At 45.4% G+C, this 1,153,433-nt stretch overlaps 3 protein-coding genes across 3 annotated transcripts in view; 1 reads left to right on the top strand and 2 right to left on the bottom strand.

Moving 5' to 3' along the window:
- SERAC1 (serine active site containing 1) overlaps positions 1-276,118 on the top strand; it is a 293,263-nt gene extending 17,145 nt beyond the window's left edge. Inside the window, exons 2-15 of the mRNA XM_086927320.1 lie at positions 4,357-4,493; positions 8,224-8,313; positions 25,402-25,533; positions 42,760-42,881; positions 84,659-84,787; positions 118,110-118,223; positions 119,335-119,497; positions 142,562-142,712; positions 158,710-158,851; positions 192,224-192,324; positions 210,281-210,378; positions 232,618-232,800; positions 262,286-262,429; positions 275,589-276,118. Coding sequence (XP_086783446.1) covers positions 4,385-4,493; positions 8,224-8,313; positions 25,402-25,533; positions 42,760-42,881; positions 84,659-84,787; positions 118,110-118,223; positions 119,335-119,497; positions 142,562-142,712; positions 158,710-158,851; positions 192,224-192,324; positions 210,281-210,378; positions 232,618-232,800; positions 262,286-262,429; positions 275,589-275,710 — 1,800 coding nt within the window. The 5' untranslated portion in view covers positions 4,357-4,384 and the 3' untranslated portion in view covers positions 275,711-276,118. The remainder of the gene's footprint in view (positions 1-4,356; positions 4,494-8,223; positions 8,314-25,401; positions 25,534-42,759; positions 42,882-84,658; positions 84,788-118,109; positions 118,224-119,334; positions 119,498-142,561; positions 142,713-158,709; positions 158,852-192,223; positions 192,325-210,280; positions 210,379-232,617; positions 232,801-262,285; positions 262,430-275,588) is intronic.
- Positions 276,119-292,453: 16,335 nt separating this feature from the next.
- Positions 292,454-1,037,988, bottom strand: SYNJ2 (synaptojanin 2). Its single transcript, XM_086927319.1, has 27 exons — positions 1,037,260-1,037,988; positions 915,411-915,497; positions 806,836-807,106; positions 755,851-756,076; positions 688,386-688,469; positions 663,685-663,746; positions 658,960-659,056; positions 648,604-648,776; positions 645,127-645,208; positions 625,445-625,597; positions 625,186-625,351; positions 621,233-621,424; positions 556,554-556,638; positions 510,564-510,704; positions 507,381-507,573; positions 502,199-502,357; positions 471,195-471,351; positions 406,360-406,477; positions 396,012-396,230; positions 395,224-395,302; positions 394,586-394,754; positions 377,513-377,686; positions 356,173-356,316; positions 330,547-330,659; positions 327,960-328,068; positions 304,529-304,743; positions 292,454-293,434 (listed from the first exon to the last, which is right to left on the bottom strand). Exons 1-27 carry the CDS (start codon positions 1,037,381-1,037,383, stop codon positions 292,724-292,726), a joined length of 4,503 nt encoding a protein of 1,500 aa, XP_086783445.1. The 5' UTR covers positions 1,037,384-1,037,988; the 3' UTR covers positions 292,454-292,723.
- LOC147708661 (uncharacterized) lies at positions 518,266-519,515 on the bottom strand. Its single transcript, XM_086925131.1, has 2 exons — positions 518,668-519,515; positions 518,266-518,629 (listed from the first exon to the last, which is right to left on the bottom strand). Exons 1-2 carry the CDS (start codon positions 519,513-519,515, stop codon positions 518,266-518,268), a joined length of 1,212 nt encoding a protein of 403 aa, XP_086781257.1.
- Positions 1,037,989-1,153,433: the final 115,445 nt, after the last annotated feature.

The raw sequence follows: 1,153,433 nt of genomic DNA, 5'->3' as shown, positions 1-1,153,433 counted from the left end.
ACCCCAAGGACCTCAAGAACTTCCGGCCCATCTCCCTCCTCCCATTCCCGACGAAAGTCCTCGAGAAGATTTTCAACAGGCAACTGACCTCTCTTCGAAAAGAACAACATCCTGGACCCGTTCCAGTCTAGATTCCGCAGCAACCACAGAACCGAAACCGCCCTCATCGCCCGCAACACCGATGACATCAGGGCCATGCTAGACAACGGAGAAACCATGGCCCTCATCCTTCTGGACCTCTCGGCTGCCTTCGACACCGTCTGCCACCACACCCTCACATTGCCGCACACGCCTCCACAACACAGGGATCCGCGACAAAGTACTGGACTGGACCACCTTCTTCCTCACTGGCAGAACCCAGAGTTGTCCGCCTCCCCCCATTCCGCTCTAAAGACACCAAGATCATCTGCGGCGTACCCCAAGGATCGTACCTCAGCCCGACACTCTTCAATGTTTACATGGCACCGCTCGCCAACATCGTTCGACCGCTCGACCACAACATCATCTCATACGCTGACGACACCCAGCTGATCCTCTCCCTCACCAAGGCCCCCACCACCGCGAAATCCAACCTCCACGAAGGGATGAAGGCCATCACCGAATGGATGATGAATAGCTGCCTGAAACTGATCTCGGACAAGACGGAGGTCCTTATCATCGGATCCACCCCCTCCGCCTGGGACGACTCATGGTGGTCCGCCACACTGGAAGCAGCACCGCGCCCACTGACCACGCACGCAACCTGGTATTCATCCTGGAATCTGCATTGTCAATGACCCAGCAAGTAAACGCCGTCTCCTCCTCCTGCTTCAACACCCTCTGCATGCTCTGCAAGATCTACAGATGGATCCCCACCTGAACCAGAAGGACGGTCACCCAGTACCTCAGCAGCAGACTGGACTGCGGCAACGCTCTCTACACAGGGACCTCAGCCAAACTCCAGAAATGACTACAACGCATACAGAACGCCTCTGCAAGCCTCATCCTCGACATCCCCCGCCGCAGCCACATCACAGCCCACCTGAAAGACCTGCACTGGCTCCGCGTCAACAAGAGGATCACCTTCAAGCTCCTCACCCACGCTCAAAAAGCACTCCATAACACCGGACCAGCGTACCTCAGCGGACGGCGTACCTTCTACACCTCTAACCGCCAGCTTCGCTCCGCTGACCTCGCCACCGTCCCCCGCATCCGACGAGCGACCGCCGGCGGCAGATCGTTCTCCCACCTCGGTGCAAAAACCTGGAACACCCTCCCCATCCGCCTATGACAGACCCAGGACTTGCTGGCCTTCAGGAGACTCCCCTAGACCTGGCTGTTCGAGCAGTAGCAGCACCCCCGCCCTCCCCCCAGTGCCTTGCGACCCTCAGGGGTAAGTAGTGCGCTCTACAAATGAACTGATTTATTGGTTGATTGAATGATTGACCCTCAACATCTGAGATTCCTCCAACAACTCACCCGCTTCTGCTAATGATATGAATGTGTTATTTAGATATAAGTCACCTGCGTTCTGGTAGTTTCCTGCTATCCAGGGGGCTACACTAGTGGAGTCTCTCTGACATAAAAAGGGCATGAGCTAGTGGGAGCATTTTTGCGTATGGTGCCCGTTTTAGAACATGCAGCTCTGTCTTTTCCCAGGCCTGAGCTACCCCATCAGGAGCTTTGGGAGATCGGTCGAAAATAACATCCCGCTAGTAGCTGTTTTCCCAATTTAGGTCTTTCTCATTCAATAGTTCAGCACAATGAAGTAGCTCCGCAAGGTAGTACATTTGAAGATCGGGTAGACCCAGACCTCCCTGCTCCTGATCCAATTTCAGGGTGTCAAATGTTACCCTGTTGCGCTTATTGGCCCAGACCAGACACACCAGGAGTCCATCAAGTCGCCGAAACAGTGCCATTGGTAAAGCACAAAAGGAGTTCTGCATAACATATAGGCATCTTGGTAACAGAATCATTTTGCCCAAGACCACCCATCTCCTGACTGACCACGGCAGAGTCTTCCAAAACTCCACAGAACGAGTGAGATCCTGAACTGTGCAGCCATATTCAGATTTTATTGTATGGGATCGTCATGCGTCACCTGGATTCCCAGGTATAGAAAATGGCTTGGTTCTCATAGAAGGCCCACTGCTGGGAGATCTGTCACCAGGCATAAGGCTAATGCTGCCATAGGAAACAGGACCGTCTTTTGGCAGATAACCCTGAGACCTGTCCGAAGTGCATGAGTTGCAGTAGTTTCGAAACAGTATGGACAGGATCAGGCACATAAAGGAGAGTGTTGTCTGCATACATTGATACTATATGAGTGGTGTCTTCAGCTTTTATCCCTTGTCACCAAGTTTATCCCTCAGATAACTTGCCAGGGGCTCCATGGCAAGGGCAAGAAGGAGCGGCGATGGGCACCCTTGTCCAGTGCCTCTCCCAATATCGAAGGCTTCTGGTACTACCTGGCCTATGCGCACTCGTGCCCTGGGTGCTGTAAATAACAGGCAGATCCAAGTCCAGTACCGTGAGCCAAAACCCATTCTCCAGAGCAATTCCAGAGGTATGTCCAGGAGAAGGGTGTCAAAGGCCTTTTCTATGACTAAAGCCACCAATACAGCCTCAACCCTTGCTTTTTTGGTTGCATGTAGGACATGAGAAAGTCTCCTGAGGTTCATGTGTGTGTCCTTACCTGCCATGAGCCCACACAGATCAGTAGGGATCTGCCTGGTGACCACCTGATGCAGCTATATTGCCAGGACCTTCGCCAACAACTTGACAAAAACATTTAGTACAGACAAGGGTCTATATGATCCCGGATCACTGGGGTTTCTACCGGGTTTTAGCAAAATGATTATAAGTGCCTCCCGCATATGATCAGGCAAATGCCCTACCGTTTTTGCTTCTTGAAGTGTGTCTAGGAGCTTGGAAAGGAGGTAAGCAGAGTATACCTGATAAAACTCTACTGAGAGTCTATCAGGGCACGGGACTTCCCTCTGCCATATATCAGAGACGCCCTCAGCTCATCAAGCTGTATATCTCCCTCTAAGTCCTCTCTATCCTCCACTCTCAAGCAGGAGATTTCAATTCCCTCTAGAAACACTTGCATATCCTGCGATCTGTTGTTGAGTGGATCCATGTAGTACCTCTGCCAGATGGTCTCACAGTGTCCGGTTGACTGCAGCCTGACCCACCTCAACCTGTGCATCTACCCTCGTCAAGGAGAGTATCAGCGGAGCACTCCTGCTGCATTAGCCAGTCTAGCATTGGACCCAATCGGTGACCTTCTCTGTGTAGTCTCTGCCAATAGTCCATTATCACGTGTCGGTCTAGCCTGTCCCAGATTGCTGCCATTTGACTGTGTGAGCCCATCAGCTCTTTCCCACCCCTCGCCTGCTGTTGCTGTTGGGTCAGTTGGGCCTCACCTTCTAGCAGTTCCCTCTCAAACTTGCTCCAAGTGCTATATATTTTCCCTCACTACACCACTGGATTCAAGCTAGCCTGGCTGATGAAAGGCGATGCCCTGAAACCAGTCCCAGTATGATTGTTTCTGGTCAGGGGAGGTCCTTGCTTGGCAATTCGAGCTGATTTGCATATGGCTGGGTCCAAACTGGGGTGGGGTGGTGTGGTGAGAAAAGAATGATGGATTTAACCCTGATCCTTGTGACGGGTGGTGAATTTTTGCATTGTCCAGCAATCCGTCCATCAATTGTTTCTTTTGCATATATTTTCCCACGGCATTACCCTCAATTCACTACCTTGCATGTGCCCCATTCGATAGTTCTGGTTGCCACAGAGGTCCAGTTAAATAGATTCAACTAGATAACCGTAAATCTAGTGTCTGGTTAGTATAAATAAAATAACATTGTATTAAATAGGTATCCTTGGCCCTAATCTTAACTTTATGTACACTAAATAAAATGTCATTAAAATAGTTTACCCTAACCTTAATTCAAGTTAAAGTAAGATATTTAAAAAGTACTCTATATCCTGTCTAACTGAAAGTAAATGCAATTAAATTAACCCTTAACCAAATTAAAATACCTCTAATTGTATTTACATGTTATTATAAACTTGGCTAAGATGATTTAGTGCCACTCTCTTTTATGATAATACCCATGCGGTAGTGTTCATGTGGTTTGCTGTGAGGGCAGTAGCCTCATTATACTGGGAGTTTACTGTTAAATTTAGGACATTCTTATATTAACTTATGATTTTCACTGTAAATAGATTATTTCATTGATATTTATGATTGATAAAAAAAGTGCCCCTTTCAAAGATGTGTAAGTTAAAAAGTGGTTGATTTTATTGTGCTCTCTATATTCTTCCACAGATGTTTCTTTAATATCCTATTATTTCTTCTGACTGTTACAGGGGTTGCTTATTTATTACATATGAAGTTATGTCTCTGAAGAAACGCTTGACCCTGGATACTAGAGTTGTTGAACAAGAGAAGATGAAGTCCTATATTTATGTTCAGACTGTTTTTCCAGAGCAGAGTGAGTTGCAAGGTAATTCATTTCAAGTGGAAAGATACCCTCAAATATGGGGAGCTTTTAACATGAGCAAGTTGTACTATTGCCATCAGTCTAAGTATCTTGTACAGAACATGTTTGAAACTGCAGCTTATTTAAAATTACTTACATGCTCATCACATAAGTTTAATTGACAGATAGAGGGTTCAATTAGATTTAGTCGAAAGCCTAGTCATTGCAGTGGAGAAGTATAGACGTAAATTGAAGACCACAAAAACAATGCAAGCTAAGCAAAATGCCTCATGAAAGAGACCATGTAAATTACCCTCACTTACCCTTCTCTTCTAATCTAACACTGGCACTTCTTTTGGTGCTGCTTTACAGATTGGTCCAACTCCTTTAATCGATTATAATCTGTTAGAAACAGGACCCCTGGCTGGCCAGGGCTCGCGCCAAAGTCAGTCAGAGATCACCATTCCCAAGTCAGGGCAAGGGAGTTACACACCAAGATAACTCCTGCTCACCCTCTAGGTAACGTGACGCGAGCAGCAAGGCTAATCTCGGAGGCGATGTGTAAAACGTTTGCGCGCACACCCAGCAACAACACCCAAGGCCCACCACAAAGGAAACTCCACACAAGGTTATATAAAAAATAACCTTTGTATTATAGTAGAACACATTAGATAAAAACACACACTTTATAATGTGCCAACAGGCACGGGCAGAATTTACAGGGGATTTTGTACAGGACAGGGCCACCTGGACCACTGTCAGGGGTATGCACTTTTAGAACTAGCACTTGTTGTAATTAGCACTTTGTAGGAATAATCATACTTGTAGGTATAACACTTAGCACATAGAACCTATAATAACTGTAGCATCAAAATAGTATATGTAGCACACAACCAGTAGTTACTGGTAAAGGTAAATGCCTCCTACGCAACCCTAACCACCTTAGGAAAATCACGCAGGGAACTAGGACTTTATTAGCAGGACCTATAGAAGGAAAAAACAATCACGTAAGCAAATAACACATAGCAAAGGGAAGAAGCAAAACACATGATGCTTAAAACATTCAGAGGTGTAAGAAGAACAAATGCGCAGGAATCACATTGGCAAGTAAATCATAAATTGCGCAAGGTACACATAGGCACAACACTAGAACTGTCTCTCAGGCCAACTGGCCTCGCAAGGGCTGAAATGCCCTTAATCCAAAATGTCAGGGCAGGCTGCGCAGGCAGCCAAGAACAAACCTAAACGTGGCAACTGCCCACTAAGTGCTGGGCAGCTGAAGACACTGATGGGGCCAACGTTGGAGCCTCGTGGGCTCAAGAACAATGATGAGTGGGCCAACACAGCGTGGGAGCCTCGGGGCTCTGACCGACTAACTGGTGTCCCCCAAGAGCCTCTCTGGGCTCTAAAACAAATCTGGCACCTCGAGCCTCTCTCAGGGCTCTAGATAAATGTGGGCTGGTGAGTGGGAGCGGCAAGTGGACTGCTGGGGCCACTCTACCACGCAAGGAACATCTGTGGCGCCTTGAGTCTCTTGGGGCCCTAAATACACAAAATGCAGGCCTGGAGCCTCGTGGGCTCGAAAACAGAAATGCCCCTGAGCCCCGCAGACTCTGAACCAATGGGGCCCACAACGTTGGAGTCCCTCGCGGACTCGAAGCAACTATGCCCCGTGAGCCTCTCGGGGCTCGACAAACAAATGGGACGCCTTGAGCCTCTCGGGGATCTAAATCAATTGCGGGGCCAAACAGCGGTGGAGCCTATCAGGCTCGAAATAATAATGCCCCTGGATCCCTCGTGGCTCCAAACAAGAATGCCCCTCGTTGGAGTCCCGCTCGGGAGACTCGCGGCCTCAAAACAACAATGCCCCAGGTCGGAGAAAGCTCATGGGGGGCGTGGCACCGGCAATGTGCCCCGACACCCCCTCTGCCACAACAACACCGGGCTCCTCTTACTGGCTCCTGGGACTGGGACGGCTCCTCCTCTGAAGCTGCTTCCCGGGGCGACGCTTCTCCTGGGCTGTGGGGCTCTCCCTCGTGGGAGCCTTGCTGAGGATCCAATCCGCAGGTTCCTCCTCGCTCCGCGGCTGCGGGCGGGACTTCCGGACAGGCAGCATTGCAATTGGCCGGCCGGTCAACCACTTCCGGGTGGTCGCAGGCAGCGCGGCAGCTCGGCGGCTCTTTGCACACTCCTGGGCTGCGGCGGTGAATGCGGGGAGACACTCGAGGGGTAGGCTCCCTCAAATTAAATAAATTATTATGCCGGCAAGGTCCCTGGCGGGATGGGCACCCGTCAGGGGTCAACAGAGGGCAGCCACACGGCAAAATGCTGCGTGGGCAGCCGTGAAAGGAAAATAAAGTGCTCCCAAGCGCTATGGAGAAAATAAAGTGCTCCCCAGCGCTAGGTCACAAATAAAGCGCTCACAGCGCTGTGGGCCAAAAGTTAAGCTCCAGCAAGGTCTGGAGGCAGGCAGGGGGGGCAAGGCTTGGCCCAGAGCCAACTCACTGGGCCTCCAGGCCGGGAGGCAATCCAAGTGACGGTCCTCCTGGCGCCCAACAGCAACAGCCCCCCTCAGCAAAAGGGATCCTTGAAGAGAACAAATTGCAAGGGGACACAGCCCCTTTTTATACATTAAAATCCTTTGTCTGGCTTCAGGGTGAGGGGAAAAAACCAGTCGCAGGTGGTTTGTGAGCACCCTTGATGTGCTCAGCCCCTCACTCTATTCACTGGCAGGGCTAGGGTCATTAGACGCATCACAGGGGGCGGAGACAGCATTGTGTGGGGAATGCCCAGCCCTATTCAGGACCCAGGTGCACTCCTCCCCAGCCATCAGCATGCTAATCTCAACACTCACCACCGGGCAGACCCATCCAAACTCCTGGAGCCAGGCTCACCAGCCAGCTCCAGCCAATCACACGGCAGGACCCTTACTGCACACACACACCAATGTCTAGAAGTGGCACTTCCAAACTAGACATACATCGCCACATACATCATTGCGCAGCATTCAATCTCACGAGTCCGCACATACCAAACTCGAGCCTGCACTCCCCACACATCAGGAATTAACATGGACACACACATTCCCCATGCATTCCTATGGGAGGGCAGGCCAGCCTCACTACACGCACGCACTTTACTCTGCGACACAGGGAAAAAGTGCGCAGGGACCAAAAATCCTTAACACAGATCACATATTAAAAGCAAAAAGATTAGGGGTGAACCTGCCAGAAGGGCCAAGTCCAACACAATCTCACCCACAACTCCCACTCATCTTCTCAGTAGTAGGTCCATCCACAGCCCAGCCTACTTTCTCCCTGTTCATCAGAGCTATTTGTGACCCACGCAAACCTTAGCCTACCTTCTCACATATTTCTTTATGCAAACTTACTTCTCCACCTCCTCTTGCATTTGCGGAGTGCATACTCCTGAAACTGGTGGCTGAACGCACATACAGTCGAAAGTGAGGATTTGGGTATGCTGTTGGTTGTTATTTCCAAAATTAAATTCCTCTACATGGACTACAAAAATCTAGTACATGGACCACAAGAGTGAGGAAAAGGAAATGAAGACAGTGATATGTAGCAAGATAGACTCTATGGTTGAGTGAAAATTGTTCATAAACAATTTGGAGTAGCAAAGAAGGAGAGAGGTGTGACAAGATTGCTTTCCTGCTACTTGTGGAGGTTTTTGTATTTGTGTTTGCGTGTGCTTAAAGATATATATACATAGATGCTGTGTTTTATTTCTACAGGGATCACCAACAAGGCAAGAAATGAGTTGCATCAAGCAGTGAGAAGAGCAATAGCCGCTTCAGCTAAACTTTTCAAAACACCAGTTGATGGTTTGTATGAAATACTTCGCATTGTGGTGTTTTCTCTATCAATGTATCTTTCTTCCTTCCATTGCTATGTCAAATACAAAGATTAGTCATTATTTATCTACATACTAAACTGGTGTTGCTTGCTGAGCATTATTGAAACTCTTACGTTCAGTTAGCACAGATATCCAGGAGTACTCCTGTTATTGTTTCAACGAGGGGAGAGACCTGACCTCTATTCTACCTCCTGTCCTTTCCGCAAAAATCTTTATCATCTGTTTCCAAACTTCCACTTTAAACCTGACCCTTCTTCTCGTAGTAAGTCATTTATGTTGCGATTTTACTAAGCAACATCCCAGGCTGGTACAGGTGTTCACAGATAACACCACCGCCATGTGGTATTGTACAAAACAGGGTGTGGAGGGTCATTGACCCTGTATCAGGAGGCCCTGCGCGTCTCGACATGGCAGGCACGTTAGGACATCTTCCTGGTTGTGCAACCTCTGGTCGGGATCTGTGAATGCCAGGGCAGACAAACTTTGCTGTTGATGCCTTCCTGACCACAAATAGCGTCTGCATCTGGAGGTGGCACAAGATCTCTTTCGAAAATTGGGCATCCTTGGCTTGATCTGTTTGGCACAACCATGAACGCGCAATGTCAGCACTTCTGCGCATTGGAGTTTCCAAAACGGCTCTCGCTTGGATACACGTTCCATTTAGAATAAAACCTGGTACTCCTGTTCGAAACCTGGGACTCCTGTTCGCCTTTCCGCCAACACCTCTACTGCCCAGAGTTTTCAAGAGCTCACTGAGCATGATCATCTGTCCTTCCGTCAGTCTTCTCCTTCGAGGGGATCTTCTGTCACATTAACAGGGCATGGTCTTCCACCCAAAACTGCAGACTTTCCATCTCCATGCTTGGAGATTGACCAGTGAAAGTTGAGTGTCTTCGTTCTTCCGAGATCTCCGATGTCATTCTGGCAGTCATATGTCCCTCAACAAAAACTGCATAGACCTGCCATTAGGACAAGTTTGAGGCTTGGTGCTCCTCACGACAAGTTGACCCAATTTCTGCTGCTCTGTCAGAGGTGCTGTTGTTAGCCCAGCATTGCCTTGCTCTGGCCACTGTTACAGCTTACTTTTGTGCCATTTCGGCTTTTTTTGTGGTTGCTGTATCTGTCCTTTCTGTTCAAGTCACCAGTTGTGACATGTTCCCTCAAAAGCTTACATCATTTGTTTTCTCCTAACTCTTTTGTTAAGCCCCAATAGGTTCTTTATTTAGTTTTAAACTATCTCGTGTTCTCCATTTGAACATTTGCAAGGCTGAACTCCAAGACTTCTGACTACTAAGACAGTATTCTTAGTGGGCATTAAACCAGCCAGGAGGGTCATGAGCTTCAAGCTCTTTTGGTTAACCCTCCATATTCAAGCTTGTTTCCCAAATTGGTTCTTCAGACTCGTTCATCCTTTCTGCTGAAGGTGGTGACTCCCTTCCATGTCGGCCAAAACTTCCCCATGCTGATTTTTCGCGCCACCTCATCCTTCCAAGGAAGAGGAGAGACTCCCATCGCCTGGACCCAAAAGGAGCCCTGTCCTTTTTCATTGATTGCACCAAGGAACAGAGTGCACGATCAGCTTATTTTGGGGTTCGCTGAAGCAAAAGTAGGCAAGGCGGTTACAAACAAACCATCTCTTGATGGATTGTACTTTTCAATAAAGTCTGCTACACACTGGCTAAGAAGGAGCCTCCTGAGGACTTGCGGGCCCTTTCCACTAGTGCCAAGGCTGCTGCTACTACGTTAGCACATGGAGTGCCTTTTCTGGTCACGTGCCAAGCTGCTATGAGGGCATCACTCCACACGTTTACAACACCCTGCCTGGGCAGTCGGGTCCATCAAGACAGGCATTTTGTCCATTCGTTTATCCGTGATTTTTTGGTTGAGGCATTTCATAGACCCACCTCTGGGGAGGTATTGCTTTGATTTATTATGAGGTGAGGAATGTGTGTTGAGAAAAAGAACAAGTTACTTACCTTTGGTAATGCCTTTTCTGGTAGAGACATTATCAAACTGCTGATCCCTCTTCGATCATCCCCATTCTGTGAACTGAGCTCTTCACCTGAAATATCCCACTAGACTTTGGACGCAGGCAAAACTTCCTTATGACGTGGCTCTGTGTTCTTGGCGTGGAAATAATCACAAGAGAAACTGAATTACGCGCACCGGGGTTGTGCTTATATAGGCACTGCGCATGTCGCATCTGGAGCTGACAATGTTAATGCAGCGCTGTCGAAGCCATCTAGCGGCACACAAAGGTACTGCTCAAAAATTTTCTGATCCAGTCTGACACATGGGGAATATTTTGAGATGAGGAATCTGCGGTTTGATAGTCTCTCTACCAGAAAAGTGTTCCTAACGGTAAGTAACGTATTTGATAAGTACTCCTGACTATCGTTAAATTTGGTGGTGAGAGCAACCAGAGAGAGGAGAGGCAAACAATGACACTGGGTTTCTATCTTCTAAAACACTGACCTATTTATCTGCACAGTAATACTTCCGAATAATACTATTTAAATAATATGGGGACAAAAGGCCACAGGGAGGTGGAACTCTTTAACTTTGCTTGTACATATAGAATTAATTTTAAACTTCAGAATAGTGAGCAACTACCTTTTCTAAGGTGAAAATGGCAAAAGTTATGTCTTCTTTTTGTCTGAAGTAGCAAAGAAGCCATATTCGTTTTAATTGGGATATGAATTTGACTTTATTTCCCTCTGCATTATATGACTGCCAGTCAAGTCTGAAGATGAATAGTCACTTTTGAAAAATTGTTGACCTCAAAGGAGCCCATTTTTGTTTTGCTACTCTCTAAACTATTGCTTATCAGTGTTTAATCATAAGATGTCATTTTCCAATCACGCTCTTGACACTCACAGAATAAAAAAAACTCTAATAATTCCTGATACATAAACAGGTAGTAGTCTCTTTCTTGATGTTGCTACTAATAGGGAAAGTAAACCAATTTGAAGTGGTTTGATCCAAAACAGTTTGGACAAGCCTCAAAAATTAACTCAGAAAGCAGCTCTAAATGACATGTAATAATAGATAGTATAGGAGACAAAGTGGATTCATCATTTGACCTTTCCTTATTAAAACTCTCAAGTTGTTCTAAATGTCTTTCATTATGTCAAGTTACAGATTTTTGGGAGCCATTGAAAAACCAGTAAAGAAGAAATTAAAGGTGAAATAAACACATGCAGCTATCTCAGTTTTGGTGTTTGCTACAATGACTGTCAATCTAAAGTGAATCACATTTTCACCAAATGTAACAAAAATACAGAGAACGGCATTGACAGTTCCTGATCCAGTAGCCACAATAAACTACTTGACATCGTGGGCGCTTTTACAGGTTTCTTGAACATGGATGGTTAACCTAAAATGATGACACTCCTATCCAGTAGAGTTGTATATACAGGCACAGAAAGTACTGTGCTTTATGGTAGATGCCAAAGCACTATTATCCCAGTATTGAAGAAAGTGATTACTTTTAAACATAGATTAATTATTAGGGGACTGGGCACAATCAGAAGCCCTGTCCTACAACCCATGGCCTACATTTCTGTGGCCATTTCCTTAAAGAACTGCCCAAATATGCAACTAACTTCACTATAATAGGCAAGGCTTAATCCTCACTATAAAACTATCCACAACAATTTGGCAGTAGGGAACAAGTGCGCAAAATAGTATCGAGTTATTTACTTTTTATATATCTCAATAGTATATGCTCCAAGGGAGAGATACAATCCCTACCATAGGTTGTAATAATAGACAGAAGAAATTCTATCTCAAATTATAAATGCAAATTCTCAACCTGAGCAACACTAATAAGTAATAGATTGTCCAAATCAATAACAGTCTTTTCCAAATATTGCGGAGTCCATATAGCGTTCGTTATCCATCCTGGGCATAATTCTATCCCGAGATGAGAAAGTGTCAATCAACTTTATTGATTGTTGTTGCCACTGACATATGCGCTGAAATAACATCATTAAGTAAGTCCTAATCTTTGAAGCAGTTTTCTTTCTACTTGCGGAACTAACTCCGGAGACAGAAGGTGTTTCACGACCTTTTAATTAAAAAGCTCAAACACAGCATCGGAAACGCGACTTTCACAGTGCGCGGCAAATAAGCAAAAAAATAACAAAATGGCAACAAAAAGAAGAGATAAACGGGCTCAGGTGGCAGATGAAATGTTTGAGCAATGCCACAAAACTAATATTAGCGTAACCAGTACAGGAGAGGTTACGACAACTAATAAATCAGCGAAAAGGATTCTCTGGGATAAATTGTGGAAGGCACTAAAGGGAGAACAAAATAAGTGGTGGGAATCCACTACACTGCAAAAGTATATCGATGTGGCTAGGATCCCCAGGGGACTGTGGATTTTTGTCACTCCGACCTTCCAAAATCCGGACCCAGAATTAATAACAGAATGGGCTGAGAATAACCATCGATGTTCGATGAATATGCTTCGCATGCTAGTAAAATTTGCTTCAAAGGACGTTGAAAGACTAAATCAAGAAATTGATGAATATACTGAAGAATTAAAAAAGCTATGCAGCGAAGAGGAATTTAAGAGTGAAAGGAGCAAATGGAAGTCAATCTGAACAAAATCGAAGATGACATCAAAAGCAGAAAACAAAGGAAATTTCAAAGAGACTTAATAGACTATCAGAGGGGACAAATATTAACATTTTCCCAAAAATATGACAATCTGCGAGCTGCAATGCAACCAACACCAAAGACCTCAGCTCAAGTAGGAGGTTTGAACAACACAAACGAAAATCAGCCAGATGATGAAGTACAATCCGGACTGAGCATAACTAGTGGCAGTGACATTTCAACCGATTTGCATCTTTCTGGGGTAAAAACCAGCGTTTTAGCAGAATTCAATATGGTCATGAAGGACAAGCAAGGGAACAACAGACAAGGCTATCAAAGGCGAGGAAGAGGAAACAGAGGCGGCAAAAGCAGAAACACCTCAACCCTAGGAGGAATAGGGAGCCCCGTGGGAAATCGCACAAGGGGCCAACTGAAAACGAAATGGCAGACAAACAGACAGTCATCAATCTATCCGAAAGAGAACTTTTGGCTTGTGAGGTAGATTTACTTTCTATGGGATTGACTTTTTGTCCTTCAAATGTTTTTAACTATACCCAGAGTAAAATTGATTTGTTCTTCTTTACCAGAAAACTTTGAATAAGAAAATGGTACGCCACTAGAGTTTGTGATAAAAGTATGCCAATAGCTGACGAACCTAATGAATTGAGTATTGCTGATGTAGAACTCGAACACTCTCTGAATGTTTTGGCGGAGGAGGTAGATGCTAATAGTGATCCCTATGCTAGTCTCCTAACTGATAACAACATCTCACTTGGATTAAGCACTAACAGTGGCTTTAAGCCTAAGTCTGTATTTTTACCACCGATCAAAAACGATGTTATTGATGTGTTTGAAAAAGTATGAACAAGGAACTACAACATATATCTAATGACAAAAAACACAACAGCTGGAACAACATTACACATTCAAAAAGAAAAGCACTAGAAAGTTTAAAGGATGATCCAACTATTGTCATCAAAAAATCCGATAAGGGTGGCAATGTAGTAGTTCAATCAAGAACAAAATATATAGAAGAAGGTTTAAGACCACTTTCTGACATCACCACCTATTGTAGAAGCAACCGTATGGAGTATGAGAATTCTGTAAAAGCTTATAACATTCTGTTGTCACAATGGAAAGATAAAGGTGTGATTGAGGCTGAAGAATTTAAGTTTCTACATTGTAAATTCCCAAAATTACCTGCTTTGTATCTTCTGCCAAAGATACATAAAAATCGAGATAATCCACCCGGTAGGCCAATTGTTTCATCTAATGGCAGCTGCCTTGAAAACATTTCTAGATACGTGGATTATTTTTTACAGAACTCAGTCCAAAAGCTCCCATCCTATGTAAAGGATTCAGGTGACTTTTTAAGACAAATAAAAACGATTGAATGAGAAGAGAGTTTTTCTCTCTTGTCACTCGATGTGATAAGCTTGTACACATGCATCCCGCACCAGCTCGGTCTGGATGCTTGTATGCATTTTTTGTCTAAAAGATCTGTTTCATACTTACACAATATTCAAATGTTGATTCAAATGATGCACACATGTCTTACGCAAACATTTTTTCTGTTTGATAACAAGATTTTCGCCAAACTCTCGGTACTTCCATGGGGACTTGTTTTGCTCCCTGCTTTGCGGGTCTCTTCATGGGATACTGGGAGGAGGAAGTCACTTACAGATCGTCTATGTATAAAGAACACGCAGTCAAATGGATGCGTTACATAGACGACATTTTCGTGATATGGAATGGAACAGAAAAAGAAGCCACAACATTTGTACAGCCACTCAATGACAATGTTTTTAAACTGAAATTTACCAGTCATTGGTCAAAAGATGAATTGGAGTTTCTAGATCTGAAACTCAAAGTTGAAAAGAATAAACTTGAGAGCAAAATATTTAGGAAAACAACTGCAGGAAACAGCCTCTTGCTTGCCCGGAGCTGCCACCTGAATTCCCTCATTCAAAGTATTCCGGTAGGAGAGCTGCTTAGAGCCAAGCGCAATTGCAGCACCAACAAGAGTTTTCAGGCTGGTGAAAAAAGTAATAATTGAGAGATTTGCAGCTACAGGTTACGCTTCTAAAACAATTACAAATTCTCAAAAAACAGTAGCTGTAAGAACTAGAGAATCACTACTAATACAACAATCCAATACTGCACACGAAGTGGAAAAAGATGAAAAAACTCGGTTCATCACCACTCACAGCAGTAAAGCATTTTTGTTAAGGAAGAGTTTGAACAAATTCTGGCCCATGTTACAGACTGACCCTGAACTTGTGTAGAAACATCACCTCAAGTCACTTTTAGGAGGGCAAGATCCTTAAAAGACTATCTTTGTAAGGCAGTTGAACCTAGCTAAATCATAATGTTGAGTGTACAAGGATTTTATACCTGCAGGAGTTGCAAAGCCTGTAAAAACTGCCACAATAAGAAAGCGGTTATTTTATCTTCAGCAGCTCAGCCATTTGTAATTAAAGAACATACATCTTGTAACACTGAGTATGCGATTTACGCATTGTTCTGCCCATTTAAAAAAACATACATTGGCAGCACAATTAAGAAGACAAAATTACGAATCCTTGAACATCTGAGAGCGATTAAAAATGTTGATAAAACCTACCCAATCGCTAGACACTTCCAAAGCCACCACAATCAAAATTCAAATTTTTAAGTTTTTGCGTCCTTGATACGATCAAACACAATGAAAAGGGTGGCAACAGAATACAGGCCTTGCGCAGATTAGAGTCTAAATTTATAATACAATATAGGACAATGATCCCCCTAGGACGCAACAGTGACGAGGAATTGGAAGTGCACTTGGGCTAGATATCCATTGTATGTACACTTCACATAGAACTGAATTTGATTTCTTACCTTTGGAACCGCCACAGTCTTTTCCAGTTAGAGAATTAACTTTTTTCGTTAACATACATGTGCCCGTATATAGTCTCCTTTTAACTCTTAATATTTATCAGGTTGTGTGTTTAATGTTCATGTTAATTTTTGTACATAAATTTTGATTTAAGAGTATTATTTGTTTTATTTCAGGAAATGTGTTTTTGCCAATAGACTGCAGTACTGTCCTACTAAACTTTGAACACCTTGAGGAAAAACATCTGGAAGTTATGCCCACATTGGCTTAATTGTGTGCTGTTTCCTTGTTTTAAGGTTTTGATGCTGATTATGAACTATTGGCCAATATACAACACAATATATAGATTTAATGCGATATGTTTTGAAATGTGAAGAATTGAATTGACACAAGTAGTTGTAAGCGCTTTAGCCCACTTGAGCAGAATTTTGTTGCACATAATATGTTCACAAAACTGTGAATTGAATGAACTTTAATGTTATAACTAGCCACAAGCGTTCGTTATCCATCCTGGGCGTAATTCTATCCCGAGATGAGAAAGTGTCAATCAACTTTGATTGTTGTGGCCACTGACATATGCGCTGAAATAACATCATTCAAAAGAATCGATAGCACAGTTATTTATTGTTTGGTAGCTTGCCTCGAGAATTGAGTATTCTGTTTATGTAATATAAGTTAGCAGAACAAGGAAAGATACACATTTCTGCTTGTTAGCAAATGTAAACACTAGCGAAAGTCTTTTGTTTATGTTCATTTTTAGTTATGATCACATGCTTGTTTATTTATACCAATTGAATCACACACAGCTTGACTTGTGACTAAGGAAAGGCTTTCCCGAAACGCGTCGAGTTGTTACTTTGTGGCCTATGGATTTTGCGCAATAAATCTACTTTGATGCAAGTTGGTGTTCGTGCTTTCATACTAACCTTGAGAAGCAAGGAACTTGTAGTGTGAATTTGAGTTGGATATATATATATATATATATATATATATATATATATATATATATATATTCTCAAAATTGCTCGCTTCAGCTACCAACTCCCATAGGGTCAGAAAGAAAAACGAGGCAGACCCTTCTTGGTGCTTTTTTCAGTTTATTTCAAACACCAGTCCTCACGACGCGTTTCGGCAGATCCCTGCCTTGATCACATGACAACACGTCAGTGAAGCACATCCCTTTTTAAAGTGCTAGTGCTCATTAATAGACATAAAAGAGGTGTTAACATATATACATGACGGTAATCCGTCTTTCTGCACTTCGTTTTCATAAATGCAAACATTTTCCGTTTTTTGTGATTATATGTATAATACATTTGTGCATTATGAGAATTATATGGATATTTATGTCCACCATACAGTATAGCTTTTCACCATTGTCACCAATAATACTTGTAAAATACAGATTTCACTCTTCACATATACTCCAATATTCTGTATAAATACATATTATAAACTTTTATATTGGAATGACATAATTACGTGAATGTATATTTTCTCATTTCTCATTAGAATTTTCTTATGCTTATGTTTTCGATACCTCTCTTATTCAAATCATACTATTGTGCTTCCCCTGGAACATCCCCTAGTTAGCCTTTTTAGTGTTTCACATCAAAAAAGTGCTATTCAAGTGCATATAAATAATAAAGTGCTGGTATACTGCATTAATTTCATATGTGCGGTATATATCTATTCTGTTATACTGTTTTTTGTAAGTCGGCACTTTTCACGCCAAGCAGGATGCAGGTTAAATGGATTTTCATTCAGCTGGGTTTATAAAACATGATTCCCACAATTAATTTGCAATAAATATACCAATAAAATCCATTAAAAATCAATTTCATGTTTAAATAGCTAAAATTTCCAATCCATCTAAGATCATAAAACCAACATATAAACACATTTTGTAGAAAAAATATATATATGTATATGGTTTCAACAGTTAATTTTCACAGTAAGTTAAAATACTTATCAAAAATTCATAAAATTAACGTATTTGCAGATCTACTTTATACAACGAGTCCTGTTGTTCTTTCTGACTTGACCCTTAATGCTCTTATGTTCAGTATGCTTTTCTCATCTCCTGAGTTATTCTAGTGGCTATATGGATATTTTAGTTTCATTTTAATCCAAGTAAGTGTACATATCTTCTCCCATATTTAATCCATTAGGTTGTTTGCTATCTAATAGCAGAATGTAATGGGTTTCCAGGCGACGTAATGCCCCTTCCCTGTTACCTCCCCTTCTTTGCACTGGGACGTTGTCTATGAGGTAATATTGCAGATCTTTGGGTTTTCCACCATGATGTTCTTTGAAGTGGCGGGCTACTGGATAGCTAGGGTCATTATTAGTTATCGCCCTGAGGTGTTGTAATATTCTCTGGTACCCTGGGAGTTTTGTACTTCCTACGTACCTAAGACCACATCCACACTCTAGAACGTACACTACATAATCATTTCTACAGGTTAGATGTTGCCTGATCATATATGGTTTGGGACTGAAGGCTGTCATGTATGACGTTGTATTTTTTCCATGTGTACAAGCTTTACAGCTGATACACTTGAAAAATCCTTTTCTAGCGCTGAGCCAGTCCGTGGTATTCTCACATTCCGGACTACTCTTTACTAGGGTATCTGCCATTGAAGTTGATTTTCTAAACGTTATAGTCGGCTGTTCTGACAATGTTTTCCCAATAATTGGATCGTCTTTAACTATGTGCCAATTGTTTTTAAATATTTGGCGCAGGGACTTGTGCTGACGATTATACGTTAGTATCAATCTTGGATTTCCCTCCATTTCTGCTGTGTTGGATTTGACGCTTTCCAAATCCTTCTTACTGTGTAGCAACAAGTCCTCTCTTGGTCTAATTCTAGATTTCTTAATTGCATTCTTGATACATTTGGCACTATAGCCCCTTTCTAAAAACCTCATTTTGCTTGCTTGCTGATTCTTAGACAATTCTACCTCATTGCTACATATCCTACGTAGTCTAAGCATTTCCCCATAGGGGATGCTTTGAATGAGATGAACAGGATGTGCACTTGTTGCGTGCAAAAGTGAATTTCCAGATGTTTCTTTCCTGTATAATGTAGTACTTATTGTCTGATTTTCTATCTTAATCAGGACGTCTAGGAATGGTATTTGTTCCTTACTTATGTGTGAGGTAAAATTAAGGTTAATCTCATTGTCATTCAACTCTTCAATGAACTTTTCTGCTTCTTCCTTTGTCCCATTCCATATGATCATTAAATCATCAATATATTGTAGCCACGATATAACTTTATCTTTATAGGTGTTGTTATGTTTTCTCATTAGGACCAGCTCCTCCCTCCAACCCATAAACAAACAGGCATATGTGGGGGAGAAGCTGGCCCCCATTGCTACACCTTGCACTTGTCTGAACATCTGTTTTTTAAAAAGAAAGAAATTATGCTCTAGACAAAAGATTAGAAGATCCATCAGCATTTTGTTATGACTAGTATATTCAATGGGTCTCCTTGCCAAGAAATATTCTACTGCCTTTATGCCATCGATGTTACGTATGCAAGTATATAATGATGTTACGTCTAAAGTAATAAGCATGTAGTCTTCTTCCCATTTGACTTTTCCTAGTTTTCCCAAAAAATCTCCTGTGTCTCTCACATAGGAGTTTAACCCTTGTACATGTTCTTGGAGGAAAAAGTCAATATATCTTGATACATTTTCAAGAGGTCCATCACAGACGGCAATGATTGGGCGTCCCGGTGGGTGATCTTTACTCTTGTGTATTTTCGGGATGAAATAAATTACCGGAGTTTTTGGAAAGTCTTTCTTTAAGAATTTGAATTCTTCCAAACTCAGTAAACCTTTACTCTTCCATGCTAGTAACTTGCTCCAGAGTTCATCTTGCATCTGCTTATATTTCAGGGGCGTGCTGTGATGGTAACACTGTATGTCATTTAATTGTCTCTCTACTTCAGACAAATATTCTTTGAGGGGCCACAGCACTATATTCCCCCCCTTGTCTGAATTCCGTATCACAATGTCTTTGCGCTTTTTTAATTTCTCCATTAATGCCCCATAGTTTCTTTCCTGAGTGGTAAGTTTCCTTTTTGTATTTGTTATTTTCATATTCAATTTTTTTATTTGTGAAACAACCACATCACTGAAAACATCGATGGCATCTTTTGTCATTATCGGTACAAATTTAGATTTCTTTTTAAACGGGGTTTCAGGCTTTTTGTTTCCAATATTGTCTATATCTTGGGTGTTCAAAATTGGAAATCCCCCCTGGCTTACTTGGCTTCCTTGAGGGGTACTTTGTGTTTGATTGTCTGGTATGATATTTACTATGGATTGAACATCCCTTAATAATTCGAAGTCACCAGCTGATAAGTTAGGCATGGCCGCTGTGTCCAACGATGAATTGTTAGGTCTCGTTTTAGTGCTCGCCTGTTTATGATATTTGCACAGTTTTAATTTTCTTATAAATTGGTACACATCAGCCCTAGTTTTCGTGTACTGGAAATTGGATTCCGGGCAATATGAAAGACCCAGCGATAAGAGTTGTTCTTCTGCTGTTGTTAAATCTATTCCTGCCAGATTGATAATGGTGTTAGCATTGCCAGAGTTGATTACAGGTTCCGTTATTTTGTTTTCTTGTTTGTCCACGACCCCCTGCCTCTGCCTCCTCTCTTTGTTGCGTTGTTTGTTTGCGGTCCTCCTCGCCCTCCTCCTCCTTGTACGCCGTTTTTTGCCGATTGTATGGTGCTTGAACGTAGAGTTTGTCGCCGGCTTTGCCTTACGTATTCCAGTTCCTCAGCCGGAGTTAATTTGTCAATATCATCCAGGCCCTCTGAGTCAGAATTGTTTTCCACTATCCCGCTGCCATCCGACAGCGATGAGACTTCGGGTTCTGATTCATCCACATGTGCCGGTGGTTTGTTGCCATTTTGCATACCTTTTTGAACTTTCTTTGCGGCTGTTTTTCGCATCACATCAAATTTTCTTGCAAAGGTAAAGATTTTACCATCCTCACAGTCTTGTTTGTCTCGTCTAAATTTGTACTGTTTTCTTGCTTTGATTTTTTCCTCCTCTTTTTCAAGTCTTTGTTCCATTTCCTCGTTGTACTTAGTTTTCTGGTCTTGTGGGTCACTCATGGCTTCTATTTCCTTTCTTAAACTCTCAATCTGTGGCACTAGTTCCTCTCTGTCGCTTTCTGCGTATTTTACTAGTAACTCCACCAGTTTTCGTGAGGAATCTAAATTACATTGTGCCCATTCTGCCATTAATCGCGGGTTTGGTGTGTCATAACTAGGGGCAATCATTATTCTTAATCCCCTCGGTATACGGTTCACATCCAAGTATCTTCTGAGTGATGTAGACTCCCACCATTTTGCTGTTTCCCTGCGAATGAGTTTCTCCAGCTGCTTGTATTTATCTTTCAATCCTGCTCCCACATTAGCGTTACTTGTGCCGGCAGATTTATTACTTCTCGCCGATTGCGGTGTCTCATCCGAGAACACGTCAGCCGCCGCACTCTCCCTGTTCCTTAGTGTTGTCGCGGACATGGTGTTAGTTTGTTTATGTGTTACTGCTCGCCCACTACTGCTGATAAACGCACAGTGTTCTATATATATCTATATTCTTCAGTGTATATATATATATATACACTGAAGAATGACAAGTACAGTATTTAGCTGCAGTTCAATTGCTTGATTTCCAAAATGCAAGTCATGTCCTTGAGAACCAAATCACTTTCCCTAGTTTGCTACGGCTGCTCGTTGCTGAACTGCTAAATGTGTTCTGGAGAGGTTGAACTGGTTAGCCTTTCTCTCATCCGAGACGTGAGATTTCTGAATTCTGTTCTTGTGCAGGTTCATGTTGTTGCTTTGTGGATTATTTTGCAGCTGTGTTAAATTGTGGTAATAGAAACCTTGACCACCTACAAGAAAAAGAACAAGATGTTACTGGTTTATTGACTTACAATTGATAGGTTGATGATGCATAGCAGGCTCCTCTTATTGGTTAATGGACTCTTTGTAGTTCCGCCCTCGAAACAGGCCTCAACAGACATTTTTAGACAATTTTAAACCAGGTGCCTTTTTCAGATATTGAGTTGTATTCTCATACAGTCTACCTAATTACTCTGAGTGTATTCCTCTTTAGAGGAAATGCTTTTCACCACGTTACACATTTTCCAAAGGGTCCGTTGGAGAAACAGTTTATGCTGCAATTTGTTTCTAATTCTGCTATTTCTCAAGGTCTCCTTCTTTTAATATGTGTGATTGGCAAGTCATAGGATGTATCAGGCATAGTGGTTACAAAGCAGGAAGTTATCAAAGATAGACCCTTAGAAAAATCTATTGAGGCTTCTGTGAGTTGTATTGTATTTGAGGTCTCATATGGTTTTGGAAGTGGAGCATATTGCCATCCCCTCTTTTCTGTACCATGGCTGATTAGCACGACTCGCGATTAAAGGTAGACAATCCTGATGACTGATGGTCAGGCCATGTATATACATATAATTAAAACTTCCATAACCAGCTCAGGCAAGAGCATATAGTTATGCCCGATTCACTGCGAGATCAAGCAGGGTGTTAATCAGTATTTACTGAGAGGTAGATGTGCTAATGATGAGCTAGGTAATGTGTTGTGTCTGGAATGAATTAGACTTTTATTGGTACAGACTCAGTTTTACTGGGGCTAGGTTCATAAGCACTGCAGAAGCTGGACAAGAGCAGCTGTGGGAATTATGTTTGTTCTGTAGATTGGTTTTGCGTACAAAATTTCAGACACATTCCAAGACAGTGTGTATCCACCAGGATCTTTTGAGTGCCTTCCATTATGCAGATGCATTTTGTTATGTTTATCTGCAGTAGGGCAGGCTCCCAGTTCTGACTCTCTACCCATGTTAAAGAAGTCATGTGAATGCATACACGGCTTATACGTAGTGGGATGTCTCTGGTTAGTGAGCAAGCATTGAGTAGTATATTACTAGTTCTTTAGGGTAATTTCTTGAGCTTTAAATAATGACAAATGTAGTTAATCAGGGTGTAGTACTAATTGCCATGGACTTGATTCACAACAGAGCATTCTTTTGAGTGCATCAGGACATTCCTGTGGCAATCTCATATTTACTCTACCCACCCTGCACTGTGGCTAATCCAGACAATGAATCCTCGATCTTCTTCAAGATGTATGGCAAAATGGTAAAGAAATCCTTTATTTAACTAGTTTTGTAATCCCTTATTTCCGAAGGATCAAAATGGAAAAGAAAAGGACAAGGGGTTTGCTATGGGACAAGTTACAGAATATAATGGTTGTTTCGCAAGGGGTCTCCAACCAGTATCTCGTGAACTACTGTAGCTCTCCAGCTACCTCTGAGAATCTCACCTGTGTGCAGCTTAGTTTATTAAATTAGAAAGATTTTGCGAGGTTGAATTAATATACATATAAGAACATTGAGATTATACAACACTAATAATATTAGTAGCTTTCAAGCTGTTTGTTGAACATACGTAGCTGTCAGTACAGTAAAGGGTGGAGACCCCAATGACTTACAGATGCCTATACATTTCTAGACAATTGCTGTAGAAAACCACTGTAGGAGAGAAATCCAACATCAACAATACAAATCTGATATAGAGCGCAGATTTTCCTGACATCAGTTGTTCTGAGACTCAGTGTGGTAGTCTGTTCCATAAGAAGGTTAAACATAATCCCTTGCAATTGGAAACATCTTGATTTCTTTTCACTGAGCTCACTCTTGCCAGAGATTTGAAAGGGAACCCAAGCTTGGTTACTCTTCATGAGGTTGTTGCATACCAAGTCCGTGTAATGTTTCGTTGCACTTTGATGCAACAGCTTGGGTTTTCACAATTGTAGTGAGGGAGAATCTGGTGATGTTCACATCTGTCGTTGAAGGGCATAATTGTTGCTAGACAACTTAGTTAAGACAGAAAAGTGAACTCCCCTTCGCCTGTACTTCTAAATAGGATGACTATGGAATCTAGAAGGCTATCTGAGCTTACTGTTTCAGTTACATGTGTAGCACATTATTCAAGATAGTCTTTATTTTAGGCCACCTTTATCAGCATTTGTCAGAACCTTTATGCATAGATTTTAGGCATTCTGGTGTCATGTACTATTGCATTAAAATCTTATATGTATTTACTTTGAATCGCGCACATATACAGGTTTTGGACGCTCGTGTCCATATGATATATCAAGTGTCTTTGAGGGTAGATGGGCCTAATTCCTCTTTTTACTTTGCCTGGCCCTGATGCTTCTATGAAACTAAACCCCTTAAATAATAAGGATGTTCTTCTGTTGTACCTGTTTTAAAAACCCAATAAAACAGTTCTGGGAAAGGTCTTCCGAAATAGTTAGAACACTAGAACTCTACTTTATATTGGCTAGAAGCAATAATCAGTGCTTTAATTGAAGTAATTGATATGTGTTTCTGGGCATTAGATAGAATATGTTAATGTAGGATTTGCGGTCTCTCGCCTTACACTTATCTTATGAATTCCATAGTAATAGAGGACCATCTCCATTCCAAGTTTTAAAACTATCAGCTATTAAGTGAAGAAAGATATGTAGTAAAGCCTTTAGTTCTGAAAACAATATGCCGATAATTCAATCAAGTAGTGGTCATTTTTAAGAGCCCCCAGATGCCTCTAGTATTTCTTGTGTAGACGTAAACCATAGGAGAAGACTGTTAGATTATTCTTCTGCTAGTAGGAGCTGTTTAAGTATTTCTTTAGCACGTGAGCATCTCAAGAGTCATTCAGGCAGTTGCACATTATCATCAGTTCAAACAATCAGGCATTTTTGTGAATTGGACAGCATGGGCCACAAAGTTATTGACTTATGTAAACTTAGCTTTCATGAGCAAATGGACTTTTTCATGGGTGCAGATCTACTTTTACAGTTCACAAAAGGTGATTTTTACAATTGTACAAAGGTTTACTCACAAAAATAATTTTGTGTGAGTTAATCTACTCCCCATGGTGTGCGAGAGACAAGAATGCATGAAAGTTTGTGCTCACCACAGTCAGATATATACTTCTGAAAAGGGCAGGAGTACATACCTTTCCATGGTGGGAATAAACATGGAGTATGCAAAAAATATCTAAAAAAATTAAATGCTATTGCACTCTGTGAAGGCATTTCTACTTGTGCAGGACTAGACTACATACAATTAAACTGTGGAAAACATTTGCATGGTTGAGTGTATCGTAAACCTTTCTGAATTCTTAACGCGTATATCTTTGCACCTATTAAAGGAAGTATGTCTGGTTTATAAAATTATTTCTGAATCAGTCTAGTACAGGAATCTTTTTTGGAACGCATGACACCGTAACATATGTAAACATAGTGCAGGTTTTTTTTTGTTTCTCCTGAATGCACATTTTTGTTTTAACCCTTGGCGGACATCTCTAGCATCTCTGACTACTTACGCACAATTGTGATGTCATGTAACATCTATAACTTTTTTTCACTCCTATTCACTCCAATGAAGTTCATTGTGATTTTGTTTCACATAGGTTTAACTTGTAGTAACACTGTCATATTTGCATTTTTGTTTTGCAGAAACAATCAGCAAGCTGAATGTGGATGTTCATGAATGTGCCCTGTGGTTGCTCCTGAAGAAGACTCAATCTAACGATAAGACGGTTCGCTTGAAGGCCATTCAGGACTTGGCTAAAAATCATCACTGGCATGGTAATGTACATCAGATCTCTGTTCTAGCTTATTGTAGTGGTACTAATTGTTATTAATCTCTTAGCACTTGTTATAGCTTTGTAATGGTGGCTGGTGAAGAAATATGGGCCATTCATTTCTTAGTGCTGCACATGGTCAATCCCTTATTTTCATTCTCCTTCATTTTCTGTCTGACGCTTCACATACAACTTCACAAAATGTACAACTGGGAATGGCATTTTCTTTTAGATTTGCAGTGTAAAAACGTATTTTTGTTGGCAAATTGTCCTTATACATTTTGCCCTTGCATGTTGCTGCATCAACTACCTCTCTCTAAGAGGGTGGTTGCTATAGATTATTTGCCATGATGATTGGCCAGTTGACCAGACTATGCACTTACTGTTTTCTTGTGCAGGTCTAATAAATAAGAATACTCAGCCTAGCCAACCCTTAGTGCCACAAGATTTAATGTTCCAACCAAATGCTGCTTCAATATGTTGCTGGCATACCAGTGTTTTGATCTTAGGACAGAGGCTTTCCATAACTCTCTAGGTTTGTGTCCTCCTTCCGTTAAGCATACTACTTTACTCCTCATGTTTTTCATATTTGTTTGTCTTCTTAAAAGAACCAGGCAAAAAGAGGTTAACTTAATCTATATCACCATGCTAGTGGGTTGCAGTACATTCTTCAGATCCACTAAAAGATGGCACTACGTATGATTAAAAGCAGCAGAAAAGCAATCTGTTTAGGAGCCATACAAACAAAGCGAATATATATTACTTGTGTGATCTGATTTATTCCCATTATGAATCTGTCATCTAGTGGTGTGACTGGAAATTGCTTTAAAAGCTGTTAGTTAGAGCTTTATGGGCTGGTATTGTACATGTATGCTTCTGTTATGCACAGCACACCCCCATCCATGGATGCAAAAGTGCCCCTACTGGGTCTTTTTTTAATGCCAAATGTCTTGGCTTATTGCAAAATGACGTGGCTGGGATCTTGCTTCTCTCATGCTCAGCTATTTTCCGCATGGGGCTCTATTGAGTCTTATTTTGCTGTTTTCCTCACCATCTTCCCTTTTTCATCCCTTCAGCTGAAAACGCTTATTCCACAGCATTCTACTTTTACCCAGTGTACTTTGTGTTATTGACTGCAGTAGCTGACCAGCATATCCTTTGTGTCGCTTGTATAAATGGTAGTCACAAAGTGCTGTCCTTGTTCATTTAATCATTACAGTAGCACTCAAACTTTCTGGCTTGCAGACAGAGGAAGGGTGTACTTGTCCCACAGGAGATACTGTTTTTCATCAATGAGATGAAGGGTCAAACGCCTCTGCTATTGGGCACCGTCCTGAATATCACTCTTTTCAGTGAGATGATGAGACTCTTTTTTTAAGGGATCCTTTCCCTCATTTCTGTGTGTCACCATCATTGGCCCCACACAAGTGATGCAATTAACTCCAGTGATTTCCCATTATCAAATACTAGCAGCCCGTCCCGACGTTGTCCGGGTATGAATTTCTACCAGCCAGTAGTATATTGTTTTGTAGGGTTTCGTTTTGATAGCATTTCTTATCTGTGACAGGCCTGTAAAACGCTCCGATTCACAGTGCACTGCTGATGCACTTAAGAGCGCGCGTTCAGTAGTGTGTGAACTCGAGTTTCCCTACTTTATTTTTCTTTGCAATAATATATAGCACGAACACGGCAACATGGCATGAGCAAAATTTACATTAAAGAAGAACACATTCATTTGTGGTAGGCACGGGGAGACAAAGCGATTTGCCTGGAATCACAGGATGTTGAGCTAGTGTTGAGATTCGAACGTAGCTCCCCAGCTCTGAAGTTCACAATTCTCTAACTTGTGGCGGGAGGTGTGTCTAAAAGTGTATGTCGGTGTTGCCCATCAATGAGAGAGACCTGTGCATTTTTCAAATCGGTGGTGAAAAAATATGAGTATGTTGCTGGAGATGTGGGCCGCCATGCCACCAATGTACTTACCGGGGGAGGGTAACCACCCATTATTCCGCAACTTTCTTTCCGCATACCATCACTCCGCATACTTTCATTACAAAAGTACCATGACTCCGCAATGCCAATATAACGCATGGCATTACATTTTATTTGCTTTTACCACGCATACATTTACAACGAAATTCGTTGTAAATGCATGAATGGTAAAAGCATGTTTTTTAAAATGTTTGGATAAGGTAAGTATGGGTATAGGGGTACATGTTTTGGGGTACTGAGGTATATGTTTTGGGGTGTTTGGGTATTTTAAGGGTTCAGATATAGTTTTGGGTTATGGGGTACAGGGGTATTTTTAGGGTTCAGGGCTAGGTTTGGGTTTTGGGGTATAGGGGTATTTTTAGGGTTCAGGGGTAGGTTTGGGTTTTGGGGTACAGGGGTATTTTAGGGGTTCAGGGCTAGGTTTGGGTTTTGGGGTTCAGGGGTATTTTTAGGGTTCAGGGGTAGGTTTGGGTTTTGGGGTACAGGGGTATTTTTAGGGTTCATGACTAGGTTTGGGTTTTGGGGTACAGGGGTATTTTTAGGGTTCAGGGGTGGGTTTGGGTTTTGAGGTACAGGGGTATTTATAGGGTTCAGGGCTAGGTTTGGGTTTTGGGGTACAGGGGTATTTTTAGGATTTAGGGATAGGTTTGCGTTTTGCGGTACAGGGTATATTTATAGGTTTAAGATTGGTTAGTGTTTAAGGGTGCTGGGGTATTTTAAGGAGTAAGGGTGGGTTATGATTATGGGGTGCAGGGGTATTTAAAGGGAGCAGGGTGGCCACCCAGAGCTGGAATATACAGAACTTGGGAAGAAAAAACAATGAAATATTGGGCACAACCCACACTTTTTTCCGTAAACCCGCGCCCCGCACTCGCCCCCAGCACACGCCCACAGCACATGATATGAGACATGGTATGAAGGGCGGAACGTACCACACGCCCTCAGCGTTTGTCACGCCCCCAGCACACGCCCACAGCACAACGCAGACATGCCCACAAGGGACTACTTTGTTGGCACGGTTCTTTTACTTTTTATATGTATATGGTGGGCATCTGCATAGCCTATGTCCTTCTGCTGCAACTGCCATTTCCAACGCTGTATTGGGTGTTGTGATTGGTACTGTGGTTCCTGAGATTACCCGCCTCAAAGGTTTGGGCTCTCTCTTTATTATATTAGTATAGAGTATAGATGTGTTGGCTATATCTGGTTGTAAGGTGACCTTTGTCTTCTGGGACAACACCCTCTTCTGTTACATTGTCATTACATGATATCAAATAGTGTGTTTGTACAGCACACATACACCGCAAGGTGTATTTTGCTGTTGAATAACAGTTGTTTATTCTTATCAAACGCAGTGGTACTCGGTCCTTTTGGTCGCAGCTGTCTTTGTGGGCCGTTAATCTTTAAGCCGCTGTTGTACTAAGGAACTCAGCCTGTCCCTTGTTTGGGGTGGGATGCTGGAGTTTTGTTGTAGTGAGAGGTTGAGCAAGCCAAATATGCCGAGCCTGGGTAAGGTGATCAAGTCTCAGTTCGCTACGGTAACTCTGAAGGCTTGCACAGGGAATTAGAGCATAGCTCCTCCTGTGCATTTTCTCTCTTGCTGGACCATCTCCTTACTCATCGACCATCCTTGTTCAGTCCTTCACCAGCGCCTTAAAGGTGACTGGTGAGAGGGTTCCGGTCATCTGACATGTGAGAGCAGAACCTCACTGCAGGAAGAAGCAAAGGAGACTTGCTTTTCCCAGTATTGACTGGCACCACTTACCTTTAATTAAGTAACTGGGGACCATGTGGCATATGTTCATCGTCACTGTAGAAGGCTCCCCTTGGTGTCATGCTCTCATGGTAAGTGGACTCCATTGCAGCTATAATTGTGTTCCCTCACCTCTCCAAACTTTCCTTGGATCCAACTGCAGATTTGCTTCCTTGCTGTTCTTCATCTGTAATTCAGAGTCCTTCTTGCAAGATCTTAGCTTAAAGGCCAGGTAGACTGCTCCAATCTGTCCCCTCCGCTTTGAGCACACCTGGTTCATCTTCCTGTACCCGTGCACCAGCATTTCTCTGTCTTGCAGCACTGCTAGTCTAACCCCAGCTGTCTATCACACCCTCTTACAACTGCTCATGCAAAGTCACCATGTTTGAACTACACTCCCATGAATCTATTCCTCATACTTCCTCTGCCCAAGACGCTGTGCTCGGATGAGCCCATCACAAACTCGGACATTGTTTAGATGATAGTACAAGAGACATCAATGATTGGCTCCCAGCTGGGCATCGCCACTTTTCAATTGCCAATGTTGTGGAGGCTCTGTTAATGTGGGAATCTTTGCTTTGGTGACATCCACAGTCTCCCTCTATAACCTGCTAAGTTCATCAAGCCTCAAGTCTTCTATCAGCCCCAGGAGATTTGAAGCAGACAATCTTAAAAAATCTCTGGGCACAGCAAGTATTATGCTTCTTAAAATAGTACCAACCTTTTCTCTTGGATCCCTCATCTCAGTCTTTGGTGTTGATGGCTGGTTCACTGAAGGACAAAGTTTCATCCACATGCAAAAAGAGGTGAACCGGCTCCAAATATTTAGCAAAACAATCTCCCGTTCTGCTAGTTTGTTCCCCAGGAAGGCCATACCATTATGGCATGTTACCGGATGCATTTGTGGCACATCTTTGGTCATTATGCCCAGGAAGAATATACATGAACTCCATTCTGTTACACTTGGTGTTCTCGAAAATGTTTCAGTTTATCAAGGCAGATATAGGTGGGGAGGTCATTGCTGGGAACCCTTTGACAGAGCCCTGTGTCACATGGATCCGATATTTCCCACCACACAATTTGCTGGGACAAAGCAAGTCTTCCTTGTACAGAAAACAGTTTTTCAGGTAGAAGACCCAGATTGTTGCTGATGTCCACAGACAACACTACAGCCATTTTTATTTTGACAAAGCAAGGAGTGAGAAAGCAAAGAGGTTACATCCACCACCCCCTTAGATGGAACCTCCAGTCCGTTGAAGAAGGGAGAGGTGTGAAACCCCGTCCTGCCATCACCATACTTGAGTGCATTTTCCCTCTGGAGCTCATTTGCACCAACCACTGCCTTTCCATAGAGAACCTGGACATCTGGGCAATAGAGTTCAATTGCTTATTGGATATTGTTAGACCTGGCATCTTTTGGCATGGCTTCCCCTGTATTTTTGCTTCTGACCTCCTGTTTTTGACTGTATGCTGAACTTAGTTTTTGCTGCTTTTAGGACTCTGGGCACTTCCTCACAGCTAACCAGTGCTAAAGTGCATGTGCTTTGTGTCTAAAATGTAATGGCATTTGCTGCCTCCATGATTGTCATATTTGATTTACTGGTAATTCCCTAGTACAGTACACTACACATGCACTGGACCTGTTAAGTAAATGCTACAAGTAGGCCTGCAGCCATGATTGTGTCACCCAAGAGTAGCCCTACAAACCTGTCCCAGGCCTGCCACTGCAGTTTTAAATTTCATTGTCGACCTGGCAAGTTCACCTACTTGCCAGCCCCAAGCCTTCCCTTTTATTACATGTTAGACACCCCTAAGGTAAACCCTATGGTAGCCAGGGTGCAGTGTATTTAAAAGGTAGGAAATGTGCTATTGAGTTTTACATGTCCTAGTAGTGAAAAACCTCTAAATTAGTTTTTCATTACAGCAAGGCCTATCTCTCCGTTAGGTTTGCATTGGAGCTGCATTGTAAGACTTTACAAGAGTAACTTCCAATTGGGAGCAAATAGAAAATGTGAGGTTGGTGTCTCTGGATTCCATTGAGAAACACATCTTTTAGTGAAGTTGGATTTTAAATTGCAGGTATGAAAATGCCACTTTTAGACACTTGTTATTTTCTTGCTTAAACCATTCTCTGTCTCTTCCTATCCCTATCCCTAGAATAACAGCTTGGCTTTGTGAATTTCATCTAGACAGTCACACTCAAAGGGAGATGAGGTGTGGCCTGCATATCCTTATGTCCCATCACCAAGCTGATGGGTCTTCCTGAGCTAGAGTGGTAGAAGGAGCTGATACTTGTGCCTCAGGAGGGCTGTGCCTGTCCCCATACAAAGAGCTGCATACCCCCCTGTAGCGTGTCTGGAGCCAGGACCAGGAAGGGCAGAGTTTTGTACAACGCATAGACCTTTCCTTGACTCCCTACTTTAAGGACTAAAACGGGAATGAGTACTGGCCCTCCAACGCCAAATACTCAGGACAGTTCTGGACGGAGGACATTCTGCCAGAAAGAAGAGCTGTTGTGCTGCTAGGAGGGACTGCCACTTCCACTGGACTGCCACTTCTACTTTGCTTTGCAGTGTTGGCCTGCTGCTTCTTGCCTGGGAGTGAGAGGACTGGACATTACTCTTTGCATCTTGCATCTAAAGATTCTCCATGGGCTAGCTTGGGCTTGCCTCCTGTTGCTGAAGTCTCAGGGACAGCAAAGACTTCACCTGCATCTTGAAATGAAATGAAATTGTTATTTATAAATCGCAGTACTACTCGTGGGTGTCTATGCGCTAGAACCTTCTGTCAGAAGAAAAGAGTAAAGTCGATAGTTTAACCAAACATATGAGTGAAAGGAGCCGGTGAAAACAGACATGGAAAAAAGAACCCAAATAATTGTTGAACAACCATGTTTTGAGAGCCTTGTGAAAGGTAAGTACATTTTAGCTTGAGGGGCATTGAGTTACAAAGTTTGGCAGTAGCCTCTGCAAAATTCCTGCCTTCCCAAGAGGCTTTCTAAACTTTTGGTGCAACCACATTAGCCAGAGAGGATGATCTTAATGTTTTGGTTGGGGTGTACCATTGAAAAAGCTGGCAAAGAGATTCAGGTCACTGGATATGAAGGGCCTTTAAGGCTATACAGAGTAATTTGAAAATCACCTGCATTTCCACCGGAAGCCAGTGGAGGGAAGACAAAGATTGGGAGACCGACAGATGTTTTGTTATCCCAAGAAGTAGTCTAGCTGCAGCATTTTGGACCATGTGGAGCTTATACAGTGCTTTCTTGTGGGCGGTAAGAAACATCTAATTGTAATAATCAATTTTTTTTAAAACAAGACCAGTGATCACTGCTTTACGAAGATCTAGTGGGATGAAGGGAAAGACTTTCCTTAGCCACTTGAACATGTTTTTCATGGAGGAGGTGATAGCATTAGCATGTCCCACAAATGAAAGTTTCTCGTCAAATTGGACTCCCAGGTTTTTCACTTTAGGGACAGGAACCGGGAGACCACCCATTTCCAGCGGCTACCATTTGGGAGACCAGAAAGATGGCATATTGCCAAAGAAAGAACCTCGGTTTTGTCTGAATTTAACTTTAGACAGTTGTTAGCCATCCAGCTCTCGATCTGTCGCGTGCAATCATGGAAGCAGTTGGCAGTCCTATCTAAGTCTTCGGTAAACGAAACCACAATCTGGGTGTCATCAGCATATGAGACAACAGAGAACCCAAAACATTTAATCAGCAAGGCTAAAGATGTAACGTATAGATTAGATAGTTGGACTCCGTGCCGAGCCTTGCGGAACACCGCAGGATAGTGTAAAGTATGGCGAGCTGTAACCATTTAATTCCACAAATTGAACTCTGTGTGAGAAATGATTGCAGCGGCTCTAACACCTAACTGATGTAAACGATTGATGAGAAATCCATGGTCAAAGGTGTGAAACGTGGCTGAGAGATCCAACAAAATCAAGGCAGCGTTACCTACCTTGTCCAAGGTTTTTCAAACATTTTCAGAAGCTGTGATCAGAGCAGACTCCGTACTATGTTGGCTTCTAAAGCCAAAATGGGAGGGATCCAGCAGCTTTATTTCCTGGATGAATAGAGAAAGCTCTGAGTTTATGGCTTTCTCTATCATCTTAGCAGGAAAAGGAAGCCTGGCTATTGGTCTGAAATTACTGGGGTTGTCTGCATCTAAGTTTTTTTTTTAAGTGGGAGAATAGATGCTACTTTCCATTTTATAGGAAAATATCATGATAGGAACATCTGATTGAAGATCAGTAGTAGATAACTAGAGACAATAGCAGAAGCTAAGTGAAAGATTCTAGATGGGCAAGGGTAAAAAGGTGAGCCTGATTTGATTTGGTTGAACCGGTCTGTCACCCGACCAACTGTAAGGGGTTGAAAGTGGAAAAAAATGGCACTCAAGGGGTCAGATGGTTCAGATGATTCGCTGACAAAGTTGGTCCTCTCCCTAGTGCTAATCGCTGTTTAGGGGGGCATCAGATATCTCCGTCTCTGGGTTGTTATTTCTGCAAACCTCACCTGGGCTTTGGTTTGCAGAAAAGAGGTTAAAAATAGTCTCTACTTTATCTTTAAAAAAGACAGCAAGTTTATTGCTGAAAGAAGTATGTATATTGGAGTTTGTGGGATGGGGAGATTGCTCAGTTTGACCACAGTGGAGAAAAGCTCTTTGGGGGTGTTAAATGAATGGCTGAGTTAATTTTTTTCATGAAATTGTTGGACTTGGCTTTGTACAGGAGTTTTTTGTGTAATTGCATTGCTACTTTATAAGTGGCTTTGTCCTCCACATTGTAGTTGACCATCCATTTCCTCTCTAATCTCCTGCATGATTGTTTAGAGAGTCTAAGTTCTTTGTCAAACCAAGGTTCAGATGATGTAGGACATATTTTGTTTCCACGTTTAGCAGGAGCAAGACAGTTGATGGATGAACTAATCCAGCGATTGTAAACTTCTGAAGCTGTATCTAGATCAGATGATTCTGGTAATTTTGATCTTGTTAAGGAATCAACAAACTGGTCTGCCGATATTTTATGCTAGGGTTGATAACTGGAGATGAGCGAAGCCTCATGCTTTTCAGGGATATGATTCAATATACTAAGTTGGAACATCACTGCCTTGTGGTCTGACCACATGAGTGGTAAAGAAGAAATGATCTGGATAGAAGGGCAATCTGAGAAAATACCATTGAGTGTATGTCCCCCGATGTATGTTGGGTCCTGAACTAGTTGCAACACACCTGAATAAGGTAGTAAGGGGATAAGGTTGAGGGTATCGGAGTCCTCTCTATTCTCCAAGTGGAAGTTAAAATCCCCAAGAATGGTGAAATCAGATGAATTTGCTTTGATATTCATTTTTAGGAAAACATTTCTGGGGCTGGGAGGTCTGTAAATAAGAGTACCATTAAAGGACTAGTGGTTTGAAATGGCTATTTTAACCCCTTCGATGCTGATGACGAGCTCAGCTCGTCATCAGCCACAGTGGTCGTGTGCTGATGACGAGCTGAGCTCGTCATGAATATATGGCATCAAGGATTTTCCAGCACAGGGGAAAAATAACCACAGCAGCCAAGGTGTTAAAAACCAAGGCTTCATAAGCTGGATTAGTCAGGGGATCGAGCCTTACTTTATACTGGTCCTTTAAAGCAATCGCAAGCCCACCGCCTTTCTTGCCTATCCGATCTTACCTAATTATGGAATAGCGAGGAGGGGTAGCAATTACAAGATCCGGGCCAGAGGCAGCATCTCTGTAATGAAGGCAAGGTCAATATAAAAATGTACTAAGAGGTCGACTAACTTTTTTACAAGCGAGCGAGCATTAAGAAGAGTGCACTTTACTATCTTCTGCAGATACTGCCGTGTGCTAGACGGTTTATTTCTAGTAGAATCTGTCTTGTGACAAGCCAGCGTGAGGGAACAGATTGGACACATTTTGTTGGTTGATTCCTCGAGTGGGGATAACGTGGGGCCAGAGCACAAGCACTTGGGCTACTCAACTGTGAGTCCTGCTCTGCCAAGTGGTACCAAATCCAGTCCTGGGCCCTTGGAAGTGAGTTTTTGTGCTGCAACACAAGAAGTTGACACCAACTCCAAAGCTCCATTTTGGAGCCAGCGCATCCCTGCGAAATTGTCGCGTCCCCGCTAACTGCACCTAGGCCGTGGCCACCTGCTCGCTGAGTGCCCAATGTATCAACTTACAACACAGCTCTGACTTTGCCGATGCATCGCCACTGCCTGCACCGAAGCTGTGGTCACTGCTCATAGAGTGGGTGATGCAACGACCTGAACTTACAACTCAGCCTTAACTTTTCTGGAACTCCACAGAAGAACCGCTGCTGTGTGAGTCTCAGACACCACATATCCGATGTCTATGGTACACCGTCCCGACTCCCACAGATTCCCAGCCCTGTGTGGCTTCCAACCGATGTATCGCCTTCAATCCAGGGGTTCGACATCGACTCCACGGAACTGACGCACCGCACTCTTGTTATTAACGCAGCGCCACCTTCAGGAACCGAGGCTTCGCACCAGCAAACAACCCTTTACCTCCGTTATGCACCGCATCATCCCGATCGCCAACTAATTTGCACCGCCTTAGGGAACCAACACATCCCCTCCTTTGTGCACAGCATCGTCTACGATTTCCGATGCATCCAATGTACTGTTAGAGGGTCTACGTTATTCCTATATCTGGCCCGTGTTCCATAGTGGTTGGATTGAACTTATGGATTTGTCCTGGTCAAGCTCAACCATATAGCCCCAGTTGGAGCTATTGACGTCTAAGCAATGCATTTTTATTTGATCTTGTAAAATTCATATCTCGACTTTTGTATGTTAGACTATTGTCATTTTGGTCTTCATTTACTATGCTAAATATTGGCTATTTTTCTAAACTAATGTGGAGCACTTTTGTGGTGTTTTTACTGTGTGTGTGTGCACAAATACTTAAAAAAATTGCCTTTTTAGTTAAACCTGACTGCTCTGTGACAAGCTACCAGAGGGTGAGCACAGGTAAATTTCTAGTGTGTACTACACTTTACCCTGGTTAGAGTGGTGGTCCCTACTTGGAAGGTGTACATACCTCTGCCAACTAGAGACCCCATTTCTAACAGATACAATGCAATTTTCTCATCATCTGGCTGAATTCAATTTGGAAGTAGACAGAAACTCAAACTATTTTTTAAAAGGATAGTGAATTCATTCTCCACTGCCAATGAAGACATAAGCTAACATCGAACGAGCCAAACATCCATGTTTCCTGTGATCAAAGGCCCTATAGTTTTCTTGGACCTCAGCCTAGTTCTAGATATACTAATGTATAAACCTTTGGGCCTGTGGCCAAATATGAGTTGATGCTTCTTTTGTGAAAGACTTCTGTCTTGGTGGCTATTTTAAGAGCTTTTCTCATAAGTGAGCTGCAGGTGCAATGTGCTTCAGAACGATACACTGTATTCCCATGAGGCAAGATGGTACTAAGGATTCTTTACCCTCAGATTCTCAAGACATTTCATTTGAACATAGATATTGCTCTCCCCCTTTTCTTCCTGCAACCGCATGCCTTCTGGGCTGTGGTGACATTTCACAGCCTGGATATCTGACATGCCTTGTGCATTTATCTAAATAGACCCAGAGCTCCCCATTCTACTGGTCAACCTTTGTGACTTTTGAAAGCAGGGAGGACCACTGTCAGGTGGATTTACTCCTGTACCACCCAATACAACAATCTACAGAGCCTGAACCTCCGCACAGGGTCAGTTAGTTACACAAAAAGAAGGGCACTGCAGGTGGTATGCATGTACTCGGGATGGGTTTTTGTCCCTTACGACACAAACATGCATAAGAGATAGAAGTATGCAGGGATCTGAGCTAACAGCTTTTGAAGTAGTTTCCTGTCCTACCACTAAGAGATACAGTACCCACACAATGACAATGAAAATGAGCCTAGGGACTAATAGTAAATGAATCAACATGAAGGTAACTTTATTAATTTTTCTTCAACTTTCCTTTTTTTTATTGTTCTTTTTATTAAAACAAATGAGCACATAAAATAGCACATTACAGACAATATCATGTACCATGCTGCAATCTGCAACCCTCCACATAAAAGGTGTATCCCCCGCCGGGGTAGAAGATATCACAGGACATCAGACAGGTAAGCATTACTCATGGTCCAAAATTGGTAGGTCTCACAGATATCCCTCCTGTAAGTGTTCCATTTTTGCCATACTTGCGACCATTTGTTAGGGCAGCCTCGTGAAATATATACATTTTTCTCTGTGAACATACACTGGTCCATATCATTTTCCCAAAGCCTCAGGGACGGTTTTTCTCTTACTCCCACAGCTTTGCAATATTGCGTTTGGTGACCATCATTCCCAATGACACCCATATCTTATCCTTGACATTTAGGTCTGTAGGGCCCCAGATGTTTAAAAGACATAACTTAATATTGCAATCAGTGGTTACCCCCATGACTTCTGTCATACAGTTTGTGACCCTTTCCCAGTACCTCTGAATTAGTGGACACTCCCAAAGTGTATGTATGAATGTACCATCCAGCCCACAGCCCCTGATATAAACTGCGTCTTCCCTAAAACCCATCTTCATCAATGTTAATCCCGAATAATATACCCTATGTAATATTTTGAGTTGAACAAGCCTCAGTCTGGAGGAGACTGCAGTTTCTTTGGGGGATGCAAGCGCTTCTAGCCATTCCCTATCATGCAACCCTGCAACTTCGTGGTCCCAGTGAGCACGGAGTCGGAGAAGGGTATCCGGGAAATTGTTTATTAGTTTTTTATATATCATGGAGATTGCTTTCTCCAGAAGATGACCATCTAGTATTCTGTCCTCTAGCGGTGAGGGCTCTGGTGGATTATCACCCCTGGGTATCACCGCTTGCAGCGCATGTTTGACCTGAAGGTATCTATAGTGTTCTGCTGCAGCTAGGTCATATTAGTCTCTCAACTGGTCAAAAGAGAGTATTCCACCATCCCTCCACAGGTCTCCCAATAAAGATAAACCAATTAGGTTCCATCTGTCAAACCCTTTGGTGACCCTCAAGTTCCCTAACTGGGCTGAGTCCCAGAGTGGGGTAGCCAATGTGATTGTGCCCTTCCACCCCAAACTCAGTGTGGTGTCCCTCCATACCTTTACCGATTGATTGGTGGGCCCTGTTGGTTTTACTCTAGAAAGATTGGCATATAGCGCTCCCCTGTAACTTCCTCCGGGTAATAGCTATCTATCCATGTTGAAGCCGGGGTCATTCTGTGGTCCAAATGTACAATGATTAATGGCAGTGAGATGAGCTGCCCAGTAGTTTCGTCTGATATCGGGGAGTGCGATGCCTCCATCATACCACCCCTTATGAGCTTAGAAAGAGATATTCGTGGAAGTTTCCCCTCCCAGAGGAGCTCCCTCAATACTGAATTGATTGATTTAAAATATGCGTGTGTTACCGGGAGCGGCCATTCTGAAGTGCATAAAGCACACAAGGAAGTGACATAATTTTAAACAAGGCAGCCCTCCATAGTAGGGATAGAGGGAGCGATTTCCAGTGTGTGACATTAATTTTTTTTAAACTTTGTTTATTGGTTGAAATCACAGCCATACATTACATGATTGGACAACATAGTGCACATTTTCAGCAAAATAATCTAGCAAAACATTAATATTGGTTACACTTTACATATCTCCTAATAGTCTCGCCTTTCTATGCATCTCCATTTCAACAGTAGGCGACACATAGAGATCTTCCCCATGCTTATTCCACTGTGACCACTTCCTATCCCATTTCTTGGGGCATCCCCGAGCATTGTAGACCTCAGTCTCCGCCAGCATACATCTATCCATTTCTTTGACCCATAGGATGACACAAGGCGGGTTTATACCCCCCAACCCTTAGCCAATTCTCTCTTTACCAGCGTGTATCCCAGTGTTGTGAATTGCTGTTCGACTTCCGTTATGTCAGTAGCATCCCAGATGTTTAATATTCCCAGTTGTGGGGTTAGTACTGTAGCTTTTCCCAGGGCTGTGCACATGTGGTTCGTGGCTTCTTCCCAAAGTGGGTGTAGCATGGGGCAAGACCACAGTGTATGGTAAAATGTGGCCTTCTGACCACATCCCTTTACACACCTGTCATCGGGTTTAGACCCTATGCTAGCCAAAACTGTCCCTGTGATGTATGATCGGTGGAGTACTCTAACCTGAATTAGTCGAAATCTCTGAATGATAGCTGCAGCACGTGGGGACATTGGTACCAACTGCCAGTCTTCGTCCTCTATAGGGCCTATGTCATCTTGCCACCGCTCTCTGAGCTTCAGGAAGGTGTCTGGCAGGTTGTTATTCAGCTTCTTGTAAGTTAAAGATATTGCCTTCGAGTTGAGAGGCCCATCAAGCAGGCGATCTTCCAGAGGTGACGACTCCGGTATGTCTTTAGGAGACGGAAACGCTGCCTGCAGCGCGTGTCTGATTTGTAAGTATCTGTACATTTCTCCCTGTGCCAACTGATATGGTTTCTGGAGCTCACTAAAGGTCAGTATTGCTCCCTTCTTAACCAGATCCCTCACTGTTGATACACCAATGAGGTCCCATTTATCAAATCCGGGCTGATAGCCCAGCATTCCCAGCTTTTGAGTGAACCACAATGGCGTGGCTAGTGAGAAAATGCCTATCCAACCTAGCCAAAAAGTAACTATACGCCAGATTTCCAGTGTGTGTTTGGTCGGTCCGAAGAACTTCCCCTTATTTTTCCTATCAGTGGTGTATAGAGCCCCCAGATATCCAGATCGGTCAGTTTGGTATCTATCGAGGGCATACGCTGGGTCATCTGGGGGGTGATATATCCAGTGATTGACGGTCACCAGTTGCACCGCCCAGTGGTACCGCTGTAGGTCAGGGAGAGCGATGCCCCCATCGTACCAACTTTTTGTCGATTTCTGCCTTGCAATTCTAGGGGCCCTACCATCCCACATCCGCGTGCGAACCTCTCCCTCAACAGCTCTGAAGTATGAGTCTGGGACTCTGTGGGGACAATTATGCAAACTGTAAAGAAAGCGAGGAAGGGCCAGCATCTTGAAGAGTGCTTTCCTCCCCACCAGTGTTAGGGGCAGGGACCCCCAATGCTTTACATCCGCTCGCCGGCTGGCCAAAGGTGGGGCCAAATTAGAGCTATAAAAACAGGCTGGGTCTGAGGTGACAAAAATCCCCGAGTATCAAACGCCTTCCGTCGTAACCGTTATCGCACATTCTGTCGGTAGGTGAGGTACATCGCCTTTCACCATAAACAATACTGACTTGTGCCAATTAATTGCATACCCCGAATATTTACCAAAATTTGTGAATATATCCAACACCACACTGATCGATCTATACGGGGATGCTAGATAGAGCAGAATGTCATTTGCATAGAGCTATATGCGGTATGTTTTTCCTCCGAGCACTCAAATTAATAAAACACAGTCTTTGTAGAGTCTTCTCTGCTCGATTTTTAATGTCCAAATCCAATTCAAATGTATCTCATCCAAGATCCACCATATAATAAGACGCATCCTTATTATGGGTTAATTACTATTGTGGCACGTGGTTGGCGCTCCCATTGCGTATATTCCATCCAGACCGGGGAGTGGTCCGAAATCCCTCTGGGCAGGACTCTATATTGAGCGAAGTTACCTATTGAGGACAGATGCCTAAGGAAATAGTCAATACGTGATAAACTACGGTGGGCACTGGAGAAGAAGTGGGATGAAGTGCCTGACCCACATCTGCCAGACCCAGTGCTTTTGCAAAGTCGGCCATGAGGTCGTTAAACTTTTCTTTTGGCTTTGGTGGGTGGCGGTAAACAGTATCATCTATGGTCATATTGTAGTCTCCCCCCATAGTCAGTATGCCCTCCTGGATTCCTGTAAACGTATTACCTAGGTCTTCCAGTGCCGCCTTGCCCAGAGCGGGCGGTAGATAGACTGAGAGTATATTAATATCCTTCCCATCCAATTGGGCCTCAACCCCCACAAAATTACCCCAGTGTCCGCCCATGTCTTGTGAACTATAAGGGGTGATTTTTTTCGCTAATATAGCTGTGCCCCTTGAGCCCGTAGTGTAGTCTGCATGTACCAAAAGTTTGTTACCCCCACCTAGTGAGGGCCTTGGATTTCTGACCTACTAGATGTGTTTCTTGCAGCAAGACCAAATCCGGCGAGTGTCTCTTCAGGTACTGTTGCACTATTCCCCTCTTAATCTTATCTCCCATCCCATTTACTTTTCAGGACATTATAGACAGGGATCGTTCGATATCCTGCCCCATAGCTGTGTATCTCCCCCAGTTCCCGAATTCGGATCATGTCTGTGTAGGAAAGAACATAAACCTGTTCAATCAGCAATTGTCGTCCAATGTTCGATATGGCTACATTACATTTTTGATTCACTATGTCGCGTTGCATATTAATAAGCTTCTCTATGCTTAATTCCCTCGTAGGGATCATTGACCCAATCGTCATACCAATAAAACTATCAACCTTGAAACACCCCCCATCCCCCCTCCTCGACCTCCTCCCCACCTCCCTGCCCCCCTGCCCGTGGATTCAGAGCTACCCACCCCCAAACTTGGCAAAGTGCTTCTCTCCCCCCCAAAATGCTTAAAATACACGGGGTAGAGTGACCCCCCCCTTCCCGCTGGTTCACATGATAATAGCTGGAATTGTAGCTATCCACACTTAACCATTTGAGTCCCTTCCAAATCACATCTGTGAAACCCATCAGTTTGTATTATATCCTTAGGAACCTCCTGTCAGCAAATCTCGTAATGATGGGTATTGCCACCCCTCCCCCCAGTTCCACTACTTGCGCTTTTAGCCGAGCGCGGGCATTCCAGTCCTATCGCCCATGTCCATCAGTCCTTTTCCTCCCGCGGACTATTGTTCTCCGTTGAGCCATTATGAACCTCCTCCACTCGGACTTCTCTGTACTGGCATGGTTTACCCATTCGATCCCTCCTCCGGTTCCCCACCGTGGTCCAGCCATCCATCCACTCCCAGACAGCCTTCGGAGAGTCAAAAAACCAGGACTTGCCATCAGATTCGACTCTGACGCGCAGGAAAGAGCTTCGCGTACTTGACCTCCCTGTCTCTCAGTTCCTTCTTCACCACCTGGTAGCTGTGATGTTGAGCTTGAACCTTGGCCGTGAAATCGTAAACAATTTTTTTTGCCTGCTTTGGCGTTTATAACGTAAAAAAAAAAAAAATTCTCTCCCCTTGCATCTTTCCTGCACCCCTATTTTGTGGGAAACATTTCAGAAATACCTTGTGTCTGATAAAAAGCTGGCATTTATTTGTTTCTTGTCATTAGAAATAGGACTGAATAATATTAGTAAAATGCATACTGTGTGCCTAGATCTGGGTTTGTTACACTGCAGATGCCACGTAAAATATTTCTGAAATCTGGAGTATGTTTTTCAGTTATTATTCCATTAACTTCAAATTTCTTCTGCAGATTATCAGTACAGGACAGTAGCACAGGCCTGTGATATGAGAACAACCATTGGATTGGCTCGGACTGAAGATGTTGACCCGCGCTTTTTCCTACCACCACCTCAGCTGCCAAAAGTTGATGATGTAAGTAAATACATAAACAGTTGGGCTGTATAGGTCTCTACAGAGGATGTTCAAGCAACATGGGGGAGCCTATGTCCCACTGCTGCTTCCATATTTTCTTGCTCATTTCCCATAGCTCCTCTTCCTCCTCCCAGGTGTTTAGGGAAGCCACAGGATATTTGGCCCTCTGTCTCCTGCTGAACCTTCCAATGGCTTGAATGGTGGCAGGGATGCCAGCAAGGATTGGGTGCCTCACATCTCCTTAACCTTTTTCTCATCATTCTGTGACATGCAGTGAGCCTGTGCCTAACTTTGTGGCTCTCCCTAGTTTGGAGGCTATCCTGTAGGCTAGGTAGTCTGGGGAAAGACTGTAAGTTCAGAGGGGCTGGTGCTGATTTTATTTTCCACTATGTCCGGCTTCAGCCTCTGTGTCCTCCAAGCGTTGGCTGAGAAGCTTACCGATTAGAAAACCAAGGTTACTGACTAGTGGCGAAGGTTGGGAAGCCATCACTTAATTGCTTTCTGGTTCTAGACATACCAGGAATGTGGTAGTGAGGGTTCTGTGCTCCACTATACTGGCTGGGAAAAAAGGACCACCACCACAACCTCCGGTTGGACACCATGGTTCAGCCCAAGCATTGGTCTGCACCCTTCCAGCACTACATACAGGAGAGAGTCTCCACCATAGGTCTAGTGCACTTCTGGTCATCTTCCAATTTGGTGAACCAGCTGACTATCATGGTTGCTTCTTAAGTGGTTTATTTTATTTTAAATACTTAGTAAAGTGCAAACCAAGACAAGAAAAGGCAACCAGAGTGATGTACAACACAAATGCAATTCATCCGTAATATACAAATGTAATAAAGTATCTTTAATAATACCAAGTACTTTACGAAAACCAAATGTCAATGAAAAAGCAAAATTTCATAAAACTACATGTAAAAATAAACAGACTCCCCAAAATATTTACGGAAAAATATATTTTTTCATTCATGCATCCACATAAAAATCAAATTGATCCTTGTGCTCCTTCAGAGAAATAACCCAGACAAATCTGTAGAATACCATTGCCAAGACAAGACCTTCACCTCATGTTTGGAAACACACCCCTTCCTCTCTATGTAGAGAGATCAGTTGGTTTGTTATACTCTATTTTGAATCTGACGAGCACTTCACCAGCTTAATGAACAGTCATTCAATACCTAAAATAGCTATAGGTACACCATTGCATTGTTAAAGTTAGTAGGTCTGGGTTGCATTTTGATTCCTGACTAAAACATGAAAGAAAAAACTCCTGCATAAAAAAAAGAGATTGCTTTCTTTATATGGTGCCCCTGTAGTGCTGTGTACTTTTGTGATATAAAATACCCCTTTGTGCATTTACAACACTCAATATGAAAGGATATGATATTCCAACTTGCCAATAGCACAAGATGAGAGAGGAATACTCCTCTATGTAAAAAAAGGTCTTTCAGGTAAGGCACACCCAATGTGTTATGAACAATATAAGTGGCAGTGCCCTGTGGAAAACATAACAAACATGTCAGAAACGTATTTTTCCACTTTTTTTTTCGACGGTCCTCATGGGTGGCATATCCCCAGATCTCACTACCGTACACCACCTGAGATACGCACCTAGATCTGTATATCTGCAATAGGGCGCCAATAGGTTTTTTACTCAGACGGGAAGCAAAATTAAAAATAGTTGCATTAGCGTGTAGGAGCCCCCCCTGTTTACTTTTTTTCAAAGAGCTCCAATTTAGCTTGGTATCCAACATAATTTCTAAATAGGAGATGGCATTAGTCTTAGGGATAGGGATGCTCCCTACCTTAAAATTCAAGGATTTACATGACCCGTGACCTATCTGCATCACGTATGACTTAGAGTTATTACCTTGCAGGTCCCGGTCTTCATAAAGGACACGAAGGAGTTAAGTAATGTTTGCAACCCCCTCGTGGTCTGGGGCATAAGGACTGCATCATCCGCATACAGTAATACAGGCATGCCATGGCAGGTCACCTGGGGAACAGCCACATGTGTGGCCATCAGATCCTTCTCTAGATTGTTAATATACAAGTTAAATAAAAAAGGAGCCAATATACACCCCTGTCGAACCCCTCTCTGGATCAGGAACTGGCTGGTTACTTTACCGTCATTTGAATAACGAACCACCTCTTTGGTATCCCTGTGGAGCTCCTCTAAAAAGAGGACAGTATTAATTTCTACTCCTATGCACCGAAGTGTTACCCATACGGGTGAACTTCTGTTCACCCGGTCAAATGCTGATGATCAGTCTATGAAGGCCAATTAAATCATACCAGAATGCGCAACTGTATATTTGTTTAAAATCATATACAGGTTAAGGCATTGGACCTCCCGATGCAGAAGCCATTTTGAATATCTACCAGTATATTTTTTTCATCCGCCCATGTGGTTAACCTCTCCAATAAAATGTGTTCCACCACCTTTACCATTGAGTCCAACAGAGATATGGGCCTATAACAAAGAGTGCTATCCTTGTTTCCTTTCTTAAAGATAGGAATAAAAGTCGAAATGGCCAAAGAGGGAGGTGGGGCAACTCTAATAGCTGCGTTAATCATAGAAGTAAGTATTGGCACCCACAGCTGAGAATTAGATCAAAAGAGGTCGGTATGCCGTCGGGACCAGGGGCCTTGTTCCTGGACAGACACTCAACATCTTTTTTAACCTCTTTGGCATTAATAACAAGAGCTGACTTTCCTACCCCCAAACATCCCACTGGCCAGTCATCAAGTTTGACTAGAAAATATTTCCCGGAAGTGTTCAACCCATTCCTCCTCGGTTATATGACCATCCATGGCCTGTCCAGCATCTCCTGCCAGAAAGTAGTTCTCCCTGCTTCGTATGCTCTACATGCCTTCTCGCCCAACGCGGACATCCTATATTAGGAGAGTATAACTCAGCTGGGTCCCCGGATAGATGAAGATTAAAATCCCCTGTGATATTAAGAATACCATTTTGATGAAACTTTGTTTTCATACTGTTAAGACACACATAGCCTAGAAATATTACAAACATCTAGGACAGTAACAGCATTCTAAAAGTTCAGTAACACCAGCTTGTCTGTACCCTGTGAAAAAACGAAGCCTGCACAGAGGGACACCTTCATACAGCAATTGACGGCCAGGGAAACAAAGATAATTAGACCGCCCTTATGTCTTCCCGCCTTGAATGGAGTTGCGAGCACCAAGAAGGTCTTATATCCCTCTAGGAAAATACTGTTAGTGATGACCCATGTCTCCTGGAGAAATATTTCATCAAAACCGTTTATAAAAGCACACCAGTTAGGATCACTCAGCTTACTTATTATCTCAGCATTATTCCACAACACAATTATACATGCCTTTCCTTCTCTGGTACCAATAGGGGCTGGAGTAGTCAGGGGTTAAACGATGGAGTTGACTGTACTCGAACTTTCTTAATAATTATTTAATCACAAGAATCCAAGGTAGCCAGGGGGGGCAAATCGATTGAAGGAGGGGTTGTATCTTGAATCGTTGGCTGTCTGAAGGGCAGTCATCGCAGGGGAAGAGCCCTTCCCCAAGTGGTCTTATTCTACTCCCAGAACTATAAAAGTGATCCAGAGGGAGGGCTACTGTAGATGATACAGGGCCATGACAATTATTCTGACTGACTGCATGCAAAACCGTGTCTACCAGGTGAGGCCTATTAAAGCGGATTACCATGCAGTCTGCTTCCATATATTTACTGGATTTCCCAACCCAGGAAACTCTTCGAACCATGTTGATAAAGCCCTCCATTCTTAGACCCAAAGTTGTGTTCTGAGACAACCAGTGTTGGACTTTGTTCTTAAGTTTGTTAAAAGCTTCAATGCCACCCTGCGATAGAAGCGGGAACTTTCCAAGAACCATTACATATGGGATTGATACCGGGGGTAGGTCTTAAACTGATAACCTCTTCATCTGTCTTGACTCAGATTGCAGTGCTGTCCGTGTCTCCTGACAAACCCCCTCCCCCCTCAACAGTTCTCCATGTTTGGTGTTTGTTAACCTAGGACAGGTCTGGTCTTTGAGTTGGGATTTTTCTGATTCCGCTATTACAGCTACAAAATAAGCCTTCAAGGGATTCAAGTCCGTTGGTGGCCGGGAGGTACTGGGTTCTCTTCCATTGTTGTCACTCACAGAAGTTACCGATGATATAGACCCCTGCCCATTGGGCCCATGATGAAGTACACTGGCAATGTCTGTTCGCGAGCCAGACGCTCCCCTCGGCCTACTCAAAGTAGCTTCAACATCCACTGGCCTGACCATGCAGGACTTTTGGAGCTCTAATTCTATGGCTGCTAAACGTTGCACAATAGGGTCTAATTTAAGATCCATCCTTGCGAGAAGTGCCTCCATCCAGCCCTCCATCATTACCACCAAGTCAACCTTAGTTACAGTGGGCTCAGTGTTTACCGTTTGCGCCAGCCCCTTTGCCCTCGGGCATTTCACTTTGCTCGTGGACAAGGGGCCTTTCCTTTTAACTCCCTTGCCTAATCCAGTTCCAGGCCTGCTCCTTGGCATAGGGTTGAGCTCCGCACACTTTTTACAGATGTTCCGAGTGGCTGCGCAAGATACTAAGTCCAGCCCTGTGATTAGTAATGCCTCCCTGCCCGGGTGCTACGTCTACCTGTGGTCCACAGATACTAGAGCTGGGAAGCAGAGAACCCGAACTAATTCTACCTGGGGTTCCGGCTGATCTAAACCGACCCTTGAGGTGCCAGGTAGGCTGGGGTGATGACCAGAGACTGGTGAGCGGGACAACCGACCAGCTCAATCTCCTTGTCAATGATCCCCACTGCTCTTACAAGAAAAGTGTCCATGAAGTACCTTGTGGCACCGATTTGCCTACCTCCTACCTATTTTGTTTTCCCATAACCACCAGGTGGAGGGAAATACCAACAAGGGTTCAATCCTCTGGAATCATGCAGGTTTTCCCAATAAATTACTATGAGTTGTCACAATGGCATGCACAACCATGCATATCCCAGCCGGCACTCCTCATCCTCCTACCTGCTCGAGTGGCGATGAAAGAATCCACAAGGCTGTTAGACAAAGCGCTACCGCTTAACAACAGCTGCTAACATAGGCTGCTGCCCCGCGGCACTCACAACGCCCTGGATCCCACCTCAGAACGGGGCTTTCCAAACCAAAGAAAGAGGGCGCAGCCATCCTTGTCTGGGCTCTATCGGGTGCCGCGGAAGTCCATGTGGGCTCTATTAGGTGTGGGGCCCCTCCTCCTGCCTATGGCCTTCTGGGGGTTGAAGTTCCTCCCAGGAACCAAATGGCAACAGCACAACGATCAGCTGGCGGCAATCCGGCAGCGTGTCCCAATTGGCGAAAACAGGTTATATAATCAGATCTTGGCATAGTTATGCGATGGGTCGTTGCGCTTCTGTATTCAACCCTGGTTCACCTGCATCAAGATTCGGTCCCCTTGGTCCTGCCCTCTCTGCTACCTCATTTGTCTCTCACATCATAGAACATCCAGCTAAATCGGTGAATATCAGCTTCCACAGAGTCAGGGATCACTCAGTGACTCATGGGTCAGTCCCCCCAGCTGTGCCGCAGTTCAGTTGGGATTTCTCACAGTGCAAGGTGACCCCACTCATTCAGCAGTCTGAATCTGTCAAATGCCCCAAGGCGGAGGCCCTGAAGAAGTCCCCTATTGATGTAGCCTGTCTTTCAAGACCTCTCCGTTTCCAATCCAGGGCAATCTGTCGCACTCATGTCACCTCAGGGTGCCGTCCCCCTGTTGGGCCTGTGCATGCAATACCGTGGCACCTCACTCAGTCTCCCCTTTACCAGCAGAGGCACAGGGCCCTCAAGGTCCCTCAAGCCTCTTACATTAGTACAAAGGCCCTCCCGGCCGCGCATTCGCTCTGTGTCAGAATCAGTTTAACAGGATAAGCTTTCCCTTTGCAAATCTGTTACCTCCTCTGTTGAGGAGTCATTAATACTTCAGTAGCTTAAATCTCATTCTAATTCAATATTAGGAGATGGTGACCCTCTCACTCCCCCTTCCTAATTACGTTTTAGAATGAGTTGCAGAACCGCATTTGCAATTTGGAAAGCCTTTTCAGAATTTCAAAATAGGTTTAAATTTGCAGTCACAAACACTGTGATTTTGAGAATCGCAGGATTTGCACCCCAAAACAGTTTGCTACATCTGGCCCCTGGTCATTATAATAAACGATAATTACTATCAGTGTGATTTAGCCGGAGCTATAAGTTATCTATCAAACCACAGATAGTGCAGGTTACTGTTGATTTTTTCTTTGCAAATCATAGAGTGTATTTACACCTGACTGACTGCCCCGGCCTTCTCTGCCAGTCAACTTACGGACTCACCAGCGCAGCAACCTCTAGTGTCTGCCTACTTCTCCTCAGCTGCCTGCACCAGCCTCTTCACCTCCACACCAAACCCATACAAATTCCATCAACTCCAATGGATATGGGTAAGCAGAGCTTAGTAGAAAGTGAGGATGAAATCCAGAACAGGGAGGCTGGACCAGAAGAGAAGACCAACTTAGATGCCAAGATGACAGCAACATTCCGGAGCAGACAACCATTAGGAGCCCCTATGTTGGTGCCTACAAAAACAATATTTCAAGGGTTCCCCTTCTATTGGAAATTGCGGCAATGAAATTTAGCCTTCCCTTGACAATGGCGGGGCAGCAGTGTTTCATCTATAATTCTAAGGAACAGTGCACAAAGTTCCACCCTATTCCTATTCTGAACTGCATCTGGCAAGAGGAAAGTAAACTAAGGAAAGTAAACTAAGGAAGATAATGGCCATAATCCATATACGAAAGGAGCAAAGTCTTACCAGGTTTCGAAAAGAGATAAAGACCTGGTTGTTTGACCAGTGTTTTTGAACAACCACTGCTGTATTTCTTATCATTTGCCTGTGTTCTTAGACGCCGGGAAACCCTTTCTGGGTAGCTGTTTGCGCCATATAAGTTCAAAAAATAAATAAAATGGCCACAGTATCTGCTCTAGTCTCATGTATAGAAAAGAAATGCTGACTCTGGGCCATCCTGTCTCACTGGTCACCTGCGCCTGGATTTGATTGTCGGTGTGACAGCTGAATACAGGTCATGCAATTCAGTCATGCCTCCCACTACAATCCCTGGCTCGGATGGCAGGCATATAGGTGCTCAAGTTAAGAGTAAGTTCCAGTACAACAACATCTATTAAGGCATGTAATGCGCTTGTTAATCTAGGCTGTCACGATGGACACATCTGAAGTGACATCACACAGTACCTGGAACTCCTGCCAGCAGACAAAAGAGGCAGTGAAAGTGGTCATGCAGGAAGGAGCCAATTGGTTGGCTGCTGTTAAAGATGCTGCTGTAGATGTTTCCAATTTAGACTTACGTCAGCTCTCAGGAGTGGAATTTTTTTAAAGAAACTTAAGAACACTGGCTTTTGACTGGTAGCTCATGGGAAAGCCCGTGATATCTCTATTTATGGGCTAATATTTTTGGGCAAACGTGGATGAGACACTGAAGCAGCTCCCTCTCTTAGAGCACCACAGTTTTGAAAAGTTTCTGGATTTTGTGGCTCCAGAATAATACAGATCTTCAGAGGAAACTCCTTGCTCTACGGATCCCAGCAGAGGAAGTGTGGCCATTACTGCCATTTATACAACAACCAAGTATGTTCTAGAAACCAGGAACAGGATCACAAAAAGCCTTTGCAGAAATTACAAAATTCTTTATGTTCCATTGGTGGAGACACACACAAGAGAATCTGGCTTTTTAGTAGTATGGTTCCTTCTAGTCTTCACCATTTGGGGTTTGGGGAGGAAGGTAGAATATCAGATTGTTCCTCCATGGAATGATGTTCACTCTGAACTATCCAAAGTGTCTGAGTCTCAACACAGGAGAGCCTAGCAGGCCGCCTTCCTGTAGGTGTGCAACGAACTAGGCCTCTGGGCACTGTTACCATTTCCATAGTTCTGCTGGCAGCATCTCATGACAGGTCTATTCACCACAGACTGTCTCTAGATGATGACTCAACCCTCCAGAGGGTCTTACACCGACGAGTTTGGGGACACCCCACTAGTCATTCATAGCCCAGAACTCAACCAAGGCCCGCCTCAGGATTACCCTGCAATGCTGCTCCATCTGGGTATAATAAATGGGAAATTAGCAGTGGTCACAAGCTAGCTCTATAACAGTGTGGGTCTATAAAGTTGATGGGCTCTGTGATCTCGCATAAATGCAAGATAACGCTGCAGCGAGTAGAGCCTCACTAAAGTGCAGCTGTCTTGCACCTCTGCACTCTTGCTTAATTTAGTTACTCAAACAGAATCAGACACAGGTAAGATATTGAAAAATAGTTTTATTTCTTTATTTGTACATGAGGCTCATCAACCAGCCTGTTCATGACATCTCTTTCCAACTGTAAGCAATATAGTCTAAACCTTCTAATGGTATGCAGTTCAAGGATGGGAACAATAATTTGACATTCTTGCTGCATTGAGAGCTAGATTCCCCACCAGTATGCCACTCCACTCTAATCTATCTAAGGGCATACTTTGACAGTGCTCAAGGGAAAACATTCATTTCTCCAGGGCCAATGGGGAAATTGTAAACACAACAATATTCAACTGTAGTGCCATTTCAGACAGTTCTGGTCAGTGCTAGGACTAATGTCTTCGTGAACCTCACTGATCCTTCATTGTAGGTCTTTGAATGTGGCCATCCAGTAGGAGCCAAATCCTCAATGCGACAGGTCGAGGATACATAGTTGGTCCAAGTAAGTGTTACTCAGTGGTCTAAACTGGCATTGCTGTAGGGGGAAATGCTGCTGAATCTTTAGAAAGATCTTTTGTTTCAGCATCCTCGGCTTATTGACAAAAGACAATTGCTTGGAAACTGAGAAGAATCTCCATATCAACATCTTGGAGCTTGGTGCTATTCTTTAATGTCTACGGGATTCCCCTACATGCCTGTGCAACTCTTCAGTCCTGATTCCAATGAGCATTACAATATTAATGCATTACATTGTCAAAAACGGCAGATTGAAGTCACACATCCTGTCAAAGGAAGCTCAACATCTGTGGAACTGGGCGATGGCCCACAACATCCAACTGATATTGGACAGCTGCTAGGACTTCATAGCAATTAGATGACCTTAGTCAGTGGATTTCAGAATGTCACGGGTGGGAACTCCACACGTTCAGCAACTCTTACATAAATGAGGTCAGGCCCAGCTAGATCTGTCTTTTTTTCATTTGGAGAACAGAATATGCCATACCTTAGCCAGCAAGCATTACTAGCAGGGACTCACAGGGAAACATTTTCAATGAGCTGTTCCAAAGTCTAAGCGTATGCTTTTCCTCCAGTCCCCCTGGTCCTCCTGGTCCTTAACAAAGTGAAGAGTGATTGTAGTCAGCCCTGCATGACAAGACATATTGGTGCACTAAAATATTATGGCTGTTGAGTGCACTAATGTTCTCCCTTAGAGTACATCTAGATTCTAGAACGTCTTTCAAGGCAGAAGGGGAAGGCTCTTCATCACGATCTGCAGGTCTTCAAGCGCAAAGTCTGGCTCCTGATCACTTACAATCTGGATAGTCCAACAGACTGCAGGGTTTTCTTGGCACAGTCATGCCTGCATCTACTTTCAAGACACCCAATGCTAAATGGAAGCAATTCTACATCTAGTCAGCGAATGAAGGCCTACATCCAGTGTCTGTGCCTTCTCATCAGATTCTGCCATACCTGCTAAATCTAGCCAGATCCTGCCTCAAGCACGCCTCAGTGAAGGTGCTACTGGTTGCTCTCTTGAGGCCAGACACTTCACTGATGACATCTCAAATGACATCACTGATGACATCTCATTTGACATTACTCATCACATCACTGATGATATCATTCATGTGATAATACAATGAACCTCTTCAGATTCTAATATAACCTTAGATACAATCAGTGTAAACAGACACTCACAGACTGTCACTCATCCATGGAGTTACTCACACACCTAGTCACTCATGCAGAAAATCAATCACACCTCCATTTCCTCAACTATACAGTTATACACACCTTACTTATTCAAACATATACTAACACATATTTACTCTCTTATACAATCCCTGATACAAGTTTACAATGATCCATACAGCCACTCACACATTCACTGGCTCTTATGCACAGTAATTTATATATGACAACTCTCACATGTACTGTGTTTTACATATGTACTTACTTTGACATGTAGCACTGAAATATCCATTCACTCACCAATACACCCATGCTCACAGTCAAGAACCCATACAGTTGTTTCCACATGCAGTTTTGAATCCATACATCTAGTGAATCAACTGTTGACACATCTATGCACAGAGTCACACACCTCCCAGCCACCCACACACACACACACTCTCCCATACAATTACTTGGGCAACCAATCAATAACCCATATAGTTACTCATATAGTTACTGATCAACACATGCAGTAGTTTACAGAACAACAGATATAATGATGCACAAATTAAGACAGTTTAGTCACTAACCCATGCACTCAGTGAGACTCATTTAATCACTCTCTCATACAGTCAGTCATGCACCTACTAAATGCTTCATCCAGACACTTATACATCTACTCATTCTTTAATATGTAAGACATATTTTAACTTTACAGAAACATACAGTCACTGGATAATGTCATCAGTGATGTCATCAGTGATGTCACTGACCATGTCATGAATGATGTAATATGTGACATCATCAGCAGTGGATTGCAGGTGCGCGATATATAGTTAGTGCAACTAACTATATATGGGAATTTCAATGGTTTTGTGCGAGTAAAATAAGGTTTTGTAAATGCTAATCCCTAACTATATATGGTCTATAACTTATGGTTTTTTCAGTGAATTTTCAAGGTTTTGTAAATGCTAATCCCTAACTATATATGGTCTATAACCTATGGTTTTTTCAGCGAATTTCAATGGTTTTTTAATAGCAAATATCAAAAGCTGTAAAATGTATTCTTCTTTTAAATGACACTTTTTCCCCAAACTGCCTTGGTATATTCCAATATATGTCAAAGACAAAAATGTAAGTGGTCCAATCAATTTTTTCCACAATTTGAGGAAGCACAGAAACATGTGAATAAATCTGTTTCTGCTTACATGAGAGACTATGGAATGGGTTTAATATACAACAATAACTTGCGTTCCAACATTCAACACATCTACAGAAGAGATGGTGTGCACTTCTCTGATGAAGGGAATAGAATATTCGTCCTTTATTTAAAAGTGTGCATTGGAACTTACTTGTAGGTACCTAAATTAGCCACAGAACACAATAGCTCTTTTCAGAGCTACCCTACCTCTGATCATTCAAAACGTTTATCTTTTTCTATTTTTTTTTCTTCACCAAAGTACGCTCCCCGGTTTGCTTACCGGTGCGCGTACCGGGCGCTTCCCCCGCGAAATTTTCAAAAATTTAATTTTTGTATTTTTCCATATATCAGCGTCCTAATCCTACCTCAGAAAACCTAGAGGGTCATAAACTGTCTACCGTGCCCCCTTCTACCCATTCTGTACATTGTTTGTCCTCCATCTTATGTATCAATTCTACCGATACACAAAATGGAGGACTCCCGTAACGCTGCCGGTTCGCGTACCGGGGAGCGCACCGGTAAGCGCTCGATAAAAAAAGGTGGGAAAGTAATTTACAGAAAAACTACTACAGACACTCACCAAATTTGGAATAGTCCCTACTACATACCAGTCCCTACCATTTTCCGAAATTTGATGGAATTCCATAGAGCCATTCAAGTTGTAGCCCTGTCTAAATAACCTGAGGTAAATTACATGGCAAAAACAAATTAAAAAGAGTTGATATTTTCAACCAATGATAACATTACTTTCAAGTTTTATTTTTATGTGCTGACATTTGATTGGTTTGTTACATGAATATATATGAAAAATAAGAGGGAAAGACAGCCATTTTGACCGGAACTCCCTGAGGCACATTTACAGAGCATTTCCTGAGAAACCTAAGACACTTTTCCAAATGTAAGTTAATAGTTTTGAAGGAGAAATATGTTGTGCACCTAAAGTTATTTTTATAAAAACGTTTCCTGTTAGATATTTACTGTCCCTCAGTTATAGTTATAGATTGAGTAAGGCTTCTCTGTTGTAGTCATAGATTGAGTTAGACTTGATCACATACAGTACTTTATATTTCTACTTCCTGCCTTGTAGAATACACTGCCCAAACATAAATTCACTCTTAAAAACTCAGAACTATGTTGTACACGTTAAGTTAAAAATAAAAATGTTGAAGTTTCTTACTTAAACTCTATTTGTCTCTCTCTTTTTATTCTACCTTAACAGCAATCTATACTACTATTATAAAGAGAGAACTGTGTCCTTTGAGCCAGGTAAACTCGAAAAGTACACCACCAATCAAAACACCCAATACATCTTTGAAAACGTCAGGGCAAGCAGAAGGACATAGGCTATATAAAAACAAAATATATATGTTAGAAGGGAAACTTAATTTTTAAGGGAAAGTAGTCCCTTAGAAGTAGCGCCAGCTAACGACGTGCGTGCTGATGCGTGCTGACATCACGGGGGAGGGCGGAAGCTGGAAGCAACACGCTGTGAGGAGCGCACAGGAGAAAGGAAGCGACACCCTCCAAGGTCCGGAGTGCGTAGAGGAGCGTTGACATGCCCAGGGGAGCGCAGAGTAAGAACGGACAGGAGAGTCGGCAGAAGCGGCCAGGACCAAGAAAACGAGCGCGGAGAAACAGCGGAAGCGACACCCTCCAAGGTCCGGAGCGAGTAGAGGAGCGTCGACATGCCCAGGGGAGCGCGGAGTAAGAGTGGACAGGAGAGTCAGCAGAAGTGGCCAGGACCAAGAAAACGAGCGCTGAGAATCAGCGGACACGAGCGTGGGCAGAAGCGGCCAGGACCAACAAAACGTGAGCAAGGAAACACTGTAAGTACGCTCTGCTGCTCCCGGCCGCTCTGCTGCGCCTCTGCCCCCAGTCCCCTTCTGCCCCGGGCAACGCCGGGGCGGGCTGCTAGTTATGGATAAAGAAGCACAGGAACCCAAAGTACAACCTGAAATACAGGACAATAATGATGTGACAGTAGACGAACAACTGTTGGAATTTATGGACAATTTTGATAAACAAGAGACAATTTATGAAAAAAAAGATCATGAAATTTCAGATGAAGTACTACTTGAAATGTCCACAGATTTTTAACATTAATATCAATAAAATTGTATTTATAAATTAAAAATTGTTTAAGACATTATTCATTTTTTTTCTAAATTTAAGATATAATAGTAGAGTAATTATAAAAAAAGTCAGACTAATGGTAAAGAGTACAACATTTTTATATTACTATGTGCTTAGGGAATGCTCAAAGGATCTGTTTCTACTTTCCCATGAATCTAGGAGAATAATTTACTTACTTGATGTGTTTTAAAAATGTGTTTTTTGACTTAAAATGGCTCAAAGGCTTTGTAAATATGCCCCATGCTGACTATGAATCTCTAGCAGTATATATCAAGAAAACTAAATGACTTCAATAAACGTTTTTAAACACATCAAGTAAGCAAATTATTCTCCCCCATTCATGGGGAATTTACTTAAAATGCCCTCACACATGAGGGCGTATTTACAAGGCCCTTGCACCACTTTTGCATCACTTTTAACATGGGAAAAATAACTTGAAAGTGTCTTAAAGGCCTTGTAAATATGCCCCATGCTGGCTATAAAACTCTAGCAACATATCAAGAAACCTAAATGACTTCATGAAACGTTTTTATACACATCAAGTAAGCAAATTATTCTCCCTGAATCATGGGGCAAGTGAAATATTTGTTTAAAGAAGCAGACACCATATTTTCCTTCTCTGGGGTAGGTCTGGAAATGCTTTTTAAAGGACACCTTTGAGCAATTGATGGCACTTTTTCCTCAAACTGCCTTGGTATATTCCAAAATATGCCAGACAGAAATGGAAGTGGTCCAATCAATTTTATCCACAAATTGAGAAAGCGGGGAGGCATGTAAATAAGTCTGTTTCAGCTTACATAACAAACCATGGAATGGGCTCCATCTACAACAATAACTTGCGTTACTACATGCAAGATATCTACAGAGGAGATGGTGTGCACTTCTCAGATGAGGGAAACAGAGTTTTCATAAAAAATTTAAGACAGTGTATTGATACCTACTTACAACTTACACAGAACCCAAAAGCTCTTTTCAGAGCTACCTTAACTATAATTACTCTTTTAAAATTTTGAATGTACCTTTTCTCACTAATTTTCACTTATGTTCGCTTCCCGGTTCACTACCCGGTTCGCATACCGGCAGCTAACCACGCGAAAAAAATCTAAATTAATTTTTCTTACGACATATATGAGCCTCCTCAGCTACCCTCAGAAAACCTAGGGGGTCAAGATACTTCTCCCATGCCCCCTTACACCCATTTCCCACATTGTTATTCCTCCATCTTGTGATAAAATTTGTCCAAAACACAAAATGGCGAACTCCCGTTACGCTGTCGGTAAGCTACCCGGTTCGCGTACCGGGACCCGCCTCTACGGCGAAAAATCGCAAAAAAATTTTTATTTCATTTTTTGCCCCGTGGGGCACTTTAATTTCCCCCTCATCAATCTTAGGGGGTCAGAAGGGGTCTACCTTGCCCCCTTTCATTAAATTCCCCCTTCGTTTTTCTCCACCTCTTGTCTCTCAATCCTACCGAGAGAAAAGATGGCGGCCGGTCGGGACTGTTTAGAATGTTGACAGACACCGTAGAGCCAATCAGCTTCGCTTTGAAAAGTTCCGTTACGCGAAAAGTACGCGAACCGGAGCGCTACCCGGGACGCTGTCACAGATGTATCTGTTTTTTAAAACGTTAATTTCTCAAAATCCACTGGAGCACATATATTGAGACCTAGCAAAGGCACATCGGGCTAACAGTCCCTACAATTTTGCCAAGTTTCGTGCAAATCCATTCAGCCGTTCGAGCTAAAAGTGAGGCCAACCGCCCTATGGAAAACTCAATGTTAAAAATGCGTTTTGGGACCCACCTTTTTTTTCGGCCCCCCCTTGACGAAACCCCCCCAAATTTTCAGGGGCTGCTCAGAAACAAAATGTGCCATTTTCCTGAAAATTTCAGCCAATTCCGTCCACAAACGCCAAAGTTATTAGACATAGAATTTTCAAAAATCCCATAGGAATAAAATCCTAACTATATATACCTACTGGCGACCGCCAGTAGGTAATATATATATATAAACATGTATATATAAAAACATGTAATAGCAGCCAAATAACATCAGAGCTGAAATATGCTGTGAAGAATTTCCACCATACATTAATAATAAGCATTAGAAACATAAAAAACAACACCAAAGATTGTTTAGAAACTGTTTTAATGCTCAGAAAGCAGTAGAAATTCTCATAACTCACTGGAAGCATAGAAAGCTCCCAGGCTGCATTGCAAACACACAGTCTAAAAAGACTGAAAATCTAAACTGTAGCTGCATAGCAATAAACTGACACCGTGCCTTTAAGGCACCCCTGACCCCCTGTATCCCATCATGCCTCAGGGGTGACAGTTAGGTCAGTTGTTCTTTCCGGCTCCTTCAGGAAGGATCCTGGTTACACAGCTCCACTAATTTCTGTTTTCTGACAGAAAATTACTTCCCTTTGAACAACTTTTTCACTTACTTTGACATTTTTCATCTAGTCAAGTAAGGAACTGCCTTTTTAAGTCAGTTTACTGGGCATTTTCAGCTGAAAATGCCTTCACTTTTTGATAAGTGTCCTTCTTGTGGCAACAAGAAAGCAAAATCAGACAACCACGATGTTTGTATCCTGTGTCTGCCTGAAGAACATGATCCAGGCACCTGTCCTCACTGCGAGCACCTGTCAGGAAGAACTCTGAAAGACAGGGAGAGAATTCGCATCTATGGCCTGGCTCATAGGTCATCCAGAGGAAGGTCTCCGGGGAAGAAGGGTTCCACGAAGACTAAAACATCTTCAAAAGACATGTCTTCCATCCCTTCAGCCTCAGCGTCAGGCTTGGCGCTGAGGAAAGAACCTCCGGTGGATCGTTTGGCTTCAAAAATGCCGTCGACGGCGGGCTCGCCGTCGAAAAGAAGAACAGGTACGTCGACGACGTCGAAGGATCCAATTCCTTCGTCGAGATCCCCTCCGCCGTCGTCAACCGGGCGACGATCGGCGTCGAGAGATGTGACTCTGCCGCCATCAACCGGGCGACGGTCGGCGTCGAGATCAAAGGCCCCTCCGCCGTCGTCAACCAGGCGGCGATCGGCGTCGAGAGAGGCCACTCCTCTGCCGTCGTCATCCAGACGACGACCGGCGTCGAGAAGTGTGAGCCCTCCGCCGTCGTCCGAGAAGCACCGTTCGGCGTCGAGGACCAAGACTCCTCCGCCATCGACAGTAACACGTCGATCGGCGTCGAGGACGCAGTCTCCGTCAGTGTCTCGTCAACGCTCGGCGTCGAGGGTGTCCAATACCCCTCGCACAGGCACTCAACGTCAAGGCAGAAGGCTCCGTCGATGGCTGGTCATCTCCGTTCGACGTCGAGACAGAGAACTCCGTCGACGGCCGGTCATCGGCGTTCGACGTCGAGACAGAGAGCTCCGTCGACGACTGGACATAGTCGTTTGACATCCAGAGAGAGGCCTCCGTCGATGACTGGACATCTTCGTTCGACGTCGAGACAGAGGACTCCGTCGACGGCTGGTCATCGCCGTTCGGCGTCGAGACAGAGGACTCCGTCGACGGCTGGTCATCGCCGCTCGACGTCGAGAGGCCATAGATCCACACATCGATCGCCGTCGAGGCATTCGAAGTCGAGATTGTTTGACCCGCCAACCCCCCAAACGCATTCGGCGGCGAGAGAAGAACGCTCGACGTCGAGGCATTCAGAAAGAAACTCTGTGATCATGGTAACGGAGTCAGCTTCTCGTCATTCCACTTCACGGTCGTCTGGCTCCTCAACTGCATCTTCAAGGTCCAGAAGTTCTGTGCGCAGATCTCCTGTGCGTCGGCCAGATCCTTCGGCTGAGCAAGTCAGACTGTCACCTAGATGGTACGTACAAGTCTTTGGACCATTGGCGAGATTCTGGGGCTGCCAAACGTATGCAAGATATGTCAGCCCAAAACACAGGTCTCCTCTTCAGAGTCTGGTAGAGGAGATGGACAAGCGTAGTCCTCCCAGGCGCAAATCACCTGTGAGAACAACAACCAGATCTCCCAGAAGATCCCAATCTCCCAGAAGAGAAAAGCCGGTCAGGCCTCGCTCAGAAGATCGGGTCAGATCTCGCTCTCCTAGAAGGGATGAGCGTTCAAAAAGATCGAGGGAGAGGAGGCACAGTGCTCACCGTAGGCGTCAACGAACTCAGTCTACTTCATCTACCTCTTCTACCAGGTCTTTCAAGAGGGATTGCTCCCCTACATTGACGGACAGTCCTACGTCCAGATCCTCCCCAGTGGATGACATTGGCACTTATCTGGATGTCCTGCAAAGAGGAGCTCCGAAGCTGAGCATTGAAATGACTGTCCCTCAGGTTACAACTACAGTAATTTTTGAAACTTTACACAAAAAAGCTATCTCTCGTCCACTGCTGCCTTTAGTCCCGGGGATTATGGATCTTGTCAAAGAGGTTTTCCTAACTCCAGCGGCTATCAGAGCGGTGCCAGCCCGCATTCAGAAGAAATACAAACCGGCCTCTCCTGACCCAGTTTTTGTAAAATCTGACCCTCCAGCCGACTCTGTAATTGTGGCAGCGGCGAGGAAGATGCACGCAGTTGCCGGTTCCTCTTCAGTCCCACCAGACAAGGACAGAAAATCTCAGGACTCCTGGGGTCGCAAGGTTTACAATTCAGCTGCCTCCACTCTGAAGGTTTCCAGTGCGGCTGCACTTCTGGGTCGATACGACAGAGCCTTATGGGAGTCCATGGAAAGGTTCAAATCAAAACTGACAAAGGAAGACCAACAGGATTTTGAAGAGACTGTGACAGAAGGATGTCTGGTGGCGAATCAGATGATAAGCACAGCTGCGGATGGTGCAGTGCTTGCGGCGCATTCCTACTCGCATAGGGTTTGTGCCACCAGGGTCGGCTTGGTTGCGCCTTACAGGCCTGAAGCCGGATGCTCAGCATCGCATCCTTAATCTTCTCTTTTCTGGTTCCTCTCGCTTCGGGGAACATGCTGACGAAGAGATGACCCGTATGAAGACGGAACTAGATACAGTGAAAGCGGTGGGTTTGGAAAAGAAAAAAGAATTCAAACGCCGCTTCAAGACCAACAGGGGGAGAGGGGCTCAACAAAGGGTTCAAACCCCTCAGTGGTCCCAAAGTAAGAACCAGGGTAAATCCCAGTTTCGAGGCAAAGCCAACAGAGGTAGAGGAGGTCACCAACAGTCCTCTAACACCACAAGAGGTGGAAAGGCCTGAGCAGTGGCTTCCTCTGGCGCCGTTGCCCACTCCAGTGGGAGGAAGTGCTTCACAACACCTGGCAGAGTGGGTCAGCATCACAAAGGATCAGTGGGTGCTGAATATACTGCACAATGGATACAGGCTACGTTTCCATGCGCCTCCGAAGAGCATTCCTCCAAAGAACTCTTGCCCTCACCAGCTAAGCTTGCTCCGAAGAGAGGTGAAAGTTCTACTACAAAAAAGAGCTATAGAGGAAGTTCCTCCCTCTCAAAGAGGAAAGGGAGTTTACTCCAGATACTTTCTTGTCCCCAAAAAAGATCAGGAGGACAAGTTCAGACCAATACTCGATCTGCGACTATTAAACAAAGTCATCGTCAAAGAAAAGTTACGCATGTTAGCGCTTCACCAAATATGCCCACATCTTCAAGCCGGAGATTGGATGTGTTCGGTGGATCTGCAAGATGCGTACTTTCATATCCCAATTGCTCAACAACATCGCAAGTACTTGAGGTTTGTCGTAGGGAACAAGCACTACCAGTACAAGGTGCTACCCTTCGGTCTCAAGTCCGCACCACGAGTCTTCACCAAATGCATGGCAGTGGTGGCGGCTTTTCTTCACAAAAAGGTACTCTTCATCTACCCATACCTGGACGACTGACTCCTAAAAGGCCCATCTCCGATACAGGTAACGCACGATCTACAACTTTGCCTGCACCAGTTGCACAGGCTCGGCCTCCATGTGAACCTGGAGAAGTCAGTCCAGTGGCCTACACAGTCCAACCACTACCTAGGCTCCGTTCTGGACACAAGATTGGGAAAAGCGTTTCCTTCAGAGGAGAGACTTTTTTCCATGAGTCAGAAATGTGGGATTCTGCTGGAGTCTCAGATTCCAACAGCCCGACAAGTAGCATCCCTGCTGGGTTCCATGGCGTCCTGCATTTTCTCATCCCAAACGTCAGGCTGAGAATGCGTCCTCTGCAGCAGGCTCTAGAGGACCAGTGGGACCAAGCGACAGGGCATTGGGAAGATCGTATCACTCTTTCCCAAGCGACGAAGGATGCCATCAAATGGTGGACTCGGAGAAGGAATGTGCTGGTGGGAGTACCGTTTCACTAACTTCTTCCATCCCAGTCTATAGTGACGGATGCCTCTCTGCAAGGCTGGGGAGCGCACACGGGTCTGCTTCAAATTCAAGGCCAGTGGTCTTCGCAGGAGCAGACATACCACATCAACATGCTGGAACTCAGAGCGGTATTCCTGGCTCTCAAAGCTTTCTTTCCAGCGATAGTGTCCAACTCAGTCCTAGTTCAGACGGACAATACGACCACCATGTTCTATCTGAAAAAACAAGGAGGCACACGATCTCGCCCACTCTCTCGAGAGACTCAGACAATCTGGCATTGGCTTCTCTCTCGAGGCCTCACAGTAGTGGCAGTGCACCTTCCAGGCGAGTTGAACATAAAAGCAGACGCACTCAGCAGGCACTTCGAAGATCAGCCAGATTGGGTGCTAAACGACAAAGTGGTAGAAGAGCTTTTTCGTTGCTGGGGTCATCCAACCATAGACTTGTTTGCAGACGACGAAAATGCCACACCTTCGCATCCAGGTTCCACCGGCCAGGAACGCAGGGGAATGCTCTCCTGATGGATTGGTCAGGAACATTCGCTTATGCGTTTCCTTCCTTGGCTCTGATTCCGAAAGTAGTATCCAAGCTCCTCAGGTCGGACATGGAAATTATCCTGATAGCTCCGGATTGGCTACGGCAGTGGTGGTACCCGGACCTTCTACATCTGTCTGTGTGTCCACACAGACGACTCCCTTGCAGGCCGGACCTGTTGAGCAAGATGAACGGGAGGATACTGCATCCCAACCTCCCATCACTGAACCTAACAGCATGGCTCCTGAGGTCCTGCAATATGGACATTTGAATTTGCCTCCCGAATGCATGAACATTTTAAAGGGAGGCTAAGAGGCCTTCCACGAGAGCGTCCTATGCGTTCAAGTGGAAAAGGTTCTACTTATGGTGTACGGATCATCACTTAGATTCGACTAAAGGGCAGGAGGACGTCGTCTTGCCATACCTCCTTTCCCTGGCAACTGCTGGTTTGAAGTATACTTCTATTAGGGTGCATTTGTCAGCCATAGTAGCATACAGAAAATCACCTGATCAGATTTCTTTCTTTCAGGTTCCAGTGGTTAAGGACTTCCTCCAGGGGTTGAAAAAAGTCTATCCCCCTGTGCGAAACCCTTCTCCTCCATGGGAATTGAACCTGGTTCTATCCAGATTAATGTCACCTCCTTTCGAGCCCATCCATAAGGCCTCTTTGCAACATCTCTCTTGGAAGGCGGCCTTTTTGGTGGCGATTACCTCTGCGCGCAGAGTAAGCGAGATACAAGCGCTCTGTGCGAAGGAGCCATATACTGTTTTCCACCACAATAGAGTAGTCCGAAGGGCTCATCCATCTTTCTTGCCTAAAGTCATTTCTGATTTTCATATAAATCAGTCCATTTGCCCCCCTTCATTTTTTCCAAATCCTACGACCCCAGCCGAGCGGTCACTTTACTCCTTAGATCTTCAGAGAGTGCTCAAGTTCTATTTGGAAAGGACTAAAGGGATTAGGAAAACGAATCAACTGTTTGTGAACTATGGTTCAATGCGGACAGGTTTTCCAGCGGCTAAGAGGTCCATCTCCAGATGGATTGTCTCTTGCATTAAATTGGCCTATCAGCTTGCAGGCAAGCCTTTGTTGGGGTCACTTGAGGGAAAGCCGCCACAGTAGCTTTCTTGCATGACATTCCAATGTCAGAAATATGCAAGGCTGCGACCTGGAAATCGGTTCATACCTTTACGAGACATTACTGTCTCGAAACTGATTCCAGGGCCGATACTCAAGTAGGTGAAGCCTCCTTGAGGAATCTGTTTGGGTAGTCTATAGCCTACTCAGACTTGTTGATGAGATTACTGTCTTATCATTCCTTTGCCCGCAGGGAAGAGGAGAGGCTCGCTATTCTATTCTAATGCTTATGACTATTGATGAGGATCCCTGGAAGAGAAGGATTAGTTACTTACCTGTAATCCTAGCTTCTTCCAGGGGTATCCTCATCAAAGTCATAAGCAACCCTCCCGCCTCCCCGGGCAAAGAATACTCTTTAATAAGGAGATATTGTTAACCTATCTGTTACTGGGTTTGTTTTCAGTCTCCGAAAAGAACAACTGACCTAAGTGTCACCCCTGAGGCATGATGGGAAACAGGTGGTCAGGGGTGCCTTAAAGGCACGGTATCAGTTTATTGCTATGCTGCTACAAGTTAGCTTTTCAGTCTTTTTGGACTGTGTGTTTGCAATGCAGCCTGGGAGCTTTCTATGCTTCCCGTGAGTTATGAGAATTTCTACTGCTTTCTGACCATTAAAACAGTTTCTAAACAATCTTTGGTGTTGTTTCTCATGTTTCTTATGCTTATTATTCATGTATGGTGGAAATTCTTCACAGCATATTTCAGCTCTGATGTTATTTGGCTGCTATTGCATGTTTTTATATATATATGTTTATATATATATATATATATATATATATATATATATATATATATATATATGTGGTGCACATATAATATAGTGTTTCCGGGGTCCCGCGCATGGGCGGGAATATTCTAATGCTTATGACTTTGAGGAGGATACCCCTGGAAGAGAACTAGGATTACAAGTAAGTAACTAATCCTGGCTTACAACCTGCCCATTGCTCACCATTGGTTGGCTTTCTTTAAACTCTCCTTTGCTTGCTTCTTATTCAGTGCCTTTTTTTGTCCCGGATTGTCCATCTTGTGATTGTCTCTTTCTTGGAGCATAGCCTCTTTAAGATATCTTTGCTTGGCTTACTTTTAGGGGACTTTCTTTTCCTTTTTGTTTACGCATCCTATGCAAGTGAATGTGTTTTCCAGCTATCTCACGCTTGTGCTCTCCCCCAATGCCCTGTACTTCATGTTGCTCACACTTGTTCTGTTTTCTATAGTGTGCTTCTCCCCCACGCTCTGATTTGGTCTACTCGCTTTTGATTGTACTTCTCCCGCTGCTGTGTTGCTGTCTCCGTAGTGTGCTGCTTATGCCCTCCTCTGCCCTACCCGCTTCACTCCATTACCACCCAGCCTCCAAGGTCCTTTTTTGTTATTTAATTTTGTGCTTCCAAGGTATAAACATTATAATTTTTTTATTTACTGTTCCAAGATCAGTAAATAAAAGAAAAACCTATATGGCGCCTGTATCATTCCACTGACACTCATGCATTGTGCTGCATGCACGCATACGTCATCACGCATGGATGCCCCAGTGTAATGACACAACCACTTTCACCCCTTTTAAAAAAATCTTTTTGCAGATGCTGCACATCATCTGGAAAAAGCTTTTTGCCTTCCCCCTGATGCTGTAGAGCATTGCCAAAAGACCTTAGGAAAGTCAGTAGGTCCTATTGGCTTTGACTATGCTTCTTTCCAGAGTGAGTGATCAGGCAGTTTATGAAAGTTCAGTTTCATACCTTTTCTAAACTGAGCCGTCAGTCTGTTCACTGAGGGCTAAACCCGGTCCTGATATGTCTTATTGCTCCTCCGTTTAAGCTAATCTACAAGGCAGAGTTCACGTTCCTTTCCTTGGAAAAAGCACATTGTTTCATGTATTTTCATCCTATAGAAGACTAGGTGTAGTGCAAGCCTTGATGATCAAAAAGCCATTTCTACAATGCTGAAAAGATAAGGTGCTCCTACAATGAAACCCAAAGATTATACCTAAAGTGTTATCAGACTGCCTTCTTGATGAGTCAGTTGTTCTCCATTCCTTCTTTGAAAACCTTACTACAACTACAGAAAGATACTTGCGTTCTCTAGATGTATGTAGGTGCCTTAAGTTTAACCTGTAGAAGATTAAAGACATTAGAAGATCTTTAGGGTCTTTGAACATCCTGGCAGAGGTCATCTTCTCTCTGGCCTGTCATAATGGCTGACTGCATGCATTGCATTTTGTCTCAATAAGATGAATCAAACTCTGCGACGAAAAGCTATGGCACTTTTTACCAGAAGCATGTCCTCAATGGCATCCCTCTACACTGGTGTTCCTATTTGGAACTTATACTGTGCGGTGACATGGGAGAGCGGTAACTACTCCCTTAAAGTAGATGCAGCAGAAGATTCTTTAGTGGTGCAAGTAGCTCTGTGCAATCTCTCTTGTTAAGGTCATCCTGATTCCCACTGTTAGTATATGGTGTACTGCTAATTATTATGATTCAAGCATGTGAACCAGTGAAAGATCCAATGATGGAGAAGAAACAAGTTACTTTTGTGCAATATAGTACGTTTTATAGACTCTCATATGACCCACCCTCCTTCCTGTCAAAGGCTCACTTGTTATTGCCTTTCATAGAGTGAGGGTACTGGGTGCTTTCACCTGATTGGCTCAAGTTTGGATGCTTTTTAGTGAGGTAAATGTGCTGCGGTTCGGGGGCCAGTAGCCATTTTAGCAACGCTTACTGCTATACTAATAGTGATTGCTAGTCTGGTGAATGAAAATAATTTTTAGCCATGTAAATTTTTGAAAGACACCAACTCTAAACCATGTTGCAGATTATTTACTTGTTTTTAAATTCCCCAAGGAATATAAGGGATCTCATGATTTATTATTTATATTAGGTAGCTTTAGTAAATTATATCTGCCATTGCGCTACCCATAGTAAGGAAAAGAAATGTAATATTGCAATCGGAATGGTCTGAGCGGCAACATGAAAATGCAAGTATATTGTGAAAATCTGCCATTTGGCTTCCATATCGGTTAGGTCAGTCATTCAGAATTTTAGTCCCACTACAACCTTTCCCCATGTAATATGACAAGCATTATTGCTACTTCTCTATTAAAAATTTATATTTTTGTCATACACATGCTGTTGCAATGTGCTGAGCAAACCATTAGAGTTTTTGTTCTGGCATTCATGTTTTCTTCATGTATTGCATTTTAGACCTTATAGAGGCTTCTAGCTGCAGATTTCTTTCCTTTGAATTTCTCAGGCGTAAGACTGGATCATGAAACATTTGCATGATCAGTACCCCAGTGCACTGTCAGTGTAGCAGGGTTTCCGTTCTCCCACAGAACTGTGCACAGAGATCTAGAACCTGGGTGAGTCAGGGTGACCCAGAACTCACCTTTGTTTCAGAAATCCCCTTACCTAGCTAGCTACAGTGTCTCATCGGTAGTAAATACTTCCCAATGACTTAGACAATCCAGAACATGAACTTAGGGTACCTCAGGTATCGTGGAACACATGAACACTCTTTCGTTATATAATCATTACAAACCGAAACTGGGAGGCAAAGAACACACGTGCAAGTTTGAAATGTTTATTTTTCAATGCAGCATTCTCAAACGCAGTATCTTGTATAATATCAACATACATATTATAAAAATCAGAGTTAGCAGCATAGTCACTAATCCATAATAAGCAAAAGGTGATAGCATGTTATGATGCAAAAATCTATAGAATTCTGTATCACCTATATTTCGCGCACCCTAATTAGCATATTATATTATATCTAAAAGGTCTCGTTTGGGTTCTTAGCAGGGCGGCCCCATACCTCTAATTCTCAGTAGGAGGAGATCACGTCAACCGCTACCAGCTCTCTGCATGCCAAGCATCAAGTCTGTTGTTTCATTCCCTGTAACTCTATTTTAAACCCACGTAGAGCCCAATGTTGGCAGTGACATTATTTGTGTTATGTCTAACGTGGTGCGAGGATCAGGCCTTCAGCAACCTTGTGTTAGGTTATTCTTAGAGTGTGCAGTTCTCGGTGTGCAGACAGTTGTACCAAGTGTACCAAGCACGACTGATACCAGGGCAATAACATATTATTCTCAAATAAATCACATCTTTCGTCTAGGTTGAAAGCTACAATAACAATTAGGTGTCGTGTGCAAACTGAAGCAGAAAGAAAATATGGCGTTTAAACATTTAATAAGCACATGCTAACTTAACACAATATATAGAAACGTAGTAACCATATGACACCCCCCCAATGATCCGAGGACGGTTAAAAAAGAAAAAATATAAGCCAATACTCTATGAGAGGCAAAACATGAAAGCAGAGTTCAATGATATTGAGCCAAGCTAAATGTATGCAAATGTAAGTAAAATTTAAAAACAAAAGTTAAGTATGAATGCCTATAGTGGCCATATAAAATATATAAAAGTCGAACTTAAGGCCTATTCTCAGTGCATAGGCCCAGAACATATGAAAAATCGAATGTTCGTGTTAAAAAAGGCACCATTCAGAATTACTAAAAAGTCACGTGCCATAATAATGAAAGTCTTCAAAGTCACTCATGGGTTGAATGAATATGCAAAATAGGTAGCTACAGCTTCCAACATGAAATCACTGTCATCATCCGAAAACAGTTCAGCCATCCAATTAAGCAATGGGAAAGAACATACGTGCTCCTCCAACACCGATTCCTCTAGCAACATCAGAGGACAACTCAGTGGGTTCTCGAGAACACTATGTGCCAGAAAGTTATGCGCCGCTGCGAATATGTCCCACTGACCCATTAGTCCATGCATCGCTGCCACAGCCATAACCCTTTCGCCAGAACAGACCAACTCGTGAGCCACTACGGGGTTCATTTGCTGATCAAAATCGACGTCAGGAGAAGTCGGTAAACAGAGACACAAATCAACGGCCCAGTCGAAATCACAGCTCAGGCAATGAAACACGGGCTGGACACATGTGAAATAGGAGAATCTGAACGATAATCCAAAAGCCGTGCTTAAAGTCACAAGCGGCAAGGAGCCATAGTAATCAAGCATCCGGTTGCGAAACTGCATCAGTAGGGGCTGAGCGTTTCCTTGCGCAGGATGGGCATCCATATTTTAAAAAGTAAAATATCACCAGAACGCCTGCAGCCAAAGCCAGCAAAACAGGGAATCCGCCAAACAAGCTTGCGAATATAGAATGAAAAAACGCAGGGATAATACCAAATACTTTTTCAAATGTAGTCACGAGACCACTGCTAACCATTTTAAAAAAATGAGCCAGCCCGGTCGTGGAGGAGGCATTGAAGATTTGATGAACCAGCTCGGAGAAATGAAACGGCAAATCAGTACTTAAAAGTGCCTGCACTTCTGTGCGTGTGTTTGCTATGTGAAGGACATAAGTTTCGCGGGCAGAACTCAGGGCCACCTGCTTTTGAGACAATAGTGCTCTTATACGGCCTAAACCATTGAACTCAGCTTTCAAGGTTGGTATTCTTGGCCAAATTAAAATACCTGAACTCCCATGCGTGGGTGGATATAACACATTCTTGCAGCAAACCACCCTCTCTGATACGGTTACCACATAGGCGATACCAGCCTGTAACCCACAACACAGATCGTTATTCAAAAGTAAATAACTACCGTTGGACAATAAAGTGAACGTGGGAACTATTGCAGGAACTGGGGTCTCTTTCAAAACGCAGGCCAAATTAGGTTTGTCCTGATTACAAGAACCATGCAACTGGATGTGTCTGCATATTAGCGAGCGGTCAGGCGACTGTGTACATTCTTCACCATTCAGATTCACCTCATTTCCCTCTTTTAGGCATCTATAAGTGTATGGTAAAGACCATGTCTCATGGAGGAAAGCACTGCCTAATGGTTCATATCGCCCAATGGCTATATATTTCATACAATTTGTAAATTTATACAAAGCAAAAGGTAAGGTAATAACACCATGGATAAGCCATGTAGCAGCAGTCACCTCAGCCACAGAAAAGGGCAAGGATTCTAATTTTTCAATGTGTAACATAGAAAACGTTGCATCTCTCATTGACAGCATTCGCTGTTTTTCAGTCAAATTAAATGGGGCAAATAGTGATGAGACATTCATAAAATTCCAAGGCACTCGACCAGACTTAAGAGTCTGTAGTGTCCAAGCAAACTGCATCACAGAACGCAATTGATTTTGACCATGATATAACACGGACACTTCATCATGTACAATGTCCACAACAGAAGACACAATATTATTCAACGTGTAAATTCTGGAAGAAAGCGTGTTAATACTGTTATCAACTACTGCAAGGACCTTTTCTAAATTTGCTTGATCAATAGCTCTCAGGCGTTTAGCAGCCTCAACTTGGGAAACTTTCCAAATTTCATTGTAAATCGCATAAAGCCACCGTTTAGATCTACCTTTAGCTGGGCCTTTTATAAAATCATTTAAATCCACATTATCATTCAATTGAGACAGATGTAGTTTAACCGCAGCTAATGTGGAATGTTGCAACCAATTCTGACACATCTTCCCCACAGAATAAGTTGTGACAGTATAATCTTCTACAAAACGGGGGTCGGGTCTGACTTCTGTGAACCCTTCAGCCAAACCTAGAAAACGACGTTGGCAAGAATCAGCACTCCTATGCCACATCAACCAACCCTTGGAATCCAAACTGGAAATGTTAAAGGACGAATTGTGTAAAAGAGTTTGCAACTCGGGAATTGATAAATCAGTAAAGTTATCCCAACCTGAATATTCTTCTAAATCTGGGATGGTTGGTGTATTTAACTTTTTAGAAGTAGCCAATCCAAAGCATGTTGTTTGGAAAATGGTTGAATTTAAAAACAACATGTGATTCGGGATAAGACATGCACGGTGCAAAGCCTCAGTGCCTTGTACCTGCCAATCTTTGGTACCCCAAACCGATTTAAGGTCAATTTTTCCTTTCCAAAACTCGTAGCCTTCTACAGCCAACTTGTCTAGGAAGGACGTCGAATACCTCATTTTTGTATCGGTAAGTTTAACTTTGGACATGGGCTTTTTTTGTCACTTTAAAGTAAAATGACTCGGGATTAGATTGATTAAAGTCTGTAAAATAGGTGTATTTTTTCAGAAACGTATTGGAGCTGCCACCGAATGGAGCAGGGCAATGTTCCCATTGTGTATAATTTACAGCAACCCTTCTGGAACTCGTTTTATGTAAAAAATGATTACCATAGTGTTGAAAACAAAACAAATCGCCATAATTAATAGAATCTGTATACAGATCCTCAGCATCGAAGGCAGCATAATACTTCAAATCAGAGAATAATGCTTCCACGGCCTGAATATCCCAATCATCAGAACGTATATTTTGTTTAATCACATCTCCCATGTTTACTCTAAGCACATTTGGAACATTAATCACTTCAGTGGGCCCATGTATCTGAAACCTAATCGCATCCCACACAATCCCATCAAGGACAGGCCAAGCAGTAATGTTAACTGTATTTAAGTTTCGTTTCAGTCTGTGCGCTGAATGTGAAGAGGAAAGAGGGGCCAATGTTCCATTAAGGTACCGAATTCCTGTTCTTTCTTTAACGTAGTGACCATCAATCGGACGGAAAAAATAAAACACAAAACCAATTGACATAAAAAGATAAAATGAAAATAGGATCAACCAAATGTATGTCCAAGGGGGAATTAAAAAATGTTTTTTAAACAACGTGGCATATCTTGCAATGTTTGAGGGTTTCTTTAAAGGTTCCGAATCAGAGTCAAAAGAGAATCTGGACTGGTTGGCCAAACGGGTCTGTAAATCAGGCATTGATAAATCAGCAGGATAGGTGTAGGTCAGCTCATCAATGTTAGTAACAGGAACTGTATTTAATAAAGGACTGGATATGGCAGGCATCTCGAGGGACACCTCCTGTTCTGCACCAGATGTAATAGCCAGCACAGAGTGCCTCACCATGGAAGGACAGGATACAGCCGGTGTCATGCTATGAAGAATCGGCCACCCTGTGTGTCTTGACATTGTCAATAGAAATAAATCTGTTTTCCTTACGACCTGGAAGTGGTGGTAAAATGACTGTTCTTGTGCCCTTCACTCCAAGAACTCGAACCGGTGCTCGATATGAGGGACCAAACTCTTTCTTGTTATCGATCTTCTCTCGAACCAGTTCTCCAACTTGGGGTAGCCAGCCAACTACCGGGATCTGCAGCGCATCATCCGATGTGGAGGGCAAATGTTCCTTTGCAAGACTGTCTCTGGTCTTTTGTAGATTCTGTAAAACATTGCAATGTTCATCTACGTCAAAGGCCGTGGCCTGGGCCTTGCAGTCCAGCCCATCGAGGTCAGGGACATACATCTTGATACCAAAGAGCATTTCGTATGGGGTCCGCCCACCCAGAGACCTTCTAGGGAGATTATTAAGCGCACGCTGCACGCCTATGAGGTGGGCTAACCAGTTTCTGCCAGTGCCTATAACTCGAGCTGTCAAAGATTGCTTTAAGTCGCGGTTCATTCGTTCAACTACACTGTTACCCTCAGGTCTGTAGGGACTCGAAAACTTGACTTGGACCCCCATCGAAACCATAGCATCCTTATACGCCTTAGAGGCGAAAGCCGGACCCTGATCCGAATGGAAAGTACCACAGGCAAAAATTCCCACAAAGACACGCAAATCCTTAATGACAGTACGTGAATCAGCGCTCCGATGTGGCCATACCCACACAAAGCGTGTGCATGAATCTACTGCTACTAAGATGTACTTGTATGCAGTATCAGAAGAAAAAGGACCACAGTGATCCAAATAAACGCATCCAAGCGGTTTATTCGAGATATACAACCGTGTCTGAGGCGGACGCGCAGCAGTTGAAGGCTTAATCTGCTGGCAAATGTCACATTGAAGAACATAATCGCGCGTCTGTTTGTACAGTCCCCGCCACCAGAATCTTTGTTGTAGCTGAGTTACAGTGGCTGAGACGCCCGCATGCTAAGACGCCACACCTTCATGAGCCGCTGCAATCAAAGCAGCCCTGCGATCCGAGTTGGGAACTAGACGTTCGCCAACATCAGGGATTTTCACATAAGGAACCTTATCGGGACTTAAGTGGTATGTGTATTTAGAAGGGAACCCCGCAGGATATTTACTTCCCTTCTCCGTTGCAGCAACTGCCGCCAAGATGTCATCATCTATTTTGCTTTTGGACCTCGTGACTGCTGCAACTAAGTATTTCGATACTGCTGACTTTGCTGCCTCATCAGCAAGCGAATTGCCAACAGCGTGGACCCTCACGCGCTGATGACCGAGAGTATGAATCACAAACACAAGTGGCAGCTTCTCTTTAAGTTCCGCCACTCGGACCCAGATCGTTTTATGTTTTATTGTGCTACCTTTGGAGTCATGAAATTCATTCTGAATCCAAAAGAACAAGTTTTCATTGTAAGACTGGACACAGTAGTAAGAGTCACTTACGATCAAAGTCGTCACACTAGGATCTGCGTACTCCAATGCAAGCATCAGAGCACGAAGCTCTGCTAATTGTGCGGTGCAGTCCCCAAGCGTCTGCGTGTGCACGACACTGGACTTGAACTCATCGTTCACCATGGCACCGACCACAATGGCGCAAGCGGAAACGTAGGCATGTTTAGAGCCATGCGCAACCTGCGCCGAACCATCAGTGTAAATGATGCAATGGAAATCCTCCAACGGCCGCATTGCTAATGGAGCAGGATGAACAAATTCATACTGTAAATACTCCTGCGACCGTAAAGTGGCGTCAAAAATAAACGTGACATCTTGGGACGTCAAGGATGCAGCCCATTGAATCCACCGAGGGTGCAAAGCTTTGGAATTAGGTACACTGGCTTTCGTAACCGCCTCTAAGGCTGGACACGGGGTAACAACCAACATGCGTTTTCCTTGTGACAGGGCACGTTCCTTAAGAATCGCCATCTGCACAGCCGTTAAAACTTTTTCAACAGTGGAAAATCGCAGCTCAGCCGAAGTGTACAAGTGTGACTTGTAAGCAATAGGTACTGTATCTCCTTCATTAAAAGTCAGGTACGTGAAACCTACCGCCCCAGGGATAATCCGTATCACCAGGTTGCTCTGGTTATCACGAGTCTGTAAGTATTCAGAAGCGAGCGAATCTGCCTGCAATGACTGCAGAATGGCCGAATGCTCAGGCATGATTTGGAAAAAGATGGTTGTATCAAAGTATACAAAGGCTTGATACGCTGGGCATATTCCGGAATGTAAGTCCTCCCGAAATTCAAAAAGCCCAGCAGAGATTGTAATTTTTTCAGTGTTGTCGGAGAACGCAACTGTGCGCATTTCTCCAGGAAGTGGGGTGCTAAACCCTTCTCTTCGTTGTTAAGCTTGTAACCTAGAAACAACACTGTGTACTCTGCAATGTGCGACTTTGCAAAGTTAAACTTGTAACCGATGTCTGCAAAGTTACAAATTATGCTATTTACTCGACACAGATGCTCCCAAAGGTCGTCGTCTGTGAGATAAATGTCATCCACATACGAACAAGCAACTGGGTCGAAGCTCTCCAATAGAGAGACTATGCGGGCGGAGAATACTCCAGGACTGTTCTTATAGCCCATTGGAAGACGTCGAAACATTTTTTGCACACCGCCGCATGTAAAACTGGTCCATTGGGAACTTAGACCGTCTATTCTATGGGCATAAAAACCATTGGAAATGTCAAGCGTGGTTTTGAACCGTTTACGCTCAAGACTATTCACTAACGCAGAGCCATGAGTATTCTGTACTGCGCAGTTACGGCAATGCGAGTTCAAATGCCTATAATCCAAAACCAAACGATATGAGCCGTCCGGCTTGTTTACAGTAAAAAGTGGGTTATTCATCGGTGACACACACGTTTCAATTACACCTTGATATTCCAATTGTTCAAGGATAGCCGCGACTGAAGCTTTGGCTTCACGCCGTATGGGATATTGAGGTTGAGGCTGCGGTTGAGACCGCAAAGGAATCTCGTGGCTTGGTGACAATTTATCCCAGCCACACTGATTGCGGTACACAGCCGGCGCTAGCGCCAGAGCCCACTCTTCTGCAAAATGCAGCGCTTCCACTCTCGGTACAGTGTGCGCGAAACTGGGCAGGATTACCTCCTCCCCTCGCGGAGCTGCGAGAACAAAAGGCGGGGGCCAGTCAGCCTCCGAAAGCAAAATGTCATACGTGGACGAGAGATTTTCCCAAAATACCCCTTTTACAGTTTGCTGCATGTCACCTTCAATTAACAGGACAATTTCAAAAAGACGTTCAGGGGGAGCAACATGCTTATCAGCAGTTTCAATCACAACATAAGTTTCAGTCGCTGTCACCTTCAACAGTGGACGGAGGGCCTCTCTCACTATGGTAATCTCCGCCGCGCTGTCTAGCAAGGTCAGAGCCCACGTCAGATTCCGAAGCCGCGTTCTCACTATCTGGGGCATATCGATGCGCTGTCAGGGCGGCGACTTTCTTCGTGGCAAACTGTGGTCTCCTGGGCGTAGAGCCTTCCTGCTGATCTCCACCGGTACGTGGGCGGGGCTGACCACGTCCTTGCTGGCCACCCCGGCCCCTGCTGCCCCCTCCTCCACCGGTTGACGGAGCCGATGAGTCCTGAAAGGAACGAGGAGAGCGTTGGTCAGAAGCCTGAAACCTATCAGGCGATTTAATAATCGCGCGGTCGCGCAAATCATAAACACGATCCGACTGCGCAGGCAACGGAGACGCAGGAGCAGAAACCTGTGTTTGTTGTTGTTGTTGCTTACCCTGATTCTGCTTTTTAGGCCAATTTTGTTTCTTGGACTTTTGTTGACCACCAGTTTCCGATGACTGACCCTGGGGCTGCTTTTTCTCTTTATCAGGAAAAGCCTTAAGCCCCTTCGCATTGCGGCCAACCGTTTTATAAGCGGCCACAATGATCCTTGCCAACCTACGGGGTCTCTCGGCCTCGGGAATTAACGCCAAAGCGTTAGCCACCTGAAAGTTCACTGCATCTCCCTTGACATTTGCAAGGATCAGATCGCAAACTACATCAAAGGAGCCACACAGGCGCATACCCAACTCGACCGCCGACTCCGGTCCGTGTTCATCTTGAACACGTTTAAGGACCGCACCCAGATTGGTCACAGACGTGGTACCGTAGCACCTCGAATAGACCGCTGCAAAAGTCTTACCCCAGGTCTCACAGTCAACAAGCTCAGGTGCCAAATCTTTCGGTAAACTTAGTGTAAGAATCCGGTGTTTATCACCGGGACTCGTATTAGGAAACCCAGCTTCAAGCTGGCCGAATTTCTCTGCAAGCCAGAACGGAAAATCATCCTTGTCCTGTGGCTTTTTGCCCATCACGGAATTCACCATGACCGGATTGATTTTCAAACCAGCATGTTCTGCACGAAGCTGTGCCCCCCTAGGGGCTGCGTCCTGAACATTACGGCTAGTGTAATGAACAAGCGCTCTAATCACTTCCACCGCGACTTCATGAAGCCGCCGCAGATCAGCTATGCCACAAGTGGCGCGTTGAGGGTGAGGAGTGAATCCAGCCAAAGCGGGCCACGGAGTGCCCGGAATGGACAAAGGACCCAACCTCGGAGCGGTTAAAGCGTGTGGTAGGGCGCCACCAAACCAAACTCCATGCTGCCAAGCGTCAATAGGTACCTCCAGTGCCCTGTACGGAGCATACGCAACCGGTACAGCCGTAGCAGTGTACGAATGAAAAACGCCAGAATTAGCGTTCACCGGCGGAAATGTCACCCACGAATAAAATAGTTCGTACGGGTAAGCATGTTCCGCACTCACTACTAACACAACAGCCAAGCCTTCCATAGGGACATCATAAGCCCGCAAATGGTCACGCACCGCAATGCGACTATGCTGCGGGATGTCCACGGCTTGTGCCATGTCAGCACAGGAATGTGAAAAAACAAAGATTACTTCGTAGCACAACTGGGTAGTAAATCAATGAAACCGTTTTAGATAGATTCAAGCTTGAAAAAGGACCTATTTCACAAATAGGTAGGTCTTTCCGACACTGCCGTTTTCCGGAAACGGGAATGAAGGGGTTAAGGTTTGAATGATATACTACTCGAGTGTCATGATATAAGGCCAATCAACGTATGGGCGCCATGTAGCAGGGTTTCCGTTCTCCCACAGAACTGTGCACAGAGATCTAGAACCTGGGTGAGTCAGGGTGACCCAGAACTCACCTTTGTTTCAGAAATCCCCTTACCTAGCTAGCTACAGTGTCTCATCGGTAGTAAATACTTCCCAATGACTTAGACAATCCAGAACATGAACTTAGGGTACCTCAGGTATCGTGGAACACATGAACACTCTTTCGTTATATAATCATTACAAACCGAAACTGAGAGGCAAAGAACACACGTGCAAGTTTGAAATGTTTATTTTTCAATGCAGCATTCTCAAACGCAGTATCTTGTATAATATCAACATACATATTATAAAAATCAGAGTTAGCAGCATAGTCACTAATCCATAATAAGCAAAAGGTGATAGCATGTTATGATGCAAAAATCTATAGAATTCTGCATCACCTATATTTCGCGCACCCTAATTAGCATATTATATTATATCTAAGAAGGTCTTGTTTGGGTTCTTAGCAGGGCGGCCCCATACCTCTAATTCTCAGTAGGAGGAGATCACATCAACCGCTACCAGCTCTCTGCATGCCAAGCATCAAGTCAGTTGTTTCATTCCCTGTAACTCTATCTTAAACCCACGTAGAGCCCAATGTTGGCAGCGACATTATTTGTGTTATGTCTAACGTGGTGCGAGGATCAGGCCTTCAGCAACCTTGTGTTAGGTTATTCTTAGAGTGTGCAGTTCTCGGTGTGCAGACAGTTGTACCAAGTGTACCAAGCACGACTGATACCAGGGCAATAACATATTATTCTCAAATAAATCACATCTTTCGTCTAGGTTGAAAGCTACAATAACAATTAGGTGTCGTGTGCAAACTGAAGCAGAAAGAAAATATGGCGTTTAAACATTTAATAAGCACATGCTAACTTAACACAATATATAGAAACGTAGTAACCATATGACATCAGGTGACCCTATTAGGTTCCGTGCAGTAGTTTTGGCACCAGATGTAACGTCGCGGTCCCCTATATAGGTGAAACCAAGGCGTGCGGATGTCGGTTCTTTTTTTTCCGGACCAGTTAGCGCAGGTCTGGAGAAGAGCTACCCCTCCGTCTTTTGACAGACATTTTTATACATTTTGTTGAAGATTTTTTCTTGTGCGTTGTGGGAATGTCCTCTATAGATGTAGAGTGTTCAAGCTGTGTGGCTCCCGTCACTGCAATATGTCGGTTACCGACCTGCACCTTGTGTGCTTTTGATGTCTCGAGCATGACCACGACTCAAAGTGGTGCTCTGACTGTCGGGCCATGGTGCCGAATACTTTAAGGGAGCAGTCCCTAAAGCTGCTTGCGACCTGTCAATCGACTCTATCTAGCCCGACTCTCATGAGCTCTTGGTCATGGTCGAGGAAAAGAAGGTCATGGGAGTGCGGTAGGATCCCCAAGTCTTCTTTGACACACTCGAGGGCCTCGGACACTTTGGGAAGAAGCACAAAAATTAGAAAAAGTCTAGACTGACTTCGACATCACCTCGTCCGTCGGCTGGCTAGATGAGTGAGGATTATCAACATTCCAGACATTGTTCTTAGGAGCCTTTGCCAGGATTGACTCTGCGCCTCACCCGGTTTCTGGAAGCTAAAGTGACCCCCGCTCAAATGAAGGAGTTTTACAAAGCCTTGTGCTGAGTATTTAATCATGCGACCCCTCTAGAGCGCCTTTGGGGCCCGCCTGGTCCGTGAATCACGCATTCAGTTCCGCACTGACAGCTCCGGCCTCGGTTCAGGTGGGGCCTCATGGATCCGATCTCGGGTCCGGATCAACGTTGATCATGCTAATGCGACCTTCTCCGGCACCAGTCCCGATGTTGATGGTCCTGGCGCTGCTGAAGTCCACCTGCGGTGCCAGCCCCATTCTCACCCTGACAATTCGGAGTCAGAATGGCATCATTTGACGCCGATTTCAGCACCGTCAAGGCCCACTGGTCTTAGATCATTGCCTGAGCCTTTTGTGGGCGCTGTAAAAATGTGAAATGGGGAAGGGTGGTTTTGCACACGGCTTGCCGTTAAGTTAAAGGTGTGGCAACAGCGTGAGAGGAGATATATGCGTGATACTCAGCTGAGGCAGAGGCAGACATGAAGGGAGCAATGAGAGGCTTTCATGTGGGAAGGAAACGGAGGGGGTTTCAACTGTTTGAAAAGCGGTAAAGATATAAAAAATAGAATTTAAATACAAGCATATTATTTAACTCGCCTGGCATTAAGCAGATAGCGTGACAGACCTAGATGTTGAGTAAAATGTAACAAATGTTTTTAAAGGCACCGTGTAATATGGAGATCAATTGGGACAGAATTAAGCAATGTATTTTAAATGTGGAGAATATAAATTGTGACTGTGGTTATCTGTTATTTGTTTACAGTGACCCCCGAAGAAGGGCGTTCAGCCCGAAATGCATAGGGTTTTTTAATAAACGCTGCCTGAAATGGATTATTGCTTCAGTCCTGTTCATTTTTAAAGTCCGGATGGACATGGGGTGAACAGTAAAAATTCGGAAATAGCAAGCACACTTTAGCGCGCAGGCTCGGATGAAAATGGAACATAAAGAATGACAAATGTGGAATAAACATAGAAGAATAAGGATGAACATGCAATAAGAAAATATAAGGAAACATGAAGGCTGTAGGCACATTCAGCTGTGCGATTGTTCGGGGCGTGATGGCGCCCCCACTACAGTGAAGTTCATAACCCTGTTGCCATTGGGGCATGGCAATAACCTCAATCGGCACGCATTCTAGTGAAAAAAGAGACAAGCATGAAAAAGACGACCACAGACAGGAGTGCATCCTGACCCCCCTTTTACAGTGCCTTTTGAAGAGCAGACATGCTTGGGGGAAGAGTGTGAGGGGTCACTCGAACCTTTAGAACACCAGGTATACACTCTTGGTGAGAATTTGGACTGATATGAGGAACTAGAAGAGGCCAGTGGACTCCAGATTCTGGTTTGCTCTTTCCACCTACTGTGGCTACGGAGGAGGGAGCATCTTATGCATTAGTGGTGAAGAGATTAGCAGAGGTCCTTGACATCTAATTTCCCTCTGTGGCGGTCTAGACTCACCTCTTGACCAAAGTGCTTCAGCCTGGGTCTTCCTTATCTGAACCCCTATTGCTCTTCAACGAAACACTGATGGATGTCCTTCTAGGAACATGGTCCAAGCTAAGCACAGGTGCTCCTGTGAACAGGACTGTTGCTCACCGCCATCACCCTCCCCTGGGTGATCCTTGTCTCCTCAGCCAATACCCTATCCCTAGTGAGCTTAGTAGTCCACGCCTTGACTAAACTTGGCACGGTCCCGGACTCTCCCCTGGAGGGAAATCCAAGAGGCTGGAAACACTGGGGAAGAAGATGTTTTCTTCCGCCAACCTAGCATTCTAGCATTGTGGTTGGTAAACACTGCATGCCTTTTGAGCCGTTACTCCCATACACTATGGGAAACAGTTGTGCATTTGCTGCTACAGATCCCGGAAGAGGCCCAGGCCATCCTCTCCCAAGCAGTGAAAGATGGTAGAGATGCAGCAAAGTTCACCATTAGGTGTGATCTGGATACAACTGACTCTCTGAGCAGAGCAGTTTTGTCGATGGTGGTATTACGGTGCCATGCCTGGCTGAGAAAATCTGGCTTTTTGGGAGATGTCCAGGTCAACCTTTTATACATTTTGTGACTATGAAGCCGGCTTTCAATCATGCCAGCCACCGTCCTGCACAAGCTTTCCAAGTTCTGCAAGGGTGTGGACGCAATGCATTCCGATCATGTGGGAATGGTAGCCAGAAGTCATCAGTCACCAACTCCTAGGCAGCTGTGGCCTCAAAGCTTTCCTAGTTTGGTTCTGCCAGACCATGGGTGCCCAGTTCGAGGGAGAATCCAACATCATCTCCTCCACTGGTAGTCCATAATATCAGAGAAATGGGTCTTGCAGATCATTCAGATGGGTTACTCCCTTCCTTTCCAACTTTCCCTCCCCCTTTACCAGCATCTCAAGAATGGCTGACAGAGAATCATCTTATCTTGCTCCGAAAAGAAGTTACAGCTCTCCTGGCCAAGGGGGCTATAAAAAAAATTCTGATATTAGAAGTAGGCAGTGGTTGTTATTTCTGCTACTTTCTGATACCCAAAAATAATAAGGGTCTTCGTCCTATTCTAGACCTCAAAACCGTTAATCTCTTCCTCAAAAAGGAGAAATTCAATATGCTCACTTTGGCTCACGTCTTGTCTGCCCTAGACCAAGGAGACTGGCTGGTAGTGTTAGACTTGCAGAATGCCTATTTTCACATCCCCTTCTTGCTTGCCTTCAAGCGTTACCTGGGATTCAAGGTAGGCCACGAGCATTTTCAGTTCACTGTGCTTCCCTTTGGCCATACCAGCACCCCTCAGGTGCTTATCAAGGTGATGGCGGTGGTAGCAGCTCATCTAGGCAGGTTGGGGGTTCAGTCTTCCCCTACAGCGACGACTGGCTGTTGAAGGTGGCCTCGCCCCAGACTGTCCTTTCCTATCTCCAGACTACGGTGGACCTTCTGCATTTGCTGGGGTTCACTATAAGCTTTCCGAAGTGACACCTGACTCCTCAGACTCTCCCTTTCATCAGAGCTGTTCTGGACGTAGTGCAGTTTCGGGCGTATCCTCCCGAACTACAAGTCCAGGATATTCAGGGTATGATACCGATGTTTCCGCCGATATCCTGGATTTCAGTGAGAATAACTCAGAGGCTGCTGGGTCTCATGGCCTGCTGCAACCTGTTGGAAATCATGCCAGATGGCATATGTGGGCTCTGCAGTGGTTCCAGTAGACGCAGCGTCATGGGAATCTGTACGGAGGGAACTGCAAAGGACCTGCAGTGGTGGCTAACGAACCGCGATTGGGTCAGAGGCAGATCCCTATCCCTTCCCCCAACTAGTTCTCACAGTAGTGACAGATGTGTTACTCCTGGGACAGTGCGGCCATCTGGGAGAGGTGGAGATCAGAGGTCTCCGGGGAATCCGGACTCCACATCAACCTGTTGGAGCTCAGAGCGATCTGACGATCGCTGAAAGCATTTTCTTTCTCTTGGTCAAGGGGAAATTGGTGCAAGTGTTCATAGACAACACCACCGCCATGTGGTACTACAACAAGCAGGGCGAGGTAGGGTGGGGATGCTTTGTCAAGAGGCCCTGCATCTTTGGATATGGCTGGAAAAGCAGGGCATAAGCCTGGTGTTTCAACACCTGGCAGATTCTCTGAATTCCAGGACAGACAAACTCAGTCACTTATGCCTAGCGAATCACGAATGGCATCTCCACGCAGAGGTGGCCCAAAGTCTTAGCAATGGGGAGAGCCTTGGTTAGATCTGGTGGCCTCCAAAGAAAATGCACAATGTCAGCAGTTTTGCACGTTGGAGTTTCCCAGGCGGCTATCGCTTGGTGAAGCTTTTCATCACAAGTGGAAGTCAGGCCTCCTGTAGGCCTTTCCGCCCATACAACTTCTACCCAGAGTACTCAAGAAGATCAGATATGACTGGGTCCAAATCATTCTAGTGGCTCCGAACTGGGTGCAGAGAGTTTGGTATCCCGAGCTTCTGAACATGAGCGTTGATCGTCCGAGCTGTCTGCCTCCTCGGGTAGATCTTCTGTCGCAGCATTAGGGGAGGGTACTCCCCCCCCCGCCCCCCGAACCTGGTAACTCTCCACCTCCATGCGTGTATATTGAGTTGCGACAGTCGATAGCTTTTGATCTTCCTCCCAAAGTTTGCACTTTATCTTGGTAGTTAGGTGTCCCTCCACCAAAGTGGTATATGCCTTCAGTTGGCGAAATTTTTCAAAATATTGTTCAGAAAAGTCTATTGATCCTCTCTCTACCTCTCTTTTTGATATTCTCCTCTTTATTCTTACACTTACCCAGCAGGGCTCCACTCTGAGGACTCTCAAGGGTTAGCTTTCGGCTCTGTCTGCTTTCTTGTGGCTGCCTGACCAACCCTCCTTATTTAAGTCCCCTATGGTAAATAGGTTTCTTAAAGGTCTTGTACATATGTGTCCCCCTTCGCCCTTCATAATGCCTAAGTCGGATCTCAAACTGGTTCTATCTTATCTGATGTGTGCTCCCTTTGAGCCGCTTCATAATTGACCCCTCCGGGTTCTAACCATCAAGACAGCCTTTTGAGTGGCAATAACATCTGCCAGGAGGGAGAGTGAGCTGTGGGCTTTATCATCCAAGCCTCCCTCCCTATCTGATGGTATTCCCGGATAAGGTGGAGCTTCTCACCAAAGTTTATTTCCTGCATAAAGTGGTGTCCCAATTCCATTTGGGACAATATTTCACCTTGCCCACCTTTTATGCTCTTCTACATCCCTCTAAATAGGAGGAATGGCTCCACTGTCTGCTCCCAAAAAATAGCGTAGAAACGGGTTTGTGGTGGACAACCAACTCTTCGTGGGCTATGTAGGAGCTAAAAAAGGCCAAGCAGTTCAGAAGCAAACCATTTTACGCTGGGTCATTCTCTGTTCTCTGTATCAAGATCTACTACACCCTGGCTAACAAGCAGCCTCTTGCTGGCTTACAGGCCCATTCCACCAGAGGAAAAGCTGTGACCACGGTACTGACTCATGGTGTTCCAGTCCTTGACATCTGCTAGGCAGCAACGTGGGCGTCCCTGTACATGCTTGGCAAGCACTACTGCATGGACAGTCAGGGCCGCAGGGGCAAGCATTTTTCCCGTTTAGTCCTGCAGGACTTCTTAGTTTAGTTAGTTTGTCCATAGCCCACCGCCTGTGTGCTATGTCTTGGGTATCTATTCAAAGTTAATGAATCCGCAGCTAGAAGTCTCTCAGATAAACAAGCTATTTCCCTTCAGTAACACATTATCTGGTAGAGACAATATCTAGCTGCAGATTACTTACAGACACGCCATGCCTCCCTACTCACACACTAGTCCGTTCACTATATGGCTCTGTGCTTCTGGCGTGGAAAGTCATGAAACATAACTGACGTCCGCCTGTATAGGTGACAGCGACGTCCCATCCGACTCCAATGATCTGGACGCGCGGAAACGAAAGGAGCCACCTGACGGTGTGCAGGGCTACTGCTCACACAAAAGTTTCCGGCTCCAGTCTGACTCCTGGGAAATTCAAAGGAAAGGAATCTGCAGCTAGATAGTGTCTCTTCCTGATAATGTGTTACAGAAGGTAAGTAACTTGGGCAGCACTGTCCAATTAAAAGCACATTATGCCCTGATTTTCAATAGCTCATAATCTGATAAATATTTTCCGAAGTTGTCAAATGTACAACTGTGTGTTTGAATTTGATGGTAAATATAACTGTGCTATTTTTGCCCCTAATATAAATTTTCCACCAAGAAGCCTAGTCAGTGATGTACTGTTTCTGTTACAGAAATATTCTACAGAAGATGAGCTCCGTCATTTGCTAGCTTCCATGCCACAGACGGAAATGGACAAATGTGTTCAGTATTTTACATCCTTGGCTTTGAGAGAAAGCAGCCATTCCCTAGCAGCACAAAGGGTGAGTCGATTATCTGACAGCATCCACCGTACATTTATGTGCAGGTTAACATTGTCTCCAAAAAAGTGACTCTTCAAATTCTGTTCTCTGTCTACATCAAGGAATTGTTTGCATTCATATTGCATGAAGAAAATGTGGTCTAATGGCTAGAGCTGTCAACTTTCACACCTTGGACCGAGGTTTGTGCAATTCCCACTTGATATGCAAAATCTTGAATAGCCTAATAAACCCCTCCCCCCTGAAATGTACAGCATTGTGTTGCTCCTCAGCTAGGTCCGAGTTACACAACATAAAATATTTACATACATGTCTACAAAGCAACAGCGATAGCTAGCAAAGAACCCCTTTGCCACACATTTTGGGACCACCTTATACTAAGTAAAAGCAAATGCACATGAGGCATTTTAAAAATATACCACATTTTTAAGTCAGACCAGAGTGGATTACTACTGCTGTACTCAATGCAGAAACTCAAAAAACCTAGAGGAAGGCATATTTTAGAGACATGGTTGAGTATTTACCACAATATATGCAGATTACTCCACCAGTACACATTCTCTGTGATGAAGCCGGGACCAACCTGTACAAATGTCTTATCTTCTTTAAAAAAAAAAAATCCTGATACATAATACTGTACAATTCTCATACTTAATACTTGATAAGGGCAATATGAGTATCACCATACTTTGCATGGAAAACAAATATATCTCTACATTTCATTGCATCGTTTGCAAAGCATAAATACCTTTAAAAATAAATAAATGCAAATCCATTGCAATATTAGCTGTTTATTTTTTAAAGGTTATTGGTGCAAAGATTTGAGTACATTGGCCTAAGAATTACAAATTTGTATTTATTGTTTTCTAAAACATGTTATTGCCATTCTGTTCATAAAATGGGGGCTTGTTATATGACCATGATCATTCAGTCCCATTTTAATCAGAATTAAAATATGCAAATAAATCATAGGATATTATCTGAAAATGTTCTCACTATAGACCCCAGATCTTGGAGTGTTCATGCAGGCACCTCCTTGCCCTACATCAGCTCTTCCTTCAAGTAACACACGTCCATAACTATTAACCATTCCTTGCTGAACAATGCTGTAGCTGAATGCTAGTATTTGATAAAATCCATTTCTGGCAAGTAGAAATCCTGGGCCTTTATAATATACATTCCTCTCATGTAGCTGTCCTCCAAAATACCCAATATTGCAATTAGGGGTGGCAGTTCAATCTGCCTCCCAAGTACAGTGGCTAGTGTACACTAAATCTCCATCCAATAATGCTGGATAACAGTGCATACCCAAATTACATGAAAGAAATCTCCATTCTATGTATGATATACTCCAAAAGATGGTGTGTTGAGTAGTACACCCGTTAAAATATTTAAACTCAGTCAGGCGTAATTTAGTTCAGATGGCCAACTCGTAGTACATCTTCATTGAAGGAATTGATTGATAGCAAGGTAATGAAATCATCTGTAGAGAGGAGGATGCTACTGATAAGTTTTTTTCATAATCAGATCACTCAAACTCTTCTAAAGAAGACTGCCAGGACCAAGACTGGGCAGATGAAGAGAGTGATATGAGCAGCCTACACTGGGAGGAAGGTAGTGATAGGTCTTTGTTCAATCCTGGTCCTGCTAAGAAACTTCCCTCCCTCCCCACTCCAGGTAAAAGGGCTGAGGGGGCCATTGGCAGTATGATTTGGGGTTATTCTTACTCGCCAAACCTGAGTGAGACAGTCAATGGGGGAAAGGTTGAGCCTCTGACTGATCCAAGTATTACGCCCGCCTGCAACGAGGAGATCACGCTCTCAACGATCTATCAAGTGATTATGGCTCATCGAGAGGAAACAAGGGCAGAGAGCTCCCGGACACAAGGTGCATACAGAAAATTACAAAATTCTATTCGCAGAATTGCTAAGACTTGTGCGGACTTTTCCACCAGAATTGGGGAGGCAGAAACTAGGATATCCCAATTGGAGGATGAGCTAAGCTCGCAGAAGAGGAAGACAGATTTAATGCAGTCCCTTAGAGATGATGCTTGTTGAAATTGACTGATCTAGAAATTCGCGCTAGGCGTAACAATTTGAGAATTTTGGGCATTCTGGAGGGAAAGGAAGGGTCCCACATTCGTCAGTTTGTGATTGTTTTGTTCGGAGAGGCCTTTCTAGACCTGCCTCAATGGGACTGGAAGACTCAACATGCTCATCACTTTCCTTTTAATCAGAGGAGAGCAGGAGGACAATCGATAACCGCCCACGTGCTATCTTAATCTCCCTGAACAATTTTTTTGCCAGGGAACCTTAATATGATCTTGCTAGACCAGATCGGAAAAGGGCAGGGAGGGGCTGTGATGATTTTTGTCAAAAAACAGTCGAAAAGCATTGGCTCCTCCGTCAATTAATTCGTGATTTTAAAGCAAAAAGGGCTCAAGCTTTTCTCTTAAATCCTGCAAATATGATGGTGGTCTCTCCGGGCCGTACTCAATATTTTCAATCAGAAATCCAGGCCAAAGAACTACTAATGTCATTGAATTCAACTTGATTGTTTTTTGGCCAGACCATCTTGTGTTTTTTTTAAATGCCTTAAGTGTGTTATTTGTTAGGGTTCTTCTGCAAAGTCTATTCCATTTTCTCTCTCTTTTCTTTTTTTACTTGTGGGTGTTACCAATTGCTTTTTTTTGTCTTGAATTTATTAGTATACACAGTTAAGGAGCACAGGTCTAGGCTCATGGAGGGGTGGGTGTGCTGGCTCAGCATCACCAGGGACAGTTGGTCCCCATTCCTTATGTGGTGGGGGGAGGGCACACTTAGAGGGTGGCTACGGAATGGGGGCCAAGGGGGGTGAGGATGGGGGGCTCACAAGTATTTACTTATTCTCACAGCTATGACAAATTCAGCAGTTAAGATAATATTCAATACTCAGCTAGACTTCCTTTTCATTCAGGTTTTTCAGTAAAGAAGATGCTAAAAATCTCATGTTATATCAGTCGGAATTGGTAGATATGGCGGATAGGACCAAATCTATTAGAGTTTGCTCATTAAATTGCTGTGGAATGAATGACCGGAAAAAGAGGGGGATACTTGCAAAACTTATTAGACATATTCGGATCGATATATTATGCCTTCAGGAAACTCACATTTGCTGGAATAATCGTAGCTGGCTAAAAGATCTGGTCCTTGATCTCCTGGCATGTACCCGGCAAGCAACTGATACCCGAGGGGTAGCAATAATGGCACGGCATGGCACCGTAACCTGTAATCGAGTTAAGGAAGATACATATAGGAGGTGGGTAATTTTAGAAGCAGGCATCAGGGGAACAGTTTATACGTTTTGCTCCCTTTATGGGCCTAATCTAGATGACCCTATGAGCTTTGACTTTTTAAACATTGATCTAGCTTTGTGGCCTCCCTCGATAGTGTTCTGTGGTGACTTCAATATTAATTTAGACGCTACCTTTGATCTTCACAGCAATACTCCCTATTCTGGTAGGAAGGTTAAGTCCTTTAAGGCCTGACAGGGGCTGTGCCAAGAGCATGGGTTGGTCGACATCTGGCAAAGTCAAAGTCAAGCCGGGTTAGGTTATACGTATTTCTCTGCCCCCCATAAAAAATGTGTATGTTTAGACAATTTTTTCCTGTCTAATTTAATAACAGGAACATCTAGGTGTGAGCTTTTTCCCAGACTGATATCAGATCATAATCCATTAGTGATTCAAATCCCAGTAGGGAACTTGTCTCAAAAAGGGGCAACCCGGACGTTTGACAGGAAATTATTACTTGATCCAGAATATGTCACTTATATTGCAAAATGGATTGTGGAGTTTTTGGGGAGGAACAAGGGCACTGCATCTGAATTAAAAGTGTGGGACGCCTTCAAGGCTGCAGTGAGGGGGGAGACCCTTAGGAAGATAAAAGAGACGATCAATGATTGGGTAGGCCAGCTACGTGAGGTAGAAGAAGAACTTATTCGGGTAATTGGGGATCAGCAGAAAGGAGAGGAATGTCAGAGAAAGATTGCAGCCGCAAGAACTAAAATTCATCAATATTATGGGGAGGAGTTAGCTATTAAATACCAGCAACATTGGGCCGATCTTTACGAATTCGGGGAGAATACCTGTAGATTATTAGCTAAGCAGTGTGAACAAATTGGCAGATTATCAACATAAAGCAAGGGAGAGATGTAAGGAAGACACCAAACTAAGTAATTAAAAAAGTATAAAGTCTCATTTAAATAATGAACAAATGTTCATGGTTAAAAACAATCAATAAAATACATAAATTATACACAATGAACCTGTTACAAAAACAACCAAATAGTACAAAACACAATATATCCCATAAAAAATTCCTACAACATAGCATGTATTCGTGGCAAACAGAACAATACCATCTGTTTGCCACGAATACATGCTATGTTGTAGGAATTTTTTATGGGATATATTGTGTTTTGTACTATTTGGTTGTTTTTGTAACAGGTTCATTGTGTATAATTTATGTATTTTATTGATTGTTTTTAACCATGAACATTTGTTCATTAATTAAATGAGACTTTTTACTTTTTTAATTACTTAGTTTGGTGTCTTCCTTATATTTCTCCCTTGCTTTATGTTGATAATCTGCCAATTTGTTCACACTGTTTATTTCCCTGTACCGTGAATTAAGTTTCTGAACAGGGGGTCCTTGTTATTTACATGATTATTAGCTAAGGGCATACAGCAAAGAGCTGTCTCAAATAGAATCTGCCGAATTAAAGATCAAAGGTGCCAGATTCAGGATCTCCCAGCTAAGGTCTTGGAAGTTTTTCAAGAATTCTATATGGGGCTTTACTCTACCGAGAAAGATGGTCCAATTACTTCAGGAGAGGATTTTCTCAGTGATTATGTAACCTCCCAGATTACTAAGGAGCAGAGAGACATGCTGTCCGCCCCTATCTCGTGTGAGGAAATTGAACTGGCCATAACTTCGCTAGCGGCAGGCAAGACCGCTGGCCCGAATTCAATACCTTTAGAATGTTTTCGTACATTCAGGGAGAGTATTATTGAAGAGCTCGAATCTTTATTTTTAAGAGCATAGAAGGGCCAGACTCCTGACTCATGCCATAAAACGACTATCGTAGTCTTAAAAAAAAAAGGACAAGCCAGAACTTAATCCTTCATCTTACTGCCCCATCTCTCTGATCTGTGCAGACAGCGAGATATACTCAAAGATAGCAGCTTTGAGGCTAGGAAAGGATATTGCTCCTTTGTTGTCTATCCGTCAGCACAGCTTTATCCTGGGCTGAGACACATCTGATCACTTTAGATGGGTAATAGCCTTGTTTGACTGGGCTCAGGCCTCCAAATCACCCCTGGGGATGATCCTGTTGGATGCAGAGAAAGTATTCAACAGGGTCTCCTTTTGATAAATTCTCAGGCGACAGATTATTTGCCCGCATGCTGTCTGTGCACTCACCGGTAATGTTGGCAATGACCCTGCCCAGTATTGCACGTCCACATAGATTATGGCGGGGGTCAGCGGATGCACTGCTCGATGCTGCATTAAAGAGCGAAGTGCAAGAGGCGATTGTAGAATACCACAAGATTAACACGGGCTCAGTGTCCCAATATGCTACTTTATGGAAAGCCTTTAAAGTATACGTTTGAGGCAACTGTATCACCAAACAGGCGAGAGTTCTACGTGTTATATGTTGGTACCTAGATGTAATGGAGAGGGCACTGAAGAAACTCGATGCTTGGACGGCCTCGGGGGGGGGGGGGGGTTGCTGCCTTCGCTGCACTAGCACGCAAAGCTTCTGGAGGTGTTCCAGGAGCTCACCACTCGTGAAACGGATTATATAGGAAAATACACCAGTGTCCGGGTGTATGGGGAGGGAGAGAGACTGGGGCAGCCTCTAGCTAGATTGCTCAAATCCCAGCAACTGCAATTGGATGATGGCACCCAGATCACTCAGGGTGAGGACATATGCACTGCTTTGCTCTCCTACTATACCCGACTGTGCCCTGACGAGTGCCCTGCTGTTCGACCATTCCCTCTCCGGCCACTTGGAGGAAATCGCTATGGTGTAGATTGATGGTGGTGATCAGCAATTTCTAGCTTCTACTATTAGCGAGGATGAGATATCACAGCCATAGATGACCTTGCTCGGTTATGTGCCCCTGGTACAGACGGGCTCACAGGCGTATTCTATTAGACTTCTAAAACATGGCTAGTTTCCCATCTACTGGAGGTTTACACTGAGGCTCTAGAGGTGGGAATGCTCTCCCCACTATGCGTGAGGCCATTGTGACTTTGCTATTCAAGACGGGTAAACCACCTGATAGATGCACCTTCTGTAAGTCCCTATCCCTGTTAAATCAAGATGATAAAATCCTGGCAAAAGTGCTTGCGAAGCGTATATTGCTCCTAATCAATCGTATAATTTCCCTGCTTCAAACGGGATTTATCCCCAACAGATCGCCCGCAGTTAATTTGTGAGCTATATTTGCAGTCATCAACCAGATTAACCCAGAACTCCCAGCCACAAGGATATTGCTAGCTGCCGAAAAGGCTTTTTATTCCCTGGAGTGGCCCTTTTTGTATGCAACACACAACACACTGAGTTTTCCTGGCAATATCAGTGCCCTGGTCCACCTACTCCTACTGTATACCCACCCAGTGGTGCGCTCTGTCTCAATGGAAAACTCACAGAATGGTTCCCTCTCTTGTAGGGTAATAGGCAGGGATGCCCTCTCTCACCACTTTTATTTTTGCCATGGATTCTCTAGTGAGGCACCCACAGGAGCGCCATCTCCAGGGGGAATTAGATTTCATCAAGGTCCCCTCCTGGGCTCGTTATATGCAGATGACATTATGCTTTTTGTGCATGACCCTGTTGTTAATCTTTCTCCAATGATATGTGAGGTGGTCCGTTTTGGAGCCTTCTCCAGACTTGTAATTAATTGGGCCAAATCCCTCCCAAATATCTCGGTATTCTGCTGCATCGCACGACTTCTGAAGTGACCCGTATTAATTACGCCCCTGCCATGAACCGCTTATGCACACAGATCGATCGTTCGATTACACTTCCGTTGTTGGTTGCTGGCAGGATAGCCATTTTCAAGATGGTTCAATTTTTAAATATTCCCATTCCTCTTACCACTATGATTTTGGCAACACTTAAAAGCATGTTGACTCTGCTGCTTTGGACTGGGGGGTGGGCCCAGGTGGTGTGGCAGTCACTTACAATGCCCTTTTTGCGGGCGGTTTTGGAGTACTCTATTTTTACCTATATCATCTCTTAGTGTAGTTACACTATGCTTATTTTTGGTACCACGCCGATGTGCAATTGAAGTATTTTAAGCCTGGGCACTCACCGGCTTGCCCCTGCCCCCTCTCTGCTATTTTACCAAAGGGCCTCACAAGGACTCCAACAGAAATCCACACATCACAAATCACTTGCTGGGCCTGGGAGAGACTCCGTCAATATTTGAAGGCTGCCCGCCTGTATTCCTAGCACATGCCATTACCAAACAATCCGTGGATAGCCTCGAACACTTGAAAGCCTAGCGCAGCATGCACTTGCACGCTGCCAAATTCAGGTGGTTGGAGAAGCGTTTAAGGAGAGTCAGGTGCGGTCGGTTGCGGACATGGTTGAGAACCGCAACATATCCATACTGGGAAATTTCTAATACACAGGACAAGGGCCTCCCTACTTGCTTTAATGCGCCCCTCTGTACTGGAACCGCAGGGTTTTCCTCCCTTATCCACAATAGTTACATCGTCCAATGGCATACACTTGATCTCCCGGCTGTACCATCTTGCCCAGACTCTTCGCCTTGGGGTGGGTGTGGGCGGCTTGGGAGGCAGATCTGGGGCATCCGCTGACAGACAAAATATGGACTTTTTGCTGTGAGCAAACTCACAATATTTTCAACAACTACAGGCATAAGTTTCTCCACTTTAAATACATATTTAGGGCCTGTATCACCCCCAAGCTTCTGGCTAAAATAGATCCCACTAGGCCGGACAACTGTAGCAGGTGAGTGGCACCTCAGGCTGACTTCATCCATTAAGCGTGGAACTGCCCCCAAGTCCTGGCGTTCTGGGAATCAATCTTTGATCAGCTATCGCTGATGATTGCATCTCTCACGGTTATGCAGATAGGGCATCGCCCATCCATGTATAACAGACTTGAAGGTCTCTCAGAGCAGGGGGTTATCCAAGATTCAGTTGGATTTAGACCTCAGCCTTTTCAATAAGATGCGTCAAAAAGACGTTGTTGGTCAAGCATTTCGGTGACAAATGCCATGCTTCACATCTAAACAGGACCTAGTGTAGAGTTCCAGTGTTGCATGATCACATATCCCTTGAGGTGAAATACATGCTCTTGACACTTAGGACTAATCAGAGGTAGGCATGAAAAATAATGAAGGCAGAGAACTGGTGGGGTGCCGAGAAGTAGGTCTGTTCCCTAGATTGAAAGTTCTAGGAGTGCCATATGCCACTAAAACCTCGAGCAGTTGTCCAGTCAGTGGGTGGGGAGGGCTGGTGCAGCTCAGTTTCCCACCTCTTACACACGTCTAGCTCATGATTAATTACTGCATTTAAATTGCCTTCAATCACAAGTGCACTTTATTCATTTAATGTGGCACCTAAGGGGAAGGCAAAAGCAAAGGAAATCTCATGACCAGCCTCTTTGCATAACTTCTACCATCATGTACCAGGTTTCTTTATCTGAATACGTTTTAGTGACCACATGGAAAGTGCGCTTGGTATCCCACAGGTAAGTCACTTGTAACATAAGAATAGCAGAAGAGTGTCTCTTGGTAAATTGTAGGCAAGCCCCTCTCTTCAACCAATCGTTAACCCTGTTGACTTCCAAAGACAGCACCTAAAATCTGTGAAGATCATTAGTAGCCTCCATTCTAGTCATTCAGCTACACAGAAGAAAGGTTCATGACTGAGCCGACTTAAAGGCTGTACATGGAAATCAGTGCAAACAACCAAAGAACTGGGCTAGAACTGCAGATTCTCTTTCTCCTTCCTCCGAAGTATCTGTCACTCAAACTGCAGTCCATCACAAGGGCCAACAAGAATTTAAAAATAAAGGTAAATCAATGTTCTTATATACTCTCCATCATGAATTGTAAATGCAACAAGCACACCGTCTCACTAGCATTTATAGAAGTGTCTAGAAACCTTTCATCATTCTATCCCACTTTAATCTGATTAATCATTCTTTGATATCATACGTGGGAGCAATGATGAGGAAGAATAGTGGTGTAGAGCAAACTTATATGAAAAGAAGGGAATCCAGGTGCTCTAGCCAAAAGAAAAAGAAACTACCCAAGCTCAACAAAATTTTCAGGTTTTCAAGGCCTTACAAAAGCAGAGGTGTATAGGCACATAGATTTAGAAAATAATTCATTTTTCCACTGGGATCTAGTGTAGAGTTTTAAGATTATCAGAAATAGAAGAATGTGGTGGACGCTGTAACAGACATCTGAGACTAAGGTTCGGAATTAATTGAATGTGCTGAATCAGAAATGTTGAAAGATCTAAGTACAGAAAATTACTGTAATCAATCCTCAAAAGAATGATTGCCTGACCCACAGATGTATGGTTATCTAGCAACAGTAGTGAAACAATTTTGTGGAGCATACACAGGATGAAGGTAGAGCATGTGATTGAGAGGAAGCTAACTTGCTTGGCCTGCCATAAGGAGCAGCATTGCAGAGGAGAAAAGGATAGCAGAGAGACAATAATCAATTTAAATTTTTATCCAGGATAGGACTAACCTACCAGATTAAGGTCAACAAAAGTTGCTAACTACCCAATCTCCCCTCCCACCCTCCTTGGTCCCCATCTTGCCTCGACCAATGACAATGATAATATTTCCAGAGCCATCTCTCAACATCTAGCACTCGACTGCATGAGGCAAATGTAAAAAAAAAGGGTGTCGGTGGTAGGAGAATCTCCTTACCCAGAGAATAGGGGTCCTAATGGCCCAAGGTCAGCAGAAAGACAAAGACCAAACAAATCCATTTGTTGTGCATAGACTCTTCTTGTAAAGCTCGGATCTTGGCACTGTCATCTGCTTCAACGCACGGAGGATGGTCCTGGTCTGACATGTCCCCATTACCCTCAGGGTCCATTGTTACCTGCTGGTTGTCATCGTGACCAACTGACGAAGTCCCTTTGGCACATTGGTAGTGTTATCTTAGTGGCAAGTACCCCAGGTGGTGGGACCCAGCCCTTCCATCCAGGATGCCTGAGAGTTCCTTTCTTTTTTTTCACCTAGCAACCGTGACGTCAAGTGTTTCAAAGAAGTATGCTTTATGTTAAAATTCATATTTAGCTCGGTTGGACACAGCAGAGGTTTGTTTGCTTGCATAGCACAAAATTCTGTTTATTAACAAAGGCTTATGCTGCTGTTGTACCATCTATGTGTATTTTGAAAGAACATCACCTTCAATGAGTCATAAAACAACTCCCTTTGTAATGTGCTACATGCAGTACAGACAGAGGCCGCAGCTGAAGTGCTCAGCACGCACACTTGTTAAAGTAGTACTTGAAGAAATTTTCAGGTGGTATCCATGTCGTAAGCCATTTGGACAGAACTGTTCTGCTCCCCTCTCTCAGGGATCACCACAATCTGTAAATTGTTGCGGCTTGTCCTCTATATGTTTAGTAGAGTGCACCAGGCCTGCCACTGTATATTGAATGGCATGGATCACGTCGGTGACAGAGATGTAGTTCTCCCCTTTCCATGACAAGATCCACAACATTGCAGAGATTGTCAGAGAAGGGAGACATCCAGCTTCACCTCATCAATTATCCCCTCAAACCAAGTGCTGGTGTGTCTTCCATTGCCTGAAGGATAACATCAGTGAGGGATGTCACAGCCCCAGCCCTGTCGCTATTTAAGTTCCCAGGAGAGCCAGGTTGCAGATCTGTTCCTGGTGCTACATTAATATATTTGTTCCTTTTGCTCTGGTGTAGTGGTGTAGTGGTGTAGTGGCGTGCCCTTATCTTTTTCCATGTTTCATGTGCATAACAGAGCTCGGGATGCCCGCACATTGTCTGAGACAAAAAGGGACCACGCCGCTTGATTGCGAGTGCTGTTACTAACTATACCGACTAGTTAGTCAGATCCACCCCCCCACATCAAGGGCTGCATTCAAGGCCCTAGGCATGTGGGTAGTAACAGAGTCACCGGTCTGTGCAGTATTCCCCAATGCATAAGAGCAGATGTGATGTCAATGGGACGGCCACTGCTGGATCATCCATGGGTATAAAAAGGGGAAGAAGAGCAGTCCTCCACCTTCTCTTTCTTTAGCATATAGTTGATCAGAGGGAGAAGTAGATAGAAGATGGCACTTGTGGCGGGCCAACAAGTATAGTGTTTTGCTAGCATATCTATCTTGGTGAAGCACCCCGATTATTAGAGGTTATACATTCCTCAAGTGCCATTAAAATTGTCATATTTAAAAACCCCTGCAGAGCACTGAGGATGAAGGCAGAAGGCAGAGCCTATATATTCTGTGGGGGCACTCCTCTGTCTCAGGAATCATCACAATTCAAAACACAATTGTAGAGAGCTCTAGTAAGAAGAGGCAGGACATTAGAGGCACATACAGCACACCCCAGTGATCCTTCATAATAAATAATTGCACAATCACCACTGATGGTGCAATTACTTATTATGAAGGATCAAGGAGAAGAAGGCAAGCCAGTTTATTCTCATTCAAATGGTCCTTTCAGAGGACCTGCATCTTTAGCTCCCCAAACTTGCCAATTAGACATGTAGACCACTATGGCCTGGCTGGGAAAAGGAGGTAGAGAAGTAAATTGCACTGTCACAAGCTTTCCCCAAGCTGTTGGTGAGCTGCAGCTCCAACCAAGCCATGAGAATCATAGACTGGGTACTGCTGGCATGGGGTGGCGGTCTTGGGTCCTCCTCCGCTGCCGACATTCAAACTGAATCACCAGCCACAGGTACAACAGAGCTGATCTTGACACTCAGGCCACCACCAGCCCTACTAGCTATAGGGCTGTGGCCCTCGTGCAGACCGTCTAGTTCATGCATGTGGTACCCACAGGGTATTCAGGTAGAGGAGAAGTGGACCTTAGTGCAGCTGTCCCAGGAAAAGAGTACACTCGACCCACGGTGCAGACCTCTGCTAGGTGAGGGGGAATGGAGATTGCCCCAGTATTAGAACTTTCATAGATTCCCATGCTTTGTATTATTCCCTGTCGTCGAAATGGGAGCCTCGTTAAATAAAAAATACCATAGTAATAGGTACAAAAGAGAAAACTAGGCCTAGGCCTCATCTCATTTTGTAGCTTATCAACCTCTTTTTGTAAAAGAGACCAAACTTTCTGCCAAGAACCAATCAGAAGAGCCTCACCCCTTGGAACCTTCCTGAGAAAGCCTCAGATTTTCTACCCCACGTGAGGGAGTCTCCACTGGGCTTTGCTCAGTTTTTTCTTCTACAACTTTAAGACAACCTTTTCTCTTGGAAAATGTCTGATAAGGAAAAGAAAGCTTTGTTCAAGGCTTGTGCTACTTGCTCTAAAAAGTGTCTGTATGTAGATGACAAGCATACAGATTGGATGTATTGCTTGTACCCAGACCATAAGGCTACAGAGTGTAAAATCTGCAGGACCTTCTCTACTAAAACTTTGAGAGACAGGGAAGGACGTCTTTTGACCTGGCTCAAATAGATTAAATCAAGTAAGGAGGTTGTTTCCAGTGATGATGAGGATTCTTCTTCGGCTTCCTCTTCAAGGAGATCAATAAAAAGGGGTAGGTCATCCCCTTCAACCTCTACTGAGCCTCCTTCTGAATCCACTCCAAAGATCTCTGATAGGTCTGGTGGTTCTGATCCCCTAAAATCTCCTCACCGAGGTGTAAAGGAGAAAGTGGGATTGAGTGCTGAGGTGATTTCTACTCAGAAAGGTCTCCAGGAGCCTTCGGTGGCCTCTCTGCCTTCAGAGAAACCAAATGGTTTTAAAAAACCTGAGGGGGCGTGGCTTGGACGCCGATGGCGATGGTCGCCTGAGAGCTCGGCTCCGGGACTGAGCCCACTTTGATCCTGCAAATCGGAGTCCGCGGGGCACCCCGGCCCCCGCAAACCGAAGATCGGACCAGTGGGGACCTGCTGGGTCGCCCGGTGATACTCGAAAACCGGTTGTTCCGACGAAAAACCGAAGTTAAGGGGACCGCGGAGCGGGACCCAAGATGGCGCCCGGACCTTCTCGATTGCTTTGTCGAGACCCTAGACCCTTAGGAGCATAGCAGGGCTCAGCGCATTTCTCTACATCCTATCTCTCCGAGACACGTTAGTCTGGTTGACGATTTGGAAGGATCCGGGCACGGTGGCCGTCCCCAGACGAACTGCTAGCCGAATTTTCGTCGAAATCAGAACACGGACGACCGAAGGCCCTGTGTGGAAAGACGGTCCCACGAGCCGCACCCGACTGCCCCCCACCGAGTGGCTGAACTCGCTGAGACGCCGTGCACTTCATGGGCAGCACAGCGACCTGGCGCCACAGAGTCTCCGGCGGTACTGGTGACTCTCGTTCCAGATCCTCATCGGCCAGGCGGGCCTACCCGACCTGGCGCCGATCGTCCCCGCCTCCCCCTCATTGGCCTCCGACGACATGAAGGTGGCACGGCCCGAGGTTTCGGAGGAGCAGTGGGCCCTGGCGACGACGATCGACGGCCCTCTGCACAACGACTGCGTGCCAGGAGCTCCATAGTCGACGTCCGCACTCGGTGGTGCCTCTGACGAACTTTCCTCCACGGGACTCAACCGCCATGGGGAAGCCGAGGGGGCCCAAAGGGACCACCCCAGCCGCCTCGGATACAGAGGCGCCGGATAAGGATGAACGAGGAGACCCGGAGAGCTCTGGTGGTCCCCACTTACAACAACAATTTGACCGGGTCCTGGAGGCGATCGCAACCACGCGCTCGGCCCTACAACAAGACATCGCCCAGGTTGCGACGAGCTTGGGCCTCCTCAGGGCGGACCACGGCAAGCTCTCGGACAGGGTTAAGGAGGTGGAAAGCTCAGTGAAGGTCCTGGAGCCGGCACAGAAGACTCTGGCCGCGACAATGAAGGATGCCCTGTCCCGAATCGAGGCCTTGGAGAGACGGGCGGAGGATGCTGAAGGACGCAATAGGCGGAACAATATTCGAGTGGTGGGCCTGCCGGAAAAGATCGAAGATGGCGACATGGTGGCCTACTTGGAAGCTTGGCTCCGGGACACAGTAGCCCCGGAGGGTCTGTCCTCCTTCTACACCCTGGAACGGGCACACAGAGTGCCGGCGAGTCCGCCGCAGCAGGGCCGCGCCCCGCGACCGGTGGTGGCGCGTTTGCTGCACTTTTGGGACAGAGACCCCATCCTCAATGCCGCCAGGCATAACGGCCCTTATCAGGTGGAGAATAGCCAGGTGAACATTTTCCCGGACTACACATATGAGACCCAGCGCAAACGGGCTTCTTTCCTGGCGATCAAGCGCGAGCTCCGGAGCGAGGGCATCCAGTATTCGCTCCTTTTCCCTGCAAGGCTCCGCATTATCATTGACGACAAAACCCAGTTCTTTGATTCCCCGGAGGAAGTCTGCAACTGGCTCGAACTTTATAGGGCTGGCAAAGATGGTTTCGGCTCGTTGTCTCAGCTGGCTGTGGAACCTGGGCAACAACGTCGTTCCAAAAGACTTTGCAGCTGCCGCGGCAATCCAGGCAGGCCTTCGACTGTGGAGACAATGGCGGAGCGGCGAGGAGTGCTGGAGATGGTGTCTACTCTGTCTGGTTCACAAGGTGGCCCCATTGTCGAGGAATCGGAACCCGGAGGCGAAGGGGCACAAACAGACACGGAGGAATCAGAGACCGATAGTGTCCACTTGCCGGTGGTTACTCCAGACTCGGCTGAGGGCATGCTGGATGGACAGGGATGACTGGGTGAGCTACTTCCATTTGGGTGGGGGTTTGAGACGGATGTGGTAGGGGAGGCGATTGATTGCAGACTCCGGTGGGGGGGGGGGGCCCGATCGAGCTGTAGCTTTTTGTTTTGGGCTCAAATTAGTCTCGGCAGTCCGAGAATCGAGGGCCCATTACTGGCGCCCATCCCCCACCTAGCCCTTAAGGCCTCCCTGCGGTGGCGACCGCAGGATTAGTCTGGGATTGTGGGATTGTTGGGGATATGGTTTGGATGGGAACTAGATGGCACTATTTGGGTCCTGTTCTGGGGAGGGTGGGTAGGGGTTTGGTTCAGACGGGAGTTGTTTTTTTGTTGGGGAAAATGGCCGCCATCAGTGTTGACTTGACTGTCGCTCGTTCTTTGTTGGGACCTTGGTGGGGAAACCCGGAACGGACAATATGGGACAATGGTTGATATTGCTAATGTGAAATGCATCACTTGGAATGTACGGGGGTTTCACACTATGTCTAGACGACACAAAGTCCACGCTTATCTAGTGCGTAGAGGGGTGCAGATAGCGTTGCTGCAGGAGTCTCATCTCAACAAGGCGGAAGGGGCGGCGCTACAGCGGAGATGGAGAGGGCAGGTCTTCTATACCTCGTACTCAGCGTATGCAAGGGGGGCGCTAATATGGATCAGGGCTGGGGTTCCCTTTCAGGTTACGAAATCAGTGGTGGATCCGGAGGGTCGCTACGTGGCTCTCTCAGGCACGCTGGGGGGTAGGGACTTGAACATTTGCTGCATTTATGCACCTAATGTGGACCAGCTTGCCTTCCTCTCCGGGTTATCGGGTTCGTTGGCCCACTTCTTCTCGGGAACCCTCCTACTCGTGGTGATTTTAATTCAGTAGTGGACGTAGAGGCCGACCGCTCGCACCCCCCCTCCCAGACTCCCCAGTTCGCTGGGTGGCAAAAGGGAGGAAGGAATGGCAGACGCACTGGGGGCTCACGGATATCTGGAGGGCACAGCACCCCGACACTAGAGACTACTCCTATTTCTCTGGCCTACATGAGTTGCACGTGCGACTAGATGGGTTTCTGGGATCGGTGGAGTTGGTATCCGCAGCGGTCCGCTCTGAATATTTGACTAGGACCATCTCGGACCACAACCCCCTCCTGATGGACTTTCGTTGGTTTCCCGGGGTTCCTAATGTGCCCACCTGGAAAATGCGCCCGGAGATCTTAGAGGACATAGTCTTTAAGGCGGACCTGGAGGACAAAATCTCGGAGTATTTTGCGTCCAATGGGGGTACTGCGGGATCGAGAGCGTTAGAGTGGGACGCCTTTAAGGTGGTGATCAGGGGCTACTGCATTTCTGACTAACTGCGCAGAGTACTGCTGCGTTTCGGTCTGGGAGAGGGCTTTGTCAGGTGGACCACGGTATTATATGCCTCGGCGTCGGCCAGGGTAAGGGCAGGCCCGCTGATTTCCTCACAATATCCGGTGGAGAGAGGCACGAGGCATGGTTGCTCACTATCCCCGCTACTCTTCGCGCTAGCGGTGGAGCCACTGGCGCTGTTGATCCAGTCCGGTGTCTCCTTTAACGGTTTGCAGACGCCATCTGGCCCGCATCATATCTCGCTTTACGCTGATGACCTGTTGCTCTTCCTTGAGGACCCGATTGCTGCCTTGAATGGGGCTGCGTCGGCGCTAACGGCTTTTGGGGAGGTCTCGGGCCTTCGGGTAAATTGGGCCAAGACTTGTCTGTTCCCGGTTCGCAGGGGAACGCCCAGACCTGACATCAGTGGGGGAATTAGGTGGGAACCTAACTGTTTCAAGTACCTGGGGGTATACATATACCACGACCCAACTGACCTCCTGGATGGGAACATAGCCCGCTGTACTCGCGCGTTGCGTGGTAGCATGGACTTTTGGGCTACCTTGCCGCTCTCGGTGGCAGGGCGGATCGCTCTGTTGAAAATGGTGGCACTCCCCCGGTTGCTCTACTACTTTCGAGCGCTGCCGATTTGGATCCCGCCGGCCATCTTTCGGCTATTACGATCCATGGTGGTGGGATTCCTTTGGGGTTCGGGCCGCCGGAGAGTGGCCCTCAAGACCCTGATGAGGCCGAAATCTGAGGGTGGCCTTGCGGTGCCGGATTTTGAGAAATATTATTTGGCCGCGCAACTACAGACCTTCACCCAGGAGGTCGCGAGGGAGTTTCGTGGCCCGGAGACCGGGAGGGGCACGGGGATGCCTAGACATGTTATCTCCTTCATCACATTGCGACAACGTTTGGCCTTGCAGGACCTGACGCTCGAAGAAAAGACCATTCGATTATGTTGGAATCGCGCCCACGCCCGGGGACAGTTGAGGTTTCCATATGCACCTGAAATACCACTAGGAATGCTGACGGCCCTACCTCACGGGGGAGATTGGCCACGCCTGGGGCACTGGGAGGACGCGGGACTGCAGCTGGTAAGGGACCTTTATGAGGACGGGGCGTTATTGCCCTTTCAAGAGATCATAGACCGCTTCGACGTTCCTCGAGGCGATTTCCTTTTGCACACGGCTCTGGTCCGAGCGATTCAGGCGCACTGGAAAAGCGGGATGGAGGAACCGCCTACGTCCCCAGTGTGCCAGTATGTTATGATGTCCGCGGGGACGGTCAAAACGGTCACGTGCCTGTATAGCAGATTGGTTACCGAGGGGTTGGCCCCCCTCACCACTTTACGAACCCGCTGGGAGGCAGACATAGGGAAGGAGATACCGGAGACGACCTGGTCACAACTCATGCGACGGGCCTGGAAGGGCGCACGCCATGCCCGCTTCCAACTGGTCCACTTCTACATACTCCACAGAGCCTATTTGACCCCGGCGAAGATCCAGCAGTACTTTGCCACGGATTCTGCAGAGTGCCCCAGGTGCCGAGCGCCTGAGGCGGACCTCCTCCATATGTTGTGGTCTTGCCCGGCGCTGTCCTCCTATTGGCTTGGAGTAGGAGACACCCTGAATAGGGTAACGGGGAGGTCCTTATCGGTCGACGCGGCGGTGGGGCTCCTACACTGGTTCCCGCATACCCCCAAAAATAAAATTTCAAGTAAATTTATTGATCTGGGGCTTCTCCTCGCTAAACAGGAGGTGACCAGGAATTGGAAGGCAAGAGTTGGTCCAACAGGGGTTTGGTGGCACAGCGAACTTTTGAAATGGGCGGCGGGGGAGAGCACTCTGCGATACCAATTGGCTAGGCGGCAGCATAACGAGAGAGCGCTGGAATCAGCACTGGAATGGGAGACGTTAGTGCAGGCCCTCCGAGATTATTGCGCTTCCAGCGATTCAGAGAGTGAAGATGCGGCACATCCCGAGTCCCGATAGTCAATTATACTTCAGATATCTATAGAATCATCTGGGGCTTTTCCCATAGGCTTTCCTACACGCACTACAACACACACTGATGGCGGGGCTGGGGGGGGAATTAGTTGAATCATTGGGTTGTTGGGGGGGGTTTCTTTTGCCCTTTTTGTAGGATGATTTAGAAAAGCAGATGAAGACCATTGGATCATCCGGACCAGCTTCGACCTTCTATCAGATCCCCTCTGGTGTTTGCCGCCCGACCCTCGGGTTGTGGGCTGAATGGCTGTGCACACATGTCGTTTTCCAAAGGGGGGTGGGATGTGTTCAATTTTTTCTGATTATGCCTGTATTGCTGGTCCGATATGTAATTTTGGCTAATTCCTGCAATAAAAATATATTTAAAAAAAAAAATGGTTTTAAAAAACCTGCTTCTCTGCCTCAGGACTGGAAATCTGTGAAGAAAACCCGCTCATCAACGATGACATCGTCAGGTACGTCGATGACGACGTCGAAAATCCTTGATACTGCCAGTTCTGCCCCGTCGACAGGACCGTCGACGGTGGCGTCGATGAGGGCGTTGACGACGGCAGCTTCAACGTCGACGATTGGACTATCTTCCTCGTTGACGAGATTGGTATCCTCGACGTCGACGAGGATGATGCCAACGATGGCTATGACGAGGATGACGTTGAGGACGACGATGGCTATGATGACGGCAGCCTTCATATTGACGACGAGCTCGTCGACGGTGCCGTCGACACTTACACCTTCGTCGACGATGACTAGTTCACCGTTGACGGTGCTCTCATCCACGACGGTTCTGTCGACGGTGTCCGCGTCGACGGTGGAAAAAGTACGGATTGTGATAAAAAGGCGGCAAATTACGCCTGAGATGACGTCCCTACCGCCTGCTTTACTTTTTGATGAGGATAATTCAGAGGAGGATGAGGATGAAGACAATGATGGTCCTTATGGAGATGCTTACAGTCCTTCACAGCTCCAGGTGAAATATCAGGACTCGGATTCTGATGGCTATTATGAGGAGGTGTGTCAACCTCCTCCCGGAGAGAGACTGCAGGGACAATCCCAGCAAGGTATGGTGGCAATGCCTTCTTCGCTTCGCTTATATCAGACCTGCAGATGATGCTCATGGACTACAGGAAGCGGTTTCCTTCACAACCTCCTGAAACCATTCACATGCCTCCTCCTACTGTACCACCTCCCACTACAACGGAGGTTCCGCCACGGAACCCAGAACCTGAGGAGGTTCATCAACCATCGGTTCAGGTGCATACAGTTCAGGATGATGATGATTCCTCGGACGACTGTGGGGATGTGACGGAGGGCCCTGATCCGAATAGAGAATGGGCGAGCTACCAGGTCCATCTTCTCCTTCACCTGATCCAGTGGATTCACCACCTGCAGACATAGGTGGTTTCCATAACCTTATGGAGCGGGCTGCCAAACGGTTTGGTTTGCCAGTTACTACAGTTCAAACGGAATGTTTTCTATATGATTTCAAAGAGCCATACAAAAGATTCCTCTGCTCTATTCCCATCATAGACCATGTGTGGTCTGAAGGAGTGAAAGCTATGCAATCACCAGCAACCGTCATACCCGTCTTACCGCGACTAGAAAAGCAGTACAGGGTACCTGATGGTAGTCCTGCGTGTCTGGTTGGCCAGCCAAGGCCGGACTCCGTGATCTCCCAGGTGGCCCAAAGGAAGTCGAAGGACCCGGCGGCTCCTCTGACCTCTCCACCTGACAAGGAGGGTAGACGCCTGGACAATGTGGGGAAGAGGATTTCCTCTATTTCAAGTCTCCTAGTTCGTGCCTCCAATGGAAAGGTTTTTATTCCAGGTTCATCCTGGTTCGCAAAACGGAAGAGAAATGGCATCCAATATTAGATCTACGGGAGCTCAACACATATCTCATAAAACTCTCCTTTAGGATGGTCACCCTGCAAGATATTCTGCGTCTTCTGCACAAAGGGGACTACATGGCGACACTGGATCTGGAAGACGCATACTTCCATGTTCCGAGCCATCCAGCTCACAGGCAATACCTACACTTCACGGTAGGCAACAGACATTTTCAATTCAAGGTGCTTCCGTTTGGTCTCAGGTCGGCGCCACAGATATTTACCAAAGTACTTGCTCCAGTAGCAGCGTTTCTCAGAAAGCAATCTCTAGAAGTATTTCCCTACCTAAACGATTGGTTTATAAAAGCTCTGACCTTTCAAGCAGCTACCAGGGCAGCCTCAATTTGCATCCAACTTTTCAGCCACCTGGGCCTGCAACTCAACAAGGAAAAATCGATCCTTTGCCCATCCAGATCAGCAAAGTTTCTAGGATCTATCCTGGATAAGGATCAATGCAAAGCTTTTCAGACGGAAGAACGTCGGAACAAACTTGTACTGTCAGCTCGTCTCTTGCAAAAGAGGAAATCGCTGTCTGTCCGTCTTTACAAGACCCTGCTAGGATCGATATAATCCTGCATACCATTGATTCCACACTGCAGACTTTGAATGCGCCCGCTGCAGGAACAGCTGGACAAGCAGTGGTACCAAGCGGAGGACTCGTTCGACGACAGGATAACGGTGACACCAGCAATGAAAAAGGCATGCAGCTGGTGGCTGGTAAAGGACAACATCTCAAAGGGTTTGACCTTCACGCTTCCTCCGTCTCCCATGGTTCTCACCACGGACGCCTCATAAGAAGGTTGGGGAGCTGTTCTGCAGGAGCTACATGTGAGTGGTCATTGTGATCCAGATCAGCGCAGGTTCCACATCAACCTATTGGAACTCAAGGCTATTCGCTTGGCCCTACAGGCCTTTCTGCCACGGATTCAGAATCGTGCAGTGCTGGTCCACACGGACAACACGACGGCCATGCACTCTGTAAACAAGCAAGGCGGGACGAGATCCCAAACACTTTCCAAGGAAGCTCAGGAGATTTGGGACTGGGCGATTCTCCACAACATTGCTCTTACAGCAGAGCACCCCTCGCGGGGCTGCTCAATACAACAGCGGATGCGTCGAGTCGCCAAAGATCGATCAGTCACAAATGAGAATTGAACCAAGCCATTCTCGACGAGGTCTTCGCATGCTGGGGAACCCTAATCATAGACCTGTTTGCGACTCCAGAGAACGCCAAATGCCAGCTCTACGCAAGCAGGGATCACCATCGGGGATCCTTGGGGAATGCACTTTCGAATGCCTGGTGCGGTGCATTTCTCTTTGCCTTTCCACCAATACCCCTGATGCCGAGACTAATCAGGAAGATCAAAGCGGAACCGTAACGAATTATTTTGATTGCACCAGCGTGGCCCCGACAGTTCTGGTACACAGAACTCCTTCTACTTCCTCGGGATCTGCCAATTCATCTGCAGCCGGTTTCGTCCCTCTTGACGATGTCTCGAGGTCAGGTGCTCCATACAAATCCGAGCTCACTCCACTTGACAGCGTGGCTCCTGAGTACAGAGAATTTCAGGACCTGAACCTCACCAAGGAGTGTAAGGATATTCTGTCTCAGGCCAGATCCCCAAGTACGAATAAGACCTATCGGGCTAAGTGGAAAAGGTTCTGTCTCTGGTGTCAGGGACAGAGTCTTCACCAATACACTTCAGCTCCGCATCAGATTTTGCCATATATTCTTTCTCTGGCTAAATCGGGTTTGGCTCATTCTTCGATCAAAGTACATCTGGCAGCCATCTCAAGATATAGACGGACATCTTCAGGTCCTTCGCTTTGGTCTGCGAGGATTGTGAAACAGTTCCTGAAGGGCCTTTTCAGGGTTTTTCCTTCGGTCCGGCCTCCTCCACCAGTATGGCAGCTTAATTTGGTATTGGCTCATCTGATGAGAACCCCTTTTAAGCCCATACATAGGGCAGACCTTAAATTTCTATCATGGAAGCTGGCTCTTCTCTTAGCTTTGACATCAGCTAGAAGGATAAGTGAGCTCCAAGCGTTTACAATTGAAGAACCTTTTCTACAGTTTAAGAAGGACGTTCTGATTCTGAGAACAAATCCAAAATTCATCCCGAATGTTCCATCTGAATTTCATCTGAATGAGCCGGTAATTTTAAAATCTTTTTTCCCACGACCTTCTACACCAGCTGAGAGGTCTTTACATTCTTTGGACGTTCAGAGATGTCTGAAATTTTATCTGGAACGCACAAAACCTTTCAGGAAGTCTCCTCAACTGTGTGTCTCCTATAGTGCACGTCGGAAGGGACTTCCGCTGTCAAGACACAGTATCTCTCGTTGGATTTCCAATGCTATCCAATTTTGCCATCAAGAAGTGGGTAAGCTGCTGCAAAGACAAGTTCGTGCTCATTCAACGAGGTCTATGGCATCGTCAGTGGCTCTATTTTCAGGAGTCCCTATCAAGGACATCTGTAGGGCAGCTACGTGGAGCAGTACCCACACCTTCACTAAGCACTACTGCCTGGATTCTTCTATGAAGAAAGATGTAGCTGTTAGACAGGCTGTCCTGAGAAATCTTTTTCAATGAGAGGTGAGCTTTCCCTACAATCCCTCCTTCCTGTAGTGCACATTTTGTATCACTTGTTGTATTCCTAGCTATGGTAACATTTATGGTTTGTTTCCAGTGAGGATAACAATGTTACATGTAATGCTATTCATGCAACAAAATGTGCTTTTATGGCTTACTGCTAGCTATTCTGATACAAAGCATGGGAATCTATGAAAGTTCCAATACTGGAGCAAGAAAACAAGTTACTTACCTGTAACTTTGGTTCCCTAGTATTGGTAACTTTCATAGTATTGGTAACTTTCATAGATTCCCATGCGCCCACCCTCCTCCCCTGGGAAAGCTTGGCCTCTTTTCATGTTATGATTGCTGTTACACAACAGCTACGAATATCTGAGGCTCTGAGGCTCTCTCAGGAAGGTTCCAAGGGGTGAGGCTCTTCTGATTGGTTGTTGCAGAAAGTTTGGTCTATTTTACAAAAAGAGGTTGATAAGCTACAAAATGAGATGAGGCTTAGGCCTAGTTTTCTCTTTTGTACCTATTACTATGGTTTTTTTTATTTACTGAGGCTCCCATTCCGACGACGGGGAATGATACAAAGCATGGGAATCTATGAAAGTTACCAATACTGGGGAACCAAAGTTACAGGTAAGTAACTTGTTTTCGTCCCTGCCAGGTCCCCAGCAGACATCCACAAGTGGATGTCTAGTGACAGACGCATCTAGAATCACTTCCACCTTGAGGAGAATATCAGATCACCAACTGTGTGCTTATGTTGCAGCAGGATGTTGCAGTATACTTGGGGAGCGATCCAGGAACTCAAGCAAATTGTTTCCACCCTGCTCAGGCAGTGTGCTGTGTTCACCCAGGCACCAGGACATACACCCCCTGATTAGTGGTACTCATTTCAAATTATTCCAGAGTGAAGTGTAGGAGCAAAATAATTGAGTAATACATTTCCTCTGTAGTTGGGCTATAAGAAACTGCCAATATATGCATTGTCACTGTATTCTGGAGGTGCTGCTGCCATGCTGGAAGTGACCTTCCTATCCTGCAAAATTAAAGACTCTGGAATTTCTAGCGCCTATAGCGCAGTTAAGTCTTGTTACAAATGAGAACATCCTAGGTTCAAGCTTTCTGTATAGGATGTGTTTTTTTCTTCAGTTTTTTAAACAGCTGTGTGTTCGCTCCAGAAGTAGAGCTTGGATATTTTCAGCTGACACACCTCGCTGTAGCTGGACTTTCCATAGACCTTTTTCATTTTAAAAGAATGCAACAATATATGGAGAACATGTATAATTTTGCCAACATAGGAAAACCCATGGTAATACTTCAGTGAATGTTTTTGTAGACACATATGAAAAAAGAGTTGACCAAGTAAAATAATATAATTACCACAAAGTATAGTATTGACAAAGAGCCAGGATATTGTTTTTGGACTTAGGAACAACTTGGTTTCAAAATTAACGGGATTATGGCTTTTCAGAGGAACACATCAGTTTTACTAGGACACCAATATATATTTTATTAGTTTGAGCCAAATGAAAAATATATCCTTGCCTAAATAATAACTTGATTAAGAGTTTGATTCAGTGTAACTGCTAAAGTCATGCCTGCTAGACAGTCAAAGTTTGGAGAGAGGAATACCAAAATAATAAAAAAATGCTAACAAATTGTCACTCTCCGACTTATTTAAATGAAACAGAGGGGAGAGCCCTTTTGTTTGAGGTAACCCCCACACCCAGAGGGTACCTGAGCAATTTTACAAAGTTCAATTTTTTTTTTTTTTTTAGGAACAGTTGTCCATATACATTAAAACATAATTCTTCTCCTTTTCCCTACATAGGAGCAACAAACCAAGCTCAGAATTAATGATCTTCGTCGGAGGCTCCTTTGCCAGATCATAAATTAATTAAAATAACTGACCGCCCCAATCAGAGTCCCTTTCCAAAGCAATACTGTGATTAGCTGCTTATTAACACATAACTGAATATTAGGATCATTACATTGTAAACTAACCATTTTGATGAATTTCTCACTAAATGTCAGCGCCTCCAGAACTAACCAAATGTAGTCCATGTAAACCGAATCATAGGTTTTCGTGAACTCTATCATGGGTAAAGCTTAATTTTCCACAATATGCTTCCCTTCATGGTAAATGTGTCCTTTGAATATCTTTAGGAGTGCTTCTGGTTAGCATAATCCCAATTTGGTGGTTTTTAACAAATGTAGGGATTTGGGCTCCCATGCACTAAGCTTGGATCACAAAGCAGGTCAAAGGTTTTGCAAGCCACCTACTTTTTTACTGCGACCCAACCTTAATTTTGCACTGTGATAGCTATACTTCTTCATCCCAGCACAAATCGACCGTTTGGAGGAGGAATCTTGTCCCACCAACAATAATAAAACAGTATTATTTTAGCACTACCACCGAATGTGCTACAATTGCTCAGATGGAAACCTAAAAGGTACATGAGACCTCCATCCCAGCACCTGGGAATGCTTCCTCTTTTTTAATCCAACGTCTGTCTTTTATAGGAGTAGAACCTGCAATAAACAAGCATTTGCAATGCAATAGGTCTCACATTAGGAAAGTTTGAGCTATTGGTATTGTAAATGACACATTTTTTGTTTAGGTGTTGTTTTTGAAAATAGCGAAATTAATACCTTTGGCATTTACAATGCCAATAGTTTTAACTTTTGCAAATGCGACACCTATAGCATTTGAAATGTAAATTGTGTTGTATTTACGTGACTTAGATATATTGATATTACAAATAACAATGGCTTTTATTTTTTTTTAAATAATTAATACTTAAATAAAAGATATTGTAATTTATAATCGCAATAGCTTAAACTTTTGTAAATAACTTTTTAGGTCTCGCGACCTATCGATGCGCGCAAGCGCATCGAGCGTAGCGAGAATTCATGTGGCGAAAACATCTTCAAACCAAAGGGCTTTCAGCCCCGCGGTTTTCATGCAGTGCCCGTGTACATGCACGCGCATCGCATCCAAGCCCAGCCCAGTCCTCCCCTAGCAGCACTCCTCCCACGCCAGCAACTCCCCCCTCCCACACCAGCACCTCCCCTCTCTCGCATTCGCGCCATCCGGCTTCTCCTCCCCTAGCAGCACTCCTCCCACAACAGCATCTCCCCCCTCCCACACCAGCACCTCCCCTCTCTCGCATTCACGCCCACCCACCAGGCTCTCCCGCCCCCATCAGGCTTCCCTCCCAATCCGCCTGCCTCCCCTCGCGCATTCACGCTCCCCCTCCAGGCTCTCCCGCCCCCATCCGGCTTCTCGCATCGCACTCTCTCCTCCCCCCTCCCTTCTCGTATTTTCTTGTTTTCATTCCTGTTCGCCAATGCTACTTTGAATCCATTCTAAACAGGCAAAAGCACTTGTGTGTGTTTTAAAAGCATGCCATGGCTTCAATGTGCGATGGCATTGCACAGGCTTATAGCCACAAGTTGAACGTGTCACTTTACCTATCCCGGTACATTCAGTTTCTGAATTTAAGGGCAAATAAGTTACATGTTCTGGTTGTGGCTCCACACTAGTGTTAACATTCTTGACTGCCTGCCTCCCCTCGCTCGCATTCCCGACCCAGGCTCTCCCGGCAGCTTTCGTTTTCCGCTTGATTGCCTTCCCTGCTGCTGCTCGCATCGCACTCTCTCCTCCCCCCTCCCTTCTCGTATTTTCTTGTTTTCATTCCTGTTTGCCAATGCTACTTTGAATCCATCCTAAACAGGCAAAAGCACTTGTGTGTGTTTTAAAAGCATGCCATGGCTTCAATGTGCGATGGCATTGCACAGGCTTATAGCCACAAGTTGAACGTGTCACTTTACCTATCCCGGTACATTCAGTTTCTGAATTTAAGGGCAAATAAGTTACATGTTCTGGTTGTGGCTCCACACTAGTGTTAACATTCTTGACTTCAGACATGCAGTTAGTGGGAGACGGGTCCACAGCGCAAAAGTGATAATCTGTTCGTCTTTTTCATCATTGCTCAAGCAGTAAAGATGCTGACATAGGCTTTGATTACAGGCAGAGTTCTTAAGATTACTCAGCAAGAAAGGGGCCACGAGACACACCTGATCACCTGCGTTCATGTGCTCTTGGAAGACTCTCAGCGGCTCTGTCTCTCGTGCACACACGCACTTATCTCACAAGCACATTCCATTCTCTCTCTCTCTCGCTCCTCCTCCTCCATGGGGCCTCCTCCCATCCACTCCCTTTCTCTCTACTGTACTCCTCTTCGCACGCACTCACTACCCTCTCCCCTCCTCCGAAATCCGCTGCCAACTTCTACTCCACACAGCCTATTCTATTCCTTTCACCCCCTGCTCCCTTTCTTGGCACCGACATCCGCTGCGGGGTACCTCCCTTCGTCCACACTATCACAGAATGTACTTCTCTTGAAGGGCAGCTCTTGACGCCTCTTGAACTCCGATGCCCAAAAAAGAAAAAAACATGTTTTTTAAACAATCCCAAAAGTTTGTCTGCCCTCTTTTTACTGTGTCCCTCACTGACTTTCAATTCTCACCATCCTCCATTCTCTGCATGCTCCATTCTCGCCATACTCCAATCTCGCCATACTCCAGCTCCTATAAAATCAGGCCAGGGTGAAATTCTGATCACACCACTTAAGTTAGCCAAATTCCCATTACTTGATTTGGTCTACTTTTTTAAGTAACGCAGCACCTCATATGGATAGATTGAAACCCTTAGGATGGTATTACTTGACATATTTGTCCACAGGCTCGTTTGCTTAAAAAATATCCCCTTAGATACTGTTAAGCAGAATGTTGCAATGTAGTCCGGGCCATTACTACAGTTTCTGTGTTAAATATTAAGGGACACCACCACAGCACTCAGGGACACCATCACACCACTCAACAACACAACCACACCACTCAGGGACATCACCACACCACTCAGGGACACCACCACAACACTCAGGGACACCACCACAACACTCAGGGACACCACCACATCACTCAGGGACACCACCACATCATCAGTCAGGGACACCACCACACTACTCAGGGACACCACCAAACTACTCAGGGACACCACCACATCACTCAGGGACACCACCACACCACTCAGGGATACCAACACAGCACTCAGGGACACCACCGCAGACCTTAGGGACACCAACACAGCACTCAGGGAGACCACCACATCACTAATGTACACCACAAAATCAATGAAGGACACCACCACATCACTCAGGGACACCACCACACCACTCAGGGACACCACCACACCACTCAGGGACACCACCACATCACTCTGGGACACCACCACATCACTCATGGACACCACCACATCACTCTGGGACACCACCACATCACTCTGGGACACCACCACATCACTCTGGGACACCACCACATCACTCTGGGACTCCACCACATCACTCTAATACACCACCACATCACTCAGCACCATAACAGCATCACTCAGCACCACAACAGCACTGTCCTTGCTGGCTAACAACAAGCATTCCCATAGCCAATAGGACTCGCATTAGGAAAGTGTAAGCTATTGGCTTTGTAAATAACAATGCTATTCATTTATATATTTTCAATGCCAACACATATTAAAAAAATAATCGTCATTTACAATACCAATAGCTCACACTTTCCTAATGCGAGATTGGCAACGCCAGTGCTTGTTATTTATGCAGCATAATATCCTTTGTGCAACTATATCAACTGTTGCGTGGCTAAACACTTATAAGGTCCCAAATGCAAAGCCTATTGGCTATGCCAATGCTTGGTGTGGTTGTGTGTGTTGTTGGGTAAGTGTGGTTGTGTGTGGGTGTGGTTGTGGGTAGGTTTGGGTGTGTGTGTGGATGTGTTTTTGGGTGTGCTTGGGTGTGGGTGTGGGTGTGGTTGTGGGTGTAGGTGTGGGTGTGTATGTGGATATGTTTTTGGGTGTGCTTGGGTGTGGTTGTGTGTGTGTGTGTGTGTGTGTGTGGTTGTGTGTGTGGTTTTGTGTGTGGTTGTGTTTTGTGTGTTTGTGTGGTTGTGTGTGTGGTCGTGGTTGTGTGTGTTTGTGTATGGCTGTGTGTGTGATTGTGTGTGCTTGTGTGGGGCTGTGTGTGTGTGTGGTTGTGTGTGTGTGGTTGTGTGTGTGTGTTTGTGTGCATGGTTGTGTTTGTGTGTGTGGTTGTGTGTGTTTGTTGTGTGGGTGGTTGTGTGTGTGGTTGTGGTTGTGTATCTGTGTGGTTGTGTGCGTGGTTGTGTGTGATTGTGGTTGTGTGTGAAATTATTTATTAACATTGCGCTATTTTATTTGTATGTGCCCACAACAGTAAACGCTACATAAATGTGTGCTTATTTAAAGCTGTGTTAGGGGAAGGAGGGCTAACATGGCGGACAGGCTGAGGGGTGAGCACATGTAGCAGGAGTTTTACTATAAGTCTGAGGGTGGCACTGAGCCCTGTTTACACACACGATGGCAAGGTGTTTATTAAATAACCGCTATAATTGTTCAGAAGACCCTACATAAACACACAATGTTTTGTAAAAGCAAAAAAGTTGCATAAAAAAGTAGACGCAAAATAATTCTGTAGTTACTTAAAGACAGAATAGGGGTAGAACGCCTAACATGGCGGCTAATAAAGATAACATGGCTACCAGGCTGATAAATGAGCACATTTATAAAAATTTATTTAAGGGTGTCACAGAGCCCTGTTTACACAAACTAGGTCGAGGTGTTTTGTAAATAACTTTAATGCTTCATAAGACCCTACATTAACATACAATAGTCCTGCATTAACACGAGTTCCCTTTATTGTACTTCTGTCCTTTATTTAAAAGCACATTATATGGATAAAAAATGTGTCCGCAAACAATACAAACTAATATTGTATCTTTTAAAAAGTACAGACTTTTGTTTAATCCAAAACATTAGAATTTGGCGTAAAATAATTAATCTTAGAGGACAAACTTTAATTTAAGCAGATGTCTGTGTGTGGCTTTTTTTCTCTCTTGTGCCTTGGGTTTGTTTCCTTTAAACACGTGAATTCCCCTAAACATTCATTAAGCAGGGTGGCTCTGTCTAGATTGCCCCTGTGGCGCCAGCTGTCTGTTTCCAGCGGAGCAGAAGGAGCTGAAGAAGCAGGATGCACGTGCTGTTTCTGAAAATGAGGTGTTGCTGAAAGAGGATGGCTCTGTTGGCCTGTTGGTACAGTGGCGCCTGTTGCCTGTTCTCAGCTAACAGTTGCTAATTAAGCATTGTAGCTGTGGAACTGAAACACTGACACCGAAATGTGCATTAAAAGAGTGTAAAACACCATTTATTTAAAAAAGTTAGCCTAAACACACAATTTCTTTAACCTTAGTTTGACAAACAATTAAACTGCTACAACTAATCACGCGCGAAAGTTCAATTAAATTCCAGAACAAATGCCTGAACAGAAGGAGGACACGTAGCTGTTTAATTTTTTTGCAAAGTATGTTTAATCTTCAGCCTTTGCTAATTGGCTGACGTTTTCACTCTCCTCCCTCTGATCCGGCTTTTATTACCCACATAATTGTGTAGCGTATCCTTTTTTTTATTCCATTATTGTGCTTAAACAAAATACATGATGCAATGTCCATGACATAACAGCGGTTGTGTGCAAATAAAGAAAGTGACATTAAATGCGAGGGTGAGAGGACACAACTACAAGCTGACAACAAGAAAGAGAGACGGGTTAGGAAAGGGAGAGTTATAGTAAAAAAAAATTAACATTTACATCCACATTAAAAAAAATATTTGTTTTCCACCTTTAAAAATGGAACACTTGACATTGCTCAATCGGATGCAGCAAATGTGAGGGCGCAAAGTAAACATGGCCAGTGGGCGGGTGGAAGCGTGCTCTGTGTGGAGGGCAGGTAGAAGGCAGATACAAGTAAGGACGGGACGAACAGTGATTCATTTAACAGTTGTTATAGACATTGCATCAGGGCACAAATTAGTGGTGATGCTGCATGTAAATACATTACAACAAAGCGCTTAACTGCGGTCCTAATCTGTGCGTGCGTTTGTATATTAACCGTTTGAGTTGATTCGGTGAATGAATAAAGGTGTGAAGAGGGGTATATCATAAGAGCTGTTTTGTATTTGTTTTGTGTGACAGGAGCATTTTTATAAAAGAAAAAGTTGACCTCTATAACAGGTAAGTGTAGGACGAGTGTTATTAAAAGCTATATAATAATCGAAAAAAGAAAAGGAAACACTACACAATTATGTGGTTATTAAAAGCTTGGTCAGAGGGAGGGGAGTGAAAATGGTAGCCACTTTGCAAACGCAATAATAGAAAGTTAAATTAAATGCGAGGTGAGAAAAAAAGAGAGTTAAGACAGCGGCCAGGCAAACGGGGGTGTGAAGGGGAAACGAGTTAAGACAGCGGCCGTGTTTGCAAAAAAGTAAAATAGTTGTGCAAATAAAGAAAGTGACATTAAATGCGAGGGTGAGAGGACACAACTACAAGCTGACTACAACAAAGAGGGGCGGGTTAGGAAAGGGAGAGTTATAGTAAGAAATGTTAACAAGCAATGTCCTGAGCAAATAGTGGGGGCCTGAAGCAGTGGAGTGGGAGAGGTGAGGGGGGGAGTCATGGGGAGATTAAGGGACAGAAGACAAGCAGCCGTGAAGTGCAGGTGGGGGGCAGGGAGCAGAGCCTTTGAAGAGCCAGAGTGAGTGAAGTGAATAATTAAGGGAGGAGGCGGGGGCGGGGAGCAGAGCCTTTGAAGAGCCAGAGTGAGTGAAGTGAATAATTAGGGGAGGAGAACTGGCAGGCTGATAGGCAGAAGGCTCAGGCAAGCTCGTGCACGAGGCGTGCACTTCCCAAAATCCGCTGGAGAGCACTTGCCTTAAGTATGGTTTGGCTGCATTAGGGCTCTTTTCCTATTCCTGCGGAATAGGAAAGGGGCGAGCCCTAAAAAGGCATTCTGTGGATAACATTGGGGAAGGCATGTAACAGGCTCGTGACCTGCTGTCTACTCTCCGTTCCGACAGCCAATGTTGACAAACTCGAAGCTGTCCAGCTTTACCCGGGGTGCTGGTATCCACCCAATGGTATGTTGCCACAATTGTACACCACTAATATGTGGCATTGTTATTCAGAAGGACGTTGGGACACCCCTTTCGCATCTTCTCCTCCATCTAAATCATGAGTTGCAAAGTGCACATCGCAAGTCTGAAAGTCGTTTCTGACCTAGAGTGTGATCTTGGGACATAGTAGTTTGAATTTACAAAGCCGGTGATTTTGCAAATCGCAGGCTTTGCAACTTCAAAAACCATTCATTGATCAGGCTCTTGATCCTCAGTTATGTTTACTAGAACCTGTCTCAATATTTTAGTATCACAATTTAAAAGGCTGAGCCACATGAGTGGATGTGTTTTTTTGTTACTTTAAAATGATTTCTGTTTGTTACATGCCAAAGCGTAACATTACTGTTCGAACACATTCCTGATGTATCTGCAGAAGTGGCACAATTGTGTCTTAAAATTAAACAGATATAATTAGTTTAAATTTTTCCTAGACCAGGAGGCTTAAGTTGTTGTAAGCAATCAATTTCCTGATAAATCTCTTTAAGTATTATATAATAATCTAAATTGTCGTTGGTGCTATTCTTTTTCTTCAAAAGTAACCATCATATTATCCGTAAGCAACTACTAATTGATGTAGGTTCCTGTGACTGTCCTCTTTGAAAATTCTTCATACAACTTGCATATCCGCAGTGGGTCAGTGATAATAAGAGTTAAAAAAAATATTTGTTGCCCAAAGACTTTGATGCTGCAACTTTTGCTAGAAAAATCTCTCTTATGTCAGCAATTATTAAGGAACACTATCACTGTGTAAATCTCGAATTATTTAATTGAGTATATATTTGATATTATTAATTTATCCAATGTACATGTATTTATATATGTACATGTATTTATATAGCGCAAATCACTGACCGAGGTCGGTATCTAAGCGCTTGCTTAGGGAACCCGTCCTGGTATTCCCCTGTGAGATAACCCCGGCAGGGTATCCACAAGGTGAAAGCCAGGCATCCCGCCGCGAGGGGCCGTTGTGGAGATTAAGCAAGCTATTGCCCAGAGTCGCAGAGTGTGAACCCGTGAGTCGAGAAGGCACCGGAGCGAGAATTATCGAGTCCGTGGAATTTTTGAGCCCTAGACCCGCCGAGGCGGGGAATTGAACCCTGGTACAGGTCCGATCTCAGCTTCCGGGTCTGCCGCCTCTAACCCCTGAGCCACACTTCTCCACTGGTATGTTTTCTCCTAAGAAAGCAATGTTATTGCGCCACATTCACTGCTCATCCACCCCAGATAAATTGGATTCAGCGTCTACCAAAAAGAACACGAGACCCACTAGTAGATTTATTTTCACCCAAGAATAATTGGGACCTTCTAAGCGAATTTAAAAATAAGGTCTCATCAAAAAATCTAATTGTTGTTCTGCATGTAGAGGTTGTCAGTACTTTGTGAAATTACATGTCTGTGAATAATTCCTTTTCTGTTTTTGTAAAGTAACTGTTAACATTTCCGTCACAGGGAGGTCTTTGGTGCTTTGGTGGAAATGGACTTCCTTATGCAGAAAGTTTGAGCTTAGTTCCTTTGGAGAAAGTGGAGATATTCTGCCTGCAGGCCCTAGTAAAGCATTCCAAGGTAATCCATGTACATTTGATATACTCAATAGACTGGGTAGTTAACTTATCTTTTTATGATTTGCAGAGAGATTGCCTTAAAATGTGTTTAGGTTGTCAGATAAATTGTACACCTCTGTTTCACCAGCCAGTGAACACATTTCCGAATTGTTAAACCGTCAAGATTGGCTCTTCTGTTCTCCTGGTAACCCTCTTTTTAAATATTTTGATAGTAGGAATAATACCAAGTACCACTCAAGCCTGTATCCAAGCAAAAAGCCAGAATCTTTTATTTTAAATGGTAGGATACAGATTAGCATCAAAGAAATCTGATGCAAAAAGTACTTCCAAGAATGGCAGGTGGAAGAACACATGGCTCCCAATTTCCCGGCCGCATTTTCAAGCATTACAACAGTGGTCTCATTTAGGCAGTGTCATGCCTCTTCTGGATACCTGGTCTGGCCAATCTTGATTCCATCACTAGTGTCTTGTAACTTCCCTTTAGCACCTTGGGGGGGAGCTAAGCTGCAGGTTAAGCTAGGAGTCGGCCGTAGCAACATTGTTGGATGAACAGTTTAATCTTCAGTGACCTACTGTTAATGCACCCACACCTATGTAAATAATATCACAGTGGATGTTAAAGTTGCTTTTTTTTTTTTACAGAAGATAGATTATTAGAAGAGGAATAAATATGCTCTAGATCTTTAGACATTCTGGAAATACACATTTGTTCTTAACTTCTAGAGAGTCAAGTTGTCAATTTGGGAATAAAGATCACAACCCTTCAAATTAAGTTTCTCACATTTGCACCACCTCCCCTATCAACTAACTAGTTATCTGCCTGGTCACTGGGCACAACTACAGGAGAGTCAAGGTTATTGACGCTGGTGGTCAAGTGATACAGTGCACTGTGCTGATGGATTCATATTATATTGTGTCACCTAGGAGACAGCTAAATAATGTGGCTCTGGGGTGGCTGTTTATAAGATAGAATATAACTTTTTTGACCTGTAAACAATGGCATACTTGTAAAATATCTTCTTATTATGATTTTAATTGCTGTAAGCAACACATGTAGGTTTCTGATTTTTTTATTCTGCTGTACCAACGCTATTCATTTTAATATTTGCAAGGTTGTCACTCACTGTGAAAAAATTGTAGCAAATGGAGGCCTTCAATTATTACAGAGGATCTACCAGCTTCGCCCGGATTCTCCCAAAATACGGCGAAATATAGTTCGCATAATAGGAAATTTATCTTTACATGAACGACTTCATCCGGCTATCGTACGTTCAGGTAAAAATTAATATTACTAAAGTCAGTGCTTCTGTTTTCCATTAATATGCCTCACTCATGTCTATATTGTGAACCACCTTTGCAGACTTTAGGAGTTTTTTTCACCTTTGAGAAAAAAGGAAATTTAACCCGGTGTGGTGCACTTTCTGTTTACCTAATCCTGCTTCTTTTAACCTATTTTGCTAAAATATCAGCTTCTGACCAGTACATTTTCTACTGTCGCTTTAGTAGGGATTAGGCATCATCCATGATGCCAGGAGCTGACAGAAAGATCTTTTTTTAACACAAATGTTATTTCATAATGGCATAGACATTACAGCATAATGATGTTTAAGCATCGTAGGACATATAAACATGAATTGTACTCAACACATCTACATATTAGGTACTGTTATGCATAGTTGAAAATGTGTCGAGTAATATATCAGTGATAATCATAAACAAAGGACCAATTATTAGTATACCAAATCCCAAACCACCCATATCCCTACCCAAAACGTATAACCGCTATGTGTCACTTGAGGACCAACCATATAAAAAGAAGGGGAGGAGGAGATAAAGATAACCTCTTACCAGGCGTTTCTCAGTTGCCAGTTCAGTTATACCACTTTTTCATTTTTTTTTTGTTTTAACATTTTGACACAATGTTTGAAATGGGAATGTATAAGAGCAGATACTCAATATCCCAGAGTACCTGTTTGCGACTGAGAAGTGCAGATCCTCTCCCGTTATAAGTATTGTAAAGTGCAAGTACTCTCTTTTTCTAAGTAAAGAAGTACAGGCACTCAGTTCCTGACGGTAGCTGCACTTTATAGCATTGGTTTGGCAATAAATTTCATTTGGTACTGTGCCTCCTCAAACCATTCATGTATCTGGCTCCAGCAGCTCAGAAAGGAGAGACCCAAGTCGCCATTGAGGTCAGTTTGCTCCCCGCGAACCAAAAAATAGGGGGTGAACCCTCCCTCCGCTAGCGCTTTGATTTAGTATGTAGCCCTGACTCAGGAGTCAGTGTGTGATGAACCTTCGACCTTTTTAAATAAAAACAGACTAGTTGGTATCAGTGTTGTTTCTTCTTTTCTTCTGAATTATTCCCGGCACACAGTTCCCACCAGCAAGTTATGGTCAAGTAATATGAATCAGAAGTGGCATTTTGTTGCCACAATATTAAACTGCAAGTTGCAATTTGTTGGTATCCTGACGTTTGAGCTACTCAATTTGTCAGGAATAGGGCGGCAGGGGGGGGAGGTCCCGGTCCCCGAAGTACCCCCGGTAAACCCGGCCATTCCAGTCGACGCCCCGGTACCAATCCCGGACGCGGGTCAGCCGATTCCGGTTGTTGTTACGCCCGCCAACGAGGAGGACATGCCTCCGGAATTAGCCGCCCAGTTGGCCGCATGGCTCGGCAGAAAAACAGGGGGTGCTACGGCACCTGAAGACACGGCCGAAGAGGCCAAGTTACTAATGGAGCAGTTGCGGCAGTCGCGAGCTGCCGCAAAGGCGAATCTCCCTCTTGTCCCCCCACAGGTGACCTTGGAAGGAACGGCAGCTGGCGTTGAGAAAACAGCGGGAACGACAACGGAGCCGGGTAAGCAGGCATTGCCAATGGCGAGGGAGGGCTCTTTGCCCTCAAGACGGGAGAGGGTGGTCCAACATATACCGTTGGCCACAAAAGAATTGATATGGGCTGATAAGTATGTAAATATGTTTTCTCTGCTGACTGACCATCGTGAGATGGAGTATGCTAAAACGCAGAAAGATTTGTGGCACCCGAGTGTATGGCGAGCAAAAATGGCGGGATTCAGGGTTGATGAGACAATCACAAATTGGGCCAAGGCCTTTGCGATGTTTACTGCAATTATTGGAGAACGTAAGCCCGAGGTTTTGCCCGAATTGTCTTGCTATCAGGCACGAAAAATGGATTTTTATGAAACGTATGAGGGCAATGAGTGGATGGGTTACGATATGAAGTTCCGTAAGGCCAAGGAGTACGATTCATCTCTGACGTGGGATTGTCTCGACTCGATTTCTTGGCAGAAGCAGCTCCTGCCGGGCGCGACGAAGTCGTCCTCGCTAGGCAGGAATGGGTCGGGGCCTTCCCGCCAACAGCCCGCGGTGCCCTTTCGAGCGGGCCCCGGTGGCGACCACCAAGCAAGGACTGGTGGGAACGGGGGTAAGAGAGGGGTCTGTTGGAATTTTAACAGGGGCAATTGCACCAGGCCTCAAGGGACATGTAAGTTCAGACATGCGTGTGCAGGTTGCGGGAATTCCTCGCACCCCGAGAGTTCGTGCAGATCCAAGAATAGTGGGTCGGGTGGTAGAGGAGGGTCCAAACAAGACTGAGGGGGACCACTGTGTACCGCTACCTACCCCTGTTGATATCATGGCAATGATCCCCTGGCTAAACGAATACCCTGATCATGTCTCCGCCGGGGTGTTGAGGAATGGATTCTTATATGGTTTCCACATCCCGGCGGGGGATTTTCGTGGGGAGCCACTTTGTAGAAACCAACTGTCGGCTCAGCATAATCCAGCGGTGGTGGAGAGGAAGATTGCAAAAGAGGTTGCCCTTGGCCGGGTTGCTGGCCCATATAGGCAACCGCCAGCAACTGATTTCATCTGTTCCCCGTTAGGAGTGGTTCCCAAGAAAGACCCGGGGGAATTTAGGCTGATCCACAACTTGTCGGCTCCGAGGGGTCTCTCGGTGAACGATGCGATTGACCCGGGAGTTTGTTCGGTGCGGTACGCATCTTTCGATGATGCCGTCACCATGTTGAATCGCCTGGGGCCCGAGCGCTGATGGCGAAGTCAGATATCGAGTCGGCGTTCCGGTTGCTCCTGGTACACCCACGGGATCAGCGTCTGTTAGGCTTTGTGTTCCAGGGACGTTACTACATGGATAGATGTATGCCAATGGGTTGCTCCATCTCTTGTGCTTATTTTGAGAAATTCAGCTGTTTTTTGGCAGGGCATTCACCGAAGCCACTGGCCATAGCCATGTTATGCATTACTTAGATGATTTTCTGTTCTTGGGGGCAGCCGGCGACACGAAATGTGCGCAGGCGCTACAGGAGTTTTGCATCCTCATGAAGGAATTCGGAGTGCCATTGGCACCAGGTAAGACGGTGGGACCATCTACTTCACTGGAGTTTCTGGGAATTGAACTCGATTCTGTGGAGGGATGTTTCCGTTTGCCAGTAGGGAAAGTAGCGAAATTCAGGGCTTCCCTGGAACTGTGCCTTAGTAAGGAGAAAGTTACCCTCCATCAGTTACAACAAGCAGTGGGTCAGCTTAACTTTGCCCTAAGAGTGATACCAATGGCTCGCCCCTTTTCCCGCTCTATTGCACAAGCTATGGTCGGTCTCAAGGAAGGACACCACCGCACGAGACTGTCTGCAGAGGTTCGCCAGGACATGCGCATATGGTTGGCATTTCTGGCGGACTTCAACGGTCGAGTGGTATGGAACAAGCCACCAGCGTCTTCGGACGAGCTAGGTTTGTGGACCGATTCGGCGGGGAGCGTGGGATTTGGCGCAATCTTTGATAATCGATGGTCGGCGCAAACATGGCCTACGTGGTGGCACACCAGCGGTCTCACCAATAACATTGGGTTCCTCGAGCTATTCCCCATGTTTGTGGCTCTGATGGCATGGCCGGACGAGTTCAGAGATCGCTCTGTGGTATTTTGGTCCGACAATATGACTGTTGTTGAATGTATAAATAATCAGGCAGCACGCTGCAAGTGGATATTGAGATTGTTGAAGGAAATTGTACTACTTTGCATGAGACTGAATATGCAATTCAGGGCGAAACATGTGCCTGGTGTACTGAATCAGGCTGCTGACGCACTGTCTCGTTCACATATGCAGGCTTTCAGGGGTTATCTACCTTCTGCGGACCTAGCGGCGGCACCATTTCCCGAAGCACTCTGGCTACTCGGTGCCCCGGATTACAAGACCTCGTGGCAGCAAGCTTAGCCCCCAGGACGAGGAAGGCATACGAAGGAGCGTTTCGTTCCTATTGTGCATTTTTGGGTCCGGCAGGGGAGGAGAAATGGGGTCAGGAGGATTGCTTCCTAAAGTTTCTGGTGGCATTACACAGGGAAGGCCGATCAGTAGCAACGGCCAATAGGCACCGGGCTGCCATTTCATTCATGGCGCAGGCGCATGGCATCAAGGACCCGACATCGTCCTTTTTGGTAAAGAAAACCCTCCGTGGCTGGCAACGCCTGGAAGGTCGTAGAGTAGACGAGAGGCGCCCGATTGGGTTAGAAAGGTTGTCCCTGCTTATGTGGACACTACCCACGACATGTTCCTCCCATTTCGAAGCAGTACTGTTCCGGGCTGCTTTCGCAATAGCGTTCCATGGGGCTATGCGGGTAAGCGAACTGGTCGCAAAGAATAAGAAAGATGTGGAGGGAGGTCTGTGACGGGATCACATCCTGATATGGGGTGATTCAATGGTGGTCACAATAGCCAAGTCCAAGACTGACCAGAGAGCTATGGGAGACAGTATCGTTGTCCAGCGCATGCGAGGGTCCCCCATGTGCCCGGTAAAGTGCGTTTAGGAATATTTGGCGCAAAGGGCGGATACATGGGGGGGGAGCCTGCTGAGACACATTGATGCCACCCCACTGACGAGGTTTCAGTTTCAGAGGGTGCTAACAATGGCAATCGCAGCGGCGGGCTTGGACCCGTGCGATTTTGGGACCCACTTCTTTAGGATAGGGGCTGCTACTGAGGCTACAGCCAGGGGTCAGAGTGTTGAGGAGGTGAAACAGTTGGGACGATGGTCCTCGAATTGTTTTAAAAGGTATGTGCGATTGCACATGTTGTGAAGTCAAGTTACATGCACTCACGCTTCTTGTCTTCTGTTTAATTTACAGTTTCGCGAGCATGTTATGCGGGGCGGAATTTGCAGTCGACCCAGCACCAGGGGACCAGCGGTCAGAGATCACCAGCTGAGGAGAGAGTGGTGTGGGTCGTGGGCCACTCTTACGTGAGGCGGGCCGGGGACGTATACAAAGCAGGTGACGTGACTCGCGCAGCTGGGGAATACGGGTACAGAGTGACCTTCCACAGAAGGGGCGGGCTCTGTATTGACCAGTTTGAATCTTTTGTCGAGGAACTCTTAGGGCGGCAGAGGTCACAGCCATCTGTAATCATAGTACACCTGGGGGGCAATGACATGGTGACACTCGGCAGGCGAGTACTACTCGAGCGAGTTTTGTCTACCGTTAGCTGGCTGGCGAGAAGGATCCCGGGGTGCACGATGGCATGGTCCCACATGATTCCCAGGAAGGTGTGGCGGGGGGGCCTCTCGGTGTCAGCACTGAACCATTCAGTGAAAAAGGTCAACAACAAAATTGGTAGGTTGTTTCGCTTGGCGCAGTTGTAAATGTATGTATAGGCATTTATATAGCGCACTACTTACCCGGAGGGTCCCAAGGCGCTTCGACCGCTGCGAAACCCTTCCTGGCTTCCCTGAGAGATGGTCCCTTAATGGGTATCTCCAGGGTGAGACCAGGCATCCCCGGCGGTCTGGTGGGGCCGTTAGTGAAGATGAGTCAAGCTAATGCCCAGAGTTGCCCGGTGTGAACGCTGATCAGAGTGGGCACCAAGGCGAGAGAATTATCGAGTCCGCTGACCCTGGTCCAGAAACCTGCCGCGCCGGGAATCGAACCCTGGTCCCGGGCCGTCCTCTGCTCTCGGGTCTGCCGCCTCTAACCAGTGAGTATTCCGCATGGGTGTATTCGGGGGGATCACATGTATCTCGATGATGGGGTTCACTTGTCCCGGGAGGGGAATGTCTTACTCATAGGAGACTTCATAGCATGGCTAAGGGGTTTAAGAAAACATGACCTTTAGGAGGAGTTTGTGGGGGGGCCGGATAGCCGGTCAACTATCCGGCCTGTGGCGGTAAGGTCATGATCGGTGAGCAGTAATTTCAAGGTCCCTAGAGGGGGGCGCCACCCACTATGGATGGGAGCGCCCGGGGGGAGGCGGCCATTGGCCCCTCCCACGGGGAGGCGGCACCCACTAAGTATGGGTCGCCTAGGGGAAGACGGCCATAGGCCCCTTCCAGGGGAGGAGGCGGCTATATGCCCCTCCTACGAATTTCCCGGGGCCCGGATATCCGCGACGGCGGATGTGATAGACAGTGTGGGGTGGGAGGGGGAGTCCACGCTGCCTTCTTACAGACACCTCACACGGGTCCTCGGACGACCTTTAAGATGGCGTCGAGTTAAAATGGGGGGCCCCCAACAAGACAAGGGAAATTGGAGTTGGCACAGAGGGTACAGTCCTCTGCGCGGCCGCCACTCACACCGTGAGGGCGAGAGTTTTGGTAGTAGGGATCTGACACCGGTTGCGACCTTGCCGTTGGCCCGTAATGCTAGGATGTACAATTTTAATTTAGAAAGTATGCATTTGCAGGATGTTAGACTCGGCTAGGAAAACCTTTGTACTAGAGATTTGTTAAGGTTAGCCAATGAACATGTCTTCATCGAAATGTAATAAATGAAAATTGTACATGATATGAAACTTTTATTTTAATGTTTTAATTTTGTTTCATATTTTAATAAATACGGCCGGGCGGGTAACTCCCTCCCGCCTTCCAAAAGTTCAGAACTGCGTCCGTCTTCCCATCCTTGGGGATTGTGTTGGAAGGGGGTGACAGGCATCCCGGCCATATGGAAAGGGGCGACCACTCGGTCCCCCCGAACGTATGGTTGGGGGTCCGGATCCTCCCGGGAAACCATTTTGGGCGGGGGGCGTGTCACGGCTGGTATGCCCGAAGCGGCGTAGCCAGGGCGCGCCTTTTTCCCGCCCACGAGGGGTTGTCCTAGACACCTACACCGATGGCCACGCCCAGTAGGCGTACCGGCGGAGGGTTCACGCCCTCCCGAAGAGGAATAAAGAGAGCGGGAATCCGAAGAAGCATCCTCTTGTTCCTGTGCTTGAAAGCTGCACCCACTCGTTGCACGTGAGCCCTCGACGGAACAAGGAGCAATTCCCCCCCCCTGCCGCCCTATTCCTGACCCGTTTACCCCTACCCGTGGGGACAACTCCCGGCAATGCCGGGCCTATTACCTTCTTTGGTTTACCCGTATCATTCATTGCAGCCATCTGCTTCTTCATGTTTGCCATATCTCGGCCAAGCGCCGGGACCATACCGACGTTTCGTTCGATCTTCGCCATTCTGCTCACCAGCATGCGAAGCATCTGGTCCTTCCCGGACTTCTTTCCTGCCTTCTTGCCAGACATCGCTTTCCGAATGTTCGATCCCAGTTGATCAACACCGTCCTGGAACGTAGCCTCGAAGTCGCTGAAAGAGAAACACAAGAATTACAAGTTCTCAAAATTGCTCCTTGTTCCGTCGAGGGCTCACGTGCAACGAGTGGGTGCAGCTTCCAAGCACAGGAACAAGAGGATGCTTCTTCGGATTCCCGCTCTCTTTATTCCTCTTCGGGAGGGCGTGAACCCTCCGCCGGTACGCCTACTGGGCGTGGCCATCGGTGTAGGTGTCTAGGACAACCCCTCGTGGGCGGGAAAAAGGCGCGCCCCGGCTACGCCGCTTCGGGCATACCAGCCGTGACACGCCCCCCGCCCAAAATGGTTTCCCGGGAGGATCCGGACCCCCAACCATATGTTCGGGGGGACCGAGTGGTCGCCCCTTTCCAAATCTGTTTAAGCAGACCACTTGGAATCAAAAAACTATTCGAGTGATCTGGCAAATTCACTTTTTCTGGTGATATGGGTGTTTGATATTATGTGTTTGCTATTATGCAGGACGTGGTGTCTTTACACATAGTTTAAAGCACTCTGTTTAATCCTGTTGGCGGGGGATACACCATTACAGTCTAGCATGTATTTTATATATTTTTTCTGTTATTATCCAAGTGCGTCCTAATCTACTATAAATAAATTAAAACTGTTACTGTTAATTTTATAGTGTATAAACTAGCAGATGGCAGACTTTCTTATAAGAAAAAGTCAAAGAAAACATACTGTATTGTCATACTAGAGACACAGAAAATTGTAGTTCTTTTGCAATGTTTTTAGATGAATGAAATATCTCCTGCAGCTAGACTTGCCTCAAAATAGGAGTGTTACTTTCTTGTTTGTTTAGCTTGTGATCAGTATACAAGAGACAGAAGCGGGCACTGTAATCTGATAGAGGAGTGCTCCAAATCGGTGAAATCATTAATCTGTGCCGGTAGCATTGAAAAAATACCAATGCTTTAGATAAAATATCCTGCTTTTCCATTTTAATATAATTTTATATAAGTTTACACAATATGAGTTGACCGGTATTTTATATTACTTTGCCTTATGGGAAGCAGCCACAGTGCAAAAGATCTGTTGGCTGGTTTAATTGTTGTAAACATACTTCAAGATGTCCCTTTCAGTAGCTGTAAACATATCCCAACGGTGATCTACAGGATCTGTAAATGTTGTTTATCTTATGCAATATCTGGTACAGAGTCAAAAGACTGTTTGAATTTAGCTTAATGTTTATGCAGTTAGGCAGTGATTATGAGAGGCTACGTATTTTTCTACCCTTGGGCAAATCCTGTTAACATAGGATTTAAAATATAGGATTTGAAATTCCAGAGTTGGGTAGTATTTACCGCACCCAGTAATTACTGGGTGCATTAAATAACTCACCCTTTCTTAACTTTCAGCAGGTCAAACCAGCTGGAATTTAAGAGTTGCAACAGTATGGTGTTTACTGTGACAAGCGGGTTTAGATTCATTAAGCAGCAACATCTGAATGTTATTTCCTCAAAACTTGAAATGACTGCTGTTTGTTAGGGGTCTGCTTTAAATCCTGCTCTGCTGACAGAGTTGGCCACTCTGCACATGCGTAATGCAGAATTTTGGCCAAATTCCACAAACTCCCGCGTGGCAGAGTTTCTTCTTACCATTGTGAGCGGTCGTGAATGCGCTAAGAAAGCTGCTGCTCGCTTTGAAAATCTACTAGAGCGGCATCAAAGAAGCAGCACCCTCTGGTGTGCCACGTAGTGTCGTTCACACTGACTTTTCAGCACGGAACAACCTCTCTTGATTTGCCAATTTCCGCTCATTAGCAGAATCTCACAGTTTTCATCTAACTCCATGAAAATTCCGTGGAGTTTCACCTAGCCATACTATTTATCACACACAGTAAATGACAAATCCCACAGTATCAGATTTTTTCAGGTCCTTCACCACCCTTGGATTCAGGGCCTTGAAGGTAATTTTATCAACATTCGATTTTTTTGGGCCTTGCCTTTCCTTCAGTGGGCTATTATATCCCAATCAACTTATTTTCTCTTGGGGTGCTGCTTATGCCGTAAGTCAGGAGTTTCATGGGATATGGATCTTGTATCTTGCGTGGATCCCATTTCCTTGCATCTGACCCTCATATGGTCTTTGTTCACTGCTAGGCTTACATCAATATTACCTGATTGCAGATTCTTTCCAGGAAACTCCTCTTCGAAATGACTGATAATAACTATTCTATTTTCTAAACCATAATGACACAGTGAAATAAATGACTGTCCTCACTGATTCACTAGTTTTGTCAATACACACAATCGGTAATATTGCACCCCTGTCATATAACCTTGTACCTCATCATAATGGAACCAAAGTAATGGGAAGAGATGCGAATGATTAAATGTTAAGGACTTATCTCATTTTCCTGCATCTCTCATAGAGAAGTTTGTCCTGCATGGGAATGCTTGTTGCTTCCTGTTGTCTTGTCAATGCAAACTAATTAGGCATGCATAATCTCTTACATCATTATGAAATATTTACAGCAGTTAGTCTTTCCTGATTTTTTCTGTACTAGCTCGCTGACTGTCAAATGTGTTACCAGTCTATGGCTCGAGTTACCTCACATTTTCGTTCTACAATGTAACCAATTCAGGGTAGCGTGGTGTGAAATGATGCACTCTGGATGCCATTTCTGCCAAAGACAAAGGAGGTGACTGTTAACAATGCAATTCCTTCCACCCCTAGGCCGCACAGATGTAAAGCATTGTCTTCCGCCTCATGGAAACCAGCATTGTAAAAGCCAGTAGCTCTGTTTTATAACTGGAAGTCCATGCCATACGTATTGGCTTTGCCAGTTTTTGTTAACTTTGTCACCTCTTTGGTCCCCAAAGATATGTGTGTCCTGAAGAGGATATGTTGTCTGATAGGTTGTCTGATTTTTATGGCTCTGGCTGGCACAGCGCCCGACTTTATCACCTCTAGGATCAGTGCCTATATGCCTAATAGAAATTTACGTTCCTCCACTCTTTGCCTCCTTAGCGTCCCCCGCTTTAGGAGGAAAAAATTCCGCGGTATGAGGTTTTCTACCCTTGCCCCTCCCTTTTGGAATGCCCTTCCCTTGGCCATCAGGACCATTCCTACTTACACAGTCTTCCGCAAAGTTCTTAAGACTCGCCTGTTTTCCCTTGCATTTTCATTGCAATAACTCCCCACTCCCCTTCAGTGCGAATCCGTCTCCAGCGCCAAGAAACCGCATGGTGAATGTGCGCTTTATAAATCCTTTTTCAACTTCAACTTCAACTTCAACTTCATGTTCTGCCTTCCCATTCCTGTATATTAGACACACATTAACCCGTTTGTTGCCTAGAACGTTCTGCGCCAGTGCTGAACGTTCGAAGAAACGGGTGGGGCCGCGTCGGCCGACGGACGTGCGCAACACTGGCAAGGTAGTGCTTGCGGCGACCGTTGGCCGACGACAGCACTAAAGGGGTTAAAGGCACCATTCGATGGAAACCTTGGAGAATTGGTGTGCCCTCATGTCAGAAATAAACAAAAGCCAAAGAGAAAGATGAAGCATCTTAACAGACAAGAGGCCAAAGAAAGGCAAAAAGTAGGAAAAAAAATATTTAAAAAAAACTCCCTCTTAATGAAACACAGTCTGCTCAGTGAGAACGTTAGACACAGAATCTGGGCATTGTGCGATTCATACTGCATGTTGCATGTGTTTACTCACGCTTAAGTCATGCAGCTCTGTGGAAACTCCTGTTACTGGCATTTCTGAACATTTTATTCCGAGCAAGACTATAAATTGCAGCAACTTTTTATGTGAGCAACTCTTAGCACTTTAAAGTGAAACTAGCATTTAAAACAGCATGAGAAATGTATGCTTTGATGAGCAGAGCAGGAAAAACTATAACAGTTGACTTAAGTGAAGAAGGTTCCTAAACTAGGTAATCTAACGATGACATAAAATCGGAAATTTCTTACAACTCTGAGTTAGAAAACAAATTATACATACCTCAGACTACTATACAGTTTAGTCACCATCTTCTAAAGTAAAACAGGTTTTTAAATAGTGCGCATTTCCTGGTGGCAAATTGGTGTAAACTGGGAATTGCAAGATGGAACATCTACTTAAGCTGAAACTTTAATGTCAGCCATGTGTACTCAATGTTCAGTACATCATTCGTGAAAGGTGCAGTGTTTAATAATGTGTGCTGTTAACAAATGCCATTTCAGTTGGTGGCCAAAGGTTCTAGATAAATACAAAAAACTCCCACTGGACCTCTATTTCTTTATTATATATTGGCTGCGACTCTACGGGACTATTCGCTATGACAACATAGCAACCTTGCAATTTCAGTCTCATGTTATTTTTTATAGATTTAATTTTTCGTACTTTAAAGTTATTCAAAATCATTATTTCATTATTTATTTCAAAAGAGAGTAAAAATCATTGATTTTTTTTTATATAAAACTAATTCTTTTTTACATTAAACTAATTCTTTTTTACATTTCCTTTCTAAGCATATCCGATAATTTTATCTAATGCAGGAAATCAACATGTACATAATTCTTTGCAATGGACAATATTATCTATTTTATTTCCTTACGTATGTGTAACCCCTATTGATTGACCATACTGTCATACTAGCCTCTCATACCAACAATCATACTTTTTCATCCAACACTCCATATCACACCCTGCCAAGATAACATCCCCTACATAGGTCCCCAAAAAGACAGATGTACAAAAGTCACAGTGACAGTGTTGTGGGTTGGGAGTCAAACATCCAGGTCAACACATGTTTCGGTGGTTATCGCTGTAAGACCACGTTCTTGAGGACCACAAATTCAATAACTATCATCGAGGGAGGTGGTAGGTGTATAGCTGTCGATATGGGAGACTAATATCTTGGCACATCCAAGAAGAGCCTGTCCACGCTTCCAGTGTTCTATAGTTCTTGTGTTGTTCAAATCATGAAAATATTGCTCGTTTATGTATGGTTGTTTGGCCTCTTGTCAGTAAGATGGACTAGTAGGAGAGTCCTAGTAATTAATTGTGTTGGACACTTCCATATATCCATTGCACCTCAGCTGAATCTCTGCTCCTAGATTCATTTTTACGACATTCCACTGGGAAAATCACTATTATAGGGGTTTGTGCTGCCTATTAGAATTCGTGAAGATAAGACCGCTTATTCCCGAAGTACGAGCAGTTCCTAGAACACACCGTCTGATGCTTGTATTCTTATGCTTATATTCGGATGCCTAGGGATATCCTAGGCATCTGAATATAAGTCCCCAAAGCGGCAGAATGTTATCTCCTAAAAAGCAGTAGATGTGTTAAAAATTTGATTGAACATATAAGGTTGAAAATGCGGCCAATCTTTGGTTGAAACGAAGCATAGTCTCACTTCACAGCAGGCCCATGTATTGAATATGTGTTGTTCCTTCGCATACCATTAGTGCGCATACCATTAGTGCACGATTTTTAGTTAGCATATGACATTAATACGCATTTTTCTACTTCGCATGCTTTTACTTGGCATCTGCTTCGAATTCAATTTAAAATGCAATTACTTCGCAAGAACTTACTTCGCATATCACTACATCGCGAATTAAGTTATTTAAATATTTAAACTTATCTTAGTTTATTTAACTTATTTAAATTTATGAAGTCCATGTTCACCTCTATATTACGATATGTGGGTGCTCATTATTTTTTTTATACTTATACAACATGCAAGTCTCAAAATATTGCCTATTAAATGTTCGTCATGTTATGCTCAATATATTGAATGAAACAATTTCCTCTTACCTGTACATTCTTCGCTACCAAAGCGTGTTGTTCGGTAAAATGACGTTCATACGTTATTACGTTTACTTTCTTATATTTCCTAAAAATAGATAACGGACTATGACACTATGTATCATTTGCCAACCACAATAATTTCCCAACCACAAAATAAACGTGAACCCCATTCTGACGTTATCACGTCTACTTTATTTTATTTAATAAGAATATAAAACGGATTACGACGCTATGTACCGTTTGCCAACCAAGATAATTTCCCAACCACAAAATACACGTTAACCCTGTTCTAACATTATCATGTCTACTTTATTGTATTTCGTAAGAATTGAAAACGGACTAAGATACTATCATTTGCTAACCACGATAATTTTTCAAACAAGAAATACGTGTGAACATATTGACACCACAAGGTGAGTTTTTAATAGATTACAAAGTAGTAACATGTGAAATAAAACCTTATGAGTAATAATAGCATGCCTACTAAAACCATGCTAAGTAAAAGTTAATACGAAGTAATAAATTTGAAGTAACGGTACATTGAAGAAGTCCCCTTGAAGTATTGGCAGATCACCCATGTATTAGTTTTGCAGCGTGAATCTTTCTGGATTCACTATGCTGTGCATTATTCCGCGGTCTGGTGGTTGGGTCCGGAATTGTAATTTTTTTTTTCTTTTTCGTAGCCCAAGTGGGCGTCGACGTCCCACCTTTTGGTGTATTTCCGGTAACGTTGGTACGCTTCCTGCGGAACCTCCCACTCTTGGGCACCATCTTCAGATTCTTTTTTCCGCTTTGGTCTGGATCGTTCCCAAAATGAGTATTCTTCTTCTTTCTCCAAAAATGTTTACACATTTTGGACGAAAAGATATTGGAAAGACTACAGGAGATTACATCATCGAAGAGGACGACGAAGGAGAAGAAGAACTTCAAGAACTTCGACGTCCATCGGAGAATGCACGCTCAGGGGGCCCCCTGAAAGCAAGAGATGGACAACACTCCTTTCAAATTCTGCCGTAACTGCCACCACAAGTACGCGCAGAAGGACCAGCACCCGGTTTGCAACCTTTCCCTACCGGTCGACCACGAGAGCAAGGACTGCAACGCCTGCTCCGCCTTCACGCCGAAGACTCTTCGAGTTCGAGCGAGGCAGAAGATAGCCAACGCCAGCATGCAGGGCAAGGGCCAGCCACGTCCCTTCGATGACCTGGGGCTCTCATCAGACGAAGAGGACAACGTCGCCAGCGAAGACGACGGCTACACGGTCGTAGAGACTGATAACACGAGGACTCCTAAGAAGGTAGGAGACTCAGTGCAACACATCATCCTGAACACCCCGTTCAACAGAGAGACATTGTTCGGGGCTCCAGTGGATGAGAAGCTCAGCCAACTGAAGAAGGATATCGAGACTGCAAGATCCATGGGGGCATTGCAGTTCAGAGGTACTAAGAGAGGCACCCCGTCACGGAGGCCTAACGGAAGGGGAGGAAACCAGCCAGGGACATCGCACCAGGCGTTCCAACAAGCCCACCAGGCCGACACCCAGACACAGCAGGGGCAACAAAAGCAGTCCTGGCAGTACCAGTCAAGAGGCCAGTCCTTTCGCGGGATAAGGAATGGACGTGGTCAGAATAAGAGAGGGGGACAACAACCCCCTTCTAAGTGACTTAAGCAAGCTCCATGTGCCCACCCAAGCAAAGACTCCCAGGGTGGAGCACAAATACAACAGACGGGAGTTACGCGAAGTAAACACCTGCGAGCATGTAAGACCAGTGGGAGGAAGACTAAAGCACTTATTCCAGGAGTGAAAGAGAATAGAAAGCCAAAAAGAAGGGCGCTAGCACGGAAGGAGCTAGAGCTCCTCCAAGAGAAAGCAAAAGAGCTCCTGCAAAAGCAGGCCATAGAATCAGTGCCTTACAGAGAAAGGAACAGGGGCGTGTACTCAACATACTTCCTGGTACCAAAGGTAGACGAAACAATGAGACCCATCCTGGACCTAAGGTTCTTAAACAAATTCATAAGAACGCAAAAGTTCAAAATGACCTCCCTGCAAGAGGTACTTCCCCAATTGCAAGGCGGGGACTTCATGGTCACCATAGACCTCAAGGATGCCTACCTGCGCATCCCAATGAACAGAGGGCACAAGCATATGCTCAGATTCGTCATTGACAAAGACCACTACCAGTTCACAACCCTGGCGTTCGGCCTCAAATCGGCACAAAGGGTATTCACAAAGTGCCTCGCTACAGTCGGAGCACATCTACAAAGGGAAGGAGTACAATATATACCCTTAACGGGACGACTGGCTAATAATAGCAAGCTCATACAGAACATGCAAACAGCACGCACAGAGAGTGACAAGCACGTTGATGAACCTGGGATTCTCCATCCACTGGGGGAGATCCTCAATGGAACCAGAACAAATAAAAATTTTCCTGGGAGCACTGATCGACACCTTACAAAGCAAGGTGTTCCCCAGCGAGAAGAGAGTGATAGCGCTGGTGAAGGAGACGCAGCTCTACCAGAAGGGGCAAGTTTGGACAGTGAGGACGGCGAGCAAAATCATGGGCATGATGGCATCATGCATACACCTAGTGCCAAATGTACGGCTACACATGAGACCTTTAAAGGAATGGCTACAAGAGCAATGGTCACAAGCTACAGGTCGTTGGGAGGATCTAATGGTTGTAACGCACTCAGTGCAGAAAGAGATTGCATGGTGGAACATGGGGAATATAACAAGGGGGAAGCCTCTGACGCCACCAACGCCAACAGTGACCATCACCACAGATGCATCCCAGAAGGGTTGGGGCGCTCACATGGATAAAATCAGAGTGAGGGGTCTGTGGGCACCAGCAGATGCTGTCAAACACATCAATTACCTGGAGTTGAAGACCGTTTTCCTCGCGATAAAAGCCTTCCAGATGAAACTATACAACCAGAGAGTGTTGATCCAGACAGAGAACACAACAGCGATGTTCTACATCAACAAGCAGGGTGGGACACAATCAGCCCCGCTTTCGAAGCTAGGGCAGGAAATATGGAGATGGGCGATCCCACTCAAGATAGACCTGCTAGCCATACATCTACCAGGGAAGGACAATGTAGAAGCAGTTTGGCTCAGCAGACAGACATCGGCATCCCACGAGTGGGAGCTCATGCACAAGAGACAAGGAGGATGTTCGACAGGAGGGGGGACACAGTCAGTGGACCTATTTGCAACACGCCAGAATGCAAAATTCCAAAACTTCGCATCCAGGCAGCCCGGGGAGGGCTCCCTGGGGAATGCCCTATGGATAGACTGGTCCAAGACATTTGCTTACACTTTTCCCCCGATACCACTGATGCACGGGTACTCAGCAAATGCAGAACAAGCAACATGACCCTGATACTGGTCGCACCGCAGTGGGCATGGTACTCACAGATCATGGAGATGACACAGAGTGCACCTCACAGATTCGGGAGAAGGAAAGACCTACTCTCCATGCAAAACGGAGAGGTGCTGCACCCGGAGCCAGAGAGCCTGAGCCTAGTAGCGTGGCTCCTGAGGACATAGAGTTTGCACATCTGAGACTGCCAGAAAGCACCCTGAGGGTTCTTCGGGAGGCACAAAAGCCCAGTACACGGAAGTGCTACGTATTAAAATGGAAGAGATTCACACTGTGGTGCAGGAGGGAGAAGCTGCACAATAAGATGCAGAAGGACTCAACGTTGCTAAAGTACCTCACGCACCTGCTCGACAAGAATCTGAGCTCATCCTCATTAAGAGTTCACTTAGCAGCGATAGTCGCTTACACAAGAGGAGAAACATGCAAGAGTTTCTTCACGTCACAGGTCGTTAAGAGGTTCCTTGAGGGAGCAAAGATGATCGCACCACCTAACGGAACTCATGAAAGAGCCATTCGAGCCAATCCACAGGGCCTCCCTACAAATGCGGACCATGAAAACAGCTTTCCTAGTGGCAATCACCTCACTGCGCAGAGTGAGCGAACTACAGGCGCTAACGCTACAAGAACCCTACATCCAGATACACAATGATAGGGTGGTGATGAGGACGGACCCATACTTCATGCCAAAGGTGGTGTCTAGGTTCCACATGAACCAGACTATACAAATACCACGTTTCTCCCAGAAACCAGCCCCAAGCGCTGAAAGTGCACTGCACACCCTAAACGCCAGAATGGCAGTCATGCACTACATAGCGAGAACGAAGGAACACAGGAAAACAAAGCAGTTCTTTGTGTCCTTCGCTAACAGTTTTATGGGGAAACCAGTAACTAAAGGAACAATTCCGCGATGGGTCGCCCAAACAATACAGTTCTGCCACGAACGGTCAGGACAGGAACTAGCAGAGGGGACACGTTCCCACTCTACCAGGAAAAAGGGAGCGACAATAGCTTTCCTAGCTAACACACCCATTCATGACATATGCTCCAGTCCTTTGTACCATTGGGAGATCATGGGCAGACGGGAATTTTTCCACTTAGTGGCAATGTCCCTCTGCCACCATACTGACCGTCCCTAAGAAGGCCTTGTCTGTTCTTGTTCCTCCCATGCCCTCCATCACCCCTTGGATTAAGGTCCGGGCCTAAGTGGAACCTCCCACCCCAGTACCTCAGTCAGTTCCTCAACCACACACCTCCAGTATATGGCTACTACCCTGCATGACCATGTCATATGATTAAAGTCTGCGGGCATGTTTGTGCATCGTGGGCAGTCGGGACTCTGTAGGCGCCCGCTCAGTGAAGTCTACTCGGAGTAAGATAGGCACATATTATGAGCATTCTTATCCATTTCTTTAAGATCAGTAACCAAAATCATTGAGACCAGCTTTTATCATCCCAACAGTATCTGATGTTTCTTATCCTGAACAAAATTGTGTTCATCGTTTGCAGGAACACAGACACTTTGGAGACTAAAGCAAAAGGTAGCCCTGTGAATCTAAATAAATCCTTCCATTGTTAAACAAGCATTGGCATAGCCAATAGGTCTCGCTTTTGGGACCTTATAAGTATTTAATAAGTATTTAGTTATGCAGCACAATATCCTTGGTGCAACAACATCAACTGTTGCATGGTTGAGCACTTATAAGGTCCGAAAGGCGAGACATATTGGCTATACCAATGCTTGTTTGGATTACCATGGTCACGTAGACCGCTAAAATGTTGTTCTCGGAGTCCTCCATGTCGCTAATGCTAGGTGAGAATGTTCTGCTTGGTATGTTGATCTCCTAGAGTAAATTCTCTCCTCTTACCAGCAAATGCAGGGTGGGCCCGGTCAAGCTTCCACCACCTGCTCCCCCTCCCGCCCCAAAAAAGCATGAGTAGAACATAGCAGGAACAGTAGTAGGCATGGTCCTCCGTCCATACCAGTAGCACACATCACAGAATTCACCACAGGAAACGTCCAGGTAAACAGTGTGCGGTTATTGGCTGTGTGATTCTTATTTTGAAAAGGCTACATGTGCGCCCACACTGTATGTCTCTCACATCAACTCTGCAACCAGTTCAAACTGCTGAGAGCTGCTAGTGGATTTAAACTTTCCTCAGCCGAGCCTTATTTGTATTATTCATCGCAGATATTGGAAATTTGAGGGGTTGTGACTGCTAAGTAAACATCGCAGTAAATACACACAGCGATACTTATTTATTAAATGGAGGTCATACAAAGACACCCCCCCCCCTTCAACCCTTTAACTATATTTTGGGAAATTCTTAGTACTTGAAACTTTGAGGTGAATTGAGTGAAAAAAACTCACTCCTGCATAGTGCAATGCCAGAAAAATCATCCTATTGTTAATTCCATTTCTTCAGAATACTCCACAGAGCAGCTGTTTGTTTCCACTCTCAAAGTTCTTAATTTGCCTCTAATTGCAGAGGAGAGCAGTTTCGATCAGATTATGCTCTGCAATTACAATATCTCTCAGAAGGCTGCAGTAGGTCTGTGGAGATAACGCATGATCTATGTATATCTTGTAATATCTTTATCAGACTTATCTTTGACCCCTCTAAATATTGGCTTAAAGGAAATGAGGAGGAAGGCCTGCACGCGAGTTGGCACTTACACAAAACATGATCTGATTGATAGTTGTTGTACTTTAATCAGACACGATGGAACATCACGGTAAACTTCAGATTTAATTAAAAATTGATTTTGCATTCTCCCATTAATATACTGTAAAAGGCCATAACTGAGCATCTAATAATGATAAAACGATTATAATGACATCCTCTGCAATGAAAGGGGAAATGATTCCCTTCTATTAAGGAGAAATATTACAACACAATTTCTATAAAACACACTTTTTCCCTTCATGCAGCTACTTCATTAACATACATTGTACCCTGTACAGTGATCACCTGTCTTGTGTAATTTACACACCTAAGGCCAGTCAACTTCTTTGCAATAACACAATGAATGGCATATACATAAGGCACATTTCTTTTCAGGCCTTTAACACAAAAAAGTGATAGGCGATTACCTATAATCCGTACATGATATATAAAATGCCCTTCTTTTTGCATTGTATAGGTAGCAAGAGATAATATAATTATTTTAGTTTAATCCAAAACAGTGGTGCCATGTAGAAAAATGAGCCTGCATTTTGTATTTTACAAAAGAAAGATTATGTTTCCTCCCTTTTTAGTCAAGGAGATAATTCCACAGATGGACTCTGTTGAGAACAATGGCGGAAGAGGAGAGGTGGGAAGAAGGGGAGCGACCCAAGGTTCAAAGTGCATTATTAACACAAGTGCGGCTAAAGCGTCTTTTTTACCGCAGAACAAATTGCTGTATGGTGCTCTGTAAAACACGTTAGCGCCACCTGGTGTATTTCCTGCAGTACGATCCCATGTAGAAAAATGAGCCTGCATTTTGTATTTTACAAAAGAAATATTATGTTTCCTCCCTTTTCAGTCAAGGAGATGATTCCACAGATGGACTTTGTTGAGAATAATGGCGGAAGAGGAGAGGTGGGAAGAAGGGGGTGGCCCGAGGTTAAGTGCATCGTTCGAAGTGGATTATTACCACAAGTGCGGTTAAAGCTTCTTTGTTTAAAACAGAACAAAATGCTGTATGGTGCTCCGTAAAACATGTTAGCGCCACCTGGTGTATTTCGTGCAGTACGGCCCCAGAAATGCTCTGCCAAATGCAATGTATCTCCGTCACATAAACAAAGGCAACAAAAACAAACATTTAAGGGTGCCCGCGAGCGATGCGCTTAATGAGGAAGAGATAGGAAGCCAGATGGCGGCTGTGCTTATAACCGCAAGCTTTAGGGCACAAGCAAAAGCGTGTGGTCGGATTTTGAAAGCCCACTAACTAAATGTCTCGCCAACACGGCGCATGCGCTGGCTCAGGCGAGACCTGAAAAGCCATGTGTGCTTTGGAATTAAGACAGAATCTTATCTTATGAAATGCTGATTTCAAATCCAATTTTGCTCCGAATTACAAAGCTTATATCCATCTGTCCCTGTGACTTGCTCATGACAATTCATGAGCCAGTCCAGCCTATGTTCAGAAAAAGCATTTTACTGTGTTAGAACTATTTCATTTCTATCAGTGAGTAGTAAACACTCGTTATATTTATTTGAATTCTTGGTGTCCAGAGAGAATCTTAAACAACGGCACCATTTCTTTATAAATTCTGCCGGGGAGAACCACTCAGATGATTCCCCTGGTTTTGTCAAAAACTTCAACCACTTTGTCCAGAACTCCTCTTTCTTACTGCTTCTGAGTCACTGGGACTCTCCTCAGCTTGTGCTTGTATGAAACATATTATTCAGCAATTCTTTCCATGTCCCCACTTCCTCTCTGAGAACATTTGCAAAGTGACTCAACACAAATAAAAAAAATGTAAACCTCCACCACCTCCTATGGTTCTAGAACACCATAAATATCATGTTGGTGTACCCATCTCAACACTGTTGCGTTCATTTAGCATTTTATCATTATACGACTTACCTTCAATCATTAATTTCTTGTGCTTGTTTATTGCCCTTTAAGATCCCAAAATATTAACCTCCCGTTCTGCATAATCTCAGCAGATAAAATCTCAAGACTAAAGTTATCGCTCTGGCCACTTCTCTTTTAACATTTCAGAAGTAAAAATCTTGTGGTCTGCTATTATTTTAGTTTCCACCCCATATGTGCGAAAAAAGACCTTTAGGGCTTTACTCGACACTAAAGTTCCACCTTCACCCTTTGACTTTATCCCTTTATAAAGAAAATGTACACTAGTTCCCCCACCAAGTAGCACAAACACACATATCTGCTCACCCATTATCTTTTACCTATTCCAACCTCTTCAACTTCTAAAACTATTTGCATCCATACCCCACTTGTTTTTCTTCTTCTTAATTTCCAGCATGCAAATCAGAGGGTCCACAACTGCTTTGTCAGTATTGGAGGTGTGCTGCAGTGTTCAGTCTTTACCTCACCTGGATATGCTTGTTGTCATACTGTAGAAGACATGTTCCCTTACTACTTAAATAGGTGCTGCCCTTTCAATTTGAAGGTGGTTACCATTAAGCTCATACTGACTGCTCTGTGTTTAAGACTATTAAAGGTCTCTAAAGATGTCACAGATGATAAACCTCTCCAAGGCTACTTCTGATTACCATGGCCCCTTTAAGCAGAATGCCGAATAGTAACTGACTTTGCGACCTGATAAATGACTCTCAGTTATGGAAAAGCCACGATAATCAAAGACTCCTGACACATTGATGCAACAATTTACTATTACTTTAAATGCTCATGAATTATATTTTCACATTAAGTGGTCCAAATAAGGGCTATCATTTTAAGAGCTTCTTTTTGATGTAGAGTTTGCACCCATCTCTGCCCACTCAGGTTATTTCTAAGTGAATTTATTTATAAACTAGGTGTTATGTTAATATTAATGAGTGAATTTCACTTTCATTTCTATTTCAGGCACTTAATAAGCAACCTTTGAGGTTCGTTTTAGTCCAGGAAATCACTATTAATCTCTTCATCTTTTTCATGTAGACATGTAACAATTTTCATTAAAATAAATAATTCAAGTTTCTTGTTTTTAGCTAGACATGCAAGGCAGCTGACATCTGTGCGAATACGTGGTTGGGATTGTAGCATTGGACATTAGATTGTTCACAGAAACCTCTGTGGGGTTAACAAATGGTCTAAATAGTTCACATTTTTCGCACCGGCATCCACTTCATATATATTGCCCATATGATTTCAACATTTGAGATATTTTCTCTGTTTTCCGACTGTCCTGAATGTTTATGTATTTTTAAGGTAATATTCCAAACAGAAACCGATTATAATGCAGGTTATGGATTTCATAACACTGGAAACTTGATTATACATCCCCTATGCCAGTTTACTTCACTGGAGAAGATCTGTTGAAAGGAGGTTTGCTAACCTTGGGTGAAATGACATTTTGCCAAAGTTCTCCCCGTCAATGAGGATGTATTTGGAAATCGTAAGTGTAGGCTGTTCTCATATTGTCTTAAGGTAGCACCTCTCGTCTCTGAAGCAACTCATGTCTTTAGTAAACAGAGTCTGAGATACAGATCAATCCAGATTGTCTCATTGAGGTTGATTGGATCATCTAGCCTAGGGCTGATAGGTGTGTGGTGGTCATTATTTGAGTACAGAAATTAGCTTTGTATGTCCAAGGTGTGTGTTTCATAATTGCCAGAACATCTCGCTGAGGGTTTTTGAAGACCATAACATTCTATCTTGTCACTCACAATTTCAGTAACATTTGAAAACACAATTTGTTTTTCCTGATCTCATTGCTCCCCATGTATAGCTCCTAAACAAACTGTATTGAATTGAGTGCTTAAATAGTATAGTGTTGAATCCTCAAAGGATTAATAAAATTGACAAGTCTTTCTGCAAAATACATTCACAGCAAGTCTTAATTTATATAGGTCCTTTGATGAAGTTCAGAATTCTATAAAGATCATGTGAATACATAGAAAGTAATTCATAACATTGTTTTCATAGGTTGGGTTTCATTATTGACTGAAGAAATGAAGTCACCTCATATTATTCAGTGCTCTCATGCTGCTCGAGCCCTTGCTAATTTGGATCGAGATACAGTGAAAGAGCGCTATCCTGATGGTGTGTACGTGCTACATCCGCAATACCGAACTAGGTGAGAAGGGGGCATAAGAGGGGTTCTAGTATGATTAGGGAGGTTAAAAATAATAATAAACAATCAATAATGTTTTTTTTTAATTGAACTCCCTTCACTCGCATTATTTTTAATTATTTTCAGCCTGATTCTCGAACTGTACGTTTTATAGTACTACAAAACATACTACAAAATGTACGTTTTGCCGATACTTATGTGCATGGAATTTTCCGCCCCCATTCCAAGGTCTGTACATGTAAGTATAGGTTTTAGTAGTAAATGTGGGAGGGACACAGGGGAGTGGGTGGATCAAAGGGGCAGACTTCATACTAGAGGGGATTGGATTAGGGAGGAGTACGAGGGGCTTAGGGAGGGCCAGGATGGGTTTAGGGAGGGATATCAGCCTCCCACACAAGAGTAAGCCAATTGTTTTACACTGGGGGTGGAGACATGTAGCTTACATTTTTGTAGTAAGTTGACACACAGAGTTTGTGAATACTGAAAACACAATACTTACTACAAAGTGTAAGCTTACTCAAAAGTGTAACTTAAATTTGTGAATCAGGCCCCAAGTGTTTAAACAATGCCTATTCATCATGGTTGTTTTTTTAATTCAATGCTATCAGGCATATCTATATACAAACAAGAAGAATTCTTAGATCATCATGTAGAAATTGTTTGTCCTAACCTGTATTATTTATTTTTATTTTTTGTTTCCAACATTAAAAAATGATGTGTCATAATTTTCATAAAACACATGTCCCTTATGATTAGATCTCCGCCCCATATGTGTGAAATACCAAGGCTTGTATTAAGAATATGTTTGTCTACACCTGGTTTGAACCTTCTTGATACTATGTAATGATTTTGAATGATAGATCACTAGAAACAAAACTACCATTTTAAAACTGTTTGGTCCATTTATTGGAAAAACACACAAAGCAACCTGCACTCCAATCCTTTCGGAAATTCCATTGTAATAAAAGACAGCTTATGTATTCAAGGAACGCGTTTCAGCTGTATTCACAGGCTTTGTCAACAGATTCATTTGTTATGGAAGAAAACTGCCAATAGAGAAGACACATGGCAAATTTTATTAGTAAAATTTTTATTTCATGTTGTGCCTACGTATTCAGTCATTCAGGACCCCTTCATTCTCATTGCTTGGTATGACTTTACTGCATCCAGCTTCCTAGCTTACAAGTACTATGGGACAATATTTTTCCTCCTGAACACTAATATTGTGGTTTCCTATGTATTTACTTACATGTTTTTACATTGCAGCCTTCCAAAGCGTACAATCAATGCAGGCTCACTGTGGTTAATCATAAACACTATGGCTTCTGCACAGTTTAAGTAATGAAGCACATTCCCTGCTAGTTTCATGGGAACAGATCTCCAATATGGATCTCTTTGACAATATTGGAAGAATCCAGACTGAAAAGAGGGGTGCCAGTACTCTCACATGTTTGAGTCCCCCTTTAGTGTAAATCCTTTTCAATATGTGCTCTCCATTACCAATTTGTAGTTCTTCCTGGTTCAGTGTGAATAGATTGGATTGCTTCCAGTAGTGCTGTGAAACTTGTTACAGAGTTATCTTATTGCATAGAATTTCCATGTTTACACAATCCAAAACATGTTAATAGTCTAGAAAACAAGTTTACAATACCCCTGCTTGCTTTCGTCTAGCCATCTGTTTCATCATTGACATTGCGCCCAAGCAGCATTCTGAAACCTGTTTACTTCATTGGTTAGATGTTACTGTCTCTTGCCATTTCTGTAAATCCTCTACTACAAACCTAGTGTACAGTTTCCCTTCCAAATCTAGTAGAGCTATCTTTTCGGTGAGGTGGTCTTAAAGCAGTGATGGCAGACGTGATTCAGTAAGATTCTGACCGCCTCGAGATGCCCGATACAATAATTGACATCAATGTGGACAAAGTAAGCAATCTTTAAAGGACAGTAATACCTGAGCCAACTTATTGCCTCTCTATTGGAATCCAAATTGCCTCACAGAAGAGAAGAAATGTGTTTGAAAATGTCGGCATGCTGTGCGGCTTAATTGGTGAGGCCAAAATTAGAAGCAGTCAGTGACCATGCCCCAGATTGCAGTGAGCAGAGTCCAGGAAGTGGTAAGGAGACAGACTAGTGCTGTCGCTTCCCAAAAACAAAAGTTGTTTAAAAAACGATTTTCCCCTTCTGTGATTACTGTCTTTGCCTGTGGTTGTTACAGTTTAAAATTATAGTTTTAACTTGCCTGTGATTGCATATTTATCAGCTGTTTTGTGTTTTAAACTTGTGGTTTTCCCTGCCCATGATTACTTCCATTTAACATGTTGAATTGTGGGATTTGCAGTCCAACCTCTGTAATTTATCCCTCTCATTCCTAGTGACAATTCCGTTTTCCCTCCAAATTTCTCCTTTGCTCTGTGCTAAGACCTGTATGTTAAAACCGTGCACCCCCAGCCACCATTTTGTGTTAACAAGCCAGTGAAACCAGCCCCCCTGCCTCCCCCGCAACAGGGATATTCTACATCAGAGGGTGCTTCTGTGAGCTGTCTAAACTGTGTTTACTAGGGCCTGTGCACTTCGTTTTTTGGCCAGCAGAGGAGGTAAAGTTTTATTCAAACAGTATTGTTAGATTTCAAGTTAGCGAGGCCTTTACCTGTAGAAGTCCAAAGTGTGGATTGAGCCTGTCTGTCTCCTATGTGATTCTGAACAGGAGAAGCAGTTCCCTAGCCCCCACCCCCAGGCCAGCAGAACACTGGCTATTCAGTTACCAGGCAACTCTGAGCCCTCCTCTCACACCTGCCTAGGCCCCTTAAGACCTTGCTGGGTGCACCCCAAGTCATTCTCCTCCATCTTGTGAGTTGCAGCCTACCTGTGCCCCAGATTGCAGTGAGCAGAGTCCAGGAAGTGGTAAGGAGATAGACTAGTGCTGTCTCTTCCCAAAAACAAAAGTTGTTTAAAAAACGATTTTCCCCTTCTGTGATTACTGTCTTTGCCTGTGATTGTTACAGTTTAAAATTGTAGTTTTAACTTGCCTATGATTGCATATTTATCAGCTGTTTTGTGTTTTAAACTTGTGGTTTTCCCTGCCCATGATTACTTCCATTTAACGTGTTGAATTGTGGGATTTGCAGTCCAACCTCTGTAATTTATCCCTCTCATTCCTAGTGACAATTCTGTTTTCCCTCCAAATTTCTCATTTGCTCTGTGCTAAGACCTGTATATTAAAACAGTGCACCCCCAGCCACCATTTTGTGTTAACAAGCCAGTGAAACCAGCCCCCCTGCCTCCCCCGCAACAGGGATATTCTACATCAGAGGGTGCTTCTGTGAGCTTTTTAAACTGTGTTTACTAGGGCCTGTGCACTTCGTTTTTTTTGGCCAGCAGAGGGAGTAAAGCTTTATTCAAACAGTATTGTTAGATTTCAAGTTAGCGAGGCCTTTACCTGCAGAAGTCCAAAGTATGGATTGAGCCTGTCTGTCTCATATGAGATTCTGAACAGGAGAAGCCTGCAAACCTTGTCTGAGGTCGCGGGGACCTTATATGGTCTGCTAGTGATTCGTACATGTGTACACTGATTGGTGGTTGTATCTGGTGTTTCTATTGGATTAGGGTTATTGTCCTCATTGGTTGGGTATTTGAGGGTTCTTATTGGTTTCTGGGTCTGTGATTCAATCATTGTAGGGTTGGGACTAGTGCTAGAGTTAGGATTTCTGTTGCAAGTAGGGACTAGGGCTTCCTATACTATTCGTTGTTGGGAGTAGGGTGGGATTAGGGCTAGGGTTATACCTTTAATTGGAAGTAGTGATTAGTGCTTCTGGTGTGAATGGTTGCTGGACTAGTTATGGGACTAAGAGTAGGGTTAGGCTATCTATTGTAAGTAGGGGCTAGTGCTACCTGTGCCATTGGTTGCTTGGACTTGGGTTGGGACTACTGGTAGGGCTAGGGCCTTTATTAGACGTATAGATCAGGGTTTTTGAACTGATTGGGTGCTTGACTAGGGCTAAGATTGGCTGTAAGGTCTGGTCTCCTATTGGTTCTAGATCTTAGTGCTAGTGTTGTGATTGGATAGCGTTAGGGCTAGGGTTCCCATTGGCTGAAGGGTTTACCTGATTACTAGGGCTGTAAAAGGCCATGGTTAGGGCGTCTCAGCCCGGTTGGAGAGGCTAAGGGCGGAGAGGACAAGGGCAGTTGCCTGTTAGAGCCTGTTAAGGGCGGAGAGGACAAGTGCAGTTGCCTGTTTGAGCCAGTTCGAGACTGGCCAGGGCCAGAAATGCTGCCCAATATACATACATCCATTATGCATCTATATACTTTCAATGTACTTATGGATCTATATATTTATCACTTTCTTCTAATTTAGCATTTCCAATGCACTTCCCTATTTCTCAGCCTATAGTTCGCTCAATTTATTCTCTACATCCACTCTCTCATTTAACCCCAACGCCATACCACTACTATGATCCCCAAAATAACGCTTTCTAGACTCTCTCCTACTCTACCCCTCCTTGCATCATCTTACACCGCTTTTACTATACCGATCCCCCAAAATAAACCTTTCTAAACCCTTCCTCATTTCTAACCCGCCCCAACCCTTCTCAATCCAAATAACTGACTAACATATCCACCACTAAAATTACTTTCATGTTTCACCATACTAATTCAACACTAATCCTGATGGGTTCCAGAGTAGCGTGCTACTTGCGCTTCAAAACCCCATCAGGGGTATCAAGCCCTATAGAAATACAAACCTCTTTCCCTTCACTATCCCTCACCTACCCTTCTCTACCCAAATAACTGAATAACATACCCACTACTCAAATTACTTCATATTTTACTATATTATTTTCAACACTACTCCTTTATGAGTTCCGGAGTGGCCTGCTACTCGCCAGAAAAGCGCTTCAACATCCATTAGGGGTAACAAGTGCTATATGAATGCAAACCTTTCTTCCCCTTTTATCCCTCCGCTATCCTTCTCACTCCAAATAACTGACTAATATCCACCACTGAAATTACTTTCATATTTCACCATATTAATTCACCAGTAGTCTTTATGGGCTTCCTGAATAGCATGTTTCAACACCCCATCAGGGGTAACAAGCGCTATATAAATACAAACCTTTTTTTCCTCCTCTATCCTTCTGCTATCCTTCCAAATCCAGATAACTGACTAACCTTTCCACCACTTAAAATGTACTTGCATGTTTCACTATACTAATTCAACACTAATCCTCTATGGGTCCCGGAGTACCATGCTACCCGCTGAAAAAGTGCTTCGACGCCTCGTCAGGGGTAGTAAGCGCTATATAAATGCAATTACAATACAATACAATACAATGGAGGATCAGAGGCAGAGTGGCAGCTCCGAAGCAGAGACAGATAGCAAGCCTGGTTAATTAGAGCGGGGGGGCAGGGGTAGTGCTGATGCCCAAATCCTGAACTAAGAGGCATGGGCAACAGTCACTGGAGCTGCCTCCCTGCCACTTGGAAGCTGTCATCCATGTCTCCTGGAGACCCCTAACTAGGGGGTCTTGAGTGCTGAATTCCCATATGCTGGTCTGGTGACCGCTTGAATTGGCACAGGGCCCTATACGAGACATACGAGATTGCGAGACCCAGTATTCCCAGGTGAATTTGGAGATAACAGATTGAACTAAAACTGGGAAAAGCCGCATACAGTAATGAGTATTCACAAGCCCAAACACAACAGAGTATTTGAACCTAATTAAGACTGTGCCTTATCCCAGCCCACATAATAAGACTTCCAAGTATCTGTGGTGGGAAAACTATAAAAGAAGAGAAGCTCAGGAGTTGACTGGATGTTGGTAATGCACACTAAAGTAATGATGGACGCAGGAAGGTACGTCCAAATTCTTTTATTCAGTAGCTATGAAGCAACACCTTCAACTTGCCAGTACAGCAGTCACCTGTCTGTCAGAATACAGCATTCTAAATTGCCTCCCTCTGAGCGTTCTATGGGAGAGCCTAAGAGGAACAAGGGAGAGGGAGGAGCAAGGGAGAGACCATAGGGAAAGATCATAACACATCTCCCTCCGGAAAGGGAAAAGAAAGTAAAGGAGATAAACCAGAAGAAGCACGAGGAAAGAGGGTAGTCAAAGGGAGGAAAGATAAAAAGGAAAGGGTGTAAATATACAGTGCATTAAATATAAGCTACAACATTTTGTAATCTTTGTGCCAGGAAGGAGGATGTGTGAGTCTCCCCCCTCCTTTTACTGTGATCTGAACCAACAAGAGTTTTACTGATATCCTTCTCCCTTACTTCACAAGATATCAAGTTAGAGGGACACATGGTAATTCTATCCATGCCACTCATTTTTCCATTTACAAGAATACAATTTTTCTTTACATCTTTAATTCTTTCAGGTGCATACAATTTGTCACCTTTGCTGCTTGTCGTCACATATGGCTTCCTGATGAGAACCCACTGCCCCTATTCCCAGTTCTTGTCTCTAGTACCCCATTTTTTTTACATAAAAGTCTTTGTACGCTTTTTGTTGTCTCCTCACCCTTACTCCTACCTCAACGGGGTCAATGGTAAAAGCCTTGTTCTGGAAGAGCCAACTGGGGGACAATTTGGAGACTGCTTTTCTCTCCTTCAACATTTCAAATGGAGGAAGACCTGTGGTGACATTGGGTGTGGTATGGTATGACCATAACATATCTCTTACAGTGGTTTTTATGGGTTTCCCAGAGGCTATGGCTAATTGAATGGACTCTTTTAGCATTCTGTTTGCTCTTTCCATTTTGCCATTAGCTTTGGGACAGTATAATTTTTATTTTATTTTTATTTATTTTATATTCTTCTATAGCGCAAGAATAGACCCCCGAAGGGGTATCTCCGCGCTTTGCCAGTAAGTAAATCCTCAGATGTTAAATGAAGAGGAGAATGGAGCATTTAGAGAGAGAGATTATTTCAGTTAATGGGAAATAGATGTGTTTTCAAGACCCCGCGAAAGGTCAGATGATTGGTCAGTGTCCTTATCTCAAAAGGCAGAGAGTTCCAGAGCTTTGGTCCAAGGTGGGCTAGGGCTCGCCCCCCTTGTCTGGCCTTCTTTATTCTGGGCACCTGCAGAAGTTGTTGGTTCACAGAGCGCAGGGTTCGCCCAGGGGCATAAGGCAGGAAGATGTTGGCCAGATATTTAGGGCCTTTGCCTATCACACTTTTGTGAATTGTGCATAGGGTCTTAAATTGCACTCGTTTCCTCACTGGTAACCAATGAAGTTTGGTCAGCAGGGGAAGGGAGGGAGTCCTGGGGGGGGCATTGAGGACTATCCTAGCTGCCGTATTTTGGATTACTTGCAGTTTTTTGATCTGCCCTTCATTTGCTCCCAAAAGAAGGCCGTTGCAGTAATCCACTCTGCTGATGATTAATGCCTGCACTAGTGTTTTTCTATGGCAGTCTGGCAGGTAGGGAAACACTCTCCTTAGCATACCGATGGCTCGGAAACAGGTGCTTGCCACCTGGTTTACGTGGTCCTTGTAGGTAAGTGTTTGATCTATTAACACTCCTAGATTTCTCACTGTGTTTTTAGGGCTAGGGACGGGGCCTAATTCCAGGGGCCACCAGTCCGGTGTCCAGTGTGTTGTTGCTTGCCCAAACAACATGACCTCCGTTTTTCCTATATTGCATTGGAGGCAGTTTGCTGACATCCAAGCAGATATTGCTCTCATTCCCTCTGCGAAGGATTTTTTTATCGCAGGTGTCAGATCTTTAAAGGGAAAGAGGAGTTGGGTGTCGTCAGCGTACGACACTGGTGTAAACCCAAATGATCTTGCTAGGTTGGCTAGGGGAGCCACATACACATTGAAAAGTGTAGGGCTTAAGCAGGAGCCCTGTGGCACTCCCTTATTGAGCTCCCTGTGGATGGATTTGTGGGAGCCCAGCCTAACCTCTTGAGAGCGTCCTGACAGAAAGCTTTCCATCCATGCCAATGCCGTGCCCTCCAAACCTACGTCTTTTAGTCGCTCAAGAAGCACTTTGTGAGACACCGTATCGAAAGCGGCGGAGAGATCCAACAGCACCAGAATCATAGAATTGCCCCCATCCAGTGCCATTCTGATGTTATTGGTCACTGTTTGGAGGGCAGATTCGGTGCTGTGGTTTGGCCTGAACCCAGATTGGGAATAGTCCAGGCCCTCCGTCGCTTCAAGATGTTGTGACAGATAGGTGTTCACATGCTTCTCAGCTATCTTACTGATGTATGGTAAGAGTGAAATAGGATGCAGGTTGGAAAGGTCGGTCCATGGGGAAGCAGCTTTCTTGCGTATTGGGTTTACTACCGCCCTCTTCCAGTCTGCTGGGACTTGTCCTTTCGTAAGAGATGTATTGATGGCGTTCGAACATGTGAGATGGACAGGTCTACTAAAAATTTCTTAATTTCTTCGAAAACAAACTGGACCCCATTATCTGTGATAAGTAGCTGGAATACCCTCCTTGGAAAATACATCAATCAAAAAACTTGTGAGAGTCTTGGTCTTGACCATGTTGACAAATGACTGTGTGATCCAGTTAGAATAATAGTCAATGAGGACAATTAGTATTTTTCCAGTGGCCCCATGGCCTGTTTGGGACCCGCAATATCAAGTCCCAATCTGTTCCACGGAACAGTAGGTACTTCAACCGGAATGAGGGGGCAACCCCTTAGACTTTTAGTTTTAACACCAAGGCTACAGGCCTGGCAATCACGGACCTTCTCCACTATATGAAGATGATCCATGTAGGGGAACCAGTAATCAGATCTTAACTTAGCCTTACTGAGACTTCTCTCCAAAGTTCTTTAATGTGCAAGGTTTAAAATATGGTCACGTAAGCTTTCTGGAGGTACTATCTTTCCAGATTTAAGTATGATATCCCTATCTAAGGATAACTGCTCCCTTACATTCCAAAGAGACTGTACTTCTTCTGGTAAGTTTTTGCATCTGTTAGGCCAACCATTAATAATGAACTTTTTTGCATCTTTGAGGTCTTGATCTTGCTCCATATGGAATTCCCACTGTTTTTGCAAAACCGCAGGAACGGTGACTTCCACAATTGCATCATTGTGACATACTTTACCTCCCTCCCTTTCTACAGGGGCCCTGGATAGGAAATCAGCAACACATTTCTTTGAACCCTGTACCATAAACCATTTTTTAATTAAAAACCCAGTACCCATTTGGCTATGCTGGGCATGGTGTTCTCCATCTCTTTTTTTTATTAAATAAGGAAAGTAAAGGCTTGTGATCAGTGCGCAGTTCAAAAGGTAAGCCCCACACGTAAAATTTGAAAATGCTTAATGGCGCAGTGAACAGCCAGTGCCTCCTTCTCCACCATGGAATAATTGACCTCTGCCCCCGTTAGAGTCCTGGAGGCAAACGCTACAGTTTTCTCCTTGTTATTCTTTTGGATGGAGTAACACCAATACCTTTGCTGCTTGCATCAGTGGTTACAATGGTTTTTCTTTCTACAATAAAATTTCCAATATGTGGTGCATTGACAATGGCATTTTTTATTTCCTCAAACGCTGTGTCATGCTCCCCTTCCCACTCAAATGTGGTCCCTTTCTTGAGCAAGTTTCTTAAGGGTTGTGTCAAGATAGAGAAATTCTTTATATATTTGGCCATATACTCTACCAAACCCCAAAAAGACTTTATCTCCTCTTTAGTTGTGGGTGTGGGAGCTTTGCGCACAAATTCTACTAAATACATTTTTGGGTTTGATGCCTTCCTCTGAATTTGTGTGTCCTAGATAGTCTACGGAAATGACTCCTAATTTACATTTACATTCCTTAGTTGTAAAACCTGCATCTTTAAGTATGCATAAAACATTTTTACTTTGCAATTGTGTTCACTTTCACTGGCACCGTATATTAGTATATCATCTTGGAAACACAAAGTCTTAACACATTCCCTGAGAATGTGTTGCATTATTCTTTGAAATGCAGAGGCTAGCCCAAAAGGCTTTCTAAGAAATTTGAAATTACCAAAAGGAGTAGTGAATGCAGTCAACATTTGGGAATCGGAATTCAATGTGACCTGGTGGAATGCTGATGATAAATCGAGAACACTGAAATACTTTGCATTTTGAATAGTGCTTAACATCTCATGTATCCTTGGTAGAGGATATCTGTCTACCAAGATGTTAGCGTTGAGATCCCTTAAGTTAACACATAGACAAATGTTCTTACCATTGTCCTTGGTCGTGAGAACGATAGGTGCTAACCATTCTGAGCTTTTAATTTCCTTTATCACACCTTGACTTACAAGTTTTTCCAGCTCTATCTTTAATGGTTCCCTCATTAAGAGTGGTACAGAACGTGTTTTATGTACTACTGGGAGTGCTCCATCTTTAAGTATAATTTTGTGCATGTATTTTCTTAACTTTCCAAGTTGTGCTGTGAATACCTCAGGAAACTCTTTTATGAGATTCCCACCTACCTCACGTGTTCCAACTAACAACAATTGGTCAACATTGTTGGGATCAAGGGTGATGCCCAATTCCTTTTGGTGTTTCCAACCTAATAAGCTTGACCTCTTTTTTGTGATGTAAACTTTCCCCACGGTGTGCCTGTCCTTAAAAGATATATGCATTCTCACCATCCCCTCTAAGGGAATGGGTTCTTTGTTGTATCCACCTGGTTGAATATCAGCTGTTTCTAAAACTAGATTATGTTTTGCAAACTTTTCATCAAACAATTATTTCTGAATAAGAGTGTAAGGTGAACATGAGTCAGCATAAACCTCAACGTTTTCTCCATCTAGGCTTATTTTGCAAGTAGGGTATTGTACAGTTTCATCAACCTCCACTTGTTCTATTTGAAAGATGTAATCTTTGCTCTCCTCAGCTTTATCATCTGACCCATAATCATGTGTACCTTCTTACTAGCTGCTTTGCACACTTTTGCAAAATGGCCTCTCTTGTTGCATTTCCTGCAAACAACATTTCTCGCGGGGCATTTCAAATTATTGGCTATATGGTTTGGATTACCGCATCTAAAACAGAGAATATTATCTGATTTATTATGGGAAACATCACTAATCTTACACACCACCTCTTCATTGACTAGGGTCTTAGCTTCTTCTTTCTCTTTGTGAAACCCAGTGACATTTTCTATCTCCTTTATGCATAATGCAGTATGCTATATTCCTCTAGCTATGTTGATGGCTTCTGGTAGATCAGGGTTTCTAGTGAGCAGCTTCTCCTGTATTTTCTGATCATTGGTGCATCTAACTAACTGGTCGCTAATGAGGGAATCTGTAAGTGTGCCAAACTCACACATTGCTGGCATCCCTCTTAAAACTGCCACATAAGCAGAAACCTTTCTTCCTTCCTTTGAACTCTTTTGAAAAATGTGTGTCTTTCTAAAACTACATACATTTTTCCCTGAAGTGAGCCTCTAATAACGCACACATCCATAGAAAAAAGAGAAATCGAGATTTGTGCCTATAGAAACATCAGAGAGCACACCCAAAAGCAGTCACCCCAGTGAGCTGAGATGGGTTACCTTCGGGTCGCAAAGACTGGAAATGCGACAGCAGATAAAGGAAACATGAGTGGCTAACAATACAGATATGAAACAAACAGAACAGGCAGATAAGCTTGATGACGTACTGAGAGTAATTACATTGGCAATCTATTTGGCCTAAACCCCCCAAAAGTTTTGAAGTTCTTATTATAACTGCCAGTCGACCTTCAATAAAGTAAATAGATGGAGGGGGGGGGGGCCCTGTAGACTGATGGGACTTTTACGTGCGCTTCCAGACATCAAATCACTTTCTGATGCTAAAGTCCTAACAATCTTTTTTAGCCCACAAAAACTCTACATTGGGCCTAACAGTTTTACCTATATTGTGTGTTATATGTGCTCTCAAAATGTATTAGTTAGAAGTTATGATCACTTTCTAATTTACATTTCATTTGAAATTTAACCAGAATTGAAACAAATGAATCAAGACAAGAATGTAATCCATGCAAAAAGGTGTGTATTTGATTTGGAAGTCAGAACTCTTTCTGCCATTTCTAGATCTTGAAACAATTCTTGCCATGTCTGATTTAAGGTATCAGGAGCAGGAAAACTCCATATGATCATGAACTATACGCTATTAATCAAAAGCTTCAACAATCAAATTAAGGGTAAAATCCCAGGTTACCAAAGTATCACAAAAGCATTTTCAGACTTACGAATTGTATTTTAGAGCAATTTTACCTCTGTTTTCTCAAGATTTCCATGGGGGTAGAATATAAATCTTATATAACAGCACACCCCTGTTGTTATTTGGAAACCTGATTTATGCTCAAACAACCAATATATTCAGCAAATTGTACTACTTTTGATTGATTGCTAAATTTATTTTGATGCATATTCATGTTAAGCGTCCCCCACTGAGTTTTTAAACTCCTAAGAGGTCCACATAAAACACGAAAAAAACAAAAGATACAAAAATAGGCCGTTTAGATGTTAACACTTTTAGCAGTATGATTTTCAAACACATTAATGCCCTGCACTGTAAAATGCACTCAACCCATTGGCCTGAGATTGTACCTTACTGACACTATTGGATATGTGTTTTGAGTCATTTAATGTGCTACACAAAATTTTCCCTAAGAATGTATAAGATTTATTTCTAGTTGTTGCATGCCAAGGTGCCAAGAATAGTTTGAATGGTTATGCATTCTTTTACCATGGAAGCAACAAACTTTACTTTTCGAGGAGTTGATTTTCAAAAAGTGTAATCCAGTGAACTGCTGTTACGCACTAAGACAGCTATTAAAACCTTAGGAGTTAAATCAAGGATTACAATGTCATCTGCATATAATAAGCAGGTCACTAGGTGGCCCCAAATACCTGAAGGGAAGCCTAACCCTTTACAAAGGAAACTAGGTAGATCAAATATATAAAGATAAAGCAACAACGGTGCAAGTAGACACCCCTGGACCAGGTTCAAGCCATTTTTGTAGGAATACCCACAGATAGTCCCCGATCTCCACCTAACAGTACCTGGCACCAGGTGCAGGAATGTAGGGCAATTATTAAATACAAAAGAGCTGCAGGCAAGCTGATATTAGATACTTTTTTCCGCAGAGTTGGGTGATCAACTTTATCAAAGGCTGTGAAAAGTTGATGATCACAGCATATACTGGGGAGCCCCTGATAGACACATAATTTGGAGAGCTGCAATATTATGTAGAGTACCATGATTTTTTCTAAAGCTGAATTATTCTAGTGGAATAATCATGTTATCCTCAAACCTGGTGTTAAGTTGCTCCAATAAGCGCCTAGCAAACATCTTACCTATAGCATCTAACAGCCCAAGTTGTTGGTAGTTAATAGACAAAGTACAGTCACCCTTTTTATATAATGGGACAATGGTGCTTCTGGTCCAAGAAGTCTTCAAAGATCAGGGATGGTATTGCTCAAAAGTTTGGCTTCCCCTTCTATGACCGAGGTCGGGACTTCGTCTGGGCCCATTGCGTCAGAAGTCTGCATCCTGTGGATCGAAGCACCGATCTCGCCCACAGAAGGTGGTCCATAACTAGCAGGTACCAACTCAGAAAATACGGGGAGATTTCCAGTCCCACCTTCAACTCCTGGAGTATCTGCATATAATTCCATGATAAATCTGACCCATATGTCCTCACTGATGGGAGAGGGACGGGAGAGATCTCACCCTTGACCCACAACAGTATGCAATAATTTCTCTAAATATTCTTGCATTCTTCCTGAATGCTGCTTCTCCTAAATCAATCCATTTACATTCTGAATTGCATACATTTTGCCTGTGGGGTTTGGAGGGAAGCATCTGCCCCCAGGCACAATGATTTACCAGCTTGTGCCCCTCAGTCGTTAGACCCAAACTTTGCCCAAGGTTTGTGGATGAGGACCTCTGCTCCTAAATTGGGCAAGTTTCTTTCTTCCTTCCTTCTCATTGATCGCCAATTGCATAACCTGATTTAGAGGGTTCTCATCTCCCTTTGCACCCCCCATAGCTTTAAGTATCGTAAACAATGTATTTTGGATGCGGTCTGCGTTCTTTTCTGTTTTTTTAAAGGGCTAAGATGGATGATGACATTCTTTCTCAACACTTAAGGGATTCAGACACTTTAACATATTGATCTGGGAGGTTACAAGTCAGATTCCATAGTAACTCCAAGTCAGTCGTGGCATACGTTTCTAAGATAGCAGATGATAGCTCCGTAGGTGTACTGCTAAAGAGATTCAATCCTATTGTCTGTGGTTGGCCAGGAGGAGTTTTAGGGGGGCTTGACTCATTAGACAAATGATTTCTCAGCTCAATGTCAACAACCGCTTGAGCAAATCCTTCCCAGACACTTAATTAGTGGTATTCATAACATCAGGGGAGGAAGAGAGACAGGCATTGTACTGTTTTACAGCTCATTGCGGACAGAGGACGCCCCCAACTTTGGAATAATATCACCATATTCAACGTTCTCTTTCTGAAAAAAGGAAAACATAGGGTTTGAACCCTTGGTTAGATTTAAAAGTGCATTTAAAAGTGCAGCCTTGTTCCAGGGGGGATTAGATGTGGTATTTTTACCAGCCATAAGTGAATTAGTCTGCTAGAACGGAGCTGCTGTGCTGTCATATTGCTATTTACTCAGAAAGTAACCTGGGCTTAGACAAGGCTTGTAGGATCAAAGTTGCCTTTGACAGCGGACAGCTGGCAGGGTCTAATTATTGTCTAAACCTCACAAACGTACCAGCCTTATAGTGGGCCCAATGCGAGCTCCAATAGAAGTTGAAGAGGCACTGGGAAAGAGGTTAGAAGTCCAGCCAACGGACCGACCTCTAGGCAGAACCAGCACCTTCAGCTAAACTGGGGAGAACAAGTGCAAGGCTCGTGGAGAGCTGACCCAAACAGAAAAATGAGGGGGAGGGGCTTAGTTTAAATCACCGCTCGAATTGGTAGGGGCATTACAGACCTGTATGGTCTCCAACAATCACCAGCAGTACACTCAGGTGGGCACCTCAGCGTGAACAAGCCGCACCAGCCAAATGCTGGCCCCCTCTGATCACCACAGAAAGCCTAGTACACTTACCACCTGCGCCGATCCTCAGTTTTAAAGGAGCTCTCCTCTCACCGAATATTCCACTGGGTCCTCTGCTGCAGGCTCCGACCCTCGGTTTTCACTACATAGTCTGAACTCGTCTCAGTTCATGGCTATCGCCACTGGTGCCCCTGCCCTGCTTGTTGCCTGCTGGGCCATGGCATGCAACTTGACGGTTTTCAGCCTGCAGTGAATTTCTGTATGCTGCCCGGACTACTGTGCCACACAGCACGTCTGCTGCCGCAGAATCTCAAGTGGCGCTTGGCTTGTAGCAGCTCCTGAGGCACAGCCTGCTCGACTGCTCGTTGACAGCTTTGTCTTCCTCGAGAAATTGCCTGTACTGTTTGTAGCAATACAAAACAGGATCTGTTGAAGATAAACATTGAAGTCTCTCAGTTGTATACTAACCTGGACCCATGGATCTGTCTACTCCTATCAGGTCTACAGGACTTTGCCAAGGCTGTTCAGGAACCAAGTACAGTGGAAAAGATACGTAGTTGGGTTCTTTTTCTAAATAGAAAACCATCCAGCTCAGTGCGGTTGGCCATGTCTCCTATTACTGAGGTGTGGCACGTATGGGAGCAAGTTACCACCCTGTGGTTGGTTCATCTTTGTTGTGTGATATTTTTATGAGATATAATAGTTTTGACACATCATCAACATATTTTCAAGTTGTTAATCGTGTAGTGGAAATTAATTGGGATTAGATTCTCATTCACAGAAAGTAAATTATCATATTTTTTTTTCTGTTTCTCCATGAAATAAATGTCAGCATTATCAAAATATTGCCCATTTCTTTTTCATATCTTGAATCTTGTAATAATGTACAGATGTATCAATACTAGTTAGAAATCAGTATCTTTAAAACAAAGCAGCAAACAATATGACAATAATGTACGCTGAACTTTTTCTGCATATCTTTATTTTTTTTAACTCAGTCAACCGATTAAGGCAGATATCCTGTTTGTTCATGGCCTTTTGGGAGCAGCGTTCAAAACCTGGCGTCAGCAAGATAAAGAGCATCCACTTGACAAGAAGTGTACCCGTGATGTGGATGATTATACCGAGTGCTGGCCAAAGGTAAGCAGAAAAATCCCTAAAATTGCAATGGTGCTTTCAAATAGGATTTGGTAGCTGACTTCAAGTTCTTAAGTTATTGTGGGGCTAGTGTGCCTAGGGTCCGGGTTAAGGAGTAGTGTAATGTCTTGAGGAGCTCTTTGAGGTTTGCCCTCTGTGGTAGTTCATTTGAAAAAGAAGAAGATTCCCATAAGCTGGAGGAAGAAGCCGTCCATTTGTGGTTACATGGGATGGGGTCCACTAGCCTGTCTCTTGGCAAACTGTGATGATAGCTGTCCAAATGGACACAGTCAGCAGGATTTACTCAAATTAGACTCTGGCTTGAACAACTAGAATTATTAGACCATGTTATATGGGTATGTCCATTAAGTGATGAAATATGATTGCATGTACAAAGACTATTTATTAAACCTTGTCAAAAGCAAACATTCTTGACTAATTGCTATCTTTTTTTTGTTATAACTATGTAACAAAGAAATCTGCAGTTAGAAATTTCATTAGGCATGTTTTGAAATTTAAATTTAAAAAAGTAGTGTGTAGGTAGAAGTATGGATGCATTTCTGTTGAGTGCCTTATATATTTGATATTCTGATGTGTGTATGTATAATGGAATGATGACATTGACTTTTAAAGAATGACCTGTTAAAATGTTCTAATGGAACTACACACACATTAATTAAAAGACTAAATATATTTAAATTTTATAAGTGCTTGACACTGAGGGGTCACTCAAAAACGAGGTGCTCCATCCAAAGAAAATTCAGGAGGGGGCATGATGTGCATACAATATAAATATAGAAACAGAGGAGCCAGAAGAAATACTTCCCATATTTCGTAAGATTAAAGATGAAAGGCTGCAATAGTGAGATTAAATGCTGGACTTCCCGCGTGAATATAATTTTACCATTTGAAAAATATCCTGCTTGTGGGATAATTTTTAAGCCTTTTCGTAGCTTCTGTTGCATGCTACTAATTTAATATTTCTCTGCTAATTTAATGTTTTGCTGCGGACGACTCTATCCTTTTTCTTACTGTTAGACACTCTGTAGTCTTCTTTGCTTGAAAATTGTATTCTTCCAGTTGTATTTATCTGTTTTTTTGCACTGTCTTGTACTGTTACGGGATCTTATGAAGAACTGTGCCACCATGAAACGTTCTCTTGGTGCTGATATGTGTAACTTCCTCCATTATTAAACAGAAAGCCTCTTTCAGGATCGAATTCATTTTACCATATCTTCTGAAGAGCTTGATGTTTTTTTTTATTTAAATTTGTTTTTATTGTTGCAGTAAAAAATTTTAGTACAGCGTAAACAGTCCGCTGACGTGGCCTCAACATTCAGCCACGAACAGCTTATGTGTGCAACATTTTCTAGCTATATAGAGCTGGTACACGTAAACATGATATCGGTGAATCAGTGCAGTATGATCATGTAAAGGCTCCTGCAGGCTGAGAGGTGATGGGGCGGTATCGCCACAGGGGCAATGAATAAGATCAGATGGGCACTCTCATGCCGTGGCCGTGCCGGATCCAGATCAGCACTGTGCGCATAACAGTGTTACCAGTGAACAGGGGGGTAACAGAACTGTGGGAGGGAAGCATGTGGGCGCGAGCAGGGTCTAAGTAGGGGGATGATGGCGGCGGGTGTCGAGGGGTGGGGGGGGGGGGGGGGGGGAGAAGCCCATGGATGGCCGGGCATGCGAGGAATTGCCTAGGGCGTAAGGGGTCATCGGGGCCCGCCTCTGGGGTGGCTCACTTCAGGTGAAGGCTACCGGCTTTCTTGGGTGGGGGGAGGGGACGGGTCAGGTGGGTCTCCAGCCTGCGTGGACTGGCGGAAGCTGTGAAGGAGCATGGCCCATTCCATGGAGATGGGAAGTTTGCGCGCGCCCTTGGCTTCTTCTTCCCTTAAAGCGTCTTCCTCCGCTGCCGCCCATTTGCTAACCGCCCCCTTCCACTGTGCTATGGGGGGACCCTCTGGGGATCGCCAGCGCATGGTTATACATCTATTGGCTAGTAGGAGCGCTAAGGACACGAAGCGCCTATGCACCGGTTCACGTTTAGATATGTGGAGGATGCCTAATGCACTGGACTCCCAGGTGTCTAGTGTGGTGAGACCCGTGAGTTCCCGCAGTGTGTTATGTACGTCCTGCCAGAAGGGTTGAAGATTGGGACAGTCCCAGAACATGTGACGGAAGTTCGCAGTTGGGGAACAGCATCTGGGGCACAGGAATGGCGTGGAGGGGTAGAACTTCTGCAACCGCGCTGGAGTGAGATATGCCCTGTGTAATGTATAATATTGAATATTTTTGAAGCGGGCGTTCCTAGAGACGCGTTTAGGGGCCTCGAGAGCTTTAGTCCACTCCGAGTCATGCAAAACCCGGCCTATGTCCTCTTCCCAGGTGGCTCGAAGGGTCGCCAGGGGGGTGTATGAGAGTTCCCGGATGGATTTGTATAGCCACGTGACCAGGTGGCGACCCACCCCCATATGTAAAATGGTATGTATTACTGGATGCGTGTCCGGCTCGCCATTTTGGAGATTGAAATGGGGTCGGTATCCGTCGAGTAGTTGCCTATACCTGAGGAATTGGCCTGGGGAGAGCCCGTATTCTGCGATCAGGCGGTCCAACGGTTTCAGTTGGCCCTCCTCGAGGAGTGACTCCAGTTCTGTGATACCACAGCGGGACCAGTCGGCGAGTAGTGGGGCCGTAAAGTAGGAATCCTGCCTGGGGCCGCCTATTAACGGCAGCAACGGGGAGTATGGGGGTCTAGCGGGGGACAGCCGGTGTATCCGTAGCATACATCGGCGCGCAATCGTCACTTGGAGGGGGTAAGTGCGCCGTGGCTTGGTGCCCGGGAGGAGCAGACGGGTGAGCTCCGGAGTTGTGATTCTGCCCGTAGGGGTAACCGTTTCCTGAGGGTAACGGTCCGCTGTCCAGTAGGACAGCCACTGGAGCTGTGCTGCGAGGAAATATGCCTCGAAGGACGGTGCTCCGAGTCCCCCCTGTGTTGTAGGGAGTTGAAGAGTTTTCAGGGCGACTCTGTGGCGGCCCGCTCCCCAAATGAGAGTTCCTAAGAGGGAATCAACGTCGCGGAAGAAGGACCTGGGTGGTATCACCGGTAGGTTTGTGAAATGGTAGAGGAGCCGGGGGAGCATCACCATCTTAGCAAGGGCTATCCGTCCAATCGGGGCCAGTGGTAGTGTGCTCCAGAAGGCGACCGTCGGGCGCAGACTCTCGAGTACCGTGCGGTGATTGCCTTCAAGGATGGCCGCCGGAGAATGGTATAAGCGGACGCTAAGGTAGCGGGGAGCTTCCGTGGACCATGAAAGGCTATGCGGTCCGAGGTCGATGTTTCGGGGGGGCAGGTCCGGGTGTAGGGGGTAAACCACGGACTTGTCCCAGTTGACCTGTAGACCCGAGGCAGTGGCAAAGTCCGCCAATGCGGCCCCTATGGGGGTCAGGTCCATTTCAATGTCTCGGACATATAGGAGGAGATCATCCGCGTACATGGACACGCAATGGGTCCCGTCTGCAAGCGGTATTCCCCAGGCCACGCCCTCCCGACGCAGTCGAACCGCCAGCGGCTCGACCGCTAGCGCAAACAAGAGGGGCGACAAGGGGCAACCTTGTCTCGTGCCGCGTCGGACTGCAAACGCCGGCGAGATACGCTTCCCAATACGAACTCGAGTAGTGAGGTCGGTGTATAGGAGGCGGGTATATGCCATGAGCGTCGGGCCGAGATTAAGGCGTCGCAGGACCGAAAACAGGTAGGGCCAGGTGAGGGTGTCAAACGCCTTCTCTAGGTCCATAATGAGGCAGGCAGCGCGGGGAAATCCGTCGCGTACCTGATCTTGGATATGGAAGATTCGGCGAAGGTTCTGGGAGGTGTTCCTCCCGGGGACGAAGCCGCATTGGTCGGGGTGGACCAGCGGGCGTATGATCTGCGCATAACGATCAGCTAGGATCTTCCCCAGTATCTTACAGTCAGCCGACAGGAGAGTGATAGGTCGGTATGACCCCATGTGAAGCGGATCCCTGTGGGGCTTAAGAAAGGTGACAATCACGGATTCCCGTAGCGACTGGGGTAGTTTCCCCAGGTGGAGTGACGCCCCAAACATCCGAGACAGACGGGGAACCACCAGGGGAGAGAACGTAGCGTAGTATTCCAGTGGAAAGCCGTCCAGCCCCGGTGCCTTATTTCGGGACATGGCGCGTATCGCTCGGGTGATGTCAGAGGGGATTATCTTGGCGTCTAGCGTGCGTTTGTCGGAATCCGATATCGTGGGCAGTGTCAGAGGGTCTAAAAACTGATCTGCGGTAAACAGGGTACAACATGCCGGGGCTTCGTACACTCGTGCATAGTGGCGGTGGAATGCTAGGAGAATCTCCGCTTGTGATTGCACCAGTACACCCTCCGGGTTGAGAATGTCCGTGATCGGCTTGATTTCGGTGTCCTGCTTCGCCATCCAGGCCAGGAGCGCCCCGGTTTTGTCTCTGTCTTTGTGTACCCGCGAGGCGCTGAACAGCTTGATGTTTGCTATGAAATAAAGATAAATGGATAGTTGGAAGCAAGTTTGAACACTGAAATTCTACTTCCATGAGACTCCCAACATGACTTGGTGATGGGAGGAATTCCATAGTAGACCTGCGATTACAAGTGGAGGTTTACACAGCTGATTTGGATTGAGGGAAGTGGGAGCTTTGGTCATGGGTGGCTTTCAGAGACATTAATTTTAATTCAATTTCCTTTCTTGACCTTTTATTAGGTATTCACTTCAAGTTACCGAATAGACTAGATCCTCTTTACTGGATGCAGGGCAGAGTCATGTGTTGTGTCCTAAAGAGCTTTAATTTACTATGGCAACATTGTTGCTGCTTCATTAATAATAACGCCTTTTTTCATTATAAATAATTTCTTTGCAGGCCTTTCACTTAAGTATGTTATGCTTTAAAAAGAAAAATGTTTATAATTAATATTTAAACAAGAATGGTGACTTGTTTGTGGTAGGACGAATCAACTTGTAAATTGTGGTATCTCTGGAATTTTGCATTTCATCTTAAGGCTCCTGTTTTCAGTTTCTGCAACTTTTTGGAAAACTCTCATGTGTATGTTTTTAATGTTCCTGTGACACTAACTTTTTAGAAAGATTGAACAGCAGGTGTCCGCCAGTTACGCAACCAGCACTGATTTTGCAAACTTGTAGGTGCTTCATTTATTATTATCAACAAATCAGAATGTGAGGATGCTTTCTTAGAGGGCAATTTTTTTCTTTGTATCGTTGAACACTGACTCCCTGTAAAGAGAAATCTACTCAATAGGCAAAACAAGGTTCCGCTGCATTTGAACAGCAGTGTAAGGAGTGTAAGGAAGCAGTAAATGATTTTAGACTTAATTCCAGATTGAAATCTAGAGAGAAGTTCCATTCCAGAATTAGCAGCAATACTTCACAAACAAATCAAATACCTACAAGATCATGAATCTCCCTACTCTGGTCTTATAGAGATTCACATCTTTCAAGGTCACACTGTAGAATTACATTATAGATAAACTATCTACCTTCACTCATCTGAGGAATAGAGATGCCATCAAGTTCATCATGCCTACATCTGTGCCACAGTAGGTATTTCTGAAACTAAGCAACCCATCGAGATCTCCTGTCTACTCATTCCTTTAGTACCAGGCAATATGGAGACAACTATGCACAGCTTTCTTACTTTTCAGCGAGCAGGGCGCAGTCACAAGAGACAAAATAGGAAATGCAAGGCTTCATATCAAGCCTCTCGTTTTGAGAAACAAGCCACTACCAAATTCAGTAATAATTTTGCGTTTGTAAAAAAGGTTCCCGTGGTCTTTATCCGCCAGAGAATGTGGTATTCTTATGGAATGTAGGTGATCTGGAATGGATAATGTTGTAAGATGTTTAGGAGATGCAATGTGCAGTGGACTGGTAGATCTGTGAAGCAGACACTGACGGATGAGGTGCTTAAGAGAATAAACCAACTTTGAGACATCTCTTTTTTGTGTATCATCTTCTACATACACTGGCAATGAGTGAAAAGTTGAAGACTCTAGTACCTCAATGTTATGTGACATGTCAGAGGTATGCTTTTTTTTAAATAAAAGAAAGGTGTATGCAATGCAGATAAGCAATTTATGACCTTCATGAAAGTCTTTTTTATCAGGGAACTCACAGAGATCAAACTTACTTATAAGCAAGACTCGAACTGTCTATCATATGTTGATTTTCAGTGATTTTGAATTATCAGTTTAACACTGCTTTCCAAAAGTCTTTATTTAGCATGTGAAAAGGCACTAATTTAAAAAAGACTGTGTTAAAAAATTAACATTTATTGTGTCACAGGATTGTGCACTGCAATTTCAGTAAGTTTGCCAATTCACAGATGTTCTTGCTTTTTCACAAAGACTACCTGCTAACAAGTGTGCATTGTTCAAATCAAGTGTTGTTATCGACACTAGCATTCTCTTGCCTGACATATCTGCTAGTATGAACATTTGGTTCCTTCTGAGCAGGTGAAGTCCATGCTCAACAGGATCCCTAAGCAATTCCAAACGCAAATACATGCAGAGCAGGATTATGTGTGAGGCACTTGATATCCTCAACTCAAAATTGCTAGATAGCTTATGAGGTGAACACAACAGCGAAACTTCAGACTGAGCAGGAAGTACAAGATTACATGTCAGACATTTTGCCAGGTGTGTGATGTCAACATGCCACTGAATCTTTAATCAGTAACTATCTCCATACTTCACAATGTAAAAATATATTGGAACAAAGACAATAGTGTTATTCTGAAAAATTAGTAGCGATAGATACTTCTGGCCACTTAGAATATAAAACAACAAGAACTAACAATCATTCTAACCATTGTTTTTTCTCTTGCTTTATGAACTTTGTTCACTGCAACAGCTTCCTAGACATACTGTTATTTTCTTTCCAATGTCCTTGCCTAATCCAAGCCACCAATATACCATACAAGTTCTCGTTTTTCTAAAATGCTCAAGTGGCCATCATGCAACAAATTGATAATTTTTTCTTTTAGTCTTGTACCTCTCCTCAGGAACATTGGAAAAGTATTTCCTTGGAAAAGTGTTTCCTTGGAACAGTATTTTGAGTTGTAATTATCGGGAGTCGGAAATATTGAAAATGAAATATTGTGATCGAAGAATTTCGTTGACAAGAAAATCACTTTTTGGGGCAATATTGTTTTAAATAATATCGATGTTTTTAATATCGTTTTCAGTAATATAGTGATTAAAAATATAATTTTAAAAATGATTTTGTGTTTTAATTGATATATTCATTTTACATGATACTATAGTTAATATTAATGTTTTTAAAGTATAGCATGTAAGTGATTTATTTCATTTTTAATAGTAACTTACAGTGTCATAGTGGGTTGTTGTTTTTATAGGGGGATTGGGGGGAATTTAAGTAGGTAATAATTATGAATAATGAAATTAATTTTTATTTAGTTATTTGATTGATATTTATAATGTAAATTATATAATACTGATTTATTTTAATTGTGTTATTTACAGACTGTTAGGTGTGTAGGGGTATAGGATGGTAAGTTAAGTAATAATTAGCAATTCATTATAGGGGACCGCTAGTGAGCCCGAAGCAAGATGGCCGCACATTAGTGCAGCTCTGCTGGTCGGGGCCACAATCCGCACATTATCCTTTACTTCTCCCAGTCATCTGTATTGCTGAAACAGCTTATTGGACTCTAGATTGCCTGCTGCGTCGGATGCAGTGTTTTCTGCAGCTGATGCCTCTGCGGAACCCTGGTATGCAGCCTCTGGTGCCCGGCGCATTAAATGGCGGCAGTTGACAGCTGAGGCGGGCGCCGAGAAGGACTGACGGTGCGGGGGCCGCTCCTACCTGTGGATGTGTGACTTGCAGTGCGGTAATTGTCGGCGGCATCGGGGGGAGTGCGGTGTTGCTACAGCGCTGCATGGAGTGAACCTGTATCTTAAAAAACAGGGATGTCCCCACGAGAGAACAGTCTTCGACTGAATTTCACACCTGGTTCTTAAGTTCTAGGGTGAATATTTCATTCTAGAAGAAAGACATTTATGAGGCATGCCATTAATATGGCGGGAGAGGTAAAGTTACAATGATTTATACTCTACTTCTATCAGTGTATGGTAAGACCAATTACTTGCTTATATCCCTAAAGATGCCAAATTCCTAAGGAGATAACTATTATACACCCTTGTTCGAACTGTAGTTATTTAGTACTTCCCACCATGAACACAATATTTGATTTTTGCACAAAAAAGCATAAACATGACACAATGCCAACACGGCAGAAGATCAAAATAAAATTAAAATTAAAGATTTATCCACACCATGAGTTACTCTGTCAAACATTTATTGTATATATACATTGTTAAAATTTCATTATTGCATAGTATAAAAATTTTTCAAAAGAACATCATTAAATACATTTGGATCAACACAGTTAAAAACAAAGAATCACAGGTCGACGCGGCGTTTCGGTTTCTTGAATTAGTACCTTCTTCAGGACAGATTCTACATAAAATTTAAAAATTCAAAAAAACAACAGAGTTACTCTAAGTTGCATTGGTGCAGTCTCTTAAGTTTACACAAATTTATGATTAATCATACTTATGGTTACTACAGTTAATCTTTGGGCATCTCTAGTACAAAAAACAAACATTTATTTTCACACAGGGTTTTACGTTTACACCCTCAACATGTCTAAAGTTTTATTTAAACATTATTCACTCTTTTGAGACATTGAGTTATATAGACATATTAACCATTATTCTTTCTACTCATACCCTTTAAACAAAACTAATAGTGTTTACCTCTCCCATGGACTTGTGTAGTCCAATGCTTATGGAGCTTAGATGAAACAACTCCTGTTCATGCACTAAAGGTATCTCTAAATTTATTGCGTACCTTAAAACCAGTGGAATAAATTCCCCACCGGACAACGTTTTCTGTTCAGAGTCTTGTTGCCGTCTTACTTATAGGCTAAAAGACAGTTTCTGTTTTGATATTTCACCTTGGATAAAAAGTAGATATAGGAAAAGGATGTTAACCCCTCAGTTGCTACATGAGGTGTCCACGTATACAAATGTCACAAAACACGTGTTTGTAGATAAGGGTCTAAAGGAATCCCCAACCCCAAATATTGTGTGTGAATATTAAAAGTTCATATATACCTTTCATTTACACTTGACATGCTTTGTCTTTGACTACCAGGAGGAGCCACCGTATTTTTCGTATTTGGGTTTCTTCAATGACCCTGGGAAATATTTAATTATTTTAATATTCCTTTATACCATTTATTGCCAATACTGGATATAGCCTCAAAAAGTTGCTTATTTTTGGCTAATTTGAAACTCACCAAAGAAGTGTTTCTGCTTATTACAGTTCCTTGTGCGTTCTGATTCTCTGTCCCTTTTGTGGATATCAGAGTTCGTGGCTGTGTTAAAGAATAAAAGCTTTTCTAGTATTTTAGTGAATTTTGACATGTTTTTCATATAGTTATTCACATCTAGGAACCTATCTTTATACAGGCTATCCATTTTTAGTTGTAAATACAGGCACTTGTTTAGGAAAAACTATTTCTGTGTCTTCCTAAATTATGGCAGGTTTTTCACCTTAATTATTACCATCTAGGAATCTATTATTAATTAAAGTATCCATCTTTTGGAATTATTGCTACCATTTTATTGTCATTTCTATTTCTATTTTAAAGGGTTTAAAAGTCGCCTTCCCTATTGGTGATCCTTACCTTTTAGTTGGCAATCGGCCTCCCTGCTCCTTCGTCCTGGCAGTCTGTTCTGGTATCTCTACATCGGTCTGCTCCGATCCGGTAAAAAGAACTGAATGTTTGTTTCAGCGCGATGTTCTTTTATTAGACGCGCTGTGATTGGGTTACTATGTCGCCAATGATGATTGGTTCCCTATCGACCAATCAGAGTCAAGTTGCCTAGGCAACCGAAATGCTATTCGCCGTGATCCGGAATCGGCATTTGTATTATCATTGTATTGTATTATTGCCTTCTCTAACCTGGTTGCAGGATTACTAGGTAAACTAACGCGTTTATCTCGCATCACCGTTTTGGCTTATGTGATTTATATTGCGGATTATGGCGTTTGCTAAGAGTGCTTCTGTATGGAAACATTCACATGCTGATTGGTTCTCTGCCGGCCAATCAGAGCGCGGTTGCCTCGACAACCGAATGTTTGCCGCTTTCAATGCGGAATCGGTAGTTTGTTTGCTATTCGCTTTATTTACTGTTGCTACTGATGGGATGATAAGGTTGCTTGCGCGTCTTTCGTCACCTCATCGTAATGGCTTTTAAGATTTCCATGAGGGAATCTGTTTATTACTTAGAATCCTACCACTTGGGATAACTGTAAATATTTCATAGGCGGGACTTGAACGGCAAAGCCTTCCGGCCAAAGGAATTGGCGTGTGGAATGACTACAAGTGTTACATGAACCGTGCCTGATCGGAATGCCTAACCGATTGCATGAGACATATCATGACATTCTTTAAGATTGAACATATCTCTTCTAACTCCAGGTCCTACGTTTATTCCTGCTACATCTATCTATCATTACTCCTGTTTTAATCTCATACCAACCTGGGACCCTTCCTAGTATGTATGTATCTCTAATCTAGAGGTAAATAAGTCCTTCTTTATCGATAACAGACTCACATGGCCATATGGGAAAGTACCTTAAAATGACACTATTGTCTTGCCTCATGGACTGTTTACTAGCCCCTTTCATATTAATACACTTATTATATGGAGAGAAGTAGATGGTACAATCATGGGTACACAGGTTTTGTTCAGATCCTGTGTCTCTATTCAGTATTATCCTTGGATAATTCTCTCCCAATCCTCCTTGGAGTTTAGGCCACACCTGACACTATTCAGGGTTGACATAAAAAATTGTTCCCTTCTTTTTCTTTTGCTATTCTGATTGCCACCTCTGATATTCTCACTTATCTTTTCTAGACCACACCATCTTAAATCCTCAATTTTGTGGCCAGCTTCCCTCCAGTGTTCCGTCAGGGGGGCTCCAATTTTGTTAGTCCTAATGGCTGAGCGGTGCTCATTAAGACGGAGCCTGAGTTCCCTAGACGTTTCTCCTACATATGGTCTATTGCAGGGGCATCGAATGAGGTAGATTGCATTCGTAGTTCTACAATTAATAAAACTCCTAATATTAATTGTTTTGTCATTCACTGTAATTGTGCTGCCTTTAATTATATTACCACAATTGACACAACCTGCACATGGGTGGGTTCCTGTTGGTAAGGGCTTGCCATCTATGGTGGTTTGCACATTCCTGTGGGGTTCCTTGTAGGTATGTACAAGTGAGTTCCTGATAGTTCTATTTCTCCTATATGAGATCATGGGTTTAGGGATGGGTTCCTGTGCCTTATCTGAAATTAGGTGCCAATTCCTGTTTATTATGTTTTTTACTTTAAAACTCACTTGGGAGAAGTTCGTCACAAACATGATGGGCTGTTCTTTCTGTTGATTGTTTTGTTCCTCATTAAAAAGGTTTTCTCTGTTGAAATATTTTGTTCTTTTGTAAGCATGTTTAATCATTCTCCTTGGATAGCCCCTTTCCAAGAATTTCTCTTTCAATCTGTTAGCAGGGATTTCATAATCTGCCATTGAGGTACAATTCCTTCTTAAACGAAGGAACTGACCAAAGGGAATGTTGTTTTTCTGTGATGGTGGGTGATTGTTTTTGTAATGGAGCATACTATTCCTATCCGCTGGTTTAGTATATAGTTCTACTGTTAGTCTCCCTTCTTGATGTTTAATCAGGATATCCAGAAATTCTACTTGGGTCCTGCTGATGTGGGATGTGAATTTTAAGTTTGCATCTCCCAGGTTTAACCATATCAAAAATTCATTCAAGGTATCCATTTCACCTGTCCATATGAAGAAAATGTCATCAATGTAGCGCCCCCACTCAGAGATGTTTTCATAGAATGGGGCAGCTACATTGTAGACATGCTTCTCCTCAAATTTGGAAACATAAAGACATGCCAGGCTGGGGGCACAGGTGGCCCCCATGCTGGTCCCCTTAATCTGTCTAAAGAGACTGTCCCTGTATAGAAAGATGTTGTTCTTGAGAATAATCGTAATGCACTCAATTATGAAGGTTTGATGATCTGTTAGATCCTGTTCGCCCTCTCCTAATATTTCCTCCATAATATTAATTGTGCTGTCTTGAGGGATATTGGTGTATAAGGCTTCAATATCCAGAGTCACCAATACCTGTGACTCTGGATTGAAGCTTAAGTTCTCCACTCTCTTAATCATTGAGGTGGTGTCCTTTATATATGCTTTCTGTTGTTGCACACGAGGTTGCAGGAATATTTCGACGTACTTACTCAAAGGCTCAGTCAAGGACCCTATGCATGACACTATAGGTCTCATAGGAGGATCACTAATGTTCTTGTGCACCTTGGGGAGGCCATACAGTGCTGGAATTAGGGGGTCCTTATTAAACATGAATGCGAATTCTTCTTCACATATGATGTCCTCTTCTCTCGCTAGCCTTAACATCCTCTCTATTTCTATCTTAAGGGTTTGCCATTCTTCTCTATTGGATTTCTTATAATGGTCACTATTATTTAATAGCATAGTTATTAAATAATAGTGACCATTATAAGAAATCCAATAGAGAAGAATGGCAAACCCTTAAGATAGAAATAGAGAGGATGTTAAGGCTAGCGAGAGAAGAGGACATCATATGTGAAGAAGAATTCGCATTCATGTTTAATAAGGACCCCCTAATTCCAGCACTGTATGGCCTCCCCAAGGTGCACAAGAACATTAGTGATCCTCCTATGAGACCTATAGTGTCATGCATAGGGTCCTTGACTGAGCCTTTGAGTAAGTACGTCGAAATATTCCTGCAACCTCGTGTGCAACAACAGAAAGCATATATAAAGGACACCACCTCAATGATTAAGAGAGTGGAGAACTTAAGCTTCAATCCAGAGTCACAGGTATTGGTGACTCTGGATATTGAAGCCTTATACACCAATATCCCTCAAGACAGCACAATTAATATTATGGAGGAAATATTAGGAGAGGGCGAACAGGATCTAACAGATCATCAAACCTTCATAATTGAGTGCATTACGATTATTCTCAAGAACAACATCTTTCTATACAGGGACAGTCTCTTTAGACAGATTAAGGGGACCAGCATGGGGGCCACCTGTGCCCCCAGCCTGGCATGTCTTTATGTTTCCAAATTTGAGGAGAAGCATGTCTACAATGTAGCTGCCCCATTCTATGAAAACATCTCTGAGTGGGGGCGCTACATTGATGACATTTTCTTCATATGGACAGGTGAAATGGATACCTTGAATGAATTTTTGATATGGTTAAACCTGGGAGATGCAAACTTAAAATTCACATCCCACATCAGCAGGACCCAAGTAGAATTTCTGGATATCCTGATTAAACATCAAGAAGGGAGACTAACAGTAGAACTATATACTAAACCAGCGGATAGGAATAGTATGCTCCATTACAAAAGCAATCACCCACCATCACAGAAAAACAACATTCCCTTTGGTCAGTTCCTTCGTTTAAGAAGGAATTGTACCTCAATGGCAGATTATGAAATCCATGCTAACAGATTGAAAGAGAAATTCTTGGAAAGGGGCTATCCAAGGAGAATGATTAAACATGCTTACAAAAGAGCAACATATTTCAACAGAGAAAACCTTTTTAATGAGGAACAAAACAATCAACAGAAAGAACAGCCCATCATGTTTGTGACGAACTTCTCCCAAGTGAGTTTTAAAGTAAAAAACATAATAAACAGGAATTGGCACCTAATTTCAGATAAGGCACAGGAACCCATCCCTAAACCCATGATCTCATATAGGAGAAATAGAACTATCAGGAACTCACTTGTACATACCTACAAGGAACCCCACAGGAATGTGCAAACCACCATAGATGGCAAGCCCTTACCAACAGGAACCCACCCATGTGCAGGTTGTGTCAATTGTGGTAATATAATTAAAGGCAGCACAATTACAGTGAATGACAAAACAATTAATATTAGGAGTTTTATTAATTGTAGAACTACGAATGCAATCTACCTCATTCGATGCCCCTGCAATAGACCATATGTAGGAGAAACGTCTAGGGAACTCAGGCTCCGTCTTAATGAGCACCGCTCAGCCATTAGGACTAACAAAATTGGAGCCCCCCTGACGGAACACTGGAGGGAAGCTGGCCACAAAATTGAGGATTTAAGATGGTGTGGTCTAGAAAAGATAAGTGAGAATATCAGAGGTGGCAATCAGAATAGCAAAAGAAAAAGAAGGGAACAATTTTTTATGTCAACCCTGAATAGTGTCAGGTGTGGCCTAAACTCCAAGGAGGATTGGGAGAGAATTATCCAAGGATAATACTGAATAGAGACACAGGATCTGAACAAAACCTGTGTACCCATGATTGTACCATCTACTTCTCTCCATATAATAAGTGTATTAATATGAAAGGGGCTAGTAAACAGTCCATGAGGCAAGACAATAGTGTCATTTTAAGGTACTTTCCCATATGGCCATGTGAGTCTGTTATCGATAAAGAAGGACTTATTTACCTCTAGATTAGAGATACATACATACTAGGAAGGGTCCCAGGTTGGTATGAGATTAAAACAGGAGTAATGATAGATAGATGTAGCAGGAATAAACGTAGGACCTGGAGTTAGAAGAGATATGTTCAATCTTAAAGAATGTCATGATATGTCTCATGCAATCGGTTAGGCATTCCGATCAGGCACGGTTCATGTAACACTTGTAGTCATTCCACACGCCAATTCCTTTGGCCGGAAGGCTTTGCCGTTCAAGTCCCGCCTATGAAATATTTACAGTTATCCCAAGTGGTAGGATTCTAAGTAATAAACAGATTCCCTCATGGAAATCTTAATAGCCATTACGATGAGGTGACGAAAGACGCGCAAGCAACCTTATCATCCCATCAGTAGCAACAGTAAATAAAGCGAATAGCAAACAAACTACCGATTCCGCATTGAAAGCGGCAAACATTCGGTTGTCGAGGCAACCGCGCTCTGATTGGCCGGCAGAGAACCAATCAGCATGTGAATGTTTCCATACAGAAGCACTCTTAGCAAACGCCATAATCCGCAATATAAATCACATAAGCCAAAACGGTGATGCGAGATAAACGCGTTAGTTTACCTAGTAATCCTGCAACCAGGTTAGAGAAGGCAATAATACAATACAATGATAATACAAATGCCGATTCCGGATCACGGCGAATAGCATTTCGGTTGCCTAGGCAACTTGACTCTGATTGGTCGATAGGGAACCAATCATCATTGGCGACATAGTAACCCAATCACAGCGCGTCTAATAAAAGAACATCGCGCTGAAACAAACATTCAGTTCTTTTTACCGGATCGGACCGGACCGATGTAGAGATACCAGAACAGACTGCCAGGACGAAGGAGCAGGGAGGCCGATTGCCAACTAAAAGGTAAGGATCACCAATAGGGAAGGCGACTTTTAAACCCTTTAAAATAGAAATAGAAATGACAATAAAATGGTAGCAATAATTCCAAAAGATGGATACTTTAATTAATAATAGATTCCTAGATGGTAATAATTAAGGTGAAAAACCTGCCATAATTTAGGAAGACACAGAAATAGTTTTTCCTAAACAAGTGCCTGTATTTACAACTAAAAATGGATAGCCTGTATAAAGATAGGTTCCTAGATGTGAATAACTATATGAAAAACATGTCAAAATTCACTAAAATACTAGAAAAGCTTTTATTCTTTAACACAGCCACGAACTCTGATATCCACAAAAGGGACAGAGAATCAGAACGCACAAGGAACTGTAATAAGCAGAAACACTTCTTTGGTGAGTTTCAAATTAGCCAAAAATAAGCAACTTTTTGAGGCTATATCCAGTATTGGCAATAAATGGTATAAAGGAATATTAAAATAATTAAATATTTCCCAGGGTCATTGAAGAAACCCAAATACGAAAAATACGGTGGCTCCTCCTGGTAGTCAAAGACAAAGCATGTCAAGTGTAAATGAAAGGTATATATGAACTTTTAATATTCACACACAATATTTGGGGTTGGGGATTCCTTTAGACCCTTATCTACAAACACGTGTTTTGTGACATTTGTATACGTGGACACCTCATGTAGCAATTGAGGGGTTAACATCCTTTTCCTATATCTACTTTTTATCCAAGGTGAAATATCAAAACAGAAACTGTCTTTTAGCCTATAAGTAAGACGGCAACAAGACTCTGAACAGAAAACGTTGTCCGGTGGGGAATTTATTCCACTGGTTTTAAGGTACGCAATAAATTTAGAGATACCTTTAGTGCATGAACAGGAGTTGTTTCATCTAAGCTCCATAAGCATTGGACTACACAAGTCCATGGGAGAGGTAAACACTATTAGTTTTGTTTAAAGGGTATGAGTAGAAAGAATAATGGTTAATATGTCTATATAACTCAATGTCTCAAAAGAGTGAATAATGTTTAAATAAAACTTTAGACATGTTGAGGGTGTAAACGTAAAACCCTGTGTGAAAATAAATGTTTGTTTTTTGTACTAGAGATGCCCAAAGATTAACTGTAGTAACCATAAGTATGATTAATCATAAATTTGTGTAAACTTAAGAGACTGCACCAATGCAACTTAGAGTAACTCTGTTGTTTTTTTGAATTTTTAAATTTTATGTAGAATCTGTCCTGAAGAAGGTACTAATTCAAGAAACCGAAACGCCGCGTCGACCTGTGATTTTTTGTTTTTAACTGTGTTGATCCAAATGTATTTAATGATGTTCTTTTGAAAAATTTTTATACTATGCAATAATGAAATTTTAACAATGTATATATACAATAAATGTTTGACAGAGTAACTCATGGTGTGGATAAATCTTTAATTTTAATTTTATTTTGATCTTCTGCCGTGTTGGCATTGTGTCATGTTTATGCTTTTTTGTGCAAAAATCAAATATTGTGTTCATGGTGGGAAGTACTAAATAACTACAGTTCGAACAAGGGTGTATAATAGTTATCTCCTTAGGAATTTGGCATCTTTAGGGATATAAGCAAGTAATTGGTCTTACCATACACTGATAGAAGTAGAGTATAAATCATTGTAACTTTACCTCTCCCGCCATATTAATGGCATGCCTCATAAATGTCTTTCTTCTAGAATGAAATATTCACCCTAGAACTTAAGAACCAGGTGTGAAATTCAGTCGAAGACTGTTCTCTCGTGGGGACATCCCTGTTTTTTAAGATACAATATCCCCCCAGTCCCCTATCAGCCTGCGTGGGGTCCTCCTTTACTTTCTAACTGGAGTGAACCTGTGCCAGGTGAGCGCCGAAGACTGTGGAGGACTGAGCGCGGGCTGAAGGCTGACAGCGGGAGGGCGTGTTGAGGCTGATCGGGCCGTTGCGGCGCGGCCTTGCCGCTCATGCAGTGAGCACCGGTGCCGGAGTGAAGCAGGCGTTGCGGGCTGTGGAGACTGACCGGTGAGAGCGGCTGCAGCTGAGGAGCCGTGAGCAAGTGCGGTGCATTCTCGGCCAGGTGCCGTGCGGCGGCCAGACGGATTGGTGCGGCCTCGCCGCTACTATAGTGTGCCCCGGAGCCAAGAATAATCTGGATGCCCTGTTGCAATTGTGGGCACTGGAGGCGGCTCTGACTGGGGCTGGTGCTCGGATCTGGGGCCCTGGCTAGAATTGAGCACACTATCAGCTGTATTATAGTGAGTGAACTGCTGGTGCTGATGAAAGCTGGTTTACAGATTTAGGCCTTTTTAACACAAAGGGCTATATGACGTACATGTTCTGACCCGGGGGGCTCCTCAATTGCATCCGGCCTGTGGATTGTGTTGCCTGAGACAACGTGAGCTGTGTGGTAGAGCTACTGTGCACTCTTGCTGATAATGAAGCTGGCAAGCACCTTCCCTCACTGGTGTTAATGGTGGTGCCTGCTGTGTTAGAGTGGTTGCGGAGCCTATATTGAACTATCAGCTCCCCGATTTAACAACACTGTGTTGATTGTTGGTGCCTGATAACGCGGTGGGTGTCTGGTTCGTGGTGCACCTTTGCTGCTGGAGGAAGCGGCTGGCGTGGCAGTCACTCCTGAGGAGACTTGGGCCTAGTCGCTAGGAGTGAGCCCTGCCTGGGAATCTCTCTGTGGAACTGTTGTGGCGCCGCGTGGTGGGCTACCGACTCTGCCACTATATCTACACTGTCTTGGTGTTGTGTACAACTCAGGAGAGGATCTGGGGAACACTACTGCGCCTGTGCTGTGCTGGAGCTGTGACGGTTCTGTTTCTGGATTGCTCTTCACGGCTGGTTCGGAGATTGGTCCAAAAAGTGTGCCTCCCTGTGCTAACTGCGATTGACCCTGGGGGCACGGGGCCCTGACTGAGTGTGGCGGAACGGTGTAACCTGTGCAACAGTTGGTGGGTGTAGTGCACAGTATATTGATTGTCTGTTCGGGTGGCGAGATGGGAAAGCCGGACAAGCACCTTCAGTGTACAAACTCCTTTGAGTCCAAGCGCCCGAAGAAAATGCAAAAACAGGCAACGTCCGACACAGAAACGGATATGGAATCTGGGAGTAGCTCCAAACTGGAAAAGGTTCTGCTGGCAATACAGCAGAGTCTTCAAACTGTTGATGGCAAGATAGATAGCTTAAATTTGCGTATGGACTCTATGTCAGCATAATTAGACAAACGGTGTGCGTCTGACGGAGGAGGAACAACGGGTCTCCACGGTGGAGGACAAGGTGGAACGCGTCACAAAGTCTTGCTCTGAGATGGACAAGCTACTAGAGGTCTTAAGGGCCAAGAATGAGGATTTGGAGGCGAGATTGCGCCGAAACAATTTGCGCATCACAGGAGTGCCTGAATCCACCTACACGGGCAAGTTGGAACTCTATGTGGAGGACCTGCTCAAAACAATGCTGGGGGTGGAGCATTTCTCCAATGTACTGGTGGTGGAGAGAGCGCACTGGTCTCTGGCACCGTGTCCGATAATTGCAAGACCTCTAAATTATTGTGACAGAGATGTGGATCTTCGACGTGCCAGAGAACTGGGCACCACTAGCTATCAAGGGCTGGAGGTGGCACTGTTTCCGGACTTTACAGTTGTGGTACAGCAGGCCCGGCAGGAGTTTCAGCAAGTCAAAAAAAAGTTGCAGGATATGGAAATATTGTATGCCATGTTGTATCCCGCTCGGCTCAAGATCATGCATGGGAACAAGCCTTGGAACTGTACAACCCCGAAAGATGCTATGCAGTATATTAAACAGTTGGAGACTAGCAGGGTGGTGCAGGTCGTATGCTGCTCCTGTACAATATAGATGTTTATAATTGCAAGATTGATAATTGCTGTTAATGTGACTTCTCTTCACAGTCAATATAATGCTCCATTAGGACGTTGGTTGAGGGTTGGACTATGATTTGTTATAACCTAAAGCATAAACTCTGAGTTGAGCGGTGCTCGGATCACTGGAGCTTTTGGAATGCAACTGAATATGCAACGTTCAGTTGATATTTTACTCATGATGACGATGATGATGATGTTGGTGGTGCTATTATGTATAAGTACAGTGGACCTGGTATGGCATTGGATATGGTTGGGGGAGGTGGGACACTCAGTTTTACTTTAATGTGCTGGATTATTTGCGACATGTCCTCATCTCTCTGGCTCCTAGTGCACATGGGAGGGACTGCTGAAGGATATGTTCTGCTGTTTATTTGTGGAGGTAGGATTATATGCACTTGACTGCGCGTCAGATGCTGTCACTGTTTAGAATATTATTGTTGGTATGATGGCTGTGGGATGTACTGGGGAAGGAACGTAGACTTGCCCTGACCCCCCTAGGTACCACCATGGGGTCGGTGGGTGGCTGGTGTCCCCCAGGAGGTAATAACCCACGTATATTTTTCTTTCGAAATGAGGGTAGACTGTGAGAGGACTAGCTTCTCACGAAGGGTAGGGAGGGGGTTTTGTTTCTGAATTTCTTGGTATCGGGGTGCCTTAGCATGATTGGGATGCTTAAGTGGGTGGGGGGAGTGTTGGGGATTTGATTCATGATTGTTTTTTACGGAGCAGAGTGCTGAGGCTGGTAGGTAATATTATGTGCGATACAGGTGCAAAGGGTGCGGCTATTACGATTTTGAACATCACAGATGCCGTTGGTGGGTGGAAAGGTGACATGCTTAACATGGAATGTCAGGGGATTGAACAATCCAAAAAAAAACAGACAGGTGCTTGCATTTTTGGATCGGCACATTGTGCAAGTGACACTGTTGCAGGAAACTCGCTTAAACAAACAAGCAGCTAACAAAGTTGCCACTAGATGGGCGGGTACTAAATTTGTGTCGGCATATTCCTCATATGCAAGGGGGGTTAGTCAAGTCAAGTCAAGTCTGAAGATTTATATAGCGCGCTACATACCCGGAGGGTCTCAAGGCGCTTGAAGAAGGGTGGGGAATTATTTGTCGAATATCCAAGTTTTAAGTTGCTTTCTGAATGCTAGATGGTTCTGAGTGAGACGAAGGTGAGTGGGAAGTGAGTTCCAGGTTTTAGCTGCGAGGTAGGAAACGGATCTACCTCCCATGGTGGTTTTATTGATGCGAGGTACGGTAGCAAGGGCTTGGTTGGAGGATCGTAGCTAACGGGAGGGGGTGTAGAAGGAAAGACGTGTGTTGAGGCATTCGGGTCCAATTTCATAAAGAGCTTTGTGTGCGTGGGTTAGGAGTCGGAACGTAATCCTCTTATTGACGGGGAGCCAGTGGAGGTTTTTCAGGTGACTAGAGATGTGGTCTTTACGCGGGATGTCTAGTATGAGTCTGGCTGATGCGTTCTGGATGCGTTGGAGTTTATTCTGGAGTTTTGCGGTGATACCGGCGTATAGGGTGTTTCCGTAGTCCAGGCGGCTTGTAACCAGTGCATGGGTGACCGTTTTTCTGGTTTCAGTGGGGATCCAGCGAAATGTTTTTTTGAGCATGCGAAGAGTGTTGAAGCAAGATGATGAAACGGCGTTTACTTGTCTGTTCATAGAGAGTGAGGAGTCCAGGATGACGCCCAGGTTCCGTGCGTGGTCCGTCGGGATGGGTGCTTTTCCAAGGTCCTCTGGCCACCAGGAATCGTCCCAGGCGGAGGGGGAGGTACCTAAGATAAGGACTTCTGTTTTGTCTGAGTTCAGTTTCAGACGGCTGTGTTTCATCCACTCGGCTACTTCTTTCATTCCTTCGTGTAGGTTAGTTTTGGCGGTGCTAGGGTCTTTGGTGAGTGATAGGATCAGTTGAGTGTCATCCGCGTAGGAGATGATGTTGAGGTTGTGTTGGCGTGCGATGGCCGCGAGGGGGCTCATGTATACGTTGAAGAGGGTGGGACTGAGTGAGGACCCTTGGGGTACGCCGCAGATGACTTCAGTGGCCTCTGAGTTGAATGGTGGGAGGCGGACTCTCTGGGTTCTTCCGGTGAGGAACGAGGTGATCCATTCCAGTGCTTTTCCTTGTATTCCGATGTTTCTGAGGCGCTGTAGAAGGGTGCTATGGCAGACTGTGTCGAAGGCTGCGGAGAGGTCAAGGAGGATGAGGGCGACTGTGTCTCCATTGTCCAGGAGAGTTCGAATGTCGTCTGTTGCTGCGATGAGGGCGGTCTCCGTGCTGTGTTTGGCTCGGAAGCCGGACTGTGAGGAGTCGAGGGATTTGTTTGTTTCGAGGAAGGCGGCAAGCTGTTAGTTGACAGCTTTCTCGATGACTTTGCCCGGGAATGGAAGGAGCGAGATGGGGCGGTAGTTTTTTAGTTCGGTGGGGTCCGCTGTGGGTTTTTTCAGAAGGGCGCTAAGTTCTGCGTGTTTCCAGCTTTCCGGGAAGGTGGCGGAGTTGAGGGAGCAGTTGATGACGTCTCGAAGGTGTGGTGCTATGATGGAGTCTGCTTTGTTGAAGATGTGGTGAGGGCAGGGGTCTGTGGGGGATCCTGAGTGGATGGAGTTCATCAGACGGATGGTGTCTTCAGTGGAGATTGGGTTCCAGTCATTTAGGATGTTCAAGGGGGGTGAAGGTCCTGCAGAAGGTTGGGTGGGTTGGTCTCCGGGTCGGTTGTCGAAGCTGTTGTGGATGTCTGCGATTTTGTTGTGGAAGAACGAAGCTAGGGAGTCGCAGAGGGCTTGAGAGGGGGTGATGTCGTTGGAGTTGGCTGAGGGGTTGGTAAATTCTTTGATGATGTTGAATAATTCCTTGCTGTTATGATTTTGATTAAAAAAAATGTTGTCTTTGAAACATCGCATGTGGAAGCTGATACTGATGGTCGGTACCTCATAGTGCAGGGGAAATTTTGTGGAATGATGGTCACCATTATTAATGTTTACGGCCATAATATAGGTGACCCTGCCTATTATGATGTATTGTGGAACACAGTTTACAGGCTACAACCGACCGATATCTAAATCTGACCCAGCTGTTAAGAAGGCTGTGCAGGCGGTTCTGACTGGGATGCACAATTTGTCCCTTATAGGTATTTGTAGATTGAGGCATCCTGGAGCAAGAGAGGGGACCTGCCACTCTTATGCGCGTCAGTCCTGGCCCACTGGACTATTGGTTGACCACTAGTGACATAAACTCACAGGTTACGCACGTTACCCATTTACCTAGGACGCTTTCCGGTCATTCTCCATCGTTATTCACTATGACAATACCTTGGTATATGCCACTGCTGTTTCAGTGGCGATTGCAATCCTCAGCTCTGCAGGATCAGGTGTTCTGTGAGGGTGTCAGGGAGGCTATATCCCAGTACTTTGAGCATAACGCAGGCACGGTGGAGGGTTTAGACACTTTGTGGGAGGCATTCAAGGTGACGATCCGCGGAGTATATATAGGTCTCCAGGCTGGGGTACTTAAGTCGCTTCGTGGATCAATGAAGGCCCTTGAATCGGAGCTCTTTGAGCTTGAGAGACAGTATGACAGTGAGCTGGATGTTGCTTTACTAGCAACCATTCGATCTAAAATCATGGAACATAATATGTTGGCGGACCTGGAAGTGAAGCAAATGATAAGACAGTGGTCGGCTAGATATTATGGGGAAGGAGGACGGCCTGGTAGAGTGCTGGCAGCAAAAATAACTGCACGCTGGGCTAAAAACTCTTCAGTCACCTCAATTTGTGTGGATGGAATCAGGCACTGTCACAGTGAGAGCATCCTCTCCTCTTTTTTGCCTGTATTATGAGGGTATGTACCATTGCCGGTAAACTGCTGAGGAGTCTGAGATAGCAGAATATCTGGCTGACATACCCCTGGTGTGGGTATCGAAGGGGCAGCAGGATTTTTTAATGCATCCGTTGACCTTGGATGAGATACGTGATGCCGTCAGCGCACAACCTAATGGCAAAGTAACGGGCACAGATGGACTCCCTGCGGAGTTCTACAAGGAATATCTGGATATCTTGGCGCCTCATCTTCAAGCCATGCTTGGCGAGGCATACGAACAACAGAGGTTGCCGGCCACGCTCTGTGAAGCGCTAATTGTGACTCTGCACAAAGCAGGGAACGACCTTGTTATCTAATACAGATGTTAAAATACTTGCAAAAGTACTTGCTACTAGATTGCAATTGCTACTGCCTGTGATGGTCTTGCCGGACCAGTTGGGCTTTGTCCCAACCCGTTCCACGGCGCACAATTTACGGACTCTGTTTGCAGTAATGCACTTGTTGAAACCCACACTGCCTGCTGCGGCAGTCCTGCTGGATGCCGCGAAAGCATTTGATTCTATTTCCTGGTGGTGTATGTTAGCAGCTCTACATCGTATGGGGGTGCCCTTTATATTCACAAATTGGATCAGGCTCTTGTGCACGGCGCCGGTGGCTCGTGTCTGTGTAAATGGTAGAACCTCTGATACATTCTCGATTGGGCGCAGGACGAGGCAGGGTTGTCCTTTATCACCGCTCCTTTTCGCCCTTGTGTTGGAACCCCTGGCTTGCATTTTGCGCCAACAGCATGCACAGGCGGCGCTCCATTTTCAGAAGCGGCTTTTGGCGGTGTCAATGTACGCCAACGATATGGTTCTATATGTTCGTGAGCCTAAGGTGCACTTAGAGAAAATGATACGGGAATACATCAGATTTGAATGGTACTCTGGGTTGGGAATAAATTGGGACAAGTCAGTGGTTTTTGCTTTAACGGATTGTACGAAGAGTGCAATTAGAATATCCAGTGATATGAAGTGGTGAGCCTGTCAGATACCTGGGTGTTTGGGTGCACAAGGATCCACAGACTGTTGTGTTCGACAACTTGGGACTGCTATAGTTAAACTTGAAGATTGCGTTGCTAGGTGGATACGGCTCCCTTTGACGTTTGAAGACACGGTGGCCCTGGTAAAAATGGTGATCCTCCCGAAATTTCTGTACTTATTTGTTAGCATACCCATTATTTTATGGGAGCACTTTTTCAATCTGTTGCGCGGGATATTGATCACTTTGGTCTGGGGAGGGAAAAAGCCATGTATCAAGTGGGAAGTTCATACGCTGCCGTACGAAAAGGGTGGTTTCTGTGTACCAGACATGGAACTGTATTATCTGTGTGCGCAAGCGCAATATGCGCTGCCTTTTACACCCCACGTTGCGGTTGAAGCGGGATCTGTACACCCGATACCGTTGAAAGCATTGGTGGTCAATGACACCACGTCACCGAAGGTACACTGCACAAGACAAGCGTGGAGGGAGCTTGGAAAACGTGCTGGGAGGTTGCCCTTGTGTGCGCTGGCTATGCCTCTATTTCACCACGGACAGATCTCTGTGACATGTGAGGCAGGGGCGTTAAACATTTTTCAGAAGGTGAAGAAGTGCACCATGGAAGATGTGTTTCCAGGTGGGGAGTTCATTGGATTGAAGGCCTTCTTGGGCGATGGGGTAGGCTTGGCTATGGATACCTTTGTATATAGTAGACTACGGGCTGCAATTAAAGCCTTATATCCTGGATATCCTGCTGAACCCCCACTCTTGCGGCACTAAAGCATATTTATGTTGCGCAATCCAGGGCGAAAATAATCACCCGTCTGTATAATGCCTCGCAAGCTGACGAAGTGGATGGGAGTATAGGCCGTTTGGCTAAATGGAATGCTATCCTGCCACAAAAGCGCTGGCTGAAGATGAATGAGGCACATTTTGTAAATTGACTGGACAGTTCACCACTTATGGGAATTTGTGCCAGACTCACTATAAATATGTTCACCAAATATATTATACGCCCGTGCAACTTTTTAAATATGGGCTGAGGGATCCGGACATTTGTAGACGCTGCGGGGCAGAAGCAGCCTCTTTTCATCATCAGGCATGGAGTAGTGGTGTGGTGGCGGAGTTCTGGGGCAAAGTCACTGAAGCATTAACAACTATGGTGGGGGAACCTGTGATTTGTACCAATCATGTCTGCCTTTTAGGCATTGTTCTATATCTTAAACTGTGTAATCGCCGGCTAGTGGCCTTGGCGCTACTGTTGGCCAGGCGCAGGGTCTCGCTGCATTGGGATGGAAGGCCTGCACCCAGATTTCTACAATGGCTGAAAGATGTTGCCTTTTGTCTGGATTCGCTTTTGTGTTATTGGGAATAACTGCCTCCAGACCTGTGGATATCTGGGGACCGTTTACGGAGTATGTCGTAGCCCAATCACCTGACTGATGGTATCCTATATGCTGGTTAAGGATGAAATTATAATATGTCTGATGTTCTCTGCCAACTAACTATGTCTGTAAAAAGAATGTGCCTCTTTGTAGATTAACCGATATGTATGTCTTCCCTCTGTACTCTGCACTGTACTGTTGCTGAATATGTCTCTTGACTTTGTTTTAAATTAAAAAAACCTAAAAAAACCCAATTAATTATTGTTAATTATTTAATTGATTTTTAATTACGTAATTTATGGACTACTTATTTTACTTATATTTTAGTTTACAAGCTGCAAGATTTGTAGGGTTCTAGAGTGGGAAGTTAATTAAGTAATAAAGAATGATTTATTATTGTAAATGATATAATTAATTTTTAATTATGTAAAATATTGAATATTGATTTATTGACTAATATTTCCGTTGTGGGATGTTAGGTTTGCTGGGGTATAGGGTAGGAAGTTAATTCAGTAAAAAGTTACTATTAATTATTATTTGTAAATCAATTTAATTGAATTTTAAATATGTAAATTATGGAATACTTATTTATTTTAATTATATTTTAGTTGTAGGCTACCAAGTTTGTAGGGGTCTAGGGTGATAAGTTAATTAAGTAATAATTATTTAACATTAATTATTATTTGGTAATTATTTTATGTTTCTTAAGATGTAATCATGGAATACCTATTTAATATTTAATACTTATATTTTAGGTGTAGCTGCTAGGCTTTTAGGGGTATACAGTGGAAAGTTAATAATGGAGTATCAATTATTTACTAGTTGATATTTATTGAATAGTAATTATGTACATTGAATATTTTTTATACATATATTTCATGTTAATTAATTTTTATATTGAGTTTATTTTTTTTCTTCATTCATGGGCTTACTCATATATGTAATATGTTTGAAGTGAAGTCCTTTCCCTACTCTTGGCTAGAGTGCAATAGGAATAGTAAAGTTTATCCCTCCAAAGTCCAACACTTTCCCAACTGTTGCGTTGTTTGGAGTGGGAATGCGAAATGTATCCCATCCGAAGTTCAGCACTTCCCCTACTGTTGCACAGGCTGTAATGGAAATAATAAATGTTACCCCTGCCAAGTTCAACACTTTCCCTACTGTTGCGCTGTTTGAAGTGGGAATAATAAATGTAACCCCTCCGAAGTCAATCGCTACCTACTGTTACATATACTGGAGTGGGAATGGTACATTTGACTCCTCCTAAGTCCAAATCTTTCCCTACTGTTGCGCTGTTTCGAGTGTGAATAGTAAATGTAATCCCTCCGAAGTCCAACACCTTCCCTACTTTTGCATGAACTAGAGTGGGAATAGTATATTTAATATTCTTAGCCTCCGATAGTTTCCATAATATTGGTTTAACAGATTTTATAGCCATAATTAAAAAATATATATTTCATGTTATGTATGTTTATTTTTAAATCTATTTTGATGTTTATATTTACATGAAAAATAACAATATTTTTGTGTATTTTTGGACGATGTTAGTGTCAATGATATTATTTTCTCAATATTTGGGCATTTACCATTTTAAGTAAAGTAGCACAATATTGTGGTAATTTATATTTATGACACAATATTTTTGTCAACAATGTTTTTTACCATGACACTGTGTCAGTGAACCTACCTCCTTCATAGAAGAGGCTTGTATCTAGCAGAAATACCAGTGTCTTTAATACAAGGTTTGATCAACAGCCAGGCTCACCGCTTTTCTTATGGGATCCTGGCCGTCCTGCGTTTTCATAATGTTTATGTGAGGCTGCACATGCGATGACTTCTGGAATGTCATCAGGGCAGTGGTGAAAGATGTCAAGGAGTAGGGTCATCAAGCTACTTCCATCTGTCTGCTAGTGTTTCCAGAAAAACACATGATTTAGGAAGTTTAGCTGAAAATAGCAGAGATGGGTGCTTCCATGATGGGAGGATATGTAGATCTCTTGGAAATTCATGGAGCTTAGTTAGAATATCTAGCCTTTTTTCTGCCGTTAATAGTACCAAACAGTGCTGCTGTAAAAAAGCAATTTAGAAACTATATGTTCTCTTACCAGCCAATAAGGAAAAATATCTAGTGCTCTCTTGGTGGAAGCACGAGCAGTCTGCACTAATTGGTGACTAGAATCGAATCCGTATTCCTCACAGGTGTGGGAAATGTGACAGCATACATTGCAAATGAATGAATGTTTGAGTAAACGTTGTTTTCATATTTTTCTTACAGTAATAATTTGTGTTATTAAATACGCTGTGTTTTCTTCATAATGTAAGACAAAAGATTCTTTCAGAAACTAATGTTTTTCTACGTTTTCCAACTTCTACTCATGTATTAACCCCTTCACAAACTTTCAAATACACAGAGGTCTTGAATTTTGTCTGAATTTCTTGAAGAAAAAGTTCAGACAATATATAATTTCCTGGCAGGCATGCATACTGTCATCGCCTCAATAATGTATTCATTGTACTTAGTTTGTATTGTTTTTCTTTTTATCAGAAGCTTAGTTCAGACTTGTCTGTCAGTCAGTCACACAGGATTTGTAAGGCTAATCACCCATGAGGGTCTCCAGGCGCTGTGAACCTTGGTGGGGTGGGGGTTTCAGTTGAATATCCAGGTGTTCAGTCCTTTCCTGAATTCCAGCAGGGATGGTGAGGTTCAGAGGTGAGGGGAATGGTCGTTTCAAGACTTCGCCGTGAGGTAGAAGAAAGAACAACCTCCATTGTTGCTTCAACGGATGCAGTTGTGTATGCGATGGAGAGTGAGGTGGAGTATAGGTGTCTGGAGAGTTGGTAGAAATTCAAGCGGTGATTGATGTCCTTGGTTGTACAGGGCTTTGTGGGTGTGGCTCAGCATCTTGAATTTGTATAAATTCTGAATGGGCAGCCAGTGTAGCTTCCTGAGGTAGGGGGTGATGTGAGTTTGCCTAGGGAGGTCGAGGAAGAGTCTGGCTGCTGAATTCTGAATGGGTTGCAGTCTTTTCAGGAGGTGTGCAGTGATACCTATGTATAGTGTGTTGCTGTAACCGAGCTGACTGGTAACTAGAGATTGCGTGACGTTTTTTCTGGTTTTGACAGGGGGCCATAATGAAGATTTTACAGAGCTTGCGATGGATGAGGAAGCAGGCTTAGAAGACCGCGTTGTTCTGGTTTTTCATGGTGAGCTTGCTGTCAAGGCTGATTTCAAGGTAGCGGATGTGGTCAGTCAGAGTCAGAGAGAGTCCAAAGTTCAGACAGCCACCAGGAGTCGTTCCAAGACGAGGCGTTGTTCCTGAAGACCAGCACTTCTGTTTTGTCTGTGTTGAGTTAGAACAACTGGACTGTTCCCATTGGGCGCAGGGTCAAGACTGATTTGCATATGGCTGAGTTCAAACTGGAAAGGCAAGGGGAGAAAAAAAAACTGATGGATTTAGGCCCAGATATCTGTACTGGGGTGAATGTATGACATTGTTCTGCATTCTGTCCATCAATTGTTCTTTTTGCTTGTGTTGAGTTTGAAGCAGTTGTCCTTCATCCACTCAGTGACTCAATTCATGCAGCTGTGGTAGTTGGCCCTGGTGGACAAGGGGGTTTTCAGATGGTGAGACCATGAGCCGGGTGTATTCGACATAGGATATGATCCATGGGTTCTGACGATGTTGGCCAAGGGGGTCTTGTAGGCGTTGAACAGAGTGGGACAGAGCGACGAGCCTTGACAGACACCAGAGAGGGTATTCTTGGGTTCTGAGGTGAAAGGGGGTAGACTGACTCTCTGAGTTCTTCCTGTGAGGAAGAAGGCAATCCACTTGAGGGCGTTTCCTTGGATGTCAATGTGGTGGAGTTTCCTGATGAGGGTGCTTGTGGGAAACAGTGTCAAATACAGCTGAGAGGTCAAGGAGGAGCAGGACCTCAGTTTTCCCTAGTCCAGGAAGTTCCTAATGTCGCTGGTTGCAGTGATCAGGGTGTTTTCAGTGCTGTGGTTGGTGTAGAATCTGGATTGGGTGGCGTCCAAAAGGCTGGTATTCTCTAGGTGTTCCATGAATTGATGGTCTTTTTGAGGACTTTTGCTACGATGGGGAGCACAGAGATGGGACCAGAGTTCTTGAGGGCGTTGGGGTTGGCGGACAGTTTTTTGAGTAGGGGGTTGACTTCTGCATACTTCCATTCATTTGGGAATATGGCTGTGGAGATGGATGCGTTGAAGATGGTGGTGAGCTCCTTGCTGATTATCATGCTTCCAAGGTTGAAGATGTGGCGGGGACAGGAGCCCGATGGTGCTTCAGATTGGATGGAGTTATGATGACAGTGGTGTCTTGAGTAGTGAGCTGGTCCCTGGTGGTGAGCAGGTGGGTAGGGGTATGACTGGAGGAGGCAAGGTGGTTGAAGGCGGCGGGGGTTAGGGTTCCAATATTTTGTAGATGGTGGCGATTTTATTGTGAAAGAAGGTTGCCAAGTTGTCGCAGAGTTTCTGGGAGGGTGTGATGGTGTATCCGGTGGATGAGGGGTTGTAGAACTCTCTGATGATATTGAAGAGTTCTTTGCTGTGGTTGGAGATGGCGATAGTGTGGGCGGTTCACTTTGTCTCTTTCATGAGATGGTGGTAATGGTTGAGGGATGTCTTGAAGGTGGCTCGGTCTGTGGATTCTTTGGTGGTGCACCATTTTCTTTAAAGTAATTTGCAAGTGTGTTTGGTGGTTCTTAATTCTGCAGTTCACCAGCTGAGTAGTTTGGAGGGTTTCTTGAGTTTGGTGGACCTGACAGGGGCGATTTAGTTGGTGCAGTGGGTGATCCAAGTGGAGAGGTTCTTGATTGCTTCTTCTAGATTTGCAGAGGTGTCCGGGTGGGAGGCAGCGAGGAAGTCATTCCACTGAGTCTAAGAAACTTTTTTCCAGAAGCGGTAATGTGTACTGGATGGCTTGGTGGTAGCGCCGGGGGGACCATAGATGGTGAAGTGGACGATGGTGTGGTCTGTCCATGTGAGCTTGGAGACATGGTGACATTTAACTCTGTCTCTGGCTGTAAAGATGGGGTTGAGTGTGTGCCCTGCAATGTGTGTGGGGTCAGTGACAATCTGGGTGAAGCCGATGTTGCTCATGCTTTCCAGGAAGTGCGCGGTGTTGGTGTCATTGGGATCAATGAGGTGAAAGTTGAGGTCTCCGAGAAAGATGTAGAGCTTGGAGCCCGTTCTTAATTCTGCAGTGTACCAGCTGACTAGTTTGGAGGGTTTCTTTGATTTGGTGGAACTGACAGGGGCGTTTTAGTTGGTGCAGTGGGTGATCCAAGTGGAGAGGTTCTTGATTGCTTCTTCTAGATTTGCAGAGGTGTCCGGGTGGGAGGCAGCGAGGACGTCATTCCACTGAGTCTAAGAAACTTTTTTCCAGAAGCAGTAATGTGTACTGGATAGCTTGGTGGTAGTGCCGGGGGGACCATAGATGGTGAAGTGGACGATGGTGTGGTCTGTCCAGGTGAGCTTGGAGACATGGTAATATTTAACTCTGTCTCTGGCTGTGAAGATGGGGTTGAGTGTGTGCCTTGCTATGTGTGTGGGGTCAGTGACAATCTTGGTGAAGCCGATGTTGCTCATGCTTTCCAGGAAGTGCGCGGTGTTGGTGTCATTGGGATCAATGAGGTGAAAGTTGAGGTCTCCGAGAAAGATGTAGAGCTTGGAGTCAATGGCAAACAGGGCGATGAGTTTGGGAATGTCATAGTAGAAGCCCACCACAGTGCTGGGGTCTGCAGGCGAGGGTGCCTCTGGTGGTTTTGCTGTCAGTTTGGAGCTGCAAGTTGAGGTGTTCCATGACCTGGGCGGCATTGTCTCTGGTGGTGTTGCACAGAATGGCTTCCTTGTGGATGATGGCGATCTCACCTCTGTGTTTCTTGATGCAGTTTGGTGTGTGATCTCGTAGCCACCCGTTGTTGCTGCGGCGATGTCAGGCATGGAAGTGGGGTTGAGCCAGGTCTCAGTAGGGAATATGACGTCAGGGGTAAGTGAGGTGATGGTATCCCAGATCTCTCTGCTGTGTTTGCAGAGTGATTGTACATTGAGGAGGAGGCAGTAGAGTTGGTTCGGCATAGCAGAGAATCGGTGTTGCAGGAGAAGATGCGGTGCTGGTAGGTGAACGGTCCGGTTGTGGATAGAGGTAAGGTGCTGCAGCAGTTGTTGTTGCGGGGTCCAGGGCTCTGAGCTCGATTGCGGTATATCTTCAGGTGGTGGAGGGCCAGGGATTTTGGAGCTGGGCGCGGTCCAGGAGCAGACGGCGCGCCGGCAAGGCTGCCGCACTACGACATCCATTAAGTAGGTTGGGAGGCGGCAGGGGTGCTGAGGCGGTGGGCAGGGCGGTGGGAAGCAGCAGGAAAAAAACAGCAGGAATGCAGTGTATGGCGGAAATGCAGCAATGAAACAATTAATAGAGGAGTACAGCCATTAAATATAAGGAGACAGTATTTAGATAAAGTAAATGACAACAAAATATGTGGCTGACGGAGGAGTACAAAAAGTAAAGAGACAGTAAAGTAAATAACAACAACAGAAAAATAAATTACTGTTAACAGTCACTAGGCTAATCAGAGAAAAGCAGCTAAAAAAAGGAAAACAAGCAAACAAGCAAAACACAGGAAGGTTGTAGGAGAGTTATTGCAGAAAGCCTGCTCACTGGTGTTGCGCTGAGGCCTTTATTAAGAAGGTTAGGAAGAGGGAGGGCCGCTGAGGCAGTGGGCGGGGCGCCGGAAAAAAAAAATGCAGGAATGTGCCGTAGGGAGAACAGGCAGCAATGAAACAATGTAACAGTGGAGTACAGTTATTAAAAGTAAGGAGCCAGTATTGAATTTAAGTAAATGGCAACACCATATGTGGGTGAAAGAGGAGTACAAAACGGTATATGTTAAAGTAAACAACAGCGGGTAAAAAATGTAATAACCAGAAATTCACAATAGGTGCCCTCTATTTAACTATGTATTGGCATGGCCCTTAGTCATGCAAAAGATGCCAAATCTGGATCCCATCATCTAGCACATTACAACTCTCCTTCTGTCATGAAATTTAGCCAGTCAAAAAGAAAATCTTTGATCTATAGTTAACAGTCAAACACACAATGAGCATACTAGTGTTGATATCAAAATATTCTCATCAACAGTTTAACACACTAATCCAGAAATACCCCGTCCAACATCTGGAACAGTCGCCTGATAAAGATGGGTTTTATTCTATATAATCTGCAGGAAATGTAAGTCACGAAGTATGTGATTTAAGTGTGTTGAATTTTGCCAATTATTGATAGAAACTTGTTTTGTGATACAGCACATCCCCCCCCCCCACTGATTTAACCCCTCCTTAATCGCAGTCCTCCATTTCACCCTAATAGAGCTCAAATTAGTCACACTCTTGCTTTGCACTAGTTCAACTAGCAATGGCCAGTATATGAATGTGTGTGTACCTGAGTATGGAGCAGTTTGTTAATTGCTACCTGCTGTGTTAAATGCGCTTTTTAAAATGCCTGCTCAAACAAGTTTGTGTTGGTAGTAATTTATGTAATAGTTACAACCTCTTTGTGTGCTTACATGTCTGTTTTAAGATGTCTAGCTTCCGGATGAAATACTTTTTCCGCACATCGATAGATACAGCATCTTTTGTTTCAGTTGCTTTGTCTTTTCTCCAGGAGTGGTTAGCTGCCGACATCCCTTCTTTGAGGATTGTCTCCGTGGAATATGACACTCATCTCAGTGATTGGAAAAAAAGGTGCCCAGATGAAAATTATAGGTACGTAAATATTAGAACACATTTGAAAGGAAAGAAATAATTTGTAAAATGGTTTGTAATCTTGCTTGGTTGGTTGTATGGAGAACACAAGTGGCCAATTGTTTTTCCTAAGTAGTGAAATGTACATGTTTTTAGAAAAGCAAAGTCCTGCCATACCTTCAGCCAGTTGGCATTTTCCAGTACTTTTTTTTTCTTTTAGTTTTTTCTTTGCAATTTAATTTAAGCATGGTAAGTTTGAGTGACTTGTTTTACTAACATGTATTTGAAAAACTTTAAAGTTCTGGGGGTGAGGGAAGAAAAAAAAGAGACTAATTCAACTTAATAGGCATCTTCTCACCGTGTGTCTATTAAAAAGGCCTAGGAGCCACATCAGTTTAATAATCTGCTACCAACTGCTTAGAGGTGTAATACAGACCCCTGCAGCCCTAGCTGCGCAGAGGGGGCCCCAACCCTCAAGGGTGCTCCAATCATTCAAGAGGGGACACTGTTCAGCTGAAGGCCAATTAATATCTCTAAGACATATGAGACTTTGAGTCCCTGATCACATTCTGCAGGGGGGGCTCCTCATTTTGTGTTACACCACTCAAACTGCTAGGTGTGTCACAGCCTGGAAACAGGGACATTAGTCACCTATATTAAAAAATGCACCAATATGGATGCACTCCATCTCCAGCAAAGTCAAGTACTCTGCTTGCAGATTGCTTACTAAAAAAAATTATGTAAAGCTCATGTCAATGGATTCAGGATATGGTTGCAGGAAACGTGTCCAGTACACCAGGAAATGATGGCATGAGGAATAGGATTGCACAGTGCTGCTCCAACATGGGATTTTGACTCACTTTGCATGGAGGTACACCCAGCGCTCAAATCCTTTCTTCCCTCAATACCTCTGGAGACAATAATGGTGCAAATAGACAATCCATCCCACAACTACTATTTCAGCAATTAGGGAGGAGCAAGATCCAGGACCCTCTCAAGAAAAAGCAGATGCTTTTTTCAGATTTCCACCAGAAGATGAAAATTAGTCACAAACCAAGTGCTTTAAATACATTTCTCTCAGAAGATAGCAAATAGGTCATAAACCATAATGTCCTCCACTGTTGTTCAGGAGAGTACTCTAAAGTCAGCTATTTTGCAATAAATAACTAAATGCAGTTACACCCTTATACAACTCAAAGGCCACATATGTTTTGATTGACTGATCAGGTATTTTTCTCAACAAGGCTCTCACTAGTAGTATTCGGTCACTTCTCATTCTTGAGTTGAAAGAATCCAAAAATGAGGGTGATCCTAATCATAATAAGGTGCCACTGCCACTCCAGGTTGCTGGACCATGTTCTCTATGCCATATAAGAGATGGCTGTGCATACCAGATCCCCTGTTCAGGACTGGGTTGAGTATTCTGGAAGACAGCCTTTCTTCTCTACACTTCTGTGCCTGGCTCCAGCGTAACTACAGGATGTCAATCTGAATCTGCTTCTGGACTTTATGAACATTCTACATGACACCAAAGGATCTTTATGTAGATGGTTTTGTGCATTGATTTGGAAGAGTTTGGGCAAGATGGCTGCTCTTTGCAAGGCTGGATTAGTTTGTAGTTCCTTACCAGGTTAGGCCTGGTTTACTGTTTTCTATTACAGCTATATGGGTATATATTCTCAGACATCAGTTTTCACTATCACTGTATTTAAGTCATTCCATGACTATATGACATTTGACCAACCCCCTCCGTACAGAAGATGTCCCTCACCTCTGAGCACTGGATGTAGTCCTTTTATGTCTTTTGGCTCTTTATTTTAACATACGTATATGTCTGACCTTGACCATCTTTTATGTACAGAAGCATTTATGCTTTTACATCAGTCAGAATTAAATCAGGTGTTATGGCTTCTCTACGTCTGAAGGTTAGCCAGTTTCCATGCACACTGAAAGGCTTGTCCTACATTTGGGTTTGGTAATTAATCTTCTCTGGCAGATACATTACTTCAGCCCATGGTTGTGGAGAAAGCTCTTCTATTGTAACTAATCAGTGTCAAGGACATTCGGAAATATAAGGAACTCTTTTTCAATTATAGTTCTTTTTATACAAACAGACAATTTTTAAATAATCCATAATCAGATGGTTAGTCGCTTGAATCTTCACATGTTATTAGAAAGCTATGGCTTTCTTTGTTTAAGTCAAAAGTCTAATGAGCTGGAGGACAAAAAAGGAGCTGCTGCTCAACTCATTAAAAAAAAAAAAAAGGCTGGTAATTACATCGTCAGTATGGCCACATGATGAGTCGTTTACCATTTACAAACATTTGTTTCTAGACTCTGATTTAGATCAGACACTGACGTTGGTGAATCCTTTCTCTAGAACCTGTTTGGGGCATGTATAGATCTTTCTATAAACTTTCCCACCACTTGGTGTTGTCGGATGAGCATTCAGTTAAATTCGAGTGTTTATAAGCGCTAATTAGGAACCCATGATGGAGACAGAAAAGTTACTTTTAATCCTTTTTCTCTGCGATGGAGATCTTCATTTAATTCTTGCGCAAACCATCCACCTCCGTTTTAAAGCCAGGAGAGCATAAACAAGAGGGGAGCAGAACAGTTGTAACTAAGACCTAGCTGGCGCTTTAGATCATTATGAGCCTTACATTTTGTACATCGTTTTACTGAAGCTTCCTGACCCTTTTTACAGTGTTTACCTTTCCACAGTAATATTGCAGATTTGAAAACAAGGCCACACATATTTTCTGGTCTATTCTTGCTACTAAAAACGAATAAAAGGTGCAATTTCAATAGATAAGGTTATTTGTTTTTGGAAAGAGAAATATATCTTTATTAAAAATGACACCAATCCCACACATAAGTGAACGTATACTTGCTTTAAGAATGTAATGATGATCTCCTTGATGGAAACTAGAAATACTAGTAAGTTACTTAACCTTATTTGTTCTATTGGTTCTTACCACGTTGTTTTGTGAGCCATTGAGAGAACTACCATAAACCAGATGTGAAGACTTTTTCACTTGTACGTCTTCTGTCAGTACGTGTAAGAGTTTGGTGGACAGAAGGCCGTACACGGTCTTGAGTTGCTTGTGTTCTGGTTCAGAGATGGTCTGTCTTGGCTGACTGGACTGTTCCTGTTGCTGTAGGGCTGAACTGTTCCTGCTAGAGCAGGGCTAAAGCTGATTGGCATATGGCTGAGTCTAATCCGCGGTATCATAGGAGGCAAAAAAAATGATGTACTGGGATGTGGCCTGATTAATTACCAGTCGCTAAGATAAATGTGAGCATTTCATCTATCACTTTATTTATATTCATCGTGCCGCCCAAGGAGCAAAGGCTATGCACATATCTGGGTCCTGTCCTCACTGTGCCACTAAAAGCAAGTTGCACTTGTTTGAAGAGTTCCAGCTAGGCAGGATTATAGATTAATTTGAGCATTGCATCCATCACTTTTTTGTCTTGTTGTGGACAGAAGATAGTCATCTGTTTGCATTGGTAATGATGTGCCGAACCGCTAATCTGGTGCCTCCATAAAGTCTGAGGAGTAATTCTCTGATTCTAATGGAGAGTTGAAAGAGTCCCGGATGTTTTTATATTAGTGGAAAGGCTTTCTGGAAAAAGTCTTTAGGTCCATCGCGTGGGAATTTTAGTTCTGTTCATACCAGAGAGCAGGGTTCCAGACATTCCAAAAATGGGGGCTTGTGATTGGATGATTTATATCTGTTTGATAATCTGAATTTGGCCTTAGAAATGGAGAAAAAGCAGCATAATCTGAGGTTCTTTCTAGTAACGTGGTCTCTCGTTTCACAACTGTTTATTTGTTGGGTGAAAGCAAGATCCTAATTGAAGATAAACTCAAGGCTTCTATTTCTTCATACTGATTTGGGTGTCCTATAAACTGGGGTGAAGCAACTAGTAACATGCTACTGCATACTCCACTTCAATTGTTTATCAATTTAAAGAGCTCTTCTGCATACTCTGCTGACTGTGGCTCTGGTAAATTGTTAAACTACCTCAGTTGTCTAATTTTCCAACTACAACCATAATCTCAAAATAGATCAGAGATTTTCTGCATACGTCTAGCTTTGAATGTGATCAATAACTTGGGTTAGGCTTGCATGTTACGAGGATCACTTGTAAATACTGAACAGTCATAGGGCAGCTCTCTGGCTAAACCCAGGTTATTCTTTTTGGAGATGAAAGTTCATATAGATCCATACATGTTGGATTTGGTCTCTTCTGTTTCTGAGTAAGGATTATTTTCATTCTAGAATATATGATGGTTCTCTCACCTGACCCGTCAAATAACACTCCATGAAAAGACTTTCTTCATAGTACTCAACAATTTGTCCAGACTTCTGAAGATAGCAGCCTATTTTCCTAACTCTGTGAGGAAGTTATCGCCAAATAAAAGATCTTGCGCTTTTGGACTATCCTCCTCTATAGCCATATCCACCATCTTGGGAGCACTTCTAATCAGAATATTTTTTCTCTCAACTGTGATAGCAGAATTCACATTTCCAAATAAGGAAACTGTTCATAGGCCACCAATATCTTCATCTGTGATGATGAATTTCCCTAGTCTAAAACATACAACCCAAAGGATCCCTAATAACCCCCTGTGCCTGCCTCAGTATCCATCATGCTTTCTACAAATAAATCCATATATAAATCTTTTGTGTCCTGCAAAACAAACACACATTGCAGAGAGTCATCATCCACATTTCTAGGAGACATTGTCTTCATTACTTTTTTCATTAGATCCAGAAGGTGACTTCCATTGTTATCCTTCCTTGCCCACAGGCAGATTTAATATTATACAGCAAGCCGCGTTTAGCAGAAATATCTTTTCCTTATCAAGTAATACTTTCTAGCAAACGTTTGAATTGCTGGATTCCGAGATGTTGATGGACTCTTTTCACTTCACCTACATTTCTTTCCCATATTGCCACTCTCTTGTTCTGAGCCTGATAACGAAACCTATTTTTCCACCTCACAACTATCCACATTATTCATCCTCTTTTACTTCTTAATCTTTGACTCCATATTTTTGGAAAACTTACCTCTTCAGCTATCACCTGCCTGATATCATTCGCAATCAACTCCTTAAATCATCAGAAGTCAACCTGCTAGTTAAAGGAAGAGGGTCCATCTCAAATGTACAATCCCTCTAAATTCTCTCACTATGGGCAGTTTCCTAACCTAAGTAAGACCTGTGAACCTCTCGGCCTGAAAAAAATTAGAAGAAAACTGTAAACTGCCTTTTAACCCTCTCTAAAATGGCCCACCGGTAGATAGCTGGTTACTCACAAAAGCCCTATTTCTATCTTTAGGACATTAACTGACTCCTCTTGCCCACGGTAGGAGCCCACAACACTCCTTCTTCTTCTGTGCACGCCCTAGGCAGTGATGGGACAAGAGGTGAAAGAGGAGTGGCGCAGCGGTCAGGGCGGCTAACTCGTGAGCACAGGGCTCCCGGTTCGATCCCCGGCTCCAGCAGCAGCTCAGCCCAGCACCATGTGACTCTGGGAAATAGCTTGCTTAATCTTCCCAACGGCCCACAGCGCCTTGAGAGCCCTTAAGGGGGTGATTACTTTGCCCTTTACAAATACTGTGGTATTACAAATACCAGGTTAGGGTCTTAGCTTCCCCAAAATGACCCTAAGTTAATGGCGGCTTCTTCACAAAATTCCAGTTCTGTTTGTAAGACCTTAACAGACTACTCTTGCATGCATCAGGAGCCCACAGCACTCATCCTTCAGTGCACTCACTAGGCAGAGATAGAACAGGCTCCGCTCATTGCTATGAAGAAGTGTCCCAGCGTTGAGTACAAATGACCTTGCGTGCTGTTTAAAACGTCGACAGCAGCTCTACTGCTAGCGAGATGGCTTAACCTCAGTCTAATCACTGTCCATTTCTGTAAATTGCAGCGGCTTTGACTTACAAACCAAAAAAGCTAATTTCCTAATGCGTCTGAAGAGACTTTACACTCTCGATCATTTAAATCTCTCATACAAGATTGAAACAAAAACAAACCGATTATGCTCGTTCACAAAATAAACAAGTATTTACATAGAGCATGCTTAACTGCCCTAAAGACCTTTCTCCAAATTTCTCACAAACTGGGCCACAATTTGATCAAATAGACCATTAGAAAAAGAAAAAAAAAAAAGAGGAGCTTATGGGAAGCAGCATTAAAATCAATCAGTTAACATTTGTAGAACGCGCTACTCACCCGTGACTGTCTCTAGGTGCAGAGGGAGGGGGAGCAGCTACAGGTCTAACAGACAGGTCTTGAGATGTCTCATGAAGGTCGGCAGGTCCTGGGTCTGACGCAGATGGATGGGGAGGGTGTTCCATGTTTTGCGAGGTGGGAGAATGATCTTCCGTCGGTGGTCGTTCGGCGGATGCGTTGGACGGTGGCGAGTGTGAGGTTGGAGTAACATAGCCTGCAGTTCGGGGTGTAGAAGAATAGTCGTTCGTTGAGGTATGCTGGTCCAGTGTTGTGAAGAGCTTTGTGAGCTTGGGTGAGGAGCTGGAAGGTGATCCTCTTGTAGACTGGGAGCCAGTGCAGATCTCTCAGGTGGGTGGTGATGTGGTTGTGGCAAGGGAGTCCAAGGATGAGGCGCGCAGAGACGTTTTGTATGCGTTGGAGTCTCTTCTGGAGTGTGGTCATGGTTCCTGCGTAGAGGGCATTGCCTTAGTCCAGCCTGCTGCTGACGAGTGCTTGGGTGACCGTTCTTCTGGTTTTTGTGGGGATCTATCTGTAGATCTTGCGGAGTGTGTTGAAGCTGGAGGAGGAGACCGTGTTGACTTGCTGGGTCATAGAGAGCGTTGAGTCCAGGATGAAGCCCAGGTTGCGTGCCTGGTCGGTAGGTGTCGGGCGGCACCCAGCGTGGTCGGCCACCAGGAGTCATCCCATGAGGAGGGGGTGGAGCCAAGGATGAGGACCTCCGTCTTGTCCGAGTTCAGTTTCAGCCGGCTATTCTTCATCCACTCTGCGACGGCCTTCCTTCCCTCGTGGAGGTTGGATTTGGCGGTGGCCGGGTCCTTGGTGAGGGAGAGGATAAGCTAGGTGTCGTTGGCTTATGAGACAATGTTGAGGTGGTGTGCTCGGACGATGTTGCGAGCGGTGCTATGTAGATGTTAAAAAGTCGCGCTGAGGGATGAACCTTGGGGTAAGCCGCAGGCGATTGTAGTGACTTCGGACCTGAAGGGGGGAGGCGGGCTCTCTGCGTTCTGCCGGTGAGGAAGGGGGTGATCCAGTCCAGGGCTTTGTCTTGGATCCCTGCGTCATGGAGGCGTGTGCGCAGGGTGTTGTGGCAGACGGTGTCAAAGGCGGCCGAGAGGTCCAGGAGTATGAGGGCAGCAGTTTTGCCATTGTCCAATATGGTTCTGGTGGCAGCGATGAGGGCGGTTTCGGTGCTGTGATTTCTGCGGAAGTCGGATTGAGAGGAGTCCAGGACATTGTTTTCCTCCAGGAAGTGGGTCAGTTGCCTGTTGGCGGCGTTCTCAATGACTTTCGCCGGGAACGGGAGCAGGAAGATGGGTCGGACGTTCTTGAGGTCCTTTGGGTCCGCCTTGTTTTTTTTTTGAGAAGGGCGTTGATCTCAGCGTGTTTCCAGCTTTCTGGGAAGGTGGCGGTCTCAAAGGAGCTGTTGATGATCTTCCTGAGTTGGGGTGCGATGATTGAGCTTGTTGAAGATGTGGTGGGGGCATGGGTCGGAGGGTGAGCCGGAGTAGATGGTATTCATGATTTTGATGGTGTCTTCGTCGTTGACGTTGTCCCAGGAGAGTAGAGGGTTGATGTGCTTGGTGGGTGTGGAGTTGGAGTAATGGCGTTTGTTTTCGCTATCTGGGTGTTGAAACTGTTGTGGATGTCTGCGATCTTGCGGTGGAAGAAGGTAGCCAGGGAGTCGCAGAGTTCTTGTGATGGCGGTATGTCATTGGATCAGGAGCTGGGGGTGGCGAGTTCTTTCACAATGTTGAAGAGCTCTTTGCTGTTGTGTGCATTGTTGTCAATGCGTTCTTTGGTGGAGTTTTTTGGTGGATCGGATGAGTTGGTGGTGTTTGCGTCTGGCTTTTATGATGGCTTCATGGTTGTCTAGTGTCTGGTCATTGCGCCAATGTTTCTCAAGTCTTCTGCAGGTGTGCTTGGAGTTTTGGAGGTCGGAGTTTAACCAAATGGCTCTTATGTCTGTGCGCCTGTTGGAGGGTTTCCTTTTCGGGGCGAGGGTGTTGGTGCAGTCGTCGATCCATTGTCTGAAGTGATTTTTTTTCAGCTGCGGTGTGGGATACATTGTGGTTGGTTGTGTGTGCTGTGTTTCTCAAAGGAGAAATGGATGCAGTGGTGGTTGGTCGAGTGGAGCTTGGTGGTGTGACTGAAGCTGACGTGGTCGCTGGCGGAAAAGATGGGGCTGAGCGTGTGGCCGGCGGAATGGGTGGGTGTTGTGACTGGTTGTTTGAGTCTAAGGTTGGCGAGGTTGTCGATCAGCGTTGTGGAGTTGCTGTCGCTTGCGTTCTCGAGGTGGAAGTTCAGGTCTACGAGGAGGATGTAGTCTGTGGAGGCGAGGGCGTGCGTGCTGATGAGGGCAGCAATGGATTCACTGAACTGTGGTCGGGGTCCCAGAGGCCTGTAGACAAGTGTTCCTCTGAGGGTGGTGTTGTGATCGACGTGGATCTTGAAGTGTAGGTGTTCGGCCATGTTGAGGGAGTCTTCGGTGTTGGTTGAGATGCTGATGGTGTTCCTGTGGACGATGGCGATTCCTCCTCCTGGTCTGTTGTTGTTCCGATCCCTGCAGGTGATCTTGTAGCCGTCCGAGATGGCTATGGCTATGGCTATGTCGGGGGCTGTGGAGTTGTTCATCCAGGTCTCTGTTCGGAAGGCGACTGCCGTGGAAGGAGGAGTTGAGCAGGTCCCAGAGTTCGACGGGGTGCTTGTGGACTGAGCAGGTGTTGAGTAGTACACAGCTGAGGTGGTTGTGGCTGGCAGTGTTGAGATAGACAGGGCGTGCGCTTGCTGGTGTAGCTGCAGTTTCAGCAGGTGAAGGGTCCGTTGGTGAGTTTCGGGGTGGCCTGGAAGCAGGTGTTGGATCGGCTGGTGTTGAGCGCATGGAGGGTTGTGGCATCGTAGCGGTGTTGTGGTGCTCGCGGGAGCCAGGGGGTCTGCCGCTGGGCGCGGTCCATGCGCGGACGGATGCAGGCGGGCTTGCCTTAGGTGCGCCTGCTGCATGTGGCCGCCATAAGAAGGGAAGGGGGCGGGAGCAGAGGTAGGGGGCGGGAGCGGGCTCGATCGGTGGGCGACGGCAGCAGCGCGGGAAAAAAAACAACACTCAGCACTCACGGATACAAAATAAAGCAGGGGCAACTAAAAATACAGTCACACAAATACAGGGGGAAGACCACGAAAAAGACAATCACCCAGGCAGATATAGAACAGTGCGGGGATACGGAGGCGCGGTGGGGACAGCGGTAGGAATAAAAAGCGGCGGGGCTGCGTGCGGGATGCAGGCACGAACCCTGCTTAGAGGAGGCACAGAGGATGGAGCGACGAGGTGTAGAGGCGGCGCTGCTGGGGAGAGTGCTGGCCTGGACCGGAGAGCGGCTGCATTCCAACAGCTATATAATATTATGGCGTTTCATGTTCTGTTACTATGTTATTGTGCTGCTGTGGAAGTGACATTAAAGGAGACTGATCATAATCAGAGCCTCAAGTCTTGACAAAAAATTAAGTGGTATCTTGTTGTCCCACAAGTTGTAGGTCACAGAAGGATCCACTGATATCAGAATTGCAGGGCTAACGTCAGCATACTAGATAACTTTTGCAAAGTTAATTAGCATTCATCTGGTCTCGCTCGCTGTTCGGAAGCCTACTAGCTGGTCGAGGTAAATTTAATGGATTTCCCTGTAGCCTCTAATTCCAGAATCTTTCTCTGTTGAAAAAAGATTTTGTTTGATAAGTCCTTATATCTGAATTAAGTTTCTTTATCTGTTAGGTACCTGTACTATGATATTCATAGGTGTGTAGCCCTGACCACCATTTCCATGACATCGTAGCGCATTCTTAAGTACGTTGAACTCTGAATCATGAAGAGTCACATTGAGCTGGATCATTATAAATGAGTGACATTGAAGGCCTCAATCTTTATTTGGGTTTTGGCCATTTTTCTGTTTCATCTTCATGACTCATTGGTTTTCTTTATTGCTTCTATCGTTTGAGTGATAGACAGTTTTTACGTCTGTCACTGCTCTCTGACAGCCCAACAGGGGGATCTTACTATGACTTTTGTCCTCTCTTCTTTCAGTTTTACACCAGCACCTTTCCAGTTTCTCACCATAGCCTTTTCACATTAGCAAGGTTGATGTTGAAGCTAGGTTTGAATTTTTTGTTTTTCAGAAATGTAATTTGTCTCTAGAGTACATTGATAATGTTGAATTATAGCAGGAAAACTACTGCTTATAATATTTATGGCCAGATGTTTATCTTTCACAATTCCTCCATCCTTTCACAGAAGGCAATCAATCACCTTGTTGGCTTTCTATGCACTGCCTTATCACTCCAAGGAGGATGGATGGCCTCATTGCCTTGACCCTAAATGTGCACTTTGTTTCTGTGTGGATCGAGCGAGACACTACCGACAGGATCCCTAACTTTTCATCTCTTTCTCTGGTATTAGAGAAGGGAAACCAGTGCATCAGAGGGTCATCTCAAGATAGATTGTGCTATGCATCAAGGCCTGATATGGGATAAACAAAAAAACAGCCCCCAGAAGGCGTGCATGCTAATTTCACCAGAATGATGGCTACTACCACTACTGCATGATTTTCAAGTCCCGGACATTTTCCAGGCTGCGCCATAGAATTCTCTTCAAACCATTATTGCCTGGATAGCCAAATCTGGCGGAAAGGGCCCTTCACTCAATTTGTCCTGTAGGATTTCTTGGTTTGAGCCATTTGACAAACCCACCACCGTAGGCGGTGTACTACTTTGGTATGTATTCACAAGGTGAGCAATCTGAACCAAAAAAACAAATGACTTTCCTTTGGTAATGCCTTTTCTGGTAGAGACTCTATTTAACTGCAGATTCCTCACTGACCCACCCTCCTTCCATTTCTGTGTTATCAACTCACTAAGTCTTTTTAATAAGATGCCAAACCTAAAAAGATCATCACGCTGTTCAATCTGATTTCCATAGATAAAGATCAGAAAGTGACATCAGCACACGGACGTGGCGCACATATAGGGGACCTGATATCACATCTGAGGTGGGAGGGAACCACACAATGCCACATTACGAAGGTCGAGAGAATCGCTTAAAAATGTCCTGATCTAATCTGGCGCCAGGGGAACATTCACATGAGAAATCTGCAGTTAAAGCTTGTACTAGAAATGGAATTATCAAAGGTAAGTAACTTTTTCGTTAGGAAGTAGGTAGTGGTCCAGGGGACCACTGCCAATTCTCAAATAAGATTTTTTTAAAACCGAAACCTTTTAAAAAAAATATATATATTTTTATTATAAACAAAGCACCATTTACTTTAAGGAAACCAGACAGAATTAAAAAAAAAAAAAAAAAAAGGAAAAGTAAATTTTAATTAAAGGCAATCACAGACAATATGGTCTTCTGATCCTAGCTAGCTGCCAACCCTTTAATGGCAGTCAGAGTGAGTTTGTTTTGCAACCTACCTCATGAATGTTTATAAAAATATTTTTTTATTGGCATTTCAGTAATACACATTTCCAAATAATGCTCAGAACCTGTGCACAGCATGATTTAATCCAATGATACTTGGTTTAAATTTTACCCTCACACCGTGCTCTGCTCATTTCATATTGTCACAGTTCAGAAGTCTCAAGGTGTTATAGAGTAGCCACCTTAGTACTTCCCTCAGCCTGTTTACTCCTCTCGGCTACCTCATGAATGTTAATGAGGTTTGTGAGATTGCCATCTACTCCTATTCTTTATTTTGTGCATGTACATAGATCTGATTGCTAAATAAGGTTGTGGTCGCAAACCCGTTGATATGGAAATTGCGCCCGCTTTATGCAACTATGTTTTTGCTACATCTGGTCCTAGGTTTCTTGCACATTGATTCTGCCATGGTCTTGACTTTAATGGTAGATTACTGTGTTAAGGCTCCTACATATACAAATTAATCTTTAGAGTAATTGCATTCTCAATGAGCTCTCATCGTTTTTGGAGAGTGCTTTTGAAGAAATCTGAATATCTGATAGAGACTGCTAACCACAGATTCCTTAACGTAGAATTATCCCCAGGCGTGAGACTGGATCCGGAAATCTTTTTGCCACAGCATCCCTGCGCGCCGGGGGGACAGCATCACGTGACTCCACCCAGGCGTCGTCCGCATACGTGACGTCAACGAAGTCACATAAATTCCACCCCGGCGTGCCTACATCAGTTTTTTCCTTTTCCGCGTTCCGATTCGTGCTCCGGGCCTGTTCAGGCCTTTTCCTTTCGCTTTTGCGTGTGTTTGTGGGAACAGTGTGCGGATCCCTTCGGGCTTTAAGACGTGCTCGTCTTGTGGACGCCTTATGTCGACAACAGGCCCTCACCTCATTTACATTTGGTGCTTGGGGCAAGAGCACGGCTCCACTGATTGCAAGGCGTGCCAACAGTTGAAGCCGAAGTTGCGGTGGGAGCGAAAGGTGAAACTTCTCTCAGCTCGCATGTCCAGATAGGCTTTGTCTCCTTGATCAGCTTCTGTGGAAGGTTTTTGAAGCCCCCGTCGTCATCCTCATCCTTCTCCTAAGCCGCAAGAGCATTGCTCACCTGTCGGTAAGTGTCGCAGTTTGTCCCCGAGGGCTGGTTTCCGGCCTGTTGGGGGCGTGGGCTCTCTGCGGGTGATGCTGCCCCTGTATCATCCCCCCTATCCACCTTTTCCCGGTGAGGGGGCGTCGAGAGCCCAGATGGAGACCTATGCGGCGGCTTTGCAGGCATCACTGGCTTCTCCTCCTCCTCCTTCCCCTCCTGGGATGTCAATGGATCCCTTGCAGTGTGCGGGGCCCTCCGTGACGTCGACGGTGGCTCCGGCCGGCTTGGATCCAGGCTTGGAGTATGTGGTGCCATTGGGGTGCGGCCCTTCGAGGTTCCCTCCTTCGGACCACGGCACCTCTGCTTCGCCGCAAACTCCCGCAGGAGTCCCTGTGGTGTCGTAGGAGGTCGCCGGGGCTCGGGTCACATCCCGAGCCCCTCTCGGCCCTATGGACAGGCAGCGATCTTGACTGGGGCCGAGGTGATGCCGCTACATCGCCGGCAGCTGCTGGCCCTGGCGGCGCCACAGGGGTCGACGGACACCCGTCCCATCATGGGTCGAGGCTGGCGGAGGTCCCCTCGTCCCTCCCCGGCCCCCTCTCGTCCCTCCGCGCAGGCGGCTGCCTCGTCGGAGGTAGAGTCGGCCTTGGCGACGCCACAGGGGTCAGCGGGCCCCTCTCGTCCCCTCTCGGGTCGAGGCTGGTGGGGGACTCCTTGTCACTCCCCGGGTCCCTTTCGTCCCTCCGCGCAGGCGGCTGCCTCGTCGGAGGTCAAGTCGGCGCCGTTCCGGAACTGTCCCTTAGCCGCCTCGGCTCTGACCCAGCTCCGGTCTCCTGTGCCGTGTGGTGTGAATGAGGCCTGTGCGGTGTCCCCTTTGGCGCTGGACGACCATAACGTCCTGCCTCAGGTTGTGTACTCTATGGCACTGGGCAGGCGTCGGGCGCAGACTCGTCTTCGGACGCCTCCTCTTCCCCGGAGGTTGGGCGCCTGCTGGTGTCGTCCTCGCCGGAGACGGGCTGCCGCGTCATGGCTTTTCCCCAACGTCATTAAGGACGGCTCCTCACCATTGCCGCGGCCGCGGTTTTCACTAGAGGAGCCACAGGACCCCCACTCCTCTGCCCCTCTTCCTCCTTTCCGGGCCTGGCCCGTTCCCACTCCGATTGGCTTAGGGGATGGCCGCCTTAGCTTGCAGCCGTCGCCTACGGAGGAGCTGTTTTTCCCACCATGGGGTCCTACGGACTCGGGTGCGGCCTGTTTCCACGGTTGTGGGTATTTTGTGCATGGGAGATCCGGCTGCCCATTTCCCCACGGATCATCTTCGGGAAGTTCTCCACTAGGGCTCTGGTGGTAGAGAGCTGCTGCTTCCCTTTGAGGGGTCGCTCCATTCTTCTCTGATGGGGACTTGGGGGCGTCCCGCCATGGGGGATCCGGTGCCCCAATACCTTCTGCACCGCCACCTTTCAGCACCACGGGACCCCATGTGTCTTTCCCTCCACCCCTCTGCCAGAAACCCCCTTTTGCTGACTGCCTTTCCCTCCCTGCTGCCTCTGTTGTCCCCACCATCATGGGAGGCCAGCTGGCTGGACTCCTTGGGGTGCAATATGTTCGTTTCGACCAGTGCGGCTCTGTGGGCCCTTAACACTCTATTTGTGTTGGCTAAGGCCACTTCTTGCTTGTGGGACTCGGCGGAGTCCCTTGGGTCTGCCGCTTCTCAGGAGGGTGCTGGTGTTGATTTGCGGCACCATGTGTTGGATGGCCGAGAGCTGGCGGCGTTTATTCTTCGCTCCGGACATCTCGGAGGTGCTTGGTCGTGCCATGACTTCTTCGGTTGCCCTTCGCCGCCAAGCTTGGCTTCGGGACAGTGTGTTCCCGGAAAACGTTCGGGAACGACTGGTGGATCTTCCCTTCGATGGCAGTCTTTTGTTCCACGCCCCTGCAGACTCTGCCATCCAGAGGTTCTTGGCGGGGATTCGGCCTCCTCCTCCACCTTCCTCTCCCCCTCAGTGACCTGTGAGTTGACCTGATTTTTGGGAGTTGTTCTTTCGTTGGGGGCGAGCCGCCCCAGTTGTGTGATCTGTGTGCTTCATGTGCATTTGTTCAACACTCAGTCCATCATCCCCTTTGGTATTGCTTTGTTCGCCCTAAGTTGGCAGGGTATGCGCAGACATGGGTCCCTTGCTCACTTTGCCACTGGATTCAAGCTAGCCTGGCTGATGACAGCGGTCCAGGATGCTTGTTTCCGGTCCAGGGAAGACATGTCTTGGCAGTTCGGGCTGGACTGTTCCCATGAGGCACAGGGTCAGACTGATTTGCATATTTCCATGTCTGAACTGGGGTGGCGGAGTGAGCTAAGAATGATGATAGATTAAACCCAGAGCAGTTGACTGGGGTGAGTGCTTGCATTGTTCAACACTCCGTCCATCATCCCCTTTGGTATTGCTCATGTGCATTTGAGTCCTCTTGTCGGGGCTGTGGTTCTGTTGGCTGCTGGCCGTCCCTTCTTGACTGTGCGTTTTGCTCTGGGTTATCTACACCAGGTTGACCCTGAGATTAGGCCTTCTGTTTTTTTCTCTTTGGCTGCTTGACAAGTCTTCTGCGGGGGGTTGTCCTCTGCTGCGAAAGTTTCTTCCTAGGAGGGTTCTCATGTCTTGGGACTTAACATACCCTATTTGGAGTAGTGATAGCTGTTACATAGCTTGTTCTGTGCTTGGGAGCTGTGGTCACCTTCGGGCCTCTGCTCTCCATGGCGTTACAGTACGTTGCAGGTGCAATTCTTTTATTGTGGGCGACTCCTCCCTGAGGCATGTCCGGGCCCTTCTTTGCCTTCCTGCTCTCTGTCTTCGGCTGGGGTCCGGCTTGCCCTGAGTGCATTGTCCTGTGGGTTCTCTGCCTCTGGCTGTGCTTGCCGGCGTATTGTTTTTCTGCTTCAATGTGCCTTCTGGGCACTCTGGTGAGTCGGCCATTCTTGCCTTGTCCACTTCTTTCATCGAGCCCTGCACTCGGTTCTGCCTCTCCTCCCTGAGGGCTGTGAGGGATTTTGTGTTCCTCCCTCTTTCAGGAGCAGCCTGCCGGTTCTTCCTGGGTGACCCCGGTTTACATTTCTGCTTCCACCTGCTTTAATGCTGTCGGCGTCATTCTGTCTGGTCTATTGACTTCTGGCTGTGGTAGGCTCAGCTGCCCTCTTCACGGGGTGTGTTCACGGTGGAAGGGCTTGTCTTCGTTCTACCTCGTCTCCTTGGAGTCTCGAGGTTGTTCTTCTTCCTCTGTCCTTTTCTTCCTTGCCTAGTCCTTGGGTGGAGGTTCTGTTGACTTGTATGGGCGTGGGATGCTTTGGCCTCCTCTTGCCTGGCCCTTGTTTTCTCTGCGAAGTGTGAATGGGCTGCCTCTTCTTTTATTCTTCCCGCATCCCCTTTGGCTTTGGTGGTCCTCTGATTGTAGGGGTTCCCCTTGCCTAGGGGACAGGGCTCCTTGCCCCGTCCATTGGACTCATCCCCTGTGGGACCCTCTGTTATGTCCAGGCTGTGGGGTCCTCTCGCAGACCCTCCTTACCCGTGGGTATGGCTAGGGTATCTATTCTACGTTAAGGAATCCACGGCTAGTTGACTCTATTAGATGTACGAGTTACTTACCTTCGGTAACAATGTATCTGGTAGAGACGATTCTAGCCACAGATTCCTTCACGGACCGCCCTTCCTCCCCGTACTGCTAGGACCTTTGGTTTGGTCTTCTGCACTTGCCTCCCGGTGGGTGGCTATGTCTTCTGTGAGTGCTTCTTTTTCTCTTTCTGACAGGATGATTTGTCCTGTTTCTTTGTTCCTTTCCTCTTCTTTTGGCACTTTGGAGGATGGGTTTATAGGTACTTCTGCGCCCTTCTGCTCTGTTTGCTCCAGGCTGGGGTCTACCTTTCTCTCGCCCCTCCCCTTTATTACTAAGGGTTCTGGCCCCTCTGCTATCTTCTAGTTTGGGGTATTTTGGCTGTGCCTCTCCCCTTTGTTCCTTAGGGGGGTAGTCACACCCTGTGATGGGGCTGTCTTTGTGGTTTGTCGTCCCTTTTTTGTCTCGTACTGGTTCCCCTTCATTGTTATTGGTGTGGGTTGTAGTCCTGCTACATGTTGTCATGACATTTTTCCATATGTTCCTTGTCTCCAAGGGGGGCTGTCTCCGTACTGGCAGGGTTTCTTCTCAGGACTGCTCTCTGTTCTTTTTTCTTTTCCCTGCCTTTGGGTACTACATTGTTTAGCACTTCTCCTTATGGTGTTGTTCATCACCATTCCTTTTTCCAATTTTTCAGCTTTTTCGCACTCTGTTCCCATACTCCCACAGTATTGTCTGATGGCTTCACGTTGTAGCGCCGAAAAGTTCTTCGAAGAAAACTGACATAGGCGCGCCGGGGTGGGACTTATGTGACCTCGCTAAAGTCACGTACGCTTACGACACCTGGGCGGAGTTGCGTGATGCCTTCTCCCCGGCGCGCAGGGATGCTGTGGCAAAAAGTTTTCCGAATCCAGTCTCACGCCTGGGGATAATTCTACGTTAAGGAATCTGCGGCTAGAATCGTCTCTACCAGATACATTGTTACGGAAGGTAAGCAACTCGTACTACAGGGCTATGGTATGACATTGGCATTAGTTAGGGTCTCTTAAAATCACACCATTTTGAATCTTGAATTAGTTTAATGGTAAGTTACAGCACTGGTCTAGTATTGTTTAGTACTCAGATATAGCCATCTAACTTGTTTCTTTTTCCCAAACTCCTCGCTGTAAGCATTTGAAGGAATGTACGTTCTCATATGTTAAGATAATATCTGATGACGTTCTCGAGTGTCAATGTTTCTGTTAAATAGCTATTTGTGCTCATGTATCCTCAGTTATTTTGTACTCTAATTCCACCTCTTAATTTAATATCCTCATGGTAACACTTGTGAGAGCTGCCACAACTTAGCTTCATCTGAGTGCATCATTGTAAAATAACCATGCTTCTATTTGTTTACAGCATTTAGGAGCTGTGATGTACCTACTAGGCATAATATTTGACAGTTAGATTTGGTGAGGCAAAAGTACTCCTTGGCACTTTGTGTTCAAAGGGGTCACCCTCATTGAGATTGACTGTATTTTTCTTATTTTGGTATTTTTGAATGTGTGTCATTAACAATCTGTCTTAAGTAGCACCTTCCTTCCTTTTTCTAGAAAATCCATCCCTAACAGAAGCAATGAACTTCTAAACAAATTAAAAGCAGCAGGCGTTGGTGAAAGGCCGGTAATATGGGTATCGCACAGTATGGGTGGTAAGACATTTACACAACATTTATTTATTTCTGTTTCTTTGTTGGACTTTTGCTGTACCTTAGCACTGGGAATGTTTTATTTTTTGTTGCAGTTTTATATAGCACAAACTCGACCCAAATGTATCAGAGCACTTACATGACCACCAGTTGCATTACAGACAGACCAATTCATTTTGGGCACAGAGATTTAGTGATTTGCCCAGAATCACTCCCGCCATACTCGAACCTGGTTCCCCAGCGTCAAAGTTGGCCGCTAAAGTTGTTAGGCCACATCCTCTCCACAGAAGGACAGTTGATGTACATATTAACACTAAATGGTGATATCTGATTTAGAATGATTGTGCATGGCATCTTTTTACATACACACAGTTGTATATTGGCACAAAACAATCAATCAAGGCATGAAGATCATCCAGACTTTAGAAACAGCAGTGGGAATGGCATATGTATTTTTGTCTGCTTCCTAAATTAAGAAATTTAGAGTTTGTCGATATTACCCCTCTCTTGTGTCCTAAGTACTGCTTCCGCCATCATTTTTCTAGACCTCCCAGCTGCATTCAACAAACTGGGCAAGAATGTTCTCAAAAGATGACAAACTCTGCATACTTCGGCAGAACAGTGTTGAAATGGTTTTTCTTCCTGCAAAGTTGCACATCCTAAGTCAAACTGTCCCCCTATTTTCCATAACCATCAACATCACATGTGGGGTCAGCAGGGTCTTCTCAGGTATCCATACGCGTCAACTGCTATAAAGCTCCATTGACCTATCTATTTGACATTCGAAAATAAGTCACCACATATACATGCATGAAACTCAGATTTACCTAAAATTATAAAACCAATCTGAGAATCCTCAGAATGCATCACATTGCATAAATAGACCTTTTCTGATAGACGACAAACCTGAAATGTTGGTCATTGCCCCTGTAAATTAATTCCGTCCCCTATACAAGGCCAGAATCCCTGGATACTTCATTGTTCCCTGTGGACAGGGTTCCATAGGATAACATTGCCTTTTGGTGTTTGATACTCATGAGCTGTGGGCTCTCTCCCTTTATCCAAATTCTACCACCACCTGCTCATCAATTAGCGAAACAAAACTGAGATTGGCTCCTTTTTTGTTTTAGTACGGTAACTTTTAATAGTGCATACGCCTTCAAGGGAGCCCTCATGTGGCATAATCCACCTGTTATATACTGTAATCACACAGCTGTTACTCTGTTCTAGTCCTGCCGCTTGGTGGAATGGTACCCAGAGGAGGATGATAGGACTGTGCCTGTCTGTAATAGAGTCACTGTGAAGGTCATTTTGCCCTTAAATGGGTTCTTCATCTTTAGAGCCAGATGTATGACCATTTTTAGCAGTGGCAAACGGAAAGTAGGGCCGTTTGCCACCTCTAAAAAGAGTTGTTACATGTACAAACCCTATTTTATGATTCATAACCTATTGTAGCAGGGTTTCCGTTCTCCCACAGAACTGTGCACAGAGATCTAGAACCTGGGTGAGTTAGGGTGACCCAAAACTCACCTTTGTTTCAGAAATCCCCTTACCAAGCTAGCTACAGTGTCTCATCGGTAGTAATAATTTACCAATGACTTAGACAATCCAGAACATGAACTTAGAATACCTCAGGTATCGTGGAACACATGAACACTCTTTCGTTATATAATCATTACAAACCGAAACTGGGAGGCAAAGAACACACGTGCAAGTTTGAAATGTTTATTTTTCAATGCAACATTCTCAAACGCAGTATCTTGTATAATATCAACATACATATTATAAAAATCAGAGTTATCAGCATAGTCACTAATCCATAATAAGCAAAAGGTGATAGCATGTTATGATGCAAAAATCTGTAGAATTCTGTATCACCTATATTTCGCGCACCCTGATTAGCATATTATATTATTTCTAAGAAGGTCTCATCTGGGTTCTAGCAGGGCGGACCCATACCTCTAATTCTCAGTAGGAGGAGATCACATCAACAGCTACCAGCTCTCTGCATGCGAAGCATCAAGTGTGTTGATTCATTCCTTGTAACTGTATCTTAAACCCGCGTAGAGCCCAATGTTGGCAGCAACATTATTTGTGTTATGTCTAACGTGGTGCGAGGATCAGGCCTTCAGCAACCTTGTGTTAGGTTATTCTTAGAGTGTGCAGTTCTCGGTGTACAGACAGTTGTACCAAGTGTACCAAGCACGACTGATACCAGAGCAATAACATATTATTCTCCAATAAACCACATCTTTCGTCTAGGTTGAAAGCTACAATAACAATTAGGTGTCGTGTGCAAACTCAAGCTGAAAGAAAATATTGTGTTTAAATATTTAATAAGCTCATGCTACTTAACACAATATATAGAAACGTAGTAACCATATGACACCCCCCCAATGATCCGAGGACGGTTTAAAAAGGAGAAAACACAAGCTAATACCATATGAAAGGTAAAACATGAAACCAGAGTTCAATGATATTGAGCCAAGCTAAATGTATGCAAATGTATGTAAAATTTAAAAACAAAAATATGTATGAATGCCTATAGTGGCCACACAAAATATAAAAGTCGAACTTAAGGCATACTCTCAGTTCATAGGCCCAGAACATATGAAAATCGAATGTTCGTATTGAAAAAGGCACCATTCAGAATGACTAAAAAGTCACGTGCCATAATAATGAAAGTCTTCAAAGTCACTCATGGGTTGAATGAATATGCAAAATAGGTAGCTACAGCTTCCAACATGAAATCACTGTCATCATCCGAAAACAGTTCAGCCATCCAATTAAGCAATGGGAAAGAACATACGTGCTCCTCCAACATCGATTCCTCTAGCAACATCAGAGGACAACTCCGTGGGTTCTCGAGAACACTATGTGCCAGAAAGTCATGCGCCGCTGCGAATATGTCCCACTGACCCATTAGTCCATGCATCGCTGTCACAGCCATAACCCTTTCGCCAGAACAGACCAACTCGTGAGCCACTACGGGGTTCATCAGCTGATCAAAATCGACATCAGGAGAAGTCGGTAAACAGAGACACAAATCAATGGCCCAGTCGAAATCACAGCTCAGGCAATGAAACACGGGCTGGACACATGTGAAATAGGAAAATCTGAACGATAATCCAAAAGCCGTGCTTAAAGTCGCAAGCGGCAAGGAGCCATAGTAATCAAGCATCCGGTTGCGAAACTGCATCAGTAGGGGCTGAGCGTTATCTTGCGCAGGATGGGCATCCATGTTTTATAAAGTAAAATATCACCAGAACGCCTGCAGCCAAAGCCAGAAAAACAGGAAATCCGCCAAACAGGCTAGCGAATATAGAATGAAAGAATGCATGGATAATACCAAATACTTTTTCAAATGTAGTCACGAGACCACTGCTAACCATTTTAAAAAAATGAGCCAGGCCGATCGTGGAGGAGGCATTGAAGATTTGATGAACCAGCTCGGAGAAATGAAACGGCAAATCAGTACTTAAAAGTGCCTGCACCTCTGTGCGTGTGTTTGCTATGTGAAGGACATAAGTTTCGCGGGCAGAGCTCAGGGCCACCTGCTTTTGAGACAATAGGGCTCTTATACGGCTTAAACCATTGAACTCAGCTTTCAAGGTTGGTATTCGTGGCCAAATTGAAACATCTGAATTCCCATGCGTGGGTGGATATAACACATTCTTGCAGCAAACCACCCTCTCTGAAACGGTTACCACATAAGCGATACCGGCCTGTAACCCACAACACAGTTCGTTATTCAAAAGTAAATAACTACCGTTGGACAATAAAGTGAACGTGGGAACTATTGCAGGAACTGGTGTCCCTTTCAAAACACAGGCCAAATTAGGCTTGTCCTGATTACAAGAACCATGCAACTGGATGTGTCTGCATATTAGTGAGCGGTCAGGCGACTGTGTACATTCTTCACCATTCAGATTCACTTCATTTCCCTCTTTTAGGCATCTGTAAGTGTATGGCAAAGACCATGTCTCGACCTAACCTCGAAGCCGATAATGAGTGTGGTAGGGCGCCACCAAACCAAACTCCATGCTGCCAAGCATCAATAGGAACCTCCAGTGCTCTGTTCGGAGCATACGCAGCCGGTACAGCTGAAGCAGTGTATGAATGGAACACTCCAGAATTAGCGTCCACTGGCGGAAACGTCACCCACGAATAAAACAGTTCGTACGGGTAAGCATGTTCCGCACTCACTACCAGAACGACAGCCAAGCCTTCCATAGGAACATCATAAATCCGCAAATGGTCACGCACCGCAATGCGAATATGCTGCGGGATGTCTACGGCTTGTGCCATGTCAGCACAGGAATGTGAAAAAACAAAGATTACTTTGTAGCACAACTGGGTAGTAATTCAAAGAAACCGTTTACAGATAGATTCAAGCTTGAAAATGACCTATTTCAAAAAAAGGTGGGTTTTTCCGACACTGCCGTTTTCCGGAAACGGGAATGAAGGCGTTAAGGTTTGAATGATATACTACTCGAATGTCATGATATAAGGCCAATCAACGTATGGGCGCCATGTAGCAGGGTTTCCGTTCTCCCACAGAACTGTGCACAGAGATCTAGAACCTGGGTGAGTTAGGGTGACCCAAAACTCACCTTTGTTTCAGAAATCCCCTTACCAAGCTAGCTACAGTGTCTCATCGGTAGTAATAACTTACCAATGACTTAGACAATCCAGAACATGAACTTAGAATACCTCAGGTATCGTGGAACACATGAACACTCTTTCGTTATATAATCATTACAAACCGAAACTGGGAGGCAAAGAACACACGTGCAAGTTTGAAATGTTTATTTTTCAATGCAACATTCTCAAACGCAGTATCTTGTATAATATCAACATACATATTATAAAAATCAGAGTTATCAGCATAGTCACTAATCCATAATAAGCAAAAGGTGATAGCATGTTATGATGCAAAAATCTGTAGAATTCTGTATCACCTATATTTCGCGCACCCTAATTAGCATATTATATTATTTCTAAGAAGGTCTCATCTGGGTTCTAGCAGGGCGGACCCATACCTCTAATTCTCAGTAGGAGGAGATCACATCAACAGCTACCAGCTCTCTGCATGCGAAGCATCAAGTGTGTTGATTCATTCCCTGTAACTGTATCTTAAACCCGCGTAGAGCCCAATGTTGGCAGCAACATTATTTGTGTTATGTCTAACGTGGTGCGAGGATCAGGCCTTCAGCAACCTTGTGTTAGGTTATTCTTAGAGTGTGCAGTTCTCGGTGTACAGACAGTTGTACCAAGTGTACCAAGCACGACTGATACCAGAGCAATAACATATTATTCTCCAATAAACCACATCTTTCGTCTAGGTTGAAAGCTACAATAACAATTAGGTGTCGTGTGCAAACTCAAGCTGAAAGAAAATATTGCGTTTAAACATTTAATAAGCTCATGCTAACTTAACACAATATATAGAAACGTAGTAACCATATGACACTATTACCAACTCTCAGAATGGGGGTTTGCGAGTCGCTATTAGGAAGGGGGGGCCAAGGGCATCCCTTCGTCATAGAGTCTCGCAGGGGGATGTACGATTATTTTGTGGTCGTAAAACAATCACAGTTGGTGGTAAGCTGTTTTGGTTAGTCCTTCCTTTCTTCCCCTTACCCTCCCTAGCGCGTGCCTTTCCTTGCGCGTCATTGGTCAGCTGCCAGCTGGAATGTTGACAGCTGAGCTGAGTTTGACAGTTGACAGATTTTACGGGCTTTGCTCACTGCCGTGCAGACCTGCCTATGGTGTGTTGTCTTTACGAATAAAGTATTTTATGAGCAGCTTCTGTCCAGAAGCTAACTTTACAAATTGGCGACGAGGAGACAACACACCAGAGAACCAACGCGAAATAAGTGCAAAAAAGGAAATATGATACGGTGAGACAAGAAAACCGGAAAACTTGAAAGAAAAACGGCTTGTCACGAAGTGAATAAAAATACGGTAGGAGACAGAAAGATAAAGCGGAACAAATTAAAACGAAGGTAATAAAGAGGTTTCGGTGTACAAGAAGACGTGAGCGGTTCCGTGGACAATAATTTGAAGTGAATCAAACTCGGTTCGGCATAAAGAAAAGAAGCAAGTAACATGAGAAAAGGCGCAACTAAGAATATTTGAGGGAAGTGAATAGGACACTTTCGAACCGTAACAGAACTGAACACATAACCAACACAAGCCTGTTGCCTGCCGATCCGTGGTAAAAAGCAAAAAAAAAGTAAGTGGAACGAACTTAGCGTAAAATGACATTTAAACAAACAATTTATGCGTAAAATACGCGTAGAAAATGAGATAAGGCTGAACACTCACTTCGTGTGTAACCATCGTGTGAGTAAGTACGCGAGGGGAGCTGTGTGAGGTGACTGAGAAGTGCGCATTGGCGCATTTGACGTCATTGCGTTGGGCGCCATCTTAGGTGTGTTAACTAAGCTATATAATATAACACGGAAAAAAAAAACATTGGCGCAACGCGATTTTGCAGTAGAAAAACGGCGAACCCTACAAGAGAAAAACAAAGCAAACAGTATCCTTTTGAAAGTTAACACGGAAACGAGTAAAAGTAAATGAAATAGACGGTAATAAATCAAAGAAAAGTTCTTTATGCAATAAAGAAAAAAAAACAGCAAGCACAAATTAACATGGCAAACAGCAACATATACAACTTGCAGCCACCAGAGCCATTTTTAAAAGGAGACGGTTCTCCTACAATAAAATGGGAAGAGTGAAAAGAATATGTTTGCAATTATATATCCACATTTGACACAGAGGATGAACCATTAAAACCTGAGGAAAAGAAAAAAATATTATTGCACTGTTTAGGAGCAGGTGGTCTTAAGGTGTACAATAATGCTGCTAAGAAGAGCCATGAGGCGGCAGACAGAAATGTGTATGAGGACGCTATGGAGGATTTGGATTGTTATTATAAGTCAGTGGTGTGTGTCGCAGTACACAGGTACAAATTCTACAGGAGGAAACAGGGTAAAGAGGAGAGCGTTGATGAGTATGTGGCAGCTTTAAAAAACATAGCACTCACATGCAAATTCGGAAATTTACACGACGACCTTATAAGGGACCAAATAGTTATGTGTACCGCGAATCATAATATACAGGATGCTTTGTGGGCCAAAAGCGAGAAGCCCTTACAACAGGTAATAGACATTTTAAAATAAGCTGAACTCACTGGGAGATGCGCAAAGGAAGTGATCAATGAGAAAAGGATAACAAAGAAGAACCGAATGTGGTGGCAAAAGTTAATGCAACAAGGAGAAAAATTACAAATTATAGTAGCAGGGTTAAGGATAGTACAGGAACCAACAGTAAAGAAAATACATATGGCGACCTAAGATGTTATCGCTGTAATAGTAACAGGCACCTAGCTAATGATTGGATCTGCCCGGCGAGGAACACCAAATGCAGCAAGTGTGGATTGGTGGGACATTTCCAAAAAGCATGCAAGAGAAGTGGAAAAATGAAAGTAAAATATGTTCAAGAGGAAGAGGAGGATGAGGAAAACTCATCGGAAGAGTCGGAATATGATTTCTGCGTATTAAATGTGTCAGAGACATCAGATAACAAAGGTGACAACAAAGACAATAAGAAGAAACCAGTTTGAAATAGGAGGTGTAGAGCTTGAAATAATTGCAGACTCAGGTTCACCATGCACCATTGTCAACCACGAAGTGTGGGAAGGAAATTTTAAACGTGTCTTGGGAAAAAGATTGGAGAAGCCTGACATAACGTTGAAAACATTTACTGGGGTACCAATAAAGCTTCTGGGGTACAGAGAGGTACCTTTCTTCTTCAAGGAGAGAGAAATGTGCAGCAAATTGTATGTGGCGGCTACAGGCCCGTCAGTATTAGGATGGAAAGACCAGGGGATGCTTTGCATTACACTTAACCCAAACAGCTCGGAGCCAGTCTTAGAAATAGAAAGAGTGGTAAGAGACTGTGTAGATTGTGAAAATTCAGACAAATCACAAACAATTCTCCGGCCTACATTGAAACCTTTGACGTGCTATAACATGCCGTGGGAGAGGGTCGGAGTGGACATAACAGGACCCAGAAGATGGCAGGATGAACAGGTGTACATAATAGTAATGCTGGACCATCTGTCCAAATGGCCAGAAATGAAGGTGTGCAAGAAGGCGGACACATGCGACATATTAACATTCATGGACGATGTGTTCACCAGGGAAGGTATTCCGAAAACTATTGTTAGCGACAATAGCAGCCAATTCACTTTGGAGGCTTTAAAAAAGTTCATTGCTAGGAACGGCATCATCCACAAAACAACTTCAGTATTTCATCCGGCGGGAAATGGCGCCATGGAAAGATTTAAGCGGGTGATAAAAGGGATCATCCAGTTGTCTAACAAAAGTGGAAAATGTTGGAGAAAGGAAGTAAAGGAGATGATATGGGGGTACAGGATTACTCCAGGTGAAAAAACATTAGTGAGCCCATTCGAAGTAATGAGGGGGAGAACACCCATTTCCAAAGACAACATCGGGTGGCTCAAGTCAGCGAGAACAACCAAATGGGCCGTGGAAACCATTAGGGAAAGGATCAAGAACACACAAGCAATTTACAAAGAAAAGCATGATGAGCAAGAACTACAAAGAAGTGTGCGTCAAGGTAGGGGACAAGGTGAGGATTAAAAAAAGTGGACATGTAGTCAACGGGTAGAATAGATATTCCTCACCCTTAGAGGTGGTTGAAGTTTTTTGCAACTCTGCATTACTTAGTGATGGAAAAGTATGGCATGCTTCAATGATGGCAATGTGTCACGGATCAGAGGTAAAAGAACTAATGGAAAAGAAACGTAGTGACGAGCAGAGCGGACACAAGCTGGAATGTACGGATAATGAGGAAGATGTAGAAGACAGTCAATTCGGTGCAGCAATGGAGAGTACAGATATCAGAACGAGGCAAAACCAAGAATGCATTGAATCTATTGGAATGGACAGAACTCTAAGCTCGGACCAGTCTGTGGAGCCACAGGAAAGTGTGGAGACAAGTTGTACAGACTCAGAACAGGAGACTTCTGGTGATGGGGAAGTGGAGTATGATGTCAACTCAAAAGAAACAGGTGACACCGTGAGTGGGGTGGACACATCTACTGAGGACACAGGTAGTAGGCCCACGGAAGGTGTCGGAGAAGCCAGCACAAGCACCAGCAGCTATGGCCGCATTCTGAGCAAACCAAGCAAATATAAAGACTTTGTATTTGACTGACAATCTTGAATATGTTACAGCTTAAGACGGTAGCAAGTTTCTAGCCTTCCTTTGTTTCATAGGGAAGGAGATGTGTTGTGGTTAGTCCTTCCGTTCTTTCTTCCCCTTACCCTCCCTAGCTCGTGCCTTTCCTTGCGCGTCATTGGTCAGCTGCCCCCTGGAATGTTGACAGCTGAGCTGAGTTTGACAGGCGACAGATTTTACGGGCTTTGCTCACTGCCGTGCAGACCTGCCTATGGTGTGTTGTCTATACGAATAAAGTATTTTATGAGCAGCTTGTGTCCAGAAGCTAACTTTACATAAGCCAGTCACGAACAGGAAGGGGTCTTTCCCCCTTGTGTTTGACAGCAAAAATATTTTTAACAGCAGGCAGTGGTCCCACGGACCACTGCCTGCCCTTAAAAAATTAAAAGAAAACTTAATTTTTTTTTCTGTTAAAAACATCCCATTTTCTTTTAAGGAAAACGGGCTGCCTATGAAAAAAAACATTGCTTTATTTAAAACGCAAGCACAGACATGGTAGTCTTCTGTCCCCAGCAGGCCACCATCCATATGATTGTAGCCCATTCCCAGTGGATCGCAAATTACGACCTGCCTCGTGAATATTGAAGAGGCAGTTTATTTACGACCCCATTGGGAATCCCTAAATGTGTCAGAGACACAGTCGTACGCTCCATTTTGCGAGTCGCACTTTTGAACCCGCAAATGGAATGGTCATACATCTGGCCCCTAGTCTGTTACCAGGGGGCCCTGTCCTGTTTGTCATTTAAAGGATGTTTTATCATTATTGGCTCGGATGCAAATTGTGATTAGCTCAAATGTGATTTGATATGTAATAGGTTTGCTCATATCTGTTTTGCCACACTCTGATTTATTTTCTTGTTTGTGAATAGCTATGATATTAATTTTAAACTTATTGTAAACCATAAGTAGGGCTCCCGGTTTTATGGTATTTTTTTTTGTCATTTCCATCTGTATTTATCCATATTTATTTTTTGCTAATTTTAATCTTATTTATCCATATTTATTTGGGGTTTTGCGAAAAAATGAAGCTGAAATTAGCATATTTCCACATTGATTTAATCGACAAATATGCACTCATGCTTATATTCCTGCAGGTTTCAATGCTGCGAAGACCCACTGAAGATAAATCAATGCACTTGTATGAAAATATGCAAACTTCAGTATCAACCTTGTGTATATTTATCGACCGCTGTTAACCACTTAACCGCGGCAGCAATTCCACCGTGGGGCGGCGGTTTAGCGGAGTGGGCGGGGTCGCGGCGGCCAACGGACGTGCGCAGCGCTACGGAGGTAGTGCTTGCGACGGCCGTTAGCCGACAAATGCACGAAAGGGGTTAAAGCCTGTTATTAAAATCCCTTCCTTTTTTAACCCCCCTTACCTATCGATCCACATAGATATTGGCTTGGCAGTCATGGCTGACAGTATTCAGAATTACTCAAAAAGAAACCGAATTTCCGTTTTTATCCGCATATAAAAACAAATACAGACACGAAAATAAATGTTTTCTGTCTGTATTTATATGTAAAAATCTGTAAAAACAGAGAGCCTTAATCATAAGCAAGGAAGGTAAACGAGTAGCAAGATCTTTTCTTTGAGAAACCCCATGCACTTTTCATTAGGGATAAAGGAGATAATTTGGACCTCCTGTCCTATTTATACATTTCCACCATTTGGGTGGGGATTATTTTGCCGAAAGGGCATTGAGGTCATGGGGGGGGCAGGCTGGCAGTGTTTGTGCTCCGCAGCAACAAATCTCCAAAGTGGGTATTTATTTCTGCAAAACAAAATGTGAATGGCCATGTCGCAAGAGCTTTCTTTCTGCACTGGGTGGCAATTGCTGATTTTCTTTCCTGCCAGTCCCTGCGTGGCAGAGCCAAGTAGAAGGACCCCATTGCGATGCGTGCTCTTCTTACGCAGTAAAGGTAGTGGACCTTTTTTTAATCAACCAGTGGTTAGTTGGTGGTTCCTCACCAAAATAAGGTTGAAGAACTATCACTAGATGGCTGATCTCCCACACTGCCAATCCTGAAATGACCCGCTGTGAGGTTCGTGAAAAGTACGCCTCCTCTTTTTAAAAACATTAATAAAATGAAAATGCTGTTGGATTTTCATATGAATCAGGAAATCATTTGTCCATGTTTCTTCCTGGGTGTTTCTGCGAAGGTAGTGCAGATGTTCCCAAACCCACGTTTATACATAGAACAGATATTCTATAATCCATTTTTTAGGAGGAGCTCAGGGTTTATCTGGATGAAAACATATATGTCAAAATTTCTGTTAGTCTTTTTGTCCCAAGGGTTCTGTTTGTGCTTGGTTCTCTCTTGTATTTTGGACTGTTGCACAGTGGGATAGTCCTTACCAACATCTTATTTATGCACATACATTCAATGTAAAAACCTTATAGGTGGCTTATTGGTAGCATGTTCCATTGGTTTTGAGTTACAAGTCTTATTTTTTGTGAACACTAAGTTCCTGATTTATAGTTTGGAGACGCAGGATCTCCTCCATAAATGTGAAGGGGTTACACTTGCCCAATCTTAGGACTTTTCTGTCAAATTTAGTTGTGTGGAACTGCTAGGTTTTTGCTGATGGAGCCTTTGCCAACTCAGACGGTGGAATCATGTGTCCTGGCAGCCGGTCTGCCACTGGGCAGCGGAGTTATAATGGCACAAGCCCCGCCCTTGTTAGGGTGGGCATCCGTCACTGATAATTCTTATCCAGAAACAACATTAAGAATACGACCATCCTAGGCAGGAAAACAGACACAGGTAAAAGGCTGGTACTCACAGAGAGAAAACCCATTGCCCGTCAGGGCCATTTATTGTTCTGCAGAGAAAACTCCTGGGTTGCAACAACAATGCATCTCACTTGGCATTCATCTTCACTGTATTTTGAGCGAAGAGATACTCACTGTGTCAGAAGGTATCTTTAATTATGGTGTAGAATATCTTACCGGAGTTGGTTGATTGGTATTGATGAATAATGATATGGCCCTAAGAAGAATGCAGCACTCTTGTTGAAGACATGGCCTACGAACAAGCAGGTTTGTGCCAATGGCGGGGTCTCTACGTTGCTTTCATTCTGTTTTTGTGCAAAAGTGCTTTAGCACCCTGCATATGTAGAGTACAAGAATCTCTTTAACGAGTAACTTGTAACTCCTCTGTAATGTGGGTGAGCCAAAAGGCCTAATTCTTACTGACAGGACTGTACCAAATTTCTGTGCTTCTGCAATTCCCTTACTTTCAGTTGCATATGAAGGCTGCATTTTAACATTATTTTTATGACTGTTTTAGGATCACCGAGTCTGATTTTGCTTTAATGTTGGCACATTTTCCATTATCTTATCAAGGGGCTCTGGTTTGTTGATTGATAGAGCTATTTAAGAACAGATATGGGGCAGTGGCTACTAGTCACCACCTCTGCAAACTGTTCCTGGGAGGCGCTTATGTATCCGGCAAGAAGACTGGCACAAAGCTCCATTAGGGGCATCCAGAATAGACGTAATTTCATTCTTAATTGGTGTGAGTGATTTTGCCACAGATAGTCTGTGTCGTAAGCTACTGGAAGGGCTTTCTTAACTAGTGCATCAGCCAATGAGCTAAGGTGCATAAGGTGGGGGATAGTTGTTGAGTTTGTGAAGTGTGAGGTGAGTCAGTGTGTTACTGGCATACTTCATTTAGCTCGTCTGAATGCCAGCATTATGTTTGGGTCTGTCGTATGAGGTTTCCTGGTCAATGAAATTAGTGATACGGAAACAGGAGGTTGTAAGGACAATTGTGGGGATAACTGATGACAGAAAACAAGGGAAAGAGGCAGAAGAGGGCTGTAGATTAAACAGTGCTTATTTAGGCTTCTAAAGGTTCCTGGAGTCCAGGCTCTGCTCAGGAGTAGGCCGATTAAGGAACTGGATTCAAAGAAGTTGTGTCATCCCTCTGAACCATTTGTAAGTATTGATCAGGGATCAAGCTCCAACACTTTCCTGGAATACCATTAAGAGACTGCTGGTTAAAGCGGGGAACAGATTGGTGTGCTGGACAGTGTTTTGTCTGGGCCTGGATGGAGGCCTTTCTCACACTGGATAAGAGCACCCTTCACGTACATGGTAAGACCAGGGTGTTGAGCAGCATGAAAAGCACATTTACATTTTATCCTCTAACATAGGGTTCTTAATGTTGGTGCTGGAGCTGAGTATTAGGCGTCAAGCCTACTCGAAGATGATTACTGTTAGACACCTGTAATATACTGCATAATAGACTATTGCATTTCAAAAAGGTAGTTATTGTTTGCTTAGTGAAAGAAGTTTTTAACCCTTTCGATGCTGATGACGAGCTCAGCTCGTCATCACCCACGGGTGGCATGTGCTGATGACGAGCTGAACTCGTCATGTAACGCGGTTATTTTAAAAAAGCCGCACAGCGCAAAAATCGCCGCAGCAGCGATGCGGTCAAAGAGATCATACTAGTTATTTCGGATTTTAAAAAAAAACATAGAAATGCTTCTCTTTTTCAAAGCTGACATTTTTAGCTAGAAAGTTATACAAACCATTAACAAGTTTAAAACATGTTTTTGTAAGTGTATGAGTAACATTCTAGGTTTCAATCTTTTTAAGTGTAACTTCATCTAAAGGCAAGCAAGTACTGTTGTATGGTTCCCTTCATCTGATTCACTCTTGCAGCTTCTTAGTCCTCCATCGTTTTTGGAAAGATTATATATGCCCTCTGAACTATAACCCAGCAGGTAAACACCACAGGGAAGAACATATGAAAGAATCTTTTAGGGCATAACCAGGAAAGGCTAAAGTGGGGCATGCAGGAAGAGAAAGAAGAACACTCTCAGCCAAATCACTACCTCTGCAAAACAAATGTCACCTATTCTTTCTGAAAACCATGCTATATCCAGTTGTGACTTCTAAGGAGTATCAAGAGGTGCAACCCAAAGATGGAGCTTGCAAAAGCTCCATGCAGAAATCAGGTAGCGGACTAAAGCCCATACTGAAAAGATTGCACACTTCCCACTTTGAAAAGACAAAAACTTTTTTTTTAATTTTATTTTTTTTAAATGTATTTTTATTGGCATTTCAAATACAACCTAAGACGTCTAGCGTCTAAACACGAGGCTTTCGTAACTCTTACAACTCTGCTGCATTATAACACTCTTTGTCCAATAGATCACATTACACACATGTCACATCATAGCCATATACATTACGTCTCAAACATGTTACAACTGTCCAGTCAAATAATCCACTAAAAATTGCCAGTAGTCTTTTGGTCTTGCTCGTAGCGGTAGTTCTTTCTCATACAGTTTCAACGTGTCTTTACAATACACCATGTCACTGATCCATTGTTTGATTAGCAGTGTCTCTTTACCCCCTAACAAATCGCTATTCTTCCTTTCGCCATAAGGAGGGCTATTACACAAAACGTACGTTTTCTTGCCCTAATAGTCGGCAGGAGACCCAGTAAGCACGCTCGTATAGTACACTCAATCTTGCGGTCCACCATCTTGCCCAATATATCTGTTACAGTCAACCAAAATTGCGCCACTTCCCTACAGTACCATGCCATGTGTATAAAATCAGCGTTATCTGTTCCACATCTTAGGCATCTGGCGTCTGCGCGCAGTCCATATTTGTGCAGTCTGAGCGGCGTGTGATATGTGTGATGTAAATATTTAATGTGTATTAATCGTAGATTTCTGTTTGGGGTTAGTAATTCAGTGATCGTGCCCGCCACCCTCCATTCATCTTCAGTGATCGGTGTATCCAAGCAAGTATTCCACTTCTGGATTGCTTTTTGCGCTGTATCGCCTATTTCAGCCTGCAGTGATGCATATAATCTGGACACTAGGTGTTTGGGGTCTGGTGTCGTCAGTAGCATTTGTAGAGTCAAAAATACATCGGGTTCTGCCGGGTAGTTCGGGTAATGCGTTTTAAGTGCTCTTTGCAGCCTATAGTATGTGAACCGAAACAGTGTTGATTGGTTTTGGATATAATCTAGGTCTTCTAATGTCTTAACCCTACCTTCATGGTATAAGTCTCCTATTGTGTTCATTCCCACCCGTTTAAGGAGCTCCATCCCCACCTTCTCTTGTGTGACCGATAACGCCGGATGATGATGCAACGGCAGCTCCGGAGAATATAGTGGCTGCTTGTTCACCTTCTTGGCCATTAGTCGCCACGCTCCAGCTGTTGCATCTATTGTATTTATATCTTGCTTGTGCAACGGGGGTCTGCTATGTGTCAATATGGCATCCAGCGGTACAGGTAGGGCGTCCCCCTCCCCGACCGCTACGTGTGTAAGAAATGGGACCGTGTGGTACCAAAAGTGGGCATATTGAGCCTGTGCGCACATATAGTACAGTAGAAAGTCTGGTACTTTGATTCCCCCTATCGCGAACGTCGACGTCAATGTGTGAAGATCTATTCGAGCCGTTTTACCTGCCCATATCAGCTTTAGTGTTGCAGATTTTATCGCCTGGAATACTGGTGCAGGTGGTTTGATCTGGATATTATTAAATAAGTAGAGTAACTTTGGTAGCATTACCATTTTTACTATCGCTATTCTATCCGCCAGGGATAGTGGCAGCTGAATCCATTGTTCAATTTTTTTATCTAGCCCTGCAATCACTCTACCATAGTTTGCGCGTATTACAACTTCTGGGTCTCTATGGAACCACACCCCCAAGTATCGTACCGGGTCTGTCTGCCAGTCCAAGGGGTAGTCCATGGGGAATGGAAGAGTGCTGTCGGTGAGCAGTATTATCGTGGATTTAGCCCAGTTAATACCGAGCCCAGAGTGGTACCCAAATTTAACAAATTCCCGCAGCAGCTGATGCAGATTGTCCTTCGGGTCTCGCACATATAGCTGCACATCATCCGCATATAGCGATATATGGAGCGGTCTTTGGGGAAACTGCAATGCCGAGTAGTGATGTGCCTGCCGAATTTTGCAAGCTAGGGGCTCTATTGCTGTAGCAAATAGTAGAGGGGAGAGTGGGCAGCCCTGTCTGGTGCCCCTCTCTATGGCAAAGGGCTCCGAGACATATTTGTTAATCCGAATGCGAGCAATGGGCGCTGTGTATAAGAGGTTCACCCATTTCAGAAACATTTGTGGAAATCCCATTCTGGACAAGATAGTGTGCAGGTATGTCCACGCTATGGTGTCAAACGCTTTGGCGGTGTCCAGTAAGACCGCCGCAGCCTTTGTATCAGGTGTCAAATAATAGGATAGTGCAAACAAGGTTCTGGTGTTGTTGGACGAAGCCTGCCTGGTCAGGGAGCATTAGTCGGGTCATCAGGCATTGTAGTCTAGTCGCCGGGATTTTTGTATTTTTGTATCAACATTTATAAGCGAGAGCGGCCTGTAGGAATCGCACGCCATTGGGTCTTTGTCGGGTTTCAACAGTGCTAGTACCATGGCCTCTTTTAGTGAAGGTGGCAGTGTCCCTTTCTCGTGAGCATCTCCCAGCATAGCCACAATATGAGGAGCCAGCATGTCTACGAATGCCTTATAAAATTCCCCCGTGTATCCATCCGGCCCAGGCGCTTTACCTGCCGGCAGTGAATGTATGATCTCTGTGACCTCTTCCACCGTCACTGGTAGAGACAAGTATTGTCTCTGGGCATCTGACAGCCAGGCCAGCGCCACGTCGTCACAATATTGTGCTATTTCGTCTGTTGGAGCCGTAGTGTCTGCCATGTACAACTTCCCAATCGTATTCCTAAAGACTTCCAGTATTCCCTTTGCATCATGTCGAATCACCCCATTTGCATTTCGCACCTCTTCCACCACTGGTGGCGGCCTCTGCGCACTTATTTTTGCAGCTAGTGTAGCTCCGGGTCTCCCAGCCTCCCCATACGGTCGAGCGACCCTCCTATTATACACATATTTTAATTCTGCTTCTGCACTCTTTTGGTATTCACAGATTTCAACTCGGATTTTACCTAGTGTGCACTGATCCTGTGTCTTTGCAAATTCCACCTCAAGTTCTCTTATTTTAGCTTCTCTACTTGTCAACTGCTGTCGCAAGTCTTTCAGTATGCCAGCATTCGTGCGAATACAAACTCCCCTGATTGTGGCCTTGAATGCCTCCCATAGTAGCCCCGGGTCATCTGTTGTGGGTGCATTGAGTTCAAAGTATTCCGCTATGGCCTTACCTATTGTGTCTTTATATAGAGGGTCAAGCAGGGCTTTCCCATTGAATCTCCAATTAAACGGTGGGGGCACATAATTAGGTACGTTTAGTGTTAATAACACTGGGTTGTGGTCCGACTGTGATCGTGGAAGATGAGTTATGTCTGCCATCCAGTGTAGTACTTCCGGGGAGCCTATCCAGTAGTCTATTCTCGACCAGCTGCCATAGGCCGCCGTTGTGTGTGTAGCCTCCAGTACGTTTGGGTGTTTTGCTCACCAGAGGTCTGTTAGGTGTCTATCCGTTAATATGTCCTGTAGCATTTTCAGTGCTTGTCTGTGGGACTCAGTCGACAACCCTGACATGTCAACTTTCTCATTTAGGGGAACATTAAAGTCCCCACCCCACACCAGCGGGACATCCGGAAGTTCCGTTATTTTCATCCAGATATTATTGTAAAACATGGGGTCATCAACGTTTGGGGCATATATATTCAATAGATTCATTCTGTGTCCCCTGAGGGATCCTGTGACAGCCACATATCTCCCCTCACTGTCCGTGTGCACGCCCTCTACTTTGAAGTTCAACCCTCTTCTGATCAGTATTTGGACCCATCTCGAATACGAGGAGTAGGCCGCCCCAAATGTCGCTTCCGCCCATCTGTGCCCAATCTGTGAATGTGTATTAGGAGCAATGTGTGTCTCCTGGAGAAAAGCTATATCTACACGCAACCGTGTGAGGTAAGCCAGTATTTGCCTGATCTTTTTAGGATTGTTTAACCCTCTCACATTCCATGTGATCAGTTTTATTCCGGTTTCTATCTGATTGTCACCCATTTTCTGTTTCTATTTCTATATCTCCTGGGTTGTAGCTTCTAGGCCCCTCTGTGTATTGATTCCTTTGCAGTCTTTGCATTGCATTAGCAGTGACTCTCATTCCCTGATTACCTGCAGTGTTACTCAAAAGCAGCATTTTGAACTGAACATTCCCAACGACCCCCCTCCTCCCCCCCACCCACTTCAGCACCCCAAATATGCCAAAGACGCACCCTTGCATTAACAAATAACGTATCTAAACTAATGTAGGGGGTCACCCTGTTAGGGGGTCCACCCGGGTCACACATCTTCATCCAACATAGTGGATGTGGCCAGGGACTTATGTGAGATGATAATACTTCTCCGTTCGTGGCATTTTCACGTATAGTAGTATGGGACACTGCTCTCCCCATTGACTATCTATGCTCAACTTCATATTTACCCTACGGTCAGTGAGAGTCTATCCCAACCACCCCCGCTGTTGCATAATCGGCTAGTGCCGGTTTGTCCAGATGCCTCTCAGTCTACGTTCTATTGCAACCACAAGGTTCCCATCAAGTACGACCTTGTCTGGTCTCTGTGCAATCATGTATAATACAATACCACGCTTCTCCTAGTCTTCTACCTGATGCCCAGCAAGTCACCACACGTCCAGAGAGACCAATTCCACCCTTTACCATTGGGGGAGGAACATGTAGCCATGGTCACTCTGCTAGTGACTCTCTGCTCCCCTTTGCGGTATAGCACCATTATGTTAGCATGGCACTCGCAGCACGTCGTAGCCGGGTGTGCAATATGTCTGTCTCCTTATCTGCAAGGTCCCGTGCTTCACTCCGAGTCTCGGTTCTGCTCTTGTCTGCGTTGTTCACGGCGCCTCTGCCCCAATTTCTTCACAAACTCATTGGCTTCCTTGGGAGTTTGGCAAATTGTTGTCTTTCCATCTTTGGCTATTTTCAATCTGGCCGGGTAAAGCATTGCATATGCAATACCCAGCTCTCTTAACTTCTGCTTTACTGTCGCAAATTCTTTACGTGCCATTTGCACGTTGATCGTGAAGTCTGGGTAAAATTGCAGCTTGTTTCCTTGGTGTTCAATCGTCTGTTTCTCCCTCGCCATTCTCAACACTGCGTCTCTATCTCTATAATTGAGAAGGCGCGCCACTATCGGGCGCAGAGGAGCACCCGATTTTGGCCTCAGTGCTAGAGTTCTATGCGCTCTTTCCACAATTAGTACCGCCGACAGCTGCTCAGTCCCAAAAATTTGTTTTCAGGAGGTCTTCCACATAGGTCTCCATCTTCCCGGTGTTTGTCGATTCAGGGACCCCTGCTATGCGGACGTTGTTGCGGCGAGACCTCGCTTCCAACTCCTCAGACTTGTTTATTATGACTTCTAGCACCCTGTCCATCTCTGAACATTTCTGTGTTGTTGTTTGGGACTCATCTTCCAGCGCAGATATGCGCGTTTCAGCTTCTTCCAGTCTTTCACCATGCTTGTCAAGTTTTGAGGCCATGTTGTCCACTCTTTGTGTGATGGAATCCAATTTCCCGTGTACATCTTACAGACTCTTGTGTATAGCTTTCAGTGTTTGCGCCAATCCGTTTTACGATTCAGCTTCATTATCCATTTCTGAGTCAGAGGGGGCCCCTGCTCCTTTCGTAGCCTTCCTGGAATCGAATGCCAGCTTGGACTGTACTTTCTCCGGCTTCCCCATCCTTGCCTGCCCCCTTGCTGTCAGTTTGCGTTGTGTTTCTCCTCCGGTGCGTGCTCGCAGGCGAGAGGATTTAGCTATTACTTCTCCCACTATATATCTATTCTTAGCAATTTTTTTTTCCTTTTATGCGCGTCCGCTCGCTCAGTCCTGCCCGCTGTTACCTACAGCGTGTGTCACACCATGCAGTGACCCTTTTGAGCCGATGCTTTCCCCTCCACAGCCCAGTGTCTTTGCCAATTTGTGCCCACGCTGTCAAACAATAGACCGCTTTTCTCAGTGCTATTACTCACATTTCTCGTTGTTCCGTGTGCATCACCAGTGTCGTTTTCGGCTAGCTGCGCAATCTTCCTGCTCAGCGCTGTCACCGCTCAGCAGACCCTTCCGATACCCCTCTCCACTCCTCGCTGCTGTCCGTTATGTCCATAGTTTCTGGGGTATTAAGTATTCTCGGCCGGATCCGCTACAGGGCTTCTCTAGTGCTTTTCCCGGTACACCCGCCGCACTAGTACTTGCCGCTCTCTTGGCGTAGCTGCTGGTTGTCTTCTGCACCTGTCTGCCGTTAATGTCTTGACACGCTGCACCTTCGCTCTTTACCCTCCCATGGGCGCCGCCATCATGTATCCTCGGTCCCCGTGCACCACACATCAGCGGTATGTTGAGGGGGGGGGGGAGCAGGTGCCACATCAGCCGGCTCTATGGAGGTGACTTGGATATTCCGTTCTGTCGGGGTCCGGAGCTATGTAGGCCAGCGAGCATTCTGGCGTGGGCTTCCTTCACTCACTTTCGCGCCGCCATCTTGCACCCCAGAACGTTTCCGTCATTAGCGTTCAGGAACTTCCACTGCTGTGCCCGCGCAGCGCAAAACAGGTACCCCAATTTCTTGGCTCTGCGTTCACTTCCTCACCTCCCCAACGCCGTTCACTCTGTCCTCCGTTACCTCCAGCGTGGATAGTCCGCTTGAGCGCGGGACCCTGCTGGTTCACGGGGCCGCCATCTTAGATCAACGCGGGCATCTGCACTTCCAAACTTTGAAGCCGTGTGTCTGGTTCGCCGTGATCCGCCTCGTTTGTCACACTTTGCATCGTCTTTCCTGATACCTTCCGATTTCGTTTTTTGTTATTTTCGTTATTGGCAATACTAATTTAGCGTCATAAAGTCCCGTTGTTTGACCCTGGCCAGCGTAGCTGTCTCAAGAGGCAGCCATTCCGCCGTGCGCTCTCTAGCGCCCCCCCCCCGCAAAAGACAAAAACTTGATTATTGTGCAGCACCTTACATTTTGCTGGTTTACATTCTGCTGTCGTAATATCCAGGGGTAGACACCTGATGTTGTTGCCACTAGCGTTGTGTTTGCTCATAGTAGGCTAGAAAAATATATTCATCTATCCTCCGCCTGTAGCCACCCTGCCTCAAAGCTGCTCTATCAACGATAGTTTTCAGGAGATCCAGGTCTCAAAGTACAACCCCAGTGGTCCCTCTGTCTAATGTCACAGCTTCATTTGAAGCTTTAGTCACTGTGTCCACTCTATCTCGTCATAAGGGGCCAGTTGCTCAAAGAAAAATGAGTACATCACCAGGTGTATCTGGGTTAAGCATGTGGGATGGCCAAAATAAAGATGTTGGCAGCCTTCCATCCATTTCCAGCCTCCTACTTGTCTGATATTACCATTGCCCCCAGCATCATGTCTCTAAACTTCTCATGCTACTTCACCTGCTGCACAACACCTCCAGACTTACTTCTAGACAACATCCTTGGCATCAAGCAATTTTGCCGCTAATTCCACCTCTGTGAACTTGGATTTTATTTTTTCTCAGCCATTCCTCCACATCAGAGGTTTTTTTTTTTTTTTTTACTTTCTCTGATTATTTATTGTTAAGCCCAGGGCACCCATCATTTCTTTCTAGTGTATGACCAGGTCTCTCACTAACATGCCTTCACTCTGTTAATCTGCATATTGTAGTTTTTGTACAGGTAGAAGCAGTCCTGGTCAGTCTTCCTTCACACTGTAACCACCATCAGTCCAGTGCGCGCTGCCTTGCATCTTTCATTGAGCGACAGGGATACTAGAGTTTCTGCTGGTTATTGCAGAATTTCTCCTAACCCAAGCTATTCCCTGAGCAAGAAAGCACCCAAACAGACTGTCTCTTGAAATAGAATTTTTCTTCTGGGGATTGCGATAGCATATTAAGCACCAGCTGTTTCAGCTGAAAAGCTCATAAGATATTAAAAAGATAATCTGCTTCCATCTTTGGAAAACCAAACTTCGAATGTGCCTGCCCATTTTTCTACTATATATGTTTGTTTGCAGGTCTCCTGGTAAAAAAGATGCTGTTAGATGCTTCGCGGAACCCAGAAATGAAAGATCTTTCTAAGAACACCAGAGGAGTCCTTTTTTACAGCGTGCCTCATCATGGGTCCAGGCTTGCCGAGTACTCGGTCAGTGCCAGATATCTCCTATTTCCATCCGTAGAAGTCAAAGAACTAAGCAAAGGTATGCCCTCCATGTAACTTATTTACATCTAATTACTGTCTTTTCAGTGCTGCCTTGGTGCTCCTTAAAAAGTGACATTTAAAGTATATGAGAATAGTGGCTGTATTTAGAAATGAATTATTGTGTTTCTAGCTCACGTCGCACAAGACAAATTCTGATGAAAACAATTTGCCTTCCCATAGTAGTAACCTTTTCTACACAAATCAATTTAGTTATTAGGTTTATTTGGTCATGTCATCGAAAATAGTACCTCATTTACCAGAAGTATTGACAAAATAACAGACTTCAAAGGATCTAGTTTTTTTTTGTACCTGACATTTCAGGATTGGGCAATGTGTATTCTGCTGCTCGTGTAGTGGCAGAGCTCTTTGGTATAGTTGACAAATTGTGATTAGGCCTTTGCCTGTTGTGTAGGTAAATGTTATCCTGAAATGTCATGTTGCTTAGCAACAAGGGTCGTCCTTTGAGAGGTCATTCTCTCTCTTTCCCAAAACGATGGCCGTAGCTGGTTTGGAGGGGCTACTTTGAAGAGTCGATCCCGCCAATATTCAAGCGCTTGTCGTCCTAATACAAGTACATTACTCTTTATTCGGGCTAGAAGTGTTGCAGTGTTAGGTGCTTTATTCCAAGATGGCAGAACCTCTACCAGTCACCAAACAAAAATGGAACAAAGGTCATCAAGATGTTTGATGGTTTATGTGTGTGTTTTTGACTGCTCATTCCTTCTAGACTTATCAGTTTACATGTAAAGAAAAATCGTGTATTATGGAACACTGCAATGATGGTACATGAATACTGTTCAACTACTAGAAGCCAAGACGTTTACGTTAGATTGTGTGCTGTTGATAATTTTATATTATTTTCCTTTGATAACCATTTTTTTAAGTGGGTAAAGATTTAACTGAATTGTGCTTACCTTTGTACAGGGTGAAAGTGGTAGTATTACAAAGACCAGAAGTATGTACAGACAGGGTAAAGTCCATGGATAGATGTCAAGGATAGCTGGCAAGGGCATGTGATGAAGAAGAAGAGGGGAGAGAAGACTGACATTCAGCAGTGTAGAGAACACTCATCCAGGTGATCAAGTTTTAGACAAGCTGAGAGCAGCAGACATTGGGCACACAGGTTAGGAAATGGAAGAGGGTAAGTCATTGGACATATTGTAGAGTAGTATGCAGTGAAGTAAGTCAAATGAACCATCAGGCATGCTGAAGCAACAGAGAGGTACACGCATTTGTCATGCTCAACAGAGAACAGACACTAGAGACACCGCAATATGAAGCATTACATTTCTGATATGTGAAGACTCAGGTAGAAGTAGTTGCGTGGGAATCTCAAAGTAGTCAAGAGAGAAACTATCAGACTCACTGATGGGGCGAGTAGGGCGAGGCTTTAAATGTGTGAGAGGCCTTCATACTGCGTATGTGCAAGAGAAGCAGGGATCAATGATCTGGGAAGGTTGGGGTCTTCAGAGATACTACTATGACAGGGAAACTAGTCTTTAGACACACAGGGAGATAGAGAAAAAGAGGATAAGAAGTTGTATGACGATCTGATAGCGTATTGGGCATGTACAGGTAGATAAGGTATTAGAATCGGATGCATGAGCAAAGGCGGTATCAGAAATGTGAACGTGCCAGTAGCAGACAAACACTGCGAGAAGGAGAAGATTGTACTTGCATATGTTGATTTGTGGGGAAAAATACATGTTGATGAAAGTGGGGTGGAGCAATAATTCAAACATTGTTGGTTCTTGAAGCATTTGTAACTAGGAGAAGTGAGACGGAGATCTCTAGCACACAAGCTGATTGGGAGATGCATACTTCACTCATATCAAAAGACTTAGGACGGGTGAAGTTAGTTCAGATAGCATGGAGCAAAAAGGTATTAGACATTTTTCCTAATGAAGGTGGAAGAGAATTGTACTTTCAGTGGTTTAAGTCTTGTACATCTGAAAAGCAGGGATGGGCATTTGGAGAGAAGTTGTGGTACTTGGTAAATAAATTGCTGAGAGAGAGGGGTCCCAGTAAACACACAGAAAATTATTAATAAACCATCACAAGAAGTCAATCATAGAGACAAAAGGTAATTCTGCTGACATTGTTTTTATTTACAATGTAGCTGCCGCGGGTTAGAGGGTTAGAGGTGATTTCGCCGCCATTCTCGCCCAGGTCAAGGCCACGCCCACAGACGCAGGCCACGCCCACCCCCACTCTATAATGCAGAACCCGCAGACGCGGAACGGATGCGCGCAGCGGGCGCGCCGCCGGCGCGCCGAAGGCGCGCCAAAGGCAAGCCCGTCTGCGCCTCGCCCGTGCCCAGTGCTACCCCCCATGTTCAAAAACGTATATACACTAGAGAAGCCCTACTGACGCTAAAACCAGGCCCTTCGTCCTGCTCTCAACCACTTGACATGACAACATGGATAGGATCCTGGAGTTGTAGACTCTGCGGGCATTGCCTTGGCCCCAACAACCAACCTAAAAATCTGCCACAAATACAGGCAAGAAGTATACGTTGTGGACTGATTAACGTTAGGTCCTTGGGAAAGCACGCTGCACATGTCTTTGATTTAATAATGGAAAAGAACCTAGACTGCCTCTTTATGACGGAAACCTGGCTGACTCCTAATAGTAATCCCAATATAACAAACTCCCTCCCACCAGGATACCTAATATCCAGAGAGGATAGACCAATCCAGAGGGGTGGAGGTATTGCTATTGCCTATCGTGATACCCTTAACTGCCTAATTACACCAATACCAGGTCTCAAAGGGGCAGAAAATGTTGGTTTTGCGCTAAAAATACATGACTCTTTTACTTTCTCAGGGCCATTAATATACCGACCACCTGGTACTCACACAGACTTCACAAACAGCATTGGTGAAGCCATAGGAAACCTGGCCCTCAAATCAGCCAATTTTACCATCTTGGGAGATACCAACATACATCTTGACGCCCACTCAGATCAGGCCACAATCTCCTTCACTGATAATATGAATGTCCTTGGCCTAAACATTTTTACCACCTCTGCCACACACAAGGCCGGACATATACTGGATTGTATCTGTTCCAATATTGAAACTCTTAAGGTAGACACTCCACAACCATTAACATAGACAGACCATAGCTATATCCCGTTCGAATTCCCAGTGATTTTCAACACCCGTACCAAAAAAGATAACAATATCCCAGAATCTTCTATGGTAGGACCCTGTTGGAAAGATCTGATCGGGCAACCGGACTTCCTGTCAAGAGCAGCCACATCCAGACCGACTCCGTCAGGAGTTCCTGACAAAGACAGCCAGGCCTTTGGGAAATGGATCAACAAACTCATAAAGGACCAGGAGTCTGTCTCGCCATGCTTAAAAACTAGGAGAAAACAAAGATCCACCGCCCCCTGGTTCTCTCCCACCCTAAAAGAGGAACAAAAGAAGGTTAGGGCGATCGAACGGTGGTGGCGGCTTAATTATGCAGATCCTGACCAAGACATGTATAAAATCGCCCGTCGCCAATATCAAGCTCTAATAAAGACAGCTAAAAGAGAATACTATACCGAAGCTATTAATAAAAGCAATAACAAACAAAAAGAAATTTTCAACATTGTAAACACCTTTATCAACCCCAAAACCATGCAAAAAGACATTCCCCCCTCTCAGACCCTCTGCAATACTATTGCAGATTTCTTTCAGAATAAAATCCTAACGTTGACTAAAGACTTTCCGCAACCCCACAACTATGAGGAGAATACGGCTAACATTCCCAGCGTAAAATCACCTACCCTGACCTCTGTCAGTCAAGAGGAATCTCAGAGAGAAGTCCTCAAATTTAAATCAGGCTCCCCTTTTGATCCATGCCCACCGCTGGTTCTTCACACACTTATAGAGACTGCCAACCCATTCATTAACAATATCATTAATTCTTCACTTAACCATGGTCTAGTCCCCGATGAATGGAAACTCGCAGCAGTTAAACCTTTGCAAAAAAAATCACAACCAGACCCCACTATCCTTACAAATCTCCGTCCCATCTCCCTACTTCCAGCCTTCTGCAAACTTACAGAGAAGGCTGTCAATAAACAACTTACCGCTTTTTTGGAAGCCAACAACATCTGGCATCCCAATCAAGCAGGCTTCAGACCCCAACATTCGACCGAATCGGCCCTGATTTTCTCCTCTGAAACCCTTCGTGCAGCATTAGATCAGGGAAAGAAAGCAGTACTGGTTCTATTAGATATGTCTGCGGCGTTTGACACGGTGTCCCATACCATTCTGTTGGACCGTCTAGCCGCGGCAGGAATTGCCGGAACTGTACTGAGCTGGATAAAAAGCTTCCTTGCAAATAGGAGACAAGTGGTGGTCTTAGGACAATACAGGTCGGAAGAAAAGTTAGTGGGCTCAGGAGTCCCCCAGGGCTCATGTTTGAGCCCAACACTCTTCAATGTATATATGGCCCCACTAATCACCCTTATTTCATCTTTTGGGATAGATACCATTGCATACGCAGATGATACACAGCTCATTCTAGTTTTGGAGAATGACACCTGTGATGCCGAAACAAAGCTGCAAAACTGCCTTACGGCCACATTCAAATGGATGTACTTAAACCATCTCAAGTGCAATACTGGGAAAACGGAAATTTTACCCTACGGCAAAGGAAATACCTTTAACCCCACTCTTGGTGGCCAGAGGACGCCATTGCCCCACCAAGTATTGCCTCCTCAGTCCGCAACCTAGGGATCAAATTTGATCCCTCCCTGAGTTTTAAACAACAAGCCACAGCCGTAGCAGGGACCTGTTTCGGACTAATAAAAGGGCTCAGGAAATTTTTCGACCTAATCCCCATCTCCGCAAGGAAAACGGTCACAGTAGCCCTCATCACCTCCCGCATCGACTACTGTAATAGTCTATACGCAGGGACCAATAGAGAAGTCTGCCACAAATTACAGATGGTACAGCACGCTGCAGCAAGATTAGTGTTAGGATGGAAAAAGAGAACCTCAGCCACAGCAGCAATGAACACCCTACACTGGCTGCCCATCTACAAAAGGATCCTCTTTAAAATCCTACTGATCACCTTCAGGGCTTTCAATGGAAAGGGACCTAACTACATACTAAAAATGTTCACACTACAGCCCTACACGATGCCTCCGATCTCAAGGGTCCAATCTTCTCACTATTCCCAAATTCAGACTCAAGACTAAAGGAGGAAAATCCCTTGCGGTACTAGGGTCCAAAGCCTGGAACTCCCTCCCCCTTCATCTCCATCAAATCCCCACAGAAGCAACTTTCAGAAAAGCCCTCAAGACCTGGATTTTCACTCTGCCTGAAGAACAGGGTAAAAACCTAGTCTAGGTCCTCCCCCCCTTTCCCCACCTTATTCACCTGGAATATCTTGAATCTCTTCCATAGCGCAAAGATGCTCCATGGAGTGTAGCCTGCGCTTTATAAAATCCCTATCATATCATATCATATATCATACCATATCATAGCTAAGCCACTTAATAAGGCAACCATTATAGACAAAACATTTACAGTTTTTAGGAAAGTGCCCTGGATACGGGGAAGAGGAAGTGTAAGGTGAGTGTAGGAAGGGGTAAGTGACATAAAAACAAAAGCCAAGACGGCTACAATCAATCAAGGACTCTTGGACTGATTTAAATTGACAAAGACCAAAGTTCAATGTTAATATTACAAAATAACATGCTTCATAAACGTGCTTATAGCGTGATTGTTGGAATGAAGCTGAAAAACATAGAAAAACAGTCGACGTTTCGACCCCTATTGTAATGGCAGGCTGAAATTGATCCCTTGCGTTGGGGTCTTCATCAGGACAGAAGACAGGGATACAAACCTATGTAGTACAAAAAAGGGGGTTTTAACACCATTAGGGACAAATCCACAATATTACGATTAAAAATTCAAAATTTAGCACATCAAAGTAGGAAACAACAAGACATACCAGGGATGCTTGTTATCGGGGGCAGAGAGGGAGCTGGTACTCCCACACGGCAAGGTAGATAAGGCCAAGGCTAGAGGACCGCGCTCTGGTGTCAGGTACAACAGGAGATTAGTAGGGGAGTCATTCTAAAAGGGAGGAAAACAATGAAAAAACTGAGCTAATGCCAGGCGATTTGTATATACGCCACATGTAGTAGAGTGGATAAACTTACAGTAGGCTCCACTGTAGTTAAGAGTGGATGCAGTAGCGTCGGTAAAGTCGACGACTATGTAATTCGGACGAAGCCACAGGATTGTATCTCTAGGGAAAGAAAGGGTTTATTCAATAGATGTACCAAATATCGAGAGGGCTTCAGTGGACCAATCTGGCTTGTCAGTAACAAATAATCGAGCTAACACGATCCCCTAAAACGAGTTCACACCAATATGGCTTGTAGAAAACAGTCAAGTTGACACGGTCGTATGTGGCAAGTTCCAACATACCTAATTGGACATCCCGGCTTGTGACATAAGACACGATCAGTGGTCTCCAAAGAATTAATATAGAGATAGTCTAGGCAATATGGGGACCTTTTAAATCAGCACTTGAAGATCTCTGGGAAAAGAGAGTGGGGAGACCATCACTAAATGTTCCGTTGTTCAAAAGAGTCACAAGAAAAAGTATATGCAAATTACATCGGGCATACCGTTACAAAGTTGCACGAAGGAAACACCGAGCCAGTTTGGGGTCACTTAGCTTGATGTACGTGACGGCATCTGTCGGTTACAGAAAAATATAGAGGACTTCATTAGAACGTAACCGAACATTGGGGGCCAAAAGTAGATCACAAAAGGTAAGATGAATGTGTACCTGCACGAAAAGGAGCTAATCCATGAGTCGCCAGACGCTGCGTAACCGAGTACGTAACAGAGTCAAACTCACAATTGCAAGTTAAAGTTCCGATCACGTGGTAGGGATCGTTGTAGACATAGAGAAGGGCGGAATATGTAGTGAATAGAGATGGTTATACAGGCGGCCATAGTGGAGTGACTAATGTAGTCTCAATATAAGATGAAAAACAACTCGGACATCACAGCACAGGTGTGTGCAAGAATCAAAAAAGACAACAAATACACACACGAACAATCACAAAAGGAGAATATCGCCAGTGACTGCTAATAAATTCCCTCATGGCCTACATACTTTATAAATTGAAACATAGTTCATTTCATTATCCAAGACCTCCAAAACATAGCAAAAACAATTTCTTTGGTTTTATTTTATTTTTTTTATTTTTTTTGTTGAACCTTTATTTGTGATATATGCAGTTACAAGTATGGGCCTACAACCATCCCGGCCGGCCGCTAAACAGAGCTAGAATACTGCAAGCAATATGCATAGTTATAGCAGTTCGAGACCCGGGGTAATAAAATAACAGTACTAAGCTTGTAATCAGACACAACAGCTGGAAATCAGGATTTGGGAGGTTCATTTTCAATTAAGGAACTAATGAAAGGTGTCGCACAGTCGTACACAGTCCCGCAATAGTGTGCGAGTCAGGATATCTGCAAACAGTAGTAATACGGAGGAAATATCGGGGGATAAGATATACAAAGCAGGCGAAATGCAGGCACGACCCCAGCGTATAGCAAATCTAACCCCCGCCCCTCAACACCAAACATACCGCAAAGAGCGTGAGCGACGACGACACTAAAAAGGGAAGAAAGACTAAAGGGCCATAGAAACAAATACCGATCAAACACCCATCCCGCAACCCCCCAGCCTGCACACCCGCAGAAGTATGGCCTACCCCCCCCAGCAGCGTGCCTGTCGCCCTAATAGAGACCCGAAATATAGAAAGGGGAAAGAGGAAAAGAAACTAAGCGGAGGAGGGCCCTCATCGTGCCGCCCGGCCCGCCTCTCACCCCTACACCTCGGAAAGCCCAGAAAGGAAGTAATACTATAATGAAGAATAACAAATCCCGAGCACAATAACAATGAAATATCAATCAAACATACCCACTGCACCGTCTGCCAATAATAAAGCCAATAGACCCTGAACCACATCATCCCTGACCCCGTCTGGCAGTAGTACCGCCAGAAGTCCTCTCGTTAATCAATTTAAAGCACAGTTCTGAGGGTCCAAACAATATGGGTGGGTCCGGTTGGGAGCACGACAGTCCAGATCCATCTAAGTATAGACAGCAAAGATCCGGCAATATCAACGCCGGTCCCGGGAACCTCCCAAAGCTCACAGACAATAACACCATCCAGGAGAGGAAAGTCACACAGTCCGGCCACCGCCGCAGCACAACCAGGCCAGTCCAAGAGGGAAAACAGCGCTCCATCCCCAGCCGCCGGTTGGACATGTGTCCCAAGGAGACATCCATACGAGCAAACGAGTCGGCCCGCGAAGGGACGGGAGCCCGGTCCTCAAGCGGCTCCCGGTGCCCACGCGGAGCCGAAACTTCCTCCACGGCCTCAGCAGCAAGTTCATCGGAGGTCCCCTGGAATCGGACCGTGGCCGCCAGTAACGGCGAGACAGCAATGGCGTCCATTCTTTCACCCAGGTCTCGGGCATGGCAACTCATGGTCTCGTGCAAAACTGTTAAGGCAGCCAACACGTCCCAGGATGTGAACTCCTTCGTATGCTGCGAGCATCCCGGCCCCATCCGAGCAGCAGCCGTCTGACTTGGACGTGGGCCGTAAAGGAGGGCACCAGCCGCCATCTTGATCCAGTCGGCCCCGTCCCTCTTCACCAAATTCAGGGACCAGGCCTCACCGTGAGGGCGCCACGGGGTGCGTCCCCAGGGCAAACAAACTGTGGGGCAGGCTCCAGAAAGGAGAGCCAACAAAAGGCTAAAGTCCCGCCAGGCCCCGGGAGTTGCCCGCCTATGTCGGGGGCAGTCCTTGGCTATGCCCGGGTAACGAAGTTTGGGGAGGTGGCAGGAGTCATGCGCCCCCTCCGATCCTGTGCCACCACACTGCCTCTCAAGGGTCACCGACAAGCGGACCGGGTCTTCACCGCCAGCAGCGGTCCTTCATGTCAACGGCACCCACCAGAAGGCCCCTTACCGCCATCAACGGCCGTTGGTGCTCCAGCTGCGGCCGGAGGCCCCACCGAATCAATGCCCCGGTCTCATCACCGCATGGGCCGCGAAGCAGTCGGGGACAGTTCCCAGGATCTGCTGCACGCAGGAGCTTCGGGAGCAAACGGTAGGTGCTCGTTTTCTTTCTCCTATTAAAGTATGCCTTCATGGATCAGGATAGACGTCAGGATAGACGTGTGGGGCAAAAGGCTCGCGGAGCCGAGCGACTATGCGGCCATTTCGAATGCCTGCTTGTCTTTGGTTTTATTTTTAATTATTTATTTCTTTTTTGTGAGTACTTTTCATCTTTTACTTTTTGAACTCATTGTTATTCTTTTTATAATTTTTTTAGCAAATGTCACATTTAAAAAATACATTATTTAAATACATAAATTATCAACATTTCATACAGTACACCACTCTTTATATAATACAAATGGTATCTTTTTTAAAACAACCAAAGAAAGGGAAAAAAAGGGGGATGTCCTGGTTTCACATCACTAATCACACAAACATACTGCTCTCTCACAAAATCATACACTTTCACACCAACCACTTCCAATCATATCTGTATATGACACGGTATACTATCCAGCAGAGAAAAATTCTGCCTAGAAAAGAACCACAGAGTGTTTTGTAGGGTTCCACACCAGGTCGACGCGCGTTTTGGTGGGTTTTTGCCACCTTCCTCAGGACCTAAACAGATATACACTCCTCTTTCATATGAACCAGGGCATCTGTAATTACAAATAAAATGTATTGCACATTTCCCATATTGCTACAAACGAAGGTCAATACACTATACATTTAAATTCATTTTGATTTTGTCAGTGCCCATGTACACACATCTACCACACTAACATGGGAACATCCAACTAATGTGAGGTCCTGTACAAAAAACCTTGAAAGACAATCTAGAGAATATTCGTGAACAAAGAATCAGTCTATAACCACTCATACATTCCCAAAGAAATCAACCATCACCAAAAGTCGAAAAAAACAAAAAGAGTGATGAAAGGAAGACTTTATTTTCAAAAAACATTTTTTTTACCAGGAAAGCGAAAAAGAAATTGTTTATGCAGATATCATCATTTACGTACACACTAAAAAGGACGATTTTAGTAAGTCCAAGTGTAGACTTAACTTGTTGAATTGTATCAATAAAGTCATCCAAAAAAGTATTAAGTTCCGCTGTTGTCCTAGGGGTATAAAGAGATGTCTCACAGAAAGTACCTCCAAGGAGATCTCAAATAAAAGACAAAAGGACTAAAGGCTCATCCTTACCTCAATTTTATAAAACTAATGTGAGGTTACTTTGGCGAATATCATCATCACGGGCAGGTAAAGATTCATATTATCAGGCTCTAAAAAAACAAATATAGGCCAATAAACATTTATAATCTGAGACATTTCTAAATAATGTGAGATCCTAAGTAATATGAACCAAAACTGACCTTCAATTTGATATTTCAAGTTTTATACATCATTTCCACTGGCGAAATTCATTTCGGCATCAGGTACCAATGCGGGAATTAGTTTGTGGTTCCAACGGAATATACAAAAAAAAATTAAAATGTTTTACCTATTCCTATAACCTCCGACTCAAAGAATAGTAAGCCTCTCCCACATTTGTAAATAGAATCTCTTTTCCGGATGTCTAGATCATTTGGATCTATCGTAAGGTGCTGTTCCCTATGTTTGACGAAAAAAAACGCAAATTAATTAATTAGGGAAATGACGAACACGCTGATGCTACACCGCATGAAAGATGTATATATTCGCGGTAGCAGATGACTAAACTAAAACCGGTTATATAGAACTATCATTTAAGAGTGACATATCGCAGTAATCTACCCAATAAGTACCAAAAGGCAGAGTTTGTTCAGACTGATATTAATACGGCATAGTAAATGCAATTGTAACTCTGCGTGTTGAAATAAGAGTATAATACACATAGGTACACCCATTCTAACCAAGACCTGGCGTGCTTGTACTTATGAGTACTGAGATATATATATCCTTACTGACAAAACTCAATATCTCACAGGATGAAGAAGAGGCGGGGGGGGGGGGACCCCAAGCATAATGCCGTGCTCACCTCTGTCATTGAGAACAGTAAGTTCCTCCGATACAATCTGCCCGATGATGTACACAGCGAGAACCGGTCTAAGTGGACCAGGATCTATATAGATAGCGTGGCGCGAAATGCGATCACGTGATACATCAGGTGCAAGGAAACACCTATCGACACAATCGAAGTAAATCCTCAAGGCTACATACAAAAAAGCCTTGAATACAATGGGCGCTATGTTAGAATACATAGAGTAACCTAAAGCCCGTAGTGAATTAACAAATTACATGGGTTAAGGGCAAAATATTAATCTTTGCTGACCGATATATTAAACATTTTAGATTATATGATGGAATTAGGAAAAAACCAAAAGACTAAGAAAATTTCAGATATCTGATGTTTAATCTGTACACACAGTCAAACGATCATGCAATGCCGTGTTAATCACAAGTTGCCAAATAAGGAGTTCCAACGTGGTCTATTTGCTGAGAAGAAGCTTTGTTTACTCACCGGTCCTCAATCTTAGACCAGCAAAATTTGTCATAGAGACAGACAAAGGGTAACACCCTTATAGAAAATCAGACACCATTTTTAAAGTCCAAAGATCTTATAAGGTATACTTAAAGCATATATTATAGAAAAACTAAATATTCATTGCAAGAACACCAGAATTAACTGGACTGACTCGATCTGTCCAGATCAAGTAATACTACAATCTTATAGCATTACCAAATGAATTGCAAAATATAAGTCCTCGGCAATCCATATGTATCTGTATATAGTCATAACATTTCTTTTTTTATTATTTATATCTCAGAAAATTAACGCATATATTTGGTAATGTCCACGCATAGTGATATTGTGGACTGCTATGTCCATAAGTATTAACTCCACCATATATGCACCATAGTATCCGCAATTGTGTCAATTTGGCCAACTATCTCCATTTAGGAATTATACAAAGTTTCCAAATATCTCCCTTTGGGAGACTCACTATAGGTTTTCAATGCAATATTGTTGTCCAATTCAGGGTGTAAATGATAATAATAGGCCATATCAATTGAATTTAGTATGCTGGAGTAGTTCAGAATGTTTTAGTTACATACCAGGATATATCCTCAGTCAGTCCTTTACGTATGCAATCAAGATGGAAAATCCAAAAGCTCTCTCACTTCTTGCGAATTGTTTCAACTAATTGGCCCATTTTGGTCTGAACCTTTTCTAGTATACACCACTTCAAATCAGAATCCCTAAGGGGAACGTCTAAGAAATATTGTACCAATGGAGCAGAAATTCTTCTATTCTTATGGCGGAATTGTGTTTGCTAAAGCGGAGTCGAAACTCACGGCCTGTCTCTCCGATGTATGCTAAGCAACACGGGCACAGGAGTACATATATGATATTACTGCTTCTACAGTTAGTGAGAGATCTTAGCTTCACATTGACATTATTATAACAGAAATGATCTGTCACCATAGCTGCATCACATGCGTGGCATGAGCCACATTTATGATTTCCCAGAATCATTGGGAGACCAGTAATAGATGTTTGAGTTTCAGATAACCTAGGTTTGGATCTAGTATGAACCAACAGATCCAGGAGGTTCTTATTTCTCCTATAAGCTATCAATGGTTTAGGAAACTGTGTATCTTCATCATCTATGTTTAGGATACTCCAATTTTTGTTGATCACACTTTTGATTTTATAGTTCAACGCTGAATGATTAATCACACACGTGATTTTACCATGTGGTTCACGTTTGTTACCTATAAGAAGAGCATTTCTATCATAATATTTGGCTCTTTTAAAAGCCTGCCGTACAAGGCGGTGTGGATATCCTCGACTTACGAGCCTTGTCTTGAGTGCCTCCCCATGTATATGAAAATCATCCATATTAGTGCAATTCCGTCTAATGCAGAGAAATTCCCCGAAGGGAATGGAGTCTTTTTGACAGTTGGGATGAAAACTCCCAAATTGTAGTATAGTATTCTTTGCAGTCGGTTTTTTGAGGTTTTTATCACTTGCATTCAACCACAATATATATTCTTCTAACTAAATCACATCGCCCTTCCAAACAAAAAAAATATCATCAATAAATCGCCTCCATAAAAAAACATTCTCAAAAAATGGGGCTGTCTCGTTAAAAACATTCTTTAGTTCCCACTCCCCCATGTATGTGTTCGCCACAATGGGGGCACAGGAAGCCCCCATGCTAGTCCCCTTTATCTGTTTATAGAGGGACCCGTTGAAGTCAAAAAAGTTGTTTAAAACAACGACTTCCAAGCATTGTAGTATGAAGCCGTCTGGTCTACCACTGGGATATCTCTGGAGAAGGGATTGCCACTGGTAGTAAAGATTGACATTGAGGTATGTTAGTATATAACGCCTCAATGCCAAGCGTTACCAAGATGTCTGTAGTTGGATTATTAGGGACACCCTCTATTTTAGCAATCATGTCTCCTGTATCTCCAATGAATGATTCATATTTCTGTGAAGGCGGACACAAAAATGAGTCCACATATTTTGAGAGTGGTTCGGTACGTGAGCCTATCGTGGAAATTATTGGTCGCATAGGAGGATGGCATTTATTTTAGTGTGTCTTTGGAAGTCCATACATGGATGGAACAACAGAACATGTTTTATTAAGGAATGTGTATTTATCATCACAAATTTAGCCATCCCTCAAGGCTTCTGTTGTTATTTCTCTAATGGATGTACTAAGTCTAGTAAGCTCCCTAGACTGTGCTGGTCTATAGCGCTCCGTTATTGCCAACATTTCTCTGTCATATTCCATTTTGTTAAAAATCGTTATCCCTCCATCCTTATCACAGGGTTTAATCACTAAGTTTGCATTTGTTTCAATTTTTCTCAAGGCTATATTTTCATTTTTTGACAAATTAAACCGTGGTTTCCTAGAGCCTTTCAACAACCGAGCATTATCTTTGTAATACTTTTTGTTCAAAATGTGGACTTCGGGCCCTACCATATCCAGGGTGGGGGTAAAGGTAGAAGGAGGTTTACATTTGGATAAGTTGTCACTTTCTTGTTCTGCTGGTCTATCCAAAAAGAATTTTCTTAATCTAACCTTCCTAAAGAAGGCAAATAAATCCTCATGGAGTATGAATTTGTTAAGTTGGGTGCATGGAACAAATGATAAGCCACGACTCAATAGGGAGGATTCTTCTTTATTGAGAGATGTTGCGGACAAATTATAGATTGGTAATACATCTTCACATCTTTCAAGATTGTTATTATATGCATTCTCTACCACCAATATTGCTGATTTCGTGTTTTGACATATAGCTATTGAGGTTGCGGGCTCATCAATTGATGCCCCCCCTATGTCTTGTTGCCAATGCACATTCCTTCCTCTGTATTGGCCCCTCGATAAAAAACCTAGGCCATGGGAGTTTTGCTGTGTCTGCCTGCCTCTAAATGGTCTGGGGTTATAATGTGCTCCCCCTGATTCTTGGAAAATGTCATTATCAGATTCTGAAGAGCCAGTATCAGAGAAATTAGTGAACTGCCTCCTGTGACTGTTATTATAGTTAGGGGCATAGTTCCCCTGATTTCCTCCCTGCTAGTATGTGGGGTTCAAATATGAGTAGATCTTTTCTCTAGTAAACCACCGCATATCTTTTTTTACTTTTTCCGATTTTTTTTATTGGTCAAGTAGGCTTCAAAATCGTTCATATCAGCTTGGATTTTCTCTAATTTGTTTTTTGCTTCTTCAACTGCATTAGAGGATTGTAATTTGTCTTCCAAGACTAAGATTTCTTGACTTAGAGTTACCATTAGTTCTTTTGCGGTCTCAATAATTAGCATCATCCAGCCCCTGGAGCAGCGGTTTGAAATCAGTGACCACCGCTCCAGGAACTTACGGATTTCAATGAATAATGTTGGTGCATTACGGACTTTTAGTCCAGATGGGATCACTCCCACTTTTAAGTACTCAAGCTTGTAGAAGGCATGTGATTCAATACGTTTAAGTTTTTTCCTAAGATTTAACACATTTTACCACTCACTATTATCACCTTGAAGGGCAGAAGTCGCGCTTGCACTATCCATGACCTGACCTATTAGTGAGGAAAATTCTTCGTCGGAAAAACCAAAAGTTTGTAGCCCTTCCATTTTGGGAAAGAGCAATAAGGATATAATCCTAATATCCAAATGTCTATTATTAAGGAAAAATTGATTTATGCTCAATATAGATTAACAAATCTTAGAGAGAGAGAAAACAGAAAGGTTAGATAGACATGAAGCATCCACACACACAGTCAGAAAAAAGATGTCTGCCAAAGGTAATAAATATGTACACACCTACAACCAACTAATCAAAGTTTTTGTAAAGGCAAGCCTCTATACCAGCAGATCCCACAGTTAAAAAAACGTGAATGCAATACCATGAATAAGGGGACCCCCTCTCAAGATACTTAAAGCCGGGGAAAGTTTAAACACAACACTAATAAATTCCCTCATGGCCTACATGCTTTATAAATTGAAACATAGTTCATTTCATTATCTAAGACCTCCAAAACATAGCAAAAACAATTTTTTTGGTTTTATTTTCAAGTATTTCTTTCTTTTTTGTAAGTACTTTTCATCTTTTACTTTTTGAACTCATTCTTATTCTTTTTATCATTTTTTAGCAAATGTCACATATAAAAAATACATTATTTAAATACATAAATTATCACCATTTCATACAGTACACCACTCTTTATATAATACAAATGGTATTATCTTTTTTGAAACAACCAAAGAAAGGAAAAAAAGGGGGATGTCCTGGTTCTGTAGTAGGGAATCTCTGTGTATAGTCATAATCGAGTGAATAGTCCCGCCCATGTGCGTGGACCCCGGAGCAATCAAAAATAATCTCTTATGGTGTCGAAAAATGCAGAACTGCACAGACACTTAAGAGAGAATTAAAGACAGATAAGGCAGCCTATATAACAGGCTACACTGTCCAGTACTTCACCTAGGAATTCCACCAAAAATCCACAAACGGCAAAGTCTGTCTAGATTTACCTTGCTTCAGCAGCAAAAACCCTCTGGAATGATAGAGAGGAAGACAAGGACAGACAAGCCCCATAGGCTGCCATTATGTGGCTCAGAACAGGATACTGTGCCTTTAAGAGAACTTTCCAGAACTTCACAGTATCCCAGAATGCACTGCAGGTCCCTTTTACTTTCAGTTCTTTTTTCCGGCTCCTGCAAGCAGGACCCTGGAGCATTGAGCTCTCCCTTTTCAAGGGTTTATTGGTGATTTTTCACTTTTTGTTCAAGTTTGAGTGCTTTTCTAAAGTACTTTGGTGCTTTCTTCTTGTTTAAGCTTTTGGTGCACTCTTTTATTGCCAAATATGCCTGCATTATTTGATAAATGTCCAGAGTGCTACAGGAAGAAGGTCAAATCGGACCCTCATGAGGTGTGTATCCCCTGCCTTCCCTCTTCCCATGTCCCAGAGGAGTGTGTGATTTGTCAAGGCTTCTCTGGCAAGACCCTGAAGGATAGAAAGAAGATCAGGCTTCAGGGCCTTGAGGAAAGAAGGCTGAAGGCGCAAGGTGGGTCTGGAGGGGCTTCCTCTGCTCGTATGGAGGCCTCTGGGGGGCTCCCCAGGGGCAGGAAGACCAGCAAGCGTCCCCATCCTCCGTCTGGGTCGATTGCACCGACTACGGCGTCGAGAGGGATGACTACAGTCTGTTCCCCGTCTCCCCAGGGCTCTGGGTCGAAGCGGCGTCGATGCTCGACGTCAAAGGAACTGAACAGACCGCCGTCGAGGTCTCCTGTGACGATTTCGTCGTCGTCCTCGTCGGAGTCGTCGTCGAGTGATCGACGTCGACAGGCCCTGCATCGGCGCTCGTCTGCGAGGCGACACCGCCGTTCGCCGTCGGCGAAGAGGAGAAGATCGTCGTCGAGGGGATCCTCGGCGTCGAAGAGGAGATCGCCGTCGAGGCGAAGGGGGTCGCTTTCGAGGCGAAGGAGGTCGCTGTCGAGGCGAACGAGGTCGCCGTCGAGGCGAAGACGTTCTGCGTCGAGGGTGAGGCGGTCGACGTCGAGGGACCGAGGCTCGCCATCCGGTTGCCGTTCTTCGATGCCGAAGAGACGTGGAAGGAGGTCTGGTGCCATGGGAGGCTCGCCAACATCCGAGGCTGGAAAGGAAGGCGGATCACCAGGCTCGGTGTATTCCGTGGTGTATACCCCGCCTCAGAAGACGGTCACACCCCTGCCACCGTTACCGAGGGGGCTCCCTCCGAGGGCTCCTACTCCTCCTCCTCTACCACCACTTCCTCATTCTCTACCTCAACCTCAGCTGCCAGCAGACAAGCTGCCTCCGGTCCCTCCGAGGTCGGTCTCACTGCCCCGATTTCCGACTCCTCCCAAGGGTACCCCTCAGCCGAGGGCCCCGGCCAAACCAAAGTCGCCCGCTCCGGTGGAACCGGCGGATCGGCCGAAGCCAAGGAGGTCAAGATCACGCTCCGGACGGAGGGGTAGATCTAGGAGTCAGCGTAGATCCTCCACCAGATCAAGATGGCGCCATAGGAGGCGTGGATCGCGGTCCCGCACGGACTCCTCCAGGTCCAGGACCAGGACCTATTCACCGACCTTGTCGGAATCCCCGGGGACAAGTGTGTCTCCGGTGGACGACATCAGCACGTTCCAGGATGTGCTCCTGAGGGGGCAGCGAAATTGGGAATCACGGTGACGGCTCCAACACCCACGACGTCCGTGATATTTGAGACGCTTCACAAAAAGCATTTGTCTCGCCCTTTGCTGCCGCTAGTGCCTGGGTTGGTAGAGCCCGCGGAGGAGCTGTTCCTCACGCCGGCAGTGGCGAAGGGCACTCCCTCCCGACTTCTGAAGAAGTACAGGGCCCCGGATTCGGACCCGGCTTTTCTAGGGATGGACCCGGTTCCGGACTCTGTTGTAGTGACGGCGGCTAGGAAACTACATTCTACCTCCCCGTCTTCAACCACACCACCTGACAAAGAAAGCCGATGGATCGACTCAGCTGGCAGGAAGGCAAGTGGGACGGCGTCCACGGCCATGAAGGCCTCCAGCGATGCGGCTTTGCTAGGGTGGTATGACCGTGCCCTGTGGGAATCCCTGCAACAGTTCACGGAACTCCTGCCCTGAGATAAGAGGGAGGACTTCCAGGAGATCCTCAAGGAGGGGATGCTGGTTTCGAACCAGGTCATCAGCGCGGCTGTGGATGTCTCTTTTGGCTGCCCATGGGTATTGTCATGGGATCAATCAGCGGCGCCATGCTTGGCTCAGGCTCACATCACTCAAGCCGGAGGCCCAGCAGCGGGTGGCCAACCTGCCCTTCTCCGGGGAAACACTTTTCGGCAAGCATGCCGACAATGAGATGGCCCGCATGAAGGCGGAGGCAGAGACCCTACGGCTGTGGGCTTGGAGAAGCCCAAAGAGAAGAAGGCTTACCGACCGTTCCAGAGACGGTTCGGTGCACAGGGCAGAGGGACAGCAGCAGCAACAACAGCAGCAGTTCCGGAGACCCTTCCAAAAACGACAGAACGGTAGAGGGGCCAAGCAGTCCTCCACAGCGAACAAGGGCCCGGCTGGGTCTCGACCCTGAGCGGTTACTTCCCCTACATCCGTTACCCGCTCCGGTGGGGGGAAGCGTTCAATTTTTTCTGGCAGAGTGGAGAAAAATTACTCAGGACAAGTCGGTGCCGAATATTGTTTGCAATGGATACAGTCTTCGGTTCACCAGCCCGCCTCCATCAATTCCTCCTGTCAGCTCGCAGTTTCAACTGCACGAGCTCCAGGCGGAGGCCGATATCCTGTTAAGGAAAAGGGCGATAGAAGACGTACCTCTGTCTCAAAGAGGAAGAGGTCTGTACTCCCGGTTCTTCCTGGTTCGCAAGAAGGACAAGAACGAGTTCAGGCCCATTCTGGACTTGCGACAGGCAAACAAGTGGATTCGCAGAGAGAAGTTTTGCATGCTGTCGTTACATCAGATTTTTCCTCAGTTGCAACAGGGAGACTGGCTATGTGCTATAGATCTACAGGATGCATACTTCCATGTGCCCATTGCACACAAACACAGGAAGTTCCTGCGATTCCAAGTCGGCGCCAACCATTATCAGTACACAGCACTGCCATTCGGACTGAAGTCTGCGCCCAGAACATTCTCGAAGTGCATGGCAGTGGTAGCAGCGCACCTAAGAAAGAACAAGGTGTTTGTCTACCCGTACCTGGACGATTGGTTGATCAAGGCCCCCTCCTTCTCGGAAGCTCAAGCACACTTCCAGAAGACGTGCGTTCTCTTGAACAAGCTGGGGTTGCACATCAACATGTCCAAGTCTGTCCCGACTCCGGTCCAGTGCATTCAGTACTTGGGAGCCACCATCAATACGCTGTCGGCAAGCTTGTCTCCTTCGGAGGAGCGACGACGATCGATCCTTCGGAAGGCTCAGGCTCTTATGACCGCTCCATCTACAACAGTGAGGACGGTGTCTTCTCTACTGGGGTCGATAGCCTCTTGTATCTTCCTGATACATCACTGACTTCATCAGCCCACACGTCCTCCCCTCCGAGGACTACATTCTACTGGGAGACCTCAACTTCCACCTGGAAAAGAACAACGACAGCAACACCACCACCCTTCTGGACAACCTCGCCAATCTCGACTCAAACAACTTGTTGACACCCCCACCCACTATGCCGGGCACACGCTCGACCCAATCTTCACCTCCAGCAAGCACATCTCCTTCAATCACACCACAGCTCTCCATTGGACGGACCACAGCTGCGTTCACTTCAACTACAAAAAGACTACGACCCACAACCACTTCCCCGTAGAAACTGGAACAAAATTACCACCGACCAGCTCTTCACAGCGCTCCACCAAAACCCTCCTGCCAAATCATCAGACCCAAACCAAGCAGCCACCAACCTCACACAATGGATCACGCACAGCGCTGACGAATTAGCACCCCTGAAAAACCATCAAATCAAGCAAGGTAACAAAAAAGCCCCCTGGTTCAATGATGACCTTAAGAAATCCAAGAAGATCTGTCGCACCCTCGAGAAAGCCTGACGAAAAAACCCAACCACTGACAACCTGGCCACCTTCAAGAACGCCACCCGCAAACACCACCAGCTGATCCGATCCACCAAGAAATCAGCATTCAAGGATCGACTCGACAACAACGCCCACATCAGCAAGGAACTATTCAACATCGTCAAAGAGTTTACCAACCCCACCGCCGGCACCAACGACATCACTCCCTCCCAAGACCTCTGCGACTCTCCAGCCTCGTTCTTCCACAACAAAATCATTGACATACAGAACAGCTTTGGAGACCAGTCCACCCCACCCACCTCCGAACTTAAACCCCCCTCCCAGCAACCTTTGCGCCTGGAACCCAATCACCACTGAAGACACCATCCGCCTGATGAACTCCATCCACTCAGGATCGCCAACCGACCCATGTGCCCACCACATTTTCAACAAAGCAGACTCCATTATCGCACCCCATCTCAGAGACGCCATCAACTGCTCCCTCAGCTCCGCTACCTTCCCGGAAAGCTGGAAACATGCCGAACTCAGCGCCCTCCTGAAGAAACCCACAGCAGACCCCACTGAACTTAAGAACTACAGCCCCATTTCGCTCCTCCCATTCCCTGCCAAAGTCATTGAGAAAGCCGTCAACAGGCAGCTCACCGCCTTCCTCGAATCCAACAAATCCTGCGACCCTTCACAGTCCGGCTTCCGAGCCAAACACAGCACCGAGACCGCCCTCATCGCAGCAACAGTCGACATTCGAACTCTACTGGACAACGGAGAAACAGCTGCCCTCATCCTACTTGACCTCTCCGCAGCCTTCGACACAGTCTGTCATAGCACCCTTATACAACGCCTCAGCAACGTCGGAATACAAGGAATAGCACTAGACTGGATCATCTCGTTCCTCGCCGGAAGAACCCAGAGAGTCCGCCTCCCCCCTTTCAGATCAGAGGACACCGAAGTCATCTGCGGCGTACCGCAAGGATCATCACTCAGTCCCACCCACTTCAATGTATACATGAGTCCCATCGCGCGCCAACACAACCTCAACATCATCTCCTACGCAGACGACACCCAGCTGATCCTCTCCCTCACCAAAGACCCAAACACCGCCAAAACCAACCTACACGAAGGGATGAAAGAAGTAGCCGAGTGGATGAAGAACAGCCGTTTAAAACTGAACTCGGACAAAACGGAAGTCCTCATCTTAGAATCATCTCCCTCCGCCTGGGACGACTCATGGTGGCCACCGGCCCTGGAAATCGCACCCAGACCAACAGACCACGCACGTAACCTGCGCTTCATCCTGGACTCCTCCCTCTCGATGACAAGGCAAGTCAACACCGTCTCATCATCATGCTTCAACATCCTACGTATGCTCAAAAAATCTTCTGTTGGATCCCCACCGAAACAAGAAAGACGGTCACCCATGCACTGGTCACAAGCGGACTGGACTACGGAAACACCCTTTGCGCCGGCACCACAGCCAAACTACAGAAAAAACTCCAACACATCCAAAACGCCCCAGCCAGACTCATCCTAGACATACCCCGCCAAGCTCACATTTTCGGTCATCTGAAAGACCTCCACTGGCTCCCCGTCAACAAGAGAATAACGTTCCGTCTCCTCACCCACGCACACAAAGCCCTCTACGACCTAGGACCCGAATACCTCAACACGCGCCTGTCCTTTTACACCCCCACCCGCCAACTACGATCGTCCAATCAAGCCCTCGCCGCAATTCCACACATCCAACGATCCACCATGGGGGAAAGATCCTTCTCCTACTTAGCGGCCGAGACCTGGAATTCTCTCCCCACCCACCTCCGCCTTACACAGAACCACCTCTCCTTCAGAAAACAACTAAAAACGTGGATATTCGATAAGTAATGTACCCCCCCCACCTCAAGCGCCTTGAGACCCTCTGGGTGAGTAGTGCGCTATACAAATTTTAAACTTGAACTTGAACTCCTCTCGCACGGCGGCACATAAGACGTCTGCAGGAGTGCTTGGAGGAAGAGTGGGATCAGAGGAAAGGATCTTGGGACGACAAGATACCACTGTCTCTGCATGCTCTTTAGTCTCTGAAGTGGTGGTGTTCAACGGAGAATCTCCTCAGAGGGGTTTCCTTCCACAAGGACATTCCCACTCAGACTGTCGTGCCGGATGCTTCTCTCCACGGCTGGGGAGCGCATTCCGGAGACTTACAGATTTAAAGAACGTGGTCCCCGATGGAGTCCACGTACCACATCAACTTCCTGGAACTCAGAGCTGTTCACTTGGCACTGAAGGCCTTTCATCTGTCCTTCCAGACCAACTCTCTGCTTGTACAGACGGACAATACGACCACAATGTATTACCTCAACAAGCAGGGGGGCTCGAGATCACGCACTCTGTCGCAGGAGGCTCAGGCGATCTGGCACTGGCTTTTGGCCAGAGGACTGACGATAACGGCTACCCATCTACCAGGTGTGCAGAATGTTCAGGCAGACGCACTGAGCAGACTGATTCAGGAAAACCATGAATGGGTCATAAATGACGAAGTACTAGAAGAAGTCTTCGCAAGGTGGGGGACTCCAGACGTAGATCTGTTCGCCACCGCCGAAAACAGCAAATGCAGAGACTTCGCCTCCAGGTACTACCAGCAGAGGACGCTGGGGAATGCGCTATGGATCAACTGGTCGAACAGCTTTCTGTACGCTTTTCCACCCATTCTCCTGAATCCAACGGTACTAATCAAGCTGTCCCAGTCCAGGGCACGGATGATCCTGATTGCCCCGGAATGGCCCAGGCAGTGGTGGTTCACGGACCTGCTTCATCGGTCTCTCCTTCCTCACATACGGCTGCCGTGCAAACCGGACCTTCTCACGAAGTTCGGGGGCAGATGTTGCACCCCAACCTCTCGCCTTTGAGTTTGGCGGCATGGCTCCTGAGATAGTGCAATATGGCCATTTGAATCTACCCGAAGATTGCATGGACATACTGAAGGAGGCTAAGCGACCTTCCACTCGGACTTCCTATGCTTACAAGTGGAAGTGGTTTTGCATCTGGTGCAAGTCCAAGAACTATGACCCGACGACGTGTAAGGAAGATGTCATCCTTCATTATCTTCTACATTTGGCGCAGTCTGGCCTTATTGTTCATTCCATTAAGGTTCCTCTCGCTGCATTGACTGCCTACAGGAAATGCCCTTCACAGGCTTCCTTCTTCCAGATCCCTGTGATCAAAGATTTTTTGGAAGGCTTGAAGAAAGTATTCCCTCCTGTCCGGCTTCCTTCGCCTTCATGGGAATTGAATGTGGTGCTGTCCAGATTGACAAAGCAGCCTTTTGAACCTATTCATAAGGCTTCGTTGCAGCACCTGTCCTGGAAGGCGGCATTCCTCGTGGCCATTACATCGGCCCGCAGGGTGAGTGAAATTCAGGCGTTGTGTTGCCAAGAACCTTATACTGTATTTCATGCTGCTAAGGTTGTTATGCGCACTCACCCTAAATTTCTTCCCAAGGTTATTTCTGATTTTCATGTCAACCAGACTATAACTTTGCCTACGTTTTTTCAGAATCCTTCATCTCCAGCGGAAAGGACTTTACATTCCCTGGATGTTAGGAGGGTGTTGAAATTTTATCTGGATAAGACCAAAGATATTCGTAGGTCAGACCAATTGTTTATCAATTATGGATCAGTCAGGACATGTCTTGCTACCTCTAAACAGTCCATATCTAGGTGGATTGTGTCCTGCATACAACTGTGTTACCAAAAGGCTAATAAGACCTTAGGGGATAAACATAAGGCTCACTCAAAGAGAACTGAAAGTAAAAGGGACCTGCAGTGCATTCTGGGATACTGTGAAGTTCTGGAAAGTTCTCTTAAAGGCACAGTATCCTGTTCTGAGCCACATAATGGCAGCCTATGGGGCTTGTCTGTCCATGTCTTCCTCTCTATCATTCCAGAGGGTTTTTGCTGCTGAAGCAAGGGAAATCTGGACAGACTTTGCTGTTTGTCAATTTTTGGTGGAATTTCTAGTTGAAGTACTGGACAGTGTAGCCTGTTATATAGGCTGCATTATCTGTCTGTAATTCTTTCTTAAGTGTCTGTGCAGTTCTGCATTTTTCGACACCTTAAGAGATTATTTTTGATTGCTCCGCGGTCCACGCACATGGGCGGGACTATTCACTAGATTATGACTATAACCGAGATACCCCTACTACAGAACTGGAGTTACAGGACAGAAACTACTCCTTTCACATCACTAATCACACAAACATACTGCTCTCTCACAAAATCATACACTTTCACACCAATCAGTTCCAATCATATCTGTATATGACACGGTATACTATACAGCAGAGAAAAATTCTGCCTAGATAAGAACCACAGAGTGTTTTGTAGGGTTCCATGCCAGGTCGACTCACGTTTCGGTGGGTTTTTGCCACCTTCCTCAGGACCTAAACAATATACACTCCTCTTTCATATGAACCAGGGCATCTGTAATTACAAATAAAATGTATTGCACATTTCCCATATTGCTACAAACAAAGGTCAATACACTAAAATTATTTTTTCTTTATTCGTAACGTTGATTTCGTCGGTGCGATGTACACACATCTACCACACTAACAAGGGAACATCCAACTAATGTGATGTCCAGTATAAAAAACCTTGAAAGACAATCTAGAGAATATTCGTGAACAAAGAAACAGTCTATAACCACTCATACATCCCAAAGAAATTAACCATCACCAATAGTCGAAAAAACTAAAAAGAGTGATGAAAGGAAGACTTTATTTTCAAAAAACATTTTTTACCAGGAAAGCGAAAAAGAAATTAGTTGAAATTGTTTATGAAGATATATCATCATTTACTTACACACTAAAAAGGACGATTTTAGTATGTCCAAGTGCAGACTTAAATTGTTGAATTGTATCGATAAAGTCATCCAAAAAAGTATCAAGTTCCGCTGTTGTCCTAGGGGTATAAAGAGATGTCTCACAGAAAGTACCTCCAAGGAGAGCTCAAATAAAAGACAAAAGGACTAAAGGCTCATCCTTCCCTCAATTTTATAAAACGAATGTGAGGTTACTTTGGCGAATATCATCATCACGGGCAGGTAAAGATTCATATTATCAGGCTCTATAAAAACAAATATAGACCAATAAACATTTATAATCTGGGACATCTCTAAAAATGCGAGATCCTAAGTAATATGAACCAAAACTGACCTTCAATTTGATATTTCAAGTTTTATACATCATTTCCACTGGCGAAATTCATTTTGGCATCAGGTACCAATGCAGGAATTCATTTGTGGTTCCTAAGGAATATACAAAAAAAATTCAAATGTTTTACCTATTCCTATAACCTCCTACTCAAAGAATAGTAAGCATCTCCCACATTTGTAAATAGAATCTCTTTTCCTGATGTCTATATCATTTGGACCTATCGTAAGGTGCTGTTCCCTATATTTGACGAAAAAAACCGCAAATGAATTAATTAGGGAAATGACGAACACGCTGATGCTACACCGCATGAAAGATGTATATATTCGCGGTAGCAGATGACGAAACTAAAACCGGTTATATAGAACTGTCATTTAAGAGTGGCATATCGCAGTAACCTACCCAATAAGTACCAAAAGGCAGAGTTTATTCAGACTAATAATAATACGGCTTAGTAAATGCAATTGTAACTCTGCGCGTTGAAATAAGAGTATAATACACGTAGGTACACCCGTTCTAACCAAGACCTGGTGTGCTCGTACTTATGAGTACTGAGATATATATTCAATCAACGAGAGAGAAAGGGTCAGAAAGGCACTCTTGTACCCCTTACAAACGATATATATACCAATCAACGTAAGAGTGTCAACAAAAATAAGGAACAAAAGCAAAGATAAAAGACAAGAAGGGTTCGAGGTGTCATAAATTTACTAGCACCAGAATGGATACCCAATTAGTAAGGAGGTGAGATACACGTGCTCAGTGTGAACTAAAAGGACCCTCAGGCCCCAACTGAAAGTTGGTAGCCAGTTGTCTTCATTGGGTCCCAGATAGTAGAAAGGAAATCCGAATTGGTGATTAGGGTGAATTAAAAAGAGTATGGACTACTCCTCAAACTGAAACAATTCTTTTTAATGAGAGGGTAGTTCTAACTCCATTAAAACCAGTGAAACAAAGCGGACTGATAAGTGGTTGTGTTAATTTGAACCATAAAGTCCTAATAATAGAGAAAAATGGTCAACATGTTTCTGCTAACAAGCCAAAGGTCAGCTTAGCATTCGTCAGGACCAAAAAAATAGTTCTCACTCCATGGTGGGCACACGCTAAGGTGTCCGAACCTATGGTGTGGGAAAATAAACTATTACAACCTTATCTGTAAAAGTTCATATAGGGAATTTTTCCTGTGGCCTCTCCGCATTATGGGAAACCAGGAAATCTGAAATGTAGAAATCAAAACAGACATATGTAACTTATGAGCCCTCATTACGGATGTTTAAACATTATGTAGTTATAAACACTTCTAGACACGTGTATACATACTGTATAACCTCACAATTTTATCTTCTGTAATTACAAAACTGTCCATTAACAAATAAATGAATGCTACAGACTGTAGCAATATTCATGGCATCATATTCAAGGCCCACTCTTGTCTGCTTTTAACTAACGTGTAATAAAATTCTGTACACATTATTTGGCAGCCAAGTACATCCTTGTGCAGAAAGTGCTCATTAGGGATTAATAACAATTAAAAACACCTTTGGGTTAACGGAAGGATCAGAACCCATTGATATGACTCTATTCCCGATACTGACGTTTATGTACTTGTAACATTGACGAACACACAAGTAAATAGAGAGGCCCCTTTAAGATTCCTAAGTGAAGACGTCAGTCACGTGACCGCAAGCCACGTTGATTACGTTTTCTAACTTATTAACCACGTCCGCTGCGGCCCGCTTGTAGCTCCGGGCGGCGGATGTGGACACCGTAGGTCTGACGGCGGGCAGTTGCCCAGATACAAGTAGGTTGTTTGTGGTCCGATAGGGTCTTTAACCGTAATGAATTTAATAATTGCTGTAACAAACACCCTGAGCCAGGTACAGGAATAAAATCACCGTTTCCTTTGTGTTTACATTCAGATTGCCTGGGCGTGAAGAAATCCCCCTGCCGCAAGCCCATGGGGCGCTCTCACAATTAATTAACTGTGAGTGCTTCTTTCTCTAAGTACGATCGGTTTTTCTGATCCTTCCGTTAACCCAAAGGTGTTTTTAATTGTTATTAATCCCTAACGAGCACTTTCTGCACTAGGATGTACTTGGCTGCCAAATAACGTGTACAGAATTTTATTACACGTTAGTTAAAAGCAGACAAGAGTGGGCCTTGAATATGATGCCATGAATATTGCTACAGTCTGTAGCATTCATTTATTTGTTAATGGACAGTTTTGTAATTACAGAAGATAAAATTGTGAGGTTATACAGTATGTATACACGTGTCTAGAAGTGTTTATAACTACATAATGTTTAAACATCCGTAATGAGGGCTCATAAGTTACATATGTCTGTTTTGATTTCTACATTTCAGATTTCCTGGTTTCCCATAATGCGGAGAGGCCACAGGAAAAATTCCCTACATGAACTTTTACAGATAAGGTTGTAATAGTTTATTTTCCCACACCATAGGTTCGGACACCTTAGCGTGTGCCCACCATGGAGTGAGAACTATTTTTTTGGTCCTGACGAATGCTAAGCTGACCTTTGGCTTGTTAGCAGAAACATGTTGACCATTTTTCTCTATTATTAGGACTTTATGGTTCAAATTAACACAACCACTTATCAGTCCGCTTTGTTTCACTGGTTTTAATGGAGTTAGAACTACCCTCTCATTAAAAAGAATTGTTTCAGTTTGAGGAGTAGTCCATACTCTTTTTAATTCACCCTAATCGCCAATTCGGATTTCCTTTCTACTATCTGGGACCCAATGAAGACAACTGGCTACCAACTTTCAGTTGGGGCCTGAGGGTCCTTTTAGTTCACACTGAGCACGTGTATCTCACCTCCTTACTAATTGGGTATCCATTCTGGTGCTAGTAAATTTATGACACCTCGAACCCTTCTTGTCTTTTATCTTTGCTTTTGTTCCTTATTTTTGTTGACACTCTTACGTTGATTGGTATATACTGAGATATATATCCTTACTGACAAAACTCAATATCTCACAAGATGAAGGGGAGGGGGGAAAAACCCCAAGCATAATGCCGTGCTCACCTCTGTCATTGAGAACCGTCAGTTCCTCCGATACAATCTGCCCGATGATGTACACAGCAAGAACCGGTCTAAGTGGACCAGGATCTATATAGATAGCGTGGCGCGAAATGCGATCACGTGATACATCACTGATTAGTTTCTCTCATTGATTAGTTTCTCCAGCCAGAAGGCTCAAACAGCAAAACTAGTGCCTGTCAGAACGATTTGCTTTGAATCTATCATTATAGTAGTAACCAATTTCGTCTTATCCTTGCTTTGCTGATAATTGTCCATGATTTATGGTTTGGACTGCGCTACTTTGATTTCACCTAACTCAGGTTTTTTCATGGATTTTGGACATTGACTCCACTTGAGTCGGCCTCTTCATTTTTATCTTTCCTGCATAGTCTCGTATTTTGCTTGAATTTATTTTCTCAAACCTCTGTCCTTCTTTAAACTGATTATCTCTTGATAACTCTGCCCAAGGCTAACAGTAGGTGAAGCTGCTCAAGCCAATACTTTAACTCTTAAAATGTTTAAATTACAATTGTTGCTCTGATGTTTTCATAAATATTGCAGTTTGATAATTACATTTGTGTGTCTTATAATCTAGTGATTCTATTGGTAGACACATTACATGTTGATTTTTAATTTTATTGAATTTGATTTAGACCTCACCGGAGGTCAACAAATACGTGATTAGAAAATGATAAAACAGTTGTATTATTCAATAATAAAACAATAAAAAAAAACGTTTTAAAAACATCACATCACATGTTTATATAAGCCTCATTGCATTTGACTGTGGTTAATGCCTTTGGGCATTGGCGCTTCTCACAAAGTAGTGCTAAGAGATGAATTGTAAAGCGAAATCGTAATGAATTTTTCTGCGATGTTACATCTCATATCCTGTATTCCTGATGCCAAATTCAAACACTTACCATTTATTGTGTCATTAGGAGCCTCCAAAAGAAAATGGAATTCATATGCACTTAATGTTTGAAGTCTTAGCTTATTGCAAGCAGTTTTCACCACTTGAAATTGTGTAAATAGGTGAAGTTGCTCTTTGTGTATAATATTGTTTTCATCTTTTTCACCCTTCGTTTCTTTAAGATTCTCCTGCACTCAAGGATTTAAATGAAGACTTTGTAGAGTTTGCCAGGGAAAACAATTATAAAGTATTGAGCTTTGCAGAGACTGTACCAACAAGGATAGGCAGAATGGTGAAACTGCACGTTGTCCCTGTGGAATCAGCAGGTAAATACAGTGCATATTTCCCGCCTCCATTTCTGTTACAAATTTATAATGAGGCAGTAATCCTTTATGCTTGTACAGTCAGTAATTTCCACCCAAGCAGTAAAGAGTACTTGAATATCTCCTATTCGAAAACAGCTGTACGCTACCAAAAAGCTGCATTCTCATTGTCTCCTAGCTGGTTATTATCTACCCAGGCATATCATGGCTTGTATCTGAGACAACCATCATTACAGTATCATCCCAGATTAAAATACTAAAAAGACCCTGTCTTCACCTAACAACTGTGTGGGAAGAGCACACACAGTTTCCATTTAGAACAAAGGTGTTTACTTTGCTCACAAAATATGCCTACACTGAGAGACATGCTGCTTAAATTCCAGTGCAGAAGGCTGAATATGTGCAGGAAAACGGCATTTCTCTGCTGCTCCTAGTTCCTGAAAAACATTTCTTTCAATGTGTTAGTTTGATAAGTTTAAAATGGTGCCTGTCTGTGAGCATTTAGAGAGTTACTTATTTTGAAATATTATTTTTATTATGTTTTATTTATACAGCTATGAATGTTGTTGTTCATATGGTTTTTACAGATAGACGTTTTTATGGACATTACATACGTTTTTAAACAGGAATCAGCATTTCCTTCTATTTCCCAAAAAATGACTTCTGATGGATACTTATAACCGCAGATTCCTTACCTTGTGAATAACCCAGGTGCCAGACTGGATACAGAAATTTTTCTCAATAATTCCTTCGCATGCTGGTAGGTGGCGCTGTGCGGCTCCACTTTAGGTTCATCCCACCCTGAAACTGACGTCAAAGCCACAGCTTAATTTCCTTTCTTTTTGCGCATTTCAACGCAGATCCAGTACTCACTCTCTAGATTTCTGTCTCCTGGTACGTTCTTTTTTAACATTTCTCCTATGTTTCTATTCTGCGAGAGACATGTTTTAAACCCTGAAAGAATTGTCATGAACTAGTATCAGTAACAGACCCTCAAGAGCTCTGTCTCTGGGCTCCTCACATGACTCGAAATTGTGTTGTGACATTGCTCGGATGAACTCAAGTCTACCTGGGACCGCAAGTCCCTGCTCTATGCTTTCTAGTTCCCGGACGGCTACAAGATCATCCGTAAGGACCGCACCATCCAAACAGGAGGAGGCATCGCCATCGTCCACAAGAACACCATCCGCGTCTCAACCAGCTCAGAAGACAACCTCGCTATCGCCGAACACCTTCACTTCCAGATCCACACCGACCCCAAGACCACACTTAGAGGCACCCTCCTCTACAGGCCACCAGGACCCCGCACTAGATTCAGCGAAGACATCACTGACTTCATCAACCCACACGCCCTCCCCTCGGAAGAATACATTCTACTGGGAGACCTCAATTTCCACCTGGAAAAGAGCAATGACAGTAACACTACCACCCTCCTGGACAACCTCACCAATCTCGGACTCAAACAACTTGTTAACACCCCCACACACTATGCAGGACACACACTCAACCCTATCTTCACTTCCAGCAAGCATATCTCCTTCACGCACACCACACCCCTCCACTGGACGGACCACAGTTGCATCCACTTCATTTACAATAAGACCACGATCCACAATCACCCTCAACCAACTCTGCGAAGAAATTGGAACAAAATCACTGTCGACCAGATCTCCGCATCACTGCTTCAAAAACCCCCGGCCTACTAAACGAACCCTAACCAAGCCGCCATCAACCTCACACAATGGTTAACCCAAACCGCCGACAAACTAGCTCCCTTGAAAAAACATCAAATCAAACAAGGCAGCAAGAACGCCCCCTGGTTCAACGATGACATCAAAAAATCCAAGAAGCTCTGTCGTTCCCTTGAGAAAACGTGGAAAAAAGACCCAAACACTACCACCCAAGCCGCCTTCAAAAACGCCACCCGCAAACACCACCAACTAATCCGGTCAGCCAAGAAATCAGCACTCAGACCGACTAGACAACAACGCCCACAACAGCAAGGAACTTTTCAACATCATCAAAGAATTCACCAACCCCACAGCCAGCTCAAACGACATCACCCCCTCTCAAGTCCTCTGCGACTCCCTCGCCTCATTCTTCCATGACAAAATCGCCGACTTTCATAACAGCTTCGACAACCAACCCGTAAACCAGTCAACCTCACTTACCTCCGAACCTGTAACTCCTCTGAATAACCTTTTCGACTGGAACCCAATCACCACAGAAGACACCATTCGCCTAATGAACTCCATCCACTCAGGATCCCCTACAGACCCATGCCCCCATCACATCTTCATTAAAGCAAACTCCATTATCGCACCCCATCTCCGAGACGTCATCAACTGCTCCCTCAACTCCGCCACATTCCCAGAAAGCTGGAAACACGCGGAACTCAGCGCCCTTCTGAAGAAGCCCACAGCTGACCCCACCGAACTCAAAAATTACCGCCCCATCTCGCTCCTCCCATTCCCTGCCAAAGTCATTGAGAAATCCGTCAACAATCAGCTCGCCGCCTTCCTCGAAACCAACAAATCACTTGACTCCTCACAGTCTGGATTCTGCGCCAAACACAGCACCGAGACCGCCCTCATCGCAGCAACAGACGACATTCGAACACTACAGGACAACGGAGACACAGTCGGCCTCATCCTCCTTGACCTCTCTGCAGCCTTCGACACAGTCTGCCATAGCACCCTGATACAACGCCTCAGAAACATCGGAATTCAATGAAAAGCATTAGACTGGATCATCTCGTTCCTCGCTGGAAAAACTCAGAGAGTCCGCCTCCCCCCTTTTAAGTCAGAGGCCACCGAAGTCATCTGCGGCGTCCCGCAAGGATCATCACTCAGCCCAACCCTCTTCAACGTCTACATGAGCCCCCTCGCAACCATTGCACGTCAACCCAACCTCAACATCATCTCCTACGCTGATGACACTCAGCTGATCCTCTCACTCACCAAAGACCCAATCTCCGCCAAAACCAATCTACATGATGGGATGAAAGAAGTAGCCGAGTGGATGAAGCAAAGCCGTCTAAAACTGAACTCGGACAAAACGGAAGTCCTTATCTTAGACTCACCCCCCTCCGCCTGGGACGACTCTTGGTGGCCAACGGCACCAGGAAAAGCCCCCATACCGACGGACCACGCACGGAACCTGGGCATCATCCTTGACTCCTCACTCTCAATGACCAGACAAGTCAACGCCGTCTCTTCTTCATGCTTCAACATCCTACGCATGCTCAAAAAAACATTTCGCTGGATCTCCACCGAAACAAGAAAAACGGTCACCCACGCACTGGTTACTAGCCGTCTGGACTACGGAAACACCCTCTACGCCGGTACTACCGCAAAACTGCAGAAAAAACTCCAACGCATCCAAAATGCTTCAGCCAGACTCATACTTGACATCCCCCGCACAGACCACATTTCCATTCACCTGAAAGACCTTCACTGGCTCCCCGTCAACAAGAGGATAACGTTTCGTCTCCTCACCCACGCACACAAAGCCCTATACGAACTTGGACCTGATTGTCTCAACACGCGCCTTTCCTTTTACACCCCCACCCGCCAGTTACGTTCGTCCAACCAAGCCCTCGCCGCTGTGCCGGGCATCCACAAAGCCACCATGGGGGGGAAGATCCTTCTCCTACTTAGTGGCCAAAACCTGGAATTCCCTTTCCACCCACCTTGGCCTTACTCAAAACCACCTAGCCTTCAGAAAACAGCTTAAAACCTGGATATTCGATAAGTAAACCTCCCCCCCTTCCTCAAGGGCCTTGAGACCCGCTGGGTAAGTAGTGCGCTATATAAATCCCGACTTGACTTGACAAGGCCACTATAGAGAAATGTTATCATGCTCCAAGTCCTCAGGTAAGTCGAAGACAAAAAACACAAAAAGTGGCTCCCTTATTCCTGCCACTCTTCACAAGATTAATTGAGCAGACTCCAGGGGACCTCGAAGTCACAGTCTTAGTCTCCCACCTCATAACCGATCCCAGTGCTAATTCTGGTCAAAGTCAAGTGTTTGGGTCCATCGGCGAATCCACAGCAGATCCAGGCCTTCAAAGAGGCCATGCTGCAGATCTTCAGTACCTTACTGGATCCCTCTGATATTGTGGTGCTGTCTATCAACCATTGCACTAGCCTTCCCTTGATGGAGGGTAGAAAGGCTTTCAGTGCCAGTCAGATGACATGGAGCTCCAGCATGGTGATGTGGATTCTGGACTCCGCCAGAGACCAGAGTCCTCGGATTTCCACCTATGCCAGATGATGGCTCCATCCCAGGAGTGACCCATCTGGTTGGGGAAGGGAGAGGAGTCTGCAGCCAATCACAGTTTGTCAGCCACCACTGCAGGTCTCGTATAGTTCCCGCTGAGAACTGGACCATGTAGGCGAGATTACTCTGATGCTGCCCCCACTGGAAATTCTGATCCCACTGCAGAGCCCGCATAGGCTATCTGGCATGCATCACCAGCAGGATGCAGCTACCTCAGAGTCTTTCTCACAGAAATCCAAAATAGAAGCGGAAACATCAGAATCATAGCCTGAATATCCTGGAATCGCTGCTCTGGAGGATAAGCCCGAAACTGCACAGTGGCTAAAACAGCTCTGAAGAAAGGGAGCGTCTGAGAGAGAATCAGGTCTGACTTCGGCACGTTGACAGTGAACCCCAGCGAATGTATGAAGGTTCGTCATAGTCTGGAGGTGGAAGATGACAGCTTGGAATGAGCCTGCCTTCAACAGCCAGTCGTCGAGATTGGGGAAGAGTGACACCCCTGATTTGCGCATATGAGCTGCGATCACAACCATTACCTTAGTAAACACCTGAGGGTTACTGGTCAGGCCAAAAGGGAGCACAGTGAACTGGAAATGCTGGCCTACCATAAAACCCCAGGTAGCACCGATGGGCCGGCAGGACAGGATTGTGGAAATAGGCATCTTGCAAGTCAAATGCTACCATCCAGTCTCTTGGGACCAGGGTAGACAGGACTTGAACTCGTTGGAGCATCTTGAATTTTTCCTTTTTGAGGAAGTAGTTGAGGGCTTGCAGGTCTAAGATAGGGAAAATGCCCTTGTCTGTTTTCAGGACTAGAAATAGCAACCACAGCCTACTTCTTGTGCCCGACCCTCTCTATGGCTCCCTTGACAAAGAGAATCATATACACAAAACCTTGCTTTATTCCTGGAATAAAATTAAATGATCCTCCTTCAACCGGTCGTAGGATGGAGGCATGATCTCGAAGGGGACTATCTGGAGGACCACACTGTCCAGAGGTGGAGGTGATGGCAGATCCTGCCATCAACTGGACGACAATGGTCTTTAAGGGAAAGACTAGGAGGTTTGGAGGCTGAATCTGCCAGGGGGTGGAGGTCTGACCCAACCTCTAGCTGGCTGACCCACTTGATTGAAACAAACTGCAGCCACTTTGGGGTTGCTGAACTTGTGTGGCTCAGTGGCTTGGGTATGGCTGTCGTGGCTGAAAGCCCCTTCTGTAGGCATGAAAGAGGTAAAGGTTTTTGAAAGGCCTAAGGACTTGGGCATTGCCTGTGAGCCCTTAAAGCGCTCCAGCGTTGTGTCTGCCTGGTCTCCAAAGAGACGGGTGCCATCAAAAGGCATGTCCATGAGCGAGGCCTGGATATCCCCCGAAAAGCCAGATGTTCTCAGCCAGGCATGGTGTTGGACAACCACTGTCGATTAAATCACTTTGCCCAGCGATTTGGTCGTGTCTAGACCACATCGAATGGCATACTTTACTGTATCGCTCCCATCTGACACTGCTTGGGAAAGGACAGCCTATGCCTTCTCCAGGACTTGCTACAGCACTTGCGCAACAGTTTCCTATAGAATGTGGGAATAACAGCCAGAAAAGCATGCTGTGTTTATTAACCACAATGCAAGGCTGGTTGTAGAAAACATTTTCTTGCCCCAACTATCTAGCCTCGGGGTTTTCTATTCACAGGAGCCGCTGGGCTTGTAACAACACCAGGTGGCACATGTGGACTCTGAAGTTTTTTTTTTTAAACAGATTTTATTTGTCAAAATAGAACATATGACGCAGATCTCTGAACCCCAGAGACAACTGCTGCATGAAAGATACAAAAATTGCCTTTGACCATTTTACATATTTTAAAGACAGGAGAATATGAAAGGCAATACAAATAAAATCAAACCCTCCAAACAACCACCCTCTCCCACCCTCCCCACTCACCAGTGCACCGTCCCCCTATTCCGGAGAAACATATCACTAATTCGAACTGCCATTGGTCAACACAAGAGCCCATCTTCCACAACACAATTTCCTGCTGAGGAATTGCAGCCAACACACAAAGGAATGCAAAGAGCGGGGGAGACCCGCAACAAGGGTCTCAGGCGTCACACGGGGTTCGGTTTCGGTCCCCCCGAGGGATCTGAAGTTTTAGTGGCTCAGTGAACTCTGCAACAAGAGAACCTCAAATTCTATCTAGTTGTCAGAGGCGACAGCTAAATATCTGAAGTTGGGCTGGTGGCAAACCCCTTTCCCTACCCCACCTATGGCTAATCGTTCTGAATGATGCATCATTTCTGGTTTGAGGAGGGGAGACCAGATGACTAGTCTCCTTCGGATACCCCCATCCACATTGGCAGTTTGCTTTGAACTAAAAGCCTTACTTCCGTCCATCAGTGGAGAATGGATACGGAACCGACAGATCAACACCATCACCTCCTGCTGCTTCAACATCCTCTGCATCACCTTAAATGGATCGCCCCAGAGTCAAGGAAGATAGTTACCCACGCACTCACCAGCAGACTGGACTACGGGAACACACTATACACCAGCATAAACAAGTCCCTACTCTGAAAACTCCAGACCATACAGAATACTGCCACCTGACTCATTCTCGGCATCCCCCGGCACGAACACATCAGCCAACACCTACGAAGGCACCCCGTGGAGAAAAGAGTCACCTTCAAAATCCTTACCCACGCCTACAAATGCCTACACAACAGCGGACTTAAATACCTAAATGACAGAATCAACCTCCACGTACCCAAATAAACCTTCGATCTTCAAACCTCAGATTGGTTGAAACCCAGCACATCTGCATAGCCAGAGCAGGTGGAAGGTCCTTCTCTCACATCGCGGCCATACCCCCGGCAGACATCAGACTCGCCCCCACCCTGAACACCTTCAGGAAAGCTCTAAAGACCTGGCTGTTCAGCTAAACGGATCTGCAACCCCACTCCCCCCCAGGCCTTGAGACCGATACGGATGAGTAGCACACTCAAGAACCCCTGATTGATACAGGTTGTCACAGACAACACTACTGTGTTACTGCAACAGGCACGGTTGAGTGGGGTCATGGGTCCTGTGCCGAGATGGTACAAGGCGTCTTTCACCAATGGTGAGATGCCTGGCTTGATCTTTTCACCACTGCTGAGAGCGCACAGTGTCCAAACGTTTGTGTGTTTGGGTTCCCCGGGCAGTACATGCCTTTCAATTACACTGAAGTTCATGACTCAACTACCTGCCGCTACTTTAAGTTCTGAAGAAGATTAGAAATGGACCAAGTTATGTTGTTATATGATGTTGATTTGTAGAGTGCGATAATCACCCATGAGGGTATACAAGTGCTGGAGCAGGAGTAAAGGAGAGAAGCCCTCACAAGGTTTTTGGAACAACCAGATCTAAAGTTTCTTGTGGAACTCAAAAAGTGAGGAGGAGGTTCCGATGTGCTGAGGGAGTTAATTCCTAGTTTTGTGTGCAATGTGGTGCTTTTGGGAGTGAAAGTGAGGCTGAGCGCAGGTGTCTGTCTGGTGGAACTGTATTCGTCTCTTCTGGTATGCTTGTGCGAGGCTTCTTGTATGTGTGCATGTGAACTGGCTGCGTTTGTGAATGGGGAGCCAGTGAAGCTCTCTGAGGTGAGATGAGGGTCCGGTGTGGAAGGTTGAGGATGAGTCTTGTGTCTGCGTTCTGGATGGACTGGAGTCTTTGTGTGAGCTGCTTGGGGATTTCGGTGTAGACTGTTTTGCCATATTAGAGTCTGCTTGTGATGAGTGCCTGTGAGACAGTTTGTCTGGTGCTCTTTGGCAGCCATTTGAAGATCTTTTGGAGCATCCGTAGGATGTGGAACAGGCAGTGCTCACTGCATTGACTTGTGCTGTCATGTTGAACTTCTTGTCCAGGTTGATTACCAGGTTTCTGGTGTGGTCGTTTGGTGTTGGTCCTAGCTCAGTTGACCACCACGTTGTGTCCCGCTTAGAAGGTCTTGTTTCTAAAGACCAATATTTCCTGTATTGTCAGAGTTAAGCTTCAGGTACTTGGTTTTCATACATTTTGCTACCACGATCATGTAGTTGATGAAGTCGGTAATGGTGGTTTTCATGTTGTCCGACAGGAAGCGGATTAGATGTGTCTCATCAGCCTTGGAGATAATGCTGATGCCTTGGGGTCTGAAGGTGTTGGTGAGTGCTGACATATAGACATTGAAGTGTATAGGGCTGAGGGGCGATCCCTGGGAGACTCCTCAGATCAGGTTCTTTGATTCCAATGTGAAGAGTGGCAGTCTGACTTTTTGTGTTCTTACCATGATGAAGGTGCAGATTCATTTGAATACATATCCTTGGATGCCGATCTTGTGGAGTCTTCTGATGAGTCTGTTGTGGGCGCCTGTTTCGAAAGCTGCAGAGAGGTCGAGCAGGATGAGGGCCGCTGATGACTCCTCACAGTCTAGGATGGTCTGGATGTCATCAGTGCCTCTATGAGGGCGGTTTCAATGCTGTGTTTTTTTCGGAATCCTAGTGACTCCAGATTGGGCCAGCAGAACTTTTGCCGTCAACAGCTGTCCTCTGATTCAGCTGCCTCTTTAGGAAGAGCTTCTATCACAACAGCAGGGATTGGTCCTTGACCAGAGCTTGCACAACTTGCACATCCATGCTTAGAGATTGAGCGGTGACAGTTGAAAGCCTTCAGTCACACTTCCAAAGTAGTGAATGTGATTTTGAGAGCCAGACTTCCCTCTAGTAAGACCAGCTATGGAGGATGCTGGGAGAAGTTTTTCCCCCCAGCACATCTAACTCTACAGGCCCATTTATCGGATGATGATCTTTCCTCCTGGTCTCTAGACCAGCCAGGCCTTTCTGTAGCAACAGTTAAAGGTTATTTGTCGGGACTCTCACGGTCTCCATTTGCCCAAAGGGGACTGGTACCCTTGGTATGGTCCTGTGCGGCTCCGGTCAGTCCTGGTGTCCTCCCACTTGGTAGGTGGACAGATCTGACCTCAGAGGCGCAGGGTCCTTTTCCTGGGAAGCTGCTGCGTCGGGCTGGCAGGGGAGCAGCAACTCAGTAGACTCGGCCATGCGTTTCATGCCTGCAGGCGAGTAGCTCCTCAACTTCAAGAGAGATTGCCTGGCGATTTGTGAAGGCTGGCAGTCTCCCAGGGTTTTTGAAAGTTGGTCAGCTGCAGGAAGAGTCACTGGGTCACGATTGTCAACACTTAGTGTGGCAGACAGGGTTTGGTGCTGAAATTCTCGCTTTTTCTTGTGGTTCTCAGTGTCCTCCTCCTCTTGATCTATCACATCTGAGTTCCTGGTGTCAGGGATGCCACCTAAATACTTAATTTAAGGATGTTATGGGGAGTGACAGGTAGTAGCCAATGGGCTACTTACCTTTAGTGCATCTACACCCTCTTGATCACCACTCCCTATGGGAAGTGGGTGTAACCCTTGCCTAAAGAGCCTAATTCTGCCAAAATGTCGAAAGTCTTGCTCATATCAGATGACCCCCCTTAGGTGTGGTACTAGCCGTAGAGGGGGACACACCTCTTGACTAGCTAATTTTCCTACCTGTCTTGGTGCCAAATAGGCCTTGGACAGGCGGTGGCATTTCCCATGTCTAGAGAAGCCTTAGGTAGCATATCAAAAGACAGCAGAGGCCTTTGAAACCTTCTGCCTTGATATGCTGATTACTTAGCCATCCTGCTCCGAGGAGGTGACAACACCTTCGACCGGAGCAGGTCTTGTTTCTACCCTCAAAGAGCACAGGCTCTTTCTCCTGCAGGGGTCAGAAATGTGTTTGTGGTGGCAGGCTGGTCTACACCAGTCAGCCAGAGCACTAGTAGTAGGTAGATTGTCGGGGGAGCTCTTAAGTTGCCCTCTAGTTGTGTGTATTAGTATATCCATCACTGGAATCAGTGTGGGTTTATTAATACGAGATGCTTGATACCAAACATCTCTAATTTCAGGGAAGCCCTCACGTAGATGGGGAACTTTTAATTAAGAGTGTCCAGCATAAGTACTTAAAATGGCTTCCCTGTCCACTTGTAATATCTAAGAATCCACTTAGACATCACAGGGGCATATCTGCTCATGCAGATATGTCCATACAGGTGCCCCCTGCCTTAGAGCTGGAAGGCCTGCTGTAGGGGTGACTTACCTGTACTGCATGCAGTGTCGGTAGGCATGGCACACAGGAGGTGTGCCAAGTCACATCTTCACCTTTCTCTGCCCCATGGCATGCAGCTTGAAATGGTAGTTTGCCTATTGGTGGTGAGGGGTCCCTTAGGGTGACATAATATATGCTTCAGCTCCTAGGGACCCTCTTTAGCCCTTCTTGCCCTGGGCACCATTTACTAGGGACTTACTGAGGGTGCTGAATGTAATGCCAATTGGGGAACAAGTTCCAGTTTTAGAAAAAAAGATATGGCACTTATGACCTGAATTGCAGGAACCCAGGGCACTTCTGTCAAATTTTCATCAGATACCAGGCTAAAAGTGGGGGTGACCATGTCAACCAGAGGCACTTTCCTATGCCACTGAAATTCAAAGTCACAGTTTAGATTTCGGATGATTCCAGTGTTCCTTTGAGGACAGTCCAGTCCCATGGAAAACAGCATAGTATAATATGCACAGACAAATTGTTTCCATGGTAATGACAGACATCCTTAATATCTACCAGGCTACTGTGGCTCTTCCAGATACAGCTCTTCTTGCCAGAGCTGTGCTTAAGGTGCATGGGATAGGCAGGCAGCCCATTTGATTTGTTGGGGAATTGGATAGTACCCATGCACTTGCAGCAGTTCAGATGTTCGATCTCAAACTGTAACCCTCCTTTCTAGAACTGGCCTGATTCATGTAAGGTAAACCAAAACTAGGGTTCCTGATCCATTGCCGTTTACACCAATTCAGAACCATGTAGACAAAGCCTTGCTTGTTTGTTAAAATACATACAGGGTGGCCCTGCTTATTATGTACAGAAACACTTCCCACAGACACCTGTGCAGGGACCCTGTCAAACCAAACTATATTGCTCTACCAGGGAGAGCCAGCAGTCAGCCTCCTCAATTTGGTGTGCAGATAAAAAGGCCTGTGTGCAACACATATCCAGCAGCCGCCAACACACATCTGCCATATCATAGATTGGATATGGTGATGCTGGTCACTAGTGTTAAAGGAAGTTGCTCTTTGTATGGGGCTCGTGGAGTCTACTAGAGCCTATATCTTTGCCAGAAATAAACAACAAAAATATGTGGAACACCTGCCATGTGACAGAGGTCACTTTTGCAGGAAAACATACTGGGTTTTTGTTCAAACGAGTAACAGGACAGGACATGCCCACTGTGAAGGGAATTTCAATTCCCTTGTTTCTATCAAGATTTTACGTCAAAAGTACAGTTGTGCTGTATATAGCAGCACAGATTGTTACATTTAGGGACAAAATAAAGGGAATTTGGAACCACTACAGCAATATTTGTAACATGTCTTTGGCATGTTTTATTGTTTTCCCTCTACCTATAACTAGACCTATGGCTACCTAATAGCCTGTGACAACAGAACCCCAATTATCCAATTCAGGGAACCTTTTGATGATTAGTGAGTGTCTAAATATCCAATAAAACCCCATTCCTTTTTATCTTGCCACCACCAAAGCAGGGCCTCAGACAAGGCATGCTGACAATGCTCCACCCTATAAAAGACATGATGCATGCATCCTGCCAGCATCACCACCTCAAAATACACTGCTACGCTTGGCATCATTTGTTTCCCCTACCCGGAAAATAGGCCCGTTCTGCCATCTTGCCATGAACAACTCATAAAACAGGCCCCTATGCCACACGTCCTCTGTCACCTAACCCATAAAACAGACATCTGTATCTGGCATCCAGCCACTCCATTAAAATCAACCACATAACTGATTTCCTACCATCTCTCCCGGAAATACTCCTATACCTTTTGTTATTAATCTCTCTCTGGCACTCCTCCAAAATAGGCTACTAAACCTGGCATCCTGCCACACCAACCTTCACAACATACTCCAAATAAAGGTCTGTTGCCAAATCCCACCCCATCAGAACATACTCCTGGTGTTCAGCCATTCCAACAGGCCGTCATACCTTGCACTGGGCACCCTCTGCCACATCAGAAAGTAACTTCTTTACTTGGCATCATGCCATTCATTTCTAAACAATACCATCATTACTGGAATCCTGCAAAATACAACCCCATAACTGGTGCCCTCATCCAACCCGCTATCAGACACCTCGCACCCTACCTTACATTTCTAAAGTGGATCACATATCTGATGTTCTGTTCTCCGAAACCGAGCCTGCCACCCTCAGATATCTACAGCCTTCCCCGCCCGAGTGACTTTTTCAGTATTCCTGGGACAGACATATCATGGGGCTACAGCACAGCGTGATTGAGGTAAGAAAGCAACAAGATTCAGAGGAGATAGGGAGACCATGCTTACCACACATACCTGGCCAGTCCAGCGTGCCCGGTGAGGGGTGTGTGGATCCTTACTCCACCACAGTGCCCTTCCTTCCTAATGGGGGTATCCTGCAGCAGAGTACTGAGGTGGTGAAATGGAACCCTGTCCTCTCTTGGCACCTAATCAAAGGGCTACCTTATTGCAAAACTGTCAGTTGAAAAAAATATGTATTTAAGGGAGTTGCAAAATTGGATAAGGTCTATGGACTCACTAGTGCTGCAAACGTGACGACCGCATTACTTGAGAGTCAAAGAAAGAATGGCCAGTGTACTGATTGCCTTAGATGCTCTAATCTGAAACCCATGTCCTACCAGTTAATTATGCCCGTGTCACTCATAAATGGCTTTACTTGTATAAAATTATCTTCTAAACAATAACCAGCTTTGTTGACTCTCCTTTTCTTTTATTAAGACCTGGGAGTAGGAGAACTGATTCCTGTGGACGTTAACCACCTGAACATCTGCAAACCGAAAAAGAAGGATTCCTTCCTATACAAACGAACATTACAGTTCATCCAAGAGGCTTTGGCGTAGGACTTGGGAAGTACTGTACTTGATATTGTAATTTTTATCTACTCACGAAAACTATGACGTGTGCCTGTGTACTTCTGACCTAACCAGATGGAAGTGAGGACCTTAGAAAACCTGAATATTCTATGCTAGAGTACACTGTTCTCATGTCAACAACGCAACATTTGAACCTAAAGGATGGAGCAAGCGTTTCAAAGAGATAATTGGACTGGAGTTAACATTTTACTTCTTGAGAAGGCCATCTGGCTCTGAATTCCAAATAATTACCACAATCATAATATTTTCTCTCTATGTAAATATCAGAAATAGGTACCATTCCACATTGCAGTATTTATTTTCAACAACAGTAACTTGTTTGAAATAATATCGGCTTTCAGCGGCATAATGGGAAGAAATAAAAAATTAAGTATAGCTGCTTGATCATTTTTTACATTATCTCACTATAAATGTTTCATGTCCCTTCGCTGTTTTTGGGGTGGGTTGGAGGGTGAAAACATTTAGTAATCCTTGAGACGAAAGGTATAGATGTCTGAAGGTGAATACTGCCCATGGGTAGTGGCAGAGAGTAATTCTGTCTGGCACTTCCTGACAAAGGAAGATTCTAAGGTGGTGAATCATTTTGACTACATGTGAAATAGGTCCAAAATGCCCTCCATTTTTTCCAGTTCGCCAATGAGATAGACCTGGGACAGAAAAAATACCTAAAGGGTGCATTCTTATTAGAATGTGACAAAACCACTTGTGTTTTGCATTGTGCACCACCTTGAACTGTAAAACAGACCAGGAAGGTAGGTGTGCCCTTGGCTGCCCTTTGTTTTCTACACTAACACTACCCCTCCTCGGGGATTTTTCTCTAATGCATGCTGTTGATACGGGCTATCCTTCTCCCTGAGCTCGCACTCAGGAGGAAGAACTCAGCTGTGCATAAGAATACCCCGTAATCACAGCTTGCCCTTTAAGGTTCACCCATGGACGAACCAGAGTGAATATGACAGAAGAGGGCAATGACGCTGGTGGAGTGAAGGCCAGAATCTCTACCTCACCAAATGTCCCTCTAAGTCTAAGATATCCAAAGGCTTCAGTGGCTCGAAGTTTTGCTTTTTCGTGGCCTACCTAAATGTTTCACCACCTTAAGCAGTCCTCATAGGAATGCCATCTGCCTCCTACCAACCCTGACTCCACCAGCTGCTATAGACAGCTCTCATTTTTCCAGGTAGATGGTTGTCAAGGTGCTCTAACTAGGCGGAAGAGTGGTTGGTTGTGGCTGCAGGTTTTGGTACAGGTGAGCTGGAGGGTTCCAGTGTTTGTATGGGCATGGTGGGGCTGTCAGTAGTGGGTCAGGTTTGTGTTTTGGTCGTCCACGAATTGGGCCTCCAGCAGTTTTGTACCTGGTAATTTTGGTACCCGCAGAGGATGTAGAATACCACCACCACCAGTCAGTCTTGGTACATGCAGAAGCAGATCAGTGGAATTTGCAGATTTGTACTGAGGTTCACTTCTCTCCTGGCTGGAAATTTGTTTCCGGCTCTAGTCATTAATACCATTAAGAATGAAGGGAATTTAAACTGAACCAAAAATGATGGAAATTGTGCAACTAGGATCTCCTGGTCATTTCACCTATGAGAATAAGCATCTGCGAGACCGGATTGAAGTACTATGATAGTGATTTGCCGATGCAATTCTATGGAGCAGCAATGCTGTATGCCCGCTGGCAATTTAAGAATCGTCAGAGGCCAGGCTGTCCCTGTGGCAACTATTTATGCTCGCTGTACCATTCCAGTAACATGAAGGTTGAGTGAGATAGATATTTAAAGCTTGACTTGAACTAACAGACAAATGCGTTTGTGAGTAAGGCATCTCAAATGACTAACCCACATTTGACTCTTTTAGGGAAGAATATGTATATGGGTAAGGATAGAAAGAAAGGACTGAGCCGAATGAAAAGTGTGTGATGAGAATGAAAAGCATTGAGAGGAATGGGGTAAACAGTGGGAAAAGACATCTCAGAGGGTCAGCTTTGAGCCTGACTGAACAGCACATTGGGGCCTATTCAGAAAGGTAATTATGCACATGTATATTAACGACTACACCTAACCGTTCCAAGTTTAGTTCACATCAAAGTGTAGACTTCCATGTCTTTAAATCAGGGGTAGACCCTCCTAAAACAGGATTTACAAGTATAACGTTATTAGTAGTAACTTTTCACCACTAGATGGAGATCTCCGTCACCGAGGCAGAGATCCTGCTACAGGGAAGTGTAGGGTGAATTTTAAAGTTTATTAATCTTTCTAAAATAAAATATCTTTAAAAGATGAATGAAAATTAATTCTTAAAATGAATTGTTACAGCACATTAACTCAAATTAAATGTGTTGTAATTAATTAATGTAAATATATTAATTTATAAATATTTATTTTTAAACATTAAATAAAATTAATCCCACCCTCACTAACATGTTATTTTGATTTATTATGTGGTAAATTCTGTTTAATTATGTGTAGCTAATTTAAAATCAACTTTAAAAAAATTGTGTTTATATATCTGAATGTTGATGAAGGCGTTTGCCGAAACCCATCTGTTGTACCAGTAACCCGTACAATAAAGTTGGGTTATTTTCCTCCCCGTGGGTGCTCTCTCTTCTTTGGAAGTATTCGAGCTACATATTTATCGCAGTCCCACCACCACATATCTAGACAGGCACCCACTCCCGAGTGCTAAGTGTTTTAGTGGACTTGAAGTGTGTATATCGTCTGAGCATCTTTGTTGGACTGTGTATGCAGTAACGTTTGGTACCCACCGCGAAACCTGGAGGAAAATGGCGGTCGGGAGATATTGTTTCTCCTGTTTGGGCGACTGGGATTCGACCAGAAGGAGAACTGGACGTTGGTGGTGCCTCGCCTCCCAGCAGGTTTGTGCTCTGCGCCTGTCACCCAGTGCCAAATCCAGCGTGGTTACCCGGAATGTGCATCCCTAATCCCGCGATGCACCACATTGAGGCATTGTGGGCCCTGTAGTCCTCCCACACAGGACTACATAGGTGTGCCTATTGGGGGCGGAGCAAGGCACATAAATCATCATGGAGACAGGACTACATTCGTCATAGCACTTACGATTGGAGAGGGGCGCCGAAGAAGGCCCACAAGCCGAAATGCATCCGCCCGAGACTTCACCAAAATAAAGTGCTCCTTTTGAATCTCACCTGGGGTCACTACTCTTTCTTTCGGAGGAGATTATTGCTATGCAATTTTGCGTCATGCCAGAACGCAACTTCAGTGTACCCTCGCTACACAAGTGGTCCGAACGGCCTGGCAAGCTCGTCTGAGCATCTTTGTTGGACTGTGTATGCAGTAACGTTTGGTACCCACCGCGACGTCTGGAGGAAAACGGCGGTCAGGAGATATTGTTTCTCCTGTTTGGGCGACTGGGATTCCTGTGCCTGCCCCCGCTAAAGGACTCTTTGCAGAGCGGTTGTAGCGACGGAAGGGGAGACCCGAGGGAGAACTGGACGTTGGTGGTGCCTCACCTCCCAGCAGGTTCGTGCTCTGCACCTGTCACCCAGTGCCAAATCCAGCGTTGTTACCCGGAATGTGCATCCCTGATCCCGCAATGCACCACATTGAGGCATTGTGGGTCCTGTAGTCCTCCCACACAGGACTACATGGGTGTGCCTATTGGGGGCGGAGCAAGGAACATAAATCATCATGGAGACAGGACTACATTCGTCATAGCACTTACAATTGAAGGGGGGCGCCGAAGAAGGCCCACAAGCCGAAATGCATCCGCCCGAGACTTCACCAAAATAAAGTGCTCCTTTTGAATCTCCCCTGGGGTCACTACTCTTTCTTTCGGAGGATATTATTGATATATATTACCTACTGGCGGTCGCCAGTAGGTATATATAGTTAGGATTTTTTCTCTATGGGATTTTTGGAAATTCTATGTCTAATAACTTTGGCGTTTGTGGACGGAATTGGCTGAAATTGTCAGGAAAATGGAACATTTTGTTTCTGAGCAGCCCCTGGCAATTTGGGGGGGTTTCATCAAGGGGGGGGCCGAGAAAAAAGGGGGGTCCCAAAACGCATTTTTCCCATGTTAATTTCCATAGGGCGGTTGGCCTCACTTTTAGCTCGAACGGCTGAATGGATTTGCACGAAACTTGGCAAAATTGTAGGGACTGTTAGCCCGATGTGCCTTTGCTAGGTCTCAATATATGTGCTCCAGTGGATTTTGAGTAATTTAGGTTCAAAAAAAGATATATATCTGGGCGGAGCCTAACCACACATCTGATCTGATTGGCTGTCAGCACTTCATCCAAGAAGTGTTGGCAGCCATCTTGGGACCAATATACATGATAGCACCTCATTAAAAAGCATTGTAGTTAATAGAGGGTTTTAGGACTTTAGTTACATTATAAATCATTTGTTGATGGTACCATACTCGTTTTAGGAATTGTGGTGGGTTCTAAGGTGATTTTACCATGTGAAAAAACCTTCTGCTGTGATATCATGAATATTGTCTGAAAGAAAACTAAATCTCATGATTTTCCCACAGTGGTTTGGAAGGGGATCTATAAGCTAAAATGAAAGCATATTTTCTGTAAATTCACATTATCTTTCTCAGTCATGTGAAAATGAAGTCTGACATTCTCAGTAAAACATAAACATCCAACAAGGACAGAGACTGTCAGTTGATTCCTTTGTGTTCTACTGCAGCCTCCTATAGTGTTCTAAAGAACAACTAGAGCGCTAACAGTCCTACTTATTACAAAGGTATGGCACACCTGAAGCCATCTTGATTGGAATAAAGTGGTAACTCTTAAAACATTTAATTTAAAAAGAAACAACATGAGGGGGTATATTTTGCCATAGAAAGTATGATTAGTGCTGCAGAATGAAAAATTAGGGCACATTTTGAGTGACTTCTCAAATCCTTTTCTATTTCATTAAAACATTCTGACATGCAGTCTCCCAAAATGGCCACCAGAGACAAAAGAGCCCAAATGTAGCCCAAATATCACCCAGATGTAGCCCAAGTATAGCCCAATGACAGAATGTCCCAGAGTGTTCTAAAGAACAACTAGAGCGCTAACAGTCCTACTTATTACAAAGGTATGGCACACCTGAAGCCATCTTGATTGGAATAAAGTGGTAACTCTTAAAACATTTAATTTAAAAAGAAACAACATGAGGGGGTATATTTTGCCATAGAAAGTAGGATTAGTGCTGCAGAATGAAAAATTAGGGCACATTTTGAGTGACTTCTCAAATCCTTTTCTATTTCATTAAAACATTCTGACATGCAGTCTCCCAAAATGGCCACCAGAGACAAAAGAGCTCAAATGTAGCCCAAATATCACCCAGATGTAGCCCAAGTATAGCCCAATGACAGAATGTCCCAGAGTGTTCTAAAGAACAACTAGAGCGCTAACAGTCCTACTTATTACAAAGGTATAGCACACCTGGAGCCATCGTGATGGGAATAAAGTGGTAACTCTTAAAACATTTAATTTAAAAAGGAACAAAATGAGGGGGTATATTATGCAATAGAAGGTATTATTAGTGCTGCAGAAAGAAAAATTAGGGCACATTTTGAGTGACTTTTCAAATCCTCTTCTATTTCATGAAAAAATTCTGACATGCAGTCTCCCAAAATGGCCACCAGAGACAAAAGAGCCCAAATATCACCCAGATGTAGCCCAAGTATAGCCCAATGACAGAATGTCCCAGAGTGTTCTAAAGAACAACTAGAGCGCTAACAGTCCTACTTATTACAAAGGTATGGCACACCTGAAGCCATCTTGATTGGAATAAAGTGGTAACTCTTAAAACATTTAATTTAAAAAGGAACAAAATGAGGGGGTATATTTTGCCATATGAATTATGATTAGTGCTGCAGAAAGAAAAATTAGGGTACATTTTGAGTGACTTCTCAAACCCTCTTCAATTTCATTAAAACAATTCTGACATACAGTCTCCCAAGATGGCCACCGGAGACAAAAGAGCCTAAATGTAGCCCAAATATCACCCAGATGTACCCCAAGTATAGCCCAATGACAGAATGTCCCAGAGTGTTCTAAAGAACAACTAGAGCGCTAACAGTCTTACTTATGACAAAAGTATGGCACACCAGAAGCCATCTTGATTGGAATGAAGTGGTAAGTCTGAAAACACTCAATTTAAAAAGGAACAACATGAGGGGGTTAATTTTGCCATAGAAAGTATGATTAGTGCTCCAGAAAGAAAAATTAGGGATCATTTTGAGTGACTTCTCAAATCCTCTTCTATTTCATTAAAAAAACTCTGACATGCAGACTGAAACATGCACTTTGAATACCAGCAGCAGACGTCCCTGGTGAGCAGTAGCTTTACTACAGTGATCTAATGTGCAACTAGAGTGCTAACATTCAGAATTTATGGCAAATGTGTGACACATCTGAATGCCTTCTTGATGGAACCAAAGTAAACAAGCATTGAAAATGCAATAGATCTCGCCCTCGTTTAAGTTAAAGCCATTCTGTTTGTAATGAGGTGGCTTTTTAGCTTTGCTTTTATTAGTGTTTTTTCAACTTTCATGTAAATAACATGCATCTGTATGCATATAAGTATATGTATGCATGCATTTATGTTTGTATTTATATAGATATACAGATGATATATGTTTATATATGTATGTATATATATATTCACTGAAAAAACCATAGGCTATAGACCATATATAGTTAGGAATTAGCATTTACAAAACCTTGAAAATTCACTGAAAAAACCATAGGTTATAGACCATATATAGTTAGGAATTAGCATTTACAAAACCTTGAAAATTCACTGAAAAAAACCATAGGTTATAGACCATATATAGTTAGGAATTCGCATTTACAAAACCTTATTTTACTCACACAAAACCATTGAAATTCCATATATAGTTAGTTGCACTAACTATATATCGCGCACCCGCAATCCACTGCTGATGATGTCACATATTACATCATTCATGACATGGTCAGTGACATCACTGATGACATCTCAAATGACATCACTGATGACATCTCATTTGACATTACTGATCACATCACTGATGATATCATTCATGTGATAATACGATGAACCTCTTCAGACTCTAATATAACCTTAGATACAATCAGTGTAAACAGACACTCACAGACTGTCACTCATCCATGGAGTTACTCACACACCTAGTCAGTCATGCAAAGAATCAATCACACCTCCATTTCCTCAACTATACAGTTATACATACTTTACTTATTCAAACATATACTAACACATATTTACTCTCTTATACAATCCCTGATACAAGTTCACAATGATCCATACAGCCACTCACACATTCACTGGCTCTTATGCACAGTTATTTATATATGTCAACTCTCACATGCACTGTGTTTTACATATGTACTTACTTTGACATGTAGCACTGAGATATCCATTCACTCACCAATACACTCATGCACACAGTCAACCGCCCATACAGCTGTTTCCACATGCACTTTTGAAACCATACATCTAGTGAATCAACTGCTCACACATCTATGCACAGAGTCATACACCTCCCAGCCACCCACCCACACACTCAGTCTCCCATACAAATACTTGGGCAACCAATCAATAACCCATATAGTTACTCATATAGCTACTTATCAACAAATGCAACAGTTTACAGAACAACAGACATAATTATGCACAAATTAAGACAGTTTAGTCACTAACCCATGCACTCAGTGAGACACATTTAATCACTCACTCATACAGTCAGTCATGCACCTACTAAATCCTTCATCCAGACACTTATACATCCACTCATTCTTCAATATGTAAGACATATTTTAACTTTACAGAAACATACAGTCACTGGATGTTGTCATCAATGATGTCATCAGTGATGTCATTTGAGATGTCATCAGTGATGTCATCAGTGATGTCACTGACCATGTCATGAATGATGTAATATGTGACATCATCAGCAGTGGATTGCGGGTGCGCGATATATAGTTAGTGCAACTAACTATATATGGAATTTCAATGGTTTTGTGTGAGTAAAATAAGGTTTTGTAAATGCGAATTCCTAACTATATATGGTCTATAACCTATGGTTTTTTCAGTGAATATATATATATATATATATATATATACACACACACACACATATATATATTGCAAAATCTATCTCTCGATATAATGTGGTCCAAAGAGCAGCCCACTCTACAGGTGGTGCCAGTATGGGGGTTCGACAGGTGCCCCAAATTTGTAAAACAAGTATATGCTTTACTCCAGGAACTTCAATTCAAGGTTTTATTGCACAAGACAATCATACTAGCGCGTTTCGAATCAACTGATTTTTGTCACGGTTAGTGAATCCTTCAAACATCTGGTTTAATGCCAAGAGATGATTGAAATAAACTATGGGATTGACATGATACCCTTTCATGAGCGTAGTGGCTACCATACATTACCTTGCGACCATTGGAATCCAAATACTTTACCTGGAAGAGGACCAAATCTCCTTTTGGACTCAATAATGATGAGGAACATTTTGTGCACTTATAATATTACACAAACAGTATCATGTACAACTTAGTACTGGACTCAACCAAAATGCTATACAGTGTTTATTGGTGGGTGTTACTCTTCCATACAACATGGGAAGTATAACTATTGAAGGACGTTCAACATAATTGAATTCTCAACTATGAGGGTTATACGTTATGGTACTAGACATAAATTGCCGATTAATCCACACAATGGCACCCTCCTCATAGCACAAATTTCATCAGAACATCATTTTAATGGCACATATGACTGATAACTCATTTCACATCATACGCCCGTACTGCGACTGCCTCAAAGTGAAATTCCAATGTGCCAACAATTATATTGTTGCTAAGACAGCAAATGCTGTATATTACAACATATATATTACTAAGTACACAGGCGAACTTGTAGCACACATATTAAATAGCAACTTAGTTGTTTTTAGTTTCATTGTTTATTTGTCTTAATATTGTTAAATTACATATCCCAGAATGCCTCATTGTGGGCAAGATGGGTGTCTACTATATAAATGGAAACAAATGAAGGACTCACCAACCATGACAAAGACCAGTTGGGTTGAAACACGGTGCGATTTTCCTGTGAAATAAAAGCTTGAATTGAAGTTCCTGGAGTGCAGCATATGCCTGCTTTATGTATGTGTGTGTATGTATATATATATATATATATATATATATACACACAATTCATATTGTGTTGTCTGTCAAGGTTTTGAGAAATATGAGTTTTTGTTCTTGGATAATTTACTAACATTTAAAATGTATTTTATGCAATAAAGTGTACAATAGGTTAAAGATTAAATGCAAAGTGGGTTGTAGAAAACTTTAAAACTTACTCTAAAAGGTGCATTTCTTTTGTAGTATATTGACACTATAGAGTGGGTTTAACAACATATAAATAAAGACAAAAAATAAAGTGGGACAGTGCAATGTTTTGTTGAGAGGGTTCTGAACTTGCAATGTTTATTTTGATGCATGGGTAACGAGCCATTGGTAGATGCTTGCATCGAGGGTGGGCCTACTAAGGTGAGCTCATCAAGTGTGCTGTTTAATGCTCTGAGAGCTGCACTGTCATTGTGAAAGGATTTCCATTTTTTTTACACCAACACCGGGGGAAAAAGGAAAACATGCTTTGTTAGCCATCCATTTCTTCTTTTTTTGTAAGCAAAATAATTCTGCAAATTAAATCAGCACTGTAAATTCTAGGAAATAGTTTACTGTTAAGATCTCTTTAATGTGAAATACTAGCTTTGAAATCACTGCCAAACGTCTAATAAGAAGTCTTACACATGTAATATTTATACACCTAATTTTAATGTCAAAATAATTTCATTTATTAAAAATTAGTTCCTGTACAGTGTTATTTTAATTACCTTCCTCTATTTTTTACATGGGATTGTTACAGTACCTGTGAGTGGCCACGTTTGAGACTTAAATAACTTCAATCATAAAAGTGTTGTTTATGAATAGCAATGGGCTTTGTGGTTGTGTTTGTATTAGCATGTCCCTCTTTAAAACCACTCCTTAATTTTCCCTAAACCCCTCAGATTTAGTTGCAAGGAATCTGTATTTTCCAGCTATTAATTTATCTCGCCCACATTTAATATAGAACATGTATTTACATATGTAGAGGTCACCAACACCATGGTGGAGCTCTCTGCTTGGAGAGGCAGATATCCACTCTCCCTCAGCCATTGTTTGGGAAAATCATTTTCAGTCTACAAGTAGTACCACAAAATGCAGTTTGTGAAATGGCTTCATTGTGTTTAATTGCAAGTTATTTGCAAGTGATTTGAAATGTACAAGGCACTTCCCAACATAGTCTTAACCTACCTCTTTTCAGCTACATGCCAGTTAAGGTAGCAGCAGATTAACTAATGGACCCAACACAGACCCTGAAACTGGTCTCTTCCCGTGCACTGAACAGGGTCCAAAGACCATTGCCATGCTGCTCCCACTATACACAGTTGAGTAAAATTCCACTGTCAGGAATGTTAATAATGATTCACGGAGAAAGAGAGAAGGGACAACGTAAGCTGTTGCTCTATATCTCACTGTCTTTATCACTATTATGACGATCGAATGGAAAATAGAGCTATAGCTTGCAAGAGATGACTTTTTATACATCACCAAGAGGCATGTTAGTAGTCTGGGGCGAGGTGGTCAGGGGATGATACTTATGCCCCCTTTTGGCTATTTTCACATTATTTTCAAGGACTTGGGAACTGAGTTCTGAAGTCTGGTAAAAACACACATTTTGTTTTCTTTTGTGACTAGCCAATTAGAGAACTATGGATCCATGGCACTGGATTTGCAGACCGGAAACGACTATGTAGAGACACGGCTGCCTCGTCCAATAAGAGTTGAATATTTTTATGAATTTTGGAACTTCACAGTTCAACCTTTCAATAACCTCTTTATGCCCAGATGGAAAAATGTAAATGCTAATTTCTTGAAAACTACTGAAAGGATTTTCACAATAACTTCCTTGTCTGACAAGTTTGGTGTAATTTTATTCAGCACTTTTTTTTTATTGAGGTGGAAAGAATCTTATAGGAATTAAAATGGGAAATGGCACTTTTTTGATTCCCTCTTTTTTAGGGCCCACTACGTGAAGGATCTGCATGAAAGTTCCCATAACAAACTCAAAGTGAAGAACCGTTTTACTGGAAAACGCTATGTAGATTTATCAAACGACGCCAAAGTTATTGAGAAAACAAAAAATGCCTTTTCAGTGGAAACTCTGACCTAACCATAACTACACATTCACTTGGGGGAGGGATAGGGAGCGGGAGGTGGGTATGTTTATTTGTTGGCTTGTTTGTGTACAGTTTTTACTACCAAAGTCGAGGTGAGGTCAATTAAAAAGTACTATTGACACAGAAGTTCTGCTGGATTCTATTGAATTAAAACCCCCCCAAGCAGCGGTAACATCCCATGTTGTACAAATATGTAATCAGTTCGATGGTAATCAAGTACACGGTATCCATGGTATTATGCTGATCTGGAAAGGTTTTGTGGTTTCACGAATGTCAATAAAAAAGATATTTTAAAAAAACTACACAGCCACTTACCACCTGTGTTCAAAACAAAATGTTCATGTTAGCAGTGCTATGCGCAAAGTTCATTTAAGTCCCCAGCAGGCCCAACCCAATGTGGAGGACACATGACACATTGTGGTCTTTCTCGGATGATGCTCCAGGCCTCCCCAGTCTTTGGGCAGCCTACAGTGGTGTCAGTTGTCATCTCTCGGCTCCTGTTACAAACAGTAAGTGTTCTTCACATCATCCTTGGCACCACAATTGAAGAAGTGGCCCTGATTTATCCGTCACCCCCCACCTGGCACACAGGGGCCGCTAACTTAGACTCACACACTGCTCACTGTCTTATCTTCATGGTGGGCCCCTTCTTTGTCACACAGGGGTCGCTGACTTCAGCTTCACATGGGTGATGGCCTTATCTTTACCGTGGATCCCCTGCCTGGAAGATGGGTGGTCGCAGACTTTAGCTTGCGCACAGGCACTGGCCCAAGCTTCATGGTGACCCCTTCTGGACCACAGTGGTTTCCAATCTCAGCTTTCACAAGATTGATAGCCCTCGGGCTCACAAGAGCAGGTGGATGGTCTGCACGCTTGCAATGGTCACCACCAGACTGGACATCTCACACTTCACTCACTTACTGGAATGATCTCATTGGGATCCCTGCTGAGCCCAACTCCACATGACTTACATTTTTTTTTTATGGACATAAGCTTGGCAGCGGACCAGGAAAAGCTAACCTCATTAGTTGGATACTTAGCAGCAGAGTAAATAAAGCAGCAGAAATCAAAGTGCCAGGGTGTGCAAGGGAAATTGCAGGAATTACATTTTAGCCTCTGCAGACATTATGATTTGTCATAAGCGTTCCACCTAATATTCATTTTTAATCAACAGAAAAAAAGTGCTAGGTGCAAGACAGCAGGGGTTAACCCACTGTTGCATCGGATGTTGGTCCTAAACCATCAAGCTATCTTCCTTTATTTGAGTGCATAGTTAATACATCATGTCTCGAAGAGACCGAGCAAGTGCTACCTAGGCGTGACCTAATAAGGCCTGTTCACATACTAAACACAAAACGGGTATTCTGCCACCAACGTGCTTCTGTCCCTTAATTCTAGGTAAGGTCAATAACCTGCAATTTTGAGAGCACTTGTTGCACCCTTTCTGGTCTATCAAGACTGCTTTACCATGAGACAGGCCTATGCATGATCCGTGTTTGCCAATGATAAAAATCAATACCTGGGGCCAGATGTCAATGCAGCTGGGCCACTCGGGGCAGGAGTGCATGTCTGTCACCACGAAGGGTACTTTTCCATCCCAGCAGGAGAGGAAAAGAACGTTCATTATTTGATCCAACTCTCCCAACATAAGCTGACATAAAACAAGACAACAGTCTCCATCAGTTAACCTGAAGACTCATGACAGACCACATTAATTTCCTAAACGATATAAAATTGCCACTAATATTCTCCTCTTCACTTCTGACCAATGTACCTCCCTGCTGGGCTTCTAGCTGGCAATGCAGGTACAGGGCTGGGAGCTTGCATGATTAGTCGCCAAGGCTGATGAACTTATTTATTTACACAATATGACTTATGTTAGTTACATTGCTGGTAGAATGTGGAAGAAATTGGAGGAAATTATTAAAAGAAAGTTTATCTAAACACAGACGCCTCTTTTTACTAAAATTACTTCCCCCCCCCCGTACTAAACTAAAAAATGTCATCCTGAGAATGTGCAATGATTTACTTCAGATACAGGAGTCCAAAATCCACAATTGATCTGGTCCTTTGATCTTTCTGGTGTTTATTCCATATGTATAAGCATGCCCTGTATATGCCCATGGGAAATCTGTGCATGCCAGACCATTTGGCTACTTGCAACCAATTACACCTGAATTTTACCTACTATCTCCAGTTAGAGTAGTCACTTCTTCAAAGGTCGCACACGTCTTACAGTTCAAGACAATTCAATGAGCCTCAGCTACGTCTCAATGATTTGCTACAGACGTATTTAGCTTAAATGGCTTGGCTAAGACCATAATCTTCAAAATGTAGAAAGCAGTTAGTGGATTTTTAGGCATGAACAAGGTCTCTCTTCCGGAGATTTCGCTCAATCCAACAGTGAGACTGAAAAGACTAATTATACTCTTGAGCAATATTTGCAATGGTACAGTAATGCAACCCCAAGATTATTGATGTTCGCATGTAGCATTGGCAGAATTCTGCTGGCAAAATTTTCCTTTTTGTTTTGAGGAATATAATCTTAGAGTATTTACAGATGCAACTTGAATAACACCATTGGTACCAACTACTGCAGATTTGTTTAGTTCATCTCAAACAGTAAAGACACCTGGCACTACAAGCCAAGAAGGTTCTGAATAATTTGCTGAGAGGTATAGAAGACCAATTCCAGAACCACATAAAAAGAAATACGGTTCGACTATCTTCTTGATTCATACCAAGTTATATAGGACCGACTAAGTTAAGAAATCCTTACTTTGTATCCATTGCAATCATACCAGATTTAAATTCTGTTGAATTCCGACTTGTTTCCCACCTACAAGGCAGGTACACCCTACTTTTTATGCTTATCAGTTAAAACCAGTCAAGGATCATCTTTTTGATCACATTCCTACTTATCCTCCACCAAGCTTGAGAGACAGCCTGAATCTGAAGTACAATACATCTAGGATTCTCGCTTCTACAGTGGAAGTCTTCAGATTGGAAGGCCTTCTTCTCCTGGTGGCCGTCCATATTTCAAAGCTTCAATGTTCACTATCCAATCCTGGTGATATGCTTTTCCGTTCCTTTTAGGCTAATCCTGGAGCTCCAGTAGTAGTGGAATACAGTCAGGGTTTTAACTAATAACACAAGGGTACTACACAGTGCTCTCTGTAAATGTCCATCTGGGAGAGTTATTTGTTTATGCTCACCTCCTAGAGTGCCGCGAGTCCAAGGCCCTTGTTGGTATCATTGGCTGTGCAGGCCTTCGCATCCATTCCGGTGGCACCGCTCATCGCAGCTGGGGGAATGGTTTCTTCTAGCTGGAAGGTGAGTGTTAGGACACTAGTGCAAGTCGACCAATGTTCAGAGATGGTGCCGATAGTGGGCATTTGGAAGAAGACTGCCACGTTAAGGAGTGTTCCACTCTTCAGAACAAGAGGGGGTACAAAGATAAAAGGAAGTCAAATTGCTTTCTGTGAGGGGTATACTCACCCTGAAGATTTTTTTTTCTATTTCTCCTAGTCTGCCATCTATTCATTCCATCTCAATGAGCAGCATTTTCCTGCGAGTTTATCACTCCATGATTTGTAGTTTTTGTCCCCTATTGTTCATCCAGGTGGATTAATTATTTTCTCTGTCAAAAATCTGTGCCTCTTCAGCTCCAGGTTTTTGTCAGATGCTATTCAGCTTTCCTGGGTTACCCAGTACCTGGGTTGTTCAGTACCTTGTTTTCACTGGTTATCTGCCTTGAATTATACATTCCTTGCCAGGTATTTGTTTTGCCTTAGGGCTTTTTCCTCTGTGTTTCACTCATTCTCTCTTGTCATATTCACATATACTTCTATGTGAAGATACAATGTGGCTACTGTGGCGAGTTACCCTTACCTCTGGCACAAAGGCAAGATCTTACCGTTGGTTCTGGCATTCCGCCATTGTCACTTGTCTGTTCGTCCCACAATCAGAACTCTAGTTGACTGCAAAAGGAGCATCCTGTCACCAACTGAGACACACCATTGTGAGCATAAAGCACTATAAAAACATGATCACCCAAGCAAACCATAAAGCTAGGCAGTTTTTGACTTAAAGTAGCTCAGTTTTAAAGTCCCCACCCTAGCTTCCAGTATCAAGCCACACAGCATTATCCTATGGGAGTTAATGAAATCATAGCGAATGGCAGTCAGTAGTCTGATGGTGCCTATCGCTCTAGATAAGGATCATCAGCAATCCTCTGTTCCAGTGCGCCATCTACAACCATCATTGATGAAAATCTTCAAAATTGTTTGCAAGCCCGGATATATATTTATGGGGGTCTTCCTTCTTGCTCAGGCTCCCCACCTCGGAGTTCAGCTCTTCTGCTTACTTTAGCTCTGTACCATCATTAATTGAAGGCCAAACTGTGTGCCACTCATAGGGTGATGTGCGGAATACTTCCTTGCAGGTGCACCTCATGAAGGAGGACAGAGACATTTATACCTCTATGATACGCCTCTATCTTGATGCCCAACCTGTCTTGATCTACTAATGACCAAATGCATAATTTTGTGGTCCAAAAGAAACCATATGTCTATAAACTGAAGCATGAATATTTTTGGATAGCGCTCTAGAGAGGGAAGACTGACCTCTACAGAACTCCCTCCCAGTTAAAGAGAGGCTAAAAGGCACCCCCACCACCCAGCTCTGTTCGGTGTTGGCTGTAAGTACATTGCATTCAGCCTAGCTTTCTGAATATCAGGTAGATCTTTTGTCTATTTCACTAAAGTGTGGACTTGGAGTGATCAGTCCATCGTGCTCAACTGTTCTCTACGTGTTCTTCCGCAACCATTGAGGCCTTCTATAATCCTGCCCCATAACATCTGCAGTGGAATCAGCCTCACTGGAGGATACACAAGTCATTAAATGTTTTTCATATTTGATTTCAATAACTGATTATAAGAGACTAGTATTCGTGGCAATCAATTACATGCACTCCTTGGAAAAACTTACATTTGAAGCAAATATGCATTGCATTCTGACATATCGGGCACTCGATCTACTGGTGTGAAATGAATTTCGCACAAAACATTCTATGTATGCTAATTATATTTAAAAAAATTAATACAAAGGTTTGAAGTCGGGCACAATAATGCGTGGAATCATTTGTACAGGAGCTGGTTTTGTAGGGAGAAAGGTCACTCTGCACAAAATCGCAGTTATTCTAACTACACTTTCCAACTTCCAACTATATGTTATTTGTAGCATACATTTCTTGAGCTTCCATGGTCGGTGCATGCCTAGCAAAGAGCAAGCAACTACTTTGGAAATTTATTTTTAAATTGTGATCCTTATTTTTATTTGTATTGTTCAAATATTACAACTGTAGTGTGCTTGTAGTAACTGCTTCCCAAACAACGTTCTACGACACAAGAAAATAAGAAACATGTCAACAAGTGAAATTAAATCATTTTATTACGACACAGATAAAAAAATATGATTTTATTAAGAACAGGAACAGCTTAGAAAAATGCACTTTTCTTGGAATGGCCTTCTAACATTTTCGCCCCGCCAAGCTGTTCCTGTTCATATAAAGATTCTAGTAAAATAGTTACTTTGTAAAGTCTAAGCTCCTCTGGAAGTGCAAGTAAAACATGAGTTCCTGTCGATAAATAGTAAAAAAAAAAATATACATATAACAATATTGGTAAAATGTACTTGCTAACCGAAGTTTGTGCCTGTAAGAGTATTACTGTCCCTCTCATGACAAGTCATTTCACTGCCTTCCTTTGACAATGAATCATTGCTTTTCTCTTCACTGAAACTGACCCATTCACAGAAATGGTGCTCGACGGAAGGTTGTACGACGGAAGGTTGTACGTTGGACGGTTGCACTAGAGACAACTTGGAATCAAACTCTAAGAGGTCTATGTCATCGGCAAACCACCGGCTCTCAAATGCAATCGCCTGGTTGGCGGCTGGTATTGGTGCCAGAGTGTGAAGTAGAACATCACACCCGTCTGTCACTGAGCTGCTAGTGCTGGTGTCCACAAGGATCTCTCCATTATTGTTGTTGTTATTGTTATACCGGTTGGAGTTCAATGATGCATCTCCAAGCAACAGGCCCCGTTGGCTCTGTAGCACCTGAAGGTGGAAAGCAGCGGGTGCAGACTTTTTCCTGCGGGGTGGTACCTTCGGGGTCGAGGCTGTGTTATCCCTTGCTGTGAAGTCCTCATGGATGCTGGTCTGTGCAGTCTGCATGTCATCGTTGAATTTTCTTACAGATTCTACTTTAACTTTTGGAGGAGGCAGCAATGTTCTAGGTTTAGGGACGGGAGCCACTTTTGGAGAGTTTACCTCTTCAGACTCTTTAGCACGAAGCTCTGCGGCAGCCTCCACAACAGCATCCTGTTGCTGTTCCATAGGCAGAGACTGAGGAAAAGAAACAAGGCGTAAGGTTCAATGAGCACAATAAAAAGTAATTGCGAGAACTATTTTTTGGACAGTGAATAGTAGCATGCTGTAATGCACCACATCCATCGCACAAAAGAAAATACTGGAAGAAGCGGGCATTTAAAAATAAACACATTTCTTAACTAATAAACAAACATTAAAATAAAACTGTAGGATTTAAATCGAAGGTACCCATCATTAGTGCACGAGGAGCCGACCTATGCCAGAGTTTCAGGATATTGACATGAAATTTATTTTGTGTGTGATGAATATAAAATTTATAAATTGAAATCATTTACATAATAACTATTTAGAAAATGTGGCTTGAAATGACCCTTTGTGGACCAACAGAGACAAACTATATGTGGTTGAGTTAAGCAATAATGATACTCGGACGACGGTAAGTGCAATGTATCTTTAGTAGATGGTAGGTACTGATTTATCCATTTAATACACAGAATCAAAGCTTTGCATTCAGGCTGATTTCCTCGATCTGAAATCCTTTCCAAGCCACTAAAAAGGAGTGGGACTCCTTACTGTGACCACATTGATGATGTAGCAGTAACTGAACAAGACTCATCCCTAATTGAAAATGTTACTTTTGGTGAAAGTAGTGTTCTCAGTGGTGAGAAAAGAGAGGGATTGCAAAGGGAACCACTGGTTGAGTTGAGGAAGGAAGTCAGTACTGTCTTTGAGGATAAAGGGGAACAGGGTGATCCCTGAACCTCCAAAACATAAATACCCTTGCATGTAAGAGGTGGTACACTATAAACCAGTCCTGCCACCTGATCCTGTTCTAGAATGTTTAATCCTGGATTGCCCTCTGGAACAGCAAAAGCACCTTTCTAACGCATCCACACATTTATTTAATATGGGAGAAATCATTCGGTTCCAGGTTATTTCAGTCATAAGCACCTGACCTCCGAAGGTTGTTGGCTTGGTATGGTGTTTTATTGTTTTACTCTAAATAACTAGTTTTGCAAGGAACCATAGAATATAATAAGCACATGTATGATGTATAACCAATAACCAAAAGCAATAGAACTGATTGCTTTGAAAACCAGTAAACAAAATATAGTAAAAAAATATTTTTCAGTCAGGATATCTTTATTAGACTTATTACAAGTCATACAAAGAAACAAAAGACAATAAAACATGACATAGAATACATACATAGCCCAGCGTTATTCTAAAAACACATCAAATTGCGTACGCATTTAAAAATACTATATACAAAATTAAGAAAATACAAATACAATTCATTTAAAAAAAAAAAAACAATATGATAACCCTTAAAAATTGCTAAGGCGAAATTTGACCTGCAGCTTTCACCCTGGCTGCAGCCACTAAAAAATTAGCAATGCAGAAGGTTGTGTGAGGATTTGTCAGAAGCTGTAAATGAAGCAACGCCGGGCGTACCTGTGTAAAACCCGCTTGTTTTAGGATAGGGAGCAAGTATTTTTTCCTCTGCTCGTGAAAGAAGCTACAAAACATTACAAAGTGCATTGTGTCCTGCACCGAAAAATCATCACAACTGCAAGGTGGGGCTAGGTCTGGCTTCTGCCAACCCTTGAAAGAGCCTAAGTGGTAATGAATCAGGTTGAACCTAAACTTGGTTAATAGGAACCTATGATAAGGGAAAGTAACAAAACTAAGATAAGGTGCGAGGGAGGGCACACTAACCAAAAGGTTATGTGACCTAACTGATGGCTTCAGTAATTCAACATCCTCGCGCCGCGCTTCCTTCCTTTCCCTAAATGCCTTTTTTATGTAACCTATGTCCAAAGCCCTGATTTTATCTGGGCATGAAAAAAGTTCTGGGCGACCCAAATCGGTGAATGATTTGGTTAAATAGGCCATCCATGGAATACTGCTATATTTATCTAAAGATAGAACGTCTTTCAGTATTTTATGATTCAGTGGGAGGTCTTCATTCAACCACATTTTCAGCCATAGGATCAGGGGCGCTAGGCTCAGTAAATCTGACAAATACGGTAAACCCACCTCTTGGTGAATCGAATAGGTTGGGGTTGACTGAGGTACAGAGAGAAGAGATCTAATAAATCTATTTTCCGCTCTCTGGATAGGGTCAAGATTAACATAGCCCCACAAAGGTGAACCATATAGTGCAATGGCCACTGACTTGCACTTATAGATCTTTAGAAGGGCTTCCATGGGCCTGGCTCCCAGCTTGCCCGCAAAACCCAGGATCGCTGAAGAAGATCTAATTACCGCCAGTTTTTTAGCTCTTATCTGTGGCCCCCATGTTCCCTTTTGGTCAAACAGTACACCCAAATAGGGGAATGTGGTTACCTTTGAAACGGGGACCCCTCTGCAAAAAAATGATTTATGACTTTTTTTGGTACACTCACGCCCCATTACCATCGTGTGAGATCTGGAGACATTTACCTTCAAATCCAATTTATCCATAAAAGAGCCAAAGGCATCCAAAAGAAGCTGAAGTCCAACACCAGTGCGGGCGATCAACACGGCATCGTCCGCGTACAGGAGTGCCGGAATTTGTACATCTCCTGCGCGTGGAACGTCCGCGTCCTGACCACGCAGGTGTTCCCCCAGGCCATTAATATAGATAGTGAACAGCGAGGGGGCTAAGATGCAGCCTTGCCGTACCCCCTTTAAGGATTTAAACAGTGGAGTACATCTACCATTGTTTGACACTCGAACGGCTGCGAACAACTCCTGATGCATAGTGGCCATAAACGTGACCAAGGCCTCATCGATGCCCATCTCCAGCAAAATTGCCCACAGTTTTGACCTATTAACAAGGTTGAATGCCGAAGAAAGGTCCATAAATGCAAGGAACACAGAACCCTCCTTGGCCACCGTATACTTAGAGATGAGTAAGTGCAGATTAATACATTGTTCAATTGTTCCTTTTCTCTCTCTAAAACCATATTGCAGTTCAGATAGCCCGCCACACACCTCAATATTCTCCCTCAGTCTGGCTAAGAGAACTCTGCCCAATATTTTTATGGTCGAGTCCAGGAGGGATATGGGCCTGTAAAATGCGGGATCGTCCCGCCGTCCTTTATTTTTGAAAATTGGAACGATCGTGGATATGGCCCATGAGGCGGGGGCTGAATTGCTGTTGACTGCATTAAACACATTTGACATAACCTCGGCCCATAGTTTAGGTGAAAACATGAAAAAGTCAGCGGGGACTCCGTCTGGACCAGGTGCCTTCTGTTTAGTGGTTGCCAGGAGTGCTTTTTCCACTTCTTGAGAATTAAAGATGATAGGATGTACGTGTTTGTTGGGCGGTTGACCCCTTTTAGATCCTTCATAGTCATCAGCGCCCCCATATACGTTTTTGAAAAAGGACAACCAAGTATCGTCAGTAATCACGCAATCCATGGGTGCATTACTATCTTCCGAAAAAAGGGGCTGTTTGATGATCTCCCAAAATCTCCTACTGTCCTTCAGTACTGCCGCTGAAAGGAGATTGTCCCATGTTTCACGTTTAATTATGTCTTTACGTTTTTTTATGGCCGTTCTATAAATCTTCCTTTTTCTTGAGATGTCATCTTTGGCCCTAGGAACAGATTTTAGAGCCGCCAGCAATTCTCTGTGTGCTTTCGAGCATGCAGGGTCAAACCAACGCTTATTACCTTGGGCTCCCAGGGTGGGTTTGGCCAGGAGATCCTTGGAGACCTGATCGCATATTGCCTCGTAAGCTGCTACTATGGTATGCCCTTGAGTGCCCGGGTTTCTACACAGCTCAACCAGGGCTTCAATTTTAGGGAAGCATTTTTTATAGAAGTTTTCCGGGATCACTTTAGCCCACTTTACTCGTCTATCTTGATCAGAGGTCCTCAGGGGATGTGCCACTTTTCCGATTACTGGTGGTGCCCCCATATAAGCTCCCCAGGCCACTTCGAGAAGTACTGGGTTATGGTCACTGAAGTGTGTCGATACAGTGCGGTAGGCCATAGACCGGCTTAAAATGCCTGATGAGACAAAAATGTAATCAATCACTGTGCCATGTTGGGCGCCAGTAAAAGTTGGGTTTCTCAGGCCGCAATCAGGTTCATTTAAGTCATAGTTGGCCAGTAGTTCCTCAAGCTCTTGCCCCTCTGCAGAATGTTCGAAGTGAGGTCCCTGTAGGGATGCGTCGTCGACCTCATTTACATCTCTACCCTTGCAAGCTAATTCACATAAATGAATATTAAAATCGCCTAATAAAATCAACTCAAAAACTAAGTTAATATCCTGTAATACTGTGTTTAAAATATTATCCAGGCTAGCGATATTGCGGCCATTATATTCGCTATTCCCAGAATTATAAAAATTGACATATAGTGTCCTGCAGTCTTTGCTGATCACCCTTTCGACCATTAGAATATTATCAGAATCAGAACTGATCTGCCTATAACTGCCTTTTAGAGCCAAAGAAAACAAAATCACCAAGCCCCCTTTAGCTCTGCCCGCTCTGCTAGGGATTGCAGGTTTAGTAAAACTGGTGAACCCGTCCCACCAGAGGTTGTTAGAAGTGTCCCAGGTTTCTTGCAGGGCAATGATATGATATTTAGAAATGAAGCTTAGCCAAGCTTGGTCCTGACGTTTGGCGTTTAGACCCGCCACATTCCAACTTATGATCTTGCAGGAGTCAGTGGGTGGCCTTATCTCATCATTTACACCATCAACTACACCTTCAGCTGTTGGTTGCGATGCCATGCCTTCATTTATTGGTAATGTATCGTTCGGCTCCTCCCGTTCTTGGTCTACTCCTGGTTCAAGTCAGTCGCAAGTGTTTAGATCAGACAAGGGAGCAAACCTATTGCCAGTGCCAAATCCCCACTCAAAGAGACCCTGACCCTGACCATATGGAGCTAAGTTCCACATGGGTTGTGGGGTTTTTGGATGTGCCAGAAACTGATCGTTTCTCAACCATTGTGTTGGCCTAAAGCCCCGGGCGCTATAATCATAACCCCGCAATTCAGAACCCCAAACGTTTCCTCTTTGCTCTTGTGCCAAGGTAGGCCTGGTGTTTAACTCGTTTGGGCGATGAAGTCTTCCTGGCTCCCGGTATGCTATGGGCTGAGACCAGTCGTTATAATGTCGAAATCTGGGGCCCCCTCCCCATCTACTAGTATTAGTGTGTCTTTTGTAACTGGGGGATTTGGGTAAGGTGGCAAACTTGTTTTCGTCAAAGAAGAACTTAAGGGTGAGAGGGATTATGGAGCCACTGCGACGTTGGGGTGGGAAAATGTTATTTAGAATGTCTGGAAGAACCTCAGCATTAGCAAAGTTGAGAATAACGCAATCCCCTTGGAACTTTTTGGGCTTGCTGCCGATCCAAGGTACCCTCCTTGACATAACGATATCCCCTGCCAGCTTATCAAATCCTTGTTCTGTCATATGCATATTATTGGTGAGCCAATGTAACGCTTTGTCTTTTAGATCCTGGTTGGACTCTACTTTGTCTTGTGTTAGAGCAGGGACGTTTGCCAACACCAGAACTACCGGAGAGGCTTCCAGGATAAATTGGGCTGAAACGTCCTATTGAAGTGTTCCCGCTGTGGCGGCGGTTGTACTAATGCAGGGATCTACAGCGTCTACGTCCTGACCCACTACAGGTAATGATAGTGAAAGAGGCACGGGTGGCGGCCCTTGCTGGATGGGTTGCGAGATACTTTCAGTCGGAGTAACCTCCACGTTTGTGGGAATTAGATTTGTAACGAGGGAAGATAAATTTTCGACCTCGTCTGCCAGCTTGCTATGTGCCACACCCAACTTTTTTACCTCTGATGTTAGCTTGTCCAGTTTCCCTATCATGGGTTTAATTATAGTCCTGATTTTGATGTCAATCATATCTTGGATCCTGTTAAAAAGGTCCTCATCAATAATACTTCTTGACTCAGTATCAATATCGGGAGCAACGTATTTCCCTACCCGACTAGGGGGTGGGGTAGTGGCCTTTTTCCTACCTGGATGTTTTCCCCCCCGTTTTGCTGCAGATTTTCGACAAGCTCTAACAGCCCGTGTAGCAGGCTGCGGGGATTGTAGGGCTACGTCCGTAACAGCTATCTGTTGATTTGGATCATTGATGGTATTATCTGATAGATCTATTAAATCTGGTCTGTCTATTCGAGGGTCAGAATCAACTTCATCCACGGATCCCAGATCTTGAGAGTTCAAATTTACTGAGGTTGCTGGAGGGTTTTCTGGCGATGGTTCTAATGTCTCAGTACTTAAAGCGCTTGTCGAGGGACTTGCAGGCGGCAAGATGGGTGATTGGCTCAACCCTAGAGATTGCCTTCGCTTGTTGTTAATATCATTGACCACTTGTACAAGGTATGAGTCTAAAGTGTTCACAGGCTCAGCCGGGACAGGAACCCGTTTTTTCACCATTATTGGGGCTGTAGCTGTAGGCAACCTACGAAACAGCTCAACTCAGATGAGTTTAAATAGAGATGCACTGCAGGTGGTGATATAACTGGGAGTAAGTGACGGTACAGTGGCGGACAAATAACAACAATGCAGTATGTTGAACAAAGTATCAAAAGAGGGAAGAGTACCTTTATTTTCGGCCGATGGATGTCAAGGGGATGGCCTAGCCTGGCCTATTCGTGCCTCTGAGGGCCACAGAGGGCCCGCCCTTTGCCCGGGCTTCGCCCCGGGCGTCCCGCTCGCGTCCCGCGTAGCTGAGGGCTTTGCGATTATATACGCCCCTCCTGTCGCCGTTGTTCAGGCGTCAGGGAACGCGCCTCCGCCGCAGTGACTGCCGGGACCTGTAGTCCCAGAGCGGCGGTGGCGTGCCTGGTGCTCGCGGTCTCCGGTCTCTTCTTCCTCTCAGCGGTGAAAGCGGGTGGCGTGGAACAGGTAGAATCCCCTGTTATCTTTGGCACTTGCAGCACTCCGCAAGGTGTGTGTCAGCAGACCTCCCCCGCTACACCGAGGGCTTTGCGATTATATACGCCCCTCATGTCGCCGTTGTTCAGGCGTCAGGGAACGCGCCTCCGCCGCAGTGACTGCCGGGACCTGTAGTCCCAGAGCGGCGGTGGCGTGCCTGGTGCTCGCGGTCTCCGGTCTCTTCTTCCTCTCAGCGGTGAAAGCGGGTGGCGTGGAACAGGTAGAATCCCCTGTTATCTTTGGCACTTGCAGCGCTCCGCAGGGTGTGTGTCAGCAGAGCTCCCCCCCTACACCGAGGGCTTTGCGATTATATACGCCCCTCCTGTCGCCGTTGTTCAGGCGTCAGGGAACGCGCCTCCGCCGCAGTGACTGCCGGGACCTGTAGTCCCAGAGCGGCGGTGGCGTGCCTGGTGCTCGCGGTCTCCGGTCTCTTCTTCCTCTCAGCGGTGAAAGCGGGTGGCGTGGAACAGGTAGAATCCCCTGTTATCTTTGGCACTTGCAGTGCTCCGCAGGGTGTGTGTCAGCAGAGCTCCCCCGCTACACCGAGGGCTTTGCGATTATATACGCCCCTCCTGTCGCCGTTGTTCGGGCGTCAGGGAACGCGCCTCCGCCGCAGTGACTGCCGGGACCTGTAGTCCCAGAGCGGCGGTGGCGTGCCTGGTGCTCGCGGTCTCCGGTCTCTTCTTCCTCTCAGCGGTGAAAGCGGGTGGCATGGAACAGGTAGAATCCCCTGTTATCTTTGGCACTTGCAGCGCTCCGCAAGGTGTGTGTCAGCAGAGCTCTTGGGTGGTTTCGACAATAGCATTTTCTTTGGAACCCATCAGCAAAAATATGTCAAGAAATGAGACGAGAAATCAGGGTCTCTGGGGAGGGGACCAGATCACTGTTCATGACTGCTCCTTTTCCAGACTCTGTCCTGATCACCTCCTTTGTTCCTGAGGCAGGAGGCAAGTTGTGACCACCACTTACCTCCCCCACCCCAACAAACAAAAAGAGGGGAAGGTAAGGCTGAACGAGAATGTTCCAGGGTGGAGAGCAAAAGATAACAGGAGAAAGACCTTAGATTGAAGTCACAGAGATTAGAGACATCGAAGATTTACAGAGTGAGGCAGATCAGGAGCACACAGGTGGGTGAAGTGATGCTCAAAGGTTAAAAAAATAGGTGGTTGATCAAAAGTCGAAATGTGAAAGCGATCAAAGGCACAAAAATAGACTGGATAAAGTGCACAGTAGTTGTAGAAGAGGAAGCTGAAGGCAACAAGCATTTACAATGCAACAGTCTCGCCTATACAAAATGTATTTATGTGTGGGTTTTGGAAATAGATAAATAAATGGCATAGCGTAATATCCCGCGTAATATCTGAGCATACCCATCCCAAATGCAGTTCAAGCTGGACTGTTCCCATGAGGCACAGGGTCAAGGCTGATTTGCATATGGCCATGTCTGAACTGGGGTGGTGTGGAGTACAAAAAAACGATGGATTTAGGCCCAGATCTCTGTACTGGGGTGAATGTATGACATTGTTCTGCATTCTGTCCATCAACTGTTGTCTTTGCATTCCTCCACCATTACAGACACCTGAGATGTACACCTCTAAAAGCACAGACTTGAGAGCAAAGAGGTGAGTGATGCACCACAAAGCTATTGAAAAGACAGGGAAAGGTGGAGACAAATGGATACAGACCACGGTGATGTAGAGGAGAGAGATCAGAAGCATGGTGACAAAAGTGGTGCGAGTGATAGAGTGAGGCCTCAATAACAGATGAAAAAGCAGGTCACGTATTGAGGACAGAGCAGGAAACTGCACCCGCACAACAAAGAAAATTACTCGTCATATATGTGCTCATGGTTAACCCTCCTATAAACCATAAGAATCAAGACAAACCTTTACAAAAATGTGTGGGGAGTCATATACAAAATGCCAATCAACCTATAACACCCATAACATGCTTACTCCGATTCCACTGCAAAACTACTATGTTTGTGAGACAGTATGTGATTTGTATGTGTTTAATGCAAACACCAACTACTATTACGCACAGCCACATACAAAAGTTTTACCACCAGAAAATACAGTGTTACTTACACTGTAAAATCCTGGAAGGGCACCTACACTTCGGGAGAAGGGGAAAGCGTATTATTGTTTCGTTGTTGACAGCAACAGGAGTGAGTGTTTACTGCACCCTGTTTAACAGATAAATAAGTCAAATGGTGAATGAGGTTGCCTGCTCGGTCCAGGTGTGCTAAGTTAAGGATAATGAATGGAAAATTACGTGTTTGCTGGTTTGAGAGGTTTCCGGGAACACCAAGTTAAAATGAATTCCCTTTGACCATGTCCACCGCACTTACCTTACACCACTTAAGCTAAACAAAAAAATATAGGAACCGATCAGCTGCATGCATTTGATGCGGGCAGGGAAGAGCTACCTTCTTGCATATGGCGTGGCAATGCAACCTGGTGAAGGCGTATTGACGGGAGGTGGTGGAACGGCTCTGAGCTGTGACAGGGCTCCTTCTTGGCCCCTCTCCTAGGCAGTGTCTGCTAGGCATGTTGAGGTGTCCCAGACAGGGAAAGATGCAATAGAAATTCCCACAGTATGCAATTCTATTGGCAAAACAATGAATTGCCATGGGATGGCTGGGTACTCAGGGGCAGTGGGTGAAAGACATAATGGAATGTCTATGGCAGTGGACACACACATTGGGTTCTCCAGTAGAAACAACCAGTTCACTGAAGACCTTGAGGTGTGGGGAGAGATACTGACGCCTTCGAGGAGGCAAGGGCACAGAGGGGGATCAGAAGCCTTTGAGAAGCTCAACTGGCGACGCCTCAGGTGTCCAGGATGCTCACCGGCTTGGAGTCCCAGGGTATGTAGAACTGCGAGAGGGAGGGAGCATATGGCATATCCACAGATCCAGGACAGGATGTAACAAGGAATTAATGGTAATCATGGGTGTTGGGAAGAGATGGTGCAAAACACTATTGAAATAAAGGCATTCACAGGAGGGACAGATCATTAAAATGTACGCATATTACTGGAACTAGAGTAGAAATGTCAGTCATTTCTTTACTATGTTCCTTTGCATGCATTACTGTTATAATGTAAATGCATAAATATTGCTGATAAAAAAAAAGGGACAAGTAACAATGATCTGCTTTTGGGAAAGAGGCATATAACCCTCTCCAACAATTACATTTTTTCAAGGCAACAATGGGTAAGGACGTCCTAGAAAGGGGAATCTATATGGATTCAGAAGGGGCACAGGGCTCTGGAAGAGGTTCAGGGCCCTATGTGGGAAAGTTCATATCTTTTTGTGTCATCTGTTTTAACACGTGCAAACTATCATAAGGCAGGTGGATCACGAGACCTGTGCTGTGGAGCAGCAGGACTCACTTGAGGGCTAGTATTATTGCTCAGCCACCTTGCTGTGGAGTCAGCCTTCACCACTCAGAAGACTGGAAGAAGTTCTGATTCTAGTTTGTGGATCCCACAACATGCTGCTCTCCAGTCCAGATGGGTAGTTTGTCAGTAGGCTGACTGCTGACACAGCTGTTTGTAGCTAACAGGACCTGTCATGAATGGACATCTAACTTATCACATAGCGTAGCACAGTAGAGGACAAGCAATGCAGTTGTCCTTTAAATGATGGTGGAAAACGTCTTTCTCTCCATTCGTGTAGACAGTAACATTGCTTTTGCCATTTTCGACAGACAGCCACCTGGGTTAGGTCCTCAGTACTCGAGCCAGAGCCATACTATGAACCTTTGGTCCTTTATTCATTTTTCTAATGGAAAGGGCTGTTAAACCATGCGGCCAATGGAAACAAGTCTTAGGGAAAATATTGGCAGTTGTTTCCCTGCTCATTTACTTTGATAGCAGCTGTAGTATGAGGTACACAAGGGGTGGGAGAAGGCATAGGAGCAATGTGGTGGTGTAACATGAGAAGCCAGGAAACCTTTATGTATTTACTTTGTCACACTTTGTGTTCCCAGTGACTCAAACAAGAGGCAATTCTGGGTTTGGAGGCTCTAAAGAAAAGACAAAACAGCACTATTGTTCACCCTGGAGTCCTAAGTGACTAAAGCCAACTGGCCTTCTTTCAGCATTCCTAAAGTAAAAGCCATCCAAATTCAATAGATTTTTTAATTGATGGGTATGCAGATCAAGAGACCAAAACAAAATACTTCATTGTCTTACATTTTCACATTTGATTCCAGTCCTTTGCGCGGCCGCTGGTTTCTTCAGACTGGGAATTTGTGGCGGAGGTCTGTGCGGAACCAGCGCCGGCGCTGGACGAGCAGCATTAGATAAGGGGGGCTTTGTATCAATAGCCACATTTTCCAGTTTTGCAGAAGCTTGAGCCTTTATTGTTGAAGGCACTACCACATCTTTGGTTGCATCAGTGGCTTTTTCTGAAATTGAACAGATAATTCAAAGAACATTAGTAAAAGCCTGTTCAACCATTATCTGAACTACAAAAATTATCTTTCAAGCATAATAATCAAGGTATCATTCAATACAGTTATAATTGAATAGTCTTAATCGAAGCTCATGCAATTTTCCAACATCATAAATTCATCTATCACAAATACGAATTCAATTTTATTAAATATGTTTTGGAACTCCGTAGAGATCCACATATTATACAATTACAAACACAGTATAAAATTTAGACCGTATATAACAACTCCTGCAGGCAGTAATTATACAAAAGCAATATACCATTCTACTAATAAAGTTCTAAGAAACATTTAAAAAAGTTAAAAATTTTGTTACAAAAAATTCCATTTGGGGGACTGAAGATAGCATCCAACAAGGCTGTTACGGAAGAAATACCAAACTGGATACAAGCCGGTTTTATCCAGAGGCGACGGTAAGTCAATAATGCGGGACAAACTAGCAGGACATGTTTGGAATCTTGAATTGCAAGGTTACAGTAATTACATACATTAGATATGCCATACCATTTGGCCAACAACTTATTCAGGGGGAGCAAGTCCTGCCTGAGGAGTAGCCAAAAGCGGCGTAAGCCGTGGGGGATGTTCCATGACAGGTAGGGTTGTATTTGTCTAATTGTATAGGAATCAACAACTTGTATGGCCCCCTTTTTTTGTATTATTAAATTCCGATCCCTCTCGTAACTTAGCTTCCATGTAGCTTGTTTTAGTTGTAATTTTAATTGGTTCATGGAAAGCTCTAGGATGGATGCTTCTTCCAAATCCAAGAGAGTGATGGCTCTCCTATAGTTCTTTATTAGGATCGAGTATTCATTTAGTGGGCCCATCAACTCTTTTGTAATAAGAGATCTGAGAGTAGTTGGCTTTCCTTTGATCAGACAAATAACCCAGCGAATCACTCCTGCAAGTCCCTGAGCCCAGCTACTCCTAAGGCCGAGTTCTAAACGTAGGGTTGCAGCACTACAACTGTTATTAACCGAGGATAAATTTCTCAATAGGGAGCCCTCCACTGTATCTAGGAAGCCCCATTCCGCTAGGTCAATTAATTCGACCCCATAAAGCAGAGTCGGGGGGACTTTTGCCCGAAAGGCCTCCAACAAGTGAACAAAGTGTCTCTGGCCTGTTGATTTATACAGTGCTCTTAGGCCTTTACCCTGTGACTTTGCTTTTCGGGAGCTGCTTTCAATATGTGATTTGTTGCCCAAACTACTAGTGACTACCATACCTAGAAAGACATACGATTTTACTCTTTCTAATTTCTGGCCTCCCAATTCCCAACTAATGTGGTCCAACTTTAGTTTATTTCGTCCTTCCAAGCACATTATCTTAATTTTAGAAATGTTTATTTTCAGAAAGTGCTCTTCGGAGAAGGAGTATAGTGCATGTAGACGATTATTAAGACCCTTAGGGGTGAGGTCTAGAATTAAAATGTCGTCCGCATACATTAGGCAGGGGATGTGTCTTTCGCCTAAGCGTGGTGCAATTCCTACACATGTCGATAAAGTGAGGGGGAGGTCTCTAACATAAAGGGAAAATAAGAGGGGAGCTAATAGGCAGCCCTGTTTGAGGCCATTTGCAGATGGAATGAGCCGGGAGAGACCTCTTTCTCCTCCCAACAGTACCTTACACCATGTGTTGTCATGCAGATCCTGGACCAAGCGTAAGAGACTATGTGGCATTCCTAAGTTGTGTAGCTTTCTCCACAATACCTGACGGTCGACCTTATCAAAGGCCGTGGAGAAATCTATGAAGGCCACATAGACTCTCCCTTTCCTTGCTCTTATGTACTTGTCAACTATTACCTGGAGGGCAGTTAGATTATCCATGGTCCCGTGGTTTTTTCTAAAGCCTGTCTGTTCGAGTGGAAGGATATTTGCAGATTCCACCCATGCATTTATCCGTTTAAGCAGGCATCTGGTAAAAACTTTGCCGATTGCATCCAACAATGCAATCTGGCGATAGTTCTGGGGGAGGAGACGATCACCCTTTTTGAACAATGGGACCAGGATGCTTCCCTTCCAGGAAGGTAGAACCTTTCCGCTTAATAGGCAGGAATTAAAGTTTGGACACAAGAGCTTGCTCCATTTGACCCTGTTCTGCTTTAACACATTGATGGGAACTTCATCGGGGCCCATAGCCCCTGAACGTCTCATTTCCCCAATGGCGAGATCTATGTCTTTTTCTGAAAAAGACTCTAACGGCGGGCTTGTGTCTATTAACCGTACCTGGGGTGAAACTGTGTGGTTACTGGCATAGAGGTTTGAGACAAAATCCCTCCATATATGTTCCTCGATAGGGATGGGAAGCGGACTGGTTCTCGTTCCGCACCCTTCCCCTATGAGGGACCAAAATTGTCTCATTTCCCCATTAGTTGCTGCTTCCCTTATTTTTACCCAGATGGTGTCCTCTTTTTCTTTGCGAAGAGTATATAAGAGTAGTCTCCTTCTCCTTTTTAGTGTTGTTATTTGTCGGGATATAGCGTCAGTTCTATTTAAATATTGGGCCCTTATAAGTTTATTCAGATCTACGTTGAGCAGTTTCAGGGGACAGGGGTTTGTTTTGATGGACTTTTTCTTATTCTGTTTTTGAGCCCCTGTTATTATCGAGTTCAAAAATAGGGAAAAAAGCTCGTTTTCGCGGCCATACCATGAGGGGAGCTCAGAAATTGCTATATCTAGCATATCCTCCAGGTAACGATGAGCCCTTGCGTTCCAATAGCATCTTCCAGAACTGTTACCAAAATTTATTTGGTTACTGTTCAAAGTCAATTGGTCACATTTAGGAGGGTGTACGTTCATCGAGATGGAAAGGATTTTATGATCGCTGAATATGGTTTCAATTACAGCGATATCCTTTAGTAACTCAAATGAATGAGACCCTATTATAACATAATCAAGAATCGATTCCCCTTGATACGATTTGTGAGTAAAATTTGCTGGGGAGTCCGAAGGAAGACCCCCGTTTGCGATTGCGATTATCACAAATACGAAAGGACAGAGGGGCCTAAGGAATATAAATTCAAGTGCTTAAAATTAGAATAAACATTTTTCCATCAGTTGATGATTTGGACAGAACGCATTCAGAAAAATTGGGAAAACATCTTTTGGAAAGTTAAAGAGAAATGAAGCAACCACTGACTGATCAAGCCAACAACCAACCCGAGAAAACTTTGGAAGACGGAGAGGACACCGATTACAGATGTAGCCCTAGAAGAGGCATCACAGAAAATCACAAAATCCCATATGAAGAATTATATAGGTTTCAGGATTATCAGGTCAAGAATAAGTCAGAAGTTCAAAAGAGACATTAAAGGTCACGAGACAGGAAGAGTTTATTAATGTTTATTAACGTCATTTAGAGTAAAGCTACAGGAAGCAGATCTAGCAGTGAAGATTCGGGACAAAGACTAGAAAGGACAATGTATTATTTGGCTCTAGTAACAAGTGTATTGTTAGTTCAATATCAGAAATTGAGATGAGTGTTCTAAATAAAAGTATATTATGTTCACTGACTTCTTATAAAATAGGTTGGACCTCACGATAGATGCATAAAAGTGTGAGCAAATTAAAAATAAACAAATCTTATGCAACCAAGACAATGACAAAGAGAACAAATACAACTTGGCGTGCTCAGTAAATAGATCCATTACAATTTAATTTTTTTAACGTTATTTTATGAACAACATACATAGGTTTGTGATGCTTGAATTTGCAGATACTAGTAACACATTTCAAGATAAGAAAATACAGGCATAAAAATGACAGCTATGTAAAAGTAAACACATTTCCTCATCTGATGTGAAGAATGAATTTATTGGATTGCGTTCCATGTTTACCCTACTTGCCCGTTCCCGCCTCCCTTTTGCCCGTCTAGCGCCTACGTGAGCTCTTGCACTCAACCATGATTATTGTAAACTTGCTGCGTCACCCCGTTGTCTCCACATTCTGGCTTGTTCCCAGTCCCTCTTGGCTAGCCGGTGTGCCCAATGTGTCTTGTAGTCGGAATGTATTTCCTAAGGGGCTGTCAAATGTCCTTGGGTAGCGATGTGGGTGGTTGCAGTTCTGCATATAGTTCGCTCGTGGTATCGTAATATGTCATGCTCTTGAGCCAGTTCTGAATAGTAGGTTCCTGCCTGGTGTGCCAGCGAAGAACTATTTCCGTATCACCAGTAACATTGCTATTGCTACGAATCTGCACGTGTTTTAGGCAATGGCTCCACATAACCCATCAATGCGATTAAGGGGGTTGCTTGTGTTGGTATCCCCACCATCATTTGTATTAGGCCGTATATTTCCTACCAATAAGTCTATAGTAAACTTCAAGACCAAGTCATGTGGAGGAAGGAAGTGGCCTGCAAGTTACATTTGGGACAGTGTGTAAAAGTGGTGCTTTTAATCCGGGTCATCTGATACAGTGTGACGTAGGCTCTTCCGAGTACCTTAAATTGTAATAATGTGTGTCTGTGGTTGCATGCAACTAGTTTGATTTGTTTGCAGCACCCTTTCCAAATTTCGTCTGTAAGCGGTTGTTCTATCTCGGCAGCCCAGGTGTCTCTGACCTTAATGTCTCGCTGTGGCATCAACGAAAGGCATGTTTTGTGTGGTCTGGAAGTGATGTGCTACCCGCTATTGTCTGTTATTACCAACGTGAGTGAGCTAAATTCTGCCAGTTCTAGTGGGTAAGTGGGAATCGCGCCTCTAAGTGCGCCCTGTAATCGGGTCAGTACGAAATTGTCCATAAATGTAGCAGCCGTGAAACGTGGGTTTTCAGTCCGAGTAAAGGCGTGTCCTCCCGGGAATAAATCCCCTATAGTTTCTAGTCCCAGTCGGGAAAGAGTACACTTGGTCCCAGCTTCTACCGTGGGGAAGATCCAGGGATTCGTAGGGAGTGGCAGTACTGGACAGTACAACATTGACTCTCCTGTTTTTATGAGTAACTTAGTCCATGCCAAACATGGATGTTGTGTGGATCCTGTGGGATCCCTACAAGCAGTATTGCATTAAGTGGTTTAGGATCGGCCAAATCTCTCTGGCTTGGCGTACAGTATGCGTGCTTCAGGGTGATACCAGTGATAGGCATACCCGTACTGCGCTACTAAAAAATAAAGCTGCATATCCGGGACTCCGAATCCCCCTCTGTCATATGGGAGCGTTAAAGTGTCCCAGCTGAAGTTGGGCTGTTTCCCCCCCCCTATATCAGCCTTATGAGGTGTGTGCGAAGTTGCATACAAAATAGATTAGTCAATGGGATGGGAATGTTAGTGAATAGATCGAGGAAGTGGGGCAGTATCACCATTTTTATAATGGCAATACGCCCTGCCATTGATAACAGTAGTTTTATCCACTGTTCCACTTGAGTCTGTGAGCGGTTGAGTGCAGGACTGTAATTTAAACGTAATACCTGTTCACGGTCTCAGTGTAAATGTATACCCAAATATTTGGTTACCGCTTCGTACCATTGTACCGGATACTCCCCGCACTCCCAATTCTGAACGTCAGTTAGGGGAAATGATTCTGATTTGCCCTAATTGATTTTGAGACCAGACAGAGCGCTGAAGTGCTCTATTTCTCTTAATATCGGTTGCAGATTCTCTTCGGGCTTCCTAACGTATAAAGCCACGTCGTCGCGGTAAAGCGTCACTAGCACCGGGCCATGCTTGAATTGGAGCGCTGTATGTAGGAGGTCCCTCTGTAGATAGCCTATTAGAGGGTCCATCGCTATTACTAAAAGTAAGGGGGCAGGGGGCATCCCTGACTGGTGTCTTAAGTCACTTTGAATGGTTTCGTTAGTGTGCCATTGAAGCGAATATGGGCTGATGGGTCTGCATACAGTAATTTCATTAAGTCTCTAAAGCTCTTTGGTATCCCCATCTTAGCCAGTAGGGCACGCAGGAAAGGTCATTCCACTGAGTCAAACGCCGTCTCTGCATCCAGAAATGCAGCGATCGCAGGAGTGGCAGAGTTAATTCTGTTGACAACCGAAAAGAACGTCTGGAGGTTAAGCTCTGTGGATCTGTGTTGCAAAAAGCCAGATCGGGCAAGTGCTAGGATCTGCTCCATTAAAAGTGATAATCTGGTTGCCATAATTTTGGCCAGGATTTTATAATCATAGTCTAGGAGTGATAATGGGTGGAACGATCTGCACTTCCCAGGGTCTTTACCAGGCTTGGGGATTAGCACCAATACCGTCTCCCTAAATGAGGGTGGGAGAGTGCCAGATTCCACCGCTTCTGCATAAACTTCCAGAAGGTGTGGGGAAAGGAGTGTTTTGTACATTTTGTAGAATACCCTGGGGAACCCGTCTAATCCAGGAGCTTTAGAGCCATCCATTGCTTCAATGGCTTGTTCAATTTCTTCAACTGAGTAAGGTTCACTCAGGAATTTCCTGTGCACGTCGGGCAGCCAAACCATGGCAATCTCATCAAGAAATGTCTTAATGTCAGCCATGGTGGTTTTTGAGCTAGTGGTATAGAGGTCTGTGTAGTATGTTAGGAGTGTGCACCCAATGTCGGTATTCCCAGCTGTGATCCGTCCTTCTTTGTCACAGAGCTTGGTAATGTAATCCTGGGTTTGAGTAGCCTCGCCAGTGTACGGCCTGGTCTCTCTCCTTCCCCGAACCTGCGAGCTGCAGCGCACTTTCCTAAGTATAACGCTTCTCTACTAGCGTCCTCTGTTTTTTCTGCCAATAATTCCATCCTGCGGTGCAAGTATTCCGCGTCTTCTAGTCTGGCCAGACGTTTCCTTAAGTCTCCCAATACTCCTGTATGTGTGGGGATGCATACCCCCCCTCATGCATACTTTGAAGGCCTCCCATAAAACTGCCTGCGTTGTGACTGACCCGGAGAAGTAGTCCACTACTGCTATGCGTAACTCGTCTAGGAATACTGGATCTTTTAATGCCATGGAGGGGAACTGCTACTGCTTCTAGAGACCCCCCTCAGTAGGAAAGTGTAGTGAAAGAGACACAGGGGAGCAGTCAGATAATGTGCGGGGGAGGTGTCTCACATTATGGACCCATGCCATTGTTGATCTGGTAAGTAGACAATAATCCAGCCTCGTCCATGGGTTATGTTGTTGTGCATAGTGGGTGTATTCTGAGGCAGAAGGATTCAGATATCTCAATTTGTCTACCCAATCATGTTCCTGACACATGCCTTGAAGGACCATATTGACTCTGGGCCTGTTTGTTGGGGACTTTGCAGTGCTGTCCAGAAGTGGTTCTAGCAAAATATTTAAGTCTCCTCCCAGCACTAAATTGTCTGCTGATAGCCTTTCTATGTGTGACTGCAAATGTTAAAAAAAGGCGCAATCATCAGTGCTTGGGGCATACACATTAACAAGTGTAATTTTGTGGCCTGCTATTGTTCCTAAACCGGTCCTAGGATGCTTGTTTCCGGTCCAGGGAGGACCTGGCTTGGCAGTTCGGGCTGGACTGTTCCCATGAGGCACAGGGTCAAGACTGATTTGCATATGGCCAGGTCTAAACTGGGGTGGCACGGTGAGCAAAAGAATGATGGATTTAACCCAGATCTCTTGACTGGGGGTGAATGTTTTGAATTGTTCTGTATTCCGTCCATTAATTGTGTGTCCTCTGCTATTGTTCCTGCCACTACCAAATACAGTACGCCTGGATCAGTTATCGTGTCTATGTGTGTGAACTGAACTTTTCGACTAATCAGAATGGCTACTCCCCTAGCATATGAGCTATAAAGTACCAATGAGCTCACCAGGTAGACGCAAATTTCGAAGAGGATAATGGTGACAGATGCGTTTATTGGAGGTATACTATATCTACCGTGTGTTGACGTATGTACTGGAGCACAAATCTGCATTTCTTAGGGCTATGCAATCCGTGGATATTCCAGGTCAGTAGGGTAATGTTAGCACTGCGCTGTGTCTCTACCTTGTGGGCCATATCGGACTTCTATGTATGTGAGTTGTGCCTGACTCATTGAAACGAAATAACTAACTAACAAGTGTATACGTGAAACTGTATCAAATATATGTTCAAAGAATTCTGTACCTCTCCCCCTCGGTGGCTGTCCACCATGCCAACATGGCAATTCCGCAGTTCAGTATCATTGTGGTCCCACAGGGGGTGGAGACCCCACATGGGACCCCAAGCTCCCCGGCAATGAATTATTGTTTTCCCCCTCCTCAACAGAAATCTACTTGCATGAACAGATGTTCGCAGTGTAACTCAGTCTCTGTGCCCATGCTGTTACCATCTAGGATTATCTGGCAGTAAAGCATTGCTGCATGGTTATTCATCTTTCCAGTTATTACTTCTAGCAGGTTGTGAATAAATCCGCACTTGTCCCCGACAATGCTTTCTGAGAGGCTCCCCCAGGGGAAGATCGGCCACCTGCGCCGCTGGCTCCCGGGTAGTGCTTGCAAAAGTTTTGGACATCTTCTGGATTATCAAAAAAATGTATTTGGCCATTCACATCTATTCTGAGCCGGGCCAGGTACAGCACTTCATATCAGAGTCCCAATTTCTGGACCGCTGTCTTGGCTCCCCCAAATTTACACCTGGCTTCTTGCACCAGGGCTGCAAAGTCTGGGTAAAATGAAACGTTGGAGCCCTGCCATGTCAGTGTTCTTGCTTCTCTGGCCAGTCGAGGTATTGTGTCTCGATCTTTTAAATTGAGCAGTCTCCCCATGATTGGTCTGGGCGACAGGCCTGGATTGGGGCGGGGGCCGAGCGTTCCATGGGCTCGTTCTATGGTAAAGGTGTTTGAAAATTGTACTGGCCTAAACAAGTCAGTCAGTAGTCATTCCATGAATTGGTCTAACTTTCCTGCTTCTCGCTTCCAAGTCCTCATTCTTTGCAGAGACTTTTTTTAGTAAACGCTCAAGTCTTTCAACTTGCTTAGTAGTTTGAGCTGCCCTATCTTCCAGGTCTGATGTGCGGCCTTCCACGGTGTCCAGTCTGGCAACGTGGCGATCGATCCGTTCTCCCATTCCGTCCAGGCGTCGGTAAAGTGAGTCAAATCTGGTGTCAAGCGCCTTGAATCCTGAGCGTAGTTCTAGCAGCAGGGCCGAATTATCTGGGGGTGCAATTGCCTGCGGTTGCTTCTGCAGCCATTGCTGTGGGTTGCCGATTGGCAGTCTTTGGGAGGGCTTCAAAATTCAACTATTTAGGATCCTTACGCATCATTCCCGACTGGTAACAGGAGATCTAGTCAGCCCGACTGCTTGTTGTGAAGTTAACGTTGAAGCATGTCGCTGTGCACTGTCCCTCAATCCTCCACAAAAGAACATGCAGAAGATTAAAGACTGGGGGGGGGGGGGGGGGGAGCTTGGTGGTCGTTATCCAGAGGGGAGTGCGAGCCAGCCAGCAATCTGTCTCCCACGTGACTTATTGTGGTCTTCCTGGGCTCCAGATAGTCTTACAACGTGCTCTGCCCCTCCACCTACTAAAAATCCGTAGGGTCCTCGCTTGTGTGACTCTCTCTTGTGCCCGGGGAGAGGGAGGGGGACCTACTCACCAAGTCTCTGTGTCAGTGCGTCCCATACATGTGGCTGTGTGTTATTCCCCGGCCAGGCTCCCCCGCAGGCTCTATTTCTCCAAGTAGTGAAGAGGAGTTGTGTCGCTGTGGGGGGGAATAGTGTTATTACAGCCTGCCAGCTGGCTGTAAGTCCCAGGTTATTATTGCTCCCAGCTACGCACTGCAATGATTCGAGGCCCCGGAGGAACATTCTTCGTGCTCCCAGCTCCGGCGGTGCCGTGTTTATGTGGCTTGAGGATTACGACGTGTCGTCTTTTATCCCCAGTAATACGCTGCCCCTCGGCGTTCATATGGGGCTCGGCGGGTGTCCGTGGAGGCAGCTTAGGTTTCGCAGATGCCGTCACCAGTTCAGGGCTTCGCCGCAGCCGCTGTGTCATGCGCACTGACTGTCTCGCCACCCGCAGATCTTCAGCCTATGTCCAGCGCCGGAGTCACTCAAGATTACGCAGGTACGAGGGGGGCCTCCAGATGTTAAATTCTCATGGAGCACGTCAGAGTTCCACTCTGGTCAATCATGCTGGGGTCCGGTCCCGCTCAGAAGTGGTTCAGTGAGGTATTGTTGCGTTCGGTACCAGTTGCATCGAGCCAGCGGTCCGTAGGCGCCATCTTTCTTCCCGGGTCACAAAATGTTCAGCAGTTGATTTGGGGGTCAGTTGTCGATTTTGCTGAACAGTTTTTGGCTCCGCTGCTGCTGCAACTATTCAGATCCAGGAATTGCCATTTCAGGAGGGGTTTGAAGTTGCTTACATGCCGTTCTGCGCCATGGCGTGCAGGGTCCACACGGAGCTTCAGCTCCAAGCGGCCATTTCGGTCGCCGATCCACCCACACCCTCATTTACTGACAAAGAATTTACAAACTTTTATGAGTAGCCAAGATGATGAGAGGCCCAATATTGAAAATATAGCAATGGCCTTAAATATAGATACTCATGGTGCTCCAACTGACAAACTGAAACCTAAGTTAAGTTTTTTCAGTTGTAGCTAATGGTGTTATTGACACATTTCTGGATGTATAACACTTGACAATGACACTATGAAAATGAATTTTAGATGTTTAGATTTAAATAAAGTGGAAAGATTAGCACTTAAAACACTGTGGGCTTCATTCGGAGTTCTCTGTTCACTCCGACAGGAGACACCGTGTTTTCCCAGGAATGGGGAATAATATGCGAGCCAGATAATACAAAGTCTAGTCCTACATGTTTTTATCCCTTTAAGGGAAACAATAAGCCCAAATCAGTGAACATGTACCACTTGCTTGAACAGGTGGTAAATTCTCTGGGTGCTTTTTCTCTTACCTGTCGGCAGGCAGAATGGGTGGGGGGGCAGTGGGAGGGAAGGTTTTCTTTTTCTCTAGCTGGGGAGTGTTCCTTATGCTCCCCACATGCTGAAATATGGGGTTAGAGGCACGGCACAGCAGCTGATCTATCCAAAGGTCTAAGAGAGGATTAAAGTAACTCTGAGAAAAGGTCGCAAAGTAGTCAAGATGAATTTTAAGGATTATGAGAATGAATTAATTAGGCAACTGAGTAACAGAAATATCGATTTCTGCTGAGAGATCAGAACTGGTGAAAGCCAAATAATGATTTTAACATGTTATTGAGCAAGTGGACAGATTCAAGAAAAGCCTTCATATGCCCAAAGCAAATCCTATATGTCCAAGAGCTACCATCATATGCCCAGGCAAAACTTCAAGTAGCCCACAAGTGCTTCAAACATCCAGCACAATCACCATATGCACAGGCATAACGTGCTGTGACAAAGCTTCCAATGCTCAAACAGATTTCAAGACACACCCATTATATGATTAGAGACAGCTTTACTATATAAAATGTAATTTATGCTTGAGTACAGTCCCAAATGCCCCGACACAACCAAAATATGAGTAGGCCCTAATTCAAACATGTTAACAATTACTCCACCCCACATTGCTGCTTTCCACTAGAAATTAAGTCACAGTGCTTCACTCCATAAATAGCCTACAGTGCCCATACCTTTAACAGTAGCCCAAATGTTCTACACCCCATACATTTCTGGCCAAACATTTTGATCTTTATAAGTCATCACGGGACAGTTTTGCTTTTAGGTATTACTACCCGTATGTGCTACTACAAAGGAATTATTACCCTCACACTGCTTTCCTCATCCATTATTAACTCACACATTTGTACTCTGAATCATTACCCATTCAGTGATGCTTTGGATGAATTACTAAGTGCAATGCCCTGCCACAGTATTCCACTGCACTGGTCCCCATACATTTCCCCAAGAGTTGCTTTATATGAATTATCACCCGCTCTCCCAAAATTATTGCCCTAAGGTGCTGGGACCCATAAATTATTACCCCCTTAGAGTGGTTTCCCATAAATGGTTGCTTCACAGGGTTGTTTTTTTCATGAATGCTGTACATATAGATTTAGCTAACAAATTACAATCATTTTCCCTACTTGGTTCCTCATTTGGAAGGAGGAGTGCTCCGTTTTCATTAAGAGTTTACAATTTCCAAGTTATAACCCTCCAAACCTACACCCATCCCATGGAACTTTAACGAGCTGCTAAAGGTGGACCATCATTTCAAAAAAACTAACATTTATCTCTTTAGCCCTTCTGCATTTTTCCATCAGTTAATCTGCAGAGCAATGTTCTAAAACAGTGCTGTGCCCTCAGCCTCACCTCTCTTTGTATGTTGTGTAACTTGCATGAAAAGCAATAGCGGCCAAAAGCCCAGTGACTTTGGGAAGACAGAAAGACAATCGTGTGAAATACCACTGTCTATCTTGGTAATCATTAATGGCTATAATGCATGTTTACACAAAAGAATGTTTGTCTGTTTTGGAAATTCATTATGCAAATAGATTTTTTTAAATTTCAAATAAAGTGTATTAAGACATCCTTATAAACAGCATACATTCATAACGAAAATAATTGATGATTTTAAAACCACATTTTCTTAATATAAGCTTGAATAAAATGTTGCGCCAAAGAACAAATTAGATATTAATTATACATAAATAGTAACTGAAAAGCCTAGGATACAGTTCTGATCTTACACTTGTTAAAAAGGGGCTTTTCGTTAACCTGCCGTTCGCGAAGAAAGGCTGGACACAACAGTAAGATATGATTTAAAACACTGAATTTGGTCTCAGCCCAAGTAGAAATTATCCTTTCACCATTATAGGCCCAATCAAGTCGAGAATTTGAGTAGTGGGCTAAATGCCCACCAGTATTAGTGTAAACCTTTTACGAGTTGTTGGATGAATAGGTAACAATAGATAGTCAGAAAAGCCGGTGGTTAATCTTAAATTTTTAAATATGTTGAGGGTATTTCCTGCCACTTACATAATTTTATCCTGCAAAAATTATAACAGGCTCATTTTCTCTTTTAGCAAAATCTTGTTTACATTATGGAAATTTAGAGATGCTCCTTTGGTATTACTATCAATTCCTTACTTCTTGAACAGAGTCCTCAAATGGGGTACAAAACTGCGTATGCAATCTTTTAAGTCCCTCCATCTAATACCAGCAACAAAAGTTATGTCTGAATTATCCAACATATTACAAGATTTATTCTTCAATATTTCTTCATCAAAATTTAAGGAACGTTGCCCAATCTCCATTCCACAATCGTTGCACTGGTACTGTGGACGGCCTATATAGCCACTTTCTAAATGTTTTCTTAAAATCTTTACAAAATTCATTCACTATCAGGTCAAAGCAAAATGCACCATTCCCAAACAGAATAACTGGTACCATCTTTTGTAGACACACAATAACAGCAGGTTGAAGAGAGTAGCCTCTTTTCACAGCTGCAAATGCATTCTTTGCTACTATCGTATGGAACTCCGCTCAATTAAATTCCATATTAATAGCTATGCCGCAAGTATTTATAACATTTAGTTTTGAGTACTTGTTCATTCCGTACTGTTCACCTTTTGTAACTAAATAGCATCATCTGTGTCTTGCTCATGTTTAATTTCAGTGTATTCTTTACACATTAATCAACTTAAGACAGTTAAACGAGCCTGTACCCCAAACATTTCCTAGAGAAAACCCTGTTTCTTCCCAGTTCCATGTGCTGTTTTTTCAATCTCTGAGATAGTGGCTACAATGCAAGTGCCCTGCGTACCAAGCTTCTACCTCCAGTGACCCTAGCTGATGTCCAAGTCAAGGACCAAGTTCTTAGAGCTACTCAAAAGAAAATGGACAGAGAGAAGAATTAGCTCCTGGCCTGGTAAAATAAAATAAAAATTGTCTTCACAGAGACCAGCAGAATTAAGAACCATTGGGACTTGTGGTTCCAACAGCAGAGCATAATCCAGATAATAGGCTGCAGAAAAGTATTTACAATTGCTGTAAAGTGTTATGCTGGTCCTTGATTCTGCTGTCTGAGGTCAATCGTGGGATCGCCCATTTGTCTGGTATGTTTTTGTGATCACGGTGTGAATTCTTGAGAAACGGAACATGTTTCCCAACATAAATTAATCATCTTACCGTTTTAACCAATTTAAAGCGGCATAGAGTTGTGAGGTAGTTAAGGGGCAGGGAAGCCATGCATGCAAACCTTACAGCCACTCATTTGTAGAAGGCCAACTCTTTTTTTGTTATTTAGCAGATGTTGGAAATGCAGTTACTAACACTGGAGTTATTCCACCATCTAGGATGTTGGCAGGGATAGTTCCGAGCTTTAACGCAGGATTCCACAATTCGCAAATTTCCTTCCTGAACTTCTGCTTCAGGCTGTAGAGGTATATTTTAATTGATACGATTTGAGGCCTGGGCGAAATTTTAATTATGCAGGTAGAATCTTATAGAATTTGTATATTTATCTGTACAAGAACTTCCCAATTTTTTTCCCCATTTTGCAGACATGCTGTTTTGCAAAATTCCATCCACAGGGGACTGGTTCAAGCAGAAAATGTCTTGCAAACTGGGGGTGAAACTGTAAAACCGGTATCTAGCTTAACAGAGAGAGTTTGTCTCCTCGAATCACGTAACTGCTAGTATCTTGCACAACTTTTGTAATTGAGGTGTGCCCTCACATTCAACCTTCAGGCAAGAGAGCACCCAAACAAGTTGAGTTCCCATAATAGGCATCATTTTCATGAAAATTAGACATATTTTGCGAGACAACTATTGTAATTTGACCCGCTGTTACATTACTGAGCTACCAAATTTAGTATCTTCTCTGGCTTCCAAATTGGTTTAAAAAAGAGAATAGAAACAATCAGTCATGTTTTTGGTTGGTTGATTGCTTTATTTCGATATGCAAATATCATAAAAGCATTACAAAAAATAAAAACAGCATGTCGTAAATGTGACTGTACATTTGGAATAAAAAGGATAAAAACAGAATTGATCAGAATAAATTAGCTAAGACAGAATTAAATTGATATGGACAGTCTTTTAAGTCGAATCAACCAAGCCCATTTTAAAAACTTGGAAACGGCACAGACAATGGGAGGGGCTGTATTAGTTAATAGAATCCAGAGGGCGACCGTATGCTGGCGAGTGCCCAGTTCTCAGCAAATTGGTTTAAGCCAGCGTGATCTAGGGCGTCCATAGTCCGGACATTCGAAAAGAAAATGTGACACAGTTTCAGGTTTGTCAGAACATAGGGCACAATGGCGTGATGCTGGCTGGGACTTATTCCACCTGGAGCAAAGGTCAGCGAGGGGTAGGGTTCCTAAACGGAATTTGATGTACAAAGACCTGTCCATGGCGATGGTAATTAAATCCATGTAGGGCTCGAAGGCAACAACGTCTTTTGTTATCAAAAATGTTGCAGTGTTGCTGATTGCTGATGCGCTTCGAGAAGACCCATTCCCAGTATAGTTTTTTTAGGGATTCCTTTGGGGGGGCTGAGTGGCTGAGCCAGCAAGACTCCAAACCCAGGTCCCCTAGCAGATGTTTGATGTCCCTGAGCCATTTGATCTTCTGCCAGCCATCAGAGCGCATCACCTCTGCTAACCCGTCAGCATAGGATTTTAACTCCGGAACCCTCCACAAGCGAGCCCAAAGCAATAGAGGTCGAAGGCGAGCCTGGTCCCTAATTGCTTTGCAGCCTACATCCATTAAGACCGGGACTGTCGGAGTGCTCATCGGGATGGCGAGGAGGTCTTTGATGAATTTATTCTCGGCCTTGCTCAGAGACTCCATATTACCTAGGCCCCACAGTTTGGCTCCGTAGAGTGATGCAGATACAGCTCGGGCTTTATAAATGTCTATTAATGGGGCAACACATTGTTTAGTTGAATTGCTGTACTCCTTAAGGAGGGCCCCCCCCACCCTTTTGTGACCGACTGTCATTTTGTTGATGTGGGCGGACCAGCTCATCGCATCGCTTAAGCGGATTCCCAGGTAGTCGAATTCTGCCACTTTTTTCAAGGGGGGTGGAGTTCAAAATAGGGGGACGGCCAAGTTTACGGGGGGGTGCATGACTAAATACTTTGTTTTGTCTACATTGATGACTAGTCCTCTGATAGTGCAAAAATCCTGGAAGCGGTTTAGGAGTTTCTGGAGGCCTTGGGGGGTTTTCGAAATGAGGAGGGTGTTATCGGCGAACAGCAATGTTGGAATTTTTACGCCTCCCAAAGTGGGGGAGTCTGCTGGTTCGCCGAGCAGGTGCTCTACCACCCCATTAATGTAGAGGGAGAATAGGGTGGGGGCCAGAACACAGCCCTGCCGCACTCCCCTCTCGACCCTGATCTTTTCGGTCTTTTCCCCATTCATCCCCCATCTAACCTGGGCATAGGTGGCATTATGCAATTTAATGAGAAGGTTTAAGATGTAGGGGGGTATCCCTAGGCCATACAACACCCTCCAGAGTTCCTCCCTAGGAACCAGGTCAAAGGCAGTCTTCAGATCTATAAAGGCCAGGTAAAGACTGCCTTTGCCTAGCTCCACCACCTTCCAGTACAGTAACAAGAGCCTGAACACTTGTTCAATGGTTCCGGTTCCTGAACGAAACCCAGCTTGCATATCAGACAGAATGTGGTTGTCATCCACCCATAGTAAAATCCTCCCCAAAATAGCTTTCCCCGCCAGTTTCTGACTCGAATCTATTAGGCTTATGGGCCTATAATTCCCAGGTAAGTCCCGGCAACCCTTTTTGAAAATTGGGACTACCTCTGCCCCTTTCCAGGAGTCTGGCACAGATCCTCCCTCAATGATGGCGTTAAGGAGGGCCGAGATCAGTACCCCCCATTCTTTTGTGTAGGCTGGGAGGATGTCTCCTGGGAGACCGTCAGGGCCAGCTGCTTTTAATGGCACCAGAGTTTTGATCAGATTTGTGACTTCCTGTTCAGAAAACAAATCCAGGTCTCTATCTAAAGTGTATGGCGGAAGGATGAAGGGATCATTAAGTGGGCCTTCAATGGCGGAATAGAGTGTTTGAAAGTGGGTAAACCATGTCTGGGCATTAATGCTACAGGTCCTCAGTGTATCATCGGGACGATTCCTATTTCCCACCAAGTCCCAAAAGCCTTTAGCATCTTTCCCTTGACTGGCAGCCAAAAGGTCCTGCCAGTAATTGTCCTCCCACTCCTTCTTAGCATTTTTTTGGCAGAGGGTGTAGTGCCTTCTTGCCACCCTGGTCCTAGTGGGTATTTTGGATTTGACTGCTTCAATAAGGAGTGACTTCGCCTCCCTGCACTTCTGGTTAAACCAGCCCTGTCTAGCCCGTATACGGGGTTTCCTCCTGTTGGTACTAGCTGGAACTACAAAGAGGTCACTGATGGCCTGAGTTAGGGTACAGAACCTAATAGTCACCTCCAGCAACCCATCCTCGTAGGAGTCAAGGTTGTCTAGAGCTGTGGTAAGAAGCTGCCTTATGGCGGAAGTTTTCTCCTCTGATAACGACAGCTTCGCCCACTTTAGTCGTCGTCCACAGTTGGAGACTGCTGACAAATCCGGGGCGAGATTGCAAGCGGTTCCACTCCCAGTGCCCGTTAACCACCTATGGGAAAATGTGAGCGAGAGGAGATTGTGATCACTCTCCACGGATGGTAAGATCACCATATCATTTACCATGCTCCACAAGTTTACGTCAAGAAGAAAATAATCAATTCTTGACGTATGTCCAGGCCTGTTGTAAGTATGGGCTCCTGCTTTATCTGAACCAGTCCTGCCGTTAGCGGCCCTCAGACCAAACTCCAAAGTTATGGAGTTAATCTGAAGGGCCACTGGGCAGAGTTCTAAGACTGGTATCCCCCACCTATTGTCATGTTCCTCTTGTAAAATTTCAGGGCAAAGGGGCTCAAAGGTACAATTAAGATCACCCGCCACCAGAGTGCAATGCTTGTGTGGCGACGAGCGAAGCAGGGCTTCCAGGCAGGCTATAACTGGGGATTCTCTACCCCCCTTCATACCTCGGGCATAAATGTTGAAGATGTTTAAAATAACTTGTCCCTTGGGGTTTTTCAGGGAAATGTTGAGGAGGTCCGGGCATTTGGTATCCCGCTCCACCACCCTGCAGTTAAGTTCAGAAGCCACCCAGATGAGGAGGCCGCCGGAAGGGCGACCCCTACCAGTTTCTGAGTGGACAGCTGGTAAATGGTGGGTAGAGTATCCTGCCTTGTGTAGGGGCTCCTTTCTCCAGGTTTCCTGGAACAGGCATATGGAGTATTGCTCCACAAGCGAGTTCCAGTCGGGCAATGCCAGCTTTCTCTCGAGGCCTGCTACGTTCCAGCTGAGAACCCTAATAGGTGGGTCCGCCACAGCCGCAATGCTACAGGTCTCGACAGGAGCAAATAAGTCCACGACACCCACAGTTGGAGAAGCAACTGAAGGGTCAAGTGGCGCCCTCACCTCCCCTAGTTCCCCTGTAGTCTCGACAACAACCTGATCTTCTGGTATGGTCGGAGGGATATAATTTTTGGCAGAAGGGGGGGACTGGCCGCCGGAACTCCAAGTCACCAGAGCCTCCTCAGAAGCGTCACGAAGTCAGCAGCCCCAAAAGCCCCAGTTCGATAGTGGTGGAACTGTATGCGACTGTGCTACAGTTGTTCCTAGGAAAAATTGGCCATAGACGTTGTTTTAGGGAAGGGACCCGGGATGGATGATAGGGGTAATCGGGGCAGACCGCGGGTAGAAGAATGATAGATCAACTGCATCAACTCCGGGGCCGGCCACGGGTCCCACTTGGCAACATATTGAGTGGGCAGCTCTTGTGTCTTGGAAATTGACCAACACACAGTCACCCTCAAAAGGTTTTTTCCCATGTCCGATCCAGCCCACCCTACGTACACCAAGAATCAGGCCATCCACGCCCAATGGAAGGGGTCTATTAGTTTTCAGCCAGTGGATGACCTTGTTCTTTAGCTCCTGGTGAGTTTCCTGCTGGGTGTCTTTTAGGGGGGGAACTTTAATAAGGACAACAACATATGGGTGGCACTCAGGGGGGAGGTTGACTGGAGGGCACTTGTGTGTCAGTTTCTGTCGAATGGCCACTGGGGAGGGATTTTTAGGAGGAGAGGTGGTAGGTTTAGCATTAGGGGTTATGGCTACTCCACTGGCTTTAGCGGGTGGAGCAGCCAGGGGTTTAGAGTTTGGACCAGTCCCTCCCTTCTGTTGCTTCTTATGTGCAGGATTTGGCACGGATATTATCGCTGCTGGGGAGGGAGTAGCATGCACTTGAGCAGCATGAGTGGAAACACTCGGCCTTGCCTGCTTTGCACCGGCCTGGGAAGCTGGTGTTGGAGCATTCCCGGTAGCTAGTGGCTTAGCAGGCAGTGTCGACTGATCTCCCAGTGGTTGGCTCACAGGAACCCCTTTTCCAGAATTCCTGTCTGTGTTGTCCTCACTAAGCTTTGGCTGTAGTTTAAACAAGGTTTTCAGGGAGAAAAAATTGTCCATGGTAACCTGTTCGAATCTGTCAAGCCTATCCCCCAGACTCTTGACTTGGTCAATGAGTGGTGCCAGCAGAGACTTTACCAGTTTCTCGAGGGGCTCGAGTAAAGGGCCCTCGTTTGCTGGGACAAGTAATGCCGGGACCAAGGGGAGAGGCTGCAGGGTGTCGGCTGCAAGCTGTGGGGGGGTGGGGTTCCGAGGTGGTTCAGGCCCTCCGGACTCTGAGTGTGTAGGACCCCTTTGGGGCTGGGTCCTAGGACGCTTATAAAGCGTGGAGTAGCAACCCTTCCGAATGCTGGTCGCTCTTTTCCTTTTCCTATGCACCCGGGTTGATCGTATCTGGGACAATGGTTTTAGGCCGGGTGTAGGAACGTTAGAACCGGATTGAGACATGAGGCCGGGAGAGCGAGCTATGGGATGAGCGGGGCGGGACTCTGATGCAACAGTGCTGGGACTGTTAGGGAAAGAATCAGATATCAGACTTTCTATCCTATCAATTCCTGCCTCTAGCGCTACAATTTGTGGTTCCCCAGAGAGGGTCCCAGGCAGGGGGGTGGTGGGGATGGAGGAAGTTGGGGACAAAACATGTGCCGCAGCTCCCAGGGAAGAGCGTTTGGAAGGAAGGAAGTCTTGTGAGAGGCGACGTTCCGTCATTGCAATCTCCTTTTCAATGACGGCGGCCACCCTGGTAATAAATTTGTCCATTGTGCCAATCATCGAAGTACCCCCTGAGGCACTTTCTCCGCCGCCCCTCAAAGCTTTACCAGAGCGGGTTGACATGATGGCCTCGGGACCCTCAGAAAAACTCAGAGGGCTTGGTCCGGAGGCGATGGAAGTAAGGGGGGTGGCCCAGCCCAGCCTCTGACAGCCCCTGACTGCCACAGACTGCCCGCCCTTTGCTCGGGCTTCGCTCGGCGTCCCGCTGTGCGTCACGTAGGCTGTTAAAGTAGGTGGTTGTGGGCGGGGGGCGTGTCTCCCAGGGGGCGCGCCCGTGCGCACCTGGACGGATGCAGGGACTCCTGGTCTTTGGAGTCCGTGTGTTGTTGCCCCCTTCTCCTTACCGCCTCCTGGATCTGATGTCAGCTTTGGTGCCTGGCCCCTCGCTGCAGCCCGCGAAGTGGCACCCGCGAAGCGGGTGCGGCGAGCAGTGGCGGGAGCAGCGGTATCCGCAGGGATAAGGGTCACAGGTCAACAGCAGAGGTCCGTAGCTCCTTCTCCTCTCCCACTGCACAAGAGTTTGGGCGTCATGTTTTTAATTTTTGCTTCCTTAGCACCAGGAGGAGGAACATCAAACAACATGGCTTTTCACAGCCTTTATGGACTTGAGAAAGCACGAAGAAACAGTTGTGTTGGGCTATTTCAGGTCAGACCAGCCAGGCAGATGCAGATGGAAAGGATAGTTAACACTTTGTGGCAACACCAGCACATGGTGTGTGGGGGTTAATACTCAATTTGGGATGGAAAGTATTGGACTGCATGTTCAGTGGTAAAGCATAGGCAGTGGGCGCAGCACATTGTGAAGAGAAAACTTGATGCTAGCGGGGGATGGACATTCTTGCGATCAAGGAGAGTAGGATTTTAAAACCGATGCCATGAGTTCAATCCGCTACTTACATTGAACTGGGTTTGGTCCCTGCAGTGGATGTTGGAAAGGTTATATCTATGCTTACCTCTGGACAAATTCTAATGAAGAATAAAGTAAATTAGTGCTAACCAATGTTATAGTCTCAAGCTAGGCTAGAAAGAATATGATAAACATGAGGCTAGGCTTCTATTGTGAACAGCCATTATTCCCAGTGAAATATGGGGGAAACCCTTTCTGCTGTATGTCTAGGTTTACACGTTGATAGACGTTGCACAATGGGGACTCAAGGTGCTGAGACATGTCTGGTGAGAGAAGATCAACAGGGTGGGGCTGAAATCTGTGAGATATGAGCATGCCTGGGTTTTGAGCTGGTTTAGCCAGTACCCTCCAAGACAGAAAGTACGGCTGAAACTTGCAAGCTGTGAAGTATCTGTATGGATGTTTAGAAAAAGCACCCTGGGATATTCACAAATAGCAAACCCCCTAATCTAAAAGTAAATCAGTCTTAACCCTGCTCCAGTAGGAACAGGCCAGACCCACATGCCAGGCTGAAGGGCCAATCAGGGCACAACCAGTCTTGGGTTGCTTGTGCCCTGGTTCGCTTGGCTTTGCAGTTCAGGTTGGATTGGTCCTGTTGGAGTAGGACCACTACTGATTTCCATATGGCAGGGTCTAATCTGGGGTGGCATTGTAGGGTAAAGAAAGATGGGTTGGAATGCTACCCTGAGCGAATGCCAGTGTTTAGTCTTAACCGAGTATTCCTCTTATCATCTTTTGCTTGATTGACAGTAAATGCTTTTAGTTGAGATTGATTGCCTCATTGGGAGACTGCTGTGCAGATCCAGTTTTTGTAAGATTTATGTTTAAAATGTAATAAATAAATAAATAAATAAAGGTCTATCACATAATCTAGCAACACTTTATGGTTCAAGCATGGATAACTCTTTTGTGTGACTCTAGCATATATATTCTCAATTGGGGCCGACTTCATAAAAGTGGTGCAGGCTTAAATCTAATTATAAACCTACTCCTTGACTCGTATTTGCAAATACTGTTACGGGCAAATTTACCATCATCTCTTGCTTACATGCACAATGCAGAAGAACAGACAATTTTCTTTATCTCAGTTAGTTACAGTGTATCCACTAAGGAACTGGGCCCATCTTTATCTCAAGCCATAAAATAATATATTTTGTTTTTGGCTCCTCCTCCAGCTCATGCTGTAATTGATGGAAGCAGCACGAGTCCTTTAGTAATCCTAGTTACACAAAGAAGCTGAATCCAGCATTTATTCTAAACGAAGACAGTAAATATTTCAACAGCTATCTTACTTCCATAACCATCTTTTTGGTGCATTTATATAATGACTAGATATAAACTGGACATTACATATATGGTTGTCACTCATGAGAAACAGATATTATGTTTGCCTGTTCTATGCCTGGAAAGAGTTTAGTTAATATACCCAATAATACATTCTTTAGGACCAAATTGGAATCTGAAAGGATCTGCACTTACAAGAAAGTCAATCACATAAAACAGTGCAGCAAAACTGTGCGAGATGAAAAGATGCACTATGAAAGTCCATTTGGGGAGTGATAAATTAACACACATTACAACTGGGCTGGAAAATAGTGACCCAAGTGCATACCTGATTTGCGCAATGATAAGAATTCAGAGCTGCGGAGAGTTTACTGAACCCAGCAATTGCCGGGTACCATGAAGTACATACCCCCGGATTTTCCCAGGTTAAATTCAGCAGGATAATCCAGATAGAAATTAGTAGGTGAAAAAGGCACAGTAAATATCTAGACATGTCGAGTATCAAAATCCTCATGTTTTTTTCGAATGTTAGGGGATAATAATAGGTGCAATTTATTGCAGAAGTAAAATTTCAATCCCTTGGATTTCAGATTTTATCTGTGGCAATAAAAAACAGACCCTCCTTCGGGGAACTCGTAACCAAAGCCTTTAATTTATCTTGCAAAATCATACATCCTAACTTTTTGTGTGTGATATCAGGAAGAAGAGCCAGGCATTCATCCAGAGTACAACTGCTTTGTGTTTCCACCAGAGACCTGCACGGTACCAAGATCTCAAAATACTTTTTTATAAAACACATGCAAACTCCCAAAGGCCGAGAGACAGAAGTGAGTTGTATCCAGTGTCAGCAAAGGTGGAAAAAATTAAATATGCCTTTCAGTGCCCTACTATTAACAGAGAGCTCACCACTTTTTGCCTCCATAAGCCATCGTATAGTTTCTTCCGCTTCCTGGGCAGTCTTCGTTTTGATCTGAACTACATTATACGGTTTACTAATCCCAGACCTGGCTTTTGGCTATTGAGAAGAAAAGAAAATGTTATTCACAAGTAGAGTAATGAATCCATTGTGGCCTGTACAGGCTTCATAAGGCATCCAATAACAACATGGCGTATTATTCACATGTTTACATTTACCAATTTACAGTATTCATTGTGGCTCATCTGCAGTAGAAACTGTATATATGCAAAAGAAATAAGAGAGCTAGAAGAGAAAACAGTCCTATGGCACAATCATGAAAATTGATGTATGTGGATTCATGGAAAACGAAAACATTGGAGGAAACCACAAAGCAAAGACAAATAAATCGAAAATGAAACGAAACAATTTAAAGGAACATTATTTCAAAGAAACATCCTAAATCACAAACTTGGGTGAATATTAGGGGGTAGTAAGGGTTATTTCTTTAGTTCAGGGATGGGTGATGTTTAGGGGCGATAAGATTATCAGGCATGGGTGGAATTTAGAGTGGTGAGGGTTTTTTAGGGTACAGGGATGGGTGGCGTGTATAGGTATTGAGTTTTTTTTAGGTTTTATGGATGGGTGGAGTTTAGGACTGGTGTTTTTTAGCTTTCAGTAATAGGTAGAGTCAAAGGGTCTTAGGGTATAGGTGAAGTTTAGGGTGGTGTGAGGTTTTAAAGATTTGGGGATAGGTGGAATTTACATGTAGAAAGGGTTTTTAAGATTAATTAATGGGGGAGTTCAGAGGTGGTGAATGGTTAAGGGTCATGAATGGGTGGTTGTCAGGAGTGGTGAAGGTTTTGTTTAGGGTCCAGGGATGAATTGGGTTAATGGGTGGTGCAGGTTTTTAAGGGACCACGGATGGATGGGTTTAGGTGCCAAAGGGGGTTTTTAGGGTTCAGGAATGGATGAAGTTTAGGGGTAGTGAAGAGGTTTTAGGTTAAGAGAAGGGTATAGTTAAGGAGTAGAAAGGGCTTTAAGGGTTCAGGGATGGGTGGACTTTAGGTTCAGGGTTGGGTAGAGTGAAAGGGCTTTTAGAGTTCAGAGATCGGCGGAATTTAGGGTCAGGGATCGGTGTCATTTATGTATTGGGAGGCATTTTAAGGGGGGCAGATTGGATGGTGTTTAGGGTTCAGCAAATTTTCCAAAAGCTTCCAGAGTTATTGTTTGACAATGTAAACAATATAAATCTGAAATAATGTTACCTGACATAAGGGATCAAAACATTTACCTTATAAAAAATGTTCTGAAAGTAATACCTGCAACCATTTCATTTGCACATTACAAAATACATATGCACAGCCAACTTCGAAGAAACAATAACATTCTAGTAATGGTGTTTATGAAATGGTAAATGCCATTCCTCCTGAAAATCTCTGTTAAACCGTTTAGATGAAATGGTTTCTCAGTGATGGTGTTCCATTAAATCGTTTTTCTACGAAATCACATACAACACTCATGAAATACCTGCAGTTCAGAGGAGAGGTCAAGAAATCTTCCCCTCAACCCTTTATCGCAGTGTTAACCTATACAGACCTTAGAGAGCCTTCTAGCATCTCCAACCCTCTCCTAGGTTCTGACTGAGCAAGACAAGAATACATCAGTAAGTGCTGACTCCCTCCCAGCGTCTGGGCAGTGTCCACTTCAACATAACAGATAAAGTCGGGAAAAGACTACAAGAAATACAAACATGTTCAAATGACACCATAAGAAACTATTCATTTGGGAGTAAAATACAGCTAAGGATTTACTGTAAATTAGAACATTGGAATGATGAGAGCTTCAGATTAGACAATGGAGCAGCAGTGGCCTATACAACTGGTATAGGCCTGCTGCTCTCAACATTACAGTGTCCTAATCTACAACCCCTGTGTCGCTAAAATATAAGGATTAGACAGGGGAAAGCTAAAGGCAGAGCCTGTGTAGCAGGGCACACAGGAACTTTGCTCCCCCATCTCCCACAGCTCATAGTGTCACTGGAGCCTCGAAATGAGGGAGGGGTAATGTTCCTCAGTGTCCTTGGTGCAATCAAACAGGCAAATTAGTTAAGCCGAGCCCAGGGAGAACCAGGGGCTGACTTCAACCTTCTTTCACAGCTGTTGCTGTGACACAGCTGTTGCTGTGAATGTCCAACGGCTAACAGCTGTGAGCCTGAGTGCGGCTGTTATCCGTTGAACAATCACAGCAAAAGATGTGAAACAAACATTTCAAAGCTGCAGAGTGATTTTAACTACTAAGGGCTTCGATAGGCATTCGTTTTTTAAATTAGGACATTCTATCCTCATTGGGTAGAATGTTCTAATCGCATTATAGACTGCCATAGACGGCTACACCTGCCATTAAAGGCCTGCTCCATTGTTAAAGGTCCTCACCTTCGATAAGGCTAAGTTGTACCACTAGTTCTGTTTGTAGTGCGTGTTGTGCCTCCATTGCTTGAGATATCTTTGCACATTGATAATGCCTAGACACAGAAGGTAGCCGTTTAGAAAACAACTTAAACACAAATCCTTTTCAAGAACTGTAAGAAGAACTTACTGGCTGCTGTGGTGCTCCGGGGAGTAGTGTTACCGGATGTGGCATGGGAGGCGGAGGGGATGGTTCCAAAGGGATTGTAACATCAGATGAGGATTTTTTGACTGGTAGGTTACCTGTAGATCAAACACAACTGAGCTTTACTCATAACATTTACTTTAGGTAAGGCTCGAAATCTACACAAAGAGCGACTAGTAGTCCCACAATAAAGTAATACCAACTATGACATTACATTGTGTGGCTAAAATCCATCTTTTAAAGTATAACATGAAATAATATGATTTCAATATTTATGATAAGAAACTATTATTTATTAGCATGCCTGGCACACCCAGTGTTTGAATAACACAAGATTAATAAAAGCCACACAATGTTCTGTCTGGGATTAAAAGGAAAACAAACTAGTTATACATTTCCAGCATTTCAGCTCTTTTTAGATGTGAAGTCAGTTCCTCCTGTAAGTGGAGTTATAATAACTTGCCCACATTTCCTCCATCTGCTTGAAGCTGAAATGATTTATCGGAGGTCCATAGCTGTAAGGCCGATGTACAGTGTGAATGTAGTGGGTAAACAACTTCCGATTAGCCCTACTGGCGTCTTCTCCAGTTGGGATGCACACCAGTGTACTCTAAGTACCATTCTGTCTGTGCATGATGTAATTTTGCAGTAATGTTAAAAAATATATTCAGATTGCAGAACATGTGCAGTCTCTCACAACCTTACTGATGCACTTGCACACTTACATTATACTCAGTCAGCATGACAAATCTAGCTGATGGAAAGGTACTGTTAGCCTCCCATATAACATGGACTAGTGGAAATTCTGACACTAGGCCGAGTACGTTATTTTTATGTCATGACCCACATTCTGGTAAAATGTTTAAGAAGCGTATTCATGTCCTTAATAAAGGTCCAGACCAAGGCTGACACTCACATTGAGCTGGGTGTAGGCCTGGAATAAGCACAATGCACATTGCAGACTTGCGTCTCAATCCCACAACACACTGGTCATCATGTTCACAATAGCTAAATGCATGCATGTGTGAGAGCCTGAACCTAAAAAATTTACTGAACCCTAATATTTCGACCGGCGCAAAATTTACCTTTGGTGATTCGGCTCCAACACCCTTGATCTAGTGATTGGAGACACCACCATCTACGACATAAGGCCCAATAATTTAGCAGAGTAAATCAAAATAGTAACTAGGATCACTCAAGAAATGAGTTCTAAGTCGATAACAAAGAAAGTTTTATTACAGAACATTTAGAATAGGCAGTACAGAATAATGCATTACATGCTATTAACGCTCAAATACAAAGTCAGAAATCATCATTCTTTTTCTTTCTCCTATTAACATCTTTCCTGCGGCGCCGATTCTCCCCCGGTGCTGAACATTCCATTCGCCGGTGTGGTCGTGACGGAACCATTCCGTCATCCGCACAGCCCAACCGTGAGGCATGACGGAATGGTTCGGTCACTAGCATCGTAGGAGTTAAAATGTAAAAAGCTCTTTTTGCTTAGTATAGTTTTATTTCCCAGTTATGGGACTCATTTTGAAAGTATAATGATATAATACAGTTTGTTTTTTCATTGTAAATTATTTACTCTGTAATTATGTTTTACTATGTTTACAAATTGCAATAAAGCTCTTTAAACTTAAAAAAAGGAAATCCGAAATCATTCAAAAGGTCTACAAACACCAGGTTCCTAATAAACACGAACAGCATTTCTAATCTGGAAAATACATCTCTCAATAATCGGACAAGGTTTGGTGAGGGAAATGATAAAAGTCTGTCCAAAAGGATGGAGTTCAGTGAGGAAAAAAAAGTCTCTCTCTTCAACAGAAAACCAGGAGTTTTATACACACTTAAAACATAAACAAAGAGCAAAATTGCAGATTCAGCATACCATGAGTAGTGAAACCAACTGGGCAAATCAGAGTGTCATTAGAAAGGTTTAGAACACTAACCCATTTGTAAGAATAATCAAGGATCTTCTATTACCTTCCACAGCAAAAGCAATCGGGCAATGCAAAAGAAAATATGAAAAATTCCCAAACAAAGACCAATACACTAATGTGCTAGCACGCCAGCATCAGAAGTCCAGCGGGAGTGTCCTTCAAAAAGTTACATCAGAAACATGAAGCAAAGTTTCATTCACTAAACATGCTTTCTAAGGGAAATAATCAGCAACATCCTGTTATACTGTACTCATTGGAAACTGTGAGGAGAGAAGACCAGCAGGGGAGGCCCTGAGTGGGAGGGGGATTCACAGGAGCAGAACGAACAAAACACTAGAAACAGCATTTTTGATAAAAATTGATGTCTTCATAAAAAGTGGCATCATTAAACTACATGATTAATCAAACTTCTAAGCATTACGATTCATTTCTTTCAAGTGCAATATCATGAATTCACCAGTTATGGCTATATTCACTATAAAATCATTAATACACACTAATTACTTATTACTCAAAATTACACACATGAACATACTTCAACAATTGCAGCTAAGTAACACTCAGAGGCAGTAAAGGGGAAGGAGCGACTGCTCTCGTCCTTGCATCTTCAATTGCAACTGCCCTGCAACTGGCCCATAATGAAGTGGGATAGTGGTTCAACTTTTCATAAGTGATAGGTACTAAAAGATGCTGGCAATGCCTGTGGGACCAGTCCCCAACTATGCAAGCCATCCCCAAGTGCTAGCTCCCTGTGTGCAGCAGGAGGTACAAGCACACACACACACACAGACACCCACACACACACACACACACACACACACACACCCTTTATGAATAAGACATTTACTGTCTGCATATCTTTTGTTCACTTATTGTGGGCAAAAGAAATGAATATGTACATTTTGAGAATTCTGCATAAATCTGTGAGGTTGAAGGGAATTTGCACACTAAATTCCCCAAATGAAGCCCTTCTAATGTATGTCCTTCCCCACCCTGAATTCATACCTAGCACTGAGTAAAACATGTGCTCTTTTATGTATTAAATATTTTATTGAGCATAAGCAAAAAAAAAATGCACCTCATCTATTTCAGCAAAGGCCGTAACCAGTCTAGGGAGGCCGAAATCAGCGGCCCCGCGGACGCCCCGCCCAGGGCCAGCGGATAAGTCATCTTATTAACACAGCAAGCCGCCTACAACCCAAAAGGGCCGGCCGCGTCTTAAGAGGTGCTACAACGGTGCAAGCTGATCAGTGCTAGTGCATTGTAAGAAAACGAGAATCAAAGAACTGTAAACAACCCCACCACCCACCCCACCCCGTACCACCCCTCTCCTTGTCCATTTCCGGGCTCTAGCTATAGGTTGTGAACCCCTCTCAACAGTCAGTGGATGCCACGCGCGCGGGGCCTGTGCGTTTGCGGGCCTGCGGTTTGGGGTCCGGGAGGGGCGTTTCCGCCAAGCGGAGCAGTCGCAGGTAGCGTGGACAGCTCACCTCCCGGAACTCTCCAGTAAGCAAGGCGAGGAATGGCTGCCAAAGTTCCGCAAAATCCGCCCCCCTCCCCGCTGCCGCCAGCGACAGTTTCTCCATTCCCAGGATTGCCCACAGACGGTGAAGCCACCCCAGCTGCTGCGGAGCCTGGGTCGCCCTCCAGTGCGCCACAATATTCTGGACTGCAGCCCCAAGCGCAAGCACGATCAGGCGCCCGCGCCAGGATTTCAGAGGGTACATGAGTGCGTTTGGGAGGCCCAGCAGAATGTACGCAGGGAAGCGCGGCAGCTGTGTGTCCAGATGTGCATCTATAAGATCCAGGATAGGGTCCCAGTAGGGGCGCAGCGCCTTACAGCTCCAAAGCAGATGTTCCAGCGTCCCTAGTTCCCCACAACCCCTCCAGCATCTGTCACTGATTCGGGCATCCCATTGGTGGAGTCTCTCAGGGGTGTGGTACCAGTATGTTGCCACCTTCGTCAAGGTCTCGGTGAGGCCAGTGTGGTGCGCCGAGTGTCTGGCTCTATGGTATATCCCCTCCCATTCCTTCCTAGTGAGCTGCCTCCCCAAGTCCCTCTCCCACCGGACCTGGCCCGCATTATATGTGTGTGCCTGCGTGAGCAGCAGCTGCTGATAGAGATCCGATATCAGCTTCTTGTCGGAGGTGCGTGTCAGCAGCCATCGCTCATAAGGCGTGAGTTGCCGTTGGGCTCCGGGCTGGACCGAGGGGTGGAGCACCCAGTGGCGCACCTGCAGGTACTGCAAACGTTCTGATTCGGCCACGCCGTAATCTGCCTTGACCTGCTGGAACGACAGTACGCCCTTGAGATCGAACATGTGTCCCGCCGCGCGGCAGGGTGTCGTCCGCCACGTCGTGAATGCGCCGGCGTCCAAGCCCGGTGTGAAGTCGGGGTTCTCGAAGATAGGAGTCATGGGTGAGGGGAAGGTGGTCAGCCCCTTGGCCACGGCCACTCTATCCCACACCCGCAGGGCTGTGCTGGTGATTGCAGAGGCGTACAGGTTGTGAGGACGGTGTCGGCGCGGGAGGAAGGGCACACCCTGGAGGGTACGACCGGCTACTGCCTGGTCGAGGAAGAGCCAGTGCTTACCGGACTCTAGCTGGAACCATTCCACAAAGGTGCGCAACTGGGCTGCCTGGAAATACAGTGTGAGGTCTGGCACCCCGACTCCTCCGTTCGCGGGGGGTAGAGTGGCGAGGGTGTGCTTAAACCTAGGTCGCCGGCCGTTCCAGATGAACCGTGACAGTTCCGATTGCGTTTGCTGGAGCCAACCCGTCGGGGGGTCCAGGGGGAGCGTCTGGAACAGGTACAGAATCTGCGGCAGCAGTGTCATTTTGACTGCGGCAATTCTTCCCAACCACGACAGCGTGAGTGGCTTCCAGCGCCGGAGCTGCTCCCGGAGCTTGCGGGTGAGGGCCTCGTAATTGGTCCGCGCAGTGTCTCGGACAGTAGGAGCCAGGCGAACGCCCAGGTATGGGACGGTTGCGCCCGACCATTGGATCTGGAATTCCGCTTTAATCTCGGCCACCACGTCTGGGCTCAGCGAAACATTCAAAGCCTCAGATTTGGCTTCGTTGATCTTGAAGCCCGAGGCCAGGGCGAAGGTGTGCAGCTCCACGAAGAGAGCGCGCAGGGATCGCATCGGGTCAGTGAGGGACAGCAAGACGACGTCAGCGTACAGGCTGATCTTATGCGTGTCGGCCCCAAATTTGATACCCGAGATGTGAGCATGTTGTCGCACCCTCTGGGCCATCGGCTCCATGTATAATGCGAATAGGAGCGGTGACAGCGGGCATCCCTGGCGTGTACCCCTGCCGATATCGAATCTCGGGGAGGTGTGCCCGTTCACCCGTACCGCGGCGTTGGGCCGGCGGTAGCAATTGAAGATGCGATGGCGGAGTTTCTCTCCGAATCCGAAGTGACGGAGGGCCTGGTTGAGGTATGGCCAGTGCACTCTGTCGAAGGCCTTCTCCGCATCAATGGTGAGCAGCATGCAGCCGGGTTTAGTGCGCGATCCGGCCTCAATGAGGTGCAGCACCCGCTTGGTGTTGTCGCTGGTCTGCCGTTGGGGGATAAAGCCCGCTTGGTCGGGATCAATCAGTTGTTGCATATATGGGGCGATGCGGCTCGCTAGTATGCCAGTGTAGAGCTTCAGGTCTACATTCAGTAGCGATATGGGTCTGTAGGAGCCGCAGGCTGCCGGGTCACGACCGGGCTTGGGAATAACAGAGATCGACGCCTCCAGCAAGTCCGGGTGTATGGCGCCAGGCGTGTCAAACGTGTTGAACAGGTCGCGCAAGAGGGGGGCAAGCTGCTGGCAAAAAGTCTTGTAAAACGCCGCGGTGTAGCCGTCGGGTCCCGGGGATTTCCCGACCTTGAGGCGGGCAATGGCCGAGATGACCTCTTCCAGGGCTATGGGCCTCTCCAGAAAGTCCGCCTGGGCCTGGGTGAGGGCGGGGAGGTCCGCACCCCGCACGTAGGCTAGGCCGGCATCCGGATCTAAATGATCTGCGTCACAGAGCGCCGCATAGAAATTGCCAAAGGCCGTCGCGATCGCTGCGTTTTCTGTGACCAGGTCGCCACTGGGCAACCGGAGCGAGCGCACCTGTTGCCTCTGGGTTTGCGCCCGAAGCCTACTCGCCAGCAGCCTCCCACAGCGGTCGCCACCGGTATAGTAGACGTGTTTAAGGCGCATCGCGGCGTATTCCGCCACATCTTGGTCCAAGGCAGCTAGCATTTTCCGCTCGGCGCATAGTTGACGCCACGCTCTGGCTGCCCCGGTGCGTTGGTGCATCTGTTCCAATTCCGCCACGCGTTGGGAGAGTTCGGCACGTTTCAGCTCCCTCTCCTTGTTGTTGGCCGTGGCGACGGAGATGATTTCCCCGCGTAAGACCGCTTTGAGGGCTGCCCACTGGGTCGCTTTGGTAGTGTCATCATTGGCGTTGTGCTCCAGAAAACGGGTAATCGCCGTCGAAAGCCGGGCTTGGGTGTCAGCCGAGTGTAGGAGACCGTCCCGCAGCCTCCAGTGCCGCTGTGGAGTCGGCATCGCTCCTACCCGAATCGTCGCTACCACCGGGGAGTGGTCCGAGAGCGAGGCTGGCAGTATCTCCACACTCTCCACTTGTAGCGCCAGCTGCAAGGAGCCCAGAAAATAGTCCAGCCGCGCGTATGTCTTATGCGCCGCCGAGTAGTACGTGTAGGCGGTAGTTTGGGGGTGTGCGTGCCGCCAGAGGTCGATGAGACCCAAGTCCGACAGATGCGTGTGACCCGCCGCCGTGAGCGCCCCTACCTGACCGGATCTCTGACCCGAGCGATCCGCTGTGTTATGAAAGACTATGTTGAGGTCCCCCCCCAGTAGCAAATGAGTGTGTGTGGTGGCTGTAACGGTCTCTAGAGCTGTATGCAGGAACCTTTCCTGACCCTCGTTCGGGCCATAAACAGAACCCACTAGCAAGGTGTGACCCGCTATTAGGAAGCTATAGAGTAGGAGCCGCCCTCTAACTTCGGCCTCTTTTTGGAGGACTTTCCCCTCAAAGGATTTAGCTACAAGGATCGCCACCCCTGCGGTTTTCTTCGGGGAAGAGGAAAAGAACTGCCATGGGAACGCGCGGGATTTGAGTCTATGCTGGTCGCTGCGCACAAGGTGTGTTTCCTGCAGCAGGCAGATATCCGCCTTGGAGTGCTCGAGGTAGGACAATATCGCCCTGCGTTTATTCGGGCTGTTGAGACCCCGCACATTAAGCGTAAGCACTATAAGGTGTCGTGGCATAGCAGGGGTCGTGCCAGGAAAGCCAAGCTTGCCCCGCGGCCGGGATCGTGGGCCCGCGGGTCGCGAAAATCACTGCGCTAGGGGTCGCGGCAGAACGCCATTTGACGACTGAAGGCCCTGGACAAGGAGAACCCCCCCGCCCCTCCCCCCTCTCTCCCCAAGAACCCCCAAACTCAACCTGCCCCCCCAATCGGGACAAGTGTCCCGCCTGAACCCCCCCCCTCTGCCGTGCAAACTCCCCCCGCTCAACACCCCCCACCCGTAACCCCCCCCAACCCCTTTCCCCAACAAGCAAAGAAACATGGTCTATCATTGTCCCAGGTCCAGCCCCATGGCCGCTGGACCCGTGGTGAGGTAAGTCCGTAGAATGGGTGCAATGGCGACGTCGCAAGCATGTCCGCTCACACGGAGTGCACCAATGCCGGTGGAACGTCAGTGTCATCAGTAGGGAAGGACAAGGGGTGCGTCGCACGAACCCCCGCCGCCGGGCTAGCGGAGCCCGGCATGACTAACTCCAGTGCCACCAGTGCGTTGCTCTCTCCTCGGTCAGCCATTGTTCGCAGGCGCCAGGCCCTGTGCCACCGTCTCTACTGCAGACCTCCGCCCCTCCTCTATCTCCGTGTCCGCCGGGCGTCGCGGCCTGCGTCTGCGCCGTTGTTGCTGCCAGCGGCCTGGGCCTGCTTCGTTAGATGATTTGGCGCCTGGCGACTCGGCCTCAGCTCTCGGTTCGTCCAGTCCCAGCACCTGACAGGCGTCTCGAAGAGTGCGCGGTTGGTGTAGGACATTGCCCAGCCGAAACATCAGTCGGAAGGGGTGCCCCCAGCTGTAGGGAATGTTGCGCTGTCTCAGCTCCGCCGTTACTGGGCGGAAGGTGCGTCTCTTCTCCAAAGTCAGTGCAGCCAGGTCTTGGTAAAGCACCGGGGAGTGCCCGCCGAAGGAAATCTTCTCCATGTGGCGTGCCTTGTTCAGGATTTCCTCCTTCGTCTTGTAGTCTTGCACGCACACCAGGATGTCCGGCGGGTTCGTCGCGTTGGCCCTCGGTGGGCCCGTCCGGTGGGCTCTATCCAGATGGAGGGGGGCATCCTCCTGACGGCCCAAGATGTGATTGAAGAGGCCCTGGGTGAACTGGAAGAGGTCCCCTGTGTCTGGGGACAGTTTCACACCTCTGATCCGAATATTATGCCGCCGGGAGCGGTTTTCTAAGTCCTCAGCGTGCGTCTGGAGGTCCACTTGCTGGTCGTGGATGCGAGCCAGTTCCTGTCGTAGGGCCTCTATTTCGGCGTCACGTGTGTCACTCTTGGTCTCCAGGTCTGCTACTCTCTCCCCTATGGCGTCGGTGTCACGGCGGACCTCCTTGATCTCATCCTGAAGTTCCTTCTTCAGGGCATGGATGTCCTCCCGCAGGCTAGAGAATAGGGACTCCAAGAAGGACCGCGTGACTGGCGCTTCGGGGTCGGCTTCCTCGTGGGGCGATGAGGCCCCCCCCTTCTTGTCTGTGTCCACTCGGGGAGTAGCGCCTGCGGGGCCGCTCCGCTTCCCCGTGGTAGGGGGGGTGAAGAGGTCCTTGATGGAGCGGTCCTTCCTGGGCCTTCCGCCGGACATCGCGCTGCAGGGCCCTCAAGCTCGCCCCTCCGTCGGCTGCAAAGCAAGTCCCAGGCCCTCTGGGTGCCAACCCGGGTTGCGTGGCTAACGTTGTGGAGGCGGTATCCCGCGGCCCCCAAAATCCAGGCGGGTAGTGTAGCGTCGCAAGGTGCGGTAGGGGCGCAGGAAAGGCGCCGGGACCCCGGGTCCAACGGTGAGGCGGGAAAAGTCAGCTAGGGAGCCGCCAAGATGGTGTCCGCCGGAGTTCGCCCTGCCTCCTCCAGGGCCAAAAGCGTAGCAAGGTAGCTGGGCCTTCTCACGTCCAGTAGGCCTCCTACACCTCCGCGGGGACTGCTGCGGGAGCGCGTGGCTGCCGGTGTAGGCGTCCCTGGGGTACACTCCGCTACGACAGGCCGGGCGCCCTGCTTGGGGGACGAGGCTCGTAGGTGCTGTCTAGATGGGTGCAATCCTGTAGGGGCAGTCCCGCCCGGGGGGGGGGGGGGGGGGGGGGGGGGATGGGGGACGCCTGACCTCCCCCACTCCGCTCACCCCCGCTCTGTACTCTGCTCCCTTGGGTTCCCCTGGGCTCTTCGGGCCGACTCCGGGCCAAGCTCCGCGGCCTCTAGGCACCCCACAAAGCCTCCGCGGCGCGGCGCGTGGTGCTCGGCCTCCGCGGCAGCAGCGCGCCGAGGGCAGGCCACCCAAGTCTGTGTTCCCTTAGTGCTGGGCGCTCCACCCCAACTAGGGAGGCGGGAAGCGGGAGCTCCGCGGGGAGAGGGGGGGGGGCCCGCTGCCACAGTCCTGCCCCCCCCGGTACCGCCACTCCGCTGCTGTGAGTCCGCCTCGCGCTGGGGACACGTGTCTGCCCCAGGGTCTCACCTCCACACGCCAGGCGCCGCTGCTGGGTCCTCAGGCGGGGGCCGGTGGCAATCCGGTCGAGGGTCGCTCCGCTGTCCCGGGTGTGCAGCAGGTCCGCAGAAGCCCCCACAGGTCGCTGTGCGAGGCCTCGCGCAGCTCCGCGCGGGCCGGACCTGCTACTGCCGATCTCGGGGGACTCCGGGCGGCTCCGTGGCTCCACCCACCTCGGCCTCGCTCTCGCCTCCAACCAGGGCTCGGGAGCGCGCTAGGCCGCTGGCGCCGCTGCACTCGCGGCGGGAATCAGGCTGTCGCTGGACACCCGGCCGGCCCAAAAGTCGTCGCTGCCACTTCACTGGCGTCGGGTGGCCATCGAGGGTCAGGTGCAGCCGGGCAAGTGCTGGAAATATGCTTAAATCAGCGGCCGGCGGCGGGAGCTCGGCGAGGCACGTCTGCTCACGCCGCCATCCTGGCCACGCCCCCCCACATGTGCTCTTTTAAAGGATTCTATGCTGGGCACATGTAGTTCCTCCTCTTATGGTGAGATTTGATACACAACCACATTCTGTTCTCGCACAGATTGCATGAAGCCTTGAGCTATGTTACCATAACAAAAGCAGTTCCAGTCCATTACTGTACCCTTATGCGATGAGTTCCGATACCTACAGGAATCCTGCACGCGTCTTGCATAATTATGTGTAATGATTATTTTGCCTCCCAATACTGTATCCCTCTTACCCAAAATTGTGAAGCGCGCTAATACCTGTAAGGGCCAAGTTCGCGCTATAAAAAACGTTATAAATAAATAAAGACTTCAAAGTCCTTTATATGAGAAGGGTTGACCTTGCCTTGCTACCAATGTTTAATTTATGAACAACATTCCCTCAGAGAATCAGACCTGAAGTTTTTGAGAGGCAAAGGAATAAGGAGACGTGATGGGAGAAATAAATTGGCAATATCCCCTCCATTTTATAAATTACACACTGACCAGCTGGTAAGTAGCCTTCCTGCTGCGTATCTTTCAGGACTGGACTTTTGAGTGCCTGCACAACACTGTCGCCAAAAGCACTGCAGCAGTTGCAAGCGTGCAAATGCCCACCGAATTAAGCTGAAAACAGACACAACCCCCATTAAAAAAAAAAAGAGGGAGGTGGACTGCAGAAGCAACAAGAACATCTGGGTTTAATCTTAAATGCAGAGCATACTTGTAGCATCAAACAAATTGTGATGTTAGTTCCTTAGTCTATCAGCATTTATTTTGGAATACTAACCATGGACAAATAAGAAGTCCTCAGATTGTGGTTTGTCATACGAGAAAACCTTGTGGGTAACATGTGGCATAGTCCACATGCACCCCCACCTAAACCAATCATTTAGAATGGCTCTTGATTGTAATAAAACTTCAAGAACCAGGCCCGTCTTTTGTGCTGGTGGAGCCCAGTGCGACAATCATTTTTGGCGCCCCACACCCTATGACCGTCTCCTCGTATTCTCTCACTACCACGGAGCAAAAGTGCCCCTTATCTCTCCAATCATAAGTTATTGCTAAACATAACGCCCCCTCCACAGGTCAGCGCCCGGTGCAGCAGCACTAGTCGCACTGACCTAAAAGCCGGTCCAGTTAAAAGAAGCCAGACTTGGTTCTTGGGCTGACAGCTGGTGCATTGCTGATCGAATTTAGCTGTCTCAGTTTAAAGTGTTGATAATACAAGCCAAAATGAGTTTACAGCATTTCCTCCTGAACCAGCATAAATGTGGAAAACAAGGGCTCTTGTTAAAATGAACCTTGGGAAACAGATACTTCATCTGATTTTGTTTGTGCAAAATGTGGAACTTCCTTCCATCTGCGGAGCTTGTCTGCTGCTTCCTCCATCTGTATCTAAATACCAGTCAAAGCACTTAACTTGTTCCATTTCTACTGAAATCACAGTTACTTTTCTAATCCGCACCCTGGACTTCTTTCAACTCGAATAGGGTTCTTCTATTCTCTTCGGACTCTCTTTAGCTTCTCTGAAGTCTATTTTCAATTCTGCTATTTGTCTTCTATGTAGTCTACCGCTCATTGCCCATATCTATTCTGCATTTGCTTTTTTCTGTTGGCTTAATTTCCAATCTTGTCATAGTTTATGCCTCCTTGGTGTTTCACGTACCATTTGAGAGAATCATTTGAAACTTCAATAGCCAATATATTTCAAGCCTAAACCTCTGTATTCTCTCACTTAAGTATTGGAAAAAAAGCAATTGGCACTTCTTGGAGGCATGAAGAACTAGCTCTTTTTTTTTATATTGAGTTTTATATAGCAGGAACTTGACCTAGTATCGGGTACCAGAGCGCCTTACATAGCACCAGCTGCGTTACATGAGGACGCGTTTTTTTTAAGGCACTGGGAGATTAAGTGATTTGTCCAGAATCACAGGATGTTCAGCGTCATTGCCGGGACTCGAACCCGGTTCCCCAGATTCGAGGTCGACAGCCCTAGCCATTAGGCCAACTCCCTAGCCGTTAGGCCAACTCCTCTTTTACTCCTGATTAGTCGTTTACTCATGGATTGCTCAATCACTATGCTAGGACTGCTTTTGTGCCACCAAAACCTACGATGGGAATCAACTCTTTACCTAGGAAAGTTTCAATCTGCTAATTTCAGGTTCTTATCTTAAATCACCAATACACCCAAATTCCCTGGGGTAGATGCACTGGAATTGGTCTGGAATTGTTCGCTTTTGTTTTTCAAATGACCTATGGATGTCACTTCACAAAACACAAACGAGAAGATAAGAGAAAACCCAAGCAAAGGAATTCAGAGTCCAAATACTATTTTACCTCTTCCCATTTGGATTGGGTATTAAGGGCTAGCAACCTGTGTTTTTAAAGGATTGCATGTACTGGAAATTAGTTGACTCTAAAGCAAACGTATATTCGAAAATATGTACACATTGATTGTATTTTCCTTAAAACATATCTGTACTAATGTTCTGTTGATGACGTATTTGATAGTGGAGTCTCTTATGTGGAAAATTGATTGTTGGTGTCCACATTTGAATATGAGATACTGAAGTTTAATAGTAAATAGTTAAAAGACATTTATTGTTGAGTAGAGGGAAAAGGGGTCACTTGTGAGATCTTACGAATTGGTGAGATGAAAATATATTAACAAATGCATGTAATGCAGGAGTTTTTTTTATATATACCACTTATCCACAGCACCTAGTCTGTAATGGCTGTCAAATATGAGGTGAATCAATAGTGGCAGGACTTTTTATTTCTGGATGTTGATTCTTGTAATACTATTCGGTTTATACAAATTATTTGTCACCCTTATTGTGAAATTGATACTGTTATTTGATTGGAAACGTAAACATGTTGTAATCTTGAAGAAGGCTTCATAAATGAATTGTGGGGAAGCTAATATTTACAGTAGAACGATGAATGATGTGAACCAATTTTAATTAAGGACCTAACACAATCTGGTTACTTTGATACACACCACTGGATTAGTGCAGTCCATAGAATATGAGCTTATATTAAGAGAAGAGTTATACCAGATTGTGAGGAATTCTAGTACACTGTGAACGGGTGGTCTGTTATATTCTTTTTTATTTCAAATGAATTATTGTATAGCATTTTTAATTTTTTTAACATAATTATTATCTATGGATGTGTTCTCTTGGATTGGTACTGATGGCTAATAATGATAAGATGTACATAAACAGGACTGTAATATATGCATGAATATTTGAATAATTAAACACTTTTGCTATAAAATAAAATACTGTTCACCTCATCATTTCATTTGAATGTGCAAGTGGTGTGGAACATAACTTGATCAAATTCTTATATGAAGCTGTCAAGAGGGATCACAGATTATAACAGGTTGGAATTCTAGGCTACTAGTCACCCCTATGTTGGTGTGTTATCAGAATAATGTTAAATTAGAGAGTAATGTTTATTATTTTCTTACTGCGGGTGTCACCAGTTTTTTTTTTACATATTCAGTCCCTCTGGTGTTCAGCTATGTACCTGGGCTCTTTGGTTTTAATGGGACTCTCTTGTCTACATTCTCCTATTTTCATTGACACTCTTTGTTGTCCTTTCAAGGTGCTTTACACGAAGTATGCAAAGGGGCTTTTTTTAACACATGCCCTGAGTGGTCCAAATGTAAAGACAATCACTGTCTTAGGGCTGTACAGATATGTCTTGTGTACTCTTACAGTATTATGGAGGCTCCTTATGCTTATTTACTTTTGAGACGATGAGTCCTTGGTAAGTGCATTATTTTTGTTTCAAAATAATGTCTCAGCCGTTCCGTAAATTTGTACAATATTTGCCTGCGGCACTGTTCACATCTAAAGTTCCAACTTTAACACATACTGGTCAAGGATTTTCAAAAGTTATTCAGGAACAACAATTTTAGGAAAATTAATACAAAATTGGTCTGTTCATTTTTGAGCACCCTGTAAGCCAAAAAGACAGGACAAATTTACACCACATGTGTCATTAAGTCAGAGCTAATGACAGAATGTGTCTTACTTGTGTAGTTTGGTGTAAATCTGTTCAGTAGGTTCAACAAATCTGTGAGTAAACACATAGGCCATTCTGGCTTCAACGTTTTAATTGTATGTACCTCTACAGATAGATTTGTAAACTTGTTACAAAAGCTTGGTTCAGAGAAAAATGATGAGAAGGTTTTGCAGTTGACAGTTTGAAAACCAAGTCTCCTCTGAACAGATGAGGAGAAATAGGCTTTTTCTCTCATTCTACCACTATGCTGATTGTGAACTGAACCCACTGTTGACAAATTATGAACTGAAAAATAGTTTTAAAAACCCCTGAAGTTGCATGCTGGTCACAGGTTGCCCAAAGACGAAAATTGTATATCTGACAGGTCTGGAGAAGGTCCTTAGTCCTGGAAAATGTTAGGATTCATAAAGAAGTTACAAATCATGAACATAGCCTCATGACATATGGAGTCAAAAATATTTCATGAACGGTGGGCCAAGCTAACAAGCATTGGAAATGCAATAGGTCTCGCACCATTAGAGTTAGTGCTTTTAGAATTGTTTATGGGTTTTTTTCTGTAAATGTTTAGCATTTTTGTTTCCTGTAGCCAATGCTAAAGTATTACAAATAAAAAAAGCCATAAACATTTCTAAAAGCTCTAACTGAAATGGTCTGAGAACTATTGCACTGTGTGATGGTGAGGGTGAGTGAGGGTGAGGGTGAGGGTGGGTGAGGGTGAGTGAGGGTGAGTGAGGGTGAGTGAGGGTGAGGGGTTGAGGGTGAGTGAGGGTGAGTGAGGGTGAGGGGTTGAGGGTGAGGTGTTGAGGGTGGGTGAGGGTGAGTGAGGGTGAGGGTGAGTGAGGTGTTGAGGGTGAGTGAGGGTGAGGGGTTTTGGGTGAGTGAGGGTGAGGGTGAGTGAGGGTGAGGGGTTTTGGGTGAGTGAGGGTGAGGGGGAGTAGTTGAGGCTGAGTGAGGGTGAGGGTGAGTGAGGGGTTGAGGGTGAGGGGTTGAGGGTGAGTGAGTGAGGGTGAGGGGTTGAGGGTGAGTGAGGGTGAGGGTGAGTGAGGGTGAGGGGTTGAGGGTGAGTGAGGATGAGTGAGAGTGAGGGTGAGTGAGGGGTTGAGGGTGAGGGGTTGAGGGTGAGTGAGGGTTTGAGGGTGAGGGGTTGAGAGTGAGTGAGAGTGAGTGAGAGTGAGTGAGGGTGGGTGAGGGTGAGGGGTCGAGGGGGAGGGGTCGAGGGGGAGGGGTCGAGGGTGAGTGAGGGTGAGTGAGTGAGGGTGAGGGGTTGAGGGTGAGTGAGTGAGGGTGAGGGGTTGAGGGTGGGTGGGTGAGGGGTTGAGGGTGAGTGAGTGAGGGTGAGGGGTTGAGGGTGAGTGAGGGTGAGGGGTTGAGGGTGAGGGGTTGAGGGTGAGTGAGGGTGAGGGTGAGTGAGGGTGAGGAGTTGAGGGTGAGGGGTTGAGGGTGAGGGGTTGAGGGTGAGTGAGGGTGACATTGGGCTGACGTCAGCTGGGCCCCGGAGTCAAAGGGCACCGTCTGGGTTAATAAGCAGCACGGCCGAGTCCATGGCAACACTCATTTAGGCGCCGAACAATATCCGACATGTCTGCAAGGCTGAATGCGGAACCGTTCGCCAGTGTGTCGTCTGATGGGTTTTCACCCCGAATTAATTTGAAGGCGCTTGTGTGGGAGGGGCGGCGGGTGTACTTGGCCTACAGCAAGGAACCTGCACACACTGGTCTGGTCTATGAAATCTAAGAACTACACATTTAAATAAAATTTTAAAAAAGGAAGCGACAAAGGAAATAAGTCTAATTAAGCCTTTATACATTTTAAAAAGAAAGTCAATTAATCGCAAACGTAAAGCAGACAAACACAGAGATTCTAAACCCTACTTAAGGCAGGTATACACACACCCATGCTCACATACCGGAGGTCTACCTGAGAAAACGTCCTGCTACAAGGAATGTTGTCTTTCATGGCTTCCTGTAGATGTCCTCCTGCAAGTCAGTTTCCTGCGACATTGCGCTCAAACTCCTGCTATCCCTTATTAAACAAGCACTGGCGATGCCAATGGGCGCAAAGGGGTGGTGCGGGTGGAGAAGAGAAGCAATAGGTGAGAAAACAACATAGAGCGAGTTGGGAGAATGACACAGACGAGACAGAACCAGGGAAGTGCACGAGGGAGAGCGCAACATGGAAAGGGGCCGGGAGAAGCACATGGATGACAGAGCAACTGGAGAGAAGTACACAAGGGAGACAGCTGGTAAAAGCAAGCACTTTCATGGCGTGCAACACATCGTGGAGGGCATGTTGGTGATCGGCTGGTGGTGGAGGGAAGGGGATACATGATACTGAAAGACGTCTACCTGGAGAGGAGGTGGGTTGGGGGAATTCCTAACACCTCAGGAGGCCTGCGAGACGTTTAGAGTGGGCTGGACAGTTTTTGCAGTATGCAAGGATTGTAATTACTAAAAAGACGAAACCGTGTTAATGGCTGTAGGGTGGGGGAAAGGAGGGAAGAGAGAGAAGGGGAGAGGGGAGGAGAAATGCGACACGGCGGGCAGGGGAGGGGGCGGAGCGGGGAGAGGGAACAGACGGAGGGAAGGCAGATAAGGGGAGGGGGGAGGAGAAATGCGGAGGGAAGAGAGAGAAGGGGAGGGGGGAGGAGAAATGCGACACGGCGGGCAGGGGAGGGGGCGGAGCGGGTAAAAAAACAAGACGGAGTGAAGAGAGATAAGGGGAGGGAGGGAACTGATGTGCACGCGCTTTTAAGCTCAATGCGCATGCGCATTGAGCTTAAAAGTCACGGGCACTGCTAGGAATCGCCACGATTACTTGCAAGTTGGATAAAGAGTGGATAAGCCACCATAGACTCGCAAGCTCGATGCGCATGCGCATCGACAGGCGAGACCTAAAAATGTTTCACAAATAGGGAATTAGTGGTTCATGAACCATGACCACATACTAAGCATGATCATTTGTGGATGACAAACCTCTAGACCTGGTTCATGAATGAAACACTACGATAACGATGTAGAAACTACATTCAGAAATTAAAATGTGACAATGAACTACTAGACCATGTTTGTCAGCTTTCTAATAACTAACAAAGACATTAAAAACAGACGTCCACTTAAAACTATATAGGCATTAGGGTTGGGATATTAAGACTAAAACACACCCACCTAACCAATTTATGGTCATCAACACCACAGAAACCATAACACACCAATTTTGAAACAAATACCCTATGCACACACAATAGAGAGTTCAATCAGTAATCATATCGTAGGATAAGCAAAAAGTCACATAAGGTAAGGTGGCAGAGAGACAACAGAATCTTGTGTGGACTGAAATCTTCAGTTCTTTATTTCCATGACAGTAAAACAGCAGCCAGCCGATACGTGTTTCATCGCTTGCGTGAATCTTCAGGGCTCAGACGCTACTGTATACACATTGGAGATCGCACTTCCGACCCGGTGGGGCCCTTGACCGATATAAGTGATAGCGAGATTATTAGGTAGGTCACTGCCGTCTGAGTGGAATCGGACAGGAATTCCAGGAGCTCTAAGGAAGTGAAAATTCGGATGCCGAGTGAAAAAACGTGAACCCACTGTCAGAAATTGTGAGTCATACCAGTCCGTCTTCTTTGTTGTACTAGAGGATCCCCAGTTTTCATATGGAAGACGCGGTAAGGAGTGAGATGGCAGCCCTGATTGTAGGTTTGAGGCGGGGAGTCGCGAGTAAAGCAAAATTTACCGCGTGAAGAGTACCCGCGCTGTTTTCATCTAAAGGGGATTTAATACGGCCCCAATGGCGTTTTTTGGCCAGGTTGCACATTTTTGCCCTGACCTTTATCATGGAGACTGCCCGTGATAGTTATATATTTTATATATGTTTCACACTTTGAACCTCACAGTAGGGTGTGCCTTAGCGCGCGCATACCACTGGGGGTCTCATTTTAGGTCCTGACGAATGCTGAGCGAATGGCAGTATAACAGCAGAAACATGTTGACCAGTATTTTTGTCTAATTACTAAGGACATTCGGTTTCGTAACACAGAACCTAATTGTCCGCTCACTTGTTTTTAACAAATACAGGTTGGTCATTATTAAAACAGGTATAAAGACTACAACCTAGTATTTTTTTTAATAAATTGCACCTATTATCACCACACTTTGATTTGGGCACCTTTTGCATCCACCACATCCTGCTCCGCTGCAAAACAGGCGTTGTAGCACGCTGGGGTGGTACTAGATCGCCCCAGCGGGAAACCCGTGATGAAGCATGTCACCAGCTAGTGGTGAGTGAGGGTCCTTCTACAACAGGGAGATCCCTGTCCTGTTTCACAAAGTGGGATACAGTCACCCAGTTGTAGTCACAACCTGACTGGTGAGGTGGGTGCCACTCCTGTGAGACACTTTTGTTGGTACTTTTCTAGACATATGGTGTTTTATAGTTTATTATTTGATTTGGTATACTGTGGTTTACACTCCTCCGTTGTTGTGATAGATTTGACCAGGGGCACAGGAGTGCTGTCTCAAGCCCTTTCTCTCTTGTTGTTACAGTACAACACATGATGCAAACATCAGGTTAATGCAGGGCAGAGTCTCTGTAGACTGATAGCCGCTTCACTGGCTTGCTTTTTCGTGAGCAGGGAAGTCAGTTCTGCCAAGTATCACGCAACTGACGTGACACAAACGCATTTCAGTGCCGTGTTCCGCATCACCGCACTGAAATGTATTGTCACGCATTTCCGCTGACAGCCAGCTGAAACTGACCACGTAATGCTAGTGGGTGCGCTAGCGCCTCCGACACCTGTGTGCCTGCTGCTCTGCTCTCCCCAGACTTGCCAGCAGGAGAACACTTAAAAGATGCAATCGCTCACTGACAGTGCTACAATGTTTCACTCTATCTGCCAGGTCGCCTGCATAATTGAAACAAAATTCACGAGCGGGGCGCCCTCTCACTCGGTCCTTGAAGGAAGTAAGGTCTGTCAGAAGCAGCAGCCGGGGACTCTACGCATACTGGAGTTAACTTGTGAGATTCCACGCTGTGCAGAGTGCGTGATATATGACCCGCCCGGCGTTGCCGGACCACCACGACGGGACTGGGCACTGCAGCATTGACCTGCAGCACTGTCTGTCTCATCATCATGGCCGGGCGGCATCAGAGGCATCAGGTGCTGCGAGGAGACTGCTGCATGGCGGAGGATTCAACTGGTGTTGCTGTGTCTTCCGGTGTCCCTCAACTGAGAGAATGCGCTCAGCTACCTGTGCATTACCTGGACCACGGCGGAACGGCACAACATCGATCTGATGACTTGACTCACACTCTCAGCATCAAAGATCATGGCCCAGCCGTGTGGCATGAGAGGCATCGGGCGCTGCCTGCGGGTTGACTGTATGCAGTGCGGCCATGACCCCGTGCGGCTCAGTCACCGCTGCGTCCGTCGGACCCGGTGCTCAGAGAGTCAGTGGCAGCCAGACTGGACTGAGACTACAGAAATTCACAGTAAGTACTACTTTCTAGTCAGGCAGCCTGCCACTGACTTTAGTAGTGTGTTGTTATCTTGTGACAGTCACACAGCACGCACACGCACTGCAAGATCATCTGATGCTTCATTATTTTATTTTACAGTAAAATCTGCAGGCAGGGCTGCTCTTACTCGTCATCCTTCTGAGGTTTCTGCAAGCTCTCCTTTCATTTCAGACAGTAATCTGCAGGCAGGACTCCTCTGTATCGTCATCCGGCTTCTCTGAGGTTTTCATTGGGCACGTCTCACTTAGTAGCAATGACTATGACCCACTAGTCTGATATTTAACTTACTTAAGCTGTTATCAACAAAATTATAATTCAATGAGACAGTGTCAGTGACTGAGTCTGTAGCTAAAGCACTATCAGATAAATCTAACTAATTGAATGTTTACTTGAGTTGAGAGTTCGTCGTTACGTGGTCTCAACAATATTTTACATTGTACTTAATTTATAAAATGGCGCAAGTAATCATGTATATAAAATGAGAGGGTTTACGATCAGCTCTTCAGTGACTTACGGGTGGCGGTGCATGTTTTGCCAGGCCAGGGCTCTCTGCTCTCTCATCCTGTGGGGGTCGTCACGACTCGCGCGTCATTATCAGAGGTCCATCAGTCCTCTCAATATGCTCTCTGCAGATTTTGCAGGCAGAAGCTAGCCGGCCGGGCTCTGCTATTGGCCGGCAAACATGTGTACTAGTCAGTGTTCTTTTTCCCCTGGCCCACTCAGTAACACACTGACTGGCTCCTGTTTTGACTTGAGTCAGGCTCCTCTGCTCACACATCCTGGGGCATGGACGGTCTCAGACACCACATGAGGCCTTGGGGTCAAGTTTCTAAGCAACAGCCCGCCCGCATATTCATTTAAAGGGAGGAGGAGAGGCCCTTCCTGCCCCCACCAGCACAACGCAGATGGCCAGCCAGGCAGATTCGCTTTCGGTTCATCCTGCCCGGCCTCTCTCACATCCTGTTTAAGCTGGTGGGTCAACTCCCACCACATGAGAGAGAGGCCCTGAAGTGATGATGCATGACCATGATCCAACTGCAGCATCATTAGGAAGGAGGAGCCAGAGGCCTTACCCATTCCTTTACAGTTTATTTATTTATTTTTATTTTAAAGGTTTTATTTAGCGCTGGCTAGACTCGGAGGTATCAGAGCACTTTACATGAGTATCAAACCATAATTGCAGGTTACATTGTTACAAAGGTTACACAGTTATTAGAGCCTGGCAACATAGTGACAAGTAAGGTCGAGACAAAAAAAAAGGACATATACGTAAGGGTAAAAGAAGGCAAGGGGAGAGATCCAGGGGAGGAGGGGGTAAGAGCAGGGGAGGTAGACAGAGAATGGAGGAAGGAAGAGGAGGGTGAGAGACACAGCATGGTAAGAGGAGGGAGGGGTGATGGGGACACAAACCGGTAGACGAGTCAGAGCTGCGTCCAAAGTCCAGTAAGCTGTGATCCCAGGGGTAGTGGTATCATTTCCCCATCTCTGTTGCGAGAGGCCCCCTATATGCAGTGGACTCTCTCAGAGGGGTCTCCGAAACTCCAAGGCCTACATACTGGATCCTTCCCCAAAAAGGGGAGAGGGAGTGCTTTGGCAAGGGGTGCCATACCATACCTCAACTGTGAGTGGCTCCCTAGGCGCTGTGGACTCTCTCAGCAGGTTCACTGAGACTCCAGAGTATAAATATTGGATCTTTCCCCAACAAGGGGAGATGGAGTGCTTAGTCAAAGGGCACAAAAGGACAGGGGGCAAGGCAATGTAGGGGGCAAGGGGAAAGATTCAGGTGAGAGGGGATAGGAGAAAAGGAAGTAGGACAAAGAAAGAGTGCTAAATTCGGAACAGATAGATAGATAGATAGGAGACAAGGAAAAAAGCAGAGTTACATAAATACGATGAGGGGAAGGGCTGGGCAAGACAGGGAGATGGAGAGAAAAACTGTCCCCAAAGTCCGGCTGGGTAGGTGACGGTCAGGGGATGAACCAAGGCCGATCCCCTCAATAGCTGAACAGAGCAGCTCCACCGGGCATTGGACATAGTGTTCGGACTCCGCTGTCAGGATGGAGATCAGGAGTACTTAGAGATTGTCAGATTTGGGGGGTGAGGGGTGGGGAACCATGTACCGAATTAATTCCTGATGTCATCTTGAGGTTAGGCACGGTCCTGGTAGGAATATTAGGAAGATTTCAGCTGGGGGGGAAAAAGTTAAAAATGGCGGCCACGCCGCTGTGGCACCCACTGCGGCGTTCTCGGTCCTCTTCACCTCTGCCAGGCCAATAAGGACAGTTATGTTGCAGCAGGATAACTCTGTAGGTAGGGGAATAACGATGTCCTTATGGCTTAGGGACAGTTATGTTGCAGCAGGATAACCATCTAGGTAAGGGGTTAATGATTTCCTTATGGCTGTGGGCGGCTTCTCATCTTCAGATTACGATCAGCTCTACACTAAAGTCATGAGGAAGCTCACTTGTCAGCACCAGATACTGAAGGCCCCTCAAACTTCAGCTGATCCAACGGGGACCTACATCATCCTAAAGCTGCTGAGTTCAAATCAGGCAATAATTAGATTGAAAGTCTCTTGCATCTGAAAAGCGCTGCAAATATCGTAATATTCGGACACACACACACTGTATGCATCCAGAGCGCATGGTTGTGACCGCTTGCTGGTCCTTCCTAATCCTCCACAATTGCTATCCACATTCCAATCATACATGCACATGGACACAAGCACCGCCCCCAAAATCTTGATCCAAACAGGTATAGCTCATCACAGTATCAAAGGGGTCGGGATCAGAGCAAAAACCTTGCAGCAGGGTGTGACCATCAATGCTCAATTAAAACTGCCAGTAATAAGGAGCACTGAAATGTTATAGGCAATTATGAAGATCGTTGCGCACTCGCGATCCGCCATTTTAAGGTCAGGCTCTGTATTAAACGAAAAGCTCTGTAGGCACAAAGGAGTCGAATTAGAAGCACAGGTACCTTGCCATAGGGTGAAATCAGGAACCTTTAAACACTGTAGGCATTGGGTTGGTTCTTAGTTAGGGTGCTCGCTTGTTTGGGAGTCCGATGCGGGAACGCTCACGAGCTCACTCCCTCCAAATCACTCCGCAATGGAATCGAAATGTTCCACACATTTTCTACATTTATTTTCCTCATCTCTGTTCTCCCCGGGCTAGAAGTCGCGATGACAGCAGAAATTTGGACTCCGGAGCGGGAACTGAGCAGGCTCACGGCTGCAACGCCAAGATGTCACTTAATCACCCCGCAGCTGGTCCAGCGAGGTGCCGCCACACAGACGCCTTACCTCTGCACCTCGGCCCATGATGTCAGACAATCTTACGATAGAGGGGCTGTGGAAGTGCCGATCGCAGCAGTCAGACAGCTCCGTCCTGTCCTGAGGCCCTGTCCTCACTGGTGCTCTCTGCACCCGAGAAGCACATCCCGCGGGGTGCCGATCCGGACTGGACCCTCCATGTTACAGGAGGGAGCACTAGGGTTGGTGCCCTTCCATTTCTGGTGCTCTGCAGCAGTTTCAAGAACTTCTTGGAGTTTTTTGTTGCTCAAATGGCTGTAATTTCTGATATTTAGAAGTTTCCCTCATCTTCATTGGATGATTTTAGCTTGCGAGAAAGTGTCACTCATAGTTGTTGAGATGTCACTGAAACCTTGGCAGCTATGGGAAGTGTTAAAGCTGAAGTTCATCGGCTGGGCTGAGGAGGGGGGCAATGGCTGTAGCAGAAAGCAGCAGTGCCCAAATAGATTTTTGGACGGAGAGTCACAGGCAACCTCTCCGCGCTTAGGAGTGTTTCACTCTGGCTGTCCGGCAGCAGTGACACTAAATATGTGAATAATTCCTATGTGAAAAGTCACTTCGCAATTTGAAATTGCGATGCGACTTGGTCATATAGGAATCATTCAGATATTTAGTGTCAAGCTGCCAGAAAGCCAGGACCCCTTGCATATCAGAGGATGTTTGCAGGTGTTAATATGCTTCTTTGCTCGCTTCCCCAAGAGACCACCAGCCAGAGACCCCCACTTCCATGACATTCAGCTGGATAAGGCAGCAGCTACAACTGTACACCAGAGAAGGCATGGACGTGGCACCCAGAGGAAGCACAATTTGTTTTTTTCTGTAGTGAATGTAACACAATCTAACCGGCTGTGCTGGTCCACGTCACCATAACCACGAGTCAGAGTACCAAAGGCTTGCTTGCAGGGTAAATTGTGTTGCAGCATTTTGGAGTGCAGCATAATCTCCAAAACCTGTCAGAGTGCTCTCTATGCTGGACTAATGCATTTGAATGCGGTGATGCGGACATCAGTATTAAAATGCATTCGTCTAACCCCTTATGCGTGGTACTTGGCAGGGCTGTCCACATAAGATCCCTTTTGGGCATCTGCTTCAGCTAAAACACTGGAGAGATGGTGGCTGTTTGTTGATCATGCAGTGGTGCTAAGACACAGATTGTTTCAGCTGTGTCTAGTAGATTCTAGGAGTATGGTATGGCCTTCAGCCAAGTCCCGTAGGCTGGAAGAAGGGATGGAAAGGTCAGAATCTATTTGGATGATGCCCAGTGGGCTCACAATGATTGCCAAGCAATACACTCAATACCCATACCTCAAGAGCCTAAAAGATCTAGATTTTAGCTGTGCCCAGTGAGCTCTGAGCACAGACCCTAGAATCTGGACTCAGTAACCCTAACCAATGAGCCCTACTGAACACAGCCTTAAGGGATGCTTCGTTGGCAATGGGTGCAGGTAATGGCTTTTAACCCGGCCTTGTACTTAAGACCCACTACCCCGGAGTCAACTAGACATGCTTTCAGCAAGGCAGGATGATTTCTGGTGCAGGTCCTGCACTCTACGCCTATTCTCCAGAAATTGCTAGGTACCTCCTCCTGCTTCGTTGGCAATGGGTGCAGGTAATGTCTTTTAACCAGGCCTTGCACTTAAGACCCACTACCCCCGGAGTCAATGAGACACGCTTTCAGCAAGGCAGGATGATTTCTGGAGCAGGTCCTGCACTCTACTCCTTTTCTCCAGAAATGGATAGGTACCTCCTCCTGGTACCACCCTTTGGACATGGTCAAAGAGGCTGTTATGGGTGTGTACTGGGTAATAAGCTAGGCTGAAGGTGTTCCAGATACCACAGGTCTCATCCTTTAGCTATATCCGGCAGCCTGTTGGTGCACACCACAATTTGATGCTATTTGTGAAATATGCAAGATTATGAGAAGTGCATGAAGGGAGATACATTGTCTGTTGAATAATGAACAGTAACCTCCATTTAACAATATGTTTATGTATCTAAGGTCACAGTATGACAGCAATCTCCATGTATACCTTACAGTGAGCACCATAATTCAGACTTCCGCCTCCCTTGACCCTCCTCCCATCCATTTCAAAAGATTTGTTTCTCTTGGTTTTACTTGGTGTAGCAGAGGAGAGCATGGAACCCGTCCTGGCACTATGACACATGACATCAATCTTACTGCTCTGCAAACATTTATAGACTGAATTCAAGGAAGACCGCCTTCTTATAATTGCAGGAATTTCGGAATTCAAACTCTCTGATGGTATTTGAGATTAGCTAAAACCTTGATTTCCCCACTCTCTGGTGTTAACAGTAGAGACTTCATGGTCCAGTATTCTGCAAACTGAAGCTCCTTCCACAACAAAGTCAGACTCAAGGACAACATCTATACACATAGGAACCATATTAAGCCATTATCCTTTGGCATATAGCTCATGTTGTCAAGTACACTGATTCAGAACAGGACCCACACCATGAGGTATCTAAACTATGCAGTAAGTGCTACATAGATATCTTCATTAGTATGCCATTCTGAGAAGCAAAGCAGAAACACAAGCTACGAGAACACAATATGTATTAAGCAAATAAAGAAATGTAAAATATTACTTTGAGGAGTAAGGCTGCTTGGAAGTGGAGGTCTCCGAGGAGGACGGGGCCTGTTCGGAACTGACAAAGACCTGCTCGGTGATCGATGACGGAAGTCGCCAACAGCTTGATGTTCTTGCTTTAAAATAGCTAAGTCACCATCATCTGGAATATTGCAAGTTGTGAAGTGAACAGGTACATAGGCACTTGTGCACTGTGGAACTGCTTAACAATGACATTAGTAACTCTTTTCATGGAACTCACAAAAGTCTCATGTGACAATCATAGCTTTTTATGCATACATCAATACCTAATATGTGAACCTTAAAGCATTGGTGTTTCAGTCGATTTACGATTATATTGAAGGCGCATATTATCTAACATTTTACCAGATGGGGGGGGGGGTAACGTCCTACCATTGTCTGACATAATATATGGGGATTCTAAATCAAGAGAGGAGAGGGAGAAACAAAAATGAATTCACTCAGCATCCAAGTATAATCCAATTTAAATCAGAGTGGGGAGTGAGCCAGGCCAGTCTGTATGTCAGAGTCTCAAAGGGAATTGTCTTGGAGACCCTCAACGGCGTTGTTGCAACCAGCAGTGTATATTATCTTTGTTGGAGTGATGTAGTGGGTAGTATCGTTATTGTCTCTCTCAATTGAGTGTTCGGTTCTCCAAGTGAGACATACCCCCACCAGGAGTGAAACTGTCTAGGTAAAGACATCAGCGGGATTTGTGAGATACAACATAAAATTACCTCCTATACCTGTGTACGTGATTTATTTAAAAAAGTGGGATGGGGTAAGACTAAAAGGAAAATGCTACTTACCAATATGCATCTGTTCTTGGCATGTAGAGCTGTAGAATATCATACTTTTGCATAGATCTCCATCTGGTGTTGGGCTTGGATGCTTGCACCTTGTTGTTGTCTTGGAAGAAGTCTTTGTACTCACAAGACAGGTGACTCCTACCTTGGGCGACAGTGCGTATGGGCATCAACTCCATACTCCGATTGTTTTTCGGCATTATGGGAAATTATGGAGTTTGTAAGAAACAGAAAAGATGCCCATGTGAATGTATCTAAATAAGATAACACTGGAACAGATACAGGACCCGGGAAGGCGGGTGAGGGTATGATATTCTGCAGCTCTACATGCCAAGAACAGATGCATACTGGTAAGAAGCATTTTCCGTTCGAAGCGTATGAGCTGCAGAATTCATACTTTTGCATAGACTGTACAGCAGTGTCTCCCTTAGCGGTGGTCACCTGTATCTGTTGCAGTGGTTCTGAAAATTGTCTTAAGAACAGCTTGGCCTACAGAAGCCTGTTGCTTTGCCCATAGTTATAGTCCTTTGTACCAAAATGCTCCCAGCAATACACCTATTAGAACCTAATCATGTAATTAACATCTCTACTAAGTACCATGTTGTTTAGCTTGTTGTTTTTCGAAGGTTAAAATATTCTTAAAAAATGCTCGTCCTAAAAAAAGACAAAGAGAGCCCTAACCGCTCTACATGCACAAAAAAGGATGTCTTCTAATTGTAATGTTTTTTTATAGAATTTGTTTGTCCTGAGGAAGGTGTTATTACAGATTCACCGAAACGCAGCGTCGACAACGAAAACAAACTGTGACTCCTGATATTCATTGTTTTTAATTTAATTGTGATATTGTATTTACTTTTATCTGTGCATAATAATGTTTTTAACCTTGTGAATATTGTAATAAACTGTACAATTTTTATGATAAAACAACAAACATCTAAGGTCCTTATTTTCGCATTTCTGCTCTACAATTTATACAAATATGGTGTATTATAGTGTTATCCAGAAGATATTTTAATATTGGGGTACAGCTTTTTGGTACACATGATCTATACTAGGGTTCCTAAGTTAGTACATAGCCCAGGGACTTCCCTTGTGTTTTCCTACTCAATCCTCCTTGTCCCTTATCACCACACATAGGAGGCCTCCCTTTCCTTTTTTTTACTTTGTACTGACGGTTTGTAAACCGGGGAGGCGTGTTCTCTCACCCCTACTAATGGCCACAATGGAAGGCATGAAAATCTTGAGTTATGACGATGATCAATTTAATAAAATCATTAATGGAGCCACAAAAAACATATCATCTGTCCAAATTAACAACACAGATGAGGAAGAGTGGCGGAAGTTATGGAATAGTAAGAAAAAAATAATTCGGACTGAACTACACTCCGACTTCTTGATAGATTACTGTAAACACGGAATCATACCTAAAGGTTTACAGGTAACTAATGAACCTGGCATATTTATAGGGAACCCCAAATTTATTGAAAAATGGACATTCGTCGCTAATAGATGCAGCCGCGACTGGATGCTTTTAATTATAGAAACAGCCGCGGAGATTTTAATAATTGAGAGGGAAGAGATTAAAGAAATGGAGAAAAAACTTAAAGAGAGCTCAGCCCTAGATGATGCAATCAAAAAACTGGAGGAAATTCAAAAAGACGTCGATGGATACAGAGATTACCTTTTCAATAAGAAAAGTAATAAGTTTAAAAATGACGTGGCTAAGTACAACCCTGAGATTACTTACCCTTATTTACAGAAGGACTTTTACGATAGACCCCGAGAAACATCACACTATCGTAAACCCTGGCAACAAAACCAAGGCCAAAATTTCCAACAGAAAAAGAAAGTGAGATTCTTTGACACCTCCTATACCAGTACGGATAGTGAGAATGAAGCACAAAACGAGACTCGAACTAACAACAAAGAACAGGATACTATTAAAGGCCCAACCAAACCATCACTTCCTTTTTTAGACCAACGCCAGAACTTTACTCAACAGAGAGGGAGAGGGAGAGGCAGGGGCAAGTATGTGCCTCAACATCAGCAGAGACCCTATACAAGGAGCCAGAAAACATGGGACATATAGACAAAGCGCCCATAATTAATCTCTCTGACATTATACTCTCTCCCCTCCAAATCCAGGTATTAGAAAAAGGCCTAGGGTTTGCAATCTCATCCCCAGTTAACAAATACAATCTAGAAAGGGACCTCCAAACATTTTTTAGAAAAATTAGACTTATGTCATTTTTCGAAGGCAAAGAAAAGACAAACCACCCCAACAAGTCAGGGCTAAAACCTAAATCCACCTGGACTCCCCACCTTGGTCAAGTTCATAAACAAATAGAGGCATTTGAAATAGCGGTAACTAAAAGCGTCTCAGATGTATTAGACCAAAAAAATTGGGTACAACACAACCTCAATAAGAAAGAGAAAGAGGCATTGAAGGAATTGGAAAATAACCACATGCTGACAATTAAACCGGCCGATAAAGGCGGAGGCATTGTGGTCATGTCATCTTCTTATTACAAAGAAAAAATGCAATTGCTCTTGAACAATCCAGAGCACTATTGCAAATCTAACAGGCAAGAGTGGCAGGATCTAGCAACAAACATTAGACACCTTTTAGATTTTGCGAAGGAAGAAGACATCATTTGTGAAGAGGAACATAGATTCCTACGGAATGATAATCCCACAATACCAGCTCTTTATGGACTTCCTAAAGTCCATAAGAACCCAAAAGACCCACCTATGAGACCCATAGTGTCGAGCATTGGTTCACTGACTGAACCATTAAGTAAATATGCCGACATTTTTCTCCAACCATATGTCACCAAACAAAAGGCATACATCAGAGACACGGCAGCAATCATCAAGAAAATAGAGAATGCTCCATTTAATCCTGACTCCCAGTACCTTGTGACACTTGATATAGAAGCACTATATACTAATATACCCCAGGACAACACCATAAAAACTATCAGCACAATACTAAGCCAAGACCACAATGATCCCACAGCACATGAGACGTTTATCATAGATTGCGTGACCATAGTCCTAAAAAATAATATTTTCCTTTTTGAAAAAGATTTCTACAGGCAAACGAAGGGGACCAGCATGGGAGCCACCTGTGCTCCCAGTCTGGCCTGTTTGTACGTATCACAATTCGAAGAAAAACATATTTTTAATGTATCCGCTCCATTTTTCGAGAACATCTCGATGTGGTCGAGGTATATTGACGATATTTTCTTTGTATGGACTGGTACCTCGGAACATCTGCAAGAATTCATAACCTGGTTAAATCTAGGAGACACCAACCTCAAGTTTACTAGCCATGTGGACCAAGAACAATGCGAGTTCTTGGACATATTAATCAAACACGTGAGTGGGATTCTGCAGGTAGAGTTATTCACTAAGAAGACAGATAGAAACACTATGCTGCACTATCACAGCAACCACCCTCCATGTCAAAAAAACAATATCCCTTTTGGACAATTCCTGAGATTGAAACGTAACTGTACCAACATCAAAGATTTTTTATATCATGCAGGTATTTTAGCCAAAAAACTTACAGATAGGGGCTATCCAAAAAAGATGGTGAACCAAGCGTTAAAAAGGGCAAAATATTTCAACAGGGAAAACCTATTCCAGAAGAAAGTTAACAATCCAGAAACAGACAAAAGACTGGTCTTCGTAACGAACTATAGTGGAGTTAGCAATAAAATCAAAAACATTATTAATCGGCACTGGAACTTAATAACCACAAACACCAGTAAACCACCAATCCCTAAACCCATCATTGCTTTCAGAAGGAACAAAACTATCAAAAACAGTTTAGTCCAGACATATAGGGAAACCACCCAATCACAAAGAACCATAGACAATAACCCTTTACCTACAGGGACATTTCCTTGCAGTAAATGTTCCAACTGCAACCAAGTGATCAAAGGCAATCCTATTGAACAGAACACAACTAAACATTTCACCAGATCGTTCATCAACTGTAGATCTAAAAACATAATATACTTAATCAAATGCCCATGTGAATTAGTATATGTAGGCGAAACTTCACGAGAAATCAGACTGAGACTGAATGAACATAAGTCTGCCATTAGATGTAAAAAACAAGGAGCCCCACTCACTGAACATTGGCAGTCAGCCAATCATAAACTTGATGACCTTAAATGGTGTGGCCTTGAAACCATCATCCAAAATACTAGAGGAGGAGACATGACCCTAAAACGGAAAAAACGGGAACAGTTTTATATGTCCCGTTTTAATTCCGTAAACAATGGACTAAATTCAAAAGAAGACTGGGAAAGGATTTTGCAGTAAATCCATTTCCCAGGCTCCAACACAGGACTGCGAATTTCAAATAACATCGCTCCAATATTGACATTGCGCGACACGATCGCAGACTAGGACGCTGCTCTGTTAACTAATTTCCCGGATTGTAATTGCAACTGAGAAAATTCATTGCGTCCTTGGCTACCGCCAATAATAATAGGACCTTTCATCACGCGGGAATATGGCGTCCTTGGTTACCGCTAATCAATAGAAATCGAAAACGGTAACATAGTGACGAGTCCAACGCGGTAAGCAAAACTACATTTGTAGTTCTTTGTCTTAGTGCGCTGTGATTGGTTAACTATCCGGGACGTCATGTAATTGACGTTTTCCCGGGAAATTGAATCCTTTTTAAACAGGAGTCAAATGACTCTGTTTATCTTTGGCAAATCGTGCACCGCAGCAGACGTGGACAGGACCGTGAGGGGAGCAAGGAGGCCGGCACGAATTCTAAAGGTAAGCGCGAGCCCATCCGATCTATTCGTATGATGCCGACAACTGTAATTCGAACTGCGGCATGTTTTACTTAGAAGCGCGAGCCCATTCGATCTATTCGTATGATGCCGACAACTGTAATTCGAACTGCGGCATTTTTTACTGGCGCCCCCTGTGTAGAAATACTCATATTTATACGTATTTCGGTGACTTCTGCTTTCCCTCTAACTCCCTACTAAACGATGCAGAAACCATTAAATTAGTAATATCCAAACCTCTTTATCCACTGAATAGAAATCCATGCTATTACTAACTACAACATACATTACATATTCTATATAGGTTGAAAGCTAAAACAACCGTGATTGATTTTACCCAACGCTTTGGATATAATTGAAGGCATCCAGTGGCGCGTTTTTAATCCAAGAAGGAAGGACTATTCATCACCCTTATAGGTGAGTTACATATCTTGAAAGTAACCCCCTCAGATCAGATAGGACAACAATAATGGTTAAACAACGAATAACGAGGCCCATTTTATTTTGTCTTCTTGATTCTAACAGTGGTCCCTTAATTCAAAATCGGTGGCCCCCCTCCGGTAACCTTTACAACATAGATCTTTGAATCTAAACAGGTAACAAGAGAAATTTATGAATTCCTACATTTAGAGAGCTCTTTTGATAATAAATAGCGGTGGACAGAAATTAATCATTGATGTTCACTATATTCTTTTATAGAAATAGCGACTTGTAAATTAAGAAACAGGAAGCCATTTTTCTCCAAATTGATGCATGAGAAGTTCCTCATAATTGATTAACAGAGGATACCAAAGAATTCACACACAGGTACGCTTCATACCTATTCCCACTCAGAAGCTGCTCTAGACGTGTTGCCTAGTCAACAGTACTATGGAGCCCATAGTTATAGTCCTTTGTACCAAAATGCTCCCAGCAATACACCTATTAGAACCTAATCATGTAATTAACATCTCTACTAAGTACCATGTTGTTTAGCTTGTTGTTTTTCGAAGGTTAAAATATTCTTAAAAAATGCTCGTCCTAAAAAAAGACAAAGAGAGCCCTAACCGCTCTACATGCACAAAAAAGGATGTCTTCTAATTGTAATGTTTTTTTATAGAATTTGTTTGTCCTGAGGAAGGTGTTATTACAGATTCACCGAAACGCAGCGTCGACAACGAAAACAAACTGTGACTCCTGATATTCATTGTTTTTAATTTAATTGTGATATTGTATTTACTTTTATCTGTGCATAATAATGTTTTTAACCTTGTGAATATTGTAATAAACTGTACAATTTTTATGATAAAACAACAAACATCTAAGGTCCTTATTTTCGCATTTCTGCTCTACAATTTATACAAATATGGTGTATTATAGTGTTATCCAGAAGATATTTTAATATTGGGGTACAGCTTTTTGGTACACATGATCTATACTAGGGTTCCTAAGTTAGTACATAGCCCAGGGACTTCCCTTGTGTTTTGCCTGCACATCTACACAATAGTGTTTGGTGAAGGTGTGTGTAGTAGACCATGTAGCTGCCTTACAAATATCTTCTAGGGGAATGTTCCCTACGAATGCCATGGATGCCCCGAGTTTACGGGTTGAGTGTGCTCTAGGGGGAATTGTTAATATGCGTTTTGCTTTTTGGTAGCATATTTGAATGCATTTAACTATCCACCTGGCAATTCCAGCTTTAAAGATGGGGGTTCCTTTCTGAGGTGGAGAGAAGGCTACAAACAGTTGGTTTGTCTTTCTAAAAGGTTTAGTCCTATCATTGTAATAAAGTAGAGCTCTTTTTACTTCTGAAGTGTGAAGAGCTATCTCTGCTTCGGAATCTGGGTTTTGAAAGAACACTGGAAAACTTTACAGATTGATTAAGATGAAAAGCAGAGATTACTTTGGGAAGGAATTTTGGATTGATTCGAAGAACCACCTTGTTACGATGTATTTGTAAGAATGGTTCTTGTATGGTTAAAGCCTGGATCTTGCTTACCCTTCTGAGAGAGGTGATTGCTTCAAGGAAAGCTACTTTGCACGTAAGGTGCAGTTCGTATTTGTGTAAAGGTTCAAATGGAGGAAACATGAGCCTAGTAAGTACAATGTTTAGATTCCACACTGGAGACGGTGGCAGTCTGGGAGGAATTATCCTTTTAAGGCCTTCCATAAAATCTTTAATAGCAGGTACTCTGAACAATGACAAATGTTGTCTGTTTTGCAGGTAGGCGGCAAGGGCAGTCAGATGTAATTTTATGGATGAGTAAGCTAGATTACATCTTTGTAGATGCAGTAAAAAGAAAATTATGTTCTGAATTGAAGCATCTAGCTGGTCAATTTTGTTGTGATTGCAGTAAATGACTAAACGTTTCCATTTGGCTGCATAGCATGCTCTAGTAGTAGGGCGTCTAGCTTCTTTGATAATGTTCATACAGTTCGGTGGGAGGTTAAGGTAACCAAACTAGGACTTCATGAGCCAGATCGCTAGATTCAGTTGTGCTGGACCTGGGTGCCTTATCTCTCCATGGTTCTGCGTTAGCAATGTTGGGGAGATATTTAATTTTTGATCTGGAACTACTGAGAGTTCAAGGAGTGTTGTGACCCATGGTTACTATGCCCATATGAGAGTAACTAGGATCATTTTGAGATACTGTTGCTTGAGCTTGTGTACTACTAGTGAAATGAGTGGGAGTGGCGGAAAAGCGTACGCAAATCTGCCTGACCAGTTCATCCATATTGCATTGCCCTTGGACAATGGGTGTGGAAACCTGGCGGCGAAGGTTGGGCATTTTGCGTTTGCGTGTGTGGCGAACAGGTCTATGTCTTGGTGGCCCCACATGTGGAAAAATGGTTGAAGAACTTGAGGATGAAGTTCCCATTCGTCTATCTGCTGTGTCTGACGACTGAGCAGATCCACAATCTGATTGTGCACTCCTGGAAGATGTTCTGCCAGAAGATATATATTTTGTGGAATGGTCCATCTCCATATACTTTGTGCTAGCTGAGACAGCTGCAATAAGTGTTCCTCCTTGGTTTTGTATGTAATAAATTGCTGTTCATCAAAAGTAGGGGGATGAGGAAGAATAGTGTCCGTTTCTTTCCCCAAGGATTAGATGTAGTTAATCAGAAAAAATGGACACTTGTTACACCTTCTAACCTTCGGTTCAAAGGATGAAGAGTACCCTCAAAGACTCAATGCAATCGTAGGCGCGGTATATGTGGTTCATCCGCCCCGCATTGAAGTTCCGGCAGTTATCATTGGGTTATCTTCTGTGTGTAAACTGCCAGCCTCACCCGAGGCACCTCTGGGTTATTTGGTGCAGTGTCCAGAGATATGAGGGTTTCCCCACTATACACAGTGCAAAGAAAAAGTGACAAAAAGGTGAAGTGACAAAAAAATTTTTGTTTAAAAAATGGAAGTTGCCCCAAGGATTTATTGAGGGGTATATTTCCACTATGGGTTAAAAATAGGGTTATACTTATGCAGACCGAGTTACTGGGTCTGTAGGTATTTATTGAGAAAGCGTCGCCATGTTTCAGCTCCTTGGGCCCTAGGGGTCTGTGGAGCTTTCGTCAGGACTAATACACATACAAAAAACATGAAAGGTATACTCACACAATTTGTGCGGTATTTGTTTATCAATTTTGCATTATCTGTAAAGAAATTACATGTTATTTATGCAAATACATGTTAGCAGTCACAAAACATTCTCTTCGCATTTGGGGTAATGTAGATAGACAATGTTTTATAGTAAAAACAAAGTTTTTGTAGCGCTTTGCATTATAAAGGCAGAGTTGTGCGGTAGGAGGGTTCAGTTTTAGCTGATAGCAAGGAGATAGTAGATCTCAATAGGAATCATAAGAAATTGTATTGGTCATACATGTAAGACGACAAATGTATACTTGTAAAACAGGTTGTTATGTGCATAAGAAATGTATGTTGCGCATTAGTAAAACAAGAGGTAAAACAATGCGCAGGATTCGGACGCCGGGATGTGTTAAAGAAAACGCGATGGCAATGCATTGTTAGATTCATTATGTTACGCACGCAACAAAGCTCAATGTTACTTTTTTTACGCGTGTTTAAACAAAAGTGCATTTCCAAATCCTGCGCATTGTTTTACCTCTTGTTTTACTAATGCGCAACATACATTTCTTATGCGCATAACAACCTGTTTTACAAATATACATTTGTCGTCTTACATGTATGACCAATACAATTTCTTACGATTCCTATTGAGATCTACTATCTCCTTGCTATCAGCTAAAACTGAACCCTCCTACCTCACAACCCTGCCTTTATAATGCAAAGCGCTACAAAAACTTTGTTTTTACTATAAAACATTGTCTATCTACATTACCCCAAATGCAAAGAGAATGTTTTGTGACTGCTAACATGTATTTGCATAAATAACATGTAATTTCTTTACAGATAATGCAAAATTGATAAACAGATACCGCACAAATTGTGTGAGTATACCTTTCATGTTTTTTGTATGTGTATTAGTCCTGACGAAAGCTCCACAGACCCCTAGGGCCCAAGGAGCTGAAACATGTCGACTCTTTCTCAATAAATACCTACAGACCCAGTAACTCGGTCTGCATAAGTATAACCCTATTTTTAACCCATAGTGGAAATATACCCCTCAATAAATCCTTGGGGCAACTTCCATTTTTTAAACAAAATTTTTTTTGGCACTTCACCTTTTTGTCACTTTTTCTTTGCACTGTGTATAGTGGGAAAACACTCATATCTCTGGACACTGCACCAAATAACCCAGAGGTGCCTCGGGTGAGGCTGGCAGATTACACACAGAAGATAACCCAATGATAACTGCCGGAACTTCAATGCGGGGCGGATGAACCACATATACCGCGCCTACGATTGCTTGTAATAAATTGCTGTCATATTGTCCGTGCGGACTAGGATAGTTTTGTTGAGAAGATGTGCTTGGAACGACTTTAATGCTTGAAATATTGCTAGTATGTCTAAGTGATTGATGTGGAGCAGTTTTTGTTGGGTGGTCCACTTGCCCTGAATTGTATGGTTTAAGAGATGGGCTCCCCAGCCGGTGAGTGATGCGTCCGCTGTTAGCACTACCTGTGGAATTCGCTCTAGGAACGGCCGCACTCTAGAAAGGTTTTGTGTGTTCCACCACTGCAGAGAGCGATGTGTGCAGCTGTCCACCAACACCAGATCTGTAAGTTGACCTTGATCCTGATTCCACTGACGTGCTAAGCATTCTTGTAAGGGGCGAATCTGAAGTCTTGCGTGAGGTACTATGAAAATGCAAGAAGCCATCATTCCCTTGAGCTGCATAAACACTCGAGCTGGAAGGGAGTGTATGGTTGAAATTTTGTGATGAGGGTTTGCATACTTGCTATCCTGACTGGATTGGGGTATGCTAGAGCTTTGAAAGTGTCTATGGTGGCCCCTAGATATTGATGTAGGTAGGAGGGCTATAGATGTGACTTCGCGTGGATGATTGTGAAACCCAAGTGGTGTAGCAGTAGAATTGTTTAGTGAGTGTGATGAACACACTGACTGTGTGACTTGGCTTTTATCAGTCAGTCGCCCAGGTATGGAAACACATGGATTTGCTGTCTTCGCAAGTGTGCAGCTACCACAGCGAGACACTTTGTGAAGACCCTGGGTGCTGTGGTTACCCCGAATGGGAGACTCTTGCACTGATAATGTTGGCCGTCCACTGTGACTCAGATATTTCCTGTGAGCAGGGTGTATGGGAATATGGAAGTAGGTATCCTTGAGATCTAAAGTTGCAAGGAAGTGGCCTTGTTGCAGTAGTGGAAGGACTTGTTGAAGAGTGATCATATGAAAGTTATTTGACTTTATGTAGAAGTTGAGAGGTCTGAGGTCCAGTATTGGTCTGAGAGTACCATCCTTTTTGGGGATTAGAAAATATAGGGAGTAAACTCCAGTCCCTTGATGCTCTAGGGGAACTGGTTCTATTGCATGCTTTTGAAGCAATGAGAGAACTTCTTGCTTAAGGAGCGTCAGATGTTCAGTGGGCATTGGACGCTGTTTGGGCGGTATGTTGGGGGCATTGCAAAAGTTCCAGGCAGTAACCATACTGGATAATTTGTCTTACCCTCTTGTCTGTAGTGATGGAATTCCAGACATGTAGGAACTGTGAAAGTCTCCCTCCGACCGGAGTGGAATGGTCTGGAGGGAGTGGAGGAAAGTCACTGTTTGTTAGTGGGGGAGGTGTGAGTATTGTTACCTCGGCCCCTCACTTTGTTGTTGTTTCCCCTGTATCCACCTCTGAAATATCCCTTGTTGGGGGATGGTGGTGTGGGACTTTTGTAGGAGGAGGAAGAAGTATCTGTACTGATGTTTTTGGATGCACCCCTATAAAAGGAGCGACAAAAGGAGCCTTGTGTAGACGGAGACTGTAATGCACCCATAGATTTTACAGTCTCGGGGTCTTTTTTCATTTTCTCTAATGTTGTGTCTACAGCTGGGCCAAAAAGTTGTTCCTGATTGAACGGCTGATTGTAGATAGTAGTTTCTACTTCTTGTTTGAAGACAGAAATGCGAAACCATGCATGTCTTCGCAGTAACACACAAGTGTTGATTGATCTAGATGCAGTGTCTGCAGCATAGAGGGAAAATGTAATGTATTTGTTCCTTATTAACTTGCCCTCCTGAATCAAATCATTGGCTTTGGTCTTGTATAGGTCAGGCAAATGCTGCATTAGGCCCTCAAGCTCGTTGTAGTGAGCCCAATCACATCTGGCAAGTAATGCTTGTGCATTAGCTATCCTCCAGTGATTAGCTGCTTGGGAGGCAACTCGTTTGCCGGAAGAGTCTAGCAGTTTTGACTCTGTCTGGAGGTGGGGCATCACCGGAGGTCTGGGAGTTGGCCCACTTCCTAGCATTGGTCACTACCAGGGAATCTAAGGGGAGATGACCTTTAATGTAGGTGGGATCCTTAGTGGCGGGTTTATGTTTTTCATCAATGCGAGGATTGAGAATCCTGTTCCTGACGGGGCTTTTGAAGATGTCTGGAGCATGTTTGATGACACCTTTAAGCATGGGTAATAACTGTACTGTCCTTTGTGACTGTGCCAAAGTGTGTACCAGGAAGTCCTCCTCTGTGGGGTCTGAATGCATTTGCACGCCATGATATTGGGCAGCCCTATCAATGAGCTGACTAAAGCCAATGTTGTCATCTGGGGGAGATGGTCTGGTTGGGTATGCCTCTGGATCAGGGAGGTCTGGAGGATCTACAGGGTGACTGTAGTCATCCCATGTGTCCTGTGGTATGTTAGTGTCATCATCAGGATCCTTGAAGGGGTCATTATATCCACCCCCATCCCGTAGGGCATCATTATCCTGTGGTGGTGGGGAGTATGGAGGAAGTATAGGAGACTTTGGAGGAGAGAAAGGCTCAGTAGGAAGAACAGGAGAAGAGGGTCTAAATGGTGAAGTTGCGCAGTCTTTTTTCTTCACAGGCACCTCAGGAATGTTTGGGGTGTCGAATTTTCTTTTGTTCGAGGGGGTACTGATAAAATGGCCTGTTTTAGGGTCAACATGCAGTGTTTTCTGTTTCGGATCGATGGGATCTGGTAGAAACCGTTCCTCCTCGCTTGCGTGTGCTTTCGGCGCCGATGTTTTTGGTTCAGGCGTGGTTTAGGTTTGACTGGAGCCTTTGAAGGGGTTTTTATGTCATTCGGCTTCGGTGTCTTTTTCCGTATTCGAAGGTTTTTGAGGTGTCCTCGGTTCCGAGGCCTTTTGGTTTTTCGGTACCAAAGTACTTGGCGCTGAGGCCTTTTTAGCGACAGCGGGATAGGTTCCTGCTTTCGGTATCGACTGTGCTTTTGGGGCACTGATGTGTGGCTTGCTCAGTCCCGAGCCGCCAGAAGGCTTTTCTTTTGTCTTCGGAGCCGGGCCTGGAGGTGGGGCTTCTGAAGTGTTCTTTCGGTCTCGACTATGGCCTTCAGGCGTAATTTGGACCGGAGCCTTTTTTAGGGTAGGGTAATGTCAGGGGCAGTTGTACTCACTTATTGACCTGGAGTGATGTAGTCATCGGAGTCGTCATCATCAGCCTCGGATACGATATCAAGTTCCTCTGAATCCTCTGCCTCTGGGAGGTCGAGCCTTCATTGAAGATATCTTCTGGAACCAGTGCCGATCATTGCGCCATGACAAAGTTTTTCTTCGTGTTCAGGCCAGAGACAATGGTTGCAGACCTTGCGATGGTCGCAGTGTGGAAATTTAGGTCCACACTGGGGGCATTTTTTAAATGGAGTCCTATCCATTAGCTGTAGGCTCGAATGACGTCGATAGGCCCAGTGGCGACAACAGGAACCAGTGGATTCTTGAGTTATTGCGTTGAGGCACGAGAACTAAACAATACCGTAGATTTGTGAGGTTTTGCACGTCAAAGAGGTCTGGAAACAAGGTACCAAATTGGAGCGCTGAAGTTACATCTGAACCCGAAGGTGGAAAAAACTATCTAAGGATGGAGCCCATGCACACTATCGTCCTAGGGAGGAGTCACCTATCTTGTGACTACAAAGACTTCTTCCAAGACAACAACAAGTTGCAAGCATCCGAGCACAACACAGGATGGCGATCTATGCAAAAGTATGAATTCTGCAGCTCATATACCTCGAACACAGATGTTGTTCGGGCAAGTTATTGGTCCTCAACATCTAGTAGTCTAGTCGACATGTTTCATCCTTCTGCTGCCCCTACAAAGCTATGGCCTTCGTCAGGACCGTGTGGAATGAATCCCTTTTGTTGCAGGAATTCGGAGGGCTGTACAGGTAAGTGTATGAATGGTAATCAGGGTAGGGGTAGTTCTTCCTTGGCCAAGATGGTTACAGAAAGCTATCCGGTACTTTAAGACCACATGAGAACACCACTGCTATTAAACTAGACAGAGTATCCTACCTTTATAAAATTCAGTTTCTATGATACCCGAGTCTATTTTATTCAACACTCACATATATCACTCATATCACTAGGTACACTGCCACCTCACATGCATTCATCTACATGGCGATTTTGGATCATAAGATCTCCAACAAAGAGCCCCCTGGCCCATCAAGCATTGGAGCGACGGCTTGACAAGGAGCGCCCAATAATGAAGCATGACACCCTAACAGGTGTGTGAGGGCACCAAGATCTAACCAGCAGGTCTTTCAGCAACAGGACAAACAGCCATGTGGTTCAACTTTCTGTGACCATCTTGGCTAAGGAAGAACTGCCCCTACCCTGATTACCACTTATCTGTTCTCAGGGAGGAGCTCGAATGTAGGACCTCATTAAAACATTTTGCTCTTCCTTCCCTCCCTTGACTTTGAGTCTCAGGTAAGTGTATTACCAATCGGCTGTTCGTCAAGGGTCTGCTCATTGCCCGAGACGAGTCATCATTATAGGTGCAGTTTGCTGCCTATAACTGGAAGGAAAATAAAGAGATTAGAGTCTGCAAAATCTTGTAAATATATTGTTATTTACCAATGGTTGTTTCCCTAAACACCCAGTGTGATATTGTGAGGAATGCATTTACCTATATACATTGCGGGTTCTTTTTTGAGTGCAATCTGGTTGACATGTTAAAGCTCTTATTTGCCTTGGGTTTGGCTTCTAGTTGCCAATGCTATGATAATATACAACAGCGCCCTGCTAACTATGTCGAAGCTGAGGATCTCTAAGGAAAGTGTAGTGTTGAAAATGTATGGTGATGATTAAGATGTGAAGAGTCTCATAGTGATACGTGATTCTTCTTTCTATGTTGTGGAGAATAATTGCAAAAACAACAAGTGATGGACTGAATGTGGATCAATGTCACACACTCCCCCAGTCAAAAGATCTGGGCCCAAATCCATCGTTTTTTTGCACTCCACACCACCCTGGGTTAGACAATGGCGATATGCAAATCAGCTCTGACCCTGTTGCCCCATGGGAACAGTCCAGTCCGAACTACAAAAGCCATGTCCTTCCCAGAACGGAATCAAGCATCCGAGGACCGGACCGGTTTCGAGGTAGCACCTCTCATCAGCCCGGCTAGCTTGACTCCAAGTGGTGTGGAGTGCCTGGGACCCACGTCTGGGCATCCCCAGCGCACTTAGGGCGGCAATTGCAAAAACAACAAGTGATGGACTGAATGTGGATCAATGTCACACACTCCCCCAGTCAAAAGATCTGGGCCCAAATCCATCGTTTTTTTGCACTCCACACCACCCTGGGTTAGACAATGGCGATATGCAAATCAGCTCTGACCCTGTTGCCCCATGGGAACAGTCCAGTCCGAACTACAAAAGCCATGTCCTTCCCAGAACGGAATCAAGCATCCGAGGACCGGACCGGTTTCGAGGTAGCACCTCTCATCAGCCCGGCTAGCTTGACTCCAAGTGGTGTGGAGTGCCTGGGACCCACGTCTGGGCATCCCCAGCGCACTTAGGGCGGCAATTGCAAAAACAACAAGTGATGGACTGAATGTGGATCAATGTCACACACTCCCCCAGTCAAAAGATCTGGGCCCAAATCCATCGTTTTTTTGCACTCCACACCACCCTGGGTTAGACAATGGCGATATGCAAATCAGCTCTGACCCTGTTGCCCCATGGGAACAGTCCAGTCCGAACTACAAAAGCCATGTCCTTCCCAGAACGGAATCAAGCATCCGAGGACCGGATTGGTAACGGGCATGTGGTCTTTTGATGTGCCAGGATGAATGAATCGGCACATTAGCCGATTGGTCTGATTTTCAGGACCTTAGGAAGCGTTGTTGCATACTCTAAATGCAGAAATGCATATTAGTTTTTGTATGAGCTCTTCTTTAGGAACCTTCTCAATTGCGTTTGTATCCCTATGTCCAGCCATTGTTTGGTTTCTGATGGCATGTTTGTTTGGTTCCTATTACAACCACTAGCATTGCTTGTGTTGGTATGCGGTTGTTTGTGGTACTTAAAGTTGTGTAGGGCATAGTTGGTGGAAAGGTGACAGTTTATGCAGAAAAAAGAAGAAAAGGCAAATAAAACTGTAGTTACCTCTATGAGGGGTCTAAATGGCCCCATGGGATTCATGTAGACCTGGATGGGCCAGACTTTACCTACTGGTAAAGCAGCGTGGTTAATCAAACTTGACTATAGACTTCGAAATTTTAAGTATTTATGTACTGTGCTCTGGATAAGTGCACAGCGGTTTCCTTTTTTTAACCGCCCGCTTAAGGTCGAAATTAGTAAAACTGGCAACTTTGAGTTACAGTTTTTCCAACAGAAGGCTTTGGAATCTCAAGCATCTGCATTGTGCGCCTGGTATAAGTACATAGAATTTCCCTTGTCCGTCTTTACCTACTGGTAAAGTGGCACAGTAATCATGCTTGGCTGTAGGCTTAGGAATCTCAAGTGTCTACGTGCTGTATTTTGTATAATTACACAGCTTTAAACTGACTGCTTGATGTTAAAGTTAAATAAAAAGGCAGTTGAAGTTAAAGCTTAATCAAACAGTAGACTTTGGATTCTCAAGCGTCTCTATGGTATGCTTATTCTAAGTACACAGCATTTCTCTTGTAAAGCTACCCATTTACTTGCTATTGGACCGTCCGGCGTGTGTCCTTCGTGTCTCATCCGGCTAAGATGTTGTTGGCTGTCGGGAGTGCCCGGGTATATACACCGAAGTGATTATCCACACGTGTACTGTGATTACCCCATGTGGTGTGCTGCATTTCTACAATGTCACTAGGGATGGCTTGGTGTGCTGTTGAAAAAAGACTAAGTGTTGCTTTGCACAATGATGTGTATAGTGTCTTAACACATTGTGTGTTTGATGCAGTCAAGATCAAAAACACACTGCATTAAACTTGTTTTTTAATATTGTATCTTTGATTGAATACTGTACGTAACCACAATAGGTTCTGCAATGTGTCTTGGTTTATGTGATTCTATATTCTTTTTTTGAACGCATAATTATCTATTTAACAGCTTATTTAACAGAGGGGCGGAGGACTATTATTACTCATATAGTATTATGTCTTGTAGGTTGCTGTGTTTGTTATTTTTGGTTGTATATATATTCGTCCTTGGTTGGAAGCATGCTCTCCCGCTGTAGAGTTCAAAGCCATCCAAGTCTAGTTTTTCCTTCATATTGGCCAGGGCCTGACTATTCCTACGGTCGTGTACTGTGCTCTGTTGGTTCACTTTGCTCTGTGGCGTAACAGTTGGGCATTCTTTTGGCTGTTGTCCACCCATATAGGTCCTACTTGCTGACTGCTCACCAAGGGATATTCTCATCCAGGCCTTTATCAAAGGTTATGAGTCAATAAACCAAACGTTCTTTCAGAAATAGGAGGAATTCTGCATTTTTGCTGAAGTCGTCTAGTGTCTCAAGCATCACCCACTCAAGTTCATTTTCAGTGTTTTGTTGACAAAAAGTGGTTGCTCATCTGTGTCATTACTTTGCACTTGATATTGCTATGGTGTTCTCCTATATGTGTTTTTACTTTTCTGCATGTCATTACAGTGTGCGAGTCGGCAGGGACATGTCATCATGTCGATCACATGTGTTGTATTGTAGTTTGTATGCCTTCCTAAAGACCATCTGAGGTTGTCGCTGTGGTCTAGTGTCTTGGTTAAGTGGCACACAAAGCACAAGCCACAGGTTGGGGACCCTAGGCGGATAACACAGTATTGGAGGGTTTTTTGCACTTTTCGCTGTTGAGTATGGAGTAGATAGTCTTGGATGTTTTTCTTTTTTTATGGGAGGATCTAGGTCTGACCATTTTAAGATGCCTGATTTTATGATTCTCCGATGTTTATTAATTGCCTTCTTTAAATGGTTGGAGGCCATACAGTAGGTTGTGACGCACATAAAAACTTCATAGTTGGCAGACCTATCTGGAGGCTTCACAAGGTTTTCTCGATTTTGGTACCCCCCACTTTTTTTGACATTTGTGTATAATGTCTTTTAATTTTTCTGTGAGGTTTAGTGTGTATGTTTTGTAGTCTAGCATGTTACTGCTGTTTTGGCAGATCCTCTAGAACTGGCAGTAGGGGATGTTCTCCTGTAAGGGCCGTGAGTGGAAGCTGTTGAATGAGAGTAGGCTGTTTTTATCTGTGGGCTTGTAATAGGTTTTCGGTTTTAGACCCGTGCCTTCGGCGAAGATGGTGACATTTAGGAAGTCTAGTGTGGTCTCCTGTGCCATGCAGGAGAATCTTAGGAAATGGTCTTAAGTATTGAGCCACCTTAGGAATTCCTGTATTGTATCTGGATTTCCCTGCCAGATGATGAGGATTTCATCAATGTATCATTTCCAGAGTAGTATCCTCTGTTGGAATGGATAAGGGATGTTCAGTAAATGTGTGTCTTCAAAGGTGTTGACATACTGGCCTACCAGACTAGGGGCAAATGTGCTGCCTGTAGAAGTTCCATGGTTCTGGAGGTATTATGAACCCTCAACTCTAAGAACTTTTCAGTCAGTGTCAATCTACAACATTCTAGGATAAAGTGTCTTTGTGCTTTGTAGCTCTAATCCTCTCCAAGTAGGACGTCTTCAATGGTTTTCAAAGCAGCGTCTTCTAGTAGGCTTGTGTACAGGCTTTCAATGTCTAATCCTACTAGTAGGTTACGGGTCATATTGTTGGTCCTTAAGTAGATTCAGAAGATCTCTGGTGTCCTTTACGTAGGTGCGAGTGCATTGGACAATTGCTCGCAGAAAGTAGTCGGTGAATTGTGATCGTGGTCCCAAGATTGAGCTGATGCCTGACACTACTGGTTGTCTGGAGGAGGGAGGGCATGGGCATCTTGTTTTTGGACATCTTGGGCAGCGAATAAAAGTATGGTGTTCTTGGTTCATTCACAACTAAATATTCTGCCTCTTTCTTTAATAATCAGTAGTTGGTTTCTGCTTCCTGCACCAGGTCTTCCATTGTCCTGCATTGTCTGGGTGTGGGATCTTCTGCCAATGGTCTGTAGTATCTTATCGGAGAGCAGAGCAATACATTGTGGCCGGTAGTTGGTTTTCTTCAGTACAACAATTCCTCCACCTTTATCGGCTGGCTTGCTTACCAAATCCTGGTTATCTGTAAGTTCTTTCAGTGCCAGCTGTCCATTGCTGGATTTACCTCATCTCTAAAGAAGGCATTGAGTTTGATTTTTCTGCAGAATTCGGCTACTCCACTGTGAAGTCTGAATTTTCAAGGGTAGGTGTCAGAACAAAGTCAAGGCTTTTGTTAAGGACCAGTTGGTGTTCTTCCATTAGTGAAGTCTCTGTCAGATTAAACACTAACAACTGCTTGTTCTGTTCCCGGGTATCTGGTCTCTGATCATGCTCCAAGTTTGTATTCCTTGTTCTGCACTTATATAATATATGGGGATGTCTGGGCATTTTACATGCCTAATTTACATGTATAAACTTACTTTGCACTTAATTTTAGGTAACTGGGTGTGATACACCATTACGGCTCCTAATACAGCAATAGCATCCCCCAACGCCGACCCTTGGTAACACACGTTTCCACACCTCACCTTTAACACTAGCACTGTGGTAATTCTATACTGTTGCTGGAAACTCTGCTTAATAAGTAGAGTTTGTGAGGGTAGAAATAGTGAGTATGTAAATCAGCAGCTCTGAATTAAATTCACACATTCAACATTTTGCACCTCGAAGCTGACTCTAGAAAGGGGCGTATCTCAGACCATGAGATTGAGGGTTGGGAAGTGTAGAGTCTGAGATTTCTCCATAATTGCCATGTGTACCAGGCAAGAAAAAGTAGTCAGAAAAAAGAGATTGAATGTGAGGGAGAGTAGATGGGGTGTCGGTGGTGAAAAGCAGGGAGGTACAGGGTTCTTGAGTGTAAGAGGTGCAGTGACGTCTCTCTTTAAAAATGAGCAAGAGAAAAGGTGACAAATAGATTTATGGAGTTGAATAAATGCAGCAGGCATTGTGTCACCTGCAGGTTACAGACCCACTCTTAAAGAGATAGCATTGGAGGTTGAACATCGGCTGCAGTTCCAATGCCAATAACATTGATTGGTGGGCTAGTGCACCTACTACAGTTGGGGTTATTCAATGTTAAGTATTTGATAAAGCATGATCCTTACTCCACAGCTTAGTGGAGCACTTTATAAAAAGAACACTCTTGTGAGCTTAGGAAACTGAGGTACAAAAGGGAGAATTTGGCCTGGTTTTCTATCAGTGGAATTTAGTGCAGAAGGCTGAAGTGGAAGGTACAGGTGAATGCAAGATGTCTATTTAAATATTCAGGACCCTGTCAGACAACACATTTTTGAAGGATCTGACACCGACCTTGGAATGGTGATGGGTAGGCAATCTTGTGCACAGTGGATTGAGGAAAATCAACATGATCCTGAATAATGCTTTAGGTTAGTGTGGTATTGCACCTACCCCACCATCGACCTCCCAGTACCTTATTCATGAGTCAATCTATGAACTTTATTTTGGTTCAATGAAACATAAAAGTGCACAGTGCAAAAGCATTATAAATACATAAAAGCTTGATAGGTACGAATCAGAGCTCATAACAATGTACATATAAGAGTCTTTTATCAGCAGTTCTAAAACAAAACACATGCCAAAACTGAGTACAGGGTAAGCTGGTATAGCTAGACACCAGTTTGTTCAGTGAGATGACTTTGATTTCATACAATTTTACTGGTTTACTGCTTTACTAACTTGGCTAAAGGCTCTATATCGATTAGAACCAAACCTTAAAGAAAATCTTAACAAGAAGCAATCTTTACCTTTGAAAGAATGAGGTTTCTTTTTCTGAATTCGTGGAGATTGGCGAGCAGATGCAGCCACAGCTGTAACAGTCAAAGTTTCAGGTCCCTCGAAGAAATCTTCTGGACATGTCCCATCTTCCATCACTAGGTGCTGAGGCACAAAGTCATCACAATCATCATCCAGAATATCACCTGAAAAAAAGGATTGATTTTTAGTTGGTCTATAAAGTTATGATTATATCTTAACTTCAACGCTATTAAAGGCATCTGGCTTTCATGGCTGCCAACACTAGCGAAGTATAGAGACTGAGTTTTCTATATCCATGTAACACAAAAAGAAATATTCAAACCATTGTCTATTAGACTTACAAATTCAAGTGAGTAAGATATGCGTATCTTCCTTATGTCACCTCCACATGTTTTACCTCTGTATCCCGACTCTTTTTCATCTCTTGAAAAGGAAATAAACTATAAAACCACACATAAAAATACAAGTGCAAAGTATTTCATTGAAGCATCTTCTTGAAAGAAGCTACCCCTCTTTCTCTTTATGCATGTGTAAATATTGGTTGGACAGTTTGCCAAGAAATTCTGGCTAAATTAATAAACATGAAAGAAAAGCAGAGGAATCTTACCTAATTGCTTTTGCAATAACAAAAGCCCCTCTACAAACTGAACTGTTTCCCGCACTTTTTTTTGTATATTCTGTTTATTAAGCATATCAACAAAGCAATGCAGAAGCGATACATTGACCAGTCTCACTAGACATAGAAGACAAATACAGTTACTGAGACTTCTTATGTACTCAAGCATTAAAGACCACCTCACATGTCTTCGTCCGAGGCCCCACTCTACCACTTGCTCCATCTGTACGTATGCCCCAGGCGTGAGGAGGACTGCAAACATTCCCTCGGAACAAACTTTATTTTCTCCAAACCATGTCCCACTTCCGAGGGCATCCTCTGTTCTTATAGACCTCGACTTCAGCAATCATGAGCAAGTCCATGTCTCAATCCCAATCCACAAAGGCTGGCGGCTCTGTTGCTCACCACCTCTGGGCAATATTATGTTTTGCAATCATGAGGCCCATAGTAGTGCAAAGGTGTTCAGTCCAATTCATATCAGTTGCATCCCATATATGCAATATCACAGTTTAGGCAACAATGGAATGAACCCCCCACATGCATCTTTCAGACGCGTAACTATTGCTTCCCAGTATGACTGAATCAAGGGACAATCCTAGAAAATATGGAAGAAAGTGCCCACCCTCCCATATAGCCTGTTCCACCCAGCCTCATCAGTCTTGCCCAGCAGTGTGGTGCATGGGATGTATGATCTATGGAGTGTTTTCAGCAGAATGAGACACAATTGTGATGATATTGCCACTTCACGTAAAGTGAGGAGCGGGTCAAGAAAGTTGTTGATAATTTTATTATAGGTTGGGGATATGGCTTTACATTGCATATGCTCGGATATGAGACTGTTCTCTAATGGTGATGCCTCCGGTACGGCCGCCTCTCCAGGGACCGCCCCCATGAGAGCATGCTGAATTTGGTAATATCTAAAGAGTTCCTTCTCGGAGAGCTTGTATTCTTTCTGCCGTTCTGTAAATAGGATTATTTCCCCCCATTGCCCACGGATCATTCATCTTGAGATGCCAATGGTATCCCATTTATTAAAGCCTTGGTAGCAGCCCAACTTTCCCAGGCACTATGCCCACCAGAGGGTTGTGTCGGATGTCACCTTATTCCCCCATCTTAGAGGTTTAGTAACTTTATGCCAGATGCCAACCATTTGGGCAGTGGGCCCCGTTAGCTTCTGCTTTTTGGGATTGGTAAATAGTGCTTCGCTGTACCCCGACTCCCATCAACCACTAGTCCATATGACACGACGGATGACCCTGAGCGCAGTAAACCCATTTGATGATGACTACCAATTGGGCTGCCCAGTAATACGCCCGAATGTTGGGGAGCACGATTCCTCCGTCGTACCAGCCACTAGTCAGTTTGTGGGCTGATATAAGGGAAGCCTTCCCATCCCGGAGCAGGTTCCTGACCTCCCCGTCTATGGACTTGAAGTACGCTTTGGAAATCTTATAGGGTGTATTTTGCAGAGCATAAAGGAACCGCGGTAGGGCCATCATTTTAAATAACGCCGCTCTTCCCAACAGGGATAGCGGCAGGGGTGCATGTCCCCCTGTAGTTGGACCAGGGGAGCGAGGAGATTTTGCATGTAGAAAAGATCCTCCCTGGAGGTGACAGATACCCATGTATGTGAATTCTTCCATCACAATTTATGCTTCGCAGTCTGCAGGCAGGACAGGAGCAGGCCCACGCAGGGGGAACACCACCCACTTGGACCAGTTGATGACTTACCCGAGGAACGACAGAAAGTGGAGCAGATCTGGAGTATCCTATCAATGAAGGTCGCCGGGACGCTACATATAAGAGTATATCATCTGCATAGAGCAAAATTCTATCTTAACGTCCCTCTGTCCATTGTAGATCCGGATAATTCCGTCCCGGTGAATCCAACTTGCCAGGGGCGCCAGTATCTTCGCGAACAACAGCAGAGACAGCTGGCAACCCTGACTTGTTCCCCGATTTAACATAAAAGTGTTTGATGTTCGTCCGTTTACTACGACTTGAGCCAGAGGTGCGGTATATAGCAGCTTCAGCCATTCGATAAACTTTCCGTCCAGCCCCATGCGCTCTAAAACTGCAAACATGTACGGCCACTCGACCGCGCCGAAGGCCATGCGTGCGTCCAGACCGTGCAACCTTATCTTTGGGAGGGCTCTCTGCATCTCTTGGGCACCGGGAAGGTCGAACCTCCTAACTAAGTTCCTGCAGTGCAGGCTTATTTGTCAGAGTTTTTATTGGTGAGAATTTCCTCTTCCTGATTTGGATCCTGGCATCTCTGTGTTTTCCCCTGTCGCCGCTCTCGCCGATCTGGGTCGCCCCGAACGTCAACTCTGCACCATATCTCCAGCCAGTCCTAGACCTCTCCCGGCTCAGTGAAGGTCCAAATCTGCACAGGAGAAGTTTCTCTGCGGGCCTCCCGCACCAGATCTCAGATTCACTCAACTGGCTCCATGCGCATCCCGGCCAAGCCTCTTAATGCAAAAATTAGAAAAGAGGGAGGGGGGGCTGAGCTTAGTGTTGAGCAATATAATCATACCTGGGCCGCTCTCTCTCGTGTGTGTTGGAGAGCCTAAATATCTTTGGGGTCTACTCAGGGCTCCGCATTAACTGGGAGAAATAGGTTGCCTTCCCTCTGTTCTACTGGGCTTCTTCCCCGGAGTCCCTCCCGGTGCGCTGGGAACCCTGGGGTTTTAGATACCTGGGCATGTATGTGACTACAGGAGATGACTTGTTCCTCCTGGAAAATCTGGAGAGGATTCTGGAGGCATATACGAAGGACTGGGGCCACTGGCGTTCCTTGCTGTTGTCACTAATGGGGAGGGGTGTGCTCTATAGTATGATATACCTGTCAAAATTCTTGTATGTCCTCCAGAATATGTACTACACGGTGCCACTCAGCTGTGGGATGGAAGGGCCCACCGGATTGCCCTGGTGACATTAACTAGGAAGGCGTGGGACAGAGGAATTTTCCTGCCCAACCTGAAAATGTACTACTGGGTGGTTAATTTGTTAGTGCAAACGACTGGGTCCTTTCAGGCGAGCAGGACCCCTCACTGATAGCAGAAAGATGGGAGCTGGAACCGTCAGGTCACCTGCGGTATTTGTAAGGGTTCGGGGAGAACGCAATCGCAATCAGCGCCAACCGCCCTAGCGGTGGACATATGGAGGAGGGCAATGTGACTCTTAGGATGGGAGGGGAAGCTCACTTTTGCGACACCTCTATGGGAGTCTGAGACACTGAGGGAGCTCAGAGCGACTGAAGGTCGTGGGCATTGAACGCACTGGGAATTTCCATGGTGGGATCGTCTGAAGAGAGGGGGGCTGATTCCATTCCCGGAGTTGCATGCTGAGTATGACCTGTCTGGTGTAATATCTCAGATATGTGAAGATGCAGCGCATTATGAGAAAACATCAGGCTCTCTCAGCAGACCTACCAGAGGAGTCACCTCTGAAATGTCGGGTGTTGGTGTCCCCCTTACATGTGCATGCAATCTCTCAGGTCTATACCACGCTACTGCCCCATAGCTTGCCTCTGTTAGATAGAGAGACAGGTGAGAGCAAGACCTAGGGAGGATGGAAGATGAAGCGAGGGGAAAACTTGCCACTACCCACGAGAATTGGTGATAAGGGCTGGCTTCCGCCTGGTACAATTATAACTTTTGCATAGAGTGTGCTACACGTGTGAAGGGCTATACAAACTGGGGCATGGAGAGTCTGCCTTATGTTTGAGGGTCTGTGGTCGGAGAAGTACCCTGCTGCATAAGGTGTGGGAGTGCCAGCCGGTGAGGACACTTTGGGAGAGCATCGGGGTAACAGAAATAGTGATCTAACTTACGCCTCATATGATAGCCCTAGGCATCTAGGGGGGAGCAGATGTTGGATAGGTACACACTGCTCTTCTGTAATATGGCCCTGGCAGTGGCGTGGTGTGATGTGATGTGATGCAGAAATTGGGGAGCCCACACTGTGCGAGTGGGAGGGGAACCTGGATAGGTGTACAAAGCCTGTGTAAGTCTTCGAAAGTTTGAGAAAATATGGCACCTCTTGAAGATCGCAGAGAATGGTTGAGATAGATGGTGATGGAGGGGTGGGTGAGTAATGGGCTGCATGGGTGCCCCCCCCCCCCCGAGGGAAGGGGAGAGGTCAGGTGATAATTTAGGCGGGCCTTACAGTTTTCTGGGAAAAATGGTGGTGCCCCACAAATAGGTTGGAGGGATTCTCTAGGGGTGAACTCCTGCCAATATACTTAATGACTGAATATTTGCTGCCGGCTGCCTCATCATGGGTTGGTGCGGGAGGTACTGAGTTGGGGTACTGGGCCCGCTGGGCTTCCGATGTGTGATGTACCGTGGGATCATGGGGTTTAGACACTGCCTCATGCTGCTGTCAACTACTGTGGTCTTAAAATGTTATTACTAATTGCGGAGGAGCGATATAGAAGTCTGAATTGTATTTCATCCTGAATCAACCTGCCGGCTGCATGACCTCTTCATAAATACAAAACAAGATCGCTGTTACTGCCGTCAATGTATGGGGTTGATGTTTAATTTTTTGGAAAACCCAATAAAATTCTCTTTTAAAAAATCATTGTTGGCAAATAACAACTTCAACAACAGGGAAGAGTCAAAGACTGGTCCAGTGGGAGCGGTATGCTATCCTCACATAACTGCAGCCTCTTGCAGCAGCAGCAGTAGGTGCCTTGCAAACACGCACATTTTCTATGGCTAAACTAAATAGGACAACCACCTTTGTAGGTAAATAAACAAGCTAATTTGTAAGATGAGGATGATGGGGCAGTAAAAAAAGATAGTCTCAGACTCCAGTGGACTGTTATGGAGGGCCCTCTAGGGAGAGGACCCATTCCCAAAGTATAGAAGGAGATACCACAGTTCTTTATTCCGGGGTCACAACTCTCAGGCCACAAGTTTACCTGCTTTACCTGACTTGGTCAAGTGAAAGTGAACATAAAAAAACATTCCTGCCCCATTCATGTTTAGGTGATTTAAAGCTGGACACATGCATTCGACTTTACAAGGGTATTGTCATGGAGGGTGAAGGGGACGAGCAAGGCAGGGAAGCTGCCAGGAAAAATAGACCGCAGGTTGGACAACCACTAAACCTATACTCTACAAAGTAGGGGCTAAAAACATATACGCAAAACTCATCTTAGGGGAACCCCATCTCTAATTTATTCCGGCACCACTCAACACACCTCTTAGAACCAGGTGGGGTGAGGAGGCGCAATCACAGGAAGAGTTAGAAGGCAAGCTCTCTGGGAAAATTATATTATGACATAACAATTGTAGAAAAACGGAGTGAAATTCTAATCATTCCGAAGTACACAATTCAAGAGGCAGAGGTTCTGAATCTGAGTTTTTGTCCATCATCTTGAATAAGACACAGTGTTAGCACAAAGGAATGTAGGCTGCTTAGATAATACAAGTAAGGAAAAACTCAGGATTTGTAGTTTTGTAACTGGTGTTTAAAATGTTTTTGGTAACCAACGCTCGTATCTGTCGTAAAAGTTGAGGAAAAATAAAAAAAAAGGTCTTAAGCGTGTTCCACAGCTTTTCCAGATTGCCAAGTTTGACAGAAAGTTCTCATCTTCCACGCCTTTAAACATTTTTCTTCAAAGTACATCAAAACAAAGGAGCGGCCTGTACTAAGTTGTGGGTGCTCGAGAAATCCTTTCTAACAATTTTGAAAAGTGTGCTTAGCACTGTTCTTTTTCCCAGAATTATCTTCTTTTGTCAAATGTAGCTACAAGATTAGGCTCAGCCGATATTTCACTCATGCTTTAACTGCATTATGTTATGAGTGAACCCCTACCAAAGATTGTTGGGACAGGAATTAATATAACCGGTTAGCAAACAAGGGCATACAGAGTTCTCTCTCAGCGGTCGGCTTAGCATAATACTGTAATGAATCACAGTTTTAAAGCTACAAAACAGATATTGAAACCTGGCACTCCTCGTGACTCACTGTTTCATCTACCACCCTGATTCACAATCAGAGAATTATTACCAATCTTTTCTGTTGTGTAATCATGAGCTGCAATAATCTACTTTGTTCTTATTTTCATAGCTGCCAGGTTTCAGATTGCTTATGTGTGACATTACCATTGTTTAGACGTGACATACCAGGCTTTATGTGTGACACTATGTGCAAAACTTAATTGTGATTAAAACCATACAAAGAAATCCCTGTAAAGATAAATATCAGAAATTCCCACACTTTGTACTATGTGAAGCTTCGGAAGTAAGTCTTACTTTTTAAATGTACTTGCTCACTGGTGGAATAACGCAATTGCATTTAAAGTTACTTGCCTCTGCAGACATCAGAGACCACCCACCATCTTTCTTGTAAAACAGTGTTTACTGACCCGAGGTTGAGTGTGCCATCTATGTTTTGGTGTGCAGCATACTATCTTCTACAGAGTGTCGTTTAATAAAGTGTGCTGCCTGGTACAGCATGTAACCTTCTACTGTATAAGCCAGTGTGCAGTCTATGAGTCGTACGCTGCATCACATGGACCCAGAGGCATAGAGTGGGTTGCCAGCACCTGGGGCAAGGCAAGTATTGCGCCCCCTAACACGTGGACCGTTAGCACTTCCTGAGTCCCTTCCACCACAATTTTGTTTTCCTTTAAAATTTTGCTCCCCTAAGAATTGTGTGCCTGGGGCAACTGTCCCCGTGCTCCCGCTACACTACTGCATAGACCCGTACTTGCGCTGAAAGTCGAGCTGTGCTAAGGAGGCAGAACGCAGGGGAGAGTGCACAAGAGGGCATGTGGCACCCAGCAGGCTGGTACTAGAACATCAACAGAAACTCTGGAGGCATGAGTGGCTCCTCCTAAGATCTGTGCTTCAACATGGGGAGTCTGGCTGACTGCAGCTGGGCGGGCTGCATTAGTGGGGGCAGCAGCCTGCAAATGGAGGCCCGCAAGGAGCTCGGGCAGTGTTTTGCCCCAATCGAGTAGCTGCTGTGTGAGGGGAGATGAGAGCCAGGCAATACCATGCAAGGCATCTACCTACTAATGGCCTTCTTGGAGTGTCGAAACAGGCTCTGGTGCTCTGTGAGAAGACACAGCTTGAGACTACAGGGCACTCTTTGATAGATGTGGTAGGTGGTGGACCTGAGAGCGCATGGGACCCTTTGGTAGGTGAATCCTGGGCAGTGGAAAGAGAATGTAATGTAAAAAGTATGATTAAGAAAAGTCTTAGGCAAAGGAGTATAAATGTGCATAAAACGTTCTAAAAGTAGAAAAAAACGTGTTTTAAGGTCTGTCATAAATCACTCTTGCATTATTGATGTCTAAATTTGAAAGACAATAGCGTTTGTGCAATCATGCAAATTAGCCCTGATTACAAGTAGGCTAAAAAAATTCAGGTCCCTGAGCAAATCCATCTGTGTTCCTGTTTTAAGAGTCTGCAAAGTTAGTTTATTCCAGTGGGATGAGGCAAGATGAGAAAGAACACCCACCTGAATCTCTATGTAGCTCATCTGTTGATCCTTCCTTGGTTTCAGTGGAATCTTATAACCGCGTTGCCACCTACTTCTTTGATAAAGTGGCCACTATCTATTCCGCCTTCACTGGGGGACAGGGGAAGGCATTAGAGTTCAGTGAAAACTCACCATTAGATGAGGGCGTAAATAGGCTAGGCAAATTTGTCACTCCACCATCTAAAGAGCTTCAGCAAATCTGCCGCTTGATTAAGTCAGGTTCCCCCCGTGATCCGGCCTCACCGAAACTCCTTGGAGGGAGTATGGAAGCTCTTGAGCCCTACATCAGAAATGTTCTGGATCTTTCTTTTTTTTTTTTTTTTAAATTTTTGGAAAACCTTTATTTTCAAATCAGTGCACACAGCCATTTAGCCTTACATCCCGGAGGCTAGGCAGCATATCATCGGTCAATCAGCTGGTGTACAAGAAGCATATTACCAAATCGTACAAAGGTTCTTTATTTTTAATTTTTAAAATTAACTAAGATGAAGAAGGGAAAAGCACCAAACTAGTGCTAAGAAACAAGGCAATTTAAACATTTGTGTAACAGAGCCCGATCATAGGAAAAGCTAGGCCCAATAACATAAAAACAATCTGAACAGCACCCATTGCAATACCATGGAGGGGGGGAGGATACAGGATATTTCCGCTAATAGAACGTGTGTTGGAGCCATAGGCTACGGGGACATTCGTTCTTCCAGGAGGGCGGTGTCAGGCGGCAGTCAAATATCACCCCTATACTCATTCCAGGCCCCCCATATCCTTTGCCACTTTTTGGGTTTACCCCTGGCCACGTACACTGTCTTCTCTCGGAACAGGCACCAATCCATGTTGCCCTTCCACTGTACCACCTTTGGGGCTGTAACAGCACCCCACATCTGAGCAATGTCTCGTTTCGCGAGCATGTTCCCCAAGGTGACCCATTGTGTTTGTGCACTATTATAATCAGTAGGACCCCACACTGGATCTTTCTTTTAAGACCGGCACCGTACCCAAAAAGTGGAAGCAAGCTATTGTGCTCCCGCTCCAAAAAAAACCTAATCTCAGCTGGGATAGGCTAGACAATCTTCGGCCTATTTCCCTTCTTCCCTATATGGCCAAAGTGGCAAGTTGGTTGGTAGTGGCGAATTCGAGAATGGAGGTCGGTGGGTAGTGAGTGGCAGAGAAGGTGGCCAATCTCCAACTTATGACTTTTGTGGAAGAAGCCAACCTTCTCCATCCGACCCAGTTTGGATTTTGCGCACGTCACTCTACGGAGTCTGCGATGCTCCTGGCAACCAAGACCATTCGGCAAGGAGTAGATGAGGGGCATACCATGGCTCTCATCTTACTCGACCTAAGTGCCGCATTTGACACTGTAGCACACTCCACCTTGCTACAGTGTCTTAACAATGGCGGAGTAAATGGGGTGGCACTCAGTTGGATGCAGTCCTTCCTGACTGAGAGGGGCTTTCAGGTTAGACAGGGAGAACACTACTCTCGTGTGTTCAATCTCGATCAAGGGGTGCCCCAGGGCTCTGCCCTCAGCCCCACCCTGTTTAACCTTTACACCTCCCCTATTGCCACCATTGTGGAAGGGTATGGCATCCAACTGGTATCGTACGCTGACGATACACAGCTGGTCATCTCTCTGTCACGGCACCCGAAACTGCGGCACTCAACTTCAGAGCTTGCATGCAGGAGCTTGCCTCCTGGATGTCTAACAACTGCCTGAAGTTGAATGGGTCCAAAATGGAAGTGCTTGTGATAGGGGGGGGGCTGTCTGTGTGGTCATCAGCATGGTGGCCTGACTGTCTGGGCTCAACCCCCGTGCCGGGTCAACAGGTGAAAAATCTTGGGGTTCTATTCGACTCTGATCTGTCTTTTGCTCCCCAGGTAAATCGGGTGGTTGGAATGTGTTTCGGGATACTTAAGAGCCTACGAAAGGTCCTTGACCTATTGCCGGTTGGTGCCAGACAAACTCTTGTGCATGCCTTGGTAACATCGAGACTCGATTACGCCAACCTATTATATCTGGGTATTACGGCCAAAAGTCTCAACCGTCTCCAAGTATTGCAAAACGCCACAGCCCGGCTGGTGCTGAGGCTTCCTAGGAGAGCACCCTCTAAAGCCGCCTTGAGGTCCCTTCACTGGCTTCCGATCCGTGAAAGGATTACCTTCAAAGCTTTATGCATGTGCCATCGCATCTTTGGAGGTAGAGCACCAGGCCCTCTGAACAGCCTCATCACCCCCTATAGGCCAGAGCGGATGCTTCGATCCTCCGGCATGGGTCTGGCTGTTGTCCCCAAAATCCGTAAAGCTCGGATGGGGGGCAGATCTTTTAGGCGCCTTGCAGCCAAGAATTGGAACCTGCTACCCACTGAATTGCGCCTCGAACCTTCTGAGACCAAATTTAGAAAAGCCCTCAAAACCCATCTCTTCCGCCTAGCACTACTGTAATATCCTGACCCTCTCAAAGGCTTTTCTCTCAGCGCGGGGACATGCCGGAGTGCGTAACCAAGCGCTTTACAAAATTCCAAAATAAATAAATAAATAAAATGCTTTACTATAAAGATCTAAATGGTCACAGCTCTGGCTTCCTGGTAACGACCATCTACAGATTAAAGTCTGTTGTAGGCTAAGTCCAAAAATGTGGTCAATAATTTCCAAATAAGGTATTTAATTAGTAAAGAGAAACATGCCCTAGTTGCTTCTTGTTATCATTCGAAAAGAGAGTTTGGTGTAAGTTGACTGCAAATATTGGCTACGTATATCATTCAAGCCAGGGCACAGACATAGAATATGCTCTAAAGTTTTGTTAAAGTTGTTACAAAGGCTACAAGAGGGACTAAGGTGGATAGTATTCCAAGTGCCCTCAAACTGTTCAGGGAGATATGAAATAATTGAGACCTTAGTCAATGTACCGCTGCCTAGGCTGCAGGTAAGATTCCAAGAGGTATCCCGCATGTTTGTAGTAAGAGGCGTTCAACAAATTATTCATTTGGAATGATTCAAGCAAACTTTTTCTAATAACATATTTACGATTAAATTTCGACATTTTTAATAGATCTTCAACTGACGGTAACCTGTGAGCTTTAATACGATATTGTTCACAGAAAATTGATAGAAATTCTAGTTATTCTGCACTAGATCTTGTCCCTCATTGAATCTTCACTTGTTTGGACACATTCACAAAAATAGTACTTTTTTTGAGACAAGTGAAAAGAGTTAATAAATAGAAATTTTAGCTCAAGACGAATCATAGCACGAGGGCTTGAGGTGCAGAGATTAAAAAAGGATCCTACATTTTGTGTGAAAATGATTTCCAGTTTGTCTAAATTATTTTCTTTGTCTGCTACTGAAGCATAGGACAAACCTGGAACAAGTTTGATACTAAAGGCACACTTTGAGTGGTGTATAATTGTGCAAACCTTTTTAAGGCTTTGGTTACCACTACAGACTTTGATTTTAGTGTTGCAGAGTGGAAAGTTTTGTATCCAAAGTGAATAAGTGTTTGCGATTTCGATTGTTTGTTGTCCAAGGTTCCAGTTGAATTTCCTAATCTTCTTCTCAAAGTTAAGATTTTCACCCTTGCAATATTTACTGATAATATGTTTATCTGGTTAAATTCATTCAGTGCAGTGAGATGGCAGTGAAGGTCTGGTGGAGTTTGTGAACAAATAGTGAGGTTGTCAGCATACGCTAGATAGCTGATCAGATGGTTTCTCAGTTTTGGAGGACAAAAGTTAGATTTATGTACATAGGAGCCTATATCCAAAGTATAAAGAGAAAAGAGAAGTGAGGCTAGGACACTTGCTATCATGACCTTACTACAAATGGCTGATATGCCCACAATTTAACTTGCATTCACGTTTTGGAGTGAAGTGACATGATCAGAAGTAACAAGGCACTATCAATATAAAATGCTGTGAGCTTGGACCACAGGAGATTGCGATTTACTTTTTCGAACGTAACAAGAGTAATTTACACAGCATATGTAAAGTGATATTGTGAAAGGTTATTAGTTTTTACCCAGTCCATGAGAAGAGACAGTGAATATTTTGCAAAGAATGTCCCTACTGTGTCTAAAAAGGCTTTAATTTTGAAGTTGGCTGGACCACTTATACGTCCTTTCTTATGGCAGGGGATTATAGACCCTTTGCCAAGAAGCTGGGATATGACAGAAAAATAGAACATGATCAAAAAAAGGCTCCAGGATAATGGATCATGCTTCCTTATAGCTATCAGGATCCTGTTGGGGCCCGGGACTCGATTACTCTTGGATTGAGTTGTTAATTATGCTATCTCCTCTGAAATGTACGTGCAGTCATAAAATGAAGTGAAAGTACGTGATGGAAAAGTTCAGCTGGAGAAATATGTCTTTAGGTATTTTTCTCTAGTTCCGAAGGGGATATGGTAATCAAATGCTGGCCTATAGAAAGCAATTCCAGTCCCAATTAAACACCAGAACTGTTTTGCATTCTTTGTTACAGTTGCTTTATGAAATGAGGCATGTATTAGTCAACTTTGTTAATGCTAATGCTCTTGTGCGATTTCTTAATTATCGCTGCTCCCACTTGACTGCAAGTTAAAATACCATTAAGATGCATGCTAGGCAGAACTGTGGTCACTTGCAGAACCTCCCAGATGGCGGAGCAGTTAATGTTGGTGTGACTTTTTCACACTACATTCAGCATTGATATTTCAATCGGCATATGTGGCATATGTGACCGGTTTAAAAAAAAACAAATCAAACTAATAGGTTTTTTTGTTTTGGTTTGCTAGAGAATTGCTAATGCCAGAGGAAGTAACCTATTTGGTTTTATCCAGGTTTTTTATTTAATCTTTTCAGCCTTTTTAGGCGTCATTTACTAAGGTAGGTCTTTAAGGGTGCAGATTCTGTTGGGTTTCCTTTAGCCCTCCCACTATGATTGCAAGTAAACATTGCAGCCACCTGTAAGTTGTGTCAGAAGGGAACCCAGGTGTGGGCAGCTTCTGAGGATTGCCATCCAACGTGGTTGGAATGTTAGAGTCACCAAAGGACTTTTGGGGAGCAAGTGACGGATCGAGTAACCGGGCCATTGTCACAAGATATCGAAAAGAGTTCAAGATGGCATCCAGTTTTAAACTTGAATACATTTTCATAGGCGGTAATTGTAAGAGACTTATTAGGTCATCCATTCTAGTCGGGTTGGAAGTATTTTCTCTTAGAATTGTAATTTTCTCTTCCATACTTGCTAGGATCTTGTTGGAAATGTCCATTGCAACTAATTCTCAGTTTACTGTTTTTAATAAGGAGACATGTTCCCCAATAAGAATTGATTGAACCTCCAGGGTGTCAGCCATTTTTGTGAGAGTTGAGCTAATCCCAGTAATTGCAAAGAGCATTGGATAAACTGAAGGAGTTGTTTAATCTTTGGTAGTGGAGTGACATTGGTTAGTCATGTCTGTGATTATTTCACTCTCCTCTATCAAAGGGGAAGAGTAATCGTTGACTTTGGAATATTGCCATATTTGTCCATCAGGTGATCAGTGTTATCCAGGGAACTTGCAAGCTCATGTTGTTCTACTTTGTCAGGTTTTGCTAGTTTGCTAGTGCCTGACTGGCATTGGTCTAGCAGAAGGTCTGAGATAATATTTTGAGAGCTCTCATCAGGACCCTCCCTCAGAAAGGTTGAAGGTAAAAATTTGTGGTGTTCTATTAATCTCGGTGATTACTGTAAGTAGGAGGTCCCTGCAAATTGCTTAGTTTCTGTGGGTTGGCGTTAAGCATTTGTGCTATGTTAACTGTAGGGTTGGCTTCTGAGGGAAAAGCATTATTGGAGGGTTGTTTTGAGTATGCCAAATGTGTTGATGTAGAAACAAGCCTAGCATTGATTGTTTTGATTAGAGGTTGTTCAACAGCGTATATGTTTTATTGGGTCTGTCACTCTCACTATGTTTGGGGGAAATTAATTGCTTAGGACACAAAGGCGAGGTACTATCCACTCCCTGTGATGTGATAATATCAGTGTCAGACACTGCGTTGGAAATGGGACTCATGGACCCAGCAATGGTCAATTAAATAGTTATCCGTTAAGGCTGCCATATTCAGCACACCCAGAGTCCTTCGTTTGGATAAAGAGCACCACTGCTCGTTTGGATAAAGAGCCCCACTGCTGCAGCAGTGGGGCTCTTAAATGGAGTTTTTAGAATTTTTCTAGTGCTGTTTAGGTTTCTTCCTAGTGTTCTTAGGCAGCGTTTGCAGGAGAGTTTTCATTTGTCACTTAAATAGGTTTCCTTTAATTGGCTAAAAATAAATGATGCTGGTGGCAGGTTGGCTGGTCGAGTCCTTTTGGCAGGTACTCAAGGGCACCCAAAGGTGAATTCCGGATTGGGGGATACTTCGCTTCCAAAAACCACCGATAGTAGCGTCCCACTGACTCCAACTGCAGTTCTTGCAGGGCTTACAAGAGAAAGAGAAAGAGTGGCACAAACAACCAGAAGGACTCAGTTGCAGGAGATAGTTAAGAGGGGTTTGAAGCCTGAGAGAGCCTCCCCCTCAGCACTGTGGCAAAAAATCAACGTATCCATCTTGGCTCCCACAGACCTGCTGGCAACTGTCACTGCCTTACCCCCTGATCCCCACCTATTCAATCAAGGAGAAGGGGGAAAGGAAATACTGAGCAGAGGAGGGGAGAAAAGGTAGTAGCAGTAATGCTGAGATAGCAGAACTCTGGAGGATCTTACTTGCACCTCTGCTACCACCGTGTTCCAACCCCCCCCCTCAATTCCACATCTGGGACAGAACACAAAGGAGCACAAGGACTTCACTGGTACCAGGCCGTGAACTAAATGGATGACTCCGGCTTCTCCTTCCGGGTCTAGCTCAACTCTACCACAAGTGACCCAAAAGCTACACCGGATGCCTATCAGGTAAATACCTGCTGCAGCCCACCCTGCACCAAGCACTGTGCACCATGCACCCCGTCTCCTGTACTGGTCCCCATCCACACTTCACCAAACCTTCACTAGTGGAGGGTCCGACAGGACCCAAGGCGGCTTTGCAGCCTCCAATGATAACGAGCGGAGCAGGAGTGGGGAAGGCTACAGAGGAGAGCAGTGGGGAAACCTGCTGGGCACAAGGACTGTCCGGCCACCTGTGTGGGCTCTGAAGTACCACGTACAATGAGCTAGTTTACACTTTGAGGGAAGAAGTGAACAACCAAGTCCAGAGGCCACAGGTAGCATAAGGGGGGAAGACTAGCTACGTGGTGTATCATTCACATTAAAGTGGCATTCCTGTATAGCTATTTTAGCATTTTAAGAATGCTTAGTATTTTTAAGCTTGAAAACTATACATACTTAGCACATCCTAAAAGAAATGCTACAGATGCTTTTGCAATCAAAGTGTGCCTTAGTTAGGGCACATAAGTTATGTTCGACACTGTGTTTTCAGATTTATATTTAACTTCTGTTCATGCCATGGGCCTCAGTAATTAACTCTTTACATTAAGAAACAGCACAGAAGAATAGTATAGTACATTTGATACATAATATATGCTCTGTTTATTTCTGGGCGCTTCAAGGGAACTGGTTGCTCTAAGGGGGGCCAGCTAGGGGCCCATCATTCAGCGCTATTTGTCATGATTCTCCTGCCCCCCCCCCCCGTGTTACACCATCACGGCTGCTGAATATGCTAGGAGGCAACAAAGAAAAAACAAACAGAAACTGCACCTTGTCGGTTATTTGTTCAACTATTTGCAAAGCAGTGATGTGTGCTAATTTTTTTTGCATCTGATCTTATTTTAATTGGGATGGGGGTAAGTTCTTCAAATGTGTGACACTTTAAGCCTGCCTCTTTGGTTGTAGGCAAGAAGTGTAATTATTGTTTTCGGTTTTATAAGAAATGGCAATAAAGAAAATTGATTCATAAATCTGACTTTGTATACGTTGAGAACATCATCTTTGGTATAAACATATACTTGTGTGAACAAAAACAAAACATTTTCATGAAAATGAGTTATTCTCTACTACCTGCTGTAATTAAATGTAAGTACTTCAAGTTTAAATGTAAGTACTTCCAGTTTTTGTTTCCTAAAGCAGGCAAAAGCCCTTCCTCTTAATCCATCAAATTTGGGATTTTTACACAACTGAGTAAATTGACACTTATTTCAGGGCCTCAATTTGGAAATTAGTGGTTAAAAAGTAACCTGTTAAAGTTCCAAAAGTGTCAGACACAGCGATGTACTCTCTGTGCCATGATTTTAATTTGACCTGTTTGAGCTAGAAATACACACATTATGTAGCATGTGAGACATTAGATGGACAGTGTGGCAATTTGACACATATGCAGAAAAGTACCGACATTGCATTTTTCACTGGCTATAATCATGTTATACACAATCTACAATTAGGGTTCAGGACCATGTGAGTAATGCAAACTGCTCTTGAAAAGGTCTTAACTTCCTCCCTCCTCAAATGAAGGAAGGCAAGCTGTGCTGACATTAAACACATCAGATGCCTAAGATGTCATGGCCAACAGAATCCTATTTCACAGCCAATTGGACAGTGGTGTCTAACATAGCCTTAAAGGGGATTACTTCGCTCCTTCACCCAGGATATATTAATGGAAGCCCACCTAATGTTTGCTGAGTTAGGTGAACTTCCTCCAGCACCAAATCCGGCAAGTGTAAATTGGGTCAGAGGTTCCCCAATAGGGATCAGCGTTCTCACCCCAAGTGTTCACTATTTACTTACGAGAGTTAGCTCTCGAAGCGGAGTGTCTTCTAGATCGTTCAGGAACCTTCTGAAAACTGAACTCCTCAGGCTGGTGCTCTGTTTAAAGGCGCTCTGCTTAAATTCTATGACAACGGGGTTGGTGAATGAGGACAACTGACTAGGGGCACCTGCCCTCATCGGAGGTGTTCTGTACTTTTTAACATGTTGTTTTCTCTCAAACTCTTAAGGAAACCGTTCCACTAACCTTCTGAGTCATAATCCAGATTTGAAAAGTCAAAGTTCTCCTCCAATAAACAGGAGTTTGCAGTGGGTGACATAGGGGCAATGCTGTCCCTATTCCGGGCTATTTCCTCTTGAAAACCTTTGAGCCAATCTTTGGTTTTCGGCCTTATCTTCACAGCTTTACCTTTTACCTGTAGAGTAAGAACACATAAATATACCAGTCACGCAAATTTAAAGTGCAAGGTGTGATACGTTCATTCAAATACTTGAATGCAAAGAGGAAATTGAATGTCTTCATTGTACAAATTGTCATCATTTTTCATATAAAATTACTGTTTTTTCTTTAACTAGGTGTATTTTTACAAGTGAAATAAATTGTTCTTTAATAATCATATTCAACTTGTAGACCTGATGCAACTTATCAGATCATGTTACACAAACACACACCTCCCCAGATGGCCATCTTTATTTTCTTTGCAACAGACATAGAACAATGGATTATATAGTTATTTGTTCCTAACCCATAAACAGATTTAAAAATGCTACTCTTATTTTCTTCCTCAACAAGACAAGAAACGTTAAGAAAGAGAGGTCTTGTCTAATCAGCGGTAATATTACAGTACAGATTAAGTTAACAATGTAAACAAAATTAAATAGTACCTTCATGCCATCCAAATCGAGAATATTAAGTGCTGTCCTGCTGTCGGCGAATGTTACCAGCATCTGACCAACACTGAACCTTAGTGGGAAGAACAAGAGATAAATGTTTATGAAAAGTTTCAGAAAAAAAGCATATCAAATCTGATTTCATTAATTAGTGGTAAAGACTAACACTAAAAAAAGGTTAAAATTGTGCGGGAGGTTACAGGTGGTGTGCGCCTACGCTCATTTGGGTGCCAGGACTTATTTTCCATTATTGGACTTTAACTAGGAAAAAAGGAATAAAGCAAAACAGGGAGAATGAAGGAAGAAGCGATGAATTGGAAGCAGTGACAAAGGGTGGAGGCCGGAATGAAAAAGAAACTACATTAGTGAGATAAAAGGAGGGTAGAGTGGTGGAACAAAGAATAGACATGGTATCTTTTATATACGGCAAACTGATATTCTGCAGTGTTGGCAGCAGGCTAACTTTGGGCATCCACCTCTATTTCTTTATTTACCAATTAAGAACTGAACTAACCTTGCAGTGGAAGTGATATGCAAATCATTACTATGAACTCATGAATACCATCAAACATGATTGTGTTATAATCAAAGCATTGTGCTCGTAAGAGGTTTATATACATAATACTGTGATCTCCGACTAACAGATAAAGTTACAAAAGAGTATAATAGTTAATCACTAATTTGTGAGCACATTTTGCCATCTTTGATATATGTCAGAGTGCTGCATATTGAATAGAAACTTGAGTAGGCATGATTTCACGGTTCATACACTTCCCCTTTACCTGACCAGAATAATGACTCCATAATTCTGAAAGGCGTCTATCAACTCAGAGCTCAGATCTTCTGGAAATTCATTCTTCTCTTCAGGCGTTGGGTTAAGTAGTTGCACCACAACGGTGGCATCCAGAGGCCCCTGTGTGGTGGAAATCGCCTGAAGAACTCTCTCCTGGGCAGTGACATCAACTTCTTGGATTTCCACCTCCACAAAAGCTAAAACAGGTCTGAATTTGAAAATGAAATTATTCTCGAATCAGATACCAATTTTAAATGAACAATTTACAGCAACTACAATTTAGAGTCAAGCATTGAATTCTAAACATAACTGCTCCTTTGTTCTCTTGAATAAAGGTGTGAATAGACCTACACATATTTCTTGCGGGGAAATAATGATGCCACCCCTTTCAAACTCCTTAATGATGTAACATATGATGATGGATTTAGTCAAATTGCCACTACATGAGAACCTAAACTCTCCATCAAATCACTACCAACAGAAATGCAGTCCTACAACATAGGATAGGTCACGGTGAACTCATCTACACTCCTGGCTTTAATAGATATGTTGTGCCAGAGTCACAAAAATGTTGCTACCTCTTTGGGCAGTGATCTGACAGCAGATTTTGCAGTCATCGCCATGACATTGTGTAACAGTGGTGTTAGGAACAGAAGTGAGGCAGAATACAGGTGTCCAGAATCACAGCAGAAAAATAAACATATGATGTCAAGGATAGTGGGCAAAAATACCAAGAACCTAACGCAGAAGTGTTAACATACACAAACCTCTACAGATGCATTGATGAAATATGAAATGTTAGCCATTGAAGAAGGGTGTTGCCTAGCCCGAAATGTATTGGGGAGACTGAAATAAAAGGGGTGTAATGCACTTACCAACCCCTTTAGAACCCTTAGGTTTTGTTTGTTTAACCTTCAGCTCAACCCTAGGTACCTGTGGCTCTGAGCAGCAAGGCGTACACAAAGGAACAAGCGTAAACATTTAAACAGCACCAAAACAATCGAAGAGCAAATCGTGACAACACTCAAGTATTACGACACCAAGTTAAAAAAACAGACTGCATTTTTATAAGAGTTTAGACACCAAAACTAAAAAGATCCACTGAAGGGTTCTGGAGATGTATAATTTACAAGACATATTAAATCAATGCATTTCATTAAACCATGAGCAAGCATTATCAAATTCCAAAAATGTACACTTCGAAATGTTGGACAAGTGTCAATGCAGTAGAGTAGAGTTACTTGGGGTGACCAACTCTGGCAGGGAGCTAGTCAGGGGGACCAGCAAGGTTCTCAGAAACAGTTACCTCCACAGAAATAGCAGCCTTCAAGCTGTTCCAGACACTTTATCCATGTTGCAATGGATTCCGATGGTGTGGTCCTGATGCAAGAGATGAGGATGCTGAAGATGTTTCAAGGCACTGCGGATGCAATGTGGTCGACTGGGATCTCGCTTACTCGGTCCCCGAGCTGGGTGAGGTGGTCTCACTCGCCGAGAGCATGACTACGATGCCTCACAGCTAATTTTGCTTTTAAATCCTTGCTGTGCACTTTTAAAAACTGTGTTTGTTTGCGCTCCTGTACAAGCTCTTAACTGTCGTACGCTCTTCTGCCGGCGCCGTGGTCCACCACGTGTTTTCTCCGATTGCTGTGGAGGGCGCCGGCATACAGTTGCTGTCTCTGCCCTCACTGGCCTTTGCGGGTCACGTGGGGCGCCACAATCACGCCCAACCCTATTTAGAACTCTATGGCTTTCTCTGTGCTCCGCGGACGCGCACCAAAGACTAGCCCGCCTGCGCCCGTCCGCGCTGAGTACGCGCCAGGGGGCTGGTCACCGATTTCTTATACCTCAAGTAAGCAATCTTTACTCTACCCATACTCTTTTGTCACTTAAATCTCCTAGGAGATCCTGTCAGCTCACTGTACTCCCTGATGCCCTTCCTTATCTACATTGTGGTATTTGTCATCTTGCCCATTGTAGTAAAGGGATTGCCAGGACGATATCTCCGGATACTGGGGCGCCTAAATCCGCTCCCTCGAAGACGGAACTAGCCTTTCTTATCAATGCAAGATCACTGATTAAAAATAACATTGCCTTTAGGGACTTTGTGTCATCGAGAAAGCCCTCCTGGGTATTTATTACCGAAACCAGGATCTCAGACTCTTCCGGTCCCGACCTTGTAGAGGCAATTCCAACGGGGTATGCCTTGACCAGATTGGATAGAACTGGATGAAGAGGAGGCGGGGTGGGTATACTCCACAAAGGTTCCTTCATCTGCAGAATTGAACACCTCTCTTCCCCGGCTGATTCTTTTGAGGCCATGTATTTTTCCATCAATTCTACTCCTACTGCTTCATTCTCTGGGATTTTATTTTATAGACCCCCTGGCCCTAGATCCTCCCTTAGTCAAGACCTGATGAGGCTCTTGGAACCCCTCATTGATGGATCTAATCTCATTCTCTTGGGGGATTTCAATTTTCACTTAGAGGACTTAACCTCTTGTGACACTCGGTCTTTGATCGAAACTCTGCGTGCTTGTGGCTTGACCCAAATAGTGGATAGCCCGACACACTTAGTGGGTCATACATTGGACGTTTTTTTCTCTAGCGATCCCAGGGTAAAGATTGATACCCCTATTCCTTTGGCTTGGTCAGACCATCTGGCAGTGCCTTTTGAGCTTAAAATCCAGCACAATGCTCCTTCTTGTTTGAACCCCAAGAAATGTAAACTCAGAAGGAACCTTAGGGACATTGACAATGAAGCACTTGCGCCGTTCATGAATAGCATCAGACCCTCTGCTAATAGAGACACCAACTTAGCTGCAACAGATCTCATTAACTCTATCAATGAGGCTGTAGATATCCTAGCCCCTGCTAAGCAACACTATTCTGCTAGGAAGAGCCCTTCCGCACCCTGGTTCTCTGATAGACTCAGACGACTGAGACAGGGTTTTAGAAAACAGGCGAGGGTTTGGCGGGCCCACCTGTACTCCACTGAAAACAAACAACAACATAAATCTCTCCTAAAGGAATATAAATGAGCCATTATTGAGGAAAAAAGGCCTATTTTCTTAATCTGACCACCTCTTTAAACTCCTCTAGGGATCTCTTTAAGATCATTGACTCCCTCTCTATTCCTCAGAGGGTGGATACCATTGTTGAATCTCAGGAGTTATGTAATAAAATCTCTTCCTTTTTCCACGCCAAAATTGCTGATATTTACCGCTCATTGGAACTCCTTAACCGGGAATTAGACTCCTCTCCTCCCCCTCCACCGGCCACTATAGCGCATGAGTTTGTTCAACCCAGATCTGGCTTTCTTTCTTGTCCTCCTCTCTCCCTAGAGGAGACAAATCTTATCCTCGATAATATAAAATCTGGTTCCCCGTTGGACCCCTGTCCGTTGGAAATCTTGAAGTCTTGCAGGGAAGTGATTCTGCCTCCCCTTCTGGAGGTGCTTAACCTTGCCATCACTGAGGGTGTTTTCCCCTCTCCTGGAAACTGGCAGTGGTTAAGCCACTCTTGAAGAAAGTTTCTTTGGACCCCAGAGTCTTGAAAAATTTAGCCCTATTACTCTACTACCGGCCCCTGCAAAAATATTGGAAGTCCATCTCAATCATCATCTTACCACCTTTCTTGATGACTCGAACTTGCTTGACAGTTCGCAGCATGGCTTCCGACGAGCCCACAGCAAGGAATCCGCCCTTACTGTAGTGGCCAATAACATCCGCTCGAAGGTCGATAGGGGCCATAGAACTCTTTTGGTCCTACTCGACCTGACGGCTGCCTTCGACACCCTGTCACCCTTTGTCCTGGTTTCCAGGCTAAGGGAGATAGGTGTCGGTGGCCTCGTCCTCAGTTTTCTAGCCTCCTTTCTCCATCAAAGGGAGCAGAGGGTGAAACTGGGAGATTATCTGTTCCCTTCAATCCCTGTGCAGTGTGGGGTCCCCCAGGGATTTTCTTTAAGTCCCATTCTCTTCAATATCTACGTGGCCCCACTTACCAGGGTAGTGAGATCATATGGGTTTGAGGTGTTGTCGTATGCCGACGACACACAAATCATGGTCTCCCTAACACAGTCAGTGAATGACTCTGCCCTCAACTTTAGATCGTGCATGGAGGCCGTTTCCCGCTGGATGGTCCAAAACTTCCTAAAACTGAATGGAGAAAAGACCGAGGTCCTGATCTTCGGGGGTGGCCAGGATAGCTGGTCTAAAGACTGGTGGCCGGATTGCCTTGGGGACTTGTCCTCTCCCTTCCCACTTTCCAGGAACCTGGGTGTCCTGATTGACACCGCACTTTCCTTTGACCGTCAGGTCAGTAGGACAGTGTCCACCTGCTGCGGTATCATCAGGACCCTCAGAAAGATCGGACCTGATCTCTCTCTTGAGGCAAGGAAGCAAGCCACGGTTGCTCTGGTCTCAAGACTCGATTATTGTAATGCACTGTATGCGGGCATGAACAAGAGTCTTGTTTACCGTTTGCAGATGGTCCAGAACGCCGCGGCCAGGCTGGTCCTTAATCTTCCTAGGCTCCCCTCAGTCTCCCTGGCCAGGAAAGATCTTCACTGGCTGCCCGTTCAGTCCAGGATCTCTTTCAAGCTTCTTTGCCTTGCCCATGGGGCTATCTATGGGTCCGGCCCAGAGGGCATTAGGTCTCTCTTAGTTCCCTACCTAGCCAGCAGTGCCCTTTGGTCTTCCATCAAAAATCTTCTAGTAGTCCCTAGATTTGTCAAGGCAAAATGGGGAGGCAGAGCCTTTTCCATACTGGTTCCTAGGCTCTGGAACTCCCTCCCCTTTCATTTGTTAGGACAACCATCTTGTGCACTCTTCTGAAGGGATCTGAAATCCTGGCTTTTCCCGAGAGGCTTATTCTTAACCATGGACCCGGTGTTTTGAGACCCGACGCGTTCATATCTGTTTTTACGTGCCTTGATGCCCTTAGGCTAAATTGCGCGCTACAAATCCCCATTCATTCATTCATTCTGGTCACAGGGTCGACATCCCACGAAGCCATCTCCAGGCTGGCAGAAATCCAGTTGCCCTGTGTTGTGGTCACAGGCCAATCCTTCCGGAGTCAATAGCTCATCCTCTGAGAGTCCCAGCACCTCTCTGACAGCACTCCAGTGTTTAGTGACTTTGTGCATTGGGTCTTGGTCCCAGGAACCACACAGCGGCGGTGATAGAGGCTTTAAATCTCTGGGCTACCAATGTGCCTCACCAGGCTTTCTCTGCTGTTGTGTGCTTTTGTTACGAACAGGAGGCCAGTCATTTGGCTCTTAGAGTCTCTAGGCTTTGTTGGGCTCTGGAGAGAACTACTCCTTGAGCAGGACACACAGGAAAAGTCCCTCGCTTCTCTAGCCACCAAGTGCAGCCTTCAGCTGTCCAGGTGCTGGCCCCTCTGTGCAGCAGGGCAATCCTTCTTCGGTCCTCCTTCCAGGTCAGTTAACATTTGAGGTAAGGGTTCCAGGGGTGCCCACTATATAGTTGGAAAATGTCCCTGGGGTAGTATGCGGTTTGTAGCCAATGGGCTAACCAGTTCCTTCCTTCCTTCCTTCCTGGTCTCCACTTCCGGTGGAGTGTGGCGTTGGCCATCCCAGGATGCACCATTCTGCCCACTCCCAAGATGGTGAGGACCTCACTAGACCACCCCTGCGGTGTGGCTGCCTCAGGGTTACATGCCCCTGGGAATTACGGTTTTGCAACTGGTTTCCATTCTCTGCTCCCCGTGACAGCCTGTCTGACTAAACAATCGGGCCGCCCTCCACCAAATGTTACCCATTTGCCCTTCAAAGGCAGCTTCCCTTTGAAGCCTGCTTTTGGGCTAAAATTCATGTGGCTTCCTTCAAGAGGGGGGTAACAACTCCCTCGCCCGCAATCCCTCATTGCTCCCCTTCCTGAGAGTTGTTGGCATACCGCCCCAGGAGGGCAGAAAGCTACCTCATGGAACAGGCTACATGTGTGCCTGGGAAGGCACAGGAGTTTTAAAGGCAACAAAGTAGAGGCTTTGCAAAAGCTGCACACAGCAACAAGGTACATTAATTTCGATTTGAGATTCAAGTCGTGCTTAATGTACCAAGCTGTTTGATACCTTGGAATGCCCACTTTGGCCGCACTTTTCAGGAGTTAGAACGGCTGAGGGGGCAGTGTGTAAACCTGCACATGCCTATTCGGAGACCAACCCTGTCCGCAGTAAATATGGCAGTCTTGCATTTTTACTATCAGGACATGTAAACTACATGTCATGCCAGTATCATATATTGCACCCTGCCCTAGGACCCGTTACGCCTGTCAAGGTGTGACTTACACAGCTGCAACGGAGAAAAGGAGATTTTTTCACTGCTTTTGATGGTAAAGTCGGGCCATCAGTACAGAACTGCTCTACCAGTCTGCAGTGGTGACCAGGAGACTTGTTTTACTTGGTGGACCTCCAGGGTGGCACAATCAGTGCTGCAATTCCCTGAGGTACCCCTCTAGCTTACGTGCCCTGAGTACCATGTACTAAGGACTTACAGTTAAGTTAGACATTTCCCTTTGGATACAGCCAATTCAACATACACTTTACGGGGTCAGCGCACTGACACTGAAGTATTAGTTAGCAGGCCTCAGTGTACTCAGAGTAGAATAAGCCAGCAGCATCAGTAAGAAAAACTATTTTACCAAGCAGAGAGAGTACAAAAAAACGAAAGAAACACTTGGCTAACTGAAATGTGGGCCAAAAACAGTGGCGGTTACTTCATGGGGGCGTTTGGGCGCCGCCCCCCCTGTTTTCTCGCCGTGCGAGAAGGCAGAAACAAATGGTAGTTATTGCCTTAATATAACTACCATTTGTGATTTGTTTCTGCATTCTCGCACGGGAGAAAGCAGAACTTCCTTCCTGGTTTAGAGCTGAGTCAGAGTGGGCGGTGTGTTACTCGAGGGCAGGGGGGAGTGGCTTGGGGGAGTGGCTAGCCCACTGTTGTTAATACTGATTGTTTGGGCACCATGAGGCCGCCCAAACAGACAGTATTAACTACAGTGGGAAAGCCACTCCCCCAAGCCACTCCCCCTGCCCTCGCGTAAAACCACACACTCACTCTCCCTTTTCTCTCTGTATGCTGCTGCAGCAGCATACAGAGAGAAAATGACGTAGCCTGGGGCAGCCGGCCGCCCCAATCAAAATCGCAGTGGTGGAGGGGAGGGAGTCTGCCTGCTGCGCCGCCTTCCTGTGATGACGTGCTGCAGGACTTGAAAAGAGGAAGGCGGGAATCGGGAAAGAGTCTCTCCGGACGGTGAGTTTATTTTTTTTTATTACCCGTTCCTATTTCATTTAAATTCATACTTTTCCATTTGCTTTTCTATTATTGAGAGCCGATTCATGTTCAGGGAGATTTATCGTGTCTCCGTAGAAAAAAACCGAAGATGTATGGTTTTTGCAGCAAATGTTTTGAAACTGGGGTTCTGTTCCTGATAATTTTTTTTATTTAACATTGATGTTATTTATGCACATTATAGCAATAATTTTGTGGAACATTTAAAATAGTAATTAATCTGTTCCTGCAACAATCTGCAACAAATGCTTTACGATGTTCACCAAGAACCGTGACGGACAGTATAATTTGTGTTGTCACAGGCGTTGATAAATTACAATGTATATACTTTGGTTGATCGTACAATTTATATAAGTTTGTGCCACAGTAAGAGCAAAGGAATGTGTTCATGGGGCAGCGGTGCTGAGACCGCTCCTCTTGGTAGAAGTGTGGTCACTGTGGTGCTTTGTGTCACGTGGACGTCTCTCCCCCACCACAGAGACCTGTGCGCACAAACCATGCTAATAGGGCTCCTTGAGCGATGCCCCAAAAAACACGACAGCATAATCTGTCTTCTAAAAGTGCATAAGGTAAAAGGATCTAAACCCCTGAGCCCATGGCTCTGCTCGAAGGGAAGGGGGGAATATACAGAGAAAAGATAGAAGCCGTCATTTGTGGGCATTGCAGCTGCTCCAAAATTGCAGTGCTTGTGTCACAGCAGAAGCACGGAGGCTCGCGCAGCATACAGGAGTAAGGGACACAGTGCTTTGCTTTCCCTTTTCTCCTCTTTGTACATCAACACCATTTCAGTACCCATTGATGCAAGGTGTGATCCTGGTACAATCACATTGCATAATGTTTCATATTCGCCAGTGTTTGTGGAGTGATTTGGTGTAACCCTGTAGCAGAGAATGGGCAGGAAATAGGCAGACTTAAGGGGTTGTACCTGTATTGATGTTTAACAGTGCACCATTTTATAAAACGTGCAATATGTTAATGGAAAAGTAATGGTTATATTTATTTAATCATATTTTAATGCCTCATACCCCTAACTACCTCCCGGCTTTTAGAATGCAGTGTGGGGTTTCAGAGATAAAACCTTGAACATATGAGATGGAAGGGGGGAGGAGGCTGAGTGTCTGACTATTTGTCTGCATTATAATTCCTATTATAAGATCCGTTTGGGTGTCTGCTTTACAGTTTCAAGACTGAGATGTGTCTGCTTGCTAGTTGTGTATTTGTCTACTTGGCAATCCCCAGTAGAGAGGTGTATGTACACCTGTAGTGAGCATGGGTCTCTGTGGAGCTGGGTGAAGGTACAAGAGCAAAGCTGTGTGAATTGAGGGGAGGGGAGGTGCAGTGACCGATCTGTTTAATAGGCCCAGCCAGCACTAATTGCTTTATTAACCTTCCTGTTTCCACAAATTTGCTTAAAAATGCACTGTTTGTCCACTCTTTTTTCAAACTTTTCTTGGTGGGGAAGCCCTCAAACCCCACGTAGGTTGTTCGACCTCGCTCGCTATACTCGCTACCCGTAGTGCAGTACAACAATAATGTTACGCCACACCACTTTCAAATGTCACCAGCCGCCACTGGCCAAAAATACACATACATTGCTGAAGACGAATGAGAGGATGACATTTTATTGAAAGGGACATAATAACTGCATTTGTGAAAAATGGAAGAGTACTATTCAGTAACAAACCGTGCATGGAGAGACAAAAGGAGAGGGCATGCAGGAGCAAACTGAGGAAAAGGGCTCCAGAGACCAGTCAATCCAACCCTGTTGTATTTATGTATGTGTTATTTGTGTAGCTTAAACCTAGCCTAAAGGCACCGGAGTCCTGTACAGGGTTAACGGCAAGCATACAGTCAATGAGTGATAGGAGAGGCAACTGGTTTGAGGCAGCAGAAGTCTATTATTACTGTATCGTGATGTAGTCTTCTTTAAAGAGGTGCATCTTCAACTCTTTCCTGAAATGAAGAACCTTTGGGGAGGTGCTCTTGAATGGATGAATGCAAAGTTGGAAAAGACCTACAGCCTCATTTTTAATTTTTTTACAAATTTTAGTCTCCAGTCTGATGGTGTTCTGGCTGCAAGTGTGCCGAGAGCCACCAGAGTTGGTGAGGATGTCTGCAAGATAAGTGGGGTGTTAATCGTGATGGCTTTGTAAATGATGCAGTTGGTTTTGAAGGTATTGTGGAACAGCAGGCAGAGTCAATGGAATTCCACCAGGACACGGGTGATGTGATCATATTTCATCAGGCCCTGGAAGAGAATTGCTGCAGTATGATGGATTTCCTTCATAGAGGCTAATGTGGAGTATGGGAGGCCATGGAACAGGACTTTACCACCATCCAGATGTGATAGCATAATGTCTTGGACAGCAAGTCACTTTCTGGAGGAAACCATTTCACTTTTTTTTGGAAGAGAGAGCCTATACAAGGCCGTGTTAGTTGTTTAAATAACCTATACCACAAGGGTGGTGTCTAATGTGAATCCAAGTGACATGGCATTCTGTGAAAGATAGGTATCAAAGCGGTCAAGGTACATGTCACTGAGACAGATTTGATGCATTTGAAGCAGTAAAAAAATTGAGTCATAACAAGAATTTCAAAAAAACTTTGCGAAAACAAGAGTGCCACTAATTGGGTTCTCATTTAATGAATATCCTGTGAAATTTCCTGAAATCCACATGCGAGGAGTACAAATGCATAGTAAAAAAACATGAGAACATATCGCACAAATATGAAATTCTCCAATAAGGCAACCTTTTGTCGCACTGTAGATACTCAGCTAAAGATACAATAAGACTATTTGCAAAAAAATAGAATATCTATTCTAGAGATCATTTCATCTGGTCTTAAAGGACTTACTAAAAGAATTCCACTATGACAGTTCTGCAGTTGCAAAACCGCTTTTAATGAAAAACAAAACATTGTTGACAAGCCATTCTTAAATACCTGATGTTTTGTAAGACGCATATAAACCTTGTTGAAATTCCTTAAGGCCTAAAGACAGGTTAGCAAAGAACAACGTTTAGTCTTACCTGTGATCAGAGGACGGTAGCTCGGCTCTGCCATAATACATGAGGGCACCTGGCGACCAAGTGTGTTTTGTTTTAGTTCCAAAATCAAAATCATTGTCGATAAGATTGAGGTCTCCAGCTGAAATACATTTCAAAAGAGTGGTAAAGCAATCAGCAACATAAAAAGGATCACATATATACCTTGTTTATAAATTATTTTTTAGGTGTCTGCTGGTTATTCTGCCTTTATGCTAATATAGATCTCTTAAAATATGACATTTGTTGTGGCTATAATATTTTTAAACCTGTGTTAAATGAAACAAACATTTCTTATACTGGCAAGTCTTGAAATGCACATTTGGGAGTTGATACTGTAGTATCGCGCTGGATACGTTCTAGTGTTCAGCATGTTGTCACACACTTAACACCCACCCACCACAGGTGTCATCAGTCAGATGACCCTGCTAAATAAAAAGGGCTGAACGCATGTGCTGAGGGCAGTTAACCAACCATCTACACTGTGTCAGTGTCACCTCATTTTAGCAGTACGAGGGCCTAGGGCCCAAATACCACATTGGCAACGAGGGGGCTGTGCCCGTGCGTGAGCAGCCCAGCAGAAGAATGAAAAAGGGGGAGAGCTGCTGGGTGGTATCACACCCCCCTGCGTGAACGGCGCCGGCCGCTGAGATGCCCGCGCGGCGTGTGATGAGCCCAGGGGCTGCCATCAGCTGGGCAGGAGGTGAGCCCGAGAAAGCAGAAGGTGTCGTGGGGCTGCGAAGCACCTGTGAAGTGACCCTCACCGTGAGGAAGCCGAGCGTAGCCCACCCGCATCGGCCGCGATGACCCACCAGGCAGGCGGCTCGCTGGCTGAGTGAGCGAGGAGCTGCAGGGTAGAGCGACCTCAACCAGCTGGAGGCCCGTGGGAGCTTACCCCGCATCTGAGGAAGAAGGTGAGCCTGCGGCAAAAGGTATGGAGCGTTGAGCTGCTTCTGACTCCACCGCCCCCGGGAGGAAAGCAACCTTGCCCCGAACCTAGCGGGCAGACTCTGGAGGCAGCACCAGCCCTTCTCCGCGCCCCGCGCAGCATGTGGAATGAGAGGCTGCTGCGGGAGGGAGTCTCGAGAAGGAGACAGCGGGCGCCAGTGGTCATACAGACTAGGCCACCGCGAACTGAAGCCAGCCACCGCCCCTCTCCCGCGCAGCGAGTGGTGCTGGAGATGCTGCTGTGAGGGGGGGCAGTGTGAAGTGACGGTGTGCAGCCCGCGGCCGCGGAGACAGGGAAAAAGGCACAGGGGTAGCCGGTGTGCCTCCCCCTCCCCAGCACCACTGGCTGAAACAAGGAGAATAAAGTGACTTACCAAGAGATGGGCGGCGCCGCCGCCGTTCGGTGGAAGGGCCTCCAGCGGTGTGCAGGCTACAGGCTGCATTCTGTCATAAAGTGCCGCCTGCGGTGATGAAGCATGCATAGGAGATTCACAGTGCACGAGAAAAGTCACAGGAGAGAGTGTTGAGGCCCCTGCTGCGCACGTGTGCTCCAGGCGGCATTCACAGGAACACTAAAGTGTCTGCCGTTTGAGGCCATTGGTTTCAAAAGGAGGAAGCACCCGCTACGAGTTGCCCTTCATTCCTCTACCTCCGGGACACCTGCGAAGGCAGGACACAAGGACAAGCACCACGGAACCCAGCGAAGTTCCAGAAAGTAAAATGGCGGGGCCACCATAACAAGCCCTGCATCGCCACCCAGTGTCCATTTGCAATACCGCGTTTTGCCTGACAACATTATTATAGACAGGCCTACAGCAAACAGAAGTCAGCAGTGTGCAACCTAAATCAGCCCATCATGAAAGCTGCCAAGAGCTGGGTGATGACAAAAGGGAGAGACACCACAAAGCAGCAGGAGACTTATAGAGGCCTGTATCCACATCCAAAAAGGGATTTGGTGTACTCAAAGAATGCACAGAGTGCATGTGATCTGATAGCAAAGAGGATGTGTTGGCAAGAAACTTCCCAGGGAGGAACAACAATATCCCTCATGGTGAACATGCCCCGAGGCAACGTGTAACCAATGGAAGAGTGAAGGCTATCTCACAGCTGAACAGAGACTGCCAGGGCCGAAGATTGAGAGTGCGGTGATGCCTAGTGGCCACAGGTAATCACCGCAGAAGCAAGACTACAAGACAGCTGCCCAAAGCAGCAAGTCACGGAAAGGGCAGGAGAGCGCAGTCAGAAGCGCGCCGAAGCACTGCAACTGTGGAGATACGATGGAGCGGTTGCGCTGACCACCAGAAGCATGAAGATTCACAAGACGGAAGAAACCGACCGCCCAGTTGGTCGCAAGGGAGAAGAAGCCGACCACCCCGTTGCTCGCAAGGAAGAAGAAGCCGACCACCCAGTTGGTCGCAAGGAGGAAGAAGCAGACTACCCAGTTTGGTCGCAAGGGAGAAGAAGCCGACCACCCCGTTGCTCGCAGGAAAGAAGGAACCGACCACCCAGTTGGAAACAAGGAGGAAGAAGCCGACCACCCAGTTTGGTCGAAAGGGAGAAGAAGCCGACCATCCATTGGTCGCAAGAAAGAAGAAGCCGACCACCCAGTTGGTCGCAAGGAGGAAGAAGCTGACCTGCCAGTTCGGTCGAAAGGATGATGCTGACCTGCAAGAAGTCAGCGAGCCAAGAAATCTGACAAAGACATCTGACAAGAAGAACGGAGAAGACGTTGGTGAAGAGAACGACTGAGGAGATGTCCACGAAGAGGACCAGGAAGAAGACTGAAGCGAAGTCTAACTACATCAACTAAAGGTCATAAGTAATCAAGCGAGAGAAGGTTGCGACAACAGGTCCAGTCACAGATGGATGTGAAGATTGTTTCCTAGGGGAGGACAAGACCAGGGAGGCCCCGGGAGAGTGCACGCTACACGGGAACGCCTGGTGAGGGAAGATCAACCAGATAGAAGACAACAACGAGTCGCGAAGGAAGGAAGAGAAGACCAATACGGAGTGGCACGATGCCACGACGAAGGAAGAAGAGAGGAAAGGAGAAGAGCAAAGAAGTGTGCGTGACGGAACACCACAACACACACCGGAAGGAGAACACCCAATGGGGAAAAGTGAAAAGATGCATGGACATCCGAACACAGTACCTGGAAAGCATCAACACCACTGGGAGTACACATCTACGTGCAAACCCGAAGATCACCCGGAAACGCCAGAGGCGAGCAGGCCGGTCCATTGGTAACAACCACCTCTGGGATGGAACGGACACAGAACCGTGGCAATCCAAGGGGCAGAGGCCTCAGGGACACCGGGGGCAGCGGATCCCGAAACAAGAGATGGACCGTTGAAGCTTGCTCTGGAGATCCAGGGAGAACAATGGTAGCATGCAACAGAACAAGTGCCAACAACACCCTTTTAATGTGGAGCTTCGGACATGGAGAAGGGACCCTTAGCGACTCGTCCAGCGCGTTTGGAGCGACAAGGCGGCAGCCCACGGGTCCTGTGGAAGCCTGGCAACAAAGGGCCTCCGGGTCGTCCAGTGAGAGGGGACACCCACGAGAGAGGGGTATCCGTCAGAGGGATATTCTGCAACTGCAGATCCTGTTGGAGACAGCCACCAGTTGGAGAAAACACCTCAACCAGGATTATACAGTGGACAGCAGCACACCAATGATCCACCATTATTCCATCCGCACTTTTCACTGACTGCGGTGTCAGAAGAAAGGGACTGTAAAGCACACTTTCATGGTGCCAGTACAAAAGGAGCACATCCACAGGGCACCTGAACATTGGGCCAAGGAGAACTAACCGGCTGCAAGGATACCCTCGCCGGCAGATGACCAGCATCGCAGAGACCATGTGGAAGTCATCTGCATTGAGTTATGTTTGGTTTGCAATTTTGTATTCTCTCCCACAGGTTCGGACTTCATTTTGTTTGGACCTTCATTAAAGTTTGGGAGGGATGTAGTATTGTGCTGGATACGTTCTAGTGTTCAGCGTGTTGTCACACACTTAACACCCACCCACCACAGGCGTCATCAGTCAGATGACCCTGCTAAATAAAAAGGGCTGAGCGCACGTGCTCAGGGCCAGTTAACCAACCAACTACACTGTGTCCTTGTCACCTCATTTTAGCAGTATAAGGGCCTAGGGCCCAAATACCACAGATACATCAGCAGAGGGCTTGTCATAACACACTTGTACTTTAGTGTGAAGTGGGGTTAGGCTGTAATAATTGCAAAAGATGATGGAACAATCTTATTCTTCTCACCTTTGACAATCACTTCTCATAACACAAGTTGTTTACAAAATAAAATGTGTAATTTAATTTTTTTAAAAGTCTTATCTCAAGAATACGTTTCCCGACCAAAATAAAATGACATTCAAAAAGTACTCTAGAGAGACCAGGAACCATTCACCAAATGAGTAACAGGCTGACAAACAAATATCAACCATATTTCATAACGATCACAACTTTCTAACGTGAAAACGCTTCTGAACTGAACATAGGGATTATGAATGCAAGGAAAAACATAATGAACCCCAATTTAACCACCTTGAGGATTACAAATAGCAAAGTACATACACGAAAATTTGGAACTGAAAAAGTTCACTGCCATTGCAAAGAGCAACACATAAACCAGTGTAATGGAACAAAAAAGCTAAAAAGTTACCGAAAAGAATTGCCCAAGCATGTCGCCTTAGTGGACCCAGTGCGAAAATGTGTGCATAAAAAATTCAAAAGTTGTATATGAAAAGCCATTTGTAATAAGAGATAGATAATACAGAGGCTGAGGATGGAGGAGATACACTTGTAATGGCTGAAAACAACAAAAGATGTGGTAGCTACATGACAAAGGGTTTGGCATGAAGGTAGAGGACTATACATGTAAGATAGAGATAGGCAATTGCATAAAATGTTTGTCTGGTCTGTATGTCAGAGATTACATTTCCGGATACAGTACTGATGTAGCTAGGATTACCATCAGGAAGAGTAAAGTTTTTAAACTTCTAAAGAATCTGAAAGCGGGAAGGCTCGTGGCCAATATTGGGTGCCCAATGAGCTTTATTCTAGAGAACTGGACAGATAATATTCTGGTGGCATTACTCTTCGCAACATTCAGGTCGCCAGTATTGCCTAAGACCTGAAGAGGGAGTATTCTCTCCCGTTCACAAGAATGGACCATGGAGGATCGGGCAAACTAGCGCCTGGTAACTTTGCTCAAGTCTGGTATATACATTTTGGCGTAGGTGATCCCTCCCAGAACTGAGTCAGGATTATTAGCGAAGAGGAGCTCCCGCTCAACCAAATGGGATTCAGACCATCAATGTTTACAACAGATTGTTACTTTACACCTTCTTCTTGACTACAGTAAAAATACACAAAAAAATGTGACAACCAATTATTTTGTGACAACCACTTATTTCAAATGCTTGTGGACTTTACGTCTGATTTTGTTATAGTGGAAAGAGAACGCTAAGGTTGCAAGACATGAGCAGTGACTTACGGGACCCAATGATTTGTCAGTGTACTGATACCTGGGTCAAAATACATGCTCCAGATAACCCAAACTGCAGGGGAATTAAACAGCGCTTTAAAAAAAAGTCAAATCATTTTGATTACGTTTTCATGCAAAGTGACAGAAAAAGAATGGTACGAGATACATGATCAGTGATTGAGCCAACGCTAAAGGTTCTTAAATCCTATAATGTGAGGCTGGATTCACCTTAAAATTTTAAAACAGTCATGTATGTGAACAATAATGAAGAGTCACATTAGATAGCAAAACAACACCCCTTCAACTATTATGCTTGGGATTACAATCAAAGGACAATATGCGAAGTGACCTGGTCATTTTGTGTAGCATGTACGGCATTCCAGTATGACCAGATTACACTGTTTGAGAAGTATCTTGTAGGCAAGTAAGAGAACGTAATAGGAAAGGAAGGAGGACAAGAAGGGTGAAGGCCCAGTTAGTATGATTTGTTGCCACGTCTGACCGTATTATAATTCATTTGTAGCAAAACATCTATAGATATTGCAGGTATGTACCCCCCAAATCAGGGGTGATCGAAAATTCTCAACCTAGATCATGTAATTTGACTTGATAGAACTCAAAAGGGCTTAGAGAATTCATTTTAATGCTGCTTGGGAGTATGTTATGGTAAACAATCAGACCATCAATGTACAGAAAATAAAGGTGATTATATTTGGAGGAAAAAAATCTTATAGCATACCTAAAGTGGGCAAAGAGAGGTGAGGACGAGCTTCTTCACTGTGCGGGGGGACATTGCTGTTATATTCTACAATCTGATTTTATTTAAGTAACAAAGCTGAACCTTACGGTTTTACTCTGCCATTTTAATTTGCTGCATTTCTAATCTCTTCCTGACCACGATCCCTCCTGGGTATGTCTCCGGTTCGCCGCAGCTTTTCGTGCCGTTTGTGCGGAGAGATATAACCCCTTCCCCAAGGGCCATACTCACTTCCGGCTGGGTGGGTTATCGGTCTAGTGCTCTTCCTTCCCTATTTAACTTGCATGATAAACCGGACGCACGCAGCGGGCGCGCCACCGGCGAGCCAAAGGCAGGCCCGTCTACGCTGAGTCCACGATGAGCATCAGAAATGCTGCCCGATTTATTACATATACAAGTCATGAATTAAAAAGACTAAATCAATCTCTACTGAATACTGATGGAAGCTGCATACACATTCTTCTTGAATGTTTAGATACAATCAGGCCAATGAAATGTAATAATTGTGGTTTTAAACTAAACCACAGCCTACCCATACAAAATATACATTGGAATAATGGGCCACGTAGGAGCAATACCCCTAAGTACAAACACATACCTCAAGGCTCACTTTTAAATGTTAGATCAGTTCACAAACATAAATTAGACATTTCTGAGCTAATTGATGCTCAGCGTCTGGATATGCTCTTTATCACTGAAACATGGGCTGATCAGGGCACAGGGCCAGACTTTTGCTCAGCGGTGCCTCCAGGCTACTCAGTCTTCAGACATGACAGGAAGCATAAAAAGGGTGGTGGTCTTGTTGTTATATATCAAGACACCTACTCAGTGGCATTTGAAACTATTCCCTCGACAAACTGTGAGCTATTGTCTTTTAGTTTTAAAATTGCCAACTTTCTTTCTTTTAAATGAATACTAGTCTATCATCCTCCAGGGGAAAAGAAAAACGTGTCCCTTGCCTTTTTTAATACACTGCTGGAAACCTGCGCACTGGAAAATAACTTCACTATACTTTGTGATTTTAATTAACATCTTGAAGTAGACACAGATGTAAATACCACTGCACTAATTGATACTATGACACTTGCTGGACTAAATCAAAGGGTCAAAGGCCCTACTCACCAGGCTGGCCTTACATTGGATGGGATTTTTTCTAACCATAATGCCCTTGAGATTAAGCAAATTCAACCAGAGTGCTGGACTGATCATAGCGCTATCATATTTGAGCTTGAGAACCCAGTCAAGGACCAACCTAACCAATCAATAGGATCATATCGGAACTGGAAGCAGGTTGATAGCAACCAGCTTAATGATCAGCTTACCCAAACATCAACAATGGGTCCACAAGAACCTGAACTAGCCTCTGTTCATTTTAATGAATGGCTCATAGATACGGCCAATCTGTTCGCTCCCCTCAAAAAGTCCACAAGTAATAGGAATACTCCATCCGCCCCCTGGTTTACCGACACTCTTAGACAAGAAAAAAACAGGAGTTTAGAAGACAGGAGCGTTGTTAGACAAGTAATTATAGTGAACAAGAATTGGGGAAATACAAACTACTAATAGCAGGCTATAAATAACTGATCCTATTGGACAAAGCTATTTACTTCTTGAAGGAAATAAGGAGGCAGAAAACTCCTCCAAAGAACTCTTTCGAGTGGAGACCAAACTGTCTACGCCCCCCGTTAGAGAAAGGAGCAACCACTCACTGGCTTTTTGTGACCATCTAGCCCAGCATTTTCAAAATAAAGATGAGCAAATTTTCACCACCTACGCTAATGGGGCACATTCAAATTTGAAGAAACATAACACGTCAAAGGTATCATGTCCTAATGACCCCATTTTTGCTGAAGTTAGAGAAGTAACAGTAGCTGAGATAATGATCCTTATCTCTAAAATAAGATCAAGCTCCCCTTACGATCTGCTTCCACCCTTGATATTTAAAAAAGCCCTAGAGGTACTTGGGTTAAGGTTAACTCTCATTTTCAACTCCATGTTTATAGAAGGCACTTTCCCTTCGATATGGAAGAGATCCTCAATCCTGCTTCTTCTAAAAAAAAGCTAATCTTGATGCTCTGGATCCAGGAAATTACAGACCCATTTCGCGTCTCCCAGTGCCAGCTAAACTGGTCAAAAAAGTTATGAATAACCAACTGACCACGTGCTTACTAGAGCCTGACCTACTGGATGAGGCGCAGTTTGGGTTCAGATCAGAGCACAGCACCGAAACGGTGCTGATTAAGGCCACAGACGAAATTAGAACAGTCATGGACACAGGGGGTGCTGCTGCCCTGGTGCTGCTTGACTGGTCTGCAGCCTTCGATACGGTGGATCATAAAACCCTGCTAAAAACTTTTAATTTGCTGGGCATCTCCAGAAAGGCATGGATATTGTTATCTTACTTTCTTGAGGATAGGATACAATTGGTGGCCTTGGGGAAATTGACATCTTCATCTTTCACATTTCCCTGCGGAGTTCCTCAGGGTTCTTCCTTAAGTCTCACTCTTTTTTATGTTTCTGTCTTGGAACTGGCATCCCTTATTAGATCTTTTGGGATGGCACTAACAACATATGCAGATGGTACCCAAATTGTGGTTACCATTGCCAAAAACACTTCACCACCATTAAACAGGTTTAGGGACTGTATGACAGCAGTTAGCTCCTGGGTGAGCTCCCACTGTCTTAAATTAAACTCCAGGAACACGGAGGTGATTAAATTTGATAAATTCTCCCCCTCATGGTCACTAATCAATCTGGTGGCCAAATGATTTAGGGTCAGCACCTATCCCGGTTCCAAAAGTGAAAAATCTGGGTGTGATTATAGATCAGATACTTGACTTTGAAGCTCAATTTAAATCCGTGTCATTTTTCAGTTTTTTTATCCTAAAAGCCATAAAAAAAATCCAACCACTGATTCCCACAGAAAGCAGGACTAGGGTGGTCACATCTCTGATCCTCTCTAGATTAGATTACTGTGATGCGCTATATCTCGGCATACTTATTAAACAACTCCAAAAGCTCCAAATGCGGCCACCAGACTTCTTTTGGGGGTTCCCAAATTCCAGTCTGTGGGTACTCATATCCAAAGATTGCATTGGCTGCCAATAATAAAACGGATCAAGTTTAAAACCCTGTGCATTACATACAAGGCACTTCAAGGGGCCGGCCCTCAGTTCCTAAGACGATCACTGCACTGGTACTCCCCAAACAGATGTCTGAGATCACAAGGAGCAAAAGTGATACTTTCCCAGAGATTTTTTAAGTCTTACTGGGGCGGCAGAAGATTCATGGTGAGAGCTACCACGCTTTGAAACTCCCTCCCGTTTAGCATCAGAAATCTTCCCTCTCTGACACTGTTCAGGAAAGCCATGAAAACCTGGCTGTTCACGGATTAATCCCTTGTGCCTGCTTCCCTGTTTGTTAGCGCCAAGACACCTTTTGGTAATCGTGCGCTGTATAAATTTATAACCTAACACATAACATAATTGGAACATCAAAACTTGAAGAGGCGATAACCTGGCTATGAGCCGCACGAGGATGGGGAGCTCTGATTGTGTTCTTGATTGCTCCCTCCCGAGTGTGGGTTTTGTTATAAAGAACTGGTGTCATGATGGGGAAGACCCCACTTCGGTCATCCAGGCGCACATAACTTTATTGCCTTTTTTTTGCAGTCAGGTTATATGATGGGATAGACACTCTGTAAAACCAGAAGCTGGACATATATTATATTACTGTGTTTTTTTTTTATTGAGATGATGCACATTAATTTGACTTAATGTTTGATCTTCAATTCTGAAACTGTGTGATGCTAACTGAAAAATACCAATAAATAAACTAAAAAACAAACAAACCTTTTCAGTACTCGGAGCTAGTGAACAAGGTACTTGTGCCTGGAAATTAAATGGAGTGGGCAATGAACGCTTAACCCGCCTTTTGGCCCAATCTTTCGTGGAGGTGAGATGCAAAACATGCAAATGCTCCAAACCAATACTGCAGGCAGAAAGTATGCATTCAGCAAGGATTTAGAAGCCTACGCGGAAAAGGTGCCGGGCAGTCTAAAATACATCGATCAACATGGTGGTATTTAAACTTATTCTTGAAAATGACGACACCCTTGGTTGAATCTAAGATGATAGCAATGCGAATGAGGTAAGGTGGAGGTTTATAATCGGAGTGCCATTTGGCAGATAACAAACAGGTGTGACTGTGGCAATACCAAGAAGTTAGTGGGAGGGGGCAAGCAACACAGGCGAGGGTGGGCGGGAGGGGGCAAGCAACACAGGCGAGGGTGGGCGGGAGGGGGCAAGCAACACAGGCGAGGGTGGGCGGGAGGAGGCAAGCAACACAGGCGAGGGTGGGGGCAAGCAACACAGGCGAGGGTGGGGGCAAGCAACACAGGCGAGGGTGGGGGCAAGCAACACAGGCGAGGGTGGGCGGGTGGGGGCAAGCAACACAGGCGAGGGTGGGCGGGTGGGGGCAAGCAACACAGGCGAGGGTGGGCGGGTGGGGGCAAGCAACACAGGCGAGGGTGGGCGAGTGGGGGCAAGCAACACAGGCGAGGGTGGGCCCAAGTAACAGAGGCAGTGTGGGTGGGTGGGGGCAAGCAACAGAGGCGAGTGTGGGTGGGTGGGGGCAAGCAACAGAGGCGAGTGTGGGTGGGTGGGGGCAAGCAACAGAGGCGAGTGTGGGTGGGTGGGGGCAAGCAACACAGGCAAGTGTGGGCGGGTGGGGGCAAGCAACACAGGCGAGTTTGGGCGGGGGCAAGCAGCACAGGCGAGGGTGGGCCGGGGGCAAGCAGCACAGGCAAGGGTGGGCCGGGGGCAAGCAGCACAGGCAAGGGTGGGCAGGGGCAAGCAGCACAGGTGAGGGTGGGCAGGGGCAAGCAGCACAGGTGAGGGTGGGCAGGGGCAAGCAGCACAGGGGAGGGTGGACAGGGGGGGCAAGCAGCACAGGCGAGGGTGGGCAGGGGGGGCAAGCAGCACAGGCGAGGGTGGGCAGGGGGGGAAGCAGCACAGGCGAGGGTGGGCAGGGGGCAAGCAGCACAGGCGAGGATGGGCAGGGGTGCAAGCAGCACAGGCGAGGGTGGGCGGGCACAAGCAACACAGGCAAGGGTTGCATGCAACAAAGGTGAGGGTGGGTGGGCGGGCGGGCAGGGGCATGCATCACAGGCGAGGGTGGGCGGGCATATGCAACACAGGCGAGGGCGGGCATATGCAACACAGGCGAGGGTGGGTGGGCAGGGGGGAGCACCACAGGTGAGGGTTGGCGGGTGGGGCAAGCTACACAGGGGAGGGTGGGCAAGCGGGGCAAGCAACACAGAGGAGGGTGGGCAGGCGGTTCAAGCAACACAGATGAGGGAGGGCAGGTGCAAGCTACACAGACGAGGGAGGGTGGGCGGTGCAAGCTACACAGACGAGGGAGGGTGGGCGGGGCAAGCTACACAAACGAGGGCGGGCAGGGGCAAGCAACACAGACGAGGAAGGACGGAGAGGGGCAAGCTACACAGACAAGGGAGGGTGGCCGGGGGCAAGCAACACAGATGGCAAACAACACAGATGAGGAACTAGCAAGCAACACAACGGTGAAGGCTAGCAAAATGGATGTGGTTGGGGCAAGCATCTTAGAGGTGGGAGGGCAGCTGGGTGGGAAAGAACAAAGAAACTTGGAGGGGGAGCAGTACCCGCTGGAGTCAGCTGAAAAAGATGCACTCTGGAAGAGTGGTTAAAAGCGTTACGCGAAGAATAAACGAGTAGTGTCTAAAAATTACAGCAGTTGAAGCACTCAAGTAATGTGTCCATGCTTCAGGGAAGGGACAAACAAACACGAAGAGGAAGGAAGCTGTTACAAAGTTAAAGTATTATGTAGTAGGGCAGAGGTGCCTTACAATGTAATACTAGCACAGTACACAAAGATCGACCCCGGGTACTCTCTTGTACGCCATCGCTCTATCCTGGTAGAGTGGCAAAGAGTAGACAGGCTACTTACAGGGACATGTGTTAAGAATTTCACATCACCATTATGAACGACAAGTAATTTGCAACTCAAGAGAAATCCTAAATCAATTTTGAAAATTAGCTCTGATTTTTTATTTATCTTTAGACACCAAAAAAAAGACGATACATAATGTATAACCAGAGTTATCAATTTGCAAGCATTGAATAAATCAATATTTTGCAGTATAAAACATTAACATTGCAGTCAATAGGAAAAACACATATATGAAATCAGACACTTGGAGAGTGAGTTCAACGGAACTCACTCAGAGTTTCATTCTCAGAAGTCTCTAGACCAATTAAAAAAAGCTACCACAATTCTACCTGGATGAGGGGAGCGGGTGCAGAGGTGCACTTTAGCTGTCAAACTGAGCTGTCAATCAGGCTTGCGGTCTTTAAATGGCTAACTTAGCAAAAAGGTACTGGTGGTGCAAGTTGTGCAAAACCCTTTGGACCTTAAGCAAGGAGCTGGCCTTAGACCAGAAGTGTACAGGCAGGTCAGACTACCTGACTTAGGGGATTGCAGCGGTGGTCTGGGCTATCCATGGTGCTGAACAGGATCCGCGGCAACTGGTACTTATTAAACAACTCAAAAGCTCCAAATGATCCAAATGCGGCCACCAGACTTCTTTTGGGGGTTCCCAAATTCCAGTCTGTGGGTACTCATATCCAAAGATTGCATTGGCTGCCAATAATAAAACGGATCAAGTTTAAAACCCTGTGCATTACATACAAGGCACTTCAAGGGGCCGGCCCTCAGTTCCTAAGACGATCACTGCACTGGTACTCCCCAAACAGATGTCTGAGATCACAAGGAGCAAAAGTGATACTTTCCCAGAGATTTTTTAAGTCTTACTGGGGCGGCAGAAGATTCATGGTGAGAGCTACCACGCTTTGAAACTCCCTCCCGTTTAGCATCAGAAATCTTCCCTCTCTGACACTGTTCAGGAAAGCCATGAAAACCTGGCTGTTCACGGATTAATCCCTTGTGCCTGCTTCCCTGTTTGTTAGCGCCAAGACACCTTTTGGTAATCGTGCGCTGTATAAATTTATAACCTAACACATAACATAATTGGAACATCAAAACTTGAAGAGGCGATAACCTGGCTATGAGCCGCACGAGGATGGGGAGCTCTGATTGTGTTCTTGATTGCTCCCTCCCGAGTGTGGGTTTTGTTATAAAGAACTGGTGTCATGATGGGGAAGACCCCACTTCGGTCATCCAGGCGCACATAACTTTATTGCCTTTTTTTTGCAGTCAGGTTATATGATGGGATAGACACTCTGTAAAACCAGAAGCTGGACATATATTATATTACTGTGTTTTTTTTTTATTGAGATGATGCACATTAATTTGACTTAATGTTTGATCTTCAATTCTGAAACTGTGTGATGCTAACTGAAAAATACCAATAAATAAACTAAAAAACAAACAAACCTTTTCCTGACTTAGGGGATTGCAGCGGTGGTCTGGGCTATCCATGGTGCTGAACAGGATCCGCGGCAACTGGTACTGGCAGGTGTGCCAAGAGAGGGTGAAAACAAATGCAGGATCTTTATGATGAAGCCACTAGGTGGATCCCTCCTCTAGTAGTCGGACTGACCACCAACAAGCCTTTCTACTTGCAAGCACTGAGGTTTATGAAACCGTCTTCCAGAGGAACAGGGGAAAGATGTAGAAAACTTAGCCTCTCTGGGGGTTGGGACTACAGTTCTCAGAAGCCACCTGCTTCTGAAAATTGTAGTCGTGGAGTTTGCGGTTTGTGCCGGACGACTAGTTCCTCTAGCCCAAGGGAGTTCTTGTGAAGTCTGGAGTTTGCATAGGGGTTCACCTTCCTGTTGGTATTGGTCTCTTGCCTCGGTCGAGTCAAAATCCAGGAGGTGCAGAGTGGCTACCACAGGTGCAGAGCTTTGCGCCGCTCTTCATGGAGTCACGACGTGTCGTGGAAACGGGTCTCTTCTTGGTATCAAGTCGAATCTAACATTCGCCCCTTAAATCCTTGATTTAGCGGGGGTAGTGGTGTGAGAATTAGTAGCCAATGAGCATCTAGTCCTGTTGCTAATCCATCCCTTTAGTGACCACATCTGATGGGTGTACATCACTAAACTAGTCAGAACCTACCTCTTAGACTAAACTCAAAATGGCTAAAACCATCCTCGCCTGTATATTTCAGATGCAGCACCCTAGAGGTGTGGTCAGCCTCAGGAAAGTGTACGCCTCCTGAATTTCGATTTTTCACACTCGCCTGCAATAACAGTGCCTAGGGCAGGGAAGGGCTTTGTTTTCAAGTGGGGGGCAAGTGCCTTTGTCCAGCAGCGGGGGTAAACCCTTTGAGGCTCACGCTGTGATGGTTCCATTCGCTAGCCCTCCTGTGTGGGTGGATGTGTTACCTCCTGTGCAAACAGGCCTGTGGTTCTGACCTCTGAGAATGGCACACACTTCCAAGCATGAGGTCAGATCTCTGTCTTGGCAGTAGACCCTCGACAATGCCCACCAAGGCCCGAGAACAGTGGTTCAACTGGGTGCACACGGTCTTAAGTGCCACCTAGGTACATGCTGGTTAAACCTCAACATGACCATTGTGTCAAGGATTATAAAACACAGTATTTGGCACCAAACATAAAGGAAATCGCCCATTCAATAATGGAGCTGGTCATCTGGGTATGTCCCTTGTCCAGCCCATGTTATCCTACAGATAGCGGTAGGATTACGTTAAAATGCTACCATAGGGCAACATATGCTTACACATAAAATTCCACACATATAATTTATTGGACCCTGCCTCCTGGGCTATAGAAGGCCTGCCATATATTACTGCTATTGTTGACTATCACCTGTGATGTGGGCAGGGTCGAACTCAAGCAGGCAAGCTGCTTGTGTAGGGGTGCCATGGCAGTCCTGCAGACTTTGGTTTCACTCAGGTCATTCAAGGTGGCACAATAAGTGCTGCAGCCTTGGTGCCCCTTTTACAATCCTGCTTTGGGTACCACTAGTATAATATAGTAGGGCCTTACAGTGGTGTAAAGTACTTGCCAATTGGATGTGTCAATTCACATTTACAGTTTTGAGGGAAAGAGTGCTATGTCTGGTTAGCAGGGCCCGGCTCTCTTTCAGATAAATCACCACAGCTTCTAGTAGCAAAATGTGGTGGGGGTGACCATTCGAAAAGGGCAATTAATAACAGACGCTCACGCAACTGACCAATAAGGAGCAAGCAAATGAGTGACAATGAAGCTAACCAATGGTAAACAAAGGGTGGTCTCGAAGCCCACTGGCAAAAGGTCTAGAAGAGAACACATGTTTAGGCCCGACCAAAAATCGGCAGGTACTAGAGCACAAACATTCCTCAACCCATTTCTGTTTTAAATGAACTGCAGCTCTCCCCCAAAGTCACCCTTGCTAGTTAATCCAAGGAAAGGATAAACAGATCTCATCCGTGGTGTATAGGGGGCCATAAGATTCAGATTTAGAACTTATTTTAGGTTTATTAATAGAACCTCACGGAGTTGGCAGCTCGATTGACACTACTAAGAGAGATCCCATCCGATTATTCTACATATTTCCTTATTCATAAACAATGGAATTAATATTCTGTCGTATGTACACCCTCGAGGAATCGTGCGTGGGGAAATATACAGATATTCTGTTTTATTTTACCCTTCATGTGCCCCGACTGCCATCTTGCTTACTACCTTGTTGTTGTTAGTCTACCCCCTCCCCGGATATCCACCCCGCCTCCCAGCTGCTCCGCCCACCCACAGTGCATCAGGCTCGGTCTGTCCACACGACCTCTGTGACCATTCTGACTCGTCAGAGACGGCCGCTCCTCTTCACGCTGCCTCCCCGGCCCCACTGCGGTATCGTTCTGCTGTGCTCTCTTTGGCCAATTTATTTGCTCATTTGTTCTATCAGCTGCTCGCTGCTTTGCTGCTTTGTGCTGCGCCCGATTTGTACATTCATTTAATTATATAGCGCTCCTTACTCCAGCAGAGCAGAATAGCGCTAGTCCATATCGGACTAATTTACATATTAGCACAGCGCGCTGCAACGCTGAGCTTCACCTGAAGTGCCTCGCTATTACGATTGTGTCTCCCTGTGCCCTCTTAGTAACTTTCAGCGTGGGATTGCAATTGTGTGCCCCGACTGCCATCTTGCTTACTACCTTGTTGTTGTTAGTCTACCCCCTCCCCGGATATCCACCCCGCCTCCCAGCAGCTCCGCCCACGCCCCTCCCCCCAACTCCTTTATATGACTGATGTACTTCCGCGCAGCGTTCACGCGCAGCGTTTGCGCCCAACCCGCGCCGAGCCCGTCCGCGCCTGGACCGCGCCCAGTGCCATACCCCCTGGTCCTCGCATTATCCACCCCTCCCGCATTACGTACGATGCCGCCACTCTCCTAGCCCTTAACCCCGGTCGCGCCCCCAACTGCGTCCAAGCCGCTCCCGGTCACACCCATGGACCTTTCTCTTGCTACTCCTGCAAATTCATCGGTACTGTCAACATCTCCGCTACGCCCACAGCACAGATCCCCGACCCCAATCACCTTCAATGCATCCTTCTCAACACCCGATCCGTCCACAGACATGCCATTGACCTTTGGAATCTACTAGACACCATTTCTCCGGACATCGCCTTCCTGACGGAAACATGGATGAATGCTTCCTCCGCACCTGACATCACCATTGCCATCCCTGAAGACTATAAGATCACTCGCAAAGACCGTACCTGCCACACAGGAGGAGGAATCGCTATCGTCCATAAGAAATCAATCCGCATCTCAACCAGCTCTGACGCCAACCTCGCCAACTCTGAACACCTCCACTTCCAGATCCACATCGACCCCAAGACCACACTCAGAGGCACCCTCCTCTACAGACCACCAGGACCCCGCGCAAAATTCAGTGAAGACATCACGGACTTCATCACTCCACACGCGCTCCCCTCCAAAGACTACATCCTTCTGGGAGACCTCAACTTTCACCTTGAAAAGAACAACGACCGCAACACCACCACCCTCTTGGACAACCTCGCCAACCTCGGACTTAAACAACTAGTCACTTCCCCCACCCACATCGCAGGTCACACACTCGACCCCATCTTCACCTCCAGCAATCATGTCTCTTTCAGCCACACTACGGATCTCCTCTGGACTGACCACAGCTGCGTTCACTTCACCTACAACAAACCAAAACCCAACATCCACCTCCAATCAACCCTACAAAGAAACTGGAACAAAATCACCACGGACCAAATCTCCGCATCGCTCCTTCGAAACTCCCCAGCCCTCTCTTCTAACACCAACGAAGCCGCCGCCAACCTCACCCTATGGTTATCCAACACCGCCGACACCTTAGCTCCACTGAAAAAACGTCAAAGTAAACCTGGCAGCAAGAAGGCCTCATGGTTCAACGATGATCTCAAGAAGTCCAAGAAACTCTGCCGTTCCCTTGAAAAGGCCTGGAAAAAAGACCCAACCACCAGCACCAAGGACGCCTTCAAAACCGCCACCCGCACTCACCACCAACTGATCCGAAAAGCCAAGAAAACAGCATTCAAGGATCGACTTGACAACAACGCCCACAACAGCAAGGAACTTTTCAACATCGTCAAGGAATTTTCCAATCCCTCTGCCAACTCCAACGACATCACCCCCTCTCAAACCCTCTGCGACTCCCTAGCCTCTTTTTTCCACAACAAGATTGCAGACATCCACAACAGCTTTGACAACCAATCCGGAAACCAACCCACCCTACCATCTGCTATCCATCTTCCCCCCGTGAACACCCTTAACGCCTGGAACCCTATCTCCAGTGAGGACACCATCCGCCTGATGAATTCCATCCACTCAGGATCCCCCACAGACCCATGCCCTCACCACATCTTCAACAAAGCAGACTCCGTCATAGCACCGCACCTCCGAGACGTCATCAACTGCTCCTTCAACTCCGCTACCTTCCCTGAAGACTGGAAACACGCTGAACTCACCGCCCTTCTGAAAAAACCAACAGCGGACCCCACCGAACTCAAAAATTACCGCCCCATCTCGCTTCTTCCATTCCCGGCCAAAGTCATCGAGAAAGCCGTCAACAACCAGCTCGCCGCCTTCCTCGAAGCCAACAAATCCCTCGACCCCTCACAATCTGGCTTCCGAGCAAAACACAGCACTGAGACCGCCCTCATCGCAGCAACAGACGACATTCGAACTCTACTGGACAATGGAGACACAGTCGCCCTCATCCTCCGCGACCTCTCTGCAGCATTCGATACAGTCTGCCACAGCACCCTTCTACAACGCCTCAATAACATCGGAATTCAAGGAAAAGCACTTGAATGGATCACCTCGTTCCTCACCGGAAGAACCCAGAGAGTCCGCCTTCCTCCATTCAAGTCCGAGGCCTCTGAAGTCATCTGCGGCGTACCTCAAGGATCCTCACTCAGTCCCACCCTATTCAACGTATACATGAGCCCCCTCGCGGCCATCGCACGCCAACACAACCTCAACATCATCTCTTACGCGGACGACACTCAACTGATCCTTTCTCTCACCAATGACCCCAGCACCGCCAAAACTAACCTACACGAAGGAATGAAAGAAGTTGCCGAATGGATGAAACAAAGCCGTTTGAAACTGAACGCAGACAAAACAGAAGTCCTCATCTTAGGTACATCCCCCTCTGCTTGGGACGACTCCTGGTGGCCGGAAGCCCTCGGAAAAGCACCCATCCCGACAGACCACGCACGGAACCTTGGCGTCATCCTGGATTCTTCACTCTCAATGAACAGACAAGTCAGCGCCGTATCCTCTTCCTGCTTCAACATTCTTCGCATGCTCAGAAAAACTTTTCACTGGATCCCCACCGAAACAAGGAAAACAGTCACCCACGCTCTGGTCACGAGCCGACTGGACTACGGAAACACCCTCTACGCAGGCACCACCGCTAAACTCCAAAAGAAACTCCAACGAATCCAAAACGCCTCAGCCAGGCTCATATTAGACATCCCACGCAACGAACACATCTCTGGTCACCTTAAAGACCTCCACTGGCTACCCGTCAATAAGAGAATCACTTTCCGACTGCTTACCCACGCACACAAATCACTCTACGACATCGGACCAGATTGCCTCAACTCTCGACTGTCCTTCTACACCCCCTCCCGCCAACTACGCTCTTCCAGCCAAGCCCTCGCCACTGTACCTCGCATCCACAAGACCACCATGGGAGGCAGATCCTTTTCATACCTGGCTGCTCAAACATGGAACTCACTCCCCGCTTACCTTCGCCTCACCCAGAACCACCTTGCGTTCAGAAAGCAGCTTAAAACGTGGATATTTGACAAATAATCCCCCTCCCCTTCCTTAGCGCCTTGAAACCCTCTGGGTATGTAGTGCGCTATACTAGTTTTCAAGTTCAAAAGCTTTTATTCGATTTGTACATACAAATCATACAAGCAAAACACAATTGAAATATTAAAAATCACGAATAATCTTTCCTAAAAAGGGGAAAAAGCTGAAGTGCAGCAAGGTGCCTCTATAGGTCGACATGATCTTTTAAAATACACGACATTCTTACATAGACTACCTAGGAGTCAGTAGAAATTACTTACTAGGCTTTTACTGGGAACTGTATATTAAAAATGGTTAAATAATCATTCAATACTGCGGAACACTGTAAAAATACCTTAATACAGACATTGATATAAAATTCAAGGAGAAGTAAAACATATATATACAGACAGGGATAATAACATTAATTTCATCATAACTAAACCCTGGCAGCTGTATAGCACAAGTACAGACAGGTCAGTAAACAATTTTTAGAATACAATACTTTTCCTGGCAGCTGTACATTTTAAAATAAAAGTAGCCAAGAAAAAACAAATCTCCTCGTTCACTAGTAAGGATAAAATTATCAATGCTGTTTGTGTGGTACGGATGTTGTATTTGATAAAAATTGGTTTAAGGTATTTAAGCCTAAAATACTGGTAAAATTTACAAAAAAGTAAAAAATGGCAACTACTCTGACGCGAAGTACCATCACACGGACAAGGTGTGTTTGAACTAGTCTTTGTGTTTGGAAAAGCAACCAAGTGGTGTACAATACCCAATCTGACCCGTGTTAAAACATACTGGTGAGAAGGGCGGGTCACAAACACAAGATAGGATTGCAATCCAGGAGCTAAATTTAAATCTTTGTATAATTTCAGAGTAGCAAGATTTCCAGCAGCTTTGTCTCGCTCAGCCTTACGAAATTTAAGGAACGTTATCTTAATTTCTTTTTTTGTAATAGATACAACCTTTTCCGGCTCACGGAACACATTAATGTTAAACAAAAGTAGATACCAATGGTGGATGTATCTTAACCATAATACCCGTGAGGAATGATCCAAACCTATACAATCAAGGATAATATCCTGAGTGAATCGAGTCTCCGACTTAGCCCAAATAGATCGCCACAATACAAGTGGCCGAACTGCTGCTAAGTCAGAGATATACTCGATCCCAACTTCGTCATGGATCAACTGTATGGAGGCGGAGGGAGGAACGCATAATAGCCTCCTTAAGAACTTGTTTTCCTCCTTCTGCAGGAGAATACCCTCACAGTGACCCCACACCCCTGCCCCATACAGAGCAGAGGAAACACAACATACATTATATATGTTCATCATATCATAGATACTTCTTGAGCCGAGTTTAGAGGCAAAACGAAAAATGCTACTGGTGGACCGTAACATTTTTATTTTTACGGCATCAAATTCCGCATTCCAGGACCCACTGTTACTATATGTTATTCCCAAATAACAAAAAGATTTAACAGAGGTCAGCTTTTCCTTATCTAGGAAGAAAGTATGTTTTACCTGCTTGGCTGCCTGACCACATGACATTACGTATGTCTTAGTTTTATTCACACGAAGCTGCCTAGCTTGTATAAACTGTGTGAAATTATCAATAAGGCGCTGTAAGCCCAACTGTGTACGAGATAAAAGAACAGCGTCATCCGCATAGAGTAACAGCGGAACAGGTTTACCGCCAATCAAGGGGGCATCTGCTAAGATGTTGGTCAGGGATCGGTCTACACCATTAATAAAAAGGGAAAATAAAAGCGGGGCTAAAACACAACCCTGACGAATGCCCCGAGACACTTTAAAGAACGGGGTACATTCGCCAAGGGTGCCATAGCGGACTTTACATGAAAGTTTTTCGTATAGTCTGGCTAAAAAATACACAATTTCCCTTGGTGCCCCTGCATCAAGCAGAACCTCCCAAAGAATACTATGGTTAACCAAATCAAATGCGCTGCTCAAATCAGCAAAACATAAAAAGAGGTTGCCACTTTTGGCCACAGTATATTTACTGATTAAAAGGTCCAGGTTAACGCATTGGTCCAGTGTACCCAGACCTTTGCGGAAACCATATTGGACTTTAGTTAAGATGTTAAAATCAGTTGCCCAGTCTTCTAGCCTCTTTAGCAAAATCCTGCTCATCACCTTTACAGAGGCATCCAATAGTGAAATTGGGCGATAATTAGAGGCCTCTGACTTATCGCCCTTCTTATGTAAAGGGATGATAATCGATTGACCCCAGGTAGAAGGGAATTCATTTTCAGCCGCACAATTAAAAATCCTTGTCAAAATGGGAGCCCATAATGCTGTTTCATCTTTGTATAAATCCAGCGGGACCCCATCGGGGCCAGGTGCCTTGCCTCCTTTACTCAAAGAAATTGCTTCCTGACATTCTTCCAATGTTATAGCCAACGAAAGGGGCAACCATGAATTTGTATCTGGTGGTGGTAACTCAGATGTTGGCCCTTCAGGGTTAAATATTTTCGAGAAATGAATAACCCAGTCGCTACATGCCACATATGAGGTCAGTTCTGGGACATTTTCTCTACTGAGAAACGGACTATTTATCGTTTCCCAATAGAGTTTGCTGTTTTTAGTCTCAGCGGCCTCCCTCAGCTTGTCCCACGCCTCAGACTGTAAAACCCTTTTCCTTTTATTAATGGCTAATTTATAACTAGCCCTGAGGTGTTGTATCACAGTCTTAACGCGTGGTTTGGTGCCGAGCGCTTTCTTTAGGTTGCGGAGGGCGACGATACATGTCTTGTCAAACCACCCCTGCTTTTGACTACTATTGGCTGACGGGGACTTAGTAAAGATACCCTCAATAATGATATTCAGAGATACAAAACATTCAATTAAATAGCCAGAATCACTGTCATCATCTAGACAATAACTAATTTGATTCTTGCATTGGGTGACCACCTCCTTCTGCTTAACTTTGGAATTTGTACTGGTCCATTTAACCCTAAGGCCCTTTGGTCTAGTAGGCACTATATCGGTTATACATTTACCACCTGAAGCTGTTGAGGTGCCATGGCCCAAGAGGGTAACCCTTAAGCTGTTATGGTCACTGAGACTTTCCTCGTTCACATATAAATCAGTGTAGTCTCCACTGCTAGACAACAAGATATGATCAATAAATGAACCTGCATCTCTGCCCGTGAATGTAGGACATGGTATTGCCCGGTTATTGACATTGCAGTTTAACAGGGTCATATCTAGCATGGCTAGCATATTGTTTAGGGTGGAACCATAACTACAGTGTTGAAAATGAGGGGAATCCTCCTTCTCCCCCCGGTCTCTCCAATGACTATTTAATGCTACATCAAAGCCACAAATATTCCCGTTAGATAGATGGCAAGGCTGCAAGTTAAAATCCCCAGCCCATACCACCTCAGCCTTTCTTTTCGAGATATCTAAAGCTTTGATGATTTCCTTTTCTAAAGGCAGTAAAATATCCCCCCTGGTGGCATCAAAAATGTTGTTATAAAAGTTAACAATAACTAAGTCAATGTTCTTTCTGCATTCCACCCTTATAACTTGGCTGTGTGTCCCCACGGTTGTACTATATTTAACCGTACAGTCACATAGCCTAGTTGACACTAACAATAAAAGGCCTCCCTTAGCCCTACCCGAGCTGGATTTGGTTGCACTGAGACAAAAAGATACATACCCTTCAATATTAATAGGGTCTGGACACCATGTTTCCTGTAGTAAAATTAAATCAAAACCCTCGCCCAAAAAGCTGGTCCAAAAGGGTGTACCCAATTTACTAGCAAGACCGGCAATATTCCAGGAAATAAGGGAGATTCCTGCTGGTTTCCCAGCATTACCAGCAACAGATAGCTCCTGCTGGTTTACTGGTGATAATGAAGCAGGACCCTGTTCCCGAAAGATGGTAACCGGACTTAGGCTAGGGCTAGCACTAGTTGTACATATATCCAGGCTACCCTGATTGCCTATGAGCTGGGAAGATCTTAATGGAGACAGTTCAATAGAATCGTAAGGTACGACTGGGGGCTTGGCAGAAGGGAAGGAATACTCCTTCTCAGAATTAGGGTTATTAAGATCCGATGCTTCTAGAGAGCTGAGTCAGTCTACCTCATCTAGCACGGCATATCTATTTGGGTGGGCGAATTGTGAGGACATGGGATCTTGAGAGTGGGGCGGGTCCTGCCACGTTTGTTGCCAAGAATATTTATCCAATTGAGGTGGCTGAAAGGATTGCGGCCATTGGTAAACTGACTGGGGTAAAGGTGGCGGGAAGTGAAAAGGGTGTTGCCAGTGGGCTTTTGCTTGATGCATAGGAAAAAGTGGGGCATTTGGGGACTGCTGCTGTAAATTAACATGATGTGGAAAAAAAGGGGGCGGATAAGGTGGTTGCAACCAAGATTTAGCAGGTTGCTGTGGAAAATATCCAGGTCCACTATTGCTTTGAAAAGTGGGACAGGGGGTGTTAGGTCGTGCAGGCTTTGATAGAAAATAAGACAGGGGAAGTGGGTTAATTTGGGTCGCAGGACCACTATTGGGTGCATTACACACGTAACTTGCTGCCCCTACATCCCTAAAATTAACAGTTATTACGTCCCCTACTATTGATTTCTTGCTTCTGCCCACCCAATCCCCTCTACGTACGGTAAGAATTTCACCGTTCATGTTGTTAGGTAGGGGTTTATGTAGATGGAGCCATTGAGCACATTTATTCCTAAGCTCGGTAAACGATTCTTTTACACCCTCCTTTAATGGAGGAACCGCCGTCAACACGACTACAAACGGGGAAACCTCTGGTGGTAGGTTTATAGACCTAAAACGTGTCTGCTTAGGTTTGGGCACTTCAGGTTTATTTATAATAGGAGGTGCCGAAGTTGAGTTAGGTTTCCCTGCTGCATCTTTAGCTTGAATAGTGGGGGTAGCAATATTAGTAACAACAGAAAGTTGGGTCGCCTGGACAGGAGTATTCTCTTTTGTAATGTGGACAGTCATTGGTTGAGCGGGAATATTCCCTGATTGCGGCTTTGGGGGTATAACTGGGTTCCCATGGACTGCTGTACCTTGGGCCGTATTTAATACACCTTTGGGGGCCTGAGTACTCGTTGGACATTCAGTGGTTGATTCCAGGGTCCCTTGCGACTGGACAGACACTTGTACCTGCTTTTTATGTGGCCATTTAGATTGTAATAAAGAAGTAAGCCTGTCCACTTTAGAAATTAAGGGCTTAATTTGGGCTGCTAAAGTGGCTTCTAGCTCTAGTTTTAAGTCTATTACCATGTTTTGCACCCAGCACGGGATACCTGATGTCAATTGAGGGGTAGGGGAGATCAAATTATGATTCCTTGCTTTACTTTTACCCTTCAAAGTGGCCTTATGGGGTTTAGGAGCCCTTCCCCGTGGAGCAATGGGTACTGAAACTGTATCCACAACCTTATGCCCACTCAGACTCGGCTCCACTTTGTCAGGTGACTGACAAGTTTCGAGATCTGGCGTAGCCTCCAGATCTTCAAAAGACGGGTCCGAGTCTGATGGGGCAACCGATAGATCTACAGTATTCGGTACAGTCGAAACATGATTAGTGGACATAGTTATAGGTAATGAACAATTATTCACAATCTGCGGACCAGGAGATTTAGCCTTTGCCAAAGGGCCCAGGGATGAACGCCTAGCGTTAGCGAGGTCCATAGAGACTCTTTTTTCCAATAAAACAATACTTTGATCAATAGTCTCATGTACGCGTGAAATAAAAAGATCAATAGGACCAGTCACCTGGGCTACCGCCGTAGCTTTTTTCGCGCAACTTCGAGTTCTGTTGCGTATGGTCGACATCTTGGGTGTTGATTTCCAGGGGTGAAGACGCAAGAGTTCTGGGCCAGGGCCGTCCTCTGCCGTCCTTGAACGGCCTTAAACGGCCCGCTCTTTGCCCGGTCTTCGCCCCGGTCTTCGCCCCGGTAGTCGCCCCGCGCGCGTCCCGCGTGCGCGTTGCTGCAGCAGAATATATGGGAGGGACAGGTGGAGGGGCGGGAAGAGGACCAGCTGCGGCCGATCAGCGCCGCGCTGCCTGCTGGTCCTCGCAGTCCCGCCTCACGCCCTCTGAAGCAGATGCCGGCTCTACAAAGCCGCGTTGGTGCTCTTATGCACTCGGGGGTTGGTCCAGCAACACAAGACTGCCAAATAGCCTGGCCTTCGAGCGGCACCCGCGGAGCGGGGGCCGCGAGGCGTGGGTCTTGGCAACAGAAAGATGAGGGTAAGGGAGCTGCACTCGCTGCACGTCAGCTGAAGGAGAGTGCGCTATACAAATTTTTTGACTTGACTTGACTTGACTTCATCCCATGCGTCCAGAAATTGTTTTCCCAAATGTTTGCCACAGAATGAATTGGAATGACAGAGACGGGATAGTTATTTTCAAAACGCCTTATATAGCAGATACAAGCGTTCTTTCCACTTCATAGAAGGCACGATCAATAGGTTTTACTTCTTAAAGGAATAACCAGATTTGTATAGGGCCCGAAGGAGAAATGTGTGCACCTCACCCATATTGGAGCGAGAAGGACTAGGCCTGTTTCAACATTAAGGCGATAACGACTCAAGTTGCAGAATAAAGGGGAGACTACTTTGAAGTGCTACTCTGAGGTTTACTCGTGCCTTGAATTAAACCTCATATTTTCACCAATGACGTATGTTCCGGCTGAACTTAAAAACACCGGAAAAAGCTTCACCGTGGCTCTGTGGCTGCAAGTATAACTTTATACTCAGCTTGTGCAGTTTAGTACCTTTTCCCATAAAGTCCAGCAGGTGGGGCTATTCACACATGCTTGGGATGAAGGAAGCCGAACTCCCCATGTCTGGATAGCATATGCTTCATACTTTCTACAAAGTTATTGCTGGTGCCATTCTTGCATACGATAATAATTACTTAGGTTAAGTTTATTTGTATCCGTTTCTTTGGCTTCTTTGCCAACGCATAAGGACTTTAAGAAGAATTTTCCAATAAGCATCTATCTTTTCTTTGTACATTTAAACTAGGTCTGAGAGGCCTATTTACCACCATCCATTTCAACCACTAACTCAACAGTAACAACAATGTTGCTTTGTCTGCTTTCTTCGGCGAGAAAAGGTAGATTTTCTTTTTTTTTAATTGCAGCTATTTAATTCCGTCAAACATTTTCAAGGTCTTTGATTTTCTGAGTCCACCGATATGAAATATCTTTATTTCAATTTGGTACAAGAACAATTATGTAGTAACCACGAACCATAAGCTAATCAAGCCTGAAGAAACATATTCTAAAATGTTCACAAAGGAAAATCACAATAGAATGAAAATTCAATAAAAAAAATAGATATATGTAAGTAGGCAAGATATACGCTGGTGCGACTATCCCAGTCGTTCTAACGCCTACAAAAACTTATCAGTAATAGTGGTGCCCAGCAATCCAGCAGGAATATCTCTGCAAACATTGGAAGGATCTTGCAATGCTTATTTTACTTTTTTTTTTTTTACATTTGTGGCACACCACTTGCCACCGCATAATCATTTTCTCCTGATGATGACTGTAAAGTATGACCATTGGTGCTGAAACGTTGACGAAAACATCAACCTTGGACTGCCCTCTCAAATGTAAAGGGAATAAGCAGGAAAAGGGATATTGTCTACCCACTTGCTACTCATCCTTGAATATCATGCAACTACTAATAGGTTTGGCTGCTTTCTCACTTTCCTTGAGCATTGCACCACCATAGGCTCAATGTAGCACTCGGTGAAAAGATTTTTAAGTGTCACATATAAAATATAAGTTTGATCTTTTCAATATGTACTGTCCTGTATTATTACTGCTGTGTGTGTGTGTGTCATATTTCCTAAACATTTGGGGAGATTAAATGTTTGTGGACTCCTAGTCAAAATTAATTTACGAAAAAGAACCCCGAAAGAACCATTGTTGAATGATTCGCTTGAATAACAAAACAGACATTGTTTGTTAACCTGCATGTCTCAGTGCAGACAGCCTCAACAAGGCCATTTTCTTCACTATTACAATACGTGATGTTTCTTTGGCAGCAAAGTCTGACATAGCCACACAAGGTTAGTCTGGGACATAAAATAGTCCCGAGCACTAAAATACAACTGGCCCCCATCGGAGGATTAAAAAGTTGAAAAAAGTGGCACATTTGTAAATTGGAACAGCTTAGAACTTGTAAAAACACACTACGTAAGTGTTTTGCAAGGCATGGAAGACTGCATAGATTGGAGCAGGAAATGTTTGTTTCTGATATCATTGAAATTAACAGTAAAAACAGGCCCACTAGACCATAGAACAGAATCACAAATAGCCAAAACCGACCCACAGACCGGTCAGACAGGCCCTCCAGCAAGTGCCTGATTGCCTTATAGGACAGTCCAACCCTGTAGCCACAGAGCGCAGACGATTTAGCATCATACAAGCCTCCTGAATTAGCAATTGCCCTTCTGTTTCATACTGCTCATAGAGAAATCTGATCAAATGACCAAGCCTGGCATGTATTCTATTTTAATAGCTGACATTTGTAGCTGAAACATTTCTTCTCCAGCTAAGCAAACTTTAGGCCCAATGCATTGAGTTTTTCCCCTTAAATTTCTTCTTTGTCGGAGCTGCAGGAAGATCAAGGGTGTGAACAATAGGTAGCCCCTACAACAGAAGCTACTCTTGTAATTGAACACATTATTATGTAGTCTAACTTTGGAAGTCGGTGTCCATTTCTGTGGCTCAGGCAGTTTTGTCAGGCCGAGTCTGGGTTATCATCACTTCAGGGCGAGGTCCAAAGTGAACTGTGCACTGAGATACTATAGGAGGCTGGAGGCTATAACATATTAAAAAAAACATGATGGAGGGGCCAGATCTTGTACCAGTATGTTAAAAGTGCCTGAAACTCTCTGCATAAAATTCTAGGTGGTGACTGCATGGGCTTTGGGTTATTATCGCCCACCAAGGAATCAAAGTCTCCTTTATTAATCCCATGCAGCACAAGGGTGTTCCTTTCCCAGACCTGTTGGAAAGGGGTTTATTGGTAGGGGTAAGTATGCACTTACCACCAGTAATAAGTTCACTAACACGTTATAGGGTCCCAATAAAGGTCTCAATAAATTAGTCCCTTGCTCAACCCTTGGTAGCTGTAACCGAGCAGTCAGGCCTAACTATGGAGTGCAGGTAAAGCATTTAAAAAACACCAATATATTAAATAAGTAAGACACAACACACAATAAAAATCTCAAACCATTTTATAAAATATGTAAATATTTGTATGAACATATAGACACCAAAAAGAGAAAATTCCAATGTAGGGAACCAGAGATCTGAATTTGTAAAGAATTACCACTGTATAGTGTTTTAAAGCCTATAGTGCCACTCTGGACATCTGGTCACGCTTAGCAGAGACCAAGTCAAAGTTTCAGAACAACTGCGATGGAGCTCTGATTAGATATACTAAGGGAGAGGCCATGGTCAAAAGGTTACCTTTGTATGTCGAAACATTTCTGGGGCTTTTTCCCCAAAAGTTCTCCAAGCTTCTTCCAACTTCAGGAGGTGTTTCCTAAATGTCTCCTTGTGGGTTCAAAGTGTCCAAAACACAAATCTAAGGGTCTGTAATCTCCTAGATGGTCCTTGGAAGGTTGGAACCACAATTCCCACAATGCACCGTGCCAAATTGTTAAAGGTACACTGGATGCACTACAGGCTGGGGACTATTGGTGGAGATGATGCAGGTGGGCTCTGTTAACCTGTAGCTGCAGGGAGTCTACTTCCTAATCCTTCCTGAAGCAAGGCACAGTGACCAGGGCTTAAGTAACAAAGTGTGCAGCAGGCACAGTCAGTCAGAGTGCAGGCCCTGTGGGTGTAAATTCAGATTCTAGAAGGACAGTCCTTTCCCTTGTAGTTTCAGGTAGCCGAACTGAGAGGCACTGCACCTATCACATATTTATTCGGAGTTCTATGGGGTCAAGCAGAAGACACTCCTGTCCAATGAGGTGTATGGCAGTATTCCAGAGCATGACAATTTCCTCCAAAGCGTGGCATATTCTTGTCCCAGAAAGCACTATTCCTCCAAAATTCATGATAGCTGAAATCTCAGCAGAGGCGCAAGAACTAATTAAACCAACCTACAGTGTGACTCATTTCCATAGCTCTCCTTCCCCTAACATATGCATATTCCTTCCTTAACCCCTTTAGTGCTCATGACAAAGCCAGCTCGTCATGGGCATTACCTGCGCTGTGCTTATGACGAGCTGGCTTTGTCATGAAAGTGGGTTTTTAAAATTTTCAGCGCACAGCGGGAAATGCTGCCGCACTCATAGTGTTAAGGCTACTATATTGCTGGGTCAGAAGGGGTGGGGTAGGTAGGCCTGGCATTTCCTGCCTGTCCTGTTCCACCTTTGAAGCCTCATGCTTTATGACACCTCCTCCTGCTCTGGCATTCCTGTGCAGCAGAACCCTCTCCAGCAGTTAACCTTCCCCCTGGTGAGCCACTTATCACTTCATCAAAGCAGCCTGGCTAATCTTGTTAACTTCGACCAATCATGGAAGTCTGCCGGAAGGCTGAATTGTAGCTTAAGCAAGAAAGTCTTATAACTGCTTTTTTGCACAATTTAGGATAAATCCAGCAATGGCATATTGATGGATTTATCAATATTCTTCTTCTAAGTCTTTTGGATGATATCTATTCAATTTCTAGCAAAATGTATGCGTTCATAAACTACTGCAATGTTATATACAATGAGGAAAATGAAATGTGCAATTTCTCCATCACCAGGGCATGCAAAATATCTTTTATAAAAGGCCCTGCTTATAGTTACATTACCCCTCCTCTCACCCCTGGGACACCTAGGGGGGACTTTGGGGGTCCTGAATATGCAGAAGTAATGTAGATCCTCACTCCCCAGTGCATACAGCACCACAGTCGATTTTGGGAGGGACTTTACTGCAATGAGGTAAGTGAAATGTGATATTTCTCTATCCCCACGGCCTATAAAACATTTTATTATGACCCTGCTTATAATTACATGATCCTCCACCCCTGGGGCACCTAGGGGAGAGCCTGAGGGTGCTTAATATGTTAAAAAAGTAGATTGTCACTGTTTAAGTGCGCCCTGCCACCAAAGTCACGTTTGGGCACAATTTCATTTAAAAGCAGTGCTGCAGAGCAGGACTGCTTTCAAAAGGACCTCAGGCACTCAGCAGTGCACACATGCAAGTGCAACAAAGGCTGCTGGCCTCTAAACTTCCATGCCCTATCATGTACTGGGGTCTAATGGGTAGTTTTAACCCCCTGCCCTATTATCTGCTAGGGACTTATATGGTTGGTCATGCCAATTATAGGTGTACCCTAATACATAGTGTATCCTAAAGCATGTGTGTGTTTTCACTTGTGTTTTCAACATAGCACTGGCCTGGGTCTGTCAACTGAGCCCTGGGCACAGTCAGAATCACTTATTAGCAGTATCCTTCAGCAAGCAATGGGGGGCACAGGGTACACAGGATCACTTTACAACAAAACCTCACTCAGGCTCCACACAGAGATCACATCTAAATATAGGAGAGGTTTCTGGATTGCTGCATTTTTTCACTGACTGAGTCAAGGCTCTTTGCAACATCCAACACCCAGTCCTTTACTGTCTGGAACATCAAACTGAAGTCAGGCACCTCAACAGAAGTCAATACCGAGGTGTGTTGAGAGCCATACCTGTTTTTGTGTCAAAGAAGAGTTCAACAAGGATGAACTGCTTGAAGTAGACCAAAATACAGATAGGCTACCTAAAAGGACCTCCAAGGAAGAAGCTGCACTGCTAGAGGTATGCTTAAGACCATGGTGACAGTAAAAAGTATATTTTTTTGTGGTAGGACAAATCCAGATCATGTATAAAAATGTGACTAGAAATGGCATTCCTGAAGGTAAATCTCAGCAGAAATCATAATCACAAAACACTGAAAAACAAGCAGACGAAACATTTTTCAAAACGGTCCAGTGTTTGGAGAGCCTTCAATGCAAGATAAAAAAGCATTGGTAAAGCCAATAGGCCTTGGCAATCCGAGAGCTATAGGCATTGGCAATGTTAATGCATTTGTGTATGGCTCTGGCTCTGGTTTTAATTAACATTGCCAATGCCTATAGCTCTCAGATTGGTGAGACGGGTTAGTGGCAGAGTTTAAGATCTCACGTGGTCCAGGTCAGGTATGATTAGGCCATTCAGCTTCCAATAGTAAACCAGAATCCACATGGTTGGTGGCTCCTGGCCGCCAATCTGGGATAACTGCAGATGTATGGCCAGGTGAGTGTGGGACCGCTCATGGAGGGAAGCTGGTAAGTGAAGATGCAACGGGCTGCCATAGAGATATGGGGGGGGGGGAGGGGTGAAATTGCATGGCCAATCAAACGCGGCCCCCCGACAGGAAAAGTAGCCCTCCTCATACCGAGTGCTTTTGTAAATGAGTAGGTGCGCCAGATCTCATGCACCACACATTGTCTCTGCCATGATGTCAATGATAGTAACAACACAACTTCTAACCGTAACACTCTCACAAGTGTGACAATTCGACTATTCCAGGCGCCTAAAGCTAGAGGATTGGCTTGGGTGGCAGGTAATAGTAATTTTTAAAATATATTGAATTAATAATTGACTGTTGTAGTGGTCATCTCTAAATTAACCACCAGCACCACCTTGAGAAAGACTGTCACAAGCACTGGTGTTGGCAATTAAGTGGCTGTGACTAGCCCCGGAAACCACTGGCTCAAATTAAGCACTACTCATACCGTGAGAGAGAAATCTACCATTTAAACAAGTTGGCTCCCATAAGTGAGTCACACAATAACCATATCCAGAGTTTGATCGACCTCTTGCACCAGAGATAAATTTAGCACCTCTCACTGCCTGCTCCAAAGATAACCTGTGGACAGTCTCAACTGGTGACTGCTCTGGAGGACCGATTCTGGACAGGTGCCGAGTGAAAGGGCCAGGGCTGTACTGTGTGGCAGGAGCTACTGTCTGGCTCAGGATCTACCCCGCTGCTGCTGCTCTGGCCTCTGCCACTTGCAGTCTCAACCTTTCTTCAATCAGCAGCAGCATCTCCTAGCAAGAAGCACTTTCTAAAAAAGCCAGCATTAAAAGCAGCAAATCAGTGAGAAGGTATTTAAAGAATCCGCCAATGGCCGCCATGGGTTTCTATGTGATGACCTCCGTTCCTTTTGTAGTGGAGAGGGGTGCGAGGCAGGGCTTCTCTTCATCTCCTCTCCTCTTCATGTTGTACAAGGAATCTATGGCAGAATGAGTAAGGAGTAATCCAGACATTCAGGGGCTGAGAATTGGCTCCCAGGCCCATAAGATGATCTATGCTGTCAATATACGTGTAATGCTGACAGACCTTTCACGATCTATCCCAGCTTTACTGACAGAGCTTAGATTATTTGTAGCAGTTTCTTGCTTAAAAAAAACCCAAACAGAAATCACAAATTCTAAATGTCTCCACTCCTGCTCAGCACCAAGAACTGCAGGCGAACTTCTCATTAAATTGGGTAGAGGCAATATGCAATATCTGTGTGTTAAAAGTGTGTCCTCCTTGGATAAAATAGCAGGGATTAATTAGTTTGACCTCCTGAACATGAGCCAGAAAGACCTGCAATCAGGGCAAGTGAGGGGCTGGCCTTCCTGTGGAGATTAGCAGCGACCAAGATGAAACCTCTCTTTCGAGAATACTATATATCAGTAAATTGCAGAGACCAAATGAAAGCTTCACCTGGAAAGCAAGAAACCTTGAATCACAAAGAAATAGGGGTATGTTGTATATTTTAATATGAGCAATTAAAAGTGACTTTTTTTAACTAATGATTTTTATGTTTGAACCTAGTCGTAAATGATGAATTAATAATGTTGTACTTGAACCATTTTTTATTAGAAATAGAAGTGCGTTTATTAATGTAGTTTATTTGTGCCACATTTTCGCATAGACAATTTTTATACATATGGATGCTGTTTTATTGGGCTATTAATCGTGCTCCTGCTCATTACCCTCCCAACCAATGTACCCCTGTGTGTTTTCTCACCCTACAGTCTTTGAAGAGAGCAGGACGTTGTGATGTAACTGGTTATTTTCCTTAGAGAGCAGGTATTGTGAATTAAACTTTCTTAGTGTACTAAATGTATCAATCCCAAAGATACATCCGCAAGAAGTTCCAATGTGGGACTGATAGCGTACACCGGTGTATGGGTCTTTGTTGGAAAAATGTTTCATATTGTGTTATGCATCTCTCGACAGCAACAGCATAGAAGCTGCTGCAGTTTTCCTTTCCTTAGAAATAGGTTAATATTATATGTCTATTTGTGATGATCTTAAGTCTGATTTGCTGAATACGAGTTATCACTAGTCATGCCATGCTACATTTGCAGTTTTTGCTAATTACCTATCCATAAAATGTGTATAAAAACCCTTAATTCTGGGGGTGAGGGAGAGCCTTTCCTTTTTCCTCCAGGGACGCTGTCCGTTTCCTTTATGATTATTGCAGCTTATTAGGACTAATATATAATTCTGATTTCTGACTATGTACTCTGTATCCGAGCCTTCATGGCATAATTTGTATTTCCTCTCTAATGCTTGTTTTGAGATTTTGTAATGAACACTTAACTTTTATCGAAATAAGCTATTGAGTTTGGCCAGTTATTTTATTACTCTGCTAAATCCATGTTGGGCCTGATGTTGCAGAAGGTGGTGACTCTTCACGCCACATCAAGGGTGCTGAAATGGTACCTCTGAGGTACATTTTGGGGTGATCTGAAGTGCAGGGTAATTTTAGTAGCAGAAGATGATTGCATAAGAGGAACTCCTCTTTTATTTGGGAGCCCTAGAGTAGTCCTCAAAGATTCCTGAGATTTTCCCATCCGTAATACCCAGTTTGGGAAAGAAAGGGTTTTTGGAAAGTTTGTCAAGAGTTCCGATGCTGGACACTCCTGAGAAGTGACTTGCTATGCATTCCTGAAAAATTTGGAAGGCAAGTGTGAATAGGGTGATCTGATTTGTGTGTATGAATTTGAGAAGCATGCAGTGACTTCTGCTTCTGTTGTGAATTCTTTGGATATGCAATGATGATTGCGGGTTCAATTGATGGAATGATTACTGTTGTGTTGATTTATTATTCATTTTTGAAAACGTATTTGAAGTTCTATTGGTTGGTTTAATTATCGTGCTTTGCCCAATCCAAGATTGAGATATATTGATTTCACTCGTCTGTAATTGTGATGTATAATGCAAGGCGCTGCACACACATTTTCCTTTCTTGTTGACGTGCTTAATTTGGGTTGGTGATTTTTGCTCTTGAGTGCACAGGAGCAAGCATGCTGGATTACCTCTGGAGTCTGTCTAGTGTGAATTGTAGTCACAGGGGACACCTCTATGCACAGCTTTCTAGGTTTTCTGTTGTTGGTTTTAAATTTTGCTCTTGTTTCTACAGTTTCGTGGTTTGTGGTTACATTGTCTTTCTGGATTTATTGACTCCTCTTTTCTATCTATGGTAAACAGAAAGGGTCTATTTTGTTTATTGGTTTCAAAGAGGCTTTGCAGTTGTTACCATGTTCATGGATAAGGCATGCTGCGATTGGTTAATCCCCCAGGGAGCCATGCTGGGATTGGTGAGATGTTCCAACAAAGCAGTGCTCTGTTTGGTTGGTGGCTGACAACTGCACTGTGATAAATTGACCTTTGACAGAGCTGCACTGTGATTGGTGGTTGTTCGCTAGTTAATTTATTGTGAATTTGAGTTTATTTAGAATTTTTTGTGAGCGAGAATAATGGGAAATGTTTTTTTTTTTTTTTTGTAAACCTTTATTGTGCATGATTAAAAGAACAAATACGGGCCCACAACCACCAGGCCGGCCACGATACTTTTGGAGCACAAGTGCGATCAATACATTTTCTCAGTGGCACCACAGTACAAATCGACAATTAACGTCACACTGAATAGAACCGTGTCACCGAGAAGCAGGAGCATTGAAGGTTAATTTTTATAGGTTTTTCCGTTCTAAATATAGAGCAGTGAAGAATAGTAACCAAGGAGGACTGAGTCCGTACAGCAACTTCACATCATGAGTAGGCAACATCAACACGTGAAACAACAGTGGAGGCTAACACCCCCCAGGTAATATGGCGGTTCAAAGTAGAACAACAGGATCATCTGCTAGCATTTGCGCACCATGTACATTGCCACCCACTCCCTACTAACCCCTATCACAGACCCAGAACAGAAATAAAGTAATAAAAGCGCAGATAAAGAGAGAAAAATAAGGCCCATAGAAACTAAATAGAGAAAATTAAGTCTCACCCCCCACCCTACACTCATGCAGAGGCTACGGCCTACCCCCCCCAGCAGTGTGTCTGTCGCCCAATAAAGAACCCGAAATATAGAGACAAGGAAAGGAGGAAAAGAAAAAGAAATGTATATCGCCTGAGGAGGGCCAAACCCTAGGTCTCCCGGACTCCCCGGCAGTAAAGGCTATCCACCCTAAACGTAGTGACAAAATTAAAGATCGTCATGCACAAAATAAAAAAGGGAAAGCCATCTCATTGCACAGCAACCCGCGTCGAGGAGGCGTCCCATTCCAAGTCCCAACCCGCCCATCAGACACAGTTCGTATGAAAAGGGGCCCTTCTAGCCCTGGCCAGATCTCAAGCGTCTCCCCAAACATGGCTCCGGAAAAGGACCAGCATCAGCTAGAACAAAGGGGCAAGATGGCCGCACTCGGAAATTAAAAGATCCCCTAAAACAAATGGACATTTCCAGGCACTCACAATTATAACAATCCAGAGGAGTTCCCAGCCATAAAACACACCCGCACCCACACGTGCAAAGAAACCCCCACGATAATCAATAAGCACAGGAGAGATCGGGGAGAATAATCCCATAGAACAGCAGAACACAGTATAGAAGCGCCCCGTCTCGAGTCCCCACCCGCCAAACAGCGCAGTTCAGTAGCGAAAAATTATCCTAACCCTGGCTGGTTCGCATAAGTGTCCCAGTACATGGCCCCCTCGGAAGACCCGCCCCAACTAGTACAAAGAGACAAAATGGCCATACTCGATAAAGAAGAGATGCCCAAAGACAAAATGGACGTCGCCAGTCCCAAACAGAGCCGACAATCAACAGGAGTTGTATTTTCAAAGCGGCAATACGTTGCAAAGCACAATTCAGTGATGTCGCTGCGGGATAGGCGCAGTCAGCCAGGCTAACCAGTTGTTGCATCAGCGGCTCCATGAATGCCGTGGGCGAGGTTGTAAGTTGCACCAGGGAGAGAGACATTGTATCAGCACTAATACAGTCGAATCGCAGTCCACACATAGTATCACCGCCAGGAAGCTGTTCCATCACACACTCTCTCGGCAACAAAGTTTCACAGTCAGGGATCAGCGGAGGCTGATCAACGCAGCGAGGAATGCGAACTGACAGAGTATAATCCGGTGCGGCTGCAAGTCCGTCCAGCTTCTCCCCCAGCAGTCTGGATTTCTCACACCACTCGTTCCTCAATTGAGCAAGAGCAATAATAACAGAAGCGCAGGTGAATGCAGAGTGATCTTTCATCACCTCTGCGTTGCGGGCGCGGCAGACAGGTCGGCATCACACGCGGGTACGTGCTGGGCACACAGGGCAGGAGCTGAGGCGCCATCCGCCATCACCACTGGGGAGCCAGCCGCCATAGTCATGTCGTCAGGGGATTAGCAGGGGTTGCCAGGCGAGGGTAGCGCTATGCTGCAGGGGTCAATTCCCCCGGGACAGTACGGGTCCGTGACCGTGGACGACACAGAGCAAGAAATCCCCTGCCGTTCAGCCCAGACAGAGGCGAACTAATAACCGGGCCCCGGCAGCCGACACACCTCCGATGCTGGAGGAACAAAGCACGGCTCACCTTCAGCGTCCCCCCGACGGGGAGCAGTAAAGTAGTCTCACAGCCGGCCAATATTCACCCTCCACGCAGGTGCCCGGTGCAAACGACTACACAGCCCATCGGTCAGTGCAGGATGTCCGCTCCGCTCAGTACGATCGACCCCCGCAGCTTCAGCAATCACAGGCGGCGCGCTGTAACGCAGGTCCCGGTTCCAGGGCCAGGGCGGACATCGGCAGGTCAGATCGACGAATTTTCAGGGTAGCAGGCAGGTAGGGACACCGGAGGAACACCAACAGCATCGGCACACTTTCCCCAACATCCCGATAGCACGCAATGGCAGGATAAAAAACAGGATAGCTGTGTGGGAAACAAAGGCTCGGGGAGCCGGGAGACTACACGTCCGTCGCCGCCGCCATCTTGGCTCCTCACCCCAATAATGGGAAATTTAACTGTAAAATCTAAGGTAAAAGAAGGAACACCAGGTTACAAGATGATGAGAGATTGGGAATTAAACACAACTTGATTTCGGATTGGAATAAATACACTGCATATAATGAAGTGTTACAATTTCCATTACAGGGTATTATTAAAACGAGAAAACTAGATTTTGTGAAACACACTATGTACGATATGAAGTAAATGCCTAGGCCTAAATAGCTTGATTTGCTTCGATTTTTTGACTGATACTGGTGGTGAATGACTCTGCGTGTGCCCTGGGCTCTGCTAACCAGGGCCAGTTCTCTGTTTAAAAGGTATATGGTAATTGGGTGTCATTACAATTGGTTTGACCACCTGTGAGAAAGTGCCATCTTTCTTGCAATGGTATACCCCCACTTTCTGCTGAACTGCTGATGTGCTTTGACTGAGTGTTCCCTGGGCTCCTGCCAACCAGGTACCCAGGGCCTATGTTCCTTCCCTAAAACTGTGTTGAAACTAAAACCCAATTGGCATCTCTGGCCACCTATCAGCCCCTAGTAAATGGTACCCTAGGTACCCAGGGCATGGTGACCAGATAAAACCCCTAAGGGCTGCAGCACTTATTGTGCCACCTGTACCCGGACACCCACACACTGCCTTTGCAGGCTGAGTGTCCAAGTACAGAACTAAACAGAGAATCGACATGGCACACATCCCTGTGAGCCATGTCCACAAGACCCTGGCATACCTCAGTCACCCCTCTAGCTGGGTGCTCTATGCCAGTGGTGTGGACACAAGTGCATGAGCCCTGTGCCCCTACCATACCCAGGGCCATTCCTGTACACTGTAAGTGCAGTGCTGCCATTAAGAGTATATGGTGCTGGGAGGTCGACATTACGAACTCCACAGCACCATGTTGACCTCACTGAAGACTGAGAAGTTTGGTATCAAGCTTCTCAGCACATTAAACCCCAACTAATGCCAGTGTGAGATTTAATGTAAAATGCACCAGAGGGCAGCTTCGAGATGACCCTGAAACCTAACCTACAGTCCACATCTGGACTGAGAGGCTGCCCCGCAGTAGACATGTTGCTGGACCCCTGGGTGGAGAGCCCCCGCTCTCCTGGGCCTGCAACAATGCACAGCCTGGGTGAGGTGCTCAGTCTCCTCCCCCAGGATAGGCAGGGGGAAGCTTTAAAGGCCTGCCACCTCTGTGAACTTCTCCAGACCATTTGCTGTACCCAGCAACTGACCCCCACTGGTTCTGACCCACACTGGCGGGAAGACTGGCGTGAAACCCTACGTCAGGAAGGGGGTGTGCCAGTCTGTGCCAACCCCACCCCTCAGGTGGGAGAGGCAAGATGAAGCACCACCCAGGCTCCGGCCATCTTGAAGATGGGGAGCCCTGCCCAATGACAGCTAGGCTCCTGACCCCCTCCCACAGGAGAGGAGCAGACTAGGGGGGTACCACCCCAGGACCGGGACCTATTGGTCCCTGCACTTGCCCTACCTGTGACGCCCCTAAATTCAGTATTTAGGTGCTCCCTGAACCTTCCTTCGCAGATCCCGTTTTGAAAAACAAGAAGAAGAACAAGAAGAAGGACGACCTGCCGTGCAGCTGCTAACAAAAGGAAGACAACAATTGACTGGCCCCAGCCCTACCAGCCTTTTTATCCTTGAACCTGCTCCCGATTTACCCCGGCGTCTCCTGCAGGCAGCAACCTCGAAAACCCTGGAGTACCTGCCTGCCTTGACCATCTTAGAGACTGGGACTCCCATGAGCAGAGGCTCTGCTCCAACAGCAACACCCCTGTTGCCAGCCAGGAACAGCGAATCCAGCCCACTCTGCACCCGCCGAGCCCAGCCGGTGCCAGAGTGAACCAAGAAGACCACGAAGACGTCCCCACGGCAACTAGGACCGGAAGTCTAGTGCCCAAAGACCCTCCTCGACAAACCAGACGACGCCTGCAGACTCAGAACCAGAGACACCTCCCCAACCGCGACCAGCCGAGGGTAAGATTTCCTGACACCAAAAGACACCCCTGCACCCGGCTCCCTGCAGCCCCCCATGTGCATTCTTTTGGGGTACCTACCTCTTCTCCAAGATCCCAACTTACCTCTCGAAGTGGTGGTCGCACCTGAAGAATCTCCGTCCCTGAGTCTGCAGCCTTTGTTCCCTTTTTACCTTTTCCATTGAATAACATTGGGTGTCCGACGGCTCAAAAGCACCCTTCACCCAGCCACCAGAGGGCCGCTGGAAGTGCAGCTACTACCCTACTCTACTTCCCTATTTGCCCTGAGTAAGTGACCAGGAGCTCAGCTCCCACAGCCGCGTGGCATGCTTGCTTGCAGCCACCAACCGAAGGCCCCCTCCACTGGATAACATTGGGCCTAACTACCTCTGCACCCGGCTGCCCCATCTGTACCTACCTGACCCTGGGGGATCCCTGAGTCCATGCCCAGAACCTTAACTTCACTGGTCAAGTCCTCACCTGGAAACTGATAACCCACTTTCCTGCCACAGGATGACATTGACTGGTTTGACTCGAAAAATCTTTTAAGTGTGAAGTTTTGAAACTCTAAAATATTCCTATAAAATCAACCAAATACCAAATTCTGAAGTACTCACCTGTGATCAGGAGAGAAGCCAGTACTGTACCTTGTAGCCCAGTACTGAACCGCAAAAGTAATCCTAACCGGGTTTACTAGTAACCTGAATTTGTCAACTTTTGAAAATTTGAAATGTTCCTGAAAAATCGTACCTACTACTGAAACGTAAATACTTACCTGTCTTAAGTAGAGATCCCAGTGCTGGACCTAGGAGCCCAGTACTGGATTACAAAAGTAACGAGAATGTAGTTTACCTGTAACCTGAATTTTCTCCAATTGGATAACATTGCTAGATTTTCACTGAAAAGGTTCTAAGTGTGAACTTTTAAAATACCTTTATATTCCTTAAAAATCATTGCAATAACCAAAACGCTTTTAACAAACTGTTTTCAGCTTAGACCCCAGGACTGAATCCAGGATCCAATTCTGGAATTACAAAAGTAATTTACAAAGTAATCAAGTGCATTTTTTGTAGAAAAACCCATTGAGCTCAATGTTAGATTGTGTTTAGAATTGTGTTGCCTACTGCAACCCCTGTACCTGTTGTGTTTACAAAGTTATTTTCTTTCTGCAAAGTAATTACTTGAGATCACTCATAGTTGAGAAAAGTATATTTTTGATACCTGTTGGTTCTAAAAATAAAACAACTATATCTTTTGATATAGAAACAATTGGCCTGGAGTTCAGTCCTTAAGTGTGTGGAACCTTTTGCTGACTGAGTGTGTACAACAAATGCTTTACACTGTCCTCTGGTACTGCCTTACTGATCGACCAAGCTACCACTTTTGAGAGTAAGGTCAGCCCGGACGTTATCCTCTGTTATACCTCTGGGGTTGGTGGTCTCTAAACACACTGTACCTTACTTTGGTCCAGTATATATAAAGCCACTTTCTTCCACCACCTACCTGTAAGTCACTAGTATATGGTAGGGCATGTAGGTTTAGAGACCCCAGTGGAATTAATGCACTTATGTGTGAACTGGTGAGGTGCTTGCGGTCATTTTAAAGCCACCCCTGCCCTGCAAGCTGGTTTAAAATAAAACTATGTCCAAATTCAACTTAGGAATTAAAAATACGTTCAAAGTCTAAACCTACCTTTTTATTACATATGTCACATCTAAGGTCTTCCCTAGGTGAACCTATGGTAGAGTGCCTTGTAATTAAACACATGGACTTTATAAAATATGTTGTATATGCCCTGGTTCAGGGAAAAACTGCCAATTTCATTTTTTCCCCATTGTAGTGTTGCTAGTTGCATAGGCTAACGTGAAGGCTTTAGTGAGCTAGAACAATAATTCAATGTATCAAAAGTTACAACAAACCTAACAACTTGTCAAGGTTGGATTTATTATATCTATTGCAGGACAGTAGCTTTAGAGCTTGCTTTCCTCAAGGTACCTAAATCAGCCCTATAGTACCCTCTTTGGATTGGCCAGCCTTTGACAGGCTGAGCCAAGCTACTCCTGATTAGGTGTGAGGTGGCCTGGGATGAAACAATGAAACCATCTGGTGGGAGAAGAGCTGCTGCCTGTAGATTTCAGGACAGGAAGGGGTCTAGGTAGCTAAACTGCTCTTCAAAGGGAATAGCACAAATAACACAGGAACCAGGCCCACCCTCACTTCCTGCACCCACAGCCAGATGGGAGTCCCTCTAATAATATTAGGAGAGAGGCTGGAAGGGAAGTGTAGGGAAAGGTTAGCCTCACCTGTGGGATGGGTTAGCCAGACCTGAACTCTCAGGAGAGATTTTATCCATTTTGATTTGGATGAGATGTGCATTCAGGGACAAAAATATGCCACACGTCTAAGGAAGTAATCATCACAGAGAATGGCAACTTGAACCCCATTGGTTGGAGGTGCCCTCCCTCCGGCCAGCTCAGAATCTGAAATAAATATGGGAGAGTTGCACAACACCTCAGATCCCTGCTTGGAGACATCAGAAGAAGGACTGCCCTGCTGAACCCTGGGACTGCACAAAAGAGGATTACACTCATAAGGAATGAACATGCTGCACACTCAAGGCTTCACAAGGAGAGAACTCTGCCTGACTTCAAAGATCAAGGAGTGGAATCTGTGATCAGCAACAGGGAGAAAAGTGCTGGAAGAAGTCACCTCCATCATCTCTAGCAAGGACAAGCCCAGCTGACCAGCTTCCTCTGGACTATACCAGATTTGATCAGCTGCATTGTGTGAATTGTAGCCCCAAACCCCCAAGAGGCAAATCAGAGCTTCTGGACCCTTGGCTGGTGTTGTGGACACTGAAAGACCTCAATAGAACTTTCATAAGAAGGTCTGAACATTTGGGAACTTTTAGACAGCTTTTTGGAAAAAGCTCCATTTGACCACCGACCTCAACGACAAGAGTCAAACTGGCTATATTGAACTGCGAGTCGGCCTGACTATTCAGGTTTGTCCCGCTGAAAACTTCGGAGCTCTGGGACATTTGCAACAAAGACCAGGCCTTCAGGACTCACCGAGGTATCGCGCTGCAGCAGGCTGCCATTGTCAAACAGAAATCCAGATTGACAAAGTGGATCGCTCGATGTCAAGAGAAAATTCTCCCAAAAAGGGACTACGTCTGAAGGTAAAAACTTGACCGGGCCCTATCGCTCATCGACGTCAACCTGAGATCCATCATGTTCAGACTGAATCTCTGACTATGTCCCGGTTCAGCGTGACCAGATAGCTGCGGTTGGCGCATTCTGCTTTTAGGCGCTAGGAAGCCCATTTTTTTATTTAAGGTTTAAAAATTCATATTTTCGGTTCCTTACATTGGAATTTTGTCAATTTGATGTCATTTTATAGATAAACATTTGCTCTATAGTTAGAAGTGTGGATTTGTATTGTGTTTTGTATCTTACTTAATATTTTGTCGATATTAAATGCTTTACACACCTGTCTCCCAAGTTAAGCCCGACTGCTTGTCAGCCAAGCTACCAAGCGTTGAGCAAGGAATTGACTGTACCTCAATGTGGTGTTATTACTAGTTGCGGGTACTTACCCGCACCTACTAATAAACCACCTTTGCCTCGTATTTGGTTGAGATTCTTTTTACCATAATGAGAAGACATAATAGAACCAACAGCAGACAGACTAGCTATGAGCAGATCATAGTTGTAGAGGAGAACATCTCTATTAGGAGATGCAATGTATGGAACACAGCAATACTGCTTCCTATTTCAAACAAGAGTTGTGAAGTCAGGGAAATGATGAGATTGATGACAAACCAGATTATAATTGTATAGAGGTGACGGAGTTATGTAGAAAACGAAGACCAGGCATTAAAGTGACGTCTTTAGAAATGGATGATCTTACATTTCTTTGATGATGTTTCTTGCTTAAAAGCCCAATGTGTAGCATTGAGAGCTGCCTATTCAGGATGTTACATTTCTGAGACTTTAGAAGCATCTTTTCTGGCAAATGTAACTTTGATTTATTAAGATAGCCAATATGGTTTTAGAGTTGTCCATGACTATGGTCAGTTATGGTCACAAAGGAGTTTTAAGACATCTTCGGGAGCCCAAATAAAAATAGTGCTCACAGATTGGATTTGCTGAAGGCTGTCCAAAAGCCAAAATAATTTGCTGTTGTAAAATATATTGCTCATAAAGCTGTAAAGGACGTGGTCACGCTTGGAGAGAAGTATGCAGACCAAGTAGCAATATATTGCACATTATCTGATGAGATTGCAATACAATAGAGTGAAAGCGGAGAATTAAGAACTAATTAATTACAAAATGCAGAAAATATGACTGGCTTCTTTATGAGATCAATACAGACTTCTTTGAGGGAATTGAGGTATTTATATGAGGATGCCCCAGAAGATGGGAAAAGAAAATGGGAAAGACTTGGCTACAAGGAACATTATCAGTCCAAAACTTAAAAATGGCAATTGCTTGCAGAATCCATCCTATCAATGCACTGCAAGAAATGCGAGCATAAATATGTCTTGCCTGACTCAATGCTATTTACCATGTGTAAATATTTGCATGTCAGGTCCCATGCAGTTAGGGCTAGTCTGGTTAGAATATTTAAAAAGTACTGGGAAAATACAGGATTTCGAAATGTTGCCGACGATGTTTGTAGTCGATGTCTAATATATTATCTGATTAATCAAGGCAAAAGAACAGTTACTGTTATTAATAATATTGGCAAATCAGGATATCCATTTACAGAACTTAAAGCACATTTTATGGAAAAGCAGAATTGCAATAGTTTGAAGTACATCTTGGTAGTTATCTGCTTGTTTTGTGATTGGGTTGAGGCATACCCCCACCAGGAGATCAGATAGCCCTACAGTTGCTAAATTGCTCACGAGGGAGTTAATAGCTAGATCTGGCCTTCCTTCTTTTATTAGGACTGATCCTGGAATTAGTTTTAAAAATCAGATTTTGCAAATATTCTGTACAGCGTTTGAGATAAACCAAAGGATTCATTGTAGTCATCAACTACAATCTTCAGGAATAGTGGCGAAAGCCAATGGCACTCAAGAAAAAACTAGCAAATCTCTGGCACCCACACTTATGTACTGCTTGGGAGTGGAAGGCTGAGCATCCCCAAGCTAAACCACTATTAGCAAGTGGCCCAGCCACAGCACATTTTTTTTTACGTGGCACAAGTCGAGGTGTAAAACAGTTGGGGACCTTTATGATCATGAAGGTCTCTGTTCATTCAACCAGCTTAGGACTGACTTTGGGATCTAGGAGGGGGGAGGTATTGAGATATCTTCAGTTTATACACTGTGTCACGTAGGACTCTATTACACCATATACCAGTAGACCATTGTTGATGTTTAAGAAGTGGCTTCTTACAAAAAAAGATTACGACCGACTGCTATGAAAATGAGAAGAGATATCACTCAAGAAATTCAAGTTTCACATGTTGGATCTTACAAGGCCTAGGCCTGAATACTTGTAGAGGACGTATCCTGCTAGCAATTGACATTTTTAAGAATTTGGACAGGAATGCAAGTTTAAGCAATATATACAGGGACAGCAAATGCATTGCACTAACTTATGTTATGACACTGTTAGTGACTTCGGAACTTTAAGCAGATTCTCCTGCATTCAGCAGTCATCATTCTCTATTGGGATGTAAAAAGCTGATCTCTCGGCTTCTGTACACACCTTCACAGAGCACCTGGCGATTGACTTTGACAAAAGAGTTTTTTTTTTTTTAAACTTTATTTTTGCAATTCATGTAACATACACAACGAACCCCCTCAATTGGCATCGTTACAACACATATACACAATTCGACAACCTCATTACGGCACTTGGGGACATAGGCATCACCTAGAGAGGTACGGACATATGAGGATTAACAGATTAGCAGGCAAATAAATAACATTGTGAGGAAGCAGCCAAGCACCGCACAAGTCCCTGTAAGAAATAATCTCTAGTGGTCCCCCAGTCCCTCCCCCTCAGACCCCGACCCTACTGGTGAGATCAATTAGTCACTTGCCCCAGTCCTGAGGTACACATGATTTGCCAGGCGAGTAAATCGTCCTGCAGCTTCTCGTCCCTCCGAGTAAGTTGCATATGAGTTTCCTCGGCCAGGGACCATCCTCTCACATCTTTAAGCCAGGTGGGCACCTCTGGAGCCCTCTGTCCCATCCAAGTAATCGCCACCCTGCGCCTGGCAAGCACCAACATTAATTGCAATAGTTTATAGGAGAGTTTCCTTTTCTTGGGTTTGGGAACTAACGCCAGTAAACAATGCATGGGATTCATCGCTATCTGAAGGCCTGTAGTGGTAACTCTGATCTACCACCCCCGCCAAGATACTCCTAATCAAAGGGCAGTCCCAGGCTAAATGCAGGAAGCGCGCTCCCCTTGCACTACATCTGGGGCAGCTGTCCCCCCTGTTCCCAGAGATGCGCTTCAACGAAATTGGAGTCAGGTAGTGTCATATAGTTACTGCTTTTTCTATATACTGTGTTAAGTTAGCATGAGTTTATTAAATGTTTAAACAACATATTTTCCTTCGGCTTCAGTTTGCACACGACACATAATGGTTATTGTAGCTTTCAACCTAGACGAAAGATGTGATTTATTTGAGAATAATATGTTATTGCTCTGATATCAGTTGTGCTTGGTACACTTGGTACACTGTCTGCACACTGAGAGCTGAACCCTCTAAGAATAACCTAACACAAGGTTGCTGAGAGGCCTGATCCTCGCACCACATTAGACATAACACAAATAAAGTTGCTGCCAACATTGGGCTCTAAGCGGGTTTAAGATAGAGTTACTGAGAATGCAAAAACACACTTGATGGTGCTTCGCATGCAGAGAGCTGGTAGCTGATGATGTGATCTTCTCCTACTGACATTTAGAGGTATGGGCCCGCCCTGCTAAAACCCAACTGAGACCTTCTTAGATATAATATAGTATGCTAAATAGGGTGCGCGAAATATAGGTGATACAGATTTCTATTGATTTTTGCATTATAATATGCTATCACCGTTCGCTTACTATGGATTAGTGACTATGCTGATAACTCTGATTTTTATAATATGTATTCTGGTATTATATAAGATACTGCGTTTAAGAACCTTGCATTGAAAAATAAATATTTCAAACTTGCACGTGTCTTCTTTTGCTCCCGGTTCTGGTTTGAAATGATTATAGAGCGAAAGAGTGTTCATGTGTTCCACGATACCTGAGGTAACCTAAGTTCATGTTCTGGTTTGTCTAAGTCATTGGGAGTTTGTTATGACCAATGAGACAATGTAGCTAGTTCGGTAAGGGGATTTTGGATACTAAGGTGAGTTTTGGGTCACCCTAATTCACTGAGGTTCTAGATCTCTGTGCACAGTTCTGTGGGAGAACGGAAACCCTGCTACATGGCGCCCATATGTTGTTGGCCTTATTTCATGACACACGAGTAGTATATCATTCAATCCTTAACCCCTTCATTCCCGTTTCCGGAAAACGGCGGTGTCGGAAAAACCTACCTATTTTTGAAATAGGTCTTTTCAAGCTTGACTATCTAAAACGGTTTCCTTGAATTACTACCCAGTTGTGCTACAAAGTAATCTTTGTTTTTTCACGTTCCTGTGCAGTCATGGCACAAGCCGTGGACATCCCACTGCATAGTCGCATTGCGGTGCGTGATCATTTGCGGACTTATGATGTACCTTTGGAAGGCTTGGCTGTGGTTCTGGTGGTGAGTGCAGAACATGCTTACCCGTACGAATTGTTTTATTCGTGGGTGACATTTCCGGCAGTGGACGCAAATTCGGGTGTGTTCCACTCGTACACTGCGTCACCTGTACCTGCTGAATATGCTCCGTACAGAGCACAGGAAGTACCTATTGATGTTTGGCAGCATGGAGTTTGGTTTCGTGGCACCCTACCCCACTCTTTAACCGCTCCGAGATTAGGTCTTTTGTCCATTCCGGGCACAAATTGGCCCGCTTTGGCTGGATTTACTCCTCACCCTAATCACGCCACTTGTAACTTTGGTGAACTTCAGCGACTTCATGTAGTCGCCATTGCCGTGATTAGAGCCCTTGTGCATTACACAAGTCGTAATGTTCATGGGGCGGCCCCTAGAGGTGCAGCCCTTCCGGCAGGGCAGGCTGGTTTGAAAATCAGTCCTGTCATGGTGAATTCCGTTATGGGCAAGAAGCCCCAGGATAAGGATGATTTTCCTTTCTGGCTTGCCGAGAAATTTGACCAGCTGGAGGCGGTGTTTCCTAATACGACTCCAGGTGAAAAACACCGGATTCTTACGCTTAGTTTGCCGAAAGATTTGGCCCCTGAACTTGTTGACTGTGAGACCTGGGGTAAGACTTTTGCGGCGGTCTATTCGAGGTGCTTTGGCTCCCAGTCTGTGTCCAATCTGTCTACGGTCCTTAAACGTGTTCAAGATGATCACAGGCCGGAATCGGCAGTTGAGTTGGGTATGCGCCTATGTGGCTCCTTTGATGTGGTTTACGATTTGATCCTTGCGAATGTCAAGGGGGATGCAGTGAACTTTCAGGTGGCTAACGCTTTGGCGCTGGTTCCCAATGCCGAGAATCCCCGACAGTTAGCGAGGATAATTGTGGCGGCTTATAAAACCGTAGGTCGCAATAGTAAGGGTAATAAGCCTTTTTCTACTAAGGAGAAGAAGCAGCCCCAGGGACAAGCTTCGACAACTGACGTTCAACCCAAGTCCAAGAAACAAAATTGGCCTAAAAACAGAATCAGGGTAAGCAACAGCAACAACAACAAACACAGGTTTCGCGTCCTGCGTCTCCATTGCCTGCGCAGTCGGAACGAGTTTATGATTTGCGCGACCGCGCGATGATTAAATCACCTGAACGTTTTCAGGCTTCTGACCAACGCTCTCCTCGTTCCTTTCAGGACTCATCGGCTCCGTCAACCGGTGGTGGAGGGGGCAGCAGGGCCCGGGGTGGCCAGCAAGGACGTGGTCAGCCCCGCCCGCGCAACGGCGCAGACAAGCAGGAGGGCTCTACGCCTCAGAGACCGCAGTTTGCCAAGAAGAAAGTCGCAGCCTTAACGGCGCATCGATATGCCCCAGATTGTGAGAACGCGGCTTCGGAATCTGACGTGGGCTCTGACCTTTCTGGACAGCGCGGCGGAGATTACCATAGTGAGAGGGGCCCTCCGTCCACTACTGAATGTGACAGCGACTGACACTTATGTTGTGATTGAAACAGCTGATACAAGAGTTGCTACCCCCTGATAGACTTTATGAAATTGTCCTGTTACTTGAAGGTGACATACAGCGTACCATAAAAGGGGTATTTTGGGAAAATCTTTCGTCTACGTATGACATTTTGCTTTCGGAGGCTGACTGACCCCCACCTTTTGTTCTTGCAGCTGCGCGAGGGGAGGAGGTAATCCTCCCCAGTTTCGCGAACACTGTTTCGAGAGTGGAAGCGCTGCACTTTGCAGAAGAGTGGGCTCTAGAGCTTGCACCGGCTGTGTACCGCAATCAATGTGGCTGGGATAAATTGCCCCCAAGCCACGAGATTCCTTTACGGTCTCAGCCGCAGCCTCAACCTCAATATCCCATCCGACGTGAAGCTAAAGCTTCAGTCGCGGCTATCCTTGAACAATTGGAATATCAAGGTGTAATTAAAACATGTGTGTCACCGATGAATAACCCCCTTTTTACTGTGAACAAGCCGGACGGCTCATATCATTTGGTTTTGGATTACAGGCATTTAAACTCGCATTGCCGTAACTGTGCAGTACAGAATACTCTCGGCTCTGCCCTTGTAAATAGTCTTGTGCGTAAGCGGTTCAAAACCACGCTTGACATTTCCAATGGTTTTTATGCCCATACATTGGACAGTCTAAGTTCCCAATGGACTTCCTTCACATGCGGCGGTGTCCAAAAATGTTTCGGCGTCTCCCAATGGGCTATAGAATAGTCATGGAGGTTTTTCCACCCGCATTGTCTCTCTGTTGGAGAGAATCGACCCGGATGCTTGTTCGTATGTGGATGACATTTATCTCACAGACGACGAGCTTTGGGAGCATCTGTGTCGAGTGAATAGTATTATTTGTAACTTTGCAGACATGGGTTACAAGTTTAACTTTGCAAAATCGCACATTGCAGAGTACACAGTGTTGTTTCTGGGCTATAAACTCAACAATGAAGGAAAAGGCTCGGCTCCTCACTTCCTGAAGAAATGCGCACAGTTGCGCTCTCCGACAACACTGAAAAAATTACAATCTTTACTGGGCTTTTTGAATTTCGGAAGGATATACATTCCGGAATATGCCCAGCGTATCAAGCCTTTGTATGCTTTGATACAACCATCTTTTTCCAAATGATGCTGGCTGCCTGAGCATTCAGCTATTCTGCAGTCTTTGCAAGCTGATTTGCTCGCTTCTGAATATTTACAGACTTGTGTAACCAGACCAACCTGGTGATAAGAATTGTCCCTGGGACGGTGGGTTTCACGTACCTAACTTTTAATGAAGGATATACAGTACCTATGGCTTACAAGTCACACGTGTACACTTCGGCTGAAATGCGCTTTTCCACTGTGGAGAAAGTTTTGACGGCTGTGCAGATGGCAATTCTCAAGGAACGTGCCCTGTCACAGGGAAAACGCATGTTGGTTGTTACCCCGTGTCCTGCCTTGGAGGCAGTTACGATAGCCAGTGTACCAAATTCCAAAGCTTTGCACCCTCGGTGGATTCAATGGGCTGCTTCCTTGACATCCCAGGATGTCACGTTTATTTTTGACGCCACTTTGCGGTCGCAGGAGTACTTACAGTATGAATTTGTTCATCCTGCTCCTTTAGCAATGCGGCCGTTGGAGGATTCCCATTGTATCATTTACACTGATGGTTCGGCGCAGGTTGCGCATGGCTCTAAACATGCCTACGTTTCCGCATGTGCCATTGTGGTCGGTGCCATGGTGAACGATGAGTTCAAGTCCAGTGTCGTGCACACGCAGACGCTTGGAGACTGCACCGCACAATTGGCAGAGCTTCGTGCTCTGATGCTTGCATTGGAGTACGCAGATCCTAGTGTGACGACTTTGATCGTAAGTGACTCTTACTACTGTGTCCAGTCTTACAATGAGAACTTGTTCTTTTGGATTCAGAATGAATTTCGTGATTCCAAAGGTGGCACAATAAAACATAAAATGATCTGGGTCCGAGTGGCGGAACTTAAAGAAAAGTTGCCACTCATGTTTGTGATTCATACTCTTGGCCATCAGCGCGTGGGAGTCCACGCTGTCGGTAATTCGCTTGCTGATGAAACGGCGAAGTCAGCAGTATCAAAATACTTAGTTGCAGCAGTCACGAGGTCCAAAAGTAAGATAGATGATGACATCTTGGCAGCTGTTGCTGCCACTGAGAAGGGAGGTAAATATCCTGCGGGGTTCCCTTCGAAGTACACATACCACTTAAGTCCCGATAAGGTTCCTTATGTGAAAATTCCTGATGTTGGCGAACGTTTAATTCCCAACTCGGATCGCAGAGCTGCTTTGATTACAGCGGCTCATGAAGGTGTGGCGTCTGCGCATGCGGGCGTCTCAGCCACTGTAACTCAGCTACAACAGAGGTCCTGGTGGCGGGGACTGTACAAACAGATGCGCGATTATGTCCTTCAATGTGACATTTGCCAACAGATTAAGCCTTCAGCTGCTGCGCGTCCGCCTTAGACACAGTTGTACATTTCTAACAAACCACTGGGGTGCGTTTATTTAGATCACTGCGGTCCTTTTTCTTCTGATACTGCATATAAATACATCTTAGTAGCAGTTGATTCATGCACACGCTTTGTGTGGGTATGGCCCCATCGGAGCGCTGATTCACGGACTGTCATGAAGGATTTGCGAGTCTTTGTAGGGATTTTTGCCTGTGGTACCTTCCATTCGTATCAGGGTCCGGCTTTCGCCTATAAAGCGTATAAGGATGCTATGGTTTCGTTGGGGGTCCAAGTCAAGTTTTCGTCTCCGTACAGACCTGAGGGTAACAGTGTAGTGGAACGAATGAACCGTGACTTAAAGCAATCTTTGACAGCTCGAGTTATAGGCACTGGCAGAAACTGGTTAGCCCACCTCAATGGCGTGCAGCGTGCGCTTAATAACCTCCCTAGAAGGTCTCTGGGTGGGCGGACCCCATACGAAATGCTCTTTGGTATCAAGATGTATGTCACTGACCTCGACGGTCTAGACTGCAAGGCCCAGGCCGCGGCCTTTGACGTAGATGAACATTGCAATGTTTTACAGGATCTACAAAAGACCAGAGACAGTCTAGCAAAGGAATATTTGCCCTCCACATCGGATGATGCGTTGCAGATCCTGGTAGTTGGCTGGCTACCCCAAGTTGGAGAACTGGTTCGAGAGAAGATCGATAACAAGAAAGAGTTTGGTCCCTCATATCGTGCACCGGTTCGGGTTCTTGGAGTGAAGGGCACGAGAACAGTCATATTACCACCACTTCCAGGTCGTAAGGAAAACAGATTTATCTCAATTGACAATGTCAAGACACACAGGGTGGCCGATTCTTCATAGCATGACACCGGCTGTATCCTGTCCTTCCATGGTGAGGCATTCTATGCTGGCTATTACTTCTGGTGCAGAACCGGAGGTGTCCCTCGAGATGCCTGCTATTTCCAGTCCTTTATTATTATTATTATTATTGCATTTCTTATATAGCGCCAGAATCGACCCCCGAAGGGGTATCTCCGCGCTTGCCTTGGGAACCCATCCTGGTTTTTCCCTGTGAGATAGCCCCTATAGGGCATCCCCAAGGTGAAAGCCAGGCATCCCACCGCCGGGGGGCCGTTGTGGAGATTAAGCAAGCTTAATGCCCAGAGTTGCCTAGTGTGAACCCATGATTAGGTCAGGCACCGAAGTGAGAATTATCGAGTCCGTGGACATTTGAGCTCAACACCCTGCCGCGTCGGGAATCGAACCCTGGTCCCGGGTCTGACCTCTGCTTCAGGGTCTGCCTGCTCTAACCAGTGAGCCACACTTCTCTTAAATACTATTCCTGTTACTAACATTGATGAGCTGAACTACACCTATCCTGCTGATTCATCAATGCCAGATTTGCAGACTCGTTTGGCCGACCAGTCCAGATTCTCTTTTGACTCTGTTTCGGAACTTTCAAAGAAACCCTCAACTATTGCAAAATATGCCACTCTATTTAAAAAACATTTTTTAATTCCCCCTTGGACCTACATTTGGTTGATTCTATTTTCATTTTACCTTTTTATGTCAATTGGTTTTGTGTTTTATTTTTTCCGCCTGATCGATGGCCACTATGTCAAAGAAAGAACAGGAATTCGGTACCTTAATGGAACATTGGCCCCTCTTTCCTCTTCACATTCAGCACACAGACTGAAACGAGACTTGAACACAGTCAACATTACTGCTTGGCCTGTCCTTGATGGGATTGTGTGGGATGCGGTTAGATTTCAGATACATGGGCCCACTGAAGTGATTAATGTTCCGAATGTGCTTAGAGTAAACATGGGGGATGTGATTAAACAAAATATACGTTCTGATGATTTGGATATTCAGGCCGTAGAGGCATTATTCTCGGATTTGAAATATTATGCCGCTTTTGATGCTGAGGATTTATATTTAGATTCTGTTAATTATGGTGATTTGTTTTGCTTCCAACATTATGGTAATCATTTTCTGCATAAGACAAATTCCAGGAGGGTTGCTGTAAATTACACGCAGTGGGAACATTGCCCAGCTCCATTGGGAGGCAGCTCAAATACATTTCTGGAAAAATACACTTATTTTACAGACTTTAATCAATTAAATCCTGAGTCATTTTATTTCAGAATGACACAAAAGCCCATGTCCAAAGTTAGACTTACTGATACAAAATTGCTGTATTCGAAGTCCTTTCTAGACAGATTAGCTGTAGATGGCTACGAGTTCTGGAAGGGAACAATTGACCTTAAATCGGTTTGGGGTACTAAAGATTGGCAGGTACAAGGCACTGAGGCTTTGCACCGTGCATGTCTCATCCCGAATCACATGTTGTTTCTAAATTCTACTATTTCCCAAACAACATGCATTGGATTGGCTACTTCTAAAAAATTAAATACACCAATTATCCCCGAATTGGAAGAATATTCAGGTTGGGGTAATTATACTGAATTGTCCATTCGTGAGTTACAAACTCTATTACACAATTCATCCTTTAATGTATCCAGTTTGGATCCGAAGGGTTGGCTGATGTGGCAAAGAAGTGCTGATTCTTGCCAACGTTGTTTTCTGGGTTTGGCTGAAGGGTTCACACAACTCAGACCTGATCCCAGTTTTGAAACTGATTATACTGTCACCACTTACTCTGTGGGGAAACTGTGTCAGAATTGGTTACAACATTCCACTTTAGCTGCAGTTCAACTACATCTGTCTCAATTGACTGATAATGTGGATTTAAATGATTTTATAAAAGGCCCGGCTAAGGGTAGGTCTAAACGGTGGATTTATGCAGTTTACAATGAAATTTGGAAATTTTCGCAAATTGAGGCTGCTAAGTGCCTAAGGGCGATTGACCAAGCAAATTTGGAAAAAGTGCTTGCAGTTGTCGATAACAGTATTAACATGCTTTCTTCCCGAATTTACACGTTGAACAATATTGTCTCTTCTGTAGTTGACATTGTGAATGATGAGGTGTCTGTATTGTACCATGGACAAAATCAATTGCGTTCTGTGATGCAGTTTGCATGGACACTACAGACTCTTAAGGCGGGTCGCGTGCCCTGGAGCTACATGAACGTGTCATCCCTATTTGCCCCATTTAATTTGGCTGACAAGCAGCGCATGCTTTGCATGCGAGATGCATCATTTTCTATGTTACACATTGAAAAGTTAGAATCTTTGCCCTTTTCTGCGGCTGAGGCAGCTGCTGCAACGTGGCTTATCCATGGAGTTATTACGTTACCATTTGCTTTGTACAAATTTACTAATTGTATGCGGTATATTGCAATAGGGCGATATGAACCACTAGGCAGTGCTTTCCTCCATGAGGCATGGTCTTTACCATACATGTACAGATGCCTAAAGGATTGAAAGGAAGTGAATCTGAATGGTGAAGAATGCACACAATCGCCTGACCGTTCACTGATATGCAGACACATCCAGTTGCATGGTTCTTGTAATCAGGACTGGCCTAATTTAGCCTGTGTTTTAAAAGGCACGCCAGTTCCAGCAATAGTTCCCACATTTACTTTATTGACAAACGGTAGTTATTTACTTTTGAATAACGAGGAGTGTTGTGAGTTAATGGTCGGTATCGCCTATATGGTTACTGTATCAGAACGTGTGGTGTGTGGCAAGAACGTGTTATATCCACCCACGCATGGGAATTCAGATGTTTCCATCAGGCCGCGCATCCCAACCTTGAAAGCGGAGTTCAATGGTATGAGCAGAATAAGGGCTCTTTTGTCTCAAAAGGAAGTGGCCCTGAGCTCGGGCCGTGAAACTTATGTCCTTCACATAGCTAACACACACACAGAGGTGCAGGCACTTTTAAATACTGACTTGCCGTTTCATTTCTGCGAATTAGTTCATCAAATCTTTAATGCCTCCTCCACGTCTGGCTTAGCTCATTTTTTAAAATTGATTAGCAGTGGTCTCGTGACTACATTTGAAAAGATTTTTGGTGTCATCCCCGCTTTCTCCCATTCAATATTTTCGAGTTAGTTTGGCGGATTCCCTATCTTGCTGGCTTTAGCTGCAGGCGTTTTGATATTATTCTGCTTCCTAAAACATGGATGCCCATCCTGCGCAAGAAGCCGCTCAGCCCCTTCTGACACTGTTTCGCAACCGGATGCTTGATTACTATGGCACCCTGCCGCTTGCGACTTTAAGCACGGCATTTGGATTATCGTTTCGATTTTCCTATTTCACACGTGTCCAGCCTGTGTTTCATTGCCTGAGCTGCGATTTTGACTGGGCCATTGATTTGTGTCTCTGCTTGCCGTTATCTACTGAAGTCGATTTTAATCACCTGATGGGCCCCGTAGTTGCTCAAGAGTTGGTTTGTTCTTGCGAAAGGATTATGGCCTTGGCAGCGATGCATGGACTAATGGGTCAGTGGGACATACCCGCAGCGGCGCATGAGTTTCTGGCACATAGCGTTCTTGAGAACCCACTGAGTTGTCCTCTGATGTTGCTAGAGGGTCCGGTGCTGGAGGAGCACGTATGTTCTTTCCCATTACTTAATTGGATGGCTGAACTGTTTTCGGATGATGACAGTGATTTCATGTTGGAAGCTGTTGCTACCTATTTTGCATATTCTATCCACCCATGAGTGGCTTTGGAGACTTTCATTATAATGGCACGTGACTTTTTAGTAATTCTGAATGTTGCCTTTTTTCTTACGGACATTCAACTTTATATTTTCTAGGCCTATGATTTTATATTTGGCCTCAAGTTCAAGACTTTTATTATATTTTTTGTTTGGCCACTATAGGCATTCATACATATTGTTATATAATAATTTTTTACATACATTTAGCTTGGCTCAATATTGTTGAACTCTGCTTTCATGTTATGCCTTTGTTATATTATTGGCTTGTTTTTTTGACCGTCCTCGGATCATTGGGGGGGGTGTCATATAGTTACTGCTTTTTCTATATACTGTGTTAAGTTAGTATAAGTTTATTAAATGTTTAAACGACATATTTTCCTTCGGCTTCAGTTTGCACATGACACATAATTGTTATTGTAGCTTTCAACCTAGACAAAAGATGTGATTTATTTGAGAATAATATGTTATTGCTCTGATATCAGTTGTGCTTGGTACACTTGGTACACTGTCTGCACACTGAGAGCTGAACCCTCTAAGAATAACCTAACACAAGGTTGCTGGGAGGCCTGATCCTCGCACCACATTAGACATAACACAAATAAAGTTTCTGCCAACATTGGGCTCTAAGCGGGTTTAAGATAGAGTTACTGAGAATGCAAAAACACACTTGATGGTGCTTCGCATGCAGAGAGCTGGTAGCTGATGATGTGATCTTCTCCTACTGACATTTAGAGGTATGGGCCCGCCCTGCTAAAATCCAACTGAGACCTTCTTAGATATAATATAGTATGCTAAAGAGGGTGCGCGAAATATAGGTGATACAGATTTCTATTGATTTTTGCATTATGATATGCTATCACCGTTCGCTTACTATGGATTAGTGACTATGCTGATAACTCTGATTTCTATAATATGTATTCTGGTATTATATAAGATACTGCGTTTAAGAACCTTGCATTGAAAAATAAATATTTCAAACTTGCACGTGTCTTCTTTTACTCCCCGTTCTGGTTTGAAATGATTATAGAGCGAAAGAGTGTTCATGTGTTCCACGATACCTGAGGTAACCTAAGTTCATGTTCTGGTTTGTCTAAGTCATTGGGAGTTTGTTATGACCAATGAGACACTGTAGCTAGTTCGGTAAGGGGATTTTGGATACTAAGGTGAGTTTTGGGTCACCCTAATTCACTGAGGTTCTAGATCTCTGTGCACAGTTCTGTGGGAGAACGGAAACCCTGCTACAGTAGGTTCAGTCCAGGAAATTAAAGTGTATCAATTTGAACCGTGCATTGCACAATACCTTGCGCGTGAGGGACCCTATTCGCTCCCGCTGCCCCTGTTCCAGCGCAGCACCCAGATCCGCCTCCCATGCCACCAAGGACGGGGGCACGGTGGGGAGGAATAATGTTTCATAGCTGTATATAGCAAAGAGATTAGTCTACACCCCCTGCCACAGGAAAGAATAATGTTTAAGGTGTAGGTCATTGGTGGTGAGTCCGGGAACTGAGGCCAGGTAACCTTCACCACATCCTGCAGTCCACGATAGTGCAGGTATTGCCCTCTTTCAAGGCCGAAGGTCTCCTCCACCTGCTCATAAGTCAGGAAGGACTCGTTGGGGTAGAGATCCGCTAGAACCTCGCATCCCCCTCTCGCCAGATGCGAAAGGACATGTGCTTCTCCATGGCAACGAAAGGGGCCAGTATCCAGACCGGTAGCTCCCTATGGAAGGACGCCCGCCGCAAAACCTTCTCCACAAACCGCTGCCAGATGCCTGCTGCGTGGCGCACAACAGAAGGCAGAGTGTCGCCGCTCCCCTTCCCCGCATCAGTGCGACCTGTAGCGCCTGTACGTTTGCTCTGCCCGCCGATAGGCGCGTCTCCCAGTTATCCGCGTCTGCGAACCACCGGGCTGCAGGCTGTAGTTGCGCCGCATAATAATATAAATCGAAGCGTGGCACCTCCAGGCCTCCCTCTTCGTAACTGCGAACGATAGTGTGGAGGGCTACCCTGCTGCGCCGGCCTGCCCAAAACAGGGACGTAAGCAGCATGTTAAGAGTACGAAAGACTCGTGGGGGAAGAGGACACACCGAAATCTGGAGGACGTGTAGCGTCCTGGGAAGCATTGCCATCTTGGCGACGGCTAGCCGTCCCATTAAAGAAAGCGGCAAGGAGTTCCAAAAGGACACCGATTGTTGTAGGGACTTAAGTATCCGATCGATATTCCGGACCAGCAGCTGTGAGTCCGTCGGAGCCACCTGAATTCCGAGATAACGGAATACCTCCCGTTCCCAGCGCAGCCCGAGATCCGGCAAGTCTTCTAGTGGCACTGAGTCAAATCCCGTAAGCCGGAAGATCAAAGACTTACAGCGGTTAAGTTTCAGTCCCGAAGCCTCGCCGAACCGATCCAGGTGGCGCAGCAATATCGCCAGTGCCTCCCACAGGGCAGTCAAGTAAAACAATGCATCATCCGCATATAAGGAGATGACACTGCATGTATCTCCCACCGTAATGCCCCACTGTGTCATCTCTGTTCGGATTCGGACAGCAAAGGGCTCAATGGCCAGGGTAAACAGGAGCAGTGAGAGGAGACATCCCTGGCGTGTACCCCGTCCCAGACGCCACTCCTCCGACCGTGCCGCTCCAAGTCGCACCCTGGCGCAAGGGGCCATATATAGGATGCGAATCCAGCGACAAAAGTTGGGGCCCAACCCCACTGCCTGGAGGACCTCTAATAGATACCCCCAATTGACTGTATCAAAAGCTTTAACGAGGTCGACCGACACCAGAACCATCTGCTCCTCCCTGCCACGTACCTCATGCATAATGTGATTCAACCGGTGCAGGTTCATGACCGTGTTGCGTCCTGGAATAAACCTGCACTGGTCTGCATGGACCAGGTGGGACATATACAGCGCCAGGCACGTAGCTAGTAGCTTGGTCAAGATCTTCACGTCCGTGTTGATCATCGTTATCGGACGATACATCGAAGGGTCTTGCTTATCCCCTCCCCAGGCTTCAGGATCATACAGATTTCTCCCTGTGTCATTCTCAGTGGGAGAGTCATGTTCAAACACCTCAAGAAAGACTTGCAAGAGGAGGCGGGAAAGTGTACCCCCGAATGCCTGATAAGATTCAGGAGGGAACCCATCGCTCCCCGGGGACTTAGCTCGCGGCAAGCGGCTCAATGCTGCACGCACCTCGCTCAGCATTAGGGCTTGATCCAACTCCTCCTGCGCTGCCTTGGGAAGGGACTGCAGGATCAACCCCTGAAGGTAAGGGAGATAAGAGGCTTCAGTGATAGCGGGGTCTGTGGCATATACCTGCGGTATGTGAGACTGGAGAACTCGGAGGATGCCCACCTCCGAGTGGACCATGCCTCCTGTAGACTCCCGCAGGGCCACAATACGCTCCGGGCCTGTTCCCGCCGAAGGATCCAGGCCAAAAGGCGACTCGATTATTCGCTCTCTCTGTGAAGGCGCAGTCTATATTGGTCGGGGGTATATCTCAAGCCGATCTAGGATGTCATGAATGTTAGACCGAGCAGTATGTTCCTCCTCCTGCCGTGAGGCATCAGGGGCTGTCGAGGTCTGCAAGTCTAGAAGACTATCCTCTGCTTACTGTAAGCCCTGGTGGAGCTGTCTCCGAACCCCATAAGGGAGGCCCATGCACACCCCTCTCACCACCGCCTTCAGGGCATCCCATCTAGTGGCTAAAGTAAGCCCCCCCCCTCCCAGTTGAGGTCCACGTAATCATTAAGAGCGGTCTCTATATGTCCTTTCCCCACTTGGTCCTGAAGGATATCTGCCGGCAACCTCCAAGTCCCGGGGCGGGAAACCGGAGCCCCCCAATTCAACACGCACGCCACCGGGGAGTGGTCAGTTAAGAAGCGGGCCTGATGGGTAACCTCAAAGGACATATTTGACTCCGTGTTCGCCACTAGTACCCTATCCAAGCGACTATGTGTATTGTGAGTGGGGGAAAAACAGGTGTATACTTTGTGTCAGGTTTCTCTGGCGCCAAACATCAGGAGCTTCTATATTCCCCACGACCTCCCTAAGCTTCGCTGTTATACATGGTTTTGTGCCAGCTAGGTGGGAAAACCTATCCAGTGCGGGATCAAGGACACAGTTAAAATCCCCGAACCAAAGCACCGATGCCTCCAGGTCAGGGATCAGGACCTCCTGAAGGGTCTGGAAAAAGACCGGGTCATCAGTGTTGGGTGCGTATGAGTTTAGTATGGTGATGTCCCTGCCATCCAGTTTCGCCTGGAGGAGCACGTATCTTCTGTGTATGTCCGCCTCGACATATTGGATAGCAAATGAGACCCCGGGTGCCACCCATATCAGGACCCCCCTGGCGTATGTGGAAAACGAAGAGTGGAAACCTGACCCCGCCATTTTTTCCTCAATTTTTGGCAAGGTGGGTTTCCTGGAGGCACGCAATGGAAACCCTATGCCTGCGAAGGAAGGACAGGACCCTATATCTCTTAGTGCATGTGCCTAGCCCCCTCAATTCAAAAACTTTTACCCCATGTCTGATGACGTAGCCGAATCAGCCATAGTACTCTATCCATGCTGCCACCCCAATCCCGTGCCCGAAATGTGATACATACGATGCCTGCAACGGTCCCCCTCAACAATCTCTCCCAAAACCCCAACCACCCCCCTCCCACGAGCAATATTCTTGCAACAACAAAACATGCCGATATGCCCTTCCCCTGCTGGTGCCAGGACGTGCATAGCCACCCCATACAACCAACAGGGCTGAACCACCCAACAGATAAAAAAGGAGACTCCCCTCCCCCCACCCAGCTATCTCAACATTAACATAGAGTTCGGATCATCAGGAGTTAAATATGCACAACTTTCAGAGCCCCTGCCCCCCATCTCGAGCACACTACACCCATTGTGAGTGAGACCAGGCAGGCCCGCCAAAGTTCACAGTGCAGAAACATCCATAGCACAACCGGATAGGTCCTTCAGGACATGGCCACAGAGGTAACCAGCGAGTCCCCAGCCGTTTTCGGGATTTGTGTCGGTGGTGGGCAGGAGAGTGTCCGTGGTGGGCTGCAGAATGTCCGGGACCAGTACCTCTTCCCGAGGGGAGCTACCTGAGGCGCCGGAAGGCCTTCGGTCTCTGACAACTCCAGGCGGAGGGCCCCATCGTCTCCTACCGTGTCCCGCCGCCTCTCCTCGTGTTCAGCAGTGTCTGATGAATGCCGGCGTCTGTTACTGCGCCTCCTCAATGGCCGTGTCCCTCATGTACTACAGGCTCCCCCCCGTTCGCCCGGCGGGAGGGCACCCCCCCCTGATCTCCAGCCACTCCCATACCTCCTCAGGGGCATCAAAGAAATGTGCCTTTACCTGGGATATGACCTTAAGCTTAGCAGGGTAGAGCAGCATATACTGTAGGTGTAGCTCCCAAAGCTTCTGCTTGACTGTCAGTAAGGATTTCCGCTGTTCCTGTACCTGGCGGGTGTAGTCCGGGTAGACGGACACTTTGGTGTTTTCAAACGTGAGGTTTGCCGTTTCCCTAACCGCTCTCAGGATGCAATCCCTGTCCCGATAATTCAGGATCTTTGCGATGATGGCTCGCGGCGGGACCAACACCTTATGGGAGCGCTCAATTACGAAGACATCAGACAGACCCGTGGGGCAGTGTTGTACGGATCCAGTGTTCCAGAAAGCGCTCCGCATTGCCCATCTCCGAGCGTTCCGGAATACCATGAACCCTAACGTTACTGCGGCGTGCCCTCCCTTCCGCATCTTACGCCCTATGCTCCAGTGCCCCTGTTGAGGCGGTGAGCTGCGAGACTGTTTTTTTGAGGGACGCCACCTCTCCTTGCAGCTGGATGATATTCCCCATCGCAATTGAGACCTTATCTGCCACTTTCCGCAGATCTGTCCGCAGCAGGGTCACATCTATGGAGACCGTTTCTATTTACCTCTCCAGGGCGGAATGGGACCCCTGTATTGCCTTCAGCAGCTCTACCCGGGAGGGCTCGTCGGGGACCTCACTCTCTCCGTCCTGTCCCGACTGACGCATAATCCACTGCGAAGGGTGTCGTTGAGTGGTGTACTGCGTTATGGTGTTTGGCTGAGAGGTGCGTGGCATCTTGTCCTTACGCATTGCAGTAGCCTAAAGGGACCACACCTGGGCGTCTGAGCAGCAGAAGGGGCCCCCAAGCAGCCCCCACTCAAAGGCCGGTGAAGATGTGCAGCAAAATCCGTGACTGTCTCTCTGGCTGAGCGCCGCTGTGGCCCCCTGCAACACCAGCTCCCACTCACCACAGCGTCATCCTCGCAATACCCGGCTCATGTAGAAGGAGTCTCCCGGTACCTGGTCACAGTGTCCCAAGATTCCACAGAGGCCGGACCCGGCGCTACCATAGCAGACCCCCAAGGAGAGTGGGCACCACGTTAGGGCTGCAGACAATCCAGATCCATAGGCCAGCTCCAGGCGTCTCCACTCACTCCCCGCCGTGCAAGTGGAACAGCAGTGCGGCAGAAGGGGTACAACGTCCTCCCCCACTACGAGTGGACCCACACCTCTCCTCAGGACGTGCAGCGCCTATCCCCCCCCACCCCCCCGCTCGTGCGCTGTGGGTATAGTCCAGGAGCTGGACGAGGCCTGGCCCCTCCGAGGAAGCCGCAGACGTCCTCTGAGACCTCCTGCTCCGCGACCTGGCTCCGGTTCTTCGCCCCGTCAGTATAGGCCTCAGTTTCAATCCCACGTGGCACACCGGGCATGAACTTGCAGGGTCTCGACGGGCTACAGGAGTCCCCTACTTCTCGGGAGGCACCCCGATGGCAGTGGATGCCTCCCTTGTTGTCCCGCTGTCTCTCCTAGGGCCGTCCGCAAGGGGCACCCGGATCGCGGGCCGCCTATACACCCCCGGTGTAGGTCGCAGTCTTGGTCAGGCTCATCACATCGGGTGTGGATCTGCAGGATACTGGCGGTCTACTGGAGGCCCTTGCTTCTTGAGAGGTCCCCCGATGGCAGTGGGCGCCTCCCTTGCAGGCTAGATTTGTTGCAGGGCCGGTCTCAAAGGTGACAGAGAGCGCAGGCCGCCCCCCCCCCCCCCCCCCCCCCCCCACCACAGCAGGCCGCCGCCCGGCCTCACCTACCGCACAGTGCGTGTCCCTCGCAGGGTCTGAACGGGCATCTGGAGCCCCTCGCTACACGGGAGGCCTCCGGATGGCAGTGGACGCCTCCCTGACTGGTATGCTTCACTGTTGGGCCAGTCTCAAAGGGTGCCGGGAGCGCGGGCCGCCTCTGCCGCTCATAAAGGCCGTCACCTTGGTCTCGCCATCCGTCCCCCGCAGCGCCAGGCCGGACCGCAGGAACTCCTTACTTTCCGGGAGGCCACCGATGGCAGTGGGTGCCCACCTTGCTGTGACGCTGCACTATTGGTCCAGGCGCGATGGGTACCGAGAGCGTGGGCGGCCTCCGCCACTCCAGTGCAGGCCACTGCCTTGGTCTCGCCGTCCGCCCACCGCAGGGCCCGGATGAACCACAGGAGCTCCTTACGTCTCAGAAGGCCCCTGATGGCAGTGGGCGCCTCCCCTGCTGTGACGCTGCGCTATTAGCCCAGTTCCGATGGGCCCCCGAAGCGCGGGCCACCTCCGTGGTCCCAGGAGCGCGGGCCGCCTCCGCCGCTACGGTGCAGGCCGCCGCTTCAGTCTTGCCATCCGCCCACCGGACGGGGCACAGAGGTTCCACACTTCACGGGAGGCCCCGATGGCAGTGGGCGCCTCCCCTACCATCCCGCTGCTTTCAGGACCGGCCCCAAGGGACTCCCAGCTCACGGGCCGCCCGCGCCACGCTGTTGTAGGCCGCAGCACCAGCCTCTCGTGGTTCCAGCCCACCGTCTCGCAGCCCGGGCTGCCATCGCCATCCACCGGGAGAGCGAACCCCGGAACAGAATGTGCCCCTAGGTCGCTGGGACTCTGGGACCCCGTTTACTTGGTCCGATTTCAGCAGCAAAGGATGTATTTCAGGATTTTTTAGCTAGCCGGCCGGGAGCTGAAGGAGCTTATGTCCTGTTGGCCATGCTGCTTGGCCACGCCCCCGACAACACAGTTAATAGAAGATTTGTTAGTCCTTCAGACCAACTTGTGAGAGGTTACTTTCACCAGCCTCTTTTCTATGTATGGTGCTACATTTGGGTATTTAAAATGAAGGGGCTTTGAATACACAATTGGAAAAAATAACTACTTTAATAAGATGACCTTACAATGTAAGATTTCAGCTCTTCTTTTGGGGCATCCCCATAGACACCCTTCTGTCTGCCTATTTATGTGCTAGTTATGTTCTGTCTGTCATTAAAGTGATAGTTAGGTGATGGCATTCTGAATGCAGAACCTAAAATGTGACTGTTGTGAATACTAGGGATGTGCCGCTGTGAGTGCATTATTCAAGGGGAATACATTACACCAATAGGACCTTACACCTTGCATTGAAGAAAGACCCCTGTTCACGGTGCTATGTATGCGCACCTGATCTCGTAGATCCAACAATGAAAGGTATTCAACCTACACCATTCAATGAATTAACTTTGATTTTACAAAACCTATAAATAAAATAAAAACAAGACATACCCGTTTTATCAAATGGCAATTTTTTTCTCCACCAAAGCACTCGATCAGTCCATGCTGGGGTTCTGCATTTTTCACTTGTGTCATAGGCTTCTGAGCCAACATCATACTTGTAGGTTGGTCCAAAATGAATAGTGCCTTCATAAAAGTCTTTAAAAATCTGAAAATAATAAAAGACGTCTTTAATGGAAGAATCTACTCAACCCTAGAGGCTTTTCAGCATTCCTAATCTTAAATCAGGGTTCCATGTGGATCATGCACATCAATGACTAAACAATAGTAGTAATGTACTTTTATATGAATCTGTGTGATTAGAAAACTAAACTAGCACTCTTGAAGTGGAGATGCCAATGAGGTGACTCCAATAATTACTCTTTGTACAACAGACTTGCAATATGTACAGGATCGAGACTGAATATCTGTCATTGGCCAATCCAAAACACCTGGCACGCTGGTGCCCAAGAAGATCTCCACAACTTCTTTAGTTGAACCACTTACTTTCTTACTAAACAATAATGTAGACAGTCAACAAAGCAATGCAAAATATGTAAAACTTTTTACATCTTTTGGTGGGTCACAGTACCACACTTTTGGGGGTATGCTAGGGTACAGTGGCCAACATGATGCTGTTGTGAGGTTTTCCTACACAAGAATCCATCTGTAATCCTAAATCGTTACTTTAAAATGGGGTTAGCAGGTCCAGAGAATTCACCCATTGAGAACTGGGATTCTGGAGATAATGCCTCACTGCTCATCCATAATACAAACTTCAATAATTTACTGGAATCATGTGCCATTGAGGTTAATTCCATAGCTTAAGAGTTAACCAGGAGTTCAAAATATAGATTAGCAATTTGGGGCCACCCTAATGGCAGAATATGCAGTATAAAATGTTATGCAACATACTGTAACATAACTTCTGACTCAAAATCAAAACCACAAAAGGTACAGGAGTGTTTGACTAATGGTGCCGTCTGTATTTCCATCTTTAGCTTGTTTGATGTGTTTATAATGGTATTTCAATTTTGTTTTAGCTCATCTTCCACTGCTAACCAGTCCGCACCTCTAAAAATGTTAAATAGCTCTTCTCTCCCCATTATATGATATATATATATATATATATATATATATATATACCACCACATCTCTCCAAAGGAAGAAATCAGAGGCCAGAGGGGAGTCCATGGAAGGTAACACGCTTTATTTAACATTTCCCAGTGGCGGCGGATGCATTTCGGCAATATGCCTTCCTCAGCGCCCTGCACTGAATGGAGCCCTTCCTCATTTGTCCCAATCCTGCTGTTCATTTCATACTTGCATGCCCTGTAGTCTCCTCTCCTGTAAAATGGCTAACTCAGCACACATGTTGGTCGTTGTGTTGAATGCACAAACTGCAACTTCCAGAATACATTATGTTTATGCATCTGGGCCGGCGGCGCAGGGGAACGAAGTAAAACACGTTGGTGCGGGCCTGGTGTTCCTATGCAGGTAGGTGGTGCGGGTATCTCCACAACAAATGCCAAAGTCCACAGGCTTTATATACACATATATATGTATATATACACACACATACACATTCATACACATATATTTTTTTGTTTTCCCAGAAAAAAATCAAAGTTTACACCTTTGTTGAAGTTAGATGATCGTTATTGTGACAACTAACACAGTGTATGGAGGTGTACAAATTATAATAATTTGAAGGTGTTGCGTACATTATAAATTAAAAGTATAATTATAACTTTAGAATTGCTCAATTTTGTATACAGTAGGTTTTGTTTGTATAGAAAGAAAACATTTTTTTTACAGTTATTCAAAGGTGTTGCGTAAATTATAAATTTAAGTTATGAATATAACTTTAGCATTTCTAACGTATGTGTAGTTTACGTTTTGTTTGTATATAAAGAATAAATCATGTTTTCCTGACCTTTGTTTCTTACAGTAAATTACAAAAAAAGTTATATAAAAATGCTTTTCAAATCGACTTCAGTGTTGAGTTGAGTGTCGTTAATTTGAGTGTAGTACAGTAGGTGAGGAAGAGTATCATAGTGTAGTATCGGAGTGGAGTGGCGTAGCGTACAAAAGTGTTGCTGGGGTGTGTTGTAAAGTACAGTGGCGTAGAGTGCACTAGAGTGGGCAGGCGTAGCATAGTCGAGTAAACTGTTATAAATTGGAGTGGCATCAGTACGGTGGAGTGGTGTGCTGTAGAGTGCTGGAAAATGTTGCAGAGTAGAGTATGTATATTGGAGCATAGGGGTATAGAGTGGAGTACAGTGTGGTATAGTGGCACAGAGTGTAGCAGAGTCTTTTAGAGTGGAAGTGCATAGAGTGGAGTAGAGTGTGGCAGAGTGGAGCAGTGAACAGTAGAGTGTCGTACTGTGCCACAGAGTGGAGTAAAATGTGGTAGAGTGGAATTGAGTTAAGTGGACTGGCGTAGCATATAGTAGAGTCAAGTGTTGTAGAGTGGAGTGATGTGTTGTAGAATAGAGTGGTGTGTGGTACCGTGGACTGGCATTTTGTACAGTCCTGGAAAGTGTCATACAGTGAAGTTGAATGCTGCAAAGTGAATACTGTGTTTTACAGTGGAGTGGAATAGAGCGCAGTACAGTATGGTAGAATGGAGTGACAGACTGTCCGAGCTGAGTAGCATACAGCAGCGTGGAGTGAAGTACAGAACAGTGGAGTTGTGTGTCAGAATAGAGTATAGTCAATTGGGTGGAGTGGCATAGAGGGACTTGATGTGGAGTAGAGAGTCATACAGTGGTATAGAGTTCAGCAGAGCGCTGTACAATGACATTGACAGGAGTCTGTTGTACAGTGGAGTGTTAAAGAGTGCAGTATAGTGTGGTAGAGAAGGGATGTAGACTGTTGGTTGAGTGGAGTGCAGTGCCATTGAGCAGAGTACAATGGAGTAGATTGGAGTGTAGTGGCATACACTGGAATTGCATAGAGTTGAGTGGCGTAGCGAGGAGTAGCGTTGAGTGGTGTAGCATGGAGTCGAGTGGCGAAGTTTTTAATAACATGGAGTTACGTACAATGAAATAGCATAGAGTGGAGTAGAGTTAAATAGTGAAGAGTGGGGTGGAGTGGCATACAGTGGAATAGCATACAGTGGAGTGTCATACAGGGGAGTGGCATACAACCTCGTTCCTCCTAAAGGTTATAGAACTCCTCTGTGTCTTGCAATATCCTTACAATGTAAGGCAGGGCTACTTAATCCAGAAGGTATATCTTTTTTCAAAGGGGAGATGGTTTTCAAAATAGAGCTTGCAGGCAGCTGAGGATGTGCATTAAGCCACGTTCAATGATCACATACAGGGGTCAAAGGCGAAGCTATCAATGGTGCAGCTGGTGCAGTGCTCAAACAGGAGGGGTTCCATTGTCCCTTAATTAAAGAGGTTTTTTTTTAACCTAATAAAACAGGAGTTTGTCCTTTCATGTGTTAGGGCCCATAACATCCTAAATGCACGAATGACTGGGGTGGCGGAGCTGCTGCACTTTGAGGATGGAGGATGGTGAGTCACAGACTAGCTCAAGTACCATTTGCAGCTTCTCAGTTCTGAACGCAAGATAAAATCACAAGAAAAGTACAAATGAATAAAGCATGCGATTATGAAATGCAGTTAAAGAGGCGTCTTTATCTTGAAAAGACACGACAAGAAAGATGACAAGCAATATAATAGAACAGAGCGGCACTGTGAAAAGAGGTTCTGAAGCATGCGTTGTGACGCATTGAATACGTGCACACCTTTTAGCTGCCTGATATGTCTTGATTATGGGGTGTAAACTCTGGATACAAACCTGTAAAACAGGCGAGTGGGATGGAAATGAACGCAGATAACAGTTTATTTCAAGTACTGTGGAAGGGGATGGGGCTTAATGCCGACCGAGGTGTAACAATAGCCCCCGCGGTGCAGGGAGGGGGCTCAGCTCCAGGGGCCGGTGGGGGGAGCTCTGGCACTGTGCATGGGCAGCGGGCGGGCCCCTGGGCTGAGAGTTTCTGACTGGGCGAGGAGCGTGGGTCCCCTCCTCAAATTTTGTTACGCCACTGACTTGGTGCCTCGGGCAGAGCTATCAATAGTGCAGCAGGTGCAGTTACAGAGAGGACCTGGGTACGAAGGGCCCTCTGCACCTCAGATATGCCTGTATATTATTACTGAACTTGTGGCATGGTGGGTGGGCCATTTTTCACACTTGCCCATGGCACTCTTGATACGCCACAGATTAATGGCACAGCAAGCGTTGCCATGTTTACTAGCACAAGAACAAGTTCATCCGGGGCTCTATCAGAGTTACTTGATACAAGGGCTTCCATCTTTAATTATGCTGAAGGTGCTTTCCAAAAGTAGTCGTGTTTATAGAATGACCAGAATATATGTGTTCATAGAACTACCTAATACATTGTGTTGCACTGTCTTCAGAATTTCTCCAGATGTTCTAGAAATGTTTTTAGTGTCTTTGTGGAAATATATAAATTGTAAACCAACCTGTAATGATATATATGTTTACATTTATTCCCTCAAGGTACAAGTCCTCCAGTCGTCCGTTCACTGGCCCTTTTATGCTTTCCAAGTGCTGTGTGGGCTACTTAGCATCAAGTACTGTTCTGAGGTGTAGCCTGTCAGATACACGTGTAGGTGTTGGATAGATTTGTATACCCATTTGAATTGCGTCTAACCCTTTAAACCTTAAGGATCTCCAGGCTTCAAACTCATTGTTGTGAAATCTGGATTTCTAGGATTTAAAAAAAATCTTTTTATTAATTTTACAACAATTAGAGTCACATCGTTCTCCATTTAGCGTTGCGAATAGTTGTATATTGTTTCATTTCAATAATTGAGGTGAGAATGGTTACAATCATAATATGTCTAAATCTCGCTCTCCCACTTGTCGCATGTCCATGTCCACTGATGGGGATACACACAGGTTACCACGATGTATGTTCCATTTGCCCCATTTCTTATCCCAATTTCTCGGACACCCCTGTGTCTGTAAGACCAGGTAAAGCTGTTGTAAGGGCGTGTCTAATTTGCAGATACCGGAATACCTCCCCTTGGGCCATGTCGTATTTTTCTCTGAGCTCCTCAAACCTACGTATGGAGCCCTTTTTTACCAAATTCCCCACCGTAGAAATTCCTATAGTATCCCACTTATCAAAGCCAGGTTGGTGACACAGGTGTCCAAGTTTATGTGTACACCACAGGGGCGCGGCTTATGTGAGAACATTTGACCATCCCAGCCGGGAGTTTGCCTGATGCCAGATTGTTATAGTGTGAGATGTGGGCCCAAAATATCACCCCTTACTTACTTTTGAATACAATGCCTCCAAATATCCCATACGGTCAGTTTGATATTTGTCCAGCAAATAAGCTGGATGTATAGGGGAACGATAGATCCAGTGATTGACTACCAATAGTTGTGATGCCCAATAATAGAGCCTGATGTCTGGGAGGGCAATATCCCCATCGTAACACCCCTTTGTCAACTTTCTCATCGCAATGCGGGAAGATCCACCGAGCCATAGCAGTATCTGGACTTCGCTCTCTATTCCTGAAAAATAGGCGGCTGGGATCCGGTTAGGACACTTCTGAAGGATGTAGAGAAAGCGCTGGAGGGCCAGCATCTTAAAAGGGCAGCCCGGCCCACCAACAAAAGAGTTTAGGACCGCCAATGCTTAACATTTGCAAGTAGTCGGGCCAGTGGGGATATGAGACTGCACTCATAAAAAAGGTGGGGATCCGGAGTCATATATATTCCGAGATATCAGAAGCCATCTGTAGCCACCTCTACTTTGCAGTCTGCAGGGAGTCAGAGAACTGGGCCTTGGAGCACAAATAACACCGACTTGCTCCAGTTGATGGCATACCCAGAGTACTTCCCAAAGTTTATGCAAATATTTAACACACCATGAATAGACCGATAAGGGGAGGCAAGGTAGAGCAGGATGTCATTGGTGTATAGGGATATTCCATCGTCGTGTCTTCCGCCCATTTCAGGTGCCTCACCCTTACATCCCGCTGCACCCAAGCAGCTAGCGATTCCAACATGAGGGAAAAAAATCAAGGAGGACAGAGGACAACCCTTTTGAGTGCCTCTTTGTAATGAGAATGTTTGCGACGTATAGTTGTTGACTCGTATTTGGCCCTTTATATCTGTGCAAAGTCGTTTTACCCAGCCCAAAAACTTCGGGCCGAAGCCCATTCGCTTCAGGACTTCAAATAGGTATGGCTACTCGATAGAATCAAACGCCATAGAGGCATCTAGGGACAATACCACTGCATCTTCCTCTATGAAATCACGGCGTGCAAGTACATTGTTGAGACGCTGAATATTTAGTGCTGTGTTTCTTCCTGGCATGAAGCCAGACCAATGTGGAGATGACAGTGACCAGTCGCGAGGCAAGTAGTTTTGGTACAATTTTATCTTCTACATTAATTAGCGAAATCGGTCTATATGAGCCCCAGCTATCAGCGGGCTTCCCTGGCTAACGAATCACAACTAAGGATGCCAGGGGTTGATCCTCCGGCAGGATCCCCTTTTTGTAACATTCATTGTACATAGCTCGTAGATGCGGGGCTACATGGGAGCCACTATTTTTAGAAATTCAATGGGAGTCCTCTTGGGCCCCATCACCTTTCCAGACTGGATATGTCTTATGGCCTTCTGGATCTTCTCGTCCTTCAAGTCCTCGTCTAGGGTGTCCTTGTTGGTGTCAATAGCGTCTGTATGTCACTATCGGAAAGGAATTGGCGGGAGTATTCCGCTGTGTATGTATTAGAGGGGGAGTGGATTTGCTCTGAGTGATTTGCAAAGACTTCCGGTATGACCCTTGGATGTGTGGTCTGCGTGCCGTCATTGAGAACCAGTCTTGGCACCCACCTCTCACCTTGATCTCTTTTCTCTAACCCAGCCAGGGTTTTACCCGCCCTGTCCCCCAATTCATATAGCCTATGCTGAGTGTGGAGGAGTTTGACCATCATTTGTTCTCTAGCCCTGATCTTATATTACTCCTGTTTAAGTGTAAGGTGGTGGAGAGCGTCCTCTGAAGGTGCATTGGTGTTTTAGACTTCCAATTGCCGGAGTTTGCTTTCCAACTGGACTAGCTACTGGCATCTCTTGTTAATATACCCCGTTTTAAGAGACAATGCCCGTCCCTTCAGAACTATTTTAAAAGCTTTCCATATGGTTAGTGCAAAATCAACTGAACCTACTTTTTTTTAAAAATAGTTAATGGTCTGCGTGTATAGTTCCTCTTTAATATCAGGGATTTTTAAGAGCCAGGGATTGAGGGTGATCGTGGTCCGCGGTTGGCAGTCACTGTATGTAAATTTGACCCACACCGAAGAGTGATCAGAAATACCCCTCAGCACGGCACAAGGATTGCAAAAGTGGCCAATTGAGGCTGTATACGCTAGAAAATAGTCAATGCTAGATGAGCTCTTGTGTGTGTTAGAAAAGTAAGTATATTGGGCGCCATCGGGCAGCAACGTACCCCAGACATCGGTCAGTCCCATAGCTGTGGTAAAGTCTTTCATTAACACATTCGGTCTTGCCCCCGGCCTTTGTGGGTGTCTCTCTTTTAGGATTTGTTTTTAACCCGATTCCTTATCAAGATTTACATGAACCAGTTAGTAAAAAGTGAGGGACCTTTCATCCACCCCCGCCCCCACTTTCGCAGAAGGTGATAGTCTAAGACTAAGTATTTTGCAGTGTTCTCTCCACTCCCAAACAAGATTTCCACAGTGTTGCTAATTTCCAGTCTTATTAGCAAAGAGGTCTATTTGCAAGGGTGCGGTCAAAGTGGGTATGGGGGGAGAATACAGCAGACCCCCCCACCGCTCCTCTGATCCTCTTTCCAACTGTTTTGGATCAGACATATTACCAGGAAGGGCCTCATTAAGAGTACCCTGGTATTTGGTTTGCATGTTACCCAGTATGGTATTATCTTCTTTAATGCGGAAATACTGTATGTTTCCTTTTTTCTGAGCTTCAAAAGTGAGAATTTGCGATATCTTGTACGTATCATTCGTATTACTGCACTAGTTGTAGTTCGGATTTGGGCACAAACTTCTCGGGATCCCACTGCTTTCCCCTCCCACAGGATTGTGCTTATGTTTAGTTATATTATAGAAGCAAATTCCTTAATAATATCTTGCGTGAGGGGAAGGGAGATGAGCCTGACGAAGCAGGGTCTTCCAAAAGTGAAACAACAATCTCTATCCTGTTTGCTAGAATTTGTGTGTGAAGATCTTACCATCTGGGTTTGTACGTTCAATTGGTTGATAGGGCATCCTCTGCTTGAGATGCTTATTGGTTTTATGGATTAACATAAAATCTATTTCACCCTCTTTTGCTACAAAGGCATCGCGCATAGTTGGACCAAGGGTCCCGATTTGTAAGAAGTTAACAGTCTACCCATCTGGATTAAGACTTTGCTTTCATACTGTTCACTGCTGCATTGATGTACTCTAAATCAATAGGGTGGTTTGGGTCTTCTCTTTTTTCTTATGGGCAATGCAGGTAATTAATTATCTAATGGATATATATTCTGTGCTTCCTTCTCTTGACTCAGGGTCTTTACTATATAATTGTGGATACAATTATGTACAGAGGTATGGTTTCTGTCGTTTATCCCTCCCCATCTTTCACTTCTTAGACTTAATTGCCCCCCATCTAGGCTCGGTTATGATTGAAGATTGAAGCCCTGTTACTAGAATCTTGCCATATATATATTTCTCTTTTTATTTGACCAGCAGCGCAATAATTCGAGTTCTGGTCTGCTACTGTATGTATGTATGTATGTATATATATAGGCTGTGGAGGCATCAGCACGTAATGAGCTGCAGCTGGGCCCTCCATCACTGGGTAGGAGGAGCCCTATAAACACTAGATGGGAAGAACGAGCGAACTGTGGCATTTGAAAAAGGCTGCATGCCGAAACCGGTCATGTCGTTTGCTTTTCTAATAAATGTCTTCATGAGCCCCGCTGAATCCCTCGCTTCTCTTTGAATGAAGGAAGATTTGTGCCATATTCTGCATGCAACCTGTAGCGCGCATAGGGTGACCCTTCCTACAAGTGGCTGTGTTGTTTACAGGAAACCTCAGGGAACTGATAAAAACTTTCACCGAGCTATCGGATCTTCACAGCCCGCCTCCTTGCATGTGATCTTCAAGTACTGCTGCCACCTGAAGGTCCGAGACTTCTCGGAGGGGAGAGCGTGCACTGTCCCTTTACCCCCGGCATTGAGGACGCAGGCACAAGGAGACTGGGAAGTTGGAGACTTAAGGACATTTGTTGCCCAGGATTTTTGCAAGATCTCTCCCATTGCAGCTCACGGGATACCAGCAAGGTGCATGATGGGATCGGCAGTCCGTGGCAGAGGCTGTGGAGGCATCAGCACGTAATGAGCTGCACCTGGGCTCTCCATCACTGGGTAGGAGGAGCCCTATAAACACTAGATGGGAAGAACGGGCGAACTGTGGCATTTGAAAAAGGCTCCATGCCGAAACCGGTCATGCCGTTTGCTTTTCTAATAAATGTCTTCATGAGCCCCGCTGAGTCCCTCGCTTCTCTTTGAATGAAGGAAGATTTGTGCTATATATATATATATATATATTTATATATTCACTTAAAAAAACATAGGTTTCAGGCCTTATATAGTTAGGAATTCGCATTTAAAAAACCAATGTCATCAGTGATGTCATTTGAGATGTCATCAGTGATGTCACTGACCATGTCATGAATGATGTAATATGTGACATCATCAGCAGTGGATTGCGGGTGCGTGAAATATAGTTAGTACAACTAACTATATAGGAGCAATTTCAATGGTTTTTTAAATGCTAATTCCTAACTATATAATGCCTGAAACCTATGGTTTTTTAAGTGAATTTGCAAAGTTTTTTAAATGCTAATTCCTAACTATATAAGGCCTGAAAACTATGGTTTTTTTTGTGAATTTGCAAGGTTTTTTAAATGCTAATTCCTAACTATATAAGGCTTAAAACCTATGGTTTTTTCAGTGAATTTGCAAGGTTTTTTAAATGCTAATTCCTAACTATATCAGGCGTGAAACCTATATTTGTTTTCAATAAATTTCAAAGGTTTTGTAAATGCTAATTCTATTAGCGGATAACTTTTATATAGGTTATTATCCTTCTGGGACCACCTGAGCAGCCATCTTGTTTCTCAGGAGAAGTGAGGCACAAGAGAGCACAAAACAAGAGTGGAAAATGCAAAAAGGGGGCAGGGTTGAGACCCCCTGACCCCCTAGCCCTTCTCAGGGGGTCCCAGAAGGACCACCAAGTGTTTTTTTTTTTTTAAATCGAGGGGTACGAGCACGGTTTTTTAGAATTTTTTTTTTTTTTTGCCCTTGGGGGTCCTTTTGGGACCCCCTGAGAAGGGCTAGAGGGTTGGGGGGGGGGGGGGGGGGGGGGGGTCTCTACCCTGCCCCCTTTTTAGGGCTCGCCCCTTTCCTATTCTGCAGGAATAGGATAAGAGCCCTAATGCAGCCAAACCATACTTAAGGCCAAGGGCTCTCCAGCGGATTTTGGGAAGTGCACGCCTGGTGCACGAGCTTGCATGAGCCTTCTGCCTATCAGCCTGCCAGTTTTCCTCCCCTAATTATTCACTTCACTGACTCTGGCTCTTCAAAGGCTCTGCTCCCCGCCCCCTGCCTGCACTTCACGGCCGCTTGCCTTCTGTCCCTTAATCTCCCCGTGACTCCCCCCTCACCTCTCCCACTCCACTGCTTCAGGCCCCCACCATTTGCTCAGGACATTGCTTGTTTAATATGGTGTTGTGTAACGATTGCCTGTCCTCTCACTCTCAGTGCAAGCTTCAACTTGGCACCCTCTGCAGCTACAAAGTCTCTGAGAAACAGTGGAAGGCCGTGTATGTTTTACCACATATAAGAGTTTATTTTTTGTGGCATGATGCCTGACAGGGCACTGTGTAAGGGAAGGTAGCATTCTAGTGCTTTTAACCAGCGTTTGGTCAATAATCGTGCAATGCGTCTATTATGCACTCTGTGCTAAACTTGGTCTTCCCAGGGCGTGGCTTCTTCTTCCAATATTTGAATTCATTCACATTTTTAAAAAAATCCTTGTACTGGGCTCTCACAAGAGCGTTGCAATTAGATGCATACTGTAGTGAATATTTCTTACTTTGACGTAGGAAAACTGTGGCGCTTTGGTCAGCCTATGTCTTGAACTGTTCAGGATCACTTGCCTTAGTGGTGATAAGTGCCACATTCACCAAAATTCACAAGGAAGATATTAAAATGTTGGCAAAGTTAGAATACTCGTTTCAAAAGGACCGGAATGTCTTGGGTATTTAAACGAATACATAATTGAGAGGTTATAACAAAACATGTGGGATGGAAAGCAAATGGAATACTGTAGATGTCACCTGGATAGCGAAACGTTTGTAGCAACCGAGTTTCTCAAACACTAACGGTACATCACGTGACACTTGTCGAACGGCCACATGCACTCTGGGATGCAATACAGATCTACTCTGCACCTGGAAACTCAAGCAATCCACGAAGCTTGTGAGCCTCACTAGGCATCTGCAAGGCTAAGCAAGCTCTGACTCACATGGCAGTGGGATCGCTTACAATATTTCTGATTTATTCAAACTAAAGAAATAGTTGCCTTTCATATGTTGATTCACTTAACTCTAGCGGTAAAAAACTATTTTCGGGATTAGATAGATCTCCAGCAAAATGATCTGGCCAACCCCTCTTGTCCTCAGAGCCCTGGGCCTGCGAGCAGCCGCCCTGACACCAAAGCACCTTTCCCAGCCCTGCACCCATGCAGCCCTCCCCCACCACGGTGGCTTCCGTGCCAGCCACGCGCCTGCAGAGAAGCACTTGGCACGTAATTAGCACACACATCCTAATGGCGCTGCCTATCTCTGGGCTTTTGTCTGGCCTTTCCTGGGGCTGTCAGGGTGTGAAACGACAGGGACTTAAAGGAAGAGCAGAGGCGGGGGGCTAGCCATACTTTACAAAGACTACATCACCTGCAGGATCGACAATGGCAATGTCAAAGACTGTGAAAATTGCAATTTCATTTTCCAGATCTCGCCAGCAATCTCATTGTCGGGACTACTAGTCTACCGACCGCCAGGCCCACTAGGGGAATTCTCCAGCACCCTGATGGATCACATCACACTAAAAGCAATCACTGCTTCTAATTTTCTCCTCCTAGGGGATCTTAACCTGCATTTTCTGGACCCTGTGGATAACGCCGCAGCTAACCTACTAGCAGATCTTGCTTCAGTCGACCTACGTCTCCTGAACTCAAAAGCTACCCATGAAAAAGGCCAGCTTTTGGAACCGATCTTTACGAACATTAGGAACTTTAAAACCCAGGATCCCACCCCTCTCCCATGGACAGACCACTTATTGGTCCCCATGCACTGGTACCTCCAAATCACCCCGGCTCAAACACAGAAAACCAAGACACTCGGGAGACGGTGGCACAAGCTGATACCAGAGGAATGGGAAGCTAAGTTAGGAGAATCCATCGCGCCTCTCTCCTCGGATCCCCACATGGCGGACAGAGAATTTAATGGTTGGCTTACCCACTCCCTAGACAGTCTCATCCCACTAACCAGCACCCTTAAACACATCAAAAGGATTAACCCAGCTCCTTGGTACACCCCTTCACTGAACGCATTAAGGAAGGAGTGCAAAAGGACAGAACGCATTTGGAGGAAAGTTAAGTCTGTGAAGGAAAAAGACGCTTTTCAGTCATCCATGAAAGCGTACAAACTAGCACTTCGCAGTGCCAAAAGTGCCTTCTACGATGAAAAAATAAAGAACTCCTCCTGCTCAGCCAAGGAGACCTTCCTTATCCTTAAAGAGCTCCTTCATGTTCCCGACCCCCCACAAAAACCTATGGACCCCAAAGCAGCAGAAGAAAAATGTATCAAGCTAGCCACCTTTTTTGACGAAAAAATTAAAAAAATCCTTGCCTCCCTTCCCGCTGCTAATACAGACACCACTGAAAGAGTTAAGGACCTACCTCCCTTACAGATGAATTCCTCCGCGAAACCCGATACACCTCACCTGGTGTCCTTCGGCCCGGTCACTTTGGAGGAGGTTGCAGCAACATTTGCTTCAGTCAAGAGTGGCGCCCCCAGTGACCCAGTACCCATAAGATTCCTCAAAGATATCGCCCATACCATAGTGCCCCCGCTGACCGCTCTAATCAACCCCTCATTAGCCCAATGTGAAGTTCCTCCGAGTTGGAAGGAGGCGGTCGTGAAAGGACTTCTTAAGAAACCATCACTAGACCCTGAGGATCTATCAAACTATAGACCGATTTCTCTCCTCCCCTGGATTGGTAAGGTCGCGGAGAAACTTGTAAATAAAAAACTGTCACAGTTCCTGGAAACCAACCATCTCCTTAAGAACTCCCAGACGGGTTTTCGACCAGGTCAGGGCACCGACACCGCTCTCCTTGCAGCAGTGGAGAAGACCAGAGAAATTCTCGATACAGGAGGATCAGTGGCAGTGGTCCTCCTGGATTTGAGCGCGGCATTCGACACTGTCAGCCACCAGGTCTTAACCCAACGTCTAGAAAACATCGGAGTGAAAGATAAGGCGCTGAAATGGCTCTCGTCTTTTCTTTGCCAACGCTCCTTCCAAGTCTGGGAATGTGAAGGCCGCTCCCCCGCCATCCCCCTCCGGTGTGGTGTGCCACAGGGCTCATCACTAAGCCCCACGTTATTAAACGTGTACATGGCCCCACTGGAGGGGTTAGTCTCCCCATTTGGAGTCACTATCGTCAGTTATGCTGACGATACACAGCTGGTGGTAACTCTTTCTCACCCCAAGCAAGAGCCCTCCAACCTTCATGACTGCCTCTCCAATATACATCAATGGATGAGTGACTCAGACCTGAAATTAAATGGGTCAAAAACGGAGATTCTTCTCCTAGGTCAAAAAACACCGAATTTACCCCCAAACATCTGGCCCGTCTGTATGGGTGAACCTCCACCCCTAAGACGGAAGTTAAGAGTTTGGGAGTATGGTTAGAGAAAGATCTCACCTTCAGAACACAGGCAAGGAAAACGGCCGGAATCTGTTACAGCCTATTAAGATCATGCAGGAAGGTGCTCCCCCTACTCCCTTTCCACTCCCGTTTACTGCTGATCCAAGGCCTAATTGTGTCCAGGTTGGACTACAGCAACGCCATTTACTTGGGAGCCCCGGAAACCACTCTTCAAATACTACAGAAAACCCAGAATGCCGCTGCTCGGATGCTCACGAATACCCCAGCCAGAACATCGGCTAAACCTGCACTGAAAAAACTGCACTGGCTTCCGATCAGGGAAAGAGTGATATTCAAGGCCCTCTGCCTGGCCCACAAAGTACTTCACAACGCAGGTCCACCAATCCTCAATAACTGTATCACACCCTACAGACCTACTAGAGCGCTTCGGTCGGACCATGAAAACCTTATTGTGGTTCCCAGGGTGAAAAAGGCCCGTGCAGGAGGCCGCCGCTTCTCGGTCCACACAGCGAAACAATGGAACGCGCTCCCCCTGAAACTTAGATCAGAACCAAACCTCCTGCGTTTCAGGAAATCCCTTAAAACCTTCCTTTTCCCTTAATTCACTTTCATCCCCCCGCACTTCCATCCATCAGGACCACAAGGTTTAGCGCTGGGATACTCTTGGGTGACTACGCGCTCTATAAAAACCTAAAATAAATAAATAAATGTCTGGAGCTGGGCAGCATTGCGAGCAAACTCTGGATTTCACTGCAGTTTCAAAGTTCCTCTTAATTCAAGACGCAGCTCACAGGTTTGCTAAGCTGTAGGATTTCGAACTGGTAGTGCATTTTGTTAGTGATGCATGCAGTGGCGTGTGATAGTGCATAGGCCCTACTTCAAGAAAGGTGAATGAGTTTAGTGCACTACTGCTGGTAAACGAGTAAAGAGCCCATTGGGCACTGAGGCCACTGCAGATTTCTTACCACCTTTCAGGCACAAACACGTATTTATACATTTGTGCGCCTCTATCTGTCTCTTTCTTGCTCCATTCCACAGCCTCTGAATTATTCACCACTTTCCTTCTTGCTCTCGCAGCCCACTCTCACTTTATCTCTCCTCTCTCACTGCTCCCCTTTTCTCCTCTCTCACTGCCCCCCTTTTCTGTCACTTCTTCACTCATTCCATCGTTTTCACTTTTACCCTGTCTCCCTCTCACATTTTCTTTCTTTCTCTTATTTTCCCTTCTCTCTCTCGCTATCTCTCTCTCTCTCTCTCTCTTTCTCTCCTGTCTCTCTCTTTCTCTCTCATGTTCTCCATCTCCTCCTCCATCTTTCTCTCTCCCTCCGTCTCTCCAGCTTTCTCTCTCGCTCTCTTCTCTCCCACTCTCTCAGGGGCATCACCACATGACTCAGGGGCACCACCACATCACTCAGGGGCACCAACAGCACCACCACATCACTCGGGGGCACCACCACATCACTCAGGGGCACCACTCAGGGGCACCACCACATCACTCAGGGACACCACCACATCACTCAGGGACACCACCACATCACCACCACATCACTCAGGGACACCACCACATCACTCAGGGACACCGCCACATCACTCAGGGACACCGCCACATCACTCAGGAACACCGCCACATCACTCAGGGACACCCATACTATGGGGCACCACCACATCACTCTGGGAAACCACCACATCACTCTGGGACACCACCACATCACTCTGGGACACCACCACATCACTCTGGGACACCACCACATCACTCTGGGACACCACTACATCACTCTAATAACCACCACATCACTCTAGTACACCACCACATCACTCAACCCAACCACATCATCACTCAGGGACACCACCACATCACTCAGCCCAACCACATCATCACTCAGCACCACAACAGCATAACTCATCACCACAACAGCAGTGTCCTTGCTTGCTACCAACAAGCATTGCCATAGCCAATTGGACTCGCATTAGGAAAGTGTAAGCTATTGGCTTTGTGAATAACAATGCTATTAATTTGTATATTTTCAAAGCTAACACATTTTAAAAAAGTTGTCGTTTACAATACCAATAGCTCACACTTTCCTAATGCATGACCTATTGCATTGCAAATGCTTGTTGTGTATTCCACTCTTGCTTTGGGCTCTCTTGTGCCTCAGTTCTCCTGAAAAACAAGATGGTGGGCAACACTTCGTGGTTTGGACAGTTTGGAATGTTGACAGTCGACTCTCAGCCAATCAGAAACTCGCTCGCGCATGTAGGTGTACGCACGCGTACGGTACGCGCACCGCATATAGATATATTATTTGCTCAAATTCAATTTTCTCAACAACTACTGGAGGGATTTTTACCAAATATAGAAAAGGCACTACTGCATACCTGTCCCTACCATCTTGCCAAGTTTGGTGTAATTCCGTTCAGCCGTTCGGGCTGTAGCCGTGTCTAAAGGTCCCATAGAAAATGCCATTTGAAAAATTTCAAATTCAATTTTCTAAAGAACTACTGGAGGGATTTTCACCAAATATAAAAAAGGCACATCTGCATACCAGGCCCTATCATTTTGCCAAGTTTGGTGTAATTCCATTCAGCCGTTCGGGCTGTAGCCGTGTCTAAAGGTCCCTACGGAAATTAACATTGGGGAAAACATGTTTTGGGACCCCCCTTTTTTCTCGGCCCCCGCTTGACGAATCCCCTCAAAACTTCCAGCGAAGGAGCAAAGCAATTTTAAGGAAAATTACACGCAGATTCCTCAATCGGCGCCAAAGTTATTCCCAATAGAATGTTGGGAATTTCCTATGGTAACTTGGTCCTAACTATATATACCTACAGGTAATATATATATACCTACAGGAAATGTTATAATTTACGGATGTTATATGAATTATACCCTTACAATGGATAGAACACCATTCTAATATGGCGCCCGCAGTGGTGCAAAGGGGTGAAGTCCTATGTTAGTCTCAGTGATTGTTAAGAACTTTATTTAACTTGCTGTTTGTATGTCACACTTGACACACTGACGAAGGCTTACGCCGAAACGCGTCTGTGCTTTCTTTTTCCGAAATTAAAATCACCGTGATCTCTCAGTTTACGAGTGCTGCCTCTTTCTTGGAAGTTAAGAAGAGCTCTGAGCGTTATGTTATGCGGCTTCCCGCGAGCCGCTCGCAGCACCCGTTCGTGAGTGCACAGATCTACGTGGGAGTCTAGCGCTTCCGAGGAGGAATTATGTTGTGCACCGTTGTAACCGCTGGGCCACCATTCAAGGGACACAACTAATCCGGTTTGAGGGCGTCGACGTAAGGAGAGCGCTGGACTGCTTCTGGAGCCCCTGACGGGAGACGCGCTTACCGGTGAGCCGATTCTTTTTTCCTTTTCCTGTACGCATGAGCGTAACGACATAGCGGTATTGTCAACAGAACGTCCGTAATACTGAGAGAGGTCTCACGGAGTAGGGAAAATATGCACTAAAAGTTGCGGGGACAATAAATGCGCAACAGTTACAAAAGCAGCATGTTTTCTGATACAGAGCGTATCAATGCAGAAAAGGATATATTCAAGCGAAAGGGAATGCCCTCGCAGGCGGCAGCTACAACAACGCCGGAAGTAGCACCACAGGACTTTAAATTAAAAGAGACACTCGTGAAGTTGGAGAGACTCCACGAACGTAAAGTGCGCAAATGGTGGGAGGCCACGAGTCTAACAAACTACGTGGAAGAGAAGAGGGTCCCGAGGGATCTGAGAGTCCATACAGTACCCTCTTATGAACATCCCGATCCCCAATTGCTCACGGACTGGTTTGAGCATAGTGCCTCCTATTGTGAAGGCACCCTCAAAATCCTTGTGAAATATGCCTGGAGCGATAGGGGGAAAGCGTTGGCAGAAATCAAACTGATTAACGAAGAACTGGAGAAAGAAGTGGATCCTGGGAAGAAAGCACTAATATCCCAGATGAAAGACCAAATGAAGGCAAGGCTGACAAAATACGAGCAGAAAATAAGAACGCGCAAGCAAGAGAAATACGAGCGCGATGCCAACGACTACCAGACGGAACGCGTACTAACGTACGCCAAGAAATATGATGCTCCCCGCAAAGCTCTCCAGAAAGTGACCGTGACTGCCACCGCAGATGCAATGCCAGAAACAGAGCCTGCCACCTCAGAGTCCAACTTCACTGAGAATGAGTCTGGAGATGAACAACAAGGGCAAAGTGGCCCAGGAAGTCAAGATGCAATGTTCGCCACACAAGGGGCCCGAACAAGAGAACTCCTTTTCAGGAGGAGTTCGAAGTCATCCGAAAATCCTGGCTGCGCGATGGCAAAAACAACCCACCAATTGTATATGCCACATCGACAGCAACAAGAGGAGGAGGACGAGGAGGGCAGGCTTTGGGAAGAGGAGGCAGAAGCAATGCAAGAACCTCCTGCTGGTCCAATCGCAAGGCGAACAAGAAACAATAAACACTGACCACCGAGATTCTGGCAGTCCAGTTAATCTGACAGTAGTTAATTTAACATCAAAAAAACTGACTGATGCAGAAACTGAAGTCTTGAGCCTGGGTCTCACATTTTGTCCAACCAATGATCTTGAATACACACAGACAAGAATAGATCTGATCCGCTTTACTAGGAAGCTAAAGCTCCATAAACATTTCAAACTGCGTCCCCATTTAATGAATAGTAACAAAAAGGGCACTAGAGCTACTGCAACGGACTCCATCAGTAGCAGAGATTTACCTGTTATTGAGACACTTGAGGATTTGCGATCAGAACGAGAATACGAACAGGAACATAATATTGAAAATTCAACTATCGCACAACGAGATATCCTTCAAGGAGTCGAACAAGAAACAGAGGAAAGTATGTTCAAACCTACCTCTACTTTTGTGCCACAATCGCCATGGGACGCTGTGGATGTATTCACAGAGGCCATGAAGAATGACCTCCTGCTGTACAGGAAAGCGGAACACCGTACCTCAATGAAGACAATCACTGAATGCCAGCGCCAGGCGCTGAGGGGTCTGATCAACGACAAGTCTTTGGTGATCAAGCCCTCTGACAATGGGGGAAATGTGGTCTTAATGAGCAGAGAGCAATACAAAGAAGAAGCATTGAGGCAACTTGCAGATAGGAACTTCTATATGGAGTGTACAAATGCAGTATACCAATCCAGTATCACTCAATATGAGACACTAATACAAAAGTGGTACAGCCTCAACATGCTTGGTAAAGACGAACATCTCTTCTTAAGAAACAATACCCCCATGACACCCACCTTCTACCACCTCCCCAAATTACATAAGAACATGGAACATCCCCCTGGCCGCCCAATAATTTCTTCAATCGGCAGTTTAACAGAAAACATGGCACGTTTTGTGGATAACATCTTGTTCCCTTTGGTGACAAAATTAAAATCTTATATACGGGACACCAAAGACTTTTTGACCAAAATCCAGGAGTTAACATGGAGCCCTGGTTATCTGCTGATGGTTTTAGACATTACTAGCCTATACACATGTATAGATCATAGGCAAGGCCTAGAGGCCGACAAGTATTCTTTGGGACAACGCCAGATGAGATTCGCAAGACATAATGATATGATCATTGAGTTCATAGAGTTTTGCCTAACTCACAATATTTTCCTCTTCGAGGACCAGCTATATATTCAAACATCAGGGACGGCGATGGGCACCTGCTTCGCCCCCAGCTATGCGAACTTGTACGTTGGCTGGTGGGAGGAGCGGGTGCCCAGGAGCTGTACAGTGGGCTCAGACACAGGGAACGTGATATGCTGGCATCGTTACATTGACTATTTGTTTATCGTCTGGAACGGTGGGATGGAAACCGCGGAGGAGTTCATTAGAGTCCTGAATACCAATGACCCCAACCTGCACTTCTCGGGTTCGGTTAGTCCGGTGGTAGCGGACTACTTGGATCTGAGAGTGTACGTTGAGGGGAACCACCTGCATACGACCCTGTACAGAAAAGAAACTGCTGGCAATTCAACACTCTTTGCCAGCAGCAGCCACCCTCCCCAGCTGAAAAACAGCATTCCCTACGGAGAATTACTAAGGCTCCTGAGGAACTGCTCAAAAAACTGATTTTGAGGCGGCTGCCTCAGAATGTCTAGCAAGATTTTCCGTTAGGGGTTATGGTGATACACTACTAAAAAATACACTTAAGAAGGTCAGCAAGGTACAAAGGACATCACTCTTGACTACAGACAATCTAGCAGTGGGCAGAGACAAAAAAGCCAACAAAAATGAAGCGGAATTCAGACTTATCACCCCGTACTCATCGGGGGCTAAGGACTTAAGAACTATGCTTAATAAGAACTGGCATATACTGAAGACTGACAGCGTACTAAAGGAGGACCTACCGGCTCATCCTTTAATAACGTTCAGTAGAGCTAGATCATTAGGTGACATGTTGGTCTCCAGCCATCTGGATAAACCAACTCCTAAAACAAATACCTTGAAACAACTATCGGGGTTCTTCCCTTGTGGGCACTGCAAGGCCTCTACGGGCAGCAGAAGAGTGCTGTCGTACAGTATACCTGATACTGGCAACCAAGTGCCCATTAAGCAGTTTATAACATGCAGTTCCCAGTTTGTAGTTTACTGCTTGGTCTGCCCGTGTGGCTTACGCTACATCTGCAGCACAATTAAGGAACTCAAACTGAGGATCCTGGAACATCTCCGGGCAATCGAGAAAGTAGACATCGCATATCCGGTTGCCCGGCATTTTGCCGAACAACATGGTAGAGATCGTACCAAACTCCAATTCTTTGGGTTGGACATTGTCCCACCTAATGCAAGAGGAGGTGATCGGCTAAGAAGATTCCGTAGGTTGGAATCGAGATATATTGTAGATCTCTCTACAAAATACCCGAAAGGACTTAATAGTGGAGAGGAATTGTCATACCATCTAGGCAAATGAAATCGTAACTATTAAAGACTCTCTCAGGATGATCTGCTCTAATGCTGTCTTTCAAGAACCATGAACTGTAAGATTGCCATTTATGAATACTGTATTTCTTTTCACTTTTTCATTTAGTTTGGGAATTATTGAGGGCATTTACCTACCCCCCCTTTTTCTTCCTTTTTCCCACCCCCCTTTCCCATCCCCCGGTCCTTCCTTCCCCCCTATTTCCCCCCCCTGCACTAAATTTATCACCCATGTAGTGATTGCAGGGTTCAGAACATGTAAATATGTATATAAAGATAGAATCTGGAATCAAGGTAAACTGATTATACCTAGGATTTACCTTCATCATGGACAAAAATTATGCTATTTGTGGATAAGCTTGATGAATTCTGAGAACCCTTGAAATTCCGGATAATCTTCATATTTTGAAAATTTATGATACACGTTATGACATATCCTTTCTGATGAACTGCATTGTTATTTTCTATTTCCTTTTGCATTAGCTTGTTAATCATGTTTTGACAACTTGTACATAGGACACTAGCCGATCCACGGCTTTATTGAAACGTTATAATTTACGGATGTTATATGAATTATACCCTTGCAATGGATAGAACACCATTCTAATATGGCGCCCACAGTGGTGCAAAGGGGTGAAGTCCTATGTTAGTGTCAGTGATTGTTAACAACTTTATTTAACTTGCTGTTTGTATGTCACACTTGACACACTGACGAAGGCTTACGCCGAAACGCGTCTGTGCTTTCTTTTTCCGAAATTAAAATCACTGTGATCTCTCAGTTTACGAGTGCTGCCTCCTTCTTGGAAGTTAAGAAGAGCTCTGAGCGGTATATATATATATATATATATATATATATATATATATATATATATATATATATATATATATATATATATATATATATCTGGAAACCCTCAAACCACTTCCTGAGTTCTCCCAGCGGCAGTCAGGCGAGGAAAGAGACGCAGACCTCTGGAGTTTTTCAAGTGGGCAGTATTTTATTGCAGTGACCCAAACACAACGCGTTTCAAGCTCGTAAGCCCTTGATCACGTGTCACAAGATTGCATACACCATGATAGCAATTTAAAGTGCAAAAAGCGCCCCTCCTACTGTTTGCATCACAGACCACATGTGTATTAACATAGAAAAAATACTATGTATATATAGCTTTCTTCTTTTGTTTCAATGTTACTGCTAATACAACGGAACATAATATCACTATTGACATATTGACCCCATTTGGACAAATAATCTATGTCTGGGTTTTCAATTAATAAAATATGTCACAGAACTTTATAAAAAAATAAATATAATTATAGTTCTTATGATTAAAATATCTTCTTACAAAAAGGCAAAACCAACCTTTTCTGTTGCCGTATAAACAAGCAGTAATTCAGGGAGAAATAAATAACCGGTTAAATCCGTTTTATCAAATTACCCAGTGTCAAAGCCAAACTGTTATACGTTGTAATCAATCTCTAAAACAGTTTCTTATATATATATATAATTCTCCAAACTATCCCAACTTCATGATTAAAAAACATGTGTACCCACATATATGTTCTATTTCTGCTGTTGAAGGCACCAATACAAGGTGTGATATATTTTGACACATCCATCACCGCAAATGTTGCAAGGAACCTTCCCCACCACTCACCTTTAGCGAAATCAGAGAGTGAGTCTGGAAAATCTATGAAGAACTTATGTCCTGCGGGCACGTATAGGTTAGCAAACTTATTTTTCCTTGCATGATGTATTTAACAATTACGCCAAAGCTTAAGGAGTTAGGTCCCGGGACGTGGAGGGGGGGCTGGACCCTTTTTCAAAATCATACATATACAACTTGCTCCCCTCACACTTCTTTTCTGCTTGATAATTTAAAGCACATAAATCAGGACTACTTCTGAATATGTGGGTTTATTTAGTTTCACCCTTTACTTTTCAATTTCAAATACAAAAATTCTTTTTATAGCATGTTTGAAAAAGACACGCAACATGTAACACTAAATGACAAATATGCAAAACAAGAATTACCAACACATTAATTTCAACACATCAAATTAAACAAAAATGAAACATATATGCACATTATTTTCATATGGCGGCAATTGTTCAAATCATCAAGTTTGGCCTTCTTAATGCCATTAAGAAGGCCACGAAAGAAACAGGATTAATTGCGATTTGGACTCATTTAGTTGTATCCATTTGGCCCTCTTTTCAGACTTTTTTGTCCTTCAATGACCTTACAGAAAATAGAAAGGAGTATCTTTTGATATCGGCATTCCAAACTTGATGATTTGAACAATTGCTGCCATATGAAAATAATGTGCATGTATGTTTCATTTTTGTTTAATTTGATGTGTTGAAATTAATGTGTTGGTAATTCTTGTTTTGCATATTTGTCATTTAGTGTTACATGTTGCGTGTCTTTTTCAAACATGCTATAAAAAGAATTTTTGTATTTGAAATTAAAAAGTAAAGGGTGAAACTAAATAAACCCACATATTCAGAAGTAGTCCTGATTTATGTGCTTTAAATTATCAAGCAGAAAAGAAGTGTGAGGGGAGCAAGTTGTATATGTATGGTATTTAACAATTAGGCATACATGCCAGCATTATTTTCTCCTTTGACTTCAATTAGAGCATAGGCCATTTCAGGCAGGAGACAGGTAAAATAAATCCATTATTGGCTTGAAAGAAAATCAGGAGTCTTCCTACTGAATAGGGTCTATTGGCATGTATCAATTGATATTCTTTTTCCCCCATAATCATGTAATCGATGTTTGTTTGCCAAATAAGATAGTTACGCTCTCCTTTATAGAAGTGGTTAAGGTAGAGAACTCTATGGCATTATCAAGATGCTGTGTTCAAGCTGTATGCCTGAGTACGTTTTATCCCCTGAATGAAAACACTTAAGATACTTCGGGCCAACAGTACTAAGCATTTTAACAGCCACAAATGCTCTAATTTGGCATTACTATGCTTTTTCCTATCTACTAATCTCGTTTTAGCAGCCGGAAAAACTTTTAAAATGGGATTACAACATTGAGCACTTTGTCTGGCGAGACCAGAGGGCTCGATTGCGCTGTGAACTTACCTATAGAGGCCCAGTGGAGGGGGGACTGGGTATCCCAGACCACCTGGCTTACTGGCGGGCGGCTCAGATGAGGGCGCTAGTTGAGTGGTCGCGTCCTGAATCTGGGAAGCACTGTTTGTTTATGGACAGGTCCCTCTCTGGCCAGTCTTTATGGGAAGTTCTCTTTCTCTCACGCGTGGGACGCCCTCGCAATTTGTACCTCTCCGAGGTAACTTGAGCCACACTGTTGGCATGGGATAAGACTGCAACAACCAGGGGGCTCACAACATTCCCATATCCTATCACGCCCATCGCACAGAACCCAGACTTTACTTCCGACCTCGACCCCGGGGAATTCCACCACTGGATGATGGAGGCCTGCCGCTCCATAGGCCATTTTTTTTACCTCTCGGGACCGCACCCTTTCGCTGAGTTCCGCACTGATCATGGAATTCCCGAAACGGAACGTTATGGATATCTACAGATCAGGCACTGGGTGCTCCACAGGGAAGTAAGGGAGGGTGAGGAGAGGCTTCCCACTCCGTTTGAGAAATGGTTACTAACACGACACAGCAACGCACAACTGACATCGGACTTGTACAAATTCACTCAAAGCACCTCGGACATTGGGAAGCCCACGGGCAGCTGTGCTCGTCGGAGGAGTTGAGCAGGGAACTCACTCGGGACCGCACCCTTTCGCTGAGTTCCGCACTGATCATGGAATTCCCGAAACGGAACGTTATGGATATCTACAGATCAGGCACTTGGTGCTCCACAGGGAAGTAAGGGAGGGTGAGGAGAGGCTTCCCACTCCGTTTGAGAAATGGTTACTAACACGACACAGCAACGCACAACTGACATCGGACTTGTGCAAATTCACTCAAAGCACCTCGGACATTGGGAAGCCCCCGGGCAGCTGTGCTCGGAGGAGGAGTTGAGCAGGGAACTCACACAGAAGGAAAGAAAGGATATTTATTACCGGGCCCACCGCACGGCATGCAATGTCGCTCCTATCGAAACGGCCACTAAACTGGCCACCTATTGGTATTTAACTCCGGTGAGGCTTCATAGGGGTAATCCTTCACGTAACCCGCTGTGCTGGCGAGCCTGCGATTCACCGGGCACCCTCACCCACCTATTATGGATGCCCCTCCCTGGGTGACATATTGGCAACAATTTGTGGACGAGGTAGACACTCACTTTGATACGTCCTTCTGGGCCTCCCCAATGCCATCACCTTCCCTCTTACATCTAGGAGGGGTAAACAAATGGCACTGGCCTTTTGCGCGGCCATCCAAAACGTCCGGACGCACAGGGGTACCAAGACAGTCCCTACACGGCTAGGCTGGCTTTATAGATTATGGACCATTTTAGGGATGGAGAAGATTTTCCTTTCCTTGACCAATCCCGTGGCTTCTTTTCACTAGTTGTGTGCGCCCTTCCTCGCACTGTTGACATCTGAATTCATGGAGCTCACCTGCCCCAAATACCTCAGACGTTTGAGACTTGCGGATCCTCCTTCACCTCTGGGCCCCACTGAGTCCACCACTTAGCACGCTTTGGGAGGCTTCCCCATGGGGTACCATGCATTCTTTACATTATTGGGGTGTTTTTCTTTCGAGGAGAAGGGTGGAAGGGGAGGGTTGTTTTCTTTTATATTATTTGTTCATGCCGATCACATGCGGCAGTGAATTGCCGGGGTGCTACCCGATGATTGTTGAGCACACTGGCTCGTCAGTTTCTTCCCTTTGCAAAATCAATAAAAGAAATTTAAACCAAAAAATTGGATTACAAATGGATACACATCCAGCATCTTAAGGGCAAATCGTTATGTACCTTGTTTCAGTTTAGCAGCAAAAAAAGAAAAAGAAATGTGCGTTCTGCCCCAGGGTAGGTGTGTTTGTCAAACTTGCAGGATACAAGTTCAAGTACAGATAGGGATTAATCAAGCAAACATCGACCCAGTAAACATTACACCAGTTCCTTCGAGTTGGGTACTAATACTACAACGTCCTAGGCACCAAGAGAACAAATAGTTTACAGAGAGCACTAAAAAGTGGTAATTTTCCATTATTATAAATATTAGTGCTTATATGATAAATTGACAGTGATTGGTCAAATTTACACTGAAATATTTTTACAGAACACACCCTATGGACATTGAGTTGACAATGGGTTTAGCTGCTACAGTTCCATCAGTATTTGATTAATCAGATTTCTGCACAACTGGAAAATTGGCACTGATGCTGTTCACCTCAAAGGCACTTGTGTGAACTTAACAACTTCTCTCGGTCCCAAGATGCATTATAACACTGGGATGCCCTCCTGGGACCCTCTGGATTGCATGCTGACTACATTCATTCCGAGGAAGGGGAGGGTAAAGAATGAAGCACATCTTTCTGCTTTTCCATCAGAATTTCAAAGGAACTAAGTAAAAAGATTGTCAGAGTACGAAAACCAGCACTATTTTTAGTCTTCATATTGCATTAATTATCTATCAAAGAATGGATTGGCTTACTGAAGTACTTTATTCAGAACATTTGCAGAGCTGTGAAGAGGCGGGATATGCCAGACTCTGATCACTCACTCTCCTTCTTCAGAGGCAGTATGATTGTCACTTCTCAGCCCATTAAAATACTTGTTATCGGGCAACAGCACCGCAAAGTGTTCGCATCAAAGGCACATTGGAAACGGATAACCTGAACGCATTACCTTCCAGGGTAAAAATATAGCAAGTTCCAATGCACTTTCAACCTATGAATGGAATTCGTGGGGCTCTATTACACATAGGGCACACGTTTTCTGTTTGCGCCACGGTGCACTTGGAAACAGGTGTGCCGGGTGCAAACAGGGAAAGTGCACCCTATTACATTGAATTTGATCCCCCTAGGGCAGCCACGAAGCCACTGCGCGTTTCACTGTGCAGGAGGCAATCTGCCTGCACTCTTAAAAGGGGAGAGAAGTCACCTTGCAGGCACGTGCAGTGAGTGACTACACCTGCCAGAAAAAGCGATGTCTCGGGGGTCTATAGGACCCCCTTTCCCCCCTCCAGAGGGCTGCCATTAGGGGGCGCACTGCCAGTGAGTCTCCTGACTGCTTCTTTGTCTCTGCACCCGTGTCAATAATACAGAGCAGGCACACACGCAATGGGATTCCCTCATTTGTATTAGGCCACACTCTCTTGCAAATGAGGCAACATCCTCTGGTGATAGTGATGGCACTATATGCGCCCCTGTGCTACCTGTATTACAGAAAGGGTCCCAAAGTGCCCTGGGGTGCACATGCCATCGCACTCCTTGGGGCACATTCCATAATGCGGCTCCAGGTGGATCTCACAGTTGTGGCACCCACTTGACCACCCTGGTCAGCCAATGAGAGGAGCAGCGGGATCTTTAGTTTTTCGTTTTTTTCCTTCCCTCTCTGAGCCCTTCAGCTCCTTCCTTGAACATTGTGCATTTCTGCCCTGCTACCCATGGTGTCCTCACCACTGCAACTAGCAACTGCTTTATTAACTTGGTGCGTGCATGTATGAATGTATGCATATTTGTTCACATTTAGTGTGAATGGGTGTATGTATGCGCAAGTGTGTGTTTGCTTGTGAATGGATGGGTGTGAGTGTGTGCATGTGCTTGTGAATGGATGGGTGTGAGTGGACCCGCATATGCCTGCCCCAAAACTCCTCCAAATTACCAGCCGCCACGAAGATCTCCTATTCAAACATGTTGTCTTAGTACAACAGGAGACGTACGAATCACAAATGCTCTTGTGTGTGTCCATTATTGTTGACACCAGCTGCTCTACTACACAAAGTACTTTTGAGAAGCAACTGTCCCTAGTGCCTGATTTTTGCACCCCCCAGCACTTTGGTATAACTGAAGGGACAGCAAAGACTTCTTTCGCCCGGATCGTAGTATGGATCAAACCCTGCACAAAATCTGTGCCGAACAATCCCATGGTTCCTGGGTTGCATAGGGTAAGACCTCTTTCAAATGAGAGAATATTTTTTTCCAGTATGCCCTTGCTGCACAACAGAGGCAAGCTCAATGGCAAAGAAGTTGCCTGGAGGAGCACTGATTGTGAGCCACATAGGAGGTAGTGCACAGTCAGAGTGCCTTGGAGTGTGACCCCTAGGAGGGGAGCAGAGATTCTCATGCAGCCTATTCCAGCTAGACACTGCATTTACTTGTGGTGAGGATCCCTTCTTCCAAAGCAGGTCAGGGCTTGCTAGCTGTGAAAGACAGAGCTGCAGATTAACCCACACTTGTATTTCAGTGGTATACTCTTTCTTGGGCAACGTCAACTGTCAGAGTTTGCATCTGCACCGGGGAGATCACATTTTCTTCAGTGGTCAGATGCATTGCTTAAAATGCAGCATTTCATTATTAAGACCCTAAATACAAAATCCTTCACATGAAGTAGGTTTTTTGGGTTCAATGTACTAAGACACAGGTCCCAAACATTGCGCATCAACTTTTTGAGACAGATCTCTGGTTTTACAAAGTGATCTATGTGCCAATAGGTCACCCTGCAACAAATTGCATTTGCAGAACAACCTGTCTAATGAATAATAATTAGCAATCTGTGACCCTCTGCGATTGGTCACAAACACAGCAGGGGTTGCCTGGAAGGAACAGATGAAGCATCTTTGTGTTTACATTTTAAAATGAGAAATAGTATTTCAAAGATTTCTATTTGGGAATAAATCTAGAAGTACATGCAGTGGTCTGCTTGGCCATTGCCTGCCTGCTTCCCCTGAGGTCGCCTCACAGGATTCACAAAGGGGAAGAAGTCCCACTCGATTTCCACCTCTTGTGAGATTATTGGCAACTGAACAATGTTTTGCTACTGCAACAGCAGTTGTAAACCATTGATACATATTATTCCAACCAATAATTAGGAAGTGCCTATACTTTTATACCCCTTCCTAACTGCGATTTGGAATGGATCGTGAAATCCATTTTCTGTGTTGGAATGGCTTTTGCAAGTCACAAAATGTAATTCATAAATAGTAAGAAGACATTTTGCGGTCACAAATCAGGTGAGTTTGTTAACCAGAGGGCTTTGCAATCACAAAATTGCTTGGTACATCTGGCATTTTGTGTTTTTTAACAGATCTTTTATAGCAAAATACCCTCACATATATCAAACCCTCAATGCAATAGGTCCTAAAAGACATTTATTGGCACTGAGTAATAGACAGATCTACCCAGACAGCAATATAGTGGACTTAGAGACAACAAAGTGCGCCTACCAGTGCTCAACCAAACTCAAAATATTCATGATAGAGCCTGTTGTATACAGATACACAGAGCTGCGGCAAGAAGAGTTGTCGGTGTCAAACGTCCTACAAAATGTACTAGATAACTTTGCAATGAACAATTTAATTTATTATACATAATAAACATTTATACATATTCTGACAATGAGATTTTTGTTATCAAAGTGCAATTAAAGTACAATCCATTGTATCTAAGATATATAAAATATGGTGCCCATACTTATGAATACCAGTCAGGGAATCAAGCTGCAAGAGAGAAGAAGTCTTTACTGCAATGGATAAAACTCCGCAATCAGCCCTATTTCTCATCAACATCTTTGTAAAATAGCACACAATTGTCCACACAGCACAACTGTAGAGACTCTAGGTCTGGGCAGATTCTCGATTAGACTAGACCAGAGCTCCGCATCCTTACCGCTGCTTTGAAATTTATACAAGAGTTTTCTAGCCATGTCCTTGGACATCACGGTGTACCCTATCAAAGGTATGCTGAACCAGATACACATTCATCTGTATAAATTTCAGAAGTTAACGATATAATCACACATCAACTTCGCCATGTGTAAAACTACATATAAGAAAACCTTCCTTTCTTTGAATGAAACACTGACTGATATCCTTGTGTTTATGGTACACAACAGATTCCAATCTCTTTTCAGTAACCACAATCTCCTTCGTACAGAAGGTCATCACTCACGTCCATGAATGTAACAAACATGGGAGTTGTGTATGATGATTACCGGTTGATGTTAATCCAAGTTCTGTGACCAATGGCATATATTTACAACAAATGTTTTACTTCACAGGTGCCTGCTCTTAGTCTATTACAGCCAGCATGTGAAACTGATAGGATTCTTGTTAACGGCAAGGTTGGAATACTGTTGCAAGGTTCAGGACTTCCCAAAAACGTATTGGGAAAATGCAACAACTGCAGGATTGTGCAGTTAGAATATATCTAAACTTCTAAAATCATGAACATGTAAAGCCAGTGCCTAAAACACTTTACTGGCTGCAAGCAGAAAAGACATTCAAGCTTAAAGGGAACATCCGGTGAATTAGGTCACGCTAGGTCTCAAACCTGCAGCAAACATTCTCATAGAAGTGTTCTAGAATGCCTATTAGTGATTGCTAGAAATGCAGGACTTGCAAACAGAAACGTTTTTTATTTACACCGGGTGACCCCTTCACGGCTCTCTGTAGGTTGCATGTAACCGACTGGCGAACAACATTGGGCAAATGCAAAAAACTCACCGCCACTACATTCCAATCAGGTGTTCCCAGTCAATGACACCACATAGCATTGCTCAACAGATGTCAAGCAGCGATACATATGAAGGCAAATTCCCAGGTGTTCCCACATTGACCAACTTTGTGCACTTCAGCAAGCTCCTAAGAGATAAGCTAGCCTTTGCCCATATATCAGGATTGATTGTAGCAGGTGAAGAATAACAGACGGGCTATAAACTGTAAATTGTTGGACTCAAACAACTCCATAATAATGACTTTGAAATTTAACTGCATCTCTCTCTAAAGGCAATGCAGGACCCTATATAAAACCTCCAAATAAATAATGTAAGAATAAGTACGGATCACTCCTCTGGAACCAGGATGAGCCCTTTATCTCTAAAACAGGAAATTGATAAGAAAACTCATGAAAACAAGTAAATCTTACTGAAACAATTACCCACTTTTCCGCAGGCTTTTTGAGATTGCAGCTGGTCAAATTCTAATAGCGTCTTCCAGTCCTGCCGTTTAATAGAATAAAAAACTTCTTCGTATGTCAGATCAATTCGATAATTGAAGTCGCCACACCAGAAGACGTAATCATGAGAAAATATATTTCTGCCCTGTTTCGGATAGAAAAAAAACATTGAATTAAAATGAAAATTGTAATTTCTAAAGCTTTTCATTTAACAGCACAATTTTCATATTTTTAGATATACTCTTGTTTTGACACCGTGCTCTACAGGAGAATTTTTTTTTTTAAATGTGATATCTATATTCAGATTCCCTTATTTTGGGGGCCCCTTTAGAGCCCACTTAAACAATTTAGCACAGTGTTTCTTAAAAAGAGTCCTCGGTCTACCTGGTAATGCCTCTTTGAATTTTGCCTCCCTTATTTAATTGACTGCATAGCATGTGCTTGGGTTCTGCACCGTTGGTATGCCAGATCAATTATGCCAACCGTGAAATCAGGGTAATACCATGGAAGTTGATATGTCAAGGATACAATGAAGGAACCAGTCAGGGTAATGTGCACCCTGATGTTGCACCCTTGAATAATGAACACACAATGTTGGGTATTTTGGGCGGGTGAATTTAGTTGGGTGCACTTATTCTCCCCCAAACCTCCTCAGGTCTGTTTTTGCGGAGTAGTTTCAGCCTGGTGGGGGAAGTTCATGTACCCTGGTATTCAATTTGTTGCTGATCCAAATCTCAATGAGGTCAGGGCAAGGTTAGGTATGGTGCCCATTGTGTATTGATGAGGTCAACTTTTAGTGAGGAGTGTCCTTCCTCAGGGAGAAAGAGCACGTTGGTGAATCAGAATGGCTCAGTGCCTAAAAGGGATCTTCGAGGAATTTACGGAGCTTGGAGGTATCTTGTTGCCGGGTTTTGATGGACAACACAAAGTTCCCAGGCCTCCAGAAAACTGGCCTGAAACTATATTATTTTAAAAGAAAAAGGCAAATCATGTCATAAACATGCCATTATGCTAATGAGTGTGTCTATAAATCCAAGGAGTTACCAGAAAATGTAAATGCCCCCCACTTGGAACCAAAGCTCTGATGGCACCAAGCAAGGGAAGCAAGTGTGCCTCAACCACTCTAGAAGAGCTCCTTTTTCTCCTTCATTCAAGCGTCTATCCATTCACCCTTTCAACCTTCCATCTAGCTGTTGATATCCACCATTTCCCCTTTACATTCTGTAAGTCATTCATTCTTTCATCCATCACTCAGTCTTTCACCATTCCATCAATCCAGCCATACAACCATCATCTATGCATGCATTCATCCATCCATCTACCCATTTATCCATCATTTGACTTAGTCATCCATCAATAAACCCTTTCACTCATCAACTGGTCCATTTGTCCATCCATTCATACACACATCCTCTCAGATTTCCATTTACTTTGCCATACATCCATATTCTCAGATTTTCATTTATTCTGCTATCCTTTCACTCACCCTTCCAGCCATTCTCTCAAATTTCAATTTACTCTGCAGTCCTTTCACCCACCCATCCCTTCCATCCTCTCAGATTTCCCTTTACACTGCAATATTTTCACATTCTGATCCATCGTATCCAATCTCCATTTACTTTGCCACCCTCACCCACCCATCCATTCATTGTCTCATATTACGATGTACTCTGCTGTACTTTCATCCATTCATCCATCTACCCATCCTCTCAGATTTCCATTTACTTTGCCATCTATCCATCCTGTCAGATTTCCATTCACTCTACCAGCCTTTCACCCATCAAGCTTTTTAGATTCCCATTTACTATGCCATCTTTTCACCCAACCATCCACCCATCCTCTCAAATTTACATTAATTCTGACACCAATCCATCCTTTCAGATTTCCATTTTCTCTGCCATCCTTCCATCCACCCACCCATTCTGAGTTTTCCATTCACTCTGCCATCTTTCATCAAACCATCGTTTCACTCACTCATCCTTTCACCAACTCATCCACCCACCCTTTTACTGAACCATCTTTTCAGACACCTACCCATCCTTTTGCTCACTAATTCTTTAACTCAGCCATGCATCATTTCCCTCTCCCATCCTTTCACCCACTCGTGCATCCATATGACTTCTTTGCCTTTTCTAGAAACCCATCCTTCTTGTAGTAATTATGAACTTTCGTCTGGCAAGTTGCACATAAAAGAGTTACTAAAACAGTGATAAATGGATGATTGTGTACGCTTAGGATTGTGTAAAACTGACTTTCCAAGGGGAAGTTGTTTCACTTTAGAGACAGATAAAAGAGACCCATAAAAACACACACCCCAGCCGTAGCTGATAATGCAGGGAGGAGGAGGGGCTCGCTTCACAGCACCACTGCACCCATCCATCCATTTATCGTCTCACATTTCTAGTTACTTTGGCGTACTTTCACCCACCCATCCATCCATCCTCTCAGATTTCCTCTCAGATTTCCATTTACTCCGCCATAGTACCATCAGTTGATTCATACTTGCATCCCCTGAGCTCTCCACTCACTCTGCAATACTTTCACCCACCCCTCTTAGATTTCATTTACTCTAGAATCTTTTGACCCAACCACCCACCCATCCATCCTATCAAATTTCCATTTACTCTGCAATCCTTTCACCCACTCAGCCATTTATCACCTGATATTTCTATTTACTCTGCCGTACTTTCGTCCATTCATCTTCTCAGATTTCCATTTACTTTGCCTTCCTTCCATTCATTCTGAGTTTTTCATTCACTCTCCCATCCTTTCACCCATCCAATGACCCATCCATCCTCTTAGATTTCCATTTACTCTGCTAACTTTTTACCCAACCACCCATCCTCTCAATTTTCCATTTGCTCTGCCATATTTCACCCATGCCTATCCATCCACCCATCCATCCGTCAATCCACTCAGATTTCCATTCACTCTGCCAACCATCCTTTCATCCACCCATCCTCTCGCCCACTCATCCTGTTTCCCCTAGGCATCCTCTCGCCCGCTCATCTTTTTACCCTCATCCCCCATTCTTTCACCCACTCATCTTTTCACCCATCCATCAATTTACTGATACATCCTTTCACTCACTCACCCACCCACCCATCCATTAGCTCACTCATCCTTTAATTTGCCCATCAATGCTTTCACCCCATCCGTTCAACTACTTATCCATCCTTTCATCCTCCCATCCTTTCACCCACTCATCCATCCATACTTTTACCCACTTATGCTAAAGCAGGTAGGGGGTGGTGGTTTGGGATCACAACTCCTCTGCTAAAAATCCTACATTATGCCCCACTTGCCATGAAGTAAAATAATTTGAAACTTACCAGCGCGCCATACCACATTGCAGTTCAGAATGCATGTTCTAGAGGGTCTCTTTTTTGACCAGTACATATTTGGCCAGGTATTTATGCAAAAATCTGCTCTGTGGAGCTCTCGTACCAGATTATGAGACTATTCATTTGAACTGCTAAGTGAGGTCACCATACGTATTTATTTGAGGACAGGAAATCCTTGACATATCCCATTAGAAGCAAGACACTCTTTTTAGGAGCACATTTGCCATCAATCTACGTGTATTCCAGTCCACCCAAGGACCCTGAATCTTGTGGGTAGACACAAATGCAGTTTTTATTATTTCGCAGACTGTCGAGCTGGAGATGGTAACATTTCACTGCACCAGTGCAGTGTGTGTCATCTGATTTCTGGTGCACCGGATCATGGTTTGGTGTGCAGTGACCTATACTCAGTTGACTGCGTTTTCCTGATGTTTTCAACAGCCCATCAGCTGCTGTTTCCTGGAGCCACAGCCCTGCCAAGTACCACGCATTAGGCATGAATCCGCCACGATGTGCTGTACTTCCTCAGCAATGCTGTCTGGGTCACTGAGCCTCCAGGTGGTTTAACAGTGTCATCAGGGGGTTGGGCCCTGTCGGGTGTGGCCAGACTCCTACTGTACCTCATTTGCAGTGGAACCTAGCCTGTTCAGCCATGCATGTCCTCGAAAACACTCCCTTAACTAGGTGGCAGTTTAGTTTAACAAAATAAAAAGTGTGAGTGCGAGTGTGTGTGTGGGGAAGGTATGCCTATTGGACTTATAGTGAGGAAATACTTAAGCCTCATTCAGAAAACACTTGTGTGTAACTCAAAACGACCTCTAATAATGACTTTAGATACTGTGGCCTGCATCTGGAAATTGCTGATTGCAGTTTTTGAAGGGCATGAACATGTGAATGCTGTCACTTCTTTAAAATAATGACACCTAGTAGGGTGTTCCCATTTTTTGTGCATGACCCGATAACCATCCACCTCCAACTCGCCCTCCTGACAGCCAGCCTTCCTCCCACTCTTCTTGCACAGCCTAACTCTCACCTCTGCCATGGTATCCTCCTTAGCTCCACCCATCTGTCCTAGACCTCTCTTCCCTTGTTGTGCCCAAAATCTCAATTGCCATTCCCTGTTCTTACACAGCTCTTCAGTGCCATACAGCTGCATTCACCTGGAGCCATATACCTATCATTCTTGAATTGGAACCATATACCAATCATTCTTGAATTGAGAAAAACAGATTTTAAAATGCAATTCAAATCGATACTATCCTACACAAATGAGTCTTCCTGAGAAGCACTGTGTGTTGTGGTAAATATGTATCTTGCTATTAAAAATGCTTGTCTTGTGTGTGTGTGTTTTACCAAATTATTGGGGTTTGTATTTTTCACAATGCTGGCTGTCGTGACCAGCTGGCTGTTAGTGCATATTCTGTGTTAGAACATTGGAATGTTGGGAGCTCTACTAAAAACAATGGAGTGCTCCAGGCTTCTAATGGCCGGTAGAAGCCCAGAGCATCAACATTCCAAAGTTTAACAAAGGCCTCACTAAGCCGAGGGGATTATAACCCCTTCAGGCTTGGTAAGGCCTTTGTTTTTACAAATGAGAACATTCTGCCCTCTAGGGGTGGAATTTTCAAAAAGTCTTAGAGCCCTCCGTAGCGGGCTCTGACAGCCATTAAAGGCCTGCTCCTTTGTTAAAGGCCCTCGCCTTCGGCTCAGGCCTTTAATGGTGGGTAGAGCCTGCTATGGCGGGATCTAAGGCTATGGGGTTCACCAGATAAGCGTCAATGTGCAGAGTATTTAGCGGGCCCAATGAGTCTTTTTTGCCCTTACCATGGGGAAACTGAGCTTCTGTGTGATTTCTTTGTAGTCTTCGTTCCTTTCTTTCACTTGGGATTGACCAGCAGTAAAGTGGCTGCACACAAAGCAGATGCTGGTACTGTAAAGCTGAAAGCGGATGCCCACTGCCCCTTTATTGCCGGTTTTACCTCCCATTCCTGTCTTCACGGTGTCCATCCCAACATCTCTGAAAATAAGAGAAAGACGGACAGACGTAAAATAACAGATCAGATCAGAAATCATTATTGCGTTAGTTTATTAAAGCCATAGAAACAGAATTAAAAAAATCAGTCAGCCTCAACATTAACATGATAAAAGGTTTCAAAACGCAAGCCTGCCAGCGGGGCCTTGGCTCAGCTAAGAGCGTGCGTACCCTGCAGCCATGGGTGGCGCTATGCCACACCATTACACCTTCAGCCCTCACAGTGACTGCTCACAGATGTATGCAAATATGCGTGACAATGCATTTCAGTGCGGTGATGCGGTGCACCGCACTGAAATGCGTTAGTCTAACGCGTGATGCGTGGCACTTGGCAAGACTGTATAAAGGACACAAAACAAACAAAATAGTTTACAATAATAAGAATTGTTGCACATTACCTAGAATGATAAACAAAACAAATAAAATAAATGAAGCACATGGGCACTAAACACAGATCAACCTATAATTCAATATTCAGCACCCTCTTAATAGCTACACCACAAAATGTCGCTATTTAATATCACATTTGAGGATTATCATTAGTAAAACAAAACAGATTATTTATAAGTCAAAATAATGTAAAATAATGACAGAACCCAATAAAGTTGCTGTGGTCTTTTTACAAAGTCAGGCACATGCATTATGTTGCACCAGTGGTTTCCTTATTCTAAACGAAAACTAAAATACTTCATTTTTGGGTCAGGTTGTACTCTAAATTATTAAGCTCTCAAACGAGAAAAGGTCAGATGCAGCTTTGATAATAATGACAGCTAAAGTGATTCAGAGCATTCAATTAGGGTTGCTTCAAAGAAACCACATTTTAATTTATTCTGCCTGCCAGCAGGACTTTGGCTTCCCACTTTACAAAGTACTGAAATGACTGGTAACTCAACTACAGACATAGATCTGGGTCTCTGTGTTACATCAAAGGAGCGGGGAGTTATTTCAAAGACATTTCGCATTTGCACATGCACACTGCGAGGTCAATGAAGCAATTTCACTGCCCAGGAATTGGTAAGTTAACCTTCCACTATCAATGACCTGTCAACAATCCTGTTCCTTCCCCTTGATGACACAGGATTCCAAATTTTGAAAACACTGGATTCACTCTTCCTTAGACTCCACGCAATTTGAGCAACTTGTATTTCAGGGTGGTTAAATGCCACCTTATGAACTAGTCTGCATCATGTTTTCTTTGATGAAAGACCATAGGGGGTGACCGGAATGGTAAGACTTAGCTCACGCCCCCACCTGACTTTGTTAGGTACGTTTACTGGCGCATTATTTCATACACATCACACACAACAGGTAAATTATACAAACATTACAAAAACAGCAGATAAAACAATATTTACGGAATACATACATTTGGACAGCTAAGAATTTAATGCAATAAAGAAGGGAAACAAAATAGATTGTGATAAACTACGCACTGCAGTACATTATAAGTAGGGCTCCCAGTTTTCCGTTATTACTGATTTTTCAGATAAATACAGACAGAAAACAATGTGTTTCCAGTCTCTATTTATTTTTAAAAGTGGAAAAGAACGGAAAATTGTGCTTCTTGTTAGTGACTCTCCCTGCTGTCTATCATGAATTCCAAGCCAACAGCTGAGCAGATAGACAGCATGTGAAGTCAGTACATTTATATGACCTTGTGATCAGATCTCACCACCACATAGGCACTTGCTTCTAAGTGCTGCTCTTTAGAAACTGATCCAGATACATACAGAATCCCATATCCGAAAAACAACTAAAGACTGCTCCTTGCAGAGACAATCTTTCTCCTATACTTATAACTCACCCAAATAGAATGAAAATTATTCTTAACCCCATTGTCCTGGCAGAAACCTCCCTGTGGTATGATTACCCCCTATCTCCAAGTACAGTAAGGCCTTCTATGAATGTGACTGAATCCCTTCTGCTACGCCATCCTCTTTTGTAAGCGCCACTGCAAAGCCTCTAAGTAGCTTCTCCCACATGTAAAATGGATGTCTAAAACCTACAGGCCAAATGTTCCAGCAGAAAGAAATGATACAGAACCACATCTCAGCAATTGCCCATGGGCTATTAGATAACAGAATTTGCATCCTCCAAGCAACCTATGCATACTTTCTCACTCCAACATGGGAAATACAATGCTCCTTCTCTACTCACTAAAGTTTATGTGATGGTCCCTGCAATTACTCTGGAAATATTTTAGACCAGACTGGCTTATTGACGTAAAGTGGGTACCCCAGGCCTTCTGGAGTGCCTGATTCAGTGATCAACCTTTTATACTAAAGCTCATTGGAACATTTCTGAAACAGTCCAACAAATTTTCAGCACTTCAATAGACACATTATGCTCTATTGCCGCTATGCTCGTTCATTCCTATTGCAGCCTTGTTTCTCTGTTACTCGCTGTCACTCCTGCAGTAAGCCGAAGACAATCTTTCAAGGACAACTTGATTTCCATTTTTTACAGAGGAGCAGCTTCAGTGGATTTTCCCTTCATTAAATGAGACGCAGTGTCCAAGGTTTCGGGGATGGAGTTTCACAGCCCATGGTACACCAACACTGGGTCCTCTCGTTCTCAGACTTGATGCAGAGAATTCTCCCATTTTGTCAAAGTCATAAAACCCAGAGACTGAGCATGCTCCAGAATTGTATGAGGGAGTGTCCTCTTCTAAGTACGAATGCTTCAGAGACATTTTTTCCTTAAATGTTAATGTTTAAGCCGATTGCCCATTTCCTGGAAATGGAATCGCCCAAATATATCACTATCCTTGGCACGAAATACACATGAAGTGTTCAACTCTTTTCATGTACATGTCTGACACCCAACCAGTGTTGTGAGCATCATTGCACACATCAAAGACACAACAAATAACAGCCATGAATATTCAATGCATCAAAACATGATAAAGAGAACACAGGACCACATTCTTAACATTTCCAAACTGAGTGCCAATGCAATGAGGGAAATACTCCTACCTTATAAAAGGCATGTGATAGGGTCTCACGAAGATAAAGAGGCAGACACCCACCAGCTGCGCAGAGGTCAGAAGGATGTATCTGTGGGTCCTTGAAAGAGCCTTCTGAATCTGCTCAGCCCACAGTTTCTTATTGGTGGTGCTAAATAGGAGAATACACATTTCAATCAAGACGTACATCATCTTTTGATTAAGCACAAGCGAAGCAACAAACATCAAAGCAGTCACATTATGTCATTTGGGCGAAACCTTTTGAGTGAAAAACTTTTAATGACAAAGACTGGAAGATACTTTATAAACAAATTAGCAGAAAGGATCTCTGACTGAAAACTAAATAACAGCAGACAGGATCTCCATTAGTATCTTAACCTTTCCGTTGAATACCATGACTAGTTCAATGTACCCATCCCAAGAATTCTTGTTGCCCGGGCTAACGACAGCACTCAAACTACCTACAATGGGATTTAAAATAGTAAACTAGCCAGGGACAGTAACTCTGGTGATGGTCAGGTGTCAAAGCAATGTTAGGGATTTAAAAAAATTGGGAACATCATAAGTTTCCAAAAAGGGCAAAAGAAGGATGTCGTTCATAGTCAAAATAGAAAAAACTGTCAAATAATAACACTGTACGAAGTAACGAAGGTATTATATGGTCGCTTTCTGTTGTTTAAATATTGTGTTCACTGTCAAAGGAAGAGTTACAACAAGGAAGAGAAGAAAAGCCCAAAGGAAATGGCCTACTTAACAGCACCACAGAAAAAGTAAAGAATAAAAACAAAAAAAACAAAGGAACTGTGGTGTTATGGAGAGAACAGGAAAAAAAAACATATTTCTCTTATTAGTTCTAGCAAAAAGAAATAATCGTCTCTCATGTCCATGCTGTTGTATATTTTTTCACCCAGATCCATGTCGCTACAATACGACATTCATCTCACATTGTTTATATATTATTTAAACTAATAACAAATTAACTACACTTTACTTGACAGCACAACAGTTGCACTTAAATCCCACCCATAACATGTTGCACAAGGTCTTTTCACAAACATCACTGAAAGCCGCATTGTCTTTTCAAAGCATGCCTCAGAGGCTGAGGGTTTTAGAAAGCTTCCAACAGGGCTCTTTACTTTCAGAAGGCCTTCCTTAATTGAAAACAGACGGCTAAACAATCCCTCCCAAAGCACCTATAAAGGCTTCTGAATAAACAGGCCATAACTTTAAAAGTCAACTAAACGTACACCAGATTCTTGGCACAAGCTTCAGCAGTGCTTTTCTTAAAGAAACACCGTAACATTGACTCCTAAAGGCTTTGTTATTACATGGCTCAAATGGTAGAACCTGAATCCCTAAAGTAAGCTTTGGTTAAGCGGAAGGGATTTTCCGGCAGGTCAGCGGTAAGGGGGTATTTTGCATGAGTCACGGCTGCTGCGTGTAGGACTTCCGAGGAAGCAGCAGCCGACCCAAGGAGACCTGTGCTAGTCGGAGGCACTCACGCACTTCGTTGTATTGTGCTTTGTCGTACCATTTTCATTGCGCTTACTATCGTCATCTGGGGCACTGAGGCACTTACCCACATGGGTAGAAAGTTACCCCTGTGACAGTGTGTGGCTGGGAGGGATGCTGCTTTTATTTTGAGGGCCTTTTCGTGCTGTATGTGATGATTGGCTTCCAAGGTGTCCTTACCGTTTTATGGCCTGATAGTGTAATGGGTGAGGGAAGGTGAGAGATAGACGCACACATATGAATTATAAGGACTAACCAGCTTAGCCACGGGGCAGTGGGATGCTGGGAGCATGTTAATGGCTGCAGCGACAGGCAGAGATGCGGCCGGATGAGTGAGTACAAAGATACCAAAATGGAAAGAATTGGAACTGGTGAGATGAGCAGCAGCCATGCATCATTTCATTTTTATTTGTTTGTTTATTTATTTATTTATTTAAAGGGGGAAAAAACGGACTCCTGCTGAATAATTACATTCCATGAAGGAGGAAGGAAGTGGAAGAGCAATCAAGGCTGGCACCTTGTGTAGAACTTACACAAACTTCAGAAGGCCCACATTCCACCTGCTGCTGCTAGGACTAAGGAAGCCAACAGTTGGACCTTGATTCAGAGGTGGAGAAGTGTGGCTCAATGCTTAGAGCGGCAGACCTTGATGCAGAACGCTGGCCAGGGACCAGGGTTCGATTCCCGCCTCGGCGGGTTTCGGGCTTAAATTCCTCTGACCGGATATTCTCGCCTCAGTGCCGATTCTAAGCATGGGTCCCACGCTGCAACTCTGGGCAATAGCTTGCTTAGTCTCCACAAAGGCCCCCTGATACACAAGGGATGCCTGGTTTCACCATGGGATGCCCAGGAGTGGACACCCCACAAGGAAAAGCCAGGAGGGGTTCCCTTGTGGTAGGAGTACAAGCGCCGGGATGCCTTCGGGTCACTGTTCGCGCTATACAAATACGCCACATTTACATTTACACATTTACATTCATGAACCAAACCCCTTTCAAGCTCTTGAAGGCTCTCAAAGGCAGAAGGGCACCAGTGGCGCGAGCCCTAGTTGCATTGTGGCTCAGACCCTGGCCAGGTTTGCAGCCAGCAAGTGTTCGGTGAGAGACAAAGCACTTCTAGGTTGCTGCCCTAACTGCGGGTAAGAGTGAATCAGCCTGCCTCATGTTACCCTGCTGTTTTCAACCCTTCATGTGAGCCCAATGCTTTTCTTTGATCCCAGGTGAACTTGTTTTTTCAAGTTTCGATAATGAGGCATCCTCCTTACTTTCTAGAATTTCCTCCCAGAACAACTTTCACTTTCATTACCAATGGTGAATGCCATTTCAGAGTTAAACAACCATTGGCATAACCAATCGGTCTCGCCTTTGGGACCTTATAAGTGTTTAGCCATGCAACAGTTGATGTTGTTGCACCAAGGATATTGTGCTGGATAACGAAACACTTATAAGGTCCCAAAGGCAAGACCGATTGGCTATGCCAATGCTTGGTAAACTTGGTAACACTGTACGGGCATTGGTTGCACCTCATTAGTACCAATTTAACATCCAAATACAGCAATAAACAGAAAGGTGACCAGTCCAGCTTTCAAAAGGGCCTTCCACTGTGTACCAACCTATGTTGCAAGTATTTTTAGTCACTTTTAAACTGTTCGAGCTAGAAACACGTTTTCATTTTTGTAAAAATCTTCAGATTATGTGGCAGATGATGGATTATGTGGCAAATGTGGATCATATATAATCATATAAAAAATCGCTGCAGCCATACAATCACAATTCCAGTGGTCCTGAGAATAGGAAGTGGGGACAGTGTAGGGATTTGGAACTAATGGCTGGTGCAAGAAACAGGCACTAATTGGCAGTGAGGCATAGGCACGGGTGGGCAGTGGGAAGAGCTGGCATTGGTGTAAAGTGATGAGTGGGCACTAGGTTCGGAGGAGTGCACACTCATGGAAAGGTCTTCAGGCCCCAGTGTTGTCACTCTGGTGCCTTTCACAAGCATTGAATTCACTCTTAATATGAATGTAAATGTTGGGTTGGAGAACACAGGGAGACCGACACAGGTGGAGGAGATTGAAATGCACACAATAAGTCATTAAATGTGAGATATTCCCCACTCCCACCTGCTCGTTGCGACAGCAGCCAGACCGATGAAAAAAATTGTGAATTGCAATATTGTGCAGGCCCAGTTTTTTGAGTTTCATATTGGTCACATCCTGTACATTAAAACATTAATTCAAAACTTTTGCTCGCATTGTGTCTGCACTATGATGCATCGCCTGACAAGGTTTTGTGCCAAACGTGACAAGTTATATCACACGTCGTCCCAATGTCTTTATTGTCTCGGCCTTTTGAGTCTCATCTCTTTCCTGTGTGGAAGAAACCGCTGAGGTAGACTCATAATCGCAAATTCACTTTACGACCGCTCGATTAGAAAGGGCGTTTTACTATATAATAACATTTGAGCGTCTGTTAAAAGGTTTCTGTGAAATGTTTTAAAATACTCTGTGACTGGAAGTTGCTCACGCTCTGTTTGCACGTCGCGTCGCCATGGCAAGGTGAAAAACTCTGAAGGAAAGTTCACCTGGGTTCAAAGCCAAGGCAGCGCGTGACGTGAAGAACAATTGTTACTTACCTGTAAACAGGTGGTTCTCCAGTATTGGTGTCTTTCATAGATTCACATGCTCGAATATTCCCCGTCGTCAGAGTGGGAGTCCCACGGTAAATAAAATCGAAATAATATACCAATAACATGTAAATGTAAAAAATAACAGATGAAATACATATTAGAAAAAACAGGCAGTAAATCCCTAGACATAATTCCTCATAGGAAACCATGAATATAGAGAAAAAAACTTGTAGCCTATTTCTGTCATTATGTTGGTCCAAACTGTAGCCAATCAGGCGCCAGCAGCCCTCCAGAACCTTCTCCTCAGAGCTCAACACCTCAGATTTTCGTAGCACAAGAGTGACCACAGAGTGTATGAGGAGAAGAGAGCCTCTGAGGTGAGGAGGGTGGGTCGCATGTGAATCTATGAAAGACACCAATACTGGAGAACCACCTGTTTACAGGTAAGTAACAATTGTTGTTCTCCGGTATTAGGGTGTCTTTCATAGATTCACGTGCTTGAACATAGAATAGAAAGCAGTAATATCCGAAGAAAACTTCCCAGTCATGATACACATGCATAGACTTATAAAAACCAATATGCATATAGTCATGCAAAACATACAATAATAAGGCAAACCATAATGGAGGAGGTAAAACAGAGGCTCACCTTATTGAAAAAGATTGCGAAGCACAGCCTGTCCCACTGCAGTGTCTTCTTCGTTGATGGCACCCAGGCAATAATGTTTCGTAAACGTGTGCCTGCTTGACCACGTGGCTGCTCTGCAGATCTGATGCAGCGGCACACCGGGGAACAGGGCAGTTGAAGACGACATCGCTCTGGTCGAATGAGCCCTTACTGAAGAGACTTGACTGCCTGTTGATGGCAGAAAGCGATGGCCGAGGAAACCCAACGAGCAGTTGTAGGTTTGGTAACTGGACGCCCCTTGTGGAATCGTCAATAAGCTATGAACAGTTGATCAGCTTTACGAAAAGGGGCTGTTCTGCTGAGGTAAAACTTTAAGCACCTTTTAATGCCCAAGGAGTGCAAACGCTGCTCCGCTGGAGACTGTGGATTAGCAAAGAAAGTCTTCAGGAGAACAGGTTCGTTGATGTGGAAATCTAAAGGCACCTTAGGCAGGAACGTGGGATTAGTACGAAGCACTACACAATCAGGTTGAAACTGCAGAAATGGAGGATTTATAGTGAAGGCATGGATATCACTTACGCAACGAGAAGATGTCAGCGCAAGGAGAAGAGCAACCTTCCAAGTGAGAAACTTCAAGTCTGCCTTGTGTATAGGTTTGAAAAGTGCTTTCATAAGTTGTGACAACACGATGTTAAGGTGCCAAGTAGGAGGAGGGCGTCGAATCGGTGGGAACTTGCAAAATAATCCTTTGAAAAATTGGCGTATTATTCTGGAAGAAAAAAGGGAAGTGACGCCATCCTGACGGAAGTGGGAAATTGCCGCCAGAAAAACTCTCAAAGTTGAATGCGAGAGTCCAGACTGAGCAAGTTGTAGAAAGAATGGAAGGAGCTGCGCAGGCGTGGAATGAATGGAATGGATCCCAGCAGCTGCGCACCAATGCAGAATCTCTTCCATTTAAGTTTATAGGTTTTAACCGTTGACGGAGCTCTAGCCTGTGCAAGTATGTCTCTACAGTCTGGTGGGATGGCTAGGTGTGCAAATTCAAAGTGCTCAAGTTCAAAGCTGACAGGTTCAGAGAGGAGGGGTCTGGATGGCAGATCTGACCCCTGTCCATCGTGAGAAGGTCCACCCGAGGACGAAGACGGATGGGCTCGCACTGGGATAGAAGAAGTAGCTCGGAAAACCACGCCTGACGAGGCCATCGGGGGGCGATCAGAAGAATGTGGCAAGGCTGTCTTCGCATTTTCCACAAACCCGAGGCACCAGAGGGATTGGAGGAAAAGCGTAAGCAAAGAGATTGCACCAATTCATCAAAAGGGCATTGCCCTGTGATCCTCGGTGGGGATGCCAGCTTGCATAAGAGGGGCATTTCCGGTTCTGTGGTGTAGCAAAGAGATCCAGCGGTGGATGCCCCCAGCTCCGAAAAATCAGTTTGAGTGATTGATGGTGCAACTCCCACTCGTGGGTCGATGACCAAGACCTGCTGAGGGAATCCGCTAGGATGTTGGAAACTCCTGGTAGATGGACTGTGGTGAGAGTGACTTGATGACTCAGAGCCCAGTCCCAGATCGACTGCGCCAGATGTGACAAGATTGGTGACTTTGTTCCGCCCTGCTTGTTAATATAATGAATGCTGGTTGTGTTGTCCGTCTGAATAAGGACTGACTCTCCTTGGATCAAGAGATGAAAGGACTTGAGCGCCAGAAAAATGGCCATCAGCTCCAGCCTGTTGATGTGCCAGGCTCTCTGAGGCAAAGTCCACTTGCCCTTTATAGACAGTCCTTGAAGAGGAGCACCCCATCCTTCCAACGAGGCGTCCGTCGTCAGAGTCAGTTCCGGAGTGATGGAAAGGAACGACGACCCTGTCGAAAGATTGGATGGCGTCGCCCACCATTTGAGGGCCGCTCACATGCGGGCGGTGACACAGACTGTCGTTGAAGGAACCGGTGACCTGGCGCCACTGTCCATCTAGTTCCTCTTGAATGGGAAGTGTCCGTAATCTGCAATTTGGGATCAATGCAATGCACGGTAAAACGGACTGTCTTGCACGCAAGAGAGACACCAATTGAAGAATCTTTTGTTGTCGCTACCGAGATACAAATGCTTTTGCTAGAGCCGTATTTAACGTGGCCCCGAAAAAGTTCTTGCAGGTTGCTGGATGTAATTGGGACTTGGCCACGTTGATGGATAGACCGAGGGAGCGAAACACCTCCTGGCAAAGGCGAGTGTCCTGAAGCAGATGTGTATGAGACTGAGATTTTAGACTGAGATTTTAGGAGACAGTCGTCCACGTAAGGAAATATCTGTACACCCTGAAGACGTAGATAAGCTACCACAGGAGCCAACACCTTCGTAAAGACGCGAGGGGCTGAACCCAGGCCGAAAGGCAGTACTTTGAACTGGAAATCCCTCCGTCCCACACGGAAACGTAAATACTTCAGATGTCAGAGTAGAATAGGGACATGGAAGTAGGCGTCTTGGAGGTCGATAGTTTCCATGAAATCCCCCACTGAGAGTAGTTGTAAGATCTCCACCAGCGTTCACATGCGGAAGGATTGGCACTTGATATATTTGTTGAGTGCTCATAAATCCAATATCGGCCTCCAATCCAGCATCTTCTTTATGACAAGGAAAAAACGGGAATAAAATCCCATTCCCCTTTGAGACTTTGGTACCGCTTCGACGGCACCCTTCTGTATCATAAGACGAACTTGATGTAAAAGTTCCCTGATGTGTGCTGGTGGCGGGCCAGAAGGTGGGGTGGGCGGAGGAAGTTTGACGAACTCCAGAGCATGGCCTTTCTCTACGATGTCCAGAACCCAACGGTCCGAAGTGATGGAGGACCATTGAGAACAAAACAGGGAGATTTGACCAACTTTTTGGGGTAAAGGCAGGTCATTGTCGCTTGGGAGCAGATCCCCTGTAAGAAGATCTCCCTCTGAAGGTTTTAGAAGACTATTGTCTTGAAGACTGCTGCTGGTTGTTTGAATAGCGTTGGTTGCAGGAACGGTACTGAGTATTTCCTCCTCGAAAAGTGGACGAGGTGCCGCGTCCACGTGCACCCTGAAAGGGCTGTTTTCGAACCTAAAGTTCCTAGAGAGCAAGCAGTGTCCGTGTCTTTTTTAATGGACTGTAAAGCTTCATCAACATGAGCCACAAACAAAGACTTGCCGTCATACGGCATATCGAGGATCTTTGCCTGTACTTCCTGTCGGAAAGATGTGGAACGCAACCAACCTTGTCTACGTAGAACCGCCGCTCCAGCGAGTTGCCAGAAACCAGTGCAGGCGATGTCAACGGCACAATCAATTATCTCCTCCAGGCGATGTCAACAGCACAATCAATTATCTCCTCTAATGTTCTCTCCCCTTTTTGGAGATGTTGCAATGCCTCCGTCTTTGAAGCATCCGGAATTAAGGCTACATAAGATGTCCTGTCCGCCCACATTTGGCGGTCGTAACGCCCCAAAATGGCCAAAGCATTGGCCGCTCTCACTGTGGTGGAAGCCATCGAAGAAAACTTGCGGCCTATAGCATCCATGCGACGACCTTCGCGATCAGGTGGGGCAGTAATAGCCGATGCAGGATTCCGTGAACGACGCTGAGCTGCTTGTGTAACCACTGAATCGGGTTTTGGCTGTCCAATGAGGCACGCTGGAGTGCCAACAGGTGCCTTATATTTCTTTTCCAGCCTGGGCATCTGAGCCGGAAGTGTATTAGGGGTCTGCATCAATTTTACTCCTTCGGCCCAAATAAAGTCAGTTATAGGCACAGTATGGACTTGTTTGAAAGGCTGGTTTTTAAAGTCATAGAGAAAACAATCTTCCTCTCTTTGGACTCTAGGCAATTTGAAGCGTTGGGCTGCCCTGTCCATCAACTGATGGAAACTCACAATATCTACAGGAGGAGAATCCCCTGGTGTGACCGGAGATGGGGACGGTGTTTGGACTTGATAATTATCCCACTCCGCCATATTGTCATCCTCATCATCATCACGAACCTCACCATCTTCGCGGTCAGGAGAAACCTCATCATCGGCATACACAGTCGTGTGTATCCGAACAGATGTTTGAACTTGAGGAGCAGAAGCAGGTAGAGGTGCCAAAGGAACCAGAGCCGGCATAGTAACCAGTGGCAGAATAGCAGGGGCTGCAGGCACTTGTGGAGATGACGGAAAACTGTTGTAGTCGTCCAACATATGTTGGAGATTAGAGATAAGCGACAAGGGTAGCGTTGCTGTAGGAGCTTGAAACGGCGTAGATTCCTGCTTGAAATACTGGTCCTCATCATCGTTACTGTAATCTTGGCATTTGATGACCAAATCAGATGGGCTACGTGCTGCTCTAAATGATTTGTTAACATCTTCCTCTGAGTCCTGTTCCGAGACTGAGGCAAACAAAGGCGAGGGAGGCTGTGGATCACTGGAGATGGAAATCTGGTCCACAGGCACCTTGCGGCGCTGGTGAAGAGATTCAACATTGGCAGATCTAGTGGACGACAATGGCAACATTGACAAAGAGGCAAACGTAGAAGTAGTCGTCGATGGAGCCATACTGGCAGCATCCGTTATAGTCGACGGTACCGTCGTCGCCGGTAATGGCGTCTACGTTGCCTTTGTCGATGAAGTCGACGATGAAGATGACTTCTTTTTCGTCGAAGGGGTCGTCGACGGAGCGGTCGTCGACGGAGCGGTCGTCGACCGTGTGGACGTCGACAGTGTGGACGTCGACGGGGCTGCCGGCGAATGTGATTTCTTCACACCCTTCGTCGACAATGACTTGGTCGTCGACGGGGAAGGCTTCTTCATCGACGACGCAGCAATCGGAATGACAGACGGCACAGTCTTGAAACTAAGCGTAACTTTGTCGACGACGATGACGTTGACGAGACAGTCGTCGACGATCCAGAAGCAAACGACTGTCACCGTCGTCGTTGATAATCCGGACACAGCAGATTTCGTCGTCGGAATGACTGTCGACGGTCCCGTCGACGGAGAAGCATGTTTTTTCACAAAAACATGAGCAGAAGATGCAGTAGACGCCTGAGAGCCAGGTCTCGTGGACGTAGTAGGCAGAGGTGAAGACACCACAGGGGCCAAAGTGAGGGACATTTTCTTTTTCTTGATGAAAGGTGATGGCAACTCCTGCACACTACTACGCTTAGATGCTGCTTGGGAACGACCAGAAGTGAAACTTTTGGCATCAGAAAGTACACCATCCTTGTCCTTGAGTCTCTGAAGACATAACAGAATGCGGCCTTCCCTGTCCTTTACAGTTTTTGTGGAGAAAGTTCTACAGAACTTACACTTTCCCACTTCATGGTCGGGGTAAAGACAGTAAATACACTTACTGTGTGGATCCTGTGAATAAAGACGCAGCTTTCCACAAGAAGAGCAAGGTCTGAAGAGAGATTTCTTACTTGTAGACATTCTGAAAAGCACAGGAAAACCTGAAGAAACTGAGAAAACTGAGCAGAGCTCAGGGAGACTCCCTTACACACGACGTGCGGTAGAAAATCTGAGGTGTTTAGCTCTTAGGAGAAGGTTCTGGAGGGCTGCTGGCGCCTGATTGGCTACAGTTTGGACCAACATAATGACGGAAATAGGCTACAAGTGTTTTTTCTCTATTCATGGTTTCCTATGAGGAATTATGTCTAGGCATTTACTGACTGTTTTTTCTAATATGTATTTCATCTGTTATTTTTTACATTTACATATTATTGGTATATTATTGCTATTTTATTTACCGTGGGACTCCCACTCCGACGACAGGGAATATTCAAGCATGTGAATCTATGAAAGACACCCTAATACTGGAGAAGTGGGATAAACCAATTATCAGCCTGTGTGTCATACAAGTGGAAGCGAAACCATCTGGTGGATTAGTCTGGGTACCGATGCGTCCAAAGAAATACAAGAACCAACCATATACAACTCAGTTCAGACCATATCTGAAATAAAATACGCCTAATTGGTGATTAGCAGACCGGGCCTCCTGGGTGCGTTACTTAGATGTTTGGATCAGAACGCAGCAGAAGTAGGACAAAAGTGCATAGGCCCCACGAATTTTGAAACACTTAAAGTAATTCCTAATACTCAAGCTTTGTGAATCAGCTCAGGGACCTGAGGTATGAGAACATGGTGGTGCAGAGTGCGTCAGTTCTGAGCTGGCTTGGTCAGGGTGGCTAGCATTGCATTCCGTTTTTCTTCCTGTGCGAAAAAAATGCTCCAGTCCAAAATATCTCACAAGTGTGGGGACTCATGTGAACGATGGGGAGTGGAAGTGTAATTTCTGTGGGCAATTTGCAGTTAAAAAAGGATGAGGAAGTAGAGACTCAAGTAAAGGGAAGATTTAGGGAAATTTGAAGTAATTGCAAAAGAAGTGGTAACGAGCATAAAAAGAGTAGAAAAAGATAGGTGCCTTAAAAGAAAAGCAAAATGGCGAATTAAGCGGCAGGGAAACAAAAAAAAGACGAATAGGGACAAACGAAATGAGAATGTTATGAGACCCGAGCAATTCTACAGAGTGCATCTTTTGTAGCTAGGCCCACTTTGACTTTTGATATGATGCACTGGAAAAATCTGTCGTAAAATGCACTGTTTGCCCCACTGCTTGAAAGCGGGGCTGGGGAGAATCTCACACTGCACTTGCCTTCCCACTTGACATTTTAAAGCTTGTTCACACAATACAGGGCTGGTATTACAATCTCTTCCAGTGCTGACCTGGCTGCTACCTCCCAAACCAGCAGGTGAGCAGCTTTGCTGTTTAAAAACAACCTTCTGCTCTGTTTAAGGTGCGAGTACGAGTGTCTCACCACCAGCAAACAGTTCTACTCATTTAAGCACTCCTAAAGATATTGTTTATAGATTGAATACCCTTGCACTATGCCTCTTATTTTGTGGCCTGACTGTGTTGTGGATTTTACTAGAAATGGTAAAAAATTCCTGAAGTAGATCACCTACCGTATTCGCCTGAATAGGTCTATTAGTATGATGAACACATTACTAGCTTGGTTGGCGAACTGTGATATGGCAGGCTAGAGGTTGACAACTCATTATGTCAATTAATGAAGCCACAATAAAAGTTGTAGGTATTAAAATAATTACTGTAAATGCTGACTCACTTCTCTCGTCCCGTATATACGTTGGTGACACACAAACGTTATTATTCATTCTAGTCCATGCCTTTGAAACTTTGTACTTCGTAAGCCCTACTCATGGGTAACAATGAAAAGGATTGCTAAAAGATCCCTCAGGCTTCTTCTCACAGGTCACATGGCAAACTCAGTCTCTGTGGTTCAATGCTTTGCTACTTCGTAATGTTTAGGCCAGCCTTGTGCCTAGTGAGCCATCATCCCTGGGCAACTCTTTGCTGCTTCTTCAGCTCTGATCCTGGTTGCAGCTACTCATTCACCCACTCTAAGCTTAGGCCATCTGGTCTGGGTGGTCCGTACAAGTCCCTCGTCCTGTGGATGTGCCCACCGGCACCTCCGCAATGGAGGCTAAGCCTTCCGCTCTCTCTCCGACTTACACAGTTCGAGACACTCAACGTTGGCACAACACAGGCATTACATGCAGTATAGCCATCTGTACAAGAGCACGCAGACTAGAAGCAGTACAGACGACCATGCAGCACATTACACAGGTTTCACAATGGTAGTTGTTCAATACTTCACAGGTACTCTAAAATTAAAGAGTAGTGCTATGAAAGAGCAGCACTATGAAGCAGCCAGCACTAGTTGTGTCATAGCATCTTTTTTTCATGTCATTTAGCTATGTTGAACAGAAGCTGATTGACAATGGCGACAATAGAGACATGGTAGCTTTGCCAATGCATTTTATATACGTCTCCACCAGCTGACGTTCCTTCCGAGTTCCGTTGTGTGGTCCCCTCCCATTTGACTCCTTCAATTCCACCCCCACCCCCAATCACTCTCCTCTCACCTCTGGCTGGAGCCCATTGAACGAAAATAATAATAGCCAATAACTGTTATTTTCTGTCATGGGCAACTCCTAATTCAACCTCTGAATGCTGGCTCTGAACCTCAGAGTCTTTCGATTCAGTCTACTGGATTCTGAAATTTATGTCTGCCTAGGAGAGCAGGGGTGGCTCCTCCATAATGGCAGAGGAGTGTCGCCCCACAGCCAGCAGATGATAAACAAAAATACACTAAAAGATTATTCCCGTTTTATTTATCTCTACCTAGGCTACTTATGTTTGTAGTCCAAAGCAGATGGAGTGGGAGTGGAGGGGCAGGACCATGGCAGGGAGGAGTAGTGTGCACTTATAACTGCACAAGCAGTTTGGCTGGCCGTCTTAAGCCAGCCAAACAGACAAGAGCACTTATGTTTCTCAAAACCTGCTGTGTTCCACAGCTGGTTTGGAAAAACACCAAAGGCTCCCAGGCACTGTCTGAGTGGCAACCAGGCCGCTCAGACCAATTCTGGTGTTGCGCTATTGCTAGGTATAGCATGAGAGCAGCATCTGGATTGAGTGAAGAGCCTGTGCTTTCACGCCCATCCATTTCCGGGAAGAGAGGAGCAGGACCAATGAGGCGGCCAGGAGGGGAGCGGCATGTAAGTTATTTTATTTATATTTTTTATTTCCCAACCCCTCCCCCGCTGCACCTCCCTACCTGTTTTGATTGGTTGCAGCTACCACTGTGGGAGAGCAGGGCTTTTGCCTGTTTTGTTCATGCAAGAACTCGGTTCTTGGGCCAAACAGTCCCATTGTAGGGAAAACCTCTATGTATTGCTACTTTAAGGCTGGTCACTACATCTTGGGCTTGTCTCACTGATTCCTGGGCACTAGGCCACATTCTGTGGAACCTTCCCAATGCGAAGCTATGACCTGCAATCTGTCTTTATCAACAAGTTGCAAGTATGCTGCGCCATGCCAGACAGCAAAAATAAAACTTCTCTGTCAGAGGGACGGGTGAAAGACCAATCGAGGTTGCTGAATGTGCTTTTCTATTTTAGCGTTTATTCTCTTCTTATGGGTGAACACTTGATGAAAAAAAAACTGTATTATGATGGCCATTTTGGGCTTTATAGTCTTCTTTTTTCTCGTGACACTCCTCCTCTTGGTATTTTCCTTGCAGATTTGAACTTCCGTGGTATTTCATCCCTGGTACGCCCCCCAAAAAAAGAAAAACAAGGAAGGAAGCTGAAAGACACAGTTCTGGTGTGTTTGATCTTAGGAGGGATAGAATCTTTCACCACACCCAGGGATGTTAGGAAAATACTTCTTCCTGACGTGAATTCTAAGTTGTTATCAGGTGGGGTTGCGGCTCTCAGGTTGGGCCTGCGGGTTTCTGTCCTGGGTCTAGAAATGGGTAGTACGCAATAGTTTAGGTGATTGTGTACTTTGTCTATCCCTATTACCTTGCCTTTTGGATTACAATTCCAGATTGGGTTTTCCTTCGAACCCAATTCTCAACAGTATGGTCCCCTCTGCATAGTAGAAGGGTGAATAACCATGAAGCACCCTAAATTCAAAAGAACAAGATAAAAAAGAAACCACCCTAAGCGAAGTAGAGAAAGAAAAAAAAAAACGTAAACGCCAGGCCTGGTCGCTTATCTGGCACTGCGGTTTTCATTTTACTTTTAGGGCGACCTCTCCCTCTGGCTCCCGCCTTTCTCTTTCTCTTCTTGTCCAACTGTCCCCTACGTCTCCCAACCCCCTTCCCTTTCCTTCTTACACCAGTACCTGGCGAGCCGCAACTCTCCGGAGTTGCGGCAGGGGTCAAGTGTCCCTGGGCGACCACCACTCTTCACTCCAGGATTCTGGGGGCTTATCTTCTTCAGGAACAGTTCTTCCTGTAAAAGTGCTATCACAGCCCATACAAATGATCACAGGAGCCAGAATGAGGGTGTACACGCTGATTTATTATAATAGGTAACAGCAGGAGAGCGCCGGGTGTCCAGTGCTCTCCGGGTCTCTCTCCGGTTCGTGCTCACCTTGCGCGACCTAAAATGGCCGCCACGCGCGCTACGTCATGACTTGGCGCGCATCAACTAGAGCGCTATCCTACATATCTCCCTCTTTTTGCATAAAAACAGAAACTTGCAGTCTCACTGTGGTGAAAAGTTATTATCCTTCTCCCAGTTAAAAGTCTCGGAATTGGGTAGGCCTCACAACCGCTCTACCCACTCGTGTGCGCCTTACCGGAGTTAAGGTAACTTCCCTGGGACTGTTCACTGCTGGGCTCACCACCGTATCTCCTTGAGTACCGGGACTTTCTCTACTCTGGGTCCCAGTCTTCTCACCTTGATGTTCTCCTGTTCCGGGCATATCACTGCCTCCCAGCTCTTCACCACTATCTTCTGCTCCTTCTTTTCCGGGGCGCTTTCTGCTTTCTCTTGTGGCATCCGGTCATGCACTGTACTCTCACGTTCCTCATGGGACCATTGTAGAATCTTACTGCATTTGGACATGAGGTCTTGGGACCACACGTTTCCATCACTGAGCAGCGCTGCTCTGCCGTATACTTCCTTTACTTGTAGAGGTTGGCTGTATTTGCTGTCCCCTTTTCTTCGCAGTACTGCTAATTTCACTCCCACCCATTCCCCTCTTTCAAGGGATGTTTCTTTCACATCCCGTCTCCTGCTATAATGTTCAGCATATATCTTTTGGGCTTTCTCCAGGTTATGCTGCACCACCGCTGGTGACCATTTGCTTGTCACTGTCTTTTCTTTCCAAGCCAAATTGTCTTTGGTGAATGGTTCTCTTCCTCTCAATATCTGAAAGGGCCTTTACCCCGTGCTTGTGGGGGTGATGTGGTAGGCCCACAACATACTTTGGACTTCCTTCTCCCAATCCTTGCCCATTGTGATGGAGGCTTGGACTGATCCCATAATGACTCTGTTAAACTGCTCCACCTGTCCATTCCCAGCAGGGTGATATATGGAGGTGTGTTTGGTCTTGATGCCGTTCCTCTCCATGTACTTGTGCCATTTTTCCGAGGTGAACTGCGGTCCATTGTCGCCTAATATGGATCTGGGAAGTCCTTCCCTAAGAAAGATGGGGGTGAAAAATCTGATACTGTATCGGTATCCATGTCTTCTTGGACATGCAATTCCGGCCACTTAGAGTACCTGTCAACCAGGACGCATAAATATTTGGGCGTGCCCTGGGTGTCTAATATAGGACCCAGAATGTCTATGGACACCTCTTCCCAGGGGTTTATCGGGGTGGCAAACTTCCCTAATGCGGGTCTAAGAGGTGTAAGGGTCTTGTCCGCCCTTTGACACTGGTCACAGTCCTTCACGTGCCTTTCAATTTGGATGTCCATTCCTGGCCACCAGTACGTTTGTTTCATTCTCATCTTTGTCTTTACGTTACCCAGGTGTCCTTCGTGTAGCACAGCTAACAGGTGGGGTACCAATGTTGTTGGTGGGACTACTTGATCTCCTCTGTATAGGAATACACCTTTGTCGTCTATAGATAGTTCCTCTCGCACTTCATAAAACTCGTGGAATACAATCCTTGACTTCTTCGATGTCCTGGTGTCCTCTGTATGCTTCGGTCCACTCCTGGTTACTTATCACTTTCTCTGGATCCTCCGTTAAGGACACCATCTCTTCACTCTCCCTCGTGCCGGCGAAGGCCTCCTCCATGGCTGAAGCCCTGCTTAGGTAGTCCGCTACCTTGTTCCTCGTCCCCGGGATGTACTCTACATCATATCTGTACTCGAGCAGTTCAGCGTCATCTTGGCAATGCGTGGCGTGGCGCTCGCTTGTCCACTTGATGTGAGGACCTTGACAAGGGGCTTGTGGTCAGTCTTAAGTTGAAACTTCGTGCCCCACAGGAACTGGCGAAACTTCCCCATGGCCCACACTACCGCCAGCATCTCTTTCTCTATCACGCTGAATTTTTGTTCCATGGGTGATAGGGCCCTTGACGCGAAGCTGAGGGTTTCCATCATTCCATCTGTCCTTTCCTGCATGAGGACTGCTCCTAGTCCTTTTTCGCTGGCGTCCGTCGTCAATTCTGACCGCCCTTGGGGGTCGTAGCCTTGCAGGGGTATGGCTTGGCTGATGTCGTTCTTCAGGGCAACAAACTCCTTTTGTGTTTCTTCTGTCCACGAGAATGCTGTTTTGTCCTTAATGAGTTGCTTCAGGTGGTGCGTCTTAGTGGCAAAATGTTGTACAAATTTACTGTAATATTCAGCCATGCTTAAGAATGATCTCACTTCTTCTTTTCTGCTTGGTGCTGGGGCGTCACAGATCGCCTTCACGTTGGCCCTTTTTGGCGTGATGCCATGTTCTCCAATCTCGTGCCCCAGGTATGTGACAGAGGTCATTCCGAGACAGCATTTCTCCCACTCTGTGGTTAGGCCGTTGTCTTCCAGAACTCGAAGCACCATGTCAAGTTTTTTATCGTGATCCTTGGTCTTTTTCCATCACTAATATGTCATCCTGGAAGTACTGCACACCTTCAATGTCTTTGAAAAGGCGGTACATTCATTTCTGGAACACTGCCGCCGCTGACGCTAGGCCGAAGGGCATTCGTCTGAATTGGTAACATCCAAATGGTGTTATGAACGATGTGAGTTTCCAGCTCGCAGGATGCAAGGCTATTTGGTGATAGGCTGACTTGAGATCAATAGTGGAGAACCACTTCAATCCTTTGGTCTTTGCTAACATCTCTTCGATGCGAGGCAGCGGGAACTTTTCTACAATGATGCATTTGTTCAGTTCTCTCAAATCCACACAGAGGCGGACTTTCCCGTTTGGCTTCCTTGCTACCACTAGGGGTGCCAACCACTCAGAGCAATTTATTGGTTCGATGATTCCATTTTCCTCCAATCTATGCAACTCTTGCTGTACCGCCTCTTACTGCTATGGGTACGTTCCTTACTTTGTGGGAGATTGGCTTGGAATCCACCTTAAGGTCTATCCGATGTGTGAACTTTTCTAATTTGCCAACTTTCTTGCCGAATACCTTGGGGAAGTCTCTCCTCATCCTTTCAAAGTCCGGCCAACGATCTGGGGCTGTCATCAGCACTTGCGTGTCTCCTCCTGGATCCAATAGTATGCCTAAGTCACCTTGATCTTTTTTTTTAATTGTTTTTATTTACAACTCAGAGAAGAAAGATACATGTTATCAAACAAAACCTAACAATATACGAGAGAGAGAGAAACAAAGAAATAGAATGAAAATTACATTAGTAACAAAATCAATCCATACAATAGACAATAATAGCATAAATAAATAAATATACATACGTCACCTTGGTCCATCCACCCCTGGACCGATAGCTCCTTCTCCGCTACATACAATTTGCACTCGGCACTTCTCCCTTTGAATTCAAAGTTTAGGACTCTGTATCCAACCATCGGGGTGGGTTCTCCTGTGTACTTGACTGGTCTTATATCCGGCGGCTATAGTCGTGGGCCTTAACTGGGTCTGAACTTCTCATTCCACACTGCTCTTTGGACGATAGTGTACGGGGACCCCGAGTCCACTACAATTTTAATTTGCACACCACCTATCACCATGTCACATTGGAGCTTGCGCGAGCGTCTGCAATCTATGCCCTGTACTTGCCCTTATACATATAGTATGTTGTCTTCTTCCTCCTGTTCTCCCTCTTCTTCGTCCTCTTGATCTTGCGCCACATATTTCACTGTGGGTCTTCTCATTTTTCAGCTGCAAACCTTCTCGTAGTGCTCTATTATGCCACAGAACATGCACTTGGCTCGGAATGCCGGGCATCTTTTGTCGTGGGCCGCATGGGCGAGCTTCCGCACCGGTAGCATGCGCTCGTACTTTCTCTGTTCTGCTTCCTTTGCTGCATGGGTTTCCCTGTCCACCTGTTCGGTCCTTTGCTTTCTGCCGTTGTGGCTTTGTTCCTTCCTGTTGGCTCTGCATCATCTACTTTGTTCACCATGGGTCTCAGCACCAGATCTCTTTTGGCTGCGTCCGCACATCTTTTTGACAGTTCAGCCTTTTTTACCATGGCTATCACTTCCTTAAGCGTGGCGTCCCCATTCACCCATAATTTATCTTGGACCGTCTTATTGGTGGTGTGCATGACTATCTGGTCCTTTATGAATTCGTCATGCAAGGCACCGAATTTACACGCTATCGCCAGCTTCCTTAGCGCGGAAACGTAGTCATCAATTGATTCGCCAGCCTCCTGCTTCCTTTGCTGGAAATTGTATAGATCAATGGATGTGCACACTGCTGGTCGATAGTGGTTATTTAGATCTTCTATTGCATGTCTGAATACATCGTCATCTGCAGCTGGTCTTGGCGTGGGCATGAGGTTCTGGAATACCCTGATACCTTCCGGGCCTAAGTTGTACAGAAGTATCCTCTTCTTTCTTTTACTGGGGAAGGTTTGTCCATTCTCATCCTCCAGGGCTTCTATGTAGTTCATGAAATACTCTCTCCAATCCTCCCATTTCATCAATGGCTTTCCTGGTTTGGGTAAAAACGGGATCGGCGTCGTGAGCGACGATGCCTCTGCACTCATTTCGGTGCATCTTTCAGGTTCCGCCCCCTGGCCTCTGGGGCTACCCGGCGCGTTGCTCCCGCTCCGTGCGCTTGGCCCTGCTGGGGACCTCCTGTGCCCCCGTCTCCGTTCCTCGCTGTCTCCGCCAGGGCCTCTCTTCGGTGGGGCGCTTATTCTGGATGTTCCCCCTGGGTGTCCCTTTCTCAGGCCGGTCCTAAGTGGGTGCTAAGGGGTATCCGCGGGGCTCTGTCTGGCTACTCGATCTGGTTCCTTCTGTCCCCTGTACCTGGTGCTGGTTTATCCCTCCTGCTGTTCTTCTGCTTGGGCCTGCGCCACTGCCACGCTCTCCTGCTGCCTTCTGTGACTTGGTTCTTCCTTGCTCCCACTGTGTCCACATGGTGGCCCTCTGGTTACTGTTGCTCCTCTCCTTCCTGTGCTGGGTTCCTGTCCTGCAGATGTTCTTCGAGCTTTTTTTTTTTTCTGATGATGTCCCAGCTTCGTCGCCACTGTAAAAGTGCTATCACAGCCCATACAAATGATCACAGGAGCCAGAATGAGGGTGTACACGCTGATTTATTATAATAGGTAACAGCAGGAGAGCGCCGGGCGTCCGGTGCTCTCCGGGTCTCTCTTCGATTCGCGCTCGCGCTGCGTGACATAAAATGGCTACCACGTGCGCTACGTCATGACGTAGTGCGCATCAACTAGAGCGCAATCCTACACTTCCTTCCTCGGTTCCATACACAGCACTTTCGTTGGCTCTGATGGAACTGGACCGCCTTTCTCTCCGCGAACATGGCTGGGCTCCGCGATGTTCCTCTCCGCGTCTTCCGGGTTCCCATTCTCCAATCCGCTTGTCCCTTCTCGACTCCCTGTCCTTCTCTCTGATTCATCGTTGACCTCTGCCGTCCCACCTCCTTCTGTCGTCAGAGGTTCCTGGCTGATGATGATAACCCTTTTTTCCAGGGATGGAGTTGTTGAGGCAGTTGTCGTACTGTGACGGAAGAGGTAAGGGAGGGGCGGTTCGGGGTATAGGGTCTGGGCTAGTTAGGGATGATGGGTTATTTACTGGGAGCGAGCCCGCCTATCTCACATTTCCCCATACCACATTAAAGCTGATCGCAATGTCCCTACTAGGCTTGCTGAGTCCTAGCCAATTGGTCTGGTCCTGCTGACCCTTCACACTGCGATATGACATGACCTACATGTCTGCCTTTACCGGCATTAGAAGAGGAAAGTGTGGAGAAGTGTGGCTCACCGGTTAGAGGAGGCAGTCCCGGATGCAGAGGTCAGACCCGGGACCAGGGTTCAATCCCCGACGCGGCAGGGCCTTGAGCTCAAAATGTCCACAGACTTGATAATTCTCTACTCGGTGCCTACTTGAATCGTGGGTTCACACTCTGCAACTCTGGGCAATAGCTTGCTTAATCTCCACTACGGCCCCACCGCGATGGGATGCCTGGTCTTCACCATGGGGATGCCCAGTAGGGGCAATCTCGCAGGGAAAGGCCAGGACGGGTTCCCAAAGCAAGCGCCTTGAGACCTCACGGTGAAAGGCGCTATACAAGAACGTATGATTTACGATTTAAAGTATGCCATTGCAAAGAAAGGACCCGCTATCTGCCCGTGATGACCATCGAGGTGGGGTCATCAGACACAGCTGCATGAATTTCTATTGTGAACTGTTCTAGATATGAAGCCCTTAAATCAACTGCACTGTACACCGTTTAGAAAGAAAGTCACGGGATGCTATGCAAAGCTCCAATATTAGATCTTCTTTCTCAGATAAGAGCCCGATCCTATTCCTCCTTCTTTGCCCCTTTTGTGTTTTTCGTTCTCTTGCTCTGGATCAAAGTTTGTGGAGGAAAAATAAATGCCAGTGCAAATGGGGCACACATGAACCACCAGCTCAAATTAAGCATTGCTGTTAGCATAAAGCAATTATTACTTTTTATTTTCCAAAAGGTGAAAGGCAGTGCCATGTGCGCAGAGTACACAAAGTCTTACTTAAAAACCAGTGCTTACTTTGTGCCAGTTGTTGTAGGTGGTGGATGCTGGCACTCAGTTTTGGGGACCAGAACTCTGTTGAAATCATTAAACTTTGACACACAGTAAGACAGAGAAAAGCACAAAAGAGGAAAACAGTGATAAAATGAGAAAGCAGAGATAGAAAATCTGAAATAATCATATAAAGAAACAGGAAGTCTAATGTAGAAGAAAGAAGCATGAGGTGGGCACATGAAGACTTAGGAGTGGGCAACCCCAGCATTGGGAAACACTCGCAGAAGGCTCCTAAGACAAAAACTCTGGAGCCCCTGAATTATTTTCTTTTTACAATATAAACTTAGCTTAAAATGTCAAGAGATCCAATTTTAGAAATTATCTTCACAGCGTTAGCTGTTGTCGCAGGAAAAGTGTGTTGCCCTTTTCCATTCCACAACCCAAAGTGTGATGCGCTTCGGTGGGGTGAATAAATATTTCGTAGAAATGTATCCTGCTTGTGAACAGCTTATAAAGAACACAAACTCAATTAGAGTGCATTGACTCAGGATGCCGTAGAGACGAGGGACAGCTGATAGAGCAGAAATGTAAAATAAAAATAAAAACAGGTGCTGACCAAAGCATTAGGTCTGGCTCTGAGATGTAGATTTTTTTTTTAAAAGCCTACACTTTTTTTTTAAATAACATTTCAGCATTGTGCAAACTTGACACCCTCAGCAGTTTTAGGAAGTCTGAAATTAGCAACTTTTAAATCTGCTCACACCTAAGAAAAAGTAGAAAAAAATAAATGCTTGGTTGGCGGGATAGAGCCTAAGTGTGCAAACAATTTGGGAAACCCTAGAATATATGCACACAGTGTTCTGCAGGGTAATGGGGTCCTGGGGGGGGGGGGGGGGGGGGGGATCTGGGGGGGGGGCGGCCGACCGAAGGGAGGCCTGTCCCGCCCGGGGGAATTTGGGGCCGGGGAAAAGGGGGGGGGGGTAGAGACAGCGCCGCCCTGGGAACGGTTTGGGCGTCTTTTGGTGGCTTTTGGGCTGGGGGGCGGGGCTTGGTTGGGCTTCTTTTGGGCTGGGCGGTGGTTCCCGCCCGGCCACGCGGCAGAGACACCATTTTAAGTGTGGTGTCTCGGCCGCCGGGCGGGGGTTTTGGTGTGTGGACAATTTTTTGGCGTGGACGATTTTCTTCGTAGACGTTGGTTGTGCAAAATCACCCGGGGTATCAAGCGAATGGAGAGCCTGCGCTAGGATGGACACTGCGGAATGTGATAGGTGCAGGGGGACTGTGCAGGCTTGGGCGATACCGGATTTTCCCGGCAGGCTGGACACTTCGTGGGCAGGGACGAGCAGAAGGTGTGCTGGACGCATCGCAGGAGGCCGGAGGAGCTCGGGTGAGCAGCATGCGGCTCCACGCGGCCGAGCGGATGGGCCTGTTCTGCCTGGTGCGGGCGGTCAGGCTCCCACGTGGGACTAGGTGAGTCCCGCTGCCCCTACCCGAGGGGTCCATACGGCCCCGGGGTTTATATTTTGGGGCAGGGGTGAAAAGACTGATGTGCTCCTTGGAGGGCGAAATTTATAGTCTCTCCGCATAAGGGGTAGAGAGTTGTGGTGACAATTAATTTGGAGGTGTACAAGAGGTGGGTGGTTGGGTATGTGGACGGAGGTGGAGGGGTTTTGTGTGCTCCCGCTTTACATGCACGAGTGAGTATAATTGTTTGAGGGAAGGTACATTTGTGTTTATAGCGCATTAGGTGCTTCTGGGGGGTTGAAATGTTTTGTGGTGCACGCTGGGGGTATGGACGTGAAGTGTATTCCTCGTAGCACGAGCTAGCTCAAAATGAAGGATGTCCACGAGGCTATAATTGGGGGGGTGGAGGGGGGGGGGCGGGAAGAGACCGGGGGGGGCGCTCCAGTGCCTGTGACCGCTGTAACACTGAATTCCGGGCGGCACTGTACTTCGTTCAAGGAGAGTCTTGTGGAAGGGGGAACAAATTGGTACTTGCAATCATTTGGAGCTGCCCACGGTGGCAGTGTTCAGAGCATAGGAAACATATTCACTGTAAGAGAAGCACCCGGTCCGGCTTGGGGGGTGTATACTGGGACTTCGGGAAATTGCAAAGTGTTTGCAACCTTTCCAAACAAGATTGAATTCTTCGCAACTTGGCAATATTGGTTTCACAACACGAGAGGTACTCAAAGTCTGGGTGAAGAGAACTATTGGAACCTGATGGTGTCCAATCTATCTGTTCAGATCACACCGTTGATCTTGAACAGATGACACTATTATGTCAAAGAGGTGAGATAGAGAAGATACAAAGTCTATGAGGCTAGAAAACAATACCCATCAGCCCACTCAAAAGTGGAGTATCGTCATCTGGGTTGTTGGAAAAGAAGGTGTCCTCTAGGCTTTTCCCCAGCGGAAGTCTGAGGTTGCCTGATCATGGACCCTTGGATCGAGCATCCAACCCATAGAAGACAGTGTGTGAGCAGACAGGGCAAAAACAGTTGCAGTGCAGAAAAGAAAAGGAAAGTAATCCTAGTGATTTAAAAATACCTACTTTGATGACATAAGGAAACTTTATTGGAATTGACCATCAAATTGGTATCATTAAAAGCAGTATGCTGATAGCATGCAAGGAATTGATATCTGTCATGTGTGTTACTTGGTCGACATGTTTCAGCCTTTAATGGCTTTCTTCAGGACCTATGATATGCTACTGCAACACATACTTATCGTGAATAGCAACGTGATTTATGACCAATCTCCCGTGGATTCAAAGGATAAAGGTGTATCTTCTCCTGTATAGACAGTATGGGAAACAAAAATTGTGACACAGTGTTAAATACATACATAGTGTAGTACACACCTCACACCTCTATACTAATATTAAAGTGCATCGAAGTTATAATAAAAACTCACCCTAAATGTGGGGAGAAAGAGCCTCACCTCGCCTGGCAACTGCTCAGGTAGGAAGGAGGCCACGCACTAAGAAAAAGCGCATGGAATTGAAATTAGTTGTCAAATAACTGTTGATAACAGGCGTTTCAAAAAGCAATATCAATGTAGGCAGATGTGTAAGGCCAGACTAGGAGAATCAGAGACTACCAAGATCCTTCTCTAGACAGATTACAAATAATAAAGGGCCAACCAATGCCCGGGTTGTATCTCAAAGAAAGAGGGACTAGGCACTGCATGTTAGCACTAAGTCAGTGCAGAATTAAGCATTCTCATGGCTGAAGCCCTCAGAGGATAAAGCGCGAGCGGAGCGCTAAAAAACCTACCTCTCCGTCGTTGCCTCGGGTCGTGAGACTGAGCCGAGGGGGAGGTGAAGAGCTCACGTAGCGTGGAGGTTTTTAGCAAAAAGTGGCGGACCTGAGAGAGAACTCTCCCTAAGTACCTCGCTATTGGTTGTGTGGTGTGAGCCAATCAATTTACGCGCCGGATAGGCTATTCGGAAGTGTGAAACATGTGCGGCCTTCCCATTGGTTAAGTGATATAGGCCAATGGCACAGGTGTAGGTTTGTTTACATAACTAGAGGCAGCGCGCGCGAGCACGCCTCTCAGAGTCATTCCATTAAAACCAAGAACGTCCGGGTAGCGGACCTTGGAGTGGGACGGTAGAAGGAGTACAACTATTGGTTTCTTAGTTCAACCAATGGCTGTTAATGTATCGCCAAACTCATTACTTAACAAGCTTAATCACAGAGAGCGTGATTGGACACATACCAACACGTTTGTAATAGGTAACTGCAAAACGCGCGGTAGTGTTTCTGTAAAGTAAACCCCAAAATCTTATGCTGGGAAAATAATGTCGAACCCAGCGGATTTAAACACAGCTGTATGTGAACAAAGATGTGTATCGCCACATGTAAAGGGGCAGTGTTTATGCACGTAACTGTGATGTACATAACAACACATGATGTGACTGCGTGTGCTGCTGTAAAGCTGTCAGTGAGCATGAACTCAGTAAAGCCTTGCCATTGGTTTGGTGATGTCAACCAATGGAAATGGTGTAGGTTTCATTGCGGAACTAAAGGCAGCCCGCGCACAGAAGACCTATCCGAGTCATTCAGTTATACGCAGTCCGTCAGGGTAGCGGACCTCATAGTAGGATCATGGACGTAGTATTAACATAGGTTGTTTTGGCCAGTGGCTCTACAGACTCATGTTTAAAAGACTTTAAACCATTAAAGACAGAGAGCATAATCGTGATAGTGTAAACTACTCACACGAAGGCTCGTAGAAAAAGAGATTTTGACAAGTAACTGGTAGAACCATCGGAATGATGTTACTGCAGGGTAAACCCCAAGATGTGAAGGGGGGTAATTAATGTCAACACAGCGGATTTACACACAAATGTATGTCGACAAAAGTGTATATCACCATCTGTGAGGGGGCAGTGTTAATGTAGGTAGCCATAGTGTGCATAACCAGACATGATGTACCTGCGTGTGCTACTGGAATAGTGCGAAGGGTAGCAAGATGATCAAAATTCAGATGGAGGGCCACGTCGGCGTGGACTGTCCAGATAAGAGCCTATGCTGGGCGGCTCATAGGAAGGCTGAATGTAAGGCTCCCAGTGTAGACATGATAGAGTGTCAATCCTACAGGTTATTGGATGCTTATAGTTGCATCCAAGGAATGTCATCGTTTAACCCTTCACTGTCACTACGCAGTTTGTAGACCCATCTTTGCTCTTTCCTCAGGAGAAACAGTGAAATGTCTGTGATGTAACTGGGTATGTGTGGTTGTTCTAAGATCAACCACTTGAGTTCGTCAGGATGGTGTTTTTTCTCAAGAAAATGCGAGGTGAGGCGGGTAGCCTGTTTGTTGCGTCTAATCGTGCTCTTATGCTCTTGGATGCGCAATTTGATTTTTCTCGCTGTCATGCCTATGTACCTGAGGCCACAAGGACAGGTGATTTGGTAAATGACTTTGTCACTATTACAATTGGTGTGGCGCCTGAGTATCCAAGGGCGGTTAGTGCCAATGTCAACTTCGAGGGTCTTGCTGGTTTGGGCACACACTGAGCAGTTTCCGCAGGGATAGTGTCCCTGCACTGGGGGAAGGTTCCACAGGTTGGAAGTGGATTCAGCAAATCCCTCACGAGGTCTAGTGTGTACAAGAGCGTCTCTTAAATTTGCCCCTCTCTTGAAAGAGAACATAGGTAAAGGAATTTGTTCGCCAGAGCTGTTAAGAATGCGCCATTTTTGTCTAATAATTTTTTGGATTTTAGACGAAGAGGTGTTGTATGTGGTGACACACACCATTCTGTTGAGGGGTGGTTTCACAACTGGCGGTTCTAATAAGGCCTCACGGTGATTATTGGCAGCACGTTTAAAGCTTCTGCGAACCAAAGATTTAGGGTAGCGCCGCGCTTTCAGCTTGCTGGAGAGGTCTCCCGCTTTGGAGCGAAAATCTGCAGTGTCAGAACAATTCCTCCGAACCCTGAGGAACTGCCCAAAAGGAAGGTTCTCCCTCAGGGAGCGGGGATGATGGCTATCGAATCTGAGCAGTGAGTTCCGTGCCATAGGTTTTCGATATAAAGAGCTCGCCAGATGTCCTTCTTGTGGAAAAATTGTCAAATCAAGGAAAGGGAGTTCAGTTCTGCTATACTCCAAAGTGAATCTGAGATAGGAGTTCTGTCCATTCAACCATTCTTGGAAAAGCTGGAGTGATTGTATATCTCCTTGCCAGACTACTATGATATCATCAATGTACCGCTTCCACAATTTCAGTTGTTTGTAATGTGGATTGGTGTTGGTCAGTACATGTTGAGTCTCAAAATGATGGACATATAGATTCGCTAGGCTGGGTGCGAATTTACTGCCCATAGACGTCCCCGAGATCTGTAAGTACAGAGATTCCTCGAAGGCGAAAAAATTCTCAGTCATGGCAATCCTTGCCAGTTCCATTATAAAACGGATAGGGGTAACACTGTCCATCGAGAAATCTTCTAGGAGTGTTTTGACCGTCTCTAGTGTCTCAGTTTGCGGTATGCAGGTGTACAATGATTCGACATCAAAACTTGCTAAGATGTCGGTGTTGGTGTCGAAAGGGACATCAGGTAGTTTGCGTAGGATGTCCTTTGTATCCTGAAGATTTGTTGGCATGGTTTTTACAATCGGACTGAGAAACACATCAACAAAAGTTGAGGTGGGATTGGTGGTAAGTAGGGTGTAAAACTGTGTGTTGCCTAATTGTCTGAGACATTCAGTACGATATGTATTGGTGTCTTGCACGACAATGGCTCCCCCCACCAATCCCACCGCCAGACTCACCAATGAGATCAAATATCTAGTGGAAGAAGCGAGCACTGAGGGATGGATCACCTCACAAGAGGCTAATTTTTTAGTCACTAAATGTCCCACTATTCCATATTTTTACACTCTTCCAAAGATTCATAAACCGGCCAGACCACCTCCTGGCCGCCCTATCATCTCAGGAATTGGATCTTTGTTAGAACCTCTATCAACTTTTGTTGATGTGTTTCTCAGTCCGATTGTAAAAACCATGCCAACATATCTTCAGGATACAAAGGACATCCTACGCAAACTACCTGATGTCCCTTTCGACACCAACACCGACATCTTAGCAAGTTTTGATATCGAATCATTGTACACCTGGATACCGCAAACTGAGACACTAGAGACGGTCAAAACACTCCTAGAAGATTTCTCGATGGACAGTGTTACCCCTATCCATTTTATAATGGAACTGGCAAGGATTGCCATGACTGAGAATTTTTTCGCCTTCGAGGAATCTCTGTACTTACAGATCTCGGGGACGTCTATGGGCAGTAAATTCGCACCCAGCCTAGCGAATCTATATGTCCATCATTTTGAGACTCAACATGTACTGACCAACACCAATCCACATTACAAACAACTGAAATTGTGGAAGCGGTACATTGATGATATCATAGTAGTCTGGCAAGGAGATATACAATCACTCCAACTTTTCCAAGAATGGTTGAATGGACAGAACTCCTATCTCAGATTCACTTTGGAGTATAGCAGAACTGAACTCCCTTTCCTTGATTTGACAATTTTTCCACAAGAAGGACATCTGGCGAGCTCTTTATATCGAAAACCTATGGCACGGAACTCACTGCTCAGATTCGATAGCCATCATCCCCGCTCCCTGAGGGAGAACCTTCCTTTTGGGCAGTTCCTCAGGGTTCGGAGGAATTGTTCTGACACTGCAGATTTTCGCTCCAAAGCGGGAGACCTCTCCAGCAAGCTGAAAGCGCGGCGCTACCCTAAATCTTTGGTTCGCAGAAGCTTTAAACGTGCTGCCAATAATCACCGTGAGGCCTTATTAGAACCGCCAGTTGTGAAACCACCCCTCAACAGAATGGTGTGTGTCACCACATACAACACCTCTTCGTCTAAAATCCAAAAAATTATTAGACAAAAATGGCGCATTCTTAACAGCTCTGGCGAACAAATTCCTTTACCTATGTTCTCTTTCAAGAGAGGGGCAAATTTAAGAGACGCTCTTGTACACACTAGACCTCGTGAGGGATTTGCTGAATCCACTTCCAACCTGTGGAACCTTCCCCCAGTGCAGGGACACTATCCCTGCGGAAACTGCTCAGTGTGTGCCCAAACCAGCAAGACCCTCGAAGTTGACATTGGCACTAACCGCCCTTGGATACTCAGGCGCCACACCAATTGTAATAGTGACAAAGTCATTTACCAAATCACCTGTCCTTGTGGCCTCAGGTACATAGGCATGACAGCGAGAAAAATCAAATTGCGCATCCAAGAGCATAAGAGCACGATTAGACGCAACAAACAGGCTACCCGCCTCACCTCGCATTTTCTTGAGAAAAAACACCATCCTGACGAACTCAAGTGGTTGATCTTAGAACAACCACACATACCCAGTTACATCACAGACATTTCACTGTTTCTCCTGAGGAAAGAGCAAAGATGGGTCTACAAACTGCGTAGTGACAGTGAAGGGTTAAACGATGACATTCCTTGGATGCAACTATAAGCATCCAATAACCTGTAGGATTGACACTCTATCATGTCTACACTGGGAGCCTTACATTCAGCCTTCCTATGAGCCGCCCAGCATAGGCTCTTATCTGGACAGTCCACGCCGACGTGGCCCTCCATCTGAATTTTGATCATCTTGCTACCCTTCGCACTATTCCAGTAGCACACGCAGGTACATCATGTCTGGTTATGCACACTATGGCTACCTACATTAACACTGCCCCCTCACAGATGGTGATATACACTTTTGTTGACATACATTTGTGTGTAAATCCGCCGTGTTGACATTAATTACCCCCCTTCACATCTTGGGGTTTACCCTGCAGTAACATCATTCCGATGGTTCTACCAGTTACTTGTCAAAATCTCTTTTTCTACGAGCCTTCGTGTGAGTAGTTTACACTATCACGATTATGCTCTCTGTCTTTAATGGTTTAAAGTCTTTTAAACATGAGTCTGTAGAGCCACTGGCCAAAACAACCTATGTTAATACTCCGTCCATGATCCTACTATGAGGTCCGCTACCCTGACGGACTGCGTATAACTGAATGACTCGGATAGGTCTTCTGTGCGCGGGCTGCCTTTAGTTCCGCAATGAAACCTACACCATTTCCATTGGTTGACATCACCAAACCAATGGCAAGGCTTTACTGAGTTCATGCTCACTGACAGCTTTACAGCAGCACACGCAGTCACATCATGTGTTGTTATGTACACCACAGTTACGTGCATAAACACTGCCCCTTTACATGTGGCGATACACATCTTTCTTCACATACAGCTGTGTTTAAATCCGCTGGGTTCGACATTATTTTCCCAGCATAAGATTTTGGGGTTTACTTTACAGAAACACTACCGCGCGTTTTGCAGTTACCTATTACAAACGTGTTGGTATGTGTCCAATCACGCTCTCTGTGATTAAGCTTGTTAAGTAATGAGTTTGGCGATACACTAACAGCCATTGGTTGAACTAAGAAACCAATAGTTGTACTCCTTCTACCTTCCCACTCCAAGGTCCGCTACCCGGACGTTCTTGGTTTTAATGGAATGACTCTGAGAGGTGTGCTCGCGCGCGCTGCCTCTAGTTATGTAAACAAACCTACACCTGTGCCATTGGCCTATATCACTTAACCAATGGGAAGGCCGCACATGTTTCACACTTCCGAATAGCCTATCCGGCGCGGAAATTGATTGGCTCACACCACACAACCAATAGCGAGGTACTTAGGGAGAGTTCTCTCTCAGGTCCGCCACTTTTTGCTAAAAACCTCCACGCTACGTGAGCTCTTCACCTCCCCCTCGGCTCAGTCTCACGACCCGAGGCAACGACGGAGAGGTAGGTTTTTTAGCGCTCCGCTCGCGCTTTATCCTCTGAGGGCTTCAGCCATGAGAATGCTTAATTCTGCACTGACTTAGTGCTAACATGCAGTGCCTAGTCCCTCTTTCTTTGAGATACAACCCGGGCATTGGTTGGCCCTTTGTTATTATTTGTAATCTGTCTAGAGAAGGATCTTGGTAGTCTCTGATTCTCCTAGTCTGGCCTTACACATCTGCCTACATTGATATTGCTTTTTGAAACGCCTGTTATCAACAGTTATTTGACAACTAATTTCAATTCCATGCGCTTTTTCTTAGTGCGTGGCCTCCTTCCTACCTGAGCAGTTGCCAGGCGAGGTGAGGCTCTTTCTCCCCACATTTAGGGTGAGTTTTTATTATAACTTCGATGCACTTTAATATTAGTATAGAGGTGTGAGGTGTGTACTACACTATGTATGTATTTAACACTGTGTCACAATTTTTGTTTCCCATACTGTCTATACAGGAGAAGATACACTTTTATCCTTTGAATCCACGGGAGATTGGTCATAAATCACGTTGCTATTCACGATAAGTATGTGTTGCAGTAGCATATCATAGGTCCTGAAGAAAGCCGTTAAAGGCTGAAACATGTCGACCAAGTAACACACATGACAGATAGCAATTCCTTGCATGCTATCAGCATACTGCTTTTAATGATACCAATTTGATGGTCAATTCCAATAAAGTTTCCTTATGTCATCAAAGTAGGTACTTTTAAATCACTAGGATTACCTTTTCTTTTCTGCACTGCAACTGTTTTTGCCCTGTCTGCTCACACACTGTCTTCTATGAGTTGGATGCTCGATCCAAGGGTCCATGATCAGGCAACCTCAGACTTCCGCTAGGGAAAAGCCTAGAGGACACCTTCTTTTCCAACAACCCAGATGACGATACTCCACTTTTGAGTGGGCTGATGGGTACTGTTTTCTAGCCTCATAGACTTTGTATCTTCTCTATCTCACCTCTTTGGCATAATAGTGTCATCTGTTCAAGATCAACGGTGTGATCTGAACACATAGATTGGACACCATCAGGTTCCAATAGTTCTCTTCACCCAGACTTTGAGTACCTCTCGTGTTGTTTTGCTGAATGAGTTGGGGGACAAGGTACCTTCTCTGTCTATAAACTATTTCCCCTAGGACCCTCCAATACTCTGTATGTTTTCGGAATATTGGTTTCACCACATCCTTTCGAAACTTGTGACTAGTTCGATAATACATACATCCTTAATTAACACCAACAAAATAGCCCTGCATAAGTTAAACTCGGAGTGAACAGTTCTCCTCTGCGACGTTTGGTGCGTAGGGAAGATCTGCAAAAGGTCAACTTGCACAGAAAAATCCTACACACATTTGCCATTCTGAATAGAACAGTTAAGAGAACAGCAAACTAGCGGAGAGAAGAAAAAGATCTTCATTATGTTTAGAAACGTTCGTCATAACGACTACTTTCAGGGAAAACATTACATGCAGTGTGGTTCAGTTCAATCAGAGTGAAAAGGATTTTCTGAGTGGTAGACATGACCTCGCCATGGAGAGGAAAACGTCATGTGAATGAAGGCTAAGTAAAATCGGAACGCTTTACGGACAATTCGGAAAGTTTTTAAAAGTCTTGGTTGGTGAGAAAATAAGTTGCAGGATACCAAGGCCTACTTTTGCATATGCCTGGAATTTTCGCTTGTCCTGTGACACATTTCTAGTGCTGAGGTATACATCTTGTAGAGGGAATTTAGGCAGATGTGCGAATGCTCAATTTTTCTTTTCTTTTCTCTGTGGATTCCCCAGTGGGGAATTCCCTTCCCTTATTTCCCCACAAAGTTTGGGGGCGAGCTGTTCCACTTCCCACCCTGGAAGTAAAGTGGTTACAGTTGCTGGTGAGAGTGAAAATTGGTCAGATCAAAGTTTGTGGCTCAATCAGTCAAATCAGTCACTCAAACAGGATTTGTAGAGCACTGTTTGTCACCCGGGTGTAGCCAGGCACCGAGAGCCATGCTTACTGTGGAAACAATTGAACAACCAGGTCTTGAGTTCCCTTCTGAACTACTGAGGTCTGGAGGTGGAGGGAGAGGCTGCTGCAGGACTTCGCAGCGAGTTGGGAGACGGAGCATTTTCCACTGTTGCTTAGTTGGATGCACGGTGTGTGAGCAAGGGAGGCAGCGCACAGGAGTCTGGAGGGTTGGTGGCAGCTAACGGAATGGTTGGGGTATGCTGGTCCTTTCTTTTGTAGGGCTCTGTGGGCATGGGTTAGAATCTTGAATTGGAAACTCTTGTGGATGGGGAGCCAGCGTAGTTTCTTTGGGTGATCTGGGTCCATTTGAATAAGCAGAGGATGAGTCTGGCCGCTGAGTTCTGTATGGTCTTCAGCCTTCGGGAGGGGTGTGGTAATTACTATGTAGAGGGCTGTGCCATGGCCCAAGCCGCGTCTGATGAGGGCTTGAGTGGTGGTGCGTCTGGTGGCGATTGGGAATCATTTGAAAAAGCTTTTGGAGCATGGAATAGTGAGGAAGCAGGTACAGGAGACTGTATTGAGCTGAATTTTCATGGTGAGTTGCTGTCCAGGATTATGCAGAGGCTACGGGCATGGTCTTTAGGAGGGGGTGAGGGTCCCACTTCAGCAGGCCACCAGGAGTCATTCCACAGGGAGGTGTTGTTCGAAAATATCAGTACTCCTGTCCTGTCTGTTGAGTTTGAGGCACTTGTTTTGTATCCAATAGGCGACGCTGGTCATGCACAAGTGGAATTGGGCATGCATGGTCAATGGATCTTCACATGAAGAGGGGTTGAGATGGGTGTCATTTGCGTAGGAGATGATGTTCAGTCCATGTGTTCTGGCAATTTTGGCCAGGGGGGCATGTAGGCGGTGGACAAAGTGGGGTTGAGTGATGAACATTGATGGACACTAAAGATGATGTTCTTGGGTTCCATGTTGTGATCATTTGAGTGCGTTCTCTTGGATTCACATCTGATGGACGGAGAAGTGTGGCTCACGGTGTAGAGCAGGCAGACCCGGAAGCTGAGGTCAGACCCGGGACCAGGGTTCAATTCCCGACGCGGCAGGGTCTTGAGCTCAAATGTCCACGGACTCGATAATTCTCGCTTCGGTGCCGGCTATAATCATGGGTTCTCACTCTGCAACTCTGGGCATTAAGCTTGCTTAATCTCCACAACGGCCCCCTGCGGCGGGATGCCTGGCTTTCACCTTGGGGATGCCCTGTAGGGGCTATCTCACAGGGAAAAGCCAGGACGGGTTCCCAAGGCAAGCGCCGGGAAACCTCCGGGTAGCTGTGCGCTCAATAAATGCAATAATAATAATAATAATAATAATAATAAGTGTGCCATTAACATTGTGTATAGGCAGAGCGATATCCCCGTAGAGAAGGCAGAAATGCTTACGTTTCATAAGAAAGGCGCAGGTACACAGAAGCTTATCTGTCTTTACAGATTGGCTCATATGGTCAGAGGCTTAGTCTAATGAACTATAACTAAGTATTTATCATGGTCTAAGTAAATGTACTTGAATGGCATCGGACTAGGGTCCATCCAACGTACTTTGAGGTGTCGGCCTAGGTGCAGGTTTGGGGGGGGGGGCTCGAGCGGGCGGTACGGGCGTAAAGCGTGACCAGGGGCAGAGCCTCGGTTGGGCCGCGGGCGTTTCAAGTTGTGTGTGGGTGAGAGGTAGGTTCTTTGCAGTGGGCTTTTTCCTGGCGGACAGGCTCTGGGGGTGACGCACTGTGTGGAGGACTTCTTCCTGGGCGCCAGAGAGGAGGCACGGTCCCATGTCGGTGTGGTCATTGTCCGTAGTGAGCTCGACTCCGTGGTCAGGGGGCACGCCCGCCGGAGGACAGGGTCGTTTCAAGTCGTGTGTGGGTGAGAGGTAGGTTCTTTGCAGTGGGCTTTTTCCTGGCGGGCTGGCTCTGGGGGTGACGCACTGTGTGGAGGACTTTTTCCTGGGCGCCAGAGAGGAGGCACGGTCCCATGTCGGTGTGGTCATTCTCCGTGGTGAGCTCGACTCTGTGGTCAGGGAGCACGCCCGCCGGAGGACAGGGTGGTCGTGACGCCCAGTGGGGTCTGACGCGGATTGGTGCCGCTGACATGTCGGGGGCTGCGGGGTATGGTAGGTGACGGGGGGGGGGGGGGGGGGGGAGTTGGGGGCACTGTGGCAGGGGTTTCTTCCTGGCGGACGAGCTCAGGTGTGGGACACGCATCCGGGGGGCTTCTCTCTGGTGGTACGGCCGGCTTCGGCGGACTGCCTGCGGGCGCTGGGCGGCTTCTCAGGCCTTATGTTGACAGGGGGGGGCCCTGGGCGCCAGAGAGGGGGCACGGCCCCGGTTTCAGTGCGGCATACCTCGTGGGGAGCTCGATTCCGCGGACAGGAAGCACGCCCCGGGGGGTGACGTCGACTGAGGGCATGGCCATATACAGTTAGTGACGGAGGGCATGGCCCTACGCATTGGTGACGGAGGGCATGGCCCTATGCATTGGTGAAGGGGGGCATGGCCCTATACATCGGGTACAGTGGGCATAGCCCTATACATTGGTGACGGAGGGCATGGCCCTATACGTGGTGACGGAGGGCATGGCCCTATACATTGGGACGGAGGGCATGGCCCTGTGGTAAGGGGGGAGGACCTGCCGGCGGTTCAAAGGCATGGCCCGGACTGCACGGGGCTTGAGGGGGGGTCCGCGGCACGCCATTTAGTTAGGAGGTGGTCCTTTCGACTGGGTCATGCGGCACGTCCCGGGTTAAGGGAGGGGGAGCCATAGGGGGGGGGGGTCGAGGACCGTTAGCACGTCCCTCGAGTGGCGGTTCTTCCTAATATATGGGGGAAGAGTAGGAGAACTGTTTGGATTATCGGGGGGTAGGTCAAGCACAATAAAGTAGTTAGCCAGGTGGAGAGGCAAATTGACGTTATGCTAATTGTTACTGTTTGTGGATTGTGGGAATCAGTTAGGGGAGGGGGTGGGGGTGAGGCAGGAATTTACATACTTATGAGGTTTAGATTGTGCGGCGCAGGCCAAGGTTGTTATTGTGTAGGATGCACCTGCTTCCAATAAAGCGGCCTTTATCACACTTGCATTGAGTCTTGGGTCGGTGCTTTCTTCCCCCCCCCCCCCCTTTCGCCAATGGGCCCCAAGAAGCTTTGGCAATAAATTGAACGGCTATAGTTAGACCTTGGTGTGTGCAATTTGCTTTAGGGTAATTACACGAATTTCAGGAAATTATGAGAAATGATAGAAATTTCAAATATGGCATATAACATTATATCTTAAAGTAAAAAGCACCCTTGTGTTGATTTTTGACACAAGGTCGCATTTCATGCTACAGAATAGCACCAAAACACAGGTACTGAGAATGACATTTGCGTTTTGCTCATTCATGTTGTTCCTGAGCTAAACTTTTGGTGTGAACATGGTGCAACTACATGACAAGACATAACTGCATCATTTTGTGATTTTCATGCACAAGCGTATTGTAAAATTCCGAAAATTACACAAGCGTTATTGAAATTTCACACAGGCTTAGTTAGAACTACAATGTCGCAACCTTTCCAGATTAGATCATTTTTCACTTTAATTAGACCTGTAGATGATAAAAGTAACATGTATGCGTACTGATTCTAACAATTAGGTGTTTGTACGATCTAAGGCTATCATAAAAACCTTCACATACAGATATATATATATAAACAGGGTTTTTGCCCGCGGTGCCCTCAAATGATGGGAAGATACACCCTACTCCCCTAATTATGTGCATCCAGAACGAACACACAAGATTCCTTTTATTCTTTTTCCTTTTAGACCTTTCCCCGCTAATTTTGCATATTTTAGGATATCAGTTTTTAAGTTGATTTAAAGTTGATTTTGTGTTGTTTTTATGATGAAAATGTTGCTTGCATGGTGGTAAGTCCACCCTTTTATGATTTTTTTAAATCAAATAAAGTATTATTATCCTTACTCCCCTAATTACAACCCTAGGATTGAACACCAATGGTTAACCTCATGAGGCTCACGCACTTCTTATCATCAAATTAATTCAGAGTATACAGTGTAATGAACAAAGAGAGCTTCTTGTCTTGACTTGTGGATTCATTTCCTGGCTTCTCCTTTTTCATTAGACCTCCTTTAGTCAACACGTGTTTCGTCCTCTAGGGGAAGTATCCCACTACTTCATCAAGGCTAGTATGTCCAAATGTCCTCTGGGTCAGTCCTCATTCGTTGTTTGAAAATACGCACCGGAAGTGTTCAGTTCATTGTGCCTGTAAGAGGCACAGATGCCAAAGGATGGTCTCCTCTAATGAAACAATGCATAGTTGCAGTACGAGACTGAGCATTCTCTCTAATAAGAATCGCTGAAAAATCCACAGTAACGTTTCTCGTACTGCTTCTTATAAAGATATTATCGGCACCTCTCTATTTGAGTAGATCTAAAACCCAGTGGGAGTGCACTCCCTTGATGGCAGCGTTTATGTGGTGAGTCCAGGCAAGTCGGCTCCAGAAACGCTTGTATACTCCGAATGAATTTCATGATAAGAATTTCGTGTGCCTCATGAGGTTAATATTTATACGTATACCACTAAATGATTTCTTGGTGTTATGTGTAACTGATCCAGAATCAGTGACAAAATAATCCAAGTTATTCAGACAAGGGCTTGATTTTTAGGTCAAGGCCTATCAGACAGCACAGATGTCTGGTTGTGAAAAGACTTCTTGGGGACATTCTGGAAGTTTCCCTGGGAATGCATTCTGCCCATTGCTTACCACTGGTTTTGCGGTTTGTAACTTACATTTGCTTGCTTTATATTTGTTTGCTTTTTAAAAAAAACATTTTTTTGGTATTTTGTAACTGTTAGTGTTCATTACATAGCATTAAAGTTTAATGATACATACACGTGTACTAAGAAATTCTACATTATTTGTTTACATTCCTTACTATTCGACAATTGTTCATCTCTTATTCATTGACAACATAGCTACAGTGAATTATATTAAACGTCACTCCATTTTTGGCCTTGATCCTTTATACATTTCCTGGGGGGCTCACAGATGTTGCTTCAAAAAGCTAGGCGAGCTTGAATCCAGTTGCATCATCCCCTTTGGAATTGCTTTGTTCGCTCTAAGTTGGCATGGTATGCCCAGACATGGGTCCCTTGCTCACTTTGCCACTTGATTCAAGCTAGCCTGGCTGATGACGGCTGATTAGCCAGAACCGGTCGCAGGATGCTTGTTTCCGGTCCAGGGAAGACATGGCTTGGCAGTTCGGGCTGGACTGTTTCCATGAGGCACAGGGTCAGACTGATTTGCATATGGCCATGTCTGAACAGGGGTGGCGGAGTGAGATAAAGAATGATGATGGATTGAACCCAGATCAGTTGACTGGGTGCGAGTGCTTGCATTGTTCATTACTCCGTCCATCATCCCCTTTGGTATTGCTAAGTTACACTTCTTGACAGACCAAGTTGATGAATTCCTTTGAATTAATTTGTATGGTTTGCCAAAAAATGATTGCTAAAAGTAGGAAGGCCTTTATCTCAATTGAGGGAAAGAAAAATCCTTTTTTTGACATGCAGATGAAAAAAATAAGAAAGAAATTATGATTTAATTCACTGGTGCTTCCAGTCCAGAGCCACATTTTTAATTAATTAAGACCACTGGAACAGGACAACCAGCAATCTCGTAAAACCACTAAAACAGGATAACTGCCCTGGTGATAAAACCTGTAGAACAGGACAAGACCCATACCTGAACAATTCAAGCAACTAGCATTCCAAAAATCAGCTCCTAAAATATCCAATTATCTACCTAGAAATCGTACTTTTGTTAAAATGGATTCTGCAGTGCTCAACTCTGTTCACCTAAATCAGTGTCACCAAATCCTTTCTTTTGCTGAAGGTTTGAGTGAGATGCTAAGATGGTTCACAGAGCATCCTCTGTGGGGCAACAGATGTAGTTTAGGGGAGAGCATGGACCCGAAACATGGCAAAGGCACTATGGAATATGAGAGGTGTCAGAGAGGCCAATCAAGACCTCGCCTCTCTCTATGTCCGCTTTCCACAATCTGCATGGGACCTCTACCCATGAACATGATCCTGGTGAGTGGGTAAATCTCAGCATGCCAAAAGAAGCATCCATCTATCCAAAGGCCACAGCAACTCTGGGAAGAAGAACACTGGGTTATAGAGTGGGCTAACAAAGCAGTAGGGAAGCAGGGACACAATGCCAACTTCATTGGCATACGTGAGAGATGGGAGAGAGGTAGAACTCACCCAGCACTCAAAAAAAGGTCTAAGATCGAAGGGAATGAGGGCATTTGGTTCTAGTGGAGTTCTAATTGAGAGGGGCCCGGAAAGACACTACTACGTTACGTTACGTTACGTTAAAATTATTTGTAACGCGCACTATCACCATAGGTTTCTTGGCGCTCAATGACAAATAACGTGATCCAGAGTGAGAGGGTTATTCATATGTGGATTGAAAGAGCAGAGTTTTCAACAGTCTGCGGAAACAGTCATAATTTTGGCAGAGACGGAGGGAAAGTGGCATCGAGTTCCAAGTGGTAGGAGCCAGGACAGAGAAGCTGAGGCCACCATGCTTTTTCCTTTTAAATTTGGGAACGACGAGGAGATTTTGTGAAGCAGAGCGAAGGGCTCTAGAAGGGAGGTGACGGGATAGGACCGAAGAGATGAATGCAGGGGCTGCATCCGAGAGGGCCTTATAGGTAGTGCATGCCAATTTGAAGGTGCAGCGTTTAGAGACAGGAAGCCAATGTAGACTACAGAGGAGGGGAGTGACGTGCTGATGTTTAGGCTGGCGGAAGATTAGGCGGGCGGCCTGATTTTGCACCAGCTGCAGTCGATGGAGGTGACATGCCGGGATTCCTGCGTACAAAGTGTTGGCATAATCGAGCCTAGAGGTGATAAGCGCAATGACAACTTGGATCAGGGCTTCTTTGGTGAGAAACCTGCTGATCTTGCGTATCCGCCTAAGGTGGAAAAAACAGGCAGAGGTGACCGCGTTGATTTGGGGTCTCATGGATAGATCTTCTGAAATGATCACCCCCAGGCTTTTGACTGAACTCACGGGAGTGGGTGCTGTCCCCAGAGATGTTGGCCAGAAGGTGGAATTCCATGGATGATTGGGGCCTTTCCTAAGTATCCTTGGCTCTTCCTGGTGCTTGGGAATGTACACCAAACCTCAAGTTATAGTGGGTCCTTGGATGGATTATGTTACTTACCCTGTAAGCATCTGTTCTTGGCATGTATAGCTGTAGATTCACATGCTTTGTATACTCCTGCCATCTAGTGTTGAATCCAGATGTTTGCAAGTTGTTTTTCTTCGAAGAAGTCTTTGCATTCACGAGGTAAGGTGACTCCTCTTTTTGGTGATAGTCCATAGGGGCATCGACTCCATTGTTCGATTGCTTTCCCACAAGAGGGTGAGAATGAAGTATGTAAGTGTAGTACAGAGATGCAATGCATATGTAAAGTGAATAATAAGAACTGCAACAACCACAGGTGTCCGGGGAGAGCACATGTGAATCTACAGCTCTACATGCCAAGATCAGTTGCTTGCAGGGTAAGTAACATAATCTGTTAGAGTCATGTTTGCTGTACATACACATGCTTTGCATAAAATGTATAGCAGTATTCTCCCATAGTGGTGGCTAACCAGTGGGTGTTGCAGTTGTTTGAAAAAGTTTTTTTTTTTTAGCACTGCTTGTCCTCCATTAGCTTGTTGATGTGCTAATACACCCACACAATGATGTTTGGTAAATGTATGTGGTGTAGACCATGTAGCTGCCTTACAAATGTCAGCTATGGGAATGTTGCCTAAAAAGGTCATAGATGCCCCTATTTTGCAAGTAGACTTTGCTCTAAGAAGTATAGCTAAAGTTCTTTTAGCTTTAACATAGCAAGTTTGAATACATTTAAGAATCCACCTAGAAATACCAGACTTGGAGATAGGATTTAATTTATGAGGTGGAGAAAATGCAAGAAAAAGTTGTTTTGATTTGTGAAAATCTTTTGTCCTAGCAATATAGTATAATAATGCTCTTTTGACATCAAGTGTGTGCAGAACCATTTCGGCTACTGAATCAGGTTGAGGGAAGAACACAGGTAACCCAACTTATTGGTTAATATGAAAACCAAAAACTACTTTTGGAAGAAATGTTGGGTTTGTACGAAGAACTACTCTATCTTTAAGAAGTTGAAAGAAAGGTTCTTCTAAGGTTAATGCCTGTAGCTCACCAACATGTCTTAATGAAGTGATAGCAATTAGAAAGGCAACCCCCACGAAAGAAATTGTAAAGATTGTGTAGTGGCTCAAAAGGTGGACCTATCAGCCTTGTGAAAACAATGTTAAGGTTCCAGACAGGTGGTACCCTGGGTAGTAGTATTCTTTTAAGGCCTTCCATAAAAGCTTTTATTACTTGAACTTTCAATAAGGATAAATGTTGTCTGTTTTGAAGATATGCAGCAACTGCTGCAAGGTGTAATCAAATGGATGTGTGGGCTAAACCAACTCACTGTAGATGTAAAAGGTAACAAATAATATTTTGTATCAATGTTATTATTACAATATGTCACAAACCTTTTCTACTTTGCAGCATTACATGCTCTAGTGGTAGGTTTCCTTGCTTCTTTAAGAATTGTCATACAATCTGACGGTACGTTTAGGTATCCGACCTCTAGGACTTAAGGAGCCAGATCGCTAGATTGAGCTCCTCAGGGTTTGGATGTCAGATTTCTCCACAGTTCTGTGTGAGAAGGTTGGAAGTAAGGTGCAGCTTTTGGTGTGAAACCACTGACTGTTCTAGTAGTGTGGTGACCCATGGTTGACGCGCCTATGTGGGAGCCACTAGAATCAAGGTGAGTGATGCCTGCCTGAGTTTCCAAACCAGAAATGGAAAGAAAGGGAGAGGTGGAAAAGCATAAGCAAATATCCCTGACCAGTTGATCGATAGGGCATAGCCTTCGGACAGATGGTGTGGTAATCTGAGACAAAGTTTGGGCATTTTGAGTTCGCTGCTGTGGCAAAGAGGTTGAACTGTGGAAATGAACATGTACGAAACAATACCAATGAGGGTACAGTGGATTGCGCACCGAGGGGATCCGGAAGAACGGTTTCAAACTGGAACGCCGCAAACCACGTCCGAAGCTGATGGCGGAAAGAAAACAATCTAACAATGGAGTCGATGCCATGCGCACTATCACCAAAAGGAGGAGTCACCTTACCTTTTGACTGTAAAAGACTTCTTTGGAAGAAAAACACCTTGCAAACATTCTGACCAAACACTAGATGCCAGGAGTATGCAAAGCATGTGCATTTTAGGTAGTATGGAATGAGAACCTGTGGATGAAGTTCCCATTTGTGTACTTGTTGCTGAATTATGCTGAGGAATCCTGCTGAGGACTTCGGCAAATTAGTTGTGCATCCCTGGAAGGTGTTCTGCCAGAAGATTAATTTTGTGATGTATTGCCCAACGCCAAATGGTCTGACATAGGTGTGACAGCTGAAGAGAGTGTGCCCCCCGTTTTTGTACATAGTACATAGCTGTCAAATCATCCATACGCACTAGTAAAACTTTCCTTATGAGGTGAGGCTGAAAAGCTTTTAGTGCTAGATAGACAGCAAGAAGCTCTAAGTAGTTGAATTGGAGACTATTGTGTTTGGTGCCCCATAGACCCTGAATTGTTAGATGCTGGAGATGAGTACCCCAAACTGTGAGAGATGTATCTGCTGTAGGTACAATTTGAGGAACTGGGTTGTGAAAGGGCCGCCCTTTTGGTTTTATGTGTTCCACCACTCAGAGAGCGATGTGTGCGGCAGTCTACCAACACTAGATCTGTTAATTTACTCTGCAGTTGATTCCACTGACGTGCTAAGCATTCCTGTAGAGGGTGCATGTGTAATCTTGCGTGAGCCACTACTGCAATGCACGGTGCAGTCATTCCTAAAAGTTGCATGAAAGTGTTGACAGTTAGGTATTGGTTGTTTTGAAACTGTAGTAATAAAGTTTGAAAGTTTTTAATTTTCTCTGCATTGGGAGAGGCTAGAGCAGTGTGAGTGTTTAGGGTCGCTCCTACATATGGTTGCAGTTGTGATTGTTGAAGATGGGACTTTGTGCACTGACTATATACCCAATTGATGGCGGTCTTTGGTAGCTTGAGTGTGTTGTAAACACTTTTGCTGTGTGTTGGCTTTGATTAGCCAGTTGCCCAGATATGGAAAGTCATTAATTTGTTGTCTTCTTAGATGAGCGGCTACTACTGCTAGACATTTTGTGAACTCTCTGGGTGCATTTGTAAACCTGAATGGGAGTACTTTGAATTGATAGTGATTTCCTGCTACCACAAATAAGATATATTTGCGATGTGCTGGGTGAGCAGGAAGGTGGAAGTATGTGTCCTTTAAGTCTAGTATTGACATAAAGTCGCCTTGTTGCAAAAGCGGAAGCACTTGCTGAAGGGTGAGCATATGAGGACACATAAGGATCTGAGGAATTACTTTTGGATCCGCCTCTATAGAATGAGCATCAAAAGGAGTCTAAATTGGATGGTGACTGAAGTGCTCCCATTGACTTTGCCGCTTATGTATCCTTTTTCATTTTCTCAAGTAACTCATCTACTTGAGGGCCAAAAAAATGTTGTTTATCTAAGAGAGCATTGAGAATAGTCTGTTGTACTTCTGGTTTAAAACCAGAAATTCTCAGCCACGCATGTCTCCTATGACGAATGCTGGAATAAATTCCCATTGCTGCAGTGTCAGCACCATCTAGTGTACACCTAATAGATGAATTAGAGATTAATTTTCCCTCTTGCACTAACTTGTCCTTTTGTTCTTATGTTCTTCTGGGAGGTATCGGAGTAATTCCTATATTTCGCCAATAGTTGGTGGATTGTGCAGCAACCCTTTTCCCTTATGCATGTATTCATTTAGACTCCTTGTCTGGAGGTGGTGCATCTGCTGAAGTGTATGAGTTTGCTCTTTTCCAAGCATTGGATACAACTAAGTAATCTAAAGGTAACTGCCCCCTAATAAAAATTGGGCCAGAAGGTGGAGGTTTGTATTTTTTGTCAACCCTGTGTGTTTATATACGTGCCTGTACAGGGTCCTTAAAAATGTCGAGCATGGCGCATCATGCCCTTTAAAATGGGTAAAGATTGAGTTGTTCTATGTGTATTTCCTAAAGTTTCAAATAAACATCCTCCTCTAAATGTTCCTTGTTTAATGTAACTCCATGGTATGAAGCTGCCCTGGAAATTAACTCTTGGTATGATGTGTTGTAATCAGGAGGTGATGTTGCAGAGTATAAGTCAGGATCATTACCTACAGCTGGATCAATATTTTAATGATTCCATGGATCTATCGGTTGTGGACTATTATTATACCCATCTTCTATATCAGGCTGTGTATGTGGAGAACTCAGAGGTGTAATGTTTAAAGGGTTTTGCACGGTAATGATGAAGATGGTGGAGGGGATTGAGGGATAGGGTGGAAAACAATGTCCTCCTTTTTTAGAGGAATTTTGAATGTTATTTTCTCTGAAGGAATTTTCCTTTTGGAAGATGTAACTGATGTTGTCAATTTATGTCCAGTGTCTGGATTAATGTAAATTTTCGTTTGCTTAGGATCCAGCTTTTCCTGCATAGTTTCTCGGATTGAAGTCCATCCTTTGGTTTTGGTGCTGAAATTTTTGGTGCCGAACTGGACCTGTCTTTTTTTATACTTAGGATCAAAAGTTTTTGGTGCCGAAGGTGTTTTGTCTCGGCTCGACCCGAGCTGGAAGGCTGCTTCGGTGCCCAGCCCGAGGGCAGGGCGTTTGAAGCAGTATCTCGGCGCAGACCATGGCCAGAAGGCAGTGGTGGCCCAGAAGCCTTTTGTTTGGTGGAGGCAAGTTTTGTGAGCGAAGGGGCTTTGTTACTCACTGCACCCTGTACGGCTGGAACGTCTTCGGTCTCTAGCTTGATTTATAGTTTGGAATCCAAATCTTGGATGGAGACTGTCTGCTCCTCTTCTGCTGCTGACGCTGCCATCTCTTCTTGCTCAGTATCTTTTCCGAAGATATACGGGGTGTGTTCAATGCTCTGCTGCTGAATCTCCCTTCATCGAGCCCGACGGTCCTGCTAAGTTTGTTTCGAACTTAACCCCTTCCACGCTGATGACGAGCTGAGCTCGTCATGGCGTAGCCTCCTCACACGCTGATGACGAGCCCAGCTCGTCACGTAACATGCGATTTAAAAAATCTCAGCGTGCGAGCGGAATTCCGCTAGCGCGCATGAGGTTAACGATCGACAAGCGTCGCAATATTCTTCCTTGTGCTACGGTGAGAGGCATAAGTTGCAGACTTGATGCAGGTCATGCGATGATATTTAGAGTAGTACCAAGGGCAGAATTGGAACAGAGTCCGTTCCATCGGCAGAAGACTCTAAGATGTGTAATGGAGTGGAAGCAAACCGACATGGCTAGGCCCGAAGTCCCGAGTGATGTATTCTGGATCGAAGATAGAGAGTTTCCCGATATTTTTCATCATGCAGAGGATGATGAACTTGTACGAAACAAGACCAACGAGGGTACAGTGGATTGCGCACCAAAAACGTTTTTGAACTGGAGCGCCGCAAACCACGTCCGAACCTGATGGCAGAAAGAAAACCATCTAACAATGGAGTCGTCGCCATGCACACTAACACCAAAAGGAGGAGTCACCTTACCTCGTAACTGGAAAAGACTTCTTTGAAGAAAAACAACTTGCAAACATTCGGACCAAACACTAGATGCCAGGAGTATGCAAATCATGTGTATCTACAGTACACATGCCTTGAACATATATATACCAATATAAATAAACTGTAGATGGGAAAATAGAAGAGGCAGGTAGCACCAATGGATGGCCAGGAAATTAATCCTCATATGAGAGGTAAGAATTATGGTAATATCCAGCAGCACTTTCCTTTTCAATGACCTAAAGTTACGTTGGAAAGAGGAGGAAACAGGGAAGACAAAATGCAACAGGTTGAGGGGTGTATTAGGGATAATTTGACACAATGGTAAAAAGTTTAAATAGGCCCAAGTGTCAGGACCAGACAAATGAGATCATTGTTGGTGTAAGAGGTGCAGAGTGAAGCCACGACACATGCACAAATTAGGGAAATGGCAGGATCTTAGACACCAGATGCAATCATTAATACAGAATTAAACAAGAGGGACTCCTTGGTGGGTAAAATGGGAGGGTCAAACAGAGGGTATTAAAACAGCCTATGAAAAGTATTACTCTATAAACTGCATATTTACATTATAAAAATATTAGAAACATAACTAGAATTGTTTACTTACGATATTAACCTAATGATAAGATAGCATATAAAAACATTTTTTTATAAATATGCAAAACATGATTAGGTCTCTACTAACCTGGCATTCACTATATTGCCAGCACTGAGCTCCACCATTTCTTCAAATCCGACTGCATATATGTCAGCAGGACAGCTTTCGTCATCTGCAGGAGAATGAAACAAGGTTTTTGGTTACCACAACCTTTCATGCTATGTGATCCCATCATTTTTCATTCTATGAATCACATTTTAGTAGTCCACTTTGAAGTCATTAGCTGTAGGGAACATAATAGGTTTTTTATTCGCACAATTACTTATCAGATCACAGACTGCAGCTGTAGCTAGCACTATAATGCTCCCAGAGTTTAAGCACACGCATCACATTCAAGAAGACAGACCCCAGTCACACTACAAAAATAACGTAGTAATCAGGAACGAGCTGCAGAAACATACCCACACTTAAGCAAAACAGAAGCAAACATTGGTTCCAGACCAATTCTGCTTCTGTCAAATAGGTCCGAAACAGATAACTGTACGCCTTCCAGGCACTACATTAATGGCAGAAACATGTTTAACACAAAGCATAAAGGCTGACTGTGGCAAGAGACTTGTTCTCATTTAACCTCACGGTTAGTACTGCTATATAAGTGGTTTGGGTCCTGTAAGTATATTTGAAGACAATTCACAGAGGGTCAAACAACGAGTCACTCTTGACGCCGGCCTTGGCCCAAAGGTTATTGTTGTTTTCTTTTTTTGTGGGGGCGGGGTTCACCCTGCCTCCCTGTGCCCCTCTGTCCCTTCCACTTTACCCATGGCTTTTAGTTAGATGCTTTGAATATATGACTTTACCACGAACACAAATACCCCGCATGGCATTACCACGCGAATTTTTCTTCGCAAGTGGCTGTACCACGCAGCTTTTTAGAACGCAAGTTCTTACCTCGCATTTCAAAAACGTTACGTTCACCAGCTCTTACTTCCATCCTCGATCGAAATATGCGTTAAAACACGTCCACACAAACTAAAAAAGGACTTCAATTATGACGTACTCGCCACGTCTTCGGTGAGGCTCTTTTTTTTTTTTTATTGACACTTTAGTGCGTTTTTTTACTGTATGTAGCCTGCTCGTTTTTTTTTTTTTTAAATGGGGGGGAGACCCCCCCAACCCCCCAAGGCCACGCAGAACTTACATGCTGGACGACCAAAAGGAATACCACTTGCGTGGTGAAGACGGTCGTTGAAGGCTCCCTCGTTGAAGAGACGTTTGCGGGGTAAGTGGATCGTTAAAAACGTCAAGCGTGGAAAAGACATAGTTGTAAATGATGTTTCCCGATGCTTTATTGCAGGCGGTAATGCACAGCCTGGTGGGGAACATGCACAGGCTCCCACTGCCTGTCTGAGTGCCGAACCATGGCCCTCAGACCAATCACAAAGCTGCATTGCAGTGTTGTGATTGGCAAGGGGAGTCAGTTTGTGCTTCCTGTTCCGCCAGGCGAAGTGGATGCGATACGACGATGGAGGAGGAGTTGTCAGTCTTAGAAGGTGAGTGCTATTTATTTTTTTAAACCCCCTCGCACCCCCACTCCTGCCCCGCCACCCTCGTTCAGTACCAGCCGCGACTGCTTAAAGAGGGGTCATAGTCACATTGGAGGAAGTGTTAAGACACAAATCAGTTCACTTTTGAAACCGCAATCATTATTTGGTTCTAGGCCTCTGTTCATCAAACAACTTTTGCATTATTTTGCCCTGTAATTATTCAACATTTATCAGCGTTGCTATTTACCGTCCCAGCATTCCCAGCTCCTGTAATGGCAGCTGGTCCTTTACTATCTTACAAAGCTTAGAATGTTTTCTCTGTAAATATCTGTCCAATCTCTGATCACTTCTTCTTTTGGAAACTGCTTAAGAGGTATTTGAGAACTAGAACAGTTTTCTTTAGCTTGCCATATAGTGATTCCCAGAGCACTCTTTGGGGTGATTGCGTGCTTAATAAATAAATAAATAAATAAAATAAATTAAAACGCAAGTATCTTCACAGTATGCCCAAACTGCTGAAATGGAGTTGTCACCATCCTTTGACCAGAACACATGTGTTTCAGGCCTGTTCACTCCTGAATAAGTGGAGAGATTTAAGTTACTGGCTGTATTGTCACCACCAATAACAATGGCTTTCAAGGAGAAGTGTGGTGCTCTAATGGGCATGATGGTCACTTGGGGTGAGTTACATGAAACAACACTCTCCCCGTGCCTGTATCAGGCTGCATAGACCTCCACAGAGAAAGCCAATAAAGAGAGGCTAGGGATTATAAATGGCATTACTCTGATGTTCAAGTGGAGAAGTGAAAGATCCTCCTGGCAGAAGAGGGGCATTAAGTTCTCTTCTGTCCATGCAATTCCACTTTCAATAAAAAGCATTGGCTGCCTGCTCAAAATATTCCTGACCTAAAAAGAAATGCAAAGGACCACCTACACGAGAAACAAATTAGAGAGAAGCATGCGGCAAGAGAAAGAGAAGTCTGACAATTACTAACCACTGTGTACTACGAACCTACCAGCTAGTTCCGCCGAGGGGAGAGAGATTATGGAAGCATGACCAAAGAAGAGGAAGAAGGCACCAAGATCGCAGTGGGACCGAATAGTATCTGGGGATGAAGAGCTTAAAGAACCTTAATTGCTTGACAGCTTCTCCTAAGCCATAATGAAGAAGATTACCATAATCCTTGGAAAGAGTTCTGGTATCTGAGTAAAGAACATATGCCGACGCTGCAGATGGTATAGCCTATCTTTTACAGTGTAGCTATGCTTGACTGCTGAATTTGTTTCAGGGAACTGAACAAGGAATATTATCAAGTGCTATCTAAAAAGGAATGACAAAGAAAGAGAAGGCTGCTCCAATTGCATGAATTACTAGTCACTGTTGGGGGCGTGGTTTGGCCTAGGACAATTTCAGACCCGTGAGCAGAGAGCTCTGCATCAGCCGTGATTTCTCCTCGGACACCGCACAGCAGGGGCCGCTTTGGGCATATTCGAAACCCTCTGGGAGATCAGAGGCTCGAGCAGTGTGCCCAGGAAAACTTTGCTTACTGCAATTGATGAAAGCCAGGATCTTGTCGATCCTACTCTCCTCTCGAGCAGGCGACGCCAAAGGAACACAATGCGGCGCATATGAGAGGTATCAAGTTGGGCAGCAGTCTTGAAGAGTTCGCCTGCAGCCGGGGGGCACCCACGGTTGAAAAAAAACCTGGTGGCTGCAAAGCAGAGCATATATACTTGGGGCTGAGGACTGAGGCAGAGAAAGGTGCGCAGTTGAGCCCTGTGGAGTGTGGTGTGCTGCTGGTGGTGGCCGTAACAAGCAGGAGGGAGCAGGAGTACAGCTGCATGAGGTTGCACCGCGGAGATCGAATGTGCAACGGGATCAGAGGGCCTGTCTGCTTTCTATACTCTGGAGAGGGCCCATAGGGTTCCTGCCATGCCGTTGGCACCAGGGAGGCCTCCGAGACCTGTGGTGGCCCGCCTGCTTCACTTCTGTGATAGAGACTTACTTCTGCAAAGAGCAAGAGCTGGGGGCCCTTGAACCGTGGATAACAGCAGGGTTACCCTTTTTCTGGATTACACATTGGAGGTACAGAGGAAGCGGCCTCCAATGTGGAGGTCAAGAAAGCACTGAGAGACAAGGGCCTCCAATACCCCTAATGTTTCCAGCCCGCTTGCGTATTATGCTGGAGGGGAACACTAATTACTTTGATTCTCCCAGGGATGCCTGGGATTGGCTAGAGATTTACAAGGGTGAGACGCTATGAGATGGGAAACTTGTAGTCGCCGGGCAGAGACCCACCGACCCTGGGAAATGTTTGAACCATCGACCCCACAGGAGGACCCCGAAGAAGCAGTCATATTCTCAGACGGAGAAAGAAAGGACCAAGGCTTTTCAGGCAGTGGCAGCACTGGTGCAGGGTCGGAGCCCTACTCCAGGAGAAGAGGCTGGATCTTCCAGTGCCTCGGCGGACAATGAAACAGACATGTCCCATCCCACAGCGATAGTGTGAAGATGCCAGTGGTGACACCTAATACTGCAGACGATATTATTTGAAAAGATGTGATAAGCTAGCATGGCTAGGATGTCTAAAGTGGAACTGGACTCACAGTGACTATTATAGGCTCCGGACTATATTTACTTATAAGAGGTTGATGCGCCATGGTTAGTGTAAGTAACTAGAGTCAGCTGCGCTCCCTTGCATCTCTGTAACTACCAGACGTTTTTGCGTATACTACTATAGTTTGGATGGGTGCTAGTTTGATAGTAACTGTCCTGGGAGGGGGAGATGGGGGTTTTGGTTACTTTTGGGGTTTGTTAGGGCCAGGCATGTCACTAGAGAAGCCCTTCCAGGAGAGCTGTCCGAATTTTCGCGATGGATACCACAAATGACTTCACATGTATTTCATGGAATGTGCGGGGAATGCATTCAATGTGGAGGCATCATAAAATACATGCATACTTAATCCGTAGAGGGGTTCAGATTGCACTACTTCAGGAGACCCACTTGAAAGTGCAGAAGGGAGCGGCTCTGCAATGCAGAAGGCGTGGCTAAGTGTTTTATACTACTTACTCAGCGTTCGCTGGGGAGTGCTGATTTGGGTGCGGGCGGGCGTACCCTTTCAATGCACGAACCAAATCATAGACTCGAAAGGTCGTTACGTGGTTGTCACTGGGAAGATAGATGGTAAAGACACAGTATTGGGGAACATATACGCTCCCAACACGGAACAACCACCTTTTTCTCACAGCTATCTGGGAGGTTGGCGCCCATTCTCACGGGATCCTTACTGATTGGGGGGGGGGGGGGGGGATTTTAATTGCATCTCTGATGTTGTACTAGATCGCTCACACCCCCCGCTTCCTAATGCAACCATTCATAAAACAGAAGAGACACGGTGCAACTGGTAGGAGAGATGGGGGTCGGTAGACTCTTGGAGGGTTCAGCACCCAGGGGACCAGGACTATTCCTTTTTCTCTGCCCTGCATGACCTCCACGTTCGTCTAGATGCGATTTTATGCTCACGGGGCGTGCATGCCTGAGTGCAGAGTAGTGAGTACTTCACAAGAACATTATCAGATCATAATCCTATCTTAATCCGAGTGCAGTGGTCTCGCACACGGCTAAGATACCTACATGGCACCTGCGTCCTGAAGCCTTAGAAGACCAAGTCTTTCGCGAAGCAGTGAACACTGGCATAACCCAATACTTCCAAGAAAATGCTGGCACAGCACGTTGCCCTCAGTGGAATGGGATGCTTCTAAAACAGTCATTAGGGGTCGCTGCATCTCAGAGGTAATGGGGGTGCGTAAAGTGCTTTTAGGGGATGTATAGGAGGCAGACCAGCGCCTTCGAGAGGTAGAGCGGGATCGCCTTGAGAGACTAGATAAACAAGGGGAGCTCTTGGAAGCAAAGGAGGCTGTAGCGGCACAAGTAGAGGGGCTACGCTGTTTTAATGATAAAACACATTACGCAAGCCCATGCAGAAAGGGACAAATCCGGAGCTCTCTTAGTGTGGCTAGCTAACCAGAATCAAAGAGGTTCAATGATTGTGGAGCTCAGGGATCCGCATGGGGTGGCTTGTTGCACTCAACGGGGTATTAACGAATACTTTCTTGAGTATTATACAGACTTGAATAAAAGTAATCGGCCCTAAGAGAGGATGATTTGGATAGGTTTACACATTCAGTTAGACTACAGAGTTCGGATAGAGAGCAGGCAGATGCGTTGGGGTGGGCTATTCTAATTTTGGCGAGGAACAAGACACCAGGGAGAGATGATCTCCAGATTGAATTCTACCTAACATACATTGAACAGTTGCCGCCTAGATTAGTGATGCTATGTAACGAGGCGAATCGGATAGGTCAACTCCCCACAACGACATGAGAGGCCATTATCCTGCTCCTCAAACCTGGGAAACCACCTTGGGACAGGTCTGCGTACCGCCCACTGTCCATGCTTAATACGGATTACAAGATCTTGAGCCGTATTTTTGCCACCGACTCCTCCCCTATATGTTGACACTAGTGCATAAGGACCAATCCGGATTCATCCCGAACAGAAACACGGCTATGAATGTTCGACGATTATTGCTGATTTTGGAAGCGGATTCCTACTCGAAGGATATGTCCACTGTTTTTGCTGTAGACATCGAAAAAGTGTTCGATAGTCAAGAGTGGCCCTACTTGTTCAACGTAATGTATAAATTTAGACTTGGGGATAAATTTATAAAGTGGACGGCCTTACTATACAAGCACTCCAAGGCGAGGGTTAATACGGGTGGATTGATATCTGACATTTGTGGCGTAACCCGGGGTACGAGAAAGAGATGCCCGCTGTCCCCCCTCTTGTTTGCGTTCGCTGTGGAACAGTTAGCGGTCAAGGCCAGGACAGGACAGCATTACCAAGGCCAACATGTGCATAGGCAGATTCACCATATTGCCCTATATGCAGACGGCTTGATAATGTTCCTGGCAAATTCGAGATAAGCGCTTCGAGGGGTGAAGGAATTGCTCCAACACCTCGGCACAGTGGCTGGGCTTCGAGTAAATTGGGCTAAGTCCTGCTTAATTCCGACCGTTGGGGATAAAGATGGCCCGCAAGACACAGCCGGGGTGAAATGGAAGTATAGATGCCTGACATATTTAGGTACGAGGACAAACCATGCACAGGGAGATCTGTTGGAGGGCAATATTAGTAGAGCAATCAAAGGACTGAAGGGAAGTTTTGACTTTTAGGGGACGCTCCCGCTGTCAGTGGCTGGACGAGTGGCCCTACTTTAAATGGTGGCCCTACCTAGATTATTGTACTATTTCGGGACCTTACCGGTTTGGATCCCAACACTATTTTTTAGACAACTTAAACCCATGGTAACGGGATTCCTATGGGGTTCTGGTAGGCGACTGGTAACGTTGGCAGTTTTAATGCGATCACGGTCGGGGGGTGGGCAGTGCCTGATTTTGAGGCTTATTACCTAGCAGCCCAATTACAATGGCTCACACAACAAATAGTGGCTAGGATGTGAGGGACAGAAGCGATGAGGGACAGAGCCCCGGCATTGAGAGTACTCTCCCAAATAGTGCTGAAGCTACCTGTCCGCACCCACGACCTCCCAGGGAACCTCAAAACTGCAAGGCAGTGTTGGAATAGGATCTTGAATAGGGCGATGATTGAGGTTCCATACGCACCTGACATCCCACTATCCATGTGTGAGGTATTACCTCAGGGAGGTACCTGGAGGGGACTGGCGAGTTGGAATGAGAAGGGCCTGACCACTATCGGAGATTTCTATGATGATGGCACTATGCTTCCCTTTAACGAATTACAGGAATGGTATGACTTGCTGAGGGGGGGACTTTTTATTACATACTGCACTTACTGCGACTATCCATAAACATTGGAGGGGGGGGGGCCTCATTGAACCGAAAACGTCACTGGGGTGTCAATATATAGTGACAGTGGAAGGGACCTTTAAAGCGTTTACATGCCTGTATAGACGTATGACACAGGAGATGTTGTTGCCCTTGAATGTACTGCGACTCAAATGGGAGGAAGATGTGGGGGCGGAGATCCCGGAAAAAGCCTGGGCTGATAATGTGGAAAGGGCATGGAAGAGCTCCAGGAAGGCTCGCTTTCAATTCATGCACTTTTACATATTATATTGAGCCTAACTCACACCAGCGAAAATTAATAAATACTTTGACACTAACTCGGATGGGTGTCCACGCTGCCGCACGGAGGAAGAAGACTTCCGTCACATGTTCTGGGGGTGCCCGCAATTAGATACTTAATGGCCTGCAGTAGTGACTTTATTAAACGAAATCAGTGACAGGGAATTGGAACCGGCTATAGGGCCATGTATATTGCATTTGTTTCCCCACACAACCAAAATAAGATAACTAGCTAATTTTTAGACAAGGGTCTCTTATTGGCTAAACGGGAAATTACTATGAATTGGAAAACGCAGAGGGGCCCCAATTTAGTCAGATGGAAGATGGAATTCATTAAATGGGCGGAGTGTGAGGGAATAGTTAGGATGCAATTAGCAAAGAGGGCGGGAAGTGAGAGGGCACTTGAAGCGGCTAAGGCATGGGAAACATTAGTGGTGCTCCTGAAGATCCCAGACAATGACAGTGACGAGGATTCCGTGACTGCAGCGCCTGATGTTGAGGACTAAGTAGATTGCCCTTGAGTTCGTCATGTCTTGGAGACCCTAGATACAACAAGCAGCAGGATTCTGCAACCGCTGTGACTAAACCCTTGCATTTCTATCCTTGATATATCAATAAAATCACAGCACAATAGACCTACACTGCAGTCCATAAGGAGAGTTACCTGCCTGGAGGGAGGGTTGGGTGGGGGGTAGTTCTGGGGGGCTGGTATGGAGTTAAGCTTTGACATAAGACTGGAATGAGTGCTGTACCATTGCAACACAATGTGGGATTTGTTCTTTTCACTTTTTATTCTTGTGCTGGGTGGCGGGAGGGAGGTTTAATACAATGCACAGATTTCTTAATACAATTGTGTCTTCCACGATTGTATCATTGTTCCCCTTTTTGTGTGTATCTAGATACAAAACTTTATACAGTATGTGCTTGTACAGGCATGCAAACCTCAATAAACTTTGTTTTTAAAAAAAGAAATGAATTACTAGTCACTGTTCAGTTGGACCACCATTCACGCGAAGAAATGTTCACATCTCAGCTATGCCAGAAGAGGGATAAGAAAATAAGTCAGAAGTCTATTGTTTCAATTCCAGTAAGTTCCAGAGTGGAAGTTCCTGATCACAAAGAAAACAAATTAGTTCCAGGTGGAAGTGGAAATAAACGAGGAGAGAAGCAGAGCTGTCCATAAATAAAATGTAAGGCCACACTGTTCATGCATGAGGTGCATAATAGGAGTCAAAACTGCCCCCTCCCCCACTTGGTTAGCTCTTTGATTTACATGCGGACGCCAGCAAGAAAGGCCATGGAGCAGTCCTGGGATAGTTAAAAGACAAGTAGTCAAGTTCTCTCAATAAAACAATAACTCCTCATTGACTTACATGCTCAGGGAAAGAGGACTAATGACAAATGGTACACTCCCTTCTCACTATGCAACTTCAAATTCCAGAATTGCACTCACAAGACAACATTGATGCTGACTCTCTGTCCAGAAGGGCCAACCATACTCTTCCTAACTGTAATCAGGGAATCAAGGCTGGGGGAAAAGAAGTATGTCACCTCATTAGAAACCGGTCTACCATTGAGACCTCAAACCATCTATGCGCCATTGATTTTCTGAACCCTTCTCAAGCCTTCCTCTTTCCTGCTGTAACACTGTGAATCTGTAGCTGCCAGAGTCGCTCAGACTAAAAAATAGAATGTGGAGCACAGCAGTTTGAATTTTGCAATTTCTGAAGCATTGAGCACCAAGACCGAGGACGAATGCTTGACCAAGTCAAGTATGAGTATCCTTACATCAATCAATCAAAGACATTTATAGAGCGCACTACTTACCCGTAGGGTCTCAAGGCGCTGGGGGGGGGGGGGGGGGGGGGGGGGGGTTACTGCTCGAACAGCCAGGTCTTCAGCTTCTTCCTGAAGGAGAGGTGGTCTCATCACAATTCTTCTTGGATACTAGAAGAAGCTAGTCATTAAGTGAGACATTACGGATAAAGAGCCATTAGCCCATTCCGAGGCATCAAAGTCTGGTATTGCTGGAGAAATACGGAAAGCAAATGCTATATGACCTGCATGCCAGTAAAGAGCATTTGAGGGACAGAAACAGCCCTTCAACTAATGAGATACAAATTTAATTGGTTGTAACTGGGGTGAGTAGTAAAGAACGAATATAAGCAGTGTACGCTTCGCTTTGCCAGTAAAACCATCTCCAGGCTGGCAGCCTCAATGGGAAACTAAAACACCATTGGTCCATTAGATCTACAAAGCAATTATTTTTTTAATCTTTGGAAATGGGCAGCAAAGGAATCCAGAACATTCTGGTCATCCTGATCATTTCACTAGGTAGGCTAAGGTTGGGTTCACCAAAGACCAGAATGATGACAAAGAAGACAAAGTGCTTTGGAAGAAATACCATGTACATTATGAAGGGGCAGCACAGATTCATTTAGATAAGGCAGAAGACCAATTCTAAGCTTGGCAAGTGTATGCTTCAGCTTGTGGGGACCATGGCAACTTGCACTTCGTCATGCCACTCCCAGTGGAATGCCCAGGTTGAGAGATTCAACAGAACACTGTTGGGCATGTTAAAGACTCTACGGCCAAAATAAAAGCATTGATGGAGTCAGTAGGTAGCTGCAGGGGCCAATTCTTAGAAGTGTAATATGAACAAATCCACCAGCTCTTCTCCATTCTGTATGATGTTTGGAAGAGTTCAATTCTTCTGATGAAGAGGGGCCTAACTCCTCTGAGTCTGACATTGACACTCCTCTGCTGCCCGGAAAGTCAACATGGGTCACAGACAAACAGTGGTTTGCCTTACCCTGGCACCTGTGAGGATCTGCGTTTGAAATCTTGACGCCTATTGGTTTTGAGACGGATGATTATCCCTTCCTTGGGCATATCGTGCCTAGTGTAGATTGTGAATATTTTTTTTTCTTTGTATTAAAACATAAAAAACAAGCAAGGCATGAAACATGTTTTACAAAGTACCAGTTCAATCAAGGGAGGAAGCAATACAATGAGCAGCAATCGGTATAAAGAAAGGGGAGGGGGGCGGGGACAGGGGTCAGATCTGATAAAAATACAATAGAATGGTCAAAATGCATGGGTCAGGGGGAAGGAGGAACATCAATGTTATCAACTACAGGCGGTATACATATGTTTCCACGATAACTATTTCAAGGTCCCCACACTCTACACCACTTCCGGGGACGGCCCATGGCTAGGTACACAGTCTTTTCCCTGAACATACACCAATCCATGTTTTCCTTCCAAAAGTCTACTGTAGGAGGCCTCTGGGACCCCCACAACTGAGCAATATCTCGCTTGGCGACCATGGCTCCCAGGGATGCCCACTGAGTCTGAGCCACATTATAGTCTGTAGATTCCCAAACGTTCAACAGGCAGCGTCTGGCCTCCGGCAAGAGAGCAACCCCAGTCACTTCCTTCATGACTTCATGGACCCCACTCCAAAAAGCAGCAATCTCGCAACATTCCCAAATAATATGAAGAAAAGTAGCAACCTGCCCACACCCTCGCTTGCATAATCCCTCCGTAGAAAAGCCCATTCGGACCAAACGGGGGCCCGTGACATAAACCCTGTGGAGGATCTTAAGTTGTACCAGTCGGAGTCGAGCTGGAATCGCGACCTCCTTCGGAGAGGAGATCGCAGATTGCCAGTCCTCGTCATCCAATTCAAGGCCGTCACGGGTCCACAAGTCCCGGAGATGTAGCAGGAGATCAGGCCTATTATTAATTAATTGTAAACAAGGGAGATAGTGCTGTCGGGTCCGACAGCACTATCTTCAAGTGGGGACGATTCCGGAATCACCTCACCCAAAGGGAAGACCGACATTAAGGCATGGTGAACCTGGACGTAGCAAAAGTACTCTGTGTCACCCAATTCAAACTCCGTCTTCAACATCTCAAATGATTTCACCTGGCCCTTAACCCAGAGGTCGCCCACCTTACTATTACCGATAAGGTCCCATCTATTGAACCCCTTGGTTTTCCACAACTTCCCAAGCCTGTCCGAAGCGAAGAGCGGGGTCGCTAGAGTCAAGCGATCTTTCCACCCCAGGGAAGTATTAGCATCCTGCCACGTACGAACCGCCGTCTTTGTAGGCCCCGACAGAGTCTTAACCACCGATTTTGAGTAGAGCCACTATAATAATTACCCCCGGGCAACAGCCATCTATCCATAGCGAAAGCAGGATTCAATGCAGGACCATACATACCATGGTTGATGGCATCCAGTTGAGCAGCACAATAATAGCGTTTGATGTCAGGGACAGCGATTCCCCCGTCATACCAGGGGAGCGTCAATTTGGCAAGAGCAATGCGAGGTTTACCGTCCCATATCAAATTCCTCTGAAGGTCTTCGACAGCACAAAAATAGCTAGCGGGGACAATATCAAGAGTGTTCTGGAGAGCATACAAAAAACGAGGCAGAGTCATCATTTTAAATAGGGCCACACAACCAAGCGGTGAAGGCGGAAGTTTACGGCAACCCGCAACGTCCTGTTTCAATCTAGCCAAAGGTGGAAGAAGGTTCCGTTCATAACGGGCCATCGGATCCAACGAGATAAAGATACCAAGGTACTTAAATCCCGTCAGAGTAACCTGAATAGGGCAGGTACGTGGGAGAAGAGGGACATCACCAGAGAGAACGTATAAGTAGGATTTTGCCCAATTGATAATCAAACCAGAGTTCCTCCCAAAGGAGGCCAAGACATCGCACAGAACCATCAATGACTTCCGGGGTGAGGTCAAATACAGTGAGATATCATCCGCATAGAGTGAGATGCGATCTTCGAATTCAGGAGACCATTGAAAACCCTTCATCGAGGGCTCCCATCGGATCCAGGCAGCAAGGGGTTCTAGGGCTAGGGCAAACAGTAACGGAGACAAGGGACAGCCCTGACGAGTGCCTCTTCCAAGATTAAACCGAGTAGAAACACGACCATTCACGGCAATTTGCGCAAGGGGGTCCTCGTAAAGAAGCCGCACCCAACCAATAAAACCAGGTCCAAACCCGAACTTAGCCAACACGGCCCATAAGTATGGCCATTCCATGGTATCAAAAGCCATCATAGCATCTAACGACGCCAAGACGGCCGGCTCACGCAACGTCGCAGCTCTCGCGAGAACGCCGTGCAGATGCCTGAGATTCAGGGCGGTATTCCTATGCGGAATGAAACCGGATTGATCCGGATGTATCAATTCACCAATAACGATGATCAAGCGGTTAGCCAGCAGTTTTGCAAGGATCTTAGGTTCGGCGTTCAAAAGAGAAATCGGCCTGTACGATGTGCACCTATCCCTCGGTTTTCCCTCTTTATGGATCACCACAATGGTCGCGAGACGTTGATCGCTGGGTAGAGAACCGCACTCACAGGACTCCTAAAACATATCTCTTACATAGGGCGCTATCTTGTCAGGCCGCAATTTGTAAAGTTCAATAGGCAGGCCGTTAGGACCCATAGCCTTTCCCGAACACAAGGAGCGAATCGCGAGAGCCACCTCGTCAGCAGTTATTGGAGCCTCCATTTGTTCCCTATCCAAATCAGAAAGACGCGGTAGAGTAATATCACGCAACAATAGATGTGAATCTTCCTCCGGCTTATCCGACACAGAGGCATACACTGACTGAAAGTGATCAGCAAAACACTGAACGATCTCCTCAGGGTCAGTGACCAGACAACCGCTTGCCGTCTCGATCACGGGCACCACACGACTAGCCCTATCTTTCTTATCCAGCCACGCTATCAATTTGCCAGCTTTATCTCCTACGTCATGAAGCCGTCCCTGCTGTTCTCTACTCATTGCCTTAGCCGCATAAGTAACTAACGCCCTATATTCCAACTGCTTAAGTCACAAAACATGCGTCCTAGCACGCGTGACTTCCCGCTCCAGGCCGAGCTCAAGGTCCGCTATCTCCGCTTCAATCTTAACCGCCTCCTCGTCGCTCCGTTTCTTAACACCTGCGATTAACGACAGGGCATGGCCCCTAAGAACAGTCTTGAAAGCCTCCCATAGGGACACCGCCGACGAAACCGAACCCTTATTCTCAAGAAAATAGTGGTCAAGAGATTTTACCAGATCCACACGAGTTTTAGGGTTCCGGAGGTACCATGGGTTGATTGGGGCTATCCGACCCTCCGTCCCAGGACTGGACCCCATACAAAGCCATAGTGGAGAATGATCAGAGATCACCCGAGCAAGATGCTTAACCTCAGTAACAGAAAGCGCCTGTGCAGCCGGGACCAAAACATCATCAATTCTAGAAAGACTACCGTGCGCGCCCGAGTGAAAGGTGTACTGCCGCTGAACGGGATGCAACAACCTCCAACAATCTACCAAGCCCAGAGTATCAATGAAATCATGAAGCCAGTTCTGCGCCCCCTTAAGATCTCTAGGTGGGTGCCGATCAGCCATACCAGAAGCCACAAGCGGTACAAAAGGGGGTGGTACCAGAAGCCACAGAGTTAAAATCACCACCCAAAAGCAATGACCCCTCGGAGAGAGCGAAGTCCCAAGTCCGAGAAAGTAGTTGACTGTAAGCCAGGGGGGACATAAACAGAAACAAGGGAAAGAGTTCGGCCCTCCCACCTACCGGTTAGAGCGACATAGCGCCCCCTGTCATCGAGGACCGTTGCATCGATCTCAAGTGGGAGAGAAGCCTTAATCAGAATACCAACCCCCCCTTGAGCCTGAGGAAATCCCGGCATGGGCGACCAGTCGATACCCCTTCCTATTCATGGCATGACAAGTATTTCCTATCAAGTGAGTCTCCTGAAGAAGGACTACATCTGGGGAAAGACGTTTCAACAATTGCAGCACTACCCCGCGTTTAATCCTATCCCCCAACCCATTCACATTCCAACTCATCAGTTTCAGCCCCCTACCCCCATCCGAAAGTGAAAGTTCCAACCCCAACGTGAATCCAGCACTTCGATCAGAGAGTCTAACAATACATTGCCTTGTAGAAAAACAAACACACACCCCAACAAAAAAAAACCACTCCCCCACCAACATCCCGTTACGAACCCCCCCACCCTGCACCCCTGCATAAGACTAGAAAGCCACCCCAACTTGCAGTGTGCCGGTCGCCCCCACATCAACTAAGCTACGAAAAGTAAATCAGAGGAGGAAAGAGACCCACCAATAGCCCCGCAACCCCCCCGGATGTCACAACCATTCACACTGCAGGATTAGCGAACCACATTTCGAGGCCAACTGGGGACCCCAGAAACCAGGCAAAGGTGTCTATTCCTGTTCCATCAGTCCGCCTTCTGACCCTCCGGATTGTTCCTCTGGCGCAGGATGATTCGGTAGAGTGTCAAGCCAGTCGGCCACCGCATCAGGCCGATCAAAAAAATAAGTGCGCTCAGCATGTTCGATCCTCAACTTGGCCGCAAAAAGCATAGCGTACTTAAGGCCTATATCACGCAGTCTCCTCTTTACCCCCAGGAAACCAAGTCTCTGCCTTTGAACAGATTGGGTAAAGTCCGGGTAGAAGTTGATAGTAGTGTTCTCGAACTTCATAGGTCCACTCATCCGCGAAGCCTGCAGGATAGCGCGTCTGTCACGAAAATTGAAAATCCTTGTGATCATAGGCCGCGGTGGAGCCTCCACCTTTGGCTTACCACCCGGAACTCTATGGGCCCGCTCGACCATGAAAAATTTACTCAGTCCCTTGTGTGCAAGATGGTTAACAACCAAGTTTTCGACGAAGAGGTCCGCTGCAGAATCTTCCACCTTCTCCGGGACACTGATAATGCGTACGTTGTTCTGCCGAGCCCTCCCTTCAAAAATCCTCCAGACGACGGACAAAGAGATCATTGGAGGCCCTCAAATTGCGGACCTCCGTCTGCAGAACAGCAACATCGCTCGTCAAACTGTAGGTCTTAATGTCCAACGACTTGACTTTCTCGTTGGTTTTTGTCAGGTCCGTACGGATCAGATTAACATTGATCGCCACAGTGTGAAGTTTGTGGGCGAGGGTCTCCATTTGTTGCCCAAGGGAGGACTTGATCCCATCTATGGCGGCCATAACGTCTTGTAGGGTTGGTTCGGTTGCCGAAGTCGGAACATCTCTAGTGTCCTCCAGCGATCTGCCCGGTCCGCTAGGAGATCCCTTAATTTGGGCATAACGGTCCATATTATTAGTCTGGGTATAGCCACCCCGCCGGGTCGTCTTGTGCTTCTGCTTTTCACCCTCTGGTTTCCCCGCCTTTGCAGAGAACAGACCGACGTGAGGCAGATAGACTAGGTAGGAAGATGGCAGTTCCAGGACCTCAGGGGCGCGGCCCAGCCTCACTCAGGAGGGCACACGCCAGGTATCCTATCAAGAGTCTCAAAGCGGTGAGGAGGTAAACTCGGATGTGGCATAGAATAGCCGACCTTGGCACTAAGGGGCCGCTTGCCGTCGAATCTCCCTCCGGGAAAGACCAAATCGAAAGTGAAAGTCAACCAGACCGGTCGACCCCACCACCTCAGGCCGATGTTGTTCAACTACAGCTCGGGCACGGTGCCAACTCAACAGCCGGGCATCACGGAGGTGTAGGCCGTAATCTTCTGAGCACCACAACTCCGGTCTCCGATTCGGAATCTGAAAGCAGATCTCGCCTCACCCGTGGTTCATCTTCATGGATATGTCAATGAAGGACAGGATAGATGTGGGAGGCTACGAGGGTCTCGGGAGCCCTGTGCTGACGCAGCTATCTTGGTCACGCGTGAAGCTCCTCCTCTGTATAATTTATTTTTGTCTTTTTGAGATGTTCAGTGTGTGCGTGTGTGGGTGTATGTGTGTGTGTGTATCTATATATATTGTTTTACAAAAAAGAATTATGGGCAATAATGTTAAAATGAGGGTGATACTCAGAAATCAACAGGGCATGGGAAACACTAGTTCTTCTGATAGCTATCTTGTCACCAGACAGACAGCCTTTCAGACAAAGTGGAAATGTCTCCAGTTATTAGGGGTAATGAAGCAAGTCAATATGTATACCAATCCTATGTGTTAAACACATTAGAAATAAAGGTTTCAATGTTACTCAACTAAAAAGCAGTATTTCTAAAACCGAAATCTCATTGAAAGGTGCAGGGGTTTTCTTAGGACATGCATTGAAATTACCAAGAACCATGCTTGATCAGGAAATGTCATCTGCTCCTGTGGCTTATTCCCCTTTTATAGAAAAGCCGCTGTGGGCAGAGCAGGTCTAGAACTTTCATAACTGTATACAAGAGAGAAAACAGTTCATGGGATAACTTCTTCCTTGCTCTGAAAACCTGAGCTAGGTTTTCGAGGGGAAAGGGGCACACAGCAGGTCTGAATTGCAGGCTAAGAACACCTATCCACTTGATGTTCAAGTACTGAAGTTTCAGCTTTAAATTAAACTGCTCAATGAGGAATATTTCCATTTCAGAAACAGTAGTAGGAGTCGGAGTTAAAGCTTGTTGACTGATTTTTGGGAAAAGACAATGCATCTCGCGCTGGTGCCTTAAAGGTTGTTAGTTGACAATTTTTTATGAAATGCCAGTGGACCCAGCTATCTCCCAGCATATTGTTTCTGCTGAAAAATAGAAGTATCAACCACAACATGGCATGGAAGAGATTCAGAATAAGAACTCCAGTAGCAGTAAGTGATACAGCTGTGACTGGCTCACAAGGTGTGCAAATGTAGTTAAACAAGAAATGTCTTGGTTGTTTAAACCAGAGTTAGAATAACAGCAGCTAAGTGGGAAAAGAGACACATCATGATCAAACCTATAGAAAATGTGCAAGGTGTGGTCAGAATCCAAGAATTAGGATAATGGTCTAAGCTCATAGTGATACAGTAGACACACAAATGATGGATGGAATGTGGAACAAATCAAACATTTACCCCCTATCTAGAGTTCTGAGTAAAATCCATTATTCTGTTGCTCACCATGCCACCCCAGTTTAGAGCCAGCCATATGCAAATCAGTCTTGACCCCGAAACCGGTTCCAGGATGCTCTTTTCTGGTGCAGGGCTGGACTGTTCCCATGGAGAGCAGGGTCAAGACTGATTTGCATATGGCTGGGTCTAAACTTGAATGGCGTGAATACAAAAAAACGATGGATCTGTGACGGGGTGAATGTTTGATTTGTTCAGCATTCCGTCCATCATCTAGTCCTTTTGCATAGTGATACAGAAGCACAAACTCGCAGAGGCTCCTGGTACTCAGATGCATTATGAGTTATAAACTTGTGCCAATGAAACACTCTTACAGTAAAGCAATGCAATACCAATGTCTCTCAAGAATGATGAGACGTCACAAGACCTAAAAGTACTGACCGGTATTCGAAGAACAAAATAAGGCTGAAAGAGAAACCAGCCACAGTTTTAAACTTTTTGTATTGTTATTTCTTCATGGAAATTGTATAAGGTTAAGGCTAAAGGAACAGCAAATAGAGAAGGAAGAAAAGAAAGGAAACACCAAACATCAAGTATCTGTACTTCATGTTAATTTTGGTATCCACAAAATGACTTCAAAGGGAGCGGTAGCTCTTTTTACTGAATTAGGCGTAGAATTGGACTGGGCACCTGTCACATAGGAATTTGGGTCCTGGTACTGGAACTCATATAGCCATGAGGGAATGACTCCCTGACCAACCACAAAACTGCACATAACAATGCATAAGGATCAGATCTGCTGCACAAACCACAAAAGCTTTAAAGGAGAAAGATCAAGAAAAGACCAAAAATATATTTTGTCAATAGGTTGCGCTCAGAGAGAAGGACTTCAACCAACAATCACTCCCAAGGAAAACAAACATTGGCAATGCCAATAGGTCTGGCTTTAAAAGAATGCTGTATGTGAATATGAAGCGGTACAAAAGGGGGCGGTGATGGACGGAGCATCTGAACCAATCAAACACTCACACCCAGTCAACAGATCTAGGTTTAATCCATCACCGTTCTTTAGCCCACTCTGCCACCCCAGTTCAGACATGGTCATATGCAAATCAGTCTGACCCTGTGCCTCATGGGAACAGGACCGTTCTTTATCCCACTCTGCCACCCCAGTTCAGACATGGCCATATGCAAATCAGTCAGACCCTGTGCCTCATGGGGGAAAAACCCACAAAAAAACGATGGATTTAGGCCCAGATCTCTGTACTGGGGTGAATGTATGACATTGTTCTGCATTCTGTCCATCAACTGTTGTTTTTGCGTATGTGAATATGAAGCATTACAAGTACATAGCATGAGAATAAGTAAGTATTTATGTGGAAGCAAAGAACTGTAGAATTATATTGGTATAGTTAAAAGGCCAGGTGGCAGTTGCACTGCCAAGATAGACCTAAAAACCCATGTAGGTTAATGACTTAGCTCCACCCATCTGAGAAGAACTACAAATTATGTCGCTTTTTAAGGCACTTTAAAGCATTCCGAAGTCATGTGTGTGGCCCTGAATGTTCAAGTTTTCGCAGCGGGATAAATAAACAAAATGAGTACAGATGCATGTAGGGCAAGTAATTCTTTATGTTGAGGCACACCTCTTCTTGCCAATCAAAACAAGTACTCCTGACTCTCAGCATGTGGGCGGAGTAAAAAGCCCCTCATTAGTAATAGTCAAATAATTTTCTGTCGACAGCTGAGCTGTTAAGCCATACCATAAACACAGACCAGACTCGCAAAATCTTACAGCTGCAAAACCAAGTTTCAGCTACAAAGCGAATTGAAGGAGAGGCTCACTGTTCAGTAGTTCTACAGGGAAATGTAGCAGGTGCAGAGGGAACACAAGGAGAGGTGAAATCATATATTCAAAGTATAACTCATCTTTATTTCATAAATGAATAGTATCTCGAGAGCATCTTTCCACCCTCTTTCTTAGGGGTGTCAATATAAATAGGTTAAAATAAATACAGTAGAAAGAATAGCAGCACGTGAGGCTCCATTCTGGAGTCTGTATTGGAGAGCTAATGAATGTTTTATAAGCGAACACAAACATAAAAATCAACCTTAATACTTTAAATCCAAACAAAAAGGCCTGAGTGATCTTTTTCACACCATCGCATGCCGCTGGAAAATGCCAACCCACAAAGAGCTGCAGAGTAACAGGATGTAGGACAGCAATGAACAAAGTGGACAAAGAAAGCTGGTGAACAGCTGCACCCACTGGCACGCTCTGACATATGAGCTGTATGGAGGAAATCACTGTAATGAAAAGTGCTATTGTTAACTCCAGTCCAGAGCGATGACTCATTCCATTAAGTTGATCTATTTTAGAAAAGAAAACACAAATCACAATTGGAGCCCTCTTGCTTCCGTCGGCACTTCAAACAAGTAGTGACTTGGCCGGGTCCTCTATACTCTGCATCTAAGATGGCAGGGTAGGCAAAAAAAAAACGATGGGTTGGAATGCTTCCCCGAATGATTGCCTTGTGTGTGTTTTATGCAGCTCACAGGAAACTGGTTTCTTACCTGTAGCAATACTTTTGCACCGCAACACCCACTACAGAATCACATGATGAGCATCTAGCCATGGAGGAGATAGAGCTGGAATCCTTAGTGATATATAAAACAAGCATTTCCAATGCAAAAGGTCTTGCATTATATAAGTTTGAGCTATTGGCATTGCTAATAAAAATGCAACACTAGCAGCTCAAAGATTCAGTAATGTGAAACCTATTGTATTGCAATTATTTTATTTTTTATATAGCATGAACTTGCGTGAAAGGTGTGTATTTATGTTGCATTGAGTACAGTGCAATTATGTGTTGTGTTATGTGGCACAGAGTGGTATTGTGTGGAGTGTATTTATCTTGCATAAAGTAGAGTAATTATGTGCAATTATGTAGTACTGAGTGGTATGTGGAGAGTATTTATGTTGTATTGAATACAGTGTAATTATGTGGTACTGAGTGGTATTATGTTGAGTGTAGTTATGTACTCTACTCAATGCAACATAAATACACCCCTCATACCACTCAGTACCATACGATTACAAACCACATATTTACACACTAATCAATGCAATATAAATACTTTCCACATCATAACGCTCAATACCACATAATTACACAACAAATATTTAGAACACGTTTACACTCTACTCAATACAACATAACTACACTCAACATAGTACCACATATGCTTGTTTCAAGGGTTGTGGTCAGTTTCAGATATCGTACTGGAGTTAGTTTCACGTACTGTGATCAGTTTCAGGTATTGTGGCTGATTTGAAGAACTGAGGTCTGTTTTATGTTGTGTAGCTAGTTTGAGGCAGTCAGGTGCTAGTGTTGCATTATTATTAGCACTGCTGACAGACGAAAATAACGAAAAGGCAGCAGTAGGCACTAGAAAGATGCTGGTAGAGGGGGCTGCGAGAGGCGGCAAAATATTAAAGGATAATAAGGAAAACAACAAGGGGTAGGGGTACAATCACTTTTGAGTAAAGAAAATGAGAGAATAAGCAAACCATCTGGCTGCAGAAGAGCTAAGAGAAACATGGGGCGAGCGAGAGAGCACGAGAAACCGGCGGGTGGAAAATCCCTTTTAAAGAGCATAGGAAACAAGAAAGTAAATGACACATCGGGATGAGTAAGAGAAACAGGAGGGATAAGATCACCTTTGAGTAGGGAAAATGATAGAATAAGTCAAACATCTGGGTAGGGAGGATAAACGGCAGTGTGAGTAAGAGAAGCAGCAGAGGGTGAGATTCACAAGTTAGGGAGGGGGCATTAATGGGAGAACCTAGGTAGATACTGGAGACAGGCACCGGGGAGGCTGAATAAATAGGTCAACAAGGGGCAATATAATTGAAAGAAGGGTAGAAAGCGACAGAGAACAATGTACAGATAGGGACTCCCAGAATGAGGGAGGCAAAGGAAGGGTACGGAGTCAGAAAAAGAATGGGAGAGATGCAAGGAGCAGAGAGAAGAAAGGCAATCGAGCGTAGAGACAAGAGAGAGACAGAAACTAGGAGGGTCGAGGGTGAGTGGTAGCGAGGTGAGAAGTGAATGCCAGGAGGGACAAGGGTGACTCTCAGGCCATGGGGGTGTGTGTGTGTGTGTGTGTGTGTGTGTGTGCTTGTGGTTGTGTGTGTGTGTGCTTGTGGTTGTGTGGGGTTGTGTATGTGTGGTTGCGTGTGTGTTGTGTGTGGTTGTGTGGGGTTGTGTGGGGTTGTGTATGTGTGGTTGCGTGTGTGTTGTGTGTGGTTGTAGTTGTGGTTGTGTGTGTGGTTGTAGTTGTGGTTGTGTGTGTGGTTGTATGTTTGGTGTGTGCGTGTGGTTGTATGTTTGGTGTGTGCGTGTGGTTGTATGTTTGGTGTGTGCGTGTGTTTTGTGTGTGTGTGGTGTGTTTTGTGTGTGTGTGGTGTGTTTTGTGTGTGTGTGGTGTGTGGTGGTGATGAGTGTGTGCGGTGTGTGGTGGTGATGAGTGTGTGCGGTGTGTGGTGTGTTTTGTGTGTGTGCGGTGTGTGGTGGTGATGAGTGTGTGCGGTGTGTGGTGGTGATGAGTGTGTGCGGTGTGTTTTGTGGTGGTGATGAGTGTGTGCGGTGTGTTTTGTGTGTGTGCGGTGTGTGGTGGTGATGGGTGTGTGGTGGCGATGAGTGTGGCGATGAGTGTGGCGATGAGTGTGGCGATGAGTGTGGCGATGAGTGTGGCGATGAGTGTGGCGATGAGTGTGGCGATGAGTGTGGCGATGAGTGTGGCGATGAGTGTGGCGATGAGTGTGGCGATGAGTGTGGCGATGAGTGTGGCGATGAGTGTGGCGATGAGTGTGGCGATGAGTGTGGCGATGAGTGTGGCGATGAGTGTGGCGATGAGTGTGGCGATGAGTGTGGCGATGAGTGTGGCGATGAGTGTGGCGAGGAGTGTGGCGAGGAGTGTGGCGAGGAGTGTGGCGAGGAGTGTGGCGAGGAGTGTGGCGAGGAGTGTGGCGAGGAGTGTGGCGAGGAGTGTGGCGAGGAGTGTGGCGAGGAGTGTGGCGAGGAGTGTGGCGAGGAGTGTGGCGAGGAGTGTGGCGAGGAGTGTGGCGAGGAGTGTGGCGAGGAGTGTGGCGAGGAGTGTGGCGAGGAGTGTGGCGAGGAGTGTGGCGAGGAGTGTGGCGAGGAGTGTGGCGAGGAGTGTGGCGATGAGTGTGGCGATGAGTGTGGCGATGAGTGTGGCGATGAGTGTGGTGATGAGTGTGGTGATGTGTGTGTGGTTGTGTGTGTGGTTGTGTGTGTGGTTGTGTGTGTGGTTGTGTGTGTGTGGTTGCGTGTGTGTGGTTGCGTGTGTGTGGTTGCGTGTGTGGTTGTGTATGTGTGTGTGTGGTTGTATGTATGTGTGTGTGTGTGGTTGTATGTGTGTGTGTGGTTGTATGGGTGTGTGTGTGGTTGTATGGGTGTGTGTGTGGTTGTATGGGTGTGTGTGTGTGATTGTATGTGTGTGTGTGGTTGTATGTGTATGTGTTTGTATGTGTGTGTGGTTGTGTGTGTGTGGTGTGGTTGTGTGGTGTGGTTGTGTGTGTGTGTGGTGTGGTTGTGTGTGTGTGGTGTGGTTGTGTGTGGTGTGGTTGTGTGTGTGTTGTGTGGTTGTGTGTGTGTGGTTGTGTGTGTGTGGTTGTGTGTGTGGGGTTGTGTGTGTGGGGTTGTGTGTGTGGGGTAGTGTGTGTGGGGTAGTGTGTGTGGGGTTGTGTGTGTGTGTGGGGTTGTGTGTGTGTGTGGGGTTGTGTGTGTGTGTGGGGTTGTGTGTGTGTGTGTGGGGTTGTGTGTGTGTGGGGTTGTGTGTGTGGGGTTGTGTGTGTGTGGGGTTGTGTGTGCGTGGGGTTGTGTGTGTGTGGGGTTGTGTGTGTGGGGGTGTGTGTGGTGTTGTGTGTGGTGTGATGTGGAGTCAGGCCTGAGCGTGATGTGCTTTGCTCTGCTGTGTGTGATGTGGTGTCAAACCTGAGTGTGATGTGTTCTGCTGTGTATGATGTGGAGTCAGGCTTGAGTGTGATGTGCTCTGCTGTGTGTGATGTGGTGTCAGTCATGAGTGTGATGTGCTTTGCTGTGTGTGATGTGGTGTCAGACCAGAGTGTGAAGTGCTCTGCTGTGTGTGATGTGGTGTCAGACCTGGGTGTGATGTGCTCTGCTGTGTGTGATGTGGTGTCAGGCATAAGTGTGATGTGCTCTGCTGTGTGTGATGTGGTGTCAGGCATGAGTGAATTGTGCTCTGATGTGTGTGATGTGGTGTCAGGCATGAGTGAATTGTGCTCTGATTTGTGTGATGTACTCTGAGACAGAATGCGATTTTACATGAAGGGTCAGGACGAAATGCAAAATGTTTTCAAAACGGTTCTAGGCAGATAAGGTGAACTATGGAGTATCACTTTAAGCGGTGCTCCAACACTAGGGAATTATGCGACTGAGATATATATTTTATAATAATGCGCATTGCTGAGATATATATTTTATATTAATGCAAATTTGTAAAAGTAATTTTTCCAGTATTCTTGTGTATTCCTAATTCGGAACTAGTACTGTGCGTCTGAGCCTAAAATAGGCTACTTTCACCTACTTACTCCTGATGTAATAATACGTCAGTGTGTTTAACGCATGCCACTAGCAACATATGCAATCCACATCACAAGTTCAATCCTAGAAAGCCAGACAAAGCCTTTCAACTTTCTTTTGTCAATAATACGAGTATCATTAAATAGGGTAAGGGTAACCATGCTTAATTGCGATGTCTATGAACTGCAGAATTGAGAAGTGAGGCGTCTCATAAAACAAGTACTTGTTATCCATTTACTGTAGACCTGAGTGTGATGTGCTTTGCTGTGTGAGATGGGATGTCAGACCTGATTGTGATGTGCTCTGCTGTGTGTGATGTGGTGTCAGGCATGGGTGTGATGTGCTCTGCTGTGTGTGATGTGGTGTCAGGCATGTGAGAAGTTGGCCTGATATGTGGTGTTTCCAATTCTGGAACCACCTTGTATCAGTCCACACAATCCCTTATGGTGTCTGGTTGTAAGTCAACCTTGTAGACAAGCTATCCTAGGGGTAGCATGGACTAAGCAGCCTTAAAGGCTTAACTTAAGAGGTCGTGTTAAGCGATCTGTTTTACCACATACAATCCTGTAATACCAAATGAAAGGACACCACACAAGTATATATTATAAAAATATATGTGTTTATTTCTAAATTAATCCCCAGTACTCTTTATGAGCAAAGGGGCACAAGCGTTAAATCAAAAGCACAGTATAACATACAAAGTTGCACAATTATGGATGAGGGCGGGTGGCCACTCAAACCATATACTAAAAAAATGGTATAAGAGATACCAATCGAACAGTGGTTAGGCCTAGGGCCTAGAGAATCGCTGGGAGCAGTCAGGACTAGCAATGCTGAAGTCGGGAGTAGCCCACGGAATTCGGGTGCAGCACGTAAAGTGCGGCTTGCACCAATGTAAAGTCAATGGTGCGTAAAAGTTACACAAAGTTAGTTTAAAAATACTTCCGCTGAACCTAGAGGAACAAAACTTAAGACACAGACCCTAGAGGTGTGTACCAGTGTAGGGACACCGGTGTTGCAATGTTACCTCACCCACAGGAAGTGGGTGCACAGGGTCGAAGTGGCGTCGGGTTTTGACACGCAGGTTCTTGGTGCTTGGAGCTGGAGAAGCTGCAGGCGATGGGAAGCAGAAGTGTCCGGTGTGATCCAAGGGTGGATCGAAGTCGAGAAGAATCTGAAAGCAGAGGGGACAGAGTCTGGGTCACTCAGCAGTGACCAGGGTGGAACCAGGACGGAACCAGGCAATGTTGGGCGCAATCAGATGGCTGTCGAGAGGCTTCTCTCCGCTGTCACGTGGGCTCTGGGGCATCTGTGACGTCCAGGAGCAGGTCACGATCTGTCCCACGCAGGCTCTCGCCGTCAGCACCGCCGGCTTCAAGATTGCAGCAAACAGCACTTGGCAAAAGCAATCCACGCGGAACCGGGAGATTGCTTCGCACTCGGACCAGGAGGGTCAGAGTGGGGGCTCCTTTTCACAGGAGCTGGCGCAGATCTGGAGCAACCAGAAAAGCGAGTCGTATTCAAGTTTTCGTCGGCACAGGGGCCACAAGCCAGCTGGCAAGTGACCGGGCCAACGCATCAAGCCAACACAAGCAGAAGGGCCCCACGCAGCACTCGTCGAGTGTGGTGGGGGTAGCTTTGGTGCAAGTGTAGCTCAGGGTTGGGGCTTCTCAAACCCCGGTGTACAGTTTCGAGGGTCACTCGTGGGCTGCACGGTCAGCGTCTCGTGGCCTTTTCAAGATGGCGTGCCCCACGCTTCCTGTCGCCTCCACTGGTCTCAGCTCTGCAGGAACTGTGGATCGGGCTGGGAGAAGGCAGGCAAGCTTGATCTTGTCGATCTCTGTCGCTCGAGTTCCGGCGGGAACTGCAACAAAGCAAGGGTTGAGGTGCTGGTTGGTACCTGTTTGCACAGGGTGGTCACTCCTTGACCACAAGGGAGATTCTTCAGTCTTCTACGTCGAGTAGGAAGTCGAAGGGTCCAGAATTCGTTTCTTATGTTTCTTCAGGATGATCTGAGTTGCATTGGCACTGCTCCCACTCTTATTCGAATCTGGTGGGCTGGACATCCTGCTAGGTCCCGTCCTATGGGTGGGACCCGGGAAGGGGGTGGTTACACCCCTTTCCTTTGATCCAGGCCGCGCTGGGACTGGGGCTGGTGTGCCCCAGAACCGGTTTGGCCGGATTATGCAAGGGGCAGCCTTGTGCTCCCCAGGCAGTGTCTGGTTTCTTTGAAACCTCCCTGCTACAATCCACTATCTCCTGTCTGGGGTGGTTTGACACCGCCCTGTGACAGGAAACCCTTTGTCCAGGCCACCATTTGCTGAGTTTCGGTCAGCAGCAGGAGGCCAGACCCGTGTCTGTGGCAGAGGCATCCATTTTGAGGATCTGAGGCTCATTTTAAATCAACCGCGTTTCAGTAAAGTAACATGTCTTCTCCCTCTAGAAGGGTGGAATGCTACCCCCGTCGCCAGAACTGGCGAGGGGGTAGTGACGTAAATAATTAATTTACTCTCTTAATTTCTATGCAGGTAAGTACTTAATCAATGATAACTCAATCAGAAGGAAAGAAAACAGAGTCCGTGGTGTTAGAGTTTCTAAGGGTTTTATTCCTCATAAAGGAATCAGGATATCATGTTCTGACCACCACAGGGGTGTCAGAAGGGATAGATGAGCGCGCTCTTGTTTATTGACAATACATAGCTTATATACTTGATTTACATCATAATGTTCAATGTAAGAGGCGTAACAGCTGAGAGAAGACAAGATAACAGTATACACGTGGTACCAATACATCATCAAGAGGCGTAAACTAGGCGTGAACTAGAGGTGTGTGCTAGAAACGTCACTGATAGGTGACGCAAGTGGGTGGCACCAAGGGGTGGTGCTAACAGAATGTTGCAATGTCAGCAGAAATCGGAAGCTTGGATGCGCGCGCAGCTGCATGACGTGTGATTGACGGGGTGCAGGGGTCTTGACATTTACACTGACGGAAAGAGACAGAAGTCTGGCATGTCAGATCAACTTGTACTTCTATCATATCTGATATCTGATGTTTAGGAACTATACTATCTGGGCGGAAAGGTCTCTAGGGTAAAAGCTATTCTATGCTAACTGTGGATGCGTGTATAAGCGCCTAAGTGTCTACATGTAGAGCGTGGGGGCACGGGGCCTTCCATGGAAGCATGGCAACGGAGGCTATGAATTACTTGCATTAAGACAGGTCGGCCCTTTTGGCTCTGCAGCTGGAGAGGATGTTTACAGGATCTAGTAGGCAGGAATGTATTCTCGGAGAGCGGAACAGATAACTCGAAGGTTATAGTCAGTCTTGGCAGAAAGCAGGCTTGAGCTGAGCGCGAGGGGCCGCGCTGAATGTCGGACAGAGTTCACGAGTACAGAGGTAGCCTGGGCAGAGTCAGGAGCCACAAAAGAGGTTCAGATGGCAGGAATTCAGGGCCTACTCTAGCTAGAGCAGGAAAAAGTGAAAAGTGTACTATAAAAAGACGTTGGCATAGCATACTTAGGAACGGACTATATAATCCATTCAGGGTGCATCTGAAAGAGGACAAGTTAACGGTGGACGCAAATGTATTTGCGTCTTCATAGCTGGCACAGGAGGGAAGTTACATGCACTTTAAGCTGGTACATGGAGTCGGTGGGGTACGCGCTAGGGAACACATCATGGCCAAAATTTAATTTTCCTCATTCCCTCCTTGTTCCCTACGGACCCTTCATGAAATATCGATCCTCATGAATCGATCAGTCTGTTCTTGTAACATCATTTGTTCTTCTTTCTTTCGGTTACGTTTTGAGTGGAAACTGGAATGTTCAATACAAGAAGTGGCACATAGTCCACAAATCGCTGGCCCACACTGTAGGCACAGGCAGCAACTGAATACTAGGACTAGGCCAATGCCTAGGAAGGATAGGATCTTCCATCCCCAAGCTGTTAACGTTGTCCAGAACCAACCGGACCAAGTCCAGGTGCCTGGATTCTGATGTATCTGATTTGCAATTTTATGAAGACGGGTGATAGCTTGATATACAGATGGTGCATTCTGTGGAATGAAAACACAGCAGCTTGACCCGATGACCTTACATGCTCCACCTCTATCTGCCAAGATGACGTCAATTACAAGACGATTCTGAAGGACAACAACCCGCATAGCGGACTGCTCTTCTATTAAGTTACCTAAGGCGGAGGTAGTTTCATTTACTACGGCTTCAAGTGTTCTAGTTAATCTGCGTATTAATTTACTATTCTGGACAGGACCTAAAAAGAAAAAGAATCCTTTATTAAAATCAGTGTACTGTTCCCATGCCGTTTCTGTGTAGTCGACAAGGGGGGCATCTCTTCTGGGTCTATTCTTTACTAGATTGCTATTTCTATGGTAATCAGAAGGAGCTAGAAAAACGGGTGGCAGAAGGAATGCAATGTAACAGGTACCATCCCAATCTGGAGGTAGACGGATGTATGCGGTATGACCACACACAAAGTAAGAATGACTGATAGCTTTGAAAGATGATTTTCCATCATCACTGAATTCGACCACAGTAGTGCATTTACTATGACCTAAGTGTACTGAACCTTTCTTCTTGATACATAATTCACCAGTGACTGGCAGTACTGACATAATAGGTAGAACTGGTGCGGCTTCGGATTCGACAGTAAGAATCATAAGGCTAATTGTATAATTACCTAATCCATATACTTCATTTTCTAGATCAGTTCCTATTCTAATGGGCAGTCCCTCCTTATCCGGGTAACAGACGTCTAGTAGGACCAAGTTCAAGTTTCCCCAAACCCAACCCCCATCGAAAACAGCAATGTCGGGATCTAAAGAATTAATTATCTTAAACCATGCTCCGCAGGAGCCATTGTGAGTGAACGGGTACGGAAAGAGAGGCAGGGCTCCCTTGTAATTCTGGTAGGGAGGGAGTCGGCCACATATCCAGCAATTTGTAGCATTGTTAGTTTGATGAGAATGATGTAACATACTAATGAATGTATTGTTGCGCAGCGCAAGTCTGTAAGAAAGTTCATGAGGAGGTAACTCACTAAAAGTGTGTTCAGCAGAGACATTGTAAGCAGATTGTTCACGCTTGAAAATAGGATAATATATGGGTAACAAGATGCTAGCAACAATAATTAATATACTGAGAATAAACATAATTATTAGTGTCACTATGCAGTGACTACGAAGTGATTTGCAATATGTTCTTTTCTTTTCCTCTCTCTCTCTAACTCGATCTAGGGGATACATGTCAGAAACTATTTAACCGATTCACCTAGGGGAGGACTTAAACAATTAAACTGTCTGACTTGCTAGATCGTAACTTCATACGGTATTGTTCTTGAGGAGTCTTTTCTCTTTTGGATTCGGAAAAGTCTTTGGGATCACAGTCTTTGGTGGGGGTGGGTGTGTCTTGTTCCGGTTTCAGTCCTGGGAATGTTTTGATATGGCTTAGGTGGACCCACCCCTTTCTTCCTTCCAACTTGACTGCGGTCCTTGTCGTAAGTAGAACGGTCTTCGGAGACTTCCAGCGGGGCTCCAACGGACTTTTCCTGTCGAAGTTTCGGACTAGAACAACATCTCCGGGGCGGACGTCATGCTCCTTCACATCGGTGTTGTCAGGGAAGGCTGCGGCAACCTGTGAACGACATGATTGGAGTGCAGACATCAAGGAGGCAAGGTAATCTGTCAACATATTAGAATCAACATCGGTTATCTTTTTAGGAATGGGCGTCCCCCACATATTCGGTGGTCTGCCAAAGACCACTTCGTACGGAGATAGCCCTGATCTCGAATGGGCGACCATTCTCATATAGAATAGTGCCACCGGCAGGGCGACTATCCAGTCGACCCCTTTTTCCTGACATATTTTGGCAAGGCGAATCTTTAATGTCTGATTATGCCTTTCAACAAGGCCTGCAGCTTCTGGATGTCGGACACAATGGAACTTCCACTGGTATCCTAATAACAAGGAAACTTCTTTCATTAGGGCAGACGAGAATGGCTGACCGTTATCTGAGTACACGACACGAGGCAAGCCGTACCGTGGGAAAAATTCACGAACCAATTGTTTGGCAGTGGTCGGAGCAGTGTAATCTGGGACTGGGTATGCTTCGGTCCAGCGGGACAGAGCACAGACAACTACGAGAACATATTTGAATCCTCGACAACGGTCCATCTGGATATAATCCATCTGGAGGACTTCAAAAGGGTGATCGGGAGGATGAAATCCACCTTGCTCTACAGGGACGCTTTTACCTGGATTGAACTGACAACAGATCATGCAAGTACGCACTTTCTGTTTTGCGGCTGCTCGTAAGTGTTTATTGTACCAGAGATTTTGCAAACTGTCTAACATGGCTTTCTCTCCCAGGTGGGCAGGACTATGTGCTGTATTTATCATGACTTGAAACATAGAGTCAGGGAGAAACCATGTAGACTTTCCCGTCATCCAACCTTGATCTGTCTGGATCCCTCCTAGTTCGGTCCATTTCTTTATTTCGTCTGCAGTAGCATGTGTCTGAATGTCAATAACATCTAGTGTGGGATCTCTGACTGTCATGCAGTTTGTCGGATCTGTTGTCTTTATCGTATCAGTTGTCTGAGTGTGAGTTAGTGCTGTATGTTTTGCAGTCTGATCTGCCAGGTCATTACCCTGGGAAACAGAATCTGTGGCTTTAGTATGTGCCTTACACTTCATGACTGAAATGGCTGAAGGCAGATGTATTGCTTCTAGAAGTGCTTGAATGAGGGGACCATGCTGTATCTTTGTACCATGAGAGGTCAGGAAACCTCGTTCTTGCCAGAGCATACCAAAGTCGTGTACGACTCCGAACGCATAACGGGAATCTGTGTATATGTTAACATTTCTGTTCTTCGCTAGAATACAGGCTCGGGTCAGAGCGATGAGCTCTGCCGCTTGAGCAGACAGGGTATCAATACGATGTGTTTCCTTAACTTCAGTTTCAGTGGTCACGGCATATGCGGCCACTAACTCTCCTGTACTTGTTCTCATGCATGAACCATCCACATAAAGTGTCAGGTCTGGATTTGTCAATGGAACATCTGTTAAATCTCGTCTGGGCTTTGTTACTGCATTAATAATTTCTATACAATCATGTGGAGCTGGATCTGTTATAACTGTAGGTAACAATGTTGCTGGATTCAAGATACTGCAGCGTCTGATTTCTATGTGTGGCTGGAATAATGTCAATTCGTAACCTGTCAGTCGTGCTATAGTTAAGTGTTGAGTCTGGGTTCTGTTTAACAGAACCTCTACAGAGTGTGGAACTTGTACTGTTAACTGATGACCTAAAACAATTGAATCGCTTTGTCTGATTGCTAACGCTGTTGCTGCTACTGACTTTAAGCATGCAGGGAGTGCCTGTGCTACTGAATCCAGTGTGCTTGAAAAATAAGCGCAAGGCTTATGTGAACCTGCTTGATCTTGAGTGAGGACAGACAACGCTGTACCGTCACGTTCTGTAACAAAAAGTGTAAACGGTTTGCTGTAACATGGTGTCGCTAAAACTGGTGCTTGGCATAAAACTTTCTTTAATTCCTCAAAGGCTTGTGTGTGTTCCTGAGTCCAAGGGAGGACAGTCGAAGTCGCTGCCTCCTGTGTCGTTAACTGGATGAGTGGTTTAGCTAGAAATGCATATTGGGGAATCCATTGTCTGCAGTACGAGGTGAGGCCTATGAAGGCCCGTACTTCCTTTTGCGTCTGGGGTCGTGGCATGTTTACAATTAACTGAATGCGATCGGGAGTGAGCTGTCTCCCCACTTTGGACAGCAAGTGACCCAAGTACACAACTTGCTGAACACAGAATTGTAGCTTCGAAGGAGACACCTTGTGTCCCTTGTCGGCCAGAAAATGCAAAACTATCAGAGATGCTTGTTCACATTCGGGCTCACTTCGTGCGGTGATCAGCAGATCATCGACGTACTGTAGTAAAGCGGTATTAACTGGCATTTGAATACAATCTAGTTGTCTTTTCAGTGCTTGACTATAGATGCTGGGGCTCTCTGTAAATCCTTGGGGTGCGCGGGAAAATTTGAAACTTCGTCCATTTAAACTGAATCCGAAGAGATATTGGCTCTCCGGGTCAATAGGTACACTGAAGAAAGCGTTCTTGAGATCGATTACAGTAAAGAACGTTGCTTCTGAATCAATGGCAGTTAACAGGGAGGAGATATCGGGGACCACAGGATACTGTGGTACAATGCATTTGTTCAGTTCTCGAAGATCAATCACCAGCCGGTATACTGGCGGTGCATTACGGTCTGTACGTTTAAGAATTGGAATGATGGGTGAATTACAGATATTGGAGTCGGTCTCTACGACCACTCCTTGGGCAATAAGCTCTTCAATGATTTTCAGTAAAGCCACTACAGCATCGGGTGGTAACTTGTATTGTCTGATTCTGGGTAGAACAACTCCTGTCTTGAGTGTTACACGGTATGGAGTGATATGCATACAACCTACATCAGCTGGGCCTTTTGCCCATAAGTGATCTGGTACATTTTTCAATCTGACATCAAAGTCACGTAGAACATAATGACCCTTGAAATCCCGTAGAAAGAGTCTGACTCCCTCCGGGGAACAGCAAATTATAGCTCCTAGAGCCTTCAATGTTTTAATTCCTAACAGATTTTCGGGACATGATTTCGTAAGTAACAAATCTGTAACTCGAGATAATGGACCCACAGCTAGTGGTACTGGTTCTGATACTTCATTTACAATAGGCTGTCCTGAAAAACCAAGGGAAACATTCTGTGAGCCTGAGAGGGGTGCCCCTGGAACTTCATTATGACTTATAGTAGTGCGACTTGCCCCTGTGTCAATTAAAAACTTTCTGTCTTTTCCTAATACGTGACTATGTACATAAGGACCTTCTTGATCTACAGGAATTTCAATAAGAGGCAAATCACTTTCCCTCCCTAGGCTGTTTCATGTATAACGCTGATAATCTGGATATGCCGACTGGGCATACTGGTACATCTGTTGTGATACTTGTCTAGTTGCGGCAGCGGGCTGTGTCTGAGTATGCTGTGGCTGCGGTACTGCTACTGTCTGTACTGTATGGGACTGATCATGCATAGGCTGGGTATTCTGCATTGGCTGTTCGTTCTGTGAGGTCTGTTGTTGACCCTGTTCATGTCTAGGCGGACGCGGTCTTTCTTTAGTTTTACCTGTCTCGATGTTATGTTTCAGGACTGGACATTCATGTACGTAGTGACCTGGCTGCTTGCAATAATTACATGTCCCTTTAACGGGAGCGGCAGAATGATTTGTCTGGGCCCCACCTTTTCTATGACCCTCGGCTGGAATTGTCTGGGCTACTAACATTTTCATTTTCGTGTCTTTCATACGTTTCTGTTCCTGGTCCTGTTCTTCCCTAATTCTATTCTGGTGATATTGTAACATTTGTAACATCTGTGATGGCGTATTTGCCTGCCAAGTACTTTCAACCTTGTATACTCTATTTTTAACTAGTGGTAGGGCGTTCTCGACTAATTTTGTTACAAAAAGGTGTGGATATGACTCGCTACTAACTTTTAGGCCACTATTTATAATGAAACATTTCTCGAATCTTGAATAAAAGTCGCTAGTATCTTCATCTTGTTTCTGTTTGCAGGACGAGATTGCGTCCCAATCTTCCTTTCTAGTTGTCAATAATCTTGGCAGAACCTGTACTATTAAACCTGGTAATGCTTTAGTCAGATCCCCAAGGCCTAACCCTGGGACTCGTTTCTTTTCTTCGTCTTCTATCTCCGCCCATGCTATCTTTGACTCTCCCACTTCCCAATCCTTTTCCTTTAATTTCTCGTAAATGCCCGTGGGCAACAGTACTTTTAACATTTTCATAATATCATCATACGTGTAATCTCCCATCAGTAACATGTCTTTAAGCTCTCTGTGAAAACCTGCAGGGTCTTTATCATGGCACGGAACTAATTTCTTCATTTCTAACAGTTCTAACTTAGTCAGTGGTGTGTGAACATACACACGTTTCAGGTTATTATCGGCACCCATAACTGGATGTACTTCTCGTAAGGGATTCTGGCTTTCAATGCCGCCACCGCATTGCATGTGGTACGTTTTTCTTTCTGGAGGCGGGGCGGGAACATATTCAGAGCTCAGGAAGGTGTTATACTTACGTCGTTGCTCTAGAATTATTTGTATTAATTTGGTACTAAAACCTCTCCATCTATCCATGAGTAGTGCTTCTAATGTTTCGTGTAAGGGACCTGGATCAGAATGATGATTTCTGAACTTGATGAGGAGGTGCTGAATCATGTATACACCTGCTATTTTCTGCTCTTCCGGGGAAAGGTTCAAGAATGTCTGCACTAACGTGTCATCATTATATATGTCTGGGTTTTCGGCCCACAACACGGCTGACCGGGCTAGTTCCTGTTCATCCATAGAATTGAGTATATGGTACCGTACTCGATCTCGAAGCCTTTTATCAGTTTCCTGGAACTGATGTTCTGAAGAATTCGGATTTGTTAAAGCGGAGAAAAGAACTCTCTTGCTCTCCGGACGGATGCCTTTCCTAAGGTAGTTTCCCCTACCTACATATGCTATTATATCTGTAGACTTTCCTGATGTTTCATCTTCATCTTCCTCCTCGGAGGAAGTTTTATCAGTTTCTTCCTGATGTGCTGTCAATACTGCCTTTCTAATTTTCTGGGACATAGTGGCTATGCAAGTCCCCTTGTCATGTCTTCCGTCTGCTATATTTTGACCCCACTTGTTTAATGCGTCTAACTCACTTAAATCTGTCCCGGGCCTGTCTCGTTCTCTTATCACACAATTAATGAAGAATCGTAAAATCTGTTTTTGAATGTCAACTTTCTGTTTATACATGGCAGCTTTGACACTGTCGGGGTCTTTCCCTGTCTGTATGAATTTGTATAGTCTGTCGAGAGCTTCCTGCATTCCTACACAGCATAGCAAGTTATCGGTGGCAGATCTCAATCGGAGTGATGCTAATACCATTAAATCGTCTTTTCCGGGTACTGGATCATATCTGCAAACTGACATCCTATCTTTAAATGCGTCAAGCCGGGCTGAATAGGGAGACTGGAAAGTATTCTGCGTGTCCCTTAAATGCAATCTGTGTGTCGGTGGAGGGGTCTGTAGACCCGCTGTCGCACCTCCTGAGGCGGATGCTTGGGCATTATCTCTCCGTGGAGTCTGTATCTGGACTTGAATCTGTCTTTTAGTAAGATCAGGTAGTACTGGTTTCGGTAGATCCGTCTTCAGTGGGGGAAGTGGCGGGGGTGGCGGAACAGGGGAGGTCTGTCGCGGTACCGGCGGAGCTGTATCTGGGGGCGCAGTGCCACCCCCATCCCTGTCAGTAGGCAGGGCACGAACAGGCAGATTGGTGTAAGCTGGTGCTACATCCTCTAGATATGAATTCAGGAATATGTCTTTAGTAGTCTTGTGCATTACTTTAGTTGGAACTAATGGTGTCGGTAAGTTTTTCGGTATTTCTGATTCAGTTTCAGATGTGCCATCTGCTGCAAGATACATACCGTTTACAAGATTATTTCGGGCACGGTCTATTTGTTCTGTTTTTACTCGGATCCCTTCAGTAACTAATTCGTTTTCTCGCTCTTTATCTGATTCTTTAAGTCTGTCTTCTCTACGGAGTGCTTTGTCAGCACGCTTACGTGATTCCTTACGCCAAAATTCTATGGCGTCCTTCTGGGATTGCCTAGCTTTCTTTTTCCATAATGCTTCTTCTACCCTCATGATGCACTCGGCATCCCACGTTCCGGTAACAGGCCATCTGTGTCTTTCGTCTAGGTGTTTGGTGTAATCGGCCCATAAATCTAGATATAATATGGCATCTATGCCGTGCTTTTGATACATAAAATTGCCTGGAGTGTCCCTAGGGGGAATAGGAATTTCTTCCTCCAGTAACCCTTTCCTAGTTCCGATCTGTTTTAACTTGCTGAGGAACGGCATCCTGCTTACTTATTACTTGAACGCTAGATCTTTATACCTTGATACGAGTTGCTAGTTGATACAAGAAATACAATAATACACAATAAAACAGTCACATTCATACCACAACATTAATCACATAAAAACATTAAAGACATAGCTAACTACCCCCTACACTGAATGTACCGCTCAACGGTACGGATACACTGGTGTAACAGTGCAAAAATTCGGAATACTTTATATACTGCTAAACAGTACAGATACACTGCCTAAAAACAGTGCAGACCGGACTTGCGTACCCAAACCCGTCTAGATACGACCCAGCAATGGTACTCACCGGGAAGCACGGAAAACAGAAGGCCTCGGAAAACTCGACTGGACTCGACTCGGAAACTTCGGGAAACTTCGGAAAACTTCGGAAAACTTCGGAAAACTGGTGGGCCTCTTCACACCTCGGACCTTGCTTCTTTCGGCTGGGCTCTGGTCGGGATCCTCCGCACTCCTCACCGCCTCGTCTGGGCACTGATCGCAGTCTTCGTCACCTCCGTGGGTCAGAGGGGGATGCAGGAAATCCTGCCAGTACACGTGTAGTCCGTCTAACTGATGGCAGGGGACACGGATTGCAACGCACCTTCCGGCGCGTGAGGTGGGGGAGGGGTCCCTGTTCGGGCGCCAAAATGACGTAAATAATTAATTTACTCTCTTAATTTCTATGCAGGTAAGTACTTAATCAATGATAACTCAATCAGAAGGAAAGAAAACAGAGTCCGTGGTGTTAGAGTTTCTAAGGGTTTTATTCCTCATAAAGGAATCAGGATATCATGTTCTGACCACCACAGGGGTGTCAGAAGGGATAGATGAGCGCGCTCTTGTTTATTGACAATACATAGCTTATATACTTGATTTACATCATAATGTTCAATGTAAGAGGCGTAACAGCTGAGAGAAGACAAGATAACAGTATACACGTGGTACCAATACATCATCAAGAGGCGTAAACTAGGCGTGAACTAGAGGTGTGTGCTAGAAACGTCACTGATAGGTGACGCAAGTGGGTGGCACCAAGGGGTGGTGCTAACAGAATGTTGCAATGTCAGCAGAAATCGGAAGCTTGGATGCGCGCGCAGCTGCATGACGTGTGATTGACGGGGTGCAGGGGTCTTGACATTTACACTGACGGAAAGAGACAGAAGTCTGGCATGTCAGATCAACTTGTACTTCTATCATATCTGATATCTGATGTTTAGGAACTATACTATCTGGGCGGAAAGGTCTCTAGGGTAAAAGCTATTCTATGCTAACTGTGGATGCGTGTATAAGCGCCTAAGTGTCTACATGTAGAGCGTGGGGGCACGGGGCCTTCCATGGAAGCATGGCAACGGAGGCTATGAATTACTTGCATTAAGACAGGTCGGCCCTTTTGGCTCTGCAGCTGGAGAGGATGTTTACAGGATCTAGTAGGCAGGAATGTATTCTCGGAGAGCGGAACAGATAACTCGAAGGTTATAGTCAGTCTTGGCAGAAAGCAGGCTTGAGCTGAGCGCGAGGGGCCGCGCTGAATGTCGGACAGAGTTCACGAGTACAGAGGTAGCCTGGGCAGAGTCAGGAGCCACAAAAGAGGTTCAGATGGCAGGAATTCAGGGCCTACTCTAGCTAGAGCAGGAAAAAGTGAAAAGTGTACTATAAAAAGACGTTGGCATAGCATACTTAGGAACGGACTATATAATCCATTCAGGGTGCATCTGAAAGAGGACAAGTTAACGGTGGACGCAAATGTATTTGCGTCTTCATAGCTGGCACAGGAGGGAAGTTACATGCACTTTAAGCTGGTACATGGAGTCGGTGGGGTACGCGCTAGGGAACACATCATGGCCAAAATTTAATTTTCCTCAGTAGTATTCCAATTCGTATGACACCTTACACGACATGTTTTGATAAAGCCAAACCAGAGTTGCTATATAACCGCGAGGATTATAAGGCACTTAAGAGTATATGGTATAGCATTATCCCGGATCAGCTTAGGGAGTTGTTCCCGACAGCTGCAGACAGGCTCAGCTCATGCCAGAGCTCCATCTCACATAAAACCACGCACTCTGCCTCCAGGATTGGTAAGGCCTTCCATAGGAGTGGCTCACAGGTTTATATGTGTCCAGATATAGGTTTAGATACAGGTATACTATATCTAAGCAAGGGGTGATTACACCCACTTGCCCCAGCTGAGTGATCAGCCAGTTGTGTCAATTTAAGAACCAGCCAGGGGTGGCAAAAGCTATGCTTCAGCCCCTGGTAGGCCTTGGTGGCACCTATGCCCTGAGCACCTATAGTGCATGGTACAGGGGCTGACAAGGAGTCCATTTCCAATTGTGGTATGTACCTATAGCACATGTATTATAAATTTAGAGAGAGAACAGCAGGCTGGGGGTCTGATTAGCAGGCCCACAGCCTCAGTAAGTCGAAAACCAGTGAAGCAAAAAGCAAAAATTGGGGTGACCATAGGATAGCAGACCCTACTCTCCTACACCCCCCCCCCCCCCAAACGCAGGGACATTAAACTTAACCTTGACCAGATAAGTCTTCATGTTCTAAGTGGAAGTACCTGGAGAGACCATCTGCATTACCATGGTCAGTCCCTGGGCGGTGCTCCCCTGTAAAGTCCATCCCCTGCAGGGAAATGGACCACCTGAGCAGTTTGGGATTTTCACCCTTCATCTGATTTAGCCACAAGAGGGGCTTATGGTCTGTCTGAATTAGGAAGTGAGTACCAAACAAGTATGGCCTCAACTTCTTCAGGGCCCAAACCACAGCAAAGGCCTCCCTCTCAATAGCTGACCAACGTTTCTCCCTGGGGGTCAGCCTTCTGCTAATAAAAGCAATGGGCTGGTCTTGACCATCTTGATTAAGTTGTGAAAGCACAGCTCCCACCCCCAACTCAGAAGCATCTGTCTGTACAATGAACTGTTTGGAGTAGTTAGGACTCTTCAGGATAGGTGCAGAGCACATGGCCTTCTTCAGGTCATCAAATGCCTTTTGACAGCTAACTGTCCACTGAACCTTTTTGGGCATCTTCTTGGATGTCAAGTCATTCAATGGTGTCACAATGGACCCATAGTTCTTTACAAATTTTCTGTAATACCCAGTCAGGCCCAAGAAGGCTCTGACTTGTGTCAGGGTAGTTGGAGGAGCCCAGTCCTGTATGGTCTGGATCTTGCTCTCCAATGGTTGAACCTGACCCCCACCTACTAGGTGGCCCAGGTACACAACTTTGCTCTGCCCTATCTGGCACTTGGTAGCCTTGATAGTCAGGCCTGCCTTTTGCAGGGCCCCCAGAACCTTCTTCAGGTGGATCAGGTGATCCTCCCAGGTGGAGCTAAAGACAGCAATATCATCTAGATATGCTGCCCAAAAGTCATCCAACCCAGCAAGGACTTGATTCACCAACCTTTGGAAGGTGGCAGGTGCATTCTTCAAACCAAAGGGCATTACCACAAACTGATAATGACCACTAGGGGTAGATAATGCTGTTTTAGCCTTTGACTCTTCAGCTAGTCTGATTTGCCAGTAGCCAGCTGTCAAATCAAATGTGCTCAGAAACTTGGCAGAAGCCAATTTATCAATGAGCTCATCTGCTCTTGGATTGGGATGTGCATCTGTCCTAGTGACAGCATTGAGACCTCTGTAGTCCACACAAAACCTAATTTCTCTCTTCCCATCTTTGGTATGAGGTTTTGGCACAAGGACCACTGGGCTAGCCCATGGGCTCTCTGATGGCTCAATCACTCCAAGCTCCAACATCTTTTGCACCTCAGCCTTTATACAATCCCTGACATGGTCAGGTTGCCTGTAGATCCTATTCTTCACAGGCAGACTGTCACCAGTGTCCACCTCATGGGTGCGCCAATTAGTCTGGCTGGGCGCGAGTGAAAACATATGCCTGTGGGCCTGCAACACCTGTCTGCAGTCCACCTGTTGCTGCTCAGTGAGGCTGCCTGCCAAGGCTACTCCATCAACTGAACCATCATCAGGGTTCTGAGAAAGCAGGTCTGGGAGAGGGTCACTCTCTTCCTCCTGATCCCCATCTGTGGCCAGGAGGAGACTCATGTCCTCCCTGTCAACAAATGCTTTCAAACGGTTTACATGGAGCTCCCTGTGGGGGCTCCTAGGGGTGCCAAAGTCAACCACATAGGTGACTTCTCCCTTTTCCTCAATGATAGGGTAGGGTCCAGTCCATTTGTCCTGGAGAGCTGCTGGCCCCACTGGGTCCAACACCCACACCTTCTGCCCTGGCTGGAACTCAACCAGAACAGCCTTTTGGTCATGCCAAGCTTTCTGTAATTCTTGACTGGCCTCAAGGTTTTTGGATGCTCTCTCCATATACTCAGCCATCCTGGAGCGGAGACCAAGTACATAGTCCACAATATCTAGCTTAGGCTTTTTGAGAGGTAACTCCCATCCTTCCTTCACCAAACACAATGGACCCCTCACAGGGTGGCCAAACAAAAGTTCAAAAGGGCTGTAGCCAACCCCCTTCTGTGGGACCTCTCTGTAAGCAAAGAGCAAGCAGGGTAAAAGGATGTCCCATTTCTGCCTAAGCTTCTCTGGTAACCCTTTTATCATTCCCTTTGGGGTCTTGTTGAACCTTTCAACAAGCCCATTGCACTGTGGATGGTAGGGTGTGGTAAACTTATAGTTTACTCCACACTCTTTCCACATTGCTTTTAAGTATCCAGACATGAAGTTGGTACCTCTGTCTGAAAGAACCTCCTTTGGGAAGCCCACTCGAGAAAACTGCAATGAGGGCTTTTGCCACCACAGGAGCTGTGGTGGTCCTCATGGGAATTGCCTCTGGGTACCTGGTGGCATGATCCACTAACACCAGTATAAATCTGTGCCCAGATGCTGTTTGAGGATCCATGGGACCCACAATATCTATTCCAACTCTTTCAAAGGGTACCCCCACCACAGGTAGTGGTATCAGGGGGGCCTTTGTTGTGCCACCTGACTTACCACTGGCTTGGCAAGTGACACAGGAGCGACAAAACTCCTTGACATTTTCTGACATGTGAGGCCAGTGAAAGTGAGGAACAAGCCTGTCCCACGTCTTATTCTGGCCTAAGTGTCCTGCAAGGGGAATATCATGGGCCAAGGTGAGAAGGAAACCCCTAAACTTCAAAGGTATAACCAACCTCCTGGTGGCACCAGGCTTGGGGTCTCTAGCCTCTGAATAAAGGAGTCCTTCATCCCAATAAACTTTATGGGCACCTTGAGCATTCCCTGCAGCCTCAGCAGCAGCTTGCTGTCTGTGGGGTTCAAGTGAAGGGCAATCTAATTGGTCCTGCCCCAGGTCTGCCCTTGAGGGTCCCCCTGTCCCCAGAAACTCAACCTAATCAGGTTCAAGCTCCTCAGAGACAGTCTCCTCTTGGACTGCAGAATCAGTTTCCTGTGAAACCTGATCCTCAACCTGGGGCAAGTGGGAAGGCACAGCCTCAACTCTCTTGCTCCTTCTCTTGGGTTGTGGTTGGTCTAATGTTTCAAGATCCACCACTGGTTCAGGAAGGCACTTCTTAGCCTGAGACCTTGTCACTGCAAGGACATGAGCTGAAATCCCTAGCATTTCTGCATGAGTCCTGTACTCCACTTCTGACCAAACTGAGCTTTCAAGATCATTGCCTAACAGACAGTCTACTGGGAGGTCTGCACTCATAACAACTTTCTTTAGGCCATTTACCCCTCCCCAACAGCCACACTATGTGAAGTAGTGGAGTTGCTTGCATTGGTCACTAGGTAACTTTCACCTAGTACAATCTGACCAAGGTCCACAAAGTCTGGTGTCACCATAGTGACACTGGCACAAGTGTCCCTGTAGGCCTGAGCCAGTTTCTCATTGGTTAAGGGATTCTGCCTATATTTGCCCAGGTTACTGGGACTCACTGCAGTGGTCAAAGATAAGTCCACATCATATAGGAGAACTGCCTGTGTGGGGATTCTGACCAGGCCAGATTCCACCTCAGTACCCAGGGTTAACCCTACTAACACCTTAGGTTGTGCACTACCACTGCTGACTGTACTAGGGGGTGCAGTTGCTTTAGGAGCTGCAGTGGCAGGAACTGGATTTTTCTTAGTGCATTCACTACCCCAGTGTGAAACTGATTTGCAGGTATTAAACCAAGGTTTCTTTGGGCCATAATTCTTCTTTTTCTTTTTGTCATTTTGGGAACCACCCTCCTTATTACTAGTTTGGGGGCCTGAAGACTTCTGGTCCTTTTCTTTATCTTTATCTTTCTGATTCCCACCCTTCTGGTCTGTTTTCTTCTGGTCACCATGGTTCTGGGGTTTCTGCTTAATCCTTGTTCTGACCCATTTGTCTGCCTTCTTTCCCAATTCTTGGGGAGAGGTCAAATCAGAGTCAATAAGGTATTGATGCAACAGCTGGTTCTGACAGTTATTAAGGATCTGCTCTCTCATTATAAGATTGTACAATCCTGTATAGTCTGAGACTTTACTTCCCTGCAGCCAACCCTCCAGAGCCTTAGTGGCACAATCTACAAAATCAGTCCAGTCCTGAGTCTGTGCTTTTCGGGTGTCTCTGAACAACAACCTGAATTGCTCAGTGGTTAGGCCAAACCCTTCAATAAGAGCACTCTTCAGGACAGAGTAGTTTTTGGCATCCTCAGGTCTAACAGTGAGGAGCCTATCCCTCCCTTTCTCAGAAAAGGAGTACCATAAAAATTGCTGCCCACTGATCCTCAGGGACCTGCTGTACCATGCAGGCCCTCTCAAAAGCAGTCATCCATTTGTGGATGTCATCCCCTTCCTTGTAGGGGGGCACAATTTTTGTCAGGTTTCTATTATCATAGGCCCTGTCTTTCTCTTTAGGAAATTTGCTGCCACCAGTGGCATCTAAGCCACACAATTTTCTTTCTCTTGCTAAAGCAAGTTTAGCTTGAGCCAAGGCTATCTCTTCCCTCTCTATCTGGAGTTGGACAGCCCTCATCCTGGCCCTATGCTCTTTCCTCTGGGGGGAAGTCATTCCCCTTTGAGATTCTCTTGAGACACTAGAAACATGAGAGTCCCCTGATGGAGATCTCACCCTCCTGTTGCCTGGGAGAATTAAGTTATGAGATCTGGGGAGGTGCTGGCCCTCTCCATTCCCATGTAGGTCTAGATTGGTCTGGTTAAGCCTGCCAATCTGTACCTGGATCACCCTCTGATCCTGATCTTCAGGCTCCTCTATCTCTGAGCCATCCTCTTCCTCTTCCTCCTCCTCTTCTTCATCTGGAAGATCCTCATTCTCAGGGGAGTTCACCCCCTCACCTGAATCTAAGGGAGCCTGACTCACCTTATCTAAGTCATCCTTTTCCAGGATAGCTATCAGGGAAGGAATGGTAGGGCCTCTGCCCTTTTTTAGCCCCCTTGCTGTGCACAAGGCACCCAAGTCTTTGTGGCTAAGGTTGTCATATCTGGAAGTTGCCTTGGTAGGGTCAACTATTACAGGAGCAGAGCCTGAGGCTCCACCTGTATCAGACATGACTGCTAGTGAGGTGTAAGTGGTGCACTTACCTACACTAAGTGTTTTCCTACTGTACCTTGCTAGTGAGTTGTAGTCAGGGTGTGCTAATCCCCTTAATCTACAACTACTAAGTTCAGTAGAACTTAATATGCTAAGCTTTTGATTTTATATGTACCTAAGGTACTTGATGTGATCTTTCAATTTGATATAAAGATTGCAATGGTAAAACAAACAGCAAGCTCAAATCCGCACCGCTGCGCACCAATGTGAGAAGTTGGCCTGATATGTGGTGTTTCCAATTCTGGAACCACCTTGTATCAGTCCAAACAATCCCTTATGGTGTCTGGTTGTAAGTCAACCTTGTAGACAAGCTATCCATGGGGTAGCATGGACTAAGCAGCCTTAAAGGCTTAACCTAAGAGGTCGTGTTAAGCGAGCTGTTTTACCACATACAATCCTGTAATACCAAATGAAAGGACACCACACAAGTATATATTATAAAAATATATGTGTTTATTTCTAAATTAATCCCCAGTACTCTTTATGAGCAAAGGGGCACAAGCGTTAAATCAAAAGCACAGTATAACATACAAAGTTGCACAATTATGGATGAGGGCGGGTGGCCACTCAAACCATATAATAAAATATGGTATAAGAGATACCAATCGAACAGTGGTTAGGCCTAGGGCCTAGAGAATCGCTGGGAGCAGTCAGGACTAGCAATGCTGAAGTCGGGAGTAGCCCACGGAATTCGGGTGCAGCACGTAAAGTGCGGCTTGCACCAATGTAAAGTCAATGGTGCGTAAAAGTTACACAAAGTTAGTTTAAAGATACTTCCGCTGAACCTAGAGGAACAAAACTTAAGACACAGACCCTAGAGGTGTGTACCAGTGTAGGGACACCGGCGTTGCAATGTTACCTCACCCACAGGAAGTGGGTGCACAGGGTCGAAGTGGCGTCGGGTTTTGACACGCAGGTTCTTGGTGCTTGGAGCTGGAGAATCTGCAGGCGATGGGAAGCAGAAGTGTCCGGTGTGATCCAAGGGTGGATCGAAGTCGAGATGAATCTGAAAGCAGAGGGGACAGAGTCTGGGTCACTCAGCAGTGACCAGGGTGGAACCAGGACGGAACCAGGCAATGTCGGGCGCAATCAGATGGCTGTCGAGAGGCTTCTCTCCGCTGTCACGTGGGCTCTGGGGCATCTTCGACGTCCAGGAGCAGGTCACGATCTGTCCCACGCAGGTTCTCGCCGTCAGCACCGTCGGCTTCAAGATTGCAGCAAACAGCACTTGGCAAAAGCAATCCATGCGGAACCGGGAGATTGCTTCTCACTCGGACCAGGAGGGTCAGAGTGGGGGCTCCTTTTCACAGGAGCTGGCGCAGATCTGGAGCAACTAGAAAAGCGAGTCGTATTCAAGTTTTCGTCGGCACAGGGGCCACAAGCCAGCTGGCAAGTGACCGGGCCAACGCGTCGAGCCAACACAAGCAGAAGGGCCCCACGCAGCACTCGTCAAGTGTGGAGGGGGTAGCTTTGGTGCAAGTGTAGCTCAGGGTTGGGGCTTCTCCAACCCCGGTGTACAGTTTCGAGGGTCACTCGTGGGCTGCACGGTCAGCGTCCCGTGGCCTTTTCAAGATGGCGTGCCCCACGCTTCTGGTCGCCTCCACTGGTCTCAGCTCTGCAGGGACTGTGGATCGGGCTGGGAGAAGGCAGGCAAGCTTGATCTCGTTGATCTCTGTCGCTCGAGTTCCGGCGGGAACTGCAACAAAGCAAGGGTCGAGGTGCTGGTTGGCACCTGTTTGCACAGGGTGGTCACTCTGTAACCACAAGGGAGATTCTTCAGTCTTCTACGTCGAGTAGGAAGTCGAAGGGTCCAGAATTTGTTTCTTATGTTTCTTCAGGATGATCTGAGTTGCATTGGCACTGCTCCCACTCTTATTCGAATCTGGTGGGCTGGACATCCTGCTAGGTCCCCTCCTATGGGTGGGACCCGGGAAGGGGGTGGTTACACCCCTTTCCTTTGATCCAGGCCGCGCTGGGACTGGGGCTGGTGTGCCCCAGAACCGGTTTGGCTGGATTATGCAAGGGGCAGTCTTGTGCTCCCCAGGCAGTGTCTGGTTTCTTTGAAACCTCCCTGCTACAATCCACTATCTCCTGTCTGGGGTGGTTTGACACCGCCCTGCGACAGGAAACCCTTTGTCCAGGCCACCATTTGCTGAGTTTCGGTCAGCAGCAGGAGGCCAGACCTGTGTCTGTGGCAGAGGCATCCATTTTGTGGATCTGAGGCTCATTTTAAATCAACCGCGTTTCAGTAAAGTAACATGTCTTTTCCCTCTAGAAGGGTGGAATTCTACCCCCGTCGCCAGAACTGGCGAGGGGGTAGTATTTCAATTCGTATGACACCTTACACGACATGTTTTGATAAAGCCAAACCAGAGTTGCTATATAACCGCGAGGATTATAAGGCACTTAAGAGTATATGGTATGGCATTATCCCGGATCAGCTTAGGGAGTTGTTCCCGACAGCTGCAGACAGGCTCAGCTCATGCCAGAGCTCCATCTCACATAAAACCACGCACTCTGCCTCCAGGATTGGTAAGGCCTTCCATAGGAGGGCTCACAGGTTTATATGTGTCCAGATATAGGTTTAGATACAGGTATACTATATCTAAGCAAGGGGTGATTACACCCACTTGCCCCAGCTGAGTGATCAGCCAGTTGTGTCAATTTAAGAACCAGCCAGGGGTGGCAAAAGCTATGCTTCAGCCCCTGGTAGGCCTTGGTGGCACCTATGCCCTGAGCACCTATAGTGCATGGTACAGGGGCTGACAAGGAGTCCATTTCCAATTGTGGTATGTACCTATAGCACATGTATTATACATTTAGAGAGAGAACAGCAGGCTGGGGGTCTGATTTAGCAGGCCCACAGCCTCAGTAAGTCGAAAACCAGTGAAGCAAAAAGCAAAAATTGGGGTGACCATAGGATAGAAGACCCTACTCTCCTACAAGGCATGAGTGAATTGTGCTCTGCAGTGTGTGATGTGGTGTCAGACCTGAGTGTTGTGTGCTCTGTTGTGTGGGATGTGGTGGCAGGCATGAGTGTGATGTGCTCTGCTGTGTGTGATGTGGTGTCAGGCATGAGTGAATTGTGCTCTGATTTGTGTGATGTACTCTGAGACAGAATGCGAAATTACATGAAGGGTCAGGACAAAATGCAAAATGTTTTCAAAACGGTTATAGGCAGATAACGTGAATTATGGAGCGTCACTTTAAGCGGTGCTCTTATGCCAGGGAATAATGCGACAGAGATATATATTTTATAATTATACATTTTCCAGAATTCTTGTGTATTCCTAATACAGAACTAGTACTGTGCATCTGAGCCTAAAATAGGCTACTTTCACCTACTTACTCCTGATGTAATAATACGTCAGTGTGTTTAACACATGCCACTAGCAACATATGCAATCCACACAACAAGTTCAATACTAGAAAGCCAGACAAAGCCTTTCAACTTTCTTTTGTCAATAATACGAGTATCATTAAATTGGGTAAAGGTAACCATGCTTAATTGCAGTGTCTATGAACTGCAGAATTGAGAAGTGAGGCGTTGCATAAAACAAGTACTTGTTATCCATTTACTGTGAAACTACATGATATGGACACTGTAAGAGACAGTTTTTATATTACCTTATTTTAAAATGTATTAAAAAAAAGTTTTTTGTATTGTTATTTTGGGATTAGAGTTTAGTAGCATGTTAAGGGTATACAGAAAGCCTGGAATGTTTTCCCAAGAAAACCGCAAAAGTGAAACTGATGAATGTGCAAAAGTGAAACTAATTAATGTGATCGCACTGCCTGCTGCAGTATAGAGCGTTGGGGAGTGTAGGGGGGGGGGGAGAGTGGAGGCCAGCATCTGTGGTGGAATTGAAAGTACAGATGGAGGCACGCAAGGGGAGAGGGAATTGAAAAGCAGAGAGAGGCAGGCAAAGCGCACGCCCGAGCACATGCACTAAAGCTTTAGGCTGGCTATGCCAGCATCTGGTAGCACTTTTTTACCCCTTACAAAATGTCTCGCTAGCAACGCATGAGCGCTGGCTCAGCGAGAACTAAAAAGTGGCCAGTAACATCACATTTTTATGTAATTAGGCACTGGTGCAACAGAAACCAAAAACCTTTCAAAGTCTTCTTGTAATTTTCAGGTTACTGTGTTTATCCAGACCATTCCTTCACCAAAAGTAGTGACTGCCTCTATAAAAAGTGTTGGCTGCTCACATGGCATGCAGTTTGCATATATGATGCAATACGACATGAGAAACATGGTTCTTTTGAAGTGAGGATCTTCCGTAGATGCACATGATGTGCAGAGATGCCCACGAGGACACAAAAGAGATTTGGATGAGTTGTTAAGCACTTCTCGTAATACTTGTAGATCTGATCCTGATTCGGAGTCAATCCAATAAAGAGAGGTTTGTGAACGTATGTACGGATGGAAAAAAGCCACTGTTGCTGTTCCGCTCCAGTATAGTGTGTTCTAGCACTCCTACTGCTTCACTAGCAACTGATAATGCAATTGGGGAACGAAGGAGCCACTAATGAGTGAGTTGTCAATTTGCCATCTATTGCTTGAGCAAACAGAGTCTAAAATGTCTAAACTCTTGGTTTACTGAATAACGTTTTAGAGCTGCTCTTTAAAACAGCCTTAGTTGTCTCCCAAACTATTTTTTTTTCAAACGGTGCGCTTAAGTGTTAGTTAGATATTGCTTCCCTCAAGCTCAGTATGCAGCATGGCGAAATGGATCAGTTTTCTTTTTTGTCCATTTATTTTTGTAGCATATGCTCTGAAAAAAATATATATATGTTATTGCACGAGCTTGCCAAAGTCAGACCTGCTGGTTTGCCATTGCTTGTTGTAATTTCGTAGCCCAATGTTTGCAAACAACTCCCATTGAAGTATAAGAATCATTAAAGAAAACCAGCAGTTTAATTGTCTCCGTAAAAGAAACCCTTAAACTACCTAGAGAAAGCTTCTGGATTGCAGATTTGTCACACCCCACAGGTAATAATCCTGAAAAGAGCTTTTTTATTGATAGTCCCTCCAGTTCACCTATACTGAATTAATTCGACGGTATGAGCTCAGGAGCCATGGTGCTAAGCTGAGCAGATTTGGATCCTATACGGTTTCTCATAGCTGTCAAGGTTTTAGATTGTAGTTTGTGACATTTTCATAATTTCAGTGCAATTATGAGTGACATAACTTTCTCACTTTCTCGTGAGCAAAATCAAGCAATGAAGACGTGAGAAACATATAAATAGCAGAAATTGCACCCATCTGAGGAACGAGCAACGCTAAGAGAATCTTAAAATGGTAAAGCACCAGTAACCGTGGGGCACTAACGCTAACTAGATACTAGAGGTGCCAGAGTGGTCTCAGGTACTGACATAAGACAGAACTGATACAGGTCTCAAAGTTTGCCTTGCGAAGAAATCCCTATTAGACTAGACCATGAGAACCTCGCACTAATGTAGTAACTGTATGAAGTCTTTGTTTAACTTGCTATAAAAGAGTATAATTTCTCGTGCAACGTAGGAGACCCTTTCCCCATTCTATGAAGACGATTCTATGCTCGATTTTATGGATAACGGTCTATGGGTCTTTGAACTGCTCAGAACCAAATTCTGTATTTGTACAACGTTTACAAGTAGACTCTGGATAGTCATCTGTATCTACGACTTTACTCAAGTGATGCGGCTTCATTGGCTGTCCCAGTAGTGAGAAGGGTCCAGCGGGAAGCACCAGTCCTGGCAAGAGACTTCACCACTCCCGGGCTGGGTGTTCGTGCTCAAAAGCAAAACTACAAAATATGCAGAAGGGTCCCGGTGTGAGTCGTCGGCCTGACAGATCGAAGCCTGTGGTGCGCTTTGTTATCAGAGTCTGTTCGGCTTCTCTTCGATTTCTATTAAAGAAAATGCTCAATAAATGATGCGTCCTCGTGGGGTCGGACTCTGACCGCCCTGGTCACAGCCATCATGTGAACGCTTTCAGAACCGGACATGTTTGCCTCTGTGACACACATAGATTTGTCTTCTCTGTACTGTTCTCATTTACAATATCTTAAGAATAACTAGTAGAAACATCCTCTTAAGCCAGTTATACGATTGCAGCGCTCAATTCTTTTTGTGCATATGCTCGGGTTGGTTTGTTCTATTTATTACTTTATTAGTTTTCTCATGCCTGTGAAAAATTCATAAAGTCATGAAATAATTAAAATTAAAAAGGTTCTGGTTATTGAATGTATTAAAGTGAATGTTTTAATCATGAATATAAGTTAAATAATATGTTTTAAATTTGATTGTTAATGGGCCCTACGGTATACCGATGTTTTTGTGGGTATTAAATTGCCTAATAAACTACAATGTTTAAATTAGAATTAGCAGAGGGGAACAACATGTCATCATTTCACCGGTCAAATGCCTGCTGCGGTACTTCAGTGTGTTTAAGAGATGCGTGAAAACCTTTTTTTCTGTACAGGAATACACATCAATGCTTTATTTCTGTTTACAGACGCTTGCAGACTGTCGTCCTCTGTTCGAAGTGAAATCCTTTTGTCAGCTGCTTGGGGCTTCCTATCTCTGTGTCCTGGTAGACATGGGCGGTTTTCCAGCAAAAATATTAGGCCACAATTATGAGAGAGCAGTGACAGGGCAGCCAGCAGATCCGGTGTGAGGGAATGCTGAACACACAGCGAGCGAGGACACATTTTTGTGCTATCCCTCTACTGAGCTTTCCAGGGCTATATTGTTAGGTATTGGCCTTTGGTTATATTAAATGAGTGCATTTGTTATTGACATTCTGTTGAAAGGACAGTTATTGTTTGATGCAGTCCCCTGCTGAGATCACTTTCAGATTCACCTCATAGAGGCTGCTCATTTCCACCTAGCCTTTCAGCCTCTGCTTAGAGTTACTTGTATAGGGCACACAAGCGCACAGGCTATGAGCTGACCCACACACAGTGGAGGTTTGTATTACAATCATAGCTTCTTTTCAAAATCTCTGAAATTTGATAATCGCCGACTCCATCTTTACATGATTCAGGTCGACTTCAACACACTTATTCAGCAGTGGGCCTGCATGAACTCAGGGGAGGTCTGTGCTGTTGTGGTCAGCGCCGCAGGAGGTCTGTGCTGAGGCACTGTTGAATTTATGCTTCTCTCTTGGTTTCTATGGTAGTGAGGCCTCCTGGTGCTAACATACACTAACAGTCAGGCTGAGCATAACGGTGTCTGTTACAGCCCTGCCAAGTACCTCTCATCAAGCGTTAGACTAACGCATTTCAGTGTGGTGACCCGCATCACCGCGCTGAAATGGAAGGTCATGCATTTAAAGCACCAGTGTTTTGAGGTCTTGTTCCAGGATCAGTTTGTTGATGCCCCATAGCTTCCAGAGTTCAAGTTGTGCGCTTCTGGCTATGGCTGTGATGTGGCTGTGGAGATTTTGATTATTGCCAATGGTGATACAAAGGAATCTAGCAATATGGACAATGGTAGGGCAGGCAGTCACCCAGGATGGGAAAGTTGGACATCCATTCCTGAATTGGCGTTTTTGCTTTCAGTGCGGAGATCAAAAAAAAGAAACTCTATTGTATACCGACCCCTGAGCACACAGATATTATTATTGTATTTATCTCCACTTTTTCTTCTCCTATTTCACAAACAAGTCTATGGCAAGCCGAAATATATATCTGAATAAGCAAAGTCCACTCCTTCTGAGGTTAAGGTCACTTCAAATCTTCTAAATTTATTCCAATCAGGCTTTTCTGTATAGGTGGTACTTCAGCCTCTGTGTATAAATGGTACATCAGCCAACACGTGTTTCGTCGTGCATTAATACGTCACATTGACTTCCTCAGGGCTGCAACCAAATAAACATTGCCCATAGTTACAATAAATACGCTATATGGCATGAAGAGAAGGGAAAGTATAGTACACTTCACCCCCCAAGAGTATCCTGCTCATTCCATTAAATGTGTAGGCACTTCCCGTGAGAAAAAAGAAAGTTTATACCTCTATTTAGGATTCCAAAGTTGCACTCCAATTCTCTCTGAATACCTTATAGCCCAGTACAGTTAAACGTAGGGTTAGTAGGGTATATTCACCTCTAATTTCCTCAATTTATCCAAGATAATAACTTCCACGTTTTGCTACCAGGACTTCAATCTAAATAACAAAATAAGTGCAAACAAAATCACCAAACTCAACTTATATACATCAGCTTCCATAGTAACACATAAGCCTCCAAGGTTCTACCCAGATGTCTTAATCACTAAAAGTACGTACCCCACTTCATTATTAAATGAATATATCTCTTACGTAAAATTTTGCATGTGCCCGTCATTAACTCCTTGTTAATTGGGTTGAGTTTTAGATGATGGTTAGACATTCAATTTTGAATCTAATGGAGCGTGAATGAAAGGAGGGTAAGGTCTTTGGGAGAAGAGATGTTCCAGTATATTTGAGTGTCGTCAGAGTAGAGGTGGAAGAGAATCCCAGCGTTTCTGAGAATCACACATAGAGGTTCTAGGTACAGGTTAAAGAGGGTTGGGGAGAGGATTGAGCCTTGAGGGGACCTCTTGCTGTACATTGATTGGACTTGAAAGCGCATTGCCCATATTCACAATTTGGGAGCAGTGGTTAGGTAAGAGGAGAACCAATTGAGCACTGTGCCTCCACAGCCCATGCGTTGTTCAAGAGTATGAAGGAGGTCCAGATGGTTGACCGTGTCAAATGCAGTGGACAGGTCCAGGCGGACCAAGAGGCAGGAGTTCCCAGAGTCAAGGATTCTAAGGAACTTGTCTACTATTTGTAGGATTGCAGTTTCTGTACTTTGGCCTTGGAGGAAACCTGATTGGCGAGAGTCCAGGAGGTCGTGTGTTCGAATGTGGGAAGTGAGCTGGGAAGCAACCTAACTTTCAATGACTTTGCTTTAAAATGGAAGCGTTGAGACTGGTGGGTAGTTGTTCATGTTCTCTGGGTAGAGCGACTGCTTTTTCAATAGAGGAAAGACTAGTCCCACTTTTAGTCATTCTGGGAATAGGCCCTGTTGAAGAGAGGAGTTGACCATGTTGGTCCATAGGAGGAGTAGGTGTGTGGCAAGAGATTTGCAGATAGACCCTGGAATGGCATCCTGAAGATGGTTCATTGTAGGTCTTGTTCAGAAATGGGCGAGAATGAGGACAACGAATGAAGTGCCTTGCATGGTAGAAACTCCATTTCTGGAGGTTCATTGGTGTGTAACGAGGTGTAGCTGTTTTTTCGGTCAAAGAATTCCACAAAGATGTTGCAGCGGGCCACTGATGGCTCAAGAGCTGAAGTGGTGGATGGATTTGTAACTTGGGCTAGAACCTTGAACAGACGCTTTGGTCTGTTCTTTTCAGAATTCACAAGTGCCCTGAAGTGAGAGGATTTGGCTCTAAGGGTACGGTCTTTGTACTGTTTTCGCGCTTTGCGAAGATTATTAATACTTAGGTGAGAGGGCGCTGATCTCCATTCTTTCTCGCTCGTTCTGATAAGCTTTCTTTCTTCATAAAGTTCTTTTGAGAACCAGGTATTGAAGGGTTTTGGTCTAGATAATATGCACTTCGTGTGTGCAAATTTGTCAATAAGGGATTTCAAGCAGGAGCTGTATTTGTCGGTGGACTCATTAATATCAAGGTGGGTTGTAATCGAAATCAGGATAAGAAGGGCCATGGTGGCCATGGCTTCTGTGTCAAGGTTAGATGTGTCCCTGAACCATATTTTCTCTTTCTTGGGTTGCCAAGCAGTTTTGGTTGAAGAGCTGGAGAGGGAGAATGGGTTCTGCATCTGGTCATACCAGTCTCCTGGAATAGGGTCATACTACTGTAGATTGGGGGAATCTGAGATTAACAGGTCAATGATGGCGCTTTGTGATGTGTGGATATAAGGCAGCATTGTTGGAGATCATAGTCTTTGCGAAAGGCTGTAAAGGTGTCCACCAGGTTTTTACCCTCAATTCCCCGGTGGGTGTTGAAGTCTCCAAGGAAGATTGTGTTGTCTGAGCTGTTGAGAAGTGAAGAGATCCATATATCCCTCAATGAAGGGATTATTATTATCTGGTGGATGGTAAATCACATTCAGTCTTATGTTGGAGGTAGTGGGTGTGGGCATTTCTACTGACAAGCATTCGAAAGACTGAAACTGAGGAGTTTAGAGGATCCTGCATCTCAGTGAGTTTCTGTGAATGAGTGCAAGACCTCCGCCTCATCTATCTTCCCGTTCTCTATGTAAGATGGAGTAATTGGGAAGAAGTATAAGGTCAAGTGCGTGGTTAGATGAGTCGTTGAGCTACGTTTCAGTGAGGATCAGGATATCAAGATTATGGTCCAGGATCGAGGCAGATATCTCTAGACCGTGTTTGATTGCAGCCTGACAATTGTGTAGCATGCAGTGAGGGAGAAGCTGTTGACTTTCTGGACATGCTGTTGAGGAATGAAGGTTGGGATTTGTTTGTTAACAGAGGGTGAATGTAAACTGGGAAGGTGTGCTAAATTGCCTGAGGTCAGAGATAATGATGGGGATTGGGTCGCCCACAGCAGGAACATAGGGTGGTGGGGGTGGAACTAGAAGCTGTATAGCTTTCTAGGAGATTAGATAGTTCTGAGATGTCTATGGTTGATTGTGTCCATTAGGGTTTGGGTAGACAGCGGTCTCTTAGTATGTAGGAGGGTGTGGGGTGGAGGGATGGAGATTGATGAAGGAGGGAGCAGCAACTGATGGATAGAGAGACACTTAGATGGGAAAGAGCCGATGAGAGGATGTTGATTCTTCGAGAAAGGTGTGAGAACGAGGAAAGAAGCTTGTTGAGCAGAGACCAGTTATGTTCATGAGTTATGATTGGGCAGATGTGGGTTGTTAGTATCTGGTGTTAGGAGAAGTTATGGCAGTGGGTGATGAAGGGGTGGGTTGGGGAGGCCTATGGGTTGACTGTGGGGAGGGCGACCTGAGAGGGAGATACTGGTGTGTGGAGGTTGGAGATTGGCGGTGCAGGGATGGTCTGGGGTGGTCACGGTCTAGTGTTGGCTGTGAGCAATGGGCTGAGGGGGCATGTCTGACTACAGGAGAGAGGGGGTTTATCTGGGTGGACCATAAGGGGTAGGGAGTGTGTGATGGGTGTTAGAAATGAATGAAGAGGGGGGGCGTAGAGGATCATTGGAGGGCTTGGCAGTGGGATAAATAAGGAGGACTGTGGCCAGGATTGTGTTATTTGCTTGAAACATGATTTTCCTGTTGTTGTTGATGGAGATAGCAAGGTTGCCAGAGAGGCCGAAGGGAGAAAAGCATTTGAGTTTGCAACCAAAGGGTATGCTAGAGAGAGAGGAGGATGGGAGAAAATTGCACACAGATCTGATCCATAGGCCAGTGTTGTGTGTGAAGATGAGGAGGTTGGTTTTGAGGGCGCCTTTGCGTAGGCAATGATATTGGTCTGCAAAGAGGGTTTCCTGGTGGTCTCTCAGGGTCCTATGCATCAGGTTTTTCTTTGAGTATTTGGAAAGATTAGGGGAGTATTTGATCTTGAAAGCATTGATGCTAGACGTAGACAGGCACGATAGTGGAGAGCTGGGACCCAAGGGAGTCTCCGTCATTTTAGTGGGTGGTACGAAATGGAAGGTAAAATTAATGATTTAGATAACCAATGCTAGGGTTTGGGTGTCCTCACTGAGACTGCACCTTGATGACACCTCTTGCAGGTCCAGGATAAGACAGTCAATTGGGAGAGCAAGCAGAGGGTAGACATTCCTCTCAGTCTCCCCAGGAAGGATCCCACAATGCTCCATAAATAGCTTTGCTCACAAGTTTTAGCGAAGGGGTGGCAGAGGCAGCCAAGGAGAGATTGCAGATGGGCACTCCTTGGTAGGTTTTGTAGGATTTGGGCTGCCTCTGCAGTAACTGAAACTCCCCCCCCCCCCTTTCTTTAGCTGTGCTCTCGGTTGTAGCGGGGGCAAGAAGAGGACAGGCACTTCTCCTGGCCTCCACAGGAAGGCTCACACAATGATTTGGTCCCCAAAGACTGCAGAGGTAGGAAGGGAGACAGTGCAGTAGGGTGTTGGGTGCCCCCTAGTAGTTTCAGTAGGATTTGTGGTTCCGCGTCTGTAACTGAAGCCCCTGTGCTGCTTCCCCAGCTGAACTCCCAGTTGTGTTGCTCATCCAGCCCCAAGAGACGTGGGAGTAGTGGTGCGAGTTTCCTCTGTTGCTTGGTGTACCTGCTGCCTCTCATGATGCTGGCACGAGTCCAGACGGGCTGCGGCTGCCAGGAGAGAGTTTGGTGCCACTGCAGTGCAGCCTCATGATGCTGGTGACCTGTACCGTGGCTCGCTCCCCCTGCCAGACTACTCTGGTAATAGTTATGTTATTATATTTAATTATTTCACTGAGCAGAGAGAAATATTATAAATGTGTGTACTGTAAGTAGGTGCAGTGCACTACTACATGAAATGTGCGGTCACTGTATTGTCCAATTGGCACTCAACACCTCTTTATTTCACCACTATGCTGTCAATGGCTTCGGACACGCGCTGTATTCTAGGTGGAAATGCTTAGGAGGCAAATACACCAAAAAGGCAGTACAAAAAAAACACGTTGTGTTGTTGGCGCTGAGGGACCACACTTATCCACCACCAATACCACCCCCCCCCCCCCCCCCTGCCGCTTCATTAGCATCACTTGCCACAGTGTTGGAGGCTGGGGCACACTTGTCCGGTCCTGTCGCACTCCTGAATACTGTCTCTAACAAACACCATTGCGCTCAGCTTGACTGTTAGTATCGGTTAGCACCAGGAGGCCTCACTACCATAGAAACCGAGAGAGAAGCACAAATTTCAAGTGTCTCAGCACAGAACTCCTGCGGCGCTGACCATAATAGCACAGACCTCCCCTAAGTCCATGTCGGTCCACTGCTGAATAAGTGTGCTGAAGTCGACCTGAATAATGTAAAGATGGTATTCGGGCGCTTATCACATTTTTGAGAGATTTTGAAAGAAAGCTGTGATGTAATACAAGCCTCCACTGTGGGTCAGTGCATAGCCTGTACGCTTGTATAAACTATGCAAATAACTCTAAGCCAGGCGCTACACCCATTGGGCTCAAAGGGCTTCATTACCCCTCCCCCCCGGCTCCCCCGCCCCCGTCGTGTGTGTCAGCCCGGGCTGAGACGGCTTCCCAGACACACACACACAGACACAGTTTTTGAGCTTATCGCAGCCGCACCAGAGAGAGTACTTCACAGGTCTTTTAAAGGTCATTTACATGTTAACAAGGCTTTGTTGGTTTTTTTCACCCCTTCATCTCCACTCTGCCTATTGCTGGAAGAATTAGCCCCTCCCCCCGAAATTTTCAGTAGCCCCCACGCCCCGAAATAACAATAACTGTCCTTCTAACAAAATGCCAACAACAAATGCACTCATTTGATAAAACTAAGGTGACCAGCCGTCCCTGATTCCCCAGACAGTCCCGGCTTTTCAAGGACTGTCCCGGCATCGCAACACTTTTTGCTAAAACAATGATATGTCCTGGTTTTGAGAGAGGGTCAGGTGAGCGCGCACAATAATCAGTGTGGTGCAGGCACATGTTTGCTCCAACACTCTTAACACAAGGAAAAGAAGTTAAGTGGGTTAAAAAGCGCTCTGTTAACAAAACCAAAGAAGTTCAGTTGTTTAGAAAGTCGCCTGCTGTGCTACCTCGCCTCATCCATGCAGCACTTTAATACGAGATGAATAGGTGTCACATCACCCCAAGCCACCGGCACTGGCGAAAAAGCTGTCCTTTTTTTAGGTCTCGTGGCGTTAACCGCGCGAAGCGCGATCTCGCCAGAGACCTATTGTTAGCGACTGCTTTCCAGGAGACAAGACTGGCCACGCGCATGTGAAAGAGTCGGAATTGAGTGGGCCACGCGAACGTGCGTTCCATTGAGCAGCTTATGGTTCCCTTCCAATGCGTGCTTAGAGAGACAGTGCTTTCACTTTGTTTAAGTTTCGTTTTTACTGCTGTCCAGATGGCTCTGGGAGTGCGCGGTTAGAGCAACAGTGTTGCCAGCTTTCATTTTCTTTAAGTTTCGTTCTTACTGCTGTTGCCAGTTTTCATTTTCTTTAAGTTTCGTTCTTACTGCTGTCCAGATGGCTCTGGGAGTTTTGTGCACACATGAACACGCGCTCCATTGTCTAGGTAGCTTGTGAAAGCAAGTGGCGCCTTGCTGGCAGTAGTAAATGTAAATATTCATGGGTTTTTAGGGTGCTGTGAAGTGTCAGCTTAACACCATGAGAGGGTTTAACAGCATGTGAGAGGATGCTATTTGTTTACATGGCACCGCGTGTCGACTTGAGTAAATTGTAATTCGCGGCTTTGACTCGAAGCATTTCGATGCATTTGTAAAGGTACATTGTGTTATAAGCTGAAAATATTCGGCTTTTAGGGTTCTTTACTCCATCAGTGATGCATTTCAATACCTGCCAGGACGTACACGACATGAGTGTTCTGTACTCCGTTAGTGCTGTATTTTGATACCTTCCACGATGACAGGACATGAGGGTTTTGTACTCCGTTAGTGATTCATTTCAATACCTCCCATGACGTACAGGTGCCCGCTATTGTGGCACTATGAGAATTAGGCTTTTTGTGACGGTAATTGAAAGTGACGTGATTTAAGTATGTCCAGATGGTTCTGAGTTTTGCACACACTTGAACACGCGCTCCAATACAATTAATGCCATTGTCTAGCTGTCCAGATGGGTCTGTATAAGGACAGGCAGGACAGAAATGCTGTGGATTTCCGCCAGCAGTAATGCATTTCCATATTTGTCACGACGTACACAACATGATACCTGCCACGACGTACAGGGGCCCGCTAACCTGCCACTATGTGTCATGCCTTTTTAAAATGGGCTTTTTAGAAACGGCTCCATTGTCTAGTTGTCTAGAGGGATGTGTCTGTGTAAGGACAGGCAGGCCGGTAGTGATGCATTTTGATACCTGCCACAACGACAGGCAGGACAGAAATGGTGTACATTTGCGCCTTTGTAGGGTTCTGTATTCTGTTAAACTAGGTTTTTTGCGACGGCAATTCAAAGTGACGTGATTTAAGGACAGGCAGGCCGGTAGTGATGTATTTCGATACCTGCCACGACAGAAATGCTGTACATTTCCGCCAGCAGTGCAGGAGGCAGTGGCATAACTAACTAAGGGGGGGGGTGTTGCCAGGATACAGGCACAAGCAGAAAGCAGGGAACATGACCACCGTAGGAGAGAAATCACAAGGCCGCTATGTGTCTTGCCTTTTTACAATGGGCTTTTAGCGACGGCTCCATATGGTTCTGATGAACACGCGCTCCAATACAACTAATGGTGGGGAAGCATAACATTAAAGACAAACAACTAAAGACAGGCATGACAGCAAGGTATGAGCAGGAGGCAGTGGCATAACTAACTAAGGGGGGGGTATTGCCAGGATACAGGCACAAGCAGAAAGCAGGGAACATGACCACCGTAGGAAAGAAATCACAAGGCCACTATGTGTCTTGCCTTTTTAAAATGGGCTTCTAGCGACGGCTCCATTCTCTAGGTGGCTTATAAAAGCTGCGTGTATTTAAAAGCAAGTGGTGCCTTGCTGGCGATAGGGTAAAATGGGCTTTTTCGACACAGCTCCATTGTCTAGCTGTCCAGATGGATCTGTATAAGGACAGGCATGATAGAAATGCTGTACATTTGCGCCTTTGTAGGGTTCTGTATTCTGTTAAATTAGGCTTTTTGCGACGGCAATTCAAAGTGACGCGATTTAAGTTTGTCCAGATGGTTCTGAGTTTTGCACACACTTGAACACGCGATGTAATACAATTAACGATGGAGAAGCATAACATTAAAGACAAACAACTAAAGACAGGCAGAACAGGAATGTATAAGCGTTTTTTTCTTTTCCAGCTTTCAGTTTAAGTTTTGTTCTTACTGCTGTCCAGATGGATTTCTAGGAGACAAGACCTGTCCACACGCATCTGCCAGGATTGGATCGGAGCGGGTGGCGCGCACAACCACGCGCTCCGATTCCGGCAGGCTGGTCACAGACACACCCACACAGAGACACGCGCACACACACACACACAGGCACACACGCAGAGACATACCCATACGCACACACACTAGCGCACATACACGCACGCACACACACGAGCGCACAGAGACACACACCCCCCCGCCACACACACACACACAAGAGCGCACACACACACACACACACACACACACACACCAGCGCAGAGACACCCCCCTCCCCCGCCGCCACCCCCCACTTCAACTAAGCCCCACTCACCTCACTCCGGACTTCAGCCGCCACCGCAGGGCTCTCCCTCGGGCATGGGAGCCCCGCGTCACCCCTGCTCCTCTGGCCGGGCACTCCGCGGGCGCGGGCTTCCAGCAGAAACGGAAGTCCCGCCCCACGGCAGGTTTCGGCAGTGCACGCGCACGTCTATTCCTGCTACCGCTCATTCCGCTCTCTCGCCCTGGGGTCGCATATCTGGTATGGGTTTTACCTTTTTTTTTTACAATAGCAATTTTTTTTTATTGTTATTATTTATGTAATGCGAATTTGTACAGCGCAAACTTTACCCGAAGGTGTTGCTCGTTATTACTGGTTTGGCCCCAGAACAGCCTGATAGGGGGACATCTTTTTCCGACTGCTGAACACTTTGTACGTTGTGGGCTGAACTCTCCTCACGACCCGTGTGATGCTTCCCGAGGGCTCCTGCTGCGGGGCAACAGGTGGAAGAGAGCCCGTGAGAGTGAAGCGGGGTCCGGCCTGTACTGCATGGATCCTCTCCCGAGCTTAGTCCCGAGCTTAGACTTAAACATGCAGCTGAGGTAGCAAAGTCTTTACATTGAGAAACTTCACTGCATTTATCCAGCCAGCTTGCACCCAGTAAAAAGAAGGAAGCACCGTAACAGCTGTGAGCCCGGGCCTAAGGTGCATCATCAGAGCTGTGTGAATAATAACAGCTGTGAGCCCATGCCTGAGGTGCATCAGAGCTGTGTAAATAATAACTGCGTCAGCCCCGTGCGTGAGGTGCATCATCAGAGCTGTGTGAATAATAACAGCTGTGAGCCCGTGCCTAAGGTGCATCATCAGAGCTGTGTGAATGATAACTGCGTCAGCCCCGTGCGTGAGGTGCATCATTAGAGCTGTGTAAATAATAACAGCTGTGAGCCCGTGCCTAAGGTGCATCATAGCTGTGTAAATAATAACTGCGTCAGCCTCGTGCGTGAGGTGCATCATCAGAGCTGTGTGAATAATAACAGCTGTGAGCCCGTGCCTAAGGTGCATCATCAGAGCTGTGTGAATAATAACTGCGTCAGCGCCGTGCGTGAGGTGCATCATCAGAGCTGTGTGAATAATAGCTGTGAGCCCGTGCCGGAGGTGCATCATCAGAGCTGTGTGAATAATAACAGCTGTGAGCACGTGCCTAAGGTGCATCATCAGAGCTGTGTGAATAATAACAGCTGTGAGCCCGTGCCTGAGGTGCATCATCAAAGCTGGGTAAATAATAACTGCGTCAGCACCGTGCGTAAGGTGCATCATCAGAGCTGTGTGAATAATAACAGCTGTGGGCCCGCGCGTGAAGTGCACCATCAGAGCTGTGTGAATAATAACTGCGGCAGCCCCGTGCGTGAGGTGCATCATCCACATTGCTCAGGTCACCCAAATTCCTGCACTCTCTACCACACTGCTTTAAAAAACAGCATACTCTTGCACACACTCTCACTGCTCACCAATTCAAAGTTTGCTAAAAATGTTATGTACCGCATTGTCATACACAATGCCAATAACTCAAACTTTAATGCTGCGAGACCTATTGCATTGTAAATGCTTGTTATTTTTATGGCTGTGTCCCGGTTTTTCATTCTGCATAATCCACAGCCAATACCTAACAGTGTAGCTCTGGAAAGCTGAGAATGGTGATAGTGGCAAAAATGTGTCCTCGTTCGCTGAGTTTTCCTCGCTCGTTGTGTTTCCAGCATTCACTCACACCGGATCTGCTGGCTGCCATGTCACTGCTCTCTCATAATTGTGGCTTTATATTTTTCCTGGGAAACCCACTCATGCCTACCAGGACACAGAGATAAGAAGCCCCAAGCAGCTGACAAAAGGATTTCACTTTGAACAGAGGTCGACAGTCTGCAAGCGCTTGTCAACAGAAATAAAACATTGCTGTTTATTCCTGTACAGAAAAAGGTTTTTCACGCATCTCTTAACACACTGAAGTCCCACAGCAGGCATTTGACCGGTGTAATGATGACATGTAGTTCCACTCTGCTAATTCTAATTTAAACCTTGTAGTTTATTAGGCAATTTAATACTCACAAAAACATACTGCGTGGTCCATTAGCAATCAAATATAAAACATATTATTTAACTTTTATTCATGATTAAAACATTCACTTTAACACATTCATTAACAAGAACATTTTTAATTTTACTTATTTCGTGACTTTTATTAGTTTTCTCATGCCTGTGAAAAAATGAAAGTAATAAATAGAACAAACCAACCCGAGCATATGCACAAAAAGAACTGAGCGCTGCAATTGTATAACTGGCTTAAGTGGATATTGTAAATGAGGACATTATCGTCTGAAACCTCGGAAAGAGACTACTGCCTTTCTGATTGAGATCGCCAGGCTTGGCTTTCTCCTGTATAAGTTATCGATACAGAGATTTTATCCTTAACCAAAATAGGACCCTATCTGTGAGGCCCCTTTCAGTTTTTTCAAAATTCGATTACTCTGCTTCGAGTTAATCACCAAATTAGATTAGAGGGACTTGTTTCACAAAAAACTGTGTGTCCTGAAGATGGTCTGACAGATGAACTCACCAAAACAGACCGAAACGTCGACTGTTACATCCATTTCCCTAGCATTTGAGTTGTCTGAGGAATTGTTCTTTATTGCTTTAGATACATCTTCCTTTCTATATACTTTTGGAATGGTTGTTTACACATGATTTGTAGGCTCTTTTATGTATCATCATGGTGTTTTATGGTCTTTAAATGTATCCCTTACATTTCTGTTTCACATTAAAACTGTGTATTTAGAAAAAAAGATATACCTGTGTTTCTCTAACTGCTCTGCTGAATATTCCTCCCTTTGAATAATTACATTGATGTTTAGATTTTTTCAATGTTCAGTCACCATTTGGGGCTCAACATATTAGTAATACGTTTATATTAAATTTGACTAAGATTAAGTAATAAAATCCCTTGCAGGCATCTCTACCTAAAACTTAGTTTAGAGAAGGCTTTCCCACTTGGTAGAAAAGCTTTACTTGATTCATACTTCACTGCCTTTCAGAGGCTTTCTACCTGGACACTTTAATCCAGACTTCCCCCCAATTTTCCCTGGCTTCCTCCTTACTTTGTAGTGTGGGGTTTCTCTTCAGGGGAAATCGAGTCTGCTATGTTAATTTGAGACAACTTTATAACAGTTAGTCATTGCATTTATGATTTTGAATTGCTTTGAAGTATATTGACTAATGCATTAATGTATTGGCTATAAAAATTCCACTAATTTGATGATTTCACTTTGAAACTTTGCTACCCTTTTAATACTCCTTTAAGGTTTGTAAATCTAATACTGTCTGTCATTTTTGTGAGGCATAATGGGCTTCATGTTATTGAAATGCATTCACTGCCATGTCAGCCTCAGTTGGAACTAAAGATCTATCTCCGTGAGTGCAGCCTAAACTTGAAGTTACACCAAAATTTGCACGGGCAAAGTGCTGCCACACATTATTATCTAGGATAAACAGACATGAGGATACAGAAAGATCCACAAACTCAAGAACCTGGATCCTGGCTGCAAACAATCACTTCCCTGCTGGTATAGACTGCCTGACAAAAAAAATAGTTTTTACTTCAATGACTTTGTGGAGAAGATATCTCACAAGAGTGTAGAGTGATAAGTACATCCAGAAAGGGGATGCTTTTGTAAGCCAGTTCTCCAGGGCCGGCTCCTCCGCTATGGCAGAGGAGCGTCATCCACTGCTTTTAACTTATTATTATTTTATGCTTCTGCTTTACGGGCATCTGCTCTGCTCTTGGATCAGGGAGTAGTGGTTTGCCCAGTCCTAAGTGCGCAACAACTGTTTGGTCGGCCCTCTCGGGCCACCCAAACCAGTCGTGTGCACTTTCTCCATTCTCCATGCAGGCTGCATTACAGCGTTGTGATTGGCTTAGAGGGGGGAGACTGGCTGCCTTCTTCCTGTTCCTCAAGTCAGAGGCAGGAGAGCAGTAGCAGAGACGCAAGACCCGGTGGCAAGGTAAGTTTCTTTTTTTTTCCCGACCCCCGTGCGATCCCCCCCCCCCACCCAGTGATTACCCTGTTGCGAACCTCCTCGCGATCGCCCCGACACTCACGAACCATGCCGGCTGCCACTGCAGTTCTCCTGCTAGAGACTACCTGGTGTGACTGCTCCCCAACGAAAAAGTCTTCTTAAACAAAAACAAAAAAAACCAGTATCTACCTGCTAGTTTCAACCATTTGGCATTAGAAACAGGCTTTCTGCAGCTATTCCGGATTTGAACAGCTAGAAACGAGACACCCAATGTGCACATGTGTATGGAGTGAAATTTCTTTACAAAGTTAGATTCCATTTTGCATTGGTCTGTATTCCGCTCAATCAAGCATATACTAGGGTATTGTCCAGTTTTTCTTACTAGTACTGTGGTGTGCCATGGTCTACAGAGCTATTCCAGAAGTGCTGTCCATCTCGGCAATGCTAAGAATTTCCAGAGTTTCCTGGATCGAGAAGCCAAATTGTAGTCAACAGATCAATATGGCCGCAACAAGCTATGGCAACAGTAACATTAATTTGAAGTACATAATGGATAGAGAACAATTAAATCCTATTCCAATGTCAGATCCCTTCTATTAGGATGAAACTAAACTGATAATTCTATTTTGATAGACATTTAAAGATATTATAATCAACCATAATTGTTTGTTGCAGCCATCATATTTCTGTCTTACCCTGGAATTCAGTAGCTCCAGAAAGCTTGGGAGAATCCAATAGCCAGTCTGTTAGTTCGCGAGTGCTGAGAACATTACTTCGAAACTGTTTGCCGCCATTGACGTTCCAGGTTCCCATAGCAACTCTAATTCTCTTGAAATTTGTGAACTCAAACTGACATTCCGTCATTGCTTTCAAAATGCTGGGAGTCACTGTTAAAGGAAAAAAATAGGATTATTTAACTTAACAACTAGTATTCTGTGTGACACAGGTCCATCTAATATGTTAATCATAAAATATTATATTATTTGATTAAGCAAGCTATGGAAATCCTATGTTTTTAACATCTCAAACATAAAAAACCTAAAACACATCGAAAAGATTGTACACTTTTTGGCCAGGGACATAGAATGCTAAGGGAATTATCTCCTTTGGGTAGACTCTCACCCTTTCAACCAAGCTGAAACCGTTAAAATAACATTTAAAACCTCTTCCAATTGTGCTTTCATTATGCAAATTAAGGTATATGAAAGCTATAATGACCTGGGCATCAGGAGTTCCCAGTTAGTCTACCAAAGAAATACCTCAAATTGGTCATTATTGACAGGGCCTCCTAGCTCACACATACTGGTGAATATAGAACATTGATGCTGCATAAACAAATTGAGATATAGCTTGTCCATTGCTGCATATTGAGGTTTGTAGCTCGAAGAGTTCTATGGTGCTAGGACTCTTTCGAACGAAAGACAGCAAGAGCTGCTGTGCCCGTACTATAGTCTCAGCTGAAAAATTACAGAAATCTTAGGCTCCAATTCACTGTACCATGACCTGCCATGCAAGCCTTTTTCTGAAACGGAAAAAGGATGTCAACAGTGTCTGCAAGCATGCTGTCTGAAGACCATGGGTGCGTTAGTCTCTGTCCCGCCTACCTCGGAGTACTAGAGAAAATGAAATTATAAAACTAATCTCCTTTTGTGCAGAATGTTTTAACAAAAGGCATCCATTTGTGTTTGGATCCAAATGCCAAGATAGCAAAGGGCGAATTTTCTTTCAGAACAGACTAGACCAAACAATGTAAATGCTTAATTATATGCATAACTAAGATGGCCTAAGACAATTAGTAGAAAAAGTCACACCATTTGTTCCAAAGTTTGAGAGGTGTAGTGTGCTGAGAAACGTCTTCTATCCAGCCAGCCACATGAATTTTAAAACAGTACACTAAGCCTTGCTAGAGTAACCATCTGGTATTTGGCCATTGTTGCTTTGCAAAATTGTCATTAACCATTCATTTTATGTCAGAAGTAGTGTTTTTCTAATGGATGAAAAACTCACAAACTGCACAAATGCCAGACGTTACATGAGAGGTTATGTGTGTTTTGGTAGTTACAGCATGGATTCTTTCCAAAAAGTCATAGTATACTTGAAAAAGGCATAGAGTCCGTAGTGCTCCACATTTGTACCTGCAGGGCTAAATAAAATCGAATATTGAAGAATTGCAAGGGTCCCATTAGCAGAAAGGGAGTCTTAGATGTAAAGGAGGTGATGAACCAATGTATCTAAGCTTCATGAATCCACTATTATGTTGATCAACAACGTCATAAGCTCTGGATAGGCCCAGAACTGCCAGAAGTCAAGGTTCACCTTTGTCTGTGACTACAATGCCTCATACGGTGGAATATCTCCTGCTGCTTGCAGATAGATTTTGGGAGATGCAGTCTTCCAGTAGGTTAGCACCCATTTTATCCACTATTTATACCAAAAATGTCAGGTCGATTCAGCATCTCATCACATATCAACGGATCCACCATAAGGTATTTTATAGTATTTGTTATCTGTGGAAACCTCTCAGAAATGGATCTGTATGTTTTATATGAGAGTCTTGCTTTAAAGGAAGCTTCATTCCTACAATCTATTATAACACTTTTCAAACTCTCGATAATTGTCACAATAGGGATACAAATCTTTCCCTACTTTTCACAAATTTTTGGGATGTGGACACCGTTTAGACTCACTTTTGTGTTACAGGCCATTAGTCTGCCTGCTTTTTATGTCTCCACTATAGGTTTCTTCTGTCTTTTATTTGATTGAAGTTTAAATACTCACTTCCCCTGATCAATGCCTTCACAGTATTCCATAATGTCTGTACTAGAACTCTGCACTGAGCGTTCCTAAAATATTACCCTATTGTTTCACAATATTTGCTGTGTCTATAGGCTCCACCAGCACCAGTTTATTCAGTTTCCAGGGTCCACATCGTTAGTCTTTCTTGAGGGGAAGGAATATTGAAAACAGCACAAGGACATTTACATGTACGTCCTTTAGCCAATAACTCTACATCTTCTTTTCAGAATCTGATGGATAATCCATAGGGACTGAGTGCTTTATAGTTCTAAACACGTTACTTGCCCTTTTATCCCATCATTCGTGATCACAGACACACACAGCGTCCTGACGTGATGGTATCTCAGGGTAAGTCAATCTTCTGAAAGAGTGCTTTGCCTCAGTAATGAAAGGTTGGAGCTCTGCAACACGTTGACATATATATATTTAATCCTAGCTTCATCCTTAGTGTATGTACCATCTACTTGCATGCAGTTAATCAATAGTCATGGTGGTGTCTCATTACGTTAACCAAAGGTCAGCCTACAGCCTTCGCTTTCATCCACACCATATTTTTGAGCCATGAGTTTAGAATCTAGGCATTTAATTTTGCAAGGTATGGTGAGCCTGAATTAATCTACTTGGATGTTAATCTCATGCAGTGCTTAATTTGTAAAACATGAAGGGCCAGGGCCCTTCTTGGAAGGCCACTGCAGCACCCATACCCTGCCAGCGCTGCCAATGACAGTGCCAACATACCACCTAACCAACGCACTTCTACAAGTGTGACAATGAATACTATTTCATGTCACACAAAGCTTTAATAATGGCCTGAGAGGCTGGTATTTGTTAATTTTCAATGTATATTTACTTAACAAACACGGTTGTTGTGCTCATCTCAAATTTTAAAAGACAGCACCACCATATGGTGGACTGCTACTAGATCCGAAGCTGACAATTAACACCTTAGCAGCGTCGAACGTTCAGCGCCCAGTGCTGAACGTTCGAATAACGGGTGCGGCCCCGTCGGCCAACGGTCGTGCGCAGCACTGGCAAGGTAGTGCTTGCGACGACCGTTGGCCGACGGCAGCACTTAAAGGGTTAAGTGGCGGTGCCGAGCACTGGAAACCACCGGCACAAGTAAAACACTGATCCCATGTAGATTAGTGAGGAAAACAAACTGTCATCTTTGGGTTCCAGCTGCTTAATTGATGTGTCTCTAAGCCCATCCAGCTGGGATTCAATAAATGAAAAAAATACTCCATAATTCACAACTCAGGCCAAGTCTTTCCCTTGTTGATATTCTGCCTTTGTAGACAGAACACGCAAAGATTAGATCCGGGCCAACAAATGTTGATGGGAAGTTGATGCATACAAGGATGGTGTAAAAAGGCATCACAAATCATTAACACATATAGCACCAATACTAAATATGCCAAATCTTAGATGGAATGGATCGTTACCAGCATAAATGTTGTGCTTGGATTTCAATGGATGACCTAATGTTCGCAAGACAACCTTTAGAGAATATCTTTGTGCATTTATTGTTATAAAACTGCAGTACCTTATGTGCATAATGGGGTAATGATTGAGTTATTCATGTGAATGGACAGCTACGAACCTTAAAAAGTTACTATAAATTTCTTTGAGAACAGAGCAATGCAAAAAAAGTCTGGAAAGGCTCTCACCTCAATGTATTACAAATGTAATTTCTTAATTGAATGTGTTTTAAGTCTGTGTTCATAATAATAACACAGTTTGGTCAACCAAAGTACAAATCAGTGTATACAAATATGTCTTTCAGGACTTAACATTGTAAAAGATGAGCATGAAGATTTACAAAAAGGACGCTACCTAGTTACTTTAGACTTACACAGAAGAGCTGCGTTGCCCATTAACATCTTTCCTTTGTCTGCATATTCTTCACTGTAGAAATCCCCCATGAGTAACAAGTCAATGGCTTCCTGCTTCACTCCATCAAAAAAATTTGTCTGTATGGTTCTGGACACAGACCTTGCTCCGTCTTTGATCTTCCCTACCTGTATTTCAAAGATAAAAACAATCGTATATTATATAGCAACAATAAGCTCAAAACAAAAATCTGACTGAAAACGGTTAAACATGTTTCATACTTTTGCTTTTCCTTTTAGTGCTCGGCTGCCAGTGAAAACTCGACTTAAATTGTGTGCATTTAGAGACCACATTGCCTTGTAAGACTCCTCAAAACGCTCAAGGACAGACTTCTTGTCGATCACTCCCAGGCTCTCCAGTTGAGTGCGTAGACCCTGTGCAGAAATACAATGAAATTAAAGTCATATCATTTTGAACAATGCATTGTGCAAAGATGCTATTCATACTGCAGTATACATCAACTCAATCCATGTACTTTTTTTCCACACAATAAAGTGTTAGTCAAGCAAAGAAATTATCTCCAGGATAACTCGGCTCCCTATAAACAGACCAATGCTTAAAAACTCAAACCATCTTATGCCACACCGTTTGGAATAATGCAATGTCCATCACTTGTTGGGTGTATCTGTGTTCAGTTGGTTGCCAGTTGATTGTTGGAATTTCCAAGGGTGCAGACTCAAAAATAGGATGAGGTGTGGATATTTAGGAATTCCACTAATTTATCAGAGTGTGATAGGTAGTGCTTTTGTTTCATGTAGGGTGTGTGCCTGTCTCTCATGACCTTAGGGTACACACCACTGTCTGGTGTTTGTCACTTTTGCCAACGCTGTGGGCTTTGAAGTTGGATGAACTGCCACAAACCCTTGTGTTCACTACATTTTATTTTTCAGTTACTGGGCATATGTAGTTGTCTCCGTGTCCTTTGCACGCTTATTGACATTTTCTGGTTATTGTGGATTTCACTGCAGACAAAAACCTCAAAATATCTAGATTTGACATAAACAGAACATTTAAGCTCTTAGAAAAACAAGTTCTACCCACTTCTAAAAGTAGGTAGAACCTCCTGCAGCGATCCCCAAGCAGGGATAGCATTGGAAAGGGAAGATTCTACCCTTTCCAACTAGGTCTCTCCCGTCTGCCTGGGAGGCTGAGATAGCCCCACAAGCACATTGGCAGTGAAACTGAAATAGGCCGATCGGCTCATTTCAGTTTCGGTTTCAGTGAAACAATCCAAACAGCCTCTGGAGCTGGGGAAGCTCCTGAGGCTGTTTTAGGCAAAAGAAAATACCTCTGGTTCCCGCACCAGAGGGATTTCCAGTGCCATGTTCACGGATGGCCGGGAGCCTTCAGACGCACACGAGCACCGTAGCGTTGGACGGCTCCTGGCTGTCCGACGCATGGAACAGGTTAGCATGTGCAACACATTTAAATTAATTCATAGTATGTAACCAGTATGATCACTAAGAGTTCACGTTTAAGTTAAATAGATTGCTCACGAGTCATGGGATTGATTGTTATCGCGGACAAATGACAGTCACCCGTTAAAGGAATTGCTACGGCGGAAGACTTCGGTTTGAATTTACGAGCGGTCAATGTTGTGCATTCCTTGGGGAGCCGCATTGCTGGAGCTGGTGGAGGACGCAGAGTAATTGAGGGGACTGCAAGTCCCAAGAAGCCTTGCCTGCCATCAACGCGCCGCAGCTGAGCGCCCAGGGGAAAGCCTACATCACGGCTCGCAGCACCCGTCTAAGCCCGCCAGTGACCGGAGGAGACTGGGCTGGGCCCCCCTGTGAGTGCCCCATCAACTTAAGGTCAGTCTTGCTAATATATTCATACTCCGTCTTTATCAAAGCTCGCAATTAATCAGGTCCTTCGAACAGATATTAATCTGCGTCCTAAGATGAACAAGGGAGAGGGAAAGGGGAGAAGAGCGCTACCCAGTGGAAGCGTGGTGGGGACACTGGATCAATTTCTACTAAGAGCGACCTCGGTTCTCGAACATGAGATAGCAATCACAGAGCACTGCCTATCCCTTGAACCCCTATTGTCTAAAAGATCATCTCTGGGTGGCTTGGCCTCTGCTCGTACCCCCGACCGTAGCACTAATACTGCTGTTGATAATACTAATAAGGTGAGTGACCTTTTACAGACTCTAAATGGGACATTCATTGGAAGTGCCCATCACACAGTCATCTGCTGAGAATGTTCAAGAGCATGCTGCCATTAACCTACTCCAACAAATTTCTACGATGTCTGTGCCCCTAACTAAAAATAAAAGCCTCGAAGTAATCCCAGACCCACAGTAAAGAGGAAGAGGGGAGGGGTTCCACAGAGACCAAAAATCGCAAAAATTCCCAGGACAAACAAAAATGGAGGAGGTGCCACATTAGATCCACCTACTATAGACAGTGCCCCCCTTACTGCTGGAGCTCTGAATCTTGATCCAACAGGCGATTTATGCCCTGAAGCTAATGAGGCTATGTGGAAGAGATTGGAAAACTTACTCCTGACATCTCTAAACCCTAACATCTTTAGACTGAGCCAGATTGAGGAAAGACCAAACAACTTTGAATTGCAGGCTAAGTCTAATCTCTGTGTCCTTGAGGGCCTATTTGCTCAAACCAGGTTGCCATCAGCGCCTATACCTTGCAAGTCGAGTAACACTGTCTCAGTCAAACCCAAATCCACAAAACTACCTGCAATGAAATCATTACCCTTTAGGAAGACCCTCACCACAGCTACCAATCTAGATGTTGCGACGGTTGCTACGATTTAGAATACCGCTGAGATAGGGAACATGTCGAGTGAATTCGCTCAATCCATCACTAGTTCTCCGGGCGATGAACGCTCCTCCGCAGCGACATCAGCTAATAACGCACCAATGGCAAACCCAAATACTAGCTGCGCTATAGCAAGACTGGACAGTTCTTTACCAGGGACATATGGTTCAGAACTGCGGGAAGGACAGACTGAAACCACTGAACAATTACTATTTGAAGTTATACACTGGTTGAACACACAACTGAAGGGTGTTGGGATTTGGGACGGGGATATTTATAATCAGATGATCATAGCCAAACGATCTGCTTGGATAGGACCCTCCAGGAAGGAAGGGAGGGGAGATTGTGTAGTTGACAACTCTAATAATGAGCTTGTTGTTAGACTTCTCTTGCATCGTCTGGGTAATAACTCAGGAAGTCATTCTGACAAAATCTCTGTCCTGCCATTAGGGTTCTTCTATAGACCCCCACCTCCACCCTTTAATAGGGAGGGGCCCACCAAGTGTAGTGAGACAGCCCTGGCCCCCCAAGAAGAATACATAGATCCTTAAATTTAAATCTCACTAATAGATTTGCCCCCTTATCTGACCTAGATGCATGCGACTGACTACACTCAGTCACCCCAATTCTGGCAGAGAACACAGATATTCAGCCTATTCTCTCTCCAGTCGCCGATGCGGGACAACAGATAATACATTCCAACCATCCAGAAAGTACGGAGATTCCGATACCTCTAGCTTTGGGTGGTAGTCCGGCCTCTTTCTCATTAACATTTATATCTTGGAATATTGCCGGCCTACCGTCTAAGATCACGTCATCGGATTGGTCATGTTTCATAGAGGGACACAACAATATTGTTTTCTAGGAGACTTAGTCATTGAACATGATTTTCCTCCTGGTTATCTGGCCTTCGGTAAACTGGCAACCGCAAGGCCTTAAAGGAAAACCCTGTGGGGAGCTGATTATTTGGGTTAGACAACAGACAGGCTATCAGGTTGAAGAGTTAATAACCAACAGCCCTGACATTCTGGCCATTAAAGTCCGATCGGAATTTGAGCCAGATTTTATATTGATCAATGTGTATGCGAGAGGGATAGCAGGTGGGAAGGCATCATCAACTGTCTCCCAATTGGATACTTTTATTGAAGCCATGAAAGGGGTAAATCATTTGGTAATTGCAGGTGACTTCAACTGCACTTTTGAGCCCCTTGCCATGAAGATTGCAGTCTTAGCAGAGATGAGGATTCTAATTGGGGGATTAACGCTGCCCCCAATTAATAAATGGACTGAGGAGGCTCTCCAGTTAAAAAGCTTATGCTTGGAGAGGGGTCTAAGGGCTGTTAATGGGAGGTCGATATCAGACTGCGAAGGCACCCACACCTTTAATAATGGGATAAGAAGCAGCAGAATTGACTACTTTCTTATTAATTTAGAAATATAGCCAAGACTTCTGGATATGAAGATCCTACGTAGAATGGAGAGTGACCACGATCAGTTATTGCTAACTCTAGAGATAAAGGGTCAGGATCCGCCAAGGGCAAGTACCGAAATAGTGAAAGCAGATGTAATTATGTCCCAAGATTGTCGTCGGCTAAAATGGGCAGTGGTATCAGAAGATGATAGCACTCTAGATCTGATAAAGCTATCTCTTGAAAGCACATTAACAACTCTCTCCACTCTAGACACTCACGATGACTCCCTCTCTGCCGTTATGTATGAAGGTACATGAGGACCTTTTTGTTTAGCTGAAAGTTTTTTTTACTAAAAACAAAAGATTTACCAGGCATGTAATTAAAAAATCAGCAAAATGGTATGACGGGGCATGCAGAATTGCTTTTAGACCCCTCTCTCAAGTAATCAGGTTGGGAGTACCACAGGAGGTCAAAAATGCAAGGTTAGAATACAAAAAAGTACAACACAGAGCAAAGAAGAATTTTGATGAAAATAGATGGAGGGATTTGCTACATGCAAGTAATGGTAAAAACTGGCGGAAATTTTGGCAAACAGTTAAATGGGGTAGCGGAGATATAGGGCCTGTATCAGTCAATAATGTAAGGCCAATAGAAAATCCCTGGAGAGGCTACTTCACTATTTTGCTCACTTTACTACCTCCTGGTTATTTCCCATTCATCCAACATACCTTATTGAAATACACATCAAGATATAGTTTCCACACTAAAATGTAACGTTTACAATCTTTTATTTTTCATAAAGCGGAAGAAAGCTATTCTCCACATATAAATAAAAATTTCAGAGCAAATTCCTGAAAGCATATATAATAAAAAACATTATAAATTTCAATACATGGTATTCGAACCAAGTGTTCGCAATATCTCATCAAATACAGGCAGATTAAAATAAATACATTTGCAAAGACCTATTGATCAAACAATCACAGTACAGTTATTAATCAAAATAAAATAAAACCCCCTTCAATCATTAGCTTGAATACTATTGCTAAACATTAACCTGATCCAATCGCCTTTTAAAGTTTTGCTTCTGGGACCTACAGTACCAACAATTCATTTATATCTGTTGTTTCCTAGGCTCCACTTGGACTCTATATTAAAACCAGTGTGTCAACGCGTTTCGGTGTTAAAACCATGGATACGGGAACACCTTCAGGACAAAACAATTCTTTTAGGGTCACCGTTTTCAAATTTTGGTATCCTTCTTTAGATTAAGTGTGAGGATTATTATCAAAACAGGAGAATAATATCCTTGTTTTTCAAACTAGATGGTATTCTAATTTGACGTAGACCTTTTGAATGTTAGAGCATGCCACGCTGTTATTCTCGTCTAGCCTATCTTCTGTTATGTGGTTCAGTTCCAGAACATAACGGATATCTGGTCCAAAAGTCTTCTCGTGTTTAGGCTTCTGTTTGAACGAGGGATAATGTAGACTGGAACTTTCCCCAGTGTGGTAATCCCCACTTCTCTCAAACTGGATATGTTCTGTTTTGTTGTGGGTCCTCGTTTCTGCCTCGTTTTCCGTACGAATATGTTCTGTTTTGTTGTGGGTCCTCGATTCTGCCTCGTTTTCCGTATGGAAAACGAGGCAGAATCGAGGACCCACAACAAAACAGAACATATCCAGTTCGAGAGAAGTGGGGATTACAACAACCATGAGCTAGTAGTTAACATCGATAAGACCAAGTTCATGGTGTTGCATAAACATAAAATAGTAAAAGGCAGAGTAGAGAAGAACAATGCGTCCCTGGAGCAAACTGACACCTTTACATATCTGGGTGTAACAATGGGTAAGAGGATGAACTGGAAACCCCAGATAGCTTTGTTAGTCCTCAGGCATAACCAACTAGCAGGTGCCCTACTAAAAGAACACCGACTCTCCCATACCAAACCGGTAGGGCCAGCTCTAACATCTATAAAGGGAAAATTAGGGCATCCATAATTTATGGTGCAGAGCTCTGGGGCTTTGAAAATCTAGCTCCCCTAGTCCTTGCTCAAAATAAGTTCCTGAGATCACTAACTGGTCTCCCTCAATCGACTCCTCTTAAACTCTTACTATTAGATGTGGGATGTACTTCATTTTAGGAGGCAGCGGGTTTTAGACCCCTGCCTTACTGGAGACGATTATGGACAACACCTGAGTTAGCACCATATGATAATGCAGTAAAGCATATTAGAGAAGCAGGCACATCTTCAAAAATTAATTGCCGACAAAAGACCAAGGGCACATTACTTGATGTGGGGCTCAGCCATCTGTGGGAGGACCCGGTAGGGAATCTGTTTCCCACTAAAAATGATTACAAAACACTCTATAGGGACATGGTCAGCTACAAGTCCATGTCATTGGTGAGTAGCACCTCCTTGACAGGTAACTTTTGGTAGACTCTTGCAAGGTCGATAGCGAACTGCTTGGAGTGGAGTGACTCCTCCTACTAGTCAGCAACAGCAGCAGCCAGTCGTACAGCCAGCAGCGAGGAGGAGGCAGGAGGCAGACGCCACATCGCGGCCCTCGGTTCTCACCGAATCGCGGCTCGCCGCGTTGTATTGCATCGTATTGTGGTACCTGATTACCGCCGAGCCGTGGCTCCTTGCTGCGAGGAGGAAGGCGTTGAACGCAGCCCCCGGCTCCTGACTGAAACACGGCTCCCGGTTTTCCGGCTGATCTGTGGCGTCCTCTGCCCTCCAATCAGTGGGGGACTTAGTACAATCTTTGAAGGCGGGAGAAGCCAGGCGCGGCTGCCGGAGGAGAGTTGAACTTATTGCTGGTTTTAACCCCCGCTACAGCACTGATGGGGGGAGCTCAGAAGCACAGGTGAGCCTGAAAAGGCAGACGGCAAGTGGCAAATTGCAGGCAGCAAAAGTAGGCAGCAAAAGTAGTGATTGTGGCAGTAGTGACTCTGTGCATCCTGTGTGCCTTGTGAGCTCCGCTCACCTTCTCTTCATCTGCTTCCACGTTACTTGGCTGGGCAACTCTATTATTGATGTACATTGTCAACTAACTAAACCTACCTTGCGAGTATAGCATGGAGCAAAGTAAGGTGAATCTAGCTTGAACTCCGGCCCAGGTTTTCACTGTGACACGGCACAGCAGCAGCAGAGGAGCGGAAGCACTGCGGAAGTCCTGCTGCTGCACGGCGGGGGCCTCCGTGATACGGAAGACTGAGGCACTTTGGAAAGGTCACATTGCTATAATAGTCCCTGAGAGCCTTGTGAATCCCCCCGTCCGCGCACAAAAGGACGTTGAGCGCGGCCGCCATTAGAGGCAGCCGCTGAGTGCGTGCTTAGTGAGCCCGTGGAAGCGGGCCAACTAGGTTGGGTGCGGCCAACGGGTCACCCGTGTGCCTTGCTCACAGTATTTACACGTTCATATACGCCTACCTAGTAATTATTTGACCTTCTTAGCTCATTATCCTATTCCATCCTAGGATCAACCAACAAATTACGCTGCACATTTATATTGCCCTAAGATGTCGAAAAGGATTCCAGTCACCAGGTCAATGTCAGCAGTTGACGCCAACGGAGGCGCAGCCCTAGCATCCCCAGCAGGGCCATTGAGTAATGATTCCAGCATAATATGCATAAATATTCAGAATTCAGGTAAACTTTCTGGGGCCCCCAAGATACAGAACAATGAAAAAACCGCCAATACTGGCTTGATAACTAAATACTTGCTTCCAAAACCTTTAAATGGAGTTTCAGCTAATGGCAGGAGAGACCACCTCGGAAACAACTCAAGTGTTAAGGAAGACTTCTTTCCCTCTACAACAAATTCCCAGAACCCCTGCCCTATGGAGACAAAACGCCGCTCTCTTTCTTGCCCAAATACAGTCATCGTCAATAGTCCTACCCAATTGTCCCTGGCCCCAGATTCTGTCCCCAATACTAACACAAGCTCTGCTTCAATGGGCCTTCACTTATCACCTCTTACTGACAGCTCTAAATCAGCCTCACATGTGCCTGGAAGATCTATAATAACTGAGGCACAAATAAATCAATCTCATTCAACCATTAGGCAAGATCCTTCTTTGATTGCTGCCTCAGGCTCTCCCGTTGCTTTAAAAAAACAAGGATTTGGGAGAACTTTCAGTCTTATTTCTACAGCAACTTGAAACAAAATTGAGCAAACTCTGGAGTCCACCCACAGCTCTATAGACTATCTAGTGGAACAAACCATTACTGCACCTCTCAAAACATAGAAAATCCAAGTTTCATGGCTGGCTCCGAATCGCCAAAACTCACTAACCCACAACACATAACGGCCAAAGCTTTACTTTGGCAATCTTCCAAGATGGATTTGCAAATGGATCTCTTACAGATAATTGCTCTGTGTTTGGCAGATTTGAAAGGAAAAATGGACCATATCACAAACCTGATCTCTACTTCACAAACAACTTGCTCATGAGTGGCCATTGTGGACCAGTGGGCAAATCTTCTTGCAGTTTTGACCACTTTAGCAGACTCAGTCCGGGTCTCAAGAGCCCCTTTCGGTCCATACTTACAACTGATTCCAACCAAATTAAATACAGAACCTATTAACAACTCAGCCGACTTACCTGAAGATCCGCTTGCAAGCCCAATGAAAATATCATTTGCCATCATCCACTGTCAAGTTTAACTTCTTCAATGAGGCCCATACCTGTTGCACCCTGCCTTTCAACTAGCTGTCAAATAATAGAAGAACTAGACGGCGCTCCAGAGATCAAACAGAAGGAAGGTCTGCTTTCTAGAAAAGCAAAGAAAAAACTGAGGAAAGCCCAAAAAAGGGAAAAAAATAAAAATCGAGCAGCGTCCCTTCTTACTCGTACATATACAACTAAGCCAGATATTGGCCCTTCTAAGTTCTATACAATTTTTTCAGTAAAGTCATCAGGAAAGAAAAATAAAGAAGTGTTACCAAATCACCTACAACTCCTCAAACAACCATCAACTAAGAGTTTAGCTGACGATTCTTCCCGAGTGGCAATTTCTTTCAATGCCCCCTCTACTTCTTTTGCTGATAATAAGAAAGAGGAGGCTCATACAACACCAACTCAGCCCAAGTCCACCGAAGGCACAGATGTGAGGATTAGCCTTGTCCCCGTACCGACATTGCTACCCACAACCTCAGGGCCACAGGCGGAGGCTTGCACGCAACCACTGTTCAGTACTGCATACAGTACCAACATGCACCATCAACAGGTGGTAAAATCTCCTCCAGGACCAATGGTATATAGCACCCCCCCCCCCCAATTCATCAACCAACACTTGCACTTGACAATCAAGTCATACCGGGAACCTTAATGAGCAGTAGCCGTTTAGAATCCGGAGTGGTGGAGGTCGTACTTACACCGAGATACCCTGCCAAAGGCAATTATGATGTTTTGAACAGAGGCAACATCTTGCGCTTATTTTCTAACATATCATTAGAGCATATAGGCTAGGCAGATGTTGCCTGGGTTAAATTCCAAATCCTGTCAGGCAACTCCCATGATGAATCCACAGTGGTCGGGCTATACCAACAGTCACACCAAACGACAATGCTGTGTGAAGCCAATCAATTGGCAGACTGGGGCATTGAGATTAGGCACTTACCTCAAGACAGATATCCTCATGTCTTACTCAATACATTTTTAAAAACGTACTCCATCTTAAAATGTGCTGACGGTATCCATCCCGGTAATGATCTTACCAGCATTCTTTCCTGTTATACTTGTCCCTGCTGCCCAGCTTAGAATGTGTGATGCAAGAGCCTGTTAGAATGTTCTGTGTGGATGTCTGGCAGTTGAATGTGGGCTGAGTGGCAGGAGGCCACTCCTGGTGGGGTTTCCCTTTTATATATCTTACTTACCATCGTACCTGAATAAAATGGCATCAAGAAAGCCTATGGACTACCTGGCCTTATTTACAACATTTTTGGCGACTTGAGAAAGAAGTATCAACAGCGTGCAGAAATCTACAAAGAACCAAAGGCGAGAGAGAAGAGCCAACAGCGTGCAGAAACCTAACCTTTAGAAAACTGAAGAATCTACAGACAGAAAGGAGTGTTGAACTTGTGAAGAGATAACCCAAAAGTACAAACAGAAACAGAAGATTTTTAAAAAAAGGTAAAAGACTTTCTATGTTTGCATGTGTTTAGCCAACTGGCACTAGGAAACCCCACCAGTGACCAAGAAATCGGTCGCCCTAAGAATCAGGAGTGCCAGATCAAGCCCAACATCATAGACTTTGTGAAAATACTGGTAGCATCAGATTATCACCTTAAAATAGACTTTCAAGACATTTGAAAAAAACGCCTTGCTTAGAGAAATAAGAGAGAGCTTTTAAGTAATAGAACTGCCAACTGTTCGATTGTGTGCTCGTGTATTTGAAGCGCAGGTGAATGAAATTGTCATCTGTTTAGTGTTGAGCACTTGAAGGTTTACGACCTGCACTCAAGAGAAGTTTTCCTTTTTAGGACAGGTTTTGTTAACTGTGAGAGTGGATGCGCTGTTTTGGATGCAATGCTGCACTGTGTGATGACATAAGGAGAGAGTCACGGGCAGTACACGGTGCGATCAAGCAAATTTCTGCATATGCGGCTGATCGGCACTACGGAGAAGCGTTACATTTGATACTCTCATGTTGTGACACCTGGGAATGAGTCTACATATTTGAACTTTAGTTTCACGGTGAGTGGCAAATTCAAACGGATGTAATATTTTTCGAAATTTAAAGTCGACATGCACTCACCGGTTCACGAGCTACAGTTAGGCAGCCTCTATGACGCATCATTCTCGGTGTGCATTGCTGCTCTTACACGCTTGACAGCAGTGGCGTGCCGAGAGCTAGACGGTGCGCCGTGTAATGCGTACCGCCATTTTGAGCATCGGGACATCGGGAATAAGGGAAATTGCGCTCTGCCGCTAATTTTTCAAAACAACATAAGTTCATTTGTGAAGATGTCCTAACCAATGGAGAATGCAGGCTGCGATCTTCCTCTGCCGCAGTTTTAGCGGACAATTTGCTGAACTGGCGCTTTGAGTGGCACAACCTTACTACTCATTTAAATGACTAAGTTTGGGAAGGACCTCGGGTGAGACATCGCTAACCGAAGTCAAATGGGGTGACACAGATGACATTTGGAGAGCAGTTTTCTTTAAAATGGAAGATAACCTCGGGTGAGAGATCGCTCACCGGAGCTACATAATTGCTGTTTACTTAATTTACTTGTGACATTATATTTGCCTATATGTATAATTTACTTCTCACAAAATGGTTCTGTGAAGGTGGTGGAGGGGGTTGAGATGAGTTTGTAGGAGCTAAGTGCCCTGTATTTTTGTTCATAGGATGGTCTTATTCTTTAAGGTTATGGGAGTTATGTGTTTGAAATGTCACAGGGCATTATGTGCTCTGTTGCTTTTGGCTTGTGGTGTGATAAGTCTTCCACTTTTTAATACTTACTTGAAGTTTAATGGAGCTTGGAGTTCCAATTTTCAAATATTTTACATGGTGTTTCAGGGAACTTGGAGTTCCACTTTCAAATATTTTTATGGAGTTTGAGGGAACTTGGAGTTCCACTTTCAAACATTTTTATGGTGTTTCAGGGAACCTGGAGTTCCACTTTTGAATGTTTTTATGGAGTTTGAGGGAACTTGGAGTTCCACTTTTGAATATTTTTATTGGAGTTTGAGGGAACTTGGAGTTCCACTTTTAGATATTTTCATGGAGTTTGATGGAGCTTGGAGTTCCACTTTTGAATACTCTCATGGAGTTTGAGGGAGCTTGGAGTTCCACTGTACTGTTACGCCGTGAGTTGGGACCTTTTTGCCTCTTACTGACCTGGCCAGTTGGTTTGTTTGGTTTCTGGGTTGAGTATGTGATGCGTGGGCGTGATAGTGTGTTGGTTATTTCGTTGTGTGAGTAATGTTTGTTTAAGGAAGAGAGAAGGTGGTGTGAATGTTATTTATTAGTTTGCGAGATTGGTTTGTGAAGTTGTTAATTGCCAATCTTATCTGATTTTACATTTATGTTGAAATTGCGTGATGTGACTTATTATATCACTTACTCTCCGCAATTTCTATTCATCTCTCTCGTTCATCAAATTAAAGAAGGGAGATGTGTTATACTTGTCCCTGCTGCCCAGCTTAGAATGTGTGATGCAAGAGCCTGTTAGAATGTTCTGTGTGGATGTCTGGCAGTTGAATGTGGGCTGAGTGGCAGGAGGCCACTCCTGGTGGGGTTTCCCTTTTATATATCTTACTTACCATCTTACCCGAATAAAGGAGCATCAAGAAAGCCTATGGACTACCTGGCCTTATTTACAACATTTCCCAACATGAACCTCTGAGGATTACCTGTTCTACTAATCAGAGAAGAGTCTCTACTAGCAAACAGGACATTAATAACCGTTTTGGACATCAGGCCGAACGTGGCCATCATTCGCCCCGTCGGCACCTTTAAGTTCCTTAAAGGCAACACAGATCACATATTGAACGAGCAAAATAACTACTTAACAATCATTTCTTGGAATGTGGCTGGCCTTCAGAAACGGACTAAAAATGACTCGGCTCTAGATTACCTTCAAAGCAGTGATATAATCGGTCTCCAGGAGACATGGGCAACATCTACTACAGCTCTCTCCGGGTACTTTGAAATCCATGTCCCGGCTTCAAGACGCAACCTTTTTGGGCAGCCAATGGGTGGACTTTCTGTTTACATCAATCATTCCTGAAGGTTGGAAGTAATCACACTTGCACCTCCCTCACCTGGAATCCAGATACTATTTATTAATGGAATAAAAAATCATTATAATCCGCTTAGATTGCTACTATTCAATTGCTATGTTAATCCAGCTCTTACCCAGAGAAATCAAGCACTCAATGATCAGGCAGCCATCATTGGAGATTTTCTCATTAAATATCCTCATCATAATCCACTTATAGTAGGAGACTTTAATAACAGATTTCTCGACAAAACAGGAAATGAAAACAAGCACCCTAAAGAGGTCGCGATACTACAAGCCTTATTTGATGCATGCTCCATATCCTCTGCTCATAATCTCAAGAAAGCAAAGGATCAAACATGGACTCCGCTTGCAACATACAGGAATATCTCTACAATTGATTATCTATTCATTGGTAGCACACTAGCTTTGCATCTGAATGACTTTGTCATCGACAATCGAGTAGAGAGTGACCATAGGCCCCTCAGAGCATCTTTCGGTCTTTCTACTGTTGCATCTTGTAAATTTACATCTATAGGTGAATCTACGGGCGAAGAACGCGATAAAGTCCCACGCAGGATAAAATGGACTACCAATCTCAGTACAAAACTGTCTGCATGGACAATAAAAAATGAACACTTAAAAACTGCTTTTGGTACGCAAGCCCTCTTAGACTATTGGCCCATTCTCCTGATAGATTTGCATTGGGCGCTGGGGGGAACATTGGACGCTCAACAAAAACAGGTGCCGAACAATCTGAACCAGCCCCCAAATAAGGAAATTCCCGAAAGCAAATGGAAGCGTCAAATTCCCCCAAATGCAAGACAAAAAAGGGAAAAGCATTGCAGGGTGCCATAAATGGATCACTTCGAGCTGCCCATAAGAAACGCGCATGGGAGCAACGCACTAAACCTGGCTTAAAATCTTTACTCTTCTTAAGGAAAAAAATCCAGCTCTATTTTGGAGATATATCAACCAAGTCAGTAATAGTGGCCAGTCCAAGGAGAACGGAGTACCCGAGAATGTTTGGGTGAATCACATCAATCAGCTCTACAGCAGTGGGACAGGGGAGCTGTCAGCCCTCTCCTTGCCTCAAGCACCAAATCATGATAACACCCAGGGTCCAGGCCTCTCTGAAGCTGTAGTAATTAAGATCATTAGCCGCATGAAGAATGACACCGCGCCAGGGCCAAATGGAATACCAGCAACAGTTTTTAGGTCAAATCAATCGTTCTGGGCAGAGCTCCTAACACCTCTCTTTAAACCAGCCTTTCTTACAGCCACAATTCCATCCACCTGGCAGGGCTCAATATTACATCCACTTCATAAAAAGGGTAATCGCTCAAATCCAGCCAATTATAGGCTAATAGCTTTATTGGATATTGAAGCTAAGGCCTATGCTTGTGTCCTGCCTTTAGAACTCGAAAACTGGGTCACAGAAAACTGCATTCTTCCCAGCACTCAGTCAGGCTTTAGATTAGGCTGCTCCACGACAGATAATATAATAGCACTGTCCTACCTTTTGTGGAGAGCCACTTTGGCCAATCATCCATTATTCTGCGGTTTTGTGGATTTCAGTGCAGCGTTCGATAGAGTCAACTGAGGGACACTATGGAACAAACTAAACTCATGGGGGATACCATCTGCACTTCTCTCTGCACTGATATCTCTGCATCAGAAAACCTGGGTGAGGTTTAAAACAAGAGCCACAACAGTATCTGCAAAAATCGCAACAAAAAATGGTCTAAAGCAAGGCTGCGTATTAGCCCCACTACTATTTAATCTTCATACTGCCGATTTGCCTAAAGAATTGGCAGGTGCAACTTCGGTCGCCCCAAAATTGGGTGGTATACGACTACAGATTATGCAATATGCTGATGACATTATTATCATGGACCATACAAAAACAGGTCTACAAAGAGCGCTCACTGCCCTTAACACATATAACATAAAAAACAATCTTCTGATGAATGAATCAAAAACCAAAGTCATGATTTTTGGGAAACATAAAAAAAAGAAAAATCTGTCTTGGCGAGCAGGTGATCTACATATAGCGACCTGCACCAGCTATAATTATCTAGGAGTTTGGTTTAATGAAAAGGCAAATCAAGTATCCCATCTTAAACATCTTCAGCCAAAGGTAGCAGGGGTTATACATAGTCTGAGGCGCTTGAATCAGCAATTGCACAGCCCGACAGCTGAGTCAATCTTAAGGGTCCTACGCGCCAAACTGCTCCCGGCAGTGTCTTATGGTCACCTGGCCTTCCCTGGCAAAATGGATTCATTTTTAGTGAACTATCAAATAATGGCCTATAAGAAAATATTTTCGGCTCTCCAGCATGCAAGGAGGGCGAGGCGGAGACTTGAGCTGGGCCTGGCAAGCGCAGATCTTCATTGTCAGGGAGACTTAATTAAATCCTACATCTGCACTCTACGTGTACCAGCTCAATCCATGAAAGAACAATTGCAATCAGTGTTTACGGATTAACTCTCTCCTTGGTACAGACAGCTGCATTTGGCCATCTCCACATTGAAGATTGAAATTATCAACTTTTCTAATCCAATCGTTTCCCTGTCAATGTGGGAAAAAATAAATAAAAAGGCAAATCACTCTAGTGTCATTTGAGAGAGATGTTGCTCGGCTCCCCAAAAAACCACTCCTTGCAGCTTTGAATGACTCGTATACTAAGGGAAAATCTCAACCATATTTTAATTATTCTCTTCAATCACAGACTCGCAATAAAATCATTTATACGAGGTTGTTAGCCCTTCCAATTCATGACTTCAACCCGCTGTGGGCTCGGAGGAATGGTCAACTAACATGTATGCTCTGCAATTATCCATATGAATCCTGGTTACATCTGTTATGTCGTTGCCCTCCTCTTGCCAATGATCGCCGACGCCTACTGGTTCCAGTTTTTCGGGAAAAGTTACTGAGACATTGCAGGGAAGCGTCTGATTTGTGCTTCTGTAACAATTCAGCCCAAGTTCTAGCAAGAGCTGGGAAGTTTGTTAGCATTATTTTAACTGCACTTCATAATTCCCAGCATTAAGAAACTGACAAGCCCTACTCTTATTGCATAAATGAACGTTGAAAGCTAAATCTTTAGTAACAAGTATTGTGACACTTTTTGCTATTGTCTTTTATACTATACACCTTTTTCTGGATCAAACAGCCAATTGTGATATATTCAATTAACTTGAAATGTTGCTGTTTGGATTTTAAATGTATTTGTATTCCCAGATTTACAAATGTGTATGTAACCTTTTATTGATCCTTATATTTTAATATTTTATCAAGTATCAATATGACGTTTGTATGTTACGGTTTTAATTAACTGTATATTAAAAAAAAAAGACAGGTATTTTTTTAGAACATAAGTATGAAGTCAGGCCTGAAGCATACTGGTATTTAAACGCAAGACCTTGCAATAGGAAATTATATCACCAATTTAGAGTGGGTATCCTTCCCACAAAATCTTTTACATCAAAGTGGCATAATGATTTAGACACTAAATGTCCTATGTGCTTAACTATGGAAGAGTCTATAGCTCATGTATTGTTTGGGTGCTCAGAATATAAGGCTCCTCGACACAAATGGCTCAAGCCGATCTGTTTAAACCTTGGCACAATATCTTGCCAAACAGCATTACGTACCTTGAAAACAGACACACGCGAAGACGTCGCTATAGCTATGGCGACGTTTCTGAGCTGGACATGGAACAACAGTTTGAAGGCTACCGCAGTTACTACTCTGCATTAATTAACTTGGATATATATCTAGTGAGGTGTATCCTTTGTGTACTGTATTTCCATGAATAATCGGTTTTTACATATGGTGTTTCACATTTTTCTTTTAATCCTAAGGATGTTAATCTTAGCCACTACCTTTACTACCATCAAATGATAAATTCTTTTATACAGAACCGTACGATTTTAACGAAAAATTCCTTCTCTAATTATATTTTTAAGGAATTCTAAATTGCAAGGACTATTTCTTAAGGTAGTTTATGATATTGCATGTAATGTAGTTGTGTCTTTTATGATTGAAAATATCGAATAAAGAATAATTTGAGTATTTGAGTTGCTCAACAGACTGATGTTACCAACTTCATTACATATTCACATTTAATATTGATTGTTTGCTTTCTATTGATATAATATTGTAACATTCATCCATTTAGATTTTTGAGTTAACTTAGCTTGATGTTAGGCCTGAGCTGAAAAATGTTTGCTTTAATGCTGCCAGTATGCAGATTTATTTCCTTTGCATGTGCGATATATATATTTTTAAAATTATTTTTTTAAAATGTATTTTCTAGAAAAATGATACAAAAAGGAAAAACAGTACTCTATCATTTGCAGGTGCGATATTTAATTTCTCGTTATTTAGAGAAAGGCTTATTGTTCTTTTTTATACTGAGGCCTAGGAGAAGAAAGCAAACGTGGAGCAACGATGGTGAGAGAAATGCCTACTGTTCAAGGTGTATCAGGAGGATGCAACATCCAAAGCCACAGATATGTACCAGACTGTGTGGAGATGGGAATTATGCCGGTTACCCTCAAATGCAGTTATGGGATTGACTCTCAGTGGTGGGAATGAGCTATGAATGTTCCAGCAACCATTAGTTGTTCTTTTAATTTGTGTTTCATAGGTACTTAGACTGATTTTACCTTGACTGAGAGGGAACAGATCTCTCTCTGGTGGGCTTCTGTGAGTGTAAAGCTTCATGCGAAGCAGTCTTCGCATTTTCTTCGAACTCATGCTGATACCTTGTATGCTTCAGCTTTAGAAATCCTCTTTAGAATTTTCCTTCTTAGTTTATGGTTAGATTAGAAAGGGCAAGCTTCTTTATTCAATACCTGATTGCATCAATCTGTATCCTCTGCTTTGTGGCTGTTACTATCTTGGATCTCATTTTATCATGACTTAACTTACTGGCATACTTTAGTCTCCAGGTCGTATTATTACATCTTTTACATCTGTTCCTGCTCTGCAAATATACTGGCTGAATAAAAGTTTTTAAATAAACCTTTACGGTTGAAACAACTGATTCTTAGTCTTCATTGTGGAGTCGTATTGGCTTCACAGAAAGGGAAATTTATTTCTGATGTTAGCTCCCATACAACTCTTCAAGAGGACTATCAAAGGTCCATATAATCAATGGGGAAATTTGTTCGATTATTTCAGTAAAAGATTTAGGTTTGGATATCCACGCTCCATCAAAATGACACCCAAGTCCACATCCATCTGGAGAACAACTCAGGAGGTCAAGCCAATTTGCTGTCTAACTCACACCGAGCATTGGTCACAGGATGAGAGAAAGCTTCCAGTGCATGAATGGAGCCAAATATATTAGCTTCATTGGGAGAATAGACTCTGCCACTAAACCACCTACATGCAATATGGGGTCTGGTCTGCTCACTCAAAGAGGTCAAGAACATGGGGCAGGAGAGGGGTAGGGTTTAACTATAACACTGTATATTAATTTTTGTCTCAAATCAATGCCATGCTCAAGGAACCAGTGTGCAACTCTCCATGTGATGGAAAACATTCACACTTGTGCGAATGGCTCATTCAGTAGTTAATTAGATGCCTTGTTATAGGATGCCCAGACTATTGAACTACAAGGACCTAACAAAAAAACTCATGGATAGGTTACAAAACCTCAAAATCATATGGTCTGGATGTGCTTAAAGCAAAGCAGGAACAACCACCCTAGAGAGCACTACACTAACTCCCAGTGGAATCCAGAAAAAGGATTGAAGACACTTTGGTCCACAAAGCTTTTTGAAACAAACACCCAGCATACCTATAAACGTTAGTGCACATAACTGCATCCTTGCCAGGTACTCTTATCCAGCCACCTCCCACCTGATTCCTTATCACTTCTTCAAATAGCAGAAACATGATAGCTGAACAGAGAGTGCAGGGTTTCAAACTCTGGAACCTTCTGCACCATTGTCGAAGGCTTCAGCCAAGCTCCTGACAATTTACTAAAATGATCAAAAGAGAGGGAATTCCTTCACTTGAAAGATAGCCTTTCAGTCAAAAATGTAAGAATGCTGGAAATGTGATTCCTTCCAGATCCAACTGGACTCCAACAACCCATGTTCTTTATGTTCTAGTTTGCTTCTCACTATAACCACAGCACTAAACAAAACATTACTGACACACTTTGCTAAAACTGTCGGGAACTGCTATTGAATGCCACATAGGGTGGATATGGATTTTGAAAAATAAAAATAAAACAAGTGATTACTTAAGAGACATTAGGCGAAAACCAATGTGATTTGCCCTGGAGATATATAGTGTGAGATTGAAAGATTACAGGATTCAAGAATAATTAAATGGGAGATCTCCAACACTTTTGTGAAGTAAGAGTATATAAATGTACAGGTGTTTGTTTTTCATCTGGTTTCTACAGGCCAAGAATGAATACTGCCTTAATGCTAATTAGCACATAGGTTCCCCAACAAAACCATGAAAAACCACACTAGAAACATTATCGACTGAAAATGAAATGTAGTACTTTTGGGATACAGTAAATGTACACTTTTTTATTCTTACATAATTTGTTTAAAGGTTTTCTCTAGTATGGAATTAGCCAGCAATGATATGGCCAAGTGCTAAGAGAGTTTAGTTCAAGGTGTGAAATCCCCTTTAAGAAAAGGAATTTAAGAAAAGGAATTTAAAAAACGGAAGGCTGAAAGGGGAATGGAAACACCTGGTCACGGTGAGATTGGGAAAAGGCAAGCATACATTGGTGAAATAGGTCTTGATAAGTGAGAAGTTTTCAACTGAATGGTATGGTACATTGTCGACCTGGGACATATTTCTAGATGTTGCAAGTGGTCAGCATGACAAGGCAATAAGTTTTCATGCAGAATTGCCCATAAAATGAATTTCCCCTGAATTCTGCCATGATCTAAATACCACTGGAAATTCAGAAAAACTACATGATGGACTCACCTCAAGTGCTATGTAGGCCTGCACACTATTTGTACGATCCAAGCAGTCAAGACAGTTCATTCGAAAGCTTCCTTTCTGAAAACTGTATAACAGATGTAGAAATGTAAGTCAGAAAATGCGCACAAACGTAGTTAGTATTCCAATGCTAAACTCTGAACAGGAATAGCCATCAAACAATTGATCTATATCTCGATAAATTAATCTACATCGATGTAAAATACATCTATATTCACGAATATATACACATAATAACAGATATAAATGTATATAATATTAATACATAACGGCTCTCTGTGCGTTGTGATCCATTAACCCCATCCAGGAGTTTTGATGACAACCTATGAAGCTCTAGAAACTTGAGATGTTTTTATTGAATTATAATGCATGTTACGAGTCACACATTCTTTATATTACATGTTTTTTCAAACAAAGAAAAAAGTTTATTGAAAACAATAAAATATTCTAGTAGGGCACTGTTGAAGCTGGGCACGTCTTTTCATGTTTCCATTACATAAATGCGTTGAATACACTTTGCTGCTCAGACAGTCATGTAAGATTATAGCGCCTACCACTTCCCCCAGGATGCACAATATCTACCTTGTATTGGAAATTCCAACCTCTATGTTCCCCCAGTAGCAAAAGATACCTCGTATTCTCCCCAGTACAAAACCAAAATAAAATGGAAGGTAAAGCTTGACTTAAGCCAACGTGTTGAAAGAAGGTAGCACATTTTAAAAATATTGCGAAAAAAGACCATGAAAATAATCTTCAACACAAAAAACTCCTTTAGATGCATCATGATCTCTCTAACAAGATTGCCCTACTTTTCCAACTTCAGAAAGGTCTACCATTAACACAGGATTGCCTTTACTCTGAGAAAATCGCAACCCACCTCTGTGTAGTTGTTCATACTGAATATATGAGTGTTCTTCCAAGATGTTGTTATAGGAAGCTACCTAATCACCGCTTCTTTTGTCTCGGTGCTAACGGCAGGTAGACAAAGCAGCACAATTTGGTGAAAAAATAGGTTCAGTTAATAATGGTCGAGAAGTGACTTAAGGTGGCGACACCAAAGGACCAAGGGATCTTTAAGCAACCTAGTGTTCAGATTTTGCAATCTTTACAGAAAAAGTGGGACACTCAAATGACAAGAGTTGGACACTGCGATGCGAAACCAACAGGATGTTGTTACCAACGCTTATCTTTTCTGTGGTGCAAGTTTAAAATCATCACCCGATTTTACAGATGCAGTTACTGTCTCCTTCCTGTAACCACTAAATGTTGTTCTCTGCACTTGTGTAAATTTTTTGGTGTGAAGTCTGTATTCTGCTGTATAAAGACAATCTTTTGCACAAGTCCTAATAACTGCTATTAGTGGTTTAATTGTAATCCTCCCTGTACAAAGCAATACAGAACAGCTCACATGTTGCAAAGAAAGAAACTGTAAAGTAATCACATTAACAACTAATATCCAATATAATACCAAAATTTTATCACAAATCAGGACACAGATCAAAAGAAAAAATAGAAGCAGTGTTTATTCACGAATATCTACTTAATGACTGTTTACTTTAATATACGCTTATTCTATTCATTTGTGTTTACTCTTACTTGGCAGGTGTACCCACTTATTAATAAGTTTATTTACCAATGCATGCTGTAGTATTTGGAAGTGAATACACACAGTGCCATGTGCAGCCAAGTACATATTGTGTAATCACTTACGGGTTTCTTTCATTTCTACTTGCCCCTTTTTGTGGGTGGCATCATGAGTGCTCCTGCACACTTTGATTGTGAAGCACATGGGCGCTTGCCACTTTGATGTGGTGCACATGTCGTCTTTGCACAAGTGACAGTGGCAGCACCCATGCACGCACAAGAGTGGTCACTCCTCTTGCTGGTGTATTGTACAACCATAAATTCTCTCCAAAGAAGTGAAACTTAAAACCTAAAGGTGATAATGTGCAGATGGTCCGAGTCAGAACCAGAAGGGATCATAGATTGGGCATAATTTCTTTTGGTACAGGTTTATGTTCCCGATTCATGGGGACATTAGAGTATATACCGTCCATGCGTGGCCACATTATAGGTCCTCGTTAATTAAAGAGCCTTCAGATAGGGAACGTGGTGTGACATATCTGAGCTCTACGTCCATTTGTGCAAGTACTTTAGCTCTAGGGAAGGTGTCTTATGGGGGACCCGATGGCACTCGGGTGATTACCTTTAGCACCACTGCGCAGCTATTCGGCAACCCTACGAGGGATTCTGCACATGGGTGCAATCAACTGCAAAGAAACTGTCATGTACTTATGCGGTTACTAATAATAATAATTCTTTGTTTGATTATTAAAAATCATTACAAAAAACCCTGCTAATACTGCATGTGCACATCAATTCATTAAGCATATTGGGAATAAAATATGTTGATGGGGAAAACCATTAGAAGTTAAATAAAACTCTAAACTATTACGATAGAGAAAAATAGAATGTTTTGGTGGGTACATACCACACTGGGACATATATACAACGTATACACATTAAATAAAATAGCAATTCAAGTATCATAAAAAGGACTAATTGTATCAATTAACTAGCCTCTAACAATTCGATAAAACTTTAAGCATTGCAGATCAATGTACAAAATATGAATAAAGTGCCTCTGTGCTTACATACCATGCCATAACATAGCCTACCATTACCATTATAAAAGCAGATCTTAAAATAACCGGAAATCTGACCAGTATAAAACCATATTAAAAAGTATTACTGCACTCTGCGATGCTCTAGAAAGATTTTAAGTGAGTTCAGCATTTTATCGGCTAAAAGAATAAACTTGGCAAATTGACTAATTAAACGGATTGATCTCCCAGATAAACAAAGTATTATCGCTTGGCAGCATGTTCTCACTCCAGGATTGATAAAAAAAGGTTTCAGCAAAGTTCTCCACACTTGAAGTAGGTAAGGGCGGACACACACTATTTGCAATAGAGATTCATTAAGGAAACCACAGAGGCTACAACTATTTGCTTACCATTCTTGCATTCTTGTAGTGGCATCCTTTGTTGGGTATCTAATGTTGTCACTAGTTCAAAATAACACCCTTTATATTGGGCAGATGTATCTAATTTTACTGTCTGTAACAGATGCACATGTCATCTTATGAAAACTCTTTTTTAATTAACATAAAATGGCATGTGCTTTGTAATTTTAGACCAGTGCCACACAAGGTCTTCTCGTGGCATTATAACTGATTGATAGGCAGAGCCACATGCTCGAATTAACAGGACATCTCCCAGTGACTAGATTCTATGTAAGTCCGACTACAGTAAGTCAACATTCGTTAATTATACAGGTTAACGAAACATGAATCAGCCATTTTGTTCTGCTATGAACCACGAGAACCATAGTTACAGTTCCAAGGTTGCAGCCCGAGCTCTGGAACGAATACAAAAAGAAAAATTCAGAAAAAAGACTCACCATGGACTTACATTCTGGCCTTTTGCGTAAATGCCAAATTCATCCAAGTGCAACTTTAACTGAGGTTTCAGAAGATTCTCTAGTTTTTCAATCTTCCCGCCTTTCACAAGCTGATGATAATCAAAATTGATCATAGGCACATTTTCCGCATGCAAAGAGGCCCACAGCAATTTCTATTGCAAAAAATGGAAGAGAAAACATCTTTTTTCACAGTGAATTTGTGAAAGTGCTTTTGTAATCCAGGACAGAACATATAAGATAGGCTTTGAACATATAAGATAGGCTTTCACCTTATGCATTGCTAGATATGGTTCGAGAAATCTACTAAACACGACATGACATTCAAATAGACATACTTTTGTGGTGGTGTGATTAGTTATAGACTAATTTTGCCGCGTTTGCAAGTACAAACATATTTTTTAAAGTGTTGATACCTTTTTAAGTATTTTTGTGCAAACTGCCTCTGTGCAAACTGGATGAGGATATTGCAAGTTGTAATGTCTAACCGCTTGACGGTGGACTTTTGCCTCCATAAATTTCAATTAGGATAACTCAAAGGTTAGAAAGAATTAGAAAGCTACACGCGTTTTACTTACAAAATGAAATCCATATAAAGAGATCTTCAGGGTGTAATGGGGGTTACATTCTTTAATGCATTGTTAAGAAAATCCATGTATGGCACGGACTTCGGCAAGAATCAGCAAATCTGCATCGAATTTGGTGCACACATTTCCACCAGATGCATTCATTGTTTTTCAAAATCTGCCTGCAATAATGCATCGCTATAAATTCGTTAGAGACTCGCTGCTTTTCTCAGCATCTGGCAACCGTTCGAGGTACAGTGGTCAATAAAGTAGAAGGGTGCCTCATTTGTGGGCCAAACAAGCATCTGGGCACTACCTGTGCAGACTGACCGCTGATCCTGGGGACCTGACGCTGTGCTCTCTCCTGCCGCCGTGTTGCCGGTTCCATCTCGCATCCGGGGAGGAGGAGGACTACAGCTCCCAGGCTGCTCGGCAGTGACTCCGCCTACTTCCTACCACTTTGGCGCCCGGAGGCAGTTAAACTCAAGAGGCTCCCTCGGTGGAGCGGGGCCAAACAAGCATCTGGGCACTACCTGTGCAGACTGACCGCTGCTCCTGGGGACCTGACGCTGTGCTCTCTCCTGCCGCCGTGTTGCCGGTTCCATCTCGCGGCCGGGGAGGAAGAGGACTACAGCTCCCAGGCTGCTCGGCGGTGACTTCGCCTACTTCCTACCACTTTCGCGCCCGGATGCGCTTAAACTCAAGGAGGCTTCCTCCGCGTCGCGGGACACGCGCGGACTGAGCCGGGGCAGAGGGCGGGCCGTCCGGGGCTGGCCGTGGCTGGGCTGGGCCACCCCCCTAAAGTTTGGACACCATCAGATATTAGGCTACCACTCTTGTACCCAGAACTAACCCATAAGATTAGTTGTCGGGCGATTCTTATAGTAAAGTGTGCTTCCTCATGCCAATGACAACTCGTTCTGGGAAGAGTACGGGGGAGGATGGCTATGTAAGTGGCACAATGGACCAGTTTATCACTCGAGCCTTTTCGGTTATCGAGAAAGAGATTGCCATCACGGAGCGCCGCCTCTCTCTTGAGCCCCTTAATCATAAACGCTCCTCCCTCGGACCCTTGGCGCTGGCAGCCTCCCCTGTACATACAGCTGAGCTTCCGGATATAGCTACTCCTAGTGCTGACCAGCTTAGATCAGGTGCCATAAGGGCTAGCCTGGAGAGGCTTAATGCCCTTGAATCCCGTAGGCATTCGGTCACACATCCAGCACTGGGGCCCGTCTTGCCTCCAGTGCTCCATGCCCCCCTGGGTAACTCTATTCCCCTTGAGGGTCCTCCTGTACAACCAGAGGTAGCGGCCGCCAAAAGAGTTAGAGCAGCACCTATTAAAAGGAAAAGAACTATAAGCTATCGAAGGGGTAGCCATCCTTAACCCCCCAAGAAGTTCAGAGGAAATAGCTCCAAGGGTTGTGTGAAACTAATGGGGCTGGGGGAAGTGGAGAAGCGGATTGCCTCTGGGTCGCAAGGAACTTCCTCGTCTGTTGGCCAGACGCTATGTACCCCAAGTGAGCTAGAGAATGTAAACCCACAGCCTACTCCCACTGTAGGCACTTTACCCCAGTCACCCCCTATCGCCCACATTGAGAAACGAATGAAATCCTTGATACTCCCGGGACTTGAAAGAGTGAAAGTCTTGACGGAGAGGCTGGATAGATTCGAGCAAGCCACTCTCGACAATTTCTTTTCACTCAAGTCCTTAATCAAATTACATTCTAAAAATCGGGAGGATGGGTCAGAGGTGGAAAAAATGTCCCAGGTGGTTCCCTCACCCATAGAGGTGAGTGTACCTAAAGTGCCAGGGGCAGTTCTTGGGGCCAAAGAGTGTGCGAGGACTGCTGTCGAAGGTGGCCTTGTTCAAACCAATGCCCCAATAAGCCCCAACTGCAATTCGAACTTGAATAGAGGGACTCAGGGTCCCTGCCAAAGTCTCCCTGCCCAGAGCAATACCATCAATAACAGCGTGGGAGGTAGAGGGGGCCAGAATTGTAATCCACCTGCTCCACCAAAAATGCCCGTCCTGGCGGAGAAGGGAGCGACTAACCCTCCCCACATTAACCTACCCCCCAGGGCCGGACTGGGACCCGAAACCGGCCCTGGCAAAGTGCTCGGCCGGCCCCCCCTCCCCCCGGGGGGTTGGGGAGTGCGACCACGCTCTTTGCTAGGGCCGGTTTTCGGCCGATTTTGTTACAGTGCCGTTTTTGCAGCTATGCTGCAAAAAACGACCCTGTAACAAAACCGCCCCCCTGGGGCCCAAAACCGGCCCCCACCCTCGCGGCCGACCGGGGGATTGCCCGGTGCCTGCAACGGCCAGTCCGGGCCTGCTACCCCCTGATTGTCAGCCTTATGTAGTGGTGCTTACCAGGGTCCCACAGCAGAAGGCGGACAAATATGAATCGTATGACGAACTTAAAAACAAAACTATGTTTTGGCTAAGGGAAAACAGACCTCTGCCTAGTTCTTTTGATGGGCAGGTTCTTCATGTCAGACAGGTCAGTTGGGTAGGAAATAGGATTAAAGACACGACAGGTGATTGCATTCTGGTTATTTTTAGGGATGATAGGGTAGCAAGGTTTATTTGTAACCATAAATCTAGCCAAGGTACTATAGGAATTAACACTCACGATCTTCGCTATTTCCATCCTTACCCAGCAATTCCCCAGAATGCTAGTTATCATACATGGTGGGGGGGGGGGTCGGGGGGGGAGGGTTTCACCCCCATGACATCCATTCCCTTAGGTCCCACATGCCACATACAGGCCTAGGAGCCTTCAGGTTGGGGCTTGGCTGTTCACTTGGTGCTTACCCTCCTGACGAGAGGCTACCTGTTGTAGCCAACACGTCTGGGTGCTGTAAGGTGTCTGAGCGTGGTGTACCACATGGGCCTCCCCATCCCCCCGGAGTTCCCTCCCTCAGCTATTCCCAGCCCCACGAACAAGCCTGTGCTTGTTTGTTTCCAACCTGTGAGTAACTGTAGGCCGATTGAGCCTGAGGGTTTACTACTGAAGTCCCGATCTGGGCCTAGCTTGTTCACGACACAGTCTCCAGTAGGGCAAGTTATAGCATACAGCGACGTGAGGATCGTCAGCTGGAACATAGCGGGTATTTCCAGAAAATTAGATCTCCCAGACTGGAAAATCTTCATTGAGTCTTTTGGGATATGTATCTTCCAAGAGACCTGGTGTTTGGAGCCTTGTTACAAGGTTGGTTATACCACGTATTTTGTTCCAGCAATCCTCCCCCCTACAGGGAGAGGTCGCCCTTCTGGAGGCCTCCTTACATGGGTCAGCATTTCTCTGGGCTGTCACATCAGGCACAGAGAAATTAATTCTCCTGACTTATTAAGACTATCTGTTAAGGGGACCCAGAGAGTGCGTACTTTGGAGATATTCAACATTTATGCTAGGGGTACCAAAGGTGGCTCACTATCCCCAACCTTATCTGGGCTAGAAGACAAACTTAGCCAGTGTAATAATGACACTTATGTCCTGGTTCGCAAGGGACTTCAATTGCACTTTTGAGCCCCTTGCGGCAGAGGACATCTTGGGTATTTCAGATGAGGATGCCAGGAGGGGTATTCCATCCCTAACAATATCGCCCATTAAGAGGTGGTCCCAATGGGTCATCCAGCTTAATACCCTAACTCTGGAATATGGTTTAAGGGCGGCGAATGGCAGATCTATGTCGGACCCTTGTGGAGCACACACGTTCAACAGGGTAGACCATTCATCGAGGATAGATTACATCCTACTCGATTTTAAGCTCTGGGCTTTATGCGTGATATGGAAGTTCTGTCCACTACGGACAGTGACCACAATCCATTATCTTTGATCTTGCACCCCATGTGGTCGCCTACAATTGGCGTGCAGGAACCTTCTGTATTGCGGTCAACTGGAGAAGTTCGTCCCTCAAATTGTGGAAGGCGCCTTAAATGGTGTAAGGTTGCCCTGGATGAGGGGAAGGTTCAGAATATAGGGGCACTCTTGGCAGGCTGGAATCACAGTCTTGGATCCCCCAGAGGTATCCTTACTTTTTTGTGACAATATCAATGCCATGGAAAAGCTATTCTTAACACAATCGGGCCCCCCCGAAAGGGAGTGCCGGAGACCCAAGGGTAATCTGGGGTTGTACTCTAAGAATTGTCGGGAGACGAAAAGGGCACTACTGAAAGCCGTCAAACTTGGGGGACCTGAGTTGATTCGTGTTGCTAGGAAGGAGTATAAGCACTCTATTAGTGATGCGAAGAAAGAGTGGGAGGACCAGTTCTGGAGCGACCTGAAGGAAGCTAGTGAAGGGAGGGACTCTAGGGGCTTCTGGGATCTAGTAAGGGCTAGGAACAGGCCTGCTGATACCCTCATAACATGTAACATCTCTGAGGAGACATGGTTTAATCACTTCTCTCTCCTTTACACTACCAATTTGGTTGTAAGGCAGGGGCCGATTAATTTACCACCATTGGGCCACTCCGGGATGAGCGAAGATCTTTCCTTTACAGCTAAGGAGGTGGAGAATGTAGTTCCAAACAAAGCAGCAGGTCCAGACGGGCTACCGGGGGATTTGCTCTGCCTCAATCTGAAAGAATGGGGAGGCTCATTTCATCTTTTCTAAATGCTACCTACCACAGTGCGGCAATCCCAGACTCTTGGAGGTGAGCTGAGGTCGTCCCGATCTTCAACAAGGGGGGTCGGGACGACCCAGCTAACTATCGTCCCATAAGCTTAATCGTCTCTACTCAGAAGGTTGCAGGAAAGGTGGTTCTTGGGAGAGAGCTTCAGTGGGCCGATGACAATAAAATTCTCTCTGACTTCCAAGCAGGCTTTAGGTCAGGCACCGGGACTATTGAGCAGTCATTTAGATTGCTGCTCATTTATTGGAAGGTGGTCGTGTTAGGCAAAGGCAGTCTTTATCTCGCTTTTATCGACCTAAAGACTGCCTTTGACCTGGTGCCCCGGGATCGCCTGTGGGAGGTACTGTCTGACTTGGGGATGCCCCATATATATTGTCTTTACTGGTGAAGCTCCATACAGGAAACTTTGCGCAGTTGAGGTGGGGTAAGCAGGGTCAGAAGACTGCTAGAATGCCAGTGAATAGGGGCGTCTGCCAGGGATGTGTCCTTGCGCCCACTCTGTTCTCATTGTATGTGAACGGAGTGATGGAGCACCTTTTGAAAAACCCATGATGCACCATCCCTGGCGGGCAAGAGAATACCAACTCTCCTATTCGCTGACAACACCCTGCTGATCTCTAAATCCCCTGTGGGTTTACAGATCCTCTTGGATAGTTTCCAGTCTTTCTGCACAAGTAGGGGGCTTAAAATTAACACTGATAAGACAAAATATTTGGTACAAAACCCCACTAAAAAGCTTGGACGGCCTCCTGTACTAAATCAGGTGCCCCTGGAAAGGGTCAAGGAATTTGATTATTTAGGCATTCGTCTAACTGACACTATGCGGTGGAACTCTCATCTTCAGAAGATGTTGCTAAGCCACAAAAGGGTTTTGGGGGCTCTCCTTAAAGAACAGCGCTTGTCCTCTTTCAAACCCATTACCCCTGTGATAGATATCTATAAGGCGAGAGGTGTTAGTGCAGCGCTATTTGGGGCGGAACTCTGTGGAACCCATAATATTGATCAGCTATCTTGTTCCAAGAATAAATTCTTCAAGAACCTGATGGCTCTCCCTCAGAGTACCTCGCCGTTACCCCTGCTACTCGATATGGGATGCCGCTCAATTAAAGACCAGGCAAAGCTTTGTCCTTTACTACTCTGGGCCCGCTTGTCCCGAACTTGCCAGTTATGCGGAAAGTTTGTTGGAAGTACTGTCGATGCCTGGTTGGTCCAAAATTAGGTGGCTTAGGGATGTTAAATTCCTGCATGGGGAGTTGGGGCTCGGGGAAGCTTGGCTTACTAGATCTGCCCCCCCTAAGTTTGTCCTTCAGAATATCTATTGGAGCTGGGTATCGGATAAGAGTAGCACTGACATTAAACAATGTAGAGCAACCACTGAGTTCCTTAGGATCAAGGACGTGGCCTTCCGAGAACCCTACCTTGACATAATTCTAAAATCTATAGATAGGGCTTTGTATTTTAAGTTTAGAGTAGGCATGCTCCTAGTGGGTAAATTGACTGCACGCTGGAAAATCCCAGCCCAAACCTCACCTTTTTGCCTATTTTGCACGTCTAGGGTCGAGTCTGTTGCCCACTTTCTATTTGAATGCCCCACCTATAAATCGCTGAGATCTAGGTGGCTAAAACCATTGTGTAAGGAGTTGGGCACCAGACACCACATAGTCGCACTGCGAATTTTGACGTCGGACACCCGGTCTTTGTTCGTGTGTGGTATGTCAACATTTTTAAGATGGGCTTGGTCGATCAGATCTAAAAGGCTTAATGACATTGTTTAATTATGGTCAGTCTAGCTAGACCTTCTAATGTATTTTACTGATGTCATGTGCACTATTTTATCTAACTTGAGAATGCATTTTATATGTTCTGGTCTTTAACTTGTTGAGCTATGTAATGCTTTAAAAATTATGTTTTATCGAAATAAAGCCTATTGACTGACTGACTGGCCTCATTTGTGCCAACGTTCCAAGTGCAGCAAACATTGGCTCAGCCCCTGCTGCAAGAGCTTCATTGACCCATCTATAACTTCACAGAGGTATAAGTATAAAATGTCATGATCAATGCTAAGTTACGTTAATATGTTTACACCTCTATAGTGGTAAAATAAGTGGCAAATGATGGGCTTGATTCGAGTCAGTGTTAGGACGTGGGGCCAACCGCCACTCATTTTTGGACACCGGTACGCATTTTTCTTATTTATTTTTTTAAACAAAGTTTGATCCAGAGCAAGAGGGAGAAAAACAGACATTCAAGACTACACAAAGTAAGTATTTGGCAACCCGACTTTCGATAGCACCGGCCCTGGCCTCCTGAGCCGAATATTGGGCCAGCACTTTCCTCTGCAAATTAAGCACTGGGAAATGCGGTGTTAATCAGCTGCAAACATTTAAGGACTGCAGGTTTTAATAACTGTACAAAGCAGGGCCGGCCTTAGTGCTGGTGAAGCCCAGTGTGAGAATCTTTTTTGGCGCACCCCACGACCTCTTCCTCGGATTCCCTCACTATCATGGCAAAAAAGCCCCTCATTCTCCATATCCCTGCTCTCAAATACAAAAATAAAAAATTAAAGCGCTGGTAAAAGCTGGCTTTATTAATCCACTCCGCTATCCAAATAAAATACAGATCTGTTCTTTGTAACAGGCATATTTACCCTCTCAGCTACTTTATGACAAGTCAAAGCTGCCACTAGACAAAACTCCCATCTCTAACGGAACATTAATGACAAGAGTTATCTTTAAATTTGTAGTGCTACCTGAAACCTGGACGCACAATGAACTCTGCAGCGGGTGCTTTTAAATAAGATTTTTTTGCTAAACACGGATCCCCTCAATTCCCCCCCCCCCCCCCACCCCCCCGCCAGGAAGTGTGGATGAGCCTGCATCACCTCGACCTACCAGCTGAAGCCACAGATTTTGCGGCATTCTTTTTTACTCATTTCCAGCCCAAGACAGGCACGAGGCTGCTCCGCTTTTTCTCTCTGACTGGAAGTAGGGTAATGCCCCCTTGTCCTAAGCAGGATCCCCGTGGTTCCAGAACTACTTAAAACATTTCTATAGCCTCAAGAGTCTGACATTAATATTATGGTTCAAAGACACAACTGAACCCCTGCCACAAATCCCATTTCACCTGTAATGGTGAGAACTGGTTTGGCGCCCAGAGCTCTCAATTAATGTATCTGCTTTATCTGTAATAAACCACTAGACCCACTTTAAAAAAGACACAAGACCCACTTTAAAAAGACCCACTTCAACTAGACACACTTTAACTAGGCAGAAGGACAGCGACTTAGGACCTGTTTTGAGCACTTTCAAACGGCATATTTTCTTTTCTACTGCAGGGAATGCCAGCTAGTGTTTTGGTGGTGAATATTTCACACATTGTGGTTTCTGACATGTTTGCAGGTTCAGAGCTTCCTGGACATACAGACCCACTGAGTTGTTTCCAGACTGCACCAATAGCCACTATCAGCCTAGAACATCGGCCTCCAACCTTTTCTATAATAAGAGCTACTTATGTTCAATGAAAATCACCCTGAGCTACTGAAATTATTAGTGTTGTAATAGTTACTACAACAGTTTAGATTACGTTAGTGGGCTCCCTATGCCAAATTACCAGCAGCGAGCACATCAGTGCCTTAGGCAGGGTTACCAGCAGAAATGTTAAAAGGCTTAGTCACTTTGGAATCTCTTTACATAGTTAACAAATAAGAGCCATATAGTGCAATGCCTGTGGCACCAAGTTCATTATAATAGTCGTCACTACTATGACCAATGACAACATTTAACACTCAAATAGCTTTAAAAAATATTTTGGAAATTCAACCATTTTTCTTCAAACATCAGTTTATGAGTTCTGAAAATACACTCATTTTCGTTTCAAATACACACTTTCCAATTTTTGGTATAAATATATCAATTCAACTAAGCAAAAGCTTCTACTTTAGCAGGCTGGGCTGTATACAGGCGAGCTACTTACAGGTCACTGGAGAGCTACCCATAGCTCACGAGCTACTTGCTGGAGAAGGCTGGCCTAGAACCAATGGCAAACATGCCACAGCATACTTGATAGGTTAGGGCATTTTGACAGGCATCTTAGCTCCATTGACTCGTGGATGCAAACAACCACCCACTAAAGAAGTTACATTTGAAAACTTCTGGGAATCATCATTTAACTACACTTCCAAAATTAAGGCTGATGGGAAGAGATGCCATGAGCATGAAAGCAAATGATTATTTTTTGAAATGCAAACAGTTACACCAATAAATACATCTTGCTGAGATCTAATGGTTGCAGTTCTCAGTGATGGTTTCTCTAGGTCAGGGTGCAAACATTCACACAATTGCATGCGATTTGAAAGAGCTGCCAGTTACCTGACATTACGACTAGTACCTTCACACAGTGATGCTTTAGGGCATGGGCAAACAAATGGACAGTTGCCAAGGGCCTCTCCTTCCAAGGGGTCCTCTGGGAAAGTGACATTTCTCTCTAGCTCACTTCTGTGTATATCTGTATTTTTATTTATCTGAATGTATCATTCAGTGTTGTTAGGCAACACAGGGTTTGAAATAGCAAAAAGCAAAAAAATACAAAAAATAAAGTTGTTCCAAAAGGGGGGATGCGGGGCACAAATGTATTTCTTACCCCTGCCCCCTAAAATCTTTAAAATGGCACTGCACAAATTAGGAATGAATGAAAATTTTACTGGTAGAACTGGTTACACATGACCTGGTGGACAAGATACAAAGAATCATAATGGACATCTCACAGCCGGAGAGGGTTTTCTCAAATTTTAAAGACATAAATGGGCCATTTTGTTGACAGTCTCCCACTCTACAGATCGGAAAAATTACTGCAGAGTTTACAAGGTAAAAAACGAATGAAGAATAGCTTAGCAGGAGATGGCAGTAAAACCAACTGTCTTCTGCTTTGATTTTTCACTCAAAAGATCCCAAAATTGGTATTTTCTATAAGAAATGTGTTTTTTTGTAAAAGTATGCAAATCAATAGAAATGAACACACAAATCTGTACACAAACTAGACAGACAAGATACATTTGAGTTAGAAAACATGTCATTGACAACAGACAGCCCATTAGACGTTTACTTCCTGAGATGTCATAAAAACGGAAGTAGAATTTACCTTGAAGGCCCGGCTCAGGACTTCCTCTCCCCCTTTACTTTTCAACAAGTTAACAATAACTTGTTTTCCATACTGCTCTTTTAAAAGCATAATGTGCCTGTAACAAAAAATATGAATAAGTGAAGTTCGGCACCACGCTGCAGTATATTATACGAACATTCAACATTCAGCAGCGTTTTCTGGTTATACACGAGTGAGGAAATAGTTATGCAGGAATAAAGGGTTCTGCTGGCAATTACTTATTCAGAAACACTATCTCGAACCCCAGACCAGAATTTGACAAGTACAAGCCTTATCACACATTTCATGGACGTTTCTCCAAAAAGGTGCCCTCTGTCCATTCACATAAGTTGTTGGACCAGACAAAAAAAAGATAACAGTAGTCTTTGGCCCGTTTATAGACCCCTTTGAAATATCATTTGTGCTTTCCATAAGGTCCCGGAGTTTTTTTCTTAACTCACAACCTTCAACTCCCACAACCTTCTTTGGACAGTATCTACTAAATAGGTTTCCTTAGAGTCACCCCTTTAGGAGAAAAACATGGCCCGGATTCCTTTCACTTCGACTCCTCTCCTTTTCCCTACTTTTCTCTATGCCCATCTGCTACGGTCCACCCCAAGTCAATCAGCCAATCAACATCCAGAATCCATAGTGCCAAAACACCGGAAAAAAGATAACTCGAGCAGCGTAAACCGATGGTCTATGATTCAAGTATCTTAGCAAGTCAGGAATCCTTTCACATTATCTAGCTGTGCTGCTGAGGTGAGCGGCATCTCCAGTAGCTGAAGGAAGGTCAGAACTTCAAGTGCTGACTGTAGTGGAAGGGATGAAAAAAGCAGTGCTACAAGAGGTACTCTAAAATAAGATCAAAGCTTGCTCTCTTAGGCCTTTTCAAGGGAACAGAAGTACCATTTTTTTTTCCAGATAATGGAAGCTTTATAGGTACAGAAGAGATAGTTGAGAGAAACCTGGAGCGCTGCCCTTTGCTTCTCACAAATCCTCCCACTTACTTTCTCCTGTTACGGAGCAGTGATAGTTGACATGGTGCCCATGGGCTTGGGAATGAAAGACAAATTGGCTTGCCAGGTCCCATTCCATTGCTTCAATATCGAATGAAATAGTTGGAAGGATAAGACCGGTCATAAAAACTGTGACAAGAACTTTTGTGCTTCAACGGCCACATCCAGGAGGCATGATCAATAATCCAAGAAAAAAGGCTGATCAAATATATTGTACAATAATCAGTCAAACGCCTAACAGATTGATACACATTCTTTCATAGAGATTAAGATTCCAGGTGACAACTCTTTCTTGGAAGACTGGGATAAGAAGGCCGTCAAGATTTAAATTGTCTTTTTACAGAGTCTGCTTTAGTTCTTTAAAGGCCTTGTGCGTTGGATCCTTCCATCATACCTGATTGTTATTTTTCTGTACGAGATTTGTAAAAGAAACTGCTTGGTTGTAAAAATGTGGACTGAACCAATGGTAATTTTCCAACCCCACCCCCAAAAACACTTGCACTACCTTCTTGGTTTTGAGTGGTGTGATGTCTTGAATGGCACGGACCAGACTGAAGAGCCCAAGAAATATACAGATTTACTACCTGGGATACATTATTAGGGGTTGGCTTCAAGACCTCTAACTGTATTTTCAAATATACAATATACATATGTTTTATGCAGGCTTTATAGGAATTACCAAATACAATCACACCATCCTGACTTAAGAACCTCCTTCGTAACCCGGCTTCATGTGAAACAAACCAAAGCATGTGATCTCGTTTGGAAGACAACCAATAGAGTGGCACCCACTAGTTTCTTTTTACTGAATTCTTCCACAGTAATGTGTAAACAACCTTTGCTAAGGTCCAATGTGGTAATATTTACCTATGTCCTCATTCCATACAGCAAATCGTCTATGTAGGGTCTAGGGCTATGTCTTGCATTTTTAGACCTCAGTGAACCTCAAAATAGACACAGAAACATATGCTGTTATCCAGTGTTTGAGCCACTACAATCTGAGAGAACCACTAATGTGTAGATTTGTCAATTATTCACATCATCAAGAAATTCTCTATTTCCTTATGTACTGTTTTTCTTCAGGCCTTTGGTGATTAGTACTGATCTTTGATGCAAGATGGTTGTTGGGGCTGTATGAATGCTCTGTTCCATTCACCTGACCCAACGCAGTAATTCTGAGAAAAAGTTTGAAACTTTTGTACGGCGGTCTGCAGGTTTCTTTATTCTTGGGACAAAGGTCTGTCAATATAGCAAACTCAGGACGTCAGCTTCTGCAGTGGAAGCTAAAATGGAAAGCCTGGTTATATAAACCTAATCATATTCATGCCTGTAGGTTCTTGGTCACACCATTTTTCTCAACTGTTCATATGGTAAATTTGTTTAGTATGTCATTGATCATCTCGTTAGTCATTCTTTAAATCACTTGACTGTGTTATTTGACATGAACCTTTCCACTGGGCATGATCTTTCTTTAAATTGGGTAAAAGAAGACCAACACATTTGCCTCTGCTTGAAAGCCCTAGTGCAAAACGTATCAAATAATACAAACCGGACACCTTGATAAGCGTCGGCCATCCGAGCCAGTCGGCGTCTCCCTGGAAATTAACATGGCCCTATTAATTTTCAGGGAGACACCAACTGACTCGGATTGGCGACAGTCCGTGCTTAGCCTGTCTTTATACAACTTTTGTGATTGTCATTGTATCCAGGCCTTCTCGCTCCACCTACAATAATCATCTAGCAGTCAAAGATGTGCCCATCTGAGCAGAGTCCAGAACTCGTTTCTTGACACCCTCTCGATATGGAATACAAAGACTTAGTCTATTTAATTTTGATTCCTCTTCTCTCCCAGCCATCTCTCCTCCAATGTGTCATGATCAACATTTCTTCTGCTTCGCCACAACATGCAAAAAACATTCAAAAACACTGGTAGTCTGATTGGAAACTCATCAAAATCTGCTATCCACCAGAACCCTGAGAAGAGATTATGCCTGACCAATTAAGCAGGATGATTAATGTTTTAGGCTGGCTGGGGTGGTGCATGTGTGTAAAGCATTGCAAATGTAAGTGATGTAGTGGATTAACCGTAAAGAGAGCCAACTCATTAGGTGATGACTATAGGAGGTACTCCGATTGAGACTGCATCAGGGGCTCAAAGTCACCAATCTGGGATCTGGAAAACTAAAGTGTCATTATATGGATTTGAATATAGAAAAGGAACTGTGGGAATGAACAAAAGACTGCGGAAACTAGCTTGCAGCAATGCTTGTACAGACAACTGTACACTACTTGGGGCTTGGTGAGAAGTGATTTGTTATTGTAGATAAATGGGAGCTTATTTATCCAGAATATTGAGCAAACTGTAGAGGCTTCTGTATTGTATACACTCCTCAACTTGGAGCCATTGTGGGTGATTAGATTTCTATCAGATCAGCCAAAACAATCTTCACTGTTTCAAAGTTGAAGAGTATCAACCAGTTAGCACATTGTATTTCCTAGGCAATCCTAGGAAGAGCCCAGACACAGGCATGTTGTTCTATTTGCATCATGGACACGTTTTTTGTGCAAGATATCCTACCCAAGAACTATCCTAAGATCTGGCCTTAAAGACACTTCTGTGGCCTAAATACAAAGACCTCAGTCCTCCAGCATCCTACTGATTACAGTGGCACTGCTTCCAGCATTCAATTTCTGGCAATCCACCTGTAATGGCATCATAGTGTTCTGTGGATGTGTACAGCCCTAGCAAGCGATGAACACTATCTCTGTTTGACTGGACTACAACTCCATGGCTCCTGACCAGCAAAAGATCTGAGACTTATGATTAATGGGCAAGGCAAGAGTGGTAAGTTTCAGAATTTCAACATGCTATTTCATGAATTGACTTAAGAGTCTAGCTGGATATTAGTGTACATGTCCATAGAAACTTAAAAAACAGGCTATTGTTGTGCCATCTACATCTGAAAAAGATTGAGCATAGTCAAACTGAATGAAGCAGTTCAAACTGAATGCTGCAGAAAAATCCAACCTTCTTCCATTGCTTGTTGGTCACAGGGATGCCAAATATCGTGTGTTACTTGGTTCGGGTACTACAAAGCCAGCAACAACTTCTTCCTCAAAAGTGGGATGACTGCATTCTTGAGTGAGGTTTGGACCACTTCTTCCACAAAGGGGTAAGGGCAGTCCAGAAGATCAATGTAGGCCAAGAGGCACAGTAACAGTAATAATAATTTAAAATAATTCAGTATTTTGCTTCAGCATCAAGTTGTAGCAAATAAAATAATTACAACTCTAATGAATGTCAATGTTGAAAATCTCTCTCCGCCAATATTAATGAAGTAATGGTCCTATGACAAAATTCTGGCTGACAAGACGGGGTTTATTTCAGTTCGATAGTTTCAGAAAATACGAGTCTGAACAATTTTACCAAATTAAATACATCTTTGTTTCTTTTGTTGACTTTTTGAAAATACTTGTAGCCCTTGCCTTCTAGTATGTGAAATTCGTAGCCTGGAAAAAACATTCCTTAAATGCTTTTCTTAAAAGGTAGTTCGGATTGACATCCTCATGGCTGAGTGTACACGTTTTAGTGGCCATACACAGATGACACAAATGTCAAACATTAATGCAATGAATCCTAGGGTTGGTACATTATTTTTAGCAGGTGAAAATTATATTCACAAGTATATATTCATAATCAACCTACCTATCAAAAGCAGGGGCGTTGGCTTCAAGTCCCCTAGTTAGCTTCAGATGATGAGAACCAACCTTAACAAAACACAAATGGGACAAGTTAAAATTGACAAAATATTACATTTGAAACATGCAAGCTATGTGACTTGTTGTCTGCAGCATTCACCATCTAAAATCCCTAAATTAAAAAAAATCCTTTTTTTGCAACACAATTACCAGAGATAATTCCAATGAAAATGAAGAGGATCAGATGTGTTTGGCTTTATTTCAACAATATCAACATTAAAAAATCACATTCTAAGATATTATGCGGTGCCCTTATGTGCCGCCTATTTAAAGGTTTCCAACATAGAAATTAGTCTGCTATGTCATGGACACTGGCAAGACTCAGAGGCATCATTTTTTTTTGTGAGAACTGATTGCCATAAAATCCAGAAAAAATATCCGAAAAACAAATTCTCACTTTTTCCACAAGCGATACGCCTGTTGTACCTCCCACTGTAGCTATAATTTTGTACTGTGGGTATACAAAACCATTCCTCCCCTCACCAAGGGAGGTAGTGGCAAAAGCTTGGGGGAAAGTGACTAGTGAGACAGGGATGAAAATGAAAGTGACATACGAGGCACCATGGTGTGTGGGCACGTGGAAAAAGTGACAAGACTACAAGAATTTGGAAAATGGGACACTATTGGAACGAAAGCCATGCTGTCAAGCTCCTACATCAGTGAGGAGTTTGAAATGCCCAAGACACAATTTTTCAAAAATCTCCATTGTGTCACACATTAAGGTGTGTTGGCACCAGGGAGAGCCTTCCAACTGTATTTCATTAGAAAACTATTTCCTGGCTGAAGAGATGGTGTCAAGGGCTGACTCATACAAAACACTCACAAACAATATATATTCCCATGCACTACCATAAGTAGAAGCAAATTTATAAAAGCCATGGGAATACTCGGTTGGATGAAGAGCAAAAAGAAAAAATGCAGCTGCGAGAAGTGACGGCAATAGCCAGCTTCTGGCTTATTCATCTCAAGTTCAACACAGGGTTTACTACTCCTGAACACAAATAAATATGTTTGGACACAGACTCTTCATTGTAATTGCGAGGGTATGGGCAGGATGGCAAAATCTACAACATATTGTGGCTATGCCCGGAGACACAGGTCTTCTGGAGGGTGGCCATAGACCAAATACAAGACACTGTGGGTACCCTCTCGGGCAGGCAGGTCTGGGAGTATGGGGAGTTGAACAAAAGTTACTTACCTGTAAACTGTGGTTTTCCAGTATTGCTATCTTTCATAGATTCACATGCTTGAATCATTGCCCGTCGAAGTGTGAGTCCCACGGTACATATAAATAGCAATAAATATGCACAGAATAGCCATATCATAGGTAAATTAGAACCAGGAAGTAAAATAGTTAGAAGTCAATAGGGAAAAAAAATCCACTTTCATGACTCGTCCAAGTCATTATATATAGACCAAACTACAGCCAATCAGGCGAAAGCACACTCCAGGTCCAAGTCATTATATATAGTCCAAACTACAGCCAATCAGGCGACAGCACCCACCAGAATGTTCTCCCCAGAGGCTCAGGCTCTCAGATTTTCTAGCACAAGTGTGATATAAGAGTAAAAGAGCCTAGGAGAGCCTCTGAGCGAAGGTGGGTGGGTCGCATGTGAATCTATGAAAGATACCAATACTGGAGAACCACAGTTTACAGGTAAGTAACTTTTGTTCTTCTTCAGTATTGGGGTATCTTTCATAGATTCAAATGCTTGAACCAGAGTAGAAGCAGTAATTCCATAATAATTATTGTGAGACCATCAAAGAAAGATACATATATATATATATATATATATATATATATATATATATATATATATATATATATATATATATATATATATATATATATGTATATCTATATTCCAAAACCACATAAATTAAACATATGTAAATATGTAATAATATATAAATAGATATGTACATATGACTGCCATCAATGAGGAGGAGGGAGGAACAGAGGCTCACCTTATTTAAAAAGAGTACGGAGAACCACTTGTCTGGATTGCTGGTAGCTTCCAGACAGTAGTGCTTGGTAAAGGTGTGCCTGCTGGAACATGTTGCAGCTTGGCATATTTGATGAAGAGGCACACCAGCAAAGAGAGCAGTAGAAGAAGAGATTGCTCTAGTAGAAAGTGCTCAAGGAGTTGCCTGTAGAGGTCTACCCGCTTGCTGATGACAGAAAAAGATCGTAGCAGAATTCCAACGAGCAATGGACTGTTTGGATATTGGGTGTCCCTTACGCATCTTTCCATAGGCTATAAAAAGCTGATCAGATTTACGTATTGAGGATGTCCTTTGTAAATACAATTTTAGACATCATTTGACATCAAGAGTATGTAAAGTCCTTTCCGCAGGTGATTGAGGATTGGGAAAGAAAGTCTTCAAAATGACCGGTTCATTGCAATGGAAATCAGAAGGTACCTTAGGCATAAAATTGGGTTATTGCAGAGCACTACCGAGTCCTTCGTAAATTGAAGAAAAGGCGTTTTAATAGTTAAGGCTTGAATGTCACTGACCCACCTGGATGAAGTGAGAGCCAACAGCAGAGACATCTTCCACAAGACAAACTTCAAATCAGCCCTATGAATAGGTTCAAAAGAGTGTCGCATGAGTTGTGACAGAACAATGTTAAGATACCAGGGTGGACGTGGGCGGCGGATGGGAGGAAACATACAAAATAATCCTTTGAAGTATTGCTGAATGATCCTAGAGGAGTAAAAAGAGTGTAGGGGGGAGGAGCTACGCCGCGAACCAAGATGGCCGCATAAGCTCCCGGCTCCGCCAACCTCCGCCGGCGGCTCGTCTATCCTGCTGACTATCCTTTCCTCTCTCCGGACTCCCGTGCGCATGAAGTGCTTCTGACTCTTGCGGTGCAATCCCGGTCTTCCCAACTTGTCGGGTGACGAAGTTATATCGAGAACTATTCTTGGCCTGCTCCAGGGCTGAAGCCGGGACCTCGATTTCTAGCCCTGCCGGGTTGGAATTGCACAACATCGGCTGTGGGGTCGGGGCTGCGTCCGGTCTCCCGAACTTGGACCATTCTTGGGATTTTCGAATGGCACCTCAGTGACCGGCTTGAGCGGCGGACATGGTACAGTGCAACAGTTGAAGTTCGACAGCCGCGATCGGGGGTCCGACGCCCGGAGACCCTTCTGGGCCGGGGTCGACGGGCTTGGCCCAGCGGGCGGCGAAGGTGTCGATTCTGCCAGTTTGGTGAGCGCCCACTGTTATCATCGGCTTTGTGCGTGCCTAGTGACTCGGAGTTTGTGTTCGGTGATCGTGTCCTGCTTTGTCTCTTCGTGGGAGGAGATGGAGGAGGCAGACGGCACAATATCGCTGAGGTCCGTAATGGCCGCCATTGGGGGCTCCACTCTTAAATTGCCGACATGTATGTTCGGATGTCTGTACCGCTGAACAATGTTTGTTTGAGACCGGAACGTGATGCCCCGACATGCTACCAGCAAGCTGTGGTTCCTGTGGAGTCCTCTGCCTATCATCAGGGTTCATTTTGGCTTCTTGGGTTTGCTGCGTCATGTGCTACAAGTCAGGATTGTACCTCATATTGTAACGGGGGTCGGGTGGTTTTGTTGATGTCCTCCCCAGGTTGGGGTGTAATATTTGCTTCATACAGTGGTTAGGATGTCCTGGGGAGGTCGCCAATGGCGGGGGGCAAGGGAGACCGGGAGTGTGTATGTTCTTCTCCTCCTCCCCTTTCCTTTCCTTTCTTTAGGGTAGTTCCGGGGCGACAGGCACGCTGTTAGTGGGTAGGCCGTAGCCATTACAGGGGTGCAGGGTGGCGGGTGTTAGGGGGGGTTTGGTATTTTAGTTTGTTTTGTTCTATGGTCCTTTTATTTCCTTTCTTCTTTCAGTGGGTCGGCTGTTTCTCCTTCTGCCATTTCTTGAATCATGGGGCGTCTACACCAGCTTCTACTTCATTGTCTCCTGATGGTGGTTTTTCGGGTGAGTGCTCGCACTTGATCGCTTGCTAGTAGATATATTGTTACTACTAGTCTGTTACGTGACCAAGACTATTATTTTGTTACCTGTTTTTTGACTGCAGTGCGTAGTACATCCCCTCATCTCTTACTGCTTTTTAAAGTATGGTGTGACGCCTCTCACAGTAATACCACTACTGTCTCTTAAAAAAAGAAAAAACGAAACCTTTGATATGTCCATTGCATTGGTGATGCATTTAATTATTTGCTGCAAATTCTTCGTAGAGGTCGCCAGGACTGCTGATAGATGCATGTACTTTAAATTGATTTTCTACTTTGCGGCCGGCTCCTGTGGTTGTAGGCCGGCGCTTGTACTACTTTGAATGCATCAATAAAGGTTAAAAAAAAAAAAAAAAAGAAATAGCCGCTAAGAATACCTTAAGAGTAGAGTGGGAAAGGCCTGACCTTGCCAGATGTAAAAAGAAAGGCAAAGGATGTTCTAGTTTTGCATGGATTGGGTGGATGTTGGAGGCTTGACATCACAGGCAAAATCGCTTTCATTTGAGCATGTAGGTTTTTATAGTGGAGGGAGCACTAGCTTTAGCTAAAACCTAACTACATTCTGAAGGAATGTCTAAGTAAGCAAATTCAAGGTGTACAGGCGCTAGGCCGCTAAGCACAGAGATGCAGGATCCGGATGGCAGATCTGTCCGTTGTGAATGGATAGGAGATTCGGTATTGGTTGCAACTGAATGGGATCGCATTTGGATAGGGGGAGTTTGGTAAACCAGAACTGGGGGAGTTTGGTAAACCAGAACTAGGAGCTATGAGAAGTCGGCAACCAGGCTCTTTCTTCATTTTCCGGAGTACCCTGGTAACCAACGGTATCGGCGTAAAAGCGTAAGCATAGATCTGTGACCAGTTCATCATAAACACTTTCCGTACGAGTCCCATTGGGGAAGCTAACTTCCTTAGAAATGGCATTTGCGGTTCAGACTGGTCGCGAACAAGTCCAATCGAGTCGACCCCACTTCTGAATAATCTGATCCAATGCTGGGTGATGGAGTTCCCACTCGTGGTTGGACGTTGTCGACCTGCTGAGGTAGTCTGTGAGGATGTTGGATCCTCCCGGGACATGGACTGCTGCCAGAGTTATTTGATGCTGGATCGCCCAATCCCAAATTTTCTGGGCTTGCTGAGACAGCAAAGTGGATCTTGTCCCTCCTTGTCTGTTTAAGTAGTGCATACTTGTTGTGTTGTCCGTCCGGATCAACACTGATGTTCCGAGAATGATGGTGCGAAAAGGTTTCGGAGCTAGGAAGATCGCTAGCAACTCCAAAAGGTTGATATGGCAAGTCCTTTGTTGAGCATCCCATTTGCCGTTGACTTTCAGTCCTTGAAGGTGCGCTCCCCACCCTTCGAGATGATTCAGAAAAGGGGGTGGTGATGAGTGGTCGCTCCCCAGTCTCACTACCGAGACCTGGTATCGTTGTGCTGCCTTTTAAATTATATCTGCCAGAAGTTTATTTGCCTTGTACTGCCGTGCTCGCTGCTCCGCTTTACTTGCGCTGAACTACCGAGACCTGGTATCGTTGTGCTGCCTTTTAAATTATATCTGCCTGAAGTTTATTTGCCTTGTACTGCCCTGCTCGCTGCTCCGCTTTACTTGCGCTGAACTTTCCACATATTCTTTAACTTTTATAGCGCGATAACCCCCGGCGCTGTGCTCTGCCCTCCCCTCCGCTGCCATTTTGTTTGTTGTTGTTGTGCTCGGTCTGCGTCCTCGTGAGCCCGCCCCGCCTCCCAGCTGAGCCGCCCTCCCACTGACTATATACAGCGCTCCCGTACCTGGAAGCGCTGTGATCCCCTCTTCACTGCCGTGCTGAGTGGTCACTCCCCAGTCTCACTACCGAGACCTGGTATCGTTGTGCTGCCTTTTAAATTATATCTGCCAGAAGTTTATTTGCCTTGTACTGCCCTGCTCGCTGCTCCGCTTTACTTGCGCTGAACTACAGAGACCTGGTATCGTTGTGCTGCCTTTTAAATTATATCTGCCTGAAGTTTATTTGCCTTGTACTGCCCTGCTCGCTGCTCCCCTTTACTTGCGCGGAACTTTCCACATATTCTTTAACTTTTATAGCGCGATAACCCCCGGCGCTGTGCTCTGCCCTCCCCTCCGCTGCCATTTTGTTTGTTGTTGTTGTGCTCGGTCTGCGTCCTCGTGAGCCCGCCCCGCCTCCCAGCTGAGCCGCCCTCGCCCCTCCCCCTTCCCACCATCCATATATGACAGTAGCCCATGCGTGCAGCGTCCACGCGCAGCGTTCGCACCGAAGGTGTGCCAAAGGTAAGCCCGTCTACGCCCGTCCACGCCTGGACCGCGCCCAGCGCCAGACCCCCTGGTCCTCGCTATGCCCAGCCTTCCCGCATTACTTACGACGCCTCCATCCTCCTAGCCCTTAACCCCGGTCGACTCCTCAAAGGCGCCCAAGCCGCCCCTGGACACATCCATGGACCCTTCTCTTGCAATTCCTGCAAGTTCGACGGCACCAAGACCAACTCCTCATCCTCGAACACCAAACAGAGCTCCGACACTAACCACCTTAAATGCATCCTGCTCAATACCCGATCGGTCCACAGACACGCCATCGACCTCTGGAATCTACTAGACACCATCTCCCCGGACGTCGCCTTCCTTACAGAAACATGGATGAACGCCTCCTCAGCCCCAGACATCACCATTGCCATCCCGGAAGGATACAAGATCATCCATAAGGACCGCACCCACCAAACTGGAGGTGGCATCGCCATCGTTCATAAGAACTCCATCCGCATCTCTACCAGCTCAGACGCCAACCTCGCTAGCGCCGAACACCTTCACTTCCAGATCCACACCGACCCCAAGACCACACTCAGAGGCACCCTCCTCTACCGACCTCCAGGATCCCGCGCACAATTCAGTGACGACATCACCGACTTGATAACCCCTCACGCTCTCCCCTCCGAGGAATACATTCTACTTGGAGACCTCAACTTCCACCTGCAAAAGAGCTTCGACTGCAACACCACCACCCTCCTGGACAATCTCGCCAACCTCGGACTCAAACAAATTGTTAATACCCCCACCCACATCACAGGTCACACACTCGACCCCATCTTCATCTCCAGCAAACATATCTCCTTCTGTCACACCACAGCTCTCCATTGGACGGACCACAGCTGTGTTCACTTTACCTACAATAAGTCCACAACACACAACCTCCCTCAACCCACTCTTCGAAGAAACTGGAACAAAATCACCATCGACCAGATCTCCTCATCGCTACTTCAAAACCCCCTTGTCCACACCTCAAACCCCGACAAAGCAGCTATTAACTTCACCCAATGGCTATCCAACAGCGCCGACATCCTAGCACCGTTGAAAAAACGTCAAACCAAACTAGGCAGCAAAAACGCCTCCTGGTTCAACGATGATCTTAAGAAATCTAAGAAGCTCTGTCGCTCCCTCCAGAAAGCCTGGAAAAAAGACCCAAACACCAACACCAGGGACGCCTTCAAAAATGCCACCCGCACACACCACCAACTGATCCGGACTGCCAAGAAAGCCGCATTCAAAGACCGACTAGATAACAACGCCCACAACAGCAAGGAATTAATCAACATCGTCAAAGAATTTACCAACCCCCCCGCCAACTCCAACGACATCACTCCCTCGCAAACCCTTTGCGACTCCCTAGCTTCGTTCTTCCACGACAAAATCGCAGACATCCACAACAGCTTCGAAAACCAACCCGGACACCAACCCACCCAACCTTCTGCCGTACCCTCACCCCCCTTGAACATCCTCAATGACTGGAACCCTATCTCCACTGAGGACACCATCCGCCTGATGAATTCCATTCACTCAGGATCCCCAACAGACCCATGCCCTCACCACATCTTCAACAAAGCAGACTCCATCATAGCACCACACCTCCGAGACGTCATCAACTGCTCCCTCAACTCCGGCACCTTCCCTGAAATCTGGAAACACGCCGAACTCAGCGCCCTTCTGAAAAAACCCACAGCTGACCCCACCGAACTCAAAAACTACCGACCCATCTCGCTCCTACCATTCCCGGCCAAAGTCATCGAGAAAGCTGTCAACAACCAGCTCGCCGCCTTCCTCGAAACCAACAAATCCCTCGACCCTTCACAGTCCGGCTTCCGAGCCAAACATAGCACAGAGACTGCCCTCATCGCCGCAACAGACGACATTCGAACTCTACTGGACAATGGAGACACAGTCGCCCTCATCCTCCTCGACCTCTCCGCAGCCTTCGACACAGTCTGCCATAGCATCCTTCTACAGCGCCTCAGAAACATCGGAATCCAAGGAAAAGCACTGGAATGGATCACTTCGTTCCTCACCGGAAGAACCCAGAGAGTCCGCCTCCCACCATTCAAGTCAGAGGCCACTGAAGTCATCTGCGGCGTGCCACAAGGATCTTCACTCAGCCCCACCCTCTTCAACGTATACATGAGCCCCCTCGCGGCCATCGCACGCCAACACAACCTCAACATCATCTCCTACGCAGATGACACCCAACTGATCCTCTCACTCACCAAAGACCCTAATACCGCTAAAACCAACATTCATGAAGGAATGAAAGAAGTAGCTGAATGGATGAAGCATAGCCGTCTAAAACTTAACTCAGATAAAACAGAAGTCCTTATCTTAGGAACCTCCCCCTCCGCCTGGGATGACTCCTGGTGGCCAGAGGCTCTTGGAAAAGCACCCATCCCGATGGATCACGCACGGAACCTGGGCGTCATTTTAGACTCCTCACTCTCGATGTCCAGGCAGGTCAACGCCGTCTCATCATCTTGCTTCAACATTCTTCGCATGCTCAGAAAAACATTTCGCTGGATCCCCACCGAAACCAGAAAAACGGTCACCCATGCACTGGTTACAAGCCGACTGGACTACGGAAACACCCTATACGCCGGCACCACCGCAAAACTCCAGAAAAAACTCCAACGCATCCAGAACGCATCAGCCAGACTAATACTTGACATCCCACGTAATGACCACATCTCCAGCCACCTGAAAAAACTCCACTGGCTCCCCGTCAATAAGAGGATTACTTTCCGCCTCCTAACCACCATGGGAGGTAGGTCCTTCTCATACCTGGCCGCTAAAACCTGGAACTCACTCCCCACTCACCTTCGTCTCACTCAGAGCCATCTAGCATTCAGAAACCAACTTAAAACTTGGATATTCGACAAGTAAGCGCATCCCTCAAGCGCCTTGAGACCCTCTGGGTATGTAGCGCGCTATATAAATTCTTTTGACTTGACTTGACTTACCCAGTCCAAAGATCAGGGCTTGATCCATCACCGTTTTTTAGCTCACTGCACCATCCCAGCTCAGAACCTGGCTACATGCAAATTAGTCTGTTCCTTTCCCAGTGCATGATGGGAACAGGGCAAACCAAACTACCTAGCCAATTCTTATACTGGGAAGGAAACAAGCTCCCGGGGACCGGTTTCTGGCATTTCAGCCGTCGTCGGCCCGGCTTGCTTGAATCCTGATGGTGCAATGAGCAAGGGACTCACATCTGAGAATACCCTTCCACGCTTATGGTGGACAAAATGATTCAGAAAAGGGGGCGTCTGTGGTGATGTCAAAACTTGGAGCCTCCACTAGGAATGAGAGGTTTGCTGCAATGTTCCTTTTGCATGTCCACCGGAGTAGCGCTTTCCGTATCTGAGGTGTGATGTGAATGAGATCGTCGAAGGACCCTGAAACCTGTAACCATTGTTAATTGAGCTCCTCTTGCAAGGTTCTCATCTTGAGACAACAGTTGGGTACCAGGGGAATGCAGGATGAGAGCACCCCGAGAAGTGACTTGAACTGTCGGACAGAAACACACCTTTTTGAGCGTAGTAGTTGGGCAAGCTTGCAAAGCTTTTGTTGTCTTTCGTTTGAGACAAAGGTTCGTGTCTTTAGAGTGTCTATGGTGGCTTCTACGAACGTTCTTGTTTGCGAAGGGATGAGTTGAGACTTGTCTAGATTGATGGAGAGACCCAGAGAATGGAAAAGAGACAGACATCTCTGAGTACGGGTTTTCGCGACTGTGAAAGAATTCGCCACGAAAAGGCAGTCGTCTAAGTAAGGAAATATTTGTTTTCCCTTTTGTCGAAGGTGTGCAGCCACAGGTGCCAAGACCTTGGTGAAGACACAAGTCGCAGTACGTAGTCCGAAGGCAAGGACCTTAAACTGGAGTCCCTGCCAGCCACTCTGAACCTCAAGAATTTTCTGTGTCTAGGTAAAATCTGGATATGAAATTAAGAGTCTTGGAAGTCGAGGGTGATCATGTGATCCTCCTGAGTGAGGAGTTGAAGGACTTCTTGGAGAGTCAACATCCAGAAGGATTGCGTTTTGAGATATTTGTTTAGGGAACGAAGATCCAGAATGGGGCACCATTCTCCCGATTTCTTTTTTATTCGAAGAAATCTGGAATAGAAACCGGTGCCTCTAAGTAATCTTGGAACCACTTCGATCGATCCCTCCCTTCCTTATCATCAGATTTATTTGGGAGAAAAGCTCTGTGAGAAAAGCTGGAGGCAGGCCTTTGGGAGGAGAATTCGGAGGAGTTTGACAAACTCTAGAATGTGGCCCCTGGCCACAATGTCCAAGACCCATTTGTCTGTGGTGAGAGCAGACCAGGTTGAGTAAAAACGGGAGATCCTTCCTCCAACTTTTGTAGGAATGAGCGGTAGAGCAGGTGGCAGTTGTCACTGCTTCTTAGATGCATCACATCTGCGGTAGGGGGACTTCCTTCTGTTTTGTGTATATGATGTAGTTGGCTGGTTGCTGCCTGAAGGATTGCGGTCTTTGAGAAGAGTAACATTGGTTACCTTGATAGGACTGGCATTGTCTCGACAGGTTATAGCCTCCTTGACTGGGGAAGGATCCACGTCCCCTAGCGCCTCGAAAAGGCGGTTTAGGAAACTGAAAAGTGCAGAGAGATCTTGCCGTCTCAGTATGTTTCTTAATGGCTTGGAGGGCATCCTCAATGTGCTCTCAGTCAAATGGAATGTCAATGATTTTTGTCTGAACTTCCTGACGAAATTAAGTGGATTTCAACCAACCCTGTTACCGAAGGACCGCAGCACCTGCCAGTTGCCGAAAACCTGAAGACGCAACATCCAAGCAGAATCAATAATCTCATCTGAGATTCGTTCTCCCTCCTGGAGGATTTTGAGCGCTTCTGACTTGGAGGGCTCAGGTAACATCTCAATGAAGGTAGAGATGTCAGACCACATCTGCCTATCGTAGCGGCCTAAGATGTCCAGCGAGTTGGCTGCCCGGACAGTAGTGGCCGCCATTGTTGAAACTTTCTTCCCAATGGAATCTAGACGTCTCCCATCCCGATCAGGGTGAGCCCACAATAGAGAGGAGGGATTCTGTGCTCAGCCTTGTGCTGCTTGCCTTAGTCTGACCGATAAGACATGCTGGTGAATTGTTCAGTGCCTTGTATTGCTTTTCAAGACGAGGCAGAACCACAGGACTGAAGGCAGGAGTCTTTATTACTTTCAGTCCTTGCTGCCAAATAAAGTTGATAATCGGGGTTGTTCATACTTGTTTCCTTGGCTGGTCCTTAAAATGAATCCTTCTTGGTTTCCATAGGAAGGAGGAACCGTTGTGCCGCTCTCTCCATTAGAAAATTAAAACCTCAGATATCGACTGGAGGTGAGTCAACAGGAGCAAGAGTAGAAGGAGACGGAGTTTGTATCTGATAGTCATCCCATTCCGTAAGGAGTGATCTGCCATCCAATTCTAAGCCACCGGAGAAACTGGTCTGGGCGACCACAGCACTGATGAAGATTGAGGAATGGGTTTTGGTAGGACATAAGAAGCTGATTCAGATGGAGGAAATCGGCGATAATAGTCATCCAACATGTGCTGCAAGTTGTTTAGAAGAGGCAGTTGTGCAGTAGGGTTTGAAGCAGCAGTCTTAGGGTAATAGTCACCTTCTTGATCTTCATCTTGGTATTTAATGAAGAGCTCTGAAGGGCTCCTGGCAGTGCAAAATCTATCGTCCTCATCAGATTCTTCCTCATCTGCCCCATAATCGCATAACTGCTCGGGCAACGCAAGAGGAACTTTACCTTGGGAGGTGTGAATCGGAGAGAGGACCTCCAAGGAAGATTTGCGTCTTTGAAGTAAGTAAGGCGCTGCTGTCGATGGTGGCAAATGTGTAGATGGTACTATAGAAGACTTTGAGGATACTGTGGTTGTAGACGAAGACCAAACCTGGAGATCAGCGGATAAAGACAGATGCAGCGCCGACGAGGCAGCAGTCGACGGGGAAACCATCGACGAGGCGGCCATAGATGAGATGGCCGTCGATGAGGCGGCCGTCGACGAGGTAATCATCGACAAGGTGGCCGTCAACGAGGGAGTCGTCGAAGAGGCAATCGTCAACGAGGCTTTCTTATTCTTTATTGATGAAGGGTCTCATCGACGGCAGTTTTCAACTTCTTCGTCGATGACGAGGAGAAGGAAGTGACTGACGTGGTTGGTCTCACGGAGACTGACACCAGCGTAAGCCAACGACATTATCATTTGAGGCTTTGGAGACAAGAAAGTTGCAGTTGACTTAGTCGTCGCAGCAACGGCAGGCTTCGTCGACGAGGACATAGTCGTCGACGAGGGACCCCGTTTCTGAGGAAAATCTCGGTCAGAAATGGGTTTTGAAGCCTGAGATTTTACAGTCTTTCTCGGGGTGTAGAAGGCAGAGTTTTATCTTTAGGAGGTGGAGGAGCCTTTTTGATGTGGAAGGCAACTCGACAGTCTTTGAGGTGTGCTGTTCTTTTAACACCTTAACCCCAGGAGAAGACAAAACTGTCTTGTTAGCCCTCTTCCTAAAGGAAGCAGTTCTGACAGAGGAAACACTCTCTATGTCAGATAAGGGGTTGTCTTGCTCCTTAATCTTCTGTAGCCACAGAAGTAGGCGTACCTCTCGGTCCTTCAAAGTTCTGCAGATCTTGCAGTCTCTCACGTGGTGGTCCGGATACAAGCAGTAAATACATTTCTTGTGGGGGTCTTCAGAAAACAGCCGGAGCTTCCCACAAGACTTACAAGGTCTAAAGAGAGATTTCTTTGAAGAAGACATCATAAAATGAAGAAATTATGAAGAAACCTGAAGAAGTACTGATTAGAGCTCAGGGAGACTCCCTTCATATGACGTGCGGTAGAAGATCTGAGAGCCTGAGCCTCTGGGGAGAACATTCTGGAGGGTGCTGCTGCCTGATTGGCTGTAGTTTGTACTATATATAATGACTTGGACGAGTCCTGAAAGTGGAAAAAAAATCCTATTGACTTCTAACTATTTTACTTCCTTTTTCCAATGTACCTATGATATGGCTATTCTATGCTTATTTATTGCTATTTTTATGTACCGTGGAACTCCCACTTCTGCTACGGGGAATGATTCAAGCATGTGAATCTATGAAAGATACCCCAATACTGGAGAATTGGTGATTCCCCAGCACCATAAAAGAGTATATTACTTACCTTGTAAGCATCTATTCGTAGCATGTAGTGCTGCAGATTTACATGCTATGCACACTCCTATCATTTAGCATTGAACTCAGACTCTACAACTTGTTTTTCTCAAAGTCATTTTATTACGGATGTGACGACGAGTCTCCTCCTCTTCGAGAGCATAAGCATGTGCCAACTGCTCAATTGTTAGATTGTTCATTTTTTCCAGCCATAGCGAGTGAGAATGGAGCTAGTGAAGTTACTCTAAAAACATGAAGATGTATCTACAGTGTATCATGCATGTAAATCAGCCACCAGTTTATGCCTGCCTGGGAGACGTGAGGGCGCATGTGAATCTGCAGCACTAAATGCTACGAATAGCTATATACACTGTACAGCTGATGGCTGGGGAAGCGGCGCACACTCAATACTCGCTTCGCTCCCCAGCAGAGTGGTCGCTCCCTTGCCTCCCTGGCGAAGTGCGGTATCGTTGTGTGCTCTTACCCTTATTGAAGACCTGCAGCGTGCCCTGCCTGCCGCCTTTGCTAAGATTTCACTGATATCGCGCCTGCTTGCCGCTTTGTTAGATTTTATTTGGTAACACGCCTGCTTGCCGCTTTGTGAACATTTTACTTGTAGGGCGCTCGCTTCCGCTTTGTAGAAACTTCATTTGTGAGGCGCCTGATTGCCGCTTTGTAACGTTTCTCTTGTAGCGCGCATTTTTCACTGTTTGGAAGCATTTCCATTGCACCAGCGCATTTCGCCCCAAGCGCTCCGCTCCGCTGTCCCCTACGCAGCCATTTTAGCTGTTGTTGTCCTCCTTCGTGACCCGCCCCGCCTCCCAGCTGAGACGCCCTCCCACTACCTTAATACAGCGCTCCGTGCCCTCCACGCGCTGTGACTCGCTTCGCTCCCCAGCAGAGTGGTCGCTCCCTCGCCTCCCTGGCGAAGTGCGGTATCGTTGTGTGCTCTTACCCTTATTGAAGACCTGCAGCGTGCCCTGCCTGCCGCTTTTGCTAAGATTTCACTGATATCGCGCCTGCTTGCCGCTTTGTTAGATTTTATTTGGTAACACGCCTGCTTGCCGCTTTGTGAACATTTTACTTGTAGGGCGCTCGCTTCCGCTTTGTAAAAACTTCATTTGTGAGGCGCCTGATTGCCGCTTTGTAACGTTTCTCTTGTAGCGCGCATTTTTCACTGTTTGGAAGCATTTCCATTGCACCAGCGCATTTCGCCCCAAGCGCTCCGCTCCGCTGTCCCCTACGCAGCCATTTTAGCTGTTGTTGTCCTCCTTCGTGACCCGCCCCGCCTCCCAGCTGAGACGCCCTCGCCCCTCCCCCTCCACCATCCATATATGACAGGAGTTCCCGCGCGCAGCGTTCACGCGCAGCGACCGCGCCCCACTCGCGCCGAAGGTGCGCCAAAGGTAAGCCCGTCTACGCCCGTCCGCGCCTGGACCGCGCCCAGCGCCAGACCCCCTGCCCCTCGCGCTGCCCAGCCCTCCCGCATTTCCTACGATGCCACCACCCTCCTAGCCCTTAACCCCGGTCGCGCCCCCAACTGCGTCCAAGCCGCTCCTGGTCGCACCCATGGACCGTTCTCCTGCTACTCCTGCAAATTTAGCGGCACCGACAACATCTCCGCTACGACCACACCACAGATTCCCGACCCCAACCACCTACAATGCATCCTTCTCAACACCCGCTCGGTCCACAGGCACGCCATTGACCTTTGGAACCTACTAGACGCCATCTCTCCGGACGTCGCCTTCCTAACAGAAACATGGATGAACGCTTCCTCCGCCCCTGACATCGCCATCGCTATCCCTGATGACTATAAGATCACACGCAAGGACCGCACCGACCATACAGGAGGAGGAATCGCTATCGTCCATAAGAAATCCATCCGCATCTCAACCAGCTCCGACGCCAACCTCGCTAACTCCGAACACCTTCACTTCCAGATCCACACCGACCCCAAGACTACTCTTAGAGGCACCCTCCTCTACAGACCACCAGGACCCCGCGCAAAATTCAGTGAAGACATCACGGACTTCATCACCCCACACGCGCTCCCCTCCAAAGACTACATCCTTCTGGGAGACCTCAACTTCCACCTTGAAAAGATCAACGACCGCAACACCGCCACCCTCCTGGACAACCTCGCCAACCTCGGACTTAAACAACTGGTCACTTCCCCCACCCACATCGCAGGCCACACTCTCGACCCCATCTTCACCTCCAGCAACCATGTCTCCTTCAGCCACACTACGGATCTCCTCTGGACTGACCACAGCTGCGTTCACTTCACCTACAACAAGCCGATACCCACCAACCACCTCCAACCAACTCTTCAAAGAAACTGGAACAAAATCACCACGGATCAGATCTCCACATCGCTCCTTCGAACCTCCCCAGCCCTCTCTTCTAACGCCAACGAAGCCGCCTCCAACCTCACCCTTTGGTTATCCAACACCGCCGACACCCTAGCACCACTGAAAAAACGTCAACACAAACTTGGCAACAAGAAGGCCTCATGGTTCAACGATGATCTCAAGAAGTCCAAGAAACTATGCCGCTCCCTTGAAAAGGCCTGGAAAAAAGACCCAACCACCAGCACCAAGGACGCCTTCAAAAGCGCCACCCGTACTCACCACCAACTGATCCGAAAAGCCAAGAAAACAGCATTCAAGGATCGACTTGACAACAACGCCCACAACAGCAAGGAACTTTTCAACATCGTCAAGGAATTTTCCAACCCCTCGGCCAACTCCAACGACATCACCCCCTCTCAAACCCTCTGCGACTCCCTAGCCTCTTTTTTTCCACAACAAGATTGCTGACATCCACAACAGCTTTGACAACCAACCCGGAAGCCAACCCACCCTACCATCTGCTGACCATCTTCCCCCCCGTAAACACCCTTAACGCCTGGAACCCAATCTCCACTGAGGACACCATCCGCCTGATGAATTCCATCCACTCTGGATCCCCCACAGACCCATGTCCTCACCACATATTCAACAAAGCAGACTCCGTCATAGCACCGCACCTCCGAGACGTCATCAACTGCTCCTTCAACTCCGCTACCTTCCCTGAAGACTGGAAACACGCTGAACTCACCGCCCTTCTGAAAAAACCAACAGCAGACCCCACCGAACTCAAAAACTACCGCCCCATCTCGCTTCTTCCATTCCCGGCCAAAGTCATCGAGAAAGCTGTCAACAACCAGCTCGCCGCCTTCCTCGAAGCCAACAAATCACTCGACTCCTCACAGTCCGGCTTCCGAGCCAAACACAGCACTGAGACCGCCCTCATCGCAGCAACAGACGACATTCGAACTCTACTGGACAATGGAGACACAGTCGCCCTCATCCTCCTCGACCTCTCGGCAGCCTTCGACACAGTCTGCCACAGCACCCTTTTACAACGCCTCAGAAACATCGTAATCCAAGGAAAAGCACTGGAATGGATCACCTCGTTCCTCACCGGAAGAACCCAGAGGGTCCGCCTCCCACCATTCAAGTCCGAGGCCTCTGAAATCATCAGCGGCGTACCTCAAGGATCCTCACTCAGTCCCACCCTCTTCAACGTATATATGAGCCCCCTCGCGGCCATCGCACGCCATCACAACCTCAACATCATCTCTTACGCGGATGACACTCAACTGATCCTTTCTCTCACCAAGGACCCCAACACCGCCAAAACTAACCTACACGAAGGAATGAAAGAAGTCGCCGATTGGATGAAACAAAGTCGTCTGAAACTGAACTCAGACAAAACTGAAGTCCTCATCTTAGGTACATCCCCATCTGCATGGGACGACTCCTGGTGGCCGGAAGCCCTCGGAAAAGCACCCATCCCGACAGACCACGCACGGAACCTTGGCGTCATCCTGGACTCTTCACTCTCAATGAACAGACAAGTCAGCGCCGTATCCTCTTCCTGCTTTAACATTCTTCGCATGCTCAGAAAAACATTTCGCTGGATCCCCTCCGAAACAAGGAAAACAGTCACCCACGCCCTAGCCACGAGCCGACTGGACTACGGAAACACCCTCTACGCAGGTACCACCGCTAAACTCCAGAAGAAACTACAACGAATCCAAAACGCCTCAGCCAGGCTCATATTAGACATCCCACGCAATGAACACATCTCTGGTCACCTTAAAGACCTCCACTGGCTACCCGTCAATAAGAGGATCACTTTCCGACTGCTTACCCACGCACACAAATCACTCTACGACATCGGACCAGATTGCCTCAACTCTCGACTGTCCTTCTACACCCCCTCCCGCCAACTTCGCTCCTCCAGCCAAGCCTTCGCCACTGTACCTCGCATCAACAAGACCACCATGGGAGGCAGATCCTTTTCATACCTGGCCGCCAAAACATGGAACTCACTCCCCGCTTACCTTCGCCTCACCCAAAATCACCTAGCGTTCAGAAAGCAGCTTAAAACGTGGATATTTGACAAATAATCCTCCTCCCCTTCCTAAGCGCCTTGAAACCCTCTGGGTATGTAGTGCGCTATACAAATTTTATGACTTGACTTGACTTGAATACTGGTACAGTCAAAGTTCGTAGCCAATTTCACAAATATTCTGGTTGGCACTAAGAAGGAGGGAGTGCCACCAAATCTTCCTCAATTGGAGACGTACGAAAACTTCTCAACTCGTTCAAGGTATCTCCAAGAACTTAAAATCAAGAAAAGTATAACTGCGTTGAGGCATCCAGTGTCTTTTATTCAGACATGATGCATAAGCGATGTCGGAATAAAAGACACTGGATGCCTCAACACAGTTATACTTTTCTTAATTTTGAGTGCTTGGAGATACCTCGAACATGCTACGAATAGATGCTTACAAGGTAAGTAACATACTCCATTCATAGCATGTGTTGGCTAAAGGTACACATGAAACGCATAGACTGTAAAGCAGTACTCCTATCATAGTGGCTCTAGGCATCAGACGATGCAGATGTTTGTAAAAAGTGTCCGTAGGACCGTTTGTACCACAAGGGATTGCGGTCTTGCTTGGACATCCACACAATAGTGTTTAGTAAATGTGTGTGGATTTGACCAAGGAGTTGCTTTGCAGATCTCAGTTAAAGTAATGTTGGTCAAGAAAGACAACTAAGCACCTTTATTTCTAGTAAAATGGGCACGTGGACCTGTTGATAAAGTAAGTTTGGCTTTAATATAGCAAATTTGAATACATTTTAAAATCTACTGTGAAATACTTGGCTTAGAAATGGCTTTACCCTTTCTTAGATTTGAGAAAGCCATAAAAAGTTGTTGTATTTTGGTAAATGGTCAAGTTCTTTCAATATAGTGCATTAACCCCTTCAATGCTACGGACGGCCCCAGGCCATCCCACGTGATGGTGGGCGTTTGCTGAGGAAGGCCGGGGGCCCTCCGAACCCCACCCACTGATTAGAATGCCAGCACCGCGGCAGAATTCCCGCCGCGGTACGGTGTTAATGCCCTTTTAACATCTAGTGTATGAAATGCTCTCTCTGCCATGGTTTCTGGCTTTGGGAAGAAGACCGGTAAATTTAGTGTTTGCTTTAAATTGAAAGGAGAGATCGCGTTGGGAAGAAATTTAGGATTTGTCTGCAGATGTACCTTATCTTGGAAAACCTGGAAGTAAGGTTCTTCTTTTGTTAGTGCATGGAATTCACTAACTCTTCTAAGGGAGGTGATAGCTACTAGGAAAGCAACATTGCAAAAGAGGAACTGCATCGGTTTGAAAGGTTTGCCCATTAACCATAAAAGAACAACATTTAGGTTCCAAGAGGGTACCGGTGGTGCACATGGTGGAATTATTCTTTTCAGCCCTTCCATAAAAGCCTTAATGACAGGTATTCAAAAATGTGACTGATGGTCCAGGTTCTGCAGATAAGCCACTACCGCCACAAGGTGCTGTTGTATGGAAGTATATGCTAAATGTGACTTTTGTAGGTTTAACAAGTAGCATACTATTTGTTGTATAATAAGAGTGCAAGGGTCTGTGTGCTGGGCTATACAGTAGTGTACAAAGCATTTCCACTTAGATGCATAAGGAGGAGGTGAGTCTCCAGTACTCTCGGAGGCTGCCCTCGTCCTTGCAGTTGTTACAAACAGGGAGTCGGCTGTTGGGTGTCCCCTGATATAAAATGGGACTGTACAGTATGGCTTGAATTTCGGGTCAATACTTGCCTTTAATACCCTAGATTTTACTTGGTCTTTGAATACCTCAGTGGAAACTTCCAGCATTGACCCTATCATTGGTAAATATTGACCTGAGACGTCCTGCAGAATGTCTCGACTAAGAAGTCTATTTCTTTCTCTGTAGTATGCATCTGGACTTTATGGAATTCAGCAGCACACTGAATAACACTATGATAGGAGGAAGTATCATCAGGTGGTGATCAATGTCTGGGTTTGGTAGTACTACAATGTGTGCATCCCAAGGGTCTGGGCTTTGGGTAGGGGTTCCCTGTGAGTCTGTGTCATGAATGAAATGACTAGGGATCCTTGTGTCTACATCGTCCGAATGTGTGGATGATGGAGACATTGGTTGTGGAGGTGGTGTAATGTCAAGTGGCATAGGACTAGGGTTTTCTTATTCTTGAACAGACTGCAGGCAGCACAGTCCTGCTGGTTGTGCTCTGGCGACAAGCAGAAGTTGCCGACTTCGTGCTGATCAGAGAATTAGTATTTTGCCCCGCTTTGAGGGCACTTCCTGAAAAGTCTCTTTTTTTACATTTCATCATCCGGAGCGGAACCGTCGAGGTGTCCTTCATGTTGAAGTTGACCCAAATGGAATGTTCACTGTAACTTGAATCCAACGGCTGATGGTGACGAGGCAGAGTTGGATTCTTCAAGTAGAAAATCACTTTGAGTCGGTTGTGCTACTACGGACCACAAAGGAGTTGAAGATGCAGAGAGCTCCGGCGCAAGCCGTCTGAACGCCATGGCAGCCAAAATCAATCTGCCAATATTCCCCTGGTGTTGTCTTCTCCTATTATCAGCGTAGAGGGCCCCTCGTGTGTCTCGATCTCTACTGTTGACATCATTTGATGTTACTGGAGATTTGTGATCGGGCTCCAAAGGTTACAAGTGTTCAATCAGTCTTCATCCTTCATCTAACTGAGAGGTTTTTGGAAGCACTTTCACCTGCGTCGCTATGTCTGCATGTAATGCTGCGGCAAGTCAATAAATCCCTTATGGGTGTAACTGTCACTCCTCATGAACAAACAACCCAAAGGAGAGGTCAAGAGAAACAGTACATTTTTCTCAGCCTAGGTCACAATCAAGTGTGCAACATTCCAGAGTGGGTGCAACACACTCCTAGAACGGCAGGATGTAATGTTGTACTGGGGAGGATAATGCAGCTAAAAGTAAATACACTGTTGAAAGATGATGCTTCGACAATAAAAGGTGATCCACTGAATGCTTGCAAAAGTCTCAGCCACCGACAACAGCTTCAGCTGCAAACGCGTCCATCAATTTGTGGCACATCACAGATGGGGGGACACTCATCCTCAAATCAGACGTGGTCCTACTATACCTGGGCTGAATATAGGGTGACCAACCGTCCATAAATTTCACGGACAGTCCGTATTTGCGGCCGTCTGTCCGTTGTCCGTGAAGGATCTTTTAACGGACGCCATTTGTCCGTAATTTTAACCGGGCACCGGTCGTAGCTCCCTGAAGCCGGCGCAGCTTCCACCCACCTCCCTCGTTGACTCCGATGCTGAGGTCGGGTGTAACAGACTCCGAGGCAGTACAAAAGCTCACATACCCAGCAGCATTGGAGAGGCACAGCAGGGTGGCAACCCTCACACCTCCAGCCCTTGATGAGCTGTTAAGAGGTGCTTGAAGGTGACTGAGGGGGGGCGGAAGCTTCAGGAGCATCTATTCAGATGCAAACAGCCCTGAATACGCCATGTCTCCACAATTTAGAGGGGCTTCACACATTCAATTTCTGCCCAGGGCTACTGTGACACACCAGAGATAGATCAGAAATGCGAAGGTCTGGAAGCTGGGAACACTGCTTTCTGGGTCGAGAGCATTCCTGCAGGAATGGGTGCTCCCTGCTGCCTCGTCATTACAGGGAAAACAAAACCCAAGCTAGAAAAGAGGGACACAAAGAGTAATGTGGAAATGCAATACGAAAGCTCAGTCGTTAATGTATCTACTGTGTGAGTAAGCGCTGCATGGTCCAGTCGTAGATGGATAATTCTGTGCGTTAATAAACCTGCTGCATGGACTTGTCTGTACAGCTTCTATTCTGGTGAGATTGCTCCCTCTCTTATCACTCGGCGCATTAGCGATTTATTAGGAGAGTATTACGACTGAAAAGAGAAAGCTTAACGTTAGGAATTTGCAAGATGTACTCATAAATTTACCTACCTTGCACCAGAGGCTGGCTCATACTCCGACCAGACACGGGGCCTCTCTTTTGATCGTGCCTGTGATTGGCTTTGCCTTTAATCTGCCAGTGGGCAGTTTTGCAAGTAGATGTGTTACAACGCGCTGTTACCTTAGAAGGCTTGGAGAGTGCTTGGTCATTTTAAATTCAGATGACCGAGGCCAAACTCTCTGCAATGCTTTTACTTGCAACTGCTCTGTCTTTTTCTGCTGTCTGAGCGGTGACGATAATTTATTTGAAAATAGTGTCTCTGGCCTTTTGTTTCTACCATGCCTCCCTCCATATACTGAATGCACACATACGCTGTGTGTATGTTATAGATGGACGCATGGTGAAAACGAAAGGCCAGGGACACTTGTTTTATTTTATTTTAAATGAGTGTCCATGGCCTTACATTTCTACCATGCGCCCATGCAACATACACACACAGTGTGTGTTTCTGTTGTATATGGAGGCATGGCAGACACCAAAGGCAGCACATTTTATGATTTAAATGAAATCATGAAATGTGCAGCCTTTAGTTTCTACCATTGCTCCCTCCATATACAAAAGAAACACGCACACACTTCTATGTGTGCAGAGCTTTAAGTGGAATGAAATAACTGGGGGGTCTCTCGTAGGGGTGGCCAATGTAATTATGAGCGTTGCTTAACACTGTTAAGCTAAAAATCTGTACTTCGCATAGTGTGCTGCCCCACTGGTATTGTGCCTCATGTGTCATTGCCTCTCCAGATAAATCATACGAGACACACATATTGGGCCTGTTTCCGTTGGTTGGGTGTGCTTGGCTTGGGGGTCATTTTGCAAGCAGACCATTTAGAGGATTGGGCTAATTTTTGATCTGTTTCAAATGTTTTCTTCATATTTGTGCTTTAACATGCTATATTTGGATCCCCGTTGTTCTCCAGTTTGCAGTAAAAATGTGGTGTGAAAGCCACCATTTGAATCAATTTTTTTTCAAAAAATTCTTGCGCACCCTCCTTTTGTGTTTTGGGTTTGCTCGCTTCGCTCGCTTGCTCGTTATATTAGGGTACACCATTTTTCGCCCCACAACTTTCAAAATCCACAAGCCGCCCCTGGCCCTACCCCACCCTGGAAGAGACCAAGATGATACTAGAATACTGCATGCCCACCCCTGTGCCCACCCTGGTGGATCCTGTTCCCCCCCCCCCCCCCCAGTGATGGCTCCTGTCGTCCCGTCCCCCGGCCTGTTGTGGCTCCTGTCCCCCCCTGTGTTGGATCCTGTCTCTGCCCTGGGTGGCTTCTGTCCCAGTCCTGGAATGGCTCCTGCAGCGAGGGTGAAGTTCTTGACGGGCCTCTTCTCAAAAAGGCTCAGCTCAAAATTAATATGAAAAGGTGGGCGAGTGAGCAAGTGAAAGGATGGCTGGATGCATTAGTGAAAGGGTGAATGGATGAATGAAAGATTGAATACATGGATAATGAGAGGATGGATGGATAGATGAGTGAGTGGAAGGATGGAAGAGAGAAAAGGTAAATAGCTGGATGTATGGGTGGAAGGGTAGCTGGATGGGTAAAAGGGTGGATGGATGAGTGAAAAGGTGGATGATGATTGATTGAGAGGGTGGATGCATGAGTGAAATGATGGATGGATTGATGAACTGATAAGTGCAAGGGTGAATGGATGGACAGATGAGCGAAAGGGTGGATGTAAGGATGGATGAGTGAGTGAAAAGGAAGTTAGATGGCCAAAAGGATGAATAGATGAGTGAAGGAGTGAAAGGATAAATGGATGAGAGAAAGGATGGATGAGTGATAGGGTCAATGGATGGATTCATGAGTGGATGAGTAGATGGGTGGATGGATGGAAGGAAGGATTGCTAAGTGAAAGGGCCGATGGAGAGAGAAAGGGAGGATGGATGACTGAAAGGGTGGAAGGATGAGTGACTGGGTGGATGGATAGTAAGTGAAAGGATGGGTGAAAGGGTAAATGGCTGGATGGATGAGTGAATGAATGGATGGATGGCTAGAAGAGTGGATGGATGAGTGTACAGATGGATAGGGTGAAAGGGTGGATGGATAATGGATGGATGAGTGAAAGGATGAATGAAGGGATTGATGAGTGAAATGATAGATGGAAGGATACATGATGGATAGGTTTGCAAATGGTTTAATATGTTTGGATATGGCTGGGCTTACTTATATACTATTGCGCGACCTCTGATGTGTCTGTAAAACGTATCCAATTGTCCTGAAGTTTTGTCCTGAATTTTGACATCCTGTCCTGAATTTGTGTCCTGAATTTTGACCCTTTGTCCTGAATTTTTACACTCACCGTCCTGAATTTGCACCATTGTCAGTTGGTCACACTAGCTGCATACCATATATGAAGAACAGTTATCCAGACCTCTGGTTGGAATGGAAGAACGATACATGTCTCTGAAATAAACGTGTTTGCATTTGGCAGCAGTGAATGGTTTGCATTCCCTCGAAGTCCCTCCTTCCATTCCAAAAGAGAACAGATGTATTGTGCATGGCAATGTGTAGAAAAACTTACGTGGTTCGATTATTAACTATTGGGAATTTAAGTATTACTTCAGGTCATGTGCACAACCCAAGAGAAAACACCAATGTAGAACAAGGACATGAACAAAATCAGTGTGGAGTATTTTTTATCTTTCTTCAAAGGCACTGGATTCTCCTGTGATAATATGAAACGAATGAATAAATGAAATGGAAAGGAAACAGGGAAATATTACATCATTCAATGCGAAATGTATATGACTAAGGGTTCACGTGGCTTACCTGAATCCCTGGCTGTTCCCAGAATAGTGGAACCGAGCCGCGTATCTGTACAAAGGACGAGACATCCTCATCGAGGTAAATGGTCTGCGGAGAAGAGAGAAATCCGTTCAATGTAATTCAGTCTCATTTGTGGTGGTTAGTGCAGCTAGTGTGACATGACCCGGAAGCAAACAACAATCTGATCTGCCTCAGTCTTCTGATCCGTCACCATACCTGTCCTCATACCGTGCATTCGGGACGAATGCAAAATAATACCCTTTTGGAGAGGCCGACTGGAGGAACATCGTGGCTGGGAGGCTGTTCCTGACTTTGCAAAACTGAACTCTAAAATGTTAAATGTACATTACAAACAAGGTAATAAAATCAACAAAATACGTAATATAGGCGATTATATTGTAAAACGTGGTTGGTTACTAGTTAATTCATTGTATTGCACAATTTTTATGTATCGGTAATCGTAGTCGATAGGCAGATAGTACGAACATTATTTTACCATATCAAAAATAAAGCAGTATTAGCCCATAAGCATGCATTCCACCCGCTTATAAATACTACATTGGCCTCCGGCTTTTCCCCTGGTCCTATTGCTCCTATTGCTATAGCTTTCAGGCAGGGTCTGAGCCAGAGCTAGGCCTAGGAGGACATTGACATTTTGTCCTTAAGTGCGTTACTTGTATGAGACACTTTATGAGGGACTTTGAGCACATTTTCAACACGCCACTTTGACTAGAATACACCCATTCTCCAACGACCAACCGTTCTTTCATACAGTGCTTCTACGGTGCTTTCATACACTGCTTCTACTGTGCTTTCATACAGTGCTTAATTTGTAAAAAAAAAAACATTAGTGCCAGTGCTCTCGTCAGGAGGCTACTGCAGCTTGCACCACACTTTGCCCCTACAAGTATGACAGTTCAGACTATTCCAGACCCCAAATCTATAAGAATGGCTTTGCCAGCAAATAATAGTCATTTATAGTGTATATTGAATTAATCTGTTTTGTACTTGCGATGGCCAACGGCCGACGTAAGAACTACCTCGCTGGCGCTGCACAAGTCCGTTGGCCGACGCACCACGCCCATTCTTTAATTCTCACGCACTGCAGGAGAATTCGCTGCGCAGTTAAGGGGTTAATAATTACCTCCTGTTGTATTTATCTATAAATTAGATAGACAGCACCACTTTGTGGCAGACAAGTACGGAGTTGACAATTAAGTGCCGGTGCCGAGCACCGGAAACCACCAGCTCAAATTAAACACTGCTTTTATATTCCGACACTGATGCCACCCCGGATGCCATTAGCCCCTCAAACACCTTAATCGGGTCCATAGCCTTTCCTGACTTCTATTGAAACACAGACATCAAGAGTCTTTTCAGACCATAAGTTCGATTTGTTGGCATGCTGGACTGAAAACGTTTAAAAAAGTTGGACGACAATCACGAACTGTGCCCCTTGTACGCCTCCAGACTCGGTGGGAACACGATGTAGCGGGATTGGAGGACAAGGAATGGCAGGAGGCCTGGCCTCCCCAAGGGAGATAGCCATCTCCACCAGACTCCGACTGGTACAATTCAAAATACTTCACAGAACTTACCTCACTGGCCCTGCACTAGTGAGGATGAGCTACAAGACGGACTCTGGGTGTGTGAGGCGGTGGGGGCAGGAGGGTACCGTTGCACATGTCATCTGGGAATGTGTACATATCCAGAACTACTGGTCGGAGTTGATAAAGTGCATGGAAGAAGTGATGGTAGTTAAAATTTAGCCTAATATAAAGTTGTGCATGTTGGATATATGGGGACCCACAGATCTCAATAGGAAATGGAAAGTTTGGGTGACATTGGGAACTATGATTGCAACACATAACATTGCCAAAAGGTGGGGAGGTAAGAAGGCACCAACAATTGTAGAGTGGCAGCGGGTCATGGACTGGTGAATGTTGATGGAACGAACAATTTACGAATCTAGAGGATGTCCCAAAAAGTGGTTGCAGATATGGGGTAGATGGAACACTTTCAGGGGCCGACTGCGAACCACCAAGGATGGAGCATGACCAGGGCCTCATGCAGTGTGAGTGACAAAACGGAGGTCCTGTTTTTCAATCAACCCATGCTCCCTCTGTTGGGACTCTGGTGGCCGACTGAGCTAAACCCACCTCCGCTGCCATTTGCCTGGGCCAGGAACCTAGGGTTTAAGTTTGATACTCAACTTACTGGCAAGGCACAAATTGCTCATGTTTCCTCACTGTGTTTTGGGAAATTGAAGGCTTTGCTGAGGTTCTTTCACTTCCTGCCTATGGATTGTAGAAAGGCATTGGTGCATGCATTAGTCACTTCTCAACTCGACTATGCTAATAGCCTCTACCTTAGTCTCCCTGAGTATTTGCTCAGGCGGTTACAGATCATTCAAAACGTGGCACCCAGGCTAATTAGGAATGTGGCCTGAGACACTATATTACCCCCCACTTGCACAGTTTACACTGGCTTCCAGTAAATAGAAACATAGAATATAAGGCACTGACCTTGGCGTACAGAGCAGTCAGAGGTATTGGTCCCCATTACCTGAAGCAGATGTAGGAGAGTAGGATCTGCATCTTATAGTTACCACCACTTTTTGCTGATGTTTCACTGTTTTTCGACTTTAGTCTGGCTGGGGCCCTGCTATCCTCTTTAAATTGATTCCATGTACTTTAGGTACACTCCAGTTTGGTTACTGGGGTACCCTTGTGAGTACCTAGTATATGGTAACCTGGGTTCCAAGGGCATAGGTACCCCAGACCCCTACCAGGGTCTGCAACATGTATTGTGCCACCCCTGGGCAGCATTCCAAAATGACACCACCGGTCTGCTACAGCAGCCTGTGTAAGGTGATGTATGCACCCCTTACTTAGATATAGGTTCCCTAGATCTACCTTTATATCACTACACATATAAACCTATCAGTCAACCCTATGGCAGGCCTTATCCATCCTGAAGGCAGGGTGCTGGGTTTTGTGTGAGAGGGGGCCCATGCATGAGCAGGGAGGAGCAGGGCCCCTCTGCAGCCTTCGGAATCTATTCTCCGGGTTTGTTCTGTGATGCAGCCAGACCATATACTCCTAAGTGCATTATAACCTTGCGGTAAATGCTAACTTTGGAATGGCTGCAAGGAAACAGGTCGTGTTTGGTGTCAAACACTTTGAAATCATACCCAAGCCAGTTCTGGTGGCGGGGGTATGATTCCACCCTTCTAGAGGGAAAGACATGTACACACCATTACACACGGTACCAGTTTAAAAGAACCCTGGCATCACAAAATGGATTCAACAGACACGAGTCTGACCTCCTGCTGCTGGACGAAACTCCGACAGGGGAGGCCTGGACAATAGGTTTCCTGTCACAGGGAGGTGTCTCCACCTCCCAGACAGGCTTTAGTGTATTGGGGCTGGGTGGGTGCACTCCAAAAGTGCTTTGAAGTCTGCACTGGGGGCACATTTGGTGTCCCTGTGCATAGCCCAGCTCAAACTGGTTGCAGGGGCTACCAGCCCCTGCTCTGGCGTGAAACTGGACAGAGGAAATGGGTGTAGCCACCCCTCTTTCCAAAACCTCCCATAGGTGGGTCCCCTGAGTTGGTCCAACCCCTTCCTTGGGTATAAGATAGGAACCCCTGACTACAGGACTTTAGAATACACTTGTACGAAACTTTGATACTGAATCCTGGAACTTCGACGCTGGATGACTTAAGAATCTCTCTTGGAGTAAAGGAGTTACTCCCCTGCTTGGCAGGCACCAAAGACGCATCTGACCGGTTTGCATCTCCGAAGCTCTCGCCAGACTCCGAAGTAATTGCAATACAGGAGGTGGATGTCCTGACTTCCCCAAGGCCGACCTGAGTCCCAGCAAAGCTGAGACCCGTAGCCCTCGTGGGCACTGTGGAACCGAAACCCCTGGACACCGAGCACATTTGAAAGTGCATCAGCTTCTCGACGTTCCTTGAGGCTGTGCATTGGGTTACTTGTAGCCCAGACCCGGGCACCTTTTCCACCGAAGGTTGCTGGCCTACACTCCACAAGTGTTCCGTGAGCCGGCCCTTTGTGTTTTCGCTCTAGGTACCTTTGCGATCCCTGGTCCGTCGACTGGTCGGTCCCTGAGAAGGCAACTTTGACTTTCCTTGGGCTTCCATGGTTGTACCAGACGTGCCCTGACTTTCCACCACTTGGAGCGTCCCCTGGACCTTGTTGGTCCACACCGAAGCATCTTTTCTCTTCCTGCATGGGTTGCTGTTGCCAAGGCTTGTTGGGTCCAATCCAGGCACCGACACCGCAGCACTCGTCATCCCTCATGGGGCAGCTCGAATCCAGCTCCTGGTCATCATCGACGCCTCCTGGTCCTCGTGGCTACAGAGTCAAGCTTCACCTCTTCGCACCTGAATCAACCGACATCAGTGGGGATATGTCTATTGTGCCCATGGTCACTGGCAAGTGATCCAGACTCTGTCCCCTCTGCTTTCAGGTTCCTCACATCTTTGATCCAGGCTTTGATCACACTGGACACTTTTCTCCTCAACAGTAGCAGCACTTTGCAGCAGATCTCCATTGAAATCAATGACAAATCCCAACACCAAAAGACAACTATGCACCAGACTTTCCTGGGTGAGGTAACTCGAATACTCCGGTGCTCCCGTCGCTGTTGGCCCTAGAACCCCTTAAGACTACAGGAGTTTGCTCAAAGTCCTCTCCTAAGTGTCTTTAATCTTTAAAATTCCAACTGCGACTTTCCCCATAGAAGCTAACGACGTCTCGCAGCTGTGTTCTCACACTGCATGCGTCCCCCGTAGGTCACCTGTGTCACTACCTTGGCTGGTTCTTTGTAGTCCCAGCAATTCTACAGCTTCTAGGCCTTGTGTCTAGTCAAGTCGTGATTCTTATACCACTTTCTTAATATAAAGTTTGGTCCCCCCTGGGGCCCAGTGTATATTGTGCTAGTTACTAAAGTTCTATTGCATTTAAATTGTATACTTTTCTCTGTGATCTCATAAAGAGATTACTGCAGAGTGTTTAGTAATAAATACATATATTTATATATATATATATATATATACCTTGTGTGGTCCTCCTTTCATTTAGACATTCAAGAGGTTATAATCTGGTAAACCAAGCTTCTTTACACTCCATCAAGACTTAGCCTGAAGGCTGCTCTCCATAGCTACCACTAGGATAGCTTTCAATGAAGGTTGTCTTAAACCAATCGTCAGTAAGGGTTGTTTGGATTGGTGCAAGGTGCCCACTAGCATAGTGGACTGCATATGCCAGGCCAACTTCTCACAGCGGAGATTTCAGAAATACGTCCAGGCCAGAGTACTCAGATCAAACGACCAGAATCTTCTGGTGATTTCTAATTTTTTTAAATGCCAGGATCGGCGGCCGTGCTTTCACAGTGAATACCACTACATTATGGAATGCTATGCCTGAGCATCTGAGGAAGACTAATTCAGAAACCATATTTAGGAAAGCTTTATAAACTTGGCTTTTCGGTCTGGCCTAATGCTCACTGTCTAGTCCGGTTCACTCTTTACAGGTTGGGCGCGCTGCTAGCGCCGGGACACTCCCGTTGGAGGTAGCGGGGTGCTCCAAGCTCCAATAATAATAATAATAATATGGTTCAATGGGTCTCCATACAAATATGTAGAAGCAATGGGTAGTGGTCAAATGTAACGGTGCAGAAATTCTCCTTATTGATTATGATTGTGCAATAACTGTATGTGTAAAGTGGTCGTCAATAAAAAGAATTAAAAAAATAAAATAAATCAGAAACTGCCAGTAGATGCAACTGCTCCCCCTGGTACTGCCCTTTGGTGCCCGTGGCACCACTCCTTGCTACCCCTGGTCTCATTATGGCTGCACCAGCAAGAGAACCTAAATACTTTTGAAGGTGTCTCATTTACCTTCTGCAGTTTTTATTCTGTGACCTTGCCTCGTCAGCACAGCCAGTGGGAGAAGCCGGCTTTAGGGTGGTGCGACTGGTGCGGTGCACTGGGCGTTGACCAGGAGGGGGCACTGACCTGGGGGGGGGGGGGGGGGTGTTTAGCAAAAGCATCCGCTTTAAAAGCACCTGCTGCAGAATTCATTATGCGTCAAGCTTTCAGGCAGCAATAAAAATGTTAAGATAAATCTTGTGATTGTCGCACTGGGTGAGACCAGTGCTAAACCCGACCCTGGATCTGCAAGGGCAAGGAGTGGTACAACCTAGAAGGCAGCACACATTTTAGAGCACTCCGGTGATTTCCCTTAGGCGTGGTACAAAAAAGGCTCAAGGGTTCCCCACAAGTGGCACATATGGAGCACTTCTGTGTAGTGGAGCCTTGGCCACCTTCCATAAGCCGGCTGGGGATGCCCTTGCACAGACACAAGTGTGGCCATAGGTATAGTTATAGTTAGTTATTGATTTATATAGCGCTGAATCACCCATGAGGGTATCTCGGCGCTTAGGCTGTGGAACCCTTCCTGGCTCTATCTGTGAGGGGCGGAGCCAGGCATCCCAGCGCTGGTGGGGCAGTTGTGGAGATTAAGCAAGCTATTGCCCAGAGTTGCAGCGTGGTGCCCATGATTAGAGAAGGCGCCGAAGCGAGAAATATCAAGCCCACGGACATTGATCCTAGACCCTGCCGCGTCGGGAATTGAACCCTGGTCCCTGGCATGATCTCTGCTTCAGGGTCTACCGCCTCTAACCAGTGAGCCACACTTCTCCTATGTCTCCAGATGATGTCATCATCTGTGTAGGAGCAAGCTACACCAACTAACCATCGTGAAGGCATATGATTATGGAGCTCACACACTCACTGGAGGCCCACTGTTGGCGGCAGGGTCCTAGATCACACCTGGTGCACCCGAACAAGGTGCTTTCAGGTGCATGTCCCACACTCCAAACCGCTCTCCCCCCAGTCTGGAGTTTTCCATTTGGAAGGGACGTGACCTAGGGCTTGAGGATGAATTGTTCCAGATGGAGTGGGTTCTAGACGAAATGCATGGTTGGTCTACTTCTGAGTGCCACACAAGCGCTATAACCAATCCAGAGGTAGAACAGTCTTTTTTGCTCGAAGTATTTGCCAATGGTTCAGACCAATTCAAATATTTCTATCCATCAAACTGTTACCAGGGCAACCTTAGAACCAGAACGGGTCACGCCATTCCAGAAGGTGAAGAGAATGGTGCCCACAGATCCCAATGGGCCACGTCTCTCTAATTAAATGGCGGAAATAAGCATAATTTTCAAGCACGCCAAGTTCCATTGACAGTTGACTCAAAATGCAAACAAATGCAAAAAGAGTGTGGATTCTTTTCTTTAATTGAACTTTGTTTCCAATGCAGGAGCAATCAATGCTGGTCAGCGAGAGCGAGCCGTGTGTAAGAGACACAGAACATCCACTCGAGGCTACCCTGAGCATGGGCATGTACTAGGCGCTTGTGAACCAGGGCTGGCCGCCACGGCTCTTTGGAAGTACTACCTGCATCATAATACTTCGCATTTCATAACACCTGTTACGACAAAGCTCAAACCTGCAGTTATTATTAGTGTCATTCTCAAGAGAACACAGAATTGCTACAAAGCACTTATCAGTAAATTGTTCTCTAATGTTTGAGGTAAGAGTGGATGGCGCGTGGGCTGTCGCAATTTGTTTTATTATAACTGTGTCACATCTGCATTGATTTTTTTTAGAATTCCAAGAACGCTCCCTTTGGTGTCTTCTGAGAGGATTTTTACAGAGAAGCATTAACAAATCCATTGCTATAACTGACTATAATACCAGATTGTATGCATTGGGCTGGCGTGTTCTTACTTGATCAAGCTTCCGTTGAAATCTCTTTATGCCAGATGGTATGGCCACTCAGCGGTCTGTGATTTTTGTCAGATGTATGACCAGGATTTGGTTCATGTCATTTTTGTTTGTCCAGCCCTGATGTCTTTTAGGCGAAGATGGTTAAGACCAATTTGCCTACAACTCAACATTTTATCAGCCTCTGCTTTTCAGGCGGCCATGATTAATCCACCAAATGAAATGTTTTGTTTTAAACTGTACAATTTCTTCAAATGTTTTTTGGATCTGTATTAAGATGGTAATTTTTATATTGTTGTCTATCTGATACTATCGCATAATCGACATTTTAGGTTTAATGCTTTTTGTATGTATATTTTTGTCTTTTATGTGGACCTCGTAAAGAGTTCCGTTATCATAATAAATAAAAACTTGAAACTACTTGATCAAGCCCTTCCGGCAGTACAAACCAACTGCAGCTAACAGAATACTGTAGTGGGACGGGCCGGGAGGTGGGTACCTCGGTGCCACGAGGTGAGGCCTGCAAACAGAGCCCTTCTGCACAAAACACATGCACACCAATTTATCAGTAAAGGGCGAAGAACACGAGCGGTCATGCGCCGGTTTATTTATCCCCTTTGGGCCAGCCCGCCCTCCGGGGTGATACAAGGTGCAACTTTGCATAGTGTGAGCCGGGTGGCTCCCACATTACAAATACTATTTTAAATTTTGCACTAACTTAAACACTCTGGGCCTGATTCACAAAGGGCCTCCACACTCGTGGGGGATTCTACCAACTCAGGGTGTAATCTCCGCAATAAGAATTTGCCTTTCAATCACTCCGCTGCGAGTGCGGAGACTCCCCAGAGATTCCAGGTCTTTACCACGGTTGTAGAAGCCCTCTGTGAATCAGCCCCTCTATACTTAAACACTCAGGCATTGATTAATCTATTGCTTGTGTAGCACATATTAATCAGCATTAATCAATGCAAAGCCTTCCTTGTGTTACCTACTGGCAAAAACAGTGCTTTTGTAGCTTATTTCTAGCTTAATGATAAAAAAGAAAATGAAGTATTGATATTTATAACATCACAATATGTTTAGTGCAATAACTTTAGAATAACATGCAATACTGTGTGACTGATAGAGTATAGTAGTGTGTTCAAGAAGGCTACAATAAGATGCCTTTGAATAATGAGCCCGGGGTGGAACAAACAGCAACAAATTACCAGCCATATTGCTGACGCGAACACCACCTACTAGATAGGAAAGATCAAACCATAATGTCCTCTGGGACAAATCTACTCTGCATCTCGCATCCCACAATTTAATGTTTACGAGGCTGAACCAGAGACACTGACCGGGATCCCTTGTTATTTTCAGTAACTTTGGCTAGTCCAGGGCACAATACGTTCAAGCAAGGAGCCATAATGGGGACTCTCCTGCAAATAAGAGAATCACATTATTCTGTCTGTTCTGATGTGTTGGGTTTCATGGAACATAAAACCATTATTATGGAGCATGATTTGCAATTTGCTTGGTCTCCGACTACTTTTGAGCTCACGTTTTGAGTCCAGGTTTCGGCAATGACTGAACCTTTGGCTCACAGGTAGGTGGTGACCAAGGATTTCCAGCAATGCCTTTCAAACTACTTAGCACAGGGAAACAACCAGCTAGTATAGTTTAGAATCTAAAATCTGTGGAATAGTTTGGAGATTTTTATTTACCCAAAAATCGTTCCTACATCTGTCAGCAATTGACGTCTTCATTTAGCAGCAGTGGCCTGTGTAGATAAGGGCGGTCGGGAGGGGTGACGAAAAAAATTAAATCAGATAGGAAGCCTCGACAAGAGTGGAAAAATAATGAGACTGCAATTAATAAACAAGAGACCAAAATAAACTTGTAAATTGAAAAATTGGGGAAATTCATGGGTCTGAATATTGTCAAGTTAACACATCAGGAAACAGAAGATTCATAAGGACTTCTTATAATCAAGCAATAAAATGCTATGTTGTTAGTTCAAACACTGGATAATTATTCAAAGGCCAAATTAGGCACCCAGCGAAAACATTACCTACACCAAGACATGGTCCTTAAAGGGAAGACTGACAAACCGTAATTGTGAAAGAGACGCAAGAGCCCAGGAGCAGGCCTATTGGCATACAAAAATAAAAAGGTTTTTCAAATGCCAAAATGCACATAATAAAGAGATCAAATGAGTTGCCAAAGAAATAAAACGTTCTAGTATAGAATTGTGATTGTGACAGAATATGTGGGATAACGTATCCCCTGCTGTACATTATAAGGATATTGCAAGTTACAGAGGAGCTTGTTGACCATATAGAGGAAAAAGGACAAAGGCTGAGTTCTCTTATAACATCATAAAACTACGAGATGGCTTTCAATGTGCCTTTGCAATACATCAGAGGGAATTTCATACTTTATAGTACATGGCCATGCCATCACTCTTCCTGTAAACCCCTTAAATCCTTGGTGCCTTTCTCTTTCATAAGAAATAGATAGTATGGATGCAGACGTGAAGAATAAAAGCTGAATCTGTAATACAAATGTATGCAAATAGTGATTTGTTGAAAACATTAAATCAGTTTAATGGAAATCAGATTTTTTTTTTTAAACCTGTAGCTGTCACAACTCGCTCCCTGCAGTCTCATGCCCACCACCAGGTGGCAGAATTGTGGGGCTCTTCAGTATTCTAATAAGCTTCCAGACCCTCCTCTTCATGCATATATTTATTTATAAAGTTTTATATAGCACAAACTTGACCCAAGAGGGTATCAGAGCACTTTACATTTAGGATCATTGCTTTACAAGATACATCAGATACAAGAGCCTAGAAAGGTACAGTACATACTGACTTCCAGTCATTTAGACTCTACTTGCAAATTGTCATCCATTCCCAATCCATGCCGGTTTTTGTGAAAGCCAATCTACTCATGCTTGGAGCCAGCCTGCTCATGTTTGACACTCCATTACCTAGAATTCCCTGCTCACTGCTTCATCTCCACCCCTGCAGGCTGAGGATGGGTGTAGGAATATGCTGATTGCACTTAGTATATCTGGAACTTTAAGGAGATAAACACACTTTATTTAAGTACATATATTGTAACTGTAAATCCTAGAATAGTCTCACGTCTCAGTGTAATTGTGCAGTAACTTTTAAAGAAATGAGTATGTCTTTTGTAGAATATTTCTAATATTGGATGTAATCTTTTAAATCTTACGGATTTAATTGTATTTGAAGTGATGGCGTACTCCATGATTTGATATCACCAAGAATATCCCTTATGCTGTGCATTTCTAGACAATCTGGAAGGTTTGGGGACCAGCACAGTACGAAGGGGGGGAGGCGGCTGGAGGTTATTTGATGGGGGAACACAGCAAATAAGGGAGCGAGCTAGAGAGGACATGAGCTCTCAGAGTGCTAAAAGGAAAGAAAAAAGCAGTTCCATAAATGGAGCAATAAAAGGATACAAGTTATGCTTCAGGGGAGGAACAAACACCAGACAAGGAAGTCAAGCCATCAAATAAGAATCAAGCAACTGAGAGTGACAATAAAGCCAGTAAATGGTAAACAATGGCTAGACTAAGTCCACTGTAAATTTACCACAGGTATTTCACAACCAGGCAGCTTGCACTGTTGGGTAGACAAGACCTAAAAATACCAGTAGACCCTGCCTGACACATACCAAAAGTCCTTAAAAGCGGTTATAAAGTAAGTGCAATGACTAATGTTAATCTCACTCTCCTTGATGCAACTATATACACATGTCCTAACTTTGCATTTAAGGAGTTAATATATGTGTCAAAAAGAAAAGGTGGCGGGTACAACTGGAGTTCTAAATGGTGCCTAACGCGATGCAGCACTCACCCATGTAAACAACTGGAATGAAAAGGCATTTTTCTATTCCAGGCTATCCTGGCAAAAAATATTCACAATGGTGCTTTCAGAAAGGGACATGATAACATGATACTTGTATGGAAACCGAGCTGCAACCGCATCAGGTCTGGCCAGTAGGTATCAAACCAATTCATCCAAATCTGCAAGTTACTTGCCGCAAGACTAAAGTGCAGGAGCAGGGCAAATGCAATTTAGAAAGAACATCAGATACTTTGTAAAACCAGCATTAGGCGTAATTTCAAGAAACACCCACACAATAAATGCGAAATACTGCATACTAACTCAATTCAACTATCTCAGAAGGAAAAACCTTCTCTTCTGCAGCCCAGCTGTTTTTAAAATGGCATTTGCAGACCATTGGGGATCGGACACATCTATTGAGTGGGTCTGAGACTGTTTAGACAATAAAAACATATTAGCAGATTAACAGAGTATATATACACAAAAAAGCAACATTTAAATTAAAAAAAAATTCTATATGTTCTGTAAATGGGATGGAATTTGAAACTGGAAGCTAATAATTAAGTGTGTATTCTTAGCTTGATTCATGGGACCAAGCACAAGGACAGCAAATAGAATCCAGCATAGATGACTGGTGGTATCGAATGAAGCACTGATACACGCAGACAAAAAGAGAGCATGCATTAGGAGCACAAAAAAAGATTATGTCAAATACTAGAATCCAGCATATTTATTTATTTATTCAAAGTTTTATATAGCGCGAACATGACCCATGGGCATCACAGCGCTTAACAAGTACATAGTGGTAAACAACAAAAAATAAAATTAGGACAAAAAAGTGATAAAAACAACAAACACATCATGGGGATACAATGAAAATATGGCTTTGCCTTTTAGAAATACAACCACATTTTGAAAAGCTCCAAACTTCAAATTAAAATTTAAACTTTTATATTTTTTGGGTTTGTGAATTAAATTAAATACTTTATCATTTGTGTGTGTGTGTGTGTGTGTTGATGCATACTTGTTCCTTTGTTTTCGTATTTTGTTTTGAGGTTTGAATCATAGAATATGCTCAGGTCACGGTTTTTGGCTTCCACAGTGAATCAGTGGGAGTCCTCAGAAGTCCTAAGGGTTAAGACTGTTAGCAGAATCACCCTCTGAGGGAACGCTACACTGTGATGACAACGTCTGACAAGTAATTCGTAGCTGGGAGCTAAGCAGACAAGAATTTGAACCATCTGTTTGGAATAAAGGCGCTCAGCTTTCTCTTGTGTGGAGTGGTCTGTAAGGGAAAGCGTTCAAGTACATCTTAAAAGCCCTGTATCATTTACTAGAGTCCATGACCAAGATTCCATCCTGCTGGGAGCCAGTAACCATAAATATCTGCGTTGGTTCTTTTGTCTCCCTCAAGCCTGTTGCTATCGGTACTGACGGGCTGGCATTTGCCAAATAAACAGCTTAGTTCCCCTTTAAAAATGTAGTAACTTTGCTGCTAAAAAAAGATTAAGAAATTCTCTAGGCAACCTATTCACCTTCGAATGAGAAGCACATTCTCCTTGAGGATAAGACATTATTTGTATGTTCATCAATCCTTACCTCACCGCAAACACTTGGTCTCCCCAAAACAGATTTTAACTTTAAAATGGCTATGGTTACCAAGTCATATAGAATTTCTGCATATTTTACTTTTGATTTAGCCGTCATCATATTGGTCTTGAGTTTGCCAAAAACGTTGTTCAATTTATTCTATGATCTAAATTCTATATCCGTCAGCATCATGCTTCACATTCCAATCTTAGATCGCATGGGGTATCCTTAGAAAGTCTGGTTTCTTAGATGCAGGAAGTATGCAAAGTCATTTTGTTGGCACTGTGTAGTCTTAATAGCCTCTCCCACAATTTGATGGTATATCATAGACACAATCTAGAAACCACAAAACCTTTTCACTGAAGTTCAAAACGTTACACACACATATTCTTTGTTAAATTTTGATTTCCTCTTACATCAGTATAACATCTCTGCCTGTAGATGAACATTATTTCTTCTGTGTAGTACAGCAAGCCAGCCAGCTGGGCACTCCATAGTAATTCTGTGGTTGAGTCACATAAAACGAGGTATGTCATAAAACGTTAAACTCAGGCCTACGATCTGCTCTGTTATACTTCTTTTTGTGGCTGATTTAACCAATGTCTGGGACAACCACAACTGTGTATTGTGTCCACACCATAATCTTTAGCTGTGACTGGTTCACACAGCCGAAGAGTTCAGGAAATTAGCAAATACACATTTTGTTCCTTTTTTTTTTCTTCACAAGAAAAACATGTTGCCATGTGTAGCAATCCTTTGCAGCCACTCACTCATAATGAGGTTGTTTTCTGTCTCTTACCATCCAAAGTGAACTACTTACCTTTCTGTGTTGTACATTTACGGGTGCAGTAAGTTGCGTAATACACTGTAAATCTTGGTGGGTACTTATTTATTGGTTAGTGTTAATAACATCTGAAGTAGGCCCTCCCCCGATACTCTGCTAGGCACACTCTGAATTCACCTTACGCAACTCTTAGAACAGCAGAAAACCAAGGGCGGCTGGTGGATATTCTGCTGTTGCAACTTTAGTCGGACAAGGGCAGACATTTGTATTGATAGGCTGCCGATGCAAGAAGATCTCAACACAAAATTAGGTTGAAGATTCCCATCAACAAAGGAAAATTTAACAGAGAATATTGGACCTTTGTACAATTCCAATTTTTTCATACATGCCAGTGAGCATGAGAGGTGGGGCGATGCCAAGGTCTTCGAAGGGAGTTTAAAAGATAATTCTGGTAGGAGTAAAGGTTTCAGGGACAAAACAAGGAAATACAGAATTGCTCGCACTGCCCCAGTGGCATGTGTGGATGTGAAGTGACACTTTTGGTCAGCGAAAGAAAGCAAATGAAAGAGTGGGGTCACAGTACACAGCACCCAGTTTATGACCATTCATGTAAACCAGTGGGGCTACCAAACCACAGGGGCCTTGCATAGAGTACGGCAACGGTTATAGGTGCCAGGAGAGGGTGAGAAGTAACTTAACAACTTTGCTGAAAAGGGGAGGAGAGAAGAGAACAGAGCACTTAGCTTCATAGCTCCTCCCAGAAAAGATGAAACCACATCTTGATAATCCTGAGGCCACACAGCAGAAGGCTTCCGTCTAAGAAGTGATTTATTACATCTGTGTTTCTCCAGTAGCCCTTCTTCATCAGATTCAAAAGACTGCTGTTTCAGGTTGAGTCACAAAGATGAAATGGAAACCATCTTTGGTTCACATTTCTTTACGCATGTTGTATACGTCTTCCTCCTATCAACTTTGAATTTCGCTACCCCTGCTTCAGGTTGGGCAGGTTTTGACAATCAAAGCATGTGCAGCAATTTCACAGTACAAATGATATACCAAATGTAATTTTTGTGCACATTTAGGTATGTTGCTTTGTGCACTAAAAAAACACACCGGACAGTAAGAACCGGACACCAATAAACTATCCACTGAAATGAAGCAATTGCCTGTTGTGATATCTTTTCTGGTGCCGGCCTATCTGAGTGTTGGAGTTTCTGGACATTGGAGAAGTTTATTTTAGCTCTAGCAAGCTAAAATCCTCTACACATAGAGGCAAACGCAAATGTTTTTATGAAAGAGGAAAAGCAGGCTTAAAGCATGAACCTCGTGTAACCTCAGGAAAGAATAATGATTGAACCTGGTAAAAAGCGCAATAGACAGGTGGCTCCTAGGCCGCTGCTGCAGTATTTGATGCGCGGGGATGGGTAGCATGTTAAGAATAGCACAGAGACTGGTGGGGAGGTGGGACGGGACTATGTTTTACTGAAGCATACGTTTAGTGAGGAGACTATGACATCATCCCTCGCTTCTCAATCCAGTTAGCGACCTAACACAAATTGAAGAACTCCTTGATCTGTAAAATGACAAAGGGCTCTCAATATGGAATATTTCTCTTACCTGCACTTCCTGCCAACCTCCAGGAAAATGGAAAATAACTTATTGAATCTATACTTTGCACCACTATAGCCTGGAACCCCTTGTCTGCGTCTTCATCTTGCTATAGCATGGACCACAATAATTAATAAAAAAAATAAACATTTCAAAAAAAGACCTAAAAACACTGTGCCTGACACATTTATCTGAAATCCGAATGTTATGTGAAATAGGTAAACCCTCAGTGCAACAATGTTTAATGATACAGCTGGTTCCAACTATGCAACCTTATTTACAATACGACTTATCGCAGTATGAAAAGCTACTCCTTACTCGTTTTAGGCTTAACATATACCATATTCTGGTTTTATTTCCCATCCAGAATGTATGGACTCACAACACTGCAGTATGTCCGTGTGACTCTATGTCCTCACAGTCCACAATCCATGTCATATTTTTTTGCAAATTTTATACGCAATCACGCAGGAGGTGGATATTACCACTACTAAAAGTCATGAACATCCGTAGATGTCGCCCTGCCTATTTAGCTCTGCAACTTTTGGAAAATTCGATGATGACAAAATCTGTGGCACAATATCTAAAACTTTGTATTAGGCACCGTACGAACCTGTAATGATGTGTAACAGTTTTTAATAACTTTTTATATTGAATGAAAAATGATTTTTTAACATTTTATACTGTTTTTTATGTACTTTTATGGTTTTCACATATGGAACCCGAATAAAGTGATTTGATTTGATTTGAATAATGATTGAACCTGGTAAAAAGCGCAATAGACAGGTGGCTCCTAGGCCGCTGCTGCAGTATTTGATGCGCGGGGATGGGTAGCATGTTAAGAATAGCACAGAGACTGGTGGGGAGGTGGGACGGGACTATGTTTTACTGAAGCATACGTTTAGTGAGGAGACTATGACATCATCCCTCGCTTCTCAATCCAGTTAGCGACCTAACACAAATTGAAGAACTCCTTGATCTGTAAAATGACAAAGGGCTCTCAATATGGAATATTTCTCTTACCTGCACTTCCTGCCAACCTCCAGGAAAATGGAAAATAACTTATTGAATCTATACTTTGCACCACTATAGCCTGGAACCCCTTGTCTGCGTCTTCATCTTGCTATAGCATGGACCACAATGATTAATAAAAAAATTAAACAATTAAACGGAGGCTAGGGCTAGTAAATTAGCATCAACAGCCTTTGTTCACTCTGCTGCAGAGGTCTATCATGGGTACATGACCACTGCGAGTTATTGGATTCAAAATGACTACAGATGAGGAGCTATACATAGCGTCTACATATCAAACAATCGATCCAATAAAAGCCACTGCCAGAAAACAAGATCAAATAACGGGCAATGAGGCCTTCAAATTGTGAGAGGGTAGGCTACATAACTGGATTTGAAGGAAACAAGTGAAAGGACATGCAAACATGATCAAATAGTATATAGTGGAGAGCAGGCAAAATGATGACTAGCTGGTTCATATATCCTGGAAGCAGCAGATGGCATCGGGTGATCCAGGTAAATAGTGCTGAGAAACCAATATCCAAATAACCTTCACACTGAGGGGGGTTGAGAAAGAGTTCAAGGCACCCAATACATAACCCGCCCTGGAGAAAAGTTCATTACAGGGATTGACTCTTCAAAAAACCTGGTAAGTGTATTAACCTTTCACCCTCAAATGTGGACAGTGCAGTTCAAGACAAAAGAAAAATGGTGCAGCAGGCAGCACAGCATGCAATTGAACCTGAAACTGCAGCCTTTCTCCCACAGAGGTGTGGGTGCCTGGTGCTATTGTGTCTATGATGGGGGCTCTCAAATCTGCACATTCCAGCTTGGCCTCAGTGGTTGCATTGGATGAATAAACATAACTGAAAAATGTCTCAATTTTTTCTAGGCAGATGAGAGGAAATAGGGTCCCTAGACATCATGATATAGGCAGGACCCCTTGGCCCAGGAAGTGACATCAGATTATCCAAGCACCAAAGGAGGATCAATATAGCGTACTGACTCTAGGAATCATCAATGGTTCAGGCACTGAGAAAGGAAGGGTCACTGACGCCATCATGGGATATGTGAAGAGGTGGGGGGCGTGGCTAGCCAGCCATCATGGCGCACGCGAGTCCCTAATGCTCCAACTGAAATCCCCTCTAATCCGGCAAAATCATCCTTAAAGTGAGCCATTCGCGCTGGAAACAAGTGGGACCAAACCGCCAGGGAGTCACTGAGGCCAGGGAGCCCTCCATCAAGCAGTTTCACCTCGTAACTGCAGCTGCCATCAAGAGAGATTCGGCCTACACACTGTGGGGCCCTGCGGAGGCGATGGATGGCAGAAGGCGGCCGCCTGCACTGGAACAACGGCCCCTGCTGTGGCGGAGAACTGTCGGAGCGGAGAGACAACTGACTTCCTATAAAACTCCTGAGATCGTGAGCAACAAGGCCATAATCGGCGAAACAGCACACACATGGCACCACTATGTAGAGTTACCTGCGGGAACCGGCTACAGCGGTGCGGTCCCTGTGGATCGTCGGACCTCTGGTGAGTTGGGCTTCCACCGTGGCCTCCTGGTGAGAATCTGAGGCAACTGTTGTGACGTAAATTGTGGTCTCTGCGGTGTGGATCCGGGCCGCTGCGAGGAAGCTGGGAACTCTGGCAGACGCGCTGCCAGCTCTGGTGTCATTCTGCTCTTGGGACTCCCGGTGAGAGCCGCGACATAGCGAAGGCCACAACCGGACATAAGCAAGGGTAGTGGTTCACTGTGGGGGCTGCAAAATCGTGAGCTGGAGAGACCACTGGGCGAAGAGCGGTGGCAGTCGCACAGCGCTCGTCACAAGGTATCTTCCTGCGGAACCGCAACACTGTCTGCACACAGTGGGGAACTGAGGGTGCACAGGCCTATCGATGGGTACGAGGCCTGGCGGCGGCAAACCAGTGAATGTACACCCCTGAAGCTGGGCCAGAGAAACTTGCAGTTATAGCACTGACAGTTCAGGCAATGGGCACTAGAGACTCGGTGCTGGGGTTGACCTGCCCTGACAACTGCAGAGGGAAGAGGCGCGATTTGCGACCTGCACGGAGGAGCGCATTGAGGCCTAGGCGGCGCCGCCCCTACACAAACGGCGGCATTGTCACAACCACTGCTGGGCACCGTGGAGGAGAGCGGAAGGGGCGCTAGGAGCAGGTGGAGACTGCGGGGGCCTCCCTTCTTAACCACCCCCCCCCCCCCCCCCCCCCCCAGCGGTCGCTGTGAGAAGTTGACCTGGTATATGATGTGCACTATTCTAGTGAGCACCTTGCACCAGTCCAAACGACCCTTATTGATGGTAGGTTGTAAAGTCAACCTTATAGAAAGCTATCCTAGTGGTAGCTGTGAAGAGCAGCCTTCAGGCTAAGACTTCAAGGCGAGTTAAGCAAGTTGTTTTACCAATCATATTCTCTTGAATGATCAAATGAAAGCACACCACTCAAGGTATATATCAAATATATATGTATTTAATCTAAACACAACTCCTCTGGTCTATTTATGAGGTCAGAGGTTACAGTACAAGGAACTTAATTAGCATACGATAAGTTGCACAGTATACGTTATGCCCTAGGGGCCTCACAAACCATATACTAAAATAGTGGTATAAGAACCACGTCAGAGTTAAAAAGCAGGCCTAGGGCCTGTAGAACCGCTGGGGCTACCTGGAACCACCAAAGGTTAGGATGCAGGAGGCCCACGGGGGATGCGTGCAGTGTCTAAACACAGTCGCGGATCACTATTGACTTTCTATGGAGAACGAACAAGTTACAATTTTAAAGATTAGGGGGCACTTAAAGGTAAACTACGATGGAACCCTTTTAGACTTAGACACTTTGAGAGTCAAGACCCATGGGAGCACCAGAGTACTCGAGTTACCTCACCCACGGAGGCCGGGTGTATAGGTGTCTTTTGGTGTCGGGTTTCGTCATCGATTCCAATGGAGAGCTGCGAAGAAATGCTGCAGGCAACCAGAGGAAAAGTGTCCGGGTGGATCGGAGATGTGAAGAACCTGAAGGCAGAGGGGACAGAGTCTGGGTCACTAGCCAGTGATCAGGATGGCGAGGAGAAGATGCCAACCGATGTCGGGTGATTTCAGGTGAAAGTGGTGAAGCTTGACTCTTCAGCCACCAGGAGGCATCGGCGATGATGACCAGGAGCTGGATTCGAGCTGTCCCACGAAGGATCTACCTGACTGCAGGGTCTGAATCCGGATTGGACCCAACAAGCCTTGGCAACAGCAACCCACGCAAGATGACAAGATTGGCTTCGGTGCAGACCATCAAGGTCTGAGGGACTCCTCCTATGGAGAGGAGTGGGAGCACGTCTGGAGCAACCAAGAAAGCTCAAGAAACAAAGGATTGGCCTTCGTGGGGGCTCACTAGCCAACAGACTAGGAACTGCGAAGGCGCCTCGAGCTGCGGTGAAGAAAGGGGACTCACAGGTCACTCGTGATGCTGGGGCTCTGTTTAACTTTAACCAGGTTTACCAGTAACTACATGTCGTGGTAGTATTCCAAAGTGTTTGACACCTTACACAACATGTTTTGATAAAGCCGAACCAAAGTTAGCATTAACTGCGAGGATTATAATGCACTTAAGAGTATATGGTATGGCTATGTCAAAGAACAGCTATAAGGAGATGGTTCCGAAAGCTGCAGAGGGGCTCAGCTCATGCTAGGGCACCCTCTCTCACAAAACCAAGCACTCTGCCTTCATGATTGTCAAGGCCTGCCATAGGAGTGACTTATAGGTTACTATGTGTCTATATATAAAGGTAGACATAGGTATACTATATCTAAGTAAGGGGTGCTTACACCACTTTACCCAGGCTGCAAGTGCAGACCTGTGGTGTCAGTTTGGAAGGCTAACCAGGGGGGCACAATACATGCTGCAGCCCCTGGTAGGCCTCTGGGGTCCCTATGCCCTGGGTACCTAAGGTACCATATACAGGGGGTCACAAGGGTGCCTCAGTAACCAATCCGGTATGTACCTTAAGTACATGGAATCCATTTGATAGAGAAAGCAGATAGACTGGGGCCCTGAATAGCAGGGTCCCAGTCCAACTAATTCAAAAACCAGCAAAACACCAGGCAAAAGTGGGGGTAACCATATAGCCAGATTCCACCTTACTACAGTCGCGGCCCGCAGAAATAGGGCCTTCACAACCTGCTGCCCATGGGACACTCATAATAGACATGACATCTTGTTGTTGAGAAGAGTTACAGATTAACGTCCCGCTGAACACCCAGGTGGTCCTCGCCACAATCGACCTACGGATAAAGCGCAACTGCGATACAGACCCTGTTTCTGGAGACGGGACGCCGCATAATGTGAAACACCACCTCCGAAGCATGACCCACAGCACAAACTCAAACCCCTCAAACTGCGCTCACCTCAGACAGACGTTGAACCATACGCAGAGACTACATACCCAGCAACTCCATTAACGCTATCAGCTGATAGCGGATTCCTACTACACAGCAACCGCCAAACCTGAGCGATAGGGGATGCCAGGTGCAGGGGACACACTGGACGTGACTCATCTGGAAAGTAGAATGGCGAAGAAGACAACACCCTGAAACCGGCACAATAGACTTTCTAGAAGTGGTCCCTCAGATCGGCACAGGTTGCTTCATTAAGCCGGAGGACTGACCGGAAGATACAGCATGCAGCGGGAAAGACAGAGATAGCGGGAGAAAGCGGACCGCGCTGGGCTTGCCCTCCGGCGAAACTGCCACAATCCATGGAGGTAGCGATGCAGCCAGGTGTCTGGACATCGTGGGTCACTCCCGACTGTCACCCACTGAAGGACCATGCACTCCACAATACTGGAGAGCTGCTGACGCAGAGAATATATGTAGGGCCTACAAGCCACAACGCTCGCCCTCGTGAGTAGACCGCCACACATGGTGCGACCGTCAGTAGTACCCCAGCCTGGACACATAGCTTAAGTGGCCCTCGCCTGAGAGGAAGTCAGACATCTATTCTGAGCTCCTGTCGCAGCCCTACCACAAACGTAGAAACTCACCAGGCACTTGCTGCGAAGGGCCACAGCGCCACAACTTGTGATGGGCCATATGCGGGCCTAGATACAGCAGGGGCCACTGCACGCGGGTGGCCTAGATTCCTCATGCATGAGAGACTAAGGGTGAGATGGAGCCAATGACCACGGCCCTGGCGGCCAAAACTGACTCAGTGCTTGCAGCAGTAGAGAAAATTGGCACCGCCTTAGAACATACAAGAACATCTCTGGAAACCCGGATTGACAAGGTTACCTCAGACTTCACGCTCCTACATGCAGATCACCGCAAACTGGCAGACAAAGCCACTGCACAGGGTCAAACGTTCAGGGAGCTCCAACCTGTTACTCAAAGCCATGCTGCTGCTTTGCAAGACATATTGGAATGTATATATACCCTGGGACATAAAGTAGAAGATGCGGAGGGACGCTCCCGCCGCAACAACATTTGCGTGGTGGGCCTGCCAGAGGGAGAGGAAGGAAGGAACCCAGAGCAATACACGGATCACAGGCTACACGACCTACTGCCCCAGGGAACGATGTTGTTGCAGTTTGCAGTAGAAAGAGCCCATTGTGTGCCGGCACAGAAGCCAAAACCGGGAGCCGGACCATGCCCGTTCATTTTTAAACTTCTCAACTGGAGGGACAGGGATGCGGTGCTGCGCGAAACGCGATCGTGGAAAGCCTCAAAGTGAGCGGCAGTCAAGTTATGCTCTTCCCAGACTACACCGCCATCGTGCACCGTCCCAGAAGCAACTATGCAACAGTGAAGAGCCAACTCAGACAACTAGAACTACCATACGCACTGTTATTCCCTGCCAGGCTGAGGGTCGTTGCGAAAGGAGGAACCCGCTTCTTTGACTCTCCTGCGGAGGCATGGGACTGGTTGGAGGGGTCGGGACTGGTGAGAGGAACCAGACCCTCGGACCTTGACGTCGACAACTCGGCAGGCAGGAGAAATAGATGACGAATGAGACGCGAGACAGCGCATAATGTACAATCAAGGACTGCAGCCCGAGCCCGGAGAAAATAAGAATTGAGTGCCAAGATGTTCTGGAGGTGGTTACAACCCTTGGAACTTCGCATACTAAAGACCACTTGGAATCCTACATTCGGCACAAGGCAGCAGCCAGCGGTTCATCGTCACCATCAATTGAAATATCTGACGACCTCTGCCTGCCAGTGGTAACCCCGCAGACTGCTGATGGTATCATATGATGAAACACTATCGTGTTGAACTTTGTCACAGACAACTCACGCAAGTAGAACATTGTTTGTTAACATGGGTGTTCTTAATCTGGGCTAGAGGGGAGGGAGAGTCTGTTGGGTTAATAACCACACATCATCCATTAGGCAACGGCTAGGCATCCACTAAACCCACGACCGAACACACTACTCATATTGATACAGAGAATAAGTACATTTGAGACAACACTTCGCCTTGAACCATGCTGGACTCGCACACTGATCTAGGTGATTACCTGGATGGCGCACATCATACATAGAAATGGGGGGGGCGGTCGCAGGCAAAACGTAGCTCCTGCGCGCAACACACTGAATTAGTTTATACCTCTAAGTTTTTACGGAAGTTTGGACGGACACTCCTGCGAAGTTTACCCAAGCTGGTATGATGTTCACAGTTAACCTATTGTTTTTGTTGCACCAGACCGGTACACTTATACCCGACCACGATCCACACGTGCTAAGGCACACCCCACCCTTGACGCCCCGACAACTACAGACTCTAGTAATGGTGCGAGCTAATATAATCACATGGAACATACGCGGCATGCATTCACCCACGCGACGCTATTCAATATTCGCTTACCTCCAGAGACAATCGGTCAGAATTGCTCTACTGCAAGAAACACACATGACACAGGTCACAGCTGGACATACTGCGCAAGCGCTGGAGGGGACAGGTGTATGGCACTGTATATTCAGCACATGCCAGGGGCACGTTGATCTAGGTGAGAGCGGGCACCCCGTTTGTCTGTGCGGATGTGGCAATAGACCCCGAAGTCAGATATACCTTCGCACGCAGGACAAATAATGGTCAATCAATGCTGTTGGGCAATATATGCGCCAAATGTAGTCCAGCCATAGTTCCTCACGCAGTTGTCACTAGTGCTGACTCCTTACGGTGGACTCCCCTGGTTGCTGAGTGGGGATTTTAACTCAGTGCTTGATGTACACGTGGATAGGTCCTTTCCCACTCTTCGTAGGACATCAGCACTGTCCAATGCACAGGCACTCACGGACTGGCTCTCACACTGGATATTGTTGGATCTGTGATGTGTCCTTCACCCCAATGAACATATTTACTCCTACTACTCTGCAATGCATGACCTGCATGTACGGCTGGATAGGGTGTTGAGCTCCCAATCCCTGCTTCCGCTAATTGAGAAGTCGGATTACCTAGGGCGGACACACTCCGATCAAAACCCTCTGTGGTCCCAACTCAGCTGGGAGGCTGATCGCCACCCCCCATATCCACATGGCACCTCCAGCCAAGCGCACTAGAAGACCCTGAATTCCGTTTGTCACTAGGGACAGCTATCCTTACATATTTTGATCTCAACAAAGGTACAGCAAGTAATGCGCTGGTGGAATGGGACGCCCTCAAATTAGCGATTAGAGGCCACTGCCTAGGGGCCACATGGAATATACATAAACAGCTATCACTCTCACTCACACATTTAGAATCCCAGCTGCTACAGTATGAACACAAGGGAGAGGGAGGTGGCAGACACTCGGGTCGCCTGGAGGGACTCCAGACACAACATGCGGAACTTCTGGAGCGATTGCGGTGTCACAACTACACAGCCCACCCAGCTTGCACAAACGCCACAGCGGATAGGGTGGGCCACCTGCTGGCCTGGCTACTGAAGCAGGAGAGTAATCACACCCGATCGGAGCCATGCGCACACCAGAGGGGAACTTTATATATACACAGCTTAAGATTCACAAAGTGGTGACAGAACTGTACCAATCCAGGAGCCGCTGCTCAGGTCACGATCTAGAGAGATTCCTAGAACCGGTCCAACTACCCATAGCCTCAGGAGCACTTAATAGCCCCCTCACTCTGGAGGAAATTGGGGAGGCGATTGGGTCCATGACGTCCGTGAAAACGCCAGGCCCGGACGGCCTACCTGCTGAATACTATAAGGCTTACAGAGAATCTCTGGTGCAACGCCTTCACACACTTTACACCACAGCACTGGAGGAATGCAGATTGCCCCCCTCGATGCGTGAAGCGTACCTGTGTCCTTGATAAAACCGGGCAGGGACCTCACAGTACTGGGATCTTATAGACCCTTGGCGCTACTAAACGCGGACTATATGATACTCGCTAAAGTCCTAGCGGAACGATTGGCGCTGGTAGTTCCCGAGTTGCTACACAGCGACCAAAATGGATTTGTGCCCAATCGGAGCACTTCACTGAACTTGCAAAGAGTTTTCAGGGTGGCGTCGGATGGCGCGCAGACATGGCCCAGAGCGGCCTCATGTTAGACCTTGAAAAGGCATTTGATTGCTTAGAATAGAGCTACCTCTCTGCAGTGTTGCTGCGATATGAGATAGGCCTAGGATTCCTGCAGATGGTCGACTTACTATACAAAAATCTCACAGTTCGGGTTCGGCTGTGGCCTTACATCTCTGATGCCGAATGTATGTCATTACATCGCATACTAATACCACGCATGTCATGACAACGCGGGTATTAGTACGCAATGGCAATGACATTGCATGCCATAACATCGCATACTTTTACCACGAGTATGCTTTTACCACGCATGCCATTACAACGCAAAGGCATGCGCGGTAAAGCTATACTTGTGGTAAAAGTATGCAAGATAAGTAACATCCCTATCCCTACACCAACACAACAGACTACTCCCACCCCTACACTGCCCCAACCCAAAAACACTGCCACACTACTACACTACCCACCCTACTCCCACACTTATACTACCCTAAACCACTACTACACCACCCACACTACTCCCACCCTTACACTACCCTAAACTCTAAAACACTACTACGCTACCCACACTATTCCCACCACTACACTACCCTAAACCTTAAAACACTACTACGCTACCCACACTACTACCACCCATACACTACCCTAAACCCTAAAACACTACTACGCTACCCACACTACTCCCACCCTTACACTACCCTAACCCCTAAAACACTACTACACTACCCACACTACTCCCACCCCTACACTACCCTAAACCCTAAAACACTACTACGCTACCCACACTACTCCCACCCCTACACTACCCTAAAACACTACTACGCTACCCACACTACTCCCACCCTTACACTACCCTAAACCCTAAAACACTACTACGCTACCCACACTACTCCTACCCTTACACTATCCTAAACCCTAAAACACTACTACGCTACCCACACTACTCCCACCCTTACACTACCCTAAACCCTAAAACACTACAACACTACCCACACTACTCCCACCCCTACACTACTTCCACCCTTACACTACCCTAAACCACTACTACACTACTCACACTACTCCCACCCCTACACTACCATAAACCCTAAAACACTACTACGCTACCCACACTACTCCCACCCTTACACTACCCTAAACCCTAAAACACTACTACACTACAACACTACCCACACTACTCCCACCCCTACACTACTTCCACCCTTACATTACCCGAAACCACTACTACACTACTCGCACCCCTACACTACCATAAACCCTAAAACACTACTACTCTACCCACACTACTCCCACCCCTATACTACCCTAAACCCTAAAACACTACTACGCTACCCACACTACTCCCACCTCTACACTACCTTAAACACTACTACACTACCCGCACTACTCCCACCACTCCCACCCCTACACTACCTTAAACCCTAAAACACTACGACGCTACCCACACTACTCCCACCCCTACACTACCCTAAAACACTACTACGCTACCCACACTATTCCCACCCCTACACTACCCTAAACCCTAAAACACTACAACGCTACCCACACTACTCCCACCCTTACACTACCCTAAACCCTAAAACACTACAACATGGCGAGAAGCGGAAATACAGACCCTGGGAGACCTATACCAGGATGGCACACTTATACCAGATGTGTCCATGGTAGAGGATATGGGACTGCCGCTGGGGCAATTCCTAATGCACCACTCGCTGGTTGCGACGTTGACTGCTAGATGGGGGGGACATGACCACGGAACAGAGTCAGCACCTTACCATACCGTATCTCCACGTCATGGGGCTGAGGTTCCGTGACAATTGTAAGTGATGTTTTCGACTCGCACGAATATGGTCGAGTCTGGTATCTACGAACCGCAAATGACGAGTTTAGTAAGTGTGCGCAGTTTCGCTGTGCTAACTTAAACCGTTCGTTTGTTATGTGGGTTTTTCATCTGTACCCACGGGTTCCATCTTAGATACGGCATCCATTTTGTCTCTTGCCCTCAAGTAGCCAGCGAACGGACGTTGTCCGCTTCGCGACCCTGGGACTCCCAAGATATTTGCGGAAGACACATGTTCTTTGTAAGTGTCTTTATGACGAGGGGGATGATACTGTAAGGCAGATGGCCCCGCTCGAGGCTCATCTCGCCGTGCCGGTTTATTGTCTCAGCCGTGCATCTCATTAGGCACGTCCCTTTGATGCCTGTATCTCGTGTTTCCCGATACCTCCCCTTTTACACCCTTTCCGATCTCCCCACTGTTTCCATCTTCCTCTGCACCTGTCCTTGTTCCTATTTCGATCTGTTTTACTGCCGATTGGAATGCACTAATGTTGGGAAGATGGGTTTTTACAGTTGGGAACCGCCAAATGTTTCCGCACTTATGTTCCGGACCTTGTGTGTATCAAAGTGACCAAAGCGACCCCTCTGGGGGATAATTGTGGGAACCGGGTTGTAAACCTTTGTGTATCATGTTGTCCTATGGGTAAATTCTATATAAAAGGAGCGATCCACAGACCCAATTTGAAGCAGTCTCCCCAAGTTGCACGTGTTGTACTTGTCGTGACTTCTGTGTTCCCTGCAGTAAATAAACCTTGAATCTTTGACGCCGAAGGAAGTGTCCCGTGTCTCTGTCATTCGTACGCCGGAGCAGGTTACCCACGAAGGTTTCAGGTGTTGTGCCCTGGCACCGCTGGGTCTTAAAGAACCCAGTCCTTCAGTTGGCACCCAACATGGGGCTGCATCAGTGATACCGGTCCAAGCCCGACGATCGTGAGGAACTTCGTGTGAAATCTCCGAGGGAAGGTGCACTCCGCTTCATCGATCCTGTTGTCGAAACAAGTGGCCCGAAGACTTTTCCCGCGAAGATTCCCGCCTCCTGACGGCTGCGACGGACTGCTGCCCTGACTGTAGACCTGTTTTGGCGCCTGGCGTAGACCTTGGTATAGCGAGACGATTGACGGGCCTTCCTGGTGACGCCATCGATCTTTGAGTTAAGTATTTGTGGGTCGCTCCCAGAGTCCTTGGTTGTTGACACTTTAGCGAGTGTTTTTGTTGTTGACGCTGTGTGAGTGTTTTTGTCGGTGACACTTTGCTAGCGTACTTTGTTGTGTTATTTGACGACTGCAGCCGCCAAAAACCGAGGGTTTTTGCTCTTTGCTGGGACTTGGTAAATCCCGTAACCCTTGAAGTTTGTGAAACTCGGCTAGTGTGCAAGATGCCTGGTCGTAGTACTTTGTTCAGTTGTTTCAGACCTTGTGGTGTGGATTCCCGACTGGAGGACTCGTGTCCGATACCTCCGGTTGGAACTCCGACTTATGAACTGTACAGTAAACATGGGCTAGGCCCGATTACTTTTAATGATTATTGGATTCGTTATACAAAGAAGGACGGTGTCCTTAGTTGGCCACCTCATGGTAGCTTTGAGACCCCGATCCTAGATAACCTAGAGGCTAAATTGTTCGAGAAAAAGTCAAGGCCGGCCATGTTTGATGCCTTTCGGTTGTGGCGTAAAGAAGCCCGACAGAAAGAAATCAGACAGACTAAACGAAATCAGAGAGATAATGTTACTACTATTGTAAAGAAAGCAGAGCAATTTCAGCATGATAAGGAGGTCAAGGAAAAGGAAGTGTTTGATAGATTACAGCGTATGACTATAGATAAATGCTATCCTACTTTGCCTACGGAGTCGGAAAAGAAGGAAGAGGCAGTTGAGGATCCTTTAATGTCCTATCTTATGAAGTCGCCACCTCCGTATGTACAGGGTACCATAGCTCCTGTGATTCCCCCTGTACCTGTCCCTGCACCTATTCTTCCTTTGCCTGTTCCTCAACCTACACCCGTTCTTCCGACTGTTCCTGCTCCTTCGTCTGTTGCTATCCCTACTGCTCCTCCGCTTCCACATACTCCTGCTCCTGCTACTGCTCCTGCTCCGTTAACTCCTGCTGCTGCTTCTGTTTCTACTCCTTTATTTGTTAGTCCTGTGTCCTATACTTCTCCCTCTACTCGTAGTCGTAATTCTCCCCTTGCGGCTAGCTTCTTTCATTCGCTCGGACCTGTTCTTGGGTCCGCTGGTTCCGATGGTCCTCAGAGACATAGTCAGCTTCCTGGTAACAGGGAACGCGCTTCGCTATATAATATGGCGATGGGTTGGATGACACATCCCCTTAGAAATCCACCACGTATTGTACTCGACACGTTTTGTCAATTCAATATACCAACCCAAAGATTTGTGTTCGAGGAAATGTGTAAGGTTCTTCGTGATCAGATATCGGCCGACGCACCTGACGAGGTGCTGACCGCTTTGTCTGATCTACAACTTCAGTTCTCGACTGGACTGATAGTGGATACCAATGTTCGACGTGCTGTTGAACGGTTGTTATCTTTTCGTCCCACTCCTATACCTCAAGCCCTTTTTGTTGAAGATGTTGAAAGACAGACAGATGAGTCTGGTCAGTTTCCCATGCGGGAAGTTCCACCAGTATGGATGCCAGCTAATCCTAATGCTCAACATCCGATATTGGCACATTTCCAGAGAGTGTGGATACATCTCCCATGGAAACGATCAGAAGTGTTACAGGTAAAGCAATCTTTGCCTGACCCTCGCAAAAATCCTGCAGGGTACTATAAAGAATTATCGCAGCTCGTAGACGCTACGATAATGAATCTTGCCGATATCGACATGTTGTTCGGCAATGTTGTGCCTCAACCGGTATGGGCTAAGATTCGTCAGGAAAATCATCCGAATGAATTAGGTGGTGCTTGGGCTGCCATAGTAGCGGCGGATGCCCGACAAACTGGTGGTGCTAAACCCGAGCAGCTGATTGCTGATCTTCCTCAAAGAATAATAACGTTAATGAAAACTCTTATGCCAGCTATGAGGGTAAATTGGGACAAATTGTCAGCTTGTAAACAGAAAAAGGACAAGAGTGTCTCCGACTTCTTTACGAGGTTTGAGGAGGCATTCATTGATCATAGTGGTCAGGATATGAGTACTGAGGGTGGTCAAAGGTTGTTCGTGGATAAGTTTGTTTCGAACTTATTGCCCGATTTGAGCAATAAATTGAAGAATTCAGAAAGTGCATGGGCCGTTTCTACTTCAGCTCAAATATTGGCTACGGCACAATATTATGAGAACAGAGAGAAAGAAGAGAATGACCGTGCTGATAAAAAGACGAAAGAGCTTAAAACTAAAGTGTTGCTTCAGCAAGCGTATCCTCCACGTTCGAATCAGACTACTTCGCAACAAAATAGATCACAGCCGCAATCGAACCGATCACAATCTCGCAATGACTCCTCTTCCCAAAGATCCTCGTTAGGGTACAATCAATGTGCTTATTGTAGACAGGAGGGTCATATCAAATTCAATTGTCCTGTTCTAAACGAACGTAATAGTGGTAATTCATCTAGAGGAGGTCGTGGTGGTTCACAGCAGGCACCACGTGGTAGAGGTCGTGGTGCTCAGAATGATCGCTCAGACAACTCATCAAATTCCGATAATTGTTTTGATCAACGTGGATCGTCGCAAGGACGATCTGCACAGTATAATGTGGACGATTATTACGTCGATCAGGGAACTGACGACAGTAATTACTAGGACAGCCGAAGACAAGGAGAGGGAGTAGTATCAGTTCCGGTTGATCAGAGAGGGCCTTACGTCGCAGTTGCTACATCGGGCGTCGTTGAGCCTTTTCTGTTGGACACTGGTGCAGCGAAAAGTTCCATTAAGCATTCGAAACTCCCTGGCGCACCTTTGTCTGGCTTAACAAATGTTTCTGTTGGATTTTCTGGCGCCCCCGTTAGCAATCCAGTTTCGCGCCCTTTGCCCCTTACAATTGGGCCTCGTGAGCTAGAAGCTCCGTTGGTTTTAACCACAGGTTGTGGTGAAAATCTTTTGGGCCTGGATTTGCTTAAACGTTTGTATGCAACTCTGTATTGTTCTCCTGCGGGTGTAAAGCTTACGTTGGGAGAGAGGGTTGTCTCTCCTATGTACTTGTCTCTCGATAAGCTTCCACCGGAATTGAGTTCTCTTCCTGCGTCTTTGTGGGCAACAGGTCCCAATGATGTGGGCCTGCTTGATATCTCACCTTATGTTGTTCAGTTGAAATCCAATGTGCGATTGCCACGTATTCCCCAGTATCGTATCTCTCTTGATGGTGAACGAGCGCTGTTAGCGATCATCTATGATTTGATCGAGAAAGACGTTATTTAGGAAACACGGGGAAACGTGTGCAACAGCCCTGTACTGCCCATTCTAAAACGTACTGATCCTTCGAAACCACCTGTTTATCGTTTTGTTATCGATTTACGGGAGGTGAATAAAATTGTGATTCCTCAGTTCCCCGTTGTGCCTGACATCACGGCACTACTGACTCTGATTCCAGCTTCCGCATCGTGGTTTTCGGTGATTGATTTGAAGAATGCGTTCTTCAGCATCCCGATTGCGGAAGAGAGCAGAGACCTTTTTGGTTTCTCTCTTGGTGGACGCAGCTTCCGGTTTAAACGCGCTCCTCAGGGCTACTGTGAAAGTCCATCGATTTACAGTCAAGCCTTGAAGGGTCAACTGGATGCGTTTAGGTTGCCGGCTGGTGCGGCCTTAATCCAATACGTCGATGACCTATTGGTGGCTGCAGATACTCAGGACATTTGCAAAATTGCTACGGTGTCGTTGCTGCAACATCTCTGCGAGTTAAATCACAAGGTGTCACCTTCTAAACTCCAATATTGTTGTCAAGAAGTAACCTATCTAGGTCACTTATTGTCAAAGGAGGGAAGGCGGTTGACCCCAGAGAGAATTGCAGCAATTGCACGAATGGCTGTGCCAACAACCCAAAGAGATGTGCGTGCCTTTTTACGTATTACGTCGTACTGCAGGCAATGGATTCCTAATTTTTCATTGCTGGCGAAACCATTAGTGGCTCTTACGTGCAAGGATGTTTCGACTCCTTTACCATGGACAGAAGAATGTCAGAAAAGTTTTTCTGAATTACGTGATTCATTGTGTTCGGCTCCTGTGTTAGGTACTCCTGACTATAGCAAGCCGTTTACATTATATGTTCACGAGAGAGAAGGTTGTGCTTTGAGTGTCTTAAAGCAACCTTTTGGTGGAAAGCAACGTCCATGTGCATATTTTTCCTCGACCTTGGACCCGGTAGCTAGAGCATTGCCGAGTTGTTTACGAGCAACGGCGGCAGCCGCGGTCTCCATCCGACAATCAGCAGGATTGGTCATGGATAATATGCTTACGGTGATGGTCCCGCATGCAGTCGACACCCTTTTGAATCGTACGAAAACTCAGCACTTGACGAGTGCGAGGTTGTCTGGGTACGAGTTGACGCTGTTGGCAAGCCACATTCAAATAAAACGTTGTAATGTTCTGAACCCGGCAACTTTGTTACCAATTAGCTCAGAGTCAGATGAAATAACAGAACACGATTGTTATTTGAGGACAGAGGAGGAAACAAAAGGTCGAGTGGACCTTAAAAACACCCCATTGGAAGACCCAGATGGAATACTGTATGTGGATGGTTCATGTTTCAAGTTGCCGAATGGCGATGTGACTACTGCATTTGCTGTTGTAACGTTGAATACTGTTGTTGAGACTGCACGATTAAATCAGAATTCTGCCCAAGCCGCAGAGCTGATCGCTCTCACTAGAGCGTGTGTGTTAGCGAAAGGGAAACGTGTGAATGTGTTTACCGACAGCCAATATGCCTTTGGCGTCGCACATAGTTTTGGACGGTTGTGGAGAGAGAGAGGTTTTCTAACATCGCATGGTACGAAGATTCAGCATGGCCAGCTTGTGAATGATCTTTTGGATGCACTTACGTTGCCTAAGCAAGTGGCGATTGTCAAATGTAGTGCACATCGTAAGGTGACGGATGATGTGGGTCGTGGTAATGCTTTTGCGGATGAGACTGCTAAGGAGACTGCCCGAAACCTTAGCACTCGAATGTATGTGACGAGTTCGGTTAGGTGGCCTACAGAATCGAGTATGTGTGAGGACACTATCGAGAGTGTGAAAGCAATTCAGAATGAGGCCACCGAGACTGAAAAGACAAAGTGGAAAGAAAGTACGGGAAAGTTGGATGCGAATGGTTGTTGGACTGATTTATCGGATCAGAAAAGATGGATGTTGCCTGATGCGTATGTGCTGGCTGTTGTGACTATGGCGCATGGGTTAGCACATATTAGTGCGAAAGGTATTTGCAAGTTGTTGTCCCCTGTGTGGAAGAATGATGGTATTACGAAATGTGCTGAACAATTGGTCAAGAATTGTATGGTATGTATGTTGTACAATCCTGGTAAGGGAACCCCAACTCCTCCTGGTAGTTTTGCTCCCCCTTCATGTCCCTTTGAGGTGATTCAATTGGACTTCATCCATATGGAGCGATGCAATAACCTGAAGTACGTTTTAGTTGTGGTTTGCGCATTCTCCCGATGGATCGAGGCCTATCCTCTCAAAGACAATACTGCTTTGTCTACTGCGAAAATCCTACTGAAGGAATATTTCCCTCGGTACGGAATGCCTAGAGTTGTGTGGTCAGATAACGGAAGTGAGTTTGTGGGGAGTGTGATGAAGAGTGTGTGTAAGGGCCTTGGAATTAATCAGAAATTCCATAGTGCCAATCATCCCCAGTCAGCTGGTTTGGTTGAAGGGTACAATGGCACCCTTAAACTAAAACTAGCAAAGATTCAGGCTACGACTGGTCTCTCGTGGCCTGACGCTTTACCCTTAGCATTACTGTCAACAAGGGCAACTGTACACTCCCGAGTAGGGCTCAGTCCCTATGAAATAGTGTTCGGTCGTCCTGCCAATGTTTGGGGGGTCCCTAGACCGGGTGCCTTTTGTGATCTTGAGTATCCAATGTTGATCGATTATCTTCATGACTTGACTGCTAAACTGAGGTTAATTCACCAACAGGTTCACGAAGCATTGCCGACGCAGACGGAGGGTCCAGGCCACCAGCTCCAGCCCGGAGATTGGGTGGTAACGTGAAACTTTTCGCGCAAGAACAATTTGGATCCCAGGTTCACTGGACCCTACCAGGTCCTCCTTGCCACGAGAACTGCAGTTCGTCTTGAGGGACGGAAGAATTGGGTGCACGCCACCCACACCAAAAAGGTCCCTATCCCGTTGCCAGCAGACTCGTGGGTGAGGAAAGGCATTGCATCAACTGAAACCGAAGGATTGCCGGCGTTTGTACCTTTCAGCGACGCACAACCTGTCGGAGAATCCTCAGTGCAGCAGAAAGACACTGTTGAACATTTGTCATCAAAAGACTCAAGACCAGAACATTCAGCTGATCAACAGGACGTTGTCCCTTCAACGGATCCTTTGTTTGACGAACAGACACGTCCTGGGAAAACCCGATACTTTTTGCGATCCAGCACCAGAGACTAATAAAAGATCCTGTTCTGTCCCTTGACAATTGCATTATCCCGTTTTCCACGATCAGTTTGAACATTTGTATCATTGTGATTATTTTTGTACATATTCATTGAGCTTCGTTCCTTATACTTTTTGCTTCCACAGCTGAGAAACATTGTTTTCGCATATATATTTGTGAAATAAAGACCGTAGGGCCGCGCGCGTACTTCCTTCTGGTTAGTAGGTCTTGACACTAGGTTAAAGACCGTAGGTTCCTGGGAACTCCTAGGGATTGACTACTGCTACACAGAACGAAGTGCGTCAAGAAACGTTGCGGACGGTCGTAGGGAATGGCATTTTCGAAGCTGACGGACTTGGAAGGAGCTCAAGCGCAACGATTCAAGCTGCAGCAACTCAGTCGTACCAAATGTTTTAAATTCCAAATATTCGTATTGTTTTTGACTGTTTCTGCATTATTGGCGGGTGGGGTGTATTACACGATGTTTTACTTCTTACCTTCTGCCATACCTACTCCTACCCCTGACCCTAAACTCACCTCCACTGCATCTCCTCATTCTTTTCATATCTTACCTGAACACGAGCAGGCTAGACGTGCAGAATTCCGCAACAATTCCTTTATTCAGCTCCTTCACCAGCATCAGTTAGTGGTTAACACTACTAATTGTTGGGTGTGTGGGTTGATGCCACATACTACGGATAAGGGAATTCCATATCTGGTGTTACCGTATAGTTCCCACGGGTCTGCTCGAGCATTTCAAACAATGTTTCGAAGCGCACTGGGTTTCCACCCCATTCGAGAACCACGTTCCCCCTACTCTGGTCCTACCTCGTACCAAAAACCTTTGTCTATAGCAATAGAGGATTTAGATAGCGAGATCTATGATCCCTCGCTTATTCCTGAAGAAGAGGTACAAGCCTATAGGGTCCTAAGTAGAGGCGAATATAGTGTGTTCACTACTGAAAAACAGCTTAAAAGCTCGCCTCCGATATGGGTCGTACCCCACATTGGTAATTTTTGCCTAATAGGTCGTGGCCGAAGATCGAAAGCCCGACTTGGAGAGAGTGCTTGCACTGAAAATTACATTCTGCCGATGGTCTCGTCCCCTGTGTTCCTGGCTGCCAAGGGTACCTACTTTATCTGTCATGATCGTGCGTATGCATGGTTGCCCTCTGACTTCATGGGCTCATGTTTTATCGCAAACTTGTTGCCTCCGACGTTTACTGTAGATGCAGATTATCACAAGACTAGAGTTGTGAGAGGCGTAATTAGCGAAGAGGATACTGCCGGTCAAGAGGCAGGAGACTTTTTCAAGGGTTTCCTCCCGTTTTGGGGACCTATGGTTAATAGTAGGAACCTGAGACAGTTGACTCGAGTGGTAGAATCGACAGCTAATATTACTGCCAGTGCCCTTGGTAATATCACCACAGAACTTCAGGCGGATAGACTTATGACGTTACAAAACCGTATGGTTTTAGACGTGATCTTAGCAGATCGAGGTGGGGTATGTAAGGTGATCCATTCGAGCTGCTGTATTTTCATTCCTGATAACGCTCCGACTGTCTATCAAGCCATCTCGAAGTTGCATAAGATCTCCGAATCCATACACGTGGATGTAGGGGATTGGACGCTACTTGGATGGTTTTGGGGCCTAATGTCGACTTGGGGTTGGAAGATTCTGATGATCATCGGAGTCGTTGTGGCGTTCCTGTTCACGTGTTGCCTTTGCGTGCAGTGCGGTCCTGCCTTATGTGGCCTTTGTGCTACAACGTGTATGAGACAGCCACCTGTTACCAAGGGGACTCGGTTGGACAGAGCTATGCTACAGCAACATCTCGATGGTCTGATGAATATCGAATATGATTCCGACTAGTGCTTGCCTACATGAGGGCAAAAGGAGCGTCTGAGGTTCCGTGACAATTGTAAGTGATGTTTTCGACTCGCACGAATATGGTCGAGTCTGGTATCTACGAACCGCAAATGACGAGTTTAGTAAGTGTGCGCAGTTTCGCTGTGCTAACTTAAACCGTTAGTTTGTTATGTGGGTTTTTCATCTGTACCCACGGGTTCCATCTTAGATACGGCATCCATTTTGTCTCTTGCCCTCAAGTAGCCAGCGAACGGACGTTGTCCGCTTCGCGACCCTGGGACTCCCAAGATATTTGCGGAAGACACATGTTCTTTGTAAGTGTCTTTATGACGAGGGGGATGATACTGTAAGGCAGATGGCCCCGCTCGAGGCTCATCTCGCCGTGCCGGTTTATTGTCTCAGCCGTGCATCTCATTAGGCACGTCCCTTTGATGCCTGTATCTCGTGTTTCCCGATACCTCCCCTTTTACACCCTTTCCGATCTCCCCACTGTTTCCATCTTCCTCTGCACCTGTCCTTGTTCCTATTTCGATCTGTTTTACTGCCGATTGGAATGCACTAATGTTGGGAAGATGGGTTTTTACAGTTGGGAACCGCCAAATGTTTCCGCACTTATGTTCCGGACCTTGTGTGTATCAAAGTGACCAAAGCGACCCCTCTGGGGGATAATTGTGGGAACCGGGTTGTAAACCTTTGTGTATCATGTTGTCCTATGGGTAAATTCTGTATAAAAGGAGCGATCCACAGACCCAATTTGAAGCAGTCTCCCCAAGTTGCACGTGTTGTACTTGTCGTGACTTCTGTGTTCCCTGCAGTAAATAAACCTTGAATCTTTGACGCCGAAGGAAGTGTCCCGTGTCTCTGTCATTCGTACGCCGGAGAAGGTTACCCACGAAGGTTTCAGGTGTTGTGCCCTGGCACCGCTGGGTCTTAAAGAACCCAGTCCTTCAGGGCGAGGCAGACATTTGGTACGCTGGTTTGGGGCGTAACTCCAAACACATGCAGCGATAAGTCTAGCTCCACATCACCGCAAATGGGAACTAGATCTGGGGCGACAACTGGCAGACAAGGATTGGGAAAAGATAATAAAGAGCCCAGTACGTATACCCAGAAACATGAGGTTCAGACAAATACAATTGTTTATTGTTCACAGAGCATATCTTACACCTGAGACGATCAACAGGTATTTCCACCGTAAAGATGCAACATGTCCCCGATGCACCAAACTAGGGGCTGGGCTGATACACATGCTGTGGAGTTGTCACAAATTAAGCACATACTGGCACACAATCAGCAGGCTGTTACACGCATGCACGGGCCGATGCATAGCCGTTGAATGGACTGCAAATGGCGCTCCGGATGATCTAAGTAATCTCCGCCCAATCTCCCTTCTAGCAGCCCCGGGCAAAATGCTCGAAAAATTGATACAACGTCAATTGAACAGATTTATCGAGGCCAACGAGATTCTGCATGAAACTCAATCAGGCTTCAGATCGGGATTTAGCACCGAGACTGCCCTCATTGAGGTGGCTGAGTCGATTAGATGGTCTTTAGATTCAGGAGCATCAGCCATGCTGGTACTCCTGGATCTATCAGCCGCATTTGATACGGTGGATCACGACAGATTGATCTCACGGCTGAAGGATATAGGACTGAAAGATAAAGCGTTGGGCTGGCTACAATCCTATCTTACAGATCGCTCCCAGAAAGTAGCGCTGGGCACCTTCACCTCAAAACCAAAACACCTCAAGTGTGGCGTCCCTCAGGGGTCGGCTCTCAGCCCATTACTTTTTAATGTTTATTTAGCCCCACTCTTTACCTTGATCTCAAAATGGGGAGTGAAGGCAATTTCGTATGCAGATGATACGCAATTAGTCTTCCCTTTCTCTGACGTATCGGAGGCAGCCTTCAGCAAATTGAGGGGATGTCTTCGGGATATTTCCAGCTGGATGAATACTAACAAATTAAAACTGAATGCTGGCAAAACGGAGGATGTCTTTTTTGGCAAACATAATCGTCCTCCCTCTGACTTGTGGTGGCCTCCTGAAATGGGTCCCCCCCTCCTCCTAGCACCTATGCGAAGAACTTAGGTGTCAGATGGGACGAGGGTCTCTCCTTTTCGTCACACATACAACAAGTCACAACTGGCTGTCTTTTCAAACTTAGGAACCTTCGGAAGTTCCTTGCGCTTTTGCCAGCAGACTGCCGAAAAATGGTAGTCCATGCAACAGTTACATCCAGATTGGACTACGCGAATGGCCTATATCTTGGTCTACCCAAATACTTGGTACATCGCCTGCAGATCGTGCAGAATGCGGCTGCGAGACTGCTAAAACACATCCCTTTTAGACAGCATGTCTCTCCGCATCTACACGACCTGCATTGGCTCCCTGTGGCTAGTAGAATAAAGTTCAAAGCTCTAACCTTGGCGTTCAGAGCACTTAAGGGGTCCTGTCCTGATTACTTAAAACTTAGACTCCCCAGGTATCACCAGGAGAGGCACCTGCGTTCTAACGCTCGGCTTCAGCTCCTTGTCCCTCGCGCCAAAAAAACCAGACTCGGTGGCAGGTCCTTCTCTGCTAACACGGCAATTCTTTGGAATACCCTGCCGGTCGCTATCCAAGCTGCCACGACTGAATCCTGTTTCAAGAAGCTAATAAAGACCTGGCTTTTTGCCCAGAAAAAATAAGCACTCTCCCCCCTTTTTTGTTTTTCCTGCCTAACAAGAGTTGCCCACCTAGCGCCGGGACACCTCCTTGTGAGGTAGCTGATCGCGCTTTAGAAATATCAGTATTATTATTATTATTATTATTATACCTACTACACCACTTTTGTAGAACCCCGGCCGCAAAAGTAACATCCCGGTTTCTGGACTTGGGACTAGCGGTCGCTAAGAGACTTCTGACCAAGCGGTGGAAGGCACAGGATCCGCCACACACACGAGCATGGAGGTACTCACTTTTAGCATTGGCCAAAGCAGAGGGAGTAGCCATCCTATGGGAAGGAACACTGGGGCTGCGGAAGGAGCCTATGGCAGCCCAGTGGGAGGGACTACTCAGTGTCTTACAGCAAACGGCGGAAGTCGTAGTGGGTGACATGTGCACCATCAGTGGACAACCGTAACATCCCATGTATACACATACACCACTTGCCACCAGTGTGGACACAGCCGCAGCCAGTGAGTGGGGCAAATTACGTTGAAGTTGAAGTTGATGATACGCGGTGGGACAGGGGGTGTGCATGGGGGGAAATGGGAGGGAAAATCACGCAAATACTGGTCAATGCTGTTGTTGTTAGGTTCTATTTGTTCTTAATCATAGCATCTGTTCAGAAGCTCAAGCTGAATGATCTGGAAGGACTCTGTACAACGTACTAATGGAACCATCCTGTTATTTATTGAACTGTAACATCTACCCTTTGTGAAATGAAATCAGCGATAGGATCAGACTAGCTCCTAAACAAACGATGTCATAAGTATGCATGAAATGCTTAATATCCAATATACAGCTATGTTTTTCAAATATGGGTAGAGGGTCCAATGTATAGATGGCTCTAAAAAATAAAAAAAAAGGAGTATGCTGCCTTTAATGAATATGTAAAAAGAAAAGTCAATAAAAACAGATTTAAACAAAAAAATGGGAGATGTGGAGAAATAAAACAAGAAATGCAGTACCCCTAGGTGAATATTTGAATACTGCCACCTCTGGGAAAAAACAATATGACAGAAGAAATGCCTTAATCGTAGAGTTTTTTTATCATGCTCTGCTATTGTATGTTTTTATTCTGCTTCTATCTCCTCCGCATGTTGGCTTTCTCGCCTGATATGTAATGATTTTAAATAAATGAACAACAATAAAAACTTTACATACGGAGTATAACAGAGGCAGCCAAGGAATTGGCAGGCACGTGGGATCTAAAGTGTTTCAAAATTCAGTTCTGCAAAACTCATTATTGCCACTACAATGAGACAATCCCCAACCTTACAAAATGGAGGTGCGAAAGAAACAGTGAAGCAATTGATGGAGAGGCAACAACCGTGAGTAGAGGGCAGTTCGCCTCCACAGAAACAGCAAGATATTCATCACCTCAAGATAGTGACAGACCATAGAAGAAGAGGAGCCATAGCTCCAATGTAGCAAAAAAGAGACACGTCATTGATGAAGCAGATTACATAGCATGGCCCAGTCCCTGCACCTGAAAAGAAAATAGGGCAAGAACAAAAATATTATCAGAGAGACTAAAATGGAATCTGGGTGCCAATACGTACAAGATCCCTGCTTGAAACGAGGTGTGTGATGAACTTCAGGTTGTTGCTAACTGAGATTAGTAAACTACAAGGTAGGTACAGAGATCTAGGACCAAGACTTTAACCACTAAACAATATTCTACAAACAAACATTTTCAACAAGGGGCTAAATAGCAGAATTTCACATGCAAGTAGCTTACTGTAAGATGGGGGACAAGATGTAGGAAACATGTGGAAAACCCACACTCAGTGTGGCCAGGGAATCTCAGAATTCCCATAAACTAGCAAGAAAGGCCAGTTGAAACCAGGCCGAAGAAAAAAAGATGGTGCAGCAGGAAAAAGTTTCCTCTTTTTCGCGGGAGCTTGTGCGCACACTCGGCGTCTTCCGGGTTACGACTCGGACCCACCACTGTGATTCCACGGCTTCACACGCCCGTTCTTGGTGATGGGTAAGTCCCCATTAATCCCGTTTTTTCTCTGGTTTAGGTGGCGGCGGTTTCTCCGTCTTTCTGACAACACGGCGTAATTTAATTTAGATGCAGTCACTATTCTTTTACATACCTCCACCGTGGTGGCCACAGTACATCACTAGGATCTTCTACGGTTCTCTTGTTCATTTTCGTTTTTTCTATGCATAATTTCACCAGTGCTTGAACGTACTATATACCTTGTCTCTTTCGAATATTTTCTTTACATTTGTCATGACTCTATTGGGTTCTGCTTCTGGCGTTCCTCCACTTTTACTTTCTCTAAGTCCGCTTTTGTACACAACTTTGTGTTTTCTCGTTCCTGTTCAGCAACTATCTACATTGTGTTTGATCTCTTTTCCTCAGTGCTTAATTTGTAAAATATGAAGTGCAGGTGCTCAAATGTTTGTCGGAGGTCACGCCTACTTTTCTCTGGCTCCACCCACTTACTATATTAGCTCCACCCACATTTTCAACTGGTACTGCTAAAAGTCAGAGGTAATCTGCCTGCTGCCAGATCTCCCGAGGCTTCTCCGGGAGCAACGTTACCTTTAAAGTCTCTCTAGACTCGAGACCTTTTATCTCGCCACCTACCTGCACTGCTGCAAAGCGCCTCGGACCTGGCGCTCTGATCCTTCCTGGCTGCCCCTCTCCTGCACGCGACCAGACCGCCACCGCTGTTCGCCCCCTCCTCGCCTGACTCTCGGAGGGGGACGGGCGGCTCCACCATCGTGGGCGGGTCTGGCCACGGCGCTGCAGCTCTTTGGCTCCTCCCCCCCTGGCTAATCACTTAAGGCGCTCACCTGCCTGCACTCTTCGATCTGCTGCCAGATTTCCCGAGGCTTCTCCGGGAGCAACGTTACTTTTAAAGTCTCTCTAGACTTGAGACCTTTTATCTCACCACCTACCTGCACTGCTGCAAAGCGCCTCGGACCCGGCGCTCTGATCCTTCCTGGCTGCCCCTCTCCTGCACGCGACCAGACCGCCACCGCTGATCGCCCCCTCCTCGCCTGACTCTCGGAGGGGGACGGGCGGCTCCACCATCGTGGGCGGGTCTGGCCGCGGCGCTGCAGCTCTTTGGCTCCTCCACCCCCTGCCACGCCCCCTTGATCCTCCTTCCTCATGTGTCGAACCCTACATAACAGCCCCTGTCTTCCGGCGGCGCAGCGGGCGCGCCGAAGGCGCGCCGAAGTTGCGCCTAAGTTAAGACCATCTGCGCCCGTCCGCGACGGGCAGGGACCAGCGGCCACACACCCTGCTCCTCACTTGGCCTATACCCCCTCTCAACTCATAGCACTCTCTGCTTTTTCTTCCCCTTCCTTTCCTCCCCTACATTTGCTACACACACTTGGTATTCTTTCTTCTCCTTCGCAACACCTGATGCCGATCACTCTCAATTCTTCTCCTATTAAACCACCTCCGGTTGCTCGTCCCCCCCCTGCTCTCACTGTGGCCTCTGCCTGCTTACTTAACACCCGGTCTGCAGTTAAACATCAGATAGCACTCTTTGATCTCTTGACCACTGATTCCCCTGACTTTGTATTTCTGACCGAAACTTGGTTTTCTGCTGACTCTCTCCCTGATCTTTTAGCCATCCTCCCCGACACCCACTACGCCCTCCGAGCTGATCGCTCGGATGGTAGGGCCGGTGGAGGGGTGGCGATGATCATCCGGTCGGCATTCAAATTTAAACTTCTCCCTCACTCCCCCATATCCAACGTGGACTACCTCATGGCCCGTTCCCTTAATCTTCCCTCCCCTCTTACTGTTGTTCTTGTTTACCGTCCCCCCCCCCCCAATCGATGCCCTCTTTCGTAGCCTCCATCCAGGATCTTCAGGCCACCTTGGTGCTTAATAATTATTCTGTTCTACTTCTCGGAGATTTTAATTTCTGGCCGGGAGATCCCAAGGAAGATCTCCCCTCCAAAGATTTTTCTGCCACTCTTCATTACTTGAATCCCACTCCCTATGTCACAGCCCCTACTCATGCTCAAGGTCACATCCTTGATCAAATTTGGTCTTCTTGCCCCCTTGCCTCACTTCCCTCTAATTCCCCTTGTGTTTGGTCGGATCACCATATTATTTCCTTTTCTATTCACTTGGGTGTGGTCAACAAGCTCTCTCTACCCAAAAATCTCCTTGCCCGCAATTGGAATCAGACCGACCTTGACTCTCTCTCACTTTCCCTGGCTTCTTCTGTTCCTGATCTTACCAACCTCCCTCTTGAGTCTCAGGCCAATGCCATTAGTACATGGCTCTCCACTTCATGTGATCGAATGGCCCCGCTAAAAAAGATCAAGGCGGTCCGCCCTCACGATGCGCACAGATGGTTTTCTCCAGAGCTCAAAGCCCTAAAACTCGACCTCAGGCGGTCGGAACGCCTCTGGAGACGGCAGTACTCCCCCTCTCTGCGCGCTAAATACAAACTACTTCTCACCAATTACAAAAAAGCTATTCTTGCGGCCAAAACCTCCTATTTCACTAAGAGAGTAGCTCTTTCCACAAACAAATCTCGCGAAATCTTTTCCTTAGTTCACAATCTTGCCACTTCAGACCGCTCCTCTCCCTGTTTGGTTCCCTCTCAGTCCCTCTGCTTGTCACTCAATGACTTTTTTATAGACAAGATTGTGAAGATTAAAGCTAACATTCCGATGGTGCCCCAACCCATCCCTACCTGCTCGGTTACTCCCTCTGTTTCCTCTTTCGTCACTTTTGCCCCCATTTCTCCCGACCTATTTCACAACTACCTGCTCAAAGTTAAATCTGGCTCCCCTATGGACTGTGCACCGGCGCGCATTCTTAAAACCCTTTTCACTAACTCTTCTGCTCCCCCGCTCACTTTGCTCAATTCTTCTTTGGCCTCTGGCTCTGTTCCCTCATCATTTAAATCTGCCGTTGTTCTCCCCATTCTCAAAAAACCCGGTCTGGATCCTTCCCTCCCTGCTCATTTCCGTCCCATCTCCCTCCTCCCCTATTAAGCTAAGATCCTCGAGACCCATTTCACCTCTTGCCTCTCCTCCTATATCGAGGACAATGGCCTTTTAGCCTCCCACCAAGCGGGCTTTCGCTCAGGCCATTCTACGGAGGCAGTGGTTCTCGCGGTTCTGGATGAACTCAAGGGGAAGGCAGATTCCAACCTCCCCCAAGCCCTGGTCCTTCTCGATCTGTCCGCTGCGTTTGACACGGTCGATCATTACATTCTCCTCGACCGTGTCAGCGCAGCGGGCATTCGGGGCGCGGCCTTCTCTTGGCTAGCGTCCTTTCTTCGGGATAGGTACCAGGCGGTTCACCTCTCCGGTTTTTCTGCCACCCCCCCCCCCCCCGGTCCGGTCACCTGTGGTGTTCCCCAGGGCTCCTCTCTTTCCCCTCTTCTCTTTAATCTTTACATCCGTCCCCTTGTCACTTCTCTTGAGCTGGGGGTCTTGTGTATAACTACGCAGATGACCTCCAGTTCGTCTTTGATCTTTCTTTCTCTCCTGATTCTCTCCCCAAGTTCAGTTCCACCTTAATTTTCATTTCCGAGTGGATGAGCGCTAACCATCTTAAGCTCAACCCCGACAAGACGGAACTTGTCCTCACGGGTGGCCCATCTAATCCTTGGTCCCCAACACACTGGCCCCTCTCTTTTGGTCCCCCTCCCACACCTTCCCCCTCTGTTCGCACCTTCGGCATCAAAGTTAGTTCTGACTTAACAATGCACAGTCAGATTAGCTCTGTTGTGTCCTCATGCTTCTTATCCCTCCGCCTCATCCGGAAAATCTTGCGCTTTTTCTCCACTGATGCACTCAAAACCATAGTCTTGGCTCTAGTCATCTCTCGACTTGACAATGGGAATGGCCTGTACGTGGGCATCCCTGCCTACGAGTCTCGACGTTTACAGGCCATTCAAAACCAAGCTGCTCGCCTCATCTTTTCCCTTCCCAAATCCCCTCACATTACTCCGGTTCTTAAATCCCTTCACTGGCTCCCTATCCGCTTCAGATCTCTCTTTAAATTAGCCTGCTTTGCCTTTCGAGCTCAATCCCTTTCTGCCCCGGTTTATATTTCCTCCCTAATCTCATCCCACGCCCCCAGCCGCACCCTTCGCTCTTCTTCCCTCTCTCTTTTGCACATTCCCCGTTTCCGCAAATCCAGAACTGGTGGCACTCGTCTTTCTGTTCTGGCCCCCCAATTCTGGAACAGTCTTCCACTTCACATCCGCTCCATCCCCATCTACACCCATTTCCGAAAGGCCCTCAAAACCTTTCTTTTCACCCAGGCTTTTCCTTCTTAGGTTCCCCAGATCCCCTCTGAGCCCTGACCAGGTCCCCAGCGCCAGGAAGCCGCTCGGCCGCAGTGCGCTTTATTAAATATCTTTTTCATTTCATTTGATATATATCTGGCTGATCCTAATTTCAGCAAGGGAGCCTTCCTCATAGTAAGGTTTTCATAGGAGGTTCCCTTGCCCTGTGAGCATTTTGAAAAAGATTAACTCAAAAGTGCATTTAAAGCACAATTTTGGAATAAATTAGCTAAAGTCACTAATGCATTGAAAAGGGACAATTTCAGTGCTGTATGTGCGGATTTGGTTAAAGGACAATACTGGGGTAGGGGGGTATGCCATTTTGAACAGTCATAAAGCGTGAAAATGTCACACATAAGCACCCAAGCCAGAAAACATGGAAATCTCACACTCAGACAACTTGGAAACATCAGACAAAGGCACCCAGGCCAGAAATCATGGAAACGTCAGACAAAGTCAACCAACCAGGCCAGAAAGCATAGAAACATCACACAAAGGCACTCAAGCGATAAAGCATGAAAATGTCAAAGAAAGGCACCCAAGCCAGTGGTGCTAGAACAATTTCTAGAGTGTTGGTGCTGCCCTCAATGTTACATCACTGAAGAAGTCATAAGATTGAGAAAAACCCAAACATATACTAAGGACAAACATAGCAAATGAGCATTGCTCATTCCGGCAGAGGTGGCGAGTGTGTGGTATGTGCAGTAGAGCATTTAGAAGCCCACTGCTTGTTGAGTGGTGTTGGTGAACTCAACTGGATGAACCAAAGCTTTCCACAATACTAAACTCACCACCCCAAGTACCTCAACTTCCTGCTCTAGCCAGTGCTGTGGTACAATTCCTGCATATCGGCTGATGATTTAGACAGTTGAATAGCTACCAGACATTGGTAGGTGTTATTGGTTAATGATATGTAGGCATACTGGCATAGTAGCTCAACGAAACAGCTGTAACAATTCAAGATGGCTTGACATAGGTGTGAGTCCTGTGAGGAAGAGAGGTTGTATAGGGACCCTACTCCCGCCGTAACATTCGGTATGTTTACTTTGGTACCTCCAGGGCTTGGCACTTTCACTTAAGGCAATTTCAGGAATGGGCTGGCGAGGTGAGCTGGCATTCCTCGAAATGGGGAAAACGGACTTAACCAGATCCAGTAAGCAGACCTGTGCCTTGGGTTAGGTAAGGCCTCAAGGGCACTTTGCAGGCAGCATGTAGGCCTGTGTTTAATGCTAAGAAAGAGTTCAACTGCAAGCTATCTCAACTCAAACCTCTCCCAGAGATGCTGTGCTGGCTGGCAGGGATTCTTTATTGAGCTTCCTGCAACAGCTGTGTGTCGTAGGTACTATTAGGTCTGTATCAATGAGGGATAACTTAATATCTATGTTCGGACTTGAGCACCTGTGCAGACTTATTTACCACATTACAGTTACACATTTGAAAATGTAAACTTCAATGTAATGACATTTGGGAGTGAGAAACAAAGTCCTAAACTACTCTAGATAATTTGGACTACAGTTTAGCTGCAGGCTACACTAGAGAAATATGTTGGCTCCGGAGCAAAATACAGTACATTTTCACCAAAAGCTTGGTGTTCTAAAAATTAAAAACATTGCTCAAAGTTGTTGAACAATCACAGACGTGTAACGCCCTGTTTGGGAGCATTATGTAGCGGAGTACCCAGTTTCTTACATTAAATTTAGTTTAATAGTGCCTCTCATACCAGTTTAAGGTGTCAGAGCACTTTGCATTATTCACACATTGCAAAAATACAATCCTACTTGTGTAACTCAGTAGAGAGGGAATGTTACATCAGACAGGACTACAAGGTATAGGAGTCACATGCCATCCATGATTGTCATTGTAGGCAATATACTTTAAGAGTTCAAAGTCTGGAAAAGCGTAAATGCAGAATTCAAAACATAACAGCATTGTTAGGGGTTCTCTTCAATAAGAATTGCCACATTAGACCCTTTTTGCAACATAAAGATAATGAAAATTAGCCCAAAATACATATAGCTCTAATATATAACTTGTCATTTGCATGCAGCTCTTTGATGACAAACAGACTAGTTAATAGCTTGCTGTTCTATGATAGGATTTTAACTTACAAACTGCAAGTAACGAAAGGATCTCTCCGACAGAAGCAGTAACACACACTGATCTATTTTACATTATATGCACTTTTTGATCTGCATGGTAAACGTTATTTGCAGCAGGTATATAAACCTGTACTACCTTTCAAGCTGTCACACCTGCAGCTTCCCCTAGACAAAGCTCCTGCCTCTCTCCAGGTAGACGATTAATCACCAGAGTAATCTTGACATTTTAATTTATGCCTTAATATTACTGGAGCCCAGGAACTAGGCACTAGCTGCTTTTAAAACAAGAATATACTGGCACACTGCCCACCCCCATAGTGTTACATGAAAGAATTAAACAGATCTGTAACAACACCTCACCCCATCGTACCTTTGTCTCATCCCTTCTACCCCCAGTTCACCACTGCACCACCCTCCACATTCACAAAGTGTATGCTGCTGCCTCGCTTCTCTTTTATTTACATTCACTTCCTTCTACCTCAATTACATATCGGCCTCATACCTCTATCTCATTCTCCCTCACATCTCTGCCTCATTTTTCTTCCTCTCATCTCAGTCTCAATCGCCCCCGATCTCGACTCCGCCTCAATCTCCCTCTCACCTCTGGCCAATTGTGCCTACTCAAATTTCTGCCCCATCACTGCTCAGCTGTCCACCTCCCTCAGGAAGAATCGCAGCCACGTTATTTCCTCTCACCTTTGCTCTGCCCTCATAAAGCACGAAGCACCCACCCTGCTCTTCACTGAAAACCCACCCCGGGCCCCAGTGTGTACTTGGTTTGTGTGTCTCACGCGGGATACTGAGATTGCTTCAGAAAACCGGGAAACCCCCAGCCCTCTGCAAATGTTAACAGCATAGTCGAGTGGCACTGGCACCTCCAAAATTAAACCGAGGCAGCTAGCCAAACTTGTTCGTCTATCATCTGGCCTTTCCAAGCCAGATACAACCGCCATCATTGCGCATGGGCTCATTGGAAGGCAAAGAGGGCGCACCCATAAAAGTTTAAAACCTTTAGGACAGGACACCCATCACAATTATAGAAGGACTATCACCAAGTTAAGAAACTCCTTCTATCGGAGCTTCTACTTTATCGTGTAAATGGCTGCAATTGAGAAGCATGAACTGACCGTCACCGTCGTTATAACTTATCGGTGGGGTGTGGTGGTGGCAAAGCAGTGAATGGGCGCGCATTACAATGTGAAATAATGTGCGCACACACTGTTTGCCGCGCACAGCTCCAACCCCCACAGATTTTATGAGCGTGCCTCACTGCCCTGCCCTGCCCTGAAACGTTTCGAATCATCCTGTGTAGTAGTACTGATCTGTCCAGGCAGTCCAGCCCTGCCGCAACTGCGCAACAAAGAAGAGCCACTACTGCCCACTGCAGTGCACTGCTGGCCAGGCCTGTCAACAACAGGATAGTTGATGTTGATCAAACCAGGCAGGCGGGGATCAAAAACAACAACGAGTGAAGTGACCGTAGGCCTCAACTGCGCAACTTCATTATTTTTTTTATGGCTGGCCGCCGGCCTACTACTACTACGCCGCTTATCCTAACCAGCCAGTCACCACGGCACTCACCAGAGTCAACAATTATGAAAAATTTAAAAAACAGTGATCCCATCCTGCGCCTGCGGCCCCTAGGCCCTGCCCTGCCTCACCTGCACAGCTTGGTGATTACTGATCATGATGATTGATTCGGCCGCCGGCGGCCGGCCTACCCCGAGGCCATCTTGTCTTAAAAACCTGACCAGTAGTAATCATAGTGAGTCAGTCAGTCACCACCGTAACGGCGACTGGCTGCGGCCTGCCAGCCAGGCCCTGCCTCGCTCGCCTCGCCGTCACCTGCTGAGCAGTCCAGAGCTCCCAACGCCTGCTGAAATGAATTGGAGTTGAAAGGCGGGCGGCGTGCGTTGGTTGAGTTGAGTACACCACCACTCACTGGATGGATACTCGATGGCTCAGGCTGCGCTCACGCTGCTGGTGAGGAGGTGCGGGCGGGTATGCAGGGGCGGGCAGCGAAAATGCGCGTGCATTAAATGCATTATCTGCGCACGCATCGCTGCCTCTGCCGCGCACAGATCCAACCCCCGCAGCAAAGCCCTGCCCTGTGCCCTGGCTGCAACAACAACACCAACTAGTGTCCCGCCCACACTGAGGCCCTGGCGCCGCGGCCTGGAACTGACTGTCTTGAAGAGACAGTAAGGTAGGACTCGTGATTCGGAGGAGGAAATAATGATTGAGAAATGAATCGAACGTCACGTCACCCGGCCGGCAGTAATACTGTTAGTCAGTCAACAATGAGTCACACTCAACAACCCCCTTATGGCATTGGCACCACAGCAGTAGGTAGCGTGCACGGGTCATCACGACTTTAATTTCTAAGGCAAGATACTTTAATTTCTAAGGCAGGACAGGTGCACTTAATGCCGCGGCCGCCGTGACTATAGACCCGGCCCTCATAATTAGGTGCCGGTGCTAAGCACCGGCAAGCTCCGGCTCAAATTAAGCCCTGCTTTTCCTTTTAGAAATATATCCCCCTGAAGAAGTGCTATTTTAGCACGAAATGCATTGGGGTTTCCATTTCATCTTATTTTGAATACATGCCATGAATTGCTATGGATTTCTTATCAGAAGTTTAATCATATGAAGAAATATGTGCCAATGAATGTCATTTTTTGGATTCACTGAAAATGACTTTGATGAATAAAACATTCATGAAGCCTTGAACACCACGTTATTTACTCTCAGTCAACCTACAGCCACGCACTTCGCAGTGCATTCAGAGTGCTTAGGGCAGTTCTTACCTTCAGTAAGACTTCCTAGTTTCTCATTGCAGCAGGAAAAAAAACATCAGGAGAAAGAAGACCGAGTAAACAGGGAAGGTTTTCATAAGCGGTAAAATAACTGGGATAATGGAAGTTGATGTACTGGTGACATTAAATGAAAGGTTTAGTCCCTAAAGTTGCTCTCTTATAAGTTGTATCTCGCTAAAGTGGAATAAACAGAAAAGTAGAAAAACAGTCACTTAAAAAGAAACCAAAAGAAAAGCTCTAAGATCGGTCCTACACAAAAATGGGGATTAAAAAAACAATTTTTCATGCAATAGGAATCCCTTAAGGGAAAGACTATAAGTTTCACTCTTAAATCTGACCTTCATGCAAGAGGTAAATTAAGTATTTATTTATGTTTTACCATGAGTGGATATATTTACATGCCTTATGTAATTGATACATCTTTTTTGAGTCATTCGGTCATGCTGATTAAAGGGATATTCACATATGTGCAATGAGGATTAGGTTATGGCAATGTTCAGGATTGCATTTTTTGCACTTATGTTGGTTTCTGGTTTTCTTGCACGTGGGTTGCCCAGCGCCATTGGGTCAGAAATGCTCACTATGCAATCTAAGTGTTTGCATTCAGTCGTGAACCTGGGGACCTTAACTTTGATCCCTAAATGTGGTGAATAGGTCAACAGCGGAGTCCGGCAGGGAAAGGTCTCAAGCAGCAAGGACACCAGAAGGCCCGGTCACTCTAGGGTTGACACCGGCCATACCATTTTATTTATTTAAGAAGTTTTCTATAGCGCTGGCCAGACCCAGGGGTATCAGAGCGCTTTACAGTAGGTACAGAACAGATAATCATCAGATACAAAATAGAAGAACGACATATCAACAGAGGAGTGCAAAAATAAAGAGCAACACATTGTAGTGTAGGACATTTTTGCCTTCAGGGTTCTTCGGAGTCTTAGAGCTGGAGCAGAGCTCGATGTTTGCTATTTGCCCCATGCTATCCCTTTCCTAGGGAGCGGTTGAGGAACAGGGTTTTGATTTGGCTTTTGAATTCTACAAAAGATGGAATGGTTCTGATGTGAGGGAGAATGGAGTTCCAAATTTTGGGAGCGCTTAAGGTGAAAGATCGATCCGCAGTTTTTTTTCTTCTACTTTTAGGTGGGATGAGTAGGAGGGAGTTGGAGCTTCTCAGGTTCCTGGACTGGCCGGCTTTTGTGAGTTTTTTCGCCAGGCACTCAGGTTTGCAGGTGTGAAGGGCTTTGTGGGTGAGACAGGCTGTTCTGAAGCTAAGCCGCATTTCCACTGGAAGCCACCTAAGTTCCTTGAGTGCAGGGGAGATATGATCGAATTTCTTGATACCGGTGATCATTCTGGCAGCCGCACGTAGCGTTGTTTTCATGGGAGCCAGATGTGATTTTGGAATTCCTGAGAGGACTGCTTTCCCATAGTCCAGTCTTGACAGTACCAGAGATTGGGTGGCCTGTTTGAGATCATTAGGCCGAAAGTAGGGTTTTATTTTGTTCAGTAGTCAGAGGTTAAGGAACGCACTTTTGGCCGAATTCTTAATGAGTCTAGTCATGTTCAGTTTTGGGTCTAGAGTGATGCCTAGAAATTTGACAGAGTCCGCTAGAGTGAGATTCCCGTTGAGTGCATCAATGGCCTTTAACCATTCGGCAATTTGGCGGTTATCTTCCTTATTCGAGATGAGGAGTGTCTCAGTCTTATCAGGATTTAGTTTCAGGTGGTTGCTGGTCAATCAGAATTGGACATCTTTCAAGACATCATTAAGTCTCTGTATGTCTTTGAGAGAGGTAGTTTCCAGATAGATCTGAGTATCTTCAGCGTAGAGATGGAAGTGGATGTTGGTTTTTCTGAGTAGTTTGGAGAGAGGTTCCATGTAGATGTTAAAGAGTTGTGATGAAAGCACCGAGCCTTGAGGGACGCTCCTGTTGACTTGCTGGAGGTCAGAAGTGAAGTTTTTTTTTTTTTGCAATTGTGAAGAAAGGAGGAGAACCATTTGAGGACTACCTCGCAAAGACCAGCTCTTTCTTGGAGAGCCCTTATGAGGAGTTTGTGATCAACAGTATCAAATGCTGCCGAGAGGTCAAGGAGAATGAGGAGGCAACATTTGGTCAGAGTCTAGTGATCCATGTATATCGTTGATGATGTTGAGAATCGCGGTTTCTGTGCTACAGCCTTTTCTGAAGCCAGACTGGTGGGGGTCCTGGAGGTTGATGTTGTCCAGGTGCTGGGTTAGTTGATGTAGTACGCATCTTTCTAGTGTATTCGAGAGAAGGGGGAGGGTCGACAAAGGTCTAAAATTGTTCAGATCTGTTGCATCTAGGCCGGGTTTTTTCAACAGGGGGGTGACTTGACCCATGTTAACCCCTTGTGTGCTGCCGTTGGCCGACGGCAGCACTACCTCCCTAGTGCTGCCATCGCCCAACGGCTGCCGCAGCCCCGCCCACACTTCAGAACACCCGCACCGCAGCGGAAAAACCACAGCGGTTAAGGCGTTAAAGCAGTCAGGAACCACTCCGTTTTTCAGGGAGCTATTTATGATCGTGCTCCAAAGCGGAGCTAAAGCGTGCTTCATTTTTTGGCTCAGTAGGGGAGGAATGGGGACTAGGACATGGGTTGATGGTTTGGAGGTGGAGATTAACGTGATTATCTCAGTTTCTTGAATGGGACGGAAAGTAAGCCAGGAATTGGGAGAGGGACCAGGAGAAAGATCAAGTGACCCAGCTGCGTTGCTCTTCGTGGGGTGCATGTTCATGACATCCAGTGAGAGTTCGATTTTTGTGATCTTATCATTGAAAAAATTGTCGAAGTTGACTCATAGTTCTTTGGACGCCTGAACAGAGGAGGAAACGGGCTTGGAGGTTTGTTGTCTGATGATGCTATAGAGCTCCTTGGATCTGTTTTTGGCACTGTCCAGTGCCAAGCGGAAAAAGCTGGATTTTTTGTTTTTGATGTGGTTGTACTACCTACGGGCTGATTTGAGTTGATCTTGGAGGATGGAGATAGGGTTATTTCTCCACTTTCTTTCTTTGGCTCTTAGTTTTCTCCTTTCGGAGTTGAGTTCGGAGTTGAACCATGATCTGGACGGGATGGCTCTGCTGTTTTTGAGCTTTAGGGGGGCTATTTTGTCAACCATGGACACTAGCTTAGTATTGTGACAGTCACTGAGGTCATTAGTGGAGAGGTGGTCAATGGTGTTGGGGAGAAGTGAGCTTATCTGTTCTTTGAGGACTCCCATGGGAACCTGAGAGAGGTTTCTCAACCATTTGGGGGATCTTGCAGAGGAGGTTAGAGAGTAACTTGGTTTATGTGGAATAAGATCATGTGATGGTCTGACCAGTCAATGGGGAGTAGATGATTGATAGTGATCGTGTTTCTTTGAGCGATGATGGCATCCAAGGTGGCTCCTTTGTAGTGCGTCTCCTCTGTTCAGTACTGGGTTAAATTGTTGCCACAGAGGAGATTGGATAGCGATTGGATTAGCGGGTTGCTGGTCTCATTCCACCGTAGGTTCAGGTGGCCAAGAATTAGATTATTGGTATCACCGAGGGCACCTCGAGCTATCAGAACGGATATGTGTTCTCCAAATGCTGAGGTTTTTCCTGGAGGATGATAGAGAAGGTGACAAAGTAAGGAACCATTATCTTTGGTCTTGATGTTGGTTGAGAGACATTCAAATGTGTTGTAGTCGTATGAGTTTATTTCCGTGATGACCACGTTGTCTTTATGGATGATAACTACCCTTCCCCCTTGCTGGTCTTTTCTGTCTTTGTGGATGAGGGAGAAGCCCGGGGGCACAAGCATGTCTAGGCATGGTGGGGATAGCTCATTGAGCCAGGTCTCCATGAGGGACGCAATGTCAATGCCATGCTAGTTCTGTTGCATGCAAAGAGGCCGACCTGCAGTTGATGAGCAAGCAGTTGGTGAAAAACTCATTGTTGCTGGCGGTCTTTTCTTTGGGCGCCCTAGGTATGGTGGTACGGACGGGCGGTCTTGGGGGCTTTGTGCAGGGAAGGTATTTTCGGAGACCTGTGATCACTTGGATTTTGGGGAGTCGGAGGGTGGTGTGTCATAGGAAGAGGCTAGAATGGCTGCTTCAGGGTCGGACATGGCTGCTTCTGTTCTGGTGGGTCTTGAGGTCAAGGGTTTAGTATCGATATTTCAGCGAGTTTGAGCCCTAAAGGGAGGGACTGCCGTTATTGAGGCTTTTGGTGGCCAGGGTTCCGTGCCCCTTCGTGGGGGTCACTGAATTTGATTTACAGGGGTTTTTGAGGGCCGGGAGGGGCTCTTATGGCCGTTGGTCTTGGCAGTGGGGGGAACCCAGGGAGGAGATTGGTGGTATCTGCAAGCTTTACCTAGGTTAGAGAGGATTTCGGTTAGGCCCTGGGAGATCAAGCCGATCTGGTTTTCAAGTGACGCGAGTCGCTGCTCCATTGAGTCGTGGGAGTAGTTGAGGGCGTCTTGGGGGGATTCACCTTGTGTGGTATAGGTCTGGTTGAAGGAGTGTTGTCTCTTATTTATTGTGTAGGACAGGATGTCCCTTTTTGAAACCCTAGGAGGGAGATGGATTGGGTCATGCAATGACTGAGTTTTTGAGATCCGTGAGGGAACTGGTGAGGTTAGGGGTCACTGTCAGTGGGGCTCGTACTTGAGGTTAGGGAGGGTGGGTCCAATAGGATGTTGAGGTTGTGTTTTCCTTAGGGAGCTGTGGCGAATGTTTGGTAGGGGTACTGTGTTGAGTGGAGACTCGGGGGAGCTGTGCGGTGGGGGCATGTGGTGGTGTGGATTGAGTTTCTTGTTGGGGCCGAAAAGCTGTAGGCGAGAGTAGGGTTGAGGCGGAGCGAGGCAGGTGGGGGAGAGCGGATTGAAGTGGGGGGAAGAGGGAGTCGAAAGCTTCAAGGTTAGCTGTAGTAGTAGGCAAAAGTTGGGTTGAGGCGGGCGAGGCAGGTGGGGGAGAGCGGATCGAAGTGAGGGGAAGAGGGAGTCGAAAGCTTCAAGGTTCTCATCATTTGCCTGAATGAGGACAGTGCCGTTAGTGTAGATGGTCACGAATGGGATCCCTCTTCCCGACGAGCGATTAGGTAACAGGGATGTTAATCTGCAGCTGTGTGGATGTGGTTTTGGCGATGTAAAGATGCTTTCTGAGCGGGGAGATCCAGTCTTCTGGTCTCTCCGTGTGGAAAATAAGGTCCATCTTAAACAGACCTTTGGAAGTGGAGTGGTAGATGTCTGTAAATAGGGTTTATCTGTGTTGTCGGATTTGTTTCCATTTGAAGTTACATCTCATTTTAGCAGAGAGGTGTGGGGGAAGTTAATAGTGTATGAGTTCGGGCTATGGGATTTCAGATATGTAGGTAGGGATTGGGTGGGGGGGTTGGCGAGTCAAGAGCCATAGTGAGGGAGTTGTGTGCAGGGGGTAACAGGTCTCTGAAAGGGAGTATGCGGGAGGTGGGGGGAGGGGTAGATCAGATCCGCCGAGAGTGAGTTGGATGTAGGGTTAACGGTTATCGTCGGTGGCTGATCTGGGCCTGTTATGAGTTATAGTTGGGACTCCGATGGTTGGGTGACGGACAACTAGGGCCGGGCAGGGTCCTAAGAGGGGTAGCAGCCTTGAGTAGGTCTTATGTTCTAATTTGAGCAGGGCTCTTGCCTCAGAAATGAAGTTAATAGGGCTTGTCAGACGGAAAGCTGTGGCTCTTAGAGCTCTGAGGGGCAGCCATCCTGGGGCCAGGCTGCCTCGGCAGGGGATGTGGGGCTTTCTGCTCGGCTTTGAGCTCTGGAGAAAGGTTCCAACTTCATTGGGGGCCTAAGGGATTTTGTCCCTGGGGGTCGTGTGCCATAAAGGTGTTAGGCGTCAGATCTAGGGGTTTGAGCGCACAATAAGGGACCAGGCATCCTCAGCAGGGGGTGTGGGGCTTTCTGCTGGGCTGAGAGCTCTGGAGAAGGGTTCCAGCTTCATTGGAGGCAGAAGGGCTCTTGTCCCTGGGGGTTTTGTGCTATAAAGGTGTTAGGCGTCAGATCTAGGGGTTTGAGCAGCACAGTAAGGGATATGAATCTGCCATTGTGAAATCCGGCGTAGACTGGGGGGGAGGTAGCGCTTCTTTCGGGGTTTGGGCGCGCTGCAGCGCTGATCTGGATCAGTTCTGGGCAGATCCTGGGGGTATGGTAACTGATAGTGGGGGGGGGGGCCTTAGTGCTTGTCGGGCTCTAATTCTAGATGTTGTGGCCACGTGTGGCGGTCATCTTAAGGTCAGACGGGCTAAGCAAGGGTCTCCCCTACTCTAGGGACTGTAACATAACATGAAACATTATATGAAAGCATGGTTACAAGGGGTGGCTCATCTGAATAAAAGATGCCAACACATAATACAAACTAATAACACGTATGGCTAAAGGAAACTATGTTAGATTCCTCCTAAATGTATAGTTTTTTGGATAATTTTAATAGCAAGTTAAACCCTACCTGTAGATAAACTGCAAGAGACTGTAGAACATGCCTCACGTTTGGACATCACAAAAGACTGCACATTAGCTATTCTCAGCTTGTTTAAAATGTGTTTTTTTTCAAGCCCAATCAGACACTTTTCCTTTTATATAAAATATTACTGTTGGTCTTAGTTGAACAAAAAGTTGAGAAAATTGTTCTGGGAATCCGATAATATTGACAAATATTGACAGCGAAGCAGGAATTTACTCTGACTGTCATAAGCGTTACGGTTGACACTTCGCATATTCAAACCGACCACTTTCTTTAAAGTGGATTGTAGATTTTTGGGAAATTTGCACTGCTTTATTCAGCATGAGCGAGCTGCAAGCAGGAACCAAGGGTCGGCAAGGAGGTTATTGAACAAAACAGGAAGAGCACATGTGAAAGGAAACACAGGCTGAGGAAGGGGGATGCCGGAAGAAGAGAGGGCTACCGACTCAGCATTTTAAGAATGTAATTACAAAGCACATCATTGACTCTCACAAATCTACATTTACTGTTGCAAACAGAGAGACATTAATCTCTTTCATTCGCGGATTAAGCTGATCCACCAGTTTTCTAATCAGAAGAGAGGAACCCAGCGCAGTTCTACTAGAAGGATTCCCAGAAGAGACTTCTGGCCTTGGTGATGGTTTTGATAAAATATTGTTCATAGAAAGAGAACACAACATTTCCAGAACTTAATAAAAGAATGCTTTAAAGTTAAATCTTTAAAATGGGTTGAAATATAGACCACTTAAAGAAAAGGTTTGTACTACCTCTGCATCAAAACATATTGATGTTACGTGTATTTTGTGCGTGTTATTCACATTTAAATGCCATCGTTTGGTGACTTGAAACAAAATAATTGCCACCGATGGGTGCTAAAAATTGTATATGACTAAAAAACAAACTTGTAAAAAGGTCTCTCGGACACCACACTAGAGCTAGTTTGTCCTTAGGGAAAGACTGACAGGAGAATTATGTGTGTCATGGGGATTTTATCCTGATACAGAGCGGTACATGGTATGCATTTATGATGAACAATTCATGACAAATTCAACGAAGAAACTACAAAGGTGAAAATTACATAAATACCTACATTATGGAATTCCTTTAGTAGAAATAAAGAAAGGGCTGGAGCTCCTCTGAAAGTTAGTGCCTTTCAGGACAAGCTGAACCCCTCAAGCCATCTCTCTTTTGTGCAGTGGACATAGAAAGGGCTCTTGCAAGATAAAGTTCATGACACATTTGTCGAAGACTGCACTGGTGATACGTTACGAAAACAGGAAAGCAGAGAGTTAGGTCAATAAAAACAAAAGGTATAGAGGTCGGGAGCTACATGGTTGGGGGAAGGGTGCACATCTCACACCCTACAAGTATATAAGATGGTGGAAATAATTCAATGCTGTACACTTAGTTTAATAAAAATTGTTGCAAATAATTTAGCAGAAAGAAATGGGTTGCTAGGGGCTGAGCATAAATCGAGTTCACAAAGATCAACGCGGCACAGGATTGCTGGGACAATGTATCAGACTCATTTAGGAACAGCAAATGAACCAGAGAGATAATTTTGTCTCCCCCCCCCACCCCCCTGTTTTGAGTGTGATGAACTGCGGCTTTTGTTACTGGAGGCCGATATTGAAGTACTGCTGCAAAACCGGTCCCTAGCAGCATAAACTGCCCCTACAGCTGTAAAACCAGCCCCCTCCCATCCAGCCAACCCGAGGAAATTCCCGATGCCTGCTACGGGCAGTTCAGGCCTGGGATTGTACTTCAATGAAAGCAATAAATTGTCTCCTAAAATGAGTCTGGAATTAGGGTTAAAAGAATGATTGGATACATTGGCCCCAAGACCCATAGGTGACAATCTTGCCCTCACCGCAGGGTCACCTATTATTTAACCCAAGCACAATCAAACAGATAAACTAGGGGTGATACCTTCAGGAAATAGGAGCGAAACTCAATCATGTAGGCAGCTTTGAAGTCAACATGATATACAATCGAGCATTATACAAGGGAGATTTGAATGCAAGTACTGTACCTCTTGAAGCAAGCACCTGTAACATGCATAAAGTTACATGCAAGTTCCGCACAGCTTCAGGGAGCAAGAAAAGCACAGCTTCAGGGAGCAAGAAAAGCAGCAATCTGCAGGATAAGTGGACGTTCACTTGTGTTACCGTTAAGAAGATTTGGTACCAACAAAGCCTGCATTAGTACAGGTGCCAAACGAAAGAGTGTCTAAAGCTTGACCTGCTTGCCAGGAAACTGGAGCAGTGAGTGGATTGCAGAATTTATTCAGTGTGGGTCAGCAACCAAAAGGCACTGGAGCCTTGTACACAGCAACATTAAGCTTAGCCAAGATGCAAGGTTACAGAGGGATGCATGCAAGTTTATAAGGTGAACTATGGACAATGCATGTGTGCAAATACTAAAATATCAGAATCACAGACATTATAGTGAAGTGAGGTGGGAAGGAGCAAGTACCATGTGCAAAGGTAGGTTATTCTGGAGTATTGGGCGATATACAGGAAAAGCCTCCTTACAACCATTTTAGATTTTCAGCATGTGCAGAGATGGGCTCTTACTAGTAAATACGCACCAAGACACGCTGAGTTTAGAAGAAAGGTAGTCGAAACAACCAAAGTGTAGTTGCTTAGAGAGAACACAAGAGACTTTGAAGTGGAGTCCTACGAACTGAAAATAACAATTTTCAAAGCCAGTTTGTTTGGTTTTTTTTATACTGTACTAATGCATGTTGCATTCGCTTATTAGAGCGAAACACATGGGAGGAAGCCAACAGGAGTAGACACAGAAGGCTATAGTTTAAAAGCAGCCCCTTAAGCAGCTCAATGCAAGCACTCAAGTGGAGGTGGAAGGATACATGCAAACAGCCAATGAAATTAGGTGAGATGACTAAGTCATAGGACAGAACCCGGACAAGGCCGACAAAAGTCTTAAGCCAATGGCTGGAAAACACGGGTTGAAGAAAGTTAGTGGTAGCATGGGGGCGACTGAAAGCCTGCTTCACACATTTTGTCAGTAATAGGTAGTTTCCAAGTGGTAGTTAAAAGCCAGACCTAAAAAGAAACTATAATATATTGGCATATGTATGGTACAACATGGAGTGAGTTTTGAGAGGACGGGGACATTCATGCTGTGGTTTAGTTCAACACTGGTGGTTTACATCAACACTGGTTCGAAATAATTCGTAGTACTCGAGAAATCAGGTGTCAAATGTTCGTAGGAAAGAAACCATCTTAAAGGCTACAACTGAATATTTATTATGAGATACTTAATAGAGCATGCAAATTATCACCAGGGAAAGCCTTGATATTGCGATACGTGCTACTAACGATGAAAAGAAAGCTACTAATAGCCAAGTAGCACATTTTGTCATTCATGCTTCAATTTACAAAAATATGATTCAGAAAGAAATGCTGGCTTAAGCTAAAGCAAAGCAACCGAGCATTAGAGAAAGTAGAAGTTTACAAACACATGGCGAACTTAGAGTGCACACCGAGGAAACAAGAACGGAGGAATCAATTTGAGTGTGGGCACTTTAAGAAGAGAAGGGGGATTCGTCTACTGGTGGAAAGATATGTGAGGGATTATCACTGGTTTAGATATTGCAACTCAGTATTCACTCTTCCTAGCGGCTGGTTTCCTGCTTTCCCTTTCCTTAGTTACACTGTAATCTTACTCCTGCCCAAGATCTTTCTAACAAAGCACTCTCTGTGGGACAAGTGAATTGTAAATAATGTGCATTTGTTCCTTCAGCAGCAGGATGCAAGGTTTTTTCTCTGCCCTCCCTCAATCCCAGCTGCTCTACTAGACTGAAAGATTGAAAGTGAGATACAACTCTCTTTGTATCTCAATTCTTTATTAAAGTTTTTAAAAAAATTACAAAGCGCTTACTACCCCTGACAAGGCGTCTAAGCGCTTTTTCGGCGAGTAGCATGCTACTTCGGGACGGTGCGCAACGTTTACAACACGCGTGTTACCACGACCTACCATTACCACGCAGTTGTAACAACGAAAGTTGTTACAACGCATTGCGCTGGGGGGCGCTCGAGTATAGTAAATCATTTAATTTACTATCCCAACACCTTCCCTACTATCCACGGGGACTGGTGTTGGAATAGTAAATTAAATGTTTTAAATTTCCGCCCCCCCCAACGCAAGTCGTTGTAACGACTTGCGTTGTTACAACCGCGTTGTAATGGTAGGTCGTTGTAACGCGCGCGTTGTAACAACTTATATCCCTTCGGGATCCATAGAGGATTAGTGTTGAATTAGTATATTGAAACATGCAAGTAATTTTAAGTGGTGGATAGATTAGTCAGTTATTTTGGGTTCGGAATGATAGCAGAAACAATGACTAACATTCAAATAGCCTCATATAAACAAAAAAAACGTCAAGGATACATTACAAAATATTGGTTCCTCAAAGGTAACAGGCTGCAGAATAAGGGGGACTTGAAATCATAGAAAAGATCTGCGGAGCCCAGAAGCAATATCCCAAAATTCAGTAGCCTTGATCACTAGATTCATACTAGGACATCACCATGCAACACAAGTGGCGGAAGGGGTGAAAACACCCTGGAATCATTGCTCCTCTCTTATCAAAGGCAGCGGCGGTTACTTCGTTAAGGCGGAGGAGCGCCGCCCCACTACTCTTTGAGCAATGGAAAAAGGAAAAATAAAATGAAAATAACGCAACATTATTATAATTTTATTTCTCTGAAACTGATGGAGTTTTACGGGGCAGTCAAGTCTGGACGGTCATTAAAGCCAGCAGGCGCGGAGTGGCGGGGGCACTTAAGTGTGCATGATGGTTTTGCCGGCTGTTAGGTCGGCCAAACAGTCATGCGCACTTCGCATGTTTTCAGCTGGCTGTATTGTACAGCTTGGATCGAGACCATGCACAGGCTCCTAGTCCCCATCTGAGCGCCGAACCAGGGCGCTCAGACCAATCATGACGCTGATGTCATGGTGACAGCAGCGTCGTGTTTGGCTTACAGGAGCCTGTATGTGCTTCCTGCAGGAAGAGAAGAGGACAGAGTTAGGAGGAGGCCATGTAAGTTATTTGATTGATTTTTCCATTCCCGACCTGTTCTTTTCAGTGGCAGCTGCCACTGTTCAAAGGATGTTTAAGCTGCACTCAATGGAGAGGACAAGCTCTACCCACCAATTTGAGACAGACTGTCCTTTGAACCCAGAAGGGAGTAATGTGGTAGGAAACCTCAGTTCATTATCCCCCACCAGCAGCGGTGCGTCCATAGGGGCGTAGGGGCGTAGCCCCACTAAGCCTGTTGGACGCACCGGCTGTGGCTGCAGAGAGAGGCACCTAAATAAAAATGAAGCTCAGCGCAGCGCTTTAGTTCCGGGACAGACCAGAAGGAATAGGGAGTGCGCAGGGGGTGGGGCTGGGGCTGGGTTACAATTACCATCAGTGTCAGTGACTCTGCTGCGCATCATAATGCCGGGCGGAAACTTGCCCACGCATGCGCGTTAGCAGCCAGGTTGAGAGACCGGACCGAAGGGGCCAGGGGGGTGTGTCGCAGGCTGGGCCCCGTCGTTGAGAAGGTGCCAGGGCGAGTAGTGTGTGTGACCCCCTAGCCAATCCTGGGGCTTATGTAGCGCCAGGATTGGCTGGACTGGGCAGGCTCAGCACTCTTACCAGTCATGGCCAATCACTGTGACTTCAGCATATGAAGCCATTCAGTGATTGGCCATGCAATGACGTGCGCGCCGGGACGTTTCTCCGATGCAGGCGAGGCAGCAGACCGTCACCACTGTTCGTCGTTGTTGGACCGTCATGTAAGTAAAGTTACTCAGTCAGTCTCACTGTCATCATTCACTGAATCACTCATCACGTGGGGAGGGCGGTGATTGTTTGTCAGTGTGTGTGTAGCACTAGTGTAGTCGCCGCGATAGTAAGATAGTGCCTGTGTAAGACGAGACTACCAAGCAGCATAAAATCATGGCACAGGAAGCGCATAACGTGGGCTTGTCGTTGTCGCTCTGCGGTCTGCACTAACTGTGGCTTGTTACACAGGAAACGGTAACAGTCTCCTGCCAGTCAGTTGATTATAACAACGTGTTAGTAGTTGTCTGTGCTGTTTACATCTTAGATGAACACTTTGAGGAAGTAGGGGCGTTGAACGTGTTTCTTTGGCTCGGTGCGTTTTTTTTCTTTAGCGTGCTTGAAAGTGAAGCTTTCATTTCAGTGCCAGATGCCACCGTTCCTGGGGGGACCCTGCTTTTAATATTCCAGCGAGCTTTCTGGTATCTTCTCCACAGGGAAGTTCAGCTGGACGCGGTAAAACTGTAGAGTGACTGTGTTTTTCCCACGTTCATACTGTCTACTGTGTTTTTCCTTCATTCATTCATGGCCACACAATTGAGGTGATTAGTCATAGTCACGACCGACGAACTAGCTGAGCTCTATTAATTAACCAATTCAAACGTATCTGTTCTCCAAGCTGTTATGTTTGCAAAATTAGAAATCTGTATTTTTTTTGCACTTGCACTGTGAAGATCGAAACACATTGAATGTACCCTAAGAGCCCATGCTACACCCCGGGTTTTGGTGGTGTTAATCAAGTGGAATTTGAAGGGTTGTCGGAAATTAAACAGTGTGATATTGATTTATTACGTCTATTTGCTAGAAATTGCAGAGCTGTGTGTTATCATCGCAGGGGGCGCAGGTTCGGACGACGGTGCTTTGTGGTGTATGTGCGCGCAGCACCTGTCTGTGCCCCTATGTAGGAAGAGAGTTCCCCCTGATGCAACCTGTGCAGTTGAGCTTCCGCACAGAGGGCCCCTTGTGTAGCTGCTGGTATCTCTTTATTTTGTATGAAAGGTATGTCCTTGCTTTCAGTTTTCAGGCAAGATATTGGCCTTGTGCATTTTGCATGAATAACATTCGTTTCTCCGTTTTCTTTGTGGAGATTTTAGGAGAGAAGAATTTGACCAAACACAAATGTAGATGTGCCACTTGGCGCTCGAATCTCACACATGCGCTGTGGACTCCAGCGTTTTCTTGTGGCCATTAGACTCGTTCTAAAGACGAGAGTGCTGACTTGCTTGATCACACCGCATTACCAACCAAAGGCAGCGAAGGTTGTTTGACAAGTGCTTTCAAATTTGTCTTTTGTGGAAGTTCTGTAGGTGATGGATAATCGTGACATGGGTTGGCCCTGGTTTACTGGTTTCTAGGAGTTCCAAAAGAGATTCTGGCGCTGTCTGTCTTCTGGGATTGTCCTATGAACTCTACTCCAATATGCATTGTTTTTCTACAACAGCGGCTCGGGTGGGGTTCTCATGATTGGCGAGCTTGGCAGTAAACATCACTGGTTTTGGTTACCACCTGACTTTATACATGCCTGCAATTCTGCTCAGGCAAGAGTTTTGTGCTTCCACTGACAGTGTGCATTTATTCAACTTTTTGCCTTGCGGGAAGATTATTTGCACTACAACAGCTATGGTGTCAAGCTAATGTTCAAGGTTAAAGGGTTGATATGTTTATTATGCAAAATCACGGTAAAGACAGTAGGCCCTGCATTTATTGTGAGAACAATGCTAGTTGGTATGGGGCTCTGTCTGTGTGGCTAGCTTTTTTTGTAGGTAGATGTGTGTGGGTGGCTCTGTGTGTGGGTGGCGCTGTGTGTGGGTGGCGCTGTGTGTGGGTGGCACTGTGTGTGGGTGGCACTGTGTGTGGGTGGCTCGGTGTGTGGGTGGCTCTGTGTGTGGGTGCAAATGCAATAGGTCTCGCAATTGTGAGAGTTTGAGTTTTTGATATTGTACATGACAATGCTTTTTAGTTATGTGTTGGTTTTTAAAACATAAATGAAAGGCATTATCATTTACAATGCCAATAGCTCAAACTCTCGCAAATGCGAGACCTATTGCATTGCAAATACTTGTTTGATCTTGGTGCTGCGTGTGCAGAAATGTACCTGTTCATCTCTTTTTTTTCCTCTATGTGTCGTGTGTAAGTGTTCCCATTGGTAGTATTACGCATACTTTCGTGTGCGCTGTAGCAGACCCTTTGGGGGTAGCCCCTCAAGCAATGTATTTATCAAGATATCTGATTCCTTAAATAGTCATGCCTTAGTTTACAATTTCTCCTTACCCTAAGGAACTGCCCAAAGGGCAAGTTATCTCTTAGACTTCTGGGGTGTAGATAAGAATAGAGTGTAACATCTTCCTTCCTTTACAGCCTGCCTATTCTTCAAGAATTCACGAAGAGGTTATGTTTGGGGTACTTGCGTGGACCTATGTGAAGTGTGTGTATAAAGCTCAGCTCAACCAGAATCACGGTAACAGCGCTGCCTCTTTTATATTCAGTAGTATATTGTTAGTCTTTCCTGTTTTTCTTCCCCCGCCTTTCCTTGTTTTGTTTCCCTGCATTCGTTACTCTAGAGTCTGATAGATTCGGAAGGCCGTAGGGGAAGACTGTGGAATTTTCTTCAAGTTCCTGACGCTCCTGCGGAATGAGCCTGGCAACCATTACACTGCTGTGCAACTTCTTCTACTCTTAGAGCTGATATTTCCAAGAAAGTCTTATAGTCTGAATTCGGCACCTGAGCATAATAGGACGGAATGAATGAAGCTCTGTGGTTATACTGAATAAGCAGCTACCTATGTTATGCCATCTATTAATGTAATAACTGCACTTTCACAATTGCTTTATTAACCTTCCTGCTTTCTCAAATTTGCTTGAAAATTCACGATTTTTCTTCTTTTTTTCAAATTTTTCTTGGGGGGGATTATCCCCCCAAGCCCCCCTTTTGGGGTTCCAGCTCGCGCGCTTCGCGCGCTCGCTACGATGCACTATGCTAATCACTTTCCGCCCCACCACTTGAAAATCTCACCCACCGCTACTGTCCCCCACAAAAAGGTGCGTAATCCCAGTAGCCACTTAGAACCGAAGTTGAGGTTGCCACCCACCAGGTGAAACTAGCATCTGCAGCTTTGGCCCAGGCACAGGACCTGGACAGCGAAGAAGTCCGGAGGAATCAGTGCATGCTACTAGGGAAGCACCAGCTAAAACAGTTTCATGCAGATATTTCACATCAAACATTCTGGTTCCAGTCCCCAAAGGAGTTAGCCGTGTGGTGTGCCCTAGAGAGCTTCATCAAGGGTCTTAACAAGTAGTAGTGTCAAATAAAAGGCAACCTCTGGGAAATTATCATCACCAGATAGGATGCCAGAAAAGAAAATGAATAGCAGAGTGTAACGAGAATAACAGTTCAGAGTGAGATATCTGAAGGTAGTAGGATGAGGGGTCAGCGCAACTGACACAGAAATAAATTCTATCGAGAATTAGAAGATTCAAAGACTAGTTTGAAAGGAAATGATCAGTCGTATAGGTAAACTCCTGTGAGATGCACCTAGATGTCAGGCACCCAGGCGGAAAACTGCCCTGAGATGAGAAAATCTCATGGCAAAATCATCCGTAAAAGGGTGTGTGCATGAGAATGGAGATAAAGACATGGGATGACTACACATGGGTAGAGAGGGCTCTCAATGCTGGACTGGGAACACAAACCAGCCCTGGCAATTCAGACGGGCCACCCGGGGGGAGGGGGGGGGGCTAATGGGAATCACTGCTGCGGGGCTAATGGGATTTACTGTTGCTGTTTTAGTTACAGGGGGCTGATATTGCAGCGCTGCTGCAAAACTGTCCCCCAGTAACAAAACACCACCCACAGCTCAAAAACCGGCCCCCAATGGCCGCTACAGCCAGTCCGGCCCTGGACAGGAGGTAAAGTGCGAGATCTTCTCCATCTATGCACCAAGGATCGGGGACAACATTCCCATATCCATGAGAACTGCCTCAACCCTTTTTCAATTTCGGAAAGAGCTGAAGACACACTTCTTTATTTAATACTACACCGTGATGCAGTAACAGACCATATTTTCTATTAGAAACCAGCACCCCTCCAATCACACGTTGACTGCGTGTCTTTGACTCTGCACAGTGGTCAGCGACCTTTAGACTAGGTTCACCCTATTTTAACACCAAATACATACTATACAGGTCTAAGACATGGGATGCACCAAGATGTAGGGTTCGTGCTTGTATAGAGGTGAGCTATAGGGTGCATGTAGAAACTGGTAACCATCTAAGGCCCATACATGTATGGAGGTGAGGTGAAGGGGTTGAGATTGCTAAAAAAGTTTATATGACAAATGTATATGTTATGGAGAAACATGGAAGAGAGGGATGTTGCTGGCTTTCATTAGCGAGGAAAGGTCAGTGGTGATGGGGGAACAATGTGCGGAGAGGTGGGGTTAATACAGACCAGACCAACATATTTTCTTAAAGGAACTTCAGAGGTGAAGTGTGTTTGCGTGGACCTAGAAGAAAATATCGTTTCGGTTTGCATAACAAAAGAGAACAAACAGAGGAGAATTGTGCATAAGAAGAGAGGTCAGGCATGTATCAGAGACAAACAAATGACTTTACTTGAACTGAAACTATTTGTGGATACCAATGTAGGTCACTTCTATAACTACAGAACCTCAGCTAGACAGACTCTCGCTATGCTGTTCAATGACATCTTTCAACAGACTCATGAAGCTGCTGCAACACAATCAATAATTTAGGAACAATGGCTTCGCGTAGACAATTACCTGTTCTGTCTCGACAAAGTTAGACACATGTCCGTCGTCGTCTGCCCCCCGGATGTGAAACCTGGTCCCCGCTCTCTGGCAGCTGATGCGCGAGATCAGGCAGGCCTTGGCTTTTTTGTCGGAGGCATACACCGTGCGAATTTCGACAACGCCACAGATCACTTTGAGCAGCCAGTTGGAGCAGCTCACCTGGTAGTGTTTAAAGGGGGTGTGCAGCAACTGGTTCCTGTAAACATTCAAGGAAAGAAACCTTCAGTTACTGAGAACAATATCAAAAACAGGAATAATGCGAACGGTTCTACTTTTGCATTGTGGCAATGTCTTCTCGAGCTTCAGTGAGATAAAAACTGTTAGAACATGGGCATCAGGAAAGCGCACGCGCTCACACCTCCTACTGCCCCACCCCCACAGGTATAATTGAAGACACAAGAGTGCAAGATGCCCCTGTCACACCTGCTCCAGCTGCGCCAAACACGGTGAAACCGGAGCAGTGTACGCCTCTGTCATGCAGATGTGTACAGTCTCTGCATAGAAACAGAAACGTCCCTTCAACAGAATAAAAACAAGCATTTGCAATGCAATAGGTCTCACATTTGAGAGAGTTTGAGCTATTGGCATTGTAAATGAAAATGCCTTTTATTTATCCGTTTTGCTAATTAATACATAAATAAAAGGCATTTTCATTTACAACGTCAATAGCTCAAACTCTTGTAAATGTTGCACCTATTTACTTGGAAAGAGGGTGCCGCCATTGTCCTGGGCTGCTTGGAAAATGAAAGCATGCATGGCACGCTAAATGTTGCAGGAAAGCATGTTGTGCCTGCAGTACAAGAAACTCATTAAAGAAAATAGTGCTTACAGACTAAACACAAACCGTGTAACAACAGATTAAATGAGCCAGTCCTCATAGGAGGTTACAATTGAAGACAAGGCGAAACTAAGGAGGGACGAACAATCCTATTAACGAATCAGAAGCTAACATTTACAAAGGACAAGGAAACAGGCCAATGAAAAATATGGGCAGAGTTTCAAGTCCATACTCTAATATAGCATGCCTCGCAGAGCAGTGCATAGGCTCGACCTAACAAGTTACTGTAAAGTCAGCAGCAGTTCTGTGGCAGGCAACTTCAGGCAGGTCAAAGTTACACTTCCCCCTCTCCTAGCGGTAGAGGACAGTGACACAGGTGTAAGGTGAGGGTTGAATGACGGGGATCATACAAGCAGGAGCTGCAGAGGTCACTCTGTGCACTGTACACGCAAGGGTCACTCTGTAGCAGTACTGCAGGCAGTGCTTAATTTGAGTCGGTCGTTTCTGGTGCTCAGCAGCGGCACCGGCACTTAATTGTCAACACTGGGACTTATGACAGTCTACCACATAATGGCAATGTTTGCCTAATTTAGAGATGAGCACAATAGTTGTTTATTAATTCCATATAGATTAATAAATGATTAATACTTGCCGCCCAATCCATTCTTTTAGATGTAGTGGCCTGAACGGTCACACGTCTAGGAGTGTGATGGTTAGTAGTTGTGCGGGTTCTGTCATTAGCAGTGCTGGCGGGGGCAATGGGTGGTGCAAGCTGATTCACACTTTTGCCGAAGGCCCTGGCACTTATTTTGTTACAAATTAAGCACTGGCTGCAGGTGAGACCTGGGTCCGGGAGTAAGATGTGGAGAGATGGTGCAACACAAGGGAGTGATGGTGAGCGCTTTAGGATGTGACACATCCATGATAATGGTATGAACAGATGGTTAACACTGATAGATTGCACCAATCAAGCTGAGGCGGGATAGGGATCAGCTAGGCTGAAGCCACCTTGGCCATGCATCTGTTTACCAGCATCAGTCCATTCACACAAGCTCTAGGATCTTCCGGCTGACTTCACTGAGGCAGACAAGGGGAGTTGGCCACCCAATAAAGGTTTAACATCCCTATGATCACATTACTCAACATCACTTTCACCTAAAACCCTGGCCAGGGGTCAATTGTTGCTTCAACTTCTGCATCAACATGGCTACTTCCTGTTAAGGCAGAATCAGCTGAAGGCATTATCAGCTCTCCTTGGTTACAGCAATGGGCAGTGCTCACTAAAGATACAACATTCTTTCAGCTATTTCCTGCCATGTAGTAGATTTCTTAAAAGATGCCACACTAATTTCTGCAAGTGACGCAATACTAAGACAAACAAGCATTGTTAAAGCCAAAAGGTCTCCCCCTTTGAGACCTATTGGCTCTGCCAATGCCTTTTGTTCATGCTGCACAGGATAGGCATTACGAAGTATGGCAATGATTGGTAGCCAGGCTATACAGCAGCATGGTTGTTGTGCAGCAAAGCGCATTTGTGCCGGCCGCATCATGGCACTTTTGAAATATTATTTTAAGCCATTTCCTCCCCATCACCTGTCCTCTTTCTCCATTCGTTGTCCCCTAATCTACTCAACATACAAATGATGAGTGGGTTGGGCTAAGAGTCAACATCGAGGAGGGGAAGGAGAGAAGGACATGGATGGGGGGACAGTATAGGCAAGCGGAGATGGGTGAGCACACAGAAGCGGAGGGTAAGCCTGAGTGGACAGGCCAAACAGACAATCCGAGGGTGGGATGAAATGTCTGGGGAAAGCAACATGACAACTTAGGGTGCACGGAAGGCTCTGAGCCAAACACCCAGACAACTGAGGGTAGGCGGGAGGGTCTGAGGCAAGCAGCCAGACAACTGAGGGTGTGTCTGCGGAAAGCACCCAGACAACTGAGGGTGGTTGCGAGGTTCTGCGGCTAGCACCTGGGGAAATTAGGGTGGGCAGGGGAGTCTGAGGCAATCATCCGAGCAAATGAGGGTGGGGGCAAGCAGACAGAGAACAGAGGGTGGGCATTGGGGGACTAGTAGATGGAGAGCCGAGGGTGGGCGGTTGGGGAACAAGCAGACGGAGAACAGAGGGTGGGTGGGGGTCAAGGGTCCTGGAAAACAGAGGGTGGAGGTCAAAGGTGCTGGAGAACAGAGGGTGGAGGTCAAAGGTGCTGGAGAACAGAGGGTGGCGGGTGGGGCCAGGGATGATGGAGAACAGTGTGGTGGCCAAGAAGAGAGAGAACAGAGGGTGGACGTGTGTTGGCCAAACACAGAGAGAACAGATGGTAGGTGTGTGGGGCAAGCACATGGAGGACAGATGGTAGGTGTGTGGGGCAAGCACATGGAGAACAAAGGGTGGGCGGGTGGGGCAAGCACACAGAACAAAGGGTGGGCGGGTGGGGCAAGCACATGGAGAACAAAGGGTGGGAGGGTGGGGCAAGCACATGGAGAACAAAGGGTAGGGCAAGCACAGAGAATAGAGGGTGGGCGGGTGGGGCAAGCACATGGAGAACAGAGGGTGGGCGGGTGGGGCAAGCACATGGAGAACAGAGGGTGGGCGGGTGGGGCAAGCACATGGAGAACAGAGGGTGGGTGGGTGGGGCAAGCACATGGAGAACAGAGGGTGGGCGGGTGGGGCAAGTAGATGGAGAACAGAGGGTGGGCGGGTGGGGCAAGCACATGGAGATTGGAGGGTGGGCAGGTGGGGCAAGCACATGGAGAACAGAGGGTGGGCGGGTGGGGCAAGCACATGGAGAACAGAGGGTGGGCGGGTGGGGCAAGCACATGGAGAACAGAGGGTGGGCGGGTGGGGCAAGCACATGGAGAACAGAGGGTGGGCGGGTGGGGCAAGCACATGGAGAACAGAGGGTGGGCGGGTGGGGCAAGCACATGGAGAACAGAGGGTGGGCAGGTGGGGCAAGCACATGGAGAACAGAGGGTGGGCGGGAGGGCCAAGCACATGGAGAACAGAGGGTGGGCGGGTGGGCCAAGCACATGGAGAACAGAGGGTGGGAGGGTAGGGCAAGCACATGGAGAACAGAGGATGGGCGGAGCAAGCACATGGAGCACAGAGGGTGGGTGGGTGCAGCAAACACATGGAGCACAGAGGGTGGGTGGGTGCAGCAAGCACATGGAGAACTGAGGGTGGGCAGGCGTGGCAAGCACATGAAGAGAGGGTGGGCGGTACAAGCACATGGAGAACAGAGGGAGGGGGGCGGTGCAAGCACATGGAGAACAGAGGGAGGGGGGGCGGTGCAAGCACATGGAGAACAGAGGGTTGGCGGGCAGGAAAAGCACATGGAGAACAGAGGGTGGGCGGGCGGGGCAAGCACGTGGAGAAAAGAGGGTGGGCCGTCGGGGCAAGCACATGGAGAACAGAGGGTGGGCGGGCGGGGCAAGCACATGGAGAACAGAGGGTGGGCGGGCGGGGAAAGCACATGGAGAACAGAGGGTGGGCAGGCGGGCAAGCACATGGAGAACAGAGGGTTGGCGGGCGGGGTAAGCACATGGAGGACAGAGGGTGGGCGGGTAGAGCAAGCACATGAAGAACAGAGGGTGTGCGGTTGGGGCAAGCACACAGAGAACAGAGGGTGGGTTGGTGGGACAACAAACAGAGAAACTCAAGGGCCACGGAGGCTGGGTGGGAGGGAGGGGCTGGGGGAAGCACACATAAAACGAACAGTTGGTAGCAGGGGCTGGGGGAGCAACACAGTCAATGAAGGGTGGGTAGTAGTGAAATGGGGGAGGAACACTGAGATAGGAGAAGTACATGAGGAAGATAGCTGGAAACCAATGCACTCTTGTAGCCTGCTTAAACAAAAGGAAAAATTAACACCTGAAAAACAGGCAGTGGGAGGACACAGTAAGGAGTTAATGCTCCAGACAAGGAAAAAACACAAGAAGTGAAAGGAAAACCTATATAACCTGACGAATTAGAAGCAAACAAATTGGAGTGACCATGAAGCACAGTAGTTGTAAGTAATGGACGGGCTCTATGCCCACAGTAAGGTAGCAAAATGTCTCGCAGGAGACAGTAAATGCGCTGTCTGGGGTTAGACCTAAAAACAAGGGGGGGATAAAATAATAAGTCATTCAATGGCCGTCATGTTTGTAGTAAGCGTGACTGTTTACATTAAAATCATGTGAGACAAAGCAGTAGTCAAGAATAAAATACTCCCCGATGTGAACCAAAGCTCTTATGGCACCAAGCTAGCGTAACAAGTCATTGCAACCATCCCCAGATAAGCTTGCTTGTCTCTTCCATATAAGCACCTATCCCTTCATCCTTTCACCTACCTGCTGATATCTACCATTTCATTTTTACATTGCGTCATTCTTTCAATCTGTCATCCATCATTCAGTCTATCACCAGACCATCATCCTTTCCCTCAGCCATCCATCCATTCACATAGCAATTCTCCGTTTGACCCATCTATCCATCCACTCATCCATGATCCATTTACCTTCTCACTTATCGATCCATCCGTTTACTCGCTCATCCATTCACTCTTTCACTTATCCATCCGCCACCCTTTCATCAATCTATCCAACCTTTCACTCATCCATTCATCCTCCCTTTCACTAATCCACCCTTACATCGATTTTTACTCCATCTATGCATCTATCCATGCACCCTCTCACTCACCCATCCATCCATCCATCCACCATTTACCTTAAAAACATCCACCCATCCACTCCCTCACCCTCCCACCAGTTCACATTAATTGTAAGGCTTTGTGAGTCGAGGTTTAGACAGAAGAAACCCATCAAGAACCCCACCCGCGCTGTAGCTGCTAAAGCGGGTGGATGATGAGGCCACTGATGTGGGAATGCCATCACCTTGTGGACTGGTAGTGAAAGCTGTGCTCCAGCTGCTTAGTACAAAGGCCAAAAATGCATACACTTGGCTGTTCACTTTCCACAGCTGTCTTGCCTCGTCTACTCCCAGCATATGTTCAGATTATAGGCAGAAAACTAAGAGAAGGATAGCTACAGTGGCAGTCTATGCGGCTCAAGCAACATACTCGGAGTAATTATTACTACGATAGTAGGTCTTCCCTGCAGATGGTATCCATGAAGCTGGATTTACATATTGTGATAATGTAGTTACCTTGAAATGCAAATGCTTTCCTAACTTTCAAACTACAATCCAGAGTCCTCTGAATTGTAGTTTGAAAGGACTCTGGATTGTAGTTTGAAAGTAAGGAAAGCATAACATGCAAGAAGAAGATAACTGTGAAGAATGAGATGAAAAAGAAAAAAGTGGGAAAGGTGAGCTATGGATCAACTATTGCAAATTATCACTGGTAGCAATGGTTTAGTTGTTCCAAGATGGTGGACACCGAGCCAAAGATTTTGTTGACAGCAACTTGGGAATCAGTGGGATTGGCGAGGTCAGCACCACATTGCCAGTATCAATTACAGCAGGTGGAGGACCCAGCATAGTTTCTTAAAAAAGGACCCAGCATAGTTTATTTAAAGATATATCCTCACCTCAGACAATATCCTTGAATTAAGTAAGCAGCTAGTGTGCATAATGAGGATGAAATCATTGTAGGAATCCTAAAAACAGGAAGTAAAGCCCTATTGCTCACCGCGTGATTAACTCTAGATAAAACAAATTCAATGAATCCTCTTTGTAGGCTATAATTTATCATAATCGCAAAGGATCTAGAATCACTAACCAAAACAGAATGAACTTTGCTCCTACTTTGTAGTTGACTCACATGGAAACCACCAACGCTTGGATGAGCAGGAAAGATTGCTTTCGGACCAAAATAACATTCATTTAACAACCGACCAGAAAATCTTGAGTGAGCTTATGCTGCGTGTCCCTCGCCCTGATTCAGAACTCAAAACAGTCAGTTATTGGTTATCAACGCACCGCATCTGGTCAGGAATGGCTCTTCCTAGAAGAAGATGGTCCACCAAGGTAATCGGGGTAATGTCAGAAAGACGAGGTCTTTGGCAGGCACTTTACATTTGGTTAATTTTTTCAATACCTGTGATATTCCAGGTACATCTGAAAGCCACACTACCAGCAAACAAGAGTGTCTTTTGCCTAGAATTCTTTGAAAAAAGAGGAAGTAGATGATGGCTGCAGTTACTTCTTTAAAGAGCAGGAACAAATAGTGAACTGTTTTATACTAAGCAAAATACCCCTCAAAGCGAGGCTGCAGCTAGGCTCTCTGATCCCTTCTCAGAACACTAGATATTATTCAGGGCTGCATGAACAGAATGGGTCTTGCGGGTGCTGCCCGGAAGCAGCAGTGGGGTGGGTAAGGGGTGGAGGGAGTTTGGTTTAAAAAAAAAAAGCACCTACCTCCTGGCTGGCTTGCTGCCGCCTCACCTGATTCCACTTCCTGGGAAAAACAGGACACAGGAAGTACCAGGTCTCCCACGCTCCCTGCAGCCAATCACAATGCTGCAATGCAGCATTGTGATTGGTCTGAGCAACGTGACACGCCGCTCAGCCAGAGGCTGGAGGGGTGGGCATGTTCTTGATGTAGGCTGTAATGCAGCCTGCATGGAGAACACTGAAAGTGTGCATGATTGTTTTGGACGGGCCGAGAGGGCCGACCAAACAGTTATTGCGCACTTAGGAGTGTTCTACCACTTATCCCCTACTCTGCAGCCGCGCCCCCTCATGCAAGCTGCTGCACCAGGAGGACAAAGTAAAATTATAATAACATAACGTTATTATCATTTTATTTCTTCCTTTCTTTTGCTGCTTTATGGAAGTGAGGCAATGCTCCTCCGCCTTAGCGGAGGCGCTGCCACTGCAGAATGGAAGTAACACTAACCGTGTCGTCACCTGATCCACCAAATATTTTGTGAATCTATTTGCCATCCATTGTTAAAATAATTTTTCATTCAAAATGTTTCCAATCAGACCCTGATGATCCACCCTTACACTGTAGGAATAAGGACATCCTGCTTTAATGGAGAGTTAAATGAGCCATGCAATGTGTAATTCAAAAGGGCCTTGTCTGAAAGTCCATGTAAGACCAGTACTTAATTTGAGCTGGGGGTTTCCGATGCTCGGCACCGGCAGTTAATTGTCAACACCGGCTCTTATGACAGTCTGCCACATGGTGGCACTGTTGGTCTAATTTAAAGATTTTTACAAAAACTTTTTTATTAACTCAACATACATAAAAAATGACTAATACCTGCTAACCACGCAATCCGTTTAGCTTTTGTAACCTAGAATAGGCTGAATTTTAACACTTGTAGGATTCCGGAGGTTAATAGCTGTGTTGATTCAGTCATTGGGAGTGGTGGCAAGGGCAATGGGTGGTGCAAGTTTCAGTGGCCTACTGACGAGGGCCCAAAAACGTATGTTTTTTATAAATGAAGCGCTGTGTAAGACACAGATGAATAACATTCTTTAACCTCCTCTTCCCCAGCGCCTATAGAGCCAGAAACCACCACTGTGCTGCAAACTATACCATGTAAACACTTGATGCAGGTAGATGGAGGGCATCTGCACAGCACCAGCATGTTCTGACTTTTTTCCTCATTTAGTCATTATCGGTCACAAGCCCTTCCGTCCATTTCAGAACCATGGTTTTGACGCGGAGTTGTTGCGATTCCCTCTAAAGGTGAATCTCCCAAGGAATAACCAGCCAATGTGTTAGCAACGATTGTAACAGATAATCTACAGATCAGTGTTGCTTCTTATAGTAAACATTAAATGTGGGTTAGGGTTATTTACCTCCCAGAGGTTAGGCGTGCTGTGCACTTTAGCTGCATGGGAGATGGTCTGATATCTGGTTAGGATCTGTACAGTCTCATGGAGAGCATACATCAGAAGAATGATCTTTCTTGAAGGGTGAACCTCTTTTCAGTGACTCAAAGATCTTGCTGTCCCCGTCCCCCTAAATCCAGGGCCTAAATAGGGCCTACTTCCAAAGTGACTTGAGCAACTTCAGAGGCTTCGGGAAATGAATGTAGGTCACGGGGTACTTTTGAAGAGCATGATAGAAAAGGGTGTTGACTGACCTATATGACAGGTGCTTGGAGTGTGAGTTTGAAGATCTGCTGTGGCAGCGTTTGAGAATAGCAGAAGTCATGCAAGTGGATTCCCAACATCTTTGGGGTAGCCTGTCTCAAACTGGAAGTCAATGTTGAAAATAGAATCTGTGGTTTCCACAAGTGTTTTACAGAACCTATGAGTTAACTTAGCAGTAAAACACACGAGTGACAGAGGCCACCCCATTGGCCGCAATGTTAAACCATCCAAGAAACTGTACTTAGTCAATTCAGATGCTGCTGAAGCCATACCACTGGAGGCAGGTCTACGCAACAATTAATACTATAGTATAGACAGTGCTTACATTGTAAAAAATAACCAGAATAATAAGTGCCAGGGCCCGATGGATTGCGCAAGAGGCCACTGCATCTTGCAGTATCAACTATACCTGCCATCGCCGCCACAGGTCTGTATAAATGCTCCATATTAAGGACCATTGTCATTCAAATGCAACAGTTTGGACAATCCCTAGCCAAGTGAAGATGTACGATTGAGCTGGATGCATTAGAATTATTTTCATACACATATTAAACTAATTGTTTAACTTATCTGTTCAGCTCAAAAATAGACAGACTGCGCCACAATGTGGTGGGCTGTCACAGCTAATGAAATACCAGTGTTTAAAATTAAATGTTGATGTGAGCACTGGTAGACACCAGCCCAAATTAAGCGGTACGTGTATGGGATTTTCCCCGAGCAGCAGAGGACAAACCCGTTTACATATAGCCATAGTGCAAGCACTGAGGTGTCTCAGCTGGGAGCAACCGGGATAAACAAGCTGCAAGTGTCCAACGAGATTCATTTGGTGGAAATAGAGGCTGCATTTCATCAGGACACAGATTTTAGGCAGAGCAACTTGAATTATGTGAAAAAGGAGTATCAAATTATTCATCCAGGGCGACTAAATTATGGGCAGGAAAAGCAAAACTATGCTGCATCCTTTGTGGCATAAGAAACGCGTTACTTACCTGTAACAGCAGTTATCCAGTATTGGTGTCTTTCATAGATTCACATGCCTGAATCATTCCCCGTCGTCGAGACGGGAGCCTCCGGTACATAAAAAAGTAAGGTCCTATAGACATACATAGAGAAAAATAGGCCTAAGGGCCTCACCTTAGTAGCCTATACTTGTCCTTATGTAAAAAGGACCAAACTTTTAGAGCCAGCCAATCAGCTATCACCTCCCTCTAGAACCTTCCTGGCAGGAGCCTCAGTCTCTCAGATTTTCGTACGCACCAAGCTAGGTAGACGTAATACAGTTATAGAGAACGTGAGTCCTTCCAGGGGAGGCGGGAGGGTTGCATGTGAATCTATGAAAGACACCAATACTGGATAACTGCTGTTACAGGTAAGTAACGCGTTTCTTATCCAGTATTAGGGGTGTCTTTCATAGATTCACATGCCTGAATCAGAGTAGTTAGCAATACACTATGCATATTTCTGATGTAATCATGCTATATAGTCATTTCAGAGAATACACATCTTACCCTGTGACTTTGAAACATTAGCATACATCAACATATCATAATAGAAAGAGATGTGCATACCAGGATGGCGGGATGTTGGAAGGCTCACCTCACTGGAATAGATGGCGAAGCACCGCCTGGCCCACTGCTGCATCCTTCATAAGTTCAGCATCCAGGCAGTAGTGTCTGGAGAAGGTGTGCGGTGACTTCCACGTCGCCGCTCTACATATGTCCAATATCGGCACTCCAGCGAACAGCGCTGCTGATGTGGACATTGCTCTGGTGGAATGGGCTTGAACATTAGCACCCAAAGGCCGTCCGGCCCTGTCATGGCAGAATGCTATCGCCGAGGAGATCCACCTAGAGACTCTCTGCTTCGTTAGAGGCATACCCATCCTTGGCCTACTGTAGGCCACAAATAGTTGTGACGACTTCCTGAAGCTCTTTGTTTTATCAATGTAAAACTTCAGACACCTTTTGAGGTCCAAGGAGTGTAGCGTCCTTTCCGCTGCAGTTGTAGGGTTCGCAAAGAAGGAACGTAGAACCATTGGCTCATTAAGGTGAAAGTCTGAAGGCACTTTCGGTATGAATTTTGGATTTATCCTCAGCACCACCCTGTCCTGCTTGAACTGCATGAAGGGTTCCTGAATGGATAGAGCCTGTAGCTCGCTGACTCTCCTGGCAGATGTTAGAGCGAGCAGCAAAGCTGTCTTCCATGAGATGTACTTGATGGATGCTCGGTGAATGGGCTCAAAAGGGTGCCTCATGAGTTGGTTGAGGACTAAATTGAGGTGCCACGCTGGTGGGACCCTTCTAGGTCTTGGGAAGGATCTATATAGTCCTTTTAAGAATTGCTTGATAAGTCTATTGGACCAGAGGGACGGTCCCTTGTAGGTCCTGGTAAATCGTGAAATGGCTGCCAGATGCACCTCTATGGATGCGTGTGCCAATCCTGACTGTGCCAAGTGCAGAAGATATGGCAATATCTGTTCGGGTGTGATAAGGAGTGGTCTCAGGCCTTTCTCTAAACACCACATGCAGAATCGTTTCCATTTGAGCGGGTACGTTTTGTTGGTACTGTCCACCCTTGCTTTTGCCAGCACGTCCCTGCATTCCTGCGGGATGTTTAGATGACAGAACTCTCTGTGCTCAGGAGCCAGGCCGATAACCTGAGCGATTGCAGGTTCGGGTGTTGCACCTGCCCTTTGGACATCGTCAGCAGGTTCGGGTGCTGCTTCAGACGCATCGGTGTCCTGATGGAGAGGCGATGAAGATCCGAGAACCAGTGCTGCCTTGGCCAGAACGGGGCAATTAGGATCAGGGTACAAGGTTCCGCCTTCATCTTCCTGAGAACCCTGGGAATCATCGGAAATGGTGGAAAAGCGTACGCAAATACGCTGAACAAACCTATGGGAAAAGCATTTCTGAGTGACCTTGGATGGGGACGCCAGCTTGCGTAGTTTGGGCATTTGGCGTTCTCCTTGGTGGCAAACAGGTCGATTCCTGGGATCCCCCATTCCGAGAATATGTGATCCAGCGTACTCCTGTCGAGTTCCCATTCGTGGGAGAGGGATTTCTGCCTGCTTAGGGCGTCAACAATGGTGTTGTCCTTGCCTGGGACATAGTCCGCCCTGAGCGTGATTCCATGTAGTACAAGCCAGTTCCAGATCTTTTGCGACTCGCGTGATAGAGTGAGCGCGTTCCTCCCTGCTTGTTGAGATAGCGCATCGTCGTGGTGTTGCCCGTTCTGACGAGCACCTGGGAGGTCTGGATTCGCGGTAAAAAGGCTTGTAGTGCCAGATTCACAGCCATCAGTTCTAGAAGATTGATATGGAGTAGCCTCTCCTGATGTGACCATTTGTCGCTTATTTGGAGGTCCTGGAGGACCTCTCCCGAGCCTTCCAGGGATGCATCCGTGGTGATTACCAGAGGTGCTGCTGGAAGCAGGAATGGCAGTCCTATAGACAAATTCTTGTGATTTTTCCACCATACCAGGCTCTTGGGTATTTGAGGTGTTATTTTCACAATGTCCTCGAAAGAACCTGTACTCTGCGTCCATTGGTTCGTGAGGGCCTCTTGTAGTGGGCGCATCCTGAGTCTGCAGTGAGGGATGAGGAGTATACAAGAAGACATCATTCCTAGGAGTGACTTGTAGGTTCGGACTCTTAGGGACTTCCTTGATGCCACAGCCGTGGCCAGAGATATTATCTTGTTCTTTATGTCCTTTGAAGGAAATGCCCTTGCGCATTCCGAGTTCAAGGTCGCCCCGAGGAAGGTGATGTTTCTTGTTGGGATCATGACCGATTTCTCGTAATTGAGAGTCAATCCGAGCTGTTGAAAGAGAGTGGTGCAGGCGTTGGTGGATTCAGTCGCGCCTGCAGCTGAAGGTGCCTTTACCAGCCAGTCGTCGAGGTAGGGGAAGACTTGGTGACCCATTTGACGCAGCAAAGCTGCTACAGGTGAAAGGCACTTGGTGAAAATCCGCGGTGCGTATTTGAGGCCAAACGGCAGGCCTGTGAATTGATAGTGTTGTCCTGCTACCTTGAATCTCAGGAATTTTCTGTGTCCCCTGAGTATCGGGATGTGGTAGTAGGCATCCTGGAGATCCAAGGATGTCATAAAATCTCCTTTTTCCAGTATGCCTAGTATTTCTTGGATCGTCACCATCCTGAACGACTGACTCTTCAGGAAAGAGTGGAGTGCCCTGAGGTCTTGTATCGGCCTCCACTTCTTCTCCTTCTTGCGTATAAGAAAGAAGCGGGAATAGAATCCTTTCCCTCTTTGAGACAGATGAACTTGTTCGATCGCTCCTTTCTTTAACATCGCAGATATTTCCTGGAGCAGCAGGCGTAGGTGTTTGTGCGGAAGCCTGCGGGGAGGGGTTGCAGGTGGGATGGTGGTGAATTCCAAGGAATGGCCGAATCTTATTAATTGTAGAGCCCATCGGTCTGTGGTGATGAGATGCCAATTGTGTAGGAAATGGGTCAACTTTCCTTCAATTTTTAATGAGGGATATAGTTGCTGGACTGGCTGGTGTAATTGGTCACTGGCGTCCGCCAGTGCCCCTCCTCTGGTTTTTACCTCTGAAGTGTGATCTTCCATAAGAGGTCTGACGACCTTGTTGCTGTTTCTGTTGGTACTGGATTTTATTCTGGTAGGAATACGAAGACCTGTTTTGATAGGATCCCCTGTAGGAGGACTGACCCCTGGATCTGTTGCCTCGAAAGGACTGGTTCCTTGCCTGCAAAGTACCAAGTGCTCTAGCAGTATCGGTGTCCTTTTTGATAGTTTGGAGCGCTTCGTCAATTTTGTCCCCGAACAGATGCTGGCCATCGAAGGGCATGTCCAGCACTTTCGTCTGCACTTCTTGCCTGAATGATGTTGCCTTCAGCCATCCCTGGCGGCGCAGGATGGCTGCCCCAGCTAGTTGCCGGAAGCCCGTCATGGAGACATCTATGGCACAATCAATGATCTCAGCTGCCGAGGTTTGACCCTCCGTAAGCAGTGCCTTAACCTCCTCCTGGACTGTGTCCGGCAGTTCCGCTATATATGGGACTATATCTTCCCAAAGCTGGCGGTTATAACGCCCTAACAGGGCTATGGAGTTGGCTATCTTGATGGTCATGGCCGATGTAGTTGAAAACCTTTTGCCGGTTGTGTCCAACTTCCTGCCTTCCTTGTCCGGTGGGGCTGACAGAGGAGAGGAAGGGTTGCGAGAATTCTTTTGGGCCGCCTGTGTTACGACCGAATCCGGTCTCGGATGTCCATTAAGGCAAGCTGGTGCTGTGGTTGGAGCCTTGTATTTTTTATCTAGGCGTGGAACCACCGCAGGTAAAGAGGCCGGCGTCTGCATCAGTTACTTTCCCTGGTCCCAGAGAAATTCTATCATCGGGATAGACTTTGTTGTTTTCCTTGTTTGCTCCTTGAAGTCATGTAAGAAGCATTCTGTCTCCGTTGATTTCATCACCATATGAAATCTCTTTGCCGCTCATTCCACTATTCTATGGAAACCTCCAATATCCACTGGCGGTGAATCTGCTTGGCGCGGTTGGGGTGAGGCAGGGGAAGATGCCACATACTCATCATCCTCATCGGGATCCGTCTGGGTGTCATGTACTTCCCCCTCTTCCAATTCTTCTTGTTCATCCTCTGATGAGTCTATCACCTGAGGTGGCACTGTCTCATGGCGGACCTGAGTAGTCGGACGAGTTTGCTTTGGGGCTGTCGCTGGTGTATTTGTCGCAGGCGTCGGACCCCCTATTTCACTTGCCGGTGTTTCAGGGAAACGTTGCTTGTAGTCCTGTATAAGGTATTTAATTGAAACCGGAAGGCATACCATCGGGGTGACCTCTGTGCGAACATGAGCTTGGAAAGAATGCTCCTGGTAGCTTATCTCATCCTGTTCTTCATCCGTGCTCTGACATTTTACGTGAAGGTCAGAAGGGGAAGTAGCCTGATCCATGAGTTCCTCTTCAGACTCCTCACTCTGGAGAATGTCTGTAGGCAAGTGACTTTGCACCTTACTTGGTGACGTTGTCTCCGGTGTAATCTGCTTCTTGGTCAGTTTGCCAGGCGCAGAACCTTTTGCAGGAGCCCCCGCTGTCGTCTCCGGTGTTGTTGACGGTGGCAGGGTCAAAGATGACATTTCTATGAGCTTGGACTTCTTCCACGGCTCAGTGATGGTCAATGTCGACGGCATGACCTTCGTCGACGGTTCCTCCGTAGACGAAATTTTCCTCGTCGACGATACGCTCGTCGTCGACTGCTTTGTCGTCGTCGACGGCTTCGTCGTTGACGCTCCCGTCGACGGGAGGCTCTTCATCGACGATGTCGACGTCGACGGGACAATCTTCGTCGTCGATGAGGCCTTGGACGTCGTCGACGGTTTCAGCAGTATTATAGATGGGATAGGTTTACCTGCTGTCGACGATGAAGGAATGTCTGTCGACGATGAAGGAGTGGTCGTCGTCGATGAGAAGACCGACGACGACCGTTTTGCGCCTGGGAGGAAATCGCAAGTTTGCTGGACGACTGTGTAGGCTTCTTAAAGGTCTGAGAATCCTTTATAGACACTGAAGATTTTGTAGATCTTGCCTCTGAAAACTTCTTTTGTGCCTTCATAGGAGGATTGTCTGAGGGGCCAGGGGAAGTCACCCTTGGCCTCTTCAGGGAGGCTTCTGAGGCCATTGAAAAGCTCCCCTCTGAGGATTCCACATTATCTCGCTCTTTAAGTCTGTCAAGCCAGATGAGCAGTCGACCTTCTCTGTCCCTCAAGGTTTTGTGAGGAAAAGACCTACAAATCTTACAGTCTTTAGGTATGTGGTCCGGATAGAGGCAATACAAGCACAGGTCATGCTTGTCATCAGCATGAAGTCTTTTCTTCCCACATGAAGAGCAGGCCCTGAAGAGGGCTTTCTTCTGGCTTTCAGACATTCCAGAATTTGAAGAATTAAACACTTACTGCAGTGATAAGAAGCTTGACGCAGCCCTGTTCAAGACTTTGAAGCCAGAACTCACTTTTAAAGGTGAAAAAGTTGGTTTGAAGAGATCCTGAGGAGAACTCAGGCTGGAGACTCCCTAGCGCAACGTGCGGTAGAAAATCTGAGAGACTGAGGCTCCTGCCAGGAAGGTTCTAGAGGGAGGTGATAGCTGATTGGCTGGTTCTAAGAGTTTGGTCCTTTTTACATAAGGACAAGTATAGGCTACTAAGGTGAGGCCCTTAGGCCTATTTTTCTCTATGCATGTCTATAGGACATTACTTTTTTATGTACCGGAGGCTCCCGTCTCGACGACAGGGAATGATTCAGGCATGTGAATCTATGAAAGACACCACTAATACTGGATAATTATCTCGCTCTTTTATCAGGTTAGCAAACATTGATATAAAAGGGACCCCCAACACTATCCAAACAGAAATAATTATTAGAAAATAAAATTATACTCAATAACACAACAAATAGCGATAGTGTTTTCTATGGAATCATGTGAACATGACTTTTATAACTTTTGTTTAGTATTAATACCAATGCTTGAAACCGGTTGTGAAATTTACAAAGAAATAGGTTTCGCTTTTCTCACCAACATGACTTTGGAATCCCAAACGAGCAGAGCGGTCAGTGCTGAACACTGGAAACCACCGGCTCAAATTAAGTACTGGCACTTAATTACCGGAATCTGCACTTAAGACAGCTACCACATGGTGGCGCTGTTTGTGTAATTTAAAGATGGGCAGAATAACCGTTGTTTGTTAATTCAATATACATTCAACAGAACAAATTCCTGCCACCCAAGCCATTTAAGCTCTGACTGGCAGCCTTGAACAGTCTGAATTGTCACACGTGTAGCAATGTGATGGTTAGTAGGTGTGTAAGTACAGTGGCAATGTGTGGTGCAAACTGTGGTGGCTTCCTATCTAATGAGGGCCCAAGCACTTTTTTAAATTGCTTTTCATAAATTAAGCACAGGGAGTAGTATAGAACTCTTCTTTGCAGGAGTAGCCCACCTTAAAAAAAATACCTGCAGGCCTATCTAACACACTCTTGCCTTAGACTGTCCAGTACACAGCCAGCCATCCGACTAAATTAGCACTTCCCAAATCACAGCTAGATGTGCGTTAAAAATCCCCAGTCTGATTTTCAAGTGCCTCTATGGTGTTTCACCTGAGCACATAAGAGATCAGATTGTTCTGTCAGGTCAACCGCACCGAGAGACCTCTGAGGGGCATTAGTGTGCTCTTTAAGTCTTATTAATACTTCTAGCATTAGTACCATAAAGAACTTTACTCCCAGAATACATTAATTAGTGTATATCATACAATAAAATAGGCTGGCCTTAGACTTTATGACGCCTCAGACGACAATGCTCACGTGCGCCACATTACCCCTCCGACTTCCCAGCATGCACTCGCAGTCACGCGTACACGTGAAGCACAAAAACATATTCTAACCTAATGAAAATCACGTCCTTCACACCTACATGAAAAACCGAACTCAACATTCAAAATGACTGAAAACGCAATAAAACAAGTTACCTTGACTTGCACATTTAAATCGTGCCCTTTTCTCTATAATGCATTTTCTCTATAAAGCGCTGTATTTTTTTTTAATGGTAATGGTTTTGTGTGCTAAGAGCGAGGGAATGAAACACTAAACCATAACCATTTATAAAAGATTCTTTTTTTAAAGCATAGCATTCGCTGAGGGACAATATGCTCAAGGCTGCCAGGCGGATGAGCAGTCTCAGCGTGGTGATAAGGCAATATTCGATATATTTATTTCCTACATAGCACATCATGCCTTTTGAGAACTGTACATAATTGGTGCCACTATTAATAGGGATCAGCAAAACTATGCGGCATTTTATTCATGGCACTCAACTAGCACGGCAAATACTCTGTTGTATACGTCATTCCAAGAGCGCCGCCATCTTGCATTAATGTTAAGTCAAACAATTACAGCTGTCTTGATTTGACACTGCACAATATTCCGTTGGTTTCGCGATTCCGTGACCTCCAAGAACTGCTTGCAACACACTACTGCTCCTGCAAGCAGGCCTCCCATCTGGAGGCACATCTGCACATCCGTCAAATCAATTAAGAACCAGGCCCCGCATTTTGGGTGCAGAGAGATCACAAAGAAAAGCATGCGCCAGGGCCTGAGCTCCCCTCCCTGCCTAGAGCCCGCTGTCAACGACACAACAACACCTAAACAGAGGAAACGGGCGAACCTCACACATGGAGGTCAAGGCATCTACTGGCAGATGATGACACCACACAAACCTTTCTTAGAAACAAACACGCCCTAGTCACCCACTATAATAATAATAATTTGTAAAGTGCCAACATATCACCCCTCAAGAGTTTCAAGGCGCTGGGGGCCGTTGGGGAGATTAAGTGAGCTATTGCCCAGAGTCAGTCAGTCAGTCAAAATACTTTATTGCGATAACTTAATATCATACAAAGACAATGGCAAATATATACATAAAGACACAAACGACAAATACGTTAAGAACAGTTAAAAAACATTTTAAGATTAACATGTTAAAAAGCCAACGTACACCATGTTACATTTTGTAACTATAAAATTAATACAAAGTGCAAAGTGCTAAAGTGCAAGGTGCTAAAGTCCAAAGAAGGTTTAAAAATTACTAAGTATGTCCCCCTCTGAATGTTTCAGAAAGGGCAACTACTAGACCTGTTACAGTGCTTTCTGAATATTCTTGGCCAATGGTCACCGGCAGACAGACTAACTCGTGTGCAGGTCTATACTACAAAGGGAGGTAGACACGTTTTTAAGTCCGATATTCCTGCTTCTTATAGCTCTCACCAGGAAACTAGCCACATGAAACATAATCCTGGGAGTTTGTAACATTTGCAGATAAATAAGAGCAGGTCTGACTAAAATAAATCCTGCTTCCTTGAGTATAGGTACAAGAAACAATCTCCGAGCTTCATTGTAATAACTACAAAACATTATAAAGTGCATAGTACTTTGCTCAGAGAAATGATCGCAAGAACAGGGCGGTGCCTTTTCAGGGGTACTCCAAACGGGGTAAAAACCCAAGTTAAAATGTATCAAATTAAATCGAAAACAAGTTAAAATGAACCTGTGGTAGGGATGAGTCACCACATTAAGGTAACTGTCAGGACGGTTGGGTATAGCCAACAATAAGCTGGCCCTGACACAGGGTTTCTTCAGCTCAGTTTCTTCCCTCTCCAGGGATAGGAGCTCCTTCATAGCCACCTTGGTGTAAGCAATATCTTTGGATGTTATGGAATCAATAACAGAGTATAGTTCAGGCCTCCCCAATCTCGAAAAACTATCCTTAATATACATCAACCACCTAATCCTATATACATTATCTAGGGTCAAACAGTCCCTCATTATGATATGGTTTAGAGGAATTTCTGTGTTAAGCCACATCCTCAGCCAAGCGATTAAAGGTGCAATTCTAATCAAATCTGAGATGTAGCCTTTCCCCAGTTCCATATGAACGGTATAGGACGGGGTTGACTGTGGGACGCCCAAAACAGATCTAAAAAATTTATTTTCAATTGTCTGTATGGGATCGACTCCCCTATGTCCCCACAATGAGCCACCATATGAAGCAACTGAAATGCATTTGGCTTTGTATATTTTACTGACAGCTGCAATTGGCCTACCCCCCAGTTTCTTAGAGAACCCATGGAGGGCAGCGGATGTCCTGGCCAGCATGGCTGCTCTACTTTTTACATGAGGACCCCAGCTACCTTTCTCATCAAAGGTGATCCCCAGGTAGGGAAAAGAGGAGACGCGTGCAAGCTTTTCTTGCCCACAGAAAAAGGTTTTATGAAAAGGTTTCCTTGAGGCCAGGCCCATAAGCATAACCTGTGATTTTTTCGCGTTTATTTTCAAATCAAGGGAGCCCATAAAGGATTCAAAAGCATCCAGGAGTCGTTGAAGCCCCACCCCAGTTCGTGCAAGAAGAACCGCGTCGTCCGCGTAAAGGAGAACTGGTATTCCCTGTTCCCCTGCACGTGGGATATCGCTTGTAACGCCCCTGAGGGCAGGCTCCAGGGCGTTCACATATAACGTGAACAACAGTGGTGCCATTATGCAACCCTGTCTGACTCCCTTTTCAGACGCAAAAACATCTATACACCTTCCATTAGTAGATACTCTAATTTTAGCGGTAAGGCCAGAATGGAGGTCAGCCAATAAATTGACTATGGATCTATCCAGGCCCATGTCAAGTAATTTTCGCCAGAGCTTAGTTCTGTTGACCATATCGAACGCAGAGGAGAGGTCCATGAACCCGAGGTACATGGACCCATCCTTAGCCCTGGTGTATTTCTCGATCAGCAGGTGGAGATTGAGACACTGATCCAGGGTACTTCTTTTGGGTCTAAACCCATATTGCACATTACTCAAGATGTTGTTCTCAGTGGCCCATTCATTCAATTTCACTAATATGACTCTCCCTAGGATCTTAACTGAGGAATCTATCAGTGAAATTGGCCTATAGCATGCAGGATCCTGCCTATTTCCTTTTTTAAAAACAGGAATAATTATTGATGTTTTCCATGACTTAGGGATATTGTCACGGTTTAAAGCGTTAAAGACCCTGCAAAGCAGTCTTGACCAGAAGTTAGGGAAGCATTTAAAGGCATCAGCAGGAACACCATCTGGTCCCGGTGCCTTTTTATTCAAAGTACAATCAATAGCAGATAATACTTCCTCAACTTCAAAGTGCAAATAATTCCCTATTGGAATGGTGATAGCTTCCTGTGCCCTGTTCTCAGCGTTATAGTGGTCTGAGTAGATGTCTCTGAAGTGTTTAATCCAGCCCTCATCAGGGATATTAGCTTCTAGGGGGGAGTTATCCTCCCCTGTGAGTAGGGGTTGGTTGACAATCCTCCAGAATTCTCCACTATTTTTTAATATGGCTGGATCTATGAGTTGTGTCCAGGCTTCATCTTTAAGCTGTTTTTTCCTTACAGCAATGGCCTTTTTATATAAAGCTCTGCTATTACTGATGAGGTCACGATCTTTTGGAACAGTTTTTAGAGCATTGAGCAATGCAGAATGTGCTTTTGAGCATCTGTGATCAAACCATCTTTTAAGAGGTTTCGCCTTGGGTTTACTAATCACAGAGAGCCTGCCGTTTATCTTGCTACATATGCTACTAAATGCAAAGATCACTTCCCCATCATTAGCTTCACTAGATAAACACACTCCGACCTCCTCCTCAGCCTCTAAAAGAACTTCTTGAACAAAGGGTTCTGGGATTATACTATCCCATTTCAGTCTCCGTCCCTGGTCCTTAACTTTTAGTGTTCTTTCTTCATAACAAGGACCATAATTTCGCCCTAAAATTTCAGACGCTACTAGGTCCATGGAAACTGGGTTATGATCACTAAAGGCGGATACCACCGTTTTATACATTAAAACTTTGGATAAAAAACATGCAGAAATAAAAATATAATCAATAATAGAGCCATTGTCTGAGCCCTTAAAAGTAGGGGCCCTGACCCCCCCCTCCCCACAACTGGATTCGTATAGGTTCCATCTTGCGAGGAAGTTTTCTAGACAACCCCCCTGTTTATTATGCTCAAGATGGACCATTGCACAATTAGGAGGGGATTCTGTGTCATCGCAAACACACATAAGCGAGCAAGGGTGTATATTAAAATCCCCTAAGAAGATGATTTCAAATGCATTCACATCTTCGCTATAGACTGACAAAAATTCATCCAATCTACCTAGACTATGTGATGTCCAGTCAGCAGCATTGGAATTATAAAAATTAATAAACAAAATGTTGGGAGATTCCACACGAGACAATTCAACAATAAGACATTGCTCAGATCCTGAGTCACATTTCTTAAGGCTACCTTTGATGTCAAGTTTAAAGAGGCTTAACAGGCCTCCCTTCGCTCTTCCTGCTGTGCTAGCCACAGCAGGATTACAGAAATAACTGTAGCCATCAAGAGAAAAACTATTGTTTGTTTCCCAGGTTTCCTGTAGGGCAATAATATCATACTTAGATATAAAGTTTAGCCATATTGCATTGTCTGCTTTAGTCTTAATACCTGCTATGTTCCAGGTAAGCATGCTGAGGACAGGCACACTATTCCCTGTCTGTCCAGAATGTTCTGGCAAAAGTCAGTCATTATGATCCAAAAAGGATAAAGGTGCAAAACGATTAGACAGTAAGAGGGGTTGAGCAAAAGGATTCTGATAAGCTAGGGGTGCTGATTGATTTACAATATTACGGTGATGTTCACGACCCCATCTTTAGTTCAAATCAGAATTAGAATCCCATCCAAAGGCTGGTGTTTTAGGGTATGTAACGTTCTGTTGCTCACCATAAAAGAATTTCAAGGTTAATGGTACAACAGAACCCTGCCTGCGTTGTGGTGGGAGTAAGTTAATGAGAATGTTAGGTAACACGCCTGAATGTGAAAAGCTTACTGCCACGCAATCCCCCTTAAATTTTTTGGGGCGATTACCCAGCCATGGAACCCTTTTAGCGGTTTTAATCTCTTGAGCCAGCTGTTGTCCCCCCCCAGGGGCTAATCTCATGTTAGTTGTAAGCCACTGTAAGGCTTTATTAGACAGGGAGGAAGGGGATTCTTCAGTACCGGCTTCTAAAGGTGGTACATTTGCCAGTACTAAAACAACAGGAGAAGCTTCAACTATAAATTGAAGAGGGTCAGTTGGCTGAGCATGTGCAGGGGGTATCTCAACCGTTAAAGAACCGTCCCCTCTATTAGTATTAGAACCACTAGTTTTTGGATCAGGAAGCTGGGGTGGTGGGTTATTTGAGGCGTCAACTATGTTCTCCCCTTCTTGATCATCAACTTCTCTACTATTATTGCCCAGGTTTGACACCAACATCATGACATTATCAACACCCTCAGTTAATTTGTTCATCTGCCCTCCCAGTTTTTTGACTTCAGATTGTAATTTGTCAATTTTAGAGAGCAATGGTTTAACAATGGATTTAATTTTCATATCTATTAAGTCAGCAATTCTGTCAAACAAGTCCTCATCATGGCTGACATTAGGCTTAACACTTCCCCCTCCAGCTTCCTTATGGGTTGCTTTTGGGGTGTTTACCCTCTTCCTCCTGGTCCCAGATCTTAGTCCCCCCCGCCTCGGTGGGTTTTTAGTTTTCCCAGAGTCTAACCGAGAAGATTGTTCAGAGATTGAAATATCTTCATCTGTAGGGGTAGCACGAATTTCCTGATCCACATCACTGTCAGATTTATTACCAAGGTCCACTATAAAAACCTCAGGACCAGATCCAGATAATTCCTTGTCATTTAAGGAGCCGGATTCCTGCGTGGTGGCACAGTTGAAACAAGCGTCAGAGAAAGTCTGCAGGGACACTGAGTCCTCAGGTGAGGGGGTTAGAGAAGGGGACAAACAGTGTAGGTCAGGTGACTGACTCAGTCCCAGGGATTCTCTCCTCTGTAGGTTAATTTTTTCCACTGTTTGCACCAAATAGTTTTTCATTGTGTTAGCTGGTGGTGCAGATCCCTTTTTAGACATAATGATGATTATAACAAGGAGCCTGAACTCCTGAAACACACAGGGGGCTAAGTATCACCAACAAAACAGTCTTACTTGTTCAGTAGGGTCCCTTGTGAGCCTCGTGCAGAGTTTCTGGCCCTGCCCTGCCTCCTCCTGCCGATGAGGGCCGTAGAGGGCCCGCCCTTTGCCCGGGCTTCGCCCCGGGCGTCCCGCGACGCGGGGGTTCTCCTTCTTTTGAGCTTGTGTTTGGCGCTCACAGGGCGCTACCGCGTCACTCAGACGCGCCGCCGCGATGGCTGCCGGGATTTGAAGTCTCCCGGAGCGGCGGCGCGGAGCCCGATGTCCCTTGACTCTTGGCGGTGGCGGCGGTAATGGCGGTGAAGTCTGCCGGCTTCTGTGGGCTTCTTTAGGTAAGTAAGACTCTCGGCGGTGGCAGCGGTTTTTGAAATGTCTCCCAGAGTCATATGACGCTGAGCTGATGCTTGGCACCAGTGATCGAATACGAGCCGGAGATCAGCCGCTCTGGCCACTGCGCCACACCTCTCCACTGATGTAAATACAGTGTATCTAACCTCTTTAGATTGTCTTTCGTCACATATTCGACTTCAATACAAAACCTTGGCTTGAAGACGAAGCCTTCGGCACATGCCAAATTTCATGTCCACCCCTGCACTTAAAACAAGCAGAGACGAAATCTAAGGATTGGCTTCCAGGCTTTTGGCTTATGCAAAAATAGCAATTTTGGCTTTGCCATTGATTTATTATGTTTAGTTTTTTTTAAAACCTTATTGTTGGTGGAGCTCTAGGACCCTCATCGATATATAAAAGAAAGACCGACTAAAATCTAAAATATTTTTTGGTCTCAAAATGAACACCTTACTACAGTAGTACCTGACACTGAAGAAACTAAGTAGTGTGGAGGTGATCCTTAGCACAGTGCTGTCACTTACAGTTAAGTCAGCCAATAGCTGAAGTGGGCTGACCTACCGTGGGTGCAGTGGGCGAAAGAAAAATGTAAATGACAACACCTGTCCAATGGATAAAGTGTGCTGACTGAAAGCCCCTATAAATAGGGATATTATACAAATAATAATACAAATAATATTAGCAAAATTAAAAGGTATTGGCTAATGCCGTATCTAAAAACCCAAACAAAGCCTTTTGTGAAATCGTCCAGCACGAGAGCAACAGTGGCCACTGGAAACGTAAGTTCAGTGAGAAACAGACACCCTGGAAATAAACCAGTCATCCTGAGCTGAATTAGTTTCATTGGATTTCGAAAACTGCCATCCCTTCTATTTTGGGTGGGTTGGCCCCGACAATGTGCTGAAAGTGAGGCTATCCATGCATCCGCCTTGTAATAAATGGTGTGCCTTCAGTGGCTGGAACAATTTTCAGGGTGACACTCCTTGTAATTAAAGGTGTGCCCTTCAGTGGTGCTGGATCAATTTCAGTGGTGATAGATCAACTTTCAGGGTGCCACTCCTTGTAACAAAAATTGTGCCTTCAGTGGTGCTGGATGATTTAAAAGGTGTGCCTCCAGTGTTGCTGGATCAATTTAAAAGGTGTGCCTTCAGTAGTGCTGGATCAATTTTCAGGGAGGCACTCCTTGTAATAAAAGGTGTGCCTCCAGTGGGCCTGGACCAATTTTCAGGGTGACACTCCTTGTAATAAAAGGTGTGCCTTCAGTGGTGCTGGACCAATTTTCGGGGTGACACTCCTTGTAATAATAGGTGTGCCTTCAGTGGTGCTGGATCAATTTAAAAGGTGTGCCTCCAGTGGTGCTGGATTAATTTAGAAGGTGGGCCCCCAGTGGTGCTGGATACATTTAAAAAGTGTGTCTTCAGTTGTGCTGGATAATTTAAAAGGTGTGCCTCCAGTGATGCTGGATCAATTTAAAAGGTGTGCCTCCAGTGGTGCTGGTGGTACAAAAAGGGGTGGTGATGGACGGAGCACCCTAACCAATCAAACACCCACAGCCAGTCAACAGATCTGGGTTTAATCCATCACCGTTCTTTAGCCCACTCTGCCACCCCAGTTCAGACATGGGGTGGCAGAGTGGGCTAAAGAACGGTGATGGATTAAACCCAGATCTGTTGACTGGGTGTGAGTGTTTGATTGGTTCAGATGCTCCATCCATCACCACCCCTTTTGTACCGCTTTGTTCGCCATAAGTTGGCAGGGTATGCTCAGACGCGAGTCCCTTGCTCACTTTGCCACTGGATTCAAGCAAGCCTGGCTGAAGATGGCTGAAATTCCAGAAACCGGTCCTAGGAAGCTTGATTCCAGTCCAGGGAAGGCATGGCTTGGCAGTTCGGGCTGGACTGTTCCCAAGAGGCACAGGGTCAGACTGATTTGCATATGGCCATGTCTGAACTGGGGTGGCAGAGTGGGCTAAAGAACGGTGATGGATTAAACCCCGTTCCGTTGACTGGGTGTGAGCATTTGATTGGTTCAGATGCTCCGTCCATCACCACCCCCTTTTGTACCTCCAGTGGTGCTGGATCAATGTTCAGGGTCAAACTCCATGTAATAAAAGGTGTGCCTTCATTGGTGCTGGATCAATTTCCAGGGTGACACTCCATGTAATAAAAGGTGTGCCTTCATTGGTGCTGGATCAATTTAAAAGGTGTGCCTCCAATGGCGCTGAATCAATTTTCAGAGTGACACTCCTTATAATAAAAGGTGGGTCTCCAGTGGTGCTGGATCAATTTTCAGGGTGACACTCCTTGTAATAAAAGGCGTGCCTTCAGTGGTGCTGGATCAATTTAAAAGGTGTGCCTCCAGTGGTACTGGGTCAAATTTCAGGGTGACACTCCTTGTAATTAAAATGTGTGCCTTCAGTGGTGCTGGTTAAATTTAAAAGGTGTGCTTCCAGTGGTGCTGGATCAATTTAAAAGGTGTCCCTTCAGTGGTGCTGGATCAATTTTCAGGGTGACACTCCTTGTGATAAAAGGTGTGCCTTGAGTTGCGCTAGATCAATTTCGAGGGTGACACTCCTTGTAATAAAAAGGGGTGCCTTCAGTGGTGCTGGATCAATTTAAAAGGTGTGCTTCCAGTGGTGCTGGATCAATTTAAAAAGGTGTGCCTTCACTGGTGCTGAATCAATTTTCAGAGTGACACTCCTTATAATAAAAGGTGGGTCTCCAGTGGTGCTGGATCAATTTTCAGGGTGACACTCCTTGTAATAAAAGGCGTGCCTTCAGTGGTGCTGGATCAATTTAAAAGGAGTGCCTCCAGTGGTGCTGGACAAATCTTTAGAGTGACACTCATTGTAATAAAAGGTGTGCCTTCAGTGATGCTGGATCAATTTAAAAGGTGTGCCTCCAGTGGTGCTGAATCAATTTCAAAGGTGTGCCTCCAGTGGTGCTGGATCAATTTAAAATGTGTGCCTTCAGTGGTGCTGTGTCAATTTAAAAGGTGTGCCTCCAGTTAAAATTTGTGCCTCCATTGATGCTGGATCAATATAAAAGGTGTGCCTCCAGTGGTGCTGGATCAATTTCCAGGATGACACTCCATGTAATAAAAGGTGTGCCTTCAGTGGTGCTGGATCAATTTAAAAGGTGTGCCTTCAGTGGTGCTGGATCAATTTTCAGGGTGGCACTCCTTATAAGAACAAGCATTTACAAGGCAATAGGTCTCGCAGCATTAAAGTTTTTTTTTTAAATGTGTTTATTGAAGATTGCATAGTAATTCACAGCAGGTACATAATATATCGACATTTGTATGTACAAATAAAGCAAGCATTGTGGATTCTGCTGCTGCACCTTGCAGAAGGATGGGATTTTTTTTTAAACAAACTTGTAAAACAGGCTACTGTCAGTACACAGATGAAGCAAATCTGCCAATCGCAGCATTTTGTACAGAGTTAGGAATATTTTGACAAAGAAAAATATCATTTGGAGTCAATACACAAAGTGATGGATAAGTCTTACATCCCTACATATAGACACAGGTGAGTGTTGAACACATTGTCTGCCCAGATTGGGCTGGAACGGGGCTTATTATTTATAGGTGGTACAGTTTTATAGATATCAATACAGGATAATCCCAATACCTCACCCCACAATTACGCCACCAGGCCATCAGGCTCAGACGTGGGGGACTCCGCTCTGTTTCGTGACCATTGCAAGAACGGCTCCCAGATGTCCCGTGACCGTGAGGCAGTCTGCCTCAGATCCCAATATGCTCCCAGCTGTGTTTGGCCATATGTCACATCTGACAGCCAGTCCGCAAACTTAGGCCGAGTTCTGCGTCCCCATTTCATAGCCACTTGACGTTTAGCATATAATAACAGCATGTTAGCCGAGTCAATATCCCTTGTTGGCCTGGGAGTTTTGCGATATAAGGCAACACTTAAGGGTAGTGGAGCCACCGTGTCCTGCTCAACCGCGACATGTGGCTGGTAAGGTGTGGGATAAGCCCAGAAGTGCAGGTATTGGGCCTGTGCGCACAGCGCGTATAGTTGCATGTCTGGGGCACCCATGCCCCCCTGTCGCAGCGGTAGTGTTAATAATGCCCATGAGAGTCTCGCCTGGCTCCCAGCCCACACCAAGGACAGTAAGTGAGCACGTAGACAAGTGAAAAAGCATTGCGTTAGTGGGATGGGGATGTTTGCGAAAAGATAGAGGAATTTGGGAAACACAATCATTTTCGCAAGTGCAATTCTACTAGCCAGAGATAAAGGGAGTTTCGACCATGTTGCCACCTTACTTTCGAGCCAGGACACTGCCCTTCCAAAATTTAGGGTCCATAGGTCTTGGAGATTTCGGCTGATCCAAATGCCTAGGTATTTAACCTCATCAGCCTCCCATCGTAAAGGATAATCAGAGTGCACTTTGGAGGTATTATCGGTCAGTGGAAACATTACCGACTTAGACCAATTTATATTAACACCTGATAGCCCCCCGAATTTAACAAATTCCCTCAATAGTGGATTCAGGTTTTCAGCTGGGTTATGCACATAGAGAGTGACATCGTCAGCGTATAGCGAGATCAGTAAGCTTCTGGAGCTAAGTCCTATACCTCTGGCGGTATGATGCTGCCTGATTCTGGCTGCTAATGGCTCCCTGGCAATTGCAATTAATAAAGGGGACAAGGGGCATCCCCGTCTTGTACCCCTGGACATCATGAACGGGTCTGATATCATGCCATTTACTCCCACTCTGGCCTTAGGATCAGTGTAGAGTAAGCGAATTTGATTTATGAACAACGGGCTGAATCCCATACGCTCCAGAATGGTGAATAGATATGGCCATTCAAGAGAGTCGAATGCCTTTGTGGCATCTAGGAATATCACTGCTGCTTGCACATCTGGATGCAAATAGTGCAGTACCGAGAATACAGTTCTCAGGTTGTGCGTGGTTGCACGACCAGGTATAAAACCTGATTGGTTCGGGAGGGCCACCATTGGGAGCAAAGGTTGTAGACGGTCTGCTATTATTTTCACATGGATTTTCACGTCCACATTAATCAGTGACAAAGGTCTGTATGAGTCAAGGCATTGGTCGTCTTTATCTGGTTTCAGCAATGTTATTACAAGGGTTTCCCTCATAGATTCAGGCAGCGTCCCCACCTCTAGTGCCTCAGCGAACACCTCATGGAGCCGCAGGGCATGCTCATCCACATAGGTTTTGTAGAATGCTGTCGTAAGGCCATCTGGCCCTGGAGCCTTATTGAGCGGGAGAGCTTTGATAGTTCGGACGATGTCTTGGACCGTCACAGGGTGGTCCATATACTGCCTATGTGCGTTGTTAAACCACACCAGGCTATGGACTCCAGAGAAGACGCAAGAGCGTCTTGTGGCGTAGCGTGTGAGGACGTATACAAATTGGAATAATATGTAGTGAACGCCTGTAGTATCTCACTTTGCCCCGTTGTCACGACCCCTTCAGTGTCGAGAATGGTGTGCACGTGTGTGGGTGGTGCAGAGAAGTTGATCATTCTAGCTAGGGTTCGACTAGGTCTGTCACCGTCGCCATATCTACGTGCCTCAGCCGGTTTACCCAAGAATTTCAGCTCGCGCAGGGCTTCTTCGGCGAAGTCTAGTAGTTTGGTTTTAATTTTTGAGGCTGTGTCTGGTGTAGGGTCAGCGCAGGATTGCTCGAGTGTTTTGAGCTCACCCTCCAATCCAGCTATGGTGTTTCTGATGGCCTTTAAGGCCCCCGCCTTGCGTGCTATGCATTGACCCCTTATGACCACTTTAAAGGTGTCCCATAGAACTGCTTCAGTGGTGACGGAACCTTCATTGTTAGTAAAGTAATCTTTTATGTCTTGTCTTATCTCTTCAGGGAAGGCTGCCTCTTGTAGAGCATGTGGTGGGAGGCGCCAGGTGAAGGCCCTCGTAGGGGCCCCAGGGATTTCTAGTTCTAGTAGGCAGGGAGCATGATCAGAGAGGGAGCGGGCCAAAATTCCAACATCAACAGTCCAGATTGATGCATCTTGAGATACCAACCAAAAATCCAATCTAGACCAGGCAGCGTGGTGTGCAGGAATACAGGTTCCTAACCTGGTGTGTGCGTTCTGGGATCTCCAAATATCTATTAAAGATCCTTCATTTATTATGCCTCGCAATGCCTGACTGGCGTGTGGATGCAACTGCCTGGATGCACCTTGTCTGTCTAATGAGTCATCTATGACCACATTAAAGTCGCCTCCCCAAATGACCATAGGGCAGTCCAGAATTGTTATCTGCGCCCACACCTCTCTGAAAAACTCTAGGTCGTCCACGTTCGGCCCACATACAGCAGCTAATATCACATTTTTGCCAAGGAGGGTTCCATGTAACACCATATAGCTGCCATCTTTGTCACTTATCACCGTGTGTTCTCTCCAGTCAATACCTCTGCGCACAAGTATATCTACTCCCCTGGCATAATTAGAGAATATAGCCGAGTATGCGGACCCCCATCTTGAATGCTTGAGCCTGGGTGAGGCCGTGGAGTTAATGTGTGTCTCTTGTAAGAAACAGATGTCAATGTTATGCCATCTTGAATGCTTGAGCCTGGGTGAGGCCGTGGAGTTAATGTGTGTCTCTTGTAAGAAACAGATGTCAATGTTATGCCTTAGTAAATAGCTGTGCATCAATCTAGACTTCCTGCCATCATTTAGGCCCCTTATGTTCCATGTTAGAACCTTTGTCACACCCATCGTCCTACGTCCAAATCATTTAATGCAAATTCTGATTGACCCATATTAGAACATTGCACACCAAACCACTGATTCTCGTACATGTACCACTGACAACTCGCAAAACTTCCCCGTTCCCCAGACCTCCCCCCTCCCACACCAACCCCCTAATCAGGTTGTGTCAAAACCCCCCGAACACGCCATCGGCGTATGAACAGTAGAACTTTTGAATTGCGTGAGACACCCGTCGGAGGCGCGGCATGTCGAGCGAACACCCCTGCTTACACAGTGTGGCTGCACTATTATAAGCTGTTTATCTAGTTTAAGGTTCGAATCCACGACCAGGCAACAAGGCCCAAAGACAATTGAAATATCATGCAGTATGAAACAAATGTAAAGTCAGTACACAGACCAAAGTCCGGACAACCCCGTCCACACGATGCACATCCACAGGAACAGAACAGTATACTTAGTGGGTCCGCCTTAGCAGTACCAGCGGGAGGTGAGATTTACCCAGAGATGACAGCAGAGCAGGGCAAGTAGACCTCAATCATTGTCACTCATTGAACCACCCCCTTCAACCTCAGATTGAGCTTTCCTCTTCGATTTGGGCCCACACACGTGTTTTGCAAATTTTAGAGCAGATCTGGCATCGAGGAAGTGGTGTGCTGTACCTTCGTGCATGACCCTTAGTTTTGCCGGGTATAGGAGGGAGTATGAGATCTCAGCCTGAAGCAGCAGCCTCTTGGCTGGCAAAAACTCTTTGTGGGCCGCTTGCACCAGTGGCGTGAAATCTGGATAGAAAGAAATGTTGTTTCCCTTGTGCGATATCTTTCCCTTCTCCCTTGCCAAACGCAATATTAAGTCTCTGTCCTGGTAATTGAGCAGTTTCACTAGAATCGGTCTTGGCGTGGCCCCAACAGGTGGTTTCTTCCCCAATGTTCTGTGCCCTCGCTCTAAATGAATACCGGAGAGAGGCTCGGGTCAAAGATGTCATGCAGTAGGTCTGTAATGAAGACTTCCATTTTCCCCATTGCTGTGGTCTCCGGAATTCCTGTGACCCTAATGTTACATCTCCGAGAGCGCGCCTCTAAATCATCCACTTTGGCACACAGTGTCTCAATTCTAGTTTCCAGGTTGGTAAAGTGCGTTTTGGTCTCCTGCTGGAATTCACTGCACTCCGTGTTTCGATTTTCAAGGCTGTCTTGTCAAGTTTCGTGCGTGGCAACCTGGGATCGCACAGTGTCTAATTGGGCCGTCATGGCATCAAGCTTGGTGTCTATACTTTTGAGGCTCAATCGTACCTCCAGCATGAGTGCAGTGACATCTATGTCTGGAGGAGCCTCTTGTGACAATCCTCCTGCAGCCATGAGGTCTTGTTCTGCTTGTTTAGACTGTCTTTTTTGTTCAAATGTGAGCTTAGGCTGGCGGGGTCGCCCTTACCCATGGTGTGGTCAGTCCTCGCCCACGACTGTTGAGCCTGTACTTAGATCGACCTTTCGGTGTCATGTGGTCTTAGGATCACGGAAGAGGCACAGCAAGATATATGTATCGCCAGACCGTCAGATATCACTCTTGACCCTCAGGAGGTGTTCGGCTGCTTTCACGAGGACTCCGATTAGGGAGTTTTTCAGGGCAGCGTCACAACCCCAGGGGATCCCACGATGTCTAGCAGCGGCCAGGCACCAAAGGAGGAAGGCTACTACGCGCAGGCCGCCTCCGAGGCCCTGGGCACTCAGCTGATGCGCTGGCTTGCTTTGGCGAAGTTTCGGAGTTTCGTTGTGAAAAGTTATGAGTGGCCCCCTCTGTATCTGGGCATATGTGGTCGCCGACTACAGCACTAGTGGTCGCTCGCCATTTCAGCACAGCCCGGCGTAGTTCACGTGCTCTCCGGCTTCCACATGCATTATGCAGGCAGCAATGTGTCCTTGTGTCGTGGGTTTACCATGTACGGCCACAATCTCTTTCACACGGTGCCAAAATGTTCACACACTCGATATATGCACACTGGATCAGCCACTATATTCCGAGCACACTCGCGTTGGTTTTCGCGGCGAGACAGCCCAATTTAAAATGGCAGCCCGCCACGCTGCCGGTCCATCCAGTCTTGCCGTTTATTTAAGAAAGGGATTTGCGAACCCACCGTTTGGATATATGTGCTCGGAGGGAGCATTCAGCGGAAGCGGAGCGCTTACCCCACCTCCGTGCGTGCGGGCGTTGCGATGTGTCCCTTCTCTCCGCCTCACGAGCGGCCAGGCCGGTGCATCCCCGGGCTAGAGTTGTGGCAGGCACCTGCGCCTGACCTCCAGCGCCTCCGGATCACAACGCGACCCCGCCTCTGTCTAGGCAGTCGGAGCCTGTGGATGCAGCAGCTTTCGTGTCAGGGCTCCAGAACTCGGGTCGATTGTGCCTCAGACCCTGTAAAGTCAGTGGAAGCCGAAATCAGGCATATGTCACCAGAAACAGCTAGGATTACTGCAGGATTTGTAGAGAAGCCAGCGGAGCTCGCTAGTTAAGCGGCCATTTCGCTGCTCGGTCTGCCACGCTCCCCTCGCAGCATTAAAGTTTGAGTTATTGGCATTGTGTATGACAATGCGTTGCATAAACTTTTTAGCAAACTTTGAATTGGTGAGTAGTGAGACTGTGTGCAAGAGTATGCTGTTGCTCACAGCTGTTATTATTCACACAGCTCTGATGATGCACCTCAGGCACGGGCTCACAGCTGTTATTATTCACACAGCTCTGATGATGCACCTCAGCACCGGGCTGACGCAGTTATTATTCACACAGCTCTGATGATGCACCTCAGGCACGGGCTCACAGCTGTTATTCACACAGCTCTGATGATGCACCTCAGCACGGGGCTGACGCAGTTATTATTCACACAGCTCTGATGATGCACCTCAGCACTGGGCTGACGCAGTTATTATTCACACAGCTCTGATGATGCACCTCAGCACTTGGCTGACGCAGTTATTATTCACACAGCTCTGATGATGCACCTCAGCACGGGGCTGCCGGTAGTTATTATTCACAGCTCCCTCTCGCTGCGAGCCCGGGAGGCACGGCAGACAAAGCAATCGCTTTCACTTTCACAATCGCTTTAAAAACAAGACGTGCGTGTGCAATGACAACCAGCATGGGGGCGTGTCTTAGCCCGGCTCATGTAGCCCCGTAGTAATCCTACACAATCCTGCTGTAAATCCTAAATCCGCGATATCCTACCTGTCGTCCCTGTCACCACATAACCTGGGCTGCAATCTGCGACCTCCGGAGCTGCAGTGGACCGCGGAGCCCCAGCCACCCAACATGGGAGTGTTGCGCGCGGCCCAACCTGCGACTGCCGTTGTGAGCTGGTGCCAGAGTGTGGCATGGACCCGGAGAGTGCCCCAGGTCCGTGCCTCCGTGTTTTTCCTGGTTGCTGCCAGGGCCGCAGCTGAGCGCGGAAGCATTGTCCACCGCGACAATTGTATGCAGGAGCTGTTGGGCACCAGTGACCCTAAGCATTGAATTAGCCAAGTGCCAGTCCTTGCTTTGTGAGACTAAGTTGGTAAAATAGTTCAGGGCGTGGCAGAGTTCCATTGGTTATTTCACACGATGTAGAGATAGTTACATTGGAAATGAAGCAGACAAGGTTCTTAGCTCAGGAGGTGAAGGCACGCCTAGGAGGAAAGGTTTTAGCTGTGCATTTTGAATTTGTATTCAGTTTATATTGCTCGGCTACATAAGGTGCATCTGAATCCCCCTTGAGGTTTTAAGTTCACTTGTGTGAACACTTCGAGAACGTCATCACCCACAAGAATTTAAGGGCAGTCAGTACTTAGCTGTAGGTGGAGTCACGAAATTTAAGATGGGCCTCTCCACCTGCAGAAGGAGTTCTATGCAGCTCATCCCCCACCCCCAGTCCTGGCGTGTAACCTCAGCGTGTTTCTTTACATGGGATCAAAATAGGTCCTGGCGTGTCCCCAGGTGGAGTTGTGTGCACCTCCTACCTCTCAAACGCGAGGGAAACGGGGTCGATGGATGAATGTAGCGGATCAGTAAAGGGGGATGTGGGTAGGGAAAGACTGGGCCGGTAGGGGGGGGGGGGGGACGCGCATCTCTCACCTGTAAGGGATCCAGTCCAAGTAGTGCTTCGAAGTCATCGCTCACTCGCCGGCATCGGCAGGCCCCTGAGCAGGAGATGAGACGCTGTCGCTGCCCCCCCTCGCACCTTTGTGACGCAGCCGCAGCATCCTCCAGGCAGGCCAGCCGACCGGGGTGAGGAGGGGAGAGAGTGGCTTCAACCTCGGCGAGGGGGCGATGTGCGCCCGGTGTCCCCCGAGCTGGCGCCTGTCCTCCGCTCACAGGGCTTCCCTCATTGTGTCCCTTTTGGTGGGGCGGATCCCGGGGAGGGCAAGCCTGTGGTGCACAAAGCTCCGAGCTGGGCTGACGCGCACCGAGCTCCGCTCCCCATCAACGCCAGCCTCCCTCCCTCCCTCCAAAGCAGCGGCTTCATCAGCACCAACGCGCGGTCCCACTCCACTGCGGGGCCGCAGAAATAACGGGCTCCTGACCCTGAGGCGGCAGTGGCAAAACGGCGCTTTGCCTACCTCTACCGCCCTGCTGTCAGCGCGGAGAAAAGAGCGCCGTTGAGCACCAGTCTCGGAGCGAGACGGCAGGAGACAGGCAGCTCCTTTGCCACCCGGCAGGACACAGGCAGCTCCTTTACCACCCAGAAGGCCCAGTGCCAGAGGCTGTCAGACAGACATGGCGACAAACACTGCCTCAAAGAGCAAACGTGCCACCGCCTGTCCTTCTCGACATGGCAACTGAAACCCGGCGGCGGGGGGGGGGTTGTTCGGAGCGCTCGTGTGTGTGTGTATGTGTGCGGGCGGGGAAGTCTCTGTATGTGTGCGTGCGTGTATGGGCGCTCATGTGTGTGTCTGTGTGTCTGCGCATGCATGTGCGTTTGCGCTGCCGAGGAGACAGGAGATGGCCACAGCGTGCTCATTCACGCGCGCGTGGCCCGCTCCGATCGCCTTCTTCAAGATGCGCATGGCCAGCTCCTGTCTCCTGGAAAGCTTAACCAGGGTTTCAAAAAGATCGAGGGCTTTGTGGGTTGGGAGATTTCAATAGTAGAGGAAAAATGGCGGAGTCTTAATTTTCTAGTGAATCTGAACAGGTCAATTTGAGGATCAAGAGTTCTAGCCTGATTGGTAGGCACAAAAGAGCAGCCTTTATTAAGTACCTGCATTTTTTTCTCTACTATTGAAATCTCCCAACCCACTCCAGAGTCCAGTGAGTATCAAGAATTTAAGCCTAAAAGTTCTTCTTTTCCACCTATCTCACACAAAGCCATCGATCTTTTTGAAACCCTGGTTAAGCAAGACCTCAACAAACTACCTCCTTTCTCGCATTCTAACTCTAACCTTTCCAAAAACGAGAAAGACGCTTTGCGGTCCCTACAGCAAGAATACACTTTACCAGAGCGGACAAAGGTGGCGCTCTTGTAATCATGGATCGGAATATATATGAGCTGAAAATTGAAGAGATGTTGGGAGACACTTTCACCTATCTCCCACTACCGACTGACCCTACTAATGAATTTTTGAGAATTCTTGACACTATACTTACCAAAGCCATGGCCATGAAATGGATCAATCAAAAAACTAAAGATTTTCTCTTCACCAAATTTCCCCGCAGACCTCAATTATACATGTTACCCAAGATACATAAATCCCTCAGTAACCCCCCATTGAGGCCAATAGTATCAGGATGCGGTTCCCTACATGACTCGCTTGGACGATATCTCGATACCTTTTTACAACCTATTGTGCAATCATGTTCAACCTATTGTGCAATCATGTTCAACTTATGTGCAGGACACCACACACCTATTGAACATTTTACACAACATTCAGATACCAACGGAGACCGAGATATGGCTGTGTACAGTTGACGTTGTGTCGCTGTACACCTCCATCCCCCACCTAGAGGGCATTGAAGCCATTGAATGGGCATTATTGAATACTGAAACTGTTAATCTAACCGAGTTTTCCTTCTTGAAATTTTCCACTACTGCCTATTCCATAGCTACTTTCAATGGAAAGATCGTTTCTTTTTACAGTCCAATGGTACTTCCAAGGGCTTTTCTGGAGCCCCCAGCTACGCCAACATCTTTATGATGAAATTTGAGATTGAAAACATTCTTACTGACCTACAATGGCTCGAACATCTAATTGTATTCAAGTGATATACAGATGATATTTTTATCATCTGGCAAGGCGCACGATCACTCCTGGTCAACCAGATCCAAGAACTTAACATGGTCAACCCACATATTCAGTTTACTTATCAAATTGAAGCAGTTCACATACCTTTTCTTGACGTCCTGGTCACGTTCAAAAATGGTCATATTTAAACTTCTCTGTACACTAAGAAAACTGACCGCAATAATGCCTTACTGTACCAGAGTTTTCATCCTTGGTCACTCAAGCGTCATCTACCATTTTCCCAATTTTTGCGTATTAAACGCATTCACTCTGATGAGCAAACTGGTCTGCAGACGATTGATCAGTTCAAACAGAAATACAAGGAAAGAGGCTATCCCGTTACAGTCATTGAACAAAATGCCAATAGGGCTTCTGCTCACAAACGCACAGATCTATTGGTTAAAACAGATAAACTTACCTCTTCCAAAAGAGAGGTTTTCGTTTCGACATACTCAGTTCAGTCTAAACAAATAAAAACCATCATACTTGATAGATGGTCACCGTTACAGCTAGAGCCTGATTTTAAGGGTATGTTTGCTGTACCACCACTGTTCGCATACAAACGAGCACGTAATATCAAAGAGATTCTCAACCAACCATCTAAATTGAGCACACCAACCACATTGTATAGAGGTATGATGACCTGTATGAACTGCTCCAACTGTAATAACATAATCACAAGAAAAACATTACACCATCCTAGATCTGGTAAACCAATTAATTTGAAGTTTAACGCCACATGCACCAGTCAACATCTTGTATATTTCATTAAATGTCCATGTGACCTTTTTTATGTTGGTAAGACAGAGAGCTTTGCGCACTCGCATCACCGAACACAAGAGTCGTATTCGGACTAACACCATAAGTTCTCCTTTAGTTCAACATTGGTGCACATTTAGACATAACATCGCCCAATTAAAATGTGGTGTTCTTGGGGTTATTGAACAACGTCCTAATCGTGATAATAAATTTTTATCACAACGTGAAACTTACTGGATTTGGTTCATGCAAACCCTTCTACCAAGTGGTCTCAATGACAAATTTGAACTTGCTTGTTTTTTGTAACGATGACTTTACCATATTCTTTATTTCTGTACTTTAGTTTTCACTGTATATACTTATAATTTTCAGCCTTTCGTATTGACCTGAAGAATTGCTCTTCGCTGAGGTTTCTTTCATCATTGTAATTTTGTATCAATAGTACTTTTGCTGCATCTAACTGTAAATATCCGCATTTAATATGTATATAATATTGCTGGCTTATCCCTGAAATGTCATCTTTCTTTGTCCCTTATTTCCTATGCACTGGAATGTTTGCCATCACTTTCCCTAACATCATTCACTAACTTAACCTCATAGATGCTATTAAACATTCCTCCCCAGTGCTGCGCTGTCCATTGGAACTAGTGCTGAATGGACGTCCAATGGTCGTGCGCAGCACTGGGGAGGTAGTGCTGCCGTCGGCCAACGCACCGAGGCAGCACTTAAGGGGTTAAGATGTCCGCCGCCGTTTTCTCCTTTAACACACCTTTACTCAGTCCGTCCTTCATTTCCACTCCGTTGTCCCCGCGGTGATTACTAAACACTATCTCCGATCAACACGCTGCACATGTTTCCTGGCGTCCGAGTTTTGAGCTTCGTCCACCATTCTCACGGTGAGTTGTGTATACACTCTTTCTGTATGGCTTAATCCCCACGTAATTGAAACGTTGCGACAACAGCCCATTCTTTTTTCCTAGATAGACTGGATTATTTCCATGCTTCGTATTTCCGATACCCGAGCCGTACGCTTGGTAAGCTTTCAGCATCATGTTTATTTGCAACTAACCTTCCTCACTTTAGGTTTCTAAATGTCACGCTCTTCCTTATAGTTTCGTCATTACCATTGAATTCCATGTCCTCCTTTACCCGCTGTTCGTGTCGTATTCCCTGGTAAGACCATAGCCTTATTCAAGCACCAGTACCTATTTCGATGATCACTGCTTTCACGTTAATTTAGCATGCATGCACACACTTCCATTACTTTGCAAGGGTTCCTATTCTCTTTAAAGGTGTTTGAGCACGATATTAACAGTTTCTTTCCAGCTTTTTGAACTTTCCTTCACTGCTAGAGCATTTGTTCAGTAATGCACTTTGCTTCTGGCAAACCTACTCAGATGGCTGTATTCAGTTCAATATAGGCCAATGCATTTTATGTTATCATGTCTATTGCCTCTGCTAACAAGTTTATGATATGTGTATACTATTTCCTGTAGATTCCCCTGACGAAGGGCGAACTCTATTTGCCCGAAATGCATTGGGATGTGTAATTGGAAACCCCTCACGAACTAATGTGGACTTTACTTTTGAATTTGAACTTTGAACTTTATGAATGAATATAAAGATACCTCACGTAAAGCATCAAGGACCATACGTTGCTTCATTGTCCGATATGTTTCTTTCTGAAAACTGAAAATATGTTTGAAATGTTTTGAAATGCTATTGAAATCATTGTATAATGTAGTACACTCTGTTGAGTGACCTGTAGCAGTGCACCAGGGCTACCAGATCACCATCTGGTACTCTCTCGTTTTGAATTTTCATAGGCCCGCAGAGCCTATTTTCCCGCTGCACGCATTGTTTATTCTTGTATAAATCTAGTTTAATTGATTATTCTTAAAAGTTTTGAACACTGAGTGCAAGACGGTTGCCACACCTCCCCTTTAACTTGATTTAAGAACAGCGGATATACACTAGAAATGTCACACACTAGACGGGGATGCCAGGCACGTGGCAAGACAGGGCAAACACTAATCAATCATGACAAACAAAAGGCGGAAAGCTAATTCATGGGGTGGGAATGTCAGACCTGAGGTGGGAATAATAGATACAAGGTCATAATGAGGAAATTACATTTACAAGACTGAGTGACAGGCATGAGGCGGGAAATGAGATGATTAAGGACAGCCATAAGAGCAAAAAACTGACCCCAGGCAGGAATACAACACAGGTGAATATCCTGGCCACCAGATGACAGCACCAGGCACCAGGGAATGACAGGCACAAAGCGGCAACCCCCTACATGAGGCACTAATGACCGGCATAAACGAGGGGGCGACAGAAAAGCTTAAGGAAGGACAAACATAAGCCGAGAATGGAAGGCAGTAATGATAGACCTACAGAAAGAATTTTTGGCAGAAGGAGGGAATGTTGGCCACAAGGTTGGGCAGCCCGGAACAAGGCAGGCACTACAGATATAAAGCGATACAAGCTGGATGGAGGTGGTGTACGAATACTAGATGTAAGTCAGAAACTATGGTTATCATTTATTTCACGCTGCCCAGGTATTTCTTTTTCACCCCGGCCACGCCGCAGTCTCTACCCATAAAGCAAAGCTTCATGGTCTAGTATCATTCGAATAACTTCCATCCAACCTGTACTTGCACACTGCACTCTGGCCAACTAATATCAAAACCTTCATCAAAACTACCTTCTCCATCACCCACAAGCATCTCCTCTCTAAGAAGACCTCCAACTGACACCGCAGTACCAATGACCAGGCATCAGGTTATATGGTCAGCGAGCTGAAATGTTTCATAACTGCTTGTGTAAATTACACATACATCCATGCAGCATGTCTTATGGTCAGGATGAAGAACCTTTTCTTAGTGGTACATTTCTATATTTTACCGCCAGCATAAAAAGAATTGAAATATCTGAATACAATCTGAAAGTTCCTCTGCTGAAAAAGACAGAAGTTCCTGCTGGTGACAGTGACCAAGGAAAGAGGTGTGAGGTGGATGAACCTAAGGAAACATGAGATTTGTTTTTAAAGTAAGCTCAAGTCTACAAAATGAGTCACAGGGGGGGGTTCTAGTATTGTGATTTGTGCTTCATTCATTCTTGGTCATGTTTCTTGAACACGTAATATTATTATTTACAAAAAAAAATGTTTCCCCAAGCAGATTTCACATTGGCAGGCGCATTGGTTGGCAATTACTCCTGCGGCCCAAAGATAATTCAATTCGCTTTAAGAGGAGTCTTTGTTTCCAGAAGGATTTTTAAACACTGTCATGTTTAAATTAAACCTAGTCTTTGAATTTTGTTTTGACCACATTGTGTGCCACTGCTCTGCAGCAAACACCGAAAGGAAATTCTCTGTATTCGTCTCAATCATAAAACGACAGCTGATGAACAACAGATCAAAATTATAAAGCGAATAGCTGCCAAACCAGGCATCATGGGTGCTGGAGGTGGCTACAGGACAAGTATATGCTAAAGGTTAAATAACATTGTTTTAAATAGGCGGAGGGGTACTCCGTGGAATTAGACAGTCTTTATGCAACTCCGCTCAAATTGGTAGTGCAACTCCGCGAGCTCGGCCTACCACTGCTTTAGAGTAGTCGACAGAATTTATAAGGAAAGAAGAAAATAAATTACAGAATTAAAATGAAACATGTTTCTTTCGAAATTGCGTGTGTTAAGCATGTGCCTTCCCTCCGTCACCCTCCAAAAAGGTGAAATCTGTTTAGTTAGAAAAGAAGAACTATCACAGAAGGCTGTTCATAATTGGTTGGAAGATCGTACCAATCCTTCAGAAAATAAGACATGGTGGTGGGAAATTTGTTCAGAACATATAACTTGCTCAGTTAAATAATGGTCATGGCTGGTTAGTTGATTGGGTGTATTAAGGTAGAAGATGGACTCTTGTTGGGAGAAAATGAGATATACTTGGAGAGAAAAGACAGGCTGTAATAGAAACCAGACTTATTAAGTATTTCTGAATGATTAGAAAAGTAATGAAATGTATATAATGTAATGAAATGCAATAAATGTAATCAAAATTATTGTAATGCTTAATCAATCAATTAATCAATCAGGATTTATTTAGAACTGCTAACCACCCGCTAGGATACCCAGTTGCTGCAGGTCGCGGAGGCTCCGTCGGATAGCCAGATGTTGAGGGCCCTTTGGGATTCTGGAAGAGAGGTGAGGATCCGGAGCTGCAGGGGAAGGCTGTTCTAGGTCTTTGCTATGATGTAGGAGAAGGCTCATCCTCCACTTCTGCTTCGGTGGATGCAAGGCGTATGGGCAAGTGATAGGGAGGCAGAGCGTAATCTTCTCAACAGTAGATGGAAGTTCAGGTGGTGGTTAATGTAGGTGGGTCCTTGGTTGTGTAGAGCCATGTCTGCATTGGTCAGCTGCTTGAATTGGCATCTCTTCTGTACAAGGAGCCAGTGGAGTTGCCCGAGACGGGGTGTGATGTGGGTCATTCGGGGGATGTCGAGGATGAGTCTGGTTGTGTCATTCTGTATGGTTTAAAATCTCTGCAGGAGGTGCATGGTGATTCCAATGTAGAGAGCATTGTCATAGTTCAGTCAGCTACTGACGAGGGCCTGTGTCATAGTGAGCCTTATGGGCAAGGATACCTGCTTGAAGTGCTTTCATAGAATGCGCTGAGTGAGGAAGCAGGCAGAGATAACGGCATTCATCTGTGACTTCATGTTGAACCTGTTATCAATGATGATTCAGAGGTTGAGCAGGGTGGTGAGGTTCCTGGCAGATCCTTTGGCTTCAGAAGTTGAAGATGTGGTGTGGGTATGTGTCGGTGGTAGTTCCTGAGTGGATGGATTTCATGATGAGGGGTGGAAAGCTGGTTTCAGCTGGTCAGTCTGTTGTTTGTCTCAGTTGAAGTATGGGCGTATCAGTCGAGGAAGTTCATGGATGTAGATTAGGTTTTGAAGTTTCTGTAGTATGTGGCGATCTGGTCATGGAAGAAGCTGGCGAGGTTGTCAGAGCTCTTGTGAGTGTGTGATGTTTTTGCTGTCAGTCGGGTTGGGGAACTCCTTAACGATGTTGAAAAATGTGTTGCTGTTGTTGGTGCTGATTTCAATGTGTGGGGCTAGGGCTGTCTTCTTTGTTGCCCTCACCAGGCAGTGGTAGAGGTTGAGGAAGGTCTTGAAGGCTGCCCTGTCGGGGGTGTCCTTGCCTGCATGCCATCTCCTCTCCAGATGATTAGCTGTTCTGAGTTCTTGGGTGTACCAGGTTGCCTTTTCGGAGGATCTTCTGTGATTGTTGCTCTTGATGGGGGTGATGCTGTCATTGCAGTTGGTGATCCAGGTGTTGAAGTTCTTAATTCCCTGTTCCAGGTTGGGTGCGACAGCTGGGTTGAAGGTGTTGAGGGTGTCCACCAAGCTGGTCTCTAAAATGTTGCTCCAGCTGTAGTGGGGGGTGCCATCTTGGGGGTGCAGTGTGAGAGCTAGAGATGCTGAAGTGAATGATGGATTGGTAAATTCTGTGACGGGGCTGTGTTTGACCCAATTACTGGAGGTGAAAATGGTCCTGCTGTGTGCGTGGGGTTGTGGCCGATTTGAGTCAGTCCAAGGCTGCTTATGCTGTTGAGGAGGTAGGTGGTGGTGTTATGGTCATCGAGGTGGGAGTTGAGGTCAAAGAGGAAGATGTAGCCCTTGGAGTCCAGGGTCGAGGAGGGCAATTAATTCTGTGATGATATTGCAGAAGCTGGAGGTAGGTAGGTATATGAGGGTAAAGCAAAAAGGTGAAAAACACAATGAAAGACAAAGGCACAAAAAAACCAGACATAATCAAAAGAAAGGCACAATCAAAGAGAAAAGCACAAAAGAGAAAACACAATCAAAGAGAAAAGCTCAAACAAGAGGCGACCATGGAGGAGGTGAAAGCAGGAAATAGGGGGCCAACAGAGAGGGCAACGGAAGCAGGTGTGTGTTTTAACCTGTTGGGTGCACGCGTCGGTCAACAGCCGTCGCGAGCACTACCTCGGTAGTTCTGCGCACATCCGTTGGCCGACGCAGCCCCGCTCACTCAATAAAACTCCCGCACCGTGGCGTAATTCGTGCTGCGGTTAACGAGTTAATAGCCATGAAGAGTGGCATATATTGATGTTGTATTTTTTCATTTTTTGGAACATTGTTAAATCTAATTATACACATGGCATGGTTCTTTCTGAAGTTATAATGTGGGTGAAAAAGAAATGGAACTTTAATGCAGCCCAAATAATTACCAGTGATTCAAGCATTTAATTTATAATTTTTTGTTTCTATAAGCCAGAAAATGGATATGTCAAAACATGGGTCACCTCCCCGCTGTGTCATTTGACTCAAACTGCGGCTCATGGACGAGGCCCAAAAAGGCTGAAAGTATTCTGGGGTAATATGTGATTCAGTTTAGAGGAAACCAGCCTTGCATCTCACACTGGACTGTTCCTATTGGGGCATGGCCAAGTCCGATCTGAATAAAGCTGGATTCTCTCTGGACTGGCACAGTGGACACAAAAAATGGACTGAAATGCAACTCCAGCCAGAAGCTGAGAATTCAAGTATTCCACCCATCATTTTTAGGGGAGCCTGGGCAGCGAATGTGCTGCTCTGCAAGGCATGCTGTATTCAGGTATGGACTTGAAGCTCCGCCCACAGTTTTCATTGGCTTGTGTCATTGGCTTTTGTAAACTGTGGCTTTTCATTAGTAAATAGACTTACAAGTGCCTCTTTAGTACCTCCTAGTCCTATTTTGTAACCTCCAATGAGCACACCCCCTGCTACATGTGTTGTTACTCGGTAGGCTTTAATTACAGTTTCTGAGCACTATTTGGTGAAATGTTGTTCACCTGCCTGCTGTTGCAAGCAGGATACGCTCTTCCACAATGCTTTATTTTTTTTTTTCATAGCACAGCACACCACATGATACATTGGCGACCGTGCCTTTGGTTTAATTGCTGCGCTGAACATGGCCGCATTTTGTTTTCTATTACTTAACTTTTTTTTTTTTTTACAAGTGCCCCATGCTGTGCTTTCATGTTAATGGCAGCCACGCCCCTTGCTTTATACAAGCAGCATCTTAAGAAAGCATTGCGCCGCCGCTAATAAAGTGAAAGCGCGGCATGGGGCGATTTTACAACCAAAACGCATTTGTTTGTTAACTTGACAAACATGCTTTTTTTGTAAAAGCGCCTCAAACCGTGCTTTCACTTTAATGGTTGCCTCACCTCCTCCTTTAGATGGGCCTCATGGTGTAACCATAAGCAGTCAGTGCAGGTAAGAGCAGTGGGGCGGGGAGGGGAGGGAGACGACAGATGATGACGAGGGAAAATAAAATTAAAAATAGAAAACCACTGACTTTGCACTTGTCGCATCACCGAGTTGGCGATGCGGGGAGCTCGAGGTAGGTGGTTTTCTTTTTTAAATTGTTTTTTTCCCCTTGTTGTCGTTCCTCGACTCACTTCCCACGCACCCCACCGCTCTTACCTGTACAAGCCGCACTTGGGTGTAACATGAATTTGCACAAAAAATGAAGCAGCATCTTTAATGACAAAGAAGATTTCATTATTTACGCTGCATTTAGATTCATGTGCCATTGCAAGGCATTAACAATAGTAATTCACAGCTTCAGAATACCTTTCAGTATACCAGGTCACACTCCACTAAGTATACATGACACACACCTGGGACCAAGAGACAGAATAAAGCATGAAAAAGCCTGGTGATTAAAATGCAGAATAAATGACCACTCAAAGAAATGTAGGGTATCCAGTTATGTAGAAGATTGCATGACAATGGCTGGGCGTTGCTACATTACTCTTTCGTATGAACGAAAAACCGTAAAACCATTGACTACCATTGCCCTTAATGTAAATGCTGTCTCCTGAACTTAGAATAGAAAAACTATATACAACTCTTATCTTGCTAGCGAAGCATTATTGAATTGGTCTCACATTGTAAGGTTCAAGGCCACAAGGGAACAACAACCGATTCAACCTATTCCTGGTGGTGCACGCACACACACTTCACTCTAAACTGCAAAAGATGGAGGTTAGGCTGGGCATGCAGTAAAGGGATAATGGCCATGGGTTACAAGGGATGGGCAAGGTCCTGTATGGGCCTTTTCTATTACCTATTCTCTAGTAAAGATTTGTTTAGTTAGTATGTGATTTTCATCAGTACATGGATATGATGATCTATAAGTGCAGTTAAAGTTTTATTGAGTTCACTGAACCTTAGTTCTATAATGCCTCCTTCTCATTGTTTGGCGTTTTAGACCTACCTAATTTTCCTCTCACTTTTATAACTAGCCAGGCGGTGTTGGATTCTTGCAGTGATTTGCAAATATGATTTACCATTTAAAAGGAATGTTCAGAATATACCTAAAAAAAAAAAAATCATCTCGGAAACTGCAGTTTATACTTTCAGAATAATGCCACAAAATAATAACTTATTCCTCGGATGGTTTTCTCCCAATTGTAGCAAAAGACTAATTGAATCTAAAGCCTTGAAATCCTAATCCCTGCAAAATAATTTGATCAAAGCATAATCCCTTCCTACAAATAAGGGCAACATATTGGAGCAGACTACTATGCTTCATTCACCTACTATTTGTAATAGTTATGAGAAACGGTATTAACTTTTAATCAGTGATAGCGCAAATCTCATGACAGATAAAGCAAAAGAGGTACTAAGAACTGGGAATTGAGGATTGGGTCAGATTTGTTTGGTGACGAGATATAAATAGACAGGGATGGCCTTCCAAATGGAGAGGCATGAAGCCGATTGTGGTCCTGGGGAAGGAGCTAACAGGACACATAGGGGGGAAAGCACATACACTTTAAGCAGCTGTGGAGTGGGGAAAGCATACTTGAATCTCATTGGGTGCAATCAGAATTCCTCTGCCCAAACTGGAAATATTTTCAGCTGTTTCTAGAATACAAATGGAGGCTAACTAAAATAAAATAATCATAGGCCAGGCCCGGGCTGCATTCTTCAGTTAGTGTAAGCACTCCACTGTGGTTAAGCAGAAGGCTGGCAAAGAGGATGGTCTCCTCCTTAATGAGGTGTGGCCAGTTTCTCTTAGGTTCCAGCTGAAATAAGATTCTAGGTCACCACCAGAAGACTCTACGTGTTCCATTCCTCCAGCTGAACGGTGGAGAACTTTAGCTTTTGGTTAGACAAACAACTATGGTAAACAATAACAACATTTCCAGAGACATGCATGAAGTTTAACAGAAAGACAATACAAAGTTTTACAAAGCCCCGGGCAGTGAAAGCACACTGTGTGGTTCAAGTAGGAAGGGACTGGCTCCTCCATAAAGAAAACGTGCCCCCCATGCAGACCTTATTATTTATAAGCCTTGAGGAAACGGAAGTGTTTTACATAGCTATGATAACAGAACACAGGGAATTGTTGCTTGGCTGTTTACACAGTAGAAGCAAATAAGAGATATATTTTGCTTGCCTAAGGGAAATTAAAGGGTAAATGGGAGAGTTAATATTTACAGTGACAGTGGGTGGTAATCCATCATGGGTTTCTTTTTGCTGCAAATGTCTATTGAGTGCAATTCTGAATTCTTGGAAGGGTTTGAGGGCACAGAAGGTCATTGGTGGCAAATGTCATCGAAATGAGCCTGAAAAGCTTAGAAGTTGGATGCATCAGAGGTTTGGATAAAGTAAAAAAAAGTTTCATTTGTGGACCATAGGTTTTGAGTTGTTGTTTAACTTGGTAGAGCGTCAGAATGATGGGGAGCCATAAAACTGTACATTGATTTAAAGACCAACTTCAGCAGTTCATATATGACCCCAATACTGTTGGGGAGACAGCGGCTGGTTGGTAGGAGCTAGAAGCAAGGGTGTGCTTATGTCGGTTGAAAAGAATGTGGATAGGAAAGTTTATGATTTTGTCTAAAGGTTGGTAGGAATGATTATAAAGGCCCGCCAGAAGATTTCTGCAATAGTCAAGTCTACTGAATACCAACGAGGTAATATGTGTTATTGCAGTGTTAAATGGTGACCATGAGCAGATTTTGTGTAGGTTAAACAATTGAAAACGAGCCGTGGTGGCTGTGTTTGTGATGGAAGCTTACATCCATGGGCTTTAAGCCAACCTCAACATTTCTAACTGATAATTAAAAATTTATTGTACTGGGGTTGTAGAATGGAGGGCAAGTGTAGTGGTGGAGGGGAAGAAGAGAACTTCATTTGCAAATGAATTCAGTACAAGTGACCATCCGCCATCCCGCGTCGGCTTCTATTATACAGAAGCTATGTGTGTTAGGAGGCAAGCTGTGAATATTAGAATAGAGAAGGAGATTACAGTGTGATTTGCATAGATGTTTTATGATAAGCAGAAAGAGAAGATGAGGTCACTGGGAACCGTGGTGTACAGTGACAACAGAAGAGAGCAAAGAACGGATACTTGTGGGACACCCACAAGGAGTGGGCCAGGTACAGATATCACTGCATACCAGACAACTGTAAAGGAGCAGCTAGATTTAGAAAGTGAAAAAATTACAAGCAAATACAGAAATTCCTATTGAGTGAAGACAAAAGCAATGTATGGTGGTCAAGAGTGTGGAAGGCAGCGGAGAGGTCCAGGGGTATTGGGGATGGAAGAGAGATGTTTGAGATGGGCGGTGATAAAGTTAGATTAATGTGTAGTTCCCTCCATGACGTCAGTGCTTACCCTACCACAGGCAACGAAATCCCTCGGGAAAGGCTTGCATCGCTTTTACGCCATTATCTTGATCACCCTACTGATTTTCTGCATTGACCTTTGGGGTTCCAATTATAGGATCAGGTTTTCTGCCCTGCATCGTATTGGTTTTTCTGTCGAGATTCAATTGCATGGGCTAGTAATGTTTCAGTGGTAATTTGTGCTTAAGCTTCTCTGTAGGTTAATTAAAAGATGCCTGGTAAAAAGCTTGGGGAAAAGTCAGATATCGCTGTTGCGAATATGCCATTTTTAGACTTATACTCTCCCAGATCAGCCATTGAGAAGATCATGTGCAAAAGAGCACGTGTTGCCAGCAAGCATCGTGCACTGAAAAGCTTGAAAACCTATCCAGATACCCAGAACTTCTTTGATTGTTCCTGGTGAGGTCTACAAAGTTCTATTTCCTGTGCATGTTCCTGAAATGTTTACACTAAGCAGAGAGCCACAGACCTTGTACCGACATTTCATTTTCTCTCTCTGATGAAGAGATAATTAACTAGCTACAGTGGTGATGCACTTGAAAAAGTGAATTTACCAACATACGTGTCTTAATGCTTATGTGTTTACTATGACACTGCTAAATGATTATGTGTTCCAGAACATGGGCAGCCCGATATTATCAATCTATTGTATTTTGTTGATATACTAGTTTAGAGACCAGTATAGCCTTAGTATCACTGCACCTTTACATCTATATTAAATGTACTATAATTCTGCTACTCCATGTGGTACACTGCACATTTCTGCTGAAACATGTTCGCACAGTGTAGCTTGGCTTTGAATTTGGCACAGTGAAGCCACAGAGTCTGTTCCTGTTAGTGTTAACTGCATCTTTCTCCCAAGTACTTCTTCCATACTTTCCCACTAGAAGATCCTGCACCTTCTTAGTTGGTATGTGTTAGTTCTTCTGCTGTCACACGCTCTTGCTTCCATTATTTTTTTTTGAGAAAAAGTGTATAGAATTAACGGAAAAATGAGTGGATTTTAGCATTACACGCTTCGACTGATCAAGGACAAAGCTGTGGTCAGTAGAAACAGCAACTGCGTTGCTTATTATTTGAATGCTTGTCGCTATTTTGCAGTCAACCTGCATTAGACTTCTGAGCGCTATCCCCAGTGTTGTGTTTTGATTTACACAATCCAGCACCCGAAGACTTGGTACCACCATAACTATTAATGAGGTAGGTGATAACTTGCGACTGACTCCAATTGTTGGCCATCACATGGATGTGGCTTGCTAGAACAGCGGATTACCATGTCTGATCTCCTTTAAATAAAGTTGAACACTGATTCACTGCATATCTAATCAGTACTTGGAAGGAACACCTACAACACGCCCCTTTTGAATAGCGATTCGGTATGGGGTCAGATTCCCATTGTAGCAGTCAGTAAAAGATTACTGACTTCTAAAACTGGATTCAAGTATTTTTAAAAAGCATTCTGTGGGCACAAAGTCCACATCGGAGCAATTGATGCTTCATACACCTGGCCCTTAGACTATAAGTGAACCGAGTGACTGTAACAAATGGTTCTACCAAGAACATTTCTGGTGCCAAACGCTCAACATCTTACCCCATTCTCCATGCTGCAGTGCAAGCCAATTTAGGAAATTGCGTACATGCCTGCTTCAAGGATTGGACTCAAAATCCGTAATCTTTCTTGCAGATTACCTCGTATGATTGTCGAGGCCCTCTCCACCAAATAATCCTAGACATCGATTTTATTGAAACTGTGAAATAGGTGGTGATCAAACCTCGCTAGCATTCTGGCTGAACCAATAAGCACGTTTCCAGCTTCTGAACTCCAAGGATGGGTCTGCGAAATCATCCTGGGTTCTCAGAAAAAAAGAGAAGGCTAAAAGAGTATACAAAAATACATCTATCACATTTTTCGGGAACCTAAGAGGCAGGGCCGGACAGGCTGGACCGGGCATCAGGCGTTTCTCCTGGAGGCTGTAAGGGTGAAGGCCAGTTTTGTTATAGGGGCAGTTTGCCAGTGATGCTGCATTGTCGGACCCCAGTAACAAAAGGAGCAAGCAAGCATAATTCCCTCACTTTCTTTTCCAGCTTCACACTTGCTCCCCAAACTCCCCTTGTAGTGTTCAGACTCTCTCAATAAGAGGTCGGTGTTTCTATAGCTGATAGAATAGGGGCAATCACCCTCTTGACCTACATGCACGCTAACTGAAGGCTATGAATAAATAAAAGCAAGACGACTAGTCACCATAGCCAGTATTTGGGTAACTTCTCTTGAGTTGCAGAAAGGAGATGAAACAGCAGATCACAGAGTTTTAGGTATCCGAAGGGAAACAGAAGCATAGAGATACATGCAGGAGTGAGTTCAATATATGTAACCTCCTAAAAGTCTTAAAGAATACACAACAGACTTCCACAGTTAAGAATTTTCAAAAGTTACAATGACATCATAAACTTTACCTGCTATCAAGAGTTTCTATCCTCTGTAGAGTAAGACTTCATGTGCCCTGTGCAGGAGGAGTATAGCCCAACTTAGATTTTTCAACTTCTTTATAACCATACTTGTATTGTTTCCCACTAAGCTAATTATGCCACATACTAAGATCTACTACCTGACTAGCAAACGGTGCAAATCAAACCAGTAAAGAACATACTGTTTTCCTTAATCGAGGGGTACATATTAGTTAGTAAAGTTGTCTAGTCGTATTTGTAGGCATTATCTGACCACACAAACTCTTAAACATGGTTAGCAGATACAGAAACCGGTACTAACCAGAAAAACCAGTTAACGGCATCGTTATTGTTGTCACCCATCTTCTGTGCCCGAATTGTCAGATCAAAGGTTGATCCAGCGTTTGGCCATGAAAAATAAAACATTCCGGAATTAAGAATCTTTTTGAGGGCAGAGACACGCTCTTCCTCTTTGGTTTCTTCCTGCAGGGGGCAGAAATCTATATTGGTGATTTTGTAAACTTCGGCATCCAGTATTTTTCCAATGGATGTGCAGCCAGTCACTAAGACCAGAAAAAGCAGCCTCATGTTACCTAAAAGACAAAAGTAATAAAAATACTGTCACTAAATTAGAAGTGAGTGAAGAATGGATACATTAACAATACATTTATCAATAGTTCTCCTCAGAAAGGCCCTAAATTGAGGCTCAATCCTGAAAAGCTAAGTGGCAAAATCTCATAATTTGATGACAACACTATTGACCAAACAAAGGCATGAATGACAGCAAATTCCCACAACCACTTCTCGAAGTACAACAACTCAGCCCTCTTGCTGTACATCACTTCCACACAACAGTATCAGTATTTTCTATTCGGCTAGAAAAAGGAGGAAAGTAGACATCTGGAATATAAATTATCCTTCTACTAAATAAGCGACTATGGGTGGTGCATGTGGTCAGGGCAATGGAAGCGAGGTGGGAATGGTTGGAGGAACTAGATTCATTTTTAGGGTTATGATAAGTGGCTACATGTATGTAGTGGTTCAAGAATTTTCTATACAAAAAGAATTTATACTATAACAAAAATAAATAACAGGTGGCCAACTGCCGAAGAACATGGCCGCTTGTCTTGCTAAAGTGGGTCCGTGACCCAGTGATCTTCCCTTCAACATCCGCTCATCTATCCGTTCTCCCAACACCTATCAATGGCACCATGCGCTGAGGAATGCTGGAGAGCAGTCGCGGAACATTTTATTAGGGCAGTGAATGGGCCTGTTCTGGGCTCAGGAGGTGCAGCCTCGAGGTGACAGCGGAGGCCCGAGCTAAATTGTAGCAGCTGTCCGGAGGACATCAGTTCCTCGAGGTGACCGGAGACCCCAACCTTGCAAGCTCGAGAGCGAGGTGGGGCTGAGGACGGCGTTTTTCCGTGCTACTCCGCCGTAAAGCAGAGATCTCCAATGACCTTGTGGCAAGCTTGCAATTATTAAACAGTAGCAGGGGACTGCTATTAAGTTCCCCGTAGAGGTGCCACACAAGTCCGGCCTGAGATGAAGGAGGCGTGACCCCCGGACCAGCGGCAGGGCCCGACCGGAGGTGCAGCATTGGAGAAAAAGGCATGTATAAGCCCAAACCCCAAGGCAATTGAAGTCCCTTGTGCATCCCGGCCCGCAACACTGGTATGGAGCGCAGTGGGGCAGTCGTCAAGAGGGAGTACATCCCCACGCACAATTGGGAAGGGGCAGGCCCGCAAAGCGCGAAGGCCCAACAATATACTGATTTTGACCCTGCCTCCTCCGCTGCGAGACAAAAGGCGCAATCCTTTACACAAATCGCGATCACCTGCGATATAGTGCTGGCATCAAGTGCTCAGTGTTTGTTAAACAGAGTCTAACTGCTACGTTTTAATTGCCGTGGATTTCTGCATCTACTCCGACATTCCGGAGCCCCTAGACCCCCCTCACACAAGGTGCCACGAAGAGAAAAGGAAGGCCCATAGAAGATCAATTGGGGAAATTCCCAGTAAATAGTTGGGGGTGGGGGGGTTGCAGAACCAGGAGAAACCTGACAGGCCGCTCAGAGAATCTAATTTTCTGGTGGCAGAGTGTAACCTGGGGTCAAACCCCCTCCCCTTTCATACCGAGTAGACATGACGGGAGGAGGAGGAATGAACAGTACACACCAGACGAAGCTCGACAAATACTTCCCTAGGGGCAGGAAGGGCTGGAGACGCAATCTCAGAAGTGCCTCCTCTACTACCTGATGACAGCGTCATATCTCTCAAGGATATAATAGCAGCAATACAAAGGGTTAGAACAGGGCTAGAGGGGCGCATAGATAAAGTGACGATGGAGATGTCCCTGATACGCACAGATCTCCGGAACATGAGTGGTAGGATTCAGGAGGTGGAGGACAAAACGGTAACTCTACAACAGGACACCAAAACCCTCAAAGACCAAGTCAAAGACCCCCTAACAACTACTGCACACCTTGAATAAGACTAGAAGACTCTGAAGGTAGATCACAATGTAACAATATACACATTTTGGGTGTCCCTGAGAAAGCAGAGGGCTCTGCTACAGACTTGTTTGTTGAGGATCTGATCCTTAAATATCTATAGGCAAGAGGCCTCTCAAAGTTCATTTCAGAAGAGAGAGCACACAGAGTGCTGGGAGGCAGGCCCCAGCCCAGTGCGCCATCCAAGCCTATCATTGCTCTTCTCATTAACTTCAAGGACCGCGATGAGGTGTTACAGTCGACCTGCATTGCCTAACCAATACAATACGAAAATGCCCCAATAACCTTTTTTCCGGACTTCACCCTGAGGATGCAAAAACAAAGACGCAACTTCCTGGTGGTGAAGCAAGCACTGAGAGAAAAGGGACTGAAATTCTTCATGCTTTTACCAGCACCGCTACGGGGGGAAGGCCTTATTTTTTACTCTACAGAGGAGGGGTTGGCCTAGCTTTAAGGATGGCGGACTGTGGGAGGCTCCCCGGCAAAGATGCACGGAGAGAAGCAAAACAGAGAAACTTTGACCTTTTCCTGGAATGAGACAGTGGCACCGAAACGGGGGGGGGGGGGCACCCTCATCAGGTCATTGTTGGGATAGTGGTAGTGAATCGGACTTGAGCTTTCTTGTCTTGGAGAATTTCCTCCAGCTGCACCGTTAACTAACAGACCTCCTAGACCTGGTAGAAGAAACGAGGTCCTGGGTGGATCGTTAAGTCTGAGCAGACACCACACTGCGGGGAAACGCAGTGAACTGTGAGGGCCCTCATACCAATACTCCTACCTAGGAGTAGCATAGTCCGAGAGACAAGAAAACGATTATGGACGGGTAACTGGTTTGCAGCGGTACACAGCCCCTACCAGGTTTTCGATCAGGGAGGGATGACAGGCACTCTGCTAAGATGGGGGAGGTGGGCAGTTGTAGGTCCGTCAGGCAGGGATGCGGGGTGGAGGGTTTGTTTATGGGATATGGGGATTCAGAGGAGTATTGTTCACCTGCAAGGTTTGTTTATTAAACCACCTAAGTTTTGTCAGATTGCACCATCAACACATATTGCTACCACCTTCTATCAAACACACTCAACTTATTCTTTGTTAGAACTGTTTCCTCTCCCTCTAACAAATGGGGAATACCACAATCCACCATCAATACAAAATCCAACTCACAACGCACACTACCCATGCTCACTATGAAAATCCGTGAGATTCATCTACTCTTGGGGAATGTGAATGGCTTGGGGATATAAAATTAAGCTTGGTAAAGTCCTCCAATTCCTGAAGAGATACGCCCCAGAAAGTAGTACTCCTTTAAGAGCCCCATCTTCTGGGGAAAACATGCAGAACACTAGACCGAGGGGGCTATAAAATGATGGCCCACTCGAGGTTCAGCTCGGAATCCAGAGAGGTGGGGATACTCCTCAAGAAACAATTCCCATTTATGGTTGAAAAAACCTGAGCAGATACGGGGCCAGATAAACATATTCTCAATATACGTCCCACCGGCACTCCACAACACTAAGAGATGAGAGATTGGAGAGCAGCATTTTCGACCTTGAAGTACAGTGGATACACCAAAATGATAACACGAGGCACCTCCTGGGCCTTAAACACAGAAATATAGAGATCTGACGACCGATACAGCTAGTGCTCTGATCATGACGACATTACTGAATTTACAAACAAGGGGATAGAGCTGGAAAACTTCTAGCCTGGCTCGACAGGTGAGAAAAAGCCAGTCGCTGGGTGGCCTCCATTCAACTGCCGACTGGTGTGAGGATCACTGACCCCCAGGAAATAGCGGACACGTTTGTGACCTTCTATGTGGGAGTTTACACATCCGAGACGGCATTCACCACACAAGATGCACTGGATCTCCTTCAAGATTGACAATAGAATAAATTTACGCCAGAGGATGTCCAGGCCTTGAATGGAGACCTTACCTGTGAGGAAGTACAACAGGCAATCATGGCACTGTGATCAGGAAAGGCAATCAGCCACAATGGGATCCCAATTGAGCTGTATAAAATAACAGCCTCCCACATAGTGCCCCACCTGAACATGTACGAAGAATGCAGGGACACTAGTGTTCTCCCCATAGACCAGCGCTTTCCAACAATAGTTGTAATTCGTATAGAGGGTAAACCAGCTGACCAATGTAATTCAAATCATCCTATTTCCCTGCTAAAAACAAAAGTTCTAGCCAAACTGTTGGCTCTCCGTCTTGTCCCTCTACACCCGGACAAATACAGGTTTATTCCAGGCCGTAATACGGCTCTCAATCTTAGAAGCCTCCATGGTGTCCTAGGACGGGCCAACTTAATCCAGGAGGACACAGCTATCCTGTCCCTGGACGCTCGCATGGCATTTGATATCATTGAGTGGCTGTATCTAATTGCAGTCCTCGAGCACCACGGCGTGGAGCCTCAGTTTTTGACCTGGATTTGCCTCCTATACACGGGCCCCTTTGCACAAGTTTGGTGAATGGTAGGATGTCACAAACCTTCCCGCTTTGACGGGTAACTAGACAGGGCTGCCCCCTCTCACCATTGCTATTTGCACTAGTGCTGGAAACTATAGGTGGCTTGGATCCGGGGTGACCCACTGATCCGAGGCCGCTGGACGGCAGATTGGGAAGACAGAATATCCTTTTGCACAGATAATATTCTCCTATACGTAGCAGCGCCTAAATTCTCCATTTCGAGAATACTTAATATCTTCGCAACATTCCAGAGATATTCCGGCTATACAATACACTGGTCAAAGTCAGTGATCTTCGTTCTATGTGGTCCACCGCCTCGGATGCCGAGGGAGTGTGAGGAGCAGGTAGTAACAGAAGGATTTCGTTATTTAGAAATATTTATCACATTCAATCAAGATGTATTTAAAACAACAAACCCAAGTCCCCTGCGCCAACTGAAGGGAGATGTGCAACACTGGCGAACCCTGCCGCTTTCCCTACTGGGTAGGGCGGCCCTTTTCAAAATGATGGCACTGCCACATTTTCTGTATGTCCTGCAGAATTCCCCCTTTCCAGTGTCAGATAGCTACTTTAAAGATATACAGAGTGAAGTCAGAGCCTTGTTATCGTATGGAGGTTCCCCCAGAATCGCGCTCAATAAATTAACTTCGGGTTGGTTTAAAGGCGGAATCGTACTTCTTGACATCCAGGCATACTACTGTGCTGCGCAATTGACAGTCATTAACCAGTGGGGCCACCAACCAATGACAGAGCCAGCATACCATATGGACAGACCGACACTGCAATCAAGGGGGTAGTTGTATGCGCTATATGCACCAAAAGCAGTACACTACCTGGTGGGGCCTACGCCACTGACAGTACATGTCTGGCACGCTACACACCAGCAGTTGGGATGGAAAAACAAGATTACACTTGCTACACCCCTATGGGACTCGGTCTTACTTGGGGAAGAAACAGGGATTAGATAAGTGGGACCTACTAGGAATCTTGAAGGTGGGGGATGTTTACTCTTTAGCAGGAATACGACCCTTTACAGACCTACAGAGATCAGATAAGTTGGCTCCCGTTGAGACATTCCGATATCGACAACTCCACAACGCCTCGAGTGCAGTGATACCCAGGGAAGAAGTGCTGCCAGAATTGACACCCTTGGAGAATAGACTTCTTGAGGAACACATAACTAAAAAAGCGATCTCGCTGACATACAGGAAATTGATTCATAATGCCCCTGATAGGTTGACAAAGTTATGGCAGAAATAGGAGGGAGACATTATAGACACGCAGGAGGACGATTGGCCTGAGGCACTTTCTTCCCCTAGAGATGTTGCTATTCGATCTCGTTTCTGCCTCATACAACTTAAAGTACTTCATAGAACATACCTCTCATGCACTACATTGGCAAAGATGGGCAGACATCCAAATTTCTCTGTAGGAGGGGGTACAGCCAGGAGGGAACGTTTTTCCATATAATTTGGGCCTGTCCACAAATCTAATCATACTGGACTATTCTAACTCAATGTCTAAGTGGATTGTATGGAGTTGAGTTGCCATTGTCTGCTAAGCAGTGTCTGCTTAATGTGTGGGAGGCAACAAACCTGGGAAGAGGGGAGAGAATCAATGCGTCGTTAGCTCTGATAATCGCTAAAAGAAACATAGCACGTAATTGGGGCAAAGAGACCCCGAGACGGGGCGATTGGAAAAAAGATATGGACTGGTGCATGGTGGCCGAAGAAACTGTTTATCAAAATAGAGGCTTTCTCCAGAAGTGGGGTAAAGGTCTGGAATAAATGGAATGAGTATAGGGGCCTCCCTTGCACAGCCCCAGTGGCTTCAATAAGAAAAGAGGACTTGGAGGATGGGAAGGAATAAAGTGAGACAGCAGAGGGGGGGGGGGGGAGCTATACTATACCTTGAGAACTGTAGAGTCGTCCATGTGATAATATGGTATGTTGATATAAAGCTTATGTCATGTGGTGGTGTAATGCAATATTTTTTTGACTGCAATAAAAAGAATGTAAAAAATAAATAAGCGGGGGGGCGTGGCTAGCAGCCAACGATGGCGGCCGCAGCTTAGGGAGGCTCCTGGGCAGAGGCGGCTTTCCGCGATAATCCGTTACATAATCCTGATCTTTGCCGGCGGAAAGGGGCGGACCGGACCCAGTGTCCGTGCGGCGAGCAGCGCTGAAATTCCTGGGAGCAGCGGCGGCCCGAACGGGCAGAATCTCCCTCTCGGAAGGCGGAGGAGGAGCTGGGCCTGAATGCAGCCATGAAGCCGCGGACTGGCGGTGCCACTGAGTCCGGCCGGAAGTGGCCTGCAGGCGGGGGTGAGTGTCGGGAAGCGCCGGCTCTCCGAGCGCGTCACCCCGGGAAACACCGCAAAGCTCCCCTCGCGTCCACCCGAACACACGGGCGGACAACACTACGGCCCGTCAGCACTCCCCGGTCCTGAACGGATCCGCCTGTAGCGCGAAGGGAGCTGCGCAGGCACAACCCAGAGCCGCCATTACCCGGCCACAACAACAGACTGCCCCAGGCCCCAGCAGCGACCAACGAAGCCACACAGCGACAGGCAAAGCTACACCGCGACCGCTGCGGGCGAGGGTGGTAGAAATTGCGGACCTCCCGACAGGAGACCGGGAGCCATACGCACGCTGAGCCACCAAGTGGGGCGAGAGCCTGGGCGGCACCTACATCACGGGGACACTGAGGAGAGGAGCACCACGACGGCCCCAGCCGGTGTGGGTCACAACTAGCAGCGCACCGCCTGGCCCCCCCCTTTGAACCCATTGCTGGGGGCGACTCAGCGCCTGACCTGACCGCAATCTCCAAGAGAGCATAACACGACGGCATAACGGGAGGGGACACCACCCCCCACTGCAGCGACCATATACCGCAACGAGGCCCGCCGCCGGAACGCATAGAAGAGGCCATGCACAACCCACGCACGATCATTCTAACCATCTGGCAGTCTAATTCACGGCGACACCATGTCGAACAGGGGCCCCAGAAACAACTCAACCCAGGCCAAGTTGGACAAATTCGCATATGAGAGGCACTCACCACCCCAAGACCAACGCAAAGCCGCCGGAAAAACGGCCGAAACCGAGGGGGCAAGGAAGGCCACACTTGATGATGTCCTGGCAGCGCTGGCCCAAGTACAAACGACGGTGGGTGCCACAGCAACAGAAGTCACCTTGATAAGAGCGGATCTCCAAAAGATGAACGAGAGGGTCAAACAGGTCGAGGTGGTCACTAAATCACTGGTTGAGGATGTATCCGAATTGCAAATAGCAGTAGAACGTCTGCAAACCGATAACAAGCTGCTTAGGGACAAGCTGGACGACCAGGAAGGGCGCTCCCGACGCAACAATGTCCGAATTTTAGGTGTGCCGGAATCAGAAGACACGGGGGCACTGGACCTCTACGTGGAGGACTTGGTCAAAACTCGGCTCAAGCCCAAGGGACTTTCAAACTTCTTCTCCGTCGAGAGGGCGCACCGCGTTCCGGGAGGAAAACCCAAGTCGGGGGCCGCACCGCGACCGATACTGGCTCGATTGTTCAATTTCCGAGATCGGGACGCCATTCTGCAGGCCGCTAGAGTGGCACCGGCCGTCCAAATCCAGAACTCGAAGATTGCTTTCTTCCTGGACTATACGGCGGAGGTGTCTAGGAGAAGGAGGACGTTCCTGGAAGTAAAAAAGACCTTGAGAGACAAAGAACTGCCGTACTCAATGCTCTTCCCGGCTAAACTGCGGGTGGTAGCGGACAAAAAAGTGTGGATCTTCGACTCTCCTGAAGCAGCCCGGGACTGGCTGGAGGGCTGGCACACCGTAGGACGACAGCGCAAAACACACAGACCGGATCGAGACCGTGGAGGAGGCAGCAGACCTGGCTCGCAAACATCGGGTCGGGTGGAGGGAACGGAACACTCGCCCTCCCATGGATTCGAAGGAGGGGGCGGGGAAGACTGAACCCGAGCTCGGACTCTGGACAATGAACAGTCGACGACTGCCGCAATGACTTATACTTTCCACAGCTGCACGTAGACGCTGACATGGCTGCCCCTAAAGCCTTCAGGGAAGCCGCCTGCCTGGGGAGACGCTCTCCCCCCTACACGCAAGTACTCTGGTTTTGGGATGGGTAAAGCACTCTGCTCAGTTGGGGTGGCGGGCAGTTGAAGGTCCGTTAAGCAGGGGGGCAGGGAGGGGGGTTTGTTTTGAACTGTTTATGTTGGGAATGTGCATACTGGGTCGAAGAAAATGTTTCAGTACTTATGGGAATAAGAACACACTGCTGGGAACGGACAGTGACACTATGCCCCCATGATGATTCCGAACGCTTTGCTGCGTGACAACGCAGCCGATAAACTGGTTACATCTCTGGGGCACTACATCATGTACCTAATGATGGCTAATAATCCAGTACCGGCAGAGGGGGTGACTCACTCTGACACACAATGCCCACCTCTGACCTTGATGTCCTGGAATGTGAGAGGTTTGGGGGACAAGGTTAAGCGGGGATTGGTATTAACTGCTATTAAGCGCCTGCGGCCTACTGTGGCCCTGTTGCAAGAGACACACCTGGTGGGGGGTGCTACGAAGGCCTTGGATAGGCGAGGCTACAAAATGTGGGCCCACTCTGCTTTCACGTCCGGCTCCAGGGGGTCTGGCATTCTAATACAGAAGAACTCCCGTTTCATGCCCCTATCAATTAAGACGGATGATCAGGGCTGCTTCGCGGCCGTGCAGGGACAATGGGAGGGAAAACTCTTTAATTTGGTATCAGTGTATATCCCACCGGCTTTACATTCAGTTCACCTCCCAAGACTAGGGGACTTCCTTTTAGCTCTACCCGAGGGTGAGACCATTCTAGGGGGGGACTTTAACGCGATCATCGACCCACAGCTGGATAAACACCCCTCCCCCAACCAGACAGGGGGGGAAACTTACTTTCGACGATTCGCCACGGCCATGACAGACATCTGGAGACACTTACACCCGGGCATGCAACAATACACATTTCACTCCGCGGTGCATGGCAGCCTGTCTCGCATCGATTATTTCCTGTCACTGGGGGAAGCCCTTTGTCATGTAGACGCCATGGAGATTCACCCTCGTGGTATTTCGGACCACTCACCGCTCACACTGACACTTACCCTACAGACGAGAGCACGTAAGCGCATATACCCCATGCACGCATCTTACTTTAAAATCCCACAGGTTCGCAAGGCACTCAAACACGCCACGAAACACTACTTTCTTGAAAATACCCATTCAGTGCGTTCCCCGGCAACGCTCTGGGAGGCCTATAAAACGGTTCTGCGGGGCCAAGCCATTAACGCCATAACCGGACATAAGAAACAACAGTCTCAGGAACTAGCTGACCTAGAGATTACGTTGAGGGAACGGACCGCGGCACATGAGTCTCACCCCTCACCCGCTGCCCTGCATGCACTCACCCTCCAGCAACAGCTGTACAATGATCATCTACGGGTGGTGGTCAAGGGTTTCTTAGCCGACACTCAGAACACTCAGAACAGGATTTATGAAGTGGGGGACAAAGCTGGGAAAATGCTGGCGTGGCTCGATAAACGCGATGGTAGCTCCAGGGGGATCCAACGTCTAAAAGAGTGACACACACTGAGCCGAGGCATATAACAGAACTCCTTGCGACCCATTTTGAATGAGTGTACACCCCGGCGCGTAAAATTACACCTGAGAGTGCCAGGGCGCTCTTGGCACCGATCGAGGTTCGGACCCTCTCACCGGAGGCGTCGAGCGAGCTGGAGGCGGACATCACAGCCGATGAAATCCAGCTGGCCATTAAAGCACTAAACCCGGGCAAGGCATTGGGACCGAATGGGATACCCATAGAATGGTATCAAGTCATGCCAGACACCCTTAGCACGCATCTACTGGGGATGTTCAAGGAATGTTTGGAGAGGGGTTCCCTTCCACCGGACCAACGTGAGGCTACTATAGTACCAATCCCCAAGCCGGGTAAACCCCCAGAGGACTGCTCCTCCTATCGACCAATTTCCTTATTAAACGCGGAGGTGAAAATCTTGGCCAAGCTCTTGGCACAGAGGATCCTGCCCCATCTGTCTTCGATTATACACCCGGATCAGTCCGGGTTTATGCCGCACAGGAACACAGCGCTGAATTTGCGGCGACTACATGGTATCCTGGCCAGAGCGGACACCGTCACCACCCCAGCAGTAATCCTGGCACTTGATGCCACAATGGCATTTGACCTGGTGGAGTGGGAGTACCTCTTCGAAACGCTGACACATATGGGGTTCGGGCCTCGCTTTCTAGCGTGGGTCAAACTGCTGTACACAGCCCCGGTAGCTCAGGTGGTGGCGAACGGCCACATCTCCCGTACTTTCCCGCTGGGACGGGGCACGCGACAGGGTTGCCCTTTGTCACCCCTGTTATTTGCCATCTCGTTGGAACCCCTCGCGACTCTCATACGAGCCTCCCCCCTCCTCAAGGGTATACCAGGGACCGGGGGTCTGGAAGACCGTCTGTCCCTCTATGCAGACGACATGCTACTGTATCTAACAGACCCCGAGGAGGGAATACCGGCCTTGTTACACATTTGTGACACGTACGGCAGGATTTCCGGCTACATGCTAAATTGGTCCAAGTCAGAGATATATGTCCTACGGGGTCCGGTTCCGGACCTCGACGATAATTGCCCGCTGCGACTGGCGGGATCCTCTTTTAAATATCTTGGCATACACGTCACTAAGGACCCGGCTGAATTCATAGCTAAGAATCTGAAGCCGCCCCTGGATAGACTCAAGCGGGACGTGGAGTTCTGGTCCGGCCTGCCGTTAACACTCCTCGGCAGGGCAGCGCTTTACAAGATGATGGCGTTACCACGCTTCTTATACGTCCTCGACAATACACCCTATCCTGTGCCACCCAAATTCTTTCAGAAAGTAGCGGCATTGGTCTCTAACCTGCTTTGGGGTAACCTACCGGCGCGAGTGGCACAATCCAAGCTACACAGAGACTGGTATAGCGGGGGCATTGCACTACCGAATTTAAAACTGTATTATTGGGCTGCACAATTGAAACCCATTAATCAATGGATACACGCACCGCAGGCCGAGCCAGCATTTCACTCGGACAGGGAACAGCTGGGCGCTGATAGTCTGTTGGGTCCACTGTATGACCAACGCAAGATGCGCACTCTGCTCGGCCCCACCAAGTTAACGGTGCAGATATGGCACGCAGCTACGGCAGCCCTGGGATGGAAGGGGAGAATCACGAGGATGACTCCGCTGTGGGACTCTCGCGCACTGGGCAACCTGAGAAACACCAAGGGGTTCGCACAATGGGACACAATAGGCATCTCCGTGGTGGGTGACCTATGGGAGGGAAATGCAGTGATCCCCTTTGCCCGACTAAAAGAACTCTATGAGCTCAACGACAGGGAACTCTACAGATACATTCAGGTCCGTCACGCACTGCTTACAGCCATTCCAACAGACACACTACTCCCGGAGTCCTCACCCTTGGAAGATCGCCTACTCACAGATTACATGTTAGAACGGGCGACTTCCCTCACCTACCGTAAGCTACTCAATAACAGCCCTGAACCCACATCACACCTGAAGGAGAAATGGGAGGGAGAGGTTAACGACATGGATGAACATGAATGGAACGCAGCACTTGGGTCCCCTAAAGAAGTAGGCATCTCGGCACGCATGCGGCTGGTGCAATTTAAGATCCTGCACCGGGTCTACTATACACGGACAATGCTGCATCGCATACACAGGGCGCCCCATCCCTACTGTCTGCGTGGGTGTGGGGAGGAAGGCACGTTCTTCCATACCATATGGGACTGCCCCAAGATCCAGGAATACTGGAAACAAGTACACCGCACAATTTCACAGGCATTAGAGCACTCCATACTACCTGACCCGAGGGGGTGCTTATTAAATATATGGGAACCTACTGACTTGACCCGATACGAGCAACTTTGGGTCACGGCGGGGCTCATGGTAACGAAGCGTGACATAGCACAGCGCTGGGGGACAGCGGAACTGCCAACTAAGTCCCAGTGGTGCTTGAACATGGATCGGGTGATGTTGACCGAGAGAGCAGTGTACATCAACCGCGCCTGCCCTGGGAAATGGAATAAGATATGGCTGAAATGGAATGAATACAGGGGGGACATCTGCGAACCCTTGCGAGAGGAGGATCTGGATGAATCCGACGATGAGGGGGAAGAGGGCTAAACCTGGGCGGGAGGGGGGAGTGAGATGTAGGCCTGGGCTGAAGTAGAGGGTTTCATCGTAGAGCGTAGACAAATGAGTCAAGGGGGTAGGGATGGGTGGGGTGAGTTGAGGCATGCGCGCACTGTGTAGGGCTGTCAGGTTCCCATACTTCCGAGAGGCACTGAAGACTTGACATGCACTGATCCGTGTCAGACCACACTGTCATTCCTAACTGTTGGTTGTTACGAGTTTGTTATTTTTCAAAAAAACGAAAAAACTCCATCAAAACCTCAATTTCTGCATTGAATAATTGCTTGATTAGCACTTTTACTGTTTCAGTATGCTCCGTCACAAATTCCTGGTTACTGTGGTATTGCTATCCTCTTTGCTGAAAGTCTATGTAGACAACGATCTTCTGATAGCGGCCGGCCCTCTGGGTTGTAGGCATTCCGCTGTGTACTATGCAAAGTGCAATAAAGGTTTTGAAAAAATAAATAAATAAATAAGCGGGCGTTGTATCAATGGGTACAAAATATCAGTTCAAAAATTATAAATGAAGTTCATGCTAAACCAATGTTAACAATTGCTTGGGCACCCCCTGATATTTGGGTCACCTTGGTTGAGCCTTCATTAGGACAAAATTGTTATAATATATAGTTCAAGTAATTTTTAGGAAAATGGCAACCAACAACACAGCAACCTTGAGAGGAGGGGCAGTCACAGAAAAAGAAGATAACAAGATCTCTTAAGATATAAATGTTGATCCGGTTACATAGATAACCCACTGATAAATACATCCGACATTATTTTTCACAGGAAATAATGAAGTGTGTAGCAGTTGTAAAATAACGAGGCAAGAAGGGATGTGAAAAGCTCCAAAAGATAACTGTCTAAATTGTGAATTGAGGTGCAGGGACAACACAGATATAACAGAGTAAGAAACATCTAAATGCAAAGGTGAGTGCTTCATAAGTGCATGTTAAAATACACATTGTAAAAGAAAGCCAACAGGTATCACTGTTGTGACTTATTGGTTTTGCCAATGTTTATAGTCATGCTGTATAGCATCCCCTACACTGTGCAGCATGACTTTTAAATAAAAAAAAGAATACCTGGATGAGAAAAAGAACTGAATGTGACAAATAGCACAGTTAAATATTTATGGTTTAGACTATGATCCCTCGTGCATTGCAAACAGAAGCACTTCATGGAAGATAGAAGGATGCAGTTCCAGCTGATATCATAAGTTGAGAGAGTAACAGTCTTCTTGGTATAGCCTAGCCAAAGCCCATTATATGAAAATTTGAAAGAATTGCCAATATAGGTCAACCAGACGGCTGCAAAATCAAGCCAGACCTAAAAAGGGACGTTTACTTTTCACAGCGAGGCCATTGTTATGAAAAAATTGAATAGTCATGAACTAATATATGGCTATCTTGTCATTCAGGGATATGTATGTGGAGAGCTGTATAAAAACAGAGGTAATGTGTACAAAGGAGTTTTAGTATAGTTAATTAACTTTTGCATTAAGAGAAAAGTACCGGAGCACTAGCAAATAAGGTGCTGATTTTAACCCAACATTGTGTAAATGACTCCATTAGTGGGGCTGTGGGATTTGTTCCTGATACAGATGAAACGCTCTCAGAACCTTAGCCTGACACATAAACTGATTATGAAGTTTTGAGAAACCGATGAATAAATGTGCACTAACCACACATTAAAGAAACATGAGAAATTAACGAAAGAGTGGATTCCCGTTCTGAATTTCTTCTTCTGCATATGTGAAAAAATTGTCCACCAGAGGAAAGCAAAATAATTAGCATAACCCCCCTGAAACCCTTAGACAATAACCTTCATGTATATTTGAATATACACCACTTGAAATGAGATTAATATTTTATACTTTGAAACAATTTTACACGTTGGTACTTTGAAAGTACAGTAATGTGTCATAGTAACATGTGATCTTTGCAATACAACAAATATGTTCTGAGTGCAAATAAGTTGAAATGATTTTTGGGCTATTGGTTTACCCTATGCAATGTATATATGTATATATTCATTACTTTATAGTCTGCATATTTTAAGTTAGCTTTATAATAGGCCTGCGTTTACTCTACTTTGTCTTACACTCATGAGAAGCTTTCCTAAACGTTCAATGTGAAGCGAAACTGTGTCTTACTAGAGGTGTTCTCACTCACTTACAAGGATTATTGCAACAAAAGTTGATACTTTGGGAACAGCTAAAATGGGATTCATTCATGTGTCTGTTGCTAAAGGATCATTGTTTGGAAGTTTACATATACCGGATGATCTGACAACTTACGTGAACAGTTACACCTCTTTCTAGAATATGTTTCTACCTTTATGCTGTATCACAATCATCTTATACTAACTGTCCAATGGACTGAGTGGTTTGACACAATGGGGTGACCTAGGAGGTCACCCTGGAACTGGGGGATTATATTATACTTGGTTTGATGGATGGACAGTGTGTGTGTTTGGCTAGCTGGCTCTTTGACAGACTTGATCATCAGGTATTAATGTTATTATTTTGTACTGCCTTAACAGAATTATTGGTTTACATAATTTTAGTCTAGTAAAATTCATTTAGAAGGTTTGGACTAGCAGTAATAATCCTTTATTTATATAGTCTGGTGTTGAGTCATATACATGAATTTAATCACAAATTTGTGAATTGGATATTCAATTCCTGATCCTCAATGGATATCCGGATGTTAGATCTCATATGTCCAACTCCTCAGTGGCCCAATACAAGATCCATCGGAGGATCAAGTGAGTGTCAATAGTATTAAGAAAACAAATGGTATTTACAAAAGGGGCCTAGTATACACTGCAACCCTTCCAAATAGCAATGCGGTACAAAAACAGCAGAATGTACTCCTGAAAAGGCTTCCACTGTGTCCCTAAAAATAATGGGAGGAAATGATCACACCACCCCACTTGCTTCAAGTGCAAAAGGCTGCTTACTTTACAAGTGGCAAGCAGCCCTTCAAATGAGCTGCACAATTTACCCTCTCAACGGGGCTAACACAATGTTCTATCTAGCCCACCTCCCCTAAGTAGCTCCCATCCCCAAAAACTTCTGAACTGCACACCATCTTTGGAATGCCATGAGCTCCTGTGGTCCTCACACCAGAACCAGCATTAACCACCTTGTGGGAAATGCATGGAAACCCATATTGATCAACTTGTGGTTGTCACATTAGACCCACAGTCTTAAGGGATAGTATGGGGTTTTAGGTTTCAGGGCAGAGTACTCAGGGACGTGACTTGGTCAGTAAGATTGGGGGGGCAGGGGGGTTGTGCGCTTCAGATTTTCCTACGGTCATACTGTATATAATGGTAAAATACATTATACAATTAGTAGGGCACATGGGAGAGGCTTAAGAGGGAGTTAAGAGGCAGTGAAAAGGGGAGGAAAGTGGAGTAGTAGGGAGACTTTCAAAACAGAGACACAGTGTGCATTTGTGCACCTTTTTGACTCTTTGTATGTTAAAATGTAGTCCAACAGACACCTCACCATACCTGACCGAAAGCACATGCACCCAACTCTTTACCATAACATACATTTATTAGTGGGATGTAACAGAGCAAACACAGACCCTGAAGCTATGCCCTTGAGGGTACCTGTAAGAGGTTACAAGGGTTTTTTAGGGTTAACAAATGGGTTGCATTAAGGTACAGCAAAAGGTTTTATGGTTCATGGAAGCATAGTGATGGAGCATGGATATCTGAACCTCAATATCTTAGTACAATCAACATATGTAATTCTTTATTGGTTGTATGGACCTTTGGTAGTCGACTTGAGATGATGTAAGGAAGCTAACATCAGAAATACATTTCAAGTTTTGTGAAGCCACTGTGCCTCCATAATGAAGCCCCACAATCAATGTCTTCAACTTTAAAGGTTTATTTTAGAACAGTTATCCAACCAGTACATATGCAAACTAAAAACATAAATTCAAAACATACAACAATATAATCAGAAGGCTGAAATGTGCCAGTAAATTTAGTTGTAATAAAATGAGATAATAAATAGTAACAGCAACAATGTTATGAACACAAATTGCTGCAATTAGATATTCCATAAACTCTCCGTTTCTATTCTAAACATATTTTAAAACCTAATCTTCTAAAAGAATTTCTAAAGTGAAGCACAGAAGGTGTCAGCATGAGCTCGAACTTCAGTAGAAGATTGAGAGAAAAAGGTAAGCGTTCTCAGCATGAAGCTTTACATCCGGGAAAGCCCAGCAGAGAGAGAGAGAGAGATCTACTCCCTCTTGAAGTCAGGATTAAGTCAGCCTAACTAACTGTGAAACACCAATTAAAAACACAGTCAACTGTTTCTAGAACATTCTTATCTGATTCTCCCTCTTGAAGAGCAAATAAGGTAACCGCATTCAAGGGGAGTGGACATACTACCCAAGTACCAATCTCCAAATAATTAGGTACACAGCTGTTAACTTTGAATGTAGCTTCCTCCTGGTACTCCATGGACAAAAGGTCTTCTAGCATCAACTGTTCCTCATAATTGTTGCCAACTTTCGTTTCCCAGGCCTCACTATCAGCTGTCTAATACACAACAAGCCTTTCACTACCTGACGAGAATCACAATTACGAAGCTGTAAAGGGAAAAAGCAGCATACTGGCAAGGTTAAAGCAAACATTTTCAGTTAAGGTCAAATGTCAAACTAAGCTAGCTCGAGAATCAAAATGGATGCACAGTATAGTAATATAAATCAACAGAATCAATGCTCAGTAATAAACATAAATGTATGTGGAACATGATTATATCAGTGTAGGAATTTGGCTAATACAGTTATGTATGAACTTTTAATAATCATAAGGGTTACTATCTATTATTATTTCGATTTAATGTACCACACATGTTACCTCTCCTGTTTGCTTTGACATTGGAACCGCTGGCCAGAATGATCCGCACCCACCCTGATTTTTGGGGATTCTGGGCCTCGGAGTCCAGCATGCTGGAAGAGAAAATCTCACTCTACTCATGCGATATACTCCTCTACATCATGTAGCTGCATACCATGATCTCGGTCATCTTCCAGACTATACAGTCATTTGGAAGCTACTCAGACTATAAAAGAAACTGGGGGAAATCTGTGCTATTTCAACTCTATGGCCACCATCGCCCTAGTGAGTAGACTGCGAGTTGAAATATTTGGGCATCCACGTTAAGCCTGATAGACACATGTTTCTAGGTGCCAAACTGGGAAGGTGTACACTGCCTTTAAAGGAGATGAAGACCGTTGGCGTGGGCTGCCCCTGACCATTCTGGGGAGAGCTGCCATCTTCAACATTACACTCCCCAAGCTGCTTTATTGCCTTCAAAATACATATCATACTATCCCGGAGGAGATATTCAACAAAATGGAGAGAGAGAGAGGTGAGGATGCTACTGTGGAACAGGAGACACCCCAGGGAGGTGCTATGGAGCCCACAGCAGAACTCCTACAATTAGGAATATCCCTTTCAGATGTGCGGGCTAACTACTAGGCACTGCACTTGATACCCATCAATGACTGGATGTTTGCACCAAGAGATCACCAAACCTACATGCTGGAGAGGGCCAGACTACTTCTGCACTTGGTGACGCAGGTGACATTGGGAATTTGGCAGCGAGCCTCCAAAGCTATGGGCTGGGCAGCTAAGGTAACCAAAGAAACACCAATGTGGGAAGGGGGCATGATGAGAGTATTGGGGAATCTATGAGGGGTTGTACCTTGGAACTTGATTGGCATCTCCAAAATAGGTGTTGTACTGGAAGATGGGGACTTAATACTCTCCCCCTTTTTGAGGCGGGAGTGTCACCTTTACCAGAATCAATACTTAAAGTTTGTGCAACGCTGACGTTTTTTTAAATTTATAGTAATTAAATAAAGATATTTCCCCCCAAAAAGTACCAAACACATTAACAGAACTAGACCACACTTTCAATATAAATGTGCCGAGCACTTTGCCAGGGATGGTTTTGGTTCCCAGTCCGGCCCCGTTAAGGCCCACAGATCTTCCTCTGGGACCCCACTTCTAAGCCGAGAGTACAGCAGAGAAAGCTGCTCGAGTGTTTTTTGTTGCTTGTCTTAGCCAAGCCAAAACGTTTAGTGATTCTGGGGTTGCTTTCTGTAGTCAGTGTAGCTTGTTTTATGAGTAGGGCTGGCCTGCCCCTAGACCAAGCTAAAGTCACTGAAGAAACGAAGTCTAGAAACAAAACAACAGTGCTGTTAGGCTATGTTTGTGTGCTCATGGGCGTTGTTACTACAGCCAGTCTAGCTTGTGCTTTCAAGGCAGCACTGCTCATACCTGAAAAATGCATACAAATGTATGGGAATAGTAATTGATACTATGATGGGCCTGGGGCAGTGAGTGGGGGGGGGGGGGCAGTCAGGTAGCTAAAAAGAGCAGTATTCTGTAACTTAAATGTGGCATTTAACCGACAAGTAATTGTATTTTAAATGTAATACAGACACTTTAACTGAATAAGCATTGCAAAGCCAGTAGGTCTCATGTACGACACCTGTTGCCTCTTGAATTCATTTTTAGCCATTGTGTATAGAAACGCAACTGCTATGCAGCATGGCTGAAAATGTGTAAAAAAAAGAAAGGTACTATGACGTGGCAGTTGCATAATTTTGTGGACACACGCTAACATGGATGCTTGCGCTTGCAAACGGAGATGAATATTTATTTTATTTTCAGTAATCAATCCCAGGTAGATTAGTGAACAAACGTTGCGTGAAAAACGCAGTTTTTTAAAATATAGCACTAATGCGCTTTTTTGATACACAGCTAATGCGCTCTTTTACATTTAAAAAAACTATGACTGAGATGTGGAGTGTCAACTCATTGATGCGGCGATTGGGCACAACCCAAACTGTATTTTTAGTCCTTGAGAAAATGTGTGAGAGTACCCATGCCCTAGACTATTGCCCATATAACTTTAATTAGCATGTGCTTCTTAAACTGGCAGCTCAGCTGAAATGACAACCTGCCGCCTGGTCCCCGATATGTATGTAGTCATGAAGGGACAAAGGAATCGAGTCAGTGAGCCATGTTGCCTTCACCAGTATAATGGTCTTCACTAATAAAAATTTCGACTGACTTCCTCACTGTTGCTGCCACTGTGGATGCCTGAGGTGAGAGAGAGCACCAATGTGTGCATTTTCCATAATGAAGAATACACAATAGATTAGCTGGGGAACTATTAAAACCAGTGCACATCTGCACACTCGTGCTTTTCAGTATTATTCAGCTTGTCTGTCAGGAGCAGCCACTTGGCCCTCTGTTGCCGGGTGCTGCTACTGGACGTGACCATTGAGGCTGGACAAACTTAAGTGTAGACTGGTTGCCCTTGAGTCGGTGCCTCCCTCGCACTAGGGCTCCATCAATACGCTAGGCTGGTCATCTGCAGGCAGAGCCGGACTGGGGCCGCAAACCAGCCCTGCCAATTACGTCGGAGTGCCCCCTGATGGGGGATCGGGTAGGTGTGTTGGTGTGGAAAACACTGCTGCTGCGTTTTTGTAACAGGGGGCAATTTTGCAAAACCGGCCCCCAGTAACAAAAATGGCCTTCACAATTCTGGCCCACTGGGAAAACGCCAGGTGCCCGCTACAGCTGGTCCGGCCCTGGCTGCAGGGGAAGGCCAGAGGAAGAGGCACAGCCGACAGACTGAGTGAAGGTTTGCTCTCCTGGCAGTCGGGCATGGTTAGGCGCAGCATGTGCTCGCCACCCAACCCAGGATCACCAGTATGCTCCTCTCAATGCAACTGAAATGCGCCCCATTACAAAGAAATACTATATTTTTGACTTTTGAAAAGTCTTTAAAGATGTATGATTTGGCCAAAGATGGTACCTTTGCTCGTGCTCAGGCTCTAGGAGCAATGCCAGACCCTTCGCTCAGCTCGCCTTATTAAATGCCTGGCTCGCCCACCTATTAAAGGTGGAATGACCATGAAAGGCAAGGGAAGCACATATAGACACAGATAAAAATATAGTGAATACACATAGAGATGGACCACAAATCGAATCACATATGAAAAAGACTTCAACACTTAAAATTGGGTATTTATTTATAATGAAACATTTCATTTAATATTTTAGAATTGATGGATTCTAAACGCGAATTTAGGAACAGCCATGCCCCCACCCGTACTTCACTGATGAATATGCATTTACTGAACGAAGACTGAGGAAATGTAGTCGTCTTGTGCCCCCATATATGGCCTACAATGCTATTACTGACGAAGTAACACGTCTATCACACCACGTACAAGCGATGTTTTAGAAGCATGCACTCCCTTCAAGGATCTAATCTAATTTGCTTTCATGCGATGATGGAAAAGAAGGTACAGAGGCAAAAAAAAGAGTAGTTGCCTAAGATTACAAATGTAGTTAAGTGGAAGCTGGGATTGATGCAATCTTTCCAGGTTTCACATAGCATAATTTAGCCAGTAGAATACGTAGTTACATTTTTCGTTCTCCTATTTTACATCAAAGCCTAATTCTTTGTGTTCACACTAAATCAGTGCATTATGATAAATATATACATATATTATATAGTAAATCAGGTTGACACAAGAACCCTTTCTGAAGTAAAAAAATAAGAAATGCTGTGTAAACTGATTTCATGCTGATATTACTGTCTCCCCCTAATTTAACAAAAAACTGTTTTTATAGAGGCTCAACACCTGAGAGAAGGCAATTACACCCAGCAGAAAAACAAATGATCTCAGGGATGCCACAGAGTTGCACATCTTCACATCAACTCCAGTGTAGTGTGGAGCTTAGCTGCAGACAGACTCACAAGGAGCTTATATCGAGCAGGCTGTCTGCATTTGTATCACCCAGTTCTTAATTTAAGCCGGTGGTTTCCGATGCCCAGCACCAACACTTAATCATCAATACCCGTGCTTTTCATGAGCATCAGTTAAGGACACATTAATTTAAGGGGAGATTAAGTGATTTGCCCAGAATCACCAGATGTTGAGCCGACACAGAGACTTGAACCTGGTTCCCCAGCAGCAAAGTTGTCAATTCTGGCCATTACGCCACATCCTCTCCGCTTTTTCATGGTTAATGGATGGTTCTGTTTTAGGCAGCACTAATGGGAGAAATGGGCTGCTGCAAGCTGCCTTCTGATGAAATCCCTTCATTTATGTTTTTTTTTTTTTTTTACAAATTAACCACCGGTATCACCATCTGTGGAGGGACAGCTGGATCCGACGTCAAGAGCCCCTATAGTGCAGCTAAAGTGCTTTAAGGTAATCATCAGCCGATTTCACAGAAAACTCAAAACACCATTTGTATGAAGAGTGCTTTCACAGTAGTACACTGATCTTAAACATCTCTCAGATCTGTAAAAGCTTACAGCACAATGCAAGGCAGAACTTCAGCTGCAGTAGAAAATGAGGCTTCATGAAGGCTCGGCTCGTTTTGGGTTTGAGGTTCCAAAAGGACCTCAAGCGGAGTCAAACGCAGGCATCTAGCTTGATCCTTCAGTAGCTCACCTATATCCTCATATGCCATGCCTTCTCGTTTTTTTTTCCTTTAACATACCCATTTCCATTCACTTTCAATTATTTTTCCCAGCACTCCTTTGCTCTTCACACCTTCTTTGGTTCGCTTCCTGTTTCATTAGAAGTTCTTTACATTTTCTTTGTTCTTTTCTCACAGCATCGTTTACCTTTCTCTTTTCGTCTCTTATCCCTGCCACCTCACAGATGTATCCGAGATGCACCGCCACCGTCTGACATCAGTTTCAATGTGTACACTTTGTACATGGCTTGGGAACAATTCTTGAACCATTTGGAGAGGATTTGTGCACAGGTTTTCTCTTGTGTATTTTTGTCAGGGGAGAAGGTCAGCCTGCCTCCTCTCGGTCTCCTTCTTTGTACCTGCAGTGTACATTAGCACCAAGTCGGAAAGTTGGCTATACTGTGTATAGTCTTCTCCCTAAGGGCTTTGCAATCAAAATAAAAGTAACACTTGTAGCGTTTATCTACTGCCACAGCATAACTAGATACCGATGGATGGGGAGTCCCATTGAGCAAACTTGTATAGACTTGTTATCTTTGATGTGAACATTTACTGTTGTAAAGCACTCAGATGCACTGGGGTCTAGCTAGCGCTATATCAACCACTCAAATAAATAAATAAATATAGGCGGTTCTCATTTGCAATGCAGTTTAATAGTATATTTTTCATCAGCCTTAAACATTTCTGTATTAATAATGGAGTATTTATGTTGGCAGCAGTCTATTGGTTCATGTGGCATGTAGTATGAATGTTGAGGAATGTTGCTAGAAAGGTTCCCCTCAAAACCCTCCTTGATGGTTTGTGTAGGTATTACACTTGGCTTTCATTAGAACCAGTTGAGGAAGTGGACTCCGACAGTGGATTGGGTGTAGAGACGGGGGAGGAAACCACTGGGGGAAATGGGTAGTTAGTGGGAGAGGTGGGTGGCCGTATCCGAAGAAACATTTTGGTCACCTGCACTTATTTATGTTTTTTACAAATTAAGCACTGAAAGGTAGGTGGGAGGTGGCTGCGACTGCAATACAACACCTGACTGCCCTCCTCCCATCAGTGCTGCTGCCAAAGAAGAACCACGATCATAATTATCTAGACTACAAAGCATCACAATATCATGTGTTTGACTGAAAGTTCAAGCTCGGATAAGGAGCTCTGGCTCACACAACTTGATAAGCAAATTATTAGAGCTCTTGAAGGGTCAGCACTTTTTTCGGTGGAAGAACATAACTTCTGCCCAATCAAAACATGTACTCCTGTTCACCAACATGTGAGTGAAGCCAAAGACCATCGCTGTGGTAATCCTGAAATCTTTTTTATGATGTTAGCAGTCAACAACCTGAGAAAAAAACACAAACGTAAAGGAGCAAATTTAGTCCAAGCCTCAGTCCTCAATCTTGTCTTCTTGCTTTATTCCAAGGTTTTCATCCATCCATAATATAATCTTCTTGACACTTCTAGTCCAAGCCACAACCCATGCCGCGTACGAGTTAGTCACCTTTACTGTTTTCTTGATTGACGCAACCTCCGTTTTCAGTTTTTATTTAAGCTGGACTTGAATGGAGATCATTCCTTAGCCGTTTCGTTTTCTTTTTAGTAATTACAAATTTTGTGTACTGATTTCTCTTTATATGGAGATCGAAAACTGTACTTTCATGAAATATAGTTGTTGACTTTTACATCTAAGAATCATGAAGGCATTTTTATAATACAAATACTTTTTTAATTAAACTGCAAGTCGAGTTTTTTGATAATACATTGACGAAATATATCTAGATTGCATTGTTTCGCTACACATAGGGAACAACAGTGATCCTTTAGACGTGTCCAATATGGCGCTTGTTTTGTATGATTGAATAGGCTAAACACAAACCAGTCTTTTACATCACTTGCGTTTGCTGCTGTTTCCGTCTTCAGTTTCTAATTTTGTATTTAAATAGGCCCCTCAATATGGCGCGGACGCTACACGCCACTGAAGACACAAGGGGTTTTTTAGGTCTCGGCCTAGCGTACACTGCGCAGCAGTGTTGGCGCAGGCCGAGATTTTATGTTAGCACAGTATTGGGGACTTAAACCAGCCCCTTCTTCCACTGGCTAGCTCCATAAATGGAGGCTAGCCATTGGAAGAGATGGTTGTCAATCACTCTTTCCCCTGTCACAACGCGATTCGTGGGTGTTTCTGGGTCTTTTTTTAAGTCCTGCACCTTTTCTCTCCGTCATTCGGAGGTAGGCGTTTACTCATTTCCCCCGACCGCCGCCCGCCGGAAGAAATCGTCCTCGGGTGAGTGCTTGTTTCCGGGTTTGAGGTGGAGTGGGACGCATCTGCGTGTTGTATTTCTGGCTGGATGGGGAAGAGGGGTGGGTGTGCTGACTGGTCGTGCTGAGAGGAGCTGCGCAGGACAGGCTGCCGTGCACTTTTCAGAGCTAAGCACTTGGAGTGAGCGCTTTGGTAAAAATAGCAGCGAGGCTGCTTTTCTTGGAACAATGACCTGATACGTATCCACCATGTGAAGAGCTGCAGCAGGACACATCGCCAACCCCCTGCCTACCTGCAGACAAGCAAATCTCCTTAATGCGGCTTACAGAGAACCCTCCCCTCACACAACAGAGACTGGAGAAGTGTGGCTCAATGGTTAGAGCGGCAGACCCTGATGCAGAGGTCTGGCCCGGGACCAGGGTTCAATTCCCCGCCTCGGCGGGTCTTGGGCTCAAAATTCCACAGACCTGATAATTCTCGCCTCAGTGCGTATTCCAATCAAGGAGTCCCACTCTGCAACTCTGGGCAATAGCTTGCTTTATCTCCACAACGGCCCCCACAACGCTAAGGATGCCTGGCCTCCACCTTGGGGGTGCCCAGGAGTGGACGCCTCACAGGGAAAGCCAGGATGGGTTCCACAGCGGTATTCGTACAAGCGCCTTGAGACCCTTGCGGGTGAGTAGTGCGCTATACAAGTATCAATTTACATTTTTTACATTTACAACAGCGCACAAAGCAAAAAAAAAGTGACCTTTGTGAACCTTACTTGCCATCCGCACTTTCAAAACATGATGCCCGAAATAGGTTTACGTGTTATTTCTCTCACAGGTTAGGACTTCTGCTTAACTTTTGTCAGGAAATAAGTGCAGGGGTAGGAGTAAAACGCTGAACAAGAATGTTGGCACATTATTTACAGACGTTGCAGATGGCGCGCAAGGTAAATCCCATGGTCGAGAAACGTGTGCGGGATGACGTGCCATGTTTGCAGTCCTCTGTTTCTAGGCGCATGTCCGGCTCTGGGTTCTGCTTCCCTTCCGCGACCCCCATCCTCAATGTTGAGTTTAGCAACAGGTTATCTTATGCCGCGGAGTTGATCAACCTCTGGTAGTATTTTTGCTCCAGTCTCCTTTCAGCCCCCCACGCTCCCATTACCTCTTGGTATTTCAGGCTTACACCAAGCATTGTCTGGTAGTGTTTATGTGCACGCTCTTGCACTCAGCTCTCTCTGTTTTACACACTGAACCCCACGTGCAGTAGAAGCACACAGAAAGTCCCAGCTGCGGTGCAAGGCCATGTGCCTATCCCATATGCAGGGAATGAGGTCTTGTCTAGTCTGCTGTCTATCCAGGGGCAGAGGGTAACCTGCTGCTCTCCAGCTCTGTAGTTGCCCTCTCTCTTCAAGTTATTCCTTGTCTGTGACTAGAATTCTTGAATTCAGGCCTTTTCACATTTTTGCCTCACCGCCTATGACAGAAGGCTGGCCCATGCTTTTCCCATTCCTTTCCAGTGAAGTATATCTCTATGTAACTCTCCAGTCTACCTCCCATCTTTTTCCCAGTAATAAAATCAACATTGTGAGTGATTTTTGCCTGAACTGCATCTAGGTTGGGTTATACACTCTTTATGTACACAACTGCTACATAAAACATGGTTTCACATATTTTACTTCCTATGACACCATTTTGCTTTTGAGGGTCAAGTTCGCCTTTGCAGTCAATCCACTTTGTGCATGCCAACTGAAGGTAGCCAAAAATATATGAGTTATACATATTGCGACCCACACTGAGTTAGTGACCCACAACATTTTGAAATCCTGGACTTTACCATCAATGAGTTTTAGTGACAGACTGAAAAACTCACTATTACTCTCAGCTAAAGATTCTGTTAACTGAGCGACAAGTAGCTTCTTGGAAACAGCTCATCAATGTGTAATGAACAGTCACAGGAATTTAAGCAGAAATAACCAAAGGATGTTGAATCGTAGTGTAATTATATATATATATATATATATATATATATATATATATATATATATATATAGTTTACTACCCCCAATGAGGCGTTGGCGCGAATTATGCTGGGCAGCACTCTGCTCAAACTTGGTGGTTAGTCCGGTGTCTTGTCTTGTGCTCTTAAGGAAATCGTGCATTTATTTACTCTGTTTCTATGTGGTAGATTAAACGAATAGGACTTAAGTGTGATCATTAGTAAGGAGGTATGTGAGTTAATGCAAACGGTGATGCCATTTATTTATCTGTTTTCAAAACCAACACATAAATAAAAATGTTGTCATTTACAATTCCAATAGCTCTAACTTTTTCAAAGGCGAGACCGTTGCATTGTAAATGCTTGTTTTCTAACTTTGATGCCGAACTAAGGTATTTAAATGTCTGCACTGTAAAGTTTTTTATGATACAGACTTTACATTTACTATGAATTGCAGTCCTGAAAGGATAACTATTTTAACTAATAGTTTAGGAAGTAACGGCTCGGGCTGATTGCATATTTAGGGTCTATTACACATTTTACTTTTGATTAATGATACTTTTACGAAATACAGTGTATGTTAGATTTTATATGTACTATTTCACAACTTTACAGGACTTGTGGTCTTATGTGAACTTCGTCTTAACTTTTGGTCCTGTCAATTACTGATTTTAAGCGTGAGATGACTATCTTCGCTGGAATTTAAATACAGGTACAACTCATAATGTGAAAATGATACCATTATGTATTTTCAATAGAGGTCTCCTTCTTCTTTGTGTATAGATTGCAATTGCAATTTTTGGCTTCCCTCTTCTTACTTGACTGGTCATTTTTTTTAGACCAGCCCAACTGTTGCCTGCCAATTAAGTTGTTGTGACAAGTGTTAATTTACCATATATGCTATCAGGCGTGTGGTTAATTGTGTTCTTTTTATGAGATATCTTTGATCTTTTGATGGTGCGGCTTGATAGATATGGCCTTATGATAAGACCAGGCAGAATTTGATCATGTATAGCCGGTCCCTTGTTCTGAGGATTAATTTCTGCTGTTGGTCTTTATGATTTGTTTATTTTGTGGCTTATTACACCACTTTTCATGGCTTTTAGAATATTGTTGGACTATTATGTCTATGAAGAAAATATGTCTGTACCCGCTTGATTAATTTTTCTAGTGGTAAGTGTAAGGACAAATCTTTTTGTGCACTTAGAGGTGTGGTTAGTTTGGGATATATATATATATATATATATATATATATATATATATATATATATATATATATCTCCAAGCTACCAAGTACCCAAACGTACAAGGAGCACCCGGACCTCAGCTGCACACAAGGAGCCTTAAATGGTAAGCATGCCTCCAGCACAACGATTCCTTTCACTGTTCGAACTGCCCTAGATGCCTGACACGTTTCGAAGTGTCCCCACTTCTCTTCAGAGGCATTGGCAGTTTCGAAAGAGCGCTTGAGGCACAACCCCCTTAATTGCATTGATGCACTCCCTGGATGGGACTTAAGGGACATGTAGTGCCTCACGTCGCGCAAATGTTCAGCTGGCAACCTTTCAAGCCCACAGATGGGCCTCGCTGTGAGGGATTTGTGCAAGATCCATACGCTACTGCCCCACGATATCGGCCCATAACTCAGCAGACCACGTGGCCCCCGGTTCTTTCGGGGTGGTGCTCCTTACGCAGCAGGGACACCGCGTTAATATCCAAGATACCAAGTACACAAACGTACAAGGAGCACCCGGACCTCAGCTGTACACAAGAAGCCTTTAATGGTAAGCACGCCTCCAGCACAACAATTCCTTTCACTGTTCAAACTGCCCTGGATGCCTGACGCGTTTCGAATTGTCCCCACTTCTCTTCAGAGGCTTTGGCAGTTTCGAAAGAGCGCTTGAGGCACCACACACTTGATTGCATTGATGCACGCCCTGAATGGGACTTATGGGACATGTAGTGCCTCATGTCGCGCAAATGTTCAGCTGGCAACCTTTCAAGCCCACAGATGGGCCTCGCTGTGAGGAATTTGTGCAAGATCAATACGCTGCTGCCCCACGATATTGGCCCATAAGTCAGCAGACCACGTGGCCACCGGTTCTTTCAGGGTGGTGCTCCTTACGCGGCATCCAGGGGGTGCATCAATGCAATTAAGGGGGTGGTGCCTCAAGCGTTCTTTCGAAACTGCCAAAGCCTCTGAAACGCATCGGGCATCCAGGGCAGTTTGAACAGTGAAAGGAATCGTTGTGCTGGAGGCGTGCTTACCATTTAAGGCTCCTTGGGTGCAGCTGAGGTGCGGGTGCTCCTTGTACGTTTGGGTACTTGGTAGCTTGGATATTAACGCGGTGACCCTGCTGTGTAAGGAGCACCACCCTGAAAGAACCGGGGGCCAAACTGTCTGCTGACTTATGGGCCGATATCGTGGGGAGTGTTGACAGACCTTGGCAGCCAATCAGCATGCAGCTCGCACACGCGAAGGTCCACGTACGTACGCGTAAGGTGCGCGCACGGTACGCGTACGGTGCGCGCTTATAGATACATAAATATTTTTTCTTTTGATTTTCTCAGGATCTACTGGAGGGATTTACACCATTTAAGCAAAAGGGTAATCTGCGAACCGAACTCTACCTCTCTGCCAAATTTGGTGTAATTCCGTTCAGCCGTTCGGGCTGTAGCCGTGTCTAATCGTCCTATGGAAAATAACATTGGGAAAACACGTTTTGGGACCCCCTTTTTTCTCAGCCCCCACTTGACGAATCCCCCAAAAACTTTCAGGGAAGGAGCGGAACGGGCCATCTTCTTTGAGAAATTCACGAAGATTCATCAACTGGCGCCAAAGTTATTCCCAATAGAATGTTGCGGATTTCCTATGGAAACTAGGTCCTAACTATAACTACCTACTGGCGACCGCCAGTAGGATGGATGGATATACATATATACATATACATACATACATACCTATATATATATATATATCAAAAACCTCCCTCCAGAGAAAGCAGGCTGGGGTCCAGAGGGGATTCCTTCAGGGAAGCTTTATTATTCAGGCACAGCAAAATAGTGGCGGCGTATGCATTTCGGGCGAATGTGTGTGCCCTCATCAGCGCCCTTCACTACAAAGAGTTCACTTCTCAGTCCCACTTCCCTTCACAGATTTAAAAAGGTAAGACGCTCCTTCCCCGCCAAATGTCATTCACCTGCTGTTTTTCTTGAGTCCAATGCTTCCTACAGCTCCCAGAATGCTCCATGTTGAACACCCGTGTTGGTGAAACAGAGGTCGAACAAATGCCAAATAATGGGGCGAATCTTCAATACGGGCTGTAACACAGTGCTCCACACTCTGTGTCCAAAGTCACAAAGCGTCCCCTTGGGTCCCCTCAGACTGTCGCTACCACTGGGCTCAGGAAAACACTCAACAGGGGCCCCTTGTGCAATGCACGCAGGCCTTCCGAGGTAAATACCTCGGACCTCCTAGGTCCTTCCAAAGCGTTGTGGTGGTCACCGGACCAATCGATCCCTCAACTCCAAAATGCTCTGAAGCAAAGCCAGCGTCGTCCGGGTCACTTGTGCGGCAGGGACACCCAGATTGTGCCACTGGCTGGCGTAAAATATATCGCAAAAACCTCCCTCCAAAGAAAGCAGGCTGGGGTCCAGAGGGGATTCCTTCAGGGAAGCTTTATTATTCAGGCACAGCAAAATAGTGGCGGCGTATTCATTTCGGGCATACACACCATATAAAACAATCTCTTAATGTTTATCATTTTAAAGCACATATGCACAATAGAGGTGGTATCTCGCTTTGTTTTTGGTCTGACTCACAATACTCCAACCCTGTGTTTCATAGGGATATACATTAGTGGCAGTGATGCTACGGGTGTAGTACCTACTGTACCATCAATGTGGGTATTTGGTGTTACATATTGTAACTTAGCTACTTTGCTTCAGTTCTAGCCCTGATGAAGTCTACGGCTTACAGCCTTATAGACCAAACACGTGTTGGCATGGGTTGTGGCTTGGATTACAAGTGTCAAGAAGATTAGGTTATGGATGTATGAAAACCTTGGAATGAAGCAAGAAGACAAGATTGAGGACTGAGACTTGGACTGTGTTTGCTCTTTTACATTTGTGTTTGTTGCTCAGGTTGTCGACTGCTAACATTTATACACACATGTGGACCTAGATGTACATATTTACAGCGTAAGGTGGTCGCTGTACGATAACCTTTGAGCCCTTGTACACATTGTGATATTTGAACTGCAGAAATGTATGCACTACTCTGCATGGACTTCCCCTACTGCCTTTCCCTGTTAACCTTTTTTTTTTATGATGTTCATGTAAGGTTAGCGGCAGCTGCACAATGAAGCTAGACCTAAAAAGGATAAATTACAAGCTATTCTACTAAAATCTGTACTCTTAAATCTTGAATCCTACATTCAAAAGACGCGGAACAGTGCCACCCAGTAGGCAATATCAGAACAGTGTGGACTGTGGATAAGAGAACATGCATGGTTCCTCGATGCAGCAGAGTCCCGCCTCTAGTGTGTCAGCTGTGTGTTACAGCACTCCGGTCTAATATTTTCACCAAGTGCGGTGGAACACAACTCTGGAACTGTGCCATGATCAACGTTAATCATTAAGCCACCCGAGTTACAATCTTATAAAGGATTTTAATGCCATGATTTGGGAATATGGATCTGGAGTAGAATATATAAAAGGCTGAGCTTTCTAGAGACTCTAGTACATATGGTCGCACTGTGTTAAGCAGCCAAACGTTACCTGCAGAGAATCAGTTAGCAACAATACTACGCTCACTAGAAGAGAAGTGAGCGACTTAACTCCCCCCGGCAGATAACAAACAAACAGAGCAAGTTAGGTGGCAAACTTCACTTTGCACTACCCTAGCCAGCGAACGAGCCATCAACCTTCACCCAAATAACGAGACAGTAGCCAAACTACCGTTAATGGACTATAAGCTAGCTGACCCTTTGTATCCCCAGCCTAAGCACATAATACAAAAAGAACAATTGATGGACACAATGCAGAACAATGTCATACATTCACCCCAGTACAGAGATCTGGACCTAAATCCACCGTTTTTTGCTCCCCATGCCATTCCAGTTTGAACCCAGCCATATGCAAATCAGCCTTGACCCTGCTCTCTGTGGGAACAGTCCTGCCCAAACTGCCAGGCCAGGTCCTCCCTGGACTGGAAACAAGCATCCTAGGACTGGTTTCGGAGTTTCACCCCTCATCAGCCAGGTTAGCTTGACTCCTGTGGCATGGAAAGAACGAGATCCACGTCTGGGCATTCCCGTCCCACTCGGGGTGAAAAACACAAAAAGAACAATTGATTGGCAGAATGCAGAACAATCTCAAACACTCACCCCAATACAGAGATCTGGGCCTAAAAGCATAATTTTTTGCTCCCCATGCCATTCCAGTTTAAACCCAGTCATATGCAAATCAGTCTTGACCCTGCTCCCTTTGGGAACAGTTGAGCCTGAACTGACAGGACAGGTCCTCTTTGGAGTGGAAACACGCATCCTAGGACTGGTTTAGGGGTTACACCCCATATCAGCCATGCTAGCTTGACTCTAGTGGCATGGAAAGAACGAGATCCATGTCTGGGCATACCTGTACCACTAGGGATGACAAACACAAAAAGAACAATTGATGGTCAGAATGCAGAACAATGTCATACATTCACCCCAGTACAGAGACCTGGCCCTAAATGCATCGTCAAAGAACGATAGATTTAACCCAGATTTATTGACTGGGGGTGAATGTTTCATTTGCTCTGCATTCCGTCCATCATATGGGTGTCTTTTGCTTTCTCGCCCTAAGTGGGCTGGGTATGCCGAGACATGGGTGCCGGGCTCACTGTGTCACTGGTTTCAAGCTAGGCTGGCTGATGAGGCGATGCCTCGAAACTGGTCCCAGGATGCGTGTTTACGGTCCGGGGAGGACCTGGCGTGGCAGTTCAGGCTGGACTGTTCCCATAAGGCACAGGGTCAAGACTGATTTGCATATGGCTGGGTCTAAACTGGGGTGGTATGGTGAGCAAAAGAACAGTGGATTTAACCCAGATCTATTGACTGGGGGTAAATGTTTGATTTGCTCATCATTCAGTCCATCCTTTGTGTGTCTTTTGCTCTCAAGCACAGAATACAAGCATTAGTATAGTCAAAAGGTCTGGGCTTAAGGAACGTGGGGGCGGGGAATAGCACATAGATGAGACTGACGAGTACACCAAGTGGCTGAGAGGCCAGAAAAGCACAGAGGTGACAGAGAGAGCATTTGGAGAGTGGGTAGGGGGACAGAGCACCTGGGCGAGACAGTAAAAAGGATTGTGGGGTGAGAGACGAGGGACAAAGAACCACACAGTGCTCAACAGCAACACGGAGGTAGGGGGAGAGAAGCATACAAGGGAGACTGCTGGAAAATACATGCACTCTCATGGAGTGCTTCGCAGAATACAAAAGTTCTCAAAAACAGAGCACATGTGGACGAATGGAAGGAGCCAATCAGAGAACTGGTAAAAAATGCTCCACGAGATGGACATAGACATGCTCTATGGACTAAAACAAATAAAGTCAGCAAATAGAATGCCAGTATATGTGAATGATAAAATAAAAAGTCAGTAGTGAGCAATGGAAGGAATTAAGTCCTATGTAAGCATTCAGCATGCCCTCAATAGGTCTCTGCAACCAGACAGCTTTGCTGCCTGCTTGGCTCGACCTAAAATGACTTCTGCAACTCATTCATGAAATTGAAATTAAACATTATGGTTTAGGTAGAATAGAGATTCCGAACTGATTCACAGTCGCAAGGCACAATAAACGGGAAAGACTACCTGTCCGTCATTGTGCCTGTAAAGTGACACCAAGACATAACTAAAGAAGGGCAGTGAGAGAGAGCGGCAGATCACAGGAAAGAGGATACTGCATTTTCCACAGTCCAATTAGCTCCACTTACATGACTGTTTTAGCCTTGAATGTCGACAGGGGAGGAGCAAGGCCAGGGCACTGAGAACAGCAGCCATTGTTTTTCTCAAAGCACAATTTATTCCCTTTTTCGGCATATTTTAAAGACAGAAAATCCCTCCATGTTTAGAAGTGTGAAGCCCTCCACGAAGCAGACCAAACCGCCCTGAGGGCACTTTCAAATAAATGTGCCGACACGTGTGTCCGGTCAGGATGGGCTTGTCTTAGGTGCACATAATGGATAGGATAACCCTCAAGACAAACAATCATTTGCAATGCCTTTTATTTATGTTTCAGAAATCAAAACATAAATAAAAGGCATTGTCATTTACAATGCCAAAAGCTCAAACTTGCGTAAATGTGAGACCTGTTGCATTGCAAATGCTTGTTAGCAAGTACTACACTAAAGTGATGCTGACCACGCTGCAAATTAATTAAATAAAGCAGCGCAGCCGCTAAAGTGAAAGCGGACTGTGATGGAATAAGGAAAGACCATTAAAGAAAAGAGTGCTCACCCACTAAATAACGGAGACCATGTAACGAACCAAGTAAAAGATCCAGACGTTATGGGTGGTAACAAATGCAAACAAGCCTATGTACGAATCAGAAGCCAACATTTTTAAAGGACAATGACACAAGCCAATGACAATTATGGTCTGAGAGTGGGTGGGGCTTCCAGTGCATTCCCTAATACAGCATGCCTCACAGAGCGAGATGTGATTGCGTGCTGCCGCTAGGCTCGACCTAAAAAAGTTACTTAGACAAGTTCATTGTGAAACTTGAGCGATGCAGAAATATTTGATTGGCCGAACTACTACGTACAAATGCATTTTTTTTAAAAGATGAGCTAAAGGGGGTTCTTAGGCCCCAAATGCAAGATATATATGCTTTTGGTAATTCTTCATTTTTTTGTGGAATTATTACTCTGCACAGTTAAAATTTTAAAAGATGAGCTAAAGGGGGGTTCTTAGGCCCCAAATGCAAGATATATATGCTTTTGGTAATTCTTCTTTTTTTTGTGGAATTATTACTCTGCACAGTTAAAATTTTAAAGAAGTGCGTAACTGCAGTCAGGAAAACCACATTTTCATCTTTCACATTTTTCTCACAGCAGGTGCAGACGCTGAGCGGGAAAGGACCCGCAATTGGGAAACACGCGGTAAATAAACCGGTCATTCCAGGTCCCATCTCACATGGCATTTACCATTCCAGGCCCTACAAATATAATAGTCGGGAAATGGGCTGTAGACTGTAGACACCGGCCGGAGTAGGTAAAGCTGGTCCCGGTATTATCCCTCATCGAAACCCTTTTAGGTGTTACGGCCATGTCTGGATCCGTTCAGGATTTCCACATTTCGGTTCCTCAAGTTTTGCGAATTAAAAGCGACGCCACGCTCCAGTTTCACTGCAGGCCTCAGCTGTGACGCCGATCACGAGGGGACTGAGCCTTCTGGGCTGAACCGCGCGCTCTGCTCTGAGCTGCCTCGAGGGATTAGCAGCGACTCAGCCACATCCCGTTTGCTTTCTTTTGTTGGGAGAGATTGTTGTATTAGGTCAGGAGAGCCGGAGGGATTTGCACCTGTGCCAGCTGCAGCTTTCACTGACCACTGTAGGAAGTGTGCCAACGCAGAGTGTGTGAAAGGGAAGTTTTGAGTTCATGAGATGCACATGCGGCTTCCGTGATTCACAGTGATAGTCACTCTTTATAAAACAGCAACTGTGATTTTTACTTAGATTATGCAAGGGCGCGTCTTCCATTGGTGCAGCAGTTACAGTGGCACCGGGGCACTGAACCCTGGTTATTGGCTGTGGGGTAATGCAAAATGACCCCCCCCCCCCCCGAAGCCTGCATTACGCCCCTGATTATTAATGTATCTGATCATTTAAACACATTCCATAGAAAAGGAAAGTCTACAAATGGAAAAGTTGTGCGTTGTGTGAGTCACGTGACAACTGCAGCCCAGTTGTACTTCAAATTACACTTGCTGCTTTTTTCTAGCAACCAGAATGTGCTATAGGTAAACAGTTACCTCTTTCTATTTTCATAAACAACATTGCATCTGGTTTTAAAAGTTTGCCCACAAAGGACAGACACACCCTAATGAAGGGAAACCCAAGATAAGTTTTTGAAATATTAAAATAAACATGAAGTGCTAACAGACTGGACGGCAGGAACTAGATTTCACCCACAAATGCCAATCTGGTATTGGATCTGTTGCTAATCTTGCTTTTAAGCAGTCCTAGGTGCAAGGTCTGCACATCTGGAGAACGGTCAAACCCTAAAGTGAGCATAAAGGACACTGTGTTTAACAGTATAGCGGTGGGCATGACAGGGGGCTCTCCAGTCCTACTGTGCTTTTACCCTGGAAATATCTTGAAAAAATATAAATCAATCAAGCAACCAGCATTTGTAAAGTGCAACACTCTCACCCCTAGAGGTATCTGGGCGCTGTGTCTCAGTCGAAGAGCTAGGTCTTGAGTTTCTTTCTGCAGTATTCCAGCGAGGGGGCAGTATGGAGCTGGGGCGGAAGGTCATTCCAGGCCTTGGCAGCGATGTAGCCTATTCTACAAAAAATGGGTCCTGTAGATTCCTGAGGTGATGCGGTGTATACGTGTGTTTGCCTTATAGGGGTTTACTGTAGAATAGTAAGTAAGGGAGTAATCACTGTTCAAAGCTAAGCCGCCTCTTCCTTCCCTTACAGTGACCTGCACCGTGCGGATGAGGAATCTGAGAGAAGGTGAGTGACCTACAGCGAATCCAAGGGATAGCAACTGCCAAAGACCTGGTATCAGTTCTTGGAACCGCTAGCTCACAAGTAGGTTTTGTCTGGTGACCCAGGCTAGGAAGACAGACAGTGCCTGGGGATGGTCAGATACTACTCAAGTCTCCTGGACCTGGAGCGGCGTGGTGGCGGTGCTACACCTTGATGAAACAAGGACCGCTTCAACATTGTTGTCAGCTGTGCTAGGCCACTGGGCCAAACTTATGATGCCCCTCGCCTGAGAGTAGCAGCAGTGCTTCTACAGGGAAAGAGAGACCTCCAGTTGGCGAGAAGGGGCTCCACGGGGACATGGTAGGGGTGGGTTTGTGAGGCAGACGAGGACAGACAGAGGCTTGTCTCAGTCAAACTCCAGTGGCCCATTCCTTCACTCCATCAATTTCTTAATGAATATTGCCTGGAACTTACAGGGGACACAAACAGACTAGCATAATTCATGGGGTAGACGGACAACTCTTCGCACTGGTCTTGGGTGGGGAACCTGCAGTTCTGATATGAAGAATGAGGGTCGGTGTGTGAAGGGCTGTCACAGAATGTGAGTCACCAGGGAAGACCCTCAGGGCAGTGAGAGGGGAGCCTGCTTATGTCCACGGCTGGCGGCAGCTCTATAAACTTAATGCTTGGCTAAGGAAAAATAGCAAGGATCCACGGTCCTGACTGGACCTTGAATTGTTCAGTCGACAGTAATGTCATAACTTAACACAAACTAGCCACTAAGAGCCTCCGGAGGATGGTCGGGATGTGACAATCTATGGTAATATACCTTTACACATTGGGGATGCAGGCTGCTCTAAGCTTGCAGGGTAGGTTGTGCCTGTGGAGTTGAGAGTGGGGTTTCTTTAAGCCTTATGCCCATGCAATTTCAGGACAACTATTCTAGATGCAGGAATTCTTCTCTTGAATGTAGTAGGGTAGATGAGGAAAACCCGTGGACCAACCCAGATATTTAGCTTATTATAATGGAATATGAACAGACTTGGGGATAGGGAGAACCAGAGGGTGGTGGCAGGGGCAGTCTTAGGCATGTGCAAGCTGTGCACCTGCTCAGGGCCCCCAAACCCCAGGGGCCGCCACGCCAATATATATCCTTAATATAATAATCCTCTGAGGATGGATACATATTTGGGTGGCGGCCCCTGGCAGGGATTTGGCAGCCTCCGGCTCTGTTCCACTTTCAAACACCCCGAACCCCCCTCTTAACTGGCCTCCGCACCTGCGTTCCTCCATGGGCCCCTTACCTACGCTCCCTGCCCAGGGCCGCCAAGAGCCGCCCCTGGTGGTGGGTGGGGTCACGGATCGTACAACTACTGCAAAGACATAAACCAGACTAAGTCCTATTAATTGATAGAAACAAATGTAGCTTAATTGTGAGAGGATAATACTGGTTATTCACAGGGCTTCTGGAGGTGGCAAACCTGCCCAGAAATCCAGTGCCTTTCTTGCTAAATAAAGTGCAGCTGCATATTTAGGAGTTGTTATGCTGTGTTTGTGGGAACATGGAACATCTTGCAGATTCTGGTTGATTGCAGCAGCTAGTTGTGGATAAAATGGGCAAATTGATAGTGGGCATTCCACATGTCCCTTGGTTCTGGGGAAAGATTTGAATAATGTGAAGGAGATGAATAGGAAAGGAATACATGCAGGGAAAGGAATACATGCAGGGAAATAAATGCACTGGTCCATAGTACCATGGGTAGGTTTGCAACAACCATGTGCCTAGTGGAGGTGTGGAGGAATACGTACGTAAATAACAGCCAGTTTTCTTTTTGATCCATGGTCTATGCTTCTTTCTCAAAATCTGAATATTTTGTGGTGCTGAGCTCCCAACTTTCAAGGTGAAGGTCTCTAGGTGTGAGAATGATTACCTGCTAGTAATGGAAACGGGCACAAAGATGAAAATTGAATGCAACAAAACTCCAAAATGGTAGGGTTCCTGTATGAAGTGTTCGAGTACAATTGTGAGGACTATATAAGCTTGTTGGGTTCTGGAGTGATACCCTGGGAGTCCTACAGATGCGTCAGCACCGGACTGGCTAGGCTAGGAATAGAGTCTTGAAGCTAAGCTGGAGCTCAGATTGTTAGGGAGATTGAGAAGGACCGAGGCCATGGAAGCAGATGAAGCAATCAAAATAATAATAAAAAAATAAAAATGAGAACGATAGAAGCAGAAAAGGGAGGTACATTTTGCTTCCTTAGTTAAAATAGAATGTATCAAAAGGAGTAAGTCCACGTCATTCTCAAATGTTAGAGCATCTTCTTAAAATAGTAGTGAGCCTCTCAATGACTATTTTCCTTCAGTAGTATGTGTTCTCCATTAAAGTTTTAGCAATCAGTGGTATCTTCTTAAGGTCTCACCTCCACCAGGAGGTAGTCTCTTTTATAAGATACACAGTGGGATCTGTGCAACAAGCATTTACAATGCAATGGTCTCGGCATTCTTAAAGTTAGAGCTATTGGCATTGCTCATGACATTATTTTTATTTATGCTTTTGTTTTTAAAACATAAATAAATGGCATTGTCATTTACAATGCCTATAGCAGGTCATAAGCCTCCTTTTGTTGGAGTCTCCTGGCTGTCAGCAGTCAGGAGCCTCACACCTGATGCAAATGGAGCGGAGGGCTCTGTGCGTGTGTTTGGGGAGCTCTTTGGGTGTGTGTGGGGGGCTCTTGTGTGTGGGGGGCTCTTGTGTGTGGGGGGCTCTTGTGTGTGGGGGGCTCTTGTGTGTGGGGGGCTCTTGTGTGTGTGGGGGGCTCTTGTGTGTGTGGGGGGCTCTTGCGTGTGTGTGGGGGGCTCTTGCGTGTGGGGGAATCTTGCGTGTGCGTGGGGGGCTCTTGTGTCTGTGGGGGGCTCTTGCGTGTGTGGGGGCTTTTGCGTGTGTGGGGGGCTCTTGCGTGTGTGTGGGGTGCTCTTGCGTGTGTGTGTGGGGGGGGCTCTTGCGTGTGTGTGGGGGGGCTCTTGCGTGTGTGTGTGGGGGGGCTCTTGTGTGGTGTGTGGGGGGGCTCTTGTGTGGTCTGTGTAGGGGGCTCTTGTGTGGTGTGTGTGTGGGCCTCGTGTGTGTGTGGAGGGCTCTTGTGTGTGTGTGGGGCTCTTGTGTGGGTGTGTGTGTGTGCAAATGCAATACGTCTCGCATTTGCGACAGAGTAAGCTATTGGCATTGTAAATGACAATGCCATATATTTATCTGTTTTCAAAACCAACACATAAATAAAAAGTTTGTCATTTACAATGCCAATAGCTCTAACTTTTCCGAAGGCGAAACCGTTGCATTGTAAATGCTTGTTTTCCCTTTGTTGATGAACTTGCCTGCTGGACTATTTGGAGCTGTCTGGTGGGAGACCAGACTTGAACTTTCCTGATTACAGCTCCATTCTCCTTGCCATCAACTTTTCCTTAGTGGTCTCCAACTTGATCCCTTTTCCCATGCTAAGTGAACTCTATGGAACCATCCTCCTGCTTTTGTTGTGGTAGCAAACTCAAACCTGAACCATCCTCTTGGTGGATTCTTTTATTCAGATATAGATTTAATTTGGCTAACTCTGTGGCTTTATACTCCGAGCTGTAAGACTCATGACTGAACTGCTTATAATGTGACTTATATGTACTGATTTTGGATCTTTATTACAATAACCTAATTATCTAAATGTGTCTGAGTCTTTTATTGTGTCTTAATATTTTTTCCATGGAAACTGTGCTAATAATTATCTGATGTCTAGTGCATGTCAGAGAGTGTTATAATCTGAGAATAATGTACTTAAACTTGATCACTAATTTGTGAGTTGGCTACTAATTATTGGTCCTCACTGAGTGGCCAACAGTTAAACACGAAATTAGTTTTATTTATTTAAATGTTACCTACCTCTAACCGGCCGTAATCTTTAGTTTACTGAACCCCCACCCTGCCCCTCCCCCTCCCCACATTAGCGCCCCGCAGCACTCCCACCACAGGCTCCTACTGTTGGGTTGATAGGGAGATGTAATGTGATAACGAGGACTATTTTTCCCTGTTATTTATACCTATTTTGGTATACACTGCTTTAGCTCCCCAAACGTTTTTTTGTAAGATCAAGACCAGTTGGCAGAAGTTTATATGGTCTTATAAGAAAACCCAATCCCATTTAAAAATAACCAACTATACTACAAAAAAACTACAGGGTGTTTTCTGTATTTTTTTTTTGGTCTGGTGGGCTAGTTTCTACTGTTGATTTTCCAGATGTTACCACAAATATTGCCTGCTAAAAGCACAAATGCATATAGCCTCCCATACTTTGCAAAACAGAAATGCAACGTGTCCGTAGCGTACAATTCCAAAACTGCCCCAGTTTTCAAATGGGAATCAGTTTTCCAGCTATCTGACTATCTATTTGGGACCACTTTTATTTGCAGCCCTTATCTGTTTTCTGTCCTAGTCACCCTCGCTAATAACAACACCTGAGAGGGAGACCTCGGCCTTCTGCTGCTCTGGTCGCTGTCTGATATGACGAATGGGCGCGCGCAGCAATGAATGTCAGCGCCTGGGGCGCAGCAGGTGACCCTGAGTCTGAGACCGGCCCTGGCCTCTGCTGGCTCTGCCCATTCACTATTTGTTGATGGTTTATGAGAGGGGCGATCTGCTAACATCGCCGCACCTTTCGCCACGGGGGGAGATGAAATAAAAATAGACTTGTCGACTCTCCTAGTTTAAGCTACCCATGATGTCACTCAGCGATTAAGCATGCTAAGCAAAAATATTTCTTGAGTAACATTTGTAGTAAAATGAGGCATTACATCATGCCATTGGGCCTATATGAAAGACTTTCATCCTGCTATAAACATGGACAAAGTACAATAAAATCTCTATTATCGCTGCGCAGGGAAGAAATGACTTGATCTCACTTGCGATTAATGTTGTCCTTCATCGCTTTCAAATATGTTTATAACACATTATTTTTTGTTTATATGTTATTGCCATGTTACTTGTGCATACAATGTTTCGTTACTTCATATTCTTTCATCTCTATTTTCCTCTTAGTCGCCATTATTTTTGTTTTTTATTTGAACTCCTGCTTCCAATGAAGCAAACGGTAAATAATGTCCTATTTGTTATATGTATGCATTCTGATTTGTGCTGAAAGTGGTGGACACATGCTGATAAATGTGTAACTATCCACGTTCTGTAAAGTGTTCTAATGCACTCTTTGCCTAGATAGAAATCTTTTTTAACCTAAACAAGTAACTAAGCTTGCCACGTGGGGCATGGGTCTAACGGTAATTTAACCCCAGTTTGATTAAATAAATAAGTAAATTATAACATAGTATAAGAGAATACCTTTGTAAACCAGTAGGGTCGATAAATATATTTTGTTCAGTATAAAATTGCTGCGTATTGAGCAAAAGGGCAATTGGATGGGAATGGTGAAATGTGCAGCAGACATTCATGCAACTCCTTTCATTTCTGAAATCACCTCGATCTTATTGAGGATCAGACTTCATTCTAGAAAAGAGAGAAAAGATGTTCCTGCATTAGCATCCCCCTGGACAGTCTCACACGCTGTCATTACGGGAACTGCACTTGTGTGTGCCACGGCCTGGCGAGATCTGTATTTTAATAATGGTCAGTTTCATAGTTTGTATCGCTAAGAAGTTGCCTGATTTCTCTTAGACAACCCTAGCCACCAGTATTGGGTGTGTGAGAACTGGTGTGAGGCAAGGTTTCAGCAACCAAAGCACTAAGCCAGCATCATAAAAAGGTGATCATCCGCGCCTGGACTGAACAAGCTTTTATACCCAACGAGCTGCAAGCGAAACCTAACGTGGGGCGGGACTGAGAAAACGAAACCTATCGTGGGGCGGGACTTCCGTTTTGTGAAGCCCGCGCCCACGGAGTGCCTGGAGGAGCACCGAGGGAGAGCCCCGCGGTCGGAGGGCCTTTGACCGGTGAGCGGAGCGGAGGGGGGGGGGGGGGGAGAGAGAGAATGCCTGTATGTCTGCGTGTCCGGAGGGCCTTTGACCGGTGAGCGGAGCGGGGGGGGGGGGGGGGGGAGAGAATGCCTGTATGTCTGCGTGTGTGTGTGCGCGACGGCGGAGGGGTGGGGGGCGGGGTGCGACGGCGGAGGGGAGGGGTGCGACAACGGAGGGGTGGGGGGGATGCTCGGTGCACGTGTGTGTGTGTGTGTGTATGCATGCGACGCTGGGTTCGCTGTATGTGTGGGTGCGTGCGTGCATGAGCGCTCGTGTGTGTCTGTCGCTGTTTCTGCGCATGCGCGTGTGGTGTAGCTGCTTCCCAGGAGACAGCAGCTGAGCGCGTTCGCGAGCGCGTGGCCAGCGGAAATCGCCTCCAGAGAGGCAAAGCGCGCGACAGACCCTGTCTCCTGGGAAGCATCGTCCCTGACATAAGATCTCGGCGGAGACGCGCTTACGCGCGTCTTTTAGCCGAGACCTAAAAAGTGTGTTAAAATCGCCTCTGACCAAGGGGTGCTATTTTATTACAAACTGAGGTAGAGGCAAGATAAAAACATATGTGAGATGTGCTATCGACCTTTAATTTATCCTTCATATCCATTGAGTGTCAAAAAAAGAGATGGCATGTTTCAGCCTATTTGCGCCAAGAAGGTCATCGGCTATCTTCAGGACAAGTTACATATCAGATCGCTGTAGTACCTGTTGGAACATTATCCCTCTAGAACTCTGATCATGGGTATAATCACTCCATCAGATTGGGACTTCTACTGCGATCCCCTTTTGTGTGGGAAAGCTGGAGCCCCATTGGTTTCTCGGCAAGGAGATGGGAGCTGACATTTGTACTACTCAATGGTAAAGGTAAATGTCATTTCCTTACATCCTAAATTCTAAGTTGGTGGCAGATTCAATTGTAAATGCTTCCCTGTTCCTAGTTGTGGAACCAGTGCATCGTATAGCATGTCCTCCCCAACATAAAATGATGCTAAGAAAGAGGTATTTCGGCCAGTGGAAGCAAAGAAGGTGAGGACTCACTAACTTTCTCGAGACACAAAAGCAGAAGTAAGAGAATGGAACTAAAGTGGGCAAATTGATAATGGGTTTGATTGGGCATGAAGAAAGCAGGTTGGTGGGAGAGATGCGGGTTGTTTTGGGCATGGCTTTGAGTAGTAACTCCATTACAGCACAGGTATTAAGTGAATACTACAGTGAATAACATGTCATCAGACTGGAGAGGTTCGATGACATTCAACCCCAGTGGATAGAGGAGATGACTCTCTGCATTGTATTGTATTGCAGCATTTACATAGTACTTACTAGACCTATGTGGGGCGTTGAAGCACTTGCATTCATGGAGAGCATGCTACATTGTGAAGGACAGAGGTCTTCAAACTTTGTTGCGCTGAGCCCCCCTAGGCTAAATATTTTAGAGTCGGGCCCCCCTCCAAAACTTTAGGGCAAGAACTGAAAGAGAGGGGGCTGAGCACTGATGTTTGGGCATGCGAGACCATTTCAGGGGTACTTTTTCTGTAGCTCATAATCCATAGTAATGTGAGAGTAAATGCTTGAAATACAAACAGAAATAGATCCACAAACACTTCTCCCAATATTTGGGGGAGTTGTGAGCCCTTCGCCCTCCTGGGACTCAATGCAACACCACCTGCTTCACTGATGATAGCCGCATCCCTGAGAAGCAGTATGTCTCGTGCACCTCTTTCATCCCTTCCCCACCATACCTGGCCGTCACTCCGGTCTTGATACAGGCGCTCTATTTCTTACAGATAAAATCGCCTTCACACGTCGTCCCTTCGGCAGCAAGGGTTCCCTTTGGTCTAATACTAGCAAAGAATAGAGCCCTAATGTCCCTTTTGCAAAGACACCTATGCGCTAAGCATGGAACGTACCCTTGATGCAAAGTAATGCAAGGCAGCACAAAGCAAAACTTTGTGCAAATGCAAATCCTGACTTGCTTTAGATAGTAAATCCACTAATAACACTTTGTATTAGGGTTGTGTTAGAAAAAGTAACACAAACCGGACACAAAGTCTTTGTAAATCTGGGTCTAAATCATTTTGCTGCAGCCTGTCTTATGCTGTTTGTAATAACATTTTTAAATAATGACACATTTGCAGTGCTTTCTTCCAAAGACAGGGACCTTGTAGCATTATAAAAAGTCACTATTCCCCACTGCATTAAGCAGGATTCAATTCTCTGACTCACTCACACACACAGACATCTGCAGCAATTACATTAACCATCTGAGATTTCATCCTTTGGGAGTGCCTCTCCCACTGATTACTTTGTGTGTGCGTTATTTTAAATCCAGGTAACGTGAAATTGCAAAAAACACTTCCAACAAGCTACTTTATATTTTGTTCTTTGTGTGCCAGTAATTGACCCTGCCACCACAACAACTGACCTCTGGCCCACAACATTTAAAATCACAGTTCCCATGCTTTTAATGCCCTTTGGCTGCAGGTAAATGAAGATAGTTTGGAAACTGGACAAATAATTGTGCTTCCAGGCCATCTTCATTTACAAGATTTACAAGTCTTAACTGAGACATTTGTGCCCCCCTAAGAATGCAGTCACGGACCCCCAGGGGGCGCACCCCAGAATTTGAAGACCTCTGGTGTAGGGTATGTGGAAAGGTTTATCTTTGTTTTTGATGCTAAGTGGGAAGTGTTTCCATGTGAGGAATGCCCACAGAGGTTTGGTTGTCCTGTTATGTGACAAAGCCATTTTCAGTGCGGTGGATGAAGACGTGTGAGAGACCCGCAGTTTGTGGTTTTCAGTCGGCTGGTAGCTTTGAACAGCTCTGCAGGTTCCTTTGTGGTATTTTCTATGATCATAAACTACTTGGCTGGATACTGTGCTCGGTTATCCAAGCTATTTTGTTTAAATTGGGGTCCTATTCAGGCATGATTGGAGAGAGAAAAGGTTAGGATATCTGTTGGGATGGGATATCTTCCCATGCCTGAATGTCATCGCTTGAAGTAAAAAAGCGATGAACAGTGAGTAGCTAGTTGAGACCTGCAGTATTGGACTGGATTAGAGTTCTCGAGTTGGCCAGCAGTATGGGACAATTCTTTCCAGTTATTCCATGCATGTTCAGTTGATGATGGCTAGTCTAGTATAGTTGACACCCCTAGCATATATTTCTTATGTGAGTATAAGAGGATTTAGCTATAGTTAATGTAGATCGCTTAGCGTTATGGTATTTGTATTAGTGTGGGCAAGAAGGGCAATATATATAAATTGACATCACTATAGACTAACCAGGTTAACTTTATGTAAGCCCTTCTTAGCACAAATTAATTTCAATTGTCAACTATTTTGCATGGAGTTATTGAATTAAAAAAAAAAAACATTTGGATACTTATGTTGTGACAAACATGCATTCAATTTGGGTTCCATGAAACAATAGGGAAACAAACAGATCATGGATTTGTATCACATTAACTAATTTTGCAAAGGAGTTTACAATCCCCCAGTTTAGGATATAATGATCACGATCTGTTTATGGTCACAATTAATATAGATTTGTGATCACTGCTCAATTTTTCCAACGTTTCTGTAAATGCAGTTTTGAGGCATTAAGCTTTGCTTGTTTGATTGTGAAAATTCTGTATCTAGTGTTGTAAGAAACTGGGTTACTGATTGAGGGAGGGGGGCGGGGAGGGGTGATATGTGAAACCCTACTCAAGCCGGAAACAAAGTCCTTGTAAGGGTGAAGTCACAAACAAACCCCAAATTAACTTGTGCTCGACCCTCTAGTAGCTTGGCACAGAGCAGTCAGTCTTAACTTTGAGGCAATGTGTAAAGTATGTATTCAGTACTTCAAACAACAACAAAGTGAAAACACAACACACGAAAAATCCCACACCAATCTAGAAAAATGGAGTACATTTTTATAAATAAATTAGGACCAAAACGACAAAAATGCAATAAGTAGAACTAGAGATATGCAATTTTAAAGATCTAAGTGAAAATAGCCCTAAAAAGCACAAAGTGCCACCTGTGGATATCTGATTACACTAGACTAGGACAAAGTCACGAGCTCAGATCAACCGCCATGGAGAATGGGTGGCCTACCGCAACCCACTTAGCCCGCCTAACAACAGCATCTTAAATCCTGGTGTTGGAGTCCTGTGTCAAGGATGCGTCGTGCAGTCGAGAGGATGTGATGTCCAGGCTGGAGATGCATTGTGTTGCATCAGTTTCGAGGAGTTGTGAGGCTGTGATGTGAGGTCCTGCACTGTTGTAGTCGACGAGGGGCTTGCGATGTGAAGTCCTGCATCGAGGATGTATCTCTTACTGACTGGTTCCAATGAGGCTGCGAAGACGAAGCAAAGTTCTTGCACAAAGAACCTTCACGCAAGAGAGGCAATGCAACGGTTCTGCCGGGCTGTGCTGCGCAGCACAGGAGATGTGTTGGTTCTGCTGGGTCCAAGATGGGTTGGCAGAGAACATTCAGGTCCACCTCCAAGTCACTACGGTTGCACCACTTGGCATGGTCAAACTAACAGACGGCAGAGTTCAGGCAGTGAGTTCAAGGTTTTTGGAGTCTTCTGTCCCCGAGGCTCAAGTCAGGAGGTCTGCCTACTAGCCCTTGGAATCATTTGTTGGTCCTAGGTTCTGAGATGCAGGTACTCTTCTCACCCAGACAAGAGGGCAGCAGGACAGCAGGTCAGCACAGCAGGGCAGCAGTCCTTCAGAGAAGCAGTACTTTCAGCAGCACCGGAGTCCTTCTTCCTGGTACTGGTAGAGTCCTCAGGTCCAGATGTGCACTGAAGAGGGGGGTCTGAGGACCAATATTTATACCTGGTGACCACTTAAGTGGAAGAAGCGTCCAGCGGTTTCCACCACCCTGAGGTGTTAGACATCCTTTTCCTTCCTGTCCTAGGGTCACAAAAGACCAGAGTCAGCCCCTTTGTGAAAGTGCTTAGACAGAGCCTTTGTGATGAGCAAGGGTGGTAGGTGACTGTTGTTCCACGTCGTTAACTCAGAGTGGCCCATCCTGCCAACACCTATCTCACCTTTGACTCACTGTCTGGGAGCAATAAACAAAGACCAACTACCTGCTCCACCTAGTCATGTGACCTAGGATCAGGCACCAAACGTTTACAACAAGAAAATGCCAACTTTCTAAAAGTGGAATTTTCTGAATTGTGATAAAAAATCTGACTTTACCATAAAAGGGGTCCTTAAAATAAAATTCCTTAGACGTGAAACTCAACCTGTCTAACTACTCCCAACTGGAAGTTATAGTTTATTAAATGTAATACAGTAACTTAAATGTTATGCTATGGAAAAGTTAGGCCTTGCTGAAGCGAAAGATAAATGTAGGAGTCTGTCACCACCACGACATGTAAAACTAAAAATTACATGTCCTACTTTTTAGATACACTGCACCCTGTACTCTGGGCTCTTCAGGGCCTAACCTAGGGGTGAATTATATATATAAAAAAGGAAGGATTGGGTCTGACCTGGTAAAAGATATACTTTGCAAGAACGAAATGGCAGTTTAAAAACTGCACAAACAGGCTGCAATTGCAGGACTGAGACATGTTTAAAGGGTTAGTTAAATAGGTGGCACCATCAGTGCTGCAGGCCCACTAGTGAAAAGAACAAATGATGGACCGAACGCTGTACAAATCAAACATTCACCTTCACAGATCTGGGTATAACCCATCGTTTTTTGCTCACCATGCCACCCCAGTTTGGATGCAGCCATATACAAATCAGTTTTGACCAAATGTTCCATGGGAACAATCCACCTCAAACTGCCAGGCTGTCTCTGAACTGGAAACAAGCATCCTGGGACCAATTTTAGGGTATCATTCCTCATCAGGCTAGTTTGAATCCAGAATCACAGTGAGCATGGGACCAACTTAAGGCGATAAATGCAAAAAGAACAAATGATGGACGGAATGCTGAACAAATCAAACATTCACCCCCAGTCACAGATCTCGGTTTAATCCATCATTTATTTGCCACACACCAGTTTGGGATCAAGCCATATACAAACCAGCCTTGATGCTGCTCCCATGGGAACAGTCCATCCCAAACTGCCAGGCCAGGTCCTCCATGGACTGGAAAAAAGCATCCTGGGTCTTCAAGTCAAGTCAAATGATCTTTATTCGGAGTTAAAACATCCATAAAAGTACACACAGGTTAAGTTTAAAAAGTACAATAAAAGTAATTTGATAAAAATAACAGATGCATTACACTGTTGAGCAAACATCAGAATATCATTAAAAACACACGTAAAAAGTGATCTTTTCCAAATACAAGGGAACAACTATATATCAGAAACATCAAATGCGCAAATAGCAATAGTACAGAAGTTCACAATGTATAAATATTTTACAGACGGGGTTCAACTTGACTTGGCATCCTGGGTCTTGTTTCGGGTTTCCACCCTTCATTAGCCAGTCTAGCTTAAATCTAGAGGGAAAGTGTGCAAGGGACCAACGTCTGGGAATACCCTTCCCACTTTGGGAAACTATAGCAACACAAAAATATGAAGGACAGAATGCTGAACATATCAAACATTCACCCCCATTTACAGATATGTCTTAAATCCATTGTTCTTTTTCTCACCATGCCACCCCAGTTTGGATTCCTTTCCTTTGCTGCTTGTGTGGTGCTCCCATCACCTCTCATAATACAACTAAGAAAGCAAACCACCAAAAATCCATTGTGATGCAAGATAATCATTCCAAAATAAAAAGGATCAGGCAAAAAAAATTATAAACTGCCACAAACAACCTCTAAGTAGCAATGAGTAGGTTTTCAATGCAAGCAATGTCAGATCTCTTTTCTCGCACATAAAGACTAGTTGGTTTGAATGCTTTTACTGCAAAATGACAACCAAAGCCATTGGAAAAAGGCAACTCTGTAGCTGTGGCATTCTCTGCATATTTATGGATTTCCCCACTTGCCAAATAATCCACTGCCGACCGCATAATTTGCAGTTCTCAAAAAAAAATTGTTTCTAGCTCAAGTGTATCAATAATTACTAAGACGGTACCAATGTGGTGCCCTGCAGTGACAAAGACTTTTGTAAAGTTTAACTAATCGCTTTTAAGTTACGGAATGCTGTATTCAAGTATTAAGCTGGTACAAATGCAGTGAATCTTTCCTCAGCAGCATTAAAGTTTTTTAAAATGACAAACAAATAGTGCCACACAAGGAGGTGCATTACGCCATGTAATTTGCCTTTGCACTCTACATAATTTAGTCATCTCTTTCGCATAATTTGATTCTACATTGTCAAGTAATTCCTGTCACTCTGATCATAGTTATCGAACGTAATGCAAATTTTTCAGTATAGCATGACATTTATGCACAAAATATCCCAATTCGTCACACACCCCTCTGACAACTATTGTTCATTTTAGGAAAGTTTAAAAAAAAAAATTCAAAACCTTTATTGACAAGTTCAAAACAGTCAAAGTGCAGATTACATCAGATCAGATTGACAGACACTCTGAATTCAGAGTCAAATATCGTATATGTAAAGATATTCCCCAAATGCAAAAGACAAATTCTGTGTGATACTATTGTGGCAACAAAATGAACATATTTATCCCCTCCCAAGAGGAGATGTGGGTTCCGCTGTGATAAAGGTGTCAGGTGCAGCGAACAGGGGAGGCAGAGGGATAGAGGGACCAGCACCAGCGGAGCCGCGGGCGGGGTGCCGGCGGGGAGCGCAGCACAGCTCGAAGGAATTCGGGAATAAAGATATGTCACCAACTGTCCCCATATGTCGATTGGACGAGACCTCACCGGTAGCAAGTCCCAGGTTTCCATTAAAAAGGTTTGGCATCTCGCAGCGTCCTCAAGCCAATGAGCAAATTTAGGCGCTGCTCTGCGACCCCAGCACATGGCCACCCTACGCCTGGCCAACATGAGCAGCATTGCGATCAGGCGGCGAGAAGCATCCGGGCAGAATTTTACAAAGCCTAGCAGACACAGTGGGTGATCTGGCTGTACAGTCGCGGAGGTAATATTGGAGATAGCAGCGCATACCGCTTGCCAAAATTCCGACACCTTGGGGCATAGCCATGCTAGATGAGCAAAGTCCACAGAGGGGCAGAGCAACGCATGCAACCAACGCTGGATATGAGTCCTAATTTGTGAAGCTGGAGAGGAGTGTGGTATAGTCCATATAGATGCTTGAAATGGATAAGACGAAGCCGGTTGTTGGGTGACAGTTTCTTTGTCTGATTGCAGCAACAGAGCCAGTCGGCCTGGGTGATGTCCATGCCCAGGTCCACGACCCAAGCCACGCGCGCCCCATCTGCGGAGATGGAATTGGACGACAACGCGAGGGCGTATAATTTACTAACTATTTTGTGTGAAGTTGGGGATGTGTACATGAAATCGAGAGCTGGCATCATGAGCGGAGACTGGGGGAATGTTGGATGCAACTCCCGGCATACAGCGTGTAACTGATAAAACAAGAGTGTGTCCAGAGGACCAGAAGAGGCCGGAAGAGAATAGAATGTGTCACCGGGATATAAATCTGCCAATGCCCACAGACCCAGACATGATGCATGTTTGGACATGCCAGAAGGCTGGAGAGGGGAAAAATTAGGATGACGCACAATCGGCATGGCATTTGCCGACAGCATCAGGAGATTGGAGATAGGGCATAGACCAGACCCGACCAGACCAGGGCTAACGCAATGTCTTACCCGTGTCTACCGCCGCTCGAGGGCGACACGCCGGGGCAAATAGGGCCGTGGCCAGGGGGATGCAATATCTGTCTCCACAGCCACGCGTGGTTGATAAGGGGAGGGGTGAATCCAGAAATGCAGAAAGCTCGCCTGAGCGCAAAGAGCGTAAATCTTAAAATTAGGAGCACCCATACCCCCTACCGACATAGGGAGAGTGAGGATATCATACGAGACTCTAGGTTGTTTACCGGCCCAAACAAGAGAGATGATCAAGGAACATAGTTTGCGAAAGAAATGAGCAGTGAGGACGATTGAGATGTTCAGAAAAAGGTAAAGGAATTTTGGCAGAACCACCATCTCAGCAATGGCTACACGGCCGGCAAGAGACAAAAGGGAGCAGACTCCAATTCGGAATTTTTGATTCAAGCCAATCCACAGCACGCCTGAAATTAGATCTCCATAGGTCATCTAGGTCTCTACTCAGCCAAATACCCAGGTAGCGGGTGGGGCCAGAGGCCCATATAAAGGGAAAGTCAGGCATAAATGGACAGGTGGCATCCGTAAGGGGAAATAAAACTGACTTGCTCCAGTTCACTGGTATGACAGACAGTCCACCCAAGCATATTATCTCCCGAACAAGAGGGCTAAGATTGTCTTGGGGGTGGCGAACATACAGAGTGATGTTGTCTGCATACATGGAGACCAGGAGAGAGCGGGCTGAGAATACTATACACCCCTCTGAGTGTGATGTTGCCAGAGTCTGGCCACAAGAGGCTCCATAGTGATGGAGAAAAGCATAGGTGACAGAGGGCCCCCCTGGCGAGTGCCGCGTTCAATACAGATGGGCTCCGATATTTGCCCATTGATTCGGAGACGAGCCGAGGGGCGGGTGTAAAGAAGAGATATCTTTCGTATAAACACGGTGGTAGAACCAATGCGTGATAGGAGGAAAAATAAAGAGGGCCATTCGAGCGTGTCAAACGCCTTAGTGGCGCCTAGAAGAGCGGCCACTGTGGGGAGACTGGGGTTGACCTGGTGAAGAACTGAAAAAATGGTCCGGAGGTTGTGCTTGGTGGCCCGGCCGGGAATGAAACCAGACTGGTCAGGGAGGGCAATGAGAGGCATGAGTAGAAGAAGGCGAGAGGCAATTAATTGAGCAAAGATTTTATTGTCAATATTAATAAGAGAGAGGGGGGGCGATATGAATCGCGACAGTCGGCCGGCTTGTCGGGTTTGAGTAACAGCGCTATCATTGCCTCTTGGAGGGACGGAGGAAAAAGGATGTTCTCAAAAGAGTTGTTGTGCATAGCAGCCAAATGTGGTTCTAAAATAGATGCATACGTTTTATAAAAAGAGGTGGGAAGACCATCCAGACCAGGGGCCTTGTCAGCAGGCAGGCTACTGATAGCAGCGAGTATCTCCTCCCTAGTAAAAGGCTTGTCTAAGAATTTCCGATGATGATCCTCCAGCCATACCAACGCTAGAGTTTCAAAATATTGTTCGAATGCAGCATCAAGAGCCATGATTTCAGATTCCAGCTTTTCCAAGGTGGTACGGAGAGAACGGAGGACACCGGCCTGTTTGGAAATGCACTCGCCTCATATTACTGTTTTGAAGCCTTCCCAGAGAAGGGAAGGAGATTCTACGGAGCCCACATTTAGATCAAAATAATTGTTGATTGCTGTTTGGACCTCGTCACAAAAAACTGTGTAGCGAAGCGCGTTCTGGGGGAGTCGCCATGTGAATGCTCGCTGTGGGGAGTTAGGGAGACTAAGGCTGATTTGAACCGGTGCATGGTCTGAAAAAGTACTCGCCACATGGGTTGCAGAAATGAGCCAGGTGAGGACGTCCGGGAAGGTGAGCCAAAGATCAATACGTGTCCAGCAGCCCCGAGCACCGGTGACGCAGGTGCCCGCGCGGGCATCAGGCCACACATGACGCCAGGCATCGCAAAGCAAGTCGTCAGTAAGTATGGACTGGAGTGATGTGGTAGCGCGTGGATGGGAAAAATGAGGACCAGAGCAATCCAGTACAGCTGAAAAGGTAACATTAAAATCTCCCCCCCCCCAGAGAGTAGCCGCCGGGCCAAAGGAAGAAATAAGATGCCATCCGTGATTGAAAAAAATTGGGGTCGTCCGAATTGGGGCCGTATACAGCGGCGATCGTCATGGGTTGAGTCAACAAGAAGCCATGCAGAATTGCGTATCTACCTTCAGGATCCATGAGTGCCTGAGTAGTTTGCCTGGAGAGACCCCTGCGTATCAGAATGGAGACCCCCCTTTGCATAATAGGAATAAAAGGAGGAGTGTGATTCGCTCCAATAGCGCGACTGGAGTCTGGAGGAAGACCCAGGCAAGAGGTGAGTCTCCTGTAAGAGGCATATGTCTACCCTGTGTCGCTGCAAGTGAGAGTGAATGAGCCTGGCCTTCCGGTGGTCATTGAGACTGAGTATATTCCAGGACCAACAAATAGTGTCAGTCATGTTGTACTATGTCTGATTGAAATGTGGCGCAGAGCAAGTGGGACAGACCTCAGACAGACCCAGATTGCGTGGAGCAGCGCAGTACCCCCCACCGGCAGGTACCCAAGACAGACGCCCCAATAAATGGTATAATATATTGGAAGCCAGTCGCCTGGGCAGGCCAAGCGTTAGAGGAAGCCCCTAGTGCGCATGGACCCGGTGGGCAATCCACACAAAAGATGGGAGGGAAGAGCAGTACAATTTGAACAGGGGAAAATGTTGTACATGGAATTGCTGCAGAAGGGAACAAGGAGCACAATGCGGTGAAACAATCTGACCTCAGAGGACCAATCAAGAGCAATTGAAAGGAACCGTCCCAACCCCCCCCCCCCCCCCACCCAGCATACCCTCCCGAGATAGCAAAACGAAAACCAATCCCAGAAGCTTTTCAATGTCTGAACCTCCACCCATCCTCTCCATCCCAACAGAACAAACAAAAGCAATGAGAGGACCCCGATCCCTACCCCCATTCCCACCCTCAAAGCAATCCCTGGAAAACCCACCACCCCCACTACCACTCCAACGCCCCCAATCAGGCTGTGAAACCACTCAATCCCACCCCAGGAACCCACAACTTGGAGGAGGGAAAACCTTAAGATAGGGAATTATCCCAGAAGGGCATGGCAGGGCTCGGCGGAAACCCCTGCAGTTAAGCAGGGTGGCCAAGCAGCAGGAGCATGCAGACACTGGGAGTAGCCTTTAGTGGAGAGCAAATGATACAAAAGAACCTATGGAGACCATCATAAAAGGCAAATGTAAGTCAGTCATTGTCACGGAGGTTCTCAGCAGCCGCCGCCTGGGAGTTCGCAGGTGAACAGCATGAGATTTGTCGAGTTTCTTAGCAAACAGCAGTGCATCTCTGAGATTCTGGAAAGTGAGAGTTTTGGCGCCCTGTTTAACGCATAGTTTGGCTGGGTACGCAAGTTTGTAGGGTATCTCATGTTTCTGCTGGATCAGTTTGTCCGGTAAGAACTCACAACGTGCTGCCTGAACTGTGACGGTGTAGTCCGGGTAGAATGATAGGTTGTTTCCCTGATGACGAATGCCCCCCTTTTCTCGAGTAGCTCGGAGAATGGCGTCACGGTCTCTGAAGTTCAAGAGCTTTGCAATGATGGGACGTGCCGGCAACCCAGGGGCCCAGGGAACGGTGGGCCCAATGAAGACGGGTGAGAGCACATCGGCAAAGAGCTCCCGGACCAGCTGTTCAACTAAGTCCTCCATGCGACAGATGTTGGCGGATTCGGGTACCCCCGGGATGCGGAGGTTACTGCAACGGGAACGCACCTCCAGGTCCTCATTCTTATCGCAAATGATGGTGAGTAACTTGTCGATCTGCAGACGTTTTTGGTGGTTCTGGACGGCGGCGCCCTCCACGTCTGACACCCTGGTCTCGACTTGTAGCAGCTGGGAGTCAATCCTGTTCTTCACCGTATCCAGGAGAGCCGACAACTGGTCCAGCTGCGTCGCTATGGAGGTGACCGTGGAGTTGACCTCCAGCATAATGGCTTTTAGGTCATCGTTTCGAGATCGCGCCATGTCTGTTGTAGCCGGGGGGTCAACACCGTCCGTCCCTGCGCCCTCCTGGCAAGTCAGATGGTGTTGGTCAAACGCTATCTTTGGCTGCCTGGGATCGGTTATGCCCATGACCAGTGATATGGGAACTGGAGCGACCAACGGTAGGAGCTAGAACTGAAGAAAGAGGGGCTACCAAACGTGGGTGGAATGCAGCCAGCCTGTGGAGGCACCGGAGGCCCACCAGAGAAGAGAGAGGAAAACCAGAGGCCCGCTGGTCCAGAAATGGGCAAGTTTCACAGGCGGGCATCCTCCCTACAAACGCAGGGTGCAGCAAGCATGTCAGTCCCCGGGTGTGCCGGCTGGCAGCAGCAGACAGCCCCAGACGGCAGAAGCAGTGACAAGCAGGGGCGCCGGACCCAGCGTAGAGACAATGTCTATAGGGCCAGCAGAGAGTGGATCAGCAAAGTCAAGCCCCAGATCGGAGGCGAGCCGGGGAAACGGCGCGGCAAAAACAGCAAGGGCGGGGCCTAGGTCCGGAGCAGGAGGCACCTGGCGTAACAGAGAGAGGCAGCGCCTCAGTTTAGGAACCAGATGAAGCATCTGCCGGCCCTGTGGGGCACAACAGCACACTATGTAGGTCAGCAGGAGGGGGAGGCGGGAAGTGCCGCAGGATCACATCAGGTCAGGTGCCAGCCTCACCAGGTTCGGGGCAAGAGCTGTCCCCCGCTGCCACCACCGGGCCCCAGGTAAGCCGGCAAGACACTGCAGCTAGCCCCGGAGAGTGAATTCAGCGGCAAAGGGCTGCACAGGAGCTGGCATTAGATGGCAGGCAGCTGGGCTAGCAGGAGGCACGTCAGCGCAGTTAGGACCCAGACCTCAGACAGGCGCAGGACTGCGGCGGAGCGCGCTGCAGATGTGTAGCACAGACCTCGAGCGGGGGGTGTCCGGCCTGGCGGGGAGAGGCCGCACTGCGGCCTGACACTGGAGGACATGCCTGTCGGCCCCAGCGGGGCGCAGCATCAGGCTGTGCAGGCAGGCAGGAGAGCGTGGCAGAAGACAGAAGGCGCCGCAGGGCCTCCACGCTGGGATGTCAGCGACCCGCCAAGTTGGGGGCTGGCAACCGCAACGGAGGTGAGTCCGGAGGGCGCAGCACGCAGGGGGATCAAGGGAGGCGCGCCGCCCACTTCACCAGGCCCGATGGTAGAGGCCCAGTGCCCCAGGCGCAGGTAGGAGACAGTTGCACCCAGGAGGTCGTGGGCTGGAGCAGGCGGTTGGGCATACACGCCCCCAGCCCCACCACAACCAGCCCCAGGAGCAGCAAGCCTACCGGTGCAGTCGTCTGCAGGGTGCAGGCGGCACCAATTCTCCAGTCCCCGACTTCAAGGATCAAAGATGTCCGCGCACGCCACAGGGCCCAGGCCCGGGCCAGGCACAGCAGCAGATCTCGGCACAGCAGGCGTCAAAGGTCTCAACGTGTGCCACAGGAACAGGTGAGTGGCGGCAGTGCAAAATTTTGAGTCGATGAGTAAAATGTCTGCAGGATCGTGTAGGGTAATGTGCTTGGCCAGCAGAGCCCACTTAGAGTGCAGCCATCTTGCAGCCAGCCAAGCCACGCCCCCAGGAAAGTTAAAATATAGGGAGCATGCTTTTGTAGACTGTGAAGAGAAATATATGTTGAATTTGGGAGGAGGTCCCAAGAAGATAATCACCGAAATGCGCTCTTTAATCCCACAGCATTAGTACACACATATTCTTAAAACATTTAGTGGATAAGAGGAAGGGTCTGGGATATTGCATATTTCTTTCTAAAAATTTTGTGAGCAGGAACAGAAGTTGTGGTGGTGACAGGGTTACACATTACAAGGATGACATTGGTACTCCAAGGAACTGGAATGGCTGGTCATGGGGTTTTCATGGGGTTAAGTTGCAAGGATATGCTCTAAGTGAAATTGAGAAGCAGTCATATCTAAGTCCCACAAATGTTTGCTCCATTCACAGGTATTTCTTTCACTTCTAGTTTCAATGCTTTAAACAGATTGTCCTTCTGCTGCGTGTTTTGGAAATAATATGTAAAAGAAGCTCGCTTCCCAAACCTCATAAGTTGCTGGTGCAACAAAGGAGCCCTTAAACCTGGGGAGAATTCTGTGGCAAAGCATGGAGTCTCTTATTGTGCTTCCACTTCGCTCAGTAGCAAAGAAAACACAAACAAACATTTGCGATGCAATAGGTCTCGCATTAGGAAAGTTTGAGCTATTGGTATTGTAAATAACAAATATTTTATTTATGTGTTGGTTTTGAAAATAGCAAAATTAATAGCTTTGTCATTTACAATGCCAATAGTTTTAACTTTCGCAAACAAGACACCTATAGCATTTGTAATGCAATATGTGTTGTATTTACGTGACTTAGATGTATTGATATTACAAATAACAATGGCTTTTAACTTTTTTTAATAATTACTTAAATTAATGTTATTGTAATTTATTATTGTAATTTATAATGACAATAGCTTAAACTTTTGTAAATAACTTTTGTGAAGATTATGTTCTGTGTATTTTATTGTGACGAAAATCCAAGAACAGAAGTGAAATATTAACATCTTTTTGTGACATTTGTAATAAAGCTTGAAACATTGAGAGAACATATTTGAACCAGTTGTTGTTGAATGGTTGCACAGAGTGATGCTGTGGCATTGAGTGGTGCTGAGTGATGCTGTGGCGTTGAGTGGTGCTGAGTGATGCTGTGGCGTTGAGTGGTGTTGAGTGATGCTGTGGCGTTGAGTGGTGCTGAGTGATGCTGTGGCGTTGAGTGGTGCTGTGGCGTTGAGTGGTGCTGAGTGATGCTGTGGCGTTGAGTGGTGCTGAGTGATGCTGTGGCGTTGAGTGGTGCTGAGTGATGCTGTGGAGTTGAGTGGTGCTGAGTGATGCTGTGGCGTTGAGTGGTGCTGAGTGATGCTGTGGCGTTGAGTGGTGCTGAGTGATGCTGTGGCGTTGAGTGATGCTGTGGCGTGGAGTGGTGCTGTGGCGTGGAGTGGTGCTGTGGCGTGGAGTGGTGCTGTGGCGTGGAGTGGTGCTGTGGCGTGGAGTGGTGCTGTGGCGTGGAGTGGTGCTGTGGCGTGGAGTGGTGCTGTGGCGTGGAGTGGTGCTGTGGCGTGGAGTGGTGCTGTGGCGTGGAGTGGTGCTGTGGCATGGAGTGGTGCTGTGGCATGGAGTGGTGCTGTGGCATGGAGTGGTGCTGTGGCGTGGAGTGGTGCTGTGGCGTGGAGTGGTGCTGTGGAGTGGAATGCATAAGTGACTTTGTAATCCTGAGGGATCGTGCGTCCGTGAGCACCTTATGGCTATCCTGATGTCAAGGGCGTAACCATCAGTGATACAACTGCTCGAGTAGCATTGGGGGCAGAGGCGTGTGAGAGACTGGCTGCATTTTAATTAGCCTCTAATTGTTTAGGATTTTCTGCATGTGTCTATTTTTTCTTCCACAGGGCGTGAAGTAGTAGTTAAGAAAGCTCTGGGAGGTAAGCGGGGTGGGTGGTTGCCACACTATTTGTCTGCTGGCATGGGCAAAAACAAAGCATGGCCCAAGCCTCCTGTATGGTATATGTTTGTGCCTCATTAAATGGCAAAAAGGTCTTAGAAGAGGTCTGCCCCAGCCGGAGCACTTCCGTTAATACCTTAGTCATGACCTGCAGAGTGGTTTACAGCACTTCAGCCACCCTACACATTACCATGGAGTGGGAAGCGAATTCCTTTGTGGCTGGACCAGGTGGAGAGAGGTTCCATTTCAGGGGAGGAATGAAAGCCATCATACCAACTGTTTAGGCAGAGGGCAACAAATTGTAACAAGCATTGGAAATGCAATAGGTCTCGCACCATTAGAGTTAGTGCTTTTAGAATTGTTTATGGGTTTTTTTTGTAAATGTTTAGCATTTTTGTTTCCTGTAGCCAATGCTAAAGTATTACAAATAAAAGAAGCCATAAACATTTCTAAAAGCTCTAACTGAAATGGTCTGAGAACTATTGCACTGTGTGAGGGTGAGTGAGGGTGAGGGTGAGTGTGAGTGAGGGTGAGTGTGAGTGAGGGTGAGTGTGAGTGAGGGTGAGTGTGAGTGAGGGTGAGGGGTTGAGGGTGAGGGGTTGAGGGTGAGGGGTTGAGGGTGAGGGGTTGAGGGTGAGGGGTTGAGGGTGAGGGGTTGAGGGTGAGGGGTTGAGGGTGAGTGAGGTGTTGAGGGTGAGGTGTTGAGGGTGAGGTGTTGAGGGTGAGGTGTTGAGGGTGAGGTGTTGAGGGTGAGGTGTTGAGGGTGAGGTGTTGAGGGTGAGGTGTTGAGGGTGAGGTGTTGAGGGTGAGGTGTTGAGGGTGAGGTGTTGAGGGTGAGGTGTTGAGGGTGAGTGAGGGTGAGGGTGAGTGAGGGTGAGTGAGGTGTTGAGGGTGAGTGAGGGTGAGTGAGGGGTTTTGGGTGAGTGAGGGTGAGGGGGAGTAGTTGAGGCTGAGTGAGAGTGAGGGTGAGTGAGGGGTTGAGGGTGAGGGGTTGAGGGTGAGTGAGTGAGGGTGAGGGGTTGAGGGTGAGTGAGAGTGAGGGTGAGTGAGGGGTTGAGGGTGAGGGGTTGAGGGTGAGTGAGGGGTTGAGGGTGAGTGAGGGTGAGTGAGGGTGAGGGTGAGGGGTTGAGGGGGAGGGGTCGAGGGGGAGGGGTTGAGGGTGAGTGAGTGAGAGTGAGGGGTTGAGGGTGAGTGAGTGAGGGTGAGGGGGTGAGGGTGAGTGAGAGAGGGTAAGGGTGTGAGGGGTTGAGGGTGAGTGAGTGAGGGTGAGGGGTTGAGGGTGAGGGGTTGGCGATTCTAAGGTGGCCCCTTACTGCAAAACTGGTTGCGGAAATCCTGGTGCATGAGCTGGACTGCTGCTGGGGCGCATTGGTGCTGTTACAAGGGTGTAAGTGCAGCAAAATCACCCGATTGAGCGCTGGGCGCTGCGCATCTAAAATGACGGCAGCGCACTGAGGGGGAGACTTCCACCGGCTGCGGCAACGGGAGATGTGCACTCTGTTTGTGAGCGGCTGGGAGGCGATCCGGCGTGCAGACTCACAGCGGAAAACTGCGGAGGCGGCAGTCCTGGGGGAGAAGTCTGGAGGGCGAGATCGCCTTAACCTTCCTGTGGTGCACTACGCTCCCAAGATGGCAGTTATGGGATGCGGGCGGAGGCCTGATGCCGGCGAAGGTGAGAGGCAGACCGAGGCGGTGAGGCGAGGAGGTGCTGAATGCTGGAGTGGCCGCTGGGACACGCACCTTGCGCCCTGACCTACAGCATTGAGAGGTGAGGTGGCAGCGCTGTACCGATCCTGCTACGCAGCAACAATGGTGTGGAGGCACCGAGGACGGAGGCTGACTGGTGGCTGTGAGCACTGTGTGAGGGTGAGGGTGAGTGTGATACAATATAAGCCAGAGGATGAATTATCATACAGTCACCTCAAAGGGAACAGTTAACTAATCCCTACTCTACTCTAAGTTATGTCAAAAGTGGACAAAGCATGTCTGCAAAAAGTTTCTGAGCTATCTTGTACATTGCTCTCGGTTAAATCAACAAATCTAACAATTGATACACCTACTCACGGTTCCCATAAAACGCTCAAATCAGGTTAAAGCATAGAGATAACATGTAGAGCTCCGTAGCCCCCCAAATACAGCTTCTCTAAACGTCCTTCACACTTAGTTATCTGCTACAAAACAAGATTCGTTATACTAGCTTGTACTCTGCAGTTGTACCGGTGCAACTAAATAGGTCATTCTATAGTTATCGCGTAAAAGAAAACAATTCACACTGGAATGAAAACAAAATACATTGTGTTTGATAATACGTACTTTAGCTTCTCTCATAAAAAAATGCGCACGCCTTTGTAACAAAATGGCAACCGGACGTTAGCTATTTTAAAATGCAGGCTGTATTAGCTAAAATTAATCTAAACATGAATAATACACAGTCAATACATGTGTGTGTTTACATATTAATGACGATAAAATCCAAAACATTTAATATGACCAAAAAACCTTTCAGTCTTGGTTGTGCTGTGCACTCTACAAATCCCCAAAACATAATGTAACAAGTCTGCCAGCTCCCTCTCATTCCAGTTGTCTTTTGTCTGAGTTTCCTCAGGTTGTCTGCTTCCTCGTGTCAGGTCTTGCCTTCAAAGGGAGTTGACATTGCTTTCGTATCTGTGCCCACATGGACACACATGTTGGGAACGATAAACCCATTCTGGAATTAGTAAATTAATTATGGACATATGACGCTTTCCCTTTTTGTCGTGGACGCGGTCTGTCATATCTAGCGCCCTGAGGCTGTCTGTGTACACGAGGTGCTGTGCAAACAGCAGGCCGGCCCCACTGAGTGCGTTTGTGCCGTGTTACTTCCAGCCTTCAGCGCAGCGGCGGTGAGGTGAGCCAGGTGGCGCTCCAGAGAGTGCTAATGAGGTGCAATGTGGCACGAGGTGCAGCGCAGTCTTCGTGTTGGTATAATCAAGTGCCTGCACGAGCCCTCCCGCTCCCCCTCCCCCATGTCTCTCCTCTCCTCATCCTATTTCTTCACCCGTCCAGGAAACCGCTTGTTTGAAGGGGCGGTCTTTGATGTGTGTTTGTTTTAGGGAGGCAGAAGGCCTCGTGCCCCATTTGTCAGTGGGAGGGGCTTCGACAACTGCTCAACATGAAAGGGGTTTGTTAGGGAGGTGTGAGGCTAGACCTGCTACGGTTGTTGTGGGGGAAAAGGGGGTGGGGTACAGGCGCAGGAAGGTGGGAGATAGGCACAACACACCCACGAGATCGGAGCAGCACAACACTCGTGGCCAGCTCCATTCAGCCGGTAAGTGTGACCGAAAATTGGGTCTGGGAGATGGATTTAACAGGCACCCATGAGTTTACATCCTGTTTCCAAAGTTGGAGGGTAAAGTGAGTCGTTGGGGAGGAGAAGGGTGCTGTTTGTATTTTTTCCAGCTGCAGAATGTAGCACAATGAACGTTTATTGGCTTAACGCGAAGACATATAGGATTTAATGCATTTAAAAGTGTTGCTGGTATACACGGTGCTGCTGTGAATGAAGGCGTCTTGCAGATTTTGATCGTTGTTTGTGTTTCTCTCCATCCTAAATAATACTCAGTACTGTTGTGCACTTGTTTCTTTAAGGTGCCCCTTTTAAAAAGCTGGCGAGATAGCTCCTTGGGTTTGCCACAGAGAACAGTGTGTCTCCCTCATGTCAGACTAGTTAATTCCTAGCCCGATGCACGTTATAACATGGCTTAGAAACAGTACTGTCCAGACAAAAACAGAAAACACACAAGCAGTTTACTAGGAAAGCTCTTACGCAACCATCTATTTATTTAGAATTTTAATAGAGTGCTGCGATTCTCCTCTTTGTATTTTTTTTCCACGGATTGCAAATGAAGGGGAAAAAAAGGCCCATTTCTAGGGTTCTTTTCAGTATATCAACTATTAAAGCCAAGTATCAGCAGAAATATCAGAAGGCACTTTAAAAATACAAATTCATGGACAGTAGGACTTGTGCCAAGTGAGTGTTCTTTTTTTTCTTTCTTAAATTGTAGTACTTCCAGAATATATGCCACTTTAAACCAATAGTTTCTATTCAATCTGCGGCAAAGGAGGGAAGAGAGGGGAGGGGGGAGGAGAAATGCGACACGGCGGGAAGGGGAGGGACAACCAAACAAGACGGAGGGAAGAGAGGGGAGGGGGGGAGGAGAAATGCGACACGGCGGGAAGGGGAGGGGGCGGAGCGGGTAAACCAAGACGGACGTGCACGCGCTTTTAAGCTCAATGCGCATGCGCATTGAGCTTAAAAGTCACGGGCACTGCAAGGAATCGCCACGATTCCTTGCAAGTTAGGTAAAGAGTGGATAAGTCCCAATACTCTCGCTTGCTCGATGCGCATGCGCATCGACAGGCGAGACCTAAAAACCCAAACAGACATGCCCTACACCGTGGACCCAGCGTGTTTATTAGTCAATTAGTAGTCAAACAGAATATTGGCACCAGGTACTTTTACCATCATAGGACAAGTAGCAAATTCAAACACTTGAGGGGGTGAAATGAGATCTGACCAGAAGTAATTCCCATGGCGAGACAGACATCATGTTTGGCCACTACATGCAGTGTCATTAAATTGTCAAGCAGTCCTTTTCAGTCCACTGTGAAGATGTGAATTGGCGAAATAATAAAGTTACTTGTTGCCCTGGTCACCGTTTCTACCCTGTTTCCACCTTTAGACTGGGAGGAAGGGCGGAGATGTATGTGAGCGTCCATTATTCTCCTGGGTTTTGGGGGGGGGGGGGGACCCCAGCCATCTCCAGCTTGTTTTGGATAAAGGCAGCTAAAGTAGCTTCTGGTGACAACAACCGATAAGCACGGGCCAGTAAAATGGTCGAAATTGGGATAAAAGTAGATGAGCCCCCCGCCCTCCAAACACACAAAAATCAGAAATAACTTGATGGAAACATCGGTGTGATTATCCGGAAACTCACACCATTTATTTCTATGCATTTCACTACCAAGCATGGTGTAAAGTAATGTCCATTTGCAACGATATTTATGCGTTTTTATATAGCGCTGATTTTACCCGAAGGTGTCAGTGTGCTTTACAATCAACCAGTTTACATTACAAAAGGACTAGCGGCCACCGTGAAGATGTGAATTGGCTAAATAATAAAGTTACTTGTTGCTCTGGTCACTGCTTCCACCCTGTTTCCACCTTTAGACTGGGAGGAAGTGCGGAGATGTATGTGAGCGTCCATTATTCTTCTGGGTTGGGGGGGTGAAGAATCCCAGCCATCTCCAGCTTTTTTGGGATACGGGCAGCTAAAGGAGCTTCTGGTGATGTCAACGACCGATAAGCACGGGCCAGAAAATGGTCGAAATTGGGATAAATCTGGAATGAACCCCCACACCCACCCCCGCCCTCCAAACACACAAAAATCAGAAATAACTTGATGGAAACATCGGTGTGATTACCCTGAAACTTACACCCTCTATTTCCATGCATTTCACTACCAAGCAGGGTGTAAAGTAAATCCCGTTTGCAACGATATTGATGCATTTTTATATAGCGCTGATTTTACCCGAAGGTGTCCGTGCACTTTACAATCAAACAGTTTACATTACAAAAGGACTAGCGGGGTAGCATTGTAAAGGTCGAGTCCAGAAGAGAGAAAATGAGAAAGCAGTTCGAAATGATATAGAGAGGTGATGCAAGTGGAAAGTAGAAGAGGAAGAACAAAAATATGGAAAGAAAAATAGGAGAATATCAGAAAGGAGGATTAGAGAAGAAAAAAGGAATGGTGTAAATGAAGAGGGCAGAGAAAAAAAGAGCAGTTATGTAGGTGAGAGAGAACAAGGAAGGGCAAAAGGAGAGAAGAGGATAAGCACTAAAAGAAAAGGGTGAAAAGTAGCAGGCAGAGGAAAGGCAGCGCTGGGAGGGGGGCTGGGCAACCATGCCAGCATTCAGATTCACGAGCAGATGGTCCTGTTTATGACCTGCGGAGCGCGTGAAGTGGCTGGTGGCAAATGGAATCAGAGCTTTGATGTTCTTGTCTTGCTATGTGGGAGGGGTAGGGGGAGCGGATTCCTGTGGCTGGCGATGTGCACACGCCTGGCTCACATGAACTGTACCCGATCCGTAGTTTGGGTGGACTTTTGGAAAGCCTTACTATAATCGCGCCCACCATCCCCAAGGGATGGCTTAGGTGGGACCTAAAAACCACCACTCCTATTACTCTTTGTTTTAACCAAGCTAGGGCCGGACAAGATGTCCAGAAATGTTGTGGGAGATAATGGGGCCAATATTAATGATTCTGGATAGTATCCCTGAACAAATTTCTGGTCTGGCCCTAACAAGTTGCAGGCCCCAGAGAGACCCAGGATTACAGGGTCAAACAATGCAGGTTTTCCCCCAATACTGGGGTGCTTTACGCACACATTTTCTATTTTTTGTGAGTAGGTTGAAACTGTCCATGGCGTCCTATGTGGTTTTACTGGGTGTGTTCTTGCACCTGATAATCCGGGGAGGGGGACCACTGGGCAACTTTGAATTGCATAGAGTAGAATTCCCTAATCCACCCCTCCGGCACTCCCCCATCCTTCTGTGATGTTATGTTATGTGATAAACACTGCTATTCCCCTTTAACATAAAAAATAACACTCATTTTTACAATGTTTTCATTTGGAAGGCTTTATAGTTAGCTTGTTGGCCACAGAGGTTTTCAGGAGCAGAGCTGTATTCGAACTGACAAGGAAAAAGTATGCTTGCTTTCTTGTATTGAATCCATCTCTCCACAAAGAAGTTACAATTTGACAATGAGTAGTGAGCAGAATTACCAGTCAGTAGCTGACGGAAATTATCCACAGAGAAGTGGGGAAGACTGGTTGTTGAAATCCAGTCTGCTAGGATGACGACATGACAATGTGTTGGCAACATGCTGAGGAGAGTAGGTGCTGGAAGTGGTGGACAGAAGGGCATGTCATTGAGAAGAGCGCTAATATTGTAAAGACCGACTAAGCTGGCTTCTAAATGGAAAATACTGCAAGAACAAGAATGCAGTGGCCATTTTAAAGCTGGGCATTTAGACATATCCATAGAAACTAATTAAGGAAGCCATTATAAGGTCAGGCAGAACAAAATCATGACGAAGAAGTGTAATTAAAACCTACAGAAACAAGAAATTGGATTCAAATTAATGAATATACATGCAAATTTTACATGTACAAGATAAAAGAAAATATAGATTATATTTTTATTTATTTATTAAACAAACAGATGCCACAAAGACAGCGAAACAACATCAACCAAAATCCCTAAAATGGAACAGATGCATTTAATAGATGAAGAAGAAAGTATTTCAAGTACAATATTCTGTATGAACCAAGGTGGGAAACATTGAGAAGGAAATTTGAACATTTTTAAAAAGCCAAATGTAAAAAGCACACTGATGAACAAGCAAGAAACGTGTGCTCAAGGAAGTGGAAGATTTATTTGCGACAATTCCTGAGTAAGAGACCAGCACATATAGAGGATTCAAAGTGTCTCAAATAAAATGTTGACACAGAGACACAGGATTTGAAAGATACACTTTCAAAAATACATGATCGGATGATGAATCCATAGATGAAAGTCAAAAGATTAAGGAAGTATGTAACATTCTAGGGACTTTAAAATATTTAACAATAAGAAAGAGATAAGACTGTGAACAATTGAAATCTGCATCCTTACACAATTCATGAAGAAGTTATTAGAGAAAACATATGGTTTTTCAGCTGGTGCGAACAGAGGCAAGAGCAAAAACAAATGCAGTCAATACATAATAATAACGATTGAAAATCGCAGAACAAGCAAGACAATTGTCTAAAAGGTATAAAGATAAAATAGAAAAAAATGAAAGCCAGAAGTTGAAACAGAGACAATGTTACAGGTGTGGTCTACAAATTCAGCATGTGGGAATCTGGTCACTACGGGACAACAGTTTTAAAACTGTAATCATTTTGTGACTATGTAAAGCAAAACTAGAAAATAAGGTAAAATAAAATGTTCGAGGAAGCATTGAAAAGACAAGCATGGGCAAAGCCAAATGGCCTTATCTATGAGATGTATAGGTTTTACCAATGTTTCATAGACAAGAACATGCATCATGCCTGCTGTGCAGCAAGGCAAAAAAAGTATTATTAAAAATAAAACACATTGCACTGACACAGCCGCCACATCATTTTCGGGCATGTGCATATGATAAACATGCATTTACGCACCAACAAAATGAATGTTTTTTTTTTCCTTTTTATTTAGCGATCCAAGATCAATAAATAAATTATTTTAGCATGAAAGCATTTTTAAAAAAAATGGATGAGTGTTGCATGGGAGTGGGTTGGGGATGGTGTTGGGGTGAAGCAAATACATAAATACATCACATACATAGAATTATCAGAATTATATTACTTCTTAGGCATGTCAAATTATTGTTCACGCTCAATTAAAGACTATGCCACTATAAATGCTCCTTTACATGAACTGATAAAGAGAGGAAACACTTTTAATGGAGTGAAAACCGCAAAGACTCATTAAAAATAATTATGGCTAAATATTTTGCAGAGTACTTAGCATGTGTTGATCCAGGCTTTGACAGGGCTGATAGCGGATGGCAGTCCAGTAGCATTAGGAGTAGTATTTGTACAACATAAACCTGGGAAAGAATTGCCAAGACACGTTGCACTATCTGATATTAAGAAATGCTATCAACCCCACAAAAGGCTTAGCAGTAGTCTGCTCACATGAGCACTACTCTACATTTCTATATGGGAAACCATTTGTAGTTGTTACTAACCATCAAGCATTAATGACAATATCTGGTAGTCTAAAAGCCAATATGCCACCACGTTAAAAAGGTAGGGAACTAATGGGCTACAATTTCAAAATAAAACACAAACAGGAAAACATAGTCAATGATGGTTTTCAGGGGTGGGCAGCCAAAATGAGGAAACTGTGTAAAATGTAATTTATGCCAGTGCATAGCAAAGTAAAGGTTTTTAGAAGAACTAAAAATGTCTGCATTACCTAGGGTAGTTTGGACTCCACTAGCAGCAGATTTCTTTGAACCTTTGAGTTCAATGCCATATTAGGTTGTCATTGATGAGTATTCTAGGTTTTCCTTTAGTCAGACAAGCAGTGTCCACCTCCACATCTGCTATACTTTCATTTTGGATTACATTTTATTACATGGGAAGTTCCACATATTTTCAAAACTGATAATAGTCCACTATTCTGTGGACAATAATTTAAAACGCTTATATGGTAGTGACTCATAAGACAGTAAATCCATCATTTTGGCCCGAACAAATGTGGTGGTAGAAAGATCCAAGAGTATGTACAAGGAAACAGTTCCGAGAACTGTTAACACAATCGATGCTGGATCAGGCCTGGAGTCAAATTTTGAAAGACTATAGGAACGCTCCCCATAGTACAATGGAAAATGTCTGTTCAAGCGTATGCATGATCAGGCTAGACAAGGTTGTCTGCCAAAAGTAGCTTTGAAAGCACCTGAATGTCATGAGGAAGTTATTAAATAAGATAAACTGGCAAAAGAAAAAATCAAGCATTACGCAGAATGACAAAGACATGCTAGGTCACAAGAGTACAGGCCAGGTGATTTAGTTTCGTCAGACACAACAGATGGAGTTTAAATCTCCCTACACTGTGGGCTGTAGCAGGTTTATGGGTTCTAGGATCACAGCCCAGAATGAAGAGAGAATCTTAACCAGAAATGCCTCACATCTTTATACTTTTTTTTTTTTCCATTTCTGTAATTTTTTATTGTAAAAAAATATATATATATTTACATGGAGCATGGGATATAACCACTTGCAATCTATAACCAGCATTGGCATAGCCAATATGTCTCGCTTTTGGGACCTTTTAAGTATTTATTTATGCAGCACAATATCCTTGATGCAACCACATCAACTGTTGCGTGGTCAAACACTTATAAAGTCCCAAAGGCGAGACCTATTGGCTATGCCAATGCTTAGTGTGGTTGTGTGTGTGGTTGTGGGGGCAGTTGTGGGTGTGGTTGTGGTTGTGGGGGGGGGGGTGTGGATGCGTGGTTGGGTGTGGTTGGGTATGTGGTGTGGTTGTGTGTATGGTTGTGTGTGTGGTTGTGCGTTATGTTATGTTAAAATTATTTGTAGAGTGCACTTACACCAAGCGGTTTCATGGCGCTGAGAGCGGGGGGCGGCAGCGGAGTGATGACAGGAGCTTCACTCATATGCTTCGAAAAGAGAAGCGTTTTAAGAAGTATTCTAAATTGGGTGTATAGGTTTCTGATCTCAGTCCGGTCGGGAGGTAGTTCCAGAAGTGTGTGTGTGTGTGGTTGTGTGTGTGTGTGTGGTTGTGTGTGGTTGTGTGTGGTTGTGTGTGGTTGTGTGTGGTTGTGGTTGTGTGTGTGGGTGTGTGTGTGTGTGTGTGTGTGTGTGTGTGTGTGGGTGTGTGTGGTTGTGTGTGTGGGTGTGTGTGGTTGTGTGTGGTTGTGTGTGGTTGTGGGTGTGTGTGGTTGTGTGTGGTTGTGTGGTTGTGTGTTTGTGTGTTTGTGTGTTTGTGTGGGTGTGTGTGTGTGTGTGTGTGTGTGTGTGTGTGTGTGTGTGTGTGTGTGTGTGTGTGGTTGTGTGTGTGGTTGTGGTTGTGTGTGTGGTTGTGTGTGTGTGTGTGTGTGGTTGTGTGTGTGTGTGGTTATGTGTGCGAGTGGTTGTGTGTGCATGTGCATAATTTATCACCTGGTGAAAATTCGGAATGAGTTAATTTTGCATTTGTGATTCTTCATAGAAAACTTCAGGTCTAACAAAAAGTTGCCCCAATATAGGAATAATACTTGTAAAGCATTTTTCAGATTTTTATTCTCTCTCTTTGTGAACAGGCCCTTTGATTGTGTACTGGCTTTGTAGTTAGATACTTCTGGGGTGGGGGATTACGTCTCCTTGTTTTACATCTTAATACTGCCCTCGTTGGCTATGAGCGCTCCTTAGATATAAGCCTGATTGTTTTTTAAAGACGAGTTGAAAGAATATTTTGTGGCTGCAAACTCTCCTAAAAAGCCATTCCCTACATGAAAAGATCTCTTCAGCAAGCGCCCAATGGTCAGTGCGCATTCTTTGAAGCCAGACTCACCGGAGCACCTGGTGTGAGGACCAGAGATGGAATGTCCCGGCCCCCGACCTGCTCAGATGTGCAGAGGGGAGCACTGCTCTGCAGCAGACACAATCCCTGGGCTGAACATCTGCTTGCATTTTTTTTCTCCCTTTGGGCTCCCCGGAGAAGACGGAACAGAGGAAATCACACCGCCCAATAAACAACACCTTATTTGTTAATCTGCTTTATGAAGAGATGTACAGTCAAAGTAATAGGAAACATTACAAAATGGCTTCTCAGTCCCATATTGCAGCCCATTCCCCATCAGCACAGGAGACTCTGGGCCGCATTTAGTCACTGGTCGGCCAGCAGACACAGTATTATTGATTTATTGCTAAAAGACAAATCCACAAAGCTGTGGTTTACTTTTGGAGAGCAAAAACACAATGTCTCTAGGCCACAGGGATATTCCGCCCTGCATGTGACTCCCGCCTGGTACTGCCACTCTGGGCATGGCATCTTGGCCAGTAATTAAAAATCCCCAGATTTGCCACTGGAGGTGCTGCTTAATTAGGGTGGGACTTTGGATTAGGGTTTGTGCGAAATGTGTGTAATTTCTTTTTGCGGTATTGGGTGATAGTTCAGAAACATATGTGAAATACTGGCAAATACAATCTGGCATTTTCCTCAATATTTTAATTCTAAATGAATCCTCACTGAGAAAAAAATGCTGAACGTGAGAGAAAGACTGAAGGGAAATTAATGCAAGAGACAGACAGGGTTTGAGGCTGGAAATAGCTGACGAAACAAGAGAAGGCTGTGGACAGGTGGAGCTAAGACATAAAACAATATCCTGTGGCAGGAGTCTTCGGCTCTTCCCAGGGCTGACAAACGAGTTTTAGTTCTACCTCTCACTCAAGACAGTCTTCAAACAAGCTTGTGCGGCAGGAGGAGGCGCGGCGGGAGGGGGAGGGAGGAGGAGGGGGGGGGGGGACTGCACTTGCGGGAGCGATAATTGTTGCCATATGGCGGCACGTGCTCCCACAAGTAGATCGCCTCACGTGCACGCGTTGCCATCAAAGGCAATGGAAAACATGCATGTTTTTGGCTGAAAAGCCAAGGCGATCGGAAAAGGTATTTTTGCCTATGCAACGCATGCGTGCTGCGTGGGCGAGACCTAAAAAGGTCCTGGTGACCTATGGTGGCTATTACCCCAGAAGGACAGCAAGCCTTATGAAGAAGCATTAGAGATTGAACATAATTAATTGGTAGGATTAACAGACTCCTACTAAGATTTTATCTTTAGGTGAAATAGTTTGCAGTTGTCTTAACTGTTTTCTTAAGGGGGAAATGCAGGATTGTGTTATGCAATAAGCGTTGTATTTATCTTTTAACATTTAGGACATAGAGCTCATTCTTGCAACGTTTTTATTTCAAAGTTAGTTTGGTGGCCACGGACAATTGCTCAGTTTGAGCCGGTGGTTTCTGGTGCTCGACACCGGCACTTTAATTGTCAACACCGGGGCTTGTGACAATCTGCCACAAGGTGGTCCTGTCTGGCTAATTTAGGAATGAGAACATCAGTTAATTATTAATTCAATATACATTAAAAATTACTATTAACTGCCGCCCAAGCCATTCTTATAGCTGTGGGGGCCTGAAATAGTCCGTATCGTCACACCTGTAGCAGTGGGATGGTTAGTAGCTGTGTTGTTAATAATATTTTCAACATTAATAAGCATTAATATTTGCTTTTTTTATACAAATTAAGCATTGCCATGTACATTTTGCAGAGCAGCTTTGTATTAGAACTGTCAAAGAAAGTGTGCCTGCTTTGTTACACTGAATACATCTCTTCATACAGATTCTTCACAATCCCTCCATCATTGGGAGGATGCCAATCAGGTAAACTTGGAATGTGGAAAGCTGTGATAAGGTGCTCTCAATCTTTCTCTATTATCTTCAATGGAAACAAAGAAGGCTTTGAGAGTGTGCTGCTTCAGAACGGAGGCTGCCTGTCTCCGTGAAAACTTTGAAGGAAACTAGAAAACCGCACGACTACCTCAAACCACAGTACACAACTATGTGCGCTGTAGGCTAATCTTTACGCTTCTTACTTCAATTTAAATGCATTTTAACCCCTTCACTGCGGCGGCTATTCCGCCGCAGTGCTAAGGGGGCGGGGCGGCCGCGCGGCCGCACGGCGGCCGCATGCTGGTGACGGAACCGCTCCGTCACCAGCGTCGGTTGCGCTGTGCTTATGACGGAGCGGTTCCGTCATGGCCCGCCCTGCTCAATGGAACGCTCCGCGCAGGCGCGGAATTCGCGCCGCGCAGGCGCGGAATTCGTGCCGCGCAGGCGCTCCGAGCGGGACATGACGGAACCGCTCCGTCATCAGCACAGTGCCACCGCAGCTGATGACGGAGCGGTTCCGTCATCAGCAGGCAAGGGGTTAAACGAAAAAGTCAACGTACTAACGCATTTCAGTGTTTAATAGCATAATTCAAAATTATTGTACATCAACCATGTCTTTGGACTGTCACACAAATGTTGCGGCACATTCGTTACATTATCAATGAACAGGTGGCCTCGCCAACACGGCGACAGAGTAATTTGCTTTATCGCCCTGGCTGAGAAACAAGCTGCCAGCCAAGATTTAAATCGGGCCCGATCTCTTTAAATTTTTGGAGACATGGAGCCACATTAATATCGTGTCAACTAACAAGGAGATCTTAGAAGTACATATTTTTCAGTTCATTCGGAATGTGCTCAGTCTTCACTTGCCAGGGGGTGTTTAGGCTGACTTTAATTATCTATCTTACGATATAGGACAGTCAGTGTAGCATCCTGCTACAATAACCACAGACACCATGGATCGCTATCACTGGAGTTTTATTACTGCACATCCATCCTCGTCCCTGTCCCTACTCTAACTGTCCCCCTGGTTCCTATCCCCGGCTCCTCCTGTTCCTGCTCCTCCCTCTGACTCCACCCCGCAACCACTAGACTGCATCCCACAATACTACATCTCCCCCTTTCTTAACAAAATGAACTTAATGTCCTTAGTGTTCGCAGTTCTTCAATCTGCCACACAGGTTGGCGGACAGCCTGCTCTTCGAGCCTCAGTAGTGTCGAATCCGCGGTGGGCTTGACTTTGGTCGATCTTTCTGTTGTCTTGATCAGGGCATTCTTGATCACGTTGCGTGTGAACTGTCTGCTCTCACATTCCGCAGTCGGCATGTCTCTTTCCCGTGGTGTACCTACTGTTGGTTTAGGTGCTCGATCTCTTTCATGGGTGGATAGTGTTCTGGTCCTCTTCCGAGCACCCTCATCCGCTTTTGCTTCCGTTTGTCTTGTCCGGTTGAAGGCAACACTGTCCTCCAGTTCAGGGTCATGTATGCCAGACGGTATGGTGCTGTCTGATGAGACTGTCTTGGCTTGGTTCAGTAATTCATTCACCGCCTTTATCTTTACTGCCTTTTGCTTCGTCAGGTCAAGAACAACACTGTCTTCCTGTTTCGAGTCTGGGGTGCCGGCCGGTGAGGTATGAACGGTGGAGGTCAGCTTGGTATGACTTGGAGATTGATTTGCTGTCTCGGGTTGTGTCTCCCACACCTGCTCACGCCTGGAACAGGCAGACTCTGGGGTCGGCTGAATGTTAGTGTGTCTTGTTCTCCTCCGATGATGACTTAGTTCTCCTGACACGTCTGGCTTCCTTTGCGGATTGACTGGTTGGTCCGTTTTTATTTGGGTGCTTTTGGCCACGATGCCGGATTCCGTTTTATAGGACCAGGACCAGGGCCTTCGAGTCAACCTTGCTGCCCCTACCCGGGGTGACGGTGTGGTATTAGTGTCACGATGCACATGTGCTCGATGCGACGGGTTGTCTGGTGGAGTGATCGAGTGTGCATTGACATTGGTGTGGGACACGTCGCTCTCGACGTGAAGAGTGTCCCTTGGTTCGCTGATGTGTTCAGGTGCTTGGCGCCATGGCCGGTGTCGGGACCACGACTGTCGACTCAAAGGATCGGACCGACATGCTGTCTGAATCAGAGGAGTTCTCCCTCACTTCCCTCTGAGAATGTTTCTTTAAGAATGTTGCACGTGGTCGTTGTCGGGACCATGACTCTGCCGACTCAAAAGATCGGACCGACGTGTTGTCTGAATCAGAGGAGTTCTCCCTCACTTCCCTCTGAGAATGTTTCTTTAAAAATGTTGCACGTGGTCGTTGTCGGGACCATGACTCTGCCGAATCAAGAGACCGGACCGACGTGCTTTCTGAATCAGAGGGGTGCTCCGTCAGTTCCCTCTGTGAGTGTTCATTTGGGAATGTCCTACTAGGTGGTCTTCGGAGCCGGGTAGTCCGTGACGAGTTGCTTTCCCCTTCGGAATTGTTTTCGAAAAGCTTCTCCATGTGTCTTTGTTGGAATATCTTCAACGCGGTCTCATTTGGGAGATTGTTTGAAGATTCCGTGCTTGTTCCTTGTGCTTGATCCCAAGCTGTTGCCTCTTCGTCCTTCTCGTCTGATGTTACCCATCTACGCTCTGTTTCTTCGTTGTCGCGGGGCCCATGGATGCTTTGGGGCCCATGAAGGCATGAATCATGGCATGGACCAGTCCGTCTTGTGTGATCTGGTTCTCCTTCCCAATTGCTTGATGTTCCAACACCTCTGACTTGGGGTTTGTGTGTTCTCCGGCCAGATGTTTCCTTGGACTCGTCTTCACTGCTTGTCGACTGATGTCCCTGCGCCGACTTTCGGTGTTGACCAGAGCGACCCCTTCATCTCTGGTTAGTCTTTCTCTCCCACTTGCTGTGTGGGATGCCTTCTTGACCAGGAGTGCGATCTGTCCCACTTGATGCTCTTTCTTCCTCCTTTGAATGACTCTTTGAGGAACTCCTGGGGGGTGAATAACTTTTTGGAATTGTCTTTTGGATGGTTGACTCTGGGTCATCTGACTCCGAGCAGTCCTTGGTTGACCTTGAGTAGTCGGAGGCTGAGAAATCTGACTCTGAGTAATCCGTGTTATTTTCTTTGTCACTGTGTCTTTCCCGTTGTCTTTTTACTGGTCTGTCTTCCCTCTCTCTCCTTTCAGTTCTGTTTGTGTTCTGAGGGTTATCTGTCCGGGCGTCTTGATAATTTGCTTTCAGATTCGGCGCCTTTGATTTGTCTCTTACCTTGACGTGCAGTCCAACTTCAGCCTTCCTGATGATTTCTTCCAGTGACCACTTTCCTCGCAAGATCTTGAGTTTCGTGTCAGGGTTTGCGCAGCCTTCAATTATCCGGAGTCGGACTGCGTCCTCATTCGTAAAGGTGTTGAAGTGGCAGCCTTGTACCAGGTTTTTTAACCGAGTGATGAAGGTTGGCAGTGGTTCACCGGGTTCCTGCCGAGCTGTGTTGAAAGCGATGCGCTCTCGATCCACTTCCGTTTGTGCGGAGAGACGGGCACATAGCTTCTCTTGGAGTCTTTTATAGATGTCTGTGTCTTCGTCGGAAAATGTTTCGATTGGGCATCGGCCCTCTGGACCCACCAAATGGAGTAGCAGCATTAGGCATTTTCTCTCTCTTTGTTCTCCATTGGCATACAGGAAATCACTCAATGTGGCCAGCCATTGGTTCCGTTTGAGACACAGACTCCAGGTGTCCGTCTGCATCCCTGAGGGTGGTGCTTCAAAGCAGGGATTTAACTGTTGTGCGATTTCTTCCCCCGCCATAAGAGGAGGATTTTGATGGATCATGTTCGCAGAGCACGGGCGGTTCCTTTGTCTTCTCGTCTTCGTAGTTGATCTGTATTCAGTCGAAACCTGCGGTCTGGTCATGTGCTGGGACGTTAGCAATGCTTGTTTGGCCTTCGCCAGTGCTCGCTTGGTCTTTGCTAATGCTTGATTCTGTTATGTTCGCCAGTGCTTGTTTGGTTTTCGGTAATACTTGTTTTCTTTCTTTGCTGCGATTTATCCAATGCTTGTTGATCTGCGTGTATCAATGCTTGTGTCTCTTTGCATGGATCAGTGCTTGTTCCTTTGCGCGTACCAGTGCTTGTTGATTTGCACGTATCGATGTTTGTCTAGTTGCATGTGTCACTGCTTGTTTATTTGCATGTACCAGTGCTTGTTTACTCTTGGCCAATACTTGTCCTTGCATGTACCAATGCTTGTTGAGTCACTTCCGCCAATGTTTGTTTGTGTGCAATTGCCAATGCTTGTTTGTATGTTTGTTTATTTGCATGTACAAATGCTTGTTGATTCACTTCCGCCAATGTTTGTTTGTATGCAATTGCCAATGCTTGTTTGTACATCTCTTGCCCTTGCCAATGATTGTTTGGTCTTTGCCAATGTTTGTTTGTTTGTCCTTTACCAATGCTTGTTTATTCTTAGCCAATATTTGTCTTTGTATGCACCAATGCTTGTTGACTTCCCTTTGCCAATGTTTGTTTTTCTTTTGTCTTTACCAATGTTTGTTTTGCACTTACCAGTGCTTGTTTTCGGGCCCTGTGGCACTCGCCAATGTTTATTTGCAATTTCAGGTCTTCTGCCTGACCTCAAAATGGCCGCCGATAATCCCTCGCAGGGGATTGGACACTGCTGCCTGACTCCAAAATGGCCGCGCGGGAATCTCGTTTTCGACGGGATTTCGGCCGTTTTTCTTCGTTTTTTCACCGGAATCACAGTATTTTCTTAGCGCTTCCACTCACCAATTGCCGGTTGCAGCCAGGATCCACCGCTGGAGTCAATGCTTCAGGTAGGGTCACTTGTCTTGACTTCTGCCGCCGGGGTGGGCTTCCGGTGGGCACTTCTGGGCACTTTAGGCGGGACGCTCCCACCTCTGCACACGGGGCTCCCGATGCTAGCGCTCGACCGCGCTTTTCACAGGTGCATTTGTTTAGCGCTCAGCAGCGCTCGTTTCCAGGCGATGTCCACGCCTTACTCAGCAGGGCTCCACACACTCTGGCAGCACGGCAAGGTCGGGGTTGGGCTCCCGATCCCTCGCTTGGCCCGTTTCAGCCCTCACCTCACTCGGGCACTTGCAATTTCTTTTGGCGCGAACAGCGCTCTTACTTTGAGGCACATTCACGGGGTTTCCACAATGCCCCAGGCGCCCTCTTGGATCCCTCTCAACTGCTGGGGAACAGGGTCACCTGCTGCTGGCTTCTCGTCTCGGGCAGCAACTTCGTTTCCCTTGGGCAGCGTTTTCTTCTCCTCGAGGCTGCCAGGGACAGGGCTCTCTTGTGGGGTTCTGTGGGCTGGGTTCAGGCCCATCCCACCCTCGTCGCCAGTTGTAGCATCCTGCTACAATAACCACAGACACCATGGATCGCTATCACTGGAGTTTTATTACTGCACATCCATCCTCGTCCCTGTCCCTACTCTAACTGCCCCCCTGGTTCCTATCCCCGGCTCCTCCTGTTCCTGCTCCTCCCTCTGACTCCACCCCGCAACCACTAGACTGCATCCCACAATACTACAGTCAGCCATCTCAACAACATGTGACTTTGCGGCTCAAGCAACTGGGGGACTCATTTATGATAAACAACACAGACAGATCTCACATCAGGCACACCAGAATTGTAAAACCACACGCCATCAGCTATCAGAATAAATACCTTTTACAATACCTTCAAGAGTGAAATGAAAAGTCTCCTGTTCAAATAAGACCTCTCAGCATGATCGGTGATTTGGGTTGTCCCATGCTACACCTCACTATAGTTTATGAATAAGGTCACTAATGAGCAGACATTTCTTTTAAAAGCCTCGCTACTAACCACATCCTTGCTGGATATTTTATTCCGCCTAGGATGCATTACTTCACTTGACTGAATACTATAATAATGCTGGCCCTTGCTTCCACAGGTCAACTCATATTGTCTTTATTTTTTGCTAATAATTTACAATTTGTGCCCTGCTTAGAGCAATAATAAACATCCAAGCCATATATGATTACTCGATACAACCTTATAACTTTGTAAAGTGGTATGTCACCCCAGGGTCATGTAGGGTCATGCATGTGCTATGCAAAACCACAAATAAAATAAAATACTTGATTTTGAGTTTTGTAAAGCGCGAACAAATACCCTGCGGTGTCTAGGCGCTACGAAATGGGGAAACAAAGAGAACACTTAGTTCAAACCATCATCACTCATACGATTATGTCTTAGGCAATGTCTCTACACTGGTCTTAATATTGTCCCAATACAAAACTGACCTGCAGCCCAGCATTCTTTCTTCCCTGATATATGTATGCTCCCTTTTCAATAATCTAATTGGACTAGCAATGCCAGTTAAATATTGCATGATAGGTACTGCACAATTCTATGTGATCTCTTATTTTCACACTTTGAGCCTTATTACGATGTCGGGCGGACTCACGTCTGACCGACCTCTGTTCGGTGGTCCAGACCACAGGAGTACAATGCGACTGCACATGGTGTGGTTGCATACTCTCATTTCTCTATGGGAGCTTGTGTTGTGGCCGTAAACCGGCCGCAGCACAAGCACCCACAGAGAAATGGGAGAATCGGTTTGTCCCTGCATCGCGTGGCAGGCACCTTAGGGTGCATGCCACATGGTGCGAGGCCCAGAAAGCCTCCGAACTGTGGTCATATGCTTTCCGGGTTTTGTATGCACCTATAAATAAATATATGGCTGGGTGCTAAAATTGATCTGAAACCCAGACCTTCCATACCTATCAAAGGGTTACAAGAAGGGTTGATGCATCAAGCAAAGCACAGATGATGGTTGGTTATCCCAGTAAGGGGAGGTGTTTTAATCTTATAACTATGAGGTACTGGTAACACTTGATAAACTACTCAGACATAATTTTAGGTGTCCTGGCTTGGAGGAACTTATTAATATACTGTGCATGGTGGTCACTATATGGTAACAAATTAAAGATGTATAATAGGGAGGCAACACAAAGGGTGTAGTTGTTAATACATTCCATAGGAGCTAAGTAAATATAAAAATATGGCCTCTGCTATCCTATCCATTTGTATACTGTTATGCATGGCTCTCCTAATGAACCGTTTGCTTAAATTACTGGATTCTAAAACCATTGGTTCACTGCTATAAACCACAGCCTATGACGTAGCCATGGATGGGTAACAGAACTGGTTAACCACTGAGAGAGCGCAATTTGAATGAAACACATGTCCGTACCATATTTACAAGCATATCGCATAAAGTTAGAAGTTGTAACGTGAAGTAGCACTTGTAGCGTAAAGTTAGCCGATGTAACTTACGTAATAGGAAATGTATCTTATTCACTTTAGGATATGCGTTAGAAAGACCGTACATATAGTGGTCTAATATAGAAACGTGTAAATGCTTAAAGAACAGTAGACCGTGCTAAACTGAATATACGTATGTAATCATTAGACGGAGAAAGCGGTGAAATGTAAAGCAAAGAAATGTGCAGACTATATAGCACTGTGTAAGAAACGAGAGTATAACGTTGTATTTTATGTAACATGAATTCAAGTATAATCAATAGTTTGCTAATTCGATTATATATATATATGTGTGTTAAAAGTCATACTGTGTAGAAGAGTTTGTAGGAATGTTAGAATAGTGTGGTCATATGTGATTTTAACCTAACGGACCAAGGGTTCGCAAGAGTGTAGTCCGCTGCATGTAATTTAGTGGTCTCACAGGAAGAGGGGGATAGCTTTGATCTGTACGTGCGAGACGAGAGTCAAAGGTCTTGTTAAATTTAAAGTGACAATGCTGGACGAAGTTTATGGCTTAAGTGAGATAAGGGACGCTTGGAATTTGGGGTCTTGTTACGAAGTGACTGTTCTCAGGACCAAAAGAGGTTACGATCACAACGGTAATGAATGGAACTCTGTTGAGGTGATAGACTTTGCTCTGAAAGTGTCAACTGGAATGTCATGAGGTTACCAGCAAGATGACGAAGATGGCGCCTAAGAAGCGAGGTCAACTTAACGGACGACGCGAAGAGATGAAGCTATGGAAAAACCCAGAATGAGATCACGTGAAATGTGTACGTGGTGGGCGTCAAAGGGGCGTTCCACCCATACTGTGATTTTGTATTTAGGGACAGCACCCCGGGGAGAAGTTAGAGCAGATGGCCTGAGCGCAGAACAGAAGATCAGAAAGCAGAGCGCAAGGGAGCAGGGGAGCAGTAGGCCGAGGACCCTTAGAGAGCGGATGGGTAGGCAGAAAGGGTACTGTTTCTCGACGTAGAATTCCATCAGAGACTAAGAGAGTTTGAACTTCTTTGGAAGTCAAACTGCTGACACCTTTTTAGGTAAAGAACTTGCGAAGTAGGAATGTCACTTAGCATAGAGTAGGGACAGATTTAACTTGTTTTTTTCTTCTTTTAGATGACGCAACAGATCCACTTTGTGTCTATGCTATTCAATTTGATGATTCTGGAATTGGTTTTAATCGTTTTCTTTTGTAGACTAAGATTCTTTAGGGAATTTATGTTCCTTTTAGTTCCTGTATACTTGTTGAATCTTATCCTGAGAGGATTGTATATGCAATTAACTCTGATTTTATATTAAACTTTTAAACTTTATCAGTCGTAAGTGGTTCTTCAGAGTTGCGTCAGTGTATGGGGTTGATTTAAACTTATGTGGGTTTGCCTTTTACTCAATGACAGTCAATAATCGATCCAAAATTGGAAGAATGAGATAGGTATCTAGGTGATCAGAAAAGGTATCGAAATCTCATTCCCCGCAGTTGGTAGCAGAGGATGGTTGGCTTCTTGAGGAAGGCAACCTAGGTCAGGTCTACATTACCCCAAGGTCCCTAGTCATCGGCGACCAGAAGAAGAATCCCTGCCGAAGAAGGTGCTGACGGTGCGAGAGAGAAAAGCAGCAGAGTCGGTCGAGAGTGAGTATAAGGGTCATGCGTTGCCAGATTGCGGTGTCTTGTGTTGTACCTGTGTTGTAATGTCAAGCGGAGTTGAATGCCTGTAGTGTGATTGAGGGAAGGTTGTGAGCGCGCGCAACCGGATAAAATCTTAATTCCAGAGAAGGGCTTAAGTGGTTCGGGTGTATCAAACACCCAGAGTAATTGTCTACCATTGTAAAGGGGGTCATGAGGTACCATTGATCGCCCGCAGGACCGATGATAGGGGGAATGTCTGAGTGAGTGTATGAGTAACGGACGCTGGTCGGACGTTTACTGTGTGTAAGTAACCTATCAGTTAAGGCGAGCGTCTGAACGTGAGAGGAAAGACGTCTCGTCAGTTGAGGTGACAATTACAGTTAGACTGTGGACGTACAGTCAAGAAAAGTGATCGCTTGGTCGGAAGTAGTCATTTTTCGGCGTATGAATGAAAACGCATGCAAGACCGTGAGACGAGTAGAGAAAGGAGGGGAACTGCTGCAGAGGGGACGAGTGACGTCAGCGTAGAGCCGCGCTAGGATTGGCCGGTCAGCGTAGAGTCGCGCTGGGATAGGCTGGGCAGCGAGAGCCGCGCAGGGATTGGTTGTTTGTCAGCGGGAAGTAAATAAGGAAGAGAAATAAGGAAATCGTAGATTTTTGAAAATGAAGTGTTTTAAGCGTTTAAGGGCGATCTTTAAGAAAGATAGAGGAAGCTCGTATGCAGGGGAAGAAGCCCCACCAGAAGGCACACCAGCTTATTATATGGCTGTGAATGTAGGGTTACACTCAATACTATGGATCTCTGAGTGGAGTAAGCTAACAGAAGGAAATGAGGAACTGACGTTCCCGAGATACGGGACGTTTAGGTTAGAAGCATTGAATCAACTGAAAGCGGTAATGCTAGCAACGAGACCTCTACCGAGGCCAACACAGTTCGAAGCCCTTAGTGCATGGTTCAGGGCGGCACACGATAAGAGCTCGAATAGACGACAGGAAAGAGTGAGACGATCGGTAAAAGCAGTGCAGGATGCTAAATGGGACGATGAAGCTAAAAAGTGGAGGGTGCAAAAAATAGAAGCAGATAAATTGTATACAGTGCTAGAGGCTACGGGAGGAAAGAAGCCTCTAGAAGAAGATGAGGACAGCGAGTCGGATGAGGATCTGATAGAGAGGCTATTATTAGATAGACCACCACCGTATAACAGAGAAGCCGAAAGTCCCGAACTACAGCAAGGGGACGGGGCTAGGTGGGGGGAATATAAACCGCTCCCGGTAACAGAGTGGGATCCCAAGAAAGGTGAGGAAGTACCTCAATCTAGTCCCGTACAGAGAGTAGTAGGAAGATTCGTGGTCCAGAAGGTGCCAGAAACGGAGTGTGCAAGGTCGTATCAGCTGCCAGATGCTCTACAAGTACCTGTTACCATAGGTCCTATAGTGTCAATCTACAACCCGGAGGGAGCCCAGCAGGAGGAACAGGCACGGTGGGACAGGGAAAGGGCAGAGATGGAAAGTAGGAATAATACGATCAATTCCCAAAGGCAGTTGTTAGGACCAAGGAGTCGGAGTACCCCATTGGATCCAGTAACGGGTCCCTGGATAGAACAGGGGGGTCAGAGAGGACAGATGGATCTGAGGGGACCGAAACCAAAAACCTTTAAGGAATTAAGGGAGTATTTGAAAGAATGGGACGCTGCCGAAGAGACTCAGAATAAAAGAATAGAAACAGAAGCAGAATGGAGAGATCAAGATAACAGGATCCTCTCTCACTGCGGAGCTGGCGAAAGCAGCCCGGAGTGGGAGGGAGAGAGTCAAGGAAGCAAAGGAGATACTTGCCATACCATCGGTGGCAATAGACAATTGTGTGAAGACAAGAGTACAGGATGTGGGGGGATGCCTCGCCTCATCCTTAGTGAGGGAGAACGAAAGACGCAGGAGTACCGAAATAGTTTCAGGTGCACTCACCATGCCCCGGACGAAAATGTGCGACATTGGAGTCACGAGGGTATGGGGAGTCGCGAAGGGTCTCGCCATGCATCCGGTGATCACGGACGGGATCGCGGGAACATGGAGGGCCGTGAAGGACCTTTCCGTTTATTGAGTGACACCAGACAGCAAGGGAATAGCAGTGATTTAGAACAGAACGGAGGATCCTATCTCGCATCTAGAGAGGCCGAGCTAAAAAGACAGAATGCAATAATGGGGAATAGAACATTGTTCCACCATACCCCAAGGGAAGATGGAAAAGCTTGGGACCTAGAGAGGTGGGAACAAAGAGAAGCAAGGAGGACGCCTCATAACTCACCTGTGCCCAGACGTAGGACTCGTAGTGGGGGTGAGAGGGATGTAAACGAACCACCTAGGAGTGAGGTACTGAGAGCTGAGATAAAAGCAAAACGGCTCGAAGTAATGAGTTTAAAATCAGATTTGGATGAAATAATAGACGGCACCTTGCCAATGGAAAGGATAGAGCTGTATGATCAGGATGAAATACTGTTTATGTCTAAGGATGTTACTCGGAAAGCGAGGTCAGTTCATGAAAAATTATCTGAGTTGGCAGACAGGTATATGATAGACTTATCACGAACTAAAGCTTTACAGGGTAACCATAGGTTAAACTGCACGGATCAGGATCTAGATGAGCGTAGGACGATTGGGCTGAAAGTACACATAAAGGAACTGATCTCGAGTATCAGATTGTGGAGGAATTTGGATAAATGGGAGGAAAGATGGTCCAAGAGGGGATCCGTCAGAAGGAGTACACTTACGAGGTCCCCGGATGGAGAGCTAATGCGAATGGAAGCTTTCCCTTTGCGAGAAATCGCGAACGGAAGCTACGTGCATGTGCCCTGGATTTAGCGGCATTTACCAATTCTTTCCCCAAATTAAGGGAAAACCCCGTCGAGTGGTACAAACAGGTAGAGAGGTTCGTGAAGATCTCTAAGGTGCTGTGGGTCGATTTAAACACCCTGTTTGATATCGTAGTACCCGGAGATTTGTGGACGGCATGCAAACTTAGTGTCGAATGGCCCATTTGTGAACCCACGAGGGATGCCCGGACGAATGGTCCATCAGAGAGAGTCATGGAAAAGTACGAGAGGGTAATTGCATGGTTAAAAGAGAAGGTGCCGTTGCAGGACATAGACTGGGTTAAGATAGATCGAACAACTCAGGAACCTAAAGAGACCGTTCACGAGTTCTATGAGAGATTGCTGAAAGCATTCAAACAGTACAGTGGATTGGATGTGATGGATCCCAAAGACATAGGACAGTTTGTGTCAAAGTTTGTCCTGGGATTGCGACCAGACATAAGCTTAATGATTCAACAGCATTTGATTTGTTGGCAAAACAAACCTTTAGATGAGATTCTGAGGTATGCGAGGTACTGTAGCGATGAAATAGATTCAAAGGCAAAGAAACTTAAGGAGAAGCTGATGTTGGTGCAGATGCAGTCAGCTGGAAAGAGTGGACAGCGGCAACAGGGAACAGGAACCCTAGGGAAGAAACAGAATAATCAAAGCAGAGATGAGGAAGAAAAACTGAGACCTAGGGTAGATATCGCGACACTGAAAAAGACAACGAGGTGCCATCAGTGTAACGAGGTAGGACATTGGAGACGCGAGTGTCCCTATAATGTCGAGACGGGGGAAATAGAACAGGAGGAGGATGAGGTTCAAACCGGCATGGTAAAGGGAACAGCAGTCCCGAAGGGAAAGTTAATCAAAGGGGGGACTCAGACTCCTCGAGCTCAGTTTCCTCAACCGCCTCGGATTGCAAATGGAGGAAAAACCTATATACAACTGCCACTGTTCGTAGGAGGAGAAGAATGCTACTACGTTGATCCTCTTACAGGACAACGAGTGAATAGGGAAGAAGACTGTACCCTAGGAGCAGCCCTGGAGGTAGACCAGAGAGGACCATACGTAGAAGCTGAGGTGGCTGGATGTCCTACGACCTTTTTGGTGGATACGGGGGCCACTCGATCCACTTTGAGATCGGCGGTAGTCCCAGGTCTGCCAATGTCGGGAGAGACGATTCAGGTGGTAGGAGTCGCAAATAGGAGAATGACGAATCCTCTGACAGAACCAGTGTCAGTGAAGATAGGAAATTACAGTGATGAACATCAGTTTGTGATTTGTGATTCTAGCCCTGTATGTCTGCTAGGAAGAGATCTGTTGTGTAAACTAAATTGCACAATATATTGCACACCTGAAGGAGTAGAAGTGCAGACTAATGATGATGATGCTGATTTTAAGGTTGTAAACTCGCAGGAATGCGTGGAACTATATCCTACCCTAACGGTGGAGGAGCTTCCACAGGACTTGAAGGAGACAGTGTCAGCTGAGGTGTGGGATTTTACTGGAGAGGAAATAGGACTGATCAAAGGGGTAGAACCGGTAAAGATCATGGTAAAACCCAATGCCGAGTATCCAAGAACACCACAATATAAGTTGACACCGGAGACAATAGCAGGAATAAAGCCTGTGATCGAATTCATGATTAGACAGGGAATACTGAAGGAGATCATGGGAAGTCCATGTAACTCCCCGATTATGGGTTTGCAGAAGCCTAGTGGGAAATACAGAATAGTGCAGGACCTTCGAAAGATTAATAATATCGTTGTTTCATGTTGTCCAGTGGTACCGAATCCATCAGTGATATTGTTCCAGATACCGTTCCAAGCTGAATGGTTCACAGTGATAGACTTGTGCCAGGCTTTCTTTTCAATCCCTTTAGATGAGGAAAGCCAGTATCTGTTCGCTTTTAAGCTGGAAAATCGCGTTTTAACATGGTGTCGTATTCCCCAGGGGTATACAGAAAGCCCATCGATTTTTAACCAGCTGCTGAAGAAAAATCTTGAAAGTCTAGTACTGCCCAAGAACTCGGTTCTGGTCCAGTACATAGACGACCTGCTTGTTGCGTCAGAAACTGAGGAAGCTTGCAAAGTAGACACCATCACCTTACTAAATCACTTGGCCGAGAACGGACACAAGGTGTCTCCAAGTAAATTGCAGTATTGTCTGACCGAAGTGCAATACTTGGGCCATAGGATTGAAAAGGGAAAACGGAAGGTGTCTCCAGACAGAATAGAGGCGATCATGAAAATGAACGCGCCTAAAACACAAAGAGAAGTCAGGATGTTTCTAGGCATGGTTGGTTATTGTCGGCAGTGGATAGCCAACTTTTCACTGAAGGCAAAACCTTTACAAAAACTGACGCACAAGGGGGTGAGTGATCCGGTACCATGGGACAAAGATTGTTTGATGGCATTTTTGCAGCTGAGGGAGGACTTGTGTCGTGCCCCGGCTTTGGGAATGCCTGATTACGAAAAACCATTCTTGCTTTACTGCTGCCAAAGGGAAGGTTGTGCTTTAGCAGTTTTGGCCCAGATACACGGAAATGCGCGTAGACCAGTTGCGTATTTTTCGGCTACATTAGATCCAGTAGCCGCAGCGTTGCCCGGATGTCTCAAATCCGTTGCTGCAACGGGTGTCAGCATTGAAAGATGTGAAAATGTGGTAATGGGACATCAGTTAGTGGTGTACGTACCGCATTCTGTGGAATTGTTAATGACCAGGACCAAGACTCAGCATTTGACGAATAGCAGGCTCACACGCTATGAGCAAGTCATATTGGCTGCTGAGAATGTGACCCTAAAGAGATGCTCTGTCTTGAATCCTGCTACTTTGATGCCACTTCCTAATGATATTGATGATGAAATCTGTACAGATCATGACTGCCTTGATGTGACTGAACTATGCACCAAACCAAGACCAGATATCGTAGATGAGCCATTGACAGACCCCGATGAAATATTTTTTGTTGATGGTTCATGCGTAAGAGATGATATCGGTCAGCTGAGAGCAGCATATGCAGTTTGTACAATTACCAGAGTTGTGGAAGCCGCCTGCCTGGAAGGAGTACATTCCGCTCAGGTAGCTGAAATCATTGCTTTGACCCGTGCTTGTTTGGCAGGCAACAAAATTCGAGTCACCATATACACCGATAGCCAGTATGGTTTCGGGGTAGTTCACGACTACGGGCAGTTGTGGTCTCAAAGAGGTTACATGACCTCCTCGGGTTCTCCCATTAGGAATGGAGAATTCGTGAGATTATTGTTAGAAGCGTTACAAGGTCCAGAAGCTATAGCGGTTGTCAAATGCGCCGCGCACACAAAGAATACAGATTTTGTGTCACAAGGAAACCGATACGCAGACGAAGTTGCACGTTATTGTGCGGAACAGGGGTATTCTCACACCAATGTAGAAGTGGGGGGAATACAAGAAAGAACTGAATTGACTATGCTGTTAGACACTGTAGACACGTGGGACGAACTGAAGTGTGTCCAGGAAAATGCACCAGATGTTGAGAAAAAAGCATGGGAAACAGCTGGGTGTACCAAAAGTGAGATGAATTTTTGGATTTCTGCAGATGGGAGAGCAGTTTTACCAAACGAACTTGTTAGTCCAATGGCAAGGAGATTGCATGGACCAGCACACATAGGTAGAGATGCTATGGTGAGAGTATTCAGACAAACGTGGTACAATCCGAAGTTTAGAGTAGCGGCAGAAGCAGTATGTCAGTGTTGTGCAATCTGTCAGCAACTAAACGTAGGAAAAAGAACACCAGTCACATTGAGTCACATAGGAAGGTCTGGGGGGCCTTTCAATAGAATGCAGCTGGATTTTATTGAAATGCCCAAGTGCAATCGACTCAGATACGTCTTAGTGATTGTCTGTATATTTTGCAGATGGGTTGAAGCTTACCCTACACGTAGGTGCGATACACTTACAGTAGCAAAATTGTTGCTTAGAGAGTTGATACCGAGGTTTGGGGTGCCAGCCTCTTTGGAATCGGACAGAGGAACTCATTTCAACAGCGAAATAGTGAAGATGCTATGTTCAGCCTTAAGCATCGACCAGAAGCTCCACTGTAGTTATCGACCAGAAGCTTCGGGGATTGTAGAACAAATCAACAGCACGATAAAATCCAGACTTGCCAAAGTTTGTTCATCGACATCCCTGAGTTGGCCTGATGCACTTCCATTGGTCCTTATGAGCATACGTAGCACACCCGATAGGAGGACAGGTCTCTCTCCACACGAGGTGCTAATGGGAAGAGCTATGAGACTGCCATCGGTTCCGACTGCAGCATTGTTGAACATCACAGACTATTTGATCTTGGACTACTGCAAGGGACTATCTGATGCCATTCATTCTGTGTCCCTCCAGGTCCAGGCTGCAGAGGTTCCATCAGCACAAGACTTGTGCCATGACCTGTGTCCGGGGGACTGGGTCCTGGTGAAGAAGCATGTCAGGAAGAACTGTCTAGACGTGCGCTGGCGAGGACCGTTCCAAGTCATACTAGTTACGAACACTGCAGTAAAGTGTGGAGGCTTGCCCAACTGGATACACGCCTCACACACCCGAAGAGTTCCAGCACCTCTGGAAGAAACAGCTCCTCTCTCGGATGAAAATCCAGCAGAAAGCGGAGAAGCCACAGAGAGGGAAAGTCAAGCTGTAGAGGTGGTCGAAGAGGCTGAGCCTGTGTCGGAACAGGCTGATGACGGTCAGGACACCAGTGAGACCGAAGTTGCCTCAGAAGAAGAAAACAGCTGGGAGTTCGAGTCAGATACCGAACAAGCTGTAAGTGATCAAGAGACGAGTCCAAGAACAAGGAGCAGGAGGACAAGGAATGGAGAGCTAGTTGGCCGGAAAGAAGGAGAAGGTCAACCTTGAGAGCAAATCCAGAGAGCACCCTTGTCCCGATCTCTGAAGATTCGGAACTAGACGAAGAAGCTACGGATTCAGGCTCTGAGAGTCCGAGAAGATCAAGAAGGGTACGTGTGCCCTGCAGGAGGTACGCCACCCCTGAATGGACTTATCTAGCGGATGTCTTGGGGACAGAGATCTGGGAGAGTGAGAGAAGTGCAAGTGATCAATCTCGATCCAATTGTGGCAGTGGAGATATGGATGTTGACGCCTGGAATCGAGACTGAGGGGTTACTGACTTTCACACTTCCCGTTCCCCTTTACCTAAGTCGGATCAAAGATCTAGTGCTGAATCGATTAGAGTTTCCGACTTTTGGTCATCAAATACCAGCACAAGAAGAAAAGGTCATTCGTTTAGAACTATTGGAATATGTCATTAGAGCTGCAGGTACGAGAATCATTGTAGATGCATAAAGACTTTTAAGCTATAAAGAAGAAGATAACCTAGCGCCGAGTGGAAAGAAGAATCAAATTAGGGATTACATTTAGAGGACGGAGAAGGGTTAGGGTTGTCTGTTGCTAAAGATAAAGGACATTGTTGTGAAAAAGAGACTTTTTGTTGCTTAAGTGCGCTTCACAGACTGAGAAATCAAAGAAAGCAAAACAAAGACCTGAAAAAGAAAACTTTTCCTCGAAAAAGAAAGAGCTACGCTGTTTTGATAACATGGAGAATGGCAACCCAAACCGAAAAGCCAAATGCATAATAGGTACACTAATAGCAGTAGTATTTTTCTCATTATTACAGTAGTTACCACATCATACATGGTAGGACATACAAGCGTAAAGGAGACAACAGATGTAAAGCCTGTAACGACTTTGAAACCTGCTCTTGTTGGGAAGAAGGAGGAGAGCAATGTAATTCGTGAAAAGGCGTTACTGGCAGATGAAGCTCGTAGGTTACACGTAGACGAGTCACAGGGAAATTTTAGATCAAATGCATATGCCAAGCTATTATATGAGTATATTGATGCCATGGAGGCCAAAGATTGTTATGTTTGCATGCAATTGCCGGCTTCCGTAGATGAAGGCATCAGATATCATCATCTCCCACTGACTTATGGGATAACATGTAGTTTATTGCTCAGTATATTTTATGGTAGAGAAGGGTTCGAGTACTACTTTTCAAATTATGATTCGGTACTGCCTGAAGTCCCGAATTATAAACAAATGAATAAGTGGGACTATCACAAAAAGGAGGATAGATTAGCAAAATTCTTTCTTCCTTGGGATACATTAGATACTTCATATGCACGCCGAAACAATCTGACTTGCAAAGTGTCAGAGGTTGAGAAGAAATTTATTGGACAGGTAGATGACCGGTACAGAAGGCAGAAGATTCTAAAAATGTCAGGACAGTGGAAAACTGATTGGACCGAAGAAGAAAAGGCACACAAGAAGAAGGGTAGCAATGGTCCAATAGCTTTGCATAGAACGCAGAAAGGAAAGTTATGTTTAACTCGAAGCAAGACATATTATGAGAGTGTATTTGTAGGTGAAGTAAATTGCGAACATGCTTTTAGGTTAGAGTACTATACGAAAGATTTTATGAAAGGGATGCAAGCGATTCCTAATGTATATTTTGTATGTGGAAGAAATGCCTATGTAAAACTGCCTGACAATTGGTATGGTTCGTGTTATTTGGCAATTGTTTTCCCCAAAATATATCATGCAAAGGATTTAGAGATCATAGAAGGAAAGACTTCGAGAAGAGCGAAAAGGGAAGTAGGAGATGCGGAAGTAGTTGGAGACATATTTGGAGCAATGTTTCCTCTTTTAGGTTTAATACTTAATGATGTTAAGATCAGGAGACTAGCTACAGTTGTGGATAGATTGTCTGCTAGTACTGCAAGGTCATTGATGCTAGTAGGAGAGATGCAGTCGATTAGGACAATGGTTCTTCAGAACCGTCTTGCTTTAGATGTTCTGCTAGCGAAAGAGGGCGGAGTTTGCAAGGCTTTGAAGGTCCAGGAATGTTGTACTTACATTCCAGACAATTCAAAACCACTTGAGAAAGTCATACGGAACATTACAGAGATACATCAAGAAATCGAAGATTTAACAAAAGTAAATGTTTGGGAGAAAGTAGGTCATGGAATGGGAAAGGTTGGAAATTGGTTTGCCAATCTTGGTAAAAACGCTATTTGGTACATATTGAAACCTGTTTTAATAATATTAATTTGCATAATCACATTGTTGGGTTTAGTGAGACTGTACAAATGGTATAGGTCAAACCGGTTACAAAGGTCCATGAGAGAGCAAGAAAGGAGATTAGCTGCTTTACAAGATCAACAGTATAAAAGTTTAAGAGCTCTCGAAACGATAAAAAGAGGGAACCTTGTAACTAGTTCTGTGTAAAGTGTCATTCAAATTGAAATTAGTGATGACCCCTAGAGGTCATCAAAGGGGGGAACTGAGAGAGCGCAATTTGAATGAAACACATGTCCGTACCATATTTACAAGCATATCGCATAAAGTTAGAAGTTGTAACGTGAAGTAGCACTTGTAGCGTAAAGTTAGCCGATGTAACTTACGTAATAGGAAATGTATCTGTATTCACTTTAGGATATGCGTTAGAAAGACCGTACATATAGTGGTCTAATATAGAAACGTGTAAATGCTTAAAGAACAGTAGAACGTGCTAAACTGAATATACGTATGTAATCATTAGACGGAGAAAGCGGTGAAATGTAAAGCAAAGAAATGTGCAGACTATATAGCACTGTGTAAGAAACGAGAGTATAACGTTGTATTTTATGTAACATGAATTCAAGTATAATCAATAGTTTGCTAATTCGATTATATATATATATGTGTGTTAAAAGTCATACTGTGTAGAAGAGTTTGTAGGAATGTTAGAATAGTGTGGTCATATGTGATTTTAACCTAACGGACCAAGGGTTCGCAAGAGTGTAGTCCGCTGCATATAATTTAGTGGTCTCACAGGAAGAGGGGGATAGCTTTGATCTGTACGTGCGAGACGAGAGTCAAAGGTCTTGTTAAATTTAAAGTGACAATGCTGGACGAAGTTTATGGCTTAAGTGAGATAAGGGACGCTTGGAATTTGGGGTCTTGTTACGAAGTGACTGTTCTCAGGACCAAAAGAGGTTACGATCACAACGGTAATGAATGGAACTCTGTTGAGGTGATAGACTTTGCTCTGAAAGTGTCAACTGGAATGTCATGAGGTTACCAGCAAGATGACGAAGATGGCGCCTAAGAAGCGAGGTCAACTTAACGGACGACGCGAAGAGATGAAGCTATGGAAAAACCCAGAATGAGATCACGTGAAATGTGTACGTGGTGGGCGTCAAAGGGGCGTTCCACCCATACTGTGATTTTGTATTTAGGGACAGCACCCCGGGGAGAAGTTAGAGCAGATGGCCTGAGCGCAGAACAGAAGATCAGAAAGCAGAGCGCAAGGGAGCAGGGGAGCAGTAGGCCGAGGACCCTTAGAGAGCGGATGGGTAGGCAGAAAGGGTACTGTTTCTCGACATAGAATTCCATCAGAGACTAAGAGAGTTTGAACTTCTTTGGAAGTCAAACTGCTGACACCTTTTTAGGTAAAGAACTTGTGAAGTAGGGATGTCACTTAGCATAGAGTAGGGACAGATTTAACTTGTTTTTTTCTTCTTTTAGATGACGCAACAGATCCACTTTGTGTCTATGCTATTCAATTTGTTGATTCTGGAATTGGTTTTAATCGTTTTCTTTTGTAGACTAAGATTCTTTAGGGAATTTATGTTCCTTTTAGTTCCTGTATACTTGTTGAATCTTATCCTGAGAGGATTGTATATGCAATTAACTCTGATTTTATATTAAACTTTTAAACTTTATCAGTCGTAAGTGGTTCTTCAGAGTTGCGTCAGTGTACGGGGTTGATTTAAACTTATGTGGGTTTGCCTTTTACTCAATGACAGTCAATAATCGATCCAAAATTGGAAGAATGAGATAGGTATCTAGGTGATCAGAAAAGGTATCGAAATCTCATTCCCCGCACCACTGTTGGTAAGTCATAAAGAAATTCCAGGATGTTCTGTCAGGGCTCTCTGAGACTCTAAGTGCAGCCCTGGGATGCGGGAAGCCCAGCTTCTGGATGGGAGGAAAGGAAAAGGATTGCACAGAGAGCGGTGGGCATCGGTGGCAGAAGGCTGTGTATTTTTTTTTTTATTATTGTGATAATGAGGAAAGGGCATATTATGTAAGTCCCTCCTTCCTCACCTGCCCCTATATAGCATCTGAAACCAGGGGCAGATGATTTTGGGATGTATAAATTACATTAAATTATAGATGGTAAAAAACGAATAATGAGGGGGGCTATTTTCACCTCTGGGTTCTGAGTGACATCATAGACAACTTAATCTTTGCTCTGCTTCTCGATATGATGTCACTCAGAACCCTTGGTGAAAAACATTACAATAATTCACTATCACTCAACTATAAATGGTACATCATTATTAAAACATCTCACCTCTTAAGGAACTCGATGATGGGAATTATGTATGCTTCAAAGCACCGTTTGGTCTCCTCATTGCTACTCTATTATAAGGCTGAGGGTTTCCAAAGTAATATGGCTTTACACCTAAACTTCAAAAGAATTTTTCACATTTAGAGCCTCACCGGAGGGTGCGCCTTAGCGCGCGTACACCACCGGAGGACATAATATAGGTCCTGAGAATGCTGAGCGAATTTGCAGTTGTAGCAGCAGAAACATGTTGACCAGTTGTTTGTTTTAAAATACACAGGTTTCCTAAGACAGAACCTAGCTGTCTGCCACTTTGTTTTTAACTTAATACAGGTTGGCCAGTATTAAAGATTTTTGTATAGGCAACAACCTTGTATTTTTTAATTTTGCACCCACAGTTACACTCACATCTTAATTTGGGCACTGTTGCACTCACCACATCCCGCTCCGCTGTAAAACAGGCGTTGTAGCACGCTGGGGGGACATTCGGCCACCCCAGCGGGGACCCAATAATGAAGCATGTCACCAATTAGTGGTGAGTGAGGGTCCTTTTACAAAAAAAGATAAGATTTTCCTTTCCTTCTGGAAATCACACAGGGACATTGGTTCCCTTTAGGAATATTTTTCTTTAAGGGGTTTCTTTGTCCTTGAGGGGGATAGTAAGAGAGATATATATAAAGAAAAAGACACTAAAGATTTTTCGTTTAAATATTCTTTATTCGTTTGCACTTAGTCACTCCTTAGTTGTTGTTAATTTACACCTAATTCCACAGCTCTACTAACAAGTTTCTTTAAATGCTGCGGTACAGACTACAAGGGGTAATTTATGTAATGTCCGCGAGGAATAATGATTTGATATGAAATTCTGGTGCTCTCAGGAACAATTGGAAATTAGTATCCCATCTACCATCTTGTTCTTGAAAAGTGGGGTGCCTACTTTTTGTTGTAAAGGGTCATTGATGGTATGCAGCCCAACTCATTTAAAATATTTTCACAAACATTCTTTAGTATTTTGTTTTTATACAGAAACAGACCTGTCCAGAATGTGCTTTTTTGAGTGTCCAAAATGCCACAATCAACCTTGCTAATGTGTCTTGGTCATCAATAGTGATTGGCAGGCCGATCAAATCACCAGAGGCCTCCGCCTTCTTCCTTGGGCTCAGCCCTACCCTGAGCATGCAACAACTGCCTATAGCTAGAAGTCTTTGATGTGTGCCGAGGAGAAGACATCCTAAGTGATTAAGCAACCTTCTAAAACATGAAAACTTGGCAAGAAATGTGTTTAATCTACTTTTACCTAATGTTTTACGCTGAAGGGCATATTTTTCTAAAAAATATGATGGCCTCATTATTCTTTAAACAACTTTATTTAAAGTTTTACCAGGAGCGATACGGACGTGGCCATCGCCCCCTATGAAACCATGCATGATCAGAGATGACCAGCATAGAGTGGAATCGGGAAAGTAAAACACAGTATGTAGCATATAGGAATCACACGATATTAGAGAGCTCAAGAGTGTATAGGAGAGGTAGAGGACAGTGGGCGAAATACACATGCACACCTTGCAAATGGGCAATAGGATAAGATGTAAGGCCTATGTTAGCATAGGGACTCAGTCAAAGAGAAGAGTAGGCATGCATAATTGAGTTTTTTTTAAAGGTGTGTGATGCCCCCCATTTTAAAATAATCCATCGGGACAGCAGCTGCATTCTATTGATTGGCAGAGCACTTTCAACACATACGCGTCTCTCCAAATGTTTGCTGTGGTGTGGGTTGCTTCAGGTACAGAGAAGCAGATTAGAAGTTGGGTTGATATGATATGTCGTGGGCTGGAGATGCTGTTTGCAAAGGTGCTTTCACAATGGGCGCGCCTGTGAATAATCAGTGCCAGTGGTTGCAGGTGGGTTGCACAAGCACACATTTTTAGAAATCTGGACTTCTTGTTCTTTATTACAGTTTCACTGAGCAGAGAGTGTAAAACAGAAAAGAGGATAGAGAAAGAGAGGGAAACAACCCGAAAAAGAGAAAGGGGTAAGGAAAATCAGCCTGCAAAAGTCAGTTAAAGAGATATGAAGTGTATGGTGGTGGAAGAAAAAGGCAGGAGGTGGAATTAAGAAAAGGCAGCCTATGCGGCAACCTAAGCAGCATATAGTGTACTTCTTAGAGAAACGTTGGTCGCAGTTCCGGATAGGTCGCAGTTCCAAATAGGCAAAGTAGGCCCGGCCTGTGGGCCCCAGTCCTTTTAGAAGCCCCACGACAACGGATCAAAATAATATAGATGAGACCTTGAAAGAAAATTACAATCAAGCTTTCTTACATTGTTTTAAATAATTTTTTGTCTAATAATATTAATAATTGTTAATGTTTAGTTTTGTGTAATAAAATTGGTTTACAGCAATTGTTGGCTGGTAAAATAAAAACGTATTAGGAGATAATTTGCGAGTGGGGTCCGACATTTCTGCTGACTAGGAACCTCCACAGTGTTTAATTTGGCACTGGGTCCCAGCTCATTTTTTAAACAAAGAAAGCACTAAGGGTACCCTACTTTAAGACACACTAACTTCCGCATTAAAAGGGTTTAAGACGAGCATTTTTTAAAGGCGCCACCGTACGTGGAAGTAGTAACTCGAAAAGTGAAATACTTTTTTCACGTAAAGTTTACCTTAAAGTGCATTAGGTTTTACTACAAGCATCGCGTAAGTTTAACTGTTCCATCACGTGCCTGTTAGGAAAGCTCTTCACAATACTTTCTCTTTCTGCCTGATGCAACTGTTTTTAATTTTCACTTAGCCTTCCCACTCTAATGTTAGCTTTACATTCTCTTTTCACGTCACATTGAACGCAATTTCATCTATTCCTAAAAAATGTGCAACAGCTATTCAATTAAAAAAAAACTCGAGAATGGAACACCTGAATTTTAGAGTCAAACATGTTTTTAGAAATTATAAAAGCCCCCTTCCTAAAACCCCATTGGCCGGTGGTAAAAGATGCAAAACTGAAGCATATGCATCAAGAACACCTCCCACCATATTTCTTGGAAACAACAAGCAAAGTAAGCCCAGCAACATTTAAAAAGAAAAGTCCCGATCAAAGAAACAGCTGTTTTCCATTTACTACGTATTTAAAACAGATGTTGAAATTGTTTCACCATGTTGCAAAACAAGAGCAAAAATCGCCTGCTGCAGTTGAAGTTCGAGCCTTACTTAAAGCGAAACCGAGGAAAACTGACAACATGACCACGTGTTTGAATAGTCCTGCTTTTTGGAGCACATAGATCAGTTTACTTCCAGGTGGTCTATTGCTGGCAAATAATGTTGGGCGTTGATGGCTATAGGTTGAACAAGCCCTTTTGATGGAATTTTAGTAGAAGTTATTTTAGAAGGGAGCAGAAACCAAGGACTTTTACCGGACTAGTGGATCTTTAAGACATGGTTGCGTACATAGACATACTGAGAAAACAAGTTTTCTGATCAAGGCATCAGTCAACGATTCTTTAAGGAGGAAGTGGCAGCTGAGGAAAGGAATAAACTTGCTAGTCAATAGGGGGGTTTGATTGGTTAGATCAGAGGAGCCTTGAGGCAAGGAGGAACGTTGAGGTAAGGATGAAACTGGAAATAAGAACAAAGATGAAGTTAAAAAGTAAGAGGATAAAGGGAGCGTTATATGGAGATGGATGGACACTCTAGAGAAGGAATAACTTAAATTTTGATTTAAAAAACAGGCCAAACGTAAAATGCAAAACTTGGAAAGGTTCCAGGTTTCCAAAATGATCTGTAAGCCAAAAAATGCCTGGTTTAAGTCATGTACCTTAGTTGTAAATGGTAGTGAGGCCACTCCTTTTGCTCACTTTGTTGGGAAGCATACGAAGATGCTAATAATTAGAAAGCACTATGCTAGCAAAAGTAATTTATTGAAACCTGTGTTTGGAATGTTGAGACTTTTGGGGTGTATGCATCTAATAGCAGCATTATAGTTAGTGTTTAATTGGAAAGTTAAATAGCCTCATTCAATTAGGCGATTGCACCATTCTACCCAATAGAAAAAAAAATCGGATTTACTACAATTCTGACTGCTGAGACGAATTTCATATACAAAAATTAATGTTTTGCCCCTCAGAAATTCTGTTACAGCAAACTTTCTGTACACGTGGCATCTTCCACTACATAGAAGTGGAACAGTCAGGGTTGTATAAACAAACAAAGCAAAGGCAAGCCATTTATCCAGTAGTCGCATCCTGTCTTTGGCTCATCCATGTGCCATTGGGAGAGCCACAATATTATGATCTCTGAACCTGCTTATTTAACTATGAAGTAAGAAATACAAATAAATTGTGAACAAGAAACGAAAAAAATGGAAAAAACTAAAAGATAATACACATCACATCATAGCATATGTTGCATTTGTAGGGCTAGAATTAATCCCATGTAAAATTGGACCTGCCCTCCTCCCCAACCGGACCAAAATCTTTAATCATTCGCTATCGCAATCCATGGTACCTTCACTCTGGAAAGAGGCAATAGTCCGAACCATCCTGAAAAAGCCGACAGCCGACCCCAAACAGCTCTCCAACTACTGACCAATCTTTCTCCTACCCCTGTTTGATAAAATCATGGAATGATTGGTCAATAGCCAACTATCTAAACACCTGGAAAGGAATAACCTACTTGACCCATCTCAGTCGGGGTTTCGAGCATTCCACAGCACCAAAACTGCCTTATTAGAGATGGTCAATAACATCAGGCTCTCTCTTGATGTCAGACAATCCGCCATTCGGGTCTTGACCTATCGGCTGCTTTCAACACCATCTTGCATGCCATCCTCCTGGATCGCCTATGAGAGTTAGGTGACGAGGGCTCTGTACTGAACTGGCTCAAGAGCTACCCGACGGACCGATCATCGAAGGTCCAAATAGGAGACTTTTCCTCCAAGAGCCAGCCAAATGACAAGGGTTTCCCACAGTGATTCATCTTAAACCCTACACTTTTTTACTGGTATGTGTCCCCCTTAGCCAAGATAATCAAAGCCTATGGCTTTCAAACAGTATCATACGTGGATGACACGCAATTACTAATCACCCGAGGACCCGACCCCACCAACACTAAACAAAGATTCAAACACTGCAGGCCGGCCATAAATGACTGGATGACAAACAACCATCTTCTACTCAATGATAGCAAAACAGAAATCATGCTCTTTGGTGATGCACAGAAACTATGGATCAACGACTGGTGGCCCCCCTCTCTGGGACCTTGCCCCCCACCCAAGACGACCGCCCGCAACCGTGGAGTGATAATAGATAAACTCTCCATGTCGGACTATATTTGTAATATAGTCCGCACTAGCTATGGTCTAATGCGCAGTCTTAGAAAAATCTTCAAGTGGATTCCTTTATAGTCCCGCATGCCCCTAGTACAGGGACTAATCATTAGTCGCTTGGACTATGGAAACTCACAGCTTGCATCCATAAATGAAGAGCATCTAGCAAAGCTCCAGGTCCTGCAAAATACTGCAGCCAGGCTGGTCCTAAACCTCCCCCCCGATCACCCTCAGCACCCTGTCTGAAGACCCTCCACTGGCTCCCCATTAGAAAGCAGATTAATTTCAAATTGAGCTGCCTGTTTCACAAAACCCTCAATAATAAAGGACGGCAATATCTAGCTAACAAACGGACAAAACACCAACCAGTAGGAACCCTTTGCTCTACCAGAAAACACCTCCTAACGGTACCTAAGGTCCGCACAATCAGAAACTGTGGTAGATCCTTTTCCAGAATAGCTCCTGAAATATGGAACACATTGCCTCTACATTTCCGATTGGAAATCGAGCACAAGAAATTCCGAAGAGCCCTTAAAACCTGGCTATTCTAGCACTGTCACCCCGTCCTCCTGGTTTTTGAGTATTAGCTAGCGCTATGAGTCCTATTGGTGATATACAAGGTTAATAAATACCAAATACAATACAATACAATCCTGTGTGGGAGCATGTGGAAGGGGAATCAGAGACATACTGTACAAGGTAGTATTCTGCAGCACCGGTGAAATAGAAATTACCCTCATTATACTGACAAAAAGAGGTAACCAATATAAAAGGTAAAGCAAATATACACAGCATGTCACTAAGCATCAGGTGTCTGAAGTCATGGTTCTAGTGAGCATGAGGTCTAGCATCAGTAAGTTGGAGTCAGATAGGACGGGCATAGGCCATGCCATGAATATGTGAAGGGCCACAGCTAATGTCAAGTGAATGTTAAATATTTTGTCTATACAGTTTGAAAACCTTTCCAATACCAGCAGGACATATTCACAACTAAATTGAATATGAGCCAAGCTGCCTTTATTTTTATCCACAATTTCAACTCTTATCACTTGGAATTAGGCTCAGTATAAATAGCCTGGTTGGTGTTTATTAAGCTCTGGTTATTGATCAGCATCTGCACTGTGCCTAGGAAAGAATAATTTTGAATGCAAATGGGTTGGAATCGATTAGAGTGGAAGCCTCTTGAGGCAGCCTATGTCTGCTGAGGGATGTATAGTTGCAACTCCCATTTGGTCTGTAGTGCAGTAAGGTAAGGACTCTGTGATTCGAGAAGCCTAGGAGCGTATACACTCTAACTGCCATATGTTCTACTGTCCTTGTTTTTAAGGGTCTCTGGAAGGCCAGGCAGGAGTGTGAGAGGGTTTAATCATCCTAATTTCAATATACATTTTTAAGCATTAAGAAATTATAAAAATCAGTATTCGGAAGTGTGTATTTGCTATGCAGTTCCAATACTGAAGAGATGCCTTTATTTACCCAATCAGGACAGAGGCGGGTGTTGCTTTCGATCTTCTTTTATTCTGCCATACTGACATTAGGTTGGAGTAATAGACTTTATTATTTATTTTTTAAGTGTACAGCAACAGGGCTTGGGTGGCGTCCAGTCGAATGAGTGTGCAATGAGCCAAAGGGTTGGTCTCTATGGTGAGGGTTGAAAACAAAATTGGGTACATCATTTAAGTGAAATTTTAGCTTTTTTTCTATTCATAAAATAAATATCAATACCCATTTATCAAAAGAGGTCAAGTAGTCCATAGATAAGCTAATCAGTAACATGTTTGTCAAGAAATTCACAGTAGTTGTAAGCATTATTGTTAAGGTCTCCAGTCTTCCCCACAACAAGACATTCTTTGGAAGCCATATCTCTAATAGATCTTTTCTTTAGCAAGTATATGTTTTCCTTTGTATTTAACCAAATAATGTAAATTGGTGAAGACCCATATTCCGAAATATTTGATGCATTGAGGATGCAGTTGGAGCCCTTGGTCTTTATAATATCTGGGAGACATAGCGGACTTAGCAGAAGCACTTCCATTTTGTCTTGGGCTAGCCAAATGACCCTAAATATTAATCTATGAATGGAGCTTTGGGCATCTGAAGTAAAGACTAGGATATCAGTTGCTTATTCTGCAGTTTTGCGGATGTGCAAGATAAAACTAATGTCAGAAATATCTGCTGTGTTATCAATCATACATAATGAAGTATCTACAGCAAGTAAGAATAAGAGGGGAGCAAGGGGGCATCGCCGACGTGTACCATTACCAAGTCAGAAGCTGTTGTATCCCCATGGACATTGTTCAACCTTATTCAAATTGTGAGAAGTAACGCAATGTGCTCTATCAATTTCAATTACTCTTGAGAAAATTATTCCTCACGGCATTTGGGATGCATTCCTCAAGGAATTTGGAGCAGGAAACCGCATCTAGGAACTTAGAGCAGAAAGAAGCCTCCTCCTCAGATTGTTTTGGAGGACCAAAGAGATTGTGTTTGCCTCTTCCGTTTCCGTCCTCTTAATCACTGATTTCACATTGAGGTTGCTGGAAATGTTTGTATGTTAGCTCAGTCCTCATGCAATATTGTGTTCCATTGTCCCTCAGCTTACTCACACTCCGGGGCGTTATGTGGGGCTGTGGGGATCCGCAGGGGCAGTTGACCCCAGAGAAAAATTCTTAAGGGTGCAAAATTTTTAAAGAATGTGTTGCATCCCCCTTACCAATGGCATTTTAGCACTCCCTGAGCGAATGGTGCAAGAGTTAGGAAGCGCAATACTTTCTCTTAAAATGTTACCCCGAGCACTGGCAACCCACGCTACGCCACTGCTCCGCTAGTTTCCACCTGAGAGATTGAGGGTTGGATCTCTTAAATCCTTTCAGATTCTGCTATTTCCCCTGCATTAAATCCATGTTTTGTATTCATGCTCTGTGCATTTCTGTGAACTGCCAGCAATTTTTTCAGGATAATTTCCAAGCTAAGATTGTGGTCTACTTCGTCTCCAACTGGTGAGTTTGGAATTGGAGATTTCAGTAGGGTGAATCTAGGCATCAAAAATGGAGTACAAATAGAAATTCATGTGCCTGGACAAGTTGTATTAGCATAAACGGGTTTTTAAAATGCACAGGCATAACCAGAGGTATTACAGCACTGGAGTAGGGAAAACAATATGATGGCAATTCACATATATGTATGGTCAGCTTAAAAAGCTGTTTAAATGCTCATTTTTAACAAACAAATGATGTTCCACTTTCTAGGGCAGAAAAGGCAGGAGGTAAAATCAGCAACTGCGGTTAGATAGATAATACCAGTCATTTTATAGAAGCACTAGTACATACATGCACTAGTGGGGCCAAGGGAACACTGGAAATCCGGACCAAACAATACAAGAGCGCCATACATCTGGAGGTTGTTGTCATCTGTTACTGCACTCTAGCTGTCTGTCATAGGAAGTTTTCTGAAAGGGCATTGATTGTTTTACCAGCCTTATTTGTTTTCACTGTCCTCGAGTATAGTGGTGGTGAATAGCCTCATTAAGGAAAATAAAGTATTATCAGCATGGCTGGATCAGTTCATTAGATAAGGCAGGAATTCGGTGGCAGAAATGGCTGAATTTGGTCTGTCGAGGAAAGATACTGTGCAGTTATTCATCTCAGGAGCTGCTATTTAATAGGTGCAGCAGTAGACTCACCATTTTTTTCACCTGGTTTCCATTGCTTCTATGCAGGTGGTCTGTTACAAAGTGATTAGTTTCAGGTGGCAGGAACAGGCGTCATTATCCTCCAACTCTGGATACGAAGGATAAAGGATGTTGTGCTGGACAGCAAGGTCGCGTTGCTCACTGATGGTGCTCCAAGAGGGGAGAACGCTGCTTAGGTCTAGGTGGCTTCGGCCACAGTGTTGTTGTGTTTGGGGTTGGATAAAGAGATTAAGCAGGGCATTAAGGTGACATATGGAGGTAGGGCACTTCTCAAATCCCAAATTCTGCATTTTTTACATGCTCAGGGATATCACTTCATTGCTGGTATTGGCCATTTTTTTTAAGTTTATGGGAGAGGAGAATTGACGCTCACAGGGAAGCTGCGATATTGTATTCCATCTCTTTCAGTGGTTAGACCAATAACTACCCTTATCTCATTAATCTCACACTGAAATTTACATCTGGAGCAGTAAAGAGCATAAAAGGCTGTATATTGGCATGTTATAAAATACTGAAATTAAAAACAGAATAATCAAATATTGGTTTAAGAGCATGTTTTGACTTTCAGCTACAGTTTAAAATTTAATAAAATTTAGGAATATGCTACTTACCAGTATGCATCTGTTCTTGGCATAGAGGGCTGCAGAGTGGTACATTATGAATAGATCGCCATCTGGTGTTGGGCTCGGATGATTGCACTTTGTTTTTCTCTTGGAGAGTCTTTTGTATGTTGGTGACTCCTCCCTTAGTTGGTAGTGCGCATGGGCATCGGCTCCATCCTTAGATTGTTTTGCCATAGTAGGGTTAGATGGAGTAGTATAGTAGAATACAGATAAGAGTGCCCATGTAAGTGTATCTAAATAAGATAATGTTGGAACAGACACAGGTTTCCGGGGAGGCTGGGAGGGCATGTACCACTCTGCAGCCCTCTATGCCAAGAACAGATGCATACTGGTAAGTAGCATATTCCGTTCGAGGCATATGGGCTGCAGATGGTACATTATGAATAGACTATACAGCAGTTCTCTCCCTAGCGGTGGTCGCCCGTGTCTGTTGCAACTGTCTGAAACAATGTTTTTAATACTGCTTGTCCCACTCTAGCTTGTTGTGTTGCGTGCACATCAACACAATAGTGTTTTGTGAAAGTGTGCGGTGTAACCCAGGTAGCCGCTTTGCATATGTCATCTAGTGGAATGTTTCCCAGAAATGCCATAGATGCTCCTAGTTTACGTGTAGAGTGAGCTCTAGGAGGAACAGTTAATGTTCTCTTTGCCTTTAAGTAGCATATTTGAATGCATTTTACAATCCATCTGGCAATGCCCGCTTTGGAGATGGGATTGCCTTTATGTGTGGGAGAAAACGCAACAAATAGCTGTTTTGTCTTTCTGAAAGTTTGTGTTCTCTCTATATAGTACAATATGGCCCTCCTAACATCCAGTGTATGTAGGGCTCTTTCCGCTACTGTTTGTGGTTTTGGAAAGAAAACCGGTAATTCCACTGACTGATTGATGTGGAATGCTGAGATAACCTTTGGTAAGAATTTTGGGTTTGTTCTAAGAACCACTTTATTTTGGTGTAGCTGCATAAATGGTTCTTGAATCGTAAAAGCCTGCAGTTCACTTACTCTTCTAAGTGACGTGATAGCTATGAGGAAGGCCACCTCTCATGTGAGGAATTGTATTTCACACCTATGCATAGGTTCAAAGGGTGGCCCCATTAGTCTGGTAAGCACTATGTTGAGATTCCAGACTGGGGAAGGTGGTCTTCTTGGTGGAATGACTCTTTTGAGTCCTTCCATGAAAGCTTTAATTGCTGGTACTTTAAACAGTGACAGGTGTTGCCTGTTTTGTAGGTACGCCGCTATGGCTGCTAGATGAACCCTAATAGAGGTATATGCTAGATTACATTGCTGTAAGTGTAATAAATAGCAAATGATTTGTTTAGTGGATGCGTCCAGAGGGTTGATGTGCTTACTGTTACAGTGTATAGCAAACCTCTTCCATTTTGCTGCATAGCATGCTCTGGTGGTAGGACGTCTTGCCTGTTTAATGATTTCCATGCATTCTGGTGGTAAATCTAAATACCCAAACTCTATGACCTCAGGAGCCAGATCGCTAGGTTCAGTTGTTTGGGATCTGGGTGCATTATTTCTCCATGGTTCTGTGTAAGATGCATGGGTAATAACCTTAGCTTTTGATGTGGTACTTGTGAGAGTTGTAGCAGCGTGGTGAACCACGGCTGTCTTGCCCACGTGGGTGCCACTAGTATCATTGTCATTGAGTGTTGCTGCAGTTTCCTCACCAGTAATGGAATTAGTGGTAGAGGAGGGAACGTGTAAGCAAATTTGTTGGACCAATTTATCCACAGTGCATTGCCCTGGGACCTTTGGTGTGGGTACCTGGATGCGAATTGTTTGCATTTTGCGTTCTGATGATTTGCAAACAGATCTATCTCTGGTTGCCCCCATTTTTGGAAGAATGGCTGTAGTATTTGGTCGTGCAGTTCCCATTCGTGAACTTGTTCTGACTGTCTGCTTAGGATGTCTGCTATTTGATTTTGAATTCCTGGTAGGTGTTCCGCTAACAGGTAGATTTTTTGAGGAATGGCCCATCTCCATATGTCCTGTGCTAGTTTGGACAGTTGGAGAGAGTGTGTCCCCCCCTGTTTTTGAATATAATACATTGCAGTCATGTTGTCTGTTCTGATCAGGACTGCCTTGTTTGTTATTTGCATTTGGAAAGCTTTTAGTGCTAGAAATATTGCTAATAGTTCCAGGTAGTTGATGTGCAGTTTCTTTTGCTGCGCACTCCACTTCCCCTGTACTGTGTATTTGTCCATATGCGCTCCCCATCCGGAGAGCGATGCGTCCGCTGTTATTATTACTTGTGGAATTGGCTCTAGGAACGACCGTCCCTTGGAAATGTTTTTTGTGTTCCACCACTTCAGAGAGCGATACGTCCGGTCGTTTACCAACACCAGATCTGTAATCTGACCTTGAGCCTGATTCCACTGTGTCACTAGACACTCTTGTAGTGGGCGCATTTGTAGTCTGGCATGTGGTATTAGCAGTATGCAAGAGGACATCATGCCTAATAGTTGCATAAACACTCGTGCTGGTAGTGAGTGTTGTGGTTGAAATCTTTGTATTAACCCGACCATTGTCTGTACTCTGATTGGGTTGGGGTATGCTATTGCCTTTTCTGTGTCTACTGTAGCCCCCAGGTATTGCTGGATCTGGTTTGGTTGCAGGTGTGATTTTTTGTAGTTCACCGTAAACCCTAGGTGGTGCAGCAGTTGAATTGTCTTCTGTGTGTTGTGAAGACATTCCTCCTTTGATTTGGCCTTTATTAGCCAATCGTCCAAGTATGGGAAGACATGTATTTGTTGTCTTCTTAGGTGTGCTGCCACCACAGCTAGGCATTTTGTGAAAACTCTCGGTGCTGTTGTGACACCGAACGGAAGGACCTTGAACTGGTAGTGTTGTCCTTCTAACACAAACCTTAGGTATTTTCTGTGGGCTTTGTGAATTGGGATATGAAAGTAAGCGTCTTTTAGATCCAGTGTAGAAAGAAAGTCCCCTTTCTTCAGTAAAGGGAGTACTTGTTGGAGCGTGACCATGTGGAAGTGTTCCGAATTTATGTAAGCATTGAGAGGTCTGAGGTCTAATATTGGTCGTAGGGACCCGTCCTTTTTGGGGATCAGGAAGTATAGAGAGTATACTCCTGTTCCTTGTTGATCCTTTGGGACCTTCTCTATTGCATGCTTTTGTAGAAGTGCTAGCACTTCTTCTCTTAACAATGTCAGATGATCCTGACTCATTGGACGCTGTTTGGGGGGGATGTTTGGTGGGGTAGCTATGAGTTCTAGGCAATAACCATGTTGGATAATTTGTCTCACCCACTTGTCTGACGTGATGTTTTCCCAGACAGGTAGGAACTGTGATAGACGTCCCCCGACCGGTGTTATGTGGTCTGGGGGGAGATCTATGAAGTCACTGTTTTGGTGTTGAGGCGTTGCGGTTGTTATTATTTCCGCGGCCTCTACCCTTATTGTTGTTACCTCTGTAATTACCTCTTGAATTACCTCTGGGTGATGTTGGTGTGAAAGATGTGGATTGCTGATTTGTTCCTGTGTTTTTTGAGCCCCCTCTATAGGTGGATCTACGAAAGGAACCTCTGTGCGTTGGCTGTTGCAATGCTCCCATTGACTTAGCCGTTTCCGTATCTTTCTTCATCTTTTCTAATGTCTCGTCTGTACTTGAACCAAACAATGTCTTCTGATCAAATGGTCTGTTCAGTAGGGCTGTTTGAACTTCTTGTTTGAATCCTGAGATTCTAAGCCACGCGTGCCTTCTTAGCATGACACTAGTGTTAATAGACCTTGCTGCAGTGTCTGCTGCGTCTAATGCACACTTAATGGAAGTATTGGTTATTATTTTACCTTCCTGTATTAATTGGTCTGCCTTCTTCTGATGTTCTTTTGGAAGATGTGTGAGAAGTTTTTCTAACTCATCATAATGTGCCCTGTCGTAACGTGCGAGTAGTGCTTGTGTATTAGCTATACGCCAGCTATTCGCTGCCTGTGATGCTACTCTTTTGCCTGATGCATCTATTAACTTCGACTCTTTATCTGGTGGAGGAGCCTCTCCTGTAGATAATGAGTTTGCTCTTTTACGAGCGTTTGAGACCACCAGCGAGTCTAGAGGTACATGCCCTCTAATAAATATTGGGTCCTTTGGAGCCGCTTTGTATTTCTTATCGATTCTTGGGTTTAACACCCTGGCTCTCACTGGGTTTTCGAATATTTCTTCTGTGTGAGTGAGAAGACCCTTTAGCATAGGAAGAGTACCTGATGTTCTCTGTGCACTAGGTAGAGTCTCTAACAAGAAATCCTCTATCTGAGGTTCTGTGTGCATATCTAGTTTGTGATATTTTGCTGCCCTATTAATGAGCTGCACAAAACCTGTGTTATCATCAGGTGGTGAAGGCTTTGAGGGGTATAGCTCTGGGTCGTTGTCCTCATCTGACCCTACATCGTAATTTTCCCATGGATCCTCCTCATCTTGGATAGATTCGTCATCCCCTTGAGGTTCTCCCTCCCCTATATCACTGTCTACATCTGACTGAGGTGTAGCTGGTCTTGGTGTGGAGGGTGTAGGAATATGTGGCCTATTGTGAGGAATAGGAGAAGAGGGTGTGTCTCTAGGACGAGGAGAAGCAGGAGGAGTTATGTTCGTCCCCATTGTTCTCTTTTTTGAAGGAAGAGGTTTATCTTCTGACTGTTCACTCTTTCTCTTCTTCGTGACCACTTTCCCAGTCTGTGGGTCAATAAACAAGATCTTTTGTTTGGGATCTGTTTGTTGCTCTTGAATCGGTACCGAGGGTCCTGGTTCCGAGAGCTGTTTTTGTTTTCGATCTTCAGATCTTTCTGTTTTCGACACCGAATGTCTGCTCGATTCCGACTTTTTGGGTATCGAGTGTCTTTTGGGCGATACATCATATTTCTTTTTCAACATGGAATGTTTCGATACCGAGCTCTCCTTTGTATGCAGCCTCGGTGTCGAAGTCGATGACGCCCTTTTCTCGGATCCGACGTGGTGGGATTCCGAGTGTTTCGGTTTCAGTTTCGGTTTCGTTGCCGGGCCCGAAGGCGGGGCGTCGGAAACTTTTTTCAGCGGTTTGACCGGGCCCGAGGGCGGGGTCGTTACCGCACGGGGTCGGTTTTTCGGTAAGGGGACGTCGTCACTCACGGTTTGTTGCTCGAAGAGTTCTTCAACCTCCGACTGGTCCCCTTCCGACCCCGACTGGTCCTCTTCTTCCTCGATTTGTTCGTCTCCGAACAGCTCCGGGATTGCCTCTGCCTGCTTTCTGGAAGCCTCGTGTCTTCGAGCTCGACGATTTCTAATCGTTAGCTTGGAGGAGAATGCTGCGCAGGCTTCGCAGTCCCTGGATTCGTGTTCAGGCGATAGACAGAGGTTGCACACCTCGTGTAGGTCCTTGTGTGGGAACTTAGCACCACACGATGGACATTTTTTGAATGGAGTCCTTTCCATGGACTCCGGGCTTGACTGCGTCGAGAAAGGTCTCCTGTTCTTCGACGTAGATCCAAGTTTTTCTCTTCTATTTTGAATTTGTAACGCGTCGGAATGGAAAAGAACGCGTTCGCTAACAATACCGTCGAATTGGAAAGGGAATACGCGCCGAAAAATCACTTTCTTCTGAAGTTGATCTGGAGCGTCTCGATCTTCATCCGAACCCGATGGCGGAAAAAAACAATCTAAGGATGGAGCCGATGCCCATGCGCACTACCAACTAAGGGAGGAGTCACCAACATACAAAAGACTCTCCAAGAGAAAAACAAAGTGCAATCATCCGAGCCCAACACCAGATGGCGATCTATTCATAATGTACCATCTGCAGCCCATATGCCTCGAACATACATTTACCATGTGGTATATTCCTCCTTATATATGCAAACACACAAAATAATCTTAGTTTCAGCACAGAAGCCAGAATTACAAAGAAGCTACATTTCCCAGATCCTGTGGTTTTACCCATTTGAGCATTCCAGAGGCATAAACATACGTTTGTTATAAGGATTGTTAAGCAACCTTTAGCAACGTTGCCTTTGCAGGGGACCCTAAATCCTGCCATTGCCCACATGTTCGTAAGTCAGCCCAGGAGTCTGAGTTCATCAACACTGTAACTTACCAGACTTTAACCTTAGTTCCCCGAGGCATCCATATGCTGCTTGATGCTTGTCATATTGACCTTTAATTGCCTCGCCTTCCTCAGGAGCTGGAAGAAAAAACAGACGGGCATATCAGTGTGCATTCAACATTACTTCATATCTAACAAATTCTCCAATTAGTCCAGCATCCCATGGGAAAAGCTTTGACACATGCAGATCTCCTTTCCCCTATTCTAATTTGTCATAGGTTGCCAAATTTCTCTAAAAATTTGTTACCTGACCCTTTTAGACTGACACAGGGTTTTATTGACACTGTCTTACTAGTAGTATTCCAGAGACGCTTTAACAACCCTACCAGTTCTGATTCCCATGTTATTCCACCTTTGGGGGTGGGAAAGGGAGAGGAACACATCTAAATAAGGTATCCTGCTGTAGGTCAAAGTTCTCTTAGAAGTGAGGTACAACAGCATACTTTCTAACTGAAACTGGCAAAGAAAAACTGCAATTTCGGTGATTGACAAAAGACAGCAGTCTTAAGAAATTGACCAAAAAGGTTACTGAGTTTACAGGAGAGGAAAAGGCAGCTTACGCACACAATAAAGGGTTATCATTAAAGGATTGAGCAATGTTTTCCGCTAGGATCTATGTTCTCATCAGTGATGTCTCACTGGAAACCTCTCTTCTGCATGGTTTCTCATCTAGATTACTGAGAGCTCACCATAGACCAGTGTCACAAAGCTGTGCTACTTAATATAGTGAAACAATCAAATCATTTTAGGAATTAGTTATACATATCTCCAACGCAAAATCGCAAAGTTAAAAAAAATCCTATACTGTTGCATAAGCTAGGCATGCTGTGATATTGATTTAATTACAGATATGCTTGGTTCAAACACAAAGTAGACAAAAAAACTATAAAAATATATATATAAAACATGCTCCATGTAAATGGTATACAGCTTCCTCTAAAACGAATGGAATCCTCTTCAAAACATGTGTACTGTATGGAGAAACCCCTAACACAACTCTGAAAGGAACATCTTTCTAAAACAGTTGTGGAAATATAACAGCTTACACAGAACCACTAAAACGCCAAACGATGCTCAAAAGGCTCTTATATCAGAGTATATACCATCGGACAATTATTTGCACTAACGACTTGAGAAAGCGGCAGGCCTGGGAATTATGGATTTTTCTGTTGTCGTTTACGGTAGTAGGCGAGTTTGCCCACTATAAGTGCCCAATGACTGTTTAGTTGGCCCTCTCGGGCTGCCCCAACCAGTCAGGCACACGTTCCCCTTCTCCATTCAGGCGGCATTACAACCTGCATGGAGAACATGCCCACCCCTATAGCCCCTGGCTGAGCGCCATGTCACGGCGTTCAGGCCAATCACAACGCTGCATTGGCTTAGGGGAGGGAGCATGACTGCCTGCTTCCTGTTCCTGAAGTCGGAAGCAGGAGAGTAGGAGCTGGAAGAGAGACTGGGGACCCCGCGGAAAGGTAAGTTATTTTTATTAAGTTCCCTTCTGCAATCGCAAACCCCCCCCCCCCCAAGCACTTCACCCCCCTCCCCCGACAACCCCCAGTGCCCACCCCTCCCTACCCATGAGCCATGCCGGCCGCCACTGTTTAGCTGTAAACACAATTTAATAACTAAATTAACAGTTGCAATAGGTTTGCAAATGTCAGAGCAACCCAAACTCCGGAATAATTTATTGGTACAAAGTTTAAAGTTCACATGCAGCACCCACAATTTTAGAAGACAGCTGCTGCTTGGGGACAGAGTTTGTCTGGATTGCAGTGCTCAAGGAGCACGCTTCCCTGAGGAAAAAAACTAAGGATTGCAACATTCAATTTCAATAGGCTTTTATTCGGGTTGTCAAAACAATCCATATAAGCAGGAAACATACATTAAAAAAATTAAACGTAAAAAATACAAGTAACACAACAGTTTTGGTGCTATCAACGTAAGTACAGAAATTTCAATAAATGACCGATACATTCCTCCACAACAGAATACGTATATTTCAATCCATGCATCCTTCAGGGAATCCGGCATTACTATGGTAAATTTCATTTTACATGATTTTCAGTCAATTCAGTATGCTAAATTTGTATCAATGCAAAAACAGCAATAAAAGTGCCAAATACAGTGCAAAGATACATCCAAAACAGACACAAACTGCTTCGTTAGATCAGGTTTCCATCAGTGCAAAATGCTGCCATAAAGTGCCAAATGCTTCCCAAATAATAAAAACATTTTAAATGTGTAAACTTCAGCCTCTGTGCAAAAAATGCATCCATAAAGTGCAAAAATGCTTCATTAGATCCAGAGTAAGAGTATCTTATTTTATGATACAAGATTTACTGACAATATAATTTCCCTACGCTTATCTAAAACAAGTCATTATAAAACGGCATTTTAAAATTCAATTATGTACAATAAAATACTTAAGCTTCTCTTGTAAAAAAAAGGGGAGAGTTTACCAAGAGGATGAGGATATAATTGACATGTGTCAACTATACAATAATTACTGTGTCAGATAATTATAGATTTCCAGGCAGATGTACATTTCATTATATACATGGCAACAGAAAAGCTTTCCAATAATGTAATTAATTTCATTGCCGAATTGGTGGATTGAACATTAAATTTTAAGAAGATCGGTTTCAGATAAAATATCCTTAAGAAATGATCAAATTTGCAAAACAAAAAGAAATGGCAGCAGCTTTGACGTGAGGTATGGTCGCAGGGGCAAATGGAATTAGAGCCAATTTTCATGTGTGGGAACGCCACAAGATGGTGAACAGTGCCTAGCCTAAGGCGCGTTAAAACAAATCTATGTGAGTTGTGCGTAACCATTGATAAGTAGTCCTGAAAACCATTTTTCAGATTTAGCTCTTGATAAAAAACAACTGTCGGTAGCGTCCTAGACTGCTTTACTCTGTTCTCCCTCATGTGTGATAAAAACTTTTCTTTCAATTCCTTCTTAGAGATGGTAGCGGCAAACTCCGGTGCAGACAGGATGTTGTTGTTGAATAGAATACAGTACCAATGTTGGATGTATTTCAACCATGGGATGCGCAAAAAAATGGTCAAGCCTTAAGCAATCTCTGTTTATTTCTTGAGCAAACAGTGTTTCTGGTTTTGACCATATAGATCGCCAAAGTGTCAGATTCAACATGGAGAAAAGAAGAAATTATGGCTGTTTTACACAGATTCGTTTTTTGTTTCTAAAGATACTGTTGTTTTTTGTGGATTTTAACAAGGAACTTGTGAGCCGAAAGGAATACCAGTTAAAAATGCACAGTTAGATGTGGGCATATTTACACTGTGGTGGGCATACCTCCCATCACACAGCACATCGTAAGGCAACTGTTTTTTGGGTCCTGGTGCAGTCAGTGATTACTTGAGAGTGTCCACAGTGGACTTTTTAACACGGATGTCCTGGGTCACAGATACAAGTGCACTTCATTAGGTTACATAAACTTCTCATTTTGGACATTTAAATATCCTGTGGTAGCAAATTTGATCGGTCACAGATTACTTACTCCAGGAGGTAGTAATGGTTTAGAATCTCAGACACTTGGGACACAAACACAATACATTCAAAGCCCAGTCGGAGCTATAACTTCAATGAATAATAGGTGTTTAAGGACTAAAACTAGAATAAACTAGAAGGTGCTAGCATCTTAGCATCTTGCAGTACCCAAACGTAAACCCAAATACGATCCTAATAGTTATGCCCTGGGTGTCACATTTTTATAACAAGTGACCCTATGATGAATCTAATATGGTGGAACGTTTGGGTGTTGCTGCCTGTCCTTGGATGCCCTTGGGTTTACTAAATTAGAGTTTAGTCCCAGTCCCTTAATGGGACAGGTGTGTCAGAATATATCTGGTTGAATAGTTTATGCCTGCTCTAATTTCTTGATATTCCCGAGTGCAGGTGGCATAAAAATGTAGGTTTGTGCTTTCTCCGCAATAGCTAAAGCCAGTTACCTAAAAAAGAACCATCAGTCAAGTTGGAGGAGGGGTCGGATACAAATTGTTATAGTCTATTAATTCTAAAAGGGCCCTTCTAATGGTTGTGCAATCATGTTGACCACCTGTAGCCAATGGAACACTCCCAAAGTTTGGGGGTGAAATGCAAACACTTTTTGCCCCCTGGTTAGGTGGGACACTGAGCAGGACCAGAACAATGCTGGAAAGTGCCTCTTGCATCCCCTTCACATTTCATGTGGGAGGGACTTCTAGAGACATGCTGGCAGCGAGGCTACACCCCTGAGATCTCCTGTGCATAGGCTTCAGTGAGAGGAGTTCTATTTTATTTCTTTTGCTATCCGTTTGGTTAATCCAGCCTCTTAATTGTCCAACCTGGGTACAAGTCTAGGGTTTTCCATAAATGGTAGGCCTTGTCTTCAAAATCAGCAACCAGCAAGGTCCTGTTATAGGCATTTGTCCTTATGGTGTTTTGCGCAGGGTTGCCTCGAAATATCAGACAAAAAAAGCAACCACTGGCTACGGGCGGCATGTATCCAGCTTATCTTGAGGACACTGTAGAGAAGAAAAGCTAGAGTCAAATCAAGTGCAAGCATCACTTAAAAACAAACAACCTCCAAGAAGCAGATCGTTGATCCTGAACTTTTTTACTTCCTCCGTGGCCTTTGCACTTCCTCCGTGGCCTTTGCACTGCCAGACCAATGGATAACTACTTCAGACTGGACAAGGTAATTGTAGATCGACCCAAAAATCCTGTGTCAATTTATCCTAGCTGCTAGGTAGTACTCAATAAAACAAGGGATAATGGCAGGTTTCAGATATTGTCAACAGTAGTTGGTTTGGCAAAGGCATAGACATAGATCCTTCCCAGGCCTCCAAACAGCTACAGTTTTTAGAGGAAGGTTCAGAAAACAATGGGCAAGCAAATTGTCACAACAAAAGAGGAGGAAGGCAATCTGCAGGTTATCCACCAGCTTCTTAACACCGTTCACCCTGTACATGTATTTTATCTGGTCCTAATCAGATGAAACATGCAAGGACAAGCTAGCTACCACATGCCACCTGGGGACGTTACGGGAGACTGAGCTAAAATTTACAGTGCTAGGTCTGGTGGGTTGGTTTCCTAACAGTGATGCAGGTAAAAAGTAATGTCCCCCTGAACTACCATTCAGCTACAAGCAAATGGCATTCACCATGTAGGCTGGCATGACAGGATAGTAGCCATCCTGACAATAGGAGGGAGTACACACCGAGTATCTCCTTTTATCAATAGAGCCCAAGTTCAGCCATCAAATCCTATCTCAGAGCATAGATATCTTCCAGTGTAACAGTGTCGAGTCCACAGGGAGGTGCAACGGGAAGGGGTGTAAAACGTAGGGTAGTAAAAAGAACCCACGCAGGGCAGCTCAGATTAACCAAGCCATGCCAGAACTTCGACTTCTACAAACAATAACACCAAAGGCACTAGCTCCAGAAGCAGTGGCAAACAAGAGGTACCTATCAATTTCAACAGAACTGGTGGGAACTACCTAGTTGCAAGAAATCGGTGACAGTTCTGTTCCAGGAGATCTAGCCAGATCTACTGTAACGTTTAGGCACAAACAAGGCATGCTCCAGAAAGAACATGGAACAACATCAGGAACAGATTATATTGAATGATGCCACAACTAGAGGGCACTGCCACCAAGGGGGCCCTTCTTAAGAGGTTGCTTCGAGGAGAGCAAATAGGACGGATTTGCAAACCTCCCTCCAAATGACATAACAAAAATGTTTGTTATAAACTGACATAACTTGAAAATAGTGTGGTCACATGACTCAGCAAGGAACAAATCACAGGGATTATTAGAGTAAACACTGGTAGACATTAATGAACATGAATGGACTAGCATGATCAATTGACAGAGGAAAGGTTGGATGTGGCAGGGTAGCAACTTGCATAGTACATTGGTGAAATGCTTAAATTGTGACATTGTTTTCCCACACTCTCTGCAAACACTCAGTGGTGTTATATATACCATTAGACCCGCAGAATGAATCTGAGCTTTGAATCCAAAAACGGGGACAGATGTAGGAGTTTTCTACTACTCTTGTAATATTTCTTTTGTCGTTGATTGTATGCTAGTTCTATGGTTCCCATTCGGTCTTGAAAACCTTATCCATTTGCACTAACTGGTACTGTCCTTCAGTGATTCAAATTCCTCTTAGCCAAATGCAACCATCCGGTGAAACTTTGATGTTTTTTAAGACGACTGCCCACTTGGCTTCCAGAAGGATCTTTCCTTTTGTAGCTCTTTCCATCATATACATGGTACCCTTCACTGGGATCCTTAGCTACTACAGCATCATGTACCACATGTATGTCGATAAAGTCCTCATTCACCTCAAAATGCCTAAGAAACCAGAAAATCACAAATATGTTTTTCACTGTCACGAGACAGTGACAAACAATTGTTTATGCCTAGTAGGCACCAAAACTGAAATCCTCCTCAGCCGTAAGAATCAGACACTGTCACAATTGGCCTCCAGCCTTTGCCCCCTCCCCCACCTCCATTACTCTGTCAAGACTTTGGGTGATTTAATTGCCAATGACCTCTCTCCTTTTTCAACCAAGTACTTGCTGTGGCCAAAAAAGCACTTCTTCCACCCTTCTTTGCCTTAGTGGAATCCTCCACTACAGGAAAGACAAAAGCAAATATTCCACCTCAGTGCTGTTGTCCTCTCCCATATCACTTATGGTGTAAACACAGTCTAAATCAGACTCCCAGACAGCAACCTGGCAAAACTACAAAGAGCTCAAAATGACATAACTCCGCCCCCCACCGCCAACAACGGAAGAGCTCTGACCACATCACCACAGCTTTATCGTTCATCCACTAGCTACCAATCAAGGAAACAATTAAATATGGCTGGGCAGAGTTCACGGAGAAGTGACCAAAAAACTCACGCTAGGTGGAGTTTCGCAAGCGATGGACTGCTTTAGGCCACACTTCTTGCACTGATTTGAAGCGGCAGGTATTTGCCCAGCGCTGGAAAATTAGTGCAAATGGCACCATGTGCAGCGCAAGAGGGCACTGCTTGTTTCTACTGCTCGAGTAAATGCACTACTCAAGCGGCAGTGGCCTAAATGTGAACAGAAGGTTGACCATCCGTGACCGCCCGCGTTGAGAAATTTGACCGGGAGGTGGCCTGGATTGAGATTTTCCTCGTTCATGCTCGCCAACTTAACGTTGGCGAACGTGAGCTGGGAAAACCCTCTGTTACACGGATTGGAGTTTTTCAGAACTCCGTGTGCTATGCAGAGCGGGAAAAACGCACTGAGCGAAGCAGAATTTCACAACCAGTCCTACAATTTAAATTCAGATTCCTCTGATTAATCCACAAGGCCCAGCAAGGATTTAGACCCCCTACCTCATTATTATTTTTAACCAACACCGCCCGACCACAGGCAGAAGGTGAGCCTCCAAAAACACCAACAGACGCCAAAACTACATTGGTTTGTGGCATGCAGGGCTCGAATTGGGGTACCACGCGGGTGTACGGCGTCCCCCCACTTATTTTACCGGGTTGATGCCGTCCCCCCCTGCCAATCAACTGGACTTCACTCTTTGGCCTCTCTGGGACGAGGAGCTCAGAGCTCACAGCGCGCTGCTCACGCGCTGATTTCTCAGATGCAATCGCATCTGAGGGGTGAGCGAGGGGAGGCAATGAGCCCGATGGTGCAAGGCGCCTTTCGTGACGTCACTTCCGGTCGTGACGTCACTTCAAGTGACAGAGTCCTCCCACTTCTTTTTTTAGGTCGAAGACCGTAAGGCTGCGCTTGCGCAGTCTTCGGTGAGAGATTTAATGTTTTCTAGTATGGGGGCTTGAACCCGCCTCTCTTTTCTATTGGCTGGCTTCCTAAACACAGGCCAGCCATCGGAGGAGAGGGGCGTCACTCCGTTCAAGCCCCGTCTCTTTCGGATTCGGGGGCGTGTTTTTTGCGTTCCTTCGCCCTGTGATGTCATCAGTCACTCAGAACGCCAAAAACACCCCCCGATTACGAAATTTTCGTAGCTTTGCGGCCGCCATTTTGACACTTTCGCTGTCGTTTCCTGCTGTTTCCTGTCCCACCCAAGCCTGTCTCTCTTCTATGACTCTTTCGCTCTCTTTCCCTGTTGTTTTCTGTCCCACCCTTGCCTGTCTTCCTTCCTCCTCGTATCCGCTCACATTTCCCTGTTTCTACATCCCTGCTTCGGTGTCCGCGTCTCTGCTCCTATGTCTCTGGTTCGCTTTTACTCCCCTGGTTCGGTGTCGTTACCAATTTAAGTGTCTCCTTCTCCACCCCTGACCTCTCGCCTTCCTTCCAGACGCTCCTTTCCCGTCGCTCCATATTATCCTTGGCGCTCTCTCCTTCGCCGTCTCTCCCTCCAGATTTCCCTTCCGCCTTCCCTCTCTACCTCCCTGCGCATCTCCTTCCACCGTCTCCTCCTTCTCCCTCCCGTCTCTCCTCCCCCTGTTGTTTTGCCAGCCGCCTGCAGCCCACCTCCCGTCCCCTGCTCGCCTCATCCCTCCAGACGGGCTGCGTGGATCTCAGCGGAGCTGGTCCCGTCGATGGCACGGTCTGGGGAGACCGCGGTCGGGTGGCCATAGACACCCTCCCGCTTTGTGCGTGTGTTTTTTTCTTCCTGGGAGTGGTGGAAGGTCGGCGGGGAGCAGAGATGTGGGACCCCGGATCAGAGGCAGGGGAGCCTCGGACCTGCACAAGTCGTGCCGAGAGCGAGCCTCGAATGAGGGAGCCGGGGACCGTCCCGGGGTGAGCAGCTGCATTTCTGGGAGGATGCGAAATATCTCGGATATGGGCAGCGGGGGAGAATTACATGAAGGTAAGAAGCCCCCCTTCTCCCGACCTGGCTTGAATATAGGGGTTGGGGACAGTCACTGCATCCAGAATGGGATGTTTTTGCAGGTGGGGGCGCATGGCAAAGACTAACTGTACACCCCTCCAGTTTTCACCAAGGTCCAGCCTCCCGTTTGAGACTGGAGCCTCCGAGCCAAGCAACGAATCTTGAGAGACTTTAAGAGCCTTATGAAGAAAATCCAGGGTCCGACCACAGCCGGGCCAGGTCTGGTATCAGCGCACAGCCTATTACACTAATACAGCTCGCCATTGTGAGGGTTGTGTGCACAGCTCTTTACACAGGCGGATATATCAGCGCACAGCCTATTACAGTAATACAGCTCGCCATCCAGGGGGTTGTATGCACAGCCTGTACACAGGCAGGTTTGTAAGTGCACAGCCTATTACACCAATACAGCCCACCGTCCAGAGCATTGTGTGCACAGTGCACAACGCAGGCAGGTGTGTCAGTGCACAGCCTATTAGAGTAATACAGCTCACCATCCATGGGGTTGTATGCACAGCTCGTTACACAGGCAGGTGTGTCGATGCACAGCCTATAACACTAATACAGCTCGCAATCCATGGGTTTGTGGGCATAGCTCGTTACACAGGCTGGTGTGTCAGTCAGTGAACAACCTATACCACTAATGCAGCTCACCGTCCGGGGACCTGTGTGCATAGCTCGTTACACAGGCGGGTGTGTCATTCAGTGCACAACCTATAACACTAATGCAGCTCACCGTCCAGGGAGCTGTGTGCATAGCTCGTTACACAGGCGGGTGTGTCAGTCAGTGCACAACCTATAACACTAATGCAGCTCACCATCCAGGGAACTGTGTGCATAACTCTATGTGTGGGTGTCTCTTTGTGTGTGTGTGGGTGTCTCTGTGTGTGTGTGTGGGTGTCTCTGTGTGTGTGTGTGGGTGGCTCTGTGTGTGTGTGTGTTTGTGTGAGTGTGTGTGTGTGTGGGTGTGTGTGTGTGTGTGTGTGAGCAGCTCTGTGTGTGTGTGTGTGTAGCTCTGTGTGTGTAGCTCTGTGTGGATAGCTTTTTTTGTAGGTGACTATGTGTGGGTGGCTCTGTCTGTGTAAGGGTGGCTCTGTGTAGGTGGCTCTGTGTGTGTGGGTGGCTCTATGTGAATGACTGTGTGGGTGGCTCTGTATTTGTGTTTGGCTGGCTTTGTGTGTGTGGCTCTGTGTGGGTGTAAATGTAATAGGTCATGCATTTGCAAGCGATTAAGCTATTGGCATTGTAAATGACAATGCCATTTATTTAACGATTAAGCTATTGGCAATGTAAATGACAATGCCATTTATTTATGATTTTAAAAAAATAAAAATGTCATGAGCAATGCCAATAGCTCTACCTTTAATAATGCAGAGATCATTGCATTGTAAAGGCTTGTTAGGCAGGGCCGGACTGGGAACCAGAACCTGCCCTGGCATAGTGCTCGGCCGGCCCCCCTCCCCCCCTCCGGGAGGAGAGGGGAGGGGGGAGAGGTGCGACCGCGCTCTGCGACAGGGCCGGTTTTCGGACGTTTTTGTTACAGAGCCGTTTTTGCAGCATAACGGCCCTGTAACAAAAACGGCCCCAGAGGCCCAAAACCGACCCCCAACCATGCGGCCCACGCCCCACCGGGGAATTGCCCGGTGCCCTCAACGGCCAGTCCGGGCCTGTTGTTAGGACTTGTGCCCTGGTGGCGTCGTCACGGCACCAACAAGGGTTCGCGCTCAGGAACGTCCTTTCATATCTCTGAACGGAAATCAACTTCCTTTTATTTTGCCAACACCTGAAAACCCAAAACTTCGGACCAGCATATCCGTTCTAATTCCGTCAGCGAAGCGTTTCCTGCCCGGTATTCCCGATTCACTGACACTGTAGCTTCCCCTGAACACAAAGGAAGAAACATAAATTAAGGAATAGATTTGTTATACTGCTCCGTCTCTCCGCTACTCAACTGCATTATTCCTCATGGGTTTGTTATGAATATTCTGAGTAAGAGAAACGGATAGGTTTCGGTTTATGGACCTTGTTTGGCGAGTGGAATAATATCTTTGCTCCTGTCCCGGTTTGACCGCTCGGAAATCGATGGGCTCAATCAGCCTGGAACTCGTTTAATGGGACAATCGCGTCACCGCGACCTTGTGATGGCAACGTTTATGATTGTGCCTCGACTCTGGGGCATGGTAACTATTTTTGAGCTCCATTAAGGTGTGCTTTTAACAGATTTTTAAAAGTTCTTCATGAAAACACGTTCTGCAAGATCGCGCAGCTCCTAGAAGCAAGCAAAGAGGAGAAAGGGGATTTATGCTCCTCAATGTATGAATACGGACATACGAGCTTTTTTTCAGATTTAGCACTTCCATACTCGCATGCGCTCGTCGCTGTACTCTTATAATTTAATTAAGAAACTTTTTTACGAGGCTTGCATTAGAACTCCATGTAAGGAGAGCGCCTAGAGAGCCTTTTCTGTGAGAGTGAGTGTGACTCAATGAAAGACACGCCTGAATCACTGCAGTCGAGTGGACTTCCCTGACTCAGTTCAATCAGTGCGTTCCCTCTCTGGATTCAATAGAAATCTGAATTGGCACGCAACGGTAAAAACCACGCCAGTCAGGGAAGAGCGGGAAACTAGATTTGAGCTACAGGAGAAAGCATCAACAGGTGGTCACAGCTGCACTGAGCGACTGAACTACCAAATTAAATATACTTTACTTCAGGGGACCGGAAAGGGCGCCTGACACAGCAGAGACGGAAAAACATAGGTCAGATTTGCTCAAGACAATAGCATTCGGCTGTGTGGTGCAGCAGTGCTGCACAAAGTATCTCAAATGAACAAATTACCTAACTTCTGTAATGCTCTTTCTGGTAGATAGTCCATCTGATTGCAGATTCCTCACCTTTAGAATATCCCCAGGCTCCAGACTGGATCTGGAATAGTTTCACAGCATTGTTCCTGTGCGCCGGTACAGGTGCTGTGCGCATCCATGCAGGGCATAAGTCCTAAATAAAGAAGTGGGGGACGCTCACAGACAGGAAGTGACGTCACGACCGAAAGTGACGTCACAAAAGGGAAAAACCTAGAGGTGGGGGGACGCTCAGAAAAGTGGAGTGATGGCACGACCGGAAGTGACGTCACCAGAAGGAAAAAAACGAAGTGGGGGGACGCTCAAATACGTGATCGCGTTCACAGGACGGGCGCACATGTCTGTGGCGAGCCATAACTGTGCATCTGGCACTTGGTGGGGACAAGACAGGCAGCGCTAGAGCAGCAGCATACTGTACAGACTAATTAATGCATGCTCTCCTACAGCATACCAGCTTTTGCGCAGGGGGGACGGCGTCCACCCGGTAAGACCCCTTAAAATAAGTGGGTGGACGCCGTCCACCCGCGTGGTACCCCGACTCGAGCCCTGCATCCATGTTGACTTTGTCTCGCCCAGTGGTGGCCGCTGCCTATGTAAAGTGGCAGGGCAGGGGTGGGGAGGGGGTAGGATGGTTGGGTAGTAAAATACAAATATTTTGAATAACTTACTTGCCGCTCCCGCTGATGCTGCCGGCCATCTCGTTGCTCCTCAGTAGTGGATGGGCCTCAAAGCACAGGGTCGTCACCCAATCCAGACGCTACTCTCATGTGAGAGCAGCACCAGGATTGGTCGGAGCAGCCTCATTTGCCGCTCAGACGGTACCTGGGAGTCTGTGCTGTTTCTCCAACCAGGTTGTGTTACACAGCTGGTTTGTACAATCATAAGTGTACATGTTTATTTGGCCGGCCGTCTTAGGCTGGCCAAACAGACATTCGCACTTATGTGTGCACACTACTTCTCCTCCCTGCCATGCCCAGCCCTATACTTATTGTGCGGCTCGGGACAGCGATAATAACACAATGTTATTATGATTTTGTTGATCAGTTTATTCATCATCTGCTGGCTCTGGGCAGTGGGGTGAGGCTCCTCCGCCTTTACAGAGGTGCTGCCCCCTGTCTTGACCCAGAAATGACAATCACAATTACAATATTAGCGCCATACCCTAACATCAATTTCTTTCTCAACTCTGTTCACGCCCACAGACACAGAACCCAAACATAATCAGAAGTGGGAAACAACAGTTACACCGCAAGCGGTACAACGCATGCCATTACCCCGCATGCCATTGCAACGCAAAATGTGTGTAACAGTGGGTAGAAAGTATTGGATTTCAAGTTCAAGTTCAAGAATTTATATAGCGCACTACTCACCCATAGGGTCTCAAGGCGCTTGGGGAGGGGGATCATTATTTATCAAATATCCAGGTTTTAAGTTCTTTTCTGAAGGAGATGTGGTTCTGTGTAAGACGGAGGTGAGTGGGGAGAGAGTTCCAGGTCTTGGCTGCCAAGTAGGAGAAGGATCTACCTCCCATGGTGGATCTTTGGATACGCGGAACTGCGGCGAGGCCTTGACTGGAGGATCTTAGTTGGCGGCTGGGTGTGTAGAAGGCTAGACGAGTGTTGAGGCATTCGGGCCCTAGTTTGTAGAGGGCCTTGTGTGCGTGGGTGAGGAGACGGAATGTAATTCTTTTGTTGACGGGAAGTCAGTGGAGGTCTTTCAGGGGGCCGGTAATGTGATCTTGGCGAGGGATGTCCAAAATGAGTCTCGCTGATGCGTTTTGGATGCGTTGGCGTTTTTTCTGTAATTTGGCTGTCATTCCGGCGTAGAGGGTGTTTCCGTAGTCTAGTCGACTCGTAACCAGTGCGTGGGTGACGGTCTTTCTTGCCTCGGTGGGGATCCAGTGGAAGATTTTTTTGAGCATGCCTACTGTTGCACACACAGGAGTTGGAATAGTAAATGAAGTTTTTCCAATTTCCAGCGCCCCTGACAAAGTCGGGGTAAAGTTTTGCGTTTCAATGGCATACAGGGTAATGGCATGCGTTGTAACGTCACATATCCATCGGAACTACCAGTGTGCAGATTTCTAGTTTGGGACCTTTTGGAGGGAAAAAGAGAATTCTACGAACAGGGAGATGGCAATGCTTTGAGGAATCTGCAGGTAGAGTATCCACAGGAAAGAGCATTTCTGGTGGCAAGTAACATGTTCTGATGGATACTTCCAACTGCAGATTCTCCAAATTTAGGATAAATACTTGAGCATGACCTCTCACGTTGGTGGGTCTGTGGAGTGGGTTCAAACCGAAAAGTCCTGCAGGACCGAATAGGGGAAATGCCCGTCCCACTTGACTTAGTTTACAAGGCAGATTCCTTACCTTTAGAATAGACACCGGAGCAGTATCTCCCTAGGTGGTTGGTTCATGGAATGGGCTCAGATCAAAAAGTGCTTCAGGATCCAATGGGCAAAATGTTCTTCCCGTCAGACATGGTTGTCAAGGCAGTAGTGCTTCTTAAATGCGTGCATGGATGTTCACGTTGCAGCTTGACAAATATCAAGAATAGGCAACACAGTGGTAGCAGCCATGGCCCTGGAGGAATGGGAATTCAGTCCTCCTGGAGGCAGCTACTTGGTCAATGCATAGCAGATCTTAATGTAGAAGTCTAACCACCTTGACAGAGCACTTTTCTGCACTGGTTTGCCTTGCTTTGCCCCAGAGAACCCCATAATTAACTTATAGTCCACTCGATGGCATTTGCTGTGATCGATTTAAACGATTCAGAAAAGGGGGTGGTGATGAACAGAGTGTCTGAATTATGCAGACCACTCTTACCCAGTCCAAAGATCAGGGCTTGATCCATCACCATTTTTTAGCTCACTGCACCATCCCAGCTCAGAACCTGGCTACATGCAAATTAGTCTGACCCTGGCCCAGTGCATCATGGGAACAGGGCAGACCAAACTACCAAGCCAATTCTTATACTATAGGTGTGGCAGGGTATACTCAGACATGAGTCCCTTTCTCACTGCACCATCAGGATTCAAGCAAGCCGGGCCGAAGACGGCTGAAATGCCAGAAACCGGTCCCCGGTAGCTTGTCTCCTTTCTGGTGAAGAATTGGCTTTGTAGTTTAGTCTGCCCTGTTCCCATGATGCACTGGGCCAGGGACAGACTGATTTGCATATAGCCAGGTTCTGAGCTGGGATGGTGCAGTGAGATAAATAACGGTGATGGATCAAGCCCTGATCTTTGGACTGGGTAAGAGTGGCCTGCTTAATTCAGACACTCTGTTCATCACCACCCCCTTTTCTGAATCTTGATCGATTTAAAAGCACAAGGTTTTTTGGGTTCCAGCCAATGGCGCATTTTCTCCTCTCTCCTGGGGGTGAGCTGGAGCAAAAGAATGATGGATGAGTGATGGATTGCCCAATATAAAAAGAAATCACAACTTTTGGCAAAAAGGCGGTCTCCAACAACTCTTTATCTGGGAAAGGGTGATTGATGTAAGGCAGTTGCTCCGAGAGAGCTTGAAATTCACTCACGTGAAGAGCTGACATTAATTCGCCCAGGAATAAAGGAATATGGTCTTCAGACACAGGCGACATAGTGGACAGCCGTACACAGGTTCGAAGGGGGTGCAAATGGAAAAAGTGAGGACCATAATAAGTTCCCGCTGTGGCGTCACAAAGGGTTTGGGAGAAAATAGGTGTGAAACCTTTAAAAAAAAAACTCATCACAACAGATGATATGTAGAAGTACATCTGAAACACATTGCAGGGGGTCCTTCCTGGGTTTCAATATGACTGTGATAACTGCCACTCTCATGGGGGGTATGATGCCTGATTCCCCTACGGAATTATAAATCCGGACCAGGAGGCGGGCCAGTTGAGGCCCAAATAGTTTGTAAAAGCCAGAAGTGAAGTCATTGGGCCCAGGTGACTTCCCTAATTGGAGTCTGGAGATGGCGGCAAGCATCTCCTTGAGGGAAATGTCCACCTCAAGCTTAAGGACGTTACTGTGAGGGATGTGGCTGAGAGGCCCTGCTGAGAGGAATCGCTGGCAATCCACTGTGGGTAACTCCGCAGCTTTGTACAGGGTAGCATAAAAGAGCTTGACATCCACGTCATTGTGGGCTCTATCATCTTCCAGCAGGCAAATATCAGCGATCAGGTGTTTCTGCTTCTGAGCCCTTAGTTTATGGGCCAAACCCTACAGAATATTTTTGCTTGGTTTGGAGAAGGGCGTACTCTGCTCTGTTCCAATCCAGTGCCTTAAGCTGCGCCCTGGCCAGAGTCAATTGTCTACGCATCCTATGGGCTCCCATGCACCTGTATCTTCTAAATCGTGGGCCCAGGCCTCCAAGTTGTGCATCTTCTCCAGTCATTCTCGACTGAGCTTCGCAGAGATCGCAAGAGGTGACCCCCTGACCACAGATTTTAATGTTTCCCAGAAAAGGGAGATAGGTGTGTTGGCCACGTAATTATCTTCAAGGAAGTGTGTATTGATGGTCTGTATCTCTTTCTGGGTGGTGTTGTATGCAAGTAGTTTCTTATGAAACCACCAGATTTGTCCGTTAGCCCCCTAGCAGGAGTATGGAACATGAGAGTAATCGGGGAGTGGTCAAACAATGCCACCACTTCAATGTCAGTCAACCTGAGGGTCACCAAGACGTGCGGGGAGAGCAGGAAATATGCGGGTGAAGATCTGGTTGGCAGCAGAAACACGTGTATCCCTGGGATTAAGGGTGCTGAGCTCGCCAAGTGTCCACCAGGCCTACGTCTGCAAACCAGCTCATCCCAGGTCCATGAAATCACTGGCCTGTCTGACTCTCTGCATGGACTGGTCAAGGGAATTGTTATGGACCAAGTTGAAGTCACTCTTCACTATAATGTTTGCATAGACTTGTTTAGAAATAAGTCTAAAGAAGAGGCATATAATATACCCCAATCTATCTTTCCGAATAAAATAAAAACTAGCAAAAGAGGAAAGATAATGTTAGAAGAACTTAGCTATCTAGAGGGTTAATTGTAAATGGTAGAATGCCTTCTGACACCCCCGCTAAATTTACTCATAGGTCCCCTAAGGGTGAATCCATCCTTGACTATGTAATTACGGATTATGACACTTTCTCCTTTATTCAGGATATAATGGTCTCTCAAACACCTATGAGCGACCATAACGTGACCAGTATAACTCTTTCACTACAACCTCCGGTCACTGATTCCTGGTCTTTAAGTAATAGAGAAGGTTCTCTTCTCTGTAAGTCCGGTAGATGTTTCTGGAACCCTACTGTTATGAAGGGTTTGCAAAACATTTTTGCACAAACCTTACTTGAACTAAAAGAATGGCAGGGTAAGGAATTCTTTCACTTTGAAAACTTTATGAAGAAGCTTACTGCGACTGTAAAGAAGCCTAGATATTCTAGGAAAGTGATTTTTGTTCCTAGTTTATTATTGCCCTTGAATAAAGAAATTAGTGAGGCAACAATTTCTTTTTAGATCCAGGGAAACTGCTAATAAGTTATCCTTACTAAAAAGAAGGAGGACCAGAGTGAGAGCAAAGTTAAAAAAAGATAAAGAAGACTCACTCTGGATTAGTTTAAGGGAGGCTTCTGTCTATGGAAAATCTAGAGAATTCTGGTCCATAATTGGTAAGGGATGTGGTGCAAGAACTTCCCCTACTCCTATTTCTATTCCTGAAGATGTCTGGATCTCATTTATATCGAATCTGTATGCGCCAAATGGCGTAGAGGGTGAGGATAGTGACCTTGTTTTGGACAGTGGGTATACTATGGATCCTCCATCTGAGAGATCCATTGCTTCAGCGATTAAGAGTATGCGCTCGTCCGGAGCAATGGGTCCGGACGAGTTGCCCATTTCAGTACTGAAACAGGATGTCATTTCTTGGAGCAGGATTCTTTTCCCTTTGTTTAAAGCCTGCTTTTCACTTAGATCAGTTCCTACATCTTGGAGGGGAAGTATATTAATACCCTTATTTAAGAAGGGAGAGCGGGACAAACCCATGAACTACCGTCTGATAGCTCTTCTGGATGCTATCGGAAAAGTTTTTGCTAATTTGCTAATTTTCTAATATTAATTACTGATTGGGTGGAGGCAAATAGTATTTTACCTTTGGAACAGACTGGGTTCCGCAAAGAGCATGGTACACTTGATAATTTAACAGCTCTTCAAGTGATTATGGACAAATATGTACGAGTGCGAGGAGGTGGAGTATATGCGGCATTCATAGACTTCTCCACAGCGTTTGACAAGGTGGACCGTCCGACGCTGTGGAGAAAGCTTGCTGTATTGGGTATGCCGCCCCATCTACTGGAACTTGTAAGATCCCTTCACTCGAATACCTGGTGTAAGGTACTACAAGGTGGAGAAAGGGGTCTTTCACAGATTATCCCATCCTTGAATGGATTAAAACAGGGGTGTCTATTGGCCCCCATGTTGTTTTCATTATATATTGCGGACCTACCTGCTTCCATTGCTGCATGGGATGGTTTAGCCCTGGTAGTTGGAGGGTCATCCATTTCTGTTTTAATGTATGCGGATGATATCCTCATTTTAGACCTAACTCCGAAGGGCTTGTCTAATCGCCTGCAAGCTTTACATTTATTTGCAGAAGCACATTTTATGAAGATTAATGCTTCCAAAAGCAAAATCATGTGCATTACTGGAAGAAAAAAATGTAGGTCTGAAAACTTCGGATGAGCTATAGGAGGCCAGAGACTAGAGGTGGTTAAAACCTACACCTTTTTAGGTAAAATAATCTCGGCAAACCTAAGCGAAAAACCCCATATTGAACATAATTCGCGTAAAGCATTGACTCATGGTATGGGGTTATGTTCCCTGTATTCTGCTACAGGGAAAAGACACTTTGCTCGATTTTTGGAAGTGTATAGAGCAAAAATCCCTGCAACTCTGCTTTATGGAATAGAACTGGTGGAGTTAAGGCATTGGGGTTTTTTGCAGTTAATGGAAGGAAAGGTACTAAGAAGAATTTCTTCCTTTAATACAGCTTGCTCTGTGACCGCATGCAGGCTGGAATTTGGCCTTCGGAGCTGTTGGGTACAGGGGTTGATTGCCCTTGTAAGATGGGTGGCCTGTTTGGCCAGAAGTGAATCGGGTTCCTTACGGGCACATATTAAAAAGGAACTGCTGGGCAATCTAAACGAGTTTTCACTAATTGTAAAAAATTTTAGAAAAGCGGTAGCAATGTTAGAGTTGGATGAAAGTACTTTGTTTTTACTCTCTCCTTCTCAACTAAAGTCTCAGCTGAAACACGCATCTTGGGAACTCTGTTTTAAATTGGATATGACTGCACTAAACGAAAAGAAGGGTGGTGATTTACTCCTAAGCACGTATTCAGTAAAGCAGGCCCAGCAGTATGTTTCCTGGAATATCCCTCATCGAGTCCGAAGGCTATGGTACCTTTTAAGACATGATTTGCTTCCTTTAAATTCACTTTTAGCAAAGTGGTATGGGACATCTGCAGTATGTAACTTTTGTAATAAGGCAGTGCAGGACTGAAATCATGTTTTGTTTATTTGTCCTGCATTACGTCCATTGCGCTCTAAATGGTTAAAATCTATTTGTCTACAATTAGGAATTCTTTTTTTTTTTTTTTTTTTTTTTTTTAAATTTTTGAAAACCTTTATTCAAGATCACAGCACACAGCTATTTAGCCCAACATCCCGGAGGCAGGGCAGCCAAATACGAAGGAGGTCAATAGTGTGCAAATTCAGAACATAATCATCAAAGGTTAATTTTTATAAGAAAGAGATAACAACTGGCGCCCGTGGGCGCGAAAGTGGCAGTAAACAAAAAGTGTGTGACGCTGGGTGTCCGGGGACGGGTAGGGAGTAAGGCAGTACAACTTATCAGAAAAGGAAAGTCTCAGGATGGGAAAGAGGGAGAAGGGGGCGGATTTCAGGAGAAAGAAACAACTCAAAGCTCAGTTGGCGTCACAGGTCAGGGCAATGCTGCCTCTTGTTGATCAATCGGTTCAGGTGGTTGGCACACATCCCCCCTGTATTCATTCCACGCCCCCCAGACCTTCATCCAATTCCTTGGCCTCCCCCTGGCTACATAGACCGTCTTTTCCCTGAACATACACCAATCCATATTGGCCTTCCACTGCACTAGCAGGGGGGCCGTGGTAGCGCCCCACCGCTGTGCTATGTCCCTCTTCGCCACCATGTTCCCCAGGGTAACCCACCTAGTCTGCGCGACATTAGGATCTGACGGTTCCCAAACATTCAGGAGGCACCGACGGGCCTCCGCACGGGAAGCCACGCCAGTAACCTCCGACATCACGCGGTGGATCCTCCTCCAATAGGAGGCGATCACCGGGCAGTCCCAGAGGATATGAAGGAAAGTGGCCTGGGCCCCACACCCTCTGCGGCAAAGACCATCTGGGGAGAAACCCATGCGCATCAATCGGGGCCCAGTCATATACACCCGGTGGAGGATCTTAAACTGCACGAGGCGAAGACGGGAAGAAATGGCAACCTCCTTAGGAGAGGAAACCGCACTCTGCCAGTCCTCATCGTCCAGTTCAAGGCCATCCGCCACCCACTGATCCTTCAAGCCAAGAAGGAGGTCTGTACGCACATTGATCAGCTTCTTGTATGCGAGGGAGATCGCGCTGTCTGGCACATGCCCATCTAGGATCCTATCCTCCAGCGGGGAACTTTCCGGAATGACTCCATCCGGCGGGGAGGCCGAGAGTAGCGCATGCCTCAACTGTGCGTAGCGGAAGAACTCCGTCGCGCCCAGTTGGTACTCAGTCTGTAACTGGGAGAAGGTCTTGATCAAACCCCTGGAAACCATGTCCTCAACCCTGCTGATGCCAATGATGTCCCACTTGTCAAAACCTTTGGTGTGCCACAGCCTACCCAGGATGTCGGAGTCAAAGAGGGGAGTGAATTTCGTAAGCCTGCCCTGCCATCCCTGCGCCTTGGTAACCGTTTTCCAAATGCGAACCGCCGTGCGGGTGGGGCCAGTCAGTTTACGGTCAAAAGACCCGGAATACAGGGCACGATAATAGTTCCCACCGCCCATCAGCCATCTGTCCATGGCATATCCAGGATTCTCCACTGGGCCGTAAAAACCATGGTTAAGGGCAGCGAGCTGCGACGACCAATAGTACCGGCGCACATCCGGGAGGGCTATGCCCCCATCATACCATGGGAGCGTGAGTTTGTGGAGGGCCACACGGGGGCGGCCCTCCCAAAGGAGGTTACGAAGAAGGCCTTCAATGTCGCGGAAGTATCGGGCCGGGACAGGGTCCTGCGCATTCTGCAGTGCATAGAGAAACCTGGGAAGTGCCATCATCTTAAAAAGGGCAGCACGGCCCAGGAGAGAGAGTGGCAGGTGACACCAGCTCTCAACATCACGTCGCAGCCGCTGAAGAGGAGGGAGCAGATTATTATCATACCGGAGTTTGGCGTTGCCGGATATGAATATGCCCAAATATTTAAAGCCGCGCGTCGCAATCTGGATGCCGCAGCCCCCGGGGAGGCGCGGGGTATCCCCTTTGAGAACATATAGGGACGATTTGGCCCAGTTGATAACCAGGCCAGAGTATCGCCCAAACAGTTTGATGACATCGCAAGCCACAATAAGGGATCTACCCGGTGAAGACAGGTACAACAGGATGTCGTCAGCATATAGGGAGACCCTGTCCTCAAATCCGGGGGCCCATTCAATACCTCTCAGGTCGGGATGGGAACGCAGCTGTGCCGCAAGGGGTTCAAGAGCCAGAGCAAACAACAGGGGGGACAAGGGACACCCCTGCCTTGTGCCACGGCGCAAAGGGAAAGGCGCCGACAGGCAACCATTGACCGTGACATTGGCCATCGGGTCCGCATAAAGGAGTTTCACCCAACCGATGAAGACTGGTCCAAATCCGAATTTTGCCAGAACCGCCCATAAGTAAGGCCATTCTAGCGAATCGAAGGCCATGGTGGCGTCCAGGGACGCCAACACCGCTGGATCTTTGAGAGTGTGGGCCCGGGCCATAACCCCATGAAGGCGGCGCAAATTCAGGGCGGTGTTGCGGTGGGGAATAAATCCAGATTGATCGGGGTGCACGAGGTCGCTAATAACGCCAATTAACCGGTTAGCCAGCAGTTTGGCGAGGACCTTGGGTTCCACATTAAGGAGGGAAATAGGGCGGTAGGAGCGACATACGTCCCGTGGTTTACCTTCCTTATGGATGACCACGATGGTAGCCAGTCGTTGGTCCAGGGGAAGGGAGCCCTTTTCAAAGGATGCGAGAAACATCTTGCGGAGATGCGGCGAAACCGCATCCGACCGAATTTTGTACAGCTCTACTGGAAGTCCATTGGGCCCAGAAGCCTTGCCCGAATTAAGGGAGCGGATAGCAAGGTCAATCTCGTCCGCGGTAATGTCCCTGTCCAAGTCATCTCTTTCCTCCTCGGAGAGACTGGGGAGGTCGATGCCAGCAAGGAAGGTCGACGTTTCCTCCTCCGAGAACTCCGAGGCAGACTCATAGACTCCGCGGAAATAGTCCGCGAAGGAGTCCACAATGGCGCTGGGGTCAGTCAGTATCGTACCGTCCCCACTAAGGAGCTCCGGAACTACTCGGCTGGCCATCTCCCTCTTATCGAGCCATGCCAACAATTTCCCGGCTTTATCACCCACATCATAGATGCGGCCTTGCTGTTCCTTGGCCAGGACAAGAGCGGCATCAGTGGCCAGAGCTTGGTACTCCGCCTGTTTCAACGAGAGATTGTGGAGGGCCAAAGGGTCCGGGTCAGAGCGCAGCTGGGTCTCGAGGTGTAACACCTCCTGTTCGATAGCCAGCAGAGCCGAGTCCCTCTCACGGCGGGTGGCCGCAATGAGTGCCTGGGCTTCCCCACGGAGCACCGTCTTAAACGCCTCCCACAATGTGACGGCCGACTCCACCGAGTCCACATTTTCGGCAAAGTAAAGGTCGATAGACTTGGCCAAAAGGGTTCGGGTCTTAAAATCGCGAAAATACCAAGGATTGACCGCCGCGGGGCGGTCCGACAGAGTCACCCCAAAGTCAAATGAGACCCATAACGGGGAATGATCAGAAATGCCCCGGGCCAGGAAGCGGGCCTCCGACACAGCTAGTGCGTCCGAGGCCAGCGTAAGAACATAGTCAATCCGCGAGAGACTCCCGTGCGCACCCGACAAGAAAGAGAATTGGCGAAGCGTGGGGTGCAAGAGCCGCCACGTATCCACCAGCCCAGTAGAGTCTAGAAAGGACGGCAGCCACGTCTGCGGTCCACGCAGGTCGCGAGGCGGCTGGCGATCAAGGTGGCCAGAGCAAACCGAATTAAAGTCGCCCCCCACTATCAAACGACCAACCGGCATAGACAAAATGGCACCACCAAGGTCCCTAAAAGTGCTGGACTGCAGCCCTGGGGGGACGTACACAGACAACAACGTGAGGGAACGCCCTTCCCATCTCCCGGACACAGCGGCGTACCTCCCCCTGTCGTCTAGCAGGGTGGTCCCTATCCCCAAGGGAAGGGATGAGCGGACAAGAATCCCCGCCCCCCTGGAGCCGGAAGAGAACCCCGAGTGAGCCACCATTTTGTAACCCCTACGATTCAGGGCTTTACATGCATTGCCCACCAAGTGCGTCTCCTGCAGAAGTACCACATCCGGCAGATGCCGTTTAATCAGTTGAATAACTACCCCTCTCTTGATACGATCCCCCAACCCGTTAACGTTCCAACTAAGAATCTTCAACGCCCTACCCCTCATCCCTCCGCCGCCCACCCCACCCATCTCCCCAAGACACCCGCATCAATAAAAGTCCAGGATCACCAATGTCCGTATGCCACAAAAAAGAAGAGAAAAGAAACACACAACAAACCAGAACTGTGCCCAACCAACCCCCCATCCTGCACCCCTGCGTTAGACTAAAAAGCCCTCCCAACCTGCAGTGTGCCTGTCGCCCCATTTAACTATTCTACCAAAGACCCAGAGGAGGAAGGAATCTCCGTGGAGCCGTCCCGCCACCCACCATATGAATAAAGGAGAGAATAATCACATCAAAACAGTAGTCCGACGGTCATTCGAGGCAAGGGCAGCCCCGGCTCCCAGTTCATTCCTGCTGATCTGCTCCGCCCGAGGCTCCTCCGACATCTGCCTCCCGCTCTTCCCGTTCCGGTGTTACAGTGTCCAGCCACTCGCTCACATTGTCCGGGTAGTCAAAAAAGTATGCTCGGCCCTTGTACTCCACTCGGAGCTTCGCTGGAAATTGCATCGAGTATTTGAGACCCATGTCTCTGAGGCGTCTCTTGACTCCTGCGTAGCTCAGCCTTTGGCGTTGCACCTGTCTGGTGAAATCAGGGTAAAAATGCACCTCCGCGTTCTGGTAGTGCAGTGGCCCATGCGATCTGGACGCCTGGAGGATCGCATCTCGATCCCTGAAATTAAGAAGGCGCGCCACAATGGGTCGTGGCGTCGCCCCCGTTTTAGGTGGACCACCCGGCACACGGTGGGCCCGCTCCACCGAAAAGAAGTTGCTCAGTCCAGAGGGCGCCAAATGGGCCTTGACCAGGTCTTCCACAAAGAGGTCCGCCGCTCGATCCTCGGCCCCTTCCGGGACCCCCACTATGCGGACGTTCTGCCGCCTGGCTCGCCCCTCAAAATCCTCCAGCCGTTTCGAGAACTGATCGGCAGCCGATCGTAGGTTCCGGACCTCCGTTTGCAGTTCAGAGACATCCGAGGTCAGACTCGTGGTCTTAATATCCAGAGCTCTCACACGGTCATTCGTCTTGCCCAAGTCCGTCCTGATCAGAGCAATATCAATGGCCATGGAATCCACCTTGTGAGACATGGTCTCGTGCTGATGTTGTGCGTCAGCACGGAAGCTGGTGATGGCACCCATAATGTCCACCAGAGTAGGTTCCGAACCGTCCGGCAGGGCAGTAGCTGGGGTCCCCTTGGAAACCGCACCCGACGTAGGTGGCGATTTGAGGTTAACATACCGCTCCATGCGGTTGTTTTGCGTCTGTGGTTTGCCACGATTACCCTTAGTAGATGTCCTATCCGAGTCGCCTCTGCCCGCCATGTTGGGTCCCCAAGAACAAAGGACCGGAGGTCTCAGGTCAGGGTCCACAGCCAGGAGTCAAGCAGATCGGGAAAAAATCCCACTCAGGCCGACCAGGGAAAGGCCAGATCGCACCGTCTGCACCCAGGAGTTGGCAGACAGGGCCCCTTCCGTGCGGTCGAGCGAAGTGGCGAAGTGACGAAGTCCGGAAGGACAATGGCACCGTCACGGAGCGGAGTTCAGCTCGGTGTAACTTCACTCAGGAGCCTCCGATTCGGAATCCGATTGCAGCCCCCGCCTCAGCAGGCCGCCAGCCATACAATGCCACCAACGTGGACCAGGATTTTAAGCAGGATAATTGCGGTGGATCGGACGGTCCACGGAGCTCCGAGCTTACGCGGCCATCTTGGTCGCCCGCTAAGCTCCTCCCTCCCAATTAGGAATTCTTAATGTAAATACTTTCTTTCAAGCCCTTTATTGTCCACCTAATGAAATGTTTTGCTTCAAAATTTTTAACTTTTTTAAGGGATTTTTAGATATTTATTAATGACCCCTGGAGATGTTGTTTGATGATTGTTCGCCCAGTGTTCATGTTGTGATCTTCCAATTGGCTTTCATTGTGATTTTTATTGTATGTAGTGATTGTTTTATGTGGCCCTCTTTTGAGAGCCAAAAACATAATAAAATAAACTTGAAACTATAATGTTTGGGTCGGGAGTAGCCACCAGCAGACCCAGGGCCCACAGCGCAAACTGTACCTGGTTAGCTGTGTATAACGTGACAAGAGTAAAGTTGTGTGCGTTCACAGTAAGGCGAACAGAGAGGAGCTTCCTGGGGACCTCAGCTTGGGTGTGTGGTTCTTGACCAGGGAAGTGGCTGGCAATGAGGATCGAGATCCCCGCTGTCTTACCTGGTCCAGAGGAGAAGTATTGCCTGTCAAACCAGCTTGAGTGGAGCCATCCCCAATCACTTTTGAGGAGGTGCGTCTCCTGAAGTAGGGAGATGTCACATTGAGAGACTTTAAGATAAGCCAGGAGAGCTAGTCGCTTGGCCGGAGAGTGGAGGCCCTGGACATTATAACTTAGGATCTTGACCATCTACAAACCAAGACAGTATTGATTTTTCATATGGTAGCACATAATACTTATGCTATACAAAAGAAGGGCCTGAGGAGGTTTTGAGACTAGCAGAGGCCGACTCCCCACTATCACAGACGTATGTGCACTGGAATCCCTCTCTCTCTGCGCGAACCACACAGAGCATGAGCAAGACGGCTCCACAACTGAGGAAAAGGAGGGAAACAACCTGATTGTCAGTCTGAGCCAACGTACTCTCAGTGATACCGAATCAAATTGTGTTGGGCTTGGTTTTGTGCCCACTTATCAAGGAGATCCTTTCCAGAATAATCAGAACAGACACAATTTTTTTGAAAGATCTGCCTCAATTTTTTCTTTTCGGATAGAGAAACAACTAGAACATCAGATCTGTCTACTAACACTAGTTAGTGGCTCATACTTTTTGATATATATTTTCAGAGTCATCCTCACTTTTTATAACGTAACAACCAGGTGTGTAATAGCCGCATACCAAATATATAGATCCTAGCGGCCCCGGTTTTATTACTGTAGTATTGCCACACTCTTACATGTACACACCTTTAGAATGTCTCCATCTGCTTCTAAGTCAACTGTGCACTCTTTGTTTTCTATAACTGTGCAATACAGTCCATCTTTATCACCACTCTTGTTTCCGTACAGGAACTGGATGCCACCTCGAGGTTTGCGTGCTGAAGTTTAAGGTGTCACTAGCTCACAGACAACAAAGGTAGACCACCACTATAATCTTTTGATGGTTTGAATAAGTGCCCGGTCTCATGTTGGACCACGACATGAATACCTCAAGCTCCATTATTGTGTTTTTTGACTGTGTGCTAACAAGTTGTTTTGTACTTTTATCCCTAACCGTTTGTCTTTTTCCAAGGAGCATGCTGACCAGTACAAGCAACGTTTGAGTGGTTACCCACGCCAACTACTGGTTGTATACACCTTCCACTTACTTAATTTGGTATGAGTGGATAGTTCACTTTTCACATGTTGGTCCTGAAGAAAGCTGCTACACCTCTGCAGAGGGTGATAGGCTGACAAATGTCGACCTTTAGAGTCCTATGACAGATTGAATCTTCCTCTGTCATAGTCTTACTTTTTAATCCTGACCTGTGGATGCCACATTAAAAATCGTTTTACATACCATAGAGTTAGTTTTAGTTCACTTACACTCTCTTTTTCTTCCCTCTCACCACACCCTGCTCATCTACAGGTTTTAGGATACCTCTTTCCTTCACAAATAAAACATCCCTGAGCTCCTCCCTCTCAGTGAGGGGATTGTAGCCCGCAGTAAGACTAGGTTCGTAGTGGGAGGAGGTTATCCGATGGTGAAGCATGCCACCTACGGGTAGGTGAGGGGAACCGTCCTGAGAAAGGGACATCACAGCAGTCCTTTTAACATATAGATCCAGGGGCAATTTTTTGTGCTTTCTAGCGCAGAATACTTACCTAAAGTTTTTTTCTATGCCCTCAAAAGATTCTTTATACACAAATGATATGTAATTGAGCTGGCTTGATTGGATCCTGAATGACCAAGCTTAAACATTATAACAAAAATATATTTAAAATAATTCCTTTTTCATCAGCGTAAATGAATAAAGAGATTTGAACCAGAAAATAATTCCTTCAGGAGTTTCTGGTTGTTCACATTCTTGGAAACTCCAGCATGCAATAGTTTTGACACCGTGTATTCTCAATGGCGGCAAAAAGACCTAACCATGGTACTCCCCATTGTTGGAAGATGCCCTTTTCACCTCAGGATGTAACCACCAATTGTGATCGGTCAGGCACCGCGGACTCAGTTTGTCTGCCCTGTTGTTCCCTGAACCCGCCAAGCCATTCACAAGCAGGGAAATGCCCTGATGCTTCAGCCAGGTCTATAGATGAAATGTCTCTTGGCACAGGACCAGGACCTCATCCCACCCTGCTCATTGCAATACTCTATGATGATGGTGTTGTTCATGAGAACCTGAACCAGCCTCCCTTTGATGGATGGTAAGAAGGGGTGCAGCGCCATCAGCACCAAGTAAATGTATGCATCTCCAACAGTTGCATGCAGAGACGGGTCTTCAACTGAGACCAGAGTCCTCAGATAACCACCTTTCCCCAGATTAGCTGCTCACCGCAGCAGTAACGCATCTGTTGCCACTGTCAGCTCTGGGTGGGGTAGGAAGAGGGCTCTGTGCTGGTCCAACTGTGGCTGAGTCACCACAGAAGGTATACTGCTGTTTCCAGAGACATCTGTATGGAATCCAACAGGTTCCCCTGGTGCTGGGTCCACTAAGAGTTCAGGTTCCACTGCACAGCCAACATATGCCAACAGAATGGTTGACAAACAGGACGCAGGATGCCAAGAGATTTCGAAGCATCAGAGCCAATCTCACTGAGACCCGAGACTGTGGCTGGAACATGGGATCATAGCCCAAATGTCTTGGACCCGTTGTGGGGGGAGGAAGGTCCAAAAGAGGAGCCTTTGAGAAGGAGTCAGGTGTGACTTTGGCACGCTGATGGTGAACTCCAATAAAGTTAGGAGGGTCTCCATTGTCTAGTGGTGGTCTACCATTGACTGTGGTAAGTCTACCTACAATGAAGGCCTCCACCCTTTGTCAGCATGGGGAAATGGAGAAAGTAACAGCCAGTTACTATTTCGGTGCTGGGACTCTCTCTACGGCTCCCTTGGCCAAAGAAGCCTGCACCTTTTTTAGCAAGACTGAGAGATGATCCTCTGAATGCCACTTGGATGTGGGTGGAAGATGCGCAGCTTGAAAAGGCATGGCAAGGTACAGCCCTTTTGAACCATCTGTAGGATCCACCTGTCGGATGTTATATTTTGCTATCCCTGGAGAAAAAGATTGATTCTGCCTCCAACAAGGTGGTCATGTGCCTCTAAGGGTAAACTAAGGCAGCTTGTGATGTCACAGGGGCAGAGAACTGGGAAGTTCACTGCCCCTGGTGACCTGGGCGTTGTCTGCTTGATCTCCGACAGGGCAGGGATGCCTGTTATGGAGGTATTGGGCCTTGGGGTTGCGGGTATGCAAACCTCTGAAGTAGCCTCAAAAGAGGCAAAATTACGGGCTTGCCAGAGTATAGAGTGCTAACGAACGCGTTGCGGCCCAGCTTTCTTTGAAGTGCTCCAGTGCTGTATCGGCAATTCTCGCTAAACAAGCAAGATCCAATAAATGGCTTATCCATCCGAGCGGACTGCACATCACTGGAGAAACCTGTGGATCTCATCCAAGCATAACACTACCCAACTGCCAAATGCTGTGCCCAAGCAGTTGGTTACATCCATTCCAATAAGAATATAAATGGCTGAACCTGAACCATCCTCGAAGGTCTGAGTCGGGTTGGCCTGAAATTCCTCAGAGCTCACTGACAAGATCACACGCACTGTGTCCCATTAAGAGTGAGATTAACTCCACAGCAAACAGCTGGCTATGACTAACCGAAAGGTTAGGCTGGTCGATTAAAACATCAGTTTCCAGAATGCTCCAATTTTTTTAAAACTCTTTTTGGGGGAAGTTGCAGGAAAGGAATCCGGATCTACCCTGCTGGTGGAAGCCTGAACCACCACACTTTCTGCGTAAGGTGCTGCGTCACGGAGTCAGGGTTGCCTGGGTACCGGTCTGTTCTTTGGGGGGACAGGAGCAAGGCCCAGACCAGGTGCTCTTTATTGTGTTAGTCAGGGCTCCATTGAATTGCAGTAAAAGCTCATAAGAAGTCTGTACATGTTGCAAAACTTCAGTCACCATGTTAGTATTGGCTTCAATAGATGGCAGCTGTAAAAGCCTAATACATCCGCTGCACCTCTCATCACCAAAGCAAAGGAAGCACTGTCTTCCATTGATGGTCCAGGTAGAGAACACAACCCAGTGTCAAACCCACTGGCCTCCAGCAGGTCTATGTGCAGATGTCATCATCATACTGTGGGGTGAAATAATCCCCCTCATCTCCATTGTTTTCTCCGAAAGCTGGGAGATTCTGATCAGAGTCAGAACCAAAACATTATCGGAGCCCTCGGAGGTAATGGCATGGTTCTGAGTCCTACTGAACTGGAGGCAGGTGTATTAGCACAGCTTTGGGATGCAAACTCATGGCCATATGTATCAAAAAGTAATTTCGCGATTTTTTGCAAATCACTATTTGAGAATCGCAAAATGCTATGTATGTAGGATTAGCAAATAATTTTGCGCATCTTACATATTCCTTAATTACGAATCGCAAATTGCGATTCGCAATTAAGGAATACCTCCCCATACATTCCTACGGGCCTAGATGCCCATAGGAATGAATGGGGAGATATTCGCAATTTGTGATTCTCAATTAGAGAATCGCTAATTGCGAATGCAAATTTCAAGGGTGCCAGGGTGCCAAAAAGACACCCTGTTGCACCCCTGAAATGTACATGTGTGCCACATGGCACTTTAAAAATGCAAAAAAAAGTGAATTTTTCAAACAAATCACAAATTACCACCAACTTGAAGTTGGTGGTTATTTACTATTCCTTATTGCCAAATTGCACATTTTCTGTGCCGCTTACATTGCATTTAAGGAATCCCAATTTGCGATTCCTTAAATACAATTGCAATATAGGGAATCGCTATTTTGTGATTCCTTATTTTGCGAGGCTGTTACATCCCCCTTACCTGAATTGCGATTGCAAACGCCAAAATTCTGCAAATTTTAGCATTTGCGAAGAAATTTTGTTTCATATATCTGGCCCTAAGTTCTTTAATGGAAGCAGCTGGTAAATATTGTGACAATACATCTCAAAACCCAAGCAGATATTATCAAACAAAGTAACATTCCAGAATGCCTAGTGTGGGGGATTTTTTATAACTCAGCACTGAATAAAATGTTGGCATGTGAACAGGACTCACTTCACATCAACACATATCAGAGCTCGTTCTGTGCCTTCCTTTTCATGTAATATCAGAATGGCAAGACACATCTCTACCAACACACATCTTGAAACAAGATCTGTCTAGAAAGTGAACTATTGACTTGTTCCTAAGGATGTTTTACCACTGGATTCATAACAGCTAGGACGTTTCACCTAAAGCATTTCCCCAATAACACAGGCAAGATTTTTATAAAAGCTTTTTTCAAAATATTGTTGATCACAACATTTGATTAACCATCCTCAAACACGAAGGCCCTCACTACAACTGGACCGGTAATTCCACTGGGTCAGAATCCACAGAGTACGACAAAGACCATCCACTTAAGTCTCATTCCCTGAAAATGGGGAATAACATGCCTATTTTAGTGCCAACTGCACCAAAATCCACATTGCCCAGCATGTTGGCCAGGTCAACTTGTATTGAGGACCTATTTTATATCTAGCGAATAATTCCCCAATTAACTTATGATGAGAACTTTCCCAATTTTGATTACATAACTCAGAAAAGAGCCACCTATTGATAGACTTTCGTTCTACAATCATTTATATATATTTAAAAAAGCGTGGACTTCAACTAGGGAGCTGAATGACTTTAATTGGAGTTCCACATGGACAGAGAGACATTAAGAAAGTTTATTTCAACAATACCCTCGCGAAGATTGAAATTGAGCTTGGATCCAAAATCATTGCTGGCTACCATACAGAGCTAAAGTAGTTGTTTTTTGTTCAACAGGCCTTTATCTTGGCCTCGATGAACAATCCCTTGTAGATTGTTTTGAATTTATGTAATACAATAACCTTTGAGAAACTAATAATCATTATTGCCTCTCGAAGAACGCCCATGATTAGGAATCAGAGAAGATGCAAATACTTATACTTTTGGACAGATGCCAAATTCTCATTTCCTTAAACCATGTAACCTGCCTTCCGGGGTTTCCAAAAGCTTAAGTTTGTGTTCTTCGTACAATAGTAATCAAAAAAGTTATTGTTACATTCTGGTCCAGAAGGTTTATCGGTTTTCGCCATTCTACGTTTGAATTACAAGATAGTCAGCATACAATAAAATGTTAACACGTTTCGCAAACCTTAAGAGAGCAGCTATAAGGATCTATTAATGGCGTCTGAGGGTCACATTAACACGACAGAGTTATAGGGACAGCCTGTATGACTGCTTCAAGGCATTGGCACTAGGGATAGAAAGCGCACTGTAGAAGAACCATGAAGGGAGTAATCTGAAGCCAATCACCACCAATATAAAATTTGGATTTCTTCTCCACAATAGCTACAAAAAACGTAGAAGGGAAGGCGGGTTTGGATAGTGTCATGGTACAAACAAAATGTACACGCTCCCTTTAAGATAACTGCAACCTAACACATCCAGGACTCCAAGCATACAACATGCACCAGAGTAAAGCGGATAGCAAGTGACGACTGAAAATGAGTGGACAATAATTTAAAAGTACACTATATAGCCTTATTTAAGAAACTAGTTTGAAAACTGTAGCTAGACAATGTCCTACAATAATCATGTGTGGCATGCCTTGTAGACTATCATTAACTCCAATTCATGTTTTGAATGGTTACCTTTTTGCAGCATCGGGGGACAAGTGAAGGTCAACAAATAAAGGAGAAATGTTGGCTATCTGGAAAATTAATGTGTGCGAACTCAAGACAAAGAGACAAAGTTATTAATGTGTTTGCAGATTTAAACAGAACGAACTTTAGCATCAAATGTTTTACACGAGAACCAGTCGTTATGCAGTTCTTTTTTTTTGTAATTTTAGGCACGAAGGTGTTAGGTGAATATTTTGTTCAGAATCACAGGGTGTTGGTCAGAGGTCGAGCACTTAGTTTTCTAGTTCCAGCTCTAACCGCTAGGCCACATCATCCAAGAGTGGATGGAAGAGGTCGGTAATCGATTGTATATTTCCATTGATATACCGGAGGGGAACACAGTAATCTAAGCCCAAAGAAAACAAAGGCTTAAAGCGAGAAATATTAAAATTTTATCACATCAGTAATATATATTAAGTGGTTGGTAGGAATTGGCACACTCTTAAGAGCAGTGGTGGTTGGTGATTTTTTTAAGTGGTTGGGGGTAATACTGACCAGGAGTTCACTCCATTTTCCCCCAAATTTGCTTCACTCATATTCACTCCCTCTCACACTTACTCTCTGCCCCTCACTCACTCTAAGTCACAATCTCTCACCCATACTTACTCCCACTCACTTTTACTCACACACAAACATACTTATAATCACTGATTCTCATTCTGACTTACTGACACACTTACACACATACTTACGGACTCTGGGCCCTGGTACCACGGCACCTGCTGCAACATCGATATCTACACCCCTGACTTCCACCCCCTCTCATAACCTCCAATCACTCATTCTAACACACTCACACTCTTCACTCACTCCTGAGTACTCACTTTCACTTGCAAACATACACACACTCTCAAACTCAGATTCTCACTCACTTTCACTCTCATTGGCTCTCTCAATCACCCACTTCCATTTTATCCCATTCACTCTCAATCAACCACAAACACATATGCATATGCAAGGAGAAATATTTTTTTTTATATACCTTGCTTACTCAGTTGGCAACTTGGAGGATCCATTGCTGTAGCAGAGAGCTAATCTGGTGCTGGGCATTGGAACTATCAAGCCATCAAGAAGCCAGGCGGAGCAGCATGGGAAGGTTTGAGAAGTGAAAGACCCACATCACTCCCTGTTCTAGCTTTTTGGCAGAACTGAAAGCACAGTCCTAGAAGAAGCTGGGATAGTTCTGGGGAACCTGCCTCAACTGTTTTGTGTGCCTTTTCATTGGCTTCAGGGATGCCCTGATGTTTACCCTGACAGACACATTTTAGCAGATATACTGGACTGCCTGAGGCACGTCTAGTATGTCTGCTAAATAAAATGATTGTGCCTGTATGAGCAGGGCCATACTGGCCGTAGCAGGCACCAGGCGGTTTCCCAGTGGGCCGGAAAGGTGATGGCCATTTTTAGGTCTCATGCCTAGTGTTACACGCGCATCGAGAGTCCTTTTGTCGGGGTTTCAGAAATGGACCCTGGAAATGAACACGCTCGTGCGTGTGTTTTTCCTATGGTCCTTTCTGATGGGCTTGGAGTGCGTGTTGTTTTGTAGCAGAACATACAATAGGCCATAGGCGGTCGCGTTGCTCCGCCCATGGCACATTGGTGTCTGTTACGCACACCAAAGCCCATATTTTCAATTATCGTGCCCAGACACGGCCCCCATAATTGAAAACATATGCCTCACAGTCGCGCGCGCACCACTCGCGGGCATTATTTTTTTTTACGATCGCGAAAGCGATCGCTTTCAGTGCTGCTTTCATGCGGTCCTCGATTTTCTCTCTGCGGCGCCATCCTGTCCTTCACCTGCACCCGGGACATGCAACTACTGCTTTTATTATAACCAATTGAGAAGTACTTTATAATTATAATAGGAAACATCTATTATTTTTTTAAAGAAAACATATTAAATATCGTTTTATTTACTGTGCTTAATTCGGGTCAGCAGTTTAAAGGATGGCTAAATTGTGCTTTGTGACAAAGTGTTGCTTTCTATAAAATCATAGGGTTGCCAGTTTTCCTTACCATATAAAGAAAACCTCTATAATATCTAATGAAAAATGCTTCACATGTGCACGTTGTTTCATTGTGGAGTCAGTGAATTTGGGTCCATGTACTTTTAACTTACGTTTGTACACAGTTGCACTCACGTACATCAGGTACAGCCATTTGGCTCATTTCCTATTGTTGTCGAGGGCTCTGGTAAGAAAGATTACGGCGCCTTCCTTTCTGAATTCCGACGAAGCGCTGTCACACTGTAGTGGTCTTGTAGCGACTCTCCGGGTCGTGCATCTCCCAGCCCACAGTGACGCGGGTAAAGCAAGGGGCACAGTTATGTGGTGCATACCCTTGCAGCTGGGCAGGTAGCAGTGCTGTGCTCCATGACTTGCTTTAATCAGTGATGGTGTGGCACTGCTGTCCCTTCACGAGCCAGTCTATTTTATCGGAGAGCGCGACACACTCGCAGGCACCGCAGCCTCCTAAACACTGGGCTCCTTTATCAAGCCATCAAGGCACTGATGCAGTCTCAGCATCAGTGAGGGTGTCTACCCACCCCCCAGGCACTGCTGCAGTCTCGCCATGGAGGGTGTATCACCCTCAGGCACTGCTGCAGTCTCGGCATCAGTGCGGGTGTCTCACCCAAGGCACTGCTGCATTGCTGCACTCTCGTTATGAAGGATGTCACTCCCTCAAGCACTGCTGCACTCTTGGCATCGATGTGGGTGTCCCACCTTCAGGCGTTAAATGTTTTTGGGGACCCTTTTAAGAACAAATTCCATTTTTTATCCCCCATGATTTACTAATTCAAGCCCTAGGTTGCCTAACAATTTTGAATTACACGTTAAAGGCTAAAACAAAAATACACAAATACACAAAAGAGAGCTAGAGAGAAAGTTAATCTTACATTTCTGCGAGTTTAAGCTATTGATTGGCATTGTAAATGACAATGCCTTTCATGTATCTGTTTTAAAAACCAAAACATAAATAAAAGGCATTGTCATTTACAATGCCAATAGCTCAAACTCAAGTAAATGCGAGAACTATTGCATTGAAAATGCTTGTTTGAGTGGTGGGGGGGCATTTCTTTTTACTGGGGCTGGTTTTGCAGCAGTGCGGCAATGTCGTCCCCCTGTAACAAAAGCAGCAGCAGTGCTCATCACTGGGCTGGGCTGGCCCAACTCAATTGCCAGGGCTGGTTTGTGTTCTCAGTCTGGCCCTGTGTGTGAGCGGATCAAAGTTGAACTATGTCCCACAGACGTGCATAATCCAGACATCTAGCCACAGAGTGGTGTGTTTCGACAGCATTCTGTATCTGGATCATGATCAGCCCATCCTCCTTCTTTTGTTAACAGGAGCCTGCCGATGAGGCAGAGAGGGTGGACCTGCGCACTGGCCGTGTTTTAAACACACTGCTAACTTGCAAAATGCTCAGGGGAAAACGGGATGTACGGTTCTTGCGCCCAGAAGCCCCTGATAAGGAGCCACTGCTGCATTTAGAAGTGTGTTGTGTCGGCTTTGCAATGAACAGAGAACTCCAGCCAAGCTGCAGCTGTTGAGGGTTTTAATTCAAACCTTATGTGAAGAACGTTGGGGAATAGCCTGCTTTTCCCCATTGAAATGCGTTGAGAAAAACAGATGGTTATGTAACCCAAAAATAGGACACATGAACATGAGGTAATCTCTCAAATGTGAGATTTGTTCCTTCGACAAACAGTGGAGACATATGTTCATAAACCTTACCTTAACAAAGCACAAAAGAAAAACAAACACAAGTGGGGTCATGAAGTTTCGATGTATTCATCTGGTGCACATCGAAACCGCAGGAGAAGGGAAATAGCTAGGTAAGTTAGTATGCACATTTTCTTGCAAGCCAACACATTTCCCGAAATGTCAATCGGCCGACATGCCTGCGCATGGCAACACTCTTAGCCAAGAATGTTCTGGCCAAACTCATCGTATAGTACGGCTCTTGCAAGTTTTGTGTGTGTCAAAGTAGCAGGTTTTAAGAACTCGTGATCATTGTATTCCACTGCCAAGCAACATTTTGTCCAAAGCTTGCACTTACTTATGCCTCAACCTATGTGAAAGCATATTTCAGCTGCTGTGAACAGTCTGCTTAACTCGCAGAGGCATGATATGGTGGAAAGTGTGAGGTGTAGATGTTGATACATCCAAAACCAGCTTGATGTAACTAACCGGAGTATTACTTATCTAATAAATTAATTGTAATAGTTAACTGTGCTTTTCATCCATCACCTTTTGGGAAACCAGAAACATCTCACGTTTTCCAAAACGTTTTTGTTAAAATAAGAGAAGGTTGGCACAAAGGCCATTATGAATGTCAAAAGTCCACTTATCAGGTATGTCTCTTTCATTACCACTATGAGTGGCAGAGGACACAGTTACAATATAGATTGACATTCACCAATATACTGTATGTATCTGAGGGCTTCCTTCTTTGCAGCACATCAATTGAAACTAGTGCTGAGCAATACAGAAAACAGCATTAACAAACCATTTTCATTTCTGACATATCACTCCACATATGTTCCACCGGATTAAGGTCAGACAGGGGAACACCTGACAATCGAGCAAAGTGTAGAGCGCTTTACTTTATTATGGAATTCAATTTATCCTACACCCTACGGGATGGGGAAAAACCTCTTAACAGAATGGTTACCAGAAGAGTTTTGTCACACCAGTAGGACATCATACGAGACAGATTATCCAAACATGTACAACAAATTGGATAATCCAATTTAGAGAATAGTTACCAAGATAGAACCAGTTAAATATATGGGGGTTCTTTCTTCTTTGCTGTTCCTGCTCTGCTGCGCCCAGTCCCGAGGACCACAGCATCCAACCTGCCTCACGCTCGGGGGAGCACAGCTGACACGCATTCCAACAGCGCCTGGAGGCGCTAGAAAAACGCTTGCAGATTCCCACAGCGCGGGTTCTTTCTTCTTTGCTGTTCCTGCTCTGCTGCGCCCAGTCCCGAGGACCACAGCATCCAACCTGCCTCACGCTCGGGGGAGCACAGCTGACACGCATTCCAACAGCGCCTGGAGGCGCTAGAAAAACACCAAAGCGCCAGAACACACCTGAGTGTCCAGGAGCCGTGAGGGGAACGGCGGAGCAGCGCCAAGGACTACCGGGAGATAGCGCGAACCGCGCACTACAATCCCCAGCAGCCCCTGGGGCGGGGCACGACGACGCTGACGGCCTGAGAGCGCCCGGAGGCGCCTGTTAAAAGGCTGACACCCCCTCTCGCCCCGCGAGTCGCGCGCGGGAGCGACCGGGAGAAGCCCGGGACAAGGGCGGGGCCGTCTGTGGCCGTCTGTGGACAGTAGTGGTCGGGCGGGCCACCCCCCTTGTTTCTTCCACACTTTATTTCGTGAGTACTGTTAGAATTTAATTAGATTTTTAACCTGTTACTTGCTTACACGAACCCCTCTGCCATTGGTATAATGCCGCCAAAGGAAAGCAAAGGGAAGAGTGATACTGTTGCCTTTACGGGAGCAATGGACCAATTTCTTAAAAGAATGAACTGTGTGGTGGACGAAAGCATAAACATCATGGAAAGGAGGGTCTCGCAGGAATTGGACATTGTGAGAAGATCCTCTCTTGGGCCATTGGCACATGTACAAACACCTATTACTAAAGACAGAACTGAAATAGTTGGGAGTTCTAATGGTCCTCAAAGTAATGGTACTAATGTGGATATAACTATTGCTAATGATATACTAAATGTCACAGAGAGTAGTTCTCTAACTGTCTCCGACTCTATTTTACAATCTCCTAACAATCTACCTACTGTTCGTGCTGCACCGGTAGTTGTTGAACAAGCCAAAGTTCACAATACCAGACAGCAAAAGGGGGTGAACGCAGGGGCTATACCAAAGAATAAACAAGGGCCTGCAAACAATGTTAGTGGTAAGAGAAGGAAGGGCCCTAAGCATCCTGTCTCACCTAACACTAGCCGGGAAGGGGCTGGTGGTACAAACAAGGATTCAACAGGGATTGGCGCAGAGGGGGTGGACTCTGCCTCCACTGTTATACTTGAAGCACTACGTTACATGCTCCACCCATTAGAGGAGAGATTAAGTAAAATAGAGGCATTTTTGAAACGTATAGAGAGGGACATAAAGGAGAAAATAGATATTCAACTGAGAAAGTCCAGTACTAACTCGCAACCAACATTGACAACAGCTATTCCTGTAAAAACCTTAGATGCTAGAGATGCGCAAAAGGAAAAAGTAGTACTCAAATCAAACGAGGGTGGACCTATGACACCTAGTGATGTACCCAATGGCCAGTCACAAAAGCAAAGCACTCCAAACCTAACAGGTAGTAAGGAGGTAATAAATGTAAATAAATCTAGTAAAGATCACGTAAAGGATGCACTTAATCTTCCTCCAGAGGTTTGCCCATTTGTGGTTATCTTGACAGGAGTCCCAGAGCTGGGTGAACAAGAATTGGAAAGTACATCCTACCTCTGGAAAAGGGTGACCCAATGGTTAAATACCAATAGGCCATTACCCCCTGGCCTGAGGGGTAACATCTTGAGTATCAGGCGAGTATCATGGGTGGAGCGCATGAAGAAAGATATACAAGGGGACAGCATAGTTATCAATTTTGACAACCCAAGAATAGTTAACTATATCTGCAATTGGAAGTATCCTAATCCAGATCCAGCCACTACCATACACCCATTTAAGTTAACACATTTTTACCCACCCAGTCACTTCCATTCCAGAACGGAGGGGTGGACCACGGTAAGACACCGCGGAAATAGACATCAAGGAGCAGGCTGGTTAGGACAAACCCATCATCCCTACAACTTCTTCTCCTATAACCAATTCGATTGCCTAGAGTCAGTTGATTGACTACAGGCATCATCAATGACTACTATATTAGAAGAACCCTCTCCATTAAATAATGTGATCCCCATACTTAATGTTATATCTCCTAGGGAAAATGGGGTAGTGAATACACCATCTAATCATCAGGAGATTGGCTGTGAAAAATTTTGCAACAGTAATAATTTGATAGGGTATGACCATGAAGTATGTACAAGACCCCGTGATATAATGCTAGGAGATAGTGATAACAGTGGGTTACCGGTGGATAGGCACTTAAACACCTGTACCAATATTGATAATAATCTACTTCCCACTGCTAAATCTAGCACACATTGTGCAAAAGAGAGACCCTCATTGTTAAACTTAGTTTCTTGGAACATTGCAGGTGTAGGTGTAAAAATGTGTGATCCTGACTGGAATAGTTATATTAACTCATTTGATATCTGTGTGCTACAAGAAACATGGGCCACGGACTAGATCCATAGAATAGGATATAGGACCTACCAAGTGGCGGCTGTCCCCTCAGTAAGAGGGAGAGCCTCGGGAGGGTTGGTAATATGGATCAGTACAACTATCGATGTGGGGATAAAAATGTTAAACACCGATTCCATAGATATACTTGGATTGAAACTAACTACAAGTGACAAGAGGATAATAAATCTCATAAATGTGTACAATAGACCATGTCCCGCTAACAGGGAATCTCGATGTATAGAGAAACTGGAAATGCTCATGGACACTTTAGACCATGATGAAAGTATCATTTTATGTGGTGATTTAAATTGCAATTTTGAGCCGATTGTGGGGATGACTAAATTGTATGAGGATGAGGATGTTGCTCATGGGATACCAGTTCTAAACAATGGAACTGTTCGTGGAACTACACTAGCCCTCCAGATCTCAGGGTTGTTCACAAGTTATGGTCTAAGAGCTTGTAATGGGCGCATGCCATCAGACTCCCCGAGAGCATTTACCTTTAGCAGGGGGAACTGTAGTAGCAAGATAGATTATGTTTCTGTTTCTTTTAATTTGTGGCCTTATACATATGATTTATATGTTAGAGAATGCTTTGAGAGTGATCACTTCCCGTTAGAAATGAGTTTCCTGTCAAGTATCCTGAAAGAACCTGGTGTTACTGAGGGTATTCATAGCCCAGAATCCCCATTAATCTGTGATAATGTTGTACTAAGTAATAATCGAAGGGCCATTAAATGGGCATATATTCTAGAAAGAAAGGACCTGTTGGCTAATATTTATTCCGCATTTGTGAACTCATTTGAGCTCTATAACATGGACGATTGTAAACCTGGTGAATTTATTGGCCTACACAAATCCTTTTGTAAAAAACTGATTGATCTTATTACTAAAAAACCAAGGAACGGGAATGGGTCGGCAAACACTAAATTAGTAGGCAAACCATGGTTTAACAGGGAATGCCGAGTAGCCAAGACCGACCTGATCAATGCGGTAAAAACAAAAAACCCAGAAGAACTTAAAGTAAAAAGGAAAATTTATAACAAAACAATAGCCACCGCAAAATCATCCTGGGACGAGGACCTATGGTCCAGCATGTTATCAGCTGCGAAAGTTAAAGATCACAGGCAGTTCTGGGAGTTAGTAGCCAAAGGGAACAAGCCAGATAAAGGCTCAAGGGAGGTATTCCTAAATGAAGCTACATGGGTTGATCATTTTACATCATTATATGCAGCCCAAACCACAGAGGAAAAGCTTACGGTAAATCCAAATGAAATAGTAACCCAGAGAGAGGATGTTGAAAACTCATTGGTAATTTTTGACTTACAAGAGACCGAAACAGCAATTGCTTCTGTGAAGCAAGGGAAGGCCCCGGGCCTGGATAAGATCCCTGGTGATCTTTATAAACATAATGTGGAGATCTGGGCACCTTATCTAAATCATTTATTTAATGTCATCGCAGCAGGTGACCAAATCCCTGACACATGGGATGGGGCTGAAATCATCACCATTTTTAAAAAGGGGGATAGAGGGGACCCAGCGAACTATCGCCCCATTAGTCTTTTAGATATAACGCAGAAAATTTATGCCAGACATATTCTAAACCGCGTAAATACGTGGCTAGAGGAAAACCTGATTTTATCCAAGTATCAGGCAGGGTTTAGGGAAAAGACTGGGACTATCGACCAGGTATTAAGGCTATGCTGCTTGTACTGGAAATATGTTATCATTCGCAGAGGTAATTTATATGTTACCTTTGTAGATCTACGAGCAGCTTTTGACCTTATCCCCCGTGACCTATTGTGGAAATCATTGAAAAAGCAGGGGTTCCCAAATGATCTTTTGAAACTAGTGATTAGGTTACACCAGAATAACTATGCCAGGGTAAGATGGGGTCCTAATGGTGAACTAACAGGTGAAATCCCTATTAAGAGGGGAGTACGCCAAGGGTGCGTGCTGGCACCTACACTTTTTTCCCTTTAGGTTAACGATATTGCAGTTTATATGGAGAATTGTGACAATGACTCACCTCGCCTGGGGGGGGGGATCGAGTTTCGGCCCTCCTCTTCGCGGATGACACGATTCTCATTTCTCAAACTCCTCGGGGCCTGCAGACTTTACTAGATAGGTTCCAGCAGTATTGTATTACAAAAGGGTTAGAAGTTAATGTAAAAAAGACTAAATATATGGCACTTAATCCTCACAAAAGTTTCAGGAAAAACTTAACATTGAATGGAGAAAAACTTGATTACGAACTAAGTTTTACTTATTTGGGGGTACTATTAGATTCATCCTTAAGTTGGAGACCCCAATTAGAAAAATCTAAAATTGTCTTCAAACAAAATTGTCTACCAATACTGAAAAGGCATAATAATTGTGCTAACAAAGCAGTTACCCCAGCGTTAGAATTGTTTAAATGCAAGGTTCAGTCAGCGGTTCTTTATGGGGCAGAACTCTGGGGACCCGTGTGTAGAAAGACTTTTGAAATCATGGAGAACATGTTTTTAAGGGGACTATTAAAGGTTCCTAGTAGTACTCCACTATTACCCGTACTCCTTGATATGAACATACGACGTACTGACCTACATGCAATATTAAGACCATTATTGTTATGGGTCAGGTTGTGGATTACCCCAGAGCTGTCTGAATATAAAAAAGGGTTGGTTGAAGTTCGGGAACTGGACACGTGTAATAAGATTCTTTGGTTCAAACGTGTTAAAAGCTGGTTAACAAAATTGGGCTTATCCCATTTTTGGAGTCAACCAGAATTACTGACTGTGTCCTCAAAGAAAATAGTCAAACTCTCTTTTTGGGCTCTAGCGAGCCATGATGCTGTATATGTTGGAGCACATGGCCCCTTAACCGAAAGATTCTTATTGGTGAAAAATGTAGCCCAGTTTGAAATGTTTCTTGATGAGATTCAACCCCCTTTAGCGAAAACCTTGTATATAAAGTATAGGTACGGTATACTAAGAACTCAGGAAACCGAGTCAAAATGGGGGAAAACCAGTAACGACAAATGTACCTTATGTACAAATAATGCAAGAGAAGACATTTTTCATATTTTGTTTTTCTGTCCAAGCTATGCAGAAACTAGAAAAAAATGGATAGTGCCATTGTGCCGTAATATTGGAACAACTTCGTATAAGGAAGCAGGAAGAATATTACTTACGGACACTAGTCAAGTAATAGTGTTTGGTATCAGTAGATTCCTTTTGGCAGTAAAATTCATTAGGCAAAAATCATCACTGGCATTTTAAGTGTCTGGCTGTTATAAATTAATTTAATGTTTTTTTTAACCATGTAAATATTTTAAACTTCTTTTTAATTATATTTATTGATGACTGTTCTAGCTCACTCCCGTGATTTAACCGAGAAGGTTAGGGATAGCATTTGGTCATGCACTAGCACTTTCTGAATTATATATCCTGTATATTTGTTGATGATATTATGGCCATGTATATTATGTGTATTATGTATTTTTATATGCATTTTTAAATATACTGTGTTTTTGTATATCTTTTATGATGCAATTGCAACGAAATAAAGATCATTGAATTGAATGTTATATATGTTTAGCCCTACCAGGACTAAGTTAAGCAAGGAAAAAAATATTCATGCTTTTAATTTCAATCAGCTCAGATTAAAAAGTATCTTTAAAGACTGCTTGAGCCCACAGAAAAACATAACTTATTTGACTAACTCTGAAGTTTCAGGATCAAGACAAATATCACTACATCTTTTAACCATTTATGCTGTTTTAGGCAATCCAGAAAGATTGTAGATATTGGAGATCCAGAACTGGTGGCATTTGTTGCACAGCCAACAAACTGATCTTTCCTATCTTGGGGAAGGGCCGATACTCAGGTGGCCAACATCTACTTTACAGAAACAAATACCCTACCGAATCCCTGCTAACATTGTACGAAATGTAGTCCATGTTTTGAAAAGTGATATGCAACTCACAGAAGGTTTACCGATCAAATAAATTACTTCAGGGGTGATAGCGTGCGCAGCCCATTTTAAGAGACAGGAAAAAGAGGTGCAGTGTCAGATGACCTGTTAGACAAATGTCATTCTGGAGTAAGGGTGGAGTTAAAGGTTATATTTGTAACAGCAATTAGATTTTCCCAGTAGGGTTGCAGAGAATATTTATTTGTCTGAAGCCATGTATCGAGGTCTTGTACATAAAAGGACTTTCTAAAGATAAGATGATTAGTGGTCAATAGTTGTGCAGAAAGCAGTCTCGGATCGGAAAGAATCAGAAGAGGCGAAACCAATGCAATTGGGAAGTTTCAGAAGTTTTTATACATCGAACTGCTAATGAAGTGTCCAGTTGTAAGGAACTATAGCACCCAAAGAAAGTATATTTGCCTCCCTACGAAACAAATGCAAGATAAAGTTTTAAGATTAAAATATGATTTAAGATTAAAATACGACAGCCTCGTTGATGGACATCCTTGGAGACCAAAGGCTATTGACTTTCGCAAGAATTTTGATGTATAACAAAAGTACTAAAGTAGGTGAAGTTGCGAGCGATTCATGTGAGAATGTATAAAGAAAACCTGGCAGACTACCGATTCTTTCACCACACTTTGAGAGCAAAGGCATGCTATATTATGTGTTTTTTTTACAGACTGGTCAGTGTCACATCAGAAAATGGTTATCCGAATGGTATTAAGTCTGTTCGCCACAAAATATAGATTTTAGCTGTACATGATGTCCAATATGCACAAACATTGAGACAGATAATTGATGAATAGCCACCATTCTTGTGGATTATCTGCTGCAACTGTCAATCACAGACAGCTGGTTTGCATATGGTGGGGAGTATGAGAAAGATGCTAGCAAGAGCACAACTGCAACAACCCAGACCTTTTATATCGTTGAGGTCTGAAACTCGATATTACAACAACGTCACGGAACAGTGGTTGCCCTGATCAACTAAGATATTAAGCACATTCTGCTTGAGGTGGAGGCGTGTCAGCACGTATACTTTTATTCAGTATACTGACAACTTTCCGCATTGGATTAGGTCAATTATAGATGTATTCAAACAAGTCAAAAGAAGACCGTGTTTTCCAACACAGCTAACCTGCCTTGACAATTTAGATAGGACACTATGTAGTTTTATCCCACTCCTCTTTAATTCTTAAACTCAATCATCGGCTAGGTTTTTCTTAGAGCCTCAATTAGAACTCTTGATGAATGTTGATGGCACCGAGCTGTTGATACACTTGGAGAGGGGTGGGGTGGAAATTTGCAGATCTGTTCTTGTCTATCTTCTCATGGTTGGATGTCTACAAGCAAATAGGCTTAGAACAGTTCATAAACCGAGGAAGTTTTGTGCTTAGTTGAAGCAATCACCGAACATAAGGGGAGCTCATGATCAGTATGATGATACAACCACTAGCAGTGCAAATCAGATATGTTAAAAAGAAGGCGTCTAATCCCACTGATTTACATCTAACTGCAAATAGTTAATTTCTAGCTTCAAGTCTCAATATCCATAACTAGAAGGACAGGGTTAACAAACCGCAGGATGCTATCCAGCATTCAGTGTGTACTTTAATTCACTCAAAACGTTGTCAAAGTATCTATCAGCAGTTGTTAAAACAGTTCTATAAAGCAAGTTTCCTAGGAATGCACAAGTCACAATGATGCAGACTTACTATAAAGGGGAGAAGGGAAAAAGCCATGTGCTTTTAGGCCATATATAGATGCATACAACACAAGACACACAGGATAAAGTTAGAAATTTGACCAAGAACAGAAGTCCTACGCTGATGGTGAATGAACCACTAAGGACTAAGATGAGCGTGACAGCTTGCTTTGGTTATGGTCACTCAAAAAAGATCTGAAAAGCAGACTATGGACAATAAAAATAAAAAGGATGTCTTTGAGGTACCAAATAAAGAAATTCTCTATATCAGGGAAACTTAACGTAGGGGGAAACTGGCCTGAAATTCAACTAATTCTTCCCAAATTAAACTGCTGGCAGACAGTTTCTTTTGATCGAAGACCGAACAATGGCATCAGCAAACAGCGTGGAGGAATTCCTGATGCTGGAGGAGAAACATGCTGCAAATCAAAAAAAAAGGCTAAAAATGAGGAAAGCAGATCATGTATTTCTTCAAGACCTGACAGCAGACTGCAACAAATACCCTGATGCAAAAAATAGTGACATCAAACAAAAGGTGGCATGTACCAGTCTCTCAGTCATTCCATTGGAGAAAGCTGTTAAGATTAAGAAAGAAACCTGTGCCTACCACTGCCTTGCGGATTTTTATGTGCGCCCCATCTCTGGGCAAACTCATGCCATTGAGGTTATATTGTTATCTTTATTCGAAATACCTTCATTTCTCTCCTCCCTTTTTTCCCCAGTGACAACTAATAACTCTTCAAATAAAGGGAATGTATTTGAAAAACGTTTCTGCCTGCACATGATATTCAAAGTATTGGTTCATATTATGTGTCCTCCTGAGCCCTTTTGATCACTTAATGAGCATTTTTCTTTGCGCATATCGCAGTGCGTTCCATCCCTCTGATCCCACCAGTACAGCAGCTATTCTTTAATCTATTTACTGGTGTGAAACAGCTCGTTCATTAGCTGTAATCTCCTAAATTCCATCAAACTTCTAAATATAAAATGTTGCAGGCTGGGTATTAAGAATACAAAGCTTAGCAATGTCCCCACAACGAAGCCTAAATGATTTTTCTTTTTTTTCCCCATTACAAACCAAGCAAAATGCTGAACAAATATTTTTGTGCTACAACCAAAATCCTGCCATCTATTTAAGAATATTTTCAAATACCATAGGAAACGAATTAGAAAGAGGTTTTTGTAATGCATATGTACATTTACGATTCTAAATTCTACACTCTGGGGAATTTTAAGACGGTGCAGTGCCCTTATAAATCTGAAAAATTGCCAGCATAGTATAGTTTACAGAACAGCATGACTTTAGTGTTTGCAGTGAGGAAGGCTGCCTGTCAGAGGGCACTCATGTAAAATACAAGCTCATCAATATTGGTTTGTGAATATCCACAAACATTTTGCAAGGCCATTTCCAATCTGCAAACACTTGTAAAGTTGCTCCCCAAAAACCTGTGGAAATGACGGATTCTAAGTAGGAATAGGAGGAAAGCCCCCACATGTCGTGGATGCGTTGGGTTAGGAGACGTCCCACAGCAAAATGGATTTTCCCTATGAAGATAAAAGAAGAAGAAAGTCAAACGTGCACATGCACTTTTGGACCATATCTGGTAGGGGGAACTGACCACCTTAGTGTCTGTTCAGTGGGCATTCTGCCGCATTACCGAAGAGTGGTATTCGTGGAAAGTAACGCCTGTCGAAAATGTGCGTGTGTGCTCTTTAGGGTTTGAGCAAATCCCATTGAAGTCGCAGTCCTGCTACAAAATGCAGAAAAGCACTGCTAGTACATATCGGATTGAATTCTAAAGCTTTGCACAGCCCACAGTAACTACAGGACAGACGTCAAGGTGGGTAGAGAGCAGGTGGAAAGTGTAATGCACGAATTAATGAATTTATTGTTTAGTCAATAAAACCATAACCACCATACACACGTGTGTAATGAGATACGTTGATGGTGATAAAAGTGGATTGCCAAGAAAGCAGAGTTCAATATACCTTTAAAGAGCAAGGATAGAATATGTTTTCAGGGAACATTAAATAAAATGCATTGCAATGCAGGGCCTCCATTTCCCCGATATTCAAATAGGAAACAACATCAATTTTGTAACACATAACACAAGTAGACGACTCGATAATAAAGTGTGACGATTCTAATAAAGAACCTTACTAAGAACAACGTTGATTTGACATTTAAAGAGTGCTGATAAAATATATTAACAGAATGCGATATATTAACAAAATGCGTGTAATGAATCTAACAACTATTTGCACAGCTAGTGCACAATCTCCTTTTCAGGTTTTATCCGCCCTAGAATCACCTTGGGACGTGTTCAGCAGAGGCCCAGTTTGCCAACTATTTTCGCCATGAGGTAAACGAGGAAAGTGCTGCCACCCTCCAATCATTAGAGCGGATCTCTTGGTTAAGGCCACACCTACAAGTGAGGTGGTGTTATCAGCTTTTTAACTTCTCGAAGTGCAACCAAAGATCTCACTTTTTCTGATCTAATCTATACGAGTCAACCTATTAAGAATACAATAGTCACTTTAATGACAGACTAGGCTGCCACATTAATCAACTACAAAAATATTTTTTTAAAAAAAAATACAGATCACATATGTTAAACTCAAAGTAATAATTCATGATTACAGTTGCGGCACAGACCTTTATTTAACAGAAAATTTGCATCACAGATCAAAGTGGCAGCGGAACAGAGGAGAGAGGCTTCCAAACTTTATTAGAAGGTTGAAATGTTGAGCGCTCCAATGAAGACAATGGAATGCTCCGGGATTCTAACGGCCGGTAGAAGCCCTGAGCATCAACATTTGAATGTTTGTTCACACCAATAGCTGTGAACAAAGGCCTCACAGAGCCTGAGGTGATTTCAACCCCCTCCGGCTCAGTGAGGCCTTTGTTTTACAAATTAGAACATTCTGCCCTCTATGGGTGGAATGCTCTCATAGCCTTAGAGCCCTCTGTAGCAGGATCCACCGGCCATTAAAGGCCCTAGTTAAAGATCTGGGACAAACGCTGGGGCGGGCCTCAAACAATCAATCATTTGTAAAGAGCACTGCATACCTGCGAGGGTCTCAAGGCGCGGGGGTGGGGGGGCGCTACTGATCGAACAGCCATGTCTTGAGAATCCTCCTGAAGGTCAGCAGGTCTTGGGTCTGTTGTAGGCTCAGTGGGAGGGTGTTCCATGTCTTGGCAACGAGGTGGAGAAGGATTTTCCACCGGAGGTTGTTCTTCGGATACGCGGGACGGAGGCGAGTGAGAGGTCGGCGGAGCGTAACTGGCAGTTGAGGATGTAGAAGGAGAGCAGTCTGTTGAGGGTAGGCTGGGCCAGTCTTGTGGAGTGCTGTGTGTGCATGGGTGAGGAGCTTGAAGAAGCCTCAGGCTATATTAACTTGATCAAACACTTCCTATACTTTTTATTTAACAAATAACTGTTCCTGAAAGGTTGAGTGGCTGCACGTTGAAAGGGGGGGAAGCTTGGACTTCTCTACAGGAAGTGAGAGAAGGAGAGGCAGCTAAAGAAGAAACAAGCCTCTCTCCAAGATGCATGCTATAAGAAAGAAATGTAAATGTGTGCAATTGGATAATCTGTACATCCAAAGACTGCTTTAGAGCCAGTAAGGGCTTTAATTGACAGGATATGGAATTTGAACTGTTAACCAATTGAAACCAGTAAAAAGAGTTTGCACTGGTACAATCAGCGTATCACTAAAAGCATATGTTTTGAAAGCACTGTATGCATTCAAAAAAAATTTTTATAGACATTTTGACACAGCCTACTTGCACTGTGTGCCATCTAATACTGAATATAATACGAACATTTGCCTAATGTCTTATTAATTCACTGTGCTTTCTGTCACATGCTTGGATCTCTTAGCCCTACAAATACACCACACTATTTCTCCTGTGCACGAACCAGTATACAAATCAGTGGCCACCCAGTTACACCCACAGACTTTGGAGTGATCACATTAACTAACCAAGCTGTCCTATCAGAAAAATCTTTTCCCACAAATACATTTGAGTCGCATTCATATTTAGTTTAAGGTATCTGCATTATATTTTATATGTATGCATCTATAAGTGAAAGACCGATAAAAAGCGACAGAATATTATTTTTCTTTTTAGCCATGACTGACCACTCCCCCAGACTCACTGACCATGCCCCCAACTTCTACTCAGGGTTACAGTTCTAATACTTTTCTTTATGCATTTCAGCTACTGATTTCCATCAAGGGCAAAACCAAATTTTGAGGCCCCCACAAGGTTGCCAACTTGGTCAGTGAGCATTCTTGCTTCAAGGAGATGACTTCTTTGTAAAACTGAAGAATACAATTTTTCAGGATTTATCTATGCAATCAAAGATAAAACAACCACCTCATCAAAAATCATTTGACGCATGGATACATCAGATGCATTTACATTGTTTTATTAGTACAGTAGTCTTCTCCACTATCAAACATGATTCGTGCTGAGAGCTATCCAGCAACAGGAAATGGGCCATGCCTGCCTGGAGTGGCAAGTCTGGCACAAAGGTTGCACAGTACATGGTACTGATTGCCTGGTGTTCTATTGTGACAGTGGTAAAGTATGCTGTGGTATACTGCCCAAGTGTCCCATTTGGCAATTTTGCAATGTTAGATAGTGCTGATGGTTGCTGTGGACAGAGTATGGAAAGACTTGTGGAGGCATTTTTTCGTTACAGGTGAATGACGGCCAATGATCAAAAACAAGAAGGACTTAGAGTAGAAGACAGGGAGGAGGTGAAGCGTGTACTGGGCATGGGGTTCCACATGCCAAGAGCATTAAAGTCTTCAAAAACTCTACCTCCCCTGGTTGATGTAATATTTCCAGAGATTCTATAGGAAAGAGCAAGATTCAATATCTTGGATCAGTTTGGCATATGTACTGCGTGTCTCTATTTCAGACCTAGTAGGTGATGCACGAAACACCTTACGGTAAGCCTACTGGTTTCCCTGCCTGCTAGCATAATGCAGACTATGCACATTTCCCAATTGAATGAGTTAACCCATCCATTTGTGCTTCTCTCTCAATACCTTCAACTAGCATTTATCCTAAGCCATATGTAGGCATAATTCAGCCAATGGCTAAAGTGGGCATTCCTAAACCCCATGCTGTATTCTGTAGGGGCTGGAAGCAAAACATGAATGGCAACATCAGACCAATGGATAAAAAGGGCTGGATGAAACCCCCTGTAAATAAGTATATTACTTAAAATGTTTGTAAAACCAAAAGGTCTTGGCAAATGCCTGGCCTAACAATTGAGCTTTAGGAGCATAATGAACTCTACCCAAGATTCCACTTTCTAGAAGATTGCTAGGATGCTAGCAATATGTCCACATAAGTGGCAAATACAGTGATGTGCCATGTAAAGGCACTCTAGTATTCTGATGCCTAATATGAAAAAAGTGTTTACAGCAAAAAACCCTTTATCCAGCTTAAAAAGAAAGTATGAGATACCTAGGATAAATTCCCATCAAACCAAGGGTGTTTCTAACGTTTATTTTTTACTTATCTAGGCTCAGCTTTTTTGGCTCAGGGTTTAAATAGGTCTGTTTCTTTCTCCTATCTACCTTGTCATGTGTCTTTGCCTCTCTCTCCCTCTCCCACATGCTTTCTTATGGTTCCCAGTACCTCACCGTATATATGCCCCTGCTAGTTTTTTTCTCCTTTCACTGTTCTCTCTAGTCCCCATCAGGGACTTTCTTTATCTGTTTTTCACTCCTTTCTCTGCTCCATCTTCTTTCTCTGATTCTCTTTTCTCTCTCTGCTGGCAGATCCTTGGTCGCTTTTCTCTTCTTTCACTTTTCACTCTCATTGCCCCAAACTTCTGTCTCTCCATCTCTCTCTATATCTTTCTCACCATCATTTCTTTCTTTGTTTCACACTCTCTAGTAGTGCTACTGTCTGCTTCTGGCACAATCAATCATGGTATTGGGGTAGAACTGTGAAAAATGCCCCATATGTCGGCTGTCAAATTCTGCTTGGAGTGTGCATCTCTTCTAGTTTTTCATCTTTAAATACATTCTGCTATGTGTGAATGTCTGCTCAATACTCCAATGTATAAAATAAACTAAAGAACATAACCCGATTTTAGGTTGTACTAGTGCCAACTGTCTATCTTGTAATCATGGGACGTCCTCCGATGTGTCTGCAAAAATTACCTTTTGTCCCTGAATTTTTGTCCTGAATTTTGACCCTTTGTCCTGAATTTCTACTATCACTGTCCAGACTTTTCCTTCTAAGCAGGTGGCCACCCTACCTGGTGGGCTGAAGGCTTGAGCTGCTTTAAGAGCATGAAAGGCTCCCATATCCAAGTCTCACCCCTCATGGCCCTTTGCAATTCAGATTTGGCTGAACGTTATCGTCAGGATTATTGTGGGTTGCCAATCTGGCCTCATCTGCAGTTATTGCTATGATCAAAGCTTCAATCTTTGCAGAGCTTCTCAGAACACTGATTTCAAGAATGTTCTCTAATACTCAGATTATGAAGACAGGTGTGTCAACTTGAACTGTTCCACCGTGTGACACAATGTCGGCTCAGTTTACATGGTCATCTGGTGAAAACCTGTTCCAAAATATGGTCACCTATTGAACTGGAAACTTTCGCAGGGTGTGTTTCCAACTCCTGTGTGGAAAGCTTTAAACTACTGAAATCCATTCCAGATGTATCAACAGCCCCTGGACACACATTGAGGTGGCTTCAATTCACAAGGATTTAGTCTTTTTGGCCCAGATAGGTGTGGCCACACCCCTCTTCAAGCCCCACCCTCCAATGTTTCTCAAAGGTACCCGAGGCTGCAACAGCTTTAAACCCTCCCCCCCCCCGCCCCCATCTTTAGGCCATGCCCCCACCAATGTCCCTATCTCGACCATCTTACAGTAAAAAAGTCTTCCTGAATTCACAAGTCTAGGACTATAACACAGCCATCAACAACTACAAGCAAACAGGAAGCACAGTGAGCTCATTAACACAGGTTTCACCAAACTAATTCGCTTCACATGAATATGAATAAGGGGAAGATGTTGAAGAAGAGCAATACGAGGTAGTTGCAAGAGGAAATTTGAAATTAATTCAAGGTGAAAAAAACCAGGAGCCTACAACCAACCTGCTCCCACTACGAATGTTTCCTCAACTGACGCAGTCTGAGAGAACCTCTGAGGAGCGGTAAACATAACACAAGTGGCATGGCTAGAGACAGTCATGCAGCTTGCATAAATACACACCATAGAGTAGATCATCGTCTCTATTATAAATAGCACAAAAAACATTCTGGGAACACAGTACTTCATCACCCCCTTATAAATAACAAAACAAAGCTACATACTATAGTTGTAATTTATTAACCAACATAAAAATCACTGAAGCGGGACAGCATAGAATTGCTCTGAGATAGCCAGCTGGTAGTAGATGGTAAATCAGCAGGAGCATGAATATGACGAGGTGAAGCAGCCACAGCAGCATCATTTTCCAAAGTCATTGTGAAGTTTCTTTGACTGGAAATAGAGCCATCTGACCAATTGGATTTGGTGTGTCTTCTATTCGAAGTAGTAGGTGACAAAACGCACTGTGAAAATGCACTAGAGGGGTAGGCCGAAATCTGTGGTTTTAGCCACTAAGAACTGCTTTGACAGCCAATATTTTCCTTCCTTGTTCTGAAGTGAGCTTAACCAAACTCCTTCTTCCCCATGAACCCCCACCACTGATTAATGCAGAAACCTTGGATAATCTCACTACCGCCGCAGGGTCCATGAACTTTGACTCGCCCTCCTTAACTCTGTTGAGTTTCTTATTGAGTACCCAATTACCAATGATTAGATTCCACCAGGAGCGGCTTTACGGCAGTGCTACTGGTGCGGCCTCACTGGGCGCCGACCTGTAGAGGGGGCGCTGACATCAGGGGGGCACTGTGTTTAGCAATAACGTAGGATTTGAGAGATGAGGGGCAGTTTTGCCCGGTGGCTGGGAGGGAATCCGAGGAAGCGGTCATGAGGCATGGAGGTGCCAAAAATGATTGTTGCACCGGGTGCCACAAGCGCTAAAGCCGGCCCTAGATTCCACAATTTTACATGGTGTTTCTTATCGAAATGATCCTTCATATAGCTCTGCTGTTTTTCCACTTTAGTTACAATACTATTTGCTATGAGCTGAGTAGATCTAGTGACCTTTTTGTTCAGATCAGTAACCCAAACAGAATAAAGTATGGATCTAGGATTTTTTTAGGTCTCGCCTTTTCCATTCCGAAGGAATGGGAAATGGCGAGAATTCAAGTGCCTAAAATGCTCGTCAAACCAAGGGCTTTTTGGTGCGGTTTTCTTTGAGTTCACGTGAATCACGTGATCAAACAAGCATGCGCATCAGCCTCCCTCCTAATTGCATGTTGATGCTTTATTAAAAGAAACGGAGGCCCTCCTTAAAAAATGGCATAAGGTACCGTTAAATCTTATCGGAAGAATCAACCTTATTAAAATGAACATTCTGCCAAAATTCTTATACTTATTTAGATGTATACCGTTGAAAATAAACAGTCTTTTTCAGAAAATTAGACGGCATACTGGGTAGCTTCATTTGGGGTTATAAAAAGAACCGAAGAGCACTCTCCTCTCTAAAACTCCCATTCATAAAAGGAGGGCTTAATTTTCCAGATTTCCGATTATATTATTTTTCAGCATTTTTGGGGAGGCTACAGATTTTGTTTAATTCCAGCAACCCATATTTTTACCATCAACTTATGCTGGGGCCAGACTGCTCGCAGTTTGTGGCTAGAAGTAATGACCCAAATTACTACAAAAGAGTGAGGTTCAAGACCGCAAAGGACATGATTAACATTTGGAGGACACTTATGAATCAGAATAAGCTATCATTTTATCATCCTCTTTTAAGTCTATGGAACAATCCAGGCTTACCTAGCATTTTTTTCGATTCTGGATGTAAAATATGGGCGAGTCAAGGTATACTGAAACTTGGGGATCTCTACGGCTCCTCAGGTTTTTTGGAGTTCGAAACATTAAGGTTATTATATAAATTACCAGATCACACTTATTTTAAATATGCACAAATTCGTGATTTTCTTGTAAGAAAATTAAAACTGAAAGATTATGGATTCGGATTTCTGGCAATGCTTGTACAATGGAGAGGAAAACCAAAAAGTAACTATTAGTGAGGGATAGAAGTGCCTTACTGAAAATAAACAAGATGAGTGTCCAAAAATAGCAGAGAAATGGGCCTTCTGCTTTCCCATGGGTATCACCTCGAATGAAATATCATCCTCTTTAAAGAAAATTGATACGCTAGTCCACTCTTCAAGTTTAAAACTGCAAGCATATAAAACAATATGTCAACTTTATCACACTCCTCTACAAATAAGCAAATGGTCCCCGAATAATGCCTTTAATGATCGAACCAAATGCCCAAAATGTCAACTACAGGCTGCTGATCTAGAACACATGCTGGTCCTTTGTCCTGCGCTAGTTTCGTTCTGGGACAGTGTAGGAAAGATACTGAGATTGAAATTGTTAATTGATGCACCTTTAATATCTGAAATGATTCTGTTAGGTATACAACCCAATCCTACACCTTTTCAAGATCTAATTTTTATAGTGCTGGCATGTGCAAGGCTAGTCCTGGCTAGAGCTTGGATAGCTGATCAAGCACCTAATGCGAACGAATGGTGGTGTTTGGTTAAAGAGATAAATCACATGGAGTTATCTCTAGCTAGAAAAAGAGGAGTGAAAGCAATGATTAATGTAAAGAGAGTATGGGGAGGCATGTTTTATACATCCGAAACTAACTAACCTGATTTGAAGCTGTGTTTAAACTCTAATTTAGACAAAACTGTATTTATTTGTGTAAATTCTTTTTGGATTGTAGTTATTTGCCCGTCTGAGTATTGTTTATTATTTGCAAGTTTTGGTAAACTGTTTTTTTTGTAATACTTTTTGAAGACACTGGAAGTTATGTACAACAAAGTTCTGATTATTCTGTTTAAATCTGCCTGTGATACCCACAAATAAAAAGGTTTAAAAAAAAAAAAAAGGATCTAGGATTTTTTTAGGTCTCGCCTTTTCCATTCCGAAGGAATGGGAAATGGCGAGAATTCAAGTGCTCAAAATGCTCGTCAAACCAAGGGCTTTTTGGTGCGGTTTTCTTTGAATTCACGTGAATCACGTGATCAAACAAGCATGCGCATCAGCCTCCCTCCTAATTGCATGTTTTCACGGCCGCAACCAAATCAAAGGGCTTCGCCCAGCATGCGCTCTGCGGCTTCTCCTCCCCTAATTTATCATGGCTGGCCGGCCGTACTTTCAGTTTCCCGGCCGCTCTTGTTTTATCTTGACATCAGCGAAGTGAGGTACAGGCCGTTGCGTGCGCACCAATTGCGTCTTTTTTTTTAAATTCTTTTTGCTTGCTTGTTCTTCTTGCATTCTCTTTTCTGTTTGATCTTTTCCCTTGAATTTGACTTTCACTTAACATTTCTCTCTCTTACCCCGTCCCTCTTTAGTTTCCTCTCACGACCCCGTTCCTTCTCGCCACCCTCTCCTTTCTTTCCTTCTTCCCCCATTCCGTTTTCCATTGCTTCCCCTTCCCCAACAGAGCCCAGCATCTCCGACCCCGTGCTTCCCAGCTTGCGAGTGTGCGCGTGTGTTTACAGGCAGGACTGACTTAGTCAGCAGAATCTGTTCTGATGAGCTACAGCCTGCTGTGTGTGCCGAGCCGCCCTGCCTGCTCGTGGGCTTCAGACTAGTTCCAGCAGCATGAAGGCGGAAACGTGAGGCGGCGTTTCCCCTCTCAGCCTCTCGTAGCAACATGGGCTCCGGCAGCAGAGGGTCCCCGACTTCCAGAGCCCTGCATCCATCCACCCGAAGGACCGGATGCTGCGCCTGTGATGCAGGCTGCTTTCTGCCCGGCCAGCAGCATCCCCATGGAGCGGGGAGCCCATTGCACTCCCCGCCTGTGAAGATGAAATGCTTTTCCCGCTACCTGCCGTACATCTTTAAGCCGCCCAGCACCATCCTGTCCTCCAGCTGCCACACAGAAGGTAGGACAGAGTGAGGGCGCGCAGGCCCACGGGGGACGGGGCAGCGGCAGGACTTCCAAAAAGCTCTGCTGACACGGCTGCTGGCAGCAGTCAGACGGACAGCCTTGCTAGCCGGCGCCTGTCTGCGTGTGACAGAATTACTTCGCGTTTCATTGGGATTGTATTGGGTTTAGGGGCAGACGCGAGCCCTGTCTAGCCAGTCAGGGAGCTGCCTCCGATTAATCATGACGATTAGTCGCCAAATCGCAATACCGGGCACCAGCACGGGCGCCCTGTTCTCTTGCTCATTACTTTGATGTTCAATTTGCACACATTCTTCATTATTGCGAATTGAAAGTCACAGTCGAGAGGCTGAAGTGAAAATTACCCTGGTGACGTGAACGGTCACTCTCGGATGGATGCAGGAGTAGGTTTCTTGGCCCAGAGTTTGTCAATGTTACAATTTGTGTTTTTTCCTGTGGAGGCTGTGTGTTATCGCATGTCTAGAGCCCGTTGCTCTCTGCAAGTTGACTTTATCACCTGCAGGTGACCAGGGCTCCAAAAATGGCACCTGGGCAGCGTTTCCAAGTTTCCTTACACCTTCACAGCGCTCTGGCCTTAACACAGCGAGTAGTGAAAGAAACGGGAAGTTGCCTGGAAGAAATTCTTTTTTTACAGCATGTTATGTATGGTTCACACTTAAAAGAACACTGCTTTTTTACTATATGCGTCCTTGTACGGCTAGTGTAATGTAATACGTAGTAACATATACTTTTATTGTAATAAACTAGGGCAGAATTAAGGGTAATATTAGTACCCGGCTTGTTCCATAGAATAATATTGTGCTTGCTCACCACTTGAAAAGTATTTAGCACAAACTCCTGAAAACGTGTATTATACTAAATTCTGTCCAATAATTATCAGTTTCTCGAACAGCGCTAGAAATTATCCTATGATAAAGTGATGTTATCCGTAGTCCGTCAACAGTCTTTAATATGGCCAACCTTGCATTTTACAATAGACTAATGTTTAATAGATAACTTGACATGCAGCCAGCACCTTTTGAAGACATATGTTTCATTGTGACTCTGCCATGCTTGGATAATCATCTTTGCCTCTTCCTAAACCCCGGTCGGTTCTTTCTGGAAAGACTTTGCTCTGCTCGCAGAGGGGCAGGTAGGATTATACCCGCATATCAAGGTTTCCAGACAATCAGACGCCTCTGGAAGCAGAGGCTGACATGTGACTGACACTGCCTAAGCCGGAAATGCCCAGCAGAGACACTTCCGATCAGGAAATAAACCTATTAGCCATTAGAACAGCCCATTGCTGAATTTTTCACCAAGCCCCGTTCTTTCCTCATGGATTACACCTCCTCCGACGTGCTTCAAGAGTTGTACTCAACTTTTCACTCACACACACACTACACCTGTTCCTAAGAAACATTTTGCAGAGATATTTATCTCAGTGACTAAAGCAAATAATGAGGAAGGCCGGCTTCAAGTGGACATTTTATGATATGCATTTAGAAGAAGGACATTGAAATTAGGGAGTGATATTCCACCTATCACGAAAGTGACAGGAGAATTCCGTGAGAAAGTCTGAAGGAATCCATGCATGATTGACAGAGAAGGATACTGAATCAGATGCTATGTGCTATCAGTCCACTCAAGACATGCGTTATTTTGTTCAGGTTCCTATGTAACATGGCCATTTTAGAGAAGCTATATAATATCTTGCACCGGCGCATCTCTTTAGTAAAGATGATGGAACTTAAACTGCTGCCCTCTGCAATTCCCTGTTAATCTACACATTGTAGTTTGTTTCTTTAGTTTACTAGCTTTATACGGTGAATAATAGAATTAAGATTTTTAAATAGTTTAGTGGCTTAAGATATAATATGTCAATGTTTGAAGCTTTATTGCAAATGTCACAAAAAAATGTTAATATTTCACTTCTGTTCTTGGATGTTAGTCACTGAACATAATCTTCACAACAGTTATTTACAAGAGTTTAAGCTATGGCCATTAAAAATTACAATCACTTTTATTTAAGTATTAATTATTTTAAAAAATTAAAAGCCAATGTTAATTGTAATATCAATACATCTAAGTAAAGGCAATATAAAACATGTGACATTACAAATACTAAAAGTGTCACATATGTCAACGTTAAAAGTATTGGCATTGTAAATCACAATACATAAATATAAAATGTCATTTACAAAACCAATAGCTCCAACTTTCCTACTGCGAGACCTATTGGCAACGCCAGTGCTTGTTTCAGTAGGAGTTTGAAGGAAGAAACACATGTGGTACTATGCAGTTTGATCAACTAGGATCAAACCTTTTTTCTTAAGAAACTCTAAACATCAAGACCTGTAGCCAATACCCTATGAACATTCTCCTTGAGGAGCTTGTTCATTTTTTCCACTAAACTGATGCTTAATTTGATAGGAACTGATGAAATCTCTCATATGCATGGACTTAAAATGGGTGTCGCTGTCGGCAACAAATTGTTTTGGTGTACTCTCAATTAAAAATTTTAAAAAATAAGAAAAAATGTGATAACACCATTAGTAATGGTTACAAGGGTAAAATCAAAATACACCCATTTTAAGAAGTAATCCACGAGGACCAGCATGTCTTTTTTATTATTGGGTAATAGTTCACAGTGACCTGCAAAATCTGGTAAAGGTACCATGTGAATTGGAATTTTGTTTGTTTTCCAATGCTTGTCAGAAAACAAACATGTGCTGCACCCGTCACCCATCAATAGTACTGTTTCAGGTTTTTACAAGTTGCATTGACACATAAAGGACCATTGCGTGTCTCTTTAATACAAGTGTTCCTCATGGCAAAGGGAGGAGCACATACATCATGGTGTAATAAAACACCCATCTCACTAAACAGTTCATTAGAAACTTGGACATAAGGTGTCAGGGCCATTCCTCCTTCGTGAAGGAAAACACAGATCTAAGCATTGAATAATCTTTAGATGCTTATAGCCACTGTTGAGCAGTGACTAAACTCTTGTAATCTAAAATGTCTTCCACAAGGGCTACAACAAATTCAGCCTCATTACCTATGAGCTCTAAATCGCCATCAACAGCTAACCCGGATAAGCAATTGGCCCTAAAATATGCTCCCCCGGGTATGTATCCGACAGTAAATTTGAATTCTTGTAACTTTGATAACAACCTTACTAGCCTTGAAGAGGCCTTGACAGTATCATAATAATAACCCGGTATTTGTAAAGCACGAACTAGTCACTCGTACGGGTCTCAAGGTGCTGGGGGGCGTCAGGGAGATTAAGTGCGCTATTGCCCAGAGTCACATGATGCTGCGCTGATCCGCCTCCGGCGCTAGGGAATGAACCGTGACCCCCACGCTCCAGAGTCAGCCACCCTGGACTCTGCGCCACACCTCTCCCATACCACTATTATTGAGTATGTACAACAAAGGTTTTTTGGCCTGTAAAAAGATCAAAATGTTAACCCCAAAGGAAGCTTTTGAACTTTTGCACAGCTCAAGAAAATTCTAGAGCTTCACTCCTAATGGTGCTATAGCTGGATTGCACTTTTCTCAGAGAGCGAAGAGCAAAAGCAATGGCATGCTCTCTATTATCAGTCATTTGGGATAAAACAGCTCCCAGTCCTACCTGACTAACAATTACAGAGACTGAACACTTTCTACATACAACAAATAGAGAGAAAGCTGGTGTAGAAACAATAAGGTGTTTGATTTTCATAAAGGTTTTATTTACAGAATCAGTCCAGATATGCTTTTCTCTCTTGCTAAGTAAATTGCACAAAGGCTGTACAATAAATACATATCTTTGCATAAAGCGTATGTGATACACGCTCAAGGCCAAGATGGAGCGAAGAGTATATTAAGCTCCGTGAGCAGCTGCATCCTGAATAGCTCAGATTAATGAAAATGTAATACTTACACCTTTAGAAGTGATGTTATGATCCAAATAATTGATCTCCTGGGCAAAAAGAGGCACTTATGGCAACAAAGGGTAATTTCCTTTTCCTTGAAAATGGTCAGGCCCTCCTCTAATGTTGAATTATGATCCTGAACAATACTGGCAGAGTCCAAGACATCTTTTTGGAAGACGTGAAACCCCAGAATGTTTGCCACTATGGCGTCCATCACCTTCTGGAACACACATGCTGCGGAGGCCAAACCAATAAGGAGGCTGCAATATTTGTATGTCCCAAAAGGTGTTATAAAATGTGATAACATTTTTTCGAGTCTGCAGCTAAAGGAATTTGGTGGTAAGCAGTCGTGAGGTATTGAGAAAAATCTTGTCTGTCTAACAATGGCAAGGAGTTCAAGAATTTTGGGTAGGGGGCGGCACCCCACTAGTATATTTTTGTTGAATGTGCAAAGATCTGCACACAGACTGATCTCGCTGGAATTTTTCCATACAATCACAATTGGGCTGACTCATTTAGCAGAACTGGTGGATAAAATAATGCCTTCCATAACTAAATTGTCTATTAACGATTTGACTTCCCCTCTAATGCTTAAAGGAAGAGGTCTGAATTTGTGGACAACTTGTATGGAATTTGTTTAGTCTGATATTGTGAACATACTTGCTGACGAAACCAATTTTCTTATCAACAATTTCTGGAAATGTATCAACAACGTAGGTAACAGACTGTGTTTACATTATCATCAACTAAAGAAACTGATATTTCAGTGATTCTGGCAGGAGGATCGCTACAGGTACAAGGATAAGTCCCAATTTGGCTAGGAGCAGCCAATGCACAATATTTCTACCTTTTACTGCTGCAATATTTTGGTAAAAGTCGGTCTACTGAGACATTTAGTGGTTTCCACGAAGTATCCAAGCATGCCAGGTCAATGTCTTCATCCCTATATGCTTTGAGATGTAAATCAGGACTCTTGAGAGCAAGATCAGAACCCCACTGCTCGTAGAATAAAGTTTCAGAATTGATGGTGATTGGGGCCCAGTCAGCCATTATTTTTATTGTTAAAACACAACCCAAAGTGACTTCACACTATGGACGTTTGACTTAGGTCAAGGGATCAGTGACAACATCCAAGGTGAACACCATGTTGGAAAGATCAATGGTACAATCTTCCTGACCTAAATCAACATTGCTCACTTTGACTGAAGTCTTGCCACTTTTGCAAATGCTGTTAAAGTGCCCTTGTTTTGCACTGGCTACAGTACTTACTCTGTTCAGGGCAGGTTGGCTTATTACTCCACAGTCTTGGATCAGCATCTAAAACATAACAGTGTTACTCTTGGGTTACACCCACCCTTAAAATCCTTTCCTTGACAGAAATTGCATCAATGGTATTAAAATCATTAACAGCATCAATCATAGGTACAGTTGTATGTTCTTGTGATATAAATGAACTGAAAACAATGAAACATTCAATGCCCTTAGCAATATCAGTATCCTCTGTTAAGGAGGGATCCTTGCAGCTAAGAAGCCGTTCCTGGATTTTCCTTCAATAACAGCTATAGACGGGAGCAGCTTAGCGCGCATCCAAGATGGTAGCGTGAGCTGTGAGCTCCCGAAACCCTCGCCGCCTCCACCATCTATCCTGGCACTAATCCTGTTTCTGACGACGGGTTCTAGTAGCTGAGACTCTCCTGATCTGAAAGGCCTTTTTCAGACTTTGAATCGGATGCCGGATGCCCGAATTACTCCTTCCTGAAGCCTGAGGGCCTACATCGTGGCTCATCCCTGGACTTGGGCATCCGGAGCACCCCGAAAGAAGTTGAACAACAACGGCGTGTGGAAGGGGACGAATACCCGGGGTTTACTTTCGGTTTCGCTTTTCCTGGCTAAGAAGGTTGGGAGACGGCTACCTAGTTATCAAGCTGGCCTGTGAGCGCGCTTGCTTGACTGCTCTTCATCGGTGCCCTGCACTTCAGTCTCTCGTTGTTTTTCCTTGTGGGGAGCCATTTACACCAGGTCCCAAAAGCCCCCGAGGGGCGCGCAGCCCACCATGGCGGGCAAGTCTGATAGTGACTAGCGGTCCCTCAAGAACGCGACTCGCAGTGGCACAACTCAGACCACCATTATGGACAGATTTGCTTGCAACAAGGGCTCGCCTGGCGGGACTGGCAAAACCCCGGAGGACCTTGGTGGTGGCCCCCCTGAGTCGGAGGAGCCAACTCTTCGAGACGTGATGGGCGGTATTGAGAGTATACAGTCATCGATGGGCCAACAATATGAAGCCTTGGCGGCCAAGATCGACGCGGTGGATGAAGGCTTGATTAGGGCGGACTTGACCAAGACTAATGAGAGAGTCAAGCCGTTGGATATCAAAACAGCCAGTCTCACCACCGATGTCTCCGATCTCCAGTCTGAGATCGGGACTCTTCGGACCTCGAGTGACCAGTTTGCTCGCCGGCTTGAGGATTTCGAAAGTCGCGCTAGGCGCAATAATGTCCGTATAGTCGGAGTTCCGGAGTCCTCAGCCGATCAATCGACGGACTTACTCGTTGGAGATCTGATTCTCAACCACCTCGCTCCTAAGGGCCTGAGTAACCTTTTTGCGGTGGAGCGTGCCCATAGAATCCCGGGCGGCAGACGCAAGCAGGGGGCTACACCGCGACCCATCATTGCGCGGATCTTCAACTATAGGGACAGAGACGCCATTTTGCAGGCCTCGAGGACTAGCGGCCCCATCAAGTTCGAGAATGCGTCCATCAACTTCTACCCTGATTTTACCCCATCGGTGCAGAAGCAGAGACTTGGATTTTCTGGGGTGAAGCGGAGACTAAGAGACCTGGGCATGAAGTATGCCATGCTTTTCCCCGCCCGATTGCGCATCGAACATAATGAGCGGGTGCTGTTCTTTGATATGCCAGAGGTGGTCAGTGACTGGTTGGACACACTATCAATGCCACGGGACAATGCGGAACAATCCAGAGGTGCTGAAGGCAGCCAACGGGACCAGGAGGAGTAGGGACACCGGCGTCTGCTACCATCGTACCGTGCTGCGGTGGATTTTTATCCTTTTTTGGGTCAATGACACTCTTAAAGACAAACCCTGGGGCGGCGGGGAGTTCAGGACTTTTCCTCCTCCGGGGTGTTTCCTTTTCTACTTGTAGATTAGTTTTCTGGGGTAGGGCGACAGGCATACTGCAGAATGGGGTGGTTTTATGGTTTTATCGCAGGGGTGCAGGGTGGGGGGTTGTTGTTCTGGGTATTTTGGGGGGGGTTCTTCTTTCTATTGTTTGCATTGTTTTCGAGGCTACGTATTGTTGAATGGCTTATTCTGTGTTTCCTTCGTGGGGTTTGGGGAACCCTGCTACTTTTTTTTGGGATGGGGGTAGTGGGCTGAGAGTCTTGAGTTGAAATGTCAACGGATTGGGGGACAAAATAAAACGGGGAATTGTACTCCAATATGTAAAGCGCCATTCCCCCGACATTGTATTACTGCAAGAAACACACTTGGTGGGGAACACGTTCCATGCAATGAACCGGAGGGGCTACCGATTGGTGGCACACTCAGAATTCACTTCGGGTTCTAGAGGGGCTGGGGTTATGATCCGTAGTTACCTTCCCTTGGAGATTGATGAAACGATATTGGACGATAGGGGAAGGTATGCAGCGATAGTTGGCAGGTGGGAGGGGAGAACGGTCGCCACCCTCTCGATATATGTCCCCCCGGGTTTGCAGGCCACCACTTTTGTCGACCTGGGGAAACTGGTGTTGAGGCTTCCTGAGGGGATTCTGGTGGTTGGAGGGGACTTCAATTCGGTGGTTAATGGCTTGGAGGATCGACATCCCCCCAGAGCTCTTACACCATCGCAGTCCTGCCGGAGTGGTTTCTTGGAAACGTTTGGTATGGTGGATTGTTGGCGGATGCTTCACCCAGGGCAGGCTCAATATACTTTCCACTCCGGGGCCCATGGGAGCTTAGCTAGACTGGACTATATTCTTGTGCCCGCAGCCCAAGCTACAACGGTGCGAGAGGCCCGACATTTGTCGAGAGGCATCTCGGATCACTCCCCGCTATGGGTCCATATAGATCTCCATTTAGACGCAGGGGGCCGGATCGCCCCAATTAATCCCTGGCATCTCTGTGTTCCGGAGATCAGGGCTGGGGTGATCAAAGCCATTGATCACTACTTCGTTGAAAATGTGGGATCGGTGTCTTCGTCTGTGTCCCTATGGGAGGCCTTTAAAACTGTGATAAGGGGTCAGACGCTGTCGCTGGTCGCTAGCTCCAAGAAGCGCCACAATGGAGAGGTGGAGCAGCTGGAGTCTGATATAGTGGCTTTGGAGAGGGATCTTGAGTGTGGGGTCACGCGTGAAAAGGTGCATGTTTTGCAATTGAAGCAGTCTGATTATAAAGCCTTGGTTACGAATGCTGCGAAAGCCATGTGTCGAGAGCAACAGGGCCGTTTGTATGATGTGGGCGACAAGGCGGAGAAGTTGATAGCTTGGCTGGACAAGAGGGAGAGACTGAATCGAGTGGTGCGAGTGGATGGTGTACGCATGACGGATCCATTGGAGATCGTGGAGGAGTTCGCCTGCCACTTCCGGACGGTGTATGCGCCGGTCTCGGAGCAGCCGGAGGAAGACTCCCATCTTTTGCTCAGGGATATCGCTTTGCCTTGCTTGTCCGAATCTGACAGAGAGCTAATGGAGGCGGACTTCTCCACTGATGAAGTAGCGCTCGCTATTCGCTCCATCCGCTCTGGGAAAGCCACGGGCCCGAACGGCATACCCATCGAGCTGCACAAGTTTCGTCCGAACAAAATGGTTTTGTACCTTCGCTCGATGTTCTTGGAGTCCAGGGAGAGGGGTTCGCTTCCCCCTGACCAGCGTTTAGCGTCTATCGTGGTGATCCCTAAAGAGGGTAAACCCTGTGAATTCTGTACATCCTATAGACCTATCTCACTTCTTAATGTGGAGCCTAAAATTTTGGGAAAAATGTTAGCTAACCGCTTAATTAAAGTGATCGGTGATTTGGTGCACCCGGACCAGTCCGGCTTTATTCCGGCCCGCAATACCGCGTTGAATTTACGCCGTCTTCATGGCGTGAGGGCGGAGACGCTGCGTGAGCCGGCCATTTTGGTTTCTTTGGATGCCACTATGGCGTTCGACACAGTGGAATGGCCATATCTGTGGGCAGCGATGGCGAAGTTCAGCTTCGGGCCGGTGTTCATCGGATGGGTCTGGTTACTCTATGAGGAGCCCTTAGCCCAGATAGTCGTTAACGGTCAAGTGTCGGCTCCCTTTGTTCTGGGGAGGGGTACGCGACAGGGATGCCTTCTGTCTCCGCTGCTTTTTGCCTTGGCTCTGAAGCCCTTTACCGCTTGGTTGCGATGGGAGCCGTCCCTCAGAGGTATCAGGTGGACTCCCGGTTTTGAAGATCGCATCTCACTTTATGCGGACGACATTCTCCTTTACCTCACCTACCCTCGGAAATCTCTGGGGGTATTGTTCGACGTCCTGAATTCCTTTGGGAGGAACTCTGGACAAGTCATCAATTGGGGGAAATCTTGCATTTACTCGCTCACAGATGATGCTCCACTCGTACCGCTCAATTGTCCAATACCAATTTCATCCACCGGGTTCAAGTATTTAGGTATCTATGTCTCGCGTGATCCAGGTATCAGCGTAACTTACTCCCCCCACTTATTCGCCTAAAAGCGGATGTGAAAGCCTGGAGCAGACTGCCGCTGTCCCTGGTGGGCAGAGCAGCCTTATTCAAAATGATGTCCCTCCCCAGATTTTTATATGCGCTCCAAAACACACTGGATCTAGTGCCTTCCAGCTACTTCCACGAGATCGAGTGCCTACAAAGGAAACTGCTGTGGGCCGGACGTCCCCGGATTGACTTGGCTAAGTTTACGCTGCCTTGGTATGATGGCGGTATAGCGTTACCGGATATAAGACGATATTACTGGGCCTCACAACTGAGCTCAGTTAATCATGCGATGTATGGTCCAGCCTCCAACCCGGCTTTTGCTATGGACAAATGGTTGCTGCCGGGCGGGGACTATAACAGGGCGCTTTATTCCAAACGGTCTGATGTTGCGTTGACGGGGCCCACCAGAGTTGCGGTGAGGGTCTGGTATAACGCTAATGCTGCTATGGGCTGGTCGGACACTCTCACTCGAGCGACTCCACTCTACGCAGCTGAGAGGTTAGGCAATTTGTGGACCACCAAGGGATTCGAAATATGGGACCTCATTGGGATTAGTAGGGTAGGGGACCTTTGGCGGAAAGACAAGATAAAGTCTTTTGACGAGCTGCAACTTGAATTCAAACTCAGCAATCGAGAATACTTTCGGTACCTGCAGGTCCGACACGCCCTTTCCTCTGTTTTTCCGGCCGGCACGCTCGTTCCAGAATCCTCACCCCTGGAGGACAGAGTATTCAACGGACATGTCCCGGATAGTACGATCTCACTTATATATAAAAAGCTGATAAATGACCGAGCGGACCTTCTTCTACAGCTCCGTGCGGCCTGGACCAGTGATGGACTGGAACTTTATGATGAGGACTGGCAGGCTGCGATATTCTCCCCAAAGGAGGTAGCAATCTCGGCCCGTCTGAGATTGGTGCAGTTGAAAATCCTACACCGAGTGTACATGACGGGTCCTTGCTTGTTACGTATGGGGTATGCCTCGGATAATTTATGTAAGCGCGGGTGTGGAATGGTGGGTACATTCCTTCATATTCTATGGGAGTGTCTGGCGGTAGTGTCTTTTTGGAATCGTGTGCATGGTGTTATGACCGATGTGACAGGTGTTTCGCTTTTGCCTGAGGCCCGAAGGGGTCTATTGAATGTGTGGGAGCCCAATGATTATAATGTAACACAGACACAATGGGCCACCTTGGGTAATATGATCGCTAAGCGTGACATTGCGCAATTGTGGGGATCGTCGAGGGCAACCACTCTGTCGGCCTGGTCTAGAAACATGGACTGGTGCATGTTTCGTGAAAAAACCGTCTACATTGCTCGGGGCAGGCCCAAGAAGTGGGGGAGGGTGTGGAATCAGTGGAACCAGTATTGTGGTGTAATTTGTACTCCCCCTTTTGTGCCTCCACTGGAGGTGTTACACTCCCCTTAGCGTGATGTTCCTTCTAGTCTGGATTTTTGTCTATGTATTGCTGGCTTGCTCTCTTTCCCCTTTTCCCCCTCCCGTCGGCTCTTCTTATAGCTTTTCAATTTCACTTGTTACTACGTAACCGTTGTAGATGTGGTACTCCCTCCCCAGAAGGATTACTTATGTATCTGCCTTGCGTTTAGCCTCCGCAGTTCTTTTCTTTACTTTTTGGTTGGTTGGTTTTCAAAAATACAAAACAAAGACCTTATTCCTCCTGCGATTTATGTATGACATGACATGTTTGTTCAGATGCCGCCAGCCCCTAGGGTTGTCGGCTGAAGGGCTGTGTATCCATTCATCCTGTTATGATCATCGGAAATGTTGCCAGCCGACCAGAAGTGGCTGTATGATTGCTATTGTATATACATGCTTATCAATAAAGGTTTAAACAAATAAATAAATAACAGCTGTAGACAAATTGATTACGAATAAGAGTATCAATAGAGGCACCAAATTTACAAATAGAAACAGAGTCTCAATGCTGATATAAATCCTTCTACACTTTAATCTGGACTCTGCTTCCTCTTGAAGAACTTGAAACATTCCAGAAGTACAATAGGTTCATCTGCTTCCATTTGAAGAAAAGTAAACATTCCAAAATAACACTAGACTTCTCAGTTTGTTCCCAAGTCTGGCAAGAACCTCAGCATACTCATCCCAGTTACCATACTGACCAGGAGGGGCATTACCTCCCATAGATTATCAAAAAGAAGCTGGCCTTCCTGACCAAGGTGATTGAACTATAACGCTGACTTGCGTTTTGGTTCAAAGTCCTCAACATCTATGGCAACTAAATAATTTTCAAACTTCCGCATTCAGGATTTCCATTTTATTGTAGGTTGTCCCGGGTTTGTAGAATCTGTCTCATTTGGATTAAGTCATTAGTTGCCACGTGGGAAAGCAGTAGATCAGTAAAAAAAATACAACTGCACCTCTGAACTGTACTTGGCTGGATAAGCAGGGCAAAAAACAATGTGGTGAGAATTAAGGCAGGATCCCACTGATGGCTTGCTTAAGTATTGTTTCACCAACCAGGCAGCAAATGTTGAACAGTCTTGCCCAGTTCAAAATAGCATCCAAGCTTTGAAATCATGAGAGCTTATTTAACCAATCCAAAATGGTGTCCATGCCATCAAGTCATGAGCGTAGAGATGTCATTAGCCAGAGAGCTGGTTTTCTGAATTCAAAATGGCTCCCATGAGGTTTTATCACTAGTGAGGTGACGTCATTGGTGAATGAATAAGGGCAAAATTTTTCCTACCTCCAGTGACTATGCAGGGATTAGTCAGCATGTGAGCAGGTCAAGCTACCGCCCCCCGAGTGCAGGAGGTCCACCGCAGCAGTACAGAAACACAAGCTGCTGGCCTCCAGGCAGAAGCAGGAGAGCCGTCCCCAGCAGGCAGTGAGGAGAGGGGAAAATCATGGTGGGCTCCTGAAGCATAAATACTCCTTGTCGCCAAATGTGAAGAATAGCAAGTCGAGGCAGTAGTATGAGGAAAAAGGACGTCTATTCGAGATGAACAGGAGCCCATGACCGGTCTGTTCACACCATCAACATTCCCTCAACTGACTCAGTCCAAGAGAACCTCCATGGAGAGAACTGTACCAGAAGATGCAACATTGTTTAAAGCAGAACAGATGAGAAAGTAAACATAGCACGAGAGTTAAACATAGTATAAGCAGAATGACTAGAGGCAGTCAAGCAGCTCAAGTAAATACACACCATACAGTACAAAATCAATAACCAATCATATTTTGCATTTTGCTAATTACAACAATACACCACTCTTTCCAAAAATGACTAGATGCAGCTTAGGAGACTCAATCAGACAGAAACACACGAAACGTATTTTGATATTTTTTATTTTTTTTTAGAAAGTTTAAAAGAAATGAAAAAAAGGTGCAGAAAGACACGTTTCATTAAGCAGGTTAAACAAAGCAAGCCTGTGAACGTGTACACAAGGCAAATGTTGCCACACCTCTTTAGTCACCTTTGTGAAAGCTCAGTAAACACAGCCGGCTGATACTGCTGGGTTTCAGGTTTAAAAAGGGGCGTCCAGTGTAGAGAAAAAAGTAACAGTTCTATTTAGTCAGTCCTACATCTCGAACAATCACTGGCAACATAGAATTGAGAATGTGCCTTTTATGACGGCTACTTGGGTTTCAGCCGCGGTGTGTCCATTGGGGCGTAGGGGCGTAGCCCCACAAGCCACAATGGACCCGCATCGCGGCCGCCGGCCACAATCCTATCTATAAAATACATTGCAACAATCAGCCTCAGCCCACCGCCGGGAATTGTGCAGAGGGGGTGGCCTGCAGCTTGAGTTACACTCAGGCTGCAGCAGACCGTAGTGCGCAGTCCCGCTGGGGAACTTACAGTGCACTGTGCGTATGCTTGGCATAGTAAGCAACTATCTCAAGCATGTGCACTGCAAGTTCCCCAGCGGGACCCAGGGGTACTTTTTCGCCTGCCACAACCTGGGTTTTCAAAGGGCGACAGGAGGAGGAGCAAATGTGGCCCCCTAGCCAATCCTGGCGCTGCATGCAACGCCAGGATTGGCTGGTCCACCACGCAGCATCCATCATTGGATGCCGCGCGTGGGGGTGGCACACACACTGTCGCACGCGCTGCGAGGAGGATTTCGGCGGTAAGAAAACTTTGGGAACCCATACTCTGCTGAACTCAGAATCTCTGGAGTCCACTCACGCCACAGGTTCTTTCAGGTAATAATGACGTTTTCAGGCAACAGGGGCGTTAATGGTGAGAGAGAAGCAGCAGGGCCATTAATGGTGAGAGAGAAGCAGCAGGGCCGTTAATGGTGAGAGAGAAGCAGCAGGGCCAATCGGCCATTAATGTTGGTGGGAGAGAGGCAACAGGGGCGTTAATGGTGAGAAAGAAGCATCAGGGCGATTAATGGTGAGAGAGAAGCAGCAGGGCGATTAATGGTGAGAGAGAAGCAGCAGGGCGATTAATGGTGAGAGAGAAGCAGCATGGCCATTAGTGGTGGTGAGAGAGAGGCATCAGGGCAGTTATGGGGAGCGAGAAGCAGGCAGGGCGTGACTTGTGAGTGGGAAAGGTGTTAACAGTAGGAGGGAGACGGGAGAGTTAATGGTAGAAGGAAGACAGGAAGTCAGCGGAGAGAGAAGGCGACGGGGCGCTGTAAGAGGGAGACAGGCATTAATAGAGAAAGGAAGACCGGGGCGTCAGGCAGGCCCCTGCTACGCTTCATGGAGTGCGGGGCTTCCTGCCCAAGGTCACTGAATATATTTGGAGACATGGGAGACTCGGGAGCTCCTCATTGCGTTCGGGGAGGGAAGTAGGCACCGTTTTCATCACGCCTCTGAGGAGCATTCGTGGTGAGATGTAGACATGGGCCTTAACGGAGAGGGCAGTGGTTTTAGTGATGAGATGGATAGAGTGGTCCACGGAAAGGAGACCTTGTGTCAATGGCAAAGGGAGACGGGCATCAGTTATGGTTATAGGGAGAGCATGCGTTCATTATGCTTTAGGGGAAAAAGGCAGAGGTAACCCTGAAAGTAAGAAGGAGTGACATGGAGGGTTTGGCTTCACAAAGAGTTGAGGAAGGCAGCCAGTAGAGCATTAGGAAGGAAAATCGAGACCTCGCCATAATAAAACCTAAATAAATGTACGAAGAGGAAAACGAGAAAAGAAAAAGGAGCTGGGTATTTTGGGGTGTGTGGAGAAAAGGGACAGGGCAATGTGGGAGAACGCACACGAAGCTGTCAGCCACGAAGACAGATGAAGTAGTGGACTTCATAAAGGGAGCTCAGTAGTTAGTAGGGTAAATGCTGATCCTAAGAAATCAGGAGATGGGGAGGGAAAGTAGATGGCTACTTTAACGAAGGGACATGTCAGCCCAAGATACAGAGTGGGGAAGGACGTAGAGGCCATTGGTAGGAAGGGAGGGGGCAGATGGTCACAGATCGAGTAGGGTGAAAAGGTGGAATTCGGAGGGGGGGGTAAGGGATAGTGAGCGGTTAGCTTCAGAAAGGGGAGTCGTGGAAAGGAAGGCGAGCAGAGGGAAGGGAAATAAGACCTTTAATAAAGACTATGTTGGGCAGTCAAGAATGGAAGAAGTAAGCTTTAGAAAGGGAGTGCGAGAGTAGCGGTCCAGGAGGGCGAAAATACGCTTCTATTATAGGAAATGGAAGCCTCAAAGAGGGAAAGAAAATGAGACGAGAGGGAAAGGATAGCCTCATAGAAAGAGACAGGCAGTAATAAATGGCAGGCACAGCTGAGATGCCGAGGAGACGGGAAGTGATGGAGGTGGTGAATACCGGAGAGAGAGAGAGAGAGATATGGGGGCAGCGATTCCCAAAAAGGAAAAGGGGTTTTCGGAAAGGGGTTAAGAATAAGGGCGCGAGGGGCGATATAATGAATGTATGTGGGTGGGGGTAAGGCATGTCTCAAAGGAATTTGGGAGTGGGGGCTCAGATATAACAATATGATGCCGTATTCACAAAGAGTGGAGCGATGTCTGGAAAAGAGCAACAGCAGAGGAGGGTTAGACATGAGCAGAGAGGCATATTTCATATTGAGAGGCGTGGGCTTCAGTGAAGTAGAGGGGAGCCTCAAAGGCAGCGTTGGAGAGAGGAGGCGGCGGTAGATATTTAATGGAGGGATAAGTGAGCCTCAGACCTAGGCAATGCGGGGAATCCTTAAGGAGGGACAGGGTGGGGAGCTGTAGAAAGGAGCATGCGAGGGAAGGGAGGCTGTGAGGGAGACGAGCCTCGAGGAGTGGTTAAAACAGCGCCTCTGGTGCTGGTGAATGGGAGTGGAACAATGAACACGAGGCCTGAGTCAGTGAAAAGAGGAGGAGGCGGCGCATGGCAGAGGGAAAAGAAGGGAGAGCAATTAACTGGGGAAATGGGAAGGATGCAAGGCGAGAATAGTGGGTATGTGTAGATCTTCACAATAGATGACAGGTGGGCCATGTCATTCGTGATATTTTCAGTCAGTCGTGGCTTTCAGGTACTGGCAGGTTGCATTCTGGGACTTGTAGTTTTTACCCGAAGCCTGCAATGGTCCGAGGTAACTGGGACATTTTATTGTTGGACTGAAACTGAAAGAGCGCTGTGAAGAAAGAGCACTGTATAGGTGATTACAGAGCAACAGCGAAACTCAAAATGGTGCCCCACCTAGCGACATTTTGTGAGGCTAAATGCCCGACTCCGGCCACTCCTACCCTTCAGGGTCCGAAGACGCGTATCTTTCTCAGCTAGGGACCAGCAACAACGAGCGTGTGGGAACGGCAACATAAGAGGGACAGTAACAGAACATTGTGAGGCCGAGACGAGGGGCGAGATTGAAATAGAGGACTTGGTTCCCTATGGAGGAGTGAGATTAAGCAGAAGAGAGGACAAGGGGAGGTTAACACTAGAGGGTGCGCTGTGATCCGAGGGTGTGGTTGAGGGGGGGGGGGGTGTAGGTGGGCCGAGCAGATTGGTGAGAGAAGAGAGGCATACATTAATGGAGGAGACGTTGAAATGGATGTTCAGAGAAAAACAGGGAGACTGGGAGATGAAGTTGGTGAAAAGGTGCGAGAAGGGGATCGATTAATAAAAGTGAAGGGAAAGGAGGGACAGTGCAAGGGGAGAAAGATACGTTAATACAGGGGGGAGAGGCCGCATAAGGGAGGGGGTGCAGTAAACTGGTAACCAAGTGCCTATTGTGCCTTTTGTTGTCGGTTTGATAATGAGGAAGTGTGCGAAGAATGTAAAGATTGTCCCACGTGTTTCTTGAATGAGGCAACTTCAATTGTCTGCTTTTAATTTTTTGAAACTGTGAAGTGTCAAGACAGACACACACTTTCGAGATAGAAATTGTTTGCGTTTTTGGAGTCCTCACCCTTCTCACGAGCCAGCTTTAATACTTAATGTTTTCAGTGTAATTTTGTGTACCTGACTTTGCATTGTCAACGTTAGTAACTATAAAGAGCATCGGGGTGGCACACTCTTCAATAAGCAAAAAAGAAGAAATAGCCTGGTCTAAGTGACGGCAGGTGTGCCGTGTTGAGTCTAGAACCCTGACTCCATTAGTAGCACTAGAGTGATAGCACCGGGCTGGAAAAAATTCCCATCAGCCCACCCATTTGGTGGAGGATCGTCACTTGGGAGCTGTATCATCAATCCATATCTCAACCAATGCACCTATTGATGATGCGGAGATGGATTATTGTGATGTAAACTCAAACCACAGTGCTTCACTGGTGATGCTAATGGGGTGCAGTGCAAGTGAAAAGTAGTGTGAGGAAAAAGTGAGGATAAAATTGACTCCTAGGACCAAAAAGAAGTTTAATAAGTTTTGTACTAAGGTCAAAATTAAAAATGCCAAAATAGTTTTAAATAATAACTATGTAAAGGCAGAGTTTATGAAGGTCGACATGTTTCAGCTGGATGGACTATTTGGTCCAAGCTTTCTTCTGGACCAAGTGAAAACTGCAACTGCAAAAACAAAAAGTGATTGTGTACACTATATGTTGGATAAGTCCTACCAGCTCCTCTGAGCCCAGATGTATACTGGTGGTAATCCAGATCTTGTGGTATCTCCTAAAGAGAAAAAGAAAAAAGTGTACAACAGAAAAGAAATTAGTGTCTAACGGTATCAAGGATACAAGAAACAAACACTAAGCACACGAACAATACGGTGGAGAAATTGTCTCCCCGCTAACACAGTAAACAATAGATTTTACTGGTTTTAGTGCATCTACAATCACTAAAAAGTTATACACGTATAGACTCACCCAGCGTTGTGTGGGAGTATGCCTCACCTCACCCGGCACCCACTCGGGAAGAAGGAGGCCCCGCTCTGTTAGGGTGGAAATGTAATAAACAACCTCAGAGAAATATCAGAGGTATTTACATGCATGTAATTACATATTTCCCAAAATCACCTAACAAAAACTAGTTGTATACAGAAGAGACTCGACCTCAAATGGGCTAATGACTAAGACCATGCAGGGAAAGATTAAGAAGAAGTCAAAGCTAAAAGAGGCTCGGCTTGGCAGTATGATGACTACGAAAAAAAGGGGGGCAACAAAATGAAATGAGGTGCCCTACCTGTCCGTCGGTACCTCTACACCAACATCCGAGAGGGAGTGGAGGTAACTGGCTAATGAACGCGCATATCCTTTTATACCCGTAGTGATAGGATAATTGACTACAGATGTAGCAGGTATTGTTAATGGACATTTGCGCAAGGTAAAAAAGAAAACGCTATCGCTGGTGTGCGCTTGCGCCGTGTGAGATGTCATATCAACTGCGCATGCGTGTGCCATGAGACTAGTGTGTGTATTGACTCCACGCATGCGCCGTGAAATGATTGACCATGCAGCTCTACACTGAGCGTCAAGCTAAGAGCGGTGTATGTCATTCATTCTGAGAGATGTTAGTTCGACTCATATAGTATGAAAGTACAAGGTTCTGAATCACAAGAGATTTTATATTTTAATACGGGACAATAATGAACAACGATACACCGGGACTAGTTGTTTACAGCGATGTCCACGGTATGTCGTCATTAAGGCCCTGGATGTGGCTCTTAAAAAGAAACACCCACTTCTGTTCTTTCTTGAATAGAAATTTAGACACATCACTAATGTGAGGGGGAATATATGGCTGTTCAAGGATAACCCACTTCATTTCGTCAGCCGCGTGTCTATGATCTAAGAAATGGTTGGTTAATTTAGTGGCCTGTTTACGACATCTGATAGTACTTTTGTGTTCCCCAATTCTCAATTTAATTTTACGAGTGGTGTACCCGATGTATCTTAAGGAACAGGGACAGGTGATCATGTAGATGACGTTGTCGGTATTACAGTTCGTATGTTTTTTAAGGACCCACGTCCTACCTGTCCCTATATCGACTGTGGTGGTTTTAGCCGTCTGGGGACAAACACTGCTTCCGAACCGATTTTTGAACGTCATTCGATTTTGCATTGAATGTACTAACAAACGTGAGTTGTTCTGTGGGTGGTTTCGGTGGACGTCTCTCAATGAATGCTTCACGGTTATTGTTTGAAGCGCGTTTCCATGCTCTATTCACTAGCTGTTTGGGATATTGACGCTCCTGTAGGTGAGTGGCTAGTACAGTTGCATGTTTCTTGAACAAGACCATCGATGAACAATTCCTCATAACTCGGAGGAATTGGCCCACGGGGAGACCCGTGTGGGTCATGCAGTGTTTGTCCCCAGACGGCTAAAACCACCACAGTCGATATAGGGACAGGTAGGACGTGGGTCCTTAAAAAACATACGAACTGTAATACCGACAACGTCATCTACATGATCACCTGTCCCTGTTCCTTAAGATACATCGGGTACACCACTCGTAAAATAAAATTGAGAATTGGGGAACACAAAAGTACTATCAGATGTCGTAAACAGGCCACTAAATTAACCAACCATTTCTTAGATCACAGACACGCGGCTGACGAAATGAAGTGGGTTATCCTTGAACAGCCATATATTCCCCCTCACATTAGTGATGTGTCTAAATTTCTATTCAAGAAAGAACAGAAGTGGGTGTTTCTTTTGAAGAGCCACATCCAGGGCCTTAATGACGGCATACCGTGGACATCGCTGTAAACAACTAGTCCCGGTGTATCGTTGTTCATTATTGTCCCGTATTAAAATATAAAATCTCTTGTGATTCAGAACCTTGTACTTTCATACTATATGAGTCGAACTAACATCTCTCAGAATGAATGACATACACCGCTCTTAGCTTGATGCTCAGTGTAGAGCTGCATGGTCAATCATTTCACGGCGCATGCGTGGAGTCAATACACACGCTAGTCTCATGGCACACGCATGCGCAGTTGATATGACATCTCACACGGCGCAAGCGCACACCAGCGATAGCGTTTTCTTTTTGACCTTGCGCAAATGTCCATTAACAATACCTGCTACAGCTGTAGTCAATTATCCTATCACTACGGGTATAAAAGGACATGCGCGTATATTAGCCAGTTACCTCCACTCCCTCTCGGATGTTGGTGTAGAGGTACCGACGGACAGGTAGGGCACCTCATTTCATTTTGTTGCCCCCCTTTTTTTCGTAGTCATCATACTACCAAGCCGAGCCTCTTTTAGCTTTGACTTCTTCTTAATCTTTCCCTGCATGGTCTTAGTCATTAGCCCATTTGAGGTCGAGTCTCTTCTGTATACAACTAGTTTTTGTTAGGTGACTTTGGGAAATATGTAATTACATGCATGTAAATACCTCTGATATTTCTCTGAGGTTGTTTATTACATTTCCACCCTAACAGAGCGGGGCCTCCTTCTTCCCGAGTGGGTGCCGGGTGAGGTGAGGCATACTCCCACACAACGCTGGGTGAGTCTATACGTGCATAACTTTTTAGTGATTGTAGATGCACTAAAACCAGTAAAATCTATTGTTTACTGTGTTAGCGGGGAGACCATTTCTCCACCGTATTGTTCGTGCGCTTAGTGTTTGTTTCTTGTATCCTTGATACCATTAGACACTAATTTATTTTCTGTTGTACACTTTTTTCTTTTTCTCTTTAGGAGATACCACAAGATCTGGATTACCACCAGTATACATCTGGGCTCAGAGGAGCTGGTAGGACTTATCCAACATATAGTGTACACAATCACTTTTTGTTTTTGCAGTCGCAGTTTTCACTTGGTCCTGAAGAAAGCTTGGACCAAATAGTCCATCTAGCTGAAACATGTCGACCTTCACAAACTCTGCCTTTACATAGTTATTATTTAAAACTATTTTGGCATTTTTAATTTTGACCTTAGTACCATACTTATTAACCTTATTTTTGGTCCTAGGAGTCAATTTTATCCTCACTTTTTCCTCACACTACTTTTCACTTGCACTGCACCCCATTAGCATCACCAGTGAAGCACTGTGGTTTGAGTTTACATCACTATAATCCATCTCCGCATCATCAATAGGTGCATTGGTTGAGATCTGGATTGATGATACATCTCCCAAGTGACGATCCTCCACCAAATGGGTGGGCTGATGGGAATTTTTTCCAGCCCGGTGCTATCACTCTAGTGCTACTAATGGAGTCAGGGTTCTAGACTCAACATGGCACACCTGCAGTCACTTAGACCAGGCTATTTCTTCTTTTTTGCTAGTTGTAGTAAGGGCACAAATAGCTCTGGTCGTTAAACATGCCCTGTTGACCCTCCCTACAATATTTTTCCACACTCTTCAATAATCCTATTATTTTGCAAAGATCGGGGGGGGGACGCTTCGGGGGGGGGCGTTGTTAGAGAACCGCCGAGGTCGGAAGACTGGGGAGGAATAAAAAAACTGCTTTGCTTCGTAGCACTTCACTCGAAGCTGTTCATGGATTTCTAGCCGCCACTGCCCTTTTTGCTTAAAATTTGGGTTGCCGAACAAATGATTGAGCAGATTTGCTACCAATGTATTAAAATGCTTCCAGACTTTGGATACTTAATTAGTATTCTTCTATACCTCTTAAAAATTATTTAAGAAACTTAAGGCCGAGTGATAGTGATCTTAAATAAATAATTGAGCTGGGAAAAAACACAGCAGAGGCGGCCCCACTTCCCTTTAGTTTAGGAGGATCCTACCCAGCCTAAGGCCGTTGAATATCTGTGAGCTGTTGGGTTCAGGGTCTCCTCATCACATTGATGGTGATGATAGAGAAGGGGCCCTATAATGTTGCGTTATATAATGTACAGGGTGGTGCACCGGTACCACTGCACCGGGTGCCGATTTAGAACGGGGGCGCCTGTTTGGTGTTTGCTTGTTTACATTGTGCGTAAATGCACCTGCTGCCGCGCTCTAGCAATGTCCAGACAGCAATAAAAATGCCAAAAAAACTCCGGTGATTAATGTTCTTCCAGGCGAGTTCGGAGTTTTGTCTAATAGACGTTTCGACTCCTCGAAGTTTTAATTCATGGTAAGGTAGTGCAGAGCAGAGGGTTAATATGCTTGCTGCGAAGAACATGTACCATGCATATAACAGTGAATGTAATGTAAACAGGTCAGTGGGTTGCTGCTTTTGTTAGAGACTTCCTTTTGTTAGTTGTAGTTTACAGTGAACTATTAACTGTCACCATCAAAGAACTGTGTGCAGACTTCAAGGTATAGATTAGTGTGTATGGATTTTTCCCCTAGACTGTCATTATTCCAATGTTGGGAAAAGGGTTCACTTGGGTACAAATCAGTTCTTGTTGTCAAAGAGAGCATCAATCCATTGTGTTACATTTTAAATTCAGAGTTTGTGCTTCTCCAGACCAAGTACTATACTGCCTATCAATATGGATGACATGTGAATTCACCCCTTGTTGTTGTTTGTCTTATAGAACAACATGTCCTATACACTGTTTTACACACCTATGATTGCTATTCTCTGTGTAATGTGTGCGTTATGTACAGTGCTGTTATGTACAGTGGTGTTCATTCAACTTCCTATGTTGCTGGAGTGCATTTGTTTTTTTTGCAACTGATTCTATGACTTTTTGGGGTGTATTCTCGAAAGTTTCCTGTTAATGTGGCTGACCTGCTTGCTGAAGTGCACTTTATACTTGCTTTTGAGTGACACCAAGTATTGCTGGTTTAATTCGATTCCGTTTGCTGACTTGTGATGCAAGGCTTGATGGGTGCATGCGTTTGTTTCCCTTTGACTAGTTTGTTCTGATATAATTATCTTATTTGCAATAGTTTTCAGTACACAGTTTGCTCAATCAGTTATGATTTTGTGTGACTACCTGGATTCCTGGAGTGCCTCTGACTTTGTTCTGTTTCTTTACTTTTTGTGACTATTGGTTCAGCGGGGAAACATTTTCAATTTATGTTGTCTTGTTTACTGGGAGCATTGCCTTTATTTTCCATTAGTGTAATAGGCTGGCTGGTGAAGTGCACTTCCCATAGTGTGCAGACACTTCAATTTGCCTTTAGGTGACTACCTGGCTTGATGGTGGTTTTCTATTTGATTTCATGTAACTCCTTGTCTTGATGAGTGCATTGGTTTTAGTTTGTTTGAGGTAACTGCTTCACATGCTGGTTTCATCACACAGCTGACACCCACCCTGAGAAAGCCAGAGCTGCCCTGTTAGTGGTATCAACACCAGTGCGCTTAGGTTCCTTACAGCTCCTTCACTTGAAGTGGGTTACCACCTACCCGTTACTTTTTGTATCCTGCTCGTACCAAGTCGGATCCAGACCCAGACCAGTCCCCACAGTTGCTCCGGATTAAGGGACATTTTACATCGCACCTGAGATGACATGACAGACTCCCAGTGAGCTGAGGACTCTCTTGGCTCAAGAACCAACTAGCTGGAGACCCTTGTGGTTGTTTAAATATTTAAGATCAGCCTGTAACTCAGTCTTGAGCTGGGTGGGTGACCTCGATTACAAAGTGGCTGTGCCAGATGTCCCATTATGACCCCTTTTGCCGGTCTCTCTTTCAGACGCAGGGGCATAAAACTGGGGGGTGCTCAACCCTGCCAAAAAACTGAGGGGTGACCCTAGGAGCACAGCTGCCATCCAATCAGGGGTGGGATGCTTTGGTGTGCTGGTCTGGTTTTCTGGGTGCATTGGCTCAAGTTTTTCCCATGTAATTGATTGCGTGTCTTGGTAAATTGCTTTTATGTGAATGTCTGACTTATGACTGCACATTCCTTTCAGTGTGCACTTGCTTCAGTTTACTTTTTGAGTCACTGTCTAGTTTGCTGGATGTATTGCTTTCATTTTTCTTTCATTAAACTGGTTGACTTGCTTGGTGCTTTTATGTTGGTGCCTGCATGCTGAGGTGTACTCTTCTTCAGTTTAAATGTATGTGACTGGCCTGTTGACTAGCACCCTGCTTTCAAAGTGAAGCTTCACAGGTTCACCCTTGCTTTAGTTTACTTATGTATGGTTGACTGCATGCACTGTTTTGCTGGATGCATTGATTTAAGTTACTACTTGATGCATTGCTTTCAGTTTGCTTTCAAGTAATTGCCTCTCATTTTCCTAATGCTTTGTGAAGGCAGTTTTCCAACTGCTGTGCAACTTCTTCTACTCTTAGAGCTGAGATTTTCATGAAAGTCTTATAGTCTGAATTCAGCACCTGAGCGTAATAGGACGGAATGAATGAAGCTCTGTGGTTATACTGAATAAGCAGCTACCTAGGTTATGCCATCTATTAATGTAATAACTGCACTTTCACAATTGCTTTATTAACCTTCCTGCTTTCTCAAAATTTGCTTGAAAATGCACGATTTTTCTTCTTTTCAAAATTTTCTTGGGTTGGGGGGGGGGGGGGGGGACCCCCCAAACCCCCCTTTTGGGGTTCGGACACGCTTGCGCGCTACGGTGCTGTATGCAAATCACTTTGCACCCCACCACTTTGAAATGTCACCCACCGCCCCTGTTGGGTTTTAAGAACTACCTTGGCATTGCTTACAGGATGAGCCCTTTGCCTTTGGTGAAAGAAAATGGCATTGCAGGAATTACATTACAGAAAGCCACATCACAAGATATCAGACAATGTGAGAGAAAAGGAAGTTGGACTGTGGTCAAAGTCTAGCAATAGTGATGCCTGGAGGTTAGCGCTCTGGGCTGGGGATAGGGGAGATTAATGGAGACCGGCAGTCACATCGGATACTGTGGAAAATGATACGCCCTAATGTAACTATAACTCATGCCCCCACCATGCACAGTGATGTCATCAATTATCTAATTTCAGATGTTGTAGTGATGTTATCAATTATGTAATTGATCAGGTCATGAATGATGTAATATAGGAAGTAATAGCAGTTCATGGGAAGTTATAGTTACTTTAGGGCACAAGTTATAGTTACTTGAGGTAAATATAACTGGTGAATTTCAATAGTTTTGTTAGTTTAAAATGGTATGTGTTAACTGACACTTTCAGCTAACTATAATGTCCCTTTCCCCTTTGTTTTCTTTTTTCAGTACAATTCTAAGTTTGTTATCACCAATGTAAAATAAGATGTAATTACAGTCCCTAACTATACTATCACTTTAACCTTTGCTTTTTTTTAGTTAATTTCTAGGATTTTTGTTAAAAGTAAAGTAATTTTTTTATTACCAATGTGTAAAGCCAACCTTTGGCCTGTAGTCAGGCCTTGTGTCCAACCCCTGTTGGCATCCAACCCATTGCAGGTAGATAACCCACTGACACGCACTGGGATTGGTGGCGGCATTAAACCATGCATGGCCTTTGGCCATGCACTGCACAGCATAGGGTTAGGTAGAGGCCTGGCCAGCTGCAAGCCCCTATGTCCAACCCACTGTGGAGTTCTGCAGAGTGTCTGGCCACAATTCAACACATTGCACAGCATTTGGCTGTCTGCGGTTTGGGATTCACCACAAGGCCTGGCCTGATGCCAGACACTCTGGCCGACCCCCCGCTGGTTCCCAAACCTGGCTATGTGATGTTACAATATAAAAGGTGTCATTTTAATTAAGGCACACCTACTGACTTTGCCAAAGGGTCAGAACACCAACATTTTAAAAGCGGTAATATTGGCTTTATGAAGGGGTCTGCATAATAAAATATATATGAAGCAGACCTAATAATATCTTTATCAAAAAGTCACCACTAATTCTAATTAAACCTACATTATATAAATTAACACAATCCAAAGTTTAATAAAAGTGATTAAATTAAAAAAGACATCAAAATTGTCTGAGTCAGTGGTTCCCAAACTTTTGACTCCTGAGGACCCCCACTGAATCACTACTGGAAGCCGGGGACCCCCAAGTAATTTGTACAATTTCAATTTCAAAAAATTAAAACAGTAATTCGCAAAAAATACACAAACAAGTACACACCAAACAAATACGTGCATTAATAAAGCTTTTATTATTTTATATTGAAAAATATGCAAAAATCAAAACATTTTAATGGGAAGGATGATGCTGCATCTCGGCTACTAACTTTCAATGTTTGGTTTTATTCCAGAACCCTCTCACCCTCACAACCCTCTCTCCCTCACCCCCTCACACACCCCTCACTCTCGCACCCCCTCACACCCCCTCACCCTCACATCCCCACTCCCTCACCCTCACACTCCCTCACTCACCCTCACACACCCTCTCACCCTCACACACCCTCTCACCCTCACACACCCTCTCACCCTCACACCTTCTCACCCTCACACCTTCTCACCCTCACACCCTCACGCCTCACACTGCTGCACGCCACACACTGCTACATGCCTCACACTGCTGCATTACTCATACTACTGCATGCTGCACACTGCTGCCCGCCGCACACTGCTGCCCGCTGCACACTGCTGCCCGCCGCACACTGCTGCCCGCCTCACACTGCTGCCCGCCTCACACTGCTGCATGCCGCTGCACACTACTGTACGCTGCACACTGCTGCACACTGCTGCAAGCTGCACACTGCTGCCTGCTGCACACAGCTGCACGCTGCACACTGCTGCATTACTCACACTGCTGCATGCCACACTCAGGGGCATCACTCAGGGGCACCACCACATCACTCAGGGGCACCACCACATCACTCAGGGGCACCACCACATCATTCTGGGACACCACCACATCAGTCTGGGACACCACCACATCACTCTGGGACACCACCATATCACTCAGCCCAACCACATCATCACTCAGGGGCACCACCACATCACTCAGGGGCACCACCACATCACTCAGCCCAACCACATCATCACTCAGCACCACAACAGCACTGTCCTTGCTTGCTACCAACATGCATTGCCATAGCCAATAGGACTTGCATTAGGAAAGTGTAAGCTATTGGCTTTGTAAATAACAATGCTATTAATTTATATATTTTCAAAGCCAACACACATTAAAAAAAATTGTCATTTACAATACCAATAGCTCACACTTTCCTAATGCGAGACCTATTGCATTGCAAATGCTTGTTTAGAAATACAAGCTTGCCTTTGTCTCCACTCATGGTGTATGGCAGGTACCACTAGTCAGAGTGTCCACTGCAATGTTAGCACGCTGGATTGTCCAATTCATGAATTCTCTCTTTTATTTTACATCCAGCAGATGCATGCTGTGGTGGTATCTTGGTCCAAGCACTGCACTTCTGTACTGGGCTCACAGCCCATAATTAATGTTAGAAGGGTTATGCATGTAACAAAGGGCACAACCTATGTTAGGGGATTTGTGGGGGGGCAACAGGAAGAAGTTTAGAGACTAAAGCAAACCTTACTGCTACAGTGGAAATGCTATTTCAAAGAGGTAGGTGATCATCGAAATGTAAACTGTGGTAATAATCACTCAATCCTGGGGCCTCATTTATGAAAAGTGACGCATCGCTGTGTGAAAACAGCGATGCGTCACTTTTCACTGCGCACTCCTTACGACATTCCTGATGCGTCATATTTAATGTATGACGCATCATGTCGCAAGGAGTTACAGATACGTCAGTATTTCTGACGTATCTGTAAGCGCAAAAGTGACGCATTGCTGGAGTGTGTCACAAAAGTGACGCAACTCCAGCAATGCGTCCTTTCACATGGGGAAAGCCCCATGTGAAAGGGCTTGCGTCAGTCTTACGTCTGCTGTGAGGCAGGCGCAAGATTTTGACGCAACAGCGTCCTAAAAGTGACGCAGTGAAATCTCATAGATTTCACTGCGTCACTATTACGAGGCTTTTTGAGGGGGAATGCCCCCTCTGCATACATTATACCTGACGCAGGTATAATGTGGCGCAGGGGTTTAAAATGTGACGCATCTACCTAGATGCGTCACTTTTTAAATATGGCGCAACAAGGCGCATGTTTTACGCCGCCGATGCGTCACAAAAAGTGACGCATCAGCTGCGCAAAACTGACGCAATGCCTCATAAATGAGGCCCCTACTATTTTTCAAAGTTGTAAATCAGCAAAAACATAAATCGTAACAGCGCCCTGTGTTAAAACATGTCCTTCATAAACTTCAATGGTGGGGGCTAGCATGTAATGTTGGTGAGCCAGAGGCTGTGGTCAAAGCAACATGCTTAAGTATTGCGCCTTCTGATAAGACTGGAAAAACCACTGCAAAGAACTCGAGTGGAACACTTTTTTTGTAAAGGTCAACTGGAAAATAAAGAAATAAATATAGTCTTGAGTGGATGCGTCAGAGATTTTGGACTGCTTTCTTAAAAGCAATTACAAAACAAAACAAACAAATCTACACACAAACACACAAATTAAATACTTACATGCAGTTTCAGAAGAAGAGCCCTCCTGCCCGTTCAACTCTGGTAACAAACAGAACAGGAACCCCACGCACTGCTGTGCGAGCTCGAGGTCGGGTGAAGGGCAGATTGAATAGCACAATATAAGGGCAATCACCCTTCAGTTTGCACCTACAGCGGAATGGTGATTGCCCCGCTTTCATTGCAGTCTTGCCACCCCAGCTCCAAGGACATTCACACCTCTCCTGTGTGGGGAGCCTGAGGGGCAGACTGAATGGCAGTCTTGGCGCCCTGGCGCCAAGTATATTCACACCTCCTTATAAGCTGCGAGGGCTCATGAGTGTTTAGTTTTTGTATACCGAGTTAGGCACTCAAGTCCTGCGGACCCCCTGGGAATGTGTCACGGACCCCTGGGGGTCCGGGGACCACACTTTGGGAAACGCTGGTCTGAGTCTTTCTTTTAGCCTTTTTCAGACCACAAAGTGCAACCATAACAACAACCACAAGAGGGATTTTCATTCCAGCTGAACAGCATGCAACTGCAGCTTGGAGTGTAAAAACACATGGTAAGCTCTCCTGTGGTCATGGATTTAATGACCCAAGAAGCTTACTGAGGTTTTTTTCAAAGTTACTGGGAAGCTGCTGCACTCCCTACAGCCACCCATAACATTTAAAAATGCTTAGTGGTAACATTGCTTCTTATAAGCACACGGCCAAGCTCCGATAAATATAAATGAAAATCCATTGCAGGGCTTTATGGGGCGCTCCTTGCAACAAGCAGTTAATAATACGTTTGCAGCTTCTGCAGCTCCTGTATTACACTTTTTATTTATTTATTTTTAGTTCTAACTTTGGTGGGTGCCACGATACCCATTATACTGGGTGACATTAGGGTGTGTGGAGGGACTCCCCTCCTCAAGGAGACCTCTGTTCAGGGTGACTGGTGTGCGTAGTACGGTGTGGGGAGGGACTAACCTCTCCACCGACACCTCTCCCCAGGGTGATGGGCATGTATAGTAGGGTAGGGGGATGGACTGCCCTCCTCGCAGAGTGCTCTCCTTGAGGTGATGGGTGTGCATAGTAAAGTGTGAGGAAGGACTGGTCTCTCTGCTCAGACCTCTCCTCATGGGATGGTTGTGTGTGTAGTAGTGTGTTGGAGAGGGACAGTCCTCCTTGCTGAGACCTCCACCCAGGGTGACCAGTGTGTATAGTAGGGTGTGAGGAGAGGCTGGCCTCTCCATTGAGATTTCTTCACAGGGCGACTGGTGTGCATTTTAGGGTGTGGTGAGGGACTGGCCTTTCTCCGTTGAAACATCATAGTAGGGTGGGGCATTTCGTGTTGGGCCTGTATTGTTGAAATACACCAAACTCCTCTACCAGGGCCTCACATCTCGGGTACGGTTAGGCAAATACATATTGACGCCGTTTCAGGTCAACAGGGGGACCAGACAAGGATGTCCCCTATCCCCCCTCCTGTTCGCCCTAGCAGTCGAACCACTTGCAAATAAATTAAGTCAGGAGGGGCAGACATGGGGCATACCAATAGCGGACATCACACACTGCGAGTCACTGTATGCAGATGATCTCTTTATATACGTCAGAGACGTCACAAGTGACTTATCTACTATCTGGTCGACAATACAAGACTTCGGGGAGGCTCCCGGCCTTAAAGTTAACTGGTCGAAGTCCACAGTCTTCCCTTTAAACCCACATCTAGCGCCACACGACCTACTGCTGGGCCCCCACACGCTCACATGGTGTACAGCAGCACCTCAATACCTAGGGGTGCAGCTATTTCAAACCCCCACAGACCTATATGAGGGGAACCACCGAAAGGTCTTAGCGGGGCTACGAGAGTCAGTGCGCTTCTGGAAAACACTACCACTAGCTCCCATAGGTCGCGTTGCGCTTGCAAAGATGATAATGGTTCCACGACTCCCATACCATTTTGCCAATCTCCCGGTGATAGCACCACGATCCTTCTTCACAGAACTTAATATGCTCCTCACAACACTGATCTGGGGAGGTGGGAGACACAGAGTGGCCCTATCCACGCTTTACCTTCCTACTACCCAAGGGGGTCTCTGGGCCCTATCCTTTAAGGCATATTTTTTGGCGGCGCAACTCCAGTGGCTGTCGTATTGGACAGCAGAACGCCATGTCGGGGAAACGCTTACAGAACAAGGCTGGATCCCCCTTCCGGTGATACACAGACTATTGCTCCCAGGCACAAAGCCCCTGCGCACATACCCCTTACAGGTGGCAGTGGCACGCAAATGTATGCTCAGGATTCACCGCATGTCTAAAGGGAAACCACCATACTCACCATTGCTTCAGCAGATAGGCCTCCCCCGTAATGATGGCTATTATACCTCCCGCGCTCTCCAGGTTTGGACAGACCACTCCATCACAGACATGGCGTCCCTCTTTGATGACGGCCAATTGATGTCCTATGCCCAATTGACGGATCTTTATGATCTCCCACCTGGCCAATTTCTCCTGCACCGACAGCTCTTAGACAGTTGCCTCCCGTTCTGGAATGCGCTGGAGGGTGAACCCCCGACACACCCAGTAATACACACTATCATACATATGGGAGTGGGCAGACACCTGGTCGCATGGTTATATAAGGCAATCCGAGAGCTTCTGCTACGACCCTTGGACTCGCTGCGGCAGGTATGGGAGGAAGAGGTCGGTCGGGTATTTAACAATAAGGAGTGGTTAAAAGTGTTAGAATATCCCCAAAAAGTCTCTAGAAACGCATGCTTTTGAAACATCCAATTTAATATACTTCATAGGGCGTACCTCACCCCGCAGCGACACCACCGGTTGTATCCCGACACACATTTTGCCTGCCCCCGATGCCAGACCCCTGAAGCTAACTTCAAACACATGTTCTGGGATTGCCCCATCATTGCACGATACTGGAATCAGGTGCACCGTATCCTCCTGGAAGTAGCTGAGAATACAACCCTGCCCACATGGGAAGCTAGTGCCCTGGGATTGTTCCGCAAACGGAAAAACAAGAAAGTGCCTTGCCGATTCGCCTCCCTAGCCCTTCTTCTAGCAAAGAGGGGGATAGCCATGCACTGGCGAGGCCCAGAGGGGCCCCCGGAGGCAGCATGGACAGGAGCAGTGAAGAAATGGGGGGCTGCGGAAGAGGAAGTCTTACAGGATGAGGAGATAAAAGGCATACGCAAAAAACCCATCTCTCTTGAATGGGCGCAGCTGCTACACCTCTTCACCCATACTACGACGCAAGTACCTTCCCTACCCACCTCTCAGTTGCACACCACGCCGGGATCCCCACAAGGGCGGACAGGGGAGGCCCCACAAAGGAATACCGGTCCCTAGAATGCGAAGTCGCCTGATGCTAGCCCCACCCCTCCCGCGAGATTCACAAATACCTCCGTCGGCCATAGCCACCCATTCCGCACCGACCACTGTCTGCACCACTCACCCGAATTCAGCATCTCTTTTTGCTCCCCCTTTCTCCCACTAATGAGTTATCCGCAGCATTACCCCCCCCAGTTCATTTCCCCCCAACAGGTAGTTGTTCCCCTCAATATTCGGAAGTTCCGATTCCGATGCGTAATTCATAGGAATGCATACATCGACTGCTTAGACAGAGTCCCTACAGGTATACATAGGCATTACACACAGGGTCCCCGGATGCTCCATACAATCCCACCATGTGGCTCGTACCCTACATAACGATGCACGGACAAATGGTCGGGGATTTGTTCCCCCCAAAGTGATAGTTACGGATACACACAGAAACTGTGCCTGAGATGATGACTGTAACGACCAATGTGATATGTTACTACTGTTCGATGTATAGTCACCAGCCATGAATTGCTGTATTTTTTTTCTGCTTGAACATATATTGAAAAATTTATACACTTGCTAGGATAATGGTTGTAATGTGATATGAACCTTCAATAAAAAACATTTAAACAAAAAAAGTAGGGCGGGGCATTTGACTGGCTTCTCCACTGACACTTGTCCCTTAGCCGACAGGTGTGCATAGGAGGGTGTGTGGAGACACCAGCTGCATGCAGGGGGCATAGTTTAGATAGTATCGATTGTAGTCACAAAATCTTGAAAAGAAAACCCAAAGGACACCACCCCCTCTGATCAGGATGCTGGTATCCCCAAAAGTCTAGGGTTTCAAGTTCCTACTTATCAACTATCCGGTATGACTCACTTGAGGGATGTAATAAGTTAGCCTCACAACTTGGAAAATGTAGTGTAATTTTAGAATTGGTTTACACAAACGACTAATAGGGATCCACATACCCTGAAGAATGCCCCAGACCATTTAGGCTAATATAAACTAGCAGAAACATGTTGGCAGATAGAGAATGGGTGTGAGTCATTATTCTCCATTTACCCATTCAGTTTTCATTTTTAATCATAGCACATGTTCTACAGAATAAAGGTATTATCCTAGGAACACAAAGGTACTTTTACGTTTACATCTGGATCCCCGCTTCAGTCGGTGGTTTCCAGTAAGATTTATGTAAGAACTCCCTCCTTCCGGTACAGTCTTCGAGGAGGTGGAGTCCGCCTTGGTGCCATTGGAGGACTCCTATGATGAAGCATGACACTAACAAGTGTTTGAGGTTTCTTCTTCCACTATGGATGACCTTTCACAGATAGTAGACTATGGTTTTTAGTTTCCCCCAAGTCAGTAGACATGTACTCGGCCAAAACAATTGAAGCACTGAGTACACTGCTCAATTTGCTTATAAAACAGCCACCATACTATTTTTTGTGTTTATGTGGGGAGAGACTAGCCTTTCCATTTTTTTTCACTTTTCTGTGAGACCATTGCAAGTGTTTACCAGGATCGCAACATTTTTCTAAAAAGAATGTATAATTTGCTTCTTCACACTACTCATGCCTCATAAACCTCCTCTCAATTACTAGGGGTGGGATGCCTTCACCCGACCCCCTTATATAGCCTTTTCTGATCATTTTCACAAACCAACATTTTTTTTCCACATATTCAGTAATGGTTTCCATTTCATTTCTATTTTTCCAACAGCCAGCCAATGAGAGCGCAAGCTCCCATTTCTCAAAAACTACTGAACAGATATATATACACCGCATCACAATAAAGCATACTTTCTGGTTCAAGAACGAGCTTCCTACAAAATGTGGTGTTATTCTGTTAGCCCGTTTTGGCTGTAGCAGGTCCTAACCAATCCCTATGGAAATTGCATGGGGAAATTTCAGACCACCCTGACACTTTCCATGAAGGAACTGAGGCAGATGAACTTTTTTCTGGGAAAGTTTTGATATGAGTCATTATATGGCACGAAAGTTATTAGCAAACTACAAAATCCATGTAAATGTGGCCCTAACTACCACTGGCGACTGCCAGTGCGAAGGAGATAGATACATATGCTTATAATAGAGGAATGATAGTCGGAGAAGATGATAAATGTTGAGGGTTCTGCTTGGTTTACCCAAATACCACCCCACGTCAGTGGTGATTAAGGAGCTACATTGGCTCCCAGTCCGTCAGAGAGTGAATTTTAAAGCCCTATGCCTATAGCACAAGGATATATACGGAGAAGGGGTTGCGGATATTCAAACCTTGTTTTCTGTATACCAGCCCCAACGCACTCTCAGATCTGCCAAGACAGGATCGGTAAGAGCTAGATGGGGAGGAAAGGGTTTCTCTTACCAAGCATCCATCTTATGGAACTCCCTCCCTGTGACAATTAGGTTAGAATCCAACAGGGCCTTTTCAGGAAAACGATAAAGACCTGGCTCTTTTCAAGGTCTTAAAGATCCATTAGCTGTCTGCATCATACTCAACCAGCGCCAAGACGCTTCGGCAAAAGTGAGCTTTATAAGCTCTTCAGTCAGTCAGGGATAAACGGAAATTGATGAAATATCCATTGAAGCTATTACTTGGTGAACTTCTGATACACCAAGCATGGTAATGGAGGACTTGGGAATCAAGGAGGGCGGCATACTGGAATAATGTGTTACTTGGAATGTGGGATGCACAGACATTGATAGTGTGGGTTGTTACTGGGTAGCCAGAGATATACCGGAGAACAAGATGCAGGGAGCTAGTGTTAATCCTGCCCATTTAGTACGGATACTCGTGACTTACAAGGTGAATAGCGACTGGTAGTTCTAGACTGGTACTTAGGGCAGGCTGTGAGTTCATTGACTTGCATTGGGAGAGATGGGTAGTTGGGATGTACATGGAGACATGATTAAAGAGGTTTGGTATCGGTGTAGGGTAACGGATTTAAGGTGTCTCACTCGCTCCACTCTCCTCTCTTTCAATCTCTTCCTCATCCACTCTGCCTTTTATCTTCTACCGTATTCCTGGCTTCCTCTACTCGCATCCTTTGGTTTAGCATTCTTTCACTATTTGCATTCCCCACTTTACTTCCTTTAATTGTGCCTCTCCGTACTTCTTCCATTACTGCCATCTTTCTCCCTCCTCCCCCCTTCCTTATAGATAGGGGTGCCTGTATGTCACTCATATCTTTCTGCATTTCCTTTTCATCCTGGTGCTTGAAGTTCTGTACTTATAGCACGAAATGCAAAACCACACAACACCAGTATGCAAAGTAAACCTAGAAAGGAACATTCCCTCACACCCGAGAACTCCAGATCAACGCCCCTTTGTCTTCTAGCCTTTCCACTCCTCCCTCTTCTATCAGTCTTCCAATTTCTTCCGTTGCCCCCTCTTACCAGCCTCCTTGTCTAGCTTCTTTGTCTCCAAATCTTCATTTTGCTTTACATCACCTGCACCAACTCTATTCGTCCTTTTCCTGGCAGCTCACCTCCTCTCCATCCCTTCCAACCTTTTTTTTTTAAATCTTCCTCTACCTTCTCTTCCCCTTCATTTATCTGCCCTCACCTCTACCCACATCCTCCTACCATAAATTTTCCATCAGACATTTTACATTGTTCTAGTTCAGGCTGAAGTAGCTCATTGACTGCTGTTTTTTGCTGTTCTGGCACTTGTGTTTTTGTATGCACTATTGAACATGCAAAGCTACCTGTACCAGAATGCTAAGAAATACCAGGGCCGTGCCAGCTGCTCACACCTTGACTTGGAGCAGGTCCTTGCCTCTCCCTTGAACCCTGCTTCTTCCCTGCTCTCTGTCCAACGACTGTCCAAGTCCTCTCGCCTATTTCTCCCACTACATGCTCTCCCTCTCCATCTATATCTTCATTGCGCCTTGCCGTCCCTGCCCCTTTTTATGCTCCATCACTTTTCCAGTTTCCCAATGTCCTCACCAGCAACCCTCAGACTTCAGAGATGCTTCACTCTAGTACTTTGGCCATTGCTATCCAAGGGGTAGCAACCCTGGCTGAGATGTGGGCAAACTGTTGCCATAGATCTGTCCCGGCTTTCCAATCCCATAGTGACTTCCTGACTTCATCAGACACGGTCGCTCCCACGCTCCCTGGCTCCAGTGGTATCGTTACTCCCTCCATTAACCTCTGACCATCTGTGTGCTTGTAATTGAATTGCGCATTTGCATTAGCGCTTGTGTCTGTGCATTTATTATAGCGCTTGTGATTTCCTCTTCAGTCTGCTTACTCTGTGCCACTGATAACGCTACAGCGTTTCAGGTATTTAGCAACATAGTATCCTTTTTGGCATATAATCAGCGCGACGGAACGGAGCTGCGCTCTATCTATTAACATAGAAACTACCTGTGTTTAAAAGCGCTTGTGAACTTTCTCAGTGCCCCAGCCTCACTCGACTTTTTACCTCCTCCATCTTGTTTGTTGTTGTCTCCCTGAGCCCTTCCTCCTCGCAACGCTCCCGCCTCCCTGCTGCCCCTCCCACGCCCCTCCCCCCTCAAGGTGCTTAAATGACAGATGTGCCCACGCGCAGCGTCCACGCGCTTCGGCCGCGCCTGGACCGCGCCCAGCGCCAGACCCCCTGCCCCTCGCGCTGCCCAGCCCCCCCGCGTTACCTACGATGCCGCCACCCTCCTAGCCCTTAACCCCGGTCGCGCCCCCAACTGCGTCCAAGCCGCTCCTGGACGCACCCATGGACCGTTCTCCTGCTTCTCCTGCAAATTTAGCGGCACCGACAACATCTCCGCTACGACCACACCACAGATTCCCGACCCCAACCTCCTACAATGCATCCTTCTCAACACCCGTTCGGTCCACAGGCACGCCATTGACCTTTGGAACCTACTAGACACCATCTCTCCTGACGTCGCCTTCCTAACGGAAACATGGATGAACGCTTCCTCCGCCCCTGACATTGCCATCGCTATCCCTGATGACTATAAGATCACACGCAAGGACCGCACCGACCATACAGGAGGTGGAATCGCTATCGTCCATAAGAAAACAATCCGCATCTCAACCAGCTCTGATGCCAACCTCGCCAACTCCGAACACCTTCACTTCCAGATCCACATCGACCCCAAGACCACACTCAGAGGCACCCTCCTCTACAGACCACCAGGACCACGCGCAAAATTCAGTGAAGACATCACGGACTTCATCACCCCACACGCGCTCCCCTCCAAAGACTACATCCTTCTGGGAGACCTCAACTTCCACCTTGAAAAGATCAACGACCGCAACACCGCCACCCTCTTAGACAACCTCGCCAACCTCGGACTTAAACAACTGGTCACTTCCCCCACCCACATCGCAGGTCACACTCTCGACCCCATCTTCACCTCCAGCAACCATGTCTCCTTCAGCCACACTACAGATCTCCTCTGGACTGACCACAGCTGCGTTCACTTCACCTACAACAAGCCGAAACCCATCATCCACCTCCAACCAACTCTACAAAGAAACTGGAACAAAATCACCACAGAGCAGATCTCCACATCACTCCTTCAAACCTCCCCAGCCCTCTCTTCTAACGCCAACGAAGCCGCCTCCAACCTCACCCTTTGGTTATCCAACACCGCCGACACCTTAGCACCACTGAAAAAACGTCAACACAAACTTGGCATCAAGAAGGCCTCATGGTTCAACGACGACCTCAAGAAATCCAAGAAACTGTGCCGCTCCCTTGAAAAGACCTGGAAAAAAGACCCATCCACCAGCAACAAGGACGCCTTCAAAAGCGCCATCCGTACTCACCACCAACTGATCCGAAAAGCCAAGAAAACAGCATTCAAAGATCGACTTGACAACAACACCCACAACAGCAAGGAACTTTTCAACATCGTCAAGGAATTTTCCAACCCCTCGGCCAACTCCAACGACATCACCCCCTCTCAAACCCTCTGCGATTCCCTAGCCTCTTTTTTCCACAACAAGATTGCTGACATCCACAACAGTTTTGACAACCAACCCGGAAGCCAACCCACCCTACCATCAGCTGACCACCTTCCCCCCGTTAACACCCTTAACGCCTGGAACCCAATCTCCACTGAGGACACCATCCGCCTGATGAATTCCATCCACTCTGGATCCCCCACAGACCCATGCCCCCACCACATCTTCAACAAAGCAGACTCCGTCATAGCTCCGCACCTCCGAGACGTCATCAACTGCTCCTTCAACTCCGCTACCTTCCCAGAAGATTGGAAACACGCTGAACTCACCGCCCTTCTGAAAAAACCAACAGCAGACCCCACCGAACTCAAAAACTACTGCCCCATCTCGCTTCTTCCATTCCCGGCCAAAGTCATCGAGAAAGCTGTCAACAACCAGCTCGCCGCCTTCCTCGAAGCCAACAATTCACTCGACCCCTCACAATCTGGCTTCCGAGCCAAACACAGCACTGAGACCGCCCTCATCGCAGCAACAGACGACATTCGAACTCTACTGGACAATGGAGACACAGTCGCGCTCATCCTCCTTGACCTCTCTGCAGCCTTCGACACAGTCTGCCACAGCACCCTTTTACAACGCCTCAGAAACATCGGAATCCAAGGAAAGGCACTGGAATGGATCACCTCGTTCCTCACCGGAAGAACCCAGAGAGTCCGCCTCCCACCATTCAAGTCCGAGGCCTCTGAAATCATCTGCGGAGTACCACAAGGATCCTCACTCAGTCCCACCCTCTTTAACGTATACATGAGCCCCCTCGCGGCCATCGCCCGCCAACACAACCTCAACATCATCTCTTACGCGGATGACACTCAACTGATCCTATCTCTCACCAAGGACCCCAGCACCGCTAAAACTAACCTACACGAAGGAATGAAAGAAGTCGCCGAATGGATGAAACAAAGCCGTCTGAAACTGAACTCAGACAAAACAGAAGTCCTCATCTTAGGTAAATCCCCCTCTGCATGGGACGACTCCTGGTGGCCGGAAGCCCTCGGAAATGCACCCAACCCGACAGACCACGCACGGAACCTTGGCGTCATCCTGGATTCTTCACTCTCAATGAACAGACAAGTCAGCGCCGTATCCTCTTCCTGCTTTAACATTCTTCGCTTGCTCAGAAAAACATTTCGCTGGATCCCTTCCGAAACAAGGAAAACAGTCACCCACGCTCTAGTCACGAGCCGACTGGACTACGGAAACACCCTCTACGCAGGTACCACCGCTAAACTCCAGAAGAAACTACAACGAATCCAAAACGCCTCAGCCAGGCTCATATTAGACATCCCACGCAACGAACACATCTCTGGTCACCTTAAAGACCTCCACTGGCTACCCGTCAATAAGAGGATCACTTTCCGACTGCTTACCCACGCACACAAATCCCTCTACGACATCGGACCAGATTGCCTCAACTCTCGACTATCCTTCTACAGCCCCTCCCGCCAACTTCGCTCTTCCAGCCAAGCCTTCGCCACTGTACCTCGCATCAACAAGACCACCATGGGAGGCAGATCCTTTTCATACCTGGCTGCCAAAACATGGAACTCTCTCCCCGCTTACCTTCGCCTCACCCAGAATCACCTAGCGTTCAGAAAGCAGCTTAAAACGTGGATATTTGACAAATAATCCACCTCCCCTTCCTAAGCGCCTTGAAACCCTCTGGGTATGTAGTGCGCTATATAAATGTTATGACTTGACTTGACTTGACTAGCTTCTCCTTTTGTCCATACTGGGCAATGCGAGGCACATCACTGCACCGCTAGTGCCTCATCTGCTCTTTTGGCAGCTTGAAAATCAGTGTCAAGTGCAGAAGAACATTTTTTTTAGGATCAGTTCAAGTTATTCGCATTATTCCGCGTCACCGGGCAGGGAGGTTCCTACAGTCGCATTTTTTTTATCTGAATGCAGCAGAGACTCAAAGTCCACATTTTATTCCACTAAACTCATTCAAAAATGTGCGGAACAGCGCACCACAAGTCCACGGAAAGCACTCCAGCACCTCGACAAAGGAAGGACGCACCTTACAAATGCAACTAGAAAATTTAGCAAAACAAATCACACAGGAATCACCACAAAAGATTGGGAGCATGATAAGAAAAACTTTCTGCACACCCCTCAGTTATAAAATTATGTTGATTGTGCAACTGTCACAGACTCACTGCCGCGCGTTATCTAATGCGTCACAACAACCGCTTCAGAACACGTCACCAACAGGAAAAGAATGACAAACACAATTCCACCTTCAAGCCGAAGGATGGCGCTCCTGATGCCGAACTGCACATACCAGAGGTAGGAATGAATGGCCCTCAGAGAGGCCCGCAGCATGCCTCTTAAAGTTCAACCACAGGAAAATGTAAACACCGACACGGCTAGGAACGCCTGTGCAAGGTGTAATTACATTTCACAACACACCGCAGGGGAACCCAAAGCCACGAGCTCTGACGCATCCCCTAACCCTGCTTCGAGTGCACCTCCCAGACTGGTGGTGCAATGTTCACGAACCTGCACATATATGAGCAGCCTCCAACAGCATTCATCTTAAGGAATTTGGGGGGCCTGTGCCAAACATATTTTGGGGGGCCCTGTTTGGATCAGCTTTGAATTTCTGATCCAGTTTCAGCTCTTTCATGACCGCTTTGGTCAGGTCACTGACAGTGCACAGGCACACTGGTCCAAATTCTAAATGCGTTTACATCTAATATTCCAGCATAGCGATATGTTTTTAAAATTACTGCAAATAATTCAAGTGACACCATCCCATTTCTCATATGTGAGATCCTGTTTGGATCTAAAATAAACTTTAAGGATGCTGCATGAAACAAACATCTGCAAAATGTATGTAATAGACTCTACATTATTAATCAACTTAAAAATAAAGTGAAGGAAAATGCTATTTGTACGAGTCTGTTCAAGAAATATTCAAGGTCATCAGGGCAAGAGAATCTGCATAACAGAGCTGGCTCTATCGGGGCCCCTTGAAAGGCTGGGGCCCTGGGCCAGAGCCCACTTTGCCCATGCCTTAAAACGTCTCTGGAGCAGAATACAGCGCTATTTCAGCAAACTTCCAGCATTAGCACGTGCTGTGAGATTCCTCAACCATGCACAATCCTCCATCACACTGAACAATTCTTACAAGCAATGCATGGCAGGAAAACTGTATCCGCATCGACTCCAAATATGGGACATTGGAGTGTACAAAATCCTCTTAGTATTGGTTTAGGGGCGGAGAGTCCCCCACTGTGAATGTATTTTAAATGTGGTGCAAATGAGACATTGAAAGTGCATTTTCCAGAGGGGGGGGGGGGGGGGGGGGATACTCACTGGCCAATAATCTTAAAGTTCCGCCTCTCAGACAACAATAATTTAAAGCATGATCAATTAAAAACCCTCAATCAGGTTTGCAGTATGGACAAGCAGGAACTGGTCAGCAGTCAATAACGACAGAAGCCAAGGGATTACAAAGATTGGCCCTTTAGCAATCATGGCCGTCAAACAGGATCAGCAATAATGCCGTCCTTAAGTCCCACCCCCAGCGCTCATTGGTGGACCCACGAAGTCCAGGTTCGGTTGTCGGATCAGGACTTGGGTGGCGCCTCTGCTATTCCGGAATATAAATCTTAGAGCATATATTGTGGCTGGCTGTGTGATATCCATTCCCGTGGATTATTTGCTGTGGACTCTGGACTAACTATACAGAACATATCCTTTGGTTTTAACATATACTTTGGTTGTATCATAGCTGTTCTATGGAGTTTCTTCGTTGCTGCTCCGGTCTGGACTCCTCAGAGCATATAGCTGGGGCTAGATACAAGAGTATCAGTCTCACACCTGTACGTAATACCCATTCTGATGAGTTTTCACCCTGCCGCTCACGTGAGGGCTCGTCAGAGCATATACTATGGCTGTTGCTCATTGGTGACTCCTTTGACTCAAGTGGACAGACTCCGAAGAGCATATATACTGTTGGAAGTTGTACTAAGCCATTACTGTGGGCTGCTGCCTGTCAAGCCCGGGGCACGTATGCTCCAAATGTTTTCTGCATGCATATCAAATAGAACAAGGGATGAGTAATACTAGCTACCGGAATCCATTAGCCCAGGCCTTTTTCTGGAAATTACATCTGTCTGAATCAACACAAACAGTTCCTCTGGAGAGTATTGTATTAACATCAGCGAATAATGGAGTGTGGATACATTGAGGTCATTTCAGAAAGTTTAGTAAGTTTGTAAAAAATAAGTCATACAGTACCCTTTCACATACTATTAAATAGCTTGTGAAATGGCCCCAAAAGATCTAAAATGTCAAATACACACATTGTAGAAACTGAAAGGACTGTGCCCTCTTTCACATTTAATGCTAGAGAGTTGGAAATTTCAAGGCAGATTCAGAAAGACGTGTAAGATTGTATAAAAGAATACTCCTGTAGTACCCCTTCCCATACTCATAAATGCTTTTGTGCATTGCCCTTATGTATTTCTTAGTCCTTCTTTGTGCTTCCTATAGGGCGACCAGATCCTGAAAATCAAAAACCTGGACATTCCACAAACATAGAAATAGGGCTACAATTTTGCATCAAATGAGGAGCACAAAATTAGCTAACGTACAACACACGAGCAGTTAGTCACCATAGTAAAGTAAATGCAACTTTTACACAAAGTATCATCCATTTAAACTAAACTGTGGTTGGGGGATGCAAACGCATGACATTTTGCTTCTTTCTCTCTAGTTGACCTGCTTTGCAAAGTGGGACATGTGCTAAATGTACTGAAAATTGCTGGGGCAGAGGTGAGAAACCAGGACTGTCCCTGCAAATCCAGGATCCTTGGTCATCCTACCTTGGTACCATCTACAGTCCGGGGAGGAGGACTTCCTTTATACCTAACGTTTCAAAAGATAGCACTAACAAGCATCCCGATTCTTTACCACTTGGAGACACATTCATCATTAGCCACATTAAAACTGTATTACCCTATTCCACATCTTCCAAATTATGCTAACTCTCACAAGCAGTTGGATCTACCACGTAATTACATTCATTAACATTATCCGTTCAGCTACTGGCCAATAAAATGAACTCACCAAAAGGGATCTTTGGTATATCCTTCAATATGGGCCAAATCCTGGAAAATGGCAGAAAGGTTATAGGTGGGCATCACACTGCAGTGGATATTCCTCTCCAGACAAGCCTCATTTTAACACTTTCTACAAATCGAATGCAAAGCGGATCTTATGAAACAAAAGTTAATTGTAAATCATTCTGGACTGTGACTGTTGGCACCTTGTGATTCAAAACAATAGAAGTAGACAATTTAAAGGGGGAATATAAAATCTCATTTGGCGACAATTAACCAATGTCTAACTGAAAAAAAGGTCTGGAGAAGCCCGATTCTTCCTAAAACAGTTGGAATCAGTGAAGTGTAGGAATACAGTTAAAAATAACACTTCAACGAAGTGAATAGGTCTGAGTTTAATGTGCTATGACATGCAGTGCTGGCACAGTAGAGTGAGGCACATAGGAGAGAGCCAGCAGGAGCAGACAGTGGGGACTATACTTGTAAAGTACTTCCTCATGCAGTTCAATGCAAGTACTTGACCGGAGAAAGAAGGATAAACCCAGACAGTCAATAGCAATAGGTAAGAGATCTTTACTGAACTAGGCTGAATGAAGAGGTGATTGACAAAAGTCTCAAGCCAATGACTGAAAGAGGCTGGTTGAAGAAAACCAATGATTGAAATGGGAGGCTCCAAAACCCACTTAATGTATTTTGTTAACAGGTCTTTCAAAACCCAGACCTTACAAGTGTTGATGATGCCAATCCACCTCGCTTACCTTTACATACAAGCGTGACCAATTGGCATTGCGTATGCTGGTTTACAGTAGTCTTCAAAGTCTGTCAAGATCAATGTTGTATCTTCAACATGTCTGCTGCAGGTTATCTAATGACCATTATGTGGCACCAAAATGCAGATAACGGGTGTTGAAACTTGGCTCGGTCTTCTAGATGCAATGCTGCGTTCAGAGCAGAATAAATTACGTATCAACAGTCGGCAAAACCAAAAAGCTCCAGTATGCCGGTCTTTCAATCTAAAGGGAGGAAAGCTACAAACAAGAGCAAGGCAACTGCGACTGACACAAAATCCATTCCCTCTTGAGCAAGTATTGGCTCCCTGGAGTATTGCATACGCAGCTGTCGGACAGACAGCCGGAGCGGTCTGTGGAGAGACCACAAAAATGGCAGATGTTGAAGCTTCTGGGCATATTGCAAAGCTTATAAACACTCTTCTTACAAGAAACCTGGCACCGTAGATCAACGGCATTTCAACCTTTTTTTAATACACGTTTGCTTAATGCAAAAGGCACTGTGCAAAAAGGCAAGTTAAATACACTGTTGGTCACATCTAATAACAATCGGTGAATGATACTTTAAACAAATTGTACTGATCTGTTTACAGTAGAGAAATATTGAAAGAAAATGGGAACACTCTGCACAGTATTAAGCCACTACCATGTCCGAAATGTGAAGGAAAACAGGATTGGCTCACATGGTCACTATACTAAGAAGATTTTGATCCGGATGCAACTGGGTGACTTTCAGAAAAGTACTTTTTCAAATTCAACAGGGTAATAGGAAAAGTCTTCATTTTTCCTTCAGCTGAAGGTAATGAACATTTATTTGCACCCTGCAAGGTAAAACTGCATAGTACATACACTAACCAGGTTCTTAAGTGGGCAGAATGCCCTGTCAGCCAAGCACAATCATTATTCCTGTGTTGTTTTTTTTCAAAGGTATGAAACAGACAGTTGTGACCAGAAAAACGTTCTCCTAGAACTCAGAATTCTTTTCCACAAAACAAGGGTTTCCTGGGACAGTCATGGATGCAAAATCTCCCAACACGTTTTTAATAATGGCTTGTTTTTATATTGTAATTGCATTTATGTAGTGCTTACTACCCCCAACGAGGTGCCAAAACGCTTTTTCGGTGGGTAGCACGCTATTCCGGAACCCATAAAGGATTAGTATAGGGAAATATGAAAGTAATTAGAGTGGTGGATAGGTTAGTCAGTTATTTGGATTCAGAAGGATAGCGGAAGGATAAGAGATGGAAAAAAGGTTTGCATTTATATAGCACTTGTTACCCCTGATGGTTCTATACAGTGCTTCATACCGTACTTCTGCCAAAAATGCTCTATATAACAGATGTTACTATTTCCCAGTTTACAGTACCCCTTGTGTGAGAATTTAGCCTGGCATATGATGTCTACTATTCTAGTGGGCACCTTGCACCAGTCTAAACGACCCTTATTGATGGTGGTTGTAAAGTCAACCTTATAGACAAGCTATCCTAGTGGTAGCATAGACCAGCAGTCTTAGGCTAAACTCCAAAGAGCATGTGAAGCGGTTTGTTTTACCAATTATAATCCCTTGAATACCAAATGAAAGGACACCACAAAAAGTATATATAAAATATATATGTATTTATTTCTAACACAACCCCTCTGACTTCTTAATGAGGCCAGAGATCGAAGTACATCACAAGTTACTCAATTAGCATACGATAAGTTGCACAAATACAGTTTTTCCCTAGGGGCCTCACAAACCATATACTAAGTAAGTGGTTTAAGAACCACTTCAGGAATAGGGAATACGCCTAGGGCATCGCTGGGGCTACACTAGACAACCAAAGGTTAGGAAGTAGGAGACCCACAGGAGACGCGTGCAGTGTCTAAACACAGTCGCGAGTTACCATGGACTTATAATGGAGAACGAAGAAGTTACAAAGTTACTGATTAAAGACACTTCCGGGTGGACTACGGTGAAACCCCTTTTAACTAGGACACTTGAAGAGTCAATACCCACGGGAACACCGGAGTATTCGAGTTACCTCACCCAGGGAAGCCGGGTGCATAGCTGTCTTTTCGTGTCGGGTTTCGTCAATGCTTTTAATGGAGATCTGCAAAAGAAATGCTGCAGGCAGCCAGTGGAAGAGTGTCTGGGTGGATCCAAAAGTGGATCGAAGATGTGAAGAACCTGAAAGCAGAGGGGACAGAGTCTGGATCACTAGCCAGGAACCAGGAAGGAACCAGGCAATGTCGCGATGATCTCAGGTGAGGAGGTGAAGCTGGTCTCTGCAGCCACGAGGACCAGGAGGCGTCGACGACAACCAAGAGCTGGATTCGAGCTGTCCCACAAAGGATCTAGTTAACTATGGTGTCCGTATCCAGATTGGACCAAATAAGCCTTGACAAACACAATCCACGCAGGAAGTGAAGATTGGCTTCAGTTCAGACCAGCAAGGTCTGGGGAGCTTCTCCTTTGAAGGGAAGCTGGAGCAAGCCTGGAGCAGCCAGGAAAACGGTGTAGTTTCAAAATAAAGTCTTCGGAGAGCTAACTAGCCAGCGGGCTAGCAACCGGGAAGACCCGTCGAGCTGAAGTGCAGGAGCAGGCCCCACGCGGCACTCGTGGAGTGTAGAGGGCTGAGCTTTGGTGCAAATGGCATACGGGTCTGGGGCTTCTCATACCCCAATGCACAACTGGGAGGGTACCTCAGGAGTCAAGCAGTTAGCAAAATGCAGGAAGTCCAGGGTGTCCGGTCCCACGTCTCTCGTGTCCGCCAAGGGTCTCAGCTTTGCTGTGGATCGGAGTCGGAGAAGTCTGGAAGTCCAGTTCCTGAGTCGCTGATTCTTCGGTTCCGGCAGGAGCATCGACAAAGCAAACCGGCAAGTTACTAGTGGTGCCTGTTTGCACTGTGTGGTCACTCCTTGACTACAAGGGAGAGGTCTTCAGTCTTCTAGTCGATTTAGAACGTCGAAGCTCCAAGAGTTTCGTTTCAGAGTTTCAGTCCAGGATAATCTAAAGTCTCTAGACACAGCTATCTTTATACTGATTTTAGGGGCTGGATTACCTGCTAGGTCCCTCCTATGGGTGGACCTGGGAAGGGGGTGGTTAAACCCCTTTCCCTTTGTCCAGCTTTACGCCAGAGCGGGGCTAGAGTGCCCCAGCAACTGGTTTGAACCGGGCTATGCATGGCGCACCTTGTGTGCCCCAGGCAGTGTCTGGAAAAGCATCTTTCCATTCAACCCACCCTGCCCAATACACTACAGGCTGTCTGGGGAGGTGCTAGCACCTCCCCCGACAGGAAACCTATTGTCCAGGCCTCCCTTGCCAGAGTTTCATCCAGCAGCAGGAGGTCAGACTCGTGTTTGTGGCAGCAGCAACCATTTTGTGATGCTGAGGCTCTGTTTAACTTTAACAGGGTAAAGCAGTAACTACAGGTCTTCTCCCTCTAGAAGGGTGAAATGCTACCCCGGCCGCCAGGACTGGCGGGGGGGGGGGGGTAGTATTCCAAAGTGTTTGACACCGTACACGATGTGTTTTGATAAAGCCAAACCAAAGTCAGCATTACCCGCAAGGATTATAATGCACTTAAGAGTATATGGTATGGTTATATCATAGAACAGCTATAAGGAGATGGTCCCGAAAGCTGCAGAGGGGCTCAGCTCATGCTGACGTACCCTCTTACATAAAACCAAGCACTCTGCCTCCAGGATTGTTAAGGCCTGCCATAGAAGTGACTTATAGGTTACTATGTGTCTATATATAAGGTAGATATAGATATACTATATCTAAGTAAGGGGTGATTACACCACCATACCCAAGCTGAGTGATCAGCTTGTGGTGTCAGTTTGGATGGCCAACCAGGGGTGGCATAATACATGCTGCAGCCCCTGGATGCACCTATGCCCTGGGTACCTATGGTACACTATACAGGGGCTCACAAAGGTGACCCAATACCCAATCAGGTATGTACCTAAAGTACATGATATCAATTTAGAGAGAGAACAGTTGGGCTGTGGTTCTGATTAGCAGGCCCACAGCCACACTAAAGTCGAAAAACCAGAGAATCACAGCAAAAAGTGGGGGTGACCATAGGAAGCAGACCCTACTCTCCTACACCTTGTATCAACTTCGGAAAATTGGAAGGCTGAGTCTGCCTTGCTGGGAAGCTGCACACGTGACCTCTGATTTACTATTAAGACTGGACATAGTTCGCGGAGTTCAACATGACCAAAACACTCCGCCTCACGGAGTTCGGCAAGCAGAGGAGTCTGTTAGGTTGAGCCATTCACACTGATTTTTGGCTGTGGGTATATGTGCTGCACTGGAAAATCAGTGCGAACAGCACCATGCACAGTACAAGAGGGTGCTGCTTCTTTCTGCTACTCCAGTCGAATAGATGTTCTACTCGAGTGGCAGCTTCTTCGATGCAAACGGAAGGTTTCTCATCAGGAGTGGCAGTGGCCACCAGCATTGAGAAATCTTGCTGGGAGGTGGACTGGAGTAGGATTGTCCTCGCTGGTGCTTGCCAATGTTAAATCTCCACTCCTCGGATCACAGCTTTTTGGAACTCCACGTGCTACCCAGAGTGGGAAAACCCCTTTAAACTGCGCGAGCTGAGCGGAATTTCATGCCCAGACCTAATCACAAACTTTGTTTAAGGACAAGCGTTTTCCTCACTGAGCTCTGCCTCCGGTTACATGTGCAGCTATGCCGTTCAGATAGATGGTGTGCTAATCATGCTTAGAGACACATCAACAGCCAGTTGTCCTTTAAGAAGGTACAATAAAAACACACGTTTAGAAGTGGATGCGAAAAACACCAACGCGCTGATTTTTGGGAAACACAGATAAAAAGTGAGCAGGTGGTATCAGGGCAAGGAGTGCCTGACAGTTAAAAATGCTTATTTTGGCATTGAAATGTACAGGTGCTGTGCACTGGCAAATCAAATATACGAATGCAGAAAAAGAGTTAGTGGGGTACATGCTGAACCCCAAAATGTGGTCAGTTTACTGCATCTTCAGTAAGGCTAATCTTAAAGTTTATAGTTTTATTTTTTACTCCCAGGTAAAATCAAATTTCCATTACATCAAAATAGGAGATGCAAAAAGATAATATCCTTAAAAACATACTCTGTACACGGTTGACACGTTTTGACCAAAGGAAGTGCTTTCTCAAGTGGCGCATTTGTTTGTAGAGTGCTTGTGTGCATGGCAATTTCATAGAGTCGAACGTACATTCGGCAACTTGTATTAGTATTTACACCGCTTGTGAGCATGGCTTTTATTTGGCACTCTGCAGATGAGCTCTGTGCATTTTCTAAAAGCCTTGAGAAATCATCTCCCTGTAATGTCCAGTAACTCACATGCACTTCGGGTGCAACACCAACTGCTTACTTTATTAGTCATTAACACACCTACACAGCAGCATCTTCACTCAGGAAAAGTGATATAGTGCTGTTGAGTTGCCTTCTAACACACACCTAGCTCCTTTTGTTTGAAATTCAATATAGTGCAAAGTTGTCCCAAGGGCCTTAGAGTGCTTTACATGAGCGACAGATTACAGTACACATGGTCAGATTTGTTATTTTTGGGCTATGGGGAGATTAAGTGATTTGCCCAGAATCACAGGATGTTGAGCTGACGTCGAGACCTGAACCTGCTTCCCTAGTTCCAAAGTTGAGGCACGTCGTCCCCCCTAGCTTGCCAGGATGCTTCCCGGACCCTTGATTCTCTTTATCTCAAGAAAAGGGCACCAGAAGTGTCAGTTCTGGGACATTGGGAGGCACTTGGCTGGATCACGTCTCTACACCACTGTGTATGAAACGTGCGTTGTCACTTTTAATGAGATATAGTGAAGAGAGCTTTGCTGGAATGCCTATCATGATGTAATTGAAGTTTAATTTTGGCTTTTGACAAAATGAATATGGTTAACCTTACTGAAACATAGTAAAGCAACCAGAGTGTGTGTGGCTAGAATTGTGCTCTAACCTCCCATGTTGACCTATAGGTTACTGATGGAGAGTTTTGTTAAATGCCAACTGCTAACCCACGTGGGGTGCCTTGACACGATCTATTAACTCACATGGCTACTGATAGAAAAGAAGATTACAGAGTGAACAGATGAGCTTTCAGATACTTCTTATGGAATAGACAGGACAGTATGGGGCGGCGTGAGGACTACAGGATATTTCATTGAGTGGAGATAGAAATTGAAAGGATCTACTTTCGCGGGTGGCCTTCCTTATGTGAGGGACAGAGGCAAGACTGGCCTTAGCTGATCTGAGATTATGATAGGACACATTGATGGAGAGCACGTTTCTCAGTTACTCAGGCTCTTGATTATTTATGGCAAAGTCACAAAAGCACAAAGCTGAAAAGATACAGCATTTCTTCACTGGGAGCTAGTGGAGAGTCCAAAGATATTGCACTGGGAAGAGCCAGAGTAGGGGTAGCAGTAACCTCTCACATGATCATAATCCTTTTAGTTAACATCCTGTGTGCACACGGGAATTAGAGACGAAGTTACTGTGGTGCTCGGTAGGTCCCACTTCCATGGTGAAGTTATTTCAAGCATCCTTGAAAAATAATTTACGCCAGGCTATAGTCCATGCTTTTGAACACAACTGTTGTGTACAAAAAGATGTGATTAATGACAAGCCAGATGTTTCATAAAGTGTGGAGCTGATATGTTAGCTTTCAATAAACTGAAAGGATGCTGCAGGCGTTCCCATAGTTACAACTGGGCTGCGTACCAGAAAACGAAGCATCTGGTCAAGCCTTTTCGCTACTCTACCAGAAAATTTAAAAACTTGACATGGCAACCTGCGAACACCTTCTCCGTGGTCAAAGTGGGCACTCCTTCCTATAAGGAGTACAATTACTGGAAATATTTAGATATACTTCCCTATAATTGTACCTTAAATGTCAACTGGAACAAACGGGCATGAATTGAACAAGGAGTGAGCTACGCAAACAACTGATTTTCATTTGATAGCGATGCATGTAGCATTCTATCATGAGGAAATTGATACATTGCTGTCCTCTTAGCGAGATCTATACATAACCGTTGGTCAAAATATTGGTACTAAATGTAGACGGAATTCAGAGTCATTTTAAATGTGAAAGGTGTTGGGTGCATGGATAGTAGCTTCAAAAGACAAAAGGTAAATCCGACTCACTACTCTATACAATTGGTTCCATTTTGGCGCATTGGACAAAAAAACCACAAGAAACGTGGTTGGCTATTTTAAATGATGGGTCGCTCTGATGCGGCCAGTAAAACAGTGTCATTTAATTAATTCTACAATGTGTCAGCTACAGCTGTTTTGCCGGCCTCATGTTTTCCCCAAAAATTCAATAGGAAATATATATATATATATATATATGTATGTATGTATATGTAAAGAGGCTAATGCGCAGAAGTCTCCTTTCATTCATCTGTTAAAGCTCCAGATGCTTTTTGCTTCCACCTGGTACATCATGAGGCAATGGGTTCCCCACTTCAGCCAATCACTCTCTTTACTGCAAGTGATTGCATTTTTCCTGTGCACATGTGAATCTCTGCTGGGAAAGCAGTGAACTTCAACGTCAGGACTCAATGGCCAAGCTCTTCTTTCAACTACTTTGTTTTCTTTTGGCTTTTCCGAGCTTTTTGCTTTTTAACAAGGGCCCACCATCTCCCCACAAACCGCTACTGGATTGTTTGTTTCCCTTACTGCCGCTTGCAATGCTTCATATTTATTTTTTAACCAAGATTTTGGAGTTTAATGCTTTTTTGACCTAGTCCATTTCTTTCACGTTTGGCAAAGATCTAGCAGCTCCCCCACACTCTGCTAAAGGCCCAATGATTGCCCTACGTCTTTTTGCAGTACGCAATATCCTGAACATGCACAGCTGGAATGGGAGGCCATCTTTGAACAGTTTACCAATGCTTTACAATTGACTACCATTCTAAAATCTATTATCCATCTTAGAAAACGGAACAAATGCTAAAGTATGCCATCACCATAGAAAGGTGGTTTCCCATACTTGCTTAAACACAAGCGCAGGCAATAGTTTTTCAATGGTTTATGGATACACTTTGTCAACCGATTACCATTTTGATATGGCTGATGCATTTATTCTAAATGTGAAGACCCTCTTGGAAGATTGAACCAATGAAAACTATTTCATTATAACCACTTTAGTTCCCTCACACATAGTCAACCCCAAAAGCTTGACCACATTTGAGGACAATAAAGAACATATGTGTGGCTTTGCCAATGCTTCTTTTTAGCTAGCACAGAGAAGAAACTGAAACGGGGGCAGCGGATTCTGGGCAGGCATGCAGAGTAGTAATTAGAGGTCACAAACCTCCATCATTGGGACAACCAGGTTACAAAGCCTCTTTAGATCAGACTTTCAATCATATAGTGAACTGATTTTGAAGGAGGAATGAACACTTTGTGACTTGCTCCGATTTAAGATAGCCATCACCCTCTGGAACCAGTAGTTTGTGCTCCTTTTGGACTCAGAATGAAGCTCTTCAGCACCTGTTGGAGAAGATGGCATGGGGATGCCCGAAAGAGAACTCTGTTGCAGTTATGCAGTAAATGTGACATCTAAGCGCCAGAGAAAAATGCCAAGGGGTTGTGCCTCTTGGACAACATATGGAAGCATACCTACCAATTTGAAGAACAATATCACTGTTTGAGGAAGGGGCGGGGCCTTGTGCCAAAAAGTATCAATGAAGAACTTTTGAACCCCACTCTGCCCCCAAACTACCATGCCCCCCCCCCCTAAAAAAAAAGCTTGCTGAGGCTGGTACCGATGTCCTGTGGATTTTTCCCACCCTCAATGGACGTCAGCAGTTCAAAGCCTCGGAAAACAGCTATTCACAGTGCCGAGGCTGGCTCTCTAAACTCAAACCTATGGGAAGAGCTGCTTCGCCATCAAAAATCCTCTGGAAGTGACTATTTATTTGAATCACTCGAAATCTTGGGACTGTCAGACCTCTGGGACATCCCTACTGACCTTTTGTTTTTTTTTTAAATCTAAAAAAAATCAGCACGTATAATCTCTTCTATCGAGGACAAGAAGACACTAGCCAAAAGAGCGCACGGCTGAATTACACTCAGCGACTATGCAATACTGAAACCTCAAGAGTACCTTAATATAGGAATGAATATAAAGACAAAGGAAAAGTTTTTTAAATCACGTCTAGGTGTAATCCCAGCTGCTCCCCAACTGCTGCCTTAGGAAAGAAAAAACTTTCTGCAACACTGTCGCTTGTGCAAAGCTGGCAAGGAAGATATTATCCACGTAATCTGCATCTGCCCTAAACTAAAGGACCTGAGGTTCAATTTACTGCGTCCATCGTTTCAGCTACATGGTGTCCGAACATGTAGGCAAGCGGTCAAATTGTGCTTTAATCTCACCAGAACAAAATTAAATTGCCGGGTCACAAAATGTTTACTTTTTAATACTAGTAGCGAAAAGACAGAAGAACACGTTGACTGCGGATTAATAAAATAAATAAATAAATAAAGCCGGACTGAAAATCATTGATACGGTGCCTTGGAGCCATGAACCTTTAATTTTAAAGTTGGACAAAAATTGACATTTAAGCAAATTTTAAATTTTTTTAGAAAGTTGCATGAAATTAATTTTACGTTCATTTTTAGTAATGTTCTAAACTGCTTTGTAAAGGTTTTAATTAACCATGTACAAATATTTTTTTTTATTTACCAGTGGTTTTCAGCTTGTTTTCCTGCCACCGGGTGATATCAGCTCCTCACCAGGAAGACTGTTTGATGGGAGCCGATATTGTGTGTCACAGGGTGGCACAGTGCGAGTTGTCAGGTATGCTGAAGGTATGCTGAAGGACTCTCGCTCGCTGGCTGGCCAGGTCTTTTTGTATTTTGGTGGGGGATGTGACCTGTGGGGGACTAACATAACAGGGTGGTAAAGAAAGCCAGACCCCACATCTGGAGAGGAGAGGGGCTACTCTGTAGGAGAAACGTCAAGTCAGGGCCCAAATGACTGCAGACTTGCGCAGGGACGTTTTAAGCCTTGGGCAAAGTTTGCTCTGGCCCAGGGCCCCAGCCATTTAGGGGTCCCCTTGATAGAGTCAGCTCAGTTCGGCAAACAGTCTTGCCCTGATGGCCTTGAAAAATTCTTAAACAGATTGTTTTATGTACTGCCTCCTTTAATTTATTTTTAATGTGTGCGATGTTACAGAGTCTATTACAGACATTTTACAGAGAAATGTGTTTATATTCCATGTAACATCCATAAAAAAGTTTCTTTTAGATCAAAACAAGACCTCACATATGAGAATTGAGAGGGTCTCACTCAGAGATAATTTTCAGTAATATTAGTGAGCTGCAGCTGTGTTATAATCAGTGCTTGAAATGGAAAAATAGAAGTGCAGGTACTCTGTACAAGAGTACCTGCTTGTTTCTGAGAAGTGCCGGCACTCTTCAATTAAAAGTATAGTATTTCTCTTGAGAAGTGCCGGTACTCTCCCTCTCAAAATAAAAAAGTGCCAGTACTCCATACCAGACAGTACTGGCCCGTTTAAAGCACTGATTATAATATTGAAAACACAGTCACCATCCCTGAATATTATATGTAAACACATTTAGAATTTGGAGGAGGTTGCCTGTGCCATGTCAGTGACCTGAACAAAGAGGGCATGAAAGAGCTGGAAATGGATCATATATTCAAAGCTGGTACATACAGGGGTTCCCAAAATACGTTTGGCCTAGGGCTCCAAAATCCTTACGATATCCCTAGACGTGCGTGTCGAACTGTCTCTGGGAGAAAGATGCCCCAGGAGCAATGAGTGTCAGCAGCCCAGCAGAGCGAAAACAAATTCGAAGATTCACTGCACCATAAGGTGGTTGAATCTGTGCCAGACAGAACAAAAGACAGCGCCAGCGTGGGAGCCCAACCTTAATCCACCCCTGGTAAACCTGCCCTGCAGTCTAGCTGGACGACACAGTATTTGGGCGATACCAGTAAATCTTGTTTGACCGTCTTCTGAACTCCTTGGGCACCTGTAGCTTCCATTTCCGGGCCTGAGACGAACACCTGGATTTCTTCCTTGCACTCAAGCCCCTTGGTGGGCCTTTTATGGGTTGGGTCTGAATGGTATGACCTTGGAAGCTTTTTCAACCATCGCCCTTTGGCCTTTGGTTACAGGGTTATCCATGATTACAAGCTTTCTAGTGCAACTTACTTCAGACCCAGGATGCCTCTTTACCAGAGGGTGTCACTTCACTCAGTGGGTAAGTCTGGATTCCTGGGTGCAATTTTTTTCTGATGTACAGAATTATAAAGTTAAACTAAGAATTAAACTTTAGTAGTACACAGTTTCCAAGCTCCAATGGCAATCTGAAGTGAAATGTGTACCTTGGCTAACAGGGTCAATTAAAAAATAAAGGGTTATGTTAAATATAGGTCTCGCCTTATGGACCTTATACGTGTTTAGCCATGCAACATTTGATGTTGTTGCTGGATAACTAAACACTTATTAGGTCCTAAAGGCGAGACCTAATGGCTATGCCAATGCTTGTTTTCTTATGGCGGTAGATGTGGGGCAAAACAAATAACGGGTGGTGGGAGGTAGGAAACCACACAGACTATGGGAGGCTGGTGGTGGTATAAAAGCAATACGAACAACTGTGGGGCTGGGAGGAAAAGAAGCAATATGGGAAGAAGAATTCAAATAGTACCTAAAGCACAGTCAACAGTGGAAGGACAACAGGACACTAATAAAAGTAAATCAATCAGTACAATGTTGCTACTTCAAACTGGAAGTGACATCTGCAAGAGCTAGCCAAATAGGATGCAACCGATAGGAGTGATAATGAAGCCAATCTATGTTAAGTACTGGGTGGTCTCCAAGCCACTTACAGTACACATTACCCCTCACAGCGACACTGCACACACTGTCGAAAGGCGAGACGCAAAAAGGATAAAACAGGCAAAACATTCCTCAAAAGAAAAAAAAATTTGTGAACAAAATTAGAATTCATATTTATGACTGCAGCTTCCCTGCCCTTTGGTATATTTTGAAGGCCCTTTATGGGCCCCGGCAGTTCTGCTAGAATCGTGTAGCTATAACATTTGCATCCAAACAATGCACTGCGCGCTGACCAAAGATAGCAATGTTCATAGAGAAAGGCTTGTTTACAGAAGTCAACCTGCGATTCTTCAACGAGCAATTCATTTAAACGTGGGCTGGGAAAAAACACGAAACAAGTTCAGGATGATGTCTCATGTGCATCACTCTGTTCCATACTGTTTTGTAAATATTATCAAGCTCTCTAATTACAAGACAGATGATCACCATGTCCCCAGGCAGTGAATAGAGAGGTTGGTCAACAGTGACACACCCAGCTGGGTGTGTCTTGGCTGCTAATACCCTGTCATCTGATGATTCCTGGCATACTTCGAGCGACAGATCAAAATGATAAAATCATACTTTTAAAAAGACTGATAAATATACCAGGAATATATATATATATATATATATATATATATATATATATATGCTGACAGCAGCTCGCAGTCTGTTTGTTCGCCCCTTGCTATGCCTTTTTCCTAGACGTTAGGGAGATGAATGAATGTGAGATTTATAGAGCGCGTGGTTAACCCGAGTCGTCCCAGCGCTGTACCACTGGGGAACCCGTCCTGGCTTTCCCTGGGAGATGGTCCCTTTACTGGGCATCCCCAAGGTGCAGCCAGGCATCCCCGGTGGTGATGGGGCCGGAGTGGAGATTAAGCAAGCTATTGTCCAGAGTTGCAGCGTGGGACCCCATGGTTAGAGTGGCACAGAGGCGAGATTTATTGGGCCCGCTGACATTGGTCCTGCACCCGGCCGCGTCAGGAATTGAACCCTGGTCCCGGGCCGACCTCTGCCGCCTCTAACCGTTGAGCCACACTTCTCCATTATAGTAGAAACATTTGACTGGTCACTGTGGTAATCTCAATAAAATGCCACAGGCCAATTCTCTGACGGATTTTCCTACATGTGGACATCTCACATCAGCCAGAAGTTTTCACAGAACACAAAGAGCCTAGGGGAACAATCTCAAAAATATTGAGTCAGAAGAAATGTGGCAGCATTATGCAATGAATCACCTTGCCAAATACTTTGCATCTTGTGTTACAGAATTCTTACTAGCAAAGACTTAATAACACACACCTAGGACAAGCACAAAAACATTCACCCAGTAAGGAGATGTAGTTTTCGGATCTCAAAACAAGAGGTTGGTAACTAAAAGTAGACGTATCAAATCTACCAGCCGACCACACTAACTCACCACAAACATTCTTTGCAGCTGTGTGCTCGCGCTTTGAAAGTATATGTGCACGATGTTTGTAAACATGATCCCCACGCACTAGCATTACTGCAGTCAATCGGCGTCTTTCAAGAAAGTTAAAGGGCAGCTCTGTGCTCGCTCTATGAAAGTGTGTGTGCACAGTGTTTGTGTGTATATATATATATATATATATATATATATATATATAAATACATAAACAACAGGAGAGTTAGGGTTCCCAATGGGTCACACCTCAACCCCTCAGAATTAAATTACAACAACTAAAGAGTGACAATTAATGTGGAGCACATACTATGTGTGAAAGATTAAGAAATTAATTAGAAAACTCAAATTCAAGAATTCTCAAGAGAAAAGGGGGAGAGCAAAAAGACGAAAGAAAGAAGACAGAAGAATTTTTTCTTTTGAAGAAGGACCCTCACTCACCACCTAGTGGTGACATGCTTCATCATAGGGTCTCCACTGGGGAGACCTAATGTCCGCCCAGTGTGCTACAACGCCTGTGTTACAGCGGAGCTGGGTTTTTTGTTTTTTATGTGAAAAACAATAGTGGTGCTAGTGAAAGTGTATGTGAATTAAAAGAAACAGTGTGTGCCCGCTATAAACTTTAATAAAGGGCCAAACTGTTTCGTTAAAAATTAGTGGACAAAAATAGGAGTCTAAATAATTCAAAAAACTCCTTGTCCAGTGTAAAAGGTCAACATGTTTCTGCTCTTAGGAGTGAATTCCACTCAGCATTCTTCATGACCAAAGCGTGTGATTCCTCCGGTGGTATGCGTGTGCTAAGACGCACCCTATCGTGAGGATTGTGTTAAAAATGTTATAACTCACGGAATTACCGTGGGGGCTGCACCAGAAACTCACCAAGGCCCACAATCTGTAGGAGAGACAGACAGAACAATAGTAATACAGAATACAGATATCCTGGTTATCAATTAATCATTTTACACTGTCAGGTTCAACAGCAAACATGCACAAAATTCATCTGGTCTATACTCCCAGTTTTTCTTGTCAGTCCGCCCCCCCATGGCTATATATATTCTGTTCTCTCTCTGCTATAGAGAAAATGTGTAGACCTTTCCTATCAGGTTAAGAGGATCAAGGGTCATGATCCTCCACTTCGTAATGCGTGTAATTCGTTTTTTTAACAACACGCGCTCAGTCAATCGACTAAGTTAATCAACAACTCAGAGACTGTCGATATGTTTATATGCATGTATTTAAACCACCCGTAATTATTAGAGACACTTTGTCCCGAGTCCCTGGACGTATTTCGGCCAGTATCAATTGTTAAAAATGGAAGATACATAAATCTGTAATTTAAAACCTCACCGTAGCTTTAAAATTTTCGGGCTACATGGGCTAACGCAGCAGGGGTATTCTTCACGTCGCGCCTTAATTTAAAAAAATGGAAGTTACAATTACACCGTCTGGCAGTCGTTGTAGCATGGACAGCAATGTTGCAACATAGTGATCGTATCAGTAGAAGACCTTTCAAACTTACTTCTAGGGCGACAACTCCCCGCCGAGTACCTATGTGCAAGCACTTCCGCGGCCCGAATGAACAGTGAACGCTGGTGGTATTGGAAGTATATCCACCCCACTGCGGTCACATGTAGGGTCACGTGTGGTGCCGGAAGTTATACGAAATGTAATTCTCACTTGTGAGTGGAGCAATATGTTTCAAATCTTACATGCGTATACTTGCTGACAAAGAATAATTACATTGCCATTGTAAGACCGAAAAACAGTTTTTTTCAGCATAAGTTATAGAGCAACTCTGGAGACGAACTCCTCCTAGTCATTGCTGAACCTGCGACATATGACCACGCCCCATGGTAACGTCATAGCGAGATCCCCCCTTAGCAATCCAACCCCTAGCTGCAGTAATGCTTTATTGACAACCTAAGTCAACAGACAGGTTTTAAACAACCGCAACAGAGCAACATTTTAGAATATTATTATTGATTGTCTATAGATCAAAAACGTGCAGGAATGTCACATTTAGGATGGTGTCCAATCCTTTCAAATACCCAATATGCCGAGATGTAAACCGATTGGCGCATATGGTGGTTTTCCCTATGAGGAATTTTCATAAAATTACTAGTAATCAGGGAATTATTCGTGAAAGGGATTTGTTCATTACAACTCGCATAATGAGACCCTCTGTCTAAAAATCAACCAGAACTCAGTCGCAGTACTGAAAAATCTTAATTTCTCTGATGTATAAAAGTTAGGGGAATGTCAACAAATACTTGTATGCAAGTGTATAATAAAAGCCTGAGTTTCTATTGAGGTTGTACTTTTCTTCAAACTGAGTTTCATTCGAGAAAGTATAAGGATGACTCTTAAATTCTGTTCCTAATCAGAAGTGGGATCTCACCGTCTCATTACCGAACTCCAAGGAATATCGTCATTCATACCAGTAATATGACTCGACAGACGATATATCCACCTCTGTTCTTTTTCAAAGAGGCTTGCCTCATTACTGTCAGCCATGTGTTCAATAATTGTCCACCTCATGTCGTTGGGCGTGTGTTTGTGCCCCACAAAATGCGTTGTCAATTTAGTGGTGTTACGCTCTCAATGAATATTGCTGCGATGCTCGCAGATACGTAACTTTATACGTCTTGTGGTCATCCCTATGTATCTCAACCCGCAAGGACAGGTGATAAGATACACGACATTTGATGTATTGCAGTTGGTGTGATGTCGTTGCTGCCATTCCTTACCAGGTTCGAGATTCAACATTCTGGTACTGGTTGTCAAATGGCACACACTGCAACTCCCACAGGGAAAGTGGCCAATGATCGGGGTAGGTCCCATGCATTTAGGACTGTGATTTCTTTTGTTTTTTTAACCTTCTTAGGACGTGTATGGACAAGGGAGTCTTTTAAGCTTCTGGCTCTCCTATATGAGAAGAGAGGTCTCTCCCAATCATGCCTATTGCTCGTTAAGATGCTTCAATGCTTGTTAATGCATCTGCTCACGGTGTTAGATACTGCATTATATGTCGTCACACATGTTAGAGGGGGGTTCAACTTCATTTTCTTTGTCATAAGTCTCAAGCAGGGCATCCCTATGTTGGTTCCTTGCCCTCTTGAAACTTTTGTTCAATATCTTGTCAGGGTAGCCTCATTGTTTCAATTTTTCAGTTAGTCCAGATGCCTGTTCCTTAAAATCTGATATTTCACTGCAATTTCTCGTTATGCAGAGGTATTGTCCAAATGGAAGATTTTCCCTTAAAGGGCGTGGATGAAAACTCCCAATATGAAGAAGATTATTTTTGGCTGTTGGTTTATAGAATATTTTAGTTCGCAGTTGGTCTCCTGCTCTTGTAATAGTAACATCCAAAAAGACAATCTTGTCTGCTGAATGTTCATGGGTGAAACACAGATGCTGATCACAGGAATTAACCTATTCATAGAAAGTGAGCAAGATGTTCTCTGGACCTTTCCAAATCAAAAGAACATCGTCTATATATCGTTGCCACAGGACGATATTAGACGAAAAAGGGTTGTTCTGTGCCAAAATGAACTGTCGCTCGAAATGGTAGACATAAAGCCCCGCCACACTAGGGGCAAAAGTACTGCCCATAGATGTCCATGTGGCCTGGAGATATAGGTCACCCTCATATTCGAAAAAATATATTTTGAGCGCCAGGGTAGCACACTCAGTGTTTGTAAACATGATCCCCACGCACTAGCATTACTGCCGTCAATCGGCATCTTTCAATTAAGTTAAAGGGATCAATGTTATGTAGCCATTAATCAGCAGCTGCGATGGCACGAGCAAAAAACACAAACAAACAAAAATGTCACACACACAGCGTTTCCCTTGCGGGAGCGAGCAGGGTCTCCATCTGTTTGCAAGATAATTACAAGTAGATGTCGCCAAAGCTCGCTCCCGCAAGGGAAACGCCAACCCTGCACGCGTTGCAATTGAAAGCAATGCAAAGCAGGCACGTTTTTGGACAAAAAAGCGAATCGATTCCAAGAGGTATCCTCCTATGCAGAGCATGCGTGCTGCATAGGTGAAACCTAAAAGTATGTGTATACGCAAATTTGACTAGCTATACGTTCAATAAATTAATTAAGTTGAAAATAAAGAGAAGCGGCCTCAAGTGCTCCATTACGACGTGTATTCGAAGCAATGCCAATAATGGTATTTTGGTCAATTTAGTCCTGGCAGCTGCGGGTTTATGGAATTGCAAATAAAAATATGTTCCTATTATCCTGCACAACAGTACTAATGTTATCCTTATTGGATAAAATAATTGGATTAAAGGTCGAGTTTGACTTGGTAGTAATCTGATCAGCAAGTCAGGAGTGTAACGCAGGCCCCTGTAACCTCTGTGGTGCAGGATGCCTCTAAATCTTTACACCTGCGGTCGACCGATCCAGTTGGATTTGGCCGTTTTCAGTACTGCAGTAGCTCAGGATGGAGCTACAGACTTCAAGGAACTGCATTTTTAAGGTTATTCTTGCAGACTACAGATTTTGTTTATTGTATGTTGGACTTATCATTTTTGTCTTGTTTGCACAGATAAATATTGGTTATTTTTCTAAAACTGGTGTGGTGTCTTTTGTAGTGTTTTCACTGTATATGTGTGTTATGTGCAAATGCTTTACACATTTCCTCTGAGATAAGCCTGACTGCCAAGGCCAAGCTACCAAGGAGGTGAGCTGTGGTTATTTTAGAAAGGTATCCCCCTTATCCTGACTAGAAGGAAGGGTCCCCATTTGGACAAAGGTGCAAACCATTGCCATCTGGAGACCACCATCTCTAATACGCTGGGTGACAATAAACATCTGTTATTCAGCCCCTTGATACCCATGGGCAATACGTGTCCTTTACAAATACACATTTATGAAAAGGTGCCGATTACACACTCCTCTTTAAAAATACTCAACCAAATATTTATCAATCTAGCTCAATCAGTGCGTAAACCTAAAGAATTATTGCCTAGGATAATTCTAGTAATTCAAATGATGAGGGCAAGGTCACGAAAGTGATCTGGACAAGGTGTGCACCACTATAATGCAATGTTTTGGTACAGAATCAATCATTTTACTTCATACATTAAATGCAAATTCAAATCAGAACAAGATGTATTAATGTTGATTAATCTGTTCATCCAAAATTCATAACATCAGAAAACTCAATGATCCTAATGTGTAGGCGTATCACTTAGAAACAAGAACCAGTCCATTTCACGTGTCGAATGACCAATGCATTTTGGGACATTTTTGTCCCTTCGTCAGGTGCCTAAAGATGAAAGCATAAAAAAATGTCGAGCTCTGGCCCTCATCATTTGATTTATAAATACACATGTCATTTCCTACTGACTAATGTGGTAAAATAGCGCTGCTCCAGATTTCAACTTTTTAATACACCAATACAATGAGCCCTAAAGTGTGGCAGAAAACATTTCTAAATTAGCACTTTCAGATCTCCCATTATGTGATTACCCCGATTAGGCCCTCCGTCGGCTACTTTAGGCGCCTCTCAGCCCTGACCCGGGTTCCCTCACTCGAACACGTGTAATCCTTCGCTTCTAGGCGCATTTCGCAAGATGTTTTCTTTTGTCCCTGCTTATTGGCAGGAGACTAGCTGAAAGGGTTTGACCTGTTTTACACCAGCAGCGACATTTTAGTCCCCTTCAGCTCCCTTTTGTTCACAAATGAAATGTATCATGCTTCACCTATTCCCTGCTTAACCTGAGTGACTAAACAGTTAGCAGAAGATTAGTGAAAGGATACAATGCTTTCGCTTTTGAGAAAAAGGCGAGACGCGGTAACACTGTATCCCCCAAGGAGTCTGTGACAAACAATACATCAAACAAGGTGTTTTCATGGGAAATAATTTAACAGACAATTTGTTACGTTTTTACTCTGTCTATCAATATCCGAACTCAAAAGGAACAAGTCCATGGGTAAGGCAAGGAAGAGCAGCGAGGGAATAAAAACGGGGTGAGTATGTATATAACAATTATACATATTTTATTGACAGACACACATATAAAATAATTCCTAGAAGAAAACATATGCATAATACAAAAAAAACATTGAAATAAAATAGGTCTGTGTTCTCTTCAGAGGGTGATTTGGTTAATTCAAGCATTAGATAAATTCTATATATTCACAAAAATGTGAACTAAATATTAAAGCATTGTAAGGTATGAGTCAATTATTTTCTTACTGGGTCAGAAAACCGATCAGATTTACACTTCATAAATATTTATTTACATTTCACAATATTAGTGCAGTTATGCTGATCTTCAAAGAATACCACAAGGTTCAAGCATGCCCTGGGGCTAGATTAGACTCCAATGAGTTTAAGTGAGAGATGCTATAGGCAGGTGTGCATCAAATGTTATTTCTTTGAGAGTTAGGCTCAAGTGTGCAGCTGTGGATGGCAGCAGTCCAGTAACAATATCTCTGTGCACACTTGTGAAATGACCAGCCATTTACTTGATTAAATCACTGACGTACAACCTAGGTGTTTGTCTGAATATCACAAATGACATTACTGTTACTGCATGAACGATGAATGTTAATCTAGAATTCATCTCGCACGTACACACTGTAAAGTTATGATGGCAACATGTGAGGAACATAGCACAGATCATCACAGATCACTTGGTACCCCCCGCCCCTCCCCCCAATCACCCTGGCCTCTATTCTGTCTGCATGTCGGCCTGCTAGGGGAGAGGAGATGTGGCCTAAAGTTGACGTGGTCTGGTATTTAATTTTTAATTTCTGTCCATGTTCATTTCCGACTGTAAGAAACTCGAGCTGTAATCCCAGCGTCTACGGACCCAAACTGTGTGATGTTGAGCTTAGCACCATTATTGTTTCTGCACTAGTTACTCCAACTGCTAACAAAGGGAGCGCAGGCACCAAAGTTAAACCAGGATATAGAAAACCTTAGCCGTTCGTTTCAACTGGTTGTTCAAGGGGAGCGTTCATCTGCAGACAAAAAGTAGATGGTTGATCAGCCACTATCGATTCGTGTGTGATAATGAATTCAAATTTCACTGGTGTGCGTAAGATGTTTCACATGCTCCCTTAGTGAAGTCTAAACGTTACAATTACAAGTTTTTTTTTTACATGTGATGATGGTGAGACAACAGTAGCTTGAGTGTGAAGCAGCTTTCTCTACTCTGTATATAAAACAGTGATGCAGTAACACAACGTGGTTTGTTTTCCCAGATGTATTACAGCTACGCTAGCAGCCCTATAAAGGACCAGCCCTGGTGTATGTATCCTTACTATCTCCGCACAGCCAGCTGTTGGGGAGATGTTTTTACAATCAGTGTGTAACACAAACCGTTCCTAGGGGAGGCCCTGCCTCCTAAGCAGTGATTCATTGTGAAATACATTAATAATTAAATACCGAAGTTTCCAAATACCAACCTTGCATAGCCTTGATGCCACCTCATGCCTCTTTCTTTCGTCACTCTACACTTCCGGTCCCTTACAATCAATCTTGCAGTTCTTTTCACGACCTGGCTTGACAGCGCAGCTTTTCGCCAGACAATTATGAGAGCATCATTAGAGAGGGACTTTGCCTCCGCCCATATGTTATGTGCTACGAGTGAATGTTCTGATTGGGCAGGAGTTGTGTTGTTCCACAAAAAAAGTGCGTGTCCTCCATCTAGTTGTGGTTCTTTTGTATATTTTATACAGCTTACTAAACTTGAATCTCCAGGGGCACACACATGCCATTGGAATGTGTAGTAACTTGGTCCATGCTAAGATGCAACAGAATGCTATTAAAATGTCTTAGATAGCCAGATCATTTATGGGGGGTTTCCCCCTGGCAGTAAAGATGGGAGGAGCGCAGTCATTAACCTAATACCTAGATTTTGTCTTGTTTGTAATGCATCAAATTACCACCATATAACATTGCTTAAGAGCCAGAACGATTGGTATTACATCTGCTTGCTCATCCCTGTTTTCTTACTTTGTTGCTGTTTTCCTATCTTTCTCTGACTCGTTATTCTTTTCCACTCTTCTCTCTATTGCACCCAAGTGCCTCTTCAATACCTCCCAATGTCTGTGCACGTGCACAGTCACAAGCCACTGTAATGCAAGCCACGTCACTTTACAGCACACCTATATCTGCGCAGGACAGGCACGTGCTTGCTCTCGCCCCTCCAATGCATGTCCTGTATCTATTAATATGGGATACCACCTTCCTTTAAATGCCATGACCCTGCTTATGCTCCTGTGTGGCACCCCCACGTCAACCCCGCGACTGACACACGTATGCCCTTGACCTGCAACTGATGGTCGAATGTCTATTCGACCATCAGTTGAAGTTCAAGGGCATCTTCCAGATGCCTCAGTATGAAATGCTCATGCACCTGAATGATAAGCTGTCTCGCCTAACTACATGGCACGGGGAAACCCAGGCTTTCAGCTGTCAAACTAATGCATTCTGGGGGTTGTAGTTCTCAGCTGAATCTACTGAACCAATTGAACTGACACACCTGACAGGAATGACTCGAAGTCGCCGGGACTGGAAACACGGTGCCCTAACCACACGGGACTAGGTTCCAAAGCTAACCGGAATCCCACACTTCCCGTAAAAAGCCCACCGCTCCCAGAGCCCGGTGCAGGCGCATGTACTCACTGAGCTGCGCCAAGGTGCCGGACTCGAAGAGCAGGCAGTCCTGGCGGCTGCGGGACTCCAGCAGCACGCTGTGGCAGCCCGGCTCCGGCTTCACCCACACCTTCAGCCCCTTGCTGAGCGCCATGGCTCCCGCCTGCCTGCCCCGGCGCGGGGCTCAGGTGCGCGCCTCTTCCTCCTCCGGGGCTCCAGGTGGCTGCCTCCCTCAGCCCTGTTTACTTTCACCCGCCTGGGCGTTTCCGCGTCGGAGAGGAGGGGAGAGCGGGCTCCCTTCCCTCCACTGCCTGCTTTTTGATGGATTTATTCTACTCCCGGGGCTCTTCCTTCCAGTTACTGAGCACTCCGTGCACTCGACCCTTCCTTGGCCGCTCTGTGCCGGTGCATGATAGTCTGCTGCCCCCTGGTGGTACCAATGGAGAAGTGCAGTTAAGAAGCAGGTCTAGACAGGGAGGTTAAGCCACAGCCAAAAGGAAAGAGTCCAAACTCGGAAATAATCATAGTTTTTCTCCCAGCGTGGTGTCTCTACTTGCCGGCGCCTCTTCCTACAGTGAAGGGTTCACATTGTTCTCGGATAAAATAATGAACCGGTCGGTGGCTCCTAACACAAGGCACGCGCCGGGCATTGATATCCAATGGGAGTGGACAATTGTGAAAAGAACTATCGCGCCAACGTCAGTCCCGCCAGGCAGAGAACAAACACAACTGGATGGCTCGCATTCCTCACCGGTGACTGCGCGAGGCGGCGTCAACGCGGGCCGCGCGCTGCTGCAGCTGCTCCAAGAATCCCTATGACGCTGCAAGGGCTGGAAAATGATTATCAGAGCCATTCGTTGTTAACCCTAAAAGGCCTTTCTTATTGACCCAATTTGTGACCAAGTCGGAATAGGTGATTATAACTATTTCAGGGAAATATTTGGTTAATGCCAGTGGGGTGTATTGCTTTACCTTACATTCATTTCGGTGGCTTTGCGGATATAATAATAAAGTTGTATTTAATTTTTATTTCATTGTTGCATCAAACGTACAGGATTGAAGAGTGTGCCTTTAAATGTTCTCATGTATGACGGAAAGCATAATATAACAGGCATTTGCAACTTGTGGAAGTTTGAGTTCTTGGTTTTGTAAATTATTTTGTTTTCTATGTATGTTTAGTTGTTTTGAGTGGAGTGGATGTATGTTGTTTGTAGTGGCATTATGTGGTTTGAATTGGAAGTGTTAGTTTGGAATTGTGTGGTGTGTAGTGTATTTGTGTATTGTAAATATGTGTTATGATGAAGGGCCGGTTCCAGGATTTGCGGGGCCCTGGGCTAAAAGGGAATGTGCGAGGCCCCTCTAATTTAGATAAGTGGCCTCTTGCAAGGAGACCATTCATAGACACTGCGGGATGCCCATTGTCTAGCATTTTTGCGCCCCCATAGTTTTAACTTTTAGCCCACAAGCAATTCTCACACCTTCAGTCCAAAAGGTGTGAGCATTTCTTGTGGGCTAAAAGTTAAAACTGTGGGGGTGCTAAAATGCTGGCCAATGGACCTCCCGTAGTGTCTGCGAATGGGTCTCCTTGCAATTGGAACAAGAGGAAGCGTCTCCCTCCCCTAGGCCTCAAGACACCATCCCTGAGAGGCCTGTGGAGGGGGCCCCTCCCGTGGACCCTAATTGCAAGGCAACACCTTTCTTTCAAATGGATCGACAGGGAAACAACAGGACACACCACCAGTGCGGGGCCCCATGCTGGTGGGGTGAGTGCAAGGCCCTGGGCAGCTGCCCACACTTCCCATGCCTAGCGCCGGCCCTGGTATGATGAATAGATAGGGAGTGAGAGCTGTATATATTAGATATAAAGTAAGAATGAGAGGGATAGGTAGTTTGTGTATGAAGAGGTTTAAGGAAGGAAGAAAATGCGAGGACTTTGTGAGACAAAAGAACAAATTAGTGAACGAGAAAGAGGGAGTATGAGAAGAAGAGAGTGGGGTTGAGGTGATGTAAGTAATGAAGATGAGGTAAGTGAAAGGAATGTAGGAAGAGAAGGAGAGAGTAATAGTGGGGGCTGGATGACATGCGCGAGCGTAGCGAGTGAGCCCAGATCACTTATGGAGGGTTTGGGGGGTTCCCCCGCCAATAATTTAAAAAAAAAAGAGTGGGCAAATGGTGCATTTTCAAGCAAATTTGAGATAGCAGGAAGGTTAATGAAGAAGTTGTGAATCTGCAAACATGTGTCACCTTTTACTTAAAAGGGCCTGGGTTACTTCTAAAGGCAGCCGCAATAGACATTCTTAAATGAGCAACTTAAAGTCAACCAGCAGGGTTTAACCAGGTGAATAGAAGCATTAAAAAGTGCCAGATTTACAGTGTATGCTTCGTCTTCCTCCACTTCACATGCACAAGCAAACACCAGCACTAATCCTTCCTGAGAGTGACATGCACCACCCCTGCAATCATCTGAAAGAAGTGATAACAGCTGTTTGAGTCACACTTTCTTCCTGTACAGCTGAGCCATCGCAGCCTGATCTAGAAATGCACATCACACATCGCTTTCATCTGCCCGCCCGACAGGAAACCATTGGAACTGGACCGACTTTCTGAGGTGCAATCACTGAACAACTGCACATACCTCAGGGACCACTTATATGAGAGAAGGGGGAGGTTCACTAAAGTACTGGTGGAGTCCAGGTCTGAAGTAATTCTCTGTCAAGGGCACGGCCAGCTAAGCCATATGTTTTCCATCAAGGCCTGATGGGGAGGGAAGCAGCCTGGCCTGAACTATCACTGCTCTGTTTGTAAATCTTACAGGCACTTGTTTAATTATGGAACAGTCCTCTCATTCATTAGTAATGTGTTCATCGGTGCAATGACACTAGTGTTTAAAGGCGAAGGAGAAAGGAGGGGGAGCTAGTGAAAAAGTACTGCTTGCACCAGCAGGGGCAATTAAGATCATCTACTCTCAGCGGTGGCGGTGGTGATAACCTCAGTTGGTGAACTGTGCAAGGTCACCGTTCATATGAGTCTGATGTATGATAATGCCATGGCCCCAAGTGGCCTTTCACTCTCAACTTAGTGTCTTTCCTTGTAGGAGAGGCATGTTTTAGCCATTTATCCAACAACAGGTCGGGGACCCCTTTATAAACCCCCCCCTGAAACACTGCATTTTTTTTTTTTACGGATCACACTGACGGCTGAACCACAGGAGGAGCAAATCTTTAACACCAGATATTTAATCATACTGACACCAAGAAATGCAGGGGCCATACAAGTGCCCATTTGATAAAAGTGGGTAGTTGACCACAACCATAAAACAATAGATATACATGGCGGCTCTTCTACGCCTATCTGCATTTACGGCACATAGCACACTTGCAACTGTATGTAGGCTAGCACGGAAGAACACTCAGTGATGGTGCATCATGGACGGAAGCGCTATCCGCTTCCTTCACACAGAGCAGGCACGGCACCAACAGCCTCAGTGCAAGCACCAAGAGTGCCACACTCTGCCAGTGCATGCTTTCTGCCTACACAGAGGATGGGTACAGGATGGGCAGTAGTGATAAAAGACACACACACATACGAACAAAGATGCAGCACAGGCAGCAGCATAATCTCTCGAGCAAATCAAGACATGCAGAGCAGACAGCAGCAAAGTAGGAGGGTATTTTTGAGTTAATGAATGATGAAGGAAGGCTCCCAGACTGCAGGGGAAGTGGGGGCGAGGGGAGGGGCATTGATTTACACATAACAATAGAACAGGTGTTACTAACAAGGTGAGAAGCTCCCCCCGCTTAAACAAAGGAGACTGTAGGAGGAGTAAGGCCTCATGGTTGCACGCTCAGCGGAGAGGGGTCTAGGGAACACAAATCTGGGGGGGGGGGACAGATAACCATAAAAAACAGAGAAGTGATAGAGGGTCCAATGGATTTTATAGACACAATCCGGATAAAATCCCCAAATCCATAATTCAAAAAATAAACAGATAATCTGGGTTCTGCTAAACCAGCTGCTTATTAAAGGAAAGGAAGAAACTACACAACAATGTCATCAAGAGTAACACCACATGAAAGAAAAAGGATTATAGAGTATCACAGAGTGAGGAGACCCTTGCCATTGATTGGATTTCCATCACTCACCAATGTGATCATGATCATCATTTGCGTCTCCATCCAACCAACCACTTGCCATCTGGATCATAGAGGGGCCACTGCTGGATAGTATCCTCTAAAGGGTCATGTAGAGGAAACAGGAAAACAGAGAGAGAAATATAGCTCTCACAGAACCTGGAGGAAAGTCCCAAAGTATTTGTGGGAGTGATAAGTGCAGTTAAATCGTGTAGTGAAGTTAAAAGTTCCACAAGTGGTACTAGACCTGGCAATATTTGGCAGCCACTGGCAACCCCAGAAGATAAGAAGATGGCCTATTCCCTGCTGATGAGGGGTAAATACCCCGAAACACGTGTACAGGGATGGCGAAGAAGAATACATCGCGGAATACAAAACTACACTGACCATAGTCCTTAGGGGCGACCCTGCTGGTGAGTGAGTGGTGTGCGACCCCACCCCCTTTTGAAACGTTTAAGCTCCCTCGAGCTGTGGGCTGACGAGCCTGGGACCCCGCACCTGCGCGCCCGTGTGGTACTAGACCTGGCAATATTTGGCAGCCACCGGCAACCCCAGAAGATAAGAAGATGGCCTCTTCCCTGCTGATGAGGGGTAAATACCCCGAAACACGTGTACAGGGATGGCGAAGAAGAATACATTGCGGAATACAAAACTACACTGACCATAATCCTTAGGGGCGACCCTGCTGGTGAGTGAGTGGTGTGCGACCCCACCCCCTTTTGAAACGTTTAAGCTCCCTCGAGCTGTGGGCTGACGAGCCTGGGATCCCGTACCTGCGCGCCCGTGTGGTACTAGACCTGGCAATATTTGGCAGCCACCGGCAACCCCAGAAGATAAGAAGATGGCCTGTTCCCTGCTGATGAGGGGTAAATACCCCGAAACACGTGTACAGGGATGGCGAAGAAAGATACATCGCGGAATACAAAACTACACTGACCATAGTCCTTAGGGGCGAGCCTGCTGGTGAGTGAGTGGTGTGCGACCCCACCCCCTTTTGAAAAGTTAAAAAAGGATTTGCAAGAGAGAGAAAATATATTTATTAGGGTATCTATTGCAATCCTTGTTTAAAACAGTGTAAAATAAAGCAGATTCAAAATTACTGCTAAAAAGCGGTCAACATGTTTCAGCCTAATGGAGAACTGGTCCACGGCTTTCTTCAGGAACTATCTGTTAATGTTTATTGCTACTGCATAGAACACATACTGTGCAAAAATAGTGAGAAAATGAACAAACAATATACATACAGGTTGGAACTAATACAACCTTTGATGTAACGCTCTGATCCTCCGTATCAGCGAGATGTATAGGACATCCGTCTGGTATGAGGACTGGACCTCACCGCAGCTGGTGCCAACTCAGGTCAATAAGGCCACACTCTGTCCGTCGTTGCCTCGAGCTCCGTGAGAGCTGGAAGTGAAGGGAACAGATAACCAACAAACCAAAACTGTCCCTTTCCCCACTGCAACCCACCACCCTCCCTCCACAGTTTTCGATCGCTTCAGGGAGCTCCTTCGCCAGCCCTGCCAAGGACAACAGCTGAAACATGCAGGTTTAAATTGAGATAAGAGCCCAAGAAATAACTGTGTGAGACTCACTTTACGGAACACTTCAGTACAAGCAAACCTCAAAGTGTGCCTCATTTTAACCCAAGGCCCATGAATACCTGTAAGAGGCACAAAGGTCCGTCCCAGGCCCGGCTTTCCATTTGACACTTCAGTGCATTCTGGGTCGTGTAGTCCTCGGTCGGTCCAATGGCAGCATTTGGACAAATCGTTTCTAAAATGTTATCAAGGGGAAGGGTATCGGGTCATGGTGTGCTCCCTTCGGGCTCGACTCATCCCGGACTGGGCAACTCCAGGAGACAGGAGGGGTGCTCTGCAAAGCATCAAGATGACGTGTCTGGGGTCTGATGCAGTTGCGGCTCGCAGTCACAATACTCGTGGTGGGGGGACGGGACTGGGAGGAGAGGTCATGCGGGGGAGGGGGGGAGAGGTCACGCGGGGGTGGGGGCCGGGGGAGATTGCCTTAAAGAACAAAAATACAAAAAGAAAACGTACCTGACCGGGTATGCGTTGACGCCTTCTGAACAGGAACTGGGAACAGTCACGCCACACCCCTCTCAGCCAATACTGGCGCGGCTCCAGGATTGGCTTAGTGGAACAGGGCTACTCCATGCCTGCCTGCCCATTAGGAGACCGAGGGTTGCCGTGTTGATCAACCCTCGCTCTCTTAATGCTCAGCCGCCACCCACAGCTAACACTAGTGCGCATGACTGGGCACGGCGGAAAAATTGTCCGACCTAACCCAGGCATGCGCACTTGTGCTGCTACCTGGTGTGCTCTCGGCGCCACCCCCTGGCCTAACAGTGACAATGCATGTCAGTCAGCATGACTCCAGCGTCATGCTGACTGACATGCATTGTCAGTTTACTTCAGCTGCTGAGGGAGCTGTAGGGGCGCGGGCGGCTGGAGGGGCAACACCCCAGTGCCCCTAATGGACGCACCACCAGCCTGTTAAGAAGGAAGGTGGAGGGCAGCCTAAGCGGAAGTGAAGTATTCGACGGGTGCTGTGTAACAGGCATACATTTCCCGAAACAGATGTGTACACCCCCTCCCAGCACCCCACACAGCATTTCCTATCAGGGAAGTAGAAGGCAATGGTGTGGCAAGTGCAGTGGCACCGGGGCCCAGTCACCTGTTGAAGCCTGTTTTATTTCGCGACCCAGCCAGTGGGGCAAGGGTGGGTTCCTTGCTTACAGAAGGCTCCTTTCCAAGTTTATTTTATGAAAAATTTTGCTCCTTGCTAACCTCACCCAGCAAACTATGCAGTTCAAGAATGCTGTACTTGGATCCCAGTTGGTCTCCATAGGGTCCTTGTGTTATAGATTACCCCGGCCTTTCCACGAGTAGTTAATGATGTCCCAAGCAAACCATGCAATAAAACGAGAAGGAATGTCTTCAAAAAGGACATTCCACAATTTTAACTAAGCTGATTTTAGCAACGGAGAAAAAACATATCCCCATTAGTTATTGGAATTGTAATCAAACTGGAGCAAACTGAATGACACTACACAAAAGAAGCCCCATGACACACATAGGTATGGCAGGCTAACCATACAAGGCCCGGGGGAGGAGGCAGAGGCCGTACCATCTGTGGAGACCAGAGAGCGAGTGAGTGTGTGTGTGGAGGAGATAACACTTAAGAGATGGTCTCTCACAACTTCAATGAAAAGAAAATGTGGCTTATTATCAAGGCACAGACACCATCCCTACATACATCTCTATGAGATATGATTTGAGGAAAGCCCCGCATACAGCTGCAATGGTGTGTGGTACCACACTACCAAATGTAAAATAACTTGTGCGTCACAAAAGGTGAAAAGCTGCACATCACACATGCATTCTACAAGAACTCCGCCATCGAGGAGACTCCAGAACTGAGATGACATGACGAGTTACTGTGAGGTGAATGTAGACTTTCTTCCTTTTTACACTGATAATTCACATGCACTACTCAAGTTTTTGAATGTTCAGGAGATCAGCCCAGTTCTAGGATTTTCATAAGGTCATTGTGGGTCTCTCAGGGCTGTCAGGGAATGAATCATTTGCAGCCTGCCTTCACTTGTGAATCTGGTTCACACACAGCACCGTGAAAACAGGACCCACTCCTTCCTTGCACTCCTTTTTCTTTCATTCAAATCTTACTCCATGAATTCAAATACTTTTCTTTTGAAAATTTATTTTCATTTTCAAATCATTTTTGTAGCGAGTTTTTTCAATTCATATTACTTCATATGTATTTCATCGTCTTTTACATGATTATGATTAGTCCCAATGCATTTCAAGCATTACGCTCTTCATCAGGGGATTATTTTTCTGAAAATACAATACACATATTTCAGTACTGTGGTCCGATAATACAACTCCAACTGGAGCTAAATAATATAACAATTCTGTACATAGTTATTCCCTGTTCCCCTATTTCCAACACATCCTATAACATTTCACCGCTCGTAAAAAATCGTGTGGGTGTTCTACGTTCTGACTCATCACAACATTAAAATTCACTGACCTTATATACTTCACGTAAGTTCTTAAAACTGCGAGAAAAAAGAAGAAAATTTCTCTCAACGATTATGTCTCTTAGTCTAGTCATTAAGCTTGCTCTCGGTTGCCTTGTGTTGTTCTTACCTGGTGCGCGGTCATGATAAACTTCCCTCGCTACCTTGGCGTTCGTCACTCTGGCCCTAAGTGCTGGTTGCAACTCTATACTCTTGTTCCGCTCACGTGACTACGTAAAACTGCGTACGAGTTTACGAATTCCTAAAGGGATAGACTCTTATTATGGTGCACTGGTCTGTATTATCGTTCCGCTCACGTGACTATGTAAAAACAAACAACTCTATATTAAGAGACCTTATTGCGATACACAAAGAAATTGACTACATATGGTGAAAAATACGTATACGCACGTATTCTGCTCTTGCATTAATTGTGAATAATGTTGTACTATTGCGATGTAGTTACTCCTAACATTAATAGGGTATGCATGGGGATTCATCTATACATATCCAAAATGCACAATAATACTGTCCCATGTGTCTTTACAAAAAACAATTTAAATCAGTTCGTTCATTGAGGCCTTTCGGCTGCATGGTGCATAAAAAGTTTATCCAAAACACTTCTCTCCTGAGTAAATGATTGTTATTGTCTCTTCCTGGAATGTTCGCAGCTATTTCCAGTATGCAGAATTTCAATTGGCTTGCATTGTGGTTAGCTTGATTAAACCAACATGCAATTTGCGGAAATAGCACATACAACAGAACATAGAGCGGAAACTCTAGTTTTTACAGATGATGACACTAGTCGTATATTTACTCTCTCATAGAGGAAACTGAAGATATAATCCCAAGCACTGGGTCCAAAGAAGCCACCTTAAAACAATTACTATACATATCAAAAAGGATTATAAACCAAAAATTGCACGCAAGCACCCTTATTAAATATCACAAGGCGCAGCGCATTCCACGTGGTCTAAGAATAGCCCTTAAATCGACATTGTGTAAAAATAACGCAAGATTCACAGAACGTTGGCAAGCAATACTAAATAAATGTTCATTAGATCTCATATTACTCATTGTTGAAGAACTTGCGAAACTAATAGAGGATCTTACCAAGGAAATAAACCAAGTCAAAGAGGAGTTAGTAAAAATCACAACCAAAGACGAATGGAGTAAAGTCTTGGATGACACCAACAAAAAATTAGAAGAATATACAAAGAAAATAAACGACAGGAAGTTAAGGAAGTTCAAAAGGGATACGACAGACTATAGATTAGGGGAAGTCTACTCATGGGCTGACATTTACGCGAAAAGACGCCAACAGAAACCAAACGTGTCGACAGACGACACATCAGCTGATGACACTCAACAAAGTCAACGTGCATACGATAGGAGAACAAGACCAGGTCCATCAACTCAACTTAACACACAAGATATCGATAATCAAACAGACGCAAGTACATGAGCACAAACGCCAGGTAATTTTTTAGAAGTGGGTCAAGCACCGCAAACAGAACCAGGAGGAGCAAAAAAACAACCAAGTCGAGATACTGTAGCTCAAAACACGAGGAGCCAAGTTCTGAAAATTTAGTAATAAACATATCAAGCCAAAGAATAACAGACCAAGAATCAAAAATATTACAAAAAGGATCATCATACGTACCGACGTACCATTCGAACCTTTTAGAAACAAAAGTTTGCCTATATAAATTTCTAAGATCCTTGAGACTAAGACATTTTTTTGACAACGTCATTGAACCGACAATCATGCCAACCAAAGAAAACACGTTGATGGGCTTGAAAAGCAAAAGCAAATATATGGCCCCAGTAAGCCATAAAGTGTTGGACGCATTCGAAAAAGTAGTAGCAACAGAAATAGAAGACATTTTCAAATCACCCAAGACAAAACAATCAAATATGACAAAACAAGAAAAGAACATTTTGCAAAAACTAGCGAATAACAGAGAGATCACAATCAGACAAGCAGATAAAGGAGGAGCATTAGTTATAATGGATACCAGTTATTATAACAACAGAGTGAAAGCACATGTCCAAGATCGAAATACCTATACCATAATGACAACAGACCCGACTAAAGAGTTTATGAGAATTTTGAAAACAATCATTGACAATGCAATAACCAAAGGAACTATCGGTCAAAAAGAGAAGGACTACCTCATGAAAGACAACCCAACAGTGCCATACATATACATGACGCCAAAAATACATAAAGATCTGAATCAGCCACCACTACGTCCAATTGTATCAACCATAGGCTCGATCCATGAACCTATAGGGAAGTATATAGACAAACACTACAGAATATAGTGCAAAATCCAAGCACCTACATAAAAGATACAACCCACTTCCTTAACATTCTGGAAGAAGAACAAGGTAAATTTACTAAAGACATGATCATGGCAAGTATAGACGTGAAGTCGTTATACACCTCAATTCCCCATGATTTGGGGTTATCTGCAGTCGAAAGCATGTTGTTACAAGAAGAGAAACCCGAGGATTTAAAGATATTCATAATGGAACTATTGCACTTTACGCTATATCATAGCTATTTCAAGTGGGAAGATACATTCTATATACAAGCATCTGGTACTTCCATGGGCAATTGTGCCGCGCCGACCTATGCGAACATTTTTATGCACAAATTTGAGGTTGAGCACATACTGGATAACGAAACGTGGAAAAACAACGTAATAGTATACAAGAGATACATTGACGACATTTTTGTACTCTGGAGAGGCAGTGAAATAACTTTGAAGCAAGCATTGCATGAATTAAATTCAAAAGATGACAGAATTCAGTTCACAAGCACTATGAACAATAAAGAATTATCATTCTTGGACGTGTTACTAACCAATACTGAAGGAAAAATCACTACAAGTGTTTACACCAAAAATACTGACAGAAACAATCTACTTCATTATAACAGCTTTCATCAGAACTCGTTGAAACATCATTTACCATTTTCACAAATTCTCAGAATCAAACGAATAGTATCCACGGAAGAACTATATTTGAAACACAAACAGGCCACATTACTCAAGTTCAAAAAGAGGGCTACCCTGAACCCATTTTGGAATCGGCAGCTAATAGAGCAGATAAATTACAGCGTCAACACTTATTGAGATCTGTACCTAAACAAGAAGAAAAAAGAAGTGTGTTTGTGTCAAAATACTCCACCAGAAGTGTCAAAATAAAAAAGATCATCAAGAAACATTGGCCATTACTGGCATTAGAGGAAGATTTCAAAGGCATTTTCTCCAAACCACCCATTTTTGCATATGAAAGAACATGTAATCTAAAGGAATTATTGAAACAACCAAAAATGCAGGAAACAATCAAATATAGTGGGACACTACCATGTTACAATTGTGGCAACTGTTCAGCAATTATTAAAGGAAACACCATCAACCACCCAAGCAAAGGCACTCCCATAAACCTGAAAGTATCAGGTACCTGCAACACAGAAAATGTAATTTACATGTTACGTTGTCCATGTGGGTTATCCTATGTGGGGAAAACACAAAGGAAAATAAAGACACGTATAATTGAACACAAGAGTAACATCAGATTGAAGAATCAAAAATCAACAGTAGCGACCCACTTCAATCAAGCTAACCACAATGCAAGCCAATTGAAATTCTGCATACTGGAAATAGCTGCGAACATTCCAGAAAGAGACAATAACAATCATTTACTCAGGAGAGAAGTGTTTTGGATAAACTTGTTATGCACCATGCAGCCGAAAGGCCTCAATGAACGAACTGATTTAAATTGTTTTTTGTAAAGACACATGGGACAGTATTATTGTGCATTTTGGATATGTATAGATGAATCCCCATGCATACCCTATTAATGTTAGGAGCTACTACATCGCAATAGTACAACATTATTCACAATTAATGCAAGAGCAGAATACGTGCGTATACGTATTTTTCACCAAATGTAGTCAATTTCTTTGTGTATCGCAATAAGGTCTCTTAATATAGAGTTGTTTGTTTTTACATAGTCACGTGAGCGGAACGATAATACAGACCAGTGCACCATAATAAGAGTCTATCCCTTTAAGAATTCGTAAACTCGTACGCAGTTTTACGTAGTCACGTGAGCGGAACAAGAGTATAGAGTTGCAACCGGCACTTAGGGCCAGAGTGACGAACGCCAAGGTAGCGAAGGAAGTTTATCATGACCGCGCACCAGGTAAGAACAACACAAGGCAACCGAGAGCAAGCTTAATGACTAGACTAAGAGACATAATCGTTGAGAGAAATTTTCTTCTTTTTTCTTGCAGTTTTAAGAACTTACGAAGGTCAGTGAATTTTAATGTTGTGATGAGTCAGAACGTAGAACACCCACACAAATTTTTACGAGCGGTGAAATGTTATACGATGTGTTGGAAATAGGGGAACAGGGAATAACTATGTACAGAATTGTTATATGATTTAGCTCCAGTTGGAGTTGTTGTATTATCGGACCACAGTACTGAAATATGTGTATTGTATTTTCAGAAAAATAACCCCCTGATGAAGAGCGTAATGCTTGAAATGCATTGGGACTAATCATAATCATGTAAAAGACGATGAAATACATATGAAGTAATATGAATTGAAAAAACTCGCTACAAAAATTATTTGAAAATGAAAATAAATTTTCAAAAGAAAAGTATTTGAATTCATGGAGTAAGATTTGAATGAAAGAAAAAGGAGTGCAAGGAAGGAGTGGGTCCTGTTTTCACAGAGCACACATGTCAAGACTTTGTATATATACCCTAACAGCTCAGTAGGGTACCAACCTATGCACCAACGACCTGCATGACCATATTTTTGAAACACACAAACCAGGAATAATAAGAGTGCACTACCACAAATCAAACATTTGTACATCACACACAGCACCACCACAACCACAGCCACAGTGAATTCATCATTAGAGATTGTTTGGAAAGATTTCTGAAGATATGTGCTCCCTGTTATCCGCATGATGGTGCACGAAGGAGCATCCAGTGAATTTCGCGATTGTGTTCCTTTTTTTCAGCACAATCTCAATATTAATCAGCATACCTTTTTTGTAAATGATTAGAAGAACACTTTGGGCCCTATGTATCAAGCAAATTTGCATTCGCAAAGGCCGACATTTGCAGAATTTCGGCCTTTGCGAATGCGAATTTGCTAAATGGTATGTATAAAGCAAAATCTGGTGCAAAATAAGGAATCGCAAAATTTGCGATTCCTTATTTTGCAATTGCATTTAAGGAATCACACATTTGGCGATTCCTTAAATGCAATGTATGAAGCAAATTTTTTTTGCAAAATGTCCTTAAGGAATCGCAAATTACCACCAACTTCTAGTTGGTGGTAAGTTGCGAATTCCTTTAAAAATGCAAATTTTTGAATTTTTCAAAGTGCCATGTGACGCACCTACATGCCCTTAGGGCGTGTATGTGTGCCACATGTGCACCCATGCATATTTAAGGGGTGCAACAGGGTGTCCTTTGGACACCCCTGCACCCTTGAAATTATTCTCAATTTACGATTAGCAAATTGTGAATCGCAAATTGAGAATAACTTCCCATTCATTCCTATGGCCCTCCTGGCCCAAAGAAATGAATGGGAAAGTATTCCTTAATTGCGATTCGCTATTTGCTAATCGCAATTAAGGAATTTTAAGAAATCGCAAAAAAAATGCGATTTTGTACGTACATACGTATTTGCAATTCTCAAATAGCGATTTCTTAAAAATCGCTATTTGAGAATCGCAAATCAGGTTGATGATACATATGGCCCTATAGCATTAGACACCTTCGTTTAACGCCCAAAGTTTGCACTGTGGGTCTCATCATTCCCTGTCAATAACTCAGGAACCTTTAACATGAACACTTAATTGTGCTGCAGTTACATTGTCATGATTTATTAATTGCCTCGCTTGCAAGAGGGTGATTCATGCAGTCAGCATGAATGAAATAAGATATGTACAACTCAGTGAGCTGATGTATTCGGCGTTTGTCAGAATCACAAGAAAAGTGGAGAGCAAAGATTTCTGCCAACATAGCGAATGACTTGCAATGGAAGCAACTATGCAATCAACAAGAAACAAGAGTGAGGCTCACCCCCACACAATCTCTCACTCAGGGAAACCAATAAGCAACAGACACAAACACGCAAATACACCCAAAAAAACTCACACACTCGTAAACCAATAAGCATCAGACACAAACACGCACACACAAAGACACACTATACAAAAATGCGACTAATTAAAAAAAGTACAGTTAATTAACCACCTGTGTACTTACAAAGTGCAGGTGGATTAGTACCATGGTGATCATATATGTAATTCCACACTAGGTTTCATATAGAAAACAATTATTGTTTCAAAGGGGGGGAACAAGTGTTGGCTGTATCACCTTTGACTGCTAAGGTGTTGTGACCATGGAAAAGGGTAACATTAGAAGGAAAAAAACAATACATGTTTTCTATGTGAACCCTAGTGTGGAATGTAAATATGATCACACTAGAAAGTATGTCTTTCCAAGACATTTCTGTACCTGTGGGTTAGTAAGTCCCATCCCCATATGTGAAGGTGCCATTTCACCAATATATATATTATTGCTCTACATCACAATAGGTATTTATATGTGACACAGAGCTCTACAGGGCCCTTCGGTGCACTTTAATAGTTAAATACAGTATTTGCTTAAGATCACATAACTTCAGCAAGTGGGAAAGCTTGTATTCAACCAAGTTTTCCTGCTTTAATGTTGCACATTTCAGCAGCTGGATGGGTATCTCTTTCTCTCTTTAGCATTAGAGGATAATGCTTTTTGTTTAGAGTTTTGAGGAGCTATATCAGTGCACTTTGTTTTAATAGCATTACATTTTAAATCAAGATGACACGAGAAGTCTTCTGTCTGGAAAAAATGAAAAAGTTAATCTACTGATATCACTCACATCCCCTGGTTTAACACAGCAACTGGTTCGATGGGATTTAGGGCGAGGCCCACCGCCTCCAGTGAAGGTAAATACACACATTAACACAGCAAATGTCTGGGCCTGATCTCCCAGTTCTAGGCCTTTACATTCACACAAGTGAATTGCAGACCTCAATTGCAGAGGGACTTTCAGAAGCAGCTCAGCTGTGCTGACTTTTTCCTTTTTTCATTACCTCCTGGGGGTGGGGCAGTAGGTTGGATGGTCTTAGCAATGGCGTAATGCTGCATCGCCCCTCCAGCAGTAGGCGGGGGGAGGGGGGAAGTAGGGTAGTTTGAGGCTAAAGGACGATCTGGGGGTTGAACAGAATTCACATGCATGCTCTGCTCTTTTTTGGCTCAGGGGTCCAAGATGAATTATAAGTAGAGCCAGAGCTAGGCATCTGGCTTGAGCCTTCAGCGGTTTTGCCACATCTACTATTCATTATGTCATTATGGAGAGTCTACTTGGCATTGGCCCTCGATGGTGGGGGTAGTGGACCAGTGATCTATGGAGATTAGCAGTCATAATCATGACATGGGAAACAACCTTTACAAAACAGTCATTACATCACAACATCCTTTACATTGCATGTCATTACAACGCGTGTCATTATAATGCATGTCACTACAACGCAGACATTACATCGCAAGTAATTACAACGCATACCATTACAACACATAGTACCCTTACACTATCTGACACTTATTCCTACTGTTGCACTCACTGAAGTTAGAATAGTAATTTTTACTCCTATACTATCCAACACTTACCTTACATGCAATGTATTGGTTTGCATTGTAATGGTTTGCATTGTAAAGGTATGATGCGATGTAATGGAATGCGTTGTAAAGGTAGTTTCTGAAAATGCCATGTAAAGGCATGCTATGGAAAAGAATGCATTGTAAAGGATGTTGCCATGTAAAAATTGCGTTGTAAAGGCATGCATTGTAAATGTATACGTTGTAACATCATACATTCACATGACATACCTCCCAAGCTGCACAGAAGTTACACAGCTGTTTAAAGAGTTTGGGGTGTCCATAATGCAAAGTGTTTAAGGCCTTGATAAGGAGTAGGAGGTGGTAGATGGAATTTTAGTACGAGAACACAAGTTGAGCTTGTGGGTCCAGTTTAGATCCGTCCAAGTTGTAATCAACCTGTACGACTCACTTTGCAACAGATTGGTATCACAGAGATTATCAGGATTAACTCCACGGAGCAGAGGTACACAAGTGTGTTCTCAAAATCTGTGTCCTGGTGAAAAGACGGGTCAGTACCTCAGGCTCTGTCCTATGTTGATCGCTGTTAGCATGGCCGGCGCTAATCATGGGCAGTGTTGGCCGCTGCCCAGGGCCCCGCAGTCAGCCCTCCAACATGGGGCCTCACACCAATTCGTAACAGTTAGGCCACGGCATGAAAGGTAGCACCTTGCAAGTGCACCACCCTAGGTCCCCCTGGCCTCACTGCTATGGTGCAGCGAGGCGAACCCAGGGGTGGAGGGCAGTCCCACGTGCAAGAAGGCACATTCATCCGTTTTGCCCTGCAATTAGTCCCTTAAGGCAACCCCTTAACCCTCTCTGGAGATAAGCAACCCTCACACCTCCAGCCCTTTATGAGCTGTTAAGAGGTGCTTGTAGGTGGCTGAGAAGGAAGGGTTGCCACTTAAGTAGTAGCGGAATCTATTGAGAGGAAGACAGCCCTGAATGGGTCAAGTCGATGCAAATTAGAATGGCCTCGCAAATTCCCCTTCTGCTCAGGGCCCCAAAAATCCTAGAACTGGCCCTTGCTATTAGTAGGCATGACAGTGCTTATTTTGAGCCAGTGGTTCCTGGTGCTTGGCACCGGCACTTAATTGCTATAAATTGAACTTATGACAGCTGCCATATGGTGGCGCATTTTGTGAAATTTGAAGATGAGCAGGAAAACAGTTGTTTGTTAATTCGATATACATTCAAAACAACTAATACATGCCAACCAAGCCATTCTTAAAGTTTTGACGGCCTCAAACAGTCTCAATTGTCACACTTTTTAGCAGCATAATGGTTAGTAGTTGAGTAAGTACAGAGGGAATGTGTGGTGCAAACTGAGGTGGCCTCCTGACTAGAGCCTGAGACTTATTTTTTCACAAAGTAAGCACTGGTTGCTCATCCTTTTCGGTGAGATCTGCTTGCTCAGACTTTTACTACTTCTACTTTGTCTTTGCATGCTGAATGTCAAACCTATGCAAAAAGAACAATTGATGGACAGAATGCAGAAAAATGTCATACATTTACCCCAGTACAGAGATATGGGCCTAAATACATCGCTTTTCTGCTCAGTCTTGGCCCTGTGCCTAATGAGAACTGTTGTATAGCATTTTAGGACCCTAGTGTAATTTTCCCGATTCATGCCCTTATAAAGGTATAAATCACCTTGTCCTTAAATAGGCATAGAAATCACAACCATATTTAGACATAACTGATCCAGTCCAAATATGGCATGGCTACTTCTCCTAGTTCCGAAAAGCCACAACGATTTCTTGGAAAACTCGGCTTCATCAGTTAGGGACTTCCCCTTGCTTGAATATTGATTTGTCCAAGAACTCATGGAGTTTTCAAAGAACTACGACTCTTTGATGACGTTATTATGTCCAACTGTACGTCAAACTCGGCACCTTCAAGGTATAAATATGCCCACACTTGCCATAGCAAACACACAGTGGTTTGGAGCAGTTCGACTATCTACTTGCCCCACGCATCTCGCTACAGCAAGTGCCGAAGGAAGACGACCCTCCAGCAGACACACTGAGAGAGACGCTGTTTTTTTTCCTGCCAAGAAATCCAGCTCCAGTGTTTCCAAGCTCCCCTTGCGGGGTGTTGGGAAATTGAGTCCTGAGACAGAGAGATACCATACCTCCTTCATTCTAAACCAAGGTATGGAGCTGATTAGACCCTAAGAGAAATCTTGGATAGATTCTTGGCAAAAGAATACTAAACATATGCTACACCTCACTTACTTCTTCCCTCTATACTAGACGTAGGTTAGGTACATCGGGGTAGGCGTATTTTAGAAGCACCAGTTGAGTACTTTTAGTCTTTATTTATTTATGTATGTATTTTATGGCTTAGAAACCATACCCTGCTTTTACAGTATTATTTTATAATAATCTTCTTGCTTTACGCATTATACTTTGCAGTATTACAATTTTAGCACTTCATTTATTCTGCATGAGAAAAAAGACTGTTCAATAAATACTTTTTATTGCAAACGCCCGTCTCTCTATTTCTCTGCACCTCAGATAAAAAGAAGCATGCACAAATGACTGAGTAAAATATCTATCTATTGTTTCCACGACTCTGAAGATACGTTTTATCTTGAGGAAACAAAGTTGTCATGTTTATGCGGTTGTCAGAAACTAATCCCCTCTTGTGAATTCAAAAAAAGTTTCTAGTGACCTCTGAACTAGCTGGCACTCACAATTAAAGCTGTGGAGGTTGCCGCTTGACCCTGTGTTCTCGGGTCGGACTCTTGCTGGGCTGTCCTACGCTGCCGCTGCCTCTCGCCGCACCCGCTCCGCGGGTGCCGCTTCGCGGCTTGGGAAGAGGGAGAGGCGAGGTCACTGAACACTGGGAGGCGCCTGGAAGAATCACCACGCCGGCGCTAAGCAGGGACTCGGAAGACCAGGAGTCCCTGCTTCCCCAGCTGCACAGGCGGACGCGCCCACCTCCAGACACGCCCCCGCCTGACCAGGAGAAAAGGCGCGTGCTCTCTGTACCTAGCGGGACTCACCTGAAAGCTGTGGAGGTTGCCGCTTGACCCTGTGTTCTCGGGTCGGACTCTTGCTGGGCTGTCCTACGCTGCCGCTGCCTCTCGCCGCACCCGCTCCGCGGGTGCCGCTTCGCGGCTTGGGAAGAGGGAGAGGCGAGGTCACTGAACACTGGGAGGCGCCTGGAAGAATCACCACGCCGGCGCTAAGCAGGGACTCGGAAGACCAGGAGTCCCTGCTTCCCCAGCTGCACAGGTGGACGTGCCCACCTCCAGACACGCCCCCGCCTGACCAGGAGAAAAGGCGCGTGCTCTCTGTACCTAGCGGGACTCACCTGAAAGCTGTGGAGGTTGCCGCTTGACCCTGTGTTCTCGGGTCGGACTCTTGCTGGGCTGTCCTACGCTGCCGCTGCCTCTCGCCGCACCCGCTCCGCGGGTGCCGCTTCGCGGCTTGGGAAGAGGGAGAGGCGAGGTCACTGAACACTGGGAGGCGCCTTGAAGAATCACCACGCCGGCGCTAAGCAGGGACTCGGAAGACCAGGAGTCTCTGCTTCCCCAGCTGCACAGGCGGACGCGCCCACCTCCAGACACGCCCCCGCCTGACCAGGAGAAAAGGCGCGTGCTCTCTGTACCTAGCGGGACTCACCTGAAAGCTGTGGAGGTTGCCGCTTGACCCTGTGTTCTCGGGTCGGACTCTTGCTGGGCTGTCCTACGCTGCCGCTGCCTCTCGCCGCACCCGCTCCGCGGGTGCCGCTTCGCAGCTTGGGAAGAGGGAGAGGCGAGGTCACTGAACACCGGGAGGCGCCTGGAAGAATCACCACGCCGGCGCTAAGCAGGGACTCGGAAGACCAGGAGTCCCTGCTTCCCCAGCTGCACAGGCGGACGCGCCCACCTCCAGACACGCCCCCGCCTGCAACGCCCCCTATTTTACGAACAGCCCGACGCTTGGCGGGACGCCGAGCGAAGCCCGAGCAAAGGGCGGGCAGTCTGTGGCAGTCAGGGGCTGACAAGGCTGGGCTGGGCCACATCCCTTTCATTCTCATCAGTAGTGAGTACATACGGCCTGTGTGAAACCCTGTGGTGTACCCTACAATCATGTCTACCCGTTCTGGAAAACTCCTTAGGAGTGAAGGTGAAAGGGGGTCCATTGCCGGGAGCCCTGTTATTGGAACTATGGACCGCTTCATTACCAGGGTGGCGTCGGTGATTGAAAAGGAGATTGCTATGTCTGAGCGGCGTCTATCCGAGGTCTACCTCCCTTCAAGACGTTCATCCTTGGAGGTCGCTGCCCAGTCGCTTACACCGGCCAGTGAGCGGGTCTACTCTGCTCCCCCACCTGGTGTTTCTGGTGACTCTATAGACCCTCCGCAGTTGGTTGAAATAGAACAAAATATAGATAGGCTGGAAAATCTGGCCGCGCTTCTCCCTATTGCTACTGTGGAAGACGGTGGTCTTAGTAAATTGTCTTCACCAGTATCACCTAAACCCCTAAATGAAGCCATCAGTGATCCTCTATCTCCAAAACCGCCCACCCCCATCATAGTTATACCAGATGGGGTGACAGATGGGGTGTCCCCAAACACTCAATCTCCCGAAACCAGGCAGGAGAATAAGCTCATAAGTGAAAAGGCAAGAAAACGCAAAAAGGGTAGGCTAGTGAGACAGGCCGCTCTTTACCAAAGAGTAAGAAAGCACTCTGAACCTGGTATGAGAAATATAAGGGGCCGGTCTTCAGAGAATGAAGTCGACATAGAAGGGGATGCTGTGATCTCTCCCAAGGGGCCACGCACAGACGATAACACCGCCAAGGTTTCTGAGCTCACTGACTCTGTAACAATTGAAAACATCTTCGAGAAGGTAAATAGTCTCTTGAGGCCCCTACTAATACAGGTTAAGGGTCTAGGGGCGAGGATAGATAAATTAGAGCAATCAACCCTTGACGGGTTCCACTCACTCAAAACTACATTCAAACAATTAACCAGAGTGAGTGAAAATAAGGACATGGGCGCAAAGAAGAACAAACCACCATCCCAGAGAGACCCTAAGCCCCCAAACTGTCGAAACAAGGTTGACTCTAATAGTGCACTAACTCCAGCTCCTAAATCTTCTCCCCCTCCCAAAGCAGGGCCAAAACACAAGGGGCCACCAGCACACTTAGAGCCTGCTATAAACAAGCCTAAGTCTCTCCCACAAAAGCAGCCACAGATAGCTAGCGGCAAAGCGAATGTTAGCCAAACGTCAGGCACATGCAACAAATCCCAAGGACTAGCGACAGGGAAAGCCTCTAGACCTGTATCCCAACCTACAGTCCCAGCTACCACCTTATCGGTCACTAGTAATCCAGTACGTCGGATCCCTCCAGTAAACCTCCCGCCAGACTGTCAACCTTTTGTTGCTGTTATGGTAAATGTTCCCCCGCTAAAGGAAGGCCAGTTGGAAAACCACCAATCACTCAAGAATAAGTGCATCCATTGGCTGAAGGCAAACAAGCCAATCCCGTTGGGTGTGGATGGGATCATTCTAAGTGTCCGTAGAGTTGGGTGGGTAGGGCAGGGAAAAAAAACTCAGGAAGGGGATTGCATAATTATACATTTTCAAGACCCTAGAGTAGTGCCCTCTATCTGTACTCCTATTAAAAATATGGGGGCCCCAGGGGTTAAAGTGGTAGATCTATCTTATTTCTACCCCAGGCAAATTGTTAGCTTACCTGGAGAAAGGCTAAACTCCCCTGATTTCCGTCAAAACTGGGAGACACACTGGGCAGGGGCTACGGGGGGCATAAGGGTAAATCAAAGGTCAAAGGTTTTTTATTTGCATAATTAGTTAAAATTATTACAAAATTTGCATAATAAAATAACGATACAAAATTTATTAAAAAAATTACTAAAATTGTTGTCTCTCGGCTATTGTTTTATTTGGGGGCGGGGCTTGTGAGGTCCTAGGGTTAAGCTGGCCCTGTTTGCCCACGAACTGGATGGTCCTCATATTCTATTAGGTCTAAAAGTTTTCTTGCTTCTGCCAAGAATTTGACTCCACGGCATACTAGGATTATGTTGGAACCACCGAGCCAGCTTGTGACTGCGTGTCTGCAGGATCGAATGTTGAGAGCATTAAAGATGGGTTTCAATAAGAGTCGTCTCTGACTTATCAGGGCCGGACATAAGCAGAAAAGGTGGACAAGTGTTTCGGTGTTGTACCCACAAAGGCGACATTGATTCGTCTGGTGTGATGATTTCCAGGACGGTAGTAAATCCTTTGTGACATGCATCCCCATCCGATAGGCTGTAAAAGACTTTTTTAGGTGACCACTGAAGTGGGATGTTAGATATGTGTGTGTTTTTGGGGTTGTGAAGCTGTTCAGGATGGTCCAGGCATGCCGCCGTTTTGCCAATAACTCTTTGTCCTCAAAAAAAGATTTCCATTTTGCTGCCGTATTGGCTGATTTTTTTAGACTTACTTTATCTGTCCCTGATTTCCAAGCGACTGCTAGCTCTAACTTTTCCACGCAGAATGTCAAATACTTTCCCCAATTGTTCATGGATTCAGTTTCCCCTCGTTTTTTAATTTCCTCCCAGCTTAGCCAGTCCAAGGAGTCTGGATCTGCAGATCTAAGTTTGTGGCAGAAGTTCACGAAGCCGCTCATGCTCCGGAACTTCTGATTTTGCAGTCCAAATTCGAGCCTGACTTGTGCGGCTGAAGCAGATTTGGGAAGATTGAAGACCGCTTTATAAATTTTAATTTGTAGTTCATTCAAAAGGTCCACCTCCTTACCGCACCACGTGACTAAGCCATAGGATAAAGTGGGCATAATCTGTGCAGCCATTGTTTTTAATAAATGATTGTAGTTGGGGCAGTCCATTTTTTCCTTTAGAGAGCGATACGCGAAGATTAAAGATTGTACTTTTGCTTTGAGTGCTATTTTGTGGTCCTTATAATTTGCTCCTTTTGTTATTGTAATGCCCAAGTACTTATAGTGTTCTTGTTCTTTCACTGGTGCCCCTTGGGCCATCCATTTGTACTTTAGGTTTTGCTGGTCAACTAGGCGGACCACTTTAGTTTTCTCTTTGTTAAGTGCTAGGCCTTCCCGTTCTAGGTACAGAGTTAATTTATTAATAGCTCTTAAGGGTAAATCATTTGTGGACACCAGGGCCCTACTGACTGGAAATTGGGAGTAAAGTAGATCCAATTGGAGTATCACCCACCCAAACTAACCTTGCTAGCGGGATGGTAGCCTCTAAAGTTACCCCCCAGGACCCTTGCTCCCCCCAGGCACCCCTGATGAGGACCATAGACAGGGATATTCTTGCGCCAATCGACATTCCAGCTGTGACGGACCTAGTATTTAAGGTTTTCAGCTGGAATGTCGCAGGGATTGCAAGAAAACTGGCTCTACCAGACTTTACTGCTTGGGTTGATGAGCACTCCCTGTGTATTTTCCAAGAGACATGGAGCCTGGTGCCGGTCCATAGGGTGGGATTCTCTTCCTATTCCTTCCCTGCACGAGTCTCGGAAACAGGGAGAGGGCGACCCTCGGGCGGCCTTCTCATTTGGGTTGCAGCCTCTCTAGACTGTAGAGTAGAAGAGTTTCCCACAGGCTGCCCGGACATCCAAAATATCACCCTAATAGATCAAAGGGGAAGACTGGTCTTAAATGTCTATAATGTTTATGCCCGTGGGACTAAGGGTGGGAGAAAGTCTCCTGTAATATCTCTCCTTGAGACCTTGTTAAAGAACACCCCATACAAGATGCGCACATTGGTTGCGGGCGACATGAACTGCACGTTCGAGCCTTTGGGCTCGGACGTTGCCCTTGACCAAGACGAGGAGGATACTAGGCTGGGGATCCCCGTATTGGAAATCCCATCGATCAGGAGGTGGACAGAAGTGGCGCTCCAGTTATATTCCCTGACCCTTGAATTTAATTTAAGGGCAGCCAATGGGAGGACAACCTCGGATAGGGGGGGTGCCCATACGTACAACAGACCAGGACACACCTCTAGGATAGTTTATTTGTTAATAGATGTATATCTATGGACCTACGTAAGGGACATGCTGGTGGTCCCTACGACTGAAAGCGACCACAACTCACTCTCTTTAAGCATGGACCAGTGGTGGCGTCCCGTAAGGAAGGACAACATCATCCCGGTAGCCGCACCCCCGGATGAGTCTGAAGTCTCGCTCTGTGGCAGACGAATAAAATGGGTGAAATTGGTCCTCTCTGAGGCAAGGGTAGGGGAAATTTCAACCCTCTTAAATCATGCGGTGACAACCCTTGGGTCCTCCCCAGAAGGGGTGGGTAGAGTGAGTGGGCTCTTTGTCTCCTTGGTAGAGGCCTTGACTAATGTGTTTACCTCACACTCTAGTAAGTCGGGTAACAAAGGATTAAAAAAAACAGATGATGGTTGGTATACCCAAACATGTAGGGTACACAAGGCAAAGCTAGTTGAGGCAGTAAAGCACAAACCCCGCAGTGTCATACAGGAAGCAAGGAAGGCCTACAATAAATCCCTCAAAACTGCTAGGAGGGAGTGGGAAGACAAATTCTGGGAAGACCTGCTCAAAGCTAGCAAAAGTAGGGATTCAAGGGCTTTTTGGAATCTTATAGGTACACGGAATAAACCCGATGCAGCTATGAGACCCTGCAACATCCCGCCTCAAAACTGGGTAAAACATTTTGGGACTTTATACCTTCCTTGAGATGGGGAACCGAATGTTGGGTTGAACCTCACACTAGTAATTGAACCTCACGCCTATGATCTCTTCACTCCCTTAGAGATTGAAAAGGTTATAGGGTGGGTAGCACCCCGTAAGGCAGCGGGCCCAGACGGCCTCCCGGGGGACCTTATGAGGGCATACCCAGTGGAGTGGGGAAGGGTTATTGCTGCTCTGCTTAACGACATCATGATGGGAGGGGCAGTGCCAGAATCCTGGAAAGGGGCGGTGGTGGTCCCGATTTATAAAAAAGGGTGTAGGGAAACCCCGGGGAACTACCGCCCCATAAGTCTGATTGACTCCACCCAAAAGATAGCTGGTAAAGCTAGCCTCGGAAGGATCCTCCATTGGGTGGAGGAGAATAAAATCCTATCGGACTTTCAGGCAGGTTTTCGGGCTGGAATGGGGACAATAGAGCAGGTGTTTAGGTTAGCACTCCTGGGGTGGAAGGTGGTGGAACTGGGCAAGGGTAGTCTTTATTTGGCCTTTATAGACCTGAAGACTGCCTTTGACCTAGTCCCCCGGGAAGAGCTATGGAGGGTGCTTTATGAGTTGGGATTACCCCCTTACATCTTGTCCCTCCTCATTAGCCTCCATGCCCATACCTTTGCACAGGTCCGCTGGGGTAAAAATGGGGAGCTCACTGAGAAAATACCGGTGTCCAGGGGCGTAAGACAGGGCTGCGTCTTGGCGCCCACCCTATTTTCACTATATGTGAATGGGGTGGTAGAACATCTCCAACAAGAACCAGCCGACGCCCCCTGTCTCGGAGGAGTCCGGATCCCCACCCTGCTTTTTGCGGACGGCACGCTTTTGATCTCGAAGACTCCCCAAGGCCTCCAGAAATTGCTAACGCGTTTCCAGGAGTTTTGTGCTGCAAAAGGTTTAATAATTAACGTGGACAAAACTAAATACTTGGTCCTAAATCCACCAAGGAAACTGGGCCGCCCACCTACGCTTAATTCTGCTGCCTTAGAGAAAGTGTCCGAATTCGATTACCTCGGTATTCGGACAACGGATAAAATGTCTTGGGCAAACCACATCGACAAAATGGTCCTTAACCACAAGAGAGTAGGAGGAGCTCTCATGAGGGAGTTCCGGGCCTCACCTAGGAGATCACTTACCCCAGTAATCGATATCTACAAGGCCAAGGTAGTGACATCAGCCTTGTATGGGGCAGAACTGTGGGGCCACTGCCGATTGGACGCCCTGGCGACAGCGGAGAGCAAGCTACTAAAATCCATTATTTCCATCCCACTGAGCACTCCATCTGTACCAGTGTTGTTGGATACAGGCTGTAAAAACATCAAAGATCAAGCCCAGCTTCGCCCTCTCCTTCTATGGACACGAATTTGGAGGGGTGAAGAGTTAAAATCCTACGCTGATGGCCTGGGGGAAATAATGAGCCTGGGGGGCTGGGCTAAAATAAGATGGTTAAGAGAAACTAAAAAGCTTCTGGAGAAGATCGGACTGGGGGACTGTTGGGCATCACGTTCATCCCCTCCGAAAGATGTTGTTAAGGCCCTTTTCTGGAAATGGACTGTGGAGCACCTAATTACAAACTCGAACCATTGTAAGTCTACTGCCGCCTTCTTACTAGTCAAAGATATTGTGGTATTTGAGCCCTACCTGGATCTAATTACCCTCCCCTTTGACCGAGCCCTTTATTTTAAATTTAGAGTTGCATCCCTCCCGCTTGGTGCTGTGGTATCAAATTGGAAATCAGCGGCCCGTATGTCCCCCAATTGTGCTTGTTGCCCGAGTAGGATAGAGTCCATCGCGCATTTCCTGTTTGAATGCCCGGACTATGCAAGGCCCAGGAGTTTTTGGTTGAAACCTCTTTGCCGAAACATGGGTACACATAGCCACTTAGTAGCTTTGCGCATCCTAACTACGGACACATCCCCCCCAATTGTTTGTGGAACAGCAACATTTTTAAAACAGTTCTGGCTTATTAGTTGTAAGAGATTGTCAGTAGCGGTTTAATCTTTTTTTTTAGCTAAATTATTATCGGGCACCTTATGTCCTTTTATCCTTTTTAAATGAGTTTCTATACTGACTTCTTAAAGTGATGCTTTTTGTACATTGTAAATGATTGTATTGTAAGTGTGCTTATAAGATATCTTGCATATCGAATAAAAGCTTATGACTGACTGAGTTTAATATATTCAATAGAGACCTAATAGACATAAGTCCTATGATATATTATTCCAATGCGCAGAGCCTATTGAGAATATAGGAACTACACTACATGGCGCCCAACGTTTGGTAAGGCACTAATTTAACGCTAGATACTAGAGTAGCTCAGTCGTGCTTTTCACAGAGACCCCTTTTTCCCGTAAAATACTCCAATGGACGTCTGGAGTGGGTTAAAGGATAAAAAATCTGCCATAACTGAGTAGGACGAAAATCCTATGTATTAGTTTTTGGTTTTGTTCAACGTTGAAGGATACAGTGGTCCAAAATATTGTGCACCTTATCTTTGTTTCCTTGAAACTTGCTCTGCAAACTTTCAGTCAACAAAATGTTGAATAGTGACGAGGAAAACGGTGGAGATGCATTAATTGCAAACCAACCGGGTTTAAACCTTACAGGTTTCCAACAAACCGATGCGGATGCTATAATCATCCCGAAAAATGTACAGAAAACAATCGCTATAAAGCTTATACAAAATGGCCTATCATCTAGAGGTGGTAGGGTAATATTTATCATAGAGGCACATGAATATCGGCAGATAGAAGTATTCTATTCATGGATTATCTTCCCTAAAGCAAATCCAAGAACACATGTGTTCCACTTCTACAAGATAGAGGAACCTCCAGCGGAATACGTTCTTTTCGAGGACAAGCATCAGCTCTGGTTTAAAGGCGCCCTACAACATCAAAATCACATTACCAGGCTCGGTCCACTAGATAGACCAGGAGCAACATGGCCAGTACTAGCCAGCTATACACCACATCCTGACATTGAAAGAATGACAGATGTAGAACTGTTAGCTCAGATAAAACAATTAATTAAAATACATAGACAATTGGTTCAATATGTCATGCGGACTCTAACAGTCCAACCTGCTATAAGAATTCTACAGCACACCCCTCATCAGGAGAACACAAACAAAACTACACCACAGTCTATACAAACAGTCTTTGGTAAATTACCCACAAAAAGGGAACAAATTCCATTCTGGTTAGCTCAAAAAATTAATCAGATCGAGGCAGTATTTCCCGATAGTACACCTCATGAGAAACACAGGATTCTAACAATCTGTTTACCAATGGGGATCGCACCACACCTGGTGGACTGTGACAGTTGGGGCACAGTCTTTGCTGCAATCTACACAAAAACACATAGTGTTCCGTCCATGGCGGTAATACCAGACGTCCTAAAACAGATTCAAAATGAATACGGGGCAGAACCTGCTTTAAATCTCAGTATGAAGTTACTGAAGGATTTGAAACAGGTCTAAGCTATAATATTAGCTAATATTAAAGGTGAAGCAGCATCCGTGGCAATCTGCCAAAAACTAAAAGAACTTGATGTAACTGAGCAACCATATGAACTGGCCAGAATAATAGAACAATCCTATGAGGAACTAAGTAGAGATAGTTTGGGTGGGAAACCAGTAAAGCCTGAATTAACAGAAAATCCTGAAGAAGTTTTTATTAAAAACAATCTAACCACTCCTAAAAAAAGTGGGAAAATACTAGACAGACACTTCCTAAGGAGAAGCGTTCTCAAACCAGAGGTAGGTCTCCTCAAAAGGAGCCCTCTGAAAAGAGGTATAACCTCAGGAATAGGGATAATTTGAGACAACCTGATAGATATCAAGATACTGATACACGTTCCTCTGGTACCTTTCAGACTTCCTCACAGAAATCGGAAAGAAGAGGATGATCAGAACACAAGGAAGAACGCATAAAGTCCAAAGACGATCAAAAACATTCCAAAAAATAAGAAAACTCAATTCACCATGAAGAAGGTAGCAAGTCTAAGAATCAGACATGCAGAGGATCTTGAGGACACAACTCAAGAACGGGGAGTGGGCTCAGACAATGCTGGACAGAGCAGCAGATGTTACCATAGCTCGCAAGATCCTGAAGGATCATCTGGAGACATTGGACCTGAATGAATACATTCAAATTGAAACTGCAGATACCAGGGTTAGTGTACCCCTTAAGTTATATGAGATAACACTCCGGATAGAGGGGGACATAACTAGAAAAATAAGAACACTCTTTTGGGAAAAACTCTCAAAGGGTTATGACATTCTTCTGGCTGAAAAAGACTGGCCACCGGAATTTGTCAGGGAGTGCACACATGGCGAAGTGATCATTATGCCAGCCTTCTCCAATCAAATACCTATTCATAAAAAATACACCTATGCCAGAAAATGGGCTGTGGCCCAGGCTCCAGCATTATATAAAAATCATGTGGGATGGGATGAGGACACTCCTCACCATAAGATCCAGTTAAAAAATTAACCTACTGCTCAGAGGCAGTATCCAGTTAAGCAAGAAGCATAAAAACAGGTCAGGGAGATCTTAGATCAACTTGAATACAAGGCGTGATTGAAACATGCACCTCGTCCATGAACAATCCTTTGTTTCTTGTCTCCAAACCAGACAATATATATATATATAGTCTAGTTTTGGACTACAGACTTTTAAATTCTTGTTGCAAAACATTTGCAGTACAAAATGCACACAGTGCAGCACTGATGAATAACATCTTGCGCAAAAAATATAAAACAACATTAGATATTTCAAACGGTTTCTTCTGTCAAAATATCGCACCTGAAAGCAGGTACTTGACCGCTTTTTCAATAATGGGGGCACAGCATCACTTCTGTCGTCTCCCCCAGGGATTCAAGAATAGTCCAGGGTTATTTTCAGCCAGAGTAACGGAGTTACTACAAACGTACGATGATGAGGCATTATCTTATGTCAATGACATCTATCTTAAAGACGATGACTTGAACAAGCACTTGAACAGGGTGAACACCATAATACTTGGATTCGCCTCTGAAGGGTACAAATTCAACTTTAAAAAATAAAGAATTGTTCATCTTAACGTCCTATTCTTAGGATATGAACTTTCAAGTGAAGGCAAAAGCCTGGCAGCAAACGTTTTAGAAAAATGTGCGCTGCTCCAAACTCCAAAAACGCTGAAAAACTTACAGTCAATTCTTGGCTTCCAGAATTTTGGAAGAACATACATACTAAACTACGCAGAAAGGGTTAAACCTCTCTACGAACTAATCAAATCTGATTTTAAATCAACTAATTGGACTCAAAAACACACAGAAATTCTGCGTTCAGTGTAAATAGAGATGTTAGCAGCAACCCATTTACAGACACGCATAAACGTATGCAACCTTGTAATCCGAATCATCCCAGGGAGATGCGGATTCACGTACTTAACCTTTGATGAAGGTGTAAAGGTACCAATAGCTTATAAATCCCACTTGTACACACAAGCTGAAATGAAATTCACTACAACAGAAAAAATTCTGACAGCGGTACAAACTACAGTAGCAAAAGAGAGAGCTCTCGCACAGGGAAAACGCATAAAAGTTGTTGCTCCTGTACCTGCCTTAGAGGCAGTGACAAAAGCGAGCATTCCGAATGGAAAAGCTTTACATCCGAGATGGATACAATGGAATTATTCTCTTGACGTTGAATACATTTTTGACCCATACTTGAAAACTCAAGAATTTCTACAATACGAACAAGAATGTCCTCTGCCCACTGAGATTCTGTCTCTAGAACATTACAGATGTATAATTTATACCGACGGATCAACACAGCCCGCAATTGGGGGTAAACAAGCTTATAGTGCTGCGGGTGCGATTGTCAAAGGTCGCTGGCGCGATGGTAAATTCCGACCTATGGTCACAAAAACTCAATCTTTAGGAGATTGTACAGCTCAGCGAGCTAACTCCAAGCATTCAAGATGGCGCTTGAAAATACGGATCGCGAATTCCTGACACTCATAGTGTGCGATTCGTATTACTGCGTCCTGTCTTACAATGAATACTTGCAGAACTGGGTTCAAAATGGTTTCAAAGACGCAAAAGGTGGCACAATAAAGCATAAGTTGATTTGGGAACAAGTAGTTCTGTTACAGAAAGAACTACAAAAGACTCACGTGATACATACGCTGAGTCATCAGCGTGATGGCGTTCACGTTGCAGGGAATTCATTGGCTGATGAAGCCGCAAAGGCAGCTGTGCAAACGGCTTCCGTAGCTGCCATCACTCGTTCACAAACAAAAATAGACAGCGAAATAATGCAAACTGTCACTGCTTCAATAAAAGACAGTGGTAAAACACTTTCAAAAGGCTTTCCAATCAAGTACTCATATATAACTGATGCAAATAATGTTCCTTTTGCTTGAATCCCTGGAATGGGGGATAGGGTAATTCCAAACATGGAACACAGATTAGGACTGATCTTAGCAGCACATGAAGGGCTTGCCTCTGCACACGCAGGTGTTTGTGCCACAGTGTCATTATTAAAGCAAGACACTGGTGGCCGCGCATGAGGAAACAGACCCAAAACTATGTTTTGGAATGTGAAATCTGCCAGAAAATGAAAGTTTCAACAGTGAAACGACCGGTGCAGATGCCCCTTTTAATTTCAGATAAACCATTAGCATGTGTATACCTGGACCACTGTGGTCCCTTACAAAGGGATGGCAACTACAAATATATCATAGTCGCAGTGGATTCATGCTCAAGATTAATTTGGATATGGCCTCAGCGCTCGGCTGCCGCCCGAACTGTTATAAAAGATTTGCGAGTCTTTATCGGCACATACTCAATCAGCACGCTACATTCTGACCAGTGTCCTGCGTTTAGTTCTTGAGCTTACAAGGAGGCCATGGCCAGCTTGGGCGTGGCATTGTGGTACTTAAGTCCATTCCATCCTGAGGGAAATTTGGTTGTGGAAAGAAAAAACTGTGACGTAAAGCAAATGCAATCATTAACAGCAAGGGTATTAGGCTCGGGTGACGGGTGGGTCAAACATCTAATAAGTGTCCAACGTAGTCTTAACAATCTGCCAAGAAATTCTCTGGGTGGAATCACTCCATATGAAATCCTTTTTACTACTAGAATGATTGTTGAAGACCTCGATCGTCATACCTCAGTGGTAGAACAAAAACCCTTTGATATCAAAGACCGTTTGGCTGTTTTGCAGGACTTTAATGAAACAAGAAGAAGTCTAAGCAACACATTACAGAAGCCAACGACCACTGAAGAAAAACCACCTGTCCCAGCAATACCTGTCTGGATTCCAAAGATTGGGGATCTGGTCAGAGAGAAAATAGCGGATAAGAAGGAATTTGGACCTTCTTACAGAAAACCAGTACCTGTCTTAGCAATCCACGGATCAAGAACAGTGTTTCTGCCGCCCCTTGCTGGAAGTAAGGAAAACCGGTTCGTATCAATTGACCTGGTAAAACCACACAATATGGCTGATAATAAGTAGTAGGCCCAGTGGACTCCAATGGTGTAGCAGACAACCAAATCTCGCTACTATCCAAGAGGTTCAAACTGAGAGACTCATCACCTTTAAAGAATCTGCAGTAAGAAAAGAAGGACTATGCAACAAAGCCATTGAACTTGTGCCTCTTGACACCCAAATTACAGTTCGTCAAGAAATTCCAGTCTACAATGATGTAGCATCTGACTATACTAATATGTCAAGGGACCAAGCAGCTTCAGCGATTTCAAATAATCCTTATGCAATACCAACAATTGACAGAACTGCCTCTGGCTATTTCATACATTTTGACACTTTTTCTGAGGATACAAGTGAGCCAGAAACAACGCCAGCAAATAAAACTTTCAAGGAACAAGTAACAGAACTTTTTCACCAGCTTGCAAATACATATCTGGTTTCACCATGGGTTGGGTTTTGGATTGTGTTGGGTGTACTTTTTTCCTACTATGGCTCATTCTTGTTTTAAGTTTGGGAAAGCTGATAGATGGAAAATATAGTAAAATGGACACAGCAAGTAAGAACATCAACTTGCTCCTGAAGTCACACAAGTCATCTCATCGTGAACTAAGTATGGGCTGAAAATCCGTTACGCTCGTGGAATTTGCGAACTTTTGACAATTTCACGGTCCGCGAATCGCATGAATTTGCCAAAGAATTCGCAATTTGCGAGTTGGCGGATTTTTTTTGCTTGGTGGAGCTTCAAAAATACAATCTTGCGTGCGCGACGTTGACTTACCGTGATTCTGAGTTCGCCGAGTTGTTTTCCTCCCGGTTTGCGTGCGCTGAGCCATTTTCGATCTTGCTGCGTGATCGCACAACAGTACGTCATTGTGTGATTGCGCGAGACTTTTCGACCGCGAGTACGTCATAGCGTCCCGCCATCTTGCACTGCGAGACACTCAGAACGCGAATACGTCATAAGGGCCCGCAATCACGCATCACAAGAGTAAACAATTGTGAACACGTATATGTGCCGCACAGCTGACTTCCGGCGGGAAATTTGAACTTCTCGCTTTCCCGAAATAGCAAAAATAGCAATTCTGCACAAGAAATCTATTGCTGGCAGCATAAACCTTCTGAAATTGATGATTTGGATCAGAATAACTCCTCAGATTGACATTTGGCTGCACTTTTTTGCTCAAGGAGTGCATTTTTGGGGGTTTGGGAGGAAAGAAGTGCCCCATAGTGTCCAACTTGCTGTTCCTGTCCACCAGGCTCCTCCCAGTGCTTTGCCCATGTCCTGGTCACTTTTTATTTGGATCTGGAGCTGGAAGGATTACTCTTTGTGGCGGGTGCTGGATATTTGTATTTGATGACTTTTTGTTTGGATCACTTTTGGAGTTGAGATTTTACAAGTAAGTTGGTGTTGTTTGTTTGGGGAATTGCAGTTGCTGCAACAACAATTTATAAACTTTTTCACAACTTTAAAAAAAATAATTAAAATATATTGTGGGTAGCCACAGTATCTAGTAGGCCCAGAGTTAGTCCTGGGTGCATGATACAACTGTTTCTGTGAGTTTTGTTGAACTTAAATATCATTTACGGCATGGATGGCATGGAATTGAATAGCTGACTGTTATTATATCTATGTGGATATTTTTTTAAATTTTGGGGTGCGTGTTAAAGCCACACTAGCCAGTAGGCCCAGGGGTAGTCAGTGGTGCATGGGCCATTTCTTTCTGTGTGTTCTCTTGATTTTAAACATCATTTAGGGCATGGATGCCATTGGATTGTGGTGATTTTTTGTGTGCATTTCGATTTTTTGGGTGTTGTTGGGGTCTGGTCCAGGTAATGGCTATGTGGATGGGGGCCCTTTAGAGGCCTGGTCCAGGGCCTGGCTACGTGGGTGGGGGTCTAGTGGCCATTTTGAAGCCAGGCAGTGTACCTTGTGCCATAGGCCTGCAACCAGTGTGCCTTTCTTTCATCCATTATGCTCAGGGGTAGTCAGTGGTGCATGGGCCAAGTCTTTCTGTGTGTTCTCTTGATTTTAAACATCATTTAGGACATGGATGCCATTGGATTGGGGTGATTTTTTGTGTGTATTTCGATTTTTTGGGTGTTGTTGGGGGCTGGTCCAGGGCCAGGGCCTGGCCATGTGGGTGGGGGCCATTTTGAGGCCTGGTCCAGGGCCTGTCCATGTGGGTGGGGGTCTAGGGGCCCTTTTTAAGCCAGGCAGTGTGCTTTGCGCCATAGGCCTTTAACCAGTCTGCCTTGCTTTTAACCATTATGCCCAGGGGTACTCAGTGGTGCATGAAACAACTCTCTGTGTGTGGTCTCTCTCTTCTATTAATTTAAACATCAATTTTAGATTAGAATTGCAATTTTTATTTTGGGTCTTTCCGTTTTTGGGTGTGTTGTGTTAATAATAATAAATGCCTTGTTGCAAATATTAATTGAAGCACGACATACGCAACATTTATTTAACTGATGTTCCTCTGGCTTCCTTTGCTTTAGGTGCACAAAGACTGACAAAATCATCCTCATCATCATCACTTGCTGTAGTGCCAGGAAGAAGTCCTGTTGCGGTGTGTGCACAACGTCAAGTGACGTCGCGTGTGGTGGCCACAGACAACTCTGCAACTCGTGCAACAGCGTCCTGCTATTCTGACATATGAAGAAGATGGGCCCAACGAAAGATGGAAGTAGCTCCTCTACCAAGAAAGTTGCCAGTGCCACTGCCAGTAAGAAGGAGCAGAAGAAGCAAGTGGCGCCACTCACCAAGGAGACTGGTGTGCCGACAGACACTTTTTTTGGGAAACAAAACTATGCCTACAGCAGCGGTGTCCGCCGAGGACCAAGAGGGGAGCAGCACCTCCGCTTCATTGGTCTCAGTCCCACCACGCCAAGTTAGGCCCAAGTCCATAAGTGCCGCAGAGGCAGCCTCTTTAATTGCTCTTTCACCATCGACCAATGATGTTGGTGTTGACTCATCGCAAAGTAGCATCCAATCAACGCAGGGTGTAATTCATCTGAAGAGTGTTCAACCACAGCCGCAAAACCAACCACAGGTGCAACAAGGAGAGGCGCAAGTAGAGGCGCAAGGAGAGGCGCAAGGAGTGGCGCAAGGAGTGGCGCAAGGAGTGGCGCAAGGAGTGGGGCATGGAGTGGCGCAAGGAGTGGCGCAAGGAATGGCGCAAGGAGTGGCGCAAGTAGAGGCAAGTAGAGGCGCATGGAGAGGCGCATGGAGATGTACAACTGCCCACAATTCTTGTAGGGGCACATCAGGAAATCGAGATTCAAGCGGAGGTATCATCCGAGCAAGCCACTCCTCCTGATGATCCATTGTCTTCCAGATCCCCAGCAAGAAAAAGGTCAAAGAGGGCTGTACACGTTCTTCTTCAAGCCCCCTTCCTTCTGATGATCTAGATCTTTATTGGAACCCACCAATGCAGTCTGAGAGGGAGGCACGCCATGAGCCGACAAAGGTAGCTAAAAGGAAGGTTCCCGCAAGGCTTTTACTTATGGGTGATGACGACGAACAAGAAGTAGAAGTGGTGTATTCTGCTGCTGATAAACAGTCTGACGATGACGACCCAGTCATCACAGTCGTCACTCCAGCCCCAGCAGGCATGCAGCAGACAGACATTTTTACCCTATCCCGAACTTCTGCTGTGCAGGATGTGGGCGGTGTGGCACTGGTACCACCACCAACACAGGTAACTACTACACCAACACGACCTACAGCTTACACAATTTCTCGTCAGAAGGAGCTGCATGGACCTCCATCCAGCTCGACCTCCATTACCTCAAGTAGTGGTGCTGTAAGTGCACAACAGAGTAAAATTCAGCCACGCCCATCCTCCACTTCATCTGGCATTGAAAGTAGCACCCCCACCACCACCAGAAATCTCCAGTCCCCAGTTTGGGACTTCTTTAGTATTAGTAAAAAGGCGGAAAACCTAGTCATTTGTTCGATTTGTAAACATGTAGTTAGCCGGGGTAAGCTTGGTACCAACTATGGTACAGAAGGCGAGAGAGGTCATCTCAAAAAACACCACATTATCCAGTGGGAGGCGCACATAAGTAACATCCGGAAAGCCAAATGTACAAATCCAAATGTAGACATTGATATTGCATCTGATGACGGGGTGGAGCTGAACGTGCAGGGGGCAGGTGAATAACCGAGAGACATTTTTTCTGGTACACATAGTGCCCCTGGCAGCAGCACTGCAGTGGTAGCGCCCACACCCTCCTCTACCCCAACAACATCAAGGAGGCACAGTAGTCTGGTAGAGACACCAATGCGAAAAAGTACATCAATGAGCCTAACTGGGTTGAAGAGGTCTGGATCCTCCTCATCACATATGAAAACGGTCCAGACCACCATTAAAAGCATGCTTTGGTCGGAGGCGCCATTTGAACGCAACCACCCAACGGCACATCTTTATAATGCAATGCTGGCTAAAATGTTAGCGCTGGACCTTCTCCCTTTTTCTTTCGTGGAAGGGGTGGGTTTTCTAGAATTTGTGGAAACGGTCTGCCTTTAATGGAAGGTTCCTAGCCATTCCTATTTTGCCAGAGTTGCGGTTCCAACACTACATCAAGATGTGCAGAAGGTGATAGGGGCAGCTTTGCAGAAGAGTGCTGTTCACACTATCCATCTGACAACAGACATGTGGCCAGTTGCAAAGCCCTTGATTACATGTGCATCACTGCACACTGGGTCTCTTTTGCAGGGGTTAGAGACAAGATATCTGAAGTTGTTGACAGTGCCACAATGTTTCAAGCTTGTCGGAAACATGCAACAGTAGCCATGTTTGCCATGGAGAAATCTCATACTGCAGTAAAACATTTTGGAGGAGTTTAACAGTAAGGTCTTTAAATGGCTGCATCCAGGAAAGCGCATGATTGGTTATGTTTCCACGGATAATGACAGTAGTATAGTTAGGGCCATGAATGATGGTGGCTATTTCAGAGTGCAGTGTTTGGCACACAGTATTAACATTGTTGTTCAAGATTTCTTGAAAAAAGAAAACAAAGTCAGCAAGTTACTGACCACCTGCATGATCATTCAACGTGTCCGTAGAGTGCCAGTCAGAGGACTCATCCAGGAGGTGGCAACACATTGGAACTCAACCTTCTACATGCTTGAGCATCTGTTCGAGCAGTGCTTGGTAATCAATGAGTATGTCTTTGCACGGAGTTCTTCTCTGAAAGACATGACGCTAGAGGTGGAGGAATGGGACCTAGTTAAAAGCCTGACAGACATGCTTCATTCTTTTGAGGTCTTCACGCGTGAAGTAAGCAGGGAGGACTGTACTTTGGGCAAAGCTATCCCATTGTTGCGCATGCTAGAGCACCAACTGAAGGCGATGTCTTCAACGTTCAAAGATGATACTGACAAGCAAGACGGATATCAGTTGGTGGAGAGCTTATTAACCCGCCTACTTGACAATGCAAGGCTTAAAGGAATACGTTGTGAACAACATTACATTTGTGCCACTATTCTGGATCGACGGTACAAAAAGGCACTGGCCAGCAATACATTAATTCCTTTTAATGAAGCAGATGTTTCAAAGTACAAACATTGGCTAGCTCTGTCAGCCACTCTGTTAAAAAAAGGGCGGCAGGAAATTGAAGGAACCGGCAGAAGTACTACTGAATCAGCAGGCCATCCAGCGTCAAGGTCCACTTCTGTTGCCGAAGGCAGTCACTTTCCCTCACAGCCGTTACCGACACCAGCAACCGCATCATCATCATATTCACCTGCACCAGGCACAGCCATAATATTGTCGGAAGCGGATTGGATAACTCATCAAGGATTTGCTTGTTCCAGTGTTGATGCAAAGGCCTCAGATGGTACGCAAAGTTCAGCACCCCTGGATGACCTTGAGTGGCTGGTGCAGGCCTATCTGGAAGACCCAACAGAGGTCTTCATTGATCACAACCCATTGCTGTATTGGTATAGGAAAAGGTGTCGATGGCCACTGATCGCCAAGCTGTCTCTAAATTATTTGTCTTGCCCACTCACAAGCGTGTCTTCTGAATGTGTTTTCAGTGCTGCTGGTGCCATTGTAACTTCAAAAAGGACCCACCTCTCGCCCAAAAATGTGGAGAGGTTAACAATGATCAAGATGAATCAGCACTTCATACCACCAGATTACAAAATATGTGAATCCACACAGGAAGAAGAGTACACCAACTTAGGTGTTAGCTGACCTACTCCCGTCTCAATTCACAGAGTTTGAGGACGAGCTCTACTTCCCTGACACGTAGACCTGAAAGTGACTTCCTTTTTTTCGTCCTTATTCACTTTTATTCCTGTGTGTCTTTCTTTGTTTTGCAACTTTTACCACAACAAAACTCTAATCACAACAAATCCATCAGCAGCACTGTCTTTGTCTTATTTCCTTATTGAAGGTGCCGCTGTCTGCATTCCTGAAGTTCACAACTCAGTCATGCTCCTCTCTCCTCCTCCTCCAGACTCCCCCTATCCATTTCCCTCAAGGCAGATGGCTGGATTACGCAGAATCAAGAAACTGTCGCTTCGTAGACGAGTCCCCTCAAAAGAAGTGGGAATGGAATTACGGACTATATGCTGATTGCTGACATTTACTTCTGAAATTGACACGAGAGGCTGCCCTGTGGGCCTTCACTTTAAGAACAAGATGCAGACAAAAAGTGGAACATGTAATGAATAATGAGATGGCATGCAGTGGACAGCACTGGCTGTCTGGCTCTGATGAAAGCAATTGCTGTTTGTTGTGCATGAAATGAATCATATGTCTTCTGTTATTATTTAATATTTTACTGACTAAATGTAACTCAAGTCTACTCTGTTTTTACCTTGCTTAATTCAAATTGTACTTCTACTGCAGGGGCCACTATGTTGCATTTTTTAATATGCAAAATGTCCTTGGACTCACTGTGTGTGTAGACTGCGACTACATGAACAACATTGAGTTTACCAATATACCAAGATGATGATGAGTCTTAATGATCAAAGTTACAGAATATCTTTTTTCTTTACAGCCACTCACTGGGATGGATGGATCATCATCGTCGGTTTACGGAAGCTCTATAGCCATTTTGTGAGTGGCAAACAGGTAAACAAGTCAACAACAACTACAGCAGAACTACATGTCTGTCTAGTCGTGGTATGGAGTGGTCTAGCCAGTGTAGTGTTGTTATGCCAGAGTCCAGACAGCAGTTCATGTAAAATTGCGGCTATGTGGCTTGCTGCATACAATTAGATATGCTTTGTCTGTCTGTGTCAAAGAGGTATGTTACATCAGGTTTCTTCACTCAGTGGTGCCTGCCTTGACCTTCTGCATGGCCCTGGCCTGCTGTGTGCTAATTACTATCCTTGAAAAGGAGACTCAGAGTACGCACTTTAGAAATGATGCTTGTATGTAATATTTTCGCCTCTGAAACTGAAAGTGTTATTTTTGGCACTACACACCATACCTTATATTTTTTTCTCTGTGGTGTTTTAATATCACTTCCTACTTTTCCATCAACAATTACTGGCCGGCTTTTACCCTGTGCGATGGGAAAAACGATTAACTCAGGCTTACCATTAGCGTTCCGCAATTCCGCATCCGCCAGGCAGGCAGTGGACAGCGTGTCTGGTCACCAAGATTGATCGTCGGAGCGTCAGATGGAATGGAGGAGTACCGCGAATAAGAGGAATGGCTGGGTGCATGCAACTTCCCAAATTGAACAGGACAACTAAAACATACAGCTACAGTATCCTCTTCTCTTATCTTTTAAATAATGTTATTGTTGTGAACTTCTATGAGTGTGACTCTGTGCGTTTGTTTGCTCTCTGCTTCAAATTCATCCCTCCAGCTATTTGATAAGTTTCTTTGCTATTTTTAAAACAAATGTAATGTACTAATAAGTATTTATTTTCTCTGAGGACAGATAGGCAAGGGAAATTGCGTAATTACTGCAGCCCTGTACTGTCAAATTGTTTCTTCATAGTTAGTAAGTTGTAGTAAGTAATACTTTTCAGTAACCTATCCATCCATTTTGCAAACAACTTCATGCATTCAGTAGTGCACTTCCTTTATGTCCCTTAAAAGATTTATGGATATCTTCGTATCCAAAGATTTGTTTTTCTTCATTTGTTGTTTGTCCATGCTGTGTTTTTTTTTCCTCTCTCCACAAAACGTTCCCAAAAACCCCCATTCCCATCCAATTTTCAAACCCTAACCCTATTCCCCCAGGCTGTGTGGTTTTCATTGAGGTGTGACTAAATGACAACAATAATTCAACACACTTGCTGGGGAGGATAGGTCAAATCAACAGAAATTAAATTTCAAGGCTGGTGAAGGAATCCGAGGATATATTCTTATTCTTATTCTGCTTGACACACACCCATGAGTATTTGCAAATCAAATCAGAATTTCATGTGCACCATCAAGTGGATTGATCATCAACAACATTCTCCTCCTACATGTGATGAATGCTTACGCTGCTGTGTCCTTCGCATTCAGTACTATTTCTTGTAGTAGCCATACTCCACGCAACTAGTACTTATATTTTGAATACTTTAGCATTGCTTAGGCTACAATTTATGGCACTGTTCTTGTGTACTGTACTGTCTATTGTACTGTTCTAATGCTACGCTCAGGCCACACAATGTTCCATTTCCTTTTTTTTCATATGCTGCTACTGCCAGTGTGTACCACTACTACTACCACCACAACAATGACATTTCATCCATCCAGGATTTCATAGCCAACCTTAATTGCCATTTGCCATGCAGCCAGCCCTGTGCCTAGCCCTATTCTCAAACACGAATCACAGGTAAGATAAGCATTTAGGGGGAGGAAGAATAATGGAGTAGGAAGAGATGAGAGGCTGACAGTAGTACTAGTAAAGTAGTAGGACAGTTGAATTCACTAACTCTGTCAGTGGCACTTTTGTCCAAATTTGGGTGATTAGACAATTTGAATCAACCAGCCAGTTAAGTTTCAGGAAAACAAACGTACAGTTAACCCACCCCTGCCTCCCCCACAAAACAGTAAAAAAACACGGATGCTATGTTTAAGTTGAAATAAATAATTATTTGAACCCTAACAAAAATAAACTATCCCACAAGAAGACCCGACTCACCCGCCTCCCTAACCTCAACCAATGTCCATGAAATCAATGTCCCCAGTCCAAAAACTCCAACGCCCAATTCCCACCCCCCAAAAGTCTTTAAAAAAGGGGCAAGGGACAGTCTCTCTACTTCCGCCGGCGGTGTCCTTTGGCCAGGTGGTCACGCTGCTCTCTCCGGAGGTCCTTGAGCAGGGCTTTCAGTCTCGCCACTTCCTGCTCAAGATTGGACACTCTCAGGGTCAAGAGGTGCACACGACTCATGCACTTGCAGGTACTGTGGGGGGCAGCTGTTGTTTTTGCTGCTCAGCAGTGGTGGGTGGCGGCCAGACCGCGGCTCCATACCGCTGGAGGATTGCTCTGACCGTATGACCCAGGTGCAGCGGAGGAGGATGCAGCTGTTGTCAATGTCTACTGTGATTCCTCCTCCTCCTGGGCGGATATTCGGCGACAATTACCTCCAGCTTCCGTTGCCGGGCCCGCCTAGCCAACTCCTTCCTTGTTAGTTTGGAAGGAGTATCTATATGAAGAAAGAAAAACATACTGTAACCAATGCTCTTTTAGGATTAACACAAAATATTCAGCAGAAAGTTGTGTCACAGTAGCACTAGCAACTTGCAAGCACAGTACATAACACTTGTGGCACGTATCTATCTAACCTCCCACTTTGTCGCCCTCTGCTATAACATTAGTGGGAGTTTCAGAAATTCTACTAGCACTATATGGACTCACTACATTAGACTCAGACAGTACACCAATCTTCTTCTTCTCTCTTGTTTAGCGAAATTGGTACGTAAACTTGTGGAAGCCAGCATAATGCCAGCGCAGTCAACTTGCACCCAAAAAAAACTGACGGAAGCCATGATGACACAGACTTGCGTTACTGTTACCAGTCCAGAACATGCAGGTGGTGAAGCTCCTACTTTTGTATTACGGGTGGCACTGGCCATACTCTGTTACAAGGGCTACTGCTTAATTAATTTAACTTTCACCCTGCCCTGCCCCTGACTACTACAAAAAGAAAATGAAGAAGATAAATAATATGATATTCTATCCCTTCACAGGATATTTGCTTACATATGGGATGACATTAAGGTGCTTTGTTTTTGATTGAGTGAACACCAATAGGCCACACATGAATGACAGAGTTGTAAAAAAATTATTAACAGAGGTAGTGAGTGAGTGGTCACCATAATCGTCGGATTTATGCTGTGCTTGCAAACTACAGTTACTAGTCATGGTTGTATTCTGAAAAATTACAACTTCTACTTTTCTCTGCTTTGCTACTCTGGTACGGACATGCGGTGTTACATGCTCTTCAAAGTAACACTCTTCATCCAGTGACTGTCTACTCTGTCTACTACACCTAGGCTAACTATGAGGAAGATACCATCCGGCAGGCATCCATCCACTCAAAGTAAATGTCAATCATTCTTCTTAATATCTGACTATCAACTGGACAAACCTTACTTTTTCTCAGTGAAAAACAAGCTTTTTATTTTATTTTGTAAAACGCCAGCCATGCATCCGTGCTTGACTTGCATTTGAATTTGAACCAAAGGATATATTGCGCACACATACAGTTTCTGTTTCACCCACCCAGGCAGTCCTCTTTTCTTTCTCCTTCCACCCATCCTTGCTTCAGCCTTCACCCAGATGAAATTGCTTTACTCGTGTTTTGTGCAAGAGGTTCGGATGGCCCAGCCTTAACATGTGAGGTTTTGAAAAATGGCAAATCCACTCCGCGTGTGGAGAGAAAATGGTTAAGAAGCGGCTAAAAGTGTGCATAGATTGGATTATACTGTGAATATCTGGATTGATCTTGAGCAGTTCGATTATGGCCTGTTCTAGGCACACCCAAGTTGTGCGTTCGGCCGGGGCGACTTACGCCCCAATTTCGTGATTGTCAGTTACCCAGGTGCCGTGAGGGCATGGCACCTAGCCAAGCTGCACGCAAACAGAGGATGATTGTTGAAGTTTGGAAAACAAGTTTAAAAAGAAGGTGTGCATCCCTAACCCCATATTTTCACATGCAATACCAGCATATCTCAAGATCCTTTCTGCTCTCCACTTCTTTGCCACTGGGTCCTTCCAAAGGGTCTCCAGTAACCATGTGGGCATTTCCCAGGTGAGCCAGTCGCGGTGCCTACACCAGGTACAGAGATGTATCTCTGCTAGAGCCCCCAACTACATTCAAATGCTACATACACTGGCCATGAGACAAACGGCAGCAAGAGATTTTTATCTACTTGCACAATTTACACGTGTGCTGGGTGCAATTGCTTGCACCAATGTGGCCCTTCAGCCACTCCGCCACATTGCACACATGTTCTGCAACAGACACAGATGGTATTCCATCAATGTGCAAGCTGTCTGTGATGCCTGTGGGCGGTTCATCAATGTGCATGCAATGTTACCAGGCAGTACCCATGACAGCTTCATATTCCGCATGTGACCTCTTGCCCGGCGTATGGCTGCTGGAGAATTTGGCAACATGTGGCTACTGGGTAAGTACCAAGCACTAAAAATGAGTGATATGTGTCATTGAAATGTCTGAATGCCCCCCAATATTAACCATTGTACAATAAGAATCATGGCCCAACAGACACTGCATGTACGAACGTATAGATCATGTTCTGTTCAAGTCAAAGAGGGAAATGTTAACAACTGCCTTTCTTCCCTCCTCAGGCGATGCTGGGTATGCACATCTCCTCAGGGGGTGTGCTTTTGTACTCCCCAGAAGTCGTGTGCAAGATCATATTAGCCTGTTGTGATTTGCACAACATTGCTTCAACGCATGGCTTACACATGCCTCTGGAACCTCGGCTAGCTCTGAATGTGGGAAACCGGGCCATTGCACATGACCGACGTCAGGGCATGCAAGTCTGTGATCAGCTCGTTGCCACGTTTTTCACATGAGAAACCTGTAGTGTCACGGACAAAATGTGGTTTGCTGACTGTTGTCAATTATAAATCTTGGATAGACACAACAGTGTGAATAAATCCCACCCTGAGACGACTTTGCAAGCCACACTAACTGCATGCAAATCACAGCTGCTGTCAGTAGTCAAAAGGTGGAGTGTGCCGCAGGTAATGTGCCCATGTCAGCAATCAGTGTAGTGGACATCCTTAAAACCAACTATTCACGCTGATGACAAACAATAAATGTCCTGAGAGACATACCTGGTCCTCATAAGGATGGGTCACCAAATCACAAAAGGTTGCATACTCAGGCATGTGACCTCAACAGGTTTGACTCCCCTACAAATGATGGGCCCAGAATGTGAGTGATGGTGTCATGGGAGAATCAGGCACCATGGGGCAGATTTACAATAACTGGTGCATCCCTGCATATCAGCAGGGATGCTCCAGTTATTGTGCGTCACAGCAGACACCCCTAGCGCCATCATGGATGAGCAGCATTTACAATGCGGCGCGCCATGGGGCAAGTATAGACAGAAGCGTGACACATCTGCTGCCATAAAGGTGATGCTCTGCTGGAGTTGCGTCTGGAGCGCTACGCAGCTCCAGCAAGGCTAGCGGTGACCCTAAGCCTAACATGCTGCATCAATCCTTACGCCTTCTACAAGCAGGCGCAGGGTTCTGATGCAGTATGGCCGTTAAAGTGACTGAGTGAAATCTTGTAGATTTCACTCTGCCACTTTTAGGAGGTGTTCCTGTGCTGGAACGCCCCGTCCCCTGCGCAGGAACGCCCAACTGTGGCACAGGGCTTTACAGCATGACACATTTCCCAGATGCGCCATGTTGAAAATACCCCACAGCATGGTGTTGGTTTAGTGACGAAACTGTGGCACAAATGTGGCATACAAGGCTTGTAAATCTGCCCCATGTGTCTGTGACATAGCCACACTGCTCCACACCAATGTTACGTAACACATTACACAACTCTGATAATGAGCACTCAATTTGGACTACATGTCCCATAATGCAAAGTATGAGAAAATGAAACTGGGGTTTGATGTTGTGTCAGCCCCCCGTCTGTACAGAAATGTCATGAAATGGTCTGTTCCCCCTTTTGTTACATATTCATGATTCACACCTGCACTGTCATTTCACTTTTTCCTACAACAGAAGCAGGATGGCAGTGGATTTGATTACTGATTGTGGATGGACCAGGATGAATACAAAATGGCTGCCAACTACTTCCTGCGATGTATTTCCTGTCTCCCGCTTCCGGTATAACATCTCCTGTATGATATAATGTGTTCCGGGTCATTTTTGGAGGTTACGGCCCAAAATCGTAAGTTCCGGTGTCGCGGTGTAATGCCTGTGCGAGTAAACGACGCTCCGGATCCGGAAACTACGTTTTTGGGCCGCAAATTCCGAAAATAAACTTGCACTCATTATTTCATGCAGGCAATGTTATACAGGAAGTGGGAGACAGGAAATACATCACAGGAAGTAGTTGGCAGCCATTCTGTGTTCATTCTAAGTCATCCTCTATCACTGATCAGATCATCAGGCATCCTGCTGCTCTCATCAAACTTATTTCCCCATAATGGCTGAGGAGTATGAGGAGAGAGCACCCCCTTTCTCAGAAAGGGAATTGGACATCTTGGTGGAGGTGGTGCCGGAGAAATTTCCTCAGCTATATGGGGACCCTGAGCACCAGCTGAGCACTGCAGCCTATTGGCCAACATCGCCGAGGGCTGCAGTACAGTGGGAGTGTCTAGCAGGAGTGCTAGGGCATGCCGCAAGCGCTGGGAGGACCTAAAGTGCTGGGCCTGTCATAAGGCTACTGAGCTGGCTGGCCTATCTTCCCAGCACCATGTGCATCGTCCTTGCATCTCCCCACTGCACAGGAGGGTCCTGCGAGCAGCTTGGTCGACCCTCCATGCTCAGCTGGAGGAGCATGAGCAGCAGGGACCTAGTAAATTCATCATATGCAATATGTGTCTCGGAGAATGATGTGAGTGAAACAGTGCTGTACCATTGTGTGTCCCATGCCTCCATTCACCAATTCTGTGTCCAAGCAGCAGTCACCAAGATTAAAAAGCACACTGTGGCATATGGACTGTACAGGGCAGAGTGCATTCTGGGAGCTGTAGTTTCTTCATGACAATTGGGTAAATGGGCCACACTCATGCATTCATATTGAATTCTGCTCTGTCAGCACCACTACCATTGAACCAAGTAAATCATAACTGATGTGTGCATTGGATGAGCTATGGTACAGAGACTGTCCAGTGTGCGCATGGCAGGCCATAGGGTGTTGGATGTTGTGATTTGCATTGCACTTGTAGAGTTGGGTTCTAATTGAGACAGATCATCATGTGCCATGGAATCAAGACAGACTTTGAGATCCTTGCATCACTCTTAAGTTTTCCTAAATTTGCAAGGTGTGTCCACTGACTGACGTCTCACCCTCAGTGGCCTGTATTACATTTTACATGTACAGGTAGCAGTCACAACCACCAAACACTGTTCACTGGTGTACTGCACTACCTTTTGTTTGTTAAAATTAGTTTTATTGGTTTCAACAACAATCACAGGCATTACGAAGCAATACGGAAGCCACAAGAATAAGTGACGAACAAGCTGGAGGATTCTTTTCGAATAGCTAGACATACAACTCACAGAGTTCATAGGCCCCCATTGTCATCCTTTCGTATTGTCTCTCCCATAGGTAGTGGCGAAGAGCGAAGATCTGCTAAAAAGCCTGGCTAACAAAAACAACAGTAAAAAGGAAATCCAGACCCTCCCCCCTCCCCCAATCCTCCCCCCTCCCCAGCCAGTGTGTTGGATTATATGAATGTAGGGCATAGTAGTCACAGCGTCCTCACCGTACTCCCTCCTCGGGCTCTGGGAAGCCATTGGTTGCATCTGTCAGGTGCAATAAACGGAGATATCTAGGACATGTGATCTTGTTAAACTCTTGAGAGAGAAGCGTTAGCAGTGGCTGCCAAACTGTGCAGAATGTTGCAGCAGTTTATGTGAATGTGGCCTGAATACGCTCCATTCCTAATGAGAACCAAAATCTGTGCAGCCATTCCGTGTGGGTGAGTCGAGTGGTCGTCCCCAAGAGGGATAAGATGTGTTAGGAAGCAGCTTGTATCGCAAGGCCCATCTGGCGTCCTCTTATGGATTTCAAAGGGAAGGTGAGTGCATTTGGGAGACCAAGTATGGTGTAGGCTGGGAACCTCGGGATCTCAGTGTCTAATGAGCTATCTATATCATTGAGTACAGCCGTCCAATACTCCCTAACTTCTGAGCAGTCCCAAAGTAGGTGTGTCAGGGTGCCCCTTCCCCCACAGCCCCTCCAGCAGGACGAGCTTCAGGTCGGATTGCCCCTGTTGAGCCTCACAGGGGTGAGGTACCAATACGTGCTAGTTTCACCGCCGTCTCCCTGCCCGCCGCAATTCCGTGCTGTGTGGCTGGCCCTGTAATAGACCGAGCGCCATTCCCGAAGTGACAGCGTCCTCCCTAGTTCCTCTTCCCAGCGTTTCTGCCCCACAGTATGGTGTGTCTCGGGAGGGGGGGTGAGCAACTTATATGGGTCTGTGATAAGGCTTCTATCCGATTCCTTCGTGACCAGCCATCTCTCAAACTCAGTCATGTGCCTGCCAACAAATGGGGCTTTTTCAGGTTGTGTGAGCCAATGCCTGAGTTGAAAGTACTGAAAGAGCTGTGGCGAGACAATGTCATACCCCCGGGACAGCTCCAAGAAGGGGATAAAGCCCTTCAAATCGAAGAGGTGACCGATCTACAGCTGGAGCCTCGCCATTGTGGGAATGCTCGGAGGTCAGTGCCAGGGGGGAACTCGGGGTAGTCCAATAAAGGGGTGAGCGGTGAGGGGAAGGGTGTAAGAGCACACTTGACAGCCACTGTGTCCCATTCTCTCAATATGGTGCGGGTAATGGGTGAGTGCTGGAGGTAACGTGGCCTGTGAGAGCGGCGGAGAAACAGTATTTTCCACAGAGATGTTTGGGTCATGGCCCTGTCTTGGAAGACTACAAAAGGAATAGGAGGCCCCCTGAAGTACGGTCTGGGACCAGGGGAATGACAAGAAGAAGTTGCAATGTCCCTAAAGTCAAGGATGCCCGTGAGAGAAACCCCTCCGGGTTTGGGTACCCACTGCACAAGTTCAATTACTGGACGCAACCACCAAGTATCACAACAAATACTGTAACTATCAATGGTCAAATTTAGACAACAGCATACAGAAGTATCAATCATTCAAATGACAATATAAAAAAAAAATCAGATTTTTATGTGACAGGAAAAGACACCGATAAAATTAAAAGGTCAACATGAGTTTATTACACATTCCTAAATAAATTAAAAGAGAACTTTTTCATTATTAAAGACAAATAGAGGTGTCCTAATTTGGGTCCACACTCACATTTACTCGAAGGATTATTTTATATAAGTGAAGGTTTAAAACCCACTAGAATCCTTCGAGTAAATGTGATATTTCCGCAAATTGCAAGAAAAGCCACTAGGACTAAATAGAGGCCACAGGCAATCAACCCAAACCTCTATATTAAACTCTCAGGCACAATCACCAAAATGAAATATGGATTCATTAGTTTGCCGATATTCTATAAATCGTGTTGACCAGAACAAGCTGAAGAAGCACATTTAGCACGCGGCATCGCAACACCTGCCTTTTTCTCAGGCGTTGACAAAAAGAATTGTTGGGGGAATGCTCGGGACCTCATCCTGTGCCAGTCTTTAGAAAGTAAATGTGTTTCCTGAAGCAAACAAATCTCAGTCCCCAAATTTTCTAGATATGATAACAGTGCTCTCCACTTAATGGGGTTGTTCAGGCCTTTCGCATTTAGTGTTAAAATTTTTAAGGCTGCTTCTGCCATCCTGGAATCAGTGGATAGTGTTTTCTAAGTGAACCTAGTGACATTTCATCATGCCGCATGTTTGAGCCCTGTCCCTTCTGACACACTGGTTCCCACCCTTTACCCCCCCAGCCCATGAACTCTGTACAACCACCCTCTTAAGGCCCCACCCCCCCAACTCCTTTCCCAACACCTCTCACCCCCCCCGCCCTAGCCCCAACGGAGAACTCCCAGTGTCGATTCATAGTCCCAGGCCGATTAACACCCAGTTCAGGCCTGTGGTGACGTTATGTGAAGGAGCGTGTGGCTGTGGCGACCCGTTCAGCCCCCCGCCCGCCCCCCCATCGGACCCGCATGGTCATAATGCAAAGAAAGCCCCCACCTCTGCTAGGTCAATTCAATGCCGCTGTGTCCCTAGACACTTCCTGGAAAGCCAAGGCCTGTTCCTGTGCCATAGTGGCTGGGTCAAGTTTCAGGTTGGCCTTGGGCGAACGTCTATGGCCCACTCGCTGCCACCCAGCTTGCGAGGGCCGTGGTGATTTCTCTTGTGAAGATCGCGGAGATGCCTCCTGTGACTGAGATTCCTCATTGAGATCAATGCCCAGGAGGGCACATGTGTCGTGCAGGGATCTGAGCTGGTGCAGGGTCTCTTTCCATTTAAAGATCAACCTAAAGGGGTGGCCCCACGAGTAGGGGACTCCCTTATCAAGCAGGAACGTTGTGGCCATCTTAAAGGCTTTCCTCTTGTGCAAGGTGATGGCCGAGAGGTCCTGATACAATGCCACCTGGTACCCCTGATATTGTAAATGTAAATGTAAATGTGTTTGTATTTATATAGCGCCTTCTACCCAGAGGTCTCCTAGCGCTGTATTCATCCCGCTGTGGAACCCTTCCTGGCTTTCCTGTGAGATGTCCACTCCTGGGCACCCCGAAGGTGAAGCCAGGCATCCAAGCGTTGCTGGGGCCGTTGTGGAGATTAAGCAAGCTATTGCCCAGAGTCACAGAGTGGGGCCCATGATTAGACTAGGCACCGAGGCGAGAATTATCAGGTCCGGGGAGATTGAGTCCAAGAGCCGCCGAGCCGGGAATTGAACCCTGGTCCCGGGCCAGACCTCGGCATCAGTGTCTGCTGCGCTAACCATTGAGCCACGCTTCTCCATATTGGAGAGGTTGTTTCTGACGTGCCTCCCGAAGGATCCTCTCTTTCAAGGGAAAGTCAGGCAGGAAGGCCAGAATGTCAGGCAGGGGGCAGGTGCACGGCGCGCCATGCCTACCCTGTGCGCCCTGTTGATGCGAATTGCAAAGTCGTCGGCCTCCCCCAGAATCTCTCGGAACATTCCCTGCAGGAAGCTTGTGACACTGTCCCCTTCTGCTTTAGATGGAACGCCTCGGACTCTAATGTTATTCCTCCTAGAATGGTTCTCGAGATCCTCTGTGTGCGCCTGAAGGTCAACTTGCTGTTCTCCGAGGCGAATGACTTCTTGCAGGAGTTGTTCCACTTCTTCGCTTCTGGACTGTTCTGCCTCCTCCGCTGCCGCCACTCGTTCACCTAATCCATCCACATCTCGACGCAGTTCGCGGTGCTCTCCGGCCATTTCCTGCTTAAACGCTTGGAAGTCCTCGTGTAGGGAGTTAAATAAATTTTCAAGAAATTATTTAGTGATGGGCACCCCCTCGTCCCCCTGCCCCGTGGTCCTCTTCACCTCTGCCGGGGATAGGGATGGGGGACTCTTCTCTCCCAAGGGGTGCCCTTGACAAGCATGTTTTTTTTGGTGCACCCGCCCCTACGCCCTGTAGTGGCCATGTTTCGCCGTCAGCTCCAACCTTGGAGGCGTCCCAAAGGCCTGCTCGCACGGGGGGAATGTGCCCTGCGTGCACGTAGGTGGCCCACCAGAGTGTCTCACGGTTGCTCGGGGCGGCGAGGGCCGAGCCCCCTGTCTCGCAACTCCCCCACATCCTCTGTACGTAGTCTTGTTGTGCTCACCGCACTCCTATTTCAGCTTCCACGGGGACTGGGCGCTGCGAAGGCTTACACCGGGCCCCAGGGGTTTCCAGAGCTCCAGGAACACTCAGCCATGCCAGGGGGGGTCGCTCGCAGCCAGTATGCGGGGGGTCTAGGCAAGCTCATTAACGATTCGGTGTAACCTAGGCCGTGTATCCACAAAGGCCGCGCAGGCCTGGTCAGATGCGTTTCTTGGCGGGCCCCCCACTGGTCTCAGTTGTCTCCTCCGAAGTCCCCTGGTGGATCACAGTAGGCTCACAGTGGTTCCAACCGCTCCCTTCACTCGTCACCTTCCAGTCACTTGAAGCCACTCACTGGGCAGGAGCGGGCAACCGGCGGGTTCGTCGCTCAAGCCCCGCCGCCCCGGGCACAGGTTCGCGCCGCCTCGGTGTTCTTCTCTGTGGCGCTAGGCCGCTCACCTCCACTCCGCCCCGGCCACAACAGTCCCAGCAGACAGGCCCCCCTCTCCGCTGCACCGCAGTCCGGGATGGGGTGGTCACCACACAGGCCCCGCACTACACTTGGTGCTGGCCCGGTGAGGCCGCTGGGCGCTGTTCAGCTGTAGGCCCCAAAGCCCGGACCTCAATTTTCCCGCCTCCCACAGCCGGGCACTCTCACCGTCGCCGGCGGCTCACTCCGTGGATCTCCGTGTAGGCAATGCGCGGCAGCGCCGCCTCGCTCCCCGGCCTCCGGAAGAGATCTCCGGCAGTCGTCCTCTAGGCAGAGCGCCCCCCTGATGGCCCGCAGGCGGTGGGGAAGCACCGCGACCCACACTGCTCATTCGGCCGCCATGTTGCGGCTGCGTCTCTCGGATCTCCGCTCCGCAAAAGAATGGCGCCTCGTCTCCTCTCCCTTGCCCCGAGGACAGCCACCTGCTGTACCAGAGCTCCCTGCCCTGATGCACACCAGAAAGGGGCCTAGGTGCAGAGAAAAAGGCCAGAATGGGTGGCCTGGAGCGGGGAGCCTCACGATATAACTTCCACTCAGGTCGCCATCTTGGCCATGCTCCCTGCACTACCTTTTAAGTCAACAAAGCCAATATGTGGCACTGGATTGTCCGATGATGTGTGGGGACGGCAAAAGGCTAGACTCACAATGTAGCTAGAGGAGTAGTCCAGACCCTATGTGGATGTGTGACCCACATTCGGCTTGTCCGATACAATCCTACAAAGCAGATGACACTTGTCCAGACGTTAAATAGCTGCAAATCCATATCAATGGCCAAATTCTATTAAATCTGGACTCTTCATGTTCTCCTTTGGTGGACTGGTTTTTGAACTGTCACATGTAGCAGTGACAGGACACACAGATCACAAGAATGCCAAGGTTGAGGTTTGGCCAATACAGTTGAGTAAAACACATGAGATGTCCATGTCAAACTCAATTCAGTATATGACAGTGAACATACATGTAATGTAAGTTCATAAACAGAATGGGGGTTGGGACCACACTGCCTCACAGTCCCAGCACAGTTCGTCCCTTTGCATACTGGTAAATGCAGTACACAGTTCAAACGTACTTCAAAATTATCTGGAGTTTTTCACCAAAGTTGGTGCAGACATTGCTGTATATCTCTAGACACGTGTTTCTGGATTGAGCCCTTTATCAGTAGAGAGCAGAAGTTTTAGAGAGCAAAGAAAAATCATCTGGGGTTGCTGTGTGCTTGTGAATGGTACTGTGACCTGAAAGAAACTTGGCAGCATTTCCAGCAACTCCAGATGATTTTGAAGTAAGTTTGAACTGTGTGTTGCATTTACCAGGATGCAAAGGGGCGAACAGTGCTGGTACTGTGAGGCAGTATGCTCCCAATCCCCATTAAGTTCATAAAGACTAAGGGGCAGATTTACAAGGCACTTGCGCCTCTTTTACACTGTTATTGGGTCACTTTTGTGACGCAGCGGCGGAGCAAACAAAGTGCCATTCTGCTGGGTAATTACAACGCGACGCATCCGGTGCAGGAACGCCTCCTAAAAATGGCTGAGTGAAATCTACAAGATTTCACTCAGTCACTTTTAGGGTCATTCTGCATCAAAACTCTGCGCCTCCTTGAAGCAGGCGTAAGGATTGACGCAGCATGTTAGCCATCGTGCAACCCCGAGCCTTGATGAAGCGGGGTCGCACTTGCCAAGCCACTCCAGCAAAGCGCCGCTATTCCACCGGGGATGCGTCACGCATCTGCCCACCCAAGCTCCACGGTGCTCCGCATTGTAAATGCGGCGCATCAGGGGTGGCGCACGGGTGCGATGATGCATTGCAACTCTTCTGCCACACCTCTGCTGATTAGCAGAGATGCGCCAGAAGTAGTAAATCAGCCCCTGACAACTGTAGAGTGTGATCAGAGGAGAACTAAATCTGACCTTGGCTCATCTATGTATGTGTATCGTCCTGCATGAAACAACCACCACATCAGGATTTTGCTTACACTTCTGCAGGCACGGTTGGTGAGACAGAAGAAACACAGGAACAAGTCCGGAGCAGGAGAACATCAGTTCGCCGGCGGCTACACCCTCTTTCCACCAGCGAGGAAGAAGAGTAGGAGGAGGGGACCTCAACATCTGCAGGCCAGGGGATTACGCCCACCCGGGATGAGGAAGAACAAGACTCTGGTACTACGTCCCAGGTGGAGGCTGTGGACATTGTAGGGGGGGGACCGGACACCTCGGACCATGATGTGGTGGAGAGCCACTCACCCACACACTCATCACCAGTGGCTCACGAAGAGGTGTCCCCGGGGCAGGCCAACATTCAATCTGAGCCTGCCATCTGCCCCTCCCTACCTTTAGAGTCTCCCATGCCATCGGGGGCTCCAGCTCGATCCCCTGAAACCTGTCCCCTCCTCGTAGTCGCCAAGCCGAACACATCAGCTCCGGACATGAGGCACCACATCCCTTCTGTTCCCCCCTGACCCCTCCCGTTGTTGTTTCTCATGTGGCTGTGCCAGGGGAATTGAGTTGGATGGTCAAGGGTCAACCTGACATGTCCACTCGCATCTTGCTACAAGTGTGTCTCGAGATACGCACGATGCGAGCGGACCTTGTCCGAGCTATGGACAACCTCAGCACCCACATCCAGTCCCTGAGCACAGCCATGTCATCTTTTGTCTCCCAAATCCCTTCCCATACCACCGTCAATGTGTCTCCCTGTCCGTTGCCCCACACTGTTTCCCCCAAAATCCTCGTGTGTCACGTACCCATGTGGTGCCTGTTCATGCACCAGCCAGCCTTGTGGATGTGTCCGACCCTGAGGATCTAGACATTGTGGTCCTGGAGGATGACCAGAAGGACACTTGACTTTTGGACTGAGACTTTGTTCTGGACGAAGATTTCTTTTTCCCCTTATTAATAGACTGGTTTCCCTGATGCTCCCTGACGTATTATATTTGTTTTGCCCCACCCCAATCCAAGTTCCCTTCTTCTTCTTCATAGAGATCATCATTTGTTTTCCTTTCTCCCTGCCAAAAGGAAGGTTAGTTTTTGTTCCTACGTAAATATCTTTGAGGAACTCTACTTTGTTTAACTTGTTTGACTTCATTTTGAATGTCTGTTTCCAAATATGGACACATATTTTGTGAGTCATATGCTATGCACATAATAACGTGTTGCTATGATGTGTTACACTTGTAACTGTCTCACACACTCACACACATGCCTACATCGTTGGACAGGACATGATACACAACAGGATATACCTTTTGTAGATATTTATTTTCACTATACACCTAGGGACCCCAAGACAAATTGACTAAGTGAATGTCACTGGCGATCGTGTTTGCGTCTCCGCAATAGTGAGGGTGATGAACGCAGTGAGGGGTCAGGTTGAGCTTGTCGCCTTCGTGTATGTCGGTGTTGTACAGGGTGATCAAGAGGTGCAGGTGCAGATGGTGTCTGCACATTTGGTGTCTGTGCCTGGACAAGGGCTGGTTGTGCAGGTGGTGGAAATGACTGTACAGAGGTTGGTGGTGTTTGCGACGGTGGTGGGGGTGGTGGGAGTGACTGTACAGAAGTTGGTGGTGTTTGTGCAGGTGGTGGGAGTTGTGGGAGTGACTGTACAGGGGTTGGTTGTGCAGGTGGCAAGGGTGGTGGGGGTGCCTGTTCAGGGTGCTGGTGTGTTTGTGTACCTGTGCTGTGGTGCTGTACAGTTGGTGTTACAGGTGTGTGGATGGGAAAACATCCTAAACCACGACGTTTCAACCACAACTCACCTGGTGCAAATAACAAATCCTGCTCAACAACGAACGGCTGAACAACGAAGGTCGGACCCACGACTCACCTGAACAACGGGGGGGGGAGGGGAGGGTTGTGGGGGACTCCCCCCACAAATACAATAAAAAAATATTTATAGTAAGAATTATAACGTAAAGAATAAAATCGTAAAAGTTACGTATCAAAAACAGCAAAGGTTTATGAAGAAAATGATTTACATAAAAATTACCGGTTCATGACAGGAGATGGCAGTGTTGCATTGATTTAAACAATTGTAAAAGCTTTCGAATCAAAAAAAGAATATGATCAGTGTGCTCGTATTTGAAAAAATGAAGTAACTAATATTTTTGAAAAAAAGGCATACATTGAAAAAGTGACATTAAATATTATTTATTCGTGGTTTAGGGAGTAGTGGTTTAAAATGTAGGGGTTTAGAAATGATCATTGTTAAACATTCGTGGTTTAGGAAGTCGTGGTAAAGACAGTAGTTGTTTAGTCATACAATCGTGGGGATGTGCTGTGCTGCAGGCCGATATGATTGTTCCCCTCCCTGCGTTGGCCGTGAAGGGAGACTTTGGATCACTCTCACAATGCCCTCCATCATCTTCATGGCCAAGGCATGGTGTCTTGCACTCTCTTCCCTTTGGATGGATATCAGGTCTGTCATATTCCTGGACATTTCCTGCCAAGTGCTATCCATCCTATCTAAAGCTTGGCACACCCTGTCCACCACTTGAGGGAATTGGACCATGTCCTGCAGGGATCCAGACATGTCTGACAGAGTAGCCCCTATGGCATAAATGTCCTGCCTCACATCTACCTGCCGTTGGTAGAAGTCCTGCTCCCACTGGCCACCATCGCCACGTGCAGCCCCCCTCTGCAGGTGTCTGCCAGGGATAACATGAGCAGGTCCAACAACAGGGGGGGTGGCAGGTGGAAGACTGGGCAGGAGAAGGGTACCTGCACCACAACAGGGCTGGTACTTCCCACAGATGGTGGAGAGAATAGCAGGGATACACTGTGTAGGGCAAAGCGGATAGGGGAACCACCATTTCGGTCCCGGACGTGAGGGCTGTGAGGGAGTGATGTCTGTGATTGGATGTGTGGGAGCCGTGACTGGTTTGATCTATGCTGAGGACATGGTATTGTTTGTTTGGGAGGAGGCAGACAAGCGTTGCTTGGCAGAGGATGTGATGCCGTGACATCAGTATCGTCATCTGCGGAGTCGATGGATATGTGGTCATCATCCTCTTCAAAATCAACGTCCTCATGATCTTGATCCTCTTCTTGAACATGACTTGCTGCCGACATTACTGCCCGGAGGATCAGGGGTTTCTCAGCTCTGATTCCCTGTCGGCCAGCACTGGTTGTCGGTCTGTCATCCTCTTCCTCAGCATCATCTGAAACACAGAGGTTGCAACCGTATTAGTGATTGACCAGGTATCACATGTGCTGCAACACCAGGGTTGTATTAACTGTACTTTGCATCAGCAGATGAGGATCATGTGATCTGGTTAGGGTACCACCACAAATGACCGCTCACACCATAGCACTGAGGTGTTACACAGAGATGTACATAATATTAGCAAACTCACCAGCTCCAGCCACAACTCTCTGTCCCTTCCCGTTCCCCCCTGGTGTATCCTGCTGCACCTATCTCCTCATTGCTGTTGTAGACATAGCTGTAGAGGGTAGAAACAACATTCTCAATGATCTGCATCACCAATTGACAGACAGGCATATGTGACACTCCTGGTTTGTATTTCACTTTGTAAACAACAACTGTTGATTCCATGCAGAAGGGGATCTCGATCTCTGTCATGGCTAAATAATCTAAGCTGGTGACACACCTCATGCCCGATTTACCTGAAGGACAGGTGCGTGACGGTTTCACAGCTTCAGCCAGGATGTCATGCATCCCCCGGGATGTTGTCCGCTGCAGTGGTCTCATCCTGTCAGCACCTGTGATGAGAAATATATGTCCATATTTTAGTACAACAGATTGTAGCTATGAGCCAACATGTCTTTCTCCTTGACCATTTGCAGATAATCAAGGCCGATGTGCAGCATGTTTACCTCATTGACTTTACATGTGGGCACCTGCTCACAAGCAGCATTTGCCAGCTGTTACATCCATGCAGCAATGACATCAATAAGATGACACATCAACTGACAAACTTGTATGAGAAGGTTACTGATATTTCAAGGGAGGGGATAAATGACCCAGACTCATCTGCATCACACTGATTTCACCTTTACCATTGAGACTAACTTTTGTCATGGGTGTAATGTTGTCTGTTAACAAGTCAGAAAGGAGTTCATGTATGAGATGTGCAGTTGTCAGGGACATGTTGTTGCCCATTTGTGCTTGCCTACCCATGAGGTCACACAGCTCATTTTTGAATGAGAAAACACAGATTACTAATATCCATCCTTTGAGTGTTCTATGTTCCCATGCTACATTTCCAACATCATGGTACTACTTACATGACAACGGATGGTGTCTTGTGAAGCAGACATCCAAACCTCATATGTCAAACATTCACCTATACATGTGAACACGATAGAAGGGAGGCAAGCAGAAAACAACATTTGGTTATGATCACACATGGCAGATGAGGTGAGAAGCTTTCAGGCTTCCCGTCTGCACTGGATTATCGTGTTGCTCTTCAGCCAATTCATTTTGCAGGTGTAACTGCATGAAGAGTCACCTTAGCAGCCCCTACACCCATCTCAAAGGTACACAACCGGCACCAGTGTGTGCCTCATCAATACCAATTTATTTTTTGATTTAACCATGTACATTTTGCTAGGGATTTATTCTATCATTGAATTGCAAGCCTGTTGTGCTTTGGTCAGTTCATATGACACATTGTTCTATTGTATGTCCATTCTGCACACACTTGGCATACATTTTGTGTCAGCCTCTCATTTGCCACCAGGGTCTGATCGGCAATGTGTTCAAATGCCCTATGTAAGCATATTGTGATGCAGGACAACAGTGTTGTACAACACATACGGTGGAGGTGAAAGGCACAATTAATGAGCATTCAGCTAGGCTGCTTTACTTTGGCCCAGCACCGGTGCAGTGTGTGGTTCCTGGATAGATGTCATGTCCAACCTAGTAGCAGAAGTCAGTGTGCGTCTTTGATTCTGGTACCTACAATGATAAGTGTGTTTTGCAACTTTACATTTCTGCTGCCACATGTGATGCACTCAATTTCTGGCACAGAGGACGAGCACAAGCAGTTGTGGGCATTATCGTTACAGAAGTGTATCATACATAATGCAATGAGTGATCCCACATATAACTTAGAATGGGCCCACTACCTTGATGCTACCTATATCACAATGACATGCCTACGAATCCAGAGGTAAGGTCCACTATCATGTTTTGTTGATGCCCAGAAAATAATCCATCCAATGTACGCAGTAGAGAGAAAAACAGGTCTATCAAGCACTCCCAAAATTATGTAGTATTCCAAATGATTATTATTGTCGTTCACAAGTTTTGAGGTTAGAGTTCATTAGCAGGAAATGGACTTTCAAAATACGGATCCAGACCAGATGTTAGACTTGAAAATCTTTATTTCATATACATTAAAGGTATTTCCAGCTTGTACTGCCGACACGTGTTTAGAAATACCTTTAATGTATATGAAATAAAGATTTTGAAGTCTAACATCTGGTCTGAATCCGTATTTTGAAAGTCCATTTCCTGCTAATGAACTCTAACCTCAAAACTTGTGAACGACAATAATAATCATTTGGAATACTACATAATTTTGGGAGTGCTTGATAGACCTGTTTTTCTCTCTGGTTCTTAATATTAGCAATTTTTGCTAGTTCGACACCCCTGGTGGTGGGTGTATAACAGGACAACAGTGCACCTCATATAAATAATTGTATATAATCTACATTACACGTATACGTGCTTTGAGACCTGTATTACTTGTATGTGCGGCAGTTTTCTCTGTTAGAGAAACACTACCACCACATATCCTTATTGCACAATGTACGCAGTACATGACAAGCTGTGTGGACTGTGCAATTTAATGTATATTGGAAAGATTTGAAGTTGGACAGTGTATGCATTGTCAATACTACAGAGACTGGTATCTCACTGTTTGTTCATCATTTCTATATCTGTGCAAATACAATTTCTTGATTAGGTCTACAGACACTATTACAATATAGTGGGCACACCCTTTTGACTAGGTGTGGCCCTCGATTACAGGATTGGTTTCCCCGGTCTGGGACTGTTGGTGAAATACATGTTGTGTACCACAATTACAAAGGTATGATGAGCTAAGACATTTTATATTTTGTCTTTTGCTGTTCACAAATGTCATATGGTAAAGGTGAATGTCCATTGACAACTCCAATTGTAATTAAGCAAATTTTGCATCACTGGTTGACTTACATAGGTGGGCACTATTTGTCCCTCTGTCGTCTCCTGACAAAGGATGCATTTTGACCATCTCCTGGCCAATTTGAATTACCAGTTAGTGTGGTTGTCATGCCTTCCTCTATATGTTGCTGATTCCTCCCATTAGATGCGGTGACCTCTGCTACTGCAGTTGTCTGTGCTCTGGCTGGATGTGTCAATGGGTGAGAAGAGAGAAAAGTAAACAACTGGGAAATGTGCTTGTGGAACTTTTCAGGGATTTGCCCATATCTTCTGCGTGCTAACAGTGTTGTGAAGTGCTGCCTCAGACAGGGCAGGTAGGAGCAGTGGTGTGTTGGGGATGTAATGGCGTGGCAGAGTGGAAAATGGACAACAGAATATGTGTATGACATATTTACATCTGATGATACTCTCACCTTCTGCTTTGTGATTAAGGCTGGCACAGGGTGAAGTACTTCTTGGAGAATTTGTGGTAGGTTTACAAGCCCCTTGAATAAGATTTACACTGCTGTTGCATCACTTCTGTGACACAACGGTGGTGTACAACAGACGACACATTTAGAATTATTCGCAACGTGACACTTCTATGGTGTAGAATCACGTTGTAAGGCCCTGCGCAACATTGAACCTGCGTCAGCTTGATGTAGGCAGGTTGGGCATTCCTTTGGGATATGCCGCGCACAAGTGATTGAAGTGAAATGTACAAGATTTCACAGAGTTACTTATTAGAGGCCGCTGCGGTGCAACCTTACGCCTGCTTGAAGCAGATGTAAGGAGTGGCGCAGCACGTTAGGCATGGGCAGTGCATGGACATTATTGGAGTTGCATCGCTCTTGCGACACGACTCCAGCAAAGCCCCCTCTACACACCATCAGATTCAACACACATCTGTCTATCCCTGCGCCCCAGTGCACCACCATGTAAACGCGACGCATCCGTGTTTGCGCAAGGATTGAATTGTATGTCACATTGGTACTGGCGCTTCCCTGCTAATTTTTGTCAATTGCTACTTTTTTTTACTTTATTTAGCATTTCCATATATCATGGCACATTTTTAGTCAATATGAACAGTTATTGAATTAGCAGGGTTGTGTATGTATGGTAGCAGTACTGTGCCCATGTTTTAATAGGGGGAGGGATTAGCCTTTTCTGATGCAAAGGATTCTGGAACTTGTGGTGCTACGTAGAGGGTGACACATGAGTCTCTGACTGACTATATTTTTATATACACTTTGGACAAGTTCCATAATCACAATGACAGTGTAACACAGACAATCTTTTCATGCACTTTTTCTTTTCATTCCATTTACCTGGTACCACGTAGCGGATGTCACTGACAGGCAGCCCATGGAAAAGTGGGGGTGTATTTTGAGGATATCCTCCTCCAGTGGGGTGAGACGGATGCGGGATCCAGGATATGCAGCAGGGAGGATCCTGCTTAATTCGATCCTGGAGTATTTCTCCTTCACCCTCTGCCTTTCGTCCTGCCACTTTTTTTTAATGTCCTGTACTGTGCGCCTCTCATCCCCCAATGCTGAGACAGCAGTAGCCAACTGCTGCCATGGGGCTGCCTTCTGTGTCCCACTGGTGCAGTAGGGTGGGAGTCCATATAGGCGCTTGTGGTGCCTGATTATGAACTCCACAAGCATGGTGGTCTCCTATGCTGTAAAGTTCTTTTTTCTCCTCATTTCCATTTTCTATGGCACTGTGAGCGTTGTAGACATGAACTCTCTGTGGCCAAACCTGTTCCTTCAATGTGTGCTGCTTTTATGTGTTTTGTGGTGCTGGTCAATTAGTGTCAATTGGCTACAGCTGGAGCGTGGTGGGGGGTGGTAGGCACTGGCAAGATACACCATGGCAAAATGGAGCTGTTGGCTGGGGTTGGCTGCAGTGTGTCTGCTGATTCATGGTGGGGGATAGTAGGCACTTGGACAGGTGTTTACCCTTGACTAACATGACTAACTGCCAAAAAATCATATCTTCCAGTCCCGAATCGTATTTTCCGGCCCGGAATTGTAAATTACGGCACAATGTCGTAAATTGCGGGCCGGAATCGTAAATTTCGCCGGAGAGCCGTAAATTCCGAGCCGGTGGCGGAAATTACGGGCCGGGTGCGGACGTAAAGTTAGTAGTCGTAAGTCCGTTCTGTGACTACCGAAAGTAGTAAGTTCATTCTGTGAATATCGAAAGTAGTAAGTTCATTCTGGGAATGCCAGAAGTAGTAAGTAGGATTTAGTAGATAAGTAGGATTTTGTCTTAAGTTCATTCTGTGAATCGGGCCCATAAAGTTGAATGTTCACAGCTGTTGTGGAATGATGCCAGGAATAGCCTATCTCGTTAGTGTGTCAACCAGGGTCACTTGCTGTATGCAAGTATTGTTTCCCAAAACTAAGACAGACGGGAAGTCGCCGCTATGGCCTTCACAGAACATCTCTTCTATACAAATTGATACTTTAAGCAGAATGAAAGCCATTCTTTTACAAAAAACTGTGCCACTGACCTCGTCCAGAGAGCTGTATGATCTGCAAGTTGCAAGGTCCTCTGCGGAGATACATGCCTTATTATCAACAAACTGCCCCATATATTTCGCAGAAATGTTAGGTCATATCTTAAACATGTCTGATACCATTGGTATTGTACACGTGTCAGACGAGGTCTTCTTCAGGATCTGTCGAGTTGATATAAGGGCCCACCTCTCGATACCTCCAATTCTGATTGTAGTAAATACACAGAATATTGAAGTGATCAAGCGGGGGGAAAAGGGTGTTGGGTAGGGAACAGCTGGGAGGGAGATCTGAGAGGAAAAGTTAATGCTGCAAGTTTTTCTAATATTTCGAAACTCTGCAACAAATCAAATAACTAAAATAGCTTCTTAAATTAAAAGGCTATTTGACTTTAAATTCAGCCTTAACTCCAAAGTCATCAAAAGGTAACAATGTCTTGAATTGCGCTTTTACAAACACATTAGCATCTCAGGGTTACAAATGACTTAATGACTCTTTTCCTTGTAACTAACCTCTTTACGTTGATAGCCACAAATATCTCTTTGCCTTGTAAAAATCTGCTTTACATTGGTAACCTCAAATGTCACTTTACCTAGTAAATATTCACTTTACATTGGTAATCTTCAAACCTAAAAACTGCACATGAATATAACTCTTTAAGCAAAATGCATCCTTTTGCTAATAAACTGCAAAATGAATTGCGCCAGTTAAGAATAGCGACCAAAACTATTCAAAGAAGAACTCAAGAAGATTGAGTCTAAACTCTCACGGAATAATATCAAAGGAAACAATGAATGTTTTAATTTTCCCAAAGAAACATTCTAAAAGCACTTTTGCAATGATTGCGCCAAATTTGAGCCTTTTAAATAACCTAATTGGTCCTGTAGAGTACGACCTACTCTACTCAATAGAAGGGCGTGGCGGCAGAAATCCAAAACCTCGAAGATGAAACTCACAGGATCTGCAAACTTCTCCACTGCAACCTTTCAACTGGAATCGCCTTCTCAATGGACCTTCTGCTGGATACCAATCGCCTACTGCAACGAGAACCAAAAATGCTTCCCAAAGCTCTGTTTCCAAACCAGAGCATCAGGAGGAAGCTGCCACACCTTCAAAATCCCTGGAATAGTGAGCAAAGGGGTTTGGGCGTGGTCGCGTACGTTGACGTGACTACGCCCGGTGTTTTCTCCTTAAACGCGACCATAGGAAATGCCTACGCATCTCGCGGATGCGACCGCTTGCCAATTCCCACGCATCTCGCGGACGCGTTGAAGCCGCTTGCCAAATCCCACGCATATCGCTGACGCGTTGAGGTTGCCAAACCTCACGCATCTCGCGGACGCGTTCAGGGTGCCAAATCTAACGCATTAGGCGGACAGGGGAGGATAAACTTCATACAAAGTGCACATTGCAGGACATAAAAAGTACATTACACCACAGTATATCACAGAGTTATACAATTGTACCACCAACGCCCCTTAGAAGGAAAACAATGTACCTTTCCACACAAGTGCCTAGGACATGGTACATGATGTGGGGCGGGCCCTAGACCGCAAGCCACCCTAGTCCTGACAACATGTATTTAAGATGATTTTTTCGGGACTGATAGCACCCTTTAAAGCAGTCCTAGGCATTTTTCCAAACTTCGTGCACTCTGTGTTCGGCAGCCTGCCTCTCATTTTGGGACTCGTAGCAGGGATACTATTTTTGTTCCTTCTGCTCCGATATGGCAAGTCCAGTCACCAGCGATACCCAGATTACCATGGAGAACATTCTTCTAGCAATTCAGTATCGTGAGCGCATAACACAGATTCTTGGCTTGGGTCGTTTGAGAGATCTGAATACCACATGGTTCCTATCGTTCAGACCAATCTAGCTAGATTGGATCTTACCTGTTCTATGATGCCTGCTTTGTGGAGAGGAATGCGTGTTTGGATATTTGTCTGACACTTCCATCAGCACTGCCAACGGATGTTGACGCTTTGCTTGGTTCGGTAACAGCTCATGCATTGTGTTGTCCCCAGCGGCTACCAATCCTGATGATGGCATTCATTGAAGTCTCACCGGCAATTCCAGCTGAGGGTGAAATACGTGGACCAACAGGCACACAGGTACAATCTACTGCGAACATTGCTAATGCGACTTACACTGACTGTGACGCTTCTCTCTGTGTACGATTGATCTACTTAATAAAGTGGTTCAACTTTCAACTACTGTGGTAGAAGATTTCTTTGCCAGCTTAGAAGAGCTAATGTTTTCTCCTGACACCGAGAATAACTTTTGAAATTAGCACACAGCTTTCTATCAACTTTGAATTCGGCCTTCGTTTTTCAAAACAAAAATTTCTAACTTTGGAACTATATTTTTCTACGATTTGATGTAACTTTTTTTTCCCAAATTGAACTTTGGCACAAGGTAATCTGCTTAAAGTAGAACTATTCTTAGAGAGCAAGAATTCTTGAATACTTCCTAAAAACAATATTGACCTTATCACGCAAACTAAACCAGTTATACATTCTCCTATGGGATGGTATCGACCTTTTTATGGCTCCGGCCTAGCGTGCCACTGCGTCAGCAGTGTGCGTGGCCTAAGAGTCCTTTTCTGTGGGCTCCCGAAAACGTACCTACCGAATTCCAGGCTGCTCATGCATTTTAGTTTTTTTTTTGCCAGCTGCATTGCAATTGGCCTTTGCATGCGTGTGATTTTGGAACAGAACACGCAATAGGCCGAGTAGCTCCGCCTATGGCCTATTTGTGTCTGTTACTCGCACCAGAAGGCCATATGTTTTGAATTATCGCGGCTTGACGGCCGCGTTAATTCAAAACATATGCCTGCAGTGGCGCTCGCACGCGTACCACTGCAGGCTTTTTTTGGTGTTTTTTTTACAATTGGATCGCTTTCGCGATCCGTTGAAGTGCAGCTTGTTATTATTATGTGTAATTGAAATAAACTTGTTTTTCTTTTGTACTGAAGTGTGTTTTTTATTGACGGGTATTTGTGTGGAGTTTGACTGTGCCCCTTGGCCTATACACATGTATTTAGAATACCCCCCAGCTTTTGTTAATAGTGCCTCAGTATATAAATGCAGCAAACCTTTCTTCGGTGCCTGAAAAGAGCGGTCTCTGTGCCGGGCAGAAGCCCTTCACATGTCCGTTCTGAGGGGAGCAGGTGGTAATAAGTGTGAACGTGACAACCCCCCCCCCCCTCGGGCTTCCTGAGCTATCACACCCCCACGTATATACTTTCATCAAAAAAAATCTCGAACAACAAATACTGAGTCTCCCTTTTGCGTCCTACGTTGCACATTTTTTTTTTATGCACATTAAAATGCAGCCATTTAATATTCTGGAGTCTGTGTGTGTGGTTTATACAGGGTGCACACGCCGCAGTGTCCTCGAATCCCTGCAGGGTGAGCGTGTACGTGCGCGCGGGCGTGCGGCCTGTTGAACCAGCCCCTGTGTGAGACCATCTCGGTGCCATCCTCGCTGCGGCCGCAGCTACCCACCCCTGTCATGCTTTGCTCGGCCCCGAAGAGGCCCGAGCGGGGAGTGTGCCTGGGGGAAGATGGTGCCAGGCCCTCTGCTGACCGGTTGCTGTCACTGTTCACCCTCCCGGAGGACGGCGTACTGGAACGGTTGTGTCAGGGGTGTTGGAAGAACGTGAGCATCAAACGTGTTTCGTCTCAAGTGTGAAATCCCCCGACATTTTACAGTGTTTGTAGTGTTCTTTGAATAGAATAATAGAATAAATGGTCATTTTTCCTAATTTGGGATTTGTTGTCTGTTGCTCCCCAGCCTAGTTGGGGATGAAAAGGAAAGCGCCGCATTGTCTCGAATAGGAGAGTGGCAGGCTGCCGGACGGTGTCTTCAGCGCTGACATTACACCGCGCCTGATGGACTCTCCTTTTCACGGTGATAAATGTTAATGCGTTCTGCAGTTCAGGGTGCATTTGGATGACAGCCGGAGCTCTTGTATATGCCACGTGTTTTTACGGTACTCATCCTAAGTTGGAAATTACAAATGTGTTAACATATCTCGGAGTTCCGGGCAATTGGGCGCTTCTTTTATTTTTAATGTGTTTAATTAGCGTGGGTTATGTTTGAGAATTCCATGGCTGTCTTTGTAAACTCCTACCTGACACATATATAGACCACGTTTACTATAAACCTCACTAGGTCTGTCCAAGACAGGGGTAGTTCTTTTTTAGGGCTCGGGCCTACCGTCCCACTGCATCAGCAGTGGGCGTGGCCTAATTAGGCAGAGTGCAGTGTGAGTGCAGAGTGCAGTGTGAGTGCAGAGTGCAGTATAAGTGCAGAGTGCGAGTGCAGAGTGTGAGTGCAGAGTGCAGTGTGAGTGCAAGTGCAGAGTGTGAGTGCAGAGTGCAGAGTGCAGAGTGCTAGTGCAGAGTGTGAGTGCAGAGTGTGAGTGCAGAGTGCAGAGTGCGAGTGCAGAGTGTGAGTGCAGAGTGCAGAGTGCGAGTGCAGAGTGCGAGTGCAGAGTGTGAGTGAGTGTAGAGTGCAGAGTGTGAGTGAGTGTAGAGTGCAGAGTGTGAGTGAGTTTAGAGTGCAGAGTGTGAGTGAGTGTAGAGTACAGAGTGAGTGCAGAGTGCAGAGTGAGTGCAAACTGAGAGTGAGTGCAGAGGGAGAGTGAATGCAGAGTGAGTGCAGAGTGTGAGTGCAGAGTGCGAGTGCAGATTGTGAGTGCAGAGTGTGAGTGCAGAGTGAGTGCAGAGTGAGAGTGAGTGCAGGTGCAGAGTGAGTGCAGAGTGAGTGCAGGCACAGAGTGAGTGCAGATGCAGAGTGAGTGCAGAGTGAGTGCAGATTGAGTGCAGATGCAGAGTGAGTGCAGATGCAGAGTGAGTGAGAGTGAGTGCAGAGTGAGAGTGAGTGAGAGTGAGTGCAGAGTGAGAGTGAGTGAGAGTGAGTGCAGAGTGAGAGTGAGTGCAGAGTGAGAGTGAGTGCAGAGTGAGTGCAGAGTGAGTGCAGGTACAGAGTGAGTGCAGAGTGAGTGCAGAGTGAGTGTGAGTGCAGAGTGAGTGTGAGTGCATAGTGCAGAGTGAGTGCAGAGTGAGTGTTGAGTGAGTGCAGGTGCATAGTGAGTGCAGAGTGAGTGCAGGTGCAGAGTGAGTGCAGAGTGAGTGCGAGTGCAGAGTCAGTGCAGGTGCAGAGTGAGTGCAGAGTGACTGCAGAGTGAGTGTGACTGCAGAGTGAGTGTGACTGCAGAGTGACTGCAGAGTGGGTGTGACTGCAGAGTGACTGCAGAGTGAGTGTGTGAGTGTGACTGCAAAGTGACTGCAGAGTGAGTGTGACTGTAGAGTGACTGCAGAGTGAGTGTGACTGCGGAGTGCCTGCAGAGTGACTGCAGAGTGACAGTGACTGCAGAGTGACAGTGACTGCAGAGTGACAGTGACTGCAGTGTGTGAGTGTGCAGGGTGAACAGTATGTGAGTGTACAGGGTGAACAGTGTGTGAGTGTGCAGGGTGAACAGTGTGAGTGTGCAGGGTGAGCAGTGTGTGAGTGTGTAGGGGCATTGTGTGAGTGTGCAGGGTACAAACACTCGAACTAAGTTCACCACACACACATACATAAGACCACACACACCACACACACACAGAAACCACACACACCACATACACACCACACACACACCACACACACACACACCACTCTCTCACTACCACACACTCACCACCACACACTCCCTACCACACACTCACCACCACACACTCAACACCACACACTCACCACCACACACGCAACCACACACACAACCACACACACACACCACCAGCCGTCAGTTGACGCTTTCACCAGGTACAAACACCACCAGCCATCAGTGCACGCTTTCACCGGGCACAAACACCACCAGCCGTCAGTGCAGGCTTCCACCAGGCACACAACACCAAACGTCAGTGCACGCTTTCACCAAACACACACACACCACCAGCCATCAGTGCACACTTTCACCGGGCACACACAACACCAGCCGTCAGTGCAAGCTTTCACCAGGCGCACTCACCACCAGCCGTCAGTGCACGCTTTCACCAGGCACACACACACCAACTGCCGTCTGTGCATGCTTTTACCAGACACACACACCACCAGCCGTCAGTGCACGCTTCCACCAGGCAAACACACCTCCAGCCGGCAGTGCACGCTTCCACCAAGCACACACACCACCAGCCATCAGTGAACAATTTTTACAGTCACACACACCAACAGCCATCAGTGCACACATCAATTGTTAACGCATCCACAATAAACTATTGTAGCAATCGCAGTATGGTGCACTTTACTTTTAAACATATTCATCTAAAGCCCAGCATGCCACCATTGCTACAATTCCAATCCAACCCACATATTTCCACTACACACCACATGCATACACTCCATAACACATGGATAAAAGACATTGCCATTTACAATGCCATTACCTCTAAGTCAAATAAATCTGAGACCTATTGCATTTCTATTGCTTGTTTCTTCTGTATTTAAGAGTCATTTCATAAATGTAATTTTTATGATTCATTCAATTAGCATTGCCAATATCATACATTATGCTTGAATTGGGATCATTGCTTTCAAATGTGTACAGTACAAATACTAGTTTTTCGTGTACAACCATTTCAAATGCATTTTATGTATTTTTGGGTGAGATTGGAATCATATGCTTTAGATATGTTTTAGTGCTTACATTTTAGTAATGTCGAACATAATAAAGTGGAATGGGTGTTGTATAGCATTTTAGGACCCTAGTGTAATTTTCCCGATTCAGGCATAGAAATCACAACCATATTTAGACATAACCGATCCAGTCCAAATACGGCATGGCTACTTCCACTAGTTCCGAAAAGCCACAATGAATTCTTGGAAAACTTGGCTTCAGCAGTTAGGGACTACCCCTTGCTTGAATATTGATTTGTCGAAGAACTCATGGAGTTTTCAAAGAACTACGACTCTTTGATGACGTTATGTCCAACTGTGCGTCAAACTCTGCACCTTCAAGGTATAAATATGCCCACACTTGCCATAGCAAACACAAGGTAGTTTGGATCAGATCGACTATCTACTTGCCCAACGCATCTTGCTACAGCAAGTGCCGAAGGAAGCCAACCCTCCAGCAGACGCACTGAGAGAGACGCTGTCTTTTCTCCTGCTGAGAAATTCAGCTCCAGTGTTTCCAAGCTCCCCTTGTGGGGTATTGGGAAATCGAGTCCTGAGACAGAGAGATACCAGACCTCCTTCATTCTAAACCAAGGTACGGAGCTGATTAGACACTAAGAGAAATCTTTGATAGATTCTTGGCAAAAGAATACTAAACTTATGCTACACCTCACTTATTTCTTCCCTCGTACTAGACTTAGGTTATGTACATCGGGGTATGCTTATTTTAGAAGCACCAGTTGATTATTTTTAGTCTTTTTTTATTTATATATGTATTTTATGGCTTAGAAACCATACCATGCTTTTACAGTATTTTTTTATAATACTCTTCTTGATGTACGCATTATTCTTTACAGCCAGTATTACGATTGTAGCAGTTCATTTCTTCTGCATGAGAAAGAAGACTGTTCAATAAATACTTTTTTTATTGAAAACACCGTCTCTCTATTTCTCTGCACCTCTGATGAAACGAAGCACGCACAAATGACTGAGTAAAATATCTATCTATTGTTTCCACGACTCTGAAGATACGTTTTATCTTGGGGAAACAAAGTTGTCATGTTTATGTTGTTGTTGGAAACTAATCCCTTCTTGTGAATTCGAGAAAGTTTCTAGTGACCTCTGAGCTAGCTGGCACTCACAATTAAGTTTAATATATTCGATAGAGACCTAGTAGACAAAAGTCCTACGTCACATCTATAGGATATATTATTCCAATGCGCAGAGCCTATTGGGAATATAGGAACTACACTACAGAACAGTCCAGCCAGAACTGCCAAGCCAGGTCTTCCCAGGACTGGAAACAAGCTTCCTAGGACCGGTTTTGGGCTTTCAGCCCTCATCAGCCAGAATAGCTTGACTCCAGTGGCAAGGAGAGCACAGGACCCACGTCTGGGCATACCAGTCCCACTCGGGGTGACAAATGCAAAAAGAACAATTGATGGACAGAATGCAGAACAATGTCATACATTTACAGAGATCTGGCCCTAAATCCATCGATTTTTTGCTCACCATGCCATTCCAGTTTGGACCCAGCCATTTACAAATCAGTCTTGACCCTCTGCCCAATGGGAACAGTCCAGCCCGGACTGCCAGGCCAGGTCCTCCCTGGACTTGAAACAAACCTCCTAGGACCGGTTTAGGGCTTTCAGCCTTAATCAGCCAGGATAGCTTGACTCCAGTGGCATGGAGAGCATGGGACCCACGTCTGGGCATATCCGTCACACTCGGGGTGACAAATGCAAAAAGAACAATTGATGGACAGAATGCAGAACAATGTCATACATTCACCCCAGTCCAGACATCTGGGCCTAAATCCATCGAATGCGAAACCTAAGCAGCACTGCCTCAAGGTCACAGGCTGATCCATGTGCATTGCTTGGTTTTCTTTATTTGACAGGAAATTAGGGTCAAACTTCTAGCAAAGATCGAGCAGGTAATAACCTATGGTATTACCTTTTTAGGTTGTCTGAAGAGAAAAAGGATAACAGTGAAGAGGTAATCTGGCTGTCTGTACTAAACTAACAAAAGGGAACTCGGTTTAAAAGCAGTGCAATTTGAGGTGGGGTATTGTTAGGACCACTCAAATTATGCAGCCATGGGGGATCAATTTACACAGCAGAATTGACTAAATTATGATGCAAGAAAAAACAAAATATCTGACATGATGCAATACATTTTATAGGTTGTAGGTCAGAACATCATCTTTCTGTAAGAATACTGTGGAGGTAGGTATATAAAGGTAAGTATAGATGTACTATTCTTAACTTCACATCTACATACCTTGATGATAGGCAAACCATCAAAGTACATACATGTAGTATTAACTATAATAAATATAATAAACCTACACTGACCTATATATATTCAACTTTTTGATATTTCTGTAATCAATAGTTCTGTTATGAAGCATGAAATGTAAAACTCAAAATTCTAAAACCATACCCACTCAGTGGCAGTATTAGTTCTTCACTCATTTGTTATTTAAACACACATTACCAAATAAGCGGCACAATATATTGTAAGCATTGTAAAACCATAACTATGATGAAAACACTACAGAATCACATAATTCCTGTGGCCATGTGTATTGTGTCTTGCATATTGGATGCATGTTAGGCTGGTACTGTAACATGCCAAATGTGAAGGGCGAATCCTTGAGTAAATATTCAGGTGGCAATGTTGGAGTTAAGAAACACTACACTTAATCCTCCATTCCAAGTGCTTGAGAAAAATCAGACACAAAAACTGCCTTAGGGAAATGCTGTTACCACATGATATGTGGGCATTTTTTGTGGTGTTTACAAGTCCCACCCTTGGTAATGGGGATGTCAGAACCCCTTTCAGAGGGCCACGGGGCAGGCGGGAGCCACTGGGCCCAATATGAGGGGGTTGAAGCTTTTACACCTGAACTCCTGAGGCCCGACTTACTATGGGTCCTGAGCAACTGGACCAGGTACCCCTTCAGAACTTGACTCTTAGTTATAGCATGGGTTGAGCAGTCAACTGCTTACCCGGGGAGAGGTAGATGCGGGTGGTAAACACAGGCTCACAACTCAAAATATGTTCAATAGCAGCAATAAATTATTGTCCTGTGAAATACTTGCTTTTATGGAAAAAGGAGTATTTATATACGAACACAAAGTGAAATACGACATACTCAAACAATAAACACAGTCCCTGAGGTCAAAACTCCAGTGATCTATAGGTATGTCCTTGAGTCCTACTTCCCATTTACTAATGGTAGTAGTTATGCTCCATTCACAATAGGCGAGATCAAGTAAAGTCCCAGTAGTAGACCAAGTCTCAGGAATTCCACTATGACTCCTTCAAAAGTCAAAAGTGCACCATCGTCTTAAGCACTACGCAACAGAACACATTCCCCTGAAGCCTTCTGGCCCTATGATCAGTCTTACCCGCTCATGCAGAGATTGCGCTACTGTTTCACTTGCAGATGTTGCAGAAAGCTGCAGGAGCTTCTGTTGGTGAGTAGCACTCATTATTAGGCAGGGGCAGCAGCTGGGTGTTCATGGGTCTTCCTTCGGTGAGACAGTATTTTCCTCTGACCCTTCCCATGGGTGGGGGCCCTACTTGCTCGGGTTCTGCTCCTCAGTCAGGAATCAGGCCCACACAAATGACCACTGTGGCTTCTCCTCTTGATGATGGCTGGCACCAGGCACCAGTCTTTGTCCACTCCATGTCCTTTCTATCATACAGGGTCACTGACCTTACCCCACAAATGAATGATGGCTTGATCGGTACAGCAGTAACTGACACTTCAAAGTGACCTCCTCTGACATACAGGGTAGCCGACTTTACTCTGCTATGGCCTGATTGACACAGCAGTAATCTTAATGAAGGCTCCAACTGGCCTATTCAGTTGCTGACTTCACTCTGTACATGGGTGACGCCCCAATTATTGCAACCATGGCTAATGTCAAGAGGACCCACTCTGGCCTATGGGGCTGCTGACTTGAATCTGCACAGGCAGTGGCCATATCGGTGCAGCAGATGTCTCCACAGTCATTACTAACGGGATCCCCTCACCAGGATCCCCCACTGGACCTCGCTCCCTCGAAGCACTCTCCTCTTCTTCCTAGGGCACACTGGTCTTGGCAAACAGGCAGGCACTGATACTCCAGGCTCCAGCATCAGGTGATCTTAGATTTCTTCGGGTGATGTCCCCTCACCAAGCTGGAATACTAGCAGGCTTAGCCCCCAGCCAGAGCTTTTTTTCCTTGCACTGCCTGACTGGGTGCTTGACAGTTGACAATTTTAAGAACCTCAAGCTCCCCTTCTTATAATTCAATTCCAGACACAAAATGTGATTTTCGGTCTGAATCTTTGAAGCTTGTGTTGAGAGTTTGCTTCCTTTTGAAGTGCCTATCCCTTTGCTCTGCCCTTCTTCAAGAAAGCAGTCTGTCACAGCAGAAGCGACTCCAAATCTGATAGCCAGCCCCACACACAGGCCATGGGAGTGACTAGAGGTTCACACCTGGCTGTCAGCCACAGTGATATGTGACTCAAAAGGTTACCAGAGGGCCCCAGCCATACTGTTTATGATTCTGTTATTCACATCAATCTCCTTCCTGAGATGTGCCTTGGCTCCTTTCTAAGTGACCTCTCCTTGAATCAAAGAGCACACTTTAAACTGTTTTGAAGAGCCTGTCTCTTCTTCCTCCAGTGTGTGACCGACCCAGCTCACAGGAAAGCAGCAATCCATAATCTGTCTCTTGGGATTCCCCTTCCTATTCATGCTCCTTCAGTCAACCCTAGGCATACCAAAATAGAACCCATAGTCTTTAATGCATTGTACAATTCACAGGCACACATGCACCCATCACATGCATACAACAACTCATGAGCTGCACAGTGCTAGATAGTAACTTCATGTAGCCAAGGGTGAGGTAAGTATACCATAGCATACATTTACGTACATTAGCCTGTCTGCCTTGCTGTAGTGACACAGGTAAAAAGGCTTGTTCTCTTCTACTGATCACTACACAATATGTTGCCAGCCCAACGCTCATGCTGTTTATCTCCCGGCAAAGGCAGTAGCCTTTCACCACTATGAGGGTAGCAATTTGGCACCTCTCCTGGTCCAAAAAGACCGTAATCTATGACATGGCAGAGTGGGTATTGACACAAGCCCTGACAACTCCGCTCGAACAGCCCCCCCGGGATATAGGGGGTGCTACTGTAGAAATTCCGGCCTTTCTTTGCACCACTGTCGTTTTTGTTACAGGGGACTGATACTGCAGCACTGCTGCAAAAATGGCCCCCAGGGCCCAAAAAGCGGCACTGCCCTTCCGGCTCACCAGGAAAACGCCCTTTACCCGCTACAGCCAGTACCGCCCTGATCTATAAGACAGGTCTATGTTATGGCACACATGCAGGACCCTTGTTTATTCAGGGATACAGATACCATTGCAGCTGGGGCACCTATGGCAGGGGTACACGTCCATCACAATGTAAGGAACTTTTCTTCCTAACAGGTGAATAACATGCAGTAACAGGTTTCGAGACATGTTTTACCACATAGTATTCCACACATACAACTGGATTGACTGAACATTCCTCCAAGTAGCATACTGAACCAAGTTTTTGTGATGCCAAAATATTTGACTCTAAGAACTACTAACAAAAAATTGTAATTTTAAATTAGAATGCGGATTTTAGTGAGGAGGACCAATCTTGTGAACAATGATGGCTGGGTTGCTCATAGTCAACTTTGGCTGTGTATGTGAAAAATTTATTTCACATATTTTGTAAAAACTATTGTAAATAATTGGAGAGTTAATAAAGATGTAATGATTTGAATGAAGAAAAAACAGTGATGGGTTTATGTGATGTGTAATTTCTGATGCTGGTTATATGTCAAAATAGTGTGCATAATATATTGTGTAACATCAATATGGTGTCCTAAATATTGTTTCCAAAAATATTGTTCCTTTGGGTGTGGATTTTAGATTGTTAATTCCAGTGGGGAAATATTTTTGTAACCAATATTTAAGACACAATATTTCTGTTGGACGATATTTAGTCCATGATAGCCTGGTATCATACGGCAGTGCCATCAAACTGATCTGGTCAGTTCGCAGGAAGGGCAAAGGACCAGATTTGATAAGTTTTCACACCACACAGGGCAGTAACCAAATTCTCTGTGCTGCATTGTGCAAGGGGGAAACACAGCGCTGAGCCACAACTCTTAAGAATGTCCTGCTGCTCCTGTCATTGCGCAGGGACTCAAAAAGCAGGGGCAGTTCCTCTGTAATGGCGGAGGAGTATCGCCCCACTGGTCAGAGTCAGTCCCAGAAAAATAAAATTATATTAAAACAATATCATTTTATTTCTCTGTGGCGGGCTCTGGCTGACGGCACGTTCATTTATGGGGTCGGGCCATGACAGGCAAGAAGGGTGGGCACGTAGAAGTGCACATGTAAGTTTACCAGCCGTCTTAGGCCAGCCAAACAGGCATGCACACTTATATTTCTCTAACCCAGCTCACACATATATTTCACTAACCCAGCTGTGTTCACAGCCAGGTTAGAGAAAAGCTGCAGGCTCCCAGGCAGTGTCTGAGCATCAGACCAGGTAACTCAGACCAAACCTGGCATTGCTCTCTAGCATGAGAGCAGCGTCTGGATTGGGTGTAGAGCCTGTGCCTTCCCCAGAGACTGCTGGGAGTGAAGCACTGAGGCGGACGTCGGTGTAGAGGCAGCGAGAGGTAAGTTTAAAAAATATATATATTATTTTTACCCTCAATTTTCCGTCCTTCCCCCTCCCCCCACCTCCACACTTTCTTTGTGCAGCTGGCGGCCCCTGTCTAAAAGGCTGCCTTGCATGACGCACAGCTTCACACAGGTCAGTGCAAACAGTTTAGTGTAGAATTTGAACTGGAAGCATACACTCAGTACAAATTCCTATACCTAGAAAAATAGAAAGATCCCATTCCCAGGCCTGTGCACTGCAGCACAAATAAAAAAAGCATGTTTTTTGAGAAATTACATTTTTTTCTCTGCTAATGCCTGCTTCAAGGAGGCATTAATTTTTGATGCAGAACCTGGTCTGGCTGTCTTATTAGATGGGCTTTGTGACATAACCTTTGGGTGTTTGCTATGATCTGCCCAAATAACACCCCAGTAATCCCCCTCCACTAATGAAGTGATGCACAGCAGTCCAAAGTGCCCGCCACAGGGTGTACGCTTTTCCGCACCCACCCACACCAGCTATGAGAGCCTGTGTACGCGTCTGTACATGGGCTCCCATAGAGTTCAATAGGAGTCTGAGCGAACCGAGTCAGTAACCATACGGCAGCATCGTACTCGCTCGTTCGGACTCCCGGAGCATGTCTCACTTGGAAAGCCCTCCAGATCCGAGTCGTACGGAGGGCTTTCCTAGCGAGATTGGAATCAGGCCCTTAGTTGGAAAAAGAGAAATGCTGTTGACCTATGAGCATCCAGACTGCTAGAGACCTACCTGTTCCCTTCGCAGGCATAGACCCGATACCTCTACATCTACAACGTGCTTGGACATAAATTTTGTATAGCTATCTAAAGACAGATATGATCGTCACTACAAACTTAACACATATACCATTGTCTGCACCACACTCGCCTATATGTAAGTCCTCTGGCCTATTCACTTGTGCCCAAGCACAGAGCCCAACGGGCTACAATCTCGCCATGTAGTCGACTCCCTTATTCATGGACTACATAGATTTCCAATGGAAGTCTGTTGACAGGCCGGTGGTTGGAACCTGAAAGCGCAATGTCTCCCACTGGGCTGAAGCAGAGGGAAGAGCCCTGACTAGGGAAGAATGAGGGGACTGAGACGGCGCCCCATTGCCGAGCAATGGAGGGAGAACCTGGGTACTTGGCGTGGAAACATCTGAAAAGTCCATGTAGCGACGGGGAAAGGAATCGTACTAGATCTCAGCTGGATGGGGAACAAACACACGTAGCCGGGGAACCTGGATTGGGGGCGGCCCCCAATGAGGGGTGAGAGAGAACAGTAGACACTGGAAGGGTGCTCTGGTGTGCCCCTGCAGTGGTGTGTGAAGGGATGCCAGAGACCCCCCGAACACCCCCCAGGGTCAGTTATGAACAAGATGTAACAGCTTGTTGGCTAGAATCTAATTAGAACAAACCCCATCCCTGACTCCTGCCCACCCTGTAATTTAAGTCCTCCAGCTTGTTTTCGTGACTTCCAGACATTCCCTGCACCAAACTACACTTATTAGTTGGTAGTTGAGTTTGTTGAGTAGCGTGCAGGAGGCTCCCCACTGAAGCACCTTCCCTAAACAGATTAGACCATCTTATACTTACAAATATGTAATAACTGGATACCACGATTTCTTATGGCACTGCTGTGGCACAGAGAGCTGTTCCTTTTATATGTGCTCTGACTGTTGCAGACCCTCACCAATGGTGGCTGTTACAATAGCTGGAAGCACGTAGAGTGACAAGGATGGGAAACAACCTTTACAACGCTGTCATTACACTGCAATACCCTTACAATGCAGTTGTTACAACAACCACGTTGTTACAACGCAGTACCAGTACAACGCAAGTCGTTACAACAACTTGCTCTAGATGGCGCTTTAAACTAAGGAATAGTATAATTTACTATTCCAACACCTTACCTACTGTTGCACACACTGGAGTTGGAATAGTAAATTATACTATTTCTAATTCCAGCGCCCCATCTAGAGCAAGTCATGGTAACGACTTGCGTTGTAATGGTACTGCATTGTAACAACGCAGTCGTTGTAACAACTGCCCTGTAAAAGCACGCAATGTAATTACTCATGTTGTAAAGAGACATATTCGACAAGGACGGGTCTCCTGTCAATGCACTGTATTGTAATTCAATTGGTGAATAGAGAGGTGTTGTGATTCTATTTTTCTAAATGCTACTGCGTAAAATGCTAATAAAATTATTTAAAAAAAATAATACATGGATTTCCAATACATGGATGGATATTTCCTATACACAATACACCCCGGCACGCTTGCACAAATACACAAACATTCACCTTTATACCCATGCACCCACAAAAAACATCACTGAGCCGCCGAGTTGATCTCGGGTGGCGTAAGGGAAGCCTGAGTGGTTCCTGTAGAACTGGGACTGCCTCCTTCTCTCATTGGCTGACCTTGTTATGGACAATCTTTGATCACAGAGTGGAATGGGGTTAGTGAGGCTGCTGCCCCCCTTTTTTGTGACCAGCGTCACTGATGGCTATTCGGCCCTAGGCACTCCAGGGCTTAAAACGGACATGCCCAGGTCTGAGTCTATCAGTGTCGCTCCCTCTCGTCATGAGGGGAAGGCTCCTAAAAGACTTTGCCAAGCTAAGGAGGTCATGCCCACTGGGTTGCAAAATCTTTAGCCCAGCCAATTTCAGCTCAGGCAGCCAGATGCTTGCACATTTAGCACAAGTACCACACTTGGCTGCCTGACCATACCATGAAGACTGTCTGTTAGGCTGGACTTTGCTCAGCCTGACAACACTCTTTTGTGCTAGGAAAAAGGTGGAGGGGTGGGGCCCCTCCCCCTTAACGATGGGCCACAGCTGCTCCTGCTGTTCTTAATAGCAGACTTTTCTATAAAGTGTTGTTTCATGACACCACTGTCCTGTGACTGGCACTCTTTTTAATTTTTGTCTCCATTTCCTAGGACATTTTTTAGTAGAAATACAGGATATCGAACAACTCTTTAAAGCTTCATTCATACATGCTAAATGTGTGTTTTGTTCCTAACCCTTGTTTTCTTCAACAATCTGTTGCAGGTAGCGCTTGACAGCTTCTCAGGAGCCTGCGGATACTGTGCCCCACAGGAATGTTAGTGCTGCGGCATGGGGTGGGATCATCCTCCATGCACACCGCGCACTCCTTGTATGAAAGTTAAAGCATGCATGTGAGAGGACCACTCAAAGGGATACAGTCCTTTAAATGTCTATACCTGCATCTGTAAAGGTTGTGGCCTACAGCTTCTATTCTTTATACTCCTTCCCCATTATTCCAGTTGGACTTGATATGTGTTCATGTATGCGCATAGCTCAAGGTGGGATTCCTAAACACGTATATGTAACACAGGTCAATCTGCTTGTAATTTGCCTATGTGAAATTGAAGTGAAAATAACCCTTGTTTTCTTAAAAATGCATTGTCAATGTCTAAACCAATACATGTTGAGCCCCAGAACTTCAGTTTATGACCTGAGAGGCTGGTGCTCTCTGTACATAGGTGGATTTATGTTACAACTGAATGGGGTGGGTACATCTGTTAACCTGAGCTCTACACCCCAGGGTGCATATTATCAAGGGCTGACGATAACATTACTGCCGTTTTAGCATCCGTTTTCGGGCAAAAATTGGCGATAATGGTATCGCTTTATTAACAAGGACACGCTAGTGCGTGTTTCCTTGCCTTAGCGCCCGTTGTCAGAACACCTGGCATTGCAATGTTAATGAGATGCAAAGGAGGCATGCCTGACAAAACCCCATGGGAAAATATCGCTAACCCAGCTTCACGATATTATCAACGAGGGGTAGCGATAGCTGAAATCGCGTTAACTATGCCTTCGCGCAGGAATTTAACATCTGTTAAATTCCTGACTAAGGCATACTTAACATGGAAGGTGGATTGTGGGGCTAAGGCCACAGGGCCGTATCATCAAGTTATCGCCATTTTAAATGGAACATCGCTGGAAAACCAGCGATGTTCCATAGAAAACACAGCTATTGGTTGAATATTTATTGCCATAGCGCTAAGCGTTGATAATAAAGCGCAAGCTTGGCGATATGTTACAGTGATAGCCGACGATAATTTAAAGCGCGCTCAGCGATATTTATCGCTGGGGCTTGATAATATGCCCCTAGGTCTTCTAGGACCTCAGAACAGATGTAGGTCAGCTAACTCTTGGCAGCAGTTGCTGCCACTATCAGCCGCAATTGAAACACTTGAGGGTGATTTCATACCTTGACCATATCTGCCCTTGCCTTCCTCTCACTGCTTCACAACAAATGCCACTGCTGCACCAAGCTACCACCGGGCAGAAGAAATCATCAATTATAACTGATGTCAAGCCAAGTGAGGGATCCATTTTGTTTCCCTGGTGAAAGGAATCATCTGGAAAGTTTTTGTTGCCAGTGCTCTACAGCGAGGGAAAAACAGAAGCAGTTATTTTGGCTTTAGTGATTCACCCATGGGTTCCCGAACAACCATGGCGACCGCAGAAGTGGGGCGGGAGTAGGGGCCAGCAGTTGTCAAGCCAATCCAGCAAGAGGTTTCAGTGGCGTCCAGGCAACCAGCCCTTAATGCATCAAGAGTAAAAGTGATTTGTCTGATTTTTTAACAAGAAGATCCCTTCAGCATTTCCCCATTTATTGAAATTCGAATTATGGGAGAAAGCTCCTATTTTAAGGCATTGCAGCTCTGTTCCATTACACTTAATGTAACCAGCAAACTCATATGCTAAGAATTTCAATATGTTCTCCAGACACTTTACATTACCTCTACACTACTTGACATTTTGTTGATTCCCGCCACTATCTCATAATGATGAGTGCACTATGCCAGATTTATATATTAACTATTTTGCATTTATATCCTTATATATGTTACACTGCATTTTTGTAATTTTAGCTTTTGTATGGAATTTTACGAAAAAGGTTTTCCAGGCAAATGCTGAAACCATGAGAGTGACTGACTCAGTACAGGATTACAGTACAACTCATTACTGAAACTGAAAATCTGATCAAGGTGTTCTTCCCTTCCCATAGGCTGCTTAGTTGTAACAAATTATTTTATTTTAAATGTATCGCTTTAGTCAATTTGATCATTTACTCATTTTTAATTTCTATTCACTTCACTTCGTAATAGTCTGCTGTTCCTATGAAGACCTTCATTAAAGCTCAACTCCATGATATCAGATGAAGTTCACGTTTAGGTAACTTAAAGGAAGCTTTACATATACAACTGGGTCTAATAACTTGGAGTCCCTCCTTACCTTAAGCCATATATGATGCACAGTGCTCAACAACAGTTCAGGATGAATAAGTGCCAGAATGGATACATTGTGTCTATAAATTTACAGCAAAGCTATTAGCGCATGTAATTCAGGTTAGCTACCTGTAGATAAGTAAGTACCAGGATCAGACCAGCCTATCCGGTAATCGGCAGTGCTGGAAGGGCTGGTCTGAGTGACAGGCCATTGATTTGGCTGTTGTTTGGCTGTTTGTGGGCCTGTTTTATGGTCCAGTGGGCATCTTCATACTGTTGATTTCTCTGATATTACGACATACATTGGATGCAGCAAACATCAATGCACGCAGTCTCCCATATCTCACAAAATATCTACCCTGTGTGTCTTCACAATTTCACAACATGGCTGGGTAGCTGCGTTCTCTGCGAGCTTCGCCATTCCCGATTACATCCTGACTTCAATCTTGACACTCGACGCCCAAACAAATTGCACCAGAGGCGATCGGACGGTGTGCTGCAAGACCGGCAATTGGATGTTCTAGTTAGTAATTAGAGCCTTTCCTGTAACGTAATCAGCTCGACGATCTCCCAGATGGCGCCCTTCTGGAGAGGCCCGCAGAGATGAACGGTGTCCGCAATAAGCTTTGACTGAGAGCTGGACGTGAGGTGCACCAGGGAGACACTTGGGCATTCAGCATGGGCTTAGCACCAAACAGTGCCCCCCACTGCGATAAAGCAGCGACGAAGAGCACTGGGGACCCACCCTGTGCAGACGTCACTCTTGTATTGCGTAGGTGAATCGGGCAAATTGAACGCGCCTTACCAGTGGGGAAGTGGTTCCCTACCTTCTGGCAACGCATCCAGCTGAGACGTGGACCGGGTATTGGCCCCTGGTAAGACGCCCTGGGGTTGAGAGCAGACCCCCCACGTTTCCCCTCTTCACAGTGGGTGGCAGTGGCTGCTGTGGGAAACACACGAGCCAGCCCACCTGAAACCGAGCAGCCCTGGAGGGCTCCTCCTGGACTGGCAACGGAGAGACAGGGAGGCTGCGAGCCTGGGCTCACGGACTGAGCTGAAGTCTGCAGCGCTGATACAAGGGTCCAGTGGGACAACTGTCAGACTCTTTCTCTTCCCCATCCCCTGCAAATTACAATAGCACGGGCATGGGCAGCTGAGGTAAAGCGCTGAGGGGGATGGTGAGGTCACAGGCCCTGGTGCATATTCCTAGTCTTGGACCGTGTGGTTGAAGATACTGCAGTGCCGTGGGCTCACAGTGTGGCTTCAGTAGCTGCCGGTCACAATTCTCTGGGATTTAATGGCAATCAACCTCATGCTCCAGATATAATCTTTCAGGATCACCAGCAAAGAACACAGAGATACGAGGGACACTCTAGGTCCGCTGCTGTGCGTGGTGGGATCAGGATGACATCCTAAAAGTAGCCCGGTGGGCCTGGACCTGAGCTCTGTCTCTTTCCCCTTCGTGGGTCCCTCTGCCCATCAAACGATCACCCAGGTAAGCGGCGAGGGGGTGGATGGAGACATGGGCCTTGGTGCCCCCTTTGGACATCGGACATGGCAGAAGGGACACTGGAGCCAATGCACTAGCCCATACGGCCTGACAGAAGCTGTTCACATTACTCTAGGAGCTATGATACACTCTAGGGTGTGGGTTTTCAAGAAGCCACCACCAGTGTTACCGAGGCCACAACTGTTGGAGAGAGTGCAGAGGCACAACCGAACACCAGATCACTCAAGATGGTGAGGGATAAGGAGCCTAGGTCGTCGAGGCAGGGAAAACTGGACCGATTTGCCAAAGTGCTCCCTGCACCGGTGGGAGCAGAGGGAGGTCTTGTTACCCTTCTAGAAAATGTGACCATACTACAATCAATTCATGCATCAAGAGAAAGAGTGGAAGGAAAGATGGCGGAGGTACGTTTGGAGGTCACATTACTACGGGTAGTAAGCAAAGTAATTGTACAGAGTTCCCCAGAGGGAGCCGACTGATTGGCTCAAACTAACCTTTCTCTCATTGAGTATGACAGGGAAAGTGCATGATGTGAACCCTTTGCGGAATTAAGGATACCTCACACAAGTCACCGGTTGGACGACTGCTGTCATCCCATCCGATGACCGTCCAGAGTCATCATTGGTTTCCTGCTCCTGCGACAGGCTGGCGGTGCAATGCCCGTCGGACAGCACGGAGGGCTGCACTTTGGCGGAGTTCTTTTATTCCTTGTCAATGGGTGTGTGAGTGTGAGGGGCCTAAAAAAGTGCAATAGTGAGCGTGAGTGTAGTCTAAAAAAAGTCAGTAGAGTCCATTAAACAAAGTTTTAATAGCATGGCTCACTGCTTTATTAAAAAGGAAATTAAGGGGTATTGAGGCGTGATGGGTAAGGTAATCAATCCTCATTCAACCCTTAGTGTGAGTGTGGTCGACATGTTTCTTGCCTCTAAGGCAATTCATCAGGACCAATAGTGCTCATATAATTGCTTGCGGTCCCTCAATAATAAGAGGAATCGAATATACGACCTGAATAGTGTCGTAGAATGACCCTTTTCTTTATGGACCTCCCGGGAACTAGGAAGGAAACAAAAAGGCGGTTATCATCACTGCTATGTCTGTGGCCCGAGTACATCATAATGTGCCTAAGGAACATGCTAGTGATGTATAACGGGATGTTGAAAGGATTGCACAGACCCCGTCAGTATGTGGCATTCATGTGAGAGAGTAGGTTAAAAGATAGAGCCAGAACGAGGTAATACTGCGTCCTGTATGTGGCTGGCATGCTCTAAAGGTGGCATGCATCATAGTAATTGCCTTTATCGCGTCACACAAACATGCCGTGTGTTGTGTCTCAATCACACAAGCATCAGTGAGTGTATTTGACCCCACATAGTAAAGTGACGTGAGGAATTTAAAAAACATATTTATAAAACAGCAAAACCGCAAAAGAGATGGACCATTTGACACTCTGTAGAATAATAGGAGGTGACTAGCACCGGTATGGGTAACATATTCAGCATAAATCACCATGCTCGCAGGGAAGGAGTAGACAATAGGAATCTTACCCGCTATTCCCGTGCGAAGATTCCACAGGCTGACCTGGTGGGGCCAGCAACACGTGTGGAGCACTGGTCACATTACTACGCCATGATCTACAGAAAGTCTCCGAGCGAGTTACTGAGGCGGAACACCGCATCGCGGAAATTGAGGACATCTCTTACTCCACGCGGAAAGAGTAACAGTACTCTTTGTGTCAATGAAAGAGGTGGCCTGGAGGGTCGACGATGCCGAAAACTGGGACTGCAGGAATAACCTTTTTTTTTTTTTTTTTTTTTAAACCTTTATTTGGAGACAAGCAGGGTCAAGGGAAGTGCATACACAGTGCATACAGTCACATATGGCCATTACAATGGTGCATCAGAGCCAAAAAATGAGATACAAGCAAGTACGGGGCAGCATACCAGTCAATACAAGGAGCAACATCGAAATGTATAGTGCAAATAAGAGGGCAACGATCCAGCATGTTCAGGCAAGCTAATAAGACAATACAGTATGGACACATTATGTTAGCGTATAGCAAGTAAAACAAAGGAGACTCAGAGAAAAGGGACACATAAAAATAAGGGTACCCCACAGGGATACGATTTCAATTCCTAGCCACACACTTGTCGTAAGGGGAACTAACAGCCCCCAACAGCTCGCATGTCAAGGAGACAGCTCAGCCTCTCCCCTGATACTGGAAGATCAGCAGGTGTAATGTAAAATCCCAGCCCACCATGTTGCATCAACCAATCCCTTCACGGTCCCCAAGTTCAGAATCAGAGTCCTGCGCAGCTCTGGTTAGGAGGTACACCTGGAGCGGGCTCCAAAAGTCCTTCGGTCTGCATCTGACAGGCATCAAGTCAGAATAGATATTGTATTGATCCTGACAGTATATGAGGTCAGTCAACCAATCCTGAAAGCGCGGCACCCTGCCACGACCCCAGCAACAAGCAACCCTACGCTTAGCCAGCAGCAGGGCCACGTCAACAAACCTACGGTGAGAGGCAGGCACGTCCCTAGAGTAGCCCAGCAACATAACTAAGGGGTCAAATGCCACCCCATCCTCCGCCATAATCTGCAGGGCTACGTGAACCTGAGTCCAATATTCCAACACCCCCGCACAACTCCAAGCCAAGTGCAGGAAGTCAGCGCCTTCCGCACGACACCTAGCACACCTGTCATCCTCCGCCAAATGAAACCGTAGTTTCCTCGCCGGGGTATAATAGTACCTCTGAACAAACTTGTAGTGGATAATTTTAAGGCGACAACTAGAGGAAACATTGGCCGTGAGCCCACAGCAGTACTGCCATTGCTCGTCGGTAATAGGAGCACCCAACTCGTCAACCCACTGCTCGCGCACCCGATTGGCCGGGACCGAACGCTGTCTGCGAATAGCCCCGTATAATTTCGACACCAGGTGTCGCCCATCTGAAACCAACAGCACGTGGAGGGGGAGGGTAACCCCAGGCTCCGAAGGGAAGTCTGGTAGCAGAGCACGCATGCCCTGCCGCAAGCGGATAAAATAGAACAGCTCCAGCGGGGAGCAAGCAGCCGCTCCGAAGAATTGAGCCTGCATACGGAAGGCACCTTCATGAAACAAGTCGCCCCACGTGAGGATACTCAGCCGCCTACACATTCGTTGAAACCCCGTTTCCAACAACAACGACAAATCAGGATGATAAGACAGAGGCAAGGCCGGCGAATAAAGAAAGGAAACGCCCAGCAATTGAGCCACCCGTTTCCAAGCATCCACCGTGCACGTCACCGTCGTGCGAGGCGTTTCCACATCTGACACCTTGCCCAAAACCATCCCCTCCAATGGGAGCGGGTGGGCAACCCAATGTTCAGCAGCAATTTGGGGCATAAACGGCGTGGGGCGCATCCAGTGATAAGCGTAATGCGCCTGAGCGCTGAGATAATAAAGCTCAAAGTCGGGGACGTCGAAACCGCCATCAGCATAGGGCAACGTAAGGGTAGCCCAAGCCACCCGTGGCTGCTTGCCCCCCCAGAACAACCGAATGAGCTCAGAACGAAGTCTGCGAAAGAAATAAGCACCAGGATGATACGGAAGGTTTTGAAAGAGGTAAAGAAAGCGAGGCAGAACTACCATCTTGATAAGGGACGCCCTACCGGCCATGGAGAGAGGCAAGGACATCCACCTGGTGACATCGTCTGCAAGTTTAGTAATAGCCACACCATAATTAAGTCGAATCGATTCTTCTCTGTCCAAGGACACGACAATGCCGAGATATCGCAACTCCGAATCACACCATTCCAGAGGGTAATCAAGGGGAAATCTAGCTACAGCAGCAGTGAGGGGGAAAAATTGAGACTTCCGCCAGTTGATATGGACACCGGCGTATAACGAAATACCGACCTGTCGCTGAAGACAATTGAAGGCGCTCTGCTGGTGAAACTGACGAATCCTACAGGCCAGCGGCTCAATGGCTATAGCAAACAAGAGGGGCGAGAGGGGGCACCCCTGTCGGGTCCCTCTCGTAAGAGGGAACGAGGGGGATAACACCCCATTCACCACTACCCTCGCCATCGGATCGGTATATAAGAGCTTAACCCATGAAATGAAGATCCTGGGGAAACCCATCCGACAAAGAACATCAATAAGATAGCCCCATTCAACAGAGTCAAACGCCTTAGTGGCATCAAGAAAGATAGCAGCAACCGGGACAGTAGGAGCAATGGTCGACACCAGCGAAAATAAGGTGCGAAGATTGTGGGATGTGGCACGGCCGGGCACAAATCCCGACTGGTCAGGCAATACAATAACGGGCATGAGCTCGGCTAGTCTTACTGCCAAAACCTTCGCGAGAATTTTGACATCGCAGTTGAGCAACGAGAGGGGTCTATAGGAGCCCACATCCTGCGGATTCTTACCCGGCTTAAGCAGCGACGTAATGGCGACCTCCCACAGACGTCCCTCCTCCAGGGACTCCTCAAAAACCTCACGGAGAACAGGGGCCATGGTGTCCACATAACACTTATAAAATTCAGCAGGAAGGCCATCCAGACCGGCGGCCTTCCCATTAGACAGAGACATAATGGCAGTCCTGACCTCTTCCACCTCCAGGGGCCTGCCTAAGAACTCCCGATGACCATCCGATAACCAACAAAGTGCCAGTTCATCAAGAAATCCGCCATAACGAGTCTCACCCGTCTGCTGTGTCGTGTAAAGGTGTGCATAATGGTCAATAAAAGTACGCTGAATCTCCGAAGTGTCCCGACAGCGAGTGCCATCCGGTGACACCAATTCCAACACGTCCGACCCATGCCTTGGATGTCTAGTAAGGGCAGAGAGGACCTTACCGGGCCGCTCCCCTTCACAGTATCGCCTCGCCGTCCAGTATTTCCCCCAATGCTTAGCCTCTCTAGCAGCCTCCTCCTCGTATTCAGAGAGTTTAGTACGGAACTGCGCCAGAAGATCGGGATCAGAGTCAACCTGCATCCTGTGTTCTAAGTCTCGCAAGTCAGCCTCCAAGCTCTCGAGAGTCCGAACAATCAGCCGAAGTACTCCACAACTTTTAGAAATAGTGACACCCCGGATCGTAACCTTGAACGCCTCCCATATGACCTCGACGCTGTCCACAGAGCCCTTGTTCCTAGGGAAGAACGCCTCTACCTCTGCACCAAGCTCCTCTTTGAACACCGGGTCAAGCAAAGCAGTCGGAAATAGACGCCAAGGTGGGCGCGGCCTATGCAGCCCGGGGACGGATAGAGCAACCTTCACTGGACAGTGATCAGAATACGTCCGAGCCAGATGTGTAGCCTCCCGTAGGCCAGCAGCCAACCCTCTAGAGAGAAACACATAATCCAGTCTCGCCCATGAACGAGCATGTGTGGTGTAATGAGTGCCCTCCTTGGTGGCAGGGTGGGCGTACCTCCAGCTGTCGACCAGCCCAGCCTCCTCCACAATCCCACGCAACAGTTCTCTAGCCTGTACATTATACTGAGGACTCCCCTCCGATCTGTCCGACTGGGCATGTAATGCAAAATTGAAATCACCCCCCCACACAATGTAAGTGGCATCCACAGCAAGAACATGACCCCATAAAGTGACAAAAAAGATTGGCGTATCGACATTAGGAGCATAGCAATTAACAAACAGTACAGTGTTCTGCCCAAGCCGCCCCCACAGTAGCACATAGCGCCCCTCAGGGTCCCCCACAAATCCCAGTTCCTGAAATGCGAGCGATCTTTTAACAAGGATGACAACCCCTCGAGCATAAGAAGAATAGGAAGCAAACCTCCTGGCCGCAGCCCACCTCCCGCCAAAGTTGGGGGAAGGAGCGGGACGCAGATGCGTCTCATGGAGGAGAGCAACATGAACAGCATGCCTGTCCAGATACTGGATCACACTACGACATTTCCTGGCATCATTAAGTCCCTGTACATTCCAGGATAGAATCGATATCTGATCTATAACAGCAGTCGACATTACCCAGTTTCAGGGCCCCACGGGACCCAATAAGCAAATACAGGGCATCCAACTACCAGCAACAGCCAGCGACAGGTCCATAACCTAGGGCGCAGACAACCCCCCACATACACTCCACACATTCCCCAGCCATCTCCGAACCATTCAACAAAAACTTCAACAACCCCCCCCCCCCAGCCAAGCCATCCATGCAACAAGCACTCAGAGCATACTGCACGCCGCACGCCGCCAATCCAACTTACGCAACCCGCAACTCGCACACGTGTTACCATTACATAGCGCTCCCCGCCACGTGGCAGCCTAAGATGGCGGCCGGTGCACTCGGGCCCAAGATGGACGGGAGCACGGACCCTAGGATCAGTTCCGCCAGATAAAGAAGCGGACCAACCTAGATAGCGGGCGCGACACCACTCCTGTGCACACAGACAACAGCAGCACCTCTCATATCGACCCAGGGGTCCTTGGCAAACAAACATGGACAGCTTCATTCCCGCCCCATCCACCCACCTGATACCACCCCAACCATCAGGCCATACGCACCCCCACCCCCCCCCCCCATTCCCCAACACACATCCAGTCAAACAACATAGGACTAGAATCCAAACCAAAGGTACACATGGGGCACACCCTCCAGGGAACCTTCCAGAGGTGCACGACACCACTCCCTCACGCCGCGCCAGTGTCCGCGCCAACAGGTGTCAGACGGCCCCAGGCGCAGCGCGGGGGGGGGTGGGTGCCCAGAGCGCGACGCCAGATAGCACCATCCTGCGATGCCATACCGACCCCAAGAAACAAAACGCATTCACTCATCTCAATAAAGACAGGACCCCCGCACCAGCAAAAGTAAAAGCGGGCAATAGTCAGGCCGCAAATGCGGAGAAGGAAGGCAGTAGAACTCAATATAACAGGTACCCGTCCAGAATACTCCAAAAAAACAGTAAATAGAGAGACAACGATCAAAGTCACCACAATCAAGCGACCTCCTCCTCAGCCGCCGAATGTTCATCCTCAGGGTCTCGATCGCCTCCCCGACCCGCAGCTGCTCGCTCGCACTGGAGGCGCTTCGCAAAATCCTCAGCATGCTGTGGGTTGGTGAAAAAATGTTGTTTAGCCTGGTGCGTCACTCTAAGTTTAGCAGGGTACAGCAAGGCGTAGTCCACCTGTAGATCCCGAAGCTTCTTTTTCACCCCCAGAAACTTACGACGCTGGTCCTGCACCATCGGCGTGAAGTCGGGGTACATGGTGAAAGACACCCCTTCGAAGGAAAGGGCCCTGTTAGTGCGGGCAGCCTGGAGGGCGGCATCTCGGTCACGATAGTTCAAAAGGCGCGCAATGATGGGGCGCGGAGCAGCCCCAGAGGCCGGTCGAGGTCCCAGTGTCCGATGCGCTCTCTCAACGATGAACTGGGATGAGAACACCTCCGTTCCAATGGCGCCCACCAGTAGCCTCTCCACATAAGTCTCCATGTTGCCCACATTCGTGGACTCCGGCACACCTACAATGCGCACGTTGTTGCGCCTACTCCTCGCCTCCAACTCCTCATTCTTAGCGGCAATGACACGCAAGATATTGTCCATTCTCGCCAGTTGGGTGGTATGGGCGGCCGCCGTGTCATCATGGTCCGAAATGCGCTGTTCCGCAGCCGTCAATTGCTCCTCATGCACGTCCAGCTTCTGGACGACCGCATCCATGCGTGACGATATCTTGTCCACTTTGTCCACTATCGTGGCAAACCCCTGCCTCATCTCCTGCATCATTTGGGTAAAGTCCGGTGGTGGTGGTTGCGGGACACTGTCAGCGACATTCGGGGGGGGGGGACCGCGAGGTCCCGGCCTCCTGGAGCAAACGCGTCCCCCGCCTAGCCCCTCCAGAATCAAAGGACAATTTGGATTGTTTAGTGTCCGGCTTCCCCATAATGGTGCGCTAATGATGCAATGGGGGACCAAAGCAAATAGGAGTCAGGATATAGGTCGGACAAAGGGTACGGCCAGAAAAGCTCGAATCGTGGGGGCACGAGCAGGCCAGCGCGCCCCGCCACTCCCAACGACGAGAAGATGGCCGTCTCCACTTCCAGTCCAAAGGGGCGACCCAGAAAATAAGAAGAAGATCCGTTGCGCCCCCGTGAGCAATGGTATTCGGGCAGGCAGATGTAGGATCCAAGAGATAAGTCCGACAGCAAGGAAGAGCCAGACGGCTTGCCCGGCCAGCGAGCGGGCCCGGTGGAGAGGGGCGGAGCAAGGCCTACACCCCACGTGCAGAGCCCCGGACTGGCATGCCCGATGACGCCGGGCCAGGGGGCAGCAGACTTCCAGAGCGCAAGTCGGAGAAACTTGGGATCCTCGTAACTTTGGCCAGCAACCTCCGAATGGCCCAGGGGTTGGACCGTGGGTAGTCAGTCGATATCCCAGTAGATCTGTGGGGTCAGATCAGGGCGCAGCGATGATAATCAGGATCCCTAGGCGGATAATAGCTCCGGGCAGCGGGAGCCTCACGACAGTGCGGCCATTCCGCAGTGCGCCCTCTAGCGCCCCCAGGAATAACCTTTGATGTATCGGTTTTCCAGAAGGTGCGGAACTAACATATCCGAGCCAGTTTCGCCTGACATTTCTAAAAGATGCCCTTCCACATACTTAGGGCCCCATTAGGATGGCGGGCGGGCAAAGCCTATCGTAAATCGGGACCGCCCGCCCTAAGGGCGGGGGTCCCGCACACACCATTAGGATGTGCCCGCCACAGTGACGGGCACATCCTGTATTTATAGTATTGTGGCGGGCGGAGCTCTGTGCTCCGCCCGCCACAATACTAAAAATGCTTTGCAGCATTTACATGATCAAAGCGGCAGGCACCGCGCGGTGCCTACCGCTTTGATTATGTAAATGCAGGGGGGTACCAACGGTACCCCCCCGTGTGCCCACATGGGTGCCCACATGGGGCCCCCAGAGTGAACACCGCCTGCCTTTCCGTGGCGGCATTGCCGCAGCAGAAAGGCATTGCACTTGTGCCATTGTAATATGGCTGGCGGTGTCTCATAGACAACGCCACCATATTAATAATTTACCGCCCCGGCCGCAATGCGACCGGGGCGGAAAAGTGGCGGGCGGTGTTTCCCTACATTGCGGTCCCCCGGCCATTGTAATGTGGCGGGGGGGGGAAAAGGCTGGGGGGCGGTCATTTCTGTCGGGCGGATCGCCACCGCCACCATGGCGGTGGCGATCCGCCCGACATCCTAATGGAGCCCTTAGTTTTCAACCTGTTTGTTATAGAGAGAGCGCATCGGATATGTCCACCCACCACCAGGCCCCCCCTTGACCCTTGATAGCCCAATTCTTGAACTTTCAAGATAGAGACTAATACTTCGAGAGCTGAGGAAGAAGGGGGCGTTTAAATACGAAAATACACGTGGGATGATATTCCCGGACTATTCATGTGACGTGCAAAAGCAAAGACAAACGTTTGACCCAGTTAAGTCGAAACTTCGAGCACTAGAGATCCAATACATGTTACTGTTCCCAGCTAAACTTAAAGTCATCTTCCAAGGCAACACATTGTTTTTTCAGACCCCAGATGAGGCATGGTCGTGGATCGAAGAACGGCCCCTGTTAAGGCGTAGAAACCCCAGGCTCAAGATCGACACACAGAAAAGAGGATGGGCCCAAGCCAGGTAAGGCCTTAAGAAAAGCGTCGGATACAAGTGTTGAAAGTCTGGAAGATGGCCGGGGGAACACCAGAGAGGTCTTTGAGGCCTAGAGAAAGCAAGTCACAAATATCGATCTGGAACAAAGACTCAGTACAGGACCACGCGGCACAGACCTGGCAAAGATCGAGTGACAACGTCAACACTGATCTGTCAAAGAGATAAGAATCAGCGGATGCAGATAGTGAATACCCACTACTTGAGAGCATTCAATAGCTCGAAGCTCCAGACCCAATCTTGCTTGACACAAGTATGCAGCAACTGCATCTGCCTAGCAATGGCGAAGAGGAATTTGGGATGATGAATCCCAAATGCAAAATTTGCACTCGCAAAGGGCCAGATTCTCAGAATCTGGCCCTTTTGCGAGCGCATTTCGCTTGATGAATCTGGCTGTTAAACCCAACATAATATATTTACAGGAGACGCACCAGATGGGTTTGAGTTGTTCCTTCCTGGGAAGATGGCATCACCCAGTCATGTTGTATCAATCTTTGTTTATAAATGTCTGTTATGTTCAAATGCATAAATACGTATCATATGTTATGCATATTACATTTTCTGGATGAATTGTTTCTTTGCAATACTAAATGGTGAACACATTGTACCCAAATTATGATGCATTAATTTGTTGTTCTACCTTCTCTTTTATGCCTAATTTTAGATAAAAATGAATAAAGTTTTTTTCTAGATGTTTTAAACAGTTGTTTTTGCTCTTTACACTGAGCTCGTGTTATCACTTTGGTCATGTTGAAATTGTATTGGTGTAGTCTGAATTATTAGACTGCCTAGGAATTTTGCTTCCATTGTATTACAATACACTGGCACATGCAGGTTTTACTAAGGGTTCAAGAGGAGTGGCAATTCTCATCAAAAAGTCACCCCCTTTCGTGTTACTCAGCAACGGGTGGACTCAGATGGGACATATTTTGCACTACAGGTAATTTGGAATCGTAAGATGTTTTTACTTATTAGTGCTTACGCTCCCCCAAGACTACAGCAACGTACGCTAGATAGACTGACGGAGCACCTATTGCATTCTGGACCCTTCACACATATTATAGGAGGGGACTTCAACAACGTGATTGAGCCCTCTGTAGTCCGAACTCAATTACGACCTGGGTCACATGGACCCACACTGTTGGCAAAGTTCCAAGACGCCCTTGGGCTGACTGACCTATGGCGAAGACATCACCCAAATGTATGTGCCTATTCCTATCACTTAGAGGCCCACAGGGTGTTCTCGAGTCTGGACTACCTCTTAGCTCCAGCGGGAGAGATCGGACATGTGGCGAGAGTAGAATATTTAGCCACGCTTCTATTAACGGGGGGGGGGGCACCAGGTAGCGAACTGGAGTCTGAGCTCCTGGGTCTTGTAAGATAAAAGGGTTGCTAAAGAGCTCAGGATGGACTTGGAGCTCTATTTTAAGGAAAATGCTGGTTCAGTACAGTAAACAGTCACTTTATGGGAATCATTCAAGACGGTGCTTAGGGATAGAGTGCAAAATATAATTGCCCATAAAAAGAGACGAGAAAACCAAAAGATCGAGGCATTAGAACATAAGCTGTTAAGTCTATAAAGAAGTGGAACCTCCGCACTGAGTGGGCATACCCTTCACCAAATTGAAATAACCAAAATGGAAAACCAGGCGCTAGCAACTCGAGAGGTAAAGTCTCAACAATTGGCAGTTCAACAATGGCTATATGAGACAGGTGACAGGGCGGGGAAACTGCTTGCTTGGCTGGGTAGGAAGGAAATGGAGTTGAGATGGGTAATGTCCATTCGAGAACATAGCAATACACACACCACCGCCACCAAAGATATAATGGGGGACTTTGCCCGGTACTATTCAGAACTATATGCAGCCAAATCACAGATAAATGAGGTGCAAATAACCCAGAATTTAGACTTACTTTCCTGGGAGGAGAGAGATAGGCTGGAGGAAGACCTCACTCACTTTCGAGGAAGTGACGGAGGCCATTGGCTGCCAAAAGTCGGGGAAAACCCCGGGCCCAAATGGACTCCCAGGGGAATTTTTTTAATTGAATAGTGGCCTGCTTGCACCACACCTACTAAATACGTTCAAGACGTCAAAAGAACAAGGAATTCTCCCAAAAGATCTCTGAATGGCTACTGTATTGGTAATTCATAAGTTAGGAAAGCCTCCGGATGACTGTGGGACCTATCGACCCATATCACTGCTCAATACTGAAACAAAAATTCTGGCCACTATTCTTGCGATGCATCTCATGACAGTTCTAGCCCCCGATACATAAAGATCAATCTGGTTTTATGCCAAAGCGTCCCACGCGCTTTAACTTACGACGATTGGCTAATTAGATACACATGGTTCAGAGTCAAAATAGCCCCCATCTGCTCCTCTCTCTTGACGCTGAGAAGATGTTCAATACCATTCACTGGCCCTTTATGAGATGCACCCTGTAAAAGTTTGGCTTTGGCCCAATATTTAACGAGTGGTTGGCACTACTATATAATGCTCCTGGGGCTACAGTCCGGGTCAACAGGTTGGCCGATTCAACGAGGTACTAGACAGGGTTGTCCCCTGTCCCCCCTATTGTTTGCCTTTATACTGGAGCCTTTGGCCTGTATAGGTCGAGCCTATCAAGGGCTGGGTGGTTTCATAGATGAGTCTAAATTTTTAGAGAAAGAACGCATATCGCTATATGCAGACAATATTTAATAGTATGTTACGGACCCAGCCGACACACTCCCTAAAATGTTGCAAATCTTTGAGGAATATGGGCGCCACGTGGGATATAAGGTTAACTGGAGTAAATCCACCTTGTACCCGGTGGAAGGGGCTCTGGAGCCCCAGACCTACCCTAGCTGCTCGCGATTGTCCACAGAGGGGTTCACTTACTCTATATCACCACTAAGGTAGCAACTAACTTAGAACGCGATATCAGGCGAATCCTTTTGAACTTTCAAGAGGATGTCAAGAGATGGAGGAAGCTCCCTCCGATGATCATGATGATCACACTCCCTCAGTTGCTTTATATTTTGCAAAACACGTACTGCAGAATACCAGAGACCGTGTTCACAACCCTGAACAGCGAGCTAAGCTTGCTTCTTTGGGACCGGGCTCATCCACGAATAGTGCTGCAAACGCTGAGGTAAAACCGATACTATGGGGGTCTTGCCCTACCGAATATCAGGGCCTACTACAAAGCGGCCCATCTTATTGTAATTAGTGAATGGAACCATGTTCCTGGAGATCATCTCACTTACAGGTTGTAAAGATTGCAATTCAGAGAACGCACACAATTACACTATATATATATGGAGGTAAAGGCAGTATCCGACTCCTACCAGCTTCTCAAAGAGTGCTGGAAGCGTGGCAAAGTGCTGAGAAGCAAATGAACTGGGACATGAAATCATCAAGAGAACCCCCTTTATGGGAGGGAACTAAACTAACTGAGTTTTTAAAATTCACAGGCTTTAAACAGTGGGATCCAAAAGGGGTCGCCAAAATAGATGATGCAATAGAAAAAGGCACGTTGGCCCCATTTACCACGCTTCAAGCCACATACCAGCTTCACGATACCCAATCCTATGCCTATCTCAGACTGAAACATGCTTTGCAAGCCGACGAATTAGACGCAGGAGGAGGGAGTTGCGGTGGGGCAGAGAGGCGAGGCGGGGGAGGGATAGATTGGGGGTGCTAAAAACCGGCATATGGATATTTGGAGGTAATTAAACAATTTAATTAATAAAACGAATTTCGTAGCACGCGCTGCATCGCATTTTGTGATGCAGGGCACCCTACGAAATTTGTTTGGAGGATACATTCCAGCATCCTCTTGCAGGTGGATACATATAAAAATTTGGGGGTCCTTCTAGACTGTCAACTAAGCTACAAACAACATCAGCACCACGGTCAAACTAAAAAAAAACAATTATTATTTGCCTTTAAAACTCTGCAGAAAAGCCTAAGCAGCAGCCAACAAACCATCTAATAAAGGTCGAAGCAGCCAAAATGTTGCCATCTATTACGTACAGCTCTTAATTGTTAAACACCAAGGACTCCTCAACCCTAAATTTACCCCAGTCCAGACTATTCAAGAAACTATTCATTATACCATGTCATATCTCTCAGGTGCAGATACGTCGAGCATAGGGATGAAAAAATCAGATACCGCCCAGACAAGGAGCCATGGTCAAGTACTACTGAAGAATGAGGGCAGCCGAAGACAACACGCTGGCCCACCACTGCCTGGAGGAGGTTGAAAAACAATCGAGGCAGAACCTGTCCATAATTCGAATTGTAAAACAAGCTCTTTTAACATTAAATCTTGAGGAAGTCCGGCACACACCAATGCCATACTCCGCATTCAAGCAAATTACCAATTAAGAGATCAAACAAATATCGTTGCAAGCAGATAAATCTCTATTGGCTGGCAAAAGTGATGCATGGATGGTGATGCCAACCTACAAACAGTTGAAACGGCAACCATATCTACAAGAAGGCTTCTCAGACTACTACAAGCGGAAACTAACTTTACTAAGACTGGGGTCCTTTACGACAAAGGATCTCACTCCAAAATGGTGACGGATTTGGTCAACTTTAGATTTTCGCCTCTGTGGTAAGACAGCAGAGTCTCTATTACACATACTATTCATCTGCCGGACTTTAAACAATGAAAGGAAGATCCTCTTAGGATCAGCCTTAAGGAAAACTCAAATAAGGACTTGCAGAACGGCTGTCATGAAATGCCTGAGCAGCTCCTCTGTCCAACTGTCTTGTAAGACTTGTAAGACTATTGAATTCTTGAATTCCGAAGCACAAGAAATCGAAAACAAGGATTCAGGGTCAAAAGAACTTGAAAAGAAGTATAAATGACTGGTATTTGATCATGATGTCCAGAACTTCTAATTTGCACTTTCCCTCTCTCCCCTCCCACTCTTAAGCACAAGCAGTTTACTTGAAATTGGAAGCATAGATATGTCCATTCTTGAAACTAGCAGCTTGGAAAGAAGGACTCAGTGATCAAAGAACTTGGAAAGAAGGTCAGATGTACGGCACTCCATCAAGTAGTCGGGCTGAGTCCCTTCCAGAATTTTATCTTGCATTTTCTCTCTTTCCTTTTCCCATGTTAGCACAAGCACTTTACTCAAAATAGGAGGAACAACATGTCTACAACTAATTTTATAAGTCTTGTGGCCGAACTACATCATAACACATTCTTGGCCTTGGGAACCTTACCTGAGGACGTGGCCTCACAGTTCGGGCTGGACTGTTCCCATTGGGCACTGGGTCAAGACTGATTGGCATATGGCTGGGTTCAAACTTAAATGGCATGGTGATCAAAAAAACAATGGATTTAGTCCCAGATCTCCGTACTGGAGTGAATGTATGACATTGTTCTACATTCTGTCCATCAATTATTGTTTTTTAATTTGTCACCCCGAGAGGGACGGATATGTCCAGATGTGGCTCCCGTGCTCTCCATGCTACTGGACTCAAGCTATCCTGGCTGATGAGGGATGAGACCCCAAAACCAGTCATAGGATGCTTGTTTCCTGTCCAGGGAGGACCTGGCCTGGCAGTTCAGGCTGGACTGTTCCCATTGGGCCCAGGGTCAACATTGATTTGCATATGGCTGGGTCCAAACTGGAATGGAATGGTGAGCAAAAAAACAATGGATTTAGGCCCAAATCTCTGTACTCGGGTGAATGTATGAATTTGTTCTGCATTCTGTCTATCAATTGTTGAGTGGGACAGGTATGCCCAGACGTGAGTCCTGTGCTCTCCATGCCACTGGACTCAAGCTATCCTGGCTGATGAGGGGGGAAACCCCGAAACCGGTCCTGTTGCAGGGATTCTGCTCATGCACAGAACTATGCGCAGGAAGCTAGGAGCTCGGTGTATTGTGGTGTACCAGAAACCCACCTCAGTGCCCAAAACCCCGATCTGACTAGCATTAGTGTCCCATTCGTTCTCCATACTGCAGCGAAGCTACCAATGATTCGACAAGCACAGCTATTTGTAGATGGAAAGATTTTCTCCAAGTGTCTCCTCATGCATGCAATGCAATATTAAAAGCACCTGAGTTTGAGTTTGAGCAGCTGCGTTTTCTGTTATGTCTAGTGTGCATGGTACTGATCAACATGGATTAACAGCATACATTGTTGTTTGACCTTGGACGTGGTGTGCAGACTAAGGGCACAAAGTTCGTCTAGATTTGTGAAAAACAGACAGTTCTTATGTGAAAGAGCACAAGCAGGTTATTTATGAGAGCCATATAGTGTTGTGTGCAAAAGCGGCAGGATCAAGTACTGGACGCCGACTTGCAGAATTTATGGCAAGTATTCTTTGATTTATTACATCTCACGGTCTCACCTGCCAATTTAAAGCGGAACCACTTGTTTTCTCTCCATAGAGTGTATTGGTCTCCAGCTAGGCTTGCCAAATTTTCGAAGGGGCCTACTCCCTGTTGTCCAAAGTGCAATCTGGAAAAAGCAGATGACCTGCATATGTTCATGACCTGTCCCGCACTTAGAGAATTTTGGTTTGAAATACAAGAAGGTATGAAAGCCCTTTTTGGGTATGAAATACAGGTTAGTACGCAACAAGTTTTTTTGGGAATTCCTTTTAATTATGAGAATGTATCAAGAGATAATAATAAGTTATTTTTTTATCTAATTGTCTTATCCCCCGAAGGAAATATGTAAATTGTGGGTGAGCACCATTGTTCCGACATATGTAAATTGGATTTGGGCAATCAGGCATACTCTCAATTTGGATAGTATGGTATGGAAAAGAAGGAAGCATTTTTGGACTCCCTGTATTATTTGGCTCGATGGTTTATAACAACTTTGTCCAATGATTAGCCCTTTTTGCAGAATGATCCACCCGAAGATCAGTCTAAGGGTCTGGTAAAGTGAGAGACTGAGCTGACTGTCCACATGGTGGCACTGTGAGATTTTTACTGGGTGTCTGCATAAAGAGCTCCCATAAAGATTCTTGGTACAATCAATACTGAAAATATCTTTATTGGCGTATGAGGACAAAAAAAAAAAAAACGCGGCAAAAGCAGCAAAATGACACTTAAGCATATACCTCACTTATGCTAACATAGCAATGTCTGCAGTTGATTCCATATCGTCGTTACACCCTCCCCTTGATCTGACCAACGGACAATGGACTCAATAGAGCTCAGAGTTCAAGTTCGAGTGAGCAAGAAATAAGTTCATTCATGTCAAATGGGTAACTTAGAAGGAAAATTAAAAAAAGGAAAAAAGAAAAGAAAAGAGAGAGAGAAAAAATGGAGGCGTAAGCCAGCAAAAAAATCTCGGTTAAGGTTCTCGACTGATGATGGAAGGGAGCCAAGTTAATCCATCAGCGTGTATGCGCAATAAGCTGCAATAGCCTCCAAGAGGAAGTCATTGTTACTGTCAGAAAAGAGAGATGCCATCCAGTCAAGCAAAGAGAAGGAATAAAGGGAGGGCACAGATGTCCCATTCAGCTAACACTCCAAGCGCAGCAGCGCAGGCCATAATCCCAACACCCAAACACTCCAGCTCATGCGCCACAAGGGGACTCATTAGCATTCTATAATACGGGTCAGGAGACACCATGTTGGAGAGACATAAACCCAGTGCCCATTCAAAGGAACATTCCAGGCAGTGGAAGACAGGTTGCACGCAAGTGAAGTATGCAAATCGGAAAGACAATCCATAAGCCACGTTGAGAGTGGCCAGGAGCAGAGTACTGTAGCATTGAAGCATACGATTACGAAGTTACGAAGTTGTACCGGTCTCGGCTGTTTTGCACCACAGAGAGAGCAGCCATTCCGAAGCAAGCAGATCAGCAGCAGCACTACTGCAGCCAAGGCAAGAATTAGTGGAAAGCCCCCGAAGATGCTGGAAAAAATAGAATGAAAAAATGCAGTTATCACACCAAATATAGTTTGGAATGAAGTCACATGGCTGGAGCCCACAAATTAAACAAAATGGGCCAAGCCTGTAGTAGTAGAGGCAATTAAAAGGGTATGGATCAAGGCACCAAAATTAATTGGGAGAACAGTATTTAAAAGCGCCTGCACCTCTGTGCGGTGTTGGCCACATGAAGGACAAATGGTTCACGGGAAGATGTGAGTGCAACTTCTTTTTGGGACAATAGTGCTCTTATTCTGCTCAATTTATTGAACTCTGCTTTCAAGGTCGGAATGGAAGGCCAAATTGAGATGTAGAGCCTTACCGTGTGGGGGAGGAAAACGCTAATTTTTACAGCAAACTACCTGTTGTGAGACAGTTACAATGTAAGGGATGCCAGCCAGCATGCCCCAGCAAGCTTCATTATTTAAAAGCAAATAGCTACCGTTAGCAAGCAGTGTGAATGTAGGTGTGATAGATGGCACTGGATTACCCTTTAAAATACACGCTAAATTTGGTGCCTGTAAATTACAAGCGCAGTGCAATTGTATATTCTTACACACGAGGGAGTGATCTGGTGAGGAATCACACAATTCCCTAGTTAAGTGCACTTCTTTGCCATCTCAAAGGCATCTGTATGTAAAAGGCAAAGACCACACTTCGTGAAGATATGCACCAACCAGTTGAAACGGCAACCATATCTACAAGAAGGCTTCTCAGACTACTACAAGCGGAAACTAACTTTACTAAGACTGGGGTCCTTTACGACAAAGGATCTCACTCCAAAATGGTGACGGATTTGGTCAACTTTAGATTTTCGCCTCTGTGGTAAGAGAGCAGAGTCTCTATTACACATACTATTCATCTGCCGGACTTTAAACAATGAAAGGAAGATCCTCTTAGGATCAGCCTTAAGGAAAACTCAAATAAGGACTTACAGAACGGCTGTCATGAAATGCCTGAGCAGCTCCTCTGTCCAACTGTCTTGTAAGACTTGTAAGACTATTGAATTCTTGAATTCCGAAGCACAAGAAATCGAAAACAAGGATTCAGGGTCAAAAGAACTTGAAAAGAAGTATAAATGACTGGTATTTGATCATGATGTCCAGAACTTCTAATTTGCACTTTCCCTCTCTCCCCTCCCACTCTTAAGCACAAGCAGTTTACTTGAAATTGGAAGCATAGATATGTCCATTCTTGAAACTAGCAGCTTGGAAAGAAGGACTCAGTGATCAAAGATCTTGGAAAGAAGGTCAGATGTACGGCACTCCATCAAGTAGTCGGGCTGAGTCCCTTCCAGAATTTTATCTTGCATTTTCTCTCTTTCCTTTTCCCATGTTAGCACAAGCACTTTACTCAAAATAGGAGGAACAACATGTCTACAACTAATTTTATAAGTCTTGTGGCCGAACTACATCATAACACATTCTTGGCCTTGGGAACCTTACCTGAGGACGTGGCCTCACAGTTCGGGCTGGACTGTTCCCATTGGGCACTGGGTCAAGACTGATTGGCATATGGCTGGGTTCAAACTTAAATGGCATGGTGATCAAAAAAACAATGGATTTAGTCCCAGATCTCCGTACTGGAGTGAATGTATGACATTGTTCTACATTCTGTCATACATTCACTCCAGTCATTGTTACTGTCAGAAAAGAGAGATGCCATCCAGTCAAGCAAAGAGAAGGAATAAAGGGAGGGCACAGATGTCCCATTCAGCTAACACTCCAAGCGCAGCAGCGCAGGCCATAATCCCAACACCCAAACACTCCAGCTCATGCGCCGCAAGGGGACTCATTAGCATTCTATAATACGGGTCAGGAGACACCATGTTGGAGAGACATAAACCCAGTGCCCATTCAAAGGAACATTCCAGGCAGTGGAAGACAGGTTGCACGCAAGTGAAGTATGCAAATCGGAAAGACAATCCATAAGCCACGTTGAGAGTGGCCAGGAGCAGAGTACTGTAGCATTGAAGCATACGATTACGAAGTTACGAAGTTGTACCGGTCTCGGCTGTTTTGCACCACAGAGAGAGCAGCCATTCCGAAGCAAGCAGATCAGCAGCAGCACTACTGCAGCCAAGGCAAGAATTAGTGGAAAGCCCCCGAAGATGCTGGAAAAAATAGAATGAAAAAATGCAGTTATCACACCAAATATAGTTTGGAATGAAGTCACATGGCTGGAGCCCACAAATTAAACAAAATGGGCCAAGCCTGTAGTAGTAGAGGCAATTAAAAGGGTATGGATCAAGGCACCAAAATTAATTGGGAGAACAGTATTTAAAAGCGCCTGCACCTCTGTGCGGTGTTGGCCACATGAAGGACAAATGGTTCACGGGAAGATGTGAGTGCAACTTCTTTTTGGGACAATAGTGCTCTTATTCTGCTCAATTTATTGAACTCTGCTTTCAAGGTCGGAATGGAAGGCCAAATTGAGATGTAGAGCCTTACCGTGTGGGGGAGGAAAACGCTAATTTTTACAGCAAACTACCTGTTGTGAGACAGTTACAATGTAAGGGATGCCAACCAGCATGCCCCAGCAAGCTTCATTATTTAAAAGCAAATAGCTACCGTTAGCAAGCAGTGTGAATGTAGGTGTGATAGATGGCACTGGATTACCCTTTAAAATACAAGCTAAATTTGGTGCCTGTAAATTACAAGCGCAGTGCAATTGTATATTCTTACACACGAGGGAGTGATCTGGTGAGGAATCACACAATTCCCCAGTTAAGTGCACTTCTTTGCCATCCCAAAGGCATCTGTATGTAAAAGGCAAAGACCACACTTCGTGAAGATATTCACCAACCAGGGGTTCATATCGTCCTAGTGCATAATGTTTCATACATGAACTAAATTTAAACAGGGAAAATGGTAAAGTTTTCACCCCATGGATAAGCCAGACAGCAGAATCGGTCTCAGCCACTGAAATTGGTAAAGATTCTAACTTTTCAATGTGTAACATACTGTATGTTGCATCCTTCATGGACATAAACTGTTGTCTATCTGTAAATTTAAAAGGCAGAAACAAAGATGAAGTGTTCATATAGTCTCAAGGAACTTTTCCAGCCTACAGTGTTGCAAAGTCCAAGCAAACTGCATGATGGAACACAATTGATTTTGACCATGGTACAAAAGAGATACTTCATCATGTACAATGTCCACAACAGATGAAACAATATTGTCTAATGTATGAATGCGGGAGGAAAACTTGTTAATGCTATTATCAATTACAACAAGCACCTTTTCAATATTAGCTTGGTCTATTGCCCTTAGACGTGAAGCTGCTTCAATTTGGGAGAGCTTCCAAACTTCATTGTAAATAGCATATAGAAATCTTTTTGATCAAGCACCCGCGGGCCCTTGAAAAAAATCTGTTAAATCAACATCTTCAGTTAACAAAGACAAATGGTCTTTAACTGACGTTAAGGTCGAGTGTTTAAGCCAATTTTGACATAATTTACCTACTAAATATGTTGTTACCGAATGGGTGCTCGGAAACCGTGGATCAGGTCTATCCTGTATGGAACCAGGGGCCATATGTATCAACACCCTCATTTGCGATTCTCAAATAGTGATTTTTTAGAAATCGCTATTTGAGAATTGCAAAAAGGGATGTATGTGAAAAAATCGCAATCTTTTGGCGATTTCTTAATATTCCTTACTTGTGATTAGCAAATTGCGAAACCGCAATTAAGGAATACTTTCCTATTCATTTCTATAGGCCAGGAGGCCCATAGGAATGAATGGGAAGTTATTCTCAATTTGCGATTCGCAATTTAAGAATCGCAAATGGAGAATAATTTCATGGGTACTAGGGTGTCTAAGGACACCATGATGCACCCCCTAAAATTTACATGTGTGCGCACATGGCACCTTCACAAATGGAAAAAAAGTGCATTTGTGAAAGAAGTTGCAAATTACCACCAACTTGAAGTTGGTGGTAATTTTGCAATTTCTTAAGGAGAAATCGCAAAACTTTAGTGGTTGCTGCATAGCATTTAAGGAATCACAATTATCGATTCCTTAAATGCTTACACAAAGTTAAGGAATCTGAAATTTAGCGATTCCTTAAATTTGCATTGCGATCATCCTCATACATACCGTTTTCCAAATTTTGAATCGCAAATGCTGGTTTTTTGCGATTCGCAGCGTTTGCGAATCAAAATTCGGTTGATACATATGGCCCCAGGATCCTTGCTCAGGAAATTGTGTTTGCAAGAATGAGAGCTTGTTTGCCAAACCAATCAACCCAGGGGGTCCAAGGTTGAAACATTAAAAGAAATATTTGCAATTAATAATTGCAACTCTCCAAGGGTCATATCTGTAGGATTTTTCCAGGAGTCATAAGCATACAGATCAGGAATTTTAGGGGCATTGATTTGTTTTGAAGTTGCTAAACCAAAACAGTTTGTTTGATAAATTGAACTGTTTAAAAACAGCATTTGGTTAGGGATAAGGCTCAATGTAAAGCTTCCGTGCCCTGTACCTGCCAGGGTCTCGAACCCCAAACAGATTTAAGAGCGCCAGTTTCTTTCCATAGCTCATAGCCACCTGTAGCCAATTGATCAATACAAGATTTGGAATATAATAATTTAGTATGGGTGAGCCTTACTTTAGAATTGGATGTAGAATTCATTTTAAAATAAATGTATTAAATCAGTGAAGAATGTTAATTTTTTCAAAAGGGTTTTTGAACAGCCTTCAAAGGGAGCTGGGCAATGTTCCCATTGTGTATAATTAAGTACATTTCTAAATGTATTAGCTTTATGCAGGAAATGTTGGCCATAATGCTGGTCGCAAATAAATTCGCATAATTAGCAGAATTCTAATACCAATATCTTCAGCATCAAAAGCAGTATAATACTTTAAATCAGAAAATAAAGACTGCACGGCTAGAACGTCCCAATCATCAGAGCGTATGTTTTGTTTCACTACATCCCCTATTGAAACACAATGTATATTTGGGACATTAACCGCCTCGGTGGGGCCACAAATTTGGAACTTTACAGCATCCCAACCAATGCCATCCAACACTTGCCAGGCAGAGATGTTGACAAAAGTCTGGTCTCGTTTCATGATGTGTGAAGATTAGTAGAGTGAGGTGCCAAAGTTCCATCAATCACCTTCACAACAGAGCGTTCAGTAAGGTACTGACCATTGATTAAACGGAAAAAGAATGTCACAAATCCAATCGATATGAACAAAAAAATGGCGATGAGGACCATCCAGATGTAAGTCTAAGGTGGAACTAAAAAAATTGTGTTTAAACCAGATAACAAAAATTGAAAATTTCGAGGGGGATCTCTATGTTGTGGAGTCAGTGTCAAAAGAGAAACGTGACTGGTTAACTGCTTCTGTTTGCAAACCAGGCAATGACACATCAGTGGGATACGCATACTCATTCTCTTCATGTGGACTGCAAGCCTTAGGATTCAACAATGGATTTGTAACAGTGGGCATCTCTATGGCAATGTCAGGCCTGATGGTGTTTGATGAGCCCAAGACAGAATTCCTTAACATTGCTGGGCAGGAAACAGCTGGAGTTATACTAAGAAGAATCGGCCATTCGCTGTAATTTGACATTGTACACCGAGATGTATCGGTTATCCTTGTGACCAGGAAGTGGTGGTAAAATGACTGTTTTAGTACCCTTCACGCCAAGCACTGGAACCGGTGCAAGATAAGAGGGGCCAAACTCCTTCTTGTTCTCCACATTTTCACGGACCAGGTCTCCAACTCTAGGTAGCCAGCCAACTACCGGAATCTGTAGAGCAGTTTCTGTGTCGGAGGGCAAGTGTTCATTTGCAAGACTGTCACGACTCTCTTGTAGGTTCTGTAAGACAGCAGAATGATTATCTACATTTTTATGCCAAAGAGCATTTTGTATGGCGTCCGCCCACCCAGAGATCTTCTGGGGAGATTATTAAGTGCACGTTGTACACTATACAAATGGGCGAACCAGTTACTGCCAGTACTTAAAGGCTAGCTGTCACAGATTGCTTTAAGTCACGGTTCATTCGCTCAACAGCTGAATTGCCCTATTGCCCTCAGGCCTGTAGGGAGACACAAATTTGACTTGCACCCCCAATGACCCCATGGCTTCCTTGTATGCCTTAGAGGCGAATGCTGGACCTGGTCATAATGGAAGCTGCCACATGCAAAAATTCCCACAAAGAAACTTAAATCCTTAATGACAGTACGTGTGTCAGCACTACATTGTGGCCAGACCCATAGAAAGCGTGTGTACGAATCAAATGCAACTAAGATAAACTTATACGCAGTATCTGAAGAAAATGGACAGCAGTGATCTAAATAAACACAACTGAATGGTTTATTAGAAATGTACAGCTGAGTCTGTGGTGGGCGCACAGCAGTAGAAGGTTTGATCTGCTGACAGATTTCACAAGAAAGTACATATTCACTGGTTTGTTTATACAACCCACACCACCAGTAACGTTGCTGTAAGACAGAAACAGTCGCCGAAACGCCTAAATGAGCCTAGGCCTTGGCTTTGTGCGGCTGTTATCAATGAAAGTCTGTGGTCCGCGTTGGGAATCAACCTGTCACCAACATCATTAATTCTCACATAGGGAACTTTATCGGGACTTAACTGTTAAGAGTATTTGGAAGGGAAACCTTTTAGGTAATTAACTCCCTTCTCTGCAGCTGCTATCACTGCTAAAATGTCATCATCAATCGTACTCCTGGATCTTGTAACTGCTGCAACTGTGTATGTGGCAACTGCTTTTTTAGCTGCTTCGTCAGCCAAACTGTTGCCAACAGCGCGTACTCCTACGCACTGGTGATCAAGAGTATGAATTACACGTGTGAGAGCACATTCTTTAAGTTCTGTGACTCAAACCCAAAGCATTTTATGCTTGATTGTGCTACCTTTGGAATCACGATAGTCATTCTGAGTCCAAAAAAATAAGTTGTTGTTGAATAACTGAACACAGTAGTAAGAGTCAATTACAGTAGTAAGAGTCACTTATAATCAAAGTTGTTGCATGTGGATCAGAAAACTCCAGTGCAAGCACCAGAGCACGCAGCTCTGCCAACTGGGCGGTACAGTCCCCTAATGACTGTGTGTGCACGACATTGGACTTGAATTCTCCGTTCACCATGGTACCGGTCACTATTGCGCAGGCTGCTGAATAAAAAGTTTAGATTCCGTCGCCAGTGCTTCAAACGGTCGGTGTAAATGATGCAATGGTAATCCTCAAGCGGGCGCATTGACAGAGGAGCAGGATGAACAAATTCATACTGTAAGAACTCCTGTGTTTGCAATGAGGAGCCAAAGATAAATGTGACATCAGGTGATGTAAGAGAAGTAGCCCATTGTATTGAGGATGTAAAGCTTTTGAATTTGCTACACTGGCTTTCGTCACTGCCTCGAGTGCAGGATACGGTGTAACAACCAACATGCGTTTTCCTTGCGCCAGTGCATGTTCCTTCAGAATCGCCATCTGGACCGCTGTCAAGTCTTTTTCAACTGTTGAAATCGCATTTCAGCTGAAGTGTACTAATGTGACTTGTAAGCAATAGGTACTGTGTCTCTTTCATGATTAAACGTCAAGTATATAAAACCAACTGCGCCTGGCACAATTCTTATCACCAGGTTTGTTTGGTTGTCACGTGTTAACAAGTATTTAGATTCAAGAAGATCAGACTGCAAAGATTGCAGTATAGCTGAATGTTCCGGAAGCAAGCTGGCTTTTGTAAAGGTTAGTTGTATCAAGGCATATAGCGGCTTGAAACGCTGGGCATATTCGGGAATGTATGTTTGACCGAAGTTCAAAAATCCCTGCAAAGATTGTAATTTTTTCAGGGTTGTTGGAGAACGCAAACATGCACATTTCTCTAAGAAGTGAGGCGCCAAGCCTCTACCTTCATTGTTGAGCTCATAGCCCAGAAACAACACTGCATACTCTGCAAAGTGTAATTTTGCATAGTTAAATTTGTAACCGTAGTCGGCAAACAAAACTATGATGGGGTCCACGCGACAGAAATCCAGCCATAATTCGTCGTCCGTGAGATAAATATCATCAACGTATGAGTACGCACCAGGGTCTATGCCGTCTACCAAAGAGACGACACGTGTGGCAAAAACGCCTGGGCTGTTCTGGTTGTCCAGGACCAATCTTTTAATTGTTTTCGTTTGCCGCCGGAAGTAAAGGCTGTCTATTGACTACTTGTAGAGGACAGGTTATGACTAAAAAAGCCATTGGAAATGCAGAGTGTGGTTTTAAACCTTTTATATCACAAGACTATCTACGAGGGCAGAACTATGGGTATTTTGTACTGCACATGTTCGACAATGTCAGTTTAAATGTCGATAATCCAAAACTATGCGGTATGACCCATCGGGTTTGGTTACAGTGAAAAGAGGCTTATTCATCGGTGGCACACGTCTCAATCACTCCTTGATACTCTAATTGTTCTAGAATTTCAGAAACGCAAGCCTTTGCCTCCCGCCGGAGGGGATATTGGGATTTTGTGGCTGTGGCATAGACTGCACAGGAATCTCATGTCTGGGTGAAAGTTTATCCCACACAACCTGAGTATAGTATAAAGCCGGTACAAGCACCAAAGCCCACTCTTCCGCAAAGTTCATAGCTTGCTCTTTGGGCACAGTGTGTGAAATACTAGAGAGGATTACCTCCTACCCCCTCAGAGCGGCCAAAACGAAAGGCGGGGGTCAATCTGCCTCAGAGAACAAGATGTAATATGAAGAAGTCAGAGTCTCCGAAAAAATCCCTTTAACAACACAATGTATATCATCTTCAATTAATAATACTATGTCATGTAGTCTGTCAGGGGGAGCCACTCGGGTGTCAGCAGTTTCAACTGTGATAAAAGTGTCTGTTGCTGTCGCTTTCAGAAATGGACGCAGTGCTTGCCGCACTATTGTAACATCTGCTGCGCTGTCTAGCACTGTGACTGCCCATGTTAGGTTCCGAAGTTGAGTTCTCAACGTCTGTGGCATATCTTGCTGTTAAAGCAGCAACTTTCTTTTTCTGAAACAAAGGGTGTTAAAGAAGGAAATCGTCCTGCTTTCCTTTACCGTCAGTCTGACAAGGTTGCTTGCGTCCTTGCGGGGCACCTCAACCTCTGCCGCGATCCTGGCAATCTCCTCCACCGGCTTGTGAACCTGATGTTTCCTGTGAAGAAAAAGGAGAACGCTGATTAGGAAACCAAAAATCTATCAGCGCAAATTATAAGTGCGCTCATTAGGTTCGAGTATTGGTGATGCAGCACGCGACCCTTGTATTTTTTGTTGCTTCCCCTGATTTTTATTATTTAATTTTTTTTTGTGGAAAAAGTGGACAGTCGTCCTTATTAGACTGCGCCGTCAGAGTTTGCTGTTGTGCTGCTGTTTTAGCAAAAGGCTTAAAACCCAAACTATTGTGGCCAATGGTTTTATATGCCGCTGCAATAATCTTTGGTAACTCACGGGGTTTCGTGGCATCTGGGACAAGGCGCAAAGCATTAGACACCTGAAAGTTAACTGCATCTCCCTTCACATACACAAAGATGAGAACAGCAACTACGTCAAACACTGCAACAAGCCTCCTTCCCAACTCAACTGCCGCCTCCAGATCGTGCTCATCCTGAACACGTTTGATCACGGAGGGCAGGACAGTCATGGAAGGTGTGCCGAAGCACTTCGCATACACAGCTGTGAAGACTTTACCCCAATTTTCACAATCTGTTACCTCTGGTATTAAGTCTTTCTGCAAACTAATAGTGAGTATCCGGTGTTTCTCCACAGGTGTAGTATTAGGAAATACTGCTTCCAGCTGGCCAAATTTCTCAGCAAGCCAATAAGGTAAATCCTCCTTTTTCTGGGGACGCTTGCCCATAACCGAATTAACCATGACGGAACTAATTGATATCCCGACAGGACCAGCTGGTTGCGCCGCAACTCCAGGTGCCCTCACCTGGAGATTGCGGGAAACATATTGGACTAAAGCCTGATACACCCCAACTAAGGAGGTATGCAAAACATGCAATTCATCCACCGCTACATCAAGATAACGTGGATGTGGTGCGTGCTTGTCCATGGGCGTCCGCAGAAATTTTTCCAGGGGGGAGCAAAATGTTAACGTCATCACCATCCTCCGACATGATGTGTGCCAGGTGGGGCACAAGAAACACTGGGGCGCAGGAGGAGCCATGGGGGCCAGGAAGCAGGCTGCTTATTATCTCATACACCATAGGGTTGTTGTGCCACAGCCATCTCTTTCTTTTGTGGCACCCCAAAATCCATATCTGCCCTGGTCCCTAAAATTACCACCTACCACCCCAAAACCCATACCCACCCTGAACCTTAAAATTACCCCACCCCACCAAAACTCATACCCTCCCTGAATCCTAAAATTATGCCCCTTGCACCCCAAAACCCATACCCACCCTGAACCCTAAAATTACCCCCTAACTCCCCAAAACCCATACCCACCCTGAACCTTAAAATTACCCCTGCCCCCAAAACTCATACCTGCCCTGAACCCTAAAATTACCCCCCTGGCACCCATAACCCATACCCACCCAGACCCCTAAAATTGTCACCCTGGCACCCCAAAACTCATACCCACTGAACTCTAAAATTACCCCCTGACACCCCATACCCCATACCGCCCTGATCCCTAAAATTATCCCCCTGGAGCCCCAAAACCCATACCCACCCTGAACCCAAAAATGTCCCCCCTTGCACCCCAAAACCCGTACCCACCCTGAACCCTAAAATTAACCCCCTGGTACCCCAAAACCCATACCCACCCTGAACCCTAAAATTATCCCCCTGGCACCCCAATCCCTAACCCACCGTGAATCTTTAAATTACTCCCTAGCACCTTAAAACACACACCCACCCCGAACTCACAAGTTACCCTCTGGCACCACAAAAGCTGAACACTACATTCTGATTGTGTATCCCGCCGTCTCCCTGCTCAGGGAGGATCTGATGGTCCGGTTCGGTTCGCCCTGATCCGGTTCTGCTCACCCTTCTCTGGAGCTGTTCTGCCTGCCCTGTCCCTCTTCCCGACTCACCAAGCCTGCCTCCGTGCACACTGCCTGGACCTACTCTGTCTGGCCTGGTTCTTTCTCCTTTGAACCCGCTGTCTTCACTGGCGGAGTTAGAACAAAGGTCTCACTTTTCTGAAACTCCTCTCCCTCACCTGACACCCCACTCCCCCTCCACTTGCTCTCTCATCTTCCTTCCTCCCTACTTCTCAGTCTCTCTTTCCCCACTGCTTCTCTTTCTCTTTCTCTCCCCCCTCTTCTTTTACTCTTACCCCCACCATATCCGTTTCCCCGACCCCACCAAGTTTTCCTCTGCCCCCCCTCTCTTCCTCCACCTCATGTTGGTGATAGGGAGCCCGGGGCCCTCTCTGAAAATGCGAGCTGGAGGTGACGTTAAGTGTGAAAGCACCAAGGTGTGAACCGGGAAAAGAGGTGGGGAAGGGGTGGGCGGCAGGTAGAGGGTCAAAGGGGGCACTGGCTCTCAGAGAGGTGGGATGGGGCGGGGAGCAGCCCGAGGACAAAAACAACACCAGAGCAAGAGGCAGACGCTACTCTTTTATTCAAATGTGACTATTCTTTCTGCTTAGTAATTTACTTAACAGCAACTGTTCTAGGCAGTATCCAATAATTATTTGAAAAGACTCTGCCTAAATCCTGTTATTGTGTCAGAGCGCGCTATAAAGTCTGAGGTCTCCTGGCGCTTCTGACTAAATTATAAGATGGAAGGGGGAAGGAGGGCAGAGGGTACTCAGAAGGATCTAGAAAAGAGCAGAGTCTCTAGGTATTGTCTAGATGTGACGTGCGATGAGATGCACAGGAGTTCACCTAGAAGAGAGTGCCAAAGGGACGGTGCCGGAAAATGAAGCCCGCGTCTTGTCCTACTGAGCCCTGGAACGCAGAGGAGCTTCAGAATAGAACAGAGAGTGCAAGCTGGATAGGAACAGTGGCTGGAGCATCATGTGTAATGCATAGTGGCATGGGCGTCCGTAGGGGGCAGGGCCAGCTTTAGCGCTGGTGGCACCCAGTGCGACAATGTTAGTTGCCGCCCCCAATGACCACCTCCACCACTGATTCTCTCATTAGCACCCTTTAACAGTGACCAAGACTCCATAACCACTCTCTCTCAGATGCATTGAATTCGTTATAAAGCAGTACTCATACCATTAAAGTATGTCAGAGCACTTTGCTTCACACACACATTACACAGACAATCATTCATACTTGTGTAAATCAGTGTATAGGAAATGTTACATAAGTCAAAAGACAAAGGGGCATATTATCAAAGCCAGGCAACATTTTTATCGACACGTTTGCGTCTGTTTTCGGACGAAATGCGGCAATAAAAATATTGCTTTATTTACAAGAGCACACTAACTCGTGTTCAATGGGATTAGCGCTGGTTTCAACATCGCATCGCCTTGCATCGCTAATGAGATGCAAGGAAGGCGTGTCCCGTGAAACAACATGGGATATCATCACTAACCCTGATTCTCTCTATTTTCAAATGAATCGCTTACACACATAGCGATATTATAATTAGCGCTAACCAGGTTTTTCGCCGCTTTGTAACGCCTGCTAATTTCCTTACTAAGCCATATCTATAATGGGAGATGGATTGTAGTGCTGAGTCCACGTCTCCCATTATAGATTAGGTTTTCCCTAATGCGGTTTTCTATCGCTGGAATTCCGGCGATTTCGACTCTTTCCGCAGTGTTTGCCTGGATTTCTATCGCCTGGGCGATGCGCCTTGCTGATAGAGCGCTCACCAGGCGATAGAATCGGCGATATGCAGCGTTAATTTTTTGAACGCTACACACAGCTAGTGATAATTATCGCTGGCCGTTGATGATATGCCCCTAAAAGTGTAGGAGTTACATGTCATCCATACTGGTAGGCAGTATAGTTTAGGAGTGCTTGGTGTGGAGAAGCACAAACTCAGAGTTGAAAGAGAAACAGCATAGTTGGGAGTTTTCTTTAATAATAAGACTCCATTTCTACCCAAATTAACCCTTTTTGCAACATTAATCAATGTTCTATACGTAGCAGAGTGTATGTAGTTCTATGATGAAAGTTAATACCTCACTATTCTATATTAGGACTTTAAGTTATAAATTGCAAGTAAGAAAATTATGGTTCTTTTAAAAGCAGTAACCTGCTGATCTAGTTACATTAAATGCACTCTTTAATCTACTTGGTTGGTGCACGTTCTTTGCACCAGGCATATTAACCCTCTGTACAACCTTCACATACGTCAAAAAAATCAACTACACAAAACTCTGATCTCTGGCTAGGAAGAACATTAATCACAGGAGTTATCTTGACATTTTTGTGAGTCCCCGTAATTGCAGGAGGAAAGGAACGTGCAGCAGGTGCTTTTAAAATCATAATTAAGTTGTAAACACGACCCCCTCAGGAAGCCAGCACCCGGTGCGATGGCACCGGTCACACCACCCTAGAGCCGGCCTGGCAGGGGGGCAGGGAGAGGTGCTCCGGGGGGTGGGGCAAGCGCCCCTCCTTGCCCCCCCCTGCGGACGCCCATGTGCCCGGCCAAAACTGGCCAAGTGACCCCTGAGATCGATAAAGGCCTAAACGGACCAGAGTCATTGAGTGGGGGAGGTCGCCATAAAACCAAATACGATGCTGCCATGCCAAAATCGGAACTTCAAGTGTTGTATATGGCTGATATGCTACAGGTATGGCTATGGGAGTATATGAATGGAATAAGTTATCTCCATCCAACGCCTCAAAGGTAACACAAAAGTAGAAAATTTCAAATTGAAACTCTGCGTTGGCCCCAACTACAAAAATAAGCGCCATACCTGCGTTAGGCACTCTATATTGTGTCAAATGATGACAGAGTGCCATGCGACTATGCGGTGCAATTTAGATTGCCGTAACGACTAAGAAAGGAAAACGACTTATATCTGTGGTAGCACAAAAAGGGTTAGTAATTCAACATAATATTGTGAAACTTTTAAAATCTCAAGCTTGAATGAACCTATAATTCATTTATATCGGGAGGTTATGCCATCACAACTGTTTTCCGGAAACGGGAGTGAGGGTATTGTGGGCAAGTATAAGCACTGCTAAAGTGTCTTGAAAATAAGACCAAACGTTAGGTGCGCCATGTTGCAAGGATTCTGCTCATGCACAGAACTATGCACAGAAAACCAGGACTTCCGTGTATTGTGGTGTACCAAAAACCCACTTTAGTGAACAGAACCCCGATCAAACTAGCATTAGTGTCTCATTTGTTCTCCGTAATACAGTGAAGCTACCAATGATTAGACAACCTAGAACATGCGACTTAGGAAGCTCTCAGGGATAGTGGGAATCAAGAACACTTTTTTGTTCCAGCTCTCATACTAGCCCACAACGTGAGTAATCTGAGACACTGTATATTTCAAAATGTTTATTTTAACTAACATGCTTTAAGATGCAGTACTTTCGCCAATACTAACAAACAGATGCATAAGAATAATACGGTCAGCATTATTACAATTCCATTATATGCAAAAGGGGAAATCATCTTATAAAAGACAGTGGAAACAGGATTAGAGTGCCGTTACCACCCTCCCCATGCTTGGAGCTAGTTTTAATTAATAATAGAAGAAGACCTCTAGGCAATGAGGGGGGCCCCATACCTCCAAGATCAGATGCGATAAATCCCATCCCTGGACAAGCGCAGCTCTTTGTAGATGGAAAGACTTTCTCCAAGTGCCTCCTCATGCATGCAATGCAATATAAAAAGCACCCAAGTTTGAGCCGCTACGTTTTCTGTTATATCTAGTGTGCGTGGGACTGATCAACATGAATTAACAGCACACATAGTTGTTCGACCTTGGACGCGCTGTGCAAACTAAATGCACAGAGCGCGTCTAGATTTGTGAAAAACAGACAGTTCTTATGTGAAAGAGCACAAGTAGGTTATCTACGAGAGCCATATAGTGTTGTGTGCAAAAGTGGCAAAAGCAGCAAAATGGCGCTTAAGCATATACCTCACTTACGCCAACATAGCAATGTCTGCAGTTGATCCCATATAGTCACCACTACAGACCTAGGATGCTTGTTTCCAGTCCAGGGAGGAACTGGCCTGGCAGTTCGGGCTGGTCTGTTCCCATTGAGCACAGGATCAAGGCTGATGGCTGGGCTCAAACTGAAGTGGCATTATGAGTAAAACAACAATGGATTTAGTCCCAGATCTCTGTACTGGGGTGAATGTATGACATTGTTCTGTATTCTGTCCATCAATTGTTGTTTTTGCATTCGTCAAACCAAGTGGGACGGGTATGCCCAGACGTGGGTCCCGTGCTCTCCATGCCACTGGACTCAAGCTATCTTGGTTGATGAGGAGTGAAACCCCACAAACGACCCTAGGATGCTTGTTTCCTGTTCAGGGAGGACCTGCCTGGCAGTTCGGGCTGGACTGTTCCCATTGGGTACAGGGTCAAGACTACTTTGCATATTGCTGGGTTCAACCTGGAATATCATGGTGAGGAAAAAAACAATGGACTTGGGCCCGGATCGCTGTACTGGGGTGAAGTATGACATTGTTCTGCATTATAACCATCAATTTTTGTTTTTGCATTTGTCACCCTGGGCAGGACAGGTTTGCCCATTTGTGGGTCCCATCCTCTCCTTACCACTGGACTCAAGCTATCCTGACTGATGAGAGGTGAAACCCTGAAAACAGTCCTAGGATGCTTGTTTCTGGTCCAGGGAGGACCTGGCCTGGCAGTTGGGGCTGGACTATTCCCATTGGGCACAGGGTCAAGACTGATTTGTATGTGGCTGGATTTAAACTGGAATGGCATGGTGAGCCAAAAAACGCTGGATTTAGGCCCAGATCTCTGTACTGGGGTGATTGTATGACATTGTTCTGAATTCTGTCCAGCAATTGTTGTTTTTGTATTTGTCACCGCAAGTGGGACGGGTATGCACATATATTGGTCCCATGCTCTGCATGCCACTGTACTCAAGCTATCCTGGCTGATGAGGGGTGAAACCCCAAAACCGGTCCAAGGATGCTCATTTCCAGTCCAGGGAGGACCTGGCCTCTCAGCTCAGGCTGGATTGTTCTCATTGTGCTCAGTGTCAAGACTGATTTGCACATGGCTGAGTTCAAACTGGCATGGTATGGTGAGCAAAAAAACATAGATTTAGGTCCAGATCTCTGTACTGGGGTGAATGTATGACATTGTTCTGCATTATGTCCATCACTTGTTGTTTTTGCATTTGTCACCCCGAGTGGGACGGGTTTGCCCAGACGTGGGTCCCGTGCTCTCCATGCCACTGGACTCAAACTATCCTAGTTGATGAAGGGTGAAACCCCG

The sequence above is a fragment of the Lissotriton vulgaris genome, chromosome 6 (assembly GCF_964263255.1).
Source record: "Lissotriton vulgaris chromosome 6, aLisVul1.2, whole genome shotgun sequence".
Lineage (NCBI taxonomy): Eukaryota > Metazoa > Chordata > Amphibia > Caudata > Salamandridae > Lissotriton > Lissotriton vulgaris.
This window is presented reverse-complemented; position numbering and strand designations above follow the sequence as displayed.

Coding starts and splice junctions, on each gene's coding strand:
- LOC147708661 (XM_086925131.1), bottom strand. CDS start 519,515: ATGTTGGACGACTACAACAGTTTTCCGTCATCTCCACAAGTGCCTGCA. Junction 518,630..518,667: donor GGGGAGAGAACATTAGAGGA/GATAATTGATTG, acceptor CCTGGAGGAGAT/AATTGATTGTGCCGTTGACA.
- SYNJ2 (XM_086927319.1), bottom strand. CDS start 1,037,383: ATGGCGCTCAGCAAGGGGCTGAAGGTGTGGGTGAAGCCGGAGCCGGGC. Junction 406,478..471,194: donor ATTGCCATTTGATAAAACGG/GTATGTCTTGTT, acceptor AATGTATTTCAG/CTGGAGACCTCAATCTTATC. Junction 330,660..356,172: donor AAGCAGCCTTACTCCTCAAA/GTAATATTTTAC, acceptor TTTGATCTACAG/GTAACCTACCAGTCAAAAAA.